Genomic DNA, 1,060,758 nt, shown 5'->3' with positions numbered 1-1,060,758 from the left:
AGAGCACATTCAGAGTGTGTTCTTCAGAATACCAAAAAGCTACCAACACATCAGTAGATATATGGCAAAGGCCCCAGGTCAACTTACTTGCAGGATCACGATCCTGCATTGATAGTCTTGCATCTCTTTATTGAAAGCCAGTAACTTTGCATGGGTTAAAGGTAAAACTAATAAAAAAGTAATGTTTCTTAACTACAGGTATCAAGACAACTCTCACCTCTTCTGTGCAGTGATATCAGCCTCTTCATTTTTTATTTATTTTTTTTTTATTAATTTTGCATTTGGCACCTGTATGTTAAAACCTTTCCTCAAACAGCAGATGGTTGTTGTATCATCCAATGTGTTATGAAAACAATTTAGGTTCCAAGGTTTTTAGAGGGGGTTTTGGGGTTGCTTTTGCCCCCCCCCCTTTTTTTTTTCTTTCCTGAGGGCCTCACTCCACTGAAAAATTACCAATCGGTATGATCTTTTTTAATGCACCATTTTTCTCATAGTGCACCCTTAGTTTTCCATTGCACAAGTATTTTATAAAATGCTGCTTACAGAATGTAGAATAGTGCATTTGATGATTGTGTGCTGCCTGTACACATTTCCTGTACGACACAATCTCCATGGAGTGTTTTTTCACCCTACACAGAGTGCATCATTAATTAAGTCTCAAAGGTGTGCATAATGTACGTGGGTGGCTGTAACTGCTCTGTATAAGCTGGTGCTTGTGGAAGCAGGAGCTTGTGAAAGCCACTGTTTTTACCGTCTACACTATGAGGATTTCATGGGACTTCTCAGCAGAGCACGTTTCCTCTCTGCAGCGGATGTAAAGGCTTGAGACTGTACAACCACTGTGAGTACCAATGAAGTGCCGCTGCTGCTTGGCGTAACAAACTTTTAATTGAGTCGACGTAGGGCTGGTGCGGTGCCCGCCGTGCTGCCAAACTGCTCAGGAGGGTTCTCACCGTATCTCTGCCCGCTCCAGCTACTTCCTGCACCGGGCTACCGGGGAGACCCCGGACCCCGCTCGGGGCCCCTCTCCGGTGCCGGGGTGTGATGGCCATGGCGGGCCTCGCTGTCCTCGCCTTCGGAAACCGCAGAGGAGACACTTTCCTCCCGGGGGCGCTCTCGAACGAAGGCCGCCTTGGAGAGCGCGCGGGTCCCGTCAGGCCGCGCCACGACATCGCAGCCCGTCCCGGCCTCTACTAAGCGACGGGACCCTCGCGGGCCCAGCACAGCTCGGGGCCGCACTTGGCGCGGGTTTTGCTGCCGACTCCCGGGGGCTTCGCGGGGTCCCACAGTGGGAGAGGCATCCCCCACCGAGACAGGCGCCCACCAAGCTGCAAACTACAGCTCCCAGCAGCCACCGCGCGGGGGGGCCCTGCGTCAGCTCCGCGCGCGGGGTGGGCGCATGCGCGGCTGCGGCGCTGTCGGTTGAGTAACGCGGGTTGCGATTGGCTGCGGGTGGTGGCCGGGCGTGGGACGCGCAGTGACGGAAGGAGCGGGGCAAATGGCGGAGAGATGGTCCTGGGCCCCGTCCCGAGAGCGGCGATAATCCCGGCGCGGAGGAAGCGGCGCCGGAGGAGGCGGCGCCGGGGCCCCTAACGCCCGCGCCACCCTGGGAGGCTGCCACCGCCGCCGGGGAGCAGGCGGAGGTGTCCCGTCGGAGAGCGCCTTTCGCAGGCGGCGGATCGGCGGCCAGAAACCGCGGCGAGAGCCACATCCGCGGCGCCGCCCGGAACGCGCAGGCCCAGCACCCACCGCTCGCTTGCCCGCCCGCCCACCCACACCTGCTGCCACGACCGACGCCGAGGTAGGTGCCGGGCGAGGAGCGGCTGGGGGACGCCCGCTCGGCGCCCGAGGCCTGTGCGGGCCGCGGAGCAGGCCCCTACGCCCCGGCGGGCAGGAGCCTCCTGCCGCTGTCCCGCTTCCGGGGCGGTGGCGGCGGGGTGCGTGGGGGAGCCGCGGCCGTCCCTGGCCCGCCGGGAAGTTTTCGTTGCGGTAGTCGCGGGACTTTGGTCGAGTGTTAAGTGCGGGCTAGGGCCCGCGGGAGGGGGGAGGATGCGGCCTGCAAGAGCGGCGAATGCCGGCGGGCTCGGTCGTTTCCCCGGACCGAGGGCTGCCCTGCGGCCCGTGGACTTGTGTAATGGGGGTTGGTTTTCTTTCGGGGCGGGGAGAGGGAGCCATGGAGGAAGGGAAATGACATCAGAAATGGCCGGCTTGCACGGTGGGGTGACCCGGTTCCGCTGGCACCCCTTTCCCCCAGCCGCAGGGGGAGGGAGGAAGAAAAGAAACTGTCACCGTGGGATTTCATCAGCTTCTTCTGCCTGCGTGCATTTAACCTATTTTCCTTTACTTTGATTATGTAAGAGGAGCGGTGTAGCGAGGAGCCACCAGTAGGGATGGCCTGTGGGCTTTCTGGGGAATCGCTGGGGTCTTTTATGTTTAGCTGGTCCGCCGAGTTAGCGCCGGCAAAAGCACTGACGTATATTTACATTTCTTGCACTGCTCCAGGTATTGCAGCACAATACAGGAGAGAGGGGCAGGGAGTAGAAATAGAGGGAATTTGGTCGAGTTTGTTATTTCACACTGAGTGAAAAGCAAGAGGGAATTTTAAGTGAAGTGTCAAAATCCTCATCTGTTGATATTCTCGTGCAAGGAGGTACCTGCGTGTTTCCTTATCTTTAATCTCAATCTAAGATGTGAGTTTATAGCACGGTGTATTTATAGGCTTTTGGATACTCATCTTTTAATCTGTTTACATATTTATTTTATTCTATTTTCACAATCTTTACTTACAATTTACAATATTTATTAGAGTTTTGACGTTTTGATTCAAAACTTCGTATGAGACAATCTTAATTATAAAACTTAGAAGTAGGAAAATGTGACGAGAGGAGCTCTAATATCTGAAAACAAAGTTCTCTTCACTACAGGAGTCTTTTTAAAACTGCAGGCCACGAGTCATAATCTAAATCTGCCATTTGGAGATGCTGGAAATGGATAAATTGAAATAGTTGAGTCAGGGTGTAAGGGAGGGCAATGTGCTGAGTGGAGCGTTTAGGTTTTTTTTGTAATAGTTGTATAGGAATGGAGATGTTAAATATTTCACTTCACTTTCTATAGCTTTAAAACTTGGTATTTCTGCTATAAAATATCTGTTAGAACTATTTCAAGCATTGGCAAAATAAAACTAGTAAATTTGATTTATTTTGCTGTTTGTTGTCTACAGTATGTAGGGAAGTCTTAGTTTCACTCTTGAATGAAAAACAGGAAGTTAGAGCTAGTTACAGGGGGCAAAAAAAGAAAAAGTTTGGCTATGATGGGTTTGGAGCAAGTCAACACTGGAGGAGAAAGGATGGAGATGGGGTTAAAGGGTAAGGCCTACTGGGAGCAACCAGAAGGAGTCTGCAGAATGGTGTTTTGCAGACTTGTGGTCAGTAGATAAGCACGTGCCTTTACTGTCCAGCTGCTAACCTGCTGAGGAGAAGTGCTTCCCAAAGTGGTGGCTCCTGTATCTCTTCTGCCTTGCAGTACCATCCACCTGGTAAACTTCTGAAGTTCAAATTTGATACTTTTAATTCACTTAAAATTTGCTCAAGGATAGGTGGCCTGATGAATTCTCAGTTCATATGATAAGTGAAACTTGGCTTCTTCTGATAAAGGAGAGTATTATTAAGTGAGACAGTCTTTCCAGAACGAAGTGGTAGAATGGATTAGTCTTGGCAGAAGCTGGTCTGGCACTTCAGGTTGAGAAACTCTGAGTGTTGAGAGGAAAACTAAAATATTGAAGACAGTATACCACATATTTTGGGAAATAATAATAGTAAAACCAGATGTTTTGAACAAATAGGTCAAGTGATAAGTTTATTAACCATGATTTTAAATGCTATTTTTCATATACTTTATGTGAAGGCAGTTGACATTTGAAGAGTTGGGTTTCCTTGGCTCTGTATCTTAAATAAATGCCCCCTTTTCAACAGATGTTTTGCCGGTACGGAGAGTAATTTCAGAGGGAAAGATGGACTTGATTAGATTCAGACTGACTGTAAAGGATTCCAATTTCCTATTCATGTTCAGGCCAAACAGAAAAAAAGAGTGCTGGTTTACAAAACAGATATGATCATTTTCTTTTTATGTTGTCTTTTGTTCAGTAGCTTGAGTATTTGTTTTGGGGAAAAAGAAACAAAGTGGTTTGTCTTCTTGAGTTAAGCAAAAGTAGGAATAGAACACATGTAGGGAACTTTTTAAATGTGTTCCTGTTTAATCTGTTCATATTTAAACTTTATTCCTCTGAGAGACCAAACTGTGAATTGGGCTAGAGTTGTAACAACCAGTCAACAATTGTGGTTTATGCTGGTCCACACAAGGAGGATTCCTCCATGTTCTTAGAAATGGATTGAGAAATGTCTTTGTTGCTGTCCCTTGATCAATTGGATTTACTCATGGGGGATTGTTACGTTCCAGTCTTTACCATGGCTGTGCAGATGGCATAAACCACATCGTATTACCAAATAATATGATTGCTATGTATGTCTGAGTGTGCAAGAAGAACATGAGTTGGAGTTGTCATAATAGTTTGTAATTAACATCTAAAATATTTACAGCAACTTGAAATATTCTGACAGTTTTTTTGATTTAACTACAAAGAATCTTTTAAAGCCATACTGTGCTGTTTGGCTCTAGCAGAGAGCTGCATGTTCAGATGTGGTGAAAATACTGCTTAGTTTTCTGTTGGTGTTTCATGAAAGCAGTGCCATGTACAAAATTAGAGCAAAGCAATAAAAAAAATGATGTGTTTCTAGCACAGTATTTTTTCATTGTGCCATTGTTTTATAAATGTGCAAGTAACTGAATTTTGAGTTAATTTGGTAGATACATATTGCAGAAACTTTTGACATAATGACAATCACATGTAAATGAGTTGGTCTAGAGAGAGAATCAGATGATGTATCTGTTATTCATGTGAAGTATACATGCCTGGTGCTTGTGGGCTCCAAAAGGATGGAAGTACGGTCATCTGCCCTAGGAAGTTGGTGAATTTATGTTTCTTCTTCCTTTCTACCAGAGAATATGAAACAGGAGCCAAAATGACATCCCGATTTGGAAAGACCTACAGCCGGAAAGGGGGAAACGGCAGTTCCAAGTTTGACGAAGTATTTTCCAACAAACGGACCACCCTTAGTACGAAATGGGGAGAAACCACCTTCATGGCCAAATTAGGACAGAAGAGGCCGAGTGTCAAACCAGATATTTCCGAAGCTCCTAAAAAACCCAAAGTTGAAGATGAGGTAACAGAGGATCCATTTGGTTTTGACAGTGATGAAGAATCTCTTCCTGTGTCTTCGAAGAATGTGACACAGGCTAAAAGCTCCTCTCAGCTGGAACCCAGTGAAGCTGCTCAGTCTGAGGACTTCACTCCTCTACTTGAAGCTAACAGCAGAATTAATCAGCCAGACAGTGGAGAACATGTTGCATCCAGCAAGTGCATAACTTTTGACAATACTGTTCCTCTCTTAAAAGAAAAGAGCACAAGCAAAACCTTGGAAGATGGAGAATGCCAAGGCAGCAGTGCTAAGCTTGTAACTGCGGGTATGTTTACTCAACTGTCTATGGGGTTCTGTTATTGTCTGTTTTTTACTAATCCACATTTAGACTTTGTGTTTTCAGGGGTTGGTTAAATGTTCTAATAAAACCGTGGGGTGGTTAATTCTTAATTGTAAGAAATTGTCAAGAATATGCTATTTAACTAAAACAATCGGGAAGCATTTTGTGTTTTACGTGTTGATTTCAGGTCTTTGGCACTCTGATTCTTATGTCTGCAAATTGAAATACAGTACTTTAGATTCAACGTATTATGTTAGTCTACCTTGAATAGAATAATCTTCCTTTTCTAAAAATGTGTTCTGAGCTCAGCGCATTCGTGGTTTGGTTTGGGATTTTTTAACGTAGTGTTTTGAAGAGTGATGAGTTGGTAATAACAGAATGCTTTAGAATAGAATTCTTAAGTTGCTGGCTTTAATTTAGTGCAGGTTCATGGTTACTACCATGCGGGTGCAGATACAGCTTACTACTTGCCTTACTTAATTATTTGAATGGAAAAAGTACTTTTCTGAACCTCAGTTGCACAAAGGTCTTTCTTTCTTTCTTTTTTTTTTGTTTGTTTGTTTGTTTTGATTTGTTTTTTTTGTTTTTTTTCTATCGATGTGTATGCAGAAAGTTCTGGACCCATGAAATGAAATTCTGTCTAGCTTCTTCTAGGAGCTGTTTTGAGGCTCTGATGTGTTTGTAAGGTATCTTAATACTTTTCAGAGGGAAATCACAAACCCCATGGAGCTGAATATTGCTGTAATTTTGTTCAAGACATTCTTGGACAAGATCAGATGTTATTAGAGCTCATGTTTTCACATAATGGGCTAATTAAACTGCAGCTTCTAAATTGGGCAGAAGATGACATTAGATGAACCTTGATGAATATGACACCTACTGACTTGCTCTGGATTATCATAGTCGACTTTAATGACAGAATATGTAGCTGAATTCTCAGATACAGTTAACGTTAGGATGAGAAATTTGAGTCTGCCTGTTTAGTTGTAATACAGTGGACAAGAAGATAGTGAATAGTTGAAGGTATGCATAGCTCAGTTATTTACGAAGTAATTTTATTAGTGATGTAACACATGAAAACCAAAAAAGTGTTGACTTGAACTGTAGTTTGATAGACGCAATGGTGGGACATGTAGCTGTCTTTTGATTTTACTCTTACTTTTGCTGCTGAAATATTTCTCATTTTCATATGTTTTTCTGTAGTTTATCTATCTGTAAGTATGATCCACCCTCACACCTTCAGCCTGGAAATACAATTTATGTTTTCCTAAGTTTGAATATAGTTTTCATGAGAGACTAAATACATTCACCCTCCAACATTTGCAAGGCGAAGGAATAATTGCACGTTTCTTTCGTTGTTAATGAGAGTTTGTAGCAAAGCAAGTTTTACAGTAAAATGGATTCCATGTAGAAAAGCTTTGTTAGAACAGTATTTTTCAGGTTGGAAAAGAATATGAGAGAGCAGTGGGAAGAAAATGTGATAGAGTGCTGAACATTCATAGTGCTTGAAAGGCCAAGAGGAACAGACAGACGTCTGCAGTTTCATTGGTGCTTCCTGGTTCCAGTAGTGTAGTAAATAATAAAATAACAGTGTTTAGCACGGGCAAATCTTTTAATTTGATGCTTGCTTAAATTCTAGAACCCCTTGTAAGGCAATACTATGTATATCATAAATATATACAGCTCTAAAAGTAAGGAAGCCAATGAATCTTGGTGGGTAGGTCCATCAGGGGCTGTTTGAGCATAGTGGTGGTTTGAATGCAGAGGAGATTACTTAAACAAGTTTACTGAAGGAATTCTGTTCTTGCATGCTTTCCTGATTGCAGTTCATCCAGAAGCAGGGAATGATAAGGTGGTTCTTGATCTGATGAAATTATTCTTTCAGAATCTATTAGATTCAGTTTATACACAGTCAAATGAAGATTAAGGTCCATTTCATCACTTTCTTCAGAAATTAAATTCAACTGAGTATGAATCTTTGCAAAATGTCCTAGGAGGGCCTTTAAATAAGGGTGAGGGAACCAAGACTATAGCTTTTTAGTTTGGACAGTTTTTCTAAATGAAACTTGGATGGCTTAAGCAGCTATTATGTTTGTGTGTAGATTGATCCAAAATAAATAAAATTGTCTCTGAGGACATCACTCAGAACATTGAGCAATTAGAGGCAGTTGTATAATTAGCCAGCATAGATGTACATACTTCAGAAGATTTTTTTCTGGATTGACAGTCAAGTTATAAAGTTTGGTGGCATGAGGCTATCTTCCAGAACTGGAGAGAGTTAGTTTTAGTGATTGTGGGTGAATGTATGGGGGAAGAGCGAACTTGGGGGGAGTTAAAACTAAACAGCAATAAAAATGTTGTTGCGTGATCTTCTAAGGTATGGTGTATGTACTTTTACTGTCTACATGTCCTCACCCTCTCCACAACCATTTTCTCCTTCCTGGTGACTTTTGTACTCTACTAGGTTCAACCAGATCTGTTCAGCAGGCTCTGCAATTCCTGAAAGGGAAAGAAAGGGCGGTGTGTGTGTGTGTGTGTGTGTGAACAGAGGGAAGGGCAAGCAAATGGAACAACGTTAATATTCCCAGTGTGAAAGAGACTGCAATGTGAGCTTAACCTTAACCCACATACACCAGTATTATCTCTAGGTGTAGGAAACTAGGCCTAGATGTTCATGAAAGTGCTCATTAACTTGTTTAAAGTGCAGTTTGTTAGTCCTTGTCCTGATACTGACTAGACAGTGCATGATTTAAGCTCTCCTGATAGCATGTGCCATTTGTTGTATCTTAAGTGTTAACATATGTGAAATAAGGTTAACAATTAGAACAAGGCAGAAACTCTGATTTGACATGGCTTTGGTAAGCAGGGAGCTGCACTTTAACCTGCTACTTCTGCTCCATGTGTATTGTCCTGCCTCAGTGTCCATTTCTTTAGACATTAAAATAAAGGTGGTGGTGATGCAAGTGTCAGTTAATTTTAACTGATGTTTGGTATTAAAAAACAGTGTGTTTGTTTGTTTTAATGTTTGTGCAACCAGATAACACAGTTGAGGATCTGTCTGTACCTTTTATTTTAAATGGTTGGACTTACTGGTTTGTTGGTTTTTTGTTCTGTTTTTAAATAGCCTTCAGCTAGTGCTGAATCTCATTTTAAAGGCTTTGAGAAGCTCTTAATGTGGAAAGCTTCTCATAATCTTACCCTAATGTTACTTGATCAAGACTTAGTACTGTCAGAAGAATGCTCATGGGTAATCCTATATGTAACAGATAATTTACCTGAATTGCTACTATCTGTATATTAGTGATAGCAAAAGAGTATTCAGTGTTAATAGCTGCTCTTAGGTCACTTCTGTTAAAGTTGGAGGACTTGGTAGCTAGAAATAAGTTGTGTTATTGGGAAAATATTATACTGGTAATTCCTACCAAGCAAAAATATATCAGCTTAGTAGGTGAGTTTTTTTTATGAGGGAGTCTTACATTAGGATAAAGTGAAAACCCACAGATCAATACTTATTTGGAATTATGAAAAGCCTCGGTGGGTCATGATTTTTTGGGGTTGCTTCAAACTGTTAAGCTAATTCTGTATGGCAGAGTTGTTGAGTGCAATTTACTTACCTCTTGAGGAAGAATTTCAATTTTGGCCTTTGCTGTCCAAAAAATGAGGCAAGAAGTTGGGAAACTAAATGAAGTCTGAGCATTTGGCTATCTTAGGAGACAGCTGGCAGCAACCATGATGAAAAAAGACCTGCAGCTGTGCTCTATCTGACTCAAAGCATTAAGAAACTTACAGCAGAGAAGTGGAAAGGTCTGTCAGAAAATATGTATGCCCATAGAATTTCAGTGTTAGGAGGTTTCAGAAGGCAGTAGTTATGCTGGGTATATAGATAGATGGGTAAGTCCTTTCTTCTTCAGTTGTTTTTGTTATGTTTCCCCCTTTTTAAGATACTCTTTCTGCCATTGCACAGGGAATTTTCTTGCTGTATGAACAGCTCAAGTTCAGGCTAATGTGATACCAGTTTTCTTTTGCCTTGGCATTAGTCTGATACTTTGCAGGCTTGGTGGTGTTTTTTTTTTTGTTTTTTTTTTGTTTTTTTTTTAACTTGAATTCAGAAATCTGAAATTCAGTTTAAATTTCCATATTCATGCTGCTTTGCTGAAATAGCAATACAGGAAAAAGACCCAAGTATTTAGGAAGGAATCTTCCAATTTCTGCAACATGTTTTTCCTAATGACAAGGAAATGCATGCTGTGTATGTCCGTGGACAGGGTACATGGAACTCTTTTTCCACTCAATCTGTAACTCCCCTTTCCCAAAGAACAGTGATGATCTCAGTACCTTTTTTCAGAATCCATACTTTTAAAATATTTTTTTTTTATGGACTTATACAGTGAACAATTTTTAAAAGGTTTAAGTTTTGACCTTTTCATTTCTTTCATGCTTCAGAAGTTAAAGCAACTTTTTGTTCAAAATAGTTGGTTGTTGCTTGTAGAAGAAAACCAAACACTGTTAAATGTGCCTCGTAACCAGGCCAAAGCATGCAGGAAAGCAGAAGACAGTTGGTGAGGAAGCCATTTCAGGTTCAAACTGCTGAGAGACTATTAACTGCATGGGAAATGGTTTTCAATTTCAAACTTAGCTCGTATTTTCTTCTAAGAAACTGCTGCTGTGTTCAGTAAAGGGTTTCAACAAACTTGAGTAGTGTCTGAATTCAGACTGACTTAGCCCAAGGACACATTTGTTTTAACAGTTATTAGTGCTGCTATGTTATAATATGCTTTAATATTTTTTTGATGAGGGCTCATGCTACAAAAGTTGGTGAAAACAAGCTTTTTTGGCACCTGCCATCCCCTTGTTTTGCCCATGACACTTTGTTTTCTTTTCCCTGCAACGGGGAAAATAATTAACTTCCTGGATTGGCTTTCTTCTGCTGTTCTGAGCAAAAGATGCCCTTCAGAGCTACCAGTGAGGAAGAATGTGTCTGTTTCATCAGACTTCCCACCAGAGGTGATGGCATGGCACAGCTAACTAGCTGTGACAACTCTAGTACTGCAATTGTGGCATCTCTTCTGACTGTTGGATTTGATGTTGTACTATTTCCTGTCTCTTCGGGATCATTTTAGTTTTAGATTTCCAACCAAGTAATCTTGCATGTGGTGGTGTACAATTCTTCAAAGTTTAATTTTTTCTTGGAAGACAAAAAATAGTTTTCTTTCATTAGGAAGGGGTTTTTAGCACTGTTTACTAAAATGGCAGTTTGTCTTTTGTTTGAGAGAGTTGTGGACTTTGCATACAAGTTTGGTGCGGGCATTGATAACATGCTGTGTGGTATGCTGGGTTTTTGCATATCTGTGTCTGTGGAGTCACATTATAATTCATATTGTTATGAATGTAAATATACAGATGATAGGCAGTTGAAAAAAAATTGGTTGTGTCTTTCACGTATATACTCATCAGAAAGAAAACAAATGAGGTTTTAAGCAAGATTAGAAAGAAGAGAGGAGGAGGAATGGCAGTTATTCCAGGCACAGCTACAGGTTGAGCAAAGAAGTGATGCAGAGCAGCCCTGTGGAGGATGACTTGGGGGTGTTGGTTGATGAGAAACTTTACATGAGCTGGCAGTGTATGCTTGCAGCCCAGAAAGCCAACCGTATCCTGGGCTGCATCAAAAGGAGCATGACCAGCAGGTCGAAGGAGGTGATTCTGCCCCTCTACTCTGTTCTTGTGAGACCTCACCTGGAGTATTGTGTGCAGTTCTGGTGTCCTCAACATAAAAAGGATATGGAACTCTTGGAACAAGTCCAGAGGAGGGCCATGAGGATGATCAGGGTACTGGAGCACCTCCCGTATGAAGACAGGGTGAGGAAGTTGGGGCTGTTCAGCCTGGAGAAGAGAAGGCTGTGTGAAGACCTCCTAGCAGCCTTCCAGTATCTGAATGGGGCCTAAAAGGATGCTAGAGAGGTCGTCTTCATTAGGGACTGTAGTGACAGGACAAGGGGTAATGGGTTCAAACTTAAACAGGGGAAGTTTAGATTGGATATAAGGAGGAAGTTCTTTACTGTAAGGGTGGTGAGGCACTGCAGTGGGTTTCCCAAGGAAGTTGTGAATGCTCCACCCCTGGCAGTGTTCAAGGCCAGGTTGGACAGAGCCTTGGGTGACACGGTTTAATGTAAGGTGCCCCTACCCATGGCAGGGTTGTTGGAACTAGATGATCTTAAGGTCCTTCCAACCCTAACTATTCTATGATTCTGTGATTATTCCACCTGTTAAAGGTAAGCTGTAAGACTATAGGTGCAACTGGGACAAAAATATTTATATGGGAAAACAAAAAAGGAAGTTACAGGGCTTTAATTTGATAAAAAATGATGGTGATCATGGTAGGTGGCACCACAGTAGTGGTTAGGGCTCAGCCTTTCACAGGGTGGAGCCACAAAAATGTCTCCTGTTCTGAAACATGAAAATCTGTTAGGTTTTTGGAATTAAAATAGTGGTTTATCAGAGACGCTGAACACTGTGTTACCAAACTGCTGCATCTGGGTGATTTGAGAGAAGAAAAGGTGCCTTCTGCCTCGCAAACTGTGTGTTTAGAAGAATAGCTACACTAACTAAAATGAAAAGAGATAATGTGATTAAGCTTGCTTTAAACATAGTCTTAATAAATAATAAATTCAGACATTTCATATGAATTTCCTTAGAATTTTCATGTTCTGGATGCTGGAAAGGAAACAAGAAAAGCAAACTATTCTTAAGGAAAGTAGTTATGTGATGACAGCAAATTAAATTTTACCGCTTCTGTGTTTTCTGGGGAATTCTTCTGCAAAGGAAGATGCCACTTAAAACATCTGCTAAGAGACACTGTCTATCCAACCTGCATGCAAACTGGTTGGAAACTCATTTAGATTCAAAGAGCGTGGAGAACCAGAATTAAGAATTTGTCATCATAGCTATGGATGTTGTGATTCTATAATTTTAGCTCTTTTAGTGATTGTTAACCATGAAACTGGTCTTGAGAGTCTCATCTTCTGAGGCTCTTACGCTTATCTTCTGTTTATGTCTCCTAATAGTCACTGCTTTTTGAGATTTTATGGGCATCCATGGATAATGACTGATCTAAGTAAATTTTGCCCATTTCTTGCAATTGTGTATTTTATATCCCTAAGCTTTTTCTGTGTTTTTCAACTGTTCAGTCACAGGTAGGAAATGGATCAAAGGATTTTAGCTTGTAACCTTTTTTCCTTTCCAACCAAAACATGTGATTTTCCAATGTAGAGTAGAAGAGAGAAACTGTAAAGAAGTCCTTTTTCTTATTTGAAGAAAAGCATGGCTTCTCTGTGGTTGCTGGTTTTCTGTCCAAACCAGAGAAGACACTGTGTGTACATCTCATTTGGGCTCTCTTCCCAGAAATGAGCAATGTGATACAAGCACTTTGTCAAGATTTGTCTTTTCGTTTAGCTTTGTCAGCTTCAAGTTGTAGAGCAAAGGGATGCTTGGGAACATGGGTGAGTGTGTAATGGAGCCTTAATAAATAATTCCAAGAGTACAGGACCATCAGGCAGAGCTGTAGCTCATAATGAGCTTAACAAACTTTCCCTCATCCTGTGTCAGTGGTCTGTTCATGAGCTGTAGCCTGTTGGCATATGTGCTCTCAGTAGTTGGAGAGAGCTGAAAGCCCTGGATATGCTTTTCTCTTACTGCTGCCTTTTCCTTGATGTTTTTTGTTTTCGTGCTTTTGCATCTGTCTGGGTAGTCAGGTTTCTATTTGAAGAGAAATAAAGAGGAATAGAAAATTGGAATCATGCCATGTGCCTGCCCTTTTAAAGATTTCATTGCTTCAGACTAACTTTAATATTGTCTATACATTCACAATGAATTCTGTTAGTTTCTGTAGCTAATACTACCTAGTTTAAGTTTGTAGATTTCTTTCCTGCAAGTAATAACTCAACCATGTTCCTTTTGGTATTAAAATGAAGGCTTTTACAGCTAGTTACACGGGAGTGAAGGAGCGTAAGATTTCATGCTGCAAAAGCTAAAGAAGGCAGCATAGCTTGTTGCTTGTAGCTTGGAGGATGCTTTGATTAACATTGAACAATTGGTAGAAATGAGAGAAAGCTAACCTGGAGTTCAAGTTAGTAGGGATAATTTTTAATACTGGGAACTCTTTCATGAAAAAAGAAGTGAGTTTATTTTGCATACGTGATAATATTTTGACATCTTAGCATGCTTTCTTAGCACACCAAGGCAAATATTGACTGTCCTTTTCTTCAACTTCCTAATAACATTTGTACTTGTTAACCAGTTTTGATCAAACTTGAAGTGGTAAGGAGAGATTTCAAAGATACAATGGAATTCCAAGTGCAATGAAAAATGCTGGAGTGAAAAACTCACTTCAGTTAATTTGTTTCCTTACCTCTCTCTTGTCTGCATGCTGGTAAGGAAAGTGCAGTTACAGCTAGGTTCCTAATTCATTTGAGAAGGCAGCAGCAGGCTGCCTAGCCAGCCCATGTTGCTGCTCATGATCTGCAGCGTGGTCTGTGTCATGCCCAGTCAAACAGGTTGGCGTTGAGGAGAGTGCAGAGGGAGGTGGTTGAGTTGTGGGGCAACAAGCTTTGTTTGTTCTGTCAGTCCCAGATCTACTGAGGACAGAAATTTACATCAACATTGTTCACACAGCCTGAGACTGCCCCGTGTTCCAGGTAACTTAAAAATAGCAAATAAGATTCTGCACCTCTCTCTCTAAATCGTTAACAAAAGCATGCAGTGTTTGACTTTAGGCAGGTAGTGTTAGATTCTTAATGATTTGATTTTTATGGAGCTGAAAATGATGTTTTCAGATTTAAAGCCAATCAGTTTACAATAATGGGAATAAAATTGAAATGGGGACTAGGCTGGAGGATACCTTTCTTAATGGTTGGTGTGGATTATGGGTGTGTTCTTTTTGGTTTTTTTTTTTGGTGTAGGCTTTTGTGGGGGGGGGGGGAGGGTGTTGAGGTTTTTTTTGTATATGTTGGGTTTGGTGGGTTTTGGGTTTTCTTGTGTGTGTTCCCTCCACCAAGAAGAGTTGTTTGCTTTCCTAAGGGATCTTTTTTTTTTTTTTTTCCTCACCTCACTTTATTTTGGGATCCATCTTGGTGTATGCTGTACCCTAAGGATCAGGATTTGGGATTGTTAACTCTTGCAGCTTCAGTAGTCAATGGAGAGAGCGTTATCTTTTCTCCGAACTTGAATGTTTTCTCTTCAAGTAAGGAGGCTCTGTCAAACTTCTGATCTCCTGTGAGAAATAGTGAGAATTGTTAAGAGTTGTTTTCATGGCTTCCCCTTTCTGCAATAACCTGCTTACTGCTTTTAGGCCTTGCCCGGAGCAGATGTTGACCAAGTTTGAGTTAATGCAGTAGTCAATACCATTATGATGAACCATGAGAAGGAATGAGGATGGTTCTTGTAACGTGTACCCAGATGCTGAAAGTATATTGTGATCAGTCAATCGCATGAATAAACTTTCATTAGAATAGAATCATGGAATGGTTAGGGTTGGAAAGGACCTTAAGTTCATCTAGTTCCAGCACCCCTGGCATTGGCAGGAACAAGTCACACTAAACCATGTCACCCAAGGCTCTGTCCTACCTAGCCTTGAACACCGCCAGGAATGGAGCATTCACAGCTTCCCCGGGCAACCCGTTCCAGTGCCTCACCACCTTTACAGTAAAGAATTTCCTCCTTATATCCAGTCTAAACTTCCCCTGTTTAAGTTTGAACCCATTACCCCTTGTCCTATCACTACAGTCCCTAATGAAGAGTTCCTCCCCAGCATCCCTATAGCCCCCCTTCAGATACTGGAAGGCTGCTATGAAGTCTCCACGCAGCCTTCTCTTCTCGAGGTTGAACAGCCCCAACTTCCTCAGCCTGTCTTCATATGGGAGGTGCTCCAGTCCCCTGATCATCCTTGTGGCCCTCATCTGGACTTGTTCCAACGGTTCCATGTTCTTTTTATGTTGAGGATACTATTACTGTAAATATTCTAGTATGTCATCAGTGATATGAGAAAATACTAGTTTGAGCTGTGTCTAAAAAGTTCTCTGTGGAATCTGTGAAGATGTCGAGGCACAAAGATAAGTAGCCTTAGTTTGACAAAAGAGAGCCACTCTGGCAAAATGTATAGCAAATTCTGGAAAAACACTTCAGGGTCCTGGAACCGCTTTGCAATCTCTTAAATTCTTGTCCTGCCACCCACCCCTCCAAACCCCCCATTCTCCCCACGTACTTTCAGGTAGTTTCTAGTATTCTCTACCTGTATTTACTTTCAAAATAGCCAGTAGGAAAACTTTGCATTAATTACTTGCTGAACTATTTCTCATACTGGGCATCTTTTTCTGGCCACTCTGTACTCTGCTGGCCTGTTGCAGCTATAGGTAATACAGCTGGGTTTTGGCTGTTCCTGTTGGTGTCTTGGTGCTTATTTCTAGGTCCTGGTGTCATGCTCACATGTGTCACAGAAACTTGCCTTGTGCTTAGAGGTGATGTTGGTCATTTGCCAGTATAAAGTTACTGGAATCACTTTGCTAAGTGGGGAGATAAATTGTCATATTGTCTATTTATTGGTTCTTCTAGCAATTTCTTTTTATAATTTCATCATCAATTCAGAAGTGAAGTTTTCTGAGCCTGGTGATTAGAGAGGTTCCTTATATTCCCCTTTCTTCACTATGGGAGTGGTGAGGCACTAGAACAGGTTCCCCGGAGAAGTTAAGGATACCCCGCCCTGGTAGTGTTCAAGGCCAGGTTGGATAGGCTTTGAACAGCCTGGTCTAGTGGAAGGTGTCCCTGCCCATGGCAGAGGGATTGGAACTGGATGGTCTTTAAGGTCCCTTCCAACCCAAACCATTCTCTGATTTTATGATTTATGTTAAGCACCTGCTCTAGAAGGCAACTTGAATTAGTACCAGAGGCCCCAGTCAGCTGGTGTGATGCGGCTTTTGCTCTGGAAAAAACTATTTGCCTTCTTTTTTTTTTTTTTTGTTCTTTAAGGGAATATTTAGCTAAAGATTGATGGCAAGAAGCCTAATAGGAGGTTGTTTTTTCTGTTTCCAATTAGTAACTTACCTTGTTTTCTTGTAATGTTCAGTTTGAAACACTATTTTTATGGATGGCATACAATTTAAAACAAAGTGATTCTCTTCACTCTGGCAGTTTATGAAAGCCTTGCAGTTTTTCAGACCTTTAAGCATCTCAAGAAGTCTGTAATTATATGGTGTCTTTTTTTACTGCTGTGATCAAACTAAATGTTTGCTGGATGTGGAAATATTTCTTTTTCTCATACAGTACAATAAAGAGATAGCAATGCTTCTGAGGGCTATTTAGGAGCGCATTTTCAGGTAGACGTTAGTTCCTTAACAAGAAAAACCTGTTAAATTAAGGGCAAGATGTGCAGTGGGTACTTAATAAAAAAAATAAATTGGAAATCTGAGATGTCTTAATGTCAAAACCGTGAGAGGTGTCGAGCTGAAGGATGTAGGTGTCTTATCTCTGAAAAAAAAAATTAAAAAAATTAGGTCTTTAGGAAAACAAAAGTCTAGAATTGCATTCTTCCTTTTGTACATGGTTTTAAAAATGAAAAGACAAGAGTTAGTCCCAGCATGGCTACTCGTGGTAGCCACAACACATTTTCTGTTTTGCGGGTATTGTAGAATAGCATTTGTTCCATCTAATAAATGAGCATTTAAATTAAATGTGTTGTTTAAAAAAGATACAGACGGAATATTCTCTTTATATCTGTCTAGTCTAAATGATACAAGTCTTGATGCATATTTGTTTAATGTTTAAAGGTTTATTACAGAAAAAGCAGTGGGATTTTGTCACATTCCCACTGTTTGAACATTTTCATATATCTAGAGGAATATAAGCTATTAATTTTTCATAAATTTAATATGTTGCAGTGTATGAATTTGATTTTTTTGTCTCTTAATGGTCCTCTTACTAAGGTTACTTGGGACAATAATTATCATGATCACTTAAATACAGCTTTGTGAAGTTAGGTCATGTGCAGCTCTGAAAAGATTTCAGTGGGTTCGGTGGGAAAGAGTAGAATTTTCAGTTATTTTTTTAATTAACCACAGTACTTAAGACGTTCTTACCTTGCTAGTGACATAATGTAAAGAGGTACGTTTGTGAGTGTTTTTCTTTATCAGTTAACTTGTAATTTAAACATGGCAGCTGTTTACATTGATTCTCTCATACTCAGGTTATTCACTTCCAGAAATTTAAATGGAAAACAAATTATGACTGCTGCAGGAAAATGTTAAGGTTCTTAAGAGTATTGTGCTAGTACCTGAGGGGGTGGGGAGAAAGCCTCTCTGGTGTATTATGTACTTACATGCTATTGCTGATCTGAAATTACTTGGGAGACTTATTATGGTATTTGAGCCCCAAAAGAGCCTAGTTGTAGTTAAAGTTGGGAGAAGATATTACATGCCTCTGAACTCCAGAATTTATTAATTCAGAATTAGTTCATTTTCTCTTATTTTCTCTGTGCTTTCTATATCTGTAAATAAAATTATATGTTACATGTTTCCTGCAATCATGCTAGCTTCTGCTGTAATAGTTACTACTGATAAATATAGTAATTTTTAAAATCAATATTATGAGAATTGCTGGTATTGTGTGCCTTTGGGCAATTAGCAAGTGATTTGCAGCAATTCCTGGTAGGGAAGCTTCAGTCTGATAGCTGTTGACCTACTGATGGGATGAAAAGGAGCGTTTGAATCCTTCAAGGAAGTATTTCTCTAAATGTCATTGCCTAGTTTTCTACTAATGCATTATGATGATTCAGTTTTAAAGCCAAACTCTGTACCTGGTGCATGGTAAACGGTTTACTGGTTCCATTTTCCAGCAGCTTTGCTTATTATTTGAGATGGAAAAACCGCTGTGCTGCAGTTGCTAAAACTACTCAAGTACTGTGTGGTTATAAAGTTTTGGTGTTGGATAGGCACAGAATGAAAGGGGAGGTTAACTGCCACTTACTTGCTGAGTAAATTTTTATGCTGTATTAAATTACTAGCTGAGAGTGAAAAGTGAGATGTAACATTAGGTTGATACCTGTGAAGTCTTTTCAGAGACAATTGAAAGCTCCGTAAGAACGTGAGAAATTAACATTATGAAAATTAACATGGGGAAAATGATGCATAGCTTATAGCACGGCAACAGAAGTCCCACTGTGGTACAGAAAGGGCTGTTACTAATGAGTGCTTGACTTTTAAGATAGAAGTGCAGTAAAACAAAACACAGCTGTTTTACTCGGATAGAATGGTCTTGTTATTTATTAGTCAGCTGAGTTGACTGGAGAAGGTGATTTTCCTCACATTTACAGGTGAAGAGAAACAACAAATTCAAGTCTGAAAGAACTAAATGTGTGGTGCTACTGCTTTAAGCCAGTCTCATCAAATTTTACTAATGTGCAGGTGTACTAATACCATGAGTACATGTACATTTTGGTGGTTCTTTTAGAGGTGGCGGAGAGTAGCACTGAGGAATTAATAGCTAGCTTAATTTCTTTGGCTTTGTACTTGGGACTGTTGGGAACAAGCATGAGGAGAGCAGGCAGGTTGGGTAAGTGTGAAATTGGAGGTGAGAATAGGAGCTGCTCTGGGAAGAAAAAGTGTAACAGCTTCAGTGCAGCCAGAAAAATGAAATGGAGAAAACAGATATGAAGTAGGAGTGGTCTTATCGTGATGTCTGTCAACTGATGCTTCAGTTTGTCCAAATGAGGCTGCTGCAATAAGAGTAGAAAGTTTTGTGCCCTTAATAGGTCACAGACAACTAAATGGGACTGTGTTGCTTGCTCAGAGTCCTACAAATATTAGGCTAATTTTGGCCCATTCTAAAATATTCTAGAACAACTTTTAAAATAATTTTTCAGTGCATGTAACTACACCATCAAAAATAACTAACATTCACTCTTACAGAAAATACTCTCTGTATGTATTACAGGCTAGTCAAGATTTTTGTGATATCCTAGTAGCAGAGTGTTTAAAACAAACAAACAAAAAAAAACAACAAACCAAACCGCAAACAACAAAACCCCAATTAAAACAAACAACAAAACGGGCACTCACTCCTCTTCTTCTTCCCTGTCTTTTTTTTTTATTCCCCAGGATGTTGATTAATGTTTCTTTGGAGTCAGATTTCTTGGATTTTTTTTTTCCATTAATTTTTTTGTCAATGCCAGTGATGAATATGAGTTGTATATATTTTTATGTATCTTTGGCCTCTTCAGACTGTTTTCAGGCTTGAGGTGTTGATCATCATTTCTACTTAAGAGCACATACTGTAGCTGAGATGCTCATGAGTCAAGCAAAGAGACAATGTAAAATTAAATTTCAGCTTTTTTCATCTCAAAAGAGATTCCTGAGTTGTTTGAGTCTTGGGCTGCGATGTGCAAACCCACATATATATTCTGTTGCTTCCCTGGGAAGATGAGATTTTATTTAGTCCTGGTATGAAATGTGGCTCTTTAAAATCGCATACTTCCTTGGGATGGGAAAACCATTCCCTTTCCAGATATACATACTGGAACATCTTCCCAGCAATTCAGTATTGTTTAGTAAGCCAAGACAGACAGATTGTTAATGTACTTATTTTAAATATTGCTTAGACTTTAAGTAAATTATATGGAATGGTAGTGGTGAGGCTGCAAAATAAGTGTATTTTAGCGAGAAAATCAGAAAATCTTTTGAGTTTCATTTGGTGGTTTTAATGTCTGAGTATTATGGTAGTCTTCAGTTGCACAATAATGTTAAACATATGGGTGAAGGAGGAACATACTGTGCACTGTCAAACTGATTACGGAAAGATTAATTTTGGTTTGGCCGCTTAGATTATCACAAGCATGAGATTGAAATGGGAATAACAAGATTTTTTTTTTGTTTAATGCATAGATACTGAAAAAGCTTAAACAAGATTCCATCACTGATGTGGCTGAGGCTGTGCTTTGGGGAATTTAGTTTTGCATTTCACATACTCTTGCCGAGTATGTAAACCTCTGACAAACCTTGGGTGGACCCCAGAGACCTTAAATGCAGTTTGTGAGATAGTGCTTGTCCCGTCACCCAGAAGAATTTCAGCTGGGATTAAACCAATTTCTTGCAAAACTGTTCTTGGTAGTCATTTTTGTAAAATAGAATTTTCTGCTTGCACCTCAAAGTTCTTTTATAAACCACATACGCAAGGATGGCATTTACATGATGTGGTTGTAATTTTGAAAACAAATGGACAAAAGCGCCAGGGCAGAAGTGATGTTCACTTTCCTCATCAGGAAGGTTGTAACCTTTTGGTCAGTGCTGTGAAATTTTGGTACCATTTGGGTAAATGGTAGCTGATGAAGTTTATTGCAGTCAGGACTAGTGCTAAAAAATGCCAAAGCCTTCATTTTAGTGATGAATTTAGGGAGCATTTGCTGCCTAACAGATTTGAACCTTAGCTATTGCATTCTGCCAGTGGAGCCTCTTTTATTACTGTAGCATTCTGCACCTGTGTCTTCTAAGCATGTTCTCTTCCAGCATTTTGTTTTTGTACTTGTCCCTGTGCCAGTTGCTTCTGTTTCTCCAGTTTATCTCATTATGTGCTACTCTTCTGTGCATCAGGGTCCTCTGCATTCCAGTTACGCTTCTTATCTTGTTTCTCCTGGCCCAGGCAGCCGGTACAGTGAGGGTTGATAGTAACAGTAGACACCTTGGGTTATACTGTCTCAGAAATTTCAAAGAAATTTCTGCTCATCTAGTTTCCAGGAAGTAACACACTTGTGTTTCTGGGTATCTTTGTGTGAGGTACAGCAACAGAGCATGGCAGATGCAGATGATACTATCTTCATGGAACTCTGATACCAAATCCACTTAGCTTTTGTTGTTTTTTGTGGAAACCAAGGGGAATGGTTTCCCTACCAGTTTAGAGGATAACAGGTGGAAGAATTCGTACTGTTTTCCCTGGCATTACTATTGTGTGAATGCTGGTCAGCTGGAAACAAATCTTACAAAAAACTGGGTTCTTATGGTGGAATTTGTTCTCTTTGAGAGCATAAGATGGAAGTGTGGCTATGGGTTGGGGAAGTGCAAGACTAACTTGTGGCAGCAGCTCTTCTTCAGATCTGTAGACCTTAATTGTAAAAACTTGCATTTCAGAAGGGATTTAATGTTGTGATAAAAAGTGTTGCATTTTTTTATTTCTCATGGAAGTCCAAATATTTTAATTTGAACAGAAAAATCAAATAACAGTCACTGAAGTTGTATGCTGTTCTGTTTGGAGTATGTTGATTGAAACTTGTGGTACAGTTTGTAACAGGGACTCTACTGTTTTTAGTACAGATACATTAGTGGATTGTTTTCACTGTTTTTTAGTAGCTGTACAGTTAGTGAGGTAGGCAGTGAATTATAGGTTAATTTTCAGCAATTTTACTTACTTCATCAGTAGGTTCTGTGGTCCACACTGATTTTAATTTCTTCCGTGCTGATACCTCACTGCTGTCTAGTTCTCAGACCAGGAATATCTGAAGGGACAAGCTGAAACCTGCCCATGCATCCCCTTTCCTGACCTCAGAAGGAAATTTTAAACTGGAAGGCTTGAATGTATAAAACAGGAGGATAAGGACCTCTTTAATGTTTTTTGTCATTGACCACTGAGTATTTGCTGTTACATTGCGACTTCAAAGTTGCCTGCACGGGTGTTATTTTTTTTATAATGCTTTTTAGTTATAAAGTTATCTTTTCTTGTAGATAAAATACAGACTTTGAATGAAGATAATGAGAACAGTCATTTCGGTTATGAGAACGCTGAAGACAGTAACAAAAACAGTGCTGAAACTACAGACACTTCTGGGTATAACATTGAAGCCAAGGACTTGCCTGATTCTTGGGACTCCCACGTCGGAAAAACAGACTGTCCATCAGAAACATCTCGGACGAAGGGCCCATTAAGAACTCACTTGTATGAATGGGAGGATGATACTGAAGATACCAGAACTGGAGAGTATATATTAGATTTTGACAATGAACGTCTCTCAGAGATGAAGAGCAAGGATGAGGAGTGTGATAAAGAAGATACTGAAAACCCAAAGGAAGCCATTAGTGAAGAACTTGTGCAAACTATTCCTAGGCCAAGCAACTGTAGGACGTACTGTCGATCCAACAAAGCAAAACTGCAGGGGGCAACAAATTTTGACAAGCTAATGGATGGCACTAGTCAGTCTTTATCCAAAGCAAATAATGAGTCAAATAATGATGGTCTGAACTCAGCAAGAAAAGTTCCTTTAAGTAGTGGGACCAGTTTTAGAGGGACGGTTGGACGGACTAGAGACTACACTGTTCTACATCCATCTTGCTTGTCAGTTTGCAATGTTACTATACAGGATACCATGGAACGAATTGATGAATTTACCACCACAGCCCCTACTGACCTGGGAGAAGCTGGGCGCTTAAGAAAAAAAGCAGACATTGCTACTACAAAAACTACAGCCAGGTTTCGACCAAGCAATACCAAATCCAAAAAGGATGTCAAGTTAGAATTTTTTGGGTTCGATGATCAAGATGAGGGAGAGGGAGATGAAGGTGCCTCTAGAAGTTCTGGGAGTTCCAATTACAAAATCAAGTACTTTGGGTTTGATGACTTGAGTGAAAGTGAGGATGAAGATGAAGAGTGGCAGGTGGCAGAAAGGAAAGCTAACAAAAAACGAAATAGAGCTGCACCATCTTCTTCGCTACAGTCAACCTCTGATGGCAATGAAAACTGTTCCCAGGATAGCCAGCTCAGTACTAATGCAGGTAAGCAGAACTCTTCTGGAATACATACTTAACATTTAAATTTAGTTGACCTTTGTATTTTGCTCTTTTTGCAGTATACCTGAAAGTTTTTTTGATTACTGATTTGGAAATGTAAAAGTTAAATTTCCTTATTTCTACTGTGGTCCTGTTTGGTGCCTCATACCTGTCTTGTAGTACACTTTTTACCCCTTGACCTCTTGCCAGGGGGTAGAGGTTTGGGTTTTGGTTTCGCTTTTTTTTTTTTTTTTTTAACCAGAAGATTCTTACCTTTTTGGTGTGTTGAGCATACAGTGCCTATGCCTAGAAGGCAGATATCTTCCCTCAGAAGCTCCACATCAACGTAGAATTATGGAGCTGAGTGCAGAAATTTAAGTAGCTCTTGAAGATATGAAATACCTGTTTCCTTTTTGTGCTTTTGGATATGTTTGTAAACAGTTTGGACCTTTCTCAAGTTCTCTTACCCAAGGATGCACAGCTCAAGGGAGAGGCTGTGAGCACCGATGGGGTGCCAGTCAGATGAGTGGCTTTGAGTGTGCCTCTGCATATTGATGTATTTCTGCTTTTGCTTTTACCCCAGTCTTCTGCATGGGCACTCTTGCTGAGCAAGTTCTGGTATTTTGAGTGCCTTTGAAACATTAGGCTTGCTTGGTGGTCTGTTGGGTGCTACGTAATGACTTTGATTAAGATTGAGATGTGTTGGTGAAGAAAAGGAATAACTTTGAAAGGCTTCTTTTAGCCTTTTCTTTCTGAAAAAGTGTAATGCCAAAGAATCATGCATGTTGGAATAACTATTTCAAAACACTGCCACTGTTTTAGGGAACTTCTTGGAGCATGAAGAATGAGAAGTTTTTATCCATTCACTGAAGTTAACATTTTTAAGACTTTGGCAAGATGTATTTCATTGTGATGGGGAGAGGGGAGGACTTAAGTCTAGCTTTGCAAATGTTGGAGAAGCTGTTTTTTCCTACAGATAGCTTCTGTTAATATAATCTAGAAATAAAGTTTCATAGGAAAAAAGTTCATTAATCTAATTATAGCATTCTCCAAAACCAGAATTGTCTGTAAGCCTTATAATCAAAGGCTAATTTAACTGCTAGGGGTTTTTTTGTAAATTGTAAATGGGCCAAATTGATACTGGTATTATAGTAAAGATTGTGTTTTCAAACAAAAAAAAAAACAACTTGATTTGTTTTCATAAAATGTAATAATGATGAGACACTTGCATTCCAGCTTCTTTGGTAAATGGATTTAACTTACAGGGCTGCTTATGAAATACTCCATCCGAGTCCCTTTCTCTTATGAGTCTTTGCTCAGCCATTTATTCCAAGGGAAAAAAAAAATCACACCGTTAATGCAGCTGATGTGCTGACCCATTAAATAATTCTTTCATCTGCTTTTCTCTGGAGCCTTAAAGTACCTACAGTTTGCATTCAGCACTATGTTCACCGAGGAGGCCATTACACTCTGAGGTATCACAGATTATTTCTCTGTGAAATGACAGATACTTTCCTAAGAGATTTCCATTGCACAGGTAGATGTAAGTTTGTGTTATGTTAGTTTCCTAATGCATTTCTCCACTCCTCAGATTAGAGCTGCCTCTCAGACCTCTGCTGAAAGATGCTTCCCCTTTATTTTGCATTGCCTTTGCTCATTTGATTTGTTTTGTGCTACTGTAGCTATGTTGGATTTGACTTGTGGTTTTTCTCTGAAAATTGAAAGGGTGATGCAAGGTTATTTCCCTAAGTTGCAGCACATTGCCTAGTTCAATCCTGTAGTATGCATTACTACAGTCTTGATTTTTGCACTAAAATGCATAGGTCTCTTTGATACAGTTCATGCTGCCTTTTCTGAGACCTTTGAATATTTTGAGCATCAAGATTCACTTGGAACATCCATGTTAAAGTCCTAAAATATAGTGATGCTGAGTCTGAAAAATTATCAAGGACTTCTGGATCTAAGTCTGAAGTTGTAGTATCATATGTTGCATTGGTGTGAGGTTCTGTCTTTACATACTGGAAGAAAAGTGACTTCTGTGTCCATGGAAAATGCCAAGTCTCAGAAAAACCTTTCAGAACATCTTGCACAATATAGCCTTTCTTTCTGAAGTTACAGACTGTATTGAGAGGTGCTAATGCTACCTGAGGTCTGTGTGTGCTGTTCTTTTTTGTAATGAATACATCCACAGATAAAATTCTAGTGTTCCTGTTCCAGGTTGACAGGTGAAATGCCAGATTGCCTCTCTGAGTTCCAGCCCCGGAAATTCCTAAGATTGGTGTTGATACTCTGTGTGTAAAGAATGTGATATGACATAGTCAGTTTTTCAAGAGATTTGATACTTTCTTTTACAATCTTAGATATTTTTTTTGACACAGCACTGTTTTAGTGATTACCATAATCTAGGCCTACTTTTACGGAATATATTTCAGAATCTGAGTATGAAACACAAGACAAAGATTTTCTAACTGAACTTTCAGTGGACTATTCCTTCCATTCTAGTAGCTCACAGTTGAAGGAAAGTAAATTTAAAAATGCGTATTTAAATGTTTCTGCAAATGAAATTCAAGGAAGTACTAAAAATTGGATGGACAGTATTGTTAGTGCAGGAAAAAAATGCAAAGCGGATAAATTCAACTTTAATTAGACTTTCACTGAAATCTTTTTTGTTTACTTCTGCAATAGGCTTCCCTGCTAAAATGGTTAAAAAAGCCCACCAAAAATCTCAAACAAAAGCATAAAAAATCCCCGCCCCCCCAAAAAACCCACAAAACAGAAAAAAAAACAGATCCCCCCAAACAAAACAAACAAAGAAGTCCACAAAGAAAAAAATCAAACAAAAAACTAATCAAACCATGAGGTGTGGGTTTCAAAGTCCTAGATGCTGTTCACAGATCTTTCTTTGTAATGAAGAAACTTCATAACTTCACAAGCCCAGCAAAGCAAAAGCTCCTTTATTTCACTTGTGGGTCTCCCAGCTATAGTTTTCTAGAATGCCAGGGGCTGAAAGCACTGGTGAGACTTTACTAGATGTGAAGCAGTACCTGTACAATTTCATTAGCCAGATTACAGGATGGCTCTAGTAAAGAGAGCTTTTAATATGGGAGGAAAATAACTTAATTACTTGACTATATCAGCTCAATGAGGACTTGTATCCAGGAGCAATCTGAACTAATGACAAAGAGTAAGGCTTAATGAAATACAACTGTAAGCATCAGTTTTGAGGAGCAAACCTGTATCTTTGGAACGGTGTTATACTTCTGGAATTAACTGTGCCATCAGTTTGTTTCTGTCTTTTTCTAAAGATCCCTTCATGGTCATCACTGGTTTGTGTGGTCAGTAAAATTTCTAATATATTTAGCTTATGAACTTGCAGTCTCAGAATGCTCTATTTCCCACCTCTTCAGCTGATGCACCTAGGACTATGGTAATGCTTGTTTTGGTACATTTCATTTTGGCCAATGACAATAAAATTATTACAGAAAGTGTCAGGCATAGCAAAAATCTAAATAAACTATAAAAAATGCTGATTAAAATTAAGCACTGCAGTATTTCTATGTAGATTGACATAAACAGGATATAGAAGTTGCCCTGAAACCTTCTGCTAAAGGAATGTGTGAAGTTCAGTCATCTCTAACATATTTACTTTTATTTGGTTTACCTCCTTCTTCATTATATATTTCATCAGCAGTATAGTGATGATGAACTTAGAATTTTCTTGATTTTAAATTACAGTAGCAGTTATTCTGTTATTGTAGTTTAAGTATTGAAGCTTAGCCTTTTGCTTTGAAAATCAGTTCTGATGCACAACTTAACCTTTGTGTCAAGCATTCATTTTTTTCTTTTGGTGATAAAGATCAGATTCCTGTAAATTTTTTTGGATGACAGAGTATCTTTTGTGTACCAGCATCTATCACTCAGCTCTTTTCTGGTGAGCAAGCCTGCTTGGTTTTGGTTTCATTTTTTTCCTTCCTTTGGATCTCCTCAAAAATTTAATCACCTTAATAGGTTAAATGTTTTTAGTCAGTTAATAGTACATCAAAGTCCTCTAAGGCAGAGTCCTATTTGGACTTCAAAATCTACTGCAGAATTACCCTTGGGCACTTAAACAAATCTGGGTTGTTTTTTTCCCAGGGAAATTTACTGTGGTGTTGCCATCTAGTTGGTCTTTGAACTTCTTTCCAATTTTAGCTGAGACAGGCAAATGAGCTCCAAGATCATAAATACCTTGAAATGGTCAGGTACAGGGGAAAAGGCCTTACATGCTCCCATATTGAGGAAAAAGGTCAATATGCTCATCTTATCTGTGAGGAGGAAAAAAAAAACATTAATACAAGAGAGAGCCGGTAGAAAACAAGCTTCATTAGTGTCACAGCTTACCAAACTACTTGTGTCTTTGCCTGGCTTAGTTAATGCAACTAAAGATTTCTCCCCTATGACCTATTTAGTTTAAATTTGAAAATCTGGCAATGTATGTATGCAGAGAGGGCTTTTAGGATACCTGGAAGGTCTCGGAGAGCATTGCTTAAATAAAAGCATTGGAGATAATCTAACAAAGCTAATCATAAAAGCATTTATGTGCTAGCAACATCAAAAATGCAGAATTATCCTGTTGTCAGTAGTGGTTGAAACATTTTTACCAAGAAGGGGTTTGCAGGTTTGGTTTGGTTTGGTTTTCTTTTGTTTGCTTGTTTTTTTTTGTGGGGTGGGGGGGAGGGGGGTCCGATTGAAAAGTACCTCATTTAAATGGGATTGTTCAGGATCACACAGGAGTATAATTCAAACAGACCTACATGTTTCAGAATTGTGGCTTAGTTGATACAGAGTACCGTTAATCAGTATTAACCACAACACCAGCTTCAAGTCTTAGCACAAGGCACAAATTACTGTGCCAATTTGGTGGGTGAAAACACATCCTGTATTTCTAGAATGATTTGCATGTTTGTAATTATTGGAGTCACCCAAGGAACTTCTTAGCTTTTAACCTGTGATAGGAGGATCCAGTTCTGTTCCTTTGATTTTTTTCTTTGGGAATTGTATTCAGGGCCTGGCTTCTTCAAAAGTATTTCAGGATTTTTTTTAATTATTTTTTTTAATTATATGTATCAAAGCAATTTGATTTGACTCCTTTAATGGGCAAGTTGCAGCAATGGACTAAGTTGGCTTCTGTATAGATTTAGAAGCAGTTTTGCTTTAAGCTAATGAAAATTGGCCTTTGGTATTTTTCCTCTGTTAGATGAATTTGATCAAAAGATCTTTAAAAGGTCAGTTATTTTCAGAGGGATTGTTCAGTTGTTAAGCTCTTGTACTAACATTGTACACCTAAACTGAAACGTAAAGTGGGCTGGGATGCAGGAGGCTGGTTCTGGTGGGTGCCTTGCAGTAGGCATCCTGCTGCCCTGGTGCTGCCAAACCTGTTGAAATTTACTGCAGTTTAAGAAATGTTTGAGCCTTATTCTAAGAATGTTTATTTTCCCCAGACTAGGTAAGTTTTGTGTCCTTGTGAATATACTTATAAATTTGCTTGCCTCATTTGCTTTTGATTGCCTCCTTACCTAGGTGCTTGGCCAGGCCTCTTCACTGGATGCAAGTGCACTTGCGATTAGAGTAACCAATCCAACCTGCTGGTATTTTTGCAGTGCAGTTTTCAAATAGTAGCAGCTTCTCTGGAATAGATAGGTTTTCTAAACTGTTGATAGATGAAATAGTGCTTCTCTGTGCCCGTTTTTGTTTCCAGCTTGAAATTTATGGTAACTTCTGGTTTGTGCCAAGTAAAAAGAGCATAAGCTGCTCTCCAAGGAATGATGCTTCAAATACAAGTTTAAAGGGGAAAAACAAAAACAAACCCAAACAACAAAACAGGAAAAGAATTTAATTAGATGAGTGAATTGCAGATTTACTGTCCAGAACTGAGTAGTAGAACCACTGCTAAGGCAAGTACTGAATACACTGAAAGGCCGTTTCAGAGTCTGACTTTGTCAGCTGACTCCTTTCTGAGTTGATGACCATGTTTGTTTTTGATAGTGTTTATAGCAGAACAAGCAAATATAAACAGGCTGCCTTTGTGAGAAGTGAGAGCCATTCTTCCATCCTGTAACTGTAGTGAAAAGTATTCTCATAAATCTCTTGATCTCACTCTCTTATAGAAGCCCATCTACTGTTTAATTTGCCTGCTGCTCAGAGGTGTAGCAGTAAGCCATTAAGTAAGCACGTATAAACGGCAACCTGGGATTCACAGGACTGCAAAATGGGAAATGGTAACTTGAAGCTTACACAAGGGGCCAGAGGTGCTATAATAATTATGACTGTAAACCATGTGATGTATATTTTATGTATTGTGACGGTCTAGCCAGGAAACCTGAGCTCCATCCAGTACTGTGTTTGGCTTTAAAGCTGATATTTCTGATGCAGATCGGGTTTTTATTATATAATTTCTTAAGTTACACATGTGTAAATGCCAGATGCAAGAAATGCTCTAGCACTTCAATAACTTTCAATATGGATATTTTGTGTCTTTTACCTTTCACAGATCTTCTGGAGTTTTCAGAGGATACACCTGGTGTGCTTGAAGGCAATAAGAAATCCGCAAATAAGCAAGGTGATAAATCTAAGGAAAACACCAGGAAGATTTTTAGTGGGCCAAAGCGGGTGAGTAATAATACTGAGACTAAGGCAAAGTTATTTTAACTAACTCTTCAGTATTGATGTTTCCTCCTGTGTAAGTACCAGGCTTTTGTCCCGGTTTATATCTGCACTTGAAATAATTTGTCGGATTTTTAAGATTATATCTAGAAGAGTAAAACTTTAAAGTGCAAAGTTTTTGTATCAGTTACTAGGAATTTTCATTTTAGAGATGCAAGCTTGGGGGTTGCACAATGGTAATGGGTAACCTGGATGTATTCCTTTCTAGGTGATTATTAAGCACCAGTAAATATTGTGGGGCTTTATTTTGTTTCTTTTTTTGTTGCTCTCCTAAGAACTATCTGTCATATTATAGGATTGAACCTTTCTGAAAACTTCAAAGGTGTCATTGGTGTAGTCTTCAGGACTCGTCCGTAGGACAAGTGCCTTTGTAGCCTGTGGAAATGTAAGATTTTCTTAGTTAAAAAAAAAACAAACCAGAAAACAACCACCGAACACCACCTCCACCAAAAAAAAAAAAAACAAAAACCCAATTCCCACCCTAATATACCCAAACTATGTAGTATTCAGTATGAATTTGCCCTTTCATTATGTGAATGGAGCTTATTCATTTTGTTGATGGTATGTGGTTTATCTTGCCTGTTATTATAGGTTACTCAGTATTTTGAGGCTTGTAAAAATGTGCATTCAGCAAAAATTGTGTGCAGCTATTAGATGGAAGTTTGAAATAGTGGGATCCATGTAATTTCCACTAAATGAAGTTTAATGACTTGGTTGTCCAGGATACTGGTTTCTAATGCTTAACGCTTTTTCTTATGTTTTTTTTGCATAATATGTTTGGTGAAGAGACTAGCTGGCTCACCAGCACTGCAATCTAGAACTGATAATGAGAAAAGGGGGAAAGTGGGAGAGGGAAATGCGCTTGTATTTCTCTCTTTCTCTTTGGGTTCTATAAGTTTTGCAAGGTGTGGCATTTGCATGTTTTAACAGAAACTCCCTTTATGTGTTCAGCCTTCTGACATTTCTAAGAATTTATTTTAAAATTATTTTCCTAGTTATTTTACCTAAAAAATTCCAATCATTAAATTGCACTAAAATTTCCTATGAAGGTAGCTAATTACTTGTGTTGTATGATGGTTCACTTGAAGTAATTTCTTAAGTTTTTGTTGTTTTTTTTTATTGGTGTTGCAGAACAGGAAGATTTGTTATATCCTCAGCTGTGTTGATATGTAATAATTTTCCATTTAAAAATGTGTATTTGTGGGTAGAGGCAGGAGGACGAACTTGTTTTATATCCCAAAGCGTGGAAGAATGTTTTCATTTGGGGCAGTCCAATAAGTACTGTCAGTTGTAATGGCCTTTTGAAAAGAAGCATTGCTTCTTGTCTCTTGACTTGGGAGAGAACAGGGAGCTCCTGCCTCCCGAGTTTGAAGTCAGGCTGTTGATAAGTGAGAAGGGTCTTTTCAGAACTGAAGTAGTATTTCTTGAAGATCAGAGATCCTCAGCTTCTGCTGATAAAATAATATTTTTTGGTTTTTAATGAGCTCCTATCAGTGAATATTACACTAGACTCGGAAACAGAAATACAGGGAATGTAAACTCAGCTGTAGGTTTTTTTGCTGTATTAGCAGCATAAAACAGCTATAGGTGTTTTGGTAACTATGGGATATTTTTCAGTGTTTATATGTATGCTTCAAATACTGTTCTATAATAGCTTTTTATGTGTTTCTTATTTAATTTTTATACTTTAAATACTTGCAGGTTTATATGGAAACTGTTTTGATTAATTTTGAATGTCTGTATTGTGAAATCATATGGAAAAAACCTTACAGCAATATTATACTTTATAAGAGAGAATGGTTTCAACTCTAGAAAATTGTCACTTGGGAATAAACTTAAGTCAAGTGGGAAAGGTGAAAATTAAATAGCCTTTTTGATCCTGCAGTTATATAATGGACCTACAAGTAGAAGCTGCTGCAATTGCAATTCAGATTTTAAATTGTAATGGTCTCTAATCATACGGCTATTTCGTGGTGTTACTAAAAAAGCTTGTAAAGCTTGTTCTGATGGTAATTAGAGATGCTATAATTATCTTCCTAAACTGCAGATATAGACTCTTAATCTCAGTTGCATCTTAAGGGACTTGTAATTCTGGGAGTGAAAAATTGGACTATAAGTATTAACCTGACCACAACTAAATGATCCTCTCCTAAAATACCAAATGCAGCAACGCACCACCTCTGGAATGTCTTCACTGTTTCATCGCCTTTTTTTTTTTTTTTTTCCTAGTAGAAACCAGCAGATACAGTAATAATGAATTTCATCTAGGTGGTGATGTTAGAGGTATGGCCCTTAGTATCACACTGAGCTGAAAAGTACAGAGTTCTGTTACTGAGGAAGCAGCAGGTGGTATTGTTAAACTTCAGTAGGTCCAGGAAGCTGAAGTGTTTTTTTTCCAGTATGTAGTTAGCAGGACTCTCGCTCATGTTTGTGGTTTTGAAACCTGACCATTGTACTCTAAAGTTAAAGTCCAGTTCTTGAAACTTTGATCGTATGTGTAATAAAAGATTACAGACATTATTGACTTAGTGAATAAGTGTTCCTGAAAGTTGCTTTTAACGTATGGAGTCTTGCTGAAATAACTGACTATTCACACACATAATAATGACCAAAAAAGTTGCAGTAGTGCGCATGTTACGGTAGGTATGTGAAGTCTCAACCAGAATTCTGCTTTTAAGTGAATTAAATCTCTTGATCCTGAGTCTGAGTTCCAAGAGGAATATTATGTTCTGTAGCAACATAATTATGTACTTGCAGAACACAAATATTGGCATTACTTGACTTGCAAATTATGGGTGTGAAGCGTACATGAGTAACATCTGCAGAAGTTTGTTTGCAGCTGTTTGCAGTTTTAATTCGACTGGTTCAGTAACTTGTGCTCTAGCATGTAGGTTTGGGAACTGTGGGGCTGTGATATGCCCACCTGCTGGTCCCTTTGAGCTTAGTTCCCTTTTTACAGATAAAACTAATTTTCATTTATCAGGTCAAAACGAGTAAGGTATACAAGAGCTTGCTGTTTTGTGCCAGACCTGTACTGTCTGCTCAGCACTTCTGTTGTCCAGCATGTTGTTAAGGAACACCAGGTCCTCTGAACAGCAGATTTTCTGTGATGGCCCTCTGCTCTTAAACTGGAAATGAATGTTTAAGAGTGACTTGCAACTCTGTGCTGATCCTAGTTCTGCCTGTGGCCATAGGAAGCCAATAGAGACAAGGTGAATACTGATTACATTTGAATATTCCAAGGTAAGAATATAAATACAGTTGCAAATCATAATTACAGAGTATGGGAACCTTTCAGCTTGAGGAGCAAGGAAGAGGGGGAAGACTATAATCCTTCTGTTAGTGCTCTTCAGTGCTACTGAGACATATGGGAAGACTTACTGTGTTAGTGGGACAAAGGTACAATAGGAAAAAGCACTGACTCTTTCAAGTTGGTGTGAAAGGCTCTGTGTTTTCTCAAAGCAGCATGACATTTCAAGGTATTAGGTGACTGCTGTATATCAGAATGTTTATTTTTCTTTTTCTGTGCCTTAGAAATGAGTCTTTTGGTATTAATTTCTTAGATGTTGGTTTGGTTTTTTTTTTGCGCTGAGTATATTTCAGAAAGCTTTCATGCTGGTGTCAACAATTCAGTTTAGCACCTATTAAAGACTGAAATTTTCTTGAGAGAATAAAATAGACATTTCTGATTGGTAACATGAGGAAGAATACTTGCTGCACAGACGGTCTGCAGTGGAGATTTGTGGACTGTTGTTCAAACTAAAAGCTAACTGCAGTGCTAGTCCATTGCTTAGTGGCTTTTAACTTCTGTTCTAATTTGTGTATTTCCCTTAACTCACTTTTTCAGTAAGAATTTAATGTTTATAAACAACTTTAAGCTAGCTTTAAATAGTATTTCTTATTCTCTTGCCTTGCTATGTGTGGAGAAACTTCTCTAAATTTGCTTGTTGAGGTCTTGGCTCTAGAAAACCTGTCTATTTTGCCTCTCACTCGAGTAATCCTGGGCTGTGAAGTGACCTGTGCAAAATTCTTTCCTTGTTTTTTAACACTGTCATTGCTTGGAAGTTATTCAACTAGTGTGGAATATATTTGTCAGGAAAAGCGGAGATCTTTTATTATGTGTTTAAAAAAAAAAACCCAACCAGACACAACCCCTCAAACTCAGCCTACTGTAAGGCCTGGTTTTGTCTGAAAAAGACAGAAACTACTGACAAGTATTTGGAGACACTGCCTTAGCTCTCTTTTTGCTTCACCTGCTCAGTCCTCTTCTCTTGCTCCTTTCCTAAGGTTGTATATTGAACAAAACTGAAGAACCCACTAAAAAGAAACATTTAACAAATCACAGTTTGGTTCACTGGAGACCGTAAGCAGTTGTATCCACTCAGGTGAGGGAACTGAAGAAGAGAGATTAAGTCCTCTTAACCTGGTTAAGTCAACATTACAGCTGAGAAGTGCTCACTAACCACAGCTGGCGTTAGCAGTATTACAAGTATTATTTTGATCAAGTGACATTAATAGAGTTAGTCATGACAGTAGTGTTGAATACATGAATGAAATCATTGCTGAATTCAGACATGGCTTAGCCAACAGACTGCTTTTGAGCTCTGCATCCGAGACAGAAACTTCATCCAGTCATAACCCTGCAACTGTTTGTTTATTTTCATGTTTTATTCAAGTTTTATGAATAACTGCTGTGTTTTATGCCCAACAAGGTACAGATACATGTGCAAGATCTCGAAGCATGCTTTTGGACAGATGAGTTGGAAGGCATTGTCAAATCAGTACTTTGTGAAGAGCTTTAATTTCCAGTTATCAAGGGCTTAACCAGAAAAAAATAATTTTTTTTTCTTCCATGTGCCTTTAGTTTGATGTGCAGCTAGTCCATAGTTCACTATTTAGTTGCATCTTTCTTGCCCTGTAAGTAGGTTTGGGTTTGTTTTTTTTCATAAGTAGGTTGTTCTCATTAAGTTGCTATATTCCTGTTACAAATTTTAGACACTGTAACTGTCAATCCTTGAAAATAAACCGTATGCGAGATCCTGTTGTTTCTAGTGGATTTGCTGTGATAGAAGTTTAAGGGTATAACCTGTGAGATGTTTTATAGGTTGATGTAAGCTTTTTCCACATGCTGACTGGAGGAAGCTATAAATACCGACTTGAAACAAGTGCTGTGTCTAAGTTTACTTGAAGTCCAGGATGCAATACTTGTACCTGATTTTGGAAGTGTTTTGACATTGGAGAAGTCTGAAACCGTGCGTGGCTCTTGGTTTGACTGAGTTATCTTAGGGCTAATATGATGATATTTGTGTGGGAGGGGAAAGAAACTGGGCTGTGCTGTGATCTGTAGTTTTCCATTTTGCTTGCATTACACTTTGCAGTAGATGTTTATCAAAGACATCCTGCATGTGTCATTTATTTTTGCTTGCCTGCAAATCAGTCTGCATTCCCTCTAATTTTTAAAGATTTTTAAAATCTTATTTAATGTATATGAAGGTTGATCTATCTTTAGTACCCAACCTCAGGTAGTTTTGGCTCATACTTTTTCCATAGCTTATTTTAAGTAAATAGTCTTGGAAAATCATCAATGGAAGTGTTCTAAAGTTTTGCTATGTTAGTCGTAGCCCTTTCCATACATTTAATGGTAGACTGACCAGAACTAATTTTAAAAAGAGCTTCTTATATCTCTGTTGGATAACTTTAAGGAGAAGTGTCCCATCAAAAGGATTAACAGCTTTAACAAAGCATTTTTTCAGTGACAGTGAACTGTTGATACTGCATACATTGAGCTGCTGTTAGCATCCTAACCTAGGATGTCAAAATTGCCTTTTTTTTTAACAGGAAAGTGTATTAGTTGACATTGGCTGTTTTGACTCTGAGGAGTCAAGCTGAATTCTGAAAGTCGCAATACTCTTTGAACTCTCTGGCTTGTATCATTATAGTGCTAAGCCAGCAGTCTTTCATCGGCAATTTGACAAACAAACAGTGATGGTCAGATCTGACATCCTGTGACAGCATGTTGCTGCTTCTGCAGTACATGCCTTTCATTTACTGTTTGGTGCTTTCTGGCAGGTGGTCTTCCCAGTTGTCGTGGTTTAAACCAAACCAGACAACTCGTTCACTCACTTCCCCTCTCTTCTTGCCCTTGCCCTACTCCTGGAGGGACGGAGAGTCAAAAAGAATGCAACTCCCACGGGTTGAGATAAGAACAGTTTAGTAACTAAGGTATAACACAAATCAGTGCTGCTACCACCAATAATAATAATGATAAAGGAAATAACAAGGGAAGAGAATACATCACCTCACCACCAGCCGACCGATAACTCACCCCCTGCCCCAGCCCGACCAAGCACCCACCCATACCTCCTCCAACCCTGCAGTCTCCCAGCCCTTCCAGCTAACTCCCAGTTGCATCCTGGACATGACGTGCTGTGGTATGGAATACCTCTTTGGTCAGTTTGGGTCAGGTGTCCTGTCTCTGCTTCCTCCTGGCTTCCCCTCCTCCCTGGCAAAGCATGAGGCTCACAAAGTCCTTGGCCAAACCAAAACATCATTGTTATCAGCTCTGTTCCCAAGCTGAAAGTCAAAACACTGCACTGCACCAGCTACCAAGGAGGAGAAAAATGACTGCTACTGCTGAACCCAGGACACCAGTCCTGAACTCAAGTGATTTTTATGGGGCTATTTTGTCCAAAAACTGTAATGATGTATGAGAGATAAGCTGTTCTGAGTTTCAACCAGTTATAAACAGCATTGGTATTTTAAGGAACTTTTATATTGCTGGAATCAATTAATTCAAAAAAATAAAATATTATAAAAGGTAAGAATAAATCTGTTTCTGACATAGTTGATTTGTTAAAACCCAAAGCTTCATATTGATATGATTATTTCACTTAATCTTTGTAAAACCACGTTCTTCAGTAAGCACATTTATTTAACTCTGACTTCCTAGTGCTTACCATTCAGGGATTGATTAATTTTTTTTTTCTCCTTCTATTATTAATGTAAATAGACCAAAACCAAATCTTAGTTTTTAAGTTAGTAAACAGGATACTGGTAAGAACTGGCAGGTCTTTAGGATTAGTCACCTTTTTTGAAGTAGCCACTGTAATTTTACTGAATTGAGTTGGGCATAACACCTTGAAGCCATCTCAGAATGGAAGCAAATGCCTAGAGTTGGTCTGCTAACTTCAAGATAATCATGTGATGCTGATCAAAATTATTTTCTTCCCACTCCTTCATATTAAGCTGTGGTGAAGAAGGGTGTGTCCTGGTAGATGCTGAGCTGAGATCCTTCCACCTGGCAAAACTGCTTCCTCATCTGTTCTCCATATGCAGCTGTTGGGTGGAACTGTGGTAGCAGTGTTCTTGGAAGTACGTGTCTTCTCCTGTGCAGTATCAAGAAAGATGTTGTCAGGTCAGAGAAAGGTAGGGATATTAAGTGCAATGTGAAGGTAACAGGCTATGTCCTCATAGAGGCAAGAGAGACAAGTGAAAAATAAGCATGGAAGTCCTTCTCCCTATGCATGTACTTGTGTTTTTCAGGGAGTAGAGAAATCAAGTTCAATGGAAGATGTTTAATGTCTCAGTGGAAACTGCTTTGTGTTTCCAGCTCCTTTCATAGTAACTCTTAGGTAAGAAGCAAAGATGCATTAAAACATTTTTAAATCAGATTCTCTTTTGCACGTTCATATTCTACCCTCTCCCTCTTCCCCCAGGTTGCATAGTTCCTAGTAATTAACTTGGTGTTTTAGTAATCAGACAAAATTGTCTTCACAGCTCCCATGTACTGTATGGTTGGTGGACTCGCCTCTCTCTGACTTTGTATATGTTAGATAATAGTGCGATGCAACAAGAGCACATTCCGAGAGTGAAACAGTTGGTGCTGAGGGCACAGTGTCCCCATGATACCCATCTAGAAGTTTTTACTTTGAGTTAGCTTTATTCTCATCTGCTTTATGGAATGCCCAGTAACAGCTTGTGTGAGGTGTGTGCTCCCTGGAAGAGCATCTTCAAGATGGGTTTCATCAGAACTCAGATAAGCATACTCAGAGACTCAGTGATGCAAACCACAGTGTGGTCACTGGGTACAGCTGGGAGATTTGTTTGAAAAGTGTTTTACTGCTCCCAGTGGAAGCACTTACATGGGTGTGCACACACACGTACCCAGCTGTATGACCTCTGGAATTTCATTGCTGTTGAGGTTTTGTGAGGCTTTCCTGTCAGTAGATTGATACACTTTAAATAGATCAGGATTAACAGGAAGTGTGTGCAGGGGGATATGTGTGTGTCTCTGCCTTTTAAGTAGCAATAAAGAGGGCAGGAATTTAGTCTAATGATTTTTATACAAGGATGTGTGTGTACCAGTCAGTTACTTACTGGCAGACACAGGTTTGCTTTTTTTTTCCTCTTGATTGATATGTTTGCAGTATTGTGGCATTATGTCTAAGCTATTGTACCTTGTCCCTTTTAATTAAACACAGCATAAATTTCAGGACAAGTCAGTAACCATAACCATGTGGCTTCTGCTTCTGAGTGACCAGCTTTGAGTGTACTCAGTGTAAGCAGCATACAGAATACCATGAGCTATTTCTGTTTAGGAATGAATCTCACGTTTATCAAACTGTCCTGTTTCTTCAAGATAAATTTTCATGTCTCACTTGAGTGTCTGACCCATTGTCTTGCTCTGCCTTGGAGGCCTCCTTTTGAGCTTTGAGGAAGAAAAAACATTTTGCAGTTTGACAGAAATCTGATGCAGGAAAAGCTTCAGTGACATTTTTCCCTCTTGCTCATCATGTTGTTTGCTGCTGATACTCTTCAACCTTGTCTGACTAACAACTTGTAGTTGTCTAGCTGTGTGCATGCATAATGTTTTTTGTGTACTGTATGAAATGATGTAGCAGCTCACGATTAAGTGGTCCATGGCACCTAGAGGTGAATTACTGGCACTGATCAGCTACTGTGATCCAAATAATGGAGATTTAGTTCACATTTTGAGCAATGAATAAATGACTTTGTCCTAGTTTGCCTCTGGTTTTTAACTGCTGTTGAAAACTGCTATGTTCTCTGGAGTCCAAATTAGCTTTCTCCTGTGTTACATACACATGGCTCAGCCTTTGCTGAATTGGTACTCCATCCTCCTCTTTTGAAGTGTAATTTCTTTTTCTTTGCTTTGAAATGGATGTTCATTCCTTTTCAAAAGAAACAGTCCATTATGAATAGTTCTGTGCTGCATAACATACTTGTTATCCTTTTCCTGTTCAAACTGAGACATGCAGGATGGAGTAGTACTCTTAATGATTATGAATACTGAGTGGTAAATAATTATATATTTTGGTTAACTGGTTTGCCATTTTTTTGGAACTGTAAGCATCTGGCATACAGGTACAAATAATGAATTTATCAGGATATGTGTTAAAAATGGCTTTTTGGGGGGTTTTCTTTTCCCATTGTCTTCTATCTTGGAAGGCATTTTTGCCTGCAAATAGCTGCTGTCTTTCTTGTTTTGCTAGTATTTTCAGCATGACTCATGTCCCTGGCTCTTATTTTCTGCTATTCTTGTATCTTTGAATGGTAGGCAGCACTGTATCCATGTGTGCAGAGTATCAACTCCTGAAAATTTCATCATGAGGCTTTCAGAGATGGGAGGTTAAGCATGACCCATAGTTTATGCCATTTAGAGATGATTGTATAAAACTGACAACCCTGTGCGTTTTGTAAAATCCCTGGCGTTAGTTCTGGTTTTGCATCTCGGTTCACCTCCCACATGTAGGGTCCCATAGTACAATACGCTTTATACCCTCACTGCAGTATTTGCAGTCTTTCAGACATCTCAGTGTAAACAGTTGTCAGGTCTCCACATATGAAAAAAGAGAACTCTTCTGCTATTCAGCAGAAGCTCTTACGGCTGATTAATATTGCAGAAGTTACTTGCCTTAAGAACACAGAATTCAAATGAGTGATATATTTCCTCTTGCATTTATTCTAACTTAATCTTCAGAGTAAGAATTCCTAAAGAAAAGTCTGCATTATTTGAATAATTGCACAGTTGCCTTCTCTTTAAAGAGAAAGTAAGTCAGTTTCTTAAATTACTGCTGCTTAAATATCAGCATTGCTTCTTCAGGGAAGCTTATCATAAGCATTTGAGTTGCCTTAAAAAAACCACCACCAAAACCAAATAAACAAACCCATTTGCTTATGTGATAAAGCCCTTCTGAAAAGACTTTGTTCATTAGCGTTCATTAGCATTCATTTGCATTCATACTTTTCGTGGCTTCAGTTCTGTCACACAGTAATCTAAAAGCAAGTCTACATGGTTCTTACAGATTGATCAGTATTGGCACAGTTTCCTTACGGTTGTTTTGGAAATTCATCTTTGTTTTGGGTTGCAGATCAGTATGTGAAGGTTCCTTTAGGATTGTAGAAGAGTGATCTATTTGCCATATCCATGTGATTTTTAAGAGAACTCTAAAGTCCCTGCATAATCATAGAATCATAGAATAGTTAGGGTTGGAAAGGACCTTAAGATCATCAAGTTCCAGCCCCCTGCCATGTGCAGGGACACCTCACACTAAACCATGTCACCCAAGGCTCTGTCCAACCTGGCCTTGAGCGCCGCCAGGGATGGAGCATTCACAACTTCCTTGGGCAACCCATTCCAGTGCCTCACCACCCTTACAGTAAAAAACTTCCTCCTTATATCCAGTCTAAACTTCCCCTGTTTAAATTTGAACCTATTACCCCTTGTCCTATCACTATAGTCCCTAATGAAGAGTTAGAACTGATTAGGATATATTTCTTTGGAAAGCAGTGCTGGATTTTGGGGGTGTGCTGAGCTGTGTGCAGTAAGTAGACCAGATGGTAGGAGCTGCTGGGGAGCAGTTTCTACTGGTTAACAAAATATTACTAGAAGGGCATGGAATCACAGGTCAAATCTAAGCACTGTTTAGATCTGCAAGTGGAAGATATTACAAACTATAGTGGCTAAAACTAAACTTCAGTAAGTATTCAAGGTTTTAAGTAACTGCCTTTTTCAGTTCCAGTTTAGACTATATTACAAGACAGCTATTAAATGAGATGTCCTCATTTCTCAGAACAGGCATTAACTGCTGACATTACTTGATGTCTTACATGCAGCTTTCTTCTGTATTGCATTGGTAGTGCCTAAGCAATCTGTAAAGTGCTTTGTCGCAAAACACTTGGGGATGCCCTAGCTTTTGATTTAATAAGGGATTAAGGAAAATCAGGGAGGAAAAGCCCATTTTTGACTGTTAAATAAAAATGAAGCCGTCTTTGACTCAGGAAGCCTCTGAGCCCTGATTATTTAGAAGGAATTGTCTTTATCTCTTTGCCCTGTTGAGCTCTTTCCTACGCATCAGCTGTTGCTCTCTGCTGAAGAAAACACACTAATGCTGTGAGGACCTTTTGATTACGCTGGTGCAGCTGTTTGTGTACTTTGTTCTTATGCTGTACTGAAGCACTGAACTTGATCTCTGTCATCTGTGCTTCCATGCTGTATGCACATATATGAAACAGCAGTGCTAAATTCCGAAAAGCCGAGACTGCAGACACTCCTGTTGCATGTTGAGCAAGGACCTGTACCAGCTCAGTAAGACAGCTTTAATGCCAGCATGACTGTGCTCCCCGGCACCTAATAAGGGCTGTGTTTGGTTTGTCATGGAGCACTGAAGAAAAAGGAACATGCAGATAGGGCACTGAGCCAGTGAGGTGTGCTCTTTCCTTGAAGAGGGGTGTGGCAGCTGCAGTAGAGCCTGCTTTGCTTTGTGCCCCTGTTGTTTCTGCATGGAGCTGAGGAAGGCATACATCTAGGATCCTGTTGTGTGGGTTGCATCTCCCTGCAGCATCTCCCTGCTGGGTGCACTGAGCACAGCGCTGCTGTGGCAGAGATCTAAAAAGCTATGCTGCTTGTAGCTACGAGACAGGAAATTCAGGAATATTAATATATTGGTATCCTTTAAGCAGGGATAGGATACTATGTGATAACTGAGATTTGGGACTATTAATAATGAATATCGTATGTTAATAGGATTTATGGCAGCTGTAATGCAATCGACAGCTGTCAGAACTGTAATATTTAACTTTCCCTGCAAGGTTAAGAAGAATTATGTGTCAGATTGATATTAAATATATGCTGTACTTTCATGCTGGCTACTTGATAGTGTATTACTTCCTTGAATTATCCTGTATACCGGGATGTTGGCACCCAGAAACTTAGACCTTCTGTTACCAGTCTTAAGCACTGAGGTTATCTGTGGAACAATCGTAGTTCAAGAGAAAAGTAGTGAGTATCCAGAAAATATTCTGTTGTGTTTTTTTTTTCCCCATTACAGATGTTTGTAAAACCTTGTGTCCTTCAATATTAAGAAAGCATCTTTGTTACTAAGTTGTCCTTGGTTTGTTCATCATAAACCTTGAGCCAGATTTTGGTAAGACTTTGCTGCTCAGAAATGCAGTAAGCTTGGGAGAGAAGAGAGTTAACCTTTTAGTGATTTTTGTCAGCAGTTAACTTTTTTTTCTAAAGGGGATCTATACGACACTGTCTTTATGGACAGAGATGTCCTCTCATAACTGTAGCAGCATGAACTTAAAAACTGATTTCTCAGTTTTAACTGTTTGAGCTTGGAGAGACTGTCAGGAGATAAGCTGGTGCTTCCATTACTTTGGAAAGTTAAAAACTAAAATTATCAAACCCCTTATTTTGATACTCCTGCATGTGGCCATGGTAGGTACATGTGGCTGCTGAGCAACTTTACATTCCATTACCTGAAAATATATTGTTAAAAGAGCTTCCTCAGAAAACAGCTGAAGCTGTTGAGATGATGGCCATTGCATGCATGTTGTTGAATGGTACATGAGCGCTGCTTAAAAAAAAATTAATTAAAAAGTCCAACTAAGTTAAATTTCTTATCACATCAAAGCTCACTGTAGGAAGGAAGGAGTTTCTCTTGTCTGGAAACTAAAATGATGGAGTTCTTGACAGTTTTTTTGGGCTGTGAAAACTCACAGCTGAGACTTTCATTCTGCTAATATTCTTTGAAATTTTGTTAGTCAAGGCTTTCTCATCTCGTAGAGAATGGAAGGATGCAGCTCAGAAACATGTGACAGTAATACCAAAACTCTTGAAATCTACTTTGTAGTTTTTGACATGCCAAAACCTTGTTGTGCTTCAGAATCTATAGCTGGGGCTGCTAGGTGTGCTGCGCATAGCCCCTCTGTGGGCGTACATGAGCTAATATCTGCTTTAAATAGCTGATACCTTACATTTAACAGGATTTCTTTTTTTTAATAGATATCTATATTTTCCATGTTTAAAATGCTCTATAAGTGCTTGTGAGGAGGTGTGTAGTTATGCAGTTTACACAATATACGGCATGTTGGGAAACTATGAAAATTGTAATACTGTATTAATCTAGAATTATTATAATGCCATTAAATAGGTAAACTCAGCTGCTAGAAATGCAGTTCTGTCCTTGCATCCTCTAAGAATTATATTGTTGTCATGGTTTAAACCCAGTCAGGCAACTTGTTTACTCACTTCCCCCCCTTCTTGCCCTCCCCCTACTCCTGGAGGGACGGAGAGGAGAATCGAAAAGAATGCAACTCCCACGGGTTGAGATAAGAACAGTTTAGTAACTAAGGTATAACACAAATCACTGCTGCTACCACCAATAATAACAACGATGAAGGAAATAAGGGAAGAGAATACGATATCTCACCACCAGCTGACCGATAACTCCCCCCCCCAGCCTGACCAATCTCTGACCGATGCCTCCTCCAACCCTGCAGTTTCCCAGCCCTTCTGCCTAACTCCCAGTTATATCCTGGGCATGATGTGCTGTGGTATGGAATACCTCTTTGGCTAGCTTGGGTCAGGTGTCCTGTCTCTGCTTCCTCCCGATTTCCCCTCCTCCCTGGCAGAGCATGAGGCTCACAAAGTCCTTGGCCAAACCAAAACATCCTTGTTATCAGCTCTGTTCCCAAGCCGAAAGTCAAAACACAGCACTGCACCAGCTACCAAGGAGGAGAAAAATGACTGCTACTGCTGAACCCAGGACAATTGTGTTTCCCAAAAATTCAAGGACAGTAAATCTTGATTTAGTTTGATTTGCCTCGAAACATTTCTGAGCAGGAAGGAAAAAAAAAAGGCTTGATTTATCATATGGATTAAGGCATTTAATTTGAGTGTTTTCTCTTTCTTGAAGCATCAAAGTCTATGTCAGATCTGCATTTTGATTCCAAACTGGTCATATTTTCTACTGACATGATGTTTGCTAACATGTTTTCTTCCCCCCTCATGGCTGTCTGGTTTTGTCTATGCTAAGGTTGCAGACCTTTTGTCTTTGAATAAATTCAACCAGTAGAAAGAAAAATCTTGAAATACATGCACATAATGTCTTTTGCCATTTGAGTGGGTCTGTGTGCCTTTAAAACCATCAGGTACTTCAAAGTCTTACAGATTTTCTGATATGTATGGTACAGAGAACTTGTGTTGCTGGGAATACAGAAGTGGGGGAAATGAAACGGATTTTACTTGTTGGGTAACATTATTGCTACAATAATTTTTGGAGTGCATAGTGATATTGGTAGATTTTGCTTTAAAAATAACTTTTATTTTTATCTTTTAGTCTCCCACAAAAGCTGTATATAACGCTAGACACTGGAACCAGCCAGAATCGGAGGCTCTGCCAGCACCACCGGTTTTGAAAACTCCCAGTGTCCCAGTAAGTAGACTGTAGACTGTTGTTTGTTTTCTTTTTTTCTACGTTTAGTAAATCCCCTTTTAAGGTACAATGATACATTTTGAAACACAAGTTCTTGATATCTAGTTATGTCACAGTAATTCAGAATGAAGTCTGCTTTGTGAGATGAGCTGTTGAGTATTTGATGGGAAAGAAATTGTCCATGGAAATAACTACGAATGGGGTCTTTCATATCATTTCAATATACCGATACAAAAAAAAAAAATACTTCAGGTTACGTTTCCTAATCTGCTGAAGTTCAGTTTTCTCACAATGGACTCCATTTCATCTTCTGAGAGAGCCCCTAGGATTAACTTGCTAATACCCACAGAAATCCAGTCTTCTCAGAGAGGCTTCGAGTATATCCTCTTCAGGCTAGGAAAATGTCCAGATCATTTCTATTCAGCATTTTGTCTTTTGTCAAACTTCTACTTTGTAACTGGAACCATCAAAATATTAATTCAGGAATATGGCAGAGCTTTGGCTGAACAAACCAGTTAGGGGAGTTCTCATTTTATAGTGCTCATCTGAAGTTACTTCTGTCACTTTTTTAAACTTTGCTTTACATGTATATGATTAATATTAAAGGGTTAAAAGGTACATGAGCCTTGATCCAAATGTTCAGTGGTAATTTCTGCCTCTAATTTCAGTAGAAGTTTGTTACCTGAAGATCTGGATAAATTTGTCATAGATTTACTGTGAGAAACCTGTAGCATGAAAACTGCTTATGCCAAGTACTGCTTCTTACGGCCTTCCCAAGCTCCCCTGGAATTTACTTTGAAGGGGAAGCCATTAACCAAGACTTGGATGAGATATTTCAGTGCATCTCTTGTGTTCACAGACTGATAAGATCAGAGTGCTCCAGTATGTTCTCTGAACCAGCTTTTCAGGGTGATGTATTGGCACTTTTCCACTGGAGCCTAAGTGAGCAAATACTGAAGTGCTGGACAATGATAGAATACTCTGTTAATGTAGCATTTTTTGGCTTATATTTTGACTGTCAATGTACAATGCACAAGAAGGATATCTCTCAAAATGTCCCCTGGAGTGACAGTTAATGCATCCTCCATGCCTGCATATTAATTCTATCTTTTTTTCACTCACTTAAAAAAAATTGCTCATTTTTCTGTATAAGGAAACTAAGTACATGATTTTATTTAGAGACTGAGGGTGAATAAATGGTTACTGCATTGACAGTTTTATATTTATAGTTTGTCATTTAGGTGTTTTTTTTTCGTGTATGTCTTGTTTTCTGTAGTTTGTCTTTGCATCTGAATTTGTTTCAAAGAAGGAATCAGCAGATAAGGTGACATTTAAGCTTGTATAGTAGCATCAAACTAATACAGAGAAGCAGGTTGAGAGAAAACCTGTAATACTTGCCTGAGATGCCTGGCAATTTGTCAGTGGTTATTCCTGTTACATCAAATTATCTGTTACCTTTTATAAGCTCCGAATAGGTTTTTCTGTATTTTGTGTTATACTATGTTGTTCCTAAAGCACACTATAAGGCCAGTGTGCAAGAATACCATGAAGTTACAAGAGCATACCCTACCTGCTTGAGTCATGCCTCTCTCATTTCTCTGTGTGGCAGTTTTTTATTGCCTACAAAATTCATATTGGTAGTCTGCTACCTGCAGGCAAAAAAGTTTGGAGTGTCAGGTTGGAGAGGTCAGTTGATAGTTGTATCCTGAGTACAGTAGTGCAGTAGCCTCCAGTAGTTAGAGGTGAGAACAGTAAGCACAAAGGTTTTTAGTTCAGTCTGTGTCAAGACAGTGATTGCTCATTGCTGTGCTTGAATCCACACCAGTGTACTTAGTGATGGTTTGGTATAGCAGCCAGTTTAGTCCTGGTATCTCCAGTGTAAGGGGGTAAGATGCTTGTCCCTATCAACAAATAACTGTTTTTAAAGGATGAACGTGATTGGTTTGCTTACCCTAAAACTTAAGGAACTAGTGTAAGGGACTATTAAGTTCCAGAATTTCACAGGAGCTTTCCTGACTACATAGAACTGGGTTTTGTATTTAAAAATGCATTTAATTTATAAGTTTGTTTTTTTTTTTTTTTTTTAGAGAAGATACATTATCACACCATTTAGGTAGCTCTTGATAGTGTAAGGCAAGGACTAAATAGTCCCAAAATGTCAGTTTGACAATTGCACACCTGTACTGTTTCCTGATGTATTTAGTATGTGTTTACATGCTCAAAACACCTGCCCATTTTAGCACTTTCTTATTAATAGGTAAGGCTATCTTCAAAGGAGGCAATTCATAAAGATGATGGAGTTTTTAAGGCTCCTGCACCACCTCCCAAAGTGATAAAAACTGTGACAATACCTACTCAGCCCTATCAAGAGATAGTAACTGCATTGAAATGTAGGAAAGAAGACAAAGAAGTAAGTATTCTTAACAAATTTTTAAGATAAAGAATTATTAGTAATCCTAAATACTGAAGGAACAGTGTCAAAATGAAATTTGGTTTTCCTATTAAAGATAATATTTTTATCCAAGTAGTTGAATGGCCTTCATTAACTTCTTAATGTTTCCTTGCACTCAAAACTGAATAGATTTTTAAACTGTACTTGTTAAGGTTATAATTAATCCCCGGAGCAACTTACCTAGGTCACAATATTTGTCTCTTCCAGTTATACACTGTTGTTCAGCATGTAAAGCACTTCAATGATGTAGTGGAATTTGGTGAAAATCAAGAGTTCACTGATGATATTGAGTACTTGCTAAGTGGATTGAAGAGCAATCAGCCCCTAAACACACGTTGCCTTAGGTAAGATATCTTACTATAAAACACTGACCTTACATTTAAAAGAGATACTGAATTAAGTATTTACTAATGAAGTGACCATGCTTTAAAATGCTGTTTGGGTAATTACCTGGCACTTCTATAAAGAGTACAAAATTGGAAAATAATCATCAAGGTGATTTACTGTGAATATTCAAAAGCAGGATGACTAGGAAGGTGAAATAAAAAAAAATTACAGTAAATGACATCTTCAACAGATTTCCATGCTATAAATTAAAAAAATCCCCACTTTATTTAGTGCAGTCTTACATGCAGTGTCTGCTCTGTTTTTTTTTTAATGCAAAATTCAGTTCTAAAATAAAATCCTTAAGACTGCAAAGGTTGCTGGCTGTTATCTGGAAGTAATGCAATAGAGATTGTGTAACTCCAGCATTCCTGTTTGTTACCTTCTGTTGAGAAATAACATGGCTAGCATTCACTGGAGGTGGTCTCAGTATTAACTGGAAGCTTTATCTTGAACTGTTTGTTGTACTCTTGAATATGCAAGTTAATGTGAAGTTAGTAGTAAAAAGTGTTAGTCTTGCTTTGGAAAAGTTTGACTTGATGTTATGTCCAGAGACTGGACACCAAAGGTAATTAGAATGATTTCTTGTAACTATGTAATCATATTTTTAATTTTTTATTTAATTATTTTTAAAGACTGGTAAATTTTTCTCTGTGTTCAGCAACACTAAAATGGTAGAGAAGGAAAAACGAATCCACAGAGACCAGGTGATAAGGAAAGACTTGAGATCTGACTGTGGATAAGGAAAAGCTTTAATGCTTTTGAGAGCTATTTTAAGAATTTATTCTTCATGTTCCTCAAAAACTAGCAGTGAATATTGTTGCTGGAGTATAAATACAAGAAATCTATTATCCATAGTTATGAGTGCACTTACCTTGCCTGTATGGCAAGCTTCCTAAGATCTGAAACTATTTACTTTCCAAATTTATATTGTGGAATGTAACTTGTATAAACACAATAAAAATTTTTTCTTTCAGTTAACAAATTAAAAGAAAAGTATTTTTCCAAAGGAAATCAATGTGTAAGGATAGGAATAGACGTAAAAGAGAATCAGAAACTGGTAGGTAAGCTCTAACTGGTGCTGTTGTGATTGGAGACAGAAAGACACTTGTTCTTTAAACACCACACTGTATGAATCTTTCATAGTAAGATTCCTCAATAGATTCCTGATTGCAGAATCATTTCCACATTATTCCCCATTTAAAAGAAAACTATTTTTAATAGTCTGCATGTTGCACTGTGCTAGAAATGGCAGGCAGCTTGCTAATAAAACCAGGGGAAGAATTCTGCTATTAAAATAGAACTGTTATTCTGATCACTGATTAGACTAATAGATTTATCATATTTTTCCCAAAATCTGCAGTTTTTCAATCAACAGTGAATACAGCAATAAATATTAAAAATGTTTGAGGTTGGTGTGATTTTTTTTTTTTTTTTTTTTTTTTGTGAAAGTATTGTCCAGCATAAGCGGGACTAATTAACTAGATAGATAACTGTTAGATAGCGAGGGAAGCTCACATTTACAACTTTTCATAATGCTTTGATCCATAATAAACTCTCCTATGCCTCTAAATCAGAACTTTGTACTTAATTCATGAACGTTTGTTTTTCAGTTTAACTGTTCTAAATTATTTCAACTTTTGTTTGAAAGAAGCAAGTTCAGGGTACCCTTTGAAATCCTGTTTTTAGCCAGCGTTAAAATAGAGCAGACGTAGTTTGGTGCTGGTAAGCAGCAGTTGAATAAAATGTCAGAGTTTGTCAGGGCTTGACATGGTCAGCCACAGTCTGTAGACTTGTTTAGCTGCCATATTCGTAAATGTGCCCATTTTAGTTGTTCTCATCTAGAATTCATTTTCTTTAGTGTAATCAGCTTGGCGACAAAGTGCGCCATGCCCAGCTTCCGAATGCATCTGAGAGCACATGGGATGGTGGCCATGGTTTTCAAAACACTGGATGATTCCCAACACCATCAGGTATGGATATCTTGTACATTTCATTAAAGTCTGGTCATATCTGTCTACTTTATATGAATTTTGTGTACGCATAATACAAGGTCAAGCATCCAGTATAGTGTGCATCTGTGACCAGTGGTTTTGGTTTTGAAATCTGTAGTGAAAAATAAGAGCGCTTACGTTCCAATGACAGATTCCGCTTCCACTGTAATGTGCTGCTGGGTTTGGAAATTCTTTTGTCAAAAAGACATTTTAGCTATTAAAAAAAAAACAACATACTGTGCTTTGGAATGCTATTTTCTTTTAAGCTTTTTTTTTAATAGTTTTATTGTTGTGTTTATAATTTCTTTCACATAAAATATTTTTGAAAGGAATCCTTTCTCCTTTTATTTAAAGATGGCTCTAAGTGCTCTTCTCCAGACTTGCTTGTATGTGAATTACTGCCTTTTCTGTAGCTGTTGTGGGGCATTTTTTATGTCCCATGCTTGTTTCCTTGAACAAAGCTGTAATTGCAGTTGTAGGATGCTTTGTGTGTGTTCAGTATTCTATGGTTTATCTAGGAAAGGTAAATTTTAACTGCTTATGGTAACATGACTTGAGAGGCAAAATCTGAAGCAGTTTGGAGTGTCCTTCTTATCAACTTTACAAGTTCAATTCAGCTGTAATAGAAGATGCTTCTTGCAGGTGATAATATTTTTCCAGGGGTTGGAAACTGTGCCTCTGTGGGGTATCCCTTGAGGTATTGTTACAAAAGCTGAACATAGGAAATGTTACTTGAAGTGGGTAGTAGATGCGTATATCCAGTCAGCTCTATTACTTGTATTTAATAGCTCTGGAAGAATGACATACAATGCAGAAGGAAGCTTTGCACCCACAGAAATAGATATTTAAGAGATTGTATTTGACATCTTACTGTGGGTGGGGGAAAAAGCTGTAGAGCTTTAAGTAACTTATTTGGAATAATAGCTGCTTTTCCATCTCCTTCAAAAATTAGCAGTGGTTAACTGTAAAACACAGGAACCAGGTTCAATGCATTTGTTACTTTGTGAGCTGTCAAAATAGTGCCAAGTGATACTAGAAATAAATGAAGTACAGTCACAGTATTTAGGACAGTTGCCACCACTGAGTTGTGGGAGATCTGCAGAGGACAGCTCCAGTTCCTTGGAAAATGTACAAGTCTGCTGGGTGTATTTTTGGCTGTCTTTTGACAGTTACCATTATTCCTTCATTTTCAAAAGAACTAGCACATACAGTTCAAAAGGAAATTGCATGCTATTATTAGTCTGCAGTAACAAGAAGCATTGATTATATTCACTATTTTCAGTGTATCTGATGAAACGCTTCTTGTCAGAGGGGGGGAAAGGTAGTAACGTTTTAGTGTTGTTACAGTGCATTCTTGATGCAGGTTATACAGTATTATAAAATTATTGATTTATCAAAATACTATTAAATGCTAAAGTATCTCTACTGACAGTATATGCTTCAACAGTGACTCCTGTATAAGCTTGCTGTCTCTATATACTGCTCTTTTGTTCAACAATTATTTCACTAACATTTTAACTTGTTTAAATAGGAATTTTTCCATGAAATCTCAGTGCAGAGTAACTCACTAAATAACACATGGCTTAAATGCGTTTAAGTTGAATAAGGACTAGGCAAAAAAAAAGTATAATTATTTTGTTAATATTTTCTTTAAAGTATTTTGGAGATGGGAAGACTGGCATGGTGACAGGGATAATGGAAACAAATACGTACATATACTGCATTGATTGTACTTTTACAGTGGAATAGACTGAGAAAGTGGGGGACTTTCATATTTCCATAAGAATATGAAATAGCAGTTGCTGAGGTATTTTGTAACCAGCAAGGAAAGCAAGCTAACCAGTTACCTTACTGAGCTATGCCCAAAGTATTTACATGAATATGACTCATTCCACCAAATTTTTCTGGTACATTTGTCTTTAAGCTGCAGTTTGAGTTTTTAACTGACTGTCTCTCCAGGTATGCTCTAAAAGCTTTGGAGTATGAGTATCATTTTTAATCAAAAATGATGTCCTCACTGTAGCTGTCAGTAGTTCAGCACAGAAATGTGGTTTTGTAATGCCTTCAGCATGTGAATAATTATTAAAAAAAGTGCATTAAATGTAGTGCTGAACCCTAGAAAATAACCATCTGTTCCCAGAAGTTGGGAGTATAAATAGAACAAGCAAGGGAAGACAAGGATGAGAGTGGGTGTAAATGGTCTGCTGTTTCTGGAGTATATGTTCAACTAGGATGTTTTCCTGAATTCAGTAGCAGTATGGATTGTAACTCCATAGTTAGATGTGCCGTAAAATTTCTGTCTAGAGTAAATCCTATTTAATTTACTTTTTTTTTTTCTCTCCACATTTGTCTGGAAGTAGAATGTGTTTTATGCATCTTAAGGAATAGAGTAGGAAGAAAAAAAAAAAAACCAAAAATGAGAGAGCTTCACTACTGCCCAACGGTGGGATTTTGAGGGTATGATTTTGTTCTGGGTTTTGTTTGGGTGTTCATTTTGGTTTTATGTGTTATTCCCCATGCAGAATTCTGTGTACTCTAGGGCATGAGATAGGGTTTTCATAAACAGTTAACCACATTGTCTAACACAGAAGATCAGAGCAGAATGTAGAGATGTTATGTTCAAGGTTAAACTAACTTTCCTCTGGAGACTAGAGAAAAATTCGTTTTAGAAAACCCCTATCACTGGCATGTAGCTGAAGGTTGTTCTACATTATAAGCACCATTCACTTTTGAAGTCCTTATTTTCCTTACATGAAAGTCGTTACTTTTCTTATAGGAAAAACAGGAATTTTCCTGTTGCATGTAAGCATTGGGAAGCTTAGTGGCCTGATTCGCCTTCTGTATATGTGCTGTTGCAGGAACCTAGTTCTTGTTACACCTAGCTGTTTCAGTCCTTGCTTTTCAGGCAGTCCTTTTGTAGCCTGAAACCTTGTGTGTAATGTCTTAGTCCCCTGCTTAGGTCCCTTCTGATTACATTTAAGTATCTTAAAACCTGGGTGGAAGGTCTGAAGAGAAGTGTTGGCAGGACTTATGCGGGGAGAGAACCATTACTCTCTTTATAATAGTAAATTGAATTGTAAAGAAGGGAGCCTAGGACAAGCAAGGGCTTGGGTACAGAGGCTTACAATGTGAGTCTGGTTGCCCTTATTAAACTCTGGAATATCTATAAAGCGTTTCTGAGTAGTGATCCAAGAGCAGTCTGACTTCCTGAAATGCCTAAATATTGGCAGCCCAGTTTATAAATTCAGCAGTTTCCCTGTATTAATTTTTTTTTTTGGGGGGGGGGGGGTGGGGTGGCGGCTAAGCATTATTTTATGTTATTCTATTCTGTTATTTTCCATTCACTGGAATGCATGTGCTCCTATATCCTGCTTTAAGAACAGCCATTTGGAAGGAGCAGAGTTGTCTTCCAGGAACCTGAATTTTCTTGCAGTTTAAGCCAGTTGCGACTGAATCCAGAAGAAACGATTTCTATAATTAAAATGATAAAATTGCAGGGTTTATTGGAGAAAGTTAATAGAAATTAAGTGAAAACAATGTATACCCTGTCTGTGTAGACAAGCCACATAGATTACTTTCTGCCCTAGACCTGCAAAGGCTGGAGGAGTGATTCCTGTTTTGGAAATGCTGATACTGCTTAATATGACTTGCTTCTAAAATAAACAGAAGCTGCTAACGATTGGTTTGGTGCTTGGTTGAACTGTAAACAAGATGTTAATCTGCATGACACAGGAATTCTGCTCTTTCCTGTTGAGCTGTGCAACATTCACGTCCCAGAATTGGTTTGTCTCCATATTTTAATTTGCTTATTACAGAAAAAATGGAATAGGTGCATAAAGCACATTGAACCCAGAAAGACACACACATACACACCCCACCCCACTCCCAGCTTTTTTCCTCCAGATACCATCAGAGGTTTCTGAAAGTAGTTAGTATATCCAGCACAACTCTGTTCTCCATGAATATTTCTCCTCTTTACTGTAACTTGGAGCTCACCTGGATGGGTGAGTTCTCAGTGCAAGTGCTGTACTTACCAGCACTAGGGACGGATAGCTTTGCATTGATCTCTTCACTGTCATTTGCCCCTTCCTGACAGTTGCCTTCTGCCTTTGCATTTCTGGATACTCATGAAGAAGAAATTTAATTCCTTCTTGAAGAAGGACTTAAGTATTCTTTTTCCAGTAAGATGTGTATATACCAGTTCTGTGTAAGATAGGGGTGATCAAGATAATGCAGGGGGAAGCTGGCTTGTACTCTGTCTTGCTTCTAAAAAGCAGAATTCCACTGGTAGTTAGATGTGTTTATGCTGGAAGGATTTGGCTGAACTACTGATGAACAGACCTGTTTGGCAGAATTGGAATGTATGTCACCAGGCACTTTGTCCCTCACCCAGTTCACATGCAGACACTGTCCCCACGATCTCTGTATTTTCTGGTGCTGTCACCAGCTTATCCCATCAAACAAGAATGTTCACCTACCTCGTCATGTACCCTGTGCTTTTCACTTTGTTCCCCTGCCATCTGTCTCTTTTCTACAATACTGTGTTTCTGGAGTTACCGTGTCTTACTCTCTGCAGCACTGAGCCCCTTAAAAGTAGAAACCCCTGCTTTTCTACTAGGGTTTTGTAAATGTGTTAAGTGATTTATGTCTCAGTTGTTTTGCTTAGAAGAATGCATTAGTAACTTGCTAGAAGGAATCAGCATAAAACAGTAAGTACTCATGCAAGTGCTAGTGTAGATTTGGACTTGCCAGGCTTTTTCTTTTGTAAATCTTTGTTTATTAAAAGTTGAAAAAGGTCTGCCTAATGATTCCTAAAACCTGTTTTGTTTGGTTTTCTTTTTTCCTTTCCTCTCCCAACCCAAGAATTTGTCCCTTTGTACAGCAGCTCTAATGTACATTCTGAGTAGAGATCGTTTGAACATGGATTTAGACAGAGCTAGTCTAGATCTGATGATACGGCTTTTGGAATTGGAACAAGATGCTTCTTCTGCCAAGCTGCTGAATGAAAAAGACATGAATAAAATTAAGGAAAAAATTCGAAGACTGTGTGAAACTGTTCACAACAAGCATCTTGATCTGGAAAACATCACGGTGGGTATCGTGCTTTTATTTGAAAGCTTTGGCAGTAGTGGATTGCTTAATAAAATGGAACTTGCAAGCAGCATCCTTAATTTCGTATCTCTCAGCTGTGAGGAGTCAGGACATTTTGTCCGTGTTTTATGTATTTAGGACTGCACTGCAAGTATCATTGTCTTTAAATCTGTTTTTTTTTGTTTCTAAAAGGCTGATTTTCTTCAGCGGTTTGATTCACCATTCACCCCTGCTAAGGGTAGCTATTTAATAAAGGTAGCAATTGACAAGATGTAACATCTTAACCATGGGTTTAAAAGACCACATTTAGGTTATTTGAGTCTTGTTTCATTGCCTAAATATTGCATATACATTCACAAACAGTGTGGGCTCTTACTTGGGAATAAGAGCATTGTGTATTAAATTGAAAATGTGGTGCAGGTTCTCACATTAAAAATAAAAATACTTGTTCAACAGACACTGATTTCTCTGTACCCAGAGTGTGGTGGCAGGTCTGTTGATTATAAATGTGGATGGTTCTTTTTTCCTTCCTTTCTGAAACATACTTGTTTTTATGAATGTATCTTCAGCTGCAGCAGAGTGAACTGGTTTTGTTTAAAAATAAATTTGGCCATGCTAGCAGCAAGCTAGCTTGAAAAACAAAGGGTAAGTTGCAAATCTTTTTAAGAGTATATTTGGAGAATTGATGACAGATTGACTAGATGAGTGGTCATAAATGGCAAAAATTAGTAATGTGGTTTTGCTTTCACCGTATTTCATTATAACAGATGTCGGTATGATCTTAATTTCTTAATATCTTGTAATATATTCTTTTAATGTTTTAAAGGTTCCTACTAGGTTTTTGCCATTCTTAATTTAATACTTAATGCCCAACAGGAGAAGCTTCTGATTTATTGTTTATGAAGTGAGCTTTTCAGAGCTTTATCTCTGCAAATAATGTTTCAGCTCCTGTCAGTCATCTGCAGTTAAGATGGTATTCCATTTTAGGTTAGATTAAAAGATGACATGACTTATTGAGCTGCCATTTTCTTTTGTAGGTTTTGTGACTTTTTTGTCAGTTTAGGAAGAGCTTGGTTGGTTTTGGGTGTTTGTTTTTTTTTTTTTTTGGTTGGTTGGTGGTTTTTTGCAGTGGTGGTGTGGTTTTTGGTTGGTTTCTTTTCCTCAAAAAAAAAATCTAGCTACAGAACAGTTGAATTGGTATGAAAAGTCAGTATTATGTAGCAGTAGAGAGAGCTGAATTTTGGGGAGAGAGATAATATTGATGGCAGTTCTTTTCCCCAAAATGATTAGCAAGGTTAAGGGAGAATTGTTTCAGAGTACCATTTTTAGGCTTGTTTACTGCAAACCTATGAAACATGCAGGTAGGTGGCTTGTATTAATTTTCTGGCCTTGCAAATCTGCAAATGAAGAGTGAATTTGAAATTATTTTCTCTGCTTTCAGCTTGCTCTCTGAATTCACTGAATACAATCTCAAGATACTGACACAGAGTGAAATTTGTTCTCCAGGTGGGGATCCGCTAGGAACTGATATTATCAGTGTCTTCTTTCAATGCTGTTTTGGCACCAAAGGCAACTCATGTTGCTCACAGTCTGAGTGCCAGGGTATCTTTTGCATTATGAAATGTAAGACAGCTCCCTTTATTAAGCATGGAACTGCTGTACAGGTTCCTCATTGCCAAAGCATCCAGCCACAGACCTCTGTCTCCTATTTTTTCTCATATTCATAGTCTGAGCTAGCCTGATGTTTTTCTATGAACTGTAATTCTGTTCTTGCGTTTTCTTAGGCATGCATTTTAAAGAGAGAGGATGTGTTAAAAGAGACTCTGTCTTGTGAGGAAGCTTTCCATGAGTAAAAAGTAGTAGTATCACAGGCCATCAGTTTAAGCTGTTTGGTTTTGTGGGGTTTTGTGGTTTTTTTTGCTTGGTTGGTTATTTTTCTTCTTGGGTCATCTTTATTCCTTAAAATTATGTCGAGCTGTTGTGAATGTGTTGAATACTGTAGTACCTCACAGATGGACACTGGTTCCCTCCTAGCTGTATTATCTAGAATCATTATAGAATCATAGAATAGTTAGGGTTGGAAAGGACCTTAAGATCATCAAGTTCCAACCCCCCTGCCATGGGCAGGGACACCTCACCCTAAACCATATCACCCAAGGCTCTGTCCAGCCTGGCCTTGAACACAGCCAGGGATGGAGCATTCACAACTTCCATGGGCAACCCATTCCAGTGCCTCACCACCCTTAAAGAATTTCTTCCTTATATCTCACTTGAACTTCCTCTGTTTAAGTTTGAACCCATTACCCCTTGTCTTGTCACTACAGTCCCTAATGAAGAGTCCCTCTCCAGCATCCCTATAGGCCCCCTTCAGGTACTGGAAGGCTGCTATGAGGTCTCCACACAGCCTTCTCTTCTCCAGGCTGAACAGCCCCAACTTCCTCACCCTGTCTTCATACGGGAGGTGCTCCAGTCCCCTGATCATCCTCGTGGCCCTTCTCTGGACTTGTTCCAACAGTTCCATGTCCTTTTTATGTTGAGGACACCAGAACTGCACACAATACTCCAGGTGAGGTCTCACAAGAGCAGAGTAGAGGGGCAGGATCACCTCCTTCGACCTGCTGGTCATGCTGCTTTTGATGAATCCCAGGATACAGCTGGCTTTCTGGGCTGCAAGCGCACACTGCCTGCTCATGTTCATTTTCTCATCAACCAATACCCCCAAGTCCTTCTCCACAAGGCTGCTCTGAATCTCTTCTCTGCAGAGATTATGTAGTGTTTAGAGAATATATGCAAGCCAAATGAGATGGTTAGGTTCTCTTCCAGTTTTTGATAGTAGCAACGTTAAGTTGAGCCAATAATGAACTTCGTATGTAGAAGATAGTTGCTTTCACTTAGGTCTCTGTCATGAAATATAGTAACCAATCTCTCTTTTTGTACCAGATGACGTGCAGAAAATGCTAACAAAAGTGCAGATCTTCTGGGGGTAAAGATTTTTGCTTTTCAGACTCAGACATACCCACTGAGGAGTAGAAGGATTGCAGGAGATGTTTTGATAACTCCAGTTTGTTCCTAACCACTCACACCTTTTCTTTCTGGATCTTACACCGATCCAAGAATGATGATCAAGATTGCCCATCTCTTTCCACAGTGTTGTTCATGTGACTGTCTACGAGTTAGATTGGTCTAACTTTTGAGTACTCTAGCAGGTATTCAAAGGATTCTGGTTTCTAGATGGTTATGAACTTTAAAAAATGTAAATTTAGAAACTGAACATTCTCTGGGGGTTGAATTTTTTCCAGGTTTTTTGTTTTCTGGCTTAGAAGATAAAACCTGAAGAGCTCAGCCCTTGTTTTGGCAAATGGCACCTGTGTGTCAGTTGGCGTACGCCTCTCTCTGTAGCTGATGCTTGCGGCTACCTCCTCTCTGTTGCATTGTAATGAAAATCTTCAGAAGCGACTTTTCTGTTGGTGAAAGAGGTTATTCTGGCTTTCACTCTCAGCACAAGGCTGAAAGCTTAAGGGATCCATGTTTTGAACTTTGGTGTTAAAATTCCATAGTAATTGACATAAAAATTGGATAGAATAGATTATACTTTCCTCTAAAGCAAAAGGGTTACAAGATTTTATTTTATTAAAAAAAATAAATTGTGTTCTTAATGCCCACTAGTATAAATTTCAAATTATCTTCTTCTGAAGTGTTTTTGAAGTCTTTTTGTCCTTTGGCAGGAAACTAAGCACCATATTTTGAATGTTGTGTGGCCTTTGAGCTTTCATGGTGAAGATCTATAGGAAGTTAACTTAATCTTTTGTAGGTGTTAAGATGTCTAAAGAGAAGTTCAATCATATTCAATCTGCTTTAGGTTATGCATGATTTCACATATCCATGTTACAACATTTTCAAGCTCAATCTATGAATTTGAAGGGAGTCATCTACAGAGGATGGGGAGGCTTCATAGAGCTAGGGATCTGTCAAAATGCAGTCTTCCTGTTTTCTCCCCTCCTCCTTCAAAAAGCTTTCTCATTTGGTTGGCTTCAGAAGGGAAATTCTCCACCTATTGCTTAAAATATTCTCATCTCCTTTAGCATTATGCTCTTAACTTACAGCTTTTAAAAGTGCAAGGGTTTGGATCGTGTATCTCCCAGTGATGAGATGAAAAGACTGTAACCAAGCGTGTTTAGTTTCCATCATGTGGGAAGACTGTGAGGGGCTGTTGGCAATTAAAGGCGGTTAGCAGTTTCCTGGGTGGTGGAACAGTTGCAAGAGTAACTGCAGCTTTTGTCTTTGCTTTGTGATAGGGAATTGAAGTGCTGCTGGCACTGGGAGGAATGAGCCACCTATTGCAGATATTCTGCTGTTGTGTTCTCCCCCACAACACTGTTCATGATGCAAGACACTTCCATTTAGATTGGAGAAATGCTGTTACTAACTGTATGCTCATGAGTGACCATGTGCTCCTAAAAACCACAAGTGGCTAACTTTGGGTGGTAACTCTTCATCAAGACTAATCTTCAACTTTCTTTTCCTCCTTGGAAATCAGTATTTTGAGAATAAGGAAAGCAGCTGAAGATGTTGGGGGGCTCATACAATTTATAACTTGTTTTTCCTAGACAATGGAGTGTTTACTGGAGCCTGGTGAGTATTGTTATTCCCAGGAGGTGCTGAGGTTTGAACTGGTATCCTGGAATGTACTGCACAGCTCAGAATAAGCACAGCCCTCCTCGAAGCATTACCAATCAAATGCATCAGGGAGGGAAGTTAACTTAAGAGTAGTTAAATTCAGTTGGCTTTTATGAGATCTTACAGCTTCTTCTCTGACCTTTCATTGCTATATTTATGTACCATAAATGAAGTTGAGTTTATAGTAGTGTTCACTGTGGCTTTTCTTGTGTATTTTTCCTGCCTGATTTGTCCATTTTCTTCCTCCACTTGTTTCTTTTGATAACAGGAGAAGTGAATGGAAGGAGTCTGCTTAGGTATGCTTAGTCTGCTAAGCTATTAATAAAATCAAGAAAAAGTTGAAAAACCAAAGTACCTTTTTATCTGTACGAAGTAATTTCTTTGATATGTATATTTTTCCATCCGTTCTTGCTCCCTCTGGTGGTTGTTCTACTCAGAACCCATAGCTTCCTTTTTATGGTTTTTATGTGACGTGTGTTTGTATGATTCGATACATTGGCTAAATCTGCTTATGATGATCTCACTAATTCTGGAACCTAATTCTTTCAGACCGGGCATTTGGCAATGGAGACATTACTGTCTCTCACCTCGAAACGAGCTGGGGACTGGTTTAAAGAAGAACTGCGACTTCTCGGTGGTCTTGATCATATTGTAGATAAAGGTATATTGGAGCAGCTGCTTTGGCAGCACAGAAAATTAGTGAATCTTACTAAGATGTCTGCTATTTTAAATATTCTTTTTCTGTGGTTAAAAATAGAAACGTGTTTTTCTGAGCAATGTTAAAAAATAAAGTACATTATTTGATATCAGGTCACTGGCAAATTAATTAGTGACTTTAATCAGTTGCATGTGGGAGTGAAGGTAGGTTTAAGGTTAAACCGAATGTGTATAGTGTTGCATATAATGTGTGGTTTAAGCTTAGGATGCATACTAGTGTGTTACATATCTCTGTACAGCATATGAATACAGCACACTTGTTAGAGTAAAAATCCCCTTCACAGTCTTCTGGAATTATTTTCAGGCCTGATTGTTTTATTTATTTTTTTTTTCCTTAAAACCAAATCTCCCAGAAGTCAGCCCTTTAAGAAAAAATTGTGGGGTTTTGTTTCCATATTTTCATAAAGTTATGCCTTGGTTAGGTTTTTTGGATAGCCTCTCACAGACAGAAAAAAGGACATTTATAAAGTGAACTCGAGCTGAGCAAAGCTTCATCTTAAACAGGCAGAAGGACAGGCAGAGGAAGGACCGAACAGATGAAAGCATTCAACTTGCACACGGTTTCACATGTCTAAAGTGTGGGGAGAGTGTGCTTGCTGTATTGTTTTTTCTCTTCTGCAAAACGCTGCATTACAGTTAAATAACATAGTTGTGTGCTATACAGTCTCTTCACTGTCAGCAGAAAATAAAATATACACATAGGTAATTCACAGCAACAACCATGAACTTGTACAAGTCAAAATTAGCATCATAGAACGGTTTGGGTTAGAAAGGACCTCAAGATCATCCAGTTCCAACCCCCTGCCATGGGCAGGGACACCTCACACTAGGCCATGGTGTTCAGGGCTCTGTCCAATCTGGCCTTGAACACCGCCAGGGATGGAGCATTTACCACTTCTTTGGGCAATTCATTCCATTGCCTCACCACCCTCACAGTAAAAAACTTCTTCCTTATATCTCACTTGAACTTCCCCTGTTGAAGTTTGAACCCATTACCCCTTGTAAGGGTTTTGTTTTATTTACTTGGAGAAACTAAAGGCTGTGGAATGCTGGTCATGTCTGTTATTTCCTCATGGTACTCTTGTGAAGTGCAAAACAAGGTTGAGAGCAACTCTCTGAGTAGGTAGGTAGTTTGTATACTTTGCATTTGAAGACCTCTTATTGATAGTGGAAAACAACTCTTTTGTTGTTTAGTTAAAGAATGTGTGGATCACCTGAGCAGCGACGAAAATGAAGAGAAACTGGTCGCTTCCTTATGGGGTGCAGAAAGATGTTTACGGGTCTTAGAAAGTGTGAGTATGAGCAGATGGATTGCATGCCTGAAAACCTCCTTTTCTGAAGCAGACCTTTTCAGTGTTACATTCTTTCAATGCACAGTTGCATAACAACCCTATGATGTTGGTTATTTTTTTATAGAAGATACTGACTTTCTGATGTTGCTCATTGTTCCTGGAGTGTTTGCCTGAAAATTTCTTTTACCCTTTTGTATGTATGTACAACATTGCAAGTTTATTTTTTATAAGAATAACCATGTAACATGATGTTTTCTCTTCCTTCAGAAAGCTGCTGTTTATAGATGTTTGTTTTCAAGGCATGGGTTTGACGCTTGGATCATTATGGAAGCAGTATTTTCTTAGAAGCAATAAATCAATGTATATTTTAAGAATTGCTTCTTTTGCAGATCAGCTGGCTAAGTGCTGAAAGAGAAAACTGCCCTGAAAGTCACACTAGTCCTGTAGTCAGTTGAGCGTGTATATTGAGACAGTAAATGTTTTTTATGACAACGTTGTTCAGAATTAAAATACATGACACTTTTGTAGTGCTTAATTGACAGGAATGGTAAGCATATGCTTCTCTGCCATTCCTTGTTTTGCCAAGTTTCATATTTGTTACTAGTGTGTCTCTTTTTGCATTGTGATATGGTAACCACGCAGGAGAGTGTTGTGATGTTTTAACGGTCCATCTCTGTGCATAAGAAAGTGACATTCACGTTCAGAGTACAGGTTGATGAATCTCACTGAACACCTTAAACCCAAGTTAAAGTGCAAATAGCTTCAGTGGTAACTTGCTTCCTTCACTAAAACAGAAGGACAGACTCAAAGATAGTGTAAAGGTAAGCAAAAAACCTAAGGAGTATGGACAATTGATGAACTACTAATTCAGAGGTGCCTGCTTAAAAATGAATGGCACCTAACTCTACCTGTCTTCAGAACAGCGAAAGTTTACACATCTGATTTCTGCTTTCCTACTTGGTAGATGGAACTGACAGGCAACAGTAGGTAGAAGAGCATTGTTTAGTGGTAGGATATTCAGAATTGAACTTGGGTGGTTTGTGATGTAGTAAGTTCCTTAGGAACTTGGAAGAGATGGCAGAAATCAACACACCAAATCATGCAAATTTAAGAGAAGAACTTCTACTGTTTCTGGAAGTTGATTCTGAATTTCAGTCAAGGGAATCAAGGAAAAACTTGATTTTTATGGCTGGATGTGTAATGTCTCAGAAGTGAAGTTCATGCCAAGTCCTAAAAGTAACATTACGTATATAATTGTATTCAGTGTTGTGTTTTATATATATATGTATATACACATATATATTTAGACACACACTTAGGACATTGTAGTCCCAGGATATAGATTCAGGGTGGTTCTTTGGCAGAACATTCTGCCACATGGTGCCTGTACTTACTGCATCAGGGAAGATGGTTTCAGTGCAGTTTTGTGTGACAAGATAAAAACTGCAAGGACATACTGGAAAATAAAGCAAAGTTTTACACTGGATAATAACCCAAGAAATATAGAACTGATTAAAGTGTGGTGGTAGTGGAAGGGAATGCTTTTCTTTGTATTTCTGATACTATTTTTTCCTCTTTTTAGGTAACTGTGCATAATCCAGAGAATCAGAGCTATCTGATAGCATACAAAGACTCGCAACTCATAGTATCCTCAGCTAAGTAAGTTGTAACAAAAAGGCAACTTTGCAGAGGCACTGCACGTAATGGGGGGAAAAAAGCAGAATATAATTGTTATACCATAAGATTGTAGGGGAGGAGGGGGAAAACAATTTCCACTGTTGCTTTTCATTAAGTAATGCTAAAACGAATTTAGATGAGGGTATGGGTAACTGCCTGAACGCTACCAGTATATAGTGCTGCTATTGTTGGTTCTGTAGAAGCTGCAAACTGTAGATTCAGCTCCTTCTGTACCAAGTTAATATGAACACAGAAGAGGGCAGTTGACAAGCTATGCTTATTTATTGTGTTTTCATTATGCTTAAGCATTTCTTGAAATGGAGTGTAACAGAAATGACAGTGTAACTAAAAATGGTGAAATTTTGTTCTTGGGTGTTCTCCCTGGCAAAGATGCCTCTACAAACCCACCTCTAACCCATTTATCAACCTGGATGAGGTCTCAGTTTACTGGCAGAGGTTGTATCCCACTTGTACTGCTCTTCGTAAGAGAACAAATGAAGTTGAAAAGTTGACTCTACAGACCTCATTGGAAACATAATGTCATGACTGTGTGTTACATATTTGGAATATTTCTTTAAATAAATAAATACACCCAAAAAAACCCAAACAAAAACCCACCAAAAATTCCCAGTTTACTGTTATTTAGACCAGTATGTATTTTTGACATTTTTAGTCTTGTTTGTAATTAACAGCAGTGTTTTCAGTTTTTCAAGCTAATGTCATGCAGTAGAATCATGCCTGTGGTCCATTACTGTTTGAGATTAAGATTTTACTGCTAGGAAGTCACGTGACATTTATTTCTTGCAGAATGGCAATAGGTCTGAGGACAGAACAAGAGAACATTGAGATAACCCTGTCAGAATAATGTTGTGCATTGATGTCAGACAATATGAGAGGCTGGGTGTGTAGGGGAAGGAGATCTTTTCTAAGGCCACGTGATGGAGTTGGAAAGAAAAATTAACTTCTTTTCTTAATCTCAAGATGATAAAGCTCTAAGCCACAAAGCTTTCCTGATTTTTTTGTTTTCACAATTTCAGTTGAGCTCATAAAAGACTTTATAAGCGGTAAGTTTATTATCTCTCCCACGGACAGGGCATCTGGGCGTCGGAAACATTCTGCCTAAGCTCTGTATTTGATTTTTATTTTTTTCCCCTGGTGAAGTGAATCTAAAAGTGTAATGTCCTGTATGTTGTGGAGGTAATTTTGTTCTGCATCTTCTCCTTGCAGAGCACTGCAGCATTGTGAGGAGTTAATCCAGCGGTATAATCGTGCTGAAGACAGTATCTGTTTACCAGACAATAAGCCTCTGCCTCACCAGAATGTAACTAACCATGTGGGTAAAGCAGTGGAAGACTGTATGAGGGCCATCATTGGTGTCTTGCTCAACCTGACAAACGATAATGGTAAAACAAAAATAATGTGCATATTTGGAGTTAAAGCATCAAATAAACCATTAATGTAAACCCCTTTCTTATACTCACTATGGTCTTTTCATGTGCAGTGCAATAAAGCAGTTATATAGGGTAGATGCTTGCCTAATCAGTAATTTGTCTTTGCAAATAGGATGAGTCGTTAACAAGTTTTAAGATGCGAGGTTTGGCTTAGAGAGTCCCATTTACCTCTAGGGCCAGGTTTTTATCAATCTGCTTCCAGTTATGAAAAGGAGTATTTTCAAAATTGAGCCTCTAAACTCTTTCTTTACAGAATGGGGTAGTACAAAAACAGGTGAACAAGATGGTCTGATCGGCACCGCTATGAATTGTGTGCTTCAGGTTCCAAAGTTCCTACCTCAAGAACAGAGATTTGATATTCGGGTGCTGGTAAGCTGTTGGTTTTGTTACATTAACAGGAAATGATTTGCTGCTTTCTTGTGCATTTAACTACTCTGGTTACAAATTAAGGAGCAGCCTCTACAGTTTTCATTAACCATATATGTACACTTAGTGAGGCACTTAAAGATTTCTGTAAAGATTTGGTGGTGAGTTCTAATAATTTTTCCTCTGCTAGGTGAACAAAGGTTTAACTAATACATCTGTGAACTGCCTAATTTTCAAATGTCTTTGCAACTCAAAAATACTGTGCCTGTTTGAGAGAGAGGCTTTGTCAAATTTACCTCAGCTTATCTAAAGTGGGTCTGTGTAGCCTAAATAGCAGTAGTGAAATTGTGAATGTGAAGGAGTCTTTTAAGAATACAAGATGAAGGTTGGACACCTGAATCCCTAATCTATAAATCAAAGTTCATCTTTAAATGTTTTCACGTTCTCATATACAGGGATCTCAGTTTTCCCTTATTTCTTTAAATCCTAATCCCTCTGTTTATCAAACTTTTGTATAGGTCTAGGTTACGTAGCTTCAGAAAGATGTGGCTGAAAGAAGACGTTTATCTGGATAGATCTTTTTAGCTATTTTTCATGTGTGTAATCCTCTCCAATTCTTGCAGGGATTGGGTCTGTTGATCAATCTAGTAGAATACAGTGCTCGGAATAGGCACTGTCTTGTCAATATGGAAACATCATGTTCTTTTGACTCATTCTGTACGGGAGGAGGAGATGATAGCCTAAAGATAACTGGGCAGATTGATGCTGTTCAGGCTTTAGTGCAGGTAAGAAATGTGTTTTTATGGTAATAGTTAACCATTTCTCATCAGACCCTCAAGGAAAAGGGAAGGGAAAAAGAATTCAGCAGTGAAGATTTGTCAGAATTTTCTTGCTGTTTAGTATTATGAGTAATACAGCATAGTGGGTGCTGTTCACTTTTTTCAGTACTGTACATTACAGAAACAGCTTTCCTGGTAGAAGACAGTGGAATCATTATTACAGCATCTAAATGCTGCTCTCGTGCTCCATAAAGCTGTCTTGTTCCTATGCAGTTTATTTCTAGTTAACTTGTTCCTAAATGGGTTACTTTTGTTAAAATTGTAAACTACTGTTGTTGTGCTTTGCTTCCACAGAATATTTTTTAAATACTATCTTTTGGGGACTCTGCAACTTTAATTTAAAAAAAAATTAAGTATCATGGTTTATAAGAGCAGTAAGCTATGGATATACTGGTTCTGTGTGTAAAATGGCATTCTTAAATGTTGTCTTGACTAACTTGGTGGTGGATTTCTTTTTTTAACAATTTTGGTCAATGAGTTCCACCATGCAAACCCAAATAAAAGAACTGAAAGGAAATTTCAGCATTCTTATTTCAGTTGAGATAATTTTATGAATGCTTTTAATGGTTCTTTTATTTAACTATGTGAGGTAATTGTCCAGCAGCAGACCAAAAAAAATCAACAATAAAAGTATTTAATATCTTAATGTATACAGCTCAGCAAAGCAATGTTTAAAGCTGATAATTATGTGGCTTGGATAATAATTCACAAGATACAAGTGCACAATACAAGATTGCTGGTTCGGTCACATCCTTGATGTGTCATTTTATATTACGCTTTCGAATTTTTGTGTTGTTATCTATGAAAGGAAAAGAGCAGTAGGGATACTAGCATGGAGAAGAGGGAGGATTGATAGAGAACAAAAATAGGCAAGAAAATATGGCAACCTTTAGTCTTCAAGCTGTGTCTTAAAGACAATGATGAAACATTTTATGATGTCCAAGAGGAGCCTGCCAACTAGTTCAACACTGGGGTGGGAGAGAGGCCGTTTCTGTAGAGCACAGCCTTCGTGTAGGGATAAATGATGTTTTCTTTTGAAGAAGAAAAGGCTATTGTTAAGAAAAGTATTGAAGGCCTACTGTATTAAGGGGTGAATTGTGATGGGGGAATCAACTTTGAAGTATTAAGTCAATGTGTTTAGGGTTTAATTTATAATGGAAATTGTCCTGAAATTTTCCCCATTAGCTATTTCTTGAGTGTGAGCGTGCGGCTCAGCTGGCTGAGAGCCAGACAGACGAATTGATTAAAGAAGCTCCTACTGCTCAGCATGATAAGAGTGGGGAATGGCAAGAGACAAGTGGAGAGATACAGTGGGTCTCCACAGAAAAGCCAGACAGCACTGAAGAGAAAGTTAAGAAGGAAGAAGATGATGAAGAACTTGATCTTAATAAAGGTGCGTTGTCTGGTTGTGATGAGCTCAGAAGAGGCAAAGAACTCTGTGACTGCATAAATTCCCACCTTGTTCTCTGCTTCCTATCTACATGCAGTCTCTTGGGCCGAGATTTCCTCAGCATATCCCCCAGGTGAAACTTACAGATCATGAATAGGAGCAGTTCAGAGCTGAAGCAAGAGAAGTGGAAGAAGCTATGCTGCTTTTTATCTTCTTACTAGTACCTTCCTTCTGTCAGTTCCTTCTTAAAGTTTGGTTGGTTTTGTTTTGGTTTTTTAGGGACATTCTGTGTAAAAAATATTCTGGAATGGGTGGCTTTTTGGCCTTCATCATATTCTCCTGAAACATGCCTTGAAAGTTGCCTGCCTTAATCTTGGTTTTCAGTGTATCATGGCCTGTTCTTGTTTCATGCTACTTTTAGGGGTTCTTTTCCTCCTCTCCCTGTTTGCACGTATGATGCTTCTGTCCCTGTTTTTTTTGTCTTGACTTCTACTCCATTGGTGGTATCTCAGGTACCTGTGTAATGCCTTGATGTGCTGCATCTTTGGTAGTTTGTTCCAGGAATTTGAGTATCATTAAGTCAAGTAGTTTGTCTCTGGAAAATATATCAGGCCTCCTTGTTTAATCTTCTAATAGTAACTGCAATGTGTTACTTCTAATAGTGTTTTGAATTTCTGTTAGTAGGTGTGGTGTATTACTTTCTCCAACCTGGCTTTATATCCTTCCTTCTTTTTGTAGCTCCATGAACTGGTGTCTTAGCTATTTGTAGTTTGCCCCAAAGTGCCGAGTCTTTAGGAAAAAGTACTGTTATCCTTAGTACAATAAACTTCATTTGGTGGAAGTGTTACTGGCTTATAGTACCCCATGAAACATTTACATTCGTACTGTTGTGTGTTAAACATACAGTTGCACATTAAAATCACAATTAAGAAAACACTGTACAGTGCAATGTGTTGAAAGTGAGTGAACACTGGTTTTCAGTTCAAGAACATGCAGCTGAGTTAGTAAGTACAGAGTTTGCCTGATTCTTGCCTCTGAAGTCTTAGTCCAAAAGCTCATTTTGTTTGAGAAAAAAGATTTCTGAGAAGTGATAATGAAAGAGTGTATTTGATACCAGCTGCTTAGAGAATACAATACACTCGGTTGTCTCTCTTTACAGCTCTTCAGCATGCTGGGAAGCACATGGAAGACTGCATTGTGGCCTCCTACACGGCATTGCTTCTAGGCTGTCTCTGCCAAGAGAGTCCAGTAAGGGAATAAGTCAATAACTTGTTCTTAAAGTCCGGTACAACTTTTACTGTAATAATTCGCAGTACTGAAGTGGGTTTATTGAATTAGGCTTTCATGTGAGCTAGTACCTTGATGAAGCTGCTCTGATGTGTATAGCTGTGTGAGGATTCTGTTCAAAGCCAATTTTCTGAATGGAAAAAAACTGTTGGAATTGAATATTTAACATCTTCTGCCCCTCTCCCCTTCAGTGTTAGTCTTAGCCAGCACATGTACTTACTTCAGAAAGGCAAAGAAAAACTGGCTCGCCTGTTCTGTAATTATAAAAGCTTGCTTTATTTTTCAGTAGATTCAGTAAGGAAGGTAATGTCAGACTTGTTTATTCTTTTTCTGTCAGTCTACTTTATTTTTTTCTCCATTGAAATTACATGAAATTGTGTATGTCCATGTTAGTTGAAAATGATTGTCTCAGATTGGAACTGCATAACAGATAGCCAAAGTTAAAACTTAATACAGAACTCTTAATAGCTTTGTAAACTCTGTTAAATACATGCTGAAATGAAAATGAGCTTGAGCCCTGCCTTCAGGCATATCTAAATTTACCATGATGGCAGTAATGTTCTTTAACACGCTGTTCTGTACCTTTTGGCTGACCAGCTTCCATACAGTTTTGGTGTTTGGATTGATACTGACAATAAATTTAGTAATCATAGAATAATAGAATAGTTAGGGTTGGAAAGGATGTTAACATCATCTAGTTCAAGTCTTAACAATTATAAAGGGAGATTCTCTCCATGTCAGGAGTGATCTGGTGAGGTTTCTAGTTCATGACAATCTCATAGGCCCTGGGGAATTCTGGTGGTGGTACTGAACTGGAAGGCAACGGGGGGAGAAAAAAAAAGGCAGATTTTTAGCAGTTACTATTTCCTGGAAGCAGAAACATGAATATTGCTCGAGAGAATTAAAACACAGAGATGACAGCAAAAGCTATCTTAATAATGCTGTGAATCTGCTTGTCTTATTGTATCTCACATGCAGAGTAGCATAGTTCTGTGTCAGAAAAATATTTCCCAAATTATAATAGATTGTTTTATTTCATAGATCAATGTGACTACTGTGAGGGAGTACTTACCTGAAGGGGACTTCTCAATAATGACTGAAATGCTCAAAAAATTTCTCAGTTTTATGAACCTTACTGTAAGTAATATATATTTTAAATTGATGTATGTAGATATTTTTGTAACTGTTTTTGATAAATAGTCCATACATTTTAGCAGCATTTAACATTTTCCCGTTTATGGCCTTAGAAGAGCACAGGATAATTTTTCTGTTCTTTAAATACTGAAAACCCAGTTGTTTATCATTATTTTGGTAGTAAATGCAGTGGAGCTACTTTCATTCCAGTTAATTGTCACTGGTCAGGAAAATGTTTCTGAATCCTCTGCCTGAACTGAATAGCTCTTACTGATACATAATTGTGTACTGAAAATTCTGAAATGAGCATAGCTTTCAGATATTTTGAAGAGGTTTTACAAATGCTTGTTTGTTACTTCTGTTTTCTGTTACATTTTCCAGTGTGCTGTTGGAACAACAGGCCAGAAATCTATCTCTAGGGTGATTGAATACTTGGAACACTGCTAGATACTTAACTTCCGCTGCAGGCACTCTAATGCTGGAGCTACCCTTAGACAAAAGAAGAAGTCATGAAAGAAGTCCTTGAAGGATATACCAAGAGCATTCATCTGTGTTATTCGTGTTTGGATTTTTAAGGCTACCTGGTCTCTTAACCATGCATTCAGCATTTTCTAAAAGACAGTTACTACATCAATCTGCAACTATCAAAAATGAGGGGAAAAGGTTCTAAGGAAAGTAAATAAAGAACCCATGCTGTTTATGATGCAGTGCAGTATTTAAATATTTTTTGGCAGGGTTTACCCTCCCTATCTTTTTTTTCTTGCTTTGTTCGTGACAAGTTTCAAGGGGGAAAAACTTGCTGCTGATAGTGCAACTGCTGTTTACTGTTGAGCCACTGTTTCATGCCAGCCAGGTGCAAAGGCAGCTTAGCTACTGAGGTATCAAACAAATGTTCTAATAAAGAAGTTCTGGACAGCAGCACCTCTCCTATTTGAGTTTAATTTGCTCTTGCTTTTTTATTACTAGAGTATTCCAAAATCATAAAAATATAAATTTTTAAATACTTTTGTGATTTTAACTACTGTCTATATTTAAAATTTGTTGGAATCCAAAGAGGTGAGGATTGGATAGTTTATTTTTTATACTGTTTTGATTGAAATTAGGTTGTTGAACTATTTCTCAGTTCTAAAACTATCACAGCCCATGTACTGTAAACTGGTAGACCGTAACACTTTGTAGTTCTGAGAAGCATGCGAACCCATAAACACACAAAGCCATTTGAGGGTATGTTATCCACAAAAGAAAGAGTAGCTGTAAGAAGTTGTGCCCTGTTCAAAAAAGGAGGGGAAAAAAAAAAAAAGTTGTTTGGTTTTGGGGTTTTTTTTTTTTTTTCTTTTTAAGGTATTAAATCCCAGGGTAGCTTGCACTTCTAATAAGCAAAAGCTTGGAAATGCTGTTTTGTTTTAAGGAAGCATTCAAGGTGTATTTTGTAATGCTCAGTACAAAGAATTCGGATGCTTTAGGGGGACGAATTTTACAGAAGCTAAAACACCGAAGGGGATTAATGTTCCTAGCTGACATTATCTTTCTATTTCATTCTTCTGAAGTATGACAGAGTTGAAATGCATACAACATAAAGCCTTAAATTGCTGATATAGATAAGATTTTGTTCAGTCTGAGGTCTAGTTCACAGCAAAGCATTGTGTTTGAAGACTGAAGTGGAACAAAGAATCCCAGAAAATACATGATTTTTTTTTTAAAACCATTTTTTCTTGCACTCATTATTCAGACCGACAGAATTGGTAATTATTTTTATTAAGGTGGTCTTGAATATTTGCAGACTGTTGTGAGATCTGCTTCATCAACATTTTTAAGTACCTGTATAGGTAGTTACATCATGTTATTCCATTAAATTTGTGAAACTTGAAGCCATAAAAATATTAGTTCTATGTATAATGAGGGGGAAATAACAGGAAATCTAACCTGCTTTTAGATCTTGTGTTATCTCCATGTATAAAGTTAAGAACTTGTGCTTTTGTATCAGTGCCAGCTGTAAATTTTTTACATACAGTGGCTGCCTTCTATGTCTTCCTATTTTTGATAATGCAGATTGTTGGGAATTCTGTAAGGAAGTAACTGATTAGCGGCAAAAATCCTATGTTGGTCATACTTTTTTGCGTTTTCTCTCATCACCTTCTAAAACTTAGTGTACCAGTGTAACTTAGAAAAGTGTTTCAGGTTGTATTCCCCTTTCTTTAAAAGAAATAAATCTGTATTGAGAGAGGAACTGCATGTAAATGATCTGCATCAGAAAGAAATGGTTGAATATTTTGCCCATTTAGTTTTCTGATTTTCAAGATTGTCACTTATAACAGGATTTCAAATTGATTATGTAGTTTTCCGTGGAGAGAAGACGAGAGAAAATGCAATGCATATGTGCTGATGGGGGAAAGCAGGGACAACTACCTTTCTTTGTTACACTGGTAATTGTTTGGGATTTGATTTACCTCAGTGTTTAACAGTTTTTTTTCAATGTAACTAATTGTCAAGCACTGACAAATGCAGATTATTTCTTTTTTTGAGGGTGGGGGGAGAAATCACCCTGTGAACTGCAGTGCTTTTTGTGTGTTAGACCCTCAAATAACTCTGCATTAAAGGGTACTTGAGGCCAACTTGCAAATTAAAGTTTTAAAGTAACTTTTTTTCCATTGTAAATATTTGTGTAAATACTCTCAATTGGAAATTAGAACAGTAGAGTACTTTTCTGAATCCAATCCTATTTTTATTTTATACAGTATTTCTCAGCTGTGATCTTTGGAGCAAAAGCCAACGGCAGGAAAAATAGTTTGTACCAGTTTCATGAAGTATGTCTTTGGGTTTTTGTAAATAATTTTAACTCAAATAAAATTGCTACTTTCAATACATATCTTGTCTTTTAACGTGCAATAAAACACTCCTCTGAGTAATTGCAGAAAGAAGACAGTGTCAGGTAAATTGTTAAAAGGGAAAAAAAGGAGAGAGGAGTGTCTGGAAGGTGCTGCTCTGTTCTTCACTGGTGTGTTGGGACAAGAAAATTCAGTGCCTGTACCTGAGGCTGCGGTGAGTCCAGGCCAACTAAGCCTTGAAATTTTCTGGAGGTGATGCTCTCAAAGCTCTTGATGTGATCTGGAGCTCTCCACGTAAGTTGCTATTGATCTTTCAGCCACAGGGGCATGTAACATCTCTGAAGAGCTGTAGTTAGAACAGAAATATGCTGAAGTGTAGGGGAAGTGGAGCAGTTTCTGTCATGGTGATACTTTTCACATCATGGGGTATGTTAGTGGCTGCTTTCTTCAGTGAAAAATGAGAAAATCGCTGTGAGCATTGCTCTGTTTCTCTGTTAATGTGAATGATGCTTTAATTTCCTGTGGATTTTTTTTTCTTAATAGATACAACTTGATACAGGTACAAGATGCAATAATTCATGAGCTGTAAAGTGAGTTGAATAGGATGTGTCATTTCCACTTTAGCAAGCATCAGCATAATGTAACTTCTTCTGGGCTGTGAAGGGATGTTACTGTAGTTTGAAATAAAGAGCAATATGTTGTTAGCATGTGGCACTGTAGGGGGCAAAACCAACTTTATGTAAGTAAGTGTTTTCCAAAAAAATAACATCCGGTAAAAGTATTTCCGCTTGGTTATTTTACCAGTAGGTAGTGGAAGTGTTAGGTGTGGATGCTTTGAGATGACATCAGCATTTTCAGAGTAACAGGACAATTGTGAAGCTTCTACAGAGTTTGGGAGTCATCACCTTTCACGTATATTATTTCACTTTAAGACTGTTAGAAATGCATGATTTGTATAATAACAAATGATCTGGCATGATGTGTACAGCACTGGTTTAGGTAGGCGTGCTAGAGGCGATTCCTCAAGCTGGCCTAATGACATTTGTGCTGTCAGCAGAGTGAGCCTGAGCAGAAGATTTAGCAGTCATCACAAAAATACAAAAGCCTTGTTTTTCTCCCTGAACTGAGCATCTGTGCCAAGCATGCAGCTGGCATAGCACAGTTCTGCTGGGGAGCTCTGAATACTCATGGCATGGCCACATCTGGGCAGATGGGAAGACTGAGGGAATTCTCATACCCATCACAAGCAGTTACATTTCTTTACCTTTTTCTGTAACAGAATATTGTAACAGAAGTTCTTGCTTTTAACCATGATTTCGGGCTCAAGTACCTCACTGAATTGGTAATGATGTTTTTGGTGTCGGATGCACTAGCATCTGACACGAAGGCAGTCTGCCTTCCCTCATTTTTCCTTTCTGGACATCAGTAATTCCTTCTTTGAATAAGGAGAGGTCAAAGCATATTTGGGTAGCTGGGACTATTACTAGGCAATCCCATGTAGCTTTTTCAGTATTTTTTTTTTCTTCATTAATGTACTTCTCTTGCTTAAATAGGGCAAGGAAAGCAAAACTGTATTTGAGTGCAAAAGATAAAAAAGACAAGTAACTGCCATTTTTCTGCGTCAGAGCTTTTCCTTATAGGATGGCTTGTTAATTGGGTTTTTGAAGATAATGAGATGAGAATTTGCCCTGAATCCTGCCAGGCAAGTGTTTTCAAAACCAGGACAATGCAATTCTTGATGCTGCTTCTCCTACTCCTCCAGTATGTTAATTTGTGTTTGGGTAAAGGACAGTACTGGTTTCTCTTAGCTATGTGGAACAGAAGCCATTCATACGTATTCCTTTTTACCTGCCCTAAAGGTCCCCTATCTAAGGAACTGTTATTAAGACGTTTACAGCATCAGTAGGTGCAGATAGTCTTACTGTAAATAAAAGTGAAACCATCATAAATAATGCAGCTGTTTGAAGCCCTTATCCAAGGGTGGATTGATTTACTAATGCCACAAGGATCTTCATTCCAACTGTGAAAATGAAACTTAATTTGCAGCTGTATGTTAAGCCTTGGGTTGCCATGCTTGGTATGATATGTCTGTCTGTGACAACAGGCACTCTCTGATACAGAGGATATTTTGAGGAGCCCTGGAAAAGGCAATCCTCACTGGGAGGGAAGTGAACTGCACTGGGGACAGCCTTAAATTTGGAAGGCAGACACATTCGTATCTTTCACCTCCTGTCTTCCCAGCCGTATCTCTTAAGTCTCCTAATACCCAACTTCTGCTACGACATGCTGAACTTCCATTTCATCAGCTTAGAGGAGTGAAGGCCAAAGAATTTCTTGATGTGTAGAAAGCTAGATTGCTAAATAATAAAAAGAGCTGTTCAGGCAATGCTACCTATTTCCTTTATTCCCATGGCGTAGACTCAAAACTCTAGTCTGTCCTAGGTGGTCCAGAGTTATTTAGAGGAATTTTTCTTTCTAATCATTCTTTTCCAAAAGAGGACTCTCCTTGGAGTAAAGAAGAACAGGGATTTTATTTAGATTTTCTGTTTAGTGTGGGAATTCAAGTATCCCGTATTATGACAGAAGATTTTGTTGTGTCTCTTCATTTAGTTTAAGAGTATTAACGTGGTGTGTGGAGTGGATTAAATGAGTTTCATTCCACCTGTAAAGCTGACCCAGTGATTGTGTCCTAGAACAACAGTTCAGCATTGGTCAGGTAAGTAAGTAATAATAGTTTGCATGAGTGTGTTGCTCTTCTCCCTGAATTTATAGCTCTGTTGCTTTATCCTCTTAAGAGGATTAGATGTAGTCTAGCCACTGAACAGAAGGAAGAAAGACACTGAAAAGAGGATGTTTTACCAGGAGAAACACTTGAATCCAAGGTGCACCAAAGAGCTTATGTTTAATGGTGGAGGTGGATATTTATCACCTGAATAAATATTTCTGTTAGACCCAAACCAGACTTCTCTCCTTCGCATTGTGATGTTTAATCAGAAACAAAACTTGAGAAATGCTACAAGGGCTACAGTTTGAAGGAAAATACAAGAACCAGCCCACCAGCACACCCAGCTTCCCCCAGGTGCTAGAAATAATGGTTTTTTCCACCCAGTAATTGACCAAAGCAAATGTACTCAGATAACAGTTTGACAGGAGAAGGACTTGTGAATGTGGCTGTGATACATGTCCTAGTGACAGCTGCTGCTGTTTGGTTTCCTTCTGCATTACAGTATTCTTTTTGGTGGAAAGCAAACCTTGATGAAAAATGTGTGGATATGAACATGCATACACACACATACATGTATATAGTTATTTTGTTTCTCTGTTGCTGTCAGCACCTACTACATGAAAATCAAGGTGAAGGGCATTACTGTAGAAGTTTAAATGAGAAAGGAATGAAGGTAGTTGCTTTTGCACCACATGAGACCTTGCAGGAGCTACCCCTGCACCTCACCACCTCTGGGAATAAAGCCAAAGCTGTGGAACTTTGGGATTTTTCATGAATGTGGTGTTAGCCTCTTACCCCAGCTGTGACTCTTGAAAGTGGTTGTAGGGCAGAGAGTCCCAAAATAGCCAGCCTAAGTTGTTTTCTGGTCTGCTGTTTAATTTATAGTCTCTGTTTGACTAGAATTTAAGTACAAACCATAAGGAGAACTTGGAGGATGATCATTTTGTGTCACAGCTTTTCTCCAAGGTGTGAATTTAGGTTCAAAAGGCTGATATTCAGGTTACTGAGCCTCAAAAAGTACGTTAGTAGCATGTTACACAAATGGCTGTACAACATCTAGTGTCTTTTTCCTGGCTCAGATTTTGATTTTTTTGCCTTCATTCCACAAGGAATTTTACGGCAAAGCAAGCTTATCCAAATTAAGAACACCATCGTGTTTGTCTAGGTTTAAAGTGTTCGATGAATTTATACTTTAGCGGCAGAAACGGAGCATTGTAAATTAAATAGAAGTGATGCAGTTGTTGCTTGTAGTCGTCTTTGCTCTAACTTTTTAAAACCTGGCAATAAATTTTTAATAAGAAAAAAATAATCTTCCTAATAGGAAAACCCAATTGGAATTTGTGTGCTAATTCTATTCATGCATATCATACATGTCAGTTTTACACTGGAACTTCATCTTGCAAAACAATGGTTTTTATTTGTGATATCTTTGATTACTGTGAGAGTCTTGGAGGCTTTTGCAAGGACAAATTTCTAGCTAGGTAATCATAAAATTTCCTCCTTATTTGGTGCAGGCTATAATGGTTCTTCAAGTATTATTTCAAATACGAGACAAAACCAAGTATACAGGACTTCAGATGCCGCTTACATATTCCTGTAGAATTTCAGTTAAAACTGCTGTGACAAAGCAGTACTCTAGAAGGATATGCTAGTCTACTACATGTCCAGTCTAAGACTGTAAGTAAGTAATCATTCTGTTGAGAGAACTAAATCAATTTTGATCTTCCTCACAGGAAGACATGGTTTTATGGCTATCCTGGTGTTGTACAGTGTTAAGTGGTTTATGCAAAGAGGAAATACACAGCAACTATAATTTCATGTAGCAGTTGTGATTAGCCTTTCACAGTTCTTAGGAGAACTGGCTTGTGCTGTTTGATGAACATCCACAATGTAGTTTCAGCTGGTTTAAATCTTCTGAAAATCACTTAGAATGAGCTTTGGTTTTTGGACTTTACCACCTGGACTCTCGAACCACAGCTGTCTGCACAGCCCTGCCCTTCTCTGGGAGGATTTTCACTGGACACCATTTCCAAAATGCTGAATTCAAAGCCTGAAGTTAACTTTAGTCTGTCCTATGCTGAGCTCAGTCTATATACCCTTTTCTGTACCTTAGCAAATGCTCAGTATGTGCCTAGGTCTCAGCAAGACCAATAGTCCTCTTACTTCAGCAGGAGTGTGAGGTCTGACCTAGAGGAGTTGCTCTGGGGAGGCCCATGTGGCCAAGACTATGCACTTGAAATCCACTGAGCAGGAGCATGACACCAAATGTATTTGAAGAAGTGAGCATGTTTGTAGGGGGTTTGCTGAGGTTACTACAAGTGGCCGTCTTGGGCTCTGGCCCAGAAGCTCAAGCTGTTCATAAAGGTAAATGTATGATGAAGTGGGAGAGGATGCCTGGTTAGGTATCCTAACACCAGGATTTACTGAGACCAAACCCTACTCTGTGTTTCGTTGGCCTGACTTCAAACCCACCTGGTTGCTGAGCTGTTGCTAGCCTCCTTCCAGTTGAGACGACCACCAACGTGTTACCTTTGGGATGCAGTTTTTTTCCTGGGGCTGGCAGAAACCCTCTGCATGCATTAAGATGTTGGAAATGATGCAACTGAGAGACCCAGAGGAGTTCTATGAAGCCACATTTCACTTAGACGGTATGTGGCTTCTCTTACCAAACAGGAGTTGTACACTCAGAGAGGTGGAGATCACCTCCCTTTGAAATGGGATTTTTGGCACACGTAAGACAAGGATATCTGGAAGAGCAGGATTGTTCTGCATAGCCTTGAGTCACTGTGTTAATTGATGATGTTTCTTCAATACCAGTAAATGTCAGATTACTTAAGGAGCATGTGGAATTGTTGCTGTCCTGGAGATTAAATGAGACTTCTTAAGACTCAGACTTGTGAAAGAAAATGATGTTTCAGCACTAGCACGCTAAAAAGCTTGTCATCCATCTGTGACTAACAGCGCAGATGGAGAATACCCTCAGTTAACAAGCTTTCCCTGGAGATGAAATCAGAGACAGCGGTCTGACAGGGTGGAGAAGACCCATCATGCAAGTTATCACACAGAAGCTGGATCAGCAGCTGGGCCTGTTACATGGTTGCACAGTTCTTCCTGTTCTGAAGTGTCGAGTACTTCTTGTAAAAACAAGCTGCCACTGAGGGCGTTGAGGAGTTCCAAATGGGTTAGCAATTAGCCAGTGAGTACCTTTCACTTCCTAAATGAGATTTCAGTAGTACCACATGCCATCTAGATTAGGTTGCTATCTCCCAGCATTTCATGATTCTATGATAACTGCAAAATATATCACGTACAGTTGCCATGAAGACTGCGTACACTGCTGCACCATAAGCAACTTGGTTGCAATACTGAGAACTTAGGGGAGAATACTGACCTTAGCTGGATCTTGCTAAGTTTGGCAGTACACAGTGTAACATCTGCAGATGCGATGGCAGGCTCCAGAACAACACTGGCATAGGCTGCCATGTGCTTTCCTTGGAAGCTGCTTTACTCTCCTCTGCTGAATGCAGTTGAAAATTTTAGTACACAGCAGAGAAATCTTTGTTGTCTTCTCTCTTTTCCCATCTCATTTCAACAACACTACAGAAGATTTTACAAGAAGTTCTTGTTGCACAGAAGTACCTGAGGGTTGTTCTTCAGCATCAGAAAGAAACTTGTATTCTATTATATTTTTTTTTTCTAGGGGTGTGGGGGGAATAATCATCCTGATCTACTGAAAAGACTCTTTAAAATGACTGCTGTTTCAGGATGCTAAGGTTTGTTTCCATCAGTCTAAGGTCCAGGCTGCTTTGTGGCAGTTGGTTTATGGCCCACCTTTCCAGTGCTGGTTCTACAATAAAACTAAGGAGACATCAAGTTATCAATTCTGAATTTCCATATTACAGTAAGGACCAGCACTGACTGGTCTACGCTTAGTACCATGCAGTAATAGTAGAAAAGAGGTGCTTTACTCAGAAGTGAACTTGTCAGCTGTGATGTCCAATTTTAAGAGCAGATACTAGAGTATAAAGCCAGTTGTTCAAGATGCTGAGAAAAGTATGAAACCCATAATCTCTTGCTGTCAGTATTACAGAATGACCATCATAAGCCTCAAACTGCAAAGAAACAAAACACAGGGTTTTTGCTCTTTTTAGTATAATGAGAGAACCAGGAAGCCCAGGAACATTCACAACCCAGCTTTGAATGCAGCTTTCCAAAACAAGCTCTTCAAGATCCTGAGCTCAAGAGTGACAAGTATTCCTCTAGCAGGTTTCTTGCTGACTCCTTTATCTCTGCAGAAATACAGTAACTGTTGGAGGCATGTTGTGACTCTGCCTCCTCTGATCTCCTATGCTGCTGGCAATAGCTCTGAGGAAGTCTCTTACCAAGTTTATGTGGCTCCCCAGAGAAACTGGTTGTTGAAGCACATCTGAAGTCCTGTCTCTGTGATGCTCTGCCCCATGGCAGTCTGGGGCATCTGAGATCTGCCCTGCTATGCATGTAGGAGCAGAGCAAGTAAGTGTGTGTGCACTTGGCTCCTGAATGCCTCATTTCTGCAAGAAATGTAAATACAGCTGGAACTTTATATGGGGTTACAGCACAAGAGAGCAAAGGAGTTCCTTGCTACCCAAGCTGTCATACTGTTTTATGCTGCACTGGCTGAGAACCACCCATACTGCTGCATAACAGGCACTATAATCTGGTCAGACTGCAGAGCTGTTCAAATCTGAGCATACAGACTGTTAGTAATAATGTGGGATTTGCGATGGGAATATGAGGTCTTATGAATGGCAAGTGGAAAAAAGGTGTTAAATTGCATCCTGCATACAGTTAAATGTATTATGAAATGTGAGGAAAGCCAGCACACCTGCTGGAGTTCACTCTGTGAAAGAGATCATGTATACAGGATGTCTTTAGTTAGCTTCCTTGCAGCATTTCTACTTAAACACAAGATTTATTATAGAGAAACTTCACTGCCAGTGTTCTGGCAGACACACAATGCTCTGGTTTCTTACTGTCTGCAACTATTTGCAAAGGATTTGAAGACAGCATATTGATTAAAAATGGACTTCTTGGAAACTTGGTAGAGGGAAAGGTGTTAAGGAGGTGCCAGTGTCAAAGCATGAACTGTATAGGTTCATGAAAAGATGTGATTATCAATGACTACGAGGCTCAAGTGGTGTGGACCAAGAGCCATAAAGCAACAAATGGCTGTGGCAGTTGGAACTAAGGAAAGACTGACCACAAGCTTCAAAAGAGCTTCAGAAATAGTTCTACTAACCACAGGCTAGTAAGTTTAACTTCATTCCAGAAGAAACTGCTAGAAGTTATACACTATAATAAAACACAGGCTGCTGATGAGGTACTTGGTTAAATACTGGGGGGAACCAGCTGCTGTAATATTAAGAGAAACTGTAAGTAAGGATTGCTCTTAAAACTCCAAAGGAGCTTATAAGTAAGCAGACAGGTATGACACAGTTAATGTAAAACCATGCTTGAAAGGAACCGTAAAACCATGGCTGAAAGGAACTCACCAGAACATCTAGCCCAGATTTGTGCTCAAAATGAGATGGGTTACCACCCTAGTTTGTCTAGCCAGGTCTTCAAAACCTGGAGGTTTCACAGTCTCTAAGTAATCCACACCAGTGCTGCACTGCTCTCCTAGTAGGAAAAAAAAAAAAAAAGGTGTTCTTGTCTAATGTATTTTTTTTTTTAATGAAAGTTTTCAGCAAAGCCTCCTCAAGACACTAAGCTGTATGTAGAAAAGTCCTCTATTGGACTGATAACCTTTAATCCAAGGGCTTGAAGAGCTGAGGAGGAATAACAGTCCCATCCCTCCAGGAAAGGACACTGCTGAGTTACCAAGGATATGGGTCAAGTGCTGTGCTGTTGCATGGGGTCATGATTGACTGGACAAGAGGAGTGTGGCAGGTGGGGAGGGAGATGCACTGCAGGTGTTTGGCACTCTGGGGGTATTTGGTTATTCATGATAGTCAAATACCAAGCCAAATGCAAAGAGCTGTGGAGGCTCTAAAAAATGATGGTATGATAAAAATCCCAATGAAACTCATGACTGATAAATGTAATGCATGTGAGGAAAAATATGCCTACATCATGTTGGACTACAAATTAACTGTTGCCATCAAAAGAAAAAAAAAAGAAAAATCAGACTCTTCCATTTCAGCAGGGGGCAAAAAGAAACTTTAACATATTAGGAAAAAAAACAGAAGAAAATTGGAACCATCTTCATATTGTGATGTTGCCTTGTTTTAAATACAACATGAATTTTAGGCAGATACAAAAGCCACTCTCGTTATCTTTCTTCTGCTTTATACCCTGAATAACCAGCAATATGGAATAGTCAGAAGAGGTTAAACAGCCCAGAATTCTTCAGCTTGAAGAAGTAATAATGACTGAAGGGATATGACTGGGAACAACAAACTCAAATATCATATGAAAAACATAAATATGAAATGACTGTTTCTCCCAGAGCTCTCTCTCCTTCACTCCTACAAGAAGGAGCCCAGTGCAATTACCTGCAAGAGGAAGTACCTTTCAACACAGCACAGAATTCAGCCACAGAACTAACTGCCCCACAGTGCCAGGGTTCTGAACATTTTGCTACTAAGCATTAGCCTTCACGTACCAGGCAGCTAAAATTCACAGCAATGCATGAGGGAGTAGTGGCAGGTCTCTCTGATGTCTAAAACAACTGGTCTCTCCTTTCAAATTTTGTATCCTTAACTGCGTGATTATTCTGTGGCAGCGCATATGCTCTGCAGTGTGTACCTGCAGCTGGAGCAGCTTTACTTGGAGCCTAATTCCTCAGCTACCTAGCGATGCCCCAGACACCACTATGCATCAGGATTAGCTGTGCTTAAAGAGTCACGTCCCTGGCTGACAATCCTAGATTGGCAGACTGGCCAGACCCTGGCTCTTTGTTTCCACCCCTACCACCAATGCACTTTCGTTCCTACAGAAGGATTTCCTAGCATCTGCTTGGATGACAGCATGAGTCTATTCCCCTTTTTTCCATGAGGGGAATTTGTATATATTTACTAGAGCTCACCATTTATCCCCTTCCTGCTTCTCTTCTGGCTCTAACTTCCGTTCACGTCCCTGCTTTCTCTCAGCCTCTACATGCCTACTAACCCCCCATAAATAATCTGCATTCTTTTCAAAAATAATCTGCTACACTCGGACTGCATTTCCAAAACTACTAAACAAATACTTCAGCCATTCAGACATGCCATGGCAGCAGGTCTTGCTCACATTTTGACCTGGAGTAGAGTTCCAGCTTCTGATGACTGGAGATGGATTCCATTCAGTGGAAATACATATCCCCTTGAGCTGTTCAGGTCACATGAAACCAGGCTGGCAAGAAACTGCCTTAACCAGGCTGGCAAGAAACTGCCTTAGCCAGTCTTTCTGTTGCTCATGGTTTGGCACATTACACAAGCCTTTTGGGAGAGCTCAGCTCTTTCTTTAATACTGTTCTCCCTGTGGCTTCTGTAGAGTTGACAGTGAGGGAGCTCTGAGATGGCTGTCCAGTCACAGAGATCAGTGAGAGGGCAGCCAGAGCTGCAGGCACGCTTCCATGCACCCTATGAAATGCTGGTCTTGAGGCTCAGGCATTCTATGCTGAGAATAGCAATTCATGTCCCCATGAAGTGGCAACGCTGGGCTCAACCCCTGCACTGCCACACACCACTTGTTCTGACTCCATCCAAGAATACATGAGGGCTTTAGCACAATTAGGAAAAGACAGCCTTTGAATAGGACTCCCTAAACTTGATTGCATATGGAAGTGACATGAATCCTGAGAGCAGCTTGCAGAAATGTATACTGCTCTGGTGTAAGTCCAGCTCTGTGTTAATTATTAAGTAGTAGTATTTTTAGTCAGCATTTGAAATAGATTCCACATGATGAAACCTTGTTCCCATGAAAGTTCATCACAGTGTCAAGTATTTAATTAATTTTAATCTTTATTTTAAAGTTGTTACTGCAATTAGTAGAAATGTTTGTAAAAGCCTCTTTGATTCCTTTCCTGTCCCCTCCCCACTGGGAAGGCTAAACAATCACATGAGTTTTGGCCATGCTTTCTAACATCACAGAGTACTAAGTTTGCCCAGGATATAAATCCATAGAAGAGGAGAGGCAGGAATTGCTGGAGGTTCTTTGAAAGAAAGGTAAACATGTCTTAAACAACTAATCTGTTATTCTGTCAATGTGCTGTTTAAAACAAGTAAAAGAAAAAAAAAATAATTGCAATACTTGCAATCTTTCCTACCCCCCCAAAAAAAAAAATATATCCTGAAACAGCTGGGAGCTCTTAGTATCATTTGCCTAAATTCATAGACTAATTTACATGTAAGAGCACATTACCATGACAACTTTCAGATCTTGCTAAATTCTCTTCTTAATACTTTTTTTTTCTTCCCTGTACTTTCTCCAAGAAAAGTGATCTGTAATCTGGAACCTCCTCCACACACAAGGACCTTCATCCTGCGTCTCTAAGTGCACTTTGAGTGCTACTGTTGCAATGAAGAGTAAGCTTAAAGCATGTTACCCTCAAAATCTTGCTTATAGGGAGGAAGCAAACAATTTATAGAAAGCCAAGAATTTATTGTTAGTATAACTGAAGTCTTAAGTCTAATCTAAAACTATTAGTCCAGATCTAATTATTACAGAAAAAGAAAAACCACTTCTATACAGAATGAATTGCAATAAAAATAATGGTACAGCTGAAATTGTTATACTCACGCTTCCTAGCTCTTTACCCTTTCCTGGTGGTGTGCTCCCCCTGCCATTACTTCTCAGGTTGGTGGCTTCAGTGCGGTGGTGGGGGTGCTAAGGCTGGTCACCAGCACATAGGGTCTTTTGCTGGCAGGAGTATGATACTGACGATTGCATCTTTCTCTCTCCAGGATCCACTTGGGGTCTTTATGTTTGCCAACAGGCTTTCATACCTTGCTGTTTCATTGCTGGTTTGCAACTTTACATGATATCCAACTTTACCGTAAGTGATGTATCTTGCATATGCTAGTAATGTGTTCTTTGTTCTGTTCTTCCATAAAAAGGTGGTTTGCTCTAACTCTACATCTGTATTTCTTTTTAATGGAAAACAGCTGTTCATTTGTTTATACCTGTGGGGTCTCCAGTGGCATGCCTGTGCCTCATCTGTCCTCATCTTGTGCCTGTCCTCCTCCCCATGAAATCCTGTGTCTCCACCTCTGGAGGCCTCTGCTGTTCATCCCAGGCCTTTATTTCTCCACACTACATCCTTATGTTGGTTCTAAGTATCTCATTCTGCACAAAACAACTACTTGTTACTCCTGTCTGTACAGAACCACAGTGGTACCATACTTGGATAAGCAAAAGTAAAACCAAATCATCTGTAACCATGTGGTCAGGATTAAAAATGCTATTACAGCTAAACCAAGTTAAAAGAAAACTTGCAGGCAGGTCAGCAAACATTCAGCCAAAGCAAGCCTGGCATGACTGAGTGCTGAGGCCTTGAAAAGTTAGCACAAAGCACGTGGCCTGTTACTAACAATGGCAATATCTGATAGAGGGCTACAGGCAGCCGTAATGTCAGCAGGAAGCAGTAAGCGCAGTAATGCATGCTGCTGTGTTGCGTTACAGCTGCAGTTACAGCAGTGCCTGCTCTGCTGACAAAAATAAGGCTTTAAGGTGCACAGCAGCAACATCTGGGATCTTAATTACTGTTCATTCAATAGGAGAACCCAGCCTAGCGTTACAGGCTCGGTCCAAGTTGGCTGGGCAGATGCTCGAGTGGAAAAATAGCTTACTGGTGAGATCAGCCTGTTCAACCCAGGGAAGTGAGAAGAGCAGCTCATTATTAAAATAGAAGGCAAAATGAGGCAATTCCTCTGCCTGTCAAATAACCAGCTAAATCTCAAGAGTCTTCGCTTCACATGCTTTGTTACGTTTGGTTACTTCTGTCCTGTGAGAGTAAATTCTTGGTAGAGGAAAGGCTGCTTTCACAAGCTTTTAAAAATTAATACTATTTAGAGAACATTCTTTGTTTTCATAAAAAGGTGTTGAAACAGCCCGAGTTTCAGACAGATTTTTAAATAATCTTTTGCATATTTTCAGGAACAATGCCTCGTTTCACTGGAAGTACAATGAGCACAGGTATCTCTCAGTTGCTACAGATGAGCTTCTAGTGTGTAAAGAGGGAAGGGAAGCAGCAGTACCTAGTGTGCCTCCAAAGGGACTGGGATTGAAGTGGAGTTTAGCAGTCAGAGTTGGTGTTTTTTTCTTGGCCAGAGGCCTCCCAAATGACTTTGACCAAGTGTCTTTTTGAAGTCCCCCACCGTGGGGCCCTCCACAAAGCTCATCCAAATTAATGAAAGGCAGGCTGCACCAATTAAAACGTCATTAAACCTGCAGAATAGATGCTAAGCCCATGTTTTAGTTTAATTCACAAATGGGATTGAGCAAAGCGTCTACCAGCTCTCCCTGACCCAAATCCCCAAAGGCTCGCTGTTTGCTCACGAGTTGTGAGCTCAAACGTCTCCGCAATCCTGCTCCTAGGCCAGGCCGTACCATGAGGCCGCCTGTGCCCCTGCTGCAGCGATCGGGCGGCAGCCTGCCTCTCACCGCTGCCTGCAAGCAGCCCGCGTACCCCCGCAGGCGCTGGTCCGCCCCCTTTACTGGCTGAGCCCAGGCATGCTGCCCGGCCGCGCCATCGCCACAGCGGCACCAGGCCTTCCCCCATGGAGGCGGAGCTGGGGACCGGAGGGACAGCCGGCAGCGGGGAGCGCAGAGCCTTCACCCCCGTTTCCCACGGGGCGGCTGCCGTCTGCCAGGCCCCGCTGCAGCCGTTTTGCCTGTGCCGAGTGCCAGTGAACTCCGGCTCCCGCCGCCCGCGCCGTGCCGCCCCTTGGCGGCCTTCGCCCTTCCAAGGCCAGGGGCGGCAGCGCGGCTGACGCGTTCCCGGAGTTGCTGCTGCCGCCCGGCGGTGGCGGGTGGTTCCTGTGGCGGAGGGTGGGGGGGCTCAGCGCTGACTGGAACCCTTCTCCCCCCCGCCCCGCAGTGCTCAGTCGAGAGCAGTACCTAAGGAAGGGATGGAGGGAACCCGGATAACTCGTCAGGGACAGATGAAAGGAAACGTGTGGGGGACATTCGTTCAGTTTAGGTCAGTTTCTCACTGCTGCTCCCCTGGGTGCGGCGCTGAGAGGTTGGGGGGTGGGTGGTTACCCTGTAGCCTGATGTGACACGGGAGCCGTGGGGGGTCCTCAGCACATCAGGAATTGCAGCCACCCTCATCCCCAAAGCTGTTCTGGATGGCTCCCCTTGGAGTTCCTCCGGCAGACCATGCTGCCGCTAGAGTGTGAAAATCGAGATGCACCAAATGCCTCAGATATCCATGTGCCCCAAGGTGAGCGCCAAACACTTGCAGGGTCGGAGGCTGTGGCGGCCATGCCACACAGATGCTTATTGATGGGCAGTCCTGCGCTATGACAGCATAGCGTCAAAGCCCATCAACAGCTCTCAGGGCTGTGCTGTGCCTGCAGCCCTATGTGAGCTGTTGCTCCCCAGCGGCAGCAGGGCAGTGGGAGCTGCAGGCTTCCAGAAGGTTCTTCAGGCAGGTGAGCAGGCAGGGTCCTTGCTGGCCCCCTGCCAGTACTGGTGTTTGCAGGGGCTGGGACAGTGGTTTCTTTCTGTGGGTTGTGGTGAGAGGTGACAGTCAAACACCAGCAAACAAGAAGGAAGGGACTTTGCACTAACGTGCTTGTGCACCCTGCCAAGACGTGGCCATTCCCCTGAGGAGGGCCTTGTGGTCAGCACTGCAAGCTAGGCTTACCTTGTGGCCTGAAAGGCTTAAGGAAGTCCAGCGGTTCCACTACTTTTATTTGCTTTTATTTGCTCTTAATAACTGTCACAGGGTGACATGCTGGAGTTTTAACTAACTACTGAAGTCATTTCTTTAAAGGTCAGAACTCCTGATAAAATTCTGCAGGTAAAAGAGGTGTTTTTTCTTGTGAGCTACTAATGACTTAGCCACTCCTCTGCTGCTCTCTTGGACTGTGTTTGGAGCATACTAGCCGCAGCTGGTCAATTTCCTGTGGAAATCTCCTTCATGCTAAATAGTGATTTGTTGAAACTGGGGGAAAATAATTGTGAACTCTGCATTGTCTGATGTTGATTAAAAAAAAAAATATTTTAATATATCTGATGTCTCCAATTTCACTAATATTTACAGGAATATATTTAGTTATTTTACTCTTCAGTTTGGGAATTTGCTTTTTTCTTTTTCCTCAAGAGACCAGACAAAATGAGTAAAACACGTTTCTAAGTGTTAACATCCACATCCATTATCTCCCCCATGGCAACGGTGTTTGATGCCACACGGTTTGCTTCTCCCCACCATGCGCTACACAGCCCTTTCATCTCAGTCACTGTCCTGTATGCCACCTCGTGATCTGTTTTCATTCTATGCAAAGTGTGAGGCTGAGATTTATGTGCATACAGGAATAGCCCATGGTAGGACCAGTAGGACTGTGAAAAAGCTAGATGTGGAAAGTTGAGCATGAACAATGCTGATGGTTTGCTGTATGGTGGAAGTTGCTGTAGTTTGCTGTAGATATATAGATGGTGCTGATGTGAAACAGGTTGGATTTTTTGAGTGACTGATGTTGAAGACTCATTTCTGTAACAAATAGAAAAGAACTTGTGTGGTCATTTTGGGCATAATTGGCTACACATAGTAGACAGTTACACATTGCTTGGGAGCTTATCAACAACTGGATCCTTGTTTAATGACATGATCCGTTTGTTTGCACTTACTTCAGTATTGAATGCTGTTCCTGTAGGTGTGAATGCTGTTTGAAAGGACATAAGCATCAAACTGCAAACTAAACATGAAATAGACCCTGGGCCCCACGGATGCACCAAGGCTGAGGAAGGCAGGGTCTTCACGATGAAAAGAAAACAATGAAATGAAGGTTGAAATGCTACTGTTTGGGCCTTTAAAAGGATTTTTCATCCCATGTGTGCAAATACCAATTAGTTGTGCAAAGCCCAATTAGTAAGCAGCTTTGACTAGTGATCAGCATGCTTATACCATTAAATATCTTCACATAAAACAGGAAATGGCCTAATTTAACACTGCAGAAACTAAGCAGATAATGGCTGGAGCTTAAACAATTAATAAGAAGCAGGAGACAGAAGATACTACTTGGAAAGAAAACATGCTCTGTAATGTAGAAGTGACTGCTGAAGTACATATACAGTGAAGACTTGGATACTTTTTTTCTGGGCAGCATTTTGTCACAATCCCACTGCATTGCAGGTTTAAGATTCCAGTGGAACTTAGACTAACACAGAGGGATCACTCCGGTAAATATACTCCTTACCCAGTTTTGGAAGCTTAGGAAGTTTTTGACTTCTTATGGAATTTCACTGCTGAAATGACTTTCTATGTTTAGATAACAATTTGGAATACATACAGATTGTTTTGTGAGTTTGGTTTTGTTTGTCTGTTTATTTTTTTTTCTGATCCAGTCCATTACGCAGGGAATGAAAAGGGCTGTAAGTGGTTCCTTGCTAAAATCCAGGCATGCAGTTTCTATTTTAAAGCTCAAGTGTGTGTTTTTATGCTACAATACTGCTGACTTTGCTCTAGCTATACATAATTCCTTGCCCTTTGTCCAAGACATTTTTAACTCCACTGTACTGTTTTAAAGAAAACTGAATTAGAAAAGACACATGCTTCTAATTCAGTCTCTTTTTTTTTTTTTAAACCTCAATGGAGATGGAAATTGAAGTTGCTCTTGAGGGAAGTGTAGTAGATGGACCAGAACTACTTAATACCAGAGTCATTATTCATGCTGCACATTTCTTATCATAGAAGTACAAATTGTACTGTTCATGAAATTTCAATGCTTTTTTTTTTTTTACACCATTTAGAACACAGGTTCGATCTCTTCAGTTTGGAAAAAGAACTTGGTGTCTTCACTGTACAGAATCTTCAAGCGAAAGCTGACTTCTCTAAGAACAATGAGGTAAACATTAGCTTGATAGCAATAATTAAAAGTGGAGGATTCATTTCTACTGAGTCACTTCTTTTTTTATCCTATGTGTTTCTGGGTAATAAACCAGTTTGTTACTGACTTTTTATATGTACTCACAAGTATAGGAAGGCTTGTGAGTAGGCTGCATTTGGGAAATTCAGCTGCACCTGAGCCAAGTTCCTAATGATCATGGGCCATCCCAGTTGCTGTTAACTTTAGGTAGACCCTGCCCAGTGGCAGGTCCTCAGTAGCCTAGTGAATTCAGTAGGAGTTTCTCTTCTAGTGAAAATTATGAAGGTAAAAAAAAGAAAGGAGGAGTTTGTCCTCCTGTGGATCCATGTCTGCTAATTGTACTGCTTCCAATTGTTGATCATTGCTCCTTAGCTATACTTTCTTGCCTTCACAGCTTGTTATCCACTGACAGCCAGCAGTGCAGTCCCTGTGCAACTCTAGTTCTGCTTCAGAAAAAAATGGCAGACTCACTGTGACCTCAGCAAGGCCAACAGCTTTTGTCAAATCTGCCCATCATAGATAAGATGCTGGATTTGTGCTGTTTTCCCTATTTTTAACTCACATACTTATGCTGTCAAAATGTTGTTGTGTAAACCAAGCTGCAGTGTGTTTGCAAAATTAGTGCTTATGTGGCTGGTCTAACACTTCCTTCTAATTACAGTTTGCATATTTGCAGCAGGTGGCTGAGCTGCAGGAGGTGGTAAGACGGCTAGGTAACATTAGGGAGGCTGAGAGGGTGTTAGATAGCTGATTCCAAACGCAGGCTGCAATGGACCCACAGCCTCTGGTCAAACAGAGGGAAGTTACTGAGAAGTATTTGCAAACACCCATCTCCTTTAGCATAAACATGGTGTGGCCTACTGTTTACAGCACAGTTCACTGCCTGCGCACGTGGGCTCAGGGCTGGGCCACTCCTTGCTAGCTCAGGTAGCTTATCACCTTCCCCTACAGACCTGGTGGATGTTCCCTAATGAGGACAATCTTTTGTAACAAGAATGGAGGTGGTGCAGATGTATTTTTGTATGTCTCTCCTACTTTTCATTTCTTGTCTCTGAATTACCAGCTCCAGTGTATAAACAAGTGATTGTTTTCATAGGGAAAACAAGATACAGAAATTATGCTAAATGAACCAGCTCTTGGTAACCTTTTTCTTTGGAGCAGACATTGCAAGACTAATTGGCAAAGAAGCATGAAGCAGAGCTGGCTGGCAGGGAGCCCCATAATGCCTTGCACCATGGCCTTTTCTTCCTTGCTTGGAAAAAAACATGGTAACTCACATCCACGGCCTTGAAATTAATCCTATTAGACACTCTTCTGGAAAAAAAAACACCCAAAAAATTAACCACCATCCCCCAAAAAAACCTTTATCCAACACAAGAGGCATACAGGTATGCGCTTTGATTAATCCAATATGAACATATTATAAAGACACACCCCTCCCATCATGCCTCATATTTCCATATGCTCTTGAATAGAAATGAGCTCAAGACTGTTGGGGGCTTCTACTGTTCCAACTGTTTTGAGGGTCGACAGAGCACTGGAATAGGTTGTCCAGAAGGGTTGAGGAGTCTCCCTCTTTGGAGACATTTGAAACCCACATGGACATGTTCCTGTGTAACCCGCTCTAAGTGGCCCTGCTTTGGTAGGGGGGTTGGAGTGGAGGATTTGTAGAGGTCCCTTCCAACCCTAACAGCTCTGTAATTCTGTGATATGAACCCATTAATCATATTGAGCTGAATTATCTCAAGGACAAAATTTCTGTAAATGCCATGGGAGCTGGTGGCTTAATAAAGGAGAGAACCCAATGGGTTCTCTGACAGATGGCAATACTGACAGAGTTTAGGTTGTCTGTTCTCTTTGGCATCAGCCAACTGTACAGGCAGCATGGGCTTAGTCCTGCATTGGCTGTCTCTTCATGTGGAGTTATGACAAAAACAGATGGAGCTGCTGCTGCTGTGAGTAAGGATAGTGGTGGTGGTTAGACAGTCACCTGTAGGGAAACAACATGTTGTTGATCCCGCTATTTGTGTTGTCTCAAAGGGAGCAATAACCAGTACTGAGATACTTGATTTGAGAACTTGAAATCAGCCATGCTAACAACTTGCAGATTTTCACTGTCTAACTCTCCAGCACAGAGCCTTTGGAAATTTTAGTGTGTTTTTCCCCAATTAATTTGTTTTGTCTGTTCCATATGGCTGTTGTATAAATAAGTCTTCTGTGTTTTCATTTAAAAAACAAAAGCAAAACAAAAAATAGAGTAATATAAGTGAAACAAGCACCTTTGAAACATACTCCTAAGTTAGTGAAACCCCTGCAACAGGAGAAAACACTAAAAATTAAAAGGAAAATAATCATATTAGGAGGGGCAATGTTGCTTCAGTATTATTGCACTGAATATTAATAGTGAGACTTGCAGAACCTATGTGTCGTTGAAAAATAACTTTTTTTTTTTTTTAAGTCAGAATTGTAGTATAGACAGATTCCACATTTGCAATAAAATAGGAAAAAATTTCAAGTTGAGGAAAAGGATCACAGACCCTGCTATATGTGGAAGGTTCTCTGGTTGCAGAAGAACGGAGGTTGTTTTACTTTATGTATTCAGCAGAAGTTATAAGAAGTGGTAAGTGGATGTATCTGCTGGATTTCAGTCCATCCTCGTTAGCTCTGTCACGTTACAGGCTCAGAAACGTAAGGCTTGGGAGGAGGCCGTGTTTGTATTTCCTATTGCCCTCTACAGGGTCTCAGGAGTAAAACACCAGCTCAAAAACATGGAAATACATTGTATTAAATGTATTAACAGCAAATTGCACACTACAAAGCAGAAAGATGAAAAGATGTTAATAAGTGTTATTTACCTCTGAACAATACACTGCTGCCTTTCTATGGATAAGCTGGAAAATCGCATGTGCAACTTACTGATTTAAAGAGCTTTAAAATAAGCACAAAATTCCACAGTGATCCTTGCTACCTTCTGTTATTACTGGATGTGTTGCAAACCCAGTGATACTCTGTGTTTTGTGGCTGGAACAAACTCAGATTCCCCCCCAAAAATAGAGTTCTTGTTTTCACAACGTTGCCATTTGAATCGACACAATTTTTGGGGAAATAAGCATATTCCTATTTGTCAAACAGTGCTTTTTAGTGTGAATTTAACTCCACTTCTGAAGAGCCAATAGCATTTGAATGCATTCCAAATTCCATTGTAATTCACGCTTAGAAGCTTAGGCTGGAAATCTGCAGAATAGCTTTGGGTTACATGAAAACAAATATTACAGTGCTGAACAGGAATCCCTTCAAATCTGTTGGAGACTTTTTCTATTCAATTCCATAGATCTTCAGTCTGACCATTATTTGCTCTCTCTTTGAACAAAAAGTTTCAGGGAACTACTTGCACATTCACATTTGTGTAGTGTTCAATATGTCTCTGCTGTGCAGTTGTAAAGGTAGGCCATGACTCAGCTTTGCCTCAGCATTCTCACAGAGTGGATCTTTTTCCCAGTACAGGTAAGGCTGATATTACTTACACCAATTTCTGTTACAACAGTATCTGTTTAGAGGTTTATAGCTCAAATAAGACATTTGGTCTGAAATTTTTCATAATGGTGAGGAATGATGCTTCATATCGGGGAAAACTCTTTTAGTCTGTACACACCTTTGAATGAATTTTGAATTATCCAAATACTGGAGTTTATACATGTTTCAGCAAAGACTGGCTAGAGCTTAGCAGCTAAAATTTATACCCACATCAAGACTCAGTTTGTCAAGTAGCTAGTGAGCAATAAATTCACTCCATCTCCTTTTGCATTAATGTCCTGTGTAATCAGGCCCTGAATCTGCTGTAAATCATGTTGCTTATGAAAAGAGAGGTCAGAAAATTAAAGTGTATTAGGAAAATAAACGAATTGTGATGAAATGTTATATGTCTATTGGCACAGGACGTTTTTTTGCTAGCTATTGTTACAGCATCAGAAGAACATTGAAAATCAACACTGAAATCAGACCTGATTCCTACCTGTATGTTCTTTTATGTTTTGGGCTTGAATAATATCTGTTCATTTTCAAAATGAAAATTTTGAATATTCATTTCAAATGAAAAATTTCATTCAAAATTTTGAATTTTCATTTCAAAATGAAAATTGGGTGGCTGATGATTTTCTCATGGCAGTTTTCTTTTCTCACATGGATAAGTAATTAAATTTGTATGTGCTTGTTTTTAAATCTCTCTTAGCAACTTTGCATTATTTCTTGTGTTTTGACAAAAGCTACTCTTGGCATAGGGAAAAAAGGGACTAGTACCCATCAAAATAATGGTATCTATCATATTTTATCATTAAGAGAACAGGCTGATAAGATGTGTCAATCTTATACCAGATGGTTACGTAGATAAATTGCTGTTGACCTTTTAGCACATTCAGTGATCCATCCTTGTTTTAGGGAAATAGGTAGGTGCAATTTCTCCTTCAAGAAAGATTTATGGTCATGTAGACGAAGGGCAGGGAAAATGTGAACCAGTCTGCTGCTATTTATTCTTTGGCCAGTTTCAATCCTTAGACCACTCTATATTGGCTTCATTATACGTCCTACAGCCAGATGTTCATCATAGGATTTATTTTTCCATTGCAGCCTTCCTGAAACTGTGATAATGAATTTATTTTATTACCTTAATATTTTCAGAACACACAAGAACTTGCAAGTGTGTAATTCAGGCTGATTTCACAGCAGTGATTAAATTTGCAATTGTGTTTTAGAAGACAGGATCATGAGGTGTTTTTGTACTGTAGAAAGTAAATCTGTGACACAAATCTTCATTTCCATGTCATAACTGTATTGAGAGTGACATTGGAGGTACCATTTAAATCCAAGTAGTCTATAATGCTGAATTTCAAACCCTAGATGTCGTCTATTATGTCAGGCTCCTAGCATTACTTTAAGTATGCTGTGGTAAATTAACCTGTAGGTTGAATTCCTGGATCTACCCCAGTTTTGTATTTTTTTGACTTTTAATAGTGAAACTATCTATAGCTGCTAAAGTGATATTTCTATGGAAGAAGTAACTCTCCAAGTTCTGTTACATTTTGTTCCTTTTATTGGCACACTAGTCACTGAAGCTAGCATATAGAGAGAGCCATACTTGGCTCATGCACTCATCTGTAATCAGGAAGATAATGAGGTACCTTCAAATGCTTTTCTTTCTTTACTGCTCTTACAAGATGGAAGTTGATCGATAGAGAATTCTATAGCAAGCCGAGCTGGTTTTGTAATTATAATGACTACCAGTTGAATCAGGTAAAATTAATTCACTCCAATTGCTTATGTATTGTGATTATTTCTAAGAATTCTGCTTCACAAAATGTCTCTTCACATGAATACAATTTAAAGGAAATATCACACAGCATTTTGTAGTATAAAATGGGTTTCTTTTGCATGTGGGTGACAGCTGAATGCCATAATGAAACATTCAATAATTGCCCACAACTGGGGAAACCCTGGTGGTCCCACTGGGATCAATTACAAAGTTCGGGTCATTTGCAGATGAATGGATGAGTAAGTAGTTAATTGGGCATGTGCACTAATAGTAAGAGACCTCTGTCTCTTATAGGTGAGTGAGGGCATATAGTAGGCCTTGTCCCACTTGAATAGTTCTTCCATTAAAATGATGGTATTACCAATTAGACTCCTCTAAGCTTGTTTTCTCTTACGTCAATATCCATTGTGTTTCCCTTGTCTTTAATGACCTTACAATTGATCTGCTCTGTCTTTGATCATGGCCAGCTGACTGGGGCGGGGGAGTCCGCGTTTAACTGCAGTCGGTTACTTGTTGGGTTTGCTTGCTGATAATTTCCTTAGATTTATTGTTACTAATTTCTATAGATTTATTTTAAGTTAGAAAATCAGAAACAGAGTGCAATGTCAAACCTCTACCAGAAATTAGGAGAAAAATCTGAAAAAAAATGAAGTTGAGTTCATATGAGCTATAAAAGGCAACATACAAATTGTGACCCTAGGTAAGTAGCAATTTAATTTTTAAAAAGCTCCTCAACAGAAGTTGCCATTTTAGGTTTTGTATTATTTTTGATGCTGCCAGGTTAATTTGTTTCCCAGACTCTCAGAGGTGCTGAATTAGTTCTGTCTAGCCTACAGAAAATTTAGACAAAGTTATTAATCTGATCATCCATGTAATCACTCCAAAAGGTAGATAATGATGTGGGTATTCAGTGTGTATTTGTGGTGATTCACTTTGCAATTATAACCTGCTTAGGCAAAGGTATTGGAATATTTGTTTACCTTGCAAGCTTTTGTCATCTTTGCTTCTTTCACCTACCATTCTAACTGACATAGGGCATAATAATTCTTGAATAAAAAAATCTTAAATTTTTACTCTTAAAAACTAACTTTAAGTTCGCATATTGTTTATTGCCTAAAATGTTATGGGAGATACTCAATGGGAGTTGTTTGCAATAGCTGAATAGCTTGCTGAGTTGTGACTTTCTAGGCTTGAATGACTGTTGCTTCAGCAGGTGTATTTCTGTAACACATTTTAAAATTTTAACCCTTTGAGTTAAATTAATAATTTGGATAGTTCCTTTGATGTTTTTCTAATAAGTGACTTCCAAACATTCACAAATATACAGACTATGCTGGAGGATGATGCTTTGTTGAAGAAAACCAGTTATGTCTTAAGGGGATGGGGGGCAGAATTTTAATTCTTAAAGACCTTGTCATGAGCCAATCTAACTGAGTTCAGTGAGTCTGGGCTAAACTATGTCAATCAATTTAATTTTTAAACTTGAGACACAAAGGAATGAAGGCTTCTTCATATTCCACACTGGAACACTGTGTGGATGATCCCACTTGAGGTCTTTCAGGTTTTCAAAACCACCACACCAGGTCACCATTTTGCCTTGTGAACTGATGCAGCAGCTTTACTTGGTAAGCACTGTAATGCAGGAAAGCTGAGAGGTAAATGCAATGATTTGGTCTTTTCTGATCTTTTATGATTCACCTCACCTGCCTCCTCTGTATTACTACTCTGAAATGCTCAGCAGAGCTGAGTAACACGGTGTGTTCAGTAGGGTAAATTTGATCTGAAATGCTGCCCCGCTGTGTGTCAGGGAATAAATTGAATGTGGCTAATACTCTCTTCCAAACAGTTCACAGTTCCCTCTGATTTATGAGTGGAGATTTAAAACTATCCAATGAAACATTTCTCCCATGCACTCTTGGCTTCTCTGATCCTTCAGAGTCACTTTGCTGAATTCTAATATACTTACGTATGAGCTGGGGCAGCATAAGATGCATAAACATTCTGTTGTGAGTGCTTATGATTACCTTACAGAAGACAAAGTATTTTATGCGTATTCTCCAGAGTTCCTTAAAATGGGCTGTCCTGGGTTCAGCAGTAGCAGTCATTTTTCCCCTTCTTGGTAGCTGGTGCAGTGCAGTGTTTTGACTTTCAGCTTGGGAACAGAGCTGATAACAAGCGATGTTTTGGTTTGGCCAAGGACTTTGTGAGCCTCATGCTCTGCCAGGGAGGAGGGGAAGCAGGAAGCAGAGACAGGACACCTACCCAAACTGACCAAAGAGGTATTCCATACCACAGCACGTCATGCCCAGGATGTAACTGGGAGTGAGCCGGAAGGGCTGGGAGACTGCAGGGTTGGAGGAGGTATCGGTCGGAGCTTGGTTGGGCCTGGGGGGGCGAGTTATTGGTCAGCTGGTGGTGAGATGATGTATTCTCTTCCCTTGTTATTTCCTTTATCATTATTATCATTGGTGGTAGCAGTAGTGATTTGTGTTATACCTTAGTTACTAAACTGTTCTTATCTCAACCCGTGGGAGTTGCATTCTTTTCGAAGCAAGGGCAAGAAAGGGGGGGAAGTGAGCGAACGAATTACCTGACTGGGTTTAAACCACGACATGGGCTGATTAGGAAATATGCATGCTTGTAAGCCAGTTCAGTAGAACAATTGTGAAATAAAAACACAATAGAACACAAGGCAGACTTGTAGGACTGGGGCTTTAGGGTTTTCAAAAGCATCTAGAGTATTTTGGAAAACAAATCCCATTGAGAGTCAAAGGGATTTGACTCTTCAGCCATTTTGAAAAACTTTCTCCTAAATGAATAAATAGAAGGAAACTACAACAAATCAGTATATTCATTCCCAGAGAAACAAAGCAATTTCAGGAAATATATAGACTTCACACAACAGCAGGCAAAGCAACCTGAAAATTTGCAGATGATGGGAGAAAAAAAAAAATTACTCCCAAGGTTTTTTTTATTTGTTTGTTTTGGTTTTTGGGGGGTTTTCTAATACATATTTTTGCTATTTGTTTTTTTACAAATACCTATCCTAACCAGTGGCTAAAGGTTGGATTGATCCTAGGTGTAACTGCTGTGACTTCAGAGTTTCAAATTTTACTCCTGGTGTTTTAGGAAAATAGATTTGGGGCTGGCTGGAGTATATAAATCTCTGTTATCCTGCAGCGGATGTTGTCTCCTTTACTGCTGCCTTTCATTTAAAGACTATATAACACTGTGTTATATCCAGAACAACCATATAAATTACGTACTTGGGAAGATGATGTTTGCATAGGCTGGTGTTTGCCTGCAAGTAGAATATAACTCAGATCATTTGTAGTCTGATAAGTATGTACCTTAAATCCAAGTGTATAGGCTGAAGCCGGAAAGCCCAATGCAATAACAGTTCACAGTATGCACCAGCTACATTTATAAGACATACTTTCTGCTGAGATGATGTTTCTGTTACTGTGTTCAGTGCTGAAGAAATGGTATGCTCATCACTGTGAGTTCAGATGCTAACAGCAGTGTAGGTATGGACATCCTTCCTTTATATATAGTTACTACAGCTGGTAATTCTTCCCCAGTGCAGATGGGTAAACCAATGGAAGTATATTGTACATGTTCTTGGATTATTTTAAAAACAAACCAGACATTTTTGATTGTTTTTATTCCAAGTACTCTCTGAAGAAAACCTGAGATTTAAAGAAGTATCTTGTTTCCTCTTTACATGCTTTCTGAACCTGTACAATGTAATTACTTCACATGTTCAAATTTTGTCTCAAATCCAAGGGGTTTCATTTATTTTTCAATAAAGGGCAAGATTTCTAATGGATAAGTAGATGTGAAATATGAAAAAAACTGTCATTCTCTCTTCATAGACTGGTGAAAGGCAATGTTTGGACTTATTTTTTGCTATCTGCACAAACATGTCCTCATAACTGTTGCGGTAAATAACCACAACATGTGGATGGTGGTTAGTTTTGTTGGAAGCAAGTCCAGTCAAATACTAAGAATATATAGGTCTCCAGGGTATTATTTTTTTGCATGGGTGTGATGTGGCAGCATAGGAGATCAAAAAACTGATCATCATGACAGCTATTAGCAAAATTTGAGGCATATTTTGTGGTCTTCTCTCTTAGTAGTGTTTGAATTATTTCTGCTATCTTTTGATAGAAAGAGGGATTATTTTCTCTAGCACTTTGATACATTCATAAATATTTAGATCATTTAATAGAAAAATAAATAAGCACACACTCCAATTAAATTAAATTAGACACCCTCCCCCCGGCAGTCCCTGAATCCTAAACATCTACAGAGCCAGATGAAGAAATTCCATAAAGCAGAAGACAGGTCCTTCCACCCTTCCAGTCAGTAAGCTAGGAAAAGATACATCATATGGAACAGACCACTCATTTTAACAACAACAACAACAAAAAGAAAAGGAATATTTTTTGTAAATTTAAAGTATCCTATTCCTTACTTCCAGAATAAATAATAGAATAGATTCCAAGGCCAGCATATCTAGCAGTGTGCTGAATGGGGAGCTCTGACACTGCACAGCCCTCCCACACTGAAGAATAAAAGACAGTGACAGAGATGGAACAGAGTTACTTGTTATGTACTTGTTGGTACTTTCCCAGGCATTTACTGCTGAAAAAGCTATCCACCTCCTTCTGAATTTTAAGACAGGGTACCTGGCTGTAAAACATGAAATAAAATAGGGCAACTGCTGTCAGAGACCAGTGATAATGGGAAGAAAGGTATTTTTTTATACAAATCATAAGAGGAGAAGGAGAAGGAACTTTTAACTCTTAAAATGGGGAAATTGTAGCAAGGCAGTGAAGTTCTCTAAGGCAAGTTGTAGTTACTTTCTCCTGGAACTGGGATATTCTGAGGCCTGGAGTTTGTAGAAGGTTTGTAGGAATTGCAGGAATTGCAACAAGAAAAATGGGGAAAAAGACAGAGGTGTAAATGCATCATATCACCTATATGAGGAAGAAAGCTGAGAAAAGATGAATGTTTTTCATGAAAGAGGGACTAGGACTGGACTGAAGACTTTCAGTCTGTTTGGCTCAAAGGGCTAATTTCAGTTTGAGTGAATAAGGGACGAGAGGGAAGGCATGATGCCTTGGTTTGAGTGGTTGGTTATGAAAGTGAAGAGACAACAGGAACAGAGATAGTTGGGAAAAGTTAGTTCCTGTTTTGCAGTCTATAAGCTTCCCTTGTGACTGGGAGAAAAAACATAGTAGTTCCTGTGCTAACTCAGAAGATGGGATTTGTAGTTTGGGAAAAATGAAAACTGATCAAAAAACTGATTAAAGCCACAGGACTGAGCCACTTGACTGTCACAGAAACTCACTCTGTATGTGCTCCACAATCTTTATTCTATCTAAACTTTCACAATGCAAGAAAAAAAGTTTCTTTAGGACCTGCAGAAGTATAAGTCTGCGAAGTTTTAGTTTTCTACACTAAGACACTTAACAAGGGAAAGAAGACCAAGGGAAATGACTGATTTTTACAGTACTGGGGACAGATAGGTAGAGGAGCAAAATTCTGAATGTGCATGTGGCTGCCTAATTCCAGTGTAATATGAATTTAAAATACAGCTTTTCATGAAAGAGATGGACAACTTTGCATATGTGAGAGGGAAAGGCTTAAAAATGTGTTCTGGACAATTGGTAGCACTGTATTTTGAAATGAACTGTTTATGAATGTGATAGAGACAGCAGAGGCATTAGCAGCACAAACCACCCTGCCTACATCTACCAGTATGCCCTTACATTGCTGTAGAAAGTGACAACCTGCCTGGAGGCATGATAGCAGGGAGTATCCAGTTCACTCTGCCGCTGGCAGCTTGTCTGAGACTGCCAGAAAGATGCTAACTAGTGCCAGCTGCTAGTTCTGAGAGGCTCTTCAGATCAGGCACCCTACAGCCAACATAAGGGGACTGCTTTACTTTCACAGTAGTAGTTGACAGTATATTTTCATTCATGCAGAGGGGATAAAAGTCCATTAGTTATGCCAATAAAAAAGGGTGCAAGGAGTTACTTGTCTAAAATTCAAAAGGAAGATTATCTGAATTACTGTCTGATAATGGAGGCACACTGAATTAAAGACAAAGTTACATGCCTGTGTATGTCAGACCTTTGACTTTCTAATCCTGCCCAATTGCTGCAGTCAAGATCATAGAGATTATTTTTGTGAGCTGTTGCTCAGTAAAAAGCAAAACAGATCAACCATAGTTTGTGGAATTAGATCAGCCCTGTCCTGAGGCATCAAGCACAAACTACAAAGCTTCTGGCAAAAATAGAGGAAATATAACCAGCCTGTCCTCCTTAAATCTAAGTGAGGAAAGTGCTTCTGATGTAACCATAAAATAAGAAGTGACTTTTTTTAAAAGGAAAAAAGCACCAATCTGTCATTCTGGAGCTATGCTGGGATTTTTGTTGAGGTGGGGGTTTTTTGTTGTTTGGTTGGTTTGGTTTGGTTTTTGTTTTGCTTGGTTGTTGGTTTTGTTTGTTTGTTTATTTTTTTTTTCAGTGCAGATTTGCTGTAGGGGTCACAATGGTCAGGGATAGAGAAAGACTACTGAGTCCATTCCCCTGTGCTCATGGACATAATCCCTTGATGCAAATACATGGTTTATTAAGCTTGCAATGTACTTGCTATGGGAATCAGACCTCTAATAACATCATCCCTGAAGCTCTGGAGGAATAATGCTTCTTCTCTTTACAAGTGTGCTGTGTACAGTTGTGCACCGATGCTGTACACTGATAAAAGGAGTAGACCATGGAAGTAAACACAGAGCAGTAAGAAAGGCCATTTGAAAGAAACCATGAGTGTTCAAGGTGTCTGCAGGCATTAAGTGCTTTTCAGATAGGTCAGTATTTGATGAGAAAACTGAGATATGTTGGCTTGGGACATGCTTAAATTCCTCCAGTAGATCTTGAATTTCAGATCCCATCCTAGTGCACTTCAGCCTAGAGGGGAAAGCTGTGTTGAATGCCACAGAAAGAAGTGTGAGCAGAAGGTAAAAAATTCTGCTGCTATTGGAATCTCCATCAAATAGCTCAGTAAAAGACCAAAAGACGAGTAGCCCAGACTGAGTGCAGGGAAGCAACTTACAGGGCTGGGTAGCTTTATTGTATTTATTATGGAATATAATTCAGTAAAACCTTTGCTGAGTTCTCTGTCCTCCTTTCTTTTCTATGGGATGTGGCTTTTGGTTTACAGCTTAGCTGCTAACAGCAGAGTTGGAAACGCAGCCATGTTGAACACATCTCTGCTTTTATCTGTTCCAGAATTTCCTTCCTCCTCCCCCTACTCTGGGCTTTTGCAGCTGTGACTGCCACATCTGTACCAGTAGATACCATGGTAGGAGCACTAGGATACATAAAGTGATGGGTTTAAGCTACTGTGTTTACATATTGCAGTGCACAATGAGGGCCTAAGCTCCAAAACTCGGAGACAGCACAACTGCATAAATATCTAACTTGCTTCACAATGATGAGCTTGTGATACATGCCTCATTTTTAACTGAGCTGATGTTTCTTATCACAAGAGATTCAGTTAATCACAATAAAATTAATTCATCCTTCACTTGCCTGCCAGATCCTCAGGGCTGCTTCACTATTTTTCTATTGTAGGAGATGATGTCTTCACAAGTATTTTTGTTCACTGCCTCTTGCTTTACAAGCTTTACAAGCTTAGTGTAGCATAGGGCAATACAGAAGAGAGGCCTTGACATTGGGGCTATTGGTTTTCCTAGAATCTTGGTTGAAGTTTCTGGAAGTTGTAACTCACTCAGGGTTTTGGTTTGATCTGCTGCCAGCGTCCATAATTCAGGGAAGAAAGCCCTAACCCTCAGAAAACAGTTGCTGGTGAGGATGTTAAGTTGGTTATTAAAAAATGAAGACAATCACCAATGATTTAAAAAAATATTCTTTAATTTAAAGCCTTCTGCTAATCACTCACCTGTGTATATACACAGTGCTAGAAATTTTGGATCTGAAGTAGTGTCCTTTTAAAGCTTTGATGTTCACCTTTTAGAACATTAGTTTCAGTCATTTTTCCTTTTCCTAAAATAAATGTGAGAGTAAACATCATGTTATTCATAGATATTTTATTTTATTTTATTTTTATTTTTTTATGGTTGGAGTGTGTGTAGTATTCTGCAACCATGAAATGCTTTGCTGTGTCGTTTATCATCCTTTGCCTTGATGAAAGCCTATACAATTATCTTTGTGCTCATGTTACACTCTAAGGTTTTATAATCCAGGTGTCTGTAGGCTTCTGGAACTTGTGCAGTGGAGATGCACATTAGAAAAAATGCATTGTTGTTTCTGAAGCCCATCCTTGAAGTAACATATATCCCCTTACACAAAGTAACCTGTTTATTTTTTTCATTGCTGTTCTCTGGCTTATAGCACCACCTACAAGTTACTTTTGAATTGCAGATGCAGGTTGATCTTTGCATGTTTGTGTATTCTCTTCCACGATGTAGCTGCAATTGCCCACTCTTCTGTGCCTTGTGAGAGCGCCAGTGACTTCAGCCATAGCAATTCACTGCTTTTAAGGATACTGTGGCTCAGTGATTTTGTCTCTGTCTTGGCAACCACTGAGCTTCATCCAGTTCTGAAGGTAAATTCAAGTCCCTGCATCACATTTATTCCTCAGCTCTGTATTATTACTAATGAGGGAGGAGCCATGAAGGGAGTCTTCATTGGCACTAAGGGCAGTCCATATTCCAAAACTTGGTAAACGTGTAAAAGGCAGTGATGGAAGATCAGGTCCAAAGACAGTCGCTACAGGCAACCAAAAGCAATCATATTGTTTCTTCATCAGGCAGAGCTTCATGCTAAAACATTGAGGTTTTTTAACTTCCAACTCAACCTCTTGTCAGTCTAATGAGTTTGATTACTTAGGTCTCGCAAGAGTGAAATTATTTGCGCTCTGACAGAGAAACTCTTCATCAGGGACTGTAGTGATAGGACAAGAGATAATGGGTTTAAACTTAAACAAGGAAGTTTAGGTTAGATGCAAGGAAGAACTTCTTTACTGTGAGGGTGGTGAGGCACTGGAACAGGTTGTCTGGAGAAGTGGTAAATGCTCCATCCCTGGCGGTGTTCAAGTCAAGGTTTGACAGAGCCTCGAGTGACATAGTTTAGTGCAAGGTGTCCCCCATGGCAGGGGGTTGGAACTGGATAATCTTAAAACCCTTTCCAACCCAAACCATTCTATGGTTCTATGACAAGAGGTAATGGCTTCAAGCTGTGCCCGGGGAGGTTTAGACTGAATATTAAGAAAATCTTCTTCATCAAAAGGGTAGTCAGGCATTGGAACAGGCTGCCCAGGGCAGTGATGCAATCACTGTCCCTGGGAGTGTTCAAAAGCCATGTGTATGAGGCCCTTAGTGACATGGTTTAATGGTGGACTTGGCAGTCCTGGGGTAACGTTTGGACTTGATGATTTTAAAGGTCTTTTCCCACCTAGTTGATTCTATGATAACTGAACTGTGTGCCCTAAATATCAGTAAGTTATTGCAATGGCTGTAATGGCTTTGGTGGAGCTTTTTCTTCCCTGTCTTTTTCAGAGCACAGTATTCCTCATGTACTTTCATGGCACTATGTGCAGTTCAGGAAATGTTTATCTGCAGCTCTCCTGTCAGTTAATCCCTCTCCCCAGTGTAGCTGACAAATTTTTACCCTGGTGAAAATTGTGATGATACCCTTTATTCTCTCATTTCTGATAAAAAAAAGGATAGTATTTGTACTCACAAAAATAAAAGGCACTTACCAACATGGATGCACTTTACAGCTATTGAAACAGCTCACACACTGCCGTTGCAGCTGCTGTAACAATAAAGATGGAGCCTGGGTTCATACAGATTCCTTTTGCTATTGTTAAGCAGAAGAGGAAGGAGATTATTCTGCTCCATTTGAGGAAACTATTGTTTAAATTGAAAAACTTTCAGTAAGCCCCCTAGTTAAACCTAAATTTATCCAATTTGAGCTTTATTTATGGCTTGTTTAATGTATATTCATCTAAAACTTCTTCCACATTACCCATAATACAGTCCCATTCTCACTGGTTTGATATGGCTGACAAGGCTATGAGTCAGAGAAAATACCTGGTGTGAATATTCCCAGAAAAGCATAGGCAAAATAAAAAACAAAAGAGTATTCCTAGCAAGAGACCACATACTTTTTCCATGTAAAAGGCATCATTCATTTCCTGAGTGGATTTCTATTAGCAGTGGGTAGTTTATCAAAAGGACTTTTCTGCTTGGGAGTAGTCCTACTTCCGCACATAAACATGAACTTCCTGACAGAGTTACTGACTCCTGCTGTTAAACTTGAAAAGCACCAGATTTTGTTGAGCTGCGGTTCTGCAGACACTTCTATTTTATTTTATTTCACCTTCCCTAATTTTTTTTTTTTTTTTAAATTACAAAATACTTTTGCATGAGGACAGGATTCAGTATTTGAAAATTCATAGCCTCCTGCTGCGTCTTCCCTGAGTGAAGTTATAATCTACTTGTGACATCAGAGATTACTGTTGTAGAGGTGGTTACATCATAAGAATCTGGTTTTGGGTCAGGAAATAAGCAGTAGGAGCAGAAGAAATGTCAATTATACAGGTTTCATACTAGCTACTGTAGTAATACAGCAGAAAACACACCTCGTAGTCTCAGGAGAGAGGCAAAAAAAACTCTAAAGTTTTGCTTGTCATGTCAGATTCTCTTTTGCATTCTGTTAATTTGACAACCAGATTGCCAACTGATAGAGAAAGAGAAAGCATTTTAGTAGTGTGTATTGTGGATTTTACTGAGCTTTTTATTACGTTACGGGTAAGAGAGAGAGGTAGATTTTTGTAACATGGTAGCAGACAAGAACTCTAGTCCAGTAACTTTAACAAAATCTGTTACCTGAGAACAGTGCTTTAGATGTCTGTTGAAACAGCTGCAATAATTACTTAATTCTTTCTTTTAGCAAGATACCTTGGTGTCATGCAGAAAAGAGGGAAGGTCAAATGACAGCAGAATACCAGCTGTGGAAGTCAAGGAAATCAAATGAGGGCTTTAATTTGGGGGTTTAAGATGCTGGCAAAGCTTTCTGCTGAGTCAGTCATGTCAGGAAGAAGTCTTGTGCTCTTCTTGCACACATGACGATTTGTTTGAACAGAACATGTTTTTCTGCCAAGACACCCTCCTTCCATTCCCCCCTCTCAACTCATTTCAAGAATGGAAGTAGTACTCTGAGGCCTTATTTAGCCCAGCATCTCTGCCCAATTAGCAAATATCCTGCATCACTGATTTTTAGAATTTATGTGACCACAGTCTTCTAACTAGTTACAACATACTGACTCCATCTTGAACAGTATTAATTTCCAGTTATGAGGGAATAATATGTAGAAAAGCTAACAAGAAAGATTTGCTTAAACTCTTTTCCAAATGCTTTTAAAACGAGAGCTCAGTGTTACACCTTTTGTCCCAACCAGTCGCTGGTATTGCTGGTATTGATCTATTCATATTGCTTAAACCGAATTACTGCTTGTGCACCTTGCACAGACATTGTGTTCCCAGCAAAGTTCTTGAGTTAGGGTACGTAGACCTGAGCATAGCAGGTGGGAGCCTTTGTTTGCAGATTAAGCAAGTCCAATTAACCTGGATCCTAACTCAGCAAGCACCTTTGTCTCCTTGATGGGGGAGTTTTTTCATCAAGGGTAAAGTGTGTAAAATGTGGGTAGAATAAATCCACCTGTAAGGTTGAGGAGAGCAAAGGTGGTAAATACTTCAGCAGACAGGAACACCATCCACTGAAGCCTCCTTCCTTCGTTTCCTTCATTCTCTGGGAAGAGTAAAGCTTGCAGGGAAGGTGGACTTCTGAATCTTGTCAGTTACTGACCTCATGCCCATGTCACTCCCCTGGCCCTTATGCTGCTTTCTATGAATCTTCTGATAAATGCATCCTTCCAGTTGACTTTTTGTGTGCACTTCTAGAGAAACTGTATGTATCAATTACAAATACCCTATACCCTCTCCTCATGTTTCCTTTTATTAGTCTTAACCTAACAAAGTTTTAGCCCATTGGGAAATCAGAGCAATATCCAGCTTTACCACCTGACACAATGGTCAGGATCAAGCTATTGATCCTGATTTCACAGTCCCTCTGCATATAAGGACACTTTTTCTTAAATTTTTCTTTTTTAAATGCAGCAGCATGTAACTCAAGTGGTGGGTGCTTCACATGCTATGAATTTTGTGATCCCACCCACAGTACAAGGCCTTTATTTCTATTGCTTTTATTCCTACCTTTTATTGTCTTTGGATGTCATCATTAAACATGGGATAGTCTTTCCTATTCAACTGTAGTAATAGTAATCTCATAAGCTTCTTGCAGTTAAAATAGGAGTTATTGTCCTACTAGAACAGATTTGTTGTTTGTTTGTTTATTCTTGTTCTTCAATTTAATCCAGGCTTTTGGAAAACTAGGGAGATTTCTTTTAAGTATTCAGTATCTTCACTTTGGATTTGAGGAAATAGTTCCTACTGTATATTTCTGATCTAAGTAATCTGTAAAGAGAATAAATAAATTCTCTATTTGAGAATCATCCTCTTGTATGTACCTATGCCTTTTGCTTCCCAGAAGTTATAGGATTTTTCATTTATGTGTGTTACCTTTTTTTCTCTGTACACACAGTTGCTGTAATTTCTCAATGTTGCTTGACAGTCACGCCTTTGTCTATGTGAGTGCATTACCCCTTCAATGGTGAGATCACCCACTGAACTGACTCCATCCAGAAAAGTCAGATAAGATACAGATGAAAATTCCTGGTTTCACATATACTTAAATAAAAACCCACAAATAAGCACACCTGTAGAGAGCCTATGAAAAGTCTCGGACTGCTTGCTGTCCTGCAGAGAGCAATGTGGCTTGAAAAATATGTATTTCACTATTTCTACTCTGCAGGCCAAGTGTGGGATGCAGACAAAATCTGAGAATCACTGAATATATTCATAGCTCTTTGTGCACACAAAATCTGCAACCAAATTGGCTATCATCATGCCATCAGGTTCTCTTCTATGGTCATGGCTGACACAAATGGATAGTAAATACTGGCTTTGCATCTGACTTCACAATCACAAAAATACTGCTGTCCTTGCATCTAACTGTTCTCACATAATGCAGGCTCCCTCCTCCCAGAACTCTATTTCGCTGCCACTGAACCAGTGATAAAACCTGAGCACTGACAGCATGAACAATTGGCATCCTTAAAGGTAAACATGAAGCCTTATCCCTTGGCTGCTGCTGCTGCAGATTGCGATAGAAAGATGAGTGCTTGGTAGTGACAATTCAAGATGAGAGATTGCAACAAAGGGAGAAAGAAAGGTCTCTGTACTGATAATGAAATTACTTAATAGTTCTGACATATATAACTTGGAGCAAGTAACCTCCCAATCAAATTGTCAATTAAATACATTTCCAAACTGCACAAACAACATAAGAACTAACACTGTTTTTCATTTTCACCTTTATATTAGCTTAGATACTTTTACCTAATAGTATAAATGCTGTGAATTTGGCAAGAATGGGACAGGCAAGAATTCTAAATGATACTGTATGAAGGAGTTGTGTTGAACTTTGCCAGCTGTTTCCTTTGTTGAGCAGGTCATAGATGCTAAAACTTGAGTATTTTTGAGTGTGGGTTACTTTGCTTTTAATGAGGTTGGCCTCTCCTTTAATCCTTGAGTTTTGTTCACAGTTTTTCTAACCCTAGAGAATATATAAATCTGATTATCAGATCCGAGGCATACTGGCAGTGCTAGCTATGATATTAGGTACTTTTTTTCTGATTACGAATACACTGGGATTTAGCCAGTAGAGGAACTTGTGTTTGTGCTCTCCATAGAGCCAATTATGTCAAGTGCAAATTCACTCCTGTGCAATTCTGTTTCCAGTTTCACATTCAGCCAATAGAACTCATCTCCCTCCACCACAAAATCTGTGCTCTGCTGCTGCTTAATCCTGTTCCTGCTTATGTTTCAGAGCCATTTTAAGCTCTGAGCTGTGCCACACATGAGCTGCATTACAATTTAAAACTCAGGTTTCTCTGTTTCTCTTGCCTGGGCTGCTGCTGTAACAGGCATGCCTGAACTCCACTGGGGCTTTCCCTTCTAACCAATTCATTTGAGATGTTCAAATATGTGGTGTAGAGTCATAGAATCATAAAATAGTTAGGGTTGGAAAAGACCCTAAGATTATCTAGTTCGAAACCCCTGCCGTGGGCAGGGACACCTCACACTAAACCATGCCAACCAACCTGGCCTTGAACACTGCCAGGGATGGAGCATTCACAACTTCCTTGGGCAACCCATTCCAGTGCCTCACCACCCTTACAGTAAAGAACTTCCTCCTTATATCCAATCTAATCTTTCCCTGTTTAAGTTTGAACCCATTACCCCTTGTCCTGTCACTACAGTCCCTTAATGAAGAGTCCCTCTCTGGCATCCCTGTAGGCCCCCTTCAGATACTGGAAGGCTGCTGTGAGGTCTTCACGCAGCCTTCTCTTCTCCAGGTTGAACAGCCCCAACTTTCTCAGCCTGTCTTCATACAGGAGCTGCTCCAGTCCCCTGATCATCCTCATGGCCCTCTGGACTTGCTCCAAGAGTTCCATGTCCTTTTTGTGTTGAGGACACCAGAACTGCACACAATACTCCAGGTGAGGTCTCACAGAAGCAGAGTAGAGGGGCAGGATCACCTCCTTCGACCTGCTGGTCACGCTCCTTTTGATGCAGCCCAGGATACGGTTGGCTTTCTGGGCTGCAAGCACACACTGCTGGCCCATGTTCATTTTCTCATCAACCAACACCCCCAAGTCCTTCTCCACAGGGCTGCTCTGAATCTCTTCTCTGCCAACCTGTAGCTGTGCCTGGGATTCTCCGACCCAGGTGTAGGACCTTGCACTTGGCATGGTTAAACTTCATGAGGCTGGCATCAGCCCACCTCACAAGCGTGTCGAGGTCCCTCTGGATGGCATTCCTTCCCTCCAGTGTATCAACCGAACCACACAGCTTGGTGTCATCGGCAAACTTGCTGAGGGCGCACTCAATCCCACTGTCCATGTCAGTGACAAAGATGTGAAACAAGACCGGTCCCAACACCGATCCCTGACGGACACCACTTGTTACTGGTCTCCAGCTGGACATTGAGCCATTGACCACAACTCTTTGTGTGTGGCCATCCAGCTAGTTCTTTATTCACTGAGTGGTCCATCCATCAAGTTGATGTTGCTCCAATTTAGAGACAAGGATGTTGTGTGGGACAGTGTCGAACGCTTTACACAAGTCCAGGTAGATGACATGAACTACTTTACCCCTGTCCATCAGTTCTGTAGCCCCATCATAGAAGGCCACCAAATGGGTCAGGCAGGATTTCCCCTAGTGAAGCCATGCTGGCTGTCACCAAGCACCTTGTTGATTTTCATGTGCCTTAGCATGCCATCCAGGAGAATCTGCTCCAAGATTTTGCCAGGCACAGAGGTGAGACTGACTGGTCTGCAATTCCCTGGGTCATCCATTTTCCCCTTCTTGAAAATGGGGGTTATATTTCCCTTTTTCCGGTCATCAGGAACTTCACATGACTGCCATGATTTCTCAAATATGATGGCCAGTGGCTTCGCAACTTCATTTGCCAGCTCCTTCAGGACCCATGTATGGATCTCATCAGGACCCATGGACAATCAAAGGAAACATCTTGGTTTTGGTACTGAATGGAGGTTAGGAATCCAATTTCTTTTCAGTATTCCCTAGAAGTCACCACCCAAAAGCCCCCAGAATATGTCATATGTACCTCCTTTGCAGTTGCTCTGGAGTCATTTGATAACTTGTGAATTCCAGTCAACCCGAAGTTAACTGAAAGTTACTTTTTGTGTTTTGTTGACTCTCTTCAACTTGTGAAGGAGAGCTAAAAAAGTAGGTGTGAATGCAAACCAACAAAGAGGTAAATAACTCCTCTCTAGTATATTGGGAGTTCATAATCCAATTAGCTGGCAATATACCCTTCAGATTCTTACTGGTATGGTATTAAATATCTTGCCCAGTGACAAAGAAAGATCACAGCACAGCTGTTGTCTAATAGGGTTGCCACTCCCTATGGGACTTACAGTGGGAGAGGTAATTCAGAATTGCAGTGTCTTTTAGATTTTACGTTATTAAGCTCTTTATCACAAAGACCGTTTATTTCCTAGCCAAGCAAGGGTCAGGTGGATAAATGATTGGGCATACACTGCATATCCAGAGCTTAAAAATATCTCTGTGAAATTGGAAAAAGGCAGAGATACCCCTCATGAGGGAAGGGAGAATGCTAATTGCATTTACAGTCATCACTTCAGGAGTGTGAGTTGTTGATAAGGTGTTGATAGCTAAGATAACAAGCTGTATCCTCTTGTAGTGTTCTGCTTGTGCTTATTGCCTTGCTTCCTAAAGCATTTGTAGAGTGTGTCCCTTAAGCAGGGATTCTTTCCACTGTTTGCATGAAAAAAGCTAAAAGCAAGTATAGTATTGAAGCTGTTTCCTCCGCTTTGATAAAATACCACATTTCTGTCAAGGGTAGTAGCATTATTAGCACAGGCTGTATCTTAGACTTGCTTTGCCATCGCTTGGTATGTCTTATGCCAGGATGCACTCCATGTGGGATCCCTCAGAGCACAGCTGCTGCATTAGAGGCCCTCATTAGGTATATCCAAAGGCTTCAATCTTCCTTTGGAACATCTGAATATTGTCTTTACAGTGAGTGGCTCCTGCTGCTGTTAATTAATGTAGGTTAAACCTTATTGTTTACTAAGTAGAGACAGCAGTGTGACAAGTCCTGCTGCAGGAATTACTAAGTAGTGCAATTCTGTTTTATTGCTGCTGTTAGAGGGGTAAGGGACTTCTGACTTGTTCCCCTAAGAAAACAAATAGCGTGCAAAGGTTGAAATTACAGAGGCTTATTTAGTGTTCAACTTTTATCTATGCCACCCTCTGGCATAGAAGGTCCTGGTTCTTGTTTGAGGACTGTTTTACTTTGTAGAGGAAGTCTAGCTTTGTAAAGAAAGCCTGACCAAAGTTTTGGATAGGTTTCAGTTGCAATCTTTTCTTAATTATACTTCCTCTAGGAGGATAGGGCAGTTGGGGTTGCTGTCCAGGGGTGAAAATCTGAAGGAGAATTTCTTAACTGTTCTGGCAAAAAATCTGTAAATGTTCCTAATCTTGGAATGGGACCCAGGACGTGTAGGAAATCTGTGCTGCTTTAGTTAAATACCTAATGGGCTTGTTTACATTGATAAAGATACATTTTTATGTAATACGTAGCCAACTTGTATCTGGAATGTTGGGGCATCCTTTTTCCTTTTAATTCTGTTTTTTATGTCTCCTGTATTAAAAAAACCCTATATTATACAGAAATGCGAAATAAGCTTTTCACTGCATGGATTACAAGGTGCTAAAGAGTGAATCCATTGTCTGATTCTATCCTTTTGAATGTTCTTTACAGTAGTCTTCAAGTTCATAATTATGTTAAATATTTTTTCTTGTTTGTTTAAAACAATTATGCTTTCATGTACAGTGTGGCAGCAGAACAGACAATGAAAAAAATAGACTTTTTATGCTCATCTCTCTCTTTCAGGTTGTATTTGTGTACCTATCTGTACAAGCTTAATAATGCCTTAACCTAGTTTTTTGCATTCACTATGAAATAGGGTTCATAGAAACTCATGGTAGCAACCTCTATTTCTAATCAGAGGTGGAGAGGAAAACACACCTTGAAAATACTGCTTTAGACAGTCAAATGCTAGATTCTCTGGAATTATGCAGACAAACCCTGTTTAGCTCTTTCCAATGTGTGTGCCTATTTCAGGAAATACAAGCATATAAAGTAATCATGGACTATTTGAGACACCTGACCAGATGACAATAACTTCCAGGTTGTACTGTATGTTGTGAGGACAGTTGAAATACTACCAGAGTTGTGGTCTGGAGAAGAGACCTGGAATACAAGCTCAATTCAAAATTCTTTGATGATATATATTTCTTTACCTCAGGAACAAGAGATGTAGCTTTGAACTTTAGGTACAGAGTGTACGAGAACCTTGAGGAAGGTAAAAGTGCAGCACCTTTATAGCTGGCAGATCTGCTTTTGTGGAGATGATAAATACAGATGTTTCAATTCTGCAGTATAGACAACAGGAACAAATAGCTGCTGGAAAGCAAAAAAGATTCTCCTTGACTCTCTGCATGATCAAGGGGTCTGTTATTAGAGGGCCTCTTCACAAAGGACTGGAGAATAGTATGTACTACAATGAACTGCAGGGGTCCACATCTGCAAATAATAAATTATAATGAAGGACTATATCTTATTTTTTGAGACCTCAGGTAGAATTTGCAGGGCCACAGCTTTTCCACCCTTTTGTTGAGGTGGAGACTTTTAGGGGTTTAGGATCACAGCATTGCTCCCATAGTACTATTCCAGTCTTTGGCTCAGGTTGATGTTCATCACTGTTATCATCAGTTTCTCAGGGCAGAGAACCCTAGATTACTGAAGTGCAGACTACTGGTAGTGAGTTCTGTCTGAGACTAATCATCTGCTGTGCAGATGGGTACCAGAATTCGAAGTCTTAACTCCTAGCACAGTAATTCCTATTCCTTCTTTCACCTAGGAGTCTCTTCTTCAGGGATGTTTCAGTGCAAGAAGCAAAAGGCAGCTGGCAGAACTGAAGTGTTTATGTGGACCCTAGGTGGGACAGCCTATGACTGGCCTGTCACTGTGGGGTCTACTTTCATATGACAGACAAGCAATAATTTTCCAGGTAGCATAGAACAATTCTGTTTCTCCTGGCTGCTTCTAGACCATCTTCTTCACCTTCATCATTGCTCACTTCTGATTTGCAGAGGAATGAGAGTGAATAGGTTTTTTTTTGGTTTGCTTTAGTTTTTTTCTTTTCTTTTTCTTTTTCCCTCTCACCACATTCCTAAACTCCTCCTGCATCCATTTTCTGAATAACAGTGAAAATTAAGTCAAAACATCCACTTGATCTTCTGCTATTATGAAGTGTTTGAAAAAATTTCTTGGGTATTCATGGGACTTGTGCTCCACTTAAATTTCTTTTTGCCCCAGAGAAAGATAAAATTAAAGTTTGAAATGAAACTTTTCGTTTTGCTGAATTTTCCAGTGTTGAGGCCCTGGCACGGGTTGCCCAGAGAAGCTGTGGCTGCTCCATCCCTGGCAGTGTTCAAGGCCAGGCTGGATGGGGCTTTGAGCAGCCTGGTCTAGTGGAAGGTGTCCCTGCCCATGGCCGGGGCGGTTGGAACTAGGTGATTTTAAGGTCCCTTCCAATCCAAACCATTCTATGGTTCTACAAAATGACAACTCAGCTTTTGCACTCACTGCCTAGTTAGTTAAGTCCTTACAAAATTATGCAATTCTTGCTAATGGATTGTTTATTTTGAAAAATTTTGACAGGCTCTCCAGCATTGTTGAAGAGGTGTTCTGTGTGGTGGTACATTTGTGTAAAATACTTGACATTTTAAAATTTGCTTGGAAAGGTAAATGGATTAGAAAGTTAATTTGTTACAATGGGTTTCCATTAATTTGTTATAATGGGTTTCCATAATGAAACATCCAAAAGGTCTCCTGCTCGCATTTTCAGGTCAGGAGACAGTTTGTCTCCTACAAGTCAAAATGAAAGGGATTTCTACATAATACATGAATGATGTATAACTTCAAAGGGAACTTTCCTGGAGCAAAGTTTCAGTCTGTCCTTGCCTAACTTCTCTTTACTGCAGGGGGTGGGAAATAAGGGAATAGGCACAGAGGGTTGCTTGAAGGATTAGTAAAATAGAGGAGACACTTTCACTTCCACAGTAGTTCATTAGTTTGAATCCATCAACAGAACTCATCACTACTGATCAGCTGTTCAGTGGTCTTCTGGTGATCACTAGCCCTCTTTGCCAAGAAGTTGATGATGCTGCAGTGAACATCAACTTGAGCTTGAGACAAAATGAAAAACTGAAGTTGGTTTACAAAAATTCTTGTTCTGAAGACCTAGTGAGTTTGTGATATAATCTGTGGAGGGAAATATGTTTTTGCACCATGGGACTGAAGAAGCTTTTGAATTCCAAGCAGCTGTGTAATATGGCCCTTGAAATAAACTGAGGCTCCATTTTAGAATGAGTCAGGCTGGGTCTTTGGCCGCTCAGCTCCTGTTGGAAGGCTGTCCCATGTTTCTGTAATGACCTTCCCCTTTCCAGTATGCTCTGGGCTGACTTTCCTGCGCTAGAATTAGGAGCATCTTGTCCTGCAGGGCAGACCTAGGCAACACGCACAGTAGTTTGCCACGCTCTGTTTAAATAGAGAAATACAGTATTGGTAGCAAATGCTTTGGTCAGTGAAAGGAATTGAAAAGACTGTTGATCTTGTATGCATAAAAATAATTAACCTGGAACTGCTTTAGGAAAGTGGGGGAAAAAAATGCATGTTTTTTGTTTGTTTTGTTTTTAAACATGATGCCTTTATAATAGGTGTGACCAAGTAATTAGTTTGGAGTTATTTGACATGTGTTTAAATTTAAAATTAGAATCTGGACATGTCTCAAAAAACAAGACCAACAAACAAAACCTTTAAGAAACCAGGATCTTAAATTTTATTTTTCTGCTTTGACAGCTATCGTGTCAGTGATCATGCCAACTCTGTCAAAAAGAAATTTGGTTCTAAAGAATAGTTGTAAGATAGCTTCATGTCTCCCAGGGGCTGGGAATCATGCATGTAATTTTTCAGATTAATGACAAGACTTGGATGGAGTGTGTACTCCAAAACTGTCTTGTTAAAAAGCCCTGTATTGAGACAGCTTGCAGCAGCAGGAGATTAAATTGCTGGATTGGCCTTTTATATGGCTTGACTGATGAGAAAACTATGCTGCAGTATTCATTGTTTATCAAATGCCACTCAACCAGTGGCACTAACAAAAAACCAAATATTTATTGGATGCAAGGTTATAAAATGATATTGCAGAAATGTATTACTAGTTTCCGTAAAGATTCCTATACCTCTGTAGGGGCAAAAAGTTGAGATCTGAAACAGTAATGAGAGGCACTGTGCAGTGTAACCAAGGAGACATCTGGCACTGCCTCTTTTAGAGAAAAGAGGTTCTTGTTAGTGATCTCTTACTGAAGGGCATTGCAGGAGTAATCTGCATGTGTTTATAAAACCAAAAACAATTGCTTTCTCCAATTGCCTCATTTTCTTCCCTTACTCCTTTCAAAATTAAACAACCCCAAGCCTTGAGTCCTGATGGATGTCCTTTTATTGTCGCTTTTGAGATGTAGCTTTCTCTGTGATGGGTTATACCTGTGCATTACAATTTATACCCACCTAGCTGCAGCATTTGTATCTACAAACAGAAATGGGAGCTTATTTATATGGTTATCTGGTTTAGGCAACATCATAGATGTTGTTTTCATTAGGGCAGTGCTGTGAGCTATGTTATCAGAGTAAGAACCTGAAAGGGGTATTATCACAATATTAACCATTTAGCAAACAAATACGGTGACAAGTACATTGTGGATGTATTTGATATACTGTCTTTTCTCCCTCTCTATCATCTGTAGAAGTGGATTTAGCAAACTTGGGATTTTTAGGATTTTTGTGTGTGTACAGTAAGAATGGACTTGGAATGGACTCGGAATGGACTCTGTAATTGTATACCATGAATAATAAACAGGTATTACCTGTTTGCAGGGATCCTGTGTGTTTGTTTTTTTTTTTTTAATTTTTTATTTTTTAATATGCTTATCTAAATATAGTGTTTGTAAAAATGAGTCTCATATTAGCTGTAGTTTAACATAGTTTTGAAGACTTGCTGGGCAAGCATCCTCTAGCCAGTCTGTCTAGAAAGAGCTATGATTAGTGAAATGTTATCTTGGCTAATTTACATCATTCCCCAGTGAGTCAGTTTGAATTCCATTCTTTTATTGCGTTATTATTTTTTTTGGAATGTAATTCTCAATATATTTGTATTTATTAGGCAATGTACAGTAGGTAGTTAACAACTGCTACCTACCATCTCTGTCAGCAAATGGCCCTCTCCTATTGGGGTTTATACTTACTTCATATTTACAGGCAGAGAATTCAAATCGTAGTTAGTTTGCTTGGCTGTGAGCAGAGTTACAGCATGTACCTTCTTTCCCACCACCTTTTAGTCAGGTTTTAAACTAACGCTGCTTCTTTTATACCAAAACAGAGAAAAGCTAAAAACTTGGAGGGTGTTAATAATTGTTTCATCCTTTCAAGGTCTTTTTCCCCTCTAAAACAGGAAAAGGTGGGAGTCTGTGGAAGAAAACTAAGGGAAAAATAACCCTATCCCACCTTATTTACTATGAATATTTTGTAGGGTTATTGTCTTAGTCTCTGCATTGTGTTCTGCTATTGATTTTTAAGGAGGAAGAGTCTATGTAAGTGTGAGGCAAACCTGTGGTCTAAAACTGTAATTACCAGGAGTAAGAACTGTGTATTTGTGTCTGGAGTTGGTATAGTTCCTCTTGGGAGGTCTGACTTAAGGTCCTTTGCATATCCTTGCAGTTCTGTTACAACTTCTGGTTTCGTTCAGAAAGCGTAGAGAAAGTGTAAAATGGGAGGGGAGAAAGAGATTTTAAGAAATACTGGTATATCTCTCTTTGAAATAAGGGAATGCAGTGTTTGTGACTGAGTTTTGTTTTGTTTTGTTTTTTTTTTCAGTACCTAGTCTATAGACAGAGCTGGTAGATGTAGCTGGTGCTACTTTCACCCTACTGCAAAAACCCTGTATTTGGGAGATCATTCATATCAGCAGTAGTTGCTCTAACGTTAAGCAATTGGAGAAAGCTAAACTATGCAACATCATTTCAAAATGAGAAAACTGCCTTTTGGTTAAAAATGTAATCATCATTACCTGATAGATAATGGACAATTATTGCCTTCTCACTGCAAAGCTCTGCATAGAAATGTTCACTCCAGCTGGTTGAGAGACTGTAAAACTAGATTGAGTGTTCTGTGCCATCTTGGCCCGCATAATCAACAACCTTTTGTTGATTTCAGTCTCTTGCTTAACAGGTTAAGAGTACTCAACATTAAAAGAAATTTCTCTTTTCAGAAAAGGGAAGAAGTGTTTGGGGAGGAGGCTGATTATTTACAGTGCTTACCAGCTTTTCAAAACTGTGTAGATGGAGTATGTCATAGAGCAAGCCCTCCCTCTTCTAATTATGCATCTTATTTGCTTTTTTGATCTGTTGGACAGAAGAAACGATCTCTGTGCTCATTTTACCATTAGAACAAAATCGGCCTTTGCAATCTTACCCTTGATTTCCATACACCTCTGTAGCCTGTAACTGGGCTGAGCTGCAGAATGCAAAGCCCATGCTCCTGACTGCTTGTCCTTGGTTCAACAGGGACACATTTTAGATGCAAATGGCAGACAGCATGCAAAACAGAGACTTAAAAGAGAACCAGAAACACTTTGGAAAGAGAGAGAAGGATACTTTTTCAGATCAAGCTATCTGCTTGAAACGTATTGGAGAGAGAGAGAGTTTGTCAAAGAGCATGCTCAGTATGGAAAGGTTGCTAGCTGCTTAAGGAGGACCAGTCATCCACAGTGCCAGGGTAGAACACTGATCATACAGGAAAATTGCTGGTGTTGGGGCGTTTAACAAGAAGCTGTAGATAACCTTGGAGACTGCAGAGAATAGCTGCTTCTGCAGGAGAAAGCCTGTAGCCTTACAGAAGCAGGAGGATGGGGCAGCTGAGGTGGTTGGACAGAGCTGTGGAGTCAAGTCATGCATTGTTAGCACGTCTGGTGGAGAAAAAGAGTTAAAAGACTTTGCAGATAGCTCAGTTTTGGAGAGATCATGCAGTCAGCCCATGAGTACACTAGAGAAGTTCAGTCTGGGTGCTGGAGTGCCCCATCCCTAAAGGGTGTGTTCCCTTGGTAACGTAGGCCATGTCAGGGAACTAGTGTTCTTTCTGTCCAATGAAGACCTTCCCGCAACTAGAAAGAATGCTGGTTTGGGGGCATGGCAGTCTAACACCTCTACAGTGCAGAGAACACTTCCAAGGGGTAAAAACAAACCAACAAGCAAATCCCAAACAAACAGGTTCTTGGATGATATATAAAATAGAGCTCCAGCTCTGCTTTACCTTTACAGAAACAAATACAGTTTATGGTTGGTTAAGTAGCGGCTTTCTATTACCATCTGTTGAATCTTGCATTTTCTCTTCCCTCCTGCTCTAGCATCTGTGAGTCTCAGTAGCAGAATTGTTGCTTGGAAACTCAGTTGTCTTTTTGCATTTACTGGTAGAAAAGTGCTCAATTTCAGTAACTTTATTATCACGACTTCTACATAGATCTAAAACTCCTTAGCAAAGACAGTTTCTTAAGTGACAGGATAAATGCTTCAAATATACAAAAAGTGTTTAACAGTGTTTTCAGCAGGGTTGGAGCTGTTTGGATTTGAACATTTGTTGGTATCATAATTGAGGCATAAATTGTGTTGCATGGAAGCGAACCTATTTTGTATGTGCCAGTATTGATGTGCCATTTCTACTTCTGTTTTTCTCCTGTGGAGTAGAAAACCACCTATGAGTGCCATTGTCTGACTGTGGGTAAATTTGGGGTTGTTTGTTTATTTTTCTTAATTTTTTGTTTGTTAAACTAGTTTTGCAGTATACTCTGACAATTTGTTTTGCATCTTCTGGAGGAGTCAAACTTCTAATACTTATTGACTTGTGATAAAGATTCAGTCACAACATGTTTCTGTGGTGTTAGAAGACAACACAAAAGTGTATTGAATCTTTTTGTACAGATAGAAAATGGTAAGTGTGTTTCGTGAGTCATTATATCTAATCTCTTGATTCAGACTGCTTAGGAAACAGACAGTCCTTCTTATTCCTTGAGACTCATGTTCTCAAATTGAAAACCTGGTGTCAAGAGGCTCACTCCCTGATAGATTCATGAATAGTATGTTTAATGCTGACAACTGCTTTTTCTCCCTCACACATGTTTATTTAACTTGGTGTGTACCTGGCTGAGTGTTTGCCTTAAAAGACTCCTATGGCACAAGAAGGATTTTGAGTTGAGAGTTTAAGAAGCAGTCATATAACGAAGTCTTGACATGTAGCCCCCTGTTTAATTTTCATGTTGGTAATTCTGACCTTCTCTCTTACATTTTGGGAGAGCAGGTAGAGAGGGCAGATTCTGAGCTGCTTCGTAGCACTTTTGGTCAAATTAATCTTCTGACTTCTGTTTGAATCCGTTCTTTCTCTGGGGTTCTTGTTTCTCTGTTCTTCCGTGCTCCTCAGGGACTTTCTTGATGAGTGTGTTATGGGTAGATATTCACAGCTTGGTGAGAAAATTTTTGTGGGGATTTCTGGTTTGATGGAACACTTCCTGAGTTTGGTTTCTTTGGGACTATTCACTTTGAGGGTTGCTTTGAAGGGAGGGAGAAGGAAACTTGATCATTGCCTTGTTTTCTGGGTTAGTTTTTTGTTTCCCTCTCTGTTGCCTGAAGTAACATGAATTTCACAAACCTTGCAGAGTCAATACTTAAATTGCATACTAACATGTTTTGGAGAACTACAGAGAAGATAGGTGGATGGAGAACACAGAAGGACTCTATCTTTGTTCATAATTTGGTTTGAGAGAAAAAATAATAGAGCTGTAGTTGCCTTCTGCAGTTATGCTCAGGTACCAGCATTAGTGTGTCTCTACCAACACAAAGAAAGCTTAAGCTTTTGTTTTATTGTCATAAGAGTTTAAATATTGGATCCTATGTTGTGTGCTCTAAAGTCATAGCAAAGAGTTATTCTTCACTCAGTTTCCAGGAGGTATCACAAGAACTGAAAACTGCGCTAAATGCCAGAGTAGGCTATGTGAAGTGTTAGATCAATACTTGAAATTAGCACATGTAATGACAGCTTTGAAGCTGATCCACATGTGAGCATGATTGATAATTGCACTGAGAGCCTCTTAAGAGAAGGCTGGGGATTAATTTTGTTTAAAATGGAAGGAAAACAGTATCTATACCACACTATGTACTACACTTTATGGTGTTACAAATGAAGGCTTCAAAGACTATTTAAGTGCTTTCTGCTATTATTTATCCTCAAAAGTACTATTAAAATCAGCATTTTAGGTTACAGAGCTTGTGGGCTGTGCTTTCCCTTAGGATGGAGTGGTAGTGCTACGAGGATTCTTTTCATGTATTTGTGATGTGTACTTAGTTGGGTATGCGCCAGCAAGTATTGCCACTTGATCAATACTCCTACATCACACCTCTTGTAAAGTGGTTTTGACTTTATTCTGTGGACCATATAAGGGTCTGAAATTATGAGATGGTAGCAAGTTACCTAATTACCCGTGTTATTCCAGTGTAGTCAGAAGCCTACACTCTTCGCACTCCTGAGGAAGTAATTTGGTGAATCAGGATTGTAAAGAGTAAAAGGAGAACAATGTACTGCTTTAGTGCTTTGCCATAAAGGGCTGTTCTTGTTTTCTCACAGACTATAACCACTGAAAAAGACTTACAGCTCCCCAGTCAGGGACATCCCCTATCTGGGGCCTAGATTACTGTCTTCCATTTGTGGCTTGGGTGTTTTCAGCTAAGAAGAGACCAACCTCCTTTTTTATTTTCAGGACTTGGGGATCTTTAATATTGGGCCCTTAAGCTCCTTTCATGCCATCAGAAGTTATTTATTGTCAGGTAGGAGGCAGGACAACAGTTGTTCTTACAGAAGGCTCTCACTAGATCTTGTTCTGAAAATTTACCTGCTGGAAAAGATTTTGTAAAGGATGTGTTCCCAAGCTCTTCCCTCTATGGAAACTGTTGTTCTAGCTTCCCGTTGAGCATTCAGAAATTAATTCTTACAATTTAGTGTTGTATGTATTTATCTATAGGTCTTCTGTTTTTTTAAAAATCAGCAAAGTAGTGAGCTGAAAGTCTGCTTTGGCATAATATGAAGATGATCTATCATTTTCTAAAGCATTTATTGCTGGAGGCATTAATTCAGGTGTGATTTTAATGACACCTGTTTTTTAGGTCTACTTAACAGTTGGATTTCTTAATGTCTGAGCATGTAACGGTGTTGAAATTGGCCTAAATGAGGTTAAGTGGAAAGAAAAAAGCTGCTGTTGGCATGAAAGAGAGGCTGCAGAGAGCTGAGTGAGCTGAGGTTTAAAGCAAAACCATGACTTGCCGAGTAGTGCAAGCAGCAAACTGTGAAGTACATTAATTAAAGGCCAGTAGTGAGCAGGTGGGAGAAACTATATGTAAAAAGACAGAGAGTTGTGTATGGTCAAAAAAAGAATACCTTAGGAAATAAATTAGTTGGTTTTTTTTCCATCTTTGTTCCCTTGCCTACTTGTAATATAATTTTAAATAAAATAATAATAATAGAAAAATCTTTCCCTCCACTCCAGAGGGCTTTTAGGCTCCTCTGGAGTTCCCTAAATCTGAAGCAGCCCTAGACTTCTGTTGTTGGCATAAGATGGGGAAGGATTGATAGTGCCGCTGGCCAGGGCAGAAAGGTCATGCTTGAAAGCCTGGCCGAAATAGCATAAACACAGACGTAACTCTGTGCTGGTATCTTTAATGATACAAAAAGGGAGTGCTTGCAAACATGATGCTTTTCAGGATCTGTAAATATTTCCAGTGGGGACCAACAGATACCAGACCTGAAATGTTGTGATGTTATGAATTAAAAAAAGGCTTTGGGTGCTGGGCAGGGATGATTGCATTTTTTTTCCCTACCTGTTTGTATTGCACATTCATGTCTAGCGAATGTGCAGTTAAATCCTTGACCTTTCATCTTAAGCCTTGAAAGATCCTGTGGCACTTTACATGGGAGTAGTACGACTGCTGTCAGGGGGTTGGCATTTGCTAATTGAATCTAAATTGGCTTTTTCTGTGATGCACTCTTAAAAATTCTTTTACAGACATCCTGTTATCAGAGAATAGGCATTTTGTTCTTTTTTTTTTCTTTTTATGCTCCTAGTAGGCTCTGGGTAAGAACTCTCATTTTCTATATTCTGGAACAGAATCTGTGGCTGCTAGCATGGTACAAGTATTTTAAAAATGGAACATAGAGAGGCACATGCTATCGTCATAGGATATTTTACTTTTCCTTTTTGATGACTTTATCTTGACATCTTCTGAAGGCAAAGTTCTCTGCCAAACAGATTGCTTTAGCTTTGGAGGAAATTGTACTATTTGGGAACTGGCTTAAAGTAGACCTCATTCTACCCAGTGCAAATAAAACTAGTATTCTGCCCAGAATCAACTGAGTGTGGAAATGAATTGCCCATATAAAATTCATATGAATATTTCTTTAGGAAATGTTTCTTCCTCACTTTTCAAATAGCAGCAATGAATATATAACGGGATCTTCTGGAAGATGTGTTGCATTTTGCTTTTCTCTGCTGAAAGATTTGCCTTGTTTGCTAAAGTGGTGGAATTCTTTAGGATATTTTTTAGTGGTGTCATGTATATTGCATTAACTGTGGAACACACCAAAGAAGACTTTCCATGGTCCTGCATCCAGACATCACTTCCATGCCACTCCAGTTGTTTGAGGTTTTATTTCTAGTGAATAGAAAGAAAATCAGTTTCTTCAGAGAAAGTTGTTTCAAAGTATTGTAATTGGACAGAAATAAAGGTCTTCCATGCCTTTGCCAGATTCTAGGGTAATTTTTTTAGGCTCATAATACTGAATTAAGAAAACTTGTTCCATGTAGGTCTCAGTTTTGTGTTTTCTTCCGTGAAGATGACCATTAGGCTACTTGTGGTCAGAACTGAAAATGTAAAGGCCTCTTGGAAGGGAAATAATTCTTGGCCCATATCACAAGAAATGGTCTCTCTTCTGTGTAATAACCACCAAATATGCCTATTGTACAAAGGAATTCCACATGAAGAACAGAGCCTCAGAACTAACCAGGTAATTCTATTAACCAGGTGGAAATAATTTGCTGGTTTCTGGGTCCAGGACATAGCTTGAGCTTCATCTTGTTCTTCAGTTTTATCCTGTAGCTTGGGTTGCCTGGAGTAATTTTTCTGTATTTTAGAGGCAAAATCTCTTAATTTTCTTAGTGTAAGGAAAACAAGGCTTCCTGTAAATTAAGTCTAGGCGTGCAGGTGCTCAAAAGTATGACATGAAGAAGCCTCTCTCAAGAAATGTAGTAGAAGTATTAAGGCTACTTCTTCCCAGCATAACCCTGCTCCAAGATTATATCTAAATCAGAGAGAGAGCTTAATAAGACAGTGGCTCTTTAAAAAATGGTTGTAAGATCTCCAGAAAAATAAGAATTTTTAACAGCACCACCTGGAGACTCCTGTAGCGATATTTCCTCATAAAATTATAACTAATGAACCTGCCTCTTTGGGATAGGTGGCACAGCTAATTCTCAGTTATATCAGTTCATCTGTAGTTTTCTTGCTTGAATATGACTGGTCATTGATTTCTGTTTATTTGGGTAGGTTGATCTTAAATTCTTTCTATTCTGAGACTTTCCACAGAGCCGCTTGCTACTGTAAGCTTTCACAGCAATTAAAACCAGTTAGCTGAAGATGGTTAGCTCAAAAGTATTTGAAAAACGTTAGAGGAGATTACATCAGCCTTCATAAAAGGTAGAGTGACCAGATCTCTAAGATAAAGTTTACTATGTGCTAAATGACAATTTAGTAATTCTAGAGGTTAGATTTTGACTTATTTTGTGTCCCTATTAGTTTTGATTATAATAAACTGTTCACAACAAAGTGGAAGCTAGCTTGCTTTTTGCAAGCTCAGATGTTAGATAGCTATCAGATGCTGCTTCTAATACAGGTAGGATTCTAATAAAATATTTCAGACTTATGAAAAGAAGAATAAAATATTTCAAGGAATGTGTCTGTCACTTTTATCACATACCCCATGGAGTTGCTTTGTGAGCTTTGAGACAATACCAGCTTCAGATTGAATCCGGAGCATTAATAGCATGTTGAACCTGGCATGCTGGCTGTTTATTTAGAAATTCATTTTACTACAATGACCGATGACCACAAAGAAGAAAGCTGAGGTTTCTTGGAAGTATTCTATGGACAGCAGTGAATGAAGAGTAAGGTTTCATTTCTGCTTTTCTTGGTGCATTTTTCTTCTGTTGCCCTGAAGAAAAATGAAAAAGACATGTGACCTGGCTTGGCAGGGATGACCAGGCCCCAGTGAAGTTGCATCACTGGTCCCCACAAGGAGAGGCACTGTGAGTGTGGATAAGCCAAGGGAGAAGCAGGTCATTGACATTTAATTTATTCCTAATGAAGCAAGGGAGTTGACAGGGTAGCTGCATAAGAACTGCAAAATCTGCAGTTATGTTGCAGCAGCAGTTTCTCAAGAGACTAATTGGAAGAGGCAATACTTTGAACTCCAATGACTTAACAGGCTTAGTTCCTGGTACTTGTTCAATGGAACAAGGTGATATGAAAAACACAACAAAACAGTCTTGCAGCTGCTTTAAAGATGGTTTTGAGCTCTGTTGATTGAAATATGGTAATAGGGGGTAACCAACCTCTGAGATCTCAGATTTAACATTCCCCTAAAGTAATCATATGGTAGACTGCACTGGAGAATTGGCAACATGTAATAGATAAAGACTTCTGTCTCTTTAGAACGTAGGCCTGCTCTTGGTTTGCAGGACTGATTTAGTATTATACTGGAAGAAGACTGGAAGAGGTTATGCAAATGGCTCTGGCTTTACTTGCATTTAACTGAGATCTGTCTAGGAAATCAGCACTAACAGTGCAATAAGCTAATTGTGAGCCATGGGTATTTTGGGAGGTGTTTGGGGTTTTTTTGGTGTGGTTTTTTTTTGGGTTAGGTTTTTTTTTCTTTTTTTTTCCCCCTCCTTGCACACATGGATATCAGCATAGGATTCTTTTAGTATTGTTTCTTTCTTTTTTTTTTTTTAATATTTAGAGAAGGAAACACAGATGGCACCTGAGTTGATCCTAACTCTTGCGAATGATCAGCTTGAATTTCTACTGCCAAGAGCAGGGAATTGGTAACTGTTCATGATTAATGGTCAGCTTGTTGTTTAATTTCAGTTTCTTCTTGTTCTATTACCATTGAAAGGATCAGAGTTAGCACCTAAAACAGACAAAAAAGAACTTGTCAGAGCAAATGTGTTCTGCCTGTGTCCTTAACCAATGGAAATTTCCCCTGGCAGTTCTGTAAATGAAAGATACTAATTGGGTACGCAGCAGCATCCAAAATTCTGGGGATAAATACCTTTGGTCATACCTCTGTTTACTCCTAAATTTCTTTAGACTCCTGGTTTGTGTTGCAATATTCCATTCTAATTAAAATTTTAAACTCTATGCTGAACTGTGAGGTGTTATAGCTGGTACAGTGCTTGGACAGTTACTTAATACTGAGTAATACTGCAAAGCAGTAGTAGAGATGAACAGATTTTCTTCAGGGATGTCTACAAGTGTGTGGGAATTTCCTTCTTTCTGCTTACTACAAAAAGATGTAAATTGCTTTCCCTCCCCCAGACTGCATGCTGGATAATATCCTGAAAACTTACTATAAATGTAAAATTTGTGGAATCTCTTGCAAGTTTTTTTTTTTTTTACACAAATTTGATGATGCTAGCTAGAAAGAAACTTCCTTCAGAACTGAGATCGTACAGTGAAATTCCCCAGCAACATTACTACGATACAGTGCGCATGGCACTCATGTTGCTGTTCTCCAGTAACCTTCCATCTAGATACAGCAGGCGCTGGTGGAGCATTTTAATCCTTGTTTTCTCCGGGAGAGAGACAATGACTGTTACAGACAGGGGATGGCACTGTTGCACTGTGGCTCCTCAGCCTTCCATCCAAAATATCTCTATTTATAAAAAGGGCTTGGTGTTTACCAGGAAGGGAGCAGAACAACCAGATGCATGACTGGAAGATTTTCTTGAACTAGTTCTGCATTAAATATCAAATTTGCATTACCAGAAATTTTATATTTTGATAGAACCCCAAAAAGAATGTGTTAGCATGCATCTAAACTGGATGTTAGCAGTAGACATAGTTTAAGGCGCTCTTGTTTATTTTAGATTTAGAATGAAGCACTTGTGTGAAGCTCTGAGGAATAGTACAATAAACTCTAAGCACCATGGCAGTAATCATTTCAATAAGAATTCAACCAACAAGCACTTAAAGAAAATAATTTCTTTTTTTCTTTTATTCTGGAAAATGCAAACTTCCTTTCTGCAAAGCCTTAATGTATTGTTTTCTTCTGCAGTTGAGCCAGAAATTCCTTAGGGCAAGAAGCAAGTTCTGAAGGATTCCCAGTGCATGTGGGCACATGTATATGTGGTGCATGTGGAAGCAGCATTAAGCTTACTCATCTTGGCTGACCACAGTCATAGGAACATGGCAGATGGACCAGAAGTATTTCTTTTGAAAGATGGGGTTTTGGTTTGTAAGGGAATGTAGATCTTGATCAGCATCCTTCAACCTTAGCTGCTAGTTGAGTGCAGTCAGAGCTGTTACTTGAGCACTGGCAAGAGCCGGTGGCAGTGAGGTATCCAACTCTGCTTCAGTCATTCAGTGATTCTCACAGGGTATCCCATCCTGGATGTGCTATTAACAACCTCAGTCTTGAGGTGATGAAAGTTTAGGTAATGGTGGGGAAGTCCATGTTCAAAATGCAGATGGTAGGAAAAGCTGACTGGGCTGTTGCTGAAATGTGATGGCTGAAACTCACTGATTCAGTCCCTTTTCTTGGAGGAGTACAGCTGCCTCTGGCTGTCTTCCACCAGTCCACTGTGGCTCCCTCATTTTCACCTGCATGGACACTACTCCTGAGGTAAATTGTGCAAGTCAGATGAGGTAAAGCCATAAAGGTGACATGAGTCAGTATGCAAAACCCACTGGTACAAGACTATGAGAAAAAATATCAGAAGTGGAAAGAATGAAAGGTCTCAAGGAAAAATTAAACACTGCACCAAAGTCTTTATCTTCGTCTCACCATCTTTTTATTGTTTTTTTTTCTTAATTTTTCCCCTCCCCTCCCCTGAAAATGCATGACTGAGTCAACCACAACAGTCTGTGTGAGATGACTGCATGTAGTTTTTTGGGAGGGAGGGAAACAACACACATAATTTAGCTCAGACCATTTCATTTGGCATTGCACTTAAAAAAAAACAAAAAAAAAAGTTTCAACATGACATTTAGTTTTAAAAGTAAACGTAAAATGTTCCCTATATTTAGTTCTGGGACAAAAGAAAATATATTCAACTTGAACTCACCTCTCCCTGTCCTTCCTGCCAGTGGTGGGAAGAACTGAGGGAGTGAGCAGCTTTACGGAAGCTTGATTTCCCATTTGAAGGGAAGTGGTGCCTGCTGGGGTGTGTAGGTGACACAGCTCTGAGGCCTTCCTACTCTAAGGAAGTCAATTTATTTTCTGGACAAGATAAATCAGATTAATCTGTATGTTTCTGTGACAGTATCAAAGGCAGCCAATCAAACTAGTAATAGCAGCATTATTACAAGGCATCTGATTCTCATCAATCCCTAGAAAGAGATAATTAACTAAGAAGTCCTTTGGCTTGTTCTAAGTCCATGCCTAGATTACCAGAGTCAAGTGCAAGGAAGGCGTATACATGCTAAAGCAGTCTCATCGTCTACCTTAGAAAGAGGAGATGAGATCTTGGTTAGTTATTTTATGATACTCTGGTGATGATCCAGAGCTATATTCAGCCTGTCTTTACTGACATGCTGATGATCACTGCTGGCCAGGAGTTTGATAGTTATCCTTAGGACTCCTTTAGAAATAGATTACATAGGTCAAGTGGAAAAGGTGCTAAACTTTTTTCTCTTAGCACTCCTTTACTGTTCATGTTCATGTGGTAACCTGGACATATCATGAACAGAAATAAACTAAAAATGTCCTAGCTTTGTTTCGTTTGAGGGCATGTATAGTTTCAGGTGCTGTTTTGGACAGAGTGCTTTTCATTCTGCTTGCTGGTTTGTTTGTTTGTTTGTTTGTTTTTTTTAACTTGGAAGAATGTTTTTTTATGAAATATATTTGAGCATAGTGAATTTTTCACCCTTAAGCTTCACCCGATCACGCTGTGTATGTTTGTCCATATAGTTATGTGATGACTCCTTCCTGGGAATTAGGAGGGAAGAACATGAACCTTTAAAGACAGAAGCAATATTGGAAAGTTATTTCTCTTGAGGTAAATTGCTGATCACCAAAGATGACGATTTTACTTGAAATAGGTAAAGCTAGATTGGAAAAATCATTAAAATCATATTGTAAACCTAGTAAGACTGCAGTAATACAAGAATAAATTGGAAGAATTTAGAGGGCAAAAGTTATCTGTATTTGTAATGCCAAGCATTTTTTGATAGTATTAACATGATTAAAATAGAGATATTGCTATTTTGGTTTCAGAAAGGGGAAATGAATGGATGGATGCTGAATGACTTGTTCAAGTTTACTATCTGCATTCCTGTCAAGGCAAGCCTCCTAATAATATTAAAACATAATATTACCTCATGGAGTTAAAGAAGAGCTAAGCTTTCTCACTTTAAAAAAAATTATCATAGCCTATAAATTCAAACTGACCATACGTGCTTGAAAACATTATATGGAATGTCATGCAAAACTCTGTGTTCTGCATTAGGAGCAAGCCAAATACTTGATCATGGTGTTCCTCCTGCATTTTCCTCTCCCCTGAAAACACTGAAATATTGCTGGAACATCCATGTGTCTTCAGCAAAGTTCTGCCTATCCTTCATGATAAGGAATGCCCATGTGAAACTAATCTAGGATATGTAGTACTTATGCATTTAGCACTGCAGAAACTGGGCTGTAAGTCAAAATGTTGATGACGTACCATACACTGAAATGAGGCTGATGATGCATAAAGTGGTGAAATGTTTATTTCAATACTTAGCTGATGATGCACTATTTATTTTAAGACTATTGAAATATGTAGTTGTAATAAGATTTTGAAAAGCAGTTATGAAATGTCCTGATAGTAAATTTGCCACATCTAAAAATGAATCTGAACTCTGGAGGCCAATATTGCAGAATTCTGGTTGTTCAATATCTAAACTTGGTTCTGTATTGCTGTGGCTTAGACATACATGTCGCTACATTCAGGCATGTCTCTAATTTCATAGAATAGTCCATTACAAAGCATCCTGTTTTGGACTTCAAGATGTAATCTCTTGCAAAGTTCTGTTTGGATAGGGATTTTGGACATAGACCTCAAAAAGTCACTGTTCAGAAGTTAATTCTGACTTACTTATTCCTTTATTCACCCCAAGAAGTTTAGTGTGTGGATTTTTGAGTAAGCATTCAGAATTTTCCTTCCCAACATCCTTGTGTTAGTGTTACTTCGTTCATTTAAATTACAGGCCTGAATTTTTATTTTTTTTCCCCTTTCCCTCGTCCAGAGGTAAATTCCTTTAAATTACATAGCATTTCTCTGCAGGAAAACAAAATTAAGGACACTTTCTTGGAAGGCATTAGTTTTATAAGCTCTAGGTCTGTGACTATGAGACTTACCTTTTCATAGTTTCTCTAGGACTCCACAGATCTGTTAGAGATGTACTGCACTAAGTCCATAAGGAACAGAGCTGGTTTTGGTTATGCTTTATGGCTAGGAATAATTTGTTGAGGATATAATGTACTTTTATTCTACTTCTAAGAAAAAAATATCAGTTGCCTTTTTTTTTTTTTATGAGGAATGCTTTCGCATTGTCTTCTGAAGATGGTTTTTGTGTGGTTTGGGTTTTTCTGTTGTTGGTTTGGCTTGGTTTTTCCCACCAGCTTTATAAAACAATATTGGGGAATGCATTTAGAAATTCTCTTATGTGCTTTGTGAACTGCTTCACAGTGGACCGTACTGTGGCCAAATACTGGTGGACTGTAAGTCTACTTACTGCATCTAGATCCAAAAGCCATATAAAAGGTTCTTTGTTTTGTAGGATCTGTTTGACCGCTGTTATGGAATATGCACTTCACAATTTGTTAAAGAACTTGTGTTGCTGCCTAAAGTACCTAACAACATAAAGTATTTTATGTGTTAAACTATGTGTCTTAAATGAGAGATCTATTTCAGGGAACTGGTTGAGTGATCTTGTTTCCTTCTCTCATTTGGTGACTTGATATGCCACATTGTCTGAAGGTAGGAACAGAAACAAATGTCTTCCTATGCAACTGTGATTTAAACTTGTGAAAATAAAGTGTGAGCGATGGCCACATTAGTACTAGTTTCAGGATGACTTTTTTTTTAAACTGTTATAATTTGCGAAGAAATAAAGGCTCATTACTGTGATCACTCATATTTTTAAAATAAGCTACTTATTATATTATATTATTATAATAATTATTATTGTTATCACATCTTAGGGTTGCAAGTGCTGTAATTATTTTTTCATTCACCTTGGATCTTTGATACACAGTTACTATTGCTTACACTAAAAGAAGAGAAGGATTTGACTTGTGTATTAAAGGTCATCAAGTTATGGATGCCCATAATGAAACTCTTTGTGGATGATTAGAGATGCCATACTACAGTGGCTGTCAGCATTGCTTGGGCTGCTAGATCCCTGCATCCTTTCTGTTTAAAGCAACTGATGAAAGGGAAAATTTTGCAGTAAAGTCACATTTTTCAAGCCGAGAGGTCTAAGGGATGGCAGATTCCAAAGTGTAACGTGCAGGGGCTGAGGGAAAAGGATGTGTGGGAAGGAAGTGTGTTAACCAGATGGCTCTGCTTTACTGTTTTTGGGAGCCCTTGAAAGGAGTGAGGGAGAGATCAAGGCAGCAAGTTTCTGTCTGAGCAGAGTTTCAGCCAAAGGGAGCTTCTCTGCATGCTCTTCACCTCAGTGGTTCAACTCGGCTAGGCTCAAGGTATACCCTGTAAATAAACTCCCTTGTATTTTACTTTTCATCTTTCCAACACACTGTTGTTGAATTGGACGTTCTGTATGGTACTAATGGGGATCCTCTTTCTGGAAATGTACAAGCTGGTATTTACCTTTCCATTCAGTTCAATTAAAAAAAAAAAGCGAACTTTTATAATTGTTAAATTGCAGGGCTCCTGTTCATTACAAGTTCCAGGCAATGGAAACTAACCAGTATTTGGCTCATTGATGCCTGTGTGCCCCTTGGTGGCCTTTAGAACAATTTAATTTGGGTCATTTTAGACCCAGTATACCTCTAGAGATCTGTCTCTCCAGGCTAAGCATGGATAATATTGTCCTCTGAGGCTCCATTCAGGGAACTCTGTCTTTTTAAAGGTAAAACATATGGGGATTCTAGGCTACTGCAAAAGCACAAAGCAAAATATGGGAATGAAAAAATGTTGCATGCTGTAACAAATGTTACATTGCTCTAACAAACATACCACTAGTTACTACTGAAATCCTCTGTGGTAAATAAGAGCAGCCTTTAATCTAACAAACAAGAGGAGGGGAAAAATAAAAAGATAATAATATTAGGAAGCATAAGCTGAATCATGACTATATATTCTCCAAAGAGGTGAAAACAACATCTATTTGAGTTTCCACTTAAAGCAGGTTTTGATGTGAGTGTGCATTGTTTATTTATTTGTTTCATCCAGAGATAACCACCATTCATTTAAATGAGTTTGAACAAATTTTAAGCAGTGGCATTTAAGTAAAATACAGACAACGGTTTTCAACTTTCATGTCAAAATTATTTGTACCATCTGAAAGCATTTTAGTTCCTCAGCTCTTCTTGATATTATTCGTTGTTCTCGGCTTGCTACTGCGTCACATTTCATAAACTAAGTGAGGTTGCTGTGATTCCTGCTGGCATGGTTTACTGAGTTGCCCTATCTCCTGCTAAAATTGTCTTCCATTAGCTTAAGACTCTCTGAGTTTTATAGGAATATCTCACTGACAGTGAATTGTCTAGAATAACAATATGTTTTCCTCCATAAGGCATCTGTAGGACACAAATGGGAACTTCTCCATATCCACCCCAAAAGCTGCAGACCATTTGCACTTAGTCTTGATCTTTGGCCAAATTCCAGTAATTCCTGTAAACTTCATCTCTGAGAGAAACAACACCAGTTTGCTTTTTAGGTGCATCACTAAAAAGATCGATATTGGAAGTTGTTTGGATGCCTTTTCATGAGAGAGAGAATTTCTTTTTACATTATTCTTTTTGTTCTTGACAGCCTTTCTTTCACTGCCTGACTCCAGGCTATAAGCAGCATGTGCTGCTCTTTGTGTATCAAAAATGCAAATGCAAAATTATTGTCAAAACTTTTTAGTTTCCCTCAAATATTTATATCACCCTGTCTTAACACTGAGAGCTGTGTTAAGCTTAGCACAGTGACCTCATTTTTGGTAGAAATGTAGCTTTTTCTACCATTTATCTAAACTCCATGAAGGAAGTGAGTCCTGTATTCTGGGATGGAAGGCATTATAATCCTGTTGGTTCCGACTTCAGGCTGCTTTGTTGTAGTGCTGTAGAGAAACAGCAAAAGCGATAGTTCCTGTCCTGGGCAGCCGACAGTTCCAGTTATCTGACAGGCAATGATAGAGGAACACAATGAAGAACTGTGGCAAGGCAGGGGTGGAAGACGGAGGCAATATCAGAGAATGCAGTCTATGTGAGAGCAATTGGAAGTGGAAACAGAAATCATATGTTGATATCCCTAGGAAACTGCTGAGATATAAATTGTCCCTGACAGTGCTTAGCTATTTCTTCATGTGTGTGCTCATCCTATGAGAGCTTAGTGTTTATGGTTCCTGTTCGAGTCACTAGTCCTAACTGGACATTTAGCCAGAGACATAACCCCCTCCAAGTTTATGCTGATATGAATACACTGTGACCTATGTTAAAAAAATCAATCGCAATTTCATTAATTGCACTAAACCCAGCAGTTTCTGCTCAAAGGAAAATTAAGCTCTTGTATATTCAGCCATTTGATGACTTAATTATGTATAGAAGTCATACATCTGATACATTCCAGTCTTAACCTTAATAATGAGACTGTTTTATTTTAATGGTTAATATATGAGAAAAATGCATCCTTCAGGTACTGACAAACATAATGCAGATACATCCCATTCTAAGTCTGTGCTTTAAGAAAGATTTCTTTTTTGCCTGTGTTTTTGTAATTTTTTTCTTTTTTTTGAGAAAAAGAGGAGTTGCCATTTTGCCTGTAGTAGTTTTGTATCTCTTTGAGCTTCCCTCATGAGACACCTTCTCTTGTGGAGATCAAAGAACGAAATCACTTCTATCACATTTGTAGATCATTGCAATATATAATTTTGTGTTATGTGTGTTATGCTATTTGAATGACTGATCAAAATCAATTACATGAAAGTTTAAATTGCTTTTAAAATAGATTAGAATAAGAAGACAGGAGATACATTATTCAGGATATATATCCAATCTGCTTCTTGATGTTTAGTGGCTCAAGTTCTCATAACCAAAGGCTTCAGTATTATATGTTGTAGACTGTCAACACTGCTGAACTGCAGCTCCTGAAGTCAGAAATCTTATACATTAAAAAGAAACCAGATGTCATTTTTTTTTAAACCCCATGTTTCATTGTCCTATAAATTGAGATTATCAAATGAATAATTAGCAATCAGCAAGAATAATATTCCTTCTCTGTTTACTTTATTAAACATAAATAAGCAACTAGTACCTTTTTTGTCTCTTGCTGGTGGTTCTGTTTGTAATATACACGGTGCTATTATCATAAGAATATGCTCATCTCCGAGTTAACATTTCAAGTTAAACACCAAGGACACAAGTGGCACCTACTTTATTTTTCCTTCTGCTAAACATATTCCTATAATGTGCATATACTGGCATTATGATTATCCTGTAGTTTACAATAAGGATGGATTTCAAATGGTTGAAAATCAGATTTTCTTTTCTTAGAAGGGAGGGTGGTAACTGGCAATTAGGTTAACATAAGTCTTAGTTGAAAGGAGGTGAAAGAAATTGCTTTTAAAATAATAATAATGCCAGGCAGACACAGATTGCTTATGGATGGTGTAACCAGCTGTGCAGGAGAAATGTCAAAAGATGGTTATGGGAGCATTTGAAATGTAGAAAAGTCAATCTAAATGGGTATTACATAAAACCTGTAAATTTTATTATGATGTTACCTTAAGCCTATTATCCTGTATCCTGTCATTATGAGATTCTTTCTGTTGTAAAGTTACTCTACCTTCTCTCATATAACTCCCTTAATGTTATTTATTGTCTTTTGTAGCAGGAAGGCAATGTGCTTTTATTCATGTAAGAAGTAATGAACTCAACCATCTCGTTAAAATAAAATAGATCAGCAAATCAAAGTGTGCTTTGGAACAGAGAAAGTATTAAAAAGAACCCTTGTTATTTGGTACATCTCTTTTCTTTGTGTATCCAAAGTCCTGTCAGCTTATTTAAGGCTTTGATGATGTTACATCTGTGTAAAGGTTTTGGTTTTGCATCAGCAGTTTCTAGTGATTCCTTAACAAGGAGTTGTATCTCCCCAGATAACAGGTCATCTGAGACTTCCTCAGCTCTGAAGGAAGATGGTTCCTACCAGCATTTGCTTTGGTATGTGGCATTCTGGGGTTGATTTTTACACATAAAGAGTGGGACTTATTTTGGATCTTGCTGCATTTTTATTCCAGAAAATACTTATTTTTGTAAGGAAAATTTCTTGCAAACATACAAAGGGAACCTTTTTCTTTTGTGAATTGTTTGCACTGTCAGCAGATAATGTCATGAAAGGAATAAAACTGCCTCTTTGTCTTAATAACAAGTGAAACCAGTAGACTGATAATAGTTTCATTAATAGCTATTTGTCTATCAGTCAAAATGCATAAAGAATGATTACAGAACTGAGATTTGGACCTGTGGCCATGAATGGCTATTTATGGGTGGAACTTGAGCTTCCACTACACTTTTTGTGGTGCAGCGACTCTGCTGCAACAGGCTGGCCCCAAGAGCTGTGTTGGCTTCTCTGGATCCAGCTATAGAGCCAGGGGTTGCTCTGCAACTGTGGAGGAGGACTGCAGTAGTCCAACCAGGGTTGTGGTGGAAAGGTAATTAGCCGAAAGCCCAGGCTTGAAGCTATCCCTGGGTTTAGCCCACAGATTCAGTACTTATGCAGTCAACCAGTTTGTTTCCCTTATCTATGAGTGTGATCATTAAATCATAAACAAGGGATTGATTTTTATGTTTTGTTGTCTTTTTTAGAGCAATACGATATAGAAGGCTGGATTCTGTTCTAACTTAAACATAATTATCAAAGTACTAGAGGCAGTCACACTTTTTGCAAGAGAATTCTTGATAAACTTTTCACTGGTGAGAAAATGAAGAAGAAATGGAAAGGTAAAAATCTGAGCTGCTGCTAAAAGAAATTTCATGCATTTCAAACCGGCCAAGATTTTCTGGCTTCTTTGTGAGCTAGACACCAAGAAATAAGACATTATAAAGGTCAAGAAACAGGGCTTACCACCCCAGTGTTAGGAAACTTCTCTTGGCTCAAGTTTGAGGTCAGACCTGCTGCTGGTTGTTTGGCTTTGTTTCCTCGCCTATATTTTATTGTCTCTTGATATCTGAAACAGTGTATTCAGCAGTTGCCTGTGTTCCTCACAAGTGTGGTTTATGCACTACATATAAGCTAGTGCTGGCTGTGGCCTTGTGCTCAAAGGGAGCTGGGTCTTCCTTTAAATCCTCTCCGTATAGAATTAAGCCAAAGCTATTCTTTTTCCTGTGAGCTAGAAAGCTTATTCTTCTTGTGAGCTGATTTGGCTGTCTGTTGCTGTATTAATTTAGTGATCTGATCCCTTGAACCTATTGATTCAACTGTAACTGTTCACTCAATTTTGTTCATTGCATTATTCCATCTTAAATTAGCTTAGTAAAACTGTGTAGTGAATCAGCTTAGTACAGCTATGGTTGTTCAAATGTGTTGTTTTTTTTTTCTTGTTCAGCTCTTAAATGAAATCCATAAATGCACAGATTTATTCTACTACATTGCAGCAACATGAGCTCAAGGTTACAGAAACCAAGAGGTGACAAATGTGCTTCCCTCTTGGTTTCATTTCCCCACCAGTGTTCAAAAATTCCTTTTAGTCTCAGATAGTATCCTGAATCTGTTTCCCCTCTGTAAGCAATATAAGGTTTGATTGTGTGCTAATGGAAAATCGTTTGATCTGGTATGTTGCCACCTTCATTAACAGGAGAGTGTTTTCATTCTGTGCACAGAAAAATCACGATTCACTCCTAACTGTACATAGTGAGAACTGCTCCAGCATTTAGAAGTCTAACTAGAAGAAATTATTCCCTGTGTTTTTAAAATGCATCTTCTCAGTCCACATTGGCCAAAGCACAATAAAATATAGTGGCAACCACTGATGGAATTGAACAGACAGGCTACTGCCACTGGAAGTGAGAGAAGCTGTGGATTTGTGACTGTGGACCTGGCTGGCAGGTGTGATGCAGGGACCACTCACACAGCTTAACACTGGTAGGGAGCAGAGCAGCTTGCACTTTCCATCTTTTTAACAGTTAGGCAAATTTCTAGGGTTGTCCTCCAGCTAGAGGCAGTTGGCCCTGTGCTTGGTCTACACAACCAGGGTATGTATCTACATAATAGAAACTTCTGCTCTTGTGACTTTTACTAGTAATAACCTAGATAAATGAGTGCATGACCAGATAATGATCTGTGTCTTTGAAGAACCTGATAGATTTTATTTCTGCTTATGCAGTTTTGTAGTCAGGCAGTGATGTGGGGGTGTGGCCGAAAAGGACTGATATCGCTGACGGAGAGCTTCAGCTTCTGTGGCCAGTAATGCCACTGCTGAAAACAACACTGAGCCCAGATTATAACACAAAGTTACTCATCCCAGATTACTACACAAAATCTATGCATCTGTATACACTTTCACTTTGAACAGAAAAAATATTTACATATATAACATATATTTGGCGTTTCAAAAACTTTGTGGAACTGGCTGTCTTGAGCACACTGGAGTAAAAAGAATAACACTCATGGGAAAAAAAATGTCTGTGCAATCAAGTGCTGCACCTAATAATTACATATGCTTGTCAGGTTTTAAGAAAACAAAGTTGTGGGGTTTGTTTTCTTAAATGGATGAGAGCATAGAACTGTGAATTGATAAAGCGTACCAAGAACCACAGTTTTGCAGGGATGTGTCTTGTTGTAATTTTTCCTTGCTATAATAGCATTTCTCTTCCACGTTGAATTAGAGGGAGGTAGAAGTTCACTAAAAGGTGTCTGTAATGTGTGTATTAATAGGCTTCTTTTACATGTATAATGCAAAGGTGGTTGGTGGCAGTAAAAGGAACTTTGGTGATTTCAAAAGAAATCCAACTAAGTGGCAACAGAGCAATGGGACAAATTCTAGTGGCTGAAGTAAAACTATCCAGCAGCTCTCCATAGTGTAATAATGCTGCAAGAAATTGTGTTCCCCTAGGTGAAGTAAGTCTATGAGCATACGTGGCAATGAAATGAGGGACTTGTGGGGAAGTGACAGTTCCACTGTGGTGATCCTAGGCCAATCTTCTTTACTACTTCTATTGTATGGAAATTTTGGTTTTGCCCCATGCTGGGGAGAGGGCAAGTCACTCTTTTGTATGGACTGTTCCTAAATCAAATGCAGAAAGTTTTCAAAGTTCTGGAGGACTGTGGCACTTGCTGCTGGTTCTCCTGTGGCTTTCTGTAAGCCCCGTTAATTCAGTTGATGTAGATGAAGGAGGTAGAGCAGCTATGGCTTTTATTCATTTTAGGGCTGGTTTGCACTTAATTAGGGGGAAATCCATGAATGCAGATTGGAAAGAGAAGCTTGAAGTAAAAAATAGGGCTTAAAGGTAGTAAGTGCTGCTATGTCACTTATCTCTCCTAAATGCATTTTATTTGGTAAGTTATAGGAACTATGTGGAATGGTTAACTTACCGATGAATCTTCAGTTAGCATTCCTACTGGATTTCTCTGGACCTTGACTGTAAGTCTGGCTCTTGAGAGGGAAACCTGTCTTACTTAATAAGCCTGAGTCAGGTGGTAGAATCAAAACTCTTTGAACAAACCAGTGAGGAAAGCAAAATATAATTTATCCATAATGGTAAATCCATCAAATGCGTAAGTGACTGATAACGATTTAGAGGTAATGCTCCAAGCAGGGCTCAGAAATGGAATTTTGCTTTATTGTAACACATGCCACAAAGGTCACTGTGTACTTCAGGATTTTATGTTTCTGGTGTTTGTAAGTCCTGAGAATGAAACCAAGAGTTTGTGGTAAGAAGGGCAAAGACTGACAATTCTTGTTTTTCCTCCAGCTACTGTGTGAGGAAAAGTGTATATTGCTACTTGTGTGACAGGTTCTGTGGATCTGCAGATAGACCAAGCAGCCTTCCCAGCTGGAAGAAGGCAGACACACGTACAGAAAAGTATGGTCCTTGGGCATTATTGCAAGATACTCACTTTGCATTTGGGATGAAGCTGTTAAAGCAGTGAGATGACTAGGAGATGTTTACCAACTTGGGAGCCATTGAGGATATGAGAACTAAAGCACAATCTGCAGAGAAATCTTGGAGAGGTATTTAAAAGTTAATTTTGGCGTGGAGTAAGCAGCACCCCAGGGAAACTGGTCAAGCAACGATGTGGCAATAAATCTGGAGGACTGCTTGGGAGCATAAAAACTCTGTAATGATTTTATACTCTCAAGTATGTAATTTAAAATGTAGGTGCAAGGATATGCTTTGGGTTTGAGGTTGATTTTTTTCTTTTTTTCTCCTGCTCCTTCCCTCCAATGTATTAAATGTAAAGCACTCGGTTCCAAGAGTGGTTTAGCTTACTTGTTTGTAGACTCTTGCATGACTCAGAGCAGTATGTGAAGAATCTGCCCCTGTTTTCAGGGAACAGAAATCCCTACCTAAATATGCTCTAAAAGGTCAAATTCAATTTAATAAGTTTATCTCTCAGGCAAAAAAGCATCTTTCTTAGCTAGTGGGGGAAAAAATAAAGGTTTTGCATTAAAAAATATAAAAAAAATCTGAAGTATATTATAGTTTTGTAAGTTTGAAGTGCTAAAAGCTCATATTACTGAAATTGTGCTGGTGTAAATCCTCAATACGTGCTGAAGTCAGTAGAATTATGAGTAATTCTATTACATAGTCTCTGTAAAGAAAGGAGAGCTGCTGGGAAATGCAATTCAAATATGGTCTTAAAGTACTTATCTAAGGGCTGTATCCTGCCAGCATTTTGAAAATTAGGAGTTGTAATCAATGCCATTGCTTAAAAATCAATGTTGCCTGGTATAGTCATGTGTGATAATACAGCATTGCAGCAAACAAAGCTATTTCAACTGCAGACTTTTATTCAGCTGCATGATATATAGCTGTGGTATTGCTGTATAATGCAGCACAGTTTAGACTGGGAGCATGACAGAATGTATTTAGTGGTATTATGAAGATATCAGCTTTAGAAACTGTTGGTAAGCGAAGTTTCACAAGCGTTCTGTGACAGGGACTGTGCCTCGTGGGATACTAGATGCTTGAAGGGGCACCTGTTTTTTATCCTCCCTGCCCTTTGCATAAACCTTTTACTGCAATATCTCTGAGTTGCCAGAAGACTAGGAAAAAAAAAAAACAACAACCCAAAGAAAAATGTTTGGGCCACTTATTATTTTTTCTCTCAGAACTGGTGAGTCAGGTATGTAGAGTAATAGTTTTAAGTTAATTTCTAATAGAAATCAATAAAAAGAGATCATTGTTTTCAGTGCTTTCGGGCATTGCGTACCATGAACTGAAGTGTTTTGGAGCTCTTAAACTAATTTGTATTTTTTCTGTGGCTTAAACATATATATTATGGCAATAACACCCACACGGTGCTGTATGGAATGCTGCAAAGCTGTGTGGTCCTGGGTTGCCTACTTCCCTTGGCCACACTATAAAGACTACCAAAATGTATCTATGATATACACTTATGTTTTTAACAGGCTGTGTAAATAGGAAGGGAGAGGTAGTGAAGGGATGAGGCAATACTAAGATGTGGCTTTAGTGACTTAAACCACTGGGAAGCTTGTGAATTCCTGGGCGTGTTCGTAGGCACAAGTATTCATGGAAATAGCTACTTTTAAGGGAGCAGCATGAAATGCCCACAGAAAATCAACTTGACATGAACTTCTTTACACAGGGAAACCTAGGTTAAAAGGCAACTACTCTGTTCACGCACACAAACACCCTTTGCAGCCTAGAAGTAGGAAGGAAGATATGGGCTCTTCTTTTTTCTTTCTCTCCGCCTTTCTCACCAGGCCATATGGGAGTATTTCAAGGTGGCTTTATTTTCTCTCTGTTTCTCAAGAGGTGTATATCCTATCCCGCTCCTTCCCTAACACCTAGTCATCAAGACTCCTTTTTCAGGTGGGAGACCTAGTTTAAGTGCGTACTCTAGCAGAATTGAAGTGACTTGAATGTAACTAGGAAATGAGTATAACCAGCTTGTAGTTCTGGGTGGGCTTCTCTGTAGAGCTTTTCCAATCTGTCTCCGTGTAAGGTGGTGTCCCCTGCCACTCCTCTCTCCCTGATTAAAAAATTGAAAGAAAAGAATCATTAGACAGCTGAAGTCTTGTCACTTAGGTCAGCAATGGAGCCTGGATACCGAATGTTTGCATCCAGACTCAGATATGTGGAATGGGCTGGTCCCAAGGACCACATGAAACATTTTCTGTTTGAAATTATTTTAAATATGACTAAAAGATTTCTAGTCTCTGTAGGATCTACAGACTTGAAATTACTTGAAATTACCTATTTCACCTGCCAAAAATAAACCTACTGTGTTTTCCCTACACCTTCTAGAGAAGTAGAACAGCTGACTGTGTGCAGCAAATGAGGAAGGAACTTGGTGTTCTTGTTCACCCTTAAATTGAGAACTGAATACAGCGTTCATGCAACAGTCCACTCAATTAGTCATGAAATGAATCGGTGACTGTGATGGGAATGGAGCCCAGGAATCATGGCCCCTCTGCTCCAGTGGCTGGATTACACTGCCTTTAAAAAAAGATCCCCTTTTTTTGAGCATGAAATTTAAGATATAGTGTGGCAGTTTACCATACTGGCTTGATTCTTTTTCTTTTTTTCATTTTTCCCCCCTTTTAAAGAGAAAAATACAATAAGCAAGGGCATTGCTAGGATAAATTTTGAAGTCAGACACACAATGAGAGTGAAGTTTCTGTTACGAAATCTTCATTTCGTCCCTTCCTGGAAATATGAATATGAATTATGAACTCTATGACTGGCAACATTTTCCTGAAGAGAACACAGATCCTTGGGAGAATACATTCTCTTGGCCTCTGTGTGTAACTGCCATTAATGCTAATGGAGTCATTGAAAAGGCAAATACGCCCTTGTTTGTACAAATGGCTGCCAAGTAGATGTTGTAGAAAGAGGCTGGGGAAAAAAAAAACAAAACACCCCACAACAAACACACCCCAAAAGCCCCCAAAACAAACCAAACCCCACAACAAAACCAACTCTGTGACATAGCACTGCAAGTCAAGAGAGACCTTGCCCGCTGGGAGAAATGGCCTGTTGTGTCAGACATTAAATATAATGCGGTTTAGAACGGACTGTTGAGAAAGATCACCTTTTCTTAAAGATAAAATTACTTTCCACATAGAGTGCTTTCTATTGTAAGGCTTTAAAGGATTCTGCACACACACACTGCATCATTATTTAGTGGTGGCGAAGGACTGAGGTAGTGCAATTGGAAAGGCCCCTATTCTTTGCCTGAGATGCAGCAAAGGGCAGTGTTCAAGTTCTTGGCTTGTAGCAAAATCTTTCTGCTTACAGCACTTCTCAGTGGAGTTTGCAGTGAAGTAGAAACAAATACAAGATCAGTTGCTGTGTCTTGGCTGCAGGGCAGAACTTTTCAAATGTACATGTTCAGACTTCTTTGGCTATCTGCTTCAACACACGGCAGCATCTACTTTACCGGTTTTATTGCTCTCTAGATGGGTAAAGTGAGAAGGAGCAAGAACATGACTTTTCCAGTCTTCAGCCAACTGAAGTGAACTGCAGGATAACTTCTAGTAACTTGCTTTTTCCTTGAGTGATGTAGCCCCTGCTGCAGTTTCAGCCAGTTCTAGCAAAGAAAGGATATAATTCTAATGGTCAAATGTTGATAAATTTTGTAATAGTGAGAGTACTGGGAAATTTCAGTGAAGTAACTATACAATGTAGGTATTGTTCTTGGCTTCTTATCACCTGAGAAAGTGTGAGATAAATCAGTATGTATTTGTGGTGGCTACACAAGTAACGAGATCTGGGGGTTTTCTTGTTTAGGTTTTCGGTTTTGGATTTGCCTGTCTCTGGGTTGCCTGTGATGGCAAAGGACAGCTGTCCTAGCAGTGTCTCATCATCTATAATAGGCAGCTCACTGAACAGCTCATGAGACTGGACTGTGTGTACAATGTAGGTGGATCAATAAGAGGTACACAAGATATTTTTTAATAACTTGTAACCATTTGGACAATGGAGACAGTATCATTTCTATTCTCTTGTCTGTCTTAAGAATTGGGAGCAAGAGTTCCCTGGAGAGGATTTTATCTGTTTGGTGGAAAATCTTGTAAATTCCTTCCTCCCCTCCTCAGATGAGTGCTGATAAAGTTAGTTCAGAGATTATTTTGATATGGCTACTATTAAATAATGAAAAATTAATAAACATTCTTACTTGGGGAACTCGCATTCTTATACATCACTACTGTAACAAAGATGGCAGTCATACCTATCTTGCTCCTTTTTTTTCTTTTTCTTTTGAAAAGGGTCTCTGCTCATGAAAACAAGCTTAGAGAGTTCAGCCTTTTTCCAGTCAGTGTCCAGTGGATATAATAACAAGGAGCTTGCTTAGTAGTGGAGGAGAAAGAGTTTTTCCTGCAACTGAGTTATACTCGCATCCCAAATGGCCATGCCAAATGATTCTTTGGCTACCTGTGTGTTAAAGCTCTCCATATTGGTGGAGAGCTTTAAAAAAACACATATTGGTGGTATTAAAATGTTGTGAATAAACAGATGCCTTCTGATTTTTTTTCTGAATCAGTGTTTATTAAATACAAACGCCAAGATAGAGATTAAATTTACCAACAGTGATACAGCTTACCTTGGACTGCATAGAAAGTGCATTTATGCAGCTACAAAAATGTGGGAGGCTGGAAAAGCCTATATAGCCCTTGTCTATTGTAAAGAAAACACCAGTTAAAGAAAAACAGGGTGTTAAAAGGCACAGTTGAAAGAGAGGAATAAGGAAATAAACATGAATCTTATCAAGATGCAACAGATATTGAACTGATGGAATTAACTAAACCTAAGTATGAATTAAATAAAATCTAGGTTGTGTGTATTCTGCTGAATTAAATCAAGTAAAATCTGGAAATAATAGTACTTTGCCTTCTTTATGGCATCTTAAAAGGCATGTCAAACCAAATAAAGTTGTGACTGTGGTGAAGTTTCAGACTGTTAGTAGGCACACAACAAATTACTCAAGAATGTCAACTGTCCCACAAAGAACTCTGTAATTCAGCAGCCTCTTCTTGCAGAGAGACCCTAGTCCATTTACTGCTGGAAGATTATCATACTATGTTATCAGCTGTGAAAAGAGAAAAGAAGGTTTCAATAAGCTAAAGGAAGCTTCAGTAAAGCAACTGAAACCTCAGGCTGTCACCATAGGAAAATGACAATCAAATGACTTTTTAAACATAAATATCCATAAAGTTAGGAGTAGTGTAGGTTTGAGGTTTTGCATTACTATTTCCAAAGAGAAGCAGAGCTGTTAAATTTCTCTTTCTAAAATGCAATGAAATTTGATTTTGTGTGTAACTGCAGACATCTTGGCTACTGGGGAAGGAGGGAGAGTGTTGCTGTTACTAAGTTGTGTATTTGAATCTTTTTGATCGTTTTTTTATTCTCATTCTTCCAACCCCATAAATTGAGCACCTAGCACTGAGCACCTTGGAGATATTTCTTGCATCTTTACACCTGCATAAGTGATACAGAGGAGGGGTTCCATTCACTTTCATAATAATAATTACTGTTACATGTACACACAGAGATATATGCACACATATTTTAGGGGCTAGCTCTTACTAAAGCTAGGTGTAAATTCATGGGCTTTTTGGATTTGGGCTGTCAAGGGAACCAAAGAATCATCCTCTCCATCCCCTTACCACTGCTAGAGATAAAGATTTTTAAGAAATTGTTGGAAGTAGCTTTGGAGAAGACTGTTTCCCATGTCAAAACTACCCAGTCTGCGAGTCTTTTTTTCTCCTCTTCTCCTTCCCAAACAAGAACCATGATTTTCCTCCAATGCTTCTTGCACTGTTTTAAGCACCTACCGTTGTCCCAGTTTTATGTGGGGAAGCATCAATGTAGCTATTGTAAATGGGTGAAAGGAGGAGACACAGAAATGATGAATCTTGGAGCACTCCATTTAGTCTGAGCATAAGCTGTGATATGATTAAGAGTATCAATGTTCTGCTCTTGCAGAGCTCCTACTTATGAAGCAGCTTTGTAAATGCTCAGTAAACATGAGAGGCTTTACAGATCCAGGCATATCCTGCAACCATAGCTCTGGTGATGTCTTTCAAAATGCGCCTTGTTCTTCTTGTGGCAGCACAGAGGGACAGACCCCTGGGCACAAGGCTGCGAGTGTGATGCTGCACAAAACGTTTCAGTTCACTTTTGTAGGATGTTCTATGGTTTTAATTGCAATGTAGTTTTTGGACCCTTACTCAAGTAATTCTCTTGTAGTAGCAAAACCCATTTGGTACAGGTTTTATTCTATGTTTGCTCTGACAGAAGAAATAGCTCATGGTAGGTTAGCTTAAAATTACCACAGTGATTTGCAAGGGTAATAGGGCTGTTAGAGATGTGCATAGAATTGCATCTGTTGCCACGGAGTTGAACTTTGAGTAGTGACTCTCACTTGAGTTGGGTACCTACCTTGCATACTTCTGATGTCGTTATTCCATCGGTACTATAAATCCAGTGGTACCTTGTGTAATGTGTAATGAGTTGTCCCCTACACAATGATGATGGAATATCACTGTGACTTATAACACTCTTAATATGCAAAATGCTGGCAAATGGATTAGCTTTTTAGTGCTGACCATTGCATCTAAACAATGTACACCCACTACAAAATGTCAGTGCTCTTCCAATGGCAAATGATGAATGGCAGAATTGGAATGAGCTCTCTCATTTATACTGGCCTTAGAAATGCAACATTGATAGCTGTTTTGGAAGGAGGGAAATACTAATGGAAGCAGTAAGTTGGAGGGGAAAGATAAAGAAAGGATTAACGCAGGTAATGGAGAAGAAAAAGTAATGCAGGTGACTTTAATTAAGTTTAAAACCAGAGACAGTGAAGTTTTAGTACTGCAATTCTCCACCTTGCAGAGATGCTACTGAAGTGGCAGTTCTTTTTAGTGTGGTGGATCCATTCAAGTCTCATTGTCCTTCGTATGTTACAAAACAAGTTTTATGTATTTGAGATTTCTTTTAGGCCTTTTCCTCATTTGTTGTCCTCTGGCTGTGACAAATAGCCTTCTGCCCTTTTGGGGGGCCTGTTTCAGTTGGTCTGCTTTATAGTATTGTGGGCTCATGTCCCCTCTCTTAGCTAGGACTGGATCTTTTTCTGCAGGCAGAGTCTTTGCTCATGGATTTCACAGAAAATTTGTAATTTGTTCAATTCCCTGAGTTTAGTTTTTTTTTAGTATAATACTGCTTTACTATTATTCAGATAGCAGCCAGAAGCATCCAGCTGTGGTCAAGACCTCACTGTACAAACTTAAGTAAGAGGCAAGCCTGCTCCCAATTGCTTGGGGTATAACTGTTTGGACGCTTGCTTAAATTGCAGGGTTAATAGATGCATATTTCTACAGGTTTCAGGCTAGGATGGCAAAGCACATCTCAACCACAAATAAATTTAGCCTCTTTTCCTCTGTGGAAGTTGGAGATTGGTTCTGTGGTAACACTTCCCCCCTCTCTAATTCCCACACATGTACTTGTTACTGACATATATATGACTGTGGTCAATATAGGTGCTTAACTTTTTAAAGAGCCTGTGTAAGTCACTAAGTGCATATTGATTTGAAGCAAATGTAAATTAAAAATAATTTTTACTTGCTAACGTAGTCAAATAAGGAACATTTCTATTGATCTTTGTCCCAAAAGCCCATTATCTGGATTAAGTGTTTTTATTATATGAAATACAGTGCATAGTATATATCATTCTGCATTGATCAGTGTGAAATTGCATGTTTAAGACAAGCACTGTACGAGCGGTTAACAAGTGATTTATTTTTTAAAAGTAAATCCTGCTTTATTTACCCCCCACTTTTACCTGTTCAGCAGCTGTGCTTGTAACTGACCAGGAGGCTGTTGACGCATGTGGATCAACACATTCTTGCTCCTATCATTTCCGTTTTGGCTTCCTTCCCTTTCACCCTGCTCCATCTACACTATGTTCCCTCCCCCTTCTGCCTCCCCGACGTTGTAGAGCTTACCTGTATTTCTGACTCCTTAGCATTGGCAGTTTTTGCCACACTGTGCTCTGCATTGAAAGACTGTTCTCTGTATTAAATAAATACATTGCGGCAATCTCTCATGCCAGGAAGCGATGCTAAGGAAGTGGAGAATTTAGTAGCGCATGTACAGGTGACGGTTATAAAAAGTGTGCTGAATCTACACGCTAGTGCCGCTGTACCGACGGGGGTGCGGGTCGGTGGTCCGCTGCAGCCGAGCTCCCGGGGTGCCGCCGGCGGGGCTGCTCCCCCCCGCCAAACAGGGGCCCCGGCGCTGCCTCCCGGAGGCAGGATGCGGCCGCGGCGCTCCGCTACCAGACTAGCCCTTGCAAGACGGCGACCTCCAGGAATCGCTCTGCCTCTCGCTACCCAAACGCTGACAGTATCTACACGTATCGCCACAGCGGGCCGTGCCTCAGCCCCGCAGCAACTTAATAATCTTGGTAACATCCTGCTCTCGACTCATTTTCTTGGCAATAGTTTTAATTACGTTTCGGGCTCCTGAATGGTTTTCTCTGGATCCTTGGTATATTGAGACGCTTGTCACGTTTGGGTGCCTGCAATCACTGATGCGTTTGTTTTAGGGGATGAATTAGTCTTCTGAGCCTGAGCATGTCCAATTTCTGAATTAGCTTTCATTGAAAGCTAGAACAAAACAAAACAAGCAGCGGTTTTGCTGTGCCACTTTCTTTCTCCCACCCCCTCGTTCCCCGCGGCAGGGTAAAAAATCGCGCGTTTCCATTCGGCTCGTCAAAAGCGGATTCTGGCCCGAGCCCGAGCGTGCGGAAGAAGGGGCAGCTCCCTCCTTCTCCCCCCCAACCCCCCCGCCGCGGTGCCCCCGGCCGCTGAAGTTGGGAGAGCGGCAGTGAGGGCAACCCCGGGCCCCCCGCACTCACCTCCATGTAAGGGGCGGGAGGGAGCCGCACCGACGGTGCAGTGCCGCGCCAGCCTCTCTCCGGGCCGGGCGGGGGCCACGCAATGCCGGGCGCCCTCCGGGCAGGGGCTGCCGCCCCGCGGAAGAGCCTGTGCCCGGCAACCGAGATGCTGGCGAGCCGCCTCGCCTTTTCCTCCGCTCTCTGGGCTGGGAGCATGCTCCCCCCCGGGACATATACACACATTATACATACATATATATAAAAAAGATTATAATTCTGCATACATCTAAATACGTTAACTGCGATTAATTTCGCTGCTCTTGCAGGGCCACCCCGCTTCCCCGCGGAGCTGCGAACTCCCCTCCATGCCGCCCGCCCGAGCAACCCGCTGCCCGATCCCGGCCGCCGCCGCGCCGTGCCCCGGCGGCACCGAGGCTCCGCAGTCACGTGGCTCGGGGGGCGGGCGGCGGCGGCGGCGGGGGGGCCGCTCCGCAGTTCGCGGTCTGCCGGCGCCCCGGCACACACCGAGCGCTGGAAGCTCCGCTGCGCCGTCTGCCAACCCGGGATCTACCTCCGTGCTTTTTTATCCCCGGCTTCTTTTTTCTCTCCCCATCGCCCGTTTTTCTCAGTCTCGGAAAATTCTTGGGGTGCTGGGGGAATTTGGGATTTTCTTTCTAAAAGGGGGTGTCTGGGCATCTCCCCCCCCCCGCACCCGCTGCCTTGCTCCACTTGCCCTTGCGCCTTTTTTCTTCTTTTCCCCTGCCAGTCTCTCCACCAAACCCGGGCTGATGTGCTGTGCAAGAGGCTGGAAATGGAAGTGTTGATGCTCTGGCTTTTCCCCTGGATATTTCAGTGCGTGTCGGTGCGGGCGGACTCCATCATCCACATTGGTAAGAGAGGGAGCGGGGCGGGGGTGGAGAGGGACGCGGTGGCTAAATAAATAAATAAAGGGAGCGTCTCGTTTAACCGCGGGAATGTCACAGGCAGCGGTTCAACCCAACTCTGCGGAGAGACAAGAGGAGGGAAGGGCGACAGGCAGCCGAACCCTTCCCCCCCACCCCCGGTTGTAAAGTTAGGGGCGAAACGGCGGCGGGGGATGGGGGGGTGGGGGTGTTGTGTGCGCCGGGGCGGCCGCTGCGGTCTCCCATGTGGCAGGCGAGCCCGTGCGGGGACCTGTTTGCGGGGAAAGGCTTTCTTCCTCCCCCCGCCGCCCGCCTCCTCCCCACCGAAAACAAACAACCGCCCCCAACACCCCAGCGGGAGGGAGCCATAACCTGAACGTGCTTGTAGGGAAAACTTTCGGGGAGCTTGAGCCCGGGTTCCCAGTCCCGCGTTCCCATCCCCTGCCGTAGCAGGTGTCAGCCGAACCGGAATGCAGGGGGAGGGGGAGGAACGGGGGGACTCGGCTGGGGAACGGTTAGAAAGGAGAGATTTGTAGCGGCTGTATGCGTGCGTGTGTGTCTATGAGCGCAACTGTAGTGGTCTGAATAAGAGATCTCATTACATTAAACCCCTGGGCAGCAAGGAGGCTGGATCAGCAGTGGGAAGAAGAGAGGGATGAATAAGCGGCAAAAGAAAGGCTGATGTGAACTTTTATGGCTTCTGGAAGGCATGGTGCTGTCCGCGGAAAGCCTGGCAAGCAAAAGCGAGTCTCTGCAGTCACCTTTTGGCTGGTGTCGAAAGGTACTAGCAGGAACGAAAATGAGGATGTTTAGGGTCGGAGAGGGGGTAGAGAATCACTTGTGGAGGATGATCGAGGAGAGTACAGATAATCGGGAGTACGGCTGGGAAATGAAAAGCCGTAATTCCCACCGGCCTTTTCGGGAGGATGGCAGATCAAAAAGAGGAGGGGGCAGCGGCGCCAGCGACCCTGGCGAGGGGAGGCTCCGCGGAGACCGGAGGAAAGTCCCGCTGCGACCCGGGGCGGGGAGGGGGAGAAGGGGCCGACCCCGTCCCAAGTTTCCCAGCAGGGGCGGCTCCGGGGCCTGTGGGGTTGGGGGGGGGGGGGGGGATTCTCTCGGCGCCGCTCGCCTCCGGAGCCTGGGGGCGCAGCCAAGGCAGACAGCATTGCGGAGGCATTAAGGAGACGGGGCCAGCCCTGACAGCTGCGGGGAACTCCGGTTCCGGGGCACTCCCAGGGCAGGGCAGACCTGACTCCGGCGGCATCGGGGCCAGCCCCGCGGGAAGGCGGGAGGGGGGGCAGCGAAGGGAAGTCCCTGACCGAGGTCGGGGAATAGCCTCCGCGGCTGTCTTCGGCCACGCTCTCCTGCGAGTGGAGAGGATGAGTTACCTCAGCTTCTCCCCGCACGAACTTCAGCCCGAATGCTGGTGGCGAGCAAACTCCTCGCGGAAATAGCGGTCCAGTGGGCAAGAAAAAGAGAGCTGCTGTGTGCAGGGCCAGATTTCCCATGGGCAGTACATGGAGGCTCCAGCCAAAGGCGCGCGCGGTGTGAATCAGCAGGACTTCTCCAGGCGGGGGGATAACGTTTTTTTGCTTGTTTTGTTGCCAGCACTAAAGAGCTCCCACCGCCACGCAGAGCCGGGCAGTTAAGCCTAGTGTGGGCGTGCATACGCGCTGTAGAGAGCGGATTTTATGTAACACACATCGCCAGATGTTTTCACGTTAACTGCATAAACAGGACAGTGAAATTAAAGCTTCCAGGTTATGGACACAAATCCGGGCTTCATGTTCGTGTGCGCATGCAAGCCTCAATAAAACTGTGCCCGAAAGGCAGCAGCCTAAGGACCCTCAAAGCAGTGAGCAGAAGTTGGTCAAATTCCCAAGACTGCTCCGTTTCCCGTCACTGGCGAGGTGCGTCCCTCACGGCAGCGTGGCTCCGGCTCACGGCTCCTTCGGTGTCGGTGGAGCAGAAGTGACGGGAGGAGGTCTGAGCCTCCCCGTGCTCTGGACGAGCCCGTGCAGACACATGTGTGGGTCCGGGCCCCATAGGCGTCCAGTGCCCCCGCCGAGCCGGCTGGAGCGCTGCATAGTCCGGGTAGGGGAAAGACAAGGGGGTTTCTGTGGCGCCCGAACTCTCCTCACCCTCTGTCGCCTTCCCCTTCTCAGGTGCCATTTTCGAAGGCAATGCTGCCAAGGACGACGAGGTGTTCAAGCAGGCAGTGTCGGATCTGAACCTCAATGACGACATCCTCCAGAGCGAGAAAATCACTTACTCCATCAAGCTCATAGAGGCCAACAACCCCTTCCATGCGGTGCAGGAAGGTGAGCGCCCCGGGCGGCACCCCCCGGTGCGGGCGGGCTGCGCGCAGGGAAGGGACCGGGCTGAGAGAGGATCCCCCCTGCCCGGCCCGTTGACGGGGAGGGAAAAGCCCGGACACGTCCTGGCGCTCGGCTGGAAACTTTTCTTCGGTCGGGGGTTGGCGCTGTCTTACCAGGAAAAGGGACGCGCGGCGCGGTGCCGTGGTAGCGTGCCCAGCCGTGATGCGCAGGGCAGCCCGGGCTAGTGGTGGCAGCCGTGGGAAAGCCGGCATGGCATAGCACGGCGCAGCACGCAAGGCGGGGCGGCCGGTCGGTCCTGGATCCACAAGCGGCCGCTCTCTTCGCCGCTGCGGAGGAAAAGCCGGCCTCCACCGCCGCCCTGGTCCACGCGTATACGCTGCTGGCAGGGAAGACGAGGAGGTCCTGCCGGGGGAGGGATGATGGTTTCATACGGCGGCAAGGGGTCGGGCAGGACGACTCGGTGCTTGCGGGAGGTGACGGGGCACAAGTCGGCATCTCGCCCTGCGCGTCTGCCCCAGAGAGAAGCAGGGTTCGGGCGGCCGGCGGCCGCAGCGCGGCCCTTTGAGAGTGGAGCTCCTCCCGGGTGGCTGGGGAAGAGGGTCAGGTAGCCCAGTAACGCGGGCTGAAAACCCTCACAGAGTTTGCAAGATCTGACAAGTAGCTATGTAGATAAATCACGTCAAATTTTTTTTTTATTCTTTTTTTTTTTTTTTCCCAAAGGAAGACGCTTAAATTAATCAGCTTGCCTTTACAAATAAGACTTATTTGTGATTTAATGAAGCCAAGGTTAATTATGGCCTAGGTAATTTCAGAAGCTGTGTTTTTCAGTAGTAATTATTCTAGAAACAGAGAGCTATTTATATACCTAGACTAGAATATTTTAAAAAATGATTCATCACCAGCCTTACCCTTAGTTCTACAGAGCACAGAATGAATCTTACCCTGTATGAAAATTTGCATTAATCCATATGTATTTATGCCGAGTTGTGTACATGTAAATTATGGCTACAAAATTACACCAAATGTTAATGTTCATGAACTCTGAACAATTTCTTCTGCCTTTTTTTTTTTTCCCTTGGAGTAGGTGCTAGTTAGTATCACATGCACTCAGGAGAAAGAGCAGTATACACGTTTTTAAGGGTCTAATCCTGTTAACAGTAGGATTCCTCCTGATGCTCTGGAAGCTTAGTAAGGCAGTATGGAAAAGCCCTTTATGAAACTGGGAAGAAAGGGATTTTAAAACAAAACTTTACCCACCAGAGGAAAATAAAAATCTCTAAAAATAATAATGTGTTGATTTATTGGCAAAGATTAACTCTGAACAATTGGATACATTTGCAAAGCTCAGTGTCCTATACTGGAGCTTATTCATATTCATGGAAGTGACAGTAGTTGGCTGGCTGAACAATTGCTTTCAACAATGTCTCTTCTCAGCACTAAAACTTTATGAAACTATTCTGAGTGCCCTGTGATCTGACAGTCCTGTTGATGGAGTCCCTTTGCTTAGTTTTGTTGAAAGCAGAAAAGCATGAACTGGAGCATTCTTGACCCACTAGGATTTTATTTATTTTTTCTTTTTTAATTGGTTTATTTGCTAACCTTGAAGATTCATATTGCATTTTTGAAGACTGTTATGAAAACAAAACTTCTCTATTGAAAATCCATGATGGACCCACAGAAAAGACTCTGGTCAGATTTTTAATCTTTTTGATACAAAATCTTTGTGCTGCCTGAGTATATGTAAATAAAGATATTTCTTACTGTCTCTTCCAAGATACTTTTTCTGGGCTCATGTGCCCATTGCAATTAGAATTGCTCTTTGATGAACTGACCCCACACTGGAGAATTCAGGAAGTGGTTGATGGATGTCACAATTCCAAAGAGAACTTGTTCTCTGTCACTGCTTGATTAAGGCATATCAATGTGTCTTCTTTTGGGAGGACTGCAAAATGATCCTATCTGTGAGTAAAAGCTTGCCACAGTGGGAGAGCCAAGATAAGAGTATCAGACTTGCTCAATTTCCTGGCTTCCTTTGTTGGTTCAGGTCAGGTCTTTTTTTTATTTAAGATTTAATTTCCTACTTTTGAAATGGTTATGCAACTTGCTGACAGAATGATCCACAGGATGTACAAGTTACCACATTATTCTTACTGAGCGGAGTCTCTCTGCCCAGTGTTACTTGGTGTCATTCTGACTATTCAAAATCTAATTGTATTGCATTGTACGGATGTCCTTCTCATTTTGGTATAATATTGCTTATAGTAGTCAAAATAACCTGGAGCAAATCTGCTGCCCAGACTGCTTGTAGGATCTTGCTGCTGCTACATAAAATGCCCTGACACCCACATTATTCTTCTGCAGTGAATTGCTAAGCAGCACCATGGAAATCAATGTTACAAGCATTAGTTTCATAGTGATGGAACTTTTTATAGTAAAAACCAATTTGGAGTAAAAATAGACCATTGTGATACTACTGCCAGAATAGTTCACGCAAGCAAACCAATCACAAATATTGTTTTTATTTGAAGTGTCTTTTGCAGAGTCTTGTGAGATGACATGGTAAATTACTCCTTAAGTCCTTGTAAAAGAATGCTGCAAGCAAGGACCTTCATTTCAATGATACTGTGCTAGTAAAGTTATAGAAAGTCATCCTTCCGTGTAACAATGTCTGTTACACAGTAACAAGACTTTAATTACTGATGGAGATAGTCTTTAACATGCATTTATTGTGCAGTTGGAGAACTTCTGCATGGGTAGGAACTATAGGATTTTTTTGGTAGGAGCAATGGATTTGCAAAAGTAAAAGCCAAACAGAAGGTACCTTGCCTTTCATAAATAGTTTTCAGTGCTGGAAGATGCTGGGAAGTGTCATAAGATTTTGAAAACAAGCTTTAGGGACTTTAGAGAGATAAGGGCACTACTGTGATAGTTTCTGATGACTGAAATAGATAAATAAAATGCAGCGATCCTGTTTTTTCAAAGGTGGGCACTCATGTTAATGGTGCCAGAGAGCAGTAATTAACAAAATGTAAATTGTGTTCCATCTTGTCTTTCATTTTAATATACATTGCAGAAACAAGATCCTGTTGTGCTGTGAATTAAAAAGGTTGCTTTGGCCCCATCAAACTCATATTCTATAACAAAGTGTAGCAAGTGGGTGGAAGGAACTTCAGTGGCAAGGGATGTAACAGTAAAGAATCAACAGACCCTAGTGTACACATAAAATAGGACTTTTGTCTGTGCTTGCAAGTAGTCATCACATTTTGTAGAATATTGCTTTTATGTATGCGGGAATTACTTGAAGGAAAAATTGCTTTTTCACTGGCTGTCATGGGAGAAAATATACATGGGGAATCATTGTTCTTTTCATATGGTGTTAAGGAAATGAGCTCAAATCACAGACATGATGTTAAATTATATCTTTGCTTCCAAAAGAGCTATGTGCTCAGTTTCTGTTAAGTGGTTGAAATGTGAGATAATAAGTGCTTGTTTGTGTGTGGTGTGTATTCAGGCTAGTACTGTGGTAACCTTTCTGTGATTCAAGGATTCAAATAAGCTCAAAGATATGAGAAACAATTTAAAGCTTTCAGTTCAAATTGGGATTTTTGAGCCTGCCATTGGTCTTGAAAAGGGACTGTGTGTATGATATATGGGTGGCAAACAAGTTTCTAGCTGGGCTTGAAAACATGATTTTATGTTTAAACTAAAAAACAAATAAAGCTAAAATGTAAGTTTCTAAAATGCTGCTTTTAGAGGTGGAATACTTAGCTATAAGTCAAAACTGGGGCATAGGAAAGCTAATACTCCGAGTGCTCTTTGGAGAAGGGATCCAAAGGAGACAGTTACTTGGAAACTGTGAAACTTTAAAGCCTGGTTTCTCAGTGGATGGTGCTTGCACATCTATGTAGATTTCCTGGAGCTGAAACTTGCTGTTCTCTCTGCATAGCAATTTCAAATGAATTGTTTCTAATTTGGGCAGCCTTGTATGTGTGCTTGTTGATGTTAAAATGCTGTCAGCTCTGGAAACCAGAACAGATTTGGAAAATCAGTATGTGATTTGAGAGCAAGAATGGTGTTCCATAAAAGGGTTTATTGTCAGCATGCTGCTGTGGTTTCAGAGCAACTCAGAGCGGCTGATTTTTTGGATATCTGTGTTGTATACCATTGGGTGAATTTGATCTCTTATCATAGTCAGTAGGACTTGGTAATGATACATACTTGGCGTAGAATAGAGTAGATAGAATAGACTATTTCAGTTGGAAGGGACCTACAATGATCATCTAGTCCAACTGCCTGACCAATTCAAGGCTGACCAAAAATGGAAATGCCTCTTAAAAACTGACAGGCTTGGGGCACTGACCCCCTTCGTAGGAAGCCTGTTCCAGTTTTTGACCCACATGCTTGGTAAAGAAGGGCTTCCTCTCCCCCCCCACCCCTGCACCTCTCCTGGTGAAGCTTTGAACCTTCCCATGCACCGTGTAACTGGATATCGTGGAGGAGAGATCAGCACAGAGTTCTTGACCTGTCTTGGTTCAGCACATATATTTCATGTTACTACAACTGTTGCTTTCTAAGAGTTTTATTTGTTAAGAAGGTGTAAGCTGATCGATGTGTAGATAATGAAGGTGAAATACAGACATGGAAAACAGGACTCAGCAGCTATGTTGCTATTCTTACATTTATTTATCTGGCTAAAATCTCAAGCAAAGCTATGCTTGTCATATGTGCATTGCCCAGTGGCAGGAAACTGCAGAGTGGTGTGACTGTATGCTTGTGTCTGTGCATGTGTCTCACGGTATTTGCACATAGCTCTTTTTGCAAGCCTGGGACTCTTACTTGAGTAGTAGTGCAAGTGTCCCTGACCAGAAAGCCACAGATGGCCCAGAAGCTGTGTCCTGGCAAAATACAGACTTAAGACTTCAGTTAAAAGACTACTTTCTCTGTTTGAGATTTTAGGTGGCTATTAAATATAGAAGGGGACAACAGCTGTGAAAAGATACCCCTGGGCATGGTGATAACCCTTTCCTTGCCATTGGGTAAGCCCAGGTCTAGCACCATATGAAGCTATGTCACATAGGTGTTTGTGTAAATGTGGAGGAAGTCATTTTGTTTTGTTGAGCTTATAGTTTCACATGCTGCAGAAGTAAAGGTTGCTTTTAGAGTTAGGATGTTTTAATATCAGAATGGAAGAGTAGAGGGAAAGGAAAGGGAAGTTTAAGAAATAGAAACAAAAAATAAGATAAAAATTCATAAAATATTGCATATACAAATAATTAGTTTTTTTGCAAAGCAGAGCTTTATTGATTTGACTGCATTAGATTGGGGAATTTGGTGCCTAGCTAGAAATCATAGGCTGTACCTAGATTCCTAATGTAAAACACACAAAAAATGCAAAATTACTATCTGCCAGATAGCAGAGGATTGGTTTATATCAATATACTGTCAATTGATTTTTCTCCAGTGGTTTCTCTTAAGTCTTTCATTGTAATGTAACTTTACCTTTATCTGCTCTTCTGATGTGGCTTGCTTCAACGCAGATTTCACACCGTTTTCATCAGGGTATGGGGTCTTGTTTGGCAGTTTTTGACAGGTGAACTCTGAGCACATATTGCTACATAATTTTTTTCTAGCTTTTATCTGAGCTATCAACACTTTTTAAAAACCAGCCAGGAAGCATGAAGGGTGGTGATCCCTCCCATGGTCAGAGAGGCCTTGCTGTGTGACTACACATTGTTTTCTGTACTAGTTTGCTGCAGTTAAAAGCTGTTGCTCCGTGGGGTGAATGGGCTTAAAGATTTTACCTCCTTGTGCCCTTTGAGACCAGACCAAGGCCTGTTAAGGACTGCCACAGCGGAGACATCTGTGACACCATTGTCTCATCGTGGTTGCGTTTTCGTGCTCTGTAGTTGCATGGCTCAGTATATTACAAACTGGAGTATTTTGCAGAGCTAAAGAAAACATTCAATTAAAATGTCCATCTCTTCCCATTCATAGAATCATAGAATTGTTCCTGTATGTTTGTTATGCTAAAACCAAGGACCTGCAGGTATCTTTGGTAGGAAAGGAGTCAATAGGCTTTAAAGGAGTCTGTTTGGTGTTGAGAATGAAGGCAGGCTACAGACTGGGGGCAAACATCCAAATACCCCTTTGCTTTGTTGTTTCTTTACATCTATGATTTGTTACTTTGTAGCCATGGCTCTTGAGGTTCTGGTCACAATTTAATTGCAGGTGCCAAATATTTTGTACTTTCGGGAGGCCGTCCCTGGCACCCACGTCCCTGCTACGGCTTAGGTCTTTTTTTACAGGATCTGTTTGGGTTAGTTCCATCCCAGCCATGTTCTTTGCTTTTGCAGAGGCTTCTGCCAGTTCAGGTGGGGCTGAGCTGCCTGGGGACCAACCCCCATGCATTGGGGTGCAGCAGACAATGAGGAGTCAGAGGAAGCAGTAGGTACTCCCTGGGCTCACAGCTTAGCATCCCAAGGTAGTAAGGGTTGGTTGGTTGGTCCTGTGGTGTTCCTGTGGAAACACCAGGAGCATCGATGTGAGTGAGCTGTTTGGAGCAGAGAGTCCTGCTCCAGTTAGAAGGATTTTGTCTGAAATACTCCCCCCCTTCCATCTGCATAAGAGGTTAAGCTTACTTCTTCTCTCTCTTCTAATATATGGACTTGCTAATACTGTTCTTTCCATGTTGGGTGTGGGTCACCCATCTGTTTTAAGGGTATTGTGCACAAGAGTAGCTGCGGGGTAGGCTACAATTTTTTTTGAGTACCCAGTGGTCTTTCCCACTAATCCTGCTGCCGATCCTGCTCATTTATCAAGTAGCTGCAATTGGGTTTCTTTTTCTAGGATTTCATCATCAAAAATATGCTACATCATTAGCCAACATGTTAGAAATTATCCCAAATGATCAGAAATAAGCAATATTGATAAAAATATTAGCAAATATGTTTCAAGATTAAATATTTTCTTTCTGTTTCTCTTTTTATTTCATTTTTTTCTTGAAGAAAATATTTTTCTGAGTGCGTTGTTTGTCTGTGGCACCTTTTCTCAGTCGTTACTGTGGAGGAGGATCTGTAAATGTGAAATGTAAATGTGAAATGAGTATACAAAACTGCCTCAGCCTGATCTAGTTAAAATAATGGTGAAAAAAAATGGTCCTTAATTGTGAAATACAATCTGTATATATGCATGTATATATGTATGCCCATATATTCCATACAAATAATTTAATTGCTAGATTTACTGTAATGTGTCCAGCAGAGAATATGCATTGAGCTTTTCTGTGTTCAGAATCTTCCAGCTACAGATGATTAGAGGATTGACTGTCTAATATTACATTTTAAATTATGTCTTCATGCAGAATGAGATGAATTTAATATTGTGATGTGATTTATCATGCTATGGTTGAGCCATACTGTGAAAGCAGTTAAAAGTACATGTTCTTTGAACAGAGGGGTTATTGTCGTGTTTATTAAAACTGTTTATGGCTTACACTAGTCATTTACTGGAAGGAAAACTAAACAAAGTCTCAAAGCCTAATTATAGAATGGCAATAGTGCCTGCCTATAAGACTACAGCACCCTAAGAGTGTGGCTGAAATAGTTCCTTCAGATTTAACTTGCCACTTCAGAGGAACATAGTCAAACCCATGTTCATTTTTTAGGCAAAGATCAAGAAGTTCTTCATGTTTTTATTCATAATAAGTTCCCTCTGAGGGGAACTCCTGTTGTGTCTTTATTTGTCTCTGTCATCTCATGCTTAGAGGTATTTTTTCAATTTGCCCCTCAGAAAAAATTTACTTAAAATGCATTGTTGGAATCATGGCTGTGTGAGTCTTTTATATATATATACACACACACACACATATATATATATTCATTCTAGCAGGACACTTTCACATAAAACCAGACATCTGCATATATATACTCTTTTAGCAAACATATATAATGTATGTATAGTAGAATGAAAATGGCTCACACAGTTACTGCTTTTCTGGCAAAAGATTTTTCCATAATTTATATATATTTGAGATGATTTTGAAAAATGGCTTACATGTTCAATTTTGCATTTTGACAGGGTTTGTTTTTTTTGTTTTTTTATTTCATGTAATAGAACTTGTAGTGATTTTTCTTACATACAGAAATGCTGTGTGGTTCTTCCCATTTAGAAACCTGTTAAAAGACACCAGGTTTCAGACTAAGGAATGAAACATTTTAGACACATGGCACATACAAGTTATGCAGACTACCTTCCACAAAGAAATGTGAGCTCTGAAGCTGAAATCCAGGTGCCATCCTGAGAATCCTTGCCATTTTACTCTTCATTGAGGAAAGGGACCAGCTGATGCTAATACTTAGTGTGGCTCTTTGGCTATTAGAATTCTTGTCCATGAGAAAATTGAAGTGAGACTGTTCAATAGAATGCAACTTGTTGAGAACCTCATTTTATATCATATGTAGATCTGTAATAATTTCAAAGGGAGATAATAATGATATGCTACTATGCCAAGTTTTCTTTCATTTACATAACTTTAAGGCAATAAATATCTGAAATGAGAAATATGTTGAAAAGGTTTCTTCTATGTTTTTCCTAATGGCTTGCATTTAATTATAATTTGGAGACCTGACTGCTGTGCTTGAAACTACATTCAGGTTTGTGGGTTTGGAGTGCTTTTTATAGCCTTAAAGGTATGTCTTATTAGAAAGATAGATACTGTCTGTACTAGCCCTGCTTTTGTGAAGTTCTGTTTCTTTGACCCTGTTGTGGCATGTTGGTGCCTGTCTATTTTTTTTTCCTTTTGCCTATTACATATTCAGATATGCAGTAAGAATTAACACTGGAAAGTATAAACTGCCAGTGCTTAAAGGTATAAAGAACCAAGAGGCATTAATTTCAAGTGGTGTTTGACTACATTAAAACACACAGCAGGGTTTCTGCTGCTTGACCTTACTGACAAACTATTCCCTTAGCAAGCGTTCATAGAGTAAAAGAACAGTAAGAAAACATTTTTTCTTCCCCCTATATTCAACAGAACAATATTTAAGAAATTACTTTCTCTCTTAAAAAATACAGCAAGCTCAAACCAAAAATCTCCCAGTAGGTCCAGCATCTCATTATGGATCTTGTTTCTCAGTCCAGTCATTTAATCCTCTGCTTTTTAACTTACTTATCTGAATCTTTGAGATTTTAAGTAGTAGCATTGCTGATGGAATATTTCAATATCTTCTGATAATCTGTTTTGTTCTTATTTAGAAAGTGAATAAAAAGATTTTCCATATAAGTGAATGTTTGTAAAACTTCATGAAGATTGTCTTTGTCAGCAGGTAAATAACTCAGCTTTATAGGATTACTTAATACTTAGGAAATACCAATTATTTGCTGCTTGGTAAGAATTTCAGTGGTGAAACCATGTAATTATCTAGAGCAGCATATTTATAGCCCTTTGTTTCCTTAGCCTCTCTGCTCCTGGATAAAGTTATAACTTGGGATGGTGAAAAGAAGAGAGACTGAGCCTCTCAGTGTTTTTTCTGTGTGTTTGCAAACACTTGACTTAATTTTATTCCTATTTAAAAAATCCTTTAGAACCCCAAAGAAAACTCTAGTATAAATTAAGCATTCTCTTGTGTGGAATATTAGCTACATTTTAATCTAAAGGACCAATGTTTTGTCCACTTTGTATCCTACTGGAGCACATTTTTGGAATGATAGCAGTTATCTGACACACTCAGAGAAAAGAAATTTAGAATGTGATGTCTGTAAGGGTCAAAACACAGAGGGCTAGGATGTTGAAGTGCACAAAAAATAAATGGGAACAACCCAATTACTGGCTTTAACTTTATTTTACTGAAACTTTTTCTTTTCTTTCAGCTTGCTTTTGTCCTGAAGTGCTTCAGTTACTGTGGAAGTAACAGTTTTTCTGATACAGCTAGGACTTAGTGACCCAAACAGAAAAAGTTTGGGCTTCCTCTGGTCAGAGCAAGAGGCTTGCACAGCATGGGTCTAGATTTTTGAAGAGGCTGTAGAAGGGCAGGGCTGCCACAACGCTAGCAAGTAATCAGTCTGCAAATAATCACCCTGTGGCAGGCATTTCACTTCCTGGGAGAAGAAAAGGTATTTCCAAAGTGTGCTCACAGGACAAGATAGGGAAAGATATGGTCTAGCAGAAGTTGAGGTTCACTCAGCCTCTGCTTATAGAAGTCACTTGTTCTGGGCGGCTTGAAATTAGAGTGCCTACATCTGGATTACAGTGATGCATAGTCAGCATGAAAAATAATTTCACGTTTCAGCACTACCTAGGTTGGGATTAATTTTTTTTCAGTTTTATTATTTTTCTTTTCCCTTAGAAAAAAACTATCAAATTGTAAGAATGCTGATGGACTGTATGTGATAGTGTTTAGGGAGCACTTGGGAGGAAAGTCTGCCAGCAAGGCTTCTAGACAAGCAGTATCTTCAGCTATGTGGTTAGTGCACCCATTAAATGTGTTACAGGGCTTCAGCAGCCAGTGGGTCCTGCCTTGCCTCTGGATTCCTACTCACAAAGTCAGCTGTGCAGGCAAGCCGAAGTGCTATTGTCAAGCGCGATTAGAGACAGCCTTCTTGAAAGCAGGTGGTTGGAGTAATCTTTCTCTCCCTTCTCTGCCTGTGGCAGAGGCTCTGGTGTGTCAGGATTGGTTCACAACTGGGTTTCTTAAGGCTCAATGCCTTAAGAAGTCTCAATGTCCTCTTTGCTTTTACACCATTGCTTAAAAATAAAACATAATGTCAGCTAAAACTCAGAGTCATCTGGGCAATACATGACTAGAAATGCCTGATTCTTTTTGATTCAAATCTGCAAACCTAATTCTCAGAAGGCAGTTTGCTGTCTTTCCTTATTATTATTTTTTCAGCAACCTAATATTTATGTAAGGAAGGACTTTCTTCTGTTATCCATTTTGTTTGTTCTTAGTGTCTTATTGCCAAGCCAGGGACGGTACAGTTGTAGCTGGTATATCTATGCCTGGGGTCCTTTCTCAAAGGCATCTGGGTGGGTGAGACATACACTTTCCTGTCTGTGGTTGTTCTTTTCAGAACCATCTCCTCACTTCCCACCATGTCTCATTTTATATGGATAGCAGACTCATCATTCTACTTCCTAGTGAGGTTTGGAAACATAAATAATTTCTCCAAAGCCTTTTTCAGCTACCTCCTCTTGTTTGGTAGCATGGTATTCCCCCTCTACTTCCCCCTTTCCCTGCCACTGCTCAATGCAATAGATTTTATGAGCATGCTTTTTGTGATTTGCTGGATTATTCTATTTCCACTGCATTTTAATCATCGTGATGACATCTGTTGGCACCAGTACACAGATGTCTTTTCAGAGCATATTCTAAGGTTTGTAAATGGTTACTATATCTACATGAGAAAATGAAGATTTTGTCTTTTCCTTTTACATTAAAAGAAATGGAACTGCATTATGGAAATGAAATGTGTGTCTCTGGGAGACTTGCTGCCTTTTAGTCACCGCCAGAGGAAATTAAGTTTCACGAGGGTTCCTCTGTGTTACCTGCTGCAGTGAGCCTGGGGGGTTTCTATTGCAGAATTAAGTCTCTCATCCTGCTTTCACTGATACGATGGGTAATTTTCCTATTTTATTTTATTTTAGATTTTAACCTTTAAAGCTGTGTATCTCTGACATTATAAGGAAATGGAGAACACATGTGGACAAGAAGCCCACGGTGCTCCTTAAGAGCATCACAGTAGCTCTAAAGAATGGCAAAATATCAGGAATGTGAAAAAGAAATTACAGCGGTGGTCAGTTATATTTGCTATAGTGCATTCTCGCAATGCTGGCAGTGAAATGCATTCAGAATAAAATGGTAATTTGATCAAAAAAATACTTCAGAAAATGTCTATCAACTAGAAGGCAGATAATGTATTGTCATAATATTAATGCCCCTTTATTTTCTTTCTTGTGCTGATTATCTTCCAAGAGTCATTGTCCTTTAGGCATTTCAACATGCCGAAAAGCACCCGATAGGTATGCAAGAAGCAAAGTTTGTTGATCAAAACTGGGAGTTCATGTCCAGCACTCATAGTTGCAGTGGGGCTTTAAACTGGATTTTAATAATTCTGCTAACTTGTCTTTTATTGTTGCTGGCCTGTAGGGAGACTATTTGTAAACTGGAGTCTTGTCTCTTGCCTTGAGAAGTTCTGGATGGTTGCGCTGAGTCAGTGGAAGTGGCACGTCTCCTAAAGGATGCTGTAAGAGTGGCTTGAAGCAGGATGTGTATGATGTTTTGGCTCTGAAATTAGTTTTTGAAAAAAATAAATGAATAAGCTGTTACGTGGGGTAATTAATAGGGAAATAAATTATTTTGCATCTTTAGTGAGAGAAAAATACGCATCATACATACACATGTATCATACATGACATTTTACCTAGATAAAATCAAGTTGAACTAAGTCACAAGATGATCAAAGGACAGGCGGAAAAAGGTGTGAGCCAGCCTTGCTCAGTTCACTTCCTGGGTAAGTTCGGTGAACTAATAAGATAAGATTGTTCTCTTTGAAGTTGAAGAAGAAATGGGAGGAATTTCTTTGAATGTAGAACAGCGTAGTGACAGCTGGAAAGGCACTGGGAAAGGCTCTGTTGGGTCCAGTGCACCTGGAAAGTGCCTTAAGGCAAAATGAAGGCTTGTGTCAATTTGCCATTTAAGTGTTCCCAACTACTTTTTTTTTGTGAAGTGTATTTCTCTTAGGAAATACAAATAAATACATGGATTTAGAAAATTCTGTCTTTTAAAAATATATCTCTGTCTCTTCAGGCTTGCTTTGAATTAATGATTTGCAAATAGCTTGTCAGATTACCAGATTAACTGGGAAATAGTTGTAGATTTTAGGGCCTTTGGAAAATGCACTTGAAGCTGAGAATTTTAAGTGGGATCTTCAAGATTTAGCATGTTATTACAATGTTAACAAATAGCTTGAGAATCGATAGGAAAACTTATGATTCCATTGATAAAATGCAAACCAACTGAGGAAGCTGATCTAAAACTTAAATAAGCATGCAAGAGGGAAAATGAAATTGCTTCTGAAAAAAGGTTTGTATACATGTGAATTTCAATTTTTTCTTTTTTTTTTTTTTAGTATTTCTAGTGATGTTATATTGATATTTAAAAAAATTACATCAATTTCTTTTGGCTGCAAAGTTTCCTAACAGATATGACAAAATCGTTAACTCCATGAAACCATAGAGACAGACAAATGCAGATGTATTTCGGTCTTGGTCTAATAAATCTAATTTTAAAATGTCCTTTAAGTTTCTTAATGAGGGGTTGTTAGTATGCGATGTGCCTGTGTTCTTTCCAAAAGATTTTCCAGGGTATCCATATTTGCAAATAATGGCTCACATGGGAAAAGTGTGGCCATCAAGGTAATAGAGTGTTCACAGTGCTTTAAAAAATTGTGCCTGCAATGCATTCATCTGGAATAATATTAGGATTTAAACTGAAGATGGGAAATATTTGCTGACAGGACTGGCCTCAAGGCGTTCTTTTTCCTTCCTAAATGCTGATAAAATTGCTTGAAATGTTCTAAAGTATATTGAAGGTTGTCTCAAGATAGATGTATTGACTTAAAAAAGGATTATTACATTCTCCCCACAATAATATTCTCTTTTTGATGAGATTTTACAAGAAACTGATTTTCTGTCTTTTTCTATAGAAAAAAAATTATATAGGAAGTGAACTTGTTGAGAGTGTTAGTTACCTTGATATAGAAGAAGGTCAAGTGATTTTCTGGATGCTGGTCCTGGATTAAGTTTTAAATTATCATAGAATCATTAGGGTTGGAAAGGACCTTAAGATCATCTAGTTCCAACCCCCCTGCCGTGGGCAGGGACACCTTATGCTAAATCATATCACCCAAGGCCTTGTCCAACCTGGTCTTGAACACTGCCAGGGATGGAGCATTCACAACCTCCCTGGGCAACCCATTCTAGTGCCTCACCACCCTAACAGGAAAGAATTTCCTTCTTATATCCAACCTAAACTTCCCCTGTTTAAGTTTTAAACCATTACCCCTTGTCCTATCACTACAGTCTCTAATGAAGAGTCCCTCTCCAGTGTCCTTATAGGCCCCCTTCAGATACTGGAAGGCTGCTATGAGGTCTCCACGCAGCCTTCTCTTCTCCAGACTGAACAGCCCCAACTTCCTCACCCTGTCTTCATACAGGGGGTGCTCCAGTCCCCTGATCATCCTCGTGGCCCTCCTCTGGACTTGTTCCAACAGTTCCATGTCTTTTTTATGTTGAGGACACCAGAACTGCACACAATACTCCAGGTGAGGTCTCACAAGAGCAGAGTAGAGGGGCAGGATCACCTCCTTTGACCTGCTGGTCACACTCCTTTTGATGCAGCCCAGGATTACGGTTGGCTTTCTGGACTGCAAGCGCACAGTGAAGCCAGCCCATGTTCATTTTCCCATCGAACAATATCCCCAAGTCCTTCTCTGCAGGGCTGCTCTGAATCTCTTCTCTGCCCAACCTGTAGCTGTGCCTGGGATTGCTCCAACCCAGGTGTAGGACCTTGCACTTGGCATGGTTAAACTTCATGAGGTTGGCATCAGCCCACCTCACCAGCGTGTCAGGGTCCCTCTGGATGGCATTCCTTCCGTCCAGCGTATCAACTGAACCACACAGCTTGGTGTCATCAGCAAACTTGCTGAGGGCGCACTCAATCCCACTGTTCATGTCAGCGACGAAGATGTTAAACAAGACCGGTCCCAACACTGATCCCTGAGGGACACCACTCGTTACTGGTCTCCAGCCGGACATTGAGCCATTGACCACAACTCTTTATGTGCGGCCATCCAGCCAGTTCTTTATCCACTGAGTGGTCCATCTGTCAAATTGATGTCTCTCCAACATAGAGACACACAAGGATGTTGTGTGGGACAGTGTCGAAGGCTTTGCAGAAGTCCAGGTAGATGACATCAACTGCTCTACCCCTGTCCATCAGTTCTGTAGCCCCATCATAGAAGGCCACCAAATGGGTCAGGCGGGAATTTTGTGGAAGTTTGACTCTAACTCTGGTTGCTGGTGAATGAGAATTGCAAGGTGAAGAGAGATGGGGGTCTCAGTGCATTTTCTCATATGTTTGCTTAGCTCTGATTTGTTTAGCATGGTAAGGAAGACAGAACTTTGTGGCCTCTGTATGTGTCATTGGGATTGGCGTTCCTCTTCCCAGTGTTCATGGAGTGTTATCACATACTTCATGCCTCTTCCTGACCTGTCTGTAGGGCACAAGAAGGGATTTTCCTCTTGAAATGTAATTTAAGGTGCATGTGTTTTACTTCATTCCTTATTTCCTTCTCTCCTTTCTCTTCACTGTCATTCTTGGATCACCCAAAGTACGAGGTTGGCCAAGGGAAGCTTTGAGATATTTGGTGGTTTAGGCTGGTACACTTGTCACTTAATTCTGTTATTGCTAAACTGTATTTTCTTAAGCCAGAAATGGTTTAAACTAGATGTGGACTTGTGAAGGAATTTTTGTCCCTGGTGAGGTAAGTGGGGACCTGGTACTTCATTTTTACTCTCTGTACTGTGTGGGTTGTGATCCATTTCTCAGGATTTTCTGATATAACACATTTTATGATATTGTTGGGGTCAGCAAGAGGACCTGAAGTTCCTCTGCTCTGCTCTTGAGTTGCGTTGTGCTTCTTGCCTTTGGTCTTTTACTGTAGACTGTGGGACGGCTGTAGGCCAGTTGTTTTCAAGTGTGTTCAATTTCTCTACCTCTAGGAAAGTTCCTGAGAGGGGCCATAAATCAAATTAATAACAAAAGATTACTTGTTTTTTTATTGCCTGGATTGCCTTGTGAACCACATGTTGAAACCAGTAGTAGAAGATTTAGGAAAATAGGATTAGGAATAATCCTTGGTGTTCACAGGACTGATGTCTTCTTGACCCCTCTGATTGAAAAGAATTGGGATCAGTGACCCAGATGATTCTTCCAGCTTTGTCCCCAAGACACAGAGCGTAAGTATAGAATCCTAGAATCATTTAGGTTGGAAAAGACCATTAAGATAATTGAGTCCAACCATAAAATGACAGTATGCTCACTGTGTTTAATCTCATGTTTATTTTCCTTAAAATGGTCTGTTAAATTTCTATTTGAAGTACTGAAGGTTTGTCTTATAATTAACCAACTACAAAAAAAAACCTAGGAAAAATTGATAGACATTTTTGAATGACAAGCTGTTATCTAAGTGCTTGCAAGCAGATGAACAAATCCCTTAAATTTGCTAGTCTCAGTTGTGTTCTGTAGGGAAATACAATGGGAAGGAGAACTGTAGGTCTTTGGAGGTATAAAAGCCTCAGAGATATAAAATGAACGCGGGATTTTGGGATGTCTGACAATCAACCATAAGCTCAGATACTTTCCTGTTTGCCAAGCATGACTGTGCCACTGTCATAAAGTAGACTAGAAGTCTTTAATAGCTGTACTTCAGTGCTTGTAAACTAGTGAGCGATTATTTCATCTTCTGTTTATACCATTCATCAAAGCAGTCTGGGCTGACAAGGCCCAGAAAATTCTCAAGGGTCTTGCTGCTGTTAATGCAGTGCGCTACAATGGGACCTCTCTTGTACAACGTTGCTGAGTGCTTCTAAAATTGTAGTCTATATTGGCACTAACTCACTGAATCATAGGAGTTGCACACTCCTACCCATCCGCCTCATTTGAAATGATTGTAGTAAATTCTTTGGAAGTTTTTCCTTCTGTATATTGCATATGAACTTTTGAATTTGATTATGTTTGTTACCATTGATAACACACAGTAGCTATTTGGTGATTTTTAAAAGCTCAGACCATCTACTTAAAAAAATAGAATTATTTCTGTGAGGATTTTGAGGAACTGAGATTTTTTTTTTTTTTTTCAGAAATCTGAATAAATATCTCCAAGAAATCACTGTATGCAGTGATGTTTTACTGCTTTAATTTATTAAATTTATTAAATACTACTGCAGCTCTCTTCAATTCGTAGAAACTTTGTATGAGGACCACAACTTGCTTGCTTTCTCTTGATAGAGATCTGAAAGCATAAGCTTATAACCAGCAATAACCATGTGAACTTTTGCCTGGCCTTTATCCTCAGACTCATTATAGCTGAGGTGCTAGACCACAGGTAACCTCATGGCAACTATTTGATTTTAAATAGTGCAAATCATAGTTATTTTTTACAAGCAGGCTGAGAATTTGTGCATAGAAAAGCTTTCCAGGCCCACATGCATTTAGCCCAGACCCATGACCAGTATAATATAAGTACTGTGAACATGAGCCCGATCCAGTCGTAGGGATACCTGTAGGTACATGATGCAAGCTTTATCTCCTCTGCCCTGCCATGTGTAGTTGTAGTAGAGCATGGCATACACACACTTTGGGATGCATTTCTCCTTTCTTTTCAAGTTAGTTTGGCTCTTCAGGCTCTGTGAGGGGGCATCTTGTACAACAAAGCAATTAAATTGAACTATTGCTTATGCTTATTGTAGTCACCTGAAATCCTTTGCAGGAATTTCTGAAATATGATACTTGATTTTTCCAGAGTCAGAACCTGCACATGGGAGGAGCTTCTCACATTCATGGGCTTAAAGGCAGTATGGTTCAAGGCAATGCAAGGAAGTTCTGGGGCAAGTGACTCTAATTGCAGCATCAGCTTTAGTTGTAGTGATGAACTTGGCTGCTCTGTGAAGCTTGCCAGTATTGCTGCCACCCAGTGAGAAGGGTTGGGATTTGGGAAAGACAGCTGTGGGACAGGGAAGGAGCACCACTCCTATTTTCCATTGTCTCCCAACTGACAGCAGGGGTAAATCTGAGTGCACTGCTGGGACTTTGCTTGTGGTTTGTCCCTTCATATTTATTTCATATGATGGTGGAAACAGCCTGGACTTAGCCTGAAACAACCTCTTATAATTGTGGCGTCAAAATTAGATTCTTTCTAAACTTCTGAGAGGATGTGAGCTATCTCTGATTAACAGTCCATATGATATACTATCTGCTTTGCCTGTGTGGGAGCTGAGTCCATATTTCTGAAAGGTACAGCCCATGGGAAAATAATTTCAAAATCAGAGCTGCACCATGGGCAAAGTTGAAGGAACACTGAGTGTTCTCAGTGATACACCCATTTAGGTCAGACACAGGTGATCATTTCACAGGTGAAGGCATGTTCAGCCGCCTAGTGAAAGACAACCAGGACTGTGTCACTGGGGTGACTGCTTCCAGCTAAGTCACAGCAGACTTGACTGATCTGTAAAGATTTGAAGTAGTTAATTCCTAAGAGAATGAACCTTAGTCTGATATATGGTATTCAATGCAGGCACAAAAATAAAGCCTATACTGGGGGAAGTTATTTGTTGAAAATTACTGTCACCTCTAGAAGAAATAGGCAATAAATCTCCTTGACTGTCTTCATTAAACCAAAAAACATCTGTTGCAACTCTTGTTATGGTAACTGAAGTAGGTATTAAGTTTGACTGTAAAAGTTATAGAAAACATAGCTTTAAAAATTCATTGCCTGTTTTACTAGTGATTGTCAAATAATTCCTAAAAAGAAGTTTTAAAGGGTCTGATCTGTGGAGTTCAGAATTCTGAGTCTTGATTTTGGTTTGAGAGTAGGTAGCTCTTCCAAGGAGGGCCTATTTGCAGATTTAAGGTCAGTATCAGATGTTTTTCTAAGCTCATAGCCACCTATTGCACAGAAGCGAGCAAGAGCTAGCCAAGTATGGACCATGGGAGACTGAAAACAGAAAATTCCCTAAGAGGATCTTTCAGCCCTTAGTGCCAGTGATGCAGATGGAGCTTGGTATCCCTACTTAGGAATATCCTTAAACTGTAATAAGAGAAAGGGTCTACTTGCTCCAAAGTACCAGACTGCATTTAGGGTAGCTACAGCTGCTGTTGTTGTATAGTGCAAAGCATACAGAAGAGATCTGAGCCTGTAATTTTCTTAATACACAAAAATGGTTACGTCTAGCACAGAATGTATTCCGTAACAGATTAGAGATCCATTATTAGGTTTTAAATGCTTTCAGCAGCAGAATATGATGGTTCTTTGAAAAGTCATGTAGGCATCTTTACTCCTTTATCATTCTCCTGAGAAAATGTATAACAGAAAATGCAAACAAAATTAAACTCCTGTTTTTTAAGAAATTCTTTCCATGAGATTTGAAAGAGCAGTTGGAAAAATCCTTTAATCTTTGTTTCTTTGAAACCTCAATAGAAGGCAGGTTTTCTGTTACAGACTTCTTATTAAAAAATAAAGAAATAAATACTCCTGCCTCAGAATGTTTAATTTTTGGTGACAGTGCTGTTTTCTATTACCTCTGCCCACTCTCCCAAGTAAAATCCAAGAAAACCTTTGCTGTCATTGCAGATTCTTCTTGTGGTAAGGAATATTTTTAGCTACTGAAAATGAAGCAGCTAATCAGGCTTGGGCAATGGCAGTCCATAGGCAGAACTGCTGCATTTTCTTACCCTCTGTAGTTCCCTTTGTTTCATATCTTGAAAATACTGGGGTGAAGCCCCTAACTAAAATAAAATAATCTCCAGGGAACTATTTATTCTTTTAGTGTAACTGGTTATATGACAACGAAGACTGATTATATTTTATATGACATAAAACCAAATGGAAAATATGTGACTTCTGCCTTAGAGCTTTAGTGGGGCTTTCCCTTCCCTATAGTCAATGGTTGCTGGGTCCAGGGAAGGATGAGGCAGACCTGGTGCTGTCCCACTGCTGAGAGCTGCCTTACATCTGGTGGGCATCCCTGCTTTTGTGCAGGCACTTCTGGGAAAGGGGCAGCAGAAGAGGGGTGCATCTAGGCCTGCTGCTTGGGCAGCCGGCCAGGGGTTGCTGAGGCTTGCAGACAGGCAGTCTTCAGAGACCTTTGGTCTCTGTGAGGCAGTCACAAAAGGTACCTTTTGTGTACCTTCTGTGAACTGTTCTTGGGACATTTTTTTGGTCTAATGAGGAAGCAGGATATTTTGGGTTGCTCACGACTGATCGGCTGTTGTCCTTCTTGGGAATTGTTATTGAAGTCTGTGTATGTGGGCAAAATTTCCTTTTAACTTCTGCAAGGAAGGTACAAACTGAGGCAAGGTAGTCCTGAAAGCTGGAACTTGAACCAGTCAATTGATATGTCATTTTGTTATGATAGTGTCACTGGTTTTAGCACTAGTCTTTATTTTCTACTGTCTTCTATGAAATTGAAACCTGTTGTTTTCATGCTTTTTTTTTTTTTATCAGTAAAAGTTTCCTAAAATATATGTCTTATGCTAAAACTGTCCTTCATAGGAATTTCTTAATTAAATCCTTGCTGTGCGGGCAGGCTAACTGCAGCCCCTGCATGGCATTGAACAGCAGTTTCTTGACTGCTCTGGTATCTCCTCTGCAGGCCCAACCTCTCCCAGGCTGGGCTTGTGCTCTAGACGACCCAGCTGTCAACTACAGAGGCACAAGTCTCTGCAGCACTCACTTTAACTTCATGTTTGCATTTGCACTGGAACTCTTCGATCAGATATTTAAATGAGCATCTCAGTGTTCTTATTTCTCACAGAATATTGAACTCTCCATTTAATATATATTTCCTTTCATGAGGAAACACTCTGCACAAACTTTAACACTACTTGAATCCCATTAAGAATTGCTGTGATGCCCAACGTGTGTCTTGTAACTTGCTATAAAGACAGTTCATGATGATTTGCTACAACAGAAAGAAGGCATATTTCCATTGAAAGTACTTTTCCTCTTGCCGTTTGTTCAGCCAAATGCGTCAGAAATAGCTATGGTGCTTGGGTTTACCATTGCGAGCCTGAGTTTTTTGATATGGGATGTTTCCTGTTCAGAAATGACTAATTAGGTGGAGCCTCAGAATAAAATAAGGAAGTATCAAATGCGGTAAGAATATCTAGGGAGGTTGCTGTGCACTTGCACTGTGTGTTTGATTAGAGAACACTTTAAAAGCCTGGGAAACAGACAGGCTGTCATTATTGCCTTTAATGGGAGGCCTCAGAACTGTTAACTGCTCCAGAGATGGCACTGTGGATTTCCCTTTCAAAATAGTCTTGAGAGATAATGCTCCTTCCCCAGATCCCTGGTGACATGAAGGGCTTAGAAGTGTGTGTCTGACTTACAGCCCCTCAAAGCATTCTTATCCAGGGGAAATCTTCCCAGGAGTCTCCATAAAGATACTTGAAAAGAACAGGAGATGGCTGCTTGCACGCAGCCATAAGATATCATAAAAAGGAAAGCTTTACAGAATAGAGGAATTTTCTTTTTCTTCATATACCCCCTAATGACTGAAATCTCTAAAAACTCCCAAACTGTAGCCTATCACACAGCAAAGGAAGAGGACTTGGGTTAGACAAAGTTTTTAGCTTGATATAAACCTTTGTGTTTTGTATAATAGCTGTGTGTCACTGTGACGCGCTGTAGAAGGGCTTTTATCAAGAGGGATTTAGATGAACACTAAGGCAAGGTGGTACTAGTACTTACTTGTTTCACAGGTAGTCTTTGTCATTTTAGCAGTGTCAAAGTTTCTTGCAGCCTGGATGTTTCAAAGAGGCAAATAGGTATGTGTAAATGCATTGATTGTTCAGGATGGTTATAACTTTCAGGCTTGTGAAGCAGAGCTTAAAAATCTCAGTCTTTAAAGCAGGGAAAGGAAAGGAAGTCAATTTCCCATAAAGTTTTTTTTTTTAAACAGAAATATTTTAGCTAGACCATTTTATTGTCTATCACTGGATAGATACTGATATGGTTACTCTGTAATATAATCTTTCTGTGGTGCCTATTTGTGAGAAGCATTGTGAGAATTAATTAACAAGGCCTGATAAGAATATTCAGCATGCTCTTAAGTATTTTATTCAGAGATATCTTGCCTTCACTACAAGAACTTGAAGTGTTTTTCTTTTCTCCGTTTGCATTAGAATAAAAGGTCAGGAAAGAGTCTTACAACGTTTGACCTGAGGGATTTGTTTTCAGATAGTGGGTGGGGGGTGGCTGGCTGCCCGAGAGTCTCTGAAATTGCTGTTTTGATTGCCTTTCGATGGGTTTGCCCCTAAAGTTTTCTGAGCATAGATGTCCCTTCCCTACTGGTGTCTGAACTTGAAAGAGAAGTAGACGGCATGTCTTGGGAGTGACTGAATTAAACAGGAAAGTGGCAAGGTCCTGTCGAAGCTGCAACTGCTTGGCTGTATAGTGATACCTATTTTGAGAATATCCTGCATCACAAAGTGCTTTCTTCAGGCTCATCTGTTCCTTTTGCTACCACTTCAGACTTTACTGATTTTATTTTATTTTATTTTATTTTTTTCTCAGCTGTCCCTTTCCTTTTCCCTCTCTGCCTTTATTTTTGGGCCTCCCTTCTCTTCTATTTCTTCTACTGGTGCAGCCATGGTCATCAGATATTGGTTATGTAGGATGTCTGTTGCCTTAGTACTTTCAGAAAGCCTATGTGAAAAGAAAAAGGAAGCAAAACTGCACATTGCTTAGAAGTGAGGGAGGTTAAAGTGCAAGGCCTCCTTATGCCAGAAGAATATGCTTGTGTTCCTCAGTCAGGAGAAACATTATTCCCTCACATTATTTTGCTCACGTTCCTTTCAGACTGGATATACATAAATGTGGTTATATGTCAAGTCAAAGCAGGAGGCATACTGAGTCAGACCATCCAGGTTCCCAAAAGCATCTCATGTTCGTCTTTCCTACAGCAGTCATGCTTTCAGATTTTATATAACCTGGATTATATACCCTGGAATAAATATTTTCTCCCTCTCTATCTAGGTTGCATTTCCTATTTATGGTAGAAGAACAGATACATCTCATTCTTTTTGATTTTTCTTTTTCCCCCTCTGTGCATCAGCACAGCTGGAACTCTAAAGGATACACTTCACATGAGTTCTGAATTCTTACATTGTTTGCAGCAACAAACACTGCAGTCACAAAAAGACTTCCATTATAGTCTCTAGCTTGGCTCTTGCCTCCCATCAAGCACTATGGATTCCTCTTTCATTTTTACTGTTTATCTTTAAATGACATATGTTATCTGCAAACACAATGGAGGGACGAGCTCTTCAGAAATTTATGTAATAATAATAATCCATTCTGCATGCTATTCAGCATGAGGTGGTGAGTATTTTGGAATCTGTCCTGCAGGAAAACAGTGGCATTTCAAATGAATTGCTTTGGAAAAGTAAGGTAGGGCAGTGTCCTGCTTTCCAAAAGAGTAAGGGAAGTAATTCATGTTAACCTGGCTTTGTGGATTTCTTAAGTAAACATGAAAAGCTCAGTTATCCTTCTGAATCAAGATGGCTTGTATCTACTGTGTTGAATCAGAAAGAATGACAAGTGTTTGTTTTTATCTGGGGTGTACAGTGGTGAATATCAAACCAGCACACTGCTGTAGGTTTAAAATCTGTCAAGCCTCCAATTTGCTTGTGAGCATGGCTCTTATGCAGGATAGGGAGATAAAGGATTTTGGTCTACCTGAGATGAGTTCCCCTCTCTTAGCAAGTGTGGAGATTTCATGCACTATAGAAATTTCATTTTGGGCATAGTGATCAGTAAGTGAAAGGAAACTTCTATTTATGCTGGTAGGGGAAGAAGAAAAGCTTTAGCTTCACTTTTTGTTCCCTCCATTTGCCTGCACAGTCATCTAAGGATAAATTTCCTTCGATGGGAGACCAAAGTAGGCGCAAATATTCTCCTTAACTGTGTACGTGGTAGTTGCTTGTTAATGAATCAACTATGAAATTTGGACATTCACAGTAGACTGTGGTTCAACTTCCCTAACCCAAAGGTTATGTGTGAGACAAGCTCCCTGCTTTATTTATTCCAGTGGCTTCAACGCAGCTAATTTGGAGTCTGTTAGTCAAAGTGCATGTTTAAAGGATTTGTGCATCTGCAGACTGACGTTCTCAGTTTTGTTGAGGGTCTGGAGTCAGTGTTTGTTGCCATTAAATGAGGATTGTGTTCAAGGTCTGGAAAATAACAAATCCAGACCTATTCAGTCCTTGTCATGTAGCTGTATTATGATATGTGAAATTTGTACTGTGCTTTCCAGTGTTCTGAAGATTTGTGCTGTTTCTGCAGGGAACAGCTTATAGATAAAAAAGATCTGTGGGAAATTAGAGTCATTGGGAGAGCCTCTTCCTCCTCTGGTCTGATTCCCCCTAGTTTTCTGCCTGAGAAGGAAAATTTTGTCCCGCATTTTCATAGAATAATTTCTGTTGCTAAACTGTGTGAGTTTGGTGTGACACAGTAGGTATCAGGAGGATTATGATCTATATCATACTCTTCCTGAGCGTGCTTCTTTGCATGACTTTCTTGTTTGTTTTTTTTTATAGGTTTTTTGTGCCTTCTGTTTCTAGTCTTTCTAGCAGAAAGAATTTATTCTTATGATTTTTGATGAAGGCAGAGATAGGATGGACATAATGAAAATTTCATTTTGAATACTTTTAATAGGCAGTGATCCCTACACTTTTTTTACAATTTAACTGAAATTTAAGATTTCTGAAATAATATTAAAAAATCTTTCATGGCACACGTAGTAAGAAGGATAATAAAATAGGCATCTACTTTAACCCATGCCATTGTATTGGGTCCCTCCTTTGGGTTTTCATCAGAGGGTCAAGATTTGGGACTCAGAAAAAAACAGTGTGACAGCTTCTGTCAATATATCTTTTTGAAATATGGGCTTTAAATGACTGTATTTGCTGGTTTGTTCTTTTTTTTTAAGGGTGTACAGAAGATCCAAAGTCCTGAACTTGGCTTTTCAGTTTAATTTTCTTCCATTGTTATAATAAGAAATACAGAAATGCATAGAATTTCTGGGTAATGGCTATTGGAAACCAGCTTGTGCTATTCATGTGAACTTTTAATTACATCTTGGTAGATTTTGTATTTGCCAAAACCTGGGGATATTTTGGGGAAGAAGAAAATAGACAAATTTAGGGTAAAATGCAGTATTTTTTCCAGAGGAAGAAATAGAATTAAAAAGGTATTACAACATTTCTTGCAGTGTCTTCACATAAAATATTTTGACTTTTTTCTTTTGGAAATGATGTAGTTCAGGGATGAACTCTGTTTATATAAAATCATGCTTGAGAAGTTTCTATACCTTTTGCCAACTTTATATCCCAATCTTTGGCTCTAAAAATCCGCTAAATTAAAATGAAATGCTGTTGAATGAAGGTCCTTTCCAACCCTAACTATTCTATGAGTGTATGATTCTTTGATTCTGTTTCAGAGGAGCTTTACTTTTTCCCCCCAGTGTTTTGGTCCTGTAGAGTTTTGTTGTTTTTATTGTTTTAATTTTTAAATTTCTTTTTCTTAAACCTAGCTTCAGCTCTATTTCTAAAAGCTGTAAATGGTAAACAATCACAGGTAAATGAACTATCTCAGCATATTCCAGTACATGCAGACGGCCTGGCATTCTGGTATTCCCTTCAGGGAGAGAATACGTTGTGAGCAATCTAGTCAGCAAATTATCTCTCATAAAAATGTATTATTTCTGGCAAAGCTACAAATGGGGTGCCTGTGTCGATGCATGCCCACAATGTCATTAACCGTGTTCCTTAATAACTATTAATTAGTTTCACTGGAGTTTAGGTAGTCCAGATTAATTGCAGTGGGAGGGCCAAGGGGAAATAAACACTCCTTCATTTCACTGCTTGCTTAGAGTTGACTGCATTTATTCATAGGAGGCTGCCATTTGTCTATAACTGCTTGAGTGATGTTAGTGTCCTTGGATCTTTTTACCTGTCATGACTGAAATAACACCTATTACCAGTATCCAAAACTATGATTGAGAAGAGCACTCTCATCTTCCTTTGCATGCCAGTATACAGCTTCCAGGAATGCACATAGCTGCTGTGCAGGTAGTGTTAGATTTTCCTTAATCCAAGTATTTTTTCATCCTGTACCCTTTGCTGTAAACTTTCAAAAAAAAAAAAAGAAAAGAAAAGAATGCAGAAAAATAATGTTGTATTGGTTAATGCCCTGATGAGCACAAACCAGGAATTGCAGCAGGACAAGGGATAAGAATCTGTTTCTTTGCTCTTTGAAGACGTTTATCTTCCCATAAATCAGAAGGGAGCTCCCACTACACAACAATCTGCTCGAGGACAACTGTTTTGGTAGAGAATTGTATCTTCCTCATTTTATCAGTTTTGAGAGCTAGAGATTTGTGAGTGTTTTTTTTTTTTTTAAGAGTCCTACAATAGCTGTACCACAGGATAAGTTCTGTTGACCCAACTCAAATAACTACACCAGATAGATTAGTTATACCTATTGTTGATGTGCAGCTTTGGTTGGAAAATGTTAGTGTTTTCTCAAACTTTAGTGATTTCCAATGATTGCCGAGCTATCTCTCCATAAAGGAATTAGCCATATTAAAAGTTAAGCCATATTTTCAAGTTATTACTGAAGAGCAGTTCTTTTTTCTCTCATTTCAGAGTATTTTAATTTTGGAAGGGAATTTTAATTTGGAAGGGATAGAGCAGAATTAGTTGATATGGTCGTCTTGTAATTTATGTAGCAATACTGGTACTGGGTTACAAATACAGGTACAGTTTTTTTTTGTTTTTTAATTTATTTTAAATCAAAAAAAGAACTTACCATTTAATCTTATACTACTGCAGATAAGAAAAAAGCACTGTCTCATTTGGATTGCTTTCTAATTAGGAAGCAGGTTGGTTAGACTTTGAGCAATTTGCCGGCTTCCAGCTGTAGTAAAGTGCTCCAAAGCTTTTAACCCAGTGATTTCTAATCCAGGTTTTTATACCACTTGGAATCTGTATGCTTGAAGAATTTTCAAACTGTTATTAAGGAGACTAAATAAATGAAATTTCGAGAAATCCAGAGGGAATGGGAACTCCAGACTCATAACAGTCTGTTTTTAATGGCATTTGCTGGTTGTGTTTAGAAATTCTTGCCGATTTCTGTGTTTTGTTCTCTGCAAATTTTGTGTATTGACTGATCTTTTCAGAGGCAACCTGCTGGGAAGTGGAATACTGCCAATTTTTTTTAATGTATTGACTGAGATCTTTAGAGGTAGTTCAGAGTGAAAGCAGAGGAGGGAAGGGGATGTGGAGTGTGTTAATGAAATCAGCTGCACATATATTCATTCAGAATCTGTCCTCCCAATATAGGAGAAATGGAAAGATACCAGCTGTCTGTGACACAGTGATACGTTATTTTATAAAGGCAGTGGGCTTATTCATTGTGTTTTGGGATACCGATACTACTGATAGGTGAAGTAAATGTGAAGCCTTCTACATAAGTAGACAGAAAATAATCAACTGTGGTTATCAGTAGAAAGTTGACTGTCCTCGGCAGCAGCACAGTAGAATTTGCAATGTTTTGGAATTTAATTTGAAGGATGCTGAACTTGTTTTCTACTGTCTTCATAGGGATAAAAGTAAATAATAAGTTATCTCTTTGTGTTTCTTCTAGTTATGTTAAAAAATAGTGCATCTTTTGTTCTAATGCAATGCATTGACAAGACCTACTTTTCCTTCTCATGAAATAAGACAGGTAATACTGTATTCTTATGAATTGGATAAAAAAATTTATTCTGGTCAAATGGATTACTTCTGTGAGCAACAGAGCTCACTTTGCACTGAGACTTAGGCTGCAACCTTCATTTGTATGTGACTAGCTGTTTCTAGATTTTATTTAATGATAGACTGATGAAATTTCAGCCTAATATGTGATAGAATTGGGTTTTAACATTTTGGTTCTATTATAATAATATTGATCTTGTTCTTTCTCACTTTGAGTACTTATTTTTTTGCCTAGTATCCAAAAGTGTAGTCTTTCTTTTAATATCCATCTATACATGTAACAAATGCAGGGTCAGTCCACTTTTGAAGCTGGATTTCATAAGCCAGTAAGGAATGAAGGGTCTTCACTGAGACTATAGCCTATCCGTATGTGTCTGTGGATGTGAAGCCAACTTAAAACTGATCTTATTTCTGAATAGTCACTCTTTCTGATTTAAAAATTCAGAGTTGAAAAACATGTATTTGGTGAAGAAGATATAAAGCTATCTGTTCAGTTCATGCATTCACATTGCCTGGTACTTAATGTGACGTTAAACAAACCAAAAAGAAAAACTCAGGCCTCAATTTTCCATTATTTACAAGGAAGAGATATCATGGTGTCTTAATGGCAGATTGTCTCTACGTCTAAGATTCAGAACCATTTTACTGCACCTTTTAGCTTAGATAGAGTAAGACCTATTTTGTTCTCATTAGATTTATAATCCCGGAATTACTTTCAGCACAGATTGCTTAATGGAACAAAATTATGCCTACGTTAGATAATTTAGTGTATTTTTATTAAATTGAAGATGTGAATATGACCAAACTTGAATATATATCACTCAGAACCTTTTAAATTATCAATTAACTCTTGGCTTGAGTAACATAAAGCGGATATTAAAATGAAGTTTAGTGATTAATCTTGGAGCTTTTCTCTGTTCTTATACAAGGCTTTTTTTGTAAAGTTGCAGTCCTAATTCTTTGCACAAAACCGTCTTACATCTGTTGCTCAGAGTAGGCAGGATATTGAAATTCCAAATAGATAAATGTCTTCAACTTTATGATAGACATTTAAACAGTTTTGGCTGTAAAACGTATCATATGGTGTTAATATTTATCATCTTATTTTATGACGTACTCATGATACTGCGATTTCTTTAAATAGTAATAGACACTTGGAAACTGGAGTGTTGAACTTATCTTGGATGTGTTATCCAACTACAAGGATGTTTTAGAGGACAGTTTCCTATATGCGCATTTGTGGTTCTCTATGTCACTGTGCTTTACTGCTGTAGATCAGCATTAAAAAGGAGGAAGAGATAAAGGTGAAAATTCTCTTTGCTGTGGAGGTAGAATTGTGTGGTAGCCTTGTCTGGTTCTATTTGTTACTCCGTGTATCTGTTATTAAGGCAGGTACATTATGGTATGATAATGTGGCAGAGGCCTAGTTTTTGTCCAGGGGCACATAATGTCACTAGGATGTCATTTAATCCCAACTGTTCTGTTGTAGCCATGGTTGGTGGAGAAGAAGCTCCTTGGCAAATAGTGGTCTTACTGGGCAACAAAAATATATGAACTATTGAAAGAACAGCTTGCAGGTGTATTGCTGTAAGAAAACAGAATTGCTTCATGGCAGAAAAAAGAAATAATATATGTCTTTTTGGGTTATGCTTCAGCGTGGTGCATAAACTGTGTTACTTTGTCGCTGGAGGCTGAGTCTCAGTGAGAGAACAGGTGAAATTCAGTATGTGCTGGCTTTGAACCAAATTCTAAAGGATGAAAGAAAATTACAATTTTTATAATTTTATATATACTTAATGTTGCAGGAAAACTTGTAGTCTGGCTAGTTCACTGATATACGTTGTGTGGGTGACATTAGCTGTATCTGGAGACATACCAACAAAGTCTACAGAGGTCCTAATGAACATTTGACGTGATCCTCAAAGCCATATGTAACCTAAAGCTTAAAACTGACATGGAAGTAATGCTTTTTTAATTTTGTTTTTCCATGCTGATTGACTTGATAAGATTTTCTTACTTTAGGAAGTGAGTTTTTTATCTTATCTAGGATATTACTGGGAGATGTAATATGGATTTGGTGATGAGATTCATTAATAACTTGCTCGCATGCTGTTAGACTGCTGAAACAATACTCTTATGTTTACTGTCCTGGGTTTACTGACCTGTGTGGGTCCAAAGGAGTAATTTTGCAGTGTTTCCTCCACACTGGAACCATTTGTGGTGTTCAGACTTTACATGTTCTTATTGAAGGTAAGTGGTATTTATTGAAGAATTTGTCTTTTCTTCAAAATCATATGGGGGTAGTGACTTTTAAAATGGGAAACAAAATCCTGGGATCTTTCCCATTTTGCACTCTTTGTGTGAAATATTTGACATCTTCCTTGAATTATTTGCACTGGTGAAAAGCCTATGTCACAACTGGAGGATGCAGCCAGATAAGGAGTGAGAGTTGTTGGCACTGTTCTGATTCTTGAAGGTTGGTGGTATTACTCTTTTTAGGCTTATCATAGGCGAAACTGTTTTGTCTGGCACTATTTAGATATTTCCAGATCATTTTTCAGAATGCAATATCTGGAGAATATTTAACTTTTTTTCTTTTATACCATTCACAGAAGTAAGCCTGATGGAAGATCTCACATGAATGTAAGGTAAAGCTTTATGACTTAGCTGTACTGTGATTACCTTTACAAAAGAGGAATTATAAGCCTCTAAGTTCTACTGAATTCCCTTGTTAGCAGCCCCCATACAGTACAAAGCTTATTATACCTAAGGGAAAACTAATATAAATGATACTGTAGTGTGCCATTAACAGGCGGGAGACAGTTTTATTTGCACTATTAGTTTCATGTTAAAATCTTGGAAAGCAAAATATTTCATCTGCCCTTGACTATAGTTAACCCCTTATGTCTTTTCCCCATAGTCATGTCATTTAACAAAGCTTCGTTTGGAGAGGCTCTGTAAGACAGCATGTGCTCCTACACGTGCAAAGACCACATCAGTGATTCCCTTCTACTAGAAGCTGGTTATACTGTAGGGCAACTTTGCAGGATTAGTTACTCTCTGAGTTTCTTACTGCTGTTGCCTATTTTAAACACTAAGATAGTAGACAATTCTTCATTCCAGAGTCTGTTACCACCTTCTGCTTTGAATCCTGTTTTTATGTAAATACTTATTGCTGGTTGCTTGGTTCATTCAGTAAAGCATGAGCACATATAGGACAGTAAATGCTGTTTTTCAGGAGATAGGAGAATGCTGTTAAAGTTCAATGAAACTGAACATTAGTCATGTTGTAGTTGGCATAGGATTTGTGCATTGTTTATACCTTATATCCACAGCACTTAGCTGTATCATCAGACTGTGGTCTGCACTGGTCTAACGTTGAGAAGGAAGATACACCCCTTCAACCTTCAGTCGACTTGAGCCCTTCACATCCCTCACCTTGTACTGGTGATAGGCTATGGAAAGGTAACCCTGCGTACGTGGTCCTGTTGACATAAGTGCTTAAAAGAGGCATGTGGATGGGTACTTCACTGAGTTTCCTCCAGGCTGGTTTTTGGATGACAAAGATCCTGGCTGGATCAACATGTCACTTGTTACTGTTAGCCAGGAGAACTTGAAATCTAGTCTAGTAACTATTCTTACTGGACTTATGGTATAAGAAGAGTAAAGGTTTGTGACTTAGCACCCTGCAGCTTATGTTGCTGGAAGTGAAATTGCTTGAATAATTTTTTAACGGCAGATCAGTTGCTTAGCACAAATGATAACTACCTGCATGGTGACTGTTACACTATGAGCAAACCTGTTGTAAGTCTCAGTGCATTGTAATATGCTAGTCACTTTGTAGGTCAAAGTCAGTCAGTGTTAAGAAAGCTAAGATAATTGAGTTGAAAGAGGGGAATAAATTAAAATAAGTGAATTGGATAAATAAGAAACAAGTTTCACTGTTCTTTCCAGCTTCATAGAAGCATGATTGTATTACCACGCACAGTGGTAAAATACTTCCCTGAATGCTCTGTTTGTGTGTATTTCTTCTATGTTGTATATGATCCTGTAGATTAAACATGTAAGTAAATTTGTTTTCTTTCAGGTTTGCATTTTCTATAATCTTGTGTACCTGTACTTGCTGAATTTGATCTGTAGTAGATATTGATTAATGGGACAGTAGACTGCAAGCGTAGCACAAAAATCACAGTGATGTTTTGAGGAATTTATTTCTATATTGTTTTCCAGTGTAGGAAACTTGCATAAGTCACATTCATTTGACTTGGAAAGTAAAAATATTACTACGATTGGATTAGAAAAGTAAGGAAGGAACAGGACATAGTAAGAATAATTCAAATTATTTCACAGAGTTACAGAGCTGTTAGGGTTGGAAGGAATCTCTGGAGATCCTCTACTCCAAACCCCTTACCAAAGCAGGGCCAGCTAGAGCAGGTTACACAGAATGTGTCCAGGTGGATTTTGAATGTCTCCAGAGAGGGAGACTCCACAACGTTCCTGGGCAGCTTATTCAGTGCTCTGCCACCCTCAACGTAAAGAAGCTCTTCCTCATGTTGAGGTGAAACTTCTTGTATTTTAGTTTATGGCCACTGCTTCTTATCCTGTTGTTGTGCACCACTGAAAAGAGTCTGGCACCATCGTCTTGGCACCCACCTTTGAGATATTGATATGTATTATCAGTCTCCTTTCCTCTAGACTAAACAGGCCCAGCTCCCACAATCTCTCATCGTAAGAGAGATGCTTCAGACCCCTGATCATCCTTGTGGCCCTCTGATGGACCCTCTCCAGTAGCTCCTTGTCTTTCTTGTACTGAGGAGCCCAGCACAGGACACAGTACTCCAGATTTGGCCTCACTAGAGTGTGTCAGCCACTCCTCTCAGCTTTGTACCATCAGCAAACTTCCTAAGGGCACATTCTATCCCTTTATCCAGGTCATTGATAAACAAGTTGAAAAAGATTGGACCCAGTATTGATCCCTGGTGTACACTATTGACTGCAGGCCTTCAACTGGATCTACTCTGTTGATCATGACCCTCTGAACTCTGCCGTTCAGCCAGTTCCTATTTAAGATTTCTATTTTTTCTTCTTAATTTTTTTTATTGATTAAGAAACCATATCCACTATGAAAACTAGGTGCATCTATGTGTGGTTTTTCCTATTGATTTTAATATTAGTTTGGTAAGAACTCCATTTTAAAATGAAGGGAAATGGCTGAAATAAACATTCACAAATCAGAGTTATCATTGAAGAAGCTGGTTAAGAAGAAGAACCATGTTTACTTGTCAGCTGTTCAGATTTTCCTGGTCAGCAGGGTTTAGCCAAAATCTAAAACTGTTTTATGACTAGTCTGTCTTGACTGAATGAGGTACTAACCCTCCCTTCTGTGGCACCAGTAGTATGATAAATGTGCGTGGGATATTCCAGGACTTGTAATTTTTATTTTTTTTTCCAGTCTAAATAATGAAATCCTATGTGGGGAAGGGTGTATATTACTTAAAAAGCCACTACTACAGCCCATGCCACCTACTTTAGTCAAAAGCAATGACTGATTCCTTTTCTCCTAGTGTAAAACTAGCTATTCAGAATGATATTTCTCAAATTTTCATAATACAGATCCTGAATTGCTTCATCATTAAGCGTAAAAAGACGATAACTGCACCTTGGCTGTCTAAGAAAGGTCACAGAGACTTGGATCACAAATTTCTTTTGATCTCTCTTCCTCAGTTGCTTTACAAAACCCTATCCTGCCCAACAGAGTACTAAATAAGACGGTGGATGGCTACAGCCATCACTGATGCCATAATGAGAGACATGAACGTATTTCAAAATTCAGGTTTTCAGTCATCTCCACCCTTAAAGATAATTACATTTTGTAAAATCAAAGCCTTGTAAACGCTATGTACCAATGGCGTATTCAGGTCTTGGATGTGAAAAGCCTAGTCTCTTCTTGCTTGTGCAGTATTCATCCATGAGAATAGATTTGCTTCTGTTAAAATATTTGCTGATGCTGCATGACTTCTGAATTGGAATGAATGTTTAAAATTGTGCAAAAAAAAAAAATCAGGGTAAAACAAGCTTGTTAAATAGATGTCCTTTTTGTGTGCTCTGAATTGCTACATGGTTGATGTGGTTGTAAGGAGATAGTGATGTGAGATGGGAGTTTCCTGTTTTGCTGGTGATGTGTTCTTGTGTGTTGAATAATTACTGTGTTTGTACTTCTGATTTATTTTAAGTAATATGATTGTCTTCTTTCTCAAGTTCTATGAAAAAAGTATGTAAATGTTCTTAGAATAAACTGAAGACAGTCTAAAATTAAAATTAATGTATTGCAAGTTTGTACTGGAAAGGAGTGATGAAAATGTACTTCTCTCTCTTTGGGTGGTCCCTTTAAACACAGAGGTGCAGAGGAGTTTGTAAGAGAACCAGATTTCTGTTAAGTTCAGATTTCTGCACAGTTTTAATGGCACAGTTACTTTCTTTCTTCTCCAATATTTAATACAAAATATTTACATTTAGTTTTTTTGTTACATTTTAATAAAGGAAGTTATAGTTAACATGTAATTGAATAAACAGAATTTCCCATTCTGTTGCCAGTTCCATTTGTGTGCCTTTATAATTGTTCAGCAGACTCTTCTTGTAATACACTGTCTGTACTTTTCTTTTTTCTAAAAAGCAGCAGTTCTTATTTTTCTTTTTGTAATTCTACTTCTACTGCTGGCATCACTGTCTTGAAAACTTGACTGTAAGTACCTGTAATCACCTGCCATGAAACAGAAGAAATCTTTAAAATTGGAAAATCAAATTTGGCTCATAAGTTGTTCACATCAGTCACAAGCCTAGTGATGCTTCTGGTGTTCTCTGCATTTCCCAGAGGGAAGTGAGAAATGTTTCTGCTGCTCCTACTTACTGATCCTGCAGTCTCTGTCTCTCTGCTTCTACTGCCACAGTAGGAAGTATGTTCCAGGTAAAGCCTTGGCTAACTGAACCTGTGTTAGGAGGTGGATGTTCCCTTTTGAGTGAACTTTCTTTTTGTTGTTTTCTGAGAAGTTATGGAAGATTAGTTTACCTTCAACAGTGTGCATTGCAGCATCAGCAAAAAGCCACAATTTCTACTAAATAGTCAAAACTTCTGTATTTGGTGGAGTATGTTGAGCAATTTGAAGAAAACAAGCATTTCTTGAAAGTAAAGTGTACATATCGGGTGAGTTCCTTCTAAACTTAGCTGGAAATACATGCCAGCTTCTGGTTGCAGTCTGTTGATGCAGCAGGTGAGGAAGGTTCTTAACCCTGCATGTGCAAACCTAGGTGGGAATTCTTTCCCTAAGACTTGCAAAATTATATTAGGAAAATCTATTTCTCATAAATGAAAAAGAGCAGAACAGTATTTTGCAAGATAAGATTTGCAACGTAATTTACTCAAGTGATGAAAGCATGGAACTGAAGGGTTAATTAGGTCACCGTAAAAGAAGAATCCAGGTAGTGTGGTATGTTCATGGAAAGATGTAAAAGGGTTTTTGTACTCTTCTGGTTAATAAGTGTGACAGGTGCAGTGTGTTCCAATTGCTCACAATTACACTATTTGTGTTTCTCTTTCCTGTTTTATTGCTATCGGATACCAAACCTCTAAATGCAATCATGCATCTATTGATAATAAAGCATGAAAATGTCCGTGTTTGTTTTTTACATATAAGTACATCATATTGGCTTTGATTGCAGTAAAAATCCAAGAACCAAGTACTGTATGTTTGTTTGTGAATTGAATGCATTATACAATGTAACAGTTCTGGAAATGAGCATTGCATATGTTCAAAACATGTTTGTTTTTTCTGACATGATATTTACTGTGAAAGTTTAAAACATTTATTCCTTTCCCCTTTTCTTTAAACTTTTTTCTTGGGGAATCTAAAAATAAATTATTGTGAGGCTTATTTTAGCTTTTACAGATACTGAATCATTATGAGATGCATGTAAGTGACTGATACAGTTTTAATTGTTGCTATGCTTGTAATAGCTTTTCATCAGCGCTGTCCATTTCTGAATGGAGTGGTATCTGGATTACAGAAGAATTATCAAGCACTGTTATAAAAAGGGGGAAGGGCTCCCTGGGACAATGCTAGGTGCTGTAATGAAAAGCATATAGTATTTTCCTGGCATCTGATTGTTCAGTTACAATAGTAGTTCTCACGTCTGCCGCAGTACAGTGCCAAGTCTTGTAGAAGGTACGCGTTTAAAGTTTTTTTTTTAATAGACTAGATCAGTTTTCAGAATCCATACTTCAGAAGCTTGACTTCCATTAAATTAAATGGTTGGTTTATTCAAGACTTCTTTTATGCCCTGGAGAGTCTGAAAACAAGAAAAAAGAATCTGGTAGGATTTCTAGTGTTCACTGATGTGGGGGTGAAAAGAATCCCTTTAAATGAACTCAAAGTTCTTTGGAACAGCACATTTTTAATTATCAAAACTATGTAGGATTAAGCCTGCAAAAGATTTACTTCATGTAATAAAAAGGTGTCAAGCTGCTTAGCTGCATCTAAGAGAAATTAATTAATTAAAGACGGTAAAATCAGGTCTCCAGTGAGTACAAGCCTCCACTGATCAATATAGCATGTTAGAAAGAACTGGGGGAGGATCTGTTCAGAATGCTAATGGTGTGCAGCCCAGTAGAAACAACAGCTGCCAGCTGGAAAGCTGGTTCATGCTTCCTCATGCTCCTGGTGCCTTTCATGGCCACAGAGCCGTGAGGCTGAGCATCTTTTAACTGCTACTAAACTGTGTGGAGGGAATAGCACAATGGTGGGTATAAGAAGTGGGTTATTAGTCCTGAGTTCATGTTTGCAGTAAGGCCCTGTTCCAAGTGGCAAATTTCCTTTGTCTAAATAAGACTTGGACAATTTTGTCTGTATGGCCTCAGTCACATGTAAGATGTAACTACCTGGAGTGGTCAGCTGTTGGTGTCAGCCCAAGGAACCAACGCTCCTATCGGGTCTTCTTTAGTTTTCCATTTAATTTATAAAAGCTTTCAGGACCAGTTTACTAAAAATCTTTCTTGGCTGCTTAGTCCAAGAGTATCTGAAGCATGATTTTGTATGATAGGGAGGTATGTGTGGCAGTTGATAAAAAGTGCTGCTACTACTGAGCAGCCCCTTGGAGTGACTGCTGTGGAAGAATTTGAAGTGAATCAGAATCCTTAGAAGGCACATGGAGTAATGTGAGAATGTGAGGGAATGATCTTGTAGGAAGTTCTTGCCTGAAGAAGATCTGTCATAGCCATGAGCCTTGCACTGAGCCTGTCAGCCATATTACAAAAGTCTAAAATTAGAGAGAACAATGTTAATAGTGAATATTAAGAGACAGCAAGAATTATGTAGTTTTTGTCTATGTAGTGAATAGTCTTAGAGGCTTCAGTATTATCAGTAAGCTTTATATGCCAGTCAGCTCTTAGTTACAATGATTTTAAGTAACTCACAAATAAGATGGCAGTGGAAGTGACAATACACCTGAAAGTTTCAGCAGAGATAAGCAACAGGAGGATTTTGTATTGGGCATTTTGGTTTTGGAGAACCTGGCAGATTGTTTGTTATTTTTGCCCAAGGTCAGGTGGGAGGGGAAGAAAGATTTTTTTTGCCTGGGTGATGATGACTGCTCTCAGGTTCTTACAGAGCCTGAGGTTCACACTGGAGCAGGCCTTTTCAGTTGTTCTGAACAAATATGAATGAAAGAGCACTGTACTTTTATTGTACTTGTAGCTAGAGGTGAGTACAATAGTCTCTCTTACTTTTAGATCAGTCAGCTGTATAGAATGGTGCTTGTTTTAAATTGCTCAAGTTCAGGGACTTTTCAGAGTGTGTAGATACTTGCTCTCTAAATATTTCAACATTTCTCATTCTGTACTTACATGTGAAGTAATTTTTAAAGAACTTGCCAGTGTCTTTCAGGGTGCAATAAGAAAAGTAATAGTAAAGAATTACTAGAAGTATTATTTAAATGCAGGTCTGGAGGCAGAAACTCGTGACATTTAATTCTAGTACTGAAACTAATCCTTCTGTGGCATTTACTTCTCCTAGGATTCTCCTAATCTTATTACTACAAAAATTTTTTTATTACTGTCAGGCACCTATCTTCAGGCTTTAGCAGTTAATCCCCATGCCTCATTGAACCCATTGTACAAATGGAGGTGCCACTTTCCGGCATTGCTCCCTGAGCATGCTGTGATCATTCCGGCTCAGATTCAGGAGAAACCCTGAAGTCTTTGGTCCGTTGTGTTTATGACTTGAGCTATACACATGAGCACATTGACTGTATGCATGTGTTTTGTCCTGAGTAAGGATTATTTGGGAGGAGAACAGAAGGGGGTTAGTGGCAACCAAATTCTAGTTCTAATGTATCCTCACAGTAATTAACAAAGGGTTATCCCAGATTTATTCTTTTAAAACTATCTGTGAGGTTAAATGACCAATTGTTTGAAGAGACTGGTAGCCTTTATCAATCCATTCCTTAGGAATAGGCCATTGAGATAAATGCTGTTAATTAAATACAAGTCCTTTTCTTGATTGAGCAGAAACAGCCTTGCTACTGGTCCCTCTCCTAATCTTGTTATAACAGCCCCCTGGTAGGTCTCATTAGATTGTCTTGTTAGGTGATAGAGAGTATATTTTGCAGCACACCAGACAGAAAAGTTAATCTTAGTCAGTTGTAATGTGTCTCAACCGCTAAAGCGTTTTTTTCCTCTTACTTTATTGACTTTTGTTTACTCTTTATCATCTAGTTCCTTTTGTTCTGTTGCCCAAAACAATAGATGTGTGTGAAACCAGTAATTTATTTACTTTGATTAGTTTTTATTTAATCTGTCATGGTTTATTGAATTTAATTACTTTAAAATCATTAATTTAAACTGAACAACGTGAGGGGAGAGAGAAAAGCCTTGAGTGTCTTGTACAGTGTGAATGGGACATGCCACGAGCTAGTTCCTTATTTGCCAAATTAAAGGAACTTCTTCAGACATAGTGCTTTAATCAAAGATGCCCTTTATATTGCCAGGAGAATATATGGAAATATTGTCACCTACAATTGAATGTGTAGGATCTTCTCAGTTTATCTGTGACTTTCTTGAAGTCAGACGCAGAGCTGACTCTCAGTTACTTGAGAGATCCAGAAGACCAAGGCCTCTTGAAAAATGACTCTTTATAAGAATGAACACTTGTAAAAGGTAATGTTGGTATTTGGAGTTGTCTGTGATTGTGCTAGTTGACTTCATTGGATGGCCTGTGGAAGGTGAGTTTCAGTAGGGTTAGCACATTTTGCATGGCGGTGTTAACAGGAGATTTATGAATTCCTAACCATGAAGAACTCAATATTAATTGCTCTGGTACTTAGCAAACTCTTAGACTTGTTGCCAAACTGTTGCTTATACAGCGCTGTTTGTGTGTGATATTTCTTTAAAGAGGGATGGCTTGCAACGGAGACTTTATAGATTAGCAGATATGGTGAGATGCAAAATCAGGGAAGAAACTAATAAAACTACTGGACTTGTTAACTGAATGCAATCATCTGTCATTGCTTGCTTCATTTTTACTCCTGTTTCTCACAACGATATACCATGTGAACTATCTTTGTATAGGCAAGGTATTCATATGTTTTATATCATGATTTATTTATTTTTTTTTAAATTGAGAATGAGATCTATAGCAAGAGGAAACAAGTGCTTTGTTACCTATTTTTCAAATAGTCTGTGTTTCTTTATCCTGTTTTATTGAAGAAAACTTGGAGGGAAATGGTATACAGAATAGTCACAGTATCACAGTATCACAGTATCACAGTATGCTGGAGAACAAGTGCTTAACGTTACACAGGAATGTATTTTTCAAATAGTCTGTGTTTCTTTATCCTGTGTTTTTGCATTACCCCTTGAATCCTCGTGAATATATTTATAGACACTAATAAGGTCACCCCTCAGTCTCCTCTTCTCTAAACTATAAAGACCCAGCTCCCTCAGTCTTTCCTCATAAGGGAGATGCTCCACTCCCTTAATCATCTTGGTTGCCCTGCGCTGGACTCTCTCCAGCAGCTCCCTGTCCTTCTTGAACTGAGTCTTATTAGAGTTTAATAATACACTAAAGCTAGTGATTTTATATATATGTGTATATATAGATGTATTAGGTCCTTGATTGTTGAAACTGAGGCCATTGTAAATGGTTACTTTCATTTTTTTGAGAAAGGTATCTGTTGTATTTTCTGTTTACTGTCTCACTGGAGGCTAGTAGTTTGAGTTTCAAATTTGCAAAATGATTCCATCACTCTTCAGATAATAAGGACCTCACATTCTCCTGTTTCTCAAAAATCACGGTAGTAAAGCCACCTTGAGCAAAGCTTTTTTCTCCCTGTTGTTAACTCTCTGCTTTTTTTTTTCTTCCAATGTCTTCCTTTGCTTTTGAACCTTAACTATGTTAAAAATTCTGAGGAGTTAGAGTCTGAGGATTTTCCTTCTCAGATATCTTCTGATGAAGTGAATGTATCCTAAGACGCTGATGCCAAGCTAAATTGATCTTCTTCACAAAAGACCAATACCAATGTAAAGGGCAGCATCAGGTGCACAACCCATCTGTCCTGGCTTCCAAATCTCTGTCCTTTTTCAAATGCAATTTTATTTTCTGTCTTTCATGCTCCATATTATATACATGACAAATCCCCAGCTAGAGCCAGCTCTCTGAGGAGGAATATAGGTGGAAAAAACAGTGGCACTCTAGGCAACACTGCATGTTCACATTTATTATTCATTCTTGCATAGATACAGTTTTATTCCATTTGGAGCTGCTCCTCTAAGCTTTCTACTACAGCATTTGTAAATACTTACGTGATATTGGCTCACTGTTCAAAGAGGGAAGGATGAGGGTATCTTTGGAGAGCAGTGTTGGGAGTCTTTGCCAAGTAGCTGTATGTTTTAAGGAGTAAAGGATGATAGCTTGGCAGATGAAAAGTGGGTGGGCTGATTGAAGTGTGGGTGCTGGGATGAAAGAAGAAATAAAACTGAGAATGAGTACAGGAAACAAGTGTGCAGGTAGGAGGGACAAGGAAACTGGTTACTCAGCAGCCTGATACCCTTTTCAACTCTGGCATAACAGAATCACAATGATCTTGGTGATTTTGACTTAAATGGTCAACAGTCACAAGTTTACTGCCCAAGCCTTTTTAAAATTCAAAATATTTATGAGTTTGATGAAACTTGTGGCATGTTAAAAGCCATATCTAGCTACACTGGAACAAGCTGTGGCTCTTAGCGTCATTTATGGTTTAATTTTGAATAAAGAGTGTTCATGCAAGTTTATTGTAGGTATGACTAAGTGGTCAACTATTCTTATTTCTGTTAAATCTGAGTTCAGACCAGGCCAAAATATCACCTGGCTTCATGATTGTGGTTAGGTTTTGATCTTCTATTCTAGTTGATTTCTTTTTTGTTTTTTCTTTTTTTTTGATGTTTTGGTGTTTTGTTTTTTTTTGTTCTTCAGCTTTGTGCATGAGAAAAAGGAAAGGTAAATTCTTCCTTGGGGCAAATACATTGGCTCTTTTTAACATATCCTATTTTCAGAAACCCAAATTCAGCAATATATTGTACAAAAGAGCATCTGAGGAAATGTGCTTAAACAATAAAGAGAGCTGGTAAAGCTGCTTTTGTGTGTAGTGTAATAAGAACAAAAGGCATGAGTGATTATTGTTTTTTTGTCCTGAAAGATGAAAAGTCTATGGGTCTTCAAAGACATCAGGATGAACTCGAACAAGAGCCCATCCCAGGTCCTGCCTTGTATAGTGTGGGTAGTATGGGCTTATAGAATGAAAACAGCTCCCATTTCCTTGGTGAATGAGCAATAGCCCTGGGGATATTCTGGCTAGGAGCATATGATAAATTATTCTATGGGAAATAATAACTGTTTTCCTCAAGCCCATATTGGATTTTTAGCGTGCATCTGCCACTTTACCAACAGCCTCCCACATGCTACCATGAAATCATAACTTGCACATTTTGGTCTTGGAAGGAAATGTTTCTTACAGGCCTTGACTTCTAACTCAGAGTCCCCAAGGATCGTTATAAAATGTTTGCATAATTAATTTTTTAATGGGATACAGCTTTTGTTTATTTAAATGATACTGAATGTAATAATATCCAGGTGTCTTAAACTCCTACTAATGTTAACAATAGAGTATCCACAAGTGTTATAGGCTGAATCCTCCAGAAAAGGCTGTCACTTGCAGGAATACAGGGAGCAGCCCTGCTGCTACTGAGATGATTTGCATGAAGACTGAGCATCTGACCACCTGTGGTTCCTGATTGCTGGCGAGTGTTTGGCATCTCTTGTAGAAGAAGGCAAGAGAAAATCCTTCATCTCACCTTGCAAAAGTTCAATCATTAAATCAGATGGTACTTTCACTGTTAGCTAAACCCCTATAAAATGTGACTGGATAAGCTTTTAAAAAGCCATTCTTTCAGTTTTAAAGATCTGCAGGTTAGGAACAGAATGGAGTCATAGATATAGGAATTGATAGATAAACCATATTTCAAACAAGAAACGCTTGAAAATATATCCCCCTTTGCTTGCCTAATTAAGTACTGAGTTCTCCACCCCACCCTGTCTTCATGGCTGAAAATGTCAGTAATGAAAGAAGAGACAAAAACTGTTTATACTTTGCAGTCATTGCCAAAGAGACATTAAAGAGCAAACATAAATTTTTTTTAGATTGGATATAAGGAAGAAATTCTTTACTGTAAGGGTGGTGAGGCACTGGAATAGGTTGCCCAGGGAGGTTGTGAATGCTCCATCCCTGGCGGTGTTCAGGGGCAGGTTGGATGAAGCCTTGGGTGATGTGGTTTAGTGTGAGGTGTCCCTGCCCACGGCAGGGGGGTTGGAACTTGATGATCTTAAATTCCTTTCCAGCCCTGACTATTCTATGATTCTATGAATTTCATGTGCAATTTTATAATCACAGTGGTAAAATAGTAAATGATGCAATGCAGAGCCAGCACCTTCCAGTGACTTCTAGACCAGATTCTCATGTCTAAGTGTGACCTAACTCCATCTGAATACAATGAAGTAACTCCTAATGTCCTCTAATTTTGTGATATTTTTTTCGGTATGGTTTACCTCAGAAGTGTTATTGCTAATTACAAGAAAATAGCTTTAAGATCTCAGAAGCCAGAGAACTACATTGGCTTCCACAGTTGTCCAGAACCTAAATGATTATAGCAAAGGGAGGAGTCTGGCTATACAATCCACAGTGCAGTAAAAGAGGTGAAAGTATAATGGTTAAAGCAGAAATGTGTTGGTGGTTCAGCTATCAGTGATGAATAAGTCCAGGGATTTTTACTGCTTGGTTATTAAAAACGCTTCCTTTTGGGGAAGGAATGGGATTCATATTCTAAATACTTTTAATCTGAGGGTTGGTAAGTGTCTCATCTGGTCCTGTTCTTGTAAGCATTTTATAAAGTAAAATAAAACATATGCTAAATAACGTGAAATTTCAAAGAGGGGTAGGAACAAATATTTACATTAGTGGGCAGTATTTTTGTTCATCAGTTTCCTTTTTTTTTAATATTGTTGAGTTTATTACTCCATGGACCTTTTTAAATTTTTTTCTTGTGATTTTATTTTTTTCTCGGTTGTTTTTTTGTAAATTTTAATTTATAGTGTTGCATTTACATAATGAGCATAATTACATCTAATTATATGTCATCTCCCCACTGAAACTTGTAATTACAGAATTATGATGTATAACGACATCCATGTTAAATTCAGTGGGCGAATGTATAAATGAAGACCATAGCAAATTCATTTAAAAAATGAGATTACGTTGAAATAAAAAACCCCAAACCAAACCAAACCCACAAACAGAAATAACTGAATCCAACCAATTGAATATTTACTATTTGAACAAGTTCTTACTTCAGTTTTTCTTTATTTTTTTCCTGGGCTGGGAAAATTAAGTTCAATTTCTTCTCAGACAGCATTTTACTTTCTCAGATTCAGAGACTAAATTTTAGGATTTTTCCCTGGCCAATATTTATGCAGTGTTTTGTCTAAGCATTTCACTTATGATGTGCAATTAGGTTAAACCGGAGAATTACAAAGCTGCAGACTGTGTGAGGCATACAGAAATAGATACAAATTAAAGAAGAAGATCTTTTGTATCTTAAAATCTGCTACATTTTAGGGAGAAGTACTGCTTTAGCAGTAGTAAATATTTAATCAACAAACACAAATTTTTCTTAAAAACCAGAAATTGCTGCCTTTATTACTCAGTTGGAAGAAAGCTGTAATCAAAGCAGAGAGTAATTTTAGAAGTTGATTTTTAGTGTTGCGAATGTATCATTAATTTTGTAACTGAGAACTCACTAGAAGATTAGAAATTTTCCAGTCCTATTTTCCTATAGATGGGATAGCAGTTAGATACGCAGACGTGTAGCAGCTGTGGGCCTTGATGGAAAAAGCCCACAGCTGTTTGAATACACTTCTTTGTTCCTAGGCACTGTGTGATTTTCATCTCAAGAAGGTGGACAGAGCTAAGTGACTCATCGAGTTCCTTTGTGCTGGAGGCTGAATGTCTAGCTGAAATGAACATCTCTTAGTGGGTTCATAGACTCTCAGGAATTGTGTGGGTACTAAAGTGTAGCAGCAGAGGCCTTTGGGAAGGCCAGCATACAAAACTTTTCACCTGTCCAGGTATGGAGAATCTAGAACACAGGTTGATGTTGGAGGACTTCAAGTGAACTTGTTAAGGAAACTGGCAATTCTGATTAGCAATCTGGAAAGAGGAATAAGGTGGCCTTTTCCAGTTCATCTTGGGCTACGAATGCTTGATGGATGATCCCTTAATTATTCTGGTGCCTCATATTTATATTGTTCTAATTGGTTTCTACTTGGTGTGAGTGAGGAGGGATGCAGGCCTTTTTTATAAGAGCAAAATATTCAGAGCAGCCTTTCTGAGGTCTTGAGAACACAGTGCAGTAGGGGAGAGATGGGAAAATCCTGACTTCTGGCACATCAGGGTGAAAACCCCAAAAGGTTCTAACTGTCCTGTGTTGGAGGCTAATCCTTTCAGAAAGCAATGACAGTTGCTTGCAGTCTTCTAGAGGAAGCTGATCTGGCCCAATTCCACCTTCAAACAAGTCCTCTTCTATTGCCTTCTGACAGCCTCTTTTGCCTCATCAGTGCAAGGTCAATGTTTGACCTTGCAGTGAGTTATCTTGTGACAGATAATTCTGTTCACAGTGCATTCTTTTTGCAGTACAGCCTTGTCAATAGCCTCCTCTCTGAAAAAGTGCTTCCCGGGATTCATTTTGCAATCGCCACGCTGTTTATAAATGGGCTTTTTCAGGCAGATGATGGCTGAGCTGAATTCCACCACAGTCAAACCACATCACTTGTAACATGAAAGGGACTTTCCTCGATAGGCTTGATTTCTGGACTTGTTTATTAAAGAATTAAATGCTGTACTCAATTCCCCTCACAATTTCTTTATGCCCTCCCTCTCTTCTCCATTTCAGTCATTCGCAGTAGCAGGCTCCTTTACATAACAGCCAGCAGCACACATTTTCCACCTGTACAAATGAAATGAAACCACTGAGCATAGCTGAACCAGAGGCACAGTTAAATATGTTATAAACTACCAGGAACAGGAGGAACATGCCATGAGGGCACCATATATCACAATAGATGCAGGAAGGAATCTGTCAATTTATTCTATGTTAATACCATGATAAATTGGTATTACTTACACATCTGTACGTATATAGCTGTTTAGTCTTTTAGTTTCTTTATAAATAAATGGGAGAACAGCTAAATGCCTGTGAAGACCTCTCAAGCTATTGCTCTGAAGTTAGCAAATTCTTGGCTCAAAGTAGCTTTTTTGCAAATGAAGTCTGAAAGCTGTTTATATTTGACTGAAATACCATAATGGAGAACAAATGAATGACACATTTAATTACATCTGTGGAATTAAACACGCTGCTAGAACATATGCGTAAGGGTTACAGCAGAGAGTTTTATTTTCTGAGAAATTAATTGGTTTATTTATTATTCATAAACTGAAATCACACAAAATTATATTTGATGTATCTGGGCTATTTGTCTTTAGCACATTTTAATTTTCTCTGAAACAAGATTTGTTGAAAGAGCTTTTGTCTGTTTATGTTTTCAGAAGATACTTTCTGAGCAGCCCTTAGATGTTTGATAGTGGTTCTTAAGTTTTCCACTAAGTTTTTATAAAAAATAATAAGAAAAAAAGAATATATTTTAATATAATGTGTTCAGGTGTATGCTACTTAGCATAACGTTATTTCATAAAGTAGGACAAAATATTAATGCAAGAAATGGGAAAAACTGACCATAGTTTGCTGTAACTGGTACATGATCTGAGTGGTGCACAGGGAAGAGAGGTATCTGCCACAGAGTACATATGCACACAGTCTGCTCTGGAGTATCCTTGTGCTTGCCTATTGTAAGCAGTGGGTCTGGAACTGGTTTTCTTACCTCTATCTCAAACACTGATCAGGAGTATGGTAGGAATACCAAAGTAGCAAGACAGCAATTTATTGTTTGTGATGTTTTGTCTGTGCAGTGACCTATGCAACAGCCTTGAGCCTAAGGAGTCAGAGCAGTTGGGTCTGCCCAGGTTGTCTTGGAAGTAAGGGGATGAAGGGTAGAAGATGACATCCCTCCTAGAGGATATTTGGAGTTTACTCTTGCTAGCTATTAGTTTCTGTATTCCATGTGGAGAAATGAAGTACTGAACTGAGTACAGAACTGAGTATATTGTTTCATTGCAGATAATTTTTGTTTAGTCATCCAGGTGTTTATAGCTACCTTGTTTATATTCAGTGATGAGTATGGGGGCAGCAGTCTATACTGTTGATATATATTACTTAAATCTAGGTGGGCTGTTAACTGAGAAACAGTAAGTCAGACATGGTGAATTTCTAGTCTAGAAATAGTTCTAGTCCCTAGAAAAGAGCTAAAGGTAATTCTGAGGAAAAAGCAGGCAAAAAGGCAAATATCGCTGTGAATACTGGGAAGGGAAGAAGCAAAATCCTCTTGGAAGACGTGAAAAAAGGATGAGGTTGCACCCAGATGTGTTACTTTTCAAGCTAGCTGCATGAAGAGCTCCAGCTGTGGCTGAGAGTTGTTGAGAAGCAAGGAGACTTGAAAAGAACTGTGAGAGATGTAGCAGAGTAAAGGAAAAGCCTTAAGGCATTTGTAAAATACTGCACTGTCATTCTCACTGAACCCTGGGCTCCCCAAGATGATACAGTGGGGACCTTCTGCTTCTTTATCATGGCAGAGTGATAGCTGTGGTCTTGGAAAGTCACAAGAAAGGGTCAGTGTTGGCTCCTGGAATACAGATAATGTTATCTGTTCTTTTAGTTCCAGAGCTGCATATCAGAGGAAGGAAGAAAATACCAAGGCTGATTTCTTTCTTCTGTCTTCTTTTCTTCCCCTCTCTTCCTGTAATCCACTATATCCTATCAGCCAGACTGCAGGTAAAACAAGCAGAGTCACAGCTTCAGAGGGAGCAGTTAGATACAGACTTTTCAATACCAGGGATGTGTTCCGGTTAGTAATGCTCAGTTAGGTGGTAGAAATAGTATAGCAGGTAAGCTGCCAATGATTTGATGTTAGCCACTACTGCCAGCAGTTGAATTCATCCATAATGCGTGTTTTAAGACAGTACATCTTGGCCCTAGTCTGCAAGTGGAAAAACAAAGAAATATTTTGGAACCTGTGTTATCAGTTCCATGATAAACTCTCAAATAATGTTAATAAAGCTTATTCTCTTTTCATTATTAAAGCTAAATTTGCCGTGTGCTTTCTTTTTTTTTTCATTTATAACAAAACAAAGCTTTTTTGTGGGTGCTCAGCATGATGAAGTTTTTCTCAGATGGCTACAAAAAGTACTTGACATGTCAAGCTCAACATGGTGCTGATACTATCTGGGAAAAAATCCAGAGTACATTGAAGTTGATGATGGAGTTTTCAATATGCTCATTGACTGCTTGGACCCTGACAGATATAATTTCTTTGGCTGATTTTCAGAAATGGTTAATTAATGTCATTAATGCAATTTAAACCTATGTTGCCTTTGAATGAAAGCTGATCTGAAATTTGACAGGAGTGAATTAGTTACATAAAGACCGGGAACCAATAAAAACGGAATGTACAGTATACAGTTCATGTGGTTGATCAAAAAGCAATTGTGAAACCTATGGGTAGATATGAGACTGAAAATGCAAGTTGAAATAGGAGGAATGGACATAAAATCAGTGAGACCAAATGGAAATTTTTCATGCATCTCTGAATTGAAATGAGGTATGAATGCCTTTAGAATAAAATCTTGCTATTTCTCCACAACTTGCACAAAAATTGGCAATTTAAATGTTAGATCTAGAGCAAGGGAATGTTTTCTTCATACCTGTCTGCCATATGATCACAGTTACCTCTTCCAATTTTTATGACAACTTTCCTCCAAAAAGGGTGGATTATTCCTTTGTGTATTTTGTCAGAGAATATTTACGTAGAAACAAACTAGGGAACATTTCCAATTCTTTAAGTAAAAGTCACTAAGTTCATATGACCCTTTTTAAGAATCAATTTTCTTTGATTCCAGGTTTCTTATACTCTAGACAGTTGCTTTTTTTGTCATGATGGCTCAGGGTGACTTAAGGCTAACATATTTCAAAATGACAGGGTGAACTTGGTGCTATGAGGACATAAAATGGGTTCTGTCTATCATGTTCTTTAGAGAATTATATATATGGTGGAAGTTGTGTCAGATTTTATCTCGGTCAAAGCTAATATTAAAATCACTGTCAGTTTCCAGGCATCTATACTATATTGAAAAATGTTGTAATTAGTTAACATAGTCATGTTTAGTGATGTCAACTTTTGATGTATTGTGTGAGTAAACTAGGGAAGAAAAGTATTTAATATCTGTTGTACCAGACATCTACATTTCAGTGAACTATGAAAAAGCACCTATGGGTAAAGTGTGTTATCTCTTAAAGCATTGCTTGTCACAGCACTCTATATGAAATGTAAATGTTCTTTTAGCACCTGAATTCTTACAGTGAATTTCCCTGGAGGAAAAAAGAAAAAGGTATATAGCCATAAACCAGAAAATAGTTTTCTTGTTTGATAGATGTATCAAGTTCCATCCAGTAATGAAGAATGGATGTGAATAGCAAACCTTCCTGATCCATGCATGTTCCAGCATAAATTTGATGTAGCCGCAGTTGTCAGAGAAGTTACCTCGTGTCACCTCATTTAACCTATGTGAAGTGAGGGCCCCTGAATTCAGTTCCCATACTGACTTGCATACTTAATGAGGGTAAGAATCAAAGAAGGTAGGGTAAGCCAGATGATTGAAGGAAGTTTGCAAGAGGCAGAATGAGAATCAGTTTTATTGATTGCAAGAGATCAGTTCAGACTAAAAGATGAAAACATGGAAGCTGCTTCTCAGCTTGTTAGAGAGAATGAATGGCTTTTGCATTCCAGTGTGCATGAAAAAGCAGTTTCAGCATGAGAATCTCATTTGCATACACAAGTACTGCTCTGTTAGGTCATGTATCAATGTGATTATGGGTGTAATACCTGGATTTCCATGTCATTCCTTATGCAATTCTTACTTATGTTAACTGGCTAAATATGTTATATGCCATAAAGGAAGAAACTTATTTATATTATCACATACAGTATATGTTTTGGAGAGCTCCCTTTTTCTGTAAACATTACAAGAATTAAAGTCATGCAGAAGTTAGAATCCATATTCACAACAATTACATTATCAGTGTAAATTACCTTCATTGATACTGAATTAAATTCAGTTACAGAAGAAATATATTTCCAGCAATACCTGAAACCCATTTTAGAAAATGTATATAGGAGTAGGATGTTGTGTTTGGCAGCTGTGTTTGATTTCAACATATAACTAAAGGGACATTGACACAGTAAAAACGTGATGCACAGTGAAAAAGTTTCATTGCATTCATCCTCATTGACAGGAATGTTTCAGGCTGCTTGACTGTTGGGTGCTAAACTGTTCGGTTTTCAACAAACAGTACTCTTTGAAACTCAGTACCTGTCAGAGCTGCGAATGAATGCAGGAGACAGTGAATCTCCTGCATTCAGCTTAAAAACAGAGAACGGCCTTCACTGTGGTGAAGAGAGATGAAGGCTTTGTACCAATGTGACACTCCAGAGTATGAGCTCTGGTCACAGCACAGGACCCACATTGAGGTGTAGCCATACTTCAGAAGGGTTTTGAGAAACAGTAAACAATACAGATTTAAAGAATTTCTTCTACATTGAGAGTAATTTTGAGCAAAATTGACAGAGTGGCAGACACATTGAGTTTTGTGAAAAGGATATGTTAGGATTCTGAGAATACTTTCTGTGCCGAAGGTAAGTGCTTGGGTAATTGAGAGACATGAATTTAAGTAGTGCATGAACTGGTTTTGCACTTTATTCCTGGCACATTCCAGCAGTTCAGTCCTAGGCTTTTTAGGTGCAGAAGCTGCACCTTTGCTGAAAAGAAAACAGGAGAGGGTTTATTTCCTTCTACTTTTACAGAAAGTTTTACTTCCTATTTCTTTCTCTCTTTCTTCTTATTCAGAAAATGAGAAGAAGTCTCAGAAAAGACCACCAGAGATGATCCTACCCAAACTTAGGTTCAAGAGAGCTATGTCAAGACATTTGTAATCCCTTGTAGTTTTCTGCAACAGTCTTGTGCTTATGATAGTTTTTGTCAGTTTCAAGATGCAGTTTCTTAATGTTTCTAAGGTCTTTCTAGCTTCTGTGTTTGAAATACAACATGAATTTATGACTTTACTAGTACTAGCTGGCAGAGGTGAGAGCAGTAAAGGGGTAGGGTTTCTCACTCCCAGGTTGCTTTATTTCCTCTGCAATATAGAACTGTTGTTGACTCCACGCGTGCTTTCCTGATGTGCTCTTGATGTGGTTTTGTTCATGACGCTCCCTTTACTAGGAAGAGGAAGATAAATTGTATTTTTCATTAAAAAAAGGAGGCAATTCAGAGATCTGTCTCTTTTTTAAAATCTGCATATGGATTAGTTTGCTTATTTCAGATCTTACTATCTACATTTTTTAAAGGGATTTTGTCACAGAGAGCATAACTACAATTTAAAATGTATTAATTCTAAACCAGTTTAAAGATACACATTTGCTATTTAGGGACATTTTGCTATACCTTTCTGCACTGCATTTTTTAGTTCACTGTCTTTAGGTTGTCTGTAATGTTTTAACACTTCTGCCATAAAAGCTATCATAATCAAATTTGTATAATGAGTTAATTGCTAATTGCTAGTAATTGTTAGTTAAAAAAAATGCCTGAAAATTACCCTGTAGTAAGAACTCTGCAAAGAGCAGAATTCCCATTCTTGTTTAGCTCCATCATTCGCTAGTTAAGGTTGGAAAGCATGGCTCTTGCTTTCATGGGAGAAGTCTCCCCGCTTTTTGATGGGAAGTACCTTCATGATCCGCCATGAAGGGAGTCACGTTCCAGGAGAGTACGTGTATCCAGAGGGAGGTATGTGATTTTGCTTTTTTATAAATGTAAGTTCTCAAATGTTGGAATGTGTATTGCCTAAAATTAGTGTGAAATTGATCTGGTCTTAGAATGGGTCAGGTAGAAAAATAAATGAGTACAGAAATATAGTAGCATATAATATATAAAGTCGGCAGCCTTAATTGGTAAACAATAGAGCTGTAACTAGTTTATTTTGATTGTATTCACTAACAGAGTAATTATCATTTTAATTGATATGTATGAACAGGTGCTTACACTGAAAACAATTTCAAACTGGGATGCGTTATGCTTGAAAAGTAGCCTGGGTGATTGTTCTCATTAGCTGAACAGATGGCTGGACGTTTGCTTGCCATTTTATGGAGAGAGAATTATATTCTGACAATATTTTACATAGTGTGAAGTATTTATAAATCAATAAAAGATGAAATTTATGCTCTGTAGTAGCGTAGAGTAAATGAAACTTGCATGCTGGGGAATGGTATCTCCCATCCTAAATATCAAGCTACTGTTGTAATTAACTCTTTCAGAGGATTTACTTCCACATGCTCAGGAGTATGTGGAAGCAGACCTTATTTTAAATGATGGATTTTAGTGCTCTTACCTGACACAATGCATCTATTTCATTCCCATCTATGGCCTGGTTTTTAAAACTTTAGGGCTTCTTAGGAGGAGCCTTGCTATGAATCTCTGAATGTTAATTGGGCACACTCTTAAGTGTTGGCTTGTATATTTTAGCGTTGTTGAAAATGAGGTTATGTGGGGATTCCCAAATTTTTAATCTAAATTTACTTTTAGATTTGAGAATCTCCTTCAGTTATTCTCTACATAGTGTGGGATAGTTCTTTGTAACCTGCGGAATAATTGTGATGCTATATTGTGCTCCCTTGTATGGATAGTATGGTGTTTTTGATAGTGTTTGCTCCAGTGTAATTTGAACTTTCTCAGTTTGTTACTGTACTTGGCCCTGCAAAATATCTGATTTTGAAAACTTTCATTTTGTGTCAAACGAGTGTTTGTGTGGGCCTTTTGCTCCAAAAATTGGGAGAGAAAATGTAGTCTGTAAGCAACAAATGAAGGCAGTTACCTCTAATTTTGGAGTGACAGAACAGAAACATTTGCATTGTCTTTACATAATACTTTAAGTCACGTGGGCACTCGGCTAATAAATGTTCTTTGGTGTACACCTATGCTTGATTCTGGATCCAAAAGACCTTTTCCAGTGAGACTCACTGAACCCTTTGAAGTCTCCTGAGGAGTGTGGCTTCCTACCAAAACCAATCAACACCTAAAATAATAAATCACAGATATCTGCATCAGAGACTACTTAACGATGTTTTCTTTGGGTGTAAAGTTACAAGGTATTTTAGGTATATCGGGTTTGGTGGCAGCCAGTCACCTAGTAAGTCATCTACTGCTATGAAATTCTGCACCAGAATGAATCTTCTTTACTTGGCACTTAATTCTTTCCAGAATGTTGACTGCAGTATCTGAAAGAGAAACAGATGACCAGCTGGAAGGATCAGCAATAGCTCTTCACAAACTTAAGCATTCTTGATGACTGCCTTGCTTTAATATAATATTCCTGTTAATAAATGTCAAAGAAAAAAGAATTATGATCCTGTAGCATAAATAAAAAACTTAGAAAAAATAATGCATATTGCATAAAATATGCTACAGTGCTAGTAGTAGGGTGGGTTTTTTTTACATTCAGATACCATAAACGGTCACATATTAAATTTCCAATTATGGCTTCAAACCTGGAAACAGATTTCGGGTACGTAGGAGGGCTTTTGCTTAGCACTGACACTGAAATAAAGCTGTAGCTACCTGTCCTTTTTATCTCCCCCTTTTTTCATGCCTCCCTAGCCACATGATGAGCCTTTTTATTTTAGACTTTATTTCAGCCTTGGGATCCAGATGAACCTGCAGCCACACAAGCAGCCATGCTGGCACAAAGACTTTCAGCGTCCTGGGTTAGGTGGAACATTTGAGACTAGAGGAAAGCAGGACTTGGCAACAGCAATAGCTTTTGCTGCCTTACAATGCTTCTGCTGCTGTAAAATATTTAAACTCCTGCCATACCTGGAGGCCTTTGAGTACCAGGCTTGATACTGTCCTAGCTGGAGAGCCCTTCTCTGTGATAGATACTCCCTGATCAGACGACCTGCAGCGTGCTGTCCCTGTTGCAGCAGGCATTACCCTGTTAAAGAAGCAGCTGTGAATGTGAGATGGTATTGAGTTGAATAAAAATGATTTCTAGCACTTCCTTGTTTCCTGTATGGGGTAATGTCCCAAGTATACAGCTTCCAATGCTTATCCGTAGCTGCACTTGTACAGTCTATACTTTGGGTAAGCATTTGAAGATAAGATGTAGAATCTCTCACACTGAACAGACTCTTATGCACAATGCATCCAAAATAAGTTGTCTCCTCCTTGGTCCTATGGGCCCAAGTGATAAGCATTTCATGCTAACCAGTGAAGACATTTTCGGTGCCAAACAGCATTCCTCTTTCTTTGTTAGCGCCAGGGGCTTCAGAACAGTAAATAGCATTAACAGATTTTCTCATGATTTAGCCATATTGTTGTGCAATCCAAAGACAAGGCAAAAGACAAAGCTAAAAAAGAGTTGTTTCAGTCAAAGTATGATGAACAGCACACTTTTCTGAAACTCAGTTACAAATCATTCTGTCAACAAATCTGAAATTACTTGGCCTTCCAAAGACGGTGATCACCATGGAAACAAAATATACCAGATACTTCATTTTCCCCAGGCCTTTATTCATGTCATAAATGGAGTGGGAGCCCATCCTTCTTGTACTAAGGGAACAGGAGAAGTATTTTCATGGGTGCTTGTTATCTGTTGTAAGATCCTTGCAAACTTGCACATAACTGGGAAATGTTTGCTAGGACAGGTGTTCCTGTAGAGTATCTGTGTGTGCAGAGAGACTTGAGTATGAGTTGAGACCTAACTCGGTAAAGCATTGAAATGGTCCATAATGGTTGATGAATTGCCATGGGAGCTGAGAGGAGAAGAGAGGGAGAAGGGGGTGTTTGGTACTGCTTGTATATGAGTGCTGGAAGATAAAAGCAAACTTTTAGCAAAAGTAGTTATCTTTATTTCCCATGGTGAATTTATCATATTTCAAGGGCCCAGAGCTCATAAACACACACCTGGCTCTTGAGTTGCAATTTGTGTATTGAAGCCTCTTGTTGTGTAGCTGCTGTACTGGAATAGGCAAAGTTGTTTTACTATTATTGTAGATGCTGTCAGTTCGTTCTTAATTTAATTTTATAAGCACTCCACATATTTTCTCTGTAGTTCTAGTAGGCCATCTGGAGCAGTCTTGTTTTCCTTCTTTGCAGTTTATCAGTTCCACACTGAATAGTAGCCCTTTACTTTATAGTTCAATTATCCTAGAGAATATAGTAACCAGAAAGAGTCAGTTCAAACTGAAAATGTATCTTGAGCAAAGTTCCACATCTAAGACCATACTGAGGGAAAAAACCCCAATGGGTTTGAGCCTTGAATTTCCTTGGAATACTTCAGCAGAGTCTTTCATTGGAGTAGGACACAGAGCTGGAGTAAAATTTGATGAAAAATTCAGTTGCCTCTTCTTTTTTTTCTTCCATTTTTCCCCTATTATTCTTCTCTTTTACTGCTTTATAGAGACTTACCTTCTCAAAGCTATTTTTTAAAGCTGTTCCTTGCTTGGCACCAAGTAAAAGCTGGGAACAGTCCCTGATGGACTTATTTTATCATGCTATATATATGTATTTTGGGGAACTCTTGTAATGCCAGAAAACTTTGGTTAAGAGAGCAAGTTTTCTAAAATCATTCCGTTGACATTCTGTTGACCTTCCGTCTGACCTTCCCCTAGCCGTTGCCTTTAAGGAGACAGTCTATTTTTTAGGCTCAGAAATTTGTATAAACAACAATATTAATTCCCAAATTCGGTGATGGTTTTGAAAAGAAGCACTGTTTCAAAGTTAGTTTTGGAGTTTTTCTTTCTTTTCCTAAATGCATCCTACATGCAGTGTTTTGACTGAAAGCAGTAGATTTACTAAAAAAATAAACCCGATGTCCTCTTCTATAATGTAATCTTCATTATAGATCCAGTCTTTATTTTTCATATTGAGATGTAATAAGATTTTCTTTCTTTCTGTTCTTTTTATCCTTTTTTTAAATGTGATTCTATGATAAAACATTGATCTTGAGGTTTCTTGTTTGCAGTCCTTAATTACAATTTAGACTTAAAATGGAGAGTATGGTATTTCAGGTTAAAAGTGAAAATAAGCATATAGACACATAATCATCTGTAAATTTGCTTCTGTTTTAAGAGGAGAAGCTAAATGCTAACCAGGAGAGATTTTCATTGATGCAAAGGAAAGTGTTGGCATAACTTGATCACTTACAAAGGAACTTCAGATAATTCCTTTCTAATATTCAGCTGAACCACAGACCTCAAAAGTTCTGAATGTATTAGGAGGGGAGATGTCCCAGCTCCTGTCTATCACCGTCCCTGGTGATAGATTGTTACTATCACTTAGGCAGCTGCTCATTTGAGATGCTGCTAAGGGCATCTGGGATGCTTTCAACTATATGCTTCATTCCTGTAGTCTGTTTTGCATAACCAATGAGTAGCCCTGGATGACAATATTAAATATGATAAAAAAGACTCATTGTTGTCCATATAAGTCAGTAAGAATGAGAGTAGCTTTCATATCCTTGATCTTTAAGCTTTTCAGAGTGTACGGGAATACATCCTGCATGTATGTAAGTATCCATATCTTTTAGTAAGGTTCCTGGTGAATATTGTTGTTTTCTTTTTTTATTCTGACATTGTGCCGTCACAATTATTTTAACTTGAAAACGTGCTTTCTGCTGACAAAATATTATTCCTAGTGGAATTGCTGTTTTAATTTATTACAATCCCAACTATTTGCTTTCTTCTCTATGTCATTCTAGTTAAAATGAGACTGTATAAATTCTTTGTGGAAAACATACAATGAAATTTAAAAATGTTTAGGAAAATATTTTTCTTGCTCTATTATTGCAAGCAGGTGGTAGTATGACAGACTGTGATATGTAGTGCAGTGTACACAACACAAAGTAGTATGTCAGAACTTTAAGCTCTCTGTGGTGCAACTGTTAGCAGTGTGTCATAGCTCCCCTCCTCCTTTACATGATAAATATGCAATAAGGCTTTTACGGAAGCTGGGAAAACAATAGATCACATGTCATCTCAGAGTATAACGTCTGGTCATGTACAGTAGATTTTCAACTGTGTAATTCCTGCAGGTTAGAAATAGTTGAGGGAAACCTTAATTTACATCCAAGAAAATTTTAACACCTGTAGAATTACTGGCCAAATAGACCAGTTAGGTCTATGGGTATGAAAAACAGGCACATATAACACCAAGCATCTGATTGAATAGATTCCAGTTTAATATCTGTTTTTTGTTTTTGTTTTGTTTGTTTGCTATTGTTTTGATTTGTTTTATTTTGTTTTTTTGGGGGGTTTTTTGTTTGTTTGGTTTTTTTTTTTGGTGGTGGAAGGAAACACGTAATGCATCATTATAATATATATGTCCAGGAAAAGTTTGGCTTTTTAAACACAGGGTGATTTAGGCACTGGGCAGGAGTGGTATGGGATCTTTGCTGACTGGCTTAGGGAAATAGCTTTAAACGAAGATCAAGTGAGAACAAAAGAAAAATGCCAGCAACCTGGACAAGTGTATAAAGATTAAAAGCCATAATCCCACAGTATAATGAGAAAATCTTTAAATTTTGATAATTCACAAAAGACTACACAATCAGGAATCTGGTGGGATAATTTTATAATGACACAGAATTCAAGATTTGGTAGAGTGTAAACTTTAAATAGGGAGGCATGGGTGTTAAAAAATTGGTGGATGCTCAGCAGAGTCTTGAAATTCATTCAGGTTGATTAACTGACAAGTATTTGTTTATTGATTTATTATTGATAAGGACAGTGTGAAAATGGAAATTATTCAGACGGCCTTCAATCTAATCCAGGAAAATTCAATGCTGAGGGTCATGTTGGGTGAGAAATGCTAGAGGGACTAGCACTTTAAGGCAGGCATATAAACCTTTAAGATCTCCTGGGGATAGTCTTAAGGAAAACAGAAAGTAAGGTGACCTGCTTTGAAATAGAAGACATTAACAGTATAATTCAAAATTATTCATGTATGTAAGAAAGATAGCAGAAGAAGATTATTAAAGACTAGTTTGGCTAAATCATGAACTCCCCACTGTGTGAAAAGAAAATTAGTTAGTTTACTAAGAACAGCTATAGAAGAGTAACATTGATTTATAGAGAGGTACTTAGAAAGCCAAGCCTCAAAATTAGGTGCATTTAGCAAGAAACATTAAGGATGACAAGAAATACTTCTATAATTGCTTTATCAGGAAAAGGAAAAACTTTGGTCCTCTTTATCAATAGAAAGGAGATTTCTCAGGAGATGATGCTAAGAAGGCCAATATTCTTAATGTCTTTTGAAAGACATCAAATATAAACAAAAGGGCAGCAAAATTAATGCTAGCAATAAAAGGAAGAGATATCTTGCAGCTTGGGAAAGAACTTTGGATTAAGCACTTTGATAGTTAAAAATGTTTTCACATCAGCCCAGTATAACTTCAATGTATGATGTTTAAAAGCTTCTTGAATAAACCTCATAAACAGCAGTAGGTTTCCTTTGGGAGCTTGTGGAGAGTCGCTATAGTTGAAAGAAGATACAAATTTGTCCATCTTTAAAAGAAGTCAAGGAGGAGAAGAAAAGAATTATTCATTTCAGCAGTTTGGTTCCTCCATACATTTCTGAAACAAAAGGTATTTCTAAACACTTGTGATTGGAGGAGAAGGCAAGTAGCTGCAAATCAGGTCAAACCGGTCTGGTTTTCTTCTATGCTAGGAAGATAAGGTGTTGTACACAGGGGAGGTGTGGGTGCTCTCTGTGTTGGATTTATTAAAACTTTTGCCACTGTCCAATATGTCCTATTCACTTGTAAGCTGGGGACATGGTCTTGGGACTGTTCCTAAGGAGTGACTGCAAAGATCAGAAAATTAAAATGAAGAATTAATCAATGAGTACTGTAAGTGTATATTGGTTAATTTGTCATGTCTTCAGCATCTGTGTTTTTCCTGCAGGAGGAAACCAACACAAATATATTTGTACACATTTCTGATAACATTTCCCTCCCTTCCCTTTCATCTTTGTGGTTTTAGAATTTGAGTAGAACGTCCCTAGAGTCATAAGGTTACACTGCATTCTGGGAATACTCCTGATTTCAGGTTTCTGGTCAAAGTGTTGAAATAAGTAAAAGAGTGGTATTCCAAAGAAAATCTGTTTAAAGCATGCCCAAACAGATCTACAATAATGTGTATTTGTGAAAAACAAGCTTCATTGGTATCATCAAGGTTTACCTTTTGCGTCCCAGAATTTTGTCTTGTCAAATTTATGGTTGCTTGTACTGTAGTTACCTGCAGTTACCATTTTAATGTTACAGTTATTTTATAAATGTATTCCATATTTTAACAGAACTTGGGTATGTTTCTTTATGTTGGAAAAAATTTTGGTTGGGTTGGTTACCTGGATGGATAATGTTTCTCAGCCACATACTTTTGAACAATCTTCATGGTAAAGTTAGTGATGAAAACCATCTCCCCTTAGGAAATTAAGTATGAATTCTTAATTTCTTAATGCAGTTGCATCACATAAAGATGCGAGTACTAACCCATTATGTGAAATAATGGCAAATGTTTTGAGATAACAATTAATTATATTTTTTTTTGGGGGGGGTGGGTGTTGGAATTTATAAACTTGATCTTGCTAAACTTCAGAAATAAATAGACTTACTCCAAATCAGAATGAGAAAATTGCCTTTGTCCAGTGAAGTGGTACCTGTCTGGTAGAATGTCTTATTCGGTATTGGTGTACATCAGCTATACACATACATATAATTTGCATCTTTCAATATTTACTTAATATATGATTACTTTTTTTGGAGATTATTTTACACTTGTGTAGGTGTCACTAGCTTAACCTTCCTGTCATGTGTTAAGGGTGCAAAAATATGTCTTCAACACTCAGAGGAAATTTTTTTTGTGATTAGAAAGATGCTATGCTCTTCCTTGCATTCTGCCATCCCTTCTCTTCCTCCATCACTTTGTCAGGAGTCTTGTTTAGTAGCTCTTGCTAGGTTTCTAATTGTGGCTTACTGAAGGGAACACATGACCTTGTGTTTCTTTCCTCTGTGGTTTCATATTTTACTGGGAATCATACACCATTCATTATGGTACCTATTCTTCAAAAAATACGTACGTAGTTTGTGAAGAATCATTATTTTTTTGTATCACTTGTCAGATACACTTGGTCCTTTCTCTTCTGTCAAGATTCTATCTTTATCTTTTGATCTGTTGAACTAGTTGACAGCAAGCAAGCGATAAACAAATCTATTTACAAATAGGTTCCGGAAAGCCTTTTGTTCTGTTTATGTCAGTGTGTTTGCCATATAACATCAGACTGGGAAACAAATTTGTAAACAGCCTTGAGGAGTTTCTTACCTTCAGCTAAATAAAAGGTAATAAATTAATCCATGCGTCTGTGTTTTTCTTTGTTTGTTTTAAAAATTTTAATACAGAGTCCTAAAAATAGAGGTTAGTTTTCTTTTAAGAGTCAGAAGAAATTGTTGAGTTGACAGAATCAAAAGGACAGCTGACTCTGAAGTAAAGGTCACTGATTTACTTTAAGAATCTACCAAGAGCAATGCAGCAAAAAATAGAGGTCTTAAAATGGGCCTTGCAAAATCTGATGACAAATGTGAACCCGATAGGGTGAAATACTTGTGAATGACTGATTTATGTCTTGGTTTTATTACTGCTCTCCATCTTCCATGAAAATATAGAGAAATGATCTTGAAGCACTTAAAAATTACTTTTCTGTGAAATGAGTGCAGAGCTCTGTTATGCCTGTGCTTTATGTGTGGATTGGAAAGGACTCTGTTGAATTCTTCATGCTCAGAGTGGGTATAGTAACTGCAGTTGATAGCAAATATTGGCTAACTGGTAATAATAGGCTGTAGGAGGTATGACACCCTACATGTACTCTATCTGCAATGCTATTTAAAAAGAAGAAAAACAAAAGTCCCCAAGTTTGGCAATGAACTCCATCAAGTACTTCATCAGCCCTAATATCTTTACTTCAGTAGCCTTGGAAATTCAGAGAAAAATCTTGTAAGGCAGATAAGTAGCCTTTTGTCTTTCTATTCTGATTGTGTTATAAACTTAGGTCATAGTCAGACTTGCATTGCATAGAAAATACTAGGTGATGTGAGCTTGAATGTTCTCAACAGGATACTTGGCCTGTGAAGCCATACACCCTCTACCTCTCCTTTCTCTTTCCTCAGGATTTTCATAATTACTAAGGGAAGTGAGAAGAATTGTTCAATAAGTCTCTTCTCTGCTCCATTTCCTAAGGTCTCATGGTACCTTAGGATGTGAAAGTATCACATGTGTTTCATGGCCAGAATACAGGTGCCTCACGTACAGAGACCAAAAAGGCAATTTTGTCAGAAGGTAGGCAGATTTACTGTCACATGTTGAACATTTCCATGGTGAATGAGGATATGGTATGGGGAAGACGTTCCTCTACAGAATGTGAGTGATTTTAGACTCAGTTGTGCCTAAACTCACCTGAGGCTGGTAGTGGCTAGTATGTTGGCTGGAGTCCATCCTTGCAGCAGCTTCTGCCAGCTTTTGCTATATTTCAGGATGTGATCACAGATCCTTTTTGGGAAAATGAGGAAACGACTGTACAGACTAAAAACTGCTGTATTTTTATATGTTATTTTTAATGGTAATTTATGTAAAATTCATCAGTCAGAGCTAAAACTGATTTATGGTTTGGTGATATTCATTTAGATGGTTATGTGAGCTTATTTTGTTAAACTATTAAATTACATGATTGCACCTTAATTTTTCCGTAGGACCCATACTCCCTTCTGTGCACAGTGGGATATGTGAACGGTTGGTTTTCAGCAGCATTTGAACATAGTTACTTCTATTTTAAGAAACAGAAAAATAAAGTACAAGTATTTTAAACATGACATTAACTGCTAGTCAGTATTAGCTTTTTAATAGTGACAATACATGCAGTAAAGTTAGACATCACTAAATTAAACTGCATAAGTGTGTAGAACTAGGTGTTTAATTGGAATTTAATAGTGTAGTAATCACTTGCAAAATAAATCAGTTTGGAATGCATATATTATAGATATATGTTAACCATTTCATGAGAAGTAAATGTCTTATAACTGTTTTATGTTTAATATTTATGTACCATTAACATACTATTAAATCCTAAAGGGTAACAAATTGCATTAGTTAAGGTGCACTCCCTTTCTTCTCCTTCATTACTGCAGCCCTACACTGTAACTGGTTAGCATTCATTATTTATACATTAAATGTTGCTAGCCTTTTTTCTCATATATTACCCCTGTGCTGTTTCCCGCTATGTGGCCCTGTTCTTCACTCCATATGCATACTTAGGCTGCAAGGAGCAGTTTTGCGAATGCCCATTATGTGTTGTGTGCATGTGCTGCATTACCTGCTGATTACTAAATGTATGCATTGCACATTTACAGTTTTATGTCAGACTTTTGAGTAGATTGGAGTTACTGACTGCACGAGTAGGAGCAGGATTGCTAATTGGGATATATCCCCTTAGGAAATGTGTAGCTGAAGGTACAGTAGGGGATAAAAATGAGAAAGAAAGGTGGAGATTAACCAAAAAGGCTCTGCTTGTTTGATCAATAGGATCTCAGAGTCTTTTTACTCTCCAAGAGGTAAGAGCCTGCTGACAGAAGCTAATTGGCTTTGTCTTATTTCAGGAGAAGGTAACAGCCTGTCCCTACTGACTCAGAAGCTCAGGCAGCTGAGAGCCCGAGTGGCTTTCTTGGCTGGCTCTGTCAGGCTGAGGCACAGCCATATGAGTGCAGTAACCCCGCTGAAGTGACAGGTAGAGCAGGAGACATGCTGGTCATGTCTCCTCTGACACCTCCTTCTCACTTATGCTTCCCACTAATACACTGGAAGTGGCAGTGGCAGATGAGTTGGGCACCCTTGAGAGGAGTGATGACAGTCACAGTGGCTCTGAGAAATAGGCCATATGCTTTTCTGGTGGGCTGCAGTTCCAGCAGCCCGCAGAGTACTGTGGGACTGATGAGGGCTGTGAAAGTGGCTGGCTTAGATTGTTCTAATGTACGTGAAAATCAGATACGTGGTGAGAGGCTTCCCCCGTGCTGTATGGCTGCTTTGCTCTTCAGACAGGGGCTTATTTGTAGTCAGACCCCATGTTAGAAAAAGATGTAATTAGGAGGCTGGGAAGACATTGATGTCTGGTGCCTGAAGAAATTGCCTCCTGCTCCAGATGGCAATCTGGTTGCTGAGCAGAAGTGTAGGGATGAAGCCTTCAGTTACTGTAAAGAAGGAGACTAGAGAGTGAGGAGGAGGTTAGTGAGAGCTTCCTCCCAGGCAGAGTGGGAGTTGTGCCTCATTGTCCCTGGGTGCCCATGGCTGTTCTGTCACCATTTCCCAGGGATGGATGCTGCGATGGGGCACTGCATATCACCCCACCTGGGACTCTGCGTAGGACCTGTGTTGCAATGTATAATATACCCAGGTTGCATGCAGTCTTGTTCCTTCCATTATCACCACATTTGGTGAAGCATGAATAGATAATTTTGTTTCTCTAACTACTGGCAAAAGTGGGTGATATATAATTTTATTTCCTCTCTGCCTTTTGTTCTGTCATCATCCAGCTATAAGAAATATATATCCTTTATCTCTCTTTATCTTTACATTATTTAATAAATAGATCATAGCCGATTTCCAAAATTGCATAGTATACATATTTAACTTCTCTGGATTTGGGATGACCAGCCAATAAAATGGGCTAGTGATAATGTTCTGCAGTAGTCATACAACTGTTAGAAGTGTAGTTGAGCTCAGAATTTCATTAGTAATTTTAGATTATCATATTTGTCATGTTACCAAAGAGGCCACTTACGTGTTCTTGTGTTATAATAACACAAATATTAATTGGTGTGCTTTGCATTAGTGCTGAAGAGAGAAAGTTCTTTCCATTCTTCTGTCAAGGCAACATAGCTTCTGGCCTTCTGTCTTGTCAAATTACCTTACTTTCACCATATATAGAAACATTCATTTATCCTATGGGGCACCCAGAAAGTTTATTCTAGGAAGTAATTCTTATTGTTAATACTACAGTGTAAAAGATATGACAATCATTTAACTTCCCATTATCCATTTGGCAGGTAAATTTGTTGTTGATTTAAGATGGTGTTTCTAACCCATTTTATCTAGTTGAACAAATTGTGATTTCATGTTAATTCACAGTTAAAAAGTGACAAAACGAGGCATGACTCTTTAGGGTGAAATGTTAACTTTGAGCTATGGCTAAAGGAAAATCAAGTGCCTAATTTCTGAGTTTAATTTTACTACCAACAAAATTTTAATGTTTTAAAATATTTGTTTAGGAAAGACAAACTACACAAACAGGCTTTTATTAACTCTTGTCTCTTTATTAGCTTTTGTCTCTTTGGTTCTGAAATTGTTTGCCCTCAGTTTGTCTTATCCTAGCACGTTTTTCTAGTTTATAGGAGTGAATATTTTCCTTATCACTTAGGTTCAGAAACTTTTACCTGCTGGACTATTACTGCCAACAGGATTAATGTGGTTAAGGAGTGGAACTTACTTTTCTTTGGAGAGAAAGATAGAGCTTCAGCATGTTTTACAGTATATTGCAGGTTTTATAGTAAAACAATAACAGAAGAAGAACTGCAAACAAGAAATGGTATAATGAATGAAGGTGGCTCAAATCTGGCTTACCTTCTTGCCAGAATCTTAACTCATACCTTTTGGTGAAGAGGTGAAAGCAATATTTGCAGAGGTGGAGGAATGACATCTGTTTTATAGGGGCAGAGGAATGACATCTGTTTTACAGATGCTGGAATAAATATGCCACGGAAGATTAAGACAGTCTTTGCCCAAGGTCATGAAATAATTCAGTCAAACAAGTTGTTAGGAAATATGATATCAACTACTCATGTGTTGAAATGTGGCAAACCATTCCCTATTTTTTTACATTCATTATTATTAGGCCTTTCTCCTGTCACTTTAAATCCTTTCTCTATCCTTATGGTTTTATTCCTGTAGGCTATTTCTCTTATGACAGTTTTGTGTCCACTTTATTCTCTGTGCATTTGTTACTGTGGTGTCTGAACATCAAATATACAGATAAATAGAGCAGGTTCAGAAAAACACTAAGAGAAAAACAATTCCCATCTTTGTGAAATTCCAGGAGTTTAACAAAGTTAATTAACATTAATTATGAAAATAGAAAAATAATATTCTTTAAGAAAACCAAATCATACCCTCAAGAATTCTTTGCTGTCACTTTAAAAAATGTGTATAATAAACTACAAGTAAAATTATTAAAATTTACATTCCCATTTAGAAATAGAAATTGGTTCTCCCATAAAACCTTCAGATTTTAAGAGCTCGGCAATCTCAGATGAAAAAATGCTGGAGAATTTTGAGTAGGTAAACTATCATTTTCCTTGACTCATCCATCAATCTGTGTTGCCATGCTAATTTATAGCAATAGTACGACAGCATGGAAGAAATAAACCTGTGCTTCTGGAGGTTAAAAATTGTTGAACCCTTAATATATAACCAGTAGTAACAGGTTCCTTTAAAGTGGGCTTCTGTTCCGGCTATACCACTGTCCTTTTTTTTTTTCCCTTTCACTTTCTTGAATAAGTTACTATCTTTGACAGTCTGAGAGAAATAATTTTTTAATTGTTTTGTACTCTATTATAAAATTTTTTTTTTTTGTATCAATTTCCTCTTTGTTACAGTGGCTGCACCGACAATTCTATTTTTGTTTTATGTCTTGTCTCTACACGCATTTTATCATTTTTGACTGGATATATTTGGGAAATCTGTTAAAGTCTTTGTCCTTGTACTGGAATAGTTTTCTGGGACAAGATCACTATTTGCATGTGACACACAGGTTTTGCTCAGTAGCATCTTTTTGTGGTATGGCCATCCAGAATCTGTGTTGACTTTTATGCTTTGCAGAAGTTGTACATTATTTTATTTTCAAGTTAGATTTGCAATGGAGAAAATTAAAATCTTTGTCAATACACTGTCTCATATGTCTTTGTGGTTTGTTTTTTTTTTTTTGAATTCGGAGGTTTCGTAAGCAACTGTGTGCTTTTTCTGTACTGAAATGTTATTGAATGTATTCTGTAGTGAAATGTTATATGAATATATGGCATTTTGTACACTTGTTTCAAATGCTTGTAACATCTTCCAAATGAAATGATCCTTTTTACACCTTTATCATCAAGAAGGTTTACTGTTATTTGGTTTTGTTTTTTTTTTGTTTTTAACTTGTTTGTACTTTCAGAGGGAGATGCTCTTAGGATATGCCAATTGCACCAGTGTCTTCACTTTCTATATGCTTTCCCGTAATTTGTTCTGCGGTACTTAATTCCAAATCAGTGTAACAAGGCGCTCTGGAGGAATTGCCTCAGACTCTTCCAGTGCAAGCACTCAAGGATGATCTGCAAAGAATACAGTGTATGTTCCTGTAGAGGTCAAAGTCCTGCTGTTATGCTGGGGAGTGCTCTGCTTACCAGTGCTTTTCTTTGGAGATTTACCAGCTGTAAAGAAATCAATGGGAAGGAGTGGCTGTTGCTGAAAGGTAGTGATTAGCAGTTAGTCCCTTAAGAAACTGCAACATGATGACTATGTGTGCACAGACAAAACTCCCACTTCCATACAGAAGTCAAGAGATGAAGAAACCCTGTCTGTAAACCATTGGAACGAGCCTCGTTATTTCTACAGAGTGGGGAGGGTAAGACAAACTCTGCATTACTGGGTAGTTTTACTAAACTAAACTAAAAATCACCATTAGCAATACATAAATCAATTTTATAGCAAAATGTTACGAGCTCTCATGAAGGTTTAGGCCTCTCCTTGCCATCAAATTCCTTGACAACTGTGAGGCAATGAACTGTCCCCTGGGTCTTGAAAGGAGGAGGGTCCTTTTCTTTCCACAGCATTCTCCTTTGTAGATCCTCAGCCAGGGTAGTGATCGCATATTGCAGTGATTACCTTGTATCTTGTCTTGTGTGGGTGGGCGGTAAGCTGTATGCTACTTCAATGCTGAAGTGCCAACACACTCATCAGCTCTGTTGTATCATTAGAACAGCTGTGTGACAGTGACAAAATCATATAGTTTGTGCCGTAAACGCATATAACCAAAGGACCAGTTGGGAGGTTTAACACATCCCCAAATATTTTAAGCCTTTTATAGCAAAATGTGTTACATTCTTTAGGCACTGTAAGGAGAGTTCTTACAGGTGTGAGCTTGTAAGTGAAAGTGGGAATTTAGCAAGACCAGCAAGGTTATAGTGTTGCTCAATGTACTGGTTTCTTGCAACCCTGAGTGGCTTCTCACCACTTGATAACTATAAAGCAATGAGAGAAGTCTGCATTTTGGCAAAGCGCGCCTTTCTTTCATGGTCTTTTTTTGAAAGCAGGCAAGTAGATAAGGGAGGAAAAAAATATTTTGGTTGTGTTTGCTGGTAGATCCAAATAAGTAGCAACATAATGATATTGATCCCTTAGTCGAAGCTCCTCTGAGTAGCAATAGCATGTGGGAGGTGAGCTGATGGCAACCAAAAGTGACAAAATTGCCTGTTCGCTGCTTTATTGATAGAAGGAAGGTTCAGCAGTACTGCTGCATTACAGCTGGGTAATTGCACAGTGTAATTGGGTATGCTTATTTTGGTGAAGTCAAGGGACATATTTATTCTCTGAAAAGCAGTGTAAGAGATGAGAGATGCAAGAGTATGAGAGATGCAGGGTTTGGGTGGTAGCATACTCTATGGTCTTCTTTTAATCTGTTTTCAGAGGATTACTCCTCCCATCTTCTGTTAAGTTTCATTGTAGTTAGAAGCTCTCAAAGATGTACTTGTATGTAGGAAACGAACCATCAGAAGTCACAGTAGAATCTTGGATAAATGAGTCTACAACTAGTATTTTTATTGAAGCAGCAGAATTTCTTTCTTTTATTCCCTTGTGCACTTGAAATTTTGTTTGGCAGTAATTGTGCCAAAAGAGAATAGCCATTTTTTTTCTGTAAAGTTCCTGAAGAGCTTAACAATACCAGGGGTAGTGCACCTTTTTTCCCTTTCTCAGCTGCTTGTTTTGGGCTTAAATTATACGGATTAGTTTAACACTACTTGAAATTGTATTTGCAGAGAAAAATGGAAGTCCTGTAAACAAAATGCCTGTGAAATGCACTCCTTCCAGTTTTCATTCTCCCTATCTCTCCTATCATGTTGAGTAGTCTTAAGCTTTGAACTGCTGAAATGGAAAAATGATGTAACAAATACATTTTGCCCCATAATACAAATACATAATACAAATACATATGCGCCATCCCTGGAATTGTTCAAGGGCAGGCTGTAGAAAGCTGGTCTAGTGGAAGGTGTTCCTGCCCATGGCAGGGGCTTTGGAACTAGATGATCATTAAGGTCCCTTCCAACCCAAACCATTCTATGATAATATACTGCCTATCTTTGCAATTAACATAAAAGCCTTTCATGGCATTACATGAAAATTTTTATGTTGACTGATTGTTTTTTGATGTATTCTACATTTACGTAACATGAAAAAAATAATGTGGTGATGATGGTTGTGAAGACTGACAGGACTGCTACTCTGTGGTTCACTCATGAGGGATGTGTTACTAGAAGCTGGTTTTGGTATAATTGTGGTTTATGGTATCTTTCACTACTTCAGAATAATTAAGTTCTTCCGAAAAATGAGGTGTTTAATTTTCAGTGAATCAATAAATACTCAGACAGATGTAATAGGTGTAATAGGTGTTGTGCCTTGGACAAAGTATTGCTTGTTAGGTTATAGTTTCTAGCTCTCTTGCTCTCTGCATTAGTCATTAAGCACAGCAGTTTTGCCCAATGATGCTGTGCTGGGCCAGTTCTGTTCTGGGATGGGAGGTATCTTCAGGGACATACCTTTGTGCTGCAGGCTAATGATTATGCACCATTACCTGGAGTTGTCTCATTCCAGTTCTTTAACTTTTCTCTCGTGGTGCTCTTTTCTGGGTAGTAAAGAAAATAGATACTACAGCTACTTTCTGGTATTAAAAATCTCATAACACGTAGTGAAAGCACTGGTGGTTTCCACTTACTTTTGGTGAAATTTCCCCATTTGCAAGGCTATTTCATCATCTTTCAGTGTTTTCATTATAAGGAATGAGTTGGAATACAATTATCTGAGATTTATTTTAATGATTGTGATAGGCCTCCTCATTTCCTGTCCTAAAATTGCTGTAATTAAATAGCTGCATCTCAGAACTGGCTGAAAATCAGGGACTAGTCAGTGGCATGACAGTGTTTTGAGGTGCTGGTGACCTTGTATTGTCCACAGTTAAGATGCTGGCTAATTCTTGTGCTGTGAAGAAAAATCTTACATTTGAAAATGTAAAAAGGAAACTGAACTTGTTAAATTCTCTGCTGTTATAATTTCCTCACTGCCCTGGAAGACCAGAGTTTTGAAGGTCACAAGCCTATTCCTCAGTTACTTTGCAACATGGGTTTATATGCAGCTGGTTGTACTTCAATGTCACTTTTTGTTAAAAATCCAAAGAGAAAAGAAAAGAATAAAGTCATTGTTCTGTCAAGATTAATAATCTACATTAGAATCTAAGCTGTTTAGTGGCTATTTTCCAGTTTTTTTAAAGGCTGTTGGAAATCTGATTATCAGTAGTGTGTTGTACAGACCTTTTATTAATGCGTCAGTTTATCTTCTCATAGAAGACTACATAGCAGTATGGCTATTTCTCCATGTTTTTTCTGACTAGTGCCATTTTTCATGGAAAGGCAAATAGTCTGCAGAAATCACAGTTCCATGCATTGCCTTGAGATCAGTATTTTTAGGTTGATCAGTTACTTTTCTTTATTTGATCTGATTAATATGTGGTTTGATGGTGAGACTTTTGAAATGCTTTGTTCCCTAATTTTGGTTTATTTATTCTGAAAGAAGAAACTATGCAGTCAAGCTTGAGACAGTATAATATAATATGATATCTATATTATATTCCTCCTGACAAAAATAATATTTGGAAGCATTTGTCAGATTCCTTTTGTCGCACTTAGCCATTCTTGACGTGGTTGATACTTGGGAAGTCCCAGAGAGAAGATCTTAGTAAAGCAATATAAACAGATGAGTTTGCAGTGTGAAAGGAGCTATCAGAATGTGAGATTCTGAACCAATTCCTTTATTTCAAGAATAAGGAAGAGCAGCTCAAGAGTAGTTGAATGGTCCCAGGGTCTTAGGCAGTAAACCTTCAACACATGGATGTGAATTAGCCTAGTCCTGCTTTGATTTGTTGTGTTATATAGCAAGTATTTTAGAAAGGAAAGCAGAGCTGACGCTGTTTTTCTATTTTCTGTTCCTGGTAGCACCTGAAAATGTTCAAAGACACAATTGGTTAGGACTGGCTTGTCAGAATCTGCCCATCAATTTTCTACCACTTTGTATTAGTATGTAGGTTTTGTGGATTACTTTCAAGTTCAAGAGACTTTTGTGTCCTCATGGAGCACAAATCTGTACAATAGAATTAGCTTGTGATTTTTACTGAGATTTTCTATAAATAGATAGATCACTTTCTAGCTTCTTGCCCGTACTGGGAAATCTGTACAGCAGTGGTTGATGTTTACCCAGTCAGTAGCTGAGACTTGACACGTTGTTTAGGTTATGTTGGTTCACCCTGTCTTTGGAACCATTCATTTTATGCCTGGATGAAAGAACAAGAGGAGTAGAGTATAGTAAAATTCTAGTAAAATCATAGTTTCTTCAATTGGAAGTTTAGCTTACCTAATGAATGCAGTGAAGTGATACATGCTTAAATCAGTAGTGGCATTGCATGTTAACTAGCCAGCACCTTTATTGTTGTTTGAATGGCAATCTAATTTTTAGTTATCCTTGGGAATACCACCTCCTCCTCTTCTGAAAACTCTCACCATTCCTGCAAATAACTGACAGTCTAGATTTGATACAGCAGCAAATATGTAATATCTGGGCCTAGGCGGGTCACAAAAACTATACTGTAAAAAATTCACTTGATGACATAACTGGTTTTAAATAAAGAAGTGCGTGTACTTTAACTACCTAAAGAATTCATAAACAACACTAACATAAAAATAATTTCACTTGGATCTCTCTGTTGTTGTATAGTTACTGCTATTGGGAGATGATACCCACTGATTGTTCAGATACTGTGTTCTTCCTTCTTTTTCACTTCCTTCCTGAAGATAAAGCGAGCAGGTTCTGCATCTACAAGTAGGTAATCTGTTGCAATGGAGTTTAAACAATTGTTGGAAGTTATGAAAAGATTTGGTAACACAAGCACAATGCTCCTCTAAGCTGTTTTACTTAAGAATTAGCTATCCTGGCTACAGGTTTTTTTCTAAGCCTGTTGGAAGTACACAGGTTGTCAGGATATCAGGGGCTTCCACTTATAATTCCTCATATAGGTGCACCAGTGTTCTAATTCCAGATATTTTGGTTGTCACCCTCTCTTTATAAAATGAAAATAAAATATAAATAAGAAGAATCAGGACTTTTCACAGGGACTTTCAGGGAAAGTTCCTACTTTGGTTTATTGCTTCTTACAGTTGAAGAATATAATAAATGTTTTCTCGAAAACAAATATATTTGTTTTGGAGAAAGAGAAATATGATTAAATACATGTTTTGTTTGAACATGAATTCCTCTTTTAAATTTAAATAAAATTGGGATTTCAGTCTTTATAACAGGTCTGGATAATCCAGTATTTTTAAAGTTGTTATTCTATTTTGTAAATATAGAACTCAGAGAATATATTTTATTCAAATAGATGCATATGCTCTGCAGAGATACTCTAACAGAATGACAGTGCAAGGCTGTATGGGTGCTTGATTAACATTTAGCATCATTTCTGCTAAGTGGTGGTTTGATTCCCCCCTCCCCCCCAGTAATTAAGGGGTTTATCACCATGTCTGCAGCTCCCTGTGTTTATCAAACTCTCCTCAGATTCCTCCTCAGTTCTGATGCCTTCCTCCCCCAGTCTCTTCCAGTTCTGGGCTCTTTCCTGACACATGCTCTTCCTTTCTCAATATAGTGCTACTCAAAGCGCATAGTTATACCTATTTCCACTAGCATGCAGCTCCCTCTGTCCAGGACACTGCTGTCTTATGTGTCTGTACATCTGTGTAATTGCACTCAATATAGCATCTTCTCTGGAATGATATTTCCTGCACCTGAAAAAGATGATAAATGGATATTTGACCTTATCTTTTAGTGCAGAAATAGGAAGTGTTAAGATACGTTCACTGGTTTTGTGGCCACCTGTAAAATATTTCTGTCATTTAGAAGTAATAAATGTACGTTTGACCTATTCAGGCAACATGAGCTGCAGAGCTAATTAATTACTTTTGTAGGCATACAGGTGCACTCATTGAAATGCCACTGACTAAATTTAATAACACACAGTGAGTTTGGACATGCTGCCAATTTGATAGAGTTGTTTGTTTCTTCTTTAAGATATACTTAGTAAAATACTTGCCTTTTTTCTGGAATCTCTGAAGAGTTCAGATGATAAATAATTTTCTTCCCTTATGAAAAGAAAGTGGTGTGGGGTTTTTTTCTTTTTCTGTTTTTTTCTTTTTAGGTTGGTGATTAGACATTTTAAAATAGAAGCAATTGTTTAGAAAAAAAAATCAGCTTTGATATTTGGACAAGGAGAAGGAGAACTGCATCTTTCTCAAGGCCAGTGCTTTAGAGAGAAAATGTTTGCTCTTTAGAATGTCTTAATGATGGCTGAATAAGTGTTGGTAGGTGAGATAGCATTTCTTGGAAACATCTATGTAATTATTCATATATCAGTTTTCAGTTTGTTTTTTTTTTCCTTAATTTTTTGGAGGAGGCCATTCATTGTATTGATGGGAAAATAATGCAGTAAATTACATATCTAGACAAGTCACCCAGAACCTGATCTTGGGGCAAAGCATTCTCTGCTATTCATTCCCGGTCCCAGCACAGTTCCTAGGCCAGGCTTATTCAGAACAATTGCCTGGCAAACTCCATAAAAAAAATGATTGCTGGAATGAGTCCCCTTGGGTGTGCTGCAGGGCTGAAAGACCTGGAGGCTGTGTTTTATTCCTGTCCTGGAGAAATCAAACTTTATGCTTTGGAAGGAAATTAAGATAGCTTCTTGTTCTATGTGTGTAAGACTTAACATTACAAAATCTAAACCAGTTCTGAATAAAATTATAAGACAAAAATACAGTCATTGTCTTAACGTATATATTTTGTTGGTTTATCAGTATTGTTGGTAGTTTCCTTAGAATTTAGTTCTTGAGGGTTTAAGGCTTTTAAATTGTTCAGAGGATTAATGCAATGCTCTTAGTGTCTGAACTAAACACAGTTCAGTTAAGCCATTAATTTGTACAGAAAGATAAAGTGTTTCTCCTTCCAATCAAATTGCACTGAGCTGAATTTCTAGTTGTCTTTCTTAGCAAAGGATTTTACTGCCTACCCTCTTTGCAGAGAGCACAAGCTCTATTACAATGGTATCTTCACCGTCTTAAATTTCAAGGCTTACACACTGTAAGAAGTATCAGCCAGTGCAATGACACTTATTTGTATGAGGGAAGAGACCTTGACATTCTCAGGGAAGAAAATCTGGGGTGTGGAAGGAAGAAAATCTTGCCAAAGACCTTTTTCACATTCTCAGAAAAATGAGCTTTTTCAAGAAATAGTTAACAATACTGTACAAGAATCAAAGCACTGTTTTTCTGCTGTCTTGAAAGACATTATAAGTGCATATCAGGATAAAACATGTTCAGTTTTGTGGTTAAACATACCAGCTTTACAGTGGTGTCTTCCTGAAAGTAAGCATCTCAATTTCTTGAGTATCTGCTTTGTCAAATCAGTATGTGAAATATTTACTGTAAATAGATAGGAGCTGTGCAGGTAAGGTACAAATTCTGTCTCTCGTACAGAACCTGGGTGTCAGAGAGGTGCCAATGCAACTGCAAGGAGCATGACAGGAGGATGACTGAAACTGGAAGATTCTGCCTTGCTCTGGACTGCAAAATGTTCTTACTCTTCTTCCCTCAATATTAACTCAGGATTCACAGCTTACCTATCTGCAAAAGCACCGGTGTTCGTCCTTATAATTATCAGGGAAGAACTAGCTAATCAAGTCACTAAGCCAAAAATATTCCCAGATGGACAACGCAGTCCAAATTCCGTTGACATTTTCTGCTATCATAGTGCTTGTCAAGCTTGGAACCACTTTATTTCTTCCCAGCGATCCTTAGACTCTCTTAGCACAACCAATTTTTTTCAAGTTTCTCCTTTCAAATGCTTCTCAAGTTGAGAACTATTTGTTTCTCAAGGGACACATTATAGCTCTCTACAACTACCTGAAAAGAGGTTGTAGTGAGGTGGGTGTCAGTCTCTTCTCCCAAGTAACAAATGACAGGACAAGAGGAAAATGGAACAGGCTGCCTGGGGAAGTGGTTGAGTCACCATCCTCGGAAGTATTTAAAAGGTGGGTAAATGTGGTGCTTAGGGACAAGATTTAGTGGCAGACTTTGCAGTGCTAAGGTTAACTGTTGGACTCCATGATTTTCAAGGTCTTTTCCAGGCTAACTGATTATATGATTGATTGTTCTCTTTACCAGCTATCATCTTTTTGCATTTATTTTGTCTGTGTTTTTTTTGTTTGTTTGGATTTTTTTGTTTGTTTTGGTTGGGTTTTTTTTTGTTGTTTTTTTTTTTTAACCAACCTTTCCAATGTTCTCATTCCTGTTTATTGCACATTCCCATTTACCAGTTAAGGTCCTTAAACTTTTTTTCATCCAGTTTTATATCAGATATTGTGAACGAAGTTCTTATATTATCCCATGTTTTCCCCCTTGCAACTATATATTTTTTAATGTTTTAAAATGTTGTTCATCAATGTTTTTCATTAATTTTGAACACAAGTAAGAAAAATCCCCCTCTCTAAGAAGCCATTTATGTGAGTAACTAAGCTCAGAGTCAAAATGCTTCCTGAATGAGATCTTTCAGTAAAGAGCAAAGCACTAGGAGTGAGTTTATCATCTTATTGCTATGAAATTATACATGTTTTGCAAGCTTTTTATCTTAGCGTGTGTAAGGGGTTGCATGATACTGTCTTTATGACCACCTGCTACTCATCAATCTCAGTTCCATTATACTCTCAGCTGAAATTTTTTGTTAGTACTTGTTCAGGCATTTTAACTGCATTGACAATACAGATTACCTTTATTTCATATTCTGAGTATTTACTCAACATTTTTTTCTGCATATTTCTATTTATATAATATTTTTTGATTACTCAGAGTAATTGCAGGAGTCACAAAACCATGACATTTCCATGTGGTGTAAAAACCTCAGGTGGCATAGCCATCCAATTTGTAAATGCTGCCTTGCAAGAACTTCTTACTAGCTCTTCATCAATGACTGTTTCTAGACTGTTTCTCATGCAGCTAAATTGCCATTTTTCTGTTTATATCAGGTAATGGAAGGGTATAAAATTATATGTATAGCTATTTAAAGTTTCACACAATTTAGTATGATTAAGCTCTGATGAACTTAAGGAATGAAAAAATGAGTTTGTGGAATATTTGATTAAATGATTTCATATCTGATGGTTACTCTAATTCAATGTTCATAGTAAGAGAAAATAGCATCCATGAAACTTTTGCTTTCCCACTTCCTTATAGTCTAGATTTGTGTGTAACACTGTGTCATCTTTATTTTTTTTCCTTCCAACAGTGACTTTGCACTGTTGAAAGAAGCAGGAATTTAATTTGTAAACTAGGTGGAACCCTAATGGGCCTACCTGCTATCAACTTCATGTTTTGATAGTTTCTTTCAGTCTAATCTTCATGTGGCATTGTGTCCAAAGCTGCCTCCTCTACTTTGGTGGGTTTTTCAATGTTGTCCAAGAGGCTGTGAGGTTGGGCTGTGGATTTTTTCCTGAGTGAGGCATGCCACTTTTAATCTCAGATGAAGCAGCAAAAAGGATTGGTTTAGTTAAACGCTTCTAGTGGAGTTTCCCTTTCCGAGCTTTCCATTTTTCATTATACTATGTTCTCACAGTAAATATTAAGAATTTCTTAAAATGTATAGAAAAACCTCAAATAATCTGGAATGATTTAAGAAAGTTTGGGAGGGGGGAAAGTATTGTGGAAAAGTTTAGTGTGTATAGTCTGAGAGCTTGTTTCATATTAACATTTGAAATTATAAATGCCATTTGAAGATGGAGTTGAGAAAAGTGAAATTCAAACTAAATATGGCAGCATGAGAGTTTTGCATACCGGAATAGGCTTCCAGTGGTAGTAACAGCCCCATTTCTTCTGATACTTTAAAATCAGAGAGGACACAATTGTCAAGTTTTTTACAAGAATTGGCTTACGTTGGCTTTGTAATACATTGCCCACTCTGAAACATGTTTTCAGTCTGCTGCAGTTTTTAGTAGGGTTTTATTTGATGTTCCCTGGAGTCCTCATGTTTTCTTTACCCTTTTCAGGCTGACTAAAGCCTCCCTCTGTATGTTAAATGCTATTTGGGTTCTTATGTTGTTATTGATTTCTTCTGGTTAATGGACTAATGCCAGGTGTCTATGTTGATTATTTAAACCTGTTAGCAGTCTGCAATATTATTGACTGTTCGGGAGTATTTGGGCATTTTTAGGATCTCATGTAGATATTTGACTCATACTTTAGTAGTTCTCTTCCTTTTTTATATGAAGGAAGAATTACTGAGTATGGTGTTAGGCAAATTTATTACGCACAGGAAGCTTCGTGGTCTCAAGTGCCACAGGCATATGCCACCACCCATTTTGCTCAGATCTATTTGTGTTTGAGATCACTAGAGGCAACTATGGAGTATTTTGTATTGCGTTGCCGTAAGGAAGTAGATTATGTGCTCCTCCTCACTCTCTTCATGTCATGACACTTGAAAGAGACTGTTTGTCATCCAGTGCCTGCTACAACTTTTACCTAATCATCCAGTTCTACAGTGAAGAAAGGAATGTAATTGGTGCCACGTACTTCAAGAAGTTTTAAAAGATTAAGACTATACTGTTTCTTGTAGTGATAGTTCTAAGGTAGTAGACTGCCATATGTTGTATTTTATGTACAAAAATTTGTTCCAAAATCAGTTGCATAAATAGCTTTTTAAAGTGAGACATTTCATGATCAAAAAACGTTGTGTCTTAATACAGTGTTGCTGACTTCAGTATTTGAAAATAAAGCCCCCAAGAACTTTGCTTTGCTGATGGTCATCCTTAACCGGTTACAGTGGAACGCTGTTTTTTTTTTCCTTAATGTCAGGAATTCAGTACTACAGGAAAATAATCAAATTATTTTGAAAGAAGTAAGTGTCAAGGTTTGCTTTCTGTAATGAAACAGTGAATTCTCAGTGGTTCAAATTGGGCCACTTGAGCCACTGATGATGACAGTTACTGAAAGAGAACACACACACTATTTTTTTTGCAGTATTGGGGCTATCAGTGCTTGTTCTGTGATTTCTGAAAAGCTCCAGGGTTGTGGTTAAATGTCTTCCCTGATGTGCTTCTTGGGACATGCCTTCATAACGATGTATCTCTAAAGTAAGGTTATGGCCCCCTAACCAATGGGTAGTCAGGTAATTTCTTGCTTTTCTTCAAAAATCTATCACTGAATTTGTTGCTTAGGTACCAGTGACATTGCCTGGAGTCAGTTGCTGCATGACAAGTTTCAGACAATACTGTGCACAAGTTTCCCCTCAAAAGTTTGCGAATATATGTCTCAGGCTTGACTGCAGCGCTGACAGCTGTTCTGCATGAGAACGAGTCTTCAGCAGAAAATGTGAATGGTGTCGCATCAGGTGATGGTATTGGGAAATACTGTCCATTCAGTCATTTCAGAGTGTGGATTTGTTCCCCATGTAGTGAAAAGTTCTCAGTATCTCACTGCACCAACGGAGATATTAAGTGGGTCCATGTAGCTGTACAGTGAAACTCTACTAGTCTGTTTTAGAAGACAGATGTAGTTTATGCAAAGCCTCACCTGCGGCTAATCTGCCATTCTTCTTTTGCAGCATTCAAAGCAAATTAGAAATAACTTCAGAAGGGTGAGCACTTATAATGAGTCACTTTAATTCAGTAGCCTCTTTCAGAAAATCACAGAAGTGTTTTAGTTCTTTGCATAGTCTGGGTGCTTTTGTTGTCAGTCATAAGCTTGTGTCCAAGGGCAAGCTCTGTGAACATTTATAGAAAGATTTCCTAGTCATTTCATGCCTACCACAACTCATTTTAATTATCTTGTTTAAAAGAAATAGTTTAGCTTGCAATAAATGCCATGCCGTTTGTGAATACTAATGTTTTATAATTTAGTTCTTAAAATCTATCACAGAATACAGATAAGACACAATAGATTAAGGCTTGAGAAGCCCAATTCCTTTTCTAAAATAACTTTATCTTTTCTGTTCTTCCTTCCTCCTTAAACCCTTCTTCTGCCTGAAAAAAATGAACAAAAAACCCCCACCATCTTTATTTGGAAGAGGAGAACTGACTTCACCTCTCACGGAAGAGACAGAGATGCTTTCAAAGTCTAGGGGAGATGCCAGTCCATGTTATCACCACCTTTTTCTTGTATTACGAATAGTAACAATCTGATACTGCTAAAAGCCACACAACAATATGCAGATACACTGTTAGCATGCAGTAGACTCTGACCAGATTCTCTGGTGTGTTGGCTTTATTGAAGAGGCTTTTCATTATATAGTGCATTTTTGTTTTATTTATTTAAAAGAAATCCTAACCACTAATTATTGTAAGCCATTTAATATATACCATGTATTTAACACAGGCTGTGACTCTCCCCTTGCTTTTATGAGCTCTGTGCTAATGCAATGCTATTTCTGACTCGGCTGACATGCAGTTCTATAAATGGAGATAATTTGTTTTGCCTATTGAGACACTAAGTTGTCTGAGCTAGGACTGTCTCCTACTATAAACAGTACTTAAAATGAGGTGACTGTAACCTTAGCTAGTGTCTCTGGGTACTGTTGCGTACTAATGGATGTAATATACATCAGCTGCCAAAAATGAAGGATTTTCTTTTGCTTTAAGGTCCCTTACTGTCTAGTTTTTTCTCCTCTGTCTTTGTATATTCCCAAGCCTTTTGTGATTTCACCTCCTTTGTTCACACGATTTTGAAAATTCAGACCTAATACACTTGGTAGTAAAAAGCCCAAAGCAGTAGTGTTGCATAGGCAATTAAATATTCATGCTCTTTTCAAATATTTATTTGTATAGTGTTAATAAATTAGAAGAGAGGAATGTGACCTTTTCCTCCCTGTGAGTGAGGGCAGCTCTCTGACACAGCAACACCTATAATGTGTCTTAAAAGTGTAACTACATGGATCCACCACTTAGTTGTTACTAATTTCTTTTTCAGTAGTCATTCTAGTAGAGGGCTCTGAGATTTTCAAATAAAACTTCCACATATCAGGGTTTCTCATATGTGTGAAGATTTTGAAAATCTGAGGTTTTAGTGAGCTTCTGACTTTTTAACAATGCACTAGAAGTTTTAAAACTGCGGGAATTGTGTTTCTATATTGACACGTGCATTTTCATTTTTGGATCTTGTCAAAAGATACTTTTTCATGTTGAAATCTGTACTGTTAAGATGTTACTGTTGCATACTTGATTTTTGAAGGCAGAGATTGATTTGATTATTTAGGGTTGCTTGTAAGATTGTAAGAAGAAATCCAGCAACTCATGGGCATATGCGGCTGTGTAGTACAGTTTGGATGCGTATTATTTATCCTGGCTCACAGAGGAGCAGGAGAATTTTCTTTTCAAATCTCCAAAGTAAGTATTGCCAGGTGGAGCTCCTTACGTGAGTACAGACCTCAGGGGCATAAGCTGGATATTCATTCATGAGGGCAAAGCAGGATGCTGGGGTTGAAATCCATCATGGTCAGAGTTATTTAATAAATCTCTGCTTTGCGCTGAATATAAAGCACAGTAAGGTTAGTTCTGGTTCTCCATGCAATATTTGTATGCTATCATAGTTCAAATAATACTTGCAAACAGATTATTTCACAACCAGTTGAAGTTGATAGAAAGACGTAGTTCAAACTATTTTTTTCAGAGACAGAACCTCATTAAATTAAAAAAGTCTATGAACAAAATTGTAATAAGGAGGTTAGTGTAGTGGAATAAAGCAAACACCCTCCCACCCCCCAGAAAAAACCCCTCTTACTGAGTCTTGCTAGTTACCCAAAGAGTTCATTGCATAAGCACTTTCTAGTATCTGTAAGTTTAATGAAATGTGGCTGTAGAAATTAACTCAATTCCTGGATTCAGATTGTTTGCTTATTTCTTAAGCTTATTATGCTCAAATGTTTCTTGTATTTATGTTCCTCTTCCAAATAGGAAAAGTGGGGATTTGAATTTCATTCTCCTAGGAGCTGTGGCTGTGCACATGAATATCTTCCTTAGGATACAGTGTAACCTTCAGGACCTTCATTAGTTTTCAAACTATTATTTTTTTTTATTTCATCAAAGGCTTCAGTTTCATGGGTCCTTATTGGATATTCTGGAAATTACAGAATTATGCAAGACTGGAGCATGTATTCAGTGATCTTTAAGGGCTTTTTCTAAAGCCAGTATGTGTATACAGCCGTAAATAGTAATTGTTCTAACAAGGTTTTCATTATAAGTCTAAAAAAGCTATATTAATCCAAAAAGCTAGAATATTTGGAGTTTTGTAAGTCATTGGGAGGACAACATTAGAGCTCTACAGGGGTTAAATTCTTTTTTGTCTTCCCTTTTGAACTCCTTTTCTCTGCAAAACTGAAGTAGTGGCATATACAGGCAGAAAATCGGGTATACAAGTAACATTTCCTTCTTTTTTAACTCTTCCTTGTTGCTTGCTGTGAGAGTTTTATCAGATGCCAAGTTTGTTGTGTATAGTCTCAAATTTTGCAGAGATGGTTTAGATGTACCAGCACCCTGGAGTTCCAAGTGGGATAGTTGGAGAGGAATGAGGGGTTGGTATTGAGACTATGGTGCTATTCAACATCTTTGTTGGTGACATGGACAGTGGGATTGAGTAGCACCCTCAGCAAGTTTGCCAGTGACACCAAGCTGTGTGGTGCAGTTGACACGCTGGAGGGAAGGGATGCCATCCAGAGGGACCTTGACACGCTTGGAGAGGTGGGCCTGTGTGAACCTCATGAAATTCAGAAAAGCCAAATGCAAGATCCTGCATCTGGGTCAGGGCAGTCCCAAGCACTGCTATTTTCAGGTGTGAAGGATTCTGCTTCAGTTAAATTAGCTTTTTCTTTGCAATTTTTTCAGTCTTTGTCATCTCTTCTTTTGCCTGGTTTGTTTTCTGAACACCAGTGTGTTAGGCAAGTGTGTTTTCAAAGCAGCTTTTCACTGACTTACGCTCTTATTTTTCATTTGAACACTCCTTAGTATAGCTGAAACTTCAGGGTTATGTCAAGGCTGGTTGAGAAGCATAGCAGTGTTGGTGAACAAACCTTGGGGCAACCCTGACAAATATGATTTGCATTGCTGCAGTCTCTGTATGTTTACAAAGTGTTATTATTTTGACAGCGTCTTAGAGGATATGTTTTTGTTGTAAGATTATGACCAGGTAGTCCCAATTTACCTCCAGATGGTCATATGTCTGCCCTCCACATTAACTTTTTATTGACAACTACATTCTCCTGTCTGCCTTCAGGTAAAGGATAAATGTCTGTGTGATGGAAGTGCAATCTAACTTGTCAAAGGAACTATTTGTAGAGCAATATATAACTCAGAGTAAGGTCATCAAAATCCATTTAAAAAAATATTTGAGATGTATTCAGCACTTCGAATCTGTCAACTGTATATAACAAAGAATAAGCCTTTCAAATGTTGATAGTACATTCACGCTGTTTGAACATAAATAAAAATCTTTGGATATAATTTTCCCAGTTTAGTGTAGCTTGATAGGAAAGAATTCTGGGGCATGTGGGTTTTTCTTGTTTGTTAGCTTTTGGTTTTTGAAACAGTATTTGATTGTTTCGTAACAATATTATGCTTTTTTTCCCCCTTCCCTCAAGTATGTCATTGGTATCTTACAAAATGAAGCATTGTATGCACACTAGAAAAATGCAAATTTATGCAGAGTCACACTGCTTTAAAAACCAAAACTAGCAGTAGCTTTTCCTGAGTAGAGAAAAATCCCCATTCCTTCAGGATTGCTCAGGAATGATATTTTCACATGTTTATGGTAAAAAAATTATACTGGCTGAGTGCTGAAATCTTTCCAACAAACAACTATTTTACATAGCAGTGAGATCTCTGTGTTAGCTACCAGCAGTTTCCTGGGCTCTTACTCTTTCTCTGTTCCTCATCCCATTTTGTGAACATGGCTTATTTTCTGGTTGGTTGGGTTTTTTTTTGAGTTTTTTTTTTTTAAGAGATAGATGTTAGATATTCAATAAAATATGGGTTTTATTGTGGTTTGGTGTGTATTCCTTCTCCCTATTGGAACAGGCATCTGTTCTGTGTATATGTTGTTGTCCTGGAAAAGCGGTAAGCTTGTAGTATAGCTCTGGTGGCAGTGCTGCTTTTCTGCTCGGACTCCAAACACTGTTCTCTTCCTCAGAGGCAAGTGACTACCAGTGTCCTTCCGGAGAGAGACCTACTTTCAGACGGAGAGAGCCTGCTCTCTGAACATAGCAGTGGATCTGTTGTCATTTTACATACTTTCATACTACAAAAGTAGCTGACCTACTTTTTTCACTTTAATGTAAATCTATTCCTTTCCCGTTCCTTTCCCCAGTAACTTTTTTTTCTTCTATCAGTAGTTACTGTAACTTCATCTGGAAGATGCAATCCCAACTCTTTCTCTTTCTTTGGATTGCATCTGTGTTGTACTGAATCTGGTAATTTGCACTGGATTCTAAGTTTTATTGTCAGATACTATATTTTTTACTTTCCTTGCTCTTACAGAATTGTTGGCAGGGCGCAAACAAAACAAAAACCCCCAACTAAAATTAACAGAATGCATCAGACAAGCTTTTAGAAAGAGTAAATAGAATTTAGAGTTTATAGCATTGATTTGTGTGCATCATTTAAAATTACATCCTTGCTTTTGTCTGGAATATGCTAAGATTATAAAATAAGTTTAGGGAAAATGTGAGGTTCTGCAGAAAAATTGATGGTCTGCTTTCAAGATGATTGTCCAAACCTTTATTCCTTTTTCTTCCATGATATTTTGAGAGACAAGCCCACCCCTGAACATACTGGGTCTCAGTGATGAGATACAAACCTGGGAAATGGAAGATTTGGATCAAAAGGTGTATCTGACTTACGTGTGTGTGTGTGTATGTATGTGTCCTGAGAAGATGGAGGGGGATGCTGAGATTCCTGTGACCCAGCAAAGTGCTACAATCATTATGAGTTTTTTTTAGAAAAGTCATCTCTCTTTCTAGATGTCTCATAAAGCTTCCAAGCCACCAAAATATTTGTCAAACTGAAGGTATTGGATGAGTTTCCCAATTTCAATATCTAGTTTCAGAAAACAAGTAGATTCTGTTGATCAGTTTATAGCCACTAAATTGCAAAGGTATTATTTCCTTGTATTTCTTTGTCATTGTTATATTTGTTCCTAAATTTTCTGAGCAAGATTTACAAACTTCATATGGTAGAAATGCTGTTCTGTCATAGAAAGAAAACAGTCTCTCTTTGTATATATACTTGAATACCAAATCTATTTGTGCCTAATAATCTCATATTTAAACTTGAGTTTTATGCCAATAAACAAAATTTAGCTTTAAATTTTAATATACAGTAATGAAAATAATTCAGTGTCTTGTCACCACAGAGCTAGTTGCTCTTAGGAATTTCATTGTCATTTAATTTTCCTTAATGATAACCTACCTAAAAAATAGTTATGCTAGTTATAGTAATAGCAGAAGCTATGCCACACTCAGTCCATGCTTATTTAATTTTGAAAAATAGATTGTATGATGATGATGATAATAAAAGAAGTAGACACAATATTGGTAAATTATCCTAGGTTGTGTTTCTGCTCTTCTTACTTAAAGAATGGAGAATTTCCAAGTTTGCGAGAGTACATGTGCAGTGCAAGGAGTTATGTGCTTTCTTTTATGCATGGCTGCTTTAGACTAAGCACATTCACATGCCTTCGTATGAGCTGCATTGCAGTGATCTTCTCCAGCACCACAGAACAAACTGACTGCAAGGCTTTAATATCACATCCTTAGAAGCAGAAGAGACTACTGAAATGTTGCAAATTGCAGACACAGTGAAGAGACTTTGATTTATAGGCTTGTTCGTTCAGAAGAGAAACAGGAATGCTTCGAGTTCCATTTCAGATTATGCAAATTGTGGGTGAAATAGGTATCTTAAGAGAAGAGACATTGAAGTTTTTAATTTCCAGGTCTCCATTTCAGATTCTGCATGAGACAGAATGCTTCTGAAACGTTGCTACCAGGTTGCGGTTTGGCCAGCAGTCCAGTTTCCTGTGTGTTACTGACCTCTCTAATAATTAATATGCAGATTAACAATTTGAATAATTACAAAAGCCAGTGTAAATATGAAATCTACTTTTTCAAACATTAAGATACCTTTCTAGTTTGTCAGCAGTGCAAAACTGGCACTGAAGGAAGCTTGTGCTTCTGATGTCTTCTGAGCTCAAGAGTCTATTTTCCAGGGAATCTTCTCTCAGTTTCTTGCTATAAGTAACTAGTGAAATCTTGACTATATGAAATTGCATGTATTTATGTTGAAGACCGATAGTTTTAATTTTCTTCAGTAATTTAAAACCATTTGTCTTGACCCACTGCTTTTCTCAAAGGGATACATGTTCATGTTCTACTTCTTATAGCTGAAGAATATGTGAATTGACTTGCAGCAAAGCCAACTTAAAAAAAAACAGTGAGAATGGGCCAACTCTGAATGCTATGGCTCCCTCTGAAGCGACCATGTTTGGTTCTGTGTGTAGAAAAGATTAAAAGGAAGATGTTTCAGAGAGTGGCATGCTTTCTTGCTAAAGTTGTCCCTTTAGTAGTTTCCATCATGGTAATGTGAAATGTGGAGACACAACAAGGCCAGGTGGTACCAGATGTAACACTTGGCTAATTGATTAATACTGCATTAGTGCCTTGCCACCACTTGGCACTGTGGCAGAGGAAATTTTACGTAGATGCAGTAGGGAAGCTTCTGCTTTTATTATCCTGAAAAAAGGAAATGGCTTTGATGAAATGAATCTTTTTAGTGAGATTTTCTTAAATCTTAGCATGTTCTAAGATCCCCCTCTTCAACCCTGCATGCATATCCCCTTTTTGAAGTTGAAATTAAAACTGGGTCCTTATTTTTTTCAGTAGGATCTAGTAGTCTTAAGATCATGGCTAGTGACTCTGAGAGTGAAAAACTGCATTTCAGTAAATGTGCTAATAATAGACTTTGTGGATAGCCTGTCATAACTACTGACTAATGGGTCTGCGGACAGGATGAATGCACTTGATTCTACTAATTCAATAAAGCAAGTACCTTTCTGGACAGTGGGACAAATTTATTCTTGGAATTACTCCATACACTCAAATGCACTTAGAGCTGAGCTGAATTTGTCCCCTAAGGTCCCATTTGGAGAACAATATTCATCATTTGTTCAGTTATGATAACAAAGTACAGAGACATCTTTCTATTTTTATTATTGTATTTAAAGTCACTGAGAAGTTCATAGTAACATTGTAATTCCAAGCTCTGCAGATCCCGCAATGGGAACTAGATTTCAGGAAAGAAGGGAGTATCCTGCAGATGCAAACTTGCAGCACACGATTTATGATAGAGGTGACAGTTACTTAACTAGTTCTTTCTTTAACTTGGGCACTCCTTCTGAGCTTTGGGAATGTATGTTTGTATCTTTTAAAATGCAGACACAGGCTTCCCAAAAGCTTTATTAGGAATTACTTGGGACTGGGAATGAAGTTTTAGAAGAAAAAATTTCTGTCAGAGTAATGTACTTCTCAGCTCTGCACTATACTTATGATAGGCTCATAACCCTGTCTGTTGTATTATACCTCAATGAGTACTGCTAAAAAATAAAAAAATCATTAGAGAATTGAAAATGGAAATGTATAGGAACATGGGCTGGGCTAGCTTTGTCCGTAACATGAAGCTTGGGATTTGGATTGGATGAATTCTTCTATTTCATTTAGTTTACAAGTCTGCATTCAACAATCACAGAATCATAGAATAGATTGGGTTGGAAGGGACCTTAAAGGTCATCTAGTTCAACCTCCACCACAATGAGCCGGGACACCTTCAACTAGACCAGGTTGCTCAGAGCCCCATCCAGCCTGACCTTGAAAGTTTTCACAGCCTGGACATCTACTACATCTCTGGGCAAACTGGTCCAGTGCCTCAGCACCAACATGATAAAAAAAAGTTTTCCTTATATCTAGCCTGTATCTACCCTCTTTCAGTTTAAAACCATAACCCCATGTCATGTCGCAACATGCCCTACCAACGAGTCTGTCCCCATCTTTCTTATGTCCCCCCTTTTAAGTATTAAAGGCTGCAGTATGGTCTCCTTGGAGCCCTGTTTTCTCCAAGCTGAACAACCCCAAATCTCTCAGCCTTTCCTTTAAGAGAGGTGCTCCATAGATCTGGCTGTTGTTTTTGGCTCTCCTCTGGACATGCTGCAACAGGTCCATACGTTTCCTGCACTCCAGATCTGAATTCAATACAGCCTGTGATTGCGCCTCACCAGAGGGGAGTGGAGGAACAGAATCACCTCATTTGACTTGCTAGCCACACTGATTCTTATGCATGCCAGATTATGGCTGGCTTTCTGGGCTGTGAGCGCACACTGTTGACTGGTATCAAGCTTTTAATCCACCAATATCTCACAATGCCTTTGTCTTCTGTACTTTAGCAATGACCAAAGAGATACTGCAGATCTCTCTCTCCAGTGGGATTTGCTATAAGGAGAGCTAAAGGAGGCTTTAAAAAAATCTCAGAGAACTTTTAGCATGCCCAAATATGTAGTATGTTTGGAATAATTTTAAAGGGAATAGCATCAAACGTAAAATATCCATACACTTCTTGCACACAAACATTTATTACATTTTGCATTAGGTGTTTTTTTTTCATCAGGCATGTCAGCTGCTGTGCTAGTAGATGAGTCCACCTACAGCGTATTTACATAAAGGCATTCCCATTCTCAGTTTCTTGCAAATATTTTTCTGTTTTGATGGTGGTGGTGGGAGGAAGCAAAAAACCTCTAGTCCTGTGGTGAAGTCAGTTTAAAGATTTAAATAGCAAATCCAAATCAGAAATGAGACACTTAAAGCAGTCTTTCAACAAGAACTGCTTTCTGCAGGAAGATACCTTCGTGTTTGTGTAGGCATGTATATGCACACATTTATGCCTTATTTATATTAGGAAACAAAACAACAAAAAAAGGCAGACATCAACTATTAAGAGCTGGTTATAGCTTGAGTGTCCAGAAATTTCAAAGTACTCCATATCATCTTGTTAGCCTAGCTAAACACTGTGTCTGCATTCGTTGCATCATCACTGGCTGAGACATTTGGAACCCTCTTTGGGAATCTTCCTGCCAAAGTGGGCAATCATGACAGTAACTTTATGGTGACCATAAAGCTCATTGGAAATAGGTCATCAAACATGCAACATGCCCAGTGCTTTTGCCTAATGAAGCTTGGTTCTAATTAGTTGTCTAGGAGGTTAACAAAGTTCTTTTTTTCCCATCCCAGTCTGCCACTATATCTGTTTCTGTAGTGGACAGTTGTGTTTATGTTATCTGGAAACATTTAATTTTTAATTAGTTTTGTTTTGTCTTGTCAGGTGATGAAACAGAATCTTGTCTTCTATCCACTGCAGTAGCACTATGTGGATTCATTTAAATAAATTTAGAGAAGTCTTTTCAGGCTGGAAAAGAGACACCTGCAGCGGATTATGGTAGAAGTCTGTAAAATCTTGACTGACATGGGATCAACTGCTCCCTGTTTCTTCTAAAGTGAGCACTAGAGTTCACCAGGTTAAAGTAGTAGGTGGCAAGTTTGAAACCCATGAAAGAATATGGCTGTTCTTGCTGCAGATTGCCATAGAGGTAAAAGTTTACATCGATAACAGCAAAGTCTGGAAAAGTTAATGAGACAGAAATGCACTGAGTGTAATTAAATGCATAGAAACTATATCCAGGTCCCTAGTCTGAAATCTGTTGGCTTCCTGAGCCATCAGTATTAGGTTGAAGGAACAAGTTTACCTTGTTCTTATTTTCCTCTGTAGGAATACTTTTGTAACCCCTGGTGTGGAGAAGGTACAGATAGTTGAGAGAGTAAGGGTATGGGTAGTAGAAAATGTATCATTTCTACCCGGAAGCATGATCAGCTTGTTCATCACTGAACTGGTGATTTGGAAGATATTTATAAACTTTAGCCAGCCAAGATTTTAAAATATTTCTGAGATAATAGTGCAGTAAAAAAAAAAAACAAAAAACACCGCCAAAACCAACAAAGAAACCAACCCCAAAAAAGTGATCTCTTTTTCTGTTCTACAGCTCTCGGGCATAATATATCCGTGTTTTCATTCATTTCTTTTTCAGGAAAAATACAATATACAAACCATGCTTTTGCCAATCAGCATTAAGTAATGATTTGCTATCTATACCTTTTATAGCTGTTTTTGTAGGAAAACGCAATGCTAGATTGAATTCGTTGAAAAATGGCACAAAGCTAATGATCTAAACTCTTTAGGCCAAAGTATTGCCAGATTGGAAAAGGATTTTAGTTTAGTTATGTTGGTGAGACAGTGAACATCTGAGTGTTTCAGAAGAGAGCTTTAGAATAGATTGAGTGTTGGAATATGAATTCGGATATGTATTTGGCTAATCCTTTGGAATTATAAACATATATTTCAACAGTCGAAATACATAACAATGGTCAGGAAAAGTGTAGTAGAGAACGTGGTTCTGTCTGGTTTCTATATAGATTCCAGCTATTGCTTCAACGTGAAGAAAAGCACTAATACAAAGAGACAATTTACACTCATCTTTCTTCCAATCCTGGCAAATATTGCTGAGGTTCCAGTGTAGCACCTAGAAGCTTCTCTGAATGATGTCCTGATAGTCTTCCATACATGCAACTGCTTCTGTCTATGTTGGTGCCTAATTTGCAGAAATGTGTTATCTTCACATATTTTTTTGATTTGTTCTTACTTTTGTAACTTCAGGATTATCTTAAAAGACATCTGGAGGTCTTTTCCATGCTTAAGAAAGAATGAGAAAGGACTCTGCTGCAAGAAATCAAATTGCTGGTTCAGAAACTAATGGAACACCACAAGGTGCTGCCCAGAGCCTGAAGAAGTAGTACAAAAGAAACATGGCCTAAATAGGACCCTGTCAAAGTGCTTGTCTATTGTAAGGTTGTGAAAGAATTCAAATACCAGAGGGAAGAAGCTTTGAAGAGTAGCTGTTTATCACACATGCTTCTCCTTGCTCCTATTTAGAGATGCTTGCAGCTACTTTCTGTTAGAGCCCTACAAGATGCAGAAAGAGAAGCAGATTGCTTACAGGCTGGTAACATAACGCTTTTTTTAGCACAGAGCAGAGAGCAATGTATTAGCTCCCTTCTAATGCTATGCATGTCAGTACATTGCCCAGCTAATACTGCTGACATGTTTTCCCTGAAAAGCTTTAAACAATATGAAAAAAAACACTTTTTTTTTTTTTGGAAAGCTTGTAAAATTCGATTTCACAGTGTTTTATAGTTTTAGCACCTTAGTCAGTGGAGACTGAGTGCTGCATATCAAAACAAAAAGTAACAAGCTGGACCGGTTGCAGCTTTTACATGTTCTAAACAGTCTTTGACATCCAAACACCATGTTAAAGGGCTGCCTAAAACCGACAGAGGTATTAGATTCATCAAAGGCTATAAAGGCAGATAGGCTATTTGGACAGCAAAACAGGTATCTGAAAGTGATTGCTCTTGTTTATCCTTGGTTTTGATAGCCTTGGTTTTGATAGCCTTTAAAAGAAGTTAGAGTCACAGCTAAGTAATAATAACTTAGGTGTGACTCTTAAGTTCTTTAAAGGTAAGAAAAACAAGCAAAACAAAACCTGCAATGCATTCCTTTAAATGCATGCACAAACAAACGTGTGCTTCACTTCAAAAGTTGCTGGTACTTTATTCTGAATTTATTCTCTGCATAGCAATTGTCATGGAGAAAAAACAGAATGGAGTGATAACCGTTATCAGGGATTTAATATTTTTCTTTTTAATCTGGTTATTGGTGGTGTTTACAACATAAAAATTAGCCGCTCTAGAAAGAAATGATAGGCACTGTCAGTATAGTGATATTATTGTTGGAAGCTCAGTGTAGAATAAGTATGGCTTGAAATTCACTGGAATTGGAGATGCATGTGTCAATGGGAGGAAAAAAATTGTGACTGAATATGATTTACCAAGTTAAATATTTGTTAGCATTATGTTTCACATGCAGAATAAAAATGCAAGGATACCAAATCTTAACAGTTGCAACATTTCAGCATATTTAAAGTATAATTATTACTGTAGTTATTTAGCATAATGACTAAAATAGCTGCACAAAGTGCTTTATTTATAGCAGCATTTGTAATTAGGTACTTGAATGTTTTTATTTCAGACAGGGTGTCCTGTAGATCTAACCCATATGAAATGAATTCCCCAATTAGTGAATTTACATATCATGCTTGTTTCTATGAAAAGTAAAATTAATTTTCTTTTTCTCAGCAACTTTCGTTACTATTAAGTTTGGTTTTAAGGAAACAGTACAACATGGCTCTCCTTTGCCATATTTAAATCTTAAACTCAGCAACTGTATCCTCAGTGAACAAATATCACAATTATTTTACAGCTGAAAATCCTCAAATATTATTATTTCATGGGGATTACTTGATACGTTTATGGTCATGAAGATGCTTTTTATTCTTGTAGCTCTTCTGCCCTTTCCTTTTCCTCCCTCCTCCAAAAGAAGAAAACCCCAACAATGCCTAGTATAAAAACCGGGGTAAAAAATATTTCTCAAAATGAATCAAATTCATTGTTTACAAATTAAATATTATCAAGTCCCTTAGTAAGGTTTCTGTTTCTTTCAGTAATGTTAAATTGATTAGAGATGGTTGTGCCTGGTGCACAAGGCACAGTATGGTGAAGACTTTTCAAATGCAACACTCTTGAGGCTGGTAAAGGTGTTCATGTGAAAGCTTTGTCTAAATCATTGATGTAAGGTTGAAGAAAACTCGTTTGCCACCATTTTGAGTGCCAAACATAGGAAATAAAATAAATATTTATATAACAAAGGTTGTCATGACCTCTACTGAAGTAGTTCCTAACTCTGTGTAGCAGCTGAACTTTATGTATGCGACGTTCCTTTCAGTCCAATTTTCTGCCACTATTCACAAACAGGACATTGTATTGGAGGATGGGAAACTTGTGGTCAAATGCTAGTTCCTCTGCTTGGTTTGAATCAGACTGCTGAACTCAGGTTTCCTACTTCCCAAGGGCTGTTGTGATCACTGATTTGTTGAGTGAAAAAGGATCATTCCTGGCCTTGTTTCTTCCTTACCTTGTGATCTAGTTGAGATAGACTGTAGATTTAGGTTGTACCTGTACTCTCTACAAGCCGCATAGCTGTTGTGATTTGCACTTACCTATGCTGAAGCTCCTCTTGCAGAGTCTGAGGAATCTGGGTGCTGACCACAGGCCTCTGGGTTCCTCTTGGTGCAGGGACAATTTTCACACTGATGGCTGTGCCCCATTCGGGAGATATCTTAATTTTAATAAAATGGCTTGGCTCACCCTTAGCATCTGATGTGAAAACTTAAACTGTGCTGATTTAAATGTAGTTTACTATTTTGTTCAGATGATGGTGACTGCCAAGGAAGAACACTGCTATTTCAAGCATTCCTTTCAGGCACTGAAACACTTCAAGAGAAATAAGAGAAGTTGTGAACCTTAGTGCAGGCAGTACCACCTAAGCTCCCATTTCCAAATAATTTTGCCGAAAGTGAATGGATGAAGAATTTGTCATGTGGGAGGTAAAAAGTAACTGTGACTCTGGGATCTGATCTGTTGGAGTGGCTGCTTGGTTGAGTCTGTGAAACACTGGTAGTGTTCGACCAGTTTATAATAGATTAGGTTTAGAAGACTAGTAGATTTTTAGTAGTAATGATAACAATGCATCCATGTCCTTTATGGCAGTTTGTATGCCTTGATTTAAGGGTGATAGTGATACCAAATTTCAGTGACAATAATGACCCCAGCCAATTTAGGAAAGACAGTAGTATCTGGATAAGCTCAAATTTTAAGTATTTATTGCAATGAAAACAAATCATTCATGCCCATTAACACTGATGTTAATGGGCATGAGGTGTGGTTGGCCTTCTGTTTTCTTAACTGTCAAATACTTTTAAATACTAATATATATATTCCCATTCATAAAGATGCTTCTATTGCTTTGTAAGAAATTCTTGTTGCTCTTGTTTTCTGAAGAAGCAGAAGTGGTGGTTTTGTACAACAGTTGACAATTTGCTGGAAATCGGGGAAACAGAAGCTGTTCAAGTCCTGTGTGTATTATGCTCAAGCAGCTGAAGCGTTTCTATAGCCCCTTAAAAACACAAGTAAAAGAATTGCTTTTGATCAGAAAATACCAATTTGTTGAAACGGTACCATCAGGAATAGACACCCAGGCTGATAACAGAATTTCTTGAGAAGGAAACAGATTCTGATTTCAGACAAATGAATAGCCTGTTAGTTGTGTCTAACCATTGAAGCAACCTAGGGCTAGTTTGTTTGCTGTTTTACTGAGCACAGGACTTGAAGTCAGGCTCTCTGGGGTTGAATATGTAATTGGCATTGAACAGTTAGTTACACAAAGGCTTGGCGTCCCTTGGGCAGGGCACTTGCTGGGGTAGGAGACTGGTGTTCTAAATTGGTAAGAATAAAGCTAATATGTAGATAGGATTTGAATGCTGTGGTCACCAGGCTACTGGGTGATCCCTGCATGCGGTTTGTCTTGTAGTTGATGAAGGTTATCTGCAGAAAAAACAAAATTCCAAAAGTCCTTGGAATATAAGGCATAGGTGTCTTGTCCTGTTTTATTAATGTGCAAAAGGCTGTAGGCCTGTGAATATTTCTTCATGACAATCTCTCACATTTGGACCTTTCGATGACACTCCAAAGGCAGTGCCATGGGAATATGGTAATGGTTTTTGCCTGGCCTGTATATGCCCCTTTTTATTAAATCCAAGACCTGATTGATTGTCAGTTGAGAAGAATTTAAAGCCCTCCTTTTTTTAAGCTATATCTTGTCAGTTTATTTTAAAGGCTGCATTTTAAAGAAACAACACTGTATCCATAATGTAAAGTTTTAGTAGTCATTTAAAATGTAAAGTGTGAACTCTGAAATATTCTTTTATCTTAATGAATTTAAAATATTAATATTTCAAATCCTTTTCCTGTGAGTTTTCTTACATGCTTGAGTGTTAATCTAGAACATACACTCTGATTTCTAAGAAAATACATTTCATTAAAAATTATTTCACATTTCTAAGAAGTGTAATTTTCTTTTAGAGCACATCTTATGACAGCATGAGCACTTTTGAAACATTATAACACAACACAAATGTGGTGCCAGGTAACATGACTAATTCAAGTCTGATGTGTAATTAATGTAATACTTCACAATATGAAAGCTTTTTGTAAGAAATAAAAATGCTAGTACAATTCTGAAAGATAATTAAGTAAAATAACCCGAAAGGGCTGTCATTATTCTGGAACAAGCAAGGGCTGTTTGAGTCTTGGTAATGTATAGCTCACATACTTGCAGATTATGTAGCTGGTGGTGTGGTTAAACGTAGTGAAGGAATTGATGGTAAAACTGAAAAAAAAATAAAAATGATGCATTTCTTTAGTTTGGAGAAGAAAAATTGGGCATTAATTGAAGCTAGCAAAAAAAGAAAAAAACATGGTGTAATTTGTTATTTATAGTTAGGCAGCTCCAGTGTGCTGAGGTGTATTTAAAATGTCAAGTTTATGCTTTTACCTACTCCTTGGGATTTGGCACATGATTTTGAAAATTATCCCTTAAAAAGTAAGAAAAATACTTCAAGTAGGAGTTTTATACAGGGAAAAAAAGGAGTCAGTGTTCAGAATTCAGTGTCTTGTTAGCTATATATTGTTAATAATGCTCAAGCTTCTGGTAAAAGGGGTTATGTCAGTTGTCAATAATGACAAACTTGTCTTTTCACTTAAAAAGTTTCTAAACCTAAAAATATCCTCTGAATTTCAGCTTCCTCAAAGATGAAGGTCAAAGCAGCTCAGGAGAAAAGCGACGAATGGTGAGGAGAGGTTGGGGAAAGGAATTATGTGCAGTTCCTGGAAATGACAAAAACTCTGGTCAGACGTGGGTTTTCACTTCTTTATCTCTGTCTTTGTTTTCGTAGAGACAAGTGTCCCAAGATATTCTGCAAAAAAGGAATGTGCAAACCTTCTTTGACCTTGACACAGTGACATGTCAGTCTTAATGTTCAGGCAATGCTTGGGTTGCACTTACTCTGCAACTGGTATTCCATTTGCTGTTACAGCACTTGGTCCTCTCCCCTATCTTTTTTTTTTAGTGAGAAAGCAACAGCTCTATGTTTTCACCATTCTCTAATGCTTTGCAGTTTCACTCCAGAGACTGAAATTCTATTTCAAGGCATGAAATTTCTGCATATATGGTAAAAGAGTGTATAGAGGGGTTTATGGCCATAGAGCAGTCTGGTCCCCAGTCAGCTGCCCTTTGGAGGCATGCCACATGAGCTGTATGAAATATGGTTATCAATCAGAAACTGTTTGACTCACTACTGTTTTTACAAATGACAGTACGCTTGCTTTTGTCTTTTTTTTTTTTTTGTTACAGTTTTGTTAATAACCTTTTCTAGAAAGCAGCGTGGCATTCAGCACATAAATGAGAAATCTAGAGCATGGGGAAAGATGAAGCAACTACAGAAATTTGAAAGATACTGCATAGGTGGCAAGTGTGCTTCACTTCAAAAGTTGCTGGTACTTTATTCTGAATTTATTCTCTGCATAGCAATTGTCATGGAGAAAAAACAGAATGGAGTGATAACGGTTATCAGGGGTTTAATATTTTTCTTTTTAATCTGGTTATTGGTGGTGTTTACAACTGTCCTGGGTTCAGCAGTAGCAGTCATTTTTTCTCCTTCTTAGTAGCTGGTGCAGTGCTCTGTGTTCACTTTCGGCCTGGGGACAGAGCTGATAACATCGATGTTTTGCTTTGACCAAGGACTTTCTGAGCATCATGTTCTGCCAGGGAGGAAGGGAAGCCGGGAGGAAGCAGAGACAGGACACCTGACCCAAACTGACCAAAGAGGTATTCCATAGCACAGCACGTCATGCCCAGGATGTAACTGAGAGTTACCTGGAAGGACACGGGGTCTTCTGGGTCGGACTCGTCTTTCAGTGGGTGGTATTGTATTCTCTTCCCTTGTTATTTTCTCCTATCATTGTTGTTGGTGGTGGTAGCAGTGGTGATTTGTGTTGTACATTGGTTGCTGGACTGTTCTTGTCACAACCCGTGGGAGTTGCATTCTTTCAGTTCTCCTCCCCATCCCTCCGGGAGCGGGGAAAGGGGGGGGGGGGGTGGGGAAGGAAAGAAGGAGGAAAAGCAGGGGGAATGAGTGAACGAGCTGTCTGGCTGGGTTTAAACCATGACAACAACATAAAATTTGGCAGCTCTAAAAAGAAATAATAATAACAACAAAATCTCTGGTCAGATTAGATATCACTTACTTATACCTCATATTTGTTATATGTGATGTGAACCATGAATGAGACTTGGAAAGGTCTCTGGAAGGGAAAATGTCCATGGTCTTTTTGAGGCCCTGCAGACTGCCTGGATAAAGTTGTCCGGTTCCTTGCAACATTACTTATCTAGTGAACTCTGCATCAGCGGGACTACTTTGGGAAGAAAAGAATGAGTACTGGTTACCATACTAACACCATGCTAACACTGTACACTTCCAGCTTGAGAGCCGTTTTTATACTAAACCTCAATGTGCAAACATTCTTCTCAGTCACTTCCTACTACCATAGAGCAGCCACTTTCAGGGCAGACTTTTGTTCTCATGGGTTACTTCTATTTCTGAAGAGTGCACTTCTTCAAATAGCGGTAAAAACAAGTATAACATGCAGGTTTGAATAGCTGGTATGTCACATTACAGATCAAACAGTGTGTTTAGAAGCAGAATACTTACCAAGTAAAGGTAACTTTCCTACGCCTAGCAGCCTAAAAATGCACTTAAATAAGGCTCACTTATAATAGTGCCAGGAGACTGCTTTTAAGTGCTCAAAGTAATTCAGGGAAAAGGTTGTCTTCTCTATTTTAAACTCAAGCTGTTTCAGAAAAAGCATCCCAAGTGTGTGAGAACATTGGGTAATGCCTAGAACAGCAGAAATGGCAGCAAATTCAAAACTGCAGCACACCTACCATGCTAATATATCAAAACAGGTAGTCATGCTAATAAAGCAAAATCCCTTGTGATGGGAGGGGTATTCTGGCTATGGGTGTCTCAAAGGCTATGCACAGCTAGTGAGTATTTAGCATATAAAAAATGCTGGGCTCTGGAGCCAACACAGGATTATACTTATTCTTCAAGTTCATTAATAGATGTGAAAACAGTCAAGAAAGAAATGTAAATATATTTCTGCATTTGTGTGTGTGTGTCCCCCTGAATCTGTGCTGAGATGCAGGGATGCTTCTCCTTTTCCAAAGGACTCCTGCCTTGTTTCTGTTTGGCAGTCAAGCCCCTGCAGTCATTTGCAAACAAATTTCTCCTCTGCTTCAGGCCTTAGGTCAACAAAACCCAGAGTTCAGATGAAATTGGTAAAGATTAGAAAGATACAACTAAATGGAACGTTCCTAACTGTTCGGCTGACTACGGAGCATTTTAATCTTCTGCAGTGTTTGTATGCCACATTCCTGTTTTATACCTACACACTGGTATCTTTGTTCCTCTGAGAGTTCCTGTGCCCTAACAATGGTCCTGCTGTGCTGCCCTCACTAGTTTGCCCTGCTGCATGGAAGAATGGGGCTCGAATATTGATCATAGATCACAGAATAGTTAGGGTTGGAAAGCACCTTAAGAACATCCAGTTCCAACCCCCCTGCCATGGGCAGGGACACCTCACACTAAACCATGTCACCCAAGGCTCTGTCCAACCTGGCATTGAACACTGCCAGGGATGGAGGATTCACAGCTTCTCTGGGCAACCCATTGCCGTGCCTCACCACCCTTACAGTAAAGAACTTCCTCCTTATATCCAATCTAAACTTCCCCTGTTTAAGTTTTAACCCGTTGCTTCTTGTCCTATCACTACAGTCCCTAATGAATAGTCCTTCCCCAGCATCCTTATAGCCCCCCTTCAGATACTGGAAGGCTGCTATGAGGTCTTCACACAGCCTTCTCTTCTCCAGGCTGACCGTTCAGCCCCAACTTTCTCAGCCTGTCTTCATACAGAGGTGCTCCAGTCCCCTGATCATCCTCGTGGCCCTCCTCTGGACTTGTTCCAACAGTTCCATGTCCTTTTTATGTTGAGGACCCCAGAACTGCACACAGTACAGAGCAGAGTAGAGGGGCAGGATCACCTCCTTCGACCTGCTGGTCACGCTCCTTTTGATGCAGCCCAGGATACGGTTGGCTTTCTGTGCTGCAGACGTACATTGCTGGCTCATACTAAGTTTCTCATGGTGGGCTTTCATTACAGGTGCCAAAGCAGCTAATTTTATTCTGCAGCTGGCTGAATGCACGAGTGTTTTGGGAAGCCAGGAGTGCATGGCCATGTCATAGCACTTGGCTGTACAGATACATAAATAGTAACACACATAAAAGAAGGATTCAGTCTGAGTCTCTTAGATGCTGTATGGTCCTGCATCTCACCAAGTGTTCTCTTTGCCATCCAGACCCACGTGCTTTCCAGATGAAGAAATCCATATGGTTATTGTATGCTTTTTGTCCTGTGAATAAATTAAGAATCACAGTTACTCATATACTTATTCTGGAATCTTCAATATGTAAACATGCAGGGTGAGATTTTGTGTGTGCATATATAGTCAGAAAAAAAAAAAAGAGATGTTATTTCAATGAAACATCTGTCTCTATGTTAACCTTTATACTGAATAGCTAACCTTAGAAAATCATTTAACTACCTTTAACTCTGTATTTTCATAGCAAAGGGTACAACGTTCGATTTTTGCTTTCTACCTTTCAATCCTCCTGTGTCTTGTGTGGAATTTAAATGCACCTTGTTACTGTTCTCAGTTACTTTCTAGAATGTCTTAATTTAGTTCACATCCGTTCTCCCCTGTGGCCTTCAAAGAAAAGAAAATAGGTGGGGCAGACCAATTGGAAAGTAGGAAAATACTTTGTGTCAGCTTTTCTGATTGTGTCAGGTGCACTGCAGAAAAAAATAATCTACTTCATTATCGCCGTGTTCAAGTGGAATACTAATCAATATCAAGGACTGAAAGAACAGCTTCTGACAAATACAGGATGCTAGTGACAGTTCACTTTTTAAAGTGATCATTTTTATTTAATAGCGACTTGTGGTTAACTATTATTTGAAATATTTTTTAAATGGTAAAGTCTTTAAGAGTGCTGTGTTACTATTTATGCCTTTGAAAAGGAGACGTCACTGAAATGTCCTTTACTACAGATAGGGAAAAAAAAAAAAGGTCTTTCTCATGTAGCTTATCCATTTAGAGAGCAAACACAAATTCTTTTATTCTAACATCCCTTCTTCCTTATTTTATATTTTCTGTTCTGGACCAAGTTTTTTGGATGTTTGTATTCATTAGTATGAATCATCATTACTGATATGTAGCGAATGCAAAGTATTAAAACAAATTACATAGGAAGGATTAGGCAACCTCAAAAATAAAAGCCAGTGCAGATACCATCAAGCATATTTTCAGCTTAAGATAGTTTTTACTCCATGAAGAGCATGTACTCTCACTCTGGCCTAAAATCAGTGGAAATACACAACTCTAGAAAAAGTAGCATATACCACCTCACTCCTTTCTGATATGTTCTGAGCTAAATGTGAACTCAAGAGCTCTACCTTTCCCATTTATCTCTCCTGTTTTCTTCAGCAAGGAGTAGCCTTGTTTGGATTAGGAGATTTAGACAGGTGACAATCTACCTTCTTAGGCGTGTTCTAGCTGTAAATTTAGTCTCTTGTTTTCATTACAGAGACTTTTTTTTTTCATGAAAAACTGCCTTCTTTATCCATTAGTGGGTAAAAAAGACTTGAACCCGACTTTGAAATTGCTGATCACACTGTTTCTGTAACCTGGTGTCATATGGAGGTCAAATAGAGCACCTGTAAATTTTCTGTATGTAATTAAATTTCCTAGGATAATATTTTTATGTGATAGTGACTGTCTGTAAAAGGTTTCTCTAGCCAGGAAGCAGAGTGAAAGCCTTGCAATTATAGTCACTTAATAGCAGAAGTAATCTTGATACTCAGAATTAAAGCATGTGTCTTTTTGTGTGAAGTTTTGCATTCCTTCACTGCTTGTACACCTATGATGGCCATCAGGAGGTGGCTGTGGTGTTTGGTCTTGCTGTTCCTTTATGAATCATTGCTCAGCTGTAGAAGACCTATGTGTTCCAGAACTACCTTAGAAAGGGGAAAAAAAAAAAAGATTTGAGTGGTGCTCTTGCTGCTTTGATGTGTCTGTCTCTGTCTGCTTTCCACTTAGCAGAGCTGCTGATGCTCCAGCCCAGGATCCTCTGTTAGGGGTCCTTTGCGGACATTCAGCCTTGGCTTCGAAGCCTGTGTGCCTTCAGTTATGCCAGAAAGATCGAACTGGAGCTGCTGCTTTTGCTTGTGGAGGAGAGTTAGGACAGATCCCAGTGTTTCATTGATGAAGATGCCAGCTGGTTCAGGAAAATATGGAGTAGTGTTTTTTAGTCTTTAATGTGCTTGATTGCTTTTTTGAAGGGAGGGAGAAAAAAGAGGTTGAAGCTCTCCTCTTGTTTTATGTGTTCAATTGCAGTTCACACTGCTTTGTTCACACTGCTCAAAAAAGGGGTTAATAAAAAGGAGTCAGTGGAGTGTCAGGGTGGTCTTTTTACCACATATGTGACTAGAAAGAAGTACAAAATCCGTATAGAAGTCCAGTGCTTATCGCTGTACATATGATGATGATGGTATAAGTTACTTTATTTTGTGATGGCCCTGTTTATGGGCTGAGATCCCATTCTGCCCATTCTTCAAAAATTGCCTAAAATTTATATCCTTCAGCATTAAACCAGGACAATCTAGTACAAGTTGCAGCTGTGAAGGTAAAACTCTTCAGGGCTCTTACTGAACTCTTGAAGAGCACTCTATATGAGATCACTCTTGAAAAAACATTTATTTTTTAGGAAATATTATTTCCTGTATTTGCCCTAGAAGAAAAGCCATCTACCTCCTCTTTCCCAAGATATAAATAAGAGGTGTTTACTTTCTCTTTTTTAATACCATCTTTGCATGGCTTAATCCTTATGAATGACTGCAGCTTCGCTCTGTGCTATGAATCCACCTATATCTGTAGACTTAACCCCAGCAAACCACAACCAAAACCCAAACTGGGAAGAATATTGGAAAACTAGCCAGAAAACCCCTCTTTAACTTCTTTGCTAGAGTGCCTGGAAAGGAAGAGAGAACACAGAATTAAAAGAAATTACAGGATTCAGAAGTGCATTAAATTAGCCCTAAGAAATTGCTTTCTTCTTGTATTAGTGACTAGTGATAATCCAACGCACTACAGCCCTGTCCACTTTATTATTTTAGAAGAAATGGAAATAGAGATGTAAGAAAAGAAAGCTTGAGTAATGGGTCAATGGTTATGTTTTAAACTGATAAATAAAAATATTTTGCTTATGAGGAAACATCCTAGCAAAGAGTTAATTTTAAAAGAAGGAAGAGGCATCATAGAATAATTTGGTCCTGAAGGGATTTCTGAAGGTCCTCTTGTCAATCCTCTTCCTCAGAGCAAGGGCCAGTGGAGATAAGTTTGCTCAAGACCTTGTCAAATAAAGTTTTGACTATTTCCAGGGCTTTAGGTCGCAAAACCCATGTGGTGTTTAGAGGGTGAGGTGCACATTTCTCAGCACAGGTCAGAGAGAGGAGTTTCAAGCCACAGGTTGCTGGCACTCTTTATGGATGCCTTCCTCACAGGTTTTTATGGCAGGAATGCATTTTTATTGTTTTGTTTGGTTTTGTTTTGTTTTGCTTTGTTTTGTTTTTCCCACAGTTAATAAATGGTATAGGTCTGTCTCTGTGAAGGTGTTGGTTGTTTAAATCAATATTGTTTGGCCATTGTTCAAATGGTCCTACCATGGTATGTATCTTCTCCAAGGATTAGAATTTCCCTGGAAGACATTTGTAGGTGCAGTATAAAGCAAACACTAATAGTCAGTATATGTGAACCGACTCAGTCATGCAAGTCTGATCATGTTATTTGGCTGCTGTGCTCATCTACTTAAGCACTAATTACAGCTAGGAGTTTAAAGGTTGCCTAATGCAAGCATGCAGAGCTGCTACAGAACAATTCTGGCTGCAAAGATCTTTCCACTAGGTTAGACTGCAACTTCTTTTTCTTTTTTTTTTCTTAAAAGTGTTGACCATATCTCTATAATAAAAAGAAAATACAGAAAGAACAATAATTAACTGTAGTTTTCTCCATAGCTCAGTGGGAAAGACTGTATTAACAATAAAAAATCATTTATGAAGTATGCAGCAAAAGTAAGAACTCCTCATTTCCTGTAGGTGAAGGTAATCCTTTGTTTATTGTGCAAATGTATTAATCACAAAGGTAAGGATTTGCTGGAGAAAGTGAAATATTAACCTCAGAGCAGTAAATGAAAGGATCGTCATTCCTCAGTTTTTATACAAACATTATTCTTGGATTCATTTATGACTACCAGAAACAACTTTTTTGTTTGTGCTTTGCTTTTCAGTAAATGCTTAAATAATGAGCATTTCTAAGGATGCACCATATACATAAAGCCTTTATATATGTAATGAAACTTTTATTCCATTGGAACCTGGTCAAGTCCAAGGAGAACAGATCTGAAAGGGACATTCTTTCGCTTGTCTGCCATCCTGAATATCTGACTTACTTTTTATTGATTGATCGATTGATTCAGTATGTCCTATATATATTTCACTGGCTGTGACTATCAGAGGCATCCTTCAGGCTTTGTTTTCCAATATGTATCTCTTTGTCTTCCTGGATAGCTTTATTGTAAGGGAAAGAAGACACAGTCTGTGTTCCAGGAGTTGTCTGAATCAGCATGCTGTTGTCTCAGAAGTTAGAGATGTGCTGCGTAATGGATGCAGTGACACAGTGGAAGAGACAGATGAGTGGAGGGCGTATTTTTTTTTGAGCAGAAAGGAAGAGTGTAGACATGCTTGCTAGTACTGGGGGAGAGAAATGAGTCCTCAGAGAGTAATCCAAAGAAAGTCTCTGGAAAAGAAAGATGGCACATTCCCCTGTAGTTCATAGGAAGCAAAAAAAAGCATAATTAGTCACATCAAAGCGGATGGGTAAGTGACAAGACCTTACTTCAGGAAGGTCACAGGCTGAGGAATCCCTAGTTATTTATCAAGGATACCACTTTGGTGTAACTATGAATAAGAATTATTATAGTTGTTACAGGGCAGTTACTCTATCCTAGAGGTTTATTCTATAATGCATACTATATAATTTAATTTGTTTTGCTTTTTGGTGTTTGTTTAGCATAGAATGTTGCTGGCAATTTCTGCAGCTTGCTAGCTTTGTAACTAGTAAGCGTTAGCCAGTGTAACCTACAAATAAGTAATGAGTGAAGAAAGGGTTTTGAGTTTGTTTATATGAAAAATGTAAGAGAGATTATTTGCAAATAGAGATCCAATGTAAGTTTAATTGAAAATATTTACATTTAGAATGCAAGATTAATAACTGTCAATTTAAGAATTTCATGTGCAGTGGTAACTTGGCTCTCAGTGAGAAGAAAGTGTTGGAGGGATTTCTAGAAAAAGGAAGTCTACAAGTATGTTTTCTAGTATTTCTTTGGAATGACTCCTGAGTTTGTATGATCTTTTATTGTAGTTTGCCTCAGAACAAACTTCTGAGGCAGAAAAAGTGCTATCCTTATTTTAAAACTGGGGAGCAGCAACACAAGATAGACTGGCTTTCCTAAGGCGCAGGAAGATGTGTGAAACTGAACAGAAACTGGTAACTTGGTTTCCCCTGTCCCAAGTTGGAATGCTGCCTCCCAACTATGTCAATTTCAGATTGCAATAGAATGTAGTTGGTTGGGTTTAAACAAGATGGCTTAGACACTGATAATAATTTCTATGGGAGAATGAATTTCAATGTAGTCAAAATTACTCTGCCCCTCATCCCAGTATCTGGAATACCTGGCACTACTGAGCTTTGTGAAAACTTGGTTTCATATTCCTAGTCTAGCTAATGTAAAGGCTTAGAGTCTAGCCACTACACTAAAGTATGTTGGATAAACATACCCTGTTGTATAAATGTACCACATTCTGTGAAGTAAGAAAGCATGCTTTTGTAGTTTAAGTCATCTTAATTTATTAAGTCCAGGCACGTGATAGTTCAACCAGAGTCTCACAGATACACAGATGTGTAATGCTGGTCAGGATACTTTTTCACTGTGCCCTGCAGTTCTCCTTCTTTAAACTGGAGGTAATATTTCCTTGCCTCTGGACAGTGCAACAAGAATAAATTCAGGTCTGTGGAATGCTAAGAGCCAGGGGGAAGACAGTCCTAAAAATACACATCTTAAGTACCTTAGACCGCTGCGGCGTTGCAGCTGCCCAAACTACCTTATTGCTGTTAAATTCCAACCCTAAGTATTCTATGAATATTGTACAATGTCTACATCCTGTTAATGTCTAGAAATGCAATTCTGGGGCACAGTAGGGAAGGATGAAAGTTTAGTGTTTCTCTTCTTTGTTGTTTTCAAATGGGAAAATGAATTTATTATTGCTTTAAAATTGGTCTCAGTTACAGGCTTCAAGAGTAAGATTGCAGCCTGCTCTATGCCTGTCACTTATTTGATTTTGTAGGGGTCAAAAATAGTGTTGTCAAATAAATGTATTGATGAGTTTTCTACCTTTCATTAAATCTTTATCATTGTACTTTGTTGCCTAAAACTCTTTGTTTCTTCTGCTGCCATAAAAGGAGCCAGAAAGGTTTTCAATGAGTATAATGTCATCTTAATGTAATCACCTGAATGTGGGTTGGCCAGAAGGCTGTATGCATCCAGAGATACACTACGCACAATAGATGCACAAGTATCCAAAGGAACAGAGTTTTAATTGAGGAATACTTTACAGCCAAAAGTTAAGGTTGTGTGACATTTAGTGCCTCTCTGACTTGGAATGAACAACTTAAAACTGAAACAGTTTTGAGCCCCCTTCTCCCTACAGCAGTTAGCTAAAGGCTCCAGTAAACAGGATTTGCAGCCCACCTTGTTTTAGAGCAGAGTAAGCAATCATTTTAAAGGGTTCGAGAATGGACAGATTTTCTTCCCTGTAAGTGTTGTTATGGATAATCTCTCTGGAATCCAAAAAACCTATAGAAGCGATAGAAAAAATGTTCTGTGACTGAATGGCTAAAGTGATTGATGAGAATGTAGGAGATTCATGTTTCTGTCATTTTTTAATCCAGAGCAGGTAAAAGGGTTGTGCTCTGACAGTTGCTGAGCAGTCTGTGCAAAAGAAAGCGGCGCACATTTTACAAAATCTAAAACCCTTGTGAAAATTTTAGGTTATGTTTTAGGGCTACTTAGTAATATGAATATTTACTGTAACACAAATGCATGAGGAGAATTCCTAAGACCAACCTTTTAGAATTCAAAAATATTAGTCTGACATTGGAATGGAACCACTAGTATACCTTACTAAAAGATACTTAACACAATTTCTAACAACAAACAATAAAATAAAAAACTTGGAGAAGATTTTAAAATAGCACAGATCTTCCGATGTTGTAAGGGGGAGCATGTTCTTGCTTTCCCAAGAGGCTGAGTTAGCTCATTCCAGAAGCTTCTTCATGCTTCATCAACAGATCTTTGACACTCGTTTTGTTATCAGCTTTGTGGTGTTTTAAGCTCTGCTGAGAAGGAAATTAAAGCTCATCATCTTTCATTACAATTTTTGTGCATTATCCTATGTGAGACATTCATTAACACATAATGCAAGATACAAATTAATAAAGTAGCCCATCACAGAGCAGATCTCTGTCTTATAAATCATAGAATCATAGAACAGTTAGGGTTGGAAAGGACCGTAAGCTAAATTATCTAGTTCCAACCCCCCTGCCATGGGCAGGGATACTACACACTAAATCATGTCACCCAAGACTCGGTTCAACCTGGCCTAATGTTTGTAAAGTCTGCCAGCATAGGTGCTCAGATCAGACCAAGGGTACCACATATGTATAATTTAGGGGCTTCATCAGAAATTCATCCTTCAGTGATTTGGGTTTTTCTTCCCTCTTGACTGGTATTGGTGAACTTTAACTCTTGGACTCTTACTGACTAATGAAAGCATATTTTGCATTTCCGCATCTCTTGCCTGATGTCAGTATTTGAAAGCAAGAAAAAAACTCTACTAGTTTAATAGGTTTGAGAATGCAAAGTGCCTCAAAACGGGTATCTGAACCAGAGTTGAAAGCCGTCTAATTACCTGGGCAAGAGCAGAAATTATACTTCATGAATCATTCAGAACAAGCATGCTTACAATCTGCTTCTTGATTAAACTTTTCAGTTGATATTCTGGAAACACCCTCCTTCCTCAGTTCATTTTGTTGGTGATGAGTTTCCGTCTGCCAGAGCCAGAGCTGAGCTGCTCCTTCCTTCCTGGCTCTGAAAGGTTCATCTCTATTGGTTTGACTCTTTAATTGACTCTGCAATTTTTTAATGGAAAGGAAACATGTCATCTTAGATGTTAAACTGATGCACGATTTTATCATTATTGATTAACAGTGAGCAAACTCTTTAATTTAGCATATTTATATTTATATGAAGTGAATCTGAATTTTTGCTGTACTTAGTGTTGGACTAATTACACAGTTCAATACAATCTAATAATTCAGCCTGAAGTACAGGACAGTAGAAGATATTTCTTTGTAATTTAGCTGGCAGCAAACACTAATCTTTGTGGTTGTTATCAGAGAAAAACATCTGAATCTATAGCAGTATTAGTTTTTTTGCTGGCACTCAATTCTTGTTTTCTCTGTGTGTCAGAGTTTTGTTTATCGTTTCCGGTTGTTCTGGGCTCATAACATTCATCTTCATTTCTGTGTTTTTTCCCCTTCCCTCTGACTCACAGTAATAACTTATTTTCCTCTTAGGTTGGTAAACAACATACTGATGTGTATTCTGAATCTGATGTAGGACATTTCTGTTGGATCAGAAGCAGTGACTCAGCTTTCTTTAGCCAGCAAATGGCCAGTTGCTGATTCACTTTGGCAATTGTCTATTTTATGGTGAACGGTGGTGAATGTGACAGTATTTAAGGAACTCCTGAATAAAATTACTGCTCTTTTTGAATAGTTTAAAGGCTGATACAGGCGCAACAGGTGGGAGAAAAAAGATGCTTAAAGAGTGACCTTGATCATTTAAAAAAGTACAGTCTCTGATATAAAAGAAATTTGATTGCTATTCCACTGTGAGAGGATACCTAATAAACTGAATTCATTCTTGGCATAGCTGCTAGATAGGTAAATCAGTAATATAATTGTCTCGCTTTGCTTTTTTACTGTACTTCATATATTTATATAAAAAGTTGTGGAGAAATTCTTCGCTTGTTTTGCATGTTTTCCATATTTTCTTGATTAGTGGTATAGAATGCTATTTTACATTGCATGAAAACATCCTTTATTAGTAAACTTGGACTGCTAATTACTGCAATATGATTTCCACCCGTTCCTCCTTCTTGCTTTGTCTATTAACTAAAAAGTGATGAATCCAAGACATCAGTCATCACTAGCATAAACCTGTTATGGTATCATTTTATGTTTCTATTATGCTGTTTCTGCTGATATGCTTTAGATGAAGACCTTAATAACGACAGAAATTAAAAAAAGGGGAATCACAGCATCTTCTAGAGACAGATGGTATTCATTTATTTTATTTTTCCCCTTCACTTGCTTTCTTAAACAGGAAGACAATAATTCTTCTTACAAGAACAGAATTTTACTTGTCATTGATATTTAGAGAAGTTAGTCTTAAAGCCTTGTATGTTTTAAGACTGTAAATAGGATAATGCTGTAAGTGTATGACCTTAATACATGAAGATTGGCAGAACTGACCACATAAGTGAGAATGTACTTTCTATGCATTTACAATTTCCACTTGCTTTTCTGACTTTTTTTTTTAAACATTTTTTCTAGCTGTATGCTATTTTTAGCTTAATATGATTTAGTTATAGTTAGTCAGACTTTGTGGTAAAGGTAACCTGCTAGGGATGACAAAATTTTAAATAGAGGAAGGACTACCTTTTCATTAAAAATTAGGGGGGGTTTATTAAACAAAAATTGCATGTGTTGCTTGGATTCAGGATATAAGGACTGGTAGAGTCAATCTAACTGAGCTAAGCCAAAATTCTGCCACAATTCTGACATTTTTCTAATTTTTTTTTTTTCTTTGTTAAACAAAGTCAACATTTCCTAAAGGGAAAATGTAATATAGTTGGATGTGTTTCTCAATCTGAGACTAGATTATTCGGTCTGCTATACCAAGTATTTGGTCTTTCTTTCCTTGTAAATGATATTGGAAAGTAAGTGTCATCTAACATATAAAAGTTGGATTTGCAGCAAATAGATTTTACTGACATCTGCTCCTCTTGGGGGAAAGAAAAGCAGCTTAATATTTAAAGGGAGGCAGATCATCTGATCTCATCCTCTAGAGAATGTGTTAAAAAGCACCTTAGGAAAACTTTGGTATATCACATAATTTCTGAAGCCTTGTATTCTTTATGAATTACTATTCATTCCTGAAAGATTTGTAAAACACTTCCCAGAGCTTTGCATTCACACTTCACAGGTTTACCCTTCTGGGTAACTCAGTAACTGCTTTCTTCATTTTCATACCTCTACAATGACATCCCTACTGGACAAAATTTGAAAGAAATGAAAAAGTGGAAAAAAAAAAAAATAGAAAAAGGTGAAAGTGATGAAGCACATCTGTTTGAGTAAGTGCAGCAAGGATCACCCAATAAACTACATGATGGTTTGCAAGACAGAATCATAGAATCATTGAATAGTTAGGGTTGGAAAGCACCTTAAGAGCATCTAGTTCCAACCCCCTGCCATGGGCAGGGACACCTCACACTAAACCATGTCACCCAAGGCTTCGTCCAACCTGGCCTTGAACACCACCAGGGATGGAGCATTCACAACCTCCCTGAGCAACCCATTCCAGTGCCTCACCACCCTTACAGTAAAGAATTTCTTCCTTAGATCCAATCTAAACTTCCCCTGTTTAAGTTTGAACCCGTTACCCCTTGTCCTATCACTACAGTCCCTAATGAATAGTCCATCCCCAGCATCCCTATAGGCCCCCTTCAGATACTGGAAGGCTGCTATGAGGTCTCCACGCAGCCTTCTCTTCTCCAGGCTGAACGTTCAGCCCCAACTTTCTCAGCCTAAATAAAGATAACTACAATATAATCTACAATATTAGATATTAGGAAGCAACTCTTCCCTGTGAGGGTGTTGAGGCCCTGGCACAGGTTCCCAGAGAAGTTATGGATGCCCCATCCCTGGCAATGTTCAAGGCCAGGCTGGACAGGGCCTTGAGCAACTTGGTCTAGTGGAAGGTGTTCCTGCCCGTGGCAGATGGGTTGGAACTAGATGATCTTTAAGGTCCCTTCCAACCCAAACCATTCTATGATGCAAAACAGCTCTATAGTGGTGGAAGTGTCAAGGAGCATCTTATGATATCCTTTTCTCAAGTGTGTATCTATGGAATTTTCTGGCTACACATCTTATTTTTATTTCATCTTCTAAAAGTGAATGGATATATAAAATAAAATCAGTGTTGCTTGACTAAGGGCTAGTGAATACATGTATAGTATTTACTATACATACATTTTTTAAAAATAGTTATGTGGGTAGTCTATCATTTACTTACTGGTTTCCTCATGCCTTTCTGTTGTGTTTTTTTTTTTGTCCCAGTTGTTTCTTCTTGTCTGTCTTGTATTTTACTGGCTCCTAGACCCTTTGAATTATCTTTGCCAGGAATTGCCATTTATTTTATGTCTGTACAAGGCGTAGCACAAAGAGGCCCCAAATTTCTGAAATCTCTGGTTGCAAACAGTAATATTAATAATTAAAAATGGTACGGGAATATTGGATTGAGACTGGGGTTTGTATGAAATGTAATATTGAATGTAACAAAAGAGACTCTTTAACATATAAATGGATTTGAGAAGATACAGAGTAATCAAATACAACTGCATTTTTTTAGTACTTTTCCTATCATGTCTCCCAAGGTGCTTTACAGCACAATAATCGTGATTAACTCTGGATTTAATCAGTGAACTTGTGCAGTAACCCACAAAGTGGGACAATGAGTTAGAAGAGCTGGATGTTCGTGAGGACTCTAGTGACATGGTAAAATTCATGAAGTTTGGGTATGGCAGAGTACATGGGTAATCAATTCTGTATTTCAGAGTAACAGTTGGATCAAAAGTCCACAAATGTTTCTTTGATGACATAATAATCTGGGGATGGGAAGTTTGGGATGTCTGCTTTTTTAAGTATGATACTGACTAATTGTAAGTGGAAATTACACCACATTTTCTGACTTGCTTCAGTTTTGCTTTCATAAATGTTTGTAAGTGCAAATATCTCTCAAATGTGAACTCTGTGAATTGCAAGTACTGGTTTCTTGGCAACCACATCAGGACTTTTCTATTTGCAGCTATAAAGGAGGGTGCATTTTCAAACAGGCTGCAAATTTAGAGGATTTGGTGGGATTGATGGTAATGGAGCTTTATGGTTTGTGTTTTAATTTTTTAAAACCTTACATTCTCTGTCCTTAGACCACTAACTGCAGTATGCCAACAATGTGGTGAGTACCAAGGTAATATTGAATTGCCTAGGTAGTGAAAACCTGGGCAGTTTTTCCTGGTTATAAGACAATTTTTGAAATACAAACCTTCCTTATATGGATGTTTTGTCACCAGGTGATGAAGTAAACTACTTGTATAAGTGTGTTTCAGGTAGATGATGATGGGGACTCACTCTCCATGTTACTGAGAGATTATGATGGTAGGAGCTGAGGAGACAGTGCTCCTGCATGTAGTGTGTTCCCTGGGAGAGGTTGTTCATGTATGGAAGGGAAGAGCCTGTGAAAGGTAAAGGGCATTTGATGCAGTGTTATGACCCAAAAAATTTCAAGTACAGTTTGCCTCTTTCTACTTCCCTCCTTCATCTCACTGCCTCAAATCTAGGTAAAGTATCTTGGATCTCTGTAGAACACCAAGAAACTGATGGATATCAGGCAGAATAGGCAATAATCCAGTTGCTATGGTCCAGGCGCCTAATATGAAAGCAGTACAATTTGAAGTCTTAAACACTTTTTCCTCTACTGTGTAGTTTACATAAATTGGTATTAAAAAACAGTGGCATGGATGAAGAATTCTTTTAAAGTATTTTATTATGGTGAACAATTAGAGTGATTTATGTTACAATTTTATTGCTTTCTGAACCAAAGAAAGCTGTGGTTATGAGAATTGGCACTGATTTTGTAAGATAGTGATTCTACTACATTTCAGGTGAAGGAAAGAGGAAGGTCAGTGAGAGGAGAAAGATGAGATATTTTCATTCTCTTTTTGCAGATGTTGGTGTAGACTATAGAATGCATGTTCTGAACGTGGATTGGATCAAGGTTTTTAGATTGTGGGCTCTTTAGGAGTATTTTTAAATTATGCCCTACTTTGGATAAATGTTATCTAGTATTAATGAAACAGCATACTTGTCATAACTGCATCAAAGTTTATTATAAAGCTTCTCATTTTGTGGCACTGCAATCTCAATTCCCAGTACATTTAAAAAAATATAAATGAACTGACTCTCCCCTGCCTTTAGAGAGCAGATAATTTTCCTGTAGCTAATGAGCTCACAAAAGGAGACAAAAGTAGTTTCTAAGGAGTTGCCAGGCTTATTGTTTCTTTGTTGCCCTGACCAAAATTTTCTCACTCTACCCACCTTTGCTCTCCTTTAATCCTTTCTTTAGAGTTAGGCCCCTTCAAAGCATGTCTGCTGGTCCTTTTGTTTTTGTCTTTTTTTTTCCAATATCTTAACACATTTTTTTCTTCTGTGAAATGGAGAGAGCAGTGCTTATACAGCCTTCAAACGGTTTAGTACTGTTGGGTGTTTCAAAGATGCAGAACTTCTTGAGCCAGAGAGCTAGGACTTTACTTACATATCCACACAGGAAGAAGAAACTAATAACCCTTTCTTTGGGTATTTTATATTTCTAATGTCTCCCTGGACTACTGATGGATGAAGCCAATGCATGTCTTTCTCAAGCTCATTCTGCATGAAGTCAACATCTACCCATATATTTATTATTTATTACATGAAATATTTATTATTTTACTTGCTATTATTTTCAGAATCTCTTGACACAATTATTGAATTATGTATGAGTACAGAGATGAAGATGGTACAGTATAGGTTTCAATTTTGAGAGTTAAGTAAAAGCTAGCTACATACGAAGAACAACATATCCAGATGAAGTATGTCTTCTGCTAAAGCAAATGGTGGTACTTTTTCTTCTTCCCCCTGGAAAAGGGCCATGTTTTTGAGATGAAATCCAGCATCTCAAATAAATTTTTCATATTACTTGCATGTAGCAGGGTTCATTTTCTCCATGGTCTAATGGATCATGTTTATTGAATCTGAAAAACTTGAAAAACTGAACTTTCAGATGCAGAGAGTAAATAACTGCCTGCATTTAATTGGCATTATTGATTTATCAAGACTTTCATCTTGTGCAGGTTGTGTTCCCATCCCTTTGTGAAAAGTTCCATTATCTTATATCTTTTAAAACTAGTATTGAGGAAAAATGGTATTTAGGAAAACCACTAGAAATATTTTATGGAAATTTTATAGGATGCTATAGAGTAGATGAGTGGTTATTGTCTTTCTGTTCATTATGTTGATTCAGTGGAGAAGAGAATATGACTTCTTGAGGGAAAAAATAGTCTTGATACTGCTTTTAGCAAGGTCCATAGTGAAACTTCTGTAGTTCTGCCTCTCTTAAAGATGTGGATACTGAGCTGTTTGGGCTAAAGGTATTTTCTTCTGTTGAGATTTTGCATCTGCAGCAGGTCTTCTGTTTGAGCTGTCTGTCTGGTAGTGAAAAGACTGATTGCTCCCATCATTGTAGGACAGAAACCTGCCTCTTTTCTACTAATACTTTCCTTTCTGAACACTGAAATATCACAGTTCCCCAGCAGAAAAACTGACCTTGTTGCATTGAATTAAAGGGGGAGAGTTACCACTGTGTTCAGCAGTAGTAGGGTCAAGTTCAGAGTTTCACTATCTTTTTAGCATATAATTTGAATCCACCACTGTTCTATGGTTTCTATCAGCTTTACAGATACCATAGAAACGCAGGGCACTTAGGGAGTGCATGTAGGAGCCAGCAGACGACTTTAGAAGAGTAGAGTCTTGGGCATGTGTGTGCTTGGTGTGTGCTTGGTGAGCAGCAAGGAGAAGCAGCTGTGAGGGATCTTTTGAAAGGGAATTTGCAACGCCTGGGTGGGGATGGCCTTGTTGGGAGCAGGAAGTGGGGTGTGCTCCAGAGGTGGTGGTCTACTGAAGGTCTGCCTCTGAACAACAGTGTTCAGACAGGACTTCTGAATTTTAGAAGTTGATGATATAGATCATCTATACAGGTACCAAATAAGGCTTACTTATTGTTCTTTATATTGGGTCATTTTTGCTTATTGTGAGCATATATGTTTGTATATTTTTGGAAACTTGAATTGTATGTATGAGCTGGGCAGGGCATAAGTCCTTTTTAGGACTACCCTAAAGCAAAAAGATTGATGCGTAGAAAGTATTTGGGGTGCAAAAACTCAAATGTAAATTAGAAGACTGAAAGATCTGTCTGTGTTTCAGACTTAGCAATCGATTTGGGCAGGGAGCTATTGGATTGCTACTTACCTGGTATTTAGGTATGTTGGGTGTATGGGAGTCATGGAGAGATAACTATTGTAACTGCAAAAGGCGGCTCAAAGCATGTTCAGTGGTTATATATATTCTTTTTAGGTATATTTCACTGGATTTGCATATTGTTTGATTTAGTGCAGCTTGGCTTGTGCATTGGCTCTTTGCTGTTAGTAACTAGAATGAGATGAAGATTTTTGTGTGTTAGGTTATGGAACTCACAGGCTGTGAAGGATGTGTACCAGAAATTTGAATTTGCTTACCTGTGTTTATGCTGGGTGGCAAATACTGCATGCTGTGCTCTGTGGATCGATTCTCTCCTGTTTCTTTAATGAAACCCTTTTCACTCGTGAAAAGTGAGTGTAAAAGGCAAATAGCAAAGTCTGAGTGGTGCAGTGGATGTAAGAAACAATACATTGGTATGCATGGTTCTCTTTTTTTAACAATATTCCTTTTAGAAAACTAGAGCATGTATAGTTATGAGGGGGATTTGAAAAATTTGACTGCAATTGGTTAGGTTGGGTATTAGGAAGCTGATCAAATTTCTTCAAGCACTAGCTGAATCCTGTTGCCTTTTACAGCCACTTCATTTGCATTCTTCCTCTCCTAGATACCTTGCACATACAGATTACAGGGGTTTGAAATGAAACAAGGTGTACGCTCCAGGGCGTTAATTGCTGACTGTTAGTAAAGGGAAGTTTTTTGCATTAACTTGTTGCAAAGGCTGCTGAGTTAACTGCTCTGTGGTATAGTTTGCTCTCATTTTTGGGGAGCTGTTTCACCTTTTGTGAATGCTAAGGGCGCATTTTGAATTACAAGGATTTGTTTCAGAGGCTGGGCTGTAAAAACTGAGACATCTATCAGCTGGAAGAGAGCTCAGTGTTCTTAAACTGCCAGTCTATAAATGAATTCTTGGGTTGCATTCTTTGAGCTCCGTGAAGTGGACTAGCATTCAGGTGTCCAGTTGTGAAGGATTACTTTTAATCCTACTAGTTCATCTAGAGAAGTTTATATTTTATTCTCACACTTTGGATGACTGATTCATGTCTCGATGGTGTACATATGGATATGTAATCCGTTGATTATTCGCTGCTATTCATATGCACTGCTTGTATGTTGCCTTATCAACCATAAACTTTCATCACTGTTATCACTCTTATCTGGAGTGCCGCTAATAATGAGAAAACTTGTACCATTGTTAGCTGTCTCTGGTGTGGTAGAATGGGTTGCTTTGCCTTTCAAAAATATGTCCTTCCAGAACAGTGGAAGGAGCGATGCAGTTGTTAGGGATGCCTACACTAGTTACCTGCTACAAAGTATTGTTTTTTTTTCCATTGAACAAGTTTACTGCTATTGAAATCCAGCCCTATGTAACTCTGGGAGGGGAAAAAGGGAGAAATAATAAACAAAAACAAAATAGTGCATGGTCTGCAGGCTGCCTTTCAAAACTCCAGTCAAACCTTTGGCTTCCAATAAACTGAACTCATTGCTGCTTTAGACCCAGAGTGGAAATCTCTTTGGAGAAGGAGAAACAAACTCCATTTATTGAAATAAGCCAGACATTTCTTTGTACTGCCTCAAGTAAGAATGTGGAGGGAATTTGTTTATTCAAATGTTATAAGGTGTGTTCGAGATTTCTGCTTTCTCTCTTCACTCTTGAATTCTATGACTTAATGTCTGCACTGGTGGATTTATGCAAAATTTCAAGGCTAAGCATCAGGTGTCACTGAGGCATGCCACATTCCAACTGGGGCAGTATATTAACGGTGGATTCTTAGTTGTACTCTAGCACAAGAGGTTAGAGGAGTTACCAGAAGCTGTGTCCTCTCCAGAAGCTGGGGCATGACATACTGAGATGCTTGTATAAACAAGTTGAATTCAGTGGTGAGCTGTGCTCTGAACTGACAGATACCTAAAAATATGATTGATTTCAGCCATGGAATTATGATTTCCGAAGGTTTTCTTATAACTGCATTATGCATAAGGGAAAAATAATGAAGAGTTCCCTTTGCTTTCTTGAAAAACAAAACAAAACAAAACAACCAACAAACAACCTAAAACCCCAATAGCCAATTCATGATATTCCAGAGAATGTAGGAATACATTCTGAAATATAAATGTTTTATTGAGACTGGGGGGGATAGTGTGCGCCTTCCTTGCCCCTGTTTATCCACAAAGATGGACTGTGATTTTTGTGTGTTGCTTCTAGCTTGAGAGTATGCCAAACCTTCTTATGGTTTGACATGCCTGGTGTCCTTGTGCTGGGACAGGACTATAACTTTTGCAATGCCAAAAAGCTGTTTTCCCTAGGGGATAATGGGAGTTAAGCATACTGAAAAAATCACATACATCCATGCTATTACCATTTTTTTGTAGGTCTTTTGTAAGAGATTTCATAAAGTAACATGAAAGCTATGAAGGGACTACTAGATGGAAGTACTGTCAATCAAAATGTAAAACTATGTATCCTCACTAGAAGTTACAATAACGTACATTCATGAATGATGCATTTTTGATGCAGAACTAAATTTTGTGGGTTGTTTTTTTTTTTTTTGTGTGTTTTTTTTTTTTTGTTTCATAACATAGGATGTTACCAATTATTAAGAAAGTAAAATATGGAATAGTGATTCTTGGACAAAATAATTCAATCCTTGCTTTAAAAGGGCTCCTTTTGTCTTACTTTTGCCTGCTTAGCATTTTTTTCTTGCGTGTGACAGCTGGTTTTTCTGGTAGGGTTGTTTTTTTGTTTTTTTTTTCCCCCAGAGGTAAAATAGCACTGAATAGCCAAAAGGGAGAATACTATACCTTGGTTTGCCTTTTATATGTGCATAGAGTCAGAGACATTTATGTCTACATATAGCGATACATTTATATAAACATGAAATTTAAAAAACTTTGAGAACTTGTATCACACACAACATAGATGTTTCTGCTTTCTAATTATGCCGTGCTCTATGCTTTTAGCAGCTAAGAGAAACTTTTCATATTATATTTACCATTTTATCGTGTTTCCCAAAGGAAACCATGCTTGCATGTATATTTCCTTTTCACTTGTAGTTTCTAGCCTTGTCTAATTTCAGGTGAGCTTGGCAAGATGGTGAAATCAAAGAAGGGGTGGCTGGTTTGGGGAGATGCTTTTAGTGTTCCCTGCTGTGAAGAAGCCCCTGTGGCCAGAGGAGGTGTTTCCTGGACAGGTGGACCCTTTCGTATGCTGCTTGCCTATGGAAACCGTTGTATTTGCTGAAACAGTTCACGCTTAATTTCCTGAATCAGCTACTGCCAGGACACAAATCCATGGGAGATTACACTAGACTAGTTGTGCTGCTGAAAGAACTACTGGTTACACCTTCCTGCCCTGAACACTGGAGACTTACGGTTGCTTTCAGAAAAGTAAATTTTAGAAAGTGTGTTCTGTTAAAGCAATAAGTGAACTGCAGCATCTGATTTGTGCAGACAGCATATCTGAGATAGCATATCTTTAGTTAATTAAGCTTTTTGGTTGATCATCTTGCTAAACTTAATTTGGGAATATTTGAACAACATTACTTGAAGCAATAAAAGTAGATGTGCTAAATGTTGCCCTACTTTAAAAGTTTTTCTGGGATACTTCAAAGTATTGTTGATAACAACTTCTTACAGAAATTCTGTATTTGAGCTGTGCGACAATTGGTCTTGGAACTAGATGGAGAGAGAAGAAGCCTTTTGTGCTATTTGTTGTTGACTGACAGTTAAACTGCAAACAAAATAGTTTTGTCCTTTGGAAGGAAAATATAGCTAGAGAAATACTTTGTATTTATAATAAAGATGACTTACTAATATTTCGTAGTGGACTTGGTTGAAGAGGATTAAGTTTTTAACTTTTTTGGAAGCCACTGAAGTAATAAGCGTTTCTGTGGTCCTGATGTATTTATTATTCAAGCCAGAGGAAGGCTAACTGTCTCATAAAGCATTAGGAGAGATACTGAGCTTCTTATCGTTTCATGGAACAAAGCATGAGGCAGTTTACAAATGTTTCAGAGTGAAATCTTGGATACCAAACTGTTTGATGAAGTACTCACGAGTTTAACAGAGCCTGGAATGTAAACCATCCAGCTGTTATATGCTGTGAACTGGCATGTTCTAAGAACCTGCAAGCTGTATTTATAGTTTGTACTTTATGTCCAACCTATTAAGTCTTGGATAGAATATTGGAAGCTGAGTTGTAATGTTCTGCATAACTTTTGCGTTCCTGAGGAGTTAATATTGAGATATAGATAATTGCAGTTTTTCATCTGCGATAAGTGTCTTGGCAGTGATTGTGGAAAGAAGGCAACCAAATACTAATATTTGCAGTGTGATCTGGTCTGAAGGAGGGAAGGGTTTTTCTTGGGTACTGTCAGAATTGTGTTTAAATTTATGTGGTCCCTCAGCAGTCACCATGGAAGATACTGGCTTTGCAATGAGTTAAACACTTAGACTATGATTCTGAAAACAGCTTCAGGGAGAACACACCGATATCTGACTCAACATGCAATTATATACAGTTACCTTTCTGTCTTTTGGTGAGGCAATTAATAACTTGTAATGTGATTGTCATCTTTGTTCAAGGAATATAAATAATGCAAATTTAATTGGGCCTTACAGGCTTATGTGTTTAAATCTTATTTCTGTTCTTTAAACTGAATGAGAGGTGTTTTGGTAGATTGAAGACCTCATCCACAGTGCCCTCCAGGATAGTCCACGTAGTATTTGTCCAGTTGCTGAGCAGGCATGCAAGTTGTGACCTTATGTAAAGCTTTCTTTGCTTTTTTTTTTTTAAAAAAAAAACAAAGCAGTTATGTTACATGTTGTGTTGGAGCTTGACTTCTGTTTTAGTTAATTTTTCTTAAAAAAATGCCGCTGAATTGGAAATATTTTCTTCAGTATCTTGTGACTGCAATTCCAACAATGTTTGTTTGTATGAAAGCTGGTCCAGCTTCTTGCTCTTGTAATTGTTACAAAGCTCCATTTGCATATTTACATGAATGTTATAGGTCTGTCTTTTTCAAATGCTGAGTCTATTTTCTTTTACTGAGGAAACCTGTCCTTTAAAACTACCGGGTTTGATCAGGGATGTATGACATGGCTTAAGCTATTCTGTTTAATTTGAAAATATAGCTTTGGAGAATTGCCTGCAACTTACTTAAAAATGGCTTTTAAGTTCTTTATTGAAAGATAAATATAAAGGTAAGTCATCACAGGTTTTTTTTTTTTTTTCTTTTTTTTTAGGTAATAATTATAGTCAGTGTTATTTCCCATATTCAGAAGCAAGACTATTCTAGTATCTTTATACTTGCCGAAATGTTCTTTTAAAAAGAATGCTATAGAAGATAGAGGTGAATGCTGCCATAGTTAAATAAGGTAGCTAAGATGATAAACCCAAGGAAGCTAAAAAGAAAAAAGCATAATTTTCCAATACAAAGATTCATTCTTCAAGATATTTTATCTTAAACTGATCTGGAGACTACATGTTATTAACAGTAAAATATTTATTACAAAATTGTAAATCCCTCTGAGAAAAATGTATGATAAATTAAAGATCCTAATCTGTCATATATCTTAGAGCTGGTTTGATCCAAGTTGAATCTCTCTAGTGGTACTTTCCTACTAGGTTGCATAAAATATATTATTTGGAGCACAGTAGTTCTTTGTTGGTATTTGTCCTCCTTCTTGCATAAATAACATTTGCTACTGAGTTCAAGTATTTTAAATACCAAAGCAAGAAGAGAATAAGAGGAAAACAATTCTAAATATTGGAACAAAGACATTTTGAGTTTGTGTGGGTTTTATTTTTATTACTATATATGAGTCTTCTGCATGGCAGAAAAAATGTGCAGTATGTGATCATAGAATGGTTTGGGTTGGAAGGGGCCTTGAAGATCATCTAATTCCAATCCTACTGCCATGGGCAGGGATATATTTCACTGGAGCTTGCTCAAAGCCCCATCCAACCTGGCTTAAAATTTATCTGTCATTTAGAGAGTCAGCTTTTCTGTTAAATTTCTAATTCTTCAGATTTTTTTTTTTGTAACAATTAAAACCTATTTATTAAAATGTTTGTTCTAAAGTTGGTTTTAATCTGAACTATATACTTGAAATGACTTTTAATATTGATGTCATATTGTATGTAACATAGGCTTTACATGGACTGGATTCAGAAGTTTCCAAAAGTATATTGAATGATTAAACCATTTGTCATACCACACTGTAATTTACTCACCATAAGCATCCTCTTTTATAAAATGGAGGAGTTGAAATATTCTATGGATTTTTTTTCTGTTTTTAATCTGATCATTTTCTTGTTTCCTGCTACCTATAAAAGCTCTCTTCATTAATAACTGGACTCCAAGGGAGGGGAAAATGAAACTTATAAATTTTAAAACATCTCATAAAAGCAATCTAAACCAGCTTCATGAGCTATAAAAATGTTACGGATTGTAACTCACGTGTCTGGGGAGTGGGGTTTTATGATGTTGAAGCTGTGACCTGTAAGTGGAGCAAGACTGAATCTGATCCCTTTGTAGCTGAGAACTGTATTTATTTATTTTCAAATCTGGGTCTAGGCAAAAATTAAATGCTGGAATAAAAAAACACGGTAAAAATCTGTGAATCTTTTCAGGGATTAGGAGAGTTAGATGTGTTAGTATGGATGTTGCCTCCATTGGAATGATATATGCAGAAAGGAGTTATGAATATTAACAGAAGCCTAAATGTTTTAACTCATCACAACTAGGATTCTTGCCTTTTGTTTTCCTATGTTGTTTTAATGGAAACTCCTGCTCTCACTTGCAGCAATAGAATCTGATATTTTCTTTGCAGTTCCTAGGTTCACTTACCCTATATCATTTTACTTACAAGGTGGTGTTATTTTTTTGCTTTATTAGTTTTTATTGCATTAACTTTTGCCTTCTGTAAAAATGCCTTGATTAGTCAAAGGGAAAATCAAAACCTGCAAAGAAGATAAAGGTGTAGTCTCTAAGTTTTGTAAATGAGCTGCCTCAGGCCTTGGTGAATAGCTGCGGGACTGACAAGGTCACTTGCTGGAGTTCTTGGCTTCTTTATGGAGAGCTGGATATAAAGGTGGCTGCTATGATGAGGTGATTTTCTATGGATTTGTGCTCAGAGCGGTTAAATGCAATTGCCCACCCTTTCTAGACATGTCAAGGGAGCCTCTGGAGATGGACTTGGTGAGATTCTGCTAATTGTTAGAGCTTGAGGTCATTTAGCACCTCACAAGATCAGGCATCAGATGGTAATAATCTTTGTGTGGTGTTGACATGGACAAAATTCAAAGTAATGACCTATAAGAAAAAAAAGTGCTTATTTGTTTTTAAATAGAATTTCTACTGTCAAGTTTTTTTCTTTAAAGCTTGGCAATGCTGCTGTCACTATTTGGTTTTGCACTGCAGGCACAGCATTCATCTTTCCATTGTGTGTGTGTGATGCAGGAAGGCATGCAAAAGTAGTGGCTGTGATCTCCAGGACAACATCGCTGTCTCTTTTTGGAAAGGAAAACTAAAGCTTGAGTTGACTAGAGTTTAGATGCAGTTCAAATAGGGTATGTTTATTAGTTTGAAAAGGACTTGTGTTTTCCAGAAGTCTTATTTTGTGTAAATGAGTAGGGATTCCTGATAAATTAGTGGAGATCATATGGTAATCATGGAATGGTTTGGGTTGAAAGGGACCTTAAAGATATCCAACCCCCCCTGCCATAGGCAGGGACACCTTCCACTAGACCAGGTTGCTCAAAGCCCCATCCAACCTGGCCTTGAACACTTCCAGGGATAGGACATCTACTACCTCTCTGGGCAACTTATTTCAGTGTATCACCACCCATATTGTAAAACGAAGTCTTCTTTATATTTAGCCTAAATCTCCCCCTTTTCAGTTCAAAACTATTCTTCCTTGTCCTATCCCTACATACCCTTTTAAAAATTTCCCTTCCAGCTTTCTTGTGGCCCCTTTTAGGTACTGGAAGCTGCTTGAAAGTCTTTCCAGAGCCTTCTCTTCTCTAGGCTGAGAAAGCCCAACTCACTCAGCCTGTCTTCACAGGAGAGGCGTTGCAGCCATCTGATCATCTTTGTGGCCTTTGTCTGTACTTGCTAAAGCAGTTTCATGCCCTTCTTATGCTGAGGGCCCCAGAGCTGAATGCAGTACTCCAGGTGGGATCTTGCAAGAGCAGAGCAGAGGGGGAGGATCACCTCTCTCAGTCTGCTGGTCATGCTTTCTTTGATGGAGAATAAATTTTCATTTGACAGGCTTTCATATGACAAATTGTAAAAGATTGTCACTGGGTGTTGCGGAGGTATAAAATATTCAAGAGTCAAAGGGGAAGAAGTCTGGATGTATATGAAATCCTGTGCTTCTCACCACTGGGTATGCTTGCAATGTCATTGTTATCTAAGATAAAGAGGATACTAAAGAAAAAAGGACTTCTCTGTCTTGCAGTGTGAAAATACCCATAGGAGTTCTAGTTCCCTCTCAGTACAATAGGAATAGGGTTTAGGTAATTTGCACAAGTGAGTTTGGCTTCAGTTGTTAAAAGCTCTTTAGCACTTGCTTGTTAGCAGACTGGAGGATTATGTGTAATTCACAGGTCTCTGACTTTCTTTTCCAAGAAGAAATCTGGTTTTGTGATAGGAACTTTCTGGCCCTGATTCACAGCTACTGATTATACCAGCCAACTCTGCTGTCCTGCTCCTCTGGGTGAGCGTTTGAAGGATCACTCATCCAGCTGTGGGTGGGCTTCCCCAGCCTGTGTACTGAAGATGACAGTGAAACCAAGTAACTAGCTCAAAAATTTTTGACTGCTCGTGGTGGTATTTTTTCCATCTAAAACTGGGGTTGTGCAGTGGATTGTACTCAGCACATCGCTGTGGCACAGGACAAGTTTGTTGATTTTCTTCTTTCTCAGAAGAAGATTTGGTCACATGTAAGTAAAGTAGTTTCTATTGAAAGGAGTCTTCTGTTGACGTCATGGAAAAATGAAGCACAAGGGTAGTAAAATGAAGGACTGTACAAGAGGATTGTATGTTGATATTATACTCAAAAAAACAGAGGTATTTTTATTTTCATTTTTTCTTCTTTCCTCCCCCTATGATTTAAACGATATTGCTCTTACTTGGATTTCATTGCAAGCCTGTTCCTGAATGATAGTCTTCATCAGATTTTCACCCAAACCTCCCTCTGGCTGTTGGTGATCTAATCTGTTCCTGCGTGAATCAGCCAGATATGACTGATCTGGATTAAAAAAATAAATAAATCGGGGGGTTTGGTAGATAAAAAGCTGAGTTCCCTTTTTCCAAACGTATTGTTACTTTATAGAGAGAACATCGGTTCAAAAATGGCTATTGCAGCACATTTTTCATAGATATGCACCTGTACCAGTTACTGAGATGTGACACAAAAGCTCTTCCTATAATAAGGAATTCATTTTTTTGATAGATCTTGCCTTTTGGAAATAGGCTCTCTATTCTCATATCCATGCTGGTGATGGTTCAGAACAGGATTATGCTTTATTTTCATCTCAGAGAGAACATTGAAGAATACTGAGCTGATGAAAGTACCAGTAAATTTATCAGTTTGTTTTTTTTTTATTGATGTGACAAAGCTGCATGTCCAGTTGCAAGCAGAAGGAAACAGATGAGCCAGAAAGGTTAATTGCTTCTCATTTTCTTAACCTTATGTTTATTTCAAATGTTCATCTCTTTCAGTGCCTGAAGGTGCCTGTTAATCTGATGTACTTCTGTTTCTACCATAAGTATGGTTGTTGTGTGTTTCACTGTTCTGTGTGAAGGCGTAAGAAGTTCCGTTCTGAGGAAGTATACCAAAAAGAATAGAAAAAGACTTTTGGAAGCCTTCTTGAGGGTCTGCTTAAAGCTAAAACTTGTAGTCAACTTGGCATGAAAGTTCTTCCATCAGGAAGATTGGGGTTATGCTTGGAGAGAGCTATGATCTCTACCTTTCTTCAAAGTAGAGTCATTTCATTGCCCTGCAAGTTGTATTCAGAGATAAAGCGTTCAGGTAGAAACCTAGCACAAGGGAGCCAAGCCATCTCCCTTAGTAGTGTCTATACTTCCCAGCTTCTCAACTGTTAAAAGATTTCAGTCACAGCGAATTTGCCACTGCATGCTCTGACTCTTCCCTGGCTGTATGGAGCAGATTATGGAGCTGTACCTGCTGTTGCAATATTTATTAGATATAGAACCATAAAAACTAGATTAATAAGTGTGAGCTTTTCCTGTGGTACCCTTAATTCTGAAGCAAGCTACATGTTTGTTTGTTTGCTTTTTGGTTTGATTTGTTGTTTTTTTTTAATGCTTATTGCCCTCTATTTTCTGTCATCTCAAAATATTTTCTTTGAGAAGCTATATGGAGGCAAAAAGTCTAACAATAATTCTGCCTGACTTCTGCAGTCACTGTTAACTATTATTTCATGTCTACTACATCAAAACAAAACTTAACTTCTTAAAACAGATGTAAGAAAATATTTTCTCTCTTTAAATTCCTCATCCTTCAAACTTTTATTTCAAATTCCCTCCCAGAATGCTGTGAGTTGCTCAATATTCAGTTTCACTGTTTGAAAGTTGCCTCTTGGCTGGCAAGGAATTGATAATACATCAGGAAATTGATGTTGAAAGAATGTCAGCATGAAGTCACCATGTCGCAAGTAGAATCGGAAGTCCAGGAAGCTTAAAAATTAGAACTGATGCCTGGTGGATAAAGGCAAAGTACTTTAGAGATGGACCTAAAGACTCATGCAAAGGGATCTGTGATCTCCATCATATGGTAATCAGATTTTAAAATACTGTAAGTATTCGTCCTTTTTTTAAACAAGAGACCCCTTTATTCCTGTTATCCTATCTTTTCCTTTGCAGTAAATAAGTATTACTCGGAGCCACCAGTGATACCTCTTTTAGGACATCTCCATGTCCTAAAAGGTGCAAAGGCTAAAAGGCATAGCTGTGACAACACAGTGCTGTGCCAGTGGTGTGGTGTTGGAAAGAAAAAAGGAAGAGAAGCAAAACAGTAAAACGAGTTTTTGATGCAGTTACATTGTCTTTAGCAGGTAATCTAGCAGTCCTCTCAGTGTAGGTTACAGTTTACCTAAATTCTTTGAAGGTAACTCCCTAACTAGCTGGTTACTCACAGAAAGTGGTTTTGGTCAACTATTACAAAGACATTTTGGGAAAACAGAAGCTTTATGAAGCTCCAAGTGATTCAAGTGCAGCCTCCCTGGATTCATAGACTAATTCCTAAATCTCTCAATTGACAATGAAATGTTTACTTTGATTCTTGCCTCACTCTGGGAAAGCATTTGTCCATCTCATGCTGTATGCTGTGTAACAAGAGAGTTGGGAAAGAGGCTGTTTACTCCATTCTTTTACAATATTTGGTTTACTACATATTTCTTCCTTTGTTATTTTACTTTAACAGTTTAATCTGTTGAAGACTTCAATTCATAAATACCATTTATCAGAGTTACAGTATTACAGTAGTGAGAAGTGGTTGAGGTAGTTTAGCAAGCAGAATACCAGACACAGACTCCAGAGGTCTCTTCAGCTTTTTCCCTGCAACTTCTGCTGTCCGGTGCATGTCCGGGTTGCTTTGCCATCACTCTCTTTGTTCCTTTTCAGAGCAGGGTTGTTAGTACTGTTTTAAATTGCTTCAAGATCTGTTTGTATAATCTCATACAACGAGGATATTTCCCCCCTCCCCCCCACGCCCCTTCCTCCTTCCAGTTCAGTGGCTCTTTGTATTGTTTTATTAAAAAGGCTGTTACCACTTTTTAAATTTTTCTCTTACTAAATTGTGATGAAGGACCTTTCTTACAAGGCTTGAAAAATACCTAATTTAAAAAATAATTCTCCTTGGCAATGTTTGTGCTCATTCTACTACTGCAGTAGAGGTTAAGATTTGAAAAGCAAGACTTCTCATACCCTTCCTTCCTGCAGACTTCTGGTTCTCGAAGTACAGAGCTAGTCTTTACTGGACAGGATTTAGATTAGGTGTAACAGAGCTGATGGTGGGTGGTGAAAGAGTTCTGCAGAAAATGCAAAAGGAGTGTGTCAAGAGTATTCATGAGAATGAGGTAACATCAACCTCACTGGTAAAGGAGATTGCTAGTTGAACAAAGAATGAAAAGTGCATCAAACCTTGCAAACGAAGTTTGTGAAAAAAAAGGAATGATAGTTTATTGAAGCCTCCTAAAGCTGAAAATGCATACATCTCCATTTTAAGCCTGTTGAAATTGTGCATGACTTAGCATGCAGGAGTTAGTACATATTCATTGTACAGCTCTTCAACTCCAGAACTTTATAAATTGCTCTTTAACACACAGTAACTATTTCCTTCAGTTTTAATTAAATCTAGGGTCGTGTATATTGGAAACATGATTTACAAACTTTTTTCAGAGTGTAGTGGTTATCAGTTTTTCTATTTGGGCATTTCAAATGTTAGCTATGAAAGTAAAATTCAGTATAATTATTTTGCTTTTTATAAGAACTGGTTCTACTTTAGCTTTCTTGATCCATCTCGCTGTCTTCGTTACCACACAGCAGGATTTGTAAGTCTGAAGAACCTAGATTGAATTGCTAAATTATTCTACTCTGAAACCCTTGCAGCCTGTACTTGGTAATCCCCGAAGAATTAAGAAAAAAGAGGATGGACTGTGTCATATTCATTTACATCATCTTAGCTTTTCATTGGGTCACAAGCTAAAGGGAATAATTGCATAACTGCTAAGGCAGAGAAAGGCACTGTTCCTAGGAAACTGAATCAAACAGGCTGCTCAAGTATGTATGCGTGTAGGCCTTGGGACAGTGATAATCACTAAGATCTCTATATGCTGAGGGTCTTAAATTGTGGAATCTGTGCACGCTGAAGTCATCATGATGCCACATTAATATTTTTTCTTTTTAATTTTAAAATTCTACTTTAAATGAGTCAGAAGGGAAATCCTTAGATATTGATGTAAAACTCTTCAGCAGCACTGTATAGGTTGAAAATGTGCTCTGCAGTAAGGAAGTAATGCTACTCCTGTTGGTGACGCTATTATGTGTCCTTCTTAAAGCTTGATCCCAACCCTCTGCGCTCTTACCAGCTTACCTGAAGGGGAACAGTGGAAGGAGAGTTTGGTCTTGTGCATTATGAGGTTTGATGTGTCCTCTGGCCATGCTGATGTGCAGACAAGAAGCCAGTCTTGTCTTCTTGCCAAGATGCAATTATGCAAGCTCTATGCTCAAGGTGGATCAGCTGTGATCTCGTAATGGGGCAGCAGGAGGGCTGGACTGGGAGCTCTAGGGAAAAAAATGCCCGCAAGCCTCAGACTGCTTGTTGTCAGGGTTAGCCTTGTTTGTTGCATTGGTTCACAAGCTTTCAGGTGTCTAGCTGCATTTAGTTAGAAGAAACAAAACTGTGGAGATCCCCTGGGAGAAGAGGAATGGATTCTCATTGCAAGTCTAAACTCTAATTATTTGCATCTATGCTACTGTGAACTTCCAGATGGCATGTTGCTCTGTTTTTTTCCAGTGCAATGCACACTTTGGGGAATTTTCGTGAAGAAGAATGAAGCATATTTGAATCCGCATTCTGTCCCACTACCCTGCAGATGCCTTGTAAGCAAGACTTCCTTGTCTGGCAGAAAGCTTCTGTGAATTGAAAGCAACTTGCATTACGAATCCACATGCCAAATTAACTTAGTTTTGTTCAGCAGACCAAACAGATTTTATTTAGCAGGCAGTCTGTTCCGCATTTGGATGGTCTGCTGACATCTTGTGCTTCTTCGCTCTAAATCATCCAGGATGAAACTGGGATTTTATCATTCATTGAACCCATATATACATTTACTCTTTCTAACCTGCTAGTGCAAGATGGAATTTGCCTATTTTGTCTAAACCAGCTCTTGACATACATATGCACAAGTGATCAACATAAATACTTTTTTTGAAGTCCAAGATATAGAATATATACCAGCATTCCTATTTTGAAGCCTTCAGGCTCTTATTGCAAAATGTTACATATTATGGAACAAGTCTCCTGCTCTTTCAAATATTTTCAGTTGTGACTTCCTTTAAGCTTCCTTTCTTGGGACCTTTCTTCTTGCTGTAGTTTTAATTTCTGTAAGCTTTCCAAATGCTTTCTGTGCTTATTTTCCCATATAAAGGTATAGTGCATGATGTCACAGCTGGTGGTGAACTGTAGTTAACTGTGATCTTATAAATAGGATAGTCTTATTTTTGTTTTTCCATTGAAAAGGAGCAACTAGAAAATAAATTCTTTAGTAACAAAAATCCTGTTTTCATATGTCACATATTAAAAGAAAATGGAAAAGTATGGGAAATAGTGGCAGCTCTTACCTGCAGGCGTATCTCCATCAATTGCTTTTTGGTTCATGATTTGAAACCAGTAGGCACTATAAGAATTTTCACCTCAAAAAAATACATGTACAGCACCTTCTTTCCAAAAGTGAAACCTTTAATCTCCAGGTACTGCTGGTTGCTATCACACTGTAGTAAAGTTGGTTCTGTAGCTGTAAAATACTCTCCTTTGAACAGAGGCAGATAAGAGTGGTACAGCTGTGCTGTCTCTAACTTTCTCTGATGCAGTCTTCTATCTGCCTATGGTAGCTATGGTCACACTTGACTGAAAATTTGAGAGAAAAGTTTATTTTATGCCAATGTAGCTTTTAGTTTATTTTACTGGAGCTGGATCCCTGTTTTAAAAGAGCTCAGAGACCAGTGTGTTTGTTTCATAACATTACTTGAGGAAAAGAATTCACTTTTTTGTGAGAGGATTTCCAATTCATGTAGTGCTTGGGCAGTGGAATTACAAAATTGGAATTATTGTCTGACTAGCAGATGGATAAGTCCAATTTAAAATAGGGGATTTGTGCTTGTACAGCTGTGCATCTACTTTAGGACTACCAGTTACTCTGTCAATTAGCAGGCTTCTTAATGATTTGAGAAAGACATTTTCATGAATGAATTGCACTCTGTCCTGTTTTTCAATATGTACAAAGAGGTTACGGTTTATATATATTTATTTTCACAATGCAAATAACTTCTATTTAAAACAAACAAACAAAAAAACCCCAAAACCAACTCATCACCTTTCAAGGTAAGGTCCTGTTATGAAAGTGAAAAAAACCCTGTTGATGTGATATTACTTAGGATGATGCTGGAATAGAGTTGTAAGAATATAATAATTCCTTGGTTTTGCTCCCAGTCCCCTTGAGTATTAACAGACATACAATGCCTTCAAAAATCAGACCAGCCCCAGTAGTTTAGGACCACCTCTTGGGTGATCTAACTTAGGGCAAAACATAATGCTCATAGGTTGCTTGAGTGCTACACATTATAATTCTGGAACTATAGGGGACAGGTTGAAGATCAGTTCTGTTTCCATTTCAGACCAAATATATTCCAGAGCTTTCTTCTTTTCTTTGCCAGGAAGGAGCAGGAAAAGTGTACTGTAAGAGCAGCAGGTGAGAGTGTGAAACATCCTCATTACCGTTGAGATGGACATAGTGTCCCAGAGGGGATGTACAATAATTCTTATGTGTACGATGCTGTAGGTACACATTAGTTTGTCTTTTCTGAAAGCGTTTGCTGAAAAATAGATGTTGAAGTCAGAAAAATGACCAAACGCTGTTATGTCTTGTCTTCCTCCGTTTTGTGCAGCAAGGCTGAATAACTGTACCTTTGGGAAAGGGGTAGTGTTTTCACAGCCCGACCTTTCAGTTACTGGGTCAGCCTGTAGTGCATTGCGGTTGTGATTTTACGTATTTGACATGACGTGCTTACGTTTGTCCTGTGGTTCTGATCTTCCTTGGGGAAGGGCTAGCAAAGTCCTCCTAGCTCAGGAAGTTGAAGCTGTGTGGTAGCTGTGGCTTTGTGTATAGGGTTTTTTTTTATTTAGTTAGTTTACACCTGCTAATTTCTGATGCTTTTGTGTTTTTCCATTTGTAGCTTTCACACAAAATCGTGTGCCACTCTGTTAAGGGTAAACACTTCTGGTTTTGAGATACTTTGTGGGAATAAGAAAATCTTGCAGTTTTCATTTTATACAGATCATAGAAACCAGACTTGCAGGTGCATTTCCAGACTTCAGAAACAAGAGAACATGTTTTCTATAGTGTCTGCTTTCTATAGACTTTCTGTTCTGTCTGTGAAGTACTAAGGGCACCTGTGGCATTGCATGCAGAGCAAACGTGGCATAGAAAGCACTTCGTAAATGAAATTACATGCCTCTTGCAGTTGCTTGTACTGAGGAAGAATTTGGGATAGCTAACTAGGAAAGAAAAATTGTTCCTTGTTTGATTTGTATGCCAACTCAAGCGAGGTTCTGCATATAAACAAGCATTACTGCATAATTACAGAATAAAATGCATGAAAACTTTGAAAGTATATAATGCTGTTTTTTATTGGATCAGAGTACTAGCAATTTCTTAATAGGCATGTTACTTTTGCTGTCATTCCTATAGAACTCTTTAATTTTTGAAGTTTTATGCATAGTCTGAGGCAGAAATCTGTTTAAGAACTGCCTGCAGTTATCCATACTCATCCATTTTATTTTGGCTGTGGTGACTAATGCTTTTGCTTACTACACAGCCCTTAAGGAAAGGCCACAGTTCTTAATCAAGATTCTGAGTCTTCTCTCAATATACATAATTCAGTCATTATTAAAACAATTTCCTTCCTGCCTCATCTGTCTGTTACTGTAATTCCCACTTAATAATTTGAGAGGTTGAGAGCTCTTGGCAGAAAGTCACTGTTCACATGTGTTAATTTACTGGTTTATTATTGGTGTTCTGTGAATTGCAGTAGTCAGTCCTGCCCCATCTATCGTGGATTTATAATAAAAATATAAAAATGAATACCTAGTAACAGGCATAGATAGTCAAGTAATCAATGAGATGAAACAGCATAAACAGTAATATTAGGATACCATTCATCTGACTGGTTAACCCAACCAGAAAAGTATTGTGGGAGAAGCTTTGATGTAGTAAGGCAAGTCCTTACAAATCATATTATTTTACATGAAAAGAGGAGGATATTTTTAATGCCTCATTTATTCTTCCTCCCTGCCTTTTAATTTAGAACTGAAGCATCCTCATTGAGCTTAGTATGGATGAGGTTTTCTTCTGCTCTTTGATCTAGGAGGCAGGGTGCTGCTGGAATAACTGTGTGCTGAAGGCCTAGGTCACACAATTTAGACTATGTCCCTTTTAAAATTTAGAGTAGCCATCTGTAATCCGTGTAGGTCACATGATGTTTCTCCATTACTCTTGCCATGGTCAGCTATACCTTCAACAAATAGCAGAGTTGAGACTCGCAGAATGCCTTGCTTTTATGAACAGAAAAAAATTTCATGTGTAAAATTAAAAAAAAACCCAAACTCATCCCTTGACATCCCATCCTTCCTCCCCCCTCCACCCTAAACCACAAGGCAACCTCCCTCAGGTTTGACTTGGAAGTGATTTAGCTCCATCTGGCTATGGAGGTCATGTGTATCAGTGTCTGTGTTGACACAGGTTGAATCCTTTAATTTGGAAACTGCTACTTAAAAATATTTAAAACCAAAATCAAACACAAGTGTTGCACTGGAGTTGTCATCCTGTGCTGTAATTGGTGTGATTAACATTTTGGAAATTGCATATTCTACCCAACATCTGTTATTGTGGTAATTATTTTGGAGGGTTTTTAAATGCTGAGAGGTCAACAATTAGTCCTAATTGTTTGTGAGTCCGTATGGAAACACTTCCAGTAGTGATATGGCCCTACAGCAGGCTGCAACTCTGGGATAGAAGAGTTGTGTTAAGCAGGTGGTGTGAGAAGGCTGATCTTTCAAACTGGTTAGATTAGATTAATTTGAAGTTAAAGTTGAGATGTTGTAGGTGAACACAAGTTTCCCAATCCTTCTGATTGAGGTTCAGACAATTTAGTTTCCTGTGATTTTTTTTTTTTTTTTTTTTTTTAACACCCCCCCCCCCAAACTAGATGAGATCATTCAAACTATTTAAATATGCACAGGTTTAAAGATAAAAAGGTGACATTTGTGGCTTAACTAAACTTCTGGGTTTCTTCCCATATTATAAAGTAGCACAGGACAGTATTGCTTATGAATATATATGATCAGATGCTGTACTGATGAAATCAGTGACTTTGGTGCTACTCCTCACCCAGCAAGGTGGAGGATTCAGTTATAATATGAGCGGAGAAAATTTGCAAAACCTTCAAATATTTCAAAGTCTTTGGATCCAGAGGAAACGAAGAGCAGTAGGAATAGAACTGACTGTTATGGTTTGTGCTTTTCAAGTCAACTCTCTTAAGAAGAATAGCTCAGTTGATTAGATTATTTTAGGGTAGATTGTAGAACAGTGTTTACTTAGAAAAGTTTGAACAGTTTTCTTGTACTTGCTTAGAAAGACCCTTGGTCTTCTGGAGTATGCCCTTAATATCTTCCAAGGTGGAAATTAGGAAACTTTTTCACACCTTGGCCAGCCTAGTACCTGTATTCCAAATGGAAGAGTACTCATCTCTCTTCTAGGGAAGAATAAAGGGATGGGTAGAAAGGGAACAGTACTAAGCTCTCAGAATTCTATCAGCCACAACAAAGGAATTGTTCTGACGCTTGCAGTTTTAAGTTTTGAAAGAATACTTAAAATACACAAACCCCACAATTTGAAATAAACCAGGAGCTATTCAGGAAACTGGTTATCTCAGGGGGAAGTACAAAGGCCATGGTAAGACTTCAGAAATAGTAAAAATAAAAAAAGGAGGCTATGGAACAGTGAGTCGTTATGTTAAATGCAGCAGGCAAATAACCTTATTGAAATTGGCCATGTCATTTTCAGAGGGATACCGCTTAGAAAGAAAATGTACAGCTGTAGAAATCATCGGCAGGAAGGCAATGTGGTGATGAATTTCGATGTACTAGATGTTTCTTCAAAACTATGAAACTCATGCATATATTTGTGTATCATAACATCAGCTTGAAAATGCTATTTGCCACTGTTAAAATTTCTGTTAGCATTTCAGTTGTGTTCTCTCAAGTTAGCTAAAGGTTACAGAGAAGGAACTAGTTTGTCCCATTAATTAGCAACACAAGAATAATAGCCAACAATTCTTTCAGGTCTGAACTTTAGGATTATTTATAAAAACTGCAGAATTAGTCAAAACTCGAGAGTATATCCTCCCAGGCATAATATTCCTCTAGTTTTGCCTTAGAATACAGCTTATATAGGTTTAGGTGCTCAGATTGTCATGACTTGTTGATATGAATTAGAAACAGCCCCACACTTGAATGTGGGGCTGTTTTTGGAAGGTGGGCAGGGACTTAGTAATGCTTATACTGTAAAGTTTTTTGCTTAAGCAAATAAGCTTGGTTTCTTTGTTGCTGGTTTTGGGTTTGTTTGCTTTTTTTTCTGTCCACATTTTCTACAGAAGATGCAGAACTGCCATCCTGAGCATCTATATTTTAAAATGAGTCTTTTTGGTAAAAGAATAAAAGCAGTTTGATTACCATAGAGATCCAGTCCATTGTGCTCAGTTTGTTTCGTACCCTGAGGCATGTGGAGTTTATGACTGTACTCCTCTTGCAAAGCAGCATGTTTTTGTTCCCTTCCCACTTGCTGTCCTCAAAATTTGTCATCAATCCAATTGCTTTGAGATGGAGCTTTCCTTTTTCCCTTTCTCCCGTGGGTCCCCAGTGCTTATCCATTATGCCCAGGACTATTGTTTCCCCCAAGAAAATTCCCAGCTCAGTTTAAAGAAATAAGGTGGACTGCTACAGTGATGAAATACAAAGATGTTAGAATGGAGAAAAGAGACCTAGTATTGGAATGTGAGCAAAAGAAGTACAAAGGCTTGTTTGGCTCTTACAAACAAGATGCAGAAAGGAGAGAGCAATCATAATATGAGCAAAAGTCATGACATCATCTTGTTTTTTTTTTCCCTTTGTCATGCTGTTTAACAACCAGTATTATGTCAGTGCCTTAACTAATGGCAATTTTAAGAAAAACACTGGGAAAGATGTTTTCCTGAAGAAGACCATATACATTTGTTGTACGGTATAGAGAACAATCTTTTGCTATCTTAGAGCTGTGACTCACTGAGAACATTATTGAGTGCTTTGTAGGCATGGAATAGGAAGCTGTTTTCCATGAAATCTGTAATGACATGGAGCCTAGTCTTTGAATTCTCATGCTCTGGGAGAGTTAATCCAAACCCCTGTGAAGTAAACGCAAAGACCCTAGTGGCTTCTCAGGACTTTGCAACAAGCTGTTGAGTTGAGAAGCCTGTATACTTTTCTACTGACAGTCCTTTGTGAGATGGTGCATGCAGACTTGTTTCCTTTCTCGGTTCTACAATCCATCTGTTGTTTAAAAAACAAACCCAACAAAAATCACTTCACCAAGCAAACCCCAGAGAACAGGTTCTCTAGTCATGTCCATTTTGACACCAACCAGTGAGCTTTAATAAGTCAAGAAGCACATCCAGTTTCACCCAGTTCTAGAGTCAATGATAGATGATGCTGAAGAGCACATCAGAGAAAAACCTGAGCAAAATTTGGCATGGTAAGACAGATACTTGCCTGGAAAGCCTTTAGAATGACAGACATACATTGTATTATGTGGGGTACATTGGGCCTTTTCCTGAGTAGACCTGTTGGGAGCCTGTCAGTATTTGTTCCAAAAAATACTCACTGAAGAGTTATCGATATTTATTTTTTTTTATTTCTTTGATAGCTTGCTTTAATTGCCTTTCTGTAGTTCATTCTAATTTCAGGTTGTGTACAATTTGATGACAATATGCTGTGTCTACCAAATGCAAATTGTCCAAAGCCTTCAAGCAGCATTTCATCTTAATGAAAATGCATTTGGAAGGGAAGAAATGTGGTTTGAAAACAGAGGTCAATTTTGGCAGCTAATGACTTGGTGTAAACAAGCAGAAATGTCTTGCTGACTTTTTTCTTTTTTTCTTCAGTATAATAAAACATGGGTCTGTTTCTGTCAATTCTGCTCTCATAGTGACTTAGGAAGAGAGGATCTTTTTCTTATGGTAATTTATGAGAAAAGGTACTTTACCAAGCCACCATGAACCTGGCCCCTTTCTGTTACAGATAAAAAGTGCCCCTTTTCTTATAGCCAAGTACTTTGTTGGCCAGAGATGTGGATATAGGGGTTGGGGAATGGAAGCAGCAAAGTAAACAGAATGAAAGCTGATGCGAGTGCTTCGGGTGATCCATGGAGACTGAGTAACTATGTGTGACTTCTAATGAGATGAAGATGTTGAATTAGGTAATAGGAATTTTCTGAAGCAAGAAGCAAACTGATTAAGAAAACGTAATGTGGAACTGCTGATCAGTGCTAGCTTTTTAAAAAACATGCAATACCAAGTTGAAGACATTCCAGACTAATTCACATGTCAAAGAAAAATAGTATCAGCTGAAAGGGTGGTGATTTCCCATTTATCTGTGGGAAATTACCTTGCTACATGCTTTCCCCTCTTTAAAGGGAACCCCTCCCCCTGCTTTTGTTCTCCATGGTCCTTCATCCTGTGCTGTTCATTTGACATTGGCCAGAAAGCAGGTAGGATTTGAACATTGACTCAGCCTGGACCTAGGCAAAACTGGGGTTTAATTACCGAAATGGAGAAGTTTTTATCCCATTAGCAATCCTCAAAGACTACAGCACCATAAAGCGGAATCATTTAACGATGTGTGTCTACTGTATTAAGCACATTTGAATGAATGCCAATGACAGACCTATAAAATGTAACTGATAATGAAAGTCTTGGGGCATATCTAAACAGCGTTTGTTTTGAATTTTAGAAACAAACATCAAATAAAAACCAATGAAAATGGATTTTTATGATCAGTCTTCTCTCTGATGGAAAGTAGTTTCCTCTTTTGAAGGAAATCTTGTGCCATAAGAAGCATTTTCAATGAATACCAATTGGTAAATGTTCAGGAAGAGATTTTCCTTAAGGTGAAAAATTCTTTTTTTAAGAACATACGGTCTAACGCCCTTTTTTCTTTCTAGGTGAAACTTTAGGGTTTAGTAGCAGGAAAGCTAGCATCACAATACAGATTTTTCTGAAAGAAAACCTTTTGGCAGATGATTGAGCTGTGATAAGGACACTTTTCCAATGCCAAATGGGAATTAGGTGCCCAGTTCTCATTGACTTTCAGCATCTAACTGCCATTTGTTCTTTTGTTAATCTCTCTTTGATCTGAAGTAATTGGCTTCTGCCTGTGTATCTGTATCTCCTTCTGTGAGGCATGTGTGAGGAGGAATGTGTTGTAGGGAGATTCGGGTTGTTCATCAAAAAGAGCATCATCTGTGTGCTGGCAGTCACTTGAGTGTGACAGCATGCGAAATGTGGATTGCAGACCTTCAGAGTGGGAGAGGATGAAAGCAGGTTTCACCTTCTGGTGACCTTATTATGCCAGTAACCAAAATGAGTTGCTCAAATATGTAATAACAAGGTACAGGCTGGATTCACTGCAAGCTATGTGTTGACTGCCAAAACATGGCTGCTCTGGACGATAACCTTGGACACCGTCCTGCTTTGCAAGCTTTTTGACTTGGATATGAGATAAGAGGTCTCAATTTTGTGCTCTTCCTAAACAGCTCTTTGCTCCTTCAGAATGGAATACTCCTCTGCCCCCATCTGAACCACAGAGATCTCTTGAGACTCTGAGTGTTATTGTTACTTGAAGTTAAATCTTTCGTGTTGAAGTTTCAAAAACAACAAAGTGTGTGTAAAACCTGTTATGTGCATTTGTTGCAAAGCTAGAATGTAATGCTAAGCAAGTTGCCTAAACCAAACTTTCTATACGTTGCTGATTCTGCCTCGGTTTTCATGATGCCTTATTTTGATTTGCAAAACTCCTAATCATTAACAGGTGTCAGAAATATAGCCAGGAGCTGAGCTGGACTGTGCAACAGATAATACTGAGGATCCACATCTGGGCTGATTTCATTGGTTTTGAACAGGGTGGTCAATATTTTGTATGTTTGTATGTATACCATCCCATTAGAAGAATTAGGTGCCATGAGTGAAATGTTCTTCTAGCATTTGGATGCTTAATAATATTAATACTGTAGAAAAATCCTGGTAGAAAGTGAACATTTTGTGTAAAACTGGAAAATAAGAGGTAGGCATAGACTCTTTTTTTCTTGATTATTCAGTCTTAGTGAGGAGGTTGTGTGTCTTCTGTTTTTATTTTTTGTTTTATTTGTTTTCTTTTGTTGTTTGTTTTTCTTTTCAGTGCCTTGGAAGGCTTATGGGGAGAAGTAGCATGATGTAAATAACAATTATATAGCAATGAAAACAAGGCTGAACCAGTTCTGGTTAGGCAATCTGTGCTGTGTAACTAACTTTATTGTAGGGGTGTTTGTAGGGATGTTTGTGGAGGTTTGTGTAATTCTGTTGCAAAGCAAGTAACAGTGGGTAGTTTATAAACATTAATTAAGCCCTGTGGTGGTTTTATAAGTGAATAACTAGGAATCAATTACATGTTAACTTTTTTTTTAAAGGGCATTCAATGACATGAGAAGTCACAATGGACTGAGAAACTCCCTCAATTCTTGACTCATAGCTGTAATCGTAAGACAGTTTTAAATCGTAGCTAAGTAGTCTTTCATTATTTCAAGTGAGGAATGCTGCATTGGGTTTCCTTGTATTTCCTAGGTAATGTTTTGAGCACTACATTATAATACACAATCAACTTAAAATATATTAAATTATATTCAGACATACGCATTAAACTGTAAAATTTCCACAATTTATGTAATGTAAAGGGCTAAAAATCAATGAAAAATTGAAATGCTTTGTTAGAAAATATCAACAAAACTTTGCCTTCATAAAACCAAACTGCCTGCAGTTTTTTTAAGGCAGCTCTGTTAAAACTTTTTACCACCATATTACCAAATCCTGGTGTAATGCTTATGTTCTTTTGATTTTCTGTATTGAAAGGAAAACCTGAAAAGACTGAAAGATTTCACCTCCACTTTGTATCCTCTTGAAGTAAGCAGCAGTTATGAAATAAAATGCTGTTCAAAATCTTTAAAGTTCCAGGGAATCTACATTTCCTTTGTTAAAATGGTCTCAGGGTTGGTAGGCCTTTGGTGGTGATGGAAGCGTTCACACCAGCTTTTCCCCTTTAGCTGCTTGTACTTGATTTTACTGTTTGGAAATGAAAGTTATTTTCAGAACAGCACCTTACCTTGCTTCACAGCTCTATCCACTGTTTGGCCCACTTGGCTGCCTTAGCTTTAGAGAGGCTGAGAGTGAGATAACAGAAGGATGGGGCTTACCTGTAGCACACTGGGAGGCATCTGTGAAAAATCAGCTAAGAGCCTGTCCAGGAGCTTGGCACAAAGCACCCTACTACTTGCTTGCGTGTTGGAGCTGCCACTTGAGACTCTTCAGAAAATCAAAAGCTCCTATAAATACTGATCTCCTAAGATACTGTGCAGTCTAACAGGTTAGGTACTGTGCCCAAGAAATAACTGGCTCATAAAGTATATGTGTGTATTTGGAGGCACTGAAAAACCAACTGGGGTAAAGTATCCAATATTGCTAGAGGATAGCTGTGATTCAGGAAAAAAAGGTAAAGCATGTACTAGACCAATAGTAGTTGACTCCATTGCATGGAAGAGACTTTTAAGCCTTTAAATTCCTTGTCTAAAGGCTCTGTTTGGTATCTGATGTTCTGTAATGGCTCAATGTCAACTCCTACAAAAAGTGGCATACATACTGTCAGAATAAAGCTCACTTTGCTAAGATCTAGGGCAGGAAGCTCCTACTGTGCAGGAGCCACACTAAGGAAAGTCTGTTGCTAGCAATGAAAAGCCGAGTAGGAACACCCTTAACTCAGACTGAAGAATTACTGCTCTGCCAAACTGGATCCAAGCAAAAGTGTTTATACCTATAAATTACTTTGAAGTTCTTATATTTCTGAGTGGGGAAAAAGCCCATTGGTGTGGGCCTGGTATTGGAAGTATGATGTACTTCTTTGGGACTTTCAGACCACTCTATAGCATCAGTCTAGCCTGTTCTGATGATTTTTGTTGTGATTGAATGCCTTGCTTGGACCACGTTTGTCACCATTCCTTCTAGGGACTTTCACCTCTGAGGCAAGCATGACAGAGTATATTCTGACTTGTGAAGAGCTTTAAACATTATTAAAGCCTGGCTAGGAAAAAAGTGAAGGCAAAGGAAGGCTGAGGTTCTGTTCTTTGGTAGACGATCTTCAGTTTTAAAATTTTAGTTAATCAGTATTTTGTGGGGGTTGGATGGGATGGAGATAGACAATTATCTTGGCATGGGAAGCCATTTAGAACTGGAAGTGAACAGCTGTAAAAGCTCAAGAACTGATTGTGGTGCTCTAGGACACTTGTAATTCAGAGCCCTGAACCTAAAGCCCTTATGCCAGTGAGTAATTTACCCTAATTTGGGAGGAAATAGGTCAAGCTTATGCAAGTAAAGATTTTCAAGTTTGGATCCATACTATGGCTCATGCCTGCTCAAAACATCTGCTTTAAAACTATATACATGTTTTATCAGAACAAAAATTGGTAAAGTAGAAATCCTAAGCGGGAACTCGAACTCAGTCACCAAATTTTACATTAATTTCTCCCATTACCTCCAAACATGGTTAGATCACGGGACAGTTTGGTGAAACATCCTTGTATTTCCCAGGATTATGGGATTCTGCTGACGGACCAGGATACTCCCTGGTTACTCTGAGACTTACCATAGCTCTGCTCCTGGGCTCCCGATACCAGGTCAGTCAGCTGCATGTGACATTACGGATGGGTTATTAGCTTATGGCTGAGTGACTCTGTGGCCAGTATCCCAATGTCCCTGCCCTAATCTGAGCCTTATAATATCATATTAAAAGATAAATATGACTCCTGACCTATTTATTTTCAGAATGATTTGGGAAGTGCTTTGGGTTGCTTGATGAGCAAATCTAAGGTTTACAGGATTACTGGGGAACATGAAATTTATGTAGCTGAATCACATTCAGTCCAACAAAAACTTACCTTTTTTTTTTTTTTCCCTGAAAGTTGATACAGAATGTAATTTTAGTCATCAAAAGCTTCAGATTTGTGGTTTTATTTTGTTTTTTAATATTTGGCTTCTTTGCAGAAGCCAGTAAGCTACTGACAATTTTTGTCAGCTTACAAATCTTAGAAATCACAAACATCCAAGGTTTGTGAAAATCTAATTCTTAGTAAAGAGAAAGATTTTCGTTCCCTATCTGTTGAGCGTTGTCAGATCCTGTATCACTTGAATGCAGAAGGGTGTGTGGGAATAGCTTCTTAACATGGCACAGTTCCTTCCACTATGCTTTCAGTATGCCATCAGAGAAGTGGGTATGTACCCATTACGTTAATGCAAGTAGCAGCTGGAGGCCTAGTTACACTGAGACTTCAACTCTGTGTAGGAACCGAGCTTAATTACATTAGCAAAGTAAACGTTTCCCTAGCATAGATGGCATCTTTGTCTTTAAAGTGAGTAAGGTTTAATGCATAGTGGATAACAAAGCTATCCAAATAATGCCTTTCATTCTAGGTCAGTGCTTTCCTTTTAAAGTATGCTTCTGTTCTGAAAGGCAATCCGTACAAATGGGCTGTTGGGTTCCGTATTATGTTAGTGTCATGTTTTCACTTATTATATATGTTATAGTGTTATATATGATATCGTTTCTGTAAAAACTGTGCTACAAAAGTTATCAGGCTTCAGAAAACAGTGTGCTCTTCCCTCAGGAGATATCACTCTAATTTTAGATATCTGAAAACAGGATATAGCAGAAGATGGGGGAAAAGGTGAGAATTGGATGTATTGGATGAGTAAACATTCCAAATTTACTCAGTAAAAGTGAAGCCCATAGAAAAAGAAAAGCTCATAAATGAAGGAATGACCTTTGTTAGCTCATTGTTATAGTCGTCAGCATAAAAGGGGATCCAGAGGAGATGAGAATCAGGAGAGCAGATGGGTATGTTGAGACTGCGCTGTAGGTGAATAGTGAAACTGGGAACAAGAAGTGTTCTTGGTGGGAGAAATGCTCTATGGAGTCTATTGTGCCAAATCCTAAGTCCCTGAATATTTGATCATGTTTAATTATGGTTCTGGATGAAACAGAGAAAATGTACTTAAATGTGTAGAGAGGCCAGGAAGGTTAAGGCTGAAAAAACAAACTTTTTCTTGTGTGAAGAAAAAAAAAAATTAACAGAGGGACTTGTGTTACTGAAAGAATAAAGTCAAGGAAATGCAGCTCTTAGCATGTCTGTTTTGTTGGGAGCGTGTCCTTGTGTCTTGGGTGCACAAAGTAAGAAGGTTTTGCTGGTCAGATTTGTGTGATGAGGGCCTGGATGAGAGTTTTAACTGTCAGAGCTGAAAGAAAAGGTTACTTCCTAGACACTGCAGTCTTTGTCCTTTAGTTTTGCACAAAGGGAAAGCTCTAAATGAGGTAGTACAGGATGAATATGTGGCCCATGAAGGGTTTACAGTGGAGAACAAACTGTATTAAATTCAAATATGCATAAAAACTAAATTAGACTAGCTTATGAAGTAAAGTTGAAGCCAATTATGGAAATTAAGCATGATGTAATAGTTAATGAAACCAGTGTAGCAAGCACAGTGAAGCTATGCTGATTGCCAAGAACATCTTGCTTTTACAGTACTTATGTAACCGTTAGGAAAGGCCTCAGTGTTTTTAATAACAGTAAACCTTTTTAATTTCTTCACTTGCTGTTCTTTTCCCTGTGACATTTTTTGCTGCATGTATGTGTGTGCGGGCAGTTAAAAAAAACCTGCTGTTTGTAATATTTCTAAGCAGTATTCCAGGTTATACATATATTTTTTGTTGCCACTGTGAACTTCTGTGAATTGCATGTGTGTAGTCCATTAACAAGGAAAATTCAGTCTCCTGAGGACTTTTATTGCCCTTACCAGCTGAGTGGAAAATTTGTGGTGTTGTCTGCCATGATTTGCTTCTGTTTTCAGCAGTCCAAATTTAATTTCATTAGAAGAAAGAAATATCAAACAAAACACAAAGCAATGTAGTATTGTGTTGGCTCGGTGATAGTAGCTGTTTTCCAAGCTTTTGTGCTCTTAAAACGTGTGTAACATGGATCTGAGCATTACAGAGCTTGGTTTGTCACTTCTCAGAATTTCTAGGTCCTATTCTCTTAGTAGAAAACTAGATTTCACTTCACCAGTCCTTGTCTGACTGAAGTCATAATAAAACAAGGCAAATGGACAGGATTCCCAATTTTAAAATAGATATTTGTTCAGTTATATGCTGATAATAAAAGCTGACTTGCTACAGATTGCCTTTTCTTCAGCATGAAGCAGGTTTTAAATTTATTCTGTGTTTCACAGATATGTAATAAGTTAAACTTATGACTAACATGCTGGACTGGAAGCTGAGATCATTGCTTGACAGACTTCTTATAAGATCTTGGGTAATTCAGGTTACACATACCTCAGTTTCCTATTTACAAAATGAATATTAAAACCAGTGAGGTGAGAAGGTTTAAAAATGTATTCTGAATTGTCAAAGCCAACTCTTTGTAGAAATACCAATATTTGAAAGAATTTTACCTGAAAGGAGTGACAATAGAGTATGATATGTACTCGAGTATGGGGAATGAAGGTGCTGGGCTCTGCTCTCCCTAAGCCTTATTAGTGGTGTCAGAAGGGGACTTTACTGTGGTTTCAAATCACAATTAAATGATATGTGGTGCTTATTTTTCAGAATATCTGAAGCATTTGTGCTTTTTCATGCTTAGCTTTTTTTTTTTTCACATGTAAGAAAGATCCTCTGTTTGCTTTAGTCAGTATCTGGAGACGATTTTTGTGGTTACTCCTCCTGCTTCCTTTCTTCCCTGATTTGGAAAGTCTAAAGGAGAACATGCTAATTCTTTCTTCCATTATGTCATCTTCTGATTTCTCCTCCTCAACTGACTATCTGGTTCATCCCGTATTTATTTTTTTTTTTTTAGCCCAGTTTTGAGGAGGGCACTGGGGGTCTTAGAGGGCCTGAGAGAGGTGGTCGTGATGTGCTGGGGGCACTTCCAGCTGGAGGGGTCACTTGTGAACAGAAGCTGTCTCCATTTATGTTTTGAGGCATTGGCACAGGTTGCCCAGAAACGCTGTGGCTGCCCCATCCCTGGCAGTGTTCAAGGCCAGGTTGGATGGGGCTTGGAGCAGCCTGGTCTAGTGGAAGGTGTTCCTGCCCGTGGCAGGGAGTTGGAACTAGATGATCTTAAGATCCTTTCCAACCCAAACCGTTCTATGTTGGGTGTTAGTGGCTGGAAAACAGATCATCAGAACCAAGCTACTGGGTAGAATAAGGGACCTTGTAGATAGCAGGAAGAGTGTATTTAAATAGACCATTCAGCTGTAATGCTTGTTTACCATGTACTTAACAGCACTTTTTGTCCCATGGGAGAATCTCTGTATGGTCTGTAAATTAGAGAAACAGGCTGTTAACCTGAGAAGCTTGATTCAAAGCTCCTATCAGTGAGTATTCAGTGAATTTCTGAGACATATGACATAGATTAAGTAAAATTTTTTTTTTGTGTTTGCAAAACATAATTTCGTAGTTGGAAAGTGACCCAAAATGTTGAGAAAAAACAGAAGAGGCCCTTAGAACTGGTGGTCTTGACATCCATTCTTCTGGGCATCTATATTGTCAATACATGTATTGAAGTTGTAGAGGAGAATGTCTGAAGAGGGTTGTTAGGAGTTTTGCATTGTTAAACAGGCTATAAACTAAACTTGTGTTAATATTGTGTAACTAAGAGAAACTGCTACTAAGTACTTAAAAGTTCTGAGTTGTGCATGTAGTGGCAAGATACCCCAACTATAACCAGTATTTTTATCACACCGAGACAAATATGTTGAGGTGGAATCAAACCCTGGTTTTTGGATTACAAGTGTTTGAGTGAAGCAGTGTAGGTATAAAATAATCAGAAGCAGAAAATTGATGAATAAAGCTATGCTTCAAAGAAGTCCAAGCTCTTAAAAGTGAAGTCATACTCAGTTAAAGCTTTGCTGCTTTTGCAGTTCTTGTAGGCTTTTGATAATGCTACTACTGTGTTTATGATCCCAGGGTAGCTTTAATTAATTTTAAAATATTGATTAGATAATTTTCCTTTTTTCTTTGCCCTCTCCTTAGGGAGTTGCGAAGCAAGTTTGAGTTATTTTGCAAATAATTTCTGAGCTTGAGAGTACTGACTCTATCAGACATGAAATATTAGAAACAGTGCAACAGCTCATTGCATTGTATGTGTATTTTTTCCCTGTCATCTATTCTGCCTCATAAATCAAAAATCTCAAAGGATTAAAAAAAGAGAGTAAAAGGGGATAAGACAAGAATAGGAAAGGAAGAAGAAAGCAATTCTTAATTTTCTTTCAGAAAAATTGATTATAAATGAATGACAGACAGGTTTCTAAAACTGAATACTGCTTTCTTTCCTATATTGACCAAACACAATAGTATTTTGTATCTGCACAGAATCATTGCATACAAAGAACTTGATGTTGCTTGTTTCTATAGCTACAGTAAATGTAATTACTAGAGTATCTTTTGCAGATTCTGTTGTAACTTCAGGTAGCTAATGACATTTACTTTTTTTTAAAGCATTTGGGGCAAAACGCTCATTTTGAATGTCACACAAGTAATACCATTTTCCATCTTAGTTAAGTACTTTGTCATAAGACATCTCTGCAGAGCCTGGGGTTCTATCTGTAAGCATATTACAGATATTATTGCTACTTATTTTCTAGAAGGAAGATAAAGTACTGTGTGTCCAGAGAAGCTTCTCTTCCATTTTTACTGTTTGCTACATACCACTGCAAATTCAACGTGAAATTACTGCAGAGATAATTCATACTATTCTATGATATCTTGAATTAAACCAGAGGCACCTCAGAGACCATAACATTATCTCTGGGAATACAAACTCTATAAATATATACTTGTGATGCAGGGTTATGTTAGAATGTATGATTTTCTTAACAGAGAAAAAAAAAAACAGGTAAAGAATGTCTATTTCTTCATGAGAGCCAGTTTTTCAGCTACCTGCTTCATAATTATTCTGTGGGAGGAAGGAAACTATTTTTTCTTTTTTAGGAGAGGTTCTTGATGAAAAAAATGATAGATTCAGTCAAGCACAATCCAGGCTGAACAAACTTTTAAATTGTGGCATATGAGGCGTTTAATGGTTATGTGTATGAGGGGAGTTTGTTCTGAACCCACAAAGGACACAGTAGCAGAAAATAGGTATCTGAGTTTATCTTAGTAATGTGAAAATTAGCATGGAAATTTATATAACTTCAGTTGTTTGCTGTAGTATATTTTGACTGTATTGAAATCTAAGAACTATCTTTTATCTTGGTTCATAACTAGACAGAGCTTCAGGCTATCATCATGTCAGAGATTTTCAAGGTAATTGATAAACTAAGATTTCAATTAACTGGACTAAAACACTAGGAGCAAAAATAACTTATTTAAGAAAGAAGTTCTTATTTGACCTTAACTTTTTACTTTGTTCATCTCTCAGTCTGTGCAACATGTTGAATTTGAAAATAATATACACAAAAAGCATTAAAAACCCCACATTGCTAGTCCACAGAAAGTTTTCTGGGATACCAAAAGCTGTCTGAGAGAGTGAAAAGTCTGCCCAGGCTGCCATTTTGTCCCTCCAGAAGAACTAGCTGACTTCAGTGTCCTTCTTGCATGAAATGAATCTTCAAATGTTTGTTTGTTTTGCATATATATGTATGTGCATATGGAAACATAAAAGACTCTTTATGTATCTGTATGTGAATACATATACTGTGTATATAGTTTTCACGCATTAAATTGGAAGAAAATATTTTTATTCTAGTACAGACTTATTGTTGACTCTCTTGAATGAACTTACTGTTCTTGGTTTTCAGTGAGTCAGTTAGTGGAGTTTCTCTTAGAACTTAAATTGCTTACAAAGTTGATTGGCATTTTATTTCACTACCATCTTCATCCATGGCAGTACTTACACTTGTCGAATGTTTGCCATTTTTATTCGATTTGACAGATATGGAAATGTTACATGTAAAAATTATTGAGCCTAACTAGACCTGTATTGGAGCATGGTAAAAACTAGAAACAACTGGAATGACAGTGGCAATGACTTGCACAGCCTTACCGTGGCTGTCTTTCCTAGCTGTGTGATAAATTATATTGTGGTCAGCAGTCACAAGACACGGATCAGATGCTGTAATTTTTAAACCCAGCCAGTAACTTGGCACCACACAGATATTCGCTCACACTTCCTTTTCTCTCCCTGCTCTGGGCGGATGGGGAAGAGAATTGAAAGAAAGTAAATCCCACAGGCTGAGATAAGAGCAGTCCAATAACTAAAGTACAATATACTACTACTGCTAATAATAAAGGAAATAATAAGGGGAAGAGAATATAAAACCAACAGGTGGGGAGGAGAGCAACCTTCAGTGATGACCAATGCAATTGCTCACCACCCACTGACCAATACCGACTTGAGCAGCGATCAGCCTCTTCTGGACCTTCTGTGCTGCGACATGGAATACCCGTTTGGATAGTTTGGTTCAGGTGTCCTGTCTGCTTCCTCCCAGCTTCCTGTGCCCCTCCTCCCTGGAAGAGCATGAGAGACTGAAAAGTCCTTGATCAGGGGAAGCACTACTTAGCAACAGCTAAAACATGGGTGTGTTATCAGCATTGGTCTCAAACTGAAGCTAAAATACAGCACTGCACCAGCTACTAGAAAACAGCTCTAACCCAGCTGAACCCGGGACCGATACCTTGTAAAGCTGGAAGATAGGAACAGTCCGGAGAGTTTTACAGGCACAACCTGACAGTGGATCCTCCAGATTTTCAGAACGGAGTGACTAGTGAATGTGGCTTAGCAGCTCCCTGACAGTTTGCTTTTCTCCATAGCTGACAGCTGGCTAACGCAAAAGCCATGCCAGGAAAGCCCTGATGCTAATTCTGTAATGTGCCCTAACATAAATAAGAGCTAGTGATTGACCAACTCTTATGTTGCATGGTAAGAAAAAAATAGGAAATTACAGGCTTGGAGCATTTAATGGGCAGAGGTTGCTTGCATTTTGCCTTCAGTTCTTTGGGCATCAAAAGGCATAGAACCAAGTTGACAGATTTGTTAATTACCTTTCTTACACATAACACCCGCTATAAAAATAGAAAAGGAAGGAGGAGGTTTGGGCTTATTCCAGGCAGGATCCCAGTTCCCTCCATTTGGTACATGGGTGGTGTTTCCTCTTCTGGCACTCAGGGATTTGATTATTTACACAGGTTTGCTTAGCGAGTGTGCAATTTAAAAAATGAATTGACAGGAAAACAGACTTGCCTGCGTGTGTGCACATGCATATGGAAATTTTTGTTCTGTATGAATGTGTGGCATGGACAAGAAAGAGCATGTTCCTTTTCACAGTATAATAGGCATGGTGGAAACACCACAGCATCTTGGCCCATGCTCAGCCTTTCTCCAGCAGCCCTTTAGTGTGTGGTGCTCTCCCTGCCACCTTGTATTTACTAGGCTGAGCAGTGAGGTGGATGTGGCCGACACAGTGGCTGGGAGAGGGGACCTGAGAGCCAGAGGAGAAGAGTGAAGTTATTCTTCGGGACTTGATTCTTGTTGTAGGTACACAGTGGTTGGGGGATTGAAAGCCCACTGGGACTAAATAAAAGAAATGCAAAGCTCACTCGCTAACAGTGTCTCACTATGGCTTACTCAGTTGTGTGCATGCATTTATTTTACATGCTAGCAATAGTGATTTGAGTACACATGGCATCTGTATTGCACATGATGCAGCAGCTGTACTAGCTGTGATTTTATTGTTGATTACAATGTAGATAGTTAAGAAGAAGCCATAGAAATGGAGAACGATGACCTAAAAAATATGTGGATATTGTATGCTTAGGAGGTTCTTTCATTTGAGTTCATCAGGATACTCAATTTTTTCCCTTATACATTGATGAAGGCCTGTCTTCTCTTCAGGTTTTATTGTACTATTGGAGGTTTTTGTATTGTTTTAATTACAGTTCTTTTAAATGAAATGGAAAGAAACTGGATTTCTCATATATCCACACAGTTAATGGTATGGTTGCTTAGCTTATGATTATTTCTTTGCAACAAAACCCTAGAAAAAGCAAACACCCAGTTCAAATTTTCAAGTTCAATATTAAGTCATATTGCAGGAAGAGAAGTGAGTACAGTAAAAGAGTTGTAATTGAGAACTCTTTTTCTAAAGTGTGCATAAAGTCTCATGTTATTGACACTACCAGAGTCTTGCGTAATAGTTGCAAAATCTTTGGGTGTCACATATGCTGCTGTTTTAAATTTAACTGGTTGTCCTTTGTAGTCATCCTGTTGTGTTATGTGAATTGCAGACTTAGTGGAAGAAAAGTATTAGGATATTTCATGACAGCTTCTTTAGTGATTTCAAATGAATCAGCTTAGCACTTTGAGTCGTCTTTTTCCCAACTCATGTTACTCCTTGGCAACATTAATAAACGGTAATATAAAGGGTGGATTGAATGATAAAGTGACAATAGTACAAAAACTTAAAGCAACTTTTTCCCTTCTCAGTCCAGTGAAAGCCAATATTATGCTCAGATCATTTTGCGTTGCATGGATGTGGTAATCAGGTTAAGTAAAAGTAGTGGAGGCTTTATCAGCAGTAGCAGAGAATGTAGTCTTTAAATCTTTCTGGGTCCTCATATTTCTAGGGATGAATATGCCACCTTTTGCAATTTAAATTGTTTCAACAAATTTGGACCAGGCATACTTGTTGATTCTTGTTCCTGCTATGCTTTTCTTCCCATTTAACTCTGCTGCCAGCCATGCATTTCCTGCCCGCTGGGTGCTTTCCATACTCTCTTCTTCTATCTTCCTGATTTCTTTCTATATCTCTGCCTTTCTTACTGCCATTAATTAGCACTCTTCTGGAAGTTATGTTGATAGAGATCTCCAAAACTGACCTGTGTTGATTATGCAGCCAACAAACAATGGCAGAGCCAGGGCTGTTCCCAAGATCTGGTGTCAGCGTTGCTTGGTGATGCTATAGGAACCAAGAATTGGCTGGGTACAGTGGAATATTTTTCTCTTAGGTTTTGTAGAGCTGAAAAATATTTCTGTGAAACCTGAAAAAGTGTGGGTTTGATTTTTTTTTGGGTTTGTGTTTTTTAATAAAGTTGAATCAGTGCAACTTTAAGACTGATCAGAGAAATGCAATGTAATTAGATTGCATTTAGAGGATCTGGTTTTAACTTTTGGAAAATAACCTTTCAACTGACAAACAACCCAGGAAATAATGCTTTTTGACTCCATCAAATAACAAGATAAATATTGGGCAAATTCATCATGGCAAAGTTCTTTCAAATTTCTGAGACAGGCAAAAGGCTGTTTTATGTGAGGATGTTGTTTTTGTGTTGTAAGAATGACAAATGACAGCCAGTGATTAGGAGTTGCTTCTGTAGAGTTTAGAGAGGCATTTAATAAGCAAGAAGAGTAGTTTAGAAAATGCCAGTGTACACTGACAGTATGGTTTTAGAAAGTATGGCAGCATTTTCTGTGGCTGATAACCTGTCTAGTGTTGAGAATTCATTTGAAATGCCAAGTATAGGACAGGTCAAATAAACTGGCCATAGCATATCTGAAAAAAAAAAAAAAAAAAGAGGAAAGAAAAAAGTTTGGCTTATTACAAAATGTAAAATAGTAAAGGAAAATTTGCATCTTGATATCAAGCTAACTTGTGCATTTTTTTTGACTGGAATGAATGTTCGGCTGTGTCATGGAGACAGTTTGGTCCAGCTGAGTAAACTGGCATCCAAATCATAACCATTTCCTGAGTTGGCTGCTCAGTAATGCTTCCACCAAGCTGTGCTCCCTGTTATTGCTGGCCCCTGTCCTGGGAACTGTACTTCCCGTACTTAATTAGATGAGAAAAAGGATGAACTGTTCCTTTCTTTTACCCTTCAGGTTCATGTCTGGAGGGTCCTCATTCTAGTGCTTAGTAGCACAGCTCACTGAGCTGGCTGCTAACCTGAGAGCCTACCTTCCAAGAGGATCTGCTTTGCCTTCTCAACTTGAGAAGGACTAAATTCCAAATAATACTACTCTTGTTTTTAATGTAGTGTGACTATGGAAAGACGAAGTGGGAAGCTCCCAATGCCTTTGTCATTTTGGATATCTCCATAACTTTGGTGTTAAAAAGGGTCTAGATGAGGCCCTCAGGGATGTGCTTTAGTGGTGGTCTTGGCAGTCCTGGGGTTATGTTTAGACTTGATGATCCTAAAGGTCTTTTCCAACCTTATTGATTCTATGATTCTTTCCTGATCTGAGTTATGTCAGTATGCAGAAAAAGATAGCATCTTCTCTAATTAATGGTGAAATAAGTCCTGGCAAATACAGTCCTCCATGTATCAAGCAGCCAGAAATAGTTCAAATGTTCCCGTACCAGGTGACATCAAGCTTGTCTGGAAAAGCCAGCATTAATAGGAGCTAACCTGGATCAGCTGGGTTCTCGGCTTCTCTAAAATGGTGTGCAGAGGGGAGTAATTAGTACTTTCTCAGCAGGCCTACATTTGAGAATCTTCAGTAAACCAGCAGCAGTGACACACAGTAGTAACATTTACACTAGTCAGGAAGGATTAAGGTTCAGAGACAGAGGCTTTAAGGAGTTGACGTTAAATGGGTGAACTGCATTTGGTGCCTTCCATGCCACACAGCTGGAACATGGGGAGAGACAGCAAAACTGTGCACTTGCTGTAGCCACTGTTTTGCTCTAATTAACATAAAATCTTTGCTGTGTCTGCTAAAAGTGTTCACTGATTCATTAGAATTAATCTGTTGGGGTTACCAGTATTTAAATACAAGGAGAGTAGCAAAAGAAAAGCTTAGGGGTTAGAATGTCTCTGAAGTGAACCTAGGTGTGCCATTTTCCCTACTACTGTGAGTGATCCCCTCCATGCTTCTTAGAGCCATGAGAGACTTTATTCCCTGCTGGGAAATAACATGGGAGCCCTGATGCAACCCTTTTTCTATCCAACCACTTATTCCCTTCCACTAATCTGCTTTCGCTACAATATATGTTTTGCCTCTTAGAATAATCTCAAATTAAAAGGATATTAATATGCACACACATGAGTAATTAGTAACAGTAATCATCTTTGTTTAGAAAAACACATGTAAGAATTGCTTACCTTTCTAAGGAGGATGCAGTTAATAGCTTATTGCAAGTAATGAGAACAGAACCATGTATTTTTATGCATTGGTTTATGAATTTAGCAAAATATTGGGTGGAGTGTGGGTGTTACAGTATTTGAAACCTGTATCTGCTGTCAGGTTGTTACAGTCAGTCCTCTGAGTACTGCTAGAGGGTTCAGACAAAGTTCTGTTATTCTGGTGTCAGGTCAGATGCTAGAATTCAGAAAAAATATTTACCTCAAATGCCAAATGCAGATTATCTGAAAAGCCATATGCCAGTTCGTTATGGTGATGTGCACACGCTTGAGGTAGTATGTTGCTTTTGATGGCAAATATCTCAGTGAGATGAGTAGAAACAGAGTGTCAATGCAGAGAATATAATCCATTCCAATATTAGAATGTGGGGCTGGATCCCGGAAGCTGGCATGCCCTGACAGCCCAATGGTTACAACTGCAGCTGTTGGTGCTCAGTACCTCAGTGCTCCAAGCAACGAGCATTCAGTGTTTCTAACTATTTTCTTTCTTTTTCTGAGAAGGATGAGTAAAGGACAACTACCGCCATCACAAAATAGAGTTGCAGTGGAGAGTATGGTCTAGTGGAAATGGAAAAGTACTGTGTTTTTTTATTTATTTCAGCTAATGCACTTCTGTCTTGATGGACAGCCTTATCCATAGTCATACTATCTACAAAGTGAGCCTGCAAGTGACAAAAGTAATACCATAAAAAAGAAATAAACACATACACACAACCACTCTCAAATCTCCTGCTTTAATTTAAGGCCTCCTCCGACTTGGATGTAAAGGTGAAGGATTGACTGGTCGTGTGAGGAAGTAGCAATGGCTAAGTTGGGGTTGTTGAGGGATGGGTGAGTAGGTAGGTGAGAAGTGTTACTTGTCAGGCACTAGATTACTTCGTTAATAATAAGGTAGTTTTTTTCAGAAGCGCAAATGGCAGGTGCGTATCTCTATCCCACCCCCATCCCTTAGGAAAACCCTCCCCGAAGAGTCCTGTTTTGACTTCGAACTTGGCAAACCGGGTAAGATCGATAGGAAGGGAACTGTTCAGAGCTGATTGCTGCCACCTTTAGGCGAGCTGGAAATCGTCTCCATGCTGCTACGTGTTCTCCAACCTGCAAATGTAATTCCAAGTTCCCTTAACCTCTAGAGATTTGGTGCATTGATCTAGTCCAAAACTCACCTTTATTGCATGCCCATGTGTTGAACTTGAAGTAACATTAAAAACAATATTTTACCAATGTCACAATAAGTAATTGTAATAAAATTTGCAGGATGCAATTGTAAAGAACAGAAGTGCTTGTTTGAATTGATATTAAAATTTACTGTTTCTTGCCTTTGTTTTATTTTACTTGATATTAACTTCAAATAAATAAACCAGTGTTGATGTTTACTTCAGTAGTGTATTTGGTTAATAGTCATAAGAAAAATCGCAGAGAATCTTTTCTTTGCAACCCCTTTCTACTTAGCACTACCCACCTGTCAAATATGTCTATTTGAATGCTTTTGGCATTTTGGTCTGTTTTAAGAGCATTAGAGAATAAAGGTTGTTCTGTAGTTCATTAGAAGAGGACAGTTTGGAACATAATTGAAAAATAAAGATGTGTTGCAGTGTCTCTGACTATGGTATTTATAGGAAACCCATCACCATAGCAACTAAGTCTATGCTAAATAATTGCCAACAGATTTGTTCCTTTTGGGTTTTTTTGTAGGGTTTTTTTTTCCTTCTTTTAACTTGTATAATATGTCTAGTCTTGACTATAGTTTTAAATCTAACAGTTGTGTATACATATACATGTTTGCACACTGCATTTGGAAGATAAGCCAAGGGTCTCGCCATATATGATTCTAATTCTTGCAGAAGCATCTTCTGGATTCTGGGTGTCCATGGTTGCTGTTTTCTTACAAATGAAAAAACAGTGCAGAGCAGTTTTAATAAAGGCAGTTTTAGTGTTACAGTAGGATGTTGCTATCATGGAAAGCCAGACATCAGGAAAAAGCAAGCGTTTTCTACAAAGCCAAAGCAATTTCTTGAAAGACATTAAATTTGTATTTAATAAGCAGCTACTTCAAGTAGTGGAATTGCCTGCTTTAGCTGTTTCTCTGACTCCATCAGCAGCACTTGGACATTGCCTTACTCTGTGGGGTTGCATTTCACCTGTGGGTTGTCTTTTTTTTTTTTTGTTCATTCTGTTGTGTGAAACAAACACACAAACTTGCTTTGGAGGATTTACTGTGCTGCAGGCTATAGTCTCTGTGAACAATTAGTGAAGAAGTAAGCTGCAGACTAATGCGTTTCAGCATCTTCATTCGCTTTTTCAGTTGCTGATGACTGCTCGGAAATCTTTTCATGCAATCACCTTCACATTTGCTTCAGAAGCATTCTGGAGAATACTTTAGTGTTTTACAAAATTTGGGCTTTCTTATGAGGGAAGTGGCCTGCTTCTCCATTGTTTTGCTCTCCAGAAATGCTGTTTCATGGGCTTATTCTGTTTGTAGCCCTGTTCTTTGGTAAGAATCCCCTAGCCTACCATTCTATTCTTAGCAGTGAGAGAAACAAATTATAGGAGTTTCTTCTGCAGAATAAAGTCTTCGTTCTTAAAATGTGTGTAACTTGGTCTGTCTGAAAAGATCTAGTGAAGTAGCTATACTTTGAACATCATCTTGCAAAGCTTTGCATTTGGGTAGGATAATGACAAGGTGAAGCCTTTGTGCTTCTGACTGGCTTTAGTTTCATCTTGTTGGGAGATCAAATGGATTTATTTACTCTAGCAGGTAATGCATCTTGCTGCTTCAAAGAGCTGGTAACTGAAAGATCTCTGACTTCTAAGGTTTTATTTGTCATATCATACGGGTCATGAACCATAGGTATGAGGTCTCTAGAACACTAGCTTCATTATATAGAATGTGAGTTACCCTAGAAACAGTGATAGTAGCACAGAAGACCCTGTCATACAGTATTTCGAAATTAATGACAGTAACAGCAGTAACTTTGGAGCTGTATTATACACACCTTTCAATACTCTGAGCCATTTGTTACATTAAAACATGTATGTAAAATTGGATTTTCTAAATATGTTCTTTATTATGTTTGTGTAATTGTTCAAACATAGGTGTTGTATGGGTTAGAGGAAAAAGTTCAGAGCAGTTTTTCTGTTTCTGTGAATATCATATAGGAGTCTGTACAGATATGCAGTTTAAAAATTGGACTGAATCAATGAGATGGACCTAATTAAACAAACTAACTCACTTTACCAGGAATCAAACCTTCAATGTTCAGTACCACTTCTTTGAAATCTATAAAGTTAAATATGTTCCTGAACTGGATGTGGAACTTCTCTGCAAATGAGAAGATAGACCCACTGAATATGGTGTGTGATGAAGTTTGTTAAACTTTCGTTCATTATGGCATAAAATGTACATTCATAGATTTCATTATCGCAATCCATGTAATTTATAGCTGTGATAAGTACTATGTCAATCAGTTATCTAATAGTAATCTTTTAAAAGACAGTATGTTCGAATTCCAAATATCTCTTAGTGCAGTAAGTGAAAAGAGCTCTTCAGCTTTTGGAGATGATTCACTTGGGGAAATATCCTTGAAAGTGTCACCTTGTATTCTACCTAAGGACATGCTTATTAAGTTTAATCTGCAGTTTTAAGTTCTGCTGGAGATGAAGATTTATGATCAAAGTTAGACTAAACCATGACAATGTTGTCTTGGTTAGTATAATGGCAAAGTATCTAAGTGGGTTTTAAAGCACAGAAAGTACAATTTCTTGTTCATAGTATCTATCCCATTTAATATATATCAGAGAAGTCATGGGTATAACATCTTAATCATTATTGCCCTTTACAGACAATTACTCTTCTACTGACTCATGTCCCCTCATACAGTTCCTTTTCAAGCCACTTCCAGACTGTTAAATAGCCACACATCCCATTTGAAGTAAGTGTGTGGACTTTAAATTGTCGCTTGTATTTGTGTTTGAGTTTCTTTCCTTTTACGTCTACCAGTGACTCTCAAAAAATGTGAATGGATTTGATTTTTTTTAAATTTATCACTGATATTTGTTGGGGGTGTGATTATTACAATAAACCAATTTCTTATTGATGCTGAGAAATACTGAGCTATGTTTCTAAGAGTTAAATCTTATCCAACAACAGTTCTGCATGCTCGTGGTCATTAAAGTAGTTTGGTAAAGTGTTTTTTCTAGTTTCATCTTAAATGTTTCAGTTTAGTATGTTTAGCTGGTCATCTGATTCTGTTCAACGTAACTTGGTATACTTGGAAACTTGTGTAAAATTATTGCATGTAATCCTGTCTACCATAACTGAACTGAGAGAAATTTTAATCTACATATTGCCTCAGTTTCATATTTCAACATCATTCACATTTATGTTCCACTAGAAGAGAGCAAATTAGTGGAGTCTAGATTTCTTCAACTTCTCTGACCTTTGTGCAATGTAAAACATGAGGTACATAAGGATTAACTAGGTTTGATTTGGTTTGAAAATAAAATCATGCTATGTATGCTAAATGACAGTCTGTCCTGGGGAACCCCACTGATTAGGAAACCTGATTTATCTGGATTTTTGGCAATAAATTATGTAAGAATTTGTGTGAGTGAACAGCTATCGAGATACGTATTTTTAAATATAAATATGTAGTGTTTGTATTGCATAATCTCTAATAAGGGAGGCCTAAGAATTTAGTGGGATGAAAACAGCAATGTTGTACAGATTTTTCTTTGAACTCTATAGAATTAAATCAAGTGATTATTTCTTGTTCCTGAATTTAGGCACTTTATCTTGAACAGTGATTTTCCTGTGGAAAATTTGTTCAGTTTTAATAGTCCTAAGCAACCTCCTGTTGCAGACCCTGCTTGAGTGAAGGGGAGCATGTGTGTGTGGATTTGGTAATCAAGCCTTCCATCCTCAGCCATTCTGTCACTCACTGGAATTAACTTTGCTAACTTGACAGGATTGGATTTTTCCCATAAACTCTTCCTTTTACAGTTTAACGAGGTAAACTGAGCTGCTTAGGGTGGTCATGAAATTTTATGGAGTAAAATTTGTCCATTGATTTACGACATGAATTGAATAGAGGTGATGGTTGTTTCTGTGCTTTGAATTAGCATTACACGAGTTCCCACTTCTTGAGAGTAGGTACAAGGAAAGTTTGAGATGGATGTTGCAACTCCTTTAATGCTTCTTTACTGCTTCTTTTTCATTATGCTTAGAAAAAACTGTACATAACCACCTGACAAAATTAATGTCAGCTGAATAAGTGGATAAATCCACTTGTCTGTAAGCTTTAAGGTTTCAGGAAAATGCTTTCTGGTGATTAAATCAGTCTGCACAATGTGAAGATTTCTAATAAATTTTTGAAACAGGATAGGACAAAGAACTTGTAAAAATGTTTTCCTTAATTACGTGGATCTTTGCACTTTAAAAATCGAAGTGGTTTTGTCAGTGAGCATTTAGACCAGTAAAGGACCTTTAATTGATAATTTCAGATTAACAGCCCCTTATTATAACAGTCCTTATTATCATAAGTTGATCAACATTGTAAAAAAATGGGGCCTTTTTGATCTCATAATGAATTCTAAAATTTACCTGTGTTCATATGGAAATAATAACATTCATTGTCTTAAATTTTGATGCTTATTACCCAAGCAAAATACGTGTCCCTTTATCAAGGTGATATATATGCCTATTTTCTACCATCTTAAAATGTATCTTGGTTTAAATTATGGGAGAGGTAAATGTCATGGCAGAACACGGCATACTACATTTGTTGGCAACTGAAGCTGATTCTAAATCCAAGTTTGTGTCTTGCTTTACATGCTTATTAAAACCATAAATTTCAGTCATTTATCTGAACCTCTTATTCTGAGTGTTCAGTTATTCCTTCTCTTGCTTCACCTTGATTTGTATAAATCCTCTGTATATAGCAAGATCTTTCTTGTGTCCATATTATTGTTATTTTCTAGAGCTACAGGAAAAACATCATGTTTTCTCTTGTTGAAATAGATAACATTAAAAAGATTCAAAAACTAGTGTCATGGGTATTTCCAAGGGCATAACAGTGCTAATGTAACAAAGAACAAATAATAAAATCCGCCATGGAGGGTTTTCAAGTCTATAAATCAAATAACTTGTATGAATATGATAATAGACCAATTGCATACAGAAGTGATTTGCATTGGTACAGCTACAGGTCTTTTTTGAAAAATGTAGCTGAATATTGATTTGAATACGTTCATGATCTGAAAACATCACTGCCAACTTTTTTCTATTCAGAAATTCTTTTGCAGGAATTGCAAGAAAGCTGTGCTCATACAGATAGGTTAGAAATAAAGGTGGTGTGAAAGAGGCTACATAGCTGAATATAAACATCTGAAAGGTGGAAAGTAAGTTACTGTTTTTCACTTTAATATTAGAAATCTTTAGCAGGAGAGTTCAAACTTGACATAAAGATATGCTGCAGGATGTGCCTTACTTTAAAAGCTTTTATTAAGCCTTGTACAGTTTTATTTTAGTAAGGAATGAACACTTTGAATTTTTAGCTTTTACCATGCTGTTGGGTGAACTAGATGAACAAGCAGCCTGCAGGGTGCTGGAAGGTCAGAGCCTAAGGTTGGCCTCATGCATACTGGGATGAAATAAACTAGATGCTTGGCCTCTTCCTTGGCCATGCTTTCACTTTCCAGTAAGTGGCCGTGTGGGTAGGCAGATGTCTCTGATATCCCTCTGGTAGAGTGGGATGTCCTTGCTACTGTAGCAAGACTTGTGGAGTATTGTAGCACTAATCTACAAGTTGGAGGCCAGCAGCGCTAGTTGCCCCGCTTGGAGACTAAACATGGGGGCGTAAATCTTCAAAACCGCTGTAACAATACATGTATGTATTTGCTATATTCATATGTTTTTAAAATGAGTATAATTCTTGTTACCGCTGTGTGCTACTGATTTATACTTGTGCAAGTGAGAGTATATTATGGCTTCCTTTTTGCTTATGCACCTGTGGCTAGATCAGGTCATTTGCCTACAGTGTTACCTGTAGAATTGAGCACTTTTTCTGCATTTGCATTTGTGTAGTAAAGGCATGTAATGGGTGTGTGTATGTATTAAATTTATGAAATGAGATTATAACCTGATTAAAATGGGCACAAATAGTAAAACTTGCTTTTTGGGGTGAATTAATCCATAATAGAACAAATCAAACACAAACAATGGACAAATGTTAATAAGAATAATCTTCCTGAAAGGGGAAAAAACAAAGCTTTGAAGTCAGCCTGAATCATGCCTGCTGTAACACAAATACTAAAAGGAAAAAGAATTATTCTTCAGTTTTAATTCATTTTCTGCAGTTTGTAAAAAAAGCCTGTATCCTAAAGATGTGTATTCAAATTTTGTTTGCTATTGCTTGTTTCTGCAGAGTCTTAAGCTAGTTAGTTAATCTATATTTTTCAGCTTCTAATCAGTAAAATATTTCAATAAACTTTTCTTTTAATGTGTGTGTCGCATCTGAAAGTTTTATTGTGCTTGTGTAACAGAACTCCCACTGTTGGCATGACCTTGGTTGGTTTTTAGATACAGCTGCTTTGCAGTCTGCTAATTCAAACATATTTCAGGCTGAATTCTTACTTCCCAAGAATTAGCCCTTTATGAAACTCAGTTACTTCAGCAAAAACATATTCCTATAATATGGAACAATTCAGCAATAAAGTGAACACTTCATTCATGCCTTAAAGAATTTAAATGCTGACTCAAGGAATTTTAAGTGCTGACTTCAAATGCAATCTTCTAGCGTCATGTATTTTGAAACTTATAGATAAAAGATCAGTTTAATAGAGTCGTGCCTTTTCTTGTCTCATATCTAACAGAATGTGGATACAGATCATAGTGTCTATTCAGTGTGATATGCCTATACAAAACCATAAAAGACAAACACAGCTGCAAAAAAACCCCTGCCTTTGAGGGATTAGGTCAGATGTATAGTACTCAATCATGAAGAAAATCAGATGCAGAAGGTAACTGAGAAAGTTAAGTACTGCTCCATTTCAGGAGTATGGTATCAATGTAAGTTAGCTGGAAGGTGCTTTTATGTTATTAATGCTGTACATGTGTATGATGTGACTGTTGTGCTATTTTGTGTGTGACTTCAGGGAGCTTTCAGTAAGGAAAAAAAAAAGGCATAAGAGGAGTCTGAAAACATACTAGCAAGTACTTTGTTGACTTCGTATTGCGATGTCACTTTACTGACACAATTGTGCTATTACAGTACTTTTGCCTCCGGTGCTAAAACTGTATTTGATGCCCAAGGTTTTATGGGTCTTCTGGGGAAAAAAGTATGATGATAGAGTACGTTTAATTCTCTGAATTTACAAGACAGTGGTTTACAGAACTGGCAGTGACCCTAATCCCACACTGGGGTTATTCTGCCTAAGATGGTCTAAGCATGAGTCAAATCTGCAGGGCATGTTGTACTGTTTTCTTTGAATGAGGTATTCAATACAGAATTGGCCCACTGGTAACCATAGCTGATATGTAGTGGCCTATAAATCTAAAACATCTTTGCCTTGTTAAGAGTCGGAGTTGGCTGCAGACCAGTGATCAAATCCCTGAGCAGGAGAAGAGTACAAGCCTCTAGTGAAGAAAGATGACGTTGCCATCTATAGCTGTGCAAGCCTAACAGAGCAGCTAAATAGAGCTTGGAGATGCAGCTAATGAATACGAAGACAAAGTAAACCTGGTTCTCCCAGAGCAGTTTTGCAGTGGGATACAGGATAGGAACGATAAGCAGCAGAAGCAACTCCTGTTTTTAAGAAACGTGGTTGAGGAGCTGAACCTTTTCAGACCATTGTTGTCAGCTCAAATACTTGGAGGGCTGGAAGAAACTTGATATAGTTTAATTAAAAGTTCATGGTGGCAAAGGAAAAGATTGGAACAGTTTCTTTTCCGAGCTATCATAGAGAAAAATCCATGAATACTGCCTTCGTGAGTGTAATCTTATGATCAGGTTGGTGCAAAGAGGGCGAGTGCCATAAATGTACTTGTTTTTGTGAGAATTATCTGAATTGAGATTCCTTTTCAGTGAATCAGCTATTTAACTCTAGCTCTAGCATGGTTTGGCAGAGCAAATGGCACCAGATAGTGTCTGTCACGGACCTATTAATTGTGCCTTGCCACCAAGAGTAGGTAAATTCAGGAATGTTTCCAGGACTTACCCAGAAGGTCTCTGAGAAATATCAGCTCCCACATAGTGAGTTTATTTGCCTCTAGGTATGAACAGTGAAGGTGCCAGGGTTACTGTGTGCTAGGAAGCAGTGTAAAATGAGCTACTCCATGGAAGGCAACACTGAGGACAGGAAAGCTATAGCAAGTACAATTATCTGTAAGGTAACCACGGGTGGCAGTGCTCACTGCCAAACTCGTCATTTACTCTCTCTAGTTTATAGGTGCTAACCGGGTAAGCACTACATGGTACAATGGTGAGTGTCATGGTTTACCCTCAGCCAGCAGCTAAGCCCAGCACAATGGCTTGCTCACTCCCCCCACCACTGGGATGGGGGAGAGAATTGCAGTAACAATTAAAAACAAATGCCATCACTCTGAATGTCATCACATCATCTCTTTTCCCCCTCCTCACCCTCCCGGCTACTTTTTCCCCCAGCTCTGTGCTGGGCATGATGCCATGTGATCTGGGATATCCCTTGGGTCAGATGGGGTCAGCTGTTCCAGATGTGTCCCCTCCCAACTCTTGTGCACCCTCAGCCTACTGGCTGGTGGGGTGGGGTGAGAAGCAGAAAAGGCCTTAACTCTGTGTAAGCACTGATCAGCAGACTAGTGAAAATATCCCTGAATTATTCAGCATTGTTTCTGGCACAAATCCCAGGCACAGCCCATACTAGCTACTGTGAAGAAAATGAACTCTATCCCAGCCAAAACCAGCACAGTGGTTTTGGTTGCATAATTTTTTTAGATCTCCAAAGCATCCTAAAGCTCTGTCCAGAATGGAAAGCTAAGTAGTAACAGCACACTGGTCTTATCAAATCCCAGCAGCTACTAGATGGTTGGTAATAGCTAAAGCTATGACTAGTGGTATTGTTTTATTGAGAGGCTTTTTGGGCCAGTACATAACGATTAATGCCCTCTATGTATTAAAAGAATCCTGGGGTCCTTAATTTCTCTTTGAAAGTCACTAAAGATAAGCAAAAGAGACCTTGTTTTAAGTACTTACCTGAAACCCAGTACTTCTATCAGCACGGCAGAAGCTGTGCAGCTTCCCCATGCTGTGTAGCACACCAGCAGGAGTACTTTAAGTGCAGGCTTTTGTAAGGGTTTCCACGTATGATATCCTTCTAGTTCAGCCAGAGTGCTGACACCTTTGAGATGATGTTGTTGATTAAGTGCTTAATACTTTCTGTATCCGTACTGCCGGTGCTGCTGGATTCCTAATCCTGAAGAAGTGTGGGTAAAGGAAACTCACTTGAAAGACAGTCTTTCTCTCACAAACTTTTGTAGCATACGTATAGGGGTGTCTTTTTGGTTTTTCTTTTTTTTTTTTTTTTTTTTTTTTTTAATAATGGTACTTGCAGGCTTCACTTAAACACACTCCATTCTGCCAACTCAGTGCTTGGAATACGATACTGAAGGAATGTTCAGTCTGCATTAGCAACGACAAAGCTGCCAAAATCATTATGTAAAAGAAATGGCAGCATACTGTGGGGTTTTAAACCCTGTTGGTTTTACATGAAGAAAATTTAAGGCAGATATGCTGTATGTGTTCAGAATACAAAGGGTTGAATACTTGCTGAATGACCAGATTGTAATACTGGAATATGCCATATCTAATGGGTGCATGTGTGATATTAGGTATTTCCCTAGGGGTTTTAAGAAGGTTGTGGTTTTGGGGGTGGGGGTTGACATGAGGCATATAAATAAGTAAACTTGCATTGTTTTGAATTGAAGGTTTGTTTTATATTAAAGATGCTTTGCTAGGAAGTTTACATGGGCCAAATAACAGATGGGTTACTTCTGAAAGCCAGGATTAAAAACAATTGGGCAGAGTGCTTTTGAATGACACATCATTGAGAAATTGACATGATTTGGTATTATTAATCTGTACTGTCTTCTTAGGCCCTTCAAGGTGAAAAAAATCTTATTATTAACTCTTACCAACATGTCATTAAATCTATTTGAAAACTGGTTAAACAGGCAGTATTTGTAGAAAATGGCTTGTGATTCAGTTATTACTGAGTGCTTTATAAATATTTTTAGCAGTTATGTGTATGTGCCTGTTACTCTAAGCAGATAATTGGCAGCTTAAAAAGACCACGAAGCCTTGGATCAGTGTTTAAATTGAAAATAATTTTTTCTTCAGACAGCAGTAGTGTCAGACCCTGATTTTAGGTGTACTGGAAGGAAAATGTATCACTGAAAGGTGATTTTGTGCTCAAATATTAGAGGCTTATGTTCTGAAAACATGTGTTAGGATTCTGAAGCTCTGGTCTATTTAGGAGCTGTGGTTTTCATCTGGATCAATGTATTCTGAGAACAGTGCCTAAGTGCTTTTTCATTTTACAAGAAATAAAATCTTTAATGAAAATCCTCTTAGTAACAACTATATAGCAAATAACAGCTGTTCGCGTTTACTGTTAAACTCTGTCTACAAACGAGAACTTGCAATCCAGTGGCAGTGAAAACAGAGCTCCTTTCTTATTGCTTCTTATTCTTGAATAAGAAAATGAAGCTTCCAACCTACTAATGCTCTTTGCCCTGCTCAGTGGGTGCTTATTATCTCAGTGGTGTCTGAAATTTATGGTAAAGATAGCCTACTTATCTTTATTGTGAGCCATACCATTTAAGAGCTCTACTGTGTGCTTTGCTCACTTTCATGCAGCAGAACTCCAAGAATAAAATGGTACCCCACTATGGCATACTTGGCAGCTTGTAATGGGCTTGAGAGAGTTGCTCAAAATACAGTGTAAACAGGAAATGGATGTGTAAAGTGAGAAATAGCCTTAATTGTAAAAAGGATTTAGGGAATAATCTTCTTGGTAGTAACTACAGTCCGATGTTAACATTGCAAATACCTGCTAACTCAATTTAGAAGAGCAGTTAGTGAATTTGCAGATTTTTATGCCTTTTTTTTAAAGCTGCAAACAAATACATTCTACTTTTGAGAGAAGTGTGCTGGGGGAGGGGAGTGGGGGTGAGAGTCAAGCCAAGTCAGTTTTGAGCCTTGTCGCAGAAGCCAGACTATGAACTTAGTGTAATGCTTGCAGAGAAGAGTGCAAATGTCCACATGTGCAAATGCTTCTTAATGTGATAGGAAGAAAAGTTTTATTTTACTTGTTGATTTAACATTGTTAGATTTGCTTTGCTTATACGTTTTAGCAGCCAGAGACCTGTCATATGAGGAAAGGCTGAGAGGACTATATTTGTTCAGATTAGAGGAAAGAAGGTTCAGGGAAGACCTTATCACCATGTTCTGGTATTTAAAGTGTGGCTATAAAGAAGATGGAGTCTCCTTTTTTACAAGGAGTTATATGTAAAAGATGAGGAGTAATGGGTACAAGCTACCACTGGAGACACACAAGAGGAAAGTTTTTCACAATGAGAACAATCAGCCATTGAAAGAATCTCCCCGGAGAAGTGGTGGAGTAGCCAGTGCTGGACACTTTGTCCTGGGTTCAGCAGTAGCAGTCATTTTTCTCCTTCTTGGTAGCTGGGGCAGTGCAGTGTTTTGACTTTTGGCCTGGGAACAGAGCTGATAACAAGGATGTTTTGGTTTGGCCAAGGACTTTGTGAGCCTCATGCTCTGCCAGGGAGGGGGGGAAATCGGGAGGAAGCAGAGACAGGACACGTGACCCAAACTGACCAAAGAGGTATTCCATACCACAGCACATCATGCCCGGGATGTAACTGGGAGTTAGCTGGAAGGGCTGGGAGACTGCAGGGTTGGAGGAGGTATGGGTCGGAGCTTGGTTGGGCCTGGGGGGCGAGTTATCGGTTGGCTGGTGGTGAGATGATGTATTCTCTTCCCTTGTTATTTCCTTTATCATTATTATTATTGGTGGTAGCAGTAGTGATTTGTGTTATACCTTAGTTACCAAACTGTTCTTATCTCAACCCCTGGGAGTTGCATTCTTTTTGACTCTTCTCTCCGTCCCTCTGGGAGTAGGGGGAGCGCAAGAAGCGGGGGAAGTGAGTGAATGAGTTGTCTGGTTTGGTTTAAACCACGACAGACTTCTAAGATTAGGCTGGACAGGGTGCTGAGACATCTAGTCTAGGTCATGTTTTGCCTAAACAGGTTGGACCAGAAGACTATTGAGGTCCCTTCCAACCTGATATTCTATTCTATGATTCAGTTTTCAGTCTAGGGAAAAAAGCAAATGGAGGATTTGGGAGGATGTGCACCAACATAGCTTGCTTTGGTGACTCTGAAGGCAAATTTTAGACTCTGCTACCCTTCTGCTTTTGTAAAAGGCAGAGCCCAATTCCTTGTTGCACTTAGCCTTACAGTGTTTTTTAAAAAGTATCAAAAAAGAAAAGGTAAGTTTTTACTATCACTGATTCTAGAGGATATGAGAGACAGGCAACTCCTTGATATTTGATTCTCTGCTGTGGATAGTCCTTGGAAAGAGGCAGAGCACAAGAAAGGAGAATATAATGAGCTAGCTCTGGATGTGCAGGAAAAATAAAAAAATGGCATCTAAAAGTAGGAGGGTAGGTTTTACTTTCAAGATGAAGTGATAATGGCTTTCTGGAGAAAGGGGAGCTGTTCTGCAGTGCTCTCAACTCCTTTCTGCAGTTCTGAAAGCATAGCAATGTAACAAGATAATTTTTAAGGTAATTTCAGTAGTGGAGACAAATAGGGATTAAGGCCTAGATAAAGCTAGCAGAAGCAGGGAACAAGGTAGAGATAAATTTTGGCAACTTTTGTTTTGCTACTCTTTCAGTAGTAGTGGCTGCTTACGCTCGGCACCTCTTTTTGCTGGGAACGGCAATTGTTTCTGCATCTGGTGTCTGACAGATCTGGCCAGCTGGCAGGGAAACACCTCTTCATGGACTGAATGACCCTGTCCCCTTGGAGACTGAAGGTGGATGCTGTGTCTGCTGGCCAAAGGAACAAGGGGTATTCTGTGACTTTGTTCTTTAGCTTGTATTTCTCCTAGCTGGAGCAGTGGGAAGGCTTGCCACACCATTGCATGGCACTGGTTTGCCATGAGTAGTTTTGTAAAATCCTGTCTTTGAAGTCTGATGAGGTTGAGGTGCTGCAGAATGGGGGAATATACGTAGGAAAAGGTCATGTTGCTGGGCCTTGGCTGTGCTTGTATCAAAGGATACTTTTAAAGTTGTTGATAATCTGTCAGGCATCATGATGAGATGCAGAGTAAACCAGAATCTCTTTGATTTCTTCACTGGTAAGGTTATCTGTATGCATGCCAGTCTTGTTTTTCTGTTCTTAGCCTTGGGCTTTGTACAGCTATTGATTTTCTTTTTTTTTTTTCTCCTTTTTTTTTTTTGGCTGGTTGTTACAACGTTAATACATTAATGGTTATTCAGGTAAAGATATCTGTTATTTTCCCAAGACAGCCTCGCAATTCATGAGGAATGTGATGGGTTCCTCTGTGCTAGTAATGACTGCGTAATTCCAGCAAACAGGATGCCTTACAAGCAGCAGGTTAGATATTCGCAGCTAGATCCATGGTCTATTATAGCAATTCCTTTTCTTCTCAACTGCAGCTAGCATTAGTATTCAAAAGCTGAAAGCATGTTGGTGGAAAGCTACCTAAATATTTATGGACTATTGTTAGGGTCAGAGTAACAAGGGCAGCAAATGAAATTAAAGATTTACACCATGAAACAAACCAACTCGTCAATCACTCTTTGCCAAGTTGCTTATGCTGTTTAAAGAAAAGATTTTCTCAGAAGGTTTTTTTTTAAGATAAATTTGAGCATGAAGTTTCACTTCAGTGTCTGCATTTTTTCTTCCAACAAGATGAGCAGGTGGAGAAGACATTGCACGACTGACAAAGTTGGCTGTTGCATAGCTGGATTTCATAAGAACAGTACTCCACATCTTTTATCCGAATATATCGAAGTCTTTACAAAACTTTGGGGTCATAAATACCTCTGTTTGAGGAAAGTAATATGAGGAGAGAAACTAAGATGCAGCAACCCCAGAAAATTTGTATGCCAAGTCAGACTTTAGAACAGAAAACAAGAGTTGGGCCAACTTTGCATTTAAACTTTGCAGTCAAACCTCAGGCTGGACAAGGAAGCGAGCTGTGCTGAGCAGTGAGCAAGCTGAGGTTGTTTTATGTTTTTCTGGAGGGGCAAAAGCACCTGGATAGCTTAGCATCTGCATTAAATGAGAAATGACACTCTTCTGTTTTGTGGAAACATCACAGAACATATATTTGAAATGGAAATTGCCTTGCTTATTCAAATGAGAACCTCTGAGCACAGAAGTCTTGCTTTCATTATTTTGATTAGAAGCTAAGTATTTTGCAGTAGCAAGCAGATAGGAAAAAAAACAAATTGGAAGGAAGAAAATACTTTTTTTTCTTCAAAATATTATTTTTTTTGGTGAGGTTTTTTTTTTTTTGTTTGTTTGTTTTGGATTTGTTGTGTGGTGGGGTTTTTTTTGGTGTGTTTTTTCTTTTTCTTGAGATAAATTTAAGTGATTCTCTAGTAAGGCTTCCACAAGGTGACAGCACAATGTGAATACATATGTACATAACCTAGAAAAAATGAACTGAACTGTAAGTGGCTTTAATAAGCAGCATGCCAACTTTTTCTTTTGGACTTTAACTATGGATTGCATAAAAAAAAGACCAAGGAACTGACCTAGCATTAATGCATTTTTGAGTTTTCTCTTGAAGTAGTATTAAGTATTTAAGCAGAATTAGGTGGGGCATTTTATTTCAGTAGAACAATGATAAATAAATAAAAAAAACCCAACTCTTTGTGTAAAGTACATGCACATGTGAAGAATATCCTTTGGTTTGGCTAGGAAAATTCTAAGATAGATTAGAACCTGTAAGAAGAAGTGTATAATGTTCCAGTTAAATATTGAAATAGCAGTTATTTTCCCTAAGTAGTGCATGTGCCAACCCCATGAAGTTCAACCAAGCCAAGTGCAAGGTCCAACAACTGGGTTGGGGCAATCCCAGGCACAGCTACAGGTTGGGCGGGGAAGAGATTCAGAGCAGCCCTGCAGAGAAGGACTTGGGGATGTTGGTCAATGAGAAAATGAACATGAGCTGGCTTCAGTGTGCGCTCACAGCCCAGAAAGCCAACCATAACTTGGGCTGCATCAAAAGGAGCGTGACCAGCAGGTCAAAGGAGGTGATCCTGCCCCTCTACTTTGCTCTCGTGTGACCTCACTTGGAGTATTGTGTGCAGTTTTATGTCCTCAACATAAAAAGGACATGGAACTGTTGGAACAAGTCCAGAGGAGGGCCACGAGGATGATCAGGGGACTAGAGCACCTCCCGTATGAAGATAGGCTGTGAAAGATGTGGCTGTTCAGTCTGGAGAAGAGAAGGCTGCGTGGAGACCTCATAGCAGCCTTCCAGTACCTGAAGGGGGCCTATAAGGATGCTGGGGAGGGACTCTTCATTAGGGACTGTAGTGACAGGACAAGGGGTAATGGGTTAAAACTTAAACAGCTTGGATATAAGGAGGAAGTTCTTTACTGTGAGGGTGGTGAGGCACTGGAATGGGTTGCCCAGGGAGGTTGTGAATGCTCCATCCCTGGCGGTGTTCAAAGCCAGGCTGGACAGAGCCTTGGGTGGCATGGTTTAGTGTGAGGTGTTGCTGCCCATGGCAGGGGAGCTGGAACTAGATGATCTTAAGGTCCTTTCCAACCTTAACTATTCTATGATTCTATGCGTGTAACAATGTTAGTGCAGTCATGTTGTTTGGAATCAGCATTTGCATTTTGAAATGAAGCTGGTCTCTTTAGATGACTCACTAGAGTGGAGCTGTGTTGATAATTACCTGAAAGAGATTTTGGATATGCTTGTAGAAGGCACATTCTTGTTTCTAATAGTGGAGTGCCGGGACAATAGCATTTGCAAATATTTCTGTTTACCAGTAATTTATGGTGGTTCTGTTTTCTAGGGGAATAAGGCCTCAGTGAAGGTGAAAGAAAAAAGATACCTAAGAAACATATACAGTGATTTTATTTCTTATTAAAAATTTTTGCCTTATAAGGCCAAAGGATTTACAGACAGGATCTGAAATTTATTCTCTCTAGATGAGGTTGCTGCTGTTGCGTGTCCTGTCCCTGAGGAGCAAAGTAGCTGCAATTTTACTAAATCCACAACAGCTTCAGGCTCAGCATTGCCCAAAATCATATCAACAAAGAAATGAATACTTTTTTTTTTTTTATTCTTAGTCTGAAAAGAATCTTGACCTGAAGAACAGTTCTGTTGCCTAGTCATTAAAAAAAACTCTGACATGTAGGCACTCCAGTCTCTTTAGCTCATTAATATTGGGCTGATGTTATGTATGTTTTATGTCTACTGTAGAAATTCCAAGAACTTCACCAGCTTCAGAGCATCCCCCCACTTATTTAGCATTCATAGTCATGCCTGTATAAACAGAGTCTTTATTCTGTATTTTACTTAAACTGTATAATCTTTTCCCCAGTGAGAAGGAAGGAGCACACAGCCACAGATGCCTGAGTGAAATATTCCTCTTACTGCCCTGTGAAAAAATTTCTGAAAAGTCCCTATCAGTTAAGAATTTTAGATGAAGATATTTGTCAGTAAAGATCATTAATAATAAATGTTCATGATTTTTTTATTAAAAGTTGAACTTGAAATATATTATTTCCTCAACATTTGAACCCTGTATAATATCTAATGGAAAGTGTCTTTGTTTCTTCCACTTAAGATGAAAGACATCAAACATTTCACAGCTATTTATTTTGCTTAGAGGAGATTATTTCCCCTGTGAAATAGATACTTCAGAGTTTGTGTTTCCCTCACTCTCCATTTACCAGCTACAGTACTGCGTGTCTCTCTTGGCCAAGGAGACATTGCACAGCATCAGTGAAATGTTTCAGTGCAGGTTTAACTAGGTCTGAAGGATGACTGCACTGGTTCATACTCTGAATTACCTTGTGGAAGCAACCACCCTGAGAGATCAGAGTCACAGAACTGTTAGGGTTGGAAGGTACTTCTGGAGATCTTCTGCTCCAACACCCTCTGCCAAGGCAGGGTTACTTACAGCAGTTTATGCAGGAGTGCATCCAGATGGTTTTTGAATGTCTCCAGAGAGAGAGACTCCACAACCACCCTGTGCAGCTTGTTCCAGTGTTTTGCCACCCTCAAGGTTGAAGTTCGAAGTAAAGAAGCTCTTCCTCATATTGAAGTGAAACTTTCTGTTTTTAGTTTATGGCCATTGCTCCTCTTCCTGTTGCTGTGCACCACTGAAAAGAGTCTGGCACCACCCTCCTGGCATCTGCCTTTGAGATATTGATATGCATTAATGAGATCCTCTCAGTTTCCTTTCCTCTAGACTAAACAGGACCAGCTCCCACAGTCTCTTTTTATGAGAGAGTTGCTCCAGACCTCAGTCGTCTTTGTGGCCGGCTGCTGGACCCTCTCCAGTAGCTGCTTGTCTGTCTTGTACTGAGGAGCCCATCACTGGACTCCAGATGTGGCCTCACTAGGGTTGAGTAGAGCGGTCTTCTATTACCAGGACACCCATCTGATTCAGCAGTGGCCCCACATTTTCCCTAATCATACTTTTACTGCTAATGCACTTGTAGAAGCCCTTGTATACAAGGGCACATTGTGAAAACATGGTTTCAGGTAGGTCATGCAGACCCCAAAATACACAATCTTGGTTAAAAAATAATTCCTTGTGATGACAGGGGAGTTAGGGATATTGTCAGGTATGTTGTAGCTCTACAGGACATAATACTGATTTTGAGTAGCAGTCTGTCTAGAAAGATGCATGTGGATGTGGAGTGGATATTCCTTGCTTTACCTTTTTAATAGAAAGAGTAAATGCAAGCTAGAATACAGTGCTTGCACATATTTTAAAATGTATGTATACCCTGTGTTTGCTTATCTGTTTTCCACAGTGTGGGCTGTAGGATGAGCTGTACCTTTCATACACTGTCAGTCATTTTGGACAAACTCTTTTTGTATGAAAGACTCCCGAGGACTTTTCCTGATGTTGTAGAGAGTTCCTAGGTGTCAGAAATCACTATTGAAGTTGAAGGAGACTCTGGATTCCCAGTACTGTGGGTAGTGTGTTATATACTTACACTCTGATATTTGAATTAGCTGTTGTTAAAAGAGATGCTTTCCTAAGAGGTACGTAAAAATTTTTGCCTATGTATATATGTATTCTTGCCTGTATATATTGAGATACTTTCTTTTTTGTTTTCTTTTAAGCAGCTTTGGAAGAATCCTGGTTATTTTTATATATAATAAATTAAATGCAATTTTTGTTCCATTCCTATCCTCAGGTTTCATTTATTATAGAAACATGTCTGACTTTCCTAAGCTGGTAGATTTGAAGGGGAGAGAAAATGAAGATATATTGACTATCTTGATATGATACTTGGAAGTATATAATATTTCTCTGCCAGCAGGATTTTGGTTTCCATAATGCATCTATATTTTTTCTGGCTTCCCTATAGAGAAGTAGTCAGTCACAGGAAAAAATGGTTTTACGTGCAAGTTCATTTTTTACATGGTGGTGGCTACTAAAGGTTGTTTTAAGCAGTAGATGAACAAAGTGTTGTCTGCTATTCACGCTATGTAGGATAGCTCCTATAGTTCCCCAGGGTTAGTGGGGACCTTCCCATGTGGAACTGCAGTGTGGAAATGGCCTCAGAGTATGTTTTTTTTTTTTCCTTGGAGTTGAAGGCAATGAATTGTAGAATAGTTTGGTTTGGAAGGGACCTTAAGGGACAACTTCCACTAGACCAGGTTGCTCAAAAGCCCATCCAACCTGGCCTTGAACACTGGCAGGGATGGGGCAGCCAAAACTTCTCTGGGCAACCTATTCCAATGCCTTACCACCCACATCATAAAAGAATTGTTTATATCTAGCCTAAATCTACCCTCTTTCATTTCAAAACTATTACCTCTACCCTAGATCACTTGTAAAAAGTTCCTTTCCAGTTTTTGTGTAGGCGCCCTTGGAAGGTTGCTATTAAGTCTCTGAAGCCTAATCTCCAGGTTGAACAAGCCCAACTCTCTCAGCCTGTCTTCACAGGAGCGGTGCTTCTCCCCACTGATCATCTTTGGAGCCCTCCTCTGGACTCACTGCAACAGGTCCACGTCCTTCTTGTGTTGGGGGCCCCAGAGCTGAACGCAGTACTCCAGGTGGGGTCTCATGAGAGAGGAGTAGAGGGGGGTAATCCCTTCCCTTAACCTGCTGGTCTCACTTCTTTTGTTGCAGCCCAGCATATGGTTGACTTTCTTGGCTGCAAGTGCATGTTGCTGGGTCCCGTTGAGGTTTTTGTCAGCCAATGCTCTCAAGTCTTTCTCCTCAGGGCTGCTCTCAGTCCATTCTCTGCCCAACCTGTATTTGTGTTTAAGGTTGTTCTGACCTAGGTGCAGGATCTTGTGCTTGGTCTTGGACTACATGAGGATTACACAGGCCCATTTCTCAAGCCTGTCAAGGTCACTTTGGATGGCATCCCTTGACTGTATTGCACAGCTTGGTGTCGTAGGCAAACGTGCTGAGGGTACACCGGATCCCCTTGTCCATGTTGCCAACAAAGATGTTAAACAGCACTGGTCCCAGTACAGCCCATTGTACGCTGTATTGTAGGAACACTACTCATCACTGGTCTCTACCTGGACATGGAGCTGTTGACCTCAACTCTTTTGAGTATAACCATCCAGCTGTTTCTTATCCACCGAGTGGTCCATCCATCAAATCCGTGTCCATCCACTTTAGAGACAAGGATGCTGTGTGGGACAATGTCAAATGCTTTGCACAAGTCTAGGCAGATGATGTCAGTTGCTCTTCCTGTACCCAGCAATGCTGTGTCCCCATTGCAGAAGGCCACCAAATTTGTTGGGCATGATTTGCCCTTAGTGAATCTGTGTTGGCTGCCACCAATCACTTCCTTATTTTCCATGTGCCTTAGTGTTATTTCAGGAGGATCTGCTCCATGATCTTATGAAGACAGCCCTCATTTTCCTGTCTCTTTTTCTTGTTTGCCCTTGGCATCCCTGGCCAGATTTAATTCTGTTGGGGTTTTAGCTTTCCTAACCTGATCCCTGGCTTCTTGGACAATTTCTTTGTATTTTTCCATGGCTAACTGTGCTTGCTTTCACCCTGTGTAGGCTTCCTTTTTGTGCTGGAGCTTGTCCAGGAGCTCATTGTTCATCCATGCTGACCTTCTGGCTTTCTTGCCTGACTTCCTCGCCTGACTTCCTCTTTGTTGGGATGCAGCACTCTTGAGCTTGGTTGGAAGTGATCCTTGAATATTAAGCAGCTGTCTTGGGCCCCTCTTCCCTTCAGAGCTTTATCCTCTCTACTCAGCAGATCCCTGAAGAGGCCGTAGTCTGCTCTCTTGAAGCCCAGGACAGCAAGCTGGCTGCACACAATTAAATGTGCGCAGGACTAGCTTAGCTAATCAAGCTGTCTTGTGTTTGCCAGTGCATGTAGACTACCAATCAGGAAGACAATAGCAGAGACGGATGGCTTCTTTCTGCCAACAGGGAGCTTGGCTTTTAACTGTGTTTCCAGTAGCGCTTCAGGAGTTGTCCTTTGGAGTGGTGTTTGGGAAACAGCCCTATGGGGTGCACAGTTGCCCTGGTCTCTGTGCTGCATTACTGCTGTGGTTGATTTCCATACTGGCTTACTGAAAGAGAAGCAGTTAGAGGCATCATCTCCTGAGGATGTGATTTGCATTTTGTGTTTAATTAAAGCATGACAGTTTATGCCAGGGGATGCTAAAATGTATTATGGAATGCTTTTTGCCAGATATTGGGATTTTATGGAGACTTGGAAACTCATTAGTAGAGAATTTTATTCATAATAAGTGTGCAGCCTCTTTTACAGGGCCCATTGAGTTTGGCCTTGTTTTCTTTCTGGTTTCTCCCTTGCAGGGTTATTTCAGCCTCACATAGTGCTGATGGAAATACCCTTCTCAGTGACAGAACTATTTGAGAAACTGGGCACTAAAGAAACTAATGTTTCTTTACTAAGGAGCTGCTCCAGGGGACTGTTAATGAGATTGAAACCTGTGACCTAGTGTGGAGGAGGTTCTCTATTTGATCAAATTTTAGCCACCTGATAAGCAGGTAGGTGGCCTGTAAGACATGAGGAAGGTATTTTATCCTGCTTGTTAGGTTTTTTTTACATGACACCTATGCAAATCTTGTGATCCTGACAACTTGACTGATAGACTCAAATGAGAAGTCAAACATTAAATAGGAACAGTCATGTGGATAACTGTGCATAAATACTTTGTACAGTGGGTCAAAATTCGTAACAAGACACAATTATTTATCACCTTTATGAATTGCATGACAAACATCACTTTGAAATCGGCTATTAGCAAATGAATCCACTCAAAGTATTTGCCAGTATTAATTAAGCATGAAAAGAAATATCATTTTTACGTGCTTAAAATGTCATACCACCTGAAATTGAAGCAGGTTGGTTTTTGTACAGGGGTTTACCAGGAGTCAGATAGAATCTATCCAATCTCTTAAATACGAGGCAGTGTCACCAACATGGGGATCGCTTTGGTCTTTGTCCTGATTGTGTTGTAAGAAATGGTTAACCACACTTCATCAGTGTACTGCAGAGCTTCTCTTCAGAGATAGGCATGGTTGGTCAATCATCTCTGCCCATGAGTAATGAATGTGGAGATGTAGAGTTGTTAGAATTATTCAAAATCCTATTCTTCATCAAAAATTGAGCTAAAACGGTGCTAAGAAGTGATATTTTCATGTGCATGAATTGACCCTCTTCAGAAGTCCTTTCTTTCACAAAGTCAGAGAAGGCAATGGAATTCCCTGTTGAGGGGGTGAAGGAGCTGGAAATGAGGATCAGAGACTGGGAAACTGTTAGTGTAAGTGTTAGTGGTAAACTTCACTCGTGATAACCCATAGACATCCAAAATGTCATTTGTTTCATTGTGTTTGGTTTTTTTTTTTTTTTTGTTTTGTTTTGTTTGTTTTGTTTTTTTTTTTTACTCCAGATAACCCTGTGTTGTTTGTGGAGTTGTGGAATAATGTTAATACAGCTCTCTACTGCCTACCTAATGATGCTGAAGGGTTTACCTTGGACCCAGAGAATGGAAACAAATCCCCACTCTACAGACTGGATTAGGCTAATTTATCCTAGTCCATGCAGTCCTATCCAAGGCATAAAATGCTGGCAGTTAGGGCAGCTTGGACCATATTAAACTCTTGTTTGGTTTCAGATAATTAGTAGTGGATTCCACTATGAGATTCATCCTTGTGTGTTGAACCAAGGAAGTCTGAGTTAAACAATCCCGAGTATGTCTTATGATTTTGCTCTACTTTGTGTGTATTTACAATTTATGACTTTCAGTCTTGTTTGTTTTAACCTTAAACTGTTAAATGATTTATTGATTACTATTTGATGAAGATTGTTTAGCTGTACAAGGAATAAGGCCTCTTAAAGACTGCACCTCAGGGTGACATTGTTTTGAAGCTCAGGGAGAAGCTACTTTGGACCTGATTATGGAACAAAGAGGGGGAGGTCAGAGGGAAATGCTGCTATTGTTAACTTGTTCTTTTGTACTTTTACCATAGCTATTAATACTCAAGAATTGTACAGTAAATGGTGCATTTTGAGTGATTTTATTCAGTTCTGGCATGTCTCCCTGATATTCTGGTAGCATATCAATTTAGGTCTGAGTGTCAGCTATGGTATTCATCTTTCTCTGGAAGAAGACAGTGTTTTTGCACTTTATGAGGATTTGTAACTCTGGGTTTTGGTAACTTTCTTCTATATGTGTAGCTTCTATTTGGAGACTGTGATTTCAGAAGGCCTTGGGAAATAATAGATACAGCAAAGGGCTAGTTTTATTTTGTTGTCACCAAGTTTAGTGAGGGCTCATTCCTACCTTGTCCTTTTAATTCATTGGCAGTCTCCTACCAAGTCTTGGCAAGGCATGGGCAAAGCTCTTGCTCCACTCCCTCAGGCTGTGCTGCTGCCTGGCAGACTCTGTTCTGCAGCCAGCATGACTGTAGGATTTTCTAAACTGAAGCAGATGGCAGAACATGGAGTTAAAAACTAATTTCTAATGACTTATTTTATGCAGAAGAGCCACAGTAGCATTTAATAGATGTTTTAGTAGAAAGATGAGATGTCCCATCACAGACAAGTTTATTCTACTCCTAAATACACATGATTAATTTTAACTTTGAATTGTATATTTTTTTACCTAAAGCATGACATGGGGGAGTTATGGTTTTACCTATCACAAGTAGTAAATATTCATGCTTTTAAGGGAATTTTAGATTGTACCAAGGTAATTTCTTTTGTAAATAATAATAACCATATAGCTCATTTCTTATTCTGTTCTTGTACTAAACTTCTCGTGCAGTAAATCTTATGCAGGGCTGTGATTTCCTGTTGATGCTGAATGTAATGTAATGACCTACTGTGCTCATTCATGGACATCCAGAAATAAATAAATCCAAGGAAACAGTGTGCAAAAATTTAGTTTCAGCATAATTACTAATACCTTATTTTGAATTACTTTGTGCTATTTCTTGCAATCAAAAGTTATGAAAGATGTGGATTTTAATCAGTTTCTGTGGGAGAGGCTTATTAAAAAGATCTTCAGGGATTAAAGAAACAGAGAAGAAGAGATTATAGTTCTGCTAGTGAAGCCTCATTTTAAAAAATTTCTTTGTATTTTCATCAAATATATAGTGTAACCTGTGGAGACATGATGACAGAACAAATAGCATCCACGGAATGTCCTTGGCAGCACTGTGTACCTATGCTAAGATTTTATTTTTTGTGTTGTATCTGGTTATATTACATATTATGATGTTATATCACAGCCTATTACATAACCTAAAGCCCCCCAAATAAGAAAAGGGGTGGAGGACTGAGCAGAAGTGGACTGAAATTTAGCAGTTCACATTTTTTCGTGTGTAACTGCAAGTGGTCAGAAAAGCAAGCAGACTTAGCAGACTTAGCAGCTGCAGCACTAGAAATTTTCAATGATAGAGCAGAATTGCAAATGAGATATTTAGGAAATTGTTGCATGAGCTTTTAAATAGACAATACTCATAGCATGTATTCAACCAAATTAAAATATAGAAAATAAAATTAGAATCAGATTATAGTTAGTATTTTTCTGAAATGACATTTTTAAACCATAGATTCTGTATGTAGTACTGCTTTATTTCTCTCCCTCCCTCCCTCCAAATCAGTGGAATTTCTCTAATAATATCACTTCTTCAGAACTGCCTTTTTTTGACTACCGTAGTCTTATACTTCTGGTTCATCATTTAAAATCTGAGGGCAATTTTTATTTATACAGTTAGGTAAGTATGTGTAAATACTTCTCACAAAAATAATTCTGGGGTCTGATTCTGTAGATGTGAATTGCCAACGCATGTACCCTGTATCTCCATTGAGTAAGCATTCCTGCTATGAACCATATTGGTGGAATCAGAGTTTTGACCTGGCCAAGGGACAGATGGTCATCCCAAAGACTGGTTTATTCAGTTGCAGGATATGTACATGTTCTTTATTGTTCCTTTTAGGTGAGAGTAGTTCAGCGTAAATTACTACTAAGCAGAGACAACTTTGTATTAATTTCTATATTAAAAAATGGTGTTTGTGTGTCTTTTGGGTCAGTCACTAAGAAGATGTTCTTGTTTACATTGCTATCACCTTCACTGAAAAACGTTTCACAATCATTGCAAATAACTTGTGAAGTTTGTTTTTTTTTTTTTTTCTTAAATCTTTTATCAAATCTGTATTCTGGGTAGCAATGCATTCACATCTTCAAGAGTTGTTGAATCCTATTGATAGTACCTAAAATCTTATACCAACTTGCACCAGAGACTTGCTGTGTGACTTGAGGTCCAGAGCAATCTAAAATACCATAAGACAGACAAGCTCTGAAAATCTTTTAGTTTTCATTCTTTAACTGCAAAGCTGTGTGGTTGTTTTGTTGTTATCAGAGCTTAGAGACAAAGTTTGGTCGTTTTCTCTGTGGGCTATTGTGCTTCAGTCTGTGTTAAGGAAGCCAGAGGGCTTCAGCAAGTCATGAAGCAATTTACATGACATGATAGCTTTTTCTGATTCTAGCTCAAGGGTCATTTGTTGCCCAAACTGTATGTGGCTCCTCTGTGTGAAGGAGCATCATTTGAATACATGGAGAAAGTACCGGCATGCCTGAGTGTTTGGGGAAGCCATTACCTGGCCTTGTAGTCACCTGAAGTAGGATGCTTAATTGTGATGGATCTCTAACTCAGATATGGTTGATATGGTCAAGAGTGAATAAAATCTCTAAAGAGAACCTAAAATGCTGTTTTGCATTGAGGCTTTTCTCAGAAATGCCCAGTTTGTTATAGCTAGGAAGTGTTATATAACTTGAATTCTGCAATGAAATAGTAAAATTAAGATCTAGTTTTCACATAAAATAACTACCTGTTGAAAAGTATTTTATTCTGGTTTCAGTCATAGAAAAAGCTGTGCTAACAAACTTCCAGCATACCTTGTTGTTCAAATCATCAGCCAGGAAGTATGGGATGTGGATGGGAAGTTACGGGTTAAAATTTCTTGCTGTGGAATATTTGGAAATATCATGCTCAGTACTCTAGATGGGCAGGATTAAGATATAAGCACTAGAAACAAAAATCAGTGTTTACATGTGCAGAGCTTAGGTGTTTAGTTGTATTATGGTAAGGCTGACTTTGGCCAAGGTGAAGGACATTCATTTTAAGTGTAGTGATTGTAATGTTACAGATGGATTGGAGTACCCTGAAATCTGGACAGTACCTTGAAGCTTATAAAAAATACACATTGTCTTTCTGCCTGCAGAACAGTGGTAGAAGATAAAAGCAGTTTTGGTATAAATCCATTGTGGGAATGTTTGTCTTCTGATGAAGAAATGTTTTAATTTCTGTTCTGATAATAGATAATTATTTTTAATATTACACTGTTTTTATTACAGCATGGGTTTTTTTTTTGAAACTAGTTTAGCTAATATTTCATGTTTGAGATTTTGATTTCCTATTTTACATTCATAAAATTAATATAACTTAGCAGCCTTAGAGTTTTAGTCTTTTGTTCTGATTTAGAAAAAAATATCAGAGATGTCAGGATTTCCTGTAGAAGGAAAAATGTGTTTTCAGTTTTGTTATTTCTGGTTTATTTGTAATTGTGAAATAGTGGAGGGTCTTTTAACACAGGGTGGAGGAGGAACAGAATTCCAGTGGAAGACTATATGTCTTGAATTTCTCAAAGGTTTAACTTAAAGTCTTATTGAAGTCTTGGCTGATTGCTAATTGTTTTAAGCTGTGTTTCTCTGAGAAAAAGCAAAATTCCAGATTCCTCTGTGTGAAGGTGGAACAGAATCATTTTTTTTGAGAAGGGAAGAAAGTGAGCATCTAGCGAACTTTGATGAGTAAGGGAGCAGGTATTGAAGGAGAAAGCACAATGTGGGAGGGAGGGACACCAGGTTGCAGAGATGAAGGCAGAAGAGGATGATGGGAAAGAGGAGTGGGGTGGACTGGGAAAGATTTTGGGTGGTGAGGGTTGTCCAGTGTGCAGTAGAAGGAGCTGGTGGTGCTTGTTTTTTAACTGCCTTTCTAGGTAGGCTAGTACCAGTGTCCCATGTGTGTTCCCAGTCCTGAGCAGGCTTAGGTTTGGATAAATCTCTCCATTAACTGTGTGCACAGGCCTCTGCAAAGGGAGATTAACCCATACTCCCCAAGTAGCTGAGCAATGCCTTCTGCTCTGCTGGGGGAAAGTGACAGTGGTGAGTCTGTCAGAGTTCTTGGGAGAATGTTGGAGTCGTAAAGGGCTGTGTTGGGTGTGGGGAGATGCCCATGCCATGGATGTGGTACTGTTGAGTTGTGCTTAGGCTGAAGAGGCCAATGGGATGGCAACTGAAGAGTTTTGCTGTGGGAAACTAGATGTGATAATTCAGACATCTGAACGAGGTCTGTAATATTACAGTCAGTATGAAAGCTAGCATTAAGAGACAACTGATTGTGTCATTTCTGCTTCTGGAGCAAAATACATGCCAGTATCTTAATTTCTTGCTGCTTATTGTCTCTTTTTTTTTTTTTTTCCTCAAGGCTGTGTAGCATTTTATTATCTGCTTTTGCCAATACTTGTTATAAACACCTACTGAAGCTTCATAATAAACTAGTCTCACTGTTGGAATTCCAGACTAGCCTTCTCAATTCAAGTTTGCCGTAAAATGCAGTCTGTGAGATAATTATATTAGAGAACTTCACTCTGCAAAATGTTTTAAAGCTTGGAATATCATTAATTATAAAGTGACCTCTTGGAGTAGATTTATTTCTTTAGCTTGATTTAATTTCCTAATAGGAATCTTTGATTGCCATCAAACCAGGAATGAGTCTGTTGGTATCTGTGTTGCTATTTCCACATCTAACAGTATTTACCTGCTTTGAGGTGATGGGAACTCTCCTGTGGGAGAAAGGGCTGCTTGGGGGCCAGAGCTCCCCAACCCTTCCTTTCTGAGTGTCATAGTAGTGCTGATATCTATTGACATGTCTACTATAATTTACTAGAAACTGTAATGAGATCAACATTTCCATTCACAGAAGTGGCTGTGTGCCAGTGAGGAGGTGTCAGGCTGGTTCAGTCCAACTCGTACCAAACTCTGATTAAGACCAAGATGATGAGGGGTTTGTACTTACTTCCTACTGTGCTGCTGGGGACCATCGATCAGCATCCAGTTGTTTCTTGTCTTAACTATCTATGCTGCATCTCTGCAGGAAATTCAAATCCTTCAATGGATAAGCCTTGTTTTTTCTTTATTTTTTTTTTTTTTCTAATGCAGATTTTGTGTGTAAGCTAGCTAGACAGCTATTTGTTTTGGATATTTTGGATATATTGTTTTTCTCTGTAGCTAACAATAGTTCTGACTTAAGCTATATTCAGCTTGTCCTCTGTTGAGCACTCAACTTTTTGAAAGTGCTCAGCAATAGCCAGATGATGTGCAGAGGCTGATGCTAAAGCCTTTAGAAATAATAATTGTTTTTATTTACATTTAATAGGGATTATCATAGTGATTTAAGGGAATTATAATGAATACAGTTTAATTGTAATATTACTAATCCTGCTGAGTACAGCCAGCGCATCCTTTGTAAATGTTTGGGTGGTGCCACCATGACTGGCAGTATGTTTACAAAGATTTTCTAATCCCAGATTTACACTTCTATCCAACCCTCATATCTATGCCAAGTATAGAAAACATATTTTGTTGTTTTCAGTCTTAATCTCTTGTACTTCAACGACTTAAAGGCATTGTTAGTGAGTGTTTTAAAAGGGGAAGAAATGGAATTATATCCTTGAGACAGATTGGAGTGTTTCTGGTGTGAAAAGAATTTTGGATGTTTAGTTTGGAGTGGTCAGTGAAAGCCCTTTTTGAATGCCAGGAACAAGCTACCTCATGCTGCACCCTGGTGCGTGAGCAGCACAGAGGGTAATGTGTACTGTGTTGGCACTGTCAAACAAAATCACTAGCAGTGATGTCAAATATAGCCTATCACTGTGAGGACTAAGGAAGCCTGACATCATGATTTGGAGCCTGCCACCTGTGCTCAAGTGGAATAGTATCTGATTGCATGAATGCTTGAACTGAGTGTGCTGTCTAAGAAGCCGTAATCAGAGTGAGGAAGCGTGGCACAAAAGCTTTACAAGAGCGTTACTGTGCAGGGCTCTATCCCAGCCACACAGCAAAGTATGCCATGAAGAGTGGCTTGCCTTGTTCTGTGTTGGTGTGTTAGCAGCTCTTCAGAGAGGGCAAATGCGTCCCGCCTAGCAGTGCAGTAGCAGAAATTGCCACTGAAAGATTTGCAGCATTAAAAGCAATTAAAATACTATAGTAGGCTATTATTTTGGTCTGGTTGAGTTTGTGGTTGAGCAAGGCTCACTGTCTATGGTTTAGGAGGAATCTGCATTAAGTTAAAGGCCAACAGAATGGGACAGATATCCCAGAGTGCTCTAGAGAAAGAGAGGGTATTGTATTCTCATAGACAATTTTACTTGATTATTTTTATTGAAAAACATAGCCTGAAGGGTCAGTAGATTACCCTGTAATCTACTCATCTACCCCACCTGGTGATCTGCCTCACACTTAATTGGACTTGAAACCCAAATTGGTTTGCTCATGTAGAAACTTGGTTGTTTTCAGGAAGCGATTAGCTTTGGTTTGTATTATTTATGCAACTACTCTTTATTCTTTTAAAATAAGATGGTATCTACTGGTGTAATTGAGGAGCAGGATGAGGGATGTGTTGATGAAAGTCCTTCATAGCAGCAGCCAGTCTCTGACTTTGTCCAGTGCTTGTAGCTGCTTGTTTTCACAGCCTGAAAAATACAGGCTGAAAAATAAGCATGTATGTCTCTATATTTGAATCAAAGGAGCCTCCAGGTGCAAGCTGAGTGAGGGCGATTCCCTTGCAAACATATCATGCATTTCGGAGCCAAGAATGAGAAAGGCCAGCAGATGAAAAGAGCCATCCGTAATTTATGTCTTGCTTCCACCTCTCACAACTTGACCTAAGAAGCAGCCATGATGTCTGGCTTTGGGAGAAAAAAAAATGTAGCTGGTGTGTGTTTGTTCATTAAAGGACTCGTTTGTTGTCTAGAATTAACAGGATGCAGAGCCAAGTGGGTGTTGAAGTTGATTGCATGCAGATCTGTGATTTGGATTTTGGAGTTATATACAATTGCACAGATTGTATCAAAAGCAGCTTAATCACCCGAGCTTTATTTGTGTATGTGCTGAATCATGATGAGAGGTCAGTTATCTTATGTGGGAGAGGAGATTTAAATGAATTCAGCCTATGCTCACATAGTGATGTTTGCTCAACCTCTGGGACCACACAATTGTTTCTTTTGAGCTTTACGTGTAGAGTGGTTCTGAGTTTTGCAAGTACACTGTAGTGAATATGTTTTGGCTAAAAAATGTGAAAGTTAAAAGTAGGGCATGAAGGGCCTGTCAGACTTGATTACCTTTTTGATAGAATTACAAACCTGGTGAATGAAAGGTATACAGTAAATGTAATATATTTGGACTTCAGTAAAGCATTTGATACTTAATTTCATGAAATCTTACTTGACAAAATGATTCAAATTGACTGTGATGGAGATGCTCCTATGTCATCTGAGAGTTGGCAGGGCAACTGTAAGCAAATGATAATGCTAAATAGATGAGGCTGCAGCTCTGGGAAAAGCCTAACCTGTGAATAATGCTGTATGTGTTCTGATGGTTAATATGTTTGTTAATAGCACAGAAAATGAAGAATATAAATTAAATTGTGAAGGTACTGAACTGTGATAGATCCAGTACAGAGGAAAATAGTGAAATAACCCAAAAGAGCATAGAGAATTATTAGAAATGGGGAGGAAAAATAAGAAGATTGATAAAAAGCAAAATCTGAATCATGGCTAAAGGGAAGAATAATGCATAACAAAATTTGGAACAAGCTTACATGAGACTTAGGAAATAGATTCCCCTCCCTCCTCCTCCTCTTTTTCTAATTAACTCCAATAACTTGAAAATTGAAAAAGCTTATCTTTGGGTCTTCTCTGTGTTAGTTACAAAGACAGTCCTGCACCTCAAAACCCCAAATAAAAGACCAAAATAAACAAACTTCTCCCCACCTGACCAGTGCTTGAATTGAAATGTACTCATTGCAGTACTGAATTGCAAATTGCAGAAATTGATGGCTACCTGGAAGCTTAAGCACCTTGTGGCTGCACCTGAAAATGAGCATCTTAAGGTGCAAATCCTTGCTGAATGTTTGGCTTTTGCTGAATTCATGGCCATTTCATCATAAGCCACATGTTATTCAGGTAGCTTAAGAACACCCCCATTCACACCAGAAACAAATCCCAAAGCACTACAAAACCAAAACCTTTAACATAAAACTTTAAAGAAGCATAGTGCTACTGCTGATGTTACCTTGTGGTATTACTGTGTGTGTGTATATCATCTGTGTGTGTGTATATCTGTGTGTGTGTATGTATATATATATATATATATATAGCCACCCAAGCCTATATGCGTGTATATATATATATATAGCCACCCAAGCCTATATATGTGTATATGCATATACACCAAAATCTACAGCAACTTTATTTTCCTCAAAAAAATATCAGAAGTATCTTCACATTCTCTTGAGAGGGGGAAAAAAAAAAAAAAAAAAGGTCTACTTTGCAGAAATACCCTTTTCTAATTTCTCTTCTGTAATCAGTGAGTTCAGTAGTTGCTGATACTTCTGTATGAGAAAAGGCTGCACTTGAATGTTAGCATTTCAGTACTACAGTTGTTAGGAATGCAGATCTTTTCCAGGAAAATGCCCCATTCTCGTTGTACTCCCATGAGTAAGGAAAGTGGTGGTCAGCACCACTTAAATACACTGCCTAGGAGAGGTGTAGTTATGCTTGTCAAAGTTTGCCCAAGAGCTCTTACAAGAATTATTACTTTGCAGGCTACTGTTTGGAAGAGACCTGTTCATGAAATTATGACTTTAAAGACAAAAATGCTATTTGTAAAACTTACTAAGTCCCCTGAAATGGATTGTCACTATGAGGCCTCTCAGTGAAAAAAGAAACATGGAAGCTGTTATTAAAAACAAGCCTGTATCCCCACACGGCCCCCAATAATAAAAAAGCCACAAGCCCTCAACATGCCCAAAGGGAGGAAGGAATGACTTCAGCCTTCTAATCTCATTATTAATGTGCATTTTTTATGTTCCCATTTAATAAATACAACTTTCCATTCAGTAATGGAAACGTGTGGTGGCACACCCCTGAATCACTTCTTGGCCTTGGCATTGGCTGGTGGTTAGATGTCACCTCTCCAAGTGTTTTGGGGGAGGCCTGCTTGTTGCCTGAGAGAATTGTATCGTGGAGCTGAAATGGCAGTGGATGCCACACGAAGTCCCCACAGCTCCATGTTTTGGACCCTGGAGTCCTGCTTCTAAGGGTACATGGGTGAGTTTGCCAGCCCAGCCTCGTGGCACCCAGGCATACAAACTCGGCAGAGAAATTTCAGCGAGCACAGACATACTAAGCTGCTCTGTAGTTTGCTATGAGTAATAAGGCTACAAGGAGTACTGTTCATTTGGAATTTTAATATTATGGTTGAACAACACTGATAAATATACAGTCGGTAGGAAACAGATGTAGTGAAATAAAAAAACACAACAGGAAAAAAGCCACCTAGGCCTTTTTTAACATACAATTATATTTGTAAGTTTTCTGTCTGAATAAATGCATCTTGGGATTAACACTTTTTCTACAAGAGATGTTTGACAAAGTTGATATGAATAAAATGCAGTACATGAAGTCTTGTCCTGGCAGTGTACATGTAATCAAATCAAAGGAAATGGCAAGGTTGCTGTGTATGAATTTTCTTTGTATTTTATGAAGTTGACCTTTTCCTGTGTTGTACCCTAATTAGAATATGCAGACCTGCTGAGTTGTGACTAGGAACATATAAGCTTACCTCTGAAGTTTTTTAAGTCTTTGATCATCCTGTAGATGAGAATGTCTGTTCTGAACTATGGATGTTCAGAACATCCCTTCTGAACTATGGATAAAGTGAATTTGGCATTCATCTCACCTGCATAGTTTCCCTCTGACTGATGGATTCTGGTTTTGCTGAAAGGTGAAGCTAATCAGTATTTGAGGTCTGGATATGCTTAAATCCAGACATAGTGTGGGAAAATACCAACGTGTGTTTTCACTAATTTAGATGCCTACCTGTACATAACACCCTGCTTAGGATTTTTATTTTGGGAGAGCACTGACCAAATGCAACCTCATTGGACATAAATAATTTTTAATATATCACTAAAGAAGGGGAGGAACCAATAAGAAGTATTAAACTATTACATAAAAACATGAGCTTGCTATTAGTCTTATGTTCTCCGCTTACCTAAAGAGAATGACACTTTTGATACCAGTGGGTTACTTATGCGTCTAGTGAGTTCTTCATAGCTCAGTATGGATGACATCAACAAGATTAGACAAATAACTAGGATTTGATAAAATAAACTTAACTGCAACATTTATAAGAATTAGTAACTTTTATCTATACATTTCTTCTTGTTAACATTATCTTTTTACATTACAAATGAGATTTCCTCTCCAGAGAATTTATTTTCAGGTAAATCACATGGGAGATTGGGAGATTTCTGCAATCATGCTAATTAAAGATCTGTAACTTGGGCTGATATTTAGCTATACTTTACTGGCGTTGCAAAGAGCATTTCTGTTCTGCAGTCATATTTAAATGATGTGAACTCATGTTTCTGGGAATGTAGGATGTGTATCATACTTGCTTAACATAGAAGGGTATTTTTGAGGAGTTGTGATTTAATAAACGGTATGGGTCATTACCTTCTGTGACTTCCAAATATAAGCTCTTAAAGATTCGTATCAGCTATGAGAGCAGAATATTGGGTAACAGCATTAGCATCACTGTTTTACTGTAAATAGTCTTAAAATATGGTGTGGCTCAATTCTGTGAGCTTTATAAGGGATTTGGGAAAGTTGCTATGTTCAGTAAACAGCTACAAGGATGATGTGACATCTGTTTCTCTTATGCTAAGAAATTAAAAAATGTTCACTTCAGAAAAGAAAAGCTTGACCAATTTTTCTGTAATGACTTTGAGACAATATTTCTGGTAGTAAGGAGCTCCATACTTTTGTAGGAAAAGCCTTTACAAAATGGAGAAGCTGAAGTTAGGAATAAAAGACACTTTCTGAACTATTAAGAGTGGTAAATGTTGCATCAGTGAAGCTGAGCATGTGGTGAATCCTAGAAGCACTAGACTTCATGTGAGAGTCATTTGATAATATTTCATATCAATATGGTGCAGGAGCTCAAACTAGATGGCTATAATGATATCCTTCTGCCCTTAGATAATATGAATCTTTATATTTATTGCAGTAATTTCTAGGTAGTGAAATGAAGATGTCAGGTTTTTTAAAGGGGGAAGTAGCGTTGTTATTGTTTTTATATTATTATTGTCTATTAGATTTTACCAAGTGATCAGTAGCAGCTGCATATTGACATGATGGTAAATTTAATATAGTTTATTTTGTGATATGTAAATATGAATAACTTCAAGATTTCCTATTGTGGACCCTGGAAGAGAGTACTATAATCTCCATGTTATAATATCATCAAAATCTTGATAGGCATCTTCTCTAACCACCTGCATATAACAGCCAGAGGTTCATACCCCTACCTAAGTGTAATTTTTTTTATTTGCTTTGTTGGGTATTTGGTAGTTTAAAGACTGAGAGCAATGGCATGTGCCCTTTCTCCAGATCTGCTTGAATTTTTGACTGTTATCACAGCTAGAAGTTGCATCTTTCGTTGGAAAATAGGTGGGCAGAACATCCAACTCTGCTGTCACTGGAGACAGCAGGAGGCAGGGATGCGATTATGCCTCCTCTGTGATGATAAACAGCCCTGTCTAGCCCTTGGGTTGCATGTGGTGGTCCAGGATAACCACTTCTGCTTAGAGTATTCCTCTGGGGACATTTGCAAGCTGCAGTGAGCTGGGAATTTCTCCAGAAGCTTTTAGTGCACCTGCTCTTAAGACTATTACTTCCAGAGTTTGTGTGGAAAAATCTCATTTTAAAAATGTGTAAATTACCTCCTGCCTGAGTATCAGCTGCTTTTTGTGGTGGCTCTGATTACACTCCTAAATCTACAAGTTTCTGAAAGAGGTTGGGTTCTGGAAATACTGCTCTAAACTTTTATTTGCACAGGTATGCATTTATGGATTTTGCTGCTTTTGCTTTGATAGCAATGATTTCTGCTCTGCTACATGCAGTGGAGTGTTGCAACTGGAACAATTTAGAATCAAGAAGCAGTGACTTTGTAAAATGTTATTACATCTTCATTTTATTTTTTTTTTTGTTTAAGTTTTGTTGAAGTGCCCAGTAGAAGAAGGATCATGACTTTTTTTAGGAGGAGTGGCAGGGAGAGGGGGTGTGGGTACAAAACCGAAGAATATCACCTCTCAGAAAAACAACCAAACACCCCTTTATGATAAATATTTTAAAGCAGTAAATTTAAATGTATAATGTATGTGTTATTAAATACTGCTTATGATTGTGTAATCATAAAGAATCATAAAAATATATTTAAAATATTACTCCTTGAAGACTCATTACAAATATCCTGAATATGGAAATGAAAGATTTTCCATGCCAAATTAATTTAATCTGATTTTCAAAGTGTTTCTTGTAATTTCATTCTAATTTATTCTTTTTCTGCTCTTGTTCATTATAGACTGCTTAACAGTGCATTCATCCTGTAATTGCTGCTGTCACCTCTATGTCATTTCTCTGAACTGGAAAAAAAACTTGCATGACTAGGTTTTAGCCAACTGTCCACAGGTTCTTGGAGGTCCCTGGGTGACTGCTAAGCCTTTCTGAAAATGTGGTAAAATGAGCCAGTGATGTTTGCTGTACTGCCATTGTGAAATTTTCAGTGTCCTATCCCTCCACTGGAAAACATTGCAAAGGTGGAAAAACAGTGACTAGGACTGAGGTGATTAAGATTTAAAAATAATGATTTTTATGAATAAGCTTTCTAAATATTGATATGAGACAGATTACCCCAAGTGTCCAAAGACACATGCAGTTAGTTAAAAATGTAACTGTGTCAGCTTTCTTGAAAGAGGCACTATATACAGCTGTGAATGACTGCGTTTTACTGCACAGCATCTGGAACCTGAGTGAAACCCCATGCCCTTTGGGCATCGCCTATACAGTTTTCATCCCACCCTGGATAGGAGCCTGTGTCTACCTACTTACTGCTCCTCTAGGTGGTGCTTTTTCATACAGTTTCATCTGTAACCCTGTAGGCAAGTATCGCCTGTGAGCAGTAGAGCTCTAAACCCTGACTACCTTTCCAGCCTGTTGTTGATGTCTCTGAAAAATTAAGCTTCTTTTTACTTGCCATCTATTCCTTTTTGAAGTAGCACTGAAGTAAGTACAGGGATATTGTTGGCGGTTTGTCATATGAATCAGGCTGACCCTGATGGACAACACGTGAGTTGAACCCAGAGATCTTGAGATGCTATTTCAATAAAAAGAACAAAGCGTAGCTCAGAGAGAGAATTTGGCTTTCCTGAACTTTGTATGTGGAGTAATTTAGGCTTCTAAAACAAGTAAAGTTATTTCAAAGAGTATTTTTAAACTCCTCAAAACAAGGACGATACCTGGTTAAAGTTAAAAGGCTGGCTGAAGATAAAAAGTATCTGCCAGGCTTCCAGCTATGTTTATTTATTAGGGTATGAATTTTTGTATGTAAGTATGTAAGATGTACAGAAGAGATGTAGGGAAGTATAAGAAGTTAATGTTATGGGAAAAAAATGTTTTTTTTTTTTTTTTTTTTTTTTTTTTTTGTTGTTGTTTTTTTTTTTTTTTTTTTTTTTTTTTTTGTTTTTTTTTCTTCTTGGATCTAAAACACTTTTCCCATTATCTGTTTACAGCACAAGACACACTTGTGTAGCATCCACTCTGAGGATTAAATTAGCTGCTTGGTTTTTTTTTTTTTTTTTTTTTAATTAGGGACTATATATAAAGGCCATTTAACAGGGGTACGTCAGTTGATGAGCAGAAATTGAAGACAAGAGGATTACATATAGTCCATTCTTTAGATTAGGTTTGTGCATCTTTTTGTTGTTAAAACCAGGGTGCGTAGTTGTTTGTTGCTGTGTAATTTTTCACTTATTCGAAACAGCATAAAGCATCCCGGTATTCTTTTCTCTTATTTAAATTAACTGTGGCTAATGGAGGATATTTGCTGCAAGTATAAAGGAAGTTAAGGAAATATGTTTCCAAGGTGTCTAGGACTAAGATAAGTTCTCTTGGTTTCCTGTACCTTATAAAATTAGTATTACTTTTGCCAGTGTGTAGTTCTCCTTGAGTGCTTGAGTTCATTAGTTCCTGTTTGTGGTTGTGCCTTTTTTTCCCCACCATTTGTGCTAGCATTGCGAGTGCGTTGCTGGAGCAAGCCTTCAGGAGAGGGAGCTAATGTAAAGAGAAATCACTCGCCATTTGCGCAAATAATTTGTAGTGGCAAGTTTGTAAAATTGAATAAAGTACCAAAACAGGATGATAGATGCTAGGAGATGGAATCACTAACTGGAAAACTAAAAAGCTATTGCAGCAGATGAGCAGGTCAGTACAAAGGAACTGGTGATGTAGCAGCGCTCAACTGGGGGCAAATGAAAACAACAGCCAGGCAATCGGGGAACACAAATAGAAAACTTGGCAAGGAAATAACTTCTGGTGCCTCATACTATACTGTTTGATTTCACAAAGACAGGTAAAGATGTTCACGGTGTTTTCTGAAAAATATGAATTTAAGTGTAGTGAAGATATTTTTATTTAAAGGAAGAGTTGTATTATTTGCAGTTACTGGAGTTTGAAATTATTTCATTATCCTGCATTTCTACAGAATGTATTTTATATTCCCATGTTCTTAACAAATGTATGCATGTCTCCTGTCTGCTGTGTCTGTGAAGTGTTTGTTATGTGTGCCGATATGCATGCTTATCCCTGTTGTCGTGTATGCTACTGTTATCTTCCTGGTTTTAGATGGATGTATTAAAGATACATATAAAGATAACAAAACCCAGTTCTACACTTGGATACAGAAGCTTTCGATCAGAGGATGGATGTGCACAGGCTCACATATTAACTGGCAGTGTGCTGGCTGAGCACTGTAGCCTTCAGCTTAAGCTTTTTCTTATAATGGCCTGAAGCTCAAAATTTCATGTACTACATGCAGTGACTTCCAGTGATCTTGGGGTACTCTGGCTCAGGCTGTAAATTAGTCTTTCAGTCCCTACACCCTCTAGGATTCATAATAGCTGACAAAGCGATTTATTTATTTCTCCGAGCTGAGGTACTGTCTCTGAGCAGTCTGAGAGCAGTGACAGATTCCTGGCTACGCAGCCACCACCTGCAACACATATATTATGTGGTGGGAAAAGCATTTGGTGGTGACCTGCCTGTTAGGTGGTGAGAGCATATCTGTGCTTGACTTCTTGGATGATGGCTAAACACCAAATATGTAAATGTGTGTCCTTCTCTTTTTATATTGTCAAAAGCATTTATGAATAATCGTAGTTTTAGGCGGAATGGACATAAAGATGAGTAGATGCATATTGTTCACTTGTAATTCTGAGGTGGTATGATGGCATGACAAATTGTGTTGGTTCCCCACCCTCCAGTCATTATGTTTTCTTAGTATTGCAGGACTATCCAGAAACATTTCCTGCTGTAATATGTTTCTGCACAGAATATATATGCATCTGTGTACACAGTAGTAATTCTAAAAGTGTTATTATCACTCAGGAAAAGATATCTTGCATTTGTTGTGGGTATTTCTTGGAAAACACTAGTTGAATGCTTGGTGGCAATAAGAAAAGACAAATCTTAGGAATTCTTAGTAAGGGAATGGAGAACAACCAACCTCATTTTTCAAGTCTACTTCTCAAATTCTCTGTGCAGATCTGATGATCTTGTCTCTCAAAGGTCACAGTAAAACTAACAAAATCTAAAAGGACAAGGTGAATGGTTAAAGTTGTAAAACTGCCTGTAAGTGTGAAGAAACACAATAGATTAGGATTGCTGCGTGAGAAGATATGATAATGGTGTAGTAGTATATAAAGATATGGATGGTACAGAAATATGAGTAGGGAATAAGAATTACTTGTATTTTGTAATATGGGAACAAAGGGGTGTCCAACAAAAATCGGAGATTTAAAATGAACAAAAGAAAGTACTTTTCCATGGAAGGTACAATTAAATTGTAGAGCTTCTTACTGCACAGTATTAAGGAAGTCATATTATAAAGGACTTAAAATTCACAATTTTTAATCAAGAATAGTTCTTCTGTAGGCTGCTTAAGGAGTGTAGTGGAAGCCAGTTCCAACTCAAGTTAATTCTGTTAAGCTGCTGGAACCGCTCAGTATACAGACAATACCTGCTCTGCTTCATAGAGCCTTTCTGTAGGTATCAGCTGATGCACGTTGTTTATTTACAACATGCAGAGGGGAGAGGAGGGAAACCCATGCACATTTTGTGGTGCATGGCTTTCAGTCTTTAGTCATCATAAGACCTAAGGAGTGAGTTTTTCTAATTTAAAAAAGAGTGTAGAAGTGGTGCCATTTAGATGTCACTTTCTACACTATTGTCCAATACAAACATTTTTTCTTTGAAATCTTTGCTGTAGAGTTTCAGGTTAGGGGGGAGTAGAAGGTTTCTCATGATGTGAATTGACGTTTTTGTGCCTCTGCTCAGAAGCAGTTTTCAAAGCAATGGCAGGATACTTGATGAACAGAAAAACAACTGTCAACACTGCAAAAAAGATTTACTGGATATTCTCAAGTTTTTCCCTAGCAATACCACCAAAGTGTTATACAAGAGGCGTATTTGCTATGGATAGCATACTAGGTGTGTTTCCTTGTTTCTACATTGTAACCAGCTACTTTAAACACAATATCTAAAATTAGGTGTTGTTAGGTGTTGCTACGGTTTGAAGGAGGCATCTCAGGATTGTGCTTTTTCTGTTTTAACCAAAATTGAATATAATTAATTGATTTTCTATATTTGCTTTATGTTTAAGACAGATTTTTAAGGTTGAACAGGGGATGAATTTTATCATGCATCCAAGTATTATTCTAAATGTTTCTCTGAATCACTGCATGAATTTCTAGAACCTTTATTTTCATTCAGGTTCTTTTGTAATAAGAAGAAAGTACTTTACACTCAAGTATCTAACATTATCTGAAGTGTTCCAAATTATTAAGCCATAAAGAAGTGAATAAATTCCTTGTCTCTTTTTTCCATTTTACTGTTATGTTTAAATCTGGGACTTCTCCATTTTGGTGAAGCCAGGTTTTGGACTGTGACTGAATAGTTCAGTTATGGGAAGCTAAGGGAGGAAGACAGACAGGAAGAGTGGGGAAGGGGAAAAAAAAGCCAAACAAAACCCCCAAATCAAAAAGCCCATCATTTACCTGTGTAGGAGATAAAAGATAAAAGAAGGTTTAAAGTGTGGTGACTCCTTCCTAAATCAAACATCAATGATTTCAGGAGCGTTTGAATTCCAGATTTAGTGTTCCCATGTTTTGAAGCAAGGGCTTCTACTGACCGCAAGAAACTGAAGCAGTCAGCAGTAGCTATATAGGAGTACTCTTAAGAAACTCAGTGGTGTAATAGAAGCCGTAGTTTACTGAAGAATATGTCTCATTTATTTTCAAAATTTGTGTAACACCATAGGTCTGTCCCAAGCAAAGACTGCACAGCCTCTTGTCCCCTTGGCTAATTGCTGTGCATGCATGAAAGGGCTATTTGATGTTTCTTCAATGTCAAAATGGGAGTAGCAGGGTTCTTTGGAGTTAATTTAGTTTTGTTCTTTGTAATTTTTGACAGTGCTGCTATATCTTCTATGTGTTCATAGCTGGATTGTGGCTGAATGCACAGCCCACAAATAGCTGGTGAATTACTAAAGGTCATAGAAGAGCATTATGCAAGTCAGTTGACTTTAAAAGGTACATTTACACACAAACACATAAGAAACTATTTTAATATAAAGTCCTGGTTTTATTCCAGTCCAGTGTCTCTTACTCCAGCTTCGATTAGTAGGTCTGTCTCAACTGCTGTAAAATAAATTAGGTCTGAATTTTCATTCTGTGTTCTCAGAGGAGCATGAAATGCAGAGGGTATTATGAAAGTCCAGCAAAGATAATGTGAGCATGAGTGCTTTGTCAGGGGTATGTGAATACTTTTGTGCAAGATATAATTGGTAGATCAAACAGAGCAAAATCAGCACTGTGAATCCTGAGGTGCTCCTCTTCAAAGATGCTGCGGCAAGGCTCTATTTCCATTATTTTCTGCTTGTTTTATCTGATGCTGTGCTTGAGACAAGTGGTTTTAATTGATGGTTATTGGGGCGGTGAAATGAAAACTCTGACCATGAATTCTGCCCTTTTGTTCAGAAAAAAACAAATTTTTTGGTTTTGATCTCCTCTAAGTTCATTTTTGAAAGTGCAGTTGAAGCAGTTAGCATTCTTCAATAATGTATTGGGGTAAAATATTAAGATAGGTGACATGCATATATGTTCACATGCTTTACTGAACTACAATAAATACTCTGAATAGAAAATTCAGTGAAGTCACAATCCAAGTGAAATACAAGATAAAACTTCCTCTAAAAGCAGCAGCAGCACTCTAAAAGTTCATGATGGTATAATAAATCATTCACTGTGTTAAAAGGGTTATCTGTACATCCCGAAAATGTGTTTTCTATTGAAAATGTCTTGTGAGAGTAAAAGAAATGAGTCATAAGGATTCTGATGCTGACAGTAAGCTGTACATGGTAATTTCTTGCATCTCAGCCACTAGAAGGAACCTCATTTTCAGTTTTAAGAGGTAAATCCTATGTGTGACATGAATAAAGAGAGATTTGTACTGGGGAGGAATAATATCCCCTTCCATCTCAGCTTAATAATGAGGTGAAAGCCTTATTGAAGAGTTTTGTACATATTTTTGTACAAAAACGTGATGTATTTCTAAGGCATTTTTAGCCCATGAATTCCAGAGCAGTGGAAAACTGATTTGATACTGAGTCTTTCCTTTTTTGTGATAGGGTGGTGAGGCACTGGAATGGGTTGCCCAGGGAAGTTGTGAATGCTCCTTCCCTGGCAGTGTTCAAGGCCAGGTTGGACAGAGCCTTGGGTGACATGGTTTAGTGTGACATGTTGCTGCCCATGTCATGGGAGTTGGAACTTGATGATCTTAAGGTCCTTTCCAACCCTAACTATTCTATGATTGTATGGTTCTATGAGCGTTTTCCCAGGAAATTATGTAGGCTTCTAGGGTGGATGATGTGTCTCTATTGAATCTTGAATTCCATAATATTTTGCAAGATTTGTTGATGGAGGAAACCAATGCAATATAAATACTGCATTGACTCTGCATCAGAAATACGTAAGACTTAGCCAGACCTCCTGCTCTACTTTGCATTTGTGAGATATGTGCCACTTATGAACTTTCCTGTGCTGTGCATTCAGTGCACTGTAGAACAGAAGAAAAACAATTGGCTTCATGACCTAGCTCACATAAAATGACCTACCTCACATACCAGAAGCTGACGTAGCTGTAAGATGCATCATGTAGACAAAATGTAGACCTTTCACAGGTCTGCATTGGTTCTGCTTTTCATGACTTTCCAGAAATGGCAAGATTTGGTGCTACTAAGTCTTTAAAAATGTAAAGTAGCTTCATAATCAGCTCACTATTCTTTTAGTTTTTTTTTTTTCTCATCTTTTCAGGGGACTGGAACGAGGTATTTTGCTGCAATACCACAAACGTAAGTTCATTAAAATAGGACTGCTGCAGTGCCTTTTAGATCTTACAAAAGAGCTTGTGGCTTTTGCTGAATCAACAACACAATTTCCCAAAGCAATACCCAGTTAAATACATGGTTATAAAACAATGTGAACTTCACCAAGGGGAGAAGAATTGGCTGTAAAGTCAACATTTATTTTCAGAATGTTCAGACAATACTATTGTAGGTCAGTGGGTTATCACTGAAAGGACAACTCTATACAGATAATTAGAAAAATGCACAATTATATGATTAAGAAATTATAAAGACTTTAAATCCTCATGCTTCAGCACAAAACCTGAATGAATATGACAATATTCTGAAGAATATTCTTGTATGTGAGTTTGGTTTATGTATGTCTGGAAAAGATTTTGCAAGCTTTAATAAGATTCATGTGGTATTGGTGACATATAGGGAAAAGACCCTGGCCTAGCCAAGGGTCTAGACAAGCCTAACTAGCTAATATGATAGATTTAGTATTGTATTTACCTTCAGCAAAGGTTTTGCTTACACAGGGAATGCAAAACTGAACCCTGACAGAAGAACAATTAGAGGATAACAAAGTCCACAAAAGTTTTATCTCAAAAGAATCTTCATCCTTAATTTATCTTTCAGTAAAACTGTGATGAATGACTGCAAAAATATATTAAATCATAATTTGTAGTAGAAGAGAGCAGATCCTGTACTGCACAAGAAATATATGGACAGTTATTTACATTAAGAATAGTTTCTAGGAATTCAGATTTCTGGTAATTTGCTTCTTATAATATCTGCACTGTTTTGCTTTCAGTAGCCAAAATTAATAATATATAATACTCTATTGTGCAGCATCTGAAATGTCATGACATGTATGGATTTCTTTTCATGCTGTGTTAACCACTCAAACAGAACACAATTGTCTGCTTCATGTAAGTACTCCAGGAAAACACAAAGAAAAGAAATAAACAAAATGACTACACAAAGGGAATCGGACATCGCTGTCTGTTGTCTGTGTAAATTACCCATAGGACTGCTTTCTGTCTGTGTGCAGAGATCAAAAATAAAGTTTCCTGGCTAAATCAAATTGATGCTGTAGGTAACAAAAGTTCATGTGGGTAACAGAAGTTTTTTCTGTCCTGATTTGTGTAAGTAGCTTAAAATGCTGGGCTTATTGTAGCACTGCTGTGCTCTAAAAACAAACATTGGCATTATTGGTGGAGTGCCTGCCATAGACTTTGAGGTAGGGTTTCTGAGCAACGGAGGCTGGGAATTGTGTTTGTCAGATTCGGTCACCATTTTAGCTGGCTCATGCCCAATGTGTAGGAGGGAGTCAGGCAATGATTTATGCTGGAGGCTATGTATAGCTTGCCCTTGAGATCTCAGACTCTTCATAGCAAAGAACTGAAGCAAGAGGTTGCCAGGTGGTGCTAACCCCAAACTACCTTTATAGAGGCCAGTCGGTTGCCAAAATTTTCTAGGTTGCAGACCCTTGAGAAAAGGGACTGTTGTGTGTAGCATGTAGTCTGTATAAAGTATGAGGTATGAGGACTGGTTAGCTAGCTGCAGCTGAGACCCACAGAATCTTCTGGCTGTTTGGGGATGATATCAAGTGTAAGCCAGTAACCAGCGGGCTCCACCTGAGTTCTGCCTGATTCATGAAGTGGGGAGGGGAGGAATGGGAAAGCTCGGCAGGGATAGGTGAGTGATCAAAAGTCAAATGGCCTGGTAAACTCACCTGGCAATTTGGCAAGGATTGTCAGAGCCTGTGACAGCCCCTGGCTGACCCACTGCGAACCTGCACCCCTGTTCTTAGCACCCCAGGGAGAAAGAACCTGGACATCAGCCCGCAAGGAATACAAGGTGCTCTGACAAGTGCACCTGTTCTAGGAGTTCTGTCAGAGTTTAGTCTACTGTATGGGCTTGTTAAAAATTTGCACGCAAGGGATTTACCTCTTACTGCATCAACAGATGCTATATGTATGTGTTAGGTGGAAAAACTACTGTATGTGCACTTGATGAGTTACTGTTGTCCCAAATAACACCTAGAAGAAAGCCTCTAGGTGAGTGCAGAGGAGGTGTTTAGTAATACTGATTTGCTTTGGAAAGAAGGGAAATGTGCTGTATACAGTCCTCACTGAAAATCAACATCATGTGTGCACGATCTCTTTTCCTTGGAGGCTTCAGAACATAAGCCACTGAACAACTGTTACTCACTTTTTCATTTGTGCTGCTCAGTGGTGATCCATGTGAGTGGGCTGCTGAAGTGGACAGGTACCAAAGAGATTTCAACTGTAGCATAACACTAATCAGTTGAAAGTTCAAATTCCAGCTGGTACATCGTACTTCAGCTGTGTCCTGCTGGTTTTCAGTTTCAGAATCAAAGCAAAATTAGGTATTTATATTTTCTTTTTGCAAGAATTTAGTTTGTAAAATGAAAAATTTAAAAAGGGAAAAAAGTCACTACCTGGATTGAAATTTCAAGGTTAGATTTAAAATAAAATTTGTGTAATCTTTGTTTAAAAATTTTCACATGTTCTTCACATGAAACTTCTTGTGGTTGATCTTTTGCTTTGTAGTTTTATGACTTCAGTAAGGGTCAGTGGGCAGAAACATGGAACTTCAAAATACTTATTCTTTTTGTATCATATTTGCTTTTCTGTGCATTAGCACGTTGTGTGGCACAAAGAGACTATCTAGCTGCTTATCTCATATGGGCCTTTATGTGCACCTGATGTGCCCGTTGTCACTAGAAGTTTGTGTTGGCTTCTGAGGCTTAGTGCAGTCCAGTTGGCTGGGTTATGGACATCTTGTTCCAAATGTTCAGAAGGGTATATTCACTCAATATGAAAATTGTCTTTCAATTAATACAAAACAGAAACAAGGCTAACTGATAATATTGTTAGAAAATGCTGCTTTTTGTTTTGCACTTCTGTATGTTCTAAAATCAGTCTATAAATTCAGTGTTATCTATATTAATAGCTTATCAGTTGTTCATGTATCTGAAGTATTATTCTAATATTTGGTTAATGAGTTTTCTTCTTCCAGAGTGCATCTTGTCAGGGAAAAGATGGATATGATGCAAGATGTATGTGATTTTCTGTATCACAAGTGACTTGGTCAGTTTGAAGTCTTCGGACTTGTTGAACATAAGCTCCTACCAACTTCATGCTCTGCTGCCAACTTGAACATAAATGAACAATGGATGTTGAAAAATATTTTGCCAAAAGTATGATCTAGTTGTCATTCTTGAAGGAGCTAATGAAGACTTTGTATTAGGAATCTACACATCCTTTAAGTAACTTGTACCATCTTTCTATTTTGCAATCTTTCTGACAGTTTAGTTGATGTATTTGGTGATTGCTCACAAAAACCTTTTTCATCCATTTTGATGTTCAAAGAAGCTTAACTCCTAAGAGTTACTGAAAAGTTCTGGTCAGCACAGCTACTCAAGTGTGTAGGTAATCTGGAAAAAAATAAAAATGATAGGCACTCCTCCCACTTAGAATCCCCTTTTTTCCCCACTGGAACAGGTGCACCACAGCTCAGTCTCCTGCGTGCAGAGAAGTGCAAGGGGGTTGGAAAAGTCTTTGAGAAAATAAAATGTTGCATTTCATTACATTGCATAGAAATGTCTCTTAGACTGAAAGGGACTTGGAATGGAAGCAGGGGAAAGTGGTTTTCCCCGATTGTCCAGGTTTCCTGTCATGAAGTGGGTTTAAATGTGCTTGACTCTCCTGCTGGCAGGATCCAGTCATGCAGCTGACTTGTAACATGCTGTGCCTTGTAGTCACCAAGACAGCAGTGTGTTCTTACAGTGGATGTTTGCCTTAGTTTCCAGTGTCTACACTTTGGTATATGTCAGTCACCCTGCACTAGGAGAGGGCTGTGAGGGAGCTGCATTTTATATATGCTGCTGTTCCACCTAGATGTAATGTGTAAAGTATAGCAGGGTGTAAATTTCCCTCAAACCTTAAGCTTGCTTCAGGACTGGGCTTCATTAATGTCCTCCATTGGTACTGTGGCCAAGGATACTGTATTATGTGTTGGGCTGTACAGCTGAGGAACCCTGCTCTTGGTGGAAAAAAATAACTTTTGTAGAACTGAGAAATACTTATTGGTTAGTATATATACACATAAGACTGATTTCCATGGAATTTCAAAGAGTAGTAAACGTGCAGGTTCACTGTCTACCAGACAGTTGGTCCCAAGATGTTAATTTGGCCTGTATAAAACTGTTCTTGTCATCTAACAATGGAGTGCTTCTCTTGACAGAAAACCTCCCTGAGAAATCAGCTGACATGTCATGTCCAGGAGGTAGTTCTTCTGGTTGCACAAAATAGTTTCATCCTGGGAGTGAATAAATTCCATTTAATTTCAAAGAAGTTCCTTACTCAGATGAATCGGGTTCAAAAGCCAAGTGGCTTATAGTACCAGATGTATAATAAATACTGTAGAAAATGCTCAAGCTCCCTATGGAACTCACTTTAGGGGATATGGTAGGGGTGAGTTAATATTTGCTTTCTAAAGTGTGTATTAGCACAACTGTGCACTTGCATTGCTGAAGAACCTGTCTGTGAAAATTTTAGGAGCTTTCTAAGACAAGACACTAGCTAGATCTAGCTAAAACTTCAGTTGTCCTAGCCCTAGCTTTAAAACATAATTTGAGAGAAGATAAATGATCTGTGACAAAGGTTGAAAGGGACAACAATATTAAAAGGCATTTAGATAAGCTGCTTAACATGCAAGCCTATCGTGATAATTCAGATTGGTGATGAAAAGAGTCTGAATGTACCATTTCTGCTACCAGAGAGAAAAAGAATTTTCTGGCTGCATTACTCAGTGCAAACCCTTAACATACCTGATGAGAGAAAAAAGAAAGAGGAAAAACAAACTGTAGATCTTTCCTGAACATGAGGGAGTTCTGTAGTGGTGAATGATTTACCTCATGGGGAAACTGCATCTGCTGTGCTATTAAGTTCATATGAAAAATGTTATGTGTGAATCATTTTATTTTGAAAGTTTCTTCAGAATTGGCTTACTTACAGTGTGTGATTTCTTTCCAAGGTCATGAACTTTGTAAAAAGTTATACAGCGGCTGAAAGTCCAATTTAAAAATGGGTATTCTCCCTTCCTCTTGTCTCTTATTTTTGAAAGAATTTTTTAGTGGTAATATAAAAGCAGCAATGGAAAGATCCATGAACACCTGGGACTGTGGAAGGCTCTTGAAACAAAGGTTGGTTATGGTTATGATAAAAACCCCAACAGTTTATAAAAAACAAATCATATTAAGGCAGGAAGCTGAGTGTATTAGTATTTTCAAAGTATTTCTTGTGTTTGCATCTTCTTCAAAAGCTGTGGTATTTACTTCTACTGCTAATGATCCTTGAATGCAAAATTTATATCGCAATCTAGTGCTCATGAAGTTGGATCTTTGAGAAGGACCTATTATAAATAAAATGTGACTGTTGAACAGCTAATAGTAACCACTGAGTCTGCAGAACCAGGCTACAGTGTTTGAGATCTCATAAATTGCATCTTCATGATGTGTTTGGAAAGCTAACCTCAGAAGGTAGTGTGTCACTTGTTGGAGAGATTTGGGAAACGTTAAAAGCCCACAGTGCCAGCTGTGTAGCTTATTAGAAATCAGAAGTGAGATTCTAGAGGGGAAAGTCCTGAGCATTGATTTCCTCCATCCTTTCACCTTATGGTCAAGATATTTTATTAAAACTACTCAGTGATTATTAGAAAAGAATAAAAGGTACAAAGAATGTGACAATTTGGCTGGCGTATATAGTATGTGTTCTGGATGGGACAGTGATTTTATAAAGATGATGTACAATAAAAGAAAAAATGTCAGAGCAAGTATAACAATCATGCAATGATAACTAAAAAGAAAAACAAACCTCAAAAAAAATCAACAAGCTTATTCCTGCTGGGAATATAACATAGTAATTGTCAGTATGTCTAGGCTCTAAAACTGACGTTGTGTTGTTTATGTTGCCCTGTTGTAACTTGATTTTTAGTGGTCCTAGAATTTGAGTGCTGCTCTCAGTAAAATTCTCTAATGCTTGAGACAGTGTGGGAATCACAAGAAGGCTGTAGCTGCTGTGACTTTCTAACATTTGGCTTCTGAATTTTTTTACTTGGCTAATGTGTCTTGAGCATGTGACTATAATATATGTTCTCAGGAAATATGTACGACCTAATAATGAACATATACTGAGAGACATAGTAAAAGCGCTTAGGGAGAAGCTTGTGACAAACAAACAAAATTTCTCATTGGTACTGGTAGTTCTGATTAGAAAATAACTTTTCTAATAAGTCATTTATTATTTTGTAACTGGCAAAAATTGTTATTTGAAAGGAGGATCCTTCACTGACCTGCTCCTTCTGCTTCTGTATTTAGAATGCATCTTTTCATTTTCTTAACCAATATCTCTGCAAGCCCAGGTTGGAAATTGGTGCTAGTTGCTTTGGTATGAGGTCCGTCTTGTCAGTTTAAGCATTTTTGTTCAATCTATAACTCTCCACACAAGTAATGGTTACTGGTGTTACAATGCCCTATAGAAACAGATTTAGGAAGATGGGATACTGGATTTCCTTAGCAAGCATTACTTGTCCTTTTACATGTGATAATGCCTTAGTAACTGTTTATTCCTCAGGATCAGTTCCTCTGACCACACAGCATATGGGTAGCTCTCTTTGGCTTCCGTCGATTCATTCAAATACTGTGTCAGGAGAATAGGAACAAAATTATTTTTGTTTTAGTCTGTGACTAAGAAAGTTACCTGGAGGTTTTATACAGAAACCAGTTGTATGTCCAGTTAGTAACATAGCCTAAGCAGCACCTAATCAGGAGTGAAATAACATATTAATGTATAGGTAATGTTGTGGGGCTCAAGTTATCCTTTATTATCTGCTTTGACATTTTTCTGGTATGTAGGTAATGAAATCAGATGTAGTTGAAGGAATTGTGTAACAGCTGACAGAAGACCCTTTAGGTGAAACAGTATCTTTCAATGGAAGGTCAAGTATTTAAGAGAAGATCCTTTATAGGTGGTTTCTTCTGGATTAGCCAGTTTAGGCTTGCTTAGTGATGAAATATTTTTTTGGCTCTCTTCCATCATGTGGTCTATAATCTTGTTTTATAATCTAATTTAATGATTAGTTTCATATCAAGTTTATACAACTTGATATCTTATTTGCCTGAAATTATTCAATAAAATGTGTAAGCATTACAATTAATTACAGGTCGTTGAAAATATAATACTTTAAGTTAATAGTGGCATCAGTTGTCATCCTTTTATTAATAAAGCATTTAAATTCTTAGCACCATTTTAAGATGTATTTTGTGTAATTGTAATGAGGGCGAAGAAGGAAAAAATACAGAGGACAGAAAGCCCAAAGTGAGGTTTAGGTGGTCTAATCAGTAATAGATATCATTTAAGGCAGATTAGGAGATCAGTGGAATAAAATACTAGTACATAATTATTTTTGTTCAATGAAGTACTGTATAAAGCTGACTTTTTCCATATAGATTTAATATACCTGGCACTTTAGCAAGTAATTTTGAGGCTTATATACATACATATAAAAAAAGTAAATTTTGCTTTGAATAGCTCACTGAAACCTGAATTACATTAACAAGATTCCTTCACAGCTCTGATACGGGTGCTTAAAAAAAAAATAAAATTATGTGATTTCCTAGAACCCAGTAACTAGCTGAACAACAGAAAAGTAAAAATCTTGTACTAAAAATAAATATATATATATATGAGGTTACTGCAGCACTCCAGGATACGTTGTTAGTTTTCATATTGGTGTCTTCTTTAGAGTGATTTTCTTGTATAGAGAAAGCTTAGTTGCAAGGTGTAATTAGGAAAATTTTTTAAACAATTTTTATAATAGGAGAGTAAAGAAATATTCTGCGTTTGTGTTGGTATGAGGTAAACCTGGTTGTCCACAGTGTAACACCCGTTAAACCGCGGAGATGGAGGTTGTGATGGTTAAAAAAACTCAACAACCAAATGTACAAAGGTATATGTATATAAAAAAGTGTAGTTCAAAATAGGGGCAACTTTCAAGAGGTCAGATTTCATTTAAGCATAAAATGAACAGGCTTGGTCTTCAAGCAGCCTCTGGGTAGGAAGTGCATAAATATTAAGACTTCGTGAAAATCTGTCCTAAGGTTCACAGTAGGAACTATCAGGTGTTAAACACATTTGAACAAATGGCTAATTCCATGTATTCAGATGGAAACTCTTGAAAATTTGTGGGTTTTGAAGCTTTTCCCTGATTGGGCTCATGCAGAGCTGAAGGGGAGAGAAAAATTCAGAGTAAGACTCCAATAATTTGTAGTAGCTTTATTAAGTGTTAAAAAAGTTATGCGTGGTGTCTGAACTTACCCTAGAGCAACTGCTAAAAGTAAAACTGGAGAAAGCAGATTTGTAATATTTTAATGCTGCCCATTTTGTAGCACTGGATGGTCATGGGGATTTGAGATCTGTAAGCAAAGTGTTTTTTATGTAAGGAATACTGATGCTGAGTGAGGACAGTATCTTTTTCTTAGTATTGAACAAAATTAATTTTGGCATCCATTATGTTTTCATGGGTGAGGAAAGAAGAAAGTGTTCCTTTTGATGTAGATTTTAGAAAATGAAATATCAGTTTTAGATTGTTGGTAGGCTTGGGATATTTGCATAATCCTTGAATGCAATTGTAAGTACTTGAAACACTGCAGAGATCTTTCAGTAGGTTGACCCCTAAAACTTGTCAATAAATATATGCTATAAATATGTACTGAGTCACAGCTAGATTCATAAACACTACAAGTCTTTCAGCAGTTGGCATAAACAAATGAATGTTGTTTGGATAAACTGCCTCCTTCACCATGGGCGTGCTTCCCCAGCTATATGGATCGATTTCTGATGTCTCATCTGCCTTACATAATATTGCTGTCCATGGCTAGAAGTAACAGCTATTGGAAGGGGGAAATCATAGATGGGAGCATAAGGATGAGTTTTAGGGCTTTTGTGAATTTACCTTGAGTCTCGTAACACTTAGCTTCGCATAACATAGCAGCCCTGATAGTATTATATGTATCCTGTATGCTGTCTGTCAAGTCTCCTGCTTAAAGTTTAAGTCCGAGGATGTGAAATGCTCCTTTGGAGTGGTGTTTGAATTTGGTGTTTTCAAGTTGGTGTCTTACTGAGGCATAATGGCAAGTTGGTTATGGAAAAGAGATAATGTGTCAGTGTTTTGGTTTGCGTAAAACTTCTAGGTGAGTAGGAGCAGTGACACATGCTCCTAATGTGCTGGGTTAAAAACTGAATACAGAAATACCTTGTAGTTCAGAAGCAGTGTCATGATTCTTAGGCTGACGTTCATTCTCCTGCTTCCAGCATAACGCATGACACAGAGAACAATTTCAGGAGGGGAGGCCACCCCTGCTTAAAATTTCTATTGTCAGTTTTTGTGCATATGTATCATTGCTGCTAATTAGACAGGCAAGCAGGGCTAACATGTTCCTTGCTTGTCAATACTGCTCCAAATACAAGTGAGTTTCTCAGTGCCAAAGAAGTAGGAAGTTTTATCAGCTTGTCTGGAGTTGCTGTGTTTGACTGCTTTTTGTAAATGGTAGGAGAGTGTTTTCCTATTGTGTATGCCAGAGCTGAGCCTGAACCATGCTGATGTTAAAATAACACTGTTTACGTGTAAGTTAGGCCCAAAAGAGTCAACAAAGTCGAGCATCCCTGCAGAATGCTAATGAAGGTATGAAAAAAATTACTTCTGTATCATTATGATTTATAATAAAGCACAGGTGAAAGAAGCAGAGGGTGAGAAAGTACAGTTTGTTCTGTGTGGAAGGGTGAAAGAAAACTTAATTACTGAATAACTTGCTAAGAATGGAAATAAAATAAGCCGTTGCTTATGTCCCTTGAATAATTGAGATGGCTTGCAGTTAATTCTACTGCAGAACTAGTGTTGGAGGGGGAAGAGATAAAAAAAGTCCAAGCTGGTTCAGTTCCATCTACTGCCTTAAAACAGTACTGATGCCATTGTCATTAATGTGTAGCTCTGTAAAAACATGCTCTATTCAAAATTAACAGAAATGCTTATTCACATTTTTAAACATTATGCCAAGCTATAATTCCAGGAGAAAACCATTACTAATGGAATTATTTTTTTTTTTTTTGTTGAGAAAACAGAAGTACAGTTATTCTGGAGAATTTCTGTACTTTCAAGGTGCTATTTAGCTGCTTTAAGGATTATTATTATTATTATTAATTCAGAAAAAGCAGAACATGTTTAAATCCCATGATGTTTCAGATCTTTAGCTACTCACATGGCTAAATTGTTTAAAAACTGTTTAAATCATGTTTTTAATACATACATTATGCAGTCTTTCCTTTTTTGGTCTTCCAAATCTACCCAACTGCAAAGCCCATAGCAAAATCAGCTCTAAAGCAGATTATTAGCTATGAAGCTGTTTCTGCTGTCAGAGGCTGTTTACATTCTTTGGAGGAGCTAGAGAGCGGTATCAGATCTGTCTTTTGTAAAAATAAGGCCATCTCTTATCTGTCACTAGCGCTCTCAATGAATGCACTTTTATCAGTGGAGTATGCCTGTTACTGACTTCGTGGTGGTAGCTGTTTCACACGGAGTAGTGTGTTCAATGAAGATTAACCCCAAAACTTCACTTGGAAAACAGCTGGTGCCTTTGTTAACCACTTGATGGCATCACTCAGTTGTATGGAAACTAAACTGCTTTGATAGTAGAGCAGTTTTACTTGTGCACTTGGTGTGAGAGGACTGTCATTTTTTTATTTTACACAATTAAAGACTGAAGAAAGCTATTAATACACTCCCATAATTTATGTGAAAGCCCCATATCTAATGTTGATAACTGTTTTCCTTCTCTATGGTGTATTGCTTACTATTTTGATATCATTTCTTCATCTGCATAAGCTTGAACAGAAGAGTTCTATCTTGCTCCTCTTCCTGCTTAGTTTTTCAAGGATGGCAGCTGCTGGTTTATTGGGTTGATACTGACACAAAGAACATTGTTATGCACTGAAATGTTTTTTTTTGCTTTGCTTTAAACCTCTAATAGTTGCAGTCAGTATGCATTCTAGAGAAAGAATTTATTCAATTGTGATTGTTCACTGTAGGTCCTATAAAATACGAATGTTTTGCTGCCTTCATACCAAGACTAAGTGATCTGTCTGTGTGTGTGCAAGCCAACAGTGACAGCTTACTGAAAATGCTGAACCAAGGGGGTAATGAAGGAATCGAGGCACAGGTATTTAGAGGTAAAGAACAGTTCTGGTAATATCAGGTGACCTCTGACAGTTGCACATACTGAGAATTGGCCCACAAGGCATCAGGTAGTAAACATCAGGTAGTAAAGCATATAGTTGAAAACAAGTTGAAGATCAAAATACTGCTTCTCCTATGCAGCCAGTGTCAACGAGCAGTAGCGAGGTGCACTTTTAGAGCTCTGAACAAGCAGGAGTGACACACAGGAGAGAGTCAGCTCCTGACCCCAAAAGAGGTTAACAGGCAGTATGGGCAAAGCAGCACAAGAAAGGAGAAATATCACCAGTGTGCTTCTGTTCTTCAAGTAATAGCGTGTTTCTGGAGGAAAAAAAATAGGAAAAACACATATTAAACCCCATTCATTTTTTATTCCTTCCTTTATTCATCCTTCTTGTTTAGCTTAGGCTTCTGTATGGTAAAAACCATACAAAGGCAGCCCAAGAATGGGGGGAGGATCTTCTGCGAACGTTTCAACATCGCATGCTTTCTTTAGTTTTTGAGGCGTTTTCAGATGCTGCTTTGTCAGGGATATTGTGATACAGTGATTGCATGTACACTTATATATGCACGCTAACGTGTGTACATACGTTTTTTCTTGAATGTATGTAGTAGTTTTCTGGAATCTTTTCCTCATAACTGATGGCCTACTGAAATAACCATCATTATCTTAGAAAATGTAAGTGATGATGTGTGTCTAGTTTTTGGATTACAAATTAAGCTGGCCTACTGAGAATTTTACTTAAGTTGGAGACTGAAGAATCCTGCTATAGGACTTTATAATATATAATGAGTTTTTCTAAAAGAAAAAGAACATGTTTAACAAATGAGTTGCCAGTATTATTTCAGTTGCTAAGGTTCAGTTGCTAAGAAAAAAACCCCTAAGATAATAGAATCTTGTGTTTTGTAAGAAAAAAAGGAGATAATGAAGGATGGAGAAAGAAGTCAGAAACAGGCTAAATGGTAATTATTCAGGTTTTTAAGACAATGAAATAATTTAGTGTAATGTTTTTGGTTGGAAGTTATCAGGATACATAAGTAGACAAAACCCACCCATGGAGGGCTCACAGTGACACTTCCACTGCTGGCAAACGTTACGTTTCCACCATAGCTGCAGTTAAAAAAAAGAGCCTGACACAAATCAGCAATGTGCTTTTCTAGTTTACATGGAATTAGTGGTAGTGTGTGCCTTGTGGGCAGTGTCTTCCCCATGTGTATATACTAATGATCCTGCTGCAGGTTGGCTTTTATATTTTTTTTTTATCTTTGGCACTGCTTTGCCTTTCTGTTGAGATCATGGTTCTTTTGTTTTAAGTTTATATCGTGTTTCTGTGAAGTCCCACAAGAATGTTTTCTATCTGACAAACTCCAGGCTTGTTCTGTCCTTTTTGGTTCTCAAACTGGTTATTTGTTTATTTATTTATTGCAAGAGTTTCTGCACTGTTAATCAGTGGATGTGTTTGTATTTTGAAGGCGAGGCTGGTCATGGGTGCTCTCCAAGGCTCTTCTCACAGTGCCTTATTATATATGGGGAATACTTTCATGATTTGAAATTTTCATCTCTGGCAGAAGACTTGGCATCACATTTGGGTTCTAAATGCTAGCAAGTGGGGAACACAATTGCCATCAGGAGCTGTGGTAATGCAATGTCAGACTCCTGTGGCTTCCAAAACCATCATATCAAGGGCTCTGGGATCTGAGAATGCCTGTATCCTCATCCCAGATACAGAAGAAAAGCTGTTGAAATAAAAGGGAGGAACTACTTAGTGTTCTCAAATTTTATATCCCAAAACCATACACTCCTAAGTTGGAGTAGTTAGGGGTTTTGGTTGGTTTGATTTTTGCATAAAACCACAGTGGACTAATTGTGAAGTTGCTTTCCTTTGTAAGATGCATTTTGTTTTGATTGAAGGTTTGTGTAATGGAGTAAGAAATATTCATCTTCACTTACTATAAGTTGATAGAGCAATAAAAGTGCTACATTAAAGATTTTTGTTATCTATATTTGTTATCTTTTTATTAAAAGTTACTCTGTGACAAGTATCTATAGCTTTATGTAGGGTTTTCATAATAAAAATAATAAATCAGTTATTTGAAGAATAATAGTGTAAGTACAGAACACAAAGGTAAGTAAAAGCCTACAGAAAGGGAACACAGAAAAATGCATTTATTGCTGAGTATCCAAAAGAAGGGCAATTGCATAGCACATTACATACCAATGATGCAAATTCATTATGAATTGCCTTTCTCTGTTAATAAAAGTAGCTGAAGAGTAAGCAAACATCATGAAATGCAAAGTAAGAAAAAAACGTATTCTTTGGGAAACTCCATTTAGTGAAGCATCAGTTTGAGCGAGCGCTTAGATGACTAAGCTTGATGTTGTTCTTAATTCACCAGTAGCAGGAGTGAATCTTTTTATATATTAATATTTTTAATAGGAGCATTGTCAGTGGTATTAGCAAGAGTATTTGATAATTTTGTCTGCCTGATGGACTGGTTTTGCACAAAACCATTTAAATTTTAAAGGCCTTTTAAGGCTTAAGGAGAATTAAAATGTTGATAGCTAATAGGCTTTTGCTGTTTTTCTGTGTGACTGAATTACCTGTAGGTTTCTGCTCCAAGTTCATAGAGGTTTCCCATGTACTACAGTAGAAACATTTGGGTTTTCCTTAGATATGTGTAAAAATGTTCACTTCTCTGGTTTGTGTTACTTTGGTTTAAGCTGAAGCAATTGTATCATCATCCTCTTGATGTCCAAATATTGCTTGGTGCGCTGCAGTTTTCTTCCTTGTATCATCATCCTTTCTATCTCATCTCAGGGCTCCAGACAACCCTCCCAGAAGGAATTTTTCCATTTAATTTAAGAATACCTCTATGGATGTGTTTCCCACAGACCTTACGTCTTGATTAAAGATACAGTTTATCAGCTTTCTGAACTGTTACATTTTTATCTCTTAACTCTTTGCTATTCTAGTGTTCGATCCAAAACTTCTCTGTGTAACTGTTTATATATAAGCTGGCTAATGAACAAAATTGCTGATTAAATTTTGTACACATAAATAATACAATAGATAGTTTCTTCTGTGTGTGTTTGTGTATAGTGCATGATATTCTGCTTGTGTTTGTTCGGGCGGTTAGTAGATTTGCGAACTATGCACTTTCAGCAGAATAAATTACTGGCCTTGATAATCTCATGCAATACTGGGATTTAGGTTCCCCAAATAGATCCCATTCTGCCTTCATGCCCCCTGAACTTGCTACTTTCTCTGGAATTTGATGTTTTAATGATAAAATGATTTTTCCCTGCTGGTTTTCAAAGATAAACAATGTGAAAAATTAGTTTTCTGCTAGATTGACTGAGACAATGATAGTAAGGCAAGCATGAAGTCCCTCATCTTATCTCAGCAGGATGATAGCTTTGAAACCTAATTACAAACATTTAAGTGCCAACTTTGTTAATAATTTCATTGCAGAGTACTACACCAGAAACATCAGGTATATGCAGTATGGCTGGATTTCCATTCTCTTGCCAGATCTGCAGTTCTCTTCCTTCATTTGAAAATCTTTCTGAGCAAAAAAGCAACAACCTCTCAATTTTCAAATATGACATTTTAAAAAAATTCAAGTTATTTGTGATTAAGATGATTCTTCATTTACAGTGCTTTAAAGACCTCCTAAGGGTTAGTCAAAATGAAAAAGAAGAAAAAAAAAAGTAAAAATGAACAATTTGCAGAGGACTTATCAAATGTAATCAGATGGTGTCCAAAGTGGGTAGGACCAGCTATAGTGATACAGAGGAGTGAGAGACAGAAAGGCATTGAAGTTTGAAGAGGTAGTATGAATGCCGGTAGGTGGATATATTGTTGCATCTGAAATTACAGTGGCAGCTGGTCTATTGATAATTGTGGGAACAAAGGAAAAAAGTTTCTGCCCTTTTGTGAATAATATGAAACCACTGAAAGGTAGACTAAAAGATGGTCATGTTGTCACATTGCTAGGCTTAAGATAACAAATTTCTTTTGGATTAATTTGATTCCCTGCAGTTTGGAGTGAGAGGGATTTCATTAGAGAGATCTGAGGAATGTAAATATCCCAATGAAGATAGTGCTAAATCAGGCCTTTGCCATCTACATCTGTCCTCAGAAATAGGATGGCAATACACGAGGCAATGGTAGAAAAGCAAGACCTTAAATGTGATTGTAGTAAAGCAGAATTCTTGCATCATCTCATGTGCCAAGAAGAGGTCCACTGATTAAAGAGGTCGTATGTGTAATGAGCAGTCTGAAAAATAATAGCTGCTCTTCTAGGCTTAAGTGAGGTCTTAATGGGACATGACTACAGTTAGAGATGTGGGTAACAGAGTGAGAGAAAAGTTTTAGTGTGTATTCTATGTTGTAGGAGTCAAGTAAAACAAATAGGAAAATTAGGGAAGCAATGCATCCAGAGGGACCTTGACATGCTTGTGAGGTGGGCTGATGCCAAATTTATGAAGTTTAACCATGACAAGTGCAAGGTCCTACACCTGGGTCGGAGCAATCCAGGCACAGCTACAGGTTGGGCAGAGAAGAGATTCAGAGCAGCCCTGTGGAGAAGGACTTGGGGGTGTTGGTCAATGAGAAAATGAACATGAGTCAGCTTCTGTGTGCGCTTGCAGCCCAGAAAGCCAACCATATCCTGGGCTGCATCAAAAGGAGTGTGACCAGCAGTTCGAAGGAGGTGATCCTGCCCCTCTATTCTGCTCTCATGGACCTCACTTGGAGTATTGTGTGCAGTTCTGGTGTCCTCAACATAAAAAGGACATGGAACTGTTGGAACAAGTCCAGAGAAGGGCCACGAGGATGATCAGGGGACTGGAGCACCTCCCCGTATGAAGATAGGCTGAGAAAGTTGGGGCTGTTCAGCCTGGAGAAGAGAAGGCTGCGTGGAGACCTCATAGCAGCCTTCCAGTATCTGAAGGGGGCCTACAAGGATGCTTGGGGAGGGACTCTTCATTAGGGACTGTAGTGATAGGACAAGGGGTAACAGGTTAAAACTTAAATATGGGAAGTTTAGATTGGCTATAAGTAAGCAGTTCTTTACTGTGAGGGTGGTGAGGTACTGGAATGGGTTTCCCAAAGAAGTTGTGAATGCTCCATCCCTGGCGGTGTCCAAGGCTGGATTGAACAGAACCTTGGGTGACATGGTTTTGTATGAGGTGTCCCTCCCTGTGGCAGGGGGGTTAGAGCTACATGATCTTAAGGTCCTTTTCTACTCTTAACTATTTTATGATTCTATGCCCAGAATATATTAACCTGTGTTACTTCTGCCATCGTCATTACAGAGCTGACAGGGAAAAGCTAAATGGAAAAAAAACCCAGACCAAGGCAATAGAAGGAGAAGAGAGCAGTGTCCTGTGAAACTGTGTAAGGGAAATAACAGTTCAAGATGTAAAATGTCAAGGAGATGTGGAAATGGGAGTTTCTGAAAGTGGCCTTAAAAGGGTTAGGTCAGGAGAGATACTTCACTGAAGGAACTAAAAACTGGATTAATAATTTGGGAAACTTCAGTGAAATCCAAGTATAATCTTGGGAGATGGTCTGTTATTGAAGGCCAACGTTGATGAACAACCGCCATGATGCAATTTAATCTGCTCAAGTAGATGAAGGCAGATTTATTCTTTAGGTATGGCAATGTTCATGTTTTCATCATAACAGGCACATTTCTTACATTTCTACATCTATGTAGGATGTTTGTATCTTCTTAAAGTGAAGCCTGATGGTAATGAAAGCATTCAGTACAGTAAGCTAGTAACTATTGCTGTTCACATAGAAAGGTAATCAGGAGGCAGGATTGCTAGAATGTTGTATCTTTTTATCTGTGGAACAAATACTTCACAAACTTTGTTTCTTGAAACTTGTCTGTGTAAGTATATCTCCAGGACAAATAAATATGAAAGCAGCTTAGTTATAACAAATGTGAAATTTTTATAACTACAACTATAGTAATTAATGATCACTAAAGATCTCAAGGTGCTTTGATTCTGCTTTCACTTATGTTAGTTGACGTGGAGCAAGGCACTTCATATCTCTGTATTTCAGTTTTAAGGAAATCAAGATGGGGACTAAATTAACATGCCAAAATTGAAGGTTCTTTTGAGTGCTTATGAAGCTGCAACTAACATACAGAATTAGTCACATAGGCAGGGGTGCTAGATAGTTGCTTAAAATGCATAGCCAGTATGAAATAAAACAGAAAATTACACATATTTTCTCATGTCAAAGTTTTGTATGCAAGAAAGTACAGATATGAGGGGGTAATCCTAAAAAAAATTATCACTGGAGTTTTCTTCTGGGATTGTATAATCCTTGATCATTCCTTCCTAAGAAACTAAAAGATGTCATAAGAATTAATGACTTTTTAACAGACTGGAGTCTGTTATGTAGCTGTTCACATCTGTGTAACTAATTTAGAAAGTAATACTGTTGTTCTTTATGTTCCAAAAGCTTATTCGCACCCTTCAGTGTAGTACATGTGGAGAGGTTGAACTTCTGGGAATCCACTGTATTTTTATGTAGTGGAAGAATTCAATTAGAAATATGATATTCTGTTTCATATTCTGTAATTTAAAGAAAGCAATTTGGAAAATATGAAACCTTTTTTGCTTAGTCATATTAGTTTTTTTACTGCTTAATATATTATCTCAAAACAGAAAGGTGCAAGGAGATAATGTTTACTGTGTAGTGTATCCTTTCAGGCAGAACATAATCAAACTACAAAATACCAGGATGTAGAAGCGGGTTGACTAAATCTTCATTGTAACCCATGGACAAAAGCTACAAAACACTGCAGAAATGCCTCAACCAAACCAGTCTTTCCTGAGATATTTCATCTGTGTTTGGTTGGGCTGTGCTGGGAGATAAGGGGCGCCTATTTGCTGTGGTCTGTCAAACCTCTGGTCATTTTGCTGCTAATAAACAAGCAGCTTTTGATTAGTTTCAACTGCTGAATGCAGTTCTCTCTTGTTACACAACTGGTGATCAGATCTGTATTCCACAAATAAGTGACTCTGAATGCAGCCTCCCATCAGAAAGGGTTTTGCTTTTTCTCTCCTTCTGTCTGCTTTGCAAGTAAATTATTCCTTCTATAGACCCATGTAGCCTGCTTCTCTCACCCTCAGTGACAGCAAAGCTCACTGGTTGGTGATCTCTGCAGGGGCTTATAGCTCAGCTCTGCTGTTCTCTCCCTCTGTTCCCACTTCTCTGTTCCCTCCCCTACTGTGTCTAAATAAATTACCTGTATGACATGTTCAGTTTTCTCTGACAAGAAGCCTGGGAAATCAAATCTGTTCCCGAACCTGGGTCTCCCATTTGGCAAATGCAATGCCTCCCTGCTGTTAAATCAGGTCAGCTCTCAGGAAAAACAAAGAACAATTTCATATAACTATAATCAGCACAGGGTAAATTTAGATAATGCAACTGACATATGTTTATTGTAAAGATCAACAAGGAAATAATTCTAAAAGTACTTCATCTTCCTCTGTTGCATTAGGGTACATGTTGAATGTTCTATACATAGAGAAGATCAAACATTTTCTTTCTGTTATCTCATATCAAAGTGAAATATATTTATTTTCTGTGTGGTCTAAGAAGTTATTTGGTGAAGTGGTTCATTGGTTGCATTAGAAACAGTTTAATGTATTTAATTATGGTGGCTTTATGTAGTTAATATTAACTGATAATTAACTGTTAAGTACAATTAATTATATAGAATCATAGAATAGTTAGGGTTGGAAAGGATAATAAAATATATATTATTTATTCATAACCCATCCTGTCCCTTTGAAATGTTGGCCTCTGGAAGTGGAGATATACTGTTTAGAGAAGGAAAACCAAATCTTTTCAGTTCGTGTTCATTTTTCTACTTTTCTGCTTAGTCCCTTTCCACTGGAGACCAGCAAGTCAGTAACAGGGTGGCAGCACCTCTGTCCTGCATTATCAGAACTGTTATGTGCCCCGGCAGTCACACAGCACATGCTGTCCATGGGCAGCCTGCTGTCTTGCGTGCTGAGGCAGTCACCTTGCATGGGAGAAGCACCAATGTGGGCAGCCTTCCCTCTCCGTCTAGAAAATGCATTTCCAGCCCTCAGCTATTCTGCATGTCCTGGAGTGGCTCTGAATTATGCACTGTTATTTTGTTTATCCACTGTTAGCAAGCTGAATTAAACTTCAGGAGGATTGTGGAGCATCTCCATACCTGTTTGGGACAGAAGCATCTCCAGACCTTCTGTCTGGCTTTATTAGGATGGGCCTCTGTCCTGGGGGAGCAGAGTGGCTGGCTTCCTTTGGGCAAGCTGTGCACATGCAGGTATGTTTAGGGGCTGAAACAGCTACTGAAACCTTGAGCTTACCCCCATCGCTCTTCAAAGAGAGGAGTAGGAAGTGCCAAATGCTTCTGGGGGACCCTCAGGGCTGGTGCAGTGCTAACTTATGAGCGCTCACTGTGCTGAGCTCCCAGGGGCCAACTTTGCTGCTGTTCATTCAAGAGGACTAGTGAAAACAGGAATCAACAGCTGCCTTAGTCTTACACAGTCTTACCACCACCACTGACTAAATAGCTGCTGAATTATAGCTGGGGGCCTTGGCTGGAAACGTTTTCCAGCCCCAGCTGAATATTAGCTTGTCTTACTTTGGGGAGTCCTGAGAGTCCTGTTTCAAACTCAACTAACACTTCCTTCTCAAAAGAAAATGGGCTCAAATGTATATGCTGTATTTTTAAATAGTACGTGCTTTTCTAGATCTTTTTGAAGACAGCTACAGTGTTGTTAATAATTGTTTAGTCATTCGTGAGTTACCTTTGTTCTAACAAGTACCTTTGTTGTTTCTCCATTACTCTGAGATGTACAGTGAATGTTTTTTCATCAATTAAAAAAATGCTTCAAAACTCTATTGTCTAAGACAAATCCTTGAAACAAAAGAAATTGCTTTTTATTGTCCAAAGTCTTAATCCAGTGTGCACAAGAAAGATTAAGAAGCAGAAGCAGTGAAGTGGGTTTTAAAAGACGAGCTCAGTTCCTGCTTCCCCCAGGAATGGCCTGAAGCAAGGGCTATAATCTCTGTCCACACTGCCTCCTGTCTGAAGAAATGACAGCAGTAATGTTACATGTCCTCTGTCTTATCAATACAGATTGCAGATACTGTCTCCTTCCGTAAAGGTACAGGACCTGACTCTGAAAGGCTTCAGCTGATACTGTGATAGAAATAATTTCAGCTCTGTGCTAATTGCCTGTCTTGTTCCCTTCTTAGCATCTAAGTTTGTAAAAGGAATTGTTGAGCTTGTTCTAACCCTCCTTTATTTCTTGTCTTCTCCAGCCTGTGATCTGATGACTCTGGGGATCTTAGCCTTAGTGACATCCACTGGTTGTGCCTCGGCCAATGCCCTGCAGTCCCTGACAGATGCCATGCACATTCCACACCTTTTTGTACAGCGCAACACAGGAGGCTCCCCACGCACAGCCTGCCACCTGAACCCCAGCCTGGAGGAGGAGGAGTACACTCTGGCTGCCCGACCGCCGGTCCGCCTCAATGACGTTATGCTGAAACTGGTCACTGAGCTGCGGTGGCAGAAATTCATAGTATTTTATGACAGTGATTATGGTAAGTAAAGTGGAGAATTTCAGATGCTGTTAAATCGGTTTCTTCTTAACGGGGACATGGGGAGGAAAATATAGTGGAAGAGGTGGGATATAGCTTTCTGGGTTCTTCATTGACAAAAGGGAAAGCGTTTCAAGTGGATGCAGGTCTTTGGTTTGAAGGAAAGGTTGCTGTGAAAACTAGTTCTCAGGCAAGCAGCAAAGTTGCTTAGCAACACCTACCAAGACAGCTGAAGTTTGAATCATCTCACACTTTTTCAGTAAAATATTAATGAAGTGTTGACATTGATTGGCAGGGGTCACAGCTGTGCAAGGAAGTTCAACATGGCCTCTACCCATTCCCAGAAAACACTTTCTATCAAAGCTGAGTACCATTCTCTTTAAAAATTAATTTTCATAATAACTATTTACAGTTTCTTTTTTCACATGCTTCCTCACACTGTTCTCCATTTGGGCTAAATTTCACAGTGGTATACTTCCTGGCATTAAACCAAAGGTAGAGTTAATATTTTCCCTATATCTAAGGCATTTCCTTCAGCAAAATTTTTACTTTGGGGTGGAACTTGAGGAAAAGGAGTTTCTGCCCAAGCAAATTATGATGGGTGTAAAAAATGAATGGAAAAAATCTTTCATTGTGCCAAGCTCTTACAGTGAAAGAGAATTGTGTGTATAATTTCATTTTTATTTCACCCCTTCCACCAGCTCAACTGATATGAACACTGTTCCATAGATGTAATTCTGTTGTATTCTCAGGACTCGCATCTTAGGGTGTAGGATCTACAATAGATGTAAGGTAAAAAGATGTAATGGGGAAAATAAATGTTCTACAGTATATTTTAAGACCCTGCAGACACTTTTGGTTTAAAATGTGATGAGTAGCTTTTGGTGTTGGTGACTTATTATGAACAGAATACAAAGAAAGGAGACTAGGTTAAATTGCAGTTGGAAAAATAATCTTACGTGTATCTGTGCATGTAGTTTGGATCTTGTATCTAGTCTTCCACAATTGCAAAAGATTCATATTTGCATTCATCTCCTATAATGATAGATTTTCAGTGGTGAATCAGAGAGAAATAACATCTTTGGTTTTGAGGTTTGGCTACTCCTGGTTAAAAAAAAACCAAACAACTCAAACAACAAAACCCAACCAACTGAACAACAACAACAACAAAAAAACGGACTCCTAAGCTTGGAGGAGTTCTGAAAGTCTTAGGTACAGCTTTCTATTCTCAGTTGTTAGAGATGTCACTGCTGTTTCTTCAACAGGTGGACCAAGCATGATGAGGGTGATTTTAAGTGGGAAATCAACTGAAACTGTAGCATCCTTTAATTCTATAGAATTATTTTATGCATGAGAAGGCTGCCGTGATGCCTTCTCAGTCAAAAATCTAGCAAGCGAGCAAATAAACTGCCATGTAATTACTGTCCTATGTAATGCTTGACCAGTGAATGATTTGAAAGCAAAAAACACAAGCTATGTGGTAGGTATTCTTTTGGTGGCCTTCTGATAGCACTAAGAAAGTTGTTAAGTAGCAGAGGATTGGGTTTAAAAAGTTAAAATTATTCTAAAAGTTATTTCCAAGAATGAAAAAAAAGAAAAAGATCTTAAATGGATGCTTTACAACCATTCTTTTTATAGTTACTGTTGTTTTCAGCCTGCTGATTTGTAGCCTTAAACTTCCAGAACTGTTTGAGTTAGGGATCTTTCAACCTCTGTGTTGGGAATCCTAGCCCTGGTAATACCCCAGATGTTCTATGTATAAACTCCTGTTTACCCATTTTCCTTGGTAGCAAACCTGGTTACTGAACTGTGGTATCACCAATTCCAGCAGTGCATCTGTGTCTTTGCCTTTTTCTGCAAAGAGTTAACATCTCAGTACCAAATCCTGAAACCCTTAATTCAAATACCGTGTAAAGTCAGTTATGATCAAATTTATCTTTTCCATTTAACACAGACTGACCTTCAGTCCACATCAGTAAGACACTAAAAGGGGATGGAAAATTGCCACAGGTGTTCTGTTCCTTCCAGCTGAGAGTGCATTGTGTACTGCAGCTGCCTAAGTACTGTTTCCTTTCTTCCTCTTGGATGTGACAACCATCTTATACCCATTCCAATAGATGGATTTTTTTTTTTTTTTCATAAGAATTTGGTGTGAGGATTTTCTGTAATGAAACCAACTGAACCTTGCAAACTCTGGGTAGGCATTGGTGAAGAAGGGATAAATAATCTAGGTCCCAGGAGATTGCATGCTGAGCTCAAGAACAGCAGCCTGGCTCCCAGGGCATGCCCATTGCCCTCGTTATCTAGCTTCAGCAGAACCATGCTTACACATTTCCAGTCATAAAGAAGCAGTTAATTTAAAGAATACATGTTTGTGATTGCAGAGGGTTTCCAGCCCTGAGCTTCTGTTGTTTGCTGTAATAAATGGTCCTTCTTTACCTGCTGTCTGGATATATTTATCTGGAAAATATACTATTTCCTTGAGTAATGTTCTAATTTCTCCATCTGCTGATCTCTTAAAAACCAGCCAATACCTTAGTGTCCTCCTTGTGGATACTGTCAAGTTTTCTAAAAACAAAATAAACAAGGCACAATTTAAAGAAATCCCATGTTTATAGTAGTGCTGTTTTAAACTGGAACCAAAAATTGTTCACCTCAGGAATTGCTTGTCCCTTAGCAGACACGCATTTTTGGATTATAATTGCCGGACTGGCTAAACTAAGGAAAAGTAACAGACTTGGCAATTAAAAATACAGAGCAGTCACTGAACAGCCTTACAAGCCCCTGAATCGTCAATGCATAAAATAGTTAGGGTTGGAATGGATCTTAAAGGTCATCTAGTTCCAACCCCCCTGCCATGGGCAGGAACAGTGAATATTATGCTTATGATAAAATATACATTGTTTTACACTCCTAACACTTACTTTACAGAAAGAAATCTGTATGCACAACTTCAGTGAAAGAATATGGTCCTTTCCAGTAAAATATCTCAAATTCTGCAACAAGAAATTGAGAGGTTTTGCAGGAAAGTTGCTGAAGTTTTAAAGAAAACAATTGCTAACTGGAAATGGTAGAAACAGGGTAAAAGCTGTGGTGTTCCACCTAATGTGAAACCAGCTTTTAGATTGTGTCACTTGTGGTAAAGAAATACATAACTGCAAGGATGAGTGATAGCTTGGTTCTGGAGAAGTGACCTTTCAAAGACCTCAGACTTAATTTTTACAGTATTCAGACTCTTTTCGATTATATGCTGTTGCACTGAGCAGTACCAGTGGGGGAAAGTTCAGTTGACACATAACCGTATAGTTCTGTATTTGCATAAGAAAAGAAAAGGGTTGATGTCATACTGCATCTTCCTGACTCAACCCTTGTTTTGCTGTTTCTCTCACGGTTTGTGCGTAATTTCAGAGGATGTGTGGAAATTTATTCCACTTGATATATAAAAGGAGCTTTCTACTAATGAGACTGCTGCCTGATACAAAAATGATGACTAGGCACTATAGCAATTCAAGTCATAGATAAGTCTCCTGCCTTGCTGATGTGTTGCAGAGCTGATGGAGCTCAAGGCCAGAATGAGACAGTCTGATCCCTCTTTCTGTCACTGCCATGCCATACCATCTTGAGAAGCCTCTCTAGCCCCTGTATATGCTTGCTTTTCCCATGTATGAAATGGAAAGTAAAACATTCCTCCCAGTGTGACTGACCTGGTGTTTGAAATTTCTGTAGAAATTCTTTAGACAGCAGAATTAAGTGGCACAGTCAGGAATATGGCAATAACAGTAAGCGCCCAAGGGACCACGGTCATGATAGATACATTATTTTACTTTAAATGTCGTTATAAAAATGCCATGCTCAATTGTGGTATCTGACACTAATTTTCTGGGGAAAACACCAAGTTGATTCTATGTTTGTCAGTGGCTGTCAGATGGTGCTCTGTGGAACTAGGTCTACTAACCCGTTAAAGAACCTGCAACGGAAATTAGATCTGTGTCATCCTAATCATCATCATTTTTGTCATCCAAATTGATTTCTCTTCAGTTGTTCTGATGTGTTATGAATTGCTACAGGAGCATCTTTTGTGCCTCTACATACATTGCATCAGTGTGTAAGGGTCTGCTGGGAAGTGTAAAGTTTTATTTTGCTGACCTCTTGGATGTAGAAGCATCAGTAATCACATTTTCTGACACAAAAATTGGTAGCATGACAAGTTTTGTAAATAATCTTACCAAGCTCTAAAGTTAGTATATGTTAAAAGCAGTGGGTGCTGCCCACAGTAAGATACAGTTGGGTAATAAACAGTTGAAAGTGTGCTTCTAGGGTGGGTAAATAAACCGGTGTACGGTTAGAGGAAAGATTTGAGAAGGATTTTGGAGGCTGGATGTGAAAGTGAAAACAGTGATGAATACTAACTCATATTTTTGAAAGCAAATGTAATAGCTTTATTTTCATTAGTTTAATCTCCCTGTTGAAAAGCACTTTGTAGTTATATTGAGTCTCTCTGGTTTCCTACATACATGTGCACATGCCCGTATTACAAAACATAAGATAGGTTTTTTGGTTGGTGTTTTGTTTGTTTGTTTTTTGTTGGTTTTTTTTTTGTGTTTTTCTTTTTTTTAATGACTCCATTTTGTCAGTGAAAGTGAAACTAGATGTATGAAAAGGAGCTGTAATATTTTATTCTTAATTTGTGGTGTCAAAAAGTGAGTGCTATCTGGTTAAGAAAAGTGTTATAAAAAATTTTTACTGAAGAAACTTTTAAAGAATATTGAACCTTTTAAATCTATCTATGGAACTTTGTAAGTACCTGGAAAAAAGCCAAACCCACCATGTATTCATTTATAAATGATTTTATTTTTTACGATTAGAGATTTTTTCTTTATGATAATTGATGCCACGTTAATTTTGAATTGTGCTATGTAAAAAGCTCTTGATTTTTCAATATGCTGAGTTTCATACATTTTGTTTCCTACAATAATTACGTGACAGTTTTGAGTCCTACCTGTCAAGGGCCTCACACTTGATTGGAAATTACAGGTATTCTGCTCTTAATAGTTTTATAACTATCTGTCGGTCCTGGAATATTGTCTCCTTTGTAAAGATCGATTTGTACAGGTGACTGCTCTTGCAACTATTTAGTTTGCAAAGGAATATGGTAATAAAAATTGGGAAATGTGTGCTTCACTCAGTCCATGTGTAATTGCAAATTAGTTATGATGTGAAGCATTGTCTGTCGCAATAAAAGCAGAGTAAAACATTTTCACATAAGCTACTTTCATCATAGAATCATAAAACAGGGTTGGAAAGGAGCTTAAGATCATCTAGTTCAACCTCCCCTGCCATGGGCAGTGACACCTCACACTAAACCATGTCACCCAAAGGTCTGTCCAGCCTGGCCTTGAACGCTGCCAGGGATGGAGCATTCCCAGATTCCTTGGGCAACCCATTCCAGTGCCTCACCACACTCACAGTAAAGAACTTCTTCCTTATATCTAACTTAAGCTACTCCTGTTTAACTTTGAACTCATTAGCCCTTGTTCCATCACTACAGTCCCTAATGAAGAGTCCCCCCCCAGAATCCTTATAGGCCCCCTTCAGATACTGGAAGGCTGCTATGAGGTCTCCACACAGCCTTCTCTTCTCCAGGCTGAACAGCCCCATTTTTCCCAGCCTGTCTTCACACGGGAGGTGCTCCATTTTACCTGTTTTACTTTTTTTATTGTCTTTAATATTTCTTTCAGTTTTGTCAGTGTAACTTATCTTCTGCTTTCTGCATCATTATTGCAGCTGTCAGGCAACCAGTTCTGCATGACTAGGGCTGCCACATTTGTCTACAGTATTTTCCAGTGAGAATGCTTTGTTTAATGCCAGTACGGGGAATTTGGTGCTTAAGATGTGGTGAACCAGTTGCACATGCGTTGGCAGATGTCTGTTCAGGAGTTTTGACACCACCAGAAAGAGCAATCAGCCACTGGAATAATATCCTCAGAGAAGTGGTGGATTCCCCACTGTTAAATAATTTAAGATTCACCTCAACAAGGTGCTGGGCCAACTTGTCTAGAGTGTGCTTTTGTCAGGGAAGGTTGGACCAGGTGATCCTTGGTCTTTTCCAACCTTGTATTCTGTGGTTCTATAATCTTTGCCACTGGTGCTGCTGTGTAAGATGATAAAGGGATGAATAGACTCGGCCTAAGCACCTTTTCATCCATTAAGGAACAGAATCCTCTGAGCATTTATTCTATAAAAATTCTGCACTACCTAGTTATTCTTGTGTAACTAGGGATACTGGATGTCTAGACTTCAGACAAATATAAAATATTTAATTTCTACTTGGAAAAAATGAAGACTTTCCCATGAAAAGGGTGTTTCTTGTAACATAGTATGTAATCATCACTGCTGCTGCAGAGAATGCCAGGAAAGAAAGAAATCAGCCAAGTTCTTCAATCCCATTGGGAGTTTGTGATAATATGGTGTAGAGGAAAAAAAAAATTGACCATTTGAATTTTACACTGAATTTGATATGAAAGCTGTTGAAGAAATAGCATTGTGTGTTCCTGTGTTTATCCTTGAATCACTTTTCTGACTGTAGCAGCACTTAGAGTAATTGGCCTGCTTAAATTAAGCATAGATTTTTGTCATTTTTTGAAGTTTTTTTTATTTAGTAATGCATCACAGTATATAACACTAAATGTAATTAAAGAAAATCAATTTTACTTCAAATTATTACTTATAAATTAATTTTAGTACTTTTATTTTTAAGGTATGTGAGTAACTGTGCCAGTAGCAGATATAAGGCTTCTCCCTCTCTAACCCCCCCATAATTTCTAGCAGGGTATGAGAGTGGTGGACAGAGATTGTTTCCCATAAAAGCTATTTACTAGACAGGGCATCATATTCAGGGCAAGGCCTGATATGATATGAAAATGATCTTAAAGTTATGATAAAGCCTTTATTCTGAATAAGTGCTGTCATAGTCTACCTGGAAGTTCAGTGGTATTAGAAGCCAGTCACAGATCTTTTGACAAACAGGTTGGGCAGTTTCAGGCAACTTACCTTGCTTGTAAATTCAAGGCCAGATAAGGAAATGATTGTGACCTTTCAAATAGTTTGAAAAGTATTTTGTCAAATTGCTGTGGAGTGACACTTTGAAAACAGAAGCTTTGAATTCTTTATTCAGGAGAGTTATTTTTAAAATCAGTTTATATTAAAAATTTTCAAAAGTATATATCTGAGTGGATGGTCATGAAAAAAACAAAGGCTTTATTAGAAGCAGTTTTCCACCAGTTTTTCAGGTCAGTCATCTGATCGGAAGTGATTATTAATCCAGTCCTGAAAGCACTCATTGTGCGTTCCTTACTTTCTCTTTTTCAACTCATTGTAATATTTTAGTGAACACTCCAGGCCCAACTTTGCAGAAACTAGTGGCTATTGGTGACTCTGTTTTTTCTCTTTTATATTGTGAAACAGAGAAATGTTTCATAATGCAGCACACACTGTCTAAAGAAAGTGCAAACTTCAGCAGCCTGGAACCAGAGGGTGCAAATTAATTCATTTTGAACAGAGAGGCTTTTGAAAATTGTAGATGTCATCTGCAAAAGGTCCAAAGTTCTTGGACTTCCTTTCCCTGACTGATGATATTTTCAATCTAATGACTTTTCAAGCCATGGCATAAGGCTAAACTGTTTGTTCAGGCATGTGAAAATGGCAAGGAGAAATATAAGGGTGATTTGGTGTACTTGAACAGGGAATCCAAGGAACTAATTCCAGAAGAGATTCTCTTTAGTTCACATTTGTTAGAGAATGAATGTTTATATCCATTCATCAATAAATGCATAGCTGGAAATTGAACTGCAGAAGGATTGAAGTCTCTCCTGGAGGATGAATATGGGGCTTCAGGCAGTAACATTCTGAGAAAAAGTATTCAGATATCTCAGTGTGCAATAAACTTTGGTGAATAAGTTCCCAGTCTCTATTGTCTTTCATGGAAACTGGTAGGGAGGGAGAGAATTCATATATACACACTAACATAAATATTTATATATGGTTTTTAAGGCAATGGTAAAGGAGTGTATGTATATTTACATACACGTGTATATGCTTGTGTGTAATTGTATGTATGAGCTCATATATGGAATTAAGGAAACATATTTCCTCTGCTCCCTATTGCCTTTGCCCAGTCCCGCCTACTAATCTTTCTGATGCAGCTGAGCAAGAATTCTTTGGTTTCCTTTCTGAGTGGAAATGGTTTCTTTTTTATTTTACCCAGTTAACATTTGGTGTGGCTTTCTATCGGTGCTTTGTCTTCCTTGAGACAGAAATCCTATTCCTTCTCCTTCTCACACTTCTTGTATTTAGATACTGTGTTTTATTTATTTATTTTTTCTTATGGTTAAGCTTTGTTGTGGCTTTGCTGGCTTTCTTCAGCAGCCTTTCCATAGGCTGGTGATAGTTCTTTGGCCAGGACTATTCCTTTTCTCTGCTGATCAATGATAAACAATGAATGAATGTACTCTGAATGATTCTTTTTGTTTCTCCTCTGCTTTGAAAAACATTGTGACTTGAGTATGTTAGAGAAGAGAAAGCATTATTAGTCATTGTTTTCATAGAAGGGATTAATCTTGAGGACCACAATGAATGTAAAATGACTAAAATCTTTTTAGAGGAAAAATATGGCAGGGGATGTAGTTTCTATAGGGTCCCGAGGGTTAAAGTGGTTTTCTATATATCGTGTAGCTGCCAATAAATATGTGCTATTAGCATTCCTGCACAGTATTCATATGCTTGTGATATATTTATGTATTTGTAAAACAGTAAACTACTGAAGTTTTGTGTGTATATAATGTAGCATAATTAGTTAGGCAGAACCAGCTTTTTATTCAGCATCCGGGAATTGGAAAGATCTGATCGATGCAGTCCAGGTTGCATTTAAATGTAAAGTCATAGTTGCGTTTTTTCTTTTTTCCTTCCTTCCTCCTGTTTTTTTTTTTTCCTCACAAGACAAAACTGTAAATATTCTGTACTGCAGTGATATTTGTGGAATATGAAATAAATATCATTCATACTGTGAATTAAAACATACAGAAGGGCCATTCTTGTAGCCCTCATGGAAATGCAAGATAATCTTTTATTTTGTGATAGCAAGCAGGAAAGCAAGATACTTTTCCTTAGCTGAAAATAAAAAGGGCCAGTGATCAAGAAGGCTAAGCAAAGCTTGACTGATTTTTCGTGTGGAGGTGAATGCAAACACAGATAAGTTACGTAGGAGGCTATTAAATCAGGAAACAGTAGAAAATGAAGAAATGTGAATTCCTGTCAGTACACTCTTGGAATTTGTACTGTAGAAGTTTCTATCTCAATGCTCCTTCTCTTCAGGAACTAGTCAGTGTGAAATGTGGAGACTTCCTCAACCATTCAGATATCAAAGGACTTGGAGTTGTCTGGTCTCAGAGCGGAACCCTAAGTTGTACACTTAGTCAATGCTGTGCTATACATCACCTTTATGACTTTACATGAAACTGTTTAGTGAGATTCTTTTATCATAGTATCTGAGTGATTTACAGTTTATCACCTTATCCTACCAACATAAGGTAGCTGTGCTTTTTCCATTGCATAAAAATTGCAGAGACATGGGGAGTGATTGACCATTAAGATATTTGTGTAACTATAAACTAGGTATTGTCGATTTCATAGCATTCTGAATCTCATTTTTATGTCTACCTAGCTGTCTACAGCTGTGTGAAGTTCCCTTCCTGTCCAGAGGTGTGCAAAGGTGACACATTTTTTCCTTTAATTGTCTGTGCAGGCCTTTTATGCCTTCTGGATCTATGTTCTATGTTTAGACTTGTTGCTCTTAAAGTTGTTTTAGGACTTACGTCAATCACTTCAGAAGGAAAATGCATCATTAGACTATGAAAAATTAAATAAAAAGCAGAGGAAAAAAAGCCTCACAGCTTGGATTATTCAGAGTCGGAGCCCATTAGGAATATAATCTGGATGCCTGAGTTCCATTAGAGAGTGATTTAATATTCATCATGTTACAGTGTTTGTTTAAATGGTACATTATTTTTGTGTAAAAATTAAGTAAATAGGATTAGTCTCATTACTGGGGAGCACTGACACCTATGGAGATCTTTTTAAAAACTGGATATTTTGGTTTTGTATCTCTTGTTTTAGTAATCAAGACCCAAATAGTCTAACAAAATCATATGGAAAAATTGTGGAGGGCTTCAAAACAGAGAAAAAAATTGAGTGAAGGCATTCCTTGCAATAATTTCATTGATTATTCTTTGTCATGGGAGAGCTCTGGATGGAAACATAGATATTGTAACGCTATTTGGAGGAAATATTTCAGTTCATTAAATTTGAAGGTCTTACAGAGTCAGGAACTGTTGACAGTCCCCATTTCATGGAATCATTTAGGTTGGAAAAGACCTTCAAGATCATCATCAAGTCCAACCGTTAACTTAGCACTGGGAAGTCAACCACTAAATCATGTCCCTAATTGCCACATCTGCACATCTTTTTAATACCTCAAGGGATGGTGACTCAGTGACTTGCCTACTTGAGAACCTTTTTGGTAAAGAATGTTCTCCTAATATTCAGTCTAAACCTTCCCTTGTGCAATTTGTTCCTGGGAAATACCACTTGCGACTGGCGGCCAACTGGATTTAACTCCATTCACTACCACGCTTTAGGCTTGGCCATCCAGCCAGTTTTTCACACAGTGAAGAGTACATCCCTCCAAGCCATGAGCAGCCAGTTTCTCAGGAGAATTCTTTAGGAAATGGTGTCGAAGACCCTTCTAAATTCCGGGTAGACAACAGCCAGAGCTTTTCCCTCATCTACTAAGCAGATCAACCTGTAAAAGAAGATCAGGTTAGTCAAGCAGGACTTGCCTTTCATAAACCCATGCTAGTTGGGCTTGATCACCTGTGTCCTGGGTTCAGCAGTAGTAGTCATTTTTCTCCTTCTTGGTAGCTGGTGCAGTACTGTGTTTTGACTTTCAGCCTGATGTTTTGAATTGGCCAAGGACTTTGTGAGCCTCATGCTCTGCCAGGGAGGAGGGGAAGCCAGGAGGAAACAGAGACAGGACACCTGACCCAAACTAGCCAAAGAGGTATTCCATACCACAGCACGTCATGCCCAGGATATAACTGGGAGTTAGCCGGAAGGGCTGGGAGACTGCGGGGTTGGAGGAGGTATTGGTCCGTGCTTGGTCGGGCTGGGGGGGGTGAGTTATTGGTTGGCTGGTGGTGAGGTGTTGTATTCTCTTCCCTTGTTATTTCCTTTATCATTATTATCATTGGTGGTAGCAGCAGTGATTTGTGTTATACCTTAGTTACTAAACTGTTCTTATCTCAATCCGTGGGAGTTGCATTCTTGTCGATTCTCCTCTCCGTCCCTCCAGGAGTAGGGGGAGGGCAAGAGGGAGGGGGGGGGCCCAGTGAGTGAAGGAGTTCTGCCTGGTTTTAAACCACAACAGCCTGGTTGTCCTGTATGTGCTGGATGGTATCACTCAAGCGTATCAGCTCCATAACCTTCCTGGGCACCTTCTCACCAGCCTATCTCATATATCAGTAAGAATTGAACCTTTGGCTTGATAAACCTTCAGCTGTCATGCAGCAGATGTGGAAGAGAATTTGGGAACTCAGGGTAGTAATCCACCTCTGGTATATACTATGGCTGGCTCGAATTTAATTTTCAATGTGATTATGATTTCCTCTGGTCTGCCTCTGGCCACCGTTTGCTTATACCATGAACAAAATATCGTCTGGAAAACACCCGTGCAGAGTGAGGAAAATAGAGAAACTGCTGTGAAAGAATGGATGTTATGTTTATATCAAAAGACCAAGAACTATTCAGTCCCTGAAATACAAAATGCCTTCTTTGCATAACAGACCATAAGTAAGAGATCTCATTTGTCCTAATGCAACTCCTCAGTAATTTTGAAAGTAATTTTGCTTTGGCCCACTGATATTAATATTTGACATTGCCATTAACAGGAATTAAGATACATCTTGTCTTCCAGAAATCTATATTATAACATCAAGAGAACTTTGTTAAGAAAGAAATAAGCCATTAACTAGAACCAACACTTCCCTTTATCCTTCAAATGACAGAATCTTTACAGGAAAGAAGTCTTTCTTCCATTTATTTTTGTCAGTAGGAATATGCATCCCCCTTGCTGTGGAAGAATAATTAAAGGTCAAATTCTGGCATTGTATTCTTAAGTCAGCACAGCCTGATCACCAACACCTAACTGGATACCCCACAGGGCACTTCTGGAGTAATAGAAATCCTGTTGGCTGAAGGAACAGCAGTGTGCTTTAATTTTGAGTGAAGATCTTCCCTGTTGCTCTGCATTAAGGATGCTGTGTTATGATTGCCTTATATGAAAATATATATGAGCTTATCAGATTTTATAAAAAAGAAAATAGTTTGGAATGGAGATATTTGACTCCAAATGATAGTTCTGATGACCAAAGTGCACTATTCCTTTAGCAAGCAATATTTAGTGATATGCTCTGTCTCTGCTGTATAAAGTAACATCTGTGGGAGTCTGTGGTGGTTTGTATCTTTTATTCATTCCCATCTTGTGCAGCTATGGAAGTCTGGACAAGCTGTAATTAAGTGAAACTATACATTATGGTATTAAAATGGGAATAACAAGGGCAGCCTTGCAGTAAGAAGGGTGGGAGGCAAAGAAAGAGGGACACTTTAGATTATTGGCTAATTAGTGGCTTTATAAGGTACTTTTCTTTCTCTAAAATCCTATTTATACCATCAGAAAGGAACAGACTTCTGAATCATGGCATCAGAAGGGGTCAGAACCCCAGAGACAAGTGAGTTTAGCAAGTGCAGCCACCCTCTCAGTAACCATCGGCTGGCTGCGGGAAGGCATTACATTGGTGTGATGGCAGTAATACCACTAAGGGATAGAAGTGGTTTTTTTTTGTGGAATCTCAGACTGTCCTCTTTTCTGTTTGGTTTACTATAATTTAGCCAGTTGCCTTTGGATCTGGTTTAGTAACTTCTGCTGTGCAACAGTAACAGAAAATTAGCAAACTAGCAATAACAGAAATCTTGAATTTATATCAGAGAACAATATCACATTTAGGGCCTCTTCAGACAGTTGAATCAAATCAGTTGATGGTTTATAACATGCTGTGGTGGAGAAAATTCTTATTAGACTTAAGTAGTAAGAGAGAAAACTACAAAGTTAGCAGTGAGTGTCTCCACTCATGCAGTGAAGGTGATAGAAGGTCTTCATTTCACTAGCTCTGCAAATTCATTGCAGTACATTTAAAAATACAGTGTAAAAATTAACTAAAAGCTTCATAACTGAGGGGAAGGAGAGAAGGAATTTTGTTTTCTAGACTGAGATCTACTTTCTTAAGTTGAAGAATCTGGATTGGGTTGATAGTAATAAAGATGAAAATTTTATTGCCAACTTTTTCACAAATTCTGCAAGAACTGATGTAGCAGTGTAACTTTAAATGAGTTCATGGTCGCTTGAAATCTAGATGTAAATGAGTAGTCATAGGGAAGGAATTGGAGAATTTATAGCCTTTTTAGGATACTCAGAATTACTCCTGATTTTGAATCTTGCCACAGAAAGGTATGCCTGATGTGAAGAAACATCTGCATGAGGCACTTTTTAGCAACAGAGCCTAATACCATCCATCTCACAGAAGGTCATGAAACAGCATCACCTCCTACCCTGCAAAACTTAGGCACATGCCAAGTTCTCAATCTTTAGACTGCATAGAGGGACTGTAGAGGCTACATATAACCTCGGACTGAAACACGCGTAACTATGTTTACAGAATGAGCTGTCTACATGTAGACACACAGGGATTGAGTTTTTCAGTTTGCATTGAATTTTACTTGGTTGCTGAAAAAATACAGCACCTGTGATTGCACTCTGTGTGTGTGAGGTCATCTGTCAGTCTGCTTGTGTTCTAAATAATGGTGATCTTGTTGACCAATTTTGAATCAGTCCGATATGGCAGAGGCCTCAAGCCTTTTCTGTTAATTAAAAAAAGAAAGTTGGTCAGTACAAGAGATCTCAAAATTCCATCAGTGTGGAAGATTGCACTGTGAACTCAGTTGCAAGCTATTAGACAGCAAAGAATCAACCCAGCAGCAGCAGCAGGTGCTCAGTTAGGTTTGAAATCAGGGAATCCCAGAAGAAAAAGCTCTTATAGAAGATTCAGTGGTATTAAAAGCTTTAATCAGGCGTTGTTAAATATGAGGTAATCTAAACATCAGACACAAAATCACAGGACTCATGACCGCCGTTGCCTGGGAAAAGGTTTGTTTCTAATGTTCCAGTGTTTAATCCCTTTTGTATTTTAATTTTTCATTTTCGTTAGCTGATGTCAGGAAGACTCATTGTTATTGTTGTACTGTATAATGGATTGGCAGGGAGTAAACCATTTCTAAAAGAGTTCTAAACCCCTTGGTCTGTAGTAATTCCCTGAGTTGTCTTAGGATCTGTTGAAAAAATACTTGAATTTAGTCACAATTAATGCAAAATCTACCTTTCTCTTGTTCACTTTTTAAAATTTCCCCTGGAGATGGCCTTTTCATTTGCTTCGGACTTCATGAAATCTATTTTTCTGTTCACTGTGACCATTAATCGCTTTATAATAAAACCAGACAAATTTGAGATCCTTCTGCTGCAGCAGGGCTAGCAGTGCCACCAGAAGGAAAAGAAAAACTTTGCAAAACTAATAATCATCTGGGGCAGGAGGAGTATTTGAGAAGTTCTGACCCTTTGCAGGAGAGGAGTGCATTTTCATTGCAAGTTTTTATATTCACATAGGAAGAAAGATCACTCATGCTATCTAGCAAAACAATAGCTAATTGAATCTTTGTTTCTTAATGATGAAAGCTTAAGGGAACCAGCTGGGGACTCTGAATTATTATTTACAAAATGAAAAGCCAAGTTGAATTTCCTTTTATTCTTGGCCACTGCTGTTTTTCAAGTATTTCTCCAGCAGAATCTAAAAGGACTTTTTTTTTTGGTCATGGATTTATTAGAAAATGAGGAGGTAAGAATATCTATGGTCTTTGTGTGTAAATGTGAGGGATTTGGGGGATGTTTAGATCAGTGTGTTCCTGAATGTTCTTGTTTATGTTACCTGCCTAACTGAAAAGAAAACCACAACCGTTTGTTGAAATGCTGCTATGAGAAATTGATATTGATTTGAGTATTCTCTCAAACAATAGAAATCAGCAGCTAAATGTTTGGGGGGGGGGTGTGTGTGTGTGTTCGGTTTGTTTGTTTTGTTTTTTTGTTGTTTGCCTTTTTTTTTTTGGTTTTTTTTTTTTTTTGGTTTTGGTTTTTTTTGGTCTTAATCATGATTTAGAGATTGGAAATTGGCAAGCAAAAGGAGACCTGTAAATAGCTTTGTTTTCCCATGTGTTTTGAAGGGGAGGATGGCTGTTTTATTAAGCTTTATGTGCCTTTATGTGCCTTTATGTGCCAAAGAGATATTTTGTTAGGGGAAAATATTGTAAATATCATGGAGTAGGTGTTTTTTGGTTGTGTTTTTTTTTTTTGTTAGTTTTTTTTTTAAGGAAAAAGGATGATAGGAAAGAAGGATTTTAAATGGTTGATGTTTATTGCTTTTTATTACTGTGTCAATTTTATAGAAATGTGTGATATTAATTCCTAGTTTGTTTGAAACATGTAAATGCACCCAGAAGTAAGCTTTTCATTAGAAAATCTTGTGTAGGACGTTACCATATTGTCAGACACCAAAATCCCCCTACAGCCTGTCTTACAGTGGAGTGTCTCTTACAGAATTTGACTGTTGATATGCAATGTCATATATTTAAAACAAAATGAAGCCAAAATAGTCCTTAAAGATCACAGAACCTGTCAAGATGCTTCATTTCTATGCTTTGAATTTTATTTAATTCCCCAGAAGTTTTTGGAGGTCCAATGGCAGGGTGATGACCAAGTTTCATTGTCTTTTAATGTCATCTAAGTACTTGGTGTAGTGACTATTTTGCCTTTTGAATATGTTTTTCCTAAAGCCTTTTTACAAGACATGGCAAAGCTTAATTTTACTGGAATATAAGGGAATCTTCCATGTATCAGTCTAATGCCTCAGGAGTCTGCAGATCCTCATGGAGAAGGATTTATATATACTCCTACCAGCCATGTTTGCATATACATATTAGTCATGTAAATCAGACTTTAATGCACCTTATTCTTATCAATTAGAATAGTTTATGCTTGGCCTCTATCAGTCAGGTTTAGATGCATGGCCCATAACTTTCCAGTTATCACACGGATTGCAGCGGCCCTAAATCTCATGCTAAGATGAGGCAATGTTCCCATTCCTCTTGCTGTGACTTTTCCAGAGGTTTTTTGTTACTCTTGAATGTTAAATATTTCCAGGTATCAGGTAGCATGTGTGTGGTTTAGGTTTGTTTGCTTTCTAAAAGTGAAGTTTATCACAAAGTAAGCTGACGGATATGGTGAGGATTGAGCTGAAGTCCAGCCCCTAATGTTTCTTATTAAAATGGTGGTAACAGAAGCCAACCTAAAATCTAGTTGTTCATGCCTTTCAAACCTCTTGGGAATTCTCATTTTAAAGAAAAGGTGGTATGGTTGTATTTAATTGTCAGTTTTGAAAATAAATTCTGATTATTACTTCATAATAGGGGTTTTTTATTTGCATTTCTGTTGGAGAAAGCTCTTCCTCCTCTCTTCTTCACTTTGACCAAAGTGCTTAATGAGGCAAGGGATTATTGAACCAATTGGTTGATTTTTTTTTTTTTTTTTTTTTTCCAAAGTACAGTCTTCAGGTGGGGCCTTGCTGCACCCACTGGCAGTTTTGTTCTCCTTATTTTAAAGATGAGGAAGTTAGATCAGTATTAAGTATGAAGTGGCTTCTGTGTTCATTTGTGGTTCATCTGACAGCTATGCACTTTACAGTTACTGCGTCTATGTAAAGTATGGTCTGTCTGTGAACTTGCTTCACACAGCAATGGAGAAATGGAGCTGTCTCTATTAGAAATAACTGGTAAGAAGCCATAACTACTGTTATGATATGCAATGAGGTTCGTATCTCACTTCAGTTGCTGAGGCTGCATGTCACAGCCTTCAAAATGATCTGCTTTCTTCCTCTGTGGTCATGCATTTCTTCAGAGGCTTCAATGGACTGTGTAAATCTTGTGGACTGTGTTATGATTCTGTCCACCTTCTTGTGGGCCTTCTCTCCTGACATGAAAAGCTGCGGAGTCATTTGGGTAACATTAATAAGGGAGCCACCTTCTTGTGAGCCTTCTCTCTTGACATGACAAGCTGAGGAGTCATTTGGGTAACATTAATAAGGGAGCTAATCAGGAGCTGGTTGTCTTCCTTTCCCTGCAGTCTTCACAATTTGGGACATGCCTCTTTGATAGCAGCTGCTTGTATGGTGACAGCAGCTAACAAAGCAAAGCAAGCTTTTTGAGAAAATGATGTTTATTTTGCATGTCTGTCCTTACGGCAAGCCACCTGTTGCCGAGACTAATTGGTAGTGTTTGAGGATCAGTAAGTGGTAGGAGAAAAGTGGGATAAATGCAAGTGTAGACAACATCCATGAACATATGTGCTTAGAATATTTCAGAGGGTGCATTTTTGTTTGTATTCATGTCCTCATGCTGCATTTGTGTAATACATATATACATTACTTAAATGCGCATGCATGTACAGAGCAATATCTATACAAATATGTATGTATCTGTGTAAACAACAAGCAAAGGCAGTTTGTGCTTATAGTGATGAACGTCTGTCACCTGGAATCTGTAGTTAGAAGTTCAGCTTTAATACCGAGGTAGCATAGAACACACTTACAGGAATAGGAGTTTGACTTGGTATTATTTAAACACGTTTAAAAAGGTGAACCTTCTGGGAAAAAACGTGCAATATTATTCCTTTTTCTTTTTTTTTTTTCAGCATAACACCTGACTTTCTAGGTTCCCAAACAAGTCAGTGTTAATATTGGAAGGTAGGGACTAATGCGCGGCATTCAGTCTTTGTAGGAACATATCTTCATTGGAACTGATCAGTTTCTTGCACTAGTTCCTTTATGTGCACACAGGAAAAATGTTAGATATGTATACTACCTTTGCAAGTATACATGGAAGGAAAAATGCAAAAACCCTGGAGATGAGTAGTGTCTGATCATTGTTTGAGCTAGAAAGCTTTTCAAGTTATAACTTTGTTTCCATATAGCCCTGGTAGCTTGCTGTACCATTCTGTTTTCCAGATTAAATTTGTGTTTGGTCTGTCCTAGAGAATGAATTGGTTTGGCAAGGTCAGGCTATGTAGATAATGGGATGTTGATTCAGGAACCTAAAGTATCCAGCAAACATGGAGAAGTTCGTGTGTTTAAGTACTGTAAACTGACTACCTCCTACGATTTTCTTCTCTTCTTGATTTGCCCTTCTGTCTCTCTCTGATATGTCAAATAGAAAATAAATGATTTCCATCATACAGCATAGTGTATGCCAGGTATCAGGTTATCAGGGGCTTCCCAAGGTAAGACAGCCCTCGTAATTAGCTTCTGTCTTCACAGTATAGTGGAGACATGAAATTTCTTCTTCCTGGCTTCTTTCAGTTCAGTCAGCACTCCGTTATTAACGCATTATATAAAATGGGTAGAACAAGGAAGTTCATGTTCCCTTAGCATTCATTCTTACACTTTGCTGTGAAATTCTGAGAACTTGATCTGGTAGACGTGGTATTTGAAGTTAGCTCCATGCTTATTGTAATTAAAGTCATACAAGCTGATAAATATTGGAAATGGTTGGCTGTAAATTCTGATGATAGGTAAAATATGTTGTAACCTACATGATACTGAAGTAAAATTAACTGAACAACTTGTCTCAAGGTCAAATTCGTCTTCTTTTCAGAGATTAACATACATTTTATATTCCACTGAAAGATAAAAATTAAATGCGATGTTAAGATGTTTGAAAGTTGTGAGGTAGTAGAATGTTTTAGTGTCTATTTAATCACACTTCGAAGGACTTCCACTTGAATGTCCATATGTTAGACGAATGAGTGTTTGGGTGACTATGAAGGGACATTGCCTTCTTGGTTCTTCTGCTGGTCACTTTCGTTTACAGTTGGGAAGTTTAAAAAAATTATAACAAAGCTCCCCAAATTTTATTTCTGTAATGTGTGGTAGGAGATCAGAATTTTTAACTGCAGCGAGATTGTTATTAAGAATGTATGCATGTAGAAGTTGTTTCATTACTTTCTGAAGAAATGTTTTGAACAACATTATACCTGGACAGTGAGGGATACATTTGTCCCTTGGGAGCGAAAGGCTGGTGCCACTGATGACAGTGCTCTGTCTGCAATGCTGGAGGAAGGGTTTGGCATCCGGAGGGATTTCATTCTGTGCAGTATCACAAGGGTCAGGAAGGAGTGCTAGCAAACCCAAATGGTACAGACCAGGTCATGGAAAAATGATTCTAGAACATAGTAAAAACAGTATCTTTCCTACAACTTCCCTCTCTTATGTCACAGTCATTATGAATTACATGGATTCAATCCAAAATTGACCACTGTCTGTTTCCAGTTTCACAGTGGTAACCAGGAAGAAAGCCTGGGTTTTGGTATTTGCATGGGACAGTTCTCTGCATCCACTAGTGGTTTCTTGCAAGTGAGTGCTGATTAGAAAAAAGCTACAGTGTATTTCAGAATAATTGAGATAGCAGTCATTTCTTGCCTGCAAAATGCCCTAAAAACTAATATTTTCCTTTCATGAAAGTGAGAAATAGTTTCTGCTACTAATTCCTGTCCACCAGAAAGACAGAGACACTAGGATCTTCATTCATTAGCAAGGAGCCAAAACTCCAGAAAAGCTGTTTTGATCATGACAAGGCAGACCTTCTGCCAGTATACATTTGGGCCATTTGGGCCTGTTCACTCCGTGTTAAAAAAGAATCTAGTACTTTGATCATGAGTTCAAAATATAAAACTACTTTAATTTTACTTAATTTGTATTTTCTTCTGGGACATTTCGAATTAGTTTTGTCAGTGTATAAAATGAAGTGCTTCTAGATACGTATTTTTTACCTTCAATATATATATTTTTCACATGTAGAGGTAAATACTATTCCTCTTGCATGCATGTCTTTCTGGAAAATGTTTAGGAGAAGAGGGAAAAAATAACTGAAGATGCAGATGCCTTTTTGGATGTTGATCTTCCCAGAGCAGCAGTAATGACCAGCGATGTTGTGAAAGCAAGCAGCTCACTTTACCTCAGAGCTTTTCTGTATTTTTAAATACGCAGAGTTGAAAAGTAAATGGAAAATGTTTATTTTTATCTCTGGAATTGTTTTTCCCTCATTTTCTGCTTGCTGACAGACGCTTTGTATTTTGTTACTGCACATCTTCAGTCACCACATTGATCTTTATATTAAGCAGGCACTTAATGCAAACTTTACCAACATTTGACATGTTTTTTCCTTGCTGTTTCAGCTAGACTACTAGATGAAGAGCTTCTTGCTGACTTCTTTTTTTTGTGTAATTTGCTCTTCAAATTCTTACACTGAAGTATAACAAAGTATTAATGAAAGATGACGTTAAATATAAGCACACCTCACTTTCTACAGGTTTGTTGATGTATTTCTCTCCAGTTTTCAGTATTTACTACTTTTTTTAAAGAAACCCCAAAACCCAACCCAAACTATGTTTTCTTTACATGATTTCAAGTTTTTGTCTCCAGTTTAGACATCCCCATTTAAGTTGTTTGAATCAGTAATTAGCATTGATTAGCATTGACTAAAAGTAGCAAAAAGAATTGACTACAAAAGGTTATTTATTTTTCTCTTTTATTTTCCTTTTTTTTTTTTAAAGCGTTTTAAAATTGCTATTTAGAAGAAAAAAAATGCTCCCAGATTTCCCTTTATAGAATCAGTCCTCTTAATTTTTCAGGTTTTCAGTTAGTTGTAGATCTTGTTAGGTACCCACATAGATGTCCCTTAAAAGTGGGTTTGAAGATTGCTTTGATTACTTATGTGTGCATACAAACACATGTGAATGTATTTATTACATGAATCAGCATGTATGTTAAACTTATTCTTACATTTTTATATTCATCAGAAACGATATGCCTTCATACAGTATTAAGACCCTTGTACAGGGTCTGTTTTCCCCATAGAGGTTATGTTTGTTCAGTGGAAATCAGTAATTACAGTGATAAGACCAACTTAAAGTATTCTGAAGTTTTGGGAGAGATTTATTTATCCATATCCTCAAAACAGAATCCAAAGTTTTGGACTGAGTCTTTCAACCAACTTTCAATGTGCTTGTGCCTATAACAGAGCACATTATTGTGGCTAGCAGCGATCTGCCTATCAGTCTTTGTTAACTTGTGGTCGATGAGATCATTCAGCAATAGATTCCTTGACAGTTCTTAAATTACAGTGCAAAGAGACGTAATGTATTGCCAGAGAGAGAATGAAAGATCACCTAATATTTTTTTTCTCTCTAGAGGGTCACTGTGTTAGTGCTTTTGCTTTTGAAACCAAGGTGTGTTTTAGTGTATCACCTGCCACATCATTTCAGATCAGTTTTGCAGGGCTGTTTTTCACCATGTCAGGTTGCACCATGTTTTGCTTCAAGCTGACTGTATGTAGCATTATGAGACTTAACACAACTTGACATAACTGAAATTCAAATTCAGTTAGAGATACCCTGCTGCAGTCTTTATGGGGCAGTTCGTCAGGTCAATGAGCTGTTGGTTTCATAGGCTGTTTTGCTCACAAAATAAATTCTGTAAGTTGGGCTGGAAAAAGGATGTTTTTTTTTTTCCTGGTTGCGTTCTCAGCACTAATTTACCAAGATGTGAAAACACAGTTGTTATGTCAGATACCTCTGGGATTTGAAAATGGCTGGAAACTCTCTCCACTTGCATCTGTAAGAGTAATCAAGTATCATCAGCAAAGTCTCAGTATTGGTATATTAAACTGCAATAGTGCCTAACCTTTTTAATATATTCATCCTAGTATTAAACTCCTTACTCCCCCCTTCCCCCCCCCCCCCCAACCAGAGTAAATATTGGAATAGGTACAAGAGGGTGCTGAAAAGAGTGGGCCAAAGGGTTGCCCGTGGATGCTGCCTTCACTAACAGATAGAATTATTGCCATATTGATAGAGCTGTATTTTTTAGAGTTCACAGTTCCTTGAAATTGTTTGGAATTGCATTCTGTGCTTAATTTCTAGTTAGCAGAAGGAAGCATTTGATGAAAAAAAAAGAAAATAGGTAACACTGGCGTGAGAACTTTGTAGAATACAACACCATAGGATTCCATGTAAAAGGACTATTTCTTGGCTGTGTCACCTGTTGTGTCATCTTCAAGTTACCTGTCTTACCTGTTTTTGACTATTGACATTCACTTCAAAACTACTCTGCCAGTACTGTGAAAACTGAATCAAATAAAATTTGCGATTTCTAGCAATAATGCAGTACAAATACTTTAAATAATTCTGTGTGCATTCTCTATATGCATTGTGATTTTTGCACTGAGCTAGTGAGATGCTTTATGATCCACCTATATGAAGAGGGCACAGGAAATTCCAAGCTTTCACTCTGTTTTTATCTATATATTTATCTTCACATGAGATTCTAGATTTGAATACTGAGATGACATGCTGAAGTGATACTGTTTTGGGGTGATATGACACCAATAGCATCCTTTAATTTTCATGCCTACATATCAGTAGATTTTGAGAGATGACATGCAGGAAAACTTACAGTTATGGAATGAACAGTAGTCATTTTTTCTAAAGAATATTCTGACTGATTTTTCTCTACCAAAGGTATGGGTTCTTATGTACTGTCCTGGGTTCAGCTGTAACCGCTATTTTTTCTCCTTCTTAGTAGCTGGTCCAGTGCTGTTTTTTGGCTTTAGTCTGGTTTAAACCAGACACATACAATCTGAGGGAATACAGAATAGCTGAAACATCTTGGGCTTTCACAGAAGAAGCCAAAATGAGGGGCAGAAATGGGAAAGCTCCTTTAATTAGTGTAAAGATATAATGAAAGAAAATATAAAAAATAAACTTGCCCATCTTTCCCACTGAGGATGCAGGTGAAAATGGAGTAAATCTGGGGTTTCATACAAAGTTAGCTTTTGCACAGCCCCTAGTAAAAAATTGTTTCATTGGAAAATGTGTGTTTTAACATGGTCATTGCTAGGCACTTCCTGAGACTGATTGTACTTTAAAGGAGCAGTCTAAAGGCCCGAGGGAAGATATATAAATTGGAAAGAAGAAGTTGTCAGCCACCTATGCAATCAACAGAAAGAGAGAAAATTTTTACTGAATAAGAGGTACAATTTGTGGGGTAAGGACTGAGAGGCCAAGGAACTGTTGGCCTGAAAGGCAGCAGGAAAGTGTGCTCTTAGGAGCCACTCCTGACAAACTCGTCTCTCTCTCCCCCTTAATAAACTCATGGACCAGCTGGAGACCCCCTCAGAAATGAAACTGAGCGGTTGATGCTCAGATGATTTTTTGTTGTGTTAGTGTGTTTTTATTTTTATTTTTTAATTATTTTTTAAGACCCTCTGGAAGAACTAGTTTGAATTGGTAAATTGTATTACAATTGACTAAAATTGTAATATAGTTTTTTGAATGGCTGAGAAAGGCTCTATGTTTCTAGAAATACAATTTGGATTAGGACTTGGTTGTACCATAGCTTTTGAAGGCATGTTTGATTTTTGATGTGATTAGTTCAGATACCAAGTATAACAAAAAGATTGCCAGGTTCAAATGCCCTGCTTCTTAAGCTCAGTTTTCTCATGCTGACCCGTCTAGGTCACAGCACTATCAGTATTAGAGTTTAGCACTTAAAAACTGGTTTCCATATAACTGTGAAGGCTGCAGCCCCCACCTTTATCTGCAGTGCTGACAAACTACAGATCCAGCTGCTTGTTTTCATTTGCTATCACACGGCATTCCTGTAAGGGGAAAGTAGATCTGCTAAGGTTGTTCTAGCCAGTTTCCAGCCACTGGAATTGCTTTCTGTCAATTTAGATAATCTCAGAAGCTTTAACGGTGCGAGGAAGAAACTTCCCTAAACTGTTCTTACTGACTAATTTTAGGGGTTTCAAACAATACCCGGAAAATGCTTGAAATGTAAAAGAAGTTGGTTCTGTGTGACTTGAATATTTATTTCTTTACAAAGCAAGGTGCAAGGCATAAATGTTTCTCCTGCTAGAAGAAAATATTTTCCAGAATAAAACTTTAAATCTAAAAGCTGCTAAGTAAGATGTAACGTGGTCTCTAATGGAGAAATTTGGGAAGAGGCAGTTAAGCAGTGCTATGATCGTCTTTTCAGAGAATGAACTTTAACTCTCCATGATTTATAAATCAAAGAATCAAGTGTTAAAGGTTTCACTGGGAAACATTATCTCTGAAGTTAATGTGTGGGTTATTTTTCTTATTGCTAGATAGATAAGGTTTGTTCCAGTTGGAATCATTAGATGAGTAAGATAAGCCATCTATTTCAGTTCTTAGAAAACCCAGTTCAAACCTAGAATTTAAATTATTATTTTAGTTAAGGATGGTGGAACTCTTCAAGCCTTGGGTTTAGTCCTACAGTATGTGAAGGAAACAGCTGTTTGAGTAAGTCACTTCAAGACATTGTAGAAAAACAGACTCAATATATACAGTTATATATATATACCTTAAATATATAGGGTTATGTGTATACAATAAAAAAAAAATGCCTTCCGGTTGAGTATGGTAGTTTTGACTAACCATCAGCTGAGTAGTACAACTAATCTAATTCTGCTTTCATAGATGTTACATTACATTGGTTTCCAACAGCAGCAGAAGTGCCAGGATAGGAAGGAACTATTTTCTCTTTTCAGGGCTCTCATTGCTCACCTTTGAAACTTTAGCTCTTAAACTTGCAAGTTGAAGAGAATGGCATATGTTGCAGGGATTATTGAAACAGTCAAGAATTTACAGATGTTGTGTTGCGTTGCTCATCAGCCTAAGTTTGAGATGTCTCTGGGGTTTGGTTCATTTCACTTGCTTGTCTGTTCAGTTTCCATCCAGCATTGTCTGGTTGCTCCTTCATGCTGGTTGTGTTGAGTGTGCCGAATCTCCCATTGTTCTTTCTAAATACAGAAAAGCACAGGAGCAGTTCTTACCAGAAGATTATGATACTGGATGTTCCCTGCTTTGAAGAGTGCAGAAAGTCTGAATCAGCTGTTTGTTTTGTTTTTTTTGTTTTTTTTTTTTCTTGCTTGCTTTTTTGTTTGTACGTGGCAGGAACAAGAAGCCATTTTAATATACCAGATCTTTGGCTGGTGAAGACTTGCAAGAATTGAAGTTCTGTAATGTTTTCTGGTTTTACTTTCCAGAAAAACTGTGAATAAAACATAGATTTAACCAGATCATCAAGTTTTAAGTATGCCAAAAGCCCTGTGTTTCTTCAGTTGTGAAGACCTCAAAGCCTGACTTTCTGCCTCACCTATGTTCTGTGTTTTCCTTTTAACTGTCACATTAAAAAGATGATTGGCCACATTTATTGCACACCTCTATCTGCAGGGGCTTAGATCTGTATTTTCAGCTTCAAAGTTTAAGTACCAGATTTTACAGCTGGAATAACTTGTACAGAATGCTAATCAGCAGCTCTAGAAGCACTGTGAAGGGCTAGTTGTAGTCAACTTGAGGACTTTTCATTGTGAATAGCTTTCTCTCAAAAAGTTTAATTACCGGAAAGGTATTTTCTACATTGTTTCAATCACCTCCCACTTCCTAGTGAGACTACAGACAATCTCAAAGTTACTTTCTTTGTAGTACACGTGTCATAGAAATATGGATACCAGATTTGGCTTTTAAGTGAAATGTCCGCAATCTGGAGTGAACTGCACTCTAATGTATTGGTATTTAAAGGAGTCCTTGCATCCAAAAAATCTCAACTGCTCATATGCATGTATTAATATGGCTGTGACTTTCACTCTTGAAAGAGTGGACCTTGTTGAAACAGAAAGGCAGTAGTGGAACTTGTAACATCATATTTCCTACTGTGTTCTTTTCTCCTTGCAATTCTTGCTTTTTTTTTTTTTTCCCCTTTTTCCCCAGTCTGCTTAGGTGTAGCATGTGCTAACTGCCTGTTTTGGTTCGTATGTCGCATCAATCTTTGTGACACCTAAATATCTTTCAAAACCACTATTTTATTTGTCTGCTCTGTTAATGCAGTGGGATCACCTTTCTATATTCAGCCAGCCAAAGTTGTTTCTCAGATGAATTACCAATGTAACTTTTGTGAGGATGGAAACACCAATTGTTGACCTGCATTACTTTTTCCTTAAATCATAAGGTTGGTTTTATGAGCCTGTCGGCCATGGTAAACCTATTTACTTTCTGATCTTTCTCTCCATTTATAAAATTTTTCTCTATCTACAGAGAATTTTTTCATTAAAAAAAATTAAATCTTTAAGGTCAGTCTTTTCTGACAATCCCTGTCCTTATCCAATAAACCTGTATAGATTACTGTTCTCATTCATGTATTCTTTACAAATTTAGGATGTACTGCTAAAGTAATTCCCAGTATAATTATCGAAGCAATTAGTGATCTAATTAAGACACAATAAGAAAGTCAAATCAGCAAGGGACAACACACAAAGTAACTTTCAACACATTGCATGAAGAAATAACAGAGTAATTTTAATATGTACACTGAAAGCTATAGAGACTCTTTAATATGAGTAGGACAAGCACACACACCCTGCCTCCCCCACTGCATTTAAAAAAAAACCACGACCCTGGATGTTTCATTGCCCTCAGCAAAACTCTTTAGGACTGTTAACCCTTTTAAGAGGAAGCTGAAAAGACGACTGATTTTTCTGTTTTATTTATGTGTTTAAAAGTGACTGGTGGGTATTACAGATAATCCTTGAAATGTCCTTGAGAAGATTAACATTGACTTTCCACTGAATGGATAATTATCTTACAGTATCATGGCTGAATTCATACAGAGCCAGTGGGCTTTTTAGATGTATATGACAAAGAGCTACTGTAATGCCTTTAGGCAAAGTGCTTTGTAATTGAATGCAAGAGAGTTCAAATGTACTTCAGACCATTAATATGTGTCTACCTTCTCAGCTACCTGTCCTGGGTAATGAGCTGGAAATTGAGAGATCATTCTGTAAAGTCAGTTGCCACAGATTTTGTCCATTGAAGACTTTTTCAGCTGTTGCTTGTTTTGGGGTGTGTGTTATTGTTTTAGTATGTTTTTTGTTTGTATGCTGGAGATGTGTAAACCTCTGATAGTGGCTTCTTTCTCTCTTTCTTGGCTCTTTCCCCATCTGTTTTTCCTTTCTTATCTACATTATTTAATTGTGTTTGGTTCTTTATTTGTAGAGAGTTGCCTTAGATATCAGTGAATTTGAAGAGCCTTCTCTGAAGAGGAAACTGCAGGTAGAAGATCAAATCCCTATTTGATGTCAGTAAAATTAAACATGTCTTGCACACATAGGTTCAGGTAGCTTACTTCTTCACATTACTATCATATTTCTGCCCATAAGCTGTTGTTCATAACAGTGTTCAGCGGAGTGCACTGAGACAAAAGGGCAGGATCTTTGGAGCAGGTCAGAATGTATAGAATGGCCAGCTCGATTCATACCAAAGATACTGGGGATTTTTTCAGTGGCTTTCTTCATGCTGTCCTGCAATTTGATGGAAAGGTTCATGTGATGTGACTTTCTGAGTAAAACGAGTTCTTACGCAGTTATGCTTCTCAGGAGTACAAGAGCGGATATTCAGAGCCTTTACAATATTCTGTTGCTTTTAAATCCAGTTGGGAATACAGTGTTGGTACTGTTATGAGGTTCTACAGCCCTAATCTCCCACTATAAGGGTTACATTATAGAAAGGAGTGATGCTGGAGTTGTGGGAAAAGAAAGCCTCCAGGGATTTGGTGTATAAAGAATCCCATACAAAAAGCAAGGAGAGATTTTCTCTGGGCAGTCATGATAGGTGCCTGCACTGTGGCTTGTATTCACCCACAAATTACTATTCTTTTCTTTTAAGCACAGCTCTGGCAAAACATCAGGCCTGTCCTCTCGTGGTGAAAAGGTTTACAGCTATCTAACTGTCATGGTTTAAACCCAGCCAGCCAGCTCGTTCACTCACTCCCCCTCTTTCCTCCCTCTTTCTTTCCTTCTCCCCCCCTTCCCTGCTCCCGGAGGGATGGGGAGGAGAATCGAAAGAATGTAACTCCCACGGGTTGAGATAAGAACAGTCCAGTAACACAAACCACTACTGCTACCACCAATGATAATAATGATAAGAGAAAATAACAAGGGAAGAGAATACGATACCCCCTGCTGAAACAAGCCTGACCCCGAGGAACCCATGCCCTTCCAGGTAGCTCCCAGTTACCTCCCCGGGCATGACGTGCTGTGGTATGGAATACCTCTTTGGCTAGCTTGAGTCAGGTGTCCTGTCTCTGCCTCCTCCCGGCTTCCCCTCCTCCCTGGCAAAGCATGAGACTCAGAAAGTCCTTGGTCAGGGTAAACATTACTTAGCAGCAACTAAAAACATTGGTGTTATCAGCACTGTTCCCAGGCTGAAAGTCAAAACACAACGCTGCACCAGCTACCAAGAAGGAGAAAAATTGACTGCTACTGCTAAACCCAGGACACTAACGAATGGATTCTACTTTGCTGCTGCCTGAAAGCCAAACTCCTGCTGACTTATAAAAACCCCAAAACCAAAAAAACAGAAACCCAAACAACAACAATGACAAAAATCCAGAAAAAAGGCAAAAAACAAAACAAACCCCCTCAAAAACAATCCACCCCAAACAAAAAAAAAACATACCCCCCCCCAAACCCAACCTAAAACAACAACAACAACAAAAAGAACCCACACAAAAACCCTTCCCGACAACAAAACAAACCAAAACCCAAATGCCAGAAAAACAACAGTACAAAACCCTTATGGTGGTATGTCATAGTGCTTCTTTCTTCCTTTGTCTCATAAGGCCCCATGACATTGTTTCATTGTTTTGCTTCTGAAGAAAATAACTTAATCTTCATTTTATTATCACTTTAGCCACAAAGGGGAAACAGACAGTAAACGGCCTATTTGCAGATGATAACCTCATCTCCTAATGTTCTGCCATAAATGATGCTTAATTGATGCAATACGGATGAGATCAGCATCTCAGTCTTTTTTACTTTGTCATAAAGGGTTAGTTAATATTTCCCACTATAATAATATTGAGAAATATTGAAATTGTAATTTTTTAATTTTATTTTTTAACATTAGCTCTCTGCTAGATTTTAGCCCATATATAAAAATAGTATCTTTCATTGCCAAAGAGACAAAGCAGTGGTACATATTTTTAGAGCTTATCACTTTAAGATATCTTTAACCTAGATTTAACCATTATTAGTTTAATAACCCCTGGTCTTCAAATAAAAACAGAACTGCGCTCAAATTCCATAAAGCTCTTCAAAAGGCAAAACTGTAGCCCTGTAGAATTTTGAAACAAACAGGAAAAAAAAAAGTTTTCCTTTGCTAATGCTTAAATATAAAGACCAAATTGAAGGAGTAATATTGGAAACCAAATTAAGCAGCACAACAGAGGTGTTGTGTGAAGAAAGAAAGATCTTTTCAATAAAGGACTGTGCAGTGAATAGCTCTTTGCTTTGTTTTTGGTGCATGGCTGAGGAAGTCCAAAAGGATCATCATGGAGAAGCTTGCATATTATATATGAAGATCAGCTTTCATGGGAATGGGATTAACCTTTAAGAGTTCTTTATATTAAATAATTCTTTGCATTTAAATTCTTAAAAAAAATATTTTAAAAGTTTTATTTTTATCATAAAATGAAGTAGTAATTCAGTCTTACCAGAACATAGCTTATTTATTTTGTCAGTGTTTCTGGTGTTTAACTTGGAAATTAACTTTCAGTTTAGTATGCTATTTCAGCAGTTAAAGCATTCCACTTACTTCTAGGAAAATGGATGGTAAATGTCTAATGTCCTTGAGTTTAAGGTGATGGAATTAGAGCAAATAATTATCTTTCTTTTAATAATTTTCATCCTAGTATGTTAGTGTATAAAACTACTATTATGCAAGTTTGCTCTTTGTCGTTATTGAAATGGATTAGATAGCTGTATTGTACATGTTTACAAACTTATGTGGTGGGGTTGATAAAGAGAGTTCTGACTGCAGATGACAGTTTATGGAATTAATTTTCCCTGTGGTTTTTTGGAAGCCAAGTGCTAATCTAATTATTGCCCCTAAATGATGGGATGGTAGTCAGGGTGCGAAATTAATAGAAAGCACCAAGTCAAATAAGTAGACCTAGAAACAATATCCAGGCTTGTCAGTGTCTGGTTTAAAAATTACTTTGATGACAGTTTCAGAACCAAGTGACAGTAGTTTGCATTCTTTCTTGCAAGATATATCATCACAAATAGAAAAGTAGGTTTGAGTGTCATTGGTATAACAGTGATACAATTACAGTGATAAATTACAGACATGCAAAATCTTTGAGAAGTGCCAAGAAGTTTTAGTTATTTATTTTTTATGCCTGTAAATGTTTTTAACCACAGTGACTACTAACATTAGATTACAATATAATGTAATTTGAGGATACTGCACATGTTTGCAAAATATGTCAGCATTGAATGCACTGCTTCTGGAAGATGGGAACTCGTGCTTGAACTTGAAGTCTTTTTTTCATGTATGTTAGCATCAGCCTGTCTCATATTTTAGTCTTAGGGTTCTTTGAAAGTCAACAGAGTACTTTTGTTACATATGGTCTTATATATGTAGATGCCTTGGTCAGCTCAGCAGAGAAAGTGTGAAGCTGGAAATTAAAGATGATGTTCAGCATATGAAAATTTCAGTGTCTTCCGTTGTACTCTTAAATATGTTGCATGTATTAAGTGCATCATGTTAACTCTATATTTTCAGCTCGATCTTGCAATTCAGGTGCACTCAGTCTTTTGCAGACTTTGTGTGACATCCTCTGTATGTCACGTATATATCCTCCATATGCATATGGAATGAACTTTTAAATATATCTTGCCCAATGAATTGCTTTTTGAAGAAAGTTTTAGAAAAGCATATTCCTTTTTTTTTTTTTTTTTTTTCTCCCTCATTTGTGTGTAAAGCCAGCACAACTCCTTCAAGGACTAAAATCTTAGGGGGAAGCTACCATTTTGCCAGTAGTTCTTGTTGGACTTTTAATAATTTCATCAGTTTTCAGTTTTTATGAGCCTGCTTTGCTCCATTTCCTACAATTCCTTTGTGTTTATTTAACATCATTTTTCTGTGTCTTGAAGTAAATGATTTTCTCTGACAATATGAGACGAATGATAAGTACTAATAGATTTAAAGGAGTATCTTAGCAGTGAAAAGAGGAGTCAAAAGAATAGGATGCTCAGATAGCTGTGACTACAAACACTATGGGGAGTGACTTCAAAGGCAATATTTTGGCATTGAATCAGCATCAGATTTGTTTGTAACTTTTTTTTTTTACTGTAACTTTTTTTAATGCAAATTAATTTCACAGCTTCCTTCAGTTGTCAATGAAGCAGAGAGCAGACCTGCCCCAAACAGAGCTCAAAGTGCCCTAGGCTGTAAGCTTTCGCTTCAAGGCCCAGGTGAATATTTGCAGTTACATCTGGCATGGTGATTGTTATTGACATGCTCAGATGCAAACTGTTCTGGTGAGCTTTTCACCAAGTACATTTCAACTTCTGTTTTTAACTCATAATATGGCAGGGACTTTGGATTTGCCAATAGGGCAGCCTTTAAACATCTGTTTCATGTGCATGTCCTTTCAAACATATTGTTTATTGAGCTAATGTTTTTCTTGTATGCTACTCCTATCATTATGATAAATTGTTTAGAAAATTATTGTATTTAAATGTTGTGCTACTTGCCTCACTGTCATTTGCACTGTACTACTGTAATATATTTGAGAGAAAATGTGTTTATATTAGGTTTTTGCTTTACTGGACATATTTTACTAGACTCCAGTTAATATATTCCTTAAATTCTTTTCCTAAATCTTTCAACAATTTAAGATATTTAAAAAGCTTCTATCACACAGTGGCCATAATATTCAATGAGTTATCCATTTTGTGAATAAAGAGACTCAAGTATTTAAATTTTTTTTTGCTTAGTGCGTAAGTTTCAACATGACAGTGTTGGGCTGAGGAGCTCCAAATGGCAATGGCAACGTGGAATAGCAACACACATGACTGTCTTGGGAGTTCTCTGCGTTAAATGAACTCAAATGATGCAGTTGTCTATTTGAAATGTAAGATTATTATTGTGCATTATCTGCTTTATTCCAAGCTATGTCCTTTGTCTTATGTTTGTGTAACTGGGTGCAGCACTTTAAATGTGCAATTCTTTAAATCTCAGTTGCATATTCAGTTTTTATATATTTCTATATTCCTACCATGACATAATTTTTCTAGCTTTGTTTTGTGTCCCTTATTAAAGGAAACATCACACAAGGAATCTTAGTGTCAAAAAGAGATAAAAATTAACAATATGGTTCCTACAGTAGCTGAAATGTAACTTCACAAGAGATATGTATTTATGCATAAATTTAAACTTGCATAAATGGAAACATGAAATATTCTGGGGCAACTTTCAATGCCAATAATAATTATTTTATTGCTAAATTATGTGCCTGAAGTCTCTGCCACTGAGCTATGTCTGTATCTTCAATATAAATTTTCTGTAATGAAAACTGTAATCCTGCGTACAATGGTCTTTCAAGCAAAATAGCTGTATAATTGCAAACTTGGACTGGAAAAATACTCTGTCATAAGAATACCTGCTAATTTTAAGTATACAAAAGGTATGAATCTTTCTTCTGGGAACTTGTGTTTGAATGGGGTTCTTGGTTCTGTCCACAGAAGAAGGAATATTCTTGAACTTTAAGAAGTGGTTAATTGTGAATAGGAAATACATGGAAAGTTTATGCCACAACTTCTTTTTGAAATGTGCCAGGTACTATTTCATAGACTACAGAATATCTTCTTTCAAAGGTGCATGGTGTCATGGAAAGTTGAATCCTAATTCTTTTAGATTTATTTATTTATTTTTTTAACAATAGAAATCATTTATTCAGGGCCTTGGAAAGAAAATAACATTGGGTAGCTCATATGTGCATGTAAAAAAGAAATGTCCACTTAAAAGTTCCTAGTATGGTTAACACATTTGTTTTGAAGATTGAAAACAGTGAGAATTTCTTTGTTAACCTTTTTGAGATACGTTCCATAATTCTTTTAGTTTTGCCCTTTCTACCTTGTAAACTCTGTTCATTTCCTTTCTTATCTGAGCCTTTTTACAAATTCACGTATTTTAAGGACAGAGAGGATTATCTTATTTGCTCTTTCTTGAATGTCACTTATGCAGCAGACTGATTGAGTTACAGCATATTGCTTGGAGAGCTATTAGCCTTGAACAGAAGATCTCAAGTGAAGGAGAATCTACCATTTGCCTCATGTAGATAATTCTCATAGTGCCAGTAGTCTGATTCTCACTTCCTTTTTCTATCTAGCCTTTGTAAGCTTTACCCTTGCTCTTCTCTTGAGAAGGAAGAAAAGAAAAACCCAAAACACCCAAGAAAACAAAACCCAAGAAACACAACAGGAAAAAAACCCAACCCACCCAAACCCCTCTTTGTTCTCACCTACTCCTTTCCTCCTGTGTCTGCCTTCTCCTCTTAACACCTCTACACATCTTTCATCCTTACTTGGTGATGAATGCATCTTTTAGCTTCCTAGTTTCTCTGAGGAGGTGGAATTGAGAGAGACACTCTTCCTTTTTGGACTTTTCCTTTCTGACCTGCTCTTGGGTGTTTGGATCCACATGTGTTGGCCAGGGCAGGGTAGCTACATGTTCTTCTACTGCATGTAAAAGCAAATGAATTATGCAAAGGTCACAAAAGAACATTTTTGGTTCTTAGGCTTATTGCCGACATTATTGCTGAAATTCTGGAGAGTTGTCTTCATCTTGGTCTTTGAAATTTGTATGCTTTATGAATCATTCTGTTCAGACACTCAGGGTATGCACTATGTTTCTTTTTCATGGTGCTTTTACGATGACATAAATTCTTTTATGAAACTAAGGAAAAGTCTTTTCCCACGTTGGACAAGCTATCCTGAGAGATGATCACATGCCCACAGATTTATTACCAGGCTCTATAGCTGATATCATAGAATCATTGAATGGTTTGGATTGGAAAGGACCATAATATCGTCTAGTTCCAACCCCACTGTTATGGCCAGGAACACCTCCCCCTAGACCATGTTGGCCAAGGCCCTGTCCAACCTTGTCTTGAACAGTTCCAGGGATGGAGCTTTCCCAACTTGTAATGGTGATTACTTTAGGATAAGTACGAAAAATAAGAATGAAAGGAATGTGTCAGGAAAGGGTATTGGGTAGCTGAATTAATATTCATAGGTGTTTAGCAACCTTTCAATAAAAGTGCACTAGAAGGGACCCAAGTATAAAATACATACTCATATTTAAAAAATCATGGCAGTCTGGTGAAGTTCCCGATGATTGGGAAAAAGGGAAATATAACCCCTGTTTTCAAGAAGGGGAAAATGGATGACGCAGGGAATTACGGACCAGTCAGTCTCACCGCTGTGCCTGCCAAAATCTTGGAGCAGATTCTCCTGGGTGGCATGCTAAGGCACATGAAAATCAACAAGGTGCTTGGTGACAGCCAGCATGGCTTCACTAAGGGGAAATCCTGCCTGACCAATTTGGTGGCCTTCTATGATGGGGCTACAGAACTGATGGACAGGGGCAGAGCAGTTGATGTCATCCACTTGGACTTGTGCAAAGTGTTCAACACTGTCCCACACAACATCCTTGTATGTCTCTATGTTGGAGGGATGTCAATTTGATGGATGGACCACGCAGTGGATAAAGAACTGGCTGGATGGCTGCAAGCGAAGAGTTGTGGTCAATGGCTCAATGTCCTTCTGGAGACCAGTAACAAGTGGTGTCCCTCAGGGATCGGTGCTGGGACCGGTCTTGTTTAACATCTTGGTGACATGGACAGTGGGATTGAGCATGCCCTCAGCAAGTTTGCCAATGACACCAAGCTGTGTGGTTTGGTTGATATGCTGGAGGGACCTTGACACGCTTGTGAGGTGGGCTGATGCCAACCTTATGAAGTTTAACCATGCCAAGTGCAAGGTCCTACTCCTGGGTCAGAGCAATCCCAGGCACAACTACAGGTTGGGCAGAGAAGAGATTCAGAGCAGCCCTGTGGAGAAGGACTTGGGGGGGGTTGGTTGATGAGAAAATGAACGTGAGCTGTCAGTGTGCGCTTGCAGCCCAGAAAGCCAACCGTATCCTGGGCTGCATGAAAAGGAGCGTGACCAGCAGGTTGAAGGAGGTGATCCTGCCCCTCTACTCTGCTCTCGTGAGACCTCACTTGGCGTATTGTGTGCAGTTCTGGTGTCCTCAACATAAAAAGGACATGGAACTCTTGGAACAAATCCAGATGAGGGCCATGAAGATGATCAGGGGACTGGAGCACCTCCCGTGTGAAGACAGGCTGAGGAAGTTGGGGCTGTTCAGCCTGGAGAAGAGAAGGCTGCGTGGAGACCTCATAGCAGCCTTCCAGTATCTGAAGGGGGCCTATAGGGATGCTGGGGAGGGACTCTTCTTTAGCAACTGTAGTGATAGGACAAGGGGTAATGGGTTCAAACTGAGAGGAAGTTCTTTACTGTGATGGTGGTGAGGCACTGGAATAGGTTTCCCAAGGAATTTGTGAATGCTCCATCCCTGGCAGTGTTCAAGGCCAGGTTGGACAGAGCCTTGGGTGAGATGGTTTAGTGTGAGGTGTCCCTGCCCATAACATGGGGGCTGGGAACTTGATGTTCCTAAGGTCTTTTCCAACCCTAACTATTCTATGATTCTGTATATAAATACTGAGCTAGTGTAAGATCTTGCCCACCCCAAATTAAATGACTTGTACTGCACAGGAAAAATCTGGTGAGATAACTCTCCTGCCCTCTTTTATATGTTCTTTAATTTATGTGTTGTTTTTATTTCTCCTTCTGTCTGGTCCCTTACTGTTGTTTTTGTATTGTTTGTTTTTTATTTTTTCTCTCCTGTCCTGATTTCACTTTTCCCTTTTCCTGCATGAGGTCAAACATAGCAGCTGCTAAGGAACTGCAGCAGAAGTGACAGTTGTGTACACAAGTGCTGTACTGTACGGATTGCTCCAGCTAGTCTGCAGCTGGCTTCTTATATAAAATGCTTCTTTCTCTCAATATTGCTGCTTCCACTGATATTCCCCCCTCCTGATTCTCCAAAGTGCGACATGTGGAAGAATGGTTATCAAGAGATCTGGTGGATGTATGTGTGTGATCTTTTGAGAAAATGCTGCAGTTTTGCTGCTGAAGAGCAAAAGTACAATCCAGGATACCAGTTCCCAGGTTTTATAGGAATAATGAAGTTGTTTTGTTCACTAAATGTATTCTTTTTCATGGGTGTCTTGCTCTAGACAGACCTGTAAAATGCACAATGCAGTGCCACAGTCTAGCTAACTGCTGTCAGATCTGCTGTATTAGAGTTTTTCTGTGAAAGCATTTCACTTTGTAGTAGTAATATTCCTAGTACTTGGCAAATGGTATTTTATAATCCGATGCCTCTTTCAAATTATGTATTTTCAACTTTCAAAGTGTTCCTAACTTGCTAAGAGGAGTAGTAGTAGAGAAACGATGCTGTTCCAGTCTGAATGCTGAAAAATATGAGCAGAGTTGAAAATGCATGGGCTAAATTGTGAGCACCTCTATGAAATATGACTGTCATGTAGACGCCTGATAACTGTCAGTGTTGATCTCCTAGGCTGCTGATGTACTGATTTAACTTAGATCAAGGTAAGTGTGTACTCATAAATTATGTTGCTGTGCACTTAACTGCACAGGACTGCACACACTGAAGTAACTGTGGTTTTGAAAGGATAAATGGATATTACTTTTTCCTAAATATCTTCTTTATGTCTGTTCAAGTTAAAGTATGAGTCAAAAATAATTTGATTGGATATTAAGCATCCTCCATCCATGCCTGTATACTGCTTTTTAGAAGGTGATAGTTTGCTTCAATTATCAAAATGAGTGAATGGGCCGTATTCCTGTAGTTTTAAATACAGACTATGCACTTAACGCAGGTACCAGGACTTTCTTGATGCTTTTCTAATTAATTAGTTCAGAGTGATTTCATACCTCAGGGCAGTAGACAAGCTAAGTAAACATTTGTTTAGAAATAAATGCTATAGAAACACTGAATTTATCTGGGAGGGTCAGAGTTTTTTTCTTCCTTCTGAGGAATCATCTGATTGTCAATTGATGCTTTCAGTGAACACCTTGAAAACCCGATGATCCTTTTTGTTAAGAATAAAGAGTCAGAGAAACACTGTTTTATCTACTATAAAATATTTCTTTAAAACCTAGATCAATAAATGGCATGAATAGAAAGTGTGAAAGTTTTGTTTTGAAAGCATTTTTCTGCAGAGGCAACATAGCAGGAGGTAACTGCCTGAACTTTTCACAAGAACAAAGAGCAAATGCGGTAAGTGAAGTTTTCCAGTCTTTAATATGCAACTGCATATAATAGAAGTATCAAAAAAAGAAATGCCAAACTAGCTTTTACTGTTTTTTGATTCAGCACAAAAATTTTGTTTGAAGTAATGCTGAAAGCCTTAGTGCCCAAAGATTACTGGAAGGAAATTGAAGCCTGAAGTCTCCTATTAAAATGCAGAAATTGGGGTATGTCTTGTGCTGAGCATCACTGCCCAGCCTATTGCACTAACTGTGTTAGTCCAGTTATGTGATCTGCTTGTGGCCAGAGTCACAGAAAAGAAGCCAGCTGTAGATTCCCTAGAATAGCATCACTATTTCTGGCATGGCTGGCTGAAGCCCGGGGCACGAATTTAACTGGTGATTGGCCCTGATCCCATAGCTTACACAATGTGCTACGATCACCAATCTTCTCCCGAAGTTTTCTCTGATTATCACATTTTCTTACATTTAAGCAAGACCTTGTCCTCCTATTAATATGTTTTTTTGGTTTGGGTTTTTTTTTGTTCCCCCCTTCCCCCCCTGGGATCAAGATCAGAAGGATAGAGCATTTGGATCTCAGATCCATCCAAAGTGAGAAAAAACAGTAGAAAACATATGGGATGTCTTCTCCCAAGAAAGATTACATGACTTACAGGTCCACTGGACCTGTACATGGAAACTGAACATGAGCCAGCAGGGTGCATTTACAGCCCAGAAAGCCAACTACATCCTGGGCTGCATCAAAATGAGTGTGACCAGCAGGTTGAAGGAGGTGATCCTGCCCCTCTGCTCTGCTCTCGTGAGACCTCACTTGGCGTATTGTGTGCAGTTCTGGTGTCCTCAACACAAAAAGGACATGGAACTGTTGGAACAAGTCCAGAGAAGGGCCACGAGGATGATCAGGGGACTGGAGCACCTCCTGTGTGAAGACAGGGTGAGGAAGTTGGGGCTGTTCAGCCTGGAGAAGAGAAGTCTGCGTGGAGACCTCATAGCAGCCTTCCAGTATCTGAAGGGGGGCTATAGGGATGCTGGAGAGGGACTCTTCATTAGGGACTGTAGTGATAGGACAAGGGGTAATGGGTTAAAATTTAAACAGGGGAAGTTTAGATTGGATATAAGGAAGCAGTTCTTTACTGTAAGGGTGGTGAGGCCCTCGAATGGGTTTCCCAAGGAAGTTGTGAATGCTCCATCCCTGGTGGTGTTCAAGGCCAGGTTGGACAGAGCCTTGGGTGATATGGTTTAGTGTGAGGTGTTGCTGCCCATGGGACCTTAAGGTCCTTTCCATCCCTAACTATTCTGTGAGTCTATCTATTGTCTTTGGGATTTTTTCACCAGCTTTTTCAGTACAGAAAGAAATTGTAACAAGTAAATGTTAGTGAATAAAGATTATACAGGCAGAGACAATTCAGATGTTAATTTGCACAGAAAAATTTGTTTTAATATGATTTAAGTATATGAAGCACAAAACTCTTATGGAGAACCCCTAATAGTATTTTTATTTCCTCTCTGTAAAGAGCAGGGTAGACTCTCTAGGTTGCTCTTTTATGTTGAAGATATGGAAAGGTTGGCAAGGATCATGTGGTCTAGGTTTAAATATTTTTCTACATCAATTTATTTATGGAACCACCTTTGTTTTTGTTGGTTTTTTAATTCTCTTACTTGCTCAGGACTCTATTTTCCTGTAAGGGAGACTAATGCTACAGAAATTGCTCCTTTATTTCTCTTTGTGGAATAGTTGTAATATGGGTTAGAATGTAGGTAGAATCATTTTTTATCTTCAGGGGACTGAGGTAGTGAAATACGAGTGGAGCCGAGCACCCTCTGTTTAAGGAAGCATGAGCAGTTTGTGGGGAGCAAGCCATAATCTTCACCTCTGTTTTCAGTCTACATTGCAGCCCATGTTTAATATTGCTCAAAGCACACCTAAGCCACTGTGACGGAGGAGGAAATGTGTGCCATGTGTAAGACCAGATTAGGTGGGTTTGCAATGAAAATGCGGTATTTAACTGTACACTGGTGCAATCTCAAGCAGGCATTTCAAGTGATAGCAGGCTTATGAATGACCAGAGGCAGATGAGACCCTGCTACACCTACTGCAGTCATTCGATTTCTTGGTTGCCTGGGCTCTGAGAGTCTTCAGAAACTCATAAAGTAAAAGTAGAAATGCTGAATTCATTAAAATGAGAAGGGAGTTCTTCTTGTGTATCAATGAAATTAAATTTAGAAAAGCAAGTTTAAAAAGTGATAATAGATTTAAACAGTCCTGTAATCTGGTAGGAGGCACAGAGCATGACAGTATTGCACAGCAAGACTACTGACATTTTTCTTGTATGTTCAGATCATTTCTATGCTTACTGTAATTGGGTTTCCTTTATGTTTCATTTGCTTTAAAGAACCATATATTTTTTGAAGTGAACACCAATTGTTGTCCTAAAATTTCATGGAGCAAACATTTCTGGCCATAGTGGACTATGGACTGCTTTCCCCAGATGTCTTTCCTAATATCTTCAATGTTGTGCTTCTAGCATGCTTCACAACACTCACAGGTTTCCTTTAGAAAGCCAGCCTAATACAAGGGAGGAAGGCGGGTATATTTTTCTTTCAAGCTCACTTTTTTTATTGCCTGCCTAAAAACCCTAGCTAGCCTGTTTCTGTACATGATGTATTCTTCCTCTCTGCTTAATTAAGTATCTCTTGATTGAAAAAGCAGCTGCTCCAACTGAACACCCTGTAACAAACTCTCTCTTCTCCAGGAAGGACTGGCATCATTCACAAAGCTCCTGTTAAGCTTATAACAGAGCCAATGAAGCGGGTAAATAAGGTTCTAGCCTTAACTTCCGGTGGTTTTTGCATATATTTAAAGCTTCAGTAGAAACCTCTTGAGAGGATGGAATCAATATGGCATAACAGTTGCTGTATCAGAAATACATAGCTGAAAGCTCTCTGTATTTTCGTCAGTTTTATAGTCACAAAATGCTTCTTTCCTCCTCATACCCAAAAGTGTTTCTGTCATCACAGAACTGAGTATCTTGAGCCCATGCCAGTTTATGCTTCTTTTGGGATCTCAAATCAAAGCTTTCTGAAAGGTACAGCCTTGCTTTTGCTTTGCCCACAATGCTAGCCAGTGCTGTGACTTTTGAGTAACTGCAGTGTTTCCCACAACCCAAAGGAACTGTGCATACCCATGACTGTGGGCTTGTGGCTAGTGTCCTGGTCTGGGAAGGAGAAGCCTGAGGGGTTTTTGTACCTGTAACCACTTGTCCCTTTTCTGAGAGCAGAGCTTTGCCTCCCAATGGGTTAAAATTGCCGTTTGTCCTTTGTCTCCTTGGATCAATGTACCTTGCCTACTTTTCACTTACTGGAACAGCTTTGGCAGAGGGGATGGGGAGGAATTGACCTAGAGCGATAAAAGTAAAGCTTGTCAGAGGTGTAGGCAAGCTAAGAAGACTGTTAGCTGCTTGCTGAGATGTGTAGGTGTCTCAGTGATTGTACAGTGAAATAGACAAATTTATATTTACTGTAAAGCATCTAACATTGTCCTTTGCAGAAAGCGTGCAGAAAGTAGGACTTGTACTCAATAATTTAATTACTTAAAGGTATAATCTGATACCTGTTGAGAGCAATAAGAAGTTTTGAGGTAAATACAATGGATAGGTTTTCACACCCAGCAGTGTACCCCAGCACTATGAAGTTTGGCATCCAAGGGAGGAGAGAGGGCATGTGCATTAGTAAAGTGGAATATAGGAATGGGATTGGACAGGTATTAAATTTAGACACACACAAAAAAGGTACAGTTTGTAGATCTGACTGATGGTAGTTGCAAATTTCAATTTCTCTCAGTGATTTTTCTCTGTAAAAATTATGTAAATGTGCACAACCTCTGCCTGAGCACTGCAGAGCAGTGGGAGGTGGATGGTGTCATGTTGTAACCTGTGTCCTGGATGGAAATGAAGTGTGCTGCATGTAGTTGCCTGCTCACTAAAGAGAGGGCACCGTTTACCATGTTGATAGTTTATTATTTCCATGACAACTAACAGCCAGTATTACTTCCAGAATATTTTCTCAGCATAAACTTTGTGTTTTTTATACCCCCTGAATTCAGACTGAGAAGAAATTTGTCTGTTGAAATATAGTTAGATTCTTATTAGACTGATACACAATGTTGAAAAGAGTGACAGATTTTCCCCACTCTTTGCATATATTACTGGGTTCAATTATTTTATCTGACAATGACATTTATACTGTAAAGGTCAGCAAAAAAAGAAATCGATGTGTTTTAAAGGACAAAAATCAGTGGTAAAAAAATCCACTGAATTGAAAATCATTCTTTAAGAAACCGGTATTGCTATTAGTGTATTTGCTGGGAAGTTTCTGCCAGTTTTTAAGGGCTGAATTCTTTTCACTGGAAGGAAAGGAATTTCTGTAATGAAGTTGTGTATGGAGAGAAAAACCAGTTACATTGATAACAAATGGATGGAGCAGGGTTGTGAATTTTAAACATCAGAAGATTATTTGCTGCCCTTATTGATAGTGTTTTAGTCTACATGATTTGATTTGTGATAATCTGTTTATACATATTCAGAATATATACATTTTGAATCACAAATTAGGGAGGATTTGCTAATGACATGGATTTTTCTTTAAGTACTCACTTTTTCTGTGCTACAGTGCAGTGGTAGTAATTAGCCTGTGTTGCTGTCACAAAAGTGCAAAATGGCTGGATAGAAAGTTAGCTGTCTGGTGAACAGACATTGTCATGAAAAGTCAGAAAACATTGTCTTGTCTAGGATTTGAGAAATACAAGCTAATGTGAATTACTAGCACATTGCCTTTTGCGTGTTGGTAGGGCAGTGTGCCTTCTACATCCATTAGCATGTCAAGTGAAAATCTACTGGGCTATTTACACAGTGGCTAATACCTTCCAAATCCTGGTTTAGAGAAACTAGTATGTAGCATTAGAGGAAACTAATATTTTGTTCCAGAAATAAGCATATGTGAAAAAATGAGCCAGTCTTCATGCTGTTTCAGCTGCAATTGCCCCGCCAATGTCCCCTGCAGATCTTCTGTAAAACATTGACATCACTGTCGATCAAACATCTTACATTTATCCCAGATTTGCTGAAAATTCATCACAGATTTGCATGAAAAGTCAGCCCAAGAGAACTAGAGTAAAATGGCGATATTAGAATAATTTTAAAATAGAGTACAACCATGAGGAGGACTTCTTTTCAATGTGCCACTCTATAGATGGTTCTGCAAGAGGGCATCCCTGAGTTTAGCCTGGCAGCAATTCATCCCATATAATCCACAGTTTTCTAGAGCTGACACATGGCTTTTCTTGTGGAATGAAAAATGAGAATTATGTATTTCTTGTTCAGAAAATTATTTCTAAAGACCAAGTTTAGTTGTTTAGATTAGAAAATGGCCCAGCTGAAAAAAGGATGAATAATGCCACATTCTGAGCATATTTGAATTAGTCTAAAAGTGTCTGTTCAGATTATCAAAAAGTGTGGGGAAGAAATACTTTTCTAGTGTCTGTATTTGCTTTGCTCTTTGACTAGCAGGATTAAACCAACAGACTCGGAGCTAGGCATTGTCATTATTGTCATATATTTCCGGTCCTCATTTTGTAGATATGCAGATGAGGATATTAGCTTTCTGTCAGAAGTGGGTGCTACTGAGGTACCAGAAGCAAGTAAACAGAGCAACAGTGGTTTTTTCAAGTCAGATTTGAATAATTAAGAAAGTAGTCACCAAAGTGTGTGAATCAGAAGTTACTCTGCTGGTGGGAGGGGGGCAGAGGGGACCAAACGCAAAACTTTATTTTGGTTCCAAGGCTTATTTTCAATAATAAATTAAATAAAAAGATTAACGAATGCAGATAGCGATGGATAAAGTTCTGAATGTTCAAACTCTGAGGATTCAGAACTTGTGCATAGCTTCAAGAAAATTTGTAAATTAGTTTGGTCATTGTCCAATATATTCCTTTCCTCTCCTTCACTGAATGAGTACGTGTTTTTTAGGAAGAAATAGGCCTCTAGATCTATGTTACGTAGTGAGGAAGTGAGAAGAAAGATGGGACTAGATAGGTAGGAACTAGTAATTATGTGGTAGTTAGCCTACTTGATTTGTTTTCAAGTTTTTTTTCTTCACTTTCCAGTACTTTTCCCTGCTGTTAGAGAACAGTGAATCTTAGAATGGCGACATTGCTGTACTTCCGTGTGTCGTGGAAGAAATATTTTCCTCTTTGGAATCCAGTGAAAACCTGAAAGTTTGAACATTTGAGAAACTTGGTCTTTCCCAGGAAGGGAAAAGTAACTTACAATTTTTACACACAGTTGGTTCATTTTAAGACAAAAAAATCCATTCATATTTTCCCAATAATTAATACCTAGAAAAATATTCTGTTATTCTGAATGTAATTGGAGAGCACTAAGTATACCTTACTTTCCATTATTAATTGACAGTATGTTTTCTACATCACCATCTTAATTCTGATTTCCACGTACCCTTTAATTACAGAGTGCTTCAAGTGCATGATTAATACCACTGTTTAATCAAGCTGTGATGTGTAGAGTGGAGTTTTGCCATTTGTGGCTCTGTGAACTGAGGTTCTGTTGAACTATGTAATGTGTAATTCTGCATAACTGATGAAAATATGGAGGTAGTGACTCTGTAACTAAATATAGCTGGTTAGTGCTATTGTAGGTGCCTGAGGTATCTGCAATAAGCCATCTACATTATCTTCCATTAGGCCATTCTAAAATAGGCAGAAGTCACTTGCAGGCCCTGTGTTATATCTCAGATGTCACAAGACACCTATTTTCAGATGTTTGAATTGCTTCTAATGTGTATGACAACCAAAAGTTTCAGTTAAAGATGGGTAACATGAAGATACTTTATTAGGTTTTATTTTACTGTGGGGTTTTCTTGTGGAAAGTCATTTTAAGGACTACAGAAAATACTGAGTCAGATGCAGAAGTTAAAAAGTCTAAGTAATAACCCTATTTGGTTCTCAAATGACATACTTTGAGTTCTTTGAGGTGCTCTGGATTTTGCCAGAATGTTTAAATGAATGTCTGAGTATTTTCAGAACATGGATTAAATTCTGCGCTCTGAGCAAGTACAGGTGTTTTGCCTTTGCTCCTGATAAAATTGGTGGTTATGTTTCCAAGAAGGAGATTTAAACCTCGAGTTTTTCTGTGCCTCTTCTGGTGACAGCCGTACAAGTGGAAGTTCGCTATTCTGTGGCAATACTTGAAGAAGAAAGGTGTGGGGAGAAGGGCTAATTCTGACACTGTGGAATAGAACTTGATTTAATGAGAAAAACTAATGCTTGCAGCCATAGATGAGTTATTTCAAGTGTATGAATACTGATAATTTTATTTTCACTCTCAGCCATCACAACAGTGTCCCCTGTAAACTCAGTCTTGCGTCAAAAGTTTTTGCGAAGGGTCTTATACTGTGTAGGATCTTGTACAGATCAAGGTACCTAGCCTAAAAATAACTGACAGATTTATCAAAAATAGTATTTCCATAAAAGCAGATTATGTCTTACCTGTTTTAAATAGTCTGGTTCAGTTTTAAATTTTATAAGACCTTAGTTTTACTTTGTAACTAAGTTGGATCCCATGCAAACACAGTATAAATTATTGCATGATTTGAGAGGAAAGAACACAGAGTATATGGTATTCATCTCAGGCAGCATAATATGGTACTAATCTCTCTCTATGGAATTTTTTGTAGCAACTTGTGCTATATGTCTTTGGTAGGTAGGGAAGAATGGATTTTGTGTAGGTGTGGCCAGTGTGTTGTGGCACGTGGAGCAATTTGAGGCTGTAAGTGAAAGCAAATTATTCCAGTTGACAAAGTAACTTCTACTGTGGAAACTTAATTGAATTGATCTTGAATAGCGGCAGCAGAATATATGAGCATTCTTTAAAACACCAATGGACAAACATAAAATATTTCCAGCTGCAGAATGTTAAATATGTTATTGTGAGTGGCTTATTATAACCAATTGAGTTAGAAAATGGCAAAGATGACAGACATCACATTCACTTTTTTCCTCTCTTCACCCCCCCCCCCCCCCATTTGTTTGGTTTTTTTTTGTCCCCTTTAGGAGATCGCTTTATCCTTGCACTGACCTGTTTTCTGTTCGGGATCCCTAGTACAAATGCTGCGGGCAGATTCACTACATTATACAGTCTTAGGGAACAAAATAAAAAGAAAACACCCTGCCAAGTCCTACTTGGTCATCATACCAAAAAGGAAAAATGTCTTTGGAAACAATTCAAACTGGAAAAAAATACAAAATTGGACATTGGCTTTTGTACCTTTTCCAATTTCCATTTTAATGGCACTGCTACAAAGTCAGTCATTTTATAGATCACTTGCACATGGTAATTCGTTTAAATAAAAATGTTCTCTAGCTACTAGGAACAAAAGAATTAATCTTGACCATCAACTGTTGTGTATTCACTGGCATGATTTTGAACAAGACTGAGCAGGTATCTTGTAAAAATCTGGAGGGGTATAAAAGCCAGGCAAAATGATTTAGCCCCAGGCAAGGACGTTTTATTGCAAGATTTTTACAATATAGGTCAATAAACTTTTTCTTTTCTTTTATTTCGAATTCTTATTGTAAACAAGATTGTAAGGTATTAAACAAAGAAAGAAGAGATAACACACCCAAGTACTGCTTTTCTAAGAACCACAAAAGAAAGTGAAGATGTGGAGGTAAAAAAAATATGCTATTGGAGATACATTAGTAAAACCTCAAACAAACATTGGTTTTGATCATGTTGTAAGTAAAAATGAGGGTGAGATATACTCTATTTTGGTTTTAGTTAGAAATGTGAATGTGATCCATATGATATCATGCATCCTTTCGTAGTGAAGGTAGACTAAGAGCTTTCCGTTGTCATCATTACATTTGTGGTAATATTATGCGTATAAAATGGGCATAAGTGTAAATAATTGCACTGAAAAGTGACATGCTTGCTTAGATGACAAAGTTTATATTCCGTTAAGTGAAAAGACATTTAAAGTAAAAGCCTTTGGAGATGTTTGCTGCATGTGTTTTAGAAAGGCTTAGTGCTATGCTGATCACAGTAAAGTGAGTTGGTGTGCAAGTATCATGTACACTTTTTATGGTTTAACTCAATCTTCAAACAACGATCTTTTCCCATTGTGATTTAAACTTGTTTCCTGAGCAGATTGTAGGGAGTGGTTGACTTGGGGAACACCTATAAGCCAAAACATACCCACTGTTTTCCAGAGCTCTGGGATGTCTTCAAATGGCTTTGCAGTTGCTGGAGAAATGGATTGTTGGGTTAACTGAGATCTGTGCCTCTTTGCCTTTGAGGCTGAATGGATCAGAGGAGAAGATGACATAAATTACTCGTATAGTCTACCCATGGATGCTTGCAAAGTCAGATATCATGTAAAGAAATAGTGCAGTGCTTTCTGCCATGCCCTGTTCATTAGTGGAATACAATTTAAAAAATCTTATTGCACCTGGTAAACCAGATGTCTAATTTGGACAACTCTAAAGAATGGAGCAGTGGGTATACCTCAGGTATTTGAGTCTGACCACAGTCTGCGTGGCTCCATCACAGTTACGTGCCTGGGATCTTTTGTGACTGAAAAGCTGGAATTCTGAATCATAGAGGTGTGAAAAATGGACCTCAACAAGGTACTACTACCCATTCCCTTTGAAGCACAGCAGCTATTTGCTGCAGTATCTAAAGAGGGAAGAAAGTGTGCTGTGGAACAAGGCTAGTTCTTAAAATTTCATTTGATTTTATATGCATATTTTTATGATCACTGCAGAGATCTTCACTCTGTCACTCCTGTCACTGTATTAGTACTTGCCCTTTCCTCAATGGTGTGAAATCTGGTTCAGTCAACAGTTTAGCTCTGCCCTCTGTCTTGTTTGCCTGTAAGGCACCATGCACACCTGAAGTATGATCCAAGTAATAAATAATGGTAATAACTGTGATTAGGAGCAGTTGTTATGAAATCACAAAACCACTGAGTATAGCACAAGCTTACATTTAAGCATTTGCATACACATGTACAGAAATATTTGTGTGCAAACAGACATAATCAAATTGATGTATACGTGGTAAGACGTGGAGAGGAACTCACTGGTTAGAATAAAAAAAAACCAAAATTAATGATCAGTATTGTTTGTTTAAGCTCTCCATAGTTTTGAAAAAATTGACTTGTTTGTTGTTCACATGTGCTACCTATGTAGAGACTGCTTTCCTAAATACTAAAACATGGAACCATAAAGACTATGTATGTATGTGTGTAATTCTTACCATTGATTTGAAACAATTAAACTAAACAAACCAGTAACACCTAGATATGGACTCCATGATGATGTAATGACTCCCTTAAACAACTGGTATGAATTAGAAAATTCCAGATGTCCAAATATCTGGTCTGAATACTTATGTTATATTTATATAAATATATATATAAACTATATAAAATATATGTGTTAAATATAAATTTCTGAAGTATATGAATGCTTTGAAAATTTTCACTTATAGCACTAGACATGCTATTATGTATTGGGAAGCTTCTTGTCCTTACGTGGCAGTGATTAACACTAATATTTGAAATAAATGACGCAAGTATAATTATACATATGTGAGTGTTGCTTTTAGTTAAAATACTCATACTAGAAATTAATCTGGAACTACATATATGAGCTGAATAAATTAACTCTGTACTTACCTACAGAATTATCCTTGTGGGTCAAATTTGAGGCCCAGTAGTGTCTTATGTTAGTGCTTTTTATGCTGTATTTATTCAGAGAGTAAGTGGAAATCTTTAATCTTTAAATGCTGCTGTCTTGGTTTTACCTAGCTGAGATTTGAGGAGCACTGACCAAAGTCATGACTTTTAAAACAGTCACTTGAAACTCATAGTTTCCTCTAATCTTGGACTGCAGTGTAGTGTAATGCAGTCACACTTTGACACAGTGGTTTAACGTGAAACTCAGGATCAAGATCAAGGCTAAGTGGGTTGAAGCATTAAAACGGGTAGAAGGGTGTAAGAAAGTAATTTCTGTGCTGATATAATGAGTGGCTGCTGTTATATATTCCTCACCTGGAGTTGTAGGTGTCAGTGGTATCATTGGTTAGAGTTAAAATAATGGCTGTGTCAAAATACCAGAGTGTAACTACTGGGGAGGGAATCATCATCAGCAGAAGATTGCAGTTTGCCTCTTAAATCAGATAAAATTGCTGTGCAAATGTCCTTTGCAATATTAATAATTTAAGAGCCAAACTGTGGTTAAATGCTTGGGGAATGCTAAATATAATTTTAGGTTAAATTGTTTGTTATTTATGTTTCCCTTGAACTGTTGGTAGTCTCCAATATATGTATGCTGGTTTGTATCCCAGCCTGGCAAGTGGAAGAGGCACTTGGATAAACTTAATGAAGCTTTGTTCTGTTGAACTGGAGGAGAATGCTGTGTAATGGACTTGATGGGCTTTGTCTTCTGAGGGGAGAGTTTTGGCTGCTTCAGGCTGCAGCCCTTCAAACTAGACAGTCAAATGCCATTTCCAGTTAAACTCCCAGTCAGTTATGACCTGCCTGGTCTCTGAGTTGGAGAGCTGCTTTCTGTAACGGAGACTCCCATTTTGTACAGTGCTAAAAAAGATTTTTCTGTTTGTGTTTTAGTCGAAGTGCACACTGAAAAGCCACTGCACTGTATGCTGGGGAAAGTGAATGACTCATGTAACCTTATAGACAAAATACTTTGAATAGAGTCAAAGACTTTTTATACAAGAAACATATACACACAATCTTGTCAAAACACAGTAGCTTTTTCTCTGATTGCTTGAAGTGTATTCTTCTTGCAGAGGGCCATCTGTTAACTTCAAAGAATTGGCACACTTGCATAAAAAGAGATCAGGGCAGAGTTCACAAAACTATGGATATCATTTGTAGCTGTCAAATGGTATGTGCTTGTCTCCTCCTTCTGTTTGAAGTCAGCATTGTTCTTACATCTTGCATACTCAAAAATCTAAGTGCTGTTAAACAATTACAAGTTTAATGTGTATATACATATATAATTACATAACAATAGGATACCTATTAAACCTACAAAATTAGACATAACTAGCACTTCGGAATTTTGGAGCTAGAGAGGGACTTCATGTCTAGTTTTGGTATAATCTATCATGCTAATACAACCAGTGTCCTTCCTTGACAAGCAAGTTCATCTTATGCTGAGATAATAGTACTCATTTTAGTTCTCTATTTCGTCTTGAGGGTCTTGATGGCTGTGCGACAGAAATGTGTCGGGGTGTGGCCGATAGTGGGAGTATAAACTGGAGCAGGACAAAGAGGCAGGGTGGGGGACCAGGAAGCTTCAGAGGGGCAGGTGTCATGACAAAGATGGGCTCGCTAAAAGAGAGCAGAGGCTGTGCTGGTGGGGGCTGGAGGTAGCTTCAGAAACTGAAGTCCACAAGGTAAAATGGTGTTTGTCCCTACAGTTAAGTCTTTATCCACAGATTTCTATGTTGGTTCTTCACTGATGAAGAACAACTTAATCTTTCTTTTTGCAGCACGCCCCTCTGCTCCAAGACAGGAAGATTTGAGTATTTATGAGACAACTGCAAAATTGCAAGTACATTTTTTGGTCCACTGCTTCTCTCTGAGAGAGAATCTTTGTGGTTTTCTATCCACATTTTTGTCTTAGTTTGTTCAGAGGTTGACCGCTAAGCCTCTGGCCTAAACTGTTTGATGTGAAAGGCTTGCTGCAAGAGGCTTTTTCTCCTGCCCCTTCCCAGTTTGGGAAGACCTACCATAAGGGATATTCCTTCTAGGGTTGAGGGACCTAGAAAATAAAATTGCCTTCCACCCCGGCTGCCCCTTTCACAGCGTATTTTGCTGTTTTCTTTCTTCTGTGAGTTCTCCATGCTACAAGTCCCACTGCATATTATTGAGGCTAGTGCTTATCCATAGGCATAATCAGTTTGTATACAATAAACCAAACCAAATCATTGTATTTGCAAGCTAGGAAACTGGAAAGGTTGGTTTGTATCTGGAGCCAAGCTCCTCAAATCCAGTTTATTTCCAACAGCAAATACTATGCAAATATCCTTTATAGTTTCTTTTTTAAGATTTGCAGCTCTTCTCTTACCTGGAGTGGGTCCTCAACTGCAAGGCTCCATTATGCACCTGCATGTTCTCTGCCATTGCATTTGGAAGAGAGCCATGTGGAAGCAACTGTTAGGCAGAGTTTAGAAGCAGAGGTCAGACTGACCTTTCCCTGTGTCCTTGCTCCAATGTACTGTTAGAGCAGTAATTGAATGGATATCACAGTGAATAATAGGAAATGAATCATGCTTGTTTAATTATTTTTTTTTTTTAAACTCTCCACCAGCCTAAAAAGAAATTAATCTGGCAGAAGTTGCATGTATTGCCTTTTCTCCTGGGTTTCTGCCTTCCCTGATTACCATGACAGGGAATAAGATAATAAAGAAGCAATACTTCTGAGCTCCCACTCTTCATGCTGCTGTAAGAAGCATGGCTGTCCCACACAGGAAAGCTGAGCGCATTGAGTCAGGAGCATGTGCGTGGAGTCATGCATGTAGGTGCACTGGGACACTATCTCCCTGTCCTGGAAATGACATTGCCCGTTCCAAAGGCACTGCAAAATAATTTGGTACTGTAGAAAGCACAAAACTGGTATTCTTCTTTTAGGTCTGACCTGATTTTAGACAAAGAGACAGGGACAAAGGGAAGATTGATTTTGTCTCTGTGTGTCTACCATATGCTGAAGGAGTATTAGTCTGCATCTGTGAGGTGGCAGAGGTTGAAGGATGTGGGGCCTGGGTTGGTGCAGTGATGGGGAGGAAAGGATGGAGGCTGTAAAACAGTTTATTTAGGAAGCCCATGCAACATGTTGCACTGAAGGGATAACATTTTATCTGTGTTACTGTTGTTTACTGGCTCCTTTAAGATTCATATTTATCTTTAGGATGGTGTACTTTAGAGTGGGTGTTTCTATTTTTAGGAAGTTGTTATGTGCTTAAGGGCTGTTTTGCAGCCAGCAGGAAGAGCTGATGTGGTCAGACATGTGATGTTAGCCCCAAATTTTCAAACTTCTGCTTACAGTTTTGAATGTACAAGTCTCATTAAAATCAATGGAAACTGTAGAGCCAAGTGTTTGCAAGCTAACATTGAAATTTTATGATTTATCCAGCAAAAGGAGTTTCCTCCAAGAATGCTGGACCAGCATGCTTGAAATAAAGTAGGAAGGTATTGTCAAACAGAGTTTGCCTTGGATACCATGATGACAAGGATGGCATAAATGCTTCAGTTCAAATCATAAGCTAGTTGCAGAGTTCATGGAGTGTGCAAGGCTTTTATATATAAATAAACCTTTTCAGGAGAAATAGTTTGAAAAACAGTTGTTAAGGGGTCTTATTAAAAAGGCTCACATCAATGGTGAGCTCTGAATATTAACCTGTCTTTTGTTCTTAAATAATTAAGTGTATAAATGAAACATGGTGCGAAATGTGTCAGTAGCAACCTTCCTGGACTGGGATTGCTGGTAGATTTATATTGATTCGACAAGAAGGGATTCGTAACTTGGTGAGGTTGAAGTCACTGTGGCCTGTGGCTGCCTAGAGAGCAACCCACAAAACAGAGCAGCTCAGTGTTAGTTACATCTACACTGATTATACTGCTGTTCGGGGAAATATTTCCTTTGTCAACATAGGGCCATTTTCAGAAGCAATCCACTTGAAATTGCACACTGAGCTGAAGTTAATAAGGTAAAAAGCAGTAATGGTTAGGTTTTCGAGTGGTCCAGTTTACCCTTTATTTTTCCTGTTTCATCTAAAATAGGAAAGACAATGAAAGAATTGTGACATCTGACTGAGGGGAGGTTAAAGGTCTTTTTTTTTTTTTTTTTGTCTTGGACAAATATATTTTTGGTATAGTACAGCATTTTTTATATTGGCGTGTTATTTTGAAAAGTGAGTATGTGTAAACTTTGACAAGCTAGGGTCTCACAGAATCACTTCATTCAGGGGTTTTAAGGCAGCTTTAATTAGTTAAATAAGCTTTGTGCCACCTTCTTGTAAGCTTCACTGCGTCTTAGAATTGAATGAACTCGAGTGCATCATTACTGAGTTTACACCTTGCTGAGGGCAGGTCTAAACACCATGGTGCCAAACCGTTGTGAGCTTTGCACTGCCAGAAATGACAAAAAGCTATTTCTGGGGTCCAGAACAGTTCAGGTATCTTTCTGTTCAGTGCTACATGTAGGAAGGGAAATGGTACCCATTGATAACAGCTGAAATCTGACTCATGCATTAGGTATGACAGTAGCTTTTGTTCTTCCCAAATTTCTGCCATGTTCCCAGACATTTAGTAACTGCATGAGGCTCCTGTTGAACTTTTTCAAGTAACATAAAAATGTTGGGGAGAGGATGTGTGTGTAGATATAAATAAATGACATACATAAGAATGCATTAATTTTCTCATTTCATGTGCATCTGTGTCTGTGATTAAGGATGACATTTCTCACAGAATTCATAGTGGATGCTGGATTTTTTTGTAAACAAGGCTCATGTCAAGTGTTGTTGTGGCCTGGTAGGATAAAATTCTAGTTGAAATTCCTGCAAGTGCAGCAACAGGTACAGATGGGTAGATGCTAGAAGCAAGTTGGTAGATAATATTGATGTTTTTGATGAAGCATGTTCAGGGTAACATGCTCAGGAGAAGAGTGGAGTGGAAAATAGAGAGGGGACAGTGTGAGGAAGTACACTGCTCTGAGCTTGAACTGAGAGACTATCAGTTGTGCTGCTGCAAGTTTTCTCACAGGGGTGAGGGAGTCTGAGCAATCAAGCAGGAAGATAACCAGCATTTTCTGTGAACTGCAAGTGTGGTGGCTGTTAGTAAAGCTCAAAAGAGTACATAATCAATATAAAAAATAAGAGACTGTATCACAGTGGTGAAAGGATGGAAAGGAAACAGCGGACAGGATAAATGTTATAAAGAAAGGAGCAACAAATTGACTGACCCAATATATGTATATCTATTAAATATTTGGGACAGAGAATGGAATTCTCTTTCTACAGTTCAGCCAGAGAAGAAGGCGTGAAGGAAACACCACAATGGAAAGATTCTGGAGGACACACTAGCCTTAGAATCATAGAATAGTTAGGGTTGGAAAGGACCTTAAGATCATCAAGTTCCAACACCGCTGCCATGGACAGGGACACCTCGCACTAAACCATGTCACACAAGGCTCTGTCCAACCTGGCCTTGAACACCACCGGGGATGGAGCATTCACAGCTTCCTTGGGCAACCCATTCCAGTGCCTCACCACCCTAACAGGAAAGAATTTCTTTCTTAGATCCAATCTAAACTTCCCCTGTTTAAGTTTTAATCTGTTACCCCTTATCCTGTCACTACAGTCCCTAATGAAGAGTCCCTCTCCAGCATCTCTATAGCCCCCCTTCAGATACTGGAAGGCTGCTAGAAATACTAAGGCTTTGTCTGCAGTAAATTATCTTATTGAACATGCCAATTTGCTTAATTTTATGAGCATGTAACACTTTGTATAGCAAGTTTTCTTACAGTCATACTCTAGTCAAAATGACAAGCACAGTTTTTCCAGGACAGCCCTTCCCAACATGATGGGGGGTCCGAGCTCAAGTCATTGTTTTGTTGGATTCCCCAAACTCCTATTAATATTAATGCTTATTATGTACAGTAATTGGAGACATACTTGAAATGGCCTTTAGCTTTCTCATTATGTTTAGCTGTGTATTTTGTCTGTGCTCAAATGTCTCATTTTGCATTAAAAAAGGAAGAGGTAGGATGACCTTTGTGCAGACAGAGGGTTTGCTGTTCCTTTCTACCTTAAAACACAGTAGTGCTCCTCACTGATATTTATACTTGGAATTTGAAGAAAGAAAATGTAGACAAACTAGGCTGGTGCCATAATTATCATTGACCTATAGTTTATGAAGTTTTATGAAGGAAAAGCAGCAAAGCTGAAATTGGAATTTTAGAACTCTGTAAAGGACTTTGAACCCTTACTCTGCCTAGTGAGCTGCTGCCAAATAAATACACAATTGACTCTTTTTTATTCTAGATGACAAGATTTGAAATGAAGTAATCATATTTCACTCCCAACTATTTTTTAGTGCTACTTTAGAAGGGACGGATTAATTTTAAATGCTTTCCTGGATATTCATCTTCTTTAAACTGGAAATTGCTATAATCAAAATGAAAACTCTTGACAGTGAATTTAAATGTTCTGTTTCTCACCATAACTTTGTTTAATAGGTATCTACAGTTTACTGGAGAAAAGCCATTCTGATTTCTCACAGGAAATGAAAGCAATTTCTGTATTAAGATTTCAGCCCATATGGCAAAGGAGGGCTAGACTATATACTACTTTGCTCTGAAATGGTGCTTCATGATTTGTTTCTGCCAATTTATTGCATGGAAGTATAAGACTTCAAATGGATTGCATGAACTGCATGAACAGACTGTGAAGAAGATTTATTCCAATTATTCACTTTAGATTTATTGTTCAAAAGTGCAAGTATAAAATCATCCATCCTGGTAAAGTCTCCATAAGGTATTTGATTAAAGCAACTTGTCTTTGGTAGATATCCAATAAGAAGTAAAAGGTTGATTATTTCTTACAGCAACTAAGGCTGTCATAATGCTTTCTGGTAGCAAGATGCATGGTTGTAGATATACAAATGCTGATTGAAAAATCTCTGTCTGGAATAGTTAAGCAAATTATCTAATATGATGTTACACACTTCTGGATTTATTTTGGTCATACATAGTGATATTATCTTTAGGGATAAGCTTTTCTTAGATTAAACTGTATTATAGACCTGATGTGAACAGATTTTTAACTGAGTTCTTGTTTATAATTCTGAGTAATGTAGAGTGGATTTTCTTGCAAGTTGAAAAATGGGTAGATATCTTGATTCCTGTATAAATTCTGTTCCCAGAATTCTCACATTCTGAAGCTCCTGCAAAACAGCCCCAGTTATGTTCTAATAACTGCTTATTTTTTCTACTTGAATAACTTTCACAGCTTAAATTACTTTTTAAGGTAGTTTACTTCCTTTGGTAGTAGCATGTAACATTTACTTTTGAGTACGATTTTAATTTCCAGTGTGTAAACAGTCACTTTTTCCCTTGTACCTTAGCCTGTGTAGCTTTGCTTCAGCTGAATCTCTGTGGTGGTTTTCTGTGTGTTTTTTGTTTTGGTTTGTTTTGGGTTTTTTGTTTGTTTGTTTTGGTTAGTTGTTGTATCAGGTTTTACTAGTCCTGTAAATTCCTTTCAGCTTTTTGTTTGGTGTTCACTAACATACTTTATCACATATAATCTGAAATGCATGTACTGGACATGACAGTACTGTTCCCAACATTTGCTCTCACATGATTAATTGTAACCACTGAATCATAGCTTTGATTTATTGTAAGTCTGGGAAGTGACTGTGGGTGATGGATCATGATGGTCATGGTATTTCAGAAGTAAAGTTCAGATTACATTTTAAAATAATTTTCCCCTCTTTTGAAGCATCATATTTGTAATCTTTCCATAGAGTTTATGGCAGTAGATGATTATAGTGACTGATTCTTACAGGATCCTATTAGATTAGCTTTATTTTGTCAGTTTAGATTCTTAATTAACATTTTTTTGAAATCATCAGTAAGAACTGATCTTTTTTAAAAAAGACTGGTAATATTTTTAATAAGTCATTCACTATTGGTACTGAATTCTTTCATGCTGGCAATAAACAATGTAAGGGAACCGATTTTTGTTGCAGAGTGCAAATGATTTTAAACTATCTGGTCCCTGGATATTAAATATTTTGATACAGTTTAACTTTACCTTAATAACTGAAATGTAGTTTTAAAATGGAGTTGATGGTGTTATTTTGATTGTCTCTTAGTACTGTGGACTTGCAAAGCAATCCCTAAGTAAAATTCTGGTGCTGTTCTAAGACAGACCAGGGAGTGAAAACAGCAACAAACACTGCCAGAAGGGAAATGCAGTGGATGACTTGTGCAGCTGTAGGAGTCTGGCTGAGATGGAGTTAGCATTCTTCATACAGTGTTTTACAGTAGCTTATGGTAACGCTGGTGTTCCAGATTAGATCTGAAATAAGGAGCTTTCTGTAAGGGAAAAATACTTTGTTCACTCAATTTTAAAACATCTCCAGATACAGCACAGCGTGTTGCCTTAGCCCAAGAATAGCATAGATACAGCTGAAATGTTTTGTAAAATGCATCTTTATACAAAAAGAGAAATATATTTAACATTCAAATAGGCTATGTAGAGATATAGTTGGTAGCTAAGGCAGAGAAGACAAAAGTATTTATGTGTATGCCTTTTTCCCCTTACGTGGCTGTCTAGCTGCAGGCTAGAAGACTGCAGCAACATCTTAAAACATATGAGATTTTTTTCTCTTCTGGACCCCCTATTTTCTGAATACCAGAGAAAGAGGGTCAGTGTCTGTCTCCATCAGAGTGACTTAAATAGACTTTAAGAGTACTCCTTTTGATACCTAAAAATTAATATTCATGCAATATCTCTTTCACATCTTTAGTGGTACCAGGTGGGTCTGGTATTTCTAGGCCTGACTAACAAGCATCATTTCAAGTCTCTACCCAGTAACTTCAGCAAATAAGGCCAGAATGTTTAGGTCATGTTTGCTAATGGCCCTCCCTCACTCCTAAATGAAGAACCAAACACCTTTGTAAAAGCAATTTTTTCTTTCCCCTTATGTGTTTCCATGTGAAAATCCCCTTGATAATGAATGCTTTTTCTTAGGTTTTTCCCACCAAGCAGCAGCTTCTTGTGAAGCTGTTTATACTTACAAATACCACTTCTAGCCTGGAAGGGGAAGAGAGCAGGACAGACAACAAGCACACATTGCTTGGATTAAGTAGGTCTCCAAAGTCTGGTTCTTAATTAAGAGAGGATGCAAGGAGTTTCTGAGCTTTTAGATGTGTTTCTGAATATCTGCTTAAAGGAAGAGAGTATTGCTTCTGTTAATGTAGAATTTGGATAACTTACCCACTTCAGAATGAGTATTTTATCCTTGCAATACCCATGTGAAAAAATGCTCTTAATGATTTACATGGACAGTGGAGGCAGAGACATTTGGATTTTTTTTTATTTTTATTTTTTTTAGAAAAGTGTTGAAAAGTATCTGGCTCCATAACAGTTTTATTGGGGCATAGAATAGAAAGTTCTGAAGTTGTCATGAGGCATCAGACCTTTAAGTATGTAAATGAATATGATTCTGTGAGACTTGCCAGATGCTGGGGGTGAATATCTGAAGTATTAGAAGGCTCTAAAGTTTCCTATGGTTTATTTCCAATGTAACTCTGAAGAGTAAATAATTTTACTCTAACTTTTTTTTCCCCCACTTGTTTTTTATGTTTGGATTTGTAATAACTCAGGGAAGGAATCCTCTCTCATGAAGTGCTGACAGGATGTGTCACAGGGTGGATGACATGCAGGTTAGGCCAGCATATGTCTGCTGCACAATGAAGTAAATTCAAGATGATTTGCTGATAAAAAAAAAATGAAGAAAATTTGCAAGACATTTATTCAAATGTGCCCTGTATATTAAGAATTTTTTTTTAGATAAAACTGTTAGATTATTGAAAAGTTCAATTTTTCTTCCACTAATAGTTGGGAATTACATATCTAAGATCATTGATACAGATGTTACTTTTAGGAATTTTTTAAAAGTCAAAATGTAGTCTGGATGTCTTTCCTCTTGTTTTAAGGCTCATATCCTTCAGGGCCTACTTTTTTTCATAATGAATATAATAATCATATGCCAACTTACATTGGGTATAAAGATACAGAATTTAATGTGTTAATGCTACAGTTATTTAATTAAAATTAATCACTGCCAATTATATAAATCAAATCTTAATGCAGGTTATATTTTTGCATTGTCAGGCGTGCTGAGGCTTGTGGCCAAAATATTCAACTCCCCCTACTTGTACCCTACCTGTATGTGATGAACAGACTTGGTGTTCTTACAATTTAAATCATAGGTCTGTTCATTTGAGTATCTCTTTCACCATAGCCCAAAAACTTGGTAAAGTTTAATATAAAAACTTGAATATTTATATGCATCATAATACAATTCCTTAGATGAGTAATAATCATAGAATCATAGAATAGTTAGGGTTTGAAAGGACCTTAAGGTCACCAAGTTCCAAGCCCCCTGCCATGGGCAAGGACACCTCACACTAAATCATGTCACACAAGGCTCTGTCCAATCCAGGCTTGAACACCGCCAGTGATGAAGCATTAACAGCTTCTCTGGGAAACCCATTCCAGTGCTTCACCATCCTAACAGGAAAGAACTTCTTCCTTATCTCCAATCTGAACTTCCCCTGTTTAAGTTTTAACCCATTACCCCTTGTCCTATCACTACAGTCTCTAATGAAGAGTCCCTCTCCAGCATCCTTATAGGCCCCCTTCAGATACTGGAAAGCTGCTATGAGGTCTCCACGCAGCCTTCTCTTCTCCAGGCTGAACAGCCCCAACTTCCTCAGCCTGTCTTCATACAGGAGCTGCTCCAGTCCCCTGATCATCCTCGTGGCCCTTCTCTGGACTTGTTCTGACAGTTCCATGTCCTTTTTATGTTGAGGACACCAGAACTGCAGACAATACTCCAAGTGAGGTCTCATGATAGCAGAGTAAAGGGGCAGGATCACCTCCGTCGACCTGCTGGTCACACTCCTTTTCATGCAGCCCAGGATACAGTTGGCTTTCTGGGCTGCAAGCGCACGCTGCCAGCTCACGTTCATTTTCTCATCAACCAACCCCCCCCAAGTCCTTCTCCACAGGGCTGCCCTGAATCTCTTCTCTGCCCAACCTGTAGCTGTGCCTGGGATTGCTCCCACCCAGGTGTAGGACCTTGCACTTGGCATGGTTAAACTTCATGAGGTTGGCATCAGCCCACCTCACAAGCATGTCAAGGTCCCTCTGGATGGCATTCCTTCCCTCCAGCGTATCAACCGAACCACACAGCTTGATGTCATTGGCAAACTTGCTGAGGGCACACTCAATCCCACTGTCCATGTCAGCAACAAAGATGTTAAACAAGACCGGTCCCAACACCGATCCCTGAGGGACACCACTTGTTACTGGTCTCCAGCCAGACATTGAGCCATTGACCACAACTCTTTGTGTGTGGCCATCCAGCCCCAGTCAGTTCGTTATCCACTGAGTGGTTCACCTATCAAATCAATGTCTCTCCAGTTTAGAGACAAGGGTGTCATGTGGGACAACCTTCAAGACCAGGCTGGGAGAGGCCTTGGCTGATATGATTTAGCGTAAGATGTCCCTGGCCACAGCAGAGGGGTTGGAGCCAGATGATCTTAGGGTCCTTTCCAACCCTAATGATTCTATGATTCTATGACAGTGTTGAATGCTTTGCACAAGTCCAAGTAGATGACATCAACTGCTCTGCCCCTGTCCATCAGTTCTGTAGCCCCATCATAGAAGGCCACCAAATGGGTCAGGCAGAATTTCCCCTTAGTGAAGCCATGCTGGCTGTCACCAAGCACCTTGTTGATTTTTATGTGCCTTAGCATGCCTTCCAGGAGAATCTGCTCCAAGATTGATGCCAGGCACAGAGGTGAGACTGACTGGTCTATAATTCCCTGGGACATCCATTTTCCCCTTCTTGAAAATGGGGGGTTATATTTCTCTTTTTCCAGTCATTGGAAACGACACCTGACTGCCATGATTTTTCAAATATGATGGACAGTGGCTTAGCAACTTCATTCACCAGGTCCTTCTGGACCTGCATATGGATTTCACCAGGTCCCATGGTTCATTCAGTGTGTTAGATTTAATGAGCATTATAGCAGTTAAAATCTGCTAGTAACAGAAGACTCCTTGCCAGTCCTTTCTTAATATTATTGCTTTTCCAAAGTAGTTGGTGGATGTTTGCTGAAATGACCCCCCTGCAGAGTAGAACGTGTCAGTCTGATGATCACGTACTGATGAACGCAGTTGGCTACAGATTATTCAGGATCAAGGCAGCAGGAAACCAAGGGAGGAAAAAAAAACACCCCAAAACCAAAACCTTACAACTGCTCATGTATGAAGAACTGGTGTTTTTATCTGTATAAACTAAACATATAACCTCTATCCAAATAGACTGATTTTGCCCATTTATTCCTCCATTTGGAAATGGTAGACCAAGCTGTGTTTTCTGATCTTAGTCTCTGACAGTCAAATGGAGAGGAAAGGGTGCAGAATATTGTGCTAATAATTTGCAAACACTGAGCCTTATAGTCCACATGAGATGTAGAAGGTACCATGCCACTCAAGCATGATGGGGCAATTTGGAGGTGTGCTATGGAATTTCGCCTTCCTAACTCCCAGCAGTATATAAAAATAAAGTGTTAAACTAAAAAAAAAAACAAAAAAGCAAGCGAACAAAAAAACCCAACCCAAAGCACCACAAACCAAAAACCCAAAGCAATTAAAAAAAACAAACAACCCAAACAAAAAAATCTACAAAGAAATAAAAAACTCTTTAGGATTAATTCCTTCTTATAGGGAATAATCCTGGCCTGATCATAAGGAGGTCTTAACCCTTTTCATGAGTTTGATGTAGCTGAAATGGTACTATGGACCTTCAGGAGCTGACTGTTCACTTTCTGAATTACAGCCAGGTCCTAACCCATGAGGCAGTTGTTTTCCATTCCCAGTGAAGCCTTTGCAAAACAAACCACCATGATTCCATGATAAATTCTAAATTTATTAAGTTTCCATTTGTTGCGTGCACATATTGAAAACAGAAGTATAAAGTTATCACTTTCCATGTATTTTAATGCATTAAAACTCTATCAGATAACTTTCATGAATTTGCAGGATATGGTAATTTTAGTTTTCAGTTTAGCATGGCTTTCAGCTGCTAAACTTTTAGTAGAGGTTAGAAAGAAATTGGGCAACGTTAAGAGGAGCTTGACCATTTTGATTGTAACAGTAATCAGATTATATGAAAATTATTAATTAGGAAACTAATAATATTCAAATTAGGTGATATCCAGGCTGCAACAGAAATAGGCACTGAACATCTGGTGAGTCTTAATGTCAGACATCAAAAAGTCGTTAAGAAAGAGAAAGTAGCAGTATCTGTCTAAATTCAATGATGTTCAACTTTAGTTTTTAAATCTCTAGAGTATAATTTGTCTTTTAAATTCTCCAGTCCTATTATTTATGCAGAAGATTGCAACAAATACCTGCTTATATTTTTAAAACTTTATATTTGCAGCTTATTTTCATCTTTCTACTGGCATTGTCACACTAAAATTGTAAGTGCAATTATAAATAGTAAAAGAAACTTCAAACCCCCCCTTTTTTTTATGTTTTATTGTATGTGTATATGTAATCCTGTTCATTTGGCTGAAATGAATTGTAAACCGCAGTGACCTTTTAGTGCAATGGGAATGAGGGATAGGTTGGATAAAAAAAAAATAAAAAAGGAAAAAAATTAAGATATGAGACTTCAAAGACAGTGGCAGGTCACAAATTCATTTGCAGTAGTGAATTATAAAATCAGAAACAAGGAAAATTTTTGAACTGTTAGTTTGGAGTATTCTCAATCTTTTTCTGGTTTGTAGGAGATTTAGGGTTTGTTTATGATTCTGTTTGTTTTTTTTTATGTGTGTGTTGTTTTGTTTTTTTTGTCTTCAGAATCAAGTCAGAAATGTTAATGAAGAAACAGGCTTGAGGAAACACTTCAGTTTGTGTTGGATTTTTCCTTTCTATTCTTTAGTAGTAGCTAAAATAATTTACGTCAGTATTTCCATGGCACTCTTCAGTGTCCAGTTCTTTCATTTTCACTGTCAACCTTGTTATCTCTTTTCATGTCTCTAGCCCATGGGACTATGCACTTCACTAAATCCACTGCGAATTTCAGATGATTCAGTCTCTTCTGAGTAGGCTTTTTTTTTTTACTCACCATCTCTCCCAATTGTCATCAGCGTGCTGCAAGGTTCAAGAAGTCTTTCTCCTGATGCTTATCCTCAATCAACTAGTCTATATTAATTTTAATATTCCTTCTCTAGCTTCGGCACTTAAATTGTAGCATGGTCACTCAAGGGAAATATTTTTATTGCTTGTTGTTTATTGCTATAGCAATGCAGTCTTATTGCTCCTCCCTGTATCTTGTACAACAGAGATTTAAACAGACATTCATTTTATTTGGTAGGACTTTTCCTAGTTGGGGCTGTGAAAGAGTACTTCTGTACACATAGGTAAACCTCTCAACATTGTAGAATCAATAAATAAATCATTATTGCTTCAGGTGGAAATGAATGAAATGAATGACTGCTCTATAAGAAGAGAGCAGGGACTCCACTCTTTAAAAGTAATTTTAAATTGTATGTTTCAATCAGTAAATTGTAAAACAGAAAAATTGAGATTATATAAATTCATTTGTATATGTATGATCCCATTGTACTTGTATGAAATAAAAGAGGATATATCAAGGATATGTGAGAAGAAAGAACAGGAAAATGTTGTGGGGTGGTTAGTTTTTTTTAATTTTTACTGTTTTTATATTTTTTTAAATTAGAAGACTTGATAATAGGAGGTGAAATAAAGCATAGATCAGGATGCTATTAGAACATAACCAGAAACTGCAGAAACTGGTATTTTTAGTATTAGATTCTTTCTCCATAAAAAATGAGGGGAAAAAAAAAAAGACCCTGCTGTATAAAGAACGTAATCAGTGACCTCCTAACTCTCAAGAGCCTAACTTCAAGTACTCTCTTTTTCTGGTGTTAAAGCACATTTTGCTGGTCATTCATTCCACTATTTTGAGCAAAAGAGATGTGTTCATACAAACACGGAATATTTGTTTCCAGGGGAAAAAAAAAAACCCAAACAATTCTTTTTCATGCGAACAGTAGATAGTGTAATAGAGCCTTGGAGTTGCCTGGGATTTGAGGTTTCAAGTCCTGTAACTAGATACACACAGCAGTGTTTCTGGGGACATGTCGAAAGAAATGAAGTGTGAAACTATATCTACAGCCTCTTGCTAGAAGGTTTGGAAATAAGGGTGTTTCCAGCAGTTTACATGGCTGTCTCATTTCCTGAAGTTTACAGCTATATTGTCTGGCCTGCTGTTGAAGTCATTGTGGAAGTCATTGTCAGAAGATGCATCGATGCATCTAAATAAATATTAAGAGTGAGAAGGAAGAAGGTGCAGAATCTGTTAATGTACTCAGTGACCGTGAGCAACCTCAAGATAGTAAAAGGAATGATTATATGAGTGAATGAAAATATTTGAAGAAATACCTGAACTGGAATGAGATTCATTTTTGCTAAAATGAGGAGATTGAGGTGATAAAAGAACAAAAAAGTCAAAGCTGAAGAAAATCACCCAGTGTTATTTTGCTTTCCAGTGATTTCCAGCCGGCATTCTTAAGTGATCTTTCAGAGACCTGAGTCACATTCTCCTGACAATGTCTCCTGCCTTACTCCCACATCCCCACAAGTTATTAATTATTTTAACCAAATATATTTACACATAAGTAATTGAAAATAGTATGTAGCATCAAAGCAACTAAAAGAGGCATTAGCTATACTTACTGCATGAATGAGGAATATTCATCTTCATCTGGTCATTTTTTGTTTAATTACAGTACATGGAAGTTATCTTAAAACTATAAAGAGGCAGAACTTGATATGTTGTGTCCTAGGAATAGAAACTTGGGATTGCTTCTATCTGGAGTATGGAGCAGAATAGAAGATAAAAATAAAAACTTTCTACATTTATCTGAAAACCTGTAGCTGGTTCATCCAGAGTTCAAGTAAACTTTCCATGCCTCTACACTAAAACAGCACAAGATTAAACTGCTTTCAGGAACTCAGAAGATTTAGATGATTTTTTTTTTTTTTTTAGGCATTGTGGTATGAAAATAGTGTGTATTTACTAGTTAAATTTTTACATTTTTTTTTTATTTTTTCCTGCATTGTAGTAATCTTTTCTTAAGGTGATGGTTCTGTTTTCCCTTCTCCAGCTATTCCACAACAATAGGAAAATTAGAAGTCAGTAATTATGTAAAAATCTTGTCATTACCTGATTGACGGATTGTTAGATACCTGCCAGTAGCATACTGTCCTATGCTTTCTGGCATGATTTCTTGTACTCTTCCAAGCCATTGCTTTATTTAAAGTAAGTGAAATTAGCACAGTGTCTGCTTCTGTGAACCAGCTTAAGGTGCGCATATTTGCCAACACCCACAAAAAACTATCAGTACCTACGTGGTGCTGCTCAGCCAGACATGTTCTTCACAGTCTTTTCTAAACATAAAGTTTTTCCCCATGACATTTGGAATTGCCTAATTCCTTTCCAGTAAATTAGAAGATAGAAGATAGTAACTAAGGAATTAAGTTAATTGGGGGGGGGGGGGATAGACCTCTTCAAATGTTAATCTTAGGGTATATTGGAGCTCCTAACTGGTCTTCACATTAATTGCTGTCATTGGAAGATAAAAGTCTATCAGATTTCTCGGGGAGTTGCACTGAAGCTTTGTCTCTGAGTCCCACAGTAAAATTTCAATTTAAATTTACCGAGGCATATAGTTCAGTTGTTTTATCTACTCATACAATTGTGTGAAGGAGATGCTACAGTACCCTCCAATTTTATATATATGCAAATAAGGCCCCCTTAGTGTCACCAAAGTAAACCGACAACCCTGAATACTACAATGTGCAGTTTTGTTTCCCTTGTCCAAGTGCATAGGTATCTTTGAGCACAGATTTCAAAATAACTCTCTAGTTAGTTATGACTGGAATTTTTTATTGAGATTTACTCTGGGGATGGTTTTGACTAGTAAACGAAGGGCTGTTAATGTATCTGACTGCTTTTATTCAAATAAAGGTATTTTAATTGTATTTTTTTGGGGGGGGTACACTAATGGAAAGTGTATGTAGCTCCCGTTTTCCTACTATCCTTTTCTATAGCTGAATTTTTAATGAGGGAGCACAGTTTTCCTAAAGCCTGTGAATATTTCTCTTTGCTGTTGCTCTACAGAAATAAGTAAAGAGAAGAAAAAAAGCTATTGTTAAAGATGGTTGTTAATTTCAAATGGAATGCTTCAGTGAAACCTAGGTAATTGCTCTTGTGTCTGGGCGCATATGAAACGAATCAGGCATGCTTGTCAAGAGCAAGTTTACTGTGCCTTCAGAAAGTCTAAATATGCAGTAATGGGCATAAGCTGTTAAAATATCAGGGTTGTAGTCTGGAGAGTAGTTACTTGGGAGAACTGGTTAAACCAATCTTTCTACTTGTTTTTTATCATTGTATTTAGAAAAAAGGCTTCATATCCAAGAAGGGGGAAGTGTGTTCTCCACAACTGAAATGTTTGTCTTGATTATCATCATAGGAGTAAATCACAGTGTGCAGTAGCTATGTGAACACTTACATGTTGAGAGATTTTGTACGTGGGAGGAAATTTGGCATTGAGTTTTCTCACACAAAGCTAAATCCACACTTGAATGTTTCCATGATTAAGGCCTAAAACATCTCATTTTTCAGTCTGTTAAAATGTATTACTCTTATTTACAATGTGATGAGTGGAGAATCTTTTGGCACTAATCTTGGTATAGTGTACCACCACAGTGTTACGAGTTGTCTTTTCAGTAATCTTTACTCATTATGTTCCAAAAGCATGGAGCTAACAGAGAGATATCTGAGAAGGTTTCAGCTGATGACTAAGTAAAAGCAGATTCATATTTTTATTCTCTAGCATGTTGGTTGTTGGGTTGGTTTTTTTTGTTGTTTTCTGGTTTTGTTTTGTTGTCCCTCTTTTTTTCTCTTCCCCCCCCCCCCCCCAGGAATCAGAGTCATATTGTTAAAGAATGGAGTACTTGCATTTGCTGTCATACTAAAAGTGGTCATAATGCAAATGAATAATTGGCAATTGATTTTTTTTCTGTTTGTTTATTATTGGCATATTTGTACAAGAGGGACTAATTGATGTTCATTATATGTGACATGAACTTAGTTTTTGTTTTCAACTCCCTCCAACTCTCTTCAAGAGATTTATTATCTCAGTAGGGTTTCTTCTCATCTTGCTTTTAACAGAAAACAGTGGAGAACAGAGGAGTCTGTCATTGATTTTTGTATCCTCTTGCATTTTTTGTGTGGTTTTATAGAGGCTGCATTGCAAGAATGGGCTTTAAAAGAAGTAGGAAATTGAAGAGTACACAATTTTTCTAGTTTTCCTAATACAAAGAAATTAAACTTTCAATACCGCTATCCTCATTACAGCCTGATAAGTAAGGACACCTTGTAAGTAAAATAAAGATTGGTCAGGTGTTCCTACTTTCTGGGTTCTGAGATAAAAAAATGCAAACTGTTGTCCTTAGCTTGCCAGCAGGTGACCAAACATTAGCCAAGTAGCTCAGGATGGGCTTGCCAGGGCAGGTGATCTCTGTGCTGCTCAGTACCATGCTCAGGCTCCATGTTGAGTTGGCATCTGCATGGTGCATGTGGTGACACAAAGCCTTAATGATATTTCCAGCCTGGCGCTGACTCGGTCAGAGACTAATGGTGATAAGGATCAAGACAAGGTATGGATTCAGTGCCCCTGTACCACCTTGTACAGAATGCTCTGAAAAGAGAGTGATGGAGTGAAACTGGAATCTGCCAAAGAGACATCTAGATTTCTCAGTGTATAAGGTTCAAGAGAGTAAAAAAGTGACATCAGTAAGGACTTGATTGTCCAAAATCAGAGACTGGTAGAGAAACAGTAGCCTTAAAGACATTTCCCATTTCCTTAGTGAAGACTCCATCCTTAGATGGTGTCAGCAACATGAAAGCTGGCAGCTCTGATGACCTTTCTGCTACTTTTGTGCCCAGGGCAGCTGACTTTTAATTGAACCTACAGAAATACTCCAGTGAGAGAAGGTTTCTCATACAGAATTGAATTATTACTTGTGGACATGTAGTTAAGTAAGTATAACAGCAAGTAGCTCCTATAATGTGTATTTATAGTATATACTTTATTATACGTACAGGCATTTCTAAAGTACATTGAGATCCTTAGCTGAAACGTATTGTATAAATGCAAGCAATAATTATTGTTAGGTATATAAAAAAATAAGGACTTTGTGCCAGTAGCCTTTCCTCAAGGGCAAATTTAATTCCTTCATCTCCAGTAGTTTTATTGCAGTCTCTCTTCAGATCAGAACATGTAGTATTTAAGAGGGAGACTTACTCTGCGATTCCATTAAAATCAAAGGGATGTGCTTCCACCTGGACAGTTAGATACACGCACACAGAACGAATCTCAAATTCTCAAGTTAACTTCTGTTTTTCTCAGAATGAGAAGATAAAATATTTTATGACTTTCTATTTGAGGCGTTTCCTTTGCACGTTTAGGTTGTTTCAGGATGTGCTTATTTTTATTTGCTTATTCCTAGTTTAGGGTGACCAGTATTATTTATTAAGGACATACTTCATGTGTCAAAGTACAGTAACCAAACTTACAATACAGTAAAAGCTCCTTAACAGTAACAACTGCATTTCTGTTAAAACAGACAATCTTATAATCCCGACACTATTAATTTGGATGCTCATGTAAAATAACATGGCTTTGGGAAGGTGCATCTCAGCCCTCTAAAAGATGTAAGATATATTTTCTAAATGTACTGATGGATAGATGTTTAGAATTGCTTGTACTCAGCCATAGCAAATATTAAGCTCAGTAATTTAATGCAGTAATTAGTATAGTTTAGGTGATAGAAATATATTGTTTAAACTTAGGATATATGTCATCAAAAGCACAGTTTCTGTCAACGCATCAATTTTATTTTTTTTCTCAGAAGATACAGCAGTAACACTGAAAAGTGTCTTTAAAAGAATTTTATCATATTAACAGCAGTAGTGAGGTGAGAAACTATTGCATCTTATTTGAGTGGTTTACCATTGGGCAAAGAGTTGGCAATTATTGCACTTGGAAGAATTAAATGGATGATTTGAATAGAAATGCTAGTTTGTCAGTGAGTTTCAGTTTTACATCAATTGTAGCATATGTCCACATTTTTTCCAACAGCAATGAATTTCCTGAGGTGGTTTCACTTTGTACTTCCGAATGTGAAGTGTTAACATCCAGCAGGAGAGGCCTGTAGTTGACCTTTCAGGCTAAATGCAAAAGGGCTGTGTAGCCTTTAAAAGGTTTTTGTGCCTTCTGGGCCTCCTGGGAAGCTCCAGTTAGCTTCAGACTGAATCATCTGGTTTGGGTATGAAGCATCAGTTGTGCAGAATAACTTTTAAATATTTTTAATAGTGATGTCTGCCTTTTATGATAAGTTGAACCTGAAAACATCTGTTTGTGCATGCAACACATCTGGCTTTATGGTGCATTATGTCCTTTCCCCATCTGCTCAGGAGTGAAAATTACCAATACCTATGGTTTGCTTCTATTCAAAGTTCTTTTCATAATTAAAAACCTGATAACAAAGTCGACGCAGGTAGTATAACTGGCCAAAAAAATTTCTGCAGCCATTATACAAGTTTCGGCCTTTGATATAAGGGGTTCTGAGTAGACCTTCTCATTTGATTAATCCTGATGCTTGTGTCAAGACAGCTGTGGTAAGGTTTTCAGTTTCAGCAGAGAGGTGATCAAATGTCATCCTGTGAGCTAGACTTAAATGGCAAATCAATGTTTTCTGTATTTTTCAAAGTTTACATTACTGATAGCCTGCTTTATTCTTTCCAGAAATATCTGATTTCTTGCTTTTCCTTCATCTCTTTAAGAAGAAGCTACATATCTTCTAGGTCTGTATGCCAGTATGTAATGCCCTTTTGGTCAGGCAGTGCAGGTGCTAGTACATTGCTTTGTGTTTGATCAATGTTAGTAAAATTATCCAGGAGAGAAAAGTGTAAAAATGGGAAAGGAGAGAATCCAGTGAGATTCTGAAAATATCCAAGTTAATACGCTGAAGGTGAACTCATCTGGATGCTCATAGTTTACACTGCTTTAAAGGGAAACTACTATTCTGAGGAGGAGAAAGCCAGTGGGGGTTACAATGTGGAAGTACACCAGGAGAAAGCCATTGGGGGTTACAGTGTGGAAGTACACCAGGGTAGTGCCTGGAAGTACATGAAGACTACACCTACCTGAGGAATACCATGCACTGCAAATTGTTAACTGTTGGGAGAATGTTAAAGGGAGGTATCATTCCATGGCTGCTTCTCTTCGACATTCTGTTTGTCTGGCCTCATCTAGTACAGGTATCTTATCTAAGCTGAATAATAGAAAAATCCAATGTAATTGGTTTATTGTACTAGCTATTGTACTAGCTATTATATGTACTTGCCTAGTAAATAACTTACCCAGTTACTGACTTATTTTCTTAGAAAATAAAGAAAATGGGATATAATTGCAGAGGTGTTACTGTGAGCTTTGGTGTATATAAAAGCATGCAAAAAAGCAAAGACTTTTTAGCAACAGGTTTTTGAAGTGAAAATTAGGAATGAGGTGACTAAATCACAGACATTGTTTTGAAAATTTGAGTTCTAATGTTTGTAGAAAAATTATCTGGCTGATAGCAATTATATTAGCACTGATTGTGGGAATATGCAGGCAGACATATGAGGGAATGTGGTAGGTGGGAAAGAGATGTGACATGTTTGAAGAGAGATTGTAAGAACAAAGAAAAAAATGTAAAAGTAGAAAACATACCTTACTAATATCACTTCAGTTTTGCACTAGGATCCAGTGGGCATCTACATTTTAATATTAATGTGGTCATACATATTGTAGCAGACTTTCTGGTCTAATGACTCTGAACAGCTGAAATCATATTGTCAGTATTTTAGGTTCAAATTTTCAGTGCTTTCTCAAAGTCTGGTTCTTCTAGATAATTTGGACAAAATAATTCCCTTTTGGAAGCATAAATAGTATTCTTTGCTCTATTGTTTGAAGGGAGAGAATTTTGTTGTTAACTTAAGAATAAGAGCAACTTCTGAAGTATGCCCACTTTTAGTTTCCTAAAATACTAGAGTATATTCAGATCCTTCAAGTATGTTATTATCTGTAGTAAGGACTCAAAATGTCCTTCAAAATCGTTCACTGAGAAAGCTTACAATTCAGCAGGAGTCTAATCATCAGGATGTGCATCTCTGTTTCTAACACAAATTTTATTATTCCTGGTTTCTTATGTAAACATATTGCAGTTGCAAAAATTAGGAATGAGAGCCGCTGTAAAGATAAAATGAATTAAACCCATGAAACTGAAATGGAAACTAGTTTCAGAGTGCTTATAGGTTATCTTCCATGTTGGTGAATCCTAGAATGTTTATTTTATTCTTTCTTAAGAAATGGAAAAATAAGTGGGAAGTATTCCATCCAATTTGCAGTTAAGAGAGAGAAGGCTACAATAAAGCAGAGTATCTTTGTATTAAAAGTAAAAAATAGTGATTTTTTGTCTTCTCTTGGAGCTTAATTACAAGGAAAAATCCCTTGATACTGTTTCTAAATTATTGGAAAAGGTGAACAAGTGGGTAAATACTAAAATAATTAAACTCTTTTCACTACTTTAAATATATCACCAAGCTGGTGCTCAAATAAAACTAACACTTGGAGAAAAGTATGAAGTGTAGAGCCTACAAGCTGCAAACGAGAAAACCAGAAACACCAGCAATTCCTACCTGATCTAATTGTTTTTCACACTTATTTACTTTTTTCATCTTAAAAACTTGTAAGTATAGGTCATTTGAAAATAGAACTTAGTGACAATACTTCAGTCCTCACAGAACTTACTTGGTGATGGATAAGAATGAAAGTATGTGTGAATTTTATTTCTTGGTGCTTCTTTAGCCTTGCCTTCAGCTCCAGCTTGGTACTTAAGTTTGCTTCCAGCTGTTTTCTACCCAAAGTGAAATGTTTCATGGCCATGTGCTGCCTCTAACTCTGTCAAGTGGGGTTAGGAACTGGTGTTGAAAAGAGGATATAATGTACTCTACCTCCTGGAAATTTCTTTCTACAATGAGCCATCCTTAAAGGCCAGCTGTGCCCAATCACACAGCTGTTTCACAGAAAAATAATAGCTTAAAGCTTAGTGTCAAGGCCTAGAATTGGATTGTGTGAATTTATGAAAGATAAATTCTGTGGCAGACTGCAATCTTTTTATATAAGCAAGATTATAGATAATAAAAGAATTATTTTGTAGATGGCAATAAGCATATAGGTAGCTAATGCCACATTTAGTACTATTCTTACATTTTTGTGTTCTAGTCAACCAGTGCAGTGACCAGCCTAACCTCCAGCAGGAAATAATACACTTTTTATTCCTTATAGTTCAGTATTTTTTATGGTGAGCATTAGTTTTGTAGTCGGAGTGACAAAATTAATATCTTAGCAGTGCATCAAGGCTTTCCTTCCTTCCTTGTAATAGTTATCTCTGCAATTGCCTCATTTTTCTGTTGTCAGACCTGAACATATGCTGTATCTGCCACTTAGGAAGAAGGCTCTCAGTCACAGAAATTCTCTCTCCAGCCACATGTAACAGAAGAGATACAAAGTTCAAAAGAAGTTTGCTTTTCTTACGAAGCTCTAGTGAGTTAGTTCCAATTCCAGCCTAATTTTACATGGTTGTGCTTGACACTGGAGTATTATAAACATATCCAATTATTATATGGTTTTACAGATCACTTTAGAGAAGTGCTTGCCTGCGTGCATTCTGTATAGGGTACATTCATTTTCCTTCTGGAGTGCAGGTGTTGCATCATCTTCAAGAAACTGATGTTCTCTACAGAGAAATTTTCAAATATTGTCTCTGAAATTCTGCATGTTGGACATGTGAAAACCAGGTAGGCAATTAGATGATTAAAATAGTACTATGTGATTTTTATGGTTGAATGTAGACTACACCTGAGTAAAAGCAACTAGTTAGAAAATTGAAGACAGAGATAGCTGTAGGTTGTGTAGTTACAGCAGACTGGTCTTTCATTTGTCATATGTTCAGACAGAAGTGTTTGACTGTGATTGAGTTTGGATTTGCTGTACTTTCCTATAAAGTAAGAAATAAATGGGCACAAGGAATTATTTTATTAGTAACAGTTCAGGTTAACTCTCTAATGCTAAAATCTGAACTTTTTAATAAAAGGCCACTGTTGAGACTACAAGAGACAAAGTACATTATTTTAACAGATAAAAGCATTTATAGAATACTTTATTTTTATTAAATTCTCTGAATTTTACAATTTTACAACTCCTTGGGTGCTGAAGAAAATAAAGAATTAACTGTTCTAAATTATGAGAAGTGGAAAGAAATTTATTACTGTTTCTATGAATATTTCTGTTTGAGCTGTCATTGAACAAAGCTCAATTTTTCTTTTATGTTGCATGGATTTGTGATCTACTAAATGGAGGAGAAAAAAATGAGGGCATCAAGCTCACTTTCATATGTGATATGTAAAATAAAATAAAACCAAGCCTAATTTATTACGATTTATAAACAAATGCTCCTGCATATGGCATGTGTTTGTGCATTTATGTACTGATATATTTTAAGAAATTATATCCTGTTAGTAATGGCTGCAAATAATTATTTGTGAAAAAAATTCCATTCGATAGGCACCTAAAATAGTCACTTCTGGAAACACTTCTCTTCAGTTCCTGCTTCCTCCTCTGAATTCCCACCAAGCCTTCTCCTCCTCCCTAGTGTCATGTAAGAACAAGCATGTCAGCATTCAGGAAGATACAGCCATGCAGTTAATTCTAATTGCCAACACTGAATAAATTCACATTCTCTTCTATTTGTGAAAAACTGACAGATTGTGCTTGTACACTTGAGCTTGGACAGTCTCTTCCATCTCAGTTTGTTTTATTCTCAACCTGGGAAAAGTCTGAATTCTTTCACTTTTTTTGAACTGGGAAATAGTCTGTTTTCCTTGGGGGTAAAAATTTATAAGGGAATACAAGATATCCTTCCAAGACCAAATATTCTTACCATATGCATCGAGTATTTTGCACTGGTCTGCAACAATTATTTCTAACCAGTAGTTCAGCAGGGGAGCTGAGACATAATGCAAAAGAAACGTAGTAACATCAGCACAGTTACTCTTTTGTAAACAGATTTTCTTTGTGCAGTGATAACTTCAGGTGCTTGCACAAAAAGACAAGTCATTACTAAACTATAAAAAGGGAATTTTCTTACTGCTTGTCAGGCACTGCAGTAATTTTGAAGGACTGAACATAATTACTACGCAGCTACACAGGATTTGGAGAAGGCTCAGGTTCTGAATGACTTCTTTCCCTCTGTCTTCACTGGCAAAGGCTCTGACCACACCAGCCAAGTCTTGGAAGGCAGACGCAGGGACTGTGAGAATGAAGACCTTGTGCCCACTGTAGGAGAGGATCTGGTTCGAGACCATCTTAAAAATCTGAATGTGTACAAGTCCATGGGTTCTGATGAGATCCATCCGTGGGTCCTGAAGGAGCTGGTGAATGAAGTTGTGAAGCTGCTGGCCATCATATTTGAGAAATCATGGCAGTCAGGTGAAGTTCCCTATGACTGGAAAAAGGGAAATATAACCCCCATTTTCAAGAAGGGGAAAATGGATGACCCAGGGAATTACAGACCAGTCAGTCTCACCGCTGTGCCTGGCAAGATTCTCCTGGAAGGCATGCTAAGGCACATGAAAATCAGCAAGGTGGTTGGTGACAGCCAGCATGGCTTCACTAAGGGCAAATCCTGCCTGACCAATTTGGTGGCCTTCTATGATGGGGCTACAGAACTGATGGACAGGGGTAGAGCAGTTGATGTCATCTACCTGGACTTGTGTAAAGCATTCGACACTGTCCCACACAACATCCTTGTGTGTCTCTATGTTGGAGAGACATCAATTTGATGGATGGATCACTCAGTGGATAAAGAACTGGCTGGATGGCCGCACACAAAGAGTTGTGGTCAATGGCTCAATGTCCAGCTGGAGACCAGTAACCAGTGGCGTCCCTCAGGGATCGGTGTTGGGACCGGTCTTGTTCAACATCTTTGTCGGTGACATGGACAGTGGGATTGAGTGCGCCCTCAGCAAGTTTGCTGATGACACCAAGCTGTGTGGTTTCGGTTGATACACTGGAGGGAAGGAATGCCATCCAGAGGGACCTCAACACGCTTGTGAGGAGGGCTGATGCCAACCTCATGAAGTTTAACCATGTCAAGTGCAAGGTCTTACACCTGGGTTGGAGCAATCCCAGGCACAGCTACAGGTTGGGCAGAGAAGAGATTCAGAGAAGCCCTGCAGAGAAGGACTTGGGGGTGTTGGTTGATGAGAAAATTAACGTGAGCTGGCAGCGTGTGCTCCCAGCCCAGAAAGCCAACTGTATCCTGGGCTGCATCAAAAGGAGTGTGACCAGCAGGTCTAAAGAGGTGATCCTGCCCCTCTACTCTGCTCTCGTGAGACCTCACCTGGAGTACCGTGTGCAGTTCTGGTGTCCTCAACATACAAAGGACATGGAACTGTTGGAACAAATCCAGAGGAGGGCCACGAGGATGATCAGGGGACTGGAGCACCTCCCGTATGAAGACAGGCTGAGGAAGTTGGGGCTGTTCAGCCTGGAGAAGAGAAGGCTGTGTGGAGACCTCATAGCAGCCTTCCAGTATCTGAAGGAGGCCTATAGGGATGCTGGGTAGTGACCCTTCATTAGGGACTGTAGGGATAGGACAAAGGGTAATGGGTTTAAACTTAAACAGGGGAAGTTTAGCTTAAATATAACAAAGAAGTTCTTTAATGTGAAGGCAGTGAGGCACTGGAATGGGTTGCCCAGGGAGGTTGTGAATGCTCCATCCCTGGCAGTGTTCAAGACCAGGTTGGACGAGGCCTTGGGCAACTTGGTTTAGTGTGAGGTGTCCCTGCCCATGGCAGGGGAGGTGGAACTTGATGATCTTAAGGTCCTTTCCAACCCTAACTATTCTATGATTCTAAGATAATTGAAAAATCTCAGTGTTTCATGTATCATCAATCCATATAGTAAGCAAAGGTATAGTAATGAACGCTAGTTTACTGGATTTAAATTAACAAAATCCAAACTAAGCTTGACAACTTCTGTCAAATACTTTGACCTATAAACAGTAGTTGTTTGTCCGTCATTATTTCAGCACATGTGCAACATTTAGCAGTTCTAGAAGTCTGAAGTCTTCTGGCATTTTCCAGAAATGCCTGCATAACAATAAACCTCTTGCTTTCCTCAGTGACTCAGGATTTTATACAGTAAGCAAATCTAGTAGGTATTTGTCAGTGTGATAAAATTGCTATAGACTTGCCTAAGTCACCAGCAAGACCTTCTTGAGTACACCTTTCCTGATGGTGGGGCTGGCTGGAATGATAATCTTATTAACTAAGCTTGAGTTAAAAAGGCAGTAAAGATTCTGCTGCAGTTGGCTCATCCCTAGCTTAATTTCTATTCCTTTCTGATGTTTCTCTGTAAATGGGCTATTTTCTGAAGCTGAAGTTATCATATTAACGGGCATTCCCATATTTGAATAGAAGTACAAAGCTACTCAGGCTAAATTTCAGTGTTTTCCTTTTGGATCTATTGTTCGATCGTTACGTTGTTGGCTCCAATATATTGTGCTTGTACATGAGCTAAATTCTTTAACTGGTGTGTTCTTGCAAGGTGTTACTTGTATCATGTCTCATACGTTGTTTTTTAGGGAGAGAAAAGAGAACTTCAAATCTGTATTCTATGGCCATGCAACACCAAGGTTGGTGATGGTCTAACAGCCCTCTCAGATGGGGCATCAAGGAATGCTACTGACTCGAATCAAACTGTTTTTCAGTCTCCTGACTTTGACGGTGTCTGTGGTATTGAGATGTAGAATTTAATCAGATGCTTACTTCCAGAATTTAAAACAAAACCCCAACCCACCAGTCGTTATAATGTAATTTGTAACAGAGATCGTTAGAGTTACAGTCAAGTTTTCTGAAGTGTGGGGTTTATTGTGAGATTTATGAATGTAATGTAACTTACACCATTGAGCTTCACCCATGAGCTGATATTTGATGATAAAAGTGTGAGAAAGGAATGTGAGAAAAGGGGAATAAAAATTTTCTTATTCAAGGCAAATTATATATGCTTCACATAAAATTAAGGGCTGCTAATGACATGGTACAGCTGTGATTGGGTCACTGTCAATTTTGAAAGCAACCTGGCTCACTATAAACTTTGACCTTTTTCTTGCTCTAAATTTCACTACAAAATAAAACCTCAGACATTTATTACAGGAAAAAGCTGAAATTCATTAAGATAGAGCACAGTTTGAACAGATTCCATCATGAACATAATATGAAATGTGTGTTCTTCCATACTAGTGTCCTAACAAATGTGATTAGGGAAATACCTTTCTGGTTTTGTTTTTGTGGTTTTTTTTTTCCATTCAGCTTGAAGTTGAGGGACAGAGCTCAATGGAATGGGCTTTGAAAGTGCTCATTTGCAGCATTTCCCCTACTGAAAGCTTTGTGGTTTTTTTTGTTGTTTTTTTTTTGTTGTTTTTTTTTTTTTTGGTTGGTTGGTTTTGGTGTTGTTTTTTGTTTGTTTGTTTGTTTTGTTTTTTAACCTTCAATATATGGTGGAAGGAGAGAAGCTTAGGAGTGAATGATTTGTCTCCCTGCTGTTCCTGGATTTCTGCATTTGAACTGTGATATTGTTGGGGTTGGACTGTCTTTTTGTTTGTGCAGTGTTAGGCCCTGTGGCCTTGAGCTTCTGGGGAGTTACATACAGCCACCCAAATACATGAACTGGCTCTTCCAAAGAGACATTCGGAGTTTTCCAGGGAAAGGTAATTGATAGAATTTCCCTGTTAAGCGCTATCTGTGAAAGGGAGCTGTGGCAGATGGCTGTGGAAGATGGAATACTCTTCTCCTGACAGCAGTACAGGAATAAAAAGTCTTTTTCCAGCTAATTAGAGATATTTGCCTAATTGGTGAAGGTTGATGCAGTGGTTCTTTTTTTTTCCTCTCCTACCCCCTCTCCCCGCCCCCTCTCCTGTGTTACAGATATACGTGGACTGCAGGGATTTCTTGATCAGGCCTCAAGACTGGGACTTGATGTGTCATTACAAAAAGTGGACAGGAACATCAGCAGAGTCTTTGCCAACCTTTTCACTACCATGAAAACAGAAGAGCTGAACCGCTATCGGGACACATTGCGAAGGGCTATCTTACTCCTAAGCCCACGGGGAGCCCAGACTTTTATTAATGAGGTCAGTGCACAGTTTTTATCATTAACATTTCAGGAACATATATGATGGCTTATGTGACACCTTGCCATGTTTTCTGAAGTGGTAGATTTTGACAGTGCTGTTTGGTAAATGTCGAATAAGACTGCCAGATTTTAATGCCAGGGAATGGAAGTAACAGGTACTCCATGTAATGCATACTTTGTGGTTAAGGCAAACTGGGATAGCCTGGGCCAGGTGGGCCCTCTTAGTATACTATGCAGATTTATGGGACAATTCTATTTTTCCAGTCATCTTCCATACCTGGATTTCAATCACAGTTGATAAGTGACAAGAACATCTACTATAGTCTATTAGAAAAGAAATATAATGTGCCTGAGTCATCTTTACTGCGGAAATCTTCAAATTCATATTAAAAAGGCATGTTATTGATATTTGCAAGCTGAGTCACAGAGTTGTTTATAAAGTATGAAGCAGGAATTATGTGTTTGTCTTTTTTTTATTTCCTTAATGGTTCCTTGAAATCAAGTATGCTAAATAAGGCAGGGAGTTAGCTGTTGGGCAAACTTGTAATTAATATTGTGCTGTGGGCTAATTTTTGGCATGAGCTAGTTTTATCTAGCTTTTTAAACATTAAATGATTAACTAGTCTGCAATGTTTTATAGATCAGCATTGTGCATGAGAGTTGGATCCTCAGTATAAGTTTATGTGTATTCATTAGCTAGGAATTTGGCAATGAAGTAGGTTGGTTTAATTCTTTTTATTTTAACTAACCAGGGATAATACTGACCCAATAAATTAAACTTTGGATGAAGTCTGTTTCTAGTTATCAATTTTGCTGCATCAAAGCCTGCTGGATTAAAAAAAAAAAAAGAGCTAGTTTAACTTGATTTTTTTTTTTTGTGTTTTTTTTTTTTTTATCATATTAGCATAAGTAAATTCTCCACATTTATGTTCATCAGTGATTTTTAAATCAATAGGGTAAATTTTATGGTAAATAAATTAGGCAAATGGGTAGCTGGGAAAGACTAAATACAGACATGATTTCTACTTGTGTTTGTGCATACACAGAGATTTTCAGTAGAGGAATCGGGGAGTACTTGCTCTCAAAGTACAGTAAGCTATATGCAGCTCAGTCAGTGATTTTATTTGCTTCATAATAGGCTCTGGCAAAAATACACATTGCTTAGTTTTACATTGAGTTCTAACAATGTATCCAAACCAGGTATTGAAAAGACATCAACACGTGTTTTATTGAGACCCAAGCTGGGTAGAAAGTCTGTCCCCCTTGAGTGCATAAGGCTTCAGAAATGTCCATAAGAGTTACGTGCATGCACTGCGAGGACCCTGTGGGTCTCAAGAGCAGAGGCTAATGTATTAAACTGTTTTACTACTCACTTCACCTTAAAGCAGTGTGTATTATAGGCATTAAGGCTAATGATCCTGATACATTTCCAGATCCTTGCAGGAGTTTAACTGTGGGCAGAAATGAAAAGTAATTTATTTGGCAATCTTCTTATATTGAATCTCAATTGATTCAGAAAAGCTTTATAGAAAGAAAATTTACATCTTAGAAAGGAACTCTCAAAAGACTTAAGCTGCGAGGCGCAAGGTTTCGGGAAGACTCCTTCACTAGCAGAGGCTGGGCTTACATTTTATGGAGGCTTGCAATAACGGATTCCTCAACTAATTATCTACAGCACAATTCCAGAGAGTCTAGAATAACAACTTTCAGCTTAAATGAAATAGGTATTCTTAGTAAATTACAGAAATACATAATTCATAACGTGCAGCAGTAAGTGCATTCGAATCTTTACTTATTTCCACAGTTAATATTTCATGCTGTAGGTAGTGTATAACTATATACTAAATAATGTTGTTACCAGTCCAGCTCCTCACCTTGGAAGTTGTTCTGAAACAATTTCCCTTTTCTGTTTTGGAAAAGTATTTATGTCTCTAAAATATGTAAGTAGTAACCCAAGAAGAAAATTAACACAGTTTATTTTTAAATTTGGGGTATATTGATTTTAATCTTTTCTATTTTAGCTCAAATTACAAATAAGAGCTTAAGAACAATGAGAATAAATTGGATTTCAAACTTTGTTTCCATTAATTTCTGGAAATGGAAAGTTCCACGTGAAAAAGAGGTTTCTTGTTAAGTTTTTTGGTTTTGCTGAGCTGATATTTTGTAGCAGGGGAAAAATACCTGAAAAACTAGATCTTATTAAAGTCCATTAGCTAATAACATAGAATCATAAAAGCCAGGTGTTACACATGAAAACTCTTGGGGAATGCCAAACAAAAATAAGATTTTCTTGGACAGCCTCTGGAGTATGAACCATGATGGAAATGGTTTTAACAAATTTTTCTTAGCAAAACTTATAGATGTCAGTCATTAGAAGCTAGTACAAGATTTATTTTGTCTCTTTCAATATTGCAAGTGATACATTTTTCCTGCTAAATTTATGGATACAGATTTCATCCCTGCTTATCTCTTGGATGATCTCATCTGACTGGATGCACAGAGTTAGGTCGCTCTGACATGTCATATGTGAAACTTTTGAAATTCTAACTCCTCAATTTTAGAATTATTTCTTTAATTTTAGGCATCATTTTCACTTTACTTACTTAGTATCCTCAATGCCTGTTTCTGTCATGTGTCAAACTTGGGGCAGCAGAAATTACTGACATTTTGTAAGTTTTCAAAGCTTATTATTCTTCCATGAAATTGCTTTGTTTGTAAGAATAGAGAGACAAAAAATCTTTTCAGTGTTAGAAGTATAAATATGGAATCAGCCTTTATAAAAAAAATCAAAACAGAAAGTAAATGCATTTTTTAAATGTTAGCTACTCTAGGTTTTCCATTAAAAGGTCACTTTGGGATTAAAACAAACTTAATCTAAAGACAGTGTGTCTCTCTTTAATAATTTTGTGAAAAATGTTCCCTTCTCCACCTGCAAAAATCCCCAATATATTTGCCCTGGTTCCATTGCTTAATTCATATGCAAAAGAATTCTCAGTTGTAATAGGTATGCATGTAGGAGCAAAAATTGTTTCATATTTTGAAGATGTGATTTCCTTGCAAGGCAATATATAGGAAAAAAAAAAGAAGAAAAGGTAGCAGTGCAAAAATGGAAAGGAGATTTATTACTTTCAGTTATTCTGTTATTTCTGGCACAGGCATGGGATCCAAGACTCATAAGTCTCCCTCTTTGCAAAGACTTCACTTGCCTCTTCCACTTATCAATAGAGACATTTTTTTTTGGTTGCAAGTAGTGGAGGCATATTTGTATGGATTGCTTTTATCAGTAAGGGCTCTAGCCTGCATACTGACATGAATACATGGAAAATGGTTTAGAGAGGGGTGACAAAAATAATAAAAGGATTGGAGAGCAAGACCCAATGAGAAAGATCTCAGGAATGTGCTATATACAGCCTTCCTAAAGGAATATAAATACTTGAGAAGAAGCATAAGAGGAGGAGGAATTGTTAAAGGTAATCATGGGTGGTCTAACAAGAAGTAATGACCCCAAATTAAAAAGGAATGCTTTCTAATGGAGAGCTTAATTAGACAAAAAGTAACAAGTGATAGGACAAGAGGTTACAGCCTCAAGCTGCGCCAGGGGAGGTTTAGATTGGGTATTAGGAAAAATTTCTTCACCAAAAGGGTGATCCAGCCTTACAACAGACTTCCCAGGGAAGTGGTGGAGTTGCTGTCCCTGGAAGTGTTCAAAAACTACGTAGAGGAAGCCCTTAGTGGCGTGGTTTAGTGGAGGCCTTGGCAGTCCTCAGGTAACAGTTGGACTTGGTGCTATTTAAGGTCTTTTTCAACCTAGTTGGTTCTATGCTTCTATATGAGCGCCTGGCAGGAGAGGTCAGTGAGGTGTCATTCTTCAGGGTGTTCAAGAAGAGATCCACTAGATAAAAAAATCTTTGTTAACTTAGTCTAGCAGTCTTTTCTGAAACAGTTTGAAGGATGTTCTAGATTACCCAGGGGTCCTGCTGAAGACATGTCAGGAAGCATTTGTTGTGTGAAAAAATTCAGACTTTTCAAGTGGGGGAAAGGATCTTGTGGTTCAGTATTTCTCAAGTTTCCTACTGCAAATGTGCAGTATCTGTTAGCTGTGGAGGACTTGGTGGTGATGTTTTGTTTTTTATTTCTTTGCAGAACACATTTTATTTATTTGGAATATGTATTTTTATGAGATTTTTCATAGAAACCATAGGTGATATCAGTTGCTTTATAGACTTTAATCATGCTGCTTTCTAGTATTGCCACCTTTACTTTTGAAAGCCAGTAAAATGGAGGCTGTAACATGGTTGCATGTGGTTATTGATTTAAAAAGAGAAGGGATTCTTTGGTTTACAAAACCCTTAACTCAGCATTGCTTGTTTTTTTTGGCAGCTTCATTGAAGTCAAAAATGCTTCCATTTAGGTGTGTCTTTGAAAATTATATCATTGCTTGTTGAGTCTGTCTTGACTGTAGGCTAGTAAGCTTACTGCAATAAGGTTGTTAGTATATATGCATACCCCTGCACATACAGGCTGAAAGAGGAACTCTTTACATGCCTAGTATAGTAAACAGGATACAAAAAAAAAATCAAATAACTAGAGAGCAGATTAATTGCATTAAAAATTGATGCTAAAACCCTGTATCATTGCAGCAGGGTTATCTGAATCAATGCAATTCCAATTTGAGCTGAAGCTATAAACTGCCAGAATAATACTGTTTGTTAAACAGTTATAATTTATCTCTGTCCTGTTTATGCAGTCACCTCTGTGTCCTCACCAGAAAGCAAGGACTGCTTTCTGTTTCTCTTTTACTCTAGTTAATGTCAAATGTTCTGACTTATTCCTTTAAAGAAGAATAAAAAAAAAAAAAATATATTCTGCTTTTGGTTAAGGTGGGGCCATTTCACACTGATTTTTCGACCTTTTTTCATTACTAGTCATTGAGGATGCTGCGCACCTTAGTCCCAGAGCACTCCTAGCTGGCACTTTTTGTGAACAGTGCTCCAGACTTCTCTTTTTTCCTCTGCAGTTGGTGACATGCTATTACTTGACTGGAGCTGCAGGAATTATTTATGGCATCTTGAGCAGTTTGCACCCAAAAGGAATTGTCTGAAATGGATTTCCACAGGAAGCAGACACCTTAACATTTCAGAATTTAACAGGAAAAAAGTTTAATAATTTTCTGGCACTTGGCATTTCATATTGCCATACAGCTCTCTTATTTATGTTACGAACATTCAGCGTATTAGCCGGTATCTCTGCTTTCTAGAGTGTATAAACATCTTGAAATACTGGTAAATAATTTGGGAAAAAAAATTTATGCCTTTTTCATTTTTAGAAGGCAATTTCTTTGTTGAAAGAGGTGGTAGTGATTTGTGAATGCTGGTAAAAGAACTGTAGAAATAATACATTCTTCTTTCAATAGTTGAAGTTCAATCATACCCAGCTTGTTTTTTCTAAATCTTTCTCTGGTTTTCTATTTCTTCCTCTGTGCTAAAACCTTGTCTGCTGGCATTTGCAATATAGTAACACTTTGTGCTTAAAGAGAATAATAGTTATAATTAATTATTAATAATATAAAACAAGCAAACCTCATTAAACTGCTAAAACTTAAGTGAAAACAAAGCCTCACATTATGGGATAAATTAGCGTAGAAGCAGGTTCTTTCAATTGGGCCAGAAGAAACCCCCAGCCACACACAAACCCTCACACATTTTGTTTCACTATGATTAATGAAAGCTGTGGGATCTCTGAAAATGTTTGTAACGATCATTTACATGTGCAGTCATAAATTTGTAGGCATTTTGAAGAGGGAGAAAAGATATCATAATTTGGTGAATAAATGGCTTTACGTGAATTCTTTACGTAGCTTCATGTAAATGACACTTCTTTTACTAGTGCAGGTAAGCTTAAGTGATGATAATTCTAGAATTTTATTTTATTTTATTTTATTCCACTCCTAATGTTGCAACAGATTTTGAACCTGAATGTTGAACTAATGAGAAACATGAGGCCTGCATTCGGTTCCGTACATCTCTAAGAATAACTGATAGCAGCTTTGTGAGGCTTTGTGGGTCAATTAAGAGGAAAAGAAAAAAAAAGGAAATGAAATATCTTAGAATTACACAGTTCTCATGAGTCTAGAAAGAAATAACACTTTCTCCCCCCACCAACCAACCAACCAACCAAAAGAAAACTCAAAACAACAAAACCCAACAAACAAACAAAACCCAACCAAACCAAACCAAACCAAAAAACCCAGCAACTGATGCACAGTGTAATTTCTCATCACCTGCTGACCAATGCCCATCTTAGCCCCAAGCAGTGATTGGCGCCTCCCAGACAGCTACCGCCAGTTTCCATACCAAGCATGACGTGCTGTGTTATGGATTATCTCTTTGGCTAGTTTGGGTCAGGTGTCCTGTCTCTGCTCCCTCCCAGCTTCTTGTGCGTCTTCTCACTGGCAGAGCATGAGAGACTGAAAAGTCCTTGATCAGTGTAAGTGCTACTGAGCAACAACTAAAACATCAGTGTGTTATCAGCACTGTTCTCAGACTAAAGCCAAAACACAGCACTGCACCAGCCACTAGGAAGAAAATTAACTTTATCCCAGCCAAAACCACACCACTTACTAAGTCTCTCAATGTCATTAATAGTATGTATGGTCTGAAGGAACTAAAGTTTTCAGGTCATATTTTGAATCTGATGACTGAACACATGCATAGAAGACCATTTATTTTTGAATATCATTAAATCTGTATGTTCAGGAACTGGAAATTCCTCTTGTTCCGAATACTTACTCCTCAGCATACTGTTGGATTCTTGTTTCATTATGGGTGTTCAGTTGCTAAAACATGACTCAATTCCTGAAAATTTTGCTTCCATCCACAAGTAAGGATGTTGGGAAACCGTGCTGAATATCTGGTTGAAAAAAAAATAAAAATTGTTGAAATACTTTAATTTTACATTGCTTCATGAGCTTCCTTAATTTTTATTTTGTTATTTTTCATTCGTTTTTTTTAGTCTAGAAAATTGTTAATTTTCTTACCTATTATATTTGTATCTTTTCTCAATCTCTCTGTTAAGTATTGAAATGAACAGCATGGTGCAAGGTAAGCCTGTTCACATGGGATGGCCCTGATAAAGGTGACAAGTCTGTAAAGTGGAAGGCAATAGGATGCGGAGACTGGTATCCATGTCGTTGAAGCAGGTGCTTGTGCTATGGTATCACTATGTCATAGTTCATAGGTTTCTCCTTTCAGGGTAGCCCCACGTTAATACAGTATGTTCCAGAAGTAGCTCTCTGCACAAATTTAATGTCAGGATTCGGTGTTGGGACCAGCACTGTTTATCTTCTTTAATTTTTTACATGGACAGTGGGATTGAGTGCACCCTCAGCAAGTTTGCTGATGACACCAAGCTATGCGGTGCAGTTGACAGGCTGGAGGGAATGGATATCATCCAGAGAGACCTCGACAGTCTTGAGAGGTGGGCCCAGGCAAACCTCATGAAGTTCAACAAGGCCGAGTGCAAGATCTTGCACCTAGGTCAGGACAACCCTAAACACAAATACAGGCTGGGCAGACACTGGATTGAAAGCAGCCCTGAGGAGAAGGATTTGGGGGCGTTGGTTGACAAAAATCTCAACAGGACCAGGCAATGTGCACTTGCAGCCAAGAAAACCAAACATATGCTGGGGTGCATCAAAAGAAGTGTGACCAGCAGGTCAAGGGAGGTGATTACTCCCCTCTGCTCCTCTCTCATGAGACCCCCTCGAGAGTACTGCGTTCAGCTCTGAGGCCCCCAACACAAGAAGGACGTGGACCTGTTGCAGTGAGTCCAGAGGAGGGCCCCAAAGATGATCAGAGAGCGGAAGCACCTCTCCTATGAAGACAGGCTGAGGGAGTCGGGCTTGTTCAGCCTGGAGAAGATCAGGCTTCAGAGAGACTTTATAGAAGCCTTCCAGTACCTAAGGGGGGACTACAAGGAAACTGAAAAAGAATGATTTACAAGGGTATTTAGGCTAGAGGTAATGGCTTTGAAATGAAAGGGATTTAGATTAGATGTAAGGAAGAAATTCTTTACTGTGAGGGTGGTGAGGCAATTGCACAGGTTGCCCAGAGAAGCTGTGGCTGTGCCATCCGTGGAAATGTTCAAGGCCAGGTTGGACAGGGCTTTGAGCGACCTAGTGTAGTGGAAGGTGTCCCTGCCAATGGCAGGGAAATTGGAACTCGATGATCTTTAATGTCCCTTCCAACTAAAACCAGTCTGTGATTTGGGGATTCTTTCTGTCAGGAGAGGTTGTATTTATGGGGGTGGTTTTGAAGGGAGAGGAGTAATTAATGTCTTGGAAACAGAATTGTTGCATTGGGCCACATGCAATTCATTCCCTCTAGTACTGTCTTTAATAGTACCCAGTTTTGGCCTTTGAGAGAGCTGATGAAGGACAACTCTTCAGGGAGCACTAAAATCTTGAGCTACAAAAAGCTAACCCCACTTCAACCTACACCCTCATGTTTATTTTGTTTTTTAAAAATAATCTTACTTCAGATTTTTCTACTCACTCTTGGGATACTGTGCAATTTAAACATAAAGCTTTTATATGTGTGTATTTTTAAAGTTAAATATCTTGACATATCTGTGGTCATTATAATACATAAATATATGTAAAATCTTTCTCTAAAATACTGCAAATCTGCAGATGACTTTATCCTTCCTAGCAAGGATAATTTTCTGCAATTTAGGTATAATTTACCAGAAATCAGAGATTACAAATTAATTATGGATGATTAATTTTAAAATATGTTCCTGCATTTGCATTTCATCACTATGTATTTTACTGTTGTAAGACACTAGCACAAGCAGTGCAGGTACGTGAGAAAATGTGTCTGCCTTATAAAAATAGAAAAAGTAATGACCATGCAAAAACTATTTGCCATCTTCCAGTTTGACTGTTTTTTCCATAAATTCAGTAAATTCTTAATTTTACTTGTGCTAGGGTAGCTTGAGTTTGAAGATTATAAAATAGATACTGCAATTATTCAGTTTTTGAACCTTCAACGCTGCTGAGTTCACATAGTAGCTGCAGGTTGGCTTTTTCCATTGACACATGTGCAAGAGTTTCTAAGCACAGGGATTGACTTGATTGTACAGAGCCCTGTACTCCAGTTAATCATCTCGCACCTAAAATGCACTTCTAGAGCTGGTGTTCTGGATTAAGAGTCATTTCATTAGTAGTTTCAGAGGTTATAGAATGAGGCCATTTTTCTGTAGTAGGGGATGAGTACTAATTGCTACTAATAATTTTCACCTGCTTTGCATCATTTCATAGGAGGTTTTTTAATCACTTTTAGTAGGTGAAACAAAACTATATTATATTTACCCAAGAGTTATTTTTAGTTTCAAATTTATTTGGAAAATGATTTAAGCCTTCACTAATTGCTTGCAGCATACAGTACAGTGCTGTCTGTGTGTGAGATAGAAGCTTGGGCAAGATTTATCTTGGTTTGAGAAGATTAATCCCAAGAAAGATGTCCTAGGTCTGATGCTCTTTTTCCCTAAAAGTTACTTTTATGTTGGGCAGGCAGTGCACAGCGTAGGTGCAAGGGTTAGTGTTGCTGATACACTACTGTCCAATGTGTAGGAAACAACACTGAATGTTATGTTAGTGTCATAGAATCACAGAATAGTTAGGGCTGGAAAGGATCTTAAGATCATTTAGCTCCAATCCCCCTGCCATGGGCAGGAATGTCTCCCACTAGACTACGTTGCCCAGGGCTCTGTCCGACCTGGCCTTGAAAATTGCTGGAGATGGAGCATTCACAACTGCTGGAGTTGGAGCATTCCAGTGCCTCACTACCTTCACATTAAAGAACTTCTTTGTTATATTTAAGCTAAACTTCCCCTATTTAAGTTTAAACCCATTACCCTTTGTCCTATAACTACAGTCCCTTAATGAGGAGTCCCTCTCTGGCATCCCTCTAGGCCCCCTTTAGATACTGGAAGGCTGCTATGAGGTCTCCATGCAGCCTTCTCTTCTCCAGGCTGAACAGCCCCAACTTTCTCAGCCTGTCTTCATACAGAGGTGCTCCAGTCCCCTGATCATCCTTGTGGCCCTCCTCTGGACTTGTTCCAACAGTTCCATGTCCTTTTTATGTTGAGGACACCAGAACTGCACACAATACTCCAAGTGAGGTCTCGCGAGGGCAGAGTAGAGGGGCAGGATCACCTCCGTCGACCTGCTGGTCGCACTTCTTTTGATGCAGTCTTCACAGTTCAAGGTGTAGAGCTCCCTGAAAAATCTAAAATAGAGGCTTATTGGAGTTCTTTGGAAATGTAAGGGAAGAAATGTTTGGGAACCTTGTTCATCAGGGGCAAGCAGTTAGATCTGGTTAAATTAAGCTTATAACTTGAGACAGTGTGGCAACTGTGCAATAAGGTTGTCTTTTCCTCAGGCAAAGAGTGTTCTGTGTCAAACAAATACAGCAGTGTATCATCAACATAAAGCATGATGTGTCATTTCATTTACCTTTTTACCTTGGAGGGTGGCAAATATCTTAAAAATTAGCAAAGGTTTAAGAGTTGTTTTAAAAGAGAGTATAGTATATGCTAATAATTATTTATCCTACTGCTGCTTTTAGTACTTCTGGTGCTATTGTAAATAGTATGCTTGAGTGTCTTCTTATGAATTGGAATGTTGCTTTACAGATGCTAAATGAATATATCCCCAAAGAATTTACAGCATGCAAGGTGGGACAGATAGAAGTATTTGGAGAATAAAAGGGATTGATGATGAATGTTGTGCAATGACAAAAGTAGTGTCTTCATACCAAGATCTTAGAAATCAGCATTTGAAAAGGGGGGGGGGGGGGGGGGGGGTTGGAATTAAATAAGGGAATGTAAAGCATTTGTAGAATCTTTTTTTTTTTTAATATGGGTAGGTGAAGAGTGTTAACACTGAAGCCAAAATCCTCTTTGTAGTAGTAGTTTCAGCAGGGTATGAGAGGAGCTTACAGTAACATTTTTAGTAATCAATATGTAATGTCATCAGAGCTGGGAAAAGAGTTCTAGCATTACAGATGGTTAAGAAGAACTGTTTATTAGAAAGGTTATGAATCTCTGAGATTTTGGGCTTATCCTGGATGACCAGTTTAGTAAGAAATGAAAGTCAAAGATGACACTTGGATTGTAGTCCAAATTGGTAGGTCTGATATTCTGGCTGTCTGTTTTGACTGAGAAAAAGGATTTCCTTTCCCGGAAGGGAGAGGGTTGAAAAATCTCATTATCCACATCAAGCTTATGAGGGCATCCAGAAAGCAAGCTAACTATTTAGATTCAACAGAATATGAAAAATGTGTCACAGAGAAGTAGATCAGTTCTCATCAACATGTGAATGGCAGTGGGTTTTTTTTTTGCTATTTTGCTCACTGGATGAAGTTAGTGTAAAGGGAGGGGATTACGGAGTGAATGGTTGTGGGAAGCTCCTTGGGAACTTGAAGAGGATATCACAGAAAGTGTCCCCTGAAGAAGCTGCGCTAAAGGAGTGGCATAGGAGAAAACGCAGGAGAAAAGTGCTGAGAAGCAGAGGTTTAGCAAAATGAAATGTGATCATCTATCTGACAAGTCAAAGAGAAGAGAGTAACATTACGATGTTTGGCTAAGAAAAGTGAATGTCAGTAAAACCAGCTTCACTTAAGTGCAGAAAGTAGAAGCCCGAAGGAAAAGAATTTAGCTCAGAAGAGAAAGTTCAAGGCTGTGCATATGAACCGTTTGTTAAAGGATCTGTAGGTATAAGGAAGAGGGAGAATGGAATGATAGATATAGAGCCAGGAAGGCTGTGGGAAAGGAATACTTTCTGGCCTCAGAGAAGAGAAATGGGGTAAGAAGAAACTAATTTAAAGGTATATAAGACCTTCTAATTCTTATAATGGCAAATGTGTCGACAATATCTTCAAAGGTACCAAGGACTGGAAGGCTCTATACTGTATGTATGGAGTGAAGAGGCAGGCTGGCAGTGACAGTACTTTGTTGTGGGCTGGGCATCTTTTTTGATGGATAGTTGCCAGAGTGACAAATTAGGGGTTGCTTGTTTGTCTTTCAGTTCTTGTCAGATATGCAGTTTGCTGTCCTCCAACCATTGGAAAGCTGTGTATCTGTAGACAGTAGAAATTTTACTCCTGTTTTTGTTGTGATTATTTGTTTTACTGAAATAAACATCGATATGCAGAATTACTTCACATTCCCCTTATGAGACCTTTTTCCAGGTTTTTGGACCACTTTGCAGTATGACTTCTAAGGGAATAAAAGCAGCTCTGACAGCATCCTCTGTGGGGCAGGACATAAACTCTGTGTCATACTTCCTGATAGAGTTTTCAAATTTAGTAATATCTTCTCATTGGAAGTCTTCATACTGAAGTTTTCATAGAAAGAAATATAATCAGGTTTCTGTACATGGATTTGCTGGTTTTGCCATCATGTTTGTTCACTACATATTCAGGCTTTTACTAAGATACATTTTTACACCTTTTTTTCAAAGATCACTTTTCAAGGTTGATCTCTCCGTGTTGAGGCAGGTACCTAATGATTATCCCTACAGAACATAGAATATAGAGGTAAAGGATTATTAGCCCCCTTTTTTTTCCAGCGGGGACATGAGGTTACAGAGAAAGTAGGTAATTTTCGAGGTCGCCTGATATGGGGGCTGAACTTTTAAATGTCAAACCAAGAATTCGCCCAAAAGGTCATCCTTTTGTTTGATACTGCCAGGTATGTCTTTGCCACCACTGACCCCTAGTAGTTTCATTTGACAGAAATGATAGTTTTGTCACTCCAATGATGCTTTTATCAGACATGCAGCCTTTAACCCCCCCCACCCCCGTCAAATATTAAAATTCTCTTTGAATAGTGTGTTTGCTTTAGTTTCAGATAAATAATGCAGATTGCACATACATTCCTACAGAGCATTTAAAGAGCTGCTACGGTAAATTTAAAAATCTGTATTTTATTTATTGAATTGAGCCCTTTCATTGTAATGGAATTATAGTTTGCTATAGACCTTGTTCTGTGAACGAGATCAATTTGTTTGGCACTGACCCATCCATTCAACTTGAAGCAATCAGATTTAAAAGCTTTGCACTTTATTAATGTGTGTGCAAATAGCAATTGGATTCCAAGGACACTCTTTAGGAACGCACCTTGAGTGATTGGTCTTGACATATAATTTGTGTTTTGCTTCCAACTTTCCAAGGGAAAAACTCTCGATAAAATTATTTTTAGATAATACTGAAAAGGGAAAAAGGCCAAACCTTGAAGTATGACAATGACTTTGTGTATTTACTGAAAGTATATTGACTTGAAAATACTGCAAGTTCCCCAACATGTTTTCCCATTAAATTATTAAAGAGTATTGAGCATATTTTGTGATGTATGTAATATTAAAACACAATCAACCAAACAAAAAGTATAATACTGTATTGTTAATTTTCTAAACTGTTCTAACTTTCAAGATATTTTAAAACTCATTGTCAATCACATCTTGATTTAAAGTCAGACCAATCTAGCAAATAGAGCACTTTGGCCTGGATACAGTTATGAATACTTAAAATTATGCAGTTCAAGTCAGATATATCCCTGATAGCTTGCATAACCAAGAGGCACCCTAGCACTGGAAATGCTGCCATGTAAATAAGATGGTTATGTCATCCAGGACAAATAACCAGTGGAAGTGTCCAATTTGCAAATGCGTGCTGTGCAGGAGTGCTAAAAACAAATACCAAAGAGAGAAAACTGTGATAAAAAGAGGACCTTAAGGTCTTGATGTCAAGACCTCTTAATGCTTTGGGAATGTATGGCTGGAATTCTCACTGCCTACTTCCTTCAAGTGTGAAACGTTGCTGCAAACAACGCAATTGAGCTCCAGGTAGTTTTCATGCATGTAGGATCCTGTGCGGGAGGGCACCTCCACTTTTTTTGGTATTTCTTTTAAGAACTTAATAAGAGAGTTTGCATAAGATTCCTCAGAAGTTTACACTGCCCAAACTGTTGGAGAACCAAGTGAATCTTAGGTTCCTAGTTTGGATACTCACAGTTTCAGCTTATATTACATCTTCAGATTTTTTCTTCCTCACTGTGTTTGAATATGTTTTATACTTTTTTAAAAGGTATGTCTGGATTTGAATAAGAATACTGTTTGTTGTGATTAGTGGTTAAAAGCCTTGAAAATAATATTACCCATCTAATTTTCACCCACGTAGCTTTTATTATCTATATCTACATAAAAATGGATTAATTCATTACTTAATAAAGCTAATTAATAACAGTTATATTTAACACCAGACATGTCTGAGTAAAATATATATGCTTATGTAATATAGATACTATATAAAAATATGTATGTATTATACACACACACATACACAACTTGCATATTATACCATACCCAGGTAAGTCACTTAAGCAGGAACTTGTGCCTGCGTAAATATGGAAGAAGAGAGAGTAAATGTTTGCTCTCTGCAGCTGGAAAAGGAAAATAGGGATACTGGAGCAGAAACGAACCAGAGAGTACAAGTTCCTCAGACCTCTTGTGTTTCAGCTCATTGAGAACGTTCATAATTCTGATGTGCTCTACTGATATTTGCAAATAGTGTTGACATCTTTCAGTGTAACTAGGTGGAGAACTGTATCTGTAAAAGCCTCTTGGAATTTGTTATTTCATGCAGGGGATTTGCAATGCTGGCCAAATGGAACAGAGAGAGTGTAGAAGACCCACCTTGCTCAGGCATGTCATTAGCACTGAATTTTTTCTGACCGTGAAGACACAAAGAGTAAAATGAAAAAAGGTCAAAGCCTGAGTATGAGAATGAGTAGGGAAAAGCTGCCCCAGTACTGGTATCTTCACAAAGCTCAAAGGCCTCTAGGGGAACATGAGCAGTGCTTCAGTGCAATTGATAAAGTCAGCCAGACATTAGTCCAAAAACCCTCCATATTTTAATGGTAACTTGAGCAGAAGCTGTTATTTGTGATGGCTAAATGAAATTTGTGGAATGTTGCAATCCCAGACGAAAAGGAAAACAAGCCTGAATGAAATAGCTGAATGGAAGTGTCAAAGCATCAACAAATTTGTAAATAACTTGAGGCTAAAGAATTGGCTTTGCCGTTTCTAGTCTTGCCCTCCTGGTGTCTGCAGAAGAAAGGCCTGATTGCCTACTTGTATTTAGTGGTTAATAAGAATGTGAAAAGGAGTCACAAGCTCTAGAATCTTTTAAGTAGGAAAGCTATAAGTATTTTTATATCAACCTTCTTATACTGGGCAGTTTGCATTGCTGATTGCGTCTGCCTCATATGTTAGGAGAATAACAGTAACATTGGTGTTCTCACAAAATGGCCTACATAATCTTTATCTCTGTTCAGGATTTTGCTACTTTGAAAAAATTAAATTTAGCTTTTCTAGCCAGAGATTTTATGTCTTGTTCTCTTTATTTCACTCCCCTTTCAAATGTTTTCATTTGTGATAAAGTTACTACCTGCGACAAATATGTCAAGAGTTTAGGAGTTCCTAAAAGTAAATTGTCCTGGGTTCAGCAGTAGCAGTCATTTTTTCTCCTTCTTAGTAGCTGGTGCAGTGCTGTGTTTTTGTCTTTCGGCTTGGGAACAGCGCTGATAACACCAATGTTTTTAGTTGTTGCTAAGTAATATTTAGTCTGACCAAGGACTTTGTGAGCCTCATGCTCTGCCAGGGAGGAGGGGAAGCCGAGAGGAAGCAGAGACAGGACACCTGACCCAAACTGACCAAAGAGGTATTCCATACCACAGTACGTCATGCCCAGGATGTAACTGTTACCCGGAAGGGCTAGTTCACTGCTGGGTCGGGCTAGGTATTGGTCGGTGAGCAGTTGTATTCTCTTCCCTTGTTATTTCCTTTATCATTATTATTATTGGTGGTAGCAAGAGTGGGTTTGTGTTATACCTTAGTTACTAAACTGTTCTTATCTCAGCCCGTGGGAGTTGCATTTTTTTTGATTCTCCTTCCCATCCCTTGGGGAGTGAAAGCAGGGGAATAGACTGTATGGTTCTGATTTATGGCCTGGGCTTAAACCACAATATAAATAATAGAGGTGCTGATGTTAGATGAACTACAGAGGAACTTAATGAGATATGTTTTTCAATTGCTGATCTAAATTAGAATTAAGAGTACATATAAATCTTTACAGGGAGGTAACAATCCACTTAAAAAATTGCCTTATCAAGATGCTTTGCTTAAGTATAAAGCTGAAGGAAATTCTTTTCACCTTGGCCAAAAATTTATAAAAATTAAAATAAAATACAATAAAATAAATTACACGCCCCCCCCCCCCCAAATCCAACAACCCCACCACCCCCACCAAAAAAAAAACCAACCCTCAAACCAAAACCGACCAGAAAAAAGAAAAAAAAAACAAACAAACAACTCCCAATCCACTTAAGTTTTCATGTTGACATCTGTAATTCAAAGTGAATTCTTAGGGCCATCTGTTTTGCCACATCACTGTAGCGATGAACATTGTCAGTGGCTGTAGGTGAACAGTTAAGGGGCTGGTGAGCTGCTCTACAGCATAATGGCACCCCCCAATTTCCCACTCAGCTCACTGGTAATGATTTGCAAATGAATCTGCCTACTTGTTTATCGGAATTGTCATTACTTCATCAAAGTGTTCCTGCCAAGATACAGCAGCTTTCCAAGGGCTCTGGATTTCATTGTTTATCACTGTCACTTGCTTGTGGAAGAATCAAGCAAGCTAGCAACAGGGACTTTTAATAGCAAAAAAAAAAGAAAAAAACAACCAACCACCAACCCACAAACCACAAGCCCACAACCAAACAAACAAACAAGAAGTGTGACTTTGAAAAGTACTGTGGCATTGAAGTTTTCAAAACAACTAAGTGAAGCTTAAAGAATAAGAATGCAGAAATGGTTCAACTGTGTTTTAATAAAGACGGTGTAGTGTGGGAAAACATAGCATGTATGCCACTGCTGTTGCTAATGCTCATTATTTACTTGTTAATATAAGCAGTCCTAAAATAGATGCTTATCTTCTAAATCAAGACTAGGGAGATGGAGACTCTATTTGCAATAGATATAACTAATGGATATTTCAGGGATAACTCCTTCCTCTCACAGGAAAAATGTGAAGATAAAAGCCAGTAGCACTCATAAGACACCAGACAGCAAAAGAACAAGAACAAAACAAGCTAAGTGGGTGGATAGTTTAGGTGACTGGCCAAGTCAGATGTTTGTTTGAAGAGAGTCATAGTTTGGGTTTGAACTATCCATATAATGAGTGTTTGAGAATACTTTGAAAATCCTTTTTGTTAATCAATAAATTCTTCAGTTATCAAGAGTGACCTATTTTCATATAGTGTGCTAATGTTAGGAGGACAATTAATGATTGTGAAGCACTGCCTTTCTCCTGAACATACCTGGTTTTTGTGCACATTTTCCCTCAGTTTTGTGCTGTTTTCCCTTGATGCTGCACATGAATGAAGGAAAGGGAATATGCTTTGTCTTTTAAAAAGCTGGGCAAGCTAACATAATCTGTATGTGAGACGAGAGAGAGAGAGAGAATGAAACAGCGTAGTGCCGCATTTGTCTTGCTGTCATTCAAGTAGAGACATTTCTGCTCATCAGCTGAGTCTTCTGAAGAATGTCAAAATGTTACTGAAGAAAACCCCATGCAAACTCCCTCCAGCTCATTGTTACTTTTCCTTTTATGTGCAAGAGAACTATATCAAAATGGCTGTCTTTGTGCATTTCCTGCCTTTTTTTTTTTTCCAGGATGGCTTCTGGAAAGGTTTAAGTAGTCTATTCATCCAGAATTTGGCAGCTAAGGTAGCCAGAAATTTGGTGCCAGCCTCCTCGAGTTTGACCTTGCTTTCCTCTTGCTGCTCTCTGCATATACTGCCTATGTAAAACTCTGCTGTTCCAATGCTAGAAATATTTTTGGTAAGAATACTGGGTTCAGATGAGTTTGCATGAGAGCTCAGCCCCCTCTACAACTCTGTGCTTAACATTTGAGATTATATAATGCCAGAGGATAAATACATGTTTTTTTTTTCCTTTGTGGTGGTAAGGTCCTAGAATGTGTGATGTTCCAAGCCAGAATTAATTTATATTTCTTTAATACATTGAGTTTGTAGGCTATTTAAAGAATAATCTCTTGCATTTTCTTGACTGCAAGCAATGACTGGCTCCTGAAAAAGATTAAAATTATTTCAAATCCGTATTTTTCCATTATTTTGAATGAAAACGGTGATCTGGTGGTGTCTAGACAATGGACAATTGCTACTGCCACCTGTTTGCTGATTTGTCAGCCATTTTTTTCAAAGACATTTTAAGTCTGTGGAGGTACCTGCGCCATCTATTCTTTCCTTAGGTTCCTATGTTAGTGCTCAGACTGCATGTCCCTCCTGTTCAACACCTTTGTCTGAGAGTAGGAACCCACAGGGTACCTGTGACCAAGGCCAAGTTCAATTTCCCCAGACTAATAATGCAGTGTAAGCAATTCCTATCCCTCATCCCAACAAAAATGAGTTTTCAATGCTGGCAGTTAAATTTTTTAAAGATGTGATTTGATGGATGAAAATGAATATGTGCACCTGTTTAAAAAATTAACCATAGCCAAACACAAAGCTGCCTGTCTTCCCTTTTTTAAGTAAGCAGCATGAAAGGTTTCCAATTTGTTTTATAAAATTGATACTTTCCTGTAGTGTTGTCTCCCTGCTCAGAACATGCATTCATGTTCAGGAAAGCAGGCTCCACCACAGCATGCTAGTCCACAGACTAGCAGTCTGTCACCAGACTTCTAGTGTTGAGGTCCCCAGTTAGGCTAAACAAGAAGTGGAATGGCAGTGAGTTTCTCAGTGTACCCATGGAAAGCAGAAAATGGCACTTTTCCACCTGGTCTTTCTTAGGGTTTTGAAAATGCTCTCCATCACTCTCTTTTCTGAGTGTATCACTGTTATTTGATGGCAAAAGAAGAGCTCTATAGACTGGGGTACAGGTGAGGGCTGTCTTTGTCTTTTTTTTTCTCAAATAGAAAAAACATTAGTCAAAGGGAACTCTTAGATATCTATGTAAAAAGCCTTCTGGTTGTGTATTTATTGCATTTTTCTTCAGAACAAAAGCAGCTTTTCCCTTTTTTTTTTTTTCCTGAGAGGAAAAAAGAAGCTGTTTTTCCAGCTAATCTCCTGACACGGTTTCCAAACCATGTGGGAGCAAATACTTGGAAATAATGACTGTGCATCAAAGATAAAGTCCGACCTCATGGGATGTTAGCAAAAAAGCAAGTATAGACTAAAGATGGGAATTCAGAAAGTGGTGCTTACAGAATATATTGAAAGCAGGTTGAGGAGGAACAAGAAGGGCAGCAGGGTCAGTCACAGGATTTTGTTAAAATTAGGGGAAATGCCTTTTGGGATAAGAAGCTCTATCTGAAGATTCATAAAGCTAATATTCATCTTATATCTCATCTCTGTTGAGTAGGCCAGCAGGATTAAATGGGAGACTAACTGCCTAAACAAGGATGAATTTCACCCTTGAGACCTCAGAGCTCAGTAGAAATCCTAAAATGTTGAGCCTGAAAACTGAGTGGTACTTATTTTGTGTAGAGAACAGTAGCACTAGTACAAATAAAGGAATATTTGATAACATACACTGATGTCTATGAACAAGTGTGTCATGGAGGGAAGGATTCATCAAACATCTTGATTTTTTTCCTAGCCTCTGCATGTATTTGAACATTGCTTGCACTGTTGTTCTGATTTTTAAAAATATATTTAACCTGTATCATCAAGAAAGCATACTGATGATGAAAAGTAAATGCTAAGGTTGGATAAAACATGCAGGGGCTTGTATTTGTTTTTTGGGGAGTCTTTTGGCTTACCTTGCAAGAATCCCATTTGTATTTAATTTAAATATTTATAAAAAAATAGTGAATTTTAAATGGAATTTAGTGAGAAGGGTTTAAGTTTTTTAGTTCTGCTAGTAAATTCCCTTTAAGATCACCAAATGAAGTATGATATTAAAAAATAATAAAGCTGTTAAAATAATAAAGCTATTAAAAATACTACCTATAAAAATCTAGTTCATTAGCTGTTTTGCTAAGGCTACAAATGTCCTGGGTTCAGCAGTAGCAGTCATTTTTTCTCCTTCTTAGTAGCTGGTGCAGTGCTGCATTTTTGACTCAGCCTGAGAATAAAGCAGATAACACCGATGTTTTTAGTTGCTGCTCAGTGATGTTTACTCTGACCAAAGACTTTGTGAGTCTCATGCTCTGCCAGGGAGGAGGGGGAAACTGTGATTAAGCAGAGACAGGACACCTGACCCAAACTAGCCAAAGAGGTATTCCATACCACAGCATGTCATGCCCTGTATATAAACTGGGGGGAGTTACCCGGAAGGGTTAGGTCACTGCTCGGGTAGGGCTGGGTATTGGTTGGTGGTTGGTGAGTGGTTGTATTCTCTTCCCTTGTTATTTCCCTTATCATTATTATTGTTGGTGGTAGCAGCAGTGATTTGTGTTATACCTTAGTTACTGGACTGTTCCTATCTCAACCCGTGGGAGTTACATTCTTTTGATTCTCCTCCCCATCCCTCTGGAGTGGGGGGGAGGAAGGGGAAGGGAGTGAGCAAGCAGCTGCATGGCTGACTGGGCTTAAACCACGACAATGAGTTTTCTCAAATTCATGAGCAAAAACATCTATTTTTTTTTTTTATATTGGCTATAATGGGAATATAATGAATGTAATGTGTATTGACTTCACTGTAGTTTAGTATGACTATAGGTGTATAGTATAGACTATAAAGGGCTATAATATTTATAAATTTTGAACATATATTTGCAACTGGACTCATAAATAAGGTGTTTGACATGTAACTACTCTCTTCTGGTACAAATGCTTTATTGTGCATTTAGACAGTTTATCAGTGTTGTAAGAAAGTTATATGAACAGCCCTGTATGCAATTTTTAATGCAATTTAAAAGAAAGCCTCTGTGTTTCTGCTTTGGGTAGATTGCCTAGTGTTAGCACATAAGACATGTAATGCCTTGAAAATGCTTTGATATCTTGTGTCTTGTAAAATTGAAAAGTCACAAGTCCACCCTTACCAAAATCTAGGATTGCAAGGGATAAGATGGAAGAGGAAGGTAATGGATTTACTGCATGGTTTACCTGGATATATGACTGTTATTACATATCTGTGGTGGTTCTAGATTTCCTTGGTCTTTGTCTTGGAACCTTTTGTTTGGTTTTGTGATTTAATTTTCTTTGCCCTATCTAGCCTGGAGACTTCCCAAGCCCATCTCTCCCTGCTTATGTTTTCTTAGTGTACTTTGATATTTCTGTACAGCAACATGGCTTTAACAAAATCTTTTACTTCAGAGTTTTGATAGAGAAATCAATAAATGCAGGCAATATTGTGTTCCATCCAATAAGATATATGAGTTGTGGTAATGACCACAATGTGGTAATGTGGTAATGGTTTTGTTTTATTTTCCCCTGAAATTTGGATCCTGCTCTATCTTGTTTAGTCTACAGTTATACTTTCTCTGAAGTGATCCCAGTGTTCATCTTCATTTCCCTGACTATGCAGTTTTCAATAGTTCTTGGTTTGGAATAGTACGTTAAAGAGTATAACAGATTTCCATGTTGTGTTTTTTTTTTTTGTTTGTTTTGTTTTTTTTTGTTTGTTTGTTTGTTTTTTGTCTGATTGGACCTCAGAATTGGTTGGATCATCCTTATTTATAGGATCAAAAATGGTTTTTAGCTATGCAAGTGCTGCTTTTGAGATAAGTAGATAATTCAAAAGTGTTAGGAGTTCTGCTTAATGGCCTCATGGAAAATTGATAGAAAGAATTTAAGTTGATATGAAATTGTAATGACTTAAGTCATACTAGCATGAGATGATATTTTCTGCTATTCGATGTCTAAAAAAACCTAAAGAGCCAACACAAATTTGTTGTATCTGTATTGAGCTACCTACAGAATGTGTGCTGAGTGCTAGAGACATTTGGCAGATTTTACTTTAGTGTTTTATCACAGAGTGTTTTTTCTTAATGAGAAATTTGATAGCTAGATTATACTAAACTAATCTCCGATTTAACCTTATGGCTTGTTATTTCAGCTTTTTCTATGACTCATTAGTTGTCCTGCCTGCCTGAAGTAGCTTGGCTAGGTCTTGGAAGAAGCAGATCAATAGAAATTACTCAGATGCATGGTCGCTTACTGATAAAACGGTTTTGAACATCAGTGCCTTTCAGATCTTTCTATTGCTTGATTTGTAGCAGTGCTATCATAATTTCATATTCTTTCAGCAATGTAGTGCAGTTCAGATGCGTTCTCTGTTTGTCAGTGAATGTCACAGGCTTCTCACTGTTTTTACTGTTGCTTCTGAGAAATCAGGGAGCTGGACTGTTGACTTGTGTCAAGAGGACTGTTTTACAGCCAGCATCCCTATTGGAACTATCAACTAGCAATGGGTTTGTTTTGTAAGGCAAAGCCATGTGTTTATTGTATAAGAGGTATTGGGTGAAATGGTACCCTGTTTCTTTAATAAAGCCGAAGGCTATAATTCAGTTACTTCACTTTGAATACCTTGTTGTGTTGAATTGTTTTAAGTGCATTCTAGCACAAGCCTAGGTCATGTATCAGTTAGCAGATTGGTTAGAGCTGGCTCCATGGCATTTAATCAAACCATTTCATGAGTCAGTGATGCACACTATTGGAATAAAGTTTAAGGAAATTGTAAAGGAGGGGAAATAACGACACAGGATGACATCAGACTTTGTATAACAGAGAGACATTCACAAAGACTTTCTTTTTTTTTTTTGACATGTGTAGAAAAGAAATAGTGGTTATGAGGGTGTGTATGGTTGGATTTCCAGCACCTATTCTGAGCGGCAAATGTGCTTAAGTAATGCTACTAATTTCTGTGATAAAGTTTTTCTTGTGCTGATACCAATGCATTGAGGACTGTTGGTTCTAAAACTGATTCTAAACTGCACCTGTCTGGTGTGTCCAGAGAGGGCTCAGAATTCTCAGTGCCTTGTTACTCTTTCAGACTAGTTGCAGACTTAGGGGAGTTCTTTATCATCTCTTACCGTTGGGTCACATATTGAAAGGGTTTTTTATTTTTGTGTGGTAGACATAAAAAAATTTGCTTTATCTATAACACATGGTTGGATTCTCTTTGGCCTCCAGACTCTGGACATTTCAAGACTTAGAGGTTTCTGCCTCTGTCAGGCCATAGGAAATTCTGCTCCTTCAGTCTCTGGTCTGTATCTTCACATCTATATCCGCTCAAATCTGAGACAGACTCCACACCTGCTGCTCTGTCAGACTGCCTTCATTTCCCAGGGCTAATTTTAAATTCCTAAAAAAAGGGGTCAAATTAGAAGCTTTGGAAGTCATTCTCTTAATTCTTTCCTTGTCTTTTCCTTTTAGGAAAGCTGTTTCTTTTTTTTTAAAATATACTAAGGAATTGAATAAAGGAAGCATAATATATTTGTGCAGCTTAGCTAATCATAAGGTGATGAAGAAAACTGGGCAACAATACAAAATATCATCACTGGATGTGAGTTATCAGATAGAAGGTGGAAGTGGTGTAGTACAGAAATTATCTCAGATCAACTTTCTTAAGCTGTTATCTGACTTGAACTGGGAGCAGAATGCATTAACCAACCAAAGACAAATTCAAACTTTTATTAAATAACGTGACTCTGTTTTAAATAAGTCCATGAAAACTGATGGTTTCATTCAGATGTACTATTCGTCTTTGGGGCTTCTATCAATGAATCAATGTCCTTTATTTGACTGTCTGACACATATTTAATTTGGTGTAATATAATGCCTTTCAGTTTCAAATGCTAATGACTGATAGCTACCATCCTTCAAGTTCTGCCTGTTGCAATTCAGGTTTTTTCTCTACTCATCAAGTTTACTAATAATGATTAAAGATTTTCTTAGTTACATTGTCTATGGCAGAACTGAAGATTAAAGACACAGTCAACCTGTATTATGGAACAGTTCACTTCTGTCCATCATTGATCTTCCTTTTCGTATTATCTGCCAGTTAGACCTGAGTGGAATTATAGAAGAGCAAGGTTATTCAGCACATTTGATTGAGTTATTGACAAGTAGACATCAGTTAACCTAATGAAATATATATTTTAAAACTGGTAATCAAAGGAATGATATTTCATGCTGATGAGGAGACTAGCATTACATTGGAAATTAGATACTTGCAGTTAAGATGAATGATGTATTACGTCGTAATATATAATACAGTGGTACTGCATGGGTTTGAAATAATTAAAATTTACACTTTATCTGCAGTTTAAAACTTTGTTGTGAATTCTCTATCTTGTTACATGGAAATCTCATGCCTTATTTTCTGCGGGCAAAGGGAAGAAATGCTACTCTTCCTTAAATATAAAGACCTAAAAATTAAAATCAGTACATGAGAAAAAAAGAACCCAAATGTTGAACATGGTATACGTGAATAATCTGGAGTCTTATTTCAGCACTGCATGCCCTTGATAAGTGTTTCCTGGTTTAGATGATAGGCACGTGACTAGACTGAGCTACCTTGGTTTCCATTCCCAGCTCTTGCTGACCTTGGACCTTGGCAAGGCCATTACTGTGCTGCATACCTTAGATTACACATTGTAAGAATGAGCTTACCGATACTGACCTCTTCCTTTAAAACATACTGAAGATCAAATATATTTATGAGCAAGCATAAGCAATGGTTGGTCTTTGCACCTCTGCCTGAAAGGAGACTATACCTATTTGTCCTCACATGAGAAGATTTTTCTGATCGGTCACTGATACAGGAATCAGTGCTTCCTGCTCCAGGCTGTGACAGAAAGTGTAACTTCAGGAAATAACTTTGCTTCTCTTTCTTCTATTCCTGTCTGTCAAATAGAGATCATCACCTTCTTTGTCAAGTGATTTTGAACATATAGGGAAGAAAAAAAAAAACAAACCCCAAGCTACACAAGAGATAAAATTTATTTCTGTTATGTTTTAAATTTTGTGCCCTAAATGGCCTAAGTATAGCAATATCTGGGGAGGCTTCATTAAGGGTTTCAGTTGTAAAGGAGTAAGTGGATACAAATAGTAATTATTAATGTGTAAATTAACTTCTGTTGTGCACCATTTTCCACCTATTTTACACACTCTGATAAGTTTCAAAATCCTCCATCAGTTACAGTTCTAATCCATCATTAGTTTCAGAGTGACAAGTATGGCTTTCCAGTTAATAATTTATGTCCAGTTTCATGTCTTAAAAACTTATTTTTATAAATATACTCTCTGGCAAACATTAATAATAAATCAGAATAATCTCAGAATTATTTAAGTAATAATATGCTTTATGTATTTTGATATATTTTGTATTTTCTTGCAGATATTTGAAGACTTTTTGCAAATGATTTATATATGTATAGGAAAAATACCTTTTAATATATTACATTCTGAAATGTATTTTCATATAAATATACATAATGCACAAACTACAAATGCTATAGGATATAATGTATTTGAGTAATGTGTATTTGCCCATATAGTTATCAAATTACATGTTGAAAAGGTTGAAAAGTATCAAATTATAGGCCCTAACCATGCAGACTTTAGATTCTTGTGATGGTAACAGGTAAAGATTAGCAATTGCACCCATGTATTTCTACTTTAAACATACATTCATGGTAAATATTCTGCAGTCTTTGTTGTCTGTAGCAGAGTGAGCTCTTAAGTCATGGTTCAAGGACATGGGTGCATTCTCTGATGACTATCAGACAAGCATCTCTTACTGCTGAGGATGTACAAATATTCTCTATGCCTTGAGTAGATCTTCAAGCTTGAATTCAGAAATTCACTCTGGCCTCTTCCTAGGAATTCACAAAATCTTTCTAATTTTTAGAGTAGAATATATGACTGCGTCTTCATTTTCTGTTATTATTATCTGATTCCTTGATCTTGTGTGTGTCTGAGTCTATTAGTAAAGCTTGATACAAATCGCTCCGTTTGCAGAGTATTCATCTCTTGAGTACCTTGAGTTGCTAGGCTAGCCCTTACATTAACTGTTGGCTTGCATACTTCAACTGCAGTTCTGACCCTGGCTGCTTAGTACTTCATGTGATAGGTAGATATTTGTCTTTTAAACCCATGGAATCATGCCTGGCCTACTGATCACTCCTTGCAATGTGACTGCTGCAATATGGTTACATATGTGTTAATCACTGATATTCTATAACATGCAAAAAAAATTACAATTAAATATGAGCTGTATAGCTTCTGTGGATTTTTTTTCCAGATTTTGCCTAGGGATAAGAGTAGAAATTAATTGAGGTGCAGTTATATCTCTTTACTTCACATGCAATGAAGTAACCCCAACCCTAGATTATTGTTGCTTTATTTTCTTTTGTCTGCAGTCCTGTACAGTTTGTCACAGCACTGTACACTTAGGTAGAAAAGTGCTGCTTTAGCAATAAACATGACCTTTATATGGAAGAGGTAAATGGCTCTTAAAGGTAAGACAGGACAGGAAAATGAATCTGAAGTATTTGTAATTAAAAAAGAAGGTATTTTGTCTGCCTGTATTTTGGAATAAATAAGATGGAGTTTGCCTATATTTTGAATAAATCTCACTATGTGCTTTGTGAAAACCAGGTCACATGCTCTTGTCTATGCTCAGCTACAGCTCTTAAAAGCATATGGATAACTTAAGATGATGAAAAACAGAGACTGATGGGTAAAGAAGGGTTTGGCTTTGGGGATTTTGCTATCTGTAGGAAGATTTTGAAATGCCAACTCTTTTTGATGAATGGAGCTGCAAATCATCATCCCCATTGAAGATAAGGATCAAAACTCTGGGAAAACAGTGCTCCCCCTCCTTGATCATGGTTACAGGATCAATCTCAAAATAACTCTTTTATTGATTTATAGAAAGAAAGCAGATTGCCCAGAATCAGTCTTACATTTCACTCAGCTTCGTATGTTGCTTTAAAAAAACAGTTTGTGGGAAGGAGACTTTCACAGCATGCACCTCTTTTGTCATGTTGCAAAAGGAAATAATCCTTATTGTACAGCTCAGCCTTCTGCCATGAGTAAACTGTAGGGCATTCCTGCTTTAATCCTTGATTTGTCATTACTAGGTTTTTCATGGTGGTCTTTCTGTGTAGTCTGATTCTTTGTTGCTACTGGTTTTTTGGTTGTTGACATTTCTGAGGCATGTAATTTTTGTGAAATGGGATGATGCATGTCAGCTAATTAGGCTAGCAATAGCCTTATGAAGAAAAAAGGAGAACAAAGGGAGCATAGCTGGAGACTACTTCCATTGCTATTACCGTCTTTGAGGAAAACAGATGTTCATTTGAAGATTTTGGAAGAAAAATTCAAATGTTTTGAGTTAAGATTTAAAGTGGGAATAATACTTGACCAAATTAATATGAAGTGATAAGGAACAAATTTATCTTTTGAAATAAGGGCAGTAATTTCATTACATTCAAGTGCATCTCCATACACTAGTAAAACATTTAGATAATTTGTTATAATTGCCATTCCTTCTTATACCCAAGGGCTAGAAATAAGAAATGTGGATTTTTTTTTTTTTTCAAATCTGTTTCCTTATGAATTCACGCTCTCTTCACAAAACTCTTGAAATAAGAACAGTGAAGCCAATAGTAGCTGATAACCTTAGCAGTTCTTGCAGATAAACACATTTCAGGATCGGGACCCTGCTTAGTTTCAGCTATAGTTGCTCCTCTGCCAATGTTTAACTCATTAGTCTCTAAAATGCTTTTAGGTACCTCAAGTAGCACTAGCTGTATGGATAGGAAAGCCTTCCATCTGTCTATCCTCTGTGTAAATAATGGATAAAAGATTTACTTTATTGGGCTATTTCTAAGCGGTGTGTTGTGGTAAAGATAAGGTATGGAGGTATGATTATATGCTGTAGTAATTAAATGGAGTTAAGTGCTTTCTTCTGTTCCACTTGTTACTTCTGTGTAAAATTCTTCTGAAAATATATCTTCTGAAAATGATCAAATCCAGTGCAGAGACTGTCTAGAGCCTTTCCTTCCAAATGTGCAAGCCTATTCGTCATTTTAGCTTTTTGTAGAATAAATGTAGTTGTAAAGGGATGGATCATTCACTGAAGTACTGGGATGGTTTAGTTTATTGTAAGAACACAATAATGGGGTTGTTCATCAATAAGGGACATTGTTTGAAAGCTTATCTACAGCAGCAATGGAACAAAAACACATTATTTTTCAGGCTGTAAACTTTCTTATTGCTGTTTCTGTATTTCATTGGCAGGCTCTGCACTGGACAGTGTGAAAAGGATCACTTGGGCTTTTTTTTTATTCATCCCAAATCTGATGAAAACTGTAAGCCTCTTTGCTCAGATTGAGGGGAGAATGCAGTACTCAAAATGCAGGTGTGATGTTGTGTAGCCTTGTCAAGGCATTTCAAGTCTGGGTTTATAACACTGATGCAGTATGATATGGGTTCAGTTCAGATATCTAAATGGGCTGACTGCAGTGCAGGTACTTGTCAGAACTGGTTTTAGTGCTGGTTTCAGCTGGACCTGCAAAATGCTCAGCCAAATTTTAGGTGATGGGTATGTATTAAAAAAAAAAAAAATCACAATATCATTATATATATATATATAAAAATATATCTGGTAATATATTTAGGTAATGATAATCAGTGCTTCCTCATTGATTAACTATTCTTTTGGAAAAACATTTGATGTCAGCAGCCCCACAATGACCATGTTCTAGTTTTCCAAAGCATTTTTCCTTGATGATATCTTTCTGCTTCAGAATGGAAGTTTTAGTCTGTCTGGAAGGATGAGAGGATAAATGCTGTTCAAAAGCCACAGAAACTCATATGTAGACACAGGCCTGTTTCTCAAACTGTCATTACTAGCTTTATTCCCTCTATTCCAGGAAAAATAGAGGGAAATGCAACGAGTTGCCCAAGGCCATTCGTTTGATCAGTGGCAGAGTCAATCAACTCTCAGCTGTTTCATCTCGGTCCAATGCAGTAACTGCTAGATTGCCTTGCCTTGTCAAAGAAACCCTTGCTAATTATATTAGAGCTCTTGGCAGACTTCAAGGATATGACAACAAGGATTTGTTGACTTTTTCCTAGAAGTCGTTACCATGGCTTTCAGTGGGTTTGTTTCTTCTCCTGACAGGTCATGAAAGCTGCTAGTAAAATGCTGTTCTACAGGCACCAATGTGTGTTCTATTAAGTACTGTTTTTTATGCTTATAACTGAACTGAATAATCATCTGTCATAACTGTTCTCTGAAAAGCTATCCTCTTCACAGGACACACTTGTTAATGGAATTCTGTATTTTCCGACTAGAAAATAAACAAAACGTACAGGCAGGAGTGCAGATATGGAAATCTAGAAAACATTAGATACCACAGATGTTTCAGATCATTTAAGATAGAACTTTATGTGCTGGAAAAAACTCCAGTAGTTAAATACTGTGCTTACCTGCAGGCTCTGCACAGGCATAGGAACTTTTATAGGATTTAACAGTGACAGGGCACTGTTTTACTGTACAATATCCATGTGGGTGTTTTCATTATGGAAACTAATTTATGTTAGTTTTTGGCTTTATTGCATGGAGTTTGCTCAAAGACTGAAATGAATAAATGGAGAAAATAGTAAATATAATTCATATAGTTCAGGCTTTTGCAACACAAAATTGCCATGGGGATTTAGTTGAATGCCCTTTACTCCAGCAGAATATAATGTGTGGGTCCGTGCTTTTAACATCAATTATTTATTTGATGCACACTGAGCTTTTGAGAGACTTCCTTTGATGTTCAGTGGTAGCTGTGTCTAGTGTGACCCTTCATGCTTCTTCATGGCTGAAGAAAAAGCTGGTTGTGAAAACATGGACAAAATCCTATTTTAGTTTCATTATGTTTTTATTGATTTTTTTTTGTTGTCCTTCAGCATATGGTCATTTGTGTTTTAAGAACAGCAACACAACAAAGCTGAATGTATTTGCATTTCTTTCTTCTTTTTGTGAATTCTTGTCTCTTTCACCTTGGTTTAGTTTTCCCCTTTACACTCAGTTATCCAGCAGCAGCTTTAAGAGGCTTCATCAACTGATATTAAAAACTGTCTTGAAAGGTTTGGGGACACCACAGATTTTAATAATTGATTTTGTAATGTTGAAGCAAATTTGCATTTTTGCACTGACCTCAGTAGATAAATAATCCTAGCTGAAAACAGCAATGTTTGCAACATGACATAAAGCTCTGCATGGGGAAATGGAGACTAGTTTCCATTCGTTTGCCTTGATTTTGGATTAATATTTTTAAATGAAGTTATAAATTAAACATTTACCTGTATTAAAGTTGTCCAGGTAATAAATCTGTGTCAAAGGATGTTGAACTATGCTGACACTGGTGCTGTATGTTGTACAAACACAGTATTACAAATAGTTGCAATTTCAGCCTTGTAATGAAGGCAGCCAGAGGCAGCAAAAAACCTCTCTCCTCTCCCACCAATACTCATTCCATTTCAGTATGTCCTTGTAAAAACTATTTTCTCATGATAAAGATGAAAATGCAAACTTCTGAAGCTATCCTTTTAATACCAAAAAATACATAATTTTAGTGAATGTATATGTAACTGCTTCCCATCCTTTTAGACAATAGTGGGAGAAATAAAATTAACTGCAAATAACACATCCAGAGAAGCTGAATGGAAAAAAAGATAATAACCAGTTTTATGGCATTTAATTTATATTATGGATTTGTAGCAGAAATGCAGAAACCAGCTAGTGGACAACAGGTTATTAATTCCCTTTTATATTTAAAGGTTGACAGCCCTGTCTCACAACATTCATGAGATGTATTTTGGAATGTTGGAAATAGAAAATAAACTTCATAACTTCAAATCTGGACATCATTAGGAGCTCAGACAGTACCTGATTGAGTCTGTCAGGAACAAGACACTGAATGAACAGCTGTTGAGTTCACTTAGAACCTCTTTGCAGTTTCTTCGAGTTAAGTTTACTGTTATTTGCAAGCTTTGATGTATAGTGCCCATCACTGCAAAGGCTGGGTTACAGGAGAGCAGCTAAGCATTTTTTTAATGGCCGATTTGTTTGAAATTTGCACATTCCATCCTTATAGATTCTTTTCTTCCACCTAGGTTGAGTTGGGGTTGTGGTGATGTAGTAAAATTGCTTTGATGCTGCAGCTGCCTCAGCAGCAGTGATGTGGAAACTGACTGGCTGAATTGCTCAGTGTGTACTTTAATAAGGAATTAGTCTGCAGGATCCCTACAGATTGCAAATTTGGGTATTTATTTGGATGGAGCTTCACCAGGGAGAACTCAGGTTCTATTAGGTAGCCATATTCAATGGATGTGAATGGGACTGAAAGGAGACCTGCTGGACTGCCATGTCTGGTGGTCTGGTGTATTATATGAGATTTTCTGTGTGGCATTTCCTACAGGTGTTAAGACTTCAGATGTAGATAATGTTGGCTAAATTCCAGTGAGAAACCCCTTCTGCCCTAGCCCTATTCTTTCTAGCGTTAATTGAGTTTGCTTTTAGCTGACTCCTCTCTTCAGCAGTTGTTCAGTTGTATGAAGGTGCCCTGGAATACAAAAGCTCAGAGCTTATTAATTTCTCTGTCACAGGAATGAATTGTTAAACTGATCTTTGTAAATTCTCCTCTTCCAAAGATGGGGGCTGTCACAGTGTCCTGTGGTGTTGCAGCAGGTCAGTAATGCCTGGGCTGGCCTATGAATTCACAAGTGAGGACTGAAGTACCACATGAACGTCCAGGAACAAAGGGGGTAGCCTGAATATGAAGTGGTCTGGCACAGCTGATGAGACAGCCAAAGGAGTGATATGGACCCAATTTCCTGATAAGGGGGATTTCACATCCAAGGCAAAGTTCGCTGCTACTGTGTCCTCAAAACTTTTAACGTGACATTTGAAAAACATCAGCTCAGGAGTCTGCGCACTCCTGTCACCAAGCAAGATCAGAGCACGGAGACAGTATCTAGTGAGGTTGCAGAACAAACAGTGTACTTATTAGGGAATAATCCCCCAAGGAAATACTCCTTTCCTTAATTATCTGAAGCTGTTTTAATCTTCCCTTGTGAGATACAGGAATGTACAAGTTTTTGATAGACTAGCAGATTGTGTGTGGTCTACACAGATGACATTTTTACTTTGGGAAATTGCAGTATAAATATGTGACTAGTGGCATGAAGCAGTTATAAATACAGCCTGAACAATGAAATGAAACAAACACCCCCCATAAAACAAAAAGCTAATGAAAAGGGTATGCATAATAAACTCAGCAGAAATTCAGAGGAAGGTGAGGTCACCTGTAAAATACCATCTAAGAGAGAAAGAAGAGGTTAATTGCAACTGTGAATTGCCTAGAGAAATTTGGCTAATCTGTCTGCTTAATCCATCTAATCTGAGCCCAGTGCACGATGTAAGGTGGACATGAGGTATGAATCTCCATAAAAGATTAGAAAAGCTGAAGGATTTGAAGATGCCCTTGTTATCTTTCCTCACTTGGATTAGATGTCTTTACTCAGGTGGGAGAGTATCTGCAGTGAGGATATACTTGACTTGGATACACTCCCTTCTACACACAGCTAACTCTGTAACAGAATTATGTGTATGAACAATCAGAATCTTCATATACATTTTAAGGTTTTCTATCCTCATTTGGGAACCAGGATTGGGATAAGAGCTCTACCAGAGAACTGATTTTTAGTGAGAAAAAGACAAAAAATACATGCACTGAAAAGGCAATAAATCCAGAGCCACACAATATTATGTAGGTTTGGGATGTTCTCGAGCAGAGTATGTACAGAGCTTAATAACTCTTGGCTTTTATTGAAAGTGAGTCTCTTTGAATAAATATTTTGCTATTGCTCTTTCTGAACAGTTCATGAGATGTTTATTATAATCATAGTGAGGTGAAAAGGTTACGTGTATTATTATGCAGTTGATTTTGCATACACTGGACTGTATTAGGGTGTGTGGAAAAATGTGTGTGTGTTTACATTTATATTTGAAGCTTACCTAGGACATAATATTTTTCCAAAACAAAACATTCATAAAATGACATTTGTTTCTTCATAGTAATTGGAAAGAAACTTGGGTATAACATGATGCCAGATGCTCGCTACCATCACAAATCACTCCAGCAGGAAAAAAATTGCAGGCATAATTATCTAAGGAAATAATGAAGCTGGAATTTTGGCGGAGTAATTTGTTGGGTAAATGAATCTCAGCATGAACTGTATGAGCATGGGATGACACCTTATTTGTCAGAAAGCTGTTACCTATTGAGGACAACTGCTTCATTGCTCTGGTTGTCTTTGCTTCTCTTCCAGGCTTTTCCTTATTCTCTTCCTTGCCCAAAACACCCATATTGAGGTTAAAGGTAACGCTCTGAGCATCCAAAGTGGGAGTTATGAAGAATTCTGGAACTTGGTGAAGTAAATACTGATGATGGAAACTCAGACCCATATAGCACTACAATTACTGCTTATAACTGTTGAAGAAGATAACATGGCAGAAGCATATTGCTTCTATTTTCTTAGTCTTGCTGAAATATTACTAATTAGTAGATTTAAAGGTGCCAAACCTCACCCAAAACCAGTTGTTTGCAAAATACAGTTGCTTATTTCAGCATGCATTTGACCACATGAGAGGGCGATTCTTGATGTAAGCCTGAAAATCACCTACAGAATCAAAATATTCTTTTACTTAAAAAAAAAAAAAAATCAGTTCAAATAAATAATAAAATGTTTTCATCTGAGGTAATTACATCCTTCTATTTAACATTTTAAACAGCAAATCCCCCATGTTTTTAAAATACTAAGCAATCCAAAGGAAGTGAGACTATATATATAGTTGGAACTAGATGATCCAGCTAGAAAGGATGATCCAGAAAGTATCTAGGTCCTTTCCAACCCGAACTATTCTATGATTTTATGATCCTGTATGATTGGTAGTGTGAGTGACTTGTCAGTCTGGAAATTTGAACTTGTTTGTTTAGCCAGATTTGATGTGGAAGTAGAAACTTCAGGGTTGTTGCTTTCCAATAAGTTTTCTGGGAGGGAGGAAGGAGGGAGCAGATCTGTCCCTTCCCCTTCAAAGTTAAAGCCAGGACAAATGTGTAACTTATTTGCTTTTTAGAATAGATGGACAAATAATCCAATGATGAGGCTATGGAACTATAATTCACTTCCTCTAAATAAAGCATTGAATAAAATTGATCAAAGTCTTCATCTTGGATGAATTAAATTATCTTGGCTTATAAACGTAAACTGTTTATTTGTGACAGCCTCCTGGTTTCCAGGAATTCTGAGTCTGGGAATAACATCAACATGTCAGTTAAGCCACTCAGAAACAGACGTACTTGAATTTTAAGTGACTTCCTGTTATTATTTGCCTCTTATGTAAGTTATTATGTAAATAGAGGTTATTTTAATGTACTCATGAACTATGCCATTCATGTTCATGCATGCATACACACTGTCATCACACACATACAAACCATGTTCTTTGGTCGAGCTTCCCTGAGCACTGGTTTCAGCAAGTGCTGTGGAAGGGTGTTGCTGCTTTTCAGATCATGGTAGGTTTTCTTCACACTGTTATTCTATGGCTTCTGAGTGTATAATTTCATGCTCTTGTATCTCGAACAGTTTCTTTCAAACAACGTAATGATTGCTCATGTTGTGTTCCTAATGATGGAACGGCAGTGTTCAAGCCCAGGCTGGACAGATCCTTGGGTGACATGGTTTAGTGGGAGGTGTCCCTGCCCATGGCAGGGGGGTTGTAACTAGATGATCTTAAGGTCCTTTCCAACCCCAGCCATTCTATGATTCTATGAATGTGTGTATGTACGTGCTTTTGCAAGGAAAAAGGTGTGGATTTGAAGTAAAAGAGGATGGGATGAATATTTAGATCTAGGACCCCCAAAATTTCTCACTTTCCCCAAACCTCAGAAGTCACTGGAGCAAGTCTTAGGATCATTGGAGCAAGTACCAGGCATGCATGTAGTGAAACAGGAATGGTGTGTGGAGAGAGGGATACAGTACTGGTTCTTTTGGAAATTGCCAAGAACGGAAGATTTTTGCAAAATAGATTGTATTTTTTCTTCTTTTTTTTTTTTTTTTTTTTTTTTTTTTTTGAAATAAGGAGGTATTTTGTAATTTATGGTACCGTGTTCCCAATTTTTCTTTTCAACTTTTGTAAATATATTTTTAGAGATCAATTGGCAGTATTAAATAACAACTGGAGTGAAATTTTGCATGCAGTCGTATTTAAAGGGTATTACCTGATAAATATAATAACAATGGTAAGATATTCTAAATCACTAATGTCATGAGACCTAATGTGGGTGTAACTTCTTTTGGTAGCCTGTTGACAGTCATCACCAGGAAGAATGAAAGGCAGTAAAGACCAAATCTTACAGTTTTAATGGAAATATTTGGAAAACATTGTTCTTAAAAAAAAAAAAAATTAAAAAAAAAAAAAATACAAAAAAAAGTGAGTTAGGGAAGACCCAGAATTGGGAAGAGACAAAAGTTTTCAGAATTGTGTTGTTAAATAGTAAGGCTTGGACCACAGTAGAATGAAGATGGGAAGGAGCACAGAATCTACTTCTTTAGAAGAAAAAAAAATAAAGCTGTTGCAAATGAAAAAAGTTGGGATTAACTCACCTGGGGATCCAAATATTTTGAAACTTAAAAGGATTTTTTGTCTTTTGAGGTTCACTCAAAGCAGTTTCCATTGCATTATAAAACCACATTGTTGTTTCTCCCACAATGCATGACAGTCAGACTTTTAAATACTTTTTCCAAACACTGCCACAAACCACTTTTTATTGTATCACTACAATGAAACAGTTTTTACTACAGCTTGCTATGGTGAAACAGATAATGTATACTTGCACTCTCTGTTTTACTGCATTCTACCATTGAGGTATCCTGGGTCATTTTGCTTTATATTAAGTTGACAATCTGCCTTTGGATTAAATTGGTGACTTTTGGAGGCATGGTCCTGCAGTGGCTGTAGGATGTTACCAGTAAAGCCAATATAGCTATGATCAGGAATAAGTGGGAAAAGGATTAGTATATCTTTATGTACGCTCTTTCTGCTCTTACGTGAAGGCATGAGTATTTTGGGCACAATGTAGATCTGACTGTAAGCTCTTACAGCTGCTGTCCTGGAACTTGCTTTTTCTGAAGTGGAGCTTTCTCATTCCAAATGTTTGCCCAGGGAAGTTGTGTATGCTCCATCCCTGGCAGTGTTCAAGGCCAGGTTGGACAGAGCCTTGGGTGACATGGTTTAGTGTGAGGTGTCCCTGCCCATGGCAGGGGGGTTTGGAACTTGACGATCTTAAGGTCCTTTCCAACCCTAACTATTCTGTGATTCTACGATTCTATGAAATTGCTGGCCTGGCATTCCCGGGGTTGCTCACCATTTTGCCCTGGGTTAATGCTGCAGGGAGCAGGGACCCACCGTGGCAAGCACAGTCAAAGATATAAACCCATCCCTGTTTCAGATCTTTCTTAATTTAGTATTGTGACAATGTGATGAAGACTAAAAAAATGGAACAAAGAAATGAATGATAGTGTAGTAAAATAATTAAGCTTCATTTGTTCATGTATTCCCAGGAGGACAACATGAAGCTATTGGTCAACAATGAAATCTAATCATTGCATTGCTCAAAAATAAAGAAATCTAGTATTTTCTTTGTCCTCTGAGAGTTCAGGACAGCCCAGGAATTGGTGTTCATGAATGATACTGGTGGGATTTTGATTTAGTTTCTGCTTTACTCTTCTGTGGATTAGGGAGGGCAGGAGCAGCTGTCAATTCAGACCTCCTCTCTGATTGTATCATCAGTTTATTGCAAAGGCATCTGACACTTAGCACTGGGTATTCTTTTACAGTTTTTATTGTATGTTGCCAGAAATGATTCAAATATAGAGCACTTTTGAGTGGGCACTTTGGGTGTTAGGGAAGCTGACAGATACAGAAACTGGAGTCTCTTCTGTGCTTACCAAGAAAGGTGGGAGGGAAAAATGACCATCCAGAAACTAAACACAAAAAATATGAAATTTCCAAGATGATACAGGATACTCTAATTCTAAAAGTATCCAAACGTTCCCTCATACAAATAAACCTCCTCCGTCTTATTGTATTAGCAAGCAATATTTTTATCCAATAAAAATATAATTCAATGGAATGATGTGCAAGATGTCATGCAAGGGATATCTGTTGTTGCCGGGTACATGCTAACATCTGCTTATCCCATATGGAAAGCTTTAGAGCACTCTATATAGAAACAATCCTTCTAACTGAACATTTTATTTCTTCTGTTTCTCAGTATTTATTTTAAGAACTCTTGTTTCGTATAGCAACTCTTTATTTCTCAAGAGCATATTCCTTTATAATAATTAATATTTGTTTATTTTACTTTCATTTATGAGCTGTTCTTGTTCCTGGGGAAGTTTAATTGTGATGTGCTGGAGAATGGCAGCTTAAGGTGAGAAGCAGACAATAGAAATAGTTGAATGTGAAGTGCTAATGGCATGAGGCCATTCCAGGGAGTAGTTTGGAGGTAGACCATGCCAGGAATGTAAGGACTATTGTGGAAAATGAGATTTGTTTACCCTCTATCACTTATTTCAGTACTGTGCTCACCTCTGATGGCAATAAGCATGTTGTAAAACTTGGTCAGTGCTGCTAGACCTTGCTTATGAGAAACTTCCACCCCTAACAAGATCTTACATTTAAAGCAGTGGAGTTATAGGAGGATAACAGTACAGAGAGAATTTCATTGCCAGCCTATGTTTCATGTTAGTCATCTGTCTATATAGAAACTAAACAGACAAAAAAAGGCCTACCAAAACTGCCAGAAAGCAGAAGAGGAGTCCCCAGCAGGTCTCTGACCTGTGATATTCTGTGCAGGTACATGACACTCCATTTGCTGCATCTTGAACCATCTGCTCTGGCACGTTTGGCTGCCTGCTGCAAGCTTCAGCCGAGGGCCATGCAGCTGATGTCAGCAGCTACTTACCCTGCAGATGCAGGGTTGTAAGAGGCCAGGGCTGCTCGTAGGCTAGGTCAGCTTGTGCGCAAAGTGCTACAGGTGCCCTGGCAACATGCAGGTTCTACCACCTGTGAGGACCCTGCTGTTGACATCACTGCTCTGCTGCTGAGAAGGGTGGTTCATGTATATGGAGAGGTGCTCCTGCGCTCAATCCTGGCAATTTACTGATTTCTTTGCATTGACATACGACACCCCTGAGCCCTCCTGTAGTAATTTTACATGCACTCATCCAGCTGAATGCTCATATTTATTATTTATAGATGCTTATCCAAGCTCCTTTTCTGTACATTTTCATGCAGAAGAGAACTCTATAACAAATTATATGACTCCACTGAATGGCATTTCTTTGTTTAAAAAATAATAACAAGACATATTTTTCTTTGGAAAGCCAACTTTTATCATCCGTTGCCTCTCAGTTATAGCGTACTGCTTCTGCTTATGTATAGATGAACGCATTGTAATCTCTGATCATTTTGCATAAGCATTAGGAAATGCTGGCCTTGAAGTCATGACTGCTGTATTTATAAATGGAAAAAATATTTCTTTATAAAAAGCTTTTTCTGTTGTAGAATTTAAGTCTCAAAAACACCCCACCCCACCGACATTCCATAAATATGCAAATACTATTCTTTCAAGCCTTGTTAATGAATACATTAATTTGCATAATTAAAAAACATAACTGCAAAGAAATATGTGTTTGAAAGTTGTGTTCTATAATGAAGAGCCAATTGGAACTCTTTTACCAGTTTGTTTTATTGTTTATATTTTAATTAAGTTGTTCCCTAATAGAATATACTTTTTGTAAGAATAATTTAAGATGTAAACAATCCTATCTCAAACATTTAGCTGAGTACATTTTAATTTTAGCTCTGGGGGATTCTTAGGACTGCTCTTTGGCAAATATTTTCTTTGCTAATTGGCTGCCTGGAAATATGATTATGTCAGCCATAAAACAATAGAAAACTAATGAAAAAAAAGAACTGCCAGCCCTTCTGAAAAAAAAAATAAACAGTAATTGAGGTGAACTTGCATCAATTCTATGTAATATAAATGGGAATTACTTCTGCATGAGTCATGGGTGAGAAGACATTGCAAAGAGTGAGTTGGAGAGCTGCAGTTTTGTGTGAACTGATCAGAGGAATGAACTTGAGGAGGACATTTGTAGCAGAAGTGCACACTAGAGAGTGTTAGAACTTAGCATCGTTACTATCATTTTTATTCTTTTGCTGTTAGGAAATTATCTGGGGCCTCTAAAGAGCTTTGTATTCAGTGTGGCAGCAAACTTTATAATTTCAGCACAGTGTTTGCTATGTTGTTCTTATAATATGTTTAAATTTTGGAGTTCAGTGAAGTATTTCAAGTAGTGTTTATCAAATATTTCTGGTCTAATCTGTTCAAGGTGCTTCCCTTTATTGGAGTAAAACACTTTTCTTGGATTTCAGTAAAATTTGAATCAGCCCTCAAGTATTTTAGTAGATTACTTGTGTACTTCTAATATTTGTCCCCCCAGCTTACCTTATAAACTTTGATTTTAGCAAGGTTTGTGCCTTCTAGCTTTCACTGCCTATTATGTGAAAAGTATCATTTAGAAAAGCTGAGGGTTAAAATGCATGTCTGTCAGTGTTAAGAGTATGGAGGTAATGGCACAGGATTTCCTTTTTGCTCATTTCCCTTTCTCTTCTGATTATTTTCTCTCATATTTCATCTCTGAGCTTGCTCACGTAGTCTGACTCCTTATCTTAGGACCTAATTTTTGTGTCTTTAACTGCTACCTTTGGAGGCTGCACTGATCAATTTTATAATATCAGAGGATGTTCATAGCACCTTTAGTCAGAGTGTTTGAACACGTTTGCATTTGCCTGTGGATCAAAGACTTTTCTTGCGGCAACAGGTAATGTCTTTTACCTTAACAATAGTTATGCTTTAGTTAATGCCATAGGTGGAAGACAGAAGATGTGGAACAAATGAAAATGTGCAGGTCTACCTTTGTGGGATTAGACTGGTGCTAGTCTGGTTTGGGAGATGGTGCCAGTTGTGGGTAGCATAGTGAAGGGAACAGCCCCTGCCTGGTTCATAGTGCATGGGGGTGACTAAAGCGTGGAAGAAAGTGCACAGAGCCCTTGTGGAAGAAGAGGTGATTCTCATAGGCAAGTTTTGGGAGGAAAGGGGTGGCAAAATGAAGGTGGGCATACGTACATAAACCCCTTGAGGGATAGTTAGGCATCATTAAATGATGGGGGAGGGAGGACCTGAAGCTCACACAGGATCCTATAGAATTGAGTGTAAAGGAACACAACACGTCCTGCTGAGGGACGTTTAAGGAAACCTTGTTTTTGAAGGAGGGCTGGCTGATAGAAGTGGGAAGCGAAAGGTCAGTGCGGGATTTGTAATTACAGGAAGCAGGGAAGGGAGAAATAAAGACCATGTACAGTCTGAACACAATCTCTGTAGGATGTTGGAAGACACCCATGCCAGAGAAGAGGCAGGCAGATGCTGCAGGGGACAGCAGGGTGGGGTGTGTAACACTTCATTTGTTCATTATTATGTTTTCCTTGCCTTTGTGTCTCACTTTACACTTCCCTCCATATTTCCCAATACTTACTGTATCCTGCAAGCTTCACCTTGTGCATTTGGTTGCTGGTGGGTTGCTGAACTCATCTGTCTCTAGAGGAACTCTTTCTCTTGTACCTCCTTATAAATCATGTGCACCTGTCACAGGGCAGCACAGCAGAGACTGACCTAGAAGCTGAGTGCTAAATGGTCTCTGATAATGCTGCAGGTGGGTGAGATAGCTACTTTTTTTTTTGATTCCTTCTGTTTGGTCTGTCATTTGCTATCTCATTACTGAGTACCTTGGGTAGTGAACCATACAACTGGCCTTTTCAATGATCTTGTAATTCAGTCACTGGATCTTACTGACCCTCCTTTTCATCCTTTTCCTAAGGTATTTATAAACTTGATACGCTGTGCCTGAGATAGCAGAAGTTACAGAATAGCTTGAACTTCAAAGGTGCTGAGAAATTTCAGTTCTCAATTATTTTCTTGTGTTCTTTGCAGTTAAGGCTCATCCAAAGTTTCACTTTCTTCTACTCTGTCATGTTAGTTTTGCATATGAGCTGAAAGAAGGACCAAACCTGTTTAATAGTCTTCTGATTTAAGGCAGATCTGAACTTTGAAATTTACTATATGGAGATGTAAGAAAGTGTATTACACAGGGAAGGGGTATGGCAAAGCAGCACCTGTCAGCATTTAGCTTGCAGGTATCTGTGCCAGCTTTTGGTGTTAGGCACTGTGCAACATGAGACCCCATAAACTCAGGAACATAGGTACTAAACCCAGAAGCACCATTTAAAATGCTTTGTTTCAGAGTAATGCTACTTCTAGTCAAGGCATTGCCTAAATATGTGACATCTCTTCATTCTGGGTGCTACATATAAATGTTTTTCTCCTGTATATCAATCCTTGGGATCGTTAATTCAAAATTTCCCTCTGTCTCTGCCACTGATGAACTTCATGGGCAATTGAAAAGCTCTGTGCATTTGAAAACCTTTTCCACCTAATTACAAGGACAAATATTATAGTGCTTAAAAATTCATCTACTTTACTCAACCCTGAAGTCATAAAGTTAGAGCTGGTTTCAGTGAAGAACATTTGGAGTGTACTTAAAACTACACTTAGGCTGTTCTCAGTCACCTAGAGCTACCGACCTTCAGCTTTTAATGGGAGCAGACTCTTTCAGGACACTGTCATTTTTTTTATGCATAAACTTGCTCCCACATATAGCCAGTGTACAAATACTTCGTATCTGCTTCTTTTGATATGTTTGCCCTATAAGATGATAAAGTGCAATTTTGTACTGTGGTGACTAGAGGGGTATGCCTTACAAAAATACCCAGTATTGTCAGCCTTTCATTTGAAACATAGGTTTTTAATTGAATGGAATCAAGGTAGATTAAAGTAAAGGCTTGAGAGTTTTCTGGTGAATTATGGAACTTTGTATAGATATTCCTGTGTCTCATAAAATCTTATGAAATAAGCATCCTTGAAGCAAGGGGGAGGGAGGAATCCTTTGAAATCAGAAGTATGCTTAAATTATGAGATGTTTTGTGACTGCAGAATTGTATCCTTCGAAAATTTTTAACAAATATGTAGTAAATAACTAGTAATGCAAAGTGCTCCCCTGATTCATTAACTTCTTGTTTTTCTTGTGACAGTGGTTTTCCCCATAATTTTTTTTTTCCTTTTTCAGTCTCTTTATTAGCCTGTGATTAAATTGATTGTACTGTTCTTGAGCTTTCACAGCAACAAAGAAACTCTCTCGCCAAACTATTCAGTAGTGTAAGTTTGGGCACTTCATTATTTTGGCTCCAGCAGATGATCACAAAGTGGGGTTTGTTTGGTTTTATTTTGTTTAGGGTTTTTTTTTTTTCTTTCTTTTTTTTTTTTTTTAAGAAAACAGAAGAACTTCAAATGTCTTAAAGTGAATGTACTCAAAAATGAAATGCATATCATTATTGTACTAATGGCATCTGCTGTGGGTTGGACTGCAGTAATAAAATGAGAGAAAGTTGCTTACAGTCCCATATCAGATGATGCTCTCTATGCTTTTAGCACAGTGTCCATCCTTTCTCCTGTAGGTATCTGCTGCTCCCACCTGCTCTGTTTTCCCTTCTGGACAGGCACAGCTGTCTCTTCTGGCCTAGAAGACACAGGATGCTGATGTGTTTCTAGTTCAAGTGCCAGAAGCTGTACTTACTGCTCCCAATCAATGCCATGATTTTCCTTGCATCTCTACATGGCATCTTTCTCTCTATAAAAACATCCTCTAAAGATGATGCTGAGCAGTGAACCTTTTCCCTTCCTGATTTTACTATGGTATCATCCTTCTACTGTTGACCACAGAGCTTTCTCTCATCCATTTTCAGACCCTTATTGAATAAATGTGTATGCTCCAGTCCACACTGCAAGCACTGCTGTTATCACAGGCTGGAGAGTATCTGTTAAAGGATGGAAAGAAAGGTTTTGTTGCTGTTACCTATAAACTGTGAGGCTTATAATCATGCTTTTTGTAGCTTATAATGATAATTCATGATTGAAGACTCTCAATTTAAGAATCTTTCTAGGCCAAGTAGTTGGAATATTTCCCACTGACCTTAAGGCCTAAGAGCATTAGTTTGACTTTTCCATGAGCAGAGAGGGGTAGTAATAGTATCTATTTGGCCTTCTGGACATAAAAGCTGGAGCCTAGGCGATGCCCACTTTTTCAGTGCATTTCCAGGCTGCTGGTGACTTCAAAGGGTTAGCATGACTGCCGGTGAGAGGAGCAGCAGACCACACTGAGGACATGCTTTAGGTTGGGTAGTTAGAAGTTAACCGCTGTAATAGCGATTACCTGTACTGGGGTTTGCAGGCTGATGAAAAAGGTACTTTGAAGGAAACTGAATTGCATCTAGATGATGGAATATGGAGGTCTTTGTGGTTCTCCCTGGCTTTGAATTTTTATTTTTTTCATTCGTGTACCTCCTGTGACAGTTTTTTGGGGCAGGATTGACAGGTTTTCTGTCTCAAGTTATGCCATAACCCTATGGAATTTCTTGATCCCCATGGAAAAAAAAAGAAGTATTTGGAGGCAGCTGTTTGGCAGTCAGGTCCTCTTGTAACAACACCTCAAGAGCAGAAAGAATAGTGAAATGTGGGTCCTGGTTCACATGAGGAAATGAAAATGCCTGTGCCAGAGCACACCAGAGGCTTTACAAGGATGGGATGCTCACCAACTGATGGCATCAAATGGGAGATATAAACTAATAGTGGATAAGGTGCTAGTCCTCAACACATAAACACAAATTTTGGTTTGTTTGAAGAGGTTTATGAGCATGGAGAGTCCATAATAATCAGAACTGATGGTTTCACTAGTTCCATCACTGGATCTGACACTGTGTAGCAAAAGAAATGAGCTGCTTTAGCATTCTACTGATAACTGTCAGTGATTCTGCATATGACCTGTTGTCCCTCCAGTTATTTTGCTAACAGATACATATAAAAAACGTTTTTCTTTATAAAGTATTCTGTAAAATATAATTAAAATTATTAGAATGCTTTGAAGGCATAAAATATTTTTTTTTTATTTCCAAGTTTTATACTATGAATGACTCACTTGATTTACATCCTCATAATCTGATTTATACCCATTTATTGTTTACTTTTGTTTATATATAATCTGATATCTGATCCTGGTTATCTTCTTTTAGGGCTAAGAGAGAATAATGAAGTTGTGATACAAAACAGCACAAATACTTAAGTCTTCAAAGTCACCATTTTTCATGCATTGGGATCAATATAATAAAATAGTGCAATAAATTATATGAACTCAAATGGCTGTAATTCTTAACTTTTCATTAAATCATAACAGTTGCAATATTTTTTGTTTATTAAATATTTTGATTAAAATGGAGATTTTCCTCATGAAGCAGTGCTGGGCTCTTAAAAAAAGAATGGCTAATAATACTTTAAAGTGATTAATTAAGAATATTCATACTCTAACCCTTTTAAAATCAGTTATTCCTCACACTATTCTGGCTGATGTGTGGTAAATATATTGTTTATATATTATGAAATGCTGTTAATTGGAGCTGAACCCCCCCCCCCCCAAAACAAGGTTCCATTTTCTAGTACTTTTCTGAATTTGTAACAGCCAAAATATGAAAACATACTGTGTATAAGCAAACAAATACATACATTAACAAAACATTTCCTTCAGTCCCAACTATGGTTTTCAAAGTGGATTTTAAGCAAACTTTTTTCTTTTTGGTTTCATACAATTTTGAAGTTATCGCAAATGAAATAAAGCATAGATTAACAGCCTAACAATGAAGGGCTGGTAATGCTGATTCAAGCGGTCATGCTGATATAGAGGCATACAAAGTTCTTCTATGCGAGGAGCTACCTTTAAAATATTTTCTGCCTTTTATTAATTTGATACTTTTAGGTTGTATTCTGCTGTAAAATTACATAAAGTTTTTATGGTCTGCCTGAAGAAGTAATAGGGGTCTGCCAAAATAATTTTTATTTGCCACCTTGTTAGGATCTTCATGTGTGTAAAACAGCCAAGAAAATGAAAAGAGAGGTGCATATCTCTAGTTCACAGAAGGATTTCCACTGTACCATATGAAATATTGTGTGGAAGATTTAAGTTTGATCTAGCTTACACCAAACCCCTGGTACAAACTTTTGGTATTGTAGTAGACCTGATACAAGGTGCTGAGGACCATTTGCTTGGCAAATTGCAATGTCCTGATTTTGATTTTTGAAAGAAGAATAAAATTAATGTCTAGTCACTATAATCCAAGTATTTCCATATATTCTCACAATTTAATTGGAAATGCTTAATCCTAGGAGTAGTATACCTTGTGAACATCCCAGATATTTTCTGAATGCCATCTTTCTACCCTTAGATTTCCTCCTTTTCTTTAAACTGGACAACCTGGTTAAGCAAGTGTTTGGCATGACATGGAAAGAAGATTATAATTGCCTGCATTTAGTTCATATCAGAAGGAATGACAGGCTTCTTGCACTACATTGCTGTCAAGGTGTTTCTTTGTGTGGTGGTTTAAGAAAAACAGTTGAGAAGAAAGAAAGTTTCTGCCAGGATGCAGAGAGGAGCTAAACTGCAAGTAGGAGGTGGAAGGACATCAGAGGGAACCATGGACCTCTTCAGGGTCCTGGCTGTGACTTTGGAAACCCTTTTTCTTTACAGTCACTTTGGCAGCACGCAGCAGAAGACCTTCTTCTACTCCAAAAATCAGAAGGAAATGTGAGGTTATATGACAAATCATTTTTTTGACAAAGTGCATAGAGATGGAATAGATTCTTAATAAAATAGAGTGAAGGAGAGCCCTTGGAGTAGGATATTCCAGCCTACTTCTTCTATGACTTGAACACAACCGATACCAAATCAGCCAATGCACCTTACTTTGCTCCTTCTGGCCGAGTCATTTTAGTATGACGAAGCATCCTTCCTTAATGGTAGGTTCAGCAGAAAGCTTGCGTGATGAATTGTCAGTTGTATTGAATTATATCCCTGCCCTGAGAAGAGGCTGTACTTTATCATTGTGGAAGAATACTGAGAGGAATATAAAAATGAAAGGAGGGGAGGGGAAAAGCAAGAGGACACGTTTTTGTATTAGTGTTATCATTGGTACTATAAAATTATAGATGGTATTGAGGGTTCATCCGTTCACACTGCCTTTACAAATACTCAACTCACTTTAAGTGTCATAAGTGTGCTCTTGCTGAGCCTTTATATGCTGAGTTTCTGCCCAGAGCACATCTTTATGATTGTTAAAGGTCCTTAGTAAAAAATCTTCTGCAAGAAATGCTGTCAGATTTAACTAGAACATCATGAATAAAGTCCTAAAGGAAAGTGTGTTGAATAGAAAGTCAATACTACAAAGCCTGCGCTGTGTGGAGTAATTTCCCCAATATTTCTACAGTAATAAAACAATTAAAAAGCAATGCATTGCTTAACGGAAAAGGCATGTGGTCTGCTCGACAGGTGGAAGACAAAAGTGTGTTGGTGCTAATTATATTCTTCTCAGCACCCATAATCCATACTGTTCATAAGCTTTAGCAGCAGCCATGTCCTGCTTAGGATTCAGTTCACATTCCTCTGCCACATTCTGCAGCCATTGCGTTATCTGCAGAGGCAGGAACAACTACAAATAATACCTGAATGGAGCAGCGCAACAACTGACCTGGGAGATGACAGCTGTTTGGTGAAATTGTTAAAATAAAAAAGTTCTCTCAGCAGCCCCAGTAACTCCCCAACAAATATACATATTTGGCAGGTTTCTGTCCCCTTTTGCAGAAAATCATAATCATAAATCAAGAATAGAGGGAAGTGTGGGGAGATGGTCATACTATTTGTGTATCTGTTCTTGCGTCTTTTGAACAAAGGGTAAGTGAATGAGCTCCTCATGTTCCAAAAGTGTAAGTAATGATTTGCTATATAAGGATGGCATGAAAGGGGGTTTTATCCAGATTCATTCACATAAAAGCAGTTGACAACTGCTAACTATTTTTCCTGATTAACACCAGATCGCTAGTGTTGCAATTATTAATGTTGTGTCTGATTTATAGAGTTCTACTTTATTGATTTTATTTTGATTGAAGACTGATTGCCACCTTGGAAAACAAAGTTGTCCTTGAATGACACTCTTTAAGTATTACATTCCCTAAACATTCATTAAGCCTCATGCTTTAATTAAACTTAGCATTATTGTTAAGTGTTGGAGGTGCTAATACAGAAGAAGCAGAAACCAGACATACCTGAGGGCCTTTTCCCTCTCACTAGGAAATGTCTTAATCACTGTGGAAAAAAAAAGTCAGTGAGCATTTTAATATTTTTTTGAGGTCAGCTACATTAAAACATGACTTTTTCCCTATGAAATTCTTCTTGATGGTTCATGTAACACTTTTTACTTTTTTAGAAAGAAAACATTTTTTTTTTCTATGTACATGTACATGTCTGTTGATTTTATGTTTTTTTTTGCTAATTCTCTGAAAGTGAATGAGCTTTGGGACAAAGAGGAAGCTGGTTCGATAGGCTCCTATTTTAGATTCATAAGGTCTGGGGTCTGTTTCTATTACCCATTGCATGATGTTGGACAAATAATCTTTGTTCTTGTATTTCCTTCCCTACCTATTTTGTTGCCATCTTAGTTTCTTTTTTACTGAGAACCTTGCTGAGTTTGATTAAGTGTATATATCATTATTTTCTTCCTTGATGCTGTTACAGGCCACTGTATTTATTTTGTGTGACACCTTGCATTAACTTCTCCATTGGTTTTGGCATGTAACACATACCTCTGTCAGTCATTACTTACTTCTCACTCATCAGTAAAGAGCCACTTCTCTTAGCTCTGCCACAGTGCTGTCATCCAATATTCAGCTCATGTGCAGAAAGAGCTAAATATGTCTCCTTTTTGTGTGTAGAACTTTTTATCTGTAGATCCAGAGTTGTTTAATAGTTCACATCTCCATTTTCCAGTGTCATTAAAGTAATGCAGAGAATACATACTGACTTCCCAGGATCACGTAGCCAATTTAAGGGCAGAATAAAATATTAGAAGCAATCGCACAGCTTGTTCTGCTTGTGAAAAAGTTGGCATACAGGCAGGTTCCTTGATGTTTTACATAGCTTATGTTCCCCAGGATGAACAAGAACACATTTACTTCTGTCTTTGAATGTATATCAGAAAAGTATTTTGCTAATGTTTTCTCCCTGGCACATTTGTGCCAATTTGTGCCAATGCTTGTGTAAAGCGTTTGACACTGTCCCACATGACATCCTTGTCTCTCAATTGGAGAGACATCAATTTGATGGATGGACCACTGGGTGGATAAGGAACTGGCTGGATGGCTGCACACAAAGAGTTGTGGTCAATGGCTCAGTGTCCAGCTGGAGACCAGTAACGAGTGGTGTCCCTCAGGGATCAGTGTTGGGACTGGTCTTGTTTAACATCTTTGTCGCTGACATGGACAGTGGGATTGAGTGCGCCCTCAGCAAGTTTGCCGATGACACCGAGCTGTGTGGTTTGGTTGATATGCTGGAGGGAAGGAATGCCATCCAGAGGGACCTTAACACGCTTGTGAAGTGGGCTAATGCCAACATGAAGTTTAACCATGCCAAGTTCAAGGTCCTACACCTGGGTGGGAGCAATCCCAGGCACAGCTACAGGTTGGGCAGAGAAGAGATTCGGAGGAGCCCTGCATAGAAGGACTTGGGGGTGTTGGTTGATGAGAAAATGAACATGAGCAGGCACTGTGTGCTCGCAGCCCAGAAAGCCAACCGTATCCTGGGCTGCATCAAAAGGAGCATGACCAGCAGGTTGAAGGAGGTGATCCTGCCCCTTTACTCTGCTCTCGTGAGATCTCACCTGGAGTATTGTGTGCAGTTCTGGGGTCCTCAACATAAAAAGGACATGGAACTGTTGGAACAAGCCCAGAGGAGGGCCACGAGGATGATCAGGGGACTGGAGCACCTCCCATATGAAGACAGGCTGAGGAAGCTGGGGCTGTTCAGCCTGGAGAAGAGAAGGCTGCGTGGAGACCTCATAGCAGCCTTCCAGTATCTGAAGGGGGCTTGTAAGGATGCTGGGGAGGGACTCTTCATTAGGGACTGTAGTGACAGGACAAGGGGTAACGGGTTAAAACTTAAACAGGGGAAGTTTAGATTGGATATGAGGAGGAAGTTTTTTCCTGTTAGGATGGTGAGGCACTGGAATGGGTTGCCCAGGGAGGTTGTGAATGCCCCATCCCTGGCAGTGTTCAAGACCAGGTTGGACGAGGCCTTGGGTGATATGATTTAGTGTGAGGTGTTGGGGGGGGGGTTGGAACTAGATGATCTAAAGGTCCTTTCCAACCCTAACTATTCTATGATTCTATGATTTTAAGAATTTATCCCTTCTACAACAAAAATAGCTGTTGAGTCAGCAATTTCCTAATAAGATGTGATAATAATGCTTTGTGTATGCTGTTTTATAATTAGAGGTGGCATCTGGGCTTTTGGGTAAAATGCTTAAAGTATTTAGATAATAAAATACTGTTTTATGCACTCTTGCCTCCTAACAAGTGATATGTACATGTTAGAAATAGAGACCTTAAGCAACTGCAAATTTTTTTTGGTCCAGTGAACTCTGGAAAAATAGGGAGATTCTGTCTGTTGCCCTTTATTACTTATCATTACTCAGGTGAGCAGACTCAAACATTGCAGTTTTGGCATTTAATTTACCAACATAGCTGTCTGTGGAAAATGCAACAATACAGGTAATGAGACAGCCGTAATCGGAACTTGCTAAGGCTTATTAACGCCTTATCAGGGCTTCGGAAGTCTCAGCACTCTTCATTTGTGTTATCTCAGTTCATGAAATTTGAAAACAGCCTAAGCTAAGGTGTTCTCCATGGCTCATTAGATCCCAGAACTTTGTCAGAGAGACGCTGGTCAGATAAATCAATGACATGTAAAGTTAAAAAAAATGGAGATTTAGTTTTTAATTATATACGTGCATTCAGGGATGAATGCAAAAGAAGTGTCATGGCTGTGGAGGCAATCCATGTGTATAGATACCTGGGTAATGGTAATAACTGTGTGAAGGCCTGTATTTTCTCCAGTAAGGTCAAGCTATGAAGAAACAAAGTGTTATTTTGTAGTAATAATTGATGCTGATTGATATATTAACCATTGTTTAAAATTTGATTTTTGAAAGACAGATATAGTGGGGTGTAACTGAAAACGGTTCTGGTGGTAACAGGTAAAGTACCATGTAATTTAAGACAGTTCCTATTGGTGGAAAAATTCTGGAACACAGAGAAAAAAGACCAAAAGGCCATGGGATATCAAAGTCTGACATTATCATCTTGGGCTGTGCTAGGTGAGTGTGTTTCTGATAGAAAGATCAATATCCCAGAAAGTGGGCATGAACTTTGTATATCAAAGCCTGTGAATTCTTACCTACTTCCATTCAGGGTGAGTGGGAAGAGTGGATTTGGTTTTTGATCTCTTGGCACTGAACCATTAAAATGTTTTATTTTCAGATAAGACTGAGCTTGTTCTCTCGTTCTGGCAGATGTAAATTTCTGGGAAATTTAATTTCTCTATTACATTTAAGTAATTTCGGGGACAACACTTTGGCAACCTCTCCACCTTGACCTGGCAGCAAGCCATGGTGTGTGCCTACTGTAGAGTGGAAGGCACTATAGATGGCCTCAGTTGGCTTGTTGGGACAGTTCTGGACTAGAGCACGTCTTCCCCCTCCTTCTTCACTGACCTTGCTGTCTGCAGAGCCATTTCTCTCGTATTCTTGCTCCTTTCTTCAACTGCTCTTGTGCAGTTGTTTCTTTCCTGTGCTCCTTCTTAAACATGTTTTTCCAGAGGAGCTACCACAGTTGTTGATGTATTCAGCCTTGGCCAGAGGCAGGTATGTCTTGGAGCCAGCTGGCATTGGCTCTATTAGGCATGGGGGCAGCTTCTCACAGAAAACACCCCTGTAGCCCTTACGTCCTCCTGTCCCCAGCTTACTCTGCAAAACCAAAGCACCTTCCTATCAGAGAAAATCTGAGGGTTTGGTTCAAGACATATGGTGTATGCTATACAGGTGAAATAGAATTATGGAATCATAGAATAGTTAGGGTTGGAAAGGACCTTAAGATCATCCAGTTCCAACCCCCCTGCCATGGGCAGGGACACCTCACACTAGACCATGTCACCCAAGGCTCTGTCCAACCTGACCTTGAACACCACCAAGGATGGAGCATTCACAGCTTCCCTGGGCAACCTATTCCAGTGCCTCACCACCCTTACAGTAAAGAACTTCTTCCTTAGATCCAATCTAAACTTCCCCTGTTTAAGTTTTAACCCGTTACTCCTTGTCCTGTCACTACAGTCTCTAATGAAGAGTCCCTCCCCAGCATCCTTGTAGGCCCCCTTCAGATACTGGAAGGCTGCTAGGAGGTCTCCACGCAGCCTTCTCATCTCCAGGCTGAACACCCCCAACTTTCTTAGCCTGTCTTCAAACGTGAGGTGCTCCAGCCCCCTTATCAGCCTCATGGCCCTCCTCTGGACTTGTTCCAACTGTTCCATGTCCTTTTTATGTTGAGGACCCCAGAACTGCACACAATACTCCAGGTGAGGTCTCACGAGAGCAGAGTAAAGGGGCAGGATCACCTCCTTCGACCTGCTGGTCACGCTTCTTTGATGCAGCCCAGGATATGGTTGGCTTTCTGGGCTGTTAGCCCACAGCCCAGAAAAAAAAATCACCTTTTAATATGTATTTCATTTTAGTCTTTACGGAATGCTTTCCTCTGAGAATCTGATTTTGAGCAGTAGGAGATTTTATTTATTCTTTTACTTACTGTTCGCTCTTACCCTTGACTATGACTCCTATGTGCTTATACATGGTTCTGCCTCATCACTCCAAGGCAGATGCTGGGCCTGTGTACCTTGTAATATCTGTTTTACCCTATGACATTACCTAGATCCTTTAAGAATTACCACTGATGTTTTTTGGAAGCTTGACAATAGCTTCAGCTGTGCATCTGAAACTAAGGCCAGATACTTATCTGATTTGAATGCAACACTGACAGCTTAACATATCTGTGGCCAGTCTTGAGAGAGGAATCAATACGAGTGATTTTGTGTTATCAAACCAATGGGCAGGGATTAAGTCAGTAATACTGAACTATTGATATTAAATACAATTATTAATAGTAAAATCACAGTTTCTTTCTGCCTTCCAGTCTTGTTGCTTGTTATTCCAAAGTATGATAGTTTTTCAAAAACATGTTTTGAGAGTGAAAGTGAAACTTGACAGTAAATTTAATAAACTGCATTGACTTTGAAGAAGCAAATGCAGTCCAGCCTCACCAGGTCTGCAGAGCTCCATGGCAGTCACTGTGCTGGGTGTCCGTAGATGCATTTGGTGCTTCACAGAGCACCTGATGGAGAAAGAGGAGCCAGAGCAGAAGCAGAGAGCTTTGTCCTCATCATAAAATATGATAGATTTAATCTTTTTGCAGCTACGTTGCTTTACACCTGAAATTAGTTACTTCCTAATTAGGTAACCCAAATTCCATGTATGCATTTTCCTTTTAATTCCTGACCCTTTATTACTGTATTAAGAGTCTCTTTGATCTTCTTTGGCCTGCAGGTGATGATTGTATTCAGTTGTTCAGCCTGTCACCCACCATAATCCAAAGGTCCTTTTCAGGAGAAGTACTACCCAGACAGTCTTGGCTTTGTACCACTGTGTGAAGAGCTTTGCACTTTCCTTTTACCTTGTTCTGACAGGCATCGTGTCAGGTTTTCCCTTGACTTTGGTGCCACCTGCAAATCTGCTGAGGGTGCTGCTTTATCATCATCCAGATTGATGATGCAGATAATGAAACAAGAGTCCTGGCACCAACCTCTAGGATACTTTGCCCACTATAAGCTATTGTCAACAATAAGTGGTGTATTGTTGACTGCCACCTTCTGAATCTAGTGGTTCAGCACGTTTCCAGTCTATCAAATTGCCATAATTCTCCACCTCTCGAATGAACCTGCTGTGTGAAACAGTCCCAGAGACATGGTGGAGATGAGTTTTGGTTCTCATGAATTCTGCTGTTTTATTATATGTTTAGTCTCAAATGAGACAAACAACTTTTAAAAGAATTTTAGAACATCAGTGTGCCATTGCAGAAATACTAATTTTTCATAAAGATGAAATATTATAATGAAGTACAATATGAAAAACATCTCTTCCTGATATTTTTAGGTGAATAGTCTGAATGATATGGGAAAGTCTGAGGCAAGAGAACCTCCTAGTTTTTAACTGATCATTAAAGTTGACTATTTCAGTACAGTGGCATCTTCTGATGGAAAACAATTTAAGCAAGGACTGACCAGCTTAATACAAGCATAATGCAACACAACTAAATGTGTATATTTTCCTGTATTATGTTAATACTTCTAAGTTTTAAGGGGTTTCACAATTTCATGCTTTAATTTTTTTTTAACTATCTTTCAAAATGTTCTGTCAATCAGAAAATATTTTCAGTTGAAATGAATGCTACATTAGTTCAGATTCCTCTACTACTGGAGAAGTGAAGAAATGAAATTAACTTGTATTGTTTAGATTGAATTTTGCTAATCAGAACTCTGGTATAACATACATATTTTGAATAATACCTTCTATTTAGGTAACATTTCTAGAGGTTTCAATAATCTTTTACAGGATTGAGTGAACAAGAGTAAATCAAATGTATAAATCAACTTAATCATCATTTAGAGAATGAAATAACTTACTTTGGAATTTGCTATGAATAGAACGGCTTCCACTTGTGGAAACTGGTGGATACTTGTTTGTGATAACTGGATGAGATTATCTTTGTTGACTAGCTCTTGGTGAATTTACCAGATCTGATGTGTAATCAGCGTATAATAAGTTGATGGTTAATGGGGCTGTCTGCATAAAGCACCCATGGTTACTAAAAAAGTAAATATTTTTTAATGTGAAATAACCCTCCAGTAACATAGAAGACATCCCTTTTCCTTATTACATTGAATGTTTACATTTGGCTTGTAGAATTCTTTGTATTTACTTAAATGTACTGAACACTGTTGAATTTGAAATGCAATTTAGAGTTTTTTGCCCTGAGACTTACTGCAACATTCGTATTTGGTAGACAGAAGAAAACGTAATAGGGAAAGCTTTCAAAGTGCGAGAGCTAGCAGACTGTAAAATAAAAAGCTTATTACACCAAAAAATAAATTATGGAAGTCATGCCAGTAAGACTGGAAGAACCTATGGTCACTGGCAGAGGGAGAATTAAGAAACCTACAGTTTTTCTGTCTAATTTTCATAATTTTGTCAAGTTTTGAGTGTTTGAAGATTGAAAAGGTTAGTTTGAAGTGGTAAAAAAACTTCAAATGGCAATAAGTTTTAATTGAGATGGGTTAGTCAATTTATTAATTCTGACTTACTTTGTAAGAATTGAAATGTTGGAAAACTGGTGAGACTAAGAATGGTGCTTAGAAATGTAATTAAACCATTCACTAAGAGTCTTAATTACCACCACAATGTGTGCACTGCCCTTTAGTAGCAAGTCTTTTTAACTTCAAAAGAAGTAGTTTTGTCTTTTCTCAGGGCTGCTGCAATACTGTAGTGAAAGGCCTAACTCATTAATCATCATCATGCAGCATAAGTGATTTCAAGCTTGTGTTTTTATGATCTGTGTTCAGCTCACTGAATATGGACCTTCCACTTCACTTCATGTTGATTTAGATTTGCTAACTTTAATGTGCCTGGGTACGGTGATGGCAGTTACCCATTTTCTAGAGCTCTCTACACTTCAGTGTGTTTATCTGCATCCAGGAAACTATTTGATGAATCAATTTTCCATGCTTCTTCTCCAATAGAAAATATTCCTGTATATTACACAAATACAGGTTAGAGTTGAGAATAATTAATTACTAAATGCAGTCAATCACTGTTCTGAAGCTGAAAGATTTGGATTCCAAATCCAAGTTAATGTAACTGTAGGTTGTCTGAGAAATGGCTGATTGTACAGCCAAAGCATTACTTCTAGTTCTGACATGCAGCAAAAATTTAGGAACATTTGGGGCTAATTTGTTTTCAGAGAGGTAATTGCATTGCTTTTCCAGAAATGGAAAATGAAGTTTCAACTAATGTAAAAGAAGCTTGTATAAAGACAGTAGACTTTTTAACAATAACTTATCATTAATCATAGCTAAACTGAAGTTTTTAAAAAAGTTAATTAAGAGGCCTGTTGGATTTTCTATCTAAGCACATGAGCAAATGCAGTTTGAGTGTTGACAGATTCCCTTCCTATAATGTGACCACTTAAGTCTGAAATGCAGTTGCAGTGGTTTGTTTACTGTTAAGGCCTCCTCTGATGTCTTCTTTTCTTCCTTAACGTTTGCTGCTCAGATTTCAATATTGATTAAATGGCAACAAACTCTTTGCTGTAACCAAATTATTCAGTAAGTCCTGCTAAAATGAATAAAAAATTAATAAAAATCTAAACCAGTTTTGTTATGAAAATGAATAAATGAATAGTCAAATAGATACTGGTGTGGGTTTGTGTGAACAGTATTTATCAGTGCGTGAGTGTGGAACAACTTGCAAAATTGCAGTCCAGTATTTTATGCGTATTTATAAATAAGTATGAGTAAGAATATTCTATGCAACTTCTCAAAGAAGTGCAGAGATTATAATATTTCTTTGTATAATGTTTATCCTCATGGATAACTAGTGAATCTAAGCAGGTTAATCAGATCTCTGGTTAAGGAAGCCTTATCTCTCTTTTAGAAAGGGAACTGAAGCAGAAGTTAAATCATCTTCCCAGTGTTTTATATGGATTTTATTGTATTGATGGAATTAAGTAAATTCAATCCTGTCTTTAGATGTAAAAACTATATTTCACTCTTAATGGCTAAATACAGAAGCATTTTTCTCTCTTTAGGTACTTGAACTATGTATGTGATGGTGAATTGGTCTTTAATGATGCAATCTCTCTCCCCACCCCAGCTAGCTTTGTTCCATTACCTCATTTTGCTGCATATATGAAAATATTTTGTGCCAGGGTCTTAATGTAATGTTTAAATGTAAGCACATGCAGAATAAAATGTTGAGGTCAAAGAGCTATTCCCATAGGATGCAAACAAGCGAGGGAAAAATTAAACTGTATGGCAAAAAAAAACGTTATTGCAGAGATATATTAGGTTGTGGAAGAGTCATTTTAATGAAATATTAGAAACCCATTTACTTGAGACTTTTATAGCTGGAATTGACAAAACACTGGAAAATGGTCTATAGAGTAGAAGCTGAGCAGTGCAGGCAGCTAGATGAAACAGGATAATGGAGCTTTTTCAATCTGGAAATTCAGTGATTGTGAGATAGATAAATAACATCTGTGGTATACACTTCAGACTTCCATGCGTTAACAACACATATCTAAAAGTTGACCAATTTAGACACTGAATATCTAACTTGCTTTTCTTGTTCTACCTTGATATGTAGCTTGAAAGTTGGGGTAATAGTAGCCTACTCCATTTCCAATAGATGTTGGTGCATTAAAGACAGATTTGTGAAAAGTATCCTTGAAACAATCCTGGTATTGATAGACTTCACTAGTTTATTGTTCTTTTTTATTTTTTAATTTTTGTTAACTCTACTTTTTAAAGTACTGCTAACCTGCCTGATGCAGTTCTCTTTCTTGTAGCCTGGATTTATGTCCTAGTACAAAGCACTGTTCATTTTCTGTACCTAGAATTTCTCAACCTTAATAAACTACAGAACTTCGTAGCTTACAAATTTCAGTTACACCATTAGAGTGCTGCCATTCCTGAACAATCTTTTGTCAGCAGAATTTCCTATAGGTATTTCTTCTGTAGAAAAAAGGTAAGGTCTTTTTTGTTTGTTTGGTTTGGTTTTTTTTTTTAAGGAGAAATTGGGATTGTTCATAAATTGGTTTCATCTCTCTTAAGGCCCACCGCAGCAGTGATCAGAAGTCATTGCTATCAGCACGAAGTTGATTATTTTATGCTAAATTTACATAAAAGTTTTAAGAAACAGTTTTAGAAGTTTTGAAGTTTTTTTTTAAGCCAGGGCTTGAGATATAAATGCTATTAAAGCACTTAAAGAAAACTTGACATACAACATAAATATAATTTGTTTATAAAAGCCTTTAAAATGAGTGTCCTGAAAGAAGCTCTGTTTAGTTGTGCTTTAGTCTTTAAGGTCACTTTAATGAAAATCTAATTTAAAACATTTGTGTGCTGACACTATTTTAGTACAAAAATCAGGGAATTTTGCCTCAAGTTAAAAATTACAAAAGAAAGGACTTATTTGACTTATTTGCTCTACTTACATTTTCTTTTGATCCCTACAGACTTTTGTTGTGCAGAACTTTAATTTGCTGCATTTGGCTTTATCTAGCTGAGACGTGGGGTCAACTTCTGATACTATAAATCCAGAAATAATCAGAAAGCCCAGACAAAGTTTTTTGGATAAATCAGTAAACTGGGCACCTGAACGTACTTCTCAGTTTAAAGTCAATGGGATTTCAACTGGTAGAGGTGCTAGATAAATTAGAACCAGATAGATTGTCGCTAAATTCCCAGTATGCTACTCAGAAACATACACCTTCATATTGGAAAAGCAGATTTTTCATCTAGACATATTTTATGTGTTAGATTAGAAACTGAGAGCGGGCTGAAGTCTGGATTTGAATTCCTACATGGTGATAGAAATCTCTCACGGTACTGGGAGATGTTTTCTGCTTAAGATCATGGAAATTGGATCTGAATGCAGTCTGGGAAACTGAGTTTATACTGTGGTTGTGCAGTGAGGCAGGATTGGATTTAATATTTGAGAACACTTTTCCAAACCAAGAGAGATTTTGAAGAAAACTCACTTTGGCATGTTAACATGTGTATGTTAAGTGAGAATAATTTAAGTCAAGCTGGTTTTCCCTCTCCCATCTTGCTTTGGAGAATTTTAACTTTTTATTAGCTAATATAATTTAAATGAGGACTTGAAGTTCATTGTTTCGAGCAATAATTTACATGAACAAAAATTCCCAAGAAGACTCAACTTGCTATGGCAGAGTTCAGTCAAAATTTTCCAAAGAGCCTTAATGCTGGTAATTTTCAACACGGGAAAGAAAAACAGTGTTTTTGTAACTGAACTGTTATTTATTGGTTTGTGACACTGTTATATTTGTGCTTCGTATGAATCAGCCTGAGCTCTTTCGAGCTTTGAATCAACTTCTGTGTGCTCAAGTCTTTCCTTAATATTCTGCAATAATTTTCATTCTTTGCCTGCTTCAGAGATTTTGTCCAGCATGATTCCAGAGCAACAGCAACAAAGTCCTGAATTGTATCGTACATCCTGTCTGTACTGTTTACTTTAGGAGTGCTTGTCGTAGGAAAATATTATCTCAAAGTAAAATATTATAGATCCTGTTTCTCAAATGGCCATGTATAATACTGTGAATTACTTTATCAAGTAGTGACTAATTGTAAAATGTAATTGGTTACATGCATTCAGGTAGAAAAGAATATGTATAAAAATATCTCATTTCCTGAATGCTGTGCTGAACTAATTGTGCCTTGTGAGCATCATGGTTAATAGGGAATGATTTGTAAAAGGACCACTCTCCAGTTGTGAGAACAGTAGTTTGTGTGTAGCTGTGCATGTGTGCACATAAAACTAGTGACAATTTGTAATTTCATATTGATCTTTTCACTGTCAGAGAGACTAAATCTTACAGTAATAATGCAGAATTGATGGCATTGAAAGTTAGGCTGTCAGATATAAATGTTTCAAATGTTGCCCTTGTTTCAATCACTCCCAAGATTGTTGTTCCAGAAACCATTCTGCTGCAGGAGATTTTGAAATGGCAGGCTTTTTCTCCTGTTAAAGTGCTTGCACAGTTCCACTGGAGTTAACATAGTTAGTTGGCTCTACCAAATTAGTGAAACTGAGAAACCTTTTGGATTCCTATATAGTTTATTGTCTTCACTATTTGTCTTAAAGCACATTGATGAATAATGTAATTGTTATTAAACTAGAGGAAGCTGAAAACGTTGAGACTTATTTAATTAGTTATGTAAATCTCTGCCAGATTTCAAGTAGCTTTTCAGAATGAGCACCCTGTCGATAAAAATCTGAATATTTGTAGATTTGGGCAGCAGAACTAATACTGCACTGGCAGCATTTTGCATCTGTTCACAACTTTCGAAAGCAGCAGTTTAAAATGTGCCATCTGTAATCACCAACTGCTTAAAAAGAGGGTAATGAATGTTTGCTATTAGCTATTAATGTGGATCAAGATATTTAAAAGATCTTGTGAGCTAAGCTATGTGACATTTCTTCATGTAATATTCTGTTGACTGGGAATGAGCTGTTGGTATGAACTGCATGTGTTGAGTCCTCTCCTGCAGCATAAATACCGTAACACATAATCTTTTCATTGTTTTGAATGATCTGGGGCCCTGCTGGATTAATTAATGTTCATTCACCCATTTTTTGTCATCTGCCCTTGTGTTTCTTTCTATGATGCATATTCTTCTGATGGCATCACTAAAGGCAGTTGTGCATTCTCTGTTTGACCTCTTGTCTGACTGTTAAGTAACACATCTGTCTGTGAATGTGTTCTGCTTCTGGTGGTGTTCAATTGCTGTGGTACCTGTAAAGTTGGGTAGCAGGCCAAAACAGTTTCTTCATAATAGCAAATAAGGCTAATATTGTAAACAATGCGGTCCTTAGCTGGAGGTTTCTCTAGAGGTTTAAATTTCCATCTTCTGTAATCAAGGAAGATCTGAGTTTTCAGGTGATGGAGGTTTATGAGCAGCAATTTTACTAGCTTAGGTCTCAAAGTCACCTTCATGATTTTAGTGCTAAGTATTTAATTTTTTGCAGAATACAAATTAGTATATAGTAGCTTTCTCCAGTAGACTATTTTAATTGCCTGCATTTTAGTGAAAGGACATTCTGTGATGGAGGTTTTAAAAATTAACAAAGTTAAATCATCAGTGCAGTAACAGCAGTGGTGGGAAATTATCATTTTGGCTTAACAGAGACAGGACACCTTTCAAATTCCAAAAGCCTGAGCAGCATAATGCAGTGCTGTGATTGCCTGTGCCTTTATTTTCTAACAGGTTTGTGTTTTTTGTTTTGTTTAGGATCATGTTTCTTTTTTTTTTTTTTTTTGGGGGGGGGGGCATAGATGGGAGTGGGATAATATTTATAACAGACAAGTCCTGGAGAAAATCCACACATGTAAATATCTAGTGGAGGGTGGTTTTCAGTAACTACAGAGGGAACATGCATCAGATGAGAACGTATGTATTAAAAATCTGTCATATTCCACCCGGCTATTTTTAACGCACTACAGAAAATGTGACTGATTCCCCTATCTGCTCACACTTTTCTCTTTGAGCACTTGCTGTCATAGTCATGTCTCATACACCACATTTTTCAGTAGGCTGTCTCTTTTTCACCCTGTGCCTCCTCATTACTCCATTATGAAGCTTATAAATATATGAAATTGATCTCAAAATAGAACTACTAAGTCATATTAACTTTGAATAAGAGTGGCATGTAAAGCTTTTTACTTTCATGTTATAATTTTGAATTTGATCCCATACTTGTAGGTTTGTTGATTGTTGTTTGGTTTTTGTGGTGTTTTGTTTGTGGTTTTTTGGTTGTTTTGGGGGGGCTTTTTTTAGTTTTTTTATTTTTTTGGTTGGTTGGTTCCTGGGGGCTCGGGGATTTTCCCCTCTTTTTCTTAAATATAACTAGTTCTGACTTGGAACACCTTCTGGTGAAAAATATTGACAAGGACAGAAATAAACTCAGTTAAACTTGCCTTTGCCTTTTCATTATGGAGAATATATTTCAGTTTTTCTAGATTAATTCAGAGGCCTAGTCTTCATCCATGGGATGATGTTTTGCTTTGTGGTGTGTGGGTGGTTTTTTTTTCACAGAAGTGTTTTGGCAAATCGTTAATGCAATAGGCATTTAGAAAAGTAACAACCATTGTTATAAATTAAAGTTACATGGATTCTGTTTATTATTGGTTGTGGTACATAGAAAATGTTTGCTTATGTCATGAGCAATAAATTGAAATGCTTATTGGATAGCTTCTTGTATTTAGACAAAAACATCTTTAATAGCTTTAGTCATCATCTTATGTGGAATGACAATAATATCTGTGCTTTTTCAATTCCATCTCAATATTTACAAAGCTCAAAGCAGTTTGTTTTGTTGGTTTATTTTTTCTCTCCAAACTGATTTTTTGAAATAGTAGTAAGAGAAGAGCTATTTCTCCTTAGGTAAACTTGGCTCTTTTCACTATAGTAATTAGCTGGTATTGATTAGTACAGCATACTGAATATATATAATATGTCAAAATCCTAGCAAGTCTCATTTATCTATATGAACGCTTCTATTTCTTGAATTTTCATCAAGATTCAGTTTCACTTGAAAACATTATTGTCTGACTTTAGCTATAATAGTCCATATCTGCAAATATTTTTGAAGCTGTTAATGGAATATACTTTTCCGTTGGGTTTAACAAGATTCAGTTTAGATACAGAATATATTGAACATACTGGAAAATATCTTATTATACGAAGACCCTGAACTAGGTTGTGACCCAGTTGTGTTTTGAAAATGTAAAAATGCTGCTCTACCTGGGATGAAGAACCACCACAGCAAAGATGCTAATTCCAAGTCAGTTCGTTCTCCTTATCCAAGAATGTAGGGCTGTGGTTAGAGGACAATGGCTGTACACCAGCTTGCATGAGGCAGTGTAGCCCCTTTATGGCTATTAATATACAGGCCACTTAGAGCTACTCTTAAAATTGGAATTTTAAAAGTAGATCTTATCCATAAATGACTAATAATGCCATAGTAATAGTATCACTGCAGTATTTAATTTGTTCTCCATTCTTTTCCATTATTCACTAGTAGAGAAAAGTTTTGTTCACTAAAAGGTGCCTTTGGTAACTTCCTTGTATTGGATGAATGTTTTACAGTCAAAAAGAATTTACTCTAGCAATGTTCTAAGTTGATTATTGACTGTTGCTCTTCACTGAGGAAGGCAGGTTCCACAGAAAAGCACCTGTATAATGCTTGTGTTGTTATGAAATACTTTTTAGAGAAGCTAAATCTGTAAAAGAATATAGAGCATAAGAACTATTGCGCGTCAGCAATTTTTAAAAATGGTTTAAAGGAAAAATACACATCCAGCAGCTGAAGTAAGCAGCGACCCCTATTAGCTTTATGTGTATCAGCAGCTCAGAAATATTTGCTTATTTTGGGAAATCTGACTCGTAGCAAATCGCATTCTGGTAGTTAACGTTACAAAAACATTCATGGTGAGAAAAGGGGGAAGGCTTCCTGTAATGGGAGCTCCAGCAAAAGCAGTCTGGATAGAGAGTGCAACGGCTTGCATGGACTGGATTTTAAAATATGTGGAGGAAGAAAAATCTTTCCTTTTGTGTCATCGTTTGCTCCTAGGTCAGTTAAGCTGTGATTGCAGTGCTTGTGTTCAGGGGGTAGCAATTTAAACAAACAAGAAAAACAAAACAAAACCAATCATATTGAGGTGTGTTACCATTCCCCCTCACACCTCTAATGCTTACTATAGAAATAACTCCCACTTATGCACAGATACCATTGTGGAAGGATCCTCTTTATGTGCGTACTCTCTAGGGAAATACTTGTGGGGAATAGGATTCTGTTGGCTCACTTTCTCCAGGCATGATAGGGTTGAAGGTTTATATTTCTTAAGCTGACTACAAGCACTTCAACATCCCTTTCATTTTGATAGAACTAAGTGTTTGAGTTACTTGGGCAGCTTTGACATCCTTGGCTAAAAAGTTCAGAATATTGAACTTACGTTCTCCCAGCTCCTGCATGGTTAAAACCCAGAAGGCACACACCACCACAGCACTGACAGAGAGATGTCTCATTTCTGGTTGTAGATACTTCCCAGTCTGGTCTTTGAGCATACACCAGAAACCTGACTTGGACCAGCCTGGATCAGTCCCTGGATGTGGACAGCAGAAAACACATATGTTTCCTTACCCATCCACTCACAGTCATGCCCTACACATTTTTCAGATTTGGGTGATGGCAGGGAGTTTTGAGGAGCTGGCTGAGGCAGAGTGAGCAAGTTGATCACTGGCCTTATGCAGTTAATGCATCTGCACTTCACAATCACCATGCTGTGCCAGGAGTAAGGCCAGGGGCACCCACCTTTGGAAGACCTTTTGCAAGAGGGACACAGTGAGGAAGTGAAGGGTCTGCAATGTGGAGAGCAGTAGAATTGGTTTAGCCTCAGTGGAAGTAGCCAAATGTGGTGGATTGTAGGTGACTGTCATAGAATCATAGAACAGTTAGGTGGAGTACCATGCTCACTTGCCCACTGCCCTCACACACTCTGGAATGGGGAGGAGAATCAAAAAAAAGGTGAAATACATGCATTGAGATAAGAACAGTTTAATAATGGAAATAAAGTAAAATATTAAAAATAACAGTGGTAATAATAATAATAGGAAATAAAGACAGAAAGGACCAGCCATTCCCCCCCTGCCCTCCCCCCAAGAAAAATAAAACAAGCAAACCCCAAAATAACAAACAAAAAACCCAAACCTAACATGAAACAAAAAAAGTGATGCCCAGTACAATTGCTTGCCACCGACTGACCGATACCCAGCTTGTCCTGAGCAGCAACTGGCCCCTTCTGGCTCACTCCTCCCGGTTTATATCCAGGGCATATGTACTGTGGTACGGAATACCCCTTTGGCCAGTTCAGGTCAGGTGTCCTGTCTCTGCTTCCTCCCAGCTTCTTGTGCCCCTCCTCACTATCAGAGCATGAGACTGAAAAGTCCTTGAACAGAGTAAGTGCTACTGAGCAGCAACTAAAACATCAGTGTGTTATCAGCACTGCTCTCAGATTAAATCCAAAACACAGCTGTTAGGGAGAAAATTAACTCTGTTCCAGCTGAAACCAGGACAGTGACTGAGGAGGCTGAGAAGAGAAAATCATATATATGGGTGGGGTTTCTTTGTTTTGTTGTGGTTTGGGTTTTTTCCTCCCCCTAAAGGTTTAGAACTTGGAAATATTCTATAAAATGACAAGTTATTATGATAGTCTGGAGATTCTTAGGGTAACAAGTGACTCTTAAAGCACATTATTTTTCCTGGAGCTGCATCTTGTCTTACACTTAGCCTGGTGATTGGAGAGACATACATATCATTCCATTTTTGTGTCAGAACCTGAAAGAGGAGTAGCTTTTGGCAAAGTTATAAGCAAAAAACAAGGATAAAATGATTATTAAAACTATTATTCTGGGGGATGCAAAACCAGATAGAAAATCTGTAATTTCACTATGTGTGGCAGATAGATTAAAAATATTAATACCATGAGCTCACATACTCATCAGAAAGAAATGCCTTTTTAGTTACTCAGTTCTTGCTGTAAATTATAGACTCAGATTCTGTGATATATGCAACTAAAGCATTTGTTGAAACACGTATTTTCACATTGTGCCATACGCCTTATTGTTAATTGACTGTTGCTTCAAAATCTTGATTGATTCTCCTTACTCTTTAATTTAAAACCATTTTAATTAGGATCTTTTAAGTTGGGTTTTGTTTTGCTTTGTTTTTTAAATAACTAAGTTCAACATGACTCCAGTGAAAGAAAAAAATCTAACTACTGCATCACAGTACCACAGTATCACAGTATGCTAGAGATTGGAAGGGACCTCAAAAGATCATCTAGTCCAATCCCCCTGCCGGAGCAGGAACACCTAGATAATGTTACACAGGAATGTGTCCAGGCGGGTTTTGAATGTCTCCAGGGAAGGAGACTCCACAACCTCCCTGGGCAGCCTGTTCCAGTGTTCCGTCACCCTCACTGAGAAGAAGTTCCTTCTCAAGTTTAAGTGGAACCTCTTGTGTTCCAGTTTGTACCCATTACCCCTTGTTCTATCATTGTTTGCCACTGAGTACAGCCTGGCTCCATCCTCGTGACATTCCCCCTTTATATATTTATAGACACTAATAAGGTCACCCCTCAGTCTCCTCTTCTCCAAACTATAGAGACCCAGCTCCCTCAGTCTTTCCTCATAAGGGAGATGCTCCACTCCCTTAATCATCTTTGTTGCCCTGCGCTGGACTCTCTCCAGCAGCTCCCTGTCCTTCTTGAACTGAGGGGCTCAGAACTGGACACAATATTCCAGATGGGGTCTCACCAGGGCAGAGTAGAGGGGAAGGAGGACCTTCATGATAGACCTGCATGATAGAAAAAAGGGGACTGTGGTGTATTTCTCTTTAGAAACTCCTGAGAACACCTGGTTGTTGTGAGCGGATTTCAAGAGGAGGTGATCATCACTCCTGGTCAGACATGTTTTTGACAACAGAGAGGTTTGTGTGGATGAAAGCTCTGGGGTTGCTGATGCAGAGACAGGAGTTGAGAAAAACGGACTTGATAATTCAGGAGGGCGAAAAAGATCCTGGTGAATAAAGTTGGGGTTATTTCTGTGACATTAAGATAAATGTCTTTCTCTTTTGAATTTTTTCTTAATATTTCTTTGAAGATGCTGAGCAAACACCATCTTTATTGCTCAAGTTCATTTGTTGAATAAAATTCTGTTATTTAACAGCTTGTACTAGGCAACTTTTATTAAGGATTATCAAGTGATGTTCAGCATTTAAGAGAGAGACTGATTTATCACTTTTCCTTCAGAAATCCTATAGTTTGATGGCAGTGTTAACTTTTCATTGCACATGTTGTTTTCTGGTACATCTTTATTCTTATCTCTAGGAGAATGAACACATAAATAAAAATCCACTGTTCCTCTGCTGCTCTGCTGCCATTTAAATCCCTATTTATCTCACTCTAGGATGCCAGAGAGGAAATTTAATGTTGAGTATTGGTTCAATAAATGTCAGGGAGGGCAGGCAGTTTATATCCTCTTTTGCAATAAACATTTAGTTCTCCTGACAAAGGCAGCATCAGAATATTGGGAGGGGAAAACTGTTCTAGTGGCCTCTGCTTCTTTCAGCAGGTGAAAATGCAGAGTGGTAATGGTGACCATGGACACAAAGCTGAATCTCCAGAAGTGGTTGTTATGCTGTCAAATTCTTTTCTGATAAAAGTAAGCATTTATTGTTCAGCAAGTTGAACTACGTGAGACTTGGTCTTGCAAAATGTCAGTGTAATTTTCCTCTCATCTGTGTATGTGTAGGTTTAAACTTTTCATTAATCTAGACTCTTTGCACATATTATTTTTGGTGTGCTTTGTTTGCATTACAATAAAAGGCAATTACATCTCTTACCCATCAGGTTAATGAATGGCATGAGACTTACTGACCTAAACTTGCTTGCATTGTAATCCAGAGCGTGTATTAGTTAGAAAAAGACAAAAGTACAGATTTAGGATATAACATTGTGGAAAGTGTTGCTACCATGTCAGGTGAGTTGACAGGTTAAAGAACTTACTATGCAATTTATTTTATTTTTTTTTTTTTTTTATGCCTAGTTAATGTATTGTTCTGTACATTTTACAGTGAGGAAATTAAGGCAAAATGGAAGTGAAGGAATATTTTCTAAAATTAAATGGTTGTCAGTTAGAAGTACTGTAGTTAAAGCTATTGAGTATGAGATAATTGCTATACCTATCAAGATGGTCCTTCCCTTCTACATTCATCAGGAGTCTTTGGAGTAACTAAGCTTAATTTCCAGGGGAGCTTCACTAAGGTGATGAAGTGGTGCAATGAACAGACATAAAGACATCTGAACAAAGCTAGCTTAAAATTTAAAGTTAAGTCTGTATGCCTATGGGCCTTATTTGGTATGCGGGACAACTGTTAGTGAGATGCAGTATTCCAGGATTGCTTATTTGGTATAAAATGCATAATGGTTTGCAAAGGCTTAGAAGCATTAAATGTGTCATATATTGAAAAGGTAAGTTCTGTAATGGTTGCAAAAATGTAATAGTAAAAGGTTTATAAGACTGTTTTTTTTAGAAACAACTGGTAGGTAATATAAATATAGAATACATAATATATGCATATGCATTATATGTAGAGAAGTTACTATACATACATATCATATAGTGATAAGTATTTTTGTTCTTTGCCTGTACCAGAGATCCTTGCCAATGAGCTTTTTAAATATATGTAATTAAAAATTCTCCTCAGTCTTCAAATCTAGTGTTTCTCATCTTCACATATCCCCAAGACTCTAGTATATTTAAGAGTCTTTCAATTTCTGAGATTTTCTTATGACCTTTCTGCTTTTGCTTTAAGCTTGTGTTTTAAAAAAAAAAGGAAAAAAAAATCCTTCAAAATGAAGCCTGCAATTTGAATAAAGAATAGAATTAGAAATATGCTTTAGAGAGAGACTTTCATCCTTAAGTGTGTTAAGTCCTGTGCTAAGGTTCTTCTGTTTTAAAGGTGTGTTCAGCTACTTCTTAAGCAAACTAAAACCAACTTAACCAAGTAAGAATTTTAGTCATTTTGTCCTTGATGAAATGCACAAGTGTAAGCAGATGGCTAACATGACTAAAACCAAACATAACTTTCAGTTTAGAAGAAGAGGAGCAGAAAAAATTTACAAAACCTGTCTCTTTAAACTTCTCCAAGGCATTTAAATTCAGGTTGGATGAAATCCCTGACCATCATGTCTCAAACAGCTTGTGCCTGTATTTAAAAAGAGGAAAAATATTACTGAGACCAAGTGGCTAGATAAATAACAGGTCAGCGGGAAGGGATATGATGCTCAGTTTGTCACAAGCTGAAATGTGACAGTTGCAAGAGCAGCAGCTGTTAGGCTGGAATTATGGACAGCAATATCACTTACAAACTTGTTGAGCAGCTCCTCTGTGCTGCTGAGCACTGGTGGTACGTCAGCTGGGGCACTGTACACCACTGGCTAGGTACGGCCTCAAGCATACCACCCTCAGAGGAAAGACTGATTCTGTAGGATTTATCAGCCTTGACAAAGGAAGTCTGTAGGAGTAAGGTGACTGTGGTATAGCATCTGAGCGCATGAATGCCTCTGGCAAAGGAAAGGTGCTAGACAAAAGGGATAGGAATAGTGTGACCATGCATTGATACAAAGCCAAGTACTGCCATCACGCTGGCTGGAGAGTCCCTGTTCGGCTGTGTTAAACAGGGTCTGATGGTGAGTGTCTGGCAGACTTATGCCGACAAACAGCTGCTTTCTGGACCTGGATTTAGCTAGGGCAGAAATGGCTCATCAAAGTTGTCCTAAACTGATGCAGAATTTCAGTGGATGGGGGAGCAGAGTGTGCCTGCTGAGTGTCCCAGGCAGCCACACGGTCAGAGTCAGACAGCAGCAGGACTGTGCCTGCAGATTGCGCTGTCTTTCTACTGTCTCTGTGGTGCTTTGTATTCATCAGGTGTTCTTGAATCTGGCTCCAAGATTTCAGCCGACAGTGGTCATATTCTAGAAGTAATGATCCTGTTAAATAACTATCATGAGAGCATGCCATTCAGGTTGTCAAGAGCATGGAGGCTAAGCATGATCATTTGTTCTCCTTTTCCTCTATCCCAATTAAAGAGCTTGTTATATCTCTAATAGGTTAATCATTGAAAATTGTGGCTGTGAATTTTGACGATATGCAAATCAGGGATGCCATCTGTTGATCAGTGCTGCAAACTCCCCAGGCTCGGTGCTGAGTGGTAAGCTGGTGCTAGGTGTGGTTGCTTTATTTCACTTGCACACGTGAGTAGTCACAGAGGGAATCTGATTCAGAAATTTGGAATGATATGTCCTCTCTTCACCCTCACAGTGAGTTTATTTCAAGCAGAAGTACAAGTCTCCTTACAGGCATCCACTGCAGAACAACCAGGTGATCAGGCATAGTCAGCATGGGTTTGCAAAAGGGTCCTGCTTGACTAACCTGATCTCCTGGATAGATGGGCTGAGGCCAGTTGTATGAAGTTCAACAAGGCAAAGTGCTGAGTCCTGCACTTGGGTCACAACAACCCCATGCAACACTATGGGCTTGGGGAAGAGTGGCTGGAAAGATGCATGGTGGAAAAAGACCTGGTGGTGTTGGTCAACAGCCAGCTGAATATGAGCCAGCAGTGTGGCCAGGAAGGCCAACAGCTGTATCACAGCTGACATGTATCACAAATAGTGTGGCCAGCAAGTCTAGGGAAGTGATTGTCCCTCTGTACTCAGCACCGGTGAGGCTGCTCCTCAAATACTGTGTTAGATTTTGAGCCCTTCACTACAGTAAAGATACTGAGGTGCTGGAGCATGTCCTAAGAAAGGCACTGAAGCTGATGAAGCATCTGCAGAGCAAGTCTTATGCAGAGTGGCTGAGGGAGCTGAGATTGTTTTGCCTGGAGAAAAGGAGGCTGAGGGGAGACCTTATTGCTTTGTACAATTACTTGTAAGGAGGTTGTGCGAGGTGGATGTTGGTCTCTTCTCCCAGGTTACAAACAGCAGAACAAGAAGAAATGGCCTGAAGTTGCACCATGGAAGGTTTAGACTGAATATTAGGGAAAATTTCTTCACAGAAAGGTTTGTCAGGCATTGGAACAGGCTGCCCAGGGAAGTGATAGTTAGGAAGTAGGAAGTCACCATTCCTGGAGGTATTTAAAAAGCATGTAGATGTGTCACTTCGGGGTGCAGTTTAGTGGTGGCAGTGCTAGGTTAACTGTTGGACTTGGTCTTAAAGGTCTTTTCCAACCTGCGCAGTTCTGTAATTCTATGATTTTACCACAGTCTGAAGGAAAATGCACATGTGAAATTACTATCCATTCTTCACTCTTGTAACCAATTCAGCTGAAGGTGCTCCCTGTGACTGTCCAGACAGAGCCCTGTTGGAGCACACCAGGCTGTTTCCTCGTCTCCTGCTCAGCCCAGCACACAGATACCCTGGCAAAGGGAGGTAGACACCTTAATTAAAAATTTAGTATTTGCTATTTTGAGTCAGAGCAATGGCACATTTAGGCTTCTTTATAAAAGGACCAGTAATAGATGCCTAACAGCAAAGGCCCTGGGCGTGTGAAAAGGTGCTCTCTCAGCACCTGGTGTTTTGCAGCTTCGATACTCCTGGAGCCAGGAGCTGCATAAGAGGTGGAGGTAACCTTTGTGAATGTGCCTCCTCCTTTCTTGAATTCAGTTCTTTTGATTTCTACTCATTCTTTGGAGGTGAGTTGCATACTTTAATGTGCTTTGTGTGAAAAAGTGCTTTTTTTAAACTACAATCTGATAATATCATTTGTCTCTCTCTAGTTCTTGAATTGTGAATAATCATTTTCTATTCACCTTTTCCAGGCTATTTAAAATTTTATAGCTGCTATTCTACATCCCCTCAGGTATATCTTTTCCCAGCTGAAATGCTGTAGTCTATTTATTCTCTTCTCACGTGGAGGGGTCATTTGACTGACATGGCCAATTTGTTTCAACTTTCTTCACTGAAAAGCCATTGTACTGGAACCATTTCAGGTCATTAAGGAACTAAGAAATGGTCATGTTTTATTTGAAATTATTTAAAATATTGTACCGTCCTACCAAAAAAATTGCAAAAGTTGCAGAAAATCATGAAATGCTGTTTTCTCCTGCCTTGCTTCCTCCCCCCCCCCAAAAAAAAAACAAAAACCACCAAACCAAACCCAAAACAACCAACCAAGAAATATCTAGCTATAGTAATTCCAAAGGAAGTCTTATATAAGGTAGTTCACTGTGAGGCTTTCTGTTCCATCAGGTCTGTTACCTGCAGGGCAGATTCCTATAGCATGTGTTGACGTTTAGCAGAAGTTGTTGCTGCAGGTTGAAGCAGAACAGAACACCCCGATTTCATAATAAATTGTTTATGGCTGAAGCAAAGGTAATGTCTTCTGTAATCTACCAGAATAGGGCCACTAAAACATCAATTATATTATCATCACATAATAGATAATTGATATTTTAGTGGTCCTGTTCTAGCCCAATCCTGGCCTCAGAGCAGAGTTGGCTTTGAAGTCAGCTCTGAATTTGACAGCTGGGTAAGCTTTCTCATGGCACTGGCATGCCAGTGTATATTGATTGCCTTTTATTTTTAGGTTGTACTTGCCTTTTTTTTTTTTTTTGATCCTGGTGTTTAAAAAAGGTTCTGTGAGGACTGAATTGTCATTTGCTACTGTTTTTCACTAAAAATAAATATAGTTCGGTTACAGTGTAGAATATGACCAACTGTAATATTATTTAAATTACTCAGTGGAAAACCACTAAATTGAGCATAGTTTCTGATGAATAATTTTTATGATTTGGTCTCACATAGTTTCTATGTGTCTTGTAAAATAGGATTTCTATGCAGAATGGCTGTTACTCATGTTCCTTTGGAAGCTGAAATTCTGCTGATATTAAATGCACTTTGTTAATAATAGCTTACAAAGATGCCAAAACCCTGGCATGAGAAGGACCAGCTGTATTTGAAACACTTATACTAAATGCTACTTACGAGCTTGTATAACCTACATTTTCTTTTCCTCTTATTTTGATAAATCAGCTTTGCTGTCAGTTAGATTGTGAAAATTTGGACAAGGGAGTTTCTTGAATTCATTAACGTAAAAAGGAAGTATTTCTTTAAAGAATTAAAGTTAGTTTATGGAACAGAAGTTACTGCAAAATAATAGATGCAAATGACAAAGCATCAGAGATTTTAGTGATTCTTTAATATGTACTGGGATAGTGGATCTCTCTAAGATATGTCCAGACTGATGAAACATATGTTACAGCTATTTTGTCCTGAACTTTTATACCAGAAAGATTATTTGCGCCTCAGCATAGAATAAATAAATGATAAATTTATGAAAGTGGACTTCAGGTGATATAAAACTTGCACCCAATGAGCATCTTAAATTTTGGCTGTTTATCTAGATCTCTTCAGTTTGGGGTGGTTTTTTTTTAGTAAAATAGAGGTTTCAAGTCCATCATTCTGACATTTTTCCACTTTTAGCCTTGTACCTAAACTTAGCTGTTTACTCCCAAAACATGTATTGCTTTTCCAAAGGCAATATGATTCTGCCTCTTATGGGTTACATCTTATCTTTTGTCAATTTACTTTTCTACTCCTAATTTGCAACATGAATGGTAGTATGCCAGAATATGCTCAATACTTCAGTGACAGTCAGTTTAGTATTTAAGTTTGTATTACACAAAATAGACACACAAAATTTATAGATTTTGACTATGCAACATTTACACACAATTTTTAGCCAAACATCAAACCTTATTATTTTTCATGACATAGAGGTAAGAAATGGCCTGCTACCATTGCAGTGCTGAAGTATAAGTAGGCTTCAGTTCATTCAGAGTGACATTATTCCCCAGATAGTTGTATTCCTGTAAATGCAAGATATACTTTTTGCTAATAAAACTGAAGACAGTCATCATAGTTAATAATATGTCGATATGTGGCTGATGGTGTTTGGTTTGGATAGCCCAAAGTTTTTTTGAAAAACAAAGGTGAATAGAAATGTTCTGTCCTTTTTTGTTTTCTTAATTTCAAAATGGAATAGTTTGTCTTAAAACAAATCAATACCCCTGAATTCTTTACAGTCCAGCACATTAGAACATAAACATGCCTAATGTGATTCATTTTCTTTGTCAGATAGAAGAGCAAAATAGAAGGTAAACTACTAGTAGTTCATAGAATGGCATTTATTTCTTTACAGTGTGAATTTTAAATCTCTTTGTTCTTTCAAATTCCGTTGAAATCGAAGAACCAAATATACTTTTTCATTATTATTTTGGCATTAGGCTACAAGAATTTACAACTTGTTTATTCTTATGGACCCATAAATTCCTCAGTCGCTGAATTATGTTAGAAATTACCAGGAAAATTTCCATGAAATGGGATTTTATTTTACAGGAATAAATAAGAAAATAAATAAATAATAAAACTTCTGCTACTAAATCCCATTTTAGTGAGAGCTAAAAAAGGTAAAAAGTAGCAGGAGGAGATGAAATCTTCTACAAAAAAAAAAAATTTTTTGAAAGACAACACAGTCTTCACAGAATGAATCCCACATCTTTCATTAGCAGAATCTGCACTTGTATCTACAGTAGTTAATGTAGGTTTAAGGTCATTTTTCCATGTGGAATGCTGTGAAAATCCAGCTTCTGAAACCTCAAAAGTTGCTAGTTAATGCTTCATTCCATTTAAAATGAACCTGAATAATGTCTGACATATTTGTATATTGTCTGCTCAAGTGAAGTATTGTAGCTTTACATCTAAAAAGTGTTCACTTTCAGGAGGCTTCACAACAAGGACTTTTTGTTCTCTTTTATTAACACACTTTATGAGGACATCAAAAGTTCAGAAAATAGTTATTGCAGTATTAGAAAGAACCCATTACTTCATATCTTTAATTGTTCGGCATGTAATTTCCACAGAAAACTTTATTAAAATTTATATGATTCCAAAAATGCATATTTCTACCTCACCCTAATTTTAAGTTTGGAAGTCATTATTTTACTGTGCCTCTATAGGGAAAAAAAAAGAAAAAAGTGGAAAAAAGGAAATTCACTGGCTAATTAGCATGTGAAAATGTGTGAACTTTTATGTCCCTTTATGATTTACATCCTTGTCTTTCAGCATTGTCAGTAAAGAACTCTAAATTTTGTCTATCGTATTTAGTCTCCTATACTGGGCTACCACTGCAACGATATGAACATGAGCCGGCAGTGTGCACTCCCAGCCCAGAAAGCCAGCCGTATCCTGGGCTGTGCCAAGAGGAGTGTGACCAGCAGGTCGAAGGAGGTGATCCTGCCCCTCTACTCTGCTCTCGTGAGACCTCACCTGGAGTATTGTGTGCAGTTCTGGTGTCCTCAACATAAAAAGGACATGGAACTGTTGGAAAAAATCCAGAGGAGGGCCATGAGGATGATCAGGGTACTGGAGCACCTCCCATATGAAGACAGGGTGAGGAAGTTGGGGCTGTTCAGCCTGGAGAAGAGAAGGCTGCGTGGAGACCTCATAGCAGCCTTCCAGTGTCTGAAGGGGGCCTATGGGGATGCTGGGGAAGGACTCTTCATTAGAGACTGTAGTGACAGGACAAGGGGTAATGGGTTAAAACTTAAACAGGGGAAGTTTAGATTGGATATAAGCAAGGAGTTCTCTACTGTAAGGGTGGTGAGGCACTGGAATAGGTTGCCCAGGGACGTTGTGAATGCTCCATCCCTGGCGGTGTTCAAGGCCAGGCTGGACAGATCCTTGGGTGACATGGTTTAGTGTGAGGTGTCCCTGCCCATGGCAGGGGGGTTGGAAGTAGATGATCTTAAGGTCCTTTCCAACCCTAAGGATTCTATGATTCTATGATTCATAAACAAATGTAGAGGACAGAAATTTTACTCTTTGATGTGTTGGTTATCTTACAATTAGATGTTGCCTAATACAGTTAATTACATTGTTCCAATTAAGATCACTTGTTGCTATGGTTATCTCATTGCTCTAATCTGTTAGCATCCATTGCATTGTTTGTTGAAGGCTGTCAGCTGCCCTGCTGAGACCTAACTTCATGTTGCTCAGAGTGACTGAAAAGTTGTCCTGGGGTGGTAGTTTGCAAAAATCATGGTTACTTAAACAGCACAGGGGAAGTATTATTTATTCCTTTAAAACAGGAGATTTTGCACAGTGGAGGAGGGTTCGAAAGGAACAGTTTATAATATATGACTGCTGAAGAATTCTATATTCTCTGCTTAAACTGTCTGTCCATTAAAATAATTACATGCACTCCCCTTGCCACAGGGTCTAAGTTTCTCACAACTTTCATGTCCTTAATTTCACTGCCTGACAGAGATTTCTGCCTCTTCAAAGAGGGAGTAGGGGACAGAGGCAGCAAGTTACTAAGGCAAAATCAATCAAGTAGACCACATCTGTAATTTATGGATTTGGACTCCCTTTTATAATCCCCGACCAGCATTTCTTCCCAGAACAAAGAGGCTTGTGGTCACTATAAATAGGATATTCATGGGACTGCCATGTACTATGGAGTTGTTCCTGTACTGAAGTGCTCAGCATCTTCAGAACTCAATATGTTTATAAAATCATTAATACAGTCAGAGACTCATGCTACTTATATTCCACCTGAGAAGCAGTAGAGAGAAAAATTATTTCTATTTTTGGAGTATTTTCAGTGAGCTTACACTAAAAAGGTCACCTATATATTCCTGTGGTGCCTTGTGCCAGGGAATAGGGTCTCTTGGCACTACCACGAAAACAAATAATATTTCCTAATTATGACAGAAACCAGGAACTGTGGGAGGTAGAGTGTGAATAAGAAGTCTCTGAAGTAAAGTAGATGTTATTTAACATTTACTTTGCAAAAGCACTTAGAAACATTTATAAGATTGGGCTCTTCACTTAGAACAGACACTTTGCAGAATTTGAGTGAACGACTGTCCTACATCACTTTAATAAACTTGATGAAAAAATAAAGCAGTCTACGCCCTCTGCACAATATAGGTCTGTTATATTTACATTTATCAAGGACATATTTGCAGCCTGTTTGCAGCCATTTTTAGCGGTGTTAGGGTGCTTTTCAGTGGTAGCCATGATGATTTGTGGTATGTGGTACAGCTGACATGTTTGTCCATGTTTCACATGCTGTGCTTAGCAGGGCCATCAGCCAGGCAGCTTTCTAGTAATCTTTCTTCTCATCTGGAGCTGCAATATTAGCAGTTAGCCTTAGAAAAATGATTCCCACTCCAGCAAGCGTTAGCAGCTTCTTCAATTTAGTTTTAAAAACACTGGATCCCTGCAGTCCTATTTTTCATTCTATGTTCTTTAATTTGCTAGGCTTATGCTTGTTTGTGTTTGTAACATGATGGTGTTCATATCTCATCTCTCACTATCCTGAAATTATTCTGAGTTGCTCAATCATAAAACAACCTCAAATTAGTATGGGGGTGGGGAAAGAATTAGTAAGTGGTGATGCTGATTTTTATTCTCTGGAGATACTGTTCACACCAGTTTGTTGCATTATGGTGTTCTGACAGTGTGGATTTCTCAGCATCTCAATTTCAGATGCTGTTCTTCAGAGTCAAGTGTAAAAGTATCTTTCTCAGACTTTTTTTTTCTTGCCTCACTTTGCAGTTCAGGAAGGTGTTTATAGCTAGAAACATTCCAGATTTCATGTACACACTTGGGTAATATGAAGATAAAATAATGCACTTTCAGAAAAAAAAACCCAAACAAAAAAAAACAACCAAAAAACTTGGGTGTGTTGGGTTGTTTTTTTTTTTTGTTTGTTTTTTTTTTGTTTTCCTCTCTTGTCAGAGGAATTGGAATTGGAATTGTCTTATTGTGAGTTGGATCAGTTGTTAGGGTGAGCTCAGGAGATGATCTGCCATTTTTGTTTGGTGACATGATGTTTCTCACAGTGATGAACAAGAAATGAAATCTCTTCTAACAGGAGTGGAAATGCTTCTTTACCTGCAGCTTTACCATTATTGATAATACAAAGCTGTGATCTCTCCAGATTGAAAAAAAGAATATATATTGTTTATTTTTGTTATTTGTTCTGTTCCTGTGGGACTTAGTCGTTACCCTCACAGTGTACTTAAGTTGAATTATAACCATTTGGATGAGAACAGCAGCACAATTAAATGACTCCTGCCCTTTTATGAGTGATTGTATTCAAAGTATTATCTAATTTGGGCTGTGACCTGTATGACTATTCAGCTAGGGTTAAAGGCATCTTCTGGAAAGGTGATATGAATCAAATCCTGGTACTTAAAACTTGCTTACAAAAATCTGTTCCTCTGTGAGCCCTCATGAGGAACAACTGTTGGCTATTGAGAATTCACGTGAAGTGCTTTTAATAGGGTTCATAGGAAACTAGACAACTTGAGTGTCTTAAGTTCTTATCACAAACACGGTCTTAGATATCTGCATGAGTCTTCTGATTTGGACAAAAAATCTCTTGGTATGTGTATATGCTTATCTTGAGAAAGAGGGGGCTCTCTGATCTGCGTTCATGTGTCTGTATTTGCTTGTACCTGCTAAGACAAGCAGATCAGCCCATACTGTGTGCAAAAGAGTGCACTTGACACTTACATAGTTTTCAACAAAACATCTCAAAGCTTTGAATCTCAAAGCATTAAAAAAACTTTCAAAAGCAACCTACTGGGAATTAGCAGCACTGTGTGCAACACTGAAGATGGAGGGCAATATTCTGATTTCAACTTTTTCATCAAGCTGTGTCATTAAAGCTGCAACTTTTGTCAGAGTCTTTTTATGAAGAATGTCATGCTGGAAAAAAAAAAAACCAACAGTTTGTTTTATCATTTGCTAAATAAGCTCTCTTATTTAAAATTAGTTGTTAACTTTTTAGAAAAATAATACTTTTACATAGCTTAAGAAATTAGGGAAAAAAAGTTGAAATTGAATTTTCATGTTAGATAGGAAAGTAACATGGTTCTGGAATATACATAGCATCAAGTTAGGCAATTACGGTGATGAGGGTGTAGAAATACAATGTAGTCCCAAAAGAAGCTTTGCCTGCAATGTCTAGAACTTTCTTTTATTTTTTGATATTTCAGTAGCCCTCTTATAAGTAAATTAATATCAATTACTTTGGCCGTATACATTTGGGAGTTAGCTAGTTCCCTGTGATTTAAAAGTAATGCCTGTAACATATATTTTGTAAACAGATTCTGTATAGATAAAATTTATGTAACTACACAATTTTTTAATAGTGAAAAAATACTTTTCATTTTCCAATTTGATGGTTAAGCAGAACTAAAAATTCAAGTCTATGCATGTGATACACAGTAAAAAGCCCTCCTTAACACAGCCTCTTAAAAATTACTCAATGAATAATGCTGAATCCCAATCCCTTCGTTAATTTTATATTTGCTGCAGCAAAGTAGTAAAGCATTAAGTTGTATCACTCAGCTGCTGGAGGAGTAACTTTAGATAAATATAACTTTTCATGGAAAATATGGGTAGTATAATTTTGCTGGTGGTTAGATATCAGTAGGAATCTTTGCTTGCAAGAATTTGGTAAGGATTTTGACAAACAATAGAGAGCCTTCAGCAGTAATAACAGTAATTTTTGAACTTCCAGCACAGTAAAGCTTAGCTTCAAGTTAAAGAACACATCTTCTCTTTCTGTTGCTGACCTGCATGACCTGTATATGACAAGTTATCCTTTTAAAATATACCTGATATTTATAAGCATTGGAGAGACCCCATAAAGTGGGAAGAATCTTTGTCTTTCTCTTTTACTATATCCTTATACTTTTTCTTCTACTTACTTTCTCTTACTTTTGACAGCTATTATCTTGGCTATCATATCTTTGAGCAAAGTAATCTGAAAGACATCCAGAACCTCCTAAATACTACTAGTCATTGGTTTTATGTAGTGCAGATGCTTTTAGTCCACATAGAAATGAAATCTACCTCTGCCTATTCTGAGATTAGTAAAGCCTGGGCAGGAAAGAAAACTTTCAGTGTTGCTAGTGTTTGAGTTTCCTCTATTGTAGGCATGATGCTAGGAATCCATCACCTGAAGGAAAAGATGATATTAAAATACATACTTTTGTAATACACATTAAAAAGTCATAGCTTTAGATTTAGTCATGGAGTTTGGTAAATTCTTTTGAGTTTCACATTTCAGGTGCAATAAAAGTGCTAAATGTCAATTTTAAATCTCTGTATGGTAATAAATACAACAAAACCCTTGTCTTTGTCACTGACAAACAGGGCTTGTTGTTTATTGCTAGATAAAATGTGATATTTTCTTTTTAGAAGGTCTACATTTTTAAAGATTTGGTTTTGTTTCTTATATGCTTCAGGCAAAATGTGCATTAACTTTTGAGAAGGGAAATGTTCCACAGCAATTTGAAGCCTTATTTGAAGAAACTAATGAAGAGATCTCATCTTTTTTTCGTGGGGTGGATGTGCATGAAGTCTTCAGATTACAAACAAGGTTGTATTGGATAGTGAAATTTGATCTCCAGAAATTATTAAAGCATGAGCTCTAGTGAATATAAAGCAAAACTGTCAAAGAACAAATATTTACTTTCTGTTACTTATTAGCAGTTATTCTAGGGTTATTAAATGAAACCGAGCAGGTGAGAACATCTTATATGGAGTTTAAAAATTGTGCATTATATTATACTTTAGATAAGGAGTTGTGTAGGAGTAAAGATCAGTAATAAGGAGAAAGTTCTGGTCAGCTTTTCTCCAAAAGGAGCATTGACTTTTTATACAGTGAACAGTAGTCAAACCTATTCTTTCCTCTCTCCAGGATCATTGATGATATATTATTACAGTTTTCAGTCATAAATATGGCTAAAAAATATATTTTATTTGTTTTTTGTCTTGCAATTGGCTTTTAACCCTTGAAGTTCTTGCAGGCTGTTGAGGTATCAGCACTGGAAATACAAGTCTAGCAAGAGATGGTAAATAACAAAACACATAAGCAACAAGGCGAAGATTAAAAAGAGGACATTAAGACAATGAAAATTTTGAAATTTTGGCTTAACTCTTTTGAAGCCTAAAGAAATCTCTTTTTCATAAAGAAAATTGATAGCAATTTGCACATGAATACCAGGTGAAATCCTGACCCAGTTCAAGTTATTTATGAAGGATTTACCATCTCGTTATCCTACTGTGTCCTGACCAGGTCTTGCCATCTAGTTGTTATGTCTTTAGTTTTCACCTTTTTAGTTTTGAGCCTCTCGAATGAGAATTGGTATGGTTATGCAGTTTATGTTAAGTCTCTAGTTTCTGCTACAGAAGATTTCTATCAGTTATCACCCAACTAAAAGTTTCAAGGCTTGAATGCTATATATATAATCATAGAATCATTTAGGTTTGAAAAGACCTTTAAGATCACAGAATTATAGAACCATTTGGGTTGGAAGAAACCTTATAGATCATCTAATTCCATCCCTCTTCCATGGACAGGGACACCTTCCACTGGACCAAGCTGCTTAAAGCTCATCCAACCTGGCCTTGAACGCTTCCAGGGATGGGGTATCCACAACTTCTCTGGGCAACCTGTTCCAGTGTCTCACCACTCTCACATTAAAGAATTTCTTCCCTCCCCCTACCTAATCTAAATCTTTTTTTCAGTTTAAAGCTATTCCCCATTGTCCTATCACTACATGCTCTTGTAAAAAGCCCCTCTCCAGCTTTCTTGTGGGCCCCCTTTATGTGCTGGAAGGCTGCTCTAAGTTATTCCTGGAGGTTTCTCTTCTCCAGGCTGGACAAGCCCAGCTCTCTCAGCCTGTCTTCATAGGAGAGGTGCTCCAGACCTCTGATCATCTTTGGGGCCCTCCTCTGGACTTGATCCAACAGGTGCACATTCTTGTGTTGGGGGCCGCCGACTGAATGCCGTATTCTAGGTGGGGTCTCACAGGAGTGGAGTAGAGGAGCATCACCTCCCTCTTTTGAGTTAGCTGAGGATAAGACTGGATTTCTGGGCTGCAAGCACACACTGCCAGGTCCTGTTGAGCTTTTTGTCAACTAACAGCCTCAAGTCTTTCTCCTTAGGGCTGCTCTCAACCCATTTTCTGCTCAGCTGTATTTGTGCAGGACCTTGCCTTGCCCTTATTGAATTTCATGACATTTACAAGGGCCCACAAAATCATCAAATCCAATGGTTAATGTAGCACTGCCAAGTCCACCACTAGCCCATGTGATGAAACTTACCAGGTATTTTTCTAAAGCTCTTCTCACAGTGTCTAACGGTACTGTATATTAGGCCTTGACATCTCCACACTGCTGCACTGTCACATTTGACTCCATGAGCCTCCTGATTTCCCCTTAGTGGTACTCTCTGTGCTTTTGTAGAGTGATACAAGATACAGACAAACCCTGTGGTGAAAGAATTCACGACATACACAACATATTGTATAAAGATATTCAGCCACTAAACACTGGCATCAATTAAAAGCACCTTCAGATGCAAGACTGCATACTGTCTGATATGCTCAGGGAAGTTACTTCTTAGTAGTACTTTGATCAGTGCCCTAAAAAATGACACTTCTGTCAGAGGTTGTTAGCTGTGGCAAAACACACATAACTTGTTGTTCTTCTGGGGCTAAAAGGTTGTGCCAAAAATCCATTAAGCTTCCTGATGGAATTTCAACAAAATCCTCTTGGGAGTTACCAGAAACTGCTCCAGTGCACTACAGTGAAGAAATATAATAAATGATGTCTCCCCTATTTTCTAATGCAGTTAGTACTCCAGTATTATGCTGTGGCTAAGCTCAGCAGGAGCAGAGATGGAAAAAGAATAAAAAGAATTTATCTCACTTTCCAAAGCACTGTTGTAAGCTGCTTGGTAGACTTTTATAGTGATTTTAATTTATTCATTAGCTGTAGCTAAGTCAAAGACAGAACTGTACTGAAGTACTAGCTCCATCCTTCTTCTAGCCTACCCCTCTGTACGTAACTCAAGCATTATTAGTCATTTCAGAATAAAACAGTATTTCAGAGAAAAGAAAATGTTTCAACATTTTCTAAATGAAGTGTTTTGACTTTACTCTCATTTCAAATGAACATTTTGTTAAAAGAAGCTACATTTTAGAACACAAACAAAAAGTTTTGGTTTGAATGACTTTTGTCAGTTGACCTAGAATGGAATTTCTCTCTGTTTTTTAAATTTTTCATTCACAAAAACTATTTTTAAGAAAAGACTGTTTCAACTAAGTTGAAACTTGTCTGCCATATAAACAAATAACCAAACCCAAACCAAACGTTATTAACTGAGCTCTAACCAAAAGTATTTAAACACAGGAAATTATAGCAACATATAACTTGCTGTGTGGTAGTATTGAAGACATATATTTTCATATATAAAGAGCAGATTTTACATCAATTACTAAAAGTGTGTCTTTATGGAAGGGCAAAGCATTTTAATGTGGCACATAAGGAAAACATTTTATGTTCCTATCATATATGACACAACACCCCTCTCTCCCTCAGTAAAATCTTTTCTGAAAAGACAGATGTTTTTCACCTTACATGAAGGAAGAATTCTACTACTTTTTTATATAAGAGTTTTCATACTTGTTAAAATTGCCTATGTGATAATGTCCTGGAATAAAAGAATCAGTACATTCAAATGGTGTATTAACCTGTATAGTTTTTATTTTACAGACATATTATGTGGAAAAAAAAAGGTTTATATTAAAGCTATGTCATGAGTCATGATCAAAATTGTTCTCTTTCTCAAAGTTGTAGCATACAGGTTGTGAAACCCTCAAATACCTACTTTCTTGATGCAGAAAGAGGTACTGCAAGCAAGGTGTTAATTGTATGAGAGAAATTGCACTGTCATATAGGATCTTTAATAAGTTTTGGAAGGTGATTTTTTTCTTTTGGGGCTTACATGGCATTGTCTTAGCAGTTTAGAAGTTACCAATACCTTTATACATGATTCATGTTTATTTGTTGTAATAAGATAAAAAAATAACAGCACTCTTACCAAAGCAGAACTTTGGAAGTATCTGTTTTGAAATTCTTCTGCCTTTGCAGAGATGGTCAAGAAAAGGAGGGAAACAGCAGAAAGGTTATCATGTGGAAGGAAAGGACATGTTGATCATGACAGACAAAAAAGTCTCGCATTTCACTTCATACTACTACTTGTGTTTCCCCTTTTGGTAGAATTTTAATGCTGGAGCCTTTTTTTCATAGAATCATAGAATAGTTAGGGTTGGAAAGGACTTTAAGATTATCTAGTTCCAAGCACCCTGCCGTGGGCAGGGACACCTTAAGCTAAACCATGTCTCCCATGGCTCTGTCCAGCCTGGCCTTGAACACCGCCAGGGATGGAGCATTCACAGCTTCTCTGGGCAACCCATTCCAGTGCCTCACCACTCTTACAGTAAAGAACTTCTTCCTTAGATCCAATCTAAACTTCCCCTGTTTAACTTTGAACCCATTATCCCTTGTCCTATCACTGCAGTCCCTAATGAAGAGTCCCTCTCTAGCATCCCTATAGCCCCCCTTCAGATACTGGAAGGCTGCTATTAGGTCTCCACACAACCTTCTCTTCTCCAGGCTGAACAGCCCCAACTTTCTCACCCTGTCTTCATACAGGAGGTGCTCCAGTCACCAGTGTGGCTCATGTGGCTGAACATGAGCCACACTGAAGCTGACTCATGTTCCTTTTCTCATCGACCAACACCCCCAAATCCTTCTCCGCAGGGCTGCTCTGAATCTCTTCCCTGCCCAACCTGTAGTTGTGCCTGGGATTGCTCCCACCCAGGTGTAGGACCTTGCACTTGGCATGGTTAAACTTCATGAGGTTGGCATCAGCCCACCTCACAAGCATGTCAAGGTCCCTCTGGATGGCATTCCTTCCCTCCAGTGTATCAACCGAAACCACACATCTTGGTGTCATCGGCAAACTTGCTGAGGGCGCACTCAATCCCACTGTCCATGGCAATGATGAAGATGTTGAACAAGACCGGTCCCAACGCTGATCCATGAGGGTCACCACTCATTACTGGACTCCAGTAAATAACACTAAAATCTTTGTTACTTGGTTTTGATTAATATATATTTTGCTTTATTTACAGTGATATTATTTATTTCTTTTCCTCTAGGCTGTTGCATTTTTCATATCTGTTTAATTATATATTCTTAAGTGGATGAATTCTAAGTCAGCAAGTAGGGCTTTTGAATTATACAATATGGCACTTTTAAATTCAAGTCAGTACTTAATAAGCAGTTTATGTTTAAAGATGTTTGTAATTCATGTTTTTAGATTATATGTATTTTTGCATTTTCTTCTGTACTAACATAAATATGTAAAATCAGAAATTTCAATCATAATGTATATTCTTGCTCAGAAAAATATTTAAGTTTGGATAAACTGAAAATGTCCAGAGACATTTGAAACAGGACTGAGGGATAACTAAGAATTAATCATGATTGATGAAGAGCTTTATTGGATCAAGGGCATGGCTGGTGGTTCTGGTTCAGGCAGGAATGCATTTCTTCAGTATGCTTTATAGTGCAGTCACAAGAAATTAGTTACATTGAGATTTCCATTGTATGACTCATACCACAGTTATTTCTTGATAGTGTGATTCACACCCATGAAAACATTGTATAATGAAAGCTGTCCACTTTGTGAAATCACAAAGTTTTGTGTTTGTTTTTGCTTTTTTTTGTTTTGCACTGTGTTTCTAGGAGTTCTTTTTGGGTTTTGTTTTTATTTTTGTTTTGTTGTTTTCTATTGCATCTTCACTTCAACCATCAGCTCTCAGTATTTTAAGATTACTGACAGATTTTTCTACTGTGCATTACAGAAGAACACAAATATCTGTAGCAAATAATCTTCACATTTTGTTGCTAATTTCAAGAGACTGTTTGGCCCCTTTTTTTACAGTCACTCTAGAAAGTCTTTGGTGTTTGGCTTTTGCTTCCTTCTGTTAATGCTTCTTCCTTGAGCTTTACTGGGTCTGTAACTTAGGGGTTTGGATGCAGACCCAAAGGTCCTGCCATTTAAAGTGGAAGAAGGGAAAAGAGCCGTAATGGAAAGAGTTTGGGAGAGCTATGCTTATTGTTTCTAATGCCATCAGAAAAGCTCAAGGGAGATTGTCAGTTGCTGTTTCTGAGAGCAGAATATTCCCTCAAGTCCCTTTTTTAACCCTCTATGACTACAGTAACCATGAAAGCTGGATTCGTTGTCACTGCCACTTTGCTGTTGTGGGCTATCTCTGTTTTCCTCACCAGTGCTCATGGATGTGGCTGAGGAGCTGAACACCCTGCCAGTTAGTTGTAGGACTGGTCATGGCTTGTCAACTTGCCAGTCTTCATTGGAGGATCTCAGAGCTATAATAAGCAAGAACTGCACAAATAAGGGAAATCTGTACTATCATGGCCTTCTAGGTTTCTTCTGTAATCAAAAGAAAGGCACCTTCAAAGAGTGATTTTTTAGACCTGTTAAATATCTATTTCTGTTGACTTGGCCTTCTAGTGGGCTGCTTGGATTAGGCACCTCATTTTACATACCTGATGTTAGCTGAGATAAGTCTCTTAGAAGTAAACAAGAAGGAAAGACTTCAGTGTTTCTATTGGTGGAAAAAATTGTTGAAAATTAAATGTGCTTGTTACCACATTTAGCTTTATTACCTAGATAAAAAGTCATTAAGTAGTGCTGAATGCAGAACAGATCTCTCTAAGAGACTGTGATTCAGCCACCTAATGACATGGAATATTCAGCTTGACAGTAAAGATCAGTTCATGAAAATAGCTTATAAAAAGCAAAGTTTTGGAATTGTAGTATCTCAGATGCTAAACACGACTGTATGAAATGCATAAGAAAGCTAATTATGCTTCAAGAAAATATCCCTGGCTTTAGAAGAGGTTTAATATTATGAGTCATTAGTGGTATTTTCCTAACTAGTCTTTTGAACAGTTCCCCCTTGCTGTTCAAGCAAGAGGACATTATTTTCTGGAAAGTAAAGAACTGGTCAGTTAAAACCAAAAAGCATTTACACTGTCATCCAAACTGAATGTCATTTGTTTTTTAAAGCAAATGCTTATGGGTCCGAAATTGGCACTTTGAAATAACTATTTTTAGGGCATTTTGGAAGGAGTGGTGAAAAAGTTAAGGAAATACAAATAAAAGAAACCTAAAAACGTAAGTTTTTTAAACTTAGTTTTTAAAAAAGTTTTAAACTACGCCATTAATAGACATAAATATTATTATTTTTCATATGTCCCACACTTACTGTCTCTGATCTTGGAAACATAATTCATCTCCCCTGTCTTTGCCTGTTTTCTTGGCTCCAACTGTTACTGCTCTGGATTTCCATTACACACTGCAGATGTGTAGAATCATTTCAGCATGAATACAAAACTCTGTATGTCTATTAAGAAACTGGTAACTCCATAAATGGACTGCATAGGAGTTTAGAAGCTTTGTCACCCAATATCATAAACTGCCGTCGTTTCTCAAAGACTTGAAGTTGTTTTCCAAAATACTCCAGCAACAGTAGAGCTTGATACTCCTTATGCAATGATATTAACTGAAGAGGACCTCCAGAAACACTATGGCCATGTAACTAGAAGGTTATTCAGTTTTGGACATTGCCTTTTACTTCCTCAGCATTGACTGGAAAGATCGGAATAACTGGGAGAGATAGTGTTTGAAGTCATTTAAATGTACATTGTGCTTTTTGAAATCAGTGAGCTTGGACCAGATGTATTTGTGATCCAAATGATCCAAAAATGATCCAGAATATCAGAGCACTGAGATACAGTGCTGGAGGTTCATGGAAAATGGTATGCAAAGATTATTATAGATTGGATTTAATTTTTATCTGTAAACCAGATAATCCACAGGTCTCATAGAGCCCTGTCAAGAAGCCTTTATACTCAGGCTTGGCTTAGTTTTCCCTTGTATATGACTTAAAAATATGATAAAACTAGCCATTTATCCTCAGAAACTGTCTTTATATAGTTTCAGACAGATAAAATCTCATCATTTCTAGGCATGTGATAAATGGTAGTTATTGACCTAGACTGCATTTGATCCAGAGTCAGATGTGATGAGGTCCATACATTACAGGAATTTTATGATGCTATTTTCCTGAGACTATTTCATAAGTGAAATGAAGCACATTTTGTCAAAATATTAAAGGCATAAAGTATATTCATGTAATTTACTTTTTTCTTCCTTTTTTATCCAAAGGAAAATTGTATTCTGTGAGACGCATGCATTTCTTAGAAGGATTTTCTGCCAAAAGTCTTACTACTAGAGGATTTCTTTGTTAATGATAAATACAGAGATTTGAAGAAGAGCAAGAACTCACACTTAGAGGAATATTTCTATATAAAAATCTTAAGGTTATACTACAGAGAATCACTTTCTGCTCTAGTAAGATAATAAATGCTCACCTTTTGTTGTTTATGGGCTAACACTGATAATTTTCATTTTCTCATGTCAAACTCAAGATACTATTTTCTTCCTCCCTCCACCACCACCCCCCCCCCCCCCGACCTGTATAATGTGAGTGGCATGCTGTTATAACCCTCAGCAGTTACCACCTTTTTTCTTATCTCTCTCTACAGTCTCTAAATGAGGTAGGAGTCTGTGCTGCAGAAATAGCCTTTCAGTTTGAGTTTTGGTTTTATCTTTCACTATGCCTTCTTAAAGAGAAAGAAGAAAATTTTCTCTTGCCACACCAATTAACAGAAAGTAAGAGTTCTAAAATGTTAAACACAGCAATTTATGTACAACACTATTATACAGAAACATCAGGGTGTTACTGTTGATTCCTTCCACTAATGCAGGCTTCCAAATATTACCCTACAGTGTTTATGTGTTTAGTTGAACTTTGTTATAATGGTGTAATGAAGTAAAAGTCAGAATCTTTAGAGAATACTGAAAATAAAATAAACAAATGACTTAATATTACTAGAATGTAATTTGGGACATGTTCTCTCTTGAAGGCACAATGTTCACTGTAAATTCTGTGTTGCTTTCAGAGTAATGAAACAGGCACAAACACATTTATATATATATGTAAACAGATAATATTTCTACTTCTGGGCAATCAAGCACCAAGGTTTCCATAGTCTTGCAATTGTGATAATGCCTTATTTCAGAGTAACAAGCATATAGGTGGGAAACAGTCATGTAATTTGTTCCACTTCCAGATGATGTATCCAAACTGAAAGGTTTTACAGATTATCAGTACTACCTTTTTTTTTTATTTTTTTGATTATTTTTTTTACCCCGAACTTTCCCAAATTAGGTTTTTAGTGATACTAATGAATTCTGCCATTATATTACCACAAGAAGAGCTCTTTCTGAAAGTCTGCTTCATAATTTAGCCTTGTTTCAAAATGAAGTATAGCAGTTGGGTAAATGATGAGAATTTTGGAAGAGGGAAAGAAGGAGACAAAGAAACGATAACTTCCAGCTCTCAACATTTTTTTTCACCTGTTATTGATTGTTGCAAATGTGATGTGTTGAGTTGGTTGCTTTGTTAAAATATAATTAGTGTAATATTTTATGAAATTTAATGAATTTAACTAAGCTGTTAAGAGGAATGTGCCTTAGGTGCAAGATGGGAGTTTTAATCCCAGAAAGGTAGAACTATATCTTTCAGGTTAAACTGGTAATTCTGAGCTATGGTGAAAGGTGGAGTTGACTTTCTGTTGGCTTTACTGAGGTGCTGGAGATATATCTTTCAGAAAATAAGTTAGAGAAATTTTGTTTTCTTTCAACGTGAAATGGAAACAAATTCTTATTTTTTGTGAGGAGGAGTTGTTTTACACCAGTATTTTCAGCCTTAGCTTGCATCTAGATGGTCTTGACTGGTTCAGGGATTACATTATACATACAGATTTCCAGACTGCTTAAGGTTACTAAAGATGGAGTTTTTTTTTTTTAAATAGGGAGTTTGGTTTGTTTTTTTTTTTAATTTAAATTTAAATGTAAATATATTTACAATTACAATGAGAATTTTGTACCCCAAATACACAGATCTTGTGTACTGCTCTGGGTTTTGCCCTGATAGTTTCTGAGACTTTAGAAACAATAAATTTTCCACACACAGCAGCTTTATGATCTAAGGAACCATTAATATTCTTTTTTATTCTGGACAATCAAATATGTGGATATTGAATCACCCACTCTGGGAAGGTCAAGAAGTTTAAAATAGTATGTATTAATCCCAGGACAGTTACTTATTTTTATAAGGATATACTTTGCTTAAATAGGCAAACATTCGCAGTAAAAACTTCAAGTTACTGCTTTGCAGTACCGATTTTGTAAATTTTATGTTTTGCAGAAAAGGGATGAATTCTGACACACTTTATATAGACGATAAATTGGAGAGTATCAGTTAGACTTTTTTTTTTTTTTTCCTGATGAATGCACAATGCCTCAGAATGGAGCCTTAATTTGCAATTAGTATTTTTAGGGATGTTTTTGAATGTGCAAATTTACTTTTTCTCAAAAGTGCAATAGTCCAACTGAATTATCTACCTGTAAACTAAAGCCTTTATGTGCACCCAGGGCGTCAGAGACATGTATTGCTCTGGTGAGAAAAAACTATGTTTTTTCAAAGTACAAATGGCAAGGAGTATCTTAGCAACTGCTACTTTAAGAGTACACTGCAAGTGATGTGAATCCAGTCACATCCTTATGATGGACAGGCAAATGCTAAGGGGTGTGTGTTTACTGAAGTATTTCTAACTGTCTCTTGAGTTTGCCTCAATACTTTATAATTTCGTAACATGTAATACAAAAGATACTCTAGCTTTTTCAGTTGTTGCAGCCTAACTTATTCCACACTTGTCAGAATTAGCGTAATGATAACAACAGCGGGAAATAACCATACACTAATCCATCCACTGTTTGTTCTCCTAAATATATATAAAATCTCTATTAAGAGATCAAACATTGTACAGAACTATGTTGAGTTAGTCACTAAGTTGAATTACTTGAAGAATTCGTATCAATAATTTCTTTTTTTGAATCTTAGAATCATAGAATCATAGAATAGTTAGGGTTGGAAAGGACCTTAAGACCACCTAGTTCCAACCACCCTGCCATGGGCAGCAACACCTCACACCAAACCATGTTGCCCAAGGCTCTGTCCAACCTGGCCTTGAACACCGCCAGGGATGGAGCATTCACAACCTCCCTGGGCAACCTATTCTAGTGCCTCACCACCCTCACAGGAAAGAATTTCCTCCTTATATCCAGTCTAAACTTTCCCTGTTTAAGTTTGAACCCGTTACCCCTTGTCTTATAACTACAGTCCCTTAATGAAGAGTCCCTCTCTGGCATCCCTATAGGCCCCCTTCAGATACTGGAAGGCTGCTATTAGGTCTCCACGCAACCTTCTCTTCTCCAGGCTGAACAGCCCCAACTTCCTCACCCTGTCTTCATACAGGAGGTGCTCCAGTCCCCTGATCATCCTCGTGGCCTCCTCTGGACTTGTTCCAACAGTTCCATGTCCTTTTTATGCTGAGGACACCAGAACTGCACACAGTACTCCAGGTGAGGTCTCACGAGAGCAAAGTAAAGGGGCAGGATCACCTCCTTGGACCTGCTGGTCATGCTCCTTTTGATGCAGCCCAGGATACGGTTGGCTTTCTGGGCTGCGAGCGCACACTGCCTGCTCTCTGCCTGCTCATGTTCATTTTCTCATCGACCAACACCCCCAAGTCCTTCTCTACAGGGCTGCTCTGAATCTCTTCTCTGCCCAACCTGTAGCTGTGCCTGGGATTGCTCCCACCCAGGTGTAGGACCTTGCACTTGGCATGGTTAAACTTCATGAGGTTGGCATCAGTCCACCTCACAAGCATGTCAAGGTCCCTCTGGATGGCATTCCTTCCCTCCAGTGTATCAACTGAACCACACAGCTTGGTGTCATCAGCAAACTTGCTGAGGGCGCACTCAATCCCACTCCATGACACCGACAAAGATGTTGAGCAAGACTAGTCCCAAAACCGATCCCTGAGGGACACCACTCGTTAATGGTCTCCAGCTGGACATTGAGCCATTGACCACAATGGCCACCACTAACAAAACTGGCAGCCATCCATCCAGTTCTTTATCCACCAAGTGGTCCACCTATCAAATTGATGTCTCTCCAATTTAGGGACAAGAATGTTGTGTGAGACAGTGTTGAATGCTTTGCACAAGTCCAGGTAGATGATGTCAGCTGCTCTACCCTTATCTATCAGTTCCGTAGCCCCATCCTAGAAGGCCACCAAATTGGTCAGTCAGGATTTCCCCTTAGTGAAGCCATGCTGGCTGTCACCAAGCACCTTGTTGTTTTTCATGTGCCTCAGCATGCCTTCCAGGAGAATCTGCTCCAAGATTGTGCCAGGCACAGAGGTGAGACTGACTGGTCTGTAGTTCCCTGGGTCATCCATTTCCCCCTTCTTGAAAATGGGGGTTATGTTGCCCTTTTTCCAGTCATCAGGAACTTCACATGACTGCCATGATTTTTTAAATATGTTAGGCAGTGACTGAACAGCTTCATTTGCCAGCTCCTTCAGGACCCGTGGATGGATTTCATCAGGACCCATGGACTTGTGCACATTCAGGTTCTTAAGATGGTGTTAAACCAGATCCTCTCCTACAGTGGGCCCAAGGTCTTCATTCTCACAGTCTCTGTGCCTGCCTTCCAAGACTTGGGTGCTGTGGTCAGAGCATTTTCCAGTGATGACTGAGGCAAAGAAGTCATTCAGAACCTCAGCCTTCTCCAAATGCAGTAGAGACAGTTCTCCCGATAGCTTCAGGAGGGGGTCCATGTTGTCCCTAGTCTGTCTTTTATTTGGTACATACTTATAGAATCCCTTCCTTAACATCCCTAGCCAAGTTTATTTCTAACTGTGCCTTAGCTTTCCTAACCTGGTCCCTAGCTTCCCGGACAACATTCCTCTATTCTTCCCAGGCCGCCTCTCCTTGCTTCCCCCTTTTATAAGTCTCTTTTTTCCCTCTAATTTTCCTCAGCAGCTCCTTATCCATCCAAGGAGGTCTCCTGGCCCTCCTTCTGCACTTCCTTCTAGTTGGGACACAACACTCCTGAGCTTGTAGTAGGTGATCCTTGAATATCAACCAATAGTCTTCACCCCCCCTGTCCTCTAGGGCTGTATCCCATGGAACCTTACTAAGCAGATTCCTGAAGAAGCCAAAGTCTGCTCTCTTGAAGTCTAGGGCAGTGAGCTTACTGCACTTTCTTCTCACTGTCCTGAGGATCTTGAACTTGACCATCTCAAGCCTTGACCAAGGCTGCCCTGGAGCGTCACATTCCCAACCAGCCCTTCCCTGTTGGTGAGCATGAGTAAGCTCCCCAGTAAGCTTGTTAAAGAAAAAAAAAACGCAACAAAACCAAACACCCCTACCAAAATCTCTGCAAATACTTAAGTATTCTTAAATATCTAATTATTGGTTGACCGGTCATAGGTAATTTATTTTATTACCCCAAATGAACATCAAGATCCATGGTATATAATTCTTTACCTCACTCCTTAATCTTTTTTATATTTTAGAACTGTTACTACTTTGGATTTTCCTGGCTTTTTGAAACTTGTTAGAATTAAAATTACTGGTTTGAACTACCCATCAGTTAACGCTGTTAAAATTCTGTTCAGTCTTTTGTTATTCATTCTTAATACTGAAATGTTTTTCATTATATATATTTTCTGAGCTGCTGTCATCTAGTAGATGAAGATCCTTCATTTTTATGTAGTAGGATTCTTGAGGAAAGATTACTTTGAACACATTGCTGAACTTACACATCCTGTTTGGCTTTAGTGGGGTTATGTGTCTATACTGTGTTTGAATTATAGAAGATTTAGATGCACTGCCAGAAATGTTTCTGAAGGGGTGAATCTGTAATATCAAGTAGACTAAGGAGATTTTCAGTTTATTTGAGCAAGCAAATGAATACAGGGGAGAGAGAATTCTTTGAATTATCCTTGGATATGAATCATTTGGTATCTTGTAAAGTCTTTTCTTCACATACCTCACTGTGCCTGTCTGTCAATCAAAGTCTGCTTAAGGACCTGAAAGAGGCTCTAGTATTCATTATGTTTTCACAGGAGTATGATTGCCTTTCTGCCATATCAGTTGTTATATGAAATTTGAATGTGTATTGAATACACATCTGTGGAAAAAAGAATGCATTGTTTCCTTGATGTAGATTGTATACATTCTGTAGCAGAAGTGTACGAGTAAGGATAAATTCAGAAGAAACCATGTTTAAAGTACAGACCTGTTACACCTGCTAATAGTACCTTGGGTAGTATCCCAGACCTTGTGTAAGGATCACCAAGTCTGTTATGAAGTTTTTTGTAAGATAATTCAATGAGCTACTAGCAGTCTCTTGTGGGAGTGGGGAGGAGGGAAAATTTCCATCCAGAGTTAGCAATTGGTTCTGATTTTATTTAATGATGGCAAACAAAATTGTTTCCAACCTTAGTAATTTTAGTAATTAAATGACGTGTAGTGAAAGGCTGAAACTCTGGGTGAAACAGAAAAGGCTCTACTTCAAGCAGAAATGCCACCACAGCCTCTTGTTGCCACCTTACATTTTTCTAAGGAAAAAGATTTATCCTATTCTCTCAACTACAGTCTGGGAGGAGGGAAAAACAAAACAGAAAGATGAAGAGCAACAGCATGTGACAATACTTCTCTGGTTTGGAAAGAAGGTGACAAGATGTCAAAAGATACTCTCAATTTGTTGCTTGATAACACCACCATGTATGCGCAATGAGAGCATGTGAATACATAAACACCTGTGTGGTGGCTTTTCTCCTTCTACAGCACCCAGACATATTGAAAAATCATTATGTTAATTTCTGCATTGGAAACAAACCATTCTTCATTCTTATTGTCAAAATTAAGAATGTATAAAGGAGAATAAAACAAATATTAGAGCTAGTTAGAAATTAGACACATCTAATACTTCAGATACAGAATTTTGTTTTGAAAAATAAGCCAGTCCCAGCTATTGTGCCTTCTGCACACCGCTCCCTCTCTGCTTCCTCTCCCTCTTGTTTTTAAAGGATGCTGAAGCAAAAGTTAGGAAAATGATATTTTTCCTACATGAAAGGAAATAAAAAAATATGGAGGATTTGGGTTACAATCTCAACCTTTTATAGAATTTTGTAGATAATATATTTGGAGAAAAATGTGAGCTCTATTTTGCCATTTAAGATAAAACCATATTTATTTCAATTTTAATGCTTCCTGATACATACATTTGCAAAGGACAAGTAAGCAAAATACATGTCAACCTCCCTGGTACTGTTTTTTTGTTGGTAGTTTGTCACGGGTGTCATGATAGAATTGTTAGGAAGGATTTGACGGATGGTGAGGTCTTGGTTTTACCTTTACAAAATATATGTGTCATACATTTATATGCAAGTGAGAAAATTCTGCTGTGTGACAAAAGGAGAAAATTGTGCTGGTGCTTTCTGTTTCAAAGAGCTGTTTGATAATTTATCATATTTACTGCAGTACATTGTTTCAGCTAATACTATACCTACTTAAAAAGGTATAACGTCCTTTCAAATTTCTTTACAATGCTTGTGGTCAACCTTGCATGAAAAGGCCATTTGTTCTTCCCATATTAAAGCTTGTGCTTTCATGTAGTTCTTAGAATTTCCTATTACTGTAAATTAATTTCACTTCATTAAGTGGTTGGGTCACAGGCGAAGGAATATTAGCAGTCAGAGACACAGGAGATTACTAGTTTGAATAATCGTAAATTGGCACCCACCGCATTCTCTTAAATATTGGAAAGAAGCTTCTGGCTGTCAAAGCCATCTCATTAGTCAAAAAAGCCTATGAATGTGAACTTTAAAGTTAGACAAGATAAAATTATCTACATGAACAATATCTTACAGTGTGGAACAATGGATTCTAGTCACTATGGGAGACAGTGACACGATGGTAAAGATTCAGTTTTCTGCGTTGCTTTGCTGTTATTTCAGGTCACTTGTGACTATTCAAAGTCATCCGCTCAGCAGTCATACATTATGTGTATAGGGCTCATATGTGAAGAGATGACTAGAGCACAGAGAGTTCATTATTTAAATATTATTTTGTCCTCTCATGTAAATTTTTATTTCTTCTGCCAAGGTACTCATTAAAGCTGTTGCAGTAGTTTTCTCCCAGAGGAAAAAAATTATAAGGCCTAATGAAAACAGATAACTTGTGTTTATTTCATATTCTGTCTTCTAAGTCTGGCCCAATGCTTATTGAAAACAACTGAAAAGAGTCCTACTCGTTTCAATAGATTTCTGATCAAAGTACTAATCTCTAAAGAAAGCTGAGGGGAGTAATTTTTCCAGAATCTACCTCTGCTTATGCTGAATAGAAAGAATGAAGCAGCATAAAAGGCCCTGAAAAGCATCCTCAGTCTAAGTGTTTCAGTGTGCTGTAAAGGTACCCTTTGAAGAGCAAACTGGAAATTACATGGCCAGAGAGGCTACATGTAGGGTGTTGCAGCTGCAGGGCGCTGCAAACAAATTATCCAGGCCCCCAGAGCTATTTGAGTCATGGTGGAGAACCCTTCGTCATTTTCTCTGAAATCTTACACAAAGCACAACAGTGGTGTGGAGGGACGTTGCTGCTGCTCTCTTCTTAGCCATCCCCACTGCTACCTCTCTGTTTAAACAGGGGTGAAAATATCAATTATTTCTCTTTTGGCATCAAAGAGGGCTCCTGGTATCGAGTTTGTCTCCTCAGCTTGGAAGTGTATCTGTAATGAAGAATTTCATTCACAAGCCTGGCTGGGAGAGAGAGGAAAGGTGTATTTCTATGATGTGTCTTCTGGAAGCGCTTCCATGTTGGCAGCATGTCGTCAGCTCTGTCAGAAGGTGCAGGTTGGGGAAAAGCTGGCAGGGCTCGCCTTGCTCTGAAAATACTTCATGGTATTATTGACTGTGTGCCTTTGATACATTCAGATGGAAAGAATGGTAATGCTTTGTTCTGAATTTCTCCTTGCACCCATGCTTGTAATTAGATTATTCAATGAGAAAACCTAGTTGTAAAGATTGAACAGTAATTTGTCATTGTTTCTATCTTATCCATACCATATATGATATACATTATGTAACTAAAGGAGGCATAATTACTTAGATAAAGAATAATTTTGCAAAAATTTACATATGTAAATTTAAAAGGGGGATTGGTATGAGCCCAATTAGTCATACATTTCATACCACAGTTATCTTCAAAGTATGGTACTGAAAATTTACATCCATTTTTTAATTGTGGTCATTTTACTTAAAACATTGAAGGAACTTTTATATTTGCACCAAACAGATATTTCTGACTTCTTTTTTTTTTCCCCCAAGGTTTCTCATTTTCTGTGGTAGTAATTCAAACAGTGATAAAAACAAGACATCTCTGTTTTTTTAATTTATTACCACAATCATTCATCTGAGACAGGTTTTGAGCCTTCCCTAGCAGTTGGATGGAATAGCAAAGTTTAAGATAGTATACACTGGTTTCCAAAGCTGCACAGACATGTAACACAGAAGCAGGACTTGAGAAGCCATCACTTTATTGAGCAATTAATCATCAGTTATTAGATGAAAGAGAAAATTCAATTTTGGTAAATTAATAATGCTTGGTAGTCATGGAGAAGGATCCAGGCCCATGTGAAGCCTGGGAAAACTGCATAATATCCTAGTTCTTTTTAAAGTACATTAATAAAACTGTTTAAAATTATTATTAAAATGATTATGCTTTTTGATTGCTCTTAATCCATTGTGGGCTTTAGTAGTGGAGTTTCAAATTAGAGCACAGTAAGAATGCCACATAGTTGTTTTGTTTGGTTTTTTTTGGTGTTACTGTTTTTTCGAACAAGAACAATTTTTCTGATAAATTTGTGGCACTTAGCTTGTATGGCAACTATATCCTGTGGCAGAGGGTATTTGGAAGAGTATGTATGCACATTTGCATGGCTTTTACAAAATAAGACTATGTAGCTGTAGTGGTTCTAAATGAGAACTGAGAATTGCAATGGGTATTTCTTTCTGTTTACTAAAGCCAAGAAAAACTATCCTCCCACTTTATAACTAGATGGTAAATGGGGTTGAAAATAATTTGCTTGGGTTTTGAAAACTGGTGAAGACTTGGTTTGCATTTACCACCACTATCTGGGTGCAGCCTTTCAGCTAGTACCACCCCCACCGCACAGACCGCTTGTCTGGACCATAATGTATCAGCTTCTCTAGGAGGAGGCTGTGGGAAACCATAGCAAAAGCCCTGGGGAAATCCAGTGGGACAATGTCCACTACTCCACATCAACCAAGCAGGTTACTTTATCATAGAAGGCATCAGGTTTGTCATCATGATTTTGATGTTTGAATCCATGCTGGCTTCTCCCAATCACATGCTTCATTTGACCTGTGATAGCCCCCCAGGAAGATTTGTTCCGTAACTTTCTGGGGCACTTCATGAAGTAAGACTGATGGGCTCGCAATTTCCTGGATCCTCCTTTAAGCCCTTCTTGTAGATGGGGGTGACATTGGCCTTCTTCCAGTCTTTTGGGATGTCCCCCAATCTATGACTTCTCAAAGATTAAGGAGAATGCCCTCGCAGCAATGTCAGCTAGCTCTCTTAACACCCTTGGGTGGATATTGTCAGAGCTCATCCATCTGTAGGGGTCATCCTCATGTAATCATTCATATATCAGCTCTTCCTTACTGATGGTGGATCTGTGTTTGCATTAACCTAGAGTTTTGTTCCCAAGGCCTGGGGCTCAACACTGCTGGTAAAGACAGAGGTGAAGAAAGTGTTCAGAATTTCTGCCATTTCATCACTGTTGGTTACTAATTCCCCTCCCCTGCTTAACAGCGGGCCAATATTTTCCTTCTGTTTCTGCTTGTTGTTTATGTACCTGAAAAACCCTTTCTTACAGTTTTTGACATTTCTGGTAATTTTCAGTTTGAGCTGAGCTGTTGCTTTTCTAACTGTATCTCTACACACACTGGTAAAGCCATTGTAATTCCCAGAGGTTATTAATCTGCTTTTCCATCTCTGGTATGCTTCTCTTTTTGTTTTGAGCAGACTCAGAAGCTCACAGTTAAGCTAAGGGGATCCTGCTCCACTTACTTTCCTTCCCTTTAAAGGGGATGAACTGTTTTCATGCTTCCAGGAGAGTGTTCTTAAAAATCTCCCAGCACTTGCTAGCTCCTTTATCCTCCATGGAAGCTTCTTACAGAATCCCTCCCAACTGAGCTCTGAGCAAGCTGAAGTTTGCTTCTCTGAAATAGAAAACCTTTGGCTTATAACCTTTAGCATGCTAAGACGGATCCTGAAGTCCACAACATTGTGATCAGTGCAGCCAAGTCTCTCACGAACCGAGATATTATAAAGCAGGTTTTCTTGGTTTGTGAGTAGCAAATACATTAGTGCCTCATTCCTATTGGCACATCTGTCTTTCATTTTTAAAAGAGTAGGAAAATCAGTGGTATAAGGGTTTTTCAAAGCTGCCGTAGACTCTTCAGTCTGCCTGGGGAGGCAAGAGGAAAAAGGTGGTATAGAGAGGAAAAGTTTTATGTTTGTAGAGTTTTATCTACAGATGAGGGCAAATGGCTCCATTTGTCTCCAGGTTTGGAACAGAGGAAGTAGCTGGTGGGGGTTTCAGAGTAAAGACTGGTTGGGTAGTTGTAACTAATTTGGCAAATAAACCTTTCTCTGAAATAGGGAGTATGGAATAGCTAAGGGAAAGCTAAATAATAGCATAGAGTGTACTACAGCAGTCTTTTCACTTGACTGATAGTTTTTCTGATTCAGTCATACAGCAGGTAAGTGAGTAATGTCTTGTGGTTGTTGAAAGGGGCAGGAAAAAGTTAGCTGACAGGGAGACAGCCAAGACATACATTTTAGGGAGAATTGCTGAATAGACTTAATGAAAAGAAATAGGGGACAATGGGAGGTTAGGGAAGGTGATGTTTGAGCATGGTATGTAGGCTGCTGTGAGAGGCAATTTGCACAGATCTCAGACATGTGGTATATCATCTAACACAGCTAACTGAAGCAGTGAAATGTGCTCTCAAGGGGAAGACAATAGTAAATCTTGTGGGGGAAATGGCTTCTTGCCACTTGTCCCAGAAGTTTTGCCCTGGGTGGGAAAGGCATCTTTCTCCTAGAAGCCAGCAATTGATGACAAACAAATGTACATATTCAAACTGTTTCAAAAGGACTGCCCTCCTCTGTTTTCTAATTCCTAAAGCCACAGAAGGGGATGAATACATGACATATAGGCAGAATATAAACAAACCGTGTGGTCTAATGGTTTATATTATTTACAGGTAAGTGTATGACTTGACCAATAAATCCTACTTAGCATGGCTAGTAGCATACTAATACAATTCTGCTGTTCTAGATGATGCATGTCCCTGAACATGTGCAGCTGTGATTTGCCTACCTGTGTCAGGCTTAGATGTACAGCTTTTTATGCATGCATATGTGTGTGTGTATCTATGTAAATGCACATACATCGTACGAAGTTAGTTATTCCTGTACATCAAACTTGAGTAAATTTGCTCATATTTATTGAGGAATTTTATGATAAATCCATACGTGAATTTTTCTGAGTCCTCTCTGTGTGGTGAGTACATAACTTTGTCTAAAATATCCTTGACTCTTGGTGTTACTGCTGGCCTGGTTTTCTTCTCTCCCCTTTTCCTGTTTGTTTTATGTGCCCATCCCCAGATATGTGTGGGTATACATATATATGGGAGTATATCCACACAAATGTGCACATACACAAACACACATGTATGGCATGGTGATTCTGGATTGTGGCTGGATAATTCTGTCTGTGAGCTTGAGATTCATGGAGGAAAATAATTCTGCACCTTCCAGTGTTCAACTGAAAACAATTAAACCGCAGTTTTAGAGGTAGCTGTAGATGCGACACAATAGAATATAATTCGCAAGTGCAAATTTGAAGTGATTTCTAAGTAATATTTTTGTTTTCAGTTTGAATGTTGTAATGAAGAAAGCCATAAAAGGCACAGATTTATGTGCATAGCCAAGAGTACATAATTTTAAAGTACTATTCAAACCAAGATACCAAATGAGACAATGATAACAATGTGTTTCTGGTGAGGGCCCCTGGGACACTGATGGAGAATCTCCAAGCTTGTCGTTTCTTTTCCCTCTTCTGGAGCATAAAGCAGCAGATTCAGTGCATCCTTTGCTGCAAAGAACCCTTCTTGTGCTACTGAAGGCAAGAAAGGATCCAGGCTTTAAAAGCAAGGATTACTGTTGAAGGCCTTGAACAAAGACAAGCGACTTGAGCTTCTTGTTCTGTCATGTGTTGTGATGTTTATCATGCACTTGCTTTCCTGCTGCAAACAAGGTCTAATAGTACTACATTATTATTATTGTATGTTTTCTTTTCCATTCTTTTGAAAACCAGCCTGATTTGAACACCACACGTAGTAGGTGGTGTGTGGATTTTTCCCCTCCCCAGAACTCTGTTATATACTTTCTTTTGTCAAGAAAGTAAAGCTGAAGATTTCTTTGCTTATGTTTGGTGTGCATTTATTTGTAATAGTCATTTGTAAGGACATGTTAACAGATTTACTTTACTAAATCAAATAGACTAACTGACATTAAATATAATCTGAATCTATCCAATTTTTAGGATTTGAAGCAGTATTTTGGAGGCAGAAGACTTCTGAGGATGCAGTCTTGTCTCCCATAACTCAAATGGAGCTAATATTGATCCCATATTACATTACTAATTCTTGAATCATATGGTTTCCATGGAATGCCATCTTTAGGGAGGGCTTGGGGTTGTTTGGTTGGTGGTTTGTGTTTTTTTTTTTTTGAACTGAGCTCTTCAGAGCTGAAGTAATTAGTCTTCTTTTCTCAGCCCTAAATTCGGAACATAGCAATTCGGCTACTTAAATAGACTTTGAAAAATTAGTTCCTTTTCTTTTACAGTGAAGCTTTAGTAAATAATAAAGATTATGGTAGACAACCCGATCACAATGGTAAAGGATTACCACTTTTGTACTTAGTGCTTTAAAAAATTAGAACACCTTAATCTTTTAAAAACAATTTGGGCTCTGAAAAACAATTTACATTGAAGCTGACAAGTTGCTTGCCAAGTTCCTGGAGATGTAATTTGAAACATCTGAGGTATTAAACCTTGAATGCCTGAATTACTAATAGAAACAGGAACTCAATATTAACTATTTCAGGTATGCTGTAGTCCATAAAGTGCATATTTTTGTGTCTTTTTCATAAAACTTAGGAGGCTGCTGCTGTGTTTCTGTGTTGTCTCAGGGTAAAAGATGAGACATGAACTCCTGGTTTACTTGATCCTGTCCTCTGAGAAGAGAGGGCACCATAACACATAAATACATATTCCCTAATTTTTTTCATTGACTGATCATGCACTACCTTGAAATTGAATTGTGTGTAGTTTGGCTTGACACTACTGTTGTGAGATGAATTCAGAATCTTACCATAATGTTTAGAAATCTTTGTATTCTCAGACAGAATACATCCATGATCCTACTAGTATCCATGTGTCTTTGTCTTAGCACGGCCATGTGAGCTTAGCAGTTGGGATGCTTTGGTCTTTATACTCCTGAGGTACCTAAAATAGCACTTGAAATACAGCATGCATACTGTCTTATGATTCTGCTTCTAAACTACCTGAACTTAAACTCTGCTTTCAGCCAGCTAGACTACAGAAGTCTCTTGGTATTCAAACTTTCTTACTCTATTGACATTTCAGGGATACATCTTAGACTCTAATTGTTCATGGGTGCACAGATTGCTAGATGTCAGACAATAAACCTCTAATAAGCCTCTAGTTTTTCAAACTGAAGAAGTTTCAAATAGCAGCAAATTTTTCTTTTTTGTTCTCTGAGTGCCTGACCTTATTTTTCGTAGCAGTGATTTTCACCATAATTATGTTTCTGTTTTCAGAAGCCGTCATCTTTTTAAATGCTCTCTAAATACCTCTGTATTTATCATACTTTCTATGTTTCTATCATAGTTAATTCCTTTAATAATATTTGTCAGGATCGTTACTGATAATATTAAATAATCTAGTAAAGCTTTCAGGTTCAAAAAGAGTAACTGCTGACAAAATGGGCTAACTGGACTGTCAAAATCTGGGGACAGCAGAAGAAATTTGGAATTTAAGGTCCTCTATTGTGAAGCTAAGAACCTCATCTGTGCTTAGCTTCTTTTAACTCATGATTTCACTATCTTACCAGCTAATTTGTTTTTCTGTCTTTGGCTTTAAGATTTTAGATTTTGTTAAATGCACACCGCCTATGTGGAACTTTTTAATAGGTGAATGCTGTTCTTCTTTATTCACCTTTGACTGCAGGGCAACTATGCCAGGAAGTCTTTCTTTCCCCCACATTATATGGGTTCAGTGTGTTTTGCCATAAAGTCCTGTTTGTTTATTTGTTTTCTGTTATCTTGCTACAAATATAATTCAATTTCTGACTATACTGTCACCATATTTGTATTCTTCATATTGCTATTTTTACAGCTTGCGCTGCCCTCTCTGTTTAGATGTGGCTGTTAGTATATTCTCATTAACAATTTTTTATAGTCTTAAAAATTAGAAGTAGATTTACAGACTGTGAGCCTTATGTACTCTTTAGTATTTAATTTGCTTCTAGTAGTTTCAGACTTAGTCACTCAAGGCCAGCACTGAAAGTCTTACCTGAAAGACTCACCTAGGAAAGTTCCTTTTAATGAGAATACTTTTCAGTGGTTACATTTACTGTTTGTTTTTTTTTTACCACAAGATTTTTTTCTGCCTATTCCTCTTCAATAGCTGCATCCTACTTTAATTTGTACTGTGCATCTCTCACCTATGAATAAATATTCCTTTAACTTTTCAATGATACCTGGCCTAAGTGAAGAAAAATAATTTTGTTTTTAATCTTCTTTCTTTTTTGCTTCAAGGCCACATTTATTGTCCCAGCTTGCTGACCTCTTTCTTCTTTGCTTTCTGATGACAGGCCAGTCAAACTGTCTGTCATGCAATTCAACAGCTCTTGGGATTGTGTGAATCTCCAATCTTCTCAATTTTTATTTTCATCCACCACCTTTCCCCCTCTCCTTCATTTTCCTTCATTTGTTTGTTTTTTTTTTAATTTTCCATATGTTGTCCTCATCACCCATAAGTCTCAGCCTGGGGTTTTATATTCTTTGTGCTTGTGCAGTTCATCTGGTCTCTTTTTTTGCTTGCCTGTTTGCAATATTCAGCATTCCTTTTTCTCTATGCACCTATCTTGCCCTATAATGCAATCTTTTCCTTGCCATCTGGAGTCACTCCTCTGTCTTGTCTTTGTGCTTACATGCTCCAGGTCTTTCTGTTTGCAGGTATTTACAACTCCTATTATGTCAAATAAATATTTTCTCTTCTTTCCTGTGTGTTCTCTTAAAAACTATTTGGATTTTTTTCCATGTGTCCAGATGCTTCTCTAGTCTTTAATTCTTCTCTTCCATGTTTTCTATCAGGTGATAACATAATTTTCCCATCAGGTCACCACTTAAGGATGTGTCTATTTTTTTCAGCTAACAATGTTTATTGTCACATTCTTTTGTGTCTCTTGTAATAATGGATGAAACCCTGATGTAAAAATAGTCTCTCTAATGTAATATTTTTTCCCTCATCTATTACATTTAACTCTCACAAACTGCATTTTGGCTTTCTAAGACACTGTCTTTTAAAAATTTTCCCTAGATGAAATCTTATCTAAAAAAACCTGATAGAAATCAGTGCTAAGAGTAATATACCACAAGTCAAACATGCTCAGATTTTAAGATTAAAAACCTATTTCACTTCTTTTTTCCTCTGGATTTGTACAGAAGTTCAGGTACATGGAAATTCTAACACAAATACCTGTTTTGTCTAAATTCTACCTCAGAAACAATGGGAAAAAAATTACAGTAGTTAAAATGCTAAAAATTACTTGGTTTCATGAACAGAATCAAGGCATAATCTGTAATGAATGCTGGTTTCCCTGGAAGCAGTAGATAAGCTGTTGCTCCAGACAATGTAGAAAGGTTCATTCTCATAAACCCATTTGTCTATAACTGTGCAAACACTATGTGAGCTTGTGTTAATTAGAAGAAATGGGGATTGTTTCAAAGGATAAAATTAGTATTTTAAAATAAATAACTTTGCCATACTCTCCTGAATAACTTTATGCAAGCATTTAGGAAAATTAAGTATGTTGTCTAGTAAAATCTGCTCATTACTGTAATATATATATTTAATACCACTCTTGCTAGTAAAGATAAAGCTGATGAAGACTGCTAGTAATAAGTGTGGGTGCTCCAATGCATCTCTGCAAGCTTTGAGAAAGTGTGGGTACAAAACATACAGGTTTTGACCCAAATGGTGAATATTTGAAAAGCTGCTTGGAAGAAAAATGTGAACAAAATGTTGACTTATTTGTCTCCAATTCCCACTAGCATGTGAAGTATATGTACACTGCTCTAGGTGATGTCTGCCTTTGCTTACCTTTCTTTAGCCCATCAGGCTTTGCATAAAGTCATTAAGACGGTAGACATACAGGGGGTGAGTTAGCCCTTCCATTACCACTGTTACTGCTCCCCAAAGGTTTCTCTCCTCCTAGAGCAGCCTGAAAGTGTTATCACTTGGCAAGTACACAGAAGCCAAGCATCCTCATGCAGTATAAACAAAGGCAAATACTCTTTCCTTTTGGCAAATTTGATCTGGAAGAGTCTTCTGGTTTGAGATGGTTAAGGTGAACTTTAAGCTATTCTTTAGAGGTCACACAGCCCATGATGCTGCTTGTGCATGTAAAATGTGCTGACTGACAAGAAGGTGCTCAGACCTGTAAGGATTTTGCTTTATTTATGTATTTATTTTGCAATTTAAAATAAGGGTGCTGTAGTCAGAAAAAGACTGGATTGAAGGTGATTGTTTGAGGCTGAGGTAAGAACAGTGTTGTTGTCTTTTGTTTAAAACCAGGATTTTTAAGGAATATAAGAGAAATGTATGTGGACAGAAGAGATGGATAACGGACAGCGTAAACTTTGATATGGATATACCTGTCCAAGTTCATAGAGTTTAAAACCCCATAGTCTATGGAAAACCCCGTAACAGCCTTGCAATGTGATTAGTAACTTTGTGCCAGAGGCAATGAATCAGTATTAAAACCAGAAGTTCAAGGAAATCAAAGCATTTTCTTCATCCTGTAGCTGTTTCTTTCAGCAAAAAGTTTATGTGATACATGATTTTGGGAGCGTCAACTATCATGCTGTCAACACAAGCATACTTCTTTTAAAAAAGGAAATTAAGAATGTATAAGTTGTGTTTTCACTGTTTGGTGTTGTGTGCATGTTATAAAGCTAAGAAGTTTGCACCTTTCTTTAATGATATAGTTACCAGTTGCTGTTTACAAAAAGACCAAAATCTTTGCAAACTCAATAAATTTATATTCAGCTTCCAGTGAAAGCTAAAGTTGGAGCTGAAGCTATTTTTTCTGAGTAGAGCTGAGAAAGCACAGTGCATGAGGCTTGTGGTACATACTGAAATACATTTGACGGTGAAACAGCTGCTCATTATCAGAATAAAGAGCAATTTTCCATGCTGAAAATAGGTTTATTTACCTGGGTTCTGTGACTGAAAAGGTATTTTCAACCATCACATCTATGTCTAGTCAACCCCACGTAGGCATTCCAAACAAACAGACAACTTAAACTGCCAAATTATTTTGGTGACAATTTCATAAAATCATAGAATCGTTAGGGTTGGAAAGGACCTTAAGATCATCTAGTTCCAACCCCTCTGCCATGGGCAGGGACACCTTACGCTAAATCATATCACCCAAGGCCTCGTCCAACCTGGTCTTGAGCACTGCCAGGGATGGAGCATTCACAACCTCCCTGGGCAACCCATTCCAGTGCCTCACCGCCCTAACAGGAAAGAATTTCCTTCTTATATCCAACCTAAACTTCCCCTGTTTAAGTTTGAACCCATTAACCCTTGTCCTGTCACTACAGTCTCTAATGAAGAGTCCCTCCCCAGCATCCCTGTAGGCCCCCTTCAGATACTGGAAGGCTGCTATGAGGTCTCCACGCAGCCTTCTCTTCTCCAAGCTGAACAGCCCCAACTTCCTCAGCCTGTCTTCATACAGGAGGTGCTCCAGTCCCCTGATCATCCTCATGGCCCTCCTCTGCACTTGTTCCAACAGTTCCATGTCCTTTTTGTTTGAGGAGACCAGAACTGCACACAATACTCCAGGTGAGGTCTCACAAGAGCAGAGCAAAGGGGCAGGATCACCTCCTTCAACCTGCGGGTCACACTCCTTTTGATGCAGCCCAGGATACAGTTGGCTTTCTGGGCTGCAAGCGCACACTGCCGGCCCATGTTCATTTTCTCATCAACCAACACCCCCAAGTCCTTCCCCACAGGGCTGCTCTGAATCTCTTCTCTGCCCAACCTGTCGCTGTGCCTGGGATTGCTTCTCTTAATGGGAGGCAGGATAAGAACTGAAGCAAATCAACTGAAAAAAAAAAAAAAAGCTGCAACTGCTGGCCAGTTCTGATGAAGTTTAGTTTGTTCTCTGGAGTTTGGCTCTTTCGGGAGTACATTTCTCAAAGCATTATCAGATTGTGTCTAAAAAGCTACTTTCTTAATAGAATATAGATGTACAAACCTGTTATCTTCAAAAGGAAATTCAGTGTCTATGTGAACAAAATTTAGTTATTTCAAAGATTTAATTGGGTCTTCAAAGTCAAGTCAGTGTGTGTCTTTGGTAAAATTTTAAGTGCAAGATTTCTGAGAGTTTATGTTCTTTAGTTAACATTAGATTTATGTTATTAGGGAAATGTTGCTTTCTGACAGGTGTGCAATTATCCAGTGTCACCGCTGTGCCACATAGTTAAATGGTCAACAGTTACCATGTTTATAAATAGTATGTGACATTTGAGCTTGGAAAAGTAAATTCTTACAGAATGCATTTGGAAGAGTTCCATATACAGTACTTCAATGCATCATTCAGTGGAATATGCATTAAATGGAACAGCAATACAGATTGAATATAATAAGCATTACCTATATAGACTGGGAATAAGATTAAAAGAAATCCCAAGACATTACATCTTAATGATTAAGGCTAAAACAATAGGCAATGTTATATATTACAGTAGTTACTCAAGAACATTACAGCCATGCAGCCAGAAGAAGTTGCAGTATATAGTTCCTCTTTTTCTACTCTTCTTTATGATTTTCTTCATTTCAAATGCCTCTTTATTAACATTAAACTTATACATATGTTTTCTTCAGTGTAGTTTTTGCCTGATCACCTATGCCCTAGGCATACTAGCAACTAGTATGTTGCAACTAGTGCAGTGCAAACTTTAAAACATATGATTAGTATATATCAGTTTGGGTTATTATCAAGTCATATTGTGCAAAATGTTAGATACATCTTCTAATTATCATTCATCAACTGGAGGGGTGTGTGCTAAAATCTGGTGGGTTTGGGTCATATTTACTCCTGTTTGCATGAAATGTCTTATTAGCAACTGAAAACAGAATTCAGCTGTGGATGGTATGTGGGAATTTGCTCTAGGATGTTGGTTTTTTTCTCTCCCCTTCCCCTTTTTTTCCCTCTCCCCCTCCCCCCCTTTTTATCCTCACCCTTAATCTTTTTTCTTTAATTAGGTTATTTAGCTTGTGGAGGAACTAAGAGGTCAAGAAAAGACCCTCTCATATCATTTGGACAGAAACCATAAAGGAAATGTTACCATTTTGGGGGAGATAGCCCAGGCTAATGGCTAGACTTCTGAGCAGGAGAACACAGATATCTGTATGACTGATTTGCCCTAGCTTTTGTGGGAACTTCAAGCTGAATATGCCAAGTTTACAGGTTTATACTACTGAAGGAGCCCAGAATAATTAAAATACCATCTAATCTCATGATAGCCCTTCAGTAATTACTTGTGCTTTATCAGTAGCATCGAGGGAAGAATAGCTTTTCTTAGCAATGTAGTTCTGCAGCAGAGTAGCAAGGAAATATCGGGCCTCACGTTTTGATGTAACAGTGCATGATAACATGAAAACTGTCCCAACTGAGTGATGTTCTTTAGTAATATGTTTATAGAGTGTAGATGAAAAATGAAGTAATACAATGAATTATCAAGAAATGTGGATTTCCAAAGCATGTTATGCTTGTGGCTCATGAACGATTTTAATGAAGCCAATATGTACCGAGATTTGGAATTGACATCTTATGTTGTAAGATAGGGAAGTTAACTGTATGAATGACATAAGGTAGTGATCACTGAAAGACAGGGAATCAGTGACCCTGTTAAGTGTTCTTTTTTTTTTAATATGTGTGTGTGCACATTTCTAGGAATATGTTCTGAAAAAAGGAAAAACATAGAATTTATGGCAAAACTTTTTTGTTAGAAGTACAAATTTTTCATGGAGAATGATGTTCAGTAAGAAAGGGTCAGTTTCAGTTGATTTCCTGTTCTGATAAAGTATGTCATGTAACCTCTTTAAATTCCCATTTTACTATTTAAAGAAGGAAGAATTTCATATTTCACTTTGAAATGACATTTAGGTATTTTAATTAACTTGTATTAAATAAGAAAACTTCCAGTCCTAATTCAGTTTACTGCAACTGAGTTTTTTTCTTCAGGATTCTTAGTCCAAAATGTCTTAGTTTTATAAACTTCATCTAGAGTTGGGATGTTGTACTGTCACCTGGAAAATTTAATTTTGATCCCTGTACCAATGGTACCATTACCAATTAAGCTTTAGAAACAATAACGTGTATTTTTTAATAAACCATAAGTATTATAAGAAGATTGAAATTATTTTTATAAATACTTTATTGTGGCTAGTAATGCTTATTTACTTATTTTTAATCTATTAAATATTATGGGGTTTATGCTTCTCTGGAGATACCGAGAGGTATTTAAAATGCAGAGAAAAGAAAGTTTCTAATGAAGTGCAAGAATCTCAGTAACTGCTCTGGAGAAATCATTTTTCTGTGAAATTGTTATCTATGCAAGTCACTCCCGGACAAGAACTGCACTATTTTAATTGAAGAAGTTTCTAAATATAAATTAGGTATCTTTAGGATATAGACTGAACCCATCTACTCTACCAGAATTGACTTTTTCATATCTCCTATCTTATTTTTGTCTGTAACATACACAAAGCTTCTAAGATAAACAGGTGCACTTTGATAGTGTATAATTAATTACTTTCAGATATATTGCATTGAAAACTTGGTCTAGATCTCTTCTTTGGGATGTAAACCAGGTTCCTGATTCCTAGGGTGTTTTCCTGGACATTTAAGTCAAGAAAAAAGCCATTTTTAAAAAATACAGGTCCAACTCCTGCAGTGAAACCCAGCAGCTGGAGCTAGGTTTGGCTCAGGCTTCCAAAAGGGTATGACGAAGGCAGTGACTTTTTTCCTGTTGCTGGTTTACTGTGATGGATTTCAAATTGGTTCTAAAGAATTTTTGTGGAGTGACAACAGTAGGTAAATAATTTCTGCAATGATGTTAAGTGGGAAAGAAGCTACTTTTGGAAGAAGGTCACTGGCTATAACCTTGCTTGGGACAGTAAGAGCTGGAGACAGTTCTTTTGAAACCTGTCCACTGGCAAAGTAAAGTGAGCAGGTAATTAATTGTAAGGATTGAGGCTGATCCTTTATGAAAGATTTGCAGAGATGAGATTTACTTCCCCAAGTCCTTTACTTACACCTTCAATATTAATAATTTAAAAACAAGCAAACCCACAGGAAAAAAAAAAAAAGTATTTTGTAGCAGTAAAGCTGACCCTTGAGTATTTCCATCCTCATCCTGCACCACTGGGGTCTTTAAAAAGAACTTGGGTCTCCTGAAGGCTTGCTCACTGCTCAGCTTGCTCTGTGGCTGGTTTTCTGTTATAAGCATCCTATGGGCTGACTGTTGGCAGTCTGTCTGGTTATAGGGGTCTTCAGTAGGGTTGCAAGCTGGAATAGAGCTGCATAGGAGGAGCTCTGTAAATGGAGCCTGGTTTCTGGAGCTGTGGTCTTGAGATGATTGGGTGTATCTGCCAGTGCCTCCACAGAGCATTCCATGCTGCAGGTGTATCTGTTCTCTGCTGCCATCTGTACTTGGTCATTGGTTTGCAGCAGCTTTGCTTTTGTGTTCTTTCAGTATCTCTTAGGATGCTCTTCCCAAGTTATTTTCTAACTGTGAACTTCCCAGTCTATGCTCTCTGCCTTTACTGTTGGCTTTTTTTTTTCCTTCTGAAAAGCTATGGTGCTCTTCATCCTCAACATTAAAGCAGGGGATGTACAAGTAATACCCTTTACTAGTTTGATATCCCTCCTAGCAAAACACTCTGGTGGTTCTTTTATGATTTCAGGGTGGCAGCACTTGTTTCCAAAAATGTAGATACAACAGGACCATCTGTGTTTGCCATCTGCAATACATTTCTTTCTAGGATCCCAGGGTTAGTTATGGGGCTTCCAGACATTCCTACTGCCTCTCCCCTGAGTACAAAGGAGACAACAGGTTTGTAACTATAACACAGATGTGTGTAAGCCTAAACTCTTCAGCACATTCTGCTGTCACTGAACACAGTCTGCCTGTGTCTGAACACACACCAGGTTCTCCCTAAGTTGTGTCCAGCCACTGGGCCTTACATTCCTTTCTACACAGCCTGCTTTTTTGCTGTTTATACTGAGGTGTTGACCCTTGCAAAGCAGCCAGGTATTGAGGAAAAGAGCCTTCCCTGTAGCTAGCCAGCCATTACACACTGGAAATGTTTTCAGTTTCAGATGTTTTGAGAAGGTCAGGAAAGGATTGTGTGGGTTGTTTTTTTTTTCCCCTGCAGAATTGCTTCATTTCTGTATGCAACAATATTTATTGCTTACTTTCCTAACTTCTTTTAAACATGCAAGTGACATTAAATGAAATAATGAACCAAGTTACTTATTCATAAAGGCAATGTAAATACTTGTTCTCCACTGTATTCCAATAAAATAAGGTTTTCATGGATTATTGGCGGTAAATTATTTTAAGTTATATATTTAAAAGTAAACAAAGACACATACATAAACATATCTTTGATCACTTTTTATGAAGCACCTTATTATTTTCTTTTATTATTGTTGGTATGAGATCTGAAATCTTAATGCTCGTATTTTGATTTTCAGTGTCATTTCTGTTGCAGGTGTTTTCTACTGAGAAATTATAAAATTTTCTACATTCACTGCCCCCCTTTCCATCTTTTCAGACTGGCCCAATTCTGAAAATATTATGTATATGTTGTCATTGATGGTGGTCCACTGACTGAATGATAATTCTTTTGTTTGCTTCTGCATTTTAACATTTGGCTGTTGAAATCTAATTGGGGAAGAAGAAGGGCAAGCAGTCTCAAAAAAACCCTCCTTTCTTTTACAAATCTATAGAAGATACTTGCTAGTCTAAAAGAAAACAGAGATGGTCTTTAATTTCCAGTGTGCTGTTTATCTCAAAAGCAGATTTTCTATTTGGTAGAAATGTTGAGGCATTAGTCCCAAGTATCACCTATCTGGCATGTACATACAGAGTATAAAAAGAACTAGGATATTTTGCAGCTGTATTAATAATTTTTCCACAAACCCCTGCAATAACATATTTTAGCACCTAAATCCTGCTCCAATAGATGGCAGAGCTTTCTCTCAGCCAAAGTGATCACACAAATTCCTAGCCTGCTTTCTTTAATATAGGGTATATTTATGAAATAAACTGTAATTGATCCTTTAGGATTTTTCATTGACATTTTTCTTCTTTTTGAATGGATGGAGACACAAGCTTAAAGAACTAGTAAGATCTTGAACAGTTTGAATAATTAAAAATGGGTGACCATAATCTCCCTTTTCAAAGAAAAAGAAACCCAGTAAGTTACAAACACGTTGTTTCTTTCTTATTCTGAGAATTCTGAATAAATTTTCTTGCTTTTCACACTGCTTAACTTCAACAAGCCTCTGGAAATACACCTGCAATACACCAGTGCTGTAAGAAGGTTGAAAACTCTGGGATGCATCTTTCAATATTTCATTTTAGGATTCTTTAGGACAGCAGTCTGTAAATATGGTACAAAGCCTGAACCACAAAATACAAGAAGTGTTTGCTTTCTCTCAGCATGTCTTGGTGTATAATAATGCTTCATGCTACGTGTTGCAGTTCTAAACAGAAGATATTTATGGACACCAAAATTTGCCTATCTATAGTTATGTTTCTAAATACATTTCAGGCTTTTACAATGTAGAGCCATTGACTTCTGTAGGAGGTGCTGAATAGTCTAGCACTCTGATGACTAAAGATAAACTCTTAGCAACCTAAATTTAGGCACCTCATTTTAAAAACTTTGGCCCAGATATGTGAACCCAGAAGAATGAGTCACAATAATTCATTTCAAATTCCCTGGCTCTTTTGGCTCCCCAGTCTTAGCATATATTCATACAAATTGCTCACTGTTGCAGATAAGTCATGAAAGATGGCCAGTGCAATAACTCTGCACCTGAGCATTATTTAGTTCTGCGTTGTTAATGTTGGCAGCACTTTGCTTTTCCTCTGTATGTTACAGATCCTGGCTATTTTGGCTTTGTCTGAATATGATAGAGGGATAAATAGGGAGAAAGTTTACAAGTTTTTGCCCTCATTTTCATTACTGCTAGCCTTCCTAATAGTCACAATTCTTCTGCCAGCTTAAAAGAAGTACAAGGGAGACAATTACCAAGGGAGAAAATTTTTCATGTCATGCTTAAGAGAGGATTATCTTGTCAGATGTGTTGTTCATCTCTGTTGACACCAGCAGTAGTAAATTTCCCATAATGCTGTTCAGGAAGATGAGGATAAATCCTGTACCCTGTGTTGATTTTTCTCTTTTGACTTCTTTGTGGTTTCTCTTTAGGGATTTTTGTCTCTTTAAAGGAGTACACCTTGTGGATGTGACAAGTAGATAGAGATGTGTGTGTTGCCCACAATTTTCTCTTAGGTTTTCATAGGCCACACAACTGCTTAGAGTTTTAAAATACAATTGCTTAGACAAGTAATTTATAGTCAGTTTTTTAACACAGTATAAATTAAGAGCAATTTTTTTAAATGTTGGTGTTGGCTATTGAGCCAGGTTTTGGTTTGGTTTGGTTGTCTTTTGTTGTTGTTGTTTTGTTGTTTTTTTTTCTAGAATCAGGTAACAGTATTCCCTTTGCCTATGTTAAGGGTGGATAACCTTTTTCACTGCAGCTTTGTAAGTCGTGGGTGTTTATTCTAAACCAGTCACCTGTAGTCAGTGTGATGAGAGAAGGTGATTCATCCCACCTGATGCTAAATATCTGAGAGGCTTATTATGAAACTGCGTTCTGGAGAAGAAGGTGATTGATGATGTTCCTGCCCAATCCAGTACCACAGTCTACAGAGACCCTCTGTACCTTTGTAATTGTTTTGAGGCCAGGCACAATGAGCAGGGTGTGAAAATTACCTTGATTAAAAAACAGTGACTGGAAGTATTTTGTTAATCTGTTTGTTTGTTTGTTTGTTTTAACTGGGTTAATTTCAGTGATTCATTTATAACACAGGGATAAGAATACCTTTTCAATATATAAGGGCATATTGTCACAGAAGAAAGAAGTGGTTGAAGGCAGAGGCCTTCAGAACTTTGTGTAGTGAACTGCCTCCTGAAATACATGTGCACTGGGATTGTCCTGTTTTATTATGTGAGATGAATCCACAGTAGTTGTTTAACTGTGCATTAAGCAGGACATTAGCAATATCTTTATCACTGTAGCATACACCTCTTGATGCTTGATATTGCTTTGTTATACTATAAAGCATCTTGCAGTGAGCTTATCTATGTCAAAGGGGTTATAATCTTCTATGTATATTGCCAAATCTTTCCACTGAGGTCCTCAGTACTAGTAGTGCTATCTATACTAGCAGTCTTTCCCAATTTTAGCATCTTATGAACCATAAGAGTTATATATGTACGGATAAATATACTTCTCGATGAGATGGGCTGTTTCTTTATAATAGTGATTATCTGTGTCCACACCAGGAAGCCAGAAAAAAATGTCCATGCAAATCATAACTTTGTCTTGGGTCTTATATAAACGTGAAGAGAGGATGACTCATGAACTTCACTTGAGTGTCTCAGAGTAGTGTTTTGCATGAGATAGGTTATCTAACAGTTAACCTATAGGAGTTGTAATGAGGCTGAGGCAGTATATTTTGGGAGGCATATTGAAAAGCAACCCAGCCTATTTGGATGCATTACATATATCATGTGGAAGTTAAATCTCATGTTCTGTGTGCAGTTGTTCATCATAGGATTCCTTGTCATGTTGATGTACCACCCCACTCCAGTATGCTTTTGTGGTACATCTAGGGAATATCTTCATGGTCAAGGTAGTTTGGTTTATGTACTAAAGTCAGAGAAATGTGACTAGCACCAATAGGATACTTCCATGAAGAAGCAGTGGAAGAGATGAAAAGAGCTACATTGAAGCAATGCCAATAGCAACGAAAGCAAGCAAAATTAGCTTTATAGTAATTTTTAATATAAGTTCTTTCTGGAATATGTTTCGCACGTTTAATTTTTATTATTATATTTCTTTTTATTTTTGTAGGCTGTGGAAACCAACCTTGCATCAAAGGATAGTCACTGGGTCTATGTAAATGAGGTAAGAATGTCAAAAGAGATAACGTAGCTTGGTATGTTCACTCATCACCATCTTTTGTTTCACATGCTTGACACACCAAACTGAACATATACTTAGCATATTTGCTTTTTGAATGGTACAACATGCAAACTCTGTGGTGTCATTGCTTGCCTGTCTCAGTTGAATTGGCATATGTTGAATACCAAAGGTCAAAATAAAGCTTCCAGAATACCTCACAGCAGCTGGGAGGATATTTTTAACTTCATGCTGACCCTACTATATCACTTCCTATTTAAGCAGAGAATATCTCAAAAGAAACCTCAAATACATGCATCCATATCTGGCAGAATCTCACCCTTCACTGCTATAAAAGCCTGCACTCAGATACGAGGAGAGGAAAGAGCACTCAAGCTAGTTGCAAGCTTAGCTTGTTTGAATATGCATTTACATGATACAGAGGTTTTCTTAGTGCAGAATTGTGTTGGTGTTTGGCCAGGATCCAGGATTGCATAGATCTGTAGTATTTCCTCTCTGCAGCAAATGGTGTTCTGCCCCACTACTATGATTATTTATTTTACCTTAGTCCCATGATGCCCTAATGGGCATCAGTGCAGACTCATATTTAAAAAAGCAATGGAAACCTTGGAATGTTTTAGCATGTATAATAATTGATAAATCACTGATTGTTCAGGATAATTGGCACTATTTTATATATTTCTGGTTTTAATAATGATTTGTTAAAAGAGTAAAATATCTAAGTTAAAAACTGATCACTGTTTTATTTTCATATTATGAATGCATAAACTCTAATTTAATAACCAATTCGTTTTTTAATTTCTCATTCCTTTATTTTCACCTAGCTAGTAATTTTGGATAGGCTACTTTTACTAGTAACTATAAATTGTATTGTGTGGCATTAGAAAGGCTCTGTAATTAAATAGGGGTTGGGGAAAGCAAGTGAAATCTCTGCTTATAAAGGCTTTGTAAATTCTTTCTAGTCCTTGTTACATTCAAGTAACTCCTGATTTGTCAACTGTAGTAATATTAGCGAGATGCCCAGAGACTCAGTGTTTATATTCACATAAAGATAATACAGTTCATAGTTCCCTAACCACTTACAGAGGGGGAATGTTTGTGAATTTATTAATGCTGTTGTTGTTCAAATATTAAAACTTACTTCCTGAAGCCTGAATATGTAACATCACAAATAAAAACCTTCAGCAGTCATGCACAAATGTGCATGCTTACACAAACACATCATACAGGGTGTCAAGTCTGCTTTTATTTGGGGAACTTTTATTTTTTTCTTTTCTGCCTAGAGACTGGGTAGAGAAGCTATGGTAGCAAAATGTAAATCTAAAATATAACTTTTGAGCAAAAAATATTAATGCCATACTTAAATTCAAACAGGCAAATACAGAAATTTTTCAAATTCATGAAACTTTAGAGAACTCTTTTCAGGCAAAAAGAGGAGGAAATATTTTGATTATCCTTTTTTTTTAACAGAAAAGTGTTGGTCTTTGTGTGCTTAAAGCTACTGTGTTAGGCATCTACATGGATGTATATGTAGAAAGATGGAGGTTCCTTAGGTTTGCGTCTTAATAGTGTGCTATCCCCATGCTAGCAAGAGGACAGACTGATTGTGCTTTCTATGTACATATTTCCAGTTTGTATCAGTGAGAACTACATGCGTACTTGATGGAAAATATGTTATACCTTAACTGGATGTTGAGTGGAGCTGTAGTTTGAAGAATGGAATTAACTTTTTATTCCAACAGTCAAATCAGCTTTTTAATGTAATTCCACATGAAGAGAAAGCCAGATGTAGTCCATTCTGTAAACGGACCAAATACTTAGCTAGTTCTTTTTTTTTTTCTCCAGGGCAGATTGAGGATCTTATACTTTTCACCCTGTGGTCTGTGTGACCTAGTGATCCCATTGAAAGGAAAGAGAGGTACAGGGCTAACTGACCTTGAAGGGGCAGTAGCAAGAACACAACACAGTGACAATTATTTCCATTGACATGCCTTGTATGAAGAACATTGGGTTGTAAGCAGGTTCTTTAGGCCTTTCTTACTTCAGGGAACCATTTAAGGGCCTGGTACAGGTTTGACTGCTGAGGTCTGTTGATCTTGAACACCTTCTCTCAGTCTGTTCTGTCTCCCACCTCTTGTCAAACGAATGGGAATTTGAGCCTTGGACCTACCATGCTACAATAAGAATGACTATATAGCATGGTATTATTTCAATAGGAGATTATATTATTGTCTTACTTGAATTAAATCCACTTTACTCTCCTTTACTGTCTCTGTGTTGACAATCCAATAAATATTTGGGTTAGGTTTTTGTTGTTTTCTTTTTTTTTTCCCTTTATGTTCCTTTCCCATAGGGCAGGATAGGAGTTAAGTTTTAGAGTTCAAAAATATTTTATCATTTTAATGTTATTAGGTAAGCAACACCACCAAGCTTGTGATGAGCAAACTTAAAACTGTATGGCTGGTAAGCTTATTACAGCAAATGAGCTTACTACAGCTGTACTCTCAAGATTCTGTATTTGCTAGTCTCCAGTAAACCAAGTCTCTGTGCTATCTATTCAGTTTGGGTACCATTAGGGGTACAAAAAGACTGAGTCATCTTTAGAAAAAAAAGTAGTGACTTGGGAGTTGGATTCATTGTATGGCACTGGAAGGTTGAAATATTACATGGCATTACATGGCAAGTCTTTTAGGATAACATGGGTCTTTGCAGGCAGTATTATGCCCTTATATGTCCTCTTTGAAGCCAAATTCATAAAAACCTTACTGTTTTAAAAGTATGGATTTATAAGTACCTACTTTTCTTATTTCAGACATTTTATGTTTTAAACTTGCAGAGCTGTCAAAAGTAGTGGAGATTTGAGGGGGAAGAAAAAAGGGATGTATTTCTAATCACCCTCCCCCGTTTAGATTTATATTTATCATCTTCATTTTTATTCATCTAGAAATACTGAAACATTCCTAGCATTTGTTTTAGGTAGTAATTCTACCTGAATTCTGGCTTATTTCTGAATTCAGGTGCTAAAGCAGGTCCAGAAAAAGGGCAAAAAAGCTTGTGATGGATCTGGAGAGTAAGTCTTATGATATGCAGCTGAGGGAGCTGGGGTTGTTTATTCTGGAGAAGAGAAGGCTCAGGGAGACCTTATTGCTCTCCACAACTACCTGAAAGGAGGTTGTACTGAGGTGGGGGTTGGTCTCATCTCACAAGTAACCAGTGATAGGACAAGAGGAAATGGCCTCAAGCTGCACCATGTGAGGCTTAGTCTGGATATTAGGAAAATCTTTGCAGAGAGGGTGATCAGGTATTGGAACAGGCTGCCCAGGGAAGTGGTGGAATCACCATCCCTGAAGTGTTCAAAACTGTGTAGATGAGGCCCTCAGTGATATGGTTTAGTGGTGATTTTGGCAGTCTTAGGGTAATAGCTCTACTTGATGATCTTAAAGTTCTTTTCCAACCTACCTGATTCTGTGACTTTTGTTCTTCTCTTACATTTCTTTGGTTTTGGTAACTGACATCAAACATCTCTGCCTGTTCTTCCTGACAGTTTTCATTCTCCCTTTCTCTTTTTCTTCCTGTTCAGACAAAATGCTGTGCATTGCCCATGGCATATGTCTATGGGAGAGGCACAAGAGCAATACTTGAAACTGAATTTGTATGCGATTGTACTAGGAGCATTGCTTTTCTGCTTTGCATGTCTGCTTTTTTTATTAGCAGCAGCAGTAAGACTGAGGGTATAAATAGTACTATAAACCATGTTTCCTTTTTTATTGGACACTTCAGGGGTTTAAAATTGCATCCATTGCAAAGGGAGGCAAAATATAAAAGAAATTAATTGTTCTATAAAACCAGAATTCAGACCAGAAAGAAATATTCAAAGTAGTATTTTATTCCCTCATATCAAGATATTTAATTATGATTCTGAGTTTCTAAACATTCATTATTTTTACATGTAAATCAGTAAAGTACACAAAAACAATCAACTACTCTTCATGGAAGTGGAATGGGTACTGAATTTGACTGATAACTCAAATGAGTTATTTCACCATTATTGCATGCATCCTTTAATTTGTTTTTCAAAAAAACCTTCATTGCTATTCAGAAGTTTAACTGAAAGTTGTAAGACATGGCAAGATAAAGCATGAGGCTACTGGTTGAGGTAGGAGATAATTTTTCATGAAGAACAGGTAGGGATGAAGAGAGTACAATGTAGCATTGCACATCCAACCTGTACATACTTGCTCTGAAGCTAAGGAGAGGTGAGGGTCAAATTTATTGAATAGCCAATGTGGAAATACAAAAAAAGACATGCTCTGAGGAAGACTTTTTTAAAAAGTGCGCTTTTTAAAAAGCTTAAAGTGCGCTTAAAGACAAGAAGATGGAGTAACGGAGGATTTTCATTTCCCTGGCAGTTGAAAAAGTAATGTTAGGACACAGACAAGGCTTCAAAATTTCCTGTGATTGACAGTGTTATTCCTACATGCTTAAAAAGTTAAGGCAGTTCAGATTTCATTATGTGTAAGGAAGAACGGGGCTGAGGAAGTCAGGAAATAATTGGTGTGAAAGTGGTTGAGAGATGGTAGCATGCACTGTTTGAAGAAGAGGAAGGAGTGAGAAAAGGAAAATAGGGATAATGGGCATCAATAAAAAGATTGTCCAACTTCACAAGTTTAGAGAACTAGTAGTGCTTTTGGAAAGGTAATAAGATGAGTAAAGGATCGCAAAGAAAAATCTTGTGAAGTTCTGTGAAGATGAAGGCATAATAAGGTATCATTAAGGTTCCAATTGGTTATCTTTTCAGATCTTGAAATCAGAGAGGAATTCTAAAGAAAAAGTGGTGTTAAAAAAAAAGGCTAAGGAGAAGTCCAAAAGTGCAATGAAGTAAATTATTATAAAATGAGGCTGAGGTGCAAAATTACTCATACCAGGGGTAATAAAAAGTAACAAGAAAAGTTTAGATATAGCAGAAGATAACAGAAAGTGTAAGATTACTTAAAGTTAAAATGAGGTTTTAATGTTTTTTCTGACTACTTGATGCTGGCTTTATAGAAACTATTAATCGCAACCAGACTGTTAAAACATGCTGTAGTAGTTCTGATTTATTTAGGTAAATTTGAGGCACTCTACCAGATTGGAATCAATATAGAGAAGTATGGAGTATTCAGGTATGGCTACAAAATGAGGTGTAGCTGGTAAGCCTCTTCAGGAGCAACTTAGAATCCTTGTGGATAACAAACAGTATCAGTCAATATTGTTGTGGCCCTGCAAAACATATATTGCTATAAACATCCTTTGTAAGATGAGGTAGGCAATTATTTTGCTCTGCTTGACATCAACTTGGCCTTGTTGGAGCAGTATTGCAATTTTGAGGCAAGACTTAAGAGAATGCAGAACAGTTTTGAAAATCAGAGAATACTTAGTATGATGGATGCTCAGTAAAATACAGCCCATGAGGAAAGGTTGAAAAAATTAGGTTTGCTTCCTATAAAACTCAGAAGATGAAGAAAGGGTATAGTATTAAAGCAGGTATAATTAAAAGAAGAATATGATCCCATGTTCACTCTGGAAAGATAAAGGAAATGCAATTTAATCATCTGCAGTAAAAATTAGCTTCAGTAATGGGAAAGGGTTTATGATCTAAATTTGATAATGAATAGGAACAACTTCTTTGGTTACTTTCCTCCATCTCATCGTCTCCCTGCCTTCGCACCTGGTTCTGCCGCTGTTTTTTATTCTTTGTTTTTCACTATCTTACATTATGTAAGTCTGCTAAATATTTTTAGGTCTCAGTTTGGGAAGACAACCAAAACTGTTTTATAAGCTCCACTGAGTATTTCCTGATCTGCAGGTCTTTCAACATATCTTTTTTCAATATAGGTATAGCAGTGATAGTTTATACAAAGTCACTGAATATACTTCTGATTGAATCATTTCTTCAGTACTTTTGCTGACAAACATGAAATTTATGGGAACTGTGACTCAGCTGATTTCCAGTCAGTGTGGAGCTCCATCCTTCTACTTCTACTAGTGAGCAGGCTGGAGTTACTGCATTTGATTAGATTCTGTTAGCCAAATCCAGTCTTGGGGTAGGCCTAGCATTTTGACTTAGCCAGGAATGAACCAAGCATCATGTTTCTTGAGATCAGTCATTTGAAATGGAGGAGTATATTGTAATTGTATGTAGTCTTGATAGAAAGATGCCTAATGATGAATTACTGTCACTTTCAGTGCTATAAATATAGATTTACTTATAAGGTGTAAAAAAAAAAAAAGTCTGAAAACTGAAGGTTAGAGCTTCTACTTGCTACAGCTTTTCATTTATTGCTTTTCCATTGAACTGATTCTCATTGATTTAGATTAACTTTCATAAGTGATATACAAAGGGGTATTTGTTATTGCCATAAAATTATTTATTACCCTGTTTGTTTTTTTTTAACAACATTCTGTACCATATGAAATAACAAATATGAAATTTAAAGAATATTAACTTCCAATTCTCAAACTGGAGCCATGGGAGTAGTGAACTAGTGAAAATTTCATTACATTAGTTCCTTACTGTCTAAATGAATTACACAGAAACAGTGTCAGTCAGCCAGGAGCAAGTTTAGTTAAGCTTTGATGATATGTTTTATCAGTGAAATTCACATTAAAGTTACTGGTGTTTTGTTGGACTTTTTTGTTTGTTTTGTGCAGCTTTTCATAACTATCATTTCATGTGCTTTTCTTCTTTTTTTTAAATTTTATTTGTGAGATAGTTACTTTTAGTATGGAATAATATTTTGATAAATCAGAGGATCTTTTACTGTATAGGCACTCACTACTATCTGAGAAAGACTTTTGGAGACCCAGTACAGAGTCCTTATATCTAGAAACAGAGCTAATTCAATTAAATTATAAATACATCCCTGTAGAGATTTTTAGGAATATCAGGTAAAAGAAAGAGAAGTGAGGTAGTGTTGGACATGTGGGAGGAAGATGAGGATGGGAGTTGGACAGGTGGTCATGCAGACTTTTATTAGAATTTTTTCTGTGCTATGAAAAATGGATTGTACTCTTGCCTTAAAGGATTAACCTTTATACATATGTGTGTGTGTGTGTGTAGGGGCGCGTCTGTAAAGCCAGCATAATGTTAAAGTTGAATACATTTATCCATGGTAAGCTGTCACTAATATTTTAAAAAAAAAACAACTAATTGAGGGATGTTTTCTGGATTTTCAGGAAATTAACAACTTCCCCTTTATAGATGTACATAGTGCATTGAGGGGAACTAGACTAACCCAACAAACACTATTGATCCTAATGCAAAAATTCCACATAAATTTGTAGCTTGTCTCCGTGAGCATCCTTGTCTTCATTTCCATTCAGTTTAATCCTCCATTTTTTTCATGGATATACTTTCTGGAAATCTGTTTTGGTTCTTTAAATGATTACTGCCAGTAAAACTTATAATTTTCTGTCATTACCTCTAGAAACATAGAGATTGTATTGTGAAACATAATTGCCTCATTTTGCAATTTGTGTTATGATGGTTGAGCACAACTAGAGCAGATTTAAATATTCCCCTGATCAATATGGCTAGGTATTGCAACTGAAGTTCTTTGTGTACAGATAAATAAATAGATAAATGAATTCCCCAAATGACCAATATCTGTATGCACATAAATAGATAAATGAATGCCACAACTTCTTGAAGAGTAATCTTTGCCCTTAGTAAGCCACATGAACAAAAAGTAGTGTTTAAAGGAATACCCCTTCAGTGTTGAATCAGGTAGTGAGAACTACTATTAGCCTGAGTCAATAGTAGTCAGTCTTGCACTTATGTCTACCTACCAAAATATTTAAGCGCTCCCTAAAACATTGGGAATAGCTAAATTCTTTCCCTTATTAAAGGAAAAATCCAGACTAACAGAACTTAAGTAAGAAAACCTCTTTCATTCCGGGTAAAGTTCTCTTCCTCCAACCTCTTTCAAGAAATTCAATACTTACAGATCTGAGTGTGAACTGCTATTAAAGGTGCAAAGCAATAGAGAGTTAGGCTCTTTAGCCTTCCTTAAAGCATGTCGCTCAAATAAGCAGAAGCCACTGTCTATATTAAGTCAAAATTTACCCTACATTGCAGTAGCAACATCATGTGATCCTGAAAGCCAAAAGGAGGGCATGTGATAGGGAATTTTGAAAGGAGTGCTAGCCTGGCCATGCCAGCTGATAAGCTCTGCTTAGAATACAGCATTCACACATGGTGTCAATGGCAATTACTGTGTGCAGTCTTGTGCTGTGTAATGATCCAAGGACAGGATTGGAAATTTGGGGTATGTTTGTTTGGAAAAAAAAAAAACCAAACCAAAACCCTCTTGGACAAAATTAAATATTTACTTAGTTGTCAGTTTCACGGTGTAAAGAATGTTTTCATATAATGTGTAGGAATGAAAATGCTTTACTTTAAAAAATATAACTAGATGAATAGACTTTAATTGTAAGATCAGTGTGAAATGTTTTTTCCCTTGTGGCTCCAAGAACTATTTTTTGGATATATGCTGTTATTCTGAGGGGTGTAAAAGTAAGAGCCAGCTTCACATACCCTTGTTTGGTTTTTGTGGGTTAGTGTTTTGGTTTCCTGCTCTCCCCACCCCCCCCTCCCCCCATATTTATCACAGTCAGAATGCAGGTGACTTTTCTGTGTGTCCCATTTAAGGTTTCATGTGCTGCTAAGCCAGGACTGTGTTTGGCAGTGTTCGAGGCCACGTTGGACAGAGCCTTGGGTGACATGGTTTAGTGTGGTGTCCCTGCCTGTGGCAGGGGGCTTGGAACTAAATGATGTTAAGGTCCTTTCCAGCCCTAACTATTCTATGATTCTATGACTGTGAGCTTTCTGGAAGCAAGTCTGCAGGGACTGCCAGTGCCAGGCAAGAGAAAGGGGTGCACTCCCCAGGCCAGGGAAGCTGTAGCTGGGCTGCTCTTGTGCGGGATGGTGGTGACCTGCATTTCAGGCACTCAGCCATGCTTTTCTGCTCCTGGACCTTCCACAGGTGCCCTGTGATGCTGCCTGTGGCTGTACCACCTTGTGAACTGGCATGGAAAGTCCTGTAGTTAGCTTAGGGTTTTAGAGCACCAGTTTAAAAATGACCTTTTGATCTTATCTCTTCAAAGAACTTTTGTTTTTCTATGCTTTTACATTTGTAAAAAGGAATCTAATTTCTAAAAGGAATGGATAATTTGTTGGTATGAATGTCCATCAGCTGGGAAAAAAAACAGGAGCTTTGCTGCCTTTGGCATTATATACTGAATTGGGGTGTTGAAAGATTTAACTACTGTAAGCTGTCTACATGGAAAAAGGTGTCACTTTCAGAGTCAGATTTAGCCCAATTTAGGTTCTGAATTTCCTTCTAGAGGCTCCCATTTTTCTTCTCTGGCTGTATAGTAACTAGGTTTGACACTCAGGACTCACTTGGTGCCTGTAGCTAAGTGGGAAGAACCAGGGTTAATGTGTCTAACACAACTGTCCTCCTCCACTACCTTACTTCAAGGAAGAAGCACATATAGGCTTACAAGTTTCAGGTCAAGCATTTTCACACAGGTTATGATATGTCTTTGAAAGGCTGTGCACCACTTGGGGAGGACACAAAATGTGCAGTGTGAGGTGAGCTGAAGGTTTGGATGATTCTTGATCTTTTCTTTTTTCTGTTTGAAACCACTCAGTCTGAATTTGCCTGCCAAGGGATGCAGCCTAAGAGGTTATGATTTAAAGCTATCCCATAAAATTGTCTTTCCTTCAGACTGCAGCTTAGACACACTGGGTGGCTTTAATACCCTTCAGTCCCTCAGAAAGAAATCCAAGGCAACAGTCTAGAGGGTCTGTGGGTCTGCTTCGGTGACTTCTTGCAAGGCTACAGATGCCTCCCAGCATTTTCTATTAAGCCTCAAAATCTTTGGCTTCTATAAGGATATATTTATTTTCTGTTTTCATGCCACACCAGTTGGTCTGTTGTTAATGCAATGAATTTCACCTTCTGCAAAGTTAAAAATTCATGTTCCTAAAATTGATGGGAAATCAGCAAAGAACTAAAGTGAGCCAAAGCTACAGTACTAGTCAACCTTAACAATTATAATAACTCCATGGTCATTTCACTCACAGCTTGACAGAGAAAATGGCAAGAAAACATTTATTTTTTTTTTTCTTGAATGTTTAAAGTGTAGGGCCAGGGTCACTTCTGTGGTTGACACATTGGAAGGTGTGAGCCCTGTTGACCAAGTACAGCCACATTCATTATTTGTAGCCCCCTCTACCCTGCAACGGACTGAGAGCAGTCCTGTGCAGGCTGGAGAATGAGTTGGCCCAGCTGTGCAGCCAGTGCAGCCAACGTACACTGGAGATGTGCTGATGTGACTTGCAGATGCTGCTGGTGGCAGTGGTAAGGAGCTGGGATGTAAAGATGCTCTCTGTGGAGGAGGCATCTGTGGGAACAAATACAGTCAGTGGTGCCACTGCCTGTCCTTCTCCACAGTGAACTCTTGGCAGGAAATAACCATCATAAGCTCTACCACTGTTACGATTTCAGGATCAGCTAAGCCCGTGATTTTCAAATTATTTACTGTGGTGTAAAACAAGAGGTTCTGGTTTTGTGGCCTTTTCAAGATATATAAAGCACATAGTTGACTTGATTGCCTTTGCAATGTAAGGGCAGTAGATGCAAGCTCTCTCCCTAGATAGATTAGGAGTCTGGGATATGGAAAGGTCTGCAAAGAAGCTATAGACAGTGCAGAGACTGGAAAGAAGAGCAGCCTGTCCTTGAGATCTCCTTATATATTATCCAAAATTATTCTTGGTGCAGAAACTTGCATTCCTAAATGTGCTAATCCCTTCCATGAAGTTTCTCCTTTTTTTCATTTCCTAATACAGATAACCTCAAAAGACTTCCTTGAGTCATTATCAGGATTAGTCTGTAGAAATTATCTACTTTCCTTATGGAAAAAGTACTTGCTTGTAATATTGTTCTCAGGTGTAAGGGATGTATTTCCTAAAGGTAGTTACGTTTTCCATTTGTCATTTTGTTCTGAATATGTAGTGAGTTTCTGTTCTGTTAAACCAAAACTTTTCTATATAAACTTATTTTCAAGGCTGTTTTTAACTTGGAAGCCTATTGGGACAACCTTTTTTTAAATGAGGAACTAAGTATGCAGTGTGTTATTATTGCCAAGATAGATGGTACTGTGTTAAGCTGTTTTCTTTTGTTTCAGATGATGTGTAAAATGATACCATTGCTGTTACAAAACATAAAATAAGAACATTTGGCATAGACAAAGCATGTGCATCTGTAACTTTTTTCTTCTATTGTCTTTTTAAAAATATCCAATAACGAAAAGAATATATAAAATGTCTGGACAAATACATGATTTTTTAAAAAAAAACTTTGTCTCCCTTCACAGGAAATCACTGATAATGAAATATTAGAGTTGGTGCATAGTGCTCTGGGGAGGATGACAGTTATCCGGCAAATTTTCCCTCTCTCAAGGGACAACAATCAGAGATGCATGAGGAACAATCACCGAATATCATCGCTGCTGTGTGACCCACAAGAAGGCTATCTTCAAATGCTGCAGGTCAGTATCTGTGCCCAGCAAAAAAGTCCATCTTAGGAATTCAACATGAGAGAGTTTTTCTGTGACTATATTACATCAGAGGAAGAATAAAATGATTACAGATAAATCTGAGCATGTGATCTTTGGTCAACTTTTCCTGACTTAATTATTTTTTTTTTATTTCCCAAGATTGAGTGCTTTAGATGTGATGTCCAGGAAGTGCTAGCAAGCGGTTGTGCTGATTCAGAGCTGATATTGTGTATTTCATTCCCTTAAGAATCTTTTGTGTGAAAAAAATAAAAGCTTGTGCTATCATAGGCTTGTGGAGTTACTGCATGCTTATTATATTTATGCCTATTAGACATCTGTTGTGAAAAAGTTCATCTGGGAGGATAACAGAACTCTGATAGGTATTGGGCTGTGCAGCATTTCATACTTGGTTAAATGGACTGAATCCAGCTGATGTATTCAATCTGTCCCATTTCAATAGTCTCAGAAATCTCAAGCAGCTGATAATTGTTAGAGTGTGTAAAATATGCACTACTAGATCAAGTTCCAGATTTTGCTAACAGATTTGACTCTGGTGTAAGCAACATCTCAAAATTTCTTGGCAATTTATCACAGATATCAGAATTTTTCTGCAGTAATTTAAATGTAATTTTAGGTGCTATTTCCAAAGGTAGTTCAATAATTTAGAACCATAGGTTTTGGGCTTATGATGGCTCTCCACGTGTTTCTGATTTACTTTGGACACAGTTAAGAATCTCATTTGTATCACTGTTGAAGCTGTTAGCTAAAACTGAAAACTTTAGAGAGACTCAAAATATAATCTTCATTATAACCCTTTTATTGCAGATTTAGTCTTAACCTGAGATAGACTGAGGACACAAGTGGCTGAAGCTCCGAGCTGGCAAGAGTGGGTATTGTAAGACTAGAATGGGCTTGTTTAGCTTGTTGGCAGTCTGGACTGCTGCAGCTTGGTCAGGAAGGCAGTGTGGAGTGAGAGGTCCTTACAGAGGGAACTCATGCAGGCTTGGAAGAGTTTCTGAAGAGCAAGGTGTGAGGCTTACGGAAAACGAAAAGTAGGGAGATTCTCAGGAAAAGTGGGTAGGTCAAGAATCCCCAAGGAACATGGATGGGGATCTTTGTTTTACTTATTTATGCTGTATTAAAATGTTGTAACTACTGATTGAAGTCCTCTAAGAGATGGATAGGGATGTTTCCTTCTTGAAGACAACCTCTTGCAACACAGATTCTGTCATAGCTATGGCAAAGTTTGGGAAATGCCAGTTGTATGCACTGTAGTTCTGAGTGCTGGTCTATTTTTCTGCACAGGGGAAAGTCTATGCCTTGTCTTGGCTAAGGAAGAAAAGACACTCTTGATCTTTGTCTGTGGTATGCTGTAATGAGAGCAGGGCAATTTTGGATGATTAAGACAATTTCCAGTATGATGAAAAAATTAACTATCCTGCACACTGTCCTGCACCAACAAATCACTCATCGGGGAGCAGCAGGATTTTGAGTTTTGTTGTCTATGCTGGTTTATGCATAATCTAATTCAGAGTCTCTTCTGAAGGGTTCTGAGATCCCTTGCCCTCTCAGCAAGCTCTTATTTGCTAAAACAGTAACTGTTTTTCTAGTGTGAACAGCCTCGGGCCCTATTACTAAATTTCACTGACAAGGGCCCTTTGGGAAGGACCCTTTTCCTGCCGATTCCCAAATATGGGTTTGGAGAAGCAAAACATTCTCAGTTCTTACCTTCCAGAAATAATATACTAGCTTAGAAACTGTCTTTAAGAGAATGGAACAGTAATGTTATGCTTTGCCCTTTAGTTACTTCTCTATGAACTTAGAAATGAGAGAGATATAAAGAAGTGTGAAAGGTATAAAGTTTACCTTTTGGAAGTTGATACCATGACTGTCATGTTCAGCCATACTAGAATGAAATGAAGGGTGAAGGGCACATGTGAGATCTCTCAAATTAGCTGCCCCCAGTACATCTTGTGTTAAGTTTATACAGATTGAATATATGATGCTTTTAGCATGTGCAGATATATCCGAAGCATTCTGTAGCTGCATCTTTTTCACAGGCTTTGCCAAAACACCTTTTGTGCATACAAGCTCATATTAATTTCCATTCATGATTGGCATGTTATTAATGGTCCTGCAATTCAGGTACTTCCAATATTGTGTTTCCTTTTTATTGCTTAAAAAATAGTTTTGACCTTTTGCTGTACAGAAGCACATCACTAAATTACCCTTATTGCCAGAGGCTGCAGTAGCTCCCAGTTCCATGTCAGGCTGCATGAATCCACCAGAGGCAGTGACCGCCTGCCAGCACCAAGTCTCTGCATTGCTTTGAAGCAGTTTGATTAACACCACAGTTTGGAAATCCCTGGCTCATTCTCCTTTGGGCAATCTCATATTAATAATTCTTTGTTGTCAAGGTAACTTACCAGCCATTGTTGGTTAATTATTTATTTAATGACTTTGAAGAATAATAAACTAATCTCTGTCAGCCTCTAACTGTAGGGTTTTTATCGGGGAGAATTTAGCATTTTTGTCAAGCTAGCAAAAGAAAGAAACATTTACATCATGGATTATTAACTTTATTCTGGCTAAATTAATGAATTATTTTTTTTTTGGAACGATCTTACTCTCAGTGTCTTTAGTACCATATCCTGCAAAGTTGTTTTTCAGTGGGTGATCATCCCAGTTTGGCATTCTGACAAGGCTTTTAAAGATCAGGCTGTTCTGCAAGCTCATCCAAAAACTCATCTGTTCTGAGTGCTTTGTGAAAATCCAATCTTATTCCATCAACCCACTTGTCAACATTTTGCTCATACCCTTATTTCTTGTACGTATAATATACCCAGCTGGGTTTCTCATTCAACTGGAGAAAAAGCTTTATAAGGTTTCCTGTCTTGGTCATTTTATTTGAGTACAGAGGACTACATTTTTCTCTTTCTTATTCTTCCTATATGATTTTCTGCATCCATCTCTCTTACTCTTGTAAGTGGAAAAGAGACAGTTTAGAACTTGCTGTCTTCCATTGGCTGTGATTACCCTGTGGCTTGGGCCATCAGCACTGTCAGTATTGCCTCATGTGGAGATCAGTCCTGGTTAGAACTTGTATGTATCCCTGCATGTTGAATTGTGTTTAATAGGATTATTGCTATTAAACTGTTTAGATTATTTCAGACACAGTCTTACAGAGTCAAGTTGAAGAAATTTCTATGCATTACCCGCTTTTTTTCCAAAATCTTCCCCTTTGTTATTTTCTGTCTACAAACCCAATTTTCGTTCTTTCGTCAGGTTATTCATAATGTGTTCATAAACTCAAAATCAATCTGTTACATGTTTCTGAAGAAAGTTCTCTTTTGAAATGTAATTCCCATTAGTTTGTTTCTTCCCATATTTACCATTTATACAGTTAATAAACTCAATCTATGTGAGCTTCTATTCAGTTTAAAACATATTACACAGGCGCAGCATATCTGAAATATTTTAACATGGTCCAAAATATATAAGATTAAAAAGGAACAGAGAATACCCCAGCAAACTATGTCACAAAATTAATGACGTTATTCCTCACAGGATTTAGAGTCTAGCCTCTCTACTGAAGAACTTATTGTAGGCATTGCTTTGCCATATTTGAAGAGAAGATGTTGAGAACTGTGGGAGGGTATTCATGGAAACAGCTATTCTTTCTCTGTGTAAAAATTTCATTCTTCAAAGACTTGACCATCAGATATCTTTGTAGGCATCTCTTAGCAGTTGCTCCTACAGAGCTGTGTTTTTATTCATGAACTGTCTTCAGGAATGACTGCAATTTAACTACTGTAAGTGGAGTTATTTTTTAGAGACCTGTTTGGCTGCCTAAACTTCAGGGCCTGATCCTGTAGTTTTATCCGATTAAATAGCTTTACTCTCATTTGACCTGTTTACATAGCTGTTAAGTGTTACTGGGGGCAGAAAATATTGATTAAGCCCTATTAAAACATTTCCTTTCTCCAGTAAAGGATTGGAGAGCCTCATTTTAATTTTCCTTTCACTACAAACCTATAATTCCATGTCTCTTTAGCAAAGTTTAATTTGAACTTTTGGCTCAATATTCAGGTGCAGTGAGACTGTTTGAGTACCACATGAATGAAAAACATCCTTTACTGCACATTGCATGGTATTCTCTCCCTGAAGCCCAATGGCAAGTGTTCTATACAAGCTGCATAAGCATAATTGTTTAAAACACCAAGCAATCATGGGTACCTTCTGGCCACATGGGATTTTGTGAGCACTGTGGAGGCTAGAACCACAGATACTCTCTGGAGCAGGATTTTCCTCTCTGTTCAAACTACCTTTTTTAACTGCTGGAGTTCTCTATTTGCATAATTATTTCACCTAATTTTTGTTCAGTGCTTTATCAGGGATTGGGCAGTGGTGGCTAGAAAAAAGGGTCAGTGTCTCTGTTTTTCATTTTTTACTGCCTCTGAAACCTAATTTGCAAACATATTTATTTGTAAATGAGGTAGGGTAAAGTTATAATCTTATACTCTGCTTTGCAATTCCAATACTACCTCTTGTGCTCCTGACTGAGTCTTGGTTGTGTTCAGTTTTCTTTATCAAATGTCTTCTGCTAGACTTTCTCTGGACAGTTAGTGTTAGCTGTGCCAAATTCTGAGATGTTTAGTAAGAAAAGCTAACACCTGCAACTAACAAGTTTGGGCAATCAAGGCCTGTGATTATTAATATTATGTATATTAATACATATAACAGTATTAATGTTAGCATGTTATAAAACATACTGAATAAGAAAACATTTATGATACTGAAATAGCTGAAGGACAGTAAAAATTCAGAGAATAAAAACCGAGGGTAGGGAAAAGTGGTGTGACATGTAACTCAGTAAAAATAGGGAAAAAAAAAAGGAAAAAAAAAGCTGTTGATCATTTAAAACCTCAGATTCTGAGAGTGCAGTCTTCCAAAGAAATCTTTAGAGGCCTCATTGTTTGAGGTACTTAAAACTCGAATGGGCAAAGCACTAAATAATACACTAGTTAGATTCCTTACTGTCAGAAGGCTTGAATGAATATACAATTGAGGACTGTTTTTCTGTGCTTTTTGGAAAATTTTATTCAGGCTTTCATTTACCTCAGTGTTAATAAATAGCCCTTTGGAAGTTTGAAGCTGACATTTGAGTTTTCAATGAATGTTTGTTTTTTGACTCTGGTTTTCGCATGAATGCCAGACTGCTGGCTGTGATTTTGTTCTCCGTGAGTAGCAAAGCATGCATTTAAAGGCATTCACACAAAGTCTCACAAGGGGCTCTGCAAATGAGACAGGCTGATTAAGCAGGGGCCAGGACAGGAGTTGTGGCTGCCACCCCCCACTCCCACAAAGGGCAGCCCTGGGGAGCGCTGTGAGCACAGCCGGCAAACAGGGTGGCATGCAGCAACCAGTCAGTGGTTTATACAGGAGAGGGCCATTCCACTGGCCAAGTGGAGAGACCTGAAGTACACACAACCCAGTAACCATTCTGTAACCATCTACACAGACCAGAGGCACCCGTCCTACCTGACCCTCAAGACAGAATGGCAGGAGCTTCTCTGAGAGCAAAAGCTGCAGCTCCAGCTGGAGGCTCAGCACCAATTGCCCTGGTGGTGGCTGATGCCCCCACCCAGATGGAGCTGTTGCAGGGAGAGGCTGTAGTGCAAACTTCAGACTGCAGGAATTTCCCAGACCTTTCTCCTGGAGCAAGGACAGGCAGCAGACCTGCCTCTGCAGAAGGTGTGCCCAGGTGGAGGACCTCCTGCAGCAGGTGGCTGAGCTGCGGGAGGCTGTAAGGAGGCTAGGTAACATCAGGGAGGCTGAGAGGGAGTTAGATAGCTGATTCCAAGCGCAGTATGCAGTGGATCCACAGCCAAGCAGCCAAAACCTCCCCCACTGGCACACACATAAGGGAGGAGGGTCAGTAATGCAGAAGAGTTGAATATTGCAACAGCAAGGACCCACAGGAGGAAGAGACTTCACCTGAAGCCTGAGATGTCCTTCCAGAACTGCTTCCCTGCTCTGCAGACTAGAGAAGAAAGACCCATCACATCAGGAGAGAAGCTGGAGCTGAGTAAGGCAGCTGGTCCTGTGACCCTGTATAACAACCAGTGCCACTAAGAAAAGGCAAAGGGTGATGGTAGTAGGTGACTCTCTTCTGAGAGGTATCTAGGCACCTATTTGTTGACTTGATGCACTCTCTAGAGAGGTGTTCTGCTCACCAGGGGTTTGTATCAGGGATGTCACTGAGAGACTACCAAGCCTCCTACAGTCCACCGATTACTATATCTGCGGCTTTTGTTTCATGTGGGCACCAGTGGTACAGCCAGGAGCAGCCTGACGAGTATCAAAAAGGATAACAGAGCCCTGGGAGCAGCAGTAAGGGACTCTGGAGCGCAGGTAGTTCCTTCATCAGTCCTTCTGCTCAAAGGGAAGGGGGTTTGAAGGGGTCAGTCAAATCTGGTGAATCAACAGGTGGTTAAGGGACTGGTGCCATAGCCGGCGGTTTGGCTACTTAGGCCATGGGACTCACTTTGAGAAAACTGGTCTGCTGGGAGCTGATGAGCCCATCTGTCAGAGAAGGGGAAGAGCATCTTCAATCATAGGCTTGCCAAGATTCTTAGAGCAGTGAGAACACCAAGCTTGCTACCCTGGGCTTCAGGAGAGCAGACTTTGGCCTCTTCAGGGATCTGCTGAGTAGAGTACCATGGCATAGAGCCCTGGAGGGAAGATGGGCCCAAAAAATCAAGTTAATATTCAAGGATCGCCTCCTCCAAGCTCAGGAGTGCTTCATCCCAACAAAGAGGAAGTCAGGCAAGAATGCCAGAAGGCCTCTGTAGATGAACAAGGAACTCCTGGAAGAACTCCAACACAAAAAGGAAGCCTGCAGAGGGTGGAAGCAAGGATGACTATCCTGGGAGGAATACAGAGAAATTATTCAAGCAGACAAGGATCAGTTAGGAAAGCTAAAGCCTTGATGGAATTAAATCTGGCCAGTGATGTCAAGGGTAACAAGAAAAGCTTCTGTAGGTACATTGTTGGTAAAAGGAAGTCTTGGGAAAATGTGGTCCCTCTGGGGAAGGAAACAGGAGACCTAGTTACCCAGAACATGGGGAAGGCTGAGGTACTCAGCGACTTTTTTGCCTTGGTCTTCACCACTAAGCGCTCCATCCACAACTCCCAAGTCACAGAAGACAAATGCAGGGACTGGGAGAATGAAGAACCATCTGCTGTAGGAGAAGGTCAGGTTTGTGACTGTCTAAGGAAGCTGATTCTCTTCTAGTCTGCTCTTGTGAGACCCTTTGTGGAGTACTGCATTCAGCTCTGGGGCCCCCAACACAAGAAGGACATGGACGTGTTTGAGCGAGTCCAGAGGAGGGCCAGGAAGATGATCAGAAGGCTCAAGCACTTCTTCTATTGAGACAGGCTGAGAGAGTTGGTCTTGTTCAGCCTGGAGAAGAGAAGGCTCCAGGAGACCTTAGGAGCAGCTTCCAGTACCTAAAGGGGGCCTACAGGAAAGTTGGAGAGGGAATTTTTACAAGGGTGTAAATATAGGCTAGGATGTGTCCTATCACATAAAATGATAGGACAAGGGGGAATGGTTTTAAACTTGAGGAGGGTAGACTTAGATTAGATCTAAGGAGAAGTTTTTTACTAAGAGTGGTGAGACATTGGCTCAGGTTGCCCAGAGAAGCTGTGGCTGCCCCATCCCTGGAAGTGTTCAAGGCCAGGTTGGATGAGGCTTTGAGCAACCTGGTCTAGTGGAAGATGTCTCTGCCCATGGCACTGGGGGTTGGAACTAGAGAATCATTAAGGTCCTTTCCAACCCAAACCATTCTATGGTTGTATGAAACTAATTTAAGAAAATTAAATAGCTCAAATTTTCAGTCTCTGCACTCTGAAAATATCCTTGTAAGCACAGCATCATACCATAAGTAAACCATTAATTTTCACTGCTTCTAGTAAGATGCATTCTGTCATTAGAGACACAAGCTCATAACTGCGTTTGGCAGTACTTGAACTTTGAAAGTTGAAACACGGTTTCAGGGCATGGTGGTGTATGCATATGCAAGCACAATGATATCACTCCCCAGGCAGCAAGTGTTTCTGCTGCTGGCAGGCTGCACTTGGTCTATGCTCCTCTTCCATCTGCTTCATCCTTGGAGCTGACTGCTGCGGCCTCTCAGAGGGTGATTTTGGCAGCAGCAGGGTACAGATGCCCAGCTTGGGAATGAGTTTTTGAAACAGTGGCCTCTGGGTGTCAGCTTGTCTTCCCAGCTGGTCTCTTCAGTGGTCCTATCTGGCTAGACTTCTGGCTCTGCTAGCAACTGGAGGTCAGTCTTTGTGCCTTGCTGGTCTTCCCAGAAGAGTACTTGTCTATAATTAGTGCCTCTGAAGGAGCTAAAAGCTATCTTTATATATAACTTTAAAAGTAAAATCACTCTGGAAAACCTCATGAATGTAACATAAAAACTTGTACAAAATGACATTTAATCACGTGATAGGGTGAGATTTCCACTCTCATTCGAAGTTTCTGCTCTGGTCTAATAGTGTATGGTGGATTTTTAATTTATTGCAAAATAAAGGTTCATAAAGTTTGGAATAATTTGCAGAAGGTATACCAGAACATGCTTAAAATTACTCATGTACAGGGCATGCTCTTGAATATATTGATGAAATGGCAGGCAGATATATATCCTTCCCTCCTCTGTTCCACCTGTGAATATATAAATGGGGGAAATAAAAATTGCTTCAGAGCTTGGAAAACCCAAAGTAGCCAAATACATTCCCTTGCTTTTATTTCTGTCTTGCTTCGCTACTAATTCTGAATGCTACCTGATGACTGATTTTTATATTTACTATATTCTCATGCCTCTGATAGCAATGGTGGAATCAGAGTAGAGCTGATTCCTTGGGGTATCTCACAAATTCACTTTCAGTGGTAAGTCTATACTCAGAAGGAGTTTGATAGCTGAAAATTAAAATATGTCTGCAGTTGCAGTAACAAGAGCATACAGGCTTCGTCCACTGAACTCTTTTTCTTTTCACTGTATCGATATTCTTGAGGTTATAGCAAACTCGTCTTGGAAATACAGTGTAGTACATATACAGACATTTTGCTGTATTAAAAGGAATATAATAGAAAATAAATTATTATAGCCCTGGATTTACTGTGTGATTGGGCCAGAATTTCTGTGGCTTGTTATAAGTAACTTTTTTCTACAAGGAAATACATACATAGTGATGAATTTAGATAGAAAGTTAATACTGTCTTGAGGAGAGAAGTGTCTCTGAGGTATTTAAGTGTTCTTATTTTTCTACCTCAGAAAGGAATTAGGAAAAAATAAGATAAAAATATACTTCCCAGTAATTTAATAATATATCTTCCTGTAAATATTGAAGGAATGAACTCTTCAGCTACACTCAAACAACGCTACTTAGGCATCAGATTAGACCTGGTTCCACAACTCTGTAATGCATGCATGTAATTTTTACAGGAATAAATAGACTATGATTATATGAAAAAATTAATTTTCCTGATTAAAAAGTACCATATAGTCTTTTTTTTTAGCAAGGCTTTCAGTAGAACAGAACTAGAGTGGCAAAATACTATATTTTGCAAAATACTGTATGGGTAAGTGTACAACAGGACTTGCAAAATATTCTTTCTGTGGCAAAAATTAACTTACTGCATTCTGTGCAACATTTTCTGACGCCTTGGTACATATCTCCTGATTTATTGCAGGACGTAAATAGTGGGAAACTCCTCTTGTGCAGACCTTTTCTTGCTGTCAGTTTATATGATTCTTTCAAAAGAAAATCATGAAACAATAGTGATACAAAATCTGTTATAGGTCTAACTGAATTATGAGGATTACATTGATAAGCACAATATTGTTTTGTTTTGCTCTACAGCATAAAGTAATTTGACTTGGATGCATGGTCATGTAGATTCTCAAAAGTTTTCAGTCAATTATACATGCGGAACTGTGGCTGTTTCTCTAAAAGCATTAAAAAAAAAAAAGAGAGAAGGAAAGCAGTGCACCCAAGTACATCTTATATTTTGCCCTAGAGCTCTGCTAACGAATCAGGCAAGCTGTTTTGGGGAGCTGAAGCTGCAATTTTCCAGAACTGAAGAACAGTGCCAAACCAAGAAAATGAAAAGCATTTCTGATTTGTGGTGGCAGCAGACAATGAGTTGTCAGTAAGTGAGGGTATGAAATCATATTCAGCAGGGAGTAGAAAGGATCATGATGGCACATAAGAATTGGCATTTTTCCTTAGGCACATAAATCTACTTCTAAGCAAGTGGGTCTTGTGGTATGTGGTTTGGGGTGGCTTATTTTGTGGGTTGGACTCTTGTTTTGCTTCCCCCCATCCCAAAGAGTAGCTTAACACAGAAGAGGAAAAGTGCCCTGTTGAATAAGGATTTGCTTGGTGTCTTTATTTAAAAGTTGTTTGGAAAATATCTGCAGAGTAGGGAGACAAACGCAGCTGAGCAGGAGAGACTTAGTTTCTGGAACTCCTATTAACTCTTTAACTACTTGTCTGAGGAAATCTGGAAAGTAGCTGATTTGGAAACTCTTTAAAAGGTAAAGGTTTCACTGGATTAAATAGCAAATATATTGAATATGGACTATTTGTTCAGGAAGGCTGGAAAGAAAAGAAGGGAGAGTAGATGGCAATGCCTGATGAGAGAATATCTCAGTGATATTCTCTCATAGGTTTTGCATTATTTTCATTTTACAAACCCTTTTTATATTTAGTCCCTTAAACAAGTGGGTATCCTCAACCTCTTTTTATTTTTTTTATTTTCTTCCTATTTTTAATTCTTTCAAAATGCATTTCTGTTTTTATGTATTTTGTTCTGATTTACTTCTGCTAGAAGATATTTCAGAGTGCCTAGTTTCTCAATTTGTATTGCTTTCCAGATTATGAAACATGGAATATTTTTTTTCTGAAGATTAGGATCTCAAAATAGCAGAAATTTACTTGGAGCCAGTGATGCAACAGTAATATAGGAATATAGGTTAAGGTTTCACAGCTGAATGACATTTTTATAGGAAGTATGCAGCTGTATTAACTTCCAAGTGTAGCCCCTTCCTGGTCTCTAGGCAACATTTTCTGTGCTGAATTAGAGAAATCCAAAAGATAAATGGTAAATCCATGGATCACTGTAAGTAAAACCTTCAGCTAGAATATCTTTTTAATAATAAAAAAGCTGTATCTGGCAACTGATTCTAACTGAGGTTTGAGTCTGGTAAAGAGTAAATCAATACCCCTGCGTCTATGCATAGGTTTGAAGAAGGGTGTTCGTAAACTCCAGAAACAGGTGGACATTACCTAATTTTTTTTTAACTCGCTTCTCTCAGCCAACTTTTGCTACTAAAATTTTACCAATTGCAGTGGATACCACTGCATGTCAAAGATCTGATCTTGTATTGCGTGCCTTGGTTTGAAAAATTAAATACTTTGTTGAGCATTACTAGTGTGGTGTTGTTACTAGAGCCTTTCATCATGTATTGTTCTCTTTATCTCACATGTAAATTGAAGAATAAGGAGGCTAAAATCAATAGCTCCGGAGAAAGAGAATAGTAACCAGTGTCCTGTATATTTGGTGGACAGAGATAAGACCAAAGTAATAATGTAATTTCATCTCCCTCTGTTCTGAACAGTTGCATTAGCATTATATTTTGATGTGCCAGAAATTACCAAGGAAATTACTCAGAAAGAATAAGAACTTAATTCCATTCTTTCTTCTCCTTGTTGAAGGACTGGCAAAGTAGCAATCTTTGTCTTTTATTGATAAATAGATGTACTCTTTCTATAGCTTGAGTTTATATTTGAAGTGTGATCTCTTATGTCTTTATAAAATTGCATTGCTGGTAATAAAAGTGCTGCTGGTAATGCACAGGCAATGCAAGTGTGCTAGTGTCCCTTGGCCAGAAGGACCTAGGTGCCAAGCAGGAAAGAAGGTGGGAGTGAGCTCTGGTATTTGTCTCAATTGCCTTGACTGCTGAACATATCAAACATATTCGGCTTTTAGTTTTTACTTCTATCTTTTTTAGATTTGTTTACATTTTCTTCAAAAGGATCCTTAAATGAACAGTGAGGCTCATTCTTATTATTGTTTGCAGGTTTCCAACCTGTACCTGTATGACAGTGTGCTCATGCTGGCCAATGCTTTCCACAGAAAACTGGAGGACAGGAAATGGCACAGCATGGCAAGTTTGAACTGCATGAGGAAATCCACCAAACCTTGGAATGGAGGACGATCCATGCTAGAGACTATTAAGAAGGTGAGAACAGACAAACCATAGTTGTGTGAGCAATTGAAAGAGTTGCTACATTCCTACTTGAGATTAGCTTTTCAAGAAGTTTTTAACCTTTATTGAAATTTTATTTGATTTATTACAAGTAATTAACAAGTACCAGGAATGATCCACAGCTATTAAATGAATGATTTACGATAAACAAATTAGAAACACTGCAGTGTTGCTCCAATGGTGTATATTCTACTTTTGTTCTCATAGCTGCCTTCTGTGAAGATAGTGTGGTTAGGAATAGTCATAGAAACTGATGTACACTTGCATTTTAGTAATTTCTCCAAGAGAAATTAAGGAGCTCGAGGGGCCCACCAACAGAAACATTTGGGACTTAATGTTCCATTTACTACAGCTCAACTAGCTTCATAAGTTAGGCCCAGAGCAAAAGCAATCTGATTTAGCTAAGCTGTCACTAACAGTTACACTTTCTTGCAGCATGTTGAGTTACTTAAATATGGACAGTACTGTGGCTTTGCAGATGCATGGTAACTTCCTGTATGAATGTTATTTGATCATAAATACTAGTGAAAAAATACTAAAGTTTTACTACGCTACCTTTAGCAATTATTCAGAAGAAAACCCCTGTTTCCCCATATATATTGATGAGATAGTTTTCATCTAGTAAATGATGCAGTTTGGTCAAGTGTTATGTTATGCTCTGACCATTCCTAGTGACACCATCCTTTGTTACTAAATTAATTCAAAATTTTGTGTCATTTCAAGCTGCTTTGCTACAAACCCAAAATCAAACTCTGTGATACTTTCACAGAGAGGTTTTAATAATACTTACATTTTAGATTTTCTTCGTGTCTTTCTTGGGAGCAAGGCAGGTATACTCTGTTTTGGACTTGGAGTTCATGCCTTTGTATTCAGTCCCGTAACTGAAGCTCCTGCCCTCAGTTACACTGAAAGGGCTGTTGTCTTATGGTCCACCAAGGTCCTTCTCTTTTTTGAGGTCTGTCTCTGTGCCTGATGGAAGACCTGATGGCTTTCTTCCAAAAGTAATTTTCTAAAAAATTTTTCTAAAAAAAATTTCTTGTGTCCAGTGCTGTGTGTGAGCTATTGAAGAACATTTAATTGCCACATTTGAGTTCACTGGAGTGTTTATAAAGCAAATCTGTTCTATTCTAAAATTTCTGAAACTTATTTCCTTAGGGCCATATAACTGGGCTTACTGGTGTTATGGAGTTCAGAGAAGATGGCGCCAACCCCTATGTTCAATTTGAAATACTGGGCACTAGCTACAGCGAAACATTTGGCAAAGATGTGCGGAGGGTAAAGATATGCTGCTTCTTTCTCTCTTTTCCTTAAGTAATACACATTCTACTTCACGGGAGAAAATGTTATTCTTTAAGAATTAATTAGTGCTACACTGCAGAATAAATTTACTGTAAGAGAAATATTTTCTAATATCTTACACACTTAAATCTTGAAAGCTAATTTTATATTTCTAGTCAGGAGTCCTGCAAGTTGTTTCCACATGTGCAGTACTGATGCAGTGCCATAACAATACCATGAATTTAATAGTGAAGTTTACACAATTCTGCTCATGTATTTTATTTTTAATTAAGATATAGTTGATAAAGCTGGCACTTGTCTTAGTAAGGAAGCTAACTGAGAATATAAATTACTTAAACACACAAAAATGTTTCAAGTATAGCTGCTGCAAGAATTTGAGATAAATAAATATGAAAAAATCTAGATAACATAATTTCCCAAATGGATAATGCTATGTAGTGTAAAGGATGACCTATCAATGGTAGGGATTAGAAGCCAATTAAAGTGATTCCATGGGATTACTAACATAAATTGCTGTGGGCTGAGAAGGCTACCTTGAACATGTTCATGCAGAGGGGGTGCTTCAAAAATACCTGAAACTCTCAATTGAATGGTGAGATTCCATCTGGAACCCAAACTACAAAATGCCCCTGAACTTCAGAACAGGTTGAAATACAGATGTTACAGTCAGTAGGTCCTATATGTGATATAGGACCTATAGGTGATCAAACCTATAGGTTTTATCAGCAGAACTGATCAAAGAAGATTCCATGAAGAATTAAATTTTTTTACTTTTTTTTTCATCTGACCATTGTTTTCTTAGTTTTGTTTTGATTCACCTGAATTACATGAGTCTAAATGGAAAAACAAGCAAAGAACTTGTGTTTACATTATCATCTTAAGCAGCTAAGCCTGAGATTCTTTCTGAGTCTAATTTGGTATGAGGATTCTGGACATGGAGCCAAAAGCTTCTAATGTCTATTAGAAATTCAACAGAAAGAAAAGGAGTTTTAAAATGCATAAAGCTTCAGGGTATGTAACTGAAAAAACTTGTGTTGCCAAAGAAGTGTCTCTGAAGACATCAGGTTGGCTAGGCACCCTCCTTTATTGTAAAGACCAGAAAAGGCTATTTCTCAGTGCACTTTCATGTCTAGATTTCTTTTGCAAATGACGAGTTCTAAGTTCAAAGCACTACCTGAATGATGACAAATTCTCTTAATTTTAAAAACAGTGCTGCCTGCTTAATAAAATAGTGTTGGCTGAGAAGATCTAGGAAGCAATTATATTTCATGAGCAGAAGTATCCACCTCACTTTGTGCACCAGTATGCAAAACAGAAATATCTGGTGCTTTGCGAGGTGCTGTGGACTGTCCTACTCTGTTTCCAGTTGCCACTGCAGGAAAGCGTGAGTGTCCTATCTGTGCTGGGTTACCCCTAGCAGATGGATGCCATGGGGTGTTTGAGTCTGGTTCCATTTTGTTACAGAATTCCCAAGTAACTTTAAGTAAGTCACATAATCGCTTTATGCTTCAATATACCTTTCAGTAATATTGGCATGATTACCCTCAGAACAGATTTGAGGCCTTAAAGGGAAATTATGATGTGTGAGTACACATTACTTTTTCTTCTAATACACATTTTGAATATGGTGGCATATATACAGAAGCACTTACTTTGGTATGTGGAGCACACTAACCAAAATGAGACAGAATCCAGATGTGTGAACTAGAGACAGCCTAAAATACCACTGAAAAGGAATGACAAAGCAAAGAAATAGGTAAAATTACTTTCTCAGGGATCATTTCACCAGAAAGACTCCTAGGAGAATGTCTAAGATAGTAACCCATCTTGGATTTTCACAGCTACCATGAGATCTGGTCTTTCTGCAGACAATTGCTGTTTCCACTAGCTGTGACTGAGTTATGACTGCAAGTAAATATATGTATTTACTAGCTGAATATGCCTTCTCCTTTATTCCACAAGTCTAACAACATATTTTTGTGGTAAAGGCTGATAGTGGCGGTATTTTGTATGTATGTTTTCTTCTTCCTTTGTTTGGATGTACTCTAGTGAAAGGAAAACTTAAGAAAATGCTCTAATTTCTTTGGTTTAAACATAAAAGAACAGGGTATGTCCCTTAAAATATACTACCTTGCTTTACAAAAAGCTCAGATGATTGCCTTCTATTCACTATGTGCATATAGAGTTTCAAAAAGCATGGTGTATTCATGATTAAAAGAGAGATCAGTTTGGTGACTTAGGGTGTTTGAAAATTGACAAAAGATTGTCAGAGAAGCTGAAAAGGCTGAAGTGCCTATTATATGATGATATTCAGTATGATTTATGTTCCTAATATCTGTAAACACCTTTAAAAATAGCAGCCTGGCTATCTGTGTGTGTGTGCGTGTGTGTATGTAAAAACCCATATATAAAACCCAAACCATTGTGGCTGATGCCACACTAATGTTTAAAGAAAGAATGAAAGAAACACAGAGGAAGTAGAACTTGGGAAAAAAAAAAGGAAAGGTGTTATAAAGTTTTCAGGTGAAGCATATGGAGCAGAAGGTGTGAGACTAATCACCTATTATGTTCAAAACCCTTTGAGATTTTTTTATTTGCATTTGTAGTGGATAAAAAACCCTTTCTTCTCATTTCCTCTCTTATGTCCACCTGTCATGCTAAGGGTGCACACGTCAAATTCACTACCAGACTTAACTGCAGGGTTACTCATTTTTGAACAGTCTTCCTCTGAATTAGAGTTACCCGTATGCTTTTAAAATTATTATTATTTTTATTTTAAATTCTTGTTTGTTAGTTCTTTATGATTTCTCTCCCCCCCCCCCCCCCCCCCCCTCCTCCCCAGATGCATAGAGATCTCTTGTATGTTTACATTTTTATGTCTTCTGCCTTAAGCTTCCTAAGCTTTTGGTTCATTCCTAGCACTAGCAATGACTAATGGCTGGGGAATGATCATTATATCCATTTGCTTCATTGGCTTACTGTCCCCATCTGTTTCGTGGAGTTGACGATACTTGCCTGCTTTGTACAATGTTTTGAAGTCTGATAAAGAAAAAAACAAACAAGCAAGCAACCCCAAAAATACCCAACTCTAGCAAAAACATTTCACTGTTAACATTAAGATATTGAATGAATCATAGTATTAAAACCTGGTTATTCCTAATTGTATGACAGACCATCCCTTCAGAGCTCATTTGGAATTGTCAGTGGAGAACTGTTTCCCACTTCCACAATACAAGGGACATGAATTTGGAAAGGAGTTCAAGACTATATTAATTCCCTCCATATTGACCATCTGTATTATGAGTTCTTACTAATGAAAGCCTTGCTATAACTTTCAGAACATCTGAGCTGCTTCATATTTCTTACGTTTCTACGCTTGGGTGGATTTTGCACAATGTAATAGTTTAATGATCCAGCTGCAAGGGCAAAAATCAGGGAGTTCAGGACTCCAGGGTGGTATTCCTAGAAACGCACTAACTCAGAGGTTGCTCCTGAGGTGTAAAACTCTCTCTTCTCATTTGACCATGTGTGCAAAGAACACCATAACAACTAACTGCCCTTGTAGGAATGTGATTAAGCTTAGTTAGGGAACACCTGTAAGGAGCTTTATGATTACTTTCTTCTTGGCAGGAAGATCTTCTGTAAGTGTGAAATTATGTTGTTATTTAGTTTATTTTATGACAGGGATCATATTTTTTATGAAGCAATCTGCAACTCTTTCCCAAACTGGCTGTAATGAAGGCAGAATTAATGATTTACACACATGCTGTATTTCATAAAAAACATTATGTTCAAAATAATAATGTTTATGATTGGCTATTCAGTTCTGTCAGTTGGTATGTTTTAATTTTCTTAAATTAGATTTTCTTGAAATATCAGCGGCTTCAGAAACAGTCATACTTGTTTCCTGCAGCACTTCTGAGGCAGATTGCAGAAGTCACTGTAAGTAGTTTTCTGATGTTACACACTTGCTGAAACCATATTTTTCAATTCTGATACGGTGCTTTAATTTGGATTCTTACTTTTAGACAGAATCTCATAATTATCATGAAGAGAAATCCTATGCTTCTTATTCATTGCAGAAGGGAACTGTATTTTTAGAGGTATGCAGTGTTAAGTGCCTTCATCTGCAAGAATATTATCAAGTCACATCATGTGCCACTGAAAGGTATATACTGAAGACAACTGTCTTAGGTGGTTATTGCTGTAATTTAAACAGTTTTACTCATATGGAAAACCGCATAACTAAATTGCTTGAGATTAGCTGCAGAGCAGATGCCTGCTTCCTGTTTGAGCACTTCATAAACATGCACTTGGGTATAGTAATTTGGTTCAATCTGTTTTGCCAAAGTATTTTTCAGCTGAAATATAAGAAGTATTGGCTACCTGTTATCGCTAAAGGTCCTCTGTAACCTTGCAAAAGGAAGTGCTAATAGTCTTCTCATTCTAGGTAAAATACAATTTCCACGTTTACACTTGGTTGAACTTTCTGCTTCAGTTGATTGTCATGGTAGAATAATTTGGAAAAACAGTATTGCAATTCACCCTATAAATACATTGTGTCAAACTGCAGAAAAATCTGGAATATTTTACTAAAATAATAAACTTCCCTGAATTTTTAGTTGTAATTTTCTGTACAAGATGGATCTGAGAAGTAAAAGTAAATGCATTCCTTGCAAATTCCATAAATTGAATTATTCACGGTGAAAAATACAGCTGAACATACAGGAAATGGCTATGATCAAGTTTTATACTAGAGAAGGAACATGATGAATTTAAGTGTTTTTTTCTGAAATGAAGGGGGGATTGGGGGGTGTCCCTGTTTGCCCAATGATTTTTTTATTAGTAGTATTTTGTTTGGTTTTGTAATTAAAATATTTGATGTTTTCATTGAAAATTATAGCTCATTATACTGAAAAGTAGGTAAGCAAGTTTCAAATGCATTTTTTGTTGCAAATATGTGTTACATAGTTCTTTTCAAGTTTGGGGTTTTTTCCTTCTTTTATGTTTTGGAAAGCATTGCCAATGGGACCTATGATTTTGCGTAAACTGTTACTTGTATTTGCTGTGTGTATTTGCAAATTATACCAGAGTCAACCCCGAGTAAAAAGGGATGTCTTCCAGATTTTTGGTTGGAATTCCTCCAAGCATGGGATCATGCTGGTCTTCCTGTTTTGAAGACTATTCATCTGTTTATATGACTTTTTCACAGCTTGAAGCTTGAGGCTAGATTTTAAAAATCAGGCATATCTGTTGTGAGCAGGGCCAGCATATCTACAGACATGAGGATGCTGCTGAATTTTTCACAGCCCACATGCAATGCTGCCTGTATGTTTAGAAATTCTATTTAATTCCTAAGTCACATGCTATGTCATACTTACCAGATTGTAATGAGTCTTGGGTATAACATTCTTCTTTTTAACACGTATGTGATATTGCATAAAATTGGAATGTTAAGAGTGTTAAAACCAGCATTCTAAAAACAGTTATGTCTTTAATTATGGAGTCATCAAAAAACACCTATAATTAATTGATGGATCCTAGGAAAGTATTCAGAACATGATGAAGAGAAAGCCTCTTTCTGTGGCTCAGCTCACAAAGAATTCTGTACTCAAGTGTGCATGCTATGAAGAAAAATGTGTTTCCATTGGGAAACAGGTCAAGATTAGTAGATAAGATTTCCCTCCAGCTTAACACCAAAAAAAATAGAAAGTATTTGAAAATTCTTCAGAAATTCCTTTTTTATATCTGTTTTTTTTTATTATTATTTTTTTAATTTATTTATGAGAATTCTTCAGAAATTCTTTTTACCTTTTTGGAAATCCAAAGACAGATTATTTGCTATTCTCTTGGCTCAGCATCAATCTTGAACAAAGGCTATAAGCCCACTACTCCAAGAAAGAGGGACAGTCTGTCTTCTTTTTTTTTTATTTTTTTTTAATTTCCTGTCCTACGAAATATATTTGATTAAAAATCACACCAAAACCAGAAGAACTTTCTGCTGAGTGTCAGACTAGCATTTTTAGCATACTGTCTGTTTAGTAAAATCATGAATGACAATGCGAAAATACAAGCTCAGTTATTTTAACTAGAAAATCAAATAGATGTCATCTTGGCTTTCATAAATACATAAACTACGGTGTTCTAACATATCTTCATTTGTAGCATGATTTTAGTGTCATGGAGAGTTGCAAGGACTATATGTTGGGGGAGAACATGCAGAGTTTCCTTTCTTTAGTGTTTGAAATACATTTAATTCTTCTAATTATAGTTGTTTTATATAATTTGCTAAACTGCAAATATATGTAGGTTCCAAGCATATTTTATGAAGTAATTTATTTCAGCAGTAATTTTTAAATCCAGGATAACCATGTTGTCTTCATGTGCTCTGATATATTTGATATGTCAAAAAGTGGATGTTTAAATACAAGTAGTTAAGGTATTTGGTCATGCTATCTCATTGTCAAGAAAAATTACAAAATTTTACTGAGTCTGTTTAGTTCTATTAAAATAAGCAGCAGGAATAGAAATTAATAAAAATTCCTTTTCTATTTTTGCTGTTATTTCTGCCATTCTGTGCCAGGTTATATTACTGTATACCAGTAAACCCTCTCACATGCAGGTTTTCAAGAGACAAGTTTAGTGGTAAGATATCTTAGTGGTCAGCCAAAATGAGGGACATGAGGAACTTCTGTGTCACAAGGTGCCACAAGCTAGCTCACTTCTTTGGTTTGATTCTTTAATTTCATTATACTTAAAAAAAGAATAACCTTCATTGGTCAGCTTACAATTTTGGAAAGATATATGCAAGAGGGCATCAGAGTACTGATTAAACCTCTTTGCATTGACGAATGAACTGAAATAACAGTACTTGGCAGAGATTGCCTGCTGGTATTCCAACTGCTGGCAGAACTGCCTTTAAATTAAGGACTTTCTGTTTTCAGACCACATGGAAAACACTGAGTTTTACCTTCAGTAGGTACAATCTAAAATCAACATCAGCCATTGTCAAGGAAGGAATTAGGCCTTCTCCAGTACCACAATACCTCTTGCTATAGGAGTGAATGAATTTATATACTTGGGTAAATACACAGGTGTCACAAAATAAAACTTTTTTTTCCATTTTGAGACAAAATCCTTTTACTGAAATGGAGACAGTATCAGGCATGGATAATAGTTCTCAAAACTGAATATACTTTTTGTGCATGACATCTATGTGGCAAGCTATCAGATTATAGTATGTCTATTTTTAGTATGTAAATGAGTGGGATATACAAATAGCTCCCACACAATGTGATTGCTAACAAGACACATTGTTAAATTGTATGTTGATAACAAAATATATTTCTTTAAGCAATATATAGTAATATACATATACATTTTCAGATTTTCCAGCATAAAAGCGGTACATGAGCAGAACACAATAATAATTAAAAATACTGACAGCATTTTAAAAATCAGTTGTTGATGTTGCCATAGGCTGAAATAGCTATTAAATTTAACAACACATTTGAATTCCACTTAGACCTAAGGGGCGGAAAATTACCCAACAACACAAACACCTTGAATACTAAAACTCACCAAAATCCACTTTTGATGGAGATTATTTGGAATGATTTCCAGAGGTTGAATCTGTCAGATAAATCACCCTGGTTTCCCCAGGAGGGCATGCCTTAGCTATTTTACATGAAATACGTAGTTGCCAGTAGACTGAATGGAAAATGGGATAGAGGCGATTTAGGTGGCTGGATTCCAGGTCATGCAGATCTTGAAAAAATGTTAATAGCCTGAAATGACAACTGCACCTGAAATGATGAGTAGAGTATCATAAAGAAGAGGTGTACTTTGCTGACAGTGACCATAAATGCAGCTTTTACTTCATGAAGACAGGGCAGGCTCAGAAAGCATCCTGATAGTACAGTGTAAACCAGACGGAAGTGTCGTGTAGAAGAGCTGAAGCCTGATATCTTAAGTGGCCATATCACCTTTGCAGTCAAAATTATCTTATGAAAAACTGTATACCTGTCATGAAATTGAAAGTTGCAAAAGTGTGATTGCATGCCTTAAGGCCATTAAGGGTTTATAGAGTATTTTGCCTATGAATTTAGATGCCATGAAAAACTCAGTGATATAACTCTTTTTCCATATTAATTTTTAATTTTGGTACTGTGCTTTGAGATCATTGGATGAAGGACGATCATGTAAATTCTTCAAATGGAGGAAGTATATCTCTTTGAAACAGTGTATTTCTTTAATGTAGTAAACCAACTCCAGCCTGTCAACATCTGCCTCACTCACAACAATATTTTTTTTACGAAAAGGTAAGCTGCAAAGTCCCATAGAGCTTTTTGATGAGGTCTGAAGAACGTGCAGATATTGGGCTTTGTTGGAAAGCAGATGTAATGAAGAGTAAAAAAAGAGGAAGAGTTAAGGAGAAATATGCTACTGCTCATTATTGACCAAAGCAGGTAGCCAGATGCAGCCTTTCTTCTAGGAAACAAAACAGTATAAAAAATAGTTAAATATGACATCAGTTATTTGCTTTAAAATTGCTTGCCAAGGTGAGTTTCCCTGAACATGACAATTAAGGAGAAGAAAAAGGGCTGGCTTGCTTATAGCAGTAAATTCCTCTCAATTGGAATACCACTGAAAGATCTCGTCTTAGTGCTTTACTCAAGACTGCATTTGCAGATGTTCCTGTTGTGTCTGAAGTTTCTGTGCCATCTTGCCTGGTACTACTGTTTCTCTCACCATCACAAAACTTTGGGAAAACAAGTGGGGAGGCAAATAATTTCTACTACATGTGCCGTTTTCTGGGGTAACATGTCTATGGTGAGAGTGGCGATGACTATTTTGTGTTATGTTATTAACAAACATACTGGTGACTTTACCAACCTGTTATGTGAACTGTTGGTTTCAGCAGCTTAACTGCTCTATCTCCCTGCATTGCTCATTGTAAAGTCTTCAATTCTTAAAATTCTACCCATTCATGAAATTTGGTTACAATGCTGAGAGAGAAGTAGGTAAGTTTTAAAATAGTTGAGATGATACCATCTAGGGATGGTATCTGGCTGATACCAGTTCTTGGGCACTTGTTTTTTGTTTTTAAGTAAAGACTGTTATCTAAATACACAGAAGGTTGACAGAGTGCAAAAATAGGTATTCTTTAACAAAACAGGCCAAAGCTTTCCAAACATGGTCCTTGGGCAGATAGGCACCTGAAGGTAGCACTTAGTCCTTGGAGCCTTACTAGAAAGTAGTCCTAGACAAGTACAAGAATTGGCAATTGCTTACATGGATGAAAAACAAGCTAATATCCGGAACTAAAAGCATGGATGAACTTTAATGGTATGGGAATATTTAAGTTGAAGTAGTTCTAGCACTATCTATAATTTTCTTAGAGTTTTATGTGAAATTTATTTTGCCATAGATAATATGGTAAGGCATTAAGTTAGTAGATACTTTATAAGTTTGCTGTCTAGCTGTATTGAATCTAAACTGAGCTCTCATTCTCTATATTGTCATTCAAGATGCCATTCAACTCAAGGTGACTGTAGCTACTTACACTTATGTAGCACCTGGAAGCTATGGATTTGTTATACTGAATGTTGACCAGGTAGTTAACTTTATCAATATTATTATGGTGTAATACATAAACCGTGTGGTTATAGTTTTGCCATCCTAACAGAAAAATGCAATCAAAATCTAAGTTTTGAGAACACTTAGTATTGGGACTTCTCCAGGATGTTTGTTAAGATAGAGAGGAATAGTTTTTTGGTGTAAGGTGTGTTTTTCAGGCTAGGTATAACAAGCACTGTTGCTCACAGTTCAAACTTGAGGACAGTGACTCACTTCTGGAATTGAATCTGAAAGGTTTGTCTGCTTTTTTTGTTTGTTTCCTTTCTCCTCTGTTTTAAAATAAATAATTGGGAGTAAACTATTTCTTAGTAGGTTTTCTGAACTGCCTTAGTGATATTACAAGGTAATTTCACTAGAAATTGTAAAGAGAAACAAGTGTTAATCCATGGTTTGATTAGGGTGAGCATGGGCAAAAGAGAGTGCAAAGTACTTTATGAGTATGAGTGAAGTGCACTGAAATTTTGTTATTAGTTTTCAGTAATGCTGATAGGTTTGTGATTGTTCAGAGAAGGACTTTACTGAAAGGACATTCAGCATCTAGAGTTCTTTTTCATTTGAACACAAATAGGGACACAGTAACCAGTGAAGCAGAAAACACAGATTTGCTGGCTGAGCTGGCTTAAAATTAAAGAGTGAATCTAGGGTACAGCCCACAGAGTCTGCTACTCTAGTGTGGCACTCATTACAGGACATTTCAGTGACTTTCTTAATTAAAATGAAATATCCAGTCTTTTGTTCTCAAGATGAATCTCTTACGTCAGGCTCTTGCTCTCTGAGGCTGTTTCTTTTCCTCTTATGCATCCACCAGATTCATGCCCACCTTACGTGGTCCTCACTTTTGTATTGCATCCTGCACACTGGAAGCTTTTCTCTGTGGAGGATGATCATTTCCCTCCATGGAAGCCATGATTGCCTCTGTTTCTGGAAGCAATTCAGTATGACCCTGTGTGCAATCTGGCTCTTTGCTGCCTAACCACAACTTCTTAATAGAACAAAACATGTACGGTGAACTGAGAGATTAAATGGATGGTATTCATTCCACAAATCAATATGACAGAGTAGAATTCAAATCAGTATTGGTTTCTTCTCTGTTTCTGTTTTTGAATCTCAGTGGAGGGTTTGGGCAAAGACAGATAAATTGTTCCAAGATCTATAACTATATTATTTCAACTATGGTTTGTTTTAATAAAAAAGGGGGGAAAAAATGTAGAGAAATGCCTAGTGTTAAATCTAAGAATGAGAAAGGGAGATGTTTACATATATGTTTTCATTATGTATTTCTGTATATTCGCCTATGGGTGGTATTGTAAGACTTCTGTGCATTATCAATTCTATGTCAGCCATGACTTACCATCATCATAACACTTTATTCAAGATGACTTCTGTTGAATCTTTTTAATTATCAATATACCATGTTCTTTCTCTATTTCTTCCATTCTCAGGATTCAGTGCAAAATAGTCATTTTATTGTATCCAGTAGAGAATAAATGGCAAATATGGATTGGATTATCTTTCGTTAATATATTTAGCTTTTGGTGACAGTCAGATTTCATAAAGAAAAGAGTTCGCATTAGGCTAAAGAGGCATTTTTCAAAATTAATGAAAATTTAAAGGCATTAAATAGTTTTGGCTTTAGAACAATTATTGCAATTACATTAGTTTTTCTGTATAATTTATTACAATTTTTCAGGTTCACAAGACAGCTTACAAAGTCTTAGTGGTCTATTTTAATAAGTTTTATGATGAAGGCAAAACATAGTGTCATAGAATGTTTTGGGTTGGAAGGGACCTTAAAGATCATCTAGTTCCAACCTCTGGTGCCATGGGCAGAAACACCTTCCACTAGGCCAGGTTGCTCAAAGACCCATCCAGCCTGGCCTTAAACACTGCCAGGGATGGGACAGTCACAGCTTCTCAGGGCAACCTGTGCCAGTGTCTCGCCACGATCACAGTAAAGAACTTCTTGGTAATATCTGATCTAAACCTACACTCCTTCAGTTCAGTCATTCCCCCTTGTCCTGTGACTATATGTGCTCGTAAAAAGTCCCTCTCCAGATTTCTCGTGGGCTCCCTTTAAATACTGGAAGCTGCTGTAAGGTCTCCCTGGAGCCTTCTCTTCTACAGGCTGAACAAGCCCAGCTCTCTCAGCCTGTCTTCATAGGAGAGGTGCTCCAGCCTCCTGATCATCTCTGTGGCTCTCCTCTGCACTGACTCCAACAGGTCCATGACCTTTTTATGCTGGTGCCCCAGAGCTGAACACAGTACTCCAGGTGAGGTATCACAAGAGAGGAGTATAGAGGAAGAACCATCTCCCTTGGTTTGCTGGTCACATTTCCTTTAATGCAGCCCAGATATGGCTGGATTTCTGGGCTGCAAATGCACGCTGCTGGCTCATGTTGACTGTCTTGTCAACATCTCTGTAGCGATGTTCTTTATGCTCCAGGGTGGTACTTCAATGAACCAGCCAGGGGGGCAGGGATATTCAGCATCCCTGCAAATCATTGTTTTCTGTTGCTGACTAGCAATGATCATTCAGGGGAATTTGTTGAGTATAATATAGTTCAATATTGGATAGTCTGATAAGGACATGAAAGTAATTATTACCTGGCAGCTGAGTCATCTGTGAAAAGTCAAAGCCACCATCACTAAAACCTTTGTGTCTGCCACAGAGGGACTCTGCTTTGGAAAATAAATAATGTCTATCTTAAGGGAAGTTTTTTAGTTGGAAGGGGTCAATATTGGTGGAGAGAATGAGGTTTGAATTTATTCCCTCTCTGACATATGTGAAGCCCATTAACTTGAAGTCTGCTGGCACTGCCTAGCATAAAGCAGCAATCTTCTCTTTCTTATCTGCATTAATTGCATGCTTGTGATGTTTAATTCCTTTTTGTCTTATTCAAGAAAATATGCATCACCTGCAATTTTTTTTTTATTCTATATGTTCTTTATAACATATATATGTTCTTTATATATATGTTGGCCATAAAATGTCATAGGAGTTCACATTTATAGGTTGAGCTGTAGCTGCCCTTATGATATTTCATCCTAATAAAATAAGGAAGCAAATTTCATTGTTTAAAATACATCAGTTGCCCTTACTATATGTATCCTCTGGCTTCAGTTGAAGAGCACAATTACAGCCTATTTCTTGACCATTTAGAGCACTTCAGAGAGAATCTTTACCTGACCACTGTTCCTGCCATCTGCCAGATTATCTTTGTTCTCACAGATTTTGAGCAAAGTGTACTTAAAGAACCTGTACTCATTTTGCTGGTGTCTCTGTACAGGAAGTTTTATGATAGGTGTTTTGCATATTGATACTGGATTTTGAGGATAAAATTACCTGTTTTCTCAACCTTTATGGAGCAAAGAAAAAAAGTCAGCAGGATCTCCTGGAAGTACAAGAGGAATTGGAGCAGCAAGGATCTCTTCAGCTCTCTTCCCTCCTGTGTCTTCCATTGCAGCCTGCCCACATTAATAATCCTCATTGCTCCATGGTAGTCAGTCAGGCTGCAGCAAAGATTATATATCCTTTCATGTAGCTGAATTGACTTTCTAGATGTAGGTTGTACAAAATAGGTACATCAGTGTTCCCACTGCCTCTCTGGTTTTAATTATTTCAGAAATCCTGTCTATTCTGTGAATTCATTATAACTATGAGTATTTCCAAGACTTGGAAGTTCAGAATCAGACCAGCAGTAAGGCTCTATAGAGTCAGAATTTCCTGTTGAAGTGAGGTGATAAATTTCTGATTTTGAAACATCACTGTAGGATATCTCACTTATATAGCTCTGGCTTGCTTCAGTAGGTATTGCATGGTCCAGTCTAGAAAGGCTATATATGGATTTAATGATACTCCAAATCAATGAGCAAAGCAAATGATTGCTTTCTTGCCTACTTCTTCACCATTAGAAATTATCATACCTTAAACTCAAAGCCATTCATGTGTTTGTGTACAGATATGATCCTGCCTGATGTCACTGCTTCAAATTCTGCAGTGTTTCCATGCTTCCTATCACCAAAAAAAAGGATTATAAATAGCTTCCAGGACAGAAATTAGGATGACTGTTAATTTGATTTTAGTTCCAGAATTTCTTTAGTTTCTGTAGGCATTTCAAAATGCCTGGTGACAAATTAAATGGGGCATAGACCCAGGCAGCAGAACAATGCTCTGTGGGGTACTGCACCAAGAGCAAAGGCAGCTAATGTGAGTAATCCCAGAAACCTGGGGATGCAATAATTAGTGAGGAAGAGACCTCCAGCTGGCCTGTAACTTAAGCAAGCTGACAAAGTCTGTTGAATTAAATACTGGTTTGATTGACAGACTCTCTACTGAGTTCCACATCAGGACTAGTTCTACTGCCTTCCTGTTATATATTTATTCTGAAGTATGCCTGAGCTTACTTCTGGGGTAGCTCAGACTTTTTATGTCTCAATATGCTCAAGTGAAAATCTAGATGTTCTCCTTTTTTTAGTTGCTGTAAACGATTTACATAAAAACGCTGTCTTTAAATTGTAGGAACTATTATAAAATACGCAAACTCATATACTTGCATACATGCATATATAGATTTCACTGTGTCTTAATTTCCTCTGTGGCATATTAGAATCTGTTTTTCTTGTCAGTCACTTAAAAAAAAAATCCCACAAGTTAAAAAAAAGCAATTTTTCTGCAGGCATTCTGAGGAGTTTATATGGAGACGTTTACAGATGGAAAAGGCATAGCAGCAAGATTCATTATTTTACTTTGGTGTGCTGACTAATGCTGTCAAAAATACAGGTTTTGAGAAACAAAACATGCCCAGTAGAAATACAGGGATGTGAGACAAACAGAATTTATGGATAATAATAATCAATAAACCTGACAGAAAAACTAAAAATACAATTATGCTTTCTCTACTGTACATAAGGAGTTATATTAATATTGCTGTGAGGAAGAGTCTTTTCTTATTTTTCTCTACACAGTAATTTGAAAACAGTTATGCAATCACCCTTCTAGTGCTCTGGGCTAGCCCCAGCTGCCTGGTGAGAGCACAGGCAGTGCTCAACTCTTGCCCTTCCTCTCAGCAGAGATTCTGATCTCAGGCACCCATCAAGGTAACACTCGTGGGTGGCTCCTGGTCATGTCACTGCATAGGGAGAGCAGCCTTTGCTCAAAGAATGGACAGACATGCTCGGAAATACCATAAAGGTGGTAATATCTGGGATGCTTCAGTTTCCTTTAGTGTAGGAAACTGGAAGTTACTGTACCACACATCAGCTGATGAACATTTGATAGGTATTTTTGAGTAATGCCAAAAACTTGGTAACAGGTTTTCTGGTAACAGTTTAGAAATAAAGAGAGGCCAAATTTGGACATAAACAAAATACAAGCTACTTTAGTGCATTAAGAAATATTTCCTATTTAAATCAGGTGTAATTTTTCTTTTTTTCAAAATAATAGACGTTTTCATAGACTAAGTGATAGTTTTCATTCTAGGTCAGCTTTTCTGTCTGTAATGTTAAACAATATTTTTGTTCTTAGTTTCAACATTTTGATTTTCTGTTTCATGCATTAATTCCATATAGGTTTGGGTTTGTTTTTTGTTTTTTTTTGTTTTGGGTTGGTTTGGTTGGTTTGTTTTTTTAATGTATATATGCATATACATACATTAGCTGTTTTAATGTAAAAGATGAGGAGCTCAGTCTTGAAAGCCTAACTTCATGTTACCCCAGTTTCATAGATAATAAGCAATTACTTCTTCCACTGCAACTAGCCGGCAGTGAGAACAACCATTGCAAGGAGGGATTCTGTTTGCAGAATGGGACCACATGTAAGGTAATAAAGCTAACATGCAAAACATATAATGGTCCTTTACCTTGTTTTTCTTTGCCTGTTTCCTCCCTTTGCAGCCATTCTAAATACCTTTGGTATGGCTGTGCCTCACTACCGGGCATATATATGCCTCAGCTGAGAGATTATTAAGGCATATATTTTCTATTCACGAATGTATCTCTGATTCTAGTTTATAAAGTCTACTTTATTAAAATTTACTCTCATTTGGCATTTCTTTTAATTATCTGAATGAGAATGATCAAATTAGATACCCTGTTCAAATATCCTAAACAGTGGGAGAGCAGTCTTACTTGGCCAGTAAAGTTAGTGCCTGTGTGCAGTACTGTGAAGCTGCATAAGCAGTGACATCAAAGTTAGCAAGGTTCAAATTCAGTTATGTAGACTGTGGCCCAGCTGTGGGTAGCTATTACCTATCTTACCCAGTGAGGACACTGCCAGCGATTAACTGACTGATGGCTACAGAAAAGCAGTAAACAGTTATGTCAAATTGTTCAAACAGAATTCATTAATAATATAAAGATGTTTATTTTCTCTACCATCCTTTTATGTAAACCAAATATGAAATTCCTTCCTGAAGACCAAGATGGAGAGCAAAGTGCATAGTCACACTCATCTCAGGTGTGTTTCAGGACCCGAACCACTCCAACTGCCTCCAAATGGCAATAGGTGTTTGGCATTGCAATTTTTTAAAGAATATCTCTTACTTTTTTGTAGTAATGTGCTTAGGGAAGGAAAAAATAAAAACCATTAAAACTTCAGATATGTTATGAACTTCAGATGTGATTTTTTGAAATAAAAAAGCAGACATCTACCTCAGTAAGGTTTTAAACAATCTTTCAACTTTAGGATTTTGTTTCATTATGCCTGTAGGAACCTATTCTTATTGTAATTATGATACAGAGGAAATATTCTTGAACAGTAACACCTTTCTATGGTAATAGCACAGTAGATGTTATACTCAATTGATGATTGTTTAAAAGCTTTTTGCCAGTATGAGGTAGAATGGTCCAGCATCTTTGAAACAGGAGACTAACTCCAGGTTGAATTGAGAACTGTAATAAAGGAGAAATATGTGCTTAGGAAATGTGTTGAAAATTAGCAGGTTGAAGATGAAAAGACTAAAAATTATTAATAAGAGTTTTTCTTTCATTGCACAAGAATAGCTGCTAGGGGTGCTGTTGGAAGTTTTGTGGCTAAAATTAAAGGATCTATGTTCATTCATCACTGTTCTCCTGTCACCTGTTACTTTAATGACAGTGAAATGGTATCATGGGGTCAGTTCCATAACCAATAAATGCATAGGGATTTGCTAATGTTCAGAGTAGTTTGATGAATATTATCAACACCACAAGCCATAATAATTATTCTAGCATTTATTTATATCATAGAATCATAGAATACCAGATTGGAAGGGATGTCAAGGATCATCTGTTCCAACCTTTCTTTGCAAAAGCCATCTAGACAAGATAGCCCACCACCCTGTCCAGCTGAATCTTAAGGGTATCTAACACTGGGGAATCCACCACTTCCCTGGGATGTCATTCCAATTGCTGATTGTTCTCATTGTAAAAAATTTCCTCTTGTGTCTAATTGTAATCTTCCCAGGATTAACTTGTACCCATTGCCCTATATCTTTTCTATGTGACTCCTTGTAAAAAGGGAGTCTCTATCTTAGTAGCAACCCTTTAAATGCTGGAAAATGGTAATAAGGTCTACCCTGATCTTTCTTTTCTCAAGGCTGAATGAACCCAGTTCTCTCAGTCTTTCCTCATACGACAGGCTTCCTGGTCCTTTGATCATCTTTGTGGCCCTTCTCTGACCCTATCCAGGCTGTCCACGTTTTTTTTGTAGAGCAGGGACCAAACTTGAATGCAGTATTTCAGGTGTTGCCTGACAAGTGCTGAATAGAGCAGGACAATGACTTCTTTATCTCTGCTGGTGATGCCCTTGTTGATGTAACCCAGCATCGTGTTGGCTTTCTTTGCTGCAGCTGCACACTGTTCACTAATATTGAGCTTGTTGTCCACTGGGACCTCCCCATCCCTTTCCACAGAGCTGCTCGCCAGCTGGATAGATCCCAGCCTGTGCTGCACGCTTGGAGTGTGCTTACCCAGGTGCAAGGCCTTACACTGTCCTTGTTGCACTTCTTAAGGTTCTTGTTAGCGTGCTGTTTATAAAGCTGTCTATTCAGGTTTTCCTGCAGGATGACTCTCCCTTCTGAAGTATTGACTTTCTCACTCAGTTTGTTATTGTCAGCAAACTGAAGGTACACTTCATCCCATTTTTCAGGTAATTTATGAAGATATTAAACAGCGTTGGGCCCAATATTGATCCCTGAGGGACCCTACTAGTGACTCCTGCTTAATAGCAGCCAGTATTTTCCTTCTGATTCTGCTTATTGTTTGTGTACTTGAAGAACCCTTTCTTGCAGTTTTTGACATCTTTTGACATTTCTGGTCAATTTCAATTTGAGCTGAGCTTTGCTTTTCTAACTGTATCTCTACATACCCTGGTAAAGCCATTGTAATTCTCAAACCAAGATCTTACAAAGAAGGTTTTCTTGGGTTTTGAGTAGCAAGTGGTGCCTTGTTCCTGGTGATGCCTTGTTTCTGGTTGGCACATCTAAGATTTGTATGAAGAAGCAGCCCCCTACACATTCCAGGAATTTGATGAATGATATGTGAGCTGCTGTATTGTTCTTTCAACAAATACCTGAGTAGGTGAAGTCACCCATAAGAACCAGTCTGTTGATGCAAAGCTTGCTTAAGTGACCAGAATACTGCTTTGTTGACCTTATTGTCTTGGTTTGGAGGTTGGTAGCAGATGCCTACTGTAATATCCCCCTTGGAAACAACCATTCTGGTGTTGACCCAGAGGTGCTGTATAGGGTGTCCACCATTGGTGTAGTTGAATTCTATACATTCAAGGCTCTTCTTAAGATACAGCACGACTCCTCCTCCTCTTATACCTTGCCTGTCTTTATGAAACAGCCTATAGCCATCATCACAATCCTCCAGTCATGGGAATTGTCCCACCCTGTTTCAGTTGTTCTTATGATATTGTAACTTTCTGACTGGGTGCAGACCTCCAGTTCCTGCTGTTTGTTCCCAGGCTGCATTCACTGGAATACATACAGCTGAGGAACATTTGTCGCTGCTCTGGTTTGCTTGACTTTTTCCAAGTTGATTGCAATGGTGTGAGCTTTGCCATTTTGGACCCCACCCTAAGTCATCCAGTTTAAAGCCTGCCTCACCAAGTTGACAGCCTGCTGCCAAAAATTCCCTTGTCTCTTCTAGATAGGTGGATCCCATCCCTCCTTAATAGGCTATAGTCATTGAAGAATGTCCCATTGTCATAAAAGCCAAAACTTTCACAACAGGGTGAGGCACTACCAAGCCAGTAATTGATTTGCAATATACACCTATTTCTGGCTGCACCCTTTCCTCTAACTGGTAAAATGGAATAAAAGATAATTTGGGCATCAATATTTTTCACTTGCATCCCCAGGGGCTTTATATTTTTCCTTAATTCTGCCCAGGTTCTGGCTTGCAATGTCATTTGTGCCCACACGAAAGAGTAGCAATGGCTAGTAGTCTGTACTCTTCACTAGTGGTTTTAGTAATAGGTGAAATTGTGTGTTAAAACAATAATACAATGAGAAAAGATGATTATATTTGAAAATCTGTTAATCAGTAGAGGGTTTCTTTTGTATTAAGAACAAGTTGAAATTCTGCTATTGTGTATCTTAGTTACTTTATAACTAAATATTACAATGGTAGCTATAATGATAAGCAATTAACATAGCCATATATGGGGAAGGGTATATGGGTGGATCCAGGGGAGTATTGTAAAACTCTACCAAAGCAGAACTCACGAAGGTACCAGGAGTAGTCAAGTGAAAATAAGAGAATTCTGGCGTCCACATAATGATTGGGACATGTCCAAGGAACAGAAAAGTGAACAGGATGACCTGAGGAAGACTTCTTACTTCATCCAAGGAAGGATCCTTACTTCATCAGGACGACCGCCAGAGGGGGGCTGCGCAAGCGCAGAAGAGGCTGATGTCGTAATAGACTGATGTGTCAATCCTTGATGCATATGTATTAGTCAATGATGTAATCTGTGTTGAATATGTATGACATTTTTAGTGTATAAATTGCGAGCGCAATGTAACGGGGTTGAAGCCAGATTTGGGCGCGTGCCCCTGGTTTCCCAGCGCTGCAATAAAGCACCTCATATAACCATTCCGGTGGTTATGTGTCAGTTCTTGCGCTAACAGTGGCACACTCTTAGCAACATCTCAGACCTTAGCTCGCGGGAGACAGCATATCTCATGTGAATTCCTGGCTGGCTGGCAGATGGGTGCCTCACTGCCCCTTGTCGGGGAGTAGTCCACTACAAGCACTGATTTGTTTTTACAGTATCTGCTGTGCTGCTGGGACAGTTTCTCCTTGCAGACCTTGCTCATGGTATCTATAACTGTTAAAGATTTGTGTATGTTTTTGGTTGTGGTTCTGGAGGGTGGAGACTGAAGTGGAGTCCTGCCTTTGTGGGTCACCAGGGTACAAAGTGGCTTATTCTCTGTGATGTATTGGAGCCCAGGTCAGTGGCTCTTCCAGTCTGGGGAAGATCACATGAGTCGTGTAGTTAGTTATTGCTTTATGGAAATCCTGTGGTTTTGCATATTGTCAGTATAATTGTAGTTTCTGATCTAGAAAAATGTCAAGATATCTGAAGGCATGTTCAGTGCTATCAAGCTAGCTTTGATAGATGGCATTTGTGTCCTTTTATTTTACTTTTTCTATACTTTAAAGTTCCTCTTTGGGCAAGAAGACTTCTTGCCTTGAAAATGTATAGTATAAATTTTTTAGTATAAATTTACATTTTTGTTTTTAATGCAGAATTTTGGAGTCATATTCATTTCACTTTTTTCCATTTTCATTGTGATAGAAAGCTCTGAAACAAAATAGCGACAGTACTCAATATCCGTACATAAATAGTGAACAAAATGTGAGTTTGGCAAGACTTCCTCTCCCTCAGACTTGATGTATGTCTCCGATTCCACATTTTAAAATGTATCTGTAATATTGAAATGCAAGAAGTGAAAAGTTCGTGCATAACCTTGGTGGTGGTTTATATCGTCTTTCAGAATTTTGCAGCATTTTATGTATTTCTGAACTACAGTCATTTTTCTATGTGCTATATTTGCCTTGAATATCTTGCTTTCTAAGGATGTGTGCAGAGGTCAGGTTGTAATATATTTGGTGATATGCAATTTATATGTAACTGTTCAAAAAGTTAACTTTGATCACAGGAGCACAACAAAAGTTGTATTTAAACATGGAGTAAATAGCCTGATGAATTAACTCAGGGTGAGGGGGGAGTTGAAATGAGCAAGCAGTGTGGAGGATGATACTGAAAAGGGGAGGACAGGGTTGGAAATAACTTGAAATTAAAAAACCAAACGATAAGTGGCAAGTAATTGTATTTTCTTATCAAAACATGGCCATCATTGGTAACCATGATAATAGTTAATAGCAGCAGTGGCTAAAAAAAGAACACCACAAACCAAAACCTGGAGAACTAAAAAAGATGGCAGCCGTAACTGTAATAATTAGTGGAATATCACTTTGATAGACAGGTTTAAAATTAAAGTTTCTCTCGTTTATTTAGGTTGTAATAGAATGCTTGTCTCATGTCTGTTATAAGAGATTAGGAGACATTATTGACTGCCTTCCCACAAGAAAACTGATAGCAACCATCGCCTGCAAGGGGAAGTTAGACTCCTTTAAACCAGGTGATTAACCTTGTCATATTTCTGCTGGTATAGTGGATAACACTGTCAGATGTTTTTGAAGCTATTTCTGTTTTCCACGTTTTGATTAATTGGGAAGAGAAATATGAGAATGGAAGGGAAAGAAGATCAGTAACTTGTTCTTATTCCCTTGTGACCCTACAAGGGATGGTGCCCCTCTATAGCTATGTGGTGTGAGTGGTGGGATTTATCTGTCTTGCACCTCTCATGGTAAATTCAAGAATATGGGAGCGTTGAAGACTAGAAGTTTCTGATTCAAAAGGCATTATTTCAGGCCTTTTGAGTTCACATTTTACTTTAATCATGGTCATACTTAGAAAGCAGTGGCAAACCAAATTCAAAGTGTGGTTGGTTGGGGTTTTTTGTGGGTTTTGTTGTTTTTTTTTTTTTTTGGGGGGGGGGTGTTTTTTTCAAATAATTTTATATTGCTCATAAGATTCTGACTACCCAAAACCAGGTTTACTTTGTGTTATTTGTTCTTGTTAGATTTCTATGAGCACCAGAGGAATTACCTAAACAGCTAACGAAAAAGTCTAATAATTGTATTTATTTATTATCTTATTTTAAGTTTCAAGAAAGCAGTCCTGATGCAGAAAGACCTTTAACCTGAGCCTAATCCAAAATTCAGAGTGACTACTGGCATGTTTAAATTCTGAATTGAGGCTGAAACTTTGCCTGTTGTTAACATACACAGTTCTTGTTGACAGCAGTGAGAGCCTCATGCTTGTGTCCAAGGGCAGGTTGGCTGGCAATGTATAAATTCCAGCCCCAGAAAGATATCTGGAGTGAATGTGATGACTGCGTCAATGTACAATGTTGTAATTATCTTGCAAAGTCCTATTACCATGTATTGGCATCTCTTGAAATGAAAAGATAATACTGTTTGTGTATGAACATGAGAGAATTTACTGCACTTGTTTATTGTACTGTGGATTAAACTATAATGTCAGTGCTAATGTTATACTTAATAAGTAAGTTAGATTCAAAATTGTGTAACATCTCCAAATTCTAAGAAATTACGGAAAGACAGAAAGTAGCATAACCAAAACATATCTGCTGTTTTCCATTGTATATTTATTCTGTAATAATAAACTGAGATTGTATAATAGAAATCATAAGCATACTTGCTGATGTTAATACTTTTATCATTCGGAGTTCTGCTTAATCTGCTACAGAGAAATGTTTATGTTAAAATGCAGCATCTTTGTCAAGTAATTTGAGGTTAGTCACACTATGGTATGTGCAGAATGGTGGAAGAAAGAAGATTTGAAAAGGCCTTTATTAGATAGCTCATCAGAGACACAGCGAATAGTATTTTGCCATGACATCAAAGGGCATTCTAGAAGGAGCAAAGAAATGTTCCTCTCTTTCTAAAGAATGCTATTTGGCTAATATTCTAATCAGCCTGTCAGGTGCATTAGCAGTAAGTGATGCTTCTGGTGACTGCAATAGAAGAAAAAGCTGCACATTCCTGCTTACCTGCCATGTTTTATGCACTGTGGCATTCGTTCTACTCACTTCTTAAGAGTGGTTCCCTTTCTTTCCCTTTGTCTCTCTTCCTCCCACCTCCTGGCCTTCTTGCTCATGTTTTTCCTGAGCATTCCCTCCTTCTCCTGCTCTCAACTCTCTGTTCCACTGCTTTTTCAGATTTGAACTGTATCCATACAGACATTCATAGTCTATCTTTTATGTCCATCAGCTATGTAGTACCATCAGGTGCATCAAGCCCCTCTGGGCCCCTCTCACCTTTCTTTTCTGGTTGTTTTTATCTTAAATGCAATGTTATTTTCCACTGTTGTTTCTACAGTAAACTGATACTAAGATTGTCGGGGTCTGAGACTCTGTAATAGAAATTACAAACATACTTGCGGATGTTAATACAAAGAAATTTTTTTTTTTGTAATTTTTAAATTATTTTTTTTTTTTTTACATTTCACCTTGGAGTATTTTCTTCTAGCTCAATTCTCTTGATGAAGAATGCTTGATCCTCACTTCTGGGAAATAACTCGATTCTACTCATCTGTACTGTCTTAGAAGAATGCAAAATTACAAGGGCTTTTTAATTTTTCTGATGCGACTACATTTGTCTTTAACATAGTCACTCTCTAGAGCCATAAAGGCTGGAGATTTCCTCTTTAAAATTAGAGATATGATGGTCTTATATGAATCCAGCATCTGGAGATTTTGAAGCTTTTTTTTTTTTTGTTGGCAGCATTGCAGCTAATGTTCACAAACCAATTCATAAACCAGCTAACCTTATACATGATGCATGAGCAGAATGACTGCCGATGCTTGGCACCAAATCTATAGTTTTCTGGTTTATTTTGCTAAGTTATTTCGGCCAATAAAAAAATAATTTATATGCTTTCTGAACAAATTCATGTTTTAGCTATTAGATAGCAGACATGTGAAACTTACCTGCTTTGTCTAAAAGGTGTTCTGCCGTGACTTTTGATTCAGTTTCAGAATAACATATTATTGAGTGCTGATTATCCTAATAATGACATTTCCCTGGAATCTCACATCCCTAAACTTAGTGGCCAGCATCCTCATTTGCACAGATGAACCTTGTTGACATTAAAAAGGACTGAGCTTTGATAGTTCAGAGAACTTAATTAATCATGTAGACTGAATGAAAGCTTTTTAACATAGTGTTTAGAAAAGTCACACCAATAAAAATAATTTGTAGTGTGAACTGGTTGGCAGATTTTCATTGGAATTATTTTCTGGTGTGTAAATTTGCACGCAAAAGCATTGATTTTGGTCAAAACGTATTAAATTCAAATTTAGACTTTTTTAACTGTCCTGAAGGGTTTAATTTTGACAAGATAATAATAAGAAAAAAAAACCACAGTATGGAACTGATTTAATATCTTCGGGTTTGTATCATTGGTCAGATTCTCTTATGTATTTCCTGTACATGGTGATCCTGAAGGACTGGAGTGAAGCGTAGGAATTTACTCAGTGGGATATATAATATGCTTTAGCAACTTGTCCACAGGAAGAAATTGAGAACTAGGATTACAGTGAATAGAAATGGGGAAATGTGTTTTAATATTGGAATGCATGAGATCTGCAAAGGATTTTTCCAAAGACTCCACTTTGTCAAAACATTTTACTTAAACTGAAAATGTCTAAACAAAATGTTTTGACACTGCCCAACTTAGATTTCTCTCTGTGGAAAAGCTCAGCTCCACATCCCATTTCAGGAGGAAATCAAACTGCCTGCCTTCTCTTATGATAGCAGTTCCAGTTTTGTCTCAAGTCTAATCATTATGCCTTCTTCAAATATATACATACGTTAGTGTGATATTTCAGATGAGAGGAATTCTTGGGATGCTTCTGGAAAGGCAAGCATTGTCCTAGAGGAAGGATGATACTTACATAGTGGAATGGGTTCTGAAAGGTTTCTACAGCATCCATATTTTGGGAAGGAGGCAGAAGGAGAAGGTGTCAAAATGTATCTTATTAAGTATTTTTGCCGGGTTTCTTTCCCATTTGAGTGATCCCATGCAGCATAGGTTAATCATTACACCAGGAGTGTTATAATTCAGGAGCATTTTAGCAGTGAACGGCTATAACAAAGAAAAGCTATATTAAAGTGTGCATTGGGGATTTTAGTTATTATAAATTACATTCTTTGAAATCTCATTTAGAACCGGGAACTAAAATGATGTTGGAAGGCTCAGAGGATTAATTCTTCCTGAACAATAGACTGTCACTGATCACTTTGTAAAGTAATTATGCCAAATTTAATTATAATACAAGCACATTGTATGATAGTCATAGTGAGCCCAAAAGAGAGTTTGAAAAGGTGCCTCACAAGCATATGGACTAGCTCTGGGAGCACAGTGGCAAATTACGCATGTTGTAATTGAGTACAACTTAATATCAGGCTTTCTTAATTAAAGGTTTGGGGTTGTGTGGGGTGGATTCTGGCTGGCATACTTTGCTTTTCAATATCATCATCATAATGGGACAAATGAACTCTCCTCTCTCCATTTTATAGATTCTGCCAAAAACCCTTATGATTTCCAGTAGCTTTAATGTATTTAAATCAATTCCAGTATCACTGTAGTGACAGAAACAGGAGTAATCAAATCGTTAGAGGGGTGGAAAAATAACTGTTCCTCTTTCCTTCAGCTTCAGCAACTGCACTGTAATTCCTTGCTGATCTTTCAATACAATCCACACAAAACTAAGGCTCCTACTTCACCATTTCAGTCTTATTTCTAAAGTTTTCCATCCATCTTCATGCTGGACTTGGACTAGTTATGAAAATACCATTGACCCTTTAACTAAAAAATGAAGCACTGATCCTGTTTACCATTCCACCCCTGCAGCAGGCTGGAGCCTGAGGCACGTGCTTAAGTCAGGGAGCCACTAGGGTCACAGCCTTAACAGAGCCAGTCCAAATGGTCCAGCCTTAACAGATCCAGTCCAAGATGCTTGACCAGAACCTTTTCATGGGAAAAGCAAAAGTTGCATGTCATGCATAAACAAATGAAATGACTGCCAGTGCTTAGGGAAGCAGTTCTATAGCTGCAATGACATGGTGCAGTAAGCCTGAGCTAAAGTTTCATGCTTATGTTAGGGCAAGTATCTTGGCAGGAAGGTAATGAGATCTAGAGTATGGGTGTCAGAAGTAATGAAGCAGGAATGGTGGTTTGTATTGCACTGTAATGTTTTTACTATAAAGCAAAAAAAATGGTTAAGACCACAGGTCAGGACTACCAAAATGAGTTCAGATCTGCTGAGTTTCCTGGGTTTGTACTCACAGCAGGCTTCAATTTGGCTTTACATCTCAATGGAGATGTTAAATACAGAAAATCTGTGAAGAGCAGGAAAGCCAGTCTAATCTAATTTTTTTTTTCCTTCTTTTACCTTATTACTTTCATACAAAACAGCTTTATTGCATAAAAAAATCTGGTCAAAGTATGAATCTGGTGTTAGTCTTTCTACATATAACACAGAGGCTACTAATACCCTGAGTTGCAGGTGCTTTTGTTAGCGTAACTTCTAGTGTGGTAGTAACCACATACTCTGCACTTTGCTTCCCCCATTCTCCCATGTCCAAAAATGCCTTTGTTAAAAATTGCTGTTCAGTAGAACTAGTGAAACTATTTAAACAAAAAGGTAGAGAAAGGTGTTTTCTCTGTTTTCCTCAATGTAGAAGATTTTATTTTCCAGGTCTTTACAGCAATATTGTATTTTCAGGGAGAGTATAAAAAATAGTTGTTAAAAAATATCAAAAAAAATGATGTGCATGTTGGTTACTGTGCTTGACAATGTGATATAAATATTCTCCTGGGACATGTCAATAGCCACCCTTCTATAGTGATTTACACCATCACTGAAATGTTTATCAGATCCTAAGCCATATCTGCCATAGACAGGAAGAGTGTCAGTTCGTTTTGTTGAAGAATATTGAATGTGACATCTTGCATGAGCTGTAATGTCAGCAGTTTTCACAGCATCCGCTAGGTGACATTTAGCTGGTCTGTGAAGAAATCTGTATTGATATGGTGGGCTGTTATGAGGATATGAATGATGTGCTGGTTACTGCCATTGTTTGATGTGATTACTGGTCTTTTAGTCTTATGAAATTCCTTAACCAACAGTTTGTGATGTATTCATATGCAGTCCATTATGCAAAAAATCCTCAGTTTTCTTTGAATTTCTGTGTATATATGAAGCCTCTGTAGTGTTACCGGGAGACGTGGTATAAGTAGATAGAAGTATCCCTAAAGAAGAGCAAGTAACTAGGTTAAAAATATATGAAAACTAGTTGAGAATATTGAGTATTTTTTCCTCCCATTTCTGTACGTTTTTTTCAATTGTAGCTCTCTCTAGTGACTGTGACATTTAGTACAGAAAGGCAATTCAAACTTAGCCACATGCTTACAATGGAAAATTGCACAGACTTCTTTATGCACATATATACACATATATATCTGTTGAAATATATCATGTATATATCTATATTTAATGCCAGGTGGATGTTCCTTAAAGGACAGGTGAAGAAATGTTGTTTTTATGACAGCTGTAGGTGAGTGTAGGGAGGGACGGAATTTTAAAGGGGAATGTTTTAGCTAATTCAGTTATAATCTTAAATGATTAAGTCTATGTTATTCAACAAGGTGAAGGCAAAGTCCTTCTCTGAGGGAGCTGTCTCTAATTAGGATCTGCCTTTTGATGGACCATTTGAAGAGTTGCATCCTGTCGCTCTTGGGATGCAGGGCCTGGGTACCAAATCCATGCATTCACGCATCCATCCAGGCTTTTCAATAGTTTAGATGATAAACAGTGAAATCTCTTTCCCTTCCTGTACTCTAAAAGTGAGTGAGTGTTTGTGCTGATACCAGACTGACAGCCCTCAGTGTAGGAGCCCTCTTTCTGCCTCCAAGCAATGAACAGGCGCAGCTTTCGTGGTCTGAGCTGACAATTCTGGAAGGACCTTGTCTATCAGAGTTTCTTTTCCATCCCTGACTGTTTCCAGGTTGTCAACTAACTGTGACCTTTGGAGTGATAATCAGCAGTATTTTAGTAGCATCCCCTGGGGTGATGTGATGATGGTATTTGTCACCTATTCATTCATCCCCCCCCCCGGAGTTGCTAGAGTTTGAAATCTGTCATAAAGCTAGTTATTAACCTGTTTAATTCAGGCCTTTCTAGTTCAGTAATGGGCAAGTTTTCACTCAAGTATCATGAGCTACTAAGTTGATGGACAGCCAACAAATCACAGGGCATTTCAACCATTAGTGCTTTCCCAAGCCTGCCTCAAAGTAGCTGGGAATATTGCACCATGGAGATGTGGACAACAACCCATAATTATTAACACATTTTTAATTTTGTTCCCTTTAATTAATTTGATTTGTGAGCAAAGTCTGTAGCCTTCAGACATTCTGGGACCTGTAAGGCAATCCTGTGAATTACAAAAACATCCGTGTTGTCTGGAACATTTGTAGATGCCTGATGTACTTAATGCAGACAGAAAAATGGTCTACAGAAATGCTGGAGTTTCAGCATTTGCTTCAATTCCCCTTAGCTTTATAAAGAGTTGCAGCCAGTTAACCAACAAATTATTTATTTTACTCTGAGCCTAGTGAGAAGAGGAAGACTATTGCTAGCTCATAGCTTTCTACTTCCTGTATGCCACCTTTTGCTTATGCAGGGGAGGAAGAGTTCCAAAGTAACACAATGGAGGGTGTTATCATTTTTTCTACTGAATGAAAGTATCTTTTTCCAGGAAACATTAAATAATTCTACATCTTACTGTGCATATAGTAGCTAAGCTTTATTTTCTATTTTATACCTGTATCTTATCTAAACATATTCAATTTCTATTGGCAAGTGGCGTTTACTTTCCACTTTCACTTGTTCAGCTGTGTCTGCATTATAATGCTGAAATGCAGTGTTAAAGATTTTTGAGGCAGCTCTTCCAAGATAATTTTAAAATACATGCTTAATGTTGTATCAGAAAGTTGGCTTTCCAAAGCCAGTTTTCCAGTCTTCAGTGGGCTGATTTTTGGCCAGTCTCTATTTGGATAGGGTTGGGTTTTGGTCTGAGTTTTATTCCTCCCCACCACACCCTGAAAAATATATAGAATAACTAGGAAAGATACAGAGGAAAAAGGGTGATTGGTGGTATCAAATTGCTTCTATATGAGAAGATTATAGAGACCATAATTCTTTAGCTCAGGAAGCAGACAAAAGAGGGCAGCGTGGCTAGGTGTTTATGAAACAAAGAGCTGAAAAGACAGAATGAGAACAATTGCTTGTTTTTTCTCATAAGGGAAACATAGAAGATACTTAATAAAATGATCAGGAAGCCAGCTTACAACTTATAAAAGAAAGTACATTTTCAGAGACTGCATGCTTATATTTTGGATTTCATTGTCATAGAATGAGTGGGAGAGAGAAGTTTAAATAGACTCAGAAGACCTTAAGAAAATGTATGCCTGATGGGTCCACTGAGGAAATAGTCTTTATATTGCATTAAGGAGATATTTCTCATACTTAGAATTTCATGAGACAGAATACTGATTTTTTTCTTTAAATGTATAAATGTCTGGATAACAATTACCATAGCAACAAAAAGAATCTCAGGTCAAAGCAGTAAGGAAGGATTTAATAAATGTAATGTGTGTTTTTTTTCCTCCTTGGATATGTTTATGGTAATTCTTTGTCATATTTCTGCATCCATATTTCTGTGAGGGCATTGCCCATTTTAGCCCTAATTCTGCATACAAATACTCTGCTGTTTATTGTTGAAAGACTACCTGCTCTGCAGTGACAAAGAGCCATTTACACTTTAGGAATTATTGTGATATTTTAAGCCAGGGGTGTCTGCAAATGAGATTTGACTGGTGGGCCATTCCCAGAATGCTGCTGCCTTTCCCTCAGTAGAGGTTCTACTATTTTAATGTGGCCCTCCATGGGCATAAAGTGTTTGTCTCCTCCCACCGAGAAGTTTGGACCACACATAAATCATGTCTTGTTTTCTAATGTGATCACGTTTTACCTGTCTAAAAGCTTTTCTCAACACTTTGGTAACATCAAAGCATCAGGTGTAATATTAAATGAGCTTTGTATTAGTTAAATAAACTTACTAAATTATTGAATTCTTCCAAACATGATGTAGGGCTTGTCATAAAGCTTCTTGGAGATCGGTGTTTATTTTTAAAGCTGTAGTAAGGAATCTGAAAGGTGAGCCTTTAAGCATTACGCATAGTACAAGCTGTCTTTCTTACCTGCTTTCATTTCTTTCCTTTGACTACTTTTCAGAAATTACTACGTCCTTTCTCGTGATGGAGTTTTGCTGTACGTGCTAGTTCGTGGAGCCGGGGAAAATTATTTATTACTGCAATATTTCTTACATACCCTGTGTGCACTGTCACTGTAAAATTGCTCAGAAGTTCTGAACTTCTGGTATATTTTAAAAAAGATAAAAAGTCTCCCCAGTGTTGATCTGGAGTGGGGAAAAACAAAAGAGGGCAAAATCTTTGTAAGCAAAAGGTTTGTAAACAGTAAATGGAAAAATATGCTTATCACAGTTTCTTTATGAAGAATAATCAAAGATTAGTTGTGTATTATTATATTCCTTGTGAATGCTTAGCAACTGGTATATAGTTTATATAAATAATAATAGCTGTGGATATAATGTTCGTATGTTCTCTGATAATTGGCTTTGAGAGCAAGCTGATTTTATTTGCCTTACAAAACCTGGTTTATGTACATAACAAAGCCAAAGGGATAAATATATTTTAGAAAGCTGTCTCAATATAGCTTGTTGTTAATTAAAGCCATTAAATGCATGTCATTTAAAAATCCATATTTAAATTTAAAATTCATATTTTTCTTAATACTATCTACAGTTCTTCTGATTCATGGAGCGGTAATTATCCATTAGCAAACACTAAGTTATGGGGTTTTTGAATCAGATGTTTTCTTTGTTGTTGAGGAGAAAAATGTCTGCAAATTGTGCAAGCCATTTTGTGTCACACTCTATAAGAAGCAAGGATAAGGAGGAAGTCATGTTGTAAAGCTCAAAACAAGGGAAAGGTCAGTAAAAAGTGAAGTTTTAAAATTATTTTAGGAATTTTCAGGGTTCTGTAGATATGGGTCTAGATTTCAATGCTGATAACCAGAGCTGGTAGAAATTCACTTAAAACCTTTGGCAGGGAAAATGGCATTTAGGGTTGTTACCTATGTCAACAGAGAATATTAACTTCTCTTGACAGCAGTTCTGATAAAATATTGGGTTTTTTAAATGTTCATTTTTAAGTACAAATATTTCATCTAAGAATTTGACCTCTTTGTGTTAAGGTTTGAAATTTGTTTTCTAAAACCACACCTTTTGAATTAAGATGTGAATAGGCTATCTTTTCCTCTGGCACACTGTCCTTACTGTTATATCAAGGCTGCTACCAAAAATATCATGAGGTAATTAGGTAATAGCAGTGAAAAGCATAGTGAATATAGCATTGGTAATTAGGTAATAGCAGTGAATAGCATAGAAAAATGAAATAAAATAACAAATAACAAATTTCATGAAAAATGTAAAAAGACACTGAATCTCAAAGTGTTTCAATTGAAAATTTCAATAAGAATTTTATTTTTAAAATAATTTTTTACAAAAATCCACAACCTCTTGAAGTTGTGGAGCTTCTCAAATAATCTGGATTTTGAGAGAAGAGCATTTTTCAATACACAATTGAGAGCTAGCTCAGCAGATGATACCAAAGACTGGGCTTTCATTCTGAGATGACTCGGTGCCAACCAGAATCAGAAAGTGAATTTGTGATGGCCAAGCTTCAGAAGGTAGGCAGCTGGTGAAATCACACCATAGTCTCTTCCTCACATGATCACAGAATGGGCTAGGCTATGAAAAGTGCAGCTGTTAGAACTGCAGATGTAGGTTAGAACTGCAGTACATATTTCTTGAATATGTAGTGGGAAGTCAAAAGCATTCATCTCGGATGATATCCAAGAAATAGAGTAATGAATTGCAAAAAAAAAAGAAGGGAGCAGATGCTTTGGCATAGCCAGTTGTAACATACCAATTCATAAGTGCAGAGTTCACTTGTAGAATGACTGGAAAAGATACCAGGTCCTGACTGACAGCTGCCCAGTTGCACAATGCTTTCTTGCTCTCCCACCCCAGTAAAATTCTCAGAACATCTCTACAGAGAGGCATTTGGTTACTACACTGCACAGAGCAGGACAAGAACCTATATAAAATCAACATGAATTCGTATTTGTTGTTAGATCCAACTTTTCAATGATTTTTGTGTTTACAGAACAGTCTGCTGAGTTCACTATTGCATAGATAACAAAGATAGTTCTGATCTCAAAAGCCAGTAATTTCCCACCAAAACCATCTGGAATCTTTGAAAAGAATCTGTTCATTGTGTTAAATAGATTTGTTTCCATTTTACCCACACCTAATGAGTAATGACAGGGGGAATTGGTTTAGTTTTGTCCAGTCAGCTACTCTTGAACTACCTGACATTCACTATTTAACTGCAGCATTCAGAATATCCTTGGAGTCCAGCACCCACTCTCTCACTGGGCAGCAATTTTGTTTGTTTTTAAAACTGCAGAAGAAAGATCAGTGGCTTGTTTGTCTTCCAAATAGGTAATCCCGTGGCAGGGAGCTCATGTTGCAGGGTTTTTCAGCCAGTCACTCATGTTTTCTGTTGTGGACTTCATAGTTGAGTTGGTCTAACTTTCATGTTTATTTATCAGTTTTAATTTTATGCTTAGAGGCCTCAGTTCGTATCAACTGATAATTTACAACATGTCTTGGAAGTGCCTGATTCAGTAGTATCTTAGGTACTCACTGTTGTAAACATATTCAAACCTCAAAAGAATTGTGATACTGCACGTACATCTTTTGGTATAGCAACACTGCCATCTGATTCAGCAATAGCATTGCTACATTATAGTGTATTGTTCATATCTTAAAACCCTGAAAAGTGGCAAAACTGCAGATGGAGTGGAAGTTATCTGCCTGCTTTGCAAGAGAAAAGCCCATAAGATCCTAAAAGAAAATAGCTCAAATTTATTTTTAACACTATTTTTCCCACATTTTGATTTTGTGTTAGGAAAATAAAATGCAAAAATCTAGGGACAGAGTAATGCTTGCCTAAATTTGATAGAGAAGCTATCAGAGAACAATATTCTTGTTCATCTTGTTTTCATCACTCTTAAGGTTGCTTCATTTAATACTACATCTTTTCTAGTGCCTGTGTTGCTGCACTAATAATATCAGCATGTTGCAGTCACCGCCCCTTCAAAGATTAGTATTAATCGAAGCAATTTATTCTACCAGGGCTGAAGATAGCCTATTTATACTTTTATATAATGAATATTAGCAGGTTACATTTATCTTGTCATGTCCTGTCAGCTCCATGCAGATTCACTGCCCCGTACATACTTTGCTCAGGCTTGGCACAGTAGAATGTAGGTGTTTGTCTTGCATAAATGATCAGAGATGCTCACTAGCTACCACAATATGGAAAAAGAAGGAATTCTGAATTGGTATCATTGCATCTTCATTGACTTGCTGGCAAAGTAATGTCTCATTCTGCCAATTAATGGAGCAATATCTTATTTCAGCAAAAAGATAATATTCATAATTTATATCCTTCAACATAATATTAAATGTGATATATATGCAATATAAAATACAAAGTATATGCTGCTGATCCATTCCCAAGAGGTATGAGAAGTTTTATACTGGGTCAGTAAGAGCTCCAGTATTACAGAAAGCTACTATTTCAATTCTGCATGAAACTCCTCAGTCACAGTACTGCAGAAACTTACTGAATACACAGATGCATATACAAGAATATTTAGCTTCCTTAATATTAGTAGTATAAGGCACAATGTGTCTAATCTTAATTTATGTTGTAGAGCTCTATTATATGTAAAATAGTTGGCCATTGCATTTAATTGAACTGATCTTTGGCTAATGAAAACCATAAAGGAAACTGCTTCCCCTTGTTTCAAAATATTTTATATTCTCTTCAATGAAGAGCCATAAAAATAGTGGAGCAAGATACTGCTGAGTTATGCTAGGTAAGTTCAAACTTGCTAATTGCAGCAAAATGCAGAATGTGTAGAGCAAGAGCTGAATAAATATACAGGCCTCTAGAGAATGAAGAATATTAGTGTTGAAATACCTCTGCCAAGGCCTCAGCTTTTAGTCCTCTGTCCTCCTAAACTATCCTCAGAGTTCTAGGTTATTTTTTCGCCTGTATTTCCATGTATATTATGTAGAAATTATTGTAAATGACAAGGAGACAGAGACTCTATACCCTAGATTCTAATTACTCTCTGAATGATAGTGTTTAAATACTGTAATCGATCTTACATGGCAAAGCGTGATAGTTATGATACTAATTTGCATTTTTAAAAAAAATTTAATCAGTTTTTATTGGTTTGAGCCCTTTGAATTATTTTGACATTTTCATTCCAATTTGTATAAATTTTCTGCTTGTTATTATGCAGCTTCTTTCCAAAGTACATTTTGTTCCGACAATTGGAGAATTGTTTTCTTAAATATTAAATGAGGATTTCATGTATCTATGTGATACTGACACAGTTAATGCTACTCTTCCTTCTTAATTTTGAGCCAGTTTCCTTACATGATTTGAAGGGCACTTACTTCAAGGGCAGCCTTCCTGTGGCATCTTAATCTAAGATATTTGCCATTTATCTCCCCGGCTTCTCAGAAGATCAGTGTTGTATATCTGTTTCCTTAGATATGTCAGTTCAGGTCAATTGCTCTTTCCTACTCAAATCCCTCCTCCAGCGTTATTGAACTTTATTTTCTATTCTAGGTCTATGCTCAGTTAACTTTATATAAGTGTAACTCTCAGGATTCAATGGTATTATGTAGGTTTGCCAAGTTAAAGTACAATTGTAAGTGATTGTTGACTGGGACCTTAAATGGCTCCTGTGCACTTTCTACATAGTTTCTCCCTGGCTGAGTTCTAAGAATGGCTTCATTTCAGCAGTGGGGAAGGGATTTTTTTATTGGAAATTAAAATATCTGAGGTTTTCAAGTATTCAGGAATTATGCCATTCATCATAAAGACTAAACTGATTCCTTTCACCTTTGTGAATGATAACCTGCCCCCATACTAGCCTTAAAGATGGTGATTAATCCACTCACCTGAGATGAGACAAATTGATGAGATCACAGGCTAAACCTTGCAGTCTAGAACTTGAATGTTGTGCCACGTATAAGAAAAGTATCCTAATTGCCTTTGGCTGGGATCCAGCATTACGTGAAACACTGGTTTAGACCTGATATCTCTGGTGAATTCAGGAACCACCAGGCTGTCAGGCTGTTCTTTGATTTCCTTTATATATGCACTTCCTCATATCTTGGATGTGCCTAACCTTTCCCATGAATAATAGTTCCATTTAGAAATACCCAGAAAAGCTCTGCTATTTTATCTATTTGGAATTTTACAGCCTGCATTGAGAATGAATAAATGTTTCTAGGAAATGGTTTGTATTTCATGGGAAAGGGTCTCTGTAGATTATTGGAAGTCAACAGCAGTGGTTCTGTTGACTTACATCTAGTGTTTTTTTTTTAATTTTCTCATTTATAAATCATCATTATCTTAGATATTCACAGTTGTGTCTTTTGTCATACAAACTGAATCCTCCATCCCAGTAGTAGTTGTCCTGTTCTCCTTCGATTTTCTTCCAGCATACCTAAATCTTGTTCAGACAGATCCTAAACAGTGTTAAGACTATTCTTCTCAGCTGTGTGGTGACTGCAGTCTGTGTAGCCTACACCATGAGACTTGTGGAGTCCATAACCACACTAGTACTTTCACAGCTTCACTGTATTACAAGCTCATCATCCATTTGCAGAATGCTTTCTCCCTCCAAATTTTTTTAACATTAATTTCTGTTTCTTCAATTGAAGTATCTCTATTTTTCATTTTTGCTTTTCATAAATGTTTGCCTCTAGTTATGTAAAATGCATATTTTTATTATTTCATGTCTGGATTCTTAGCACTCCCATTTATTTTCTCACTCTTCTAGTCTGAGGTATCTGCAACACTTCCCAGTTTTGAGATATCTTTGTATCTTGGACATTTTAATTTTAGTAATTTGCTATTTTCTGTTCCATATCATTGAGAAGGCTATTAAGTAAACAAGATCTTAATATTGATTTACTCTAAGCTATCTCAAAACTTCTCTCTCATCTTGATGCATCATTCTTTCTTGTTGCTTAGAGGCTAGTCTATAAATCACGTGATACTGTCCTTATTCAGTAAACAAATTCAAATTGTCCTAGGTGTTCTTTCACAAGACTCTGTATGAAGCAAAACTAAAATTAAGATACAAGTATATTATCTTCTACATGTCAGTTACCTATTAATTCTGTGGTATTATTGAAAAGGCAGTCAAGTTTGTCCAGAATGAGTCGTTCATTACAAGGTCTTGCTGTCTAATGCTCATCTTCCTGTGATTTTCTGCAGATGTTTTGGTATCATTTACATAGCACTATAAATTTGAAAAAAAAAAACTTGAACTAAAATTAGAATAAGATGCATTATTCTCCCTGAATATCTCACATTCTTAAAGGCCAATTAGAGCATCAGCAGTCACATCACTGCCCTGCAAAGAAAACCAGGGTCCTGTTGGACAAACAGTGCCATGGGGCAACAGCACCAGAGTAGGCAGCCCTTCCCTAGTCCTCCATTTTTCATTACTTTATACTGATTTCCTGGTCATTGCCTTTTAAGAGCTTACTGTCTCAGGAGATGGATGATGCTGTTTGCTGAAGTTTCAAGTATGGGAGAGATCAGCTTTCCATGGTCTCCCTGCTCTTCTCTGAACTTTTATCATGTAGATGCAATACTTGTGTGTCCCCTTCATGGCACATTGAGCATTTTGAGTATTCAACAGGATGTGTTAAAATTTTCACCCAAAAGCCTGAGTTTCTATACCATTTAAGGCTTGGTTCACAATTCTCCACTTTGTAGTTTTAATGTTTTGGAGATCTCAGTGGCTATGGGCACATAGGTATCCCAGTCTCACTGCAGATGTTCAGAAGTAAACTATATCTTGAATACAAACAAATGAAGACTATCAGAATAGAACAAACATCTGGACATAAATCACTTACAGGTATTTCACTGCAGGCAAGGTCAAGTTATGCTGGACCAGAGATTTACAGCTTAATTATTTCAGCTGGTGATCTGGCCCAGTATCTTACTCTTAATAATGCCTACAAGCGTATGCTTTAGAGTAAAAGTGTTAGAACATTCTTAATAATTATGTAGCGGTAAGAGAAATAAATTGTATCAGTGTTTGGATTTGTTTGCATGTATGATAATTGATACCTTTATATTTTCGTAATCCTGTTTTATGTAACTACAGATTACACAAATACACAGTCCAAAACGTTTGATTGGGGTTTTTTTCTTAATTATTATCCCATATTTCAAATTAAAAGATTTTGATACCATCAAGGCAACCCCAGTCATAAAAATGCAAATTATGTTTCAGGGAATCATGTCAGTTCCTCAAGAATGACACTTAATCCAATGTGTGAGTCCTACTAATACCTTATTGTGAATATTGAATGACAGGAAATTCTTTAGATTATTGATATACTGCATTTAAAAAAGAATTGTTAAATATAATTTTTTGTTTTCTTATATTTAAATAGAATTCCTTTTATTCCTTAAAACTGCAACAGAGGAGTGTCCAGTTTGCTCCATTTATTTAATGGGCCACTACCTTATTTCATATTTGTCTCTTGTAAACATTAATTTCCTTTTTCACATTTTGTTTGGTATTTTTTATTACCATGTTTGCTTAAAATCTGCTTTTACAATGTTAAATGTTTCAGTAAGTGTTTAGCCATATTGCAAGACTGGCAAAGGGAGTGAGGGCCCAACACACAAAGCATAGATGGTACAAGGACACCATATTTGATATATGCTATGTTGACTTTAAGTTTAAGAAACAAGTTGTCAATGAAGTGAAATCTGTTTCAATTCAACTTTAATCTAAAACCATTATCAGACTGTGAGTGACATAAATTAATTTATTTAAGTCCATATACAAAACAGCTTTCATATTCGTAGAAAATGTGCTCTGGCCTGATATAGGTGCCTCTGTCTCCTGGCATGAGAACTACCTTGCATTCTCTTCAGTTTCCTGACTGTTAGATGTTTATCAGGTTTCAAGGCTGGAAATCCCAAACTTCATTTCTTTGGAAAGTGTAACCTTAGCTCCAAAGGAGTCAGCACATAAAAGCATTTGGATTTTGGTAAAATAGAAGGTGCGTTTTCTGGATTGAGTGTAGCACTTTCAAACATTACTATACATCTGCTGAAAACTATCGCATTTTGTTTCTCATGGGAATCACATTTTCCCTGAAAAATAGATCATGCTTAACATGATGTCATATTTACAATGACACTAGATAGCAGTGACATGGTTTTTTAGACAGTAACTACTGCACCATAAACTAAAACAGTGTAGATGATCTCATTCACTGTTATGATAGAATCATTAAATATTAACTTTTTATGGTAATGTCAATTTTCATGAGTTTACTAGTAGTTTGGGATAATTTTCATCTCCATTTGTTTTGGGCCTAAGATGTTTGCCATAGTCCAGTGGTGTGAACATTCACAGCAGAGTTAGGAAAACTAAATCTAAGTTCCTGATTCAACGAATATTTAATTATTGTGTAATAGAGTAGTATGAACATGCAGACTTTGCAGACAAACAGATGTGTAACAAATAACTGAGTTGATCATCAGTTTAATCTCCTAAAGGAACTGGCATGCAGGATCTCAATCTAATTGATCAAATTCACAGGAGGTATTAAATCTTGCAAATCAGTGCTTAATGCAGCCTTGATTTGTTTAAGCAGAAGGATTGCCTCATTGTGCTGATGAGGGTATTCACACTTCTGCAGAGTTCTTTCTGATATTCTCTAGTGTGACTTTACCGTGACATCTCAATATGATTTCCCCTGGGGAGCTAATCACTCAAGTAACTGTTGGGCATCCAGCAGCTGCATCCTTAATGAAGCTATGAAAGTCCTTTGAAAAAAAATCTGATTTCTAGTTTTTTTGATGGGAGCTCAGGAACCCTGAAGTTACGTTGACATCAATTTTTCTTTGAAGTTCCTGACACGTATCAGTACAAAGTCCTGACCAGCAGATTTGAGAGTCATACTTTGGTTCGGATGACATAATTTATCATTGGACGTTCCTAGTTTGTCTAGCCATGTAATTCTTTTGCTTGTGTGTTGAGTATTTGTGTTTGGAGATACGAATCGCTTGTAAAGGTTGAAAACTATGATAAAATTGTGACTTTCTCTCTTCAAGCTTTTCCCTGCAGTTCTGTTGAAAATGCAGTAAATATTGATAAAGATCAGTCAGGTCTTTCAGAATCAGATCAGTCAGAATTTTCCAACAAATAACCTTTTTGTCTGAATTTCACATTTGTTTCCTCTGGTTTGTCTTTATTGGATGAGTGAGCTTCTGATGTATGGCTAGAACTGTATGATTCCCTGCAATATGTCTGTTTCAGAAAGAGAAGTTAGGAAGAAAGTTTAAGTTGAAAGGCTTTAATAAAGTAGCTGTTTTCAAAACTTTAACGCCCAGAACTGAGTAATTTAAAAATAAAAAACAAGAACCCAAACACCCAGGCTGCCATTACATATTTGTTCCAGATTTTTTAAATGCATGACACAGGTGCTAATTCTGTAATTGTTTGTCGTAATGAGACCTAAAAGCCCTTTTATCTCCTATTAGCTTATGGCTGTGCTACAGCCTTTGGCTTCAGACTTCTGGTAGGAACTTGGTACATATTTCTCCAAAGAATGAAACTCCAACAGCCTTAACAGCAGTACTCATTGTGTTTAACAGTGCTGGAAATCAGTTGAACTTGACAGATCAGCTGTCTCAAATTGATAGCTATATCTGTAAATACATTGGTCCTATAAACAAAATTCTGTCTGCAAGATGTGGAAGTTAAAATTGGCACACTTCTGAACAAATGAAATGTTCTGAAGCACAAGGACACACAGGAAAAATCCCTTCTGGAAATGATTTTTCTCATGTTCCATTTACCAACTTTATGTGCATAGTTTGCTTTTTTTAGAGACTGAAATGTCTGTGCCTCCACAGAGAACACTGGAATTCTGTTTCATTGAAATATGGTCCTTTTCCTTGCACTTACACCTACTACATAAAAGAGGAATCTTTGTCTTGCTCCTTTTGAATAAAAGGAATACATTTATGACTTTCCACTGGCATGTCTCCATTTCCTTTTTGGAATTTTTAGAGTTAATGCAGAATGTAAAATGTAGGGTATTCAGGAAGTCAAAGGCCTTGATATGAAACCAGATAGTTTTTGAAAGCAAAAGGAGTGGGAGAAAGAATTGAAATGCTAGTCCATCAGTGGTGAAGTAATAAATGAATGTGTTACATTTCCCATTTTTAAATAAAAAATTAATCACCATCTGTAGCTTGCGGAAGCTATTTTGGCCAAAACCTTTCATGCATCTTTATCATGTACTTGCTGGACATGATAGCTGAAAAGGCTTGGAGAGTGAATTTTCTTTTACAGATTTGGACAAAATATATGCCACACACACTCATGTTGGTGTTTGAAGTCTGTTGAACCACAGTGATTTATGTCAGATTACAAATTTATTAATTTGGTTTGGCAATAGCGAAATCTAAGAAACATCTGGACATATTTTATAGCAAGCATTTAAATTCAGATTTAAAAGATACAATGGCTATAGGTATCTACCTGTATTGATACAGACACTTTAATGTTTGGATGCTCATCTTTCACTCCAAACTGTCATCACAGGGGGAGAGTTTTCAGTCTGAGATACTTCGGTATTCAGGATTGTCATTAGAAAGCCGAATATTATTTATTCATTCATTCTCTTCCTCCATCCCCTAGAACATCTGGTTTAAAAGGAGGTATAGCTTAATTCTTTCCTGTGTTCTCAGCTTTGAAGATTTAGTGACTATAGAATAATTTTCATCAGTCGTGATAGTTATGATGGCCAAATACTTACTGACTGTTCTGTTCTTTTTTAGTTCTCTGTTTATCAGTTTAGTGCAACAAAACAAAAATAAAACTATACAGATCTCTCCCGTCACATTTTATTTGTTGGTTTCATTTTTGAGGCTTTAGGTTAAAACTGAAGTCATAGAAATAAATCATGTAGGACGTGTAGCCATAGGCATTTTCAGCGAAATAAGTTCTTTCCAAGAAGGTTTTGACTTGTTACATGAAAATTAGCTTCTGGCAGGATGAAGCCACATTTCACAGATCTTGGACTGTGTTTAATTTCTACAGGGCGTCCCTTCAGCTAACAACACTGCTTCCACATATGTGAGCATAGTATTGGTGTAAAGCCAGAAAAAAAAAAGAAAAAAAGCAGGAAACAGTTTCTGCTTGATATTATTTATGACTCTTCTGAACAAAACGACACCATGGATTCTGTTTGAAGGCAAAAGGAGTGTCTGACAGCTGTTGCTGCTGAAGAGCATATTTAGTTTGAATAATGCAAAGGTCACTCAAGAATGAATTTTCTACTGAACCTATTCTATTGAATTTTACTGCATTTTTTCTTCAGAAAATGCAGTAAAACTGATTTTTAAAGCAATATATTTAGTTGAAAAAATAAAATATTTAGATGTAATGTTCCAGGGATATATCCTGAAATTATGTGTTCAGGTACCTCTAGCAGATGCATAAAGTACTGGTAGATGTAAGATTATTTTATCATCAGGAGCCTGTTATTGTTTTACTGATGAGGCAGAGATAGGGCAAGAACAGAGAAAATAGGACTTAAGATAGGATCTGAAGCAATTCTATGATTTTATGATTCTAAGTCCGAGGGAGAGAAGAGACAGTTTGACACCACAGAATCCGTGTCAAGACTTTACGACTATCCGTGAGTGACAATGTTGTGCAGCAGCAAAAAATGGTTAGTTTTTAATAATAAGAGAGTGATTTGAAAAGTAGGAGAGGATCTGAGCAGAGAGGGAAATATGGGGTAGTGAGTTCACAGATATTCCTGAGGGTTGTCAGACAGTATAAACACTCTGGAGAGAAATGTCATATCAGAGGGATCTAAGTGAAATAATATGACAAATACTACAAGTAATAGAGCTGTTCTGTTACAGGCATTGATGAAAATACATTCGGGCAAGGTACTTGTATATGTTTGTCCTCTGAATCTAACTAATTCTAACTCTGCATTAAAAAAAGCCACACATCTCTCATCCTATTTCAGTCGAGCTACTGTTAAGTGTTTATATAAATACTAAAAGATTTCTGCATAATAGTCCTTCATACTCACTATACTTTCTGTTCTAGTTGGCAACGTGGGACTCTGAGAAAGGACTGAATGGTAGCCTACAAGAACGACGTCTGGGCAATGATTTACAAGGATTGACACTCAAAGTGGTTACTGTCTTGGTATGATCCTGTTTGAGTTCAGGAAACAAAATTCTCAAATTAAAAAGGACCTGAGTATTTTGGGCATTTCCCACAGTATTTTTCCCTATAATTTTCAGTACTGTATTTTTGGATGATCAGTTATATAAACAAGGAAGATACATGATGGCCTTTTTTATTATTTTATGTGAAGTTGTGCACTGTTAGAGATACAGAGCATTTGTTTGTTTGCTTATGCTGGTTTTCTGCATTGTAATTCTTACTGGGCATGAAACCAGCACACAGCCCTAGTGCCCAGGGGCGCATTCCAGATACTGTACTCTAACTCAGATATGCACTTTCCAGCATTTCCTGGATTTTAAGATCAGATGGGCCAATTATGATAATCTAATCTTGGCTCTTGTATGCTGCAGGCTGTAAAATTTAATCAAGTGTTTCCTCCATCAAGCTCATAAATTCCCATTGAGATAAACTATATCTTTTAGAAAGGCATAGTCTTTCCAAAAAATCATTACACTTTTGGGACTGTCTGTTAGTATCCAGAGTGGTAACAGAGCTCTTCTCAGCTAAGTGCTAAATTAGGGGCAAACTGGGGCTTGGCTGCATTCCTGCCTAAAATATTGCTGTTTGCAGATTGCAGAATGGGGTCTTTTGGTTGGTTTTTGTTTGGTTGGGGTTTTTTTGTTTTGCTTTTGTTTTGTTTTTTTTTTGGTTTGGTTTGGTTTGGTTTTGGTTGGTTGGTTGGTTGTTTTTTTTGCTGTGGGTTTGAGGTTTTCCTATGTGTGGTTTTTTTAATTTCTCCTTTTCTGAATCATGGTACAAATAAGAAGTACCGCATAAGGTCATTAAGGGTCTTCCTCCAACCCCCAGTTCTCTTTGCTTTACCTGGTGACAGGCGAGATTGTGCTGCAGTTTACATGGGAGGTGAGCAGATCCCTTCCATAAGAATATCGGTATCAGGTTTCAAAGGCAGCCAGCCTTGTGCTACGGGCAGCCCTTGAGTTCCCCTGCAGGAGAACAGGATGCCCACACCTGACAGAAAACATAACACAAAATGCTGCATTTCCTTGGTCCCAAAACATACTTTAATTTAAAATACTCCAGGACCAGTACCCGTGAAGGTTATTCTTTGAATTTTCACAATTTTAAATATTCATTTAATGCAGCATTCATTAAATTTTGTTTTAGTATGTCTCCTGGACTAATCATTATCTGTAAAAAATGGCTTTCTAAATCTAATATGGACTGAGATAGATGGACAGTAATGTTCCTATCTTGGACTTGTGTGCTTAACAATAGCTATATTCTAGACAGCTTAATACCTATATTCTAGACAGCTAGTTAGGGCAGTAAGGTAGGTGTCTGTTCCCTTTTTATAGCTGGTGAGAAGAGGCAGGTACTTCAGAGAGTAATTCATTCTGTAGGCACCCGGAAGCTGCTAGAGGATGTTGAATTATTTTCTGGAGTCGCTGCCTCTTCTCAAGAGCTATGGAAAACACAAGGCTACAGATAGGACTCAGGTGCTGAGGCACTAGTGTCTAGTTGGGATGCCTCACAGTATCCCTCATGGCCTACAGTTTTTGTCTCAAAATCTGTACCAAGCTGTCCAGAGTTAACTCAGGAAACATTCTTTTACTAAGAGAAGCAAACTGAAAATCTTGTTTCTATTGTCAGTTAAGATACTCTTTTATTCTCAGGAAGAACCTTTTGTGATGGTGGCAGAGAACATTCTTGGGCAACCAAAACGATATAAAGGATTTTCCATTGATGTCCTGGATGCACTTGCCAAGAATCTGGGCTTCAAGTATGAGATATATCAGGCTCCTGATGGCAAATATGGACAGCAGCTCCAAAACAGCTCCTGGAATGGCATGATTGGAGAACTAATTAACAAGGTACACAGAAAAAGAATCTGCATTTAAAACAAAGAACAACAAAAACAATAACCCTCCCCCCCCCCATCTCTATGGAGTAGGGTGTCAAAGCTTTGTAATCTTCCAAACTCTAAGAGAATGAATTAGGATCAAAGCACAAGTGCAGAACACTTCAGAGCCATAGGTGGTTTGAGTGTAGTGTGAACTGTATACAGGGTAAGAACTAGGAAGTCTGTTGTTCTGTTTACTCCCAACTCAACATCAATTTTATCAGCGTAAATCTCTGTTTTTACATAGCTGTAAGAATAAGAAAGGACATGTATGTGTGTGTGAGTTAAGACTAAAAATAATATATTCTTCTTAAAATGTTGTTATTTTCATTTTTGTCATTATGTCTTTGCTACTTGTTTGTAGGTGTGACTTGCTTTGGGTCACTTTGTGGCAATGTGATAATTACCAACTGCCTGACTCCAAAACAGGAAAAGTGCCCCATGTAATATACCATAAAGAAGTGTTTTGAAGGACCAGCATTTAAACTGATCTCAAGATTATTCATTCATTTAAAACAGAGAGGACCAAATTTCTTTTCTTAATTACAGCCTTTCAAATCAGGAGTGTGAACTCCATTGAAGTAAATGGGGAAAGTTCCTAGCTTAGAATCTCCCAGAGAATGAAATTAGAGCATATTTGGTTCATGTTCTTGCTATCTGGTATGGGACAAATGTTAATAAAAAGGAGAATCAAAGGAATTAATATTCTATGTGGCTGCCCTTTGTAGAAAAGGTTACTCTTCTGCAGTGGAGTTGTTACTGAAAATGAAAGCTTTCTCATTAACTAGTATGTAGGCAGCTCAGTATTTTGTAAGTAGTTGTTTAGGAAGAAATAAAAGCAATTAAAACTGTAGGAAATGTGTGTTCGATAATGGGATATTCTTGGTTGGTGCTAGGTGGTATAGAGAAATTTTTACTTACTTTGCATTGACATAAGCTGTTTGAATCTTATTGATTTGAAAATGGGGTAAGAAATCCTGTTAAATTTCTCTGGAAATTGCTTTCTTTGAAGCAACAAAGTATCTATTATAGTATTTTTAAAATTATTTCTGCTACTAGGTTTTCCACTGACTCCAAAGGATTTCAAAGCAGACCTGCCTCATCTAACATTTCCTTTATTTTCCAAACAAAAGGTAGAGATAGGAAACAAAAAGTGCATTCTATTTTTTTTTTAAGAGAATTCTTTTTATTAAAATGGAACATTATTCATGATATAATTGCAGCTCTTCAAAAGCTTTGGGAATCTTATTTACTAACTCCTGTTTTAGCTGTCATTGAGTTTGCATACTCTTTAATGACCCTCTACATGTAAAACCTAACTGCTTTAAATGTTGAGGTCAAAGCAGTTTCAGGTGCTAAGTTGCCTTTGATACATTCTTCCAATTACTAGTTTATGCAATCACTTTATTCATCGTAAAAAAAAAACAACAAAATCTGCCCCCCCCAGTTGTCATATGAAATCCCATCATAAATATGAAGTAGGCAGTTCTGCAGGGAGAACAACAAACCTTAGCTCTTTGCACTTTGCTATCAAATACTCAAGCTAAATAAATGATGTTTCTTACAGCTTGCAGTGCACCAGCTTTATATGGTATGGAATTTTAGGCATCCTCTGGAAAACAAATGAGAAATAAAGGTGAAATAAGTTGTACTCATTCCAGAGAGGAATCAGAGTGATGCTTTTTGTTCCAGATAGTGACATATTATTTTTCAGTACTCTGCTTTAGACCACAGCAATTAACCAATGTTCAAATTATAAAACTGATTGTGGTTTTATTTTTAGGCAATTTATTTAAATTTCTTCTAAGTTATAGAAAAAAATGCATGGAGTCACTTGGTTCGTAAAATGTTTCTCCTTAAAGCTCACGCTGGCCAAATTCATGGTGAAAGGAAGAGATCTGATCTGTTGCGTTTGTCTCACAGAGAGCAGACCTAGCCATCTCAGCCATCACTATAACACCAGAACGAGAGAGTGTTGTGGACTTCAGCAAGCGGTACATGGACTATTCCGTGGGGATCTTAATCAAAAAGCCTGAAGAGAAAATCAACATCTTCTCTCTCTTTGCTCCTTTCGACTTTGCGGTGTGGGCTTGCATTGCTGCAGCCATCCCTATAGTTGGTGTCTTGATATTTGTCTTGAACCGGATCCAGGCAGTCAGGGCGCAGAATGCTTCCCAGCCGAGCCCTTCTGCTTCCTCTACCCTCCACAGTGCCATCTGGGTTGTTTACGGCGCCTTTGTTCAGCAAGGTACTCACTTTTATAAACGTCTCTGATTTAAGTTCAGAAAAGTTCAGCCTTGGGTAAAGCAGTTCAGGACATGTTAGTCTTGGCCAGAATGGTCTAAAGATCAAAGAGAAGGCGCGTGCAGGGATGTAACATGTTTTATTAGCCCAGCTAATGAAAAATGAGAAGAGGTAGGTAAGTTTTGAGGTGGGGGAAGCAGTATGTTCTCCTTTTCTGTCTCTCAGTAAGTCCAGAAAAAACACTCCTAGCAGGCTTTCCCACTTTGGGAAAATTATCATGTGATAAACTACAGAGCTGCTTGTTGCAGAATTGCTTTTCAAACTCTGAGGCTAGCATCTTCCCTAACTGCTTAAATTTAATTTTAGAAGTTTATATGTTTTTGAACTAATGTGAGACTTTTTTTTTTTTGTAGTGTGTTCTTTGAAGTGAATAGGGAAATGATCCGTAGTTGTGAAGCTAACTTTACACTCAAGCAATCTCTACGCATAGGACTAATCCTATTGAATTCAGTAGGATTACTGTCATTAACAAAGTTACTTTTGTAAATAATTATTTGCAAAATCTGCTGGCACAGTTTTTGTCCCATATCTATAATTTAGTGCTATTCTTGGAAGGCAGGTTTTGTTGAATGATAGCATATGGGTAGGTTATTAAATTTTTCTACATTTTTTCATTGTGATTGGAAGCTTATAAAGCTTCAGCTGAAAAATCCTTACTAGTGCTATGAAACTTGGTCCCTCGTCTTATTAAGGTGGCATCCTGGATGGGTTTAAGTGCAGTAAGATATGATCAGCACAAACATATGCTGAAGTGACTAGTGCTAGCTGTATGGTAAGACCTAGTCTCCAACAATGTTCAAGCATAATGTGCTTGAAACCTGCTATAAAGAAATCTTCACATTTTTTAAAATATTGTATAGAGTAACAAGTAATGACACTAATGCTTCAGTCTTTGCAGATTTAAATACAGCACAGATAACACACAAGCCATTGGACAGCTTTGTGGGTTTTTTCCAAATCTGAAATGGTCATTGGAAATAGAATATTACTATATTCTGAACACTGTAATGATTTAATTCCTGCCTATTAATTGTGCTTCACCATTAAACTTACTCTATTTAGAACATTTTTCATGTCCTGTAGGTTTGATCCTAAAAAATTCCCAAGGGAAATACTTTGAAAGATGATTTTCCAGAACAGTAGCCAGGGCAAGAGACTGACTGGAGAAAATGTTTGTAAATTACCAGTCTTCATGGAAGCAGTGGTTTTCTCACAGTGAAAGGGCAGTCTGGAGGAGAACCAGAAACGCAGAGAGGTAGCTCCAAAACATGTAACATAATAGGGCAGAGAGTGAGTGATCGTAAATGGAAGCTGCTGAGACACCCTCATTTTCTCTGTTTATTTGTAGGGGGAGAATCTCCTGTAAATTCTGTAGCTATGCGCATTGTAATGGGAAGCTGGTGGCTCTTCACCCTTATCGTGTGCTCTTCCTACACAGCAAACTTAGCAGCTTTTCTCACAGTATCAAGGATGGATAATCCCATAAGGTAAGAGCCTCTTCTTAACATGAAGCTGGAAACCTGGATTTCACAGAAAGGTATTATCCATTTCAGCACTCATTCTTGCAAAAAGGAGATAACTTTCTAATAAAATACTCTGCTTCTGCTTATTTGCAGTGGCTGTTTTTTTTCTTCTTCACCCATCTTCACCTTCACTTCAACATCCCCCAAGCAGTTTTGACAGGTGCATGAAGGGGAACTATGGCGCTTTAACTGTGTATTTTTGCAGAAGAGAGGTCTTTCAGGTTTATACGTATTTTGTTTAACAAGAGCTCTCACTGCTTCAGCTGTCTCTATTTCTTTGTTGAACATCAGAGGGAACTGCCACCTCTAGGGAACTATATAAGATTTCACTTCCTCAATGTGTAATTTTATGTTCTCAGTATTTTGATACATGCTGTAGTTTATACTATTATTTGCACATAAGGTAATACAGACAGTCTTTTAAAATATAAATGGCCAGATTCAGTGGCATTATTTGCAGAAAAATCTTCTCAAGGAGGAAAAGATAACCAAACCTGACTCCAGGATAATAGATGTAATACAGCAGTTGTTTTATTAAATTTATATATAATTCTCTACAATTGTGTTGGCAATATTGTGATGATAAATTACAGCTTCTGTAACAAACACAATTTATCTTGCACCTTTGACTTCTTTCCCCTGCTGTTAGCTTGCTAATCCATACCCAATGAGAATATTTTCAACAAACCAGGCCTCTGAGCAGCTACAGAGAGCTGCTGGTTGATTGGTGGCAATTTGTCTATGTGTAATTTGTTTTTCTTCAGCAAATTTAAAGGATAAAGTATGTTTTTATTTTTTCCTCTTAAAACATGGACAAAATTTCCACCTTCACACTGACATGGAGTACTGGGAGGGTCGTTGATCCGCAGTCAGTGCTGACAGGATTAGTACCTGATATCTCAGATTTGATCTGATGGCAATGGAATGGTGAGGTGGCCAGAGGATGGGTAGTGCTACACAGGCTCTCCTGCAAGATGCTAAGCCAAGGATTTTAGGTGCTAGAGAGTGACACAGTTACTCTGTCAGTCTCTTCTGGGGTTGCAAAACTGAGACTGTAATGTTTGTGGTTTGCTCCTGAAACGGAGGAATTGGCATGTAGGTGAGGCTGGCATTCAAGAAACTGCTTTTGCCTTCTCTTTGGTATCTGCACAGAAGGATATAAATAAGTGTATTTCTCATAAACATGAGTTTAATAGCATTTCCAGTGTTAAATTTGCCAATGTGTACTTGCAGGTGATATAATGCTTTGTAGGATATAAAGTTACAATAATAATAATAAAACCAGCCCAAAAACATAACAAGCTTTGTTATAAATTAATTTTCTGTTAGTATTACCAAAATAAGTGGGGTTTAACAGTAATAGAAGTAGGAACTGCAAGTAATTTTTGGAAATTACGTGGGAAGCTAAATAGAGTAAAACTACCACAGAGTATCTGTGAGATCTGGCTGTAATGGGAATAAGGTTTAAGTTCAATGAAGAATTTGCTCTTGAAATCCAAGACACAAGTAGCAATCCAGAAAGCTTGAATAAATGATCTTCTAAAAAAAATCTGAAAGTTCTAGTTCTTTCATGTCTGAAGAAGTTGTCCATTTGGTCTACTGAGCACCTCCCAAAACTCAGCACAGTTCAGAGGAGTACAAAAACTGGGGTGAAATTCAGTGAGGAATCTGAGGGGGGGGAGAGAGAGAAGCTTAGTAGTGCCTTAGGGAAGAGGATATGGACTAAAGAAATAGATTCTCCAGAAGTTCTGTTGAGCCTTAATTTCTAAGCTATGATGAAAGTATTTTCATGTCCCCACAATTTAGGAAGAATATCTTATTAAACATTGTGTCAGGTTTAGAACAAATATTTTTCCTCAGACAGTAAATTACTGCTTTACAAGATGCATCGTGGCCTGATGTCTTGGCTCCCAGTACTACTTATCTTCTGCATTGTATGATGGCGTCCATTTTTGCCTTTCTAAATCTGCCACTCAGCTTGCCCACATTATACCTTTCAGGGACCCAGAAAAGAATACTTCTGTGAAATCCATTTTTCCCACCCAAAGAGGCACAATAAGTTATAGATAAAAATTTGCCCACCAACGGAGAACTTCCAAATACACCTGTGTATACTTCCATTGTTAAGAAACCAAGCCCCCATCCTCTCAGTAAACATGTGCTGTTATCTCTCCCTCCATAGAGAAGTTCTCTGGTGTTCTGCACTGCTGCTACTAAATTGCCAGCAGGACAGAAAATAGGATTATGTTGCCGCAGTAGCTGCAACATAGTTAAGATTTTGATTACAAGGCTGATTTTCTTCCCAAGCCCTCTCCAAAACGCCTGATAAAAGTTGTTTCAGCATCAAATTTGGCATGTGTGGTCTGTGACTAGCATGATAGGAATATGTTTGATTGAATAACTAGGTGTCAATCAACCCAGTCGTCATTACCTCCACAGTTTCACTGCGAAACAAGTGTGTTACAGAAATCATAAATGATATTTATTAGAAAGGGCTTGGTGAGGCATTCACTGAAGCAAAGTTGAACAGTTGGAAGGCAGATTTTTAGAATTAGCATGTCAGATGAAAGCCTGCTCATGAGGGAATCTTTTTTTTTTTTAATCTGGAATTGGAAAATCTCACAAGGCATTTCCACCCTGCCGTGAATCTCAGGGACAGCCTATGGCTCACAGAAAGGTGAAATACCCAAAGCAGGAGGCATGTCAGGAAGCACTTTTGGTATGCTGCCTATGTTTCTGTATTTCCTAACAGAAGCTTCCTAAATTCCAAATGGGTTAGTAAGTGCTGTGCTGTCAAGGTGTCCAGATCCTGTGTTGGAAACGTGCCTATCCTGGAAAGAACAAAATCCTTCTCCTTGGATTTTCCCAAACCCCCAAGGGCTTCTTCACAACTGGGATAGTGTTGGGAGAAGTACTGGCTTTCTGGTCTGGCATGGCTGCATGTGCTGCCTTGCTCCTCACGTGTCTTTGTGCGCCCATCACTCATCCCAGTGTGACAGAGCAGTGGGGAAGGTCAGAACGTGGAGTTTGAGACCCACATCAAACGCTCTGTCTCTTCAGGAGATCAAGGAAAGCAGAAAATAGTGTGAAGCTTCCTTGGCTGTCCTCCAGCCACTTTCCAGTTGCTAGTAGTTGGTACTTCTGCGAACCTTTGCTCTTTTAATACTGCTGCTCTGAGCCATCTGCCTAAATTACCTTGTGATCTTCCCATCTTCTGTCTGCCTCAACCTTACAACAAGGGAATAAAGGCAATATAGTGGTTTACCTCTGGATTTCTGCATTCATGGAGATTCACAGGCAGAGCAGTGAACTCTGAAGCAGATTTCTGAACTGCACAGGAGCAGAGGAATGAGATGTTACCCATTTCCAACAAAGAAGGCATTTTGTGAGGATGTGCTAGTGGCAGCCGCTTGGGAGCTCAGGCTAGGAAGCCGTGATTCATGTTCTAACTTTGTAAATGGGCAATTCTTAATTGTTGTGGGTTGTTTTTTCCTTTTATCTTTCTTTTTTAATTTTTTTTTTTTGTTTGTGTGGGGTTTTTTGTTTGTTTGTTTGTTTGGTTTTTGTTTGGTTTGATCTTTTTTTCAATAGAAATCCAAGTAATGTTTAGAGGCTGTGCTAATCCTTGACAAACTTGTTTAAACCCAAGTGATTTGCATTCATTATTCTAATATTTGCCTTCAGAACTGTATACAGCTGAGAAGTCTTCTAATGGGTCAGTCTGCCAAGTAAGGACTGAATTATTGCATTCAAGTTTGTTCTTTCTTTTGTTTTATTACATTTTCATACAGCCCTTGGATCTGCTGTCTGACCTTCCACTTGTAATTATGAGTTTAATTAGCAGTGACTTAACTTCCAGCTTCATTTCTTGTTAACAAGCAGACTACATGCAGTTCAGTAGCTGCACAGATATTTGGAAACTCAGGTTTTGGAGAGCTTGTCTGACAAGATATTAAGAATCTCGGGGGACAAAAAAAAAAGGATGTTAAAACAGTAGGCAATTTGCAAAATCAGGAGTTAAGAGTTTAAAGATTTCAGCAAATTGATCCTTAACATTTGCACATGCTGTAGATGTTTTTGAAAGGCATTTGTATATATGTAGTCATGGACTGGATACAAATGCAGTCATATTTGTCCACATGTGTTGTTTCTTAAGGTGTTCCTTATCTGCATTTTAATCCCCAAGTTTCATGTGTTTTAGTGACAGCTGAAGATGTACTGCAGCTTAGATGGGGTGATAGTCTGTCACTTGGACAACTTGAGTGCAAATTCTTTTTATTTCACAAGCTTTTTTTGATCTTGGCAAGCTTAGTGTCCTTTCTGTCGCAGTTCCCTTTCTGTGTAACAGAGTAACAATTGTTTTGGTATCTTATGTGGCATGATGTCAGTTTAACTGCTTTAAAGATGATAGCCAGAAATGACCATATTATAATAGCTCTGTAGCTCTCAAAACAGAGAGATCTTCCAGGTTGCATACAAACCAGAAACAATCTAAAAATATTTTAAATAAAATGAGGAAAGTGTTCTGAAGATGCCAGCTGGAGGGAAATGAACAAAGGTTTCATCTGCTGTAGCTAAGTGCATTTGATAGGGTTGGTAGCAAGAAACTCACAGGAATCCCTCTGTATTTGCAGTGGGTTTGCCTTGAAATTTCTCATGTTTGAAAACAGACTTTCTCGTTAATATCATACATGCCTTTCTAAATACGTCATTGGATTTTCTTTTGTTATGTTTAATTTGTGCTGTTTTGCAGTGTCTGTGCAGCACCTCAGGCACGTTGGCAGGAGGCATGTATGAATGAGCGTGATAAAAAATAATTATCAGAATTATTACGTAAGGCCTGTGAGCAAAAGCTTCAGTCATTAAATAACTCGATTAAGTTCATCCATAAAAAATTAAGGCTAAAAAGGAGTGTAAGAAAGATGCAAGTGAATGAGCAAGGACAAAAACTCAAGACTTTTTTTCTTTCCAGAGTGTTCCCTGTTTAGCCCACATTGAAGAAATTTCATAGGAAATACTCTGGAGCCTGTGCAGCAGGGCAGCAGTGCTAAAGGGCAGAGCTTGGCTCAGGCACAGGACAAAACACTGTTGTTGCCAGTGCTAGAACCCCCATTGTCTGTCTTTCCATTTCACTTTCATTGATGGTGTTGCCCAGTGTGTGCTTCTGGGAAATCCAGGGCTTCAAAAAGTCTAGAGCCTTTTAAAATGCTTTCTGAATGTTGGCATATGCCTTTCAACCACGGCTTAAAATGAAACCTAATTACTCCTATCTAATTGAGCAAGAAGGCAAGCAAATATTTCCTGAGGACATTTTTCTGGGGAAGAAATGAGAATACACAGCTGAAAATCAAGACTGCATTCCATCTATTCAGTTGCCATTATTAAAAATGTGGCATATATTAGAGATCAATGGCAAACGAAGAGATCTGTGATTCCACACCCTCTTCAACTCTACTTTTATGACATCTATATTGTAGCATCTCTTAATTTGTTCGTGTTATTGAGAAGTTCTGTGACTTAAGTGCATTGAGGCATTAACATTCATATGCATGAGCACATTAGAGAAGAAAATTATTTGGATATGACGTTAGCAAAATCTACCATCTGTGCATGTAATAAAATGATTTTTTCATTATTTTTTTCTTTTGCTTTGGAAGGGTAAAAATGTAGCAAGAGCCACAACCCTCATGACAGCCCATCAAAATGTACAAGGATTAGTTCAAAGCTGAGATTTGATACACAGTCCCTTCTCAACTCAGATTGAGTCACCTTTTAAGTCAGTTTTTCTCAAATTAATATATGTTGTTCACTGGCTGTCCATAGAGTAGTGTAGCTGTACAATTTCTGCATGCATTAAATATCATTGGCTCCTGAATTCAGCCTTCTTTGTTGTAGTGTGTGGTTTCCTTTTATTACAAGGATAGTACCTATGGCTTATTTTGTTGTGTTTTATCTTCTGTGTGACTCCTAAGGGGTAAACAACACAAAATGCGGTAATAGATGATTTTTGCCCAATAGAGCATTTGTATTTCTGTTGGTTTTCTCTAAAGAAGCTGATTTAATGTCTTATATGAACTGATAATACAATATAATATAGCAGGATATTAAAAAGGCAAAATAATTATTACTATAGCAATTCAAATAGAGATGGCCTTAAAGCTTCAGACATTTTCACTCCTGCAAAAACTTTAATATTTTTTTCCACTGTATCAAGTAGATATTTATTTGACCTACAATGCAAAATTACCTAACTGCTTTTTGCGTGTTAACATACTATACCATGTGTTTGCCTAATGGCTATCTTTGATATTCTTTTGGACAGACAGATACTCTTACATGCCTTTATGGTAAATATCTTTGTATTTAAGTACTTAAACATATAAATACTTAAGAATTTAAACAAAGACCCTCAAAGTGAGAAGCCAAGTAGAGCCTGAGAAAATATAAATATCTTCATGACACTTGGTAGTGAAAGAGCTGCCTGGGAAAAAAAAAAAAACAAAACAACCAAAAGAAACCCCAAAACCAACCAACCAAACAGGCCCCTCCCCCCAAGAAAAGAAAAAAAAAACCCAAACATAACAAAAAAACCCAACCAAAACCAACCAACCAAACACATAAAAAAAAAAAAAAAATCAAAAACCTATAAAATTTCTTTTATTTTATACCATTTACCTGTGCTGGTCAGAGTCATTGGTGTAATAGGGGACCCTATTATAAAAGTCATGCAGGTTTTGCTATTATGAGGTGCATAATTGCATTCACAGAACTACCAATAATTAGCACTTTATTGCAGTAAGCTAATTCTTTTTAAACAATGAGATGAAGTTGAAAGTAGGTGTACCTACTTGTATAAGGGAAAGTTGTACTTATTTGTTTACTTGCTATCAGCTCAGACAGGACATAAATGAGCTTCCAGCTCTGCTAATCTGTTGCATATTTTGGGAAATGCTTCATTTACTCTTGTAAAATAAACCATCTTCTCATCTTGCACAGTTCCTCACCAACATCTCCACCTAAGTAGTGCTTCTGTCATTCACATACCATGGTTGTTCAGCACCAGAATTTCTCACCCACCTGGCAGCAAAAGTAATTTTCGCACCTTCTGTTCATTGCCATATATTCAGTTTCAGCAGGCTGACTGTGACTGTAAGGAACATGCACTGAACTGTTTATTTCTTTAGATTATTTTGGATGGAGGGAAGAGTTACAGTGCACAGTAATCTGTTTCATGTTGTACTGATGAAATCAGCCATAAATTAAGAAATCAGACTTTGTATGGGATAGCTGGGGTACAGGCATGTGTGTTTTCATCAGCTCTGTTGTGGGCAGAGGACTTCAGGAACTTCAGTTGAGGGATGACACAAACTGCTTTGTGCAGTAACATCTTAGAGCATATAAGCTTATTCATTGGCATTGAGGAGGATTTATTTTTGATTCTTTGATTTTTTTCTCCCATGTATTTCTAGTATGTAATTAGTCAAATGGATGCACTACTGTTTTATAATCAGAACAAAATGCTTGTGGTTTTCTAGGTCCTGAAAGAGCTCTTGCTGACATTATAACAGCTTTTTATAATTTATTCTTATAGCTCCTCATGTTAAGATAGTTTGCATCTGTGTCTTTGATATGGTTTCTTTCAGGAATTGCCAGCCCTTCTGTAGTCCTGCATTCTTTAAGTCAATTTCCCAAGAGGCTTTCTCCTGCAGTTCCTGAAGTCTGTTGAGGTCTGGTCTTTTGAAATCCATTATTTTTAAGCTGTTACTCTTTTTTTTCTTTCTCTTTTTTTTTTTTTTTTTTTTGTCTCTCAGGATAGTGAGCTCCATCATCTTGCAAACACTTTTAATCTGGTCGCTTTTCTCTTTGACATTTTCATGCAAACCTAAAATAGCCACTTTATAATGATAGAAGATCATTCTTTTTCACACTTAAACTCTTAACACCTTAAATGATATATAGGATGGTATTTCATCTTCTGAAATAAAAGCTGTTCCAATACATTCTCAAATGTTTATAGACCATCTATGCCATGAGGTGGAAAACTCTAAACTTGCCAGTTAAAGAAAAGGCTTTAAAAATTGATTATTCTCATAAAGAGATTTAGAAACTATTCCTGATGATGTAAAAAACCCAACCAAACAACCAACGAACCAAACAAAACCAAAAACACTCAAAAAGAAAATGACCAACAACCAAACAAGAACAGCAAAACACACTTTCAATAGATGCAGGTTATTGGTGTTTAGAGGGGAGAAAGAGCTGGGCATTCTTAGTTTCCCTGGAGACTGTGATGCTACTGTTTATTACCATAAGTGCTTCCCTATTATTTCTTAGTTCTTGTACAAGGTTTTCTAGAGGGAAGGAAAAGATTTCTGGAAATATTACTGTATTGCTAAGGGATGATTACATGTGTTCTTTCCACTTCCTGGGCTGATCTGCCTTACCAAGCAATGTTCTCTTCTGCACACTTGCCCCCATATAACATAATACAGTTTCCAGACTCATCTGGAGATGAGGGGAGAATGGTGTTGCCTTAGAAAAGTTATTTTGATATAGCTGCCAAATTTCCATTAGAAGAAATACAATCACATGCACTAAAGTTGTTTGCCTTCTAAACTATTAAAACCAGCCTAGGAGAATAAGCCACTGATTTAATTGATTTATGAATAGTCATATCTATCTTAAAAAAGAATAGAAAAACATCAGTCAGAATAATGACTGTGTTTCTTTCATATGGCAGTAATACAATTTCCAAGCTCATATTTCAAGGTATGTAATTAGGCTACCCAATAAACTAATTAATCTCAATATAAGAAACAGCTAGTTGGTTTTTATGCAGTGCTGTGAATGTTCCTAGCATGAGGTTCATTTTTTCAGGCAAGACTTGTGTTCAGGGTGAGGAGAGACAGGCAAAAAGGGTAAGGTCTCTTTTTCTGTTTACTTCAGAATGAAATGGGGAAGTACACCCAATGCTTGCAGTCTTGGTCCTCTGAGAAACAGGCAAATGGGCCTTCAGACTTTAAAATAAGGATATGTAATGCATGCACTTTAGACATCAGGGATAACTGATGAATGCTGTATGTGCTTCCAGTATTAATGAAGAGCCCTATGTTTTGATTTCCCAGGAGTACCCAGCACATGTTCTAGCAATCAGGATGCCTCTTCAGAGTTCTTCTGTTTTCTTCTCTTTTTAATGTCAACATTGATAGCTTCTGCTTTACTCCCTGTCGTAAGGGAAGGGTGTGAAGCTCTTTTCCGGCATCATTTTTACCTCTGACATATCTGAGCCACGTGAATTCATCCAGCCCTTCCACCCTGGCTATGAGACTGATGACACTAGTGCAGGCAGCAGCCCAGAGCTTTCTGCACCGAGATCTCTTTTCTTGCAGGATGCAACAGCTCCGGATAAATCAAAACTTAATAAGGAGTTGAGTAGGACCTTATCCCACACTTGGATTTCATGGACTTTAATGGAACTCCTCACAGTATAATGGTATCATAACAGTCATTGTATAAAGTACCATTCGCCCTGAGTAAGGACTTTATAAGCCAGAACCAAGATAAGCCAAGCTTATCAGTCCCCACTCTATTTAATTAAAAAGCTACTCTTTGTCATCTGAGAGCAAAACAGAACGGCAGTGGTATCAGTGCTTATAGCACTAGCTGAGAAGGGAAAAAGCAATTTCTTCCCTCTTGATCTTAATCATTAACCATCATTAGGATTTTTAGCTTCCAAATGTGTATGGTAAAAGACATCAGCATAGCAAACAACTTAAAGTGCATCTGCATAAATAATAGAGGTAGTTTGTTATTTTCATTATATGTAAAATTGTGTATCACTCGCCAGATGTGTTTGGTTCTGACAATATGATTTTCATGCCAACTTTATGATATGTTTTAGGTGAAGTGACTAAAACCTGCTGTTGGGACTGAGTTGCTGTTAAACACCAGCTGCATTTTTTATTTTAATTAATCATTTAAGGAGTAGAATACCTTGCTTTAATTAATGTGTTAACCCTTCAAGCTACTGCAAGAAAGGTTGGATGGCAAAGTGTTTTAAATGTTGTATCAAATACAGAATATGGACCCAGGCTAACCCGGATTTTTTAGCAAGACTGATTATTGCAGGATGAGCAGCAATTGCTCATAGCAATTATCCCTTTCCAGTCTTTTAACTGAATCTGCAAGCATCTTACAGATGTGCTGTTGTGCTAAAGCTTTCCTTGATCTGTTCTGAAAATCTGTCCAGTCATGTAGTAGTTTAAGTGTGGATCTCAGGATACAAATTAAAGCTCCAGCTTTTGACAACTTGGGCCTGCATCTTAAAAAAAAACAAACCAACCCTTTAATGTGATTACTCTAAATGTCTCTCTTTCAGTCTACTACTTTCCATTTTTAAATTGTGAACATGGTGGCCAAACTGGTACAGGAAAGACATGGACCTGTTGGAGAGGGTCCAGAGGAGTGCCACAAAAATGATCAGAGGGATGGAACACCTCTCCTGTGAGGAAAGTCTGAGAAAGTCTAGGTTGTTCAGCCTGGAGAGAAGACTCTGGGGAGACCTTATTGCAGCCTTTCAGCACTTAAAAGGAGCCTGTAAGAAAAATGGGGAGAGACTTTTTAGCAGGTCCTGTTGTGATAGGATGAGGGGTGATGGTCTTAAACTAAAAGAGGGGAGATTTAGGCTGGATGTGATGAAAAAATTCTGTACAATGAGGGTGATAAAATCCTGGCGCAGGTTGCCTAGAGAGGTGGTGGATGCACCATCCCTGGAGACATTCCAGGCCAGGCTGGATGTCGTTCTGAGCAACCTGATCTAGTCCAGGATGTGCCTGCTCATTGCATGGGAGTTGGACTAGATGACCTTTGAGGGTCCCTTCTGGCCCAAACTATTCTGTGTTTCTTTGAATATCTCAAGGATATGAATTTGTTAGAAATACAGAAAAAGAGGGTGGTGAAGAGAGGTCTTGTAAATGCCCCTTGTAAATATAAAGGAAGCCTTCTGATTTCTCTCCTTCTATTAAATATCAGATAAATTCATATGCAATCATAAATGCCCAGCTATTTGAGAAACTTCATCCAGAGATCACAGTACGGGTTGCCAGTGAATCCAGCTTTGAAATGCAAATCCCTGGAAATTAGTTCCATTGCTGCCTCTACTAATGGAGTTATTTGTTATGCTATTGTTTGCTTTTGAAGATATTTTCAAGCAAAGTAATCATATCTTCTACTGTAAGGACCATCATGGTTTCTTTACCATATGATAACAATGCAGAAAATCTGGGACATCCAGAAAGAAAAAAATCCAAGTAAGTGACCAAAGAAAAACCCTAGTTAATGGAAAAATAAGCAATCTAAGTGACTTGTGCTTTTATTGCCTGGAGGATGTTTGGAGAACAGGACGGTTGGAAGTATAGTTAGAAACACTGGACTGGCAATCAGGAGATGTTTAGCTTATTTCTAGCTGTTTAACAGATTTCTTTACGTGCAGTGCTGGACCAGAGCCAGTGTCAGCTCTAGGCAAAATGAACTTCTACAATCCAGCAACAAGTCAAGTCATACTTGTGCAGATCATTGCAGATGATTGTAGCTGCCAAGGTGGTCCTGAGGGCCTCATTTAGAAATAGCAATGCATAGAAATAACCAGAGGTCTAATTTTGTTTATGGAAGAACCTGTTTTACTGATGATGATGAGAATCCACTTTGATTTTTGGATCCAAATTTGAGTCTCACAGCCAGAAAATATGCAGTCTTTTTTTGAAAATGGGCATGTTTCCTAAATAAACCACTGGAAGACATTAAGATGTTCTGTGAGCAATAGGACACAGCCTAGTTGTATGGATTTTTGTCCTACATTCCCCACACTTTGAGTTTAGCAAAAATACTGCAGATTATTCTCAGATCAGTAAAGCAAAAGTGCGATTTCAAGTGATGGTAATAGAACATATTTCTACTGCATCTTAGGCTCTTAGAAAGTACACAAAGCCTAAAAATGTTTTGCCAATACAAAGTGCGTAATTAATTACTGTTAAAATCATAAACATGACAGTGTATCATTTATTAATAGCTTGACAGACTTTGCATTTCAATGGGTATACATGCTGATTGTTCCCTTCCTTTAAAACTTAATTATGTAGTAGCTCTGCGGGAACAGAATCCCAGTGAAAATGATCTGCAGTGAAATCATTGCAGTATCAGGAGTTTGGAAGACAGTTAAGTTTTCTTGTCTTTCCCTTTGCATGTAGGAGCTGAGGCTAGTGGAAGCTGTTTCAAATAAATGAAGTAATTGTGGAAGCTGTAAAAGTTCTGTTCTTCTAGTATGTTGTATATATATTACTTGGCTATTTTGTTTTGCCTTTTTCTTACTGTTTATACCTTTGTCTCCTATCCTGGAAACCCTTGAGCATATGAGCATATGCTTTTGTGTGCATGAATAACCTCACTGATCTCAGCAGTTCTGGTCTACCTGTTAGGTATGCTAGGTACCCTAAGAAAGGAAATTTCTTTGAGGCAGCAGGAGAGAGAAGGTCCTGATCTTATGCTAGAAGGGTGACAGAACTGTTGCCATGACATGTGACACAGGAGACATGTAGCAAATTCCCTGCTCCTGTGGCAGAAATAAGGCTGGTTTTAGTGGTAAATCCATAACTGAATGTTATACTTTGCTTTTGGTTGCACCTAATATAAGGCAGTGAGTCCCAATCCAGATAAAGTCTCATAGATGCCACCACACTGACATCACTGACCATTATCATCCTGAAAACAGGTGCTGCAGTGCCATTACCTGCTGAGGAGTTCCATCACTAACTATAGTAAAAGTATGTGGTTGACATGGCAACGTGTTCTGTGACACATACCAATTGATTGGTTTCTCCACTGCAGGGAAGTCCCTGCTTCTTTGAAATCACAGGTAACAGCTGTTCCCACTCCACTGATGATGACAAGCGCATACATAGCCCTGACTACCTGCACTGTTTGTCTCCTTCCGTGATTTGGAAATGTTTAGTCCTGCTGTGAGGTCTGCAACTCCATTGATTCAGTGTAGTTTTACTCTGTTGATGCTTATGGCTTCCCTCGTAGAAACTCCGATGAGGCTTTTTCTGTTAAGGCTTTTGTTTAGAGTAAAGTGGATGCTATTTTTCATGGACAGCTGATGAAACAAGTTTTATATAAACTATAGAATGATATATTTGCTGGTGAAGGACTTGATCCTGCTGAGTGTATACTAAGCATGCAAGGACTGCTGCCAATTTCTACTGGCCTACCCCTATCAGTAAAGATTTTGTTCAGTGAATTTGCGGAAGAAACCTGTTGCTCTGCACAGCACTGCACAGAATTAAGAGTATTTAAAGTGACTTGATTTGCAGTGAAATAGAACAATGCAGAATTTGATCATATGACTACAGAGAAGTTGGCAATTTAACGATTGATTTAGGAGCTCAGCTTGATTATTCATAATTTCAAAGAAAGCAAGAGATGCACATATTAAAACCATGGACCTAATTTGTCTGAAGTCTAAGGTTGTTAGATGTGGAGATAAACTTGCTTTCCTTTTAATATTCTCTGTATTAAGGCTATTGTCATTCCCACAGTACTTTGAACTTGGCCTGACTAAAAGTAATCTTTAAATTGCCCCATCTTTTAGTTTATGTATCTTACATCCAGTTTAACACACACTAGTAACATTCCTATATGGACCTGGAACAAATGTTGGAAATCATAGAATCTGCCATAATATTTACTACTTTTTTAATGGGCATTTACTTTGTATGCTCACAGGTGCTAAAGGTAGGTCAATTCTAATGCTATCTCATTATTCACCTAATATATTGCTCTTTCCAGTATAACTGAAGGCTTACTAAACATTGGTTGCATTAATGTTTAGGGGCACTGCTATTGCTTTTTCTGTTTTTAAGTGGACTTGTGCTTTCATAGTTTGGGTTCAGTAAGACAGTGAAACTTTTCATGTAAGTCTCTGAATCAGTGAGACTAACATCCCCTAGTGGCAATTTATATCCATAACAGATGGATTTATGTTGTGGTTTTCTTTTTTTTTTCCCCGGTCTTCAACCAGTTAAACTATTCAACTTGGGTAGACTAGTTCTAGAGAATGTCTTTCCATGGCAGTTTGGACTCAGTTTCAGATATCTTAAGACAAGATCTATCCATTCATAAATTTTACTTAACATGGAGATCCAAAGCCCAAAGATTGTTCATCTGTGAGTAACAGAGTAAGGCTGAAATCCTTTGCCTTGCTGCTTTAAAAGTGGATATTGAAAATGAACAGGAGCCAGGTCAGGACTCGGGTTCTGAACGGAATTATCTTCCACTCATGTATAAATTATCCATACCACCACACTACCACCCACAACCTTGATTCAGCTTTGCAGACTGGTTTCTTGCTTGAGGACATGTACAAATGAAAAGCTGATCCTGCAAAGCTTGCTTGGTTTACAAGTCCATCTCTCAGTGGGTGAACTGCTGTTGTCACCAACACTAAATGCTGTTTTCTCATTCATTCTCATCGTCTTGGCAAATACACCCATGGAGGAAGTAGTTCTGAGCAATTTTATGTCTTCAAATGTGGAATGTTTTTCTGCAAATCACAGTAGGCAGAATTCTCTTTCAGCTCTTTCAACTCATTATTTTCCATGGGTGATAATTTTATCAAACAAAGCTCTTTTTGGAAAGGATTTTATATTCTAGGTCTCAGCTTGTAGGTATTTCTTGGGCTTATACTGGTGGCATAAGGTGTCAAATCAATTCAGATACTTTAATTTTTACTTAGAAGTTTAGTGGGTTTACTTTTTTCCCAATGTGCAAAGCACGTATTTCATTCTCATATATCCTGTTGAGGATACACTTACAGTTAGGAACTGCCCTTATATTTAATTCTGTAGATGTCCCTGGGGAAAAAAAAAAGAAAAAAAGAAAAAAGTTTAAAAGAAAATAAAGTAGTTTATAGGTATTTAAAAATTTGAAATTTAGGACTTGTACCGTACATTTTATGTATGCATTTCTAAGCCTTCATTTAGGCAGAGAAGCTTAAAAAGTCTCACCATCTCTGGGACATTTTATCTTGATGGCAGCCATCACCTAAAATATTATGCTGCATTGAGCAAAAATGTCAGGGCACTGGCTTCCGTAGGTAAAAGAACATAGCTTTCTGTGCCAAATATGAAAATGGCAGCAAATTTATTTTACTGTCTCTATATGACTTAAGGATTAATATTAAGAAAATTAATTAATTTTAGTTAAAAGGAATTATTTATGTTTGACAAAACACATACTGCTGTGAAGGAAGAGGTTACTCTGAAGTGTACTCACAACACAGAAGAATGAGGGTGAAGTGCTGGTCACTGCTTCTTTGTCTAATCTTAGGCTTTACTAATGCTAGTGGCATATGTGCAGATGAACGAACAGTAGCCAAGCATGAAAAATCTTGCATATTTTTAAAATAATAGTGTGGATTCAGAAACAGTGAGATATTATTTTTCCATAAGCACTAGCAAACTAGAAAAATCCCCAGCTTTATAGTGTCAGAACACAGGCAGTTGTGAAGGTTAAGGAGAAACTACCTCTAAATCAAGGAGCTGTCAGGATTTTCCCATTATGTTTTTTCCAGGGCTGAAGCCAAGATTAAGGGCTACGTTTATGTCGTGGTTTAAACCCAGTCAGGTAACTTGTTCACTCCCTCCCCCCACTTCTTTCCCTCCCCCTACTCCCAGAGGGATGGAGAAGAGAATCGAAAAGAATGCAACTCCCAGGGGTTGAGATAAGAACAGTTTAGTAACTAAGGTATAACACAAATCACTGCTGCTACCACCAATAATAACAATGATAAAGGAAACAACAAGGGAAGAGAATACATCACCTCACCACCAGCTGACCGATAACTCACCCCCCCCCCAGCCTGACCAATCTCTGACTGATACCTCCTCCAACCCTGCAGTCCCCCAGCCCTTCCAGCTAACTCCCAGTTACATCCTGGGCATGACGTGCTGTGGTATGGAATACCTCTTTGGTCAGTTTGGGTCAGGTGTCCTGTCTCTGCTTCCTCCCAGCTTCCCCTCCTCCCTGGCAGAGCATGAGGCTCACAAAGTCCTTGGCCAAACCAAAACATCATTGTTATCAGCTCTGTTCCCGAGCTGAAAGTCAAAACACTGCACTGCACCAGCTACCAAGGAGGAGAAAAATGACTGCTACTTCTGAAACCAGGACAGTTTATTACTGTGATGTAAAAGACTATTGCTGGATGATCGTGGTGCCAGCCAACTGGCCTGTTTACAGTAACAGATTTTAAACACAAGTCCAGATGTGCAGCTTGCTACAAACTTTTTAAAAAATGAACAGTAAGGATGAAGAAAATCTCAATAAGCAAGTTGGGTTTTTTTGCCTCTCTTCCTTGATCCTTTAAGAACTTTTAATTAAAAAAAAAAAATAAAGCTACTATGAAGAAAAATAAAATTCACTTTTTTTTTAATTTAGAAATGACAGGAGCCTTTATCCTTTTATTTTTTAAAATACTTTGATCATGTCTGATGATCCTGATCTCTTAATATGGGTTAATTGATCGGCAGTTACCTCAAAGCACATAGTAACAGGTTTAGTCTGTCACTTAGATGAGATTTGTTTATATCATCCATTCAGAAAGTCTTGGGTTTATAGCAATTCCAGAGTAACATAAGCCTATAGTGGCAGCATATTTTTAGTTTATATGTCTACAGCTACATGAGTCTTTTACTGGAAGAAAACATCTCCAGAAAGTGCAACTTAATCAGTGTAGTTATTCTAGCAACTCTTTCTAGTGGTCTAATGATAAATGCTAGCACAGCTATTGCCTGACTGTTTATTCTGCTGCATATGGTTTATGTCAATATGTTTCAGAAAATAAAACAAGCAGAGAGTCCAGTTTTCAGTTGACTCTACAGGATGTAATTGCAACTCCATTGGAAATTATGTGTCAGTTGTTGCATTTTTCTAGCAGGCAGAACTACACGTGTTAAATATTTGGCTAGTAATACAGTTTTAAAAGACACTCTTTTTGTTTAGATTGACCACAGGTACATTTACTTAAATGAATGGGTTTACATGTACTTGTCTATTATAGAAATCACACAGTGGATGTATTTATCTATAAATTGAAGTTAGCCTCCTGTAACTGTGAGGAACATCAGCTTTTTCTGCTTTACTAGCTTTATCTTTAATCACACTTACAGAGAGCCCTTAATGGGTTGTGAGATCCTATAACTGAGGTGGTAAGGTATATGGGGCATCTTGTTGTGCTACACAATTTTGTTGCAAATTATTCTATATATTAATGCATGAAACCTTTGCTATAGTAAAGTGAGGCAAGAATTTGAGTGACTAAAGAAGGTGGATCCAGCTAATGGCTGGTTGCAAAAATAAAGCTTAAGAACCCTGAGAGCAGCTGCTTCTAGAGAATGACACTGTTATAAAATACAACCAGTATCTGAAATGTAGCAGTGAATGATTTTGTCTCGTAGTGGCTTATTGGAATTAAAATAACAATGTTTAAAAACTGCATACGTGCTTACCTTAATTCACCCTGTAAAAGCCAGGAGATACTAATCTCCATTCAGTATCTTTTATATATGTGACTGTACCCGCCGTGTCCAGATCTTCTCACCTCTCTGTGGAGATACTGAGCAATGCCACCACTTCCAGTACAGAAATATATGGAGACATTTTTTTTTACAGAGTAAGAACTGTGGTCTAGACCATTCCCAGTCAGAATAATTTCTGAAATAGGTTTTTGGCTAAGTTGTCCATTTGGTAAAGGCATAAGGTTATTTTCTCACTGAAACAGTCACCATCCGTCTGAACTTCTGCTGCAGGAACTGCTCGCAAGCTTGGTTACTTACTGTGCCCCTCACTGTATCTTTTGGCAACCGTCTGTCTCCCTCATAGGATATTTCCAATGTTAGTGCAGTATGGAGAATTTCCTGTGTCTGTGGCTATTCTTACAGTACATCAAGTAAGGTACTGCGAGAAAGGCACACATAATCCTTACGACATGCAATACTCCACATTATCTCTTCCAAGGAAATTCTGCCAACAAAGGTGCAGTAGTTGCCTTATCACACTGAGGCAAAAGTTGTGCTTCTCTCCCTTCGATCAGTACTGATTATCTGTTTATTGCAAAGCATTTGATACAAAGCCTGCATTTACTCACTGTGCCCTGTGATGCTCAGTGAATTGAAGAAACTGTGCTTTTCTGTGCTCAAAAAGCAACATGTACTGTGCTTTTGTACAGTACTGATTGTCAATAAAATGTAGTTTAGGTAAACCAAAAATACTGTCAATAAAGAACAATTTAACTAAAAGGCATATTTCTGACAAATCTTCCACAGCAGCAGAAGCAGCAGAATTGATCCAGAAAATACTGACATTATTTAAAATGCAGGTTTAATTACTTGTTTTTAATATCCAAACTCTCATGTTCAGACTTTCAAACAGTATAGCAGCATGAGCAGTAGGCATTTGTAAAGTTGTTATCAGCTGAAAGATCTGTTAAAAAACAGCTAAAAGGTTTATGCTTCTACCAAATACGCACTCCTACACACGCCAAAATCCATACGCTAAACCTAGTGTGAAAAAGGTTGCCACAGAAACCCTCCTGTGTATACTGAGTATCTTTCTGCATCATTTGTACATAGAATAGACAGAAATGTGTCTTTAACAGGCAGATTGTCCATTCCCAGGATGTAAGCAATTCCATGGGATATGATGAAATTTATTTTTAAAAATAAAGACAGAGCTAAATGCAGCATGTAATCATTTTTGATCGAGACTGGAGGAAAAATGGTCCTGTTCAATGAAATGTACAGGAAACATTTAGGAGAACAGAATTTAACTTTCAGGATTGTTAAACAAAGAGAGAAATAAAACTGTCACAAATTCTTTCATTTTTCATTAGAATTTTGAATTTCCAGCAACCTTCAGGGTGTTCATTCTGTACTTTACCAAAGTGCTATGTACACAGCTAAAGAAATCAGAAGGTTTGGGGCTTGATGTAACTCCCAGTTAGTCCAAATCCACAAATGTGCAATGTATATAGAGAAAAACTGTTCAGACAGTCTTACTTAAAGCTGCTTAACAGCTTAAAATGATAAAAAGTCCTTAACACAATTTAAGAACTTAAACCACTTAAACAGTTCAAAGCAGCTTGTGAGTTTGAAGAGTTCTGGCTGGTGTGGGAAAGGCATCCCTGCTGAGCTGCAGCCCTGGGGACAGAGCTGGCCATACAGGAGCCCTTTTGGAGCCAGACTTGGGAGGCCTGGATGTGACATGATGGAGAAGAAGGAAGAGTTTTCTACATAGTTTTATATAGTGTTGTGTATATGCCCGGATTGCTTTGCTTTTAAATAGTGTTGGAGGGGCTTTTATGTGGGTGTGAGGTGTTACCAGTGGCATCCTTGTGGTGAAACAGAGAAAAGAGTGTACTGTCTGTTGTATGGAAAACAGTTTCAGCTCATGGGCCAAGTGAAGTCTCCTCAGTAGCATTGTGAAGAAATCTTCTGCAAGAGCTGCAAGGCAAAATGTTTTGCTTTTGTGGCTCCAGGAGTTGGAGGCAGGTGGGAGGTGGCATGAGCTGGCCTTTCAGATGTTTTGAGGATTTTTTTTTTCTAAAAGATTGTTTTGGAGAGAAAGAAGTGAGGGGAGTAGAGAGGGTTGCTTCAATTTGACTGATCTCAGTGTTAGTCTGTTGGTCATATCAGAAGCATGTTGCGTTATTATGTGAAGTTATACATTATAAAATGCAAAATAAACCAGTTTGGTTTATTTCGAGACTGAGATCTAGTTTGGTCCCTGCATGGGGTGGTCAGTGGTTGAACGTGTGTGTGTGTATGCTCAGATCAAAAAAATGGTGGCACTACACAGAAGTGATACTGAGGACATAGGAAGGAGGCAGAGAATGGGAATGAATGTACAAAGGTGGATGCTGTTTCTGATGTGGGTGATTCCACCTTAAATGTTTTGAAACTTAGCCTGGTTTTCATTGATGCAGGCAGTGATTTACACCTTTCTGTGCAGAAAAGGCTGTAAACCAGGAGTGAATTACATTCTGTACCATTTGAAAATAAATGGTGCATTCACAGCCACTCAGGTTGAGGCCCATGTACACTTCCAGAGTGGTATGATGAGTAAATGAAAGTTAGGCCTGTATGTGAATGAAAAATGCCTGTTTTACCAGAGGCTGTGAAAAGAGAGAGAGAGAGGGAGAGAGAGGGAGAGAGGGAGAGAGAGAGAGAGAGAGAGAGTCAGTGGAATTTGTAAGCAAGACTTTTGTTTGTTTGAAACAGCTGTATTGATTGAGTCAGATGGAGTATTAGTGTAACTGCAAACTAATTCCACTGAATTCTGCAACGTATTTCTAGTGATGCTGATGGGGCTGGAAGTTTGTATTTATTAACTGATGGTTTCCTGTGGTCAAGTAAGTCTTTGTTTTGCACTATGTTACTGTGAAAACTTAGAATTGTAACATTTAACATGAATGTTATCTGTCTAAAAAAAAAGTCTTTGCTGGGGTGAAAAAGAGCTCGGATATAGTTAATACAGTATCAATACAATTACATTACTCCTTTGCTTTCTTTTATGATGAGAAAAGAGATATGCAGATGTTACTCAGTGAGGGTAAGTGCTTTTTGACTAATGACATAGTAATCATTTCTTGAATGAAATCTTGGGTAATGTACTACATAATACTAATACCTCAATATCGCTTGAATTTCAGAACATTTCAGGATCTGTCCAAACAAATGGATATATCTTATGGCACAGTCAGGGATTCAGCAGTGTATGAATACTTTAAAGCAAAAGGGACCAACCCTTTGGAGCAGGATAACACATTTGCTGAACTGTGGAGGACTATCAGTAAGAATAATGGAGCAGATAATTGTGTATCGAACCCTTCTGAAGGCATCAGAAAGGTAAAAGTAGATCACAGGGGGGTTAATTTAATTTTTGTGCTGTATTAATGTTGTTTGCATACCGTTAATAATGTTCAGTCACAGGAAAGCACCTGTATTGTCATTAAAACCAGAAAAAAAGGTCCCTATCTAGTCCCTTCCTTCTAGTAACCCAATGGCAGGTTAGAATCATATTTTGGGGTCATGGTTTTGAATGTAAGTACTTTAGTTCTACCTAAATCTTCAGTATGTAAGTCCTTCTTTGGATCTGGCCATAAGGTTTCTCAGTTTCTTGAGAGCTCTGATAATACCATTTTGAATGTCATTCTTTACATTATCCAGGTACTGACTCCTGTCATTTCAGTGGTTTGGTTTTTTTTTTTCTGAGGTGGTGGATTGAGCTTACTGAAACATGAGCAAGAATCAAGGGATTCACTGAACACAGAATTATTTCTCCTAGAACAAAATGTTAATGCAACATTTTCTTTGTTTATTCTAAACTTTAAAAAATGAAATCACATGTTGCTGTGCTTTCACATGCTCTTCACCATGCTTTTATTTCTCTTAGATATGACCACACACTTATTCTGTAAGCCTCCTGTCATTTATTACAGCTAGATTTGCTTAAGCCAGACATGTACCCGTAGATTGGCAGGCTTTTCAGAATACTAATTATATTATGTGTACGGGACTGGCAGCTCCATCCTATCTATGTGATAACTTTTCATATTAAGTTTGATTTCAATATTGTAGGATGATTTTTATACCAGTTGATTGGCTCATTCAATTAATGTCAACAATAACCAAATTTACTTCAGTCCCCAAAACTGACCAAGGCTGCTGTTTGATTAGACACTTGCATAAATTTGGTTGAATGTTTCATAACATTGCCAACTAAACTGTTGTGTAGTTTAAATGTTGCTCTTCATAGCTCACTGAGCTCTTTGAATGGAGACAAGTTTTTCATGTCAAGCATTATAGCTAGAAATTGTTTTTTCTAAAGGAGAATTCATGATGGCCAAGGAAATGGGACTTCCCATCCAGAAACACGTACTGCTGTATGAAAAAGAAGTAAATGTGCCTTAAAAATGTATTTTTATAAGAAATCTAAAATTTCTCTAGCATGAAAAGATCCCCAAACCATTTTTCTGAATGAGGACTTGCCTGACACAATGCAAAAAATAAAACCACCCAAACCAAACAAACAAAAAAAAGCCACTATTATCCTTTCTCCCCTCCTTCTTCTTTCCATTTTCTTCAGACAGCATCACAGCTCAGCTGCAGTTACAAAGACAGCAATGCCGCTTTAATGTAAAACAGGAGAGTGCTGCTTATTTGTGGTACAGGCAGGTATTTCAGATATTTGTCTCTATTCCATTTACCTCTCTCCATTTTCTGGAGATTTTCCTACTCCCTTTGACTGCCTAAAAACAAAAGGATAATAGTGGAACAAAGTCCTGAAAGCTTTTGTGGCATTTGGTTGCCATGGCAGAGGTCTCCAGACACAACACAGTCCCTGTAGCCACAATGACTACCTCCCATTGTCAAGGCAGAGCTTCTGAAACACTGGTAGAGCTATGGAAAGGGCATTAATGTACTGCAAAGTCACATAAGTGACAGAAGGATATTTCAGAGCTGAGGGGGCAAGTTGTTTTTGTCGTACACTCACGGCAGTTGAAAGCGGTTATTAAAGATGGAAAACATTATGCTATTCATAAACATCTCTGCATAGCATAGGAGGAGGTTACCAGACAAATCACTGCTCCATACAAAATGCTATTTTGACACTTGAGTTTTCTGAGAGGAATGAGGATTGACTAATGCTGTCATATAGAAAGTTTCTTTCTGGGTCAAGCTACAGACAGGATCCCAAAGAATCATGCAGTATGTAGCTCCTGCCATCTTATCCCAGGTGGACATTGGTACTGGAAGTGCACACATTTCTAAGCCATTTGAAAATCTCAGCAAACTCTTTGCATAATACCCACTGGCCATTGGTTCTTCAAGGCAATTACTAATTACTACAACATATGTAATAACCTGTGACTTTTTTTCACTGTGGGCAGCCATTTTTTGCTTTGAAAGAATGAAGTAATATGACCCTTATGTAATCCTATAGATATATATCTTATATATATATATATACATATAGGAGAATTAAACTGTTACAGTTGTATTTTCTAAAGGCTGTGCTTTGGTGGAGACTGTTCTCCTGTCCAATCAATTTGGTGCCAAAATTTCTCTGAATCCTTTTCTTCCTGTGTTATCACTTTTGATGGAAAGTGATCAAAATCAAGTACAGTGCAAAATGTGAACGCATCATTGATGTAGGCAATGACACAGTAAGAGTTTATTCCTTCCCTTTTTTGCTTCCTTCAAAAGATTCTGTCCCTTACTGAACTCTAAACCTTAAATCAGAGCATTTCTTATTGAACAGTCACCTCTGTTCATTTTTATCTTGAAAGTAAGAGTAATTTTAAAAGTTCAATTAATAAGATTTTTAAAACTATATTTTCCAATAATTTATTGTGCACAGCAGATTTTATATTGTGAATTATGGTTGCTCATCTATATGTTTTCAGGAGTCCTCAAAAATTTCTCTATTTCTTGACCCCTTTGGAGTAAAAGCAAATGCCTCCTTAAACCTGAATATATTACATCCTTCAGTGGCTCCTTAGTTATATTAATTTTAAAATCATTTGAACAGGATTAAATTACATGTTTTTGATTTTATTAGAACTGTGTTGCTTCTCTTAAAACAGTTCTTTATAGATAGTAAATGTTACCCAAGCAGTTTTTTAACTTCTCCACTAATCCCAATGTAAAGGTTACTTTTTGATATTTCTGTAGTACCAGCTATATATTGGGATCAGTTGCAGTGACACTGTTCTGACTGTAAATTAATCATGAAAGTTGCATTATACTGGCACTTTAGTGTGGTAGCTTCTTCATAAGTTTTAGATACATCACACATCATTGATCAATTGGAAATTCATCCTTTTTTCAAGTTATTATTTCTTACCATGCTTTCTTTGAAAAAATCCATCATTTTACCATCAATAAGTCAGGACCCTTTGAACAATATTCTTCCATCTCCTCCCATGTTGAAGAGTGACAATATGAGGTTGCTTACAGCTAAGTATTATTGTTCTTTTTGCGGTCCTTATTATATCTAGGAAGCAATTTTCCCATGCCTTCTATTTTCTATTTATGATTATGAAGAAATATATTTCATATAAGTTTTGCCTATGGGGTTCTTTTATTCTTAAATCTGCTTTCTTAAACCTCTTCAACCAAAGATAAATCTGGTGACTTTGGTGTAAATCACCATAGTAGTTCCACCTGGGTGGAATAAATGAGCTTTGCTTTGGCTGAATTTCAATTAAAGAGGTTTTTGAAAGTTTAACCATGCTATTTTTGTTTTATTCTGCAATATGCCTGCATGCTGAGAGTTCCAGTAAGGCCTTCGCAAAAGAACCAAACTTGAAAGCCAATTAAAAGTCTAAAGTTTAGCTTATTATTGTTTTATTTTGTTCTTTATTCAAGCTATCTTACCTATTCTCAGCTATTTGCCACATTCCCTTTTACCATCTTTCTCTCTGTATTATCTTCGCAATGATGTCTGATCACTAGAAAATTTTGTGGGCCCTAAAAACATACAGTGCAGGCTTTAGTTGCCTGACTTGTGAATGCAAGAGCCTCAGGATATGGATTTTTGCTGTATTGTGATTAGGACTCGGTTTCATGGGTAGGTACATCTTTGTCATATGCAACTAGGTAGCCTTGAGACAGTTGCTGCTTATACATCCCATGGGTCATTACCACATTTCATGGAATTCTTAGTCTTCCTACTGTGCATATCCCTCAGGCCTGGAAGCTAAGGGGTATGCACATGTGCACGCATGCATTTTTTCACGTGACAAAAATGAATAATTTAAACTACTTTTTAAAAGTTTTGGGTTGATTTTTGGTTGAAAGTGTCAATTTGATTTTATTTGGCTTTTGCTGCTTGCCTACTGAAGCTATAGAGAATGTAACACTATCTCAAACACACATGTATGTGTGTGGGTTGTGTGTCTTGTACATACGTTTTTCTAAGTTTGACAGATTTTCTTTAAATTGAACAGACAATACTGCTTAGCCGTCACAACAGGTATTAACAGGGATATCAAGGATGCTGAATTTATGCAGCAAATAAACACTTGGTCATAAGGAAGCCTTCCATGCAATGAACACACTAATAGTACAAGGTCTTCACTCTCCAGAGAAGAACACTGGTGAAAAAAGTTTTGGAAGAGTCAAATCTTCCCTTAGGAAAAAGGGGTATTTCAAGATTCTGGTTTCGGCAATCAAAGAGGAGAAACCGTCTTACACCCAATATTTCTGGGAGTTGAGAAGCATGCATAACTAAGAGTTCAAAACTCAGATTCCCGATTATGCTAAAATGATCAGGCTGTCAGGGAAATAATGCTCTACAGATGTGATTGCACTGGATAGAATTATTTATGTCACAAAAAATATGAAATTTTTATGAAGAGACCTGTCTGGCTTTGTGTATTAACCACTTACAGTTGTAGGATGTTACTTAGGACAGTAACACTGCAAATGCAAGAAAAGTAGATCCTTTCAAAAGATCTGATGTCCAACATTGGAAGTGTACACAGCTCTTCTATATAAACTAAAGTACAGAATGATGATGCTTGAAAAGGAAAATCAATAATGTGACCTGAAATCAGAACATCTAGACATTGACTTATAACTGAAATTGAGTATTTGAGGAAGAGTGTGTTCCTCAAATATTATCAAGAAAAAAATGAGGAATATATGAGATGGGTTTTTCTTTTCTAAATTGTAAATTTGAAAAGATCACTTACAGAGCAATTCTAAAACAACCAAAAGATACAGCTGTCTAAAAGAAACAAACAAGCAAAGAGAAAAATGCAAGACACACTTTAGCACAGTGATTTTTTCTGGGTTTTCTCTTTCTGTACATCCGTCAGGCAAGTTTTAGCTCTCTAAAAACAGGGATTTTGTATAAATTCTGTGTAGAGTATCAAGTGCTGTTGTCTTTGCCTCAATTAGTACATATTTTTAATGCACTTGGACAGTTTTCTATTGTAGGTAACAAAAGCCTATGTACTATTTACCATAAAACACAATCTGCCTGAGATGTGCAAAAATGGGACTTTTGATGGTCTTCCCCTGTCAGGAAGACCAATGGGACTGATGCCCATTGCCTGTTGCTCCTAACCAGGTAGGAGGCCCATCAGCACCACTGCAAGACGTGAAAGCATAAAATGTGAATTTTTAAAGCCCATCACAGGAAAAGCAGAGGGCAAGATTCAGAGATTTGCTGCTAACAACCCGGTTAGTTGTATGTGATCATTCAGAAAATACCTTTGTAAAGCACATTTTAGGCTTCCAAGAATGTAGGTTGCTGGCTGAATAGAGGCTAGGTGCCTTGAGGAATCACTCCCTTGCCATGCTTAACTTTTTACACATCCTTGTGTTAATAGGTTATGAGCCTTTTCTGCCTGTTGCATACAGTAAACAGTAACTTGTTTGTTCTTTCCTCCTTTGTGCCACCATTACCAGTTTAGGTAGACAGCCAGGCATAGTATTACAATGCAGATGTGGAAGTCTTGCTCTGGTCTGGTTTCATACAGTGACCTCAAAGTGAGAGATATTTTTACGAACATGCTAGTTCAGTAAGATGTGTCAGGTAAATCAAAGTATGATTTTAACAGTAGCCTTGTGGCTCCTATTTTAATAACTCCTGCAAGGCCCATACTGTAGTTTAGATTTTAATAAGGTTTTGTACTAGTATATCAACAGTTCTGTGGCTACATGTATTAATTGCTGTTACTCTGAACTCACCAGGGAGGTGACAAAGGAGAAAGCAGGGACAAGCCCACAATGGTAGCATGCCTTTAACAAAAAAATATTTTTAAAGCGGTCAGTACAGGCTCATTTAAATATTATGAAAGAAGGAGGATATAACATTTTGACTTTGGTCTAACACAGAACTGCCTTGAAGTTAGAAGGAAAGTGGGGAAAAGATGTGGATTGTGGCAAATAGCTTACAGAAAATCCAGACAATCTTTGTTTCCCTGGATTCCACCCACTAGAGAATAACTCACCCATTTGAATCATTGTGATGTTTAAACAGCTATCAGAGACTTCAGAAAGCTATGGTTTATATCAAAGCATGGTGAAGTAAATTAGCTTAATTGCTCAACTGAGGAGTCCAATATAATGCAATAACTAACGGAGTCTTACAGCCTTACAGATGAAATCAAAAACTGAGCTTACACAAAAATGGAAAATATATGGAAGGATGAGCTAATTCTGTGTCAAAGCTGCAACCACTGCCTAAGGGAGCTTATGGGAACCAAACAAATATATGCAGGACTTCAGTTCTCCACCTTGCCTTGTTCTAACCTAAAGAAAGATCTGAAATAATTTACTTGCATTAGATGTTCCAGCCCATCTGTTCCATTGTGCTCTGTATGTTCACTAGAGACTTAAAAACATACTACTTAAATATATTAGGAAACTAATGATTACTTTAACCAAATAAAATGATGACTTTGATGACTTTTTTCTTTACAGAATCCCTATCCAGGGATGTTTCTTACATCTTATGTTAAGTAAGGTGATTTACATTCATCATATGCACTACATACAGGCATTGGTTTAAGTCCCAATTAAGGCTGATATGAGTGGGTGTGTGCTAAATTAAAACAGTATTTGTCCCAAAACTGAGATAATAGGAGATGCTGATGACTGTTCTTACCTGTGGAAAAAAAAAAAGGAAGCTCAAAGCATGCCTTTTGTTAGAGGACTAACATATTTCTTGGAAGGGGCTTTTTCTTTTGTGAAGAAAGCTGTAAAGTTACAGTTTCGGTGACTGTGATGACTAGGAAGCATCTCTTAGTGCTTATGCTATACCCATGGTGTTACATGAATGTATGGAGCCAGTCACACTCCATGTCTCTTACAAAACATACATCAAATTTCATCAGCGAAGGCAATAGCTTTAATTTATTTTTAATATCCTGTTATGTAAACCTTGCCTACAATTACAATTGGCTATGTTATCCTATGTATTCCTATTAAAAATGGAATACATTTTAATGAGATTGGACTAGATGAGGTACTGCTGGGAGCAAAGAGTATTAGAAATGTACCAAGATGAATAAACTCTGACCTAATGGAATACTACCATAGAGTAATGACAAGCTCAGGGTTTGTTTGCTTGCATGGGTTTTGTCTTACCTAGAAATGTAATTTGGTTTAGATCATGTTGTGCTCATGCTGTATTTACAGGCAAAGAAAGGAAACTATGCTTTCCTGTGGGACGTGACAGTGGTAGAATATGCTGCGCTGACGGATGATGAATGCTCTGTGACAGTCATTGGAAACAGCATCAGCAGCAAAGGATATGGGATAGCACTCCAGCATGGAAGCCCCTACAGAGATCTTTTCTCCCAGAGGTAAAACAAAACAAATCTCATTTTATAGGACTTCTCTCTAAAATTAGCAACCATTTATGATTCATGTTAATTTTGGCAATTACTGAATAAAGGACCATAAATAAGGGACAGCAGACACGTTATAAATTAAGGCTTCAACAAAGCTGCTACTTCTGCTCCACATGCACCAGTCTAGAGAGGAGGGGACTGGGGGTGGTGGTGGCCTCACACCTCCAGGCAGCGCTGCCTCTGGCAGAAAAAGGGCTGATGTCCTCACAGCTTTGTATGGTAAGAGATTGAGGAGAGATCTTTGATTCATGCTACGTTTTGATGGCTGTGAAGCAATATGTTGCTCCCTACAAGTAAGCAAGTAATAATGCCCTGGCTTATACTTTAGTGTTGGGAGAGAGGCTGAAGATTCACAACAGTGCAGGAAAACAAGAATTTTTGGGTATCACATGGGACTGTGAGACTATGAGACTATAAAACTGTGCCATTTATTGATCTTTGAGCTACCAGCTAGGAGTATCTTTTCCATGTGGATGCATACACTGAAATGGAGACATGCATTTTTGCAGGCATGTGTGGTCTCAGCAGAAGGTGAGCGGGTGCTCTGTTCCAGGCAGGGAGCTGAAGCAAGATTTCCTTTTCCTCCTTGTTTGTAAAGAGGAGTAAAACTCCAGCTGCATAACCAGAGACAAAGCTGCCTCAAGAGAAAAGATTGTTAGTAAACAGCTAAACGAGTTACCAAACTAAATCCAAAATGAATCATTCATGGAGAGAAGGGACACTTCACAAGAGACAAAACAATGATTAATTAGCAACTGTTAACACAGTAATTCAGGCATTAAATAACAGCATTGAAGTAAAATCTTTTGCATAAACTACATTTGCTGAAGTAAATGAGTTGGTTGCTGCTTAAACAGATTTGTATTAAGTGGCACAGAAATAGTAGCATGCTTAGTCTCACATGATTTTGAAATTACTGTGGGAGAGCAGCAGTAGAGTGGATTGAGCATGTCACTAGTGGGACTAGCTGTTGCAGCTGAATGTAGCCAGACCAGACACGACTAACTGGAATATGGTAATTTCCCTTAGAAATGCTTTTTTCATTACAGTGGAATTTTTTACAGTCTCTTCTTTTTCTAAAGTTACCTGGTGGAGTTCACCTGCTGCTGTGAGGAGAAAGAACTCGTGGTATAACAGAGTTTCAAATGAATACTACTACACAGTGGTGGTCCTGGGATGCAGTTTTGAATTGTGGGATGGTAGATTTAAAATATACATGTCATACAGAAAAGACAAAAACCCAGAAAGTATCAATGAAAATAATACTTATATTTTGACATTTTTTGCAGGATCCTAGAGTTGCAAGAAAGCGGAGATTTGGATGTTCTTAAACAGAAATGGTGGCCACGGATGGGACGTTGTGACCTGAATAGTCATGCCAATGCACAGACAGATGGGAAGGCACTCAAGCTTCACAGTTTTGCAGGAGTTTTCTGCATTTTAGCAATAGGCCTCCTTCTTGCATGCTTGGTGGCAGCATTGGAATTGTGGTGGAACAGCAACCGTTGTCATCAAGAAACACCGAAAGAGGTCCATAACTTTTATTCTTATCACAATTAAAAGTAGAAAACATGAAAGAGAGTGAAAGTTGTGGGATTTTAGGTGCTCTCATACAATAAATTTGATTTATTTTGATTCGCTGTACTAAGCTTTGCATATAACTTTTTGGGTGGTTGTTTCTAAACAAATAAAGAAAGCAAAACACGTCTTTTGTGCACATAGAAGGTGCCAGACTGACAGCCCTGGATACTAAAGTCCTCTATTTATTTATAGAGCAGATACAGCATGGGCAGCAGCAGTGCTAAGTTCCACACTGCCCCACCAATGTGCCTCAACCCTGACCTGGAGAGACCACCTTTAGGGATAAGAGAGTAGTTCAGAAACATACCCTCGGCCTCTCTTCTGTGAGTGATGGGGAGGCCAATGATGGGCATCCAGTTGTGCCATCTGTGGTAATATTTTCTCTGATCTGAGACCCCATCCATCGGCTGTGAGAACCATATCCATCCTGTGCCGGCTGTGCAGCTGCCAGCCAGCTGGTAGCTGTTTTCCTTCACGGCTGACCTAGGCTGAGTTTGAAGAGATAGATGAGCCATTAAAAATAAGCCAGCTAGTTATTAACTGAATAAGCCATATTGCCATGAAACTGTTTCTTCCTTTGAAATCAGTTTTACTTCTAAAAGTAGCAGTCTCTCAGTAAATGGACCTTTATATGGTATATTTCACCTAGGAAAATACATCTGAATTTCTTGGGTTTGAAGTTTTCATGCACAGCAATGAGTAATATTTAGCAATGCTATGATGGAATCAGTCCACACTCAAATCCGTCTTGCATGAAACCCGTATTTGTTTACATAGATTAAATGTTTAACAAACTAACCTCTTGTAATCTTGGAGGCACTGAGGCATTTGTAGATGCTTTCATGTTGGAACAGATGTTTGTTACAAGCAAGTAATAGCAGTGAGCTGCACTACAGCTGGAATATAGTACATAGCCCATCAATGCCAATCTGTGTTTCTCAAGTTGCCAGGAGTACTGCACTAATTGACATACCTATCACCTGTAAGCAATTGTGGCAAATGGGATCTGAAGATACATGCTGCAATCTGTAATGTTGTGAAATATTTTTCAGTAAGGTTCCATTCTTCTGAGTTCCTGCTTCTCCCATTTGAATCCATCCATCAAGTGCTCAGTGATAAACATCTGTACCATGTTTGTGGGACAAAGCTGCAAGTCACTTGCCTGTGGCTCTGAAATACACAATAGTGAAAGGGAAATTTTGGTAAAAGGAAGCATATCTGCTTTGCAAAATGCAGCACTCTAAAAGCAGGCACAGGGAGAGCACCAGTAGGTACTCTTATTTATAAAGAAGCTTTCATATGAACAGAAGTGCATATTTAATTGCTTTTTGGTTAAATACTGTAGCTATTTTTCCCTGCTGTCTTGTAGAAGTCACTTCTGCTGTAACCCAAAGGCCCCACGCCATGTTAGCATTGCTAAGACGCAAACGCTTGCAGTAGTCGGTTCACTGCCCACTGTGAAAGCCAGGCAGAGCAAGGGGCAGGGATGTTGTCTGAAGTATCCTCATGCTGTGTGTGCACAAGTATTTGTTTTGCCAGTTTTGCAGTGCATTCCCCTCTCTATGCTCAGGGACTTGTCTTTGTGTGACTTTGTAGAGTGAGATGAGAATATGCCCCAAAGGCAGTTTCATATAGGTAAGGCAAAATAATTCACTCCTTTACTGCAAGGCGCTTTAAACAGTTTCCATCTCCAAGAGTCTTACTGACTTTAAATATTTTCTTTTTGCCCATACCCTTAATTTATCTTTTTATAACTGTAAGAAGGATTATTACATATCTCCGCCTACCCCATCCCATCTTTTCTCCCCTTCCTGTACCTCTTCTATTCCTTCACTTTCCCTCCAATGCATTCTTGATCTGGGTTGCTCTGTACAACCTCTTTTGCTGTTTCTATGACAAACAATAGAAAACTTTTAAGCATCAATTTTTTAAAGTATACTAAAGCTACTCAGCCGGTAAAGCTGTACTTGGGAAGATGACCTGGCAAGGGAGCTGGGTCTGCCCTTAGAGCACAGCCAGCCTGGGTTAAGGGCGGCAAATTAAAGTTAGTGCACATGAGCAGGCTCAGGAAAGGTCAATGATGGGGGTACTACTGAAAGAGGGAACAGAGTCAATGGGCGCCCCGGCACAAGCAGGTGTTGAGGTTGAACGAGAAAGTGTGTGTTCCCGAGGACAGGGCACAGGGACGAGAACTCACAGGCCAAGCCATCAGGAGGTTATGTGAAGCCAGCAGGATGGAACATAATGAGGGGTCCCCGAAAAGGACAGCTGGGTGCAATGCAAAGCTAGAAGCACTTTTGGATCAGGTCAGAGCAGCCACAGGGATGGGTAGCTGCTGCCCAGACCCATCGATGTGCAGTTTTCAGAGGTCTTCTGCTTAAATGTGACACACAGGTGTTGTTGTTAACAATCTAAACTCTCTTTCCACCCGGTTCCGCTGCGGATTGGGTCGTGCAACACATTAACCCCAACCCGAGCTCAAACCGCACACCAGAGGTTGCTCCAGCTGCAGCAGCCAGGCCCGTGTCCCCTCCCGGCGGCGGCGGCCCCGGCCCCGGCCCCGGCCCCGGCCCCTCTGTTCGGGCCGGGCGGCAGCCGGACGCACCAGCCGCCGGTCGCGCGCCGCTTTCTGATTGGCCCGAGCGGCCGGGACCCCAGTAAAGCAGTAGCGAGTACGTGACTACCGCGCCGGCGGTTAATGGCTGCCCGCCCCACCGGGTGGCGCCGCGGGGATGAGAGCACGGGGCCTGGCCGCCGCGAGCAGAACATCCTCTGGGGTAAATCGGCAACTGAACGTAGCAGGTGTTTTGTCGGTAGATCAGCGGTCAGAGGCATTTTACTTATGTGGCATTAGGGGAGGGATTGAAGCGGGATTGCTGCTGGCTGCTGTGATTAAGATAGGAAACAAAGTTTCAGATGGTGTAAACTGGTTGGTGTGAATTGGTTGAAGACTTTAAACGTATTTAGGAGAACCAGGTTTCAAAACTTAAGAGAGGGCAGGATCCAGGGAGGAGGAGAGCCTTGAATCTCTGAGGACTCCCCTGATTGAATCAGGAGCCGTGGCTGAGTATTGTTTAGGGGACTGAAAGCAAAGCCAAGATTTGATCTCCAAGCTTTTATCTCCAAGAGGAGTGGTTTTGGTTATCTTGCTTCTGTCTCTTGGTATTACCCAGCTTTTCTACAGCAGTAGCTGTAGTAAGCCAGTTACCGCATGCATAACATATACAAAACACTAAAACCTACCTGTTAGCTGCATCTGATACTGCAGACATGTCAGTTAGTTCAGTAAGAGCTGCAAACTTCAGGTCATGCTTTTGATTTTCTTCTGCTTTTGGGAAGTCTTTGGCAAAACATGAGTGTTATGGTACCACCTAAAAACTGTGGGAACTGGATTGTCTCCCAGTCTTTGTGTTCTTCTAGGAAGTGCAGACCTTGTGGAGGGTCACAGGAGGGACTGCTTCTCTTGCAGCCTAGGATTAGACTTTGGTGTCATCTCATGATGCAAAGGACAAGGAGCTAGTATTTGGCTTCTGTGATCCTTACCCTGTTAGGAGCTTTATAAATCCATTATACAAAATTACAGTGGATTCAGGATTGAATGAGGACTTGTCATTAGTTGTAGAGCCCAAGTTTAATGTTTTCTATTTGGCTTGACCCAGTTGGATAGGCTGTATCATGCCAACAATTGACAGTATATTGAGGTGTTAAAAGACTCAGATGATGGTATAAGTCACAACATTTAATTACTATAAGCATGAAAAATGTCGTATCAACTATATAACTGGGAGGAACAGAAAGCCTGTTCTTTGAAACCTGATAAACATAACTTGAACTTTGGCATTAGAGACTTGATAGGAAGAGTTAATCCAGATGGAGACTAGTTCCAACTGGAGTATTTTTACATTGTTCGCATAAGAAGAAAATCTGCCCTGCTCAATTAAAAAATATTAGTTTCTACCTCCAGGAAAGATAGACTTCCTTTACTTTCCCCAAAACATGGTTGCCATTGATTCACAATTCTATCATGCAGGCAATGGTGAAATTTCTTGCTAAGAGAGTGAAGGCTGGGTTGGTTTTCTTTTTCAAGATGTTACTGAAGATATGTTTATTCTGTTTGAAGCAGAATTGTAAAAATGTTGCTAATGAGTTATGTTCTAAATATCTTACTGTTAATCCCTTTTAATTCTTCATTTAATCCTTGTCAGATCAGATTAACAAAAAAAAAGATTAGCTACAACACCAGGAAAAAATGTACAGCTGCAGTGCTGTACCACATTTTTCTATTAGGGCTCAAGTTTGTAATCTCGTAAACTTGGAAAGAGATCTAGTAATGTTTAAATGTCCTTATTATTTTATAATTCAGGAAAATTTAAATTTGGTCATCTTTCCAAATCAGATTTTCTAGAATCTGTAATCATCCTCTCCTAATTGTTATTAATACCTAGCCATCCTATACCCTATACAGTGAAATTTAGCCAGCTCATACATCTATCCCTGTGTGTTAAAATCTGGAATTTACACAGCTGCTACTCAGCCTGCGATAGTGATACCTAATCTGTAGACTTTGATAAGGCTCAGAGATTTTGGGAGTTGTAAAATAAAAAAATGAAAGTTAGTATTTATTCTGGAATTTCTGTTCAGTCACTCTGTGTCCCTTTTAAATAACTGAGAAATCGGATAAAGTTACTGAAACCTTGCCTGATAGAAATGTTAAGCTTTAAATAATTATCTCTAGATTTCTGTATCTTTTGATATGAGTCCTACGCATTTATTTCATGACATCAGTAAACTATAATATAATTTGGATCATTTAGCTTCCAAGGTCTTTGCCACATCATCAGGGTTTTAGTGCCTTTTATTCCATTTGACAGACTGAATGACAGTTTTTAAATCTTCATTGTCAATATGAGCAAGTGTTGCTGCTTATTGCAGCGGAGTCCCCAGCATCCTCTGCGCTTTATCAGCTGTCTTATTGTGATGTACTGTTCCCCCTGAAGATTATTACTTCTGAGATCTCTTCAGAACTATGAAGAGAGTACTCCTAGTTCATCCACATACTATACTCCAAAACAATGAAAACTGAGAAACAAAGATAAAATATCATATTATGAATGGAAAGAAAGTTGAGTTCCCGTATTTTTCACTGTGCATGAGATATACTCACTAAAAACATATTAACAGGAAACCCCACAGCAAAAGAAAACTAGTCACTTATACAGGATGTTTTTTGGTTTTTTTTTGATAAAACTGATACTTGTTGCATCTTCCAGAAAGGGTGATACTGATTCACTTATTGTTGATACAGCTCTTGAAACACAGTGTTAGAATGATCTCAGGTTCTTGGTTTGATTATTTTTTAGCTCAGATAATATATATTACAAATCAGAGGTTTTTCTTCCAAACTAGTTGTGCTGCTCCTAGCAGTATGTTTCAGAAACTATACCCAAAGTGTCTGCAATTTTGTAGTGCATGAAGATTTTGGGGTTTTACTGGTTAAGGAATAGCATAATTTTTCCAACTAATGAGTTGCTACTAGTCACTGCCTCATAGCTTGTATCAAATTTATAATTCATTAACAATCCCAGGCTCCACAGCTTAGTTTGTGTTTTCTTAACTTTCTCTTGCTTTTGCAAAAATCATTTTATTCAACAGACTCTGTTCACTTTTCTGTTCTCACTTTTTATTTTCAAATGATAAAAAGGGGGCAGCAATTCAAGTACTGTCCAGAGAACACATTTGTGTACTAGTAACAGCATCTTTTAATTCCTATTTCCTGCCAGTCCCTGCTTAATAATATTTAAATGTTGTTGAATCTCAAAAAGTCTAGGCTCTGCAATACTTCGTAGCTCTATAGGACAGAGGGGTATAGCAAAATTACTCTAAAAATTATCAAAAATATCTTGGCAGTATGCAGGATGAAAGAAAGAAAACCTGTATTTTTGGCCAGGGCAGCCGTGTATGATTTGCCTTAAGTTACCCTCTATCCATTTTCAATTATATGCAAATTCCAGCCTACCTCAAAAATCCATATTTCCAGCTTTAGCAGTGATGAAAGTTACCCGCTAGAACTCTCTTCTGGTATTAGAAGATTATGAAGCCCAGTGTACCTTAGAAGTGGAAATACGAGCTAGCAAATGCGAGTTCAATGGATTGAAATTTGTCACTGTAAGAATTGTGATTTGCACCATATTCATCTTACTTCAGTTCTCCAACCAGATACTTCATGGTGATCCAAGCTTCCATACTTTCAGCATGGTGTCAGCAGTGTTGTTTTTTATTATTAAAGAGTCTTATGCTTTCACCATTATTTTCACCTTCCTTGTCTTTTTCTTTGTCACTTCATTTACCTTGTCACCTTTGTGTATACTTTTTTGTCTGATAATTTTATTTCCTCTGGGATGGTTCCTTTTGAGAATGAAAGGAAACATGAGATCCTCAAACTGGTATTTTACTTTCCCTTCATTGCATGTCCTCTATATTTTATCTTGGTTTTATTTAAAATTATTTTTTTCTGTATTTTTATGACATGTCTGAAAACTTTGTACATTTTTTTTTGCTCAGTTGCATATAAATGATCATTTGTTTGTACCACTGTATTGTATTCTACTATGAATAAAGTTTTTTTGGGAAAATGAATCATTGAAACACTGGCAACATTATGCATTTTAATGCCATCTTGAAATTCAGTTTCAAACTAGCTTTGAATATAATAAGCTGTGAAACTGTTCTAAATAGCATTTTTAAATTGGCAAAGCAGTGTTAGGAATCAGTCATGCCAGAATCCAAAGTTTAATGTTGTTTGATAATGAAATATAAGGTGGAAAAATCTGTTAAAGGAAAAAAAAATAAAAAGATGATATAATATATAAATTGTTTTGTATAGAAACTGATAATAACTGGAAGGGCATCTTAAGTAACTCAGTATTGGCTTTTTACATGAATGAAGAAGCAAGATTTTCTTCTCAGCTATTATGTAATATCTGGTCATAGACAGTATGCTTATCAGAATCAAATGAAATCAGTCAACTCTTCCTATTGATTGCCATAATTTTAGGTCAAGGCTGTAATGATTTAAAAGTGACATGTCATTCCTGTTATTAATGCCACCAGGCCCAGGCTTCTGCTACCCAAAGCTGTGTTGAAGCACGCAAGTTTGATTCTAGCATATTTCTGTAGCTGCAAGGAAGGGATTTTTGTGTTTGGCTTAATTTTTCTCTTGGTCATATCAGAAAATTCTGCTAATGGGATTCTTAGGGATATAATCTGGACTTACTTAGCATAAACCTTATGGGGGCCAAAAAAAAAGAGTATTCAACAGAAATAAGCTTAAAAAATTAATGTTGCCATACAGGGAAGTCAGAAAGTAACAGTCTGTTTTGAAGTTCCAGTTTGGTAATGAGTTTAAGTACTTGCTTGTGTTGCATTATATCATCCATCCCAGAGAACTTCTGTGGCTACTCATGTGCTTGGCATGAGCTTATGTATTTTACTGAATTGAAGCCTTAATGTGTCAGATTCTTTTAGATTCTTCACACAATGTTTACAGAGCTAATGTTTGTATATTTTATCTCAGCCTACAGTGCTATTTTAAAGCTGACTTTTTCAGGGGGGTTGAATGTTCAGTGGTAATGAAATCAGTAAAAGTTTAAAATAAAAAAACATAAATGTGACTTTTTTCTCAATTTTTTTTTTGTTTTTGTAATTTATAAAATGCCTTAGGCCTTGATATCCAACTAAACATTTAAATGTGTATGTAAAACTAAGTAAGAGTATGTACAAACTGAAAATTACATGTTCATTGAAGTGATTTGAAGATTGAACTTACTATACAGTAATATTAACAGGCAGTTTATAAATCTATTTATTGAATTTAAATAATTTTATAATACTTGAAATAATCTGTGCTCAATATTAGCAAAATTTTAAGAAATCACAGGTACTAATAGTGTGGAAAATAGATATATTTAAAAACCAAACATACTTGGGTATGATTTTCCTTAAGTTCAGAACCATATTTATAAGCGTGTGTGTATATATACATATATATATATATATATATATATAGGAAAGAACTACTCAAACTCAAACTTACCCAACATAACAATTACTATTTCTTCGTAAATATTCAGTATCCAAGAGTTCTGTTATGGGAAACTGGTGGCCAGATTATTATGATGCTATGTATTTTCTCATGTTCAAATAGGAGCTTGGGCAGTTTCCAAAATATAGTCCCAAATGGGGGTGCAGCAACCTTTTCAAAATGCAGGTTTTAATTAAAACATTTGTGGTAATAGTCATAAATAAGAATTTTCTAAGACTTTCACATATCTGAAGTGGAGAGGCTTTGCAGTGCAAGTATCACATCTATCACTGGGCATCAAACACGTTATAGAAGCAATTGCTTATGTCTCCTGTGACAGCTCCCTCTTGCGCTCCCAGCATAATAGGGAAAAATGGGAACTTCTGAGATTTGGATTTGACTAGGCTGGAATGGTGAAAAAGGATGGTGATAGAGCAATCTGTTACGCCTGATGCTCCAGTAGAGTAAATCAGACTGATAAAGGGTAGCATTGCTTTGCTTTGGGCCCAGTAGAGTGAAAAGTTACATCCCTTGTGGACTAGATAATAATTTAGGATTTCAAAGCTGTATAAAGCAAGGTAAAGAATCCATTAAGTTTTAGCGAGTTTTGGAACAGAAACTTTGTGAATTTAATCTTTACTTCATAAAAGAATAATCTGTCACCTTGTAGGGTCAGTTTAGATATTGTTGAATTCTGAAAACACCACCCTTTTCAGGCCATTTTCTTTGGCTGCGGTGCCTAGAATGTGCTATTTCAAAACGGAAATATAAAAAGTAATAAGTATATGTTTGCTAAGAAGAGTGAAATATGGATTATATTATTAGCCTCACTATCTTGATCCTTTTTTTTCTCCCCACATCTTCCTTTTCCTGTCTATCTGGAGATGGCCAATGATGTGAGGTTGGGCCTCAGAAGCATGGTGAGACTTCATAATAAACGTACAGATAACTGGTTTGTTGTTGAAAATGCCTGCAGAGATGAATTCTTGCTAGTTTTCTCCTCATCTTTGCCTCTCCTTGGAACTCCCCTTGAACCTAACCTTTGTGTTGTTGGAAATGCCTGTAGCTACAATATATGCAGTTTGTGCACAGTAAAGGTTTCTCCACCTGCAACCTCTCCTTTCTCCTAAGAGTTCCTTTGCAGAGACATTGGCATGCTCATCATCAACCAGCACTCATTCAGTACTGCTCTTTTCTGCTTGTGTTGAAAAATGTTCCTTTGCATTCTTTTACTGTTCTGTTTATTCTGAACCTCATGAAAACTGTGGAAACATCTGTATAATGTGAGCCAGTCATTCATTTTCTTTATAGTTGAGTTACCAGCTTCTAATGCTTGTGAACCAAGGTTGGTAAGGATTTCAAAGCTTGATTACCTCAGCATGAGGCTGAATGTCCCCTTTGATACTGAGTAACAAAATGAAGGTGCTATCACAGTCTCTTACCTTGCAGGTTTGAGTCTGCTGTTGGTTGTGAGGACTGTGAGGACTAGCCAGTGCTTCTCTGTGATTGCAGTTAATGGATTGTGATGAATGTGGGAGCAGATCACTGAAGGAGACTGTGGGGCTCTTGCTGTCATCTAATGTGTGATGCTTGTCCCATTGTTACTGTGTCCTGCATATTTATTCGCACAGTACTGCAGCATACAGATGCAGGTGAAGAGAAAAAAGTAAATGACAGATGTTTAGCTGTTTTAAATTGGTGTGCATCATAAGCATCAGTGTCCTAGTGGGGAGCATGACATCCAGTGAATTTCTGGATAGGGCTCCGAGACACGAACCATGGGACAGTTACAGCCATTTTAAGAATTAGCTCCCTGGCTAGATGTGATCAGGTTAAGGGAGCAGTGCAGGTGTGGGAAGATACGATCTACCGCATGAAGCTCCTTGCTGTTCTGTAGCAAATCACTGTTACTTGATTGGTCTTTAGGTTTTTGATAATAATTTCTTTCATCAGTTACAGATATTTTCTGGCTGTGGGTAGGTGGGAATGAAGTTTGGCGATATATTTGAAACAATTTTGTATCACATTAACACTCTTGGCAGTTTCTGTTAATTCTCACTTTATTTCAGGTTTACTTAGAAGGGAAAAGAATATTACTCTTTCTTCATAGAGGAATTTCTGCTGTTGGAGAGCATTTCATAATGAATAAGATGGCCTTTTGTACATGACTTTTTATAAAGCTTTGTTTCTTTGAAAATAATCACACATTGAATGAAATTAATATATTTCAAAATATCCATTTATTTTATTCTTTCAGTTGGCCCACAAGTCTACTGGACCTCAGCTGATGTCTCAATGCATTTTTCTGACAGCTGTTTTATGGATGATAGCTTAGTTAATTGCTAATTTAAAATACATGGTCTAGTTTCTACTTAAAATAGCAGAAGCTTGATTGCAGACTTCGGCCTATTTATAAAAGCAGTTTTTCAAGTAGACTCTTGAGGTGCATCACACTTATTTCTAATAAGATACTATTATGGTCAGCCCAGCTTCTAGCAGAGTACATTCAGAAACAACAAATTTTATGTAACATTAAGTGCTGTTTGAATAGGTCAGTTGCCTGTGTTAAATTAATGACAGGAAACATACATCATAGCTGCATCTGTTTACACATCTGTCTGCATTTCACTGCATTGCTGTCTGCAGAATCTCTAGAATAATGAGTGTGGCAAACTGAGTCATATTAAAAAGGGGTTATTTGTATTAATATAACACCCTACTGTGTTGTCATTGTTTTGCAGAATATCTATTACATATATCATCACTGCTTTTTCTTCTTGAGCAAGCCAATTATGTCTGGGTTTGCCACTCTGTCGGAGCCTCCTGAAATAAATTAAAATTACAGTTTTACATATGCAGTAGCTGTAGCTGAAAGTAATGATAATGACCCTGAGTTAATACAGAATTTCAAAATAACCTTAAACAAAGGTACATATGCAGAGCTCCTTCATTTCTCCTTAAATGTTTCAGTCCATGATTTCTGAAACCCCATGGACAGAAACTGGTAGCTGAGTGGAGCTGTGGGTTTTGATGCTGAGCTAGGAAGAGAATAGCCTGTGGATACCTGAGTATGCAAACTTTCCTGTTTCGGTTTTATTTCCCTGCTTTGTTCTTCAGCTGTGAAGCATGTCTGTCTGTGCATGGAAATGCTTCAGAGACTTCCTTTCTGCCTAGCTGGGTATATGTGTGCTTTCCATCATCTGTGTTTCATGAACACTGAAACTCGATTTTTTTAACAGATGCATATGGGTTAAGAGGTGTTTTACATGGATGGTAGAGGGCCTGGCTTGTAACCTGGTTAAGGCCAGAAGAGAAAATGTTTGTCAGAGGCTGGAGCTTAACTTAAATTTTGAACCCCAGTCCTAATCACAAAATTGCCTTATTTTTTTAAAATAGTTCTTTCACTAAGTGAAAATGTAATATTAGTATTTATGTTTTGGTTTCATTTTCTCACCGAAAGATAATCCTTCATATTGTCACCCAAGACAGAAACAGACAAACAAACGAAACAGAAATGTGCCATGATTGATGATTAAGACTACATTTCTTTAAAAGCATTATTTTCTGTATATCTCCTGCGGCTTATTAAGAACTGCATTTTCAGGCTTTTCATACTGGGCATACTTATCAGCATCTGCCAGGGAGGTATTGATGCATTCATGATAGCCCCCCAGTGTATGTGCCTGACTGCCCATATTGGCTACATTCCTGAATTTTTAGTACTTGATATTTAGGGTCAGGGCCATTGGTCTTGTGGGGGGTTTTTTGCATGTGTGGGATGCAGATACAGCTTATCATAGTTTTGGCATAGATTTAGCATAAAATTTCTGCAAATACTAGGTCTTCCTTTTAGGGCATTTGTCTCCCTTTTTGGCCTTACTGAAACTGATTGTGATGTTTTTTATCTCTTTGAGTGGCTTCTCTTGAGCTTCACGGTAAGATCAGAGAAATCATGAGGAAGAACAGGAGGCCACATTAGTGTCTTTAATAAAATATTTTATTAAAAAAATCTTGTCTTTGAAAAATTCCAGCTGTTGCAAGCCTGGTAGCTAAACAGTCCTACCTTTGTATTAATTGTGTTTGGAGTGATGTAGGCAATTTATTGAAAACATCAGCTGTAGGTCCTTTCCAACACTCACTGAGATGTCTTTCAAATTTGATGTTGACTCGAGACCGTCCAAGTAGTTACATATTCTTTCATCCTGATTGCCGACATGCTGTCAAAAGTCACAGAAAATAAGCTAGAAAAAAGATATTTATTACTCTGTAAATCATCCTTTCTGCATTTTCATCTTGCTATGATTTCTCTCCATGTGCTAAGGCCAAACATGGTTATTCCTGAAAGGGAGTTGTAGTTTCTTGCAGGTGCATTTGTGCAGGGTTAGTTGTCCCTGGATAATTCTGGTGAACATCATTCAAGTCCATATCAACAGTTACCGTGGTGTGCTCCTGCTGTCCATCACAGGCCACTGAACCTGTCGCTCATGATCAAGTGTTTGGGACATATCAGAAACATGTCCTTCATTCAACCTTCCAGAACTCAGACTCGCTGGGGAGGAATGACATTTAAATTGGTATTTATGAATAAGATAATTTCCTGACCAGAAGCAGTGTCTGGTTAGTTGTTTTCCTTAAGTTTGAGGAGAATAAGCCTGTGTTTGTAATTAATTTTCCTTACATGTGGTATTTTTTCTTTCTTTCTTTCACTGATTAATTTCCTCAACTGATCTATTTGGAGTACAACGTTAATACTGAAAACAGAATCATGAAGGTAGCAAAGGAAAACTGTTTAATCTCTTTCTGACAACACAGGTATATACATTTATGCAATGTAGCTATATATGAAAAGTGAATTGGCATGTAACATTTGAGATGTTATATTTATAGTGTTAATTTTTGTATATTAAGTACAAAAAAGAAAGGGAACACCTTTGGTAACACGTCTGTTACAGACACTGAAGTATTAAGTTTGGAGCTCATTCATTCAGCTCCTGAAGAGACCTAACAAGAGCTAAGTGGAGCTGAAGCTAGACCCTCCACTTTGGGTATGTTTGGTTTTTTCATCCAGATGCCAGGCTTGGTGCCTCTGCCATTCCCTAGATCCAAGAAGCAATTATTAATTTATAGTAATTTATTAATTTTAATTCATTAAATGCAAAAATAGACAATAGCTACAGCATTAGAAAGCTTGAAAACCTCTTGCAGTGCTACATTACCATTTCACAGTTAAAGTGACGAAGTCTCAGGATATGGGAAAAAAAAGCAAACTAACTGTTTAAAAATTATACCAAATGGCTTACATTTAATGAGAATTATAGAACTAAAAATAAATGAGGACTGAACTGACAAGTGAGAAAAAAATCATAACTTTTAAGATTTGCTTTTCTGGCTTTATTACCATTTAACCCTTTTTACATTTACCTTGTTAATTTTCCGTAAGTAACATATGCTTTGTTACTGAATTTTCCAGGAGAACAATAAAGGAAAGGAAGATGAGGTTTACAGAATTTACAAATTCTGAAAGCTTGGCTTGTCAAATAAAGCTATCCCAAAACCTTCAGTCCTGGAAATCTTGGGATTCAAGGCAGTTTTCTAGTGACGTAATGACAAACTAAACTTTTCAAGCGTTTCTAATTTTTATCATAGGTTTTTTTTTAAGCATTTGAAAAATCATTTCTTCAGCATTAAGATAGTTTCTAGTTTCATACAAAGCTTGACATTTAGTTGTTTAGCTGCTCTTCATATAATAAGACAAAAAAAGAGAGGAACCTTTAAGAATGTGTTTTATTATTCCTCAGAGACAGGGTTGTTTTCCTCAACCTTTACAAGCATTTTATTTTAATAACAAAAAGAATGAATAACGTGAACTTCTGGGTTCTTGGAAGCCTTTAAAAAGTTTTCTCCAATCTTAATAAGGCCCGAAAGTTGTCCTTAATGCTGAAATAAGAGCTGGAAATAAGCAAATTACATCTCCACCCCTACCTTTTAAAAAAGCCCAAGCATTTACTTCTCAGCTTACTTCATAAAGTGTTTTGTTGTAGATAAAATAGGATGTCTGAGTGCAGGAATTACTTCTTTCTTGATAATGAAAACTTCAGCACACTGAAGCATAAGTTTATACCGTGAAACATACGCAACTGCAAATCCATTTTCTTAGGAATGTGGTCCCAGTCCAGCTGCTGTGCTGGACTGTGCATAGCAGAAGAGGGCAATCCTGTTAGACCAACAAAGGGAAATATTCCAAGCGATGTTACCTTAATAACCCCTCTGGTCTGGACCAAGAGATGTCTCTTAACAGCATCCCATCTGTGGCTCTTCAGTTTACATCTTCGAAGACCTAAGCTAAATACATTACCAGGATTAGTTTATCCTTTGAATTCTATCACCTTTTGTGCGCAGAGGCTCCAAATGAAGAGCACACTTCATTTGCAGATGTATTTTTCCTCTGCAAAATGTTAATCACTGCATGTCGCAAATATTGAAACTCTACCTTTCCCTCTGGCTTGGCTAGTTATCCCAGTCATATTATATTTGTTCCCATAGCAAAGCAGGATACAATGCACTGAGGATGTGCTTACAGTCAAAAAATATGAAAATAAATAAAATGCTGATGTATATTTTCAATTGAAATTATAGAGGTCAGAAAAATGCAACTGAGTTACGAACATTTCTTCAAAGTCTTATTTAGGAAAATTTGTTGTAGTATTTGCTCAGTTCTAACCTGAGTTCTATACAATATTTTTTTTATTTTTTATTTTATAGTAGGGCTTTAGCAAGAATAGGGGTCCCAGATAACTAGAATGCCAACTTGGAAGTCTAAATCAGGCTTAGCAGCATTTTTGAGAAAAGAATTAGTACAAGTAACCTCAAGAAGCATTATATAATGGGCTTCTGGGAGCTAGCTTCCTTAGACACAGGCATTGTCACAAGTGGCAGTACCTGAAGTTTGTGGATAAGCAGAACTTTGCAGCAGGGTTTTATTAGCAGACACCTGAGGAAAACACAGCAGTGCACAACTGGGTTTCTGTGCAAAAGAAACCCGCCCAGAGAGCTCGAGCCCTTACTCCCAATGGGGGACATGGAGGAACACTTCTCACAGTTGCCCCCAGTCTACAATTTTACCTCAGGAGAGAGAAATAAATAAAATTATGAATTAAATCCATGTAGTCCTCTGGCCATTGTACCACAAATCCTTCATTTACTTAGCCACAGAGTTTATGAAAAAGCTTCTGTGTTATCATCTGTTTGGTGCATTGTCTGACTTACTTGAATAAAGAGCCTGAGAAGTCAGGTACAGCTGTTGGCAAGAAGAAATTACCACAGCTACAGGGGTTATCTGCTAAAGTATTGTGTGGTCCCTTTCTGCCACAAAAGTAATTTTTTTTAATTTATTGTTGATTGATTTTCTCTAACTAAAAATGATCTGGTTATTTGCTTAAAAAAAAACCCCAACAACAGTGTTTTTTTGAAAAATAGGGTTTTTCCCTTTGGTGAGGGAGATGATATCCCCCAGGTTTCTGTGAACTTCCTTGCGATTTGGGTGGATTTGTGGTGTATATGAAATAGGAATTCATTTTCTACTATTAGCAAAGGAGATGCAGTGTGCAGCTCAGCCCTGTAATTGTGGAACAGTTATACTCCAGTTGAAATCAATGCGGATTTAGCCTAAGCTAAGGACACAGTTTTGGGCTCATTATCATGTAACACTAGTTCATTTCCAAATCCATGCACAGATCAGCAAACCCAACAGTTCTTGAGTAATGTAGACATGGTGTTAAATTACAAGTTTAGAATCAAATCTGTAGTTGACATTGCCTGGAATCAAGGGCTTTGGAGCTGACTTGTCAATTTACAGGTTTGCATTTTAGTGGAGACCACTGAAATAATACTACAATTCTCTGTGCTCCACCTGAAAACAACTGACAAAAGATCATGAGGAGTAGGAGGAAGTGGAACCTTATACTTCTCTGTTCCCAGAACCTAGTCTGTGGTATGAGTAAGAGCATCTGTAAGACTGTTGGTGTTGGATTTAACAAACATTTAAGCACATCTTGATCTGAGGACAGTCAGGGATTACTGCCGCACAAAAGTTTCAGGTAGTCCTACTACTTAGGCTGGAATCTTGCTGGCTGCCTAGTGTAATTACAGGCTTCTGTCCGAGAATTTCTTCTTTTCCAGGATTGTTGAGCTTTTATAAATGCTTTGCTGCTATTCTGTTGTATGTTATACTTGCATCAAATAACTACAACTGCAGATCATAGCTGTGGTTTATGAAATATAGAGAAATGATGCAATATAATATCTTTTTATTGGCAATACAATGCTAGCTATTAAAATTCAATCATACAGCATCGCAGGTGGTTGGCATTACCCTGCCAGTTTTGTTGCTTTCCGATTTGAGCATCCTGAATGCCGCACTGAGGTGATAAACAGCCCATTGTAGGTCTTTTCTACTTTAGGTTTTAAAGATGACTTCTTTTGCTGTATTTCCTCATGGAAGTTAAAACATTTTGAGTAAGTGGTCCTGAAAGTCTGTTCAAGAGACTGCCCCGGGAGCCTTAAGCAATGCATTCTTAGAAGGTGCTGCTGCATTTGCTAAGGATCAGTGTTACTTTCCCAAGCTCTGACCAGAGACAAGCTTTTACCAGATGACTTGTCAAGGTGGCAGCCAGTTTATAGTTGGTCACACAACTATTCAAAACAGAAATGAGTCGTCCCCTCCCCAGGTCTCCCTCAGTGCTGTTTCAGTGTTTTGTAATCTGTGCCACACAGGTGACCCAGGGCTTCCTGCTGGGAAGGGAGACTTTATCACCACAACCACTAGATTTTGGCACATGAAGCCAATCACCCTGAAGTCACCTAGGCTGCGTATGGTGTTTTACTGACATGTTCCTTAGAAAACATACTGCAAGTAGATAAGACAGTGGTAAGCTGTGAGTGGTAATTGGTGAGCTGCTCACTGGAATTTGGAGTCCCAACTCACTTGTTTGTCTGCCATATGCTTTTTTGCCGGGCTTGTGCAATGTGAGCTAAGGGCTTGTGGGATGTGCTGGTCCCTGGTGCAAGCTCCTGTTAGCTGAACCAGAGCCATCAGTTTACTTCCAAGGATGGTAGGTCTGACAACATCAGGGCTTTTGCAGGCTGAGATTGAGCGGGTGTTTTCTTCTGTGTGTTTCTCAGCTGGAGATGTTGGGCAGACCTTGAGATTTTGCATATGCAGAGATGAAACTGAAATGATGTAATGAGTGAAGGGCAACTCCTGTCCCACAGAGGAAGAAGAGGGCCGGGCATGACTGGAGATTGTGTTTGGACTGATTGTTCTGGTTTCTTTCTCACTAGGACAAAGAAATGAACCTGGAGCAGGTCCATAGACGCATGAACAGTTTAATTGATGAAGACATAGCCCACAAGCAAATCTCTCCAGCATCCATTGAAATTTCAGCCTTGGAGATTGGTGGCATGCAGCCAGCTCAGACCCTGGAGCCAGTACGTGAATACCAGAACACACAACTTTCTGTCACTACCTTTTTACCAGAACAGACAACTCATGGTGCCAGCAGGACACTCACAGCTGCCTCAGGCAGCAACCTGCCGCTGCCCCTGAGCAGCTCAGCCACCATGCCCTCCATACAGTGTAAACACAGGTCACCAAATGGAGGACTATTTCGTCAGAGTCCTGTGAAAACCCCGATCCCAATGTCATTTCAGTCTGTGCCAGGGGGAGTCATTCCAGAAGCAATGGAGCCCTCGCATGGAACATCCATATGACGAAAACTAACAATAAAACAACCAGCAGAGCTTTTTAATACAAAATTTAAAAGAAATGAAAAAAAAAACAAAAACAAAAACAAAACAAACTCTCACATTTTTCTTGTATATACCTGTAAATAATGAAAGAATGAAGTGGGGTAAAAGTGTATTTTGAATATTCCCAATTTTCGAAGTAAGTAAAAAACAAAAAAAAAAAACAAAAACAAAAATGTATGAATGACTTTGTAAATTTTGTTCTATATGAATAAAAAGGCAAACTACTTGTGATCGTTCTCAAGTGCCAAAGAAGACCAGTTACTGGGACTGAGGGCCATACGTTGGTTTTTTTTTCTCGTGGATTTCAACATTTATTCTCTTACTGTTTTTCTGTGGGTTTGGTTTTGTTTGTTTGTGGGGTTTTTTTTTTTTAAAGAAAAATATGTATCTGTTTCTTGCTAGAAGAGCTGTCTATGCTCAGATCTCTCCTTTCCGCAGAACCCTATTTTACAGTCAATTTTACAAGGCAATTCACTTGGAGAATGTAAGAGCTGGTATTGGTGTAGCAGTAACAAAAGTTTTAAATGTGAATTATAAACCAAGAAACGGGGAAAAGAAAAGGAAAAAAGTAAGAGAAATTCTCCCATTTAGCAAGGGATTTAAATTTCCACACAGTTTCTAAGTTTAAGTACAGGATTGTTTAATTGTGATTTTACATGTCTGCTGTGCTGTGTGGCTCTTTTTATTTAGCCTTCTGTGTTTTGTTATATATATAATGTATATTACATATATTATATATATGACATATATATATATATATAAATGCTTTAATAACAGGTTTTACTTTAAGGAGAAAGTTTTTAAGAAAAAACTGATCAGCTCTTTTTTGCGTCTTGTGTACACGACCGCAAATGGGGAGGAACCAATATTTGAAAGGAGTGAGCCAAGGAAGAACAGGAGATAATGGCACTGCAGTGACTGCCCTCTGGTGCCATCTCTTTCTTTAAGATTTCAAGGAATTTGCTGCATAATGGATGCAATGCTTTTTGTTAAAGTCATATTCCTGAATGACAAGGCTAAGGTCATGACTATAAGCACAGCTTTGCTTTTTTTCCATTGATTTTTGTAAAGATAAACATTTTAATGGCCATGTCTATAATCTTAGTAGAAATGGCTATAAAATGTTTGAGGGTTGTTTTGTTGTTTTTTTTTTTGTCTATGAAACACAATCAGAGGACAAAGGTAGAGCAATACTTACAGTGAATTTAATGTCTCCTGCAAAGGAGAAGGAGCAATTTCATATGACAAAAAATCAAAACCAAACCACATTGTTTCCTTTCCACATAGTAGTTCAAATGCCCAAGAAGACTGATACCCAATGCCCTGCCCACTGTTGTTAATGTACAATCACTATCTTTCAGAATTGTGACAATTTAGTGTCTTCTCAAACATATCCATATAGCTGGGTTATAATTTCCCTTTGTAGCTGGATTTCTTCACTTTATTAGAACACTGCTATTTGTGCAAAGGGCTGTAGATCTCAGTGCAGCAAAATCAATGCCTACATTAAATTATGTTTGAACAGAGGTAAAATCTATTCACATCCCAAGAAAGTCAGCAGGAAATCTGGGTCAGATTTTTTGACAAATAAACATTCCATTGACTGCTTCTAATCTGATTTGCATAATTACACAACAGGTACATTTATGAGATGATAAACGCCCTCAAATTCTTACATTTCTAGTTTAAGTGATAGGGAAGAAAAGTGAATGCGTGATTCAAAACCAGCCTAATGGAAGCACATACTCAGCATACCACTTTTCAAATGAGGAATATTGATGGTGAATTTAGAGAAAGAGTATTTTTGCAGGGATTAATTTGTCTTTGTTGTCAAGCTGGTTCCTCGTGAAGACAGTCGATTTTGCAGTTTAGCACAAATTATACTATTAGCTTCAAACTAATTAAAAATGAATAATACTGCAGTCAGCTGCCTAGATTTATCCTATTTAGAGACTTGGCCCACACAAGCTTGGGATTTTTTTTCTTTCTTCTTTCATCATAGTTATCACAATCTTAACAAACCTATGGCCAAAGGAAAAAATAGACATTTCTGCCACTGATTTTTTCCTCGCTTTCCATAAATACACTAATTAGTTATGGCAGAAATAGCTTCAGAAAAAAAAACAACAAAACAGAAAAACCACACACCTAGGTAGCTGTAAACACTATTAGAAGCAACTATTTGTATTGGAAAAATCCCTCATTTCTATTATTGTTTAAGATTTTAGCAGATGCAGATGAACATGCTCCAGATGAGGTGCAAGGAGATGCTTGTGTAGCTATGGGGGTGCAATCTGCAAGCTAGGGCTTGGCTGGAGTGGGTATTCCTCCCCAGCAGTACCAAAGTGAGCTGGCCATCAACCCTCGTCCTGAGCATCATCCAGAGCAGGTTGGTGAGTAGCAGGCTTGGCCACCTCAGCAGCATGAGGCAATCACACAGCCATGTCCTCCTGGATGGTGAAGCACAATAGTGACCTGCTGGTGCATAGTAGCATAGCCACTGCTGCTGGTTCTGCAGCAGCATTGTAAGGAACAAGCTTGTCAGAGGCTGTCCGAGTTCCTTTGCCATTTCCCCGCAAAGCATGCTATTTATTTGCTGCAGCACAGATCAGAATAGGGAACTGAAACCCTCCTTTACTGAGGCATCACTGATTTCATAAACCATCTTAAATTTTTTATTATAATAGTCTAAACCATGATACTGAATAAACAACTGCATTTGTAGAATAAACTGTGAATACAGTGTATTTTGGGGATTAGCATTCTCCATATTCATTGTTCTTTTGGCTTAGTCTTGCTGTATGCTGTAGAGTTTGGAAGTAGGATTTAACTTCTAAACAATGTTGGATCTCACTGATTCTAATGAATAGAATATGACTCACCTGTTTGAATCCTCTGCAGAATTACATCTAAGACAATCAGGATCTTGAAAAATCAAACCACACAGACTTCTTTCAGAAACGTATTTAAGCATGTGTGTAAGACCTATAAGAAAGCAGCTGCTTTATGCATAGGTTGAAGTGCGTTGCTATTTAATGACTGAGTTAAAAGGCACATCTCAAATTAAATATAGGACTAGTTTCAAGCAAGTGAGTGAGCTCACTAAGCTCTCTGGGGCAATTCAGTTGCTTAAGGTTAACTGTCTTGAGTGCTTTGCTGCACCAGGGTCTCTACAGTAGAAGTAAGGCATCTACAATGGATCTGTCACTGTCTAGTAATTGTTTATATAAAAGTTAGCAAGTCATAGCTTGAGCTTGTCAACCATGACAGGAAGCTATTCAATCTTTCATGTGACGGTGGTTTGGTTTTAGATTATTTAAGCAAATCACCAGGTTCTCCTTGAACATAAACAGTATTTCTTTCCCCGTAACTTTCAGTTTTGAAAGTAAATGCAGAATGTATCATTTCCATATTCTGTCTCCTGTTTTATATTTATATCTTCAAGTTGACACATCAAAGCATTCACTTTCTATATAATATGTATTCACCACACACTCATGCATATATATATATATACATGCGCAGTTACTCACAGAAGAGGTGAGAAATATAACTTCCATGTGATGTAAATGAGCATAAGTTCAAAGCCCTCACAGAGCTGTGCTGATTTACACCACCTGCAGGTTTGACCCTTCACTTGTAATATCAGGCAAATTGATGTAGAAAAAAACTTGCAGAAATTCCCAAAAACTTTGAAGACCAAACTGCGTCCTTGATTTTTAAGTGGAATTTCCCCTGAGTGTGTTGAAAAAAAGGAATAATATATGATCCCAAATATTCCAGTTCCTCCAGGATGTTTACACTGCAAAGGTGGTTGTACATGAAATAGAAATTGAGTGCCTATACCTTCCTTCTATTGTGCTCTTTTGCTGATGAACTTTCGCGAATAACATCTGTGGCACAGCACTTGTAGTGCATCTTGTTCTATTGTTCCGTTAGTTTAGAAATGACTTTATTTTCATACAAAAATGTGACTCTGTTTCTTCTATTTGCTTGCAATCCATGGGCAATCTGCTTGCAATCTGAAGAATGCATTGCTCTTACTTCTTAGTATGTCATGTTTTTCTATTGCAATGGAAAAAGAGTAATTGTGCTTTTTAATTTCAGAGTTGAAACTTGATAGAACATTTTTATGCTGAGTTACAACAACATGTGTGCAATACTTGTCCTGCAAAGTGAAATTCCCAATATCTGCCTTGCTTTGATAAATTGCTACACTGTAGATGAAGTTTCAGCAAAACTTTCAATCTCTCACTTTCTCTTAGTCTGCTCATAGAATAAAACACTTAAATCTGGGTTCTCACCTCTGTAAATCAGCATCCCTCTAGTGAAAGGGTCAAGCATACTAAGTTTAAGTAGGTGAAGATTTGGCTTTTAATACTGGGCTTGAGAGCACTGCTTCCCATGAACATATATTCAGTGATAGCTCTGTAAAGGAAAATGTTTTGAGTCTCAAAAATTACCTCAAAAAAGGAATATTTATTACTGTTCTGAGGACTTAATATGGATTTCAGTTTAAACTGTATGCTGAAATAGCTTAGAGAACAAATTTCTTCTTAAAATCTGTTCAGTTTTAGGTATATCTCTCCTCTAAGAAAGGTTAAAGCTGTTAGCTTGGTGGCAAGTGGAGCATTCCTTTGAAAGGAGATCATGTTACTGGGCTAGTACAGCAACCACAGTGCTCAGACCTTTTTAATTTATTATGTTCTGCTTTACTGACTTGAATGTATGTTGTGGGCAGCTAGAGAGTGACAGATCTAACCACAACACATTTGAGGGACCTGTTGGAAATTACCCAAAGAATCCACATCCTTTGGCAGCCAATGAGAAAGTTAGAAGAAAACTCTTAAGAGAAGCAAAATTAAAGGTAAAATGAACATGAGGTGAAGGGGGAGGGAGAAAAGTGCGGATACAACTCATATGTCTAGCAAAGCTGTATTACTTCTATTGGAAGCCTAGATTCCATCATACAAGCAGTGGCCTCAGTTAATTGTTATTTTTCTTAATTTTTAGAAACAAATAAAAAAAGCATTTGTTCTACAAGAAACAGTTGTTATATTATTTAAGAGTTGGAATTATTTGTTTGATGATGCCAATTTTTTGGCTTGATTCTCAGCTGGGGAAAATGGGCTTCAATCAGTGATTTGAACCTAAACCAGCTTTAGGCTGCTTGCTAGATGACACTCCTAATAGCTCTTTAGGACTGCAGCTGTGAAAAATCAGTCTCACTCAGCTACCCATAAACCTCTAACTTTTTTTGGTCTGGATAAGAGTTATGGTTTAGCAGTATCAGTTGTATATGTCTCTGGATTCCTGGATAAGGATGCTGCTTTGCTACCGCTTGTGTTGGAGGAAAGCAGTGCAGAAACTTGTTCTCTCCAAGCTTGTAATTTAACTGATAACAGAAGCAAGTGATGTGTAAGGCTTTAGTTTCTTACTGAGTTTTATTTTCTCTTAAGTTTACTGTCAGGCTGATGAGAAGGACTTCTTTATTTTTTTTATTTTAAGTGTACACTTACAGGGTACTACTTAAATTTTTTTTTCCCTACTTAAACTGAAATCGGCTTGCTTAGAAATCAGTGCTGGTATTAATTTCATGTCTTGTAATGGAGCACCACCGTAACAAACTTATTTTGCCTTTTTAAAAAAAAAAAAAAATCCCTTTTTTGTAAATCTCATTGGAAGATGTCTTATTTCTCAGTGGCTGTTTAATTCTTTTATTACAGTTATAAAATTCTGTAGTTTTGAGGGCATCAAGGCTTTTATCTGGTTTGTTTTCCATATAACGTAAAGGGGGGAAATGAATCCTCACAAACAGATAAACACAGACATGGAAAGTAGCAGGGTAGGGAAAAAACTTGAAACTAAAAGAAAGATGTTTGTACATCTTGCTGAAGTTTCAATGGCTTGGATGACTGGGATGGAAAATGATTTCTGAATGTATTATACTGACTATACTGTAGAAATTATCTGAAAAGTTTCTAGGTGGGAAACCACAAATCGAAGCTCAACATGCCCTCAGGTTGTTTTCAAGATAAAGAATGCCTTTTTTATTATTGCTTTGTTATAATGTCATAACTGAAGCTGTATGTGGAGGGATATGGCACCTGAGGCTTTAAAACAGCTTTAGTTAATTATCAGGCTGCTTTTAGACTCTGAGTCTAAAGTCGCTCATTAAAGGAAATATCTTTGAGATTTTCTGTATCTAAAGATTTTCCTTAGTTTGTTTCTTTCTTGTAAAATGTATTTATTTGTTTTCTGATGGAATTATATTTAAAGCAATTAAGTATAGCACGAAGGAGCCCAGCACTTCAGGTGAGAACTGCAGCTAAAAGAACAAGAAAGCATGCAATTGTGACACTGAACTGTGAAGAAGAGAGATCCCAGATTTATAGCAATTTTTTCTATATATCAGCAGAAAAGCCTTGACTTCTGTTTAATGTACCTTCTATATGATTTATATTGGATCAATCCCATCAAATTAAATACTTACAGAAGCAAAATATTCCAGCCCACCAAAGTGCTGAAATGCATATTTCCAAATAAATCTAAGCAGACACTGGAAATGTTTCCTTGTTTTATACAGAAAGCATCATTTTAATCTGCTCAACTGGGTATACTTACTAGTAAAAGATCTGAAAGACGTAACTCAAGCATTTGGTAGTGCTGTTTGGAACCTAGACTCACAGTGCCCAGGGCTCATGAAATGGTGTCGTATCCCACAGCGATCAGTATTCACAGTAGCAACACAGGGAAATGGGGATGATATTAGGCTTGGGAACTAGTTTTTCATCCTGAGACATAGTTTTCACCAATGAATAAATCAGAGATAAAATAGGTAAAAATCTTATTCTGCAGTGACAGACCCTTTTCCATCTTGGTTACATTAGCAAGGATCCCAGCTGGCTGAGCTCAGCCCTGATTCCTGCTGGTAAACCCCAGCAAAAAGGATGGGTGTGTCCTGCTCTAGGTGGAGGAGAGCAATGTATGCTGTGTTTGTCTATCCATCAAGGTACTGCTTTCCAGTGTTGGCTATACTGTTGCTGCTTTTGGGTGGATCATGTCTAACTGGAAAAACTCTCCTGAGAAGCCTTGGGTGTAGGGAAGTATAGTATTTGCAAGCTGTTGAAAGTAAGTAGTTCCTAAATTTCAGCTGCTGTTTAAGAACTGGCCCGGAAAATACATTGCAATATTCTTCTTGATTGTAAAGCCAGCTTGAATTATGCTGAGAACCAATTTTGTGGAGGGTGCTTTGGTTGTGAAAGCTTTCAACTTCTGGTATAGCAGCCACTAACAGGGCAATAGACATGGTCAGATGCACACCATGGGGAACCTGAGATGATGGCAAAGCGTGTGTGGAATGAGGCATTTGCTGTGAGCTTCCTGGAGAGCTTGGGCCTGCTACAGTGGTGGTGGAGAACCTCAGAGCAGCAGTGGGAGGGGGAGCTGCTGGGGAAGGGGATGTGAGGCAATCCCAGAGAGCTGGGAGAGGCAGAGGTCTCTGGAGATGAGTGCTTATGGTTCAGGCAAGGTGGGAACTGCTCCTCAGGAAGACTCGGTGAGGTTTGGGAATAACATGGGGAATGTGCCGTATCAGAGTGAGAATACACTGGGGTATGAACCGTGGGCAGGGTTGCTGGATGCTACTGTCATTATTTACGTAAAGGTTTCCTAAAATCCAAATCATGCTAAATGGGGAAACATGGCTCAGACTGATCCTGGCACATCGAGAGAACAAACAGTGCAGATGGGGCTGCGAGTTGCAGTTTTAAGTCCGTGCTGTTTGATTTCCCTTCCTGTTGTGTCTCTGTAGATTGGCTCGCTTGTGTCTTCTGGGCTATGATTGCCCAGCGTTTACTCGACTCTTTGACAGGAGGAATGTGGTTTTACAACACAACAGTTTTCTACTGCACATTTACATTCCTATCTTTGTCTTGTCATTCATGTCAAAACGTCAGGCAGAGAAACGTATGCTTTCAAATGGAGTTTCTGCAAACCGTTTGGATCAATAAGGGCTGTCTATCTGCATATTTGTAACATCTGTCACAGAGGAATATGAAGCTCTATCAATTTAGTGGCTTAGTAAACCATATTTTACTCCAGACTTAGCTTGATCACATTCAGTGACAGGAAAATACAGGTGCTTTGGGCACTGCAGAGATCTATTGAAAAGCAAGTCCTGCATTTTGGAGAGTAGCGTTCTCATCTTTTGCATGCAGCAAATACGTGCTATCCTGAGAGGCTGAGTTATCAGTCCCTAGATATGTCACTCTGAGCTCATGATGGCTCAGTGCAGCTGCTGTTCATCCCTGGTCTGCTCTGAAGGCTAGTGCGGGCAATAACAGTTACTACAACACAACACCTGAAAAACTGCTGGGGTGTCAACAGCAGTTGGCAGCAAGAAGGGTTTGGAGTGGGGTGCGGGAAGTGTCTGGCCACAGTCCATGGGTGCAGTGAAGGCAAAGGCTCCTCTGTGCACTACCTGGTGGGATTTGGAGGATGAGGTATGCCTCTAAGGTCTGAAATACCTTAGCCAGGAAGTGGTGGAAGGCAGCGATAGGTGAGAGATCTCAAAAATAAGGAGAAGAGCAGGTACTGGAGTATGGGGCAGGTTAACAGCTTGCTTGGCTCCAGATCAAAGCTCCCGAAGTGGTGTATGTACGTTGCTATGAGAAACCGTGAGGTTGCAAAAGTAGCAACCTACAGTGCTGCCTTGGATATTAATCAGTCAGGCAAGTCCCAGACCTCTAGTTATAAAGCCTGCTTAGTTCCACAGTATTAAGTGCTATGAAAAGTGTATTAAACCTTTTACTAACAACAGAAACAGCAGACAGTGAAAGCATGCAAAATGTAAAGTGTAAAATTAGACTGTCAATTCAGTTATTCTTTATCACTTAATCCCTTTACCTGTGTGGCTTGTTAAAGGGAAAGTCCTCTCTCGACAGCAGCAGTCCTTGGGGAGGGAGGGACATGAGGAGAGGAATCAGGGAAAGCTGTCATGCAGGGGTGGAGGCAGCTGTTGTTTGCAAGAGGCAGACTTAAGCTTCAGCAGGAGTAATACATGAGCAGAGAGTGAGGAGATGGCGATGAAAGAGACGTACTTGGTCAGCAGTGCACTGGCCCTGGCTTCCCAATTCATCATGGGTGGAGGGAGGTACAGCCAGAAATTATACCACTCTCAAGCTGAGATCTTGGGGTTCAAGACGGTGGAGCATGGAAAGTATTTCTGTTATGATACTCAGCTTGTGTTGGCAGTACCCGTCAGTACGCTGGTGCCTTGAGTGGTATGTTGCAGGTGAGCAGGAACAGGTTCAACATTAGCTGTTTCATAGGGCTGGCAGTAGGTGAACTTCAGCAGTTGTGACTTTGTCTTTCTGGCTTGACCTTAAACTGCTATAAACAAGCATTAAGAAGTGAAGATAGATTGAAAAATAAAAAATCAGTAAGGCCTAAGGGAAATTTCTAGCTTTTTCATTGCCAGTAAAGTGCTTATTTTCTCAGAAGCTTCTATATATGTGGGATTTGATGAGCAGATAAGATAACAATGTATTACAAAAAGAAAAAAAATCAAAAAAGATCCTGTTCTAAAGCTTATGATGCTTCTGGAGTTTTGGTGTTGTGGGTTGTTTTTCTTTTCTTTTTATTGGTGTGTGTGTTGCGTTTTTTTTTATTATTGTCATTTTTTATTTTTTTTTTTTTTTTGCATCAGAATATATTGCTCAGAATTTTCTTGAGTACAATTTTTATCAAACCTTACTTTCAAACTTAAGGTCTGTAATTCATCTAGTTGGGAAATGCATTGGGTATTGCTTTAATTAGCTGGCACAAATACCAGCAAAAGTAAAATTGACTACTTGGTGAGTTACAAGCTAAAAGTATTAGTAGTTACTAAAGAGATGTTTAAATTTCCTTTTGCTGTTGTTTTTAAAAGAAGTAATTAATTTGAAATAATTACCATTGACTTACTCATCTGGCTTTAGCTACAATGGGTTTATTAAGTCATTATTGAGAGATTGAATGGTGGCACATGATGTTTAGATGTCACTTGTCTTTGTTTTCTGAAGCACTAGAAAGTAGCTCAAGTCTTCTGACAGGCAAAAAGTAAAAATTCATGCTGTGATTGAGTCTAAGACATTTAAAATCTCCAAACTATTAAATTTTAGTGGGACTTATAAGCTTAACTCCACAGGATCCCTTTGATAGTCCCTGATCAAAGTAGAAGTCAGCTCACGATTATTTACTGCATGTCATGTCAGAGGCATGGATTGAGGTGAGATTTCAAAGCTTGTTGTTTTTTGTTTGTTTGTTCTTTGTTTTGTTTTTTTTTTTTTGGTGATTTTTTTGTGGGTTTTTTTTTTTTCCAGTTTTGAAACTTTCATTATTTTGAATGTTTCCATGTTAACTGAAAAACTTCAGGGGAGAAAAAGGTTTGCATTCTTCTGCCAGGATAGGAGAATAGTGAAAATGGGACTTTAAATCACAGTTATTAACCAAGACACCTGAAGGGCTTGCCACTTTGTTGCATCTCTGGGCAAAGCTTCATACTGTGGGGTCTTTGGTCATCTCCTGGGATCTTCTCTGTTGTGGTTCTGCAACTGAAAAAGATGTGTATTTGTGGAATTCTGGTAATGTAGAAGTTTTCAGATTCATCAAATCTTCAAATACTTAATGTTTACTTACACTGGCCTTCTATTAAATATCCTGTATAACCCACCTTTGTGGGTCATATAGACTTTAGGTCCCATGAAAAGATCCAGGTGTTCAAAAATGAAAACAATACATAAGTCTTTCAGCAGTGTAAACAAATGTTAATTCACTCCTAATGTTGTAGAGAGAAAGTACGTTTCAAGGACTATTAAAGCAGAGACCATTAAATAAATTGCAAGTGAACATGGCTTACATTCTATTAAAGCTAATGTTGTTTGTATTTTTCAGTCTTCTTTGGTTAATTTAGTTTGATAATTCATGCAGGATCTGCTATTGTGTATATATTTTTAAAGAGAGATTATATTTAGCATGTAAACACAAAGGCAATGTTATCTCTTGCAATGGGAGTAAGAAGGAATATATTTTCATCTAAATTTTCTGTGTTACAGCTGTCTTTCGAAGTACAATAATTTTAAAAGCACAAGAGTTATCTTGTGTAAGTGAATTAATCTGGTTGAAAAACTGAAAGCATTTTTGAGGAGTTGGGCAAAACATAGGGTCCTTTTGCCTGCCTGAAAACCTTGAAATTAAATGTGTTGTTATTCTCTTTAGGTAGATTTTTATTTTTTATGTAAACTGTGTTTGAAATGTCTTTTTTGTTTTGTTCTCAAAGGGGAAGAGAATATGTGCAAAATGCTTGCCATTAAGGTTGCTGCAATACATAGGATATATGTAGGTTTCTTGGGAGGGTGTTTGTATGGATTGGGTTTGTTGGTGTGGTTTTTTGCTTGTGGGTTGTGTTGGGTTTCTGTTGGCATGAAGAAGAAAAATGTCCCAAGAAAATGGTCCCAAGGTCTTAACACCCTGGACTTGTTTGCTGTCCAGCAGAATCTTGCATTTTGTGCATATTTGTAGCTAAATCATGATCTGTTCTAACTCGAACGTCCCAGAGAACTTTGATCTATTTCTGACCTATTGCTGTGGCTGGTGTAAATGAGAGTAATTTTCCATGAAATGTGATCTATCATGTTGTGCCTAATTATGCCATGCTGAGGCTTGACCTCTCATCACTGTGATGGGCACAGTTAGCAATTTTCTTAGATTTCCAAGCCACAGTTAAAACAAACAAACAAAAAACAAACCAACCCAATCTGGTTATAATTAAAGGAAAACAAAAGCAATGGGGATGAAAAGCATTCAACTCTTCCGGATGCAATGATGTGCTGTATTCTTACACATCATGCATGACTCCTTACTGAGATTGCAGGCGATAATAACTTCTTTTTAAGCAAGATTTGCTGGAGCTGGATAATGTATCTTCTTGCCCCAGAAAGGTGAGGTTTGTTTTTTTTTTGTTGTTGCCTTTTTTTGTGGTTGTTGTTTTTGTTGTTTTTTGCTTGTTTGTTTGTTTTTGTTTTTTTAACTTGTCCCTTTCTTTGGCTTTTCCAATGTGCTTCAACAGTCCAAACTGCAGATATCCAAGAGAGTTTATGAATGCTTTCTAATTGCTCCTTACTCTTCTTTTTGGGACTTGCCTGCATGAAAACCCTTTTCCTTCTGAAGCAGTGGTCCACTCTGCTTTTGACGTTGCTCACATCAGTGATGTTTCTTCCACTGGACTGGCCTCTTCTTAATAGAGTCACTTAGGAACATAGGAATAGCTATCCTCTTGTTGGCTAAAGTACGCCCATGGAGCAGAGAGGAAAAATGGCAGTGAGAGGAATCAGCATACATTGAGAAGCAAAATCCTTTTAAAATTTGAATTCCTGTGTCTGGGATAATTCTGTTTAGTGAGTAAAGATTTGAAAATTTGTCCTTTGGATACAATATATTAATGCTTTTATGTTAAAAACTTGCACCAGTATGAGCAAGATTACTCAATTTGGCCTATAGTTATTCCTTGCGGTAGTTTTTGTTACCTGCTGGGCCAGCTGCTCTTCTGTATTTCCCTGAAGCCTCTCACCACAGCAACAGAACACAGGCTTGCCCCCATGCATTGCATGGCGTCAGTCTGTGTGAAGTTGCAAACTAAATAAGTTGTCAGGCTTCAGGACTTAGTAATTGTTGCTTTTTCTTCCTCTTTTGTTTGGGTTTGGTTTTTTTGTTTGTTCCCCCCCCCAGCTTTCTGCTTTTTCCTCTTAGTAACTTACGTTCTTGGCCATCACACAGTAACCTTTATTTTGAATGCAGCCACTGGTAAGCTGAATCCAGGCCTGGAAACCTGGGGGTCCCTGAGTAGAAGCTTGGCCTTAGCTGGCACTCTGCAGGGGTGACTCATGCCTGGGTGCTTTCTGCCTGCTGCTGCGCACAGACACTTGCCTCCTCACCCCTAGCGGGCAAACACTTGTGGTCTGATTTCTGTCAAGTCTCCATCTTTCATGTCCCTTGCAGCCTCATATTTAGGCACTATGAATCTTTGCCCCTGTGGACGCAGAAGAGATTACAATCATGTTGGGGCATCCAAAATTGATTCCAACTGTGAATGCTTTGGTATTCAGCCTGTTACAAAGGATGGGCAATAAGCCCCTGTCAACTTTTGAGGGGAAAAAGATGGTTTAGGTCTTCATCTACCATCTATACGTAACTCCTCTAAGCTTGATACATAATTTCTGGTTTTTAGGTTTTATTATAGACAGTTGTAAGATGTGAATGAAGTCACAGGTCAGGTACAGGTCTCAGTGTTATTAAGTACATGTATAGTAACTCAGTCTTGTTGGACGTTTGGATTTGTTTTATACTGGGTAGCTCAATTTGCGTGAGTGAAATGCTGAACTTCTATGACCTTTTTAATTGTTTGGCTTTTATGCCTAAACTGGTTTGATGTCAGCCAAATATTACCATAATTAGAAAACAAAATGTGCAGCCTGAAACCTAATGTTTCCATTAGCTTGTTTAAATAGTCTGTGGATTTGGAGTTGGGCCAGATTGTTTATTCAGAGTGTATTTTTAATTGGATTATTGGCACATAATAATTGATATATCACTTATCCATTATTAAAATACAAATGTGTTTTGGAAGTGTTTCGACACATCCCAGTGGAGTTTAATTGAAATATTTACTCCTACACAGTAGCGTAGGCCTTTCTTCTTGCATTACTAAATAATAAAACTGAAACTGTTTGATGGTATATTTAATATATACCTCCCTTTGTGAAAAATAGATTCATCTTTTGCTCATATTTGAGATGTATCTCTGAACTTTTTTATGTATGCAAGAAAAGCTGTTGTTTTCCTCTAAACTCTCCAAATGGATAGCCTCATTTTTGAAGTGGGAAACAAATAAGGACTTTATTTGGTCAGAAATTTTTATTACTTGGAGCACACTTTCTTTGAAAACTGACCAATTGTTTCATTTTTTTTATCTTTTAGTCAGGTGTAAAGATATTTCTAGAAGATAAATCCATTCTTAATCAGAGAAAATATCTCTTGCTATTGCTTAACAACCGAGTTGCACCAAGAAACACTCTTGAAGAACAGCTTCACATAAATTTTTGAAAATGAGACTTTATTATGTCAAGTGGATCATCCTTTGTGACCCTTTCAGAAGCAGAACAGATTTAAGAAGCATGCCTTTTCCCTTCTGAAAAGGTTGGTATGGAGAGGGGGGTTTGTCTTCCTCACCCACCCACCACTGCCCCTACACCTACTCCTTGTAGGAGCCCTGCTGCCGTGGGCTGTAGGTGGTAATTTGGGAGGAGGGAGTTAGAAAAAGTGTAATGTCTGAGCATTGCCCTGCTCTGTTATGGCTCTCCCAGCAGCTTGCAGCGGAGCTGCCTCCAAGGCCCCTTGAGTTCACTTAAAGCTGTATGGCCACGGGCATGTGGAGGGTATGAGCTGCTGGTTCTGCTTCTGCCCCAGCAGAGCCCAGTCCTGTAGGAGCTACACTAGCCAGTGTTCACTTCTGTCATTATGTTACTCGCTCCTGGATGTGCCTGTCTCTGATCAGCTCAGTAATGCTTAACTTGCGGGCCTGGTCTATGCTGAAAGGTGCAGGATAAATGAGTAACAAGCAAAAACACTGGATGGGATCCTCCTTACTCAATCCAGCCATACATTATTGTGAGTCCATTGGTTTACTCTTAGCCTTTTCCTGGCTGTAGCTGTCTCCCACCCTATAAAGCTTCTGCCTGTGCTGTTACAGTCCTTTGAACCAGCTCTGTTAGTGAATCCTCTGGAGGCTTCTGGGATGGTCTTCCTGTGAGAAGTGTTTTTTTTCTCAAGTCCCTTTTCTCTGTGTTCTTGTCTGGAAGGATGTAATCGTGCCCTGTCATTCAGAGCTGCTCTGTATTTTTGAGTAATGGTATTTCACCACACTTCTTGAGTGATGTGCTGAATATTCTTTTCCTGTGTTAAAGTTTATGATAAAGCAAAAACTGTTTTAAGCAGGCATTGGTTTCCAGTAACTATGACTTGCCCAGACAGAATCAGATGGATTTGTGGTAGTGGCGGTGGTGGTGTTTTGGGTAGGCAACTCTGTAAATGGGTTGGCCTAATTACAGCCCTACAGCAGATTTTGGTAGATCTTCTCCCAAAGAATTGAAATGGAGCCCAAGGGAACAACCATGTTGCATGCTCTCCCCAGTGCAGTATTTAAACTCCAAATCGAAGTCTGAAACTTTGGTTGCACAGCTTTGAGCTTAAGAGCAGCCTATATAGAGAGCAGAAAATTATTTGTTTTGCACTATTCCAGTGACTGTTACATTGATGTTATATGTATGTTTTTATAAAGAAGTCGGGGGCTGGGGAGGAGAGGTTTTTTACTGCTAGATGCTGTTTTACTGCTAGATGGAGGTTCCCCTAAGGAGTGTACAAGGGTTATGATCCTTCTGTGTCCCTGTGAGTTTCCATCTGGGGTCTGATCCACCTCTCACTTTGCATTGCTGGGTCAAGAGTGACCAGGGGTACCAAAGAGGGAGAATGGCATACAGCCCATCTGACTCTTGCTGGTCATTTTTGGGAGAGGATTTTTGTCAGATGTTGAAAACCTGAGAAGGCTGGAGAGTGGTTTTGTCCTTTTAAGCTGCTTAGATTTGAAGCTTGCATATCTTGCAATCTTTTTAGCTATTGACATCAACTATGTGTCTAGAACCTTTCAACATTTTCTTTTGTTAATTTGAAATCTTAAATGATTTGTGGGTTTAGGATAAAACCCTTTGTTTCCAGTTCCTAGAAAAAGAGTTTTTATTTGTACAAGTGTGTAATCAGAGGAACGAAGACTCTATTTAATGCCACGTATTGCTGAAGACTCGCTGCTTCTGCCTGCAGAGGAGAGTTTCTGGTGGAAGGAAGATGAAACATTTTTAGTCAAATACAATGACAAGTTCATTCCAGAATATCAGAAATCCTTTGCAGTATTGCATCTTGCTTGCCAGAGTTACCAGATTCTCCTAGTTTGAGGCATGTCTAACATGCCTACCCTGCTATAAAAGCTAATTATGGAAGAGCTTGTGCTGTGGACCATCTCCTACTTGGAATGAAAAACTGAAATGCCACCTCCATAGCTTGTTAACTCCTGTAACCTCCCTGTCCTGGCCAGGGGAAAGACTCATTGCCCTATCTGCCACTTGGTTTGACCCAGGTTTTATTCAGATAGAAATATGTCATAGCTGTTACATTCTCTATCCCAGTGCAGCTCTTGAAAAGCTGAAACGGTATGCGTACACTGAGCACCCACAGATACAGACTACTCAACTGTGTCTCAAAGTAAGAAACCCTTCCCCTGTTTGAGATGACAAGTCAGTTGCTGTTGTGGTTCTTGCAATCACAATAATAATTATGGGTGTCATAATCAGACCCTCCTAGTTGCTACAAAGTAACCTTAGAAGCTGACTGGTAATAGAGAGACATGGCTACCTATTCAGAATATGTATATATTTCCAGAGAAATCTTACTGAACAGATTTCCATAATGACCGTGAAATCTGTGTTTTCAAGGGATTCAGAGCCACTATCAGGGTACTTCCACAGGGTGGGAACTGTAAGAAAATACAGCTCTCCCTGGCATGCAGATAGATGGTGAAGTGTTATGAATTATAAGCATAGAAAAAATAAATAGATCTGTGGAGAAAGTGCAGTCCTCCAGGGCATTTTTGCTCAATGTCCGGTTTTAACTCATACCCCAGGAAGTGGAAGAATAAAAAAACTTAGGTAGGCACCTTTTGTTCGAACATAGCATGGATTCTTTAAAAAGTAGGCACAGCCTCAGTGGCAACAGCTCTAATTCAGCTTGGTATTTCTGAAAGGAACTCTTCTCTTCCCTCTCCCCCCTGAAATTGGTTTTATGGAGAAGGTAACATTTAATATTTGACACTCTCCTTATATTGCCCGATACTAGTAATGTTATCATAACATTGCATGAGCAATTTAGAATTAAAAAAAAATAAAATAAAAGGTATAATGCAGAACAACAGATACAGTCAGTAGTGAGAGTAAGACCACCAGCATGTTTTGGAAATCTAGGAATGAGAGGATGGTTTTCTTTCCTGGATTAAAATATACCAGCTGTCTGCCTTTATCAATCAAATATTTCCTTTGGAAGTAAAGATACTCCCAACAATCTCCCTGGAAGCCCTATGCCTGTTCTTCAGCCAGGATTTACAGTCCTTGGGAGATTCCCAGCACCAGTGTGCTGTTTCTTAAATGAATCTTAAAGGGCTCATTTCCTTAGTTATATTCCCATTTTATTTAATTACACTTCCTGAAGAGAAGCCATTTTATTTTATGTTTAACACTGCTATCTGCATAGGAAGCGAGATGTAGATAGAGCTGGTAAAAATCTATTGCAATTAAGCTTTTTGTGACAGTAATGAAGCTGTGCCCATGCCACTATGATATCTGGTAAATATTTCTCCAACATTGGTCTAGTTTGTTTTCTTCTTTGAAGACTTCAAGCAAAGCATTTGTAAAAATATTTTTAATTTTAATTTATTTTTTTTTAGGAAGTAAAACTTTTTAAAAAGGTTTTACTTGCTATAAAATTTCCTCTTGCTCTAAATCTTTTTTCTGAAAAGCTTGAAATTACTTTAGCTGAAATAAGTCTTTCCATGAATCCGAATGGGAATTTAGTGTTTGATCCAAAAGACACTGTTTTTAACCTTCTGTTTCAAGTAAGCAGGCTGATTAAATAGGAGATAACTGATCTTTGATATGCATCACCTCCAGATTCCTAAGGTACAGACCTCTTTGTTTAATCGGGTAAGATAAAGCAGTAGTTTTTCTTGGTTTTTTTTTCTGAAATGCTTATCATGATTATTGCAACTCTTCTGCCCCTCTTTCTCTAAGGTTGTAGCTTAGCAGTCTCTGCAAGTTAGGAGTATTACTGCTTCCCTGGTTTTCTTAAGTGTGTCTTGGCTGGGATACAAACCCAAGCTTAGTGCAATAAACCTGTTATACTTTAATCCTTTTAGCCAGGTCCAGGGACTGATATATAGACTATTACTGCGTGTTGCTGCTGTTATATGTAGAAATGGTGAAAAGGTAGAAGTAAAAAGATGAAATTGGAGGCATGGCTCTAGCAGTTAATATCAAAGAGTAAAAGTCAAAAGAAATTACACAACTATGGTCTTTGCCAGTCTGATATCTTTTCTGCAGCCTCTCCACCAGTACATGCTCTTGCTTAATCTCAGCCCTAACAGATATTGATCAAAATTACTTTTCAAGGTCATTGCTCTGGACAGAGCCTTCCACCAGAGATAAGCAGCACCTGCTTTGCAGGCAGAGAGAAGGCCAAGATAGCCTGTGGAAAGTGCTCCTCCAGCAGCCACAGAGGCTGTGACCTGCCTTGACAATGCTGGAGGCTCTGAGTTGTTTGGATCACCTATATGCTATCTGAGAGCAGTGCAACTGTGTGGATTTGTTAATTTGAGCTGCATGGTGTAACCCGAGCTTTATCTGAATTTAAGGGACCATAGGGACCATTTTGATTTTTCTTTGTGGTGTGTTGTTTTTGTTTTTTGTTTGTGTGTTTTGTTTTTTTTTGTCTGTGCTTTATTTTCAATTTGAAATTCTGAGGATGATTGGGTTTTTTAATGTACATAAACTACTTAATCTTTCAGTTCATAGTAAAAAGATTTTCTTTTTAAAGTATTACAAGTTTAGTGAGGAATCTTTAAAATAAATGGTGCCTATGCAAAGTTTGCCTGGGGATAAACTGTGTCATGATTTAACCCAAGTTAAAACCCAAGGGTTGAGATAAGAACAGTTTAATAATTAAAATAAGATAAAATACTATTAATAATAATAATGAAAAAGGGAAGTAAGCGATGTAACTAAAAAATAACAATCAAAAGTGATGCACAATATTGCTGCTCACCACCCAATGACCAGGTCATGTCTGAGCAGTGATGGGCCCCTTCCAGCCCTACTGGGCATGACATGCTGTGGTATGGAATACCCCTTTGGCTAGTCTGGCTCAGGTCTTGTGCCCCTCCTCACTGGCAGAGCATGAGAGACTGAAAAGTCCTTGGCCAGGGTAAGTGCTGCTTAACTAAAACATCAGTGTATTACAGTATCACAGTATGCTAGAGATTGGAAGGACCTCGAAAGATCATCTAGTCCAATCCCCCTGCCGGAGCAGGAACACCTAGATAATGTTACACAGGAATGTGTCCAGGCGAGTTTTGAATGTCTCCAGGGAAGGAGACTCCACAACCTCCCTGGGCAGCCTGTTCCAGTGTTCCGTCACCCTCACTGAGAAGAAGTTTCTTCTCAAGTTTAAGTGGAACCTCTTGTGTTCCAGTTTGTACCCATTACCCCTTGTCCTATCATGGTTTGCCACTGAGTAGAGCCTGGCTCCATCCTCGTGACACTCCCCCTTTATATATTTATATACACTAATAAGGTCACCGCTCAGTCTCCTCTTCTCCAAACTATAGAGACCCAGCTCCCTCAGTCTTTCCTCATAAGGGAGATGCTCCACTCCCTTAATCATCTTGGTTGCCCTGCGCTGGACTCTCTCCAGCAGCTCCCTGTCCTTCTTGAACTGAGGGGCCCAGAACTGGACACAATATTCCAGATGGGGTCTCACCAGGGCAGAGTAGAGGGGAAGGAGGACCTCTCTCGACCTACTAACCACCCCCCTTATTATTAGCAGCACTGTTCTCAGGCTAAAGCCAAAATGCAGCACTGCACCAGCTACTAGGAAGAAAATTTAACTCCATCCCAGTTGAAACAAGGACAGCTGAGTGAATTTAATCGCTACTAGAAGATTCAATTAGAATATGGAGTGAATCTAATTTTCTTAGAGTGCAAAGTGTTGGGAAAATTATTACAAAGGATGTTAGTTTGTTCTTATACTGACAGTTAACAGTAGGACTGAAAAGAAAAAAAAAAATCTTGAAATATTTCCTTCCAAATAACAAAGCTTCTTCATCACAGCTGAACTGCATGGGAACAGACACTGGAGTGTTTTTTTGCTGTAACAGATTGAAAAGCTGCTTCAAGGCCAGGTTGGACAGAGCCTTGGACTACATGGTCTAGTAGTGTGAGGCACCCCTGCCCACGCTGGGAGGGTTGGAACTAGATAATCTTAAGGTTCTTTCTAACCCTAACCATTCTGTGTTTTCTAGTAAATAGCAGATACTTGAATAATGGTGGTAAGCCCCTCAGAATTTAGTTATTAAAGGTTAAGGTTTGGGAGGCATCCAAACATGCTATTTCAGGATGCTGTGAAATTTGGAGCATAAGCTATTTCTGTTTTCCCTGGAAATCACAGTAATGTCACCAACCTTTGCATCAAAAACATTCTGAAATTAGTCCAAACTGCTTAATTTCTCTTCTGTTGGGTGAGCTGGATATATAATGAAATTATCAGGTTAATTATTAAAAAGGAAAAGGGCTAGGAAGTCACCTGGTGGATAGCATCTTTTGTAAACCTTATTGCCTCATTTTTCAGTGAGGACCAGCTGCCCAGTAGATATTAAGGTGTTTCAGTATTACTGTGTAGTTTTTGGTGCAAAAGGATGACAAAAAATGGTGTACCAAGATCATCCTCTTTCAGAAACCGTCCTATTAGATTTCTGGGTTGAATTTGAGCTTGATGCACAAATAGTGTATTAAGGCATTTGACAGCTGTATCTTTGAACAGTAATCTGTTTTCAGGGGAAGCAGGTGCATCTGCAGTGATGCTTCAATTTTTATTCACCTGTACTGGATGTTAGTGGCTGCAATAGCAAACAGTTCTTGGAGCACCCCCAGCATGTCCAAAACAGCTTATTTTCCTTCTGTGTGCCTGCCCTGAGAACATCAGGGCTAGAGCTGGCAGGTTTGAGTAGATTTTGTAAGTACACCTCCATTTATGTGTAACAGAAAATCAGCTGACACATTATCAATTTATTTCTCTGGTGCAAAGAAATAATAGGTTGCAACTGGTTACCATTTTCTAATGGTTTATGTGGATTGAAAGAGTCATCAGCTTTGTTCCGTGTAATTGCATTCTTTAAATGTGGCTATTTGTGGTAGATTATAGCTTGCAACTACAAATGCATTGGAATAGATAGCAGACGAAGTCCATTGGGTCTCCTTTTAGCCTTACCCAAGCAGCTTCCTTGGTTTTAGTGCAGTGACAGCTGGCTTGCCTCCAGGAGAGGAGGTAGAAGTGATGTCTGAGGCACACTTCAGTTTCACAAAAATTATGCAGTTGTCTTGGCCAGATTCTTCTGTTTCCTGAATTATATATCAATAAAGATATCAATAGTGATACATATATATCTCACTACAGAAATTTTGGTTTCAAATGTTGTGAAATAGTGCTTAGTAAAATACAAAATTAGCAAGGAACTCTGTGCAAAATATTTAAGCATCCTTTCATTATTCACTGAATGTTTTATACGACATTTGAAATAAAACACAAAAAGATGGAGCTCCTGTATTAGTGTGGAGAGCTGGGGAAGGTCTTTGCTGTTTTTACTTAAGCTGTATCATTTTAAAGTCAATACTGATCCTATTTTCATTGCATCAGGTAACTTAGGAATCCAAAGTACAGAAGTTGCCATTTTTAACCTTTAGTCCTTATGTAGTAATACAGGCTAGTTTAGCTATTTTTTCCATTTTATTACAAGACTTGAGTGGCAATTTAGTTTAATCTTCAGCTCAGTGACTGCCACTTACTAACAGAAACACACTGATGCTGCTTTAGCAGTTATGATCTCAAGGTCAAACAGAAATGAGAAGCAACCACTCTTGTTTCAAGGTGCCCAGGCCTGAGACATACAGGAATCATTTCCAAACACTAATCATACTTCACTGGAAAAAGAGCCATACCCTTCAAACTGTCCCAAAATCTTACTGACAGTCTTCCTCTTCTGCTCTACCTCTCCAATGCTTGCTTGATCTGTATTTTCTTTTTGAATTATTTTAATATACTAGTAAGCCTCCCTTATGTGTCATAAGGCATGCTAGGCAGATGCCTCTGGGATGGATGGGAAACAAGGGACTTGCTCATACCAAGCTCACAGTCTTTCTTTCAACCTGCGCATGTCACTATGTGCATGCACACAGTATATTTAAAACATGGTTATTGTGAATGTAAATGTGTACTGGGTTTGTATGGCAAGCTTTTTGGTAGTGGGGGTGATACAGGGGTGGCTTCTGTGAGAAGCTGCTAGAAGCTTCCCCCTTGTCTGGTTAAGAGGCAGTGCCAGCCAGCTCCAAGGTAGACCTTCTGCTGGCCAAGACTGAGCCAATTGGTGATGGTGGTAGTGCTTCGGGGATAACATGTTTAATAAGGGGAAAACAACAGCTGCAGCAATTGCAGGCAGAGTAAGGATATGTGAGAGAAGCAGCCCTGCAGACACCAAGGTCGGTGAAGCAGGAGGGCAGGAGCTGCTCCAGGTGCCAGAGCAGAGATTCCCCTGCAGCCTGTGATGCAGCCCATGGAGAGGCAGCTGTGCCCCTTCAGCCCGTGGAGGTTAATGGGGGAGCAGATCTCCACTGGCAGCCCAGGGAAGACCCTGTGCTGGAGCATGCGGATGCCTGAAGGAGGCTGTGTCCGTGCACTGGAGCAGGGTCCTGGCAGCACCTGTGGTCCCATGAAGAGAGGAACCCACAGTGGAGCAGGTTTGCTGCAGGACTGGTGACCCAGCAGGGGACCCACACTGAAGCATTCTGTTCCTGAATGACTGCACCCATGGAAGGGACCCACACTGGAGCAATCTGTTCCTGAAGGACGGCACCCCATGGAAGGGACCCACACTGAAGCAGTCTGTTCCTGGAGGACTGCACCTACAGAAGGCACCCACACTGGAGCAGTTTGTGAAGAGCTGCAGCCTGTGGGAAGGACTCAGGTTGGAGAAGTTCATGGAAGACTGTGTCCCATGGGAAGGACCTCTCTCTGGAGCAGGGCAAGAGTGTGAGAAGCCCTCCTCCTGTGGAGGAGGGAGTGGCAGTGACAACATGTGATGAACTGGCCACAACCCCCATTCCTTGTCCCCCTGTGCTGCTGGGGGGAGGAAGTAGAGAAAATCAGCATTGAAGTTAAGCCCAGGAAGAAGGGAGGGATAAGGGGAAAGTGTTTTTAAGGTTTGGTTTTATTTCTCATTAGCTTACTTGGATTTTATTTGTGATACATTAAAATTAATTTCCCCAAGTCGTCTGTTTTGCCCATGATGGTAAGTGGTGAGTGATCTCCCTGCCCTTGTATCAACCCATAAGCTTTTCATTATATTTCCCCCCCCACCATCCAACTGAGGAGGGCAGTGAAAGAGGGGTTTGGTGGGTACCTGGCACTGAGCCAAGGTCAACCCACTACCAAATGAAAGGTCTTGTCACTATAAAGGAGCTCCTTAAAATAAATAAAAACCATGTGTAAGTGTTGGGAGTGGGAAGAGGAATGCTTTGATGCTTCCCACGTGGTGTTGAGTTGACTAGTAGTTGCGTTTCCTGACCCGGTAATGGTACTGGACAAGTGTGAGCTCCCACACGTTTCCACCTGCATACCTTGCAACAAATGTCATTGATAGAGCTCATCTGAAACCATGTCGAAAGAGGAATTGGGGATCTATCACCCCTTAGAGGAAAAAGGTCCTCTCTTCTCCTCACTGAAAGGTAGACAAGATGATATCTGAAATCCCCATTTATTTATCTCCAAAGGCATGTGTCAATTCCCTGAAAGCAGGCGTCTTTCCACACGTTCTGTGTTGTGTTCTCTGGTTGTTGATGACCTTGGCTGAGAGCCAGGAGATTTGTCTTAGAAAGGGAGGCTAATTTTCTACAGCTCTAAAGCAGTGCTCCACTGAAAATCATGCCTATTTTTCGTGCAGGAGACCTAGTAACTCTCAAGGACAAGCTACTTGAGAGCCCAAAGGAAGCTGTACTACTGTTATCAAAAAAGAGAAACTCAAAGACTATACCTAGGGAACTTCCAAATGTCAGAACTTTATAGGGGCTGGGACAGAAACCTAAAGACCATGCTCCTCTGAGGCCATGCTCAGTAACACATTATGCACAGACCTAGTACTCATGAACCACAAATCTTTTCTCTAGAAACTGCTATCTCTGTTTTCATTTCTTACCTTCCATTCGCTGCCAACGTATACAAGCATAGATAGCAAATGCAGGTTTGGTTTTTTACATGATTATGCTAATAGGTTTCATGAAAGAAGATACCACTTGCAGCATGTTTTGGCAATTTAGGATTTTTTATAGTGAAATACCATTAGCAGATGGCAGAGGAATATTGAGTTGCACAAAGTACAGGTGTAGTAGCTAAGCAGCTGCCTTGCATGTTTCTTGCCCTTTGGAGAGAGGATTTATGCAGGAGCAGAACAACACTTCACATTAGTGTCTGAGCTAATTTGGCTGACTTCCCCATCCAGCTCCTTTGCTTTTTTTTTACCCTGTTGCAGGTGCCTTTATTTTACCTCTCCCAGAGCCTCATAGCTGTTCAGAAGTACTCCCTCCATGCCCGGATGCTGTGAGGGGGAACATCATGTGGTCCTGGCTGGAGCTGTGCAGACTTGTGCTGACATGGAGGGCTGTGGCACTTGTTCCCTGTCCACCCACCCCTCACTGTGCAGTGGCAACTATGCTTGTGTAAGAGACCTTGTCTTGGTAGTTCCCACTGTGTGAAATTTGGTCTTAGTTCAAGTCATAGCAAGAAAAAAAGGGAGTAAAATAATTTCTGCCTCTTGATTTCCTGATCCTCCCTTTGCTGAAGTGCATGGATCTGTATTTCATCTTTGATCACAGGGACATAGGTGCTTTTGAGGAACTTGTTGTTAGTTGATTGTTAACAATTTTTCACTGGGAAGTGGCACCATGAGCTCTCTGTCTGTGTCCTGTCCAGTCAAGCCTGCTGTCAGGGGTGCTGCTCTTCTTGCTTTTGGGAGGCAGACATTAGCTTGAGGTGAATGAAACAAATTCTTATGTGTGAAGCCCAAAGGTTCTTGAAAGGAATTTCAAGGCTGTCCATCTGACATGTTTGAAGGACAGCAGAGGAGCAGGAAATGAGACACAGTAACAGTGTTGTGGGAAACTTACTTGCAAACTTCCTTGTGTCAGTCTAATGCTGTTCAGCCCAGCCATGGCTGCGTGCTCCCATCCTGGCAGTGACCCTCAAGGGGGCTGTACCCATGACGTTCCCACCCCTTTTGACACCATGCAGCTGACTGGCTTTCAAGCCAGCAGACGTTTGGGAAGCCTCTTTTACTTGTGTAGTTTCTAGTGCTTGTACATTGGTCTCTTCAGCCACAGCTGTGTGTTCCTGCCGGGGTAGCTTGCTCCAGTCTTCCAGCACCCTGAGGGAAGGTGGCGGGTAAGAGGAGGGGCCAAGAGTTTAAAGCCTCGAGCAAGTGTACCAGAGCAGTGTGAGCAACGCTGGGAAAATATGGAAACGAGGGTGGGAAAGGGAGAACCCTTAAGCAGAAGGAAGATTGTTCCCTCTGCCCTAGGCTTGGAGGTGGCCCAGGTGCCTGCAGGATGACCAGGCAGCAAAGAGGAGGAAGGTGTCACCTTGGCCCTCCTGTGAGGCCAGCTACAACTCATGGGTGTAGCACTGGTAGCAACTTCTCTTATTTGGCCTTTCTAATTAAAAAAGAGGGGTTTGGAATGAGTAAAGTCAATTAAAAGTGAATGCAAAAGTGGTAGAGAAGCAGCATCTGGGAAGAGGGTAAAGAAACAAGAAATGTCTGAAGTGGTGCATCTCAAAGTCTCATTGTTACTCTATATATTTTTGCCCTTCCTCTATTTTTTTACCCTTTTTCTCTAATTGTTGGTTTGGGTTTTTTCCTTGGGTATTTCTCCTTTTGTTGAAGATAGGTTGTACAGTCAAGAACAAAAACCTTAATACCAGACTTCATGGGGCCAGTTGCACAGCTGGTGTGCTGGGCATCCCCTGCTAAAAGGAGGAGCTACTCCAGAACCTTCTGAAAACTCCATGAATATTAATTCATCTACTGGTTTTGAATGTGGTGCTGTGTCAGGAGCTTTGTGTATAACTGCATAGGCATTCCTTGTGGGTTGTTATTCAGCAATAGTCTTGCAGTAATGAAGTATGGTAGAGGTTTGGTGATTTAGAAGAAGGTTGAGGCTTGTCATGGTTTTAAAGAAATACAGAAAAAATACCACATACTTATTTTTATGGTTTCCTTGAGAATACAAAATGTATATGGACACAGCCAGCCAGCATCTTGGAAAATCTACAACAAACCTCATAGAGGGAATTCAGTGAAGTCTTTTCTCTGCAAATATGATGAATCATCTTATATGGCGGTCAAATTTGACACCATTCTGTTTTAGTAACTAAAGAAATGAAATTAATCTAGGTTGTAAAATCCAGAATTAGTTGGGGGAAAAAAATCCTTAAAGCCATTTCCCCAAAAAGGCACATACAACAGAAATAAATTTCAAAAATGAAGTAATCTTTTTCCACGCAAGTTGTCATGTAATTTTGCAGTACTAAATCCTTGGTGAAAGGCTTGTACTTATCCTTCGTGCAGGAAAGGAAGATCGAAGACATTTCTAGTCCATGTTAAGCATTGCTATTTCTTTACATGCTGTTAAATGCTGATCATAAATACTGAATATTGCTTCAAATGATTCATGTCTCATATCAGCTTCAAAAATCAGTGAAACTGTTCTCATATATAATTAAGGAAGAAAGGCTGTATTGTCCCAGGAAGGTACCTGAAACTGCCACTGTCTGCCTTTTCTAGCAAAAGCATGAAGTATGTAGCAGCCCCTGACAGACAGGAGCATATCAAGATAGATTACCAAGCATCTATGAAGTAGATCAAGCAGAACAAGAACTTTGTTTGAGAAATATTATATTAATGATTCACCAGACAGACCTCACTACCGTAGAATATTAATGAGGCATTGTTAAATAAAAGGTGTGTGTGTGTGTGTATGTGTGACCATATCTATATATTATAGAATATCATTTATGTTATTTTATAGAAGATAAACCCCTTTAGCTTTCAAAACAGGGGGCTTTTTCTAATTGACTACTATCCCTTGCTACAGAGATACCCAAAGTCCCCTCAAATGCTGCCTGAGATGCTTAACTTTTAAAATCAAAATTATCCTACACTGCTGGTAGTTGCCTGTGGTGTTTCTTCTCTGTCCTAGACCATGATACTCCTGTGGTTTGGGGCATGGAGTAGTCAATTGCCCAGCAGTAGCACAAGGCTATCCAACTGACAGGGTCTTCCAGATAACACAAACTAGATGCATAAGACTTCTGTTAAGTCTTAAGTGAGCAGACCTCCAGCATTTTGGAGGGCTAACAGGAATAACTTAGTGTATTCAAGGCTTCACTTGGAAGAGATTCACATGATGAAATGAGTTTGTCAGCAGTGCTGAGCTCTACCCACTGGTAGCTGACCTTGTGATGCCACTCACAGGCGCACACTGTTTCCAATATCCTCCTTTGGCAAGGAGGAGGAAGGAGCAGATATCAAAACCTTTTTTATACATATCTTTGACATTTCACAGTGAGTGCATTTGTTCATCAAGTGCATGTGATTTATAGGTACTATGCACTCATGATGTGCTGCTCTAGCTCTGTAAGAGGAATTGCCTGTAATGTTGGCAGCAGCAGAGAAGGCTCTGGCTAATCCTGGTAATCCCTCTGACTTGTTTATGCTGTACATATTTATCTGTTGTAAATGTATGTTTGATAGGTCAGGAGTTCAATAAAAGTGAGTGTGTCTAACCTTGTAATACCATAGCTGCTGCCAAATGAGTTCTCAGGATCAGAGGTCTCTGCAACCTTAAACACTGCTGGTAGTGCTGCTTATGCAGCCCTGCTAACATTTAAATAAGCTTCCTTCATGCAAACAATTGATCCTTCCTGAACACAGGGTAGATAATTTGTGGTTATGTGTTGGCACTAAAGCTTAGGAGATGGTGTGCATCTTGGGATGGTAGCCTGGTGTTATGTACAGCTTCAGCACAGCCTATATCCCAGGCTGACAGCAAACTCTATGTTATCTCAGTTGGCTCAGGCCACCTTTATGCCTATTACAGAGATTTACAGCAAACTTGTGCTTCACAGAACTGAGCAGGGGTTTATTAAAGACTTTGTGACTTCCTGTTAGCCACAACAAGGATATTATTGCTGCTTGTCCCATTATCATCAGATGAATTACTAATGTGTTGTTCACCACACTCAGTGTATGCCTACAGCTGCAAATGGGACAGAGCTGGCTGACAGCATCTGAAAGCCTCTGCAGCAAGTAGATAAATGGCAGAAGTTTAGAGATGAACTTGGTTTGGAAGCAAACTTCCACTGAACCAAAAGAAGTGTACAGGCTTTTCAACACTTGTTTGTTTGACTTCACTGGAATTGAAACTAGGTACACGAATGTTCAGAGGACAGAGGAAGGTGTCCAGAAATAGCACAAGAATTTAGAGCATCCCAGGGATAGGGATGCAACATGACTAGTAGCTGCCTTTTTGGCACACAGGTTGGGGTTTAAGCCATGTTTCCACTCAGCTGTATTCTCTGACTCTTTTTTTTTGGGGGGGGGGGCGCTGGGGAGGTCAAGTGGGGAAATTAAGTACTGGTCTTCATTTAAAAATGCTGTCCTGAGAAATACTTTATTCTCCAACTGATAATTTCTCATAGAAAGCTTCTGCTGCAATAAATCTGCAGTTTAAAAGGGAAAAGAACAGCAACTCCTTATTTCAATTTTTTTTTTTTTTAAGGTTTCCAGCCTGCTGTATTTTAGAGGATGTGCTACTGTGAAGGCTTAGATAAAATGGAAGTAAAGATCCTGCTATTACTTCTCAATGGAGATCCTAAAGCCTTTAGCACTTGAGAGCTGAATCAAAGGCCAACTGATGTGAGAGTTTAAGGCTTTTGCTGCTGTGGGATGTGATGCTTCTGAGGCACCTCACTGTATGTAAGAAAGCCACAGGTAAGCTGTTATGGCTAGAATTGAAAGTCTGCTCCAAAGCCCAGTGACTTCAATGGGTCCCCAATTAGCCCTTATGGTGTGCTTTTTTTCTTGGTGGGGAGTTGGCAAGGGAGTCATAAACAAACCTGAGGCTCAGCCTCAGGGTGCTGCTTTGGATTTGGTTCATGCAAGGATGAGTGCTTTCACCCTTCTGGCTCTCTTTCTGCTCTCGTAATGTGTATAGGATGACCAAAATCTGGATGCCTTGTTTAGGTGATGTGGGAAGATCTTTTGTTGACAGGTTGGTAAATCAAGCCCCATGCCTGATTTGTTCAGTGAGCTGCAGGTGCTTTTATTCATAATCTGCAGCCCCATAGCAGAGGAGAGTTTATTTACAGCTTATAATGAAACTAATGCTTGAGAAACAAGTTGGTTAAAAAATTGCAACAGGAATGGTCATCAAAGTTGGAAAAGCAGGAGGGTTGCAGTGAAAACAGTCACTCTATAGTGGTGTTAGTTTTTAAGGGATTAAGCACATCTTGGTAGGTTGATGCTGAAAGGTAATGATGAACATCTGAAACCTCCTGTGGTGCTGGAGCTGCTCAGCACCTCCTGGGTTTGGTAGCAACATATGCTCCTGTTTGTGTGTACGATCAGCACCTGACTCTGCTGCTTTGTTATTTACTTTCAAAATGTAGTAATGCAACATAAGCCTTGAGGTTCACTAAATTCCCTGTGCTCTCACAGGATGGTGAAGGCTCAATTTGCATGTACACCGAATTGCTTGAATACACTGAATCAGCTACCTGATGAAATAGAAACATCAGAAAGATATGTGGTTATTTAGGCTTTTGGTTAAAGTTTCTGTAGTGTTCAGTAATAATAAAAAGATGGTGCTTTGGGTTTTGGGGAGGCATGTGTCTCTTCTACGAGAGTGAGGAGGGTATCTTATGCATTTGTAGCTGATTCAGGTGAGGAAATAGTCACCATGGCACTAATTTGCCCCTGGATTAGAAATGTCAGGAAAGATTGTGAAAATGCACTGATGGTAGCAATTATATTGATAACCTAGCATTCCCAGAAGCAGAGAAATCAATCTTGCACTGACAAGATTCTGACAAATTGCTATGAAAATCAGAAAGGAATCAATATTCATTGTGTGATAGAAATAGCTGAGAGGACTTTTTTATTCTTCATGGTTTTCCCTTTCATTATTTTTTCATCTTCCTCCAAACAGTGTGGTTGAAAACACTGTTAATGAAAGAAGTAAGAGAAACTTTAAAAGAGAAGCATCATTGGATATGTAGAGTGGCCACCTAACTAACCTGGCTTTCTTTATACTTACCTGCATGTAGTATTTTAACGGCTTTGGCATTTAGGAAGGGTGTTCTCTGTGAGTCCCTTGTTCTGAGCTGAGAAGATGGGGGGTTACCTTACTGATATTGAGTTTTACACTTCTCTTTTATCCCTCTGATGGCTCTCATCAGAGAATTAGAAACAGTTTATCTTTTGTCCTGCCATTAGTCAATTAAGTTCATTGCTCTGTTAAAGGGACATCCTCCTGCAACTTCACGGACCTGGCTGATCCTTTACTCACAGCTGTGTGTCAGGCAATAATTTCATTTGGTAATAAATGAAAAGTTTGACACTCCAAAAACTTGTCTAACCTCGCTTTTTTTCAGTGAGGTTACAAAAACTTACACCAGCTCATGGTCTTCTCGAACTCTGGTTTCCAGCCCTTCAGTGTGTCACCAGCCATACACTTTGCACTGCATTTCATTTTGGTCTTCACACTGTAATGGATTTTATTTTAGTTCCAAAACATATGGAAAGGGGGCATTTGGACCTCAAGAGAGCTTTCCATCTTGAAATATAAGTGAATTTGTGATTGGGAAGCTGAAATAAAAATGAAGTGTTTTGAATGCATGGATTTTTTTAATTTTTTTTTTTTCTTCAGATTTTCAGTTTGCTCCTTTTGAGATATTTCTTTTTTAACCCAGTTTGGATTGGGGAAAACTGTAGAAATGTTCTGGCACCTGTGAGCTGAAATGGGTTATGCAAACTTGCAGTGATGGAAATAAGGGAATAAAATTGACTGTCCCATCTGCATTCTGTTGCTGCCTTGTTACTGACTATGCTGAGAACAAATTTGTTCAAATTTGAACAAATATTATTTGGCAAAAATGGTAAAGTTAATTTTAAGTCATCTGAATTGTACTGAGTTAGAAAAGATGGCAAAAATATGAAGGAGATGTTTGAAAGTCCACGAGTTGAAACTAAATTGTGTACCATTAATTCAGAATCTGCCCCTTTCAGCAGTATGTGCAAGAAAACCAGAGGCTTTGGAATATATTAGATTGGAAGCATTAAGTTTAACTAGAAACTGCTAAATGAAATGTTTAATAAAATTTCAGTAAGAAAGGAAAAAACCACTTTGCTCCTCAAAGCCGCATCTCCTAGGAAATGTGTATGAACCCAGCTGTCTGGGTAGAGCATTGACCGTGTACTGCAAATTTGTGTGGTAGAGATATATAATGTGAATCTGAACTGCTAGAGATCCAAACCTGAAAAGGTCCAGAAAGGACCAATTCTTGTCATGAATAATAAGCAGGCCAAAGTCATGTACTGCGCAAAATGCTACATTTCTACAAAGAGCAGCGAGCGCTAGAGGGTGAAAGTTTGCTTTTTCATAATGAGGAAATAATGTAAATGTATGTAATCATAAAGACCTACAATGATGTTTGAGGGAACACTGAGGGACTGACATGAGATGGTATTTAAAAGGAAAGTCCCAGATTCAGCTCTTGCAGGTGTTTCTCAGAGCCTGCAAGCCCAAGGACTGGGAGTTGTCCTTGGGCTGGAGCAGTGGGATGCAGGTAGGAGAAAGGTGGTCTGGCATCCAGGAAGCATTTGTGGTTCAGAATGTGCCTGTAATGAGTACTGTAACTTGATGTACAGTTGCAAGAACACTTTTTCCAGGAGCATGGTTTGTTAACATAACCCTCATATGCAGTATCTCCTGCCCTCTCCAATTATTCCTTCTTTGTCTTTCTAATGGTTGAATTTTTTAAATACTCTCCACATGGGGAAGTGATGGCATACTGCTATGGATGTAGTGCCAAGACATATGGCAAAACACCCTTTGTTCAACAGCAAATGGATTTAAGGGACATGTACTTGCCATGTCTTTGTGAGTCTTTGTGAGTCTTAATTATTACCACCAGTTTGCAGCTCAAAGAAAACTATAATGCCAGCACCTAACAAGCTTCTTGAATCAAAGGAAGCTATTCCCGAATTACACACAGCTTTGTTTTGGATCTCAGATTAGCATAAACATCCTGGCTTGGAAATTTTCAGAAATCTAAAATGCCCAACAGTCATGTAAATCAAGTTAATTTACAACATTTCATTTCTAGTTTCTTTAACTGCAAATTAAACTATCTTCTGAAACAAAAAATACATTCTCCTTCATCAAAAAGGAGATACAGGAGTATTTAGCAGCATCATAATATCTCACTTTTACAACTTGGATGTATTTTTAAAACAGAAATTGCTGTAAATGACTCTCTTTCCATGAGTAACTGAGCTTTAACAAAGTGTCATTTTCTTTTGGAGAAATGTCTCTGTGAAATTCTTAAGAGTTTTCACAGCAAATGATGCTCCATGGGAACTAATGTATTGTGGTTTGGCAGTGTGTTTTTAACGCTTTCAGTGAAGCAAAATGTGTGTTGAACTGGTCATGCCTGGAATATTCTTTGTCATATGAATGTTCCTGTTGTGTATAACCAAAACTTTTGTGTTTTTCTTGTTGTAGATACTCCAGGATGCTTTGGCACTCTTTCTTTCTTTCTTGTTGAGTGCGTGCCAAAACGTAATTCTTTGCAACCTTGAGTCCAGAAGCTGAGGTTTTCCTGTATTTCTTCCAAGTCAGGCTAGTGTTGCTGTCCACAGCAGCATAGCTTGTCTGGAAGCTGACAGTGACTGGGTATAGCACTGGAAACACAACAGCAGCACAGTTAGTTTATTTGCTAGAAAAGGCATCACCAGCTGGGCCCTAAACTCAAGGACTATTGACTGGCCAAGGAGTTTGCAAACCCTTTTATAGAAGTCTTTGGCAGAAAAATTACAAATATGCACTACTGCAGCATGCAGAACATCTTCACATAGTGAAATGCGTCTCTGGATTTCATTGGAACAGTGGGATACTTTGCATTCTGTCATGCTTCATTCTTCTGTGCACTTCTCTTGTCTGGGTATTGCTGCTCCTCTTCCTATTTTTAAACAGGGCTTTTTAAATTCTGGGAAAGTAGACCTTACGTTTGACAGCAACAACTCCTGACATAGGCAGCCAGCTTAGTATAGCATATGTGAAGAATAACAGTTATTCTCTGTCAATATGAAGCCCCCAGGAGTAGAGTTTTTAAGACTAACAATTTATTCTACTAGCAAAAAAATCCTTCATTTATTTTACTCTTCTCTTTCCTAAATACAGAACAGTAAAGTTCATTGGTGCTTATGCTTATCAAATTGTCAGATGGGTTTGTCCATTAAATATACAGAGTCTTATTTTTGAAGACAGACGTTGCATTATACTCTTTAGGTTTATTACACTATCTATTACTACTGGGTAAACTGTGGCCTTGACTTCCAAAGCAGAGATAAGTTATCAAAATAGTGCCAACACCCCCCTCCCCCACAAAAAAAAACCAGTGTTTTTTCTTTTTTGTGTTTTTGTTTATTTGTTTTTGTTTGTTTGTTTTGTTGTTGTTTGTTTGTTTGTTTGTTTTGTGCTGGTTTAGTTGTTTTTTTTTTAAACTCGGTTTGTATACCTCATTCTTGTGCACAGAAGGCTTAGAAAGAATAGGAGGTTGTCATACAGAGCCATTGCTCTGGTTTGATGCTGAGGATAAGGCATCTTTCATCTTTCTTTTGCTTTTGCGAGTTGTTTGCTATTTGGCTACAAATGATGTTTGGCTTTGGTTAAATTTCCATCAAAGAGAATTTTTTTTTGTTTCTGCTGACAGCTTTGTGCTGTTGCTGAAGCACTATTTTAGCACTTTATGGACAGCATTTAAACTCCAGTAAGCCAAAAAAGGAGGAAATTTGGAACTCCTGTTTAATCCAACCTCCTTTAGATTCATATTCTGAGTTACAAACTTGTCTCCACTCAAACTGAAATTTCTCCAGGCTTTCTTGTTAGACCTTGGCTGCCTCTTAAATAAAGTACACTCCTCTAGTTTTGCTATAGCATCTTCATTTAACTTTTGGAGCACAGGTGTGAAAGCCACTTCATAAACACTTGCCCCGCTGTTGACGCTGTGTCCGCTGTGCAGCATGGGTAGAGCAGTATCACCCTTTGAGGAGCCACAGAGTGTGGTTTCTCAAGTGTTAATCCTGAAGCAGACGTAGAGCAATTCTCCACATTTTGTGCATTTTTAATAGCCTTATGATGAAATCTTCCTGCCCAGATTTGGACTAAAGGTTCTTAAATATCTCTTGTTTCCATTTCAGTAAATGGTCATTTACTTTTCTTTCTGAAATGGCTTTTGGAAAAGTCAACCATATGCCTCATTGCTTATAAAAATAATAAATACCTCTGGGCTTTGGCAAATCCTCAGCTAAATGACTTAAGGGTCAATTTTCTCTAATAGACTTAGTCACTTGGTGCATGCTAATTTCTGAAAGAAGAAGAACAAAGGTGATGTATGTTAAAGAGTGACTTTATAGTGGCTTTCATGAGGGTGAAACATCTCACCATAAATCCAGAGAAGGTGCTCGGAGCCCTTTTTAACCTTCTTTAGCCTGACCCTTCAAAAAGCGGTCCAGGAATTATGGCAGATAGTGGTGAATTAAATGGAACAGTAACCAGAGTACTCCCTTTCAGGAGTCAAGTGCCCACTGGGTTTTACCAGTTCTGTCACACTTTTAGCCTGGGAGTTGAGGCAAATCAGACAAAGCTCACCACAGGTGCCTCAGCTGTACTTGAGGGCAGAGTCTGAGCTCAGTGTTACCCTTCCCTGTCCCTGTCCTGCCTTAGGGAGTCACTGAGCCTTGCACTTACCCTTTGAACAAGAAAAATAAACATGTTTCAGCTGCCTATATCTCAGTTATTCCTGCTTTTCTTGACCCGATTAACCCAGTTAAGCCTCACACTTGCAACTTCTCTTTGAAACAGCAAAAAAAATGCTTTCTGTTTTGGCTGATGAGCTGAATATCAGAAGAATAGTGACAAATGGCAGCACTTACTGGGAAAGCTTTCATACTTTGCATTTGATGGTGCTGTCAGAGGTTTTTTCAAGAACTACTTAGAGTTTCAAAGGTGGTGGTGGCACTGATGATCAGCAGTTGTCAAACAAAATGGAATGGCAGCAAGGCATGGCTTCAAAGCAGTCTTTCTGAGGCACAGAAAGATGAGACTCCAGAGGTCCTTTAGCTCTGACCTCTTAAGATAATTACTGATAAAGGATTCAGGATCTTTCCTTTGTGGTCAAACTTTTGTCTCTCTGTCCAAAGGGATACTTTGGTGAACAGAAAACTAAACCTGGCAGAAACATTCGGACTTGAAGGAACATTTCTGAATGTCTATGCAGAGACTGGAAGCGTTTCCTTGATGTTTTTCTTTTTGAAGAAGCATTCCAGAGGTAACAGCTCCTACAGATGTCAGTGACAGTAGGTCAGTGCTTTGCATGCCTGAGTGTCATTAGACCTAGTCCAAAATCCCCCAATGTAACAGGAATATGTCAATATGTGCAGATTCAGTAGGGTATAATTGTCCCAGGCAACCTATTTTGACTGATCAGAGGCTGACAGAATCCTCTCTGGCCTCTTGCCAGTTTGCTTTGCTGTGAGAGACCCCAAGATAATTGAGAGGCATCTGCTCCAAGACTTCCCAGTTGACTGTCTCTCTGGGTTCTCTCACTCCATTAGTGGGTTGAGGGGGAGACAGAACTCTGAAAAACAGCTTTCCAGGGGCTCTGGACTCCTGGACCATTGGAGGTTTCCAACATTTCCAAACTAAAAGTGAGATGCTGAAATTCTCCAGCTTTCTGGAAATTATCATTCTCTGCACAGCCCCCAGATATATTTAGTAATCTAATTTCAGGCTCTTCTGGTTTTAGCTTTTTCTTCCTTCTTCTTTAAAAGACCCCAGAGCTGAGTTAACTTCCAGGATCTTCAGTATGAATTCAGTCTCTACTGCCACTGTAACTGCCAAACAAGCACCATGTGAAATGAAACCCTGGTCTCCCACAGGTCTTCTCGTAACAAGAGCCATTGTTTTACCTGGTGCAGATTGGGTTTTTCAGCTGGAGTCTCGTTAAAGAGATGAATAACAAATGATTCTGGGAGTTGTCCTTTCTTCCCTATTACAGGATAAGGCCAGGTAGGAACTAAATGTTTTCAGTAGCGCAGCAAGGCCTGCTCTCTAGATAAATAAGTTACTTCAGCTTTGAGAGTTGTCAACCCAAAACTTAGAACCAGCACAGAATTTGAATAAACCCTTTGCACAGGTGCAAGTGTAAAACTGAGGAGAGGATGGTGCTGAGTAGTGCAAAAAGCACAAGGCAGCTTGCGAGTTCTCATGCTATGGTCCCAGTCTCTTCCTCTTGTCCTCATATCTGACATGGGGTTGGCTGTCATATCTCATAATGTTATTGTAAAGGAGGAATTGCTCATTATTTGATGGAATAATACGGGAGAATTCTAAATTAATAAATAAATTATAACACTAGGTATTGGATCTGGGAACTTTTTTGTTTTAATAAAGGACATTATCTGATTTCCCTTATAAGTTTCCCTGGTATTTCAGAATTTATCCCTGGTAGAGCCGGTTGTATTAGAAAAAAGAGAGATATTGTACTTCTGCTCTCCAGTTACATGTCATATATGAGTCAAGAGCATTTTCTTGAAAGCTTTTTAGAGAGAAGACACTGATACGATGGATTTAGATGGGATCAAAAAAATATGTGGGTGTATTTTGTTGGCCTTGAACTGTGGTGCCCTGAATAGTCTCTGAATTGCCTACGTACCTCCACTGTCTACACAGGAACTTTAGGTATCTAGTTTTGAAACTATGCACAGGACGTTGCCTTCAACACTGTGAAAAGAGCTTGAGCTGTGCTATAGCAGTATTAGTGTGATGTATGAGAGACTCTTCTTGGTCACTGTCATGGTACTGCTCTCATAGAGGGGTAGAATGGATTTGCGGTTATTTCCCATTATTAAAGATAGGTCATGTGCTACCTTATTTGTATCTTAGCCATCCCTAGTTGAGAATGGGCAGAACTGCAGAGTCTGGAGAGATGATGGTGCTTTGGTGAACCAACTGCTGAGGTCAACATGGAGTGCTTTATCTTCCCTCCAGATCCTTCCTCCTTTCCTCCTTGATGTTGTGGAGTCTGTGTGAGTTTTGACGTGTAAATCCTTCACCAGCCTTAAAAATTATGGAGAAGGCTGAGGAGATAAGGAAAAGGTTTAAACAGTTCTTTGAACTCTAAGCGGAAGCTACCAGAGCTAATAAAAATGAAGATGAATATAAATGCTTATAGGATGGTTGTGCAGGAGTATCAGGGGGGTGAAGTAAGGAAAACTGAAGGAAAACATGACAGCAGCTACCTGGTGTGTATAGAAATATACCAAATCTAAATAAAAGAATAGAAATGGGAACAGGTTTATTCAACTATTTTAAAAATGTGAAAAGCCAGGAAAAGTCAAGGGTTAAAACTAGCATATTCTTCAAATAAAAGGTTGAGCCTTTTATAAGTCAAAAAAGTACTCGAAAGACGTACTCATAAAAGGATGCATAGCAAACCTAGACATAGAGTAAAAAATAAACACTAAAATACCAATGACTGTAGTAATAATTGAAGCAGTGTGGTTCAAAAGAAGCAAGAGGCTAGGAAAGCCACAGCTGAGCTTGAACTGCTAAAATGAAGTGGGGGGGGGAATCAATTTATAGGAAAGTACAAGGCAAAATAAGGAAGATTACATCTGCTGAATTTGACAAAAAGCATGCTAGTAACTTGGTGTGGTGCAATGGCAGAACTCCCAGTCTGTTCCCAGTAAGCTGGTACTTTAGCACTGACTAGTGCAGGGATGGTAGTTCAGGACTGGATAGCTGTGCCAGGGCAAAGCAGAGTCCCTTTGCATGGCTTGCTTTCAGCACAGACATGGTTCAAGAAGTTAAAAATGCCCTAAAGGATAAACAGGAATATTTCTGTGAGAATGGCAGCTGGAGAGTTTCATCCCAGGGTAGACATAATTTTGTTGTGATTGCAAAATAAGATGAAGAACCCACCAGTTGACCTAGGAAGCCATTTGTATTGGGTGTGACCCAGTACTTACAACATTGACTGAGGTGGGGTCAGAGTTCATTCAGGATTTAGGCAAATCAATAAATATTTGCCTTCAGAACTGCAAACATGCTCTCCCTTCCTGACTTTGCTCCATAGTTAATAGAAGCGAATGGCTGCTGATAATTTCTGCACTAGAAGGAGCTATGATGTTCCTCTATCAATTTTAGGAAAGCAAGGCATCACGTTGGCAGGTGATATCGGCAGTGAAGCTTCTCAGCCTCTTAGGCTACATCTTGTAGAGAATGTTACTCATGTGTTGGCTAATAGATGAGCATTTCTCAGACGTTGTAGTGCTGGGGGCACTTCCAGCAGAGGAACAAATTTTTTCCTCATTATTGTGCGTATGGGAAGGCTCAGAAAGTGTGGCCTGTGCAGAGGTGTAAAAGAAGATTTATTTCTTTATTTCTTGTTTGAACTGGCTGTTATTTCCTGATTGCATTCAATTTTCATAAGGTTTTAAAACTCAGTGTGAGCTGTATTTCCTTCTTCTTGACAAGGAGACCTGGGCTGTGTTATTCTTTGTGATAGGTACATTGCTCACTGAGACTATGGCAGTATGTCTAGACTGCCTGCTTTCCTCACAGTTTATGCTATGTTCCCCTGCCAAAGCATCAGGGGGAGCCAGGCCTTGGAGGACTGCCTTTAACCCAGGCCACCTGGGCATCTCCAGGACCAGCACGCAGGAAGAAAAGTAAAAGACCATGGGGATGGGAGATACATGGTGCAGAGCCAGGTGGTTCAACTTTTGTTGTAGATCATTTTAATGAGGAGAGGGCAGCAAGGACATTTGCTTTAGAAGGTGAAAGCAGGACTTTATTAGGGTCCGAAGTGTATTGTACTTTTTTCCCCCTTCTCTTCTATGGTCTATGTTTGTCAGAAGTTAATTGTTTTAGCCTTTTTTTGCAAATCTCAACAAAAGATGTTTATAATCACATCCATTTCATCCTTTAAGCCAATTCAGCACCATCCAGATGCCCAAAAATTTTACTTGGAGCTAACTATAATATTACATGTAGCTGTGACAGTTTAGTAGTGCTTCACTACTAGAAATGTGCAGTATGTGGAATAAGAAACAAAAGAAGAAACATGCCAAGCATTAATACCAAGCTGAAAGATGTGAAGAAATCAGTATTTCCCACTTGTAGATCTCCCACGTAGGGAAGGGATATCAGTGATTTTCTGAGTTATTGTGAGAAACATAAAAATAATAGTTGTTGTAGTAAGGACAGTATTTAAAAGAAGTTATGGGGAAATTTGCAGTAGTGGAAAAAAAGCAGGCTTCAGGTTGTTCATTTCAGCTCTACAGGCACTCTGTAGCTAGAATACAGTGGAGAAGAGGCTGCCATGCTACTTGTCCATCTTGTTCTACTTGGTCCCCAGCTGAGTCCCAAATTCATTTCTTTCTTATGATTACATGATCAAAACATGAACCATTTCAGCAAGTTTAATGTAGTGATATGAGAACATTTGCCACCACAGAGATTAGGTACACTGCATTCCCAGTGAATTTCAAGGATGTTAGTACTATGAACTGTACAACAGCTAAAAATGAAGGGGCTTTTGTGCTTTTCTAAATTATATACATTTCCTCTTAGATTTCAGTCATAAATTAGTAGAACATAGAATCTTTATAGTTAAGAACTTCTAAGAAAGCACTCAGCATGAAAGTATTCTCTTTAAAGGAATAATACAACAACCTTGTAGGAGTCACTGGCAGAGCTTCTGTACAATGGGTGGTCACAGACATTAACAGCTGAGCTGCAATCAGAGGATGACAAATACAGTGATCTTTGCGAGGCAGTACATCTTAGAACATGCATATAAGACAGGGTAATATGCATTTTCATGAAGTCTGGCTTAGATCCTTTACATTATGGAAAACTGAAAAGAATATGGGCATTTAGCACTCCAGATTACTTTTGCATATCTCTGCTTTTGTTAAAAAACAGCAGGAGGGTGAGCAGTCAGAATAAGTCACCTCATTCATTGTCGCATTGATCACACAGTGAAAATATTTGCTGATAGATGTACGAATGCAACCTAGAGGCAGAGGAAGAATTGCTGAAGAGAAATGCAGCAAGAACAGATATTAGACTTCCATAGCTTGTTCTCTTTTGCATTTCTGTCTGAGAGACTTGCAAGTTCAAAAAGTTTGAAACGTGTCTGGTCACACCTTACTTTAAATCCAGAAATTTCATGCTCCCTGCAAGATGCTCCCTGGGTCATTTAAATTGTGAACTAAAAACAATATACCCAAGTGCAGATTTCTTAGTTCTTATTTCAGAGAATGAAGAAAACAGGGATGAGAGTTGTAGAAAGCATTTTGTCCCTGCCATGCTGTTTTTGGCTTTTGCAGATTCCTGGGTATACAGGAACAATCTGCAAAGACTGTAATTAGTATACCATTTTTGCAATATAAACTGTTTCTTGTTAGACTAGAAATAAGTTATTCAGCATCCTGCTGTAGCCACCTTTGCAACATGAAAGGCGTTACTTTCATGAAAGTATCTACTTTCTCTAAAGAATTGCACAAACTATTCAGGCTGTACTTAAGAGTTAAAAAACCCCACTAGTAATAAAAAAAACCACTTGTAATGGAAATTAGTTATTTTTTTCCCCTCTGCTCAGAAAGGGCTGTTTGAAAGCACAGCGATCTTGCACTGATGTTCTTGGCAGAGTTAGGGGTGACTAAAGAAAGCTGGTTTGTATGTCCTGAACTGTTACTGAAGTAATACTGATAGTCTCTTTGAGTGAATGGTTCTTCTAAGAGTCTTGTTAATTAAAAAAAAAAAAAAAAGTGTTTAACTTTATTTACATAAGACCCTATTACTAGTTTTATATCAAAGAAGGGTGTGGGGAAAGGGATGTTCTGAGCAGGAGAAGGAAGAGAAGAAAGCCTGTTGCACTTAATGACAGCTCCCTGCCTGCCATTGCAGGTATCTCTTGTCATGTGCTCCCAAAAGCCCTGGCTAGGAGCAGGGCTACTGCATACATCACTGCGGTCTGCTCTGAAAGTAACCACAGATCTGGTGGCAGGGGTAAAGGTACCATGAAGTTTTCTTTAAATAGGGATATCTCTTTTTGTAACTTTTGTGTAGAAGTGGAATATGCAGATTTAGTGGCTTTGTCAAGTACAGAAATGCAGTGCTGGTCTTACACTCTTGCCACGATTGCTTATGCACAGTGGCGGGCTTCAGTAGTCCCAGTGTTGGGCTAATTTTTGCCAAAATGAAGGCAATCTGACCTGAATGCATACAGTGAAGCCAAATTAAGTCCACTGGGCTTTTCTGCATCTATTTTGGATGTAACACACTGTAATAGCTTTTATTTTTTTATTTTTTTTTTTGGTCAATCATGTACCAGTATTGAATATTTTGAAAAGAGCTATTACTATAGAAAGAGCCACATTCATGTAATTGCAGAAGATGCATGGGTTAGCAGCAAATCCCCCAAAGTAACAAATGAGATAATTAAGGAGGGCAGCCACAGAAAGAAACTGTAAGGAATGACTTGTCTCTGGGATCATGTCTGTCAGGCTCTCTGCAGGCTTAGAGGGCTTTGGCTGGCTGCCATTTCCCCTTTTCTGCTCTTTGGTTAAATGCTAACACCACCCAAAAAGGTGTTTGGGCTGTTTCTGCAAAGAGTGTGCTCCTTATGCGTGGGAAAGGGGTCATGCTGAGAGCTGGCCCCAACCCTGGGATTGGGAGTGCTGCTGGTGGGAGTTTTTGGCAGATGTCCCCTTGCATTTCTTTGGCCTTTGAGTTCTCAATGCTGCAATATCACAGTTGTGTTATGACATTATCTGAGATTAAAGCTGGATTGTGCCAAAAGCTGCAAAAAAACATGGTAAAAAACAGCCTCCTCAGGAACTTGATTCTAAATAAGAAAATCTGGTAAAGAGTAAGAAAGGACATGGGAGAGCAAAGGCTCACAAAAGGTCTCACAGCAGGGTTGGTGGCAGAGCTGGTAATTTGAGCTGGTCAGAAAAGTCAGCCTCTTTCCCAGTGAATGCTCTCCTTGAAGGCAGAAAGTGATATTACAAGAGCTTTCAAGGAGCTTGCTAGAAGCTAAACAGCCTGACTTTTTGCCTCCTTGGCTCTCTGTGGTCTCTCAGCTGTTGGAGAGGTATCCAAACTTTGCTTAGGAGCAAAACATTCCAGTCTGCTGCTTAAAATTGTAGCAAAAAGCATATGGCACGAGCACTTAAAGCGCTGCTATTTATCAAGCAAATGTCTTCACAGATGTCAAGAGTACTCACTGAATACTTGGCATATTGACCGCTGTGTTTAGTAAATAATATATGTTGGCTCTGTAAATGCATATTTTATTATAGATGAAGAAGTATTTTGTGTCATCTTGCTGAGAAGTGACTACTGGCTGTCGAGCAAGTGAGATTCCATTTCTAGTGGTTTCTGTTGAAAATTGTCAACACAACTGTGAGTTAGCACTAACAAGGAACATCAGAACTAAGCTAACAACACCCAATGACACCAGAGCCAAGGACTTTTCTATGTTACATTCTTTAATTGAAGAGTTAGAAGAAGAAAAAAAAGCATTCCCAAGTGGCAGAGAAAGGAAATGAAGTAAAATCTAGTAAATGCACCTCCATATTAGGTGAGTAGAATTCACCGGCCTGAGATACATTGACCTGGGTCTCTTCACACAGCTGTGGCAGCCTAAGGACCTTCTAGCTACGTTCAACTCCTGGGAGAATCCCACTGCTGTGCACACTGCATTCTCGCTCTAAGCAATCCACTACTTCCAGCGTTTCTGCCACCTTAGCCCAGCTGAATTTACCCCCACTGATATCATTTGACCTGCAGGAAGACGTGTGTGAGTTCTTGCCTGAGCTCTCCACATTCAGCAGCCTTGCTGCAGCCACCCTCCACTGCTTTGTGACAGCAGACCTCATCCAGCCACTCACCCCACTTGTAGCCGACCTTGTAGCCAGCTCTTTTTGCCACTGTATCACTGCCAGTTCCTGACTGACAGCCCACAGAAGCACCTCTTTCAGCCCTGCCAACTGCTATGCTTCAGTTGGTTCAGGAATCAGCTTAAATCTCCCCTACAAGCATAGAGTGCTCCTGGATGGAGTTTGCAACCTGTTCTCAGTTTCCCAAAGCTGCTGCAATAGGCGCATTCCCTTCTGCGCAGGGACTGTCCTTTGGAGTTTGTAGGAGGCACTGTTATCTGCTGTGTTACCAAAGCCATTAACTAACTTCCCCAGGTTGTCCTAGGCTAACATCTGCCTATATTTAACAATGTTTTAACTCTATATTTTGCTCAGATATATAGAAACACAATACTGTAAAAAAGCACAGTAATTCTATCAAAGGCATATTTCAGATTTTTCTATACTTCTCTTTTTGTCTTCTGAAAAAGCCATTAAAGATCAATAGTTATGCTTTAATTTTCAGCTTTTAAGAGTGACTAGCTTTGCTGATGCAGTGTTTGATAGCTGAGGTATTTCTGCTAAGGAAGTCAGTGAAAATATTCTTTGGTTTCAGGCACATCTTTCAAGCATTATGCCATACTGTATGCTGGGCTAGAAAATGGTTTTGAATTGAAACCATATTCTGAGTGGCAAAAGGTTGGGGCTTGGGGGCGTGGGATTTCTTGCCTTTTCTCTTGAATAAACTTGCCTTCAAAGTCTGTTCACCACTTGTGTCACTCCATAAAACGGTATGACCGCTTCTCAAGAAGTTTGTAACAGTTTCTGTTGGAGACCAGGAGATCTTGCCTGGTATCTGGTTTTTGGAAAACCAAGCAGTAACTTACCTAAATACTGAAAAAGAAGTCCCTGGGATTTTTTTTTTTTTTTCTTTCTGGTGCTCATCCTTGTTTCTCATAGTGTTTTGTGAACAGCTGTTCTCAGTGATCTGTTGTGCAGACTGCTTGAGCACATATGGGTTAAAATACGGAAGCTGGGATTCACTGTTTCGAGTGTGAGTCTGGTGCCAACTTTATGAGAAGCACCTCTGTCTGAGCCGTAAGTGCATGGCTGATAGTTCAGAGCTGGGAACAGAAGGTCAATGGATGCAGCTTTGTATGTAGCAGTCCTATGGTTTCCATAAGCTGTCAAAGATAGCGTGCCTGACCTGGATTAACACAATGACATTTCTAGATGTGAGGTAAACACTTGATTTAATCAAGATTTCTTTCTACTGCATGTATGTATACATACTCTGTCACAAAAGAACCACTTTGTGGCAGCATGAGCAAACTGTTGCTAGGTATGTATTTCTAGGAGGAGATTTGCTTTTGGTTTGGAGGAAACAATAAACTGCTCCAAATTTGGAGCAGCAGCGAGCAGAAGCTAGTTGCTTGTCTCAAGAAACATCAGGCAGAGCTGGTGCCTATCATGCTTGTCTCAGCCAGCATTCCCTGCCTCAGGGGCTGGAAAAACCTCTCATGCGGTTTAAAACTGTGCCCTGCATAAGGACCATATACACTTCTTATATCTTACATAAAATGTGTTTTCAGTACCTACCTCCTTTTCAGTCTCCTGTAAGTATGATTCGTGTTTTCCTGAGTTGCTATGCTTTGACAAGGGTTTAGATCTCTGAAGGATGACTGTCTTGCTGCCTTTCCTAAAACACTACTGTTGCCTGGGACTGACCACAGACTATGATCACAAGCTGGGTCAGGTTAATCTGGCTGAGCTCTTCTCAGTATATTGTCTTAATGGCAAGGAGATGGCTCTTTCTTGCTAGAGCTTTTATTTTTGTTACTTAACTTCTGGTGCCTCAGTATCTTGCCCTGATGAGCAAAGCAGTAGCTGCTGCTGCTGACAGGCAGGACTTTCTCAGATTTTAGAAAAGTTCAGGGAACTGCTTAAGCTATGAAGAATTATTTTAAAACCAATGAGTCAGTCAGAAAAATTGTCATAAGTACTGTCAGTGTTTACAGCCACATTTATATGCAGAAGTTATTTTGGGTCACTGTGGTATAAATAACAATGGCATAACTAAAATGTTAACATTCTGTGTTCTCCAGCTGGTTTTCTATCTTGATGGCTGTACTTCAGATCAGGGCAAGTAAAGCTGTAAGGAAAAAGCAGAAAACTGGGGTTCAAGACTGAGAAATGCAATGCAAATTACTGGGGTGCAGACTACAATGTAGTTTAGCTTTGAACTTTGAGCCCGGACTGATTAGTTGATGCTGAGCTTCCTACTTAAGTGTCTTGATTACCACTCAGGTTTACATCAGATCTGTTAGATGTGGCTGGGCATTTCTAATCTGCACTGCAGATAGGACAGCTCTCTTTGCTACCCTTCCCCATCTGAACAGAAACACAAACAGCAGCAGGAAATGCTGATTTGTGGGGCTGCAGTACAAAGTTAGTATGCAAAAAAATCCTGCATGTGTTTTCAGTTTCTTACTTCTGCACACTTCCCCCGTTTAAATAACACTTATTCAGCCTTGGGAACTTGAATGTATCATATGTCCAGGCCAATTACTGCACCTTTTGAATTATAATGAAAAGGTGTGATGTTCAAGCTTGTGATCAAGAATGCTTGGTGATGTTGTTACAGTAAGATCCTGAGTTACTGGATGAGCTGTGTTTTATTGTGACTATTGAAGAGGCTACTAAAACTAGGCAGAAAGAAAAAGCTCTGTTCAGCCTGGCTATGATCTCATTAAATTACCTTTGCAAATTCACAGACCTAGGGGCAGCTGGAGGCCGGTTTGAGCCTCTGCAGGCATTAAAGCAGCCTCAGGGCTGCCATGCATCCTGCCTGCTGCAGTCAGCTCTGCTGTGCATATGCCACCTGGGACCACCTGAGCATAGTGGTACCTGGCCTCCACTTGGGTGCTAGTCCAGGCATTTTATCCCTACTCTGAGTGAGTGATTGCTTGAATTTCTTTTTTTTTCTGTGTTATTGCAATGAGTAGGCTTAGGACCCAGAGAGCAGGATGTTATTCCAAATACCAATAGGGGTCAGAAGATAATGCCTAATATTTGAGATGTCCAGATATTCTTAAACCACACAATATGGTTAATTTAGAATCTGCTTTTTGAAGTTTAGTTTGGGGGGTTTTGTTTGCTTTTTGGGGGGTTTTGTTTTCTTTTGTTGTTGGCTGTGTAAAAATGATTGACCAGTAGGGTTCAATCCATGCCAGTATGCCACAGATTATAGCCAGTCTAGCTCTTCATAGCAGAGTAGATCCTACTGAAAACATCCCATCCTCACGTGTACCTGCTGTCCAGAGCTGCAAAATGAACATGTCCTGCTCTATATCAAGGGAGGATGTTACCAGCTCTTTAGCCAACAGCCCAGTTTTTCTAGGGATTAATTGTCTTGGCTGTCTGGGCAAGTAGTCTGTCAGTCAGCTCGGAGAGAGTACTTCAACAGGTCTTTGATTTATTTAGCTGTTGGATACATCATGCTCTTCATTTATCACCTATCACATCTTGCCCCTTTTTGGTTTATGAGGAGCTCATTCCGCAGCAGGACCCGAGGCCCTCTGGCAGGAGGATGAAGGTTTTGCTCTACACAGCAGTCAGAAGAACAGTAGGAGTGTGGCACATGTTTGGCGTTTCTTCCTTTTCCCCCGCTGACTGCAGATATTATATCTTGAAAATCACTGAGCAAGAGCACAAGAGGCCAGTTAAGCATCTCATTGATTTGAAAGGTCGAAGGGCAAAACACAAGTACTGATGGCTTAAGTAAATTGTGCCTGTAAACTTCTTGAGGAAGAATAGGCTGGTGGCACAGATTTAACAATCGGCAACAAGTGCCAGTGCTTAACACCTGCACTCTTTGATTTGTGGGTATTTTGGCAACAGTGGAAAATCTCTTTCTGTAGTCTCTATCTGTGTAAGTGGCTGTGTATAAAGTAAACTAGTAGAGAAGATGACAACCAGCATTAGACTCTGTGGGTTGGATTCATCTCTGCCTGCCTGCAAATGCCTTAAGTGTGGTTGGAAAGCTATTGAGAGAGCCCCTGTTACCCTGGGAAAGAAGGCACTTTCAGAGCTCAAATTGTTTACTTTTGGGTGCTAAGTTCTTTTTTAATTTTTTTCAAGAAGGAATAAAAAAAAGTATATAAATAACTCGTTCAGTTGGAGAAACCTGTATTTAGACAAATGAATTGCACCCTGTGTGCCTGCAGCTCCCCTGAAAACAATGCCAATTACCAGCTCCTGGGGATTTGAGCCTTTGTCTGACACTTCAGGGAGGAAAAAATACCTGCAAGTGTTTAATTCTGGGAAAAATGCTGGACAAATTAATGAATCATGCAACACCCTCTCTATCACAATTTGTCTAACTAAAAGTAGACTCTTTTGTAATTATTTTTTTTAAGTGTGTATGTACACACTCATCCTCTCCCCTTCTTCCCCCATTGTTGTCCTATAGTTGTAGGCTAAATTAAACTGAGTGGGGATTGATAGCTTTCTCATCGACACTCTCCTGACTTAACTTCTTGGATTTTGATTTTTTTAAGTGTCTTTAGAAGGTCGGTATTTTTCAGATAAAGCCAGTTTAACCATAACTTACCCTTCTTTTCCTCTCAGAAATCTTCCCTGACATAGAAAACTGTCATGGTTAATGTTCAGAATAGACTATATTTGATCCTGGATTATTGATAAACCAAAGATTTCTAACTGTATGGCCATCTAGACTTGTACCCAGAAGTTTTTCACCTCTGGGAGAGGGAAAACTAGAATTCCAGTGAGACAGCACTTTCTGCAAGCTCTAGTAGGTCATGAGTTCTGAGAAAGTAAAAGCTACAGCAGTATGAGAGATGTTTTAAATTTTCTGTACCTCTGAGCACAGTACAATGTGGCTTATTTTAATTAAAGTCTGGTTTACAGTTTGGAGGATATGAGAAATGGTCCCCATAAAAATTGTTAAGACTCTCTAAAATGTGTCTTGTATAGAGTTTTTTCCATTCCTGTAAAAGAAGTTGCATATGTAGAATATATGGCAATCTCATATAAAAAAGTTTTATTGGCACTTGTTGTAATGACTTTGATAACTTATTCATGAGTTCACTGCTCATGAGTAATGTGGTCATCCAAAATACAGGCCAATAAAACTTTTATCTCATACCGCACTGTCATGTCTTCTAAACTTTGTGTGGGTAGATAAGCAGAGGCATAACAGAAACATGATGTACATCCTTTAAGGGAAAAATTAAAATAGAATATAAGTTCAGCTGGGATGAAAAGAGATTAGATGAAAAGAAGCTGGTAAAAACCACCAAGACCAAAGGAAACATGTTCTGGTTTTGTCCTGATAAAATTGATACCTCTTTTTAAGCTGTCTAGGGTTGTATGTTCTTATGGATCAGAAGTTGGTGATATTTGATGCTTTTTATTGCAGGTCTCCCTTTTTTCTGCCTTTCTTTTTTCTTTTTTTTTTGTTTTTCCAAGTGAATGGCAATGGGACAGCTCTTATATAACTAGAACTATATTACACTGGACTTTTTTATGGCCTCTGAAGGTGTTCAGAAGGGAACACTTTCTTGCAGTTGGAGCATAGATTGGATGTAAATCTAAAACTGGGCTGTCTGCATACAGAGAAGGCAATGTTTCATAAATCTAGTTTGACACAATTTCCTATTTTTAGCTCTGTGGTACAGTATCATATGACTAAGGGCCCTGAGGGTATCTGCTGCTCCCACAAAAGAGGAGGACTTCCACCTTTGGAAGGCAGGCTCATATTTGTTATGCTACTCAAGAAATGCAATGAATTCTTGACAAACATGGCATTTTATTTCCAAGAGAGCTTTTAGGTACCTGAGCTTGGAGATAACATACTGGTTCCCACTTACTTCATTTCTCCACCGCTTCAAATCAGTGGCATGAAATTTATTATGTTTGAGCCTGTTTTTCTGTCAGACTACTTATGCTATATATGTCCCTTTCTTGCAGTAGATGAAGATCTATGCTTATAAGTGCTCCTCCTTTTCTTTTTTTTTCTTTTTTTTTTTTTTTTCCTCTAAAGCATAGAATGTGCATATTCTCCTACCCGAAGCAGGGTGGATGTCCCCCCATGACTTCCAGACCCTTTCCATTTCTTAGGCAGCTAGTTCCCTAATGTGGGGAGCACTATCTTGCCCGTGGTGCATTTCTAATAGGAATATTGACCCTTTAGTGCTTGAGAGAGATGACCCTTTCCCATAAAAACTGAGTATGTGGGGGTGTGGTAGCTGCTGACTGCCATAAGGCTGGTAAGAGAGGAGAAGGGCTTGCTTTGGAAAAAGTGGTATAAAGAGGGCTGGTTGTAAAGCTGCTTTCACAAGGTGAGAAGGTTTTCCAGTTAAATGAAGGAAACTTTTCAGCCTGAGTAAAGGGGAGAGAATTTTTGCTTAATGAGCTGAATGGGGCTGCCTTTTATTTGCTATTGAGCAAAGCCTGACCTGAAGCTGTTCTCTTGGAGTGACTGGTATTCACCATCCTGGGTATGCTGGAAGCAAGGTCAGGCTGTAGAGGGAATAAAAAGGCAGGGTGAGGGGGTAGAGATGTGCAACTGCAAGGACCTAAAGCAGTAAGTGAGACTGTTTCACAGATTTTCTGGTAATTATGACAAGAGGGTAGGTTTAGGGTCATCTAGCCTGACAAGAGTGCAGTTCTTGATTGAAGACAAGCCTTGAAGTGAATATGCCCTCAATTAATAAAAATATTAAAGATATCTGCTAATACTTTAATGCTATCTTAATAACCCAAGAGGGTCACAGAAAAATTCCTGGCTCAATAAAATAGATGCCTATGTGTAAGGCTGTTCAAGTATTCAGACCGGCAGTTCCAACTCAATGCAGAGTTGTCTATTGAGACACAAGTAAGTGCACGTGTGATAGCTGGGGAGGTTTATAAGTTAGGTCTGTTTTCTGGGTGTTCTAGATATTGAAAATGCTGTCTGATATTTACAATCCTGTTAAATTTGACTCATTCAAACAATTTTTCAGCAAAAGGGACTTCGTCATCTATGGTTCCTTGAATTATTATACAAATATGCACACACATCCGCTATTCCTTTGTTGTTTTATTCTGGTTTTGTTTTTGTTTTATTGCAGATCTATCATTAACTGTTGTAATTTACAGTGGTTCTAGCACAAACTGTGTACATCATGTCCCAAATCTTACTGCAATCTGAAATACAAGATAAAACTGTATACCAGATAGCTTGCATATGTATACACACCACCACATACTGTGAGTTAAACCTGAGAGAGACGTATTATTAGTATAGGGTGTTAAGCTTAACTGTTCCTTAAGATGATAGGATTTTAAGGGACTGTTTAATCTCTTATTTAATTTCGATTCTCTCTGCTAAGGAAATGTGTGTATCCCTCACACCTGCATGTAGTTACTGCTAGTGCCGCTGAACTTACCAGGGTAGGAGGTCTCATTAATTACATTTTTCAATGCGTCCGTATGAATGCTGCAACACTTAGACTTTTACACCCCACTGCTAGCATGGGAAGTTGATTGCTAGTCCTCCTACTTTACAAGTGTCATTCACAGGTTAAAATGACTATAAATTAATTATATCTTTCTGAAAGATGGGGGGAGTGGATAAAAATGCCTAGACCACATAACTTGAGACAGCTCTCTGCTGTCTGCAAGAAGGGTCATTCATTTTCATCTCCTTGCTTTTCCTCCCTATGTCTTCTAAAGGTCAGTAATGAAGGTACCACTTACAGCATCAAAGTGGCTGTCGTGTTCATTTTGTTACATATTTGGGTCTTTGCTTTGCTTTTCTGAATATTTAGATTTTTATAAATGGTGGAGGGAAACACAATTTGAATGTTGGTTTTGTAACTTGTGGCTCCTGGGGAATGAAGGATGGGGGGAGGTGAGCTTCCCTGGGATCTGCTGGTGGTATCCTGGGCAGAGATCTTACACAGGTTTAACTCAAAAGAAACCTCATCCTTCTTTTGCTCTCCTTTACTGGCAACAAAATACTTCTCTAGGTAATATAAAGATTAGATCTGTGGGGAGAAGGTGCCTTGTCTTATGGCTTGTCTAGGTGACAAAGCCTAACGCATAAATTAACCATAACTTGCTCTTCTGCATTTGACTCTGTGGCACACTTCAGTGGCATAAGGGGACTCATTCTTTCAGTGTTTTTTATAAACCGTATTTACTTATTATCAGTCACACCTGTGAAGAGAACAGTGTCGTCCTCCTTTATACACATGGTTATGTTTGGTTGTAGCTTGCACATGGTGAATCACAGATGTGGTAGTGATAAAGTTGGTTACCAAAAACTCATTATGGAATTGAAGTTTCTCTCCCAGAAATACTACAAGTTCATGCATATTCTTCACCTGTTACAAATGCTTCTCAGCTGGTGTGTAAATCATTGATAAAAGTGATGACTGGAAAATGTGGAAATTTCTGGAAAAATTTCATCTGAAAATATTTTTTTTCAGCTGCAAATCGAAACCTGACATATTCCAGTTACAAATGAGAATATATTTTAATTCTACATTACCACAGTGTTTCCTCTGTGGAGATGATTTGGGGGTCTTATGGTTGTCTGTGCCATTCTCAGGTTCTGTCTTCACTGATACATCATGATCTTTCTCTTGTGATGGGATTTAGTGGAGTGTGGTGCTAGATGTGTGAATGTAATTTAATGGCAGGTAAGGAAGAAAAAGAAGGAAAAGACACATTCATTTTCAGTAAAGTATCAACAGTTTTTTTCCAAATTGAGATATTTTGCTATTTGTTATTTTGGTGAGAAAGTGAAGTTTACCAAAGCAAGAAACATCTTATAATTTAAAAAAAAAAAAAAGGTGTTCCATTAAAAGTTCAATTAAAAAAAATTGTTGACCTAACATAGCAAACAAGACCACTGAGCTATAAAATTGCCCTCAGTATTCAGAACACGTCTTTTGGTCATAATACATATGTATGAGAAAATTATCTTGTGAGAGGCACATAGTGAAGAAATCTTGATTGCTTTGTGGTTTTAATTATATATTTAAATTAGATAGAATTTTAAAACTAGTATATGCAGAAAACAAAGGGGATATTTAGGACATACCCAAATGCTACAATAATACCCTTATTGTTAATAATTATCATGTTGCAAATCTGATACAACTCAATAAAAGTCACTTAATTTACACCAATCTGAAAAAGGATGAGAAACAAGACATTCTAATTTTTTATTTAATATTTTTGATACAATGAAGAGTTCATCCCTTAAATCTAATTGGCTTGGATAGAGATGTTGTTACAGCAGGCTGAAAAAAAGATCTTTAGTCCACTGTCAATCTGTATCATCTGTTCCGATGTGTTGAATAAAGAGAAGTCATTCAGTGCTGACAAACTTTCAAGTTAATGGAAAGAAAACCTATGAGTGCGATGGGTGTTAAACAGGGATCCAAAATAGGCTTTGTATCTCCAGGCCAAGTCCTTCTCTGAAAAGCAAATTGTGCAAAAATGGAGATAAATGAGAAGAACATCTGCTTTGCCAGACTCTGAGAGGAAATCCTTTATTGTCCCTATTTATTACAGAACAGTAGCTACAATGATGCGATCTTATTTTTTTCCAGTTTATATTTGATACTGCTACTTGTTTAACTCTTTCTTATGCTGCATTTTCTTCTCTCACTTACATGAATTTAGTAATTTCAAAAGGGTGTTTTTGGAAATCTTTAATTATAATTAGGTGTATTGATTTATATGTACCACTTATTATCATATTCAAGCAGATACAAGAAGGGCTCAGAAAGGACTTTCAAAGTACCAGTTAACTGTATGATACAGACACTCGATGGTGAAAAAAAGTCTGTAACACTATAAAATCAATTTTGATTCATGTTGTTCATAAAACAATTAATAAAAACAGTCTGACTTCAAAACTATAAAATCAATTTTGGCTCATGTTGTTTTGTAAAGCAATTAATATGAACAATCTGACTTCAAACGTCTGCTGTCATATAAGCTGCTGGATCATTAGCATTAAAAACGCCAACAGCTCTCTGACGTTTCAAACTGAATTGCCAGACAAGGTAGCACAAGAGATGACAGTTTGGCTGTTGGTGTTTTTATAGACTAATGAAAGGGTGTAGCAAAAATGACAGTCACAATCAAAGTGAGCTCCACCACATCTGTTCCATCTGCCCCTGCCTAACTGGGGCTAGTTGCTTCTGTGGAAGGTAATGTTTCTGCTGTGCTTGAGGCACCCACATAGCTCCTGGCTCAAAGACAATGTTTTAACCAAGAGTGTCTGCCTTGGGCTCTGTAGCTTGAAGCTCTCCTTTGAGAGTTAGCTCATAATTTCTTATTTCTGTACAACCTAGACACTGTTCAAATAATTTCTTCAGGCTGTGTTAGCAGAGGTAATATTTGAGGAAAGTATACTTGCTTTAGGAGACTTAAAAGGACACAAATCAGAAAAAGGAAAGCAGAAGCATTTGTGGGCACAGAATAGAAATGGTCACAGAAACCTAAGCTGAAATTAATGAAATATTTCATTTCAGACAGATCTAATTTTGTCTTTCTCAGCCATAGCAGTGACCATTCAACAGACATTTTCTGTAGGATGGTTACATGTAGGATATACATCTAACAGACTAAATGGAAAATTCAGAGAGGTAGAAGCCTGAGTGAAATTTTCAGCATGAAATTTTTCCACAAAATATGCAAATTTAGTAACATTAAAATGTTTTGCTGTTATGTGTTGACTTCAGTAATCTTTTTATGTTTTAATTTTTTGAAAGATCCAAAACTAGTTTTGTCACTTCTTAAAAGAATGTATTGAATTTGGGTTGCATATGACTTTATATTAGAAAATATTTTTAATATTTTAAAATATGTGAAGTAATAATATAAAACAATTTTAGTATGAAACGATGATATTTTAATTTTTGCAACTATAAATTTGACACATTTGGTAGGTGCCTACAGATTGTCAAATTACGTTTGTTACTCTAGGAATCCATATAAAAGAATGAATCAATGTGAATGGAAAAATAAAGTCTCCATTGAAAATGCTGCAAGAGCAGTACCACACCTGATCTTATGTAGTGCACGTTGATACCATGTTATAAAAATCTCATGAAGAGTAAAACTCCATTGGTAAGTGGGTATATCTGAAGTGCTGTGGATGCCACCACTGGTTCTGCTGATCAGCAGAGGAGCAGGGATTGCACGGGGTGACAGGAGCAGTTAGAAAGTGGTTTTGCTGCTAACTTTGCCTAACGAAATTACAGTAACGGTTTTCTAAGCATTTCCCATGGTGTCAGTGAGTCTGTGCTTGCTTCCTTGCAGCTGATTGGGGGTACCCGGGAGCTTCTGTCTTTCTAACAGAGTAGTCATTCTTTTATTTCCCCTGGAGAGAGGGGGAAAAAAAAAGGCAATAAAGTAGCTCTGCCACTGAATGCATGGGGTGGGCTCTGAAGGGCTTTTAGGCACAATGACAGACATGGCAGTGTGTTCTCACAGCCCGTGGAAAATCCTCAGACGCTGCCATGGGATTACTGAGGCTGCTTTTGCTAGCTTCAGGAGAGGGAAGGTCCCTGTCTGGAAAGCTGGAAAAAAGGAGAAGGGAATAAAAGGTCTCCAAAGTGGAGTGTGCTTTGGCATGCAAGGCTGAAACAACAGGCAGGTCAGTACTGCTCTTGCCGAAGAACTGGACTTTAAAGGGAAATTTTAGTGAAACTTAAGTTTAAAAATCTGTGCCTAAGTGTGGATTCAGGTGGTGCAGGTGGTTTCAGGTGCATTTGCAGCAGAAAAGTGAGGACAGCTAGAAGCACAGCTGCTGGTGTTGGTAGCTGGGGATCCATTAGGGACCTCAGGGAGCTGGGGTGCTCTGTCCTACACAAACCCTGTTACCACTTCCTCATAAGAAAGGTTTGCACAGAAAGCTTTATTTTCTGGCAGTGCAGGTCAGTGGGTTGGCTGATCATAGCCATAGGCAATACAGTTTTGTTTTCTTCTTCTGTGTTGGGAAATAGATACATTTCTACTTACATTAGCTGATCCACATCTGATTTTAGGATTCAGAGCATGATCTCCCATTGACTGCTGTTCTGGGTGCATTTATAGTACGAATTTCCCAGTTAAATATAAATTAAATATCATTTACATCACAATATTATCCTTGGGCCCCCAAGGCAGCTAGTTCTACAAAAATTTATACTGTAAAAAATGCTTAATTCTCACAGAGGTTACTATTATTACATGTAAATCTGTAAGACAAAGAATGTCTAAGGAGGCATTATCATCTCCATTGTTTTCTCATCCTTGTTTCAGATAGGAAACCCGAAATAGGTTGAAAAGTTTTTTTCTGTGGGTCTCAAAGAATTTCAAACAGGAGACTGGGAATTTGGCAAAAAAATGTCTTAGATTTCAGACTATGTCCATAAACAATCAGTTATACCAACAGTCTGCATAGGTATTAATATTGAGTGTATGTATATATGTATAATTAATTATAAAGCAGTGCAGTAACTGATTTGAGTAAAGAGATTACAGTGTTTTAATGTGGAAGTCTAGTATCTAAAATGTGCTTTTTGCCATTTTACAATTATTAAAGTTCAAGTTATATTTCCTGTGTGGAGATCAGTATTAATGGATATGTGCTACCTGAAGCTAAAGCCTGAGCCTTGCAGAAATAGATTACGCTTCTAAATTTAGCAGTCTTTCAAATTCTTCATGTACATGCATAGTACATAGCATTACCTGATAGCATTTGCAACAATATTAGCTGGTGATGTTAGAAGCTTTGTTTTCACATGCTGCTGTCATTATTGCTAATTATCATTAGATACATTGGAGATAATTTTTGTTGTCCTGGCTTTTGTTCAGCCTGCTGTCTTGATGAGGGACTGAAGTCTTGCTTCAGTGGAACCAGGGAGCAGGCAAGTCCATGAGCTGAGTGTTTCCCCCCACGTGACAGGTGAAAGGTCTCCCAGGCAGATGCCCACTGTAGGGCTCTGCTGTTTCCAGCAGACTTTGGGCTGTGGCATGCTTGGGGTGTGATGGGAGGCCTTTCAGCTCCCCAGACTGCTTGGACCATGACTCACTCTAGAAAGCTCCACAGGATGGGAATGGGAAGCTCCAGGTATATGAGCGGTTTCAATTAAAGGTAAATAATATTCTCACTACCTACTTTCAGCAGTCATAGGAAATCTTAAAAGCCCTAGGTTTCAGTCTAATCAGACCATTATCTGTAAAGAAGAATGGAGGCAGCCTGTGCTTTGGAAACCTTGGATCTCAGTCTGTTCTTATACCACAAATCGGTGTCTTGTTTATAGCTGAACTGATTAAACTTTACCTTTCCATTTTAATAGATCCTCAGTAATAGTTTCACTGAAATCTGCATGAGTAATATACAAAATAGGTATGACTCAGGTGGAGATGTGCGTGTTTCTGTGGGAAGAGGCAAACAAACTTCTGGCTTCAAATTTTTCTTAAAGCAATTTCAAATGTGGACACTCTTATTTTGTTGGGAGGGCAAGGCTGATAGAGACCTGCTCTAAGATTCAGTTAACAAATTCCTAATTGATGACACTGTGTGATTGCAAAATGAGAGATGCAGTAAGGTCCTCTGTTGTAGTTTCTGGCACTCTGGCAACATTTAATTTCAATTTATGGAACCTATTTCACTCATATACAGTAGTTATCTTTTTACTTCGGGGTCTTCCCCAAGTAGCTTATAAAGAAAATAAATTATTATTACTCTTGAGGTCTCTGTTAAGAGAAATTAGGAATTTGCAGGGAAATAAATTATGCTAGTCAATTTCACATCCCTGTGGTTTGAGAGAAATCACTCAAGTCCCTAATACCAAATAGAAAACAGCTGAGGTCATATACATTACAGACCTGACAAACAGAAACACATGTTTTGGCCAGCTTTTTCCAAATAAAGCTCTGAATCTGGAGGGCATTAACATAATCTGCCCTAGTAGTGAGTTGGTTTCTAACTTTGAGAAATTGCTAATGAGAAAATAAGGAAACCACCAGGAAGGTAATCAGTGGCATTAAAAGTCACACTTACTAAAAACTGAGTATCTGGAGTTCTCAGAGTCTTCATAGCTAACCTGAAATTCAAGCTAAGCTGAAATTCAAATATAGCTCTTTCCATTTGCTGGACTGCAGACAACCAGCAGCTGGTTTACAGGGGGTCTTATACTGCTTTCCAGCTCTTTAGAAAGAACTCCCATCCTCAGTGTTAGAGACTATTAGGGCTAATTTTAGGAGTTTGATGAACCATGGTTTTCTTTTCATTTGCTCATAGGAGTTATAAATTGCTAACGATCTGCAGCAGAAATTAATTATTGCTAATTATTCCCTTTCAGCCACAGCTCAAATCTTCTTTTAGCACTGTGTGTGGATGCAGGTTAAATGGAGTCCAAATCTCATTCCATTTTCTGTCCTTGAAGTAAGTAGCAGATCCTGCTCGCTCAGTGCATCCAGATTGGCTCACTCAGGAATTCATGGAGTGAGGGGATACTCATCATGTGTTCAGAGGCAGAGGGGATGTCTGTATTTAAAGCCTAAAACAGGATTAAGGCTTTTCTTTTTTCACAGGTTCACTCTTTCCTCTGTGGCTTTAAGTAGGGCAAGGTGAGACTGATATCTCTTCCAAATAAATATATTGAGATAAATTTTGTTTATAAGGAGAATAGTGCATCTGACTTCATGTAAATGAAGGTCACAACAATATTCCACATATACTATGCAAAATGATACTATTTTCTATGCAGTCTGCATATAAAGAGTTATGCTGTTACAGAAATGTCTAACTTGCAAAAATAATTACATAAAGTGACTCCAGGATAACTGATGTTGAACTAGTAAGGCAAACCAAATGAACTATCACCCAGTCCGTGGTTACCTTGCCTAAAATGGACATGTAGCTTTCATCAGTACAGGAGTTTCACTGGAGGTGTGTATTCCCACTGCCTCTGCCGGGTGAGACTGTAGATGAACAGAGAAACCTGAAAACACCTACCAGCAAAACTCAGTATTTTGGGGGGGACAAAGAGAAGTCAAAGTTTGTGGGGTTTTTCCTACCCTGTCATAAAGTCATTGTCACTTGCTGTTGTAATGAACCATCTTTAATGAGACTAGTGCATCCTTGTTGGCAGGATGATGTTTTCCTGTGTCAACTTTGGAAACATGTCAGATCTAAAGGCACTTAAAGTTTGCTGGTAGAAAAGCAAGTGACTCAATTTCTGATTTTCATTACATGCATAGTGACCTGAATATTGAGCTACATGGTTATATGCAATGGCAAAGCCCTCTCAGCAGTGAACTTGTCACATTCTGGGTAGGCCAGCAGAACATGATCTCTTCATACAAAGCAGCCCTGAGCTTCTCTCCTTTCATTTAATAGTCCAGCTCTTAAAGGACTCCTGGAGTTTGCAAAGGTGTTTTGAATCTCATCTCTCTCTGACTCAGAGCTGGGATTTCAGCTAAAATAAGGTAATGATCTTTGAGATGGAAAGAGTTCAGGTGCTTTTCACAGTCTGTGGTAGAAGCAGTGATTCAGTGAGTATTTCTGCAGAGGAAAGTCAGGGCTACCAAAAGCCCTTCTTTCAGGTACTATCATTCTGCAATAGTTCCCCCTGGTGAATATAGGCTCCTGTTGACTTTAACCCATCAAACGCAAAGCTGCTTCTGCTTTTTTCACCTACATTTGGCAAATTCACACACATCTCACTTGATATCAGTCATTTGCTGGTAGGAATTTTGATAATCTTCCATTGTGTTTGAAGTTGCAGGTTAAAAATCATCTCTTCACCTAATCTCACCCTTTTGACACAAACTACATAGATAGAATATTCACTTACTCAAAAGGACAGCATTATTATCTGAACGGTGACAGTGAGAGCTGTTAATTTCCACATCCTTCTTAATGATACAAATCTGCTCTAAAGAGTGATTTTGCTTCTGTGGAGCCAGCTCTTCTTCACCTCACCGTGTATCTCTATTATAAAATCCAAAGAAAAGAGTGTGCATTGGTCCTCCTCGTTATCTCTTGTAGTCTGGAAGGTTCAAGTACCAGTTTCTTTGTCAGAGGGCTGTTGGGGAGAGCAGTGGGCTTTTCACTGCCCCGTATAGCAGAAGGTACGATTGCTCAGGCTGGTGACAATTAGCCATGTACTGGGATATCTCTGCTCCCTCCAGCACCTGCTGCTCCTCCATAAAAAGCCCGAATGATGGCCCTCCTACTGAGGTGTGCTGAAGAGAGTGGCTGCACAGAACTATGTAGCTTGAAAGCTCATCTGCAGTCTTTATTACAACAATTACTAAGGATCATTTGACTGTAAATGCTGGCTCTCTTTTCCTATGAAGCAATCTGTCATTAACCTTTGCAGTATCAAAGTGTTCTCCCTATGCATTTCAAGCAGATTAATAAACATGAGAAAAGAGCCCATTCTGCATGCTGTGATGTATTCTTGCATTACTAGATCTGGATAAACACTGTGACACTTCATTGTACTGTGAGAGATTTATGGAGGAACTGCAGTGTGGGAGAGAAGGGGAAAGAAGCTTGTTCTGAGATGTACTGATAAAGAAACAAAGCTAGACAGTGAAATGAGAGCAACGTGTATACATGTGTGCATCTGAAAAGCAGACATCTGACAATAAGCTGACACGTGCTAGGTAGAAATGACTTCCAGTTTCTTCTGTCAAGTCACTGTGATTCTTGACAACTTTGAATCATTCTGGGAATAATCAACCTCAGTATGTGGAAGGGAAAGTAGGAAAAGAAAAGCACATGCATGAAAAAGCTCTTTGATGTGTCTTATTTAGGTGACCATACTTCAGAGCATATGCTTGTATCTTGCCAAGGTTTAGTCCTGTATATTATGAGGTCCTTGACTATTTTAAGATGTTCTTCAGTAATATAATAATAATATATAATAAAATATATAATTATATACTAAAGAAAACAAGCAAACCCAATGGAAGCAAGTAAGTAATTCAGAAATAAAATTTCTGAGTGTATAAAACAACTTGGAGGTTTCCTCTCCTCCCCCCAAAAAATCTTTAACATTTTTTTTTTTTTTAATTCTTCTTGGCCAGCAGGCCGGAGCCAGTGATACTGACCAACATGATGACTCTGAGACCCTTAGGCTTTTTCTGGAGCAATATTCCTATGAGCAGTCCAAGTTAAGGAAATTGCCCAAGATTTCTGCTTGCAACAAGGAAGGATTGGGGATTTCTGCTTCAAAGCGTCGCAGCCCAGCTGGTGGGTGCAGTGAGGATGATGTGGAGTCCCTGGGAGCAGAGGCAGAATTGGCCATTACAGGTCGTGCTTCTTGCCAGCTGACTCTCACAGCAGTGCTGGCACTTCATTGGACAGTCCTATAATGTCCTGTAATGGCAGCCAGGAACTGGGAAAACTGAGAGCAGCCTGCTTTTCATTACCTGATGACTCCTGGGTAAATAAGGAAACAGATGTGACAAGTCCAGCAGACAACACTGGGGTCCTCCACTCTGGATTCTGCAGCTGGCTGTAGGAGCAGCTAAACATTCCAGCTTCAATCGGCAGAGAACAGGCACCAGCTTTGCAGCTGTCTAAAACAGGAGGTCTGGAAAATAATGGGCTTCCCAGGAAGTGTGAAAGCACTTCACTAAGCCTCCTGCCTAAGTGGTAGGACCTAAGTCTGGAGGTCCCCAACCTGAAGCAACCTTTGTGAATGAGCTACCTCCACTGGATAGCTGTGGAGAGAGGTGCCCAGATGGTGTCTGGAAAACCTGCCCATTTCGGTGCCCATGCACCAAGCATTCTGGAACTTGACAAGTCACCACAGGGCTTGGCAGCTTCATTTTTCATAATTTCTAACATATGTAGAACTTTAGCGATGACACAATTAATTTAAGCCATGAGCAAGAGCTGGATTTGGGCCTTTGCAGAGCCAAATGGCTTAAATATGGTTTAGGAAAATATGGTTTAGGAAAGAAACATTCTGTTCTGAACAGGGGTTACAAGGGACTAATCTAACTTGGGATGTACTTTCTCAGCCAACTTTAAGCAGGCCTACTGCTGGGTGAGGTGCCCCATGTCCTTATGACTCTCAGTGCATGTGGGTCTTGGGGACACTCAGTAGCCTACTCAGGAGTCAGCTCTATGCAGGCAAAAGCCCTCTGAAAAGTATCAGACAGGGAGTTATTTCCAAGCATAATGGTTTAAAGCTCATTGCTTTACCTCCTTTATCTTTATTCACATTTTAAAGTGTATTCATTTAGGTCCCAGGCAAGACCTTATTAATGACCTCCTGTTAGCTTCTTTTATGAATATGAATATCTTTGTGCAAAGTTTTGCACATTCAGCTTCATTAAAAATGTGGCCTTAAAAATCAGCAGCCAGGATCTGGAAGCTTTAAAAAATCTTCATGTGTATAGAAGAATTTCAGTTCACTTTTAATGTTCCCAAGTAATGGTTTATATTCTAAATTAATATACAAAAATATTTTGAAGTATATTCTATTGTGTTTTAGATATTATAACTAGTTTTATTTTACTTTCTCAGATTATATAAGTGTGTTTATATCGGATGTATTTATAGAATATACAGCTATTATGTCTGAATATTTAAATCAAAATGAGTAATTTATAAAGATTTTCTACTTTAGACTTAATTAGAAAATTATAATTTTCTTTATCAATTCCGTGTCTTACGTTACTTTTATGTAACTATACAGATTGATTTGGAGAAAAAAAAAAAGAAGAAATAAAACCCCAACAAAACCTCTCTGTGAGTTTCTCTATTTTTAGTCAATCTATACTGATTAGATGTGTTTGGTCAGATGTGTAATATGACATTGTTCTTCTGCTGTGACTAGATGAATGCACAGATAATCATGATATGAATCATTACCTTTGCAAAGCAAAATCCATTTTCTACTAATTCACTTCCTAAGAGAATTTTTTATAAAAATGAATTGCTGAAAGGCAATATTTTTGAATATGCTGGTCGTTTTTAAATGTCTCCCTTGAGCAGCTTTAGAGACTATTGGCAACTGATTCTAAATGAAGCAAAGGAGCTGGGGCTCTGAGTTGGATGCCTGCAGGTGCTACTCATCTGAGTCACTGGAGTGGAGGGTGATTAATTTGGAGAAGGAGGCCAACCTGGCCTGTCCCATCCAAACCAATTCCATAGCCTGAGGACTGCCCTGCTCTGGAGAGCTCTCCAAAACACATTGAAGAGGCTGGTGGTATTGTTCAGCTTGGGTCTGTGGTGAGCCCCTTTCCTGTGGAGTCTGACCCTGTTTGTGCCATGGAGCAGCAGGTCCAGGGAAGCGACTGTTCCCCTGTGGCTCCTGGGACATGGCACCTTAAATGGGTCATGCCTTGGTGCAATGCATGGCTAATGGGGGAGCTCATGGCTGCACTTTAGAAGTGCTCTCCTGGTTTGGACTAAGCATGTTTTCTTAGCAAACATTTATGCTTCTGTAAGTGCAGACACAGTTTAATGGGTGATTTCCTACTGAGTTCCTCATGGAGAAGAATGCTGAGAGTGAATTTCCTATTTTGTCAGTATTTTCTGCCTGAACTGTCTCCAATTTAGGGGCCTTTTGTCACATGTTTTTGGGTATGCATGTTTCACATGTAAATTTACCTTGGTGAATAGCCAAGCTCAAAGCCTGAGTAAGGTAATCTTGAACAAGTTTGTACATGGATGAGAAGATGCAGGAATTGGAGAGGTAGATGGTGTGGTAGTTACTGGAGCTCGTGAGGATCAGGCCCCTTTCAGACGCTGTGTCTGGTTTCTTGTATTGTGCTGTGTATGTCGGGGGTTTGTGCTTTCCTTCTGCCAAACTGTCTGGTCTGTCAGCCTAGGTTGTCAGATGTGTATAGCAATAGGAATTACTTAGGTGAATCCTCTGATGCAACTGGGACCCACTACCACAAGGTGTCATTAGACACAGTAGTTATGCATGAAATGGCAAAACCAAAGTACCACACTAGGTTAATGCAGGGAGGAGACACACATAAAATTACAGTGCTGATAGCCCTGTGATGATAAAGATGAATATCTCATAGACCTCCTTGAAAGCAGAGAGAAGTTCTAGCTCTTGTAAGTTATTTGCAGTGATGACAGGATCTTGTTTCTGTCTTAAAAAAAAACCAACAGAATTTCCTGTATAATGTTGAGGTTTCCAGGTGCCTGAAGGAAAGAGATGAGAAAGTTTTTGGCTGTGAGTACACACAGTGGGGAACTTGTCACCTTGTGGTACATCCCCAAGAACAACCTCAGGAAACCAAGCACTTGAATTAATACTACAGAAGCAGGGTAAGACTTTTGAATATCTCATAAGCACTTAGATGCCTTAACCTCCTATGGATTTAGCACCAAGTGATGTACTTACTGGTTAAATAAAAAAAACAGAAAATCTGCTCTGATCAGAGAGCCAGAGATAAAGCGCACAGTAAGAGCTCTCCTCTTGTCAGCCCAAGCACATGTTCTGCAGGAACCAAACAGTGAACACAGGGGGAGAGTTTCTTTGGATGGAGAAAGTCTCAGCTGAGGACATGGGCATGAAGCTGGTTCTTATTCTGCCTTTCATGGAGTGAAAGGAAAAAAAAAAATTCAAACCATTAATAACTACAGGAAGAAAATTAAATAACTGTACAAAAAGAATAATCACTGGTAGAAGTGTGGAGTGTTGATCTTATGTGTTTTTTGCACATTGTGGAGATCCTTAAAGCCTGTCAGCATTTTAATTAAATATGACAGCTTGACAAAAGGAGCAGCTAGGTGTGAAATGCATATACTGCTGGAGGGAGGCTTTCTGCACAACAGTGACCTGAAATCTGGAAGTCACTGACTGTGACCTTCGCTGTGCTTTGCAGAGCAGCCAGAGCTGCAGGCAGGGTTGTCAACTGTGCAGTCCCCAAAACTGACACACCACATTCGTTACTGCATGAACCAGGCACAGTGAGAGCTCCAACACCGCCACTTGCTGCTACTCATGCTTGCTGTACACGAGTAGAGAAAAGAGCTGACCCTGCCACTTCACAGGGAAGCTTGGTTTCCTGTTGGTGCAATGGACTTCACCTGAAAAAAATGTTAAGAAACTGCATTTTTCCAACCTTTTTCTGTTAGGGAAAAAAAAAAAGGGAATTGTAATTGTAGGATTCTGACAGTTGTTGTATCAAAGACCAGCCTATAAGTTCTTTCTGCTATTACATGGCTTTTCCATTAAGTACTCCCTTCAGTGTAAGGCTTCCTTGCTGCATTTCAGGCATCTCTATTATAAATGAATTTTCTGTTCACTTTAATAAACCCCGTCACAACAAATTTATTTAGCAAAATGTGGATATTTCTGGTCTCTTGATTGTGCTCGCTTGACTATTTCAATTACAGGATTTCTCTGCTGTCAGGACGTAGTAACCTTTGACATCCTGATGCAGCAGATTCTGACCTTACTCTGTCAATGCAACTGACTATGAGGAGACTTGAAACCAACTCCAGAAATGGAACTGAAAATGCTTTAAAAGTTTCAGTCCTGTTTCAGATTTTAGAGAGCTTGATTATTTCAGGATTTTCAAGATGAGGGCCTCATCTCTGCTTTGAGAGCATCCCTGTGGGGAAGGACTTGGGGATACTGGTGGATAAGAAGCTGGACGTGACCCAGCAATGTCACTCACAGCCCAGGAAGACAACTGTATTCTGGGCTGCATCAAAAGAAATATGATGAGCAGGTCATGACTGGGGGTGATTCTGTCTCTCTTCTCCAGTCTCGTGAGTCCACCTGAAGTACTGCATTCAGCAGTACAGGGAAGACATGCAGCTGTCAGATGAGGTCCAGAGGAGGGCCACAGAAATGATCAGAGGGATGGAACACCTCTCCTATGAGAAAAGGCTGAGAGAGTTGGGCTTGTTCAGCCTGGAAAAGAGAAAGATCTGGGGAGACCTGGTTGTGCTTTTTGGTACTTAAAGGGGGCTTATAAGAAAGATGGGGTCAGACTTTTTAGTGGGGCCTCTTGCAAAAGGACAAGGGATAATGGCTTTAAACTATAAAAGGGGAATTCAGGCTGGATGTGAGGAAGAATGTTTTTACAAGGAGAGTGGTGAGGCACTGTAACAAATTGTCCAGAGAAGTAGCAAATAAACCATCCCTGGAAACATTCAAGGTAAGGTTGGATGTGCTTCTGAGCAAGCTGTTCTAGTTGAAGATACCCTTTCCTCCTCATTGCAGGGTGAGGTGGACTAGATGACTTTAAAGGTCCCTTCTAACCCAAAGTATTCTATGATTTTGTGTAAGTCTTGGAAAGCTACAAAAAACACAGCTTTGCAGAGCTCTGCAGATTCTGCCTTGTGAAACCCCTCTTGCTATCCTGTGTTCAGATCCTACGAACCAGTGATGTCACTTCCATGAGCAGTACTGCTGATTGTAAATCTGCTTCCATGGTATATTACATTGTGGAAATATTTTCTTCTGTGTAATGTATGAAGGAAAACTGCGTTTAGGTTCAGAAAAAATCCTGGATTGCTCAAGACTAGTAAGTAGTGCAATAACTTGTAGCTTAGTTTGGTCACTTCTGTGAAAACTCTTTTAGGTAAGAAGATACATTCAGAGGGGAATGCAAGTTCATTAACATCCTGAAAAGGAATAAGAGGTATTCTGTATAGGAAAACTTAATAGTTGTTATAGTGAGTGTAATGGAGCTCTACTTCCATGGTGCAGAAATAGAATCTTCCATGCCTTGAAGGAGTTGAAGAGGTCAGCTAATTTCTCACCACCACATAATTATTTCTTATTTTTCTTTATCCCAGTGGATTGCTAGCACTCGTTTTGCCATAATGTCTCCCTTTGCCGTTGGAGTTCAAGATGAACTGTGTTAGATGTGCAGACTTTCATCTCTGAGGGGCTGAGCCACTGTTACTGAAAACAGCAGAAATACTCATTCTGTATGAGTACAGACTATTGTTCCAGCCCATATATCTCTGTAGCCATTTCAAAAACTTGTACAGAACAGTGAATAGCAGTGTACAACCCAGCATGGGCAAAATCAAACACAGTGTGTGTTCAGGGGGATGATCAATAAATGTCTTGCAATGGGGTGTGACTGCTTAGCCATTTTCTGCCTTCCTACTGTTGAGAGTTCCTTTTTGGGGGGGGGGGGAGGGGACAGGAGAGAGGAAAGAAACTAAACTAAATGCCCACTTTTCTAGCTTTGTAGTAAAAAAACCCAGAACTGTACTATTTCAAACAGTTTCAGGTTATGAGTTTACCAGGATCATTTCATTTTTCAGCTTTTTTGTTGCTCATTGTAGAGACTTATTAACAGGATGGTAGACCTTTTCATGCTCTCTTCTCCATGGAGAAGACAGCCTCTTATTCGGGCTCAACTTATCTGTCTGCTTGCACACTGGTCCATCTAAACCAAGGAATCTTTTATTGTATATTGGTGGTTTTGATGTATTCATGCTAAAAGATTTGCGTAATGTGGCTGTTGAACAGCCAACCGTTATCTAGTATTGTTAGGTTATGTAAAATAAATACTAATTGTACCTATCTTTTCATCTGTTACCATGAGTACAGGTGCATATGTTGTGGTTTGTGATGAACTTAGAAATCACAGGTTGTCACTAGCCTGATGAGAACACTAAAAGTAATAAACCAAGGTTTTAGATTGTCCCCCTCCTTCCCCCCACAATTTTTGTTTTACTAAAGGAAGTTCCTGTTATGGTGCATCTCTTTGGAAAGCATTTATCTGGATCTGGGAGGGAATGGGTTATGAGAATATTGGTAATGATCTCTCTGTATGCATGTAATCCCACTCTGGTTTAGAGGGTAGTGCTCTGTAATTATGAAGGCCATGAAGATATTTTTTTCTTAATTGTGTGTGCCTGGCTGGATTGATCTGGTGTACAAAGTTGGAAATAGCTGTTATCACAGACAGCTGACGGAAATTGCCTGTTGCATATACAGTAAGAAAGTGGTGGGAATCTGGTGAGAGCTCAGGTACTCGAGTTCTACCTTACCCTTCCTCTGGCTGCAGAGGAGTGTGCCTATGAGCCTGCAATTTCTACACACCTAGTAAGCTGCTGTGTTATTGAACATACAACCTGATGTAATTTTCTTGGAAAAACTAGGTTATATTTTGACTCCTTTGCCTAAGCACTGCTGGTTTGCTGAGACTAAAACTTGACATATAATTTTTAACTTCTAAAGGTCATTTTCTATTCATTCCTGCTGGTAACACCTAGTAGAAACTTAAAAAAATCATTTTTATAGCATTAGAACAATGTTATTGGAGCAATAATATTAAAAAATAAACTCTATCTGCTTTATCAGAACTCAAAACAACTTCTGAAAAGCTTAACATATACATATAGACATCTGAAAATAATATACTTCTTTCTTCTGCTGTCTTCTCAGGTAATATTAAATGGTGCAAAACAAACCCATGTGATGTTTAGGAAAGGAGAAGACACATTTCTTCTGATGTATCTAAAAGTTACCATGATGGCATTTTTTGGGGTATTGGTTCTGATCTTGAACACAATGAACAAAACAAATGGGGGAGTTGCAATTTCTATCACAGTCTTTATCCCAGAAATGTTTGCAATAACCCATCCTTCTTACCTCCAAAATCTCTTCTATGTAGGTTTTCATTGAACTGGAAAGACTACAGAATTATGAACCCTAACAGTAAATATTAGACTGGAAAGAAACCAGATCACCTTTTTCATTTTAGAATGGTATGTTAAACAAATGTCTGAGCCAGGATTCACATCACATGAAAAACGTTTTATACAGTTTGAGATGGTAATTTTTGTCTATTTCTAATTGAACTGTTTTCTGTCAGTAAAATTGGTTCTCCTCCTCCCTCGCAAGATTCAATGACTGAGAATATGTTAAATTCAAGAAAACTTTGATTAGGAAATTTTGTTGTTTTTTTTTTTAATTTCCCATTTTATTTCAGTGTCGTGGTTTAAACCCAGTCAGGTAATTCGTTCGCTCACTTCCCCCCCCCCTTCTTGCCCTCCCCCTGCTCCCGGAGGGACGGAGAGGAGAATCGAAAAGAATGCAACTCCCACAGGTTGAGATAAGAACAGTTTAGTAACTAAGGTATAACACAGATCACTACTGCTACCACCAATGATTATAATGATAAGGGAAATAACAAGGGAAGAGAATACATCATCTCACCACCAGCCGACCGATAACTCGCCCCCCCAGCCCGACCAAGCTCTGACCGATACCTCCTCCAACCCTGCAGTCTCCCAGCCCTTCCGGCTAACTCCCCGTTACATCCTGGGCATGACGTGCTGTGGTATGGAATACCTCTTTGGTCAGTTTGGGTCAGGTGTCCTGTCTCTGCTTCCTCCTGGCTTCCCCTCCTCCCTGGCAGAGCATGAGGCTCACAAAGTCCTTGGCCAAACCTAAACATCACTATCAGCTCTGTTCCCAAGCTGAAAGTCAAAACACAGCACTGCACCAGCTACCAAGAAGGGGAAAAATGACTGCTACTGCTGAACCCAGGACATTATCCACCCCTTATTCCATACCATTCACGTCATGCTCAGATCCCACATTTTCAATATACCATCACTCTTATCTCGGTGCACTCTTAACTTAGTGCATGGACCAGTCCCTATAAAGCTGCTGCGTCCATCTGGTCCATGTCAGGCTCCATCTCTTGTAACAGTCTTCCAGAGCAGGAGAGACTGTGTGCAGTGTTCACACTCGTGAATAACCTAGGCAATAGTGTCCATTGCTAAGTCCACCCCTCGATCATGAGTCCATCTCTGTGTTGCATCTCTGCTCTGATGGCCTGAAGTGCATTGGGCCCACCAGGCTCAAAATAATTCACTGTCCCCTTCAGCAGTTTCTGCAGCTTGTTGCTGGGGACTCCATACAGCTGCCTTCCATCTCCGATGCTTCCAAAGCACTGGAGGGGCCCAGTGGACTAGATACTTGCCCATACTGTCACATACACCCTGCCACTCCTGGCTGTCCAGCCTTGGGGAAAACCTCTTGGTCCCCCTGTATTGTCGTCTAACCCCAGACAAGACCCAAACCTGACTCTGCTTAACTTTTGAGATCAGACAAAATGGTCGTGGGTAGAACACAGCCTGTGTGTGTGCCAACATGCTGATCCCCATCACAATCAGCAGGCAGGTCCCAAGGACACCCAAAGGCCATTCAAAACCTTCAGAACTCTCAACTGATGCTGCTGTACTTGTCACTGGGGCTGGTGTAGCTGCTGTGCTTGCCGGCTCTCCCACTGCCAGCTTCTCTTTTCCTGAGTCCAGCTCTTCCTCCTCTGCCTTGCTGGGAAATGCTGCGTGGTCTCCTGCATCCTCCTGGGGCTCGGCGGGCGGCTTCCGGGGGATGCTCTCGGCCGTCGCGGGGCTGGGCTCGGCCGCGGGGCTCGGCTCCTCCGCGGGGCTCGGCTCGGCCGCGGGGCTCGGCTCTTCTGCGGGGCTCGGCTCCTCCGCCGCCTTCTCCCGCTGCTCGGCAGCCGCCTCCTTCCTCTCCTCGACCGCCCCGACCTCCCCCACCGGCAGCCGTCCCCTCGCGGCCTCCGGCCCCGCTCCCGCCGCCGCTTGGTCCCCGGGGCCGCTCTCCCGGGCCGCTTCGGCTGCCGCCGGCTCCCGGGGCCGCTCCCCCTCGGCTCCCCGCAGCCTCACGAAGATGGAGAGTAGGGTGAGGGCCAGGACGGTGAAGAGCAGCCGGACGGCCAGGTACAAGTCCACGGCCACGTCCGTCCCACCCTGCTGCTGGAGCCCACCCGTGTTACAAGCCATTGCCATAAAGCACAGTGAGACAAGAGCCTTAGCCCAGGCCCCATACTTGATAAACACTAACACAGCAAATACCGGCTCTACGTAAGTTACAACATTCTGAAGCTGCGAGATCAAGCAAAACAACTCTGAGAGCCAATAAATCAGCATTGTGACGAGTGACTATTAATCCAGTCAGATCTGTCGTTATCTCAACCCTTCGTGCCCCACGTTGGGCGCCAAAAAGAACTGTCGTGGTTTAAACCCAGTCAGGTAATTCGTTCGCTCACTTCCCCCCCCTTTCTTGCCCTCCCCCTGCTCCCGGAGGGACGGAGAGGAGAATCGAAAAGAATGCAACTCCCACAGGTTGAGATAAGAACAGTTTAGTAACTAAGGTATAACACAGATCACTACTGCTACCACCAATGATTATAATGATAAGGGAAATAACAAGGGAAGAGAATACATCATCTCACCACCAGCCGACCGATAACTCGCCCCCCCAGCCCGACCAAGCTCTGACCGATACCTCCTCCAACCCTGCAGTCTCCCAGCCCTTCCGGCTAACTCCCCGTTACATCCTGGGCATGACGTGTGTGGTATGGAATACCTCTTTGGTCAGTTTGGGTCAGGTGTCCTGTCTCTGCTTCCTCCTGGCTTCCCCTCCTCCCTGGCAGAGCATGAGGCTCACAAAGTCCTTGGCCAAACCTAAACATCACTATCAGCTCTGTTCCCAAGCTGAAAGTCAAAACACAGCACTGCACCAGCTACCAAGAAGGGGAAAAATGACTGCTACTGCTGAACCCAGGACATTCAGTGAGCTCAAACTGCTTTGTACCTTCTCTTTATTGGTCTAATTAATTCTGAGGGGTTTGATACCTGCAGCATATTTTCATTCTTTTACATGTCTTCTGGAGCCACAATTTACCTTTCCAAGCTATCCTATCTTCCTTTGCTCTGAAGTTAAATCATTAAATAAAGATTATAAAGGTTTAAAGTAACTCCCTTGATTCCCTCATTAACAGTATCCCCTTGCTTCTCCAGATCACTTTCAGTGCGTGAAAGGAGAGGGAGCAAGGCAGCACTACAGTTCTGTCTTTCCTCAAACCCTGAGGAAGCATATGGGAAGGAAACCCAAGTCTTGCATTTCCCTACAAGCCCTTTTCTGGACCTCCACCTCACAGCTCTGCAGGAAGGATTGAAATGCACGTGAAAAAATGTGGCATGTAGTTAGAAGCAACCCAAGAGTAATGATTACTGTCCCCTGCACAGTCCATTCTCAGCAAGCACAGCAGCAACACAGGAATACAGAATGGCTGAGGTTGGCAGGGGTCTAAGGAGGTTGTCTAGTCCAGCCTCAATGCTCAAGCAGGGCCAACTAGAATTGCTCACTGAGTACATGTCAGGTTTTTAGTATCTCCACAGCTGGAGACTCCACAACCTCTCTGTTCAACTTATTCCAGTGTTTGACCACCCTCATGGTAAATAAGTGGGGTTTCTTTTGTGTTCAGGAGTTTCACATGTGCCAGTTTGTCCCCATTGCCTCAGTTCTGTCACTGATCACAAGCAGCCCAAACTAGATGAATGCTCCGTTGATCCACGCTGTGGGCTCTAGCTGCTCTGGGCCCTGGAAGGCAGCCAGGAAAATATCATTTTGAAGTGATTTGAAACTCCGGTAGAGTGCTACTTAGAGAAAAACTGTTGGCTCCAATCCTGATCTTGCATGAAGCTTCTGCACATAGCTTGGCATGAACAAGATATTTTAAGTAGGCTGAACAGAGTCATTTTCAAGGCCAAGAAGGGAAAAATTAATAGATCTGTAGTCTCTTGATGGGTGAACCCAACTTTGTGTGATTTGAATTTGAGTTATTTCTTGGCAGGGCTAGAAGTGGTATTCTTTTAAAGTATCAGTTAGAAATCATGTGGGAGCTCTAAGGGGAAAGACGGGTCTCAGAGCCCCCCTCCATCCTTAGCCCCTGAACTCTGAGGAGTGTATCTGTGTCACAGCATACCTCCTCTTGATCTTGATCTCCTGATCTTGACTGAAAGCCCTGAACATTCTTCTTTAGGGAAATTGCAGCTGAGGACAGTTTCTGGTTTGTCCCTAGAATGATAAACTTATATAAAAGCTGAAACCACCTTGGGGAATACTGTAGAGGAACTAGGGGAATACTTTGGGGCCTGATCACCCCCTTTCTTCCCATCTTCTGGTCTCTGTAAACTTGGGGATTTGGGTGGTTCTGTACCTTTACTGTTTTAATTTCAATTTATCTTAAAGCCTCTAGTCCACACTGGACTAGAGGAAAGCATATTAAGCTATCCAGGAAGGGGCTATTTTGCTTTTGCTGGCAGAAGCATATTTTGAAGTTTAACTTCTGATGATTGCTTTTAATTTTTTTTTTATTTTTTTTTGTGATAGCTAATTAACAAATGGCTGGCAGCAGAGCTGTTTCTGTGCGTATTTGTCTGAATAGAGCCCTCTCAGCTCTTCAAGAAAACCTGGACAGTTTAGCAACAATTATATTTAGGGAGAAAAGCCTCATCTGCTGCACAGAGTTCAAGTACTGCAGAGTCTGATCCCCTCCTGCCGCTGCTCCAATGACATTTCCTTTCCCAGCACTGCTCCGGTGCCTGCTCCCAGAGTCTTGCATCCCTCACCTTTGTACGTCATCCCACCCAGCTGCACTCCTGCACATGCTTTCCCCTAGCAGCCGAGCCTGGTGTTATTTGTTGCCGAGTGAGTCTCATTGCAGCATCCTCTCTAAGCACAGAGGTAAGTTGCAGGATTTATCTGTATAGGTTCTCTGTGTCCCATTGTTCTTCCCATGTACAGGAGAATAATTACATCCTAGCACAAAAAATTAACAGAATTGGAGCTTTTGTCCTTATCTCTTCCTGCCTCCCTGTTTGTTCTCTTCCTATTCAGTTGTGTTTGAAAGAGTTTTCCCATAAACATTGCAAAAAAAAACCTCCTCTCACTTTAAATCTTTTTTGTTAAATGTTATTTCAAAAAATCTCCACAAATTAAATTCCTTTTCTTTCTTTTTCCTTTTTTTTTTTTCTCCAGAAAGACCTCCACATTTAAAAGAGAAGTCCATTTCGAAGAAAGGAAAAAGGACCCCTCAGGTGTTTGAAATTTCTCGTCAGAAATGTTTTTGGTGCCTACAGTGTTCTCCCAAGAGTCATGGCAGCATTTACCCCTGAAGTAGCAATTAAAGATGAAAACTTAAAGTGGAATTGAACTTAGTTCCCAGGAAAAGTCTGACTCTCTTTTATGATTAATTCCACATATTGTTAGAGAAATAATTTTGCAATCCCCATTATTATAGATTGTTTTTTTATAATGGTGGTATGGCTTTTTGCTAAATTTACCACAGTATTGCCCATATTCATTAGGATTTTTTTTCTCTCTCTAAGAAACATTCCCCTCTCACTGTCAAGCATCTAGTCATTGCAATGAATGCATAGGGGAATTTTTACAGATTCATTTGTAAAGCAGTATGCAAACCCCTCTCCAACAAAGCACCTTTCCAGCAGATGATCTGAAAACACTCCTGATATCTCAGTCACTTCATAAAGAGCAAAATAAGAGTCAATTATTGACTCAGAAGAAACCTGGGAATGTCTGGAAGCTCATGGCAGCCTTTATTAAAAAAATGGCATCGACACAGGTTGTGGAGGAGGTAGCACTAAATCAGGGACAGACTTGATAATTTGAGTGACACAAACAGCATAAAGCATATTCTATGTGTGTTGTGTTTAGGTCATTTACCTCTCAGTGTGCCTGTTAGAAATGTTCTTGTTAAGGAGTACTGGAAAATCTGGTAGATTCTGCTGGATTAGCCCAGCTGGAGTCACCATCGAATGTTATGCACTGCATGCTGTAGAACAGGGGCTGCCCGTACCCCATGTGTAGTTTTTTTTAGTTCCCAAGGAAGCCCAAAGGTATTTGAGATTTAAACCTCATAGATGTCGGGGGGGAGGGAGAACAGGAAGAGAGGGAAACAAAAGTCCCCCTCCCATTAAAATCCTAACAAGGACTTTGTGTGATAGCCATATATAAGTGGACATGCTAATGCATAGGCAAGTGGGGGCTGTTGGGAATGTGATGCAGATCTTGGTGTCTGCACTGCTATAACTTGTTGTGCATGGATTTATACAGGTCCCTTTTCATTTATTTCAGCCACTCTACAGGCAATGGCATAGTTTGTAATACTGACTTTTCCCCCACAGACTTCAGAATAATTTTCAGTCTTTCCATCATTTCTGGCCTACCATTCCTCCTCACCCATTAATGAATTCTGTCTTCAGGCTCAGTCTAAAATGCCGAGGAATGACGAACACAGTGTTCTGAGTTTTGTTTTGTTTCTTTTCAGCACTGTACTTCTTTAAATTGTATATGCACTAAATAGAAATGTCATTTTCTAGTAGGCTTTGAGCAGAAACAAAGCTTAAGTACAGTATACTCAGGTTTATTTTCAGCTGAGTGGGTTAAATAAAAAGTAATCAGCATTTACATCTGACTACTGCTCCAAACCTAAAGCAAGCATTTCAGGGGCTTCAGAGTTGTTTGGTGAAGGCTGAGAGGTATTCTGTGTTCTCTGGTTCTGCAAACATCTCAATTTTCTGAAACAGAAATATCAAGAGAGCATGTCTTTCCTTATGTGAATTCTGACCTGTCTAAAATTCTGACCTAAAATCAGCAGCCTGAGATGCAACTATTGACTGCTTGTGATACAATCTGTATCCTTACACACAGCCCTCTGCTTTCCAGAATAAAGGAGGTTGGGTGAGCTTGATAATGATCCAGAATTTTAGATGTTTATCTGGAAAGAGGCCTTTGAAATTCATAAGCAGCTATGTGGGATATGGTAGAGACTCCTGGTCTGTAAAATATGATGCCACACATTCTGACTTCTTAAAAGCTTTCTTAAAAATATAAAGTGCCAAAAACTTAGAAATTCTGTGAGGGAAAAAGGAAATCTGGGTGGAAGTATCTTTTACATCATTAATTGCATCCCCTGCAAGGATCTATTCCTATAATAGAGGGCATATGATAATTAGCATAAAGAGGCAAACTGCAAGTGAAAAGTCGATGGACTAGTGTTAAAGAGGGATATAAGTTTTCTTTATACTCAGTTGGAAAGTCCTTTTTTGAAGCGTTTATTGCAGAGTTGTAAAAAAATAATCCTTAAGGGAAAGAAACTTCACCAGGAAAATGACGCCTTAAAAGTTGTTTTCCACTGCGTTGCTTGTCTTTTGTCATGATAAAAATTTTCAGTGTGTTTCAGGGTCCATACTTATTTATCCCTTCTTCTACTCAGGAAATGTCAAAAATCCTCAGAATGAGATGGAAATGTCAGCAGTACCATTCTTAACAGGGATTACACCATTCAATAGGTAATAATTTTTGTGCCTCATGGTAAACACAAACTGGTATCTGAAACCCTGCAAACAATCTAAAGCAGGTTTTTACAGTCACCAGTGCCAAAATGTATACACACACACACAAACTTTCCCAATTTTTGATCAGTAATTATAATTAAAGCCAGTCTTTTCTTCTTCTCCAAACAGATAGGAAAAATCAAAATGTTGAGTAGCTTAATTTTCACCACAGGGCTCTTTCAAAGGCTTTGACATTTTGGATGGCAGCCAGATTTTCAGTTGCATTTTTCTCCTTGTGTTTAGTCCCTACAGCTCTAAAGGTATGAGAAAGAACTTATACACAACTCCTTTTAGCATGCCCTGTTTGCTTTCTCTGCTGCTCAGTTAGCAAACTTTACTCAAAGCAAGTTAATGTTTCCAATGCACAGCGGGCTCCAAAAGCAAAGCTTGATTTTTGGCCTTATTTTTTTTTTCTAAAGCTGTCAGCACTCATTCATTCAAGGGCCTGTTCTGTCTCTCTGTGTATATGCAACACGACATTTTAGACTTAGAGTCTCAAAGACCTAGGCACTATTTTTAGAATTCAGAGGGGTTACTTTAAAGATGATCAGCCATTTTGGTTTTTGTCAATGACAATTGTGATTTGTCTTATTGCTAAATAAGGCTTTGCTTGTGGGAATTTGCATGGGGAGTCATCCAAGAAAAACAGGAGGCAGTGGGACTTGCATCAGAAGACAGGTATATTTTTGGGTAGTCCTTGTTTAGCATCTCTCCCTCACCATTATACTTGCCTAAACTTTTCAGGTTCTGAAGACTTTGGACCTGGGTTTTGAATAGACTCTGCCATGATGGAGATGAAGGCAGGCATGGGGCTGTTTGTAGCCAAGAGAAAGGGGATGCAGTGTGGAGGAAGCAGTCAGTATGTGTGCACATATATCCTTTTCTTCTTGCCTTTGAAGTCAGAGGTATTTTGTGTTCCCTTTCCCTATCTAAAAGCAGTTCAATGTAGGCAGGTTCCCTGGCACTGTGGTGCCAAGAGGCACATCTATAAATTTGTGTACATTTTGTTGTATGTGCTTTCTGTTACTTGCCAAACCCATGTATTTCCTGGGCAAGTGTCTGTGGTGGTTAGGATTCTTTAGGAAGTATATATGGAAACTAAAAAATGGATTTTGGGAGGACAGGACTGTGCCTCAAACTTGTCGTTAAGAGGTGTTGAAATAGGGCGGAAATAACCAGTGCAAAGTGCTCACTGCAGTGTGTCAGGAGTTAGAAACAGAAAATTATTGATGCAAGAATGTGGCCTGGAGGAATAAATATATTGGATAATGTCCTATTGGATGATTTTAACTTTGACTTTTAGCTTGGGGGGTAGAGAAGGGGGATTATATTGCTTACATTGCTCTGAGTTATTTGCCTGACATCGATGATGTTTTTCTGTGTCACTGTAGTAAAGAATCACAGGAAGTTTTTTCATCTTGGACAGGAAGAGACCTAGTGCTTCACATTTTAGTATCCCAGTGCTTATGAAATATGTTACAACTTGGCTGCTTCTCCTGAGAAGCCTTAGGAAGCAGCAGAAGTGGTTTGAAAGGCAGGAGGAGAGTTTAAAGTACCAGTGTTAAAAAAGCAGTCTGTGTAAACTGCTTTATAACTTAAGAGTTATGCAAAGCTGTATCTTACCTTGGCCTCATGATTCCACATCTGTAAAGCACTGCAACCCTGCCTTGACACATTTTATTGTATACTTCAGCTTTGAGGAAAATAAACTGGTTGTTAAAATGCTTCTGAAAGTCTCATGTACCATCCCATCAGACTATGGACAAGTGGACCTATGAGACTGTCTCAAGTGAATGTAGGACAAGAAGTCTTGGGGGTTTGTGTGCTTGATGATGTTTGTACTATGAGTGAGGTGCATTTATTATTTTCATTTATGATGATGTATAGCTGTACAGTAAATATGTTTCCCACTACCTGTGACATAGTTACCCAGATGGTTCTCATAACTGATGTGACACAGCCTTACAAAATTGCTGCACTGTCTGGTGTGTAGTCTTATCATAAGTAGTGACAATTGTATCATAACATCTGCATCTTCAGCTTAGAAGGGGTGCTTGTAAAAGATGAGATTGTCAGCTTCTACAAAGGTAAAAATGGGATCTAAATTATAATTCAGTGGCTAAAAATTAATAACTGATCTTCCACATGCTATGCAGTTTGTAGTGTCTTTGACTGCCTAAATCAGAACTCCTTCCAGTGGCTATATACCTTTTTTAGTTTTATGCATGCAAATAATATACAGGAGAATTTGACTGGTACAGAACCCTAAGCTCTGGCAGGAGACAGGCAACAAAAGGTTCTGAGTGCAGTCACAATCATCTGCAGCCTTTCCTCTAAACCACTCTTGAGGCATGGTGTGCTGCCCACTGTCCTCAGGGGTTGCGGGTGGGAACCGTCCACAGCACTTTTGTGTTTCAACACCTAATCCCAGATGGATCCCACATGGCAGGAGGAGGAGGGAAAGTGGAAAAGCTAATGAGAAGAGGATCTCAAAAGCAAACTGCTTTTTATCTGCAAAGGGCTTGATCCTCATTGCACTGACATGTTTTTTTGCAGTGCAAAGGAGGAACTGATGTGTGAATTAGGGCAATTTATGCACATTTAAAGAACTTTATGATTCTATAATTAGATGGGCATCTCTATGGAAAGTACATGTCATCAGCCTAAATAGCAGAAATGAGAAAATGGATATATTTTGTTGTTTCCTCTCTATTTTAGATCCAGCTAAATCTTTCCCTAGATTTTTGATCCTGTGAGAGGTTCTTACTACAATAGCATCCTATTAGAGGGATATTATTATTTTGAGGTGTTTGTGTTTACTGGGATAATGCCACTCTATAAATAGAATGCTTTTCACTTTGTTTTTAAAATAGTTTTCTGCTTTTAATGAAATAGTTTTTAAATAGTTTCTTGCTTTCAAAAGAGCAAAATACAGCTGCTACTGGCATCAGATTAATGCTTGCTATTTCATGATAACTGTAATTAAATTCAGCTAATTTTCCACTGCAATATTTATGGAAAACAAGGACCAGGAGCTGTAGTTCAGCATTTATGCTGGAGACTGTAAGAGCACAGGAAATAACTACGAAAAGGTATAGGACAACGGCTTGAAATGGCCCACAGGGGTCCTAGAGCCTTCCCTTTGCATTGTACTGGCTGATGTGGAGCCAGTACATGCACATCCTCCCTCTTGCCTCTGTTTCTTTTCTTCTGCCATGAAAGATATGTCGGTCATTATAGAAAAGCAGTCTTGAGCTGTGTTGCAGAAAGGATTGCTTCAGACTGTGCCTCAGCCTACACTGCTATGGAGATGCCCCTCTGACTGGGCAACCATCAGGAGGATTTACAGCCATTGTTTGCTTTCAGTTTAAGATTTAAGGAAAGAACAGAAAAACATCACTTCCCTGAAGGGTGCTCTTTGGTGACAGCTTCTGAAATACCCAAGCTCTGACAAACAGATGCGATGGCAGTTCATGGATATGTTAGCAGTTGCAGCAGTGCTACAGCTCTCGCTCATCACATGGATATTAAGTGATGACAAGAATGCCTTCAAAACTGCTCTTTTTCCTGTGTGGTTGTACCTTTCCAAACTGATCATAGGAATTCCTGCAACCAAGTTTTTCACTTTATATGCCTCCACAATGGTGTTGTGGTCTGCAAAAAGGCAGGGAGGTAGTTGTCCACAGGTAACACACCCAGAGAAACAGTCTGGGAGAGGCTGACTGCAGGCAAATGGTGAAAAGTGCTTGCACACTACGACTGACTCACTTTGGTTTTGCTAACAGGTTTTTTGGAATGAACACTATGTACATGTAACAGCACTATGTATCTATCTCAAGCATGAACACAAAGTCTGTTGCTCAAAGAACAAATATCACAATAGACTACTGGGATGGAAAAGTGAGCACTAACCTTGCCAAACAGCCATGGGGTAAATATAAACAATACCCTCTTCCACCAATCATCATCAGCTGTGATCACATTAGTGATACATTTCCCAAGCTCAGAGCTCCAGGGTGTGATCTGTGAGCAAGTCTTTGACGTGGCCTCACCCAAAATACAAGTTTTATTTGTTGTACAAAACATGAATGCATGCCTGGATTTGAAATGCCAGAGCACATACAATTTGAGGCATACGCCTGAGACCTGCCTGTTGTAAAATGTCATCCAGAGCATGCCTGTAAGTATACAGAGGAATGCATAACTCTGGTTACATCCTAGGTGAATAGTTGGTCATGCAGCCGGAGAGATGCCAGGGCATATTGTGTTTGAACATTTCCATAAGAAGCGATAGAGGCTGTGGGGTCTGAAAGGCTGCTGAAGTAGTCTGTATGGTTGCTGTCTCCCAGCTACCAATTCTTTCTCAGTGTTTCATCGAAGATGGTTCAGTGGTTCAAATGTAATTTAAGCCTTGGAACATCTTGGTTAAATTTCAGCTTTGCAGTAGATTTGTAGGTACCAGTTACCCCAGTTTAATGTCAGGATCAAAGTAAACATGCTTAAAATGTTTTACTGGGCTATTTCCTCATCCAGACAAAAACATCCCCTCTAGAGGACAAAAAAACCCACCCATACCCACAATATTTTTTATAATTCTGAAAGGTGTAGAATAGAATATTTAAATTTTTACTTTCAGTCTTAGAAGCTTTTTTTCAGTGCCCTACTTTTTCATGCTTTTTTTATATTGTTGTTGTGTGCAGCTAAGGGAGAAGAGTTTGTTTGTCTTCTTCAAGTTTATTTGGAGCTTTTTATTGACTAATGCCTTTTGTCACAAGTGACTGAAGTACTTGTTTGGTAATAGAGATCAATGGAGATGAAGGTGACATTTCAGAGCAGCATTTTAAAATTAATACACTGCTGTTTATCTGACCATGGAACCTAGGAATACTGGCTCACAGTCTAAGAGCATCATGACCCTGTAACTCCTCTCCCTGCTCTCCTCCTCCTCATGAAACACACATTTACTTTTTACGTTGCTCTTCTCCAATCCAGCACATTTCAAATTTCTTCTTGCCTATTCTAGAAAACTTGTCAGTCTCTAGTCCTGTGAATTCTTTATCAATCAACAGACTTCTCACACTACCAGTGGCTTTTAGTGCCCGTCGGCTGAGGTAAGGCTTTATCAGCAACAGATCAGTGACTTGCTTCCCCAGGGTAACGGAACATTTTGATTTTGCAGGGAGAGAGCCTTTAGAGATGGGGAGGTCCAAGGTCATGAAAGGTGTCACTTCCTTTTATTTTGTACTGGGAAAAGTGTGGTGTTGGCACTGAGCAAATTAAGGAAGTGTGATTTCATGCTTAATCTCTCTCTACAAATTCAAATACAGATAAAGATACTTGTGGAAAGTGCTGAAGTGGTAGACAGTTAAGAATTTAAGGCCCCTTTTCACTCGTAGAAGAGGTACAGTAGAAGCTAATTGTTGTCCTACATTATATACTGAAGCAATCAGTTTCGAGTATATAGTATCATTCAATTCCCAAACACATTTAGGATTTAATCCATATCTTCTTTGCTAAGAAATTGAGGAAGGGTGGCAGCTTTCAACTCTGCAGCGATCTGAGACCACTGTATACTCAAATAAGTTTCAAAGCAGCTGCTAAATTAAAGCACTACCAACGTTGACTGGATTTGAGTAAATGTTTACTACCTTGCATCCAATTACTCCTCTCTCGCTACACATAAGCTTTACCATCTGTGTCCAGAAGTACTGGCTTTCATGGTCTGTTTGCTTGACATCCCGGCACTTAATTCTGGAATAAGAAGGTCAATTCAGATAATGCATTATGCAATTACATATAAACCATGATCTCAGTAGCTTCTGTACATAAATGAAATGAAAACATATTAATAACCTACGATACACTCTGCCGGGTTGTCTTGCATGATGTCATGGCAATGAGTTTAGTACAGACCAAGCAAAACAAAAGACAGATTGCTTTCCCAGAATTTGCTTGGATAATGGAGAAAAATCCACCCTGATCTAAGCTAGCTCCAGCAGTTTCTCAGAAATATTAATGTTTCAAGCTCTCATGCCTTTAATAAAGTAAAATATAATTTATTTCAATGAAAAACAAATTCTCCATTTCTCATCTTCTGGCATTTGGTGCAGCTGATAGCTACAGTAGTAGTTTCAAGCAGAGCATGCTGAGCTAATTATGTTTCTTGATTTCTTGATTGCTAATGTGGTATTTGAGAATCAGTTATTCTTAAATGTCAGTTTGAGAATCATCCTTAGCAGTCTGAATCCCCTAAATGAAGGTCTTGTTTTACCAATATTCCCAGTAAAGAATTACTCTCTCTACTGCTTGTCTGACAAGTGAGACAAATAACAATTTCCAAGGGCTGTATTTTTTCTGCACCACATTCAATCGGTGGGCGCATGGAGACATAGAAACATTTTCATTAATGTTTCATTATTAATCGGTGAAAGATGGATGCAGCACTTGAGGGAACTACTGAATGGTGAATTCCCTAAACAATTTACTGTAGCTTCCTTTAAAGAAGCAGCTCTTTGAAACGATGGACAGCCTTATTAGTGTGACTATTGCAACAGCACAATGACAATGAGCTCTTCTTTTAATGTGCTTGTCATCCTGATAACTGTAAAATATTTGGTAAGGAAATGCAAATAATTGAGGTTTTTTTTGTGGTTTTTTTTTTGTTTGTTTGTTTTTGTGGGGTTTTGTTGGGTTTTTTTCTTCCTCAATTTTGCTAAGGTTCTGTTGGCACAGTATTCATACAATTTTTGGATGATGCATCACATAAATATTACCTTCATATTTTTAGTAAGTTTCCACTTAATATTCTGTTTGTTAAAATACTTCATCTGTTCTTTGGTTTTATATGTATGTTTCAGTATTGCAACACAATAGTAATTAAGCCTGGGTTTCAACTTAAACAGAGACATTTCCAGACATCCTGCCGTGAGGGTCTACCATGAGGAATCCTCCCCCTTGGAGGAGGAAAGCCTCACTGACTGCTGTTCAGAAAACCAGCAGCTTTTATTTCTAAACTTGCCCTAGGCATGCAGCTGAGAATTGTGCAAGGTCTCAAATAACAATAGCAATGACTCTGAGGTACAGAGCCATATCTGTATAGCAAAAGGGGAGGGAGTGAAAATGAGTCCCTGATTGCTGTCATGAAAGTACATGAATAAAGTTTTGAACAGAAATCTGTATGTGTAACTTGTTTTCCAGTCTTTGCTATAAATCTGCCTATTTGGGAGTCTGTAAGGATTGGTTATGGGAATAGTGAAAGAATTCAATTACTCTTGTAGGCGGAACTCTTGATTTTTACAAACTTTTCAGAAAATACCTTGATTACTTACAGAAATCTTTTCTCACTGTGAGGAAAGAGCCTTTGTGCTACCACCAGCAGTAATAGAGATGATGGGGGAAGCAGACTTATGTAGGAAACAGGCCATACTTCTTTGCTGCCTTAGTTGCATTGGCACCTCTAGGCAATAATAGATTGATGGGATGTGACAGATGGAGCTGTCATAAAACAGTAAACCACAGGGGTATTACTCCTTGTGGTCCTGATGTACGCCAAATCCCCCTTCTCTGCCCATCAGTTAACCAGCTAGCAGCATAGCTCTATAGTCTGGAATACAGTCACAGTCTGCCTGGGCCAGACAGGGTGAGCTCTGCCTTTTTGCAGGAGATCATGGCCTGAGTTTAGGGTTATCCTGGCATCACAAGTGAAGGTGATGGCCAAAGTAGCTCTTCAACATCTCGTGCACGTTACTGGGTGCTGAAGACAGAAGAATCTACTCTTCAGTCTCAGTTTATTCCAATGCAGCTTCCTGAAACTTTAGCTTGTCTCTTGGTTAAGCTATGTTTCTCAAACACTGCTGTTTGCTCTTCTTGTGTGTCTCTGGTTGGGTGCTACCTGACTTGCTTTATTTCTTCTCAGCTGATTCTTATAAGCGTCTTGGTTTCCTTGGGAGAATTTGTTCATACTGAGATTTGACATGGGGGAAGTATCCCATTATCCTGTTGCTCAGTCAAGTAATGTTCAGGCATGAAATGCCCAATTCTGCAGATCTGTAACCATTTTTATCTCTTTGGATGAAAATATTTGGGAGTGGAGAAACTGAGGAATGCAGTTAAATTGAAAATATGGCAGTCTATTCTCATCCAACATGGTATAAAATTGACTGAATGAAAATAAAATAGCACATCTTTTTGCCTAGTTTTGTCTCTCATAGGATTTACTTTCTCAGCAATGAAAATCAAATCAGACACATCCATGAGACCATTTACTGCTTTCAGCTCAAATGGGAAGGACAGCAGGTTAGAACTGGTATATTTATTTTCTGTTTAATTCTCAGGAGCAAGTTACAAACCTGGGACTTACCATGACTGACATAGCAAGTCATTAGATAATTACATGGAAAACCCTTTTATTGAAACATCTGTGTTAATATGTGCATGCTAAACAGAATTTTAATAGGCTGTGAATCTAACTCTCTAAGCTTTAATTTGGTAGCAGTGAAACTTAAAGCATTTTCAGCATTATTTCAAAAACACTTTAAACAAATCTCATTACAGGTCAAGAGCTTTTGGAGAGACATTATCTTGCTTTCCCATCAAAGCAAATGTTTGACAAAACTCTTGTTATGACATAAAGCATATGCACAGTTTCAAACTATGATGTCTGTGAGTCCTCTTTAGTTTCACCCTTCCCCTCCAGTTCCCTCTTCCCCTTTCTGCCAGGTCATCAACTCGTTCCTTTCACTCTAGTTCCTCTAGCATATCTTATTTATTTCCCCTGACTGAAGACGGATCAAGCCTCCGTGTAGTTATTTTGATGCTTCACCAGGCATTACCCTTCCAGGTATCTTAGTCAGCTAAGTTCCAGCCTGCAGACTTTTGGTCTTTTCCCAGGCCTGTATCCCAAGAAGTCCTGGTCTCATAGACTATTCTGACATTAGCAAATGAGTACAGCTCAAAGGACCAAATCTGTAAAGGACAGCAGTTGGTATACAGCTGCTGGATGACATCCAGACACTACATGTTTTAGAAGATCTTGCTTTGGGCAAGTTCTAGTCTGGTCCTGTGGTGACCAGCTGAAGCACACCTTTCAGTTTAAAGCAAACATAGGTGCCCCACGTCATTCCCGGCTTTGCACTTAAGTATCTGTTCTTTCCATTATCCTTTCATCTGGTCAAGGGGGGCTTTTTCTATCTCCTGTTTATTTGCACTTAATGAGTATATCCCTTCCTGATGTGAACTCTCCTGGCTTAATCTTTCTTCTCCCCACTGCCTGAATTCCCACAGGAAGAGAAGGATATGCCCTTCTAGCTTGACACTTGTCAGGAAAGTCCTCAAACCTCATGAATACAGGGAAAAAGGTATAAAATGTTTACATATGGCAAGAAGAGTCAAGGATCGTTGGGAACTGTGCCTTGTGTGAAAGTCACAGCGTCATCATTCTTTATGGGTTACAGCCATATTCAGTTACTTTGCTTTTCAGAACAATTGTTGAAATCTTTTGATGTCTGCCATATAACAATTTTGTTCTTATTTCTTTGTCTTTAGTTTCCTAACCACATATTGTAAATTTGTGAAACAAAGCTTCCAAACCTCGAAACAAAATTTCTTCCTTTTCTTTGGTTCTGCTTGTGGGAATGGAAGATTTATATGACTCGAAGAAACATATTCTGCAACAACCATTAAATAAAACTCACAAAGTGGCATCACTGTGTAAAACATATACACGTTACATTTACTGCATTAGCCAATATCCAAAGAAAACTGAGGGACAAAAAAAGACGCATTTTTTTATGAAATCTACTTCTAAATAATACCTTTGATATGAAGAAAAATTTTCTGAATCATCACTTTCATACAGAGATGTGAACATGAGGCAATTATACAAACATGTAAGCTAAAATAACCTCTAGCTTTCCACGCATAACAGAAACCAATTAGAAATATTAAAACTTATTAGGCCAATACTAGCCATGAGACAATGACAATCAAAATAGTCATAGACAAGAAAAACCATGTATCATCTTCTTATTAGTAAGATTTTTTAAAATCTGTATTGATTTTCTGTAGTTAAATTTTCTTTGTGGCCAAAGAGGCAATGAGAAATAGAAAACAGACTTGATCCTTGTCTCAAGGAGTCTCCAACTGTAAGTGCTAGGTCTTACATTGGCTTACAGACATAAATAAATAAAATATCAGGTTGAATTGTTTGCTGTGTAAAAGAGTTATTCCTCCTGGGGTGAATTCTTTGGGAGAGGAATGATGCACTGGATGCACCTCGCAGGGGTCATGCACAGCCCAGCAGTACAGCTGCTCCCCTGCCCATGGCCACCACCTGAAAGAAGGAGGGAGGAATGTGTGCCTAATGCTGTCTTTCCTAATGCAGATGAACTGCCACCTTTACTCAATTTTAATGCTATTCAGACTAAGTTACCTTTTCCAGTGTCCCCTTCCCTGCTCTCATGTTTCTAGTTTCAGCATCTCAGACACCAAATGGTCTGTTGAAAGAAATCATGAAGTCTAGTCTACTGCTGCTTGTGCATTGCCTTGTGGATGGTAGTAGGGCCCACGTTTGCCATAGCCATCATCATCTGAAACCAAAATCTTTCAGGGTTATGTAATGTCTCAGTGCTGCTTCTTTGTTCAACAAAGCCTAAAAAAAATTAAAAAAAGTTGTCCTTATGTATGCTTATCCATTATAAATGTTGTCCCTCAACAATTTTCCAGGACAAAATAAAACCAGTTGTGCCTTGGTAATTTACTCCCATGAAGTTTTCATCAAGAACTGTTAAGAATATGTGAAATGGGTATGGAAAGGTGCAGTGGTCCAAGCTGCTTTTCCCTGTGGTATCTGTGTTTGGCCCGGGCTGTCAGCAGATGTTTTCCTCTGCATGCTCATACAGTATAAATCAAACAGGACTTGGGTCTAAAGTACCTTTATTAGTGTTAAATTGGATCATTTAAACTGTTAGCCTAAGATGCTTAATTTGGCATTTATGTTTTCCTAAGATAATGGGTTTGGGTAAATTTGTTTCATTTCATCCTGTACCCAGCTGTCTGTAATTTTACTATCAATTTCTATTACATCAATTTCTATACTTTTATGGTGACTTAAATAAATATTCCTAAATTATGGAGATTTTTATAAAAGCCAAACAAGCAATGGCATTAACCACAGCCAGTCAAAAATAATCCTATTAATTTCCAATCAAATTACCACATGAAAAATATGCAAATGCACAAAACTTAACCATTTTACTGCAAAGAGGTAGATCATGTACTGAATATTTTTCTTTATCTATTGCTATATCATGTCACCAGAGCTGTCAACAGCCAGTGGATAGTGATGCAATATGCTCTGGTCTGAGGTCCACTTTGAGGACACTGATGGTTTTTGACATCAGCAACTGCCTGCATAAATACACATTCATATTTGCATTGCTTGGCTCTGGATGTAGGGATGGCTTCTCCAAAGACCTCAAAAAACAATGAAATATGAACTGATTTTTTTTTTCTGCTGTTTATTTACCTCAATGGACAAATGTTTGTCTACTTTTCCACTTTGCATCATTTTAAAAAATACAAGTCTTAGATTGATCAAGCTATACCTGCTCTTCTGAATACTCTTGTAAATCTATTGGATTAAGAAATTGAATCAGTCCAAAGAAATTCCTTATAGAGATGTCTATTAATAGCTTTGCATATTTATCAAAGCAGGATAACTCTTAAAGCCTCAGAAATATTGATGAGCTGAAGAGTTGAAAGAAAAGTTGGTTGGTTGGTAATTTCTGCTTTGTAGGGTTTTTTTAAAGGCTTACTTCATTCTCTGCCTGAGTTCTGGCTGATTAACCTTGGATCATGGGAGCTGCACCATACAAAAGCTAGATTCAACTGGTGTCTGTCAAAGCCTCTGAATTATACAGTCCCCTACAAATTTGGTGAGTTTTGTTTCTTTAAGGCTCTCTTAAGGCTTAACATTTCTTAGCATAATTGGGAAGAATCGCAGCTGGTATTCAAAATGGAGCAATTATCAATCCAATCCCCTAAATCCTTGGATAATAGCTCAGTGCATCAAGTGATCTTGGTCTCTGGGTGAAAAATGTGAGATAATTAGCCTCGAGAGAGGTGTGTCTGGAAAATGATCCAAATGCTCTAAATTCCCAACCTCAGCAGCTAGTGCCTCTTTCGACTAGGAGCCCACTCATGGGTAGTTCACAATTTAGATCTGTGAAAAGCCCCTAGATCTAAATCTGGATGTGTGGGCTTCTCACATCCTTCCCCTCCCTCACAGTGAATCCTGCTCATGCCTTTGCCCCAGGGCACACTCCTGCAGAAGCAGCTTATATGGAGGGGTGAAAGACAGATTTCAGGCAGCTGTTCCTCTTCTTTTTAGCTTTTTTCTACTCTGTTCCTAGCAATAAGCAGTTCAGCCCCGAGTTTTATCAGGACTGTCTACATTGCCAACATCTCTGAAAAAACACAGGAGAGGAGAGCATATGTAACAAAATAAGTATATTGGGGAAGGGAACAAGAAAATTGCCAGCAAGAAAATAGCTGTACAAGGGAGATGGAGGAAGAGGAATGAGAGAGTGAGAGAAGTTAAAAGCAGACATAAAGAATAAAGGAAAAAAAAAAAGAAAAGAGGGAAAAGCAGAAAAAAGGAAAAATGGAAGCGTATGCCAGGGAGGGGTATAAGCCACCCTGAAATTTTTTTATTACATTTCTAAGGGACTTCAGCAGAGAAAACCCATGGGAAATACTGACTCAGGACTCTGTCTTTCCCTAAGCTGTTTATGACATAGAGTATCAATGCCCAGAATGATACAAAATATTCTTGTTTTGTAACAGGATTATATTTCTCTTTTCTTTGCATTATACCTCTATCTTATATGTCTTCTATTATTATTCTTTTTGGTAAGTACTGTTATTTGAAGACACTGCTAAGTTTTCCTTATGAATGTGATTTTTTTCTTCTGATTCCTATTAGGTATGACGAAGTGTGGCTACTCTTATTAGCGAAGAAATGTGGCAATTGGTTGTTAGCAGTAAACAGCAAAATCTGCTTGAGAGTTGTGCATGCAGAATGGACATACAAGGCTTCTAAAACATCTCTCTAGGGTGGGAGTAACAAGGTATACATCATAGTTTCAATATATTTAAGTAGACAAGAACAGCACAGTACTTTCAAGGCACAATACCATCCATTTAAAGTATACCAACCAGCCTGTTAAATAAATCCTTTCTTTTAGTACACAGAGCTAAATATACAAAATATACTAAATCCACAAAACCCCTTCTCTTTTCACAACCTATAAATCATGTAATATCTCTGCATTATATAGCTTCCGTCATTCACACAATCATATTTTGGAGTCTAGCCTCAGCTCAATCATTATCCAGCATCTTTCTTATCTTTCAATGTGCTGGATAAAACCCACACACTTAAATTCTGAAATGATTTTATCCATAGAGGAATGAGTAGCTCCAAGAAATGTGGCTTTCCCGGCCATTCTTCTTGCATTTAACCTATACAGTTCTTCATTTTCTGGAGGATATAAAATAATTGTTTTCCGTACCGCAGATATAAGTCAACAATAAAACCGAAAGTGCTTTGTCGGTTCAGCTGGGAAAACCTTGGCACTCAGTGTAGGCTACAAATAATCACTGAGGTCACCTTCTGTCTCCATCCTCTGCTGATGTGTTTCGAAGATGTTATAGCACAATGGCTGAGACTGTGCCTTTGTCTGCTGGGCTGCTGTGCCTGATTGCCAAGGCAGAAAGCTCTCCCAGGTTGCCCAGTAGCAGTAAGCCCTGCTGATAACATCCCCCCAGTGCACTTTCCTGCAGGTTTGTCCTCAGCCTGTATGACTCTGGGCAGCTGCCCAGATGGGAATCCATATTCCCATCTGACAATGCGGTCTGATGTTGTCTGTCTTTCACTGAACTTATCTCCCTGTTTCCCTAGTTTCCAAACAGCTGCTTTTACACTTTAATTCTGCATGGTGGCTCTAAACGGAGTGTCCAGTTTTCTTTCCTCCTTTCGTCCAGAGGTCATGCCATCTTTTCAAAATCTCTGTTTTGAGAAATACGTTTCCAGTTGGGATTGCCTATATTTTGCTATTGATTTAAGGCATATGGCAAATGAAATTGGGAAGTATATGTTAAATCTGTTACTATGTTAATGTAAACTCTAGAGACGTATGTTTGGTCAAACCCTTGCCAAAAGTTGCAAGATATGTAATTGTGGATAAATAAGGAACCAGATAAAGACCTGTAAAACTGAGAAAGAGTTCAGTTCATAACATACAAAGGTGATGAGGAGGAGACACAAGCAGGTTCTTAAGGTGCTAAGCTGCCAACCGGCAAAAATCCCCATCATTTCACTGACTTCTTGTTTTCATAGAAGTTCAGAATCTTACCTGTGAGTTTATATCAAGAATGTTTTAAGCATTTTGGTTTACGTATTTTTCTGTTTCAGTTAACTTAGCCTAAATTAACTTTTTGGCTATTGTAAGTTCCTAGTTTTATACATAAGGTATGTGTACTTTACTCCTCACAGATCTATGAGTATTTTGAAACTCAGATATAGACAGAATAAAACATGTATATTATCTATCTAAAATTATAGTAACTGTCAGTGGCTTAATTAAATCTTAAGGCTCCTGATACAACTGTGGAAGGGCCTGACTTCTAGTAGAAGATCTCTGCAAATGAGGGGTGACTCAGGGGAAGTGCAGAGCATCAGAAAGGGATAGCACAACACTGTCTCTCACTGGCACTAGGACTGCACTCACTTATTGCCTGTTTTATGTACTGTTGGTTGTGCTTTTGCTACAGCTTTCAGGGTTTCTGCTTGAGTTCAGGCTTCCCATTGCTCCAAGCCCCAAGCAAACCTCCAGGCATAAGTGCCTAATCTAAAGAGAACTGTTGGGAAGAATTGCTATTATACCTGTGTTGGAAATACAAGACAAGGGAAAATATATCTGTTTTTTAAGGTACTATTTGGCTCTTAGATTTACCTGAGGTGATGCATGAAGTCTAGGGCAGAGAAGGGAGATGAAACTTCACCTTCCATTCAAGTGCATTTAACCATAAAACTCATTTGTCATAGCAAGCATGATGAATACACAAATGCAACTGCTTTCCACATTGTTTCTCGTGGAGGATTTTACAGTCATGACACTGTACAGGAATCAACTGACTTTATATAGTTCCCTACATCTGCTGTACAGGCTCCTTAACACTGAGGAACCAGCCCTCGAGGCTGACATGCCTCTTCTGAGACATCATATAATGCACATATTTGTATTTGGAAAGCTTTGTGGTGGGAGGATGCCAGGGCCACTGAGATAGATAAAGATTTTTAAACTGCTTTCTGAAAGCTGCTTCTGGGAAGTCTTTCTTTGCAGAATTCAGAAGCTCTCTTAAGAAGTTATACAATCAACACTGGTTGCAATTAAGAAATTAGAGCATATGCAATGTTAAAAAGCAAAGACCCAAAACAAAACAGTTGCCTAAAGGGGGAATTGTGCCTTTAAGCTTTTTGTGTTTCAGATAGACTGGATACAGCTCATACCAAATGTCTCAAAATAGTTGGAGCCTCAGGAGATCTGTAGCCTTTCTTGAGTAACAATGTCATATTATTCCTGTAACCTACATACCTCCTTGCCTTTATCCCAATACTAATGTGGCAATCTGAGCTTTCCACTAATTTCACTGGACCAATAGCTGAGTTCCTGGCAGATATCCACACTTGTCTCACATCTACTACTTAGATGGGGGGTGCTCTACAGTTCACTCCTCCCAGGATCCTGCCCATCCTGTGCAATTGAGCCCATGCAGTGTCCTTCCTTGCTGCTGACTGTGCTTGCTCTGAAACAAGGAGGAAATCATATCACCTGTCCTGTGCCTGGGCCAGCAGCTGGCTTCAGGGTCTGGAGCATCGGGGAGGCGGAGAGACCTGATGGCTGAGGAGCATTGGCCAGAAGAAAGCAGCTGTAGATGAGTCAGATCTTGAGTAAGCAGCTCTCAGAGTTTGCTTTACCCCATAAATATAGACACAGTTACCCAAAGGGTCACCAGTGATCACTGTTCTTAAAATTGTGAGTGATGGGATATATCCAATGCTAACACTTTTGCAGCATTAAAAAAAGAAGGATGGAAATCCTTTTTATTTGTTTCGATAGCACAGATGGGAACCATGAATGGTGGGTTAAAATGTTAGAACTTTCCAAGAAACCGTAAAGTAGCAAACATCCAGAGATAAGATTGATACCAAATGGGCATTTTGGATATAATTGTGTTGATCCATTTAGTTCTAGTGACCTATTTCTTATATATTCAATGGCTTTTTTTTTTTTTTTTTAGGTGATACAGTTTAATACCTTACCATTTCACATTATGTGGTATTCAAAGCTTTTTAACGTTACCACATTGTAACTTCAAAAAGGGCAAATTATTCAGTATGTGAAAGGAAATAGCGTCCATCCACTGCAACCTGAGGCTGAAAGCAAACATTTGTAATCTGTCCTCAACTTTATTAAAAAGTATAAGGCATCAGCCTTCATGTATCTCAAATACATTTCCTTACATAGTGACATACCAAGTCCAGTACTATAGCATGAACTTGTTACGACTTTCTATTCAGTGTTCTAAGCACAATGAATATTACTTAATTCTCTAAAGCTGTGTGATTGAACACACTGATGGTAGAAACAGAATACTTGCTCAGCCTTGCACAGCTTTGCACTGCTTTCCTCTGCTCTCTCTTAGTTTTTTTTTGTTGTTTTTTTTTGTTTTGTTTTTAGTTTAGTTTTGTTTTGTTTTGTTGGTTTTTGTTTTTTCTTTTTCCTTCCCTTGTTTGAGGATTGAATACTGCTTTCCCATGACCAAGAAGTATTTAATTCTAAGGCCCTGTCCTCAGTACCAGAATTGCACATCCCTGCCTTACAATAGCTCAGCAAATGTCACATCCTGTGCAGCAGCCACCCTCTCTCTCTGTATGAGACATGCTTGACACACACATACATATAGATAGAAAAGTAGAAAACCTGATAGTTTCAATCCACCTGAGATTTTTGATTTGGGCTGTACTTGGGGGATTACCATGGTTGTAGCGTGAGGGCTCTTGTGTCTCTGTTTAGCCTGGGGTCTCAGTGGCACCTGTGACTTGGTAACATCCAGGTCTTGTCTATTGGCTCTTAGGGGTATATGACTTGCTACTCATGATATCAGTAAGTTTTTGATATTAAGTATGTAGGGCTAGCAATTTGGGACACCTGTGCCCAGATACTTAAAACAGATATTCAAGATTTGAGAAAAATTATTTTAAGGAATTGAGATAGAAGTTAATATCAAGAGTAACAAGGGAAATGGTGTTTTCTGTTCAAGCACAAAGCACTTATTTCTCAAACAAAACCAAGTTATCGGCTTTTCTGCAGAAAATCTCTAACAATGTACATCTGTTTCTAAGACAATATCCATGCCTTGTAACATTAGTTTTAGCAGTTACAGATGGCCTAGAGAAATGTGGGAAACAGACAATTTACAGGTTATCAATGACTATGTCTCTGGTGCTGCAATTGGAAAGTTGTTTCATGTTACAGAGGATAACATTTTTGCATTCTCTGTCATGTCTTCTACAGATTAAAGGAAAGATAACCTGTCTAATCATCATTATAAACTCAAAAGCATGGAAAAATACATGCATATCAGTTCATAAGTCTCAAGAAAATTTGGGTAGGGAACAAATGACCCACAGTGAGAATGGATAATACCTTACAAAATTGGTACCTGGGAGCCATGTGGCTAAACTACTAGTAAAAATGACCCATTCTTTTCAACATGAAATTAATTTTCTTCTGACATATATATATATATATATATATATATATATATATATATATATATATAAATATATTTTTAGGCTCTTTTATCACCTGCTCCTCATCTCTGGGATCTGTGTATTTGGGTTTGATTTATGAGGGGAAGTGGGGAGAATCAGATGAATTTTAAAGGCATATATCAAGTTCAGAGTGATTTAGTAATTTCTTCCAAGCCATTTTTTTTTTTTTAAATCCTATTTTTGTAAAATTGCAAAGTTTTAACTGCTTGGAAAGTCAGAGAATTTTCAGCTGCTTTTCTTCTAATGTTTTATCACTGCTCCTCTCTCAAGCAACTATTTTCCTAAAGAGTAAAAGTGAGCTATTTGATATAGCCACAGATCAACTGCTACAATACTCTTTTTCTAATTTAATAGTCACTTGTATGTATGTGTACATGTGGGTGTAATTAGTACTCTCAGAAAATGTCAGTGTAACTACGCTGTCATTTGACATGCTCTGCATCAGTGGTGTAATTAATTTTGCTATTGCTCTTCAATATGTGAAACAGATTATGCTGGACATGTTAAAAATAGAAATCAGTATTTCAGCAAGTTAATAAAAGGTAAATTGTCTCATTCTTATGGAAAGCCAGGAACTTAGGTATGTAACTTGCCGTCAAAACTTCCATCAAATGTCTAAATACCTCACAGGATCAAGCTTCTATTAGCCTCTCGATAGAAAGTGTAATTAAAAAGGACAAATAATTTGCCGGCTAATAATCCTGACCTGTAGTGCTAGCTCATCTTTAACTTAACCCTAGTAGAACTTTACTTCTGTTTCACCAAGTGGAAAAAAGTCATTGTGGACCTACAAAACTAATACTATGTTGACAATTAATTATGCAACTCACTCTGACTAGATCAGTGGATTGCATGCCTCAGTCACTGTGGACCAAGGGGTTCAAAGTCTATTTGACAGTACCCACCAGGAGACAAAAATAGGAGGGGTCTGGCACCAAAGCATTGCAAGTAGTGTCCAATCTCTCCACACAGGGGTGAAAAAATGCAGTTATGTGCACTGTGAGTATACTTTACTCTTCATAGCTGAGTTATTATGTGTTCAGTTGTTAGAGGGAATCCTTAGTCTTTCTGGACTCAAGCATCTACTACTGCTGATTAAGAAGGGTAAAAACCTAGATGAAGAAGGCCATAGAAATCAATAGAAAACCCTGTTTCTATGGATGTAATTAAAATAACTGACATCAAGTTATACAACTGATATTTTTAGACTATCTGGGAAATTTTGATATAATTAGTATCAGGAATCAATAAGGGGTAAACAGCTTTTTTACAGAAAACTCTGGAGAAAAATATTATTGAAAATTCTGCTGAAATATTTTGTTTATAACTTTTATTACTAAATCTTTTTTGTTCCATGTTCTCAATTACAAGTTTATCTTTTCAATTGTATGTCAGGAGTAAACATAATTCTTTAGAGCTTGTGAATATGGATGAATTGGGAGAACAGTCTTTATATAGATTTTGTTTTAAATATGGTATCACTGTGTACTTTTAAAAATATGATTTTTATCAAAGTAATGCTGTACTTCATGTTTCTCATAAAAAACATCCCGATGGCTAAAAATTACTCTCCCAATCAAGAGGTTAGAAAACTAAAAGAGCAAGAATGGAGAGCTCCTACCCTGACGATGCCTCTGTAGGTACTAAAAATATAGTACTCTGAGTCCTCTGAGGTATTTTGTGACAAAAAACTGCTTTTAAACCTTCTTACTGAAAGTTCTTGTGAAACTTCAAACTAAATGTTATTCAAAAGTATATAAAAAAGTTCTATTTCTAAGCGCCATTGTTTTGACTTTTCATCTTTCCATATCAAGAGAATGTCAACTGCATGACAGAAATGCAAGTCTAAGGTAGATAAATATATAAAATCTATAGAAATGTCTTTTCTGGAGAATATTCTCTTTTGTGTTCTCTTTGTTTTTTTTTTTTGTTTTGTTTTTTGTTTTTTTTGGTGAGAATCGTGATATTAAGAAAAAAAATGTTTCAAAGACTGTCTTTACTAGTGAGTAATTATATCACAGACTTTTATACTTAAAAAGTAGAAAACCCTAAAATCAACCAATATTAAAATTCTAGCTTTGAACAAGTTTAGAATTCTGTCTTTCAATCTTTAAATAAATAATGGCAGTCGTCTATCTTTTTACTTTTTTTGGGATATGTGAGACCTAAATATATATGTTATTCTTTCAGTCTTTCTGAGATAAATGTATTTTTTGCATATATCTTAAAGCAAAATTGTCACGGAGACTGACTCTTGCACTTCTTTTCTACATCTGAGTCTGAAATTATTGTTATTTAATTACTGTAGAGAGATGTTTTATGTGAAAAAATGTTAAATATCAGAATGTTGAACTATGTTCAGAAAGAATAAATGCTATTTAGTCTGTTTCTTTAAACAGTTATGCTTCTGGATGCAGGCGTGGCATGGGTAGGGTGCTTAACAAGGTGTGAGTTATTGCCCAGGACGTGCAGATTTTGATCTTGTAGTTCTGGACGTGCTCCAAATGTTAATGTGTTTGATCAGAGGAATGACCTAAGAATTAAGTGTAGAGAAGTTTCAGGTTTAATGAAATATAGTCATCTATTTCTTGCATGTATAATTCCTGAATATTATCTGAGAGAAAAAAGAGTTTATACAATAAGACAGATTTGGATTTTTCACAATTATAGCTCTTTTTTTTTTTTTGTTAAAGAACTCTTATATAGTTTTTTCATAAGAACTTGAGTTTAGACCTGGCACAGCTCTGCTTGTTGGCTTGCAAAGATCTTGTCCTTGTGGAGTTCATGCCACACTTTTCAGCATTTTTTGTGGATAGTCACAGTCCCACACACTCTGTTTTTCTTCTGGTTTTCTGCTTTTCTGGGTGTGCTAGTATTGGCTGCAGAAACAGGGCAATACATGCAGTTGATGCCCTTGTTTTGTCTCAGAGCTTCTCATTCTCACAAACAGCCTGTTCAAGCTTCTCAGACTGACACAGCAGTTAGCTAAATAAGACCAAAGTCCATCTCAGGACCTGAATCAAATCTAATTTACTCTTTCATTGATCTATAATAGGCATAGTTCACTTTTAAATTCAGGTCCCTATTTTGGAAGTAAAACCCCTCATCCTTCATAGTTTTTCCATTTTTGCTTCTCCTTCTTTATCACCATTTATCCTTATTAATTTCTAAGCATAATGTCCAAAACAGTGCACAACAGAGGAGCACATCCAGTCCGAATATGATTACTCAGGGATGCATAAATATAGGAATTTACAATAGAATTTGTTCACTCTCAGCATTTCTCACTTTTAACGTAGTATTTTTTAAGATATATTCTTTTAAATCCTTATTCTAGCCTCCAAAACCATTGTGTTTTCTCTAACAAAGTGAATGTAACTCCTATTTTTAACACGATGCAATGTACAAGATCCATACTATATATATACACCTGTCACTGCAGTAGTTTGGTTCATTTGTTGTTTGGTTGTTTTTTTTTTAAATGCAAATAACATTCAATATTAAAATATTCACCAGAATAAGAATGGTAATGCACAGAAAGCGTACATTCTAAGAGTAGGATTTTTGTTTGCTCTTCCCTGTTCCCATTAAAATGATGGTGTACCGTAAGTTCTAAGAATGAGAACTGGAATTTTTAGTGGTCAGACTTCCATAAAACAGTAGAGTAAGAGAAGGAAGTTTGGAGGAATGTGACAAAGTCATGGTGCTGCTTAGCTATAAATTCAGTATGATTCAGACTTTAAATTTATTGCTCATAGAACATGTATGAAACTACAAAACCACTGTAGGAAATCAGAACTGGGAGGGCAAAAGCAATGGAATTGTACACTTTTTCTTTTGTGGATCTCTCTACTACTCCTGTCCTAATGCTATGTACACGATTTAAAAGCAGCTAAAGGTAGTTTCTGTGCTGCCCTGTACTGAAGGCTCCAGCTCCTGACCAAGATAGAATAAAGCCCTTAAAAGAGCTGACAAGCCAGGAGATTAATCTGCAGTTCTTAAATGAAAATTGTGGTTTTTAACTGTCCAGTACTGGAGTACTGCAAAAGACCTGACTTTTGAATCTCTCATCTTTTTGACTCAGGAGATGATTATTTATTTATTTGTTTGTTTTTGTGGAGATATATTTTCTTCAGTCTTTTTGGATCTTACATTAGTCATAAGCATTGTCCATAGAAGAACTGGAGGTATGACCACATTCCCCATTTTATTCAGACCATTCATGGAACCAGTTCGCAGCAAACTTGATAACATCAGAAAAAAGAAACACAGTTTAGCAAAAACATATGCAGAAAAATTTTCAATAGAAATCAAGGACAGTCAAATAGAAATCAAATTGAATTTTAGAGTATCCAGAAATGATAGCCACCTGATTTTTTTACTACTAATAAATCTATCATACTTTCAAACATTCAGATTAAACACCAGTGTCAATTGATAAATGTGTGTTGAAAGAATAAGAATTTATTCCAGCTCTTCAACTAGAGACATTAGCAGTCTTTGAGAGAAGTAGGAAAAGTTTTATTTTTAAGGGCTGGTTTGTGAAGAAAGGTGGTGTATGTCTTAACACAGAGGGATCAGGCCTGTGCAGGGCTGATGGTAAGCTGGGACAAAGGCTCAAGCAAGAAGCTCATACACAGGTCAGGCTGCATTCTAGGGGAGTCTAAGGCAGAAGCAGGAGATGGAGTTATGGTTTAGACAGCAAATAGCTATGTTAACTACCACAGACTAGGGCTAAGAGGGAAGAGTTATACACAGCACTCAGGCTAAATCAGCATCACTATGTTACTACAGCGCATGGTACCAGCTCTGGAAGCAGCATCACTGAGTTGCTGTGCATGGTACCAGCTCTGGAGCTGGCATACAGGAGTGCAGTAACAAACCTGCCAGCACAGCACAACCGTTCCATTTACAGATGTGCTCGCTCGTTACACTTGGAACAACAATCAAAGGTCCCCAAAGACAAATAACATTGCTATAATGTACATCAGCTAGCAGATTCCATGAATACTCTCTTTGTCACAGCCGAGAGGATAGAGGAATGGATTTCAAGACCATTTATTGTACATATTCATGCTTTCTTCTCCTGGGGTCATAGTATGTTTAGAGAAATTCAGCAGATTATATTTACATTCTGAAAAAGCTTTTGAAAAAAAATACAAAGCAGTCATGGTATATGCACTAAGCATTCACTTTTTTCAGGCACTTTAAGATGAAAGTCAAATATTTAAGGTACAGAATGTTTTGTTTAGAATTCCTCAACCCAATTAGAAGTTTCCACTATTCTAATACATTGGCTAACAAAACCTCATATGAAGAAACATACAGAAACCAGAATGAAGTATTGCCTGTGTTCACTGGGGTGATACCTGCCATAAATGCTGCTGTGCTGTAAAGGTATACCATGGTTTAAATGCAGCAGTAACTCAGTCCCACACAACTGCTCATTAACCCCACTTCTTTCCCCCTACCCCAGATGGGATGGGGAGGAGATCTGAAAGAATGTAAAGCCTGTGGGCTTTACAGAACAGTCCCATAACTAAAGTACAACATAATACTACTACTACTGATAATGATAAGGGAAATAATAGGGGGAGAGAATACAAAACTAAAAGGTGTGAAGGGGAAAAAAACAGTAAAGAACAGTGATGCCCAATACAATTGTTCACCACCAGCTGACTGATACCCAGCCCAACCCAAGCAGAGATAGTCCCTTCCCGGTAACTCCTCCCCTATACTGTGAATGAGGCGCTGTGGTACGGAATACCCCTTTGGCCAGTTTGGGTCAAGGTGTCCTGTCTCTGCTTCCTGATGGCTTCTTGTTTCCCTCCTCACTGGCAGAGCGTGAGAGACTGAAAAGACCTTGACCAGGGTAAAGGCTACTGAGCAACAACTAAAACATCAGTGTGTTATCAGCACTGTTCTCAGACTGAATCCAAAACACAGCACTGCACCAGCCACTAGGAATAAAAATTAACTCTGTGCCAGCCAAAACCAGGACAAGGTATTAGTTGTCATTTGGGGAAAATTAGGTCTTGAGAGCAGAGACTCAAATCTCATCTTGTGGTGTCTGCCTGCTGGAGGATATTGGGGGAAAAAAAAAAAAAAAAAAAAAAGAATCCTTTTAGTCAAATCCTTTTAGTCATGAAGGGTCCAAGAAATTGAAAGAGTTAATGGCTAGGTCTACTGTCTTTGGAGTCACTGGGACATTTTCTGCTTACCTGAGTGAGCTGGAGTCAGACCTTGTGTGACTTACACAAAGTACCAAATGGGCTTGCTACTGCCCAAAATCAATTCTTGAGTTACTTCTTCCCCTTTGCTATTGGGGTAAAGGGATGGTTCAATTCTAACCAAATTGCCCTACTTCACAGCCTGACCTCAACCATCTCTGGAAGCCCAGATTCCCTCAGTTTGCAGCCATGTGCTGCAAATCTAACAATCATTAAAATAATTAAAAATTAGAGCCTCCATGTATCATGTTGTTGATGTAATTTTATCAGTCTAATCACAGATATACATTTTACTGCAAGCTGAAAAAATATTGGGTTATTGAGGTTCCATTTTAGCTTTAGCTATGGATAATTTAATATAGAAAAAAAAGTCAGGTTAGGGAAAGCTCTGAATATGTATTTTATAGAAGGAACAAAAAAAGTTTTTCTCGCCTCCTCTTACTGCCTCTCACTCATCCAGAGAGAAAGAAATGATGAAAATGACACATGAGCTGCTGCAAAGCCTGAAAATAAGACAGCTTTTATTTTATATTTAGGAAGGGACATCAGTTTGTTCTGTGGCTATTTTTCATTTAATTTTTTTAATCCTTAGACAAGGAGGCATTTAAAGTAGACATTTACCACGCCAAAAAAAGCAAACAAATTTCTTGCATATTATTGCTGGGGAGGTGGATAATGGGAAAAGAAGAGCAAAGTGGGGGAGAGCGAGGAAAATGGGGGCACTTACAGGAAAATGCATTTGTGTGGGTTGTGTTAGCAGTTTGAGACAGGGAAGTAGTTAGTCAAATCTCTTCACATGTACACCCAGAAATAAAGAGTAGTCTTTCTCTTAAAAGGAATTACCTATGAGCCATTCTTGAAGCTAGTATTAGGTACGAAGGATTGAGGATGCTGCTGGCTGGAGGCTAAATGTGAAGTGTTAATTGTGGCCAGACCAAATCTTCTAGTTCAGCAAAAGTAACAGTCCTGAGGTAAAAAAAAAAACAACAAAAAGAAAGACAACTGAATGACTGAATGAGATTTTTTTTTTCTATAATACCTCTATAGACTTAATCCTGCTCCTTACAAAGAGTTTTGACATAGGTCTCGGACACAAACTTCAGAAATAAGAAAGAATAAGAAAGTAAAAGCCACCGAGTTCATGCTTTGAAGTTCACTAGGATTAACAACACAAGAGGTAATTCCAGGAAGAGAAGGTAATCAAAATGCAGGCAAGCAATTAGATCTGCATATTAAGTATGAAAGTACATGGTGCTGGGTTGCATATGAAGCTAGTACAGTAACCTTGTGCTTCCAGAGCTACTCGCTGAGGTTACTGTGCAAAGGAGCTCAGAAGACTCACCTCCTGAGGGACAAACTTCTTCCCTTTTTCTGTAATCATAATACAGTGCTGTAAATGTGCTTGATCATGATTAGCAAGCATACTGGGCACAGTGGGCAGCAGCAAGCCCTTCCCGGGATGGAGAAAGCCCAGCCAGGTACAGTGGGTATCAGGCAGGGCTGTGGGAGCTGCCTGGGGCTGGCAACAGCAGCGCAGCTGCCCACACCATGCTCGGCTTGCTTCTCTGCTCTAAGCGGCTGCCTGAGGAGTTTTACTGCAAGAGAAGGAACCTATTCTAATTTTGGAAACCAACGCTACTGTAACATACTACATTTTATCTGTAATTATTATTATTAGCCCTTTTCCTTCTCTAAAATTGAGTACTGGGATTTTCAAATGCTCATGGGGCTGCATTGGGCTCTCTCCCTTCTCTCTGATGTTCCTCACTTGCAGTGACCACACACCTGGGAAAAGGTCTGGGCATTTAGGCATCTATCTAGGCATGTTATTGTCCATTATTTCCAGTACACTTCATGAGTTTTTAAGGTAGAGTTACCTTACTTGTAAAGTTTCAGCTTAGATTTTCTATTCTGTGCCCATCATCTCCTGTCTCCCTTCAAAAAGATATTTATCCTCACCCCCTTGAGAAAGAACATTGGCTTTTAGTGAGAAATATGATCACCACATATTCATCACATTCAAAGATCATTTGACAGTTTACGTGACATGGCACATATGAAATAAAATAAATGCCACTTTGTTGTCCTGTCCTTAATCTTTTTTGTGTACCTCTAATCCATTTATAAAAGTCCTTGAAGACAAGGTTTTCACTCATTCAAGGCTTTTTTTTTTTTTTTTTGTTTTAAGAGCTTGATGTTATAGGGAGTAAAGAAAGTAATGAGAAAAAGGTGGGAAAAATGGTCACCTCTAAGGCAAGCAGCTTACTATTTCAGGAGCCAGGCAAAATAATTTTGGATGAGCATCAAAAATACAACACAACTAAAATGTTTTATTTTTCCCCCCTCTAAAATAGCACGTTTGACAAAGCTGTCCCTTTAAAGGTACTCTTAAATTTCTCACTTCAACAAGTTTGATTTTGCTGTATTTCTTAGCCCTGTGAGGTGGTGTGGGTGTCAGAAATATGCAGGTGTTGTCATTTTTCATTCCCTAACCCAGGGTTTAATTGGCACCATCATTCCACAGCCCTCCTCCTCCCCTTCTTCCACCTCTTCAGTTTAAATCTTGTTCTCCTAGGCCTTTTGGGTCAACACACTTCAAAAATGTGTTGCCTTCATTATTTAAAGTCTTCTCTAAGAAAGGGAAGCTTTGATTTTTACATCCCGTTGGTACGGAGATGAAGCATATGTCCAACATAATTTTACTTTAGTAATCCTATCCAGTGATAATCTCTTTGGCACACAACATAGAGATGGCACAGTATCAGTGGTAGAGAGCAGACTGGTCATCAGTATTCTCTGAATTTTTAAGATTTGTTGCTTTCATTTTATTTATTTTTTTTTAATAAACAAAACATATGCCTTATAAATTATGTCTGCACAAAATTTGGTGTTGGAATACCAAGTTTTAATATAACTATATTAAATAAATCATGGCAATAAGCCCCTGGGTAAGGTGTTTTGTCCTACCTTTAATCCACTCAGCAAAGATTCCAGGGTAAACAATAAAAGTTTTGCCTTTTTTTTTTACAATAAGATGTATCATGACTAGAAGAAATGCAAGTTTAGGAAAGAGGAGGTTGGGAGACATATAAAAGAAAAAGGCAATAACTTATTTATATTGACAGAGAAAAGGTCTCAATAGCCTGACTCCTCTCTTCTTCAAGGGATCTTTCTGCTTTTTCCTGCTCCTAGTATTCTAGGGGCTCTTCTAAAAAGGGAAAAGAAAAGCCCTAGGACCTGCAGTGATACATGGACTATACCATAGACACGTGTCCTTGGGACTGTACTGGGAACTGAAAGTCAACATCTGATTTAAAGCTCTTCCTCTACCTTCTCTTTACCAAAGTAAATGGGAATGTGTGATGTATTCAGCTATCATTTATTGTCCCCAGCTTCATCTGATTCAAATGCAGATGCAAACAAAACCAACTACTCATTTCAATGAAGCTGTGACTGTTGTGCTAGCTGGGAGGTAACAGGTAGCATCTAAACTACTGGAGTAACTCAGGAACATAAGTCAGCCTTTTTGGACACCAGGCTTTCAGGCTTCTAAAATTTTTAGGCAAAGCCACAGCCTAGCCTGTATCCTTTTAGCTTAGTAAGTATCTGCCTCATTATGGTTACATTACAGGTAGTTGTCTGTGATTACTTATTGAGTTAATTAATGAGATGAAGTAAAAATGTGAATGAGAGCATACTGGGCAATTCATAGGTTGAAAGGCTATACTGAAACACATCTGGTCATAATTAAGGTTAACTGTAGTATTTCATCTGGCCAAACATAATTGCTCACAACTCAATGTATCTCAGCATAGCTGATTGACACATATATACCCATTGCAAGCGAGGGATAAGTTTTAGGTGACTTGCAAGAAAAAGAAAAAAGCATGCTTACAATGGCTGGGGGAGGGGATGAGGAGGGGCAGAAAAAAAAGAATTTTAAAACAAAAAGTAAAGTATTACTGTCAATTAACTTCACACACAGTTTAAGAACCCTTTGTTAAAAAAATACTAGAGCACGGTTTTCTTTTACTTTCTTCTGAACTGTTCTTCTGACAGGTTAAATGCAGGTATAGTACATAGTTAAAGTGATTATGGCTTTTTCATTTATTGTGATCAGCTAATACTATGGAGGAGAAGAGTTAGTGGAAAGAGAAAGGAAAATGGTAATTTTAGCGTGTGTGTGACAGAGATCAGTAGAAGTGACTGATGGTTCACACAGGAGTTGGTGGTTTGCCAGTGTTAAACCAATGTTGAAGCTGATTAGTTTTTGCCTAGAAGTGGTGCCTATGTGTCCTGCTGCACAAGACTTCTCCAAAAGAAAAAAAAAAAACAACTTTGTAAGATGTGACTTGAACAATGTTTGTAACCACTACTACTTTTACCATCTTATCACTCCATCTCCTTAACTATTACTTTAATAAATGTTGTGTTTGTACAGCTGTGTGTTTGTGGTTTTCAGGCCCACTGAAACTTGGAGCTTTGCTCCAGAATTCATCAAAAGGAGCTGGAGAGAGGAAATTCTTAATTAGAAATTGCTTTTTCACTAAATTTTTCCTTGCCAGAAAAGGCTGACTTCCCATAGATGCCATACTTTACTGTAGGCTCTACAAGGATGCCAGTTTTACTGAAAATTCAATCTCTTTGCTACAATAGAAGCTCAGCAGAGCTGCCATCTGTAGCACCACTCAACTAACCCAATGCAAATATTGTGTGACTCATCAATTATTGCCTAATGAACTTTTGCTTCTAACTTCGAAAAAAGATTAGAGATGGTACTCACTGTAAGGGCATCTGAGCAGATTGAGTCGTAATGGTGAGAAAAAGGAGCAATTACAACTCTTGAGTTGTACTGAAAACAGCTGGGCCTATGCTGCTTTTTTGTTAAATATTATCTAGACTTCTGCAATTTTGTTTACAGCACATCTCATAATAAGGCACCATACGGCAGGAGATGTGAGTGGGTGAAAATAAGAACACATATGAGACAACTGTCTCTATTGGTTCCCCTTTCCCAGCCACCCCAGGAGCACTCCAAGTTGAGGCTTCAGCCTGGAGACAGCTGAATTTTGCTGTAGGCTTTTCCTGGTATCAGCTGAGGTGTTTGGGTGGCCATCTGACACATGAATATATTAATGAACATTAAGATTACTCCAAGCCTGTGTCTTTTAAGAAGATATAATCAGAAGGATGATTTGCAATACTGTTAATTGCTACAGAGGAATTGGAGGCTTTGGATCTCAGATCATCACTGCAGGTAATGGTACAGGTCTAACTGCACTCTGTTACTCATTGACAAATAAGCCACACATCCAATGTACAGCGATGAGGCTGGGATCCTGCTTGGAGTTGTTCCCTGGAAAGCCAGCTGAGCATGGGGAAAGGCTGAAGCACTCAGTCCCCATCCCTCCCTGCAGCACAGGAACATCTGGGCCACAACTGCCAGCACTGGGCTATGCTTTTGTTTCATTTCTGTCCTGGTTTCAGCTGTAACTGTTATTTTTCTCTTTCCTAGTAGCTGGGGCAGTGCTGTGTTTTCGACTGTCTGAGAACAGTGCTGATAACACGCCAATGCTTTAGCTGTTGCTAAGTAGCGCTTACCCTGATCAAGGACTTTTCAGTCTCTCATGCTCTGCCAGTGAGGAGGGGCACAAGAAGTCGGGACTAGCCAAAGAGATAATCCATAACACAGTATGTCACGCCCAGTATATAAGTTACCTGGAAGGGCAGATCACTGCTCGGGTCAGGCTGGGTCTCAGTCAGCAGGTGGTGAGAGATTGTATTGTGCATTGCTTGTATTTATTGAGGATTTTTCCTTTCCCTTTTTAGTTTTATATTCTCTCTTCTTATTTCCCTTATCATTATTATTAGTAGTAGTTTTATCTTATACTCTAGTTATTGGACTGTTCTTAACTCAACCCATGGGATTTACATTCTTTCGATTCTCCTCCCCATCCCACCCAGATGAGCCATGCCCCATGCCTTAGTTGGGGACTCTGTTAAAGGCACAGCCTTTCAGGTGCCCAGGTATTGCACATGTGTATCTGAGATAGTCCATACATCAGTCTGAGAAAGATGATCTCTGTGGCCTCTTCTGTTGCCATGACTTTAAGGTATCATTTAATAATGTTGATCCAGTTGAAGCTTTACTGGATATAATTCACACACATACACACACACTCTGTTTCATAATTTTCAAGGAAATAAGAGTCTAAAATGGAGATAAATCAATACCCAATGGAATCAAGTAAGTGCCATGATACATGCCGTAGTTCTGAGCAGGAAATGTTGCATGTAGTTTGACTCTAGAAGCTCTTGCAAAAAGCAACAAAGACACTGTAGGGCCTTGATTCTGTCACTGCTTTGTTATTTTCCATTAGTTTTAGGTAAAGAAATGTTTTGCTATCCAGTGCTGAGCAGAAGCTAGGCTACACTTTCAAATTAAGGAAGTATCCTAAATAACCCACTGCCTCCTTACACAGAGCCACCCTAGGTTTAGATCACCTGCTAGAGAGCACCAGTGGGTAAAAATAAACTTCCATTTTCTGCACTTCAGGCCTGCAGACTTTTTGTTGTTCATTTTAGAGAGGGTTGGGGTTTTTTTTTTTGTTTTTCTTTTTGCAACACGCATATTACTGTCAGTTGGAATACTAAAGGACATCTACATAAACATCATCTCCAGGGCTGTTCAATGAAACTATCTAAGGCTGATGATTGTCTTGAAATTAGCTTGACTCATATCTGAAAATTGCCAGTGATTAGCTGATTATGGTTTGAACTGAACTCAGATTGCCACAGAAAGCTACAAAAACTCATCCTCAGATGTATTCTAGTAAACGATACCTCAGCTACCTCAGTTGCTGCCAGCACTTGCATTAGGGATAAAGGTCTATTACCACTATTACTACATCACATTGAAGGCAGTTATTTTAAAATATATTCTGCCTGGAGAGAATCTGTCTCCCAGGAGAATTCTGTCTTACTTCTTAACCTATTCACTAGGTGAAAAAAAAACCAAACCTGAAACCCAGAACAAATTAAAGCATCCTTTCTGTGGGAGAAACTTGTGTCCTCTCTGTAAATACAATTATCCTAAATACAAATATCTTAAATACAGGGTAGTTCAATCCTGGTGTCTTACTAGGAATCATCCCTTCTATACTGGTAGACCGTGAGATTTAAAATAAGTTTTAATATATCAAAGGCTAACAATGCTGATAGATGTCAGATCTATTAAAAAGCAAAACAAAACCAAACCCAAACCACACATTATTTTGTCAGATCCTGAAAAATAGGGTCCAGTATGACATGGGAGTGTCAGTTTTTACAGCAGAGATGTAAAACAGGGGAGGCTTCAGCAGCAGTACACCATTAAAAATGACTGGAAAAGTAGCTTAATTGGGGAGGGGATGACATCTGCTCATGATAGTCAATGTAGTTCATAAAGGAGGGTGTCACGTGTTCAGGACCACAGAAAAAAGACTGCTGAGACTTAGTGACTCTTAAATGATTAACAGAAAATTATTTTTAAGAGATAAAAAAATAGCAGAGGAAATTCAGCAACAGAAATGATCACAGCAGACCCTTCCCACCCTCCTGCAGTTTTTCATATGAAATTATAATTCTTGTACCATCTCTAACCACCAAGAAATTCCATACCTGCAAGCTAGCATTCAGGCAGCATCAACACAGAGCTAACAGTTGAACAACAAGAAGGAAAGAAATCTGATATTAGGACTCTTAGGCCACGTACAGAGCAGAAAGAAAGGCCGTCATTAGGCATTATAAATATCTGTTTTGCCTACATCATGATTACTGCTTGTGGTGCCACCTTCTTCCCTCTTCTCCATCTCATAACACTGTGAAGAGAAAATAAAGGGGTACTAAGGATGACTGGATATCAACCAGCTTCTCCTGAAAGGACTAAGTGAAAGAGACCACTCCAAAGTATAATGTGGCCAAGTAAGGCTTTGTAGAGTATGAAAAAAAGCTGGGCAACAGGCTAGGTTGCATGTCAGGTATAGCCATAGTTATCGGTAATGCAATGATTAGGAACAAATGAAGGAAATAAGCAGATGGCTGATTGATAATTTCAAAACAAACAAAAGGGAGCATTTCTTCTCTTAGAATGAATTTATGCTGAGAAAACTCTTTGCTTTAAGATGTTAAATGGATGCAGAGAATCAAAACCGAACAAGACACAGCCATGGATGAAAATAATCCACTGAGGACAAAGAATTTAAAAAGTTGCACAGGTGGCTAAGAAATTAGCTGCCATGTAAAATCTTGCTGTGTGTCAGAGTACTCTGGGGACATCAGTCTGCACTTGCTTTGTTCCCAAGCTTTACTCAGGTATCTGCTAGAGATACGATAAAGGGCATGTTGAGATAGCAGAGTCTGGCCAGACTCATGCTCTCCTTCAGACCTTTTCTGTGGCATAACCAGCAAATGAAAAGGCTTAAAAATGTTAGAAGTTCCTAAAACTATTGAATTCTACTTGGATGGAATCAGTGCCTGAGAAAAAATATGTGATGTCTGTGCTGTTAAAAGCCAAAGACATAATTAAAAGTTAAAAGATACATTTATAAATTTGTTCATGGTATTTAACACCCAAAACTGAATTCTGACCTTAGTTATGTAGTATGTATTTCTTGTCTGACCGCTTGCAAACTAATTACAGTGACTAATTATTTAGGCTTTATGAATAATTTAAATGACTACTAGAATCTCTCCCACTACATTAAAGAAAATGACTGCCCTCTCGTCTTCATATTTAAGAAGTAATTATAAAAATCTTTTCATTTCTCTATATGCTCTCAAAAGTTTCAAAGTTCATGCAAGAACAAAACACAAAAATCCAAACCAAACCAAAGCACAACAACAACAACAAAAACCGAAACCCAAACCAAAACCCAAGGAAGAAACCATACAGCTGTAAACATCTGCTTTTTAAAAAATTCTTTGTGTTGATTAAAAGCTAAACAAAATGCTTGCAACAAAGATGAATCTGACATTCCCAGGCCTCTCTGTTCAGTACCATAATGGAATTAAACTGATAGTTTATTACTTCTTCATTTCAAATTAGTGTTCCTGAGTACAGGGGTGCCTTAGTGTCTTAGGTTTGAAATGTTGTACACAAAGAAACTTACAATTAGAATAACAGATGGATTATTAGAATTCACACCTAACTCCATAAAAGTCAAAGAAAGAAGGCAATTCTGACTTTGACTTTCTTCCCCCAATGACTTTCCTTCATTATCTTATTAAACTGGAGGAAAGTGAAAGATACAGACTGAGAAATCTCAGGTAACCTGCAAAGAATATTAATTTTCATGATGGCTTAAATGACTTGCTATTTTTCTCCCTGATTGAAATCTGACTCCTTTTTTCACTGAGGATGAAAATGGTGCCTGAGTAGGACTGATGTTTCATCTCAAGGGCTTGGGGAAAGTCTGCAGTGGGTACTCAAGAGCCCCCACTCCTGTACCTGGTGGTTCAATTGAAACTCCATAAAAACAGTTCCGGAACATTTCTCCCTGTGCCCACAGCACCAGCAGCTAGGCCATTGATCCTGTACTCACCCATGGGGTAGGATGAACTATAGCCCTTAAAAGGGGGTTAATACCCCATTTTGTGTGTGTGTGTGCATGGGGTGCTCATCTGTGGGTGCTGGAGGACACCTGGCCTCTCAGAAGCTTTAACTGGCTCCAGAAACTCAGTTGCCAACCCACAGCACTGCAAAGTCTCCAGGGAAATGCCTTGCCCGTGAAGTACTGGGGTGCTGAACTGGCCTTCAAAGTGGTGGCAATAGAGCTAAGAAACTAGGGAGGAGTTGAGATTCTCCCCAGTACTGGCATCCAACTCCAGTTCTGTCAGTACCAATCACAGCGCATTAACAACTAATCCAGGATGGCAGCCATTCAGCAAGCTTAAATATTTAATTTAGGAACAATAGCAGGTCATTTAAATAATTAAATTCAAATGAACACTCACAACAGGACTCACACCACCATAATGTTTTCATTTTATTTGACATCAATGTGTACATTAACTACATTAACTAACAACTGCAGGTGCTCAATTACTTCTCCCCACACCTATGCACCCACAAATCTGCCCTGATCAGAGTTGCTCAGTGCTGTATCATTTGCTTTGGACAGAGTTCAAAAGAATAGAAAGAAAAAAAGCTAAAATAACCCAACTAGACTACTTCTGTTGCTGTGCAGTCTGCTCTTGGAGGACCATCCCTTGTCCTGGCCCCAGGATGATTCAGCTTATTGGAGAAGTGGATGCAACAGCTGTAAGTCACCATCACTCTGTACATAAAGGCAAAGGGAGTACAGCCTCAGGCACCAACTGCTGACGTGGGCAAAACAGCCTTTGACTCTGCTGCCCATGTGGCTTTTCACAAAGCAGTGCCGAAACCAAGAATAGCTGATCTACCAACACCTTCTTGGCAAACTGTGTAGCAGTGTCTAGGAAACCTGATGAGATGCTCAGGGGGTGCCAATTTGTATGAGTGTGCCAACACTCAACAAAATCCAAACTAAAATAATTAGCAACCAAAATCTTTACTGATTTTTAGACTCAAATGGATATGATATGATGTCGTGGTTTAAACCATTAAAAATGACTGCGACTGCTGAACCCAGGACATATGAATACTGTTGATGGGAGCTAAAAAGTATTATATAAACATAAACTATTTATATATACTTACTCTTTCAATGTGACTAATTTATTTCTTAAATAACTACTTGGTCATAGGTAAATAATGTTTAGGGACATGTTCCCTTAATTATGAAGTAAAACATACACACACCAGACTACATTGGCTGTGCAGAATTTTGTATCTCTGGGATAAGGGCCATGGATGAGGAGCTGAAACATTGGCTACTTGCAGGTCAGAAGGCAACCTTTTGTGCACTCATTTGAAATACTGTTTTTTAGATCAAACGGCAGCATGAAACAGCTGTGGACTGCTGGTAAGTCTCTTACCAGCAACTAATGACAAGCTAAGCTAAAGGCTAATGAAACACTGAATAGGTGCCCTACAATGCCCATAGCAAAGCAGCCTGCTGCACAATAAAATGTCAATCATCTGTTACATCACCTACAACTGCTAGCCCATTCAGGCACAAGGACTAGCTTAGCCACTGCTGTCGTGCTGTCTGCTTACTTTCCCAAACATCACTGCAAAGACCCCAGTCTGGACAATCCCTGGTCTACTGAGTCACTGATTTACTGGGTGCCACCCTTGCTATGTGTGGGCAGCCAGCTGGGGATCCTGTTTTATTACAGCTTCATGACACCTCAAGAGGTCTGTGCTTTAGTGGCCACCTTCACCCATCTTTAATGGTTGCTACTCTGTTAATGCATTCTGCAGAGTGGCCCTCTATTTACTGCAAATGGGTGGAAGTAGGAAATTTCACACTGGGAAGTACAGTGGGTAAGGACCAAGCATGAGACCTGTTCATCTGTTTATGTTGAAGAGACAGTAAATTTCAGCAAAAAAGATTATACCATTGTTAGCTGTCACAACAAATTCCAACAGCGAGGCAAGACCTAACCTCCACAGCCATCTACTGCATAAAAAGAGATACTGTACTTTTAATAAAATCCTACATTAAATGTATACTTACTGTTACACAGTACTTACACTTAATTACATATGCTAAATATTAATTTTCAATAATCAAAACAATGCTGCGCCCAGAACTGCTTTGCAGTTCTGCAGGGTGCTAATGAGGAAACACCCACAGCAACAAATGAGCAACCAACTGGTGCACCAGTAAAGAGGATCATTATTGGTGCCTCCAGGAAAAAGCAGCAGGTCATAGTAGTAGGTGACTGCTTTGAGACGCACACATCTGTTGGCCTGATCCAGCCTCAAGAGAGGTGTGTTGCCTACCAGGGCTTGGATCAGGGTTATTGCTGAGAGGCTGCCTGGTCTAGTAAGTCCTGCTGACTAGTTACCCACTTCTTGTGGTCCATGTGGGTGCTAGTGGTATTGACAACAGTAGCCTGGGAATTGTTATGAAGGACTACAGATCCCTGGGAGAGGTGCTTAGGGGCTCTGGGGCTCAGATAGCTTTTTCATCAGTCCTCCAGGTCAAACAGGAGGACCTGGAAAAGGCCAGGCAGATTTGCCAGGCTAATAAATGGTTAGAGCAATGGTGCCATTGTCAGGGGTTTGGTTATTTAGAACATGGGACTCGATTTGGAGGCCAGGACTACTGGAGGCTGGTGGAGCTGGTCTGCAAGGGGAACAGCTGCTTGGGTAGGATACTTACCAGGCTGGTCAAGGCAGCTTTAAACTAGATGTACTGGGGGAGAGGGGCATCAATCCATCCCAACACCCCCAGTGAGTTGCCAGCACCTGTAATAAATTCTTTGAGCGATACAGAGATATTTCAGCTACTCCAGCCGTTGAGTCAGCTTTATATAGAGTTTGGCTCAGATGGCTCTATACAAATGCCCATAGTATGGGGAATAAACAAGAGGAATTAGAGATGTGTACATGCCTACAGGGATATGATATCATTGGTATCATATAAACGTGGTGGGATGGCTCCTATGACTGGAGTGCTGGAATCAAGTTTATAGGCTTTTTAGGAAAGATGGGCCATGCAGACAGGGAGGGAGAGTAGCCATTTATGTCAGTGATAGGCTGGAGAGTATGGAACTCTGTCTGGGGACAGGTGGTTGACAGGTCAAAAGAGAGCTTTCAGGTCAGGATCAAAGGGAGAACAGCAGTGGTGGACATCACTGTGGGGATCTGTTACAGACCACTCAATCAGGACTGTGGATGAAGCTCCCTATATACAGATAGGAGCAGCCCCACGCTCACAGGCCCTTGTCCTCATGGGGGACTTCAACTATCCTGATATCTGCTGGAGGCATTGTACAGGACGGCACAGGAAATCCAGGATCCTTGACTGTGTGGAAGACAGCTTCCTCTTGTAAGTAATAGAGGAGTCGACAAGGAGAGGTGCCATGCTTGAACTCGTGCTCACCAACAGGGAGGAGCTGTTTGGGAATGTGATGCTCCAGGACAGACTTGGTTGTAGTGATCATGAGATGCTTGAGTTTGAGATCCTCAGGACAGTGAGAAGAGCGTGCAGCAAGCTCACTGCCCTGGACTTCAAGAGAGCAGACTCTGGTGTCTTCAGGAACCTGCTTAGTAAGGTTCCATGGGATAAAAATTTAGAGGGCAGGGGAGCCCAAGACTGCTGGCTGAGATTCAAGGATCATCTGCTACAAACTCAGGATCATTGCATTCTGAAAAGAAGGAAATGAGGCAAGAGGGCCAGGAGGCCTCCATGGGTGGATAAGGAGCTGCTGAGAAAACTCAGAGGGAAGAAAGAAGCTTATAAAAGGTGGAAGAAACGAGGACAGGTGGCCTGGGAAGAGTACAGGGATATTGTCCAGGAAGCTAGAGACCAGGCCAGGAAAGTTAATCCAGTCAGGATTGATTCTGGCAAGGGATTTGAAAAATAACAGGAAGGGCTTCTATAGGTATGTAGCAAACAAAAGACAGACTAAGGATAAAGTGGGCCCTCTCTGGAAGCTAACAGGAGAACTGGCTACCCTCGATTTAGAGAAGGCTGAGGTTCTTAATTCTTTGCCACAGTCTTCACTGGCAAATGCTCTGACCACACCACCCAAGTCTTGGAAGGCAGATGTAGAGACTGTGAGAATGAAGACCTTAGGCCCACTGTAGGAGAGGATCTGGTTCAAGATTATCTTAAGAACCTTAGTGTGCACAAGTCCATGGGACCTGATGAAATCCATCTGCAGGTTCTGAAGCAGCTGGGAATGAAGCTGCTAAGTGACTGTCCGTCATATTTGAAAAATCATGGCAGTCAGGTGAAGTTCCCGACCACTGGAAAAAGGGAAATATAACCCCCATTTTCAAGAAGGGGAAAATGGATGATCCGGGGAATTACAGACCAGTCAGTCTCACCTCTGTGCCTGGCAAAATCTTGGAGCAGATGCTCCTGGATGGCATGCTAAGGCACATGAAAAATGAGGTAGTTGGTGACAGCCAGCACGGCTTCACTAAGGGGAAATCCTGCCTGACCAATTTGGTGGCCTTCTATGATGGGGCTACAGAACTGATGGACAGGGACAAAGCAGTTGACAGCACCTATATGGACTTGTGCAAAGCATTTGACACTGTTCATGTGACATCCTTGTCTCTAAACTGGAGAGATATCAATTTGATGGATGGACCACTCAGTGAAGAATTGGTTGGATGGCTGCAAGCAAAGAGTTGTGATCAATGGCACAATGCCTGATTGGAGACTGATAACGAGTGGTGTCCATCAGGGGTGATGTTGGGACCCGTCTTGTTCAACATCTTTGTCGCTGACATGGGCAGTGGGATTGAGTGCTCCTTCAGTAAATTTGCTGATGACACCAAGCTGTGTGGTTCAGTCCATATGCTGGAGGGGAAGGAAGTTTAGGTTAGGTGTAAGGAAGAAGTTCTTTACCGTGAGGGTGGTGAGGCACTGGAATGGGTTGCCCCTGGCAGTGTTCAAGGCCAGGTTGGATGGAGTCTTGGGTGACATGGTTTAGTGTGAGGTGTCCCTGCCCATGGCAGGGTGGTTGGAACTTGAGGATCCTAAGATCCTTTCCAGCCCTAACTGTTCTATGATTCTAAGATCTTCATGTAACGCTGCCTGAATTCAAAGGCAGCCTCTCTGGGACTCCATGTTCCTCTCAGATGTCTATCAAGGTATGGCAATTTTAATGCCTAGTGGAGGCTGTTGGAGAAATTTGCTGACTGAGTGTACCTCCTGGTAACATGACTCCTTCCAAAGCCCTTGTGCTCCCTGTTCTACCCAGTGCAATCTGATTTTCTGCTCCTGGACCGCCTGCAAGTTAACTGGAAAGTGAAAGAAGACTGCCTATTTCTGTGGTGCTATTGACAGCTCGTAAACACTGCACTTTGAGAAGCAGCCCAGTCCCCAGACACTTAACAAAGCCACTTTTAGGATTATTTTTGTTCTCTTCCTGTCAGAAATCCTTTATCCTACCAACCTATTGGCAATTGGGTATTTTACATTCAATCACATTCCCAGAGAAAGAAAAAGTTATGAAAGTACCTTTTGGACTAAAATCGAATGTATTTCTTGATTAATTGCAAGCTGGTAAACTATTTAGAAGTTTTTGAAATGTAGTCTATTAGGCTTTTTATTAAAATAATGCTGTAACATACAGTACCTCTTTCTTCAAGGATGGCAAATACAATAGAACAATACCTGCTACTGACTGGAGCTTCTGTTTTTCAGTGGATAGTTGTGTTTTCAATCCTGGTTTTCATGGGATCTCAAAAGCCCAATTAAGTATTGATTGACCACCACTATGACAAATGCTACACAAGCAGTCCCCATCAGCCACAAGAGTAAGTAGAATCCATGTGACTTTGAAGGGGGGTTGTTAAATACAGCCTGGTGGCTTTGGTTTTAAAGACAGCTCACCAAATTCTTCAGTCCATATATAAATAACTTAGAGCCAGCTGTTGCGTCTTTCAAATAAGCCGAGCAATTGGATACGTTTTCTGGGATCCTTTGAGCAAGGACACTCATCCTGCAGGACATTTCTTAATGTAGGTCAGCCCACATCATCCAGAAAACAGCCACAGACCTAGCTTAAACTCTAATGCAGATTCTGAACTAAAAATACTTGTTAAAGTTAAAATATTGTTTGCTCTTAGCCTTAAATACAAATGAGTAAATATGTTTAAGCCTAGTTTAGCTGGAGGATGTGACCTTAACAAGAATACTGGCTATTAAAAAACTATGAGTAACTTTCTGCAGTAGATGGAGAAATTAAACTTTGCAATTTTTCAGCTTCTCTTGTGAATACTACCTTAACATTAAAGCTGATATAGAGAGAAACCAGGCAAGGGACTGTAACTTCAGGTCTAACAGCTTCTCCCTAAAGGATAATGGCAAATGCCCTTAACCTTACTCAACAAGGTCTTTGCACATAGTTAAAACAGTTTTTCCAAAGCACCTACAAAATTAACCACATCCTAACTTTGGCCTCCCCAGCATGAAGAAAAAAAATCTCCCAAAATATAATTTTGGAGATTTCCTGCAGGGCTTGCAACTTCCACAGGGAATGCTGCAACAGCAAGGGAGTGACTACAAAACTGGGAAAAGATATCCAACTCTTTGCAATGTACTTTGGAAACTGTTCCCTAAAAGACCTATTTTTTATAGTGCAAGAACACAGAAATACATTTGAAATCTATTTTCTCATTTACTATGTTCTGAGATGGGTTAGGAGGGGGTGTTTTAAAACATTATTTCTTTTTTAAAGCACATTGAATTAAAATTGCATTAACACAGAAATTGATAGACTCTTCTTAGTAGGGGCAATACCCACTGAGTTGTAGAGCCACCGTATGTCCTCCATTGACTGTATGAACGAGGTTAGTTCTGCCCTTCAGAGAAACTTGAATCAAGACAAACTGCAGTCATAATCTTTTCTCCCAGACTTGGCTACTTTCAAGACTGTGTGCCAAGGATTAATCTTCTTAGATAACATTCCTGTTTTTTCCAAACAGGACTGGACTAATGAATTTTCTGTAATAATGAGCTGGCTACAGAACACCAAGTATGTCACTAAGATTGCTGGGTTTTAAGAAGGTGGGGTTTCCAAGCATCATGTGCATGAGGCTTAGAAACCAGCAGCGATTATTGTCCTTATGCAGAGGAAGCTAAATGGGGAGCTTGTTGTTGAGTAAATCAAAACTTCTGAACAGGTTAAGTCCTTTGAGATCAACATTTGGAATGTACCTTCTGTCCAGTGGCTCAAAACTAAAGTGGCTATAAGTAAAAAAAAGCATCATACAGGCAGGGTTATAGGTCACTTAAGAAGTTCCCTCAATACATTATTATACAAAGGAAAAAAAAAACAATTACATAAATTTGGGTAAACCTAAAACAGTAGAAAAAGTTCATGCCAAAATCGAACAATTTTGCAAATAATTATGTGGCAATAAACCCCATGATAATGGTGTTCTGAAAGTAATTGCTTTGTGGTCAACATTAATGTCATCTAATAAAATTTTAATTTTTATTCTGCTTGCATACTCTAAAAGTCAAGTAAAAATGGTAGAAAATCAAAGGATGTTTAAAATTGGGGGGTGTGCATATAATCATAGGTTTTTCTCCTCAAAGTGCTGTGCTTCATTTACCATGAACTGGAGAGAATACACATGTATCTATAGATCATAAGTAGAATCAAGAGGTTAAATCACTAAAAGATGTTTTCTTTGAAGTGGTGAAGTTATGCTCCCCCAGAGACTCCAGACAGATGTTTTTTTTTTTGCTCAGAGAAGCATAGAATATCATGGTGTCGTTTTTGCAACATTTGATCTAAAGTGTCCTAGATTAATGAGACAGTTATGGGAGGATTAAGTAAACAACCAAGCAAAACCTACAAAAATGCTACAAGTCATATGCTAAGCCAGGACAAACTAATTAGGAGCTTTTGAAAGCAACTTCAGTTTACACCAATAAAACTTTACACAAGATCAGAGGCAGCAAGGAAAGCTTTAGAAGAGGTCATCATCGTTGTTTTTGATGACTAGGGAGAAAAAGTGGCACAAGTACTCTGGAAAGGTGTACTAGGAAACCAATGAAATACAGGAAAGCTTGCTTTATTATGGAAAGCTTGCTTTATTTCTGTGCTGCCTTGTGAAAGAACTGAGAACTTTCTGTTTGCATAGAAGAAGCCTGAGAACCACCGTGGGTATCAGGAGCTAAGTGTCGGTAATTTACGTTAGTAGGCCTCCAAAATGAGCTCACTAAAACTAATCACAAATGTAACATAAGTCTCCTGTAAGGATTATCCTCCTCTTCCTTGCCTGGAAACAAAAAAGCAGGGGCTTAGGAAGATTTCAGGTAATTTCTAGGTTACTGCCTTGCTAGCTGCGACTTCATTTTGGTATGACCTTGTGTTTTACTACTCAAAGATAAATCTTCCTTCGCTCTTAGATCACCAGTTTCCTTTCTTGCAACATACAGGGCCTGCTCTGGATGTCACATCAGTCATTTGTTCCAGGACCAGCAAATTTCTTTCCATTTGCTACTGTGCTCATGACAGAAAAGCAGATTTGGTGTTAGTTTTTGAGGCTGCAGGACTTAAATTAATTGGTGAAGAGGTCTGATTCAAATTGCTTTAATTGCGCAACCAGCAAGTACCCACTTCATGAGTTTATTTTTCCACTTCCAGCCAGGGGGCTGGCTTGAAGTTTCTGACTTAGTTTCTGAAAATAATAAGAAACTGTTGTTGCTTCACTTCCTACACAAATGAGGCACGTATTATGTGAAATGGCTAATAGACTTAAAAGTTACTTAAAGAGAGAGGCAGACAAAAAAAGCAAATAAAAAAAATAACTTAAAAAATGTTCTTATTAGAACATACTAGATTTCCTGATGTGTAGTTAAAGGTGGATTATGTGAATTATTATGCTTTATTAAGTGACTTCAGTAGAGAAGAAGCTATGGGAAGTAAAAGCAGAAGAGTTGTAAAAAACTAATAGAGTTAAACTTGCAAATTTAACATGTAACATTTCAAGTTTTCTGAAGTAGAGATAATCAAACCTTGCTAATCTATTTTAAAAATTCTCATCACATAGGGATGATTGTATTAAAATTAGTTCTTAATATAAAGTAGGATTCACCACCCATACTAATGTGATAGATCTCTTAAAATATTTGCTTCAATGAGTGTTCCTTTAGTATGGTTCTAGGCATCCCAAATGCTTGCAGTGAACTGAAAAGGATGTCTTTGAATATTTTAATTATTCATGGTCATATTTGTCTTATTTAGGCTAAGATTTATATAGATTACATGATAGGTTACCTTTTCAGAACAAGTTGACCCTTAAAATGTTTCCTTTTTGAAGGCCACCAATCAAATTAAAACAACCAATCACACTTTAACCTCTAAAATAAATTGTTTTTTAAGTGTTCTCTTTTAATGATTGGTTCCTGCATAAAAATTCATAATTTTCAGCAGTCCACACTAAAGAAATTCAGGCTTAGTTGAAGACTAGGACTGAGATGCTAAGATCATATGACAAATTAGAATAATGCCACCCTAAATAGGGTTGATGGCTGAGATGAACTAAATAGACTGAAACAAATCTTCTGACCACCACATGGAGACTTCTAACTGCAGAGTCAACAGCTATTCTTCCACTGTTTATTAAACTCTTGCACATCTGGGGGGCTTTCCAACATACGCCTAGTCCAAAGCCTTCAGAAACATTTCTGTTTCCACCCTGCCTCTGCAGGAGGCTGTAAGCATAGCCCACATCGTGGTAGACTCCTCCTTTTAGGTGTTTTGTGGGCAAGATCACCCACATTGCAGGAGGTTGCCTAAGCCCTAGCATGTTCAGTGGCTCCAGAGTGACCACTGTTTTCTCTCCTCTTTGCAAAGCTTAATTCGATCTGCAGGCATCAGATAAACCAAGGAGAACACATGGTCTTTTTAAAAACTTTAGCTTTCTATGCAGTCTCTTTAAAAATGTATATTCTATTGCTGTCCTGGGTTCAGCAGTAGCAGTCATTTTTTCTCCTTCTGACCTCAGATCCAAAAATGACTTCGACTACTGAACCCAGGACAGTTGCGTTCTTTTACAGTACAGCTAGCTGATAACAAATATTTTGTATATTTTTTGGAGTATTTCACATGACACTTCTCTAAAACACTAACTGTAGAAAAAATTCATGTCTATATTGACAAAACTGGTAATTAACAGCTAATGTAAAATTCTTGCGTAAAGCTTCCCTGTCACTCCTTCGCTGTATTATAATAATGCCTTTCTATTACTGATATTGATTTAAGCCTCAACATTGACAAAGTGAGTTTGTATCAAAAAAATGTGGTGTTTGATTCAAACCAGAGTGGTTTTCAAGTGTGGCAATAGAAGTTGTAAACTTAGGGGATATCCTAGCTGCTCATCACAAAATACCTAATTCTACATTTATTTTTGTACAAATGTGATTAGTAGCTTTAAAATATTACATTTTGCAAAACAGCTTTAAGCTGAAATGTTTTTAACAATAAAAGGTCTGTGTATGTCATGATGCCATACATGAGATGGGGGTGGGGGAATCTGCTGGATCTTCATTCTGGTCTAGTTTTCTTGATAGGAAATAAGTTGGGAGTCTCTCTGAGGTGTTTCTTCTGTCATTCAGATTTCTGTCACTTTTCAAACTATTTTATTACTCATATGGTGCATTTGAGATTATGCCCATCGTAGCCAGTATGTATCATTTGCACTGGTGTAAACTGGTATTGTATCAATGGATGAATTTAGCCATACACAGGCATAGATTAAGACATTATTATGTTTCTTGGCATGGTTATTATTTTAACTGACCAGGTATATTATGTCTCGGGCTTGAGCATAATATGCACAGACCTAACAGACAAAAAGCTGAAGGCACAAAAAAACCCTGACTGGTTTGGCTATACTTACAATTTAAACAAACTCAGCTGCAGTTCTGTTTTAGATGCTAGCAAAATCTAATCAAGGTGTATTTACCTGGACATATTTCTTCAGTTGCCAGTGAAACTGGGAGTTCATGAGGGAGCAAAGCATGAACATCAGTAAACATGGCAACAAAAAATCAATAATTATAAATAATGAAAGTTTCTGCAACAAGGAATTAGCCTTTAAAGCCTGTTCTCTGTCCACTGCCATAAACTTCTGAGATGATACTTATACTTTTATCTGCCACTTCTTTCTTTCCCATCTCCAATACTGTATGTATGATTATGTAAAATTTTTCATTAGTGGACCCAAAAAATCCACTAACACAACGGCCTAAATACAGAAGTGCAGTCAGAAAGGCTTTTCTTTCCCATCTGATAAAGAGTTATTCTAAGCCTTTACTATCTAAGCCAGCTATATTGATTTCTGCTTCTTACATGTTAAGTAGGAAATTCTCTCTAGAGTTTATTTGTACTGGCTCCTCATTGCTTTGAGGTTTCAGTAAATAGCTGAATTTCACCAAAAAGTTTCTTTGTAAAAATCTTCCTTTGAAGGAAGCAAATAAATGGCAAACGAGTGAAAAGGTATCTACTGTTTTACAGTTGCATGTTTTCAAGGATCTTCCCCCTTTTTTGTTTCATATTACGTTATAATTGATTAAGAATTTCAGTAGAACTCTGGAGGCACTTCAGAGCATCATATGAAAAACTGATGAATAGAAAGCTTATGCAAATAAATTTTGTTTGTTTAGACAATATTTAAATGATAGAGCACTGTTCTATATTTGCACAAAATGCTGACAAACAACCCAGGATGAGACACTGACACATTCAAACTAACTACTGACCACCTCAGTTCTTTGCTACCCACCTTCTGATAGTCTGTCTTGGATCATGTTAGACCTGAAAATTCAGGTAGCATAGCCAGACTAAACATTGTCCATATGAAGTGTTGACCAGAGAGCTGCTCAAGCCTAATCTTACATTTAACTAATAGATTTAGCTTGTGTTAACATACCTGAAGGAAGCCAGATACGTATGGGGAGGCGGCAGCTCTCATTAAGCCAGCTCATATCATTCAAAAGCACAGAAAAAGGTCCCAGGTCCCAGGCACAGCTACAGGTTGGGCAGAGAAGAGATTCAGAGCAGCCCTGCAGAGAAGGACTTGGGGGTATTGTTCAATGGGAAAATGAACATGAGCCGGCTTCAGTGTGCGCTCCCAGCCCAGAAAGCCAACTGTATTCTGGGCTGCATCAAAAGGAGTGTGACCAGCAGGTCGAAGGAGGTGATCCTGCCCCTCTACTCTGCTCTTGTGAGAACTCACTTGGAGTATTGTGTGCAGTTCTGGTGTCCTCAACATACAAAGGACATGGAACTGTTGGAACAAGCCCAGAGGAGGGCCATGAGGATGATCAGGGGACTGGAGCACCTCCTGTATGAAGACAGGCTGAGAAAGTTGGGGCTGTTCAGCCTGGAGAAGAGAAGGCTGCGTGGAGACCTCATAGCAGCCTTCCAGTATCTGAAGGGGGCCTACAGGGATGCTGGGGAGGGACTCTTCGTTAGGGACTGTAGTGGTAGGACAAGAGGTATTGGCTTCAAAGTCAGGGGAGGCTTAGGTTGGATATAAGGAAGAAGTTCGTTACTGTAAGGGTAGTGAGGCACTGGAACAGGCTTCCCAAGGAAGGTGTGGATGTTCCATCCCTGGTGCTGTTCAAGACCAGGTTGGACAGGTCCATAAGCAACTTGGACTACTAGAAAGTGTCCTTGCCCATGGTAAATGGGGTTGGAACTATATGATGTTAAGTTCCTTTCCAACCCAAACCATTCTATAATTCTATGATTCTTCTGGTCTGAAATCTCTTTTCAGGGTAAGGTGAAGCTGAAACCAGGCTCTGACTCCAAAATGATAGTGTTTTATATGGCTCCCTGCCAATGTTGTGATTTGACAGGAAGCATAATTACAACGGATCTGGTATATAATAGATTTAAAGTACCTGACACAAATTAAATACTGTAATTATACCAACTCCTTTCCCTAGTGGTCATTTTGGGGACTTCTATTCCATATTATGGGCATACGGTTAACAGAGCATAATCTGTTACAATGAAGGGTTCATATTAATAATTAAGGTCATTGATATAAAAATAACTAGAGTTGTATAACAGAGCTCTTTATGTTAGTAAGATTTATAGAGAGAATTATTAACTCTAACAGCTATTTTATCTAATGCTATGTCCATGAAATAGGATGACCTTTTATCTATTACTTGTTGGCTTTACAACACCTATGAGTTCCAGATTGATGATTTTCAGACTCAGACCAGTTTCATTACATGTTCTATTTATACCACACTTACTTTTTTTTTTTTTTAATCCTTTCTTCCCCTGGATGATTGTTTTCTTAGGAATAAAAAAAAAACAAAAACGAAGGAAGAAAAACCCAAAACAAAACAGAAAAAACCCAACAAACACAAACCTCAAACTGTGACATATTTATGGCATTAGAACTTGATGAGCTTACTACAGTGGTTATCAAACACACATTGACTCTAAGCCCTTGGATGAGAGAGATGAAACACTGAACCTAGCAACCCAACAGGTTAACAGTAAATATTACATTATTTATCATAACACATTCATTTAGCACATGATGAGATCAGGCTCATGTGATCAAAACTAGTGATGTCACAGAGGTGCTTATAGGCTTTGAAAAGACTGAAATTCATGTAACAACTTCAGTTTATAAAGATGACAGCCAGGGAAAATGGCCTAAGCAAGCACCAGAATATTTCAAAAAAATTCTTGACTTTCAAGGAATCTCTCTCTCTCTGTGGATATCACTGCCTAGGCTACCACATGGCAGTCTTCATCAAAACAAAGATCATCTCTTATTCTGGACTTTAAAGAAACAGCTGGAGTTTCAAAATGTTCAGCATCAGGCAGATCTAATTGGTATTGCAATCATATGGCAATCTGACTGAAGGATGCCAAGTTGAATGAATGGCCAATAATGAACGGGTTAGTTTAAAATACGTGATGAGGTGGCTGCTAGAGTATACGGAGAAACTGTAACCACTTTGCTATGTTCTCCCCTCAGAATACCGATCAACTGTTTTCAAACCTGCTCTCACAACACCTCTAAAAGTCCAAATGAGTTACAGAATGCATCAGTTATACTGTGCTCGAATGGTTTTAAATAAAATCGACTATTAGAATGATCCAGTCACTCTATTTCTCCTAGAATATCTTTATTTCCCCTCTGAGATCCACAAGTCATGCTTCCCCTGCTTTACTCTCTCAGGCTTTCTACTGCAGTATGAAGTCTTTAATTGGAACATTATTTGAGTCTTTATAGCCCCAAAGTTAACTTTTGCTGACTGACCTCTTACAATGCTTGAAATGACAGAAACATTTCTAGACATCTCCATGAAATAATTGGTAACACTGAAATTTGCACTATCATCATTACACCTTGAAACTAACAGCCAGCTGAGATAATTGAGTCCTTTTGTATTTTGTGTAGATTAGTGACTTTATGCTTTCTGTGGGAGAAAATACATCAGCCTGAAGCCCTCTGCAGGCGGAAGAGTAGCCTCATGATAAGTACAACTAGAATTTCTTTGCCTTCTTCATAACACTTTATTAAATAGTTAAAATTTAAGAACAAAATACCCAACAAAACCATGCTATCCATCATATCTGAGAAGTCACGGCAATCCAGGGAAATTCCCACAGACTGGAAAAGGGGAAACAAAGTCACCATTTTAAAAAAGGTTAAAAGGAGCACACAGGGTACTACAGGCCAGTCAGTGTCACGTCTGTGACTGGTAAGAGCATGGAGAAGATCCTCCTGGAAACTGTGCTAAGGCACATGAGAAACAAAAAGGTAGTGACAGCCAACATTGCTTCACTAAAGGCAAATCATGCTGAATAGGTTTGATAGCCTTCTACAATGGGGTAACAGTATTTATGGATATGAAAAGAAGTAACTGATGTAATCTACCTGGAATTGTGCAAAGCGCTTGACATTGTCCCACATGACGTCCTTGTCTCTGAAATGCATGGATTTGATGGATGGACCAGTTGGTGAATAGGGAATTGGCTGGATAGTCACACTCAAGGAGTTGTGGTAAATGGCTCAATATTCAAGTGGAGATGAGTGGTGAGTCAGGGGTTGGCATTGGGTCTGGCACTGCTTAACATCTTTGTTGGCAATGTGGACAGTGAGACTGCGCCCTCAGCAAGTTTGCCGATGACACCAAGCTGTGTGGTGCAGTCGACATGCTGGAGGGAAGGGATGCCATCCGGGGGGACCTTGATAGGCTTGAGAGGTAGGCCCAAGTGAATGTCAGGAAGTTCAACAAGGGCAAGTGCAGGGTCCAGCAGTTGGCAATCCCAACATACGAATGATGTAGATGATTTGGAGTGAGTCCAGAGGACAGCCACCGAGATGATCAGAGGACTGAAAGCACCTCTCCTTTGAAGATGGGGTGAGATAGCTGCGCTTGTTCAGCCTAGAGAGGAGAAGCCTCCAGGGAGACCTTGGAGCAGCTTCCAGTGCCTAAAGGGGGCCTACAAGAAATCTGGAGAGGGACTTTTTACAAAGGCATGTAGTGACAGGATAAAGGGTAATGGATTTAAGATGAAACGGGGTAGATTTAGATTAGACATCAGGAAGTTTTTTCCTGTGAGGATCGTGAGGCACTGGAACAAGTTGCCCAGAGAAGCTGTAGCTCCCCTCTTCCTGGAAGTGTTCAAGTCCAGGTTGTATGGGGCTTTTAGCAACCTGGTTTAGTGGAAGGTGTCTCTGGCCATGGCAGTGGTGGATAGAACCAGATAATCTTAAAGTCCCTTTCAACCCAAACTATTCTATAATACTATGAAGTAATTTGGGAATATTTAGATCATCCCTATAAGGCCATCTGCTCTGAATACACAGAGCAATACTTTAATTCTCTCTTTTTTTTAATTTTTATAATACTGCTATCAAGAAAACTGTTTATTATATACTCTACAATAAAGACATTTGATAATTTTAATCTCAAAGAGTAGCATTAATATTATTATTATTTACAGGTACAACACCCCCATGTGGCTATACCCTAGAGTTTCAAATACACTTGCATTTAGTCTATCGTGACTTTATTTAAGTGCTTAAATAAATGGCTTAGTATTCAAAAGTTCTGATTACCTAGCAGTAGCTTGTGCTTGCTTTTGATTTTTAACTTTACAAGGGTCTTCATTTCCACAATATTTCTTTTCTTTCTAAGCAGCAAATACTAATTTTACCATCTACACTAATGTTTATGATTTCTTGCACTGATGATACCCTGTTTTGTTTTAGAACATACCACTGCTCTGTTAAGTATAAAACCATAGAACTTTTGGGATTACTGATTGCTTCTCCTAAAGGGCATCACAGCCTCAAAAATTTCTCTCTTCCTAGGAGATAAGCAGAATCTGCATAATTTGTATTTCATGACAACACAACAGCTCACCCTCTGAATTACTAGTGTTATACTCTGATGTGTGTCAGCAATGGCAGTGCAGTGCTGGCTGGTTATTTAACAAAGTTAAATTAATTTGTAGCTGTCAGTCATGTTTGTCAGATTTGCTTAGATTCTGAAATTTATTGACAAGCTATAATAACTGACATTTAAATTGTCTGTTCTTGTAGAAGCAAACATCAAGCATGGGACTAAAATATGACAGTTACTTCTAATCCCTGTTGCAAATAAAGAAGAGAGATCATTTGGTACTTCTGTAATTCTTCTATTTAAGTCAGATATTCTGAAATGGTGCAGCACCCTCTTAAAGTAGCATTTGAAGATCTTAAACTTCATCTTCCTGAAATATTTTTATTCAATTCTCAAATTCCTTGAATGTAGTTAATTTTATTCTGGCATACAAGTGCAAATTCATCCCTCTCTATACCTATACTACTGGTTCATTCAGATCATAAGTAACAGGCAGTTTGATGGCAAGGGGATTGTGAGAGCCTGGCTACACCATGTTTGGTGCTGCCACATAGGAATGGGACTTTCAGTTTCTTGTGTGTCACTTTCTTTCTCTGCATGACTGCTGTGATGCTTGCGCAGTCACAGTGATGGGGAGAAAAGGGCCAAAACCTCTAGGCTCCTCCCCTTCTCCATCAAGGTGCTTGAGGGCCGAGAGCACATGCCTTGAGACAGCTTTGTGCCATAATACAGAGTTGATCATAAAATATCCCTGATGATACATCAAGGACAAATATATTAATAAACAGTGACAGTAATGATATAAGCATATTATATATCAAACCTTTAATAGAAAAAAAAAATCAAACCCCAAAACAGCAACAGAAACACCCACAAATTGCAAACCTGTTTTCTTCCTCTTGATGCCAAATTCTCCCCATAAGAGGAACAGTTTGATGAGGTGGCTGCTATCCTGTGTGCAAACCTCAGGTTGTTGCCTGACTTCAGAAATTTCAAGACCAGAAAGGAACAGTATGTTCTTTTGTTGTTTTAAAACAAATGCTTCACTGCAAAACAGATGAATAATCCATGTTAGGAGTTTGCCTTCCATATTGACTCTACTATAAATAACTGAACTTGAACATATTTATTAGGTGGTATTACTAGTCTGAAGGATTTGGCGTTGAGGATTGGTTCAGATATGGACTGACTCAGCTCAACATCTGAACAGTGTAGTCTCTCATGGCTGTGAAAGCAAATGAAATTCACAGGAACTGAATGTTCTGTCTGGGTTTTGAACACTTGACTTTAATCAGAACCACAAACTGTGCACACAAAACAAAGGGAAAGAGTCAGACTAAATTGTCCAGGAAAAGAAACATCTGAAGTAGAACTGGGAAATGAGGAGAGGACTGATGTCTGACCTGCACAATGCCACCCCTCCACCTGTCTGGATAGCTTTTTTCATGGCTTGCCCTTTCAATCACTCTGATTGTAATTGCCAGCATATAGAATCAGCCCTTTGTGTCGACCACTTTTAGCTGATTATTGTAAAGAGCCTCCACTTTAAATAAGGGGTTAAATCCTCTTTCTGTTACATGAGAATGTTTTTCTTCAAGGGGTTTGATTGGCCTGGTACTCATACATTCACTCACTGGAGAGGACTTGGGGCAGTGATTGCAAAAAATCATACCCAGCACAGTTCTCTTAAATCTACTATTGTGTCAGAACACAAAGAACAAAACTAGCTCCTGGTTGCCTTAAAACCTAGAAGTAATATTTTCTTTCTTTTAATAGTGGACACATTTTCTGAAAAGAAACAACATCTGATGCTTTAAGTCCTTCACTGGTCCCCTAATGATGACCAACCAGACCATTAGAGCATCCTTGGCTTCCCTTCAGCCTTTTAACTGTGCCAGCTGGTCACTAAGTGCTCTGTAAAAAGACCTCTGTGTGACACATTTGTACACAATATGGATCCTGCAGGTTCTCTGTCCCCACAGCACTAGTTAGGCAAGTGTTCCCTTCATGTACTGGCTATGCTCTGCCTTTCAGGCATGTATGCATATGTATTTTTTCCCCTTTTTGCCAGCATCTGACTTCTATTTTTAATATTCAGTTAACTTTGTAGAAAGTAATTATATTCTGCTCATTCTACACCAGCTGGTATTTACTTCATCCTCCATCAGGCATCAACAGAGCATGGGGCTGCAAGACAGAAACATTACTCTGGCAAGCATAAATATTTCATTTTTCACACCACAAATGCGTTGATGATTTATTAATTAGCCTAAAGGCCTGCTGCTTCTGCATAGCTGAGTAGCAAAATAACTCGGCTACGACGACGAAGAAAGTCTGTGGCTCACATCCCATTGGAAAGCTTTGACCAGCAGCATGTCTGAAGGCTAAAAAACATTTCCAGTGGTCCAAGATCAAATTACTAAGATAAATCTTGGCCATTACAACCTTTGGACTGGCTTTGGAGAAATACTGTGTTGAATTTCAAGCAGTAGCAGCTCAGATGATGTGCTGGTTCTGCAGAGGGAACCTGTCTGGTGGCTGTCAAACACATTCTCAGAAGAACTGATACTCTATAACAGCCATAACACTCAAGCAAGCCAATAAAATCAGGAAACTGAGCAAGAGTGTATTATTATTTCTTGGTGTTTATAATTCCAAAAACAGGTTGAATTTTTGCTTAAAAAAAAAAAAAATAAAAGAATCCTCAAACTTTCCTTTAAAAATTCAAATAATTATTCTTGTGTCTTAAATGTTACTTTCAGAACAGGCTGAGACACTGCATACTTAATTTTATTTAAAAATGCAATAACTTGGAAGTTGATTCTAGCAATCTCTTCATTTTAAATGAAAAGCAGAGAGAAAAGATGAATATATCAAAACTACTTATACAGTTTTTAAGTATGATGAGGCATAATCTCAATTCTGGAAAACAGTGTTCCCATTTTGATAGCTTGCCTTAATTTTTTATTTTAATTATATTAAAATTAAAAAATAAATTAATTATTGTATTAAAATTAAAAATGTTTGCTTTCAACACTGTCCCACACGACATCCTTATCTCTAAATTGGAGACATTGGTTTGATGGATGGACCACTCGGTGAATAAAGAACTGGCTGGATGGCTGCACACGAAGAGTTGTGGTCAATGGCTCAATGTCCGGCTGGAGACCAGTAACTAGTGGTGTCCCTCAGGGATCGGTGTTGAGACCGGTCTTGTTTAACATCTTCGTCGCTGACATGGACAGTGGGATTGAGTGCGCCCTCAGCAAGTTTGCCGATGACACCAAGCTGTGTGGTTCAGTTGATACGCTTAAGGGAAGGAATGCCATCCAGAGGGACCTCGACACACTTGTGAGGTGGGCTGATGCCAACCTCATGAAGTTTAACCATGACAAGTGCAAGGTCCTACACCTGGGTGGGAGCAATCCCAGGCACAGCTACAGGTTGGGCAGAGAAGAGATTCAGAGCAGCCTTGCAGAGAAGGACTTGGGGGTATTGTTCAATGGGAAAATGAACATGAGCCGGCTTCAGTGTGCGCTCCCAGCCCAGAAAGCCAACCGTATCCTGGGCTGCATCAAAAGGAGTGTGACCAGCAGGTCGAAGGAGGTGATCCTGCCCCTCTACTCTGCTCTTGTGAGACCTCACCTGGAGTATTGTGTGCAGTTCTGGTGTCCTCAACATAAAAAGGACATGGAACTGTTGGAACAAGTGAGAAGGGCCACAAGGATGATCAGGGGACTGGAGCACCTCCTGTATGAAGACAGGGTGAGGAAGTTGGGGCTGTTCAGCCTGGAGAAGAGAAGGCTGTGTGGAGACCTCATAGCAGCCTTCCAGTATCTGAAGGGGGCCTATAGGGATGCTGGGGAGGGACTCTTCATTAGGGACTGTAGTGATAGGACAAGGGGTAACGGGTTAAAACTTAAACAGGAGAAGTTTAGATTGGATATATGGAAGAGTTCTTTACTGTGATGGTGGTGAGGCGCTGGAATGGGTTGCCCAAGAAAGCTGTGAATGCTCCATCCCTGGTGGTGTTCAAGGCTGGGCTGGACAGATCCTTGGGTGATATGGTTTAGTGTGAGGTGTCCCTGTCCATGGCAGGGGGGTTGGAGCTAGATGATTTTAAGGTCCTTGTCAACCCTAACTATTCTATGATTCAAATATAATTATTGCATTATAATTGCTATAATGATTAATTCCTCTTTAGGCTTGGGTGCAAATGTGAACTGGCCTGCTGGGTTCAAGTGACCAGTGGCTCAAAGCAGTAACCAGTTAGGAGTGGCATCCTTAAGAATCAATACTGGGGCTGATACATTTTCATAAGGGGCCAAAACAACTGGAAAAATGCACTCTCAGCAAATTTGCAGTGGTATCACTTTGCAGTGCCCAGAGAATCTATCGTAGGGCAGGGTACTGTTCAGGAAATGTGTCAGGATGTAAGGATGGACCAAGGGGAGCCTCAACAAGGTCAGCTAAGCAAAATGCAAGCTCTGCGCCTTTGTGCTGGGCAGCTTTATCAAGAGGGTAGTCAGTAGGTTGGGAATTAAACATTTCCCTCCACTAGGCACCTATAAGACCACATCGTATGTGCAGCGTCCCAAACACTGTCCCTCACTAGGGGAGGGGTGCTGTTACTCACCATGGAGGAGGATGGAGCTCACAATTATAGGAGGGGTTGAGGGACCTGGGCTCACTCAGCCTTGAGACCAGAAAGAAAAGGACAGAAAATCTGCTGCAGTCTTCAACCACTTAGAAAGGGGTGGGCAGTGAAAAGATGAAGACATGTTCATAAATCACAGCAAGAGAAATTAGAGCTGGGTATAAAGTGAGGAGAAAAATGCAAACAAAACACCATGGAAATGTTAAGCACTGCAATGGTTGTCCAAAGAGTCCACGAAGTCTCCATCATTGGAAGTGTTTAGTGTTAGGCTGGACAAGACCCTCAGTGAGCTGGTTCCTCTTTGAAGCTAGACCTGCTTTGAGTGCGAGGTTGGACTATGTAACCCTACCCAGTGGTTCCCTCTAACCTAAGTTATTCAATGAGTTCACAATTCAAATAACTTAGCAGTAATTTCTATTTATACAGGTTACTTAATAATGGATATTATGTAATGTTTGCATCATCATGTTTTGACCATCTTCCAGAAAGGTATCTGTTTCCTTTCCCTGTAAGAAAATCCCTTTTACAGTCTGGAAAATAATCTGATATAACCAAAATGGAAGCAGTTCCAAATACATTAGGGGAGCACTTTAATGTAAGGTTCTCAAAATGTAGCCTTTGTCCAATTTGTATTGAAAACACATTTTGAAGTACCAGAAGTTTCCACAGAACAAAGTTCTGCTTGGCAGCACAATGCATGCACACACATCACTTTAGCTTTTACTAAACTAAAGCCTGCACTTTTGGCTATCTTCCCCTCTTGCCTCTTACTAAAACTTTTTAGCATGATGCTTTGAAAAATAAGTATTGATATTAGTCTTATTAGAAATTTTCCTTTAGATTTGTTATTTACCTTCTGCATGTAACCAGAGCCCACAGTCTCTGGGGACTCAGTAGGTGGTGTAAAAGTACACAGTAAAGAGCAATTGCTGCCCGGGAGAGGTGGTGTATGACATGCCAGGTACGTGGTGGAACAGTTGGAAAGTGATAAGGAAAGGTAGCGAAAACATCAGAGCTGGGAATACAGTTTATATCTCCAAGCCTCAGTACAGTGCTATCTGGTAGTAAAAAGCTGGGGGGGTGGGGGTGGAAATCATCATTAAAAAGTCTCTTGCTGACAACAGTCTGCCTGAGGTTAAAGACAGAACAAAGTCAGTGTTAGACTTCTTCCCAAGGGTTATTTTTAAGGTTATTCCTGCTTGCTAGGTAAACATTATGAGCTGACATGAGGGCAAAAAGGGAGACACAAACATCTGCTTCATTCATATGCTGGTGGTAGGACAGCTCGTGGCCAGGACAGTGTGAAACAGGAGCATTTTAACCTCTGGCAGACTGTGGTGCCCGCCACTTGCCTGGCCTCCTCACCAAGGAGAGATGCCAGTCACTGCAGTACTCTAACAGCAGAGCTAGGGCTGGCAGAACTGGGAATCAGCTCAGCACAAGCACCAGGCAGCCAGAAAAGGGCTGGGCATTTAAACCTCAAAAACCAGCAGTGACAGGACTCACCAAATGTCAAAAAAAAAACAACCAGGAAACCCTCCAAAACAAGGGGTTTATGTCTAAGCAGGTTATCCCTTGCAGGGGACTTACCACTGCCAGAAAATTCAACATCCACCGAGACTTCCCTGGACACTCAACACTTTCTCTAAAATGTTCGTAATGGACTCAGCCAGCTATGTCCATTTTGTCATCAGTGTTTCTGTGCACGCTGAGAACAGGGTGGGTGGCTCATTACAGAGCTTGCCCAAGCAAACATCAAGGGAGCTGGGCAGCCTGTGCTTCAGTTTCATTTATTTGTGAGACAAGTATCTTTACATTAAACCCATACTTATTTGTGACTTTTATACTCCACATTTTGAAGTTAAAAAAAAATAAAAAATTTTGGCCAACTTAAATGTATTTTGCTTCAGCATGGCATAGTAGGGCTCTTCTAAAAGGACCTGACAACTGTGTTTTAACATAGCAAGAATTGAGTTACACCTATACCCCTTTATCTCACTTCCTAGCAGCTCCTCTCAATGCTACTTTATATATTTATATTATTTCCCTATATTGCACATTAATAGTGTTTGCGTTATCAACACTAATATTCAGTGAATAAAGGTACTTTACTACATTTATGTGCATTACAATGAACGTACATGTTAATACACCCGAGATTGCAAGTGCTTTTAAATAGACACTTGTCCATTAGCTTCTTCAAGTGGTATCACCACCTCATTATTCTACACAGGAAGTCACTAAAGGTTCAATTCCCGTGACAGAAATATGCATTTTCTTTTCTTTTTTAATAATCCTGGCAGTTTTGTGTACAGCAAAGATACAGAATAGTCTTTTTTTTTTTTTCTAAGAAAAGAAGCAATGCAAAGTTTATTGTTTTGGGTTTTTTTTCCTTTCTGAAAAATTCCATATTTTCCAAGCTGCTGCACAAAGGTGTCTGAAATCTTACACATCTAAGACACCATCATATTTTCTGTATTTTTATACTTATGAACCAGAAGGAAACTGGCATAAGACACAGGTTTATTTATTTTTAACTAAAGCCATCAATAAAAGATGATAACCTATATCTGAGAAATCTCTCAACTGTACATATTTAGTATCTGACTACTTCCAGGAAAATCCCTTGTCCCTTGACACAATTTCAAATGGTAGGTAACTTGAGAATTATCTCATGAGAACATTTGCCATTCCTGTCAACACTTATGTCCTCAAAAACTTTGCTTAACTCAAGAATTTGAAGTTATTAATAGCCAGCGTGCCAACTTTTCAGGCTGCCTTGAGCATTTGTTGCTTATTACACTACGTAATGCAGTGTAGCTGTGAAAGCACCATAGCAACAAGGGCATGTTGGAGAGGGCTATTAAACCAGAGCTAGGTGTGACAGAAGGCCTAGGGTTTGTCAATAATTCATACTTTATAGCAAGAGGAAATTGATAAAAGGCATTTAAAAAGAGGTAAATCTATTCTATTTCTGTGATCACATAATACATCCTTCATAAAGATGTGAACTAACACCTTTAATAGAAAGTAGAGGACACACAAATTCAGCAGCAGATCACTTTGATCTCTAGTACCCTGCTGTTCCACACAAATCAAAATTAAATACTGTCCTTGAAGGCAAGACAGGATAAGTAGCTTCCCAGAAAAAGAAGGGACAACATCCAACATGATAGCAAACATTCAGAACTCTTGGTCTGACTCTGCATTGCTGTTGCAATGGTGCCTTTGTAATTCATGGAAGAGCTTGGCATCACAGAAGCCAGGCTGAGGGGCCTGAGTACAACAGCTGTGGAAAGTACTGGAGGGAGATCAGGGACTGAACAAAACAGCAGGCTTGAATTTGGTTAGCTTCTTTAACATCAGCAATCTTTCTGAAAGATCAGACTATGTATTGACAAGGCCAACAACAAACTCCAGGTATGGGCAATGTGCATATCCAGTTCTTAAATGTCAAAGCAGATAAAAAGCATTACTTCCCTGCAGAGTGGGAGTTATAAAGGGACATAACTTTGACATGCTTGAGTTTCTACTGCAGCAGTTATCTGTTCATAATATTTCACATACACACCCTAGAAATAGTGTGAATGAGTTCTTGTGCATTCCAACCTGAACTGGAAAAGCACCTTTTGAAAATTATGTCTTGGGCCAATTTGTTTCTCTTATATTAACAAAGAGAAGCCTATTTCTAAGTGGGCATGCACAAGCTGAAGGTATATGATCGAAAGAATATATAATGGACAGACAATAAAGTGTTAATATACGGAAATGTCTCTTTCCATGTACTGCCACAGGGATACAATAGCCACAGGGACAGAAAGTGGAATGGACCCCGTGTGCAATTCTCAGGGCAGATGAAGAGAGCAGCTTCTTCTAAGGATAAGGAAATGATAGTTCTGTCCTGCCAGATGTAGTCAACAGAGTCTAAAACATTTGCCCCTGACATGGCATGATCTCAGCCATATTGCTCTGCAGGTGGATGGAGGGAGAAAAAGAGGAAAAAAAAAAAAAAGTTTGATGGAAGAAGGCCTGATGAACATTCCCTGTTTTGCATGTACTTGCTGAAATTACAGGAAACATGGCTGATGCTTTTCTACCCAGAGAAAGAAAATTTCCAAGTCCTCCTCTATCTTATAAGGAGGAAAAATAGTCTCCAGGATGCTGATGTTTTCAGTGCTCTGCACAAATATGCTTGCTCTGCTCATCAGCTTTTGTAGGGGCCACAGCACCTAATGTTTTGCCAACATACAGCACTTGAGTTTATTGTGGCTAAAAGATCTGCTGCCTTGCATAAATGAATTAATCATGAGTAGTGCTGCTGGAAATAATGGAAATATTTAGGTGGATAAATACTACCGTGGTAAGAAGACAGTTTAGTGTAAGAGCAAATAATGAAAAATAGTGGAAACCAGCAAAAATATTTAAATAAACAAACAGAAAGCCGAAAAACATGATTAAGTGCCCTTTTGTTGTCAAAATACAGTGACAAACATCCTCTTATGGATACCACATTTATAGCTGTCATTAGAATGTCAAAAAGAAAGTTGAGACAAGGAAAAAATGAAAAAGAAAATTAGCAAGGACTGATTGAATTAAGAACTTGGGAAAAAATATCTTGGTTAAAATGCATTTCCATTCTTGTTTGGAGCAATACAGTTATCCAGCTTTCCTGAGATGATGCTGCCAGTGGCAGCCTTTAAAAGATTTTGAAAAATACTTTAAAGAGGACAGGAAAGGAAAAAAAAACCCAACTTTAATTATTTGCTAGACTATCGAAATGAGATTGTGTGAAAAGCACATATGCTTATCTTTTATTACACCACTAACTAAAACATGCAAGAGCTCAAACATAAAACTAAGAAGGTAAATAACTGGGGTAAAACAAAAGAATCTTCCTCAAATGTATCAGTCAGTAACTGTTGGCTGGAAACTCCTTTTGCTTTAACATTTGTTCTGCTTTAAAATCTCTGGTGCATCCTCTGAATAATTTTACCAGTGGTAAAAACAGAGACTTTAATAACAAACTATTGTTAAAAATATTTTCATCTACTGTTATAATCTAGAATAAAAATCTTTGAGGTCTTTATTCAAATCTGCATGCTCAAACAGTAGGAAAAAAGTGAAGTGTTTTGATGGTATAGGAACCACACAATGATGTTGCATCCATACTTTTGTCTTAGATTGACTCTGGTGACTGAACATGTCCAAATTTCCTGGCTGTCAAGGGTCAGGAATTTCCTGAGAGTCTTATAGAAATAGGGAGATAGAGAAAGGTGGTAGCTTACAAACCCCTGATTATCTTCAATGCAGTTACCTTCTGCAGCTGCTAAATATTCAATGGGGGGAAAAGGGGAAACGCTTCGGGGAAAAAGGCAGGGGAATCTTTTTTGTTATATGAGGAGAGAGCAAAAAACTCTATCTATAACTGAATTTAAAAAATGAATTGACCCAAGTGACACAAGTCCAGAAGAAAGTAGTTTCATTAGTTGTGCTTGTTCGGTAGTTCCCTTTGGAATCAAGGGAGACCTGTTTCTCTGCAATTACACATGGCCTCGACTAGAATGAAGGTGAATGAATAGTGCATTAGTCTGCTGTACCAATAAGCCTTTATAAAAACAGCAAAGGATACAGCTTTAACATAGAAAGCCTTTGTAGGTTTGCTTTCAAAGTTTTGCATTTAGATAAATGTTCCTTTTTCATTTGCTGAGTTTAAGCAACAAGCATTTCTGCTCCCATAGTCCCATGCCCTATTCCCCTTTCCCTAAAAATTAGTCAAATGCATTTTCATGGAAGGCTTCCATGAGCTTCTTGCATAATCCTATCATGTAATCCTTATGCAATCTGAAAGATACAGCAGCAAAACCCCGAGTGAAAGAGGTTGATACTGATAATAGTGAGATTGCTACAAATAATGCTGCACTATGAAAGTTAACAAGTCCATGACTAGCTCTCTGGGAAAGATGGGCACAAGCTAGACTCACTGGGATGCATATGAAAGTCTAAATGACTTTCAGAAATAGAATGCTATAAAGCTATATGTTGCTAAAAATTTAGCTATTGGCTCAAGTATGTTACTGTCTTGCTTTTCAGTACAAAGCAAGACCTTCTTAGCCACAAATGCACTTTTCTTTTTCCTAACACAACGGCCAAAAAGTTCTACTGACAATGCTTTTAAGAAAGTATAAAGTGGCAGATGCTCCTTAGAGGGGTAACCCGTGTTTCATTCTTAGGGTTTTACTGTTTTAAAAGCTGAAAAAAATTGCCTTGAAAGACTTTCTTTAAGAATCAAGAGGGCTTATCAGATTGTATTCTGACAGATTGGAAGTCCAGAGTACAACTGTCTCCTCCTTTACAGATTGTTTTAAAATAAGTGTACTTTATTTCTCCTTCTATATGCATTTATCATTTTTCCATGGTATTTCACATTCAGTAAGACTGTTAACTTGCTAAAAAGTTTTTGTAGTCCCTTTTTTTAAATAATAATTTTTCATGGACAAGCTTATATTTAGGTTATATATATTTTACTGTTTTATTGGAGAAATGACAGTAAAAGCACATTCACTATAATATTTACATCCAAATGTAAATAAGCTTCAGTAACTTGTCATTAGTTTCCCAAGCCCCGCAATAAGAAAATAAGATACTTTATTATGTCACCTAGCTACGTTTATAGTGTGAAGTAGACTGAGCCAGATGTCTGAACCTGTATGCTGGGGTTGAAAAAGGTTGAAAGCAGCTAGGGTGTTCACTGTATCCCACAGTACTGACTTGCTTTTGGAGAAGTTAAGCATTCCTTAGCAACCATACAATTTCATACAGAGCCAAACGTCACCAGTTTCATCATGAACATAACCCTTCCTTGTCAGAGTTCTTGGAACAGCTAAAATACTTAGACCATGAAGAAGAGCTGCAGATACATTTGACTCAGACCTTCAGCTACTGAATGACTCAGCAGACAATAAAATGTCTCTTTTATCCAGAAAGCCAAGAGAAATTACCTTCTGTGCTATCTAAAAAAGCCTGCTCTGAAAAAAAAGAATCCCAATGCTCTGGTTGTTTCTGATTCTTAGTAACCTTTGTTCTTAAACTACATTCCTGCCATCTATTGAATATGAATAGCGTAATAATTTCAAGAAGCAGCTATAGCAATACGCCAAATTCTGCCTGATGATCTGTTATCCACAGAATTATTGAAACTTGCTAACCATCTAAATGCTAGTGCTGGGGAAGACTGAATCCTCCAAGTTATGTCTTTCATAGCAGCAAATGGCAGTTTTTCTAGTAGGGTGGTTTCTTTTTAATATACTTTTCTCTCCCTCCCCCCACCCCCCCCAAAAAAAACAAACCAACAGAAAACCAAACAAAATTACATAGCAGAGTTTGCAGACCTAATCCTTAAAATTTTCACTGAATGTAATAATCATTGATGCTTTTTTACTGTCTTTTTTCTCCCCCTTTTTTACCTTTAGCAATATCACTTTTGAAAAAGAGACCTGAAAAATGTTAATTTCCCAAAAGCAAAAAAAAATTTCTTTGTTTGAATCTCATTTTTGTTACAGAACTGGAGAAGGGTTAGAAAAGCTGCAGAGTAGCAATGGGGGAGGAAAAAAGGGAAGCAGAGAAACACCAATGAGGAAGAATAGGTATCACTTCCTGCACACAATGTCAAAACAGAAAATGTATTTGTGTCTATGCACGTTCATTGTCTGCTGGGAGAAAAGCATTCAATATTTGAGCACCTCAAAATAGAAATGATTTGAAATATGTTGAGAAAACCACAAAAGAAAAAAAAAAGGAAAAAAAGCACTCAAAAATTAAACAAGAATTGTTTAATTCAAGTATCTCAAGCTTCTGAAGGAGAAGGTGAGCAGGGAAGTGTTATTGCTTCTTGAGAAAGCTCAGGGTGGGTCTGTTATTTCCAGCTGCTGAGGTGAAGGTGGCTGGACTGTCTTGTCTTCCAAAGGAAGGGCATGCGATGAGCACATCTCTGCCAGTCTGTAAATTCATATGCAAAACTGGTGCGTGCACCCCTTCAAGTGCCACCTGGCAAATAACCAAATATTTAGTCTCACGGGCCTGTTGGCTTGCAGTCAGGGGTGTGAAAGCACAGGTTTGGCAGACAGGGCCTGCAGCCCCGAGGCAGGTACAAGGCAAGCATTGGAGCCACAAGACCTTGTCACTTGGAGCAGCCGCAGCTTGTGCAAGGCAGAGCCAGTGCTACTGGCCTTGTTTTCATGAGCAGGGAAGCAACTGCACCATGAGCAATGCTGAACACTCCACAGATATCAGCCTAAGAAAAAGAGAATCCCTGAAGGCCAGAGGGAGAAAGCTAACTAGGCATAGAGCCAGGTTTATCAAAGCAGCTTATTTTGAGGTTTGACTTTTGCTGTTGTGGACAGAGCTACTAGCAGAGCAGGTACAAGAGAGCAGATGATACTGAATTACCTGAACTTTTACCTCTGTCATGCATGGGCTCCAAGGGCTCTGCCAATGGCTGGCTGGAGTCACAGCTCATTGCTGTTGAGCCTGCAGCACTGAGAAGTAAATCCTGTTTTTGACACCCTTCAGGGTGCCCTATTTTCCATTTCCCCAGTCCTCACTGCTCTGGGAAGAATGATTTAAAACCATGAATTCAAAAAAAAACCAACATTTTCTAGCAGCAGCAAAAGGGTGATGAAGCCATCTTTTCACTGCAGTCAACCCTACATAGGTCTATTAACTTTAACGAAGAGAAGACCCAGCTGTTTAAAATAACAGTAAAAAAACTTTTCTGTCTGTTCTGCTCCAACAGCAATGCCAATCCCCCTCAGTGCTTTCCCTTGTAGAGATCTGCCTGTGAGATGCTCCCAGGGTAATGAGTTGTAGCTTGGGAATTTTAAAGTACTATTCTACTCATTGGAGGGGTGAGGGTAAAGGGGAAGTATTAAAAAATAAATAAAAATAAAATAATGTGATATATAAGGACAGGAAAAAGAACATATTCCCTGATTTTTCTCTCAAGAGAAGGAAAGAAAATTTATTACAGCTGGTTGAACAATGAATAACAAAGCTTATGAATTCTACCTTTGTTCCATTTGTGGGTATTGTCAGTGAACACTCGGTTTCTCAACTGTTCATTATTCAGATAACATTTGCCAAACAATTCATGTGCATAATCAGTTCTCAAATACGAAATATGCACTCAATGTGACTACACACTTACAATTTAGGAAAAATGTTTGAGAAATGCGAGTACTTTTCATGGCATGCACAAGTTGTTCGAAGTAAAGATCACACTGTAAATAACCATAATTTGTGCCAAACTGTCATTCAGTGAATATGGTTGCTGATACTTGCCTGCTGAGAAGGGAAAAAGAAGTACAGCCAGCCAGGCCCTGAGCTCTTAGGCCCCAACCCACTGCTTATGAATGAAGATTTCTCATGGCTTTGCAGTTCAGCTCAGAGTTTAAAAGGAAAAAAAATATAAAAAAATAAATAAATTACTGGCTTGAACTTAACATACCAACAGCTCTGTAGGGCTTTTCTCTAAGAATATAAGATAAAGTACCTCCTATAGCTACCACTGCTACTTTTCATGTTTTGCTCCCCCTTTCTGGCCTTCAGTGAGTAAATTAGTTATTTCTCTCATCACTATTGCCTTTCAAGTCTGATCATGTTTCAAAGCTAGCGCATTTACAGACACTTCCTGAGCTAGACCCTCTTAATTCTTATATTGACTCCAATTAGTCTCTGAGTAACTCACAGCCCACAACACATTAGTGCTCAGACCCTAACACACTGGGCAATTGCCTCCATTCCTCCAGCCAAGGAAGATGGAACACAGGGATTAGATGCAAGTGTATCTATTTTGAGGATGCAGAGATGTGGCTGCAGTGTAGTGAGAAGAGATGGTCCAAGCAGGCTGGATTTCCACACAGGTAATCTTGTCACCTTCTCCAGAAAACTGATCTGGTCTCCAATCACCAAATTTTTAACAGTTTGCATAGTCATTTAGACAAAATATAAACTTTATCATTGCTTTATATCATCTCTGAAACATAGGGCTCTATTTGTGCCATGGTTTAGGAGAGATGAACAAGAATGAACAGTAAAATATAATGGAAGTAAACCCCCATTTTCAGATTGTTTTCAGAGTTTAGTGTTAAGCTCCAGAGAGGACAAGACCAAGTCTAAGAGCAGCACATCAATTATTTTGTTTTGCTTTTGTTATGGAGAATGGTTAGAGGGAAAACAGACCTGGAATTCCCCACCATCAGCAGATTTAGCACTTGCTGGAACAGATGAAAGCACCATAATCTCTGATCCTGTTAGAATGAAAGAATATTTTTGTGCTTAGACAATTCTCCCTGGAGGTGGCTCTTTTAAGAGACAGCTTAGGCTTCAGAGATTCAGAGATAAATCCACCATGCTGAATAATAGCATCATGTTGTCAGAGCCTGTCATGAACAGAGGCCCAGGGAGGGGTGAGGAAGGTCAAGACCAGCTAATAAGGATATAATATTCTCTCTTTTTTATTACCAACACTTGGAATATGAACCCTTGACCCCATGTCTGAACCCATCAAGAGAGAAGTCAAAGGATACCACAGAAGTACTCCAACAGTAGAGGAGGGGTTCATTCTGTTCCTAATCCAAATCTGCACCAAGCTTTGAGGATGTATAATAAACTGCTTTTGTGCTAGGACAACTTGCTTTGCTAGAGAAAAATCAAGTTGGGTGACTTAATTCAGTTTGCAAAAAACACAGATTATTTTACATTTATAAAACAGAGCTTTGTTGGATGAAAACAGAGGTAGATGCCAACACCAAACTGGTTTAGTAAATTGCTGGGATGCGTGGGAAATTGGCTTAAATGCATGTTTCATTCAGCCCTGATTTATTGCTGCTAGTCCTTATTTCTTCAGCAACTCAAAATACACTTAAGTAAAAATAATGTTTAAGAAGAGTTGTGCCACTCTTTATTGCAGCAGGCTTCCACAAGACACGGGCATTGCTCTAAGTCAATTATTTTTTGCTTCTTTCTCTTGTCTTTGGCTGTGCTTGCCTTGCCTGCTCAGTCAGTAAAAGCTGTTACACAGCTGATAGGAAATTTCCCAGTTGAAAAATATGCTGAGCGCCAACTGAACATTGCTGAGTTATTTCATCAAACAGCCACTGAGCTTCTTTACAGTATAAATAATAGACTGAAGCATGAGGCCTCTGAGAAGCCCATAGCTGCCTTGTCCTTGAACTTAGTTTGCCTGCTTCTAGAGCACCTTTCCCTAACTACCAACTATTACTCAAGAAGCCTTTTGAATTTAATTCTGTCTTTTCTGGGCTGTGGAATTGTGCTTCTTTTTTTGTGTGTGTGTGTGTGTAACGGTAGCACCTCTCTTGTTTAATACAGTCAGAAAACACAAGTCCTCATCAGCAATCTCCTCTCACATAAACTCCTAAATTTAAAGCATGAATCACACAGTGGTGACCTGTGCAAGGCACACATGGAGGAATAATAAAGTGGATAAAAGTTAGGCTCCCGAAACCCACCCCAGGAAAATGACACACCTCAGAGTTCTTTATTTTTGAACATTTTCCTTGGGGATACAACCAGCCAAGAAATTTGCAGAACAGAGTCAGCCCTATATTCCTTCATCATTCAGAAACTACTTAAATTAAGCATATTCGACTTTTCACTGAAGATTCAGGGTAGCCAAACAGATCAAAACTGGATATGAAACAGGATTGTTACCAGTTGTTAGACTCTGCTTTTCTTTTCACCCCTGCTGCCTAAATCCCCCACATGTAAATACCACCTGTGCCCTGGTGATTGAAATTAGTACTTTATGTCCATAAATTCCTTCCAGCTTCATGACTGATCTGTAGATTTTACTGAACTAAGCCAATTGCACAATTGACAGGTTTTGTCTACAATTACAGGAATTCTGTCCAAGTTCACATTCTTAATATAACTTTCTAAGGCTATAAAACATTCAAGAGACTGACAAACTCCAGACCATATTTCTTTTAGGAGAACAACTCACAGAAAAGTTGGAGGCTGCTTTTAGGGGCCTAGTTAATATTCTAAACTTGATTTACCCCTGAATGGTCCATTGTAAACTATGTTTCTCATTTAAAATAGAACAACTCTGAATTCTTCTGTTATCTAAGCATGTCAGAAATGAAAATTAGATAATTTTTTTTCTTCATTTATTTTATCATACTAGCTCAACTCCATGCCACATATGAAGGCTTGGTCTCTGCTTTGTTATAGCCAGAAGCCTTTAATCCTCTTAATGGGTGACTTGCCCATTTTACTTAGTCTGGTCAGGTAGAAAATCATCTGCACAGGCGAAGAATTACAAGTATAGGACAACACTGCATGAAATTACCTCAAGGATTTCCATATGGATCTTGCTGTCTACAAGACTATCCTACCTAATAAGCCCAGGGGATTCAGATAACATATTTAAAACCCCTACTTTCATTGATTTTTTTTTCCCCTCTCCTCATTAAACAAGACAGATACCCAAATTAAGGTCACTAGTTAACAGCTAAAAGCAAATTTTACATTTTTTGTAGCAAGTAGGAGTGACAAAAACACCTTTTCTATCACTTCCTGTAGGTCAATAGAATATAACATGATGAACCATCTGCTGTTCGTTTAATGGATAAAGGCTGGAATAACACATCAGAACTAATCTAGTCTTTTCAGGGTTGTCTTCATGAGTTTTAAATGTAACCCTCCCACTGACTACATGGAGGAGCTTCTGCTCTGGAAGCTGAAGACATTCTCTGCATTATCAATCTTCTCTGCTTCCATTCTCACTACAACCAAGTCACTAGACAATGAAAATATAAATTAAATTACCAAAAGCACCTTTATATATTTCACGCAAGTCCCCAGAATATACTGGTATTTTAACAACACAAAGAGGTAAAAAATTTGAAGATATAATATTGAGGATTGAATCTTGCATTTGGGATGTTCACATCTGGGAGAAAAACTCAGAGAATAACGAGAACAGAATAACAGAAGGTGTTGATGTGCCACGGTGAGCCAGAGGGGAGGTGGATGGCCTGCTCTTTGAGCAACAGCCAGAGGCTGAAGGCCCCTCATGCTGAGCTGCAGGAAGATGCATGACCTTGGCATGAGTACCTGTAGCAAGGTACATATTGTGGAGCAGGTAAGGGCCATGTCAGCCTCTTATTTGGCTCCAGGAGTGCTTAGAAGCAGTGCAGGAGTGCAGTTGGACACAGAAGGTAACGCAGAGCTTAGCACCCATCCCAGACATGCACTTAACCCAGTAAATCTGGAAATAACCCAGCACCCTGCAGCAAAAACCATCACCACCTTTCCAGAACCTGTTCTGGACCTGCTCAAGGAAAACTCCCACAAGCTGTCATGTGTAATTATTCCTTGCAACTCTGCCATCGGGCTCTGCAAAGGATACAATGTCTGTAGAAAAGAGTGATGGGGTTTTACTTTGGGGCTTTGTAAAACTGTGCCTTTCAGCTGATGCAAAAGAAGAAATACAGAAGATTGAACTGCTGTTTTAATCTTTTGAAAAATAAGTGAGGGAGTTTAAAGATAAAGAGCTGCAATGTAAAAGGATGTATTTAGCTGTCCTAGCTTACTCAGCAGTTTAAATTGCATTTAACTAAGAAAACAACATTTTTGAAGTAGCATTAACTTTAAACCAACCAAATCCATGAAATACCTGCAGCTTAATTTCAAAATACTTTTAAATAATTGCTCTTTCATGATATAGAATCATAGAATAGTTAGGGTTGGAAAGGACCCTAAGATCATCTATCTATTTAAGCAGAAAATTTAGTCTCTTGAGGCATGCTGTACAAAGGCTGAAACATTAGCATCAATGTATCCTTATTTCCACAATTATCTTTCTTAATACTAATCACTAAACAGAGTTTAGGTGTGGTGTTTTAGTTTGCCTTGAGTTTCTCACTTTAGCTGAAATTCAAAGAAAACAAGGAGTAAAATAACAAAACAACTACACTGAAAACAAAAGGAAATCCCTCCATATGTAAATGTTGTAAGTCATAGGCATTTTGGTTTTTTTTTGCTTTATTTCATCCCATGTACAGAATTGGCACACTTTGGCTGGAGGCAGCCTGTTAAATGTTCAGTTAAACTGTGGCTTGCTGATAGACATACTCAGTCCTCTTTCAGACACATTTCTCAGCAATTATCTACTTCCTCATATCGATATACAGACCTAAAGTAAAAATATTTTAAATACTTTATGTTTGTATTTTTTAATGTAAAACGGAATACTAAATTTCTCAGTGTTTCTATTAAAAAATTTCTGTCTTGGGTCTTTTTGGGCTGCTTTCACCTGAAACAGAATTTTTCAGATGTTTGATAATTTTGTGAACTGTCAGAAGTGTTAAGTGATAAATGTAGCATTTTTTAACTCTTCACCTCTCAGAACTTAAGTCTGTCTCCCAGAAAACAGAGACTAATGCATGGATTTAAGAAAAGGAAGGCTTACACAATATATTATGGTCCAAATTGATAAACCCATCTGAATGATCTTCAAAACAATATACCAGTACATCTCAGCTCAGTTTCTGAATCAAATTCGCCTAAACTCAGATGGGGTGATCTCATGCTCATGTAAATTACTGAAACTATGGCAGTGACATGCCTTTCTAGGGCAGAGTCCTAAAGGAGCTGTGAAGTCCTTTACACCTCTAAATATAAAGTGCCACACATCTGGCAAGAGTCCCATTTCAGAGAAAAAAAAGAAGTTTCCATAGTAACATAAGATTGTAGCCCTTACAAAAAGCAGACCTGATCCATCAAGAAGAATTAAAGTGGTGATACAAGTCAAAATCACTGGCAACGTGGGGTCACTGTATGACCTTTCTATAGGGAGGCATCTTCTGTCAACAGAACTGGTACAATCCTTGGGCTTAGAGTGTGCTCTGAACATGACTGTGACTTAAGACTGTTTACTGTATGCCAAGAGAAGGATGGCTTCTTCCATTATTTTTTTTTCTCCATATATCACTTTAATATTAGACCCTGTCTTTAAGCTATTTAATGTAGCCAGCTAAGGGACATTGATCTTGTGTCTCACACTGACCTCCACATTCTGGAATAAAGTGCATCTCAATATTATATGAGCTCACTTGAAATTACATACTTTCCACTCCACAGCAATTCAGGGCATCCTTCTATTTTGTGCAAGACTGTCATGCATTTCTTCCCAGCCTACTATGACCCATAGCATTACTCCACATTTCCATTCCAGGGGTGTGCAGGGTGTCAGTAGAGCTCTGCCCTCAGAGCACGAACATGTTTTTCAGAGAGCACGGCAACAACAGCTACTGCTGCTTCTGTGCAGAGACTGCTGTGGATGAAAAACACCCTGCCGTGGATAAAATGTTCATGTCACCTCCCACGATTCAGCATTCTTACTTTGCAAGAGAAAGAGGCAGTCGCAGGTTTGTCCCTCTCAGAAGCTTTCTTTCAGCTGGATCCAGGCCCTCCCACCTTAGGAGAACCAGTATTTAAGCTGACAAAATGTTGGCTGTCAGACGCCTAGAGGGAACCATACCACTGTTGACAGAGTTCTGTGTCATACTCTAGTAATAACAAAAACTGATTTATTTTGAATAATTAAAAGACCTCTTCCTTTTCAGGACTTTCATCCTATTGAATGAAACATGGGTGGGGCCCCTTCCCTTCCCCTAGAAGATCAACATTTCTGACTGGAAATGACCTCCCAGTCTACAGAGCTGAGATCATATGCAGAACATATCACCTTCATCTGGATAGCGCAGTAACTAAATGTATTTCATTCAAAGTTGCAAGAAACAGGGAAGACCATCATCACATGGTATTCTGTTCCAAATACTTCTGCTAAGTGTAAGCGCTTTGTTTTACCAGTTATTTTTGCAGAATCCTATTCTGCTTTCACCTTTGTCACCAATGCTGTTTTACCCAAGATGGCTGAAATATTCCTTTACAGTATGTCCTACTGCTTCTCATTTGCATTTTAGACTAGGATAGCTTTTTTCCCCTCAATTAGTTGAAACACTGGTCATGTATATCCATGCCTAAGTCACATAATTCAGGATTAATCTTTCTACTCCGTGAAACATCACTGACTTCTGCTCATTTCTTCAACATTTTTTTATTTAATGGCTAGGTAAATGGTAATAGCCAAGGATAGCGTTATCCTACACATAAAGAGCAGCTTTCTTTTGAACCTTAAGGACAACGTAATTGGAGCAAACATAACAATTAACATATGTTTTATTTCTGACTTCAACAGTTATTTTCCATCCTCTGTTATCTATTTCTTATTTTTATAGCCTTACAAAGAAAAATAATCCAACTTCCTTTTTTAAAGAAATCAAATCCTAACAAATGACAAGAAACCATATGAAATTCTCCCTTGGCAAAATTTGTGCTTTACAGAACTGGCAGGTACACACAATGGATATGACACAAAGTGCAGTTTGTGTAATGTGCCAGAGACTGAAGCTTGACAACTAACTGCTGCCTCCATCATAGGCATCGCTGACTTTCTCATACTCAGGCAACTTTGATACGCATCTACAGTGCCCTGACCTCCTCTGCAGTTTGCATTTTGCGCACCTATGATGTCTTGAAGTAAAGGCATAGTAACAAGCCTTTACTAACTTAGTAGTAACAAGCAGTAGAAGCAGGGTTCCTGATCAGGGTATGCCAGCCACTGCTTTAAAGTGAATTACTGCAGGCTTGATAGACACTTTTCTGGAAGACTTAAGCAGCAAAATAAACCTGATTCTGCTGGCTCTAACCCTAGTACCAAACCAGGGCAGGGAATATGAATACAGCTGTAACTCGTGTTAAGGGAAAGGTGCAGAAAAGGGCCGATTTGAAAACATGTCAGCTGAGTGACATGGCAATGACTGTGCTGGTGCTCAGGCCTGCAGGGAATTGCAATTGTGGTTGTCTAACACAGTCAAAGAAAAAGAAATCTGATAGGAGTTTTCTCTTTGTACCAAGATGTGCAGGGCCATGTCTCAAATGATACACATTTTACCAGGAAGGATTTGGCTAGGGATGGCAAGTAGCAACTTTTACAAGGCCAGGTTTATGACTGATGGATGCAGCCTCCTCCAAGAAGCCATTTTGTGGCCATTGCTTTTCTCTGCCTTGGCTATTGATGTTTGTTGAAATATTTTGCTGAAGAGTACTAATAATACACCTTTAGAAACCTGGGGTGTTCCTTTTCAGAAATGTGGTTTTGTTGTGGGCATACAACCAGGACTGCATTTACCCATATGTAACTAAGTTCCTAGGTCAGTTTTGTTTAAAAATTTCTTTTGTTTCACAGTATCTTAAGGAAATAAAACAAATATTTTTACTATTTTCCTTTAGCTACTCCACCCTAATCCAAACTACAAAGCTACCTCCTACAAAAAAAGCACTGATTATAGATACTGCAGTGCACGAAAGTCAGGGTTTGCGCACATGCATGTGAGCAGAGCACTCTTGAGTGCTGCTTCCCCTGTTCTGGGAGCAGGCTGGAATACATACAAGGCATGAGATGGCAAACTAATCCTGGGAAATGCTAAGAGTCATCAGAAAAGTATTTCATGGCTTTAATGGAAACAGAAGGCACTCAGACCCTTCTCAGAGCCACTTACCCAGTCAAAGATCAAATTTAGTATTTTTTATATGCGCTTTGAAGAAGCATGAAAATATTTCAGAAGACTAGTTTGTTCACAGAAAAAAAACCCTCAGATGCATTCGCCTGCATCAATTTGTGCGTTTACAACAGCCAGTCAAGCAATTTTAACAGAGCAAAACACCAAGGAAACAAGAAAAAGTCAAGGCAACCACTTGGAAACAGTCTTTCCTTTTCTGATGTGGAAATAAGAATTTTGCTTTAAAATTCATACAGATTTACTTCTGTATTCAATCTCATGATTATAGCAGAAAGTAAAATACTTACTTTGGGATTAAAATAAATTTGCTAGCTATTTACAGTGATTTTAATTTTTCTTTTTCTTCTCCACCCCTCCCAAAAAAAAAAAAAACAAAACAAAAGAACATCCCAACAAAATTTCACTCCCATTTGACCTGTTTTTTTTGTTTTTAATTGCCACTTGTAATAAAAGCTAAAAAAACCAGCCCCCAAATGCTTTTTTACATCTATGTATTTCATAAGCCAAAAGGGAAAATACCTTTTCTTCTTCAGCCCAGGAAGAATAAGCTTCCTGCAACAAAACACAGCTATGGGTCCCAAACCAACAGACCTAGAAGTCCAGCAGCTGAAGCAGTTATATAGCTCATGCCCTGACAGCTTCTTTTTTTTCTTTTTCTCTTTTTTTCCATTAGGACTGATTGGTGCTTTTGCAGATGAACCTAATTAAGGGGAGGTGCAGACCTTAACAATACCCAGGTTTGAGGGCACTTTCTGTGTTCCCTATCTCCCATTCACTTGCAGCTGTTGTCATACTGATGAACTGTGCAATAGGAGATTTAATGTGCTCCGGTGTTTGATGCCAACATTGAGTTTGCCATTTCAGAGCAAGGCAAGCAGAGCTATACTTTATGCTCCTTTTGAGTCTAACCTGCCATCCTTCTCTTACATAGAGACATGGAAAGCCTCCTGAAAGCGAGATAGAAGCTCATAAAAATAGATCACTTGTAGATCTGCTTTAGCACTTTTACTGCAATATAAAATTATACTCACGCCTTGTTTTGTGGTTTCAAAAGCAATGCAATTACTTTTTCTGAGGATGTACAAAACATTGAGACAAGAGAGTCCCTTAAAAAATTGTCTTTCTTTTGTATACTTTTTTTTCTTTTCCCGTAATTAGTAATTGCTTTAACATGTAGTTCTGTTCAGAGTCTGACACTCCTGTGAAGTTGATGAGTCTGTGTTGAAAACACTCTAATAAAAGCAACAAGAAAGAAAAATGAAGAAATCTCATATTACTTGACTTCACCTACAGTGCTATCTGCCTATGAATCCATTGATATTTGCTTGCTCCTATTTAATATGCAACTTCTATGTTTTAGATAACACACCAAAAAAATTGTTTTGTTTGTTTTTATCTATGCTTCTGATTTTTTTAACCAACACATATGAAGAATGAAAAATGCCTTAGCATTAAAAACACAATAGCAACAATATTTAAACTGATAATTTCTAGAAAACATTTATGTACCTTTCAAATCTAAATGAACTGTTCATGAGGGTGTTATTTTTTGTTATGTGACAGCAGAATCCTGAAATCTGAGTTCAACCAAATTCTCACCAAAATTTAGTAAAAAATTGTGAATCAATACAGAAGGATTAAGACCCAGAAATTTTTCTGCAAGGCCCTAGGGCCAAATTCATACTTGATTTAAATCAGGCCAGCAGAACTGAAGTCAATAAAATGCCACTGATTTATATCAGCTCTTATTTATTGCTATAGGATCCATGCTTACTTCTATGCCCCCACTGTAATAATTCTCCACCATTCATTAGATGCATATATAAAAGCTGTCACAAAGCACTAGCTAACTGACTGCTTTTTGTAAAATTTCAGATGTCATATTTCCCTCTTATCTTAATAATGCTGGTGGAACTAAGGATTACTACAACTCAGCCCCACGCTGCTCCATTAGGGTAAATGAGATTAAAATCAAGACTGGAACACAGGGAAGACTTCAGCTATTGTGAGCAATACTGTACATGTTGCTTTGAGAAGTGACATGCAGGGAATTTAGAGTTGGCTCTTTCTGGGTTTTCTTAGTCTAGTAACTTCAGTTCCATTCTATAACATGAAACCTCATAATGTTATTTCTAAGCAGCTTCCCTATCGTTTCCTAATGAGTTGCTTTAACCTTTTTCTATTTATTGTTGTTCCACAAAGATGCTCAAAACTCATTTGCACCAAATTACTCTATCCCACTATTTATGTGAAGTGAAAAATCTCTGTAACATCTGAAAACCGAATGGGGAGGGATGCCTGGACTCTGTCCAAATGAGTGGTTTGCTACAAAACAATGGGCAGCTGTGAAGTGGATCTCCTGCCTGCCCTTGGTTCAGTTCTCAGACTGATTTGATGTCCCCAGAGCAGGTTCCTTTTGGAAAACAAACAAGTGATGGCTCCATGTCACAAGCCACGTGGTCCAAGAGGGCCTGCTGCCTCCCCATGCCTCTCTCAGAACATGTGTAATACTTGTTCCTTCCACAAAGCTCCAAAACAGAAATCCTAGAGGCATTTATCCCCAGGGAATAGATTATATGTCACCTTTAGTAAATTCCTCAAGACAAATATATAACATAGCTATATGACAATTCTGCATGAATTATTTTGGTCATCCAATCCACTCTTTAAAATGTATTACTGCTAGTATAGATGTAACCACTCTTCTGTGAACTTTTAGATTCCATCTCCAGAACCCCCAGTGAAAGTCAGACTTAATTCATAATACCCTGGTAACATAATGAAACAACAACAAAGTATCACTCTTGATCTACAAACCTAGTGTGGGAATTTCTACCCTACACTAGGTGCTGTCTTCTTTCATTTTCTTAGAGGTTTGTAACAATACAAAGATAGATTTTTAATTCATTGGTCATTTGTCTTTTACTCTGGTTTCTGCTAGTTTTTAAGGGACAAGAAATTATAAAAGTGTAGTGTTATGTTTCTAGTCTTGCTTTCCTTTTTTGTTCATTTTCCTTTAAGATATTACACTGAAGCTTCATTCAAAACAGGAAAATCTTGTCTTGTTTCCCACTCCTGCAAAAAGAATTGTTCTCAATTATGCGCTATACATTGTGCCATTCAATTTCTTAGGCATTTACTACCTTAAATAAACAGATCACAATCTGAAAAGTAAATCTAGAACACTTGCAATCTGAAAACAGTTTTACTGATAATCTTTTAAATGGGCTGAAGCATTAAAACCTTTGGTCAAATTTCATGAAGTACTGATCGTCTTCTGAAAATTGCTTTTTGTTCTGTGTTAAACTGTTTTTACATGAGTAGATCACATTGTAAGATGGAAAGATTGTTTGTAAATAGATAACCAAATATGACTGTGAGATAGATGAATATTCTAGTGACTAGGTGCTGTAAATCATGGGAGAACAATGGAAGCCTGAACTGAGATTTTTCTCCTTTTTTGTCCAAATAATCATAATTGAATCAAAAGTGCAGTCCTCTAGGTACATTCCATGTATGTTGCATTTGATTCTGATTAATTAAATCAGCATAAGGATGACATAATCCAGCAGTTTGTCCAGCAGCAATTACCCACCAGAATTTTGGAACTGACTGAAATTCCATTGAAGTTAACTTGATTTCATTGACTTTATCATTGATTTCAACTGGACTTGAATCAAGGCATTCGCTACTGCCTCTAGATATTATTGAGTGAAGTTGCTGTGTTATCGATACTTTAAAAGTTGGAAACTTAAAAGAATCCCATCTGAGCACAACAGAGCTGGGCTGCTCTCTGTTCTTGTTCAGATACATATCCAGTCTTTTCTAAAAAATTCTCCTATCTGCTTGCCTTATTAATGTTTTGAGGCAACAAATATAAATGTATTAAATATGGTTTGATTTAAATGTATTGATTTCTTTGAAAGTCCATTCAGTAGGTTAAAAATATGCACATATAACTATGTGCTCCATCATATATATTAAATAGTTTTTATTACTATTTTGATTACGTATCTCCTGTAATATCAAAACTTTACAGCTGTTATAGTCAACTTAGATGCAGAAACTTCTGGCTGAAATTTTGTAGTTCAGTAATGTTTGCATGCAATTGAAAGAAAGACATGTAATCTTAATTTAAAAATCAAATCCCTGAACTCCCTGTCCCAGGGAGTTTGTATGTTGTACATAGAGTACAACAGTTGTACTCTGTTACTGTACAAACAGCAACAGAGACTGCCTCTGTTAGTGGTTTTCCCCAATAAATGATCTAGATAAATGAAGTAAAATTAAAATATGGAAGATAAAATAACACCAGTCATCCAGCTGTCTCAATAGGCTTTAAATTTCCAACAGTAGTAAATCCATATTTACCAACCTGTACACCTATTTTCTAAGACACTTCATATACATAGTTCTCACTAAAGCAAACAGAGTATGTTGTTGCACAACACTTAAGAGACAGTGTCAAGTGAATTCTAGTAATTATTTCTCAAGGTTTTTTATCTCTGCTGCCATATGGTTATCTGTAAGGAAGAACACCAAGTTGAACTTAGTGGTCAGTATTTGATTAGTTCACAGGAAAATCCTTCACTAAACCAGATAAACTATACTGTCAATAGTCATGGTGGAGCTCGTATTTCCTTTACTGCATAGAGTTGACAGTTTTGCCAAATCACTCCCCATGAGAGGACTTCATTCAAAAAAAAACCCCTGCTTTAGCTATAACTCATTTCTTTACAGTTTGTGTTGCTTATTTATTCCTCTCAAATGACTTCTGCATCATCACCTCCTCTAATCATCTTAGCTCTGTCAGTTCCCTCTTAAATTCCTTAAAATTCTTCTAAGAATTCATAGAGCAAACTAATGTGTATGGCTGGGAAATTACTCTACCACTCTTGTCCTTGCAACTCGTGGCAGAATTTGTGTTTGTCATCCTAAACAGCCTGTGTAATCTTCAATACTTAATGTAGAAAGTCCTGAAAAGGCATGTGGACAATGGTGCACTTGAACAGAGGGAATTAAAAGGAGCAATGCTATTGCAGAAGTGAGTTGGCTGACAGGAGACATGTATCAAAGGAAGGGACCAATACATCAATATATTTATCAGCATTGTCTGAGATGGGAAACATTAGCTGTAAAAAAAAGGGACTGCTCCTGAAAAGGTACAACAGGTGGGTTGCCTATGCAGATCAGATTCATTGCAAACAGCGTGTGTGTGGGGGGGAAATGTCACTGGATGTCACTTCTCTGCAGAAGTCCAGCTGAAGTATTATATTGCTCCACCTGGCAGAAAAGTAGTCAGACCAACATAGGAGGAATTTTGACTGCGTTCACTTGGGAGAGGCTGAGACGTACAACTAAATGTGAAAAGCTTTTAATGAGAAAGATTAAATTTAATTTCTCACTTCTCTTTCCAATTTGCTTTTTCCTTCTTTCCTCATGGGGGTGATTTTCTTCATCATTACTAGCTGGTCTGAATGCAGTGAAATAACCAAAGCCTTTCAATTTTATCCCTAAGGGTAATGCCATCTCAAAAGGCATTTTATTATCATCATATTTACCTTTATTTTGTCATTTGTTTAGCTCTAATTGTGATATGTAATTTTTTTTTAATTCTTGCTTGTTAGATTTTTTTGCACATGCTTGAGGTGACATAAATGCATTGCTTATGTCATTTCTTCATTTCTACTCTGCAGCAGAAGACTTGGAGAGCATCACATTGTCCCTGAGTTGTCCTGCTCTTTTTTTTTTTCTTTGATTCATTTTGAGTGTGCCTTTTCCTTTGTCATATCCAGCGCTTTCTCGCAGTCACTTTTAACAACTGTGACTGATTTCTTGGCTTTCCTTTTAACCACAGTTTAAAAACTTCTGAAGTCTTCCAGCTGCCACCATCCTTCAGTTTTCATATCTTGACATTTTCTCTAGGAATATGCTAAATGATTCTCAAGAATCCATATTTTGAAAACTCTTCTTAAACATCTTTATATACTGTACTATATCTATATGTAATAATAACCACTGAGACAGTAAATAAAAACTAAATTCAGAATTGTCCATAAATATTAAATAAATTTAAATACTTCTGTCTTTCATACTGTTAAAGACAAATGCTATCACCATAAACATGGGAAGTACATGCTTGGTTTCACCTGAAATAATACTGCTAAGTATCCCATGTCTTCATTTGGAATGATTATTTTTCTTAAGGAAAACCTAGAACATGGAGGTGTTGATCACCAAATTTGATGGTGTCAGTGAAAGCACATTACAACTATATAATATCTTCTGTACTCACAATACTATTATTGATATGGTAGTAAGGGTAGTGAGGATTTAAGGCACTTATGTAGTTATCCATGCTTATTTTTAAACACTTTTGGCTACAAGCAGGTGGGATTGTCTAGAGGGAGACATGAAAAGCCAGTATCTCAGCAAGGTCCATTCCCTCTGATTTTATTCAGAAATCAAAACCCTTAAAGATTCACCAACATCCACTTGCATTATAGACTTCTGTGTGAGTGTGACAATTTACTGTAGAAGTCCAATATCAGAGGAAACCAGAAATAAAAAGCACAACACAAGACAGTTTTGTGCCCAGTCAGTATTGCATTTCAGTGGTGAACACAAAGGAAGACCATATGTGACTTATTCCTTATTCTTTTATTTCAGGCAGGGCAAAAGAGCCTGATTTTCCCTGCATCTAGGATGTTAGTCTTAGGAAAAAATATGGTATCACATGACAGTTAGGAAGCAGATGAGAAGCTGGTAGCAAAGGAGAGAAATCACACAACTTTCTCATTTGCAATTTATGTGCCTGATAGGAAAAATCTCAGGGTAATTCCAGCAGATGAATGAAGTGGGAGTTGCCCCATGGCCACAGGAATTCTCCTGTGTTTTCCTTTTTTACAAAAAAGAAAAAGAGAATGGCGTAGAAATAAAGTGTTGTTATAAACCAGGAAGGTTTACCTCATGATCAAATATTAATCCCCTTTCTGAATCATTTTGCTGCAGTTTATTTACATTTTGTGATATTTCACATAAAATTGACTGAAACCTATAGAGGTAGGTGCATTCAACCAGGTGAGAACTCTTATGTAGGAGGTTAAGACTTTAAAGCATAGAGTGAAGGAGCTAACTGCACTTGGCAGGGGTATCTGATATGTATACAAATGGATCAATTAGCTTTCTTCTCTCTCTCCAATACAATATAAATCTCAATAACAGCTGGATGAATCAGCAGAAGTGAAGACCTGAAAAATCAGTTTCTTATTGACCTAGGATGTCCAGGAGGGTAGTTCTTTTTGCCTGTATAAAACCAATACCCACAAACTGAGCTGAAAGTTTCATTGGGTGTTCACATCAGAAGTTCCTCAATGAAGACACTGTGATTTAATTAAGACAAAGAGTAAAGAAGTAGGATTTCTGGTAGAGTGAAAAGGACAGGTAAACATGGAGAATTAGGCATATTGTTAATCACTACATAGAGAAAGTCTGAAAAAGCTAGGAATTCTTCAGTGTTAGCTTAGTTGTTTCACCTGAGGAATACGTTTCCTCTTCAGCCCTGAGTTTATTATTTTTATGTCCTTGACTCCGGAATGCTCTTGAACTAAGGAAAGATTGAATGAACAAAAACCAAGGAAAAAGTGTTATAGATAATGTCGGTCAAAGTATTATTCTTATTATTATTATCAACAGCAGCAGCAGCAGCAGCAATAATGTCTTAATCAGGTAGAGTATGGCCAAAACTCAGAAGAAATTCAATTCAAAGTTTGCTTAAGTTCTGAGTACAGAGTGGAGCTGTTACCTGTTTTACTTGATTTCATGATTTTATAGACTACAATATATTTGACAGGTAATTGTCTAGCAAGCCATGTGAAGTGAAGGATTAGTGTCATTACTGTCCTGACCCTGGTTAGTAACGTTACGTGCATTTTCCAGGGGTCTCTCAAATCTGTGGGTGACCACCCCACTTTCTTCCACCAACTTTTTATATCGCTCTGCTGCAGCATAGGTAAAAGAGAGTCTGTGTAGAAAAATCCATCTGTAAGAGGACAGGAGAGAGGAGCAATATCTGTATTCCTGTGTAAACCCACATATTGAGGACACCGTCAAGATCCATGTAGCAACTGCTTAAAATCATGACAATTTCAATAATGTGGAGAAACAAGACGTTGAAGAGATAAAAATTACATCATTGTTACTATTACAGTTCTTCAGCTGAGTCCCAAACTCAACAGAAACTGAATTTCATTTCCAGGAATGTCCACTTGGAAATATCTATATTTGAATAACTCCCAAATACATTAAATCATTTAAGCCTGTTCTCCTCAACTTCAAACTGGCAGAATCTTGGACTAAACCACTTACGCAAAATCACCAGGTTGTACTTGTGCCTATTTTAAAACTAAGAAAAACAGATTTCAGTGAGGTTAAATAATTTGCTCAGGGAAATAAAACTAGGCAGCTACTGAGCTATGAAGAAACCCATTTTGCCTAGTGTCCACAAAACAACTGTGTTAGCTTTATTCATATAAACCAACTTACAACACAGAGCTTTGTCCATAACCAACTTTGGACATGCACAAAATGCAGTGGTAAGAATAGATCAGGGGAATAGTAAACATAAAGGCTACCAACAGCTAGCTGTGGTTTATATTTTTCTCCTTGTGTCAGGAAAAAGCCAGATGTCTAGAAAAATGGGGCTTTATCTTCCAATATATAAAAATTTCTGAGAGAATATGGAAAAGTAATATACATTTCTTAAAGCCTCTTTGTCAATAACATCTTCTTAGCTTGGTTGCAATTTATATTTATAAAAGTTATGATATCAGGTAAGACAGTAAAAAAGCAGACTGTGTAATGAAGAATCAGTCACTCAAGTGGTAATCCCAGCAATCATATAGGTATTAAATGCATACATAATTTGGACAGTTTGCCAATACTTAAACAAATGTGTAATCATAAAACTGGATTGCCATGTTTTCTTGTATGATAAAAAAATGGCTAAAATCACTGATCAGATAGTTGATGTTTCATTTATAGAAAAAAGGCAAATGAAAGAGCTGACAAATCGTTTTTCATCTCTTCTGTTCTTGATATCCATGTGGGTCAAACTCAGTCAGACTAAGTGAAAAGAAAGTTTATGAAACATCTTTTTCCTATTAAAATTTTGAGAAATTAAAACGTATGTATGTGTCTATAGAAGCTTATAGTTAGGTTTTTTAACAATGTTAAAGCTATTATTCATCAGCTTCCTTTATGTTACCAAATTAGAAGTGTATTTAAACTTTTTTAGAATGTTTAGGCTTTGAATACACATTATCTTATTAAAAAAAACGCAACTAAATCCTTAAAAGTTCTTAGTCCTCCGACAACTTCTCTCTTTCTTGTTTTCCAAAATAAACAGTAAGATGGGACTTTCTCCTTTCTGCCAAGCAGCATCTCTGATATTTGTGAGTAGAGGTAAGAGTAGTAGACCCTCATAGAAAAAGACCACCGCACCTTTCTCCACACCTTGCTGCTCCACCCAGAGAAATATGCTCTCTGCTGATAGAATAGCCTGTTCCTTCCTCTTCTCAGAGGGGAAAAAGATGAGGACTCTCGGGAGTGGAAAAAGAAAACTAATTCTGCTCTGGAGAAGCTGCAATATATGTGAGCCCTAACCATGAATTTTTCAGAAAAGGATAGAATCCAAATGTGGATCTTTAATTGCAGGGACCACTGGACAAATCTGGATTTAAAGCAATCGGAGGAAATGAAGGGGCTCCAGTTGACTCTGTCAACAGAGCTATTAATAAATGATGGGTTTCTCAGACAACGGTACACAGAAACAAGAGGCTTGCCTGCTGCTCATCTGCACACTGCTGAGAGCAAAGCATATTTACACAGAACATTTTTGGCACTTAGAAAGGGGAAAATTAGGGTTTGTGCTGAAAAATGAAATGTTTTGTTTTCAGCTCAGATGCTGATAGTGCTCTGTTCCTAGCAATAAGAAAAAGGTTTTAAATATCAACAATATTTCTTATGTTCTGCATGGGTAATAAGTGGACAAACTCCTCTCTCCCCCCTTATCCTTTCCTACTTGGCTTTTGTTTTTATTCACAAGGTGTTTTTTTTTTCCCATTTAAAAAATAGGGAAAATTAACATTTACTCAGTTGAAGCAATATTTATATCCAATACCTTCCCTGATTTGGTTCACATTTGCAAATTGTCTGTTTAGTTCTATCTCCTTGCTTTCATAATTCTCCATTTTGTTTAATCTGCAGTACACAGGAAACTGGTAAGTTACAGGAAGAAAATGAGCTGTGCAATGCAGCTTGAGGAGGGTGTGGTAAAAAGGGACTTATTGCAAATTGATCCAAAGGGATTATTTTAAAGTCATCTTTACTAAAGCTCTATTTCAATAGAGTTGGACAGATGCCTGATGCATATTTGAATTCATGAACCTGTTAGAGACCCTTGCTTTCCTGTGGTATCTCTGTGTTGCAAAGAATGCTACAGCTATGATATTTGTTTTATTTCAGGGTAAATTCCAAAGGAAAGTAGGATATTTTAAAGCTATTCAAAAAATGTCAAAAAATAAAAAATACTAACATTATGATCAGTATAAATATCCTCTTTTTTTTTTTTTTTTTATTCATCATTACAGGCTGCAGTTACAATATCTGAGGAAGTGCAACACTTTTTCTTATATGTGAAATTGATGTATTTTATCAGATTTTATATTTTTCTTTTAAATATACAATAATCTCATTGACATAATTGTTCAATATATTTTAATTTACTTAGATTTCTTGAACAAGATCTTGACTCCAGTGAAGACATTGGCAAAACTATGATCCCTTAAATTTCCATTTTTCTAAGTACTGCTCTAATAATCTTACCATTGATCTTAGTCATGCATTATCTTCGCAGCCTTCCTCATGCTTTACATACTGCTATGAGATGAAGCACTCTGTTATGCAGGATAGTTTTCAAGAATGCAGTTTGCTTCAGACAATTCAGGTTGGTGAGGTCCCTAAGTTGTTGTTGCCTTCATTAATTTTGGCATTCTTTAGATTTAAATGTTTGTTTATTTAACATGAAAATTTTCCTAAAGTTGCCACTGATTTACATCAAAACCCAAGGAAAACTGTTTAAAGATAATTTGAAGAAGCCTACCTATTCCACAGATTACTAAACGAAGATAACACATTCACACCAATCAGAGCTCAGCCTTTGGACTCTTTTACACAGTGGTCCAGTCCAGGTGAGTGTTATCACAAAGTGCTTCGTATAAAACATGTCTAGTCTCTTTAGTTTGGGGCTACCCAATAGAAGCACAAATTGACTGCAATAATTTCTGCTTTAAGTGTTCACTTAAGTTTTGGTGGATTTGGCCCCAGGCTTTACAACCTGCACCAATTTCACATATAGAAAAAACTTCAGGCAACTCAGAGGAATATTTTTGTTTCTGTCTTACTTTCCTCTGAATATATGTTGTTAGAGACATACTGTTTGACTAAACAATATGAGACTAAACATATTTGACTAAACACATGAGACAATATGAGACAGGAGAAGGAGAATTGTTTCACGGAGAATGATAAGATTATTATGCAAAAACAGAGACAAATCTATTCACTTATTTAGATTTTACAGTGTTCCACTTTTTTACACAAGGCTGAGCTCAAGAGGCTAAACAAGTGGCTCATCCTAGAACAATAGCCTTAATTTACTTCACAAATGAGACACAGGAGCCCCGGAGGCAGAGAGAAAACATGAGATAGGCTGAAGGGAGGTTCTAGTGTAGTTAGTTCTGCTTAATGTACTTTCAAATTTAGTGTGGGGTTCAGCTCTTCCAGTTCACTTTAAAAAGGTAATGGGGCCCTTTTTAAGCTTCCAGAAAAGATTTGGCTGAGATACTGAGGGGCCTCCAGTGCAAATTTACTTGTATCATTAGAAAAGCCATTTCCTCTTACGTGTGAGCCTAATGAAAGAACACTTAATTTGTAATTTTGTATAATTATAGATCTTGATGAGACAGATGAATGTGAATTCAGTATCAGCGAGTGAGTTCATCATTCCTTGTATCATCCATTTCTCAATTATCTCTAATGGTTGTCTTCAAGAGATTTATATCATGTCATTTTTCTGCTAACCCACATAATACATCCTAGCAGAATTGTATCAGTGATTTGCCCTAAGGAGACCAATTTCAATGTCCCATACCAAGTTTCTGAAGGTTAGGCTTCTAAAATATTTCTGGAATTTCTTCAGGTATTTCCAATGTAGATGAGACTTCCTTCCAGCTCATAGTATTCCCATGGTTTGCTTTCCACTTCCAGAAGAACAGCCAGGTACTGCAGCACTGATGTCTGCTTGTCTCAAATTTCCATCCCCCTTCTTCCTTTGAAACCTTGCTCAGGTATATGTTAGACCTTGATCATACAGCCATTTATTTCTACATACACTTCTTTTTTATACATTTGTACATTTTCCTAAATGTCCTGTGGGGCTTTCTAATTCTCTGCTTTCTTTTTTTAGCTTTCCTCTTATGTCCTCACGGATAGTTCAACGGCAAAGTGACCTCTACCCTGGTCTCTGGGCAGTATATCACAGGCACCTTCTAGGTCTCTCATTGCTCCTCTTATTCATAGTAATCTTTTCCTTACAGTCACTTTTTTTTTTGTGTGTGTTTTTTGTTTGTTTTGTTGGTTTTTGTTTTTTTTTTAATGATTATCTTACTCACAGAGGCAATGCTTATAAGAAAGCTATAAAGCCCAAAAGTAAAAGCAAACATGAGGCATCCTGGGGAGGGCCTGCATACATTTCAGAATTTATTGCTGGTTCTTCAGGGAGCTATAAGTATCTGAAAAAAAATGTGTTACAGACAAAGACCAGTGGTTCCTCTTCCATAAATTTGTCATTAGGAAAGAGGCCATCTAAATCATTCAGCTACAAATGAAAGAATTAAACACCTCCCCCCCCCCCCCCCCATTCGTAATCTCTCTTTTACCCTTTAAGTGGTTTTCTCCAGATATTCAGGGCAAGGGTCCATTTTCATCGGGAAGTATGGAAAAAGTAAGCTCACACATTATGGTGTTTTTTTCTGTGCTCATTCATCTTGCTGGCTTTCATCTTGAAAGCTTTCAGGACTAGCTGAGAATATTTTTTTTTTTTTTTTTTTTTTTTTTCATTCTAAATGATGGAGGCACCAGCCTCAGTAGAAACAAATCCTTTTCCATCAGAAGAAGTCATAATACAGCTCTGTTTATCATCTGACAAAATAAAAGATATTGCAGCTGCTCTGTCTGCCACTTTGAAATGTTCAGAACTACTTATGCTTTTTCAGTGCAACACCTACCATTATTTGCTTGACCAGAAAATATTTATATGCTCTCATGATAAACATTTTAGTTATGCATATTGTAAATTTTGCAATGTATAAAATAACTGAGTTCCCTAAAATATCCATTAATTGTCAGGCACCCCAGGTACCTAGCACTACCATATCTGATTATGGAAATGCTTATAGGTTTTGTTTTTTTTTTCACCCCTAAAATAATAAACATAACTTTATGAAATATATGAATGAATAATGTTTAGATATATGCAGATTTGAACAGGTTGGTAAGACATTAAACAAATGTAGGGCAAATTTCATCTTGCAGTGCAAGAAAAGATCACCTGCTGATCCACCCTTATTGTATTGCAAATGCTTAAATAATTTTACTGTTTTACGAGCAATAACATGGTTGCTCAAAACTACAAAAGGCTACGCAAAGAGAAGGAGAGGACAGTGCCTTTTCCATAACAGAACTACTTGATAGAACTGGCATTGCCCTGTCTTTCTCAGAGAAACTATGATTGATGTAAGAATAACCCTAGACCAAAAGCCACAGTATTGCTCTACACTTCCAGCACCTACTAGGAAATAAGGTTTCTTATTCTATTTAAAAATGAGGGAGAAAGGATAGTTTCAAGCTCACAGAATAATAAGATTCCCCAAGGGCTCTCATAACTTAGCTTTAATGATAAATGTGGTTCATTTTTGGATAGTATTTGGAGGAAGCTCTTGTGTGAAGAAATTGTGAGTCCTTTGGTGCCTGACTGCAAACATACTGACCTGGGTGAGATCCTGCCCTGGCCAATGAAAATGAACTGGCAAGCAGGTAAAGGCCTGTCATCATGTTCTTGCCTGTCACAGCAGCTTTGTTTAGATGAAGTCTAGCCTCAGATGTCTTAATTCAGGAAAGCTTGCACTATCACAAACACAAAAATAAGGCATAATTCAGATAGAAGTTGCAAGGGAAAGAGTATTGCTTAAAAAGAAATAAGTACAGTTATATAAATGAAGAATTTTCAGAAAAAAAAAACAGGAAAAGAGTAGGAATTTTGGGTACAGATTTCAATGTAGTTTTTGTAAAAATGTATTTACTGCAGTGTTTTTTAGCTTGGTAGGAATTCTTGGCTGAAAATTGACCTTGGAAACCTTTTGCAAATTGAAAAACTTGTGGTCAGTCTTAAGCTGTTAAAGTTCCACAATTCTACTTTGGACAACCAAGTCCAACGGATTTCCTCCAGCACAGGATCTGCTCCTCTCCTCTGTTACAATCCTGATGACTAAATAGAAATAGAGATGGAAAAAATTCTCAAAGAATTATGGAAAGAGGTAGTATAATTCTTAGGAAATGCTCAAGCAGTAACAGCAGTACCCAAAGCTGGATTTGGGAGCTGGAGAAAGGTGCAACTTTTAAGTGATGTCTCACTCCTGCAGTAAAAGTGCAACATATTTGAAGAAACACGGAAAGAGAAATGATTTTTCTTAAACTGAGAAAAGTGCTACTGAAGCTATAAGGGTATCAGCAGAACAAATAGATTCCATGAATTACAATTTCTTTGTTTTTATCTTTTCATTTTGCCATTTATAGAACAAAAATATGAAGCATGCAGATAGCTTACCCATGTCATGTTTCATTTCATAGTTTTTTTAAAGAAAGCAATAGAGGAAAACTTTAATAATCACATCTATCTTGTCATATAATAACCATGTTGTAACCTGGAAGATTTAGAAAGGGGAAAAAAAACACAAAATGTTTAGAAGATTGCAATACATGGATGTGTATGTACAACAGAAATCCTTGGCTAAGAAGTGATGTTTCTCACTTTTATTTGCTAAAATGTGGTTCAGACAGGGGGATTTTTATGTAAAGGAGCAACAATAATCCCAATTTCCCCAATTTCTGTAAGGTTTTACAGCCGTTTAGATAGTAGGAATTTCTCCTGGATTTGCTGACCTCCCCATGGAACTCATCATATGGATTCTGGCAATTTTGCATAGCTCTGTGTTAGCTTTATATCCTGTGTTCTTGACAGTATTGGCACACAACAGTGGCTTAGAATTTAAAGTGCTAGTCTTTGCTTGTTTCCATCCCTGCTGCAGTTGTTGGTGTGGATAATTACTGTATTCCCTTCTCTTTCCCCCTTTCCTTTTTAAGCCCATTGTTCCAACTTCTGGCAATGAAGGAAACACTCGGGATGCCAGAGTTGCCTGCATTTTGCTGTTGCACTGCTCAGACTTTATTTCCATGAGCTGCTTATTCCATCTCTCTGCTGCCCAGGCAGATGACCAGAAGCAGGGAGAGGGATTTGGGAAGCACAGAAAATTGTCCCAAAGAAGAAGAACTTTGGCCCCATATTCTGGACAAGTCTCCCTGCTTCCAGTGTCTTGGGCCTCAAGCTTTTTTATGTCAAACTTAATTTCTTTAATGAAAGATTTAGGAAGGAAGGGAAAACCACCAATTGTTGTCTGCACCAGCAGACTCAGTTAATAAATCCCATTGTGACATTATACCCCTCTGCCTTAAAACACACTCCTATTCTTTATTCTTTTTTCTTCCTTATTTATTTAGCACTTGGGTTTTTCTCTTGTTAACAGAAAGAGAAAAAAACATTTGGAAACTCAGTATAAAAAATGATCAGATACAAAAGTCGTGTCGGGCATGAGATGTGACATCATCACTATCCTGAAGTCGGCTTAAGTCTGTCTTTCTCTTGAAGCAGTGGGCTCCAAAGAAAGCCCTCAAGTCCCATGCTACTTTTAACTTTTTTAATCCAACTTGCTTTAGCACTGACCTGACAACCTGTTCTGCTAGTGCTGAACTCACTATTATTGAATGATTGATTGGCAGACTTCTCCCTTCTGAGATAGTGTGGCTGCTGTTGAGCCTGTGCTCCTTTGACTGAAAAAGGACTGATGAATTTAAAGATGCTTTGCTTTCCAAAGAGCCTCTTTATTATCCTCCAGCTCTTCTGACACTTCAGAAACTCAAAGCCAAGTTTCCCCTTTGCCTTTTCCCTCTTTGAAATGATTGTTTTGTTGCATTTTGGAGGCACAAAGGTCTGTACTTCAAAATTAGTACCAACTCTGTTAAAGGAAATATGGTTGTTAATCTACATCCTTTGGCACTGGTGTACCAAACTGTGGAAATCAACCAAGTAGTGAGGACTGGGGTGGGAATGAGAGTAAAACTGGGATGAAAACAGATCTTTTACACCTCAAACCTTCAACGAAGTACTGGCAATAGAAGAAAAGGAAGTTTACCCCAACCTGAAAAAAAGTTTCATTTACAACAACTGGAACTGGATTGATCTTTGTTCTGGGCTTGGGCTAAAACCTTGTTGTGCTTTCATCTCTTTTCTTACACACTGCTATTGGCATAAATTGTAATGACACCAAAGACATGACATAAATACCATCTGTAGCACATGGTAGATCTACACCCTTTCTTCTGGAAAAACTATTGAAATGGATGCTTGAGATCACCAAACACATGGATATGTGCTTCAGGTCTGTTTTGATGAAGCGCCCCACCCTGCAAATGATAGCTGCTGTATTTGTGCCAGAATGCTTAATATATTTAGCAGTGATGTACATATGAAGGGACAGTACCAGAAGAGAGCTTTTCTGCACTGAATCTTAATGCAGGCTGCTCTTCGTAAACTAGAACATTTAGCCACTGTGTCACTCTCCAGAAGCAAAGTATGCTAAAAGAAGTTCTCTAGTGATGAGAATAATGGCTCATAACTAGCTCCTTCCATTTAAAAATGTAGTAGCTACTGTTTTAAAACATTTTGAGTAAATATATATTACACTTATACATATTTGAATTTTACTAACACAGAGCTACTTTCACAGTAATAGTAGCTGGTTCATCCATTATTTACATTAATAACAATAACAAATATTATTCTTTAGCTTTAACATAGCCTATATTTAAATACTTTAAAAAGTTTGGCAAATATTAACCCTTCCAGTTACACAACTCTGTAAGCTTGGAAGGCATTATCATCCTCCCTGTGAATAATATGAATGTCAAATACATTCAAGAATTTCTTTCAAAGTTCAGCACTGAGATATCTTATACTTTCTAGATTATTGTCCTTCCTCTTAACCATTACATTTTACTGATTTTCAAGAAGCATCTAAAAACTGAAGGTAGAAAATAAAACCCAAGACTGTTTATGTATGCCAGAATAACAGGAAAATCTAAGTGAGATGGACTACAACCAAACTGGAACGTGGGAAGTAAAATAGGATTAGTGCTCTTTTGCCCTGTGACAATACTTTTATTTTCAAATGTCTTTATCAGATACAGCACTGAGAAACAGCCCAGTGTGTGTAGGCAGGCTGATTAGTTTGTTAACGAGGTTAATCATTGCATCAGTATGGTACCTGAGCCTCCTGCTGTTATCTACCAAGAAAACTGGCTATTACAGTTAGATGTGGATTTCTTTTTTATTTTTTTTAATATAATATGATAGAGCTTTTTCCTCTAACCTTATACTTGAGAAGCTGTATTTTAGAGACCATTGGTGAAGAAGGGAAAAGAATATACCATGTTGATTTATGTAGTTAGCACTATAAATGGTCTTTCATGGAATCAGGAAGAGAGATCAGAACTGAAAGAAAAATTCAAAAAATGGTTTATGCTGCCACGCTTTTGGTAAATGCAAGAAGCCCACAATTTTTCTTTCAAATATTTCTCTGAAACAATGTGGCTGGACACCTCCTTTTGCACTAGTTCCAGCTACAATCTATTGTTCTCTGTTCACTTCCTGATTATATTTTTGGTTGCAAGTTGTCAAATTAGGCCTTTTCTGCTTTTTTCCTCACATTTAATAGAAATGCCAGGCTGAATGAAGTGCTGTCCCCTTCAATGAAGCCCATCAGTGTTATCAGACTGCAAATCCCATTTTTTCTTTTTTCTTCCTTTTTTTTTTTTTCAAAAGCATGGCTGGATTCCCACCTAACCTTTTCCAGCGCTGAGATCTGAAGTCCTAGAGTCCTTTTCAGTGTTCTGAGAAAAAAACACACAGGCCCAAGAAACATGACTAAAATATTCAACCACACCAAAGTTGTTGATACAAATATTTGCAAAAGACCAGAGTGAGAAGACTGAAAGAGAATAGGATTTAAAAGAAGTGCCATAACTTCTGTTTTTCAATAAAATAAAACTATGGTTGAGCTATATTTTGGTGTGCAAGGTGCTGTGATAAATGGAGGTCTCAAATCTGTTTCACCCGCAGGAAAGGGAAAAAAAATTCTTCATGATGCACTTTATCAAAATGTTGATTTTGACTTTTTGCCTATGACAGGGCAATCTGTAAGTGAAAGTAATCAGGCTGTGAAGCTTGGAATTTTAATGCCTCTCTTCCTTCTCTCTCTTCCCTTCATATTTTTCTCCCCTCCCTTTTCTAGCATAGGATTCAATGATTATGACTTAAGCGCATACAAAATTAAGAACTGTACAAAATGACAAGGCTTATCCTTGTCTCCTTCCTTATTTATCCATGTAACTATATACATAAAAATCTCAGTAGTCCTAAGAAGAGGTTATTTGAGACTACTAATGGTGTGACTATGTGACTTTTTTCCAGAAAATTGACTTAAGTTGTTGCTCTTATGTCATTTTATAGGAAATCCAACTTGAAATTGCTTTCAAATTAATCTCACACCACTTGGTGTAATTTCCTCATGCCTATTTTTTTCTTAGTGGCTCATGCTTTGTATTACAGATATAATATCCTGCAGAAATGTCATCTAGTGGATTTAGAACAAAATGAATTAAGAAGTATCTCCCACATTGTGTATTCACCAGGTTATTTTAAACTGAAGGAATTGATTTTTTCCAGTCCAGTGTTGTGCTAAATGCAGATCTAGGAAGACAGCTGGTATAAAGAGCAACTAAACAAACCAATGAAAAACTAAACACGAATGCTCTTCTCAGAAAAGACTTCATTTATATTAATAATGCTGAATTTAAAGATTACTGTTCTGGGACTTCAGCATAGGAATGGAGTCTTGTGGCAGAAGTAAACTAAGCAAAAGCTTGTGAAAGAGGAGCATCTGGGGATCTTACAGTCTTGGCTTAGCCAATAACTTGGTGTATGACCTTTGATAAATCACTTGACTGATTACATATCATTCAGATCAGCTGGAAAATATACATAAAGCTGGCCTCTCTGACAAACTGTTTTGAACAAACTGAAACTCGCTCTTGTGACATCCCTTATTGACATGCATCTCTTTAGGAAGAGGATTGCCTAATGGGGGGCAAGGGGAAGAAGAACCAAACATGACAAGTGCAAAATGTACCTATATTCATTTACTGCATGAAAGGTTAGAGTTCCTAATCATTTAAGGTTAACAACAATGCACAGGGTAAGACAGCGAAAGATTGGCAGTAAACTAGTTTTCTAGTTAAAACCAGAAAAACTGGTTTTCCAACTTGTTTTCGTCAGATCTTACAAAAAAGTAATCAGATTTGAGTACTTAGTGAAAGGTTCAAAATTCATTTGAATTTTACCCTAACCTGTTCCTCCACGCCAAATGTTATAGTCTGTGTGTGGATCAAAACATATCTCAGATAGACACAACTACTGAATACAAATCCTCTGACACATAAAGTCTTACCCACTGTTTTACCCAATTCAACACAATCCTAACCCAATGAGCACATGTCACTGACCTCACAAGTGATTCATCACTTTTATTATGAATGAAATATTAGGGTTTGAAAAGAGTTGGAAAACTAAGAGAAGCAGTCAAAGTTTATGCTATAGCTAATCATCTGCTAAAAAGTGATTCAGAAAACTTTAAATAAAAAAAAAAAAGAAGTACCATTTCTGTAGGTGAGTATCTATGAGGTAAAAAATCCACAATGTACACCCTGTTCCTGGTGACTCCTTAAACATTAGTGCTTCTTTAAGCTCTGCTTCTTGGAGCAAGCGTATGTATGCAACTTGGCAGTTGCTAAGGTAACAATCATTTGGGGAAAACACTGGAGTAAAATAGACTTATAAAACCTACATGAAATTGACATTAAATGGCAATGGCTTCCCTAGGCTGACAGTAAGTCCCTATATGCTCATGAATATACATATCTAACACAAATGTTTCCATTTTCCAGGACTTAATCTAATTATGTTTCTGTTTTGAAGGTGAATGGCAATGCCACTTGTATTTATTTAAAAAAAGAAAAGTAAGGATTAATAAAGGAAATGTACTTTTATGTAAAACCAACACCAGTTAGTGCTTTAACACTTTTACACCCATCCTCTGCCATTGTTTCTTCCCCACAGAGGCATTCCCCAGAATAGCTTCAGGGGCTGCCGAGGGACCTGTAACCTGCTGTTCCCACCCTTGAGCCTGTCTGCTCTGGTGTACAGGGTGCACTAAGAGCAGTAACAGTCAATTCTTCCTCTCTCAGCTCTTTTCATCATACCCAACACATAACACTGTTGTCACTAGCTTGGATTTTCTTATATTGTCTTCTTTTCATAATCCCATGAGTTTCCTTAGCAGTGTGAGCCCCAGACAATATTAGTGTAAGTGGATACTAGCACCCATGATATTTGAGATAAGACACATGGATTCATACTGCACCCCACATTGCCTTCCAAGCTTTAGTTTTGTGAAAAAAAATATAAGCTGGTTTAACTAATGAAGGTATTCTGAATCTGCTTTAGTTAGTAATAGGCTATATAAAGATGCTTCAATTATTTTAAGTAAAATTTTAACTGTTTTAATAGAACTGAATTGACAATTGAAGAAAGTCATGCATGTGACTTCCTTTTTTAGGGGCATACAATCTTCCCTCTGGGAGCCATCTGACTTTTACTGTAGATCTGACATAGCATACCCTACCAGCCTTAGAGGATGGTTCATTCAGGTTAGGAAATCACTCATTCACCTAGGAAGTCTTTTCTTTATATAAGGCATTTTTTTGTATGTGTGAGACATGCAGTGTTCTTGGATGATAATGACAGGGAGCTGAACAACTTTATTAAATCTATGAGTAAACCAGCAAATGTGGGGTTTTAAAGAAAGAAAAAAGCAATCTCCTCTGCAGAAGCTGCTATCATTTTCTATCAGGCAATAAGTCATCACAGTTTAAACATCTGGGTGGACTGTTCAGCATTGGCTTCTTAAAGGCTCAGTCATCATTTTCTGATGGGAAAACAGAAAACAAGGATGGTCACAACCACACAACAAATCCAAATCAGGTAAAAGCACAAATGTTGGCAAAAAGCAGAAGAAAACATCAAAGTACTCCAAAGCTGACCAAAACTCTTTATCCACTCTTTAAAAGTAAACATGTAAGAAGGCCTAGCCTTCTCTAAAAAACGTCACTCAAGCATTCAGTTTTGTATCAATAATCAAGAAAAGGATAGGAATAAAATCCAGGGTGATTCCTGTAGCAGACTCACCACCCAGAGAAAAAATCCAAGGTATCTAAGGTGCTGAGAAAAGTCAACAAGATGCCTCAAGATAGGCATGATAAATTCAAGTGACCATATTCTCTGAATACTTTCAGCAGCCCTCAGACTTTAAGCTGGAATCTGGTCATAATCTTCACACTGGTGAAGGAACTTGCATTGGTGTGCATGTTTTATTTTTGGGAATAGCAGAGAGAAAATGCAAGTCTTCAGGCTAAACACTTCCCAGATGTAAGATTGAACTTACCCACCATAATAAGAATTACATTAGTTCAGATATATTCTGTAAATGTCTTTGGACCTGTTTGTCTACCTGCAGGGTAGCAAAAAATAAACAAACAAACCAACAACAAAGCAACTTTCAGCATAGAAAGATGGTCGTAGCTAAATAAATGCCCTTGAAATCCAGCTTGTTCCCTGAATATCCCAGGGGAGCCAAGTTGTGTCTAGTGTTGTCTATCTTGATTCCCTGAATGCCTGTATGTGACTCTCAAGTAGTGATTTCTATAATGTTAGCCCTGCTGGCAGGCTCTGGCTGTGGCTCCCAGAGAGCCAAGCAAGCAGCTTCATTCTGTTCTCAGCAAAGAGCTGTGCCCTGTGGCATGTGCCCAGTGCATGGGAGGAGATCACAGAGGGGATGTAAAAGGGGCACCCACTCTATCGAAGGAAGGAAAGAGCAAACCTCCACTTTCTTTAAAGTTTTCTCCTTCTGGCAATCAGAGCAAGAGCGACATGGATTCTGCAGAGAGAAACCTTAACAGTCCCAGGTAGCAGGCTTGTGGCAAGTTGTCAGAAGGAAGAGATATTTTGGAGATGCAGCTGGGGAAAGATCCCTCCTGTTCTTTTTGTCCAAGTTCATATTTTTTTTATCCTCACAGACTAGAAAGGTCTGTCTTCTCCTGGTATTGACACGAATGTGAATGAGGTATCTGTCTTATGAAAGCATAAGGAGCATTGGCACAAAAACCCCCTTTCTACTTAAATTGGCAATTCCCCTGGTGAGAGCATTTTTTTTTGTTTTTACTAGCTAGCATACTCAGTGTCCTCTGAAGGGCTTTTCTTATTAAGGTGAGAAAGTCCAGGGTACTGCATGAAACTCTTGATTTCATACTTCACAGTGGCTCTCTGTCCCTAGGAATTTATAGCTGCTCTTCATGACAGGCACCGGCAAAAAAGTGCATGCGTGTGTATGCATGGGGCAAAATATTCCAGTCTCTGGTACACTGATGAGTTTATAACTGCACATTAAATCTCAGAGCAGACAAGTGCTGCCATTAATTACTCCTATTTTTTCTATAATTCTCTTTGTTATATTTTAATGCCATTCCTGTCTATGAAAAGAAATATGATGGGGACCATCCCAACCATCAGCAGAAGTGGAAATCTAGGACACAAGCCAGTGGTCCAGAAGGATTTCTTTGTATGAATTAACATATGTACAAAACAAGACCAAACACCTAGTTAAAAGTAAGTGATATTAAAAAAAAAGTCATCTGACACTAAAATCTGCAAGACAGGTTGGTGTTACAAGACCACCTTAATAGCCTGAGAAAACTGACAGCAGCAGACAGACATTATGGCATGCCTGTGACATAAAGTCCTCATCATATAACATTACTTGGGGAAAGCCAGTATGACCCAAACCACCTCCAGATGTGAATTTTTTTATGCTAAATCAATGTGTTTCAGTAAAACATGTCCTGGGAGTCTTAAGTAGGCCTTTCAAAACTTGCCTCCCTCAGATTATTTTTCTCAAAACTAGAGGTACTAGTTTGGAGTAGTTTGGACATGGCACTAAGTGGTGAAAAGATTCTTATGGCATGATAATGATTTTTGCTGTAATATAAACTTGTGCCAAATTTTATTTTTAGGACAAATGGGGGAGTGGTAAGAAGAAAGAGTCACATAAGACAACAGTAATTTAGTATAATTTACATGACTAACAAAACTTTTCCTGAGCTCTTGCAGTGGCATCTTACAAGAGACATGTACTGACTGTATTCTGATTTACTTGAAACCTCTGTTGACTTAAATGGAATGTTTCTTCCATGAGATAAGCAGAAATTAGTGTTCTTCTGAAGGGAAAGATATATTTTTCTCTTAGCCAGGAATAAGTAACATGATGCTTGCACATCCAGAGACTCAGGGGAAGCAAATAGTTAGCTGTACTGAAGGTTCTCAGAGTTGCTGAGGATCCTTTCAGAACTGGGCTTTACACCAGCATTTGGTAGCTTGCCCCCTATTTGATGGTGAAAAAATGGACCCTTACAATGTCTCTGCTAAGGGCATAAGGTAAGGAAAGAAATGGAGCCTGTCCTAAACTGGACCTGGACCTCTGGCAAGCAAGTCTGGCCCTCCTGAAATGATTGAATTCACTAATGGTATCCTTCTCTGTGACGAACAAGATAAATATCCAGACCATTTATCATAATCAGATTATTAAACATTTAAAAGTGATATTAAAGGGGACAATATACAGACTAACGCGCATATCAGAACTGTCAGCCCAAAGCATATTAGCAGTCCAAATTGATAAACTGAATCTAGAGGTGCTAATCACAGTGTGCTGGGCTGGGGGTCTGGTGAAAATGAACATCATTTGCCTGAGGCCTTGCTGCTGTAGCTTGACTGTTCAATGCTACAATATAAGCAGTGAAACAGAAAAAGCAAACCAATATTCAAGAGAGCTCTTCACAAAAGCTCAGATCCTTGACACAATCTCTTTGTTGTATCAACCTTATTTATAGCATATTTTGATAGAAGAGGGTTTTTCTTTTTGTCTCAGCCTGATGACAGTTAATTAAATAAACGTTTCCTTGGATCCTGATGCATATTTTATGCGATGAACCAGTTTAAAGAATAAACCTGTTTGAACTGCAGTGAGTACCTGGGGGGAAAGAGGGGTGTTTGTGGAGGCCCTTACATAAATGATTGCATTATTTTATGAATCATCACCTAGCGTTTCTCATTATGTCCTCACCTCTCTCTGACATTTCTTCTCTAGAAGTCTGTTCTGTTGTTTTGTTGACATACAAACAAATCAATCTATGTGCTACTTTGAGCAGGTAGCCCTGCCCGTACCTGTTCCTAAAAGCTGAGATAAAAAAGAAGAGAGTAGAAATTCTTTCTGGAGTGCACAGGGAAGATTTGTACCTTTTTTCAGCCAAATCAGTTAAACCCTGAAGGACCATTCATAAGGTTTTGATGTTGGATTTTGAAATAGAGAAGCTACTAATTGGGAGCACCGAATGCCATACGATCATTTGTGTGCCTTGACCTCAAAAGGGGAATCAAGCATATCCTTAGAAATAAGAAAAAAAAAGTCATTGCACCTCCAAGGATAACCACCCACATATTCTGTGGAGCTCTGCTAGCTAATTTAAAGGACAGCAGGAGCCTGAAGGAGAACTGAAGGCTTTCTCACCCCTTCATGACCTGAACCCTAAAGAGGTACCCGAATGTGACAGCCTGGGTAGCAGGAACAAGCAGGAAGATGTTCTTTTTAATTTTCTTCTGCTTATGTTCTTGAAGAACCAGAACAAGTACTGCCTAATTGACTACCTTTAACCCAAGTAATGATCCATTTGCAGTTTTGTCACCTTTATACTACATCCCAGAGAAACACTGGTTTTAGCATTTTATGCGGCTGGCCATGGAGAACACAGCAGGGATTTCTTGACAAGAACAGCAGCTAGTGATGGTGAATTACCCCTTCTTGGACACCGGTGGGTGTCCAGGCTTTTCTCCTGTGCAGAAAATTTTAATTCCTATTCCATCATTGTAAATATATTTTAGTGTGTATTAATTATCAATACCACGGCAGGTAGCAAAAGATTTTTTTTTGTGACAAAAATCGCAAAATCTCTATAAAGAGGTCTTCTGCCAAAGACTCAAAAATTTTAAGTGTAGGATAAGCCTCAGTCGGTTTGTTCTGGAAAATTTAGGCCACCAAACTTCACACAGTGACTTCCATAGTGAGCCTAGTAACTTAAATTAAGCATCTGTTATAGAGAAAGTCCAATCTTGCAGCTAAGGGAAAATTTACTGCATCACTTGGAAAGATCTGCAATTACGAGTATCCTCATTATAAAAATGTGTTCCTACTCATTATTTTAGGTGCTGTTGTTGAAAGCTTAATGGTTCACACTCATTTATATAGGAAAAAATAAACAGTTTATTATGAAGTATGAAACTATGCGATAATGTTCTCAAAAATTAGTTCCATTTTAATGAGGCTGCAGAAAAAATAAACTATGTTTTCATTTTTGTTCTGGCTTGGAGCTGAAATGCAGCTGTAAGGGCTGTTCCAATCCAAGCAGACAGACGTAGCTGAATTCTCACACAAACCCCTTACCTCTCAGAAGAGAATGATCAAATTTTCAATAAGACCTTTGAGTCTTTTTGTTTAAATCTTTAGGCTATAGGCAGATCCAAACCAAACTTCTTTTAAAACACGGTATTTAACCGGGGGGGGGGGGGGACGGGGGACGGGACGGGACATTATTTGATGTGAAACACAGCTGCTTTTCGTTTTTTAAGTTGATCAAAATCTATGCATTTGAAATCCACCTTGGGCCATGTACAGAAGCGCTTGGAAATAGAGCAAGTGTAGCTCCATATCCTTTTTCTACAGGATGGTAGCTGGGAAAGTTTATTTCAGCCATGACAGCCCCTGAATTTTGTATACAATTTCCATTCAGTTTCACATAAGCCTTTGTAAACTGACAATATTTACCTGGAGAAAACTATTTTCCATGATGCCAAAAATGAAAATGGAACTGTAACTTACAATTGAAACAAAACAAAATGGTTTTCATGACACTGGATTAAAAAAAAGAAAAAGGAGATTGAGGCTAAGCCAATATTTTGTTTCAGCGCTTCACTTCATATGAATAAATCTGTGCCAGAGAAATAAGATAGCTTAGCATCACTGGCAGTTGAACAGATGCTCATTTCTTTATGATTCTCAGCCCATCTCTGTGGTACATAGATTCCAAATTGATACTAAAAACTAGTACTGATAAATCCTCCTTGTCTCTTTGAACTGCACCATGGATGAAATCTGCTTTGACCTTCATAATCACCATATACTACTAGTAAAAAATAAACAAACCAAAGCGTATCTGTTTATCTCACACTGAAAGAGAACAAGAGGGGCTCTTAAAAGATGGAGGTCCTTTTACCTGTGCCTATGTAAACACATACACACACTCTGATGCCAACCCTCACAGATTTTCTAGTATCGTGAATCTTTACTATAAGCCACACCAGCTCATAGAAGAAATAGGCACGCTTCGTTTGTGCATGTGACATGTAGATTTGTTAAGCACATAATCCACCTAAGCAGCCAGATGGAAAGATGTAACACATTCTAGCCATACCTATGCTACTCCCCTGGGGAGAATCCTTTCTTCAATTACGCTATTTACTTCCCAAGGCTATTTTGAGGTTGGGGTAAGGTGTTTTTTTTGATTAATATGTGAAAATATATTCTTCCAGTCTTCTTAGATCATTAGTAATTGCGGCTTTGTGGCATATACTTCCAACTGGTATTTTCACAGGGACAATTAAACTTTAGCATCATCCTCTCTGTTCTAAGATGCTGAAATAACCATCTATTCAAGAACTGCATTATAAGGAAAATGTTACAAATACTTTGGAGCTCTTAGCAGAGCAGGCCGCTGGATTATGGATGTATTTCTATGCCCCTGGATTTTTTTAAACAGTCCCTTGTAGTCCTGGGAAGAAAAATGGGACTGATGTTTAATATAGCAAAGGATGCACAAATCCCACAATATGTGCTTTTTAAACAAGTGTGCCATATGGGTAAAATTTATTCTGAAATTTTGCAGCTGACCTTGTGTAACTCCTCCTTATACACCACCCATAGTATGAGATACTGATCCGGGTAAATCAAGAAGTCAACATTCCCTCAGATTTCAAACAAAAAAGAACAAAGCATTAAATTGTCTTTGAACAGGTAGCAACTTGGGCCACATAGCAGCACTGTCCTTAGCATTACAATAACTAAAATAAACAACAAACTTAAAGCCAGAAACATTTCTATCAATTTTAGTATCTTTACCATTTGCACCAGTATTTTTCCTCATTTTCATTTGTCATATAAAGTACAGTCAAGCAGTGAGCTTGCAAGAGACTGGGTTCAGTCATCAAAAGTCATGGATGTTATTGATTTTTCTTCTTTGCCTGAGCCGTGACATGCAAAGATTCCCTCAGCATTCCCTTTCCTCCAAGAGTCCTGAGTCAAGAGGTCAAGTCCTACTCAAGATTAATTCTTCATAGACAGAGGTGAAAATCATATGCTTCAAATTGAAATCTAATGCACAATATATCAGTCATGTAAGATCTACAAACAGGTTCACAGATTGAAATGTTTTGTTACAGTGGAAACTGAGGCTCCATTTAAAGGTTTTATTTCAGGATTCAAGGAAAAATATTGGGATTTTTTCTGTTCCTTGTTGACAAAATTCAAGCTCTGTATGTATTACATAGCGTTCCTAATTTGAAGACAGCAACTCACAGAACAATCTTTAGGTTATGAAGATTTCCTTAAAGCATTTGACGTAAGTTATACCTCAGCAAAGGTCAGCTCTCACTTTAAGACTATTGAGAAGGTTAATTTGACCAGATGAATTCAGACTTCACTCTGAAACTCAGTTGACATTTTTAGATGAAAAGTGAGTGATGGTAGTAAGGGAAAAAATTGGTCTAAGGTGCTTTTGTTCAGTCACTAAGGTAATCAGAGTATTTTCTATCACACAGAAGGGGCAACATTAACCCCCCAAATTTCTCAATTATTATTTCCACATGGAAGTTAGATTCTGGAGCTGAACAACAACTTCCAAGAAGTTTTATCACACTTTAGCAGTAGTAATTCATACATTTCTGTCATGCCCATCATCTTGGCATCTCATTGAAGTTAATTTTTGATGTTAAGTTCACCATGTTGGCATAGCATCAACAGTCAGTCAGGAGCAAGAAGAAAGGACAAGATGGGGAGACTGAGGCTTTCCAGTCTAAGCCAGGAACCTAGCTGCCTGCAGAATGCAGCTGCTGTGCTCCAGTGCAATAAACAGGACTTGAAGAGTGGGTAGTAGTCCTTGTTCACTGAACTGATTGTTACAAATGAAGGACAGATAAACAAGGATCTACAATGTTAAGGACTGTGAGTTAGAGTAGAAAATAATCATTGGAAATAATTTGTACGTGGAAGACACAAGAGGCGTATGTATATCTGTGTACACATGCACACGTATATATGTATAGTATATAAATATATATATATACACGCACCCATGCATGCACATATACATATAAAGAAACTCAACTGAAAATTCCTGAGAAATGCTTGCTTTTTTTACAAGCCAGACATGAGACGTTTAAATTGCCATATTCACCCATGGTGTACAATCCACTTTTGTAGAGCTGAGTGATTTTTAAGCAGGCACGCTGCCATTTTAGCAGATGAGTAAAATGCAGCCATGCCAGCGAACCAGCCCATCCCTGAAGTTTAAGAGTCCCTTGCCAGCTCCCCATCCCAAAATGCTTGAGCAACATTCTTTGCTTTGCTTCAGTGGCTAGAGGGGAAGTCAGTGCCTGAATTTGGAGCACGGATTAACTTTTATAAACCTAAAATCAGCAGAATAAAATATCTATTCTGGGAAGTACATCCAACAGGGTTTGGATTTTCTGTGAGAGTAAAACAGAAGAGTAAGCTACATGCAGTGTTACATCTCTATCTGCTGGGAGGGCTCACATGTCTGTTAGGAAGTAGCAAGAACTACAGAGTTAGGGAAAGAGGCACAGCATGGGATTGACACAACTATTATTTCTCCAGCTGCCCTTAGGGCTTGGCTGAAGTATCCCAAAGTCTCTGGGATCTCATCCAGGACTCAGCAACCTCCAGAGTAGCAAGGTGAGAACAGGAGCTAGCAATCCCTACCTTGAGCAGGGCAGGACCGTTCTGCTAGCATGACCTCTGTCAGTGTGTCTCTTGTCACAGAGATTTATCTGCAGGAAGATCCTGAAGATTTCCTTGTTTTTTTTTCTACAGAGAAGCAGTATGACTTTTGACTGTATATATTTTTCTCAACACTACCTTACTGTGAGGCAGAGTACATGAGGTCTGCTCCATGCAAAAACAAGAGAGAAAACACATATTTAAATTCGCTATTACTTCCTTCCAAATAGCCAAAAGTAGGCTCAATAGCCACAGGTGAAGAGGCTGAAATTCTAGAGATCACACAACTGCAGCAGGGCTTTTTTTTTTTTCTTCCTGATAATGCTGTATCAAAGAACAATAGTTAAAGGACCTGTTATAAATTGCTCCCACTGCTTTCATATCTATTTAGGGCATAGTTTTCTGCTGAGTAAATCTTCTCGTGCAAAAGGTTAACAAAGCCACAGGTAAGCTGTTTGAGCTGAAAGTTATCTGTATTTCATAAAGTGCCGATGTATATAGCTTTGGAAATGTTTACCTTAACAAAGATGAAAAGAAAATAGAACACTGCATGCACTCCACAAATAAATCAGTTTACTTAATACTGTTTTAATGCTAATTGTCCCTTGCAAAATATGGTCATTTTAGCAAATAGCATTTATACATATTTGTACTGCCAAAGGTGCATATTTTGCAAGTTGAAGGAGGTAATCCTGCCCATCTACTCTGCTCTCGTGAGAACTCACTTGGAGTATTGTGTGCAGTTCTGGTGTCCTCAACATACAAAGGACATGGAACTGTTGGAACAAGTGCAGAGGAGGGCCATGAGGATGATCAGGGGACTGGAGCACCTCCTGTATGAAGACAGGGTGAGAAAGTTGGGGCTGTTCAGCCTGGAGAACAGAAGGTTGCATGGAGACCTCATAGCAGCCTTCCAGTATCTGGAGGGGGGCTATAAGGATGCTGGGGAGGGACTCTTCGTTAGGGACTGTAGTGACAGGACAAGGGGTAACGGGTTAAAACTTAAACAGGGGAAGTTTAGATTGGATATAAGGAGGAAGTTTTTTACTGTGAGGGTGGTGGGGCACTGGAATGGGCTGTCCAGGGAGGTTGTGAATTTTCCATCCCTGGCAGTGTTCAAAGCCAGGTTGGACAGAGCCTTGGGCAACATGGTTTGGTGTTGAGGTGTCCCTGCCCATGGCAGGGGGATTGGAACTAGATGATCTTAGGTCTTTTCCAACTATTCTATGATTCTATGATATGCTACAAAATATCTACATGAATGTGTATGCATATATGTACATATAAATATACATAAAAAATTTATACATACATTTGTAGCCTTATATTAATATGCTAAAAATTCTAAAAACAATTTAGAAATATGATTTGAACCTGGGTATGTCATAATTTACCCATAAATCAGCCAGCTGGACAAGAGTAACTAACAATTTTCCTTCAATCATGGCTGTAATTAAGTAGGAAGAATACTGAAATTGCTGAAAGTTCATGCTAGAAGACTGACATGATGTCAGGTTTCATAAGTAATAAGATGCGGAAAATGTCAAATTATGGCTGAGGGAGAAAATGTCAAGAATGTTCTTAAAATTAGACTTCTCATGCAAGAGTTCCAGTGAACAATAAAACACAGAAGAAAGATTATGACCAGTATCCAGATGCCGGCCTTCGGAACAGAATGATGTCTCAGCCTCAAGCACACAGATCTGTTTCAGTTCTTTACTGACACCTGGAAAATATTTCAGTGTCTTTTCCTATCTATTTCCACAAAAAAAAAAAAAAAAAGCTTCTTTTCCAGGGTATACCTTCCTTGAAATATATTCTTTTAGCTTTTCAGTTGTTTTGTTTGGCCTGAATTGGCATAGCTCTAATGGAGTCAGTGGAACTACATCCTTTTCCTCCAGCTGAGGATTTGTCCATCTCTTTTTGTGGATTTGTTGTTTTTTTTTTTTTTTTTTTTTCTTGTTTTGTTTTCTTTGTTTTTCCTTTTTCAAAAAAGCTTTCAGAAAAAATTTGGAATATAAAATTGCATAATTTACTAAACTAACACATTCTGAAATTACATGTCATGCCAAGAAACACTTCTCGGCTCACAGGAGTGGCATGCCCCAGTTCAGGGAAGTCTTTAATATGGTAGGGCATACTGCAGTCAACTCCCCCAATCCTCTGTGATCAAAATACTTGAAAGTGTGTAGGCAGCTTTTATCAGTAAATGCTTGGTTTTAAATCATAACAGCTATTCAGGTTTTCCTGTCCTTCTTTGTAAATTACCTACCTTTTTTTCCCCAAATGTTCCAGACATCTACCAAGGGAAAAACTCTAAAACTTTAGGGTGCATCTGAGTGGATGATGAATCAATCTTTGAACTTGTAACTAGAGAGCTGCACAGTCACAGAAGGTAGCTGTTAGGAAGCACTAAAAGTATGCAACTACACATCATGGAGTATGCATTTCTTCTCGACACCCTTCACAACCCTGTTAGAACTTCTGTTGCCATATAACTAGTAAATTCTCTGCACAAAATACTGCTGGTTTTATGTTTTAGAGCTATATCATCTATTGAACAGTCTTAAAAAAAAAACAACTTTATGGACACTTGTTTTTTGAAAACTGGATTTTTCATCTTTTTTACAATGCTGTATCTAGCAGTGTTTCTGAAGTCAATTTTCTGACAAAAGGCTAGTATCTAAACAGAGAACTAGGATTTCCCCAGACTGCAGAGGTACAGTCACTACATATTCTATTCTGTCTTGTCAAGTAAGTATTACATTTGTGTAAGCATTACTGCACACTTTTTCTGTAGAGTAAAAGAGGAGGAAGGACCTCAGTGAGGTCAATTAAGCTGTTTTACATCTGGAAAGCTCTGCACATGTACTGTTTGTACCCTGAATTTTAAGAATCACATCCCATCTGTTTTAAAATTGCACTCAGCATTTTAATTTTGTGGTGTTTATTCTTCCTAAGACTAGCTATATTAGCACTGTATCTGAACATGAGTAAGTAGTGATGCTGGTGTATATAACACTAACTCCTCCCTGAATGTTGGTTAAGTAATTTGGAATTATATTTTGGGAAGCTCTGTAACAGGAAGAACAGAAAGAATAACTGTTTTAGAGAAAGGGCTGTATAATGAAGAGTAAGGCACTCCTCAGTATTTTGTTGCAAGTCAGCTGTGTCTTTGTTACAGCTCAATCCTCAGTGTCTTAAGGGAGAGAAAAACCCCTCAGAATACTTGTCTAATCTCAGAATATTCCATTTTAGATAAAGATTAATACCAGGTGGACATTAGATATTAATATATCTACATTGAAATGGTTGATATTTGCACTTGAAATCCATGTTTTATAATTTTTCAATATTCTATCATAATTTTCTTAATGCAGATTGCAGTGTTTCAAATTTCAGTGCAGCCTCATCTATTTTTCATTTGGGATAAAACAGTTTATAACTACATTTTCTTCTTCCATACCTAATATAATTTGAAAAAGATACTTATCAGTAGATAAAAATGTTATTTTTTTACATCGACTAAGATTGAATTATCTATATTAATGTAAATTTTCCTAGAGAAAGCAGATGTATTGGTGTAATACCCAGCAGGAGATAATTTGGATTTTAGTAGAATGTCTGGCTAACAAATGGCCACTTTTACTTTTAAATGTATTTTATTACTTAATCAACTTTCCAAAAATACAAGAAAAAAAAAAAAACAACCACCTGGTAACATATTAAAAATTATGCATATCATGCAATTAATTTTTTCCCTAGCATAAAAATATGAAATAAAATATCAAAGAATCCACAAAAAAAAATTAACTTTATGCTGGATCCCTAGGTGAAGCATCTTCTTTTTCAGAACAGCAATTCAGCTGCTGTTTTACCTTTAGCACTGGGTAAAATCTCACTGCAGTTAACATGAAATACCTGTTTGTTAGACACTTTTCTTATATTGAAATGCATTTAATGTGCTCCTGAACCAGCTAGCTATGGTTGGCTACTTACGAGCTTTCACTGAAGCAAGTTGTGTGCTGCTATATTAAATCATCAGTAAGCCCATGCATGGAGCTGCTGAATTGTGGAAAGCATGGAGGACAGCAAGACACAGAAGGACATTAGAAGCATGTGAAACATTCGTAGCATAAAATTTCAGGTTTACAATGAGATATATTTTACCAAGAGAGATGAGAGCACAACACTTGCAGTCTCTCTAGCTATCTAGCATAATTCACAGGAGCAAGAAAAGTCTCTGCTGTTGCCTGGGAAATACACCTGCTCTATAAGTAGCTGAATTGTCTCTGACCCTTTTTTTAGGCCTTTAGGTAACAAGTTGAGCAAGTAATATTTTACAGGCAATGCTTTGATCTTCTGGTCAGACAATTTTGGTTAGATCAGAATAAGAAAGTCATCTTACTCTAGTCTTCAATTTACATCATGCAAAAAATACACCATCATCATAAATACACATTACATACACAAGCTGAAGGAAATTCAGATTCATCAGAGAAAGTAATGATATGAGCTTAACTGGTTTTATAGTGTGTAACTAGACATCTGTATGCCACCAGTTAAATAGCACGTCATATGCTATAGGCTTACTTTGCCTTGCCTAACATTAGTGCTTGTAGTTCTATGAACCAGATGTCCTGAGAAAGTCAGCTTAATAAATTTGGTAAGACAAAGTAGGAAGGCTATTTTACATTTTCTAGAATTCTGAATTATATTTATTTTTCAACAGTTTGGACCAAAAAGTCTTAAAGTGTACCCATTCCCTCAATACCCGTAAATTTGTCTCCTCGGATCCTTTTGTCTGAATTTAAACTGGGTGCTTGCATCCTATTTATAACTTTTGAGTTATTAATATTTTATTGTCTCTTTGTCTTACTGCAGTCGATTCTTTGCTGCTCTGGAATATATGACTGATTTGTGTGAGTTTTTTTTCCCTTCCCTGGAATTATTGGTTCCATTTATCCCTATCAAGTCCGCGACCTCTCCTGTTATGAGGTCTGACATTAAGAGATTGTGGTAACTGAAAAATGTAGCAGAAAAGCAAAAAATACAAAAGGGAAGAAAGGGAGAAAGAGAGGGAGGGAAGGAAAATAAATCTGCTTTCACTGAGATTTCACTTACAGTTTTCACTGTAAGGTAAAAAACAGATGTTTCCAAGTGCAACTGGCAACCCTTCTTATGCTGTGTTATATTTTGTTGCTTATCTTTGGATTGCCAGGAACTGCCGCTCTTTTCCTCTTAGGTTCCTGTGTCTTTAATGGACCTAATCCACATTAAGATGATGAAACACAGAGCCAAGGAGATATACTGAAAGCCAATGAGCAGCTTTCGTTATCTCATTACAGATTTTCTCTTATTAATAGTCTCCTTAGCTCTCCATGTTTCATATGCTCATAATGTTAAGAGTTTTAAAGACAACACAAGTTCCCATGATTTACTGATGAAATTATTTACATGTCAAGGATGCCAGCCAGACTGCTGGAGAGGGCACCACTCAACATCTGCTCAATCCTGTTGAGAGGATGTGAGAAAAATACAGGTTGTGATTAGAGCTTTACTGGAGTGCCTTATAGAGATTTATTTCACTAGAAAAAGATTACAACAGTTGTTAGCATTGCTTTCTAACAACAAACCTGTAAGATCTGAGGATGATATTTCTGTCTTTACTTGGCTGAAAATACCCAGGAACTTTCTTGGGCTGTGTGCCACCCCTTGCATACATAAAACAGGGCTAATCTCACCTGTTGAAGGCATAAACGTCTGGGCTAAGGTAATTGGCTGCGATCATGCTTCCTGAGAGCATGCGGCTCACTTACTTAGGTACTAAGTTGCCATTGTAGCCACCTCTCTTGTGCCACTGACCACATGAATAGCTGTGGCAAAGGGTGACACTTGCACTTTTTTTGGGTGAGTTCTCCTAGGTGCTGAACTTGCATACAGCTAAAGGCAGACATACATTTCCCTGCTGCTGCTGATCACCACTGGTGCATGTTTAACATGGCAATAGTACCCAGCGCTGATATTTTTGGTACTTCTCTGCAACATAACTAATACTTGACATTTATAAATACAGTCAATCTTGGAAGTGATACTGAGTAAGCATGGCCAGTGCATAGAAAAAATAGAATAAGAAAATAGAGAAAAAAATAGGATGGAAAATAGAGAACAAAGCTTCCAGGAGTCCTTGGAAAACTTCAATCTTGCTGCTGCATCTGGAGATTGGGATTATACTGTGATACTTCTATTGTCCTTTCACTGGCCACCAAAGTTTTCTGGACTCTCTTTGGAATTTATTATCAAATTTTGTTTTCCCTTTTTTCTCTCTGTGTTCCAGTCCCCAAGAGCAGACCACAGAACATGAGCTGCTTCATCACTTATCAAAGCAAGCCAAAATATCTTAGATCAGAGTTTAATCCATAGGGTAGGTAGGTAAAATATGGAGTGGTGTCAGCAGCTTAAAATGAATGATAAAGAGTGCTTGAACATCCAAGTGGCAATGATATAAGTTTACTTATTTATTTTCAGCATGGCACTTCTAAAAGAAGAGAGAGTTACAAGGCCCAGTATCTGAAAGAGCAAGTTGGTTTGGAAAGGTAAGGAAAAAAGAGAATCAGGGATCTTTTGATAATAGTGTATCTAAAGAAATCATTTTAATTTCAATTTTTCACTGTATTTTATCAATCTTGCAGAAATAGCAATCATGGAGATATAAAGCCTTGAAATTACAAATCCATCTTTATGGCATGATATTGTCTGAGATTCACTCAGGCTTTTCCCAGGACATTGTATTAATCTTTAGTGTTCCTTGATTGATGTGCATCTTTGAAGTTCATCTCTTAAACAGCTTCCCAGTAACTGTATCCTGATTTGCTACCAATTCTTCCATGCCAGCTGCTCCTGCTCAGACCCTTTATGGATCTGTTACAGGGAGATGGAATCCTTCTGCATGCTAATCTTGCATTATTGCCAACAACAAATTCATCATAAGATGAGCTGGTAGAATATTGTTCAGAAAATATGTTCCTTGATTAATTTCTCTATTTTGTATTTCACTAATGCAAATTGTCTTCTGCTGTGCTTAACAAAAGAGCTCTTTAATAGATCCAAGACTGAACCAAACCTTAGAATGTTCATCTCATTCAGATTTCAATGCAGTTGAATTATTTTGAACTAATTCTGAATATAGTTCACTCCTCAGTAAATATTTATCAACTGGGCTGCTTGAATGCAGCAGTGAAATGCGGAAAATAATAACATATTTGTAAAAACCTTTTGCTGCTAATAAATTAGCTCATCTGTTACAAATATCCCTTGGAGAACAAGAACCACATGATAGACACCATTCTTTATGACCACAAATCCTAGAACATTCTTCCACTCCTAGAACAGTCATAAATGTGATTCTGCATGTTGATGTTTATGGATAAGAATTGTCTACTAGGACTGAAATATAAACAGCCAACTCAAAATTTCTTAAGATTTTCTTCCACTATATGAAATCTACTTCCTGTTGTGATATTTAATTTTAATACAGCTAAAATCTCATGCAGACAGAACTGCAGTTTATAGTTTCATATTTATTTGGTTTATATTTACTTATATATTTTATATTTCTAGGTTATGTGTTTCTTAGCTTCTACTATATTAAACTTCAGTAAAGCCCCAATTTACAACAGGATCTTAACCCGAATGAAAAGCATTTTCAGAGAGAGAGTGCTAAAATAAATATTTTCATTTGTTCAGAAAGTTAGTTTTCATCCAGAAATAATATAGTTTGGCTTGCCACTTTTCCACTCAGCACTCCGCCCTGTGTGCTGTAGATCCAGTCATATGAAAAAAATAGATTCAAATATATTGATTTTCCTTCTGATGGCTGTATCATTAGACAGGTGTAGGAATCTCCTACAGAGGTAAATGATATTGTTTACTGAAAACTTCATGCTGTAGTTTTATTTTCTGCTTTTATTTTTGCTTTATTTTCTTAAAGCCATGCCAACTAAACCTGAAGATGAGAGAAATCTAGTGAAATGTAAAATGAAGGTAATTAACTTGGCCTCTGACCAGGCACATATCCTTTGCTGTCTCTGCACTAGTTTATGTTACACTACCTACTTGTGCATTTCAGTCACAGAATTCTTCTTGAAACTGAAAGGACCACAATTGTAAGCAATCTAGTCTCTGGCATGAGGAAGTGGAGAACATCCTGTCCTTACAGGAGAAAGGGCTTAATGTCATTGAGTTGTTATTCTGTCTGCATCATTTTGAAACAGGTAGAAAAGAAATTACACATTCAACGTGCATCTAACCCAGGAACATAATGCCAGTAGCTTTCCCAGAGAGTGTTACTGCTCAAATAAAGCTGATCTATGAACCTCACAGCTCAGAGAGTTTTACAACACAGTCAGTACTTTTTCCCTTTGTTCCCTTGATTGAGCAGTTATAGATTTAAAACTGAGAGATGTAATTAGACAGCATAAGAAAGAACACAAAACATGTGATTTAAGTATCCAGAGCAAAGTTATACATCCTATTGCAAAACAGGGAAGTTACAAAGCAGACTTTCAGGGGCACATCACATGGAAACTACAGAAGTGTGGAAGAACGCAGCAATGACTGGCAATGAATGCTGTCAGACAAAAGGTCTGGGTATCCAGTAAAACCTTACTCATGCCAACAGCATCTTGAAAACCACTGAGATACTGGATGGCTGCACAGTCAGTACGTGATAATGCTAGTGAAAAACTGACATGAATTAACCACAGGGCCAAATGAATCGATCTAATCCTGTTGTTAATCAGATGTGACTTGGTGTGGAGCAAATTTGTGGCACTGATGCTAAAGGTTGGCCCAGAAGGCTTAAACTAGTAATTCCACATTCCAGTAGTGCTCAGAAAGCCAAGTTCTAAAATAGGTGCTAACAATAAACCAGCAATTTCCTTTTGCCTTAGCAGAAATTTATCTAATTTTAACTGCCTATAGTTGAAGTGTCTGCCAAAGATTGACAGATTAGAATGGATTTGGACCAGCCAGGAAAGTTCTTTGTAATACATAACAGGTTAGACACAGTGATTTAGATTTAAAAATAAAAATCAGTCTGAAAATCCTTGCTTGGAAATGTAAGAACAGTTCTTAGTACTGAATCAATTAGACTGGTAGCTTTTAACTGCCAGTTTTTGAGATTTAAATTGAATGTTCCAACTTAGGTCACAAGTGAAAATGAGTGCAGGGGCTTTAATCCCTAAGTGTTCTCCCCACTAGAAGTGTGATATATGGAAGGGAGGTCCAAGATTGCAGTCTTCTTTGGTGCTTCATATTAGCACTGAAGTGTCCTGGTGGACACCTGGGGAACCTGGAATGAGAAGTTCAAGCCAGGGTGATCAAACATGGACAAATATGGGCACATATGTCTCAAAGGCACAGCCACAGTACTGTGACCACTGTTAGGCTGATACATTTTTTTTCTGTCTTCTATTTTTTCAGTGTTTGTGTTTAAGTTTTCTTTTTAGTTATCTTTCGTTTTGAAGAGCATTCAGTCCTTCAAACTAAGAGGGGAAAAAAAAAAGGAAAAGGAACGCCCTTTGAAGATATTGGAAACTCTCATTCAGATAAGAGAGAAAACTAACTTCTGCTTTTTTATCAGTCTCTGTTCATCTGCTTGCAAGCTGTCATATGCTGTAGTCTCTCTGCATGACTTACAGCACATGCCCTTTCCCTGCCACATTGCTCATAAACCCATCCCTGTTTCTTTCTGCTCCAGGAAGTCATTAGATGCCAAACACATGAAGTGCAGATCACTAGCAGTTTCCTGGAGAAACACAAATCAGAGTGTGCCCCTGTGCTTTAACAGTTGAACGCCTGTGTCCAACATTTGGAAATATGTGACAGCTGGGGACAAACTCCTGCCCATCGCAGCAATGCTGCTGAAGGGATGCCCAGCCCAGAAACTCTGTGCAGAAGACAATTGCTCTGCATCCTCACACAGAGACATGGCTTTGGTGTTGTGTTTGTTTCATCACAGTGTCTTACTGAAGTGAAATTTGAATGAAGGTTTATAACAGTCTTGCTCACCTGGAGAGCTGATGCAATTCTGTTTCTCCTAGCAGATGCATTCTTACAAAGACCTGTGAGTTTAGGCTGTAAACATTTTCCTGTGTTTACAGTGGACTATAACTGTGAGGAATGCTGTCACATGTTAGTATCACACCTTCTTTTGGACAAAGTAAGGAAAAAACAAAGCTCACATTTTAGGAGGTATGTCTGGATCCCATTTAAAGACACAGTGGCTTAAAATTAAGTTCTGGAGACTTATGCAGAGGATGAACTTGATCTGATAAGCTCCCCTGAGAAGACTGAGCACAGCCAAAAATATCTGCTGCCCTGAAAGGTTGTCAGGAAGGATGGGTCCTTGCTGTCAGAGAAGAAAGCTGTGAGCTAGGAGCCAGATGCAGAGGAACTGGTACATTGAACAGAAACTGGTAAAGGCAATAGGTTTACTACAAATGCCAGACACCACAAATCAGGTTTTGCTACTCATGAGGCAGTTCCATCCACTTTAGGAAGACAGAGCATTCAGTAGTGAAAAAATTTATATTATTGTCATTAATTAGCTACAATGCTTCTTTCACATCCTGTGTGCCTTCGAAGTCTCCTGCCTGAGGACTGTGATATCTGACAAGATCTATGGATTAACATAGAGAGCAACAGGCACTAAGCTGTGCCTTCAATAAACTCAAGATCCTGTGGCTGAAAAATATTTATGCAACAGTTGGAAACTGGGGGCACTACTTCTTCCCCTCACTGGGCAGAAAATTTAAGAGACATCAACTACTAAAAAAGTCATTGAAGAAAAATATGTACCATAAAGCTCTTGCTTCTTTTCTAACATTACAGCCAGCATTAAAGTAAAATAAAAAAAAAAAAACACCAAAATTAAAATCTGTCAATGGTTTAGACATACTGTAATATCTATTTACACAGCTAGCTAAGATAGCAGGGTAAGAAACAGTTCTCCCATATGAGAAACAACTAAGCAGATTAGGACTTCAATTTGGAACAGAAATAAGTGAAGACATGATAGAGATCTATAAAATCAATGGAGCAGTGGGAAAGTACACAGAGGACAATTATTCATTTTGCTTCTAATGCAAGGAGTAAAGGGAATTAAATGAACAGATGACAGATTATAGAAAGCATAAAAAAAAAAATCACACAAAATGCAATTAAAACCATGGAACTCATTATCACAGGATGTTGGAGATGGTAAAAGTTTACATGAGTTCAAAAAATAACTGCAGAATATAGTGGAAGAAAAATCCATTGAGATTTTTCTCTATGCAGGTACTATATATGTCTCAAGATGTAAACTGCAACTCACATGAGATTTGGAGGACATACGTTGGAAACACTACTCTTAGATGTCCATTGCTTTCTACTGTAGGAGGTGAGATATCTTCCTTTGATATACTTTCAAGCTCACCTAGTGCAATGATCTTATTATTAATAAATTTGCAGGCGCAGAAAGCTGCAATGCTTAGACAAGACCATGGATGCTCAGGTGCAGCTGAAGCCACTGTGAGTATTCTTGCCTGTGGGATTAAAGTTTGCACAGGAACACCCATCTCTATTAAGTACATGCTCCTACTGAAAAGCAATGCTCTGGTTATCAGCTTGGTCATCTCCCATTTTTCCCTCTGTAAAGAACTAAACCAATTTATTTTATTTTAGCTGTTATAATTATTCAACAATACAACCTGAAGATGGAAAATGAACTTCAGTGACTTGAATAGTAGAAAAGGAGGTAGAAAACAGCACACTACTTTAACTTGAGTGAGACAAAGAGTGCTGAAGAACTGAAATACTTACTAAAGAATTGACCCTAGCAGGATTAAAGCTGCTACTTAGCTCAGTGCAAGTTCACAGGAGAGCCTCCTAGTGCTGGGCAACAGCAAAGCTCATACAGTTGCCAAGGAGAAACCTGATAGATAATCGTACTATAATGCAGTCAACCTGAGCAGATCCAGTATTTAGAAAGGAAAATACAGACTTAATGTTATTTCATTATTCAACAAATTACTCTGGGGTGGAAAAAGTTATGCCCTTTTCAGCCTGCTTTACCTCAGCTTCCAGTGTTCTCAAGTTTTCTCCTTTTGATATACATTTTGACAAAGAACTTTGAAAATTAGAAAATTAGAACAAGAACCAGTTTAAATCTCATACAACAGAAATTTTCACCTTCCAATATTACTTCCCTCCCCCCTCGCCCGAAAAAGTGGGAATAACTCAGAAAGATGACAGTTATGGCATATCAAAGCTGTCTGACTCCTCTTTCCTTCTACTTGTTTTTCCTCTGGTCTATTTTTACTCCTGATTCACACTAACATACCTGAAAAGATAATGAAGTGTGGTTTTAGGATTGATAATTCACAATGAAGGGTCTGCAGAGAAATTAGTTGTACGTGTGTTTGATGTGATTTCCAGAGTGGCTGCAGCAGCATTTATAACAGCACAGCAATCTTTCTGTCACCTCTGAAAGGAGAGAGAAACTTGTTGCCATACTGAACTGGACGTGTGCAGTGCACTTTAATAAGAACCAAAAGATATTTAGGTGATTATTTTATTTTGATTAACAAAATTGCCAGAAAATTCATGCCAAAATATTCATGGCAGCAATTTCAGCCATCGGTCTGGTCTCCCAGTAAACATCAGGTAGTCAAAAAAAGAGGGGAGGTTGGGAGTGGACTGGATTATTAACAAGTAATTAAATAAAGATTAAAGATGCATTAATCTAGAGTCCAGTCATGGAAATTCAGCTGTCAGGTGATATGGGGGCTGAGCATTTTGAGGAAATATAACGAATGTAGGCTCATGGGAAGCTGTCACAATGATGAAACAACCCCAGCCTGGGCTAATAGATTTATTTATTTCTACCTGGCAGATTATAATAGGACCTGGAGTCCTATTATAGGACCTGCTGATCAGCAGGTACCTGTAGAAAGCTTGTCACATAAAGTGTCATTAGGATCGAGGAAGTATATTTTTTGGAGTGAGATACCCAGAGACATCATTGTCACTCAAAGAAAAGCAGCCAGGGAAGATTGTATGTGGGGATATAACTTGTAACAGATTGTTAAACCATCTGCAAAGAAGTAACAAAAATAGCTGATATGCTACTGTTGCCTGATCATGAAGAATTCCCACAGGATATTCCTTTCCTTCCCATTCCCTGGAGAGCTAATTGTGCTCTAGATCTAGTGCTGCATTATTTCTGTCTGAACGCATAGACATTTTGATAAGGGAGAGGCCGAAATAATCAGTACTTTCAAAACCTCCAGCTGAAATGCTGGAGGAATCGGTTGACTTTTCAAATTTACTAAAGACAAGTGCTAATAGAACTCACTTGGAGAGCTGGAGACAGTATCATTAAGCAGTTGACTGCAATAAAAGACAAGATGACAGCACATGTGGTATCTCTATTACATGTGTGTGAAACTAATCCTTCTTCTGGCAATTGTACTGGAACTTGGAGGTAGTTATTGAATGCAAACACAAATCAATTTTGCTTTTATTATTTGAGAGCAGAGTGGTCAGTGCTGAAGAAAAGTGCTGAAGGCTCATCCATTCAGTCTATATGTTATGTCTCCTACATCTACTTGCAGAAAGCAAGTGTGGAAGATCTCAGTTGACTCCATAAATATGCATGAACCCATGTACTGGAGAAAATGTCTTCCAGTGTGCAGGTGATTCCTAGGCTACATCCACACACAGCCCTCATGGTGAGGACTGCCAGTAACACCTAGACATTGACTTGGCTTGAGCCAATAACAAACATCTCATTTGACAGTCCAGAGGACTGACCATATTTATATGAGCTATCCATCAAAGTCACACTGCTCAAATCCTAATAAAAGTTGTCAAAGCCAATAAATTTCACTTTCTTTTATTTTTCATAATTCTATGAATTCTGGAGAACAAAAAACTTTTGGTTCCTTTCCCTATCAGTTTCTAATCGCTCCTTGCATGACAGTAGCAGCAACCAGCACCAAAACAGTGGCCAACATAGCTCAAACGTAGTCAATATCTTTTTAATACTAACAAAAATTATCAACCTTAAAGCTGCTTAAAACAAAACCAACAAACCTTAAGCCCACTCAAAAGTCAGTATTTTCAAACATGGATCTTGCATGTATGAAAGGGAAAAGTCTGACAAAAAGATCAGTTTTGCTAAAAAGGATGTTTTTAAGTCAATTCTTCAGTGTAGAAAATGAATGCCCATAACACTAGAAGAAAAAAAGTACCAAAACTGAATTCCACTTTCCAAGGTATTTCAACATAAACAAGAAACATATGTGGTTATTTATGAAATAATATTATTGTTTCTCAACTCAGAATGTTCAAACTGAAGTACAGATAAAGGGAAATTGTTATGTACACATAATACAGAATGTTTCTATATAAAACCGAATTTAATACAAAACCCCTAAATATGACTTATATTTTCTTTCTGTAGTATATTTATGATTGTGCTATCCAGTCAAGAAATTAAATGTGCAAATAATAAATGGAAAGCAATTGACTCAGATATCAACAGCAACAGAGGTCAAGATCAGGATTTTCAGAAGCTGATATGTAAACAGAACTGAAATTTTTAATGGGAAAAAGAATGTACCAGCAATTTGGAAACTCTAATCTGCAGTGGCCACTAGATTTGCATTATTATTAATATTAGAACACAGTGCTGTAATCCACAAGCTTTTCATTCAGTGACAAAAAATAAGAGGCTATTTAAAAAGTTGTAATTCTGGGGTTGTGTATACCAATAACATCTGACATACAGACATGCAGCTGCTGCCTTCAGTGAGAAAAATGGTTAGAAAACAGAGACGAGGAGAGGAAGGGAACTGATGTCAAGGAACAAGAACTCATTCAGCTCTTGACCTCCATCAGTAACAGTCTGCAAAGAAAGGGATACTACAGCTACCTCCACAACTACTTCAGACAAGTACTTGGGAAGAAGATCAACTTCTTATCCTCAAAATTGCTTCTCACTTAGAGTTCATAATGTTGGTGATTTATTAAGTGGGAAAACAATCAACAGTTTTAGAAACAACACTGTATTTCCTTCTTTCTCCTTTAAGCACATAATGGTAGATGTACTTCCACATGCTTTTCTGTACTTGCAGTACACCTTCATTTATAAAAGTGGCTAGTAGTGGATGGGACATTTAATGAAATCTCATTTATTCCTGTTTTAGTGTCCTTCAGAGAAAAATTTAAGACCTTATTGCTCATGTGGGATATGAGCCAAAACTTATTAAATTCTGTAAGTATTGGATCAAGAAACCCTAAAAAGTAGTAGGAATAAATGGAATCTCCTGGCTAACCTTTCATTTTTGTTTTTAAATAGTATTTCATATGCTTTGCCATTTTAGGTACACACCTCTGGCTTTGGACCAAATCCTAGCTAGCATAAAACAGCCTCACACCACCCACTACCTGCAGTGGAGCTACACAAGCTAACAAGCAAGCCTGGAACCAGCCCACTGCAAATAAGATACAGATTTACCTGCTTGTGTATCACACTACTAGCTCATATTATTGCATTGTAAAGTGCTTTGGGGAATTAAGGGAGTAGTAGGAGCTACACTAAATTAGATTCCAGTCTAATACAGTCTGACTTGTATTTCACAGAAAAAGGACTTCTGCTTTTGAAATGCTGAGCAATAATTCTGTGTAAAATATTCTAAGTAAGGTACTTCAGATGGCTCTATGCTACGCTATTCAAAATAATATGGAAAAACCTATTTCTGGCATACTGTTTTTAACTCTTCCTAATTATCATTAATGCTAATTAATAAATGTATGTTAGTTTAAGCTCATTGGTTACTCCATAACATATAGTTAAAAATTATGGCAAAGAATTACAACTTCTCCAGTTGAATATAATAAAATGGTGATTAATATTCCCCAGGGCTGGGATGGAATATGATTTGGGGTAGGCTAAAATAGTGGTAAGTGAAGAATTTGATATCCATCAATTACTGAAGCTGACACAGTAAATGTAAGGTGTGATTAACAATGTGGTGAAGCACTGCTGTCTGACCCAATCACAAGTACTGTGACCATTCTGACTTAGCAAAGAATTGCTTGGCTGAGTATGAACTGGTTGTGTACTCATTTTCCCCTTCTTCAATTCTTGTGTCTCTATTAATCTTGCAATCTGCCCACATATAATGCATCTTTCTGTATGGAATGAAATAAGCAAACCTCCCAGTTTGTAAAATAAAAATTATTTTACCATGGGTCTAGGTAGGATGTGCATCATTAACAAAACAGAACAGAAATATAGCATGGTTCAGAGATATCCAATGTCATGTCAATGTCCTTAGAATAAAAGATTTCAGGTATTATCCCAGATTCAAGTGTCTGACATAGATATCATCCACCCTCCTATGACAGTATCAAAGAAAAGGTTCATATGCAGTGATGCATGGATGAATGCATGAAATTACCTTGGTGAGGAACCACCAGGTAGGTGTCCATTTCAGCCTGTGACAGCCACTGGTTATGAGGAACTGTGACAGAAGTGCCAAAACCACATAACTCTTCCCTCCCTTCTTACCTGGGGAAGTAGGCTACTATTTTAGCATTCTCTACTTTCTAGGACAAATGACAATTGAAAAACAGTTTATTGGGTTTTTTTTCTGTCTGGTAGGACATAGAATCACAGAATACGAAGTTGGAAGGGACCTCAAGGATTATTTGGTCCAACCTTTCCTGGCAAAAGTATGGTCTAGACAAGATGGCCCACCACCTTGTCCAGCTGAATCTTGAAAGTATCCAGCACTGAGGAATATACCACTTCCATGTGGAGAGTATTTCAATGGCTGATTGTTCTCACTATGAAAAATATTCCCCGTGTCCAGTTGGAATCTCCCAGGAGTAACTAGTGCCCCTTGTCTTTTCCATGTGATTCCTTGCAAAATGAGAGCCTCCAAATTCTCTCTAACCACCCTTTAAGTGCTACAACATGTTGATAGTCTACCCTTCTTTTCTCAAGACTGAATAAGCCCTGTTCTCTCAGTCTTTACCCATATGACAGGCTTCCCAGTCCTTTGATCACCTTTGTGGCCCTTCTCTGAACACTGTCCTGCCTGTCCACCTTTTCAGTGGAGCACAGACAAAATCTGAACATAGTATTCCAGGTGTGGTCTGATAACATTGAGTGGGACAATGAGAACTTTACCTCTGTTGGTGATGCCCTTGTTGATGTAACCCAGCATCCTGTTGGCTTTCTTTGCTGCAGCTGCACACTGCTCACTCATATTGAGCTTGTTATCCATTAGGACCTCCCCATCCCTTTTCACAGAGCTGCTCCTCAGCCAGATAGATCCCAGCCTGTGCTGCGCTCTTAGATTGTGCCTACCCAGGTGCAAGACCTTACACTGTCCTTGTTGCACTTCTTAAGGTTCTTGTTAGCCCACTCTTCCACCCTACTCAGGTCTTCCTGAAGGGTGGCTCTCCCTTTCAAAGTCTCCACTTCCTCAAAGAACACTCTTTTTTACTTAAAAGTAAACAAACCAACCACCCTGTGCTTTCATTTCTGCAGTGGTCAGTTATTTGCAGTGAACTGGAAAGCTGTTGGAGCAAGAGAGGTGTTGCTTATTTGAATTCCGGAGTGCTATATTTGTTAAGTAAGTAAAAAGTAAGTTTTACAACTTGTCTCAGAACACAGAAAAAGATCGATGCGAACAGGGAGAAAGAGGGACTATGACATTATGCATTCATATGGCAAACTCAACAGTGACAACTGGACAAGTTTATGAAAAAATCATAGTTTTCTACCGCACTGATTTATTTATACCGAAAAACTTCAGAGCACAGAGGTTTGCAGGGTTTTTTCTTAAAAAAAAAAAAAAAATCGTTTGTTTTTGGCACAACTTGGCTTCTGTTGGTTTTAGGTACTTGTTTTGAAAAGCAAACCAGCATGCCGCTGAATGGTGTTAACACACCAAAAATGCTCTGTGAAAAAGCACAACTGCACAGAATGAGTTGATTTCCTGCCTGTCAGCGCAGGCTTCCAGAAACCAAAAATCTCTGAAAACTCCAGCCACCGCCTACACACACCCTACCCAGAGCTGCCATGCCACTACACCACAAGAAGGGAGATGAAACCATATGTGCACTTTGTGGTGCCACCAGCAACTTTGAAAGAGTCCTTGGGATCATGCAATAGCTGAATGCAGGGAAGAAGAGCTTGTTTGATACTGACTCACAAACCCCCTCAAAATAGATAAACAGCTGGTCCCTGGGCATTGGGAAGGTATGACAATTGGCCAAAACTCTCTTCCACTGAAATCTCTTTCAAGGAGAGAATAAATTGATACTGAAGTAATTCCATGGCAATGGATGTTCAGTGTCAAAGCTTTTGTTATCTGAACCTGAAAAGACTACAAGTAACTGGCCTTAGTGCTCTCATCAATAATTCCTATGAGAATGTCAAAGTCAAAGAATTTATTTTCTTTTGTTTGTTGTCTTAGGTTTGATACAAATGCTCTGAGGAGATGTTGTATGGGTGAACCATGAGCTTAAAGATATTTAGGAATATTATATTGAGACTGTTACAGGAACCAAAGAGAAAATAAATCATTGATACAGGAAACATGGAAGGTTTACATGCTTTTAACTGAGGGCAGATCAAAGGTCACATCAAAAGTCGCTATATCTGATCATTAATTTATGCAGCTACCTATCACAGCACACTTTCCCCATCAAACTCAGGTACACACACAAAGCAGGATCTGTCATAGTTCCTCTAGATAAGGTTAATGCCTGACCCCAAATAATTTACTACAAATTACTTTATTATTTGGTTGCCTCTAAGTAAAAAAAATACAACAGTATAAAATTTATCCTCACATTTGTATATATATTAAAAAAAAGGCAGAAGACTTTCATTTGTTTTTACTGAATGATATCTCACCACTATTAACAGAATGCAAGCCAATAGCCAGCGCTAAAGAGAATCAAAATGTGATTAGAAAAAAATTACAGAAATAATATCTGTGGTATATGGTCCAGCCAAGGAGAATCTGCTCTGTCATTCAAATGACACATAAAAAATACAGATTTGATCTATGTAAGAATGACTGCAAAAAGCACTTAACAGAAAGTTAGAAGAAATTTCAACAATGAATAATTGCAATCATTCACTATATATTTTTCTGAGGTGGCCAATAGCCAAGTCTGTGCAAGTTTGTTTGGTGATCTTGCTCAAGCATGATCTCATGAGTGTAAGAATAAGTAGAAGATGCAGCCCAGGAGCACTTTTGGATGTCCCTTACCCTCAGAAAGTCATCAGGATCAGACTAGACCTAATCTGAACTGCAATTCCCTCATGATGCCCATCATGCGGACATCAGATCTTCATCACCAATTGATTTATGTTACGAATCCACCCATATTGGTCCACATTACTTGTCAATGTAGACATACCTGGAGATGCACAAAACCGTCCAGGTACATCCATGGCAGGGGGGTTGGAACTAGATGATCTTAAGATTCTTTCCAACCTTAACTATTCTATGACTCTATGATCCAACTCTCAAATATCACTGGATTTAAGGAAACATTACTTCCCAGTTAGAGACAAGTTAAAAATTGCTCTTGACAAAGTAACTGGGAAGAGATTTTGCAAGAGAAAGCTCCTAAATCCTCTGTTCCAAGTTTGCTAACACTGGATATTCTGGCACTAAAAATTAATTTGACCATATAAATTCACTATCATGCATTAATTATATTTAGGAGGCAATGACTCAGTAACCTACTCAAATAGATTTACCTCCTGCCTGCAAGGCTCAATTCTTAATAATGTAAACATAAAAAAATTGAACTGCACTTCTCTTGAATATTTTGACTTGCACTTTGGTGTGTGGGAAGTTATTAACCAAGCAGCTGCTAACGTAGTAAATAGTGAAAACAAAAGTAAAATATTAATTATAGCTTGGCAATTAAATAAATACCCTATAAAAAGAAACCAGAAAAACAGGGAAAGGCTTCCAAGAGGAAAGAGTTACCTAAAAAACACAAAAAAAAAGATACTAGAGGTGAAAAGTCTCGTAAGAATACAGGTCCAAAATCTTGAAGTTTACCCTGGTCTAAAACAAAGGACTCATGGGAATTCAGCCCTGCTTGATGGAATATGTCCTGTGGAACATAACGCCTTTGTTTAGTTGTATACCAGATTAATTTCTATGTTTTTTTTTAAAGAAGTATTTACTTTCAAAAAAAAAAAAAAAAGCTTTCAGCAAAGTTTCAGTTCAATGTGTGATAGGTAACCTGGGTGGGGATGAGGGAGGGAAGAAAGAAAAGAAAATTCTAAACTTCAGTGGAGTATGAGTTAAAATAGATCTCACTGATCTTCAGCAGAGGATAATGAAGGAAAGGATAAGCTTCAGTAGAACCTCCTGATAGCTTTTCCCTATTTGCATATCATTGAGCTCTGCTTATTGTATAACAAAAAACCCCAGCAAGTTTCTTAAAGACAATTTTTATGGTGGGGAAGGGAAAGAAGTTGATCTTACTGCTAAAATGTCTACACATTTCATGTACAATGAATCTGAGTGCGCATTAGGAGGGAGATCTCATTCTGACTTACTGATGTGCCCTGAGTTACAGCCAACAACTTTTATCTGATTTTCCAACAGAAAATGAGCAGACAAGCAACATCTGTATGACTATACATCTTCCTATACTCTATACGTCTGTCTATATAAAAGCGAGAAACATTGCTTGCTGCTTAGGTATCCAAGCCAAGTTGCAATATTCACCTCCTATTACTTATCAGCATCTTGAGCAGATTGCCAGCTAACCATCAGCTTTGCTCTTGCTACAAATATGACTGACAAATACGGAAAGAAAGAGCTATACATCAGTATTTGAAAGGTCTACCTTGTCAGAGGGGAGAGCACATTGGCAGGCAATCACAGTGTTGTTACCTTTCAGGCAATACATGGATAGGTGAATGATGCACCTAAGCTAGAGTACTCTTGTGATAAGTTTGTAAAATGGCAGTAAGTCAGTATTTCTATTTTGTGTTTCTAAAGACTATAGCTGACAGAGGTACTTGCTCATGGCCCTCTAGAATCAATGAAAAGGAGTAGATGCTTCTACTTAGCAGCTTAGAAGGACCACAGAACACTTCAGCAAGATTAGAACACCTTTCTTAGGGTTTCTTAATCCAGTTTTCAAAATACAGAACATTCTTTTGGTATTATCTGTGTTTCATTTATCCTTGCTCTTCAATAATAATGAAAAGGGTGTTTAAGGCTGGACAATAAACCAGCACAAAAAAATGCCACAGAAAGAAGTGAAAAGCATCAGGATACATAGTCCCTTTTAAACCCCTCAAATATTGTAATTTCCTGAAAGGAGAAAAAACAAACAAGCATGTGCAAATTAATTTTATTTTTAAACCCTTCATATGTTTTTTTATGCAGCTTTAGATCACTTATTACAGGGATGCCCTCTAAATTCCTTTCCTCTCTGCTCCATTAAAACTATATTTGTTACAGATGTAATAAGGTATAGATACTATGGGGAGATAAAATAAAGTTTACGATTGTGCATGTATTGCTTTTTAATGAACAATAATTAAAGAAATCATTTGCACATTTGATCAAGCTTCAGTTCTGAGTGCTGATGGTGGAAGGTGGTAGGTTTGGCATTTTCCCAATGGATTTGCTGGGAGAAATACAAGGGCTTCATATTGTCCCTCACTGCCGTGTAGTCCCTGGTAGTGCAAGAAGCCTTCCTCTAATTTTGCAAACTAACAGACTCTCTGCAAAATACACTCACGATTTCCAGCCATAGGGACAGAGCAAAAGCAAAACTGTTGTAAACTTGACAAATCAGAAAAAAGAGAAGTATTGAAGTCATGCAGGACAACATAGTTGTAACAAGTTTGGATTAATCTGAAACACTTCAGATGCTGGCTTAATGCTTTCAATGAAGAAGCTAGACAGTATTTTCAGTACTGCTAGCATAGCATAAACTGAGAAAAGGGAGTTAAATGTTCAGCTGTGAATAGGTGAACAGTGCCTTTCTTTTCTAGGCTTTGCATGTAAAACAAAAGATTTGCACAAGTCCTTGTAGCACAGGCAGCATCTTTGGCAAGATATTTCACATACTTGCAGTTGTCTGTCTTGTGCGTCCTCCATCTCCCCCTGGGCGTGTGCTCGAGCAATATACTTTGAGGCTGCTGGCATCTGCTTATAACCCTCTGTTCCCAAATCTTTCATGTTTGTCTTTCATTGTAAATAAAGTATCGGAAACAAGGATACAGCCAATATCATCTATTGCCATTTGTAACTGCCTCATTTTGCAAGGTACATACATTGAGGAGGTACAGCAGTGTGGCAGTTTGCTAAATGAGCAAAGGTGAAATAAAAGCCATCCCTTAGATCATCCCTTTTTGTATGGCCATCATGAAGTTGTGAAGAACTGAAGACTGTAGATTTTCATGCTGATGTTGCTTTTTACATGTACAGGAAGCTCTGGGAAACTCAAGATAAATAGAAGGATTTCTTTTGCATTACATTTGAATTACTTTGGTTCAAAAGTTGAATCTCTGAGTAAAGTCAGAGGCCGTGCTGCTGCCTGAAGGTGGTGAAGAGTTCATTAACACTCCTACCAGGAAGCAGGTAAGATGGAACACAGCACCACTGACAAGGTAAAAATAGGAAGCCATGCTCTGTGCCAGGCCAACAGAGCTTTGAATGAGGTTTTTGGCTGTGCCACAACCTTGACACAGCAGTTTGACAATTTCAGCAACAGCAAGGGAATGGGGTGAAGGTGCTTTGATAAGCAAGTATTTTAGTTCATCTAGTTAGCAGAGAAATAGCTACTCTTAATATCTCACTGTCCAGTGGCCACACTCCTAAGACATCACAGCAGAGGGAAGGTGGCAAAGGCACAGCATGCATTTCCTGAGGAAACACATTACAGTGCCTGGAGCTGCATTTTCAAACACTGTTGACAACATTCCTGGGGGCATTGGGGTTCCAGTCAGCCAATAAAGTCTCACAGTTTTCTCTCCTTATCAACAGGAGCATTCCCTGGCTCTACACCCTTAAGGACTGCTCAGGCAAAACTTTTGTGCATTCGCTTCTTCCCTCTCTAGCGAAGCTTAGCAGCAAGTGCCCTTTTATAGATAAAGGATTTCTAAACTTGAGACTAGACTGGATCACACTGTCCTTGAAAGCAATCACCAGAGGTAGCAGAACTTTCTCCTGCAGTGAGCAGAGTAGTCTCTTACCAGCTGTAGCATGTCTTCCTGCCTTGTTTGGAAACTTTTAAGTGAGAAATATGCTACCTCCTCCTTTGTGTGCTTACTCCCAAAGCAAATCCCCCTTCACTTGAAATTCCCTCTAACTTGAATTTTGTTTCCGCTTACAGCCCCTGCAGTTTAAAATACTGTTTTTGCCACCTGAAGTGTATTAGCCAATTTAAAATGCAATTACTGTTCTTAGTCATAAAGGCTATCGAGAGTTCACAATGTCAGTGAAGAATGATGGTCGTACCAATTGTCATTGATCTTCTGGGATTCCCATCACTGTAAACTGAGTCCTGTGAAGTTCCTGCAATATGTATAAGTGAGTCTCTAACCCAGTTTCTCTATTTCTCACTCTTGTGTCGGCAGACTGCTTGGTGCCTGTGGGAAATGCATGGAAAAAATATCTAACTCTCATCATACGGCCTTGTAATCAGAGAGAAAGTGTAGCTCAGATGCAAAGCATATCGATCTAGACATAAACTCTTCTTAGAAGATCTGCAATTTCCATCTTTCAGTTCTTTCTGCAGGATTGTTCCTCATGTGATAGTGCTCCTTTTAACCAAACCACATGGCCCCTTTCACCTTTGACTTACTCCATTTAAGACTTATTTCCTTAAGACTGGTTTTCTGTCCTGAGAGCTTTCTGTGATTTTCTTTACAGAGATCACTATCTGAAGATGAAGTGCCCATAATGCCTGCCACAAGAAATTCCTCAGAAAAAAATAAGTAACTGCATAGTACCTGTGGCAGATTTTCCTATGTCATTCTTCCCTCCAAATGCCATAGTTAAATCAAAGCTTTTATAACGCTTTCCGTACTAACAGTATCATCTCCTTCAAGACTAGATGCAATACCCCTTCACTGCTGAGCTTGCTAAGTCTGCTAAGTAGCAATGCATTTTTACTGTAGCTAGCCCAATGTGGTATCTTGCAAAAGGCACTAAAAGGCTGGGAATGAGGAGGAGGGCTGAGTTTAACAGCATCAAGGTTGAAAAGTTACTCTTAGTGAATAGCAATGTGTCTGTCTCCAGACCTTTGGCAAATATCTTTGAATATATTCAGCCTCAGACCATAAAAGATTTGATGACTGCCATAGAGGCAGCATCTCAAAGTGCCCAGTCCTGTGGGAGCTTGATCAGAGCCTGATCACCTTTAGGCAACACCCCAAGAAAACTTGCCCAATTTACCACTTCTGCATAACCTATGTGAAACTGCAATTTGTTTGGCTTAGCCTGATAGCTGGACAGGCACACGGGTTCTAACTTGTTCATTACTGACTTATTTTACTGCCCAGATGCAAAATTCAGGTGGTGAACCACACAAAAAAATCAACCCTTTTCTTCCCAAAACCAGCATTCAAAACTGATTTCTACACAGGCCCGGATGTCCACTTTCTGAAAAAGACACCAAGCATAACACAGAATCCACAGAAGACATAATTTCTACTTTTACCTTTTTTGGTAGTTTAATGGGATCATGGTAAGCAAATGTTACATGTTGGCCAACAGCAAATGTAATGACCGCTGGCCTGAAGTACAATCACACCAAGTAATTCCCTAGGAAGGCAAATTATTAATTTGTAACAAGTCATTCTTTTCAATTACAGGGTACTTTTCCCAGGAAGATGTTTTTTCAGTGATCTTCCAGCTGCAATGTGCCCTCCATTGCCCTGAGACATTCAGATACTCTAATAAGCTGAACTTTGTGAAAATAGCAATTACTGTGTGTTGGGTCTGAAGAAAGCCTTGATAGAGATGAAGGTGCCCAGACCAGTAAATATTTACTGAATATACTTTTAATCTGCCATCTGTGTCTATCATGTGACCTTTAAAGTTCATAATTAATTTAGAGTATTCTACTATAAAAGATAACTTCTAATTTGTTAGAATCCTCCTGTTGCTGAGTTACTGCTTTCTGTTGTGTATATTGTTGCCTGTTCCAACTTGTTAGATTAGATCTTTTTTAGAGTTTACTGAAACTCGAGAAAATAAAAAAAATGTTCTATTTCTTAAGAGAGTTTTGTGGTTACTGCAACTGCATACATACACCTGTTCTTTGAATAATTCGTGTGTCTGCCCTGTACTAAGATATGGAAGGGAAATACTGCAATAAAGAGAGCAGGATATAGGCAAAGTTTAAAGCCAGTAGACAATCAAGGGAAATGATCCTGGGGTAAACATATTTTCATTTTGACATGTCTGAAGTAGACACAGACTGGGTGGATAATCAGAGACAGGTCAGGGCCCTGACAGAGCAGGGCTCAAATGAAGCTGCACAGCACATCAGGTCAAGATTTCTTATGGATGTATTTCAGCCTGTGGCATGAATCATGATAATTACATCATAACTGTTCCTAAGGGGAAGCAGATAAAAGGAGTAACCATCAGGCCATATTCTCTGCATGGCTTATTTTAGGAAAGACAGACTTGAATATTGGGGTGATTTTTTAGGTCTACCCATTTTCCAAAGCCCTATATATCCTAAAATATCACCATGGAACAGGGGTAAGGAAGAAAGCAAAGCAAGAAGATATAAGTAACCATTAACTGAACCACTTGTGCAAGTTGGAGGAAAAAGACCCTGGATTTTGAAATGGACACCATAACTATGTCCGAAAGTGCATAGTGTAAAGAGAAATGTGCAAAACATTCTTCCTCGAAGTTACAAGGACCCTTGGAGGCATAGGTAACATCCTAAAATACCTCTTTGGTAGCATCACACAGCACATTGGATTATAAGATTGCCATTTAACACCATGAGATTCGATAAATTTAGCTCTATCACTCTACACTGACTGATGAGCAGATCACGTTGCTGAACTTAGACTGTTCACATATCTTGGAAGAAAAATACTTCCACATTACTTGCATAAATTTACAACTGACTCATCACAATATTATTATTCACTTTAAGTCTGTGGTAAATTCATTCTTTTTCTCTGCTCTCCTACATCTACCACAGTAACTTCCCAAAAAACTGACAACCTTTCCCAGTAATTTTATTGTTTGGGTTTTATTTATATTTTTTTCCTAAGTACCTAAGCCTATAAACAAAATCAAACCCCACCTTACAGTATCTGTTACAAGCTATGAGCTTGTTATCAGGGTACTAGGATACTTTAAGAATTGCCTAAGACAATATTTATCATGTCATCAGGAAACGAATGCTAAATCCTCTTAAGCTGTTGAGAAAATACTTCCTTCAAAGTATGACCTCCTTCATCCTCTCACTTTTATCTTTCTAAAGTATCACAAACTGACTCTTGACATCATTGGAGTATATTGATATACAGAAGGAAGTTACGTTTATAGATTTCTTCTGTGTAGCAGAGATGCTCTCTCTTCAATGTGAAGTTCTCTTTCATAATGGCTAGAAAACAAGTTTTCATTACTACTTTTCTTTTTTTTTTTTCATATTTCTTTCCCAGATTTCACCACCATTCCAGATATGGAAATTTTTGGATGCTTTAGAACAGGTTTCTTTGCAAGCATTATTTAATCCTCAAAGCTGTAGATCACTTCTATGAGGGTCAGTTAGAAATCCCATAGGTTTTGAAACCTGTTAAAAATTATAGAGACACAGAAGGCTGGGTTGGAATGTGATCTTCAAGAACTTATCTATTTTATTGCTTCCAAGGGGCTTGTCAGCTTCCTACTGAAGTACAGTTCAGTAATTGCATAGTGAACATAAATGGGAAAGTAGGTTTTTATTAGCACTAAATGACCATGTTGATTGACATTAGGGATCCTCTTTATACAGTTTCATTGACAAAAGCATATGCTGGAAATCATCTCTATTTTCCAATAATACTTCTAAATGCAAAATAAAATAACTCACTACACAGTATTAAGGTATCATCTTACTGATCATTTGGAATATGCCTCTATTCTAATTCCTTCCACTAGCCTCACCAAAAATGTATTAATCCATTTAAAAATACTTACATATAATATCAAAAATTACTTAGAATTATTTTGTCTGTGGTTCTAAGGTTACCTGAATTAAGCACTTTAAAGCAGGGCATTCCTGAGAAGAGCTTTCATGGTCTTTAAGCAAACACATTTCATTAATTTCCATTACACCCCTTCACACTGCTTATGGAAGTCACAGTAATCTTTCCCACTTTCACAAGGAGGTTTCATATTTACACCATACTTCCAAAAACCAAGCACAGCTCAGCCTGAGACGTGCAGCACTTCATCCTCTCACAAAAGAAACTGCTATCATGAGATAAAGGGGCCCATAACAGACTGAACTGAAGGTGTGTAATTTCAAAACCTTGTTAGGTGTTGATCTTCCCTAAGACAGCTTTCAGTAATAAAATTTTCTACTATTTCCTCCAGACAATCATTTTCAGAATACAACTGTTCTCTCCATAAATCTTTTTCACATATAGAAAGAAGCCTTGTAGATATTTGTAATGTTATGTCTCCCCTCCTCCATTCCTGCAACCTTTTCTCTTACCCTTCACAACTTTAATTTTCACTTTTTAGTTGTTGTATATCGTGTTTTCTAAATCACAATGTTTTCTATTGGTGACCATGAATTCTCTGTAGTGCTTATTTTCTCTACACCTAATATCCTATCAGCCACATGTGACTGAAAGTACTGGCTGAGTCCAGAGATAATAGATGTTTTGCAGTGCATTTCTTTGTAAGTTTTAACAAATATTGGACAGCTAGAAATATTTGCCTTAGGTTCTTTGGGACAGTATTCAAAAAGAAAAGCCAGAAGCCACCTGATTTCTTGTCAAGAACTAAATGAAGGAGAATGTTTCCAAAGAGCTTGGTCCAAACTTTCACAATCTTAATTATTCTTTGAGGTTTCAGATTTCAGCTGCCTGGGTCAGTCACAGAGCCAGGTGGCCAGTGGAACTGACACCTGCAGTTCCCAGGATCAAAATGAAACCAGAGGATAAAGTAGGAGTCTCCGATGCAAACCCCACAGGCAAGTACCAAATCCTTCAGTAGAACCTAATTTACGGAAGACTACAGTAACTCAGTGTGTAACTAATTAGTTCATTTATTGCCTATGGCCAGAGATTAAGCACATGATAAGCTAATACAAGATTATCCGATGAAAGGAAAAAGAATTCCTTGTTTCGCATAAAAATACATTATATCATGGGAATTACCAGAAACTTAATAAAAGTTACACAAAGGCAAAAAATTAATTTAAGCAAAAAATGCTGAAACCGAAAGTAGTCCAGTGGTCATGAAACTTTTCCTAAGCTCCAGTATGGTCTCTAACAGATTAAATGCTTAGATATAAAAATATAAACACATACCAATGGGCTAATGGGCTGAAATGAGCACCATATACAAATTCATTTCTAAGATGTGTTTTATTAATGTAATAAATTTAGTTTCCAGATAAAAATAAAAAATTGATTGAGGAATAGTTTTTCTTCCCATGACATACTTTTTTTTTTTTATTTTTTTTTTTTTTTAGCAGTGCTTAAGAATGCATAAAAAAAGGAGTTCTGGGAATTTTAAAACTCTGAAAATAGAGAAGTCATGAAGTTTAATTGTGATGCATCTATTTGGATTTTATGAAGAATGCAATAGAGTTTCATGAAAATTATTCTGAAAAGTCTCATTTAATTTTTTATAAAGTGGGTTGGAGTTGAATACGCACATTGCTTCTACACTGAAAGCTCTCTGAGAGAGCTGACTGCATCACTTTTGAACACAACATAGTCACATAGTTCTGTCAGTAAAAAGATATGAGTAACAAGCTAATTGTAGGAATATTAACACTCATGCCAGGCAATCTTCCTAAAGCTGAATTTAGGCTAAGGTTCTGATTCAAAAGAAAAGCTGCTATCCCTCTTGCTCACCTCCTTTTAAAATACAGCACCATTCTGGAGGGGTACATTGACATCTAGGGCTGATTTGTAAAGTGGATATAAGAAATAATGTACGGTTTAAACCACAATACTGTTATACATCTCACAGCCTTTTAAATAGTTTTCATTCACTACAGGGTTTCTTATTTGCAAGGTCTTCCCCTCTCTTTGCCGCTGAAACCCTCAAACATTCAGAGCCAAACATGCAACCCCAGAACACCTTGTAGATAAGCATCTTGGCAAAGATAGGAATAGGGAGCCTATTGCTCCTGGCTGTGTTATTGATCTGTTCTCTGAGATGCCTCAGCAAGTTGTTTGGAGAAAAAGAATAATAACCCCACAAACCTGAACAGGAGACCAATTCTTTTCTGTACATAGAGTTATCTGACAGAGTTGTTATTTCCAAGAGAAAACAAATGACTGGTTTTAGTTGAATCATGCCTTTTTTATTGTAATTGATTATGTCAGATAAAGTGCTTTTTATATCATAGCTTTCTTTTTTCTTTTCTCTAAAACCTGACTTGTAGTTGCAAGTTCTTCGGAATGACAGAGCTGTGACAAGTGAGTTGTCTAAACCTCCGAGAAATAGTTGAAATTAATAATGAAAAGCCTCAGAAACAGATGTCCAGTAGCTCAAAAAAAAAAGCAGAATTAAAGGAATTGATGTGAAATATGCAGAGTAAGATGGAACTGGAAGAGATGTCATAACAGCTGCTTATAACTGTGGGATGAGTGCTTCTCTGACTTGTAAAAATCAAGAGAAAAAAAGGAGAATAAAACAGAAGAGGAAAAAATGTAAGAGAGGAAGTGCAAACATTAGTAATCAAGAAGGGATAAAAATTATGCCTAAGATTATTAGTTGATACTCTTCTGGGAAAGAAACAGACATGGGCTTATTTAAACTTTATGGAAGCTTTACTTTGATAATTAATCACTGGCAAGGTAGAACAATGCTAGTAATAAGAAGTATAGAGATACAAGAGAGATTTATTGGAAGTCTTTCTAGCCTCTATCCACTTTCTTTCATTTCCAGGTAAATCATTAATTGTTAACAAAAGCATTTCTGGAGAAAGATAAATCTTTGCCCTTTGTCCACAATGTTCACCAAGAATTACCTCACGTTTACACAAAAAGCCTGAATGCACAATCACTAGCAGAAGCAAAATCCAGCTGTACAAAAAGACCAAAGAGTACCAGTACCTGTTGGCTGAACTCAAATCATAAATCTGAGATTTCTAACATTTTGGCACATCAATTCCTTCTGTTACTCTTCCTATCCTTGTAAAGCCCAGACTGATCCACTGTTTCTATCACTTCCATAGCAAATGCATCATTCTCACTCATGGGCTTATGAATATGTTATGAGTTGTGACTAAATGCAATTATGTAAATGATAGTCATTTGTTTGCTATACAGATTAATGTTCTACTCCATCAGAGTCCCAATATGGAGCAGCAGAATTTTGAGGTTTGCAGCTGTGCCTCTCTGTGGTGCTGCCTCTCATCTAAAAAATAAAATGAAGATGAAATTTGTCTTTGTGTGAACAAAACAAACCATCCTTGTGTTACTTAATACGTTATCTATTACTTTCTACAGGTAGCAGAATCAATCACCTTTCCCAGTGGTGGTAGACCCCTGAGGAATAATTTTATATGCTTCCAGTGCTGTAATACAATGTCAAAGTGTTAATTAGAATTCCAATAATGGTTTTCCTTTTTGTAGTGACTCTTTTTAAAACTAAGCTTCCTTTGTCAAACTGGAACTGAACATGAAAAGTGAAGTTCTGCTACACTGAGAAGATTTGAATAATGATCTATGAAAAATGGGTTTCCCACCTGTGAAAGTTATTGGCATTTTGCATCAAGATTAATCTGAGCATTTTTAAGTGTTGGAAGAATGTCTAACAAAGAAAACCCCTTCCAAGAAGTACATACTTGTGTGGTCCATAAAAATGTAAGCATATATGCTTCCTTTTAAGACAAGTCACACTAGAAGGTCTTCGTTGGTGGCTATCGTAATTCCCTTTCTAGAACGTTACCTTGAAAGGTTTTTCAGAAGTAGGCTACAATACTGCGCTCAGGCTGACTGGTTCCATAGGAAGTTCCAGATAAAATCAGAATCCAGATAGTTCTGACTAGTTCTCAAAGTTACGTAGACTGTTTCTCTTATTTAAACCAGTAACATTATATGCAGACTAAACACAGCTTCATATTGTTACAGTAGCAGTTCCAGTGTTCCTAACACAATTATGCCAAAGTGTTTATATTCAATTTTTAATCATGTATTTTGAATTATGCATGTGTCTACTTAATATAGAAGATGCAACATAAGTATCTTGGGGAAGAAGGGTAAAAAAGAAAATATGCCAAAGAGACTTATAAAGATAGCAGCTAGTTTGTTAGAAGTGAGGCCAGAAGATATGCAATACTCCTTCAAAATTTCCTTTTACTGACAGAATCAGTGTTTTACATTTTCTGTACAATCAGTACAGCACAGGAATGGAAGCAGGAATAGTCTGCCTACACACTCTAATACTTAACTAGTAAACCCAGGATTCAGAAAAGGGAAAATGCCTCTCAGGGCTCTTGCATTTAGTAACAATGAAAAAACCTCTGCTGTTCTGCACTTCAGGTTCATGGTGTCACCCAAATCCCTTTCCACGGAATTTTAGCCCTTCATTAGTTAATCAGTTATTACACATATAAGAAAACTGTTAACATTTTTCTGTTACTTTCTAAATTGTAACTCTGGTTGGAAAACCATGATATACAGAAGGACTAGTTAATAGATGTTATTAGGATCTCAGATCTCCGGTGGCACCTGCGGTGCCTTTGGTGATGTAGAATTAAACATGAGTCTGGATCCCCCTCTTGAATCCTCTTGGGCCATAAGCATGTGTTTCCAGCTACTCAAGAGTAGCTTTACAGCAACCCTCACTCTCTTGGTGATATGAAATTGTGCAGGAGATCTAAGACAGCAACCCATGTGTGTCCCTGAGAACCAGACACAGATTTATTATACCAACTTTCTCAGGTCACATCTCTGTCATTCTAAACACCAAAATTTCTGACTACACAATAGAAAACAGAAAAGTAATTTTGTAGATGGTAACTAGTATGCCTCCCTGGTGATGTAGTAATACTTTCACACCTTAGAAATAGCCCTGCTTGTAAATTACTCAGAGCTTCTTAGGTGAATGGAAGATCTTAACCTGGCAAACAACATCTTTGATAGTGTATTGAGTTCACAGCTATTATTCTTTCAAGCTTTACCCCCTTGAAGGAATATGTTCAGGGTATTTGGAATCTATAAAAATAACACCCACAGCAGCAGGAAATAAGTAAAACATTTTAAACATATTCCTGATTGATTCATGAAGATTAGCATGCATTATTTCATTACATACTTACACAGTGAAAATTAGAGGAGGGCAATTCATACAGAATGCTCCTCTTTTATAATTTAACAGAAAACATTCTTTATCCCCATTTTATTCTTCCCCTACTTCCATTCACAGAATGATAATCAGTGTACAGAAGGTCTGCCTCTAGCCAACTGAGATCCATTTCCCACAGTACTCGCACATCAGAGTAGAGAAGAATAATTGTATAGCTACTATGACAGCAGACCTCACCTACTAGGATGCTTCATGAGTTCAACCAACTCAAATATTCATAAAGCTACTAATTTATGGCAAGTACTTGTCTCCCATCAGGGTTTTCCTTTTGATTGCATGCAGATTCTAAGCATAATATGCCTTCCTGCAGTGCAGAACTGTAAGAAATTAATATTTCAGGAAACACAAATAGGAAGAGGGAACAATTCCATGACTTTCCGTATGTTTCCTAAAGGAAATACTTTTTCCTAAGTTATTAATTTTATGTGTAGATAATTATGGTTAAATATTTCTGTTTTTTTAACAGCTATTTCCATTTATTGATTTTTCATCAAATTTCATTTTTTTGTATTAATTCTGCTATTAAAATATTTTAATATTATTATTTAAGACCATTACTTGTCAAAGTTTTCAATCTGTTATACAATAATGTAATTTTCAACATTTGTCACTCTACCTCACTACAAACAAAATATGCATTTTTTTTCATTAGAGTGAAACAAAACAAGTGACAGAAAATCTAGAGCTCTAACTAAAGAGTTCTTGTAGCAATAGAAGTATCTTTTTGTCACAAAATTCCAGTTAAAACTCCATTTCAAAACAGTTCTAAGGGTTATCCTGAAGTCACTGGTTCCAGTCCTTTCCAGGTTATGAATTAAGGAAGGTGCAATAGATATTGTACACAAGAGGCAATCTGTAATGTTATCAACTTATGTTCAGACTACAAATTCAAATATATAAGTTAAGAACTTTTTTTTTTAAAGGAAAGAAAAACTATAAAGTAGCAGCATCTGGCATCATGAAAGAATGCTAAATATAAGGTGATCATATACTACAAACACTGCACAAGCTGTCTTGCCAACGTGCCTCAGCCCTTCTCTGGAAGGCAAATTATATCAATATTTAGTCAGTCCTTGGCTATTCAGCTAAAACTACAGGGTTTTTGGTTGTTGGCTTTTTTTTTCCTTCCAAATCATAAAGAAAGTTCTTGTCAGTATTTTGGATCTACAAGGTGTAAAACCTATTCTCAAGATCAAAAGCCAATGATACATCTAGAGGAGGCGCCTAAGTTCTGCTGAACTTAGATATTACTGACTGCTTTGGCTTTGTGTCAGGCTTGGGATCTGGTTCCCAAACCCAGGAGTCAGTCTGGAGAATAAGGTCTTCCTCACAGGGAAGAAAAAGCATCTTTTTAAATTCAGTTCAGCTGACTTTAAGCTGCAAGTATGAAGATATTTGTGACAGCTAGACCGACTCAGTTACTGAGGTAAATCAATGTCAGTGTGAAAAAGCTGCAAAGAAATGCTAAACTAATAAATGATTCCAAGTGAGGAGTCTGAGTGGTGACTCACTGATGGAGGGCCCATAATCGTCCTACAGAATCTATTAGCTCTTTACCTGGTCAAGCAAAATTGCTGCTTCCCTCTGTTAAGTTTCCCAGTTTCCCTAATTCCCTTAAGGCTTGGATTTGTCTCTTTACCAAACTCATCATGCCAGCTGTAAAGAACTGTGCACTAAATGACTGGCAAAAGGCAGCTGGAAACAGTTGCTCTACTGTGGAGAGCTTCATGTTATCCAGTGCTGAACAGACATTGAACGAAGCAAACCTCTGTTAGGCGCTTTGGCTCTGTTAGTGGGAGTATAACAGAGGAAACCAGTCCAAATGAAAACAAACAAACAAACAAGAAAACCCTCAGAACAGTTAACAGCTCTGCCAAAGTTTGGGTCGGGGAAAAAAAAATGCAAAAAAAAAGGCAAGACTTTCAACAATGAAAACCGTCACCACAGAAGGTTAAAGACCTCTAACAGGGTTTGAACAGCAGACTTCATGGCAGTGAAAAGAAATGTACATTAAAGGATTTGACTTCATATAGTGTTTAGCAGCCTAACATAACATTGTACTGGCATACTTTGAGGACTATTGACTGTGAAGATAAAAGACGCAAGGCTTTTTCTGTCTCTTGTTTTTTAATCATATGGTTGATATAGTAAACGTTTAAAAAAAAAAAAAAAAAGCAGGTTCGGAAACCCATATCATGAATGTGGGGGTCCATGTAGTTCCCAAAAGAAAGTCATCTGCCTTTTTAGACTGAGGGGATGCTAAAGGGAAAAAACAGTTGAAAGTGTTTGTGACGCCCATTAGACAGTTCTGCCATTGCTACCTTGTCTCAGAAAGGAGAAACATTCAGATCATGGGCTGAAAGTTACAGAAAACTTTAGCTAGGGAAAAAAAAAAAAACAAACAAGAAAAAAAACCCACACAAAAACCACAAACCAACCACGCCACACCCCCCACCCCCCAAATACCCACAAATAAAAAAACCAACCCAAACCAAAACAACCCAATCAAACAAACAGAAAGACTCTAAGACAGAGTTCTGAGAAATGACAGAAACCAACAGAATTACCTTCTGAAAATAGCATTGTTTCCAAAAGGCTCATCTCTCCTGGATCTCAGAACACATGTACCTGGACCTTACTAAAAACTGTTCTTAGCAGGGTGCTTATTGATATTTGAAACTACAGGTACTATCTTCGTGTTGGTTACCACTAATATTATGCTTTACTTGGAAAGAAAGTATAAAAGCTTTAAAAAAATGACCTGAAGCCATTAACTCAGTTGCTGTGTCATACAATAGCTCAAATAAACAACATGGACTGGTTAGAAGCAAACACTGAAGGAAGAAAACTTCTGTTACTTTGCGTAATTAGAGTGTCAACTGAAAAAATTTTCTAACCAGAGAATGGAGAACTTAAATGTAGGTACAAAATGAGTATTAAGTACAGGGAAAAGACGAAAATCAACCTGTAACACTCAGTCAGAATGCTGTATTGTGCATGCTACAGGTTCCTTCACTTCCATGTTCAAACCTCCACCAGAGCACATATTCTAGAAAATGTCATAGGCATAGGCATAAACATGAAAATAGGGACTTTCCTGTTCTCTCCCTTCAAAGGCCAGGCAAGGAAAAAGACTGTCAGAGTCTGACATTTCACAGCACATTAGTTCATTATGAACAAAAATGGAAGCAAGTGATCACAGGGCAGAGAGATTCTAAATCTACTGTTAAACATGTTTCAACAGCAGCCACCTCTCTGCCACAGAGTCTAGCTGCCACCTCTCAGCCCCTCTTCTTGTTTGACTATGGCACTCTCAGCACAACCAGCCACCATTAGCCACTTCCCCAGTAACTTCTCAACAGTTCCCTTCTCCAAACCTTAGTTTTGAACCTCTCAGCATCACCTAGCCAAGAACAAGGGAAGCAGCACTCAGATGTCCTTCTCTCCCTGCATCCAGCCTCAAAGAAGAGAACTCTTGTCTCTAAAGGTTGCCTCTGTTCCACTTTACACACAGCTAATTTTGCCAACACCCCCTTGGCTGGAATTGCTTGTGTGAAAAGCCCTTGTATTTACTAGTTTATTCCTGTGGTGGGGGAGTTGATTTTGGCTTATGTAAATGAAAGCCTGTAGGAGAGAAGGAAGAGGTAGCTCTTTCAAATTTATTTGCCAAGGGTGCAAAAATTTTCATTTTACCTATCAGGCTATCAATAAACATTCATAAGCCTATTAACTGAAGTCCTAAGATCTCAGGAAGATCTAAATTCTTACAATTCAAGATTCTTGTCTACTTTTCACCTCTTGCCTCTTAAAATTATTCCTAATGACAATGTTTCCTTTCCTAGACAGCACTAATTAAAAACTGCATTACATGGCCCCCAAAATACCATACAAACATCGATATATATAACAATTTTCTGAACAGAATTTCTTCTCTTTTAAAAGAAAAAAAAATTTCTTGCCCTTTTAATAGTGGCATTTTCACTATTCTGATTGCTGTGCACTCTTCATTATTATTATTTTCATTTACATCATTACGATTTTCATTTACTCCTCATTTTACCGAACTTGACCTGCAAATTTATACTGACTTGAAATCATTGTAAAAACACATTTCAGGAGTTTAAAAGTGACTGAAAAGGACAGTCAATTTGCAAAGTCTGCTATCTATGAAGTGCAAAAGTTTTAGTCATTTATTGGGCCATGAATCCCCTTCCTCTCATGCAAGCCACCATTGCTGTCTGTGAGTGAGGATTAACCCTTAGAAAAACAGCTGGTTAGGAACTAAGGACTCTTAAGCATAGTTAGTGAGCTGATGCCAAAATACTGAATATAATAAGGCTGATAAAAAGTCAAGACAGAAAAACAAGGACCTAATTACATTAATTTGAAGTTATCACAGTGGGCAAAAGCACAGTATACCCACTCTTGGCACACAGGCAAGTAGGAGATGTCATAACTAATGAAGCTTCATATTAATCTTACATAGAAGTATCATGAGGCTTTGCTCTTTGGGCAAGACTGTGCAGGGGACATTGCTGCTTGTGCCTGGGCACATAGCCATTAGCAGCATCCAAAGATCATGTGGTAGCAGTTGTAATTGCATAGCGTCTTCTCTCTGTGCAGCAGGTGTCTGTTAATAGCTTTGTGGGACCACAGCAAGTGCTCTCTTCACTGCCTATTTCAGCCCCTCAGGCCAGTATTTTCATCATCAGGTGTGGCTGCACTAGTAGGAGAAATCCTCAGGTGTCTGATATGTCACTTAGATGCTTATTCCCTATCTTCACATGAACTCATCTGCTTGGTTACCAAACTCCAGCTATATCAGATTCCCAGCCCTGTTAAGAAGCTCCTTTTCAAAGATTTCAGAAGTTTTGTGGTTTACTGTAACAGTATCACTACCGCCTTCCTCCATCCAACCAACTTTCATTTTGCCATGATTGGTACTGCTGGGAATCAGGAGAAATATTTGCAGATGTTATTGATTTCAGCATCATGCTCAAACTGTCAAGATGCATGGGTGAAACTGACCACACAGGTGAGGTTTGAATGCTCTACAAAACCTAGGGAAGGTTTTGAAGATCTCTAGTATTGTTCAGGACTTATTTTACTAGGCCGTGGGATTATTTTTCTGCTAACCCATGGAAGGATGAAATGAAATCCACCAATTTTTCAGAGGTACATGCAGATACACTAAGCATAATGAAAATGGTACTGTATCCAGTGAACATTACGTTTGCCTGAATTCATTACCTTGCTTGCATGGCTGCTTTCAGGGCAGTTATTTAAATACTTACCTATTTCTTTTACTGTTTCTGATAACATCTTTATACAGAACAGTTATTGTATCTCATTCACTTGTTCCTTTGAATCTTCCACATTTTATCTTCTGCTCTTGCTTGTTTTGTTTCAATTTCTGAAACTGTGCAGGAACTGATCTGCTACTACAAATTATTTTCAAGACAATACTTCACCTTAGGCTTCACTTTTGTGGCACCAAGACCAAACATTAGGATATCGATAACGTAAAAGCTTCTTCGTTGTTGAGAACATTTTTGTGAGTTTTGTGATGTATTTTAGCTATACAGCCACACAATGTGCACATCTCAACACATTTCTGACATCCAGTGACAAAGGCTAAGGACAGCAGAGCTGATATCTGCACTTGGGAGCCAAATGCCTCCAGAGAGTTTCCTTGCAAGAATGCTTCTCCAGCTTCTGGAGCACTGATTTTTAGCATTTTGTTTTCCAGCCTTAGTTTTCTTCAGAAAGTCTTTTCTGTGTTCCAGTTACTCCTTAAAGATACCCCCATCTCCTCTTCCCCAGTGTGTTACAGAAGTGTTACAGTTTCTACTTATGTAGAGTATCAGTGGTGTCTAATCATTCCTAACCTGATTTCCAAAGGCCAGAAGAACTGTTGCTTCAAATTGCTTTATTCTCTGTTTGTTCCAATCCAGTCCAATTACTTGTCTTCCCATGGTGTTACAAGCTATTTGTTTTCTCAGCACCAACTTAATTTTTCTGTAGTTCATTTTCACATTCAATTTACCTTCATCTGCAACCATGCAATTAGTTTTGTCTTGTGCATCTTTCAGATCGTGCCATATGCAAAAATAGCATAGTATGATTTCTGGAATATCTCTTGTGCTGAAGAGACAGCAGAAAATGTTCTCTTGAAATGTCATTTTTCAAATGGAGTTTTGAAAGCAATAAATTCTTTTCCTTTTTTGTCCAATTGAACCAAATTAAACAGTAGACTTCCAATTAGCTAAGCAAGCCTGGAATATACATCTTCTTATACTTTTGTAAAGTTGTCATGGTTTAACCCCAGCTGGTAACTGAACACCACACAGCCACTTGCCCACTCCCTTCCACCTCAGTGGGATGTGGGAGATAACTGGAAGGGTAAAAATGATAAAACTTGTGAGTTGAGATAAAAAAAGTTTAATAAATAAAGCAAAAGCTGCACATGCAAGTAAAACAAAACAAGGAATTAATTTACTCCTTCCCAATCAGCAGGCAGAAGTACAGTGTCCTGGGTTCAGCAGTAGCAGTCATTTTTCTCCCTCTTGGTAGCTGGTGTAGTGCAGTGTTTTGACTTTCAGCTCAGGAACAGAGCTGATAACAATGATGTTTTGGTTTGGCCAAGGACTTTGTGAGCCTCATGCTCTGCCACAAACTGACCAAAGAGGTATTCCATACCACAGCAGGTCATGCCCAGGATGTAACTGGGAGTTAGCCGGAAGGGCTGGGGGACTGCAGGGTTGGAGGAGGTATCGGTCAGAGCTTGGTCGGGCTGGGGGGGGCGAGTATTGGTCGGCTGGTGGTGAGATGATGTATTCTCTTCCCTTGTTATTTCCTTTAACATTGGCGGTAGCAGTGATTGTGTTATACCTTAGTTTTGCAATTCTTTTCGGCCCTCCGAGAGCAAAGACTGGGTTTAAGCCACGACAACAGACATCTCCAAGAAGCAGGTCTCCACCACACCATACTTCAAGTATTATTCTTAACAAGAGTGATCTGAGGTTTTGCAATGGCCAAAAAGACTACCCTAAAGATATACTTACATAGGACAAGGAAAAATCACATCTCTCCCCTCCCTCTCCCCCCCCCACATTTTTTGTGATGCATGTACCACATAGCTGATAACTTTTCTTTTTTCTTGTGCTTATCAGCGCAGTTTCCTGGTATGCAGAGAAAACAGCTTCTATTCCACCTTTCAGATTTGTGCTACAAGCTGAACTTTCCATATCTTTCTCTGAAATGCAGTTTACTTTTCTCTTGATATCAGCCAAAAACTTTATAGATCAGTTGGAAAAACATATTTTTTCCCTTTCTTTTGTTATTATTTTTTGAATGCTTGAGCTTTGTGTGTTTTTTTACCAGCCTACCTGGATTTTTCCTGCCTGTTCACATGAGACTACCACAAAGCACCCATGTCCTGTATCTATCCTTTTCTTCTCTTCCAATAAGTTTCAGAAACTAAGCAGATTTCTCTCAGAACCCACCCACATAATTCAGGGTGAGACTAGTTTATGCCCTTCTGAGTAGCTCTGTGTTCTCTACAGTGGTTTTGGTTAAAAGTCCACATACTACACTTCTTTGCTTATTTGCATGAATGCCAGAGTCTATTTTTTCTTTCTTATACCACACTACTTTGATTTAGATACCTGCCAGCAATAGTGGTTAATAGAAGATAGGATGATATAATCTGTCTTTTATTACAACCTTCCTAAACACTTCTGTCTCATCTGTGCTGCTCACTGCACACCTAAAGAGTGACCAAGCTGTTAAACCTTTATTTCTCTTAAAGAAGCAATAGACCTGTACAGGGACTAACACACACCTGAGTAATGTGATATTGACTTTATGTCCTTGTGATGGTTTATTAGATCATCTGCAGTCACTACCCTTGGGCATCTTCTAATGTGAGCTGCTGAAGAGAAACTAGCTTGGGAATGCAGAAAGATGACTTGTGTTTCAGAGAAGCATTTTGCTAATTTACAGGTGAAGCACTTTGGTATTTAAAAAAGGAAGAATAAAAAGTGTACTTACACATGCAAATGAAGTAGACATGAACAATAATTCTGTTGCTGGTACAGAACAACTGTTTTACAGTTCTGCAGCAATCACGGTTAGGTGCGTATTCCCATATATACTGATCACTCAGTGTTTAATGGCTACAAAAGGACAAAGAACACATTGTCTTGATAAAATATTAACGGATTAAAAAATATATATAACTGGAACATGTCATTTGGAAGGAGAATTTGGATTTATGGGAAACAACATTGCAAAATATTCATAAGCAGGTATTACCTCTTAAAATTGATGAGCGCCTGCTAGGATATGGCTACGGCATAACAGATCACTAAAGAAATATTCCAAATAAACATTTTATTGCTGGAAATATCAAAAAGCACTTTCTGAGCTGTTGCTGTTTAACTTAGGTACCTAAACAACCAGCCTAGACTCCCAGTGTTTTCAAGGATGTTTGCCAAGTAGTGATTGAGACCACCTCAGATAAAAATGGAGTCATTTTTCTCTGACTAACCAGACAGTCCGAGTTATGTTCCACACATATCTATCTTTAACAACCTTCATGATGCCTGATACTATTAAACTACCAGTGGTTTCATCATTGACATGTCCAAAACATAACTCCTCACCACTTCCCTCTCCAAGAAGGTATGCCTGCCTATAAAAGCCCAGTTACAGCTAATTGCACAAAGATATTTTGGTTTAATTTCTTCATAATAAAATCTCCAAACAAGAAATATGATATCACATTAAGGCTCTGAAGTGTAATGTAAATAGGTTGATTTGAAAATGCTTCACTTTTTTAGAAATAGTGATTTTTGTTACATTTGAGCTAGTGTGGCTTAGGTGTGCAGGAAGCAGGAAGCTGGGTGAGACACATCAGGTAACATATTCCTGCCTTTTACAGTGAATGCTTAAAAAAAGGCTGAAATCTGAGGGATTAGTAGCTAACACAGAGAACTGCAACTCACAAGGACGATATGTAAGAAGCACCAGAGCTTCCTGACTGAAGAGGGCTGTTGGAAAGACCTAGTCTGACCTTCAGAGTGGCTAACACAGCCCGCAACTTGGTAGGCAGGAAAGTAGGAAATGTTCTACAATAAAACTCTGGAGAAAAAGATGGCAGAAAGAGAAGCAGTGTATACTTGTGACGGAAAACACTAAAAGTGGGTTAAAACCCAGTTCTGAACAGAAAATTGAAATAGGGCATGCTTTACCAGCCATAGGGTCATGACTAGGACTCTAAACATTCATACTCATTATCCAGAGACACTACAAAGATTAAAAAAGTGAGGCGAGTGGAGGTAGAGTTGCATATGTAATTGACTGCTGGAAGAACAGTGAAAGAAAGATCTTTGAGATAATATGCCTGAGAAACAGGAACATCAACAGAAGTTGCCATGATCAAAACCCTAAATATTGGATTGTATATCCATAAGTGATTTAGAAAAAAACACATAAGAAACTAAATTGTAAACAACGCATAAAACAAAGTATACAAAAAAACTTGTTATATTCTTCAAACAAAAGTCATAACTAGGACAACTTTTCCCTGGTCAATGATGTTTCCTAGACAGTTGACTTGCTCCTTGTCCTGGGTTCAGCAGTGGCAGTCATGTTTCTCCTTCTTGGTAGCTGGTGCAGTGCAGTGTTTTGACTTTCAGATCGGGAACAGAGCTGATAACAAGGATATTTTGGTTTGGCCGGGGACTCTGTGGGCCTCATGCTCTGCCGGGGAGGAGGGGGAGCCAGGAGGAAGCAGAGACAGGACACCTGACCCAAACTGACCAAAGGGGTATTCCATACCACAGCACGTCATGCCCAGGATGTAACTGGGAGTTAGCCGGAAGGGCTCTGCAGGGTTGGAGGAGGTATCGGCTTGGTTGGGCCTGGGGGGCGAAGATGATGTAGTCTCTTCCCTTGTTATTTCCTTTATCATTATTATCATTGGTGGTAGCAGTAGTGATTTGTGTTATACCTTAGTTACTAAACTGTTCTTATCTCAACCCGTGGGAGTTGCATTCTTTTCGATTCTCCTCTCCGTCCCTCCGGGAGCAGGGGGAGGGCAAGAAAGGGGGGGAAGTGAGTGAACGAATTACCTGACTGGGTTTAAACCACGACACTCCTCTACAACATGCCCCAGTTGTGTCATCATTGGAACTCCCTACTTTCAACTTTATTATATCAATGACTTTTCCATCTTTAACTGGATCTTTACAAAAGAGTTTCAAATCTCTTTGCCCCTCCTCCTCTCTACTTTATTGGGTTTTTTTTAGAAACTCCTTCCCACTTGTGTCAACTGCCTCATGAATGGTTACCATGGGTGAGCTTCCAAAACAACGAATGGAAGCAGCTTGTTGTTTGTTACCAAAAAGAGTCATGTACACAGGGAGATAGATTGTTTTTAAAGGCAAAGGAAAGATTAAATATAACCCAAAAGCTTCAATATCTACAGGTTTGACTGGAGAAATACAGTGCAACTGCCTGAAGTGTCTTTTCCAGGACTCCAAGAAGCACCTAACACAAATGTATCATGTTTTGCCCAATTAGTTTACTTGAAGAAACAGCTTTGTCTTGCATCTTCCAAATCTACTCCAGATTGCTCACCTATTCTCATAAAGCCAAGGCATTTTAGTGTTACTAAGTCAGACAGAACATGGAAGTTATTGTAGCAACTATACTTTGCTTGAAAGACAGTTTAAGCAACAATTACATCCCAAGCTTTATTTAGCCATCTCATTTTGTAAGAGAAGGCAAACCTAAGATAGCAGAAATCTACCCCACTCTCACCATTAAGATCTTTTCTCCCAGGAGGGGTTTCTTCACCTCATGGACCAGCCCATTACCGAGGAATGCTGGGAGGTGGCTAGTACAGATGTTCCTTGGAGCCCTTTTGTAGGGGCAACAGAGGGTTCTGGGCATTATACCTTAGAATAAGATAAGGTACCTAGATCCAAAATTTGTATTTCTAGATCTGAATAGCTACCTGGTAGTGTTTTACAATCTGGCAATACTAACTTCATAGCAACACAAAGACAACTGCCAAGCAAAATGCCTCATTAGTTGACTTCAAAGCTTTCTCAGTAAAATTACAGTTTTTGTGAAGCATGAGTTAGCATGACATGCTAAATTAAGACACTTACTTACAGTACACCAGTATTGCTAACTGTAGCCTGGACCTGCTTGTTCACAGAAACAAAGGAGTCTGGTTGCATTGTGCCTTGAGGGCCCCTGGTGCATAGTTGTCTTTTTCCCGGTGTCATCCTGCACCAGTCAAGCATATACTTCTACAGCCCTCTTTGCAGGTGATGTGAAAGCGTTTCGCACTATACAAGTGTTTTACATCAAGCTACTCCCTAGGTTGGCTGGGTTTCCATTAACCCCGTCCTCCTGAGAGTGCAGCATGACCCCAGTCACATTATAGCTGAGTCTGTCATGAAAGCCTTCCAACCAGCCAAAGGAAGCTCATAAAAAGCTGATAAAGCTCTTTAAATACTAAAGAGATGCTGCCTAAAGGGGAACAGAGAAGGGGGGAGGGGATGCAAGCAACTAAGCCTCCTTCCTTATACTGTAAGCAACAAGATAGATGAGACACCATCCCATTTATATTATGCTAAGCATGAATGGGTGTACATGAAACAGTTTTAGCTTTTACATCAGAAAATGGTTAAGTGTCCTTAAAAAGTTCATTGTTAAAAAAAAAAAAACAAAACCAAAAAACACCAAACCCAAAAAACAACCCACCACCACCACCAAAAAAAAACGAACAGCCCAACAACCCCTACCCCCAAAACCAAAACCAATCCACAAAAAAAAAAAACCACAAAAACACCCAAACCTGATTTTGCTACAAAATTTCACTTTGACACTAGTGGTTATTTGCATGCTTATGCATATGCATTTGCATATTGACATCTTCCAGCCACATTACAGCACACAATTTTCAAAATGTATTCATTAAGCAGTTTAACAACCAACCCTCACACTAAAACACACAAAACAAGACATGCTTATTATTTTCATAGCAGTCTTCCTTCTTTTAAACTGAAAATATTGAACAACAGGGCATATTCAGCCTTTACACAAGGGGCCATCCTGAACAAAAAAAACCCAACAAACAGGAGCAGCGTAGCTTGGGCAGTTAACCAACAGAGTATTGCTTGGGTTTTGCTTAAGAAAGGTCATGTGCCAGAACAGGAAGACATTGTAAAATTTGTGAATGAGAAATTTGTAAATGAGAAATTTGAAGAACTTTCAGTTGTAAACAGCTACTTCATTATTTCATAGCCTGAAATATGTAGTATGTAATTATTGCCATATGCAAAATGCTTCATTAAACTTTATGTCATTGTAGATGTGTGAAGAGCTATTCTGTGTACTTTGAAAGAGTACACAAGAAAACAGTTAATTATCTAATTTTTCAGAAATGAGTAAAAAACAGGGAAGATGTAGTCCACATGAATTACTGCTTCACTGCCAGCCAAAAAAGCCAGGGGCAAAGCCAGATAGAATTTGCTTAATTGGGTCCAGATCCAGTGAAATATATGCATATCTCTAAGCCAGTGAGGGAGCCCACGAAAAACAAGATTTTGAAAGAGTATAAAAGGAACCTATGGCATGGGTTTCAGGTTCAACATGTGATTTCTCATATGCTCAGGATTATCTGCATGCTCAAGGATTTTGCATAACATTTTCTTTTCTCAGGGAATTGCCTAGTAGGAAGCTCTAGAAAACTGAAAACTGTCCCAAAGTTTACAGTTAACACCCCATTTCATGTCTTCATTTTTTCAGTCAGCTTTATGGAAACAACACTCCCTGTAAAAGAAGAAAACAGCTATCAGGACTCCTGAGTGTTGGAAACATCTATGAAATTATGGATTTAGAAAAATTTAAACTCTGACAAAAACATGATTCAAAGTGCTCGCACTATATTCAAAAAACACCGAGAAAGGAAAAAACTGCTTGCCACAAGGGAAATCAGAAACATCAACTTATGGGTGACATGTGGTTTTATAGATATTTCCTATCTGGACAGCAAGGCATTCCTTTCTTAACATTTTCTTGAGATAAGACACCCATCTGTCAGATCACTACAGGAAACAGAAGAGTATTTGCCAGTACCTGCTGTTTGACATATTCTGGGTACAAAGCAAGTCTTGACCAGAGCGAATTCCCAAAGGTAGTGGAACAAGACACAGCTCAATTAAGGGGCAAAGAGAGCACAAGTGATGCAGAGGGACAAAGCCACAACAGAAGTATGATAGACAGCTCACGGGCCAGATACCTATACTGATTTAGACACATGGCAGATAAATTATATTTGACCTGCAAAAAAATAATCCTTAACATCCAACTTCCAGTCTAACCTAAACTTTAAACAAAATGTTTCACCAAAATTGATTTAAAAAAAATCCAATAATGTCATATAGAATAGAATCATAGAATACTCAGGGTTGGAAAGGACCTTAAGATCATCAAGTTCCACCCCTCCTGCCATGGGCAGGGACAGCTCACACTAAACCATATCACCCAACACTCCATCCAACCTGGCCTTGAATACTGCCAGGGACGGAGCATTCACAACTTCCCTGGGCAACCCATTCCAGGGCCTCACTAACCTAACAGGAAAGAATTTCTTCCTTATATCCAATCTAAACTTCCCCTGTTTAAGTTTTAACCCGTTACCCCTTGTCCTGCCACTACAGTCCCTAATGAAATGTCCCTCCCCAGCATCCTTATAAGCTCCCTTCAGATACTGGAAGGCTGCTATGAGGTTTCCATGCAGCCTCTGTGCCTGGCAAAATCTTGGAGCAGATTCTCCTGGAAGGCATCTTAAGGCACATGAAAATCAACAAGGTGCTTGGTGACAGCCAGCATGGCTTCACTAAGGGGAAGTCCTGCCTGACCAATTTGGTGGCCTTCTATGATGGGGCTACAGAGCTCATGGACAGGGGTAGAAGAATTGATGCCAACTACCTGGACTTCTGTAAAGCATTCAACACTGTCTCACACGACATCCTTGTCTCTAAATTGGAGAGACATCAATTTGATGGATGGACCACTCGGTGGATAAAGAACTGGCTGGATGGCCGCACACAAAGAGTTGTGGTCAATGGCTCAATGTCCAGCTGGAGACCAGTAATGAGTGATGTCCCTCAGGAATCAGTGTTGGGACCGGTATTGTTCAACACCTTTGCTAGTGACGTTGACAGTGGGATTGAGTGCGCCCTCAGCAAGTTTGCTGATGACACCAAGCTGTGTGGTTCGGTTGATACGCTGGAGGGAAGGAATGCCATCCAGAGGGACCTTGACATGCTTGTGAGGTGGGCTGATGACAAGTGCAAGGTCCTACACCTGGGTGGGAGCAATCCCAGGCACAGCTACAGGTTGGGCAGAGAAGAAATTCAGAGCGGCCCTGTGGGGAAGAACTTGGGGGTGTTGGTCAATGAGAAAATGAACATGAGCAGGCAGTGTGCGCTTGCAGCCTGGAAAGCCAACCGCATCCTGGGCTGCATCAAAAGGAGCGTGACCAGCAGGTCGAAGGAGGTGATTCTGCCCATCTACTGTGCTCTCGTGAGAACTCACTTGGAGTATTGTGTGCAGTTCTGGTGTCCTCAGCATAAGAAGGACATGGAACTGTTGGAACAAGTCCAGAGGAGGGCCATGAGGATGATCAGGGGACTGGAGCCCTTCCCATATGAAGAAAGGCTGACGAAGTTGGGGCTGTTCAGCCTGGAGAAGAGAAGGCTGCGTGGAGACCTCATAGCAGCCTTCCAGTATCTGAAGGGAGCTTATAAGGATGCCGGGGAGGGACATTTCATTAGGGACTGTAGTGACAGGACAAGGGGTAACGGGTTAAAACTTAAACAGGGGAAGTTTAGATTGGATATAAGAAGGAAGTTCTTTACTGTAAGGTTGGTGAGGCCCTGGAATGGGTTGCCCAAGGAAGTTGTGAATGCTCCGTCCCTGGCAATGTTCAAGGCCAGGTTGGATGGAGTGTTGGGTGACATGGTCTAGTGTGAGGTGTCCCTGCCCACGGCAGGGGGCTGGAACTTGATGATCTTAAGGTCCTTTCCAACCCTAACTATTCTATGATCCTAAAGGCAATTGGACTGATGTCAGTTACTCAGTGGTGTAGTTCATATGGTTCCTATTAAAGGCTGTGAGGACCTAGCATCTAATTACTTCCTGTTTCTCTGTCCTTGAAGAACAAATAGATTCTAGCTGACAAAAGCTGAATATTCCTGATCCAAATAACAGCTCATGATAAAAATATGGATGCACAAGTACAACTTTGATTTCTCTCCCCTCCTCCCAGATATTTTAGTTACTTCAGTTTTCTTTAAAAGGTGAATGTGTCTTTAAAGAAGAGCGAACATACTGAGCCAGCTTATGCTGCAGTAGCTATGACAACAGACTTTGAAACAAGCATGGAAAAAGCTAGACCTGAATCATAATTTTTTTTAATTATTTTTTCAGTTTACTCTTCCCATGGACTACTTTACGTTTTGCTATGAAATGCTACAGAAATTATTTCTTTTGAATAGTAGAGGCATGGTATCTTATGTAACAGGTTATGTATCAAAACTGTATCATATTATCTATTAGAGTTGAATTACTTAAAAATCAAAAGACAGGAGAATAAGTAGAGTTAAGAGATTTTCAGTAAATAGGCTGAAGTGAGAAGAGGCTGCAGTTCATTTTTTCCTTTCAGTCCTTCCTATCTCCCTTGGGTTAATCTTTTGTAGATGTTATCCAAAATCATGGACAGTATTAACATCACTAGACAGACAATCTTGCTCCCTGTTCATGTCTCCTTTCCCATTCTTCTAACAGAAGGAGCAGACTGCAATCCCCATGACCAAGCACTTCAAAATATCAAGAACACTTTCTTTTAAAAACGGAAAAGAGAAACTCAATACATTATCATTAACATCTTTTCTCACTCCATAAATGTTACATCTGCCCTCTCTTTTTAATTTGAACATGTCCAAGGCTTCACAGGAAAGCCAAACTACGTTACATCCATGCCTATATAGAAGAGAAGTCACTTTAACCTATTTGGAGGTGGCCCATGTCACCTGTGCTCCCAAAGCAACTTATCAAAGTACAGCCATCCATAAGCTCCCACACCCAACCAGATCAGGGACATTATAAAGCACCCTTGCCCACTGACCCAGCTCAGCCTCTCTGAGGTCAGGGTCCCCTGAGCAAAATGTGGTGGATTGTGGGACACCACTGCAGAGCTTGGCACTATGAGGCATGCAGCCATAAAATACAGAAACAGTCGATTGTCATGCTACTGGTTGCTTATTAACTCCCTTAAGAACTGATTGTTGAGTAATCAGTATTCATAATTCTCCCAGAAAGCCAAAAATGAGTAAGTAGTGCATAACACATAGAACAATCTTTTTCTTAAAGTCTGAAACCCTCAATTTTTATTTTTTTTTTCCACTTAGATCTCCCTGCTTTCCCAGGCAAGTGTTTCTTGCTGCAATGAATGAATGAATGGTTGAACAAAGACTGTAAGTAAATATGCATTATACTTTCTGTTGGTGCATTGCTTTTTAGACTTATCTGCCTGACCGCCAGAAATTCGTATTGGGACCATCTCATGTGTAGGTAAACAACCATGGATATAGTCACAAGAGGAGGCTCAGGCCTTGGTCATAAGGCATCTCCACTCACTAGAGTATGGGCTGCCCCACATTTAAATACATTACTCTCATTCACTTACTTTTTGTTCCAAACAACAACCCTCTCATGCTCTTGTACATTTTCCCTGCATTCTTAATAGCTTGAGTCTAACTAAATTGTTGTATTTGTTATTTGCTGATATTTGGACAATTTGAGGTACTTACAGATTTTGTCTATAGCTTGCAAGCAGCTGAAGATCACCCTTGCAACAAGTCCTCTGTCAGAAGAGGAGATTCAGGTTTCATTGACTGCAACAAATGAAACAGATATTTGTGCAACTGCTAAAAAAAGAATAGATGCAACAAATGCAAGAAGCAAAGCCTGAAACCAAGTATAGCCCCATCTTACCCACACTCCATTTCATATGGGGTACTCTGCTTGGATGACTGCATTTAAAGAGAGCCTACTTCCTGGGACAGCTGTTACCTTTCCTCCTAATTTCCCACTTTGGGAGTGGTAAAATTTACACCAAATCTCTTTCTTTCTCATATTTACCAGAATCAGGATGAAAAAGTGCTACCATATATTTTGTTCTTTCCATATGTATTCCAAATAACACGTATTGATAACATCTTTGTTTCTGCATCCACTATGCTCAGCACATAAAGTATTCATTCTCTTTTTGATGATGAGTCTTATGAAGTGCATGCAGAGCTAATTTCAAATTCCTCCTCTTTAAAGTAGATAAGACTTTTTTTTAAACATGAATGCTAGGGAACTGAAACAGAACCCCATTTTGTACTAGAGTTGGTATAGCCTTTCCATTTTTTCTTTCTTCTGCCATGCAGTAGCATTGAGAACTCTGTTTAAGTCTCTCGTGTAGCAAATTTGAAAGTTATTATTTTTTCTTTTGTAATCAAGGAATGAGTCATGGGCACTTGAAGTTTGATAAATGCCCAGAGGCAGCCAGCTCAGTGTATTTTCAGCTCTGACAGCCCACAGAGGGATTTTTTTTTTTTATATATTTTTTAAAATAAATGGAAATAGGAGTTTTTCCTTGTTATATGTAAACAATCCCCCTAACATAAAAGAGGGAAAAAGTTCATGTCAAAGGGGAACATTCACTAAAATATCAGCTTCTCCCTGCTGCAGAATAATTATTAGCATCATTGAATTCCTTCTCTGTTCACAGAATAGATATCCATTTTTTTTCAGAGAAACAGTTTTGTGGCTGCTGCTCCCTGACAGTAAGTGTTTGGGTAGGAGAAACTGTGTGTGAGGGCACTGTTGCAAAGAGAAAAAAAAAATAAAAGGTGCTAAGTTTACAGAAGAACCCCCCTTTCCAGAAGGGCTGTTGACTTTGAGGTCTTCAGCAGAAGCAGGACGTGAATTGCATTTTTTCTAGGAAACAGTCTGATACAGCCTGGAGAAATACCTTCTTAGAAAGAGAAACATTTTTACATATACATACATTGGTGCATTCCAAACCTTGCTCTACTGCATAAAAACAGATACAGTGGCCTGGCAGTATTAAAGAAAGTGAGCATGATGTGCTGGTCATGTACAGTAGCATCTATCAAAACAGACACAGAAATGGCACACTCAAATAGTACAGAATGAGTATGAACCTGTTCATATTATGTCTTAAGTTTTGTGGAAGGCTCCATATAATGTATCACTGGAAAATTTTTTAGTTCACTTAAGTCTTACTGCACCTTTTATTTTTTTTCCCCTATTTATTTCCAGAATTCATAAAGCCCACTGGCTTTCAGCACAGAAATCTAGCATTCAGGCTGCAGAAGTGAATTTAGCACTCATGATGCAAAAATAGTGCTGTCTTAAAAAGGCATTTTTTTTTTCTTATTTATTCTTCAAGGAGAAACTGGAAAAAGAATACCTAATTAAAGTGTTTAAAAAAAAAGAGAGAGATAAAAAAGTGTGAGGGACAACATTTATTTACATCTTTAAAAAAAAATCTCTTCCATGGCTTTTATTTCTGGACTATGAAAACATATCCTTGTCTTGTTTCTCCCATTTTTTTTTCTAGAGCAGACGCTTAAGTAAAAATATCTTTTTATAAAGCTATACATATATTTGCTTAGTCTATTTTTTAATCCCTGTTTCTCTACAATGTTTGATGAAAAACTACTGATGATTTTTGCTGAGAGAAAATTGTTTAGTTAAAGTTCCATGTTAAGTGCTGAATATTCAAAACACTTCTGTGTACTCTAGCTATGAGGATGGCTTTCTTATTTTCAACTCTTCTTCTGTTTCTAACAATTGTAACACTGATTGCCATCCAAGTGTGATTTTAAACCTCCTGGTGTGACGAAAAGAAAGAAAGGTGACTTTCTGAAAGTCTTTTCTTTTAAAGTTATACAAGTATTTTGGACAACCCCAGACTTCCTTTCTAGGAAACTCTGACTTCCTTGGATACTCCCTTGTACCACTAATTTGTGATAATATAGAAGGTCACCTACACAGATCCACATTCCCTTCAACAGTCATCAGATGAGTACCATGCTCTGTGTTTTCTGATGTTTTTTTAATTTGAGTCCCTCAGCCTGTGCTGACATGTCATATTCTTTCTCTGCACCTTAGTCACTTAGGTGTTGAGAACCCTTCTCTGTAGAATGTGGTTTACAGGGGTATCCTTTTCTTTTCCTGTATATAGCACATAACATAAACCCTTTTTTTTTTTGATACTTTAGACCCTATACTCAATAAGTTGTAAAGTGTGAAATAATTGTGAAGTTGTGAAAGAAATTATGTTTTCTATCATTACACTTCAGTATTCAGACCCACCTGTACTCTCCTGTAAAAGGTCAAAAAAACTTAACACAATAGTCAAAGTTTCTTAATCTCAGAATTGTTTTATTTTCTGAAACCAGCACATTAACTACTTAAAATGGCCATAGAGAACATCATCAGTCCTGGCTTGCAGTTTTCAGAGTGCTGTAGACACAAGCTCCAGGTAATTTGTAATGAATAAAGAGGCTACATACACAGGGCAGGCAGTGGGGAGAAAGATGGCTTTGAAAACAACTGGCTGCTTTGTGCTGTCTTTACACTACATCATACACCCGATGAGTACTAAACATAACAGAACCACTTCAAGTCTTGTTAGAAAAACATGCTGTGTCTTCCTAAGAACAGTTGGGTCATTAGTGGTCATTCAGTCAGACAGACCGAGGCTGTCTCAAAGCTATTAGGTAGATGATGAGAGGTTGGTTGCGAGAAAATGTTGTCTTCAAGGATCATACTAAGCAATTACTTGGCTCAGCTGTGTGCAGAAATACAGCCCTTGCTGCAGGGCTGATAGACTGGTGGAAGCCAAAAGGGAAATCAGCACTTCATAAAAGTTAATGATCAAGGATTTACTCCTTATGAGTCCTGCTGATATCAAGATTCAAATGCAAAGCACAATATTATTTCCTTTTCCATTGCTCCCTCCATTTTGGAACAGACTGCCTGCCTTTCTTTTTTATTATTCTTACTGTTGGTTTTTAATATGTATATTTATGAGAAAGCCCTGAATAAGCTACCCTCCAACATTTTCTTTCACTTCACAACCAGTTCTGACTGAGCTAGACCTTTTTTGTCTTCTATTTTCCCAGAGGAAATATCTCAAGTAAGATTAAACATCTTCTTCCAGATGGCCCATTTTTGGTAAGAAAGTTCACACATGAAGCCAAGCACTGGTAAATCTTAAATCAGCATCCTGCACAGAGGGGAGCACTGGCATTCAGAGTACCAGGCATTTTTGACTGCTGCTCTCACATTGTCTGTACTGACGTTAATCCCAAGCAAAGATATTTCTCATGAATGTTAAACACTGTAAGCACGATTGCCCATCTCCCAAGGTTTACAGTGTTAATTTTCATAATTTTATGAGGATTAGTACTATTATTATAGTTCAAAATTATTAATAAATAATTATATTTAAGAACAGCTATTAAGTCAATAATAGAAAATTGTTATCTTTCTCTACTGGCTGGAAATAAGAGAATACATTGATATCCAATGCAGCTTTCCACTCAGTGGCTCTTAAGCATGTATGTATCTATGTTGAGGACACAAGACCAACTGTGAAACATTAAATAACAATAACAAATATAAATAAAATATCTGAATTTATTTTTAAGTTATCACTATAATCATTATTTTATGTTATGTTATTTTATTTTATTTTATTTTATTTTATTTTATTTTATTTTATTTTATTTTATTTTATTTTATTATTTTACCTATGTATCTCCTTCTATTCTACCTGGCATATTTTGATGCTTTTCCATTCTGTAACCAGGTCTGCAAATAATACTCATAGTTACACATTTTTATTTTAATTCATATGAGTGGGAAATGCATGTGAGGTAATTCACAGAAGGGCTTACCACTGATGATGGTGTGCCCTGCAAGAAGTGCCCACAGCAACTAGAATTACAATAGTTGTGTCTGTACAACACAGCCCTGAACTCCTTAAGTCTTTGTACTACTTTAAAAGAATAGGGGTTTATTCCAAACTCTCTGCAATTCACCCAGTGAACACAGGTAAAACGTTTCCTTTCTGATTTCCATTTTCCCGCTGTTAAACATGCATAAAGATACTTCTCATTTTTAAAGTATATTGACCCTTATGGGGGAAAAAATCATGTAAAGATTAATATTCAGTTTTGATGATTAAGATGAGTGTCATAGGGCAGGAAGACACTCAAGCTAAAGTTCAGTTGTATGGTACTATAAAGCAGGCTCAGGTAAATGTTAGTAAGCAACAAATCTAAAGGCAGATACTTTAAGTATTCTGCCTTATGAAACTGCATTTTTGTGAGAAAAAAAAAATTATTGTATTGTTAAAGGAACAATCTGAATTGTGAAGAAAAACTGTTGAATTACAACAGCAGCCACCCAGCAACAGAGCATTTATGGCTCTGCTCAGGGCAGACTGCTCAATCAGGATTTTTCTCACACGCATTATCAGATAAAACTCCTATCATGCAGTTTTGCAGAGTTCAAGTGATGAAAGAGCAAGAAGGGTATGACTTTACTTATTGCTGTGGAAATCTCTTTGTCATCTATGTCTAAAATCAATGTTTTTTTTATTCCAGATAGAAAAGTTTTCATTAACTCCCCAGCATCTTCCCTTCACCCCAGTGTTCCTTTCTTCACACATGCATATACAGCATTTTTATTGGAAGATGTGCTTTTATGAATTGTACTACCAAGACTGTTACAAAGTATTTACTGCCATTGTGAAGCACTAGATTATCAGGTCAAAATAAATTATAATCACATAGGACTGTCAAAAATCAAATACATGAACAATAACCTTTTTGTTTGACTATTTCTAGGGTCATGCATGATCTCAGTGGATTATAAATTAAATATTACATAACAGTTATATGAATAATTCATGAGAGTTTTGAGGTTTCATGGGCAATATGATCAGGGCTATCTTTATTCTTGTCAAGTAGATGTGCACTTCTGGTTTCCACCTAAGGTGTCCTTTGCCACAGTTTCCACAGTAGTAGAAAAAAATCACAGTCTTGACCAGGAAAAGGAAAGAAGGGGGAAGGGAAAAGAAAAGGATTATCTAAAAACTGCTGAGCTCTTGAACTGCTCTTTTGCCTGCAAATTTATGTTTTTCCGTGGCAATGTCAATGTAAAGTACAACATCAGTGCTGCAATCCTAGCTTGGTGATAGCTTTTGATATATCTGAAATATTTTTGTGGGTGCAGATGATAGTGAACATACGGCGTTTGGAAGGGTGGCCTACATTGCAAAAGCCTTTAGAATCATCTGATGTTTTACTTTGTGTTTCTTCACCCTCAGTTTTTTAGTCATACTTTCCTAGTAGCAAAATAGTGACGCATTAATGATAACAACTGCACATTCAACTTGTTATTAGTGATGTTACTTATTATAGTGAAAAAGAAAGGTTTGAGAATGCAAAGATGAGTGTAAATGTGAGGAAAAAAGCAGTGTTCCTTTTGTGGCCTGGATTATCTTTCCATAGCATGTGAAGATTACTTGTTAAGCACAAGTTGACTGTACGTGTTCATAGTACATATGCATCTTAAAAAAAAGTCCTTTGTTATCTATAAGTACAGTGTTCTAGATATTTCAGGCAGAGAGCAAAACATTTTTACTGATGTAAAATGTCAGTCTGAACTGCAAAATGCCATAAAGCATGAAGCAAATTATCATCATTTTTGCCAGGCTTAATAACGCACTGTGGCTTTACATTTCACCATTTTAACTTGAACCTGTGTTATTAACTTGGTTAGAAAATATCTTAAAGAATTAAAAGATAGCATTGACCCATTTTTCACTCTCTTAAATTTTGTGCAGGTTTTGTGAACCTTACATGTAAGTGAACACTATTCCTTCTCAATTCACGCATTATGCGGTTCCTAACTCTCTCCATGCATCATCAGCCTCACACTGAGGGATCGTAGTTGAGACAATTGCAGCATACCACAATTCTGATTTTCTGATACTTATTCTATGGAAAAACTACTTTTAATTTTTTTAATTCCCTGGTCTTACCTGGGTATCTAACTATTTGTGAAGTCAGTCTTCCAAAATCTGTCTGTATAAAGCAAATCCTGATCCCAAGGTGTCAAAAATCAGGTTTGAAAACTTTATAAACTTCTGCTTTGGGCTGCACTGAAAACCTGAGCATTTGTATTTTGGCATCAGACTCTCAGTGTTGAACTTACATGTCATGAGACTTTAATCCAAAACTGCATTAAACCAATCATTCAGATGAATAACTAACAATTTATTCAGAATGTAGTAAAGAGGCATCCTTCATATTCCATGTGTCTGTCCATGCTCTGTAGCTAGGCAAAACTGAATGGAAACTAAATCAAGATGCTAAGCCTATATATCTTTTTTCTAATTGCTTGCATCTGCATTTCAGCTAAACCAGTTCAGAGTAAATATGGAAGTTTATAGGATACTCAGCTTCTGCTCACATCTCTGCAGTTTCATGTCATCCCAATTGGTTTACAGTTGGGATTGTCTATATTAGCTGGTAGGAGAGTGAGGAATTTCTGTATGCTAACAGACTTCTGCAGGATGTGCATATATTGATCAGGCAGAATTAAAGCAAACCTCAGGAATGGATTAAAATAAGAACATTCAGACTTTCATCTCTGGAAAACAACATAAAAGCAAGAGAAGAGTGATGACATTATTCATTGAAAGTTCTCATGCAGTCATCTCGCAGTAAGTCCATACATTGCTGAGGTGACTTTATAGTCAGTTATGGTCTTGAAGTGCTTTTTAGTTATGCAGTGCTTCTGTAGTGTTTCAGGGGAAAAAAAAAAAAAAAAGAAGAAAGAGAGAGATAAATAAAGATATGAAAATGGAGGCTTTCAAAAAAAGCTTTTGAACACTAAAGGAGGGAATGTGCCTTCATATTTAGAATCATAGAATAGTTAGGGTTGGAAAGGATGTTAACATCACTTAGTTCCAACTCCCCTACCATGGGCAGGGACAGCTCACACTAAACCATTCCATCCAAGGCTTCGTCCAACCTGGCCTTGAACACTGCCAGGGATGGAGCATTCACAGCCTCCCTGGGCAACCCATTCCAGGCCCTCACCACCCTAACAGGAAAGAATTTCCTCTTCATATCCAATCTAAACTTCCCCTGTTTGAGTTTTAACCCATTACCCCTTGTCCTATCACTACAGTCTCTAATGAAGAGTCCCTCCCCTGCATCCCTGTAGGCCCCCTTCAGATACTGGAAGGCTGCTATGAGGTCTCCACGCAGCCTTCTCTTCTCCAGGCTGAACAGCCCCAACTTTCTCAGCCTGTCTTCATACAGGAGGTGCTCCAGTCCCCTGATCATCCTCGTGGCCCTCCTCTGGACTTGTTCCAACAGTTCCATGTCCTTCTTATGCTGAGGACACCAGAACTGCACACAGTACTCCAGGTGAGGTCTCACGAGAACAGAGTGGATGGGCAGGATCACCTCCTTTGACCAACTGGTCATGCTCCTTTTGATGCAGCCCAGGATACGGTTGGCTTTCTGGGATGCGAGTGCACACGGCTGGCTCATGTTCATTTTCTCATCAACCAACACCCCCAAGTCCTTCTTCTCAGGGCTGTTCCGAATCTCTTCTCTGCCCAACCTGTAGATGTGCCTGGGATTGCTCCGACCCAGGTGTAAGACCTTGCACTTGTCATGGTTAAACTTCATAAGGTTGGCATCAGCCCACCTCACAAGCGTGTTGAGGTCCCTCTGGATGGCATTCCTTCCCTCCAGGTTATCAACTGAACCACACAGCTTGGTGTCATCAGCAAACTTGCTGAGGGTGCACTCAATCCCACTGTCCATGTCAGTGACAAAGATGTTGGACAAGACCGGTCCCAACACCGATCCCTGAGGGACACGGCTCGTTATTGGTCTCCAGCCGGACATTGAGCCATTGACCACAACTCTTTGTGTGTGGCCATCCAGCCAGTTCTTTATCCACCGAGTGGTCCATCTATCAAATTCATGTCTCTCCAATTTAGAGACAAGGATGTCATGCGGGACAGTGTCGAACGCTTTGCACAAGTCCACGTAGATGACATCAACTGCTCTACCCCTGTCCATCAGTTCTGTAGCTCCGTCATAGAAGGCCACCAAATTGGTCAGGCAGGATTTCCCCTTAGTGAAGCCATGCTGGCTGTCACCAAGCACCTTGTTGATTTTCATGTGCCTTAGCATGCCTCCCAGGAGAACCTGCTCCAAGGTTTTGCCAGGCACAGAGGTGAGACTGACTGGTCTGCAATTCCCTGGGTCATCCGTTTTCCCCTTCTTGAAAATGGGTTATTATATTTCCTTTTTTCCAGTTGTCGGGAACTTCACCTGACTGCCATGATTTTTCAAATATGATGGCCAGTGGCTTAGCAACTTCCTTTGCCAGCTCCTTCAGGACCCGCAGATGGATCTCATCAGGTCCCATGGACTTGTGTACATTCAGGTTCTTAAGATGGTCTCGAACCAGATCCTCTCCTACAGCGGCCCTATGGTCTTCATTCTCACAGTCCCTGTGTTTGCCTTCCAAGAGGTAGAAATGGACATGGAAAAGACGGACATGGAAATGTCAAAACCTCAAGAAATGGCAAGGGGCTTCAAAACCTCTTGCTACTGTCTGACTCACTGAAATCTGAAGGACAGTTTCTATGCTTTGTGCAATTTGGCAAATAAGTGGAGACAGTGTGTGATCCAGGGCTTTTTCATATTTGGTCAAGCTTCATAACTTATTTAACTAATGATTGGGTTAATTGATTTCTAACTGATATTTCGAGCTGATTTATGTTGATTGATAACACTATGAATCTGAACATGAGTTGCACAGGGCAGAGATGTGAATACTCCCTTAACACAACCTGAGAAACTTTGCAGAGCCACCCTATGTCAAAAATTTACTTCAGAAATAGTAGAGGAACTAGTGAGAATCGCAGATCTATTTGTATTCTTCTGCCTTCTGTATTAATTTCCTTGGCTTTTGGAGTGAGAATTCCAATAAGGGTTCCAACTGCAAAAAATGTTTTCTCTTCTGTATCATGAACATCTGCTTATTAGGAACTGGTTTGATGCCATGAAATCCTCTTTAACAAGTCACAAAAAGAACAACAGTTTGATTACAAATTGCTGCATGGTAATATGATAATATCCATTTTACTATTTGCAGCCGGTTTCTCAAATAGTTATTTAATTCTTGTTTTTGCAACAAAGGAATCCACTGCTAACAGGATTTAGATCTGTAATTGCATGAGATTCCAAGACTGAATATTCAGGATGCCACTTTAAATTTCAAAAAGGTTTCCATAGTATTAATCTCTTAAGTATGGCCACTGGAGATGGATGGTGGTAGTGGCCTTTTGCTTTGGATTACAGTTCTAGTCACAGATATGGCTTTGCTTTTAACTTAAGAGTCAGCCAGTTGAAAGCCTGTCAGCAGTCTGCTTGTTCAGCATTGTTCTGCTCAGGTTGCCATCATTTGTTGCTACATTGTCAGCAATGAAAAGTGAAGGGCCAAATTTGCTTCCTGCAGATGATGCATAAATGAACAAATGAGACATCTGGGCTCACCTGGGTACGTCACTCTCAGCCTGCAGCGGGGCCTCATGCTGTAGAAGACTGTTCAAGTCATCCAGATCGGAAAAATTTGGACAAAATCAGTGTGGGATGCTGTGTGGTCTTATAAAACATGGGACAGAGAAAGGTGATCCAAGGTCACTCTACATGCAGTCAAATCCCTTAGCCCCAACTTGCTGTTCTCTTAAAACTCTACAGCCACTTGTAGCAAGGCCACAAATGGCCTTTGGGCAGCATATGAGAGGGATCTTGAGCTGGTTACTGTGAACTTGGCTCTTCATAAATACACTGAACTTTTTATGGGCACGCACAAAATATATGAGTATAATAAATACTTGTAAATGTTCAAACACACTGATGTATGTGTATCAATGTATATGACCACAGAAAAGTCTGTAGTGAGTATGCCTCTGTGGAACACAACAATCAGATATACAGGATAAACTTTACAACAGTTTACATTATTGCTTTTTAATGGTTGTTTTTTTGTTGGTTTTTTCCTAGAGAATTTGCATTTTAAAGTCAAGGGTGACTTTAAATAGAAATAATAGGATTATTGCAGCTTCTGAAAAGCACTTCCTCCAGCCACCCTTTTGCAGCCAAAATGATACTAAAGGGATTGAAGTAACCTTAACATTGCTCCATAGCAACACCAATCTTCTGCCTTCTTTTCTTCCAGCCAGGCAGTGAAATTGTCTCGGGTATTGTCTCACCTATTCAATAACACAGCCAGGGAATGAAAAGGGTGAAAAAGCCCCACAGAAAGCAGAGTAGAAAAGATGAAAATTTTACCAATGGAAACAGAAACAATATAGGGGGATGAGAAAAAAGAGAGACTGACATTATAGCCTGCACACCTTTATTCATGACAGTCACGAGGGTGAGCAACACTGCCCTTTTCTTTCTGTGTTAGCCAGCTGGGGAAGTTATACCTTAACATATGTTCAATGTCTAAACCATCCTTTATATATAATGTGAGCAACTCATTCCATTTTCCATATGATATTATTCAACTTACAGTTTAATACTGCAGTTGGTTGCAGTGTAATGGCTTTTCAGCTGAGAAAATAAGTGGGTAAAAGATGATACAAAGCATATAAGATTGAACAGAGGTGTTATGGCTGCAAACAAGGGGGGGATCATCAAACCCTATTTGCTAAGCTCCCATGAAACCAAAGGCAGCTAAAAGGAAGCAGTGATTTTCATTTCTACAACATGGAGGCAGTTGTTCATTGTGTTGCTGTGAACCAACAGCACAAGAAAAGAAAAGAAAATTTTATCTATTCACTTTAAGCATCTGAAACTATGCTTTTGTGAAAACTGCAGTTTGGTTTCATTGTGCTACTGAAATGAACCCAGGATCTCATGTAACATTTCAACAAGAACAATATATTTCTCCATTATTTTACTTACTTTAAGCACATGTATTTTGTAGTTAATATAGTTCCTGGTGTTAGGAGAGAGCAATGAAAACAAAATCCATGCTTAATGCACTGAACTTTGACAACAGCAGCTGCAACTCAAAATTAAAATCCACTTCTTTGCTTTGCTCTAAGGGTCTGAATCAGCTCTGGAAACTGCTGCGGCACACTGTGAATGAGGATATCTGAAATGAAAAATGCCTGCACAACTGCCCAAAGGACAGATCAAATGACCAAAAGCAAACAGTGATGTGCCAAGCTGTTTGCTGAATTCTCAGGTGAAATCAGGCAGAACCTGTAAGCCTTGAGAATTTCAAAAGAAGAGAGAAATACTGAATTTTTAATATCTGCTGCAAGGTATTAATCACAGAGATATAAAAGACTCACGTATACTGGATGATTTGACCCAAAATCCAGAAGAGGCAATCAAGGCAATCAGGGCAATCAGGTTTCTGTCATTAGACTCAGAGCACTTTAGATCTGACCAGAAGACATATCCACTGCTATTTTGGACTAAGTTGGCTTAATTTTATTTTTCTTTTTAAGTGGAGGTTTTGTTTTGTTTTTCAGACACCACCAACAAAGAGAATTAGATTTTTTTCCTGTTATCTTGTGATGTCCTTCAGCTGTTTAACTGCATTGTATAATGACCAAACATGTTCAGATTTTGTTTATTTGTTTTTCCTTTATAACATCAAGGACTTGCTTTGGATTTCTGGTTGAAGTAGGAGTTACACAAAACCTAGCCTGCCTCTGAAGAATGATTCATTAGAATAGTCTCTGATGAGTGTCTGGCAGGCTTCAGCTTCAGCTGCCACTCTGGCCAAGCAAGGTGAAATTCTCTCCAGGGATTTTCTTTAAGCATCATGGGGACGGTGGGTGAAAACTCCAAGGGAGGAAGGCTGTGCAGACACTATGATCTTTAAATGATCATGAATGAGGACAGAGAGAAAATACTGCTGGTGCCGTATCTCCTGTTGAAGTGAGGACTCAGTTTCAATGTCGTGTCTTCCCATTACCTGTCCTCCACAGAGAGGCAGGTTTGTATCAGACAGGGGCTCATTCATGGCACAAGGTCCCTCCTATAGGGATAAATGGCCATTAGGGAAATAATATAGCTCCACAGAGTCTGAAAATTGACAAGTAAAGTTAGTTACTTAAAACGAAAAAAAGTGCTAAAGGGTTACAGCTGAATTATGTTCCTATGATGTAAAAGATCATTGATTCAGTTAAACAATAAATTCATATTACTGAACATGCTTCATATTATATGTTAATTGCAGTAATGTAAATATCTTGCAGATCTTTGTGCTCCATCCACCATGCATTTTCAATGAGGAACAGAAGTAGCAGGAGTCAATAGGTTTGACTACGCAAGCCTGCTTTCTTTTTCATTTAACTTTCCATGTATTGAAATGCTCTGAATACAGATTGAGTTGCTGTGTTCGATATTTATTATTGTTCCACCTGCGTCAAGATGGGAACACCAATGGCTTTGATAAATAGATTCAAAGGCAGTCAAAATTCATTGTGCCTTTTCTAAATGCTTTTGTGTCCTCTGCTGGAGTTCTCTTTGATAACTTTTTCCAGCAAGACACCTCTTGAAAACAAAATGGATATATTTCTTGCTTCCATAGAACATCAGTGCAAATGCTTTCATTAATCCAGATTGTCCTCTGTCATGTATATGTACAAAATTTTTTGCTTTTTTTTCCTAAAAGCCAAAGTCTATTTTTCTTTCCCAGTATGGTCAGAGATTCTCCCATATCTCTGTGGTGCCATGTACACGATAACTGATAGATAATTAAAAATAAAGGTGTCAGGATCTGGCAGTAGAACTTTATTAGCCTTCTAAAGCATACCAAAGAATATTCATTATCACGGTATGAAATACCATACATAATTAGCACTAAACCCACACATGTCAAGTCAATGATCAATATGACTTCATACTGTGATCAGCTTGACTGTTTATTGTATTATTGTGCTCATTTACATGCTCAATATTTTGCCAAATTCTGCCATTCATACTAGTTCTTCCAGCATTTGTGTGAAGAAAGAAAAAGCCGTTAATATTGTCTTGCTGTTTTCCTAAATCAGGACACCAACTAAGTGTAAATATGTCACTCTGCAATAATAGTACATTCTTGCTTTAACTCATCATCAAGCCTCTGCACCATGCACTGAAACATTATCCCTCCTTTTCTTAACTTTATTAAGGTAGAATGCTATTAAAAAATCACAGAATGATGGATAGAGTTGGAAGGGACCTCAAAGATCATCTTTAAGGGACACTTTCCACTAGACCAGGTTGCTCAATGCCCCATCCAACCTGGCCTTCAACACTGCAAAGGATGGGGCATTCACAGCTTCTCTGCGTAACCTGTTCCAGTGTCTCACCACCCTCACAGTGAAGATTTTTTTCCTAATGTCTAATCTAAATCTCCCCTCTGTCTGCTTAAAGCCATTCTCTCTTGTCCTGTCACTACATGTCACTACATATTACTAATTACAGGTGTAAAATAAAACAATATTAATCATAAAGTTGATACAGACCTTCCTAAAATGAAAGAAGCAGAATTTAAAGTTATATATTGTGTGCATAAGATAATTCTTCAAGAATTCACGTATCTGCCTGCTCCCTCATCCTTTTATTCAGGTACTGAATAAGGACTCTTTTCTCCCAAGAGTGCACAGAAAAGAACACTGAAATGACTTACACACACACACACACACACATTTTTACATGTGTAAATATTTTAAATATGTGATATTTTAAATATGCCTTTAAATTTAGTTCCAAGATTGTCTTTGTCAGCAGCCCATGATGTAATTTGCTGAATAACGTAAGAGGGGCAGCATTAATTTAAAGTGATTGTTGTGTTTGTTCCATTATTAAGTTTTGATGCACGGTGCTACAGGGTAACACAACATGACACAGCTAAGCGGTGAGACGAGTACTATGAAAATTTAAACTGAGGCCCACACCAAGAAGCTGGAAACAGCAGAACATGAAGCATCTAAGGCATTTGAAGAGCAAACAAAATCCACTCATCCTATTATGCCTACTTACTTCCTCTTCAAACCTCAAATACCTGTACCTGAAATGTACCTGCTGCTTCAACCTTCGCTTCAAATTTAATCAAGACACCTCTCCTGCACTATCCTATTCATTAAAAGCTTGTTGGTGAATTTACCATTATTGGCAGTTCAGCTGACTGGAGTACCTTGATATATCCACATGACAAGAAAAAGAGATGCCACCCAGGTGAAATGAGACAGGTGTTCAGGAGGGCACTGAAATGGCTTGCTAACCATCCATGTGGCATAGTGCTGTGCAGCATGGCATGAAGGGCTCATCTGTAAGCCTCATGTGCTGCCAAGCTGTTTGAATAGTAGCTAAGAGCAATCCATCCTGCTGTGCAATCTCCTAAATAATCCACAGGCATAGTGGTAACAGGTTCACCCCAGTTGTGATTATCAACAAGCTAGTCAGAAATTTTGCCATTCTTCTTTTTTTTTTTTTTTTTTTTTGTAAAAGAAAGATGTAAATTCAACAAACAGAAATGGGAGATATCAATTATAACATTCCTGATACAGGAGGGAGAAAAAAGTGAAAACATTTAAAAGATGTTGAAAGATTCCAATTCATTTTCCATTACAGAATTGCTCATTGTTTTGAAATTGTACAGAATGAGAATAGAAGATTATGAAATGATCACAGCAGCATAGTTCTGCTTAAAAGAATTTTACTTTTTTTTTTTTTTTCCTAACATCTGGGGATGGGGAATCACAGAGTCTAAAATATTTTCAGAAGTTCCATAGCTGAGCAGCTGGCAAGAGGCTGCCTGGTTTATATTCCTGAAAAACCACTAAAGTGGTGACTCCCATAGCAGATCCCAACTGATCCTAAGATTTCACTAGACTCAGTAAAATGCAGGCTGCTAGCAGAATAGAATTCCGAATTCCCTTCTGAATTGAAGGGAAGTGGGATACAGCCAGGTTTCTGCCACTGGCCAACATCATCCAGCTGATGGAAAACTGAGGCTGCTTCTCATGGAACAAAGCTCTGCTGGAGCTTGGTACAGTTGCATATAAAAGGTTGCTTCACCTGGTTGTACAGCTTCCACCAGAAGAAGTAGGTAGATGTTGACAAGTCTGGGAAAGGAGCTGGCTCTCACGTTGCACTCAGGCCTCCTCTGAGTCCAGCTGCCTGGCTTTTTACCATCCAGTCCTAGTCTGCCTGAGCATCATGAGCCTTACAACTGATTTGAGACTGTGGCACCCCATGCTTGGAGTAGGAAATGATATTTACACCTCTGAAAGCCAGGTGTTTTGGAGCACACAGGAGTAGTCCTTGTGGCATTTCTGAGTCAGGTAATATAATTAACTAGATTCCACAGAAAATAAGTTTTGTGTGACGGAGAGAAACTACAGGGAACTTGGTTGTTGCCTACAGAAATTCTTGGGGAGAGATTGTGTTCAGTAGTTCATTTTCAGGAGGAGATTTAGCTACTTGTTTTGCTTAATTTAAAATCTTGAAATTGTTTTTCATAAGCAAAAGTAGAGAGCCTGATAAACTGCCTTTTTTTCCTTCACAATGGCCTTCAAGCAGGACCCTCAATACTTCAAGTGGCCTGGGCAGCTTTCCTCCTGTCTACTGTCTCCTTAGGGAGGTATATCATAGAAAGAAATCAAATCAAAATTTACTGAAAGATTAAAGGCACTAGAGATCAGAGCAAGTTGCAAGGAACCACTGGGCATTAGATTAATGTTCAGACCAATGCTTTGAATTCCACTCCAGCTTCACAGATTATCAGGGAACAACAGTCAAGGTGAAACAAAGCTGTTTCTTCTTAGAAGAAAGAAGTTGGGTGGTTGGGTGGAACTTGCTCAGTCACTGTCTGCACTAATCAGTCACTTCACAGTTTGCCTGGCACCTTCTGGGGCTGTGTCCCCCCCCCCCAACCCCTCCTTCCCCTCTCATTTCAACTTCTTCCTAATTTCTTAGGCTGGTAGGAGAGAGTTTAGAGGGACATCTCACTAAATGCAGAGTAGAAACTTCAGACATATAAGGCTAAATCCAAGCACAATGAAAGATTTATTTTGTGAACTTGGTAGCTTGGCGATCTACTTTGTTTCTCACGGTAGATGTCCCTGCCTTTACATCAACAAAGGCAATAATTTCCAGCTCTGCTCCCTTCCTTTTTTCTCTTCCTGTTGTACAATGAGAGAAAACTGACTGAAGGCAGTAAGAGAGAGCATAATCTTTAACTACTGCAATTCTCGTACAGCATTTTCCTAACTCCTTTGTTAATAGTGCTCACAGAAATATGAATGAGAGAGGGGAAGCCATTCTCTCCTTGCTCCTTTTCTTCTTCACTACTTTGAAAGTTTTGAATATTTTCACATAGCTACAGAGCTAGTAAAAATGAGAAGTAAAATTCCTTTTGAAATGTGAAAATTCAATATTAGAAACATGATGACAAGACACAAATATAGCTGTTTGAAAAAGTTTGCTGAACAGGGAGCATAGGGCTGTTGTATAGCTCCTGCACAGGAAGAATGAAGAAAGCAAAAGGAGCAGGCTGTGGGCTTACACAGCAGCAGATAGTCTGAGGTTCTTTTAATTGAAAATTGAATCCAGCCTCATTCATTATATATATTTTTATGAAACCATGGACTAAAAAAGAAAAGGTTTCAATGAAACATGGGGCTTCCTGCTTGCTCAAGAATATCACAAAAGCCCTTATTCAGTTTCCCTTGAAGCCAAGAGAAACATGTCTTTTCTTGTTCAATTTTCAGCTCTTTGAAGCAGAAACTCACTCTTTTATGTGTCCCTACAGTGCCCAGTGCTATAGGTCTCCTGTCTCAGCAGGAGCTTCTAAGTTCTATTGAAATAAAATTAATTAATCACAATTTTTAATGAACTCCTTAATATTTTCAGTATCAACCTTAACAAAAAATGTATGCAGGCTGAAAAGGCATAAAAGTTTAATTTAGAATATGGTAAAGAGAACCTTTTCCTATAACAAAGACTAATTCAAAAGCTGATAAAAATGTTGTTTATACTAAGCAGATGCAGAAAGAATATTAACAAGGTAACAAAACAGAAATCTAGACTTTACATCTATTCATAACATAAAAATTAAGTATCAGAAGGATGAGATATGCACCAGCACGTAGGGATGTTATTCATGACTTTTAGAAGACAGAGATGTACTGTTATCTAGCTCCATCTCCATGGAAATGAATTGGAGGAAAATGAATTCTTCCACACTCTTTTGAAAAGCAGCACTTAATGCTGACTTCTGTACTACTATCATTTAACATCAGAGTTAGCCACTGAAATGTAAGGGCCAGTTCACATCTCTTACTGGCACTGGTTTAGGTTGCAATAGTGGGCAGACTCTGCTGCATCAGTTTGCACTTCAACAAATGTTTTTAAGGCTTATTTTTCACAGCAGTAGCAGAAATGAGAAATGAGATTCAATTGCACATGTTGGCAGCCTGGGAGAAGTGCCAGTATGTCATAACCCCATGTACCAGCCCAGCCTCTTTACTTTGTAAAGTACAATTATTTTAGATTGGTTCAGAGCCCAGCAGAGACATACATATGCCTCTGTAAATATGCATATACAGTACATGTAAATGATACTGGTTTTCTTATTTTTTCTGGTAAACAGAATTTAAAAACCTTAATCTGAACTATCCTTTTCCCTCAGCTAGGTCAGACTTCTGTCTGTAATTCAGTACCATGCAGCAGCATGCTTAACCCCTCTCCTTTCCCCGCTCTGGGTGGGATGGGGAGGAGAATCAAAAGAATGTAAAACCCATGGGTTGAGATAAGAGCAGTTGAATAGCTAAAGTGCAATCCAATATTACCAGTAATGATAATGATATGGGAAATAACAAAGGTAGAGAAAAAAAAAAAAGAAATAAACACAAGTGATGCCCCATACAACTGCTCACCACCCACTGACCAGTGCCCAGCCTGAACTGAGCAGTGATTGGTCCCTTCTGGGTGACACACCCCCCCCCCCAGTTTATATACTGAGCATGATGTGCTGCGGTATGGAATATCCCTTTGGCTAGTTAGGGTCAGGTGTCTTGTCTGCTCCTTCCCAGCTTTTTGTGCCCATCCTCACTGGCAGAACATGAGAGACTGAAAAGTCCTTGATCAGGATAAGCGCTACTGAGCAAAAAACTAAAACATCGGTGTGTTACCAACACTGTTCTCGTACTAAAGCTGAAAAATAGCACTGCACCAGCTACTAGAAAGAAAACTAACTCTAACCCAGCCAAAACCAGGACACTGACATCTCTGTCCAGTTTCAATTTGAGCTGAGTTTTTGCTTTCTAACTGCATCTTGGTATGCCCTGACAATACCCTTGTAGTACTCTACAAGGTGTTCATCCATTATTCCTTTTCTGGTATGCCTTTGTTATTGAGTAGACTTAGGAGCTTGCAGTTCACCCATATCACTGAATGGAAAATTCCATATCAGGATGAATAAGAGGAAACTTTTTTCCTACAAATTATTTCTCAAAACTTCAGCTGTGTGATAAAGCTGTGGGATTAATTAATTTAGCATGCATCTATAATTGCCTTATTGCAATCCCTCTCTCCCAGGACTAATGCTAAGGTGCAAAACCAGTAAGTATCTTCAAATGGCAGGGTTTTTTTAATCATAGCATGACATAAATTTATTTTCTAACAACTTCAAAACATACAGATTTTTTTTGTACCTATTACATACAGGTACAGACTGAAAGAATGCATAGTACTTGATAGTAGAAACCAGAAATGTAGTTGCTCTTTTCCCATGAATGCTAAATATCATTGGAAAGTTTAGTGCAGGACATAACTCAAATATGTAGTTGTAAGCCATTCCTACGCAATAACTAAATCGGAAGATTTTAAAAAAGGAGACACAACTGTACCAGCTGCTTTAACATCATTTAAACAAGTTATTCTTTTAGAGAGACCAGCACCTCTTATTTATCTCAGAAATATCTCCCCAAGACCATTCAGGTCTTGATTTGTCTATTTTAACAGGAATTTACATTCTTACAGTTCTTTCTGCCACTCACATTTTTTATTAACACAAAAGATCAGATGCAACAAAGAACAGGTGTTTTTTAGCCATTAATATTTATTTGCACTACCACATTAGTTTACTTCTACCATGCTTGCAGTTCTAGTGTATGTTTTGTAAGTAGGTGAATAAAATACATCATGAAAAAGTATGAGGGACCACTCAAGGAGAGAGACTTTTGATCTTTTCCCAAGATTTAGCAGAGAGATTATTTTGAAGAGGTTAGCTGGACAGAAAACAGACGGTTACCTGGCCAATTTGAATTTAACAAATGAAATAAACCCTTAGCCAAGAATTCTTGGTGGAAATTACTCAAACAGTAGTTAGAATAACTCTATTATATTCAGGACAATTTCAAACTTGTTATAGATGACTGGCAACAAAAGAAGATAAGCTATAAAATGGATTTCAGAAATTATTCCTGCCAAGAATATTTTTTTTTCCTTCAAAATAAAATGTGTACCATGATTTTATTTAAAATCCAGGTCTTGGGTAATGTTTGATCCCGTGAGCAGGAATAGCTGGTGATCAGCAAGTTCTCATTGTTCAATACCATAACTCAGCTGAAAGCCCAGCCATGTAGGCCAGGAAATGATGATAATTACATTTATTATTTAAGGAAAGGGACTGCAAAGTGATGTGTACGTCTTGCAGCAGGTACCTGCAGCCTTATGGAAGGAAGCAGTGTCCTACAGCCCTCTGGCATTGTGTCTTTTTACTTCAACAAATGTGCCACTTTGTTTCAGTAACATATAAGAGCAATCTGGAATAAGTCTGCTGGGGGAATAGTCACTGCAAGTCATCTTGTTTTTCTGGTATCTTAAATATTTTCTTTTAATCCCTAACTAAAATATATACATGATGAGCAAGATAAAGCAAACACTTAAACAACCTGTCTCTTCTTTCTGACAAGCAAGCCCTGGCTTACAGCACATGGGAAAGGATAATCAGCACTTCCCAAGATGCCCCTTCTTTAAAATGTCATCTTGTTAACATCATTTTTATTCTGGTTTCCAGCAAAACCAAGATTTGCACTGTCTATCTATGTGTGTCTGTTCCATTCCATTCACTAATAATTTTTGGCACTATTTTGGCAATTTCAAATTCAACAAAAGTAACTTTCAAGTATATCTGGCTCCTAAAAATATTAGTTAGCAACTGAGTCAAATAGAGACAATTACTTTCTGGAGGAGAGTCAGTTACAATTCATTATAGATTTATCTTGCAAAAGTCAGGAACCAGCAAGAAGCCTCATAGAGTTCATTCAGCAGTTGATGGGCATGTTAGTTACAAGAAGCAAGGGGAGAAAACAAAAATAAGAAGAACATCAAGTATAAGCTCATAAGAAATCTTATTCTCCTAGTTATAGAATATTTTATTTTTAAGGACCGATTTTTTAAAGTTTATTGTACAAGTCTTCCTAGCAGTTCTTTTAAATTAATTTTTCAAAGTCATACCAATTTTTGACTCCTGTTTGCTAAAGTTCTCTCTATATAAACTTCTGCAGTACTGTAAATACACTTTCTTATGTCTTGTTCCAGCCATATATCAGCCTTCAATCTTCAGCAATGAAAACATGAAAACTTCACCAGCTGAAGTCTGATTGAAGGAAGAAGAAAGAGAAGCACTGGCAAAAAAAAAGCATTTCAGAAGCTGGTACAGACTGCATCTTTGTGAACAGCGAAGAGCAGGAAGAGAGCTCCTGTGTTCCAGATCCTACGGCAGTCTTCTAGCCTTGTCACTCATTGTCCAGGCTTGCTACAATTATGTGGTGATCTTCAACCCTTTTCTGTGACCTCATGGTTATTTTTCCTGTTATTTCTTTAATCAATAACATATTTTACCTCCAAAGAGGGATATGCTTCATTAGAAAATGAAATAAAATCACTGAATCTCCCTTTCTTGCTTTAACTTCTTCAAGACTGTGACTTCTCTGGAGCTTTTCCCTAGACAGAGTCAGAGGGAAGCAAGGGCCCACAATCTGAATGAAAGCTTGTATTATTTATTCTTTCTTTTTCTAATCTAATTTTTATTTTTGTAATTCTCACTTTTCCTAAGTTTATTTAAGATGACAGCAGCGTCTTGCCTCATGTGCTGCAGAACTAAAACTATTTCAGAAGCAGTAGACTCAAGGAATGAGAAATAACATCTATAAAACTTGTCCAGCTGGTTTGCTTGATCTGTGTAATACTTCAAGACAGCTACTATTATAGAATTACTAGACTCCCCCAGTCCCCTTAAACACTGCAAACTTGCTATATTTTTTCTTGTTAAGAAAACCAACAGTATAACCCCAGCAGCATTTTTTCTTTCCCCCTTGAGAGGTGTACCCTGATAGATTTTAATCTGTGATCCTCTCTATTTGAAACTGTAAGTGCTATTGAATCTTGTAGCTGTGATGCTACTCCCCCACCATATGTATTTTCTATACAGAGCACAGCCCTTTTCTCACTACTTGCACAAAAGCTTGCTGAGCATGAATGTGTGGAAGGGCTGTGACATCTCCCTTAGTGTATATTGCGTACTCTTTCCTTTAGTCCATGGAAGATTGCAACAGCCACAGCTGATAAAGGAAAAAATGTGTTACAGAATAAAGTGACAATGCAACAAATACAACTCATGTGAGAGAAAGGATGTGTTACTGCAGGAAGGCAATAGCTTTGTGTGATGCCTGAGGTCAGACTGTGCAGTCATAAAGGCAATTCCTGGCTTTCTGACCCATCTAGCAGAGACTATGCAGAGGAAAGGAAGGAGCAGAGAAACCTCATTATATCTGGTCTCAGTTCATGAGCACACTGGTGTGAGGAAGGTAAGATATAGGGCTACCCAGTCTAAATACACACTTCTGTGAGTCCCATCAGACGAAAGAACACTCAGAGCCAGAATATATATATTTCTTGGATTACTGAATAGAAATCAGAAACCCAAATGGTTCCATCTCAGTTCAGCATGCCAAGACTCATTTGCTTCTATTATTATCATTCAAATGAGCCTTCCCTCAAAAAATAAACCACAGTGCTAAGAAAAAGAATCATTGATACTGCAGCCGTGATCAGGGAATGAATGGGACACGACAGCGCTTTTGTAGAAGTTCAGATGGCCTGAGCTTGCCTTAGTCATCTTTTCCTGGGGTGTAACATCCTGTGTGATATAGTTTTGTGCTATTTCTGACACCATCAAATTAGATGATATAAAACCCTGAGAGCAAGAGAAGGGACCAGGGAAAGTAGGTACAGAATAGAAAAGACAACAAACATGCCGTCCTTTGTGCCATCACAAGATTTGCATGACTTCTCCAAATAGCCACCAATCTGATAAAAATGTGCTTACAGCTGGCATGGCAAAGTGACAAGCCTTGGAAAACACTTCTTGGGTTATTACTATAACCTACATAGGAAAGAGGGCCTGCAGCATTTGGTCAGTTTCTTTGGGTTTTCTTTTCACATAACAGCCTTTCTTCTTTCTGTGCAAATTTTGAAGTTTTAAATTAACACATTTCTGCTAAACAATGATAGTAAATTGAAAAGGGAAAAGGCAGTTGCATGAATGTCAGCATTCTCAAGAGCTGATTCTCTTGAATCAAGTCAGTGGGGTTGAACTGACATCACAGCCTTCCATCAGAGGGCATGAATTCACCTGGGCATGAGTTTTTGTGTACATTGACAGCGACACATTTGCCTGAGGTCAAGTCCTACTGCCAGGCTTACGAGGTTCAAAGACAAGTTGACATATGAATGGACATCTAGTATAACTAGAGATGACAGATTTGTTTAGCAAATCATATTTAATAAATAGTTAATAAAGAATACAAGAACATTTCTCTCTAAATTGTATCTGCCACTTGAATATTTAGAGCTAACCTGCTAAATTGTCATGAAATTCATCTACAGTTCTCTCTGCCACTAAGACTGATGAGCCTTTATTGCAAATTATCAGACTGATTCCTCAATATTTGATGACATTTCCTTCTGACTAATTAGATGGTCAAAAGTATTCTGATTAATCTGTGTTTAATCAACCAAAAGCATTTCATTAAAAAATTTCAACCTTCCAAGAAGTTTCACTGAACACTTGATGGGAATTTCTATGATTGTTGACAAAATTCCATGTCTTCTCCCACCCTCCCTCCCTCATATGAGTATTTTTGGGGAGGATCCTGGAGCACTCTAGTGGAAAAGGTATGGGAAGCAGTGCTTCTGAGGTACAAATTCAGAGGGTTACTGCAGGAACAAGAAAGAGCTTTTAGACAATTCCTGGTGACAAAACTGCTCAGGGGAAGACAATCTGGGGCTTCCTGTAGCTCATCAGTGAAACCATAGTTTTCATTTATGTCAACCCTACAAAAGACTCTCACATACACACTGCCAATATTTTAGATATGACAAATTTGTGGAGAAATTAAAGATGGACTTCCCAGAGCAAAATGTTTAAAGCAGTTCTATGGATCCTAAGCTGTTGAGAAGTGACTCTTGATTTAGCTGTTCTGATTCAGTTCTGAGTTCCCATTTCTGAGACGGTACCTTTTTTTTCAGGTATCCAGCTTTCAGATTTTTTTTTTTAGATAGCTTTAGGGTCCTCAAAATATTGAACAGTTACTCTAAAAAAATCAAAACCCTCATGAGTCTTTGCTGTCGCAAGACCAAAGTGGAAGTAACCAGAAACCTCCCGCCACTCTGTAGTAGTACTTTGTTCTGCTTTATGTTTTCAGCAGTTAGGTAATTGAAAGTGGCTTACTATTTCCTCAGTGATTAAGAAGAAAAAGTATGAATTCTCATCATCCTCAGGTAAAAATATTAGGTCATTCATTTCTGGGTTTGTTTTCTTTGTTTGTTGTGTTTGGTAGTTTGGGTTTTTTTTTTGGTGATGTTTTCCTAGGAGAGGGGAGACTTTAGCCTATAGGGAAAAATCATGACAACTTTAGTAACTAAATATTATAGTATTTGATGTATTAATTAAGAGATAACAGTAGTTACTAAAACAAATGGACTATAGAAATAAGAAATTACATACTTTGCACAACACAGAATTGAAACAAAGAACCGCATTATTTTTAATGCAATTTTTTCTTTCTTTCAGACTAATTGTACTTGATTTTCTTTAAGGCCATAATCTGGTCCATATTTTAAGGCACTACCTAATTCCAAAACTGAACAACAGTTCCAGGCAGAGGACTCTTCTATTATTTACCAAAGAAAAAAATGGTTTCTAGTCTTGCACTGTGTTACACTGGTAAATGTGAATAGTGGAAATTCATGAATAATATCATTTCCAAAGCATGAGATCACAATACTGAAACCTAATTGTATTCTGAGTTCTTTTAATTGTTTGATCTATTAGCTATTGAGAAGTTGTAGCCGGTTTTCAAGTTTTCCTTGTAGCAAGCCAAAGACTTACTTGAAAAGAAAAAAAAAAAGCAAGCCAAACTGAGATTCTGGGTGAATTCTGAACTTACAGAGAAATACCAGATATGGAAAACTTACAGGAAAATTAAAGGACGTGCCAACATTACACTTTTGCACTGTCTGGTGGTATAAAGCAAACTGGAATTAAGCTTCGAGTTTGACTTAAATAGAAATAAATTAAGAATTAACTATCATTTATTAATGATTTATGTCTGTCAGTTCTATGTTTGTCCAAAATTAAATCACTTCCTTAAACACTTTAATGTTGTTATACATATTTGCAGCAATAACAAGTTATTTCTTCAATATTGTGAAAGGAATAAGGGGAAAATTCATTAATATATTTTATATCGGTCATTGAGTACCACTAAATTGTCTGCATTCCTCTACAAAGCCAGAAGAAATAAAAATAGAGTATATACCAGTAGTGTTCAGTGCATTTAGGTGATCATTGGCGATTTTGTAGAGATTTACAGTATAAATACATATGAGTTTTTTTTAAAACAGCTTTTCTTTTGACTTCAGAATGTTCTATACATCACAAAATATATATGACAAAGTAGACGTAATTTTAAACATGCTTCAGGTGTTCAAGAATTGTGGATTTTAATATTTAGCTACTACAGCAGGTAACGAATGAAATATGCTTTAAGCAGCACTGTGAAAAAAAGTACTAAAGTTAACTTGGCAGGAGGGATAAAGTTAACAAATCTTAGCCTTTTGTCTCTCCATATGATCAACACTCATATACCAAAGTTATTTGACCTGCTAAGATATGCATAAAACTACACCACCAGGTCTCCTTTATTGTAACTTATTGTCTTGGACACCACAGGAAGAAAGACAAACAGCAGTAATGTGGTTTAATTAGGCCAGAACTTGATTAACTTTGCACATTAGGGACCTTTTCCAGAATTCACTCATCTGGTGCAGACGTTGTTTGTACCATCTGGTGGAAGGCTGTCCACTGCCCTGTTTTCTTCCTAGCACTTAACCTAGCCTGGCCTCTCTGCAGGGAACTGACTGCCTTCAACTCACGCAGGAGCTGAGGGGATGTAGTGGACATTTTGGACCTGTGCTTTGGCAGCCAAGGAAACCCTGACACCTTTCCACCTCCTACAAGATATCTATTATTGTTTTAAAGTCCTGCTTGCAGGAAATCCAACTCTTGACTGACAGCTACCTTGAATGGATAAATATCCAGCTGCAATAACATGAATATGACCTGATGTAGGTCATATCTCAGCCTAGGAGAATGAGACTGGAAGAAGACACAGCGTTTATTCCCATTTAAGACCATTATAAAATATCTTCACAGATGAGTTTAGCGGCATCACTTTCAAAAACATGAAAACAAATATCAGGCAATTAATACATGTTTGTTTTTTTCTTTTTGCTAGCTGAAGATATAATGTATCTTTCTCTTCTAAAATCAGGTGAGGTACGAAGGTGTTTCCCAAAGAAGGGAAACAGGGACAGTGATGAGGGAATATTCACGTCTCATCCAAACTTTCCATTTTCATCTTCCTTCTGATGCTGCCTCTTTCTTTCCCTATTATTCTTCATTTTTATCCCATTAAAAGTGGTACTTGAAGTGCTGTTTTACAATGCTAAATTGTAATGTTTGCTCTTGCAATAATGCTGCCTTTTTCCCCAATGGAATTCTGAGGAAGTCAACCTGCAGCCATCAAATATTTCATGTAATTGGAAAGATATTTTCCATCAAAATACCTGAGAACAGTAATGCTCAGGATTTTCAATTAATCCTTTCATTTAACTGTTCCAATGTGGCTATAAAAGACATTCAGCACTTCCATCTCATATAGCATCACACTGGCATGGTAACAACTGTAAACGTAGTAATGATCATCCTCCTGTGAGCACAGTGCTCTGCCAAAGCTATGGTTTTGAAATGACCATATGCATTCCAAATCAGCAGGTTTTCAAAAGGCATAATAGCAACCTGTATGGGATTTCAAAATGTGCTTAGCTGCCCCAGCATGTTTGCAAAAATAACATGAGCAGAGAAAAATAAATTCCTACTAATGTGCTCTGATGTTTTTCATGCAGAAAATTCATTTTACTCTTCGCCATTCTCCCATTCACACACAGACATTCATCCCATACATTGCTCATTCTCCTCCTGTCATGACATTTATTTTATCTTCCTTATGAAGACATTTATACACACTCTGAGGTGTTTACTAAATTATAAATGTCTAATGCATTCACTATCAAATCGTATGCTCTTTGCAGGCAACATCAAACCATAATCCATGTACAATGCAGCAAGCATGACTGTCTCTTAACATTCTTAATACAGAAAGATTATATTCTTTGTACTGAGTGCTGAGCACCATCTGAATGTTTCCATAACCATATACAACCATAAACACTGATGAGTAGACTTTCCTTTACAGTAATTTCTGCAGAATTTTGGAAGAGGGTATAGAATCTTCTACAGAAAACGCTCTATGCAACTACTCAACCCCAGAAATGTCTATTCCATTTATCTTTCTTTAAGCATATAATCTAGCCTGAGCAAAATATAGCACGTACTATGATGAGAACTTAGATTTGTTTTTCTTTGCCCATCTATTACCTCAATCAACATATATTGAGAAGGTGCAAGAGTAAATCAAGTTGTGGAAATGATCCTTCAATTACATTGAGAGAGAAGAGAATTCACAGTGTTGTCATCTGAGCACATATAAGAAGCTGAGTTATTATGCTAACCTGCTCTATTAAACCAGTGTATTAGAAAGGTCTGATTTCTTATAAGTCATTTCATAAATACATTATTATCTATCAACAGGCAAAAAAAAAAACCCATGACTATCAACATTATCTACACTTCAGCTGGATTCTGGAAAGCAATGTGAAGAATGGATAAGCTGGCAGACATAATACATCAAAGGAATTAAAAGCAGCATCTGGTAGTGAATGTGTATTTTATAGCTACTTTCTGATTTGCCCCAGACAGTCCTATTCTTTGAATTCACAGTGCAAGGCAAAATCCAGATTTTACACCCTATCTTGCAATGGGAATGTGATTGCTTTTATAGTCTATATCTGTTTCCTATTACCTGTCAGCTACATCATTGCACAGTTTTGTGTACTCTCTTCAGTTACACCTACCAAAATACAAATAACTCCTTTTTGAAGAGGAATAAAATACTTTCCATTTAGCTGTTATATGCATTGTCATTAAAGCCACAGAGACTTTGGATTTTTACATTGTACCTCTGCTAGATACAATTCGAAACACTGAGTTTTCCAGCTACCTACTGTATTTAACGTGCATGTTCACAGGCACACAGTTAAACTCAATTTTAATGTAATTTGACTAGAAAATCCATTTAAATTGTTCACAGAATAGAATATTATTTCAGAGCAAGTTGTCTAGACAGCACTTCAATTTAACTTCCAAGTCCCTTTCAGCACTTGTCCAGGGGATTTTCACCACAAGATTTTTCTGCACTAAAGGCTGTGTCTACATCAGGGTTTTATTCTGATTCTTGATGACAGACACCAGCATTGCTTCACTGGTATGAGCCCTGCCACATACTGCTGTTTACACTGCTAGAGATTATTCCAGACGGACAGTGGGTTGGTGACAAAAGAGCAAGGAGCAGCTCTGTATGTCTGTGCAGTGCAATCACTGCAATCCTACTGCTAACCAGAGATAGGGTAAATGGCAAAGAAAGAAAAAATATGCATCTCAAGCATTTCTTAATATTGATGACAAACACCAAGATAATTTCTAACATGCAAGGAGGCCCCACACATGTAGGTCTTTCAAGGAAAGAATTCAGAAGTAAAGTGGTTTGACACTGGTGCTGTACACTGGTCACTGCCACAGCTGCTGGTAGATGTCTGTCAGTTGTAAAGTCATTAGAAAACTATGAGTATCTTAGTTTATACTACTAATCAGTAAACAATCTGATAAACAAAGTACTGTTCCACCCAATCTCACTTTCCCAAGATCTCCATTACCCCAAGCACAATATACTTGTCTCCTTGGAAACCAGTACTCTATGCCCTGGACATAGCAATCCTACCCACACTGCATTTGCAGAACCAGGTTCCAGGTATCCACTGAAAGAAAAAATACCAGGTTTTACTCCTTCAGAATGTTTCTAGTAACTTAATTCAACCAGGAAAAGTTATTAACGTATATGCACATTTTTCCAAATGAAATGTAAGCATACAGCAGCAGCAAGGGACTCAAGAAAGTTCTCTTTCCTTCAATTTATGAACCTGTCAGGACATGTCACAGAGGAATTGTATTATTTTAGTGATCATTTAGGGACACTACAATTACAATATAAAACCATCTGCTTCTTGGGGAGTGCCTAATTACTGTGTGCCAAAATCAGATTAAACTTGGATTTCCTTCCATCTTATTCTAAACTTATTATGAATTGATATTTTAAATCCAGATCATTAAGGAGAAGCAATAGACAGTCTTATAAGAAATAAGTACTAGATCCTACCATAATTCCCGTGTGAGTTGACATTTTCCAAAAAATTATTATGGAGACACCTCTCCTAAACCACAATGTTCCTCAGTGCTTAGGAAATAGTTTCTCACCAAATCATCTCTGTTAGGAATGGAATGAGGCTTGCACTAGATTGGCCCCAGGAGCCAGCAGCACTGCTGGCATTTCTCTGACAGGATGGGAAAGCTTAATTCCACTGCGGGATTGGAAGGGAATGCTTGGGCTTTTTTTAATGAAAAAATTTATGAAAGGTAAATTAAGAAGCAAACCTGTTCATTAAGCCTAAAGTTGCCTAAATTTGTCCATGGTTAGGCTTCAGGTAAATCTTGCTTTTAGACACACTTCCCTGAAAACCTTCCAGCAGATTCAGAAAAAGCTTATTCTAACTGACAATGAAATTAGATTTAGTGAAACTTTCTGCACCCATAGCCAATCACTTTCAATATACTGCAAAATTTTATACTGAAATAGGCCACTACAACACACAAATTACTGTGAGAGGAAAACAAGGAATTAAGTTCCATTCCATTCCCCTTGCCTTATTCCTTTCTCTTTTGCCTTCACTGTCTTTCTTTAGCTGCTTCACATTTAATTTCTTCTTCCACTAGTACGAACAACATAATTGTTTGCTATTTCTTTTCTACTTCTCAACAGAAAAATACTGAATAGTTACGAAAGTTCTGCTTTCTTTTAAACAGCATCTGATGGATAAAATTTCTGTTTGCTTTAATAGGCATGGGGATCTGAGTATTACAAAAAGAAATAATTTCTTGTTTTTCAGGCAAATTGGAATCATGACCTGACAAGCCCCTAATGCTGCTTTCAGTGTCCAGGTTGCTTAGGGTGGCAAATTCAACACAGCCCAACCTTCAGTAGTCTTGATCTTTAAAGAAAGTATGTGACAGGTACACATTTTAAATATGTAGTTTGACCTTGCTTAAGAACAAAGGTTAAAGAGGTAAAATAAAATAATTTAAGAGATTTTTCTTCTCAAGGACTATATTCTCTTTCATAAATGTGCATATACTAGTAAGAATCATATATCACTTCCAGTGCAATCTACAAGACAGAAATAAAAGCAATTCTTTCTTTTTCTTTTAAAAGAGAATAATGCTTTCAAAAGATGCCAGATTCACAGCAGTAGCAAATGATATCTTCTGTTTATCCACATCTAAGAAATTACATGGCTGGTGGTATATTTTTCATTAAAATCCTTTATTTCTGACCTGCAAGAAATGGTCCTGAAAGGGAAAGACCAGTTTTATCTCCACATTTGATCTTTCTAAAAGTGAACTAAAAAGAAGTTACAGCAAGGATACTAAGTGTGGGAGGAGGACAACTCCAAGGAAAAGGACTGTTTTTGATGTGCAACAGCTACCTCACCCATGAACTAGATAAGGCTATCAATGCATTTCAAAATCTTTATAATAGATGTTGCCCTCAAAATTACCTTGAAATGTCATGGCCTTTACTACATGCGCATAAGGAGGTGTCGTGGTTTAAACCCAGTCAGGTAATTCGTTCGCTCACTTCCCCCCCTTTCTTGCCCTCCCCCTGCTCTCGGAGGGACGGAGAGGAGAATCGAAAAGAATGCAAGTCCCAGGGGTTGAGATAAGAACAGTTTAGTAACTAAGGTATAACACAAATCACTACTGCTACCACCAATGACAATAATGATAAAGGAAATAACAAGGGAAGAGAATACATCATCTCACCACTAGCCGACCGATAAGCCTGACCAAGCACCGACCGATACCTCCTCCAACCCTGCAGTCTCCCTGCCCTTCCGGCTAACTCCCAGTTACATCCTGGACATGACGTTGTGGTATGGAATACCTCTTTGGTCAGTTTGGGTCAGGTGTCCTGTCTCTGCTTCCTCCCGGCTTCCCCTCCTCCCTGGCAGGGCATGAGGCTCACAAAGTCCTTGGCCAAACCAAAACATCGCTTGTTATCAGCTCCGTTCCCGAGCTGAAAGTCAAAACATTGCACTGCACCAGCTACCAAGAAGGGGAAAAATGACTGCTACTGCTGAACCCAGGACAGGAGGTTAAAACTTCCTTATTCTTAATTAGTTGCCATAAACTATAAATATATAGTTTTCTCTAGTTTTTATTTTAGAAAAAAAAATATTGTGGTAAAATAAAGCTAAAAAAGTGATGGTTTCATATTGCAAAGTTATTTTCTTACTTTATTGTGCTTACAAGTGCATCTCAGCAGCAGCTAAAACAAAAATTTATAACTAATTAAAAATATATTAATACATAATAGTCATGTTGTGGTATGCAATGTATTTTGCTTTTATGATCACAAGTAATTATAGGGATGTTTTCTGGGAAGCTAGGGACTAGGTTAGGAAAGCTAAGGCCCAGTCAGAATAAACTTGGCTAGGGATGTGAAAGATAACAGAGAGGGATTCTATAGGTACATTATGAATAAAAGCAGACTAGGGACAATGTGGGGCCTCTACAGAAGCTATCAGGAGAACTGGCTACCCTGGATTTGGAGAAGGCTGAGGTTCTTAATGACTTCTTTGCCTCAGTCTTCAGCACTGGCAAGTGCTCTGACCACACCACTCAAGTCTTGGAAGGCAGACACAGGGACTGTGAGAATGAAGACCTTGGGCCCACTGTAGGAGAGGAACTGGTTTAAGACCATCTTAAGAACCTGAACGTACACAAATCCATGGGGCCTGATGTAGTCCATCCGCGGGTTCTGAAGAAGCTGGCGAATGAAGATGCTAAGTCACTGTCTAAAATATTTAAAAAATCATGGCAGTCATGTGAATTTCCTGATGACTGGAAAAAGGGAAATATAACCCCCATTTTCAAGAAGGGGAAAATGGATGACCTGGGGAATTACAGACCAGTCAGTCTCACCTCTGTGCCTGGCAAAATCTTGGAGCAGATTCTCCTGGATGGCATGCTAAGGCACATGAAAAATAATGAGGGGCTTGGTGACAGCCAGCATGGCTTCACTAAGGGGAAATCCTGCCTGACCAATTTGGTGGTCTTCTATGACGGAGCTACAGAACTGATGGACAGGGTAGAGCAGTTGATGTCATCTACCTGGACTTGTGCAAAGCGTTCGACACTGTCCCGCATGACATCCTTGTCTCTAAATGGGAGCGACATGAATTTGATAGATGGACCACTCGGTGGATAAAGAACTGGCTGGATGGCGGCACACAAATAGTTGTGGTCAATGGCTCAATGTCCGGCTGGAGACCAATAACGAGCCGTGTCCCTCAGGGATCGGTGTTGGGACCGGTCTTGTCCAACATCTTTGTCACTGACATGGACAGTGGGATTGAGTGCACCCTCAGCAAGTTTGCTGATGACACCAAGCTGTGTGGTTCAGTTGATAACCTGGAGGGAAGGAATGCCATCCAGAGGGACTTGACACGCTTGTGAGGTGGGCTGATGCCAACCTTATGAAGTTTAACCATGACAAGTGCAAGGTCCTACACTTGGGTCAGAGCAATCCCAGGCATAACTACAGCTTGGGCAGAGAAGAGATTCGGAGCAGCCCTGTGTGGAAGGACTTGGGGGTGCTGGTCAATGAGAAAATGAACATGAGCTGGCTTCAGTGTGCACTCACATCCCAGAAAGCCAACCGTATCCTGGGCTGCATCAAAAGGAGCGTGACCAGCAGGTCAAAGGAGGTGATCCTGCCCATCTACTGTGCTCTCATGAGAACTCACTTGGAGTATTGTGTGTAGTTCTGGTGTCTTCAACATAAAAAGGACATGGAACTGTTGGAAAAAATCCAGAGGAGGGCCATGAGGATGATCAGGGGACTGGAGCCCTTCCCATATGAAGAAAGGCTGACGAAGTTGGGGCTGTTCAGCCTGGAGAAGAGAAGGCTGCATGGAGACCTCCTAGCAGCCTTCCAGTATCTGAAGGGAGCTTATAAGGGTGCTGGAGAGGGACTCTTCATTAGGGACTGTAGTGATAGAACAAGGGGTAATGGGTTAAAACTTAAACAGGGGAAGTTTAGATTGGATATAAGGAGGAAGTTCTTTACTGTAAGGGTGGTGAGGCACTGGAATGGGTTGCCCAGGGAGGCTGTGAATGCTCCATCCCTGGCGGTGTTCAAGGCCAGGTTGGGCAAAGCCTTGGGTGACATGGTCTAGTGTGAGGTGTCCCTGCCCATGGCAGGAGGGGTGGAACTTGATGATCTTAAGTTCCTTTCCAACCCTGACTATTCTATGATTCTGTGATTCTAATATATATCTGAAATAAGAACAAGGATTTTTCCAGAACTATTCTGTGGATTAGTCTGTGGGTATTAAATCTGTAATAGGCTATTTCCCAGAGTCTTGGGAAAATGTATCTTTTTTTTGTTACTTACCTCACACACAGAATTATTCACACAATTATACTTCTCTGCTAAAGAAAACATCAAATCACTTTATTTTTTCTATCACTACAGCAATTTCCATTGCAGACCTCACTGCTAAACGGAAGACAAGGGTTACGTCTTCCTACAAAAAAAACAAATGAGCTATTAGTCTGAAGTGGTAGGAACTGACTGCATCTTCTAAAGAGAGCAGACAAATATATACACTGAAAACTCACTTTCATGCCTGTGTTCTGCAATGGCCACAAACTGCTAGCTGTTTTACCCAATTATACTTTGTTTCATTTGGCTTTGTGCAGGTTATATATTTCCAGTGCATTTAATTCTGATAATGGCTTTCCCCCAAAAAAAGAGGTGGGCTGGTATAGTGTAAACAGAGGTACAGTACAGGATATCAGAAATACAACCCAGGAATCAATTCAAGGACAGCAATGTTGGTTTTAAGGTGAGTAGCTCTGCTTTGGATGGCCATGCTGCACTTTCTTGTATGGTCCATGGTGATGTTAGCAGCAGCTACCACACATTCTAAGGAAAGGAGCACATCAGCTGCAGCTAGCTACCCTCTGTTAACATTTACACAAGGATGACTGTGCTGTCCTTGATGATCTCTTGATTCTGCTCCCTAGGATTCTTTCTGAGCTACTGCACAGTAACTGCAGAGCTCTATACTTCAGTGACCATGCAGGCTTAAAAAGAAGGCAGAAACATTTACATATTCACATCACTGTTGTCATAAATACAGGCTGTGGTAAGAGTCTGTGAGCATCTCTTCTGAATCACAATGTGAGTGCTGCGGGAATGCGCAAAGTCAAAAGTGTGCAGAAATGTTAAGTGAATTTATGAGCTGTAAATGGAATTGAATCGGTGCAAAATCGTATAGCTGATAATTTCAGTGCTTCTTAATACCCTGTTGGGTTTTTTTAAATACTGTTTTTATACAAAGTTTGGTTATTCACTGCATTGTAATATTGTTTTTAAATGTACCTAGATTATACATGCAGGCAATGCATGAAATATGTCAGAAACACATTGTCGTGGTTTAAACCCTGTCAGCCACGCAGTCTCACTCGCTCATCCCCCTCTTCCTTCCCCCCGCCCCCGCTCCTGGAGGGATGGGGGGAGAATCAAAGAATGCAACTCCCACAAGTTGAGATAAGAGCAGTCCGGTAACTAAGGTATAACACAAACCACTACTGCTACCACCAATGATAATAATGATAAAGGAAATAACAAGGGAAGAGAATACAATACCACCACTGATACCCAGCCCAACTGAGCAGTGAACTAGCCCTTCCAGGTAGCTGCCCCCATTTTATATAGTGGGCTGTGGTATGGAATACCTCTTTTGCTAGATTGCGTCAGGTGTCTTGTCTCTGCTTCCTCCCTGCTTCCCCTCCTGCCTGGCAGAGCATGAGACTCAGAAAGTCCTTGGTCAGACTAAACATTTGAGCAGTAGCTAAAACCATCGGTGTTATCAGCACTATTCCCAGGCCGAAAGTCAAAAACCACAGCACTGCACCAGCTACTAAGGAGAAAAAATGACTGCCACTGCTGAACCCAGGACACACATACTAGCCCACAGATTTTTTGCAACCAATGTGACTTCTGACATCACAGTGCTGATAAGTTAAAATTGTGTAGGTGTACTGAAATTTCAAACAACAGTAATACCTATTTTTCTTTCTCTCCTCTTTGTATTAAGGCTCTGAGCTCATGTTGTGGCATCACTGTGGCAGCCTGGGAATAATAATGCACAAGGTAGAGAAACTACAGCCCCACACTGAGAGCAAGAGAGAGCATACAGACAGAGCTAGGCTGCGCCACCAACAGAACCCTGCCAGCCTGTTTGCTGTATGAGACAGTCACACACACAAAGAAGATTTGTTTCAGAGGACTAGCAAGCCTGAGAGGAGTGGGAAAAATAAATGGCAGTTAATGTGAATTAAGTACTGGGTTTATGATTTTAATTGTGAGTGACTGTTTTTCACACTGATATGCAGGTGATCATCAGAATGAATTTGTGATGGTTTTTATTTCAATAAATGACAGCAGCACAGTTCTATCTATTCAACCAATTGGTCAGATTTGATTAGTTTAACTACTTTAAATCTGAAATAAGAGTTTGAAACAACCATTAATGATACCATGAGCTAAAAGAAGAAATTTGTTCAGGATCGACTCCCTTCCTGCCGCAGCATATCCCCATATCCTCCCTGCTGCGGACAATCTCTTTTTCTCTCAATCCTTTTGCGCTGGGGATATTCTCTGCCTCCCAAGCTTTTCTTCTTTCACCTCTGCAGGCATTTAATGACAACTTCAGTCCTCAGAATCTCTCCCTAGACCTTCATGGTACAAATCTTTTGGTTTTGTCTAGATGAAGCCTCTGAAGCTTTTCTCAGAGGCAAGGAGAAGCTGTAGCATGAAGCAGTTCTACTGTTAAACACAATTCAAAAAACATATAAAGGGAAAAGAAGCCAAGAACATGAAGGAAACAAGAGGGTATTCTCTCTATTTGTATTGCAATCTTGCCAAGTTAGGTCCTGAACTCCAGTCAGAGCCTGCCTGACTTGCTTTTGCGCAGCAATTTATTTTAAATTGGGCATAGTGAGCCAATTCTGTACATTTATGAATGCACGTAGCTATCACAATCTTCTTGAGCAGAACAGAGGGGGTGGGTAGACTTGCTGTGGGAACATCCACTGCACAGGAGGCATCCCAAGCAGGTCAGAAAAACACTAGAAATGACTACACTATAATATGTACATTCACTTCCTTTTCAATGAATTTGTTGTGAGCATGAAAATCTAGGCCAAATGGATATCTTTACCTGAAACCCACAATACATTCAGGCTGAATGTAAACTCTTTGAGAACAGACACGTTTCAAAACATTGGAGTTATGAGTATAGGCTCAAGGCTGCAACCACAGGCAGTGCTAATGTCAAGTGATAATTTAAGATTTCAGTGTTACATTGTTGGCTGTTGTTCAGTACTGAGAACTGTTCACTTCCTCTGAGAGAAATGTGAATTGGGAATATTCAAACTACACAAGACCAGACCTTTCCTCACAAAAAAAACACCTCCATCTGTATCGCAAATCAGGGCTGGCCAAAGGACTTCTTTAAGAGGTTTATTTTGAGTGACTTAGGGACACAGCTAAACACCAAAGATTTAAAGTTATTATAATTTCACAATGGTTTAGATGGAAACAAGGACAAATAAAAGGTATGACACTGGAAGAAATTCTGAAAAAGTTTTGAAAGATACATTTTTCTCATGTTTTTTTCAAGACTCATTTTCTCTGAAAAATTTATCCTAATTTACTTTTGGGTATATTCATAAATTTGAATTATTAGAAAGTCATCCTACATTATTTTCAGTGTTTCACCATCTCTCTCCCCAACAATACAGTAAAGTCATTTTAAAAAGGAGAAAAAAAATAGAATTCTGCAGTGGGAGTAGGAGAAGACTTGGCTAGATATCCTTTTATTTCTTTTCCTATTCACAGTTGTCTTGCTAAACATTAAGATTATTGTCTGTTATCTTTCTTTTTGATAGAAGGAAACGTTGAGTAAGAGACAGAAGCAAGGAGCCCTCACCACAAAAAGGCATGGATTTTCAGAATAAAATACAGCAGAGATCTCAGTCTTCCCTTTCTTCTAGCCACGGCACAGATACCTCATACCTCCCACACCCTCATGGGAAAGCCTCCTATCACAAACATTGGACAGATGGTAATAAGTCTGTTTCCAGCTAACCCTGATTCACAAATTCTAGTATCCAACATGCCCTTCTGGGGTGTTTTCCAGCTCTCTGACCTTTACTTAGGTAGGCTGATGAAGACAGTAAGAATCTGGGCTTAGCAAATGAGGTTTTGAAAAGATTTCATAGGTCATCAGAGAGAAAGGGAAATGAAAGAGCCAGATTTGTTAGCTCTTCTGCTCATTGTTTACTGGCTTATACTGTTGCAGCTTTTTGACCTAAGAAGGAAGCTCGGCACTGTTATTTTCTCCAGTCATTGTATCAATCATGTCTCAGAAGATTAAAATTTAATAAAGATCAGTGTCTAAAAAGGAAAAGCCTGAATAATAGAGCAAATAGAGCAAAAAGAATTAGCTGCCTTTGTTCAGGTATATGATACAGGTTGTCAACCACAAGAAAAACTGAATGAGCAGAGACAAGCAATCAGGTATGCTACCCAGTGGAGGTGGCAGACAGGAATGGGGACATCTTTAAAACAGCTTTGATTCCTAGTTTTAAGGATTGAAACAGGGACAGCACATTTTTTTCAGCTGGTTGTGCACATCTGTGACCTATGTATGTCTTTGGGTGAGCTGGATCGTTTCCATAAAGAAGAAACATCTTCCTCCACTCCCAAGGAACCAAATGTTCTTGGGCATCTGAGCTTTATGCTGTGTATCCAGATGCTAATGATAGTGTTCTCCTGCAAGGTAAGCCTCAACACATGGAAGATGGAACGTGTCACATGAAACGAAGATAAAAACCTTCATGCCATGGAGGTGAGTGAAAGTGGTAAACTGTATTTCTGCTAAGGGACATGTCCTTCTTCTCCCCCCCCCCCCTTTTTTTTTTCTTGTGTTGCATTGTTTTTCTTCAAAGGCCACTACCACATTCTTTCTGCAGATGACCAGTTAGCTCAATGGCTCTTCAATAATTTGTCAGGAGTTCCCAAAGCATAGGAAATTTCAATGTGGATCTGATGAACATTTACCCCATTTATCTTCCCCCTTGCCTTTAGGAGCACCTGACTCTTGACTCTTTGTATAATCCTAACCCATGTAATTCACATGACCAGTTGTGCATTGTCTGCTGGTGGGCTGGGAAGAGGAGGGCTCACTTCAATGTGGTCTCTGCAGGCATAAGGCTGCATGCTGAAGTGTGTGATTACCTTCATTATGACGGTTGGCATAGCTGACTCTTCATAATAGACAAAACATCACAAAGGCCTTTGTAAAACCCAGAGCTTGTTCCTATGGTCTCCTGTGGTGGTAATTTATAGTATGAATACACAATGTGGCAGAAAGTAATAATCTTGAGTAATGTAGCTGATTTTATTCCTCCCTAATTTCATTAAGTGTATTCTTGTCAGCCAAGGGACAGGCTTTCAGCTCCTAGGAACAGATGCTCACTTCCTAAAGCAAGACCTGAAATACTCATCATGAAGACAAGAGGCCATTTGCACAGTCTGGACACAAAAGAGGAGTGATGTTGGCATTTTTGGTTCAGAATCATTTTTGTTCCAGAACAGGCGTATGAGAGAAGACAAGTACTGGTTTATGGCTTGTGCATTTCTGTCCTTCACAGACTGATGTCTTTTCCCTCTCTGCTCGTGCACGTCCATGGCAAGTGGTGCCCTGAAGGGCTCACCTGACAGAGGCAAGCAGGTGGTATGAATGGAGCATCTTGGCAGTCAGGTGCCCACAGAGTGTGCGTGGGGAAAAGCCTTTCTGTGTACACCTGTGCTTCAGCTCTTGTCAACAGCAGATGATCCCACAACATCAAGGAAGAAGGAAGTTAAATCACTGCAGAGAAATATGGGTTTACACTAAAATGAGAGACATTGAAAGACTGAGGGAGAAACATATAATCCTTTCTGCTGACTCTGCTGTAAATCATCTAGAATCCAATGAAACAAATTTATTCCTTAAACTAATGAATTAAGGTTTCTCAAGGTTCATCTGGAGGCATATAAATCTATCATATAATTGATAAGCATCTAGATTCTCTCACTAAACACAGAGAGAGGAGGTCTGTAAGACTTTATTAGAAAAATAATTTGGAATTAAGAGGATCACCTTTTCATAAAGAGGAGCAGAAAATTTTTCTCTCAAAGGTCCCCCTATCTGTATTGGGTATTAGTATTAGGAATGCCTTTTTCATTCCTAGGGAAGGTAGAGAAGGTAATTGCATGCTATCCAGTGAAGTGTATCCCAGCTGAATACATTACTTCACTTTCCTTGTGCCTCCTGTATGAAGATAGGCTGAGAAAGTTGGGGCTGTTCAGCCTGGAGAAGAGAAGGCTGCGTGGAGACCTCATAGCAGCCTTCCAGTATCTGAAGGGGGGCTATAAGGATGCTGGGGAGGGACATTTCATTAGGGACTGTAGTGGCAGGACAAGGGGTAAGGGGTTAAAACTTAAACAGGGGAAGTTTAGATTGGATATAAGGAGGAAATTCTTTCCTGTTAGGGTGGTGAGGCACTGGAAGAGGTTGCCCGGGGAGGTTGTGAATACTCCATCCCTGTCAGTGTTCAAGACCATGTTGGATGAGGCCTTGTGTGGCATGGTTTAGTGTGACGTGTCCCTGCCCATGGCAGGGGGGTTGGAAGTAGATGATCTTAAGGTCCTTTCCAACCCTAACTATTCTATGATTCTATGATTCATGTACTAAGAAGGCTGGACAACTCTAAGTCCTTCCCCCTCTAACCCTCTCCTTAATTCTGCCTTCCAAATTTGCTAAAAACCCCTAAAAGCCCTTGGGAAACTGAATCAAAGGCTCATGATGAAATGGTGGAGAAGAGAAGCAGTTTTACAGATTATTTTTAAAGGTGTATTTTCTCTCTTTCACAGCAATGTCTTCATTGAACTGTGAGGCACAAAGATGACCGGTTCACAGGATGAGTGCTGTTGACACAGAAAGTGACTGCAGCTCCACCCTGCCTGAAGGCAAATTTCAGACTTTGCCTGGTGGGACTTTGAGATCTTAGCAGAGCTAGAGTTTTATCATTTTTAACTGCTGATCCTGTACATTACACAGCGGGACTCCATGTCCAGGACTCAGTGCAGGACAGAAGTTTTATTTATTCTTCCAATGGACTGCAAAAGTCTTACTCTGTGCTGGAAGCACCTTTCCTTGCTGAATTTTGAAAATAACATGAGTTTATACAAAATAGAAAGCCTGTATAGATTCACCACAGAAGCAGAAAGCTTTATTCAACTAGCTGATTAAAGGATTGTTTTGAGTAGCTCTTTAATCTAATTTTGGTGTGCTACATCCCATTAGTGGGTTCTTAGAGAATAAAACATTTTAAATATAATATCAAATAAATTATCTTTAGGTTTGACAAGCCATTGACTGTATACAAGATAAAATGTAAGTATCAAGAGAAGAATAAAAAAAATTAGCAAAGCCTAAACTTCTCAATGTATAGCTTAGTTATTACTGCAGTACTGGAGAAGGAAAGCAATAATTATAGTGGCTAATTCCCCTTAGAATTATACAGTGTAGTGAACTGATTTCTCCTGTGTGTGTAATATTCTCTACTGACTGCTGACTGATTAGGAAGAGGCAAAGTTTAACTAAAGAAGCCTTCCTCTGGTCTATCAAATCCCGAATCTAATTCTTCAGAGGACTGATCACTATATAAACTGGGGGCAGTTACCTGGAAGGGTTAGATCACTGCTTGGGTTGGGCTGGGTATTGATCGGTGGGTGGTGAGTGGTTGTATTCTCTTCCCTTGATATTTCCCTTATCATTATTATCATTGGTGGTAGCAGCAGTGGTTTGTGTTATACCTTAGTCACTGGCCTGTTCTTATCTCAGCCCGTGGGAGCTACATTCTTTCGATTCTCCTCTCCATCTCTCTGGGAGCGGGAGGGAGGAACAGGGGAAGTGAGACAGTGGCTGTGTGGTTCTGAGTTACAGCTGGGCTTAAACCACAACAGTTCTTTTTGGTGCCCAAAGTGGGTCTTGAAGGGTTGAGATAATGACAGATCTGACTGGAGTGTGTCTAATAATATTTGTGATAAGCATTTATTGTTTTGGATTCATAGTCGTCACAATGCTGATTTGTTTTCTTTCAAAGTTGCTGCTCTTGATCTCACAGTTTCAGCATGTTGTAACTTGCAGCAGGTACTTGCTGTGTTAGTGTTTATCGGCTGGGGCCCTTGGGCTAAGGTTCTTGTTTCATTGTACTTTATGGTAATGACTTGTAATACAATAGAATCATTGATCATGAAACTGATCTGGCTTGCGTTCCGAGTGTGATCACCACCTCTGTACTTTGGGAGGTATATAATAGAAGTGTATAGCAATTACACATCTTTTTTCCCTTCCTCGGGTGGTCAGCCTATGAGGGATACATTCCCACACACCCTAGTGACAAGTACAGTAGCTATTCAGACAACAGATGATAGCACAGCTACTCCAAGTACAGCAACTACATCAACCCCAGCGACAAGTACAGCAGCTCCTCAAGCTCTGACAGCAGCAGACAGCACAGCTACACCAGCTCCAAGCACAGCAGCTACACCAGCCCAAGTGACAAATACAGCAACATCATTTGAGAGTTCTGAAGGTTTTGAATGCCTTTGGATACCCTTGGGACCCGCCTTCTGATTGTGATGGGGATCAACATGTTGGCATGCATACAGAGTGTTACGGCTGGGCTTAAACCATGACAAGAATGAGGGGTGAAAAATACAGGTAATGAAAATACAGTATTTGAAAATCTTTCCAGTGGCTAGCAATCTAAGAGGAGATGGTATGACATTACAGCAATAAGGATAATATTCACTGTGAAACAGAAATTAACTGTATTACTGATATTAGTGAAAGAAAACCTCTTTTTGTTCACATGGAAAAGGTTTGCAGTTCTGTAATAAATACACCACAGTTCTAATTTCTGCTCCCCCAGGAAAATGTATAATTTATCTGAGGACTATGTCTGCCATCTAAAGCCTTTAGCATCATTATTTTATCATTCCAAAAATTATTGCTGAGTGGAAAAACACTGTGAAGGAAACAGAAGAGGTGGTATATATCCCACTTCTGTTAAATATTGCTGGCTGTAAGTTTATTCCCTCCAGTCCCCACAGAGTTTCCTAGTGATTTCTTAACCTCAGAGTTACCTAAATATCATACTGCTGGAAATCAATGAAGGACCTGACAACGTATATGCCTTTCACACAAACTTGTTAGAGATGTGCAGGTGATGAAATGTGCAAGGTGTAAAACACAAGTACTTTCCCTCTTTTTTACTCACAACCCAGCTGCATTCTCACCTCTGAGCCAAAAAGCTAAATGAATAACACCGTGTGCTCTCAGACCCGCAGATTAAGTCCCATAAAAGTGATTGCCCACAGAGAGGCCTAGAAGCTTACAAACCTGTTCCTGACTGGGAGGGGCAAAAATTCGTATCCTGGGCCATGGTGAATAGTTAAAGATGGCTCCCAGTGTGAACAGCTATTAACTAATCTGGGTTACTTTCCTCATAGTCTGACAGGCATAGGAAAAGTATATGGAAAAATACGTATCTTTTCCACTTTCACACTACCTTTTCTGAAACAGGGACCAGAACAGTATACATGAAGGCAGTATTCAATATACAATCTTATCTGGGTAGTATTCAGGGACATAGTTATGTTCTCTACTTTGACTCCTAATTGAATCCTTACAGTTCCTACTACAATGCCCTGTTCCCAAGCAATAATGGTCAGCACAGACCTTATTTTACATGCAAAAATGAAACTTTTTTTTTTCCCAGATGCGTCACTTCACAATTATTTACACAGAATTTTAATTGCTAAATTAATAACCACTCTTGTAAGGGCCTCATGCAGTTCTTCACAGCCAGGCCTCACCATTTCACCCTCTGCAACTTACCAGGATCAGCACATTTTGCCGTCCTACAAGTCACTTTTTATAAATCATTTGTGTGTTGAGCAGTATAGAGCCTAGCACATATGTTCAAGACTCCCCTCACCAACCATCTACTCATAAACTTTTCTCCCAAATTTTAGACATTTTTTTTTATCCATAAAATACCCTCCCTTTTATTCTATAGCACTTCTGTTTCCATAAGAGCTTTTAAGGGCTCTTGCTGATAAACCTAGTTGAAAGCCTTTTAGAATATGATCTACACCAGTTAGGCTTTGCAGTATTTCAGGTTTCAATGGAAATGTGAGAAACAATTACAGAGCAAAGTAGACTAACAACATATATCCTGGGCAGCTGCCCTACATCATGGTGATTTTATATTTGCAGCTAACCACCCATAGGGAAGGCAGTGAAGACCCCTGCTTGGAGTGGCAATAAAAAAGTATCTTTGCTAGAGTTTTGAAAGACCATCAATTGCAGTATTTCCTACTGGTGAAAAACTGTTTAATGACAGTCAAAATCTGACCCGAAATTTTTACCTAACCTGCCCCAGAAGACTGCCAGAGATTATTCATTCATACAACTTCAGATTTCTGCAGAAATGTAATGGAGTAAAAGGAGTTGGCCATATCACATAAATTTTCAGAACATTTTCTTGGGCATTTAGAGTATTTTAATGTCAAAGCCAAAATGATCACTGATAGCAGTGAAGCACAGCCAAAATTCACACTTCTTTTTTTCACTGTTCTTTTCATCAGCCAAAAAAAACAGTTGATAAAAGCCACTCATTTCCTACTGACTGTGTGCTTCAACAGCATACATCATTCTTTCATGAGCTGAACCTTTTACAAAACTACACTTCTTCAAATTAAAACAGCCAAAAAGCAGAAATTAAAGAATTTTTAAAGGTCGTGTGAGAAAAAACTCTCACTGAACGTACCAGAGGGTCTTGGTCTTGCATGAGGTGATTACTGAAGTGACAATTTTTGCTGTTTGATTTATTACTGTGTAACTTTAAGGTTAAGATAAGAAGGAAATCAAGTGGCCTCCTCCAAATGACAGATGACTGACATGGCCTTTCTGAAAACCAAAAGTTTTTTGTGAAGAAAGAGACAGGGACAATAACCAACAATGAATGTCTTGCTTCAGGAGACAGAAAAAAATATGGGTCTGGAAATGGTGGAGCCAGTTCAAGAGAAGACACACAGTATACGAGGCAAACAGATGCTGCCAGCTGTCTAAGGAGCTTGCACCTTACTCTGTTGAAATCCTGGACCGATTTGAAGTATGATGTGGCTATGACTTATGAGAACTGGAAGGGCTGGTAGGGCCTCTTACAAGAGAAAAAATGGTTCATTACAGGGAAAGAAAGAAAGAAACTTCATGTCTGCAAGCTGTCCTGGAAGAACACAAACTTTTCTTGCATCTTGTCAGGGGACAGCTAATGGAAAATTGAAAAGAAAAAAAAATACTTTTATTTATTTTTTTTTAATAATTTCATTCTTTTCATCTTGTAGAAAGCCTGTTCACTTATCTAAATATTCATGATGCACTGATTGGAAAAGTCAGGTCAGAAACTACTGTTTAAAATTATTTACTTCTTTTCAGATTTCTTCACGCAAATCTAAAGAAACCCAGAAAATTCTAAGGTTTCTTAAAACACATTTTATTTATATTACAATATATTATGCTTGAAATTGGACTGTTTCTGTTAGATTATCGTTTAGCATACTTGAAATGAATTAGAAAAAGTACAAGATGGACAGTACTGACAGCCAGCAGTCCAGGCATGGCCCCCTCCTTTTTCCTTCCTATCTCAGAACAGCATTTTCCCAATGTACTTGTCTAAAAATGCTGTTGTAGGAATCTGAGGCTTTGGTATCCTTAAAGATAATGAAATTATTAAAATTTCATCCCTTAAATCTTTGTCTATTAAAAATTCAGTTGAACAAGTAGGCGACACCCTTTCAACCCCATATCCAATTTCATGGCTTAATAATCCCCAGCAGGAGTATTGGGGTGCCAAAACTCCTGCAAATAGACACAGAGGAAGCAATTAAAGTTAACGTGACGGCATTTGTATCTGCACTACTAGACTCTGGTGTGCATAAGCTAAGACTTTTCACATCATTTTTTTCCACAAAGGTTTTGCATTTAATTATAGAGTAAGGGCACTGTGTGTTCCAAGAACAACCATCTTACTGACATGTTATTCTGAAGTCGGCTTTCATTCAGTTTGACACATGCTGGTTATGCACTACCAAATAGAGCTATAATGAAGTGAGGCTGGAGAAAAATACGTCGGAATCTGAAATAATGCCAGCTAAGAAAGCTTATCTCTACTTTATTATTGTTATTATATTTAATAAACAGTCTATCTTTCATGCCTACAGAAGAAAGAAACAGATGAGAGCTTTCTATGGCAGGTATAAAACCCTTGCATAAAAAATATGTTTACTGACTTACAAGTACTGCATTTTCCATATTGCTCTAAAAAATGAAGAAATGGGGAAACGGAGAAAGCAGGATAAAACAAATGGAAAGTTTACGATTATGATGTGAAAAAGATCAAAACTAAAGGTACCTTCTAAAGGTAGAAGACAAGACTATGTGTTCCATGTCATGGCTTATGAGCATCTTTGATCAGGAATCTAACATTTTATATGAAGAGTGTCATGAGCTCTTTTATGCTTAGTTGCAGGTCCAATTTAGAGATCCATTGAAGGATCTGGCAAAATTCTGTTTTGAGGGTGGGTTTTTTTGACATCTTCATCTAATCAGCCTTCTTAAAGAGATTCTCAATCACCACTTAACATGAAGCTGCAATGCTGTAAGGATCCTCATTCTTTTCTGGGTCAGCCCCATGAGTTGCAACCACATGGCTGGTATTTGTTAAGCAAGTTGTGACCTGTGACTGTGCATATTTCACTGAACTTTCTTCATTTCACTTTTTCTGTATCCTGACAGACTCTACCTTGTTTATACTTGTTGACTAACAACTCCATCATGACTTGATGTGAGGTTTTGTTGCATAGGGCAGGGTTCATATCACCATAAGTCGCTGAACCATGACTGAGTCTCAAATGCTGTTACAGTATAGAGCTTTTGTTTGTTTGTTTTCCTAAAGTGCAATAATTGCTGGGAAAAGGGATCAAATTTTTAAGATGTTGCAATAGGATTTCTGAAGATTTCAAAGTTGATTTTTCTTTCTGTATATATTTTCAGGGTCCTTGCTTCTCTTTATTTCAAAACAAAATCTGTCACTGAAGAATGTATTGCTCTTTCATAAGCAAGTTAATAGTTTCATGTTTCAGTTTCCAAAAGCTATAAAATTGATCTTGAAACAGACCTCATTCATATTTCCTAAACTTAGGGTTTTCACACCTCTCTGACTCACTGTTGGCAAGAGCTCTTGAGTTTACTTATAGAGATTCCTCACTTTTTGTCATACCTACTTAATATGAGTGCATACAATTTATAGGTGAATCCATCCCTGAGTAATTCTTATTGTTATACAAGGAACTTATTACAGACACAGTATCATGTTCCAACAGTATCGTGAAACATCTCTGTTCAAAATTAGGGCAGGCCCCAAGCTTTGTGAGAGGTCTATGGTGTACATTGTCAGAAATTTTGTTTCTATTTTATGGTTCTTATTCTAAAAAGATATTACATAGATAATTTTGAATGTTCTAGCTACACCAATAGAGATACATTCTTTATTAATTTCCACGATACACTTCACATCTGGAAGATATTATTTGCATAGCAACAGTTTCTGCCAAGGCCAGGTTCTTAAACTAAATTCCAAGAATATTCAGTCAGAGCAGAATTTTATAGCTAGCTCAATGTAACTACTGCTTAAAAATAAAATAATTTTCTAAGCAAATATACTGGTTTCTGTGTGGTACCTGAAAACACAGTTTCTGGGGGCTAAAACAATCTGTTTGGAAGCTTACTGTGTTCCTGTGAGGACAGATGACTCGCTGCCAAACTAGTTATACACTTAATTAATTTGGAGTCTGCATAAGGCAGCCCAATGAAACACTAGTATAATGTAGTAAACTCCTTTTTCCTCCATCCAAGAGGCATCAGCCCCCTACATTCCTGTAATACACAGCCCCATAGTCAGATCTGGGAAATATGTGACAGCCATACAGGCTGAGAGCTTGGACTGAGAGATGAGAATTAATTCAGATGACATTTGATCCTTTTACTAACCTTGGTTCTGACCTGCCTGTCAAATTATTATGAGCTGGTATGGACCTAGTTAAGCAATAGAACAAGGCAAAGCTAATACTTCTTTTTCATTATTAAAATTAAAAAAGTTTTCCATCATGGTTTTGGTTTAAATTCTTCTTCATTTTTAGCATGACCTGGTGCAGCAAGAAAGTCTTCTGATAAAAACATTGCCTTGAGAAAAGCTTTAAATTTTTTTCAACCCATGCATGTCTTTATCTTCTTTATATATCTTCAATTTTACGTGATTATTTCTGTTCTCAAGTACTTCCAAACTTGTTTGTGATTCCAGTTTCCTTTTCTGGCAACACACATAATCTCTCTACATCTATGGCAAATCACTGTCAGCACTTATTACTGCTATAAAGCAATTACTGTCAATTAATCTTCCACTTCATAACAAAACCAAAAGAAATTAAAAAAAAAACAGAAACCCAAACGAAATCAAACAAACCCCAAATAGGCCATGGCAGCAACCTGAACAACTCAAAAAATAGGAAACCTTTTTTTCTTCCTGCATCATTATAATCTTTTGAATTACCTATCCCTGGCAGTGTTCAAGACCAGGCTGGACAGAGCCTCGTGGGCTAGTGTGAGTCATCCCTGACTATGGCAGGGGTGTTGGAACTAGATGATCTTAAGGTCCTTTCCAACCCTAACTATTCTATGATTCTATGAACAGCTCTGAAATTGTTCAAGCAGAGTAGCTTCAGTATGTTAACATATATTCTCTTATGAAACAACTTCCTATGGCTAAGTCTTACTTACTTGCACTTCTACAATGAACTTCCTTCAAGGCGACAAAGCCCTCAATAAATTAGTAGTACTGTGTTTTCTAGGGAATGTAATTGTAAAAAGAAAGATATCTAAAATAAAACTCAGAAATTATTCTAATTTTATTTAAGTATGCACACTAAAACAAATCTAGTAGTACATGACTTTTTTTAGTAAGAATAAATAGAATATCATTTTTTCATAGACATGGTGTAAAAAAAATCCTTTCAGACAAGCCCAATATTTTAGCAAGCAATTATACTCATGGGAAATAAGCAGGAAAATTCTCAGTCATGTGCAGATTTTTACTTAAGTAACCATTTCAGAGATCTAGAAAAATCCTCAAAAATTCTTGCTGATATTCTGTTGCTAGAAAGTTGCCATGGTTTAGGTTTTACTGCTGACTTTCTTTTCCTGCATGAAAGTGCAGCATGTTAGATTCTCTGTATGTGTTATGTTCATTAAGCTAGACAAAGATGTTGATAATTTTCCAACAAATGGTTGTAGAATATTAAAAAAAATAAGAAACAATATTAAGAAAAATTCTAAAACCACAAAGCTGAACAATTAAACCCAAATGGTAACTGTCATCATATATGCATATGCATACTACGCTTATATGTGCATTTTGAAAGGATTTAAACATTATTCTGTAATAACTAAAATGGCTATTTCTTACAAATAGCAAAATTTCCATGTTTATAATCATTGAAGACTTTAATAGTATGACATGTATTTTTATGATAGAGGTGATTAAAAGCAGGATGATAAAAACAGATTAAAGTTCAAGACATTGTTAACAGAGCTATGACTTCATACATCTACTATCTAACTCCAAATCATACTTGACTTTCCTGTCCTATCTTTCCTTCCCTATAAAGGGTCTTTACCATCATCAGTCTAACTCAACCCACTAGTCAAATATTTTTAACACCTGATTTTATACCACCTGCAAGCAGTATTTTTAGATTCATTAATAATGTCCTCTGGCAATCCTATTATCTTGATTTATCATGCTAATCAAAGCATTAATCTCCCTAGGTGCATACTCCAGGGGCTACTGTCTCACAGTGCACCACTGAATCTGATTCTATTTAGCCATATGGACTATCCTAGAGCACTTTATTCTGTGTTTCAGTGAGCTGATGGTTTTCCCAGGACCACTTGAGTTCAGAGTATCCAACTTAGTCCATTTTTTGGACATCATTACTGAAACTCCTAGTAAGAGACAATGTGGTAAACTTGGCTATGCAGCATGTACTTGTTATGTGCTTATTGCCATAATAAAAGATAGTGTAAACTCAAATTTGTCTTAACTTTCATTGAGGGTCTCAGAGCTGTTCAAGACACTGTGTCACCTGCTGTGGAGCACTTGTTTCTTCTAGCTTTATATCTTAACCAGTCAGCATATGCAACCACAATCTTGTTTTTTTGGCTCACTGGCTCACTTGTTTGGTTAAACATGGCTGGCAGTTGTGAATTGAGTTATTGCTAACTGGTACATCTGAAGAAATATACTAAAGCATTCTTACTAATTTCAGTAACTTGAATGTTTCTATATGAGAGACAAGAAACATAACAAAAGAAAATTCTTCTGTCAGCAGCCAAATTGCATAGCCTTGATAGTTTACAGAATAGAGACAGCTTCATGGCACCATGAACAAAACAAACAGAGGTCTTTGCTGGAAATGGCATGTTAATGCAGTTTGAATTCATTAAGTTATCCATGGTAAATTGAGGTAATTTTCAATTTTGTTGTTGCAGATATAGAAAACACAGACCCCCTTCCCAGACATAACCATATACATCAACCCCCCTCTGCCAGCTTACAATAAGGGAAATCATAATCAAGCGTAATAAAAGACACATGTTTTACTTTCCTAAAACTGCTTCACTTTCTTGAGATAAATATTTCAACTGAGAGATTCATGTTCTGCTCTTTTTTCCTTCTGTCAAATGTCAGTCACTTAAATATTCTCAATTCTTGCACATAGAAGATGCCTCTGACTTCCACATTATGCTGAAATGATTAGCTTCTATGAGAAAAACAAGAAAATATGACTGTTCAAAAATAACAGTTGCAATAGCCACTTACACTGCTTTTTATATACCCAAAGGTTCAGCCCCTGGTATATGCAAAGATACCTAATGGGATATGTCACTGTATGAAGCAGAAATGCCTAACGCAGGATTAGTGCTGGAAGTCTGTGTGTGTGAGTGAAAAAAAGAGTGAGGCCTTTTGTGAAGGTTTCTTGCATTTTTAGCCAAGCAAGAATTTTAAATAAAAATTGTTTTTATTAATCTTGAGGCATTTGTAGGTCTTTCCTGTTTTCTCCCTGCTCCTTTTGAGAACTTCCCCAAGTTAGGCCACAATAGTTTCCAGAAAAACTCAGCAGCAAATCCCTTAATTATCATTTGCTGGTGGAACATAATGATTACATGTAAAGTATACCTATGAAGTGTCAAAGCTTTAATTAACCACCAAATGTAGAAAAGTAAGGCTGATGACATCTTTCGTAAGTTACCTCGTTTAGCCTGCCTTTTACCAAAGGAGATCCATTATCCCATTCCTAATAGATTTTTTTCCTTACCTGCTCCAAAGATCTGCAGTGATGGAATTCCACCTCCTCAGCATGCTTTTACAAGGTAGAGGTTTAAAAGCCTGCTGAACATATTTATGTATTTACTTCTCTCCATTGTTTGTAATCTCAGGGTTGAAACATCAACAAATGAGAAATTTCCTGTGGGAAATGGAAGGCCTGGAAATGAGCTAGCTGAAAGCAGGGGTCTTCACAGCCTTCTGGACCTGACCCATTTCATAATTCAACTGGGATTATGGACTATTTTTCTTGGTATTTTTTTTTACTTGAGGACAGGTAATTGTCCTTCCTCCTGCAGGAATCCTTAATGCTGACCCCTGTTGTGACCAGCTGGCCAACTTTTCTCCTTGACACTGTGTTTATTTGAGTTAAAGCAGCATTTGCAGGTGGAATTTTACAAATAATAATGATAGAGCAAACAGTAGCACAATTCCTACATCTTTCTTCCACACCATAGGAAAATCTGCCCTTCTAATATTTCTAGCTCAGTTAGAAGCAAGGAAAATTAGAGATCTTAGAAGCTGAGATCAAGATCTTCAAATTTTCAAATATTTGAAATAAGCATCTTATCTGTTGAGCCAGCACAGAAATGAACATTTTTGAGATTTTCCCATTCATAAATTCAAACATATTTTTTGGCAACAAAAGTCTAGCCCCACACATGTTTTTAACACAATTAACCAAGTAAGGTTAAGAGATGCGATCTGCCATTTTTTGACATCTAAAGCCCAACTGAGACCACTTTCGACAGAACCACATCAGCTTCCTTGTTTTCTCTCTTGGCTAAACCCTGTTTATGCATACTGAGGTTTCCTTTATATGGAGTTTGTAACATTTCAGAGAAGAAAATCCTTTCATCTATCCTACTCATATTTTTAGTCGTTTTGGGGGTGATATTTGATTCTCCATGTGTTTCAGAGTATGGATTGAATTCAGCTGGTATGTCTCCTACCTGCTTGATCCAGCATCTGCTACACCTGCTTATTAGCAAATGCCCTAACTTGACTGGTCTCAAGTCTATCAGATCTGACACAGAGGTGATTCCCTAGGTAAATTATGATAAATAGCACCACACACACAACTCACTTATAATAAGTACAATAAGCATGTTTCAGAATGAGTTATTTATTTCCTTCTAACTTTTAAAGCCAGATTTAGCTGAAGAACAATATGCTGTAGGGGCTGAACAGTCTTGAGAGTCTCACAATATAAATTGCCGTGTTATAATTACAACCCAATTAAAATTCAGTGTTGCTCTCTTCATTAATTATCATCTCTAGCCTTATAAAGAAGTTGGGAGAGACTTATTCTGTAGATCATGTAGCTCTCCTCCCCCTGACTTTGAGAAAATCGTGGCTAAGTTTTGTGCTACAGTAATAGAGGCTGAAGCAGGTAAAATCCCTGGTTTACACTCTCAGCCTCATAATAACCCCATTGTGTGACTCGCAAATGCTCAAAACTCTCCACTGAACTCAAGTAGAGTTCTTGTTTCAGCAAGTATCAAGATCTGAAAGTCTTATGAATAACAATGTAAAGGGGGGTTATGCTATGAGTATTCACAAAAGCTGTTGATAGGCTGCACAGTGCATGAACTCATTCTGCTGCTTTAAAAACAATTAAAAAAATTGCTGGGTTTACTGTGTATGCTTTACATCCTCTCTAGTGCCATACATCTCATCACGTCAGACTTAATTTGGGAAGAGATTTTTTCCTGTCCTTCTGGGACCTGCATAATAAACAAAAAAAGGCACAATAAACACTACAGAAGGCTTGACTTTGATCAGGCCTGTGCCAGTAGATGATGAGCAGTTCATAAGACCCTCTAGTCTGAAAGATCAAGAAATCATGACTTCAGGCTGTGTTTATAAATATAGCAACACAAGAACTCAATGCAATTTAACAATTTAGAAATCGCTAATCTCCCAAGGGAGACAATACTATAATTTACCTTTTATTATTAGACTCACATTGTATTTCACAGAGAATGGCTTGCTTTAATTTTTTTTAATGTTAGTGCTTGCTTAGGCTATTAATGCCAAGGTCTATCTGAGTGCATGCCCTAAATTAGCAGGAATCAGACCAATATGAGAACATTATTTAACTATGGCAAATGAAATGCTTCACAGTAAAAAACAAGTGCTTCCAAGACTGTTGCTCCATGCCACACATACATTTTTGGCCTGGCCAGAGCTTAATCACCCTTCTTTGCACCAAACAAATATGTTCGCAAGCTAAACAAAAATACTATTTCCCTTATATCGTCCTCATTACACAACTAACTCAAATATCTTCTTTGTTTGTCAGACTCATAGTTCAGATTGATCACCTGCTGTGTTATACAGGTGCTTGGACCATCCAAAACAGCTGATTTCTGGTTCAGAGTTAATAGATTTTAGTTGGTTCAATGCATTATTCCATTCTTAATTAGCTGAGTAAAATCAGAGTACATTAACTCTGTAATATCTTCTTTTTTTTTTTTTTGTAAGTAAAATAAGCATAACAATACAAAGGGCTCTTTTTTTTCCTGTTAAGGGACAACAGGGATCTAACCTCAAGTGAGATGTTTCCCAGCAGCTAGACTCCTATTTCAAATTAGTAAACACATCCCTCGCACAGATGTTGAAAACCCAAAAGGATTTAATTATCATTAGAAGAAATGTAAAACTATAATAAGAGAACAATGTGTTGCAAAAAGGACTAGAGAAAAAGAATGAATAAACAGACAAGTAATTTAAAAGATATTTCTGCCTTAATAACATTTGTCAATTCTTCTGTTGTTTTCAGAAACTAAGATCAAAATATCTCTTGCTTGTACAGGCTGGTAATGAAGATCATGACAACCAGCAAGAAATAGCTGCTTCAGGCAAAGACTTACAGGGAACTAAGGCCTACTTCAACACCACAGGCTGAAAGGTGGATGGCTATGAAAATTTGGACAGATCTTGGAATTTCTCACATTTCCCTCAGATATTCCTATGAGCTTCCTCTTCATTCATGCTGGTCAGTATCCCAGTATATCTACTCTCAGAATGCTGCTGAACATGAGGACACAGCTCTGTACCCAGTATGCTGAGCATATGAATGGTATTTCCTCTTTTTGCCTCCTGATTTTCTTTGCTGCTCTGTACCTGTGTTTTAAATATGCTTTCTATTCACCAAAGGATAACAGTTATTCTGAATTAAACATGATTCCCAGGGACGGGCAGAGGTTTCTTCTCCAATATGTATATACGAAACAAAAAGTAAAGCTCAAAAGAAATGTCAGGGCTAATTAGACAAAACAGCATTATGTACACTGACAAGAAGAAACCCATCAAGTAGCATATGTAAAGTGAGATTCCGAGTCATCAAAGCACTCCTTTCTAGACACACACTGATTTTCATTTCCTTCTGTCTGGCATTGAAGCATCAGGCTTTGGAATCTTGCTGCTGTTTCGTTTAACTTTACATTGGTTATATATTTGGGCAACATAAAGGTTGGTTTTACATTTCTTTCAGCACAAAGCCAATCAACAAAATAGGTATGTTTTCCAAAATCAGAGTTAGCTTTCTGTCTTTCCACAGAGGGGATATAAAATGTAATTAATGTTTGCAAAGCACTAGAAGATTCTTGCATAGAAAGTTCTAACTTTTTGCCAAGTACTTGATGCAGGCAGTGCCTCTTCTGTCAAAATTCCCAAAAGTGACTCAAGGGCAAATTCAAAAAGGAATAGACCCACAAATGAAAAACAGCTTTGTGAACTTTCACTGCACAACCCAAGAGTCCCCTAAAAGTCTACCCCAGAACCACTCAGCTCTAAGTACAAATCTCACCAAGCACTTTCCTTTTGACTCAGAACTCTCCAGGCAGTAGCAAATGGGTTTCTGAGCTTGCTCTGAGCTGCTTAGCTCACATAAAGCAAAGAAATGTTCTTGTGCAGAGATTTGGCTCCTTTTAAAACATCATCCCCAGCTATGAGGACTAAGACTGCCATTGCCTTCCTTTTGCAGACTTGCTTGTACAGCAGGTCAGAAGGAGGCCTCCCACACCATCCGGCCTGCTCCAGCAGATCATGAACTCTGCAAGCCAAGAAAGACTCAGTACAAGAATACCATACCTGATGGTGAATTCTCCAAGTGTTAAATACAGCTACCTGTTATACCCTTAAACTGCAAGATTTAAATATCATTCTGTGCATCACAGCAGTTCTGCTTCCAATCCCAGTTTAAATTAAAGACCACACATGACATCAAAATTATTTACTGTTTTCAAAAATGGTATACTCATTTAACTGGAACAAACTAAGTTCTGTTCAGGATCTGCAGCAGAAATGTTTTCACAGTGAAGTCTCAGGACTATCATGAGTCATAGGTTAATAGATGGTATGTCTTGGGGAGTTAAGCTTTTCTTTAGGCGCAGCATGTGTTCTTTGCAGTAACTAAGTGAAGTGGGGAAAAGAAAAGCCTCTTTCTAGAGGTCACATTTTTAACCACAAAATATTAAAGACATCTACTCTAAAGCTATTATTCCTTTCAACCAAAACAAACACAAAAAGTAAAACTAAAAAGAACCACTACCACTAAAGATTTTAGCATGTTGAATGTCTTAAAAACAACAGCAGAAAACAATGAAAATGCAGATAACTGAGTTTGTTGGCATACTGTCAGCATTATTATCAGCCAGGGGGCAGAAAGTTTGTTGGAAAGATGGATATCTTTGTAAAGCCTTTGTTAGCAGTGGATTTAAAAAGTATGGGATTATAAAATTGCCATACTGATCTAAGCCAAAGGCCATCTAGTTAAGTGGTTGCCATTAGCTGTGTCAGAAGAAAGCCAGCAGCACATCCTATGCTCATCAAATTACTGTATTTGACCTTGGCATTGTAGGTGAGAGAGGTCTGTTTTGTTTATAGAGGGAGCTGTTCTGCGAGTCAGGTGTAGTGCTGGGAAGCTAATGCCTGTAAGCTTTGTCTGTTGTCAATGAAGGTAGAGCTGCTTGGAAATGTACCTTTCAGGAACCTAAGCTCAGAGCACAGGCTCAGAATTCCTCTTTGGAGAGGCTGTTCCTTTTCTCTGGTTTCAATATCAGGATTCTGCAGTGGTTAGTGCCTAAATTTTATCTTGGGGTGCTTTCTGATCCCTACAGTCAGGCAGAGCCACCCACAACAGCCAGCAATAGTGCCCTCAGTGTGACAGTCACTGTTTCTGAAGCTATAAAATATGACTTTGCTGTAGCAGCTAATACATGGCAGGGCAGATCTCTTATTCCTGGAAGCTTAGCTGTGGAAACTGTTCATTTCCACCCATGATTTGCAATGTGACATGAATAGAGATGTTGCCATTGTTCTCAAGATTTGACAAATTTAACTGACATACACTACAGAGTGTAATCATACCCCAGAGACTGTGAAATCATTCCTGAAAAAAGATCAAGGGCAATGTTTATACACACATATGTTTGAAGTATGGATGTGTAAATGTTCTGTTGCTACATTTGAAATTAAGTTAGATTTAAACCAAGGCAGAGTGAGAGAGAAGGATTATGAGGGGTACCAACAGATTTATTGTGTCATAGACGCAAACCAATATATTAATATTTTAATTGGCCTTTAGAATTGTATTAAATTATTTAATATTTTTCTCTGCTCAACTAGGGCTACATTTTGTAATTTATGTTGCATATTCTATAAAGCATGCATGGAGACTATCAAGACCTATTTATTGAGTTGTATATGCAGTAACTCAGCAGTTTGACTGCATAGTGCTTTCAGATATTTTCTGAGAAGACAGACTGATGACTTGCAGGTGAGGAAAGCTACAGGAGAAAAGAGGAATTTATTTTTTTAATGCAGTACTTCCTCAGTTACTTATTGTGTTTTTAAATATGTATTTTGTCTCCCCTGCAAAAGTTTAAACAAAGCTTTTTGAGGACTGGTTATGTAAACTGTATTTCTCAGGAAGTGAATACTTTCTATTATACCTGAGTATTTTTCAAAAGTTGATGACATTTATACATTTTTTGCATATTTTCTTGTATATCAAGTGTAAGGCATTAATATTGTACATCATCATAAAGGAAATGATAACATGATAAATTTTAACATTTAAAGAGAAACTGGTTTTGACCATCAAACTGCTCTTTTTGCCTTGTAATCAGATTCCTGAGTCAGGCTGAAATAGACCATTAAGAGCAATGGCCCATCAAGGAAATCGGCTGCATTTTATCCCATAATTTAAGTCCCCACCCTTGAACAAATGAAGAACTTTCATGATGTGGTCTTTCTTATAGGAACAAGTCTACATTCTTCAGTAATATAACCCAGAAGCAAACCAGTATTTTTAGATTTGGAAGCTGAAAACAGATTTTTGTTCTAATTCAGTGCTTTGAAATATCTGTAATAAATGGTATATCTGAGCAGTGAGGAGATCCTCTTCATGATGGGTCTGTTTGCCTCTGCCTAGAAAACATATGCTCAGGGCAAATGCACTGTGTTTGCTGACGAAATGGTCAGGGAATTCTGAAACGGTCATTTGAGCTGGTAGAAAAGTTTGACAAATATTTCAACACTTTGGAGATATCCATTAAGTTAATCACCATTTTTGGTCACACTTAAACCCAGTGATTCAAGATTTGCTATACTGTGCTAGAGCAATATCTGTTTTGGAAACAGCAATGTGACTAGCTAAGCCACCTGATTTTAAGGAACATACAAGAAAAAAACAGGTGATGTTCATTACGGAAAACCTTGGTCTGCTTCAGCATTGTATTAATGTACTTTAGCTTGATTATGTACATTTAAGGCCAACCTATATGGGGTTTGTGTGTTTCTTGGCAGAAAACCAGATTAATCAGAATGGCTTGGTATTTTTATGCTAATGCAAAATCATGGTGAAGAGGCATTGGAAACAGCATCTCAGACATCTGAAAAGTGTACCTAAATGTTCTGGTAAACCCTAGGGTGAAATGCATGTTGTCACATGGTGAACCAAAAATGAAGAAATCCAGGTCACAAGAAAGACAGTAGGTCAGTGTGCTTTGCTGTTTTGTTGGATTGTTTAGAATTTGGCTTGAGTGTGTCAAACACCTATTCTCTCCTCTGCCAGATTTCCAGCCACTTTTGCTCATGATGTATGGTGGAAAACTGAGGAAGAACAAGGCAAGACTGATACATGGCCAGCTAGACCAGAATCACTGAATTTCATAGCAGTAAAATACCATTACACCGTAATCCCTTTTTCCTAAGAATCCTGTAGTACCTTCCTGGATGTAGTTACAGGTGAAACAAGAACTCTTGAATGACAAGTACTGACCCATAACACAGTACAAGAACCACTTCCAATGTGACTGCCTAGATTAAGAAAAAAAGCAAACGCCCTTCACCTTTCAGTCAACACTGGTGGAGATGAAGAGATACAAACTATCTTAAATACCAAGACAGAAATAACAAATTTATAGTTTCATGCCTTATGATAGGAAACATGGATTAGTAGGAAATCTTACAGGCTATGTGCATCTGCCTCATACAACAGCTAGTGAAATCACACTGTGGAGTGCTTACACGAGAAATTACATAGGTAGAGTTCATAAACAGGAGATTATACCCCCAGAAAACATTATAAATGAGAAAAAAAAAAAAGAAGTAAAGATACAGAAGTTTATAATGTGTGTTTGTTAGACAACCCACAGCAAAAGAAGGCTTGCTCTAGTGGATACATGTGAACAGACACTGACAAGCCCACTGTGCTAGCTAAACAGTTTTTGAAGAATACTTCTTCCCATGTAAACATTTAGTCCATTTATACTGGCTCTGCAGAAAACACTGAAGAAAATTAATGCTATTTGCATGACTATCAGGAGAGAGCAAATTCCAAAAATGCTGATGGGCACATTTTTAGAAAATTAGTTGTACATATCAAGCATGACCCCAAAAAAAAAAAAAACAACCAACCAAAAATGTTGTATGTATGGGTGAGCAGTTATATAACACTTAATATCACCACTTTGGTTATTCCTTTATTCCCTTCTAACTATCCATCAGCTTTGACAAACACAGGAACACTCTGATGAAGATGTACTGGAATACTGGTAGACTTCAAATTTTGTTAGAGTGTTTTACCATAGAATGGGGTGGGTTGCAAGGGTCCTTAAAGATCATCTTGTACTATCACAGTTATTTCAGAGCAATGAAAGCATTGGTATATTCAGCACTGTTTAAAGTTGGTTTAATCTAAGAAAAATGTTTTTACTAAACTTCATGTTAAATTCCTGGTCAAGAGGTCATTAAAGGGATCAAAATCTCATTCATCAAGGAGAACTGGATGAATATATAAAATATCTAACATACAGCTGCAATATTGCTAGAGGTCAGTATTTTGGAAGACCCATGTGGGTAGGATTAAAAGGAAAACATTTTATGAGATTGTATTATTTTACCAATTTTCTCTGAAAAACTTTCAATAGCTTCTCATAGACATTATGATTAGACAAGCTGTGTGTAGTCAATGACTTCTTTATGATTAGGCCAAAGAAAATGAAAAAATCTGTTAATAAATATTGCCAAGTAAATTTTAATAAGAAAATTATGTGTATGTGCGTTGTACAAGAGGCACTAATATAAGAACCTAACCGCAGTGATCTGCAGATGGACACTTCATTCAGTTCAAAGATGAATGAGGCTACATTAATAAAATCCATTACCTCTTTTAAAAATGTACTCAGTTCAAATAATTCTTGAATCTTCACACTGGTCATGCAGCTGCTTCCTCAGAAACAAACTAGCAGAGTACGCTAAGGTGAGCAAAATGGCTGATTTTAGGGGAAATCTTTAATGCAGTAAGGCCATACAAAATAAGAAATCAGTCTGAAGAAATCCTAAGAACACTCTTCTTCCACCCAACCCAGCTAGGTCAGGGAGAGAGGAGATAGGGGAGTCTTCTCATTAGCTTTGTACTACCATTCAATAGAGATTTTTAAGCTCAGTTTGCTCAGGAACACCAGAAATTTCAAATTGAGGAAAGAGGTATTCCTCCACCAGCACTGCAGTGCATTAATGGACAGATTTAACCTATTTACATCTGAAATAACCTATTTACATCTGAAACATTAACACTAGATTTCCTTATTCTGCAAGTTTTCTGAGATCCATTCACACTACTAATGCAAACTCTTGTTCTACTTTCTCTTAGTGAGACAGTTGTCTTTGAAGGTACTGCCCAAACTGTTTTCTTGATGGGCCTAGTTCTAGGAGAAGGGGAACATCACTGTTGAGCATAGCTCAGAAGGAATAAAAATATCTTTTACAGACTACCTCACTCCATCAATGGGAGAATATGAGAACTGTTTTCAGGTCAAACAAGAGCTAGGCAGGAGAAACAATCTCAGAGAAGAACTAAAAATCTGTGATAGTCAAAATGAGTTATAGCATCATGCTTATCATATGGGAAGTGCAGTCTTCTCATCTTAAATAAGATTTCCTGTTGCAATTCTTTATTAGATGACATGAATTGCCCTCAGCAAAACATTTTTTTATGGATAGTTGCCATAGGGAAATGTCTAGGAGGATTAAACAGTTCACTGTACTATGGTATCCTTAGATCAGGCACTGCTAGTGGCTGCAGCACTATGCCTTTAGAGATAAAAAAAGGGGAAGAAGACAAGAAAAGTGAAAGAAGAAAAATGGTACAGAAAAGACAAACAATGCAACAACAAAAAAGAGAGCAACTGGGGACATGGAAGGAGTTCTTAAAACGTTATAGTGGGAACATATTAAAGTGCAGATTGTTGGCGTAGAGACACACAGGCAAATCACAAATTCAGTCGATTCTGTAAGGCTGCCTGGTTTCTACAGACTGTTATAGTAGCAAACTCTAGCATGTAGCTCAAGTAATTAATTGTTTAGGAAGAAAGTTTTTTTAGGATGAGGTTTCTCGATCTCTCTTAGAAAGATCCATTGTTCAGTTGTTTACAAAAGTACTTGTACTTGATAGCCTAGAGACTTTATACTTCAGCATTTGTAAACAAACAGTATGGTCTGAATTTAGTGTTGAGCCTGGCTTGAGCAAGAGATGGGACAAGATGACCTTCTGAAAACCTTTTTCAATCTGAATTATTCTATGATTCTGTCATCCACTGAATTGTTCCATTTAACAGTCATCCACTGCTTCTGACCAGTTGTAGAGATGAAAACTAAAAATCGATCCAGTGAAGTTTTCAGATGTACATAAAATTTTAAAGATGTTCAGACAGTTGCTGTGTGAATCTTGTCAGATAGCATGCCATGTAGCACAGTAAGATCTGCACACAAGAAAACAAAATCTCTAAGAGTTTGGAAAACCGCTGTTCCTCATGTATCTGGAAAAGTCCTAATGTGAAATTAAGTTCATAGTAGGCTGGAGTCACTTTTACATGTGCAGGAGTAACACATGCCTTTCATACCTTTCTTTGGATCTGTGGAGAAAATGCCCTGTTAAAGGATCAGATCTTTCCTTGTGGGGAAACTAGATTATTTGGGAGACAGAGAATAAACTCCACCTACCACACACATCAGAATCTCTGCCCAGTACAAAAACAAAGGTGGAGGGAGGGGATGAGAGCAGTGGTTACTGCAGAGGAGTGACTGAGAAAGACATGCTAACAGAAGAGGAGGCTGAGACCTGAGATGTGAACACTAAAATCATGATCTGGGGAAGAAAAGACAAACAATGAGACATTCAGTGTTAAGCATTGAAAAGGCAGGAAAATTTAAGGAAAGATATCTGCCATTTCAAGACCTTGTGTGGTGTACAGTGCTGAACAGCTCTGTGCAGAAAGTATTCCCAATTTAGGATTTACCTGGCCTTTGTGGCATGACCAAGATGGTCATAGATGTCCTAGGTTGTGGTTTCTGTTGAGATTGTCTGATTTTCATGCATGACGTAAGTGCAAAACTGAGAAAAGCCCATATTTTAGCATTCAATTGTAATGTTTTACTGAATGCACTAAAAACATTTTCTGATGCAATAAAACTAGAGTCAGTTGATCAGGAGACTGTGTTGCTGAATTTCCAGGGAGATGTTACAGCCATTTTTTGTGTAATCTTTGTCAAGATCTTTAGCAAAAAACCAGATACATGTTTATTGGTGTTTGTTTCACCTATACCTACTGGGATAGTATGCAATTTTCACATTACTTAAAGTGGTGCTATTGTCATAGACTAAGATGTATTCCTAGAGACCGATCTGTACATCAGCAGCGGTATGAACTTTGCTGCTCTTTCTCTAACGTTTGCCCTGGGTTCAGCAGTAGCAGTCATTGCTCTCCTTCTTAGCTGATGCAGTGCTGTGGTTTTGACTTTCAGCCTGGGAACAATGCTGATAACACCAATGTTTTTAGTTACATCTCAGTAATGTTTAGTCTGACCAAGGACTTTCTGAGTCTCATGCTCTGCCACAGAGGAGGGGAAGCCAGGAGGAAGCAGGGACAGGACACCTGACCCAAACTGTCCGAAGGGGTATTCCATACCGCAGCACGTCATGCCCACTATATAAACTGGGGGCAGTTACCTGGAAGGGTTAGATCACTGCTTGGGTCGGGCTGGGTATCGATCGGTGGGTGGTGAGCGGTTGTATTCTCTTCCCTTGTTATTTCCCTTATCATTATTATTATTGGTGGTAGCAGCAGTGATTTGTGTTATACCTTAGTTACTGGACTGTTCGTATCTCAACCCGTGGGAGTTGCATTCTTTCGATTCTCCTCCCCATCTCTCCAGGAGCAGGGGGAGGAAGCGGGGGAGTGAGCGAAGAGCTCCATGGTTTCTGCGTGACAGGCTGGGCTTAAACCACGACAAGGTTTTAGTCTATGACTCATGAACAACTTCACTGAGGTGTAGAATAACCTCCAGAGAAGAGTATTTTTCAGTGAATCGCGCATTACTAGAAACACGGTACATACATGTATAAACTAATTGAAGGATGTGTTTCCTCAGTCTAAGCTTTGTTATCATATTCTAATTTGACACATTTGTTGCAATTTAACATTTCCAGTTGATAACAAGTTCACTGTGATACAGGGGACTTAGATGACACATATAAGAATTAACTAATACATTTGTAGGTAAATTTTACAATTTAAATTAAATTAAGGCTGTCAACATGTTTCCAATCGCTCAGACTGAGCAGAAACCTTGTCATCCACAAATCAGCTGCCATAGAAAGCCTCCTTGATGTCCTTGTCCTGATCACGCTTCCTTTACTTGCCACAGAAGAAGCTGCGGGGCATTCCTGAACAGGTTAAAAGATCTCATACCCTCATAGTACTCTTTCAGAAGTGCCTCCACCTGTATTTGATTGTCAAAACCTGAATCTTAACCTCTTATGGTCATTGCTGAATTATGTACATTTAGTACAGAAATGGCACACACATTCCGGAAGCGCAGAAAACATAATGCAAGCAACAGAAAGAACAGTGTGCTATTCAAAAGTAGCAAGGTGACACAAATTTAAAGCAAACATAATATAAAACTCTTTGAATGAGTAGCATCAGAAATTATGCCCTATTTAAGACTGCAACCCCACCCAAGAAGTTACTCCCAAGAAGCACTGAACCAGTAGCAGAAGGCCCAGAGCAGATTTTGGTGGAAACACAACAATCCATGAGTAAAAATCCTCTGTAATTCAGAGTAGTATAGAGAAGCAGCAATATCCCCTGGATCCTATGATATCAATGCAGCCCACATGAGCAGAGAGTCTCAACAGAGTAGTCCCTGATGTGTACAGCAGGCTGGCATGAGAGACTACAAATGTGCTGAGAGATTCATTTCAATGTTAAAAATGAAGAATTTTACTGAAATCTGTGTGTACAGGAACTTGTCAGCATATAACGAGGTTGTTCAAATATTCTGTTCAGTTTCTTTTCTCCTCTACTTTTACTGTACTCCTGTACTTGTAAATCAAATTTGCATTGCAGTTGTCATGGAAAGCTGGAAGTTTGAACAGTTTGGGTACAGATGAATATCTGGTATCCAGAGTTTACCTCAGCTTTTATTGCTTTCAATGAAAAAAAAAAAAAATCCATGTGTGTTTGGATTTGAGCACATCACAGGGCAATAAAACTTAACATTCTTGGGATAAGACTATTGATCAAAGGTTTCATCCTAAGTACTCACTCTTACATCAGTGAAGTTACATTGAAGTTCTCAACTCTCCTTCATTCATGACAGCTATGTAAGTTTTCATACGTTCATGCTTTGTTCACAGCTAAAGATACCTATGCACATAAAAACATTTATATATTAGAGTTTCAAATGTCACTGGTAATCCTCTTGGCTCCACCGAAGTATAATGGGAGTCTTGTACACAGGAGATTTTCCATGACACTTTGTGATGTCCTCCCATTAAGCTTGGGTAGAAACTCTGCCTGTCAGAATAGGAAGAGACCTTTGTTGCATCTCTAGAGACAGAATCCTTACCAAACTGACCTGAACATTTTTGTAATCCAGTGATTTTTTTTTTTTTCTGGAAGGAAGTTTTGATAAGGTCCCAAGCGTATTTAAGTTTCTTTCCTTTATTCTAATTTTTAGCCTACATGTCTAATTCTCTTTCTACACGACTCTTTTTCTCTGTCTTTTGGGACGTGGTGAGCTTTGTACAAAGGTATTCTAAAATTATGACTTTACTCAAGTTTTCTGAGTTGCAGAAGAAATAAAAAGCCAGGATGGGGGCATAAAAGAAGAAAATAACACCCTTCAAATTTTTTCCAGAAATCATAATAATATAACACTATTTTCAGAAAGAGAATGAGTGAGCATGTGAGTATGTCAGGTTTGTGTTATTCGTCAGGAAAAAACACTGTGTGACAGGGAGAGGAGACTTAATAAAGGGCAAAATAGGGAAGACTGAATAGCATGTACCAAGGGAATTCTCCTTTTGTCTTCTCTCTTGCTAATATGACTTAGAAAGAAGGATCAGTTCTCATCAAGACATCCCTCCTTCTGGATATACTTTGTATACCATGTTTAGCACAAGAAGACGCCAATCCTGACAGATTCATGAATGACTGTAATAAACTTATAAAGCCATTTTATCTATACTTCCTCACACAGGTACCAACTTTTTTTTTTTTTTCCTTTAGTGCTCAAATAGGCAAGAGTCCTGTTTATCCCAGTATATTAAAACAACAGTTACAAGAACTGTCAAAATCAATTCCTGTTTCCTTGCACTGGAGAGGTTCAGCATGTGTTACGGCTTTATGGTTAACTTTCATTAAAACCTAAAAAAATGATACATACAACACCACTGGGAGATATTGAATTAAATGCTATCCTAACTTTACAGAAAATGAGATGTCAAGTGTTGGGAAGTAGACCTGTAATTGCCTTTACTGAGAGAGACAGCTGGAGCTGATCACTGCTGTTTCTCCTGAATGAAAAGATATCTCTCTGGCTCCCCCGAACTTTCCCAAAGGGTCAGATTTCACTTCAGCTGGTGTAAAACTCTCCCACTGATTTACTTTACTTACTAATTTCTTTGCAGTCGAACCTTTCTTAAACACTTTGCAGCTAAAATAAATCCCACAAGCACCGTTAAAGTGCCACCTTTGGAAAACTAATTCCAACAGATACTCCAGGTTCCTGGCCTAGCTATATGCATGCAGATATATATATACACACTATGCGCGTATCAAATCAATCTGAGGTTGCATTAATAAGAAAGTTCTAAAAGCAGTGGGATTGAAGGGGTTAGGCTATTCAAGTTGTATTGATAAATGCGTGCCCAAATTTCCAGTCTTTTGTTAGTGCACACCTTTACCATTAATATAATTTCACTGCAGTAAATATATATTTTCTTCTTCTTCTTCAGAGGACAAGTTTTTTCTGTTTCTAAAAGCAAAAAATGTGCACTGTCAAATTCATACAGGAGAAGAAGTTAAAATAAACAGCTGAAGTTAACTACAACACTGACCTTCCACAAAAATATTTTAAAGAGATAACAATAGATTGTAGCAAGAACGTGGCAAGTGGCAGTTTTCATTAAAATTTTTCAGTATGTTCATCTAATTGACAAGCTTTATGAGATGTTGAGAAATTATGCTGCTTTTGTTTCTTTTTTTTTTTTTTTTATGAGTGTCATTACCATGGTAAAGGGACACCATTGCCTGATCAATAAGGTACTCACATCAACAATGGAGCAATTTAACCCCTAACCACCACCTCCTAACCTACCAGGATTAGAAATGTTTTATAGATTAACAAAGGCTATTCCATTTAGACTCATCACCTTTGGGAATCTCCCTTTGTTTTTGCTTGTCTAAAGATTAGACCTGTATATTTTCAGTGTTTTATTTTGCCTAACTACAATCTTTGGCTCATCCTAGATTCATCTAGATTATTTCTCTTCTCCTACCTGAAGAGAAAAATTTGTTTGTAACTCCGAAGTATACTGGAGTACAGCAGGAGACTATAGAATTTACACTATGTAGAAGAGGGAAAGTGTCTTTCCACTCCCTTGTTGGTGAGATCCATTAATTCATCATCCCTATAAGAGTCAGCTTTTTCAGATAAAAAAATCTTCAAAGGAAGTGGAAATTACTTCAGATCTTTTTGTGCAGGCTGAAAAATTGTGCCAAAATCATACTCTTGTTTTTTGAAATTTGTCATTTAAGATGTTTAAGAACAATAAATTGCTTTCACCCTTCACGTTGCCACCCCTTGGTACTGACTTACATCAGCCCTGGAGAGAATCCAGGGGCACCTGTCAAAGGCAGAAATGACAGCTATCCATCTGCCTTCTTCTCAGTGTGCTATTTACCTTGAGTAGATTTTTTGGCATGGTGGTAATAGATTTTTATCATTTAATTGAGTGAGTCACTGTCTATTTCTGTTTGCATTGCCAGTAGGATCAGCAAACATTTCCCAAAACCCAGGATCCTTCTAGAAACTAAATGAAGCATGAGAGCACAATATTCCCTCTCTTACACTGTACAAGAGACTGCAAAACAGGGATATTCACATATAGTCTGCTTATTTTCTATCCTGAATAGTAATCTTTAAATGCCTAATGTATTTCAGAAAGTTTTATAATCTTGAATCTGTTTTATTTAGACAGGTAGTTCTTGGATCATTCTCCAAGCTGAAAGAAGTCTTAATATGTGACTGAAAGCTAAGCTTAAGGCTCTCAAAACTAAAGCACATTCATTTTTGCAACAACTAGTTGGGTCCTTAGTTCTGGCACTCTCAGTAGGAGAAGTACTTGGTTATAACTAGTAATTGATCAAGTATCTATTGGTCTTTTAAACCAGAGTGTTAAGTTTTTTGCAGGTGAAGTATTGAGTGAGCTAATGGTGACAGTGAGACCACTATCCTTCTTATCTTGTCCAACAGTGATCTTAGAGCAGCAATGATAAAGCTACCTTCAAAGGACTAAGAACATTTTTGTTTCAGAATGGGTATGTGCTCCTAGTTTACACTCTATCATCAGAAAACGCACACCTGAGGTTAGTGATTTTCAATTGCAGATTTGTTTTAAGCACAGATATTTCAAGGAGGACAGGGGAAAAGAGTGGAAACAAAGACCCCAAAAAGTCGCGGTCTTCTACATTCCTGAGTCAGAAGCACAGCTCCCAGTAAGGGTTGGTACCTCCTCTGTCTCTCTGACACTATAAATTCAACCTACTCTTTCTCAGAAAGGTGGGGTATTTGATCATGGGATAGGCTACGGCCATCCTAGATGAGCCACTTATTCCACAAATTGCTGATAAATGACATTCCCATTTCCTTCACCTCTGTACAAATAATGATGTTTTCTCCAGCTATTGTACTGAAGTGGCTTCAGTCTGTCACATCTAAGGCTTCAGCTGTCACCCTTTCCCTTTTACTAAGTGATCTCTTTATTTGTAGGTAGGTATATTACCCATACAGTCATCTGGTCTTTTTGTCTTTCTTCTCTCTCTCATCTTCTTCAGTCTTTCCTTACAGCCCTGACAAAGAATAGAAACACTACAACTTCTCCCTTACTTTAATAGAGAACATTAAGCAATCTTATTAAATTGCATTTTCCTCTGCAGTATCAGAGCTTTCTGTCTACCTTTCAGAGAGCAAGAAAAGGAAATTTGATTTGCAATTCAAAAAACACCCTGAAGAAGAAAGCTCCAAATCTTTTCCCCATTTTGCTCTCAGCCACAAAACTACCCCATTAAAATCAGCTTCCAGGCAAACTGATGTTTTCTTAACATATGTTCCTCAAAGCTGTGCCAGCTCTAGTGCTTTCTACAGCTAATCCCTGTGTTAATTGAGGTAAGCAATGAAACCATAAACACCTAACTTATAGCAGCTTCTAAGATATTTAAAGCTGACTTGGATAAGCTGTGTTAAACTACTGAAACTGTGTCTCCTGTCCTTTCATATTTAAAGTAATGAAAATGTTACTGGTGGTTTTGTTTGCTTGTCACAGCTTGCAGTTTACAGGAATAAGTAAGTGAGACACTAAAGGTAGCTTTGGCTTCTGTTTCTAAACTCAGAATAACCTTAGTTAGCAGTGTCTACTACAGGACCCAACTTGATATATGAAGTATTTGAATCTCTATCAGCATCTTCTTTGGTCCAAACTGGTTTTGCCATTAATAATTTTAAGATAAATAGGTATTAACAAAAATATTTAAATCTTTCTCAGAATTAAGGAACTCAGCAGGCTTACTAAGGACCACATTCCTCTCCAACATTAAATTTGGTTTATGGGGCTTAACACGCTTTTGAAAGATATTCCAGATTTGTCTCATAATTCCATCTAGCGGATCAGGTAGTAACCAATTTTTTGGCACCTGGGACCAATGGTGTACATAATATTATAAAAAAGAAAAAATAAGATCCTTAGATTCCTGTGTCATGCACCTCAGAAAAACGGCAAAAAAACCTGGAGCAGAGCTATCTAATACTGCTGAAAGTGATAAAATAGAAAGAATCCTCTACTAAGCTAAGAAGTACATCTCTGTCCAGTAAGCATATTTCAACCAGTGAGGTGATAAAAAAACACCATGTCCATAGCTTTGAGGAACTGCCCATAAAGAAAGCCCAAGAACACATGCAGAGTAAGGAGATAGTGACAGAGTGGCTTCCCCTAAAGAGTCCTGTGCCACTATTTTAGCTTATAGAAGATGCTGATCTCATATTCGACAAAACCAGGGAAGCTGGATGAAAATGGAACTGCTCAGTCCTGTCAGGCTGTACCTGGAGTTTTAGGTAGTCTGGAGGTAAAATCTTCAATTCTGCTTAAGGGTTTAAGTCTTCTTCTTTTTCTTTTTTTTTTTTTTTTTTCTGGTAGGGAGTTGGTTCTCCCATGTGTTAGTAGTATGGAAATTTATATAAACTGGAGTTTTTGCCCTCCTGACTCTTCTTCTGTTAGCATTTAATGATGTCACCAGTTCCTAGATGAGTACCCCAAAGTCAGACTTTATTTTTAAATAAAACATAAATTGATAACAAGAACAAGATCATTTTGTTATCATTTTTATACGCAAAATAATTTTCTCAAGAAAAGCACACATCCCCTCTTTTTTCATATCATTTTTAAAGAGTGACAATGCTCGTGCCCTTTTCAAGGATGCAGGAAAGTCCTACAAATTCAAAGAACCTTTATTCCACACCCTATGAGAGGTGAACGATTGCCCTCTATCTTGCAGCTAGTCATTTAAATCCTTATGTGCTATGATCTCTGAGATGTTGTGCCATTTTGAACTAGAAGAATGAGTTATTAACTTGATGAGAGAAGCAATGGACACAAACTACATTCTATTACTCTGCTTTTTTATTGGGTTTGTGGGTTTTTTTTCTTTCTTTACAGCTTCTACAGTTCCTAAAAAATATGGTTTTAAATTAGGGTCTTTGACAGCAAAACCAGAGCACATTTTGTAATTCCCACAGCTACAAGAAACAGCTGTGTATAAGCATAAACCCAGACAGTTGCTGTCTTAATGTGCTCCAGGACACTGTTGGCCCAGTTCTCAGTTGTATCACAGCCCCAGTTGTGCCATTTCTCTCATGCAAAAAGGCTATAAAGCTATCTTCAGAAGAAATCCCTTCAGCAATGGGTCAGATGCTGAACCATGCTGTCATGGGTTCAGCAGTAGCAGTCATTTTTCCCCTTCTTGGTAGCTGGTGCAGTGCAATGTTTTGACTTTCAGCTCGGGAACAGAGCTGATAACAAGCGATGTTTTGGTTTGGCCAAGGACTCTGTGAGGCTCATGCTCTGTCAGGGAGGAGGGGGAGCCAGGGGGAAGCAGAGACAGGACACCTGACCCAAACTGACCAAAGAGGTATTCCATACCACAGCACGTCATGCCCAGGATGTAACTGGGAGTTAGCCAGAAGGGCTGGGGGACGGCAGGGTTGGAGGAGGTATCGGTCAGAGCTTGGTCGGGCTTGGGGGGCGAGTTATCGGTCGGCTGGTGGTGAGATGTTGTATTCTCTTCCCTTGTTATTTCCTTTATCATTATTATCATTGGTGGTAGCAGTAGTGATCTGTGTTATACCTTAGTTACTAAACTGCTCTTATCTCAACCTGTGGGAGTTGCATTCTTTTCGATTTTCCTCTCCGTCCCTCCGAGAGCAGGGGGAGGGCAAGAAAAGGGGGGGAAGTGAGCGAACGAATTACCTGATTGGGTTTAAACCACGACAGTTCTTTTTGGCGCCCAACGTGGGGCACGAAGGGTTGAGATAACGACAGATCTGACCGGATTAATAGTCACTGGTCACAATGCTGATTTATTGGCTCTCAGAGTTGTTTTGCTTGATCTCACAGCTTCAGAATGTTGTAACTTACGTAGAGCCGGTATTTGCTGTGATAGTGTTTATCAAGTATGGGGCCTGGGCTAAGGTTCTTGTCTCACTGTGCTTTATGGCAATGGCTTGTAATACGGGCGGGCTCCAGCAGCAGGGCGGGACGGACGTGGCCGTGGGCTTGTACCTGGCCGTCCGGCTGCTCTTCACCGCCCTGGCCCTCACCCTACTCTCCATCTTCGTGAGGCTGCGGGGAGCCGAGGGGGAGCGGCCCCGGGAGCCGGCGGCAGCCGAACCGGCCCGGGAGAGCGGCCCCGGGGCCCAAGCGGCGGCGGGAGCGGAGCCGGAGCCCGCGAGGGGACGGCTGCCGGTGGAGGAGGTCGGGGCGGTCGAGGAGCGGAAGGAAGGGGCTGCCGAGCAGCGGGAGAAGGCGGCGGAGGAGCCGAGCCCCGCGGAGGAGCCGAGCCCCGCGGCCGAGCCCAGCCCCGCGGAGGAGCCGAGCCCCGCGGAGGAGCCGAGCCCCGCGGGCGAGCCCAGCCCCGCGACGGCCGAGAGCATTCCCCGGAAGCCGCCCGGCGAGCCCCAGGAGGATGCAGGAGACCACGCAGCATTTCCCAGCAAGGCAGAGGAGGAAGAGCTGGACTCAGGAAAAGAGAAGCTGGCGGTGGGAGAGCCGGCAAGCACAGCAGCTGCACCAGCCCCAGTGACAAGTACAGCAGCATCAACTGAGAGTTCTGAAGGTTTTGAATGGCCTTTGGGTGTCCTTGGGACCTGCCTGCTGATTGTGATGGGGATCAGCATGTTGGCACACACACAGACTGTGTTCTACCCACAACCATTTTGTCTGATCTCAAAAGTTAAGCAGAGTCAGGTTTGGGTCTTGTCTGGGGTTAGACGATGATATGGGGGGACCAAGAGGTTTTCCCCAAGGCTGGACAGTCATGAGTGGCAGGGTGTGTGGGACAGTATGGGCAAGTATCTAGTCCACTGGGCCCCTCCAGTGCTTTGGAAGCATCGGAGATGGAAGGCAGCTGTATGGAGTCCCCAGCAACAAGCTGCAGAAACTGCTGAAGGGGACAGTGAATTATTTTGAGCCTGGTGGGCCCAATGCACTTCAGGCAATCAGAGCAGAGATGCAACACAGAGATGGACTCATGATCGAGGGGTGGACTTAGCAATGGACACTATTGCCCAGGTTATTCACGAGTGTGAACACTGCACACAGTCTCTCCTGCTCTGGAAGACTGTTACAAGAGATGGAGCCTGACATCATGGACCAGATGGACTCAGCAGCTTTATAGGGACTGGTCCATGCACTGAGATAAGAGTGATGGTATATTGAAAATGTGGGATCTGAGCATGACGTGAATGGTATGGAATAAGGGGTGGATAATGTCATGGGTTCAGCAGTAGCAGTCATTTTTCCCCTTCTTGGTAGCTGGTGCAGTGCAATGTTTTGACTTTCAGCTCGGGAACAGAGCTGATAACAAGCGATGTTTTGGTTTGGCCAAGGACTCTGTGAGGCTCATGCTCTGTCAGGGAGGAGGGGGAGCCAGGGGGAAGCAGAGACAGGACACCTGACCCAAACTGACCAAAGAGGTATTCCATACCACAGCACGTCATGCCCAGGATGTAACTGGGAGTTAGCCAGAAGGGCTGGGGGACGGCAGGGTTGGAGGAGGTATCGGTCAGAGCTTGGTCGGGCTTGGGGGGCGAGTTATCGGTCGGCTGGTGGTGAGATGTTGTATTCTCTTCCCTTGTTATTTCCTTTATCATTATTATCATTGGTGGTAGCAGTAGTGATTTGTGTTATACCTTAGTTACTAAACTGTTCTTATCTCAACCTGTGGGAGTTGCATTCTTTTCGATTTTCCTCTCCGTCCCTCCGAGAGCAGGGGGAGGGCAAGAAAAGGGGGGGAAGTGAGCGAACGAATTACCTGACTGGGTTTAAACCACGACACATGCAAAGCCAACATAGCTGCTCATTGCCGTGACTTCAGTGGTCCAGAGCCTTAGGAAATGCATGGCTCTGCTGTAACGTTACTTGTCTGCTCTCTCCAGCATAGCTCATCTGCATGCCAAGAAAATGGGTTACTGTAGTCTTCAAGGTATGCTAACTTTTACAAGGAGAAAAAGCCTGTTCTAGGAGATACAAATATATATACATATTTAATTCACCTAGTCTTCTCTCAGGGAACTGTCCCTGTGCCAGAAACTCTCCTGGCACAAATGCTTGGCACAATGGCTCTTTCCCTAGGCCACTGTAGCCATTTGTTGCTAATTTTATGGTAAAGGTGTTTTTTTCCCCTCTCCCCTAGTGGATTACATATTCCACAATCATATGTTCAACCTAAATTAAAAACTAAATAGAAAGATAACCTTCCAGGCACATTATTTCTCCTAGACTGCACAGAACTCCATCAATATTCACCATCATTTCATAGATTACATGGGGAAGGAAATAAGTTTGAGCTGTTCTTGCTTTTGGATGGACACTGCTGCTGAAACAATTGTGGTAACTTTTCAGGAAGCATACAGATGGCCTGTTGATTATTGAAATGGTAGGACCTCAACACCAAAGCCAATTACAGAATAGGAATTTTTAGCAAAGAATGATGACATTCATCGATGACATATAAGTTTTTATATTTTTTTATGTAAATTTTCCAAGAAGGGGGACTGAAAACTGCACTGTTTTATCTGAAAAATAAATAATGTCAGCTTTTTCCATTTTTAATTCATAGAAGAAAAATGTGAAAAGGAGATGCTTCTTATGAGGAAAAAGCCACATACATAGAAACCCCAATTTTCTAGTACAAGACAGACCAGTAGAAAATTTCTAAGGAGAGCTCTTCAGCTCAGTTGCAAGTTCTTCAGATTTTGTCAATGTCTCTGGCCAAGAAACTTCATTTTTTCTGTCTTGGCATCATATTTGAAAGTGGATAAGATAACATTTTTTCATGCACCTTTCTTTGAGTCTTGGCTATGTAGACAGCAAGCCATTTTGGATGGGCATTGTCCTGTTATTTTCTGTAGGCCACTGCATTGCACAGTAAGTTACAGCTTATCATTCAGAGTTCCTAGGGACTGTCCTAATACCAATGATAAATTAGACTAACTCACATTAACTGAATATTTTCCCAGTTTTACTTGTGATTTTCAAAAACCATAAGTACATAATTATAGAAGAACAGCTCTATAGGGATTAGTTGCTTTCTCTTTAAATTGAATCAGTCTGTTTCCATAGTATCCTTGAACAGATTCTGATACTTGCATTTGAAAATTTACAAAGTGAATAACTGAATAAATTGTATTGCAAAGTGTATAAAACTCTGTAACTTAGAATTTTAAACAACAATCAGCCTTCAGGGATAAAAGTAATAACTCAGGTTTTTAGTTGCAACATAGAGTTTTTGTGCCTTATGTAAAAACATATTTGTTCAGCTTGCTTGCAGCCAGATGAACTCCATGATAGTTTATCATGGCTGACTGAACATAAGAGACCTGCGCATATGCTTAAAAGACAGTCCTTTTGATGGCATCTTTACTTCTTATAAAGGCTAATCATAATTTAAAGTATCATTGTGCAACAGGACACATTACTTGTTCTAGACATGTTCTGGCACGATCATTAGCATAGCTGATGAAATAAGCTTCTCCTGTGAGTTTTAGATTGCTGGTAAAGTGTCTTTAGCATCATACTGCAGTTCAAGAGCTGCAGCTCTCAGTCTAAACTATTTTTTTTCTTCTCTGGGTGAAAAGGAAAGGGTCACTATGTGAATAGCACAGCGGCAGCAGTGAACTCTTTGTACTTTGTACATGGCCTAAAGCAATGCAGGATTGCTTAAAGGGACTTTGAGTACCAGGCTGGACTTAAAGAAAAACCACCGCAAACAAAAATGAGACCAAAATCTTTAACAGGTCATACCAACAGATTATTCCAAATATTTCATTTCTTACCAGCACTGAGAGCCTCAGTAAAATGAGATCTGGCATGGGGAGCTCCCTGGTTAATGTGGTAGGCAGTTCATGGAGTTGAAGCTCTTAACTCTCACTCAGAGCAGATATATGCCTGAATGTACTTCAGGGGTTGTTTGGTGAGGGATCATGTTTTATTTCAGTGAGTGTGAAAGGGGCAGCAGGAAGTGCATTTGCCTGTTGTGTCAGATACAGAATACATGACAAAGAAATTATCTCACTTAGGAATTATCAATTCTCACTGAAGGAAGGGCTGCCAGTCCTCTCAATCTATCATCCCAGTTGCAATATCTAGAGTGTGAGAAATAAAGTAGATGCCTTTGAATCCTGCATACCTGAAGCTGCACATCAACTATTTGTGTAGGAAATTGGGAACACAATGTAACAGATTCTTGATTCGGATGAAAAGCTGAAAAGTGTTTCTTAAGCATAATAGAAAGTGTTGTTTTTCTGAGAGCTGGGCATAATAGAGGATAAACAAAGAAATCTGTGTCCAGGGGATTTTAGTGAAGGGATAACTTAATGTGTATATCACACAGCTGTACACATGCAGAACCAGTGGCAGAACCCATGGCCTTGTCCTCCACAAACACAGACAGCAAATAAAGTGGTGACACAAGCTTACCTGGCAGAGGGAACCAGCACAAACAACTGGCCTCCTGCACTTTCCCCTCTGGAGGACAATATATCAGGAGACAGTATATGAGAGAGGCTCTTCTCCCAGACTTGCTGTCTTCACTTCTGGAAGTTACCCTCTGCTCAGTGCAGTGGTGGGACAGAATCACTGTACGGAGTGCCTGGATAGCCCAGAATAAAGACAGGCACAGGGATGCTTCTATGCCTGGTTTTTAAAAGGCCATTAGTCTAAACCTTCTGGTTTAGACTGACAGCAGCACAAGCAACTGTTGGCACAAAGCACTGCAAACACAAATTATATAGTGGGGATAATGTTCTTGTAGTAGTGATGGTCTAAGAATGCTAGTGATGGAACGGTTATAAGTAGAGATAATTTCTGGTATTATGGAGATTTATAAACGCCTATAGTGTCAGCAATCTACAATAAGAAACAATAAGGCAGGTCTACAGAGCATTCAGAAAAAATTTGCTCAGCCAGAATTTCTCTGTGGGTGTAAGCCCACTGCATGCTGCAGTGGGGAAGCAACTGACATTGAAGGCAGGGTGGTTTAGTCACTAATGTGAGCTGAGTGGGCCAAGCAGGTGATGCTGTGCTCCACTCTCTCCTTCTGCCTCAGTAGTTGCAGCTATGGTCCCTACGCCCTTCGACTTTCCCTGCAAGCAGGTTTGTCAAACGGCAGCTTCTCTGAGTTGTCCTTGTGATTTGTTTCAGCCCAGTTTTAAAAATAATTTCTAAGCAATTATGTGTCACATAAGAATAACCCTGCACGCTGGTGCACCTTTGCTGTCACCACAAAATAACAACACCTCGGTTTCCACATAGCAGTTTTGTAGTTTGGTTTTTTTGTTGTTGTTTTATTTTTTCTCTGCAAAGATCAACAACTTCTGCAGCAAAAGGACACGGTATGATCAGAGATCATCAGCCTGAAATAATTATAAAACTTGCAAAAAAATATGCACTCTGTGGAAAAACCTGATGCTTTTTTTAGCATCCAAGCACACATACGGCAAGGCCAAATCCATCTATAAAATAAGTTAACGCAAGCCTCTTCACATCACTGGGGCTGCATTTACTAATGAGGATTATATATATACACACAAACATATATATATATATTCTTTCCCCTTGAAGCCAGATGATTTGCATATTTAGGATGATCTGACATAATAGGGGCTGCTTTCATAGCTGCTTTGTTTCAGAGTGTTCTCAGGAGCTTTGCTGAGCCTGGTTCCAGGCATTCACACAGTAAGGGTGAGCCCCCTTCCCTGTCCCCCTGAGATGTTCTGCCTTTCCTGTGTTTAGGCCAACTACTTGATACTTTAAAGCGGAGACATTTGTATATAAATGAGCATCTCATGTGCACTGCCTGGTCATAGCACTTAATGATAGAAAAAAACTTGGTCATGTTCTTATCCATGCATTAAAATGCTAAGAAAAAAGTTATTGGTTTTCCTGTCCATGACATAAAGTAATTATTTTTCAAATCAGTAGCCATGCCTGTTCCTCATGGCTTGAAATAATATTGTGCTTTTCCTCTCTCAGAAAAATGATTTGCTCTTTTCTGCAGCTACGTTGGACTGTTCTAGAGCTTGCTTAAAATGGTTTTTCTTTTGAAACTGGAAGGTGTCCATTTGTAATTACATTTGATATCCCAGCTTCATGGTTCAAAAAAAATTTGAGTTGATGGAAGTTCATGGTCATCCAAGGAACTGTAGCATCATTACCACCCTGTGGGGACCAATGGATTTGTTTTAGTAAGGGAAAACTTTGGTAAAGAAAGCTGTCAAGGGACTCCAGCCCTAGATCTCAACAGCTTTGCTAGGGCAGCAAATAATTTCCCAGAATATTTCACAGTATCCCATAAAGCCATGTTGTAAGTTGATGAGATTTCTGTGTTACTTTCATGGGCAGTGAGTATGAACATGAACTGTTGTCTGGTCTGCCCACTTGACTACAGATACACATGAGAAGAAAGCTGACAGAATTTCTGGCAGATACTTTTGTATGGCAGACACTTTTCATCATGCATGGCAAAACTTCAGCTCAGTTCTATGTGGAGAAGTCAAAAGGGAAGGACTTGAAATGACCACTGAGTCACCGAGGTACAACAGAAGACAAAACTTCAGTGGCAGTGAAGCTGGTATCGTTAATATGAAGGGGATTTGACAGGAATTGTGGCATACTGGTTTGACATTAGCAGCATTTTTTCCTGGCTTTCTTTAGAGTGATAACTCTAATAACATTGCAGGATAAACTGAGATAATAAAGAAAAACACCACTAAGGAAAAACGCTTCTGGGGTTTAAGCTCAACAACTTCTTTTTTTGTAACTCGATTATTATATATCTAGTTTTTCAAAGCTCTGGAACACTAAAAATGATAAAATCTCTTCAGTTATAAATTAAATAAATAGACAAATATACTGCAGCCTGTGTGACCCCAGTCTGTGAGCTTACCACTCCGTTGCATGAACAGAGAGGGTGGTGGTGCTATTAAAGGTAACAAGACCAATGATACATACAGACTGGTCCAAGATGACATGCAGTTATAAATATTTCCTGTAGAGCACATTAGATCTGCAGGTTCATAAGTGCCTTTTAGATTCCATATTTTAATCACTGTTCTTGAAACAGACTCAAAAAAAAAAAAAAACAACCCACATGTCCAAAGTCAAGAGTAGAATGTTTTTTCTTGATTTTTTGACCTTGCCCTTCTCAGAGACAAAACTGTACTTGTTCACTGATGTTGGTCATAGCACTGATGCCAGAAGGGTAGATGTCAGGTATACAGATGAATTAGCAGATTTATAAGGCCAGACACTCAACCCGTATGGATCAGTGACCTTACACTGTCTTTACATGTCACCAAGTGGCATGAGAAGAGCTGACCTCACCAGCTGGTTGGTCTCAATCTACTATTTTGTAAACTTCAGCTGCTATCAAGGAATCATTTATGGAACTACAGGGGATTGCTCACTTTCTCCTCAAACACTCATGAAGCAAAAGAATAAAAGGAAGAAATCAAAATTTTAACTGTCCCAAGCAGTCAGAACTAAAACAATCCTCCTCATCTCTGCAACACCTGGAACAAGTGAGTATAAACAGTAAATCCCAATTAAAGTGACAGTAAATCAACATGGACAGTTCTTTAAATATAAACAAAGATGAAGAAGTGCTATTGATCACTAGTATTAGCATAGAGGCTCAGCATAATTTAAACCTTTCTATTAAGGTTCAAAGATGTGTTTTCAAGATAGGACATCAGTGCAATTATTGAGCTGAGTAGGAGGTAGAAATGCAATTATGTAGACTAACTAAATTAAGAGGATTGCACAGTTCATTAGAGTCCATTTTTTTAGGTCAGCATTTTGGATCACCAGCTGCTATAGAATTTCATTTCCATTAAAAAGCATTAATTGTACCTCTTCTGTGAAAGCAGAGAAGTTGTGCTAGCGTGAGCAGCTTCATCCTTGCTGTTCTGCGCAGGTGTGGAAATATCCTTCTGCTCCCTGCCAGCACTCAGGACAGACAGCCTTTGAGGGAAACTTTGAGGTTCCCAAACCTTTGAGGGAACAAAGTACTCCTGCCAAGCATACCTATGATCACACTGGTTGGTAGGAATGTGTGTAGTTAATTTGCTAAGACTTTTGGGCAATTTATTCAGGAAATATGACAGAAGAGAGCATTCCACTTTGCTAAGTAATTTCTATACAAAGAAACAAAATTAGGCCCTTTCCAAAGGAGTGTCTCTGTAGTCAGAAAGAAGAGAGGCAGGAGGCTTAGTCACTGTATGTTAGATATACTGAACTGAGACAGAGAGCTCATTTCAGGCTGTAACTTTCAAATAAACCAGAGAGATCTGGGCATGCTATTGCAAGACAATTGTGATCAGTTATCAGTTACAAGTTTACCAGAGACTGAAAAATCCAGCCAAAAATACTTCCCTGGAGTCAGCTGAGAAATGTGGTCTCAGAAATTTGGACCTGTTGGAGTGACTCCAGAGAAGGGCTATGAAGATGAACAGGGGAGCACCTCTCCTTATGAAGACAGATTGAGAGTTGTGCTTGTTCAGTCTAGAGGAAAGAAGGCTTCAGGGAAACCTTAGAGCAGTGTTCCAGTAATTAAAGAGGGCCTATAGAGTGACTTTTTACAAGGGCCTGTAGTAATAGGAAAAGGGGGAATGGCTTTAATTAGAAGAGGTTAGATTTAGACTAGATATAAGGAATAAATTCTTTACTGTGAAGGTGGTGAGGCACCACCACAGTTGTGGTTGTCTGATCTCTGGCAGCCTTTAAGGCAAAGTTGGACAAGGCTTTGAGCAAACTTGTCTAGTAGAAAGTGTCCCTGCGTATGGCAGGAGGGTTGGAACTAAATGATCTTTAAGATCCCTTTCAACACAAACCATTCTATGATTCCATGATTGTATAATATACCCATGTAGTCACCACTATGTCTTGGTCCACTTTCTCATACATCCCACTGAAAAAATAAACAAGACCCTGCTGCCAGATAAAGAATTCAGGAATAACTTGAAAATCCATGAGCCAGTCTACATACAGCTGGAGACTTTACACATTTCTTGTCTCTGGCTTTATTATCCTCATGGTTTTATTAAGGTAAGTATTCCTCTTTGTCCTGCCAAATAATGCAAAACTCACCTTTGGCTCTTAGGAACAGAAAGGTTTCCATCTGTAAGAGATGAGTTTGAGGAATTCTCATACTATAGCTGAAAACACAGCACTGCACCAGCTACTAAGAAGGAGAAAAATGACTGCTACTGCTGAACCCAGGACATAATCCAGAACTGGAGATCTTTTTACTCGTTAGTTAGATGTGAGTCTCCCTCACAGTCTCCCTTCCTCTTTGTTGTCAACTATTTTTATACAAACAGCGCTAGCTGGCTGGAGTCCATGCTAATCTGTCGCCAGCTGCTCCTGCCTCCAGACAGGGTGTCCAGTCTACAACAGACAAATCCTATCCTGTTACATCCCTGCCACACTGTTTCTTGGGGTTTTGTTTAGCTTTTGGGGATTTTTTTATTTGAAGATCTTCACTAAAGACAGGGAATGCTTTTATTGCAATGCTCTAGTATGTTTTGCCTCACAGACTGGTCACTCAAGCTCTACACATACGAGAGTTAATGCTGAAGAAATTCATAAAGACAAATCTCTTGTAAGTGTAAAAAGTGTAAATGGATATACTAAATAAGATGATCAGACTGGCTTCATTTGCTGAACAGTAGGTAAAAAAATCCCTAGTTCTCCCCTCCTCCAAGGAAACTACTGCATAAAGACACAGATGTTTGCAGGGAGAGAAACTGTTCCTCACTCGGGAGCTTGTTTACGAAATATTTTTCTATATGCAGGGGGAAAGGAGGATTTGGATATTCACATATGAAAATGGATGCTTGTGCTGTGCGAGGCTGCTATGGAAGTGTATTTGATTTTCGTAGCTAACAGCTTCTGAACAGGATTTACCTGCAGTAAGCACCTGACTCTGTACTTGTTCATAAATGAGCATCCTGCAGGTGACACAGCAAAACCTGCGGAAACCTCCTCTTACAGTATGTAAATCATTGCTGCAACATTTTTTTTTCTCCTGCTGTTTGTATTAATGTGTTGCTTGCATAGCTAAATCAGGGTTTTAAGAGCAGCACATTCAGCAGCCCTTGGGGCCCCCACATACACATGCTTCACTTTGGCACAGGGAGAACTACTTTGTGCCCAGCAGAGTTTACTGTGATGACTCATTTGTAATACACAGATGTGATCTCACAGAAACCATCACAGTGTAGTCCACAGCACCAGAATCAACCCCATACCTAAGGGCTTGCACTTTGGTATGCTAAAGAAATTCATAGGGTCCCTACAGGCAAACCACTGCTGACCCAGGGTCAATGGGTAGTACAGGTCTGTCACTTTTACTCAGACAGAATACCTCAACTCATTTTCATAGGATTTCTTAAGGTTTCATGGGAAGTGAGCTGGACTGCATTTTTCTTTTCCAAAGTAGGAGCTAAATATGGCTGGAGAATGGCAATAGGAGGGGTGAGTTGCTGTCACTCAGAAAGAGAAAAACCTGCCAATCATCCTCTTGCTCTGTGCCTGGCAGGAACTCTTGGGGCCCAGACCCAGAGCAGAAAACCAGGAGTATGCAGGAGTATTTGCTGCTCAAAGATCCACAACACCACAGAGCAGCAAAGCCAGATTCAGGAGCCAGGAGCCTCATGCCATCTTCTGCACGTGAAGCATAAGGTACCTCATCCTGGAGCAGCAGCAAAGTGAAAGAATATGGCTGTAAGTGCAACAACAACTGCTACACAGAAAAAGACCAGATTAAGGGAGATGTTGTGAAAGAGCAGACTTAAGGAGCTGTTCTAAAACATAACCATAGTTCTGCTTCTGGGTGACAACCTCCTATTAGTTACCAGGTTGGCTCATTCACAATAGTCTAAATTCACATTAAGATTCATTGATAGAGAATCACTATGAGATTCCTAGATTATTTAAAATAAAAAATAAATAAAAAAAATAAAAAAGGCAAAAACATGCAGGAAGAAGAGACACAGAAAAATTCAATCAGGCATCAAGAGAAAATAATAAAATAACATAGTAAACCTAAAAGAAACAAAGACATTTTCAATACAAAGCAGAGAATTAAAAGAAATGCTACCACCCACAATTTTCCAGACCTAAAAATATATGTAAAATATAAGTCAAATAGTGTAAAGCCTTTTTTGGCATTAATTCAGATGGGCCCCTGACAGTGTCTGTAATATCTAGTCCCACTTATGTCACATATGTCTGTCTCTAATAGGAAAGCCAAGCAGAGTGACATATGGTGGTTTAGTGTCAATGCCACAGGTTGTGTACAGCGATGCAGCATTTTGGCACTTTCTTTAGGACTGTGTTTGAGAAACCATATTAATATTTTTTCATGCTGAGTTCCACAATAACTGAAAGACCACCTTTATCAACAGTCAAACCTGACTTCTCTTATTTACTATTAACGTCTATAATATGATGCTCAAATTGAACTATTATCTTCTTTTTGACTCTATTAAAACAAAAGAACACAAGTCACCAAGCCTCTTAATTTTGATCTCAGAATAGCCATAAGAGCCCCTTGCCTAGAAATAAGAACATTATAAAGAACTATTCTTTATTTCTATAAGAACTTCTGCCATAGGAATTCTAGAGCTTCTCTCTTTTTTTCCAGCCCCATGATAAAAATTCCCTGGGAAAGTGTACATGACTTGAAGCTTTAGAGGAACTTTTTAAAAAGATTTTTGTATTGACTTATCCCTTTATTGCTAATTCAAATCTCCAAAAATAATTCAATCCTTGTGCTTCTTCTGTACAAGTTGTTATTTCTTTGTCTCCCTAGAATATATTATATTTCAGTGGTGTCCTTTAGCTCTTCATGTAAAGGATCCCAAATGACTGATGCTAATCCAGTTGTCAAAAGGTTTGAAAATATTTGACTTTCCTTTTCACTAGCCCAGATCCACAGTTTTATACATTCTGGATCTATAATTTCATCTCAAATAGTACAGTGAATAACATTTTACTAGGTTAATTGATAAATGCCTCATCTCTAGTAGTAGAAATCTACAGTGCAGTTAATTAATCCATTTCTAGGACTAGAATTAAATAAACTATTTATAAAGATTGTGGTAATTTTTTGACAGCTTTTCCTGATTTAGGATCAAGAAAGCAGGTTGACCTAGCAGCAGTGCTACTGACATTTTACTTGATATTGCAAATATGTTTGGTAAATCCAATTTTAATAAAGGTGTGGAGAGGCTTCCAGAATTTTCAGTTCAGGCCAAGATCTGTCTTGACTACTCCCATACATATATAGACTTGTAATAATTAGGTATTTCTTTCTCTCACCCCAAATATTTGTAGCTAGATTCTCAAAGCCAGCTAACCACATTTCACTGTTCTTTCTTGCATCCTAACTTTGACAAATACAATTTTTATGGCACACTTTTGACTCAATTCCCCATATTGCTTGAGTTGTAAAACAAAATATTTTTCTTCATAACCTAAAGTTGTTCAAAGCAACCAGATCAGAAGCAAATACCAACACTGTGATCTTAGCTAGACCAAATTACTCTATTCCCATCTTTATCCTAGTTTAGAAATAAAGAAAACGAATGTGAAGATAAAAAAGAAGAAAATCTTATATTCTCCCTGCTTGAAATAAATCCAGATTATTGTTGTTTTGGTTTTCTTTTTAGTTCAAGGCACAAGTTCATATACATTTCCCATAGGATTAATAATAAGTGTTTCAAGGTCCTTTGTTCCTATGCTTATACAAGTTAGAAATAGAATCAAAGGCTTTTTACTGATCATTGTTTCTTGCCTTCCTATTTACCAACTGTAGAAACTTTAAATTTCCTGAATATCTTGGCCCTTTAATAACACCTCTTCATCTCACATCGAGAAGACAAACTTTTGCAAATCTGTCTATAGAAATGATTGAATAAAGTTCAACTTCAGGCTAGTCTTTAGTTTCCAATGCCATGTAGTTTCTCTACAGGTAATCCAAATACATTTTTATTTTATTTCATTTTTGCAGAAGTTGGTATTTTAGTATCCATTAATTATATTAATCAAGAAGTTACCATCTAGATCAGCTAAAAAATGTCTATGAGACAAACCAAGTTGAGTTCTGTGAAATATTTTTTTGTCATTTCCTTCATAAAATTCACCACTTTTTAAGTATTCTGCCAAAAAAAGAAATGATCTGTATTTGCTGGTACTTCAAAGGTATAAAAGCTTTTAAAATTTGTTTCTTTCTTTCCATTTCTGTTTGCAAAATTAATATAATTAATCACTTGTAATTTCCTACTCATCAACCAAGCTCTGTCTTCCCTCTTTTTGTGTTTCTAATTGCAACTTTTTGATCAGACCTCTGTTAACAGAAACATAAGAATCATAGAGAAGATATCAATAAGCAGAAAGGCAATCCTTCTTCAGACACTCATATGTATCACATCCCACATTTGCATGTTTTTTGACATTTTTTGCGGGAACTGCATAAGAAACACAATAGCACAGTCTATAGTTCCATCACATTTACGTTTGAGATATACCAACCAGCCTTGGACCTGGGCAATATATTAATAATATACTCCACTGGTAAGTTTCACTTTGAAGTGTTGCTGAGTGCACTCTGGCTAGCAGCACTCAAGTGGGAAATAAACATATCAGAGTTAAGTAACATTAACTGTCAGGGCTAGACCCACCACTCAGAACAAATGCATTTCCAGGCAGAATCACAAGACAACCTTCGTATGTGGAGCAGGTACTTTGACATTACGGTCATGGCTAGTCTTACAGCTTTATCTCCCGAAGTCTCTTCCATAGGGACTGAGAAAAAAAGAGCTCTGGATGAGGAATCCAACAGAAGTGTGCTGAATCAGTCCTTGGTCTTCACTGGTAGAGATGTCTGTAGCAGCCGAGCTGCTTTCCTTCAGAGTATTCTGTGGGTGGGTGTGGGACATGCAGTCCATCATTATTCCTAGGGCTGCTTTATTTGCTTTCCTCAAAGCATGTACTTGAGCTGCAGTGCATAGAAACTACATGGTAAACCTACCTGCTGCATTTGTTATACCATGAGTTCATATCAAATGGAAGTGAAATGGTGCATCAGACCAGCCACAGAACCTACTGCCTGTCACATGCTGATGTAAAACTCTTCCAGTGTGCTTCACATGGTTTATATTCTGCATCTCAGCATCAACAAGCTGAAACTCCTCTTAGCTCCCCACTCTATACATACTAAAATAAAACTTTGGTTTGCTTCCAGATAAATGTATCTTTTTGATTGTTATATGAAAAGGTCACATTTAAAGGGCAAGTTGCAGACTCATATAGCCAAGGCTGGTGCACTCAGAAACAATTAGGACAAGCCACAGTCTTTGTATTCTTGAGTGACAGATGCTCTCAGCCCTCAAAAACGTTGCTGAAAAGAAGCCCTCTAAACTGCTTTTGAAAGTCAAGGCCATAGCATGCACAGCACGTAAACGAGCAAGTGTTAGACCTTGCATTAGCTTAAATTCCCATATAGAATGAAATTATGAAATGCAGTATATACTGGGTTTGTTCCTTGGTTGTACTCATTCTACGTACTGAAAACGTCTGGATACCTTTAATATATTTTAAAAGGTAAAATGACATGAGGCATGCGAGAATGAGACAAAATATCAACACCAATAATGCAAAATAAAGCCAAAGCTTTCAATTAGATGCTTGAACTAAATTAAACTGGATTTGAGGTTCAAAACTGAGCTACTCATGCTTTTCTACTTTCCTTCTTTCTCCAACTTTTATTATGTGTATTTTGAATGTGCTATCTACCACAAACTTCACAGTAGAATGACTTCTTTATTGTCCTTTACTTCAACTGTTTAGGATAAGGAAGAAGCAGTCGTACAACATAAAAACAAATGGCTGCAGAATGGCAGAGAAAAGATCTCTTAAATCCGTTGTCCTGTTTTCAGTAGTAGGTTATAAGAGGTACTAAGGAAAGAAGCTAAGAAACTGAGAGTTAACAACAAGTTAAACACATCCAAATGAAAAAATAACCAAACTGTAGAATATTTTGGCCAAAAGTTTAAGTTATGTTTCAGAATAGATAATGTGTACTTCAGAGAAAAGCCTGTAAGAGCTGTTTATCTGACACCAGTGGGATGTTGTGTCCCTCCACATCTGGGACTTTGCAAAAGCCTGTTGCTAATTTTGTGGAAAGTCACCTATTGCACACGCACAGTGAGAGTTTCTCAAACAGTAACTTTGCAACCTCTAAGACATATTTTTTTTCTAGTGAGAAAAAACCACTTTTCCTATACTGAGGAGCAAGCCCATGGCAAGACAGATGTTCTAAGAGAATCTATTTCTGAGTTATCTGAGTGCATACAAAGCTCCTGAAGATATTCTGAAAGAATGGAAAAAAGTTCTTAAAAGAAGTAAAAAGAGGAATTTTATGCTTTGGATCAATGAAAACTGGACAAACAGAATTTCACAAAATGTAGCAAAAAGGCGACCTTGTTTGAAGAAAAAGTAGTAGAATTCAGATAAAGTACTTTCGAAACTGTTAGGGGGTTACTAAATTAATGCATTTAAAAAGAAAGTTCTTACTTAAACTCCAGTTGTAGAAATTACTGTAGGATTTAAACTTTTTACTAAAAAGGCTGGGTTCTGGCACAAGAAGCTTAGCCTGTACTTCATTAAACTTATCAGCAATGAAAATCCTTCACTGATCAAGGCCCTGAAATGAACTTGCTTCTGATGTAAAGGATCACCTTTATATCACAGCACTTGCTGCATGTTTTTTCTCAACCTGGTAAGCGAAGCTACATCATAAAATAGCAATAAACATCCAGTCACTTGCTATACATGCCTAGACATAGCATATTTTTACTGATAAAAATAGCTGAAGCAGTACACTGATTAAGAGAACATTATTCAGTCTCAATGTAGCACAGGAAGCCTTTATTTGTTTTTCAGCCAAAATACTAGAAAGAAATCCTTACTCCTGATATGCAACAAAACTTCCAACTAGAATCCTTCTAACTCCCCCTCTGGTGCATGTTTTCCCTAGTTGCTTCTGTCAAGACACATCCTCAAAATTATTGGGAATTATTTTGAAGAGGGCATAACAGCATCAAACTTGGCATAACAAGGGATGCATGTGCTTCCTTGGCTGTGTGGAAACCCAAATCTGGTGTAGTTTTAGGAATCCCAAATCCTTTTGTAGTTTGGGAGTGTATGCCATGGATTTCAGTTGTGACTTGACAGTGAAGGACGACATGATATGATTACCTGAATATTGAAACTGATTTCCGGGGAAGCTGCCTATCTCAAATAATTGCATTTTTATTAAATTTGACACTACACAAACAGATAAAACCAGTCAGTGACTACATTTCATTATTATGGTAAAAAAAAAGACTGCTTTAATATAAAGCTTCCAGACTGTCTAAAGGTCCAGACTGTGCTAATAAAATGTACAATCTGTATTCCTTTGCTTCTCAGATAAGTTTGCTGCAGTGAACGCCAAGTGGGCAAAAACATACCACTCAGCGTAGGTTGTAGTAGCAGAGTCTTTAACAAAGATCTGTTTGGCAAACTAAGGTGTTACTTGGGGTGAGTAGATGCACAGTTTAGTCTTAATTACCATGGAAAGAGTACAGTGACGGCCCATGAGACAGGCTACGGATGAAGCATGTTGGTGGCGTTTGTTCACATATACTATGGTATTTATTCATTAGGTCAGATAGTTACACACCAATTCTAAGTATTAGATTCATTGAAGGTATTATAGTTCACTGCCCCTACCAGATATAAGATACATGGACAGCTTGTATATATCAGAAGATGTAAGATACTTCAATTTCAATAGTCTCAATAACAAAGTTCTAGTAAACCATGCCAGACAGCTCTCAGTTGGAGAGGCAGTTGAGGTGGTTATTTATTTCCAGCATTATTGCTAGCAGATAGTTTCCAGGCATTATTAAATTCCTACTCCCTAACAACCAATGCATTATTAACATGCATTGACAGCCCACTCACTACCTGTAAATGTACAATGTATTTGGCACCAATCAATTTTCATTTGATGCCTGAGGGTACAGATTTATTTTGATGGACACTATCAAAAACATACCACAGAACTGCTTGGAGCCGATAATGCAGATAAGCGAGTGCAAACTGAAATTTCATCTAACAGCTGGAGAAGTCAACTGGACATCATCACACAGTGTCACACAGTATAAGAGGACAGAAGAAACTGACTGCATTTCAGGCAAATTGCAGTGTATTTTCCAGGCTTACAAAGATTTTACACTCCATTATCAAACAAACAAAACATGTGACTGTGAAAATTGATGAGCATATCTGTATTATTTGTATGAATATTACAAAAAACCCTGTTGATTATTAACACATTAATAGTTAATGTGATGGAGCATTGAACAGAGATGTCTTTCCAGGTACCAGAAATCCCTACGTCAGTTTGCTTATCCAATCACCAGATATCAAGGTAGACTCCTTTGACATCCTGCCTCACGCCCCACTGGGGCTACTATGTTCCAGTGTAAGGCTGGGGAGAACTGTCCTAGTTTACAACGCAAGGGACCTTCCTGTGCTCTGGGAACTGATGTTTTGGACACTTAAAAGGTGCAGATGTGAGAATTAGAGAGGCAGAAAGAATATTTCCAAAGAAGTTTATCATAAGTTGGTCATCAAGGAGCTAGGTCTAATCCAGAGATAAGTTGAGCCTGCCAAAATTCTGAAGAAAACACAAAGTTGATAAAATCTGTATTGCATTAACCGTTTTCCCTCTCCTTGCTGGAATTTTTGCAGTACCCTGTTTCAGAGAACAAGCCCTCTCTTATTCAGTTTTCATATTATTGGCCATCCATAAATGGAGTCATTATCAAGGAGCACAACTGGCTAATGATGGTGAGGTAGCGAAATTAATTAACAGAAAACAGCTTGATCAGGAAGTATGATCTAAAAACTTGGGGAACTGCCAAGAGAAGCACTTCACACTTAAGAAAGGTTGGGTTTGTGGTGGCTTCTTTGGAAAGGAGGTACAGAGAAAGGGAAGTGAAATGTTGGTACTGGGATTACTATAATAGCAAAGGGAGTGATTGCAAATGGAGGTCTTAAAGCCTCTTGAGAAAAATCTATTACTCTTTTATTTTTAATTTTGCTTATATAATACAGGGAAGAGGATGTCCTAACTTTTCGGCCATGGAAAAAGCCTACAACGTTTTACTCAAATTTCCAGTAATGTGAACAATTAGTAAGTGACCGATTTTAATGAAACCTCCAAGAGTCATTAGAATGCTAATGGTTTCTCAGATGGTATCACTTTGTCGTTGATTACTTTGCTTCATGTTGGGAATGCATGTGATTACTGCCTTGCAGGGATCAGCAGCAGCACTTCTCATACCAAAACCAATGGCAAGTAGTGAAAAGTCTGACTTACCCTTTCTGCTTGCCCTGGGCTTTGCCTGCAGCTCCTTCCAAGGCTTCCAGCAGAGCTGACACTTACCTTGGTTCTGCAGCTTCCACCTCAGGGCCAGCAGCAGTCAGTGAGCTACTTGACGCTTGTCTCAGCTTACTGCTTAACCCAAATAAATGCCTTGGATGGCTTCTGCAGCTGGCTCACAGAGGCCTCATTTCACAGAGGATTTGAGCCCCAAGAGGAGAATAAACACACTATTAAAACTGAATTTGTTTCTGGTAGTATTTCCATGAACTGATCTCCTGTGATATTTAACCCACACAGCACAAGACTGGTATGCACCGAGGAGGATGATTACTTATTCAAACTATGTGCAACTGATTTTTCTCGCTACAATTCCATCCCTCATAAAAATAAAGTGGGAAAAAAAAAAACAAACAAAAAAAAACCAACCAAACAAAATAAACATACAAAACAAACAGAGAGTAAAAAAAACCCACCACAATGGAATTCACACTGATGTCATTTTCAAGGGAGGATCCCTGGATGTGCATAGTCCTCAGGTGATTGTTTTTCAAAAGGTGAATATGGACCTTTGCCAAAGGAAAACCGAAATGGTTTTGAACGTTATTATAGTCCAGTTACTCTCTTAACTCCAGTTAAGCTCTCTAGAAATAACTGCATTTTCTTGAAGCCTTTCCACATTAAATGTTTTCACATTTATCATGGCAAATGCAGAGTATCATCAAGATATCTGCTTGCAGATCTTGGCTAATAGCTAAAAACTGAATCAGCTCTATTATGGCCTTTATTACTGACATCTGTTTCTCCCTGAAGATGTGTAAATAACTGCAGCCAGCACAGCTGACAGAGAGGGGAGACATATAAGCCAAAAATGAATAGTGCCTCTGGGATATTTTCAGGCCCACTGGTAATAAATTTCAAAGACTACTGTTTTTTTATGGTATGTACTTAGACCTTAGGCTAAGAATACAGTACTGTAGTATAGATACCTCTTTTTCTAAGACACAGCCTTTGTATTCATACTAAAATGGGTTTGTATTGCTAGTGTTTCCCATACTAAGGAAGTGGAAGAATACATGTTTATCCATAAAAGCTGTAATGATGTCACATAAAGGGTAAGAATTTGAAGAAATTTCAAAACAGAAGACCTGGTAAACAGAATTATCCTTCTAAACGTTTGTGCTGAGAAGATAAGGAAAGCTAATTTGCAGTCCTGAATTAAGGGTTATACTGCTACTGATTTGAAACAGTCCCAGGGAAGCCTCCTCTGAACATCATTTGTTGTCTACGTTTGGAATATCCCATCTGGCTTTTTCTACAGATAATTTAAATGTAGTAAAAAACACATTCTTCACTCAGACCCATCTTCATGCATTATGAGTAGAGAAGTGATAGTGAAAAAGAAAGCTCAGTCAAGTGGCAGAAAGTGGATAAGTTATTTTGTTTATTATATTCATTACAGTCATGCCCAGGGACACAGTGATAGGGCCCTGTTATGCAAAAATCACTGTGGAACAGATAATAAGAGCCGGTGTGAGTTCTGAAAAGCTTGCAGGCAAATAGACAAGGCAAAACCACTGCATAAAGCAAGAACACCACAGGACCGAGTACACGGTGATCTTGGTAAACATCATCTCAGTGTAATTTTGTTACTTTCTTAGTTTCATGTTTGATTTGGGGTGGGTGAAGGCACGAACTTCTGTTGTGAAAAGACAAGCAAAGTGCAAACCAAAGGGACAGGACAATGAGGAGAAGAAAGAGGAAATGACAGCAGGAGCAGAAGGCATAGCAGAAGACATTTGGCTGCACAGGATCCTGCAAGGGAGCACTTGACCTGCAGACTGGGGATAGGAACAGGCATGAAGACGCTTGCCAAAATAGTTACAAAGATTGGAGAAGAACAAATATCATGTTTATGATACTGGTGTTTGTGGCAATCTCATTCACTGGTTAAAACGATGAATATCAATTCTACACTGACACTAGATACTGAAAAATGATATTTTTTCAGGAATTTCCCTTTTTTTGCCATGTGTATAATTTTCCTTTCTTTTGCCATGTGTATAATTTTCCTCTTCGCTAGCACACCCCAAAGCCATGAATAAAAACAAACAAAAAAAGAGGTCTAGTTTAGCCATTTGATTTCCCAAACCTAAGCTGGTTGGAGTTTTCCAGCAGTTTCATCTGATGTTGTAGTATACAGCACAGACGGGTACTTCTCCTAAAAGGAAACCATCAGGGCTTACATGTGAGATACAAGTCACTCTTGCTAACAAAATGATTTCGAAGAATCTATTATTACCACTGGTCTAGACACTTTGGAGAAAATATTACTGAAAACCCATCAGACAACATTAAATACCTTCATTAAACACTGTCAAGCTGATATCATTAAGTTATGAAGATTGATCAAATATGTTTGACAGAACTGTAGGAGCAGCAGAAGGCCTCCCAGTCATTGTGTGCTAAAGATGGAATTGCTATAGCTCTGTGATTTTCTGAGGACTCAACCTGTAGTGGGAATATTATATTAAGACTGTTTAAATGGTTTCCTAGCTGTCTTTGAACTGTGCACAGGAATAATTCTGGGACAACTGGCAGTAAAATAGTGAGCCTATAATTGCTTAGGTCCTCGGGTAAACAAGAATGAATTTTGCACACAAATTTCTGGCAACTTTTCAATTCTTAGAGACAAATTGCAATAGCTTGGCAGCACACAAACAAGTATTGTTTTTTGCCAAAAAGAGTAGAAAGAAATATATATGTACAGAAAATAGTATTCACTGCCATCCTCAAACCCAAAGCATAAGCAGCTTCTGTTGAAGATACAGCTCTGCAGTTTTAACAAGGATTGCATTTAAATGCTTTCTTCCCTGGCTCACACTAGCCGATGCCAAGGCCTGCTATCTCTGGCTGCTCACGTCTGTTTTGGGCTCCTCTGTGAGCAGAGGGGCTGCCTATGCACTCAGAAGCACCACTAGGACAAATTCTACCATCACCTTCATGTTAATACAGCATTACCTTGAGAACTGAGAACAGTAATCTGCTTTCCAAAAACATCATGATGAAAATGATGTTGCAATAATTTTTGTTCTTAGCTTCTTTATATTCAGTTTTGCAAGTTTGAAGTTTTGCTTATTCTTTCTCTCTTGGTTAAAGTCAAAACTGAGAGAGAACTTGGAAGTTGAAAAGGGGACAAAATGTAATTTCAAGTTTTGGAATTTCCTAATAAACCATCCTTTGACAAATTGTAGAACTTTATCATATTGCTAAATACATATTTGCTTTCAAAAAAAAGTGGTTTTAGTTGCATACAATGAAAATAAGTGTGAGAAGAGAAATTTCAGTTACTTCAACTTGTCTCAGCACAGTAATGAAGACAATCAAAGCAAATGTCAGTGTCCTGTATCTTCTGGTACAAGGCAGTTTCTTTTTTTCAACCATTAAGCTTAGTGTCAGTCTTCCTGAAGGTTTCATCATTCTTCTCTTTATCCAGAAATACTTACCTTACCTTTTAAACTGTTTAAAAAAGCCTCATCATTTTGTGTGGAAGTTCAGCTGAAAATAATAAAGAAAAACTTTGGGGATACATACTTAAAATTCAACTTGTACAGTGCGGTGAAACTTCTTACATTGCCGCTCAAGGTAATGACAGAAACTGGTTACTCCATGGAGACAGTAGGAGTGAAGCAGACCATTACGCAGTGAGACATTTTGAATAACCAGAGGGGAGCCTGATAGTGTTGTGAATACCCCATCTCTGGAAGTTTTCAAGGCCAGGTTGTATGGGGCTTTGAGCAACCTGGTCTAGTGGAAGATGTCCCTGCCTGTGGCAGGGGGGCTGTAATTATATGATCTTTAAGGCTGCTTCCAATCCAAACCATTCTATGATTTGTACAATATAAAAACCACCTTTATCCCTAAGTAGGCAGCAAGAATGAAATAGTTTTGCTACATGTTACCAGATAAGACTTCATGGTATTAATTATACTGTTATTTCCAAATGACATGGAAGTTCTGCATCAGAATATTTCTTAGCTCAAGTTAACTCAACAAAATTGTCACTGCTTTCCCCACCAGGCCAAAATATGATTACCATAACCCCAAATCCACAGAAAACAGGCAATGCTGCCCATTTTGCTTAGAGGTTTTTTTTTTTTTTTTAAGGCCACCCAAACATGTGGTTCAAATTAAAAAGAAATTCAGCTCAACCATGTTTGCTTTCTCTGGCCTGCACTGAAGCCTGGAGCAGTCCGTGGCTGCTTACATGCCCCTGCAGCTGGTTCCAGACTGGTAGAACAAACAGTGGTGACAGTGTAACAGGAGTGGAACTCAAAAGATTCCCCCCCCCCCCAGATTACCAAATATGATACTGTTTGATCAAAATGTCACTAGGAAGAGAAAGAGCTGCCGGTATGCTTCAGCACTAATATCAGAAAGGACACTTGCCCACAGATCTATTGAAAGAGCCTGAATATGACTGGATGAGTCTCAGGCAACCGTTGATCAGCTGCAGAGGCATTCTCCTTGTGGTAGACCTGACTGCAGATGGGTTGCAGGGACCTCTGACCAGATGGCTACTTGCTTTTCTACAGAACAACTCAGGCAACGATTAGCCCTCCAGACAACAGCCAGAGTTTAGGCCAGAAAACACAGAGAAGCAAAGAGGGTAGTATTAAAGCAGTAGGTAGTAGAAAAGGCCTTGCTGATGCTGCACTTGACTTGCACATGAAAGCTCTGTGCTTGTTCACTACGAGACGATACCAGCCTGGCTGAGAGCATGCATCTCCAGAGGAAGAAGTGGAAGATGCTGTGAGTAGAACAGCTCAAATGTCAGAGGTTCTGAGCATTTCCATTTTCATTAAGAGAGCCAACAGCATCCATGTCAACACAGGCACCAGAAGATGATCTGCATTTGACAGCTTCTCTGGATAGATCACAGCACTGCACTCTTTTCTTGCCGCAGCATACCCCCACTGTTCTCCCTGCCTCTCTTCCTGCTCTATTCCTGAGGCACATAAACCACTCCCTGAAGTAGTGAATGGGGTTAATCTGGATGTGAGAATTTCATTTAAGATGGGCAAGTTAAGTTGATTGTGCTATACGCATCATCCCAGTGCTGCGTGGGCTGCGCTGTGTGGGCTTCGGAGTCTGACTCCGCATTGAGCTCATTTTGTTCCAGCAAGCATACACACTCACTTCTGCCTTTTGTTACTCTCAATGAATGTTAATCACTAATGCCTTGTTTTCAAGTAAAGGTCTGCTGCATGAATCACCCAGAAGATGGTTGTAATTCAAAACACACCACTGAAAACCAGCACAACATAGCCTCAATTGTCTCCCTTTAATATATTTCTTTCAGGTTATAATATGTCTAATTTCACTTCCCCAAAGTTGCAGAGATAAGAGCAGTATCCCCCCCCATTCTCCTCTGCAGCCTGTAACTATGGTGACCATTGCCACTGTGATGCGCACACCTTCTGTTCCAGCAGGACTCCAGAAGCACTGGAGTTAGGAAATGATAGAAATAAAAATAGGGTTGAAAAGAAAATCAAAGCATTGACAAAACTTTGTCTGAGTTTTAAATACAACACTATGTAATAATGATTTATTAATGCCTGTGTACATGAGATATGTATATATCACAGTCTTGTGACCTTTCACCATTTAAAAATGTCAGATAAAACCATCAAAGTGTGTTTCTTTGTATTTAGATGGAAAGAACAGAACATACTTTTTGTTGCCTTAGCCACCCATGCACACATGAAGGCACATGTGAACATACTTTAGCACAGCTAGTGGCCAATTCCTCACTTCCTCCTTATAGGAAGTTCTAGATCCAGTCAGGTCTGATATGTGACGCAAATGCAATAATAAGCAGATGCAGGCCTGAAGGACTTAATAAATCTGATCCAAAGTCATGCATTCAATGTACCGATCTGCAGTGGACATGTTCTGCTGGGGAAGAAAACACGGGATTTGCATATTGGACAAAATACCACCCAGCCTTTTTCCCTAAGTACATATTCAGCTGCTGCTGTCTGTTAAGTACTGGAGAGCTTCCCTTGCAAGTACAAGCAGTGACTTAGAGCAGAAGCATGATGGTTCAGGAAGCGTTATCTCACTGAGATTGCTTTATATCACACAGGAGAGGTGTTGCCTATGCATACACACACCTGTGCTGTGCCTATGTGCACAGCACGCAGAGGCCTATCCTTTGTCCTAACACTAAAACCGAGTGTGACTTGGAAACAACTTTTTTATCTGTGAGAAATACCAGTGCTGGGATGTTGTCTCAATCTGAATTCTGCCTCAGGTGGTCCCCATTGACACTAAAGGGTAAACTGGAAGGCAGTGATTTACCAAAAGCTGCATAATGAAGAACTTTGCCAGAATTAGAAGCCAAGGTCTTTAGTCTCCAGTTAAGCAATGAGCTATCATACATAATTCAAAAGCTTTTTCAGACTATTTCACACATTAATTAGTAGTAGTACTATGAATATTATTCTCATTTTATCACTGATAGTTTTTTGCTCTAACTGTACAAGAAAACTTGTTTAATCTCTAGAATTTACACAATACATTGCATTATGTCTGCTTTTTCCACCTTTTAAAAAAATGTGTTTCTGTTTATCCTAAGCATGTCTGAAAGACATTTGCTATGTAGCTGGCAGCTGGTTTGCTGTACTGTGGTTTTTCACAGGTCATAATCTAGCCAGAAACTGGGACAGGGGACAGAAGGGGAAATAGGCTGATTAGAGTGATGGTTTGCAGGATAATGTGCTGTTTTATTGCCAGCGAAAGGATGGAAAAGCTATGGGTCTGAATAGTTAAATGGACAAGAGGAGAGTTAAACAGAGATCTTAATTTACTTTAATGTCTTTGCTCACAGTCAGCAGGTTTCAGTGCACTTGAGTATTCAAAGTAATCAAATTCTAGTTTCTGTGTGACAGTCTCTTCTCCCTGACAGCCCTCAAGGCTGCTTTAAGCTCGCTGAAAGTATTCAGACACAAAGTCTGGAGATCCTGAGCCAGGCATGAATTTTTGCTGTTGAGCAGGTAGAACAAACCCCAGAGCTTATTTCGTGTTCCTTTACATATGCTATCTCAAGGCCTCCCCCATCTTCCCCCAGTACAGTTCTATCTGAATAAACACAGAAACCCAAAAGCCCTCCTTTACCCTCTGAAAAGAAGGAAAACCACAGCAACTAGCATTATAATGTAGGCAGCTCACTCTAGGACACCTTAAAAGTTAGTTCTTTTGCCAAGTTAGGTAATCGAATTGTCACTTCACCAAGCTATCAAATAACTCATCCTTTTGGTGCAAAGATCATGAATGTTCTTCTTTGATCCTTCAAACACAACCAAGATCTGGTTGTTCCCATGAGTTCCCTATTGTTTTATTTTTACTGTTTTATTGTTTTAACTTTGCTCCAGGCCCAAGGTGCTATGTACTATGGCTAGCAATTGCAGGGACACAATATAGCAAGCAACATATCATGAGCAGCAGTTGAATACTCAACTCTGCCAACATCTGTTTCCCCTTGTCTGTAGTTAAAATGTAAGTGGCATTTTATTTTCTCTCCCTTCTCCTTTCTCTAGACTACTGTGAGACCTGCTACCTGGTTTTAGGCAAAGTAAAAGAGCTTTTTCTTGTTAGCTCTCTCAAAAACTTCAGGGAACAAAACATTTGTTATTTTTAGATCCCATAATTCTGCTGCTGCTTGCCTCAGTGTGGGAGACTCTCTGTCCTGGAAACATGAGGTTTATCCTATGTAGATTGAAAAATAAGTTTTTTCCACCGCTCATTTAACCACTTATTTCCAGAATGCTGTGTTCAAAATCTGCTAATGGAAGTAGCCAAAAGCTGTTAGAAAAGTCTACTTGTCCAAGCATCCATAGCTGAAATGTATGTCCAAGCCTTCTCACATATTTTCTTACTCTTATAACCCCATTATTTCCAGACTGACAGTTTCCCTGCTCTGTACCCTTGAGCCTTTTCCCATCTCCATGCCACACTATTTACATTCCTTCAGGTTAAAACCTTTTTCCTCTCTGACATCACTGAAGGATCCCACTTCAGGACTAAGCAGATCTCTGTCTTTCTCACTCCCCCATATGACCTGTGAGGGTTTTTTCCATATCCATGTCACCATGTAACTGGCATCACATTTAATGTCAATTCCTAGTGAAGGTGGGCTATACAATGCAGTCCAGCAACAAATGAAAGGTAACTTGAAAAACACAAGGTCCCTGCCAAACTTTACTCCTTAAAAGAGAAATAAGTAACTCAGAAAACAAGTGAGATGCAGATACATACAGGACCATATATATGACATGAGGCTTTTCAAGCAGTTTGCACATCAGATCACAGACACAAGAAAATACATTATTCAATTCAAGTAATTGAGTTCTATATTTTCGCAGATCTTCGCCTTTTTTCAGATATAGTACATATGCTTACATATGTCTCCACCCCAGAAAATGTTATATTTTTAGAAGAATCTAACTAACTTCTTTCTAGCCCAATATTTTTAATCACCATTATGTATAACTATTAGCTATAAAGCAATATACAAACTTCACAAAAGGTATTTAACGCTACTTCTCCCCCCCTTAAAAGAAGAAATCATCATTAGTAGTAAATTGATTATTTAGGCAAGAAGCCCTCATCACTGTCCCATGATAGCTACTAAACCAGTCAGTGTTCTCTGGTTAGGACATAGATATTTTAACAAACTACTTGACTTTGCAGAGGGATATTATCTATATTCTTTTGGACTACAGGCACAATGAAATTACTCTCTTACTGTATGTTTCAGTATTAGCATTTTCAAAAGTCGATAAAATGGAGATAATAAAAAAAGAACTTTTTCTTAATTACTCTTTTAGATATCAAAACATGTTTAGTTTGGGTTGTGATCATGTGCTAGAGGCAAAACATGGCCTATTCAGAATGGCTTCCATGTTCCAAAAGTAATACACATCATTCTTTTGATGCTAACACAGATGTAAGGAGGAGCCACATCAAATTAATGAAGTACGGCATGAAAGTAGAACCTACTTACATTTTTAAAGAGGTTTTCTCTGCAGACATAATTTGAAGAGGACAAAATAAAAAACAGCAGAAAAAAAAAATTAGTAATCTCAATTCTGGCATGACATTTGTGTCACATTTGTGACAGATTGATTTGACCAATAAATGAACACCAGCATTTGGGGATGCTACATAACAGCTTTGTCAGGATGGCTAAGGAAGATGCTTGGAACATCCTCACTTGACTCGATGTGTTGTCACAGCAATTTGAACTGATGACAGTTTTGAAATCTACACAAAACTGTATCTTGATGCTACCTGGAAAGTCACAATGCAGTCAGAACAGCTACATCCAACGATCACAACTGCTCAGACTAAATTAGTTCCCATTCATTGCCTTCAACCCTTTAGATCTAACATGTTCAAAAAATAAGGTCAGTGATGAGGTAGGGTATTGCTTACAGGAAACTGATGTCCCAGAACAGCTCTTAAATGGCAACACTGAGATAATGTTAGCGTTATAGCACAGATATGCACAATGCTGGTGCATCCATTAGCCTTATTGCCTGCGTGCTTGTAGAGCTCAAGATCTTTCTCACCCTTTTCCTTTCTTTCCCCCCTTCTCTTTGTTTCTATGTGTCTCAAGGTACTGAGAATAAACACATGCTCAGAAAAAAAAAGGAACAAAGAAAGAAAAGACCCAAGCAAGAACCTGAGGTCTTTGCCTTTGAGAAAGAAGTGAAAAGTCTACCTAAGGATCACTGCTTCTTAAAGATTCAGCTCCGTCCCTAAATTTTATATAGCACATTATTCCAAAGCATGAGACTGTGGAAAAAAAAACTTAGCCCAAAGCATAAGCTAATCTGACAGAGTTCACAGGTTGAAAATTCATTATTCATGAGAGGCCTGAGAACCAACTCTTCTTTTCAAGGGGAGGATAGAGGAGCAGAGAAGGAAGCAGTGTTACAGTTAAATACACGAGGTTAATCACTGCATCCAACAGAAAATACATTATGATTAAATTAAGTTCTTGAATCCCCATTGCATAAGGAAGACTATACAGAAAAAGAAGAAAATTTCCTAAGAGCTGAAACAGCTATAACAATTACGAAATCCCCTGCAGGTAAGGAACTGCATCACCCAGGAATGACAGGGTAAATTCTAATGGCAGAGGGAGGATGCACCTGATGGGAGCTGGGCATGGCTCTTTTGGCATGAAAGTAATCATTTCCAGAAGACTGTAGACACACAACTGCAGAGTCACCTCTTTCAGACTGGGGATGCATTGACCCCCAGTGCTGAGAAATCAGCATGACTCCTTTTTTTTCTCTATTAATTGCAATTGTTCTGGTCCTGTTCTGTCCCACAGCCTGTGCATTGCAGACCCTTGGACTTTTCTGGTTTTGGTTTTTTGTTTGTTGTTTGTTTTTTTTTTTTCCTCTAAAGAACCAGTTCATTGACCTTTACCTCCTGCCTGCTGGGACTGGAAGAGTTATCTAGATCTCCACAGTACACACCTGAGTGCTGCGACACATATACACAGTTATACCTGGCTAAGTGTTTTGACACCTGTGATGTGTGCAGCCTTGCCTTCCCATTAGATGTGCACAGCTTCATTTTCATGAAGTGGTTGCATTTTCTGGGACCTGAAGCCATACTGAGAAGCTTGTTTTGTCTTATCTGTCACTCTGCATGTCTGCAAGTACCCACTGGCTCTGACATCCATTTTCAGAAGCCCAGACAACTCTGTTTTCTGTTGAACAAGATGTCAGCAGATGACAACCCATATTCCACTACTGTCATTCTATAATTTAACAATGTTAAATAAGGGCCAGAGTCTGACCCCCGTCACCTTTTTAGTAGACACTTTATTATTTTGTTTTTCCATCAACCAGTTAGACTGGGTATAATGGTGATATGCTGTGCCATAATTCATTGCAACTGCCTAAGCATATGCTCATGAAATGGCAGCCTGTTGTCAGACACAATTATGACAGGCTTATCACAGCTACCAAAAACAGACTTAGTACAATCAGCTGCTGAACTCTACAGTCTTCTAATACAACTGTTCTAAAAGACATACTCAAATACTACTTGATGAAAAATAAACTCTTGGGGATTATTTCCAACCCCTGTGTCTGCATGAATAAATCTGTATTATTTCATTCAGTCAGCTATCGTGTAGAAGCAGCAACAGTAAGTTTCTGACTTGGTAACTTCATCATTTTTTTTACTGGGATATATGACAAACCTTAACCTCTTCCAGAAGGTCACTATTCAGGTGAGGCCAGTACACAATTTATATAGTCCCTCTGAGAATTCCCAGTCATTAACTGACTTTTCTGCCCACTTTATAGAGACACTTGCTTGTGATACCTTCAGAGCAGCCACCCTTGTGCCAGCATAGAGGTTCCTCTGGAACAGGTAAAACGTGCTATAAATGTTCCTTCTAAGGCCCAGCTTCTCCTAGTTACTATAGATTTAATCTGGCAATTGGCCACTGCTACTAAAACCTGGGGTTTCTTCCTTTTTTTGTATGGATGAACCTTTATGGCAACTCATTAATGCAGCAACCGAAACGATTGAAAGAGTGCAGTGCTAGCTACTGGGCCTGGATATTTGTAGGATTCACGACAGAGAGCAGATCTAACTATTTTCACCTCAACATGAGGTTTGGATTGGCTGTAATGACAAAAAGCATCTGCTATGTCTTCAGTATCCTTTCTTTGGCTTTTGATGGAAGATTATAATAAAGGAAAAAAATATCCAGGTCACCCTGTTGAAAATCCTTGAAGTGTCCTGGAAGAATCCTGGATTCATCTTACAGATACAAGCTGGGAAGCCCCAATACCTGCCTCTTATTGAGTTTGAAAGGAAAAGTACCTTCTGGTGTGAATTCTTAGCCAGGTCAATGACAAGCAGCAGCCTCAGGCCCTACACTGCAGCAATTCAAGTAATCAGAGAAAAGATTGTTCTCTCAGAAAGACACTCAGGGTTAATGAGAGAGATCATACTTATATCTATCCACTTTTTCATTCCCACTTCAGAAGACTGTGGAAGACTCAAGATGGGTGGAAATGCCAGACAGGAGGGCTACTGGAGGACTACTGGACCTTCAGAAAACCCCATGCAGACTGCAGATGACTTTCACGTCCTGGTTAATAAACAGGTATCATGTTTTCTACGAAGTTTGGCAGACATAAGATCACACATATCTGCTCAGCTCATCCACAGATTCATGAATCTGATATTTGCTGTCACCAGTTTTATCCCTCCCTTTGTCAACCCTGTGATCTCCCATTTCCTGTGCTGTAGCTGTCTCCTCCCTTCCAGCAGCTCTCTGACTGATCTGTGTTCACATGGCAGAAGTGCTCCAATAGGAGCAATTTACTGTCCATTTTGGTTGGTCTTTAAACACAACCATAGCTATACTAATAATAATTTGCTCATGATATATAAATAACAAATATTTAACTGACCACCTTAGATTCTCCATATTGTATTTAGTAGGTAGATATAATTGCAGAAGGTTGTGAAAAAACTTTAGTCTTAAAACATAAAAACCAGTGAAACGTGACAATTTGGGATGCTTGCAGCAACAAGTAGGAACTGGTGCATTCACCCACTGTGCCAAAGCTGTTTGAACGTGCTGAGTCTCATATGCCAATGGCAGAAACAGATACCACTGCAGAAGCTGCCATGCTGATGTTGTGCCCATAATCTGCTCTCATTTCATGTCTTATTTCCTTTGAATTAAAAGTTGAGTGGTGTGTGAGGCACCATCCTTAAAGCGTCTTTCTGTAGTCTCCAAGGGCTCCTCCTTAGCTGACTACTCCAGAGGCTGTAAATACAGCTGTTAATTTGTCTGATAAATAAAATAAGGACACAGGAAGAGAGAAGGAATTGTCATCACTCTATCAGTTCCACTGCTTAGGAAAATTATCCTTCTCTCTTCAGAGCATTTTCATCCTTAGCCCTGAAGGTTTAATTTGTAGCCTCCCTTCCTGTGCTGCAATTCAGACCTGGAACTACAAAATCATTGACATATAACAGATTTAGAAATAACAGAGCTCTTTATTTTTTTATTTTTTTATATTTCTTTCTGACTGCTAATTTGAAGAAGAGGTTATGAATCTTCCATTTATTATCACTAACACAAATCTTGTTTGAGAGCTCCTATTAAATGGTTCACACACAAAAATAAAGATCTATAGAAGCATTTTTGTCCCTACTTCAGCCCTATGTCCACTCACTTGTACTGTGTTTTCCTTCAGTTTATTTTGTAACTTTGGTTTCCTTTCTTTTCATTATTACTTTGCTTTTAACGCAACAGAAACATGTTTTTCTTTTGATTATATCCATTGGAAAAACAAATACTAAATTTGTTTTTAATATTGATATTTTCAGATGGAGTTGATGTGAACATCTGTTTGATCTGGCAACACCTTAATTGCATGTGCACTTTCACTGAAAACCTGTTTAACTGTATGCCAAAATAAATTATACTAGCACCAGGGCTACAAGATATTTTTTCTTTTACTGTAGCAATTGCAAACTTCTTCAAGACAACAGTTCTACAGTCTTTAAAAATAGTACTGTAAGTCTGTCTGCATGTTTGTTATTCCACCCTGACAAAAATCAGTGAGAAATGGCTTCTCCTCCCCAACAAAACACTGGAGGAGAAAAGGAAAATAAGTAAATCTCTTTTTTGACAATATTTTAAAAATACTTGTTTTGCTGTTTCAGTTATTATAAAATTTTACCTCTTTGAGCATAACCTACGAGACATCACAAACACAGAGCACCATATTAAAGTCTAGCAGAATTTCTTTAATATATTACCACATAAACCAAGTAACTGGCAGCACAATCATTTTCTACCATCATTGGAAGGGTTTTGAAGAACAGAATATATGTAAGTTTTAGTTCTTAAACATAATTTCCACAAATGACTGGATCACCCAGTGTGAATTACTGAATGCTGCAAATTAACAAAGAGAAGATATCCAATTATTTTTAAAGGGCTAATGGATTCTAAAATGTACTGTTTATGTACTTTAAAGATGACGTGTTAATTATTCATAATCACAATGCAATAGCAAAACATAGCTGGGCATATCTGTACAGATAATGAGGTTAAAATCATCTCCCTATAACTATGCCTGTGCTGGTGATTTTAGCATAATGAAGTATGGGACGGGGGGGTCATCTGGAGTGGCACCAGCCACGGTAGCAAGTGAACATAAGTCAAAAAGAGGTTTCCATTTCATGACCCATTTTATGGTTCCATTTTCATTTCACTTCATAAAGGAGAGTGAAAAGGGACTCAGATCTGCTGTACACTAAGTGCCTGTGCTACAAAGAAATCGCAGCAGTTCCCAGACCTGTCATTCAAGCTCCTTTTGCTGTTGCTAAGACTGGTTTAGAACCATGCATACTTTGCGTAGTAAAAGCATGTTAATACTCTACAATGTGCTCCCAAAGGACTTGGCAATATCTCCAAGATGCCAGCTTACCTTCTCAGCTCCTAGAGCCACTGGTACCATATCACGATGGAAGGATTTCATAACAGGGAGGCAGTGTACCCTTCCGTAGGAGTAACTCTTGCTATAGGTAAACTGCATCTTCAAGTAGCCAAAGGGAGAAGTGACACACACCCTTTTCTCCCAACACATCATAACTGCGAGATACTAGCTCTGTGCACTTGATGAAGAAGGGAACAGCTCTGCAATCATTAAAGTGTGATTTTCTGCCAGATACTCCAACACTCCACAGAACAACATCCACTCTCAGCACTTTGCTGCCATTGATTGCCAGAGTTGTCACAGGAGTACAACTACAGTCATTACTTACTATGGAATGACAGAGCTGGACAGAAATGGCAAAGACACATGTATGATTTGACATGAATGAATCTTTGAAGTCATATTAGTTAAAAATCAATGTTTAGGAAAAACAAATGCAACACTACACTAAAGTCTCATTCAAGCCTCACACCCTACTGCTGACCTTTCCTCTGCAGCAGGTGTTCAGACGCCTTTGAATGTTTGCTGTTGCTGATGTTTTTGAGTTCCTTTAATGAAACCATATCTTTCAATTTGGTTGTTGCTAGCTCTCCCCATTTTCAATAAAGTCAAACACCAACACCTTTAATGAATTTCCAGCTGTGTTGCTAAAGTGACTCCAGTTTCCCAAATAACTCCTGTTAAAGTAAAATTGTCATTTTTTTTTCTGCTTTGGCAAGCACTGCATCTTATTGTGAAAATAATTGGGTTTACTAACAAGGAGAAAAGTCTGATATTATTGGGCCAGTCATCATTAGCAGCTATGAATCTATTTCAGATCAGAAATGATTACTGGCAGCAGCTGAGAAGCAGAAATTGTCTCCTCATGGAGCATGAGTCCTGTGCTGAAACCTCTCCATGAAGATGTATTCTGTCTTCAGGTTCTCAGCCATGCAGGACAAGACTATTTAAGGTTTCCTAAAAACTTATCTAGCACTTTATAAAAGCCCTGTCTTTGGCACAAACAAGGAATTTCAGTTTGCTTGCATACTTTAGAAATCATGTTGGTCTCATTGGAAATGCTGCAACCTATTCAGCATGAAAGTTGGTTTGTGTAATTTTATTTCTTCTTAACCTGGTTTCTGCTGGTTGCATCTCTTGGCTGTCTGTTTAAATCACAAATTGAGGTTATTGAAGATTTTCCCACAGTTCAATTGAGGATAACTTGAAAATGGATCCTAGCTGATCTAGATATTGTTTTGATGAAAAAACCCTAGTGCAGCCTGTTCAACATCTTATTCGTCTGGTGTGCAGACATTTACTAAGTTATTTGTTCTTGTATTTTTTTCAACTAAGATCTATAATTTTCCCAATTCTTTCTATTTCCTGGCTTCCTAAAGAGACAATGCTTGTGCAAATCATCTGGCAGACACCCAGTCCCCAAGCCTGGAAAACAATTTAAGTCATGTCTGAAAGAAAAACATGCCACTGTTTTTGTGGAGGGAAAAAGAAATGGTGTTTGGCTGGAAGAGAGTGACCAACGCAGAGACAATCTAGTTTCTACAGATGTCCTGCTCAGTAGTAACCAGTCAGACAAACTAAACCTCCAGGCTAGCTGGTGCACATAGCACATGCTTGCTATCTTTTCAGTGGGGATGTTTGAATAAAGGGGCAAGAAGGAAGCAAAGATACAATGGTAAGGGGAAGGAATCAGGCAGAAGACATACATCCACTATGAATTTCCAGAGAGGTCTCCCAGATCATTGCTCTCAGATTTTGTTTGACAAGGTCTTTCCTCATATATAGAAACCCTCATGCCCTGACACACTGAACCTGCAGATGCTCCAAGTCCTTCCCTGGTTTGGGCTGGCTGCTGTTCCTGCACTGAGATCTTCTCTGAGGATGCCAGCCCTCTTCTCAGCTTTTATATTCCAGTAAGTAATTTTGGGTCTCATCTTGTCCAGATTTGTGTCAACGTGTCCATGTCAATCACCCTTAGCCCTGTGCCTTATTTATACTTGATTCATTTTTACCTTGTTTACGTTTTTCCTTGGTTGTTCCAGTCATATCAAAACTCATGGTGGAGTCATAATACCTCCTGCTACTGTTCTGTTTCTCCTTCCTTTGCATCAGAGTAGTTACCAGTTTTCTTAGTCTAATACTTCACAGAAACTGCTGTGATTTTTTTGTTTGGTTTGGTTTTTTGTACACTTCAATTCCCCAAAGAACCTCAGAAAACCCAACTTGCCAACAATTTTTTTTTTTTTTGTGAAGACCTCTTTGCTTATTTGTCTGCTCTCATTCCTTCCTTTCTCACCAAGTCATTTTGTAATCACTGTCACCCAAATGATTTCTCACCATTGAAGCTAATCAGTTACTTCCTACTGATGAAAGCAAAGCCTAAATTAGGTACTGGTCTGGAATACCTTCTCCTGACATAGAGAGTTGTCTCTGACACAGTACAAGAATGTGGTAAGACATCTGTATCCTGTCATATTCTATTTCTAACTACCCAGTTAATTAACCTTATTATCTGAGGTTAATTAACCCCAGAATCCCATCAGCATCATATTCTGCCTTGGGGAGGCTTCTATCAGTTGCTCAGAAACCCCTAGCTTCATTCACTCCATGGCAGTATCACCTCAAAAGCATCACTTAGTGTAAGTGTTGAATTAAACTCCGGCATATTAGTATGGCATATGACACAGAGTTTTTTGCATCTGAGGCACTTCTACAAGTTTGTTGTGACTCTCCTTAGGAAGGTCATCTGAGAAATGTAAAAGCTTTTATTCAGGAGTAGGAAGTAACTACCTGGCAACTGGGGTGGTGGAGGAATAGAGGCAGAGTGACAGAGAAAAAAGTAAGGCAGAAGAAACTAATACGAGCAAACTAAGACTCTTCCCAATAATCTATTCACACCGAGGGGTGTTAGAGTATATGTCTTCTTTACATCCACTTGTTTCCCACACAGTTCTTCCCATTTTCATTTTGGTGATCTTGTCTTTCTGAAGAAAAGGCCAGGCTGAAGAATTTCAAAGCTTGGCAATCATACAGAGCAGCAATAACAAAAATGTGCAGTAGATTTCCTTTTTTAGAAGTTAAAAGCAATGTGTCATATCAAGATACCATTTTTGTAGTCCTGTTCTTTAATAAGTACAAAATTGTGAGGTTTTCTTATATAACATCAATTTTTTCTCTTCTATTTTATGATCTGTGTAATAATTTAATTACCTAATTGTATATGACAAATATTTTTTTACATAACTGTATGCAGCTTAACATTTCATTAAAAATTTTATTTTAAATTGAGCTCCATAGTATTTTTTGAAAGTCCCGTAGAAAATGCCAAGTGAAATTGATATGTGCAACTTCTTTGAAGAATCTTACCCAGAAAGGTAAGCAGGGTATGAAAACATTGCAGTGTTGATACTTGTGACTGAGCAGAAGCTCTGTGGGGTTTGAACATAACAAGCTAGAAATATTTCTACAAACCATATTCCAACCTCTCCCAATTTATGATATTGAGAACTTTTTATCATTTGTTTAAACTTGAAATGCTAAGAAATGAAATAATTCCATAAATATTAAACCACTAAAAGTTATTAAGTTAAATGTAATCTTTAAACTTTGAAAGACAGCCTGAAATATTGGCACTTTTTCTAGGAAATCTGATTGTCCTCACAACACTGATCTTCCCCTCCTACTTCTACCCATTTTCTCTTGCTCTTTACATTGCATATTTTTGGGGGGCAGGGACCTAATTGATTTTTATCTTGTATCTCCATAAGGCAGTACACAAGCCTTCCAAACCTTCTAATGTGCATCTATTTGGCACACTTTTTTTGCAGTGACGTTAATGGGAGCTTTGGGTTGACTTCACCTGACACTGGGGCAGCTTCTACATGAGAATAGCCCTCAGTAATGGTAGTTTAATGCTAGACATATAATTCTGTGCTGTTTCGTTATAATTAATGAGACAGCTCAGAGACAATGTAACAACAGAAGATAAAGTAAATCTGTTATGGATCTATTATACTATTAGAGAATTATGTCTGTTAGCACATTCATAGAGAAATCTATTCACCCATAACAAAATTACCACCCATTGATGGGAGAAAAAGTTATCAAATGCAAGAGATTCAGACAGAAGGTGAAGAATATCACCCATCATGAGGGCTCTAAGTTTACATCTTAAAGCCTCTCTAAAGGTCTACAAAAATGAACTTCTGTCTTGCAAGTACTATGATACGTTTAGCAATAATGAATTAGAGCTGTTTCTCAGTATGGGTAAAAGATGTTGCTGTCACAGCAGAAGTGTTTTGTTTCTAAGTTTTAGCTCAGCTACACGGGGTAAAGTGAGATGGGGGGCGCAAAGTTACAAAATGGAATATATAAACCTTTAGAATCAGTTTTAAGTAATGTTAAGTTTGATGGCTTTGTAACAGTAGCAATGGAAATTATTGAGGTGCATGATACACAGAAAAAAAGTAGAGTACAGCTAGAGAACATACTGAGAATTCTTGTACAAGATAAATCATTATACTTGACATAGTTTTAAGAAAAACAGTCTAGAAGAACAGGACACAGGATAAGGAGTATCTGGGAATGGCAGGTGCCCAGGATGGGCTGCAGTTAAACCAACTGATAAGTAGGAGGACAGGAGGATTATTATGTCTCTGGTGCTAACGAACCAATTAAGCTGGTATAAGCATCTACTGCTTGTGCTTCAAAGGCTGCCAGAAGTGATGAAGATTGTTGGAAGAAGTAAACGACCCTCAGAGACCACCACCACAATTCTGTACGCATGCAGGGAACTTTCTGGAAAATGATGTAATCCATACATAGCCTCATGAATATGCATGTATGCCCAGGGACTATATAAGGACAGCTTGTGTAGCAATACAGGGGCACACGTTAGGAGGAGCTACCCCCTGCGTCTCCCGGTGCCGCAATAAAGAATACCTGCTTGTCAACTTGAAAACTTTGTTGGCAAGTTTGTTCCTGGAGTTTTCTCCAAATCAACAGCTAAGCTTTTGCACTGGACACTGTGCTACTTTATTGCTTCACGAAGAACAAAAAATTATGATGCACCTGAAGAATTTTGATTTTAGTTAATTGGAATTTAGCAGTGACTGGCTGATAACACTTTTTGACAGAATTTATCCCTGTGTGAGTCATGCTCATGATTAGCCTGTGCTGTCAGTCCTAACACATATTCTAAGTTGATAAGAGGAAAAATCAAAAGATAGAAGATCTAATGAAGTCTTGAAAAGATCCAGATGTGAGATTAGATCCATTTCCCCCACAGAAAGTAATTCAGATCATTGGTTGAATGGTAAAAAGTGAATTATTTGCTGTTATACTGAGGAACGAGTTGCTGATTTTACCAAATAAATTCACCTAATTCCCATGAAAACATCTGGTGATATAACTTCCTGCCTGTAAATTCTTCTATGCGCTTGGGAAAAATATTTGGTGAAAGTTACACAATAAAATAAAAACCTACTTTTATAAATATTCCATCATACTTTCTGCAGATGTTGATAATTTCTTCAAAGAAGACTCACAAGCCCAAAATAGCTGTCCCCATAATCAAATACTGAGATACATTCAGAAAAGCAATGCATGTGGGTTTTTTTGTTCAACAGTAGTTTCTTCCCACTTTTGATTCTAGTTTTTCTGTCATAGAAGAGTACATGTGCGTATCTTTACAGGATAGACAGAAGATTTTCACATACAGAGACCAAAGAGAACCAATTAGCATTTTAACTTAATCCTATGTGTAGATTAAGTCCAATGTCATGATTTTATCGTAGTGTTATAGACCATTTCATTGCATTATGTGGAAGTACCAGAGTATGAAATTATATGTGATATCAATAAACTACCATTACATATTTATTAAAGGACTGTTTTCACTGATAATTCTACACCAGCATCTGCACACATGCATAAAAACACTTGTTATCAAATATCTATCAGTCTTTTTTTTATCAATGAAAACTGTTTTCAACACTCAATCCATACAGCATTATTTACTGAGGAAAAGTTGTGTGTAATTAAGTACAACTGTAAATCTAAATTCATGTTAGGTAAGCATTATATGAACGCAGGGATGTCCCTCCCTCATAACATCTCCAGATTGTGCACTTAACCTTGAAATGAGAACACTTTGCGGATCAATGAGCTCGGCATCTGATAACAGGTTAGATCTGGGCTGCTGAAATGCCCTTCCCAGCTGCTGCTGAGAGGCTCCCTTCTGATTATGCCAACAGCTGAGTTGGTGTCAATGGTACAGAAACCTTTTTCAAATGCATCAGTATAGAACAGAACCTACAGGTGGTAGGAGTAAATGGTAAAAAGATGGGAGTAAATAGTGCTTGTAGCTGCAGTGAAGTCTCCAGAGGGCTGGTTTGCTAAGACCTTAAGAGAGAATTTTTGTGCTGTGAAGAAAATGTTTCTGATATCAAGTACCGTCTCTGCCTCATGGCTAGTCAATCACCAGCCAATGCTAAACAGCATTTTAAAGCCTTGCATTCAGGTGAGTTCCTGTAGCTCTTCCTGTGCTAGATCCAAACACCACTGAAATTAATGGTAATCACCTCACATCAGACCCATAGTTACAGGAACAACTGCAAGAAAGTCCAAGCGGACCATTTTTATTCCAAGTGGAACTGTCCAGGAAGTGATCTGTGGGGGAAATATTCTTGCCTGAAAAAATAGGTCAATAAATGCTGAGCTAATTTACCTTCAGCTGCACATGCGGAATCTAAGTTTAACCATGAAAACTTCAGTGTAGTATCTTACATTATACAATTACTACTGAGGCTTTTGTAGCCTGGGTGATATCCCATTAGATCCTTGCCCCAACTAATGCAGTATCCTCTTTCCTGATAGGTATTTGTGGATTGAACTTCATGGTGCAAAGGGAACTCCTTGCAATTCTCCAGTGGGCTCCAGATACCAGGCACTGTTCTTGAATAACTGCTCTTCGAGGACACACAGTCCATTCCCTTTAGCATACCAGGATATCTAAAAATATTTAAGAATACTGTATGCTGATTTTTATTTGCACTTCCAAAAGATGGAAAGCATTTGTTTATTTTTGTAACATATGTCTTGGGGTGGAATGACATGTTTTCACACTACCATGAAAAAACAAGAGAGAAGGACACCAAAACCATATTTCCCAAGTTCTGAATCATCTCTCAACTAACCACACATTATGAGACATACACCCACTGGCTTAACTGTGGTTTCATTCATTCTAAGGGCTTAAAAATGATCAGCTTTGTCTCGCTGTTCTTTCATCAATACTGCTCACAAAGCAGTATTGTTATGTGTTGTAAAAAATTAGCCCAGAATGATTTACACAACTTTGAGGCATGGCAGGCAACACTTGGAATGGCAAATTTTTCTGTTCACTGTTACAGTGAAGAGACCCAAATCCTGAGCTGTTCACAACTCCTAAGGGATCTAGCAAGTCCTTCACCATGGCAGCTTGGAGCAAAATAGGTTTTAATAAAGAAAACAACACTTAAATGTTTATCTTCTGTGGCTTAGTCAATCTCAAGAAAACTGATCAGACCTCAGGAGTCTGGGTTCATGTTCATTCATTAAGTGTAAATATCAAGACTGAAATCTAAAGAGAAATATGCAGATACTAGCAAAGGCTAGGAATACCACATTCTTTGAAATGTCAAAGTTCTTACAGATAAATTATGCAACTATGAAAAACAGTAAAACTTTGCTTGCTTGAACTAAAGAGTAGCTGCTTAAATTACAAAAATAAGAAAAAAGTAGGCAGAAGTAGCTACAAATTATTTTGCTGCGCCCCAAAAGCCTTAGTAATAAAGGAATTTAAAATTACCTAATCTTCTCCTTTGGAATGATTACTTATTCTCTATGAAATGAGGAAATTCATAGAGTGAGGGAACTTAAACCCTGACCTGAACCCAGATCAGTGAAATTTTCCTGTTCTATATATCTGTGAAAGTTGGGTTAGTATTAGGCTATCACAGAAATACATGTGGTCTCATTAATAGACCATGCTGATTACACAGATTCCTTTGGGGGGTTATTTTTGTTTGCTTGCTTTGTTTGGAGACCTGCTTGCATAGCAGTTTAATTGGTGATAAAGGGAAAATAATTTCCGTTCATTGCTAGGATAGGCATTTAGTAAATGAGAGTACATGGAACAATATTATGTGGCTCACAACAAGAGTATCTGTTCTCCACTGAGCTACTGCAGCCTTGTGATTCCTAGAGCAAGAACAAACGTGTGTCACCCTGACACACTGTTATATGTGAATACAAGGCTTAATTTCAGGACAGGAATTAACTCGGGCTGATCTCACCTCTCAGTTAACCTACTTTTGCATAAATTCAGATGTACAACTGCTGGCTGTTTACAGTGCCACACAGTCACAGTGTACAGAGTGTGGAACATTCCACTTTCTGACTTGGAATATACTCAGAGCATGTTTTACCTGGGACCTGAATCAGATCTCATGTTCAGAAGCTCTGTATTCACTTCTACCCATTTGGATTAGTACAAACGAATACAATGCATATGCCCAGATCACAAGGCATTGTACTTTCCCAATTCTAGCCTATTATACCAGTTTCTACCAGCTGACTTAAAGGGAAGTTAACATAGGACAAAATAACTTTGAAATTATTGGTCAGAAGTGGAAATATAATCAAAGATATTGAATCTGAGGGTCTTGGAGAGGAAAGTTGTGGCAGACCATTCTGGTCCACAAAAAATTGCAGCTCAGAAGGCTTTGGAAAGTAGGTGAGAGAGATGGATGAGTTATGTGTGAAGGCTGGAGAGAAAAGTGCATTGCTAAGAAATCAAAAATGAAAAGCAAGGGACAGGAGCAAACCCACATGCAATCACTGAGAAGAGCATCTGTCCCAATATGTATTTTTTAAACATCAGTTGTAAAGGAATTTCACTTGTAAGAGGAATGTATGAAGAATAACATGTTGAAATACAAAGAAGACTGGAAACCAGTGCAAGTATTTAAGGACCTGGGATTACATCACTGAGGCAGCCAGTAAGGTGGATGACTTAATCTCTGTTATAGATTTCACAGGATGCTGGTAGGTGCTGTAGAAGTCAGAAAAAGGGAAGATTAGAGTTTTCCAGATGCTAGAAACACAGTTTCAGTTGAAATGGGAACAAATTCTGCCTTCTATAAATCACAAATGATAAATCACAAATCAAATCTTTATACCTACAGCAATTCAGATGAAGTCAGTTTTGCCAATGGAAAATAAAATAGGGATATGAGTCCAAAATCTGCCTCAGAAAACATGCAACTAGCATTTAATGGACAGATGACTTTCTGTGAATTGGATCTTCAGCAATGAAAACACCTAAGGGCAAATACTTAAGAATCTGTTGTGAAGAACTGTAGTTCTGTGAAGATGATAGAGCCCCAAACATACCCCAAACCCATCTGAAACCTAATACTCTAACAGCTCAGTATCTCTGAGAAGTATGCTCTGTGCAGTGGTGAATGAGACTGCAATTACACACAGACCTGAAAGTATGATCATTCATTTATGCAAGACAGCAGTATGTCAGAAAGTACAGCACTGAATACTCAGCAATGGAGTTGGAAATAACCAATGTATTCAACATTTTTCTGTTTTTCTTGTTACTCTTGCAGTTACTCACATGCCAGGAATTTCTGAAAACGCAACGTTTCAGCACTCTGATTCAGGCAGACGTAGAAGCTCTACCAGACAGACATAAAACAATGGCAATGATTCAGGAAACCAGACATTTCTCATGTGCAGACTTCATACGCACTGTTGCAAAGAAATGAAACAGATGCTGGATGTGCCACCACATAGCATCTAATATGAGCTTGGGAAGGGTTCATAATGGTTTCTGTTCACTCCCAAGCCCTTTACAGTGGTAATCACAACAGTCAGTAGTGTCCTACTAACAAGAATTCTTTTCCTGAATCTGCAGCAACAAAGATACTGATCCAAGATAGAACTAGTCTACAGTGACACGTCTTGTGCCTTGTCATCTGGATTCCCAAATGTCGTGGGGATAATCAGTCAGGACTGCTACTGCCCCAGTTGTAAATGAAGCTGACCAGCATGGTAGACCTGGAGCTCTGCAATGCTTGACTGTCCATCCTTAGGCAAATGACTCCTGCTGCCTCTGTCCTGGTAACCCTCAGATGCACAGTGATCTCTCTATAGCAAAGTTGGCTTATCCAGAAAACTCGCGCACTGATGGAGATGGAAAATCAGGACTTTTTAATACAAAACATAAATAAAATAAATTAAAAAAACAACCAACCAACCAAAAAAAATACCCCACAACAAACATAAAACAATACCAAAAGACTTAATTTACAGCGTACAAACTCATCTCACAATTAATAAAAGCCAGCAGTTCAAATAAATAAGAACACGGTGGATGTGTACTTTTTCTCTAGCAAGAACTTGAATATTTCAGCAAAAGGTATTTGATATAGTACTGACAAGTGAACTTGAATTGATATAGACTTTGTGTGTATTTGTCCTATGTGACCAGCCACTATCTTAACCACATACTAGATCAAAAGCCTCAGGCATCCAAATGCTCCCTGTGGTGAAATGCACTATGCATGCATACAAAGAGAAAAGATCGTGTCACTACATAGTTGAAGACTGTGGCATTAGTAATCAGATAGTTATGCTATAAATTATAATGATCTGATATGTCCAAGTCCCAATTTATTCACTGAACTTGGATTCTTTTTTCCTCTGAAAAGTATGTGTGGAGATGCATAGTAAGTCAGCACTGAAATGGCATAATTTAGTTATTCCTTCCACATCAACTGCTGAAAGAAAAGTGTGTGCAATAAAGTTAGATCTTAGCCATGCCTACACTCATGATAACTAAACATCTAGTCCTTTGTTCACAGTTGACAACTTGTCAGTTGTGGGGGGGAAATAGAGGTTGTAAAAACCATCTCTCTGGAGCAGACATCATCCTGATATCAACACAGCCACATATGCAGAAGAATATCCATAGTACCCTCGGTGCAGTGGAGCAGTTGTGCCTGCTCCCTGCCCTGATCAACCTGCTGAGACATGCTACAGCTGACTTCCCTTATGCTCTGTGGTCTGGCAATTTGTCTGCACTGTTAACATATAGCAATATGCCAGAAAAACATCTCTAATGTTCATGTAGCTACACAAGTCCACAAAACATTGCCATCATGTTTAGATAAGTTTCTAACATTAGTTATACCTCTTATGCTTTATTATATTACTTTATCATATTACTAGGCCAATGTCGCTGTTTCCAGTATATCTAGATTGATTGTCTTAACTTTGTCTTCACAGATGGCTATTATTTAAATATTACACACCTGGCAGGACAATAACCCACATGTTTGGACAGCAGTGACAAGGACCATCACTGGGAAAGATGAATTATAGCAGCTTTTCATTTGCCAGCTTGAGACCTGATGTTTGGAAAAAAAAACAAAAACAAAAACCTCACCCAACAAAAAACAAAACCCACAAAATTCCCCAATTCTGTTGAATATTCTGAACATACCACATTCAGTGATACCTTTACAGCAAATTTACTGCCAAATGCAAAGAACGTACCTACTTCAGTATTTTGTATCTTCTCATCACCAATGCTGAATGAATTACATGGATAAAAAATAAAAACATACTTTACTCAAATCTTATAACAGCCAAATTTTTTGAAACCCAGACAAAATACTAAGATCTTCCAAACATCTGAATGCATATTTGCTTTAAGTGGCAGCTGTGGAGGTATGAAAATGTAGCTGTACATGTAATTAACACATATTGTGATAAAGTTGCCAGTTATCAGTAAAGTTCTAAATAGAGTCATAAATCCATTCAGTTAGTGTACTGCGATTTCCTATATATGATCAGACATTGCATGTTATCTTCTTAGCTGAAGCAATAAATAAGTGTTAAATAAAAGGTATGGGATGTTTTGCCTTAGTCTGCATTCTTTTCTTTGTCTGTTATATCCTTTCTTTTAATCTGTTTCCTAACCTTTGGGGTTTTCTCATTAGTTCTAGAACAACCAGCATTGGTACAGTGAAAGCATTATCTCCTTCCCTAACTGTTCCATACTTAGAAAACAAATGAAGGTTGTATTTGCTGCAGGACTGAACCTTGGTGACCCTTTTTACCACTTGTATTGCACATTTTCCATTAAAAGTGCTTCCTGTTTCTCAACGAATATTGCAGTAACAGAGGCATTGCCCCTGCATCTATGGCTTTCAATGCATCCAGATTAATACTGAAGGTAAACATTTCTCCTGCTGCACTGAAGGTACAAAGTAAGGCATAGTATACTTCTACTGTTTGCTGTACTGTGTGCAAATCAAGTCTCCTTCTGGAAAAGGCAGAGTGTATGGATGCCCTCAGACTGGCCCACTCCTAAGGGTTTTCCTCTTCCTTTCATCTGGGTTTTCCTGTTTTAGCCTTTTCTTCCTTCCCTTGATATTGTTTCTCTATTTTTTACCCTAGAACAACTTGCCTCTTTTTCTACAAATATTCTTCTATTAACTACCTGCCATAGAAACCCTTAATCATAGAAACCCTTAATCTACTAACTGGTTCTGCAAAAAGGATAATCTCTCTAAAGCCAAGAGAAATAAATTCATGTAGCCTAGCCCAAAATGTCATCCTTCTCTGCATTAGTTTTCCATCAAAAAAGGTCCTGGTTATACAAGTGAGAAAACTCAGATTTCAAACCAACAGTTTGTTGTTACTGTACAAGTAATCATACAGTAATGGAAAATGCCACTTGTAAATGCCACTTACTCATCTATAATAGGCATCCTTGCCTTATTTTGGCTTCAGACAGAAATAAGGTAAACTTTATGCTGACTGAAGGAGAGGGGAAGAGTTGAGATACCTGAGACAATTGTGAAACTAATATAAACAGGCAATGTTTTCTTTTTGTATTAGAATGTATTTGTTGTGACATACTGCATCAGAGATTATTTTACAATTAGTTTTCCATTTAAATCAAGCAGCACTTGTTAAATAAAAAGGTAGAACTGCAGACAACTTAATGAACTCCCACATATATTGAGCTCTACCACTGTGTCTCATCTTAATCATGGTGAAATGTGTAAGCTCACTTAATTAGCATAGCTAGCTTGAAATAACTTTCATTTCACACTGACATTCCTTGGGCCTCATTTATTCTGTAGTTCCTTTTTATCAAAGCTATGCAGCATGCTAGCAGTCAAGTCTGTTACACAGAAAACTTAACTTGATTATTAATTTACAAGCTTATTCCAAAATAGATCATTCTAATAGATGAAATCTAAATATGCATCAGACCTGTTAGCACATACATTCATCACTTTGGCTCTATGGACATTAGCAGACTACATTTGTCCATGGCTAAGCAGTGCACCTAAATCTTGCTGGACCATTTGTTTCTCCATCTGTCTAGTGCACTGATGCTTATTGAACTCAGTTCTGAAAAAACAGTGCTGTTAACTAATTGCTACTGTACTAGTGCAGACCCATAATCCCAAGGTCCTTCTCACAGGCCATCATACATCCAGTATAACTTTCCAGCCTTCATCCCAGCTCCCAGAGCAGAATCACAGAAAACTGAAAAAATATTTGCTGAAAAGTAAAACAGAACAGATAAAGCTTTAGCAGTCTGTCCACCTTTCCATGCAGACCTTTGCTTTAGGTGAAATGTACTTAAGGTAAAAGGTCTCAGCTTCATATAGAGTATCCCTGACTGCATCCCCAATCCCAAATTCCTGCATCCCTAACCCACAGCCTCCAGACAAATTCCAATAGACTAGGTGAAGATAACTGTTCTCCAGCTCTTGGAAGAGCGAACCATATTTTTTCCATTTTAGTGGAATGAGGAATCTATTTCCAGAGACAACAAAATGGAGGTCAGGTTATTCCCAGCTTGTGGAGATGCCTAAAACTGGGGACATAACAAGAAGACAGGAGCACACTGAGCCCAACAGGCACTGTCTTTGTGCTTGCTCTCCAAAGACTTGTCTGTTTCACAGGGTGACATTCTTGGAAGCAGAATATTTGCTACTGAAATATTTGAGTCTCAGTGAGAAGGGATCATGGCTAGCATGACATATATGTGTCACAATGGCATGGTTACTGCCTTGTCATTGAAAATGTAGGTGTGATACTGACTTTGGTTAAAGATAAACATGTCAGTGTTTAAACCTGTTGTTCCTATTTTATAGTCACAGTATTATGTCATTGTACTATGCACATTTAAGTGTGTAGCAGGCTTCTTCTGAATAAATAGGAACATTTACTAAAGAAAACTATTATGCAACTTTTGATCAGAGAGTCCTGAATTTGCTTTTTTTTACACTACCTCACATACTGGATTCCCAGTATCCTTGACCCTTGCACTCGTGTTAAAATATGCTTATCTGCCTAAAGGTTTCTTCATTTGCCTGGGAACTATGTATTTTCCTACAAAGATCCCCTGGAAAGTTACAAAGTGAGAGCATTCAGTCAAATAACAACCAATCCTTGCACAGTTTTAAGATTTGAGACGTTGGTTGTCGGAGCAATTAATTAACACTGAGGACTTTACCTATAGTCCCCTTGTAGTGCCTGGCATATACAGTAATCTTCACATCCTTTGATGTGCCCTTGCGTCTAATAAGCCTCCAAAATTGTACAGATTTAGTCCCTTTCTACCCCTTTATCAGTCCTGTTTTTCTGGGGGGGTGAGGAGGAAAAAGGACCAGAAACCCCTGTGTTTTTCGCCTTTTTAACCACTCATCCTTAAAAAGCCAGCAATCAGAGGGAATCTACAGATGAAACTGGAGATTACTGGAGAATATCCAGATGGCTTTTTACTTAAAACTCCCTGAAATATGTACTGTATTTTAAATTGCCGATGATCTGTCATCGGCCAGAGCTTTCTCTCCACCCCTTCCCTTTTACCAGGGCAACCTGCATGAAAGCTTTCAACCCAAGTAGGAACCAAAGTCACTGCAAGATCAAGCAAGCAACTGAGCAGAAAGCACTTCCACTGCACAGATTTATATTTTACATCACATCAGGAGAACGAAAAAAGAAAGAAAAAAAGAAAAGGAGCAGACTGCATTTAGGGCAATTAATGTTTCATGAAACTTCTCACACCATCCCTACAACTGAAAGGATAAAAAAAGATACAGTCATTAAAATTCAGATAGCAGAATACTGCTTGGTATTCTCTATATTAAAATTCTGAGCTAAACTATTGCTTTGCAGAAATTTGTGTCTCATCATATTCTCTTACATCAGTGCCTCGGGAAAGACCTAGTACTCCAGTTACTCCGGGATTGCCCATACTGCTCATACAGTGCAGTTTGTTCCCTTATGGGCAAAGGTTTTGTTACATTACAGGGCCACAAGTCTGGATCACTGAAAAGGTTACTACAAAGTAAAGTATATGTATAGATTTCAAGGTAAGTTTTTTTTTCCTTTTGCTAGCAATAGATGAAGTAAACACTGAAGTTGGAGAAAAATACTTAAGTGCCCATAGGTAAAGTTTTCCACCTCCCTTGCAAATTCTAAGAGCCATTTTGCAAGGGAGAAGTTCAAGAACTGGAATCTGAAAAAGAACTGGAACTGAAAACCCCCACATTTTTACTGTGCTATTTTGCATAATTAGAGTAGTATTGCCAAAGTGACAAAGAGGCAATGTAAATAAAAAACAGAATTTCTGAGCAGAACTTGAAACTTTTGAAGCTTTAATTTAATATAGCTTTTATGAAATCATAAAGGTTTGGTTTGGGTTTCTTTTTACACTATTCCCTTATGAAACCTAGAAGTAGTAAATGCTTTTTCATCATATTAAGAAAGCTTTATATAGTGTTCGTATTTAGAAGTGAAAAAGATCATGAACCAATAAAGGGCTTTACAAAACTGCATCTGGTGAAAACATGAACACTAATAAAGTAAAGAAAATTTGTTTCATGAAGAATCAAGTGCACTTTATAAAAATATATAGAAGAAAATAAAGGGGGAAAAAGCAGATTTTTCAGAAGTTTGGCTTTTCTTATTAAAAAAATAATTATTATCTGTCAGACTTTGCAGTTTGCTTCATTTTAGGTAGGGGATAGGTATAATCTTTCTTGGCATCAGTGGAAATCCTGAACAGATACCAAAAGGAAAAGATCTTAGGCTACTTATACGACTCTGACTATATTTTATCAACACAAAAGAAGCTCATTTACAACCTTTTATGGCCACTGGCTCTAAGAAAAAGCACTGGGAACTAATTGTGTGCCTTTATTTTTCTACATTTCTTAGTGTATTACCCTCGACATACGGTACCTCAAACAATACAGTGTTTGTATACCATGCAATAAATCATGTAAACAATGTCTGAAATAACAAAAGCAGCAAATAAATTTGTGCGACTTATGACTGTTTTCTAATGATGGATGTGGCACATGGCACTAAGTAACAACCCCTGCTGCGTTAAGCCATTAGAAAGATGCTCAGGCTACTTACCAGTGTTAAAAAACACTGTAGTTTTTCTTTCAGCTCCAATCTGAGACCCAGCTCTCATTAAAGTAAATAGGAAACATTTGTTCTCATTGCCCATCCGGAGACTTCCTGTTAGAAATTTTATTTACTTAAGGTGCAATCTAGCATTAGGACCAGCGAAAAAAAGCTGGAATTATAAACAGGGCCTCAGGTTCATGAAAGCCAGTATACTACTGTGCAAGCACTTATGTGTCTGATTTAAGGTTCAGTACAAACTGCAGCATTTTCTCACTACACCTTTCCCTTTGTTTAACTACTTTGTTGAGTTCTGAGTAGCAATCAAGGAAATTTATACTCTATGAGATTCATTTTTCCTTGAAAAATGTACTTGAAAACATTTTCAGGTGTGTCTCTGAATATATGAGTCATTCCTCACAGGAAAAAAAAGTGGTTTTCCCTCATACTATGCACATTATGTAGTTTATGCTATTAAAAAGGAGCTATAGTTAAAGATTGATAAGACATTAAATGTTTGAATGATTGAGCATGACAAGCCCATTATTATTAAAATACAAAGATATTGCTTATTTAAGAAGTATGGCATAAGTATACACACTGAAAAGAAATATTTGTTTTTTTTCTACAGCAACCTGACATTTCCAGATAACTGTCCTTGCTCTATAGCCAGGCTCATGCAGCACTGTGCACTTGTGAGAGGTCAGCATCAGCTTTAAAATTAAAAAAAATATCTTGGGAGATTACCAGAGTTTTCCCGTCTTTAGATGATACCTGTGTTAAGAAGGTGACAATGGTAGTATTTATGAGCTTCTGTAAGATGTGTGAATAGAGACACACAAACACACAGGCACACACACACTCCCACATTTTACCTCTCTCACAAGATTGCACTGGTCTTCTGAATTTTATTTCAAATCTCAGCTCACCCTCTATTTTTGCCAATGCATTTTTCCAAGAATAAATAACAGAGCTTACTGATGTGAACCTATAAAGACCAGAAATGAAAAACGTTAGATTTGAAGATTCCAGCAGCTTGAAAACTGACCTATATTAAAATGACAAATTTAAGTCCACACATAGGGAGCAATGAGAGTTTGAATCATATTTATTTCCCTGAAAGTTCCATATAAATCACAATTCTTTTTTTCCAAAATAAAATTAAGTTTGTAATGAAAAAAATTAAAACCCCAGTTTTACTGCTTTTCCCTATTAAAACATAGAGCATTTCAGAGAAATATGTTTTTTCAATGAAAAGACCTCAATAAATCAATATGTACTGTTCTCTGTTATGCTTCACAGACATGAGAGTGTCTGCTAACATCCTGAAAAAAAATGGACAAGTTTTAGGACATAAAAGATTCTGAACTACCTCTACACATCCAACTGACACTGAAATAATGCTTGACTTATAATAATAAAGACATTTCTTCCCTACTGTAGGCTATGGACCCCTGGCAGGACCTATGTTCTGTGTTTTAGAAACAACAAATACTCCTTAGTAAATACGTTTATTTGGGTCTCAGCCTGCCCTGGAAGCCCATCCATCAAGAGACAAGAAGAAGATGACTGCATAGTTTCTGTCCCAGTGTTGCTGTTTTATAGCCATCTTCCCATGTCAAAACTCTTTGGACGTTTCTTCTGCTCAGACCAAGGTCTGAGCCAAAGTCTGGCCAATCTTCAAAGCAGCAATAAAATCAAGAATATATTTTAAACTTAAATATCTCTCTAGCTGTTATTTTCAGTTCTGTTTCTATTTATTTTTCCCTTTTTATTAATTTAGGGCTTTCATTATGGGGGAGGACAAAATCTCAAAAAAGGCAAAACACCCCTGCCTCTTACTGTGGAATTCAAATGAATCCAGGATACCCACTCTGCAGACTCAAAAGTAGGACTGGCCACTTTACCAAGTTATACTTTGTCTATGACCACCTTAATACCTTAGGGTTTGATAATAAATCCAAGGTGCCTCTTTTTTACTGCCATCTTCCTGTCAGCACTGAAGCAGGCAAGAAAAGGATAAAAGATCCAGTACTTGTGAATAGCCATGGGTCCTGCTGCTATTGGGGAAAGCAAAGAGAATGAAGGATTGGAAATTGAAGCCAAACAGGAAAGAAGAGAAACACAGACTCAGTTCATGAAGTAAGTTCCCAGTGGAAGACTTGAAATTATGCACATTATATTTTAAAGGTCAGAAAAATTCTTCCCGGTTTACATTTTTTCAATTTAAAATGTCACAAGAGACCATCATGGATGTCTTCTGAGAAACAGGCTAGGATTAGCACAATAATTGACATAATAAATAGGTATTTGACTTCCTTCATCCTGTAACAATGCTGAAGGAGCTTTGTTAAAAACATTCCCACCATATCTACCAGTATTGACATGACATATTCTTGGCAAATTAAAAAACAGCTAAATATCTGTACAATTAATTCCCACTTTTCTGTCTAAAAGAATGTTACAAAACTGTTTGATTACAACATGTACCAAGGAACATACATAACAGTCCTGAAAGTGGCTGACTGTAAGAGACATAGGAAATGCTATTGCAGAACAGAGACATATCCTCATATGCTCTAGAAATACAATTTTTTCCATGTTGGTTTTACCATGAGTGAAGTTCTTATAATTTTTTTGTTTTGTTATTTTGTTTAGTTGGTTTTTTTTCTCTATGTCACCTGTTGGCTGTTCTGTAATCTGTACAAAATCCTCAGCTCTGGTAAAATAGCATTTCCTGAGCCCCACCACTGGGCTTTGGTGGGAAGCAGAATTGAAAGGACCACACTCTGAAGGTTTCTTCACTCCTTGCAGAACTGCTCCATTGAACAGAACCAGCCTTTGGAACTGTCCTAGCTTGAAACAAAAAAAAATGTTTTTCTTCTTAACTGCACTCATTCCTGTGATGTTGGTTTCACCAAGGACCATGTCCATAGGTGTGTCAGTGTTTTTGTGTATTTGGCTCTCCAAGCCACAATTCGTACTGGGCTGCAGCTGTTGACAGTGGGGAGTAAAGGAAATGCAAAGGATTCCCACCTCTAGCACTGGTGTAACTAATCCTTTTACTCCTTTGAAATCAAAAGGACATCAAGGGGTGACACTTAAAATGCCATTCTGTCTGCTTATAGTACTTCTCCTTCCAAACAAAATGGAAGAAATATAAATCTGGATAGGCAGGAATCAACAAAACATGTTTGAGTATGGGATACCTAAGTCTCCTAAGTCCACTAAGTCCTTAACTCTGCCCTGCTGTTTTCAGATCCTGTCTGTGGCTTGTTTTTCCAGTGATGTGACTTTAGCAGCTTTGCTCACTTGGGCCAATCCTCTCACTCTGCTATCACACACAGCCCACTGATCCACAGGAGTGAGTCAAACAGCTTAGTACAACTCTCAATTTAGCTAAAAGTACCATTTGATCTCTTAGTACCTCAGATATGTAGCGGTGTGTGTTTACTTCAGAGTCCCCCTAACCAGCTCCTCCCAGTAACCCAGCAGTCTCAAAGAGATTCCTCTTCCTGTCTCAAGTCTCTGCCAACTTTGAAGTGCAGCCTGTCCATCTGTGACTTAATATCAGCTCATTCAGACATCTACTTGTTCAAAAAAAACCCAAAAGCAAACAAAAAACCAAACAAAAATAACAAACCAACAGGTAAATATGACTGAGGTCAACAGCAAAATAAGCAAAAATGCAAGTGTTATATGCCTTTCCCCCCAAAAAAAACAGAAAGGGGAAAAAAAGTGTAATCTATTACAGCACATTCAGACCAGTTTATATGGAATAAGGACCAGCTATTTATTCTTCCTCTAGAGTTTGAAACATCAGTGCTCTTTCACCAGCTAAACATCCACAACAACTGGTTTTACATCAGTAAAGCTGCATTTCAAATGAAGTATTAAAGGTAACACAGTCACCAAAACCAATCATTAAAATATTCAGCTGTGGCACCTGCTTGCCTAGAAAGCTTTCAAAAAATTTTGACCAAAAAGGTGTTGCACCAATTGTTTCTGGGGTATAGCCAAGTTTCTTCAATCTACTTCACCAACCCAAGCTAACAGTCCTTTTATAGCTGTAGTTATTAGTGCTGAGTGGATTAGTGAGGTGATGGCGTATGTTCATGCAACATAACTGCTAGTCTCTGGGCTACATGATAAAATTTAACTGCCCAGTCCCAGGGCACTTCCTACCCATTCTTTCAATTCTGGATTTATGTCCCTAAAATTACTTTTGCTGAGAATTTTACAGCTAGCTAATTGACTTTCTGTTCCTTTTCTTGCACTATGCATGAAAAAGGTCTCTTCAGACTTCTGATAGCAGCTCTTTCCTTTAATAAAAATATTATATTGTATTCATAAACCACTAGGATGGAAAGAAGGCTTACAAAAAAAACACAACACTATTTAGAAGAGGAATAACCACTGAAGAGATACTGAGCCTTATATAGCATTTACTAGACCTCTATTTCATGCCAAAATGCCTGAGACGTGAATTCTGTCATATGCTGAAATGGCAACCTAAGCTTTAAGAAAAATTGGCACTGCAAATTATTCTCTCCTATTTTCTCTCTTTACTCTTTTTATTCTTCTCCTCTATTTTAGTGTTTGATTAATTCTGGTACCTGATTCCATAAAAAAAATAAAACATACATTCTTTTCCCTCAATTTATTTTCATAAAAATTTCTACTTTTCAAATTTTACAGAAATTTACATTGATTCTTAGAAGAATTTGATTTGGATTTTTTTATTTAATGATGATTGATAAAGAGGTAGAATGAGTGTCCAGGATTCCAGGAAAGATTTTTCCACAGTCTTGTTATGAAGTTGACTTTTCAGAGAAGGAAGGGAATGAAACAGTAAAAGTATCCCATGTTTTAGGTCATTTTGTACCTACATATGAATCCAGAAGCAAAAAACTATAAAAGTGTAAATTATTCATTGGCAATTACACAGTCATCATTATGCTTCAGAGCCAGAGCTGAAGTGCAGCCATTCTTCTGCCTTTCCAAAATGTATTTCATTGAATGTTCATTTCATATTTTGGAGACCATTTGTCACCCATAAAAGCTGGGCACCACTACCATACTCATCATCAGACATTCTCTGTGTATGTGCATTTGTTTTTTATATAAAAGAAACATATTTCAATATAAAGACTTGTAATGAACTTCCCGTTTCTGTAATATTGTTCTAGATTGGTGCTTGAATTCTGTGACTAAAAGTGAGCTTTCCTCATGGATTTTTCCTGAATATTTTGTTTCCTTCTCCTGATCTCAGAATTACATAGAACCAGGTGGTTTTTTTTTTGGTCATTTGCACCATTTTACTTCTTGGCTTCATTCAAAACACGAAATTTAAACTGCATGTGATGGAAAGGTAAAGAACTGAGGAAATGCTCTGCTGCTTCCCAAAGACATTTCTACTGTCCAGCTCAGACTGTCTTTTAACTCTGAAGGAATGGACTAGCTAGAACTTACTGACCTTTTCTTCTAATACAGCCATTTAAAATGAGGTCTGGCACTGATTTTAATTTGGGAAAAATTGTACCTCTGACATCAAGTCATAAGCTCAGAACATCTGTGCAAAGGCTTATGAGCTCTGTGGGGTGGTCTGAGTAACTTCTAATGACCACTTAAGTGTCTAGCAGTTTTCTGTTACAGCTGTTTTCTCTAAACAGCTGACCTGACCATGAAGTTTCCAGGGAAATAGACGTTGACAGATGATTTTTTTTCCATTAGGTTCTTTACAAAGCAGTATATCAAACAAGTAATAGTTTGCAAAGTCTCTGGAGTCAGGTGACTTGTCTGCTTATACAGATAAGTGGTAAATTTCTTTTCCAAAGAAGATGATTGTCATGAGGCTCAAAAATATTCTCAAAAGTTTTCTCAACATCCAGATAAAGCTGAGGTCAGTGATAGAGAACAGCCCCACTTGCTGTCCCATGTGATTATGGACAATTTCTTGGAATCACAATGTTCAGCTCCTTGCCATATGTGAGATGACTGACCGGGAGGTAGGTAAAAGAAAGGAGCAGACTGACTGGGCATGTATGAAGATGTTGTCCCTGTTTTCTTGTTTTCTACTCCTTCTCATATGAGGCAAATAAAGAAAAGAGATCTGTAAATAGCTCAGAGAATATGGAAATGTCTTTGCGCTAGCAAAAGGCATTCAGATAGATATTTACTTCAGAAACACAGATACGGGCACACCCCCTCTGCCCCACTGCATCCTGACACAAAATCAGAATAATTTTTAAGCTTTTTTTCCACTCGTGCTGTTTTAGTCATTAATGTATCTACAAGAGCAACACATTTCAATCTTGAATGCATAGAGTATATTGTTCTTAGAAACATTGTCAAATAGACAGTAAAACTCTCTTTCCTATATCATATTCACAACAGATTTTACCCCCTGTACAATAGTTATTAACATTAAGTATGCACTTAGAGAAAAATGACAAGATTACTATTTAGCTGGTTTTAGCTAAAGTAGCCTGAGTACTTTAAAGTAGCTATGAGTAGCATGGAGGATTGTATTTCATGATACATTTCTATTCACTGTATCATGGTAAAATGATATGGAACAAGTCCAGAGTTGAACTAACCATCTACTTATGGATAGAGTTTGGCAGGGGTGTCCCTGATGCTGAACTACTGTCCTGGAAGTCAGCATTGATTTCCTGGTCCCTTGCTTGTTGCCGGGTAAGTAAAACCAGCACTGAACTATTTCAAGATAGTAAAAGAGCAAGACGTTTAGGAGAAGGAAAAATGCCAAAACAGTCTGTCAAAATGAATATGCTACTTGTCAAACTGGCATTAGTCAACTCTTTTTTTTGAGCTCTTGTGGTTCCCTCTCATCAGGAATAGCTGCACAGAGTTGCTAGTTACTGCAGTGCTCCTGAACCTTGAATCTCTCCCTTTCCAGCTCCCTCCAGCAGCTCTATTTGGGCAGATTTATGATACACCTTTGCCACCTCTGTTGCTGTGAGACCTTATGTTCCACATACAGCTGTTTAGGGTATGATCTTCTATCACATGCACTTGCTGAGGATCCTGTAACGACACTGTACTGCAGTCAGTGCAAGACTCTCACTAGAAGAAATAGTCCTTTGCTAAAGCACTGTACCTGGCCTGCTCCCACCTTGGCAAGCAAACCAACATGACTCCACAAACTTTCTTTGTCCTCACACAGCCCTCACTCTGGCAAACCGTAGGCCCTTACTCTTTGACTGCAGAAGTGGCCCTCACCATGTGAAGGCAATAAAGATTGGGAACCACTGGTAGAGTTATTCCTTTAACATAGCATACTAGAGTACAACTATTGCGTTTTAGTACTGGCATAGAGCAGAAGCAGTGGAAAACACAACCATGCTGGTAATGCTGAAAGCAAGCATAAGCTGCATTTTAGATCTCCATGGTGAACCCAGCTTTTGCTATTCAGAAAAAGCTCTAAGCCAAAGAATCTGACAGAGGGCTGCCTCGTTCACTGTTAGGATTAACACAGCAGCATGGAGCAGCCAGAGCTTCTGCCTGATGCTGTACCAACTGGCTTCAGCTGACTCTCACACTGGAAGACAAACTTCCCCTCAATCTTTGTACTGCTGAACATCGTTTCCATTGTCATCATCTGGTGCTAACTCAACCACTCTGGCTTAGCAGCATGTCGCTCAGCAACCACAATCCACTGCATTTGCTGTGTGGGAAGACCACAAACTGGGTCATCAAATATTAAGACTAGGCATTTCAGTGCCATCTGAGAGGAATATTTTACTCCAGGCCTCAGTTTAGAGACCTGTAGTCACTTACCAGGGACCCAGGCTAGCCTCATAAAAGTGCTCTTCAGCCTAGATCTTCAGTCTTAACAAGTCACTAGTGCTCCTGTTCTGTTTCCTTTTTTTTTTTGTAAACTTTATTTAAAGCCATACTACATAAATTCATTGTTACATAATGAGCAATGTGCTATTTCTGTCATTGCAGTTTATTGTGAAAACACTCAAAACCCAAAAATTATGTCTAAACTGGAACTTGACTGTCCTTACTGTCAAAGCATTGCACTGCTTTTGTGATCGGGCAAATCATGGCAATCTCCCAGAACAATTCCCTGGCACAATTTATGAACTAAGAGGATCTGGGAATCATTCCCAGAGTAGGCATACATGGTCCCACTGTGGTTTGGAAATGGGTTTTAATAGGGAGGACTGGTCATTCGGCACAGCTGGGCTTGGAGCGATACCTCTGTGCATGACTGATTTACTAATACAGACGTGGCCAAAGAGCCTGGCAAAAAAAGTGCTTTCATTCAATGCCTTCATCTCACCTGTTTATCTTAGCGCAACACTTCTGTCATATGCAACAGACTGTTCCAAATGACACTTCTCTACATACATAACATAAATCTGTACACTTGAAAATTCCACTAATTTTCTATCAATTTCAGCGACTGTAGGACTAGGTATACAACCTCTGTTTATCTTACTATCCTGCACTCAGCAAGACAAGTAATCAGCGCTAAGGGTTTCAGTGTGGATATATGTGTGTAATACCAGGTTCTGATTTGCGCCAACATTAAGTATTGCAGGCAAAAATTGTTCACCATCTTATTTTGCTCTCCCTTCACACTGGGTAAACACAATCAGGATGTGAAAAAGGAGCAAGTAGGGTTTCCCTTTGAATTCCATTTCAGTGTAGGTACAACATAACCACAAAGATTGGCGTGAGTCCCTAATCCCTTCAACTTCTCTTGTAGCCTTTAGCATCCTCCTTGTTGAGCTTGATGCTGGTGGCACTCATGTTGCACAGCTATAACAAAAGGAAGAGAACAAAGCTCCAAATCCAACCCTATACTCCAAATGTTTTTATTTAAATGTTACTTTGAGAAGGAAGTCTGAGTCTCTTTTGTAATGCTTTTTCATCGTAATATGCCTAGGTTCATCTATCTAGTCATATGCTTTTCTTTTTATATATGAAACAGCAACAGTTCTAAGAAACTGCTATAGTGAAAGAAATAGAACAGGAATATTATTGTCAATTTTTTAACATTTTCTTTTAGAAGGCAACTTTAGCTTTTTTCAAATGTCTAGTAAAATGTCTGATGAACACTATAGAAGTCTGTCAAAAATCTCCATTTCTCTACCTTCTTCTCTGTCCCCTGGCCAGTTTTTCAATCAGGCTACACACTGGATCATACAAATATATAAGAAGCTTCCAATGAGTGCTTTTACCTCAGTCTACTTCTGTAGAGGAGAGGTTTCTGCAGTAACATATGCATGAGTCATATCTTGCTTTTATCATGAGGGACCTACATCAGCATAAAAAGGGAAGACCTTACTTGACATTGCTGATTTCCATAACAGAAAAAAAAAAAGGAAAGCTAGAAAACTTCTTTCCTTGAAAAAAAAAACCCACCCCACAACAAAATCATAAGCCCAAGCCATTGCACATATTAGACAAATATTAAAAGAAGAGAAAAATAAAATGAAAACATGTTCTTTTTTCTTAGGATACCTCAAAGAGAAGAGTGATTAAAGACAAAGTTTGAAAGGTTGATGTTAGAATGAGTTATGGAAATGCAGAGCCCCCAAAAGCATGAAAAATATATTAAAAAAGAAATAGCAGCATCATTCAAATGTGTTGCAAATTCTTTAGGAGAGTTTCCTTAGTCTTTCATCTACAGATGAAAATCTACAACTACAAATAACACCTTGACTGCATAATGAGTAGGGTATACATCCTGTGTGTGTGTGCAGTCCCAGATATCCTTATATCGAAGACAGAGATGTAAAATGAATGAAAAAGATGTTCCAGTTCATGAAATATTGCAGACATCGAAGGAATATATGTGGGTGTCAGAAAGTTCCAAGAAAGGAGGCACACTCATACTTTAAAATCTGAAACTCATTTCAGCAGTTTGAGACCTCTTAGCGTCCTCGCACTGTTACTCAAAGCCTGTTCTGATGCAAAACAGGATAGGTCATATGATGGAAACCACCTGATACTTTTCCAATCACTTTGGAAATGAATGTAGAAATATGACTCAAGTGAATCATAAGATAATTATCAATTACTTGAATATCAGAGGTCTGAGTTGTTAAAAAGTACAGAAAAGGAACAGAAAAGATTTTGAAAAGTGCTGGGATCAGAAAATACAGACTGATAGGGAAAAATGGTAATGATGAAAAAATCCATATACCTGCACTGGGGGACATGGTCTAGGGTGAGGAGTCCCTGCACATGGCAGGGGGTTTGGAACTAGATGATCTCAAGGTCCTTTTCAACCCTAACCATTCTATGATATGATTCTATGTTTCACTCTCTAGAAGTAGAAAGAATGCTCCATAGGTCCTCCTTTGAAAAAGCATCTATTTTAAGGGTGCTATCAAGGGCTACATTACAAAAGGTCACCATTAATTCTCAGGAATATTATACTCTTGGGTCCTCTGACTCAGGGTCCTGCATAGTATAGATGATTATGTTTGTGCGCTAAAGCTAAGAAATAAAGGATGGCCACCGTCCTAGACACATTGGGTTCGATGTGCAAACATGACAGTCTGTAGGCCAGCAATGTGTAATTCAGAGCTGCTCTTTCTCCTGTTTCCTCATTTGTTAAATGAAAGTGCAGAAGGTGACAGAGGAGACAGAGAAAGAGCTACTTGCATCTCTATAAAGAGAAACAAGTGCATTTAGCCATTTTGAGCTGTCTTCCACAGCTCAGCTACAACGTACTTCTTAAAGACACTAGATGAGTGTTTCCAAAACCACTGTCAGCCCACCATCAGATGACAGGCTAATGTCTAAGTTGCCATTGATAGAAGAGCTCACATTGCAGAACCAGTGTCAGATTCTGTAGCTGTAAACGGAATATATTTCTTGATTTTAAAAGGCCACTTAGTCTGAACCCTTCAAAGTTAAAATAATTCCAAAAGGAAAGTGTGCTAATGGATACCCAAAATGCTGCCAAACCCTTCAATTTTTTATACTTAGAATATTGGCCAAAAGAGGAGGAAAATTATTTCCATTGATTTCAGGCACATTGTTTTTCATTTAGGCTTCCAGTTTTGAATGTCTGACCCTCTCTGACCTCTGTTTTCTCCAACATTTCAAAATCATGGATTTGAGCAAATCCAGTTCCAAAAAGTCCAGGACCATTTATGCAATGGCTTCTCAGATGAGACTACTGCTACCTCTACAAAGCACGTAACATGCAGACAGGCACTCGTTGGGAGAGACTAGCCTCCCTGCCTTCCCTGTCACTTCATATCATAGAAAGCTATCTTGATGTGACATAGAGAACTTAAAATGACAACTAATTCCATTTAGAAATAACTCTATTATTCATAATGCATTTTCTGTGGTTTTGTCCTTTTGTTTTTAATGCTAAGGATAGTTGTGTAAATATTGAGCAGTTTGTTTCTCAAATATTTTTCCTTGGCAGTTTATCCTAAATCTATTGCTGTAACTAAAGTATCAATTAATTTACTGAATTAATTTAACCTTTATCTTGACAAAAATGTATTTTGGGGAACATACTTGTTATTCAGGAAGATTTGCTAATATTTGCCTTTTATAATTTTCTGCACACAGTTCACTGTAAGATTTTAGATTTAAAATGTTAATAATGGTAAAAGATTTTATCTCAAACATAGGGTCATGATATACCTTTTTTTTCCCTAACCAACAGGATGGAAGCAGTTAAGTTCTCAAATTGTTGACTTCTAAGAGAAGTACTAAGAGAAAATGAAATTATAAAAAACCTGAAATCCTATCATTAAAAGAACAAAGGAGGGAGAAAATAAAAGGAATAGCGTGATGTGCAGGAGAATCTCTAGAGACAAACTTTTCTTTTTTGATGTCCCAGTCTTGTCTCCCACTGATTTTAGTCAGGCTTTGAGTCACTCTAAAAGTTTCTAAAATAGTTGCAATTGACATCCTTCCTATTCATCCTGTAAACTTTACTTTGACCTTTGTATTTTAGATCATCTTAGAACTGGTTTAGCATATTCAACATCCTTGTCACAGTTATGCTGCAAAGGTAGTCAGCTTTCTCAGAGTGGAATCGATGACACTTTTAACAAAAAAAAAAGAAAGTAAAAAAAAAAAAAAGTCAATAGAAATATCCTCTCCATGTTTTGATGCATTATGATTAGTTTTGTATTCATTTCCTTTTCCAAAGAATGAGACAAAGCCACCATGCTCAGGTTGCAAGGAGGAGAAATAATCACAGTACCAATGAAAACATCTTATTACAGCATTGTCACAACAGCTCTTTGTCACCAAGATCTCCCCCAGTCTCCTTTACCTTTCTTTGGGTACTATTTCTGCTAAAATTCATTCGATGTGGGCACAAAAATAGAAATCTTTATCATCAAGCCATATTACTTATCAATAATAAAAATAATCATGCAAAATTTTATTGCAAGCAGATTTATGTTTTGCTTTTCTAGCTTCAATTTTTTTTCATTTCTCTATTTAATTTGTTTTAAGGAGAAAAAAAATGGTTTTCCTTCAGTTCCAGAAACAATGTGTCAAGTAATTTTTTTCACACTTATGCAAACATTTTAGTATTATAAACATCCTTTCATTTCAAATACATTTACTATGAACACTTTATCAGTAGCTCTTTGTCATGAACTGTACTATTTCTCAAATATAACACTTTCCTATTAGGAACTGCATTAGGCATAGAAAAGTTGCTGCGTTTTTTATATTGTTGTAACAGTGTTTTTTTTTTGCTCTAAAATTGTAGTCTAGATAGCGGGATTTTACTTTGCTGTAATAACAATAAATTTTTAAAGAGTTAATGCTTGTGAAGAGCTCCACATTTTCACAGAGAATAACACTGGAAAGTAGGCATAGATCCTTTCATTTTCAGTGCTAGCAATGAAGCATAAAATATGATAGGGAAATAGCAATCTGTTTTCTTCTATGTCATCATTTTAACACAAAAAAAAAAAACACACCAAAAATGCCAGGAGGGGGAAGTTCACAGATAGCTCTTAGAAAGCTCACCTCTAACGAAGCCAATGAAAAGGTCAAGATCCTCCTCTGAGCACCTAGCCGCCTCCCATGCTCAGCTACTGTGCTTAGAACATTTTGCTGCAACAGTTACCTGTTGTCTATACAAAAGCAGCAACATCAAGTTTTTTAAAAAGAATATGGAATACAAAATAAATCTGATATAATTTATTACTGTAAGGACAATCCATTTATATACAGAATTTAATAAATTTTAGTGTGGAGTCTTGTTTCATGAATTCATGTGGTAACTTAAAAAGTAAGAAGTAGGAATTATATCCAGTTTGCAGAAAAATGATGACTAACTTTCCCATAAAAATTAAAGCTCCTCCCATTCTCCCTCTACTGAATTGATAATTTTAAGAAAATGCCATCCCATAGGTACAAAAATTCATACATATACACATGCATCAAATTTCCACTGATGAAAATGAAATTTTAAACTTCTGAAGGCAGGATTTAGCCCAGAGTACTCAGTGTGTGACAGCCCATTTATTCTCATAGCAATTAACTGATGAAGGAGAAAGGCTGTTAATGTGACACAGCTTTAAAAGCAGAAATGGGAGTTCAGGAAGTTGCTCACAAAGTCAATTGCCTTTTTAAAGATGTTCCTACATTTCATGTTTATGCTCAGAATGGTGGTCCCTGCTTCCTCCAGTCTCCCGTAAGAGCGCATTTGTCCTTCAGCTGCAATTGCAGATGTTGGAGGACCTGCTCTAGACTGTTAAACAGTTGAACTCACAAGAAGGTCAAAAAGAAAAATTATCATCCAGAAGAGAAATAGAGAAGCTGTGGATAGAGGGAGAGCTAAGAGACCAGGAAAGCCTCAACTGCCCAGAGCCATAACAAATGATAAACTGAAGAGAAATAGCTTCAGTAGCACCTTCTGTGTTCCTTGAAAATTTTATGTTAAATTAGATTTGTTAATGTGTTGTCCATTCTGAATTATTAATTGTGGAGTCTTTCTTCTTTAAAATAAAACGTAGTGCTTTTGCAAAGTGGGAGGCTACCTCAATTTTGGAGGTGGAAGCTTTCTGTTCTGCCAAGATTATTAAGAAAAAGTTTCCAACCATTATCACAACAGAAGAGACACTCAAAAATCCTTTGCATCTTGTTTCATTTCTTCTAGTTCCTTGTCCTTGCATGCACAAGGACATTTGATCTTTCTTCTCTGAAGTCACTTATTCGAAGTGAACATGAGAAACCAGACTGGAGCAGAATGCCTCAACAGTTTAATGGAATCTCCTTTAGGACCAGCCCATATGTGAAAAGAATGCAAACTGTTTGTTGTTTTCACTATGACACGTGAAAACACCTCTGAAAATACTAAACAGTTGCTATCCACTTTCTAGAAAAGCTACTGTGTAATGGAGCAACCCTAAGATGTTCTGTGCTGTCTTGGCATTTGAGATTAACATTTCATTGTGGGGAAACCAACTTAATATCTAGGGAAAAAAAAACAAACACATGGATAATAGTTCAAATTTTTTTGATAGAGCCTATAAAAGCAAGTTTGAACTATGAGTCAAATACAGTCCATGCCTCCCGGTTGGACAGAGTACCAGCATTGCTTCCCAAGTGATGTCATGTTAAATAATTTCCTCAAACCAGTGCCTTAAGAATAGTGCTGTCTATACAGACAGGATCTGCTCAAGCGTATCTGTACAGCACAAAAAAGGTGTGACATCCTGGGTTAGCCAGTCAGATGAAACAGCAGATAAAAGAGATATTTGTGATATTTACTTGATTTAAAAACTTGAATTCAGCAATGGCTAAGCTCTTACACAGCTACTCCAAATTGCAAGCTATGCTGCCTTTCCTGCAATTTTAAAAACATGTTCCTACGACAAACTGGTTAACATGGCCAAAGAATACAGTCCTCAGTATTACTACAACATAGATGTCTCTCCAGAATACTGGTCATAGACTGAGCCTTACCCTGACATTCTGTAGCTCACTGGAAAAATTAAGCCCTGAAATAAAACGAAGATGAAAAAGAAAATTCAAAGCAGATGCAGTAGAAAAGAAAGAGAACAGGAGAGGAAGAGGAGAGGAAGAAAGTGTCCAGAAATTTTTGTTTCTTTTTCTTGTTAGCAACAAGGACACATAATACTCTGGAGGAGTAACATGTACTTTGATGATAAATTGACAGGGGATAATGAAGGAAGAGGGGAGGGTTGCATTACTAAAAAAAATCACAGTTCAATTTTCATACAAAAAAAATGAACAATTTTCATGACTAAAACATGCATACCTTCCTCTTTCTCTGGTAACAAATCAAACTTTTTAGCAGGACAGTTATAAGAGTTAATATTTACATTATATATATATAATATATAATGTATAATATTTAATAATATCACAGCATCACAGTATGCTAGAGATTGGAAGGGACCTCAAAAGATCATCTAGTCCAATCCCCCTGCCGGAGCAGGAACACCTAGATAATGTTACACAGGAATGTGTCCAGGCGGGTTTGATGAATATATTAAATAATACTGGTCCCAGTACTGACCCTTGAGGCACTCCACTAGTTACAGGCCTCGAACTAGACTCCACCCCATAGACTACAACTCTCTGGCTTCTCTCCTTCAGCCAGTTTGCAGTCTACCTCACTACCTGATCATCCAGACCACACTTCCTCAATTTAGCTGTGAGGATGCTGTGGGAGACTGTGTCAAATGCTTTGCTGAAGTCAAGGTAGACCATATCCACTGCTCTGCCATCATCCATCCACCGTGTTATTTCCTCATAAAAGGCTAAGAGATTGGTCAAGCATAACTTCCCCTTGGTGAAGCCATGTTGACTGCCCCTCATAACCTTAAGATGGCACCAAGGATAAGGTGTTCCATCACTTTCCCAGGGATGGAGGTGAGGCTGACTCGTCTATAGTTACCCAGGTCAAAATATGTAATATTTATTTTTTTCTTTCTTTCTTTCTGAAGATCTTCCTGTTACTGAAAAGTCTCTTTTTTTTTTTTTTTGTCAGAAAAAAGCTTTAATTAAACAGAATGTACCATTAATTAGTTTTTATGCAAGACAGTAAGATGGAGTGGAAAAAGTTGCTACTACTAAAAGAAAGCTGTTGAGAAGCTATGGAACTTCCTAAAGAAGAAGTGTCTGTAGTTTTCAAAACAGTCACGGCAGAAATTCTCACCTCTATTTACCAGAGACTAAGGACTGTGAAAGCACAGGAGATGGTTTAATGTCTTGTCTTTCAAAGTGATCTTTTCAGATTTAGGATGAGCAGAAATGCTGAACTGATGTGAGGACATTTTCACTACCACTACTCAATGATTTATAGGGTGTTCTGTAGGGAGCTAGGTGATTTCTGTCTCTCTTGCTCCCAGCCTAGCATTTAAAAAAACCCAACAAAACAGACGATGAGAGAAGACGCCATAGACAATAAAATTAATCCACTCTGAAAAGACAACTAAAACATTTCATGACAATGCTTAAATACCTGCACAATTGTTGGGACATGCATGAAGAGGTAATCATAAAAACTACAATATGCAGCCTTAAATTCTGAAAGCCCCCCAGAGAAAGGGGAGTGGTAGGCTTATCAGGAAGAAAGAGGAATCAAGAAGTTGCCAAAGTGTTTTATGAAGGAAATAAGCTAGAAAACATTGGAAATGTGGCACAAACAAGAGCTGTCAGAATGATACTGGGAGCCAAAGAGACAGTATCATTCTCTAGGGAACCTGCGTGTTTTTTATGTAATACAACAAAACCAAATGCCATCTCCTACATGCTGAGCACTGTTGAGGTATTTAGTGGTAACCCTAGCTCTAGCAGTAGTACTGAAAATATCCCCATCTGGAGGAATTTTAGCTTAATTGTCAAGACTGGACATTCAAGAACATCTTTAATTCTTCAGTGACATCTTTGGAAGCCAAACAATATAAAGACAGAGAAAGCAAACAAAACAAAAAGTTGCCTTCTTTAGTTTTATTTCCATAAGGACTTAAGAATATCAAGTCATACTTCCAATTATACCTATAAAATTAATGAAAGCAATGCAGAAGACCTGGTACCTTTTCCTTGTCTTTCTGTACCTCTCCCTGCCATTCTAAATAGTAGATTTATTTTTTAATTGAAATATGTTCTGGACTTGACACCAAAAGTTTCATGTATCATGAAAACACGGGTTAGAGCTTTGGAGTTCTGCCCAGTATGCGTAATCCTGTAGCATGAACAATTAGAGACAGACTGAGAGAGCTGGGCTTGTTCAGCCTGGAGAAAAGAAGGCTCCAGGGAAACTTTCAGTACCTAAAGGGACCTAAAAAAAAATCTGGAGAGGGACTTTCAATAAAAGCAGTGTGTTTGTGGAAGTATTCAGGGCCAGGATGGGCAGGCCTTGGAGCAACCTCATCTTGTGGAAGGTATCACTACTTGTGGCAGGGGGGTAGGCACCAGATGATCAACCCAAACCATTCTATGATTCCATGATTCAGATCTCAGTCTATCAAAGAAATAATTCTTCCTGCAGTTCTTATCTACACTCAATCTGAATTTAGGAATAAGGAGAAAATAAAAAATGTGCTAAACAAAAATTGATGAAATTTAGAGAAGAACAAGCAGCTTAAGATGATGCTATCTATCCTATCAATCACTTTTGTACCAATTACAGAAGGAACATCCCAAATAAAATGAAGCCTTCACTTAGGGAATAAAACTCAGCTACGCATCATCACCAGATGGGACAAGCAATTCTCTGTTGACTCAACTCTGAGTCATTTTTTGTTGGGTTTAAACTGACATTAACTTTACATCATATTCATCTGAACAAGGAGCCTCTGCCCTTTCAAATAATCCTCACAGTTACAGAGGTGGAAAATCACAGGAAGAAAGAAGGAGGCAAAAATACTATGGCTAAAATTTGTCTTGTAATAGAATAGTATTAATCTTCTGATGGGGTACATTTCCTTACTTTATGAAGGAGCATAATGATGTCTTTCAAGAGCAATAAATACATGGGTTGCTTGAAAGCATTCTCAAGTTAGCATTACTTGTCTCCTACTAAATCTACTAATTATGGCATTTTATCATTAATTGAGAACTTAAAGTCCTTAACACCAGCTTCTAATCTGTGTCTGAACTGCAGAAGTTCCCCTGAATTGCATCAATATCAGACTAGCTTCACTTTGCAGTCAATACACTTACAAAGGGCAAGATTTCTGACTGTAAATTCCTTTCCTGACAATAAGCTTTCAGAAGTGACCAAGACTTCGTCTCCAATTTTCAGCTGAAAAGATTGACCTGGGCATTTCAATTTCCACAAGGTCATTGGTCATGGCTTGCAAAAATATAAGAATGTATCACTAATTAGGTTTCCAGCTACTGGATGGTATGGCTTATTTCTAGGTTTCATTATATTTGAGGCAATACAATTCAGAAATAACATACCTAAGAAAGTTACACAAGGCAAACTAGCTTATATGTATTAAACCCTTATGAGGAAACTTCCCCATATCATCATATTAAACATTTAAAGTCTCTTCTCCATGATAAATTTGCATCAGGTCCAATGTATTAAATATCATTACTGAGAGTTTCTCAGCAAAATCCAACAAACTGGTTTGCACTTTCTCATCTATTCTTAGTCTTCTTGTTTATTATATCTACATGTACATGTCTACAAATCTGAACCTATTCCATCAACCCGACTTGTATCTGCAGGAGATACACAAAGTTAGCTTCAGAGTGAATTTTTAATAATTTCTTTTTAAGGCTGAGAATATAACATTGAATATGTTATATTTTTCCAAGTTTTTCTGGTAGTTTTTTTGACTCTGAAGTGAAAAAATAAGGTATTCCTCACTCCATAGTTTTTGATCTTCAGAAATATGAAATTCTCCTTGAGATGAGAGTTATTCTGCTACTGGATGACCAAATAAAAAACAAAACAAACCGAAAGCCAACCCGAAATAATACCCCCAACAACCTAGAAGTGATTCTTTTATCTTTTCATAAACGTGATACACTAAAATCATTAATCATTACATTCAGCTGTTCTTTAAAGGAGCATATAGGCTGCCATTTTTATTTCAGAAACGGAGCAGAGACAACCCAATTTCTTCTGATTAAGTTTATATACTTCCTTTAGAACACATGGAGATTACCAAAAAAAGATATTCTAGAGTCCTGGTGACTTCCTGAAACTTAAATTCTAGGTATGAGAAAGTGGTCACCCTACCTTTCATAAGGTTATGAATAGTAATATAGAACAAGTAAATATCTCCTGGCAATTCTCTTCCTGCCAGCTTGGACCATGGCATAGTATGCAAGAAAGACTGTGCAAGCAACATGTTGCCAAAACTTGCAGTTCTGAAGTAATATTTAGATTATAAGAATATACACTAATAATAAATTATTTTTCATGTCCTTAGAAGTACAACATATCTCTGAAAGTACACCCACACACATTCTGTATCAACCAGTTATAAATGCTTAAATAGGACATTACCCTGCTAATTTTTTTTTTTTAATTTTAATGTTAACGATGTGCACAGAAATTTATAACATAGTGTAAGTTAAAAATGTATGGCTTCTAAAGTAATCCCAAATAAAGTCTAAATTATGTCTATTATAAGATTTTTTCAGCTCACTTCCCTTCAGGTTACTAAGGCTGTCTTTTTTCTATAAGATCATTTTTTTATTTTTTATGTATTTAGATTTTTTTGGTAAAGAATTCCTAATTAAAAAAATGGTACTGAGTTTGAGGGGAGAAGAGGGTCTATTCTGTTTTTTTTATTTATTAAAAAAATAATAATAAAATTGAGTAAGAGGAACACGTATTTTTTTCAGCCTCCTGAGATTTATGATGGATTATTTCTTGTTTTTCTTTTTTTTTTTTTTTTTTTAACAAATGCATATAAATGCAATTGATTGAATTGGCCAGCCACTGATAGTAAAAATGAGCTTAGCAAAAGGAAATTGGTGAATTTTAAAATGAGGGATTAAGAAGTTAATAATTATAATTTCAAGCAAAGAAAAGAAAGAACAATTTCCTAAAACAAAGAACAGTTTACTCCTAAGTAAAAGACTGAGATAAGTTCAAATAAATTCACACAGTTTTACTGCCAATGTAAAAATTCTTCTTTTCGATGAGTCTGAAAATACTTTAGTAGAAGTTGGATAGAATGAGAAATCAAGGATTTTCTTAAGGTTCTCAAAGGGGAAAACAGTCTGCTTAAGGAAGAAAACTCAGAGATGAGATTGAAAAGGCAAGGGAATGTTTTGGAGTAACGTATCTAAAATGGAATGTGTTTCAGATGTGCTCTTAAATATTTGCCAGAAAAATGAGCAACACTAAAGCAGTGCGTATCGAGTGATATTTCAGAATTGCATTCCTCTTTGGAATGCAATCAGTTCAGAAGTACAGACACTGACTGAGGATTGGAGCAATGAAAGTACAGACAAATAGTGCAATGAGATTAATAGCTCTGTCTAGGCAAATTCAGATACATTTTTTAATGTTAGAATTTATTTATTCAAAACAACCTGATGGAAAACAAATAGTGGAATTTCGTGCAGGGAACTGAAGCCCAGAGAGGTTATGATAAGGGGAACTCTGTAGAGTTGCTGATACTTAGGTGTTCCAAACTCAAACATAAAGATGCCCTATTGCTCTCCAAAAAGCAGAAGAAAAACAGTGTACAAGCTCCACAACATGACTTTGTGCCCATTACAGCAACGTCTTGAGATAGCGCAAGCAGAATTTATTTCATGTTAGTAGGGTAATATATATGGATGCTTTTTCCAAGATTAATATTTTACAGCTTTGGTACAAGATCCCAAACATTCCCTGTGACTAAAAGTTGATCAGGTCAACGTCCAATGGTGAATAGGCATTGTGCTGCACTCTACTGCCCCTTCAGAAAGACTTAACCATCTTCACAGGTCCAGTCACAGAATGGCCCTCAAATTGAGCAGCAATTTTTCCCTTTCTAAACATAGCTGAAGAATTTACCAAAATACCTGGAATTGCAATCCTCCCAACTATTTGAGATTGGGATTGATAACAGGATTTCTTATCCTAAAAGAACTTGTGGGAACTTTCCTGACTTTCGACATTCAGTGATGCCTATAGCAATATTCAACTGCTGAGGAACCTTTGAGATGGGGTTTGCAATGCTGAAATGAGCTCCCACCATTCTTGCAGAAAATCACTTTTTTTTCCATTACTGAAAATACAGCACAACTCAAGAAATTATTCATTTTGGGATTAGAGCCATGGAAGAGAGGAGCTGCAACTTCTCAGTTATAAAAGAAACAGCGGATTGGTGTGCTCCTTGTATTCCCTATCGGCAGCCAGTAATGCTGTCAGTGCCCTGTCTCTAGCTGGAAAACCAGTGATCCAACCTGAGAACTTAATTCACTGAACCCAGTGGTGTTTCCAGATAACTCATTTCCTGCTGGAATCTTTTTCACCACTCAGGAGATGTCAAAGACTCAAAAGAAAAACACAGAAATTCCTAGGACTGGAACTAGGGAAAAATGCTGAATCGTACAGAATCACGCTTAAAACTACCTGGTGGTAAAGATCTTTACCTTCTGATCAAGACTTTCTACAGCATTTGGCTGTAAACAAGTGTGTAATGTGAAGATGTTAGACCACAGTGAAGATGTTGAATCATGCATTCACCAGACATGCCTTTTCCCATTGACCTAAGCTTTGAACAAAGCATCCGTGATAGAATTTTTGTTTCAAGAAGTGTGAAAGAACATAAGAAAGCAGTGATTTTTTTTATTCATAATGTGTGAAGGGGAGAGATCTCAAGCTCCTCTTCCATTCTGATAATATACTACTATTCAGTGGTCTGAAATAATGTGTTTATCACTGTCCTGGTTTCAGCTATAGCAACCATTTTTCTCATTCTTAGTAGCTGGTGCAATGACTTTCAGCCTGGGAACAACACTGATAGCACTGATGCTTTTAGCCGTCACTAAGTAATGTTTACTCTGACCAAGGATTTTCTGAGTCTCATGTTCTGCCATGGAGGAGGGGAAGCCAGGAGGAAGCAGAGACAGGACACCTGACCCAAACTGACCAAAGAGGTATTCCATACCACAGCACATCATGCCCAGTATGTAAACCGGGGCGGTTACCTGGAAGGGCTATATCACTGCTTGGGTCGTGCTGGGTATTGGTCGGTGGGTGGTGAGTGGTTGTATTCTCTTCCCTTGTTACTCCCCTTATTGCTATTATTACTGGTGGTAGCAGTAGTGGTTTTGTGTTATACCTTAGTTATGGGATTGTTCTTATCTCAACCCATGGGAGTTACATTGATTCCCCTCCGCATTCCTCTGGGAACTGAGGGAGGAAGAAGGGGAAGAGTGAGTGAATGGCTGTGTGGTTCTGAGTTACCAGCTGGGCTTAAACGATGACAATCACCTAAGCAAGAAATGTTTTGGAAAATTTGATGACACTGTTGATAAGTCAAGATTCATGTTCTCCCACATCTGGCTGACAGACATTCACTCCAAGAACCTTCTCCCCTCCCGTGTCTGTTACTATACAAGGAAATAAGAGAACTTTAAACAAAAATGATAGTACTCTTGTCTGAAAAACAAGATGGCAGATTATAGAAAAAATATAAGACTTCTGCTACCCTAGTCATTTTGCAGGCCCAGCATAGTATGGCAAAACAAGCTAATTAAACACTACTAATTTGAACTTGAGTTTAAAATGCTAAAGCTTTAGAAAATTTGCATATCCACTCATGTAAATATGTTATAAAACCCTAGATATCCTGGTCTACTGTATAAATCCTACTACAATAACTATTTTGCCTTATTTGTTCTTATGTATTTTGTAAAAGTGATTATGAGTGCGACCGAAAGCTTGATATCCTGGGTCTATAATGAATCTGGGAAAATGTAATGATTTCTGTGGATTCGGGATGGATTTTTTTGTTGCTGTTTATCCAAAACTGAAAAGACTTTAAACAGGTGGATTGTCAGATAGAATTGTTTCATGAGAAGGAGCAACAATTAGGATTCTTCTGTGCAGATTAACTCACTGACCTCTCTTGGAAGTAGAAAGAAAAGAAGTGGCCCTGGTGTGCTGTTGACAACCTCCAGACCACCAGCTTGCATTCATACAAACTCCTTTATCAGCTTTACAGGAACAATTTTTTCATTCCATGTAAGTTGGAAGGCTTAAGAGCATGGCTACAATGCATTTTTAATAGAGATCTGTGAATGTTTGCCAGCCTGATCATCCAGTCTGATCTCCAAGAAGGACACAGCTTAGAAATTATCTGGAGAATACTGACCACTTTGTCAAGACTAATCAGAAATATAGCTGACAAAATGACCTGCGAGGTGTAAAAAGTAATGGTTGCCTCCTAGTTATTTTGAAGGTGCAGGCAAGACATAAACAGAATAACTATAGGACCAGACAGGCTTTGTGATTCATTGCTTGTTCAATAAACTAAGTAAGAAAAGATTTTTGCTGGTCTTGCTAGGTACAGCGCTTTTTAGAGTTATCACAAAACTAGCATCTGTATTTACTTCCACTATTTTTTCTCTCTGACTGGACCTCTGAGAAATCCTGTTTATTGCATTGCAGATTTGTTAGTGGGAAGCATCAGATAGATCTGCCCAGGCTTAAGTTGGGAGCCCACAGGCTGTACTGACATAAAGAATTAGAAACTAAGAACCCATACAGAACCCACTAAGGCTAAGCAAGAGTTCAACAGTACATAGCTCTAGCAGTTACCTTGTTTCCTACTATGAAGTCTTTACCAAGCCTGCCTTTGGATGAAGTAGAACCATGCCTAAAGTTAGATGCTTCAGATGAAAGAACTCTTTAAAGAACCACATCTTAGTTTTTTAATGAATTTTTTACCTCAAAAAGACACTCACTACTCAACTTACATAAATTTGAAACCATGGGGATAAATATTCTTTCCTCTGCCTAATCACAGATTACCTCTAAATGGGATACAGGCCAAAGAACTCTTACCTTGTTTCAGGAAGGACATTCATGCTAAAAACTGGCACAAGGGAAATAATACATCCCAGTGACTCATGCTTCTTAAAAGTTGAGAGGACATGAGGTTGAATGGTTTCCTATGTGGATTTTTGGTAAGCATCTGGAAAAGCAAATCCCATTCTTCTCAAAACTCTCCCTTGAGACCAGGAAGGTATGTTCTCTAAGCTAGTATGCACTGGTATTGCACTCTGCTCTAGTCCTCAAGATGCTGCATTCACTGAGTATGTTACTAAGAAACTCTAGGACAAAGAATTCAAATAACTTCAATTCAATAAAAAAAATATATTCAATATATTCAATAAATAAATAAATTCAAATAACAAGAAGCCTATAAAAACAATACATGAAGTGCTCTTGGGTGTTTTAGAGAGAGAGAGAAGAGAGACAAAAGACTGTGAGAAAGGCAGACAAGAAAAGCCCTGACGCAATCGAGCAAGTACAATATTCTAATGAGAATTAAAAAAATAAATAAAAAAGGCAAGAACACTTGATTAGTACAAAAAAATAATAATACCTATGTTTATACTTCAGCAGTAACTACCAGAGGTGAAGCACACTTTTCTGATACATCTTCATCAACTGCAGATTATTTATAAGGTCAAGCATTTGCAAAGGAGGTGATTTTGAAACATCAGATTACTCCAGAAATTTAGGCTTACCTAAATTAGTTCTGACCACACTCTCAGCCAATATATTTCTCCACCAGTTTGAATATTAATTTTTTTCCCATCTTTTATTTATTTTAAGTTTGAAAAGTCTATTAAACAGCTAACAGGAAGTGTGAGTTCTGAAAGAATTTTTGTTTTTTTTTTGCTGTCAAGTGTCTCTCCGGCTGAATCACCTTACAAATGTAAATTAAAAGGTTTAAAATGTAGTGACACTGTGTAGAATTTTAATTTGACTTAGACAACACGTTTTCTCATTCCAAACAGTTTTTCTGTCCTAACACCACTCTGCTATCTGGATCAGGACCCATTAGCCCTCAGTTCTCTATGGGTACATAGAAAATGGAATACATACCAGTTTTGGCTGACCTATTCAACACCAGCGCTTTGTGGCAGACAGAGTTGGGACATACACAGAGAAATAGGCTGGTATAGAGGAATATATTCAATTTAAACCATTGCTATCCTGCTTAGGTTCTAAGAGAAATTATATGGTTTTGTTTTCTCATATTTGAAATAATTTTCAACAAGACGTAGTTTTATGACTTTTCAAATGGCTACTATTGCATTAACCGTAAGTGTTCTAAGAGAGGCGTATGAGAAATTCTTCAGGGCTCTTCCACTACCTTTTCTGCAAAAACTGGGAGAAACTAGAATAACTTTATAACCCAGAGGTTTCATAGCATAGAAAGTTTCCAGAAAGAGACTTCACATTGTATCACTGACTGAGAGGTTTTGAGTAATAAGTTCTGCTACATCTTTAATTAATTGACGTGATCAGGCTCATTGGTTGTCACAGAGCTCTGAATGTTTTTTCTAGGTGTTTTCTGGGTAGAGATTACATTTTGGACAGGACAGGACTAATGATGAAGAAACATAGGTCAAAGCATTTAAATATAATAAATAATAAAGTTGGAACAGTAACGTTTTACACCTGCACTGAATATCATTAATGGCTACAATAGAAAAATATTCTTGCAAAGAATTGTTGAGCTGAGTTCCCTGTTGCATTAGGCAATTGTATCATACATGTCTTTTAGGATGACTGAACTATCTAGCAGCAAGCTTATTGGTTTTTTGGTTTTGTTCCCACTGCTCCAGTGGGAAACAGCATCCTTCTGCTCTGAGGGTTAAGATTTCACTGTGCTTTGAAACAGCTTTTACTTCAAATTAGAGGAGGCTACAGATACACACCCAGCAACCTGAGGTACCCCAGCTGACATCCCGTACCTCAGTTACCCATCTGAGCTCTATGTTTTCCTTCAGAGTTTGTTCTAACACAGGACCAAGTTATTGCAGTAGCTCCCTGTCTTCTGTCTTGTGAATTCTTCCAGGTTTGTTTCTACCTTGAACATTTCTCCACCTCGTCAGCTATCTCATTTTGTTCTCAGGTTCAATAACCTATCCCTTGCTGAAAACAGGCTTTTTAATCTGGGGCCATGAGTAAACATCTGCAGCCCCCTTCTTTATCTGAATATACCACTGACAAGTTTTTGCTGTTCTTTTTCCACTGTCGTGAAACCAAGACAGACACATTTGTGTCCAGTTCAGTGCGATGAATAATCATCTTATCCTGACTTTCTGTAATGTCTCTTAATTTCCTGGTCAGGTTCTTTTGCATTACTTTAACTCATAACTCCTGATTTCTATTTCAGTGATTTCATAATCCTTTTGAACACAATCCTTTGCCTTAAAGGCTTTTTCTGCTGTTCCTAAAATAAACTCCAGATGGCTTTTCTACCTGTAACTTGAGGACACTGCTAGTCTTTAAATGCTTTAGAATAGCTGACATTTTCTCAAAGCCTTTTTTGAACTCAAGAGCCTTAATACAACAGGCTCTTCCCTAGGTCTTTTAACCATTCCTCTGTTCCCCAACAGTGATGCCACAGAGCCTCAGCTACTTAGCCTGTAATAACAGAGAAATCCCAAAGAGTCCTCAAACATCCTTCTTAATCCTCTTAATTTTTTGTTCTTAACCCATGACTAAGGGAGGCACTTGGCTGTGTCCAGGCACACCCACCATTGCGCAGAGATGTTTCTTCAACATGCAATTTTCCACTCAGCTTCTTTAAAGTTTCTCTGCCATTTCCCATGCTGCCTTCCCACTTCATCCCCCCTCCCTGCTGCCTGCCAGCCTGTTTTCTCCTCAGTCTTCTCTCTTCCCAGCCAGCTCTTGCAGTTTCCTGTTGTCCTAAAATATTTTGCGCCTGCCTCTGAGCTGCCAGCTCACTGCTTCTCCCTCTCCCATAAAAGCTCCTGCAGTTTGCAGCCATCCCTCTTTATGTGCTCCTGTGGGTGAGGGACAGCAGGGCACCACTGGCAGCTCCCTTTCAAGGACTTTTTCTCAGTTCCCTAGTGCAGGATTTCCAAGTCAATCATACTTTGTTACAGACCTATTTTTATATTTCTGTTTAATTTTACTTAACTTGTATATTTCATAGCAATTTTAGTGTAGCTTTTATATGAGAATTACTTTACCATCCTCTCTCTAAGCAGTTTAATTCCAAAGTGTCTATTTCAGCCATGCATTATCATCTTGCTTCCATACTAAGTATAAAGTGGCTTTTCAAACATAATTTTTGGCTTCTCCTGATTTGCACAGGTCCTTCAGTGCTGACATCCCAATTAAAACCTTTAGTCCACCATGTCTTTGTCATCCTATATACCTGCCTTCAGATTCTGCCCCAGACGCTCTCTCTTCTCCACTTTTGCCCATGTTCCTTTCATTAACAAGAACAGCATCATAGTACTTCCTTATTAATCCCATCTACTTTCATTTTAATATTTGGTAATGCACTTTCACCAGCTGAAACACTTATGTTACTACTGTTCTCACTATTTTTGTTACCTCATTTTTCCTTTTGCCTATCACTCTAATCTTTATTTATGCAACTCTTCTTTTGCCAGAGTTTTCTATTCTTGTATATTAAAAGAAACCTGGAAGGCATTGGGGATTCAGGCCCAACTGATACAGAAAACACCTTCTTCATCATCATTGCAATCTGATTGCTGTACTCACTAGGTTAAATATGGGGCTCAGGTGGTAATAAAAGTAAAATATGATTCAAAAATTCAGCAGTGCTTTGTCACTATTTTACATGCTTTTTTAATTAGACTTTTGATTAGACTAGATTAGGTCTACTTATTCTTTTTTTATAATAAAGTCTATTTTTGGCAGTCATAGTAAAACTATGCTAGGTTATTTCCGTGACTCATTTTCAATAGTAAGATCACATGAAAGAGACAGACAGCTCTGCGGAACTTTTTCCTCTTGTGCTTTCTGAAAGAGATGCCTTAATTTCCTTTCCTTCTCTTCCACCACAAAATATATGCAAATATTATACCTTTTTTCTAACCTGTACCAGAAATAGAAGCTGTTACACTACATCTGTCAACCTTAAAGCTTGAGTAATGTGAGATAAACACACAGGCCAAAATCCAAGAAGCATGTAGTCTATGTAACGAAAGTGGAGAACCAGATGATTTGCAGTTCAAATCAGGATCAAATGAATTGTGCACAAAAAATGATGATCATTTTCTAGGAAATTGGTGTCTGTGGATTTCAAAAATTACGTAGTGCTAAGAGCTTGGACAAAAACTGCTGAGGAAATTCCCCGCGATTTTCAAGCTCTTGGTGAGATTTCTACTTTCATATGAAACTTGAGAGAAAAGCTGGAATGGTAAATATTTGTTCTGAAAAGTCTACAGAGACTGCAGCTGAAAAGGTTTGTCTGTGCCTATTATTACTATATTTAGAGATAAGCAGTGGACACACAAAAGAAATCTTAAACTTTACCTTTTACCAGTTTTGATATCTCTGGGTAAGTGTGTTGTGCTGACACTTCCTCCTTTTGAAAGTTGCAGACAGAACTAACAAAAGAAAAATAGAAAAGAAGTCAGCTTTCCCAAACCAGTCTTTGGATACATTCTCCCACTTTTCCAGGTCTGTTTCCTTTTAGCTAATACAGGTGACCTGCTGACTCCCTTTTTCTTTGTGTGATTGGAAATTGCTAGTTGACACAACCACAAAGTAAAAAGATGAAATAAGGACCCCTTTTTATGGGTTTATGGTGTTTTACCTCCTAAAGAAAACTGAACCATTACTTTCTCACAATTCCAGATTTTGCAGCTAATCAAGTTATTTGCAGAGATGTACAGATCAATGGAAAAGCAAAGACCAAATTTTGGAATAAGGGCTTCAAAGAAATGTTCCAGAGGTGGCAGATCTGTTGTCGTGACAGCACTTAGGCCAGATTAGAAATTTTTGATCCAAATTCTTTTTCAAAGATACGCTGAGTTTTGACTGAACTTGATGGGCAAACACACAGAAGTGCAGAAATATTTGCTATCAGTTTGAAATTCATCAGTGGTTTAAGTGTTTGTAAAGAAATGTGAGGGCTTTCTGCTTTATTAAAGAAAATAATACTGTCTGGAGGAATGAAAGTAAGTTGTCTTTTTCCAGGCTAACAACTGGAAAAACCTGTGACATATCAGAGGTATTTCATCTTCATTTTGTAGATGCAAGCTGACCAAAAATTCATTTATGGTCTAGAAAATACGTTTTGGTCCCAGGATGGTATCTGCAAAAGGCATTTTCATATAAAAAAAGAAAATATTTGGTACATCAACTACTCTTTTTTTTTTTTTATTAAAGATGACACAGGTATTACTAGAAGTCTATACCTTTGGAAAAATAGCAGCTAAGTGTTGGTGGATGTTAGTCTATAGCATTTTACCATATCAGCGCTTTCCAGAGTTTCAAACAAGTATATATGTAATTGTCTTTTTGCCCTTCTGTCAGAAATAGCCAAGACCTCCCTTAGCCTTTCCTAGCTCTTATTTTAATGAATTATGCAGCTTCTCAACCAACAGAATCATAGTTCAGCTCTGGCGGTATGAGTTCATGCAGCTGGAAGGCTTCTGTGCCACAGCTGCTGGAACTGCAGTGCAACACTTTCTTCTCCAAGTTGCACTCTGAGTGCAAATTGGATAGATAAACTCCTTGCTATAGCCATGGCAAAACTTATAAATGCCTGACAAAGATGGATTCTCTACCAACAGAAAATTATTTCCAGACTGTCATAACTGTTTCATCACTTGCCAAGTATTTGGTATAGGAAATAGTTTGGTTCTTGTATGTCCCCAGGAAAGATGAACCTGTTTTAATTACCCCCAAGTCCTCCAAGTTTTACATATGAAGCATGATTTTTTTATTTATACCACAAAATGTCCTGCAAGTGACAAAAAAAAGTGAAACAGCTTACATGTATCATAGTGTTAAGACAGTGTGGAAACGAACCACAGGCTGCTTCCTGCCATCAAGAGGAGTATTCTATAAGGAAATCCAAGTGAGCTCAGATTCTTTGGTGGGGAAGACAATTCTGTTCAAGATCTATGGGTTATCTATTTACATGAGAGTGTGTATTTCATAAACCAGCCTGTTAGTGTTATTTTATAAGTACTGAAGAGAAAAAAAAGAATTTAGAATTGAACTATAAACTTCTCTTTCAAGAAACATTTTTATTTAGAAAGATATCTCAACCTTTTCTACAGGGATTAGTTGCAAAACCAAACTATTTTATGGTAGCTACTTAGGTGGGGATCAATAAAACTTATTTTTGTTGCCATTGTGTTGATGCATCAGCAATTTCTGAATTTGACTCTCTCTCTGCAATCCTGAAAATTTAATATAGAAAACTCTAGCTGGCTGTAAATTCTAATGCTACAAATTAGGGATTTAAGTGAACATAGACAATATCGTGAACATAACCCAACATAACAGAAAACTATACACCAAAAGATGGATTTATTTGATTTAAAATCAAAAAAAAAAAAAAGCAAGCAGCATGCTACTAGAGTACTAGAGTAACTTGCTTCTTTTAAATGCTCTGTTTAGATAAGGGATACAATTTCTCAAATTACTTTGCGTTGCATTGGCCCCATCATTAATAACTATTCCAAATAATTCTGAAAAAAAAGAAAAAACAAACAAAAATTCCCATTGTCCAAGCCAAATTTAACTTAATTCATTCAATTCTGCTTTACAAAATTAATTCCTCTATTCAGTGTCACAGCCTTCCAACTAGAAGCAGAAGGGGTAGTTGTATTAGGGCCTGCTAAATAGCAGACTTCAGAAGCTACTGGGCAAAGTGTTATCTCTGCAAGCTCTGAAGAGTATTTTTCAAGCCCCTGAAAATGCTTACCCTTGTTTCCCATCATGTGACAACAACTTTAGAATCAAAATCTGTGAAGTTTAAACCTTTCATAAATAAATGTCCAGTTAGCAGCAAAATGAATTTCACAGAACTGAGAAAGAGCAGAACTCATTTTGCACAAAGTTTATACTGCATTTTTTTGAATTTCTATTACTATTTGGTCTTTAATTAGTATGACAGCTTATTGATCCTTCTTACATGGGATTCCAAGCTGATTTAGCAGCCCACAATGAAAAAAGGAGCTGTTCAGTAGACTTTCAACGTAATTTTTCAGGCTATTCAGCCTCATCTCACCATCTGCAGATGCTCCCTCACCTTCATGCCATTCCCATGGCTCACAGCTGACACTGACACAAGCCAAGGGAGAGTCCCTGCCTGCTATGCCTGTGTCCTTGCAATCACAGGCACTGTCACCAGTCTGAATAGGACACTGTCAGGAGTGTGCCCTCAGAAAAAAAAACAGTAGTATTTCCCTACTGAGGATAATATTATAGTGCCGTCCCTTTAACCAGGAAATACAAAAAAATAGGTGGAAGACCTGGGAAAATTCTGAATTTTTGACTGCCATGGTTTTGTTTTGTGACTGATGATGTTTTCATGAGAGCTTCCTTTTCTTCATTTCTCTTAAAACCACAAAAAAATAAACACTAAGAATAAAATAAGCTGTGACAAAATTGAAAAACCTGCTCACAAGGAACAATTTGCTTAACACCACACAGAAATCTACATCCTTTCATCTGTACTTCCTCCTCAAATAACTACACCTGCATCCTATTCCCATGGAAGTCAAAAAGAAATATGGCAATGTCATTAGAAACCAGCACCCCTCTATAACTGAAGACAATTATTTAAAAAGCACTTTTATGATGGAAACACTTGTGTTACCTCACCTAGAGCTTTCACCACATACACCAATACAGCTTTGTTTAAAAGGAAAAAGAGTGAACTCTTGTTCTTGTAATTCATACATTGCAGCAGTGATGAAGTAGATGTAGCAGCCAGCATACTGTAAATTTCAGTTAAGTAATAAAGGTGAATGATATTAAAAAGAACCCCACTGATAATAGCATCAGAAAAAGAAAAGCCAACAGAAAAAACCCTACAGCATCTCAACTTCCCCATAAATGTGCTAATAAAGGACACTAAGACAAGAAAATAAGTGGAAATAGAATATTCAAGTCAGAAACATTTCTAAATATTTACTAATATGTCTGAAAATTTTCCAGAAGATGCCAGTAGTTGTTAAAGCAGGGCAAATCCATTTGCATGTTTCTAATGCAGAGAGATTTGTGTTCATGGCAGATGTTTGTCAGTCACACCTTACATGCCTCAAAAGAGATACATTGCCCAATTAAACAAAAATGCACTTAGGGCATCCCTTTGGTCACATCTGGTTAACTAACAGCAGCTGTGTTGGAACAAAGGTAGGCAAGTTCCCTTGTTATGTAAACAGCATCAGTCTCCCCTGAAATATTAAGATGGAAAATTTGATAAATTAATTGTGGTTTCCTTTTTCTTCTCCTGGAAAAAAAATATGAATTCATTTATCAAGCAAGAATTGTTTTCAAGTTGGGTTTGTTTCCTTATCTGCTTCCTGATTTAGCCTAATGTAAATTCTCAGGGCTGGATTTTTAAAGTAAAATGCCTACTTCAGCTGCCTGCAAAGGTGACAAAGGAAAGGAAAAAAAAAAAAAGAAGCAGCAAAGGTATGGAGCTGAAACTGGGACAGAGAGGTCAGCCAGATTAAAAATGTTTTCCATCATTACATTTCTTAAAAAGTACAGAAAATAAAGTTTTTCTTAGCTGTTACTATTAAACTAAGAACGAAATGCAAGTGAGGGAGTAAAATTGCAAGTCATAGTCCAATATTTACAAGCAGGGTTTTCAAGTATTATATATACATGCATTTTATATACATTGATTTCTTCAGCACATGAACACAGGGAATGCCAGGGCAAGCAAGGGATGCTTGATGTGCTCTCTAAGAATTCCTTACAGATAGGCTGCGTCAGTCAAAAGTTTTATTACAAAATATGAACTCCTGGCCATACTGGCTGCCTAGACTAAAACAATCTCTTCACTTATGACAGCAAAAGGATAAGAAATAATTCAGAACATTTATCCTTCCTTCTCTCTTCAGCTCGTATATGAAAAATCTAGGACTAGAGGAAGGATAGGAGCTTGTATTCTTTTCCATAACCCAACTGCCTATTAGAATTTATTGAACTCGCTCTTCTTTCTATCCCATTTAGGAGAGGAATGAGATAGTAATTTTCATGTAAATTGTCTAATTTCTAAGGGCCTTCCTCCCCAGTATAAAGTGGCTGTAAGGCAATACTTTTGGATATTCTAAAGATTTAAGTTGGAGAAAAGTGCAAAAAAATCAATTTCTCAAACTAGAAGTCTGACAACAGATAAGGGGGTCAGAAGACTGGTCAGAGAAGTTTCAGAGAGCACCTCAAGGGTCGCTTTAATTGGCAGGTGTATTCAGTTATGAAAATGCACATTTAATTTTTACCAACACACAGTTGTCTTTTTTTCCCATAAATGGCTACTTAAATAGAAGCTGAAGACATTAGATGAACCCGTTAGTATTTGTTAAATTCCTGCAGTCACTTCATTTACCATGTTTAAAAGTTTAGGAACAAAAAAGTGAAACATAAAACTAATGGACAAAGCTAGGCCAGATGACTGAAATCATAAAGTCTGAAACCAAATCTACAACCTTTACTGCTCAAAAGCCACTCTAGGCTGTGGTCAGAAACAAGAAAGTGAGTGTCCTCTAACAGAAGGGTGGGAGCCAAAAGACTCAAAAAGACTCCACAAAAAAAAAGACTACATTCCTCCTTAAGCTTGCTGTCAGCTGCTTGCTTCCTCCTACTCTCATCTGCAAATCCCACCCGTTTAGTACAAAGAAGAAAACAGAAATCTGAGGCTGTATTTTGCATTAGGCTGGAAAAAAACACTTTATAACAGAAACCCCTAAATTTTAATCATTATAATTTGTAATTATTATGGCCA

At 38.4% G+C, this 1,060,758-nt stretch overlaps 2 protein-coding genes and 5 long non-coding RNA genes across 13 annotated transcripts; 4 read left to right on the top strand and 3 right to left on the bottom strand.

The window, feature by feature from the left end:
• The first annotated feature begins 1,482 nt into the window (after positions 1–1,482).
• WAPL (WAPL cohesin release factor) lies at positions 1,483–72,439 on the top strand. Of its 5 annotated transcripts, none has more exons than XM_062634057.1 (19): positions 1,483–1,801; positions 5,057–5,580; positions 22,347–23,390; positions 29,914–30,032; positions 44,729–44,824; positions 47,082–47,234; positions 47,484–47,620; positions 49,522–49,633; positions 54,518–54,745; positions 59,972–60,083; positions 61,334–61,431; positions 63,014–63,090; positions 64,336–64,511; positions 64,813–64,928; positions 65,549–65,710; positions 66,950–67,157; positions 68,314–68,402; positions 69,483–69,578; positions 69,957–72,439. In XM_062634057.1, the coding sequence occupies exons 2-19, from the start codon at positions 5,079–5,081 to the stop codon at positions 70,020–70,022; spliced, it is 3,591 nt and encodes a 1,196-aa protein (XP_062490041.1). In that variant the 5' UTR covers positions 1,483–1,801; positions 5,057–5,078; the 3' UTR covers positions 70,023–72,439. The 5 variants fall into 5 exon arrangements, with proteins under 5 accessions (XP_062490041.1, XP_062490039.1, XP_062490040.1 ...); XM_062634053.1 differs by lacking the exon at positions 1,483–1,801 and adding an exon at positions 2,220–2,650; XM_062634054.1 differs by lacking the exon at positions 1,483–1,801 and adding an exon at positions 3,511–3,535.
• A 13,962-nt stretch (positions 72,440–86,401) lies between these two features.
• Positions 86,402–679,611, top strand: GRID1 (glutamate ionotropic receptor delta type subunit 1). Of its 3 annotated transcripts, none has more exons than XM_062634051.1 (17): positions 86,402–86,529; positions 151,045–151,200; positions 365,539–365,823; positions 443,512–443,717; positions 558,089–558,142; positions 569,579–569,752; positions 581,914–582,075; positions 583,258–583,377; positions 587,263–587,343; positions 625,599–625,700; positions 627,377–627,574; positions 629,527–629,851; positions 631,256–631,394; positions 652,189–652,384; positions 659,693–659,859; positions 661,197–661,437; positions 678,908–679,611. In XM_062634051.1, exons 1-17 carry the CDS (start codon positions 86,466–86,468, stop codon positions 679,334–679,336), a joined length of 3,099 nt encoding a protein of 1,032 aa, XP_062490035.1. In that variant the 5' UTR covers positions 86,402–86,465; the 3' UTR covers positions 679,337–679,611. The 3 variants fall into 3 exon arrangements, with proteins under 3 accessions (XP_062490035.1, XP_062490034.1, XP_062490036.1); XM_062634050.1 differs by lacking the exon at positions 86,402–86,529 and adding an exon at positions 148,438–148,867; XM_062634052.1 differs by lacking the exons at positions 86,402–86,529; positions 587,263–587,343 and adding an exon at positions 148,439–148,867.
• On the top strand, positions 553,647–556,431 carry LOC134171593 (uncharacterized). Its single transcript, XR_009967677.1, has 3 exons — positions 553,647–553,991; positions 554,653–554,740; positions 556,378–556,431. It is a non-coding gene; the product is annotated as an uncharacterized LOC134171593 (long non-coding RNA).
• Positions 679,612–708,013: 28,402 nt separating the features above from the next.
• LOC134171632 (uncharacterized) lies at positions 708,014–764,399 on the top strand. Its single transcript, XR_009967692.1, has 4 exons — positions 708,014–708,377; positions 731,218–731,308; positions 763,047–763,116; positions 764,104–764,399. It is a non-coding gene; the product is annotated as an uncharacterized LOC134171632 (long non-coding RNA).
• Positions 764,400–818,602: 54,203 nt separating this feature from the next.
• LOC134171592 (uncharacterized) lies at positions 818,603–821,521 on the bottom strand. Its single transcript, XR_009967676.1, has 3 exons — positions 821,151–821,521; positions 820,191–820,302; positions 818,603–819,652 (listed from the first exon to the last, which is right to left on the bottom strand). It is a non-coding gene; the product is annotated as an uncharacterized LOC134171592 (long non-coding RNA).
• An 8-nt stretch (positions 821,522–821,529) lies between these two features.
• Positions 821,530–827,871, bottom strand: LOC134171591 (uncharacterized). Its single transcript, XR_009967675.1, has 3 exons — positions 827,793–827,871; positions 822,937–823,041; positions 821,530–822,424 (listed from the first exon to the last, which is right to left on the bottom strand). It is a non-coding gene; the product is annotated as an uncharacterized LOC134171591 (long non-coding RNA).
• Positions 827,872–905,131: 77,260 nt separating this feature from the next.
• LOC134171590 (uncharacterized) lies at positions 905,132–907,537 on the bottom strand. The gene is made up of 2 exons (XR_009967674.1): positions 906,552–907,537; positions 905,132–905,558 (listed from the first exon to the last, which is right to left on the bottom strand). It is a non-coding gene; the product is annotated as an uncharacterized LOC134171590 (long non-coding RNA).
• Between the last annotated feature and the right edge of the window lie 153,221 nt (positions 907,538–1,060,758).

The sequence above is a fragment of the Pezoporus occidentalis genome, unplaced genomic scaffold (genome assembly GCF_034315485.1).
Source record: "Pezoporus occidentalis ecotype Australia unplaced genomic scaffold, CSIRO_AGI_Poc_V1 ctg41, whole genome shotgun sequence".
In the NCBI taxonomy this organism is placed as follows: Eukaryota; Metazoa; Chordata; class Aves; order Psittaciformes; family Psittacidae; genus Pezoporus; species Pezoporus occidentalis.
This window is presented reverse-complemented; position numbering and strand designations above follow the sequence as displayed.

Excerpts from the sequence above, each read along its gene's own strand:
- WAPL (XM_062634057.1), top strand. The coding sequence starts at position 5,079 with ATGACATCCCGATTTGGAAAGACCTACAGCCGGAAAGGGGGAAACGGC. Across the intron at positions 44,825-47,081 it reads TGAAAACTCCCAGTGTCCCA|GTAAGGCTATCTTCAAAGGA; the intron begins GTAAGTAGACTG and ends TCTTATTAATAG. Across the intron at positions 60,084-61,333 it reads TGATCATATTGTAGATAAAG|TTAAAGAATGTGTGGATCAC; the intron begins GTATATTGGAGC and ends TTTGTTGTTTAG.
- GRID1 (XM_062634050.1), top strand. The coding sequence starts at position 148,789 with ATGGAAGTGTTGATGCTCTGGCTTTTCCCCTGGATATTTCAGTGCGTG. Across the intron at positions 365,824-443,511 it reads ATTTTATGACAGTGATTATG|ATATACGTGGACTGCAGGGA; the intron begins GTAAGTAAAGTG and ends CCTGTGTTACAG. Across the intron at positions 659,860-661,196 it reads AGAGATCTTTTCTCCCAGAG|GATCCTAGAGTTGCAAGAAA; the intron begins GTAAAACAAAAC and ends CATTTTTTGCAG.